At 40.8% G+C, this 1,153,433-nt stretch overlaps 1 protein-coding gene, 1 long non-coding RNA gene and 3 pseudogenes across 3 annotated transcripts; 1 reads left to right on the top strand and 4 right to left on the bottom strand.

Annotated features, from left to right (window-relative positions):
- Window positions 1–42,260: 42,260 nt before the first annotated feature.
- LOC148522250 (5S ribosomal RNA) lies at window positions 42,261–42,379 on the bottom strand (annotated as a pseudogene).
- Window positions 42,380–265,184: 222,805 nt separating this feature from the next.
- LOC148522249 (5S ribosomal RNA) lies at window positions 265,185–265,303 on the bottom strand (annotated as a pseudogene).
- A 10,558-nt stretch (window positions 265,304–275,861) lies between these two features.
- On the bottom strand, window positions 275,862–275,980 carry LOC148522248 (5S ribosomal RNA; annotated as a pseudogene).
- A 241,436-nt stretch (window positions 275,981–517,416) lies between these two features.
- On the bottom strand, window positions 517,417–1,048,237 carry SHISA9 (shisa family member 9). Of its 2 annotated transcripts, XM_088474251.1 has the most exons (5): window positions 1,047,720–1,048,237; window positions 930,505–930,632; window positions 788,532–788,624; window positions 603,051–603,206; window positions 517,417–517,898 (listed from the first exon to the last, which is right to left on the bottom strand). In XM_088474251.1, the coding sequence occupies exons 1-5, from the start codon at window positions 1,048,235–1,048,237 to the stop codon at window positions 517,417–517,419; spliced, it is 1,377 nt and encodes a 458-aa protein (XP_088330377.1). The 2 variants fall into 2 exon arrangements, with proteins under 2 accessions (XP_088330377.1, XP_088330378.1); XM_088474252.1 differs by lacking the exon at window positions 788,532–788,624.
- Window positions 1,048,238–1,102,647: 54,410 nt separating this feature from the next.
- LOC148522246 (uncharacterized) lies at window positions 1,102,648–1,105,574 on the top strand. Its single transcript, XR_015878766.1, has 2 exons — window positions 1,102,648–1,103,249; window positions 1,105,062–1,105,574. It is a non-coding gene; the product is annotated as an uncharacterized LOC148522246 (long non-coding RNA).
- Window positions 1,105,575–1,153,433: the final 47,859 nt, after the last annotated feature.

Raw genomic sequence — 1,153,433 nt, 5'->3', positions numbered from 1 at the left:
TTGTAAAGACAGTACTGTTAGGTGCAACCTACTATACATTTAAAATGGAAAACATTTGTGGATGGTTCTTTTAGAGCTATAGCTCATCAAAGTAAATTGTTTTGATTTTTTTACTTAATGTGCAATAAATAATGTGCATAATTAAACTGTTACTGGGAATATATAATAATTTCTCAGCTTCTGCAGTTCAGGTTAAAAAAACCAACATATGCCGTATGCCTGCTTTGCATTATTTAAAGGATATGTTTGATCAGACAGAAAATCTGAAAATATATTTCAATATAATTTCCCATATGGATTATTTGCTTGTATTACTTTCTTGTGTTATTAATATTAATGACTTATATTTTCCCTAGCAAAATTAACTGATTTGCTGAAATGTGTTTATTCAGTGAATCGAATTCACCTTTATTATTGTATACATTATTTATTTACATGCATATGTATTCCATTCCTATTCTAGGTCATACCCTAGAGACTTACAGCAGAAATCAAATCTTGTTCATATACTGTAGAAGGTGTTCTTAAATTATTCAATAAAATAAATGAATAACACACACAAATTCACCACATTTAAACCCCACACACGTTTAAGTGCATTATAAGCTTTATCATACTTACTTTATTTCAATACAAATGTTTAATTCATATTATTTCAGTCATATAGATAGATTATGGGAATAAAGATCACTGAAAACATTACATTAGTAAAATAAAAGCCGACTAACTTCACTGCATTCAGAACAAAGCAACAAACAAAAAAATGTGAATGGTCTGGTATACTAACATCCATTTATTCAGATTTTAAAGTATAATTTACTAGATCATGTGTTAAATAGCAAGTAAAGCCTCTATTTTACAGTACAAAATATATCAAAGGATGTGTGTTATTAAGCCATATAATATGCATGAATTAACTGGAGTGTCATTATGTTCTTTTACTGCTCGTCAGTAGGTTGCCCTGCAGCAGGTACTTCTCTAGCACAGCAAAGATGATTGCAGCTTGGAGTACTTATTTAGAAGGTCAATAGTAAACATATCGATATTCTTAATGTTAACACCACAATGTCAATATTAGAATGTTGGCATGGTTCAAACTAGGGATGTGCAGGCTCGGATAGGTTCGAGTTTGCACAAAGTCCAGGAATGATGATGTTTGTCCATGCAAGATGATGTTTTGCCTCTTTCTGAGTTCCGTTTTTTTGGAGGGAAAAATCCGAACTCAGCGTGCAAACTCGAACCTATCCGAGCCTGCACATCCCTAGTTCAAACTGACAACAGGCAATATGACGACAACCTCAGAATGTTCACAATGTCAACATCAAAACTGTCACCATGTGAAATACAGCATCTACAGTCTGTGGAAGCTGACAGTTAGAGTTAGGCGCTGCTGGGAGGGTTAGGGTTAGCCAGCTGGGAAAGATTAGGCTAATGGAACAGGGGGAAGTTAGGGTTAGGCACTAAGGGGAAGGTTAAGGTGAGATTAAACTTAGGGATAGTAAGGAAAATACAGTACCCACTGGAATGATAATGCTGAGACATCTCCACCAGATGTAATACTCATGTGCCCGCTGGGGCCTAGAAGAAGATGGACTGGAGCCACTGGGACAAGGTAAGACACCATTAGACCACCAGGTAAAGTTTATCGACAATTGATCATGTGGAGGTATAGTCCATGTAGACATGATGAATGTCGACGTGATGAATGTCAACCAATTCTACTCAAGCCACTTAGCAGTAGTGCATTATGTAGAAATGTAGCATGTATACACAGCAGCTTAAATGACTGCATTCTCAACTGTCTGGCACTTGATATTCCATCAGGACACTGTCCCAAAGATGTGTGAGGACATTCTTTAATAAAATAAAGAGGTAAAGGTAATGTCACACAGTATATAGCAGAATTGCAGTGGAATGTCAGGTTAACACTGAACAATAAACTTTACATTCATTGGTCAAATATGAAAATTTTAATTTTGGAGTTAAGAAATCAATGAAATCAGATTGGGGACAAATTTATTTATATATATCTTCCATAGACAAAAATCCTTATGACTTTGCATGTCCCATTAAGGCTTTTTAGACATGATCTGAAATTTTCACAAAATCTATGGAATTTCTGCCACTCACTTAATAATCATTATTTCATTGCTTTTTTAAGGCTAAAGCCTTAATGGATGTGTTCATTGCGCAATACAGATATGGTATGTCATCACACCATGTGGTTAACTGCAGATTCATCACTCTCACAGAATGAAATTGCTGTCACTCACAAAATGACCGATCTGCTAATTCACAGAATTGTGTGCTCATTGGAATACACACATGCAGTCTATGCAACTGCAAGTCTGCCTAGGCTGGGGATTCCTAGGGAGGTGGGGAGCCCCCCAAAAAAGGGTTCCCCCTCTCCAGGGCACCTCAGACCTAGGCTGATGGCCCAGGGCTATCCCCAATACCCGAGGGCTGTCAGTGCCAGGTTGATTTTATAAAATGTGTAGTGTTAAAATAAAAATATTGTCTTTTGCAGTAGAACTACAGGTTCCAGCAAGCCTCCCCCACATGCTGGTACTTAGGGAACTACAAATACCAGCATGCAGGGCATTATGGGCCTGCTGGCATCTCTAGTTCACCTGCAAAATAAATATTAAAATAAACACAATACACTTTACTATTTCAATAAAAGTTTATTATACAGTATTTTCACCTGGGAGGTGGCAGCCTTTAAGCTCTTTTCATGGCCGCTGCCCAACCAGGGTTTCTGGCATCTTCATCTGGAGGGCCCCTGCGTCCCCCAGGCTTCTGGTGTCTTCACCGGGGGGTGGCAGCCATGCAAAAGAGCTTAAAGGCATCTTCTTTCTTCACTAGCTCTTCACGCTCCTTTAACCACCAATGGACTGCTAGACGCTGCCTTGCTCTGGCTTATATAAGCCAGCTGAAGGGCAGGGTGATGATGTCATGAGACGTGATTGGCTCGTGGTGGCCAACTTGAAATTAAAAATTAGTGCTGCTGAACTCTGCAGAATGGCTGGCAGGGACTGGATCCTCTTGGATTCAGGTCTGCCACCATGCCCACTACCTTCGCCAGCTCCAGACAATGCTAACGCCACTACAGCCAGCCATGTTAGTCCACCCAGGTGAAGCTACTGTACACCCCCATATCCCCTGTAGGAGGCACCTACTGGGCATACACAGCAAGTTGACATTTCCTATCTATATAATGGGGCATTTGTGGGCTAATAGTTTAAAAGTTGTAACTTTCTCAATTACCTGAACCCTAAAAGGCCCTACACTGGAACAAGAGCTTCTGTAGCTAACAAAATAGCCCGAGTTATGCTTTCCCAAATATCCCCCTTTGACTAAAGCAGAAAACTGTCAGTTTTAACAAAACAAGAAGTCGAAGAAAAAACTGACAGTTTAAAATTGTGATTGTTCCCAATTACTCATTTGGCATGCATCACCAAGCAACATTTCTACCCGTCCATGCCAAATTTTAGCTCAGTACATCCAATAACTTTTGAGATGTAGCCCCTCAAAAACCATGCCTCCATCTCAGGAATTCCCTATGGGAGATTTCTCTTTATTCAATTCAGCCTTAATATAAGGGCATGACTGTGCCCTTTTAATATGAGAGATGTGCACTGACCACTCTCTTTTGGTTTTGGATTTAATTCATCATTGTGTTTTGGTTTTGCCAATACCACCCTCGCGAGTTTTGGTTTTGGATCTGTATTTTTTTTAAATGATAAAAACAGCTAAAATCACATAATTTGTGCCTGTGTTTGTTCTTACAATATAATCTCAATAACATTAATTTCCAGTCCTTTCCATTCAATTTTGACCACCTCCCAAATAACAATATTCATTTCACCAATATAGGTCAAAGGCTGCATCAAGCTGGCTGGCTAAACTAAACAATAGAGCAGCAGCACAAATGCTTAGCAGTTTAAAAGAATATACGACATCTATGAAACATTGCCTCATAGCAGTGGCAGGCAGGATGGCAGTATAATAAATGTTGTCATCTATGCAAAAAGACAGTCACCAATGCAAAGAATTGCATTGGTTCAATATGGAATTGTCCTTGGGTCCTCCCACCCATTCTAACAGTAAGTTGTATATTAAAAAGGACATGCACAGTTTAACAAGGGCTTCCAAATTGCCTTTTTTTCCTCCCAGTAGTCAAAAGTACTGTCTGACATGACTATTTGCACACTGTAATTAAAATAATTCTCCCCCATTCTTTGAATGGTGACCATATCAGATTGAGTTAGAGGTGTCACTAATTTTGGGCAATTCTATTAGATCTTACCAGATATCAAAATGTTGTGTTGACTCATGCTGCTCACCAGTGGGTCTCTTGGGAAAGTTTAGGTTTTTCTTGGCAGCAGCAGTTGCCAGAGAAACTGAAAGACCTCTTTATGTCATGTGCCACTTAAGCTGACATCTTGCCCACCAGGAGCTCTTTTCATATCTTAAGATGTGTTAGTTGGAAAGACAGACACAATGGACACAATGTACAACTTAAACCTGGGATCAAGCATGGTTGGAAATATATAGTGATACAATTTCAAGATATTGACAATACTTGGATACTGGCAGAGTGAGTAAAGGACTTAATATATAAGTCCAACATACTTAATGGAATCACATTGTTTCATATCTTCCTTCAGTTTCTTGAGCTGCTTTTATAAAACTCTAATAAGGGAAATCACCTGACTCACATTGGCAAATGATTTTGAAACAACTACTAGTATTCTTTATCCATTTCTGGTATGAAGATCCTCCTCCAGCAGCACCAGCAGCTGACCTGTCATTCTTGCTTCCTCTTGCAAAGGATTGCTTAACAGTCAATTGTTTTTTGGAACTACTAATCATAGTCTTCTTTGTCCCCTTCTTAGATGAAGATCCACCCCCTGTAGCTGCAACAGGAATATCACTCAAAGACTCTTCTGTGGAAACCTGTATAGGAGAGGACTCAGTTAGCATCAGCAAATTGGATTCAGGACTATCTCGGATCATTAATGAAAGAAGTGATGATGAAGTTGTTGGTGGTGGAAATTGCAGATACTGGGATCTAGCTGAGAGAAGGGAAATAGCTTAAACTGAACTTTAGCACAATTTTTCATGAACATTGCCGCAACTAACACACTGTTACATAGAGGAGGTTCCTTAATGTTAACAACCTTACCTCTACTCAAACAGGCCATACATTAGACCAATATCATTCCAACCAGCTCCCTTAGGTGGCATCACTGCAGGATGTGTGTGTTTATATATATATATATATATATATATATATGTGCAGATGCACCCAGTAACATTGTGGCTCACAAACAAACATGTGCAGGCATCACGACATAAGATTCCCCATGCCTGCATAAGCTACACTATGCTATGGCATGCACTGCAATTGCACCATGCATACCCACAATTCGCCTCGCCAGCTGCAACAATATAGAGGGGCATATTTGTATACAGTATGTGTGTATATATATTCCATAGACAAAAAACCTTACGGTTTCACATAACCCATTAAGGCTTCTTAGACATGATCTGAATTCTCACAAAACCTACTAAATTTCTGCCACTCAAATTAAAAAAAAGCAATGAAATTCTAATCATTAAGGCTGATGCCTTAATAGATGTGTTCCTTGCGCAAAACTAATATGGTATGCCATCACACCCTGTGGTTAACTGCAGATTCAGCACTCTCACGGAGTGAGATTGTTGTCATTCACAAAATGTGGAGCTGCTAATTTACAGAATTGTATGCTAACTGGAATACACACATGCACTCTATGCAACTGAGGTGAGTAGTTATGTGGCACACACATCCCACTCAGTGCCCACAATCTTCCTTTCATTCACCACAACAATCCCATTGGGTTCCAACATCCTTCTCACTCCATACATCCATCTCATTCAGAATACACATTCAGCTCCCTAATTTATAAAACTATCATACTCTGTCTATGCATGTACACTATCTGTGCGTCTATGCTGCTTTATCTTCCCCAGTTCCTACTGCTGTGTGGTCTCCCAACTGTGCTAGTTCTTTATTCCATCATCTGCACTAATCCGTCTTTCCCCATCCATGCCACCCTGTCTTCCTGCATCTGTGCCACTCTGTTTCCTTCCTCCTGCACCACTGCTTTCCCCCAGCCATGGTGCTCTGTTTTCCCCTCATCTATGCAACTCTTTCTTCCTCCATCTGCACCACTCTGTCTCCCCCATCCATGCCACTCTGTCTCCCCCGCACCCACCCGCACTGTCTTCCACCCCATCTGCATCAATTTGTTTTCCCCAATCTCTACTGTTGTGTGTTCTCCCATTTGTGCTAGTCTTTATTCCATCATCCGCACCAATCTGTTTTTATCAATCTACGCTGCTCTGTCATCCTGCATACATGCCACTGTACCCCCCATACACGTCGCTCTGTCCCCTCAAAATATGCCACTCTTTTTTCCCCTCATCCATGGGGCTGTCTTACCCCCATTCACACCACTGTTTTCACCCATCTGCATCACTTTATCCCTTCCCCCATCTGCACCGCTGGTTTACACCCATCTGCATCACTTTGCCCCCCACATGTGCCTCTTAGTCTTCCTTCCTCTCCATGCCTTTCTGTCTGACCCATCCACCCCACTCTTTCTCCTCCCCCCATTCACCTCACTTATCCCATTTGTGCAGCTCTACAAGTGGAAAAGTATTGCGTGCATGCCTGATATTCTCCGTATTTTAATTTGAAAGTAGACGGAAACGGCACCCGGCGATACTGAAACCAGCGGAAAGTGCTGTAATTTTTGGGGAAATCAGCCTGACACCAATCATATGATGCTCTGATATGGGGTTACCTATGGTACCCCCCGATTTGACTTGCTGAAGGTATTTGGGGTTCTTAAACAGGCTCAATAGCTGCTAAATAGCGTTTTTCAGTACGTGATGCAGAATAGTATTCAGGAGTATTTTTTCTTGAAAATAAGTTATCCCAGCAAATTTGGGGTACTTGAAAATGGGGGTGAGCATATTTAAAGTTGCAAAAGTAAAGTTGAAAAAATTGTGAAAAATCCACATTCTGCAAGCACTTGGGGCATACTTGGGGACCCCCCCCAGAGTCAAGTTCGCTACTTTTTAAGTTTGTACCCCAACATTTTTTTTTCACCCCCTTTTTCAAAGTCATTTTTTGGGGTGTCCTTTTTTGACACAGATTACCTTTGGGGGACTATCTGAAGGATGGGGGTTCTCTAGATGTTGCACCCCAAAACCCAAATTCTGCACTTTTTTTCACCTGCCATTCACAAGCGATACTTTCCCGCCTATTACATTGCATTGACTTTCCGCCTAGGCGAAAATTCTTCCAAATTGAATACGGCGTAAAAGCAAAACCAGCGAAAATGATGTCATCGGTGGAAACTTAACACGGATCCGGACTTAACGCCTCAAATTTAATACCCCTATAAGCATCTATTATCCAAATTTTATACGTGTAAAATTAAAAGATGTGACTCTCCCCACCCAAAGCACAACCAGCCAGAGGCACAGAGGAGAGGGTGGTGAAGGGGTATAGATGGGTAGTGGGTGCAGGAGCACAGAGGAGAGGGGGATGCAATCATATAGAGGAGGTAGTAGGGCCAGGGGCACAGAGGAGAGGGGGCATAGAGGAGGCAGGGGCACAGAGGAGATGGTGGTGCAGGGGTATAGAGATGGTAGTGGGAGCAGGGGCACAGAGGAGAGGGGGGTAGAGGCATATAATGGAGGTAGTGTGGCAGGGGCACAGAAAAGAGGGGGCATAGGGGAGGCAGGGGCACAGAGGAAAGGGGAGTGCAGAGGTATAGAGGTGGTAATAGGGGCAGGGGCACAGAGGAGAAGGGGTGTGCAAGGTATAGAGGAGTTAGTGGGGGCAGAGGCACAGAGAAGGGTGGCATAGAGGAGACAGGAGCTTAGAGGAGAGGGGGTGCAGAGGTATAGATGTGGTAGCAGGGGCACAGAGGAGAGTGGAGCATAGATGAGGCAGTGGAACAAAAATGAGAGGGTGGAGGAGCACAGAGGTGAGGAGGCCATAGATGAAGCAGGGGCAGAGAGGAGAAAGGGTGCAGGGTTATAGAGGAGGTAATGTGGGATGTGGGCCAGAAGAGAGGGAGCATTGAAGAGGCAGGGGCACAGAGGAGAGGAGGGTGCAGGAGTATAGAGGATGTAGTGGGGGTGGGGACATAGAGGAGAGGGGGCCATAAAGGAGGCAGTAGCACAGAGGAGATGGGGTGCAGGGGTATAAAGGAGGCAGTGGGGGCAGAGGCATAGATGAGGCAGGGGCACAGAGGAGAGGGCAGTGCAGGGGTTTAGAGGGGGAAGTGGTGGCAGGGGCACAGAGGAGAGGGGAATGTAGGGGTATAATGGAGGTAGTGGGAGCAGTGGCTCAGATGATAGGGGTCATAGAGGAAGCAGGGGCATAGAGGAAAGGGAGTAGCAGGGGTATAGAGGAGGTAGTGGGGGCTGGGGCATAGAGGAGATGGGGCATAGAGGAGGCAGGGGCACAGAGTAGTGGGGGCTGCAGGGGTATAATGGAGGTAGTGCGAGCAGGGGTACAGAGGAGAGAGAGGCATAGAGCAGGCAGGGGCACAGAGGAAAGGGAGGAGCAGGGGTATAGAGGAGGTAGTGGGGGCAGGGGCACAGAGGAGAGGGAGCCATACAGGAGGCAGTAGCATAGAGGAGAGGGGGTGCAGAGGTATAGAGGAAGTAGTGGGGGCAGGGTCTCAGAGGTGAGGGGGCATAGAGAGGGCAGGGGCACAGAAGAAAGGGGAGTGCAGGGGTATAGAGGAGGTAGTATGGGTAGGGCCACAGAGGAGAGGGGGTGCAAAGGTATAGAGGAAGTTGTGGGAGAAGGGGCACAAAGGAGAGGGGATCATAGATGAGGCAGGGGCACAAAATGATGGGGTGCAGGGGCACAGAGGTGAGGAGGCCATAGAGGAGAAAGGGTGCAGGGGTATAGAGGAGGTAATGTGGGGAGTGGGGCAGAGAAGAGGAACATAGAAGAGGCAGGGCACAGAGGAGAGGAGGGTGCAGGAGTATAGAGGATGTAGTGGGGGTGGGAACATAGAGGAGAGGGGGCTTAGAGGAAGCAGAGTTACAGAAGAGAGGTGGGTGTAGGGGTACAGAGGAGGTAGTGAGGACAGGGGCACAGAGGAGAGGGGGCCATAAAGGAGGCAGTAGTAGAGAGGAGATGGGGTGCAGGGGTTTAAAGGGGGAAGTTGTGATGGGCACAGAGGAGAAAGGGATGTAGGGGTATAATGGAGGTAGTGGGAGCAGGAGCACAGATTATAGGGTTCATAGAGGAAGCAGGGGCATAGAGGAGAGGGAGTAGCAGGGGTATAGAGGAGGTAGTGGGGGCAGGGGCATAGAGGAGAGGGGGCATAGATGGGGCAGGGGCACAGAGTAGTGGGGGATGTAGGGGTATAGAGGAGGTAGTGGGGACAGGGGCACTGAGGAGAGAGAGGCATAGAGCAGGCAGGGGCAAAGAGGAAAGGGAGGAGCAGGGGTATAGAGGAGGTAGTGGGGGCAGGGGCACATACAGGAGGCAATAACATAGAGGAGAGGGGGTACAAAAGTATAGTAGAGGTCGTGAGGGCAGGGGCATAGAGGAGAGGGAACATAGATGAGCCAGGGGCACATAGGAGAGGGGGGTGCAGGGGTATAGAGGAGGGGCAGGGGCATAGAGGAGAGGGAACATAGATGAGCCAGGGGCACAGAGGCGATGGGGGTGCAGGGGTATAGTGATGGCAGGGGCACTGAGGAGAGGATGCTGGTACCAGCAGCAGCTGAATTCTTGCCCCCCCACTCTAAGCCAGAGCATCTCATTATCCTAATTGCACAGCTTCTAGGTAGGCGGGGTGTAAACCTGGCCCCGCTGCAACATCTACGAGGACACCTGGGTTCAGGGCATGCGGCACGGCATTGGGTGGTGAGCAACTATAGGTCTGGGACTGCACAAGCAATGGGGCCAAGCATGAGTGTAGTTGAGGAAGATGGGAGAGCAGGTGACATGGACTAGGACAAAAGTTGTTAGGGGCCATCAGGGGCTATGTTCTAGGTACTGTCATACAGCAGTTTGGTTGTCAGAGCAGTGCTTGGTGGCCTCTTGCAGATGGATTCCTGGGACTACAACCTAGTGACCACCAGTTGCCACTTCAGTAAAGATGCCAGGATGGCACTACCTGACTAGCTGACTCTCTGTCACTCAGCTGCTGCTGCCTTACTTATTGGACTGAGCCAACAGGGTGTACATCCCCGGCTAAAGGCAACTACTGAGCATGCACAACAAGTTGAAGCTCCTTATCTATAGAATAGGGTATTTGTGAGGTAATAGTTAAAAAACTATAACTTTCTCAATTACCTGAACCCCAAAAAGCCCTACACTGGAACAATAGCTACCTAACAAAACAAACCCCAAGTCTTAATTTGCCCTCTACTCAGAGTCATGCCTACCCAATTATCCCTCATAGACTACAGCACAAAAGTGGTCCTAACTGAAAGTGTCAGAAAAAACTGACAGTTGGAAATTTAGATTACTCCCAAATTCTCTATTTTTATTTTTTTGCCCTTAAATTTGGCATGCAGCACAAAGCAACAGTTGTATGCATCCTTCCCAAATTTCAGCTCAGTACCTCTAATAGCTTTTGAGGTGTAACCCCTTAAATACTATGCCCTCCCTCAGAAATTCTGTATGGAAGAATTAATTTTTTTTATTCAGCCTTAATATAAGGGCACGACTGTGCGCTGATAATATATGTATATATATAATATTACACACACACTAGCTTACTAGCTGGTTGACTTCAGTCTCTGGTTCTGCCCCATCCCAACCCCCACTCCATCTGTCCATCTGAGGATGGTGAAAACCAAAGGAGCCAAACTCTGAAAAGTTTGGTACATAGGAGTCAGATCATAGGGCCTAATTTAGCAAGGATTGCTATTCTCCTTATACGCACTCAACACAGTTGCTAATATCAGCTGTGATATGCAAATTTTTGCATTCGCATTGCAATCGCAGCCTCACATAAGGACACCCACATAGCTAAATAATCGGTAACATCGGACCCATGCGCACAGTTAAGGCAGGGTCAGACCTCACTCAGGAACTGCTAACTTCAGCGCTGGCTATGAAGCCTATGAAAGCAGTGGATAATTTATGCATGCCCATGCATTGGCGATCAAAAGCACTGGCATGCCTGCATTCACCTTACCACCTCCCCATCACCACCCACAAATGACACTTCCGGTTAATCACTCTGTCATGGGTCTTCATTGTCACTGCGATCCCAGTGGCTAGTTCATGCATGCGCACTGCAGTGCATATGCATGCACAGTGCAAAATAATCAGCCAACTGCGTGTGTATTAGCAACTGCAATCTTTGCTGAATCAGGCCCATAGTCCCCAGTGATAATAATTGGGACTGCAATCTGCAGTATCAATGAGCCATTTGCAAGAGATTTCTCCTGCATTAGGCTATTACTTCATATTCAACAATACATACAATTATGCAGAAACTGCTGCTCCATAAATATGTGTTTCATGGTCAATAAAATAAATTATAAAAAATTACTCCACTTTTATTGAAACAACTAAAAAAAAAATATATATATATATATATATATATATATATTCAAAACCTGCAGAAGTAGGCATACCATGTCCGCCTACATCTGTGACATCGTAAGTTGGAGAGAAGTTGGCTGGTCTGGTTAGCTGTGCGGGGCACCGTTTTAGTTGGACAGACAAGTTGGACAGTTGGTCAGTTGGGTGGTTTGAGGAAAGTTGGTCTGATGTATGACCAGCTTTACTCTGGCTTTTCAAACACTACGGATGACTATACAATTGTCAGGATTTGGTTAAAAATAATTCCACACATACTGTAAGAGGTGGATGTTTTCGTCTTATGCTCAGGCATGACAATAACTTTCTTATCATGAGCAAGAACTGCTTCCACTCATGGTGCACTTACACAAGCAACATTCTCATCATCAACATCCTCATTAATTGCATAAGCTGTACAAATATCCCCCTTATCCTGTTGCACTTCCTCAGTAGCGTACTACATTTCTATGTCAGCATCTTTACTTGTGCTGCTCATCTCCACTTTTGCAGAAGGTGCAGAAATGATGGAAGGAGGCTTCTCTATGAATACAGTATCAGAAAGGTTAGACTCACACATAGCACTTGTGGACTCCCTTAGACTCTCCTCAGGGAATTTGTGACATTTCTTAACACACAGTTTGTTCTTCTGCCCTAGCGTTTTTTATAGCACTGATTTTCCTGTTTTAATTTTATTGACACCTCTTCTAGACTGAGAGTGAGAAGGTCTTGCATCATCATGGTAGACAGAAGAAGATGCCTGACTGGTAGCAGTTGCAGAATGTGGTGTATGGCATGTTGGCAATTTTATGTTTTTCTGCAGTAATCTCCCTTTATTTCAAGTGATGTTTTTTTTTTACCAATGTAAAATAGTGTTTTGATTTTAGATGCCCTTACTTAAACCCCCTATGCTCTTGAGCACTGGCTTTAGTAGATGTTGAAGGACTAGTATTGTCATGACTGGTGGCAGCAGCTGTTCTGTTGATTAATGTTCGTGATCCATATTGAATCACAGCACTGATATTATTAACATGGTGGCCCTAGATCTTCTGACCATTACTGTTGTTAAACACTGTATCACTGCCTGTCTGAAGTACGCTGAATGCAGAATAAGCAGATGACTAGCAATACACAATACTACCCACTTCCCTTAACGTGTGTCCTGTTATACCACGCAAGACAGCGGAAACATCGGTAACATTGAGAACCATTAGCATAATAGTGGTTGACCTGACTTCACGCAAGATTTCTCCCACTTCCTGCATGCAACTTTGTCCGTCACCACAAGAGCTTAAATATGCACACCCCTAAAACGCCATCCAAATGCACAGGCACACCTGCATTTGCCTGACCACCCCTGACTAATGGCACTTCCTGTCAATCACTGTGCTCTTGGTCAGCGGCCGCGATGCTGGCACTGATATTACTGGCACCGGAATCCTGATGCCTATCACAATTTCAGTGCCAACATCCTGACCGCCGGATGCCAAAGGTAAGTGGCAGGGTGGGGGGAGGGTTAAGGCGCGGGGTTAGGGTTTAGCACTAGGGGTAGGGTTAGGATAAGGCACTAAGAGAGGAGGGTTAGTTTTAGGGTGCAAGGAGGGGGAGGTTAGGTTCAGGCACTAGGGGGGAAGTTAGGTTTAAGCACCAGAAAGGGATGGTTAGGGTTAGGGTAGGTAGAGTGGGAGGGATAGCATATGGAACAACAAGTGTCGGTATACTAGCCCTGTTTGGATGCCAATGTAGGCTATGCACAAGCCATTTTTAGTTTTTTTAATGCATCGTACAGCCTTCACAGGGTAATTATTCTCAGAAGTTGTGTAAAAAAAGAAATTTAAAACAAATTTTATAGTTTTTAATATCAAACATTGGATGTTGTTCTAAAAAAATTAATTTATTAAAATTACAGTGAAAAGTTACACATATAAACAATTATGACAAATATTAATTATGATTTTCAATTTTTTATTTCCTTCTGATTATATTTTCTGATATAATAAAAAATAGCAATAAAGTAATTATTACAAAAGTGATATTTTCAAAGAACTGACTACTGTTTTGGATCCTATAATAAAATTACTTTATTGTAAAATAATACACTTCACACACATTGCCCTACTGGCATGTAACTGCACACTATGCTAGCACCACTAAATGAACACAAAATATTTTATTGATATAACTCTTATGTTAACATTACAATAAATTATTTGGGGATCCTTTCACACTGAGATTATGGTCTTGATGTTGTAGAGTGAGCTGCTGATCAACAGTTTGCCTGGCCTAATTGTAAATAATCTAATTGTATGACATCCTATATAATCTTTTTAATACAATTTGGCATACTGTTCATGAGATTTTCATAGTTTCTTTTGATGTCTTCATCCCCATGCCATATTTGGATATATGAATGCCCAAAGATTCTCAGTGGCTTTGCATCTGGGCTGTCACCTGGCCAGAGAAAGACATCTACTGTACGTTTTTTGCCAAGGCTGCAACCTTCAAGAAACATGAAAATACCTCATTGCATTGCAAAACAGTTTTACAGTCTAAGGGCTTGAATCAGAGATTTATGCAATGCCAATATCTATGCAGATTGAGTGATTTTTCTAGCCATTGTGTATGTGTGAAAGCCATACTACAAACATGCAGTGATTGGTTTGCAATTACGAATGCACAGAGGATTCACTTGCAAAGTGGGTGACAGGTAGTCAGCGTTTGGGAATGGTAACGGGGACTTGCTAAGTAAATGCAGTCGTGTCAGGACAATTTAAATGCTTATTCATGAGTGTGCATAAATTAGCCATTGCAATCTCCTTTGCAGCATGTGAGCTCTCAGCGTGTCAGGAGAGACACAGTGTTTGAGGCTGGTCAGACTTCATTCAGAAGCTGCATGGCTGCCCGATATGCATCAATGTTTCCCATGTTTACACTGATGCACAACATTGGAAGGATATGAGAAGGCAGCAGTGGGTGTCCTTATGCTCGGGTAAGCTATGGAAGACATTAGAATTTTTTCCCTAATGCAATCCGTAAGATATTGCAGTTGCGTTTGCATTAGCGTAAATCTTGGAATTAGGCCAAAAGATTGTGGCCAATAAACTATGAAAGGTAAAAAACTGGTGCTGAGTCTAATAATTTGCACACCTCTGTAGTAGGTCTGGGGAGTTGTCAAAGATAGCCAAGAGGCAGTGTGGTATTATATGACCACCCAACAGTGAGAATCAGGTGAGGGTCATTATGCCTCATGGGGGCCCAGTTAAATCAGTGGCCGGCAGGCTCCCAGTCACTGTGGTGGTGCTGCTGAGCAGCAGAGGCAGATAAAAGCCACATTGTTGGGGAGCACAGGCAGTTAGACCCAAATGATGTTAGTTATGGGGTCAGATGTCTACAACTCCAGCCGATGGAGGCGAATAAGGTATTTCCACAGTAGGGGTCTCACATAACTATTTTGCCATGTCAGGCTGCTACTGTAGGTCACATGCCCCCCTAACCTGTTGGGGTAACTTCCTACCAAGTCTGCATGCTGTTTGGGAGTGACTTTTGTTCATTCTTTTCTTGCAGAATTGCTCTAGGTTGTTCAAGTTAGTTGAATGATGCAATTTTCCAACAGCGCCACAGAATCTCAACTGGACTGGACTTTGATTTAGCCATTGTAGAACACTCACTTTTTTTGATTTTCAACCAAACCATTGTTGCATTTGCCTTGTGCTTGGGTTCTCTGTCATGATGAAAGCTGAATTTTCTTCCAATTGTTAGTTTTCTAGCAGACTGAAGCAGGTTGTCTTGCAAGTACAGTACCTCCATTTTGCATCATTCATCATTGGTCCTTCAATTTTAACAAGTTTGACTATTGCCCACTGAGGAAAAGCATCCCCACAACATGATGCTGCCATCCTTCACTGCTGCAAAAGTGTCTACTGATGAATGTTCATTATTAGAGGACACATATAGCATTTTGATTTGGGTACACAAAGTTAAATATTGTCTCATCTGACCACACAATTTTATTCCACATTTTAGCTCGGTAACTCAGATCCTTTCTGGTAATACTGTAGGTATGTGGTTTTTCTTCTGCAATGGCTTCTTTCTATCCAGGGTGGATAGAAACTCAGGCCAGTTGTAAGCAGAGCTCTAGCTGTAGTTGACTGGTGCACCTTCACTCCATCCTCAACTCTAACTCCTTCAAAATGATAGTTCGTCTTTCTGTGGTTGCCCTTGCAAGTCACCTATTTGCACTGATGCTGAATTTGAAAAATGGTCTTGTCTAGGCAGTGTATGGGTGGTATGATGCAGCTTCAATTGTTCCAACATTGCTAACTGGGATATCCAAGCACTTAGTGTATTTGGTCACATCTGTATACAGTAGACACACACGTATTCATTCAGTATATATCATGCTGAATGGCAAATCTATCCACCTACTTACAAATGTTGAAAAATCAGAGAGATGGATAATTATATGATAAAATATGTCTATTTGTGTTATTATTATCAATTATATAGAATCTTCACCATTTTCAGAAATTAAGATAATAATAACACAAGCAAAAGAAACATTACACTTATTAGATGCCATCTGGAAAAACAGCAGCTTGTTTTATTAATCACACAAAATCATCTATTTAGCTAAAATCAGCCAGATGCTGAATAAGTGTTATCATGGGTTATTCCATGTCTTTTTTGCTTTCAGGTGAAGTTTATATATGCATCATTTAAACTGAAGTAAAGTAACCAAACTGTAATAAAATGACATGCCCATTATATGGGGTATTGGATTTTATATACTGTGCCTTAGAAAGGACCACAAAAGTGATATATTTTATTCAATTCCCTATATATTCTGCAGTGTGCATTTGACATAAGAGATTGTGCTATATTGTTATTTTGTGTATAGGTAGCACTACCCAAGACACTGTAACTAAATACATCCTAAAGTTTTAATTATTTAGCCTAGAAGCTCACTGTATATCTAATACTCCCTATCCATTTATCCATTTTGTACTAGAAAAACACACATGGTTAACTTGATCAAGTAAAAAAAATGAAAGTACTGCATACTGTATAATTAATAATTATCTTAAATTTACTTCAGTGGTGTTTACAGGATTGTAAATAGGGTTGTGCGAGTTGTGCTGCCCCCAGAGTACAAGGTCAGGGGGATGGTACCATTGCTGCTCCATGATACCTGTATTTGTCTTGCAAAGTGCATGGAAGGCAACCTGCAGTTTGCAGATCTACCAAAGAGCCATCCTCTGTATCCTTCGGATATGATGGGAGCACAGGTTTTTGATCATAGTGGCAATCTGGCTTCCTCTATGTGACGTCATGACACATGTCACATGTGTGATGAGCAAGGATGGCTCAAGGTGCATTATCGACAGTTCACTACAGCATCTGAGAAGATAGCCTGAGACTAGAGGAATCCTAATGTTGTAGACCACTGCACACATGGAGTCATTATCCCTGGTGGAGCCATCATAGTGATGCCGCTACCACCAGACACTCCACCAGGGACATAACATCAGGGCAGAGCCCTAGTACCTTGACTTCTTTCTGTACATGGCAGGGTCGACCTGGTAAGATGGTTTATAGTGTACTGTAGGCATAAGAAGCTGCCTTCTGTATGCACGGGACCATTCCACATAGATCTATAGAATCTAAAAAACATTACGCAGCAATGTTGCATGGGTCTATAAATGGTTCAATTGACTCATTCAGGAATCAGCATTCTCTAGAAATATGTACCTTTTCTTTATGGGCTTATTTATTATTGGGGACAGATGGTCTCCAATAATCAAGTATCCAGCTCACTTTGAGTAGCAGTGGTGGGTGCTAAAATACCAGAGCAATTCAACATTGCTCCAGTGTGTGGACATTTGATCCAAAGATCATCTATCCCTGCGACCTACTGTTTATCACCGCTACTTCTGTAGCAGTGAATATTAGCACTCCTGAGTCTGACTCATCAGCATTAGTGCAAATGCACGAAAATGGGTTCACATATGCGCACATAGAACCCAACATCTGGCCTCAGGAGATGAACTGCAATGAAGGGATCTGATCGGAAATCTCTTAGCAACCCCAGACCTCCGTCCTGTAGGAAAAAGTGGGAGTCAGGGAATGAGCTACAGTAAAGGATCTGCATGTGGATATCTCCAACATTTCAACTAATCTCACAACAATGGAAGAGGAAAGGAACCGATGGATGACCTGATCAGCAACCTTCAGGATACTGTCAGCTGCCAGGCAGATGATAAATACTTGATGCAGTCCCATCTTGATTATAAGATAACAAGGGATATCTATAAAATTATAGCATAAAGTGCTCACCTATTGGAATGGTGTGCATGTGACAGTGTGAGTGAAAGATAGATAAAGATAAAATTCCAGATTAGAAGTGGTTACTGGGGAAGTAAATTAAACACTTCTTATCTGGAATTTTAGATTTAGATATAGTGCTGTTGCATTTCTGGAGCATTGTGACTCCTATAACAATAATTAGCATCCACAATTCATGCACATTGTCACTCCTTATTGCAGACATAGATAATATCTATATTTCACTCACACTGTCACACCACACCATTCCAAAAGGTGAGTTCTTTATGCTACAATTTTATATAGTAGATATCTATCCAATGGAGCTGGGACGACTCCTGCATTTAGCTACTCCCATAACCTGGGTACCCCAGCTTGAGCGCGGATCACTACACACCTGCTCAAAAGATAACAGGGGACACTGTAATTAGCTTGTGGGTCTGCGGTCACCTTGGGCATGTCCCTTACTCTGGCATTGTGCATGCCCTCACCACTAATTTTAATACAATTATGGAGATTGACCCAGATATTCAAATCATCTTTGATAGAGTGTACAGGGCATTTCACTATCACAGCACACAATATGACTCCCCTTGAGATGTGATATGCCAGCACCACTACTACATGATCAAGGAACAGATCCTCCATACACAATTGGGGAAAGGGAACCCGTGCTGCACTATAGGGGGAAAAATGAATAAGGGACATTTGTATATTATCTATGTGTGTAAGCTGCAGAACATTATAGGGTAACCCAGCCCTCTATACAACAATATTAGAATAATCACAAAGAGGTTTGCGCTAGGTGGCAAAGTGATGAATAACTAGCCATTGTATTTATGTATCAATAATACCATAAGTGATCCAGTGTTGGTTTAATATACTTTATTTTAGAGTCACAGAACTCTGTATCTATATATGTCTCTATAAGGAACAGATTGAGTGTCCCTACCACAACTAAACATGATTCCATTGATTTCCAGGGACATAGAATGCAAATTTTTCAGGACCTTTCCTTGCAAACACTTCAACAGAACTAATTCTTACAAATGCTGATTGAGGGGTTGAGAAATATCAAATATTGCTAGTGTTTTAATGTGCATCACCATGTCCATCAGAATGGGAAACAGCTCACCCCCTGAGAACCAACTAATATGAACACCTTCTGTGAGGCCCTTCAAATTGCTAAACCTGTCCTTACGGGATGCGTGCAGTCATTCTCCATAGTGGTGTTTCCTCCTTTTATTTAATAAGAGTACTAGGAAACAGTCAGTAAATCTTCCTGAGCCTCTGTAGCTTTGCCACCCTTGCAAGGATCTGCTGTGACCTGAATGATAATGTACAGTAGCCATGTTGGAATCGGCCTTCTACTGGTTTATCGAAGACATGTGATATTTTATTTTCTAAGCCTGATCCTTGCTCTAACTTTCTCCTCTGGATATTTTTATGTACTGTATTTACCACTGAGTAATGGCTCCATCCAGTTACAGATCTCTACCAGTATTGGTAACTAGGTAACATTCCTCAATTCACTGTTATTTTATTATTTCACAGATATATACAGTATATCTATATATATACATATATATATATATATATATATATATACACATATATATATATATATATATATATATATATATATATATATATCCAAAAAGATGGGCACTCACCAGTCTGTAGTGAAATCAATATTCTTTAATTACTCAGAGATTACATAGTACACTTTCGATGTTTCGGTCTAGAATGACATTTGTAAAGACAATCACCACATAGCCATCACCATAGAGATATATAACCCACATGTACCCAAAACCAATTTAAATAGCAACACCAATTAGAAAAACTCCTCCCGCCAGGAAATACACATCAGCTGGGGTGGAGAATACACAAAGCCACCATTCTAACTATAGAGAGATCATTCACAGGCACCGCAAGTAGCGGCATTCAGTCTGTCATCACAATGATTTAGCAAAAGCGGGTTACTATACCTGGACATATCACACTCAATATTCAGACACCATGGCTCTGGCAACTGGAAATGCCATGCTTTCCATCACGTGGTACGCACCGCAACCAGAAGTGACATAACTGTCAGAAATGATTGGTTGGCTGCCTGGTCACACAACATGCATAGGCTCAGCGGAGTCATCAACCAGAAGTGCAACCGGAAGTGATACAACCATCATATTACTGAGTTTGAAAATCTTACTTAGTGTGGAACAACAGTAACCATAGCAACCTCAATAGTGTCATTATTCAACCACTAGTTACCAGTTAATATGACAGCATCAATCTGTTGGTGTGAAGAGTAGATCAACTAGGTAGAACCAACAACACACATAATAACAAAACAAATTGAATATCTAAAAGTAATATGTTACATAATCACAATAGTAGTATAAATCAATATTGCAACCAAGTACATAAAAAGTAAAATAAAAAAATGTAAATGAAAAAAACAAAAACCTAATTGTGCCAACATTGCTACCCTTACCGCAAAAAAACATTATAGGGCTGGTATTAATTCAAGCCCCTTGGGGCTACAGTGCATTAGGATTTGAGTTATTGTCCAGGAGAGTAATGCCGCTTCTGCCTTGAGGGCAGGAAAACTTGGCTTGTTGCGGCTGTGTAGCACCCTTGGCAGGTGGTGAGCCTTGGCAGGTTGTGGCCTGTGAACCAAAGAACAAGATGCAGCCTTTGGGCCATGTAGCAGCCTTGAGGACTGGTAACCTTGGTAGGTTATGACCTGCGGGCCATGGAACAAGATGCAGCTTTTTGGTCGTGTAACAGCCATGAGGGCTGGTAACCTTGGCTGGTTGTGGCCTGTGGGCCGTGGAACAAAATGCAACCTTTGGGCAGTGTAGCAGCCTTGAGGGCTGGTAACCTTGGCTGCTTGCGGCCTGTGGGCTGTGTAACAAGATGCAGCCTTTTGGCCGTGATGCAGCCTTGGTATGACTTGACTAGATGTGGCAGATGAAGGACTAGTGCTACTGGAGAGAAACCAGCTTTGGTCTGCAAAATTGTGTAGTTTGGATGCTGTAGTGAGACCTTTGCCGCTGAGTTGACACAAGCAGTTGACGCTGCAGTGCAGCCTATGCCTCCGGGTTGGCACAAGCAGCATACAGTACACTAGAGAGCGGCCTGCACCACTGGGTTGACACAAGCAGCGTATGCAGGGCTGTGCACTCTGGGACACAGAGTGCTGTCTGTGCCATCTGGATGACAAGATCGGCAGAGGACAGGTATGCGGACCGTGCTGCCTAGATTACACAAACGGCAGGTAGATGGTAAGTGAACTGTGCCACCTGGTTGGCACAAATGGCAGTATAAAAAAATAGACAGGAGAACTGGAGCTCGACTGAATAACAGAACCGGAAACATGAAAACTCAATCACCTGCATCAGAGCAGCGTTCACACCAGGAGGAAAAAGATGCTGGAGCCAATCCAGAATGAGCCCGAAATGATGGATAGGTGGTAGGAGGAGTTTCAGCAAATGCTCACCCGGTGTTTGCCTTGCCCTGCATTTGCTGTGTGGTGGCTTGTGACATTACCCCCCCCCCTTGATGAGGGGTTAAAATCCATGACCCTGGTTTGTCAGAAAAGTTCTCTCAATTTTCTTTTCAGGGTAGGAACTTGCAAAGACCTTTCAAGAATCCAGGAGCGCTCCTCCGGTCTATAACCTTTCCAGTGCACAAGAAACTGAAGACATCCCCAAGAAATTCTGGAGTCCTGGATCTTCTCCACGATAAACTCCTGGCACCCGTGAATGAGCACTGGTAGAGGCCTGACTGAACAGCTAGGAGAATCTGGAGGAGAGGAAAACCGGTTTCAGGAGAGAACAATGGAAAGTGTCCTGAGAATCTGGGTAACTTCAGTCAGAAAGCCAAATGATTCACTTGAGAAATAATCCTAAAAGGGCTAATGAACTTAGGTCCCAACTTTTGTGATCTCTGGCACAGGTTAATGTTTATAGAGGACAGCAAAACCAGATGAAGGAGAAAGAGCTGTGGCAGACAAAGTCTCAAAGGAATTACTCCTAGGGTGAATCCCAAAATTGCAGAAGTTAGGAGACACTGACAAAGTAGAATGGCAGGAGTTTTGTATGCAAACTCAGTGAAGGCAAAAGAGAAACCTAATTGTTCTGATATTTGGAAATGAAGCAATGGAGGTACTGCTCCAGAGACTGACTGGCCTGCTCCATTTGCCCATTGAACTGTGGGTGGTACCCTGATGACAGGCTGCCATTGATGCCCAGATCAGCACAGAAGAACCTCCAAAACTGAACAACAAATTGGGTACCACGGTCTGAGACAATGTCTGAGGGAAGTCCATGCAGTCTAAAAACATGTTGAACAAAGAGTACTGCCAATTCTTTGGCTGTGGGCAATTTGCTTAGGACAACAAAATGTACTATCTTGGAGAATCGGTCTACAATGGTCCAGATGACCGAGCAGCAATCAGATGAGGGAAGATCCACCATGAAGTCCATTGCAATATGAGTCCATGGTTTAAGAGGAGTTGGTAATGGACATAACAGGCCAGAAGAAGTAGTTTGGAGAGTCTTGTTTCTGGAACAGACATCACAAGCTGCCACCGATTCATGAACATCACGAGACATGGTCTGCCACCAGACAGAGCAGGAAACAAGTTCAAGAATCTTACTAATGCCTGGATGACCAACAGCCTTGGACACGAGTGGAAGTCTTTCAGAACTGCCTTACAAGATCTCTCCAGGACAAATACCAATCCTGGGGGCATTTCAGGAGGAGCTTTAGACTGACATCACTGAAGAGAGTCCTCCAAGTTTCATGTTAAAGCCAATTGAATCTGAGAAGCTGGAATGATGGTTTCTTCTCTAATACTAGGACAATGATCAATGGAAAAACTATGAGAAATGGCATCCACCTACACATTCTTGGACCCAGGCCAAAAGTAGATGATAAAGTTGAATCGGGTAAAGAACAGGGCCCATCATGCTTGCCTAGCATTCAGTCTCTTCGCAGTCTCAATATAAGCTACAATTTTCTGAACCCTCAAAACTGAGACAATATGCTTAGCCCCTTCTAACCAGCGTCACCAATCTTCAATCTCCCACTTAATGGCCAGAAGCTCCCAGTTGTCCACATCACAGTTTCTCTCCGCTGAATGAAATTTTCGAGAGAAAAAGGTGCATGGGTGTAATCTTTTGTCTTTCAAATCTCTCTGAGAAAGGATGGCCCCTACTGTGATTTCAGAAGTGACCACTTCAACCACAAAAGGAAGGTCTGGATTGGATTGATGGAGGACAGGAGCAGACACAAAAGCCATCTTGAGAGAGTTGAAAGCGTGAATGGCTCTAGAGGACAAATTACCAACATCATCCCCTTTCTTTGTAAAATACACAATGAGTGAGATAATTGAGGAGAAGTATTTGATAAACCTGCTATAGTAATTTGTAAACCCTAGAAATTGCTGAATGGCCTTTAGTGATGTGGGTTGTTCCCAATCCAGGACAGCCTTCACCTTATTATGATCCATGGAGAATCCACTAGGAGATAATGTAACTCAAGAAGGAGACTTTTTCCACCTCAAACTCACATTTCTCCAACTTGGCAAAGAAACTATTATCAAGGAGTCTCTGCAGCACCAGTCTCATGTGTTGTTGATGTTGTTTCATGGATTTGGAGTAGATGAGAATGTCATCTAAATAGACAACAGCAAAGAGCCCCAGGAAATCCCTTAAGACCCCATTGATAAAGTCCTGGAAGATGGCTGGGGTGTTAGAGAGAACAACGGCATAACAAGATACTCGAAATGCCCTGAGTGGGTGTTGAAATCCATCTTCCACTCATCTCCTTTCTGGATGCGGATAAGGTTGTATGCTGCTCACAATACAATCTTTGAGAAAAAAGAAGCTTTCCATAATTGATTGAATAGGACTGAGATGAAAAGCAAAGGATACGCATTCTCGACTGTGATTTTATTCAGTCCTCTAAAATCAATGCATGGCCGGAGTGATCCATCTTTTTTCTGTACAAAAAAGAAACCGGCTCCTACCAGGGTCTTAGATGGCCAAATAAACCTTTTTTCCAGAGCCTCCTGGATATACTCCTGCATTGCCTTACTCTGAGGAACAGAAAATTATGAAATAATGTAGTGAAAAACTACTACACTTCCTGGTGCTGATATTATATTAATAGTATAATTGAATACCACCAGCTGCAAGTAAGAGGTTTAGTTAGGACCTTAGGGTATATAGAAAAAACTAAAGGTGGAATTATACCTGCCCATTCAGACTGAGGTAACAATATTTTTATATTAAAACTGCAGTATCAATGTGATTATTACTGGGATGCCAGTATATCACTCACCGCTGTGGAGTGTAATGTTTCAGGCTTGCTCTGTGAGAACATTTACTATTGCAATATAATGGTTACTTGCTTTCAACTATCAGGCACAAAGATTTCCTCCTTACCACTAGCACTTAATGAGCTGGGAACACTGAATTTTTCCACACAGGAGTGGTGATTTTATTTTTTATTTTACATTGTCTAGTTATTTATGTGAATAAAACTATTTTTGCTTATCTTATACAAGCCTCCTGTATTTTGATAGAACGTAAACACTAATACACGATAAATATTGAATGTGATTACTTTATACCACTATGTGCAGTCAATAAAGATCTATTTTAGTTTTTTCTCTATACCCCAAGGTCCTAACTAGACCTCTTACTTGCAGCTGGTGGTATTCAATTATACTATTAATATAATATCAGCACCAGGAAGTGTAGTGGTTTTTCACTACATTATTTAATAATTTTCTGTTCCTCAGAGTACAGGTCCCAATATACGGTGCGATGCACCGTGTAGGGCGACTGCAGATCTGTCAGCAGACGGAACGTGCTTTCACTACCGGCAATCATGCGGTCCCCACAGACAATACGAATTGCCGGCTTCCCCCTCATTCATCTGAATGAGATCGTACATCGCATCCCAGATCAGATGGTTTTGCAGGAAGACCTGGGGATGCGATGCACGACCCCGCGGGAGCATGCAGCATGATATCAGGTACAATATCATGCCCATACATGGCACAATATAGCACCTATATCGTGCTGATCTGTCGGATTGGCACGTATATCGTGCTGTGTATGGGGGCCATTAGGCAATGCAGGAGTATTTCCAGGAGGCTCTGGATAAAGGGTTTATTCAACCATCCAAGACCGTGGTAGGAGCCAGTTTCTTTTTTGTGCAGAAAAAAGAAGGAACACTCTGGCCCTGCATTGATTTTAGAGGACTGAATAAAATTACAGTCAAGAATGCGTATCCCTTGCCTTTCATCTCAGTCCTATTCGATCAATTACGGAAAGCTTCTTTTAAACAGAGGAGATTATATCAAAGAATCATATCGCATTCTTAAAGATAAAATCACATATTCAAAATTGAAGAGTGACCCTACACAGAAATATAAAAAAAAACTAGAGACCATATTAGAGGAAGGGAGAAACTTTGGGATTTTAGGCAAACATGAATTTGAATTTATCAGTAACAAACCACCAGTTATCCCCGTATTTTATTATCTCCCAAAAATACATAAAGACATAAGGAACCCTCCAGGCAGGCCCATTGCCTCGGAAATAAACTAACTGACATCAGTACTATCACAATATATTTACCATTTTCTGTAGAAATATGTAAAGGAACAGAAATTGTATATTAGGGACACCACTCAAATATTAAACATCTTACAAGACACACAATGGAGGGCCAGATACAGGTTAGCTACCAGTGATATAACATCACTATATACTGTCATAGACCACAAACAAGGCCTAGAAAGTGTAAAATACTTTTTAGAGCAGGATCAAGAACTAGACAGCAGACAAGCAAATTTCATTCTGCAGGGTATCAAATTCATCCTAACACTCTCCAGAGATACATACCACTTAGCAACATGCTCTTGAAGATAATATGAAGGCAAGTGATGATAATATATGAGTGACACTAAGACAGCTAATCTAGAAAGAAGAAACACATAACTAACTGCAAAAATAACCTTACATTATGTAGATTCAAATATTTGTAAAGACAATAGCAGTTGTAGTTAGAAGAACCCCTAACTTAGAAGATCCAATTGGAATATTAATATATACAACCAAAACGATGGCTGCCTACAGCAAAGGGACATATCAAGCACAGGCTTTCCTCTACCAAAAAGGATAACTAACCAAGAAAATGGCTGCCATGCTGAACACATAGGAACAACTTTGAATCTCTGCCAAGATGGCCACCACAAACAACGCATGCAATGGGACTTTGAGGACAACAAATCCCACTCTAGTGATTCCATTACGAATGTCACTGAAAGAGATGAACAAACCCAGAAGTGCGGGATGCGCAGCATGCACGAGCATGGAGATTGGGACACAGAAAGTCAGCACACACTCAGAATATTTAAGGAACAGTTCAGAGAACAATGGGCACCCTTGAAAAGTCCGAAATCGGATGAAACGCGTTGGGCCATGCCCCTTAGGTTTGTAAACTATTAAAACAGACTTACTATTATACTTGCCTAAGGAGATCTAGCAAGGACATTTTCATTATATATCTAGTCCTTACAACATAGGACTTTTTAAGTAACTGGCATTGTAGTATTTAATAAACATGCTGTATGATTAATACACATGTGTCCAGTACCATTTATACTAACACTGCAGACCAGCATATAACACTAACAACCACCACCACCTCTGTGAGCACCAGGACTGAGGAAACCAGCAGGAACATGCCACAGCAGTGGGTAAGTATGCAGTTCCTTACCCTATCCTGCACTATAGTGCTTTCCATAAGTTCATGATACTGTGCCAAAATTGTATTTTAGGTGGAGAGGAGAGTGAAGAGGTTTGCTGCAGCATCATCCAGTCTATAAGAACACCCACCCTACAGATACTACATTGTTGGACAACCATAAATCATTAATGTTGGGACTGTATACGGACTTGATTTTAAGAACACCCTACCTACAGTTTTAAAGTCTGGACTGTATTTTGGATTAATAGATACAAGATTTATACATGAATTATACCCACCTCACTTAGTAGTCATATCAGGCCAAAGTGACCATGTTAGGATATAGATTAAGGATTTTAGAATAGTGCCCCAGAGCGCACCACATTCCTTTACCTATTTCTAGACCTGGGGATGCGATGTACAACCCAGCGGGAGCGTGCAGCACGATATCAGGTACGATATCGTGCCCATACATGGCATGATATAGCACCTATATCATACCGATCTGTCGGATCAGCATGTATATCTTGCTTTGTATGGGGGCCATTAGGCAATGCAGGAGTATATCCAGGAGGCTCTGGAAAAAGGGTTTATTCGACCATCCAAGAGCCTGGTAGGAGCCAGTTTCTTTTTTGTACAGAAAAAAGATGGATCACTCCAGACCTGCATTCATTTTAGGGGACTGAATTAAATCACAGTCAAGAATGCGTATCCCTTGCCTTTCATCTCAGTCCTATTCGATCAATTATGGAAAGCTTCTTTTTTCTCAAGTCTGGACTGTATTTTGGATTAATAGATACAAGATTTATACATGAATTATACCCACCTCACTTAGTAGTCATATCAGGCCAAAGTGACCATGTTAGGATATAGATTAAGGATTTTAGAATAGTGCCCCAGAGCGCACCACATTCCTTTACCTATTTCTAGACCTGGGGATGCGATGTACAACCCAGCGGGAGCGTGCAGCACGATATCAGGTACGATATCGTGCCCATACATGGCATGATATAGCACCTATATCGTACCGATCTGTCGGATCAGCATGTATATCTTGCTTTGTATGGGGGCCATTAGGCAATGCAGGAGTATATCCATGAGGCTCTGGAAAAAGGGTTTATTCGACCATCCAAGAGCCTGGTAGGAGCCAGTTTCTTTTTTGTACAGAAAAAAGATGGATCACTCCAGACCTGCATTCATTTTAGGGGACTGAATTAAATCACAGTCAAGAATGCGTATCCCGTGCCTTTCATCTCAGTCCTATTCGATCAATTATGGAAAGCTTCTTTTTTCTCAAAGATTGACTTGTGAGGAGCATACAACCTTATCCGCATCCAGAAAGGAGATGAGTGGAAGAAGGCTTTCAACACCCACTCAGGGCATTTCGAGTATCTTGTTATGCCGTTGTTCTCTCCAACACCCCAGCAATCTTCCAGGACTTTATCAATGAGGTCTTAAGGCATTTCCTGGGGGTCTTTGCTGTTATCTATTTATATGACATTCTCATCTACTCCAAATCCGTAAAACAACATCAACAACATGTGAGACTGGTGCTGCAGAGACTCCTTGATATTAGTTTCCATGCCAAGTTGGAGAAATGTGAGTTTGAGGTGGAAAAGGTCTCCTTCTTGGGTTACATTATCTCCTCTTGTGGATTCACAATGGATCCTAATAAGGTGAAGGCTGTCCTGGATTAGGAACAACCCACATCACTAAAGGCCATTCAGCGATTTCAAGGGTTTACAAATTACTATTGCAGGTTTATCAAATCCTTCTCCTCAATTGTCTCACTCATTGTGTATTTGACAAAGAAAGGGGCTGATGTTGGCTATTTGTCCTCTAGAGCCATTCACACTTTCAACTCTCTCAAGATGGCTTTCATATATGTTCCTGTCCTCCATCATCCCAATCCAGACCTTCCTTTTGTGGTTGAAGTGGTCGCTTTTGAAATCAGAGTAGGGGCCATCCTTTCTCAGAGAGATTTGTAAGATGACAAATTACACCCATGCACCTTTTTCTCTCGAAAATTTCATTCAGCAGAGAGAAACTGTGATGTTGACAACTGGGAGCTTCTGGCCATTAAGTGGGGGTTTGAAGATTGGTGACACTGGTTAGAAGGGGCTAAGCATATTGTCTCAGTTTTGATGGTTCAGAAAATTCTGGCTTATATTGAAACTGCCAAGAGATTGAATGCTAGGCAAGCATGATAGGCCCTGTACTTTACCCGATTCAACTTTATCATCTCCTTTCGGCCTGGGTCCAAGAATGTGTAGGTGGATGCCCTTTCTCACAGCTTTTCCATTGACCATTGTCCTAGTATTAGAGAAGAAACCATCATTCTGGTTTCTCAGATTCATTTGGCTTTGACAAGAATGTTGGAGGACTCTCTTAGGTGGTGTCAGCCTGAATTTCCTCCTGAAATGCCCCCAGGATTGGTATTTGATCCCGGAAAGATCTTGTAAGGCAGTTCTGAAAGACTTCCACTCGTCCAAGGCTGTTGGTCATCCAGGCATTACTAAGACTCTTGAACTTGTTTCCTGCTCTGTCTGGTGGCAGACCATGTCTTGTGATGCTCATGTGTCTTTGGCAGCTTGTGATGTCTGTTCCAGAAACAAGACTCTCCAAACTACTTCTTCTGGCCTGTTATGTTCATTACCAACTCCTCTTACACCAGGGACTCATATTGAGATGGACTTCGTGGTGGATCTTCCGTCATCTTCTTTCTCCTCTGTCATCTGGACCATTGTGGACCGGTTCTCCAAGATAGTACATTTTGTTCCCCTCAGCAAATTGCCCTCAGCCAAAGAATTGGCAGTACTCTTTGTTCAACATGTTTTTAGACTGCATGGACTTCCTTCAGACATTGTCTCAGACCATGGCACCCAATTTGTTGTTTGGTTTTGGAGGTGCTTCTGTGCTGATCTGGGCATCAATGGCAGCCTGTCATCAGGGTACCACCCACAGTTCAATGGGCAGATGGAGCAGGCCAGTCAGTCACAATTCTATATGGCAATTTCAGTATATTAAGATCAATACTGTCCTTTTATGAAGTATGCTACTATATTAATTGTGATTTTATTTTTGATTTTACATTGTCTAGGTATTTATGCGAATAAAACTATTTTTGCTTATTATATTCAAGCCTCCTGTATTTTGATAGAAAGCAAACACTACTACATGATGAATATGGAATGCGATTACTTTATACCACTATGAGCAGTAAATAAAGATCTTTTTTAGTTTTTTCAGGAACAGACAAGGGATATAGTTTTCCTTTATGGAGTCTAGCATCAATCAACAGATCGATGGCACAATCGAAGGACCGATGAGGTGGTACAACATCGGCCTTCTTCTGAGAGAATACTTCAGCCAGGTTACGATAAGGAGTGGAAATTAACTGAGACTCCGATATAATGGCAGCTGCTAAAGAAACAGGATGGGAAATACAATGATCAAGACAAGAGGACCCCAATTGCAGTATTTCTCCAGTTTGCCACTGGATCACTGGGTTATACTTCTTCAGCCACAGTAATGCCAGAACAACAGGAGCCAGTGGACAATGAAGGAGGAGAAACAAAAGTTCTTCCAAATGCAGAGCTACAACAGTCAACTGTATCAGTGGAGTCCAGAAGGAAATTGGAACTGCAGAAAGATTCCTGCCTTCCAGACCAATGACTGTGACTGGACTACATAACGGTTCAGGAGTAAGTCCCAATGTCTCAAAAAATGCCAGGTCAATGAAATTATCCTCTGCTCCACTATCAACGAATACAGAAACAGAAACAGAAACTTGAGCGTATGGTGACTTGAGTATGGTGGGAAAAAGGACTGCATTTTTTGAAGAGATGGATGCAAGGCCTAGATGCAACTCTCCACTACCATCTTGACCTTGCCTTTTCCCGATTTGATGGGAAAAAGTTGGCCCATATGACCTTTACCTCCACAATACATACAAAGGCCTAGTGCATGTCTCCTACGTTTTTCTTCTGCAGGGAAACATAAAGTACCCAATTGCATAGGCTACTCCTGTTCAGCTGAAGGCATCCAAAGAGGTGATCAAGGAGCCTGTGATGGCAGATTCTTTTCCAGTCTGCATTCCCATAGACGTTGGTTGATGCGGATGGTCAGACTCATCAGGTCATCAGGTTTCTGCAGAGGGATGTTGGACCAAGATGCCCTTTAACTGATCTGAAAGACCCCACTGAAACTGACTCCAAAGAGCTGAATCATTCTACCCAGAGTCTACGGACCACTTACGGAACTCTGTACACTAGTCCTCAGCTGCCCTGTTCTCCTGTTTTAAATACTGGAGGCTAGCCTCAGCCATGGTTGCTTTGTCCAGGTCATCATATAGTAGTCCCAGGGCTGTGAAAAAGGAATCCACAGACTGAAGTGCAGATGAGGTGGAGGGAAGACCAAAGACCCAAGTTTGAGGGTGTTCCTGTAGAAGGGAAATCACAATCCTGACTATCTGGATCTCGGAACCTGAGGACAGGGGTCTGAGTTTAAAGTAAAGTTTACAACTTTCCCTAAAGTTCACAAAGTCCTTGTGAACTTGAGGACAGGTGCGGCCCAAGTCTCCTCCACTAAGAGGGAAAGTTCCTGCAACGTCTGGGTCAGAACCTTTATTTGGGTTGCCAGAATTTGCACAGCATTCTGAGCAGGCTCCATTACAAAAACCTCTATGTGGCAACAAATTCACAAGGAATTAACCCTTTCTTTTGTAGCCGCTGATAATGTTAAGATTTGAGGTATTGTCCAGGAGAGTAATGCTGCTTCTGCCTTGAGGGCAGGTAAACTTGGCTTGTTGCAGCTGTGTAGCAGCCTTGGAGGTTGGTGAGCCTTGGCAGGTTGTGGCCTGTGAGCCAAATAACAAGATGTGGATTTGGGCTGTGTAGTAGCCTTGAGAGCTAGTAACCTTGGCTGGTTGCAACCTGTGGGCCGTGGAACAAGATGCAGTCTTTGGGCCATGTAACAGCCTTGAGGGCTGGTAACATTGGCTGGTTGTGGCCTGTGGGCCATGGAACAAGATGCAGCCTTTTGGCCATGCAGCATCTTTGAGGGCCACTGGAGAGACTCAGGCATTGGTACACAGAATTGTATACTTTGAATGCTGTAGTGTGGCCTGTACTGCCAGGTTGACACAAGCAGCTGATGCTTTAGTGCGGCCTATGTTGCCAGGTTAACACAAGCAGCTGACACTGGAGTGTGGCCTGTGCTGCTGGTTTGACACAAGCAGAATACACTAGAGTACGGCCTATGCCACCAGGTTGACACAAGCAGCGTACGCATGGCTGCGCACTCTGGGACACAGAGTGCTGTCCATGCCACCTGGATGACAATAACGGCAGAGGACAGGTATGCAAACTGTGCCACCTGGATGACACAAATGGCAGTATAACAAAAAAGACAGGTGAACTGGAGCTCAACTGGATAACAGGAGACAATGCCAGAACGGGAAAAATGAAAACTTTATCACCGGCTTTAGAGCAGCGTTCGCGCCAGGAGGAAATAGATGCCGGAGCCAATCCAAAAAGATCATGAAATGATGGACAGGAAGTAGGATGAGTTTCTGCGAATGCTCACCTGGTGTTTGTCTCGCCCAACATTCGCAGTGAGGCGGCTTGTGACACAGTGTTCAAATTAAATATTCATTTGGCCTCACATTTCTTTAAGCATAATTCCATGTCTCCACCTTGGGTCAGCTTGGGGTCATGGTCATTCAACATACATTTGAAAGATGCCGCACAGTAGCCCAAGAATGCAAAGTGTTTAGCCACCGGCTTGTTAGAATTTCTTGACTATATTGCTGCACGGATCGATGAGCTGTGATTGGCCATGTGGTCTCTAAAAGACCTCGTAATCATACCGACATAGTAGAGATTCCATGGACACATCAGTATGTACACCACGTAGTCCATAGTACAGTGCAGTCTATGATGGATCTCAATCTTCATCCCACTATGTTCATGAGCAAAATGAGTGCCTACCATCATTGAATGACAGGTTGTAAAATCCGCACACCTGATACACCCCTTCTTGCGACCAGGGAGCCAGTGTGCTTGTGCCTCTGATGGTTGTTTATCGGGGCACATCAATAGTTGCCGTAAGTTAGAACCATGGCGATATGTCATCATGGGTGGTTGTTTATTTAATCCATCAAAGGTAGAATCTGAAATGATGATAGGCCAGTATTTTCTGATAGCTTTACTGGTGGCATTGGCTGCCAAATCAAATGTGGAAGCATATATCATTCTAGAAGTATTGACTGACTTCTTAGTAGTAATTTGTGAGTATCTCTGTCATGCTTTCGCAAGACATCTATTGATAGTTGTCAATGAGTACCCTCTAGCTAAGAAATGGTCATGCATCTCCAACAGCTGTGATGCAGCCAGATCATGAGAGGTATCGTTGCACTGGACACTGATGAATTGTGATATTGGCAAAGACTCCTTTAAACTACACGCATGATGACTTGTTGAGTGGAGTAATGTATTTTGGTTGGTGGTTTTACGATAGAGAGTGGAGCTTAAAGTAGTTCCATTCTGTGAGATCATCACATCCAAAAAATTAATATACTGTTTCTCTATAATAGCGGTAAAGTGTACATGGCTCTCTAAACCATTGAGAACCTTGACCATCTCAAAAAACTCTACATCAGTGCCCCTCCACACCAGGAAAAGGTTGTCCATATATCTTTTGTAGCATACAATTTTATCACCAAACTGGCCCAATAAATGTTGCTGCTCCTAGTAATACATATACAGGCCAAATTGGACCCCATCGCTGTGCCGGTTACCTGTATATAGTACTCACTACCATAGCAGAAATAGTTGGAACTAAGTAATCGACAGGGGCCCCACGTGTTTCCCTGCACAAAGAGTTGTTTTGACTGCCACAAACCCTCTTTGTGGGTTATTACAGTATATAAAGCTGCCACATCCATTGTGGCTAGCCACATGTCATCCGTGAGATCACACAATGCCAAGAACTTACCTAAAAAGTCGGCAGTGTCATGCAAATAACTATCCATGTGTACAACATGTGGTTGAAGGAAACCATCGACAAACAAAGCTAAAGCTTGTAAAACCAAGCCCATCCAGAGATAATGTGTCGCCTGGGCAGGTCAACCAGGGATTTATGAATCTTGGGGTGCAGGTAAATAATGGGGCACTTCAGATGGGCCACCTTTAAGTATGATCCCACCCCTTCGTCAATCCATGTGTGTTGCACCGCTCGATCGATAACCATATCCGCCCTGTGCTTGATATCATTATTAATTCCTAATAGCCTTTATACCAAAATGGCGCTATTTAGCATTATAAGCCGCACAAGAAATAATTGCTTTCCAGACTTTGATTGTGGTTCCAAAGCACAAAAAGATATTATTCACCAAAAAGCAGATAATTACACGTCTTGATCTAAAATACAATTAGTGCAAAAGATTATACATAAACAAGGTACAGTCAATACATTATGCAGGCGCTCTGGATCCAGATTTCCGGCATCAAAGGTGAAGCCTCCATCAACAGAAAGAATATGATGAGTAACTAACAGATCCAGGGTGCTTGCATATAAACCCTTGCAGAGATTAGGCAATACAATAGAAACGAGTTGGCATAATCCTATTGGTTCTTCTTCTTGGTTCTTCTGTTATAGGTCAGTTGGTACAATGGTAGTTCAGCCCTCCAATGGCTCTTTGTGTGTGTTTTAACTAATCAATAGAGACTACATACAAAGTACATTCTAAAACATAATTCTCTATAATCCATAACTTGCAGACGCATGTTGCGATCTCCTTGCTGATGGAACCAGAGATCTGCAAATAAAATGTGGTTTAGAATAGCACCAAACATGATGTGGCTACTACATACTAAACCTTAGATATCAAATACATGCGTTTTATAACATTATACAATAACGAATAAACCTTCTAATATTAGCCTTTATACTAAGGAACCTTTTAGGAAATTTGTGTATGTGTAAGTGTAAGATAATCTTGCGTAAATTTGCTAATATGCGTGGTGCATTTATGTGTAGAGTGCTTTTGATAAACAGCGCAACTGTGCGTAATGTGAGGTGTTTATACATGTAAGTCTATGTGTGTGTGTTATGCAATTCAGTGTATTTATGATGGATTAATATTTATTTTTATCCCTTTATAACATATTTTAAAACTACAGTGCAAGGTGTTACATGCAGTGAGGTTCACTTTCAAGCAGGGTGGAGACCCCCAGCTGACTGCCATTGCCACTTCGTCTGATAGCTAATTCAAAGGTTTTCCTCTGCCTATTTAGAATACACTTGTCAGTACTTCTTAAGCAAACCTCTGATCATTGTTTCTAACTCTTCATTCAGACAAATTCAATTGTGCATATCAGTGTCTGGGTTATATTTCAATTGCCACAGCTATACTTGTCTGTATGCGGGGCTTCCCAATTTATATGTAAAACATTCACAGTATTCTGGTGTATTTTTTTTCATTACTTTTCTCATACATGTATACAGAAGATGTTTCTCATTACTAACTAAACCCTGCATGAATATTGTGTTTGTCAGTGTGAGAGTGTTGTATATTATTCGCTATTTAGTGTTGTGCGAATGTGTGGATACATGCGCACACTGGGTGCGTGTGCACGCAATGGTGCGTTGTGGATTGTACCAACATAAATCGGACAGCAGACGACCAAATCGTCCGATAACAGTTGAATTGTGGTCGCATGCAATTATTCGACTTCAACATCATACATAGGGTTATTGGGCATTCTAGCATATGTCTGTTCATCACTTAATTGTCGACAGTCTTTCCTGTCATATGCTTGACAGTCTTGGACAATGACAGCTCACCCCTTGTTGGCCTGTCATATAAGTATTTGCTCATCGTTAATGAAGTCATGAAGAGCCTGTCTCTGTGCCAAAATCAGATTTTTATATTTCTTAGTACTAGGTGATGAAGACTTCTCATGTTTAACTAATCTTAGGAATGTCTTTATATTGGCATTGCTTGAGTGTGAGTCAAAAATACTAGGATTTTTGAATCTGTCATAAGTTGGCAGCTCTTTAGAATTAGCAAAATACTCACAGTGTCTGAGTTTATGACCAAATTTACAGTGCTCAACAGACCAATTGAAGTTATTATGTTGCACAGTGGGGACAAATGACAAACCAAGTGAGAGTACTTCCTGCTCAGATGCAGATAATGGCCTATTAGATAAATTATAAACTAGCTCTGTGGTGTCTGAATATTGAGCGTGACATGTCCAGGTATAGTAATTTGCTTTTGCTAAATCATTGTGATGTCAGGCTGGATGCTGCTACTTGCTGTGCCTGTGGATGAACTCTCTATGTATATTCTCCACCCCAGCTGATGTGTATTTCCTGGGTGAGGTGTGGGAGGAGTTTATTTAATTGGTGTTGCTATTTAAATTGGCTTTGGGTACATGTGGGTTATGGGTCTCTTTGGTGATGGCTATTCGGTGATTGTCTTGACAAAGGTCATTCTAGACTGAAACTTTGACTATGTGCTATGTAATCTGTGAGTAATTAAAGAATATTGATTTCACTACAGACTGGCGAGAGTACATATTTTTGGATTTATACATGGAACTTATGTGTCTTTAGTAGAACTGAACTATTTGGATATTGTCTCATTGTTGTACCCTTAGGCTGGCACCCGTGCAAGACTGAATGATTCCTTTGTATTTGACCCCTTCAATTTCAAGTTTTTAAACAGCATTGGACATCTTGAGACCTTGGGGCTGCATAAATATGGACTTGTTTTGATGATTTTGTTTGTTTTTCTTTTCTTTTGTCCCCCCCCCCTTTTTATTTTTTTGTGCCAACATTCCCCTAGGGTTTATAACCTATTGCATTGAGGATTGTTTACCATTTCCACTTTATTAAAAAAATATTTACTGATGTGTTTTTATATGTTCTTGCTCTCCTAACTGATATTAAACATATATTATACATTGATTATTACCTGATTGAGACATGTAGTCCTGATATAATGTATGAATGTGTCTAAGGCTTACTTCCATATACTGTACACTACATTTCCAATTTTGTGTTGATGTAGATTTTTCCTACTCACAGTGTAAATAATTATGGCTAATTAGGGTAATCAAATGCTTGATGATGTAGCAGATCTTTTAGAGACTACATGGCCAATCACCGCTCATTGATCCTTGCAGCAATACAGTCAAGAAATTCTGACAAGCTGGTGGCTAAGCACTTTGCAGTCTTGGGCAACTCTGCAGCATATCTCAAATGTATGTTGACCGATATTGTCCCCAAGCTGACCCAAGGTGGAGATAGAGAAGTATTCTTAAAGAAATGTGAGGCCAAATGGATATTTAATTTAGACACTGTAGACCCAAGGGGCTTGAATGAATACCAGCCCTATATTGTTTTTTTGCAGTAAGGGTAGCAATATTGGCACAATTAGGTATTTTTTCTTTTACATTTTTTTTCTTTTACATTTTATGTTTTTGGTTGCAATATTGATTTATACTAATATTGTGATTATGTTACATATTACTTTTAGATATTCAAATTGTTTTGTAATTATGTGTGTTGTTTCTCCCTAGCCGATCTACTCTTAGCACCACCCAGATTGATGCTATCACACTAACTGGTAACTAGTGGTTGAATAATGACACTATTGAGGTTGCTATGGTTACTGTTGTTCTGCAAGTCGGACTTCCAAGCTTGGGAATATGATGGATGTGTCACTTCCTGTAAGGACTTTGATTTATTTCAGTACATAACAATAAACTACACTTGCCAATGTTCCCTTGTGGTCATTGGAGGATCTATCCTGGTTGCTGGTGTTCATCACATGCAGTGTGCAGAGAGTTAAAGTGATCAACTGTTTCTAACAGTAGGTGTCATCAGGTTGTTGGATTCCTTGATTGCTTATTATTCCAAACCTGATTCTATTTGGGTCACATGTTCTGAACTTCCTATGGATCACAGACCTTTAGTATAAAGCCTGTTAATAACTATGCCTTATTGTCTGTGCAATGTTACTTTCAGGTCTTCCTTGGACTCCTGACAGATCCCCGCTGTGCCTGGTGTATGCTGTGGACCTCGCTACATTCCTGCTGATGTTCTGGTTCAAGTTCTGATACAGGTTATCAGCTGCACTACAGAGCTCAGCATTGCCATTGTCTTTCCGTTGCTATCCTGCTCTATTACTACTATTCCATTCTACGCTACAATATTTGGTTTACTTGTTAATATTGACTCATACGGACACTGGGGTTACTTCTACAGTTGTCAACTGCACCATTACAGTCTATCCTTACCGGAACCCCATTACACCGCAGGGATCAACCCTGCCCCGGACACCTTCATTACGCTGCAGGGCTCAACCCTGCTCTGGACCTTCATCACATCGCAGGGCTCAACCCTGCTCCGGATCGTCATCACATCACAGGGCTCAACCCTGCTCCAGACCTTCATTCTGCCACAGGGCTCAACCCTGCTACGGATGTTCTTCCTACCGCAGGGCTCAACCCTGTTCCAGATCTCCACCACGTCTCAGGGCTCAATGCCGTTATGGACCCTCATCACGTCTCAGGGTTCAACCAAGTTCTGGACCCTCATCATGTCTCAGGGCTCAACCCGGTTCTGGATCTTCATTTCATCTCAGGGCTTAACCTTGTTCAGGATCTTGTTACATCTCAGGGCTCAACCCTGTTCCAGACCTCCGTCACGCTACAAGGCTCAACCCTGTTATTGACCTCCATTATATCCTGAGACCCTAGCCTCATGTCGGACTCGGGGTTTCACCCCACACCAGTTCAGTGTATACTTTGAACTTTGTTTCTCACAGGGGCATACCCCTGCACCTGTTAGTGCATGTCATGAACTTTGTGTTATTGAGATTTAATGTGGAACTTTGCCATACAGTTTTTGTTCTTGAATAAATTCTATTTATTTTTATTTTGTGCTAGTGATATTTCATGAAAAGGTCATTCCTATAACCACCTCTGTTCATACTACCTAGTAAGCCTGACTCTTCCCAGGAGTCTCAAGTGTCTGTAGACATGACACTTCCAGTGTGGTGCGTGACACGGGGTGACACTCACAGCATTTCCGGTTGGTGATGCCACTGAGCCTATGCTTGTTGTGTGACTGGGCAGCCAGCCAATTATTTCTAATGGTTATGTCACTTCCGGTTGCGGTGCAATCCACATGATGGAAAGCATGCATTTCCGTTTGGCAGAGCCATGGTGTCTGATTGTCTTGACAAAGGTTGTTTTAGACCAAAACATCAACTGCATACCATGTAATCTGTGAGTAATTAAAGAATATTGATTTCACTACAGACTGGTGAGTGCACATCTTTTTGGCTTTATACATGGAACTTATGTGTCTTTAGTGGAGCACCCCATACCACTTGATGCAAGCAGAGTGTGCAGCATTTTGCACTGTTTATTTATATATATATATATATATATATATATATATATACATGTTACAAGTCCAGTCCAGGACTTGTCTCCTGCTCCTGACCAGGTTTCCAGGTTACCGGTTGCTAGGAGATCCAGATGTCAGAAGACTTCACATGTTTCCTCCTAGTGCTGCCTGATTGGCAGCTGATCCTGTTTGAACTTACTGGACTGTCGCCACCCTTTCGGCTATAGAGTTTCCATGTGGTACTTTTGGTTATGCTACTTGCTTATTGTGCATCCAGACTTCCAGTTATAATCAGTACATGCAGCGTGTACTCTGATCACCGGCTTCTAAGTGACCCATGTTCCTCGGCGTCAGCCACATCGCTGTCTACTAGGCCCTGCAGGCTATCCAGCAATCCTGTTTCACTACTACGTTACAAGCATTGCTGTCTGCTAGGCCCTGTAGGCGATCCAGCAATCCTGTTTCAATATCTGTTTCAATCATCACTGTCTACTAGGCCCTGCAGGCCAACCAGCAATCCTGTTTCACTACTATGTTACAAGCATCGCTGTCTGCTAGGCTGTGCAGGCCATCCAGCAATCTTGTTTCAATACCTGTTTCAAGCATCGCTGTCTACTAGGCCCTCCATGTCATACAAAATTCTTGCCTCTATTCCATGTTGTTTCAAGCATCGCTTTCTACTAGGCCCTGGAGGTCATCCAGCAATCCTGTTTCACTAATACGTTACAAGCATCGCTGTCTACTAGACCCTCCAGGCCACACAGCAATCCTGCTTCTTCAACACATTTCAAGCATTGCTGTCTACTAGGCCCTCCAGGACATACAGCAATCCTGCATCTATTCCACGTTTCAAGCATCACTGTCTACTAGGCCCTTCAGGCCATCCAGCAATCCTGCTACTACACCATGTTTCAAGCATCACTGTCTACTAGACCCTCCAGGCCATCTAGTAATCCTGCTTCCATACCACGTTGCAAGCATTTGACATGTTGTGTTTGTACCGGTCATTCAGGTCTGCCATTTTACTTACAAAGTAAACTGCCATGATTTTGATATACTGATTTTGTATGTTCTTTAATGAGCCTTGTAACTCCAAAACCTCCAACTCAGTCCTAGCAATTGCTAGAGGATCATAACAATATATATATATATATATATATTTAAGCAAGAATAGGGTAATAGAGTGACCATGGGTGTCCTAACCACAATAAAATATGACTAAGAACTGTGTTTGAAAAATATGGGATGTAGTTATGAGACCCATGGCCACATGGCCGCATGGCCGCCGGTCTCAATCCTGACACTGCAATCCTTTCAGGGGATTTAACACAGGCATCAAAATACCAATACCTATGTTAATCCTGATGCTAGGACCCTGACAGGATGCCGGACCAATCATCCAATGCCTGAGGTAATTAGTGATGTATCCGGGGATGAAGGGGTTAGGTTTAAGGACCCCCCCAGTGGTACTTAGGGTTAGTCACCCCCCAGGGAGGGTTTAGGGTTAGGCTAAGGAAAGGGGGGGATAGGTTTAGGCACAAGTGGGGAGGTTAGGGCTAGGGACCCCCCTGGGAGGGATAAGTTTAGAGTGCGGGGAGGGGGGGTTAGGTTTAAGGACTAACGGGGGAAGGTTAGGGTTAGGCACTAGGGGGGCAGGTTAGGGTTAGGCACCCCTGAAATGGGTTAGGGTTAGGGGAAGAGAGGAAAGGATTAGATTACTTACCTCTGCTGTTGGGATTTCCTCCGCGTCGGGCTAGCGCTGTCGGGATTTCAATCCCATTCCAAAAAGTATGTAACTTCCAATTTATTAAAAAACATTCAGACAATAAAATAGCATATAGTAGCAGTTTAAAACAAATGAAAAAATTTAAAATATTTAGCACATGAAAAGATTGAATAAAAAGGTATTACAGTGTAACAAAAATCAATTAAAAATCACATAAAATATTGAATATTGAATGAAGGTGAAATATTAGCAATTTAGATTCTTATCTTTTAGGAGAGGTGCAGTCTGGGAAAGCCAAATACATTTCATCCAATGGACTTCATCAAGGGGGTGTTATTACATGTGGAACAGAGCTCATTTTCATACCAAGATCAATTAGTTAAGTGATGGTGACATAACTGTCATCACTAGGGGGATGCGGGCTGCACATGGGTGTCACCCCATCGGATGGAGTCACCTTGAAGCCAGAACACAGGGAGAGACTGTGGACTGCCCCAGCAGCAGCTGGAGAACTGGGTAAGCCCACTGTGTGCCAAGAACGGGGGTGGTAACTCCCCCAAGATCAGCACACATAAGGGGGTGTGGCTTCATGGAATGAGAGAAGCCATGCCACTTTTGCACATGCACCTGCAGCACATGGAAGGATCTGCCCAGCTGCATTGGGTGTCATCCAGGCAAGTGACACCTCTGGGTGACATCACTTCATGTTTGAGATCATGTATATCTTGATGTGAGCTAGACATTATTCATAAACATTATTCATAAACATGTAAAACCAGTGGATGGAACAATCATAGATGATAACCTCTTGAATAAAATATAAAAAGGACATCTGGTCATTCATTGGTATCAATGCAAGTCCGCCCCACTTCCTTTGTCTGTGGTATATAACTGCACATGTGCAGTTTTCCAAAGTAGATCCTGGTTTCAGCATCAACTTGGAACACATGTGGAACAAATTCTAGCTTTCTGTGATGCACTTCCTGTGTTCTTTGGTAGGAATCATTATTGGGGCAGTGGCCATTTTGGTGGAGTTCAAAATGGAGGACAATGTTCCTTCAATGTGCCTGCTATACAAAGGCCATCTTTTGGAAGATTGTAAACATAAAGGGGTCTCCCGTTCATAGATGTAATAAAGAAAACAAGGTATAGAAGACAGCATTATAGAATGGGGTAATAAAAAAGAGGGATAAAGGCACTCATCAAGTCTCTTGCAATCATGTATGTATATATATATATATATATATATGTACACACATTATATATATATATATATATATATATATATATATATATATATATATATATATATATATATATTATATACACAAATATATATATATATAAATTTAAAAATATGATAAAGAATTTAAATATAATACATATATTCTGCAGCACCTGGTATTCCCAGGTGGTCTCCCATCCAGGTACTAACTGGGCCCAACACTGCTTAGCTTCCAAGATCGGACAAGATTGGGCATATCCAGTGTGGTGTGACTGTAGTTTGCAGTATAAGAATGGATAATAACAAGGTATGGATCAGGTTGTACGGCACCTAATAGCTATAAGAAAGGAGCTATGTCATAGCTTTCATGAAATCTGTTCGGGTGCAGAGTCTTTAATTCATATATCCAGTACATCTCTCTCTTGGAAAGTAAGTTGGAGAGGTCTCCTCCCCATTCTCCAAGAGTCACTAGTTTAATCACTTTAAAAGATAAATCCTCCAGGTCAGAGTTCCGGTAGGAGATGACGTGTCTGGATACTGCATGCATCTGTATTTTGTTCTTAATGATCCAAATGTGTTCTTGGATCCTAAGTTTCAGTGATCTTTTAGTTTTACCCACATATTTCATTTTGCATTAATACTCTAATAAATTAATAACAGAGGACGTGTTGCAGTTCATAAAATGTTTGATCTTATATTCCTAGGTCAAATCTGTGTTGTGGAACATCTTTCTATGGAGGTGGAGATATCTGAAAATATTACATTGTCCACATTTATAACAGCCTGTGCATTTTGATAACAGGGATAGCTATTCTGGAATAGCTTCATCATGTTGGGTGCTAAAAGGTCTTTTGAGTTCTTAGATTTGAGTTCTTAGAACACCATTTGTGGAGGGGCCAGGAGGGAATCTTTCAAACTGGGGTCCATGAGTAGGATATTCCAATGGTCTTGGAGAGATTGCCTTATGATATGTTCATGTTTGTTGTATATAGAAACATAGAATTTGACAGCAGATAAGAACCACTTGGCCCATCTAGTCTGCCTCATTTTTAAACATATTGTTACCTCAACCCTTATTGATTCTTACTTCTTCTGAAGGATATCCTTATTTCTATCCCATTCAGTACATTGTGACAAGTTTGATTTGGTCTTCTTTGTTATCCTTATCCCTGTATATGAGCAGTTATTTTCTGTTCAATTGTCTTGTTTTTTTCCAGTGCTTCGTTTAGTAAGTGGGTGGGGGACCCCTTCTCCTTGAATCTCTTAGTGTATATGTGTAGTTGTTGTTCACAATCATCAGGTTTATTACAGTTTTTTATCAAACTGCCTTGAATCATTGCCTTATGGATATTCCACAAGAGCACTTATGGGCATTCCATAACAGTACTGGAGTAATCTCAGGGCCAGGACTGGTGGAGCAAAAAATTTTTAAGGTCCATATCTAGGTTCTTTAATTGAGAGTCAATGAGGACTCTCTCATTAAGATGCCAGGTAAAGGGATGGTCACAATATTGAGGGCTTTCTATGTCTACTGTGATTCGGCTATGGTCTGATCTCTTATTAGGGTAAATGGTAAAATCTAGGATCTGTTGAGCAAGGGCAATACTTAGAATGCTCATGCCTATCAATTATGTGTAAAGATAATGTATAGGAGAATAAAAATCTTAGTGCTTAGTCGTGGGTGGCTTTACCTGCCATACATCGAACAGAGGGCCTGTTTCAGAGCCGGACACTCTGAACGAGCGCCCACTTTGAATCAGGGCTTTTTTTTTTTTTTTTGGTGCGTCCTCCTGGACGCTCGCATAGCTGTGAGTTACCACCCACAGCTTATGTGAGCATCCATGATGATGGTCGCGACCATTGGGCTTGTGATGAGACCCTGTGGTAGGGTCTTGCTGCCGCAAGCCCTGGAGTGATTTTGGCTCTATCAGAGCCAAAATCACTCCCACTGACATCACTAGTGATGTCAGTGGGGCCGGACCCAGATGGTAGGCGTTCCCATGGGGACACCTCCATCTGGGCTGCCACGCCCCGGCATTGATAGCATGCCCCCTTTGGTGCGAGACCCCGAGCGATGGCTTCCCCGTCGCTCACCGGGTCTCGCGCATGCGATCGACGGAGCAGCCTCCGTCGTGCGCATGCACATTTGGGTACCATCGACCCGCTTGCAAGCATCCTGCACTCGCGAGCGGGTCTGAATGAAACCCAGATGGAGCTAGCTAATAAGCAATTGCAGGGAAATTTAATTTTTATTAACAAGTCATTGTATTGACTTAGTTGAATGTTTGGATATATTTATATTGTATTTGAGAGTAGAATTTAAGTTCCCTGCCATAACAATGCTATTTCTCCAATGCTGTGACAATAAATTGTTAACAATTTGAAAAAAAAAGCATGGTTGTGAAGAAATGGGGATGTAAAAAATAATAAATGCATAGGGAGTATTGTTCAGGTCTCCTACCTAGATAAGTGCCTTTCTAAGTCCTTGGGTGTGATGAAAGTGAAGTGTCTGGAGTACAGATTAGCCATAACTTTTTTTTTATGTGAAGGGTGACAGGCATGAAAGAAGATGGGTAGAGTTTAAATTCTGGTGCGAGCTAGAAATATATGTCTCTTGCAGAAATATAATATCTTTTTCATGTGGCGGTGAATATGGACCAAGGTGAACCTTTTTTTGTGTGTGTGTTTTTGTGTTCCAGTCCCTCACATATATAGGCCTATTTATCAAATAATATTTGCAACATATTCCCCAAAAACAGGAATTTGGGGGGGATACCAAGAAATATTAAGGATCCCCTGAATGTAGTATGGAGGGATTGCAGCAAATAACTGATATCTGGAGTGGGGAAACAACCCCTTGAGAGCCATTTCCATTGCCCCTGGTGATGCAAGCACCAATCAATGGCTGCGCATGCACATTGGCTGCTGGGGACCTGAATCCAGAAGAGGTGTGATAACATTACACTATTCACTGCTTCCAGATCTTTGCCAGGATGAGTTTTTATTGGAGCCCATCTTCTGGCAACATTAATTTAGTACATTTGCAAGATATTAGATTTTAGAACAGTAAAGTCCAGTCACAGCAAATGTTAAAGCAGATAAAAGCAGGTTTGGGTTATTGATATTAATAGCAGCAAAGCATGGCAATTAGTAGTGTCATATAAGGGAAGTTCAGGCAATGCAAATATTGATGTATGATGAATAAGGTATAATACCTTCTAGCAGCTTTTCCCATTATAAAAGCACTTGTGGCCAGATAGTTCATACCTCTATCCTGATTAGGGGAGGACACTGGGTCTCTTATTTAGTGCTATGTCCTGCACTGCAGTAGCTTTTACACTGGCACCAAGGTGATTCCACTGTGTGTACTGTGTGGTCTGGAGGTGTTGGGGTCTAAGGCAGAGGGACCTCTACTCCTAATCAGCGGCACTTCTGTGCAGTGTATACGGTGTCACTGGGGATCATGCGATATGTCACTTACGGAAATAGGGCTTCCAGCTTCCGGTTTGCATTCCACCAGTCAACTGATGTGTTTCTCCATGCTATGACATGGCAGTTTCATTAGAGGATAGCTCAAAGGTTATTGGAGCCTTATTATATCTCTACAAATATGTGTTGATAAACTGTTAACTGTTTTCATGGGCTATCATAACAAGTTATATGTAGAAACAGACTCCAACGCAGTATAAGTCAATCAAACTATTAAAATTAATAATTGCACATATCAATCTTAAATATAATGCTACAGTGAGGTGCCTATAAACATATATTAAAAAAACATTTTTTTATATAATTTTTATAATAATTGCATTTATTGAGAAAATACTCTTAGGTTATTAAATATCAATCTCTAGAACAAATGTAATATTTTTGTAATTTCATATTGATTCAATATCATAGTTGTCATTTTACACTGGTATAAGACCCCCAGCTAACTACATTAAATACAAGAATTTAGAGGAGATACATAATCCTTGAGACTCAATATTTTATCTTAAAATACCAAGTCCTAAAAATCTAAACACTAGAAAAGGAAATATATTTTAAGATAGTAACTAAGGATGATCCATCTGTGGGCCACTATAACTAAATACAATCATAAATATATAAGTCAACATGTTTGCAGCAGATCAGACACATTCTACACATGTGTCTCTATACACCATAAATTCACAATGTACAAAGTAGTGAAGAAAGAGGAGAATCTGAATTGTGGCTATAAGACCACTTTAACGACAGTGCTATAAAGGTAAGGACAACTGCTAAAACTATTATAATGTAGAAAAGAAGATGCAAGGACCTCACAAAAGGGGGAAATCGAAAGAAGAAGAAAATGGAAAAAGAAAGATGGGGAAATTTAAATCTGAAGAAGAACAGGGAAAGAGGGACCCTTCCAATGGCCAACACCTCATAATTGTGGCCACTACAATGGGATATTATTTAGCACTATAGTTTCTTTTAGACCATGTGGCTCTAATGTTTTTAATCTAAAAATCCAGGACGCTTCCCTTTTGCATAATAGGTTAAATTGATCACCCCCTCTAGCTGTGCTTCTTATTTGTTCAATAGTTTTCACTTTAATCTGGCTGATGTCACCATTAATACAACCTGATGTGTGTCTAGAGAGGCTTTGAATTGAGCTTCAAGATGTTTCATCGATATTCCAAAAAATGGGTATTGAGTGTGCATATGGTTTCATCCCACATATTGGCGGCCACATCCACACTCAATAACATACACCACATAACCAGAATTACAGGTTAATAAACTATCTATAGAAAAAGACTCATGTGAGACAGTCAACTGAAAATTTGGATTTGTTTTGGGCCACGTTCTTGCAAATCATACATTTATCCCTTCCACATCTAAAAAAACCTCTCGGCTTCTCTGGTAGCCAATAAACATGTTCTTTTTATTTTTTTCTATCAAAGTTTGTTTTCCCCTTATTTCTGTTATTTGTATTGCTATCTGATGTATACAGTACATGCTTGGTGCCAATTTTTTTTTACATTTTCGGATCTCCAATATATGACTTTAACCTCATCCCCCATAAGTAGACCTAAGACTGGATCCACTTTCAGAATAGTTGTTTTTGTCATATTATTTTCTTAATTAGTGAAGCGTGAGTATTAAACTGTGTAATGAATGGACAATCCCCTTCCAATCTTTCACTATGTGGACTATTTATTTTATTGGGTATTTTACAACCCAAAAAATCTTTTATATTTTTCTTATTGGTATCTTCCAATGGTTTTTCTGGAATATGTACATGATAGCCTTGTTCTTCAAAGGCTTCATAAACTTTATGTACCTGCTTTTGATAACTCACTTCCCTAGAACTATTTCTCTTCATGCAGAGGATCTGAGTTTTAGGGATATTGTTACGCCAAGCTTTCAAATGGCTAGAACTATAATCCAGAAATCCTTTGGTATCTACTTTTTTGAATAAGGTATCTTTGCAAATCTGTTCATCTATGGCCAGCAGTGCAATATCCAGGAATTGTATGTGTTTTTGACCCATAGTGCTCATAAATTTAAGATCATAAATGTTGGTGTTTAAATATTCAACAAAAGTGGTTATCGAAGTGGTGTCCCCATCCCAAATGAAAAAAAGATCATCAATATATCTACCATAGAGTACCAGGTTCACCTCATAGCTTCTGCCCCATATGAGCTCTTGTTCAAGGAAGCCCATATACAAATTGGCATAACTTGGGGGGCACCTGGTCCCCATGGCAGCGTCCCATGTTTACAAATAAAATTTAGTTTCAAACAAAAAGTAATTATGCTCCAAAATAAATTTAATAGATGCTACCACAAAGTCATTTTGTCCCTTCTTCATAATAGGATCATTAACTATATACTTTCTTATTACTTCAAGTATTTTTGTGTGTGGAATGTTGGAATACAAGGATTCCACAACACAAGTGAGTAAATAATAGATTTTCTTCCATTTAATGTTCTGAATCATATTTAGAAATTGTGTAGTGTCCTTAATATATGATTTTAAGGTGATTGTGTGACCCTGTAGGTATGTATCTACGAAATGTGATAAGTTGGAAGTGAGGAACCCTATATCCGAAATGATTTGATGCCCAGGAGGTGCAGTGAGGGACTTGTGTATTTTAGAGAGGTGATAATAAATGGGGACTACTGGATAAGTGACAAATAAAAAGTGCCAAATTTCCCTGGAGACTGTACCACTGGCCAGAGCATCATCCAATAAGGTTTTTAATTTCAACTAAAAACTCCCAGTAGGATTATGTGGAAGTGTTTTATAAAATAGAACATTCCCTAACTGTAGAGATGCTTCTTTCAAGTAATCACATGTATTTTGTAATAAGACACTTCCTCCATTGTCGGCCATCTTTATTGTTATGTCTTTATCAAGCATTAGATATTTCAATGCCTTCCTCTCATCAAAAGTGAGATGAGCATCAAGGGAGCTTTCTAGGCTGTCTCACATAGATTTCTGAAGTCATCCATAGTCATTTTATTGAACCCTTCTACGCATGGACCTTTAAGTTGTAAAGGATAAAAATCAGATTTTTCCTGAGCATTTGGGGTTTCTTTATAGTACCTTCTACATCATAAATGTGTACAGGGAGGTTACTTCCTGATTGTCCCTCCCAAGCCAATTCCTCCAGCATGTTAATTGCTTCCCTATCTTCCGCATCTAATAAAATTGGCACCATCTCATGATTTTTATGTTTCAATTATTTAATGCAAAATACCTTTTTCTACTTAAATTTCTGGTAAATTGATTGAGTTCCACGTATAATGTGAATAGATTAGGTATTTTTGCTGGGGCATATTTTAATCCTTTACTAAGAATAGCTTTTTCTAGTGTACTTAGGATTCTTGATGACAGATTAAATATGCCTTTCATGTTTAATTTTTTCTTAAAATGTTTCCTCATTCTATTTCTTCCTCCACTGCATCCTCTATATGTCTTATCCTTTTTTTATTTCCAAATTTGATTCTGTTTAATCGATTTTGTCTCACAGAACTACTCCCTAAAAAAATATTTGCATATGCCAGTTGTTCTTTCTGTAGTTGGAGATTTATTTTAGGTCTGGCTCCCCCTTTTTCTATAGTTCATGGGAGAGATAATCTCTATCAAGACACTCATACCTATTTTTATGTAGAAAACCATAGGGCACTTTGTTGGGTTTTACTATATGTTTCCATTCTAATTTGATTATTTTGTTCTTTCAAGGACTCCCTTCTTTCTGGTCTAGAGAAGTTTCTGTTCCTATTGGTGGAATTCCATCTTGTGTTACGATTTGCTGACCTGGAGAAATTGCTGTCCAATTGAAATTGGACTGTGGCTTCAGCCATCCTTTGAATGAATAGGGAGGGGGTGGGGGTTGCTATTGTGTTGGCTACTCATCTGACTAATCCTCATATTGTAGCAATGTAATTGGAAATAAATTCAAACATATTGCTACTTCAATTGAGGAGATCGGGGCACAATTATTTTCATATGAGAAATGTATGTTCCTCACTGGCTTTGTTAAACTATATTTCCTGGCACTGCAGTCCTATCCTTGCTTCTTTGCTGCCTGTCACATCTACTGTATGTAGTGGATGGCCAAGAGGCAGTGGGCCCAGCATGAAAACATTACATTTGAACTTTTATTTTTTCTTGCAAATGTTTAAGTATGTTAACTGGATTTCTTTAAATCAGATTTAAAAAATTATTAAAAGACATGCATAACACTGCGATTGAGACTTTGGTGCCGAACTTTATTTCCTAGGCAATACCCCTATATATTTACACTTTCAAAATGTAAAAGATAATTGTTGAACAGGCCAGTCTTTATTATCAAGCCTGACTTATTTTATAATCTATGTCATTTCAGATCTTTGTAGATGCAGATCTGGGATGCAGATTTCATTATCATGTCATAAAAAGTTATCATGTCTTATTCAAGGAGAGTGTGCCTCTTACTGCCACTTAAATGTATTTAATAAAATTATTTAGACAAGTCAGTTTAGTTAAAAAAAATCCATTAGTGTATTGTGTCTTTTTAACAAATGTTCTAAATATACCATAATGTTAAACAAAAGGAGCAGCATGGATGATTAATGGTTAGCATTGCTGATTCACAGCACTGAGGTCTTTAGTTTGATGAAGAACATACTTCTTATGCTTGCATAGATTTCTTCTGAGTACTCGGGTATCCTCCCACAAGCCAAAAATATACTGGTAGGTTAATTTGGCTACTGACAAATTAACCATAGTGTGTGTGTGCATGTGGAAGGAAATTTGGGGGTCTATTTATCAAGCAGTGAAAAGTGTGGAGAAGTGAACCAGTGTAGAAGTTGCCCATAGCAACAATCAGCTCCTACCTTTTATTTTATAGACTGTACTTGATAAATGCTACTTTAAAGCTGATTGGTTGCTATGGGCAACTTCTCCACTGGTTTACTTCTCCACACTTTTCACTTCTTGATAAATACACCCTATATAGATTGTAAGCTCCACTGGGGTAGGGACTAATAAGAATGTTCAAAAATTATCTGTAAAGCGCTGTAGAATATGTGTGCACTAAATAATTAACTGGTAATAATAAAATAAAAGGAGGTATTTCATTCATTATATATTTAACAGTAACAGTATAAAGACAAATATGAATCATTTGGGATGAAGTTTAAGAAAAACCTGTGGCCATGGGCTCCAAGAGGGATGAGAGGTGGGAACAGTTTACCTGGGCCAAGGCCTGTATGGGATGCCTGATTAGGGCCTAGATTATACAGAGTGGTGGAGCAATGCCCAAGTTTTCTAAACAATGCACAATATGGGTACACCCAATTAATGACCACACACCCTCTCTAGCAGCAGGTCCCATCTGATGTCTCGATGGCCTTGACTGTGGCATGGGATGCAAAGGTGATTCACAGACATAATTTGGGTTCTCCTGAAAAAGTTCCAAATATAGGTGCAGTCTTAATAAATCAGATATTTCTCTACTGTATGTTTAATACTATTTTTTATAGGACATTGATAAAGATAAACCACATTGAATCACTACTACTAAACTTGTGGATGAAAAGGAGAACTATCCATATTCCAGCATTAGTACAGTACATGTAGTAAAGATGAGTGCCAGACAAGAAGATTCTTTGGTAGAATTTCAATGTGGAACTGTAAAATAAAAGGGTCAAATTCACATCACTGGAGTCCACCCATCAACTAAATAGTGTGCTAACAGATGATAGTAACAATTTCTCAGATAAACTATTATAAGTGGACTTCATATTGTTGATAGGAACATACCTGCATTGAAGATAAAAAAAAGTCTCTGTAAACTTTAGCCATTTCTAGAGTGGCTATAGAGATGTACATATATGTAACTACCAACATTCCCTAATGGGCTATTTGGACAAATTAAATCATATCCCAATCTACCCAAACCATGCCTATTCAAACAACCATTTTGGGGGAAGCAGCACACTTTACGTATGTTGAAAATCAGGACTCTTGGCAGTTAATCACCATATGCTGTATATAACACAGAAATGACTCATTTATATTTTTCAAGATTTAAGATTTTTTTAGAAGGTTCACACTTTACAGAGTGAAAGTTTTTCATCTGTGTATTTTTTTGTTTAGTTTTGTTAATGTTTCCTTTCAGAATGCATTTGTCATTATATCCTTCCTTCATTTTCAATAATATAAGCACCTAATGCCATAGATTATGAACTATAATATGTAAAACCTCATTTAAAAGTTTTGATTGTGATAACTATGTAATACTATGGGGCCTATTCATTCATATTGGGGCTGAGTGGCTATATTTAATAAACATTCTATCTTGCTGTGAGCACTGGAGCAATTTATCATTGCTCTGGTGCAGAGACAGCTGATCTGAAAATCAGTTGCCTTCACAAATCCTTTCACTGCTGGTCGAGGGATCCAAAGCCCTGGCATCTGGTGGAAAAAACTGGGCAGTGGTCGAGGGATTCAAATGGATCCCTCTTTGCAACCTGGGACTCCTTCGCAGGAGAAGGAGGGTGCAGGAACAATCTCCATCTGGTACTCCTTCCCATAGGAAGGAGCAGGGTACAGGAACAAACTCCATCTGTAGATGGCGAATGTTCATAAAGTGTCAAGTTAAATTTTTTTTATATTTTTGGAGCTTGATGTATTTAGGTCCCCATACTAGTGTACGAGGACAATGGGACAGATCAGGGCTGAAAGGTAAGCAGGAAATATCAGTGATATCTCCTGCATTATCTTATGATGAATGGCCCTGATCCTTAATTTAAACAAATGTAGGTGGAAATATTCATTTTCACCTGCTTTTGTATAAATTAAGTGATGATGAATAGATCCCTATGAGTGAAGTCATCTCACATGGCTTTGTTTTAGGTTACATCTGTTTCCAAAAAATAAAGAATTCAAAGGTACAGCAGATAGTTACTGAGAAGATAAAATAATACTGATTGGGTGGATTATATTTTGAATAGCTGAAAAATGTTCTATGGTTCGGAATTAATTACACTTCCATTTCTTCAAATTACCTCTAAATTACTAGTTATTATACAATGCTCTACTAGTATATCAAACTACTAAAAGGGATCTTTTCATAAAAATTATTTAGCATTTTAGACTTCATGCGGTATTGTTTTGTTCTTTGAAAATTACATTTTGCCCTTTTAGAAGGTATTAATTTTGGCGGAACATAGTTTCCACAATACAGTTATGTCTCACAAAAATGCAGTGTCTTGTTTTAACTATAACTTAAACAGACCAAGAACAGTTATTACTAGGAAATGTAAGCTTACTCCATTTGGCATCTTATTTTAACAGAAAGGATATATCTTAAAACAATTATGCAGTAATTAGTCTCCTGTGGCTGTAATAATGAAAGAACTGAAATTTAAAGGATTACATTATAGAATATGGAAGAAAAAAATACAATCTTTAGGGAGAAAAGTTTTTGGGACATCTATTTATTACTAAAAATGTAATTTTAACAAGATTTTCTGAACATTTAAACAAAAAAAGGTAAAGATAATTAGAACACTCATATTTAATTTCATTCAAAATAATAACAGCAATACCAACACATAAAAAACACTATGAACCAACTCATTCAGTACATGTACTGTTATTACTCATAAAATGAGTTACCACCACTACTTAGTACAATGTTTAAGAAGCATCTACTCTCACAGCGGGATCCAGTCAAAATCCCAACAGTCAGGATGCCGATGCTTAGAATGCCGGAATCCTGTCACCTGTCAGAATCCCAGCACCAGCATCCTGACCGCCAGCAACTCAACAGTAAGTCCTGCGGTTAGGCAGAAGGTTAGGGCTAGGGTTAAGGCTAGGCACTAGGGGGAGGGTTAGGGTTAGGTACTAAGGGGGAGGTTAGGTTGAGACACTAGAGGGGGAGGTTACGTTTAAGCAGCAGGATGGAAAGGTTTGGGGATAGGGAGAGGGGGAGTGTTAGGATACTGACCGACAAGTGTCAGTATCATAAACCTGTTGGGATGCCACCACCAGGATCTGACGTACACAACTCCTCACAGCATTCCTCCCAATATTGGTTAATATGGAATTGGTACACAGTATAGCTTCATTACGCTGGGGGTGTGATTGCACCATAGTCCACTTGATCACTTTCCCATCTGGCTGAATAAAAACACAATTTTATTCCCACAAGCAGATGAGGGATGGATGGGGAGCACATTTAGATAAGGTAGGAGAGAGCACCAGGGGCATAGAGAGGCCAACCTGGCCTGGGTTCATACCTTCTGCAAAGTGGTACTTAACCTAATCATATTTTGGTTATGTGGTACTTGCCAAAATAAAGTTGAGAAACCCTGAACTACATGATGATATTGTTGGATAAGGAGCTCTCCTGCGCTGCTGCCATCCTCAGTGCAATCAGGTGACTGAGCTTAGCAGGAGGCCTAACCTCCAAAATGTGCTACTTGTTCACACATTTTTCCTCCCTGGCACTCCTAGTGAATGGAAGCACTTCTGAGATTTCCACAGATATAGTATACTTCCTCAGATATAGTATACCTACTCTGCAGAGCTGACAGAGTACCACAAGTGGACTATATCACCGCCACTACATTAAAGCGGCATAGTGCTACTATCCGATGTTTTTACCACTCTGACACCTGGTGCATTATAATGCCCAGCGATACCCTAATTCTTCAGACTGCATCTATACTACTATTTGTACACCCAATATTTATCCCAGTGTCTTATGCTACTTGTTATTCTGCCTGGTTCAATAAGCCTAAGACCTAGTTATGCTGTACCACTTGTGGACTCACTGCCTACAGCACCAAACAACTGTGCAACACTTTTAACAAATTATTCACTCTGGTCCAGTGTATTGTCTGTTATCTCGTGGGATTATTTACATAACATTATTTCCTCCCAGTGTCATTTCTTTGCTACCACTACTATGCAAACAGGTTATTAGACCAGCAGCCTCAAACTAATAGGTTCTGGTCCCCATACACTGACACTACAACAGTTATAACTTGTGTGCCATATCTGATAGCTCACTTCTATGACACGTATCAGTAAAGTCTATTTGTCCCAGAGATTATTTTTTGCAATCAGTGGAACCAAGATACATCTGCTGACATAGAAAACTTTGCAACCAGTTCTTCTATTGGCAGGACTGTATTTGCCATAAAGATCAGCTAAACCTCTACAAGGGCAGCTTTGAATTGGAATTTGCATACAAATCTTTTATGTTATTGTTTATGTTTTTCTAATAATTGTATCAATATCTTACTAAAAAGTATAAAATTGGAGAGGAGATTGTAATGTTATCAGCATAAACTATGTTATAGACAAGGCAGTCCCTCTAATTCCACACTCAGCAGTCATGAAATACTAAAGATGTGCAGGTCCGGTTCTCAGAGAACCTACAACAACTGAATTTAGGAGTTCCGAGTCTAATCAAGTCCGAATCTGGAGTCACTTTGGGGTAAAGAGTGAACCTAGTCCCGGTTCGGCTCTTCCTATGATTTGGAAATTGGATTTTAAACAGATCTCGGGTTTTGAATTGCATGCTAACAGATATTAATTACGTCATTATAGCTATTTTTTTTGTTAAATACAGATCCAAAACCAAAACGCGTGAGGTTGGTTTTGCAAAACCAAATCACAAAGATAAATACGGATCCAAAGCAAAAATATGGAGGTCAGTGCACCGCTCTATTTCTCTACACACCTCCAGACACAATGGCCAAAGAGAATGTGGAAATTACTTAATTCCAGAGTCTTCGATATATTCTGCCCTGATGCCAAAACTCTATTTCCTATGAGGCAGCCAGGGGAGCTAGATAAAGGAAAGTGAACAAAACTTGTTAAAAAAGTTGAGTGATGGAATGAAGGATATACAACTTCACAATGTAAAAATCATGAATTTGATACTTTTGTACAGTACTTACTTTTTTTTTTCTTTAGCATATGGAGGTCTGGTATTAAGGGTCTTCCACTTTATTATCACTGATGGATACAATTTTTTTTCTTATGTTCACTAAGAGCCGTATTCAATATGGGAGCAAATAGTCCATGCTGGACTTTTCGCTCCACATAGAGAGTTTCCTGGGATAAAGTAACGGGCTCGTGCCCGCTTTATCCCCGTATTCAATTTAAAATCAGGGAAAATGGGACCGGCAAATTGGGAGCTACAAAAAGAAATGGGAATTTTCAGGCATTAATTGTAGGACCCCTCAAAAGATGTCCAGACATGGGGGATAACTATGGGTACCTATGTTTTTGCCTGCAAAAGAAAGTCAGGTTTTTTAATAGCCGCGGCAGGTGTTTTTACCCGACATTGAAGAAGTTATGCTGAAGAGCACAGGTTATTTTTTTTGGTTATTTTAGTGGTCCCATTAAATGTGGGGTACATGAAAATGGTACTAGCATATTTTTAAGTCCCTAAAGTCATTTTTTTTAATTCTGCAAAAATGCACCTGCTGCTAATAGCCTATTCTAGAAAACACCTGCCGCATATTTGCAGAACACCCCTGAAGCTATTTCCCTATTTTTAAACAGTTTCCACTTTTTTTTTTCACCCCAAATTTTGAATTAATTTTTTTTGTGTGTCCTTATTTTTTTTTTACTTTTATTGACACAGTTTATTTTTAAATGACATTCCCAGGGGTGCAGGCTACTTTTTTTTAAGCCTGCACCCCTAAACATCAATTCTACACTTTTTTTTGCCATGTAAAACTTGGTGAATACTTATCCCCATTTTTTTTCAAAGACTTTTCGAACCTGCGAAAAGTCTTTGAAATTGAATACTGGGATAATTGAAACATGCAAAAATGATGTCATCGGTGATAATTTATCGCCGTTTTCGACTTTTCGCAGCATAATTGAATACCCCTCTAAATATACTTAAATAATTAATGTTAATTGCAAGCAGCGTAATAAATTATAATAATTTAAGCAGATTCTACAATTTAAGTTGTCTTTGAAATAATAGGGAATACAGTGAGATTTTCAAGGGTGAAGTACCATAGAGGGACTCTAGAGCAAATACAGGGGCTGATTCAGCAAGGATCGCAACTGCTAAAGCATACTCAGATGGATGATTGTTTCATACTGTGCATGCATATTCATCCCTGTGCACGTGCGCGAAGTCACCACTGTAATCAGGTCTGCAATCATAGTGACTACGCAGACACATCACAGAGTGATTGACAGGAAGTACCATTTGGAGGTGGTGATGGGGGGGTGGTCGGAGAAACACAGGCGAGCCAGTGCATTTGAATGCCGCTGCAGGGGCATGCATAAATTAGCCACTGCAATGGCATAGACAGCTTGAAATCTCACTGTGTGCAGGAAAGTTAGCAATTTAGTTGTAGGGTCAAACCTGCCTTATATGTGCAAATGGCTCCGATTTACATCGATTTTACCAATGTTTTGGCTGGATTGCAAGGTATTACCGATGTACAAGTGGAGAAGTGGGCATCTACATCTTGTCAATCAGAATGCTTTGCGATTGCAATTATTAGCATAGTTTCGCAGCAGAACTGCATGTGAGGTTGCTACCGTGATTGCAGTAGTGATCCTTGCTGAATCAGGCCCACAGTTCAAGAAGTGCCAAAGTCTATACTATCTGTGGGGCAGGTCCTGGCCCCTATTACCAATTCTCGATTCAGAAGCAGTCTGTGAATCAGAACCAGAGCCTCACAGGCACTGAAAGGACATTTTAAAATAATACACCCGGCCAATGGAAAGGGGCCTTCTGCACACAATACATCCCCATTCACAAGAAGGTAGAGAAAGTGCCTTAAAAAATTGGATTTTGTTTGGGAATGACCCCATTAATGGTTCAAGTTTGCCTTCTTATCCAGTAGCAAGCTATAAAAGGGCGAATCATTTAAAGTCCATTATATTTTAGAACCAAGTTGATTAACATGATATGTAAATTGTAATTATGTCATGAGTAGTGATAGTAAATAAAATATGAAGTAAAAAAAAATAATGAGTAAATCAAGCTTTGTAGTGTATGTAGTGACTTGCACTTGTGGCTTAGTTTATGTTGCAAAAACATAAAGGAAATTGAAAATCTGCTTCTGCAACATTAAGCAGGAAATTCTCATACATAGCTTATCCGATTTTTTCTTTGTGTCCAGAACAAAAACCAGGATATATTTAAATTTATAGACCCAGAAATAGTTGAACCCAACTGGACGAGGGGGGAGACGACGACAAATAAATGGATCTATCTAGAAGTTAATCATTTTGGACATATATAGTACAAACTAAACACTGATCCCTAAAGGTCTAAATGAAGGCATTGATATAGTATTATTTTCAGAAAATCATTGATAGAATTGATGGATCCATTTTGAGCCAAAACAACTAATATTATAGCTTTCATTTTATAATGACATTTTATGTAAAAATATTGTCTAATATCATATGATCGCTAAATATTGAATTGTTTTCATAAATAAATGTTTGGAATTATTGTCCCCACTTAATATATTAAGTCTAAATATACAGTATGTGTTCAAATGTAGGTCATTAATGTAAGAATAATGTTGGGATTAATATATCACATATGTCTGAGGAATTTTCATTCAATATAATAAATTTATATAAAATGGACATACTGTAAAATTGGGGAGTATTTATATTTCATTAGTATTTTGACACACTTTAATATATTTGCACATATGAATTTAACAATTATAATAATGAAATAACACAATAGGGAAATTCTGAAATTTATAAAACTTTGGAATTCTCATTTGAAATATAATTTGTTAATGGTATTATAAATTATTAATTTTTTGTGCTATCATCCATAAGAATTATTTCATTAAGTACTGTAATGACAAATGTTTCAAAGTCTTTAGATTTATGAATTATGGAATATTGCATTGTATTATTATTAATGTTATTTAATGTATGTTTTGGTCTCTCCAATGTTTCTTGAAATGTATATATTCATTGTAAATGCCTATTCAATGGAATATCCCATTTGGAACATAATGGGTTAATGTCAAAATAATGTTTTACTCTGTTTTCTTTTTGTGGTACCACATATTAAAATTAGGGAAAACCTGTTCCCTAATTACTGCAATGTATTTAAGTCTTTGCATTTGTAAATCATTAACTATTGGATTATATCATTAATGTTTTTATAATGTTTTTCATAATTTTGTGTAATATACTGTTTTTTATTATGTGTTTATTTGTTGTAAATATTTAAATTTTTTGAGTAGTCATATGGAACATTGTTAATTACACAAATGTACAGATGTACAAACCAAGTTTGTTCTGACTAACCCTAGCATAAAAACTATTTTGAGACTGAATGAGATGGATTTTTATATCTGACAATAAAAATAATAAAATTTATCATAATCTTAGTAGACAACAGGGATCAACTATTAAGTCCTTTAATGCTAATATAATGTTGTTATTAGAATGGTTGATAACAGAGGGGCATTTGTGCTAGATTACAGTGTGATGACAATGAGTCAGACATCAGAGAACAGATGAGTATGTCAGATATGTATACCAAGTTGTTTTATAATCCTAAATTGGAAATAAAAAGCAAAGCGGACATGTTATTGGACAAAGCCCAATTTGTAATAGCATACCAAAATCCTAAGTGACAAATTTACTAACCACCAGTTTTGGTGCTTTTCCAAAACTGACAGTTATCAACAGATATAGATGGTGTGTTGCTGACTAAAATAAGAACATTTACCATCTATAAGATTTTTGCTTTAATTGAAACCTGACAGAGATGTACTTTTTTGCCCACTCTACAGTCCATAGTTTTTAACCTCTCAGATCAAAACCGGCAGCAAATTGAAGTTAAAAACAGAAACATAAGCATGGTGTCCCCCCAAATGCATAATCAGACCAGACCACTGAGATAATAAGGCTTGAATTGGATAATAGGGGGAATACCAATGTGGGGTCCCCCTATTTTCCAATAACCAGCCCTAGGCTGAACCAGCCAGTAAGATAATGCTATAGAAGGGAGATACACATCTTGGGGTCAGTTTGCCATAACATTAACAAGTCCTAAACTGGTCAGCCCAGGACTGTAATCCCTAGGGAAGTGAAGATCCATCAAAAAATGCCCCCCCCCCAGGATAAGCTTGTATACCTGGTGGTAGTGGCTGTGGGAGTAATGGTGATTATATAGTTACCCAACATTGTATTTTACAGGTAACCTACAAGTCCCAGCAAGCCTGCCCTGGTATGATAGTACCAGTAGAACCACAAGTGTCAGCATGTCCAGACATTAAGGTCCTGTTAAGCATGTCCAGATATTAAGGTCCAAGTAAGGACCATGTACTTGGCTGACAGGCTGTAGCAGAATAGTGGTGGTGTAATCAGAGGTCTATTCATGGGTGAGATCCATGTGGTAAATGAAAGGTATCCAATCTGCACCTGTAACAAATAGAGTGGCACTCAACCCCTTTCCCTGGATATGGGGATAATGGGTTGGAACCAGTGTTTGAAAACTCAGAAGACAGCACATCAAGTTACTCAGGTAATCGGTAGCCCATCCAGAATTTGCTAATGTATGCTGCAGCCCAATTATCAGAGCTGGGTCACTGGAGCCTAAATCCTCAAAGAGGAACTTAGATCTAGCAATCAGCTGCCCAAAACTGGAATGAACATTTGAAGTAGAGACTCAGCACAAACCCCAACACTCTAGGAGAGGACCCACAGGGCTACAACCACCATCGGTAGATGTACTGTACCAATGGTATGGTGAGTAGAGAGTCCAAGAGTAGGTGAGCGCTGAGTAAAATCAATATTATGCAGGACAGGAGTAATGTGAAAAACAGTAAGGTTAAAGTTCACTTGAACCTGCAATGAGCAGGAGAGATATACTTAGGGAACTTGTTAGTACAGTAGTTGAGGTCATTAGCAGAAGACTTGGCACTGGAATCACTAGGAGAGTCTTTGAGATGCCCAAAAGTCTTCAGAATAACAGGCTGAAATTGCAGAATAATTTACAGACTTGGACAATAGATTAACTGGATAAGAACTGGAGGTTGCAGATGTACAGTAGATCCTGGATTGAACCTGAGGTTTGAACCTGACTAGTACCAGAGGTAACTTCAGAGTAGACAGAGTGAAACTAGAGGCTTGAACTGGACTGGAATTGGTGGTAATTTCAGAGTAGCTGGAATGGTACCAGAGACTTGAACCAGACTGGGACCAGAGGTAAAGCAGTAGAGTAACTTTAGGAAAAGAACCACATTGTTCCGACAAGGTGCTTGCATGAGGTGCAGGCTTAAATAGGGCGCTCTTGTCAGAGATAGGCTGAAGTGGTCATGTGATTGCAGAAGACATTTAAAGACTGGAAACTGGTTCTCAAGTGATCAGAGTCAACATGGCTTCACCCATGAACCTCAGGAAATGGATTGACAGCTCTCCGGGACAGGATAGCCCACATTGGTAAAGCACCACCAGAGAGTGTAAGATTGTCGAAGTCCTGTTTTTTGTGAAACTGTAGTTCACCTGCAAAAAAAAAAATTAAATTAAATACACTGACTTCTGTATACATTTAACAAATAAACACTCACCAACACATCCCTCTTTTTCCAATTTATTGCATACAGCATTCTGGTTTTAGGTCTGCTTCATTCATCCATGGGACTTGGCAAAATAGAAAAATTACAACCTTTCTCTTTGCAGGACTGCAATGAAAGTGACAGTGTCACTTGAGGTCACTGTGTATAAAAGTATACGGGAAAAACACTGACTGAAAGTGGTCTTACCATGCTTTCAGCCCAAGACTGGATGTCCCTGGGGAGGGGAGATGTCATCTGTGGGGTTCCCCCTTCCTTAGGGATTCCAACCCTGGGCTGACAAGTTTTGAGATGGCTAACATTATGGCAGGAGGACCCCACACTGTGTATCTCCCTGCTATAGTGTTATCCCCCAGCTGGTTTAGCCTTGTGTTGGTTATTGAAAAATAATGCAGAATGCCAGGGCCACAAATGGGTCTTATTTGGCATTTTACAGTTATTATAGATTTATTAGTAATGTATAGACTGATCAGATATAATTTTTAGATATGACTTTTTTTTTACAAAATATTACTCTGGGTACTACCTTGTTTCATAAGAGCATGGATAGCAATATAAAACCTTTTTCCACTATCCACCACCTAAAAGCACTTGAAGATGGTTTACCAATTTCACAATTTTATGTGTCCTGTCAAAAATCTGGACACTATTTCTGTGAGAGGGCAAAATTAATAAAATAATTCTGAGTGCTTTTTCTGTTTACAAATTATAAGGGCACCGTTGTGCCCTTATATTAAGGCTGAATCTATAAAAATGGAATTCTCCCATAAAAAACTCCAGAGGGGGTCATGGTGTTTAAGGGGCTACACCTCAAAAGCTATTAGAGGTACCAAGCTGAAATTTAGCATTGACATGTAGAACTGTCTCTTGGTGCAGCATGCCATATTTCAGGGCAGGTGTACTCACTGTGGCTTCACTTGGGTGCACCAAGATGGCAGGCCAGTGTGGGTGGTAGCAGTGGTGGGCTTCGGGGATGGAAGTGGCCATTAGCTGCAGCCAGGACCCAGTGGAGGGGGGAAGTAGCAGGCATTAGCTGTAGCCAGGATGTGGGGACTGTAGTAGGCATTAGTGGTGGCAGTGCAGGCAGTGGTGCGGGCAGCAGTGGGGTGGGCTGCAGGACCCACAGGAGGTAGAAGCAGACAGATGAAGGCTCGAATTTGAAAAATCTGTGATACCTGCATCTGTGCATAAATAAATAAAGACAGAAGCAGGGAGAGGGTCAGTGAGACCCATCTGTGCTTCTGTGATTTGAAAAAAACAAAAACCTGTGTAAAAAAAATGACGTGGTGACCCAAACTACAACAACCAGTTCTGTGTTTTGGAAACACAGTACTGGTTGTGCTAAAAACAGGGGGAAAATGATGTAGGCATCCCCATATAGAGCACAACCAGCATCAGGCTTTTTAGAACAAGTCCCGGTTGCCATAATATGGGAAACAAATGACATAGGGGTCCCCCATATTCAGCGCAACCAGCACTGGGCTCTGAGCCAGTCCTGGTTTTGAAAATACAGGGGAAAACAATGAATAGGGTCCCCCTGTATTCACAAGAACCAGCATCAAACTTTTTTTAGCGGGGCCAATGCCACAGCCAGGGAAGCCCTTTCCCCAGGTCCCCAGGCCGAAGCATCAACCCTGACCACTAGTCAGCTATCAGCCTAGGCATGCGGACCCCTGGAGAGGAATAACTCTTTATTGGGGGGGGCCAGCTCCCCAGGGATCCCTGTCCTGGGCTGACTAGTGGTCAGGGTTGATGCTTCAGCTGGGGGGGCCCAGTGAAAGGGCTCCCCTGGCTGTAGCATTAGCCCCCGGCTAGAAAAAGTCCAGAGCTGGTTTTGGTAAATACAATGGGTCACTATGCATTTTTCACCCTGTATTTTCAGAACCAGGACTGGCTCAGAACCCAGTGGTGGTTGCGCTGAATATGGGGGACCCCTCTGTCATTTGTCCCCTGTATTTTGGCAACCAGGACTAGTTCTTAAAGCCCAGTGCTGGTTAGGATTAATACAGGGGACCCCTACATTGTTTGTCCCCTGTATTTAGCACAACCAGTATGGTCTCCAAAGCCCAGTGCTGATTGTTCTTTTGGGGGGCCTGGCATTTCTTTTAAACATAGCAGGACAGATGGATCTCACTGATCTGTCCATGCATCTGTGTTTATTTTTATCACACACAGATGCAGGCATCACGGATACTCCTGATCAAAGCCTGCATCTGTCTGCCATCAGATAGCACCATGAAAGCCCGCTACTCCCCACCTGGGTCACGGCCACAGCTAACATACACTTCCTCCCCCTGAGTCCCACTGCTGCTACCACCTGCACTGGCCAGCCATCTTTGTGCACTCAAGTGAAGCCACAGTGAGTACACCTGCTGAAGGCACCAACTGAGGCTGCACAACAAGTTGAAGCTTAATATCTGTATAATGGTGCATTTGTGAGGTAATAGTTTAAAAACTGTAACTTTCTAATTAACCTGAATCCCAAAAGCACCTGCCCTGGAACAATAGCTACCTAATAAAACAAACCCCAAGTCTAAGTTCGCCCTGTACCCTGACTTATGCAATCCCATAAATTCCCTATAGAGAACAGCAGAAAAGTGGTCCTAATTGAGAGTGTCAGAAAAAAAAGACAGTTGGAAATTTAGATTACTCCCAATTCCTCATTTTTTGTTTTAGCCCTGAAATTTGGCATGCTGCACAAAGCAACAGTTCTACCTGCCATTGCAAAATTTCAGCTTGGTACCTCAACTAGAATTTGAGGTGTAGCCCCTTAAACACCATGCCCGCCTTGGGATTTCTCTATGGGAGAAATCCATTTTTTAGGGGACCCCTATGTTGCTTGTCCCCTATATTTTGGCAACCAGGACTGGCTCGGATTAGCCTGGTGCTGGTTATGCCTAATACAGAGGACCCCTATGTTGTTTGTTCCCTGTATTTAGCTTAACCAGCACCGGGGCTGGTTAACCAAAAGCCTGATGCTGGTTGTGCTGTAGGGGAATGTCATTTTTTTATATTACAAATTCATTGTTTAACAGATGCATGGATGGATCTCACTGATATGTCCATGCATCTGTGTCTTATTGATTTGATTTTCTCAGGTGCATGCCCAGCACCAGTGAGTCCCTCTGTCACCAACTGATGTGTCCATGCATGGCCCTTTTGCTGCCACTGCTCCACACCCCCACTGCTTCCACTGCCCCTGACACCTACAGCTTTCCCCACAGCAGTCTCTCCCTCTGCAAACCCAAAACACCTCCTTGTGCTGTCCGCTCCTCCACCCATGCTAGTGTACCTATTTGTTGTCCTCCTGCCCTGCAGGTGGCCCGGTTTGCTCCTCAAAACCATGATGGTTAATAAATTATAAAAAAACTATGAAATTCCATAGACAAAAAACCTTATGGTTTCACATGTCCCATTAATGCTTCTTAGACATGATCTGAAATTTTACAAAACCTACTGCATTTGTGACACTCAAGCTAAAAAAAGCAATGAAATTCTGATCATTAAGGCTGACGCCTTAATGGACATGTTCCTTGCGCAATACAGATATAGTATGCCATCACAACCTGTGGTTAACTGCAGATTCAGCACTCTCACAGAGTGAAATTGCTTTCATTCACAAAATGGTGGAGCTGCTAATTCACAGAATTGTGTGCTCATTGAAATACACACATGCAGTCTATGTAACTAAGGTCTGAGCAGAAAATAGAGCTGCACAGATGGGATAAGATTGGAGTGAATGGGGGAAGAGACAGAGTGGTGTGGATTGGGACAGATAGGCATGTAGAGGGGGGGGAGATTAAGCAGCACTGATGTGAAGAAGCCAAAGTGATGCAGATGGGTGGAAAACGGTGGTATGGATGGGGGTGACAAAGTGATGCAGATTGGTGGAAAACAGTGGTGCAAATGCAGGAGAGACAGAGTGACACTGTGTGCACTGAGTGGGATGTGTGTGCCACATAACTGCTCAGATATCAGTTGCATAGACTGTATGTGTGTATTCTAATGAGCACACAATTCTGTCAATTAGCAGCTCCACCATTTTGTAAGTGACACCTACAGATGTCACTCCACACCGGAACACAACTTGATGCGGTGCCTGTCTCTGCAATATGCACAAAGTCAAAGTGCTCCTAAGACAGCACCCTCATATATATATATATATATATATATATATATATCATCTTATATTTTAAAGTTGCCAGTGTATGTTTGCAGCTCTTGAAATCAAGTGATTCGATGGGCCTAAATGAATACCTATCCTTTACATGCTTCATCTAATTAATTGAGACTGTAGATTGATATCCATCATCCTGTCTATTGGTTATATCTGCTAATAACTACCATCATTTTGCAGGTTATATATATATATATATATATATATATATATATATATACACATACAGTGTCAAGATCCAAAGTGGACCAAAATGTCAGAATCTTTTTGAAAATATCTTTATTCATGATGGAATAAGGATATTTTCTAAAAAAAAAAAAGCTGGTTGGAAGACTGGTGAGTGCACCCCTAAACTAAATGATACAATTTTTTGGTCTGTGGAGCGATTCCAGACTGAACATTGATGTTTCACCCCAGCATGTTGGTTATACCAAAGAGTGTGTAGATTATTTCTGACTATATATATATATATATATATATATATATATATATAGTGTATAGTATATAGGCGGCACTCTGTCTGTAAGCAACGCTGACACTGGTAATAGTGAATCAATCACCGACGTTTCGGAGCGTTTAATATAGCTCCTTCATCAAGGTACAAACAGACAATATGATCATAACACCAACATTTATACTCACATATCTCAACGTGCAGACCGGACTGCGCGCCATCCAAGGACGGGTCTCCCGATGATGACGTCATCAACACACGCACCACACCTGCGCTACCAACGTGCTGGTCATGTGATTGTGGAGACACCCACCACACAGGTCTCCGTTACCCTGGAAACACACAACATCACGGACATGCAACAACATTAGAAAATGAGGAGAAACAGCAAAAACATTGACAAAACGGCAACTGCATTGCCAAATACATATAACTGATATAGAATAATAACCATATTCCTATAGATGAAGAGGAGCATAAAAACATTACATACAAGTAGACATAGGACATATATTTAAAGATCTGCCCATTATGTGATGATCATTGTAATCCCACAAACTTTACATGAACACCCCACACCCATAAAAGGATGGTATCAAAAAAATTAATAATAGGGTGCACCCACTAGATAGTCACACTGCTCTATAGAAAACAGTGGAGACCCAGATTTTCATTGAGGCCCCGTGGGGCTAATGCATCAAGTTTGTAAATCCAGCGTGACTCACACTGTAATAGTTTGCGGGATCTATCACCGCCTCTAGCGCATTTGGGTACATGATCAATGATCATGTATCGCAATGCAGCCACATTGTGACCATTTTGGACAAAATGTCGAGCCACCGGCTGATCACTACCTCCCACAGTGATAGCCGCCCGGATGGCCGACCGGTGAAGAGCCATCCGCTCCCTAAGTGTCCTATCTGTCTTTCCGACATAAATCAAGCCACAAGGGCATGTAATGACATATACAACAAATTTGGTTGTGCACGTTACTCAATGGTAAATCTTATATCTAAAACCACTGTACGGATGGCAAAAACTATTGCCCACTGTCAAAGAGCAAAAGGTTAGGCAATCTAGACATCTAAAGCATCCCAACTTGGGACATAGCAACCCACAAGAGCCAACAGGCTTCATCCTACTGATATCAGTCTTCACTAACCAGTTACTTAAATTACGCCCCCTGGTATAACAGGGCATAATCTTAGTCTTATTTAAATTAAGGTCAGGATCCGTGCCAACAATTGGCCACAATCTCTTAGAGGACTGACTGATAGTATTGCTCTGTGTGTTAAAGTGATTAACCCATGGTATCCTCTCATCCTTGTGTCTAATCTTATCAGACCCGAGTAAATCAGACCTAGAAATCGACATGGCTCTAAACTTAGCTTGTTCTAAAACATTGGCAGGGTAACCCCTTTTCCAAAATTTAGAACTCATAAGGTCTATTTCTTTTGAAGCCAAATTCTCATCACTACATATTCTACGAGCACGTAGAAATTGTGAGAAAGGCAAGCCATATTTTAATGGTCTAGGATGGCAGCTATTGAAGTGCAAGAATGTATTCCTATCAGTAGGTTTGCTAAACAACTCCGTAATCAATGTGTCACCCTCCAGCCTTAATTTAACATCCAAACAATTCACACTGGTCCTATCGATATTAAATGTGAATTTGATTTGACTAGCCGAGTTATTATGGTTCACAATAAATTCAGTAAATTTTATCCGTCCCAGTCCAAATTAGGAAAATATCGTCTATGTATCTGGTATAAAAGAAACTATTACCAGACACACAGACGTCCTGAAAAAAGATCCCCTGTTCGGCCAAAAACATAAATGCATTGGCGTAGGATGGGGCCACATTCGACCCCATCGCTACGCCAATCAATTGTAAAAATATTACTTTGGTCCGGACTAACCCATTTAGGAACATACTTCTCGTCTTCTCCACTGGCTGGCCTTTAATGTGACTTTAATTCCATTGTGTCCGGGGCCTCATGTAGGCACTCCCTGCCCGCTATGCCGTTCCACTAACAGGGTAATGTAATCCTCGTCATCCAATTTATCCGCAGTGCTCTCTTTCTATGTAACCTCAATCCTCTGTTCTGATGGGCAAGACGGGGAAAGGGTCGCAGAGTAAGACTCCCCGAAATCCACGAGATTGTACCTCCCAACAGAATTTGCGCTCCTATTTGTCCATTTCCCACAGTACGGATCCCTCTGAAGCGCCGCAAGGTGCCATCTCCAGTCCCTCAAAGCCCATGGCTGCTGCTCCTGCCCCAGGCGATATTCAAGATCATATGGCTCAACTACGGGGCAAAATCACTGAGATATTGTTTCATGTGAAGTCTCTCCCTTCCAAGCAGGATATGCAAGATCTCGAATCTCGGCTCCACGAATCTCTGCAAACACAGATTTCTCTAGTACAAGCCGATGTCACTCAACTAGGCTCCCGTGTGATCACTATGGAAGAGGACAGAGACGACGTCCACTCGCAACTCTCCCTGCTTCATGAGACGATCACTCAACAGTCCTTAGACATGAGGGCCATGCAAAATAAGCTAGATGATTTGGACAATAGGGGCCGCAGAAATAATATTAGAATCCGTGGCCTTCCAGAAGATATTCCTCCATCAGGCCTCATAGACGTTCTTAATAAAATCTTCGGGGAAATCCTGGACTTGTACCCAAACGATTCCATTAAATTTGATAGAGCCCATAGAGCCCTCCGTCCGAAGGGTCCGGCGTCGGACCGTCCACGCGATGTGATCTGCCGGATTCATTACTTCTCGCAGAAAAAAGACATCCTTCGCAAGACCCGCAACTTGGAAGGGGTAGAATTAAATGGTACTCGTCTGCAGATATTTCAGGATTTGTCGTGGCGCACGCTTCAGCAGCGTAGATTATTGAAGCCTCTTACAGAAGCGCTCCGCAAGAAGGACATTAAATATAGATGGGGATTTCCACTTTCCCTTCAGGTTTCACACAATGGCGGTCTCCTCAATCTCAAGTCTCCCTCAGATCTTCCTGATTTTTGTTCAACTTTGGGTCTAGAAGTTATAACTCTTCCCAACTGGCAGGCTCTTTCTCTTACCAATACATCACCTCTCAGCTTTCCGAGAAGAGCCCGCTGGGAACAAGTTCAGCACAACAAGAAGAAGTCTAGAGGAGAAGATCCCCCCCGTGAGGCTGACCCCCCGTGAACTGCTGGTTTGCCGTACATTTTTTGCTTTATAGCTTTATTGCATCTTCTTGTACTTTTGCATAATTTGATGTTACTACTGGGAGTCAAACTGTGTTTTTGTTTTTTTTAGAGTGTTATCCCCAGGACTAGCCTACCTAGTATGCGTACTGATGTTTGCGGCAGTACTTTCTGGTCCTGCTGTCCCCTGTTTTCTAGTTTCCTTATATAAGCTCCCACGTTGCTGCTTTGGTCATTTTCCCCTTTCACCCGTGTTGCCCTTCTGTTAGACTGTTAGGGCAATCTCTCCCTAGCGGAGGATTGTCCTCTTCTGGAGTTAAGTTTAGTCTCAGATATTTAGCAGTTAGCACTGTTTTTTCATTTTCATTTTGCCAATTTGATATTGTTTAGGATGACGAGGTTATTACCCCCTAGTGTGCCCCCTACCGCAGAACTTTTTTCCGTGACATGGACACCCTGGTGGTCCCCTTTTTGTCCGGATGCGGTTTTTCAAGGTTTCTACTGTTTCTATGTATAATTCAAATTGTATTTTTTTTTTCTTCTCATTTGTTTTTCTATATTTTTGTTTTTTGTCTCACCCTTTTTTTCTTCTCCCTCTTTCTTTTTTTAATTTTAGCTCTGGTCCCTTACAGCTTTCTATTGATGTCCTTTTTTTATTTTTTTATTTATGGCTGCCTCCCTTAGAATAATTTCTATTAATGCCAGAGGGCTGAATGCTCCCGAAAAACGGGCTCAGGCCCTACGTTCCTTTCATGCCGAAGGAGCAGACATCGCTCTAGTACAAGAGACTCATTTCCGCCACCAAGATTCTGCCCCTAAACTTAGCAATCGTTTCTTCCCCACAGTTTATTACTGCAATTATACACAATCTAAATCTAAGGGAGTGGCAATCTTGTTTGCTAAACATCTTCCTGTGTCTAATGTAGTTGTCCATAGATTGGAGGAGGGGAGGTGTTTGCTAGTTAAATGCACCGTATTTACTCAAACATTTACCATTGTCAATATCTATGCCCCTAACCAGGGTCAGCCAGCCTTCCTCGAAAAGATATTTGATAGGGTCACCTCTCTTCAAGAATGTATCCTGGTGGTTGGAGGGGATTTAAATTGGGCCCTGGACCATCAAGTAGATATGTCTTCTGGTTCTGCTTTCTTCCCAGTTCGTACATCACGTAAGGTTAGGCGTCTTCTCCACACTCACCAGCTCTCCGATGTTTGGCGTATCCTTCACCCAACTGATAGAGACTTTACTCACTTCTCACACCCACATCAGTCCTATTCAAGGATAGATTATTTATTGCTAGGCCATAGATCTCTCCATTTAGTGCATGATGCCTCCATAGGTCCGATGATTTGGTCAGACCATGCTCCAGTCCTGTTGGATCTCTCTCTAGGGATCTCTGACCCATTTTGTAGATCTTGGTGTTTCAGTGAATCCCTACTGAATGATCCCTATTGTAAATCCCAACTTACAGAGGCTATTGATGGGTACATTGAGTGTAATGTAACCCCTGATGTGTCAGGTCTTACTATCTGGGAAGCACATAAATGTGTTATTAGGGGGAAATGCATTCAGCTGGGATCCTACTTGAAAAAACAAAGGGCTGGCCAGGTAGAGGATTTATTGCAGAAGATACAGACTTTGGAGTCTTCCCATAAGGTTTCCCTGTCTTCTGATATCTATGTCGAGCTTGTTGCTGCACGCGCGGCAGTGAACAAGCTTCTCCTTGATAAAGTTAAATATTCCTTTAGGAAATGCCATAGTAGATATTATAAATGGGGCAACAAACCCGGGAAAATGTTAGCTCGAGCGCTCCGTGCGCAGAGGGCTCTCTCTTTTATACCTTCTATTAAGGATAGAGGGGGTCTGGCTCTTCACGACACCAACAAAATTGCAGCAGCATTCTGTTCCTTTTACTCTTCCCTTTATAATCTCCCTACTTCAACATCTTACCCCGATACATTGGTAAGACAGAAGGCCATTAGTGATTATCTTGTTAGAGTAAAGTTCCCACGGCTGGCTGAGACTCAGTGTGAGGAGCTGGAGAGGCCTTTCACCATGCTTGAATTAGAGGAGGCTATCAAATCTACCCCTAATAGGAAGAGCCCAGGCCCTGATGGTTTTACTACAACCTATTACAAGGCCTTTAAGGATAGACTGCTCCCATTACTTCTGGAGGCCTTTAACATGGTCTCTGAACAGTCTCCTTTCTCAAGCCAGTCCCTGGAGGCCCATATCACTGTGATCCCTAAGGAGGGCAAGGACCCCTCCCTTTGTCCCAGCTACCGGCCGATTTCCCTCCTCAATGTTGATATCAAACTTTTTGCAAAACTTCTTGCAAACAGACTAAAAGTTTTCCTCCCGTCTATTATACACAGCGATCAGGTTGGATTTGTTCCGGGTCGAGAGGCTCGGGACAACACCTCTAAGATCCTTGCCCTTATTCATCATATTTCCACATTGAAGGTCCCAGCGATATTATTGTCCACTGATGCCGAGAAGGCGTTTGATCGTATTGACTGGGGTTTCATGGCCGGTGTGCTGAGGCATATGGGATTGGGTCCTGCTTTCTTTCAACGTATCCTTTACCTTTATCACTCCCCGTCAGCCAGGATTAGAGTCAATGGTTCCCTTTCTGAATCCTTTGTTATTAACAACGGTACTAGACAGGGCTGTCCGCTATCACCCTTGATTTTTATCCTCTGTATGGAGGCCTTGGCGCGGTCTATTAGACTAAACCCCAATATATCTGGTTTTACTCTACAGGATCAGGAATATAAATTGGCCCTTTTCGCCGATGACTTACTGGCCACTATCACTTCTCCGATTACTTCCCTACCCAATCTCTTAGAAGAGTTTCGGTTATTCGGTGACCTTTCTAATTTTAAGGTTAACTATACCAAATCAGTTGCCCTCAACATTACTGCTCCACCTCAAATGATTGCAGGACTTAAATCTGCTTTTCCTTTTGCCTGGCATGCCTCTCAATTAAAGTATCTCGGAGTTGTCATTACTAGAGACCTTGGTCACTTGTTTGAAGCTAATTTCACTCCCCTTTTAGCCAAAATACGTTCAGATTTGCGATCTTGGAGAGCTAGACCCTTTTCATGGTTTGGGAGATTAGGCATTTTAAAAATGAACACTCTTCCGAAGATTCTGTATCTTCTGCAAACTCTGCCTATTAGGATACCCCAGTGATGGTTTTTGGATATTCAGGCCCTTATTAGGGACTTTGTGTGGGGAGGGATGAGACCCCGTCTTAAACTAGACCTGCTCTACAGGACAACGAATAGAGGTGGCCTCCGGCTTCCCAATGTTCAGGGGTATTACCACGCTTGCTTCCTGACTAGAATACTTGAATGGTCTAGAACTGATACTCTAAAGCAATGGGTTCACATAGAAAAACAGGCTTTAACAATCCCCATTTCTATAGTTCCATGGCTACCTTCCCCCCCAACTCCTCCCATCCTACCATTGGACCTACGCTAGCTTGTTGGAGGTCTCTTCGTAAGAGTCCCTCCATCTCGTCTACGACTTCCCCATATTTGTCTTTTTTATCGAATGTTCATTTTCTTCCTGGGTTGGATCTTAGAGATTTTCATTGCTGGTTCAATGTAGGCCTCTTTCGAATCGGCCAGCTGGTGAGTGGGGGCAAGATTGTGTCATTTGCTGATTTGCAGAGCAAATGGAACCTACCTCAGGGAGAGTACTGGCGATATCTTCAGGTGCACCACTTTCTCCATTCTCTGGACTCCTCCAATGCCCCTCTTGCCACTCCAACGCCTTTCGAACTCCTATGTACTGGTCCCTCTGCTCCGTCTCATACTATTTCCCTGATATACAATTTTCTCTCAGAAGATGCGAGTCTCCTTCTCCCACATTTCACTAGAACTTGGGATCTGGAGTTGGGTGGGGATGTGGGGGAAGCCAATTGGGCTAAAATATTTAATTTGGCACATGTCTGTTCACCCAGTGTTGGGGTTCGGGAGACCCAGTACAAGTTAATATCTCGTTGGTATAGGTGTCCGGACACTCTTACCAGGATGGGGATTGGGGTGCCCAACATTTGTTGGCGGTGCTCTAACGCCCCTGGCAACCCACTTCACATATGGTGGCAATGTACCCTTCTCCACCCATTTTGGTCCGAGGTTCTTAGACTTTCCGCTATTATTATAGGTGAACCGGTTCCTTCTGACCCGTTGTTTTGGTTATTCCATCTGTACCCTGTCCCCACTCCCAGATATAAAAAATCCTTGTTATGCCACCTAAACAACGCTGCCAAGTCAGTTATACTGGTAAGGTGGCACTCCTCCTCTCCTCCAACAGTTAAGGACTGGTTTACCAAAATTGACTTTTACATGGACATGGAAGATATTGTATCTTCTGCGGATGGGAACTATCCAGCTTTCAGGGATACTTGGTTCCGCTGGTTGGATTTCAAGGACTCGGGGACCTATGGGGATATTATCGCATCTCACCCCTCCTAATTAATAATTAATAATTATGGTATGTGGATCCCACTGGTCCTTGGCCAATGGATTTGGGCACTGATTTGATTCTCTGGTACTTGGCGGACTGCATTTTCTTTCTCTATTTTCCTTCTCTTCTGTTCTTTGTGGGATTCGGAGCTGTTTTTCTGTTTTTTCTGTGTTTTTTTTTTTTATTATTTCTCTTCTTCTCCTTTTCTTTTTCCCCCTTTTTTTTTTTTTTTGTTTTATATTTAGATGTTTTTATTTTATTTTTGTCTGCAGATTGATTGCGATATATGTAAGTAAGTGTATATATACTGCTATAATTGTTTTTGTTAAATTTGTCTATCATAAACTAATAAAAAAATATTTGCACTAAAAATATTACTTTGTTGTACATGAAGAAATTCTTAGTCAGGATCATATCCAACAAGTCAATAACTAAATTGACATCAGGACCACAATAAACAGAACTAGCATTGATAAGTTTCCTCACTGCTATTAATCCAGCATCGTTAGGAATTACAGTATACAAGCTCGTGATATCGATACTACATAAATAGCTGCCCACAGGTATTTTAGGCAGCCCATGTATTTTTCTCAAAAAAGTAGTAGTATCCAGAAGAAATCTCGGATGATTCTTAATACACGGCTGTAATAAACCATCCAAGTATACAGAAAGAGGCTGAAACAACGAACCCCTGGCCGATATAATGGGCCGACCAGGGGGGTTGTCCAGGCTCTTGTGTATCTTGGGTAACGTATATAACAAAGCAACAATGGGAAACTTTGGAATCAAAGACTCAGCTAGGCTATCAGAAATCATCCCTTCAGAGACTGCCAACTCCAATCGTTCACGGAGTTGTTTACTGAAAATAACTGTAGGGTCCCTATCTAATCGTCTATAGACTTTGTCATCCAACAATTGGTGATGTATTTCGGACATATAGTCTCCAATGTCCTGAACATCAATTGCTCCGCCCTTATCCGCCAGACGGAACACAACATCTTTGTAATTAGATAAATCTTGTAGGGCTTTCATTCGCTAGCCGATAAATTATTCCTAATCACTGTGTCATTCACAGAACTTCTCACATCGTGATCCAACATCCGAATGTAGGTTTTAATAGCCGCACTGTTAGAAACTGGCTCAAAATGCGATCTAGATAGCAATTTTCTGAGAGCAAGTGGAATTTCATGATCAGGAGATTTAATGGTTTGGGGCAGTGCTTTGGTACCATTAAAGTACTCATGTAATTTTAATTGTCTATTCAGACGATACTTTTCCACCTCCCACTGCATGGGGTCAAATTTTGTGGTAGGTATAAATGATAAACCACGACTTAAAACTGTAGTCTCAGTGTTAGTTAGACTGCGGGACGAGATGTTAATCACTAGCGTCTCCGTCGTGTAGGGGGTCTCCCCACTTTTCTTTGGTTTAAGCCACGTACACTGTTGGTCTCGACGAGTGCATCTCCTCGGCCTCTTGCTGGGACGCGAGTATTCCCACCAACCCCTAAAGGGATGGTTTGTTCAATGTTACCACCAATAGCTCCAGCTTCTGAATCGCTTGTTTTGTATTGTGAGGAGTCTGAATGTCCAAAAAAATTTTTGCGAAATCCACGTCTCTCCGGACGGCGTTGTTCACTGCGACCATTATTAATCCAATTGTAGACCCGATTCTGTTCGTAGTCCATGGAGACTTTCGCCATTTTAGATTTCTTGAATTGAATTAATTCATGTTTGTAAGTGGCTACCTGTTTATCCAGTTTTTCCAACCAGGGAGTAGTCAAATCTGACTCAAAAGCCGGTTTGTGCTCTTTTTCAAACTCAGCAATCCTCTCACGGGTAACTGTTAGTTCACGTGTTGCTTCCTCGATTACTAACAACATTAGGTCGTAACTGCATTTATTTAAAATGGCAATCCATTTTTTGCAGAAGTTAGTATTGTGATGACCTATTGTTGGACAATTTCTTACACGGAAGCCCCGTGGAATCCGTTTCTGTTTAAAGTAGTCACTCAGTGTTATACCGTGGTAATGATAATCCAGCTCTTTTTGTTTCAATCTTACCCAATCACGGTAGAGATATTGGAGTGATTTTGTTGCCTCATCCTCACAAAATTGCTCTTTAAACAAAATAGCCTCAGCATCTGAGTCAGAATAAATAAATGTGCTTCCTTGTGTCAATAGTGCCATATTAATGGCTTCAAAAGCATCCTCTCTTTCAACATTATCCTCTGCCATCCTCCCAAATCAATACCCTACTCCGTAGGGAAAAAAGTACTGTAGATGAAGTGAGATAAAGTCACACAAATAACATGGTGCCCAACCCAGTATAAGCAGCTCCTGTTGCACCACTCATACAACTTAGATAATCCACAGGGGTGGTGCTCCCAATAACAGAGTAGCGTGCGGGTGCCCTCCAAGATCAGCAATGAAACTGACCATAATAGTGCATAGTATATAGGCGGCACTCTGTCTGTAAACAACGCTGACACAGGTAATAGTGAATCAATCACCGACGTTTCGGAGCGTTTAATATAGCTCCTTCATCAAGGTACAAACAGACAATATGATCATAACACCAACATTTATACTCACATATCTCGACGTGCAGACCAGACTGCGCGCCATCCAAGGACAGGTCTCCCGATGATGATGTAATCAACACATGCACCACACCTGCGCTACCAACGCGCCGGTCATGTGATTGTGGAGACACCCACCACACAGGTCTCCGTTACCCTGGAAATACACAACATCACGGACATGCAACAACATTAGAAAATGAGGAGAAACAGCAAAAACATTGACAAAACGGCAACTGCATTGCCAAATACATATAACTGATATAGAATAATAACCATATTCCTATAGATGAAGAGGAGCATAAAAACATTACATACAAGTAGACATAGGACATATATTTAAAGATCTGGCCATTATGTGATGATCGTTGTAATCCCACAAACTTTACATGAACACCCCACACCCATAAAAGGATGGTATCAAAAAAATTAATAATAGGGTGCACCCACTAGATAGTCAAACTGCTCTATAGAAAACAGTGGAGACCCAGATTTTGTATTCCGTCCGGCGGATAAGGGCAGAGCAATTGTTGTTCAGGACATTGGAGACTATATGTCCGAAATAGATCGCCAATTGTCGGATGACAAAGTCTATAGACGATTAGATAGGGACCCTACAGTTATTTTCAGTAAACAACACCATGAACGATTGGAGTTGGCAGTCTCTGAAGGGATGATTTCTGATAGCCTAGCTGAGTCTTTCATTCCAAAGTTTCCCATTGTTGCTTTGTTATATATGTTACCCAAGATACACAAGAGCCTGGACAACCCCCCTGGTCGGTCCATTATATCGGCCAGGAGTTCGTTGTTTCAGGCTCTTTCTGTATACTTGGATGGTTTATTACAGCCGTGTATTAAGAATCATCCGAGATTTTTTCTGGATACTACTACATTTTTGAGAAAAATGCATGGGCTGCCTAAAATACCTGTCGACAGCTATTTATGTAGTATCGATATCACGAGCTTGTATACTGTAATTCCTAACGATGCTGGATTAATAGCAGTGAGGAAACTTATCAATGCTAGTTCTGTTTATTGTGGTCCTGATGTCAATTTAGTTATAGACTTGTTGGATATGATCCTGTCTAAGAATTTCTTCATGTACAATGAAGTAATATTTTTACAATTGATTGGCGTAGCGATGGGGTCGAATGTGGCCCCATCCTACGCCAATGCATTTATGTTTTTGGCCGAACAGGGGATCTTTTTTCAGGATGTCTGTGTGTCTGGTAATATTTTCTTTTATACCAGATACATAGACGATATTTTTCTAATTTGGACTGGGACGGAACTACAATTTACTGAATTTATTGTGAACCATAATAACTCGGCTAGTCAAATCAAATTCACATTTAATATCGATAGGACCAGTGTGAATTATTTGGATGTTAAATTAAGGCTGGAGGGTGACACATTGATTACGGAGTTGTTTAGCAAACCTACGGATAGGAATACATTCTTCCACTTCAATAGCTGCCATCCTAGACCATTAAAATATGGCTTGCCTTTCTCACAATTTCTACGTGCTCGTAGAATATGTAGTGATGAGAATTTGGCTTCAAAAGAAATAGACCTTATGAGTTCTAAATTTCGGAAAAGGGGTTACCCTGCCAATGTTTTAGAACAAGCTAAGTTTAGAGTCATGTCGATTTCTAGGTCTGATTTACTCGGGTCTGATAAGATTAGACACAAGGATGAGTCGAGGATACCATGGGTTAATCACTTTAACACACAGAGCAATACTATCAGTCAGTCCTCTAAGAGATTGTGGCCAATTGTTGGCACGGATCCTGACCTTAATTTAAATAAGACTAAGATTATGCCCTGTTATACCAGGGGGCGTAATTTAAGTAACTGGTTAGTGAAGACTGATATCAGTAAGATGAAGCCCGTTGGCTCTTGTGGGTTCCTACGTCCCAAGTTGGGATGCTTTAGATGTCTAGATTGCCTAACCTGTCACTCTTTGACAGTGGGCAATAGTTTTTGCCATCCGTACAGTGGTTTTAGATCTAAGATTTACCATCGAGTAACGTGCACAACCAAATTTGTTGTAAATGTGATTACATGCCCTTGTGGCTTGATTTATGTCGGAAAGACAGATAGGACACTTAGGGAGCGGATGGCTCTTCACCGGTCGGCCATCCGGGCGGCTATCACTGTGGGAGGTAGTGATCAGCTGGTGGCTCGATATTTTGTCCAACATGGTCACAATGTGGCTGCATTGCGATACATGATCATTGATCATGTACCCAAATGCGCTAGAGGCAGTGATAGATCCCGCAAACTATTACAGTGTGAGTCACACTGGATTTACAAACTTGATGCATTAGCCCCACGGGGCCTCAATGAAAATCTGGGTCTCCACTGTTTTCTATAGAGCAGTGTGACTATCTAGTGGGTGCACCCTATTATTAATTTTTTTGATACCATCCTTTTATGGGTGTGGGGTGTTCATGTAAAGTTTGTGGGATTACAACGATCATCACATAATGGCCAGATCTTTAAATATATGTCCTATGTCTACTTGTATGTAATGTTTTTATGCTCCTCTTCATCTATAGGAATATGGTTATTATTCTATATCAGTTATATGTATTTGGCAATGCAGTTGCCGTTTTGTCAATGTTTTTGCTGTTTCTCCTCATTTTCTAATGTTGTTGCATGTCCGTGATGTTGTGTGTTTCCAGGGTAACGGAGACCTGTGTGGTGGGTGTCTCCACACTCACATAACCGTCGCGTTGGTAGTGCAGGTGTGGTGTGTGTGTTGATGACGTCATCATCGGGAGTCCCGTCCTTGGATGGCACGCAGTCCAGTTTGCACGTCGAGATATGTGAGTATAAATGTTGGTGTTATGATCATATTGTCTGTTTGTACCTTGATGAAGGAGCTATACTAAACGCTCCGAAACGTCGGTGATTGATTCACTATTACCTGTGTCAGCATTGTTTACAGACAGAGTGCCGCCTATATACTAAGCACTATTATGGTCAGTTTCATTGCTGATCTTGGAGGGCACCTGCACGCTACTCTGTTATTGGGAGTGCCACCCCTGTGGATTATCTATATATATTGTGACACAGTTAGGTTAGGGGGTCCCTCTCCTGGGTAGAGGACTCCTTCCTTACACACACACAGCAGCAGGGAAGCAGCACACCAGTCTGGATGCAAGTACAAGCTGGTCGGTACCAGTCTTTATTGTACAATGTCAGAAATAACACAAAGAAAACAAACGTAAATCCTAGCCCTGTCGGGGCACTAACTTCACAGGTAGTTCCCTCACTACCAGAACCTGGCAGGGCCTAATGCCCTTGCCAGCAACAAAGCACAGCACAGTACTCACAGATAGGTTTTCCAAGTGTCTCTGAGCAAACTCCCTGTCTGCTCTCCCAGGTGAGACAATCAGCCCTCAACACACTAGGCTTATATTGGCCACTCTCAGGTGGGAACCCAATCAAGCCTGTTACCAGGCTAAGAGAACCAAAACCTGGAGGGGCCGTGGGTGGAGCCCTCCCTCTCCTCTCACCCACAACCCCCAGGTCCCAAACCGGCTTTTCAAAAAGCCGAAACTCAAGCCTGCTACACTGCAGACTTTCTCCTGGGGGTTTAAAACACAAAAGACAGGAATCTGGGACAAATGTACCTGCCACAGACCACTTTACCAGTGATCCTATCACAATATATATATATATATATATATATATATAATCTCCAAACAAAATGAGGGTGCAGTCACCAGACTTCACATATATCAAAAAGATTTGATTTATTTACGTCATCTTAAAAATACAGCCATAGTACAGCCATCCATCGACGTTTCGGTCCCATGCTTGGACCTTTGTCAAGATGCAAGTACATACAACACTGAACATATAAATACACACACTAATTACATAATTAATGCAATTACATTGATCAAACACCTCCCTCATAAAACACCTGCGTGGTACCTGTTACATGTATAATCAACAAACTGACAGGCTGTAAGGGGACTTGAATGATAAATCCAATGAGCACATCTAATAATACACATATTAAATAAACATTCAAAGCTAACCCACCGATTGTTGTATAATCTGGTCAGACACGGAGCTCCCGCGTGTGTTTCAAACCCTGCTCCTTCCTTCTCATGGAGCGCACACATCTTGGTTACCTGAGCACTGTGACACTTGTAACCAGGAAGTGGGCATGAGCATGTGACTCACCACGAGTCATACTGATTAACGCTAGCGACAATAGCTAGAAACTCCGCTGAATCATCTGACAAAATGCTGAGAGCCTTTAACGCCCACTTTATTGCCAATGCCTCCTTCTCCACTGTGGCATAGTTTCTCTCATGTACATTCAACTTTCTGCTAAGATAGAAAATAGGGTGTTCCTCACCCTCCTTGTTCTGGGACAGGACCGCTCCTATACCTACTTCTGATGCATTGGTTTGTACTATGAATTCCCTTTCAAAATTAGGAGTCATCAGGACTGGTTGGGAACACAACGCTACTTTCAACTCCTGAAAAGCTTTCTCTGCCTCAGGACTCCATTCTACCATGACTTTTTGTTTGCCTTTGGTCAGGTCAGTCAGTGGGACTGCCATGGTTGCAAAGTTGGGTATAAACCTCCTGTAGTACCCCGTAATTCCCAAGAAGGCTCTCACCTGCTTCTTATTCAGAGGCCGTGGCCAGTTTTGTATGGCATCAACTTTATTGAGCTGAGGCTTTATCAGGCCTCTGCCAATGGTGTATCCCAGATATTTTACTTCCTCCATGCCTAGACAACACTTTTTTGGGTTGGCTGTCAAACCTGCCTTATAGATGGAGTCCAACACTGCTTGCACCCTGGGTAAGTGAGACTGCCAATCAGGACTATGAACGACCACGTCATCCAGATAAGCAGCCGCATACCATCTATGGTGCCTTAGAATCCTGTCCATCATTCTTTGGAAGGTAGCAGGTGCCCCATGTAGCCCGAAGGGCAACATCTTGTACTGAAACAAGCCCTCTGGCGCTGAAAAAGCTGTCTTTTGTTTGGCGCTCTCGGTTAACGGTACTTGCCAATACCCTTTGGTTAGGTCAAGAGTGGTTAAATACCTTGCCGTCCCTAGTCTCTCAATCAGTTCTTCGACTCTTGGCATCGGGTAGGCATCAAATTTTGAAACACTGTTCAACTTTCGGAAGTCATTGCAGAAATGCACACTCCCGTCGGGCTTTGGAATCAACACAATGGGACTTGACCATTCACTATGTGATTCTTCAATAACCCCTAACTCTAGCATATTTTTAATTTCTTTCGACACTGATTCTCTTTGTGCTTCTGGTAACCTATAGGGCTTTAGATTAACTTTAACCCCTGGGTCAGTGATGATGTCATGTTTAATGACTGAGGTTTTCCAGGTACGTCAGAGAACAGCACCCTATTTCTAATCAGAAACTCCTTGACCTCTTGTTGTTGAATTGCCGACAGGGTTTTTGCCACTGTCACTTCGGGAACTAAGGGCCCTGGACTTACTGGAGGGTCTCGGATGGCCGACAGTACCGTTCTATCTTTCCAGGGCTTTAACAGATTTATATGGTATATCTGTTCCGGCTTTCTTTTCCCCGGCTTGTAAACTTTGTAATTGACCTGCCCCACTCTTTCTAAGATTTCAAAGGGCCCTTGCTATTTAGCCAAAAGTTTATTTTCCACAGTGGGAACCAATACTAACACTCTGTCCCCAGGAGCAAAGCTGCGTAACCGAGCATTGCGGTTGTATACCCTCTGCTGTGCCTGTTGAGCCTGTTCCAGGTGCTCTCTCACTATCAGCACTACCGCAGCAATTCTCTCCTGCATTTGAGAAACATACTCAATCACTGTTTTGTAAGGACTAGACTTCCCCTCCCATGTCTCTTTGGCAATGTCTAGTAACCCCCTTGGGTGTCTCCCATACAACAAGTCGAAGGGTGAAAACCCGGTGGAGGACTGGGGAACTTCTCTTATGGCCAACAATAAATACGGCAATAAGTAGTCCCAATCCCTACCATCCTTGTCGACCACTTTCCTAAGCATGTGTTTTAACATCTTGTTAAACCTCTCGACCAGCCCATCGGTTTGAGGATGATAAACCGAAGTTCTTAACTGTTCGATTTTGAACAGGCGGCATAACTCTTTCATGACTTTGGACATAAACAGTGTACCCTGGTCAGTTAGTATCTCCTTAGGTATACCCAGCCTGCTAAAGACATGAACTAGCTCTCTGGCAATGGTCTTGGTTGACGTATTGCGCAACGGGATCGCTTCCGGGTACCTGGTAGCGTAATCCATTATGACTAGAATATACTGGTGTCCCCTGGCAGACTTCATTAAGGGTCCAACCAAATCCATTGCTATTCTTTCAAACGGCACCTCTATGATAGGCAATGGAACTAGTGGACCCTTAAAATGTGGCCTGGGAGCATGATACTGACACTCAGGGCAGGATGCGCAAAAGTCAGATACCTCTTTATGAAGCCTGGGCCAGAAAAACCTCTGCATTATTCGCTCAGTGGTTTTCTCTACCCCTAGATGGCCTGCCGTTATATGACCATGGGCCAGATCCAACACTGTTCTTCTGTAGGCTTTGGGAACTATTACTTGTTCCACAACATCTTCCCCCTTCTTAGTCACTTGATATAACAAATCCTGACACATTGCCATGTGGGGATAGGACAAAGGACTATCAGGGTCTACGGGTTTACCATCAACTACTTTTACATTCTCCCTGGCTTTTACCAAAGTAGGGTCATTCAACTGCTCCATGGCAAAGACCTCTCTTCTGACCTCTAAATCAGGCAGACGATCACCTGGCCCAACAACACTTCCCACCTCAATGGGAGGCACATCAGTTGGCGGGCCACCGTCACGTTCCGCATTCTCTAGTTCGCCAACCATAGTAGAAAAAGGGAATAACTCTGACTCAGAAGAAACTCCCTCCTCCACTACATCGACAACCTTCTCAAATGGATCGGGGTTGTCCATCTCTGGAACAAAACGGCTTTCCCACAACTTCCAGAAGTGAGCAAAGTCTCTCCCCAATATTGCATCGTACACCAGACCATGCACCAAACCCACAGAAACTATAGCAGAGCCACATGGTGTCTCGAAGTTCATCTCGGCCGTAACATAATATCGAGTATCCCCATGTATGCAGGTCACACCAACAGTTTTCCCTGTATGCCTCAAGGGGTTCACCAGCTCAGCTTTTATAAGTGTCACCAAGCTACCAGAGTCTAACAGTGCCTTTACTTGGTTGCCATCTACAGTGAGTACACACATGTGCTTATCAGTCTCAGCCTGCCGGTCAGCCGTACAGGCTATCTGTGCAAATAAAGACCCCCTGCGGTAGACATGAGCAGTATCACATTGCATAGGTTCAGTTGTAAGTGCACAATTAGCGGCAATATGGCCGAAGCCACCACATCGGAAACACTGAGTCATAGTAATGTCTAGTCGTTTACGGGGCAAGAACCTTCCCGGCCTGGCAGGCCTGTCTCCAGGTTCTACACCCTCAGTCTTAGGTACATTCCACCGCCCAGCACCCTTCTCCCCTGGAACAGTCTTACCAGTGTCTCTGGGAGTTTGCCGGTGCGCCATCGGGGCTCGGTGGGGCATACTCATCAGCTCCTCAGCCGCCACGTACCTCTCCACCAGCTCGACCAACTGGTCCACGGACTTAGGGTCTGCATGGCTCACCCATTTGCGCAGAGTCGCAGGTAATGATCGCAGGTACCAGTCCATCACGACCCTTTCCACGATCTGTGGTCCCTTCAGCGTCTCGGGCTGTAGCCATTTTGAGGACAGATGGACGAGGTCATGCATCTGTGAACGTGGAGGCTTGTCCATTTGGAACTCCCAGCGGTGGACCCGTTGGGCACGAACAAAGTTGGTGACTCCCAAGCGAGTTAGGATCTCCTGTTTTAATTTTTTATAGTCCTTGGCATCAGCCAGGCATAAGGCAAAATAGGCCTTTTGTGGCTCCCCAGACAAAAAAGGTGCCACCAGACTTGCCCACTGCTCCTTGGGCCAACTCTCCCTTTCGGCCATTCTTTCAAACGCAGTGAGATAGGCCTCCACATCATCACCCGAAGTCATCTTTTGGAGGAAGTGACTGGCTCGTACGGAGTGAGTGGTGGTGGGAGGACCAGTACCAACATCTCTGGGCCGGGCGATCAGGTGCTGTACCACCTCTTTTATGGCCTGGCTGTTTTCCGCTAAAGCCCGGTGGGTTTCCTCGATGGCAACCTGTTGTTGCCCTTGGGCGGTCTCCAAGGCCAACAGTTGCACCCTGGTGGATTTCTGCTGAGCCCTGGTAGATTCCTGCTGAGCTTTGTTCGTCTCCTGCTGAACTGCTGTAGCTTGGAGCAAGGCTTTAATAATGTCCTCCATTTTGTCCTGGGGTGTAGGTTGGAAGCTGAACCTTGCCTCTCTAAGCATTGGCTGATGCCTCCTCTATGGGACTCCAAGGACACAGTGTTATTTCCACACTCACAAATTGGGTGTCTGTCCCTTTAATTTTTAAACGGAAAGTTTTCCTCTCGTGGCAACTTCAGTGTGGGTGGGTGCCCGCATTCTCCACCATATTGTGACACAGTTAGGTTAGGGGGTCCCTCTCCTGGGTAGAGGACTCCTTCCTTACACACACACACAGCAGCAGGGAAGCAGCACACCAGTCTGGATGCAAGTACAAGGTGGTCGGCGCCAGTCTTTATTGTACAATGTCAGAAATAACACAAAGAAAACATAAACGTAAATCCTAGCCCTGTCGGGGCACTAACTTCACAGGTAGTTCCCTCACTACCAGAACCTGGCAGGGCCTAATGCCCTCGCCAGCAACAAAGCACAGCACAGTACTCACAGATAGGTTTTCCAAGTGTCTCTGAGCAAACTCCCTGTCTGCTCACCCAGGTGAGACAATCAGCCCTCAACACACTAGGCTTATATTGGCCACTCTCAGGTGGGAACCCAATCAAGCCTGTTACCAGGCTAAGAGAACCAAAACCTGGAGTGGCCATGGGTGGAGCCCTCCCTCTCCTCTCACCCACAACCCCCAGGTCCCAAACCGGCTTTTCAAAAAGCCGAAACTCAAGCCTGCTACACTGCAGACTTTCTCCTGGGGGTTTAAAACACAAAAGACAGGAATCTGGGACAAATATACCTGCCACAGACCACTTTACCAGTGATCCTATCACAATATATATATATATATATATATATAAATATATATATAATCTCCAAACAAAATGAGGGTGCACTCACCAGACTTCACATATATCAAAAAGATTTGATTTATTTACGTCATCTTAAAAATACAGCCATAGTACAGCCATCCATCGACGTTTCGGTCCCATGCTTGGACCTTTGTCAAGATGCAAGTACATACAACACTGAACATATAAATACACACACTAATTACATAATTAATGCAATTACATTGATCAAACACCTCCCTCATAAAACACCTGCGTGGTACCTGTTACATGTATAATCAACAAACTGACAGGCTGTAAGGGGACTTGAATGATAAATCCAATGAGCACATCTAATAATACACATATTAAATAAACATTCATAGCTAACCCACCGATTGTTGTATAATCTGGTCAGACACGGAGCTCCCGCGTGTGTTTCAAAACCTGCTCCTTCCTTCTCATGGAGCGCACACATCTTGGTTACCTGAGCGCTGTGACGCTGTAACCAGGAAGTGGGCATGAGCATGTGACTCACCCCGAGTCATACTGATTAACGCTAGCGACAATAGCTAGAAACTCCGCTGAATCATCTGACAAAATCACGCCCCCTTATTGCCATGGATATATATAAACAAAAAAACAAAAAAACTTAATAACTATGTTATAACACTGTGCAAACACATTAGTAAACTAATATGTGCCAAAATAGCACACATATTGAACAGACACAGATGGTAATAGGTCATATCTGCACACATCACATTATAGAACTACATGCAAATCTAATGGGCACAAAAAACCTTATTGGTGACACATAATCAAATGGTGTATATACAATAATATACCATGAATAGTCCATTCTAATATGAAAAAGTGACAAAGATAAAATGAAAATAAACATGAAAAAATAACTGACACACAACCTATAGCTTCTCCATTAAAAAAATTAATCAAATAATGAAAAAATGAAAAAATTATGAAAAAATGCTGGTGGTGCACCTCTCATAAAAATGTCACAAAAACATACTCAGATGGGCTGCTTCGTTAAGCCCCTTTGGGTGTATAGTATCAAGTTTATGAGTCCAGAACGCCTCTCTCTGTAGTAACAATTTACCACGGTCTCCTCCTCTGCTTGGTGGTGGCACCCAGTCAATGATTACACATTTAAGACTAGATAGTGGATGTTTCATTTCGCAGAAATGTAGGGCAACAGGTTTATCGGAAGTCCCATTAGTCAATGCAGATCGAATAGAGGACCTGTGATTTGCCATACGCTCATGAAATGATCTTATGGTTTTGCCAATATAATATAATGAACAAGGGCAAATAAGAGCATATACTACATATTCAGTAGTGCAGGTAACTCTATGACGGATAGAAAATTTCCGACCAGTCCGTGGATGACAAAACGTCTGACCTGTGAGCATGCTTCTGCAGGTAGTGCATCCCGCACAATGATAGCATCCTGGTTTGGGAGCATTAAGCCAGGTCTGTGGAGTACCAACATTCGGCCGATCGGGTCACATCAAAATATCCTTCAGATTCCGCCTCCTCTTAAAACTCATTAGGGGTCTTTCAGGTATATGTCCTTTGAGAACTGGATCTGATGCTACCACATGCCAGTGTTTGTGAATAGCCCCAGCCACTATGGGCCCTGCTGTGTCGAACGTGGTACAAACCACAAAAGTTTGCGTTTTTTTTATATATATATATATATATATATATATATATATATCACGATGACGCCAGCATTCAGTCTTAATCAATGCCACTGACGCATCACAAGTGAAAATGTGGTATATTTTAATTTTCTTTCCCAATTGGGGATGTGGAAAAGTGTCTCCCACCTCCAGAAAACTGTATGTTGTACAGCCAAGGCACCGATAGACATTTTTCTGCATCCCCAATCTGGAAAGAAAATTTTAATCCAGCACATTTTCATTTGCACTACAAAGTTCATAGTGTACTTTTTTCGATTCCCTTGTGGCTTCCTTTATATTGGGAAGACTATGGCCCTCATTCAGAGCCGTACGCTCTGAGCAGAGCGCACGCTCTGAGCAGAGCGCACGCTCTGAATGAGGGCCGTCCTCCATGAAAATGGAGCGTCCTCCTGGACGCTCGTATAGCTGTGGGTCACCACCCACAGCCTATACGAGCGTACATTTTGATGGCCGCGATGGTCGTGACCATCGCGACCATCGAAACTGCGAGCCGGAGCCTGCGGTTGAGGTTTCAACCGCAAGCTCCGGAGTGATTTTGGCTCTATCAGAGCCAAAATCACTCCCACTGACATCACTAGTGATGTCAGTGGGCCGGCTTCTGACGGGAGGCGTTCCCGTGGGAACGCCCCCGTCAGGGAGGCACGCCCCCTGCACGCCCACCAAAGGGGGCGTGCTGTCAATCAACATCGACAGCACGCCCCCTTTGATCAGACACAACGAGCGAAGGACTTTCCTTCGCTCGTCGCGTCTGGCACATGCGCACGACGGAGCTCCCTCCGTCGTGCGCATGCTCAGTGAAGAACATCGACCCACTTGCGAGCGGACAGCCGCTCGCGAGTGGGTCTGAATCAGGCCCTATGTGCCAAAAGAGCGGATGGCATTCCATAGAAGTTCCATACAGTTGGCACTAGCGGGGAAGCCAATTGACCAGCCTGTGCAAAACTCTTTGGGGATGCAAGACATAACCTCATCACTGAGATACAAAATTATTGATATGGTCCCTGAAAGCCATTGAGGAGGCGATAGATCAAAGCTACTTTTACAGAAGTAGGTAGCTGGATATACAAATTCGACACTGTGAACCTGAAGGGATTAAATGAGCAATGTATCTTGAACTACTTTTTATGATCATCTTTTTGATCCTCCTTTTGAACTTTGAAATTTTTTTTCTCAATTATTTGTTACTCTTACTGAACTTTTTTGGAGCTTTCTACCTATTTAATATTTGATTTGTGCTTCTAAAACCTGTTTTTCCAATATATTTGCTCTTTTATATCTCCCTGCCATGATCTGTTTTCATTTAGTGATAAAATTAACATACTGCTTCTTACAGTACTCTATTATTACCATATGGAGTAATCTTGATTTTTTTTCTTGCAGCTTTATTCTGATATACAGTTTATCTAGTGTATAATATGTTCATATTATAGTTTTCTGCTATTTTTATTATATCCCACTAGCTACATGCATTTTTCTGTTGTGTTTGGTGATAGCGTTTCATGTGTATACATGTGTCTTATCAATTGTTCTCCTGCTGCTGATGTCATGCAGCTGTGATGGGGCTCCAGGCTGGCGCTGACAGAAGTCAGACAGTGAGACGGAGGTTGGCTACATGAATGGGTGTTTGGTGAAGGGTATTTAGGTAAGTAACTTTTTTTGTACTTGTTGTCCTGATGAAAATTCTGCAAATAGAATTGAAATGTTGATGCTGACTAGCAATGACCCCATGGCTTTATTACTTTGTGACTACCTGGGTGCCCAAAATAAACTCAAATCAGGTAGTACAAACTAAACCATTGTATAAATATGATATCACTGAGTTTTTTTCTATGTCTCACAGCTGCAGAAACTTTTGTGTTTGTAAATATACACATACCTGTATCTAAAAAGATACAGTACAAGAATAAATATATATTAGTTTTTGCATTAATTATTAAAGAACTCTGGCATGTGAATTAAACACTCAAATACTTATATAAAGTTATTTATTGCACAATGTAACAGGTAAAAAGGTTGCAAGCGGTTGCTATTATATCAGTGTATAGTCCTATAATCACAATAAAATGGCTTAAAAAAACCATTAATACAAAAAGAAAATATAATGTCTCTTATGGTTATACTCCAGGGATCTATAAATTGGTCCCCTTTTATGGCTATTAGTGTGAAAGCTCACCACGGCTGATTTTTTCTTTTTTGGGTATAATCGATATTGTTTCCAAGTAGATCTGTAAACAACAAATACGTTTTTAAAGGAGCAAAGTTCTGTTATTGCTGGCCCGGTTCTCCTGGGATAGATTCACCTTAGTGCCTTGAACCTGTGTAAGATCATTAGCACAGGTCCATAAAACACTGTGCTGTTTAGCTGTGTACTCAGTTTATTATGCCACGTCTCCAGTCAATGAGTGGCTTGCATGTACAACCACGTTTACTTGTCATCAGTCCAGTGGTTGAAATCTCCCCCTTACACAGAGCTGCTATTCCTGGTGTTACCTGCATGGTGACACCAGGAATAGCAGCACTGTCTAATAATTAGCGCAAAAAGTAATATTTATTTACTACCTGAGAGCCGCCTACAACTCTTGTATACTGTCATTATTTTGAAGGAGGGTACTAGCAAAAGCTGAATTTATAAAGTCCTAGTGCCGAGTATATGGGCTTCGATTGATAGATAGATAGATAGATAGATAGATAGATAGATAGATAGATAGATAGATAGATAGATAGATAGGGAGGCACAGATGGTGTAATGGTTAGCATTACTGCCTCACAGCACTGAGGTAATGGGTTTGATTCCCACCACGCCCTACCTGTGCGGAGTTTGTATTTTCTCCCTGTGCTTGCGTGGGTTTCCTCCGGGTACTCCGGTTTCCTTCCACACTTCAAAAGTATATTGGTAGGTTAATTGGCTCCCAACACAAATTAACCCTAGTGTGTATGTGTGTGCGCATGTGATAGGGAAAATAGATTGTAAGCTCTGCTGGGGCAGGGACTGATGTGAATGGCCAAATATTCTCTGTAAAGCGCTGCGGAATATGTGTGCGCTATATAAATAACTGGTAGTAATAATAATAATAGCCAAGTCCTGCACACTCTGTAATCAAGTAGAATGGAGGGTGTTCAATCATAAAAAACAAATAGCAGAGTGCAGTGTCCATAAATAGCATAGTCCATAGGTCTGTCCATGTACAATGGTTGTTGCTGTTAAAACAGCTCCATACAGATCAAGTCTGCTACTGAGGATGTAACTCTGGATGCTGTATTGAATATGCACAATTCATAAACAGTTTTTGCAAATGTTTATATTAGTGTAGTTTTTCCAGTTTACACTGGACTCTGCTATATATATATATATATATATATATATACACATATATATATACACACATATATATATATATATATATATATATATATATACACACATAAAGTATTATATATATACATAAAGTATATATATTTTTTTTTTTTCAAAAAAACATTTCTGGGGTGGTTTATCAGTTTCAGTTTGTTCCTGGAGTTTTATAATGTATAGCACATGTAATACCTCTGGCCAGTTTTCAAAAGCCTAAAATAATGGGGTTTAAGAGTTTTGTAATTTTGTATTGTGTCCTGATTAACACTGTAAAATAATAACTCAAAGGTCTCATAGTATGAGAGAGTGCTGTGACAGCTTGCATACCACAGTGGAATGCATAATTGCATTAATACAGCTATGGGGTGCCGATCTTACTTCCTTGTTAGTTGAATGCACAATGTGGTCATACTGGCATCCAGATGTTGATGTGAGTATGAAACATAATTTCCAGGGGGATGCAGTTATTATCCTGGCTAACAGGATGCCGGTGCTCCGGGTGCTGGCACCGGAATCCCTACACCAGCTGGAACCCCGTCTCCGACATCTCGACTGCCGCATTCTGCTAATAAGTATTGGCGTTTGGGGGAGGGTTAAGCTTAGGCACTGGGGGAGAGGGATAGATTTAGACTGTGGGGAAGGGAGTTTAGGTTTAGGCTGCAGGGAGGAAGGGGTAGGGGTAGGTGAAGGAAAGTATACTTACCTCCTTCTGATGGATGGTTACCTTGCTGGGATACCGACGTCGGCATTCTGACCACCGGGATCATGAGCACCTGCATCCCGTACCCAAACTGTTGCAGGTGTGTAGTGAGATCTTTTATTTGTCACCTGTGCCTTCCATTGTATAGCTACATGGTAGTGAGGGAGTCTTAGGTGACACATGGTAATGAAATTAATAACCTACTATAATAAATGCTCGCTGTTTGTAAGTCCCTTTGACTATTCCAGTCTTCATATGAATTACATGGGCGTCCTGGTTTGTGGTCTTGATTATGCACAAGTTCTCAAACTTGGTCCTCTGGATCCCAAACAGTGCATGTTTTCCAGGTCTACTCACAGAATTGCAAGTAAACTAATTATCTCCACCTGTGTAACTTTTAAAATGTGTCAGCGAGTAGTGATTACACCTGTGCACCTGCTAGGTAACCTGCAAAACATGAACTGTGTGGGGTCCTGAGGACCGAGTTTGAGAACCACTGTGCTTGAGAAAAGAATATCAACAATTTCTGATTTGGTGATGAACTCTATTTGTGTACGATGATGCTTACTACTGGTTGGTAATTAAGGGACTTTTTTATCAGCAATTTATGGTGGTGAGCAATTTATCTGCTAGAATGGACATCAGTATTAAAACTGAGGGGCTGATGTTACTTTACATTAACACTAGCTTAATGCAGATCAAAGCAAATCTTGGGAAACAGCTGCTTCTTGTAGAAATACATTTACACCAAGTAAATATAATGTATAAAGACACACATATGCCAAGCAGCGCATGCTGCCTAATAGTGTAATTAATAGCAATAGACCACATTTACAACAGGCACATTTATACCCCAGCATGTAGTATATTCTCAATAAGACTCATTAGTAGGTTTATATAATTGATTCTTATGAATTAACGGATATTAACCATTCACCATGACAACTTTGGATACATGATGTACGCACACATCTCAAATGCTATCTAATTATGTTGTGTAACCACTTCACAGCTGCTTAATATGTATTTCATATTTTTTTTTAACCCTCACTAAAATTTCCTAAAACACTTAATTTGGAGAATTGTTTCAAAATAAATTCATATTAAATTAGCAAACAAATATATTATATGTATGTCAGCATCACTCTCTTTTTGCAGGTTTTTGACTCGCACCCACGTGTACATTGCATGTAATTGGATTAACCACTTAAAGTGAAACCACAGCTATATTCTGGTAGTGCTTAAGACACTCATTGCTTTTAATCATTACATTATGCTAAATAACTTAACCACTAACTAGAAATAAACCCTCGAACACTTATGTGGAAATAAAAGAGGACACAACTGAAATTTATTGATCACATTGTAATTGTAACAATGGTAGCATTAAGAAAGCAGAGCTTTCACTTCCGGTTCCGGCATGGAGGAGTGAGCAGCTACCTCCACGAGCTCCGTCTCCCCAGCCGCCTAAATATTCTCACGGCTAAATTTTAAGCCTCCCAGCTGGCAATAAACAACACTGACTGACAGCCTAGCTGCCCATGGATAAATTTCTCACCCAACAGCAGAAGCCACAAACCGCGCAGCCGCTACCTTCCAGACAGGAGAAATGCCGAGCTGAAACAAACATGGCGCCGGGTGCTGATAAAGCCGCTGGAACACCTGCAGCGAAGAAGCCAAATCCCACGCTGACACAAGACACAGCATCAGCGCAGGTATGCAGACCACTTGATTCCCCTATCACATACAGTGACATTGTTGAGGCCATCAAAACGACCATGACCCCCCTGCTAACACAAGCGGTTGCTGACATCACCGCTCAGTTACACCAGTTAACCCATAGGGTATCAGTAGCTGAAAACAGAATTGGGGCGAATTTTGAAGAGATCTCTCAACTTAAACAATCTTTCCAAAACTTAGAAAAAGAAAACTGGCAATTATGGAACAAAGTTGACGACCTGGAGAACAGGTCCCGCCGCAATAACATCCGTATAGTGGGAATCCCTGAATCAATTAAAGGTCCGTCCTTATCCCATTTTGTTCAGAATACTCTGACCTCACTTCTGGGTATTGAATCTGAATGCGCTGATCTAGTTATAGAAAGAATCCATAGAATTGGCAGAAATACCGCTTCTTCCACCAAACCAAGGGTTACATTATTCAAATGTCTCAATTACCTGCATAAGGCTGTGATTTGGTCCGCCTCTGGTAAAAATTTCCCTTGCAATGGGAAGATCACAAGTTATACATATTCCAGGATTTTTCTGTGGAACTGTCTAGAGCGAGAAAAGCATTTGCACCAGTATGCGCCTCTCTTATTCAAAGCAAACGCAAATTCTCCCTGATGTACCCAGCTCGTCTGTGCTTATTCGAGGGTTCCACTTACAAAGACTTCACAAACCCAAGAGATGCCAAAGCCTATCTACAGGAGGAAAATGAAGTAAGGAATCATGATATCTCTGATGTCCCAACTATCACACCAACTTGAAGTATTCGGGACCTAGCCACTTGTTTACATTTTATCCATCAAGATCACTACAGATTCCCATGGCAGACAATATTACTCGCAAGGTTCCTCTTTTCAAGACTGCTTATTAATACATAGCAAAAAAAATAAATAAATAACGTTATTGTCTACATATCCTGGGTTGATATTTTGCCTAAACTTATTTGCTTATAAATAACAAGAATAGGTGGTAATGAGATGGGTTGCTCAAATAAGTTCTCATTCAGTAATATGTCTTTTTTTGCATACCTGAAGTCACTTATTCTTCAATATTCTGCTCGTTTACTATTTGTTTTGATTTGTGTTTCCGCTGTCCCTCCATTGTACTGTCTTGTCTCTTTCCTCAACCCCTCCATCAATGTTGCATCTTATAGGAAAATGACTTTAAATGTGGTAATTATCTTGTGCTTTATTATCCTTGTTTTCATAATACCATGGCTTCACTAAAATTTCGTACTTTTAATGTAGGAGGGATAAATTCCCCAGCAAAACGCAGGAAAATTTTGTTATACTTAAACAATTGTAATATTGATATCGCCTTTCTTCAGGAGACGCACTTGACACTTGCTGAATCTAAAAAACTTCAAATGTTGAAATGGTCCATATTAGCTGTGGCGTCGTTTAACTCAAAAGCACGAGGAGTTGTGATACTAAGCAAAAGAGACATAAATGTGGAGGTGTTGAATGTTGAGGCTGATTCGGAGGGTCAATATGTTTTTGCAGAGGTTCTAATTAAAGGTTCTAAATATAATTTATGTAACATCTATGCCCCAAACATATATAAAAAGTCCTTTTATCGTACCATACTAGCCAAACTAATTACTATAGATCCAGCTTCTCTAATATTGTGTGGAGATTTTAATTTAATTTCGTCCCCCTACCTTGACCGCTCTAATACCTCAAAACAAATATCTCCTCTTCCAAAATTTGGAGTTCCAATGCTAGCCAAAAGACTTAATTTAGTAGATATTTGGAGAGCCCTTCACCCTATAGAAAAAGATTACACCTGTTTATCTGCGGCACACAATACTCTATCGCGAATTGACTACACCTTAATTTCAAAATTTATTTTCTCTAAAATACTATTGAGACCATCTCTCTTTCTGATCATGCCCTAGTCTGGTTTGAACTTCAGATCTCTTTAGAACATAGCCCCAATAGAATATGGAGATTTCCATCCCATCTTTCTCAGTCAATCACTTTCCGTAAAAAACTAGAATCGTCATGGGAAGAATACAGGCTTGCTAACCTTTCTCACGCAGACACAGACCTGGCCTTAATGTGCTGAGTCAGTCAGTTTTACGAGGAGTGATAATCTCATATGCCATTAACATAAAGAAACAAAGAGAAAAATCTTACATCGAATTGCAACAAGCACTAACTGAAGCTTATCAAAATTTTAAAATGTCACCGAATTTGTCAACAAAAACTTCTTATCAACTGGCAAAAACACATTTCGATGAATTTCTCACTATAATGGGTGATAAATACTTATTTTCAGTAAATCATAAGTTCCACAAATTTGGCAATAAGACAGTGAAGCTTCTCACAACTCTGCTCACAGGCAATAGACCACAGATGACTGTACATCCACTTTCAAAATCGGATTGGCGGTCTTACTGACTCTAACAGTCAAATCACAAGTATTATGAGAGAATATTATGAATCATTATACTCTACCCCCACACTCTCTGATATTGGCAATATCTCCCCCTCAAATGATCATTTGGATACTCAAACTGAAGTAATCCCCCTATATCCCCAAATACACAAACTGAAGATCTATTTTGGTCAATACTACATAGACCTCAAATTACATTAGAAGCAAGACAAATACTTACTGACCCAATTACCCTTGAGGAACTTCAAAGTGCCTTGAAAAAATTAAAACCAGCTAAAGCACCAGGCCCTGATGGTCTATCTAGTGAGTTTTATAAAATATTAGCTCCAAAGTTACTCTCACCTCTTATTTCCTTTTATAATCATATAGTGGTTCACAAGAAACTGCCAAAATATTTTAACTCTGCTATAATAAAGGTTTTACCCAAACCAGGGAAAGATCTCTCTCTTCCTAGCTCATATAGGCCAATCTCCCTTTTAAACATCGATTATAAGTTGTTTACAAAAATTCTGGCTGAAAGAATCAAAATTCTTTTACCTAGTATTATTCATTCTGACCAGACTGGCTTTATAAGAGGAAGGCACTCTGTGGTGAATGTTCGAAGAGTCTTGTCGGTCATTCAGCATATTGGGCATCCTCGAGGAGAGAGTGTTAATACTAAGATTGTTCTTGCCTTGGATGCAGAGAAGGCCTTTGACCTAGTGTCCTGGCCTTTTCTGTATCTGATGCTAGAAAGATTTGGTTTTCCTATATCATTTATAGATACTTTGAGGACCTTATACTCTCTGCCTTATTCCCAAATTTCATGCAATGGATATCTCTCTACTCCCTTCTTAATTAGCAGAGGCACCAGGCAAGGTTGCCCCCTCTCGCCTTTACTCTTCGCTATAGTGATGGAGCCTCTAGCGATTGCGATTTGCTCCTCCACGGCAGTACAGGGGATTACTATTGAAAAGGTAGACCTGAAAATAGCACTATTTGCAGATGATTCATTACTTTTTTTATCAAATTCATCTCAGTCGCTACCAGCTGTCATGGATTTAATTTCCTCATTTGGCTCAGTATCAGGATATAAAGTCAATATCAACAAATCAGAAATTCTCCATCTATGTGGTCCCCCATTGTCTCAATCGGTTTCACCAAACTTACCCTCATTTAAAATAGCCTCTACACATATAAAATATCTTGGAATCAATATAGGGTCTGATCTCTCATCTTTATATAATTTAAAATTTTCAACAGTAATAGGAAAAATTTCTCTACTCCTTGATAACTGGAGGTCGTTACCTCTATCATTATTAGGAAGGCTAGCAGTGATTAAAAGTATAATCTTCCCTAAAATGTTTTATTTCATCCAAATGCTCCCTATTTCCTTGACACGTAAAGATATCACTAAACTTGAGGCATTATTCTCAAAATTCTTATGGCAAAACAAAAGACCAAGAATAGCTATGCAAAAATTAAAGACATCAAGAAGAGAAAGAGGTTTGGGAACACCAGACATTCTTGCATATTCTTTATCAGTTTTTTTCCGTTATATTGTTGATTGGTTATTGGAGAGAAGTGAATATACGGATAAAGCTTTAGATAAAGCTCTCTTCCACCCATATTCTCCAGCTGCGCTTCTTCAGACAAAATCCACTTTAATACCGCCTAATATATTAAATAATATAATGTTTAAAGATACATATCAAGCATGGCTTGATATTAACAAAAAACATAACCGAAATCCTCATATTACCCAGTTCATCCTGCTATGGGGAAACCCCTCTTTCCCTCCCTCTCTTCACAACTCCACATTTCAGATTTGGTGCGTTAAGGGGCTTTCTTGTTTATTTAAAGTATTTGATCCTGGAGGCATTATTTTTTCTTTTTCTGAGCTTCAGCGTAGATTTGACCTTCCGAATCAGCACTTCTACATGTATCTTCAGATACGCCATTATTTGGATTCTCTTAAAATGTTGCTGAGGGCAGATCCTGATCCAACTTCATTAGACTCCTTACTTAGTGGTTTAAATAAAAATAATATCTCCTTCAAGACCAAATATTTATATCCCCATTTGATCCCAACTATCTCATCACCTCAGTGGGAAATTTTGCTCACAAAATGGAGAGCAGACATACCTCAAATTTGCAAAATTCAATGCATACTCACTCATTATGAAAAATCCCTAAAACTTTTACAATATGCCTATCTTCAAGAGGTGCATTTCCACACAATACACAGAGCCTACATCACTCCAGCACAACGCAGACATATGGCTGCCAACGAATCAGGCAAATGTTTGAAATGTGGTATGCAATCAGCCAATTTCATTCATTGCATGTGGGAATGTAGGAAAATTAAAAAATTCTGGAACAAGATCCTTGACTACATTAACAAGCTCTTCTCTGTCAGGATTTTACCTGATCCATTGGCTTGCCTAAACCTAAATTTTAGAAATTGGGATCTAGGTTCACACAAAAATTTTCACATCCCTTTACTTACGATCATACTCAATTTGGGGAAAAAAGCCATTTTAATTCATTGGACTACTAAATCAGCACCCTCATTAATGTTGGTTAAACAAAAATTACTACAATTGCTATATTATGATAGAAAAGCCACAATACCAGACATCGAAAAAGGGGTTGAAAAATTCTACATAAAATGGGAAAAATACATTGATTCACTAGATATCCCAACTCAGCAGCACATATCCAAACTCTTCGAGAACACAGATTGGTATTTGCTCAAGCACCTCTCCTGAAATATGCTGAATTATGATGATAAATAAGCTGGCAACAATGATAGAGTATTTTAAAAAGTAGCGTGAAAATTATTATTAATATCCTTCTACATCAATCATTCTACTTTAAGTATATTGATATATAACAAAACACCACACCTCATAACTCCTTATGTGTTTTCCCTCGTCTTCCTTATATCCCCCCCCCCTTCCTTTTCTTTTTCTTTTTTTTCTTTACTCATGCTTTGAGGCGTGAGACATAGGTCTTTATTAATCATATATAAACTTAGGAATGTTCTTTGTCTCCTCTTTGGGTTTACCCAGGACATATTTGAATATTAATCTTTATTACATTCCTGAGATTCTTGCATGCTGTTTACTTTACATTATCATTCATAAATCTTTATGATATATCTTCTATGTAAAGCCTTTGTATAAGATTTGAAAACAATAATAAAAATATGTTTAAAAAAAAAAAAAGAAAAAAGAAAGCAGAGCTTTGTGGTGACAGCCCAGCAATCCTATTTGACTAAATAAGAACAGGGCAGATCCCCACCCAATGTAAACTGGCCTAAGGCACTACCACTCTCCCTTAATTGGCACAGCTTTGACCTCTCTCTAAGATGAAGGCCAGGTCCTCCCTAATGTAGATGACTAACTTGCCGCTATCAATAGGAAAATGCTACCCAGGCACTCTTATGTCAATAACACTGGGGGATTTAAGGATTTAAGATTGGTTTGAGAGTACTTGCAGGTCCTATTTTTGCATTAGATCTTCGCTATAGCTGAATTGGCTTCAGTTTTCAAATTAATGAAACATTATAAAATTCAGTTATTTTCTCCATTTAAAGTACATTACTAGTCTAGGCCTGCTTTACTTAACAGAATCAACATAGTTATGCTTTTTTAACAACTACCCTATTTCAACAAAAACAAGAATTTGTTTTATTTGTGATAACATAGCTAGTAGTGACGTTTGAGACACAATGCATTCAAATATCCTCACTAATTGCTGGGACTAGGTATGGCAGCGCACTGCTGAGCCTGCTGGGACATCTTCAGACCACAGCCATGTCTCCTCTCAGCATACAGAGAGGAACAATGGAGAAGACCAAGTGATGCAGTTAGCACACCTCCTGTTCCTTTGTTTGGCACTCTCTCTGTCCAATCATAACCAATTTCCCACCGCTTGGGCTTGTTTTGTTAAGTACGTCCTCAGCTTTTGTTGGGAGTTAGCACTGAATGTGTGAAACAAAACATTTTAGCCATAAAAATTAGTTCTTGGAGATGGTGTTCTAACAACCCTGATGTTATTTGTTATATTTGTGGGAAATATAGTATTGCAAAATAAAGTAAAAATATAACTGTATTCGTAAAACTAGCATATCAGGCTTATTTTGGACATCACATTAGCCATCAAGACAAGATTTGGGTGCCACAAACGTTGTAATACCTGTGTGGAATCACTCCACAATTGGGCTAAAGGTGATCGAAAAGGACTTGAATTTCGGCATACCTATGATGTGGTGTGAGCCAAAAGATCACTTGAGTGACTGCTATTTTTGTGCTGTATATGTGAAGGGTATGAATCGATTTAAGAAACGCAAATGGGAATACCCAAGTATGAATTCTGCAAAACAACCAATATCACATAAGAGAACAAGATATGGTTATACATGTAAAATAGGCATCACAATCCCAATTGGATGTATATGAAATAAAATGTATTCACAAATAGATCACATAAAAACATAAAAAATAAGACACATTACAGAAACACATTACTTCCCAAAGCAATGGAAGTTGTAAAATTTAAAACAAATATTCCAAGGACATTAAAGTCTCTCACCCTCTGAAGCAATTGTGGTGGGCTTATGCACAAAGCAGCATGGGCCCAAGGTAAAGTAACTCAGCACCTCCACAATAAATGATTGTAAGTGAGGATGCAGGCTTCAAATACCATCCTTTTCTGATGGGGTTATGCCATCCAATCTACACATTTTGGAGCTGTACTCCTTCCTCAAGCTTGGATGGCATGACTGTTGTCCACAGTTAATTATACCCCTCTAAATTCTCAATGAAGGCAATAACCCATCAATTTCCAGTTTTCCATTTACCGGAAGTGACGTTTGCATTCCATTCGTCAACTTCCAGTTATGTTACACAAGGAAGAGGCATATGCTCACAGGCAATAGACCACAGATGACTGTACATCCACTTTCAAAATCGGATGGCGGTCTTACTGACTCTAACAGTCAAATCACAAGTATTATGAGAGAATATTATGAATCATTATACTCTACCCCCACACTCTCTGATATTGGCAATATCTCCCCCTCAAATGATCATTTGGATACTCAAACTGAAGTAATCCCCCTATATCCCCAAATACACAAACTGAAGATCTATTTTGGTCAATACTACATAGACCTAAAAATTACATTAGAAGCAAGACAAATACTTACTGACCCAATTACCCTTGAGGAACTTCAAAGTGCCTTGAAAAAATTAAAACCAGCTAAAGCACCAGGCCCTGATGGTCTATCTAGTGAGTTTTATAAAATATTAGCTCCAAAGTTACTCTCACCTCTTATTTCCTTTTATATTCATATAGTGGTTCACAAGAAACTGCCAAAATATGTTAACTCTGCTATAATAAAGGTTTTACCCAAACCAGGGAAAGATCTCTCTCTTCCTAGCTCATATAGGCCAATCTCCCTTTTAAACATCGATTATAAGTTGTTTACAAAAATTCTGGCTGAAAGAATCAAAATTCTTTTACCTAGTATTATTCATTCTGACCAGACTGGCTTTATAAGAGGAAGGCACTCTGTGGTGAATGTTCGAAGAGTCTTGTCGGTCATTCAGCATATTGGGCATCCTCGGGGAGAGAGTGTTAATACTAAGATTGTTCTGGCCTTGGATGCAGAGAAGGCCTTTGACCTAGTGTCCTGGCCTTTTCTGTATCTGACGCTAGAAAGATTTGGTTTTCCTATATCATTTATAGATACTTTGAGGACCTTATACTCTCTGCCTTATTCCCAAATTTCATGCAATGGATATCTCTCTACTCCCTTCTTAATTAGCAGAGGCACCAGGCAAGGTTGCCCCCTCTCGCCTTTACTCTTCGCTATAGTGATGGAGCCTCTAGCGATTGCGATTTGCTCCTCCACGGCAGTACAGGGGATTACTATTGAAAAGGTAGACCTGAAAATAGCACTATTTGCAGATGATACATTACTTTTTTTATCAAATTCATCTCAGTCGCTACCAGCTGTCATGGATTTAATTTCCTCATTTGGCTCAGTATCAGGATATAAAGTCAATATCAACAAATCAGAAATTCTCCATCTATGTGGTCCCCCATTGTCTCAATCGGTTTCACCAAACTTACCCTCATTTAAAATAGCCTCTACACATATAAAATATCTTGGAATCAATATAGGGTCTGATCTCTCATCTTTATATAATTTAAAATTTTCAACAGTAATAGGAAAAATTTCTCTACTCCTTGATAACTGGAGGTCGTTACCTCTATCATTATTAGGAAGGCTAGCAGTGATTAAAAGTATAATCTTCCCTAAAATGTTTTATTTCATCCAAATGCTCCCTATTTCCTTGACACGTAAAGATATCACTAAACTTGAGGCATTATTCTCAAAATTCTTATGGCAAAACAAAAGACCAAGAATAGCTATGCAAAAATTAAAGACATCAAGAAGAGAAGGAGGTTTGGGAACACCAGACATTCTTGCATATTCTTTATCAGTTTTTTTCCGTTATATTGTTGATTGGTTATTGGAGAGAAGTGAATATACGGATAAAGCTTTAGATAAAGCTCTCTTCCACCCATATTCTCCAGCTGCGCTTCTTCAGACAAAATCCACTTTAATACCGCCTAATATATTAAATAATATAATGTTTAAAGATACATATCAAGCATGGCTTGATATTAACAAAAAACATAACCGAAATCCTCATATTACCCAATTCATCCTGCTATGGGGAAACCCCTCTTTCCCTCCCTCTCTTCACAACTCCACATTTCAGATTTGGTGCGTTAAGGGGCTTTCTTGTTTATTTAAAGTATTTGATCCTGGAGGCATTATTTTTTCTTTTTCTGAGCTTCAGCGTAGATTTGACCTTCCGAATCAGCACTTCTACATGTATCTTCAGATACGCCATTATTTGGATTCTCTTAAAATGTTGCTGAGGGCAGATCCTGATCCAACTTCATTAGACTCCTTACTTAGTGGTTTAAATAAAAATAATATCTCCTTCAAGACCAAATATTTATATCCCCATTTGATCCCAACTATCTCATCACCTCAGTGGGAAATTTTGCTCACAAAATGGAGAGCAGACATACCTCAAATTTGCAAAATTCAATGCATACTCACTCATTATGAAAAATCCCTAAAACTTTTACAATATGCCTATCTTCAAGAGGTGCATTTCCACACAATACACAGAGCCTACATCACTCCAGCACAACGCAGACATATGGCTGCCAACGAATCAGGCAAATGTTTGAAATGTGGTATGCAATCAGCCAATTTCATTCATTGCATGTGGGAATGTAGGAAAATTAAAAAATTCTGGAACAAGATCCTTGACTACATTAACAAGCTCTTCTCTGTCAGGATTTTACCTGATCCATTGGCTTGCCTAAACCTAAATTTTAGAAATTGGGATCTAGGTTCACACAAAAATTTTCACATCCCTTTACTTACGATCATACTCAATTTGGGGAAAAAAGCCATTTTAATTCATTGGACTACTAAATCAGCACCCTCATTAATGTTGGTTAAACAAAAATTACTACAATTGCTATATTATGATAGAAAAGCCACAATACCAGACATCGAAAAAGGGGTTGAAAAATTCTACATAAAATGGGAAAAATACATTGATTCACTAGATATCCCAACTCAGCAGCACATATCCAAACTCTTCGAGAACACAGATTGGTATTTGCTCAAGCACCTCTCCTGAAATATGCTGAATTATGATGATAAATAAGCTGGCAACAATGATAGAGTATTTTAAAAAGTAGCGTGAAAATTATTATTAATATCCTTCTACATCAATCATTCTACTTTAAGTATATTGATATATAACAAAACACCACACCTCATAACTCCTTATGTGTTTTCCCTCGTCTTCCTTATATCCCCCCCCCTTCCTTTTCTTTTTCTTTTTTTTTCTTTACTCATGCTTTGAGGCGTGAGACATAGGTCTTTATTAATCATATATAAACTTAGGAATGTTCTTTGTCTCCTCTTTGGGTTTACCCAGGACATATTTGAATATTAATCTTTATTACATTCCTGAGATTCTTGCATGCTGTTTACTTTACATTATCATTCATAAATCTTTATGATATATCTTCTATGTAAAGCCTTTGTATAAGATTTGAAAACAATAATAAAAATATGTTTAAAAAAAAAAAAAGAAAAAAGAAAGCAGAGCTTTGTGGTGACAGCCCAGCAATCCTATTTGACTAAATAAGAACAGGGCAGATCCCCACCCAATGTAAACTGGCCTAAGGCACTACCACTCTCCCTTAATTGGCACAGCTTTGACCTCTCTCTAAGATGAAGGCCAGGTCCTCCCTAATGTAGATGACTAACTTGCCGCTATCAATAGGAAAATGCTACCCAGGCACTCTTATGTCAATAACACTGGGGGATTTAAGGATTTAAGATTGGTTTGAGAGTACTTGCAGGTCCTATTTTTGCATTAGATCTTCGCTATAGCTGAATTGGCTTCAGTTTTCAAATTAATGAAACATTATAAAATTCAGTTATTTTCTCCATTTAAAGTACATTACTAGTCTAGGCCTGCTTTACTTAACAGAATCAACATAGTTATGCTTTTTTAACAACTACCCTATTTCAACAAAAACAAGAATTTGTTTTATTTGTGATAACATAGCTAGTAGTGACGTTTGAGACACAATGCATTCAAATATCATCACTAATTGCTGGGACTAGGTATGGCAGCGCACTGCTGAGCCTGCTGGGACATCTTCAGACCACAGCCATGTCTCCTCTCAGCATACAGAGAGGAACAATGGAGAAGACCAAGTGATGCAGTTAGCACACCTCCTGTTCCTTTGTTTGGCACTCTCTCTGTCCAATCAAAAACCAATTTCCCACCGCTTGGGCTTGTTTTGTTAAGTACGTCCTCAGCTTTTGTTGGGAGTTAGCACTGAATGTGTGAAACAAAACATTTTAGCCATAAAAATTAGTTCTTGGAGATGGTGTTCTAACAACCCTGATGTTATTTGTTATATTTGTGGGAAATATAGTATTGCAAAATAAAGTAAAAATATAACTGTATTCGTAAAACTAGCATATCAGGCTTATTTTGGACATCACATTAGCCATCAAGACAAGATTTGGGTGCCACAAACGTTGTAATACCTGTGTGGAATCACTCCACAATTGGGCTAAAGGTGATCGAAAAGGACTTGAATTTCGGCATACCTATGATGTGGTGTGAGCCAAAAGATCACTTGAGTGACTGCTATTTTTGTGCTGTATATGTGAAGGGTATGAATCGATTTAAGAAACGCAAATGGGAATACCCAAGTATGAATTCTGCAAAACAACCAATATCACATAAGAGAACAAGATATGGTTATACATGTAAAATAGGCATCACAATCCCAATTGGATGTATATGAAATAAAATGTATTCACAAATAGATCACATAAAAACATAAAAAATAAGACACATTACAGAAACACATTACTTCCCAAAGCAATGGAAGTTGTAAAATTTAAAACAAATATTCCAAGGACATTAAAGTCTCTCACCCTCTGAAGCAATTGTGGTGGGCTTATGCACAAAGCAGCATGGGCCCCAGGTAAAGTAACTCAGCACCTCCACAATAAATGATTGTAAGTGAGGATGCAGGCTTCAAATACCATCCTTTTCTGATGGGGTTATGCCATCCAATCTACACATTTTGGAGCTCTACTCCTTCCTCAAGCTTGGATGGCATGACTGTTGTCCACAGTTAATTATACCCCTCTAAATTCGCAATGAAGGCAATAACCCATCAATTTCCAGTTTTCCATTTACCGGAAGTGACGTTTGCATTCCATTCATCAACTTCCAGTTATGTTACACAAGGAAGAGGCATATGCGTTCCATACAGCCTCCGTGTGCATTCTAAATGGCTGCCATTTTGTTGTATACTTCCATGGAGCTCTTAATCTTAGATACCTCTATTCATTAAGGCTTCTGGGGCTACTTCCTTATTACCAATATACTAGGCTGTACTTCGTATTCCAGCCAAGTCCATCCTTATGTCCAGAAGTGGGGAACTTTCCATGAGTTTCCATACAATACATGTGAATACGAGAAAGGGAGAAAAAAAATCAATATTAGCATAAATACATAAAATCAGTATTAAAAATTGGCAAAAATAAATAAAATCAGTATTGAAAAGAATCAGTGTGGAAAATATACAAGGTCACTATATATAATAAAATGAATCTAAAAACCATTTTAGCTCAAAATCTGAATTAAGTCCATTCGGATGCAGTGTATTTAAATTAAATATCCATCTTATTTTGCTTTGAGCTAATTTGGTTTCCACATCTTTATACCTCCAATTATTTCTCACCTGTTGGATATCTACAAATCTAATAATGGCTCCCTCACATTTATCGTGAGTGCTGGAAAAATGTTCAGAAAGAGGATGAGTATTTGACCCCTTCCTAATATTGTATATATGTTCTGCTGACCTATATTTTAGACTCCACAAAGTTTTGCCTATATACATTTTTCCACATTTGTATTATAAAAGATAAATAGCATTTCTAGAGTGACACGTGATGAAATCTCTTATTTTGTATTTCTTTCCATTCACATGAAACAGTTGTTTTTCTATTTATATCTTCACTAGTGGTGGACTTGCACATCAAACAGGATCCAGAATGGTGAAACTCCATCGTTCTAACTCTAGGATCTTTATCATTTTGTACTGCACATTTTACCAAGATTTTCTTTAGAGAGGGGGCCCTTTTGTTTATGAATCTCAGAATTTCTGTTATGAAATTCCCTATGATGGATCATCCTTCAGGATTTGGCAATTCTTTTTGATGATACATTTCTACGGTGTAACCCATAATCAGTAATAAAGGCCCATTGAAGGGAATTATCATTCTTTTCATTTATTTCTTCTTTTGTTTTTTCTTTTACTAAATTCTTTCTCTCTATATCTTGGACCCTATGTTTTACTTTCTGCAATATTTCCTTTGGATAAACCTTTTGTTCCTCTTTAACCTCTTATATTGTCCAAGAGGGATATTTTCCAACCAGCTCCTGTGGTGTTTACTTCTTATATCAATATAAGAGTTGGAATCCATTGGTTTCTTATGTGTTTTTGTTCAAATCACATTTTCTTCAATATATAAAACTAAATCTAAAAACACCAATTTTTTGATACTAACATTAAAAGTTAATTGAATGTTCAAATAATTAGTATTTAAAATGCCACCAAAATGATCTAAAGAGGCTTTTTCTCCTATTCAAATAAATATATAATCTTTAAACCATCACCAGTACACTAGGTTTGCCCCCTCCACCAACAAGGTGTTAATGGTGAATTCCTCCCAGTAAGCCATAAACAAAATGGCATAACTGGGGGCGAAACTGGTACCCATGGTGGTCCCTTTCATTTGTAGAAAAATGTGCCATTAAAATAAAAATCATTATTTTTGAGAATAAAATCAGTGGCTTCTATTATAAAATTATTAAGATCTTCTGAATTTTTAATGTAATTTAAAAATAATGAGACTGCTTATCTTCCCTTTTCCCACTTGATCACAGTATACAGACTGCTAACATCTGCACTAGCTATAATGTAGTTTGTGCCCCAATGCAAGCCTTTTCATTTTCTTAAGATATCCCCTGAATCCTTCAAGGAGGATTTGGTTTTTGAAACAAGGGGTTGTAGATAAAAATCTATCATAGCAAATAAATTAGATGTAATGCTGCTGGTTCCAGTAATGATGGGGCAACCTCAGGGTTTGGTGGGATCCTTGTGGATTTTTGGCAAGACATAAATTGTAGGGGTGGAGGGGTTTAATACATTAATAAAATCCATCTCATCTTTAGAGATAGTGTAATTTCCAAGAGATTTTTTTTATACTTGTGGTGGGATCACCCCTAAGTTTTTTGTAGGTTAGCTGGCCTCCCAGCTACCTATTTATTTCCTCTATATACTCACATTTGTTCATTAGAACCACCCCACATTTGTCAGACAATTTAATCATCAATTTTTTTTAAAGTTTGAGTTGCTTTCCATTCTTTTCAGTTATATATTTTTTTATTACTTGTGAGTTTTCTTAATTATTTTGTTACAATGGAATTAAAGTAATCTATGTTCCCTCCCTTCACATGTATTGGATAAAATTTTGACCAGAGCTTAAAAGTGACTCCCTTTTTCCACTCTTACAGGTTCTTTTGATTCTTCTTTCATCAGAAAAAAATCTTTACACTAATTTTTCTTTTGAATTTTTGAAGATCCACACATAAACAAAAAGGATTGACATTCACTGTGGGGGTTAACTTCAAACCTTTTTCAAGAATTTTTTGTTTATCTTCCAATAGTTCATAATTACTCAAATTGAAGACTTTCCCCATATTTGTAGTGTCTTCCCTATTATTAACTTTACAAGGAGCATTCATAAATCTCTTTTTATTTTGGTTTTTTCCTCCTCTCTTTTTAATCCCATCTCGGGGACCATTGGTCCCATATAAAAAAAGATGTCTTATTTTCCCTTAAAGAGACTTTAGTGTTTCCTAAAGGTTCAAATCAGTTTCTAACTGGAACATTATACTCCTTTCCTGTATGGTTTTCATTTCTATTCCATCTGGGGGTAAATTTACCACTAGATTCCCTCCCATACGTGGGGTTGGAATCTTTTTTCTGCTGGTGATAACATTGTCTAGATTCCCATCCATTTCATTTTTGCTGTTTATTTTTCTCTTATCTATATAAAGGTCTCCAGCTCCCTATTTTGTTTGAAGGAAAACAAAATATATAACTGGAATAGAATGGAAACTAATTCAAACTTTACAAAAAACAAAAATGTGATAATTAAACCAGCTGAAAAAGGAGGGGGTGAACAAATGTGATTATATAGAGGAAATAAATAGGCAGCTAGGAGACCAGCTAACCTACACATTTTTTAGGGGTGATCCCACTGCAAGTATTACAAAAAATCTCTTGGAATTTGAAAAAGGCACTATTTCTAAACATGAGATGGATTTTATTAATGTATTAAACCCCTCCACCCCTAAAATGTATGTCTTGTCAAATATCCACAAGGATCTCACCAAACAGCCAGGTCACCCCATCATTACTGGAATCAACAGCATTACATCTAATTTATCTGCTATGAAAGATTTTTATCTACAACCCCTTGTTTCAAAAACCAAATTCTTCTTGAAGGATACAGGTGATATCTTAAAAAAATTAAAAGGTTTGATTTGGGGCACAAACTGCATTTTAGCTAGTGCAGATGTTAGCAATCTGTATACTGTGTTCAAGTGGGAAATGAAAAGAGCAGCAGTCACATTCTTTTTAAATTACAGTGAATATTCTGAAGATCTTAAGAATTTTATAATAGAAGCCATTGATTTTATTCTCAAAAACAATGATTTTTATTTTAATGGCACTTTTATTTCTACAAATGAAAGGGACTGCCATGGGCACCAGATTTGCCCCCTGTTATGCCAATTTGTTTATGGCTTACTGGGAGGAATTCACCATTAACACCTTGTTGATGGAAGGGGCAAACCTGGTGTGCAGGTGGCAGTTTATAGATTATATATTTTTCATTCAGAGACAAGAAAAAGCTTCTTTAGATCATTTTGGTGGCATTTTAAATACTCATTTTTTTAACATTCAATTAACTTTTAATGTTAGTATCAAAGAATTGGTGTTTTTAGATTTAATTTTATATATTGAAGAAAATGCAATTTGAACAAAAACACATAGGAAACCAACAGATTCCAACTCTTATATTGATATAAGAAGTGAACACCACAGGAGGTGGTTGGAAAATATCCCGCTTGGACAATATAAGAGGTTAAAGAGGAACTGCACTAAGGAAGGCACGTTAAAGGAACAAATAGAAGAGATGACTACACATTTTGAACAAAAGAGTTACCCAAAGGAATTATTGGAGAAAGCAAAACATAGGGTCCAAGATATAGAGAGAAACAATTTAGCAAAAGAAGAAACAAAAGAAGAAAAAAATGAAAAGAATGATTATTCCCTTCAATGGGCCTTTATTACCAAATATGGGTCACACCATAGAAAGTTTGTGGGTATTAGAAAAAAGAATTGGCAAATCCTGAAGGATGATCCAATCATAGGGAAATTGATAACAGAAATTCTGAGATTCATATACCAAAGGACCCCATCTCTAAAGAAAATCTTGGTAAAAAGTGCAGTACAAAACAATAAAGATCCTAGTGTTAGAATGATAGGGTTTCACCATTGTGGATCCTGTTTGATGTGCACTTCCACCACTAGTAAAGATATAAATAGAAAAACAACTATATATAAAAATAAGAGATTTCATCACTTGTCACTCTAGAAATGCTATTTATCTTTTAGAATGCAAATGTAGAAAAATGTATATAGGAAAAACTTTGAGGACTCTAAAATATAGGTCAGAAGAACTTATATACAATATTAGGAAGGGGTCAAACACTCATCCTCTTTCTGAACATTTTTCCAGCACTCACGATAAATGTGAGGGAGCCATTATTAGATTTGTAGATATCCAACAGGTGAGAAATAATTAGAGGCATAAATATTTGGAAACCAAACTCACTCAAAGCGAAATGAGATGGATATTTAATTTAAAAACACTGCATCCGAATGGACATAATTCAGATTTTGAGCTAAAATGGTTTTTAGATTCATTTTGTTGTATATAGTGACCTTGTATATTCTTTTCCACACCGATTCTTTTCAATGCCAATTTTATTTATTTTTGCCAATTTTTAATACTAATTTTATATATTTATGCTAATATTGATTTATTTTCTCCCTTTCTTGTATTCACATGTATTGTATGGAAACTCATGGAAAGTTCCCCACTTCTGGACATAAGGATGGACTTGGCTGGAATATGAAGTACAGCCTAGTATATTGGTAATGGAAGTTGGGCAACACATAAGGAAATTGTCCCAGAAGCCTTAATGAATAGAGGTATCTAAGATTAAGAGCTCCTTGGAAGTATACAAAATGGCAGCCATTTTAACACACATTATGGATGTATGGAATGCATACACCACTTCCTTGTGTAACATAACTCGGAATTTAACGAATGGAAAGCAAACGTCACTTCCGGTAAATGGAAAACTGGAAATTGATGGATTATTGCCTTTATTGCTAATTTAGAGGGGTATAAATAACCGTGGACAGCACATTCATGCCATCCAAGCTTGAGGAAGGAGTACAGCTTTGAAACGCATTGTTTGGACAGCATGACCCCATCAGAAAAGGACAGTATTTGAAGCCTGCATCCTCAATTACAATCCTTTATTGCAGTGGTGCCAAAGTACTTTACCTGGGACCCACGCTGCTTTGTGCATAAGCCCACCACAATTGCTTTCCAGAGACTTTAATTGTATCCTTGCAAATATTTGTTTTCAATTGTACAACTTCCATTGCTTTGGGAAGTAATGTGTTTCTGGAATGTGTCCTATTTTTTATGTGATCTATTTATGAATACATTTTATTTCATATACATCCAATTGGGATCGTGGCACCTATTTTAGATGTATAACCATATCTTGTTCTCTTATATCGTTCTAAGGGATGAGGTGTCTCCTAATTTATACGTTTTAGGCAGCCGGATTCCTAAATTTTGCGCACCATAAAGGATATTTTTATCATAACCAATATCACATATCGAATATTTACCTGTACAATCATTCAGTTCTTTGTGCGAAATTGAATGTGATGATGTGGAAATGTTAATTTCATCCAGTGCAAGTGACAACACAGATGAAAGTGAGTTTTAAGAAAGTTCCTCTACTCCTAACAAATTTTCTCAAAAGGAATTAAGCGATTTAATTTGTGACTTAAATTTATTGAAAAAAGGAGCTGAGCTTTTAGCATCCAGACTTCAAGAGAAGCACTGTATTGAGCTGGATGTTACTATAACATCATATCAAAATAGATAGCAAGCCATACTGCCGTTCTTTAGCCAAGATAACAATCTGGCTAATATTCTGGAACTTGTTCAAATGATGGGCTTACCAGAATATCGAGCAGAAGACTGGTGGCTCATTTTGGAAAGTTCTAAAATGAGCTTAAAATGCATATTACTGCACAATGGGAATAAGTTTGCATTGATTCCTGTCAGTCATTCAACAAAACTTAAAGAACAGTATGAAACTATCAGGTTAGTCTTAGAAAAAATTGCTCATTCTCAGCATCAGTGGTCTGTTTGTGTCTATTTAAAAATGGTAAACTTTCTTCTTGGGCAGCAAAGTGGATATACTAAGTATCCTTGTCACATATGCTTATGGGATAGTCATGTAAAACAAAAGCACTGGCAGCAAACTGTATGGCCTCCAAGAGAAGTTATAACTGTAGGAAAAGACATCATTCATGAGCCCTTAATTGACAGGAAAAAAAATCATACTGCTGCCTCTCCATATCAAACTGGCTTTAATGAAACAATTTGGAAGAGCATTGGACAAGTCAGGCGATTGTTTCACATATATTTGTCCAACATTTGCATCTCTTAGTATTTAAAAATTAAAGGCAGTAATTTTTGATGGCCCACAGATATGGAAACTGGTGAAGGATCCAAATTTTACACATCTATGACTGAAACCAAATCTGAAGCATGTGTTATGTGTCTGTAATTCAAAAATTTTTAGGCAATCACAAGGTATTAGTTCACAGCATGCTAAAATGTTTTAAGAAAGTAGGTGCCAACATGAGTATTAAAGTACATTTTTTGCACAGCCATTTAGATCACTTCCTGTCCAATCTAGGAGATTTAAACGAAGAATGGGGTGAATGCTTCCACCAAGATATTCAGGTAATGGAAGAAAGATATCAAGGCAGGTGGCATCATCACATGATGGCCGATTACTGTTGGAGTCTGCAGAGGGACTGTCCACAACAAGTATACAAAAGAAAATCCTACGGTTCTCATAGCTTGCTTTCACTTATGTATGTAATTATTCTGAGTCTTTTTATAACATTTTACTAATCAAATTTAATCAGAATAAGAAATATATATTTTTAACAATTTTTTAACAATGTTTAATTTCATTTTTCATAAATATTAAAGACATATGCATATCCCAAAAACTAGAGCCAATTGAAAAATAAGCAAGGCATATTCATGATCAGGAACACAAAATTAATCGAAATTGACTCTTAAATCCCTGGCAACAGATTGACTGTTCCCCAATGTAATAGGCCTCCCAGGAGCACTGCTTCCCGCCAAAGCTCGGTTCAAAGAACGAGCCCCGCCACCCATCAGGAAACATCTGCACTTCAAAGGAATCAACAAAGGTCCCTAATAAACCAATCCATACCTGGCTCATGAGATGCACCCCATCGGGCCTACAAAAACTCTCCTCATAACACAATCGAGTGTGCTGTATAACACTCCCTCCAGTTTAATTGCAGGTCCTTTTTAATGGCAATTATGAGTTCAACACCTTTACAAGTGCCCAGATTGTTAACCCCCCAAATGTATGATTAACCAGTCAGGGGACCCAAATCTTGCCTCTGCCATCCATAAAGCTTCCAGAAGGCCGCCCCAGCGTATGCCACTGAAACCAAACTAACAAATCTTGTTAGTAACAATTGGGGGGGCCTGAAATGCTAATGAATGCTTATTAGTCCAGTAAATATATGAATACCCCACTACCCACACCCGACAGTTATCATTTCTGGGAATACCTGTAAAAAGGGGTTAATCACATCAGAATTGGTAAACTTATTTGAAATACCTTAGCCAAGGGAGGAAAACAATAGTTGGGTGACCCAGACGAAGGTGAAAAACATAAAACCTCTTTGAAGGCAAAACTGAAAAGCCCTTCAAACTCCAAAGTGGCAGTAGGCATAAGGCCCCTGGGATTCCCAACAAAGAAGTGCTGCTAGCTATGTAACTTCTTTCCCTGCAAGTAGGTCCTGTAAGATGATGGATTCCATTGACCTAGCATTTCAAGATGTCAATGGAAGTGCCCACAGCTGCTGCACAAGTTGCCGCTCCAATCCTGAATGAATGCATCCCGAACTGAACCAAAGGATAGTCTAATGTAATCAAACAATCTTGAAACACTTTTGCAATTTGAAACTTGGAAAGGGGGGTCATGTTGCTGTGGATGAGCCATTGCAATTTGGCAGAGGGCTGAATCTTATTAAAGTGCTCAGCCAAACCCACCGATTTAATGATATTATCTGCATGCACCAGGATAGGGATCCACCACCCTCTAGCAAGCTGACAGGTTTTTGATCTATTTATACAGCATAAAATCAGGTCCATATTTCCAACTACATTACTGAACAATAAAACAGCCAATGTTGAATTCTTATCTATTGACACCAACTCTCCAATTCTGAATGCTCCTAAATAAGCTAATGAGATTGTGAAACTGAAGACTGCTGCCTCATAATTGTCCTTTGCGTTTCCTGACACCATCTATCATCTCCCTCAAAAGTGTTGGATCAATAGGTCACCGTGAATTCCTTGGAACAAGGTGTTCCTTATCCTGACCCCTCGTTGATTTAGTTAATAAAAAAATTGTTTGGGTCTGTCGCATCATGAAGCCTTGAGAAATACGAAATGCCATACAGAGCCACTGACATAGCCGCTCTGGAATGACCCAATTCGTGCCAGTGCTAAAAAAATTCCAGCATGCATTTGTGTTATCTCTCTCTGCCCCGGAAGCTAAGAAACCTTGCCAACCATTCCAGGCCTCAGAATAAGTCCTCAATGTACTGTACCTGGAGCCAACGACATCAATGCAAGTCCTTCAATGCTGGTGCAATAATCTGCCAGACATTTACAGGACAGGGTAAGCCATGTACATTAGCAAAAGGGGGGACAGCACCCGAAACCTATCCCATTGAAAACAATAAAAAGCATCCGCTATCTCGTTCTCTACTCCTGGCGTGAGATGAACCCTAAACTCTATGTTCCTGCATAAACATAAAAGGGTTAAAATGCCTCAACAACTGTAAGGCTGGAGATGACTCAGTCCTTCGATTATTGATATCACGTACTACACAAGAATCTGGCAATGCTTCCTCACACCATTTGCCCTCCAAGAATGCCCCAAAACCTAATGAACTAGATGCGTCTAGAAACAACTGCAGTTCACAATTATCTACCGGTGCTGGCAGCCATATATGAACCCCATTAAATTCCTGTAAAAATAACAACCATACTACAGATCCTCGCTCAAATCTTGGGATATGCGAATGTGATATTGAGACTTTATAAATCCTGCTGCGGCACGCTCCAACCGACAATAGAAAATCTTACCCATAGGAATAACTCTTCAAGCAAAATTTAAAAGGCCCAGAAGTGAGTGCAACACCTTCTGAACTTTATAAAATGGCAGTTGGCAATGACCTAGCACAGTATCTATTCCTATCCCCGGATAGGACAAATGCATAACAGGGCCCTTGGTTTTGTCTCAAGCAACCAGCATGCCTAGAATTGTGAAGAGTGCTTGTAGCGAAACAAGCAAATCCCCACAAACTGAAGTACCAGCTGGCACAACTAAGTCATCCAGATAATGGGCCACCCTTTCTTGACCCATTCCCACATGCACGTACCATTGTAAAAAAGATCTTAATTATCTAAAAAGGAACAAGACTAGAACAACCCATTGGGAGGCATTTATATACATAACAGGCTTCTGCTATGTTAAAACCCATATACAGTACCTGAGTCAGGGTGAAGGGACAGTAATTGGAAAGCCGACTTGATATCCACTTTAGCCAGCAGTGCACACCTGCCAAAACTTTGCACTATCGCTAGCACCTGCTCGAAGGACAGGAAAACCACTCTGCAATCTCCTGGGAATGATTGACCCCTCTTTGGGGTAGGAAAGATGCTGGATCAATCTAAACTTGCCCGGGTCCTTCTTCAGCAAAATTCACAAAGGTGATATGCACAAACCCGTTAGAGGAGGAGACGAGAAAGGGACGCACATGTGCCCTAATCTAACTTCTGTCTCCAATTTACTATGAATTACTGCTGGTATACTATGTATATAACATAATATATATACAAATGTGGCACTCATCCAGACTTCATATATTAGTGTACAGTTAAATCAATGGTGATTAGATGGTTGATAATAACCATGGATATTGACGTCTATAAAAATATATATATTGAATGAATGAATGAATGAATATATAAATAAATAAAAGAATAAAAGAATAAATGAATAATCTTGTATATTCCTTCAATGAAACTTAGTCCCGTGCAACAAATGACTCTGTTTCTATTGGTAGTCCCGCACAAATCAAATCAAAGTCTTGTACAATAAAAATTTCAGAAGTCACTGTACCGTAGCTAATCCAATGTCCTTATGCAAATCCCAAGAATGTGATTCTTGTACCACACTCTTCTTTCAAAACATGGCTCACAGGGTCCACCTCATTATAATCCTCCAAAGATCCACTCCAAAATTCAGCACCTTCAGTAACAAGGATAGGAACAGTATCACTTTCTTTTTGACACTATGAATGCAGCGAGGTGATAAGAGTAAACTTACCCGTTAACTCCTTCTCTGCTGGTCTCCTCTGTCCAATTCAGCTGTTGAGTGAATGGGGTAAGTGGACCTCTGTATGTACATGCGTTAGTTGGGTAAGCCAAATTGATGTAACACTGGCTATGTAAAACCAATGTATTGTGATAATGAAACAAAATAAAATGACATCAATTCAAAAACAAAAACAAAGTACAATGTGTACTAATGTCCAATGTGTCCAACGCGTTTCATCCCATTATCGAGACTTTTTCAAGGGTGTTAACCAAACCGCAGTTCATGTGCCCTTTAAATACCTTATTAATCGCTCCTTCAGTCTCTGAATGCCGTTCGCGAATAGCCGGTACTTCCGGGTTCCGTCTTTCGTGCCTGCATATTGTAGTCAGTTCACTGCTCTCTCTGTCTGACGATGATGCGCTTGTGTGGACTCTGACTCCACGTGTGTTTGTTAATGCTGTAGGCGACCTCTAACTCATGCTGCATAGATGAAGCTATGTACATGCGTCAAACTCCCTTCTGAGGACACTAGAATTCTTTGCACTTCAGGTTTGCTAGTTCCGTTCCTCCTCTCTTATATCCTGCACTTGTATGCAGTGTTTGTCCCCTAAATGTAAGTGGCCATTTTGTTGTGGTCATTTACACATTGTATTAGATTGAAATATTATAGTGGAAATTATAGTAGAAATTATAACAATTGCACCAATTCTTACAGAAACCTAATCTCTTCATAATATCCAACGCATCATGATCTTTATCTCATTACTAATTACATTCACATATATTGACTTGTTATTGCATTAAAAAGGTGTCTACTTAATGCATTCACATGTAATCACTTGTTATTACCTTAATATATCATTCAGATGTCAAAAATAAAATATCTTATTAACCCATTAAGGGATCAGTGTATTATATTAACTCTCCAAATTAAATGCTTATTAAATCTTGTCCCATTTATATATATATGTATATATATATATATATATATATATATATATATATTATAAAACAAAGGCAAAAATATATGTACCAGAATATAAATGAAGAATACTAACTCATGTGCAATCTATGATCATATTTGATCAATATCTATGGTGAAAACCCCATGTATACGCATGTATATATACATGTATACAGACAAACATGCACATGAATATGTACATGTCTGAACACACATGTGTACATCCACATGTACATACATCCATGTGCCTATAGCTGTGTTAAAGATAAGGCCCTATGGATCTATGTTCAAACCCCTAGGTTGTAGAGTTTTCAGATTGAAGATCCATTTGCTCTCATTTTTGTCTACCCATGCATTAAAATTTCCTCCTCTCCAATTCGGTACTAGTTGTTCTATAGCTAGAAATTTCAAACATCTAGGGTCATTGTTGTGCACCTTTTTATAATGGTTAGAAACACTATGTTGTTCAAATCCTCTTTTGATATTTCTAATGTGTTCTAATACTCTTACTTTCAGTGGTCGCACTGTTCTGCCCACATATTGTAATTGACAGCCACATTCTAAAAGATAGATAACATTTTTGGAGTCACACATCAGTTCTTGTTTTATATGAAATGTTTGTCCTGTTTGATTGGACTGAAACTCTATGGCTGGTTTGGTAGTGTTTTTACCTGTATTTCTGCAATTAATACATTTCCCACACCAGAAAAAAACGTTTCTGCTTTCACTTGTTAGAATACTTCTTTGTGTTAGTGTTATATTCTCTTTGAAATGGTTGGTCACTTACTTTTTCTTTATATCTGGGGCTTTTCTGAATACCACATCTGGTTTCTCTGGTAAAATATCCTGTAATTGTTGATCCATTTGTAAAATATGTCAATGTTTATGTAATGAGTTTCTAATTTGGACATTAGTAAACATTAGTACACATTGTACTTTGTTTTTCTTTTTGAATTGATGTCCTTTTATTTTATTTCAGTATCACAATAAATTGGTTTTACATAGCCAGTGTTACATCAATTTGGCTTACCCAACCAAAAACATGTACATACAGAGGTCCACTTAAAACAACTAAAACACTCAACAGCTGAATTGGACAGAGGAGACCAGCAGAGCAGGGTTTAATGGGTAAGTTTACTCTTATCACCTCGCTGCATTCAACATAGTGTCAAAAAGAAAGTGATACTGTTCCTATCCTTGTTACAGAATGTGCTGAATTATGGAGTGGATCTTCGGAGGATTATAATGAGGTAGACCCTGTGAGCCATGTTTTGAAAGAACAGTGTGGTACAAGAATCACATTCGTGGGATTTGCATAAGGACATTGCATTAGCTACAGTGACTTCCAAAATTTTTATTGTACGAGACTTTGATTTGATTTGTGCGGGACTACCATTAGAAACAGAGTCATTTGTACCATGGGACTAAGTTTCATTGAAGGAATATACAATATTATTCATTTATTTATTTATTTATTTATTCATTCATTTATTTATTTATTCATTCAATATATATATTTTTATAGACGTCAATATCCATGGTTATTATCGACAATCTAACCACCATTGATTTAACTGTACATTAATATATGAAGTCTGTATGAGTGCTGCATGTGTAAATATATTAATTTGAAGCAATCCAAAGGTTTTTGGGATACTTTTTTCTATGCAGGCAGCTGTCTGTTAACTTAATTTTAATTGTATTTACATTTGAGAGTACTGAGCGCTGGTATTGAAACAATCTTATATATGTATATAACATGCATAAAAGGCAAATGAAAAGTGATTTCAAAATCTAACAAAATTGCAGCTTCCTTCTGAGAGGATACCCAGTTCAGCCACATCGATTGGCGAGGGCACCTTATTTAACCCCCCCATTGGTCACTTTGTTGTTCCCCCTGACCCGATCCTGACCCCCCAACATGGCCGCACTCTTTGGCAGGGTGCCCGTTGCCACAAAGCATGCAGATATGCTACACTGGGCATTGTTAAAAAGCATAGCATCACGTCCGGCATCTGTTGTGCCAACACGAGCCGGAAAGGGCTGCTTCTAAGTGGCTGTAAAATCTCTGGGTATCTTTGAATGCTGTTAAACCTCTAGCCCAACTTCCACGTCCTTGAACGCAAACTGAAAAACTGCCTGGCCCTCCTGCTTCTTCTGGAAAGTATCATACTGCTGACGCCAATTGTTACCTTTTGTGGATGCATACAGTACATGCTGTGAACTATCTGCATGTATTTTAAAACATTCATGTACTCCCCTGGCCGAGTTTCTATATAACTAGCTGCGAATACAGTTTTGGTATGAACGGCGGGCTTCTTCTGAAGCTACGCTGGAGGCCTTCGTCTGATCTAAAACCATTTTAGCATCAGCCATAATGGCAAACATGTCAACAAATTTGCCCTCCTAATCCGCTCTATAATTTTTTATATCAAACCCCTAAGTATAGCTGTGCTCGCTCAATGGACCATTTCACCTGCTGCATCCGGTACCTGAACTGCCAGTACAGTACTAGATCTTCTTGAACTCTTATGCTTCCTTTTAATCTTTTGCACCAAATACCTCATGAATTTTCGCGGCCTATCTGTGGAGCTGGAAGAATTGCTGGAATCATCAGAGGAAGGGAGAGAAGTGCTTTGCAAGGGGAAACAATAAACTCAACGGTTCCTGCAGATGATGACCCAGCCATAACCAACTGCATGCCTGCTCCTTGTCCCTCACTGTGCAGTGTTCCCACCATGAGTTGTCTCAATGCCGGATCAACCTGTACTGGCAGCGACACCTCTTGTGTGACCCTGGAAGGCTTGGAGATGGGAAACTGAGGACTTGAAACAACAACGAGTGAGGTGTCGGAATGGATAGTAGTTATAGCCAGAGGTGCATGGTGGGCCAGCACTGTAAGAGAGGTGATTGTGGGGCCAGCAGGATGGGGGTCAGAGGTTTGGTGGAGGGTTGGTGGTGCCAGTAGCAAAGGAATGGCTTGTGGAAAAGATCCCGAAGGTGGGGGGTGGGGCTGTGTCTGAGAGAGCTGGTAAGTGTGGTAAAAACCCAAAGTGCCTTGCAAAACTGGGTCAAAAACTGGAAAACTTGGAGCCACAATGTATTGCATTGGGATCTGCTGAACCAAGGGGTAGGGGGACCTAAACTGGGGAGCAACTGCAAAGGAAAAAGGCTGCTACTGCGCTGCATGTGGTAAATAAATGGACCAACCTGAATGAAATAGTGGGGCTGGGCTGGGATTTGCCTACGTACATATGTCCAACCCAGGGGCTCCACTTCCCACCTGGGCAGAGGTGATAACACTACCTGCAGGTGAAGGAGGGGTGGTAGTAAGGCACAGGTAGTGCACTGTGGGCCATAGAATCAACAGATCCCCTGGAGAAATGGTACTGTGCAGGCCCCTGGGGCTAAATAGCAATGGTGATAAGCAAATGCCCGCATGCTGCCCCCCCGCTTCTAAATCTGTGGGGGTGGGTGGTGTGGCAGGAGGCAAGAGAAGTCTATGCCCCTGCTGAACAGGGGCTAAGATGGCTGCTGCAGCTAGGTGGGTGGAGCTAACTAGCAGGGTTGCCTGCGATGTGGCCTGCAATTGCAGAGGCTGCCTGGTATGTTGGGGTGTGCCTGGGTTACTAGGGGCAGCCCCCATGAGCCTTGGAGTGAGAGTGGAAGAAGGAGGAGTGCTTGCGTCTGAACCTCCGGTGCCCATTCCATCTGTGGCCGAGGGCATGGCATCAAGGCCTGCTGAGTCCTGCAGCTGCTGGAATCTGCCGCTGTGGAGGTGACTGGTCTGGCTGCCTCCATCAAGCAGCATGGCAGGGGGGCAGAATGGTGGGGAAAGGGCATAGTGAGGACTGAGCAGGAGGTTGGGAAACAAGGCAGGGGGGCAAAACAAGTAAGGGTGGGGAGGTGAGGGGAGGAAGTAAGGGCACAATAAAAGTCTGCTGTATTTAAAGTGGAAGGAAAAAAGGGACAGCAGGAAAAATAACAAAAAGTGATGAAAAGTGGAAAGGATTAAAAGAATATGAATGAGCAAAATTAGGTACTTAGACAGTGTGGTTGTAAAACTGGAAATAGTAAGATGGCTCCTCTCCCAGGCTAGTTATAAGACTAGTAGAGGCCTAGCCCCTTACTAAACAACCATAGGCTAATATTCTGATGGACAAACCTCCCAGCTATGCCCCCTTTTCTACCTTAACCCTTACAGGAAAATACAAGCAATACTCCATAATAAATACAAGGTGTTTATCCTTCCTCAAACTTATGCAAGTATTTGGGTGCTTATATGTGGATGTTTGCAAACTATGCTCATTTGAGGATTCTTCTTATATCTGTCCACTACTCATCCTCAACATCTGTAGAAGATACAAATGGAATATATTTGCTTTTTAAAACACATTTTTATAACAATTTCTTCTTTCACCATTCATCTCTACAGTATAATTTTATTTAAAGGGCACCACGAGTGTTTCGCAGTACTGTACAGAGGGCAAAACAGTAAGACAGTACAGGGTAATAGAGTACAGTATAAATAGCACTACAAATCTTGAGACAGCCACTGATGCAGTGTGTGCAATTGGAATGTACAGTGTCAGCTGAAACCTGTAGTTGATGGGTCAAAATCAGCAGAAAAACAAAAACAGATTATTGAAGCACAGGGGCATGCAGCCAAAGGAGGATGTGTAGCAGGTGTGCAAGAGAAGTAGGTGATGAGAACAGGGAGGAAGGGCCTGCTTATGGAGCTTACAGTCTAAATGGAATTGGGAGACAAATGAAAGACATAAGAAATGAGCCAGTGTAAGGAGAGCTAAGGGCAGAAAGCAGGAGTGAGAAAACTGGAGAGTGCAAAAGGGTGAGGTAGAATACATGATGACATGGTTAAGTGGTGGAGGGATATACTTTTATGAACAGGTGGGTTTTCACACCAGCTTGAAACAGCACAGGCTGGGGGATAGTTTGATGGAAAGTGGAAGATTGCTCCAATGGTGGAGGGCAGCACAGGAAAAATCTTGAATTCTGGAGTGAGATGTGGTAACCAGAGGGAAGGAAAGGCATCAGTCTTTGGCAAACCGGAGAGGAGGGAGGGTGTAAGAAGATGAGGTTGGAGATGTAGGGAGCTGTGGAGTTGGAGAGGGCCTTGTACGTGATAGTTAGGAGTTTGAAAAGGATTCTGTAGGGGAAGGGGAGCCAGTGAAAGGCTTTGCAGAGAAGGGATACAGTGAAGTGGCAGGAGAGGAAGATAAGTCAAGCTGCATCATTAAGTACAAATTGGAGAGGAACAAGATTGGACCAGTGGAGTACAGTGAGGACAAGGTTGCATTAGTCAAGATGAGAGATGATAAGTTAGTGGACAATGGCTTTGGTGGCATCCTGTGAGAGAAAAGGTCTGATTCAAGTAATGTTGTGGAGCTGTAAATAACAGGATAGGACAAGATATTGAAAGTGGGGGGTGAAGGAGAGGATAGAGTCAAAAATTACTCCCAGGCAGCAGAGCTGGGTAGCAGAGTAGATAGTGGTGTCATTGATAGTGATAGAAAGATTGAGAGGGGAGGAGACTCTAGATGGAGGGAAGACAATGAGTTCAGTTTGGCCATGTGGAGTTTGCGAAAGTGCTCTGACATCTAGGAGAAGATGGCAGAGAGGCAAATAGACACCTGAGAGAGAAGGGCAGGGGAGAGACCAGGAGAGGATATGTAGAGTTCAGTGTCATGAACATAGAGGTGATACTGGAAAGCCAAAGAAACTGATGAGTTCACCCAGAGAAGAGGAGTACCAAGAAAAGAGTAGAGGTTCAAGGACAGTAGCCTGGGGGATGCCTATGGGAAGAATGGATGGAGAGAGGTGGAACTAGAGGAAGAGACAGAGAAGGAGTAGTCGGCGAAGTAGGAGTTGAACCAAGAAAGAGGAGAGGCCCATGATCTGAAGGGTAAATGTTATCAACATGGTTTGATTGGTGGCCATGGCATTTTTGTTATTCTATTTGTCTCTCTTACCATTACCATTCACCGATGCCCCCATCTACAGCATCAGTCCTGACCTCTAGTCAGCCCAGGCCAAGGATCCCTAGGGAGTTGCCCCCCCCAATACAGGGGTCCCCCTCTCCAGGGCACCCCTGGTCTAGGCTGATAGCCCAGGGCTATTTTTGGGTGGTGGGTAGTGGGTTGATAGTGTATGTAGTGTTTAAAAATTAAATTAACAACATATCTTTACAAGCCTCCCCAGCATGCTGGTACTTGGAGAACTACAAGTACCAGCATGCAGGGCATTTTCTATGCAGCGTACTACCTCCCATCCAAGTGACTGTGCCGCATGTGACTGATTGTCCTGCACAGGTATCAGGAGCAGGGAATACAAAGCCAGAGCACAGGGAGCAGTAAGAATACAGAGAAGAAGAAAGTGCTCCTCTTAGGACTATTATTATAACATTATACTGCCTAACCTGATGGGCTACTAAACTGATGCATGGAATGTATTAAGATTGGGAGGTTGGAGATAATCAATAATACCTGGCTACATATGTTGGAGACAAAGGCATATCTTGAACTTTAGAGTGAACTCTTTGATGATAAGAGCAAATCAGCTGTTCCTAATGAGGTCTATGTAAAGTTGACTTTTATTCTGCTAAATACTTGTTTTTTTTGCTTAATGGTTTCCTATACTGCAATTGTATTTGGGCACAGAATGAAATAAGGTTATGGTGTTATATGTAAATTGTGAATGCTTTTAATTAGTTTTATGTGTGTATGTAAATTTTTATTAAATATCGGACTATATAAATATCTGCGCTCCTTGTTATTATGAAATAACATTAGTCTTAAATGTTAATGCACATTGGTCTCGATAGCTAAAAATAGTTAATAAAGACATTTGCCCCCACAGGAAAAAAAAACATGTTGCCCCCCCTACAGAAACACAAACACATTGTCCCCAAAAAGAAATAACAGCAAACACAACTTCCCCCATATGAGAAAAGATAAAATAAAATACAGTTGCTCAGAAAGGAAAAAAACTAACATATTGGTCCCAATAGGAACAAATTAAACACATTGGCTCCTAAAAGGAAAAACATATTCACCCCAGCAGTAAAAAATAAAACCCAATGGGCACAACAAGAATAAAAGAAAACCCAAATTGCCCCTGACAGGAAAAAAACATAAAAACATTGGCCCCACTAGAAAAAAAACAGTTTCGCCACCACAGAAAAACAACAAACACATTGGCCCCTACAGGAAACAACAAACATATTGGCCTCAATAGGAAAACAGCAAACACATTGATCCCAAAAGGAAGCACATTGTCCCCCACAGGAGAAAAAATCAAACACATTGGTCCCAATAGTTAAAAATAAACACATTGTGCCTCCACAGTCAAAAACAAACACATTGGGAATAACAAAAAAAAACACATTGGCCCCAATGACAGGAAAATAAAACAAACTCATTGGTCCCAACAGTGAAAAAATAAAACCCAATGGTCCCCACAGGAAATAATAAAAGACAATGGCACCCCATGGGAAAAAAAACACATTGGCCATTACAGAAAAAAATAAACAAATTGGTCCCCACAGTAAAAACATAAATAAAACACACTAACCCTTACAAGAAAAAAAAACAAACACATTGGCCCCCGATAGGAAGAAATAAAACACATTGGCCAAGATAGGAAAAAAAAATTGCCCACAACAGTAAAAAAAAACAAACAATGGCCCACAATAAAAAAACACAATGGCCCCTACAATAAAAAATAAATAAAATGGTGCCCAGCAGGAAAATAAACAAACACATTGGCCCCCACAGGAAAAAAAAACATATTAGTTGCCACAGAAGACTGAACTGTCAGTAGCAATGCAGAGAAGAAGAGCTCCCAGTCACTCCCTCGCCCAATGAAGTCAAGCAGCCATTTTGCCATAGGTCATTGCCTGGGCCGCATCTGAGCAGCCTTGGAATAGCCCAGTGCTGCCCAGTCCTGGAGTTAGGACTGGCAGTGCTGCTGGTTGCTGGCTCTGTGCTTGCTGCCAGTCTCCATCAGTCAAAGACCCCAGCAGCAGCCACGTTGTGTCTCATATGAGGTGGCACCCCTATTCAGCTGCTCAGTATGAATGACCCTCAAGCTGGCCCTTATCCATATATCTAATATTGTATAATTATTTATTAAGCCAAGTAGGAAGGGATGAAGGTCTATAGAATGTTATAGACAAACATATTAAATATTTGCTTACATCTGGAACCTGAAAAGTAGGATGATGAGCTTAATTACATGCCACTCCTGTTGCTTCAGCGCAATTGCCAATTGGAGGAAGTTAAACCCAGTTAAACCCACCACATATTTATCCCTGGGGAGTCTGAACAGCATACTCAGCACCATTTGAGACTTCATCTGCACCATCCAAAAGATAAAAAGCAGTAGGCTAACATGACCAGCTGTATTAGAGAGACTGGCATTTCCATGACAGTCACTCTCAATCATCTGATTCCCACATACCCACATCTGTCTTCAGTAAGACTGGCCCTGAGGGAGGAGAGGCCTCTCTATCTGCCTCTGCACCTTTAGCCCACAGTGTTTAAGGCAGATTGGAGAGAGCTATCTAATCTTGGCCCTGTGCGTAAAAATATAAAATAAAATCTACTTATTTGGTTTACATTGTTAATGTCAATCTTTTGTGAAATTAAAGCAAAAGATATACATTTAAAAGACTAAGAAAATAAAAATAATATCTTGTTTATAATCATCAATTTTGCATAACAGCAGTCATGGTAATTACTTCAGGAATGCACTGAGCTTTCCATGTCTCTCCATACATTGGGTATGTGATCCTGGCGCTGATATTGCTAGCATTCAGAATCCCGGCAGTGGAATCCTGGCAGTGGAATCCTGACGGTGGTAATTACAATTCATGCAAGTACATAGTCTAACCCTTCCCCTAACCCCCCTCCCACAGTCTAACTCTAACCTTCCCCTTCGGCAGCCTAACACTAACCCTCCCACAGCCTAATGCTAACCATCTCCCTAGCACCTAACCCTTACTCTCTCCCTATCCCTATTCCTCCACCAACCCTGATACTCACAGTCGGGATTGCAGCGATTGGGATTCTGAAGTTGGGATTCTGACCACCAGCATTGTGTGTGCCTGGATGCCGACTACATTCCCTCCATACGACCATATAATTGACTCCCTATTTTACCAGCTGTCTCCTGTCCTCCTTTTGCCCAATCTCACTTACCATTTACATTTTTCACTGTACTTTTTTTCTGTAATTCTCCACTATATGTTACACTCTATGAATTGCTCATCCTTCCCACTGCAACCTGGTCATGGGCAAGTTAAACAACATACAGAACTATTAATGCAGTGGACATCTTGTTAGTCACTACTTATTTTACCTTTGCATATCTTATTTCCATGAATGCATGGTTCTAAAAAACTCCCCCAGTAAGTGTCACCTTTTCCAGTCATAGCTGCATCATATACACACCAACTTCAAATGGACTCACAAGACCAACTCTGTCCCATGCTCACTATTTACCCTATCTCTGTCACCATGTCTGTCTACTTCTACCCTTTAGAATGTAAGCTCTCATGAGCGGGGCCCTTTTCCCCATGTGATTTTCTTTCCCTCTCTATTACCTTTGGCACCTAACCCTTGACCTCTTCCAAAGTACTACTTATTTGAGGATTATAACTGCTGTTGCAGCAATATCTATATAATATATATTTGTCCTGTGTTGTCTTGTACTGTTAGTCACTATTCTTTGGTTCTGCTTAACTGTTTATGTACTTTGTAAGGCATTTTGGAAACATTGCAGCGCCATGGGCTAGTGTACTGAGGAAGGTCACATCCTGTGACTGAAATGTCAAGCATGATTAAATTACTTCTGATGTAAGGAATAAAATTCTGCTCTTGAGAAAGGCCGTGATGAATGCTCTCTGTTTTTCTAACTGGACTATGTATATATCTAATAGATATACCACTCTTGGGTGTGCGGCCTTGGTGTACATTGTGATGCATGAGGCTGAAGGCCAAGTGCATTCAACCACCCAAGATGTGCGTATATCAGAGCACATCCGCACACCTGAGTGGTATATCTATATTACAAAATGGCCCCTGTGACAACATAGTTCTACGTGGAGATGATGTTGGGTGAAACAGATACAGACTAGGAGAAAAATATAATTCAAAACAGGCTATTTAATTTGAAGTATTGTTCATGAATAAACATTTAACTGAATAAAATTGTGAGTGAATTAAACAGTTGAACATTCAGAATAGGCTGTTGGTTCATTCAGTGGTTTATTTTGTAAACAAAACATGTGTTGAACTGTGAATTGTACTGGCAGAAAGTGCTTCATACTTCTTCAGGGTCAGGGCTGGTATGTCTATTCACTGTTTGCTGTGCTGGGTTCTAAAGTGGCTGCTCAGGAAAGTCCTGTTGAATTTATTTGAATAGATCACCACTGTGCCAGTCCTTTCTGGTGAAGATTGATATCAGGTACTTTGAATTATGTGGTAATTTTGAAAATTTTATTTCAGAAATGTGTATTGCTGTCAGTGAGGCAGTTATATGCTGCCTTTATGTGACGAGTGTCTCTGTGAGAGATGTTATTGTTTACACTTGTGGAGTGACTATGTCCACACGCATCTTTCCAGATATTAATGAAAATAAATGGAGCTGTAAAGTTGGCATTCAGGAACAAAATAATAAACAACCTAGCCCCCATGTAGGGCACTATATATATATATATATATATATATATATATATATATATCTCAAAGGACAAGGACAAATCCAGCACACCATTTTTAAAAAATTGCATTTTTCATGAACAAAAGCCTTCGGGGTTCAAAAACTAGCCATAGCATAAAAAATTATAATACTTAGTGCATCATATCCAATAAAGGTAGCCTCCAAAGGGCACAGGGAGCCATGCTCACAACCCGATGGGTCCTGACAGCTGTTTCGTGTCTGCCTTCATCAGGGGTCTGTTAGATTACAATGCCTAATGAACAAGTTAAATACCCATACCAAACACCCACTAATGAGTCTCATCTGTAAAAGGCCAGCCACTGTGTCATACCACCTCTGGGAACCTCGTGTCAACAGAGCAGCATGGAATGCACAGGAACCAGCCGTCATGCCGGAAATGATGCCACAGGTGGAACCAATGCATCACAGCCACTCGCAAGGGAAGACACATAGGTTCCCAGGTGCCGGAAGTGATGTCAGCGGTCCCCTGTAAATATACACCATGGATCAAAAAATGTGCACATAATGTAAGAAAGCCCAAATAGGTTCCCATAGAGCAGTATGGCAACATGAAAGTTAACATAAACCTCCACAATATCACCTAACATATTGAGCCATACCCTACAATAATCAAAAACAATATACAGATAAAAATAAAACATACATGTATCCAAAAATTTTCATGGAACTAAATAAAAAAATAAAATAAAGGAAATAAGCACCATATAGATCTATTTGATAAATACAACATAAACATATATATAATACATCTTAGGGAGTATAATACATCCCCCAAAAATGGATCCCCCCCAGATCCATTTTGGGGGGATCACTACTAGACTAACCAACAGCAAAAATATATATTTTTTTTTAATTCTGTTTTTATTAGCATAATAAAACAAAAAAGTTTCCATTCAGTTTTGATAGAAAAACATTTTGTTTACATAACATTATATCAAGTCTCGAAACAGCGAGATAAAATAACATTACTGTACATAATAATATGCAAATGAAGAGACATTCAAAATAGTATTCACATCAAATTTCTGAACTGAAGAACAAAAGAAGCGAAGAAAGAATAAGTGGGTAAGGGAAAATAATAATAAAAAATAAATAAATAAAAAGGGGGGGTAATTGACCTTAAAGGACAACTTTATAAAAATATATTGAAGCTGTGTGTTTTAACACATCATAAATCAGTTTGAGTTGGCCCATGTAGAAACATAATTGACATATGTACTCGTTGATTTATATTCAAACCAGGGATACCAGGTTGACAAAAAAACTAACTGTTTGTCTATTGAAGAAAGAAAGAGTTCCTCCATTAACATATAATACTCTAGTCTAGATAACCATGTCTTGCGAGTAGGGGGGACAGATGACCTCCAAAGAATGGGTATCGATGCTTGAGCAGCATTACCTAAGTGGCGAAGCAGTGATTTTTTATATTGTGACGTGGTATAGGAGAGTGATTTAGCAACCAAAAAGCTGGATCTGAAGGGATATGTATCGCAAGTATGTCACAGGAGGTTGCAATGACATCTTTCCAGAAAGTCTTTATGAGAGGACAGGACCACCAGACATGTAGTAAAGATCCTACTGAGTTGAGGCATCTCCAACATTTAGCTGATATTGAAGGGTACATTTTGTGTAGTAACAAATGGTGTCTGTACCAACGCATTAGTATCTTATATTGGGTCTCTCTCGTCTGAACACAAACAGAGCTACTGTGGGCCTTAGAAAATATGTTTTCCCACTCTTTTTCTGTTATTTTTAAATTAAGGTCTCTTTCCCAGGCTGGGGAGTAGTGGGGAAGAGCCTGAGAATCTAGATGTTGTAATAATTTGTATATAGTGGATATTGTAAGCTTAGGATTTAAAGGAGCTACGCAGGTCTTCTCAAATTGTGTAATCTCCCTAGAGGCCTGTGTAAGCCTAAACCCCGATTGGAGATAATGTCTGATCTGTAAAAACTTCCAGAAATCTTTTTGTGGGATATTCCATTTAGTCTTAATTTCTGAGAACTGTTTCACACCTCTAGAAGTCACCAGCTGGCCTACCCTAAAAAGCCCCTCAACCGCCCACTCCAAAAAATGTAAAAGAGTCATACCAGGTGAAAGGTCAGTATTGGCTAAAAATGAAGTTAGGGTACCAAACACTGAAGAAATGTTGTGTATGCTGCGCAAAGTCCCCCAAATCGAAAGGGTCGGGGTGATGGTCAGGAGAGCAGAAGGAAGCTTTGGCAAGGTCGGAAGCCATGGGAAAATTTTGGGATATTGCTGTGTGTGAATTCCTTCCAATTCCACCCATTGCTTAACCTCTCGGCTCCTGGTCCAGTCCAACACCCTATTTAAATGGATTGCATGGTAATAATTTTTAATCTCAAGCAATTGAAACCCTCCTCTACGAGTGGATCGCATCAAAATTGATCGTTTAATCCTGGGTCTCTTATGGGACCAAATAAATTGTTGAATTAAAAGCTGTATAGAGCTGAACCAAGAACCGGGAATGCTTATTGGCAATGTCTGGAGAACGTACAATAATTTAGGGAGGGTATTCATTTTGATGACCCCCATCCTTCCCAGCCATGAAAGTTTTTTAAAATGCCATCTGCTAAAGTCTGTTCTTAATACTTTAAGGAGTGGGGTGTAATTTAATGAGACTAATAAAGATAAATTCTGAGGGAGTTTGATACCCAAATAAATGATATGTGAAGTCTGCCACTGAAAGGGGAAAGAGCGTGTCAACCCTACCATGTGTGAGAGAGAAGTAGATATATTAAGGGCGCACGATTTGGACATATTGATTTAAAAATCCAAAAGTGTACTATATAGGTCAAATTCTTGCATCAGATGTGGAAGGGATGCCTCGGGATATGAAACCAAAGCCAAAATATCATCTGCAAACATAGCTAATTTGTACTCTACATCCCCCATCCATAGGCTGGATATTTGTTCATTGGCCCTGATTGCTCTAGCTAGCGCTTCCATGTAAAAAACAAAAATCAGTGGGAATCTGACTATTGGAGCCTGAGTGGATTAGATTGAGTACATTAGTGGTGTGATCCTTTGCCTCTTGGCCAAGGACAAATCCCACTTGGTCACTATGTATTAGTGAGGGGAGCAGGCCATTCAGTATATTTGCCATTAGTTTTGCAAATAATTTAAGATCCACTTTTAAGAGTGAAATGGGTCTGTAACTGGAGAACACTGAGGGATCTTTACCCTGCTTAGGGAACACAGTGATGTGAGCTTCTAAAGACTGGGGGGAAAAGTATGTTTCCACTGATATACAGTTAAAGGCTTGCAGAAGTATGGGAGCTAAAATATCTTTAAATGTTTTATAATAGATTATGGTGTATCCATCTGGACCAGGGCTCTTGCCCGATGGCATAGATGAAATAGCATGCTCTAATTCTTGAAGAGTAAAAGGCCTTTCAAGTGTGTCGCGATCAGAGAGCGAAAGAGTGGGGTATGTTACATTTGCCAAATATTCTTTAGCTTTTAATATACACGAAGCAGGGTCAGCTGCTTTAGGGGCTTTGTTTAAATTATATAAGGTAGTGTAATAGTTTTTAAAACAAGATGCTATTTCGGGAGTCTTAAAATGAAGACAACCAGTTTCATCTTTCATAGATCTAATAACAGAATTCGCCCTCTGTGACCGGAGCGCCTGAGCGAGCAAGCGTCCCGGTTTGATTCCCCACTGATAGTATCTGCGCTTACATCTACGGAGTGAGATCTGGGTGTCGTCAGAGCGTAACCTCCTCAATTGAGTTCTGGCCTCTATCAGCTCGGCATACTTTGGCCCGGACAGTGTAGATTTATGCAAGGATTCTAGGGAATGAATCAGCTGCAATAGACTAGCTATGTGTTGCATTTTTTGTTTTTTCATATGGGAGCCAAGCTGGATAATCTTGCCTCGCAATACACACTTATGAGCTTCCCACAAGGTAATTTTAGATACATCTTCAGTGTCATTAGTAGAGAAGTAATCAATCAGGGTTTTGTTGATCTCATCTCTACAAGTAATTTCCTGCAGCAGAGATTCATTCAAGTACCAAGTCCACTGACCAGGAGATTGATGCCGAGCCAACAGGGTTATTGATATGTGGGAATGGTCCGACCAAGTAATCAAGCCAATCGAGGCATCTAAAAGGAGTGGAAGGTGTTTGTGACTGAGAAACAAATAATCCAGTCGTGTATATGTCTTGTGGGGATGAGAATAAAACGAATAGTCACGGCTTGCAGGGTGGGAGATCCTCCATGTATCAGCTAGTTGGAGGTCATGGAACAATTTCCTGACCCTACTATATCTCTGTTGGGAATATCCAGGGGCTTTAGTCGAGATATCGAGAGTTGGGTCGAGAGTCCAATTAAGGTCTCCCCCCAAAACTACAATCCCGTAACATAGAGATTCAAGCTTCGGAAGGTGAGACTGGAAAAAAGACGTTTGGTCCTGATTAGGGGCATAGACCACAAAAAAAGTATAGGGTTGGTTATATATTTTACAATTTAATAGAAGTATCCTACCCGGAACTGGTTTGTGGACCGAGGTTATAGAAATTTGCAGATTTTTTGAAAATAATATTGCCACTCCCTTGGATTTGCTATCTTAGGTGTTGCAATAATATGCAAGTGGGTATCGGTCATTGGTTAGGGATGGGCTGTGGGCTGAAATTTTAAAATGGGTCTCCTGTATCAGTGCAACATCTACCCTATCAGCCCATAGGGATCTCAGGAGAGTAGATCTTTTCTCAGGTATGTTAAGGCCCCGGGCATTGATCAAGTATATTTTAATTTTACTTGGGGAGGTCATGAAATTTGTGGAGGTACAAAGTACACATCAGTCTTCAAAATGGTCAAAAAAGGGAAAAGAAAATAAATAAGAACAATTACATCTGAAAAAGAACATAGAATGAAACATAAGAAAGAAAGGAATTGCAAAAACAAGGTTAAACCCTCAGTGGAGAAACTGGCACTCTGAGGAGCCAGAGACCCAATAGGCATATAAGTCAAGAGCGGGTGTGGAGTTAGGGAGTCACTGCATGGGGCGTAATAGCTAAACATATAATAATGTCGCAATAAGACATAACATATAACTATCTAACATTATTAATTGAATTATAAGAAAGAACACACCTAGTTTGTCAAAGATATCTAGAATTGTATCCTAATGGATCATCAGGAAAAGAAAGAGTGAGGATTTTAAACTATCCATTACTCTAAGTAGGTAGGAGACCAAACTATTAGTCAAGGCAAACATTTGGCAGGCAATAAAATCTACAATTAGGTGGATATCACCCTCTCTTGATGAAGGAGTAAACGGGACCTAAGGCAGAAAAAGTCAATCAGGTAGCATCTTCAGACAATGATGGTGATGAAGTATGTGGTCTCCTCCTAAAGCTATGAACTTCCTGCCAATGAGGGTTATTCTTGGGTCTTTGAGGTAGCTGCAGTTCAGGTAGATCAAATTCCCAGTTAGGGACATTAGGCTTTGGTATTCCGTGTCCAGAACAAAATGAAGGCAGATCAGCATATGAGGTTAAAGAATGTGTTTTCCCAGCTGAAGATACTTGGAGTTTAAAGGGGAAGCCCCATCTGTATTTCAGTTGGTGCTTACAGAGTTCATTAGTGATTGGTTTAAGGGATTTACGCTGCTGAAGTGTATGCCAGGATAAATCCTGGAATATTTGGATCACTGTCCCATTAAAGTCGATTAGGTCCAATTGTCATGCTTTGCACATTAGCTCATCTTTCTGTGAGTAGTAGTGTAGACGACATATGACATCACAGGGGCGATCAGCTTGGAGGCCTCTTGGTTTTAGGGCTCGGTGGGCTTTATCAAAAGTAATAATCTCATTCAGGTCATTCCCCAGGATTTCATTGAATATCTTGGTGAGTGCATCTATCAGACCAGATTGGGGGACTTCTCCTGGGAGACCTCTAAAATGAATGTTGTTTCTCCATCCCCTATTATCAAGATCTGTCATCCTCAGATTGATAGCACAAATTTCTTTTGTTTGGGCAGAAATTACATCTTTCAAAGATTTCAGGTAGGCATCTGTGGATTCTTGAAAGTCCTCTGGAGAAGTGACTCGATCTGAGATCTGCGATATGTCTTTCCGAACAATAGCAAGTTCTTGCCAAATAGTATCTTGGAGATCTTGTTTGGTGGGTAAGGTCTTCATGAAAGACATAATGTCTTGGAGATCTGTGTCCTTTTCAGGGGATGTCTGAGGTTGGTCTTCCTGGGAAAGGGACATTGTAGGGGTTAGTGAGTAAGAAGGAAGGGAGCTGGACATTGCTGGATCTACCTTAATCCTGGCCAGTGTGGTATGAAGAAATAGTCTCAGATCTGCCTGAGAATGGGGCCCTTTTGGAAGAGGTGTGTTGCCTTTTTGATATGGTTTTTTATTTTTGACCATAATGTAGCATGAGAAGAAGAACAATAAATAGTAGCATAGGTCACATTAAGCGACATCAGGTTGCAGACATGCTACACAGGTGAGGATCCCACATAAAGTGGCTCCCTGTGGCCTGGCATCACATTGACATTAAGTCACATCGAGTAGCAAATCAGGAAACAACAAGGTAACTTCTGATTGGAAACTTCCAGAAATTCAATATATCCTCCTATTGCTAAAAGGTATGTTGATATAGATGGTTGCCCATGAGGTCTCCGGGATATATTTATCTACAGACCTGTGCATAGATAATAGCTGGATGCTGCATGGAAGGGCTATAGGGCTGGACGGTAAATAATCATGGTGACACATATAGCACATCTTGTGGGTTGCAAGGTGTCACCAGGTCTTGTGAGAAATCAGAACCCGAGATGTGTGAGAAGACTAGGCCGCATATCAGGATGGCCACGATGTGGTTTCCACACTGCCAGCGGCACAAGCGCTAGATGATCAGGAGAGGCTACAGCCTTGGGTGACACTGCCAGATGAGCAGGAACTCCAACCCTCCCCACCAGAGGAGCAGAGAAGGCGGAGGGAGGATGGGTAACAGGGAGCCAAGCACACCACCTCTGCAGCTGTGGAGGAAGCCACATCACTGTGACCAGGCTGGGGTGCATCCATGTCTCACACCCTTTCAGCAGCTTCAGCGGGACTCACCAGCAGGAGAGAGAGAAGGTCAGTGGGGTCCGGCGATGAGCGGGATGAGATGCAGCAGTGGGGACTTTTCCAAGCCAAGCTGGGCCACCCTGGGATAGCTTGATCTGCCGAGTATCTCCTGGATGCGGCAGCATCCAAGTCTAGGAGTCCCAAGGGACAGGCCGCAATCCGTCCAGGTAATGGCCACCACATAGAGAAGCAGCCCAGTTGTATAGAGCGCTGTTAAGCCTCCTCAGCGTCCGGCTATCCTCCGGTCACAGCAAGCCCCGATGGGATTAGTAGTAGACCCTCGCCGGTGCTAGCGGTCGACGATTGATCCTCCTCGGGCCGCGTCTCCAACTCAAGTCCCCAGCTTCAGTTGGGTAACTAGGCCACAACCCACAGACGCACTTAAAAGCGTGTCCCAGCTCCATAGCCTGAACCCTGTCAGTAAAGGGGGTAAGATCTCTCTTTAGGGAGAAAATGGGTACCTCTAACAGTCAAAAGGAGGTTAATAAAAGCCCTTTTGGTCTCTCAAATGCAGGAGCCTCAGAAAAACATGGCTGCTCATCTTGCCTGCCAGGACACGCCCCCAACAGCAAAAAGACGATAGTGCTTTTGGTTAGTCTAGTAGTGATCCCCCCAAAACTGATTCGGACAACCACTATCTCTTCAAAGAATAAACTGTAAGAGCCTCCCCCTAAAGAGAAGGACAAGAGAAGAGGAGTTCAAGGAGGAAGGAAGAAACCAAAAAATAATAATCCTGAACCAATAGTTATGAACCAGGAATTACATGAACAGGGCATCTCCAATTTGTCAAAACATAAGTTGTCGAATATTGAGGTATCACTCCTGAATAAGGGTTTTTCATTTGCTCCCACAACTAAGATCAATAAATTTCAAATGTTTATAGATCTGAACAAGTTCACTAGGAATCTGACACTGAAAAGACATTTCATGAAGAAAGATTCAGGGAATTATCAAAAATTATGAAGATCAATCCAAATCGGGACTTAGACCCCCATCTAAATATTATCCATTGGAGTCAAGGAGCACTCAAATTGAAACATTCTACAATCTGGTAAAAAAAGACATCCATACAATTAATGATAATGAACCAACCAAATCCATCCTGACAAATTTTGAAAAAGAAACCTTGAAGAAATTGAAGAAGAATGATCAATTCATCTTTAAACAGGCAGACAAGGGAGTAGGCCTTGTTATATTGAATCGTGAAGACTATATCAATGAAGCAACGAGATCATTGAATGATCCAGTATCCTACAATAAATTGGAGAAAAATCCCACTCCGAATTTTATTGATGAATTGCGTATCATATTAGTGGAAGCCTTACATAAGGGAATAATAACTAAAAATGAGTATCAATTTTTAATTAAAAATAATCCAGTGATCCCCACATTTATTATTTGCCCAAATTTCATAAGAATCTTGACAACCCACCAGGCCGCCCTATAGTGGCTGGCATAGACTCACTAACATCGGGTTGTTCAGAATATGTGGAGAGATTTCTTAATAAATATGTATATGTTTTAAAATCATATGTCAGAGTCGGAATCATATCAAGGTGGTTGACACAAATAGCTATGCACATTATAATAGTGGACATGTCACCACATGGAAAACAAATATACCATTCTCACAATTCTGTCGGATACGTAGAAATTGTAGCTCCAACACAGTTTATAAAAACCAAGTATCTGGAAGAAATAATACATAAAGCAATCACTAGAGCAAATGATCTGGATAGACACACACTATTGCAATACAAAACTAAAGCTCCTAGTGATCACAATATTGTGTTTGTGACCCAACTTAATAACAAAGAGAAAGAGATTAGAAGAATCATTACTAAACATTGGGACATACTTAAAACAGATACAATATAGCCTTTAGAAAGGTAAGGAACATCAAAAAACAACTGGCACCTAGCACTTTAAACCCAATAGAAACTACAACTAAATCATGGATCCAGAAAAGCAAGGTTTTTTTTAAATGTAAAAGTTGTAATATATGCAATTTGTTGATACTAAGAATAACCAATTTTTTAATTTTAATAACACAGTATCATACAAAATTAACTGTTTAATGAATTGTACCACTGCATGGGTTGTTTACATTTTAGAATGCCCATGCCAGCTTAAATATGTGGGAAAACTAAAAGGAACCTCAAATTGACCATAGAAGAACATGATAGGGTTATTAAGAATAAAGTGGATAATCACTCTGTACCGAAGCATTTTTCCAAATACCATAATGCGGATCCATCAGGGCTAAGATTTAAAGCCATTGAATTGGTAAAACTTGGTGATAGGGGTGGTGACAGGGAGAAGAAACTATCACAAAAAGAAATGTATTGGATTTTCACCATGGCACCATATGGGATGAATGAGAGCTATGAGATTATAGCATTCCTATGAATTGTCTATTTCTCACTCTCCTCTCTCCTTCTGTTTTTTTCTGGTTACTATGAGATTATTTAAACCAATCTATATTGAATAATATTCTTTAGCTATACATATTTTTATGCATGTATATATCTCTATAGATGGTTTTTATGTATGAGATTTTATTTATTTATATATATATATATATATATATATATTATATATTATATAGTTATCAGATGTGTGTATTAATGCTGATTGTTTCTTGTCCCGACTCTAATTGTCCTAAGGATTATTATACCAAGTGACAATATTTTCGCATTATATTGTAATCATTCTAAGTACTTTTAGATTGATATGATTTCTTGTAGAAACACTTTTTTATACATTTTTTAGATATTTTTTAAGATATTTTATTGGGGCTATCTAATGTCTATTATGTATACTATTTAGTTTTAGAATGATGGGATGTCTGTTAATATAACTATAGTACTGTATACCCACGCTTATATCCCTACCTATGATTATGACATTTATAGGAACTTTGACAAAATGGCGTCCGCGAGCTGTATTATAGAGAACATGCCAAAATGTCCGTGGTTGTTTGTCCTCTAGTGATGAGAGGAAATGCTGGCTATTAGGGCAGCACATTGCGATCACATGCTGGATAGAGAGGAGGAGAACACTCTCCCAGCTAGGCGTTATGTCAGTGCCTCCTGGATAACACTCGCAATGTTAGAGTGTTCCCGCGCATGTGCGGTGATGGTCAAAATGGCGCCCACAGTCAGAAATCCAGCACCAGCCTAACAAGGGCATGTTCAATCAATGGGGTAGGTATATAAAGTAGTGGGGTATCCCTTTTGGGTGTTATCCTCCTGATGAAGTCCTACCAAAGCAGTGTAAGCAACAAAATGTGTTGAGGAAGCGGGGACCTCTGTCACTTGACATTGTGACTTTTTCAGATAAGCCTATTTTGTACTCTTTTAATGTAATTACGCATTTTTTTGTGTGTGTCTAGTGTATATTCCATTAAACTGTCTCTGATAATACACTATGAGACAATTCCTTTTCTCCTATATACACTAATGAATTTGGATTAAGAACTGAACCATATAAAATCGGAGAGGGAGATACAGAGGGCCTGATTCAGAGCCACTCGTAAGTGGCCGCTCGTTCGCTCTGAGCGATGTTCGCACATCTGCGCATGCATATGGGTCGTAATGCGCATGCGCCAACCAGTCATTGTGGTCGGAAATCGAGCGCTCGCAAAATAGCGAGTGCCTGCTAATTTGAGTGACAGGATGAGGCATTTGTGGGTGGTAACAGGGGAAGGTGCTTGAAAACGGGGAGTGGTGATCCGAACGCAGGCGTGCCAAACGGTCAAAACGGGCATTTTAAGGGTGTGCATAATTAACAAAGCAGTGTCATCGACCACGTCACTTGGTTGTTTCTTAGCCTGAACTGTTCAACTGTTCACATGATTGCGGTAGGAAAATCCAACCACAAGAACTGCGAGCAGTTCAGGCGCCTTTCGATGTACTCGATTAATCAAATAAATAGCGGAGATGATGTAGGATGCGAGTGGCCAGGGGGCGTCTTTACAAAATAGCAAGCACATGTTTTGTTCTCGCTCGCTCAGACATAGAGGCGTCAACAGACTGCAAAGAGCGAGCGCTCAATTTAAATAGCTGGCCCCTTTTTCTGAATGAGCGAGCGCAAATAGCGTTCGGCTCTGAATCAGGCCCAGAGATCCTAAGGATTACACATTACGTGCTTGCATTCTAGTAATGTTACAATACGCATATTGAGTGTTTATGGTGCGTGCAAAAATCATTAAGCATATTACACTATGAGGCGCTTGTTTTTCACCTTTTGTATTGCATATATATATATATATATATATATATATATATATATATATTAGGGATGTGCAGGCTCGGATAGGTTCGAGTTTGCATGTGGAGTTCGGATTTTTCCCTCCAAAAAAACGGAACTCAGAACGAGGCAAAACGTCATCTTACATGGACGAACATCATCATTCCTGGTCTTTTGTCCAGGAATGATGATGTTCGTCCATGTAAGATGACGTTTTGCCTCGTTCTGAGTTCCGTTTTTTTGGAGGGAAAAATCCGAACTCCACGTGCAAACTCGAACCTATCCGAGCCTGCACATCCCTAATATATATATATATCGACCACACACCTCCCGATATCATGCTAGTCAGTTCTGCTATTCTGCACTGTGCTATCCAGTTATATGTACATTCTTTGTGCTATCCTGATATCCTGTTCAGTATTATGTGGATTCCTGCAAACTTGCCTGGTACAAATCTGCACCTTTGGTAATTGTATCTTGTATTCTATTCTGAGGGTCCTGCATTTCATGATATTTAGTTCTTGGTTCTAGTTTGTATGAGGAGTAGTAGTATATAATTATATAACTTCACTAATGTTCCAGTCAGCACAACTAGTCTAAGGGGCCCTGAACCAATTCTGTGATTTCCTCTACATGAATATTGAGAGGTTTATCTTTAGCAGACATTGACTAAACAAGGATGACTTCTACCATTTGTGACACTGACTGACATCTCTGTCAGGACTGTCTGTATAAAATATAGGCTGTTAATTTACTGTGTGCTGTGGGGAGGATTTTTACCTGGGAAATCATGAGTTGTTCTCTTAACCTATGTCTCTGTAATTACCTCTCTAGTGGCAGATGAGAGTCTCTGTCTGGGACTGACTCACAATACTCCAGCCACTCCCACTGATGTGCTCAATATGCAATGGATTTGGGAATGGGACATTAAGTTTCAGACCTTTAAATGTCTGACATCCTCTTCAATCTGCTGCCACCACCAATAGTCAGTTTTCACAGATGCTGCTCCTTAGCTGTCAATCTTAATATCGGCTCTGCTATCACCTTCAGGTATTGCAGTCTTTAGTGCCCACCGGCTTCTCCAACACACACTCAAATAAGCAGGCTTGCATGCTGCTTTTGGATTTTGCTGACTAAACTTCTCTGGGTTACTAGAACTTTCCAATAGTACAGTACCTTCTCTTTTTCGAGCTAATTTTATGCTGTGTCTGAAAATGCTCTGATTATACAGTAGCTAGCTTTTTTAATAATTGGTTGAAAAAACAATTTTATCAAGCAAATGTTAAAGACAGCAATTTTTATAGAGAGACACAGGCATGTCTGCAGTCCAGTTAATAATTTATGCCAATTTATTTACTCACAAACAATAAAATATAACATGCTTATTGTATACCAAATACAGTAGATTGCCTACTTCTTTTTTAAAACTGAAAGAGGGTACATATTTTATTTCCTTGTTAAATAAACATTTTTTATTTTAGGATGTTTTTTTACACCAAACTATTTTATGCAATAGACCTAGTTAAGTCTTACCAAATTAATTCTAGGACAGAATCATTGATTGCCATATTATTCTGTAGCTTGCTACCTTTTTTCTTACACTCAGATTATGTTGATAATATTATTATTATTATTATTATTATTATTATTAATAATACTAATAATAACAATAAAAATAATAACACTGTCATTAGTTTGTAAGGTATCACAGTGCTCTAAAACACTGGACAGTGAGGAAAATAGGACATACATAAAAAAGGGAGATAAAATGTATGACAAGTAAGTACAAATATTTTAACAAATGGAAGGGAGAGCTTACAGTCTAGTAGAATAATGGCAGTGCTAAGACATGAGGAGCTAGTTTGGCTCAAAATGGAGTTTGGGATAGCAGCTTGGGTGCACTAGTGTGAGTAGAGGAGCTGGCTATAGGGTAGGTTTTAGAAAAGTGGTTGGTTTTCAGAGTGTTTAAAAATTAAAAACTTGTTAAGGAATTCCATACATTAGTAGAGTCTTGGAAGAGTGAGAGTAGGTATAAAAGTGGAGGCAAGGCAAGATACAGATAAGAGGCTAATGTAAGAGAATGTTAAAGAGTCAAATATTGATAATAACTATCTTTCATTAAACTAATCCAATTATGCTTTTTGTATGAATATACATATAGATGTGATACAATATTATAGGACAGATTTCCAAATGTCACCAAAACTGCCAGACACAAGGACTGCCTTGTATGCCCTTGACACTAGTCTCCAACAGCCATATTCTTGGTGGTCAGGGAAAGAAAGGCATTACTCTCAATTCACAACCCTTTATGAGCTCCAGGATTAGAAGACAGTTTGTGTGGGTGTACAAACTTTGAAATCACCAGCACACTATATACCCCAGTTTCTGTGCCCATAATCAACTACAGCTGGGAAATCATATGGCACTGGTGTAAACATTTGACACAACAATTCTTTTAAAGGCCTCCTTGCCCTTTCTTTATAGTAGAGATGTGTATGGACCCTGTGTTTTGGTTTTGGCAAAACAGCCCTCAAAATTTTTACTTTTGGCAAAACCACCATGAAGTGTTTTGGTTTTGGATCTGCATTTATTTAAAAATGGTAAAAACAGCTAAAATCATATAATTTGGGCTTGTTTTTGTTCCTTCTATATTATTAACCAAAATAACATTAATTTCCAGCCAACTTTGACCACCTTACAATATTGTTTTCACCAATATTGGCCAAAGGCTACAGCAAGCTAACTGAATAAACTAAGTGACAGATCAGCAGCACAAAGACATGGCAATTTAAAATAGAATATATCACATTTAGGAAACATAGTTGCACTACAATAGAAGGCTGGATTGCAGTTTAACATGAACTATGCAACGCTATAAAAAATTTTCACTAATCAAAAATTAGATCAGAGGCCCAAGGTCAAAACAGATAAATGCAGTGATGTGTTAGTGGAAGCCAGGTAAAACATTAATTGATTGATTACAATGTTAGAAATCAAAAAAGATTACGGAGGTGATCATTGCGCATAGGGTATAATAGTAATGAATGGGGTGTGCTGCATCTATAAAGAAGGGTGTCCTCCCTTCTAGCTAAGTTCAAAAGCTATTGGTAATAAATTTACTCAAAAAAACCCTATTTCGTATTTACCGAAGTGAACATATGTCCAGATGGTATAGAATGATTAGTGCGAGTGTAAACACTTCTGCTACCTGTGACTTGAAGTACAGTAAAGGATAGACTATGATGTTATAGTAAATAAATCAAATTTATGTAATCAAATTTAGAAACATGTAAAACATGGCACATCAAACAGTAAAGGTCAGAATACTGTAGTTCAAATTAGGGGCACCCGAGACTTAAAATGGGCTTATACATAATATGCATTTGCTCATTCTTTAGGCAAAGAAAAGGAAGAAATAAAATAAAAGCCACTAGGTGCTGCAAATGTAGAAAAAATAAGCAAATAAGTCTGTAAACCATGCCAATATATAACATGGTGATATAACAATGGTTAAATGAATCTCCAGAGTGGAGTGGTGTCCCCCTATTCACCCTTGGTAATGATCTGAGTCCTTATGTTGCCATGGTGTGTGGTCCATTTCCCAGGTTGGTCACAGGTCGGGAATGAGGGGGCCATGGGGAGGGGTTGAGAAGCAGGGACTCCAGACCAGGACACAGACTCTGGCTGCAACTACTGCAGCTGCATCCTCTCTAGGCACCCCTCTTGGTCAGTGACTAATGACTGGCCAACGCTGTGCCCTCTGCCTTGGGAGGGAATCAGTATGTAATACCGCTGGCCGGCGGTTGAAATCCCGACAGCGGAGGCCAAGCAGGGATGAAGTTCCCGAAGCTAAAAAGGTAAGTATAACAAACCCTATTCTTCCCCCTAACCCTAATCCACCTTTAATGGTGCTTAACCCTACCCTCCCCCTAGTGCCTAAACGTAACCCTCCCTAAATGCCTAAACCTAACCCCCCTTCCCTGCAGCCTAAAACTAAGTCTCCTGAGCACTGCCTAACCCTATACTTCCCCCAGGGGATGCCTAACCCTAACTCCCCTTCCACTAGCCTAACCCTAACCCTCCCAGGGAGGTGACTAACCCTAAGTCCCCCCTGGGAGCCCATTACCTAACCCTACCCCATGTGGCTGTCTGCACCCGGCACTCGGCTTACCTTCGATTGGTATGCCGGCTATCAGGCTCCCTGGAGTAGGTATAATGACAGGCATCAGGATTTCAACTCCTGTCATTAATACCTTGCTGGGTTTTGACAGTCTGGAAGCTGGCAGTTGGCATTGTGACCATCGGCTTCTTGACTGCAGCCCCTTGGGAGGGAGGGTCTCTGGTTTTGATGAATGGGTCTCTGCTGGTTTGCCCCCTTCAGTGCGAGATTAACCTGCCATTTGCCTGCTCATATCAGCTGCTTCATCCTCTTTCTCCCACCACTGACTTGTCCTCTGTTGTGCTTATAGAGGATCACAGGCTGGGTCCCGCATATGTGAGCCTCTGTTTTATTTCTGGGTCAGACGTGACCACTGCTGGCAGGGATAATTTGGGGATAGTTCTGTGTAATCCAGTGGAGAATAATGATGATAAATGTGGGCACTTACAATGCATTTCAACCTACTTAGAGTTTTCTTCAGGGAAAAAATGGTATGCAGAAAGCTTGTTAAGGAAGGGGTGTATACATTTCATAGTCCCAACTCTTGCCTGATTGGTTCTAGTCCCAATGATTTGATTGGAAGAACAATTCTTGTAAAACCCATGTAAATGGCCCCAGTGGTAAGAAAATCATCTGTATGGATGGAGTTGTATTATATATTGTATTGCAGTGGATGTGGTCAAACTAGAGACTGTTCAAGTTGAAACCAAATTTAGTGGTTTAGTCCATAATAATAGTTAATACTGGAGATAAAACAAAGCACTGAAAATATTCATAGTCTGAGAATAAAATTTAGAATGGATATGTTGTCCATCAAAGAATTAATAATTAGTAAAACGATATGCCATATATGTGATAAAATGGAAGATATAATCAAAAGAATGACAAATAAACAATAACCTCGAAGAACGAAATACCAAATTTGTAGTTTTTGGCGCAAACCTAGGATAGAGGGGAGGATTAAAAGAAGGAAGGACAATGGTCCACTGTTATAAAAAAGAAAAATATTTAGATTTTCTTTCCTTTTAAAAAGGGGATTGACCCTCTATACAATGTACTTCTAGATGGATTTCAATCAATAAATTAGCATATATATATATATATATATATATGACTTCACATCTAACATCCATTAAAAATATAGCTGTCAATTCATATTGGTATAAAAAACATTTCTAAACATAAATGTAAACCTGGAAATGGTACTGGGTTCCTTGCTCACTGGATAATAAGGGTAACAGTGTTTGCTGCAGGTAAGGTAGAGGTGCCTAACCTCTTGGTTAATAATATGGAGCAAGGTTTGTACCGTGCTATACTCCTATATGTGGTGTATGTACATCAGTCTAATAAAGACTTAGATGGAATATAAGTGAAAATCTATTTATTGGTTAAACACACTGTTAACCACAGAATTGTATCGCATATATGTAAAAGAAGTAATACACATGATTTGATAAGAGACTGTTGAAGTTAAAGTACAATATTACAATCCTGTAGAATATGCACATATTGATGAGGTTGTACACAATAAACAAGGATATATATAAATGAACACTGTTAAGCACAAAAAAGAAAATGAATCACAGTTTGTAGGTAGATGCACACACTGAAATGGACAGAGTGCTTATGAATGGGGATACTATATAGATCAATTGTTCATATAGTCATGTAGGAGAGCGGCATCCCACTTAACCTGATAGGTCCGTTCTGTACAATGCTGGGTACTGGAGGGGTGATGCTGATAAGTTGAAGGTTGGTAGCCCCGACCAATGGTGGAGGGGGAGCGGGAGAGGGGGGTTTTGCTGGATGACAACACTTGTTACCTGTAGACTTGTGTTAATGGAGCTTGCGAGGTGGAGTACTGTAATTGCCGGGATGTGCTGGCTTCCCTTGCTAGAGATGCTATTCAAAAGCTTAGCCTGGTGTGGCTAGACCATTGAGGTTGGACAGCTCTTGCCTGGGTGCCTGCTGGTTGGATTGGAGCAGCGCGGCATCGCCTGTTGTGGGCTGAGTCACAATGCTTTCTCTCCTTCCTCCCAATGGTGGATCTGTGTGGCAGTATATGACTGCTGCCTGCAGTGCAGCAGTCTCCTCACTCGCTTTCGGTAGGTGTCCGGTGGCTGCGGTCACGTGACTCAGACTGGATGATCACATGACACAGGGGTGTTGGCAGTCAGAGGTGTGGTGTTGTCATAGGGTCTGCTTCAATGCTCTGTGTAAACCAATGCATTTCAGGCTTGCGGCCTTCCTCTGGGGTAGTGTATAGGTTTGTGAGGTTGATTTGCTGGGTTTAAATTCACCTGATGGGTCCTTCCTCTGTTTCCAATTGGAGGTGTACATAATGGGAAGTTTCTGGATTGGCTGGGTGTTCAGTCAATCATCTGTGCGGGATTCCTAAGCTTTCTTAGTCAGAATGTCTCTGACTAAGTCCGGTGGCCATTTTGTAGGAGTTTATATCCATAGATGACTGTCCAGTGTTCATCCCGTCAGGGGTTAATCAACCATTTTGGTGTGGTTTGCAATACTGCACCATCCTACCAATCGGTCCATTATAATCTATAATAATTGATCACCGTGGTAATTTCAGTTGATGTTAACATACATAATGAAAAATACAAATCAAAAAGATAAATAAAAAGATAGTAATTGTACAATTTCACATTGGTTCCATCTTATTACTATGTAAGGTGTCCTGTGTCGTAATGACATTGAAAAGGGTCTACTTGCATACAATTTATCTAATTTCATTATCCATATTTAGACCTTTTGGGGCTGTGTCTAATTGAATGATGCATCTTAGCTCTTCTTTATTTATAAGCTTGGTATAGTCACCTCCCCTCCATCTCTGTTTGACTTCCTTTATTCCGAAGAATTGCAATAATTTGGGGTTCCAGCTGTGGTGTTTTTTGAAATGTGATGAGAGTGGATGGTCTTCTGTTCCCTTCTGTATATTGCATATATGTTCACATATTTGTGTATTGAGTGGTCTGATTGTCCTGCCCACATATAACTTAGGGCAGGGGCATTGTAATACATACACCACCCCTTTTGTGTGACATGTTATTTGATCTTTGATTTTAAAAGTTACTTGGTTAGTAGGGAAGGTGATAGAATGTGTAGGTCTGGTGCTTCTTTGACCTGTGGTTTCACATGCCTTGCATATTCCACAGTTGAAGAAACCTCCTGTTTGCATGGTGTCTGTCTTCAGTGTAGTTTGTCTTTTTGTATTTGGAGGGACATGGTTGTTCACTAGTTTCCTTTTAATGTCTGGTGCTTTGCGTAAGATTACTGTTGGTTTAGGTGGTAGGACTTCTGCTAGCGAGTCATCCTGGAGAAGGACATGCCAATGTTTTTGGATAATTCATTTGATTTGATTCGCTTGTTGATTATATTGGGTTATGAAGCTGATTGGTTGTATTGTAGGAGTGGTTCTCTTGCCTCTTCTCTAACTGTGATTTTGGCATTTTCTACTTGTTCACTGTTATATTTCTTTGCAATGAATCGTGTTTGTAAATTGTCTCCTTGCTTGTCGAAATCGCTCAATTTGGAGCAATTGCATCTTAATCTTGTTCCGTAGCCAGTTTGGGTGGCGTCCACTCATAGCTAGGATAAAACTGTTGGTCTCTACTGTTTCGTGGAATGTGTTGGTATGGATCTGGCAATCTTCAATAAAAATGTTCAGGTCCAGGAATTCAACCTTGGTTTTGCTATATTGTGAGGTGAATTTGAGATTGTTTGGGTCCATGTTGATGTATGAAAGGATTTGTATGAGTGATTCTTCATTTCCATTCCAGATGAAGAATATGTCATCTATAAATCTTGCCCAGATGACGAGGTTTGCTTAGAGGATGATAAATGTAAACCTGCAGATCTGCAGTAAAGAAAGTGCTTTCACCAGATCAGTGTGTTTAAATAGTCCAGAGACCTGCTAATCCTGCCTGAACAGCTCTGTTTTAAATTGTCAAATAATGTAAATGTCAATTTCTAAAGCCTGTTAAACTTCAACTGTGGTCATTGCAAATGGACAAGCAATAGACCTAACTAGGAAAGCTGTCAATCAAGCCTTGCTGCAGTAATCCACTGTATAGTGTAAACGGTATGTTTCCTCTCCTGGTGTACTTTGTTTGTGGCACTTACCCTGATGTAATGGGTCTCAGCTGGTTTCTCCCGCACCAGTCCCCTTTACCCATCTCTCATGGCCCAGTCTATAAGTAACATACTGCTACTGAGGCAAGAGATCATTGGCTGGATGGATGATGTCTGCTACTTCTTCCTGGCTGCTGGACCATATACTGGAATGCACAGCCATGACTTCTGGTTACATGTGTGCTGACTTCCGGTTCCCGGGACAACAAAATACTAATTTGTAAGGTTCCTCCAATGCATTTCTCCCCCTTGGGGCCTCTATTTGAATACATGTGAGCAGATAGTTTGATATATTTTTAACCATCAAGGGTTATGCCATTTGTCTGAAGATTTACATATGCCCTTAATAGTTTAAAAGTAATTGCCTAGCATAATAGATATAACAATGACTGGTACCCATGCATGACATAAAGTTGCATAACTGGGCACAATAAGATATGATATACAAATGAGAAGGAGTCATAAGGACTTGAAACTTAATAGCAGACAATGGAGTTTATCTTGTTGTCTAGATTGAGACCCTTAGGGGATAGAGTGACCATTGTAATCATGTGTAGCTCCTCCTTATTGATGTGTTTAACATAATCTCCTCCCCTCCAGTTGTGTTTGAGTGGTGGAATTCTTTAAAGTGTGCTGAAATTGGATGTTTTTAAAATCCCTTCCTTATATTTTGTAGATGCTCATTGATCCTCAATTCAAGTGGGTGAATGGTCCTCCCTATATATTGTTTTTGACAAGGACATTGAAGTAAATATATTACACCCTTGCTGTGGCATGTTAGGTTCTCCCTTATTTTGAAAACTGTATTGTTGACAGTGGAGTGTATCAGTTTCCTAGGTCTAGTACTCCTTTTCTTTCATTATGGTGTATGCTTGGCAGGTGCCACAGTAGAAAAACCCTCCCTCTTTCCCTCTGGTTCTGCCCACAGACTTTGGTAAAAGTGTTCTGTGTGCATTCCGTTGGTGATATATGGTTCTTTATGAGTTTGGTTCTTAGGTCTGGTGGATTGCAGAAGACTACCTTGGGTTTAGGTAGCAGGACAGTACTAAGTGTCTAATCACAGAGGTGGATGAGCCAATGTTTATAGATTATTCCTTTAATCTGTTTAGTTTGACTGTTTTATTGGGTATTGAAATAGATGTCATTGGTATCATCTGAGCTTTGGGTTCATGCTTTGTACTCCAGTAGGGGACATCTATCTGTTTCTTTAATTGTTTAGATCTAAAAATTCCACACTAGTCTTGCTGTACTTGGTGGAAAACAGCAGGTTGTAATCATTACTGATAATGTACTGGATGAAATGCTTGAGGGAGTCCTCGCCCCCTCTCCAGATGAACAATATGTCATCTATGTAGCATGTCCAGATGACGAGGTTTGCGAAAAGTCATGGTCAGACCAAATTAATTGGTCTTCTCAGTAACTCATGAACAAGTTCACATAACATATTGAAAACACTATTACAAAACAAACATTCAAAATCCCAATGAGATTGAGTGATTGATTAGAGTACTAATATAACTAAAAAATAAATCAAATTAGAGACATGGAATAATCTATTAATAAGCATCCAATATCCCAAATGAGAGCTGAAACCGAATCCAAATAGCAAATCATAGGCATCAGGATTTAAAGCAGAGTTGCAGTCTAGTTGAAGTCAATAATTTTTAATTATATAATTATATGATTTGACAATACTGCTCTGTACCTTCCAAGAAGCAGCAGGAAACAGGGCCTATAAGCCTGGATGAAAAGCTGTTGAAGTATGGCATTGCAAGATGCAAAAGAACATGAATGCCCCAGTAAAGAACAGTATAATAAACTGCATGTCAAATACACACAATCTTGGCAAAGCCCATAATGAAAAGTGGTGCACGATGGATTTGTTCTTGGGAGCTCCCACCCACTCCTATGTTTTAAATTAAAAGAACATGCACAGTTTAACAAATCAAGCACTTTAGTGACAGGGACTGCCATTATTATAGCTTAAGTGCTTGGTTTGTTTGGGCCCCCACAAAACAAGCTACCAATGGGCTTAAAGAAGCTAACGTTAACAGTGTTGTACATCTTCATCGCAGTTGGAAGACATCATTATCATCCTCACCCTCATTAGTGTTAATATTATCATCACAAAATATTTGCTGATCCCCCACTGGAATCTACAATTACAGAAGCCTCTGTACTTTGTTGTAATTGGCAGCAAATGTCTTCCTCATAGGATTTAAAGTTAGTTTTAATGAACATCAGTTTTTCCACATTTTCAGTCTCCTACACTGATAACTCACAAAGTTCCTGGCTGTGCTAAACACTCTTTCTGAGTACACACTGGAGGGTGGGCATCTTAAGTAAATCAAAGCTAATTTGTACAAGGGGCTCCAAATTGCCTTTTTCCCCAGAGACTGACCAGATTCCATAATGTGTTTCATTCTGGTGTGCTGAGTTGACTTATGCTCTTCAACAGTGGTTCTCTTGGAAACTATCAGTTTTTACCTGGCAGCAGCATTAGCAGGAGAAACTGAAGCAGGAGATGTTGTCATGCCATGTGCCACTTGAGCTGACAACTTTCTTGCAAGGAGATCTTTGCATCTATTAAGATCTGTGTCAGTTGGAAAGAAAGACATTATATATGACTAAAACCTTGGATCAAGCAGGGTTGCTAAAACATAGTGATCCAATTGCAAGATGTTGCAAAACACTGTAGTCCTGGTGAAGCAAATAAAGAACTTGATCTACAAGTCCAAAATACTTAGCAGAATTGCTTCTTTTAATCTCCTCCTTCAACTTCTGTAGCTGCTTTACAGTAGTTTAAGTAAGGGAATCACCTGACTGGTAGTGTCTGAATTCACTTCATTGGTTACTATTTCAAATGATTTCAAAAGCTTGCATAAAACAGAGATTATGCTACACTGTGCTGGAGTAAGATCCAATGCCCTCCTCTCCAAGACCCTACGTCATGGCTTGGTGTGTATGTTTGGATGGCTTGCTGCTGTTCCTCCAGTCGCTGAATCATTTAAAGGGTGGAAATCCATCTGGTTACTACCTCTTGATACAGCTGGTGATATGGCATATGAAACTGTTCTTGCAGCTGCTGCCATCTTTTACATGCATTTGCTGAATACCAAAAATGCCCAAAATTTTTTATAGGCCACAGACAGCATGTCCTGCACATACCTGTCATTTTTAAAAAAGATCCTTAACCATCAAGTTTATTGTGTGTGCAAACATGGTACATGTTGAAATTTACCCAGTAATGCTTGTACAATGTTACTTGCCTTATTGGAAATTACAAATATTGAGGAGAGCCTTAGTGGGGTAAGCCATTTTGCTATCACTGAGTTTTTCCAACAGGTTGACACCATTATGCCTCTTAGTAAAGCTGGTGATACAGAGAGTAGCATGCTTGTGAATGAACTGATGTTGTATGTTAGTTATTCCTGCTGCTGATGGTGATACACCCATCCATTGGGTCACAGTCATGTGATTTTTAGTTTTACCAGTACCACTTGTCCACATTTCTCTAGTAAAGTGTATACTCAATGCAATGGCATTTTCTATACTAAGAATAAGGTTTTTTGTTAATGTCTCGGTTCAGGTGAGGAATTGCTTTTCTGATACAACCAGATGCATTGATATCAGATATTGGATGCAAATCTAATGCTTGCAAAGCTATCATGGCATCAGCAATCTGCTGTGCAACTGGATGGCAGCTTTCATACTTGCTTCCTTTTGCAAATGATGTTTTCACAGTCAATTGTTGTTTAAAACTGCTAGTCTTTTTGGTCCCCTTCTGTGATGAAGATTCACCCCCAACATTCTTGGGAATCCTGGATAGGAGAGGAGGCAGCCTTTGCAAATTGTTTACAAGATGACTATCTCTCATTAAAGGTGTTGGTGGTGGAGATTGCATGTGGTGGAATCAATCCATGCTGTTGCTAGCTGATGCTGAACTGCTTGATATTATTTTACAGGATTTTTGAGATTTTGCTAAATACTGTAACTTGCATAACATCTACACACTTTGGCCTCTCAAATGGTAAAGATGGCTTGAAAAATGTTGTAAGGATTTGGTAAAAAGAATTCCACACAAAAGAGGCAGCTTTTTTGGTCTTATGCCCATTTATAACATTGGTCTTCTTATCATTAGCAAGAACTGCTGCCACTGGTGGCTGAATTGCTTTTACACAAACCACATCCTCCTCCTGAATTTCATCAAATTGTCCAACACATTTATTATCAGCATCCTCATTGCCATCAGATACACAAATATTCCTGTCATCCTGTTGCACTTCCACAGTAGCATCATCAATTTCTATGTCACCATCATTACTTTTACTGTTAGTCATCCTCACATTTGCAGAGGATGAAGAAATTGTGGAAGGAGGCTTCTTTTCAATTACAGTTTTAGAAATGTCAGACTCAAACACGTGTGCAAATCCTTAGACTTTCCTCAGAGCTCTGTTAACTTTGTGAACACAAAGATTGCTCTTCAGCCTTAGTGTTCTTTGTGTGCACTGATTTGCCTATTTTAAAGGAGACACCTCTGGACTCAGAGCAAGAAGGTGTTGCATGCAAGGTTATAGTAGATACCTGTCTGTGTTGGGCCCTAGTTCCTGCAGTATGCATTCTAGGGCATGAAACAGCAGTAGCAGGACAACCACTTACACAGGAAGGCAATGGTCTGAACCTTTCCTTGCCACTGCATGTGGTGTATGGCATATTGGCAATTGTATGTTTTTTAGCAGTAAATTTTTCCTTTTCTTGTTAGAGGTGATGTATTTTTTCTTTAACATTGTGAAATATTATTTAGATTAGATTTCAGGTGCCCTTTCTTAAACCTTTTTCCCCTTGGCCACCTTTAAAAGATGTTGACTGGCAGCAGCTGCAGCACAAGTACTGGGTTGCTGCTTTTGCCCTTCTATGGACTGATCCATGATTGGTTTAATTTTTGACATTAGCCATGAAATTCTTTTTTACACTGTAGATTTTTTTGGGGGTTGAGATTGATGGGGGAGACATACACCATCATACACCATCGGTTACACTGGAAGGAAAACAAAGTATGCAATTATTTTACAATAATTTCTGTTTTGACACAAACACTAGCAATTGTTTTCATGCACTAGAAGGAATAGGTCTACGTTGTGAGAATTGTTTTGGGGTGCAGATGATGCAGGGAAACCACAGCACACACTGTTGCTTACACTGGAAGGAAAACACACTATGCATTTTTTAATTAATTTATTGTTTGACACAAACACTGTCAATTGTTTTAAGACACTAGGCGGAATATATCTCCTCTGTGAGATATGTTTAGGGGTGTAGTCGTTGGGGGGATATCACTGCACACAGGTCAGTAATATATTCTGCATCACTCATCTGAACAAACTTCTTGAAATACACAATATTTTAAAATTCAATTAGAAAATACAGCAGTTTTTTGTTTTACAGTGATAGATTTCTTAGAGTACAAAAAAAGGTGCAGGTTCACTTACACAAATAAAAAACACCCAATCAACAGCACTACACAGCAGCCCAGAGGTTACCAAACGCAGTCCTCAAGGCTCCCCAACAGTTCAAGTTTTAGAGATATACATGGTTAAGCACAGGTGGCTTTATTTATAGCTCAGTCAATTTGATTTAACCACATGTGCTCAACCATGGACATCTCTAAAACCTGAACTGTTGGAGAGCCTTGAGGACCACTAATGGGAAGCTCTGCAGTAGCCTGTTTGTTTGCATTGCAGTGTATGAGTGTGCTGTCAGTGTGTGTGATAAACAACAAAAACACATAGACTGACAATGATGCCCACAGTATCTGCTTTCCGGGCACTTACTCTAACTACTACTACTGCTATTAATTATAAAACTATTTGCACTACTAGCTAAACTTCTCCGAATAGTGCTGTGATGGCATTTTTTTCCCACAGCTACATCTCACAGTCCCACACCCTCTTCCTCAGCTGTCTTGTGTCCAAAGGCACCCGATCACGATAGAGAGACTTTTATATGCAATCCAAAACACACAAGATACAACATTGGGAAGATGACATTGTGCCTCATTTTTTTATCAGAACTTGGTGGGAAGACCCAAGCTGGGACCCGGATCCACGCATAACCCCATAAGTTCAGGTGTTTTCAGTGTCTGGGAAAACCAAACTGTGCATCTCTACTTATAGTAGTTGCTATAGCATAAACTGGAATCTTCTTATTTGTAGAGATTACCTACTGAGGACACAACTCTTAGAACATTCAGAAATAGTCATGGAATAGTATGACCTAGCTCATTTTAATTAACATGCTGTCATTCAAAAGTTATAACAAAACTATAATCATTATGATAATTAATACATTTATAGTCAAGAAGACTGTTATGGGTGATAAATGTTATTTTTGTTTATGAAACTTCTGTGTCAATAGCTGATAGTGGGTACTGTTACATCAATTGCTTTTGTTCATCCTGTGTGAATAATTTTAATATACTGTAATTAAACAAGCTACATTAATGCATCAGTTTAACTTCCTCTTAGTGATATACTTATACACGTTACACCATGTATTCTCAGTTTAATAACTTTCAGCCCACTAGAGTAAATTATAACACTATTAGCCAGCACATACCGTATTTTCATAACCATTATGCCTGATGAATGATCTTATATATTCAGAAAATGCCTTGATAATTTCTAATTTGTACATCTTGCACCCTTTACAAATATGTTATAGGACAACTTTTAAAGTGTACCCATCACCTACACAGTAGAGGCATTTTAGCAAAACTAATAAAGTAATAACAATATTGAAGAATGTTGCACAAAGGTCTTCATATGCCACAGTGATGTTATTAGTTCTTAATGAATTGAGATACAGAATACTGGATCATCTCCCAAAACAGCATCCTCTGTTCTGTATAGACAAGAGGTACCTTTAAAATAATTTGTTAATAACAAGAGAAAACTATTTGCAGCTGAAAAACAAAAAACACCAAAATAATGGTTAGTTGGTAAAATGCCCTAGATGGTATTAAACTTATTGCAAATTTAGAAACATTACCCACTTAACTGGTTATATTTTTTCCAAAAACTGTTCAGAAATTGTCGGTAGAGCTTTATGTTTGACTTAGGTCAAGAACATCTATTCTATTGACTTAGGTCAAGAACTTATCCAAAACAATTTTTTTTTTTTTTTTAAATATAACATGAATATAAATGTTTACATATCAGTCATCAATATATCAGACTATTAATGATTGGACCATTTTGACATTGCAACTTTGCATTTCCCCAATGGATGCTCTACTAAGCTGCCGCCAGGTATGCACTGAGGGGTTCAGGGCTGCTACATTTACATTTTCCCGGCAGCTGCTCTTCTCTGCAGCCACCAGGTGGGGGGATCCTGCCACGCTGCTCAATCAGCTGTGATTGGCAGCACAGCAGACACTGAGGGAGGCTGCATGGGTGCAGAAAAGCCAAGAGGTCTTTCTGCCATTGGCAGCTGATGGTAGATTATCTTCCAACAGCTGCCCAGTGTGCATTTCTGACTTGTCACATTCTTTACGACCATGTCAGGTAACACACAGCCTGGCATGGTTGCAAAGTGAGGCAGCTGGTTTATGGTAATAAATGAATACATGTTAATCTGAACAATGCCATAACTAAATGGAGTGTATATTGGCACTTGTTTAAAAGGGTTGAGTCTTACATCTCTTGTGACTAGTCAGTTGAGCTGCTTCTCTGTAAGCATATAATATAAAGTGAAGTGTGTAGCCCCCTAAGGATACAATTGTAGCTAATGTACATTATTACAGTATAATCCTTGATTAGAAATGCATCCACTAGCTTCTCCAGTACCTTGCATACATTTACCACATATTTGAAGCTACAGTAATTAAGGGAAAGGAAACATATTTCTTTCACCTAATGCTATATAATGAAATCCATTTCATGCATTTTGCAAACTTTGGGGTTTCCTAATTTTCACAAATGACTCTCCTGCGCTGAATGTTTAATTCCTCTGTGTTTTCACATAATAGCTCATTTTAATGTTATTTCAAGACATAGATGAGATTAAAAGTTTTTTTTTTCAATGTACGTTTCCATAGCAACATCATTCTGCTGCACAAAGGAATAAAATGAGGGCATTAGAGAATGAAATCAAGTATTAGGCTATCACAGAGCTGCAATTGTATGGGTTTTATCCTGAGATACCATTGTAGTTTGTAATAGTAGTTTGTTATATAAAACAACTCAGTGTGCTGTTGGGTTATGAATGGGGATCGATTCAGAAATGCAGAGTAAAAGCTTTGTAGCATTTTCTTTACAGATTGTATATGTTATTAAGCGGCTTTAAGAAGGATTTTTGACAGATGTATAAGTGGAAAGGATGTGGTTTAGGCTTCAATTTCTTTATTTAATTTTTTGCTGGCTCATGAAATCTATAGCATTTGTAAAGATCATTACAGACTTAAGAGGCCCATACACAGTGTGATTTTTTGCATAATATGGCCAATTTAGATCAATCGTAACGACCAATCGTGTACATCATGTGCGGTATTTGTACGATACCGATGCGCATCCCCACCGTTGTAAATCTGCATGGTATATCTTATGGTAAAACGGTAAGATTTCGAACCTATCGTGTACAATGTGACACACATCGTATGCTGTTTTGCTTGATAAACGATCCGATGTACGATGTACGAAGTCTTGCAAAATCCCTGGCCACTCCCCCCTCCATTTTGTGAGAGACGATGCAATGGTGAAGGCAGCATCTCGTGGATCATTCTCCGGCAAGCAGCAGATTGATCAAAAGTGAGTATTGCCTGTACAATACTATATAACCTCATTGTACTCCCTGTTAAACCACTGTGCCACCAATGTGTACCCCCCCTGGACCTGCATTGTTTATACCACTCTGCCACCAATGCTTATCCCTCTGGCCCAGCATTGTTTATACCACTGTGCCACCAATGCTTATCCTCCCTGACCCAGCATTGTATATACCCAGTGGCAAACTCAGGATTTCTAGAGGGGGGTTTCCATATGCTTGATTTTAGAGCGAGTGCGGCCAGTCCATTAAGAGGGCAGAATTAGTACTTAAACAGCTTTAATATGTGTCATACAAAATTTATTGTGTGACATAATTCCAGCATATACAGGACCAGCGATCACAATAAGCCATTAGATATGTCAGTAGGTAATCCTGTCTGAGCTGAATGTATTTATTTTAGATGTGGGCACCATTCCAGACTATTGGAGCAAGTTCAGGAGCCTGGAGGAGCAGCAGAAGGACCTAGCACTGCCCTGGACATATATGTACATATTGGGCTCTATAGCAGTGCATCCCTAACAGTACATGTTTTCCATATCTCCTAGTCGGTGCACAGGTTATTTATCACTGGCTGATACATGTTAAAAGATCCACAGGTGGTGCTAATTATTTAATTTGTGATACTGAGAATAAAATGCAGCACTAGTAAAATTCTATTATATTACTATTTCTATTGTGGTCATGGTGTGGGCTGGGGAGGGGGGTTTCCAGGCAGATGGAAACCCCCCTGCGTTTACCTATGATACCACTATGCCACCAATGTTTATCCCCCTGGCCCCGCATTGTTTATACCACTGTGCACCAATGCTTATCCCCCCTGGCACCGCAATGTTTAGATACAATGGTCCCTCATTGGTGCAGATCAATGTACTCAGATCAATTTATGACATTTTGTTGTATTTTTATTAAAAACATCTTAAATTTCATAAAAACTCAACTGTATCAACATTAAAAAATAAACTGTGATAAGCAATAACATTTTGGTATATTCCAACATTAAACATATATATTAAAGCAGTTTGTTTTTTATTTCCACAAAAATTACAAGCGCAAAGGGAGCGACAGTTCATTATAGGTTTCCTGGAGCTGTATCGGTCCCATGAGTGCTTTTGGCATGTAAAAACCAGGGGCTACAGTAATAAACAAAAAAAGGCAGCTGCTATAGATGACATGGTGACCTTCAGCCTCAGATACCATGATGAGGCATGCCCCAAGTGGGTGAAACAGCGGATCCAGAACCTGAGGACCATTTATGTGAAGGAGCGGAGGAAGGAAAACAAGACACGGGCATCTGGAGCAGCGGCAGATGACCTCTACAATAGCACCCTATGAGATTATAATCTTCTGGAGTTCCTCCATGAAGTAGAGCCCCAGCGAACCTCAAGAAGCCTATTGGTTGATACAGTCCCTGAGGAGGAGTCTTTGGAGAACCCTGGGAGTGAGCCACCATCCTCTATGCATCTTGTAAGTAAATATTATCTTTGTAAAAGTCATTAGCGGATACTGTCCTACTGCCATGGTACTGCCCCAACTCCATTAAAGTAGGCCAGGTATTGCACCCTACCTGTTTTGTTCGCACATTCACTAGTGTCTCCTTCACTTTGGGTGTGGTGACAGAGGGCATTTGGACACCCTTGTGTGGTTGCTCCAGATCGTCAATGGTCATCCCCCATGTCTGCTGTTGTATCGAACTTCTTTCACAGAAGAAATTGTGCAGAACACAACTGGCCATGACAACAGAATCTATTTTGTCCATACAAAAGTTTATAGCCATATGGAATATCCGGAACCGACTGCACATAATTCCAAATGCATTTTCAACTATTTGTCAGGCCCTGAAGAGGCGATAATTGAATGTGCATTTCTCTTTGGTAAGTCCCCTTTGTCCATATGGCTTCATTAAATGCTCATGAAGAGCAAATGCCTCGTCTGCCACAAAGACATAGGCCCTCATTCAGAGCCGCACGTTACCAACAGTACGCTCGTTGCGTTCCGATGTTGACTAACCGCGCATGCGTCGGTGTTACACTGCGCATGTGCGTACGGCAGATTGCGAGCTTTTTTTCTCTCGTTCCTAAAATAGCGTACAGGAAGTGACATGTCAAATGTGATTGACAGAACAGGGCGTTTTTGGGTGTTGACGGGGGTGGAGATGGAAAAACACTGGCGTGGCGAGGTGTTTTTGGGGCGTACATACATTAGCAGATGCGAACGTCAAATGTGTTCGGACCGTCACATACGTCACTGGAACATCCTCTTTCCCTTCAAAATGCTCGCACAGTTTAGGGTCTGGATTACTCGACCACATTGGCGATGGCCTTCTCCTCCGTCCCGGGACTCCATGATGTTGCAGCGATTAATCGCGGGTGGTCACAATTAGTGTTGTATTGAAAACCGGCTTGGTATGTGTTTGGAAAGCAGTTTATTGGGATAGCACAAAACCGTACGCAGGTGGAAATCATACCTGCTAATGTCAGGATTACACAATCAATTGGCGTACATTTTTTGGGGGGTTTTTTGGCCTCAATTTGTTGTTTATGGCCTATTGTGACAATAATGTCATCATGTTTTAATTAGGTCCCCTTTTTTTTTTTAATGTGGAATTTGCATCGTTATGTGATTTTTTAAACGTTCCTTCAAGAGGCCTTTTTTTTTTACAAATGAAATGGTTTTTTGTGTCCTTTTTTGCCTTTAGGGCCAGGATTAAATGTAACCCATTTGTACAATAATGTCACAATACAATGTCAGATTTTTATCATAAATTTATTGTTTAAACACAAACCAATTGGCATAATATTTTGTTTTCTTTTTTTCTGGCAAAGATACTTTTTATCAAAAATAAATAATCAATAACTGCTAACATAAACGTACAAAAATAAATTAAAAACATTTCACAAGAAAGGAGAGGGAAGTTTTGACCAGAAAGGAATATGAGCCAAGCACAGAAGGAGTGTGGGAAAAGTCGCCATTGCTGTCACCGTTTTTTCGCCCGTTTGGATGGGGGAGGGTGGGCGCCAGACCGGGTCCGGGATGCCATCGGGCTGGCCTGTCCAGAGGCAGATGTTGTGGCCTCTGGACTAGGCACAGGGCTAGGCACATTTGGAGGATTGGCTGATGTTGTGCCAGAGGTGGAGGATCCTGATGTTCCGGCAGGAAGGGAGGTCGGCTCCACCATGTGCTGGCGAACGAGCTGCTCCAGGGCATCGGCGATGCGGATGTTGGCCCTGGTATTTTCCGCCAGGGCCTGACCAATGGTCACGTTGGCCGCAGCATTTTGCTCCAGGGCCTCAGCCACCCGTATCAGACTGGCGTCCATCCTCTGCAGAATCTCCGTATGGAAATCCGATTTGAAATTGAGTTCTGTGAGGAGGCCCACTGCCTGCGAGGGGGCACGCCCTGGACTGGCTTCTGCAGGGTCCTCAGCCGGATGTACTGGTTCCTCCCCTGCAGAGCCAGCAGAAATTCTGCGGCCAAGGCTTCCCTCTGGAGCAGACTCATCCGCCTGTGTCTCTGTTGGAAAAATGAGAAAAGAGTCACATTAGAATTTACATATTGGCACAATAGCATTTCAGAGTTGGTGACATCACAATACTTACCTGGGCCAACATGAGGAGCCGCAAAGTCTGGCATGTCCGTATCCATGTTGGACACGCCAAACACCTCCACAGGCTGCACACACCCCTGTGCCAGCTCTTCTAAATCCGTCAACTCCAATGACACAGGGGTGGGACCCCCACCTGTCCCCCTTGCATGCCTAGCCCTGTCCGCGAGTTTTTGCTTTAGGTGATATCTGAAGTCGCCCCATCTGTGGGGAAAAATGGAAGCCATTATCCTTTGGTTTAAAATGGGGTTTGTTTTTAGGGGGGGCAAGGGTTTACTTACCGCCGTTTGACATCCCGGGCTAGACGGACATAATCACCCACTCTATTGACAGCAACGGCTACCTCTTCCCATATTCTCCACTTCTGGCTTAGACTCATATTCCTGTCTGCCTGTGGCAGGATGTCAACACACTTCTGGATCAAAACCTCCATCTCCTTTCTTGTGAAATGTGGCTGCCTTTTTTTTTTGGCCGCTTTGGCCGGAATACTGGGCCCAGCAGCCTCTTCCATGTCATCCTCCTCACCTATTTGTGTAAATTTACAGAATTCACAAAATCACAACTTGCCTAATCTTATGTTTCAAATTAATCGTTGATAGAAAATGCATGAAAGACTTACCGCCTGACTCTTGGGCATTTTTTCCCTGGTCTGTCGCCATGTCTGAGGTCCAAACAAGAAATACACCAGAATTTGAATGTGTTTTCGTGACGTATTTATACATGCGTCCTTATTTTGCGGCCGCATCATTGATTGTGCGGCCCTATGATCCCTCCTTAATTTGTGCGGGAAACGAAACACTATTTATGGCTTGGTGTGTCTCAAGTCGAGGTGGCGTTTTTGGATTGTTGGAGGTTATCTTGGCTGGAGTTTATTGATTGCGTAGAAAGGAGTTGGAGGTTGGAGATTCGTTTGTTGGTTAGATTTGCGTTTTTTTTTCCGTTATCTTTGTTGGTTTATATTTTTGGGACCTCGTTTCTTGATTTGGTAAGTTTTGTGAAGTCTAACTTTTGTTCAATTGTTGTTTCATTGTGTTTCGTATATTTTGTAATTTTTGGATCCCTAATTTCTTCTATTTTAGATTTTGTTTATTTTCGACCCCAAAGACCTTTTGATTTTGCATCTTAGATATTTGCTCTTGGTAAGTCCATTTTTTATCTTGTATTTGCAAACTAATTAGCGCATTTTTAGTAGTTACTCTTGTGACTTGTATTAGCGAACTAATTAGCGCATTTTTAGTAGTTACTCTTGTGACTTGTATTAGCGAACTAATTAGCGCATTTTTAGTAGTTACTCTTGTGACTTGTATTAGCGAACTAATTAGCGCATTTTAAACAGCTTAATAATCATTCTAACTTTTTGGTGGTTTATCTTTCGCTTTTTGAGCCAACATTTCGACCCGTTTTGATGTACTGTGTTAAATGTCGCTTTGCGGTTTTGCTAAATGGGTGTTTGGCATATTTTAACTTTGGTCTAGCACAAAATTTATAAACAAAAATGCACAGACTGAAATGTGTCAAGTAATTTTGTTGTTTATTTTCAGTTTGGACGTATCATGACAATACCCCGGCATGTAAGCAGCAATGGATGGTATCATCAAGCTAAGTTGTTTTAATATAGTTTTGGGGTGGGTCAAAAGCCTTACTTTGAAATCTTTGAATTTCAGGTTGATCTGGGGCGGATTGTTCTGGCCATGCTCCCGGAAGCCGACCAACCTCAATCTCATCCCAGGCATAGGCATCGTAGGCATGCAAGGCCCCAGATATTTCGAATACGTGTCACCCTTTTTGGAATGCCCGATGATGAGGTTTTAAGACGCTACCGTCTACCTCCCAAAATCATCATAGACACTCTCTCATTAATAGAAAGTGATCTTGAGTGGCAAATTAACAGTCCAACAGCAATACCACCACTGACGCAATTTATGGCGGTGTTACATTTCTGTGCCTCAGGATCGTTTCAAACAATGGTGGGAATAGTGGCGGGCATCTCCCAATCCTCCTTTTCCCGGATCCTGAGGGCAGTGATGGAGGCACTTTTCAAGCACCTCCATCATTTTATTCAAATGCCTTTGGATATGGGTGCCCTTAGTGTGGCCAAGGCCAATTTTTACCAAATAGCTGGCTTCCCACACATCATAGGGGTTGTGGATGGTACTCACATACCACTTCAGCCTCCAGCATGGCTGGAGGCAATATTTAGAAACAGGAAACACTATCACTCCCTGAATGTAATGGTGGTATGTGATGCCTCCCTCCAGATCCTGTCCCTGAATGCTAAATTACCAGGAAGTGCACATGACTCCTTCGTCATCCGGCAATCAGGGATATGGCAGAAATGAACCAACCTACAAGCTGGTGATGCGTGGCTTCTGGGTAAGTGGAGACCTTTAGTACATAACAATGTTAAGCTTGATACACAGTGTTCCTGATGTTGTCTCTTATTTTTCACAGGAGACAGTGGATACCCTTGCATGTCCTGGCTGCTCACTCCTTATTTGGCTCCCACACCAGGCCCACAAAGTGAGTATAATTCCGCACTTACAGCCACCAGGCAAGTGGTGGAGCGCTGTATCGGCCTTTTAAAAGGCCGATTCAGATGCCTCCACCGCTCTGGTGGCGAGCTCATGTATTTGCCGGATATGGTGTCGAAAATTGTGGTCCTGTGTGGGATATTTCACAACATCGCCATAAGGAGTGGTGTCCCAATGCAGCCAGAGGATGCCTTACCTGAGGATGGCCCCCCCGAGGTTGGTCGGAGGTCAGTATGTGGGGGGGCCATACGCGATGATGTGGTGGCCAGATTTTTTAGGTAAGTTTGACCCAAACTACAGTGTTTATACCTAATGTGTTTGTGTTTGTTTGCGAACATCTAATTTATTTTTATTTTTTTCACCATCTTCTGTTTGTTCACATAATCTTTGCCACTCCAACGCTCATTACTTCCTGCTACCCTTACCAAACCTGGATCTGGTGATTTTGGGCATATATTCTGGAACCCATATCGCAACGCCATGTTTGTGGAATCATGTTGGCATGGTCCTTCGTCAACCAGTTCTTGATTTTTTTTTTTATTTAAATATTTTATTTGTATGTGTTGTATTTGAGATTATCACTGTTTTTTTTTTTGGGAGTGACCACTTTGATTTCTCATTTATGTTGTGAATAAATGTTTGGAGAGTGAAATGGTCTTCCTTTTTTTGGACGTTAACAGCAAGTGTAACCAGGTTAACACACCTTACATTTGACTAAGGGGTAATCCAGTACTGACACCAGTTGATGTAAACTGAAATATGTTTTCAGGTTCCCAACCCACACCAAAAGGAAGCCTGTCCAAACCTTTGGATTTTGAAGATTGGCCTAAGCAGCTTGCACACCAACTAGGAACCTGTAAAATGTCGAAATATCTAATTGACACTACACCCAAAAAGGGAAATGACATTCTTACTGTTATGTGTTTCTTGTGGCTGTTTAACATACAAATACAAAACACAATCTAACTTTTAAAAAAGGGAAATCCTTGCAGGAACAGTCTACTTATGTCAGGGAAAACTATTTTTGTTTTGGAAAAAAAGAATGAGCCAGAACGTATATTAGAACTAAAAAATTTATTTAGAAAATGAAAATAAACAAAAAAAACTACTGGCGAAGGATGCCAGACAGCCGGTCAAGGCCCACAAGAATGCCAATGACATGTTGGCGCATCTGGCCAACACATTCGTCCACCTCTTATCGATGCCTCTGTTCCTCTGTGGGTGAGAAAAGTGTGTGGATTAATAAAACAATAGGGAATCCACATTAAAAAAACAAAAACACAACGAAATCACTCCTAAACCTAAAAAAAAAAAACCAAAACAAAAAGAGGGTGCTGCCAAAAATACAAGGCCTATGTACAAATTCCCACAGGTGTGATATGTGTATGTTGAAATCAGCAGGAAGAGGTAAAGGCAAACTGCTAAATCACCAAAAGTAAACCAAACAAGCACGAATAAAGGCACGACACATGATTACATACAAACAGTTTGTGGTTAAAAAAAATGTGAAAGAAAAACATACCGGGAGCCAAAACGGGAGCTCCAGAAGTCCCTCCATGTTCCTCCTCGGAGGAGCCTTCATTCCCCAAAGAACGGGGAGGGGTAATGACGGACTCCGGGGACGGGGTAATTGGAAGAGGGGTGGGTGGAGGAGAGGGGGAAGTGGGACGGAGGGGAAGGAGGCCCGACAGTTCTGGGAGAGGGTCTTGGAAGGCTGGGGAGGAGTGGGGTATAGGGGAAATATTTGGGGTGGAGTGTTGGCTAGGGGTTGGGGATAGTGGCCGGGAACGCCGTCTGGCCGGACGGTGCGGGCGTAGTCTTGGCTGTCCTCCTAAAATATGTCAAACAAATTGAGGTTAGTTTCTGGGCAAATCCGGGGCCCAAATAAAAAAAAAAAAAACACCAACAAAAAACATGCAAATAGGAGTAGAATGAAAAAAACAGAAATAGAGGGAAAACAAGCACACGCAGATATGAGGACAAATAATAAATAGGACAGACAGAAAAACATGCACACGCAGATATGAGGACAAATAATAAATAGGACAGACAGGAAAACATGCACACGCAGATATGAGGACAAATAATAAATAGGACAGACAGGAAAACATGCACACGCAGATACGAGGACAAATAATAAATAGGACAGACAGGAAAACATGCACACGCAGATTTGAGGACAAATAATAAATAGGACAGACAGGAAAACATGCACACGCAGATTTGAGGACAAATAATAAATATGACAGACAGGAAAACATGCACACGCAGATATGAGGACAAATAATAAATAGGACAGACAGGAAAACATGCACACGCAGATATGAGGACAAATAATAAATAGGACAGACAGGAAAACATGCACACGCAGATATGAGGACAAATAATAAATAGGACAGACAGGAAAACATGCACACGCAGATATGAGGACAAATAATAAATAGGACAGACAGGAAAACATGCACACGCAGATATGAGGGCAAATAATAAATAGGACAGACAGGAAAACATGCACACGCAGATATGAGGACAAATAATAAATAGGACAGACAGGAAAACATGCACACGCAGATATGAGGACAAATAATAAATAGGACAGACAGGAAAACATGCACACGCAGATATGAGGACAAATAATAAATAGGACAGACAGGAAAACATGCACACGCAGTTTGCCCCACAAACACAAACATGAAAACCACAATACATAACACTTACTTTCCAGGATCTGCATGCGAAAGCATGCCAGCAAGCGGGGCGTTCGCCGTTGCAGGTCTGACCACCTGCGCTCCAGCTGCCCGATGTTGCGGCGTGAACCCAAGGACCGCAGGCGGGACCGTGCCTCCGCATACGCGGAGCGCTTCTGCCGGTTGGTGATGGGTGGAGGCTGGCTGGTGATACGGCGATCCATCACCTCCGTAAGCACCAGCAGCTCGCGCCTGGTGAATGCGGAGGCTCTCATGATGGCAATGGAGTTTTTCATACAAAACATTTTTGATAAAGTGTGCAAAAAATTTCTGATTGGCTAATGTATTTTGGAAATTAACAGGAGCAATTTTATTGGTTAGTGTATGAGTCATGTGTTCAACAGGGCCAGAAATCTCTGGAGAGTTATGATAGGCTTGATGCAGTGACATGCGTTTGCAAATTTAAATAAAGAAATGAACCCCGGAAAATATGCGGGGATCCACACCAATAGAACAATTGTTTAATTGTGGTTCACATGTTTTTTTAACAATTAAAGCGAATGTTCCATCCGTACGTATTCTGCGGGTAAACACAAACACGGACAAGAGTAAAGTTTCTTGCATTGTGTTGAAAAAAAAAAAACAATTAAGCTAATTGATACATTGATTGGCATGATACGATTGAGGGAGGTAGGCAGAATAAAGGAGCAGGTAATCGACATCTGACAAGGCCACTTCCGGTTTCACTTGTGCGTGTGTTCCCTTCAAGCAATTTCGGGGATGTACGCTCGCTATTTCGCACGCTCGTTAGTTAGAGGAGGGGTCGCCTGAGTTTAGGGAGGAATTTTAGATGCGAACGAAAATATGAGCGAGCCATTGAATTTAAATAATTTTGTACGTACGCCTAACGTACGTGCGCCCGCTTGCGAGTGGGTCTGAATGAGGGCCATAGTTCAGGCCATGCTTCGTAAATGCTGTTGATGGCAAATTTAGACGGTTGGTGGAGAGTCTGTCATAAAATTCTGTTTGTTTGAAGGATCCACCATCGGAAGCACAACCATTTTTCCCCACATCAACATAAATAAATTGCATTTACCACCGCCATCAGCACGATACTGTGAAAGCCCTTGTAACTGAATAAAAGGACCTGCTGTGGGCAGGCAGGGTAATGCACATTTGTTTCCCATCTATGGCTCTTCCACAATTAGGAAAATTAGAGTGGATTGGGGTGGCAAAGGGCAGGGAAGGCCGGCTGGACTAGGGGAGAGGCAGGGCAGAGAAGGCAGGCTGGCTAGACATAGGGGTGCTGCAGGGAAGACTGGCTAGACTAGGACAGGGAAGACAGGCTGGCTGGACTAGAAGGGGGAGGGAGTGCAGGGAAGGATGGCTGAACTGGTGGGGTAGGCATGGAAGGTTGGCTTAACTGGTGGGGTAGGCAGGGAAGGCTGAACTGGTGGGGTAGGCAGGGAAGGATGGCTTGCTAGACTGGGGGTGCAGGGAAGGAATTCTGTCTGCACTGGTGGAGGGTGGGCACAGATGGAAGGCTGGCTGCACTGGTAGGGAGGTGGGCAGGGAAGGAAGGTTGGCTGCACTGGTGGGGAGGTGGGCAGGGAAGGAAGGCTGGCTGCACTGGATGGGGGGTGGGCAGGGAAGGAAGGCTGGCTGGACTGGGGGGTGGGCAGGGAAGGAAGGATGGATGGGATGGAGATGGCTTTGGTAAAGCTGGCTGGACTTGGGGAGGGGCAGGTAAGGCAGCATGGCTCGCTAAACTGGGGGGAGGGTAGGCTGGCTGGACTGGGGGGCAGTACAGGGAAGGCTATCTGAACTCGAGTGGTGGCAGAAGACAGGGTCAACAGAAGTACCTGAGAAAGGGACCAGGTGGCAGCGGCAAGTAGTGCATGTATGCGATGCGGATGATGCAGATTGGACAGGGTCACTAAGCACATGGCACAAGGACAGATTGTTGTTTGCCGGGGCCTCAATCTGCACTTGCACCATGATCTTCTTGCTCTAGTCAATCCGTCATCTGACACACCATATACCATGTAGCCAGCTATCTATTGGGCGACAAAAAACTGGTGGATATACTAGTTTTTATAATATACAAACCATGTTGGTTTTGTAAAACACTACAAAGCAGTCATGTTGGTTATGCTTATAAGTTTCAATATTTATAATGTTATTTACAGCCATGTTGGTTATTACATTTAAAAAATGTGTAAAAAAAAATAATTTGTTTTTTCACACAAAAAGAAAATGTGTTGTGTTTTTACTCACCTTAAAGTAGTGGAACTTCAGGACTTTCACAATGGCATCACAGGTGTCTGGGATGATGTGCCCCAATGCCTGGGTGGAAATGAGGGTCCCAAACTTCAGGTCTTCATAAGACCGTCCTGTAGCCAGGTAACTCAAGGTAGCCACAGGAGGAATGGCCCTCCTCATGCTGGTGTCCTGCCTCTGAATATAGGGAGTCACCAGACGCAACAACTCCTGGAAGGTGGCGTCATCCATATGCAGGTAGTTGCGATGATAATTGTCTGCATTGTCCTCCTTAATCTCCATCAGCAGGGTCATATGGGAGTGAGTCTCCCTCCTCGTCAGCCACTCCTTTGTCCAGCTCAACCTCATCCTCCTCCTCTCCTCAACTCCTTCACCTTTCAGCCTCAGATTGCCATAGGCTAGCAGAAGCTTATGGCAATGGGAATCCATCAGCAGACGATAGAAGGCAGAATACACATACTTTGTAAAGGCAAGCCTACAAAGCAGAGCACAATAGCACTGTACAGTGTTCAGCAGGTATAAAACCAAAGCTCATGAGTTACAGAGTATGCACAGAACTAAAATGGTGGCTGTCTTTTATACCCTAGATAAGCCCTCCCCTATTCACATTCCAGCAGATTCATTGTGAGGTTTTTGGCAGTAAATGATCCATTGATAACGATTTGCAATCAGAAACGATGCATTGGTATCATAGGATCGTATATACAATTGTACACCATTTGACCAAATCTCATAGATAATTTCAAGGGAAGAATCTCAAGGGAAATCATACAACACATCTTAATGTTAGTAAATCGCACCGTGTATGGCCGGCTTAAGCTTAGTCAACCTATTTCTCTCTAGTATCAACCTTCTAAATGGAGACAAGACATTTCCCATAGCAAACAATTAACTTCTAGCTATCATATGTCTAGTGCATTCTTCAAAATGTTAGCTAATATCTATAGGCAACTTCCTTTCCTCTTTAGAAAGTTTAATACATTTCCTCTGGATGTAGTGTAACAGAATGCCTTGTCAGCTTCCCTTTACCACTTTCTCCTCACAGAATCACAAGTGAAATAATTAGCTTTACCTGTGGATCTTTTAAAATGTGTCAGTGAGTAATGCATACACCTGTGCACCAGCTGTGTGAAATGGAAAATGTGGCCTGTGTGGGGTCCTGAGGACTGTGCCCTGATTCAGAGCCGGATGCGCTGACAGAGCGCTCGCTCTGAATCAGGGCCGTCCTTCTCTTGTTTTAGAGTGGCCTCCTGGTCATTCGCATAGCTATGGGTGACCACCCACAGCTATAGCGAGCGGCCAGGAAGATGGTTGCGATATTCAAGACCATCGCGACCATCGGGCGTGAGATGAGACCCTTGTGGTAGGGTCTTGTTGCCGCAAGCCCTGGAGTGCTTTTGGCTCTATCAGAGCTGAAAGCACTCCCACTGACATCACTTGTGATGTCAGTGGGGCAGGCCCCAGATGGTAGGCGTTCCCATGGGAATGCCTCCGTCTGGCCAGCCCCGTCCCCGGTATGCCCACCAAAGGGGGCATGCTGTCACTCACCATCGACAGCATGCCCCCTTTGTAGCGAGACCCATAGCGATGATTGCCCATCGCTATCCGGGTCCCGCGCATGCGCAAGACGGAGCCGGGTCCGTCATGCACATGCGCACTGGGCCAACATCAACCCGCTTACGAGCATTCAGTGCTCGTGAGAGGGTCTGAATTAGGCCCTGAGTTTGAAAACCACTGGCCTAGGGTAAAAATCACATGAATGGATAACAATATCCTACCCTCCAACATGACCCTTTCCATTAGGTACACACTCTGCTCACGGACTTCCCACCTATGTATGTATGATTGTAGTCACCTGTGTTGAACTACTGTAGGTAATTGATGAGATGAGACAGCACAGGTGTCTGCAATCATAAATTAAGAGGGGTCCAGGAGCTGAGAAATTTGTACCTAATGGAACGGGTCATGTTGCAAAACATGATGGGTAGATTAATACTGTATCCTGATATATAGTAAAATAGTTTAGCTTTCTGGGGAGATGTATCAAGCCTTGGAGTGAGCTAAAGTATCAAATAATCAGCTTCTGTTTCAAGTCCAGTCCAGGACTTGTTTCCTAACAATATTTCTCCTGCTCCTGACCATGTTTCTAGGTTGCCGGTTGCTAGGAGACCCAGACTTCAGAGGACTTCACATGTTTCCTCCTAGTGCTGCCTGATCCTATTTGAACTTCCTGGACTGATGCCGCCCTGTCGGCTATAAAGTTTTCATGTGGAACCTTTGTTTATGCTACTTGCTTGCTGTGCATCCAGATTCCCAGTTATTATATTCATATGCAGCATGAACTCTGCTCACCGGCTTTGTGCTAAGTGTTGCAGGCCATTGAGCAATCCTGCTGATACATCACATTTAAAGCATAGCTGTCTGCTGGGCCCTGCAGACTATCCAGGAATCCTGCTTCTATTTCACAGACAAAAGCATCACTGGCCTTGCAGGCCATCCAGCAATCCTGCTTCTACATCACGTTTAAAACATCGCTGTCTGCTAGGCCCTGCAGACTATCTAGCAATCCTGCTTCTACATCACGTTTAAAGCATCGCTGTCTGCTAAGCCCTGCGGGCCATCCAGCAATCCTGCTTCCATTTCATGTGTAAAGCATCACTGCATACCAGGCCCTGCAGGCCACTCAGCAATCCTGCTACTACATCTCATCTAAAGGCCCTCCTGGTCAAATATCTACATTGGCTCCAATAGCCACAACAAATGACTCTTTAGCCGCATCCCAGCTTGCTGCCGCACCTAAAAGCTCTCCTGGCCTAATTTCTTTGGGACTATAAGCCATTTAAGACTACTCCTTGGATACCTTTATGGCATAGTTGATGTACTTTCGGCCTATGCTGAAACTTTGACTTTTACTTTCTTTGACCGCTTACTACAGTTGCTGCTAGTATAGCAACGAAGTTGATGTTTATTTGAAACTGACTTGACTTTTATTTCTGATACCTATTTCAGTTATTTTCTCTGTTTCAGGTGGTCTGAGACAATAAATTTCTGTTTCATTTATTCAGTAACCCTCCTGCCTTCTCAATTCCAACTAAGTTCTTGTCTCGCTTGTATCTGTAACATTATAGCTTACCAAATAATTATATAGCATTGTAGAAGCACGATGAAACACCCTCAAAATCCTGCTCAAGTCTTTGCAGCGCAGATACAAGTTCTTACTCAGAAGGTTCAAGAACTTTTGCTATAGGTTCAGGATGTTCACTCTGCCCCTCCACAGGGTGCTATTAAAGAACTTAAGATGAACTTGCCAGACTGGTTCTCGGGGGACCAAAATACTTTTTTGAATTTCCGTAAGAGTTGCTAGTTAGATTTCTATTTACGCCCCATTAATTCTGGGTCAAAGACACAAAGAGTGGGTATTGTAATTTCTCTACTGCAGGGTGACCCGCAAACTTGGGCTTTTGCACTTCTTCCATGCATGCGGCTCTCCTTACCGTGGATACCTTTTTTTGCTCAGCTCGGTCTGTTATATGATGACCCGGACAAAGTTTCCCTTGCAGAGTCTAAACTTTGTTCTCTAAAACAAGGACAAATGGCTGCTGAGGACTTTTGTTTAGAGTTCCGTCTATGGGCAATGAACTCTGGCTGGAATTACCCCGCATTGCGCAGTTAATTTTGTATAGGTCTCTTTGAGGCTATTAAAGACATTCTTGTTCAACACTCCCCTTCTGAGACTCTTGATGAGTTGATGCAGGCTGTTATTCACATTGATTGTCGCCTTCGTGAGAGACATCGGGAACAACAATTACCAATGAGGCCTCCTCGTGCTACATCTTGTTGGCTTCTAGCCTCTTAGCATGAAGAATCTATGCAGGTTGGAGCCTCTCATCTCACACCTGAAGAAAGACGTGGAAGATGCTCGCAAGGTCTTTGCATGTATTGCGAAGACAAGAGTCACTCTTTAAAGAATTGTCCTTTAGTCCAAGTAAAAGACAAGATCTAGGTGTACAGGAGGAGATACACTTAGGCCCAGCTTCATTGTCCGCCAAAAACTCAGTTTTAGTTCCTGTAATGCTTAATATTTCTGATAAAACCTTCAATTCAGTTGCTTTTTTGGATAGCGGAGCTGCCGCTAATTTTATGGATTATTCATTTTTTCGTTCCTTGAGGACTCCTGCTACACCTTTATCCCAAGAACTCTCCATTTGCGGTTTGGATGGGGGTCTCATCTCTAAAGAAAATCTTACATTTGAGACACCTCTAGTCCAATTCTCTGTTGGGCTTCTTCACACGGAATTGATTTCGTTCTATCTTCTGGAGGAATACATTAAAGAAGACTTAGCAGGAGGGTTTATTCAGCTGTCCAAATCTCTGGTCAGTGCAGGCTTCTATTTTGTACAGAAGAAGGATAGATCATTGTGTCCCTGTATCGATTTTAGTGGATCGAATGAGATAACTATAAAGAACTCCTATCTTTTACCTTTAATTTCGGTCCTATTCGATCAACTTCAGAGTGCAACCATTTTTTCCAAAATTGATTTAAGGGGCGCTTACAATTTAATTCGTATTAAAGAAGGCAATGAGTGGAAAATGGCATTTAGCACTCACTTGGGCCATTATGAATACCTTGTTATGCCTTTTGGACTTGCCAATTCACCTGCAGTCTTTCAAGACTTGATTAATGACATTCTTCGGGATTATTTGGGAGTTTTCATTGTCGTTTATCTGGATGATATTCTCATCTTCTCCAAGTCTTTCCAACTCCATGTTCAACATGTTCATCTGGTTTACAACGAAACATCAAAAACATCATGTTTTTGCTACATTTGAGAAATGTGAATTTTAAGTGTCCCAGGTTTCTTTCCTGGGCTATATCATCACCCCTGAGGGATTTTCCATGGCTCCGGCTAAAGTAAAAGCAGTTCTTGATTGGCTTTGACCTAATACCCTTAAAGGAATCCAACAGTTTCTTGGGTTCACAAATTATTACCGGAGATTTATTCATTCATTTTCCACCATTGTCGCACCCATTGTTGACCTTACAAAAAAGAGGCGGATACTGTGAACTGGCCATTTAATGCTATCCAAGCTTTTGAAGATATTAAAATCGCCTTTAATCGAGCTCCTGTTTTACGCCATCCACAGCCGGATTTGCCTTTTATATTGGAGGTTGATGCCTCAGAAGTAGGTGCTGGAGCTATTCTATTCCAAAGGAATGCTTCTGATTGTAAATTACACCTGGGTGCTTTTTTATCTCAGAAGTTTTCTTCCGCTGAACGCAATTACAATGTGGGTAACTGAGAATTGTTGGCCATAAAGTGGGCCTTTGAGGATTGGCGCCATTGGCTTGAAGCTTCCAAACATCAGGTCACTGTCCTCACTGACCATGAAAACCTGATGTACATCAAGTTGGCTAAGCGCCTTATCTCCAGACAGGCACGATGGGCCTTGTTTTTTACCCATTTTAAGTTTGTCATTTCTTTTTGCCCTGGCTCAAAGAATGTGAAAGCTGATGTGCTTTCTAGAAGTTTTTCTTTGGAACAACCTATTTCTGTGCCTGATGAACCCATCATTCCTAAGAGGTGCATTCAGTTCACTCGTACTCGGATCTTGGCTGAGACTCTCCAGAAGTGTCAGTCCAAAGCACCATCGGAAGTTCCAGCTCATCTTCTTTTCATCCCACAGAGAGTAAGGAAAGCTGTTCTCCAAGATTCCCATTCCAAGAAGGCTTTTGGTTATCCGGGCATTGCTATGACTGTGGAATTGCATTCTCATTCAGTTTGGTGGCCTTCGTTGGCCAAGGATGTCCGTGAATTTGTCCTGGCATGTGAGACCTGTGTCCAAAACAAGACACTTTGGACAGCTCCCTCAGGGATTCTTGTTCCATTATCCATTCCTCAAAGACCTTGGACACACATCACCATGGATTTCATTGCTGACCTTCCGGTTTCTGCTCATTGTTCAGTTGTTTGGATGGTGGTCGACTGGTTTAGCAAGATGGTACTTTTTATTCCTTTAACTAAGCTGTAATCAGCTAGAGAATTATCTGTTCTATTTCTCCAGCATATTTTTCAACTAGACGGTTTACCTCTTGATATTGTTTCCGATCGAGGACCACAGTTTATTGCACATTTCTGGAAAGCCTTTTGTGCTTCTTTGTGTGTTGCTCTCATTCTCTCTTCAGGGTTTCACCCACAGTCTAATGGACAGACGGAATGTGCCAACCAATCCTTAGAACAGTACTTACATTGTTTTGTCTCAAAATGTCATTCAGATTGGGTATCACATTTGCCTCTGGCAAAATTTGCTTTTAACAATGTCTCTCATTCGGCCTCATCAGTATCTCCTTTTTTTATGTTACTGGACAGCATCCTCGAGCTAACTCCCTTGAACCTAATGGCTCCAGGTTTTCTGTTTCATCATCTGTGTCTCGATATCATCGTATTTGGACTAAGGCCCATCATAGTCTTCAGAAAGACTACCTGCATTCTAAAAGAGTGGCAGATAAACATCGCAGGTGCTCTTCTTTCAAAAGAGGAGATTTTGTTTGGCTTTCCACCAAGATAATCAAGCTCCATCAACCCACTCATAAGTTGGGACCAAAGTTTATTTGGCCATTTTGTATCATTGCTCAAGTAAACCCTGTGGCCTTCAAATTGCAGTTACCTAGCTCTCTTCATATCAATAACACTTTCCAATGCTCTCTTCTCAAACCAGTTTTTACTTCAGTGACATTTATGAGTAGGTATACTGCAAGACCATATCCTGTTATGGTCCAGGATCAACAGGAATTGTTTTTTGAAAAGATTCTGGACCCCAAGTTCTCCAGAGGTAAATTACAGTTTTTTTGTTCATTTCAGTGGGTATGGCCCGGAGGAACGTTCCTGGGTTTCGGAGGATGCACTCCAAGCTCCCAGACTGAAAAGTCATTTCTTTCAAAAGTTTCCTGATAAACCTGGATCTGAAGGTTCTTCAACTCCACGTCAAGGGGGGGGGAGTACTGTTACAAGTCCAGTCCAGGACTTGTTTCCTGCCAGTATTTCTCCAGCTCCTGACCATGTTAATAGGTTGCCGGTTGCTAGGAGACCCAGACGTCAGAAGACTTCACATGTTTCCTCCTAGTGCTGCCTGACTTGCAGCAGATCCTATTTGAACGTCCTGGACTGATGCCGCCCTGTCGGCTACAGAGTTTTCATGTGGAACTTTGGATTATGCTACTTGCTTGCTGTGCATCCAGATTTCCAGTTATTCATATGCAGCATGAACTCTGCACAGCGGCTTTCTGCTAAGTGCTGCAGGCCATTCAACAATCCTGCTTCTACATCATGTTTAAAGCATAGCTGTCTGCTGGGCCCTGCAGACCATCCAGCTATCCTCCTTCTGTTCCACGGATAAAGCATCACTGTCAACTAGGCCTTGCAGGCCATCCAGCAATCCTGCTACTACATTACATTTAAAGCCTTGCTTTCTGCTTGGCCCTGCAGGCCAACCAGCAATCCTGCTTCTGTTCCACGGAAAAAAGCATCACTGTCTACTAGGCCTTGCAGGACATCCAGCAATCCTGCTTCTACATCATGTTTAAAGCATCGCTGTCTGCTAGGCCCTGCAGACCATCCAGAAGTCCTGCTACTACATCACGTTTAAAGCATCGCTGTCTGCTAGGTCCTGCAGACCATCCAGCAGTCCTGCTAATACATCACGTTTAAAGCATCACTGTCTGCTAGGCCTTGTAGGCCATCCAGCAGTCCTGCTTCCATTTCATGTGTAAGGCATCACTGCATACCAGGCCCTGCAGGCCAATCAGCAATCCTGCTACTACATCTCATCTAAAGGCCCTCCTGGCCAAATACCTACATTGGCTCCAATAGCCACAACAAATGGCTCATTAGCCGCATCACAGCTTGCTGCCGCACATAAAGGTTCTCCTGGCCTAATTTCCACTTTGGGACTATAAGCCATTTAAGACTACTCCTTGGATACTTTTGTGGCATAGTTGATGTACGTTTGGACTATGCTGAACCTTTGACTTTTACCTTCTTTTACCGCTTACTACAGTTGCTGCTAGTATAGCAACGAAGTTGATGTTTATTTGAAACTGACCTGACTTTTGTTTCTGCTATCTATTTCAGTTATTTTCTATTTGTTTCAGGTGGTCAGAGACAATAAATCTCTGTTTCATTTATTCAGTAACCCTCGTGCCTTCTCAATTCCAACTAAGTTCTTGCCTCGCTTGTATCTGTAACACTAACTGTAATTTTTCAAGTGACAGGAGCTGATTGGTTGGTACTTTATCCCTCTCTACTTTATCTCTCTCCTTGGTTTAGTACATCTACCCCATAGAGAGCAGAACATTTCCATTTGGATAATGTATGTTGTGTGAGAGAGGATGATATATTTTTGAATGCTTTGATGTTTGACTACATACTGATGAGGAGAAGCAACAAAAAAGACATATGGTAGGGGCCTACAGTATGTATCAAAGCTTGATGAGAGATAAAATTGTGAGAGAGAAAGTATTAACCAAACAGCTCCTAACTGTCATTTTTCAAACACAGCCTATAAAATGGAAGTTAGAAGCTGATTGGTTGGTGATTTATATCTCACAGTTTTCTCTCTCATCAAGCTTTGATACATATGCCCCATAAACATCGATAAGATATATTTGTATCATGAATATTGGAACAATAAGAGGGATTAATACTCTATAATTAGTGTGAAAGTTTCACTATACGTTGAATTTCCTTTATTCATTGAGAAAATATTTGCCCATAGGGTTCTAAATTTTGAAGACAACTATATCCTGAGCATCTTCATCACACCATTGAGACACTTTACTTTCTATGGACAACAAATAATACCACTCAACCCATTTTGTCATTGAAAGAAAATATCAATATCAAATCATCATAGGTTCTGTCAAAGGAGAATTGTATCCCATTATAGAGTAGAACTCATTTATGAAGTAATATGAATATTGTCGATCATTATTTGATGCCCTATAATAAATGTAATAAACATGCACACATAAACAGGTTTTGATATTTTGTTTTTGTTTTGCATTTTTGTGTTAATGTAACTAATAAAGATTAAATTTTGATGAATATCCCTATGATTATGTCTGTCTCACAGCTATACCTATGATTGTTTACCAGTAATTGTTTACCATTAAATAAAGTACCAAGAAGTTATCTTTATCTAGGAGTGCCTCCAATATAGGGTGACTTTTTATTTTATTTTTAAATATTTATATATGTTAAAACTTAAAACACAATAACACACTACTTAATAAAAGCACTAAATATTCATTTATTTTAATATAATAGTGCACTGAAAATGTAATTAGTAAGAGATCTTTCTTTCTATCAGTACAAAGGGCCTGATTCATCATGGATCGCTATTGCATGTAAGTCTGCTGCAAAAATATGCTAATGAATGCAACTGCAAAGCTGTCTTAGAGACACCCACTACCACTTTCTCACATCTGTAATACCTTGTAGTCCAGTGTATACATCGGGAACATTGATTAACATTGGCCATCATGCACAATTACAACAGGTCTGACCTTGCTCAGAAATTGCTAACCTCATTGCACACAGTGAATACACAAGCTGCGTATGCCATTGCAGTGGCTAATTTATGCACGCCCAAGCAGCAGCGTTCAAACGGACAGACACGCCTGCATTTCTCCAGCCACTCCCCCATCACCACCCCCAAATGCCCAAGTCCCATCCCTCATTCTGCGATGGTTTTGTATCTGTGGAGGTGATTGCAGTGCAATCGCATTGCTAACACATGCACATACACTACACATGTGCAGTAGGCACCATCGGCCAATCTGCGCACGCTGTTGCAAGCCGTGATGAATCAGGCCCATAGAACACCCCCCAAGCTGTTTGTTTGAATACAATCTTCTCCTCGGACCTGAATTACTTTCAAAATTTAAGATAGGGTTCAGTAATTTGACTAAATTTAGAACTATATAAATATTATGATCAAGATTATCAGATTATGGTTGAGATTGCTTTTTTTAATTTATTCTTTTATTATTTTATGGGGATCTTGTTTAGGTGACTTACATGAAAGATTAGATTCTCTCCTGTTTTTGTAGGATAAATTGTGGAGAGAGTGAGACCCCTTTCACATCGGTATGCCTGGTTGCACCTGGAATTTTGATTACATGCCCATCCCGGGTGTGACACGGCTGAGACCCCTTTCAGACTGGTGGCGCGCCACTAATGCCAGGTCGATTATATCACTACCATCATGTGTGAGCTGGTGTTTGGAGATAATCGCATGTCCAAATGCCAGCTCTTCCTATGCAGTGAACGGGACCTGAGTCGCATCAACACGGGTTACCCGTTCACACTGCAATGCGAGCCGGGTTGAACACGCCTTCAACCTTTCTCATGACCAGGGTTGAAATGCCCGGTCTCTTGATCCAGCTTATTTCAACCTGTTTCTTTCACACTACACAGTAACCCAGGTTGCTGCGTGTTCACGTGCAATAACCCAGGTTATTGCTTGTAGTGTGAAAGGGGTATGAGAGACATAAGCAACTTAATTTGTGCTACTGTTGCTATTTTCACTTACAATAAGTAGACATCCCATGGCTGCTGTAGTTAGCTTTTCTGGAACTGCAATCCTCACATGGACTGCCAGCCTGTGCTTATACCTCCAAAGCTGGTGTTATCTTAATAGTGATAACACCAACTGGGTCATGATCTAAAATACAATGACCACCAATTGCTAGCCATAGTAACGTTCAAGGAAAGGTATTATTACTGTTTGTTATTTTAACTTCCAGATATATTTGTCCATGATTGTAACTGCAGATACAGTATGTCCACATACACCTATCCTTAAATCACAGATTGTGCGACCAAACAGTGCCATATGTTTTGCCACACAGTTTTGTACTAAAGGTGCATGAAATCTCGGCTGCTGAATAGCCAACGGGTGAAATGCCAACACCGGAAGCCCGAAACAGCAGAATCCCGATGGGGCAGGTAAGTATGCTAACCCTACCCTTCTCCCCCCACTAACCCTAGCCCTCCCTAAAGGGTGCCTAACCCTAAAACTCCTTGGTTAGTGCCTAACCCTAAGTCCCCCTAGGGGTTCCTAACCGTAAGTCCTCCCAGGGGTACCTAAACACACTTCCCACACCCTAAATCTAACCCTCCTGGGGGGTGCCTAACCATAACCTTTCCCTGGTGGTGCCTAACCCTAACCCCCCCTTCCCCAAGCCTAACTCTAATCCTCCCTGGGGGGTGCCTAACCCTAATTCCTCCCAGGGGTGCCTAACCTAAACCTCCCTCCCACATTCAACAGCTAACCCTTCCCACTTACCTTCATTCGGGAAGTTGTCTGTCAGGATTCCATCTTCGGGCTAAAGATAGGCATCAGTATTTAGACACCTATATTTAGTACTAAGTCGGGTTTTTTGACACCAAGATTCCATCAGATGGCTTCCCGTGCATCGGGATTCTAACTACATCCCTCTGATTTGTATCACTACAGTAATACGACAAAAGTCAAATGCACAAGTAACCTAGACACTACTGCTGGAATTGCATGCAGCAGTGGTAAGGCAAAAGACAGAGAACTGATACAAGTGATCAGTGCAATGCATCCCACCATGCAGTGTTCTTAATTTGTGACTTTATTCAGTACCAACAGCATTGCAACAAAAATACTAATCCTAAGCATCCAGTACACTATTAACAACTTTGGATGCAGCTACGATGCCACCTGATGCTAAATTGAGAAATAGGTATGAAAGTCCAGGAATTACTATTTTGGCAGAACATCTAAAGGTGCCCATACACGGTGCGATAAAGCAGCCGATCCGATGGATTGGTACGATTAGACTGCTATATCATACCATGTATGGGCATGATATCGGCCAGTGCGCACACCCGTGGGGTCGTACATCACACCACCTGATCTTACTGCAGGTTCAGTAGATCTGTGGAAGTGATGTGCAATCCCATGCAGCGCTATGCAGGTGGGGGAGCCGGCATATCTGGCGGTCAGCCACACGATTGCACTAAGTGTGGGTACCACCTGATATGTCAGTCATCGGATCCCCCGTCGCGTCGCACGGTGCATGGGCGGTTTAAGACACACCATTCATCTCACACAATATGGCTCAAAAAAGATGGTTGAATGAGGAAACATCTGTATTACATTCTCCTTTTACTGAGAACATTCATTCAGCCATGAATCCACTACACTTGGCCATTATGTATAATAAATACCTCAAACTATATTACATTTCCAAGTGACGTTTAAAATTATATAGACAGTGGAAAGATTAACATCCCAACAGATCAAGTGCAGGTCAAAATATTGAATATGTAAGGTATAGATTGTACTTGCTCTGCTGAAGCAAGTACAATATATACCTAAATATACCTAAATGAAGCAATTTATTATGGGTTGGGTACATTATCCCGAAGCTCAGAATGCCGACGGTCAGAATCCAGACAGCAGCATCCCCATGGTCAGAGAGATTTTGGTAAGTATTTTAACATTTACCAAAACTCTTCACCTAACTCTAAACCACCCCTCCCACAGCCTAACCTTAAACCACCTCTCCCGCAGCCTAAACCTAACCATCCTGTCCCACAGACAATCCCTAAACATCCACCTAGTGCCTAATAGTAACCCTAATACTTACCATCACCATCTGTCGGGATTGTGACATTCAGGATGCCACTGTCAGTATTGTGGCCATTGGCATTCTGACAATCGGGATCCTGAATACATCCCTTTATGATTTAGTATAATCTTTATTAGCCATACAGGGAAATTGTAAGTCTAATCTTTATCTGAGTTTTTGCTACATTTTGTGTTCTCCAAAATGTAGCTGAGAACTTAACAACATGGTGCAGTCATCAATGAATATAAATGGCAGGTATTAAAAGTGCTGTTTAATACTGAGACATTGGGGCTGATGCAGAGTTTAACACAAGTTGTCTGTAATTGCTTCCATATTGCGTACATGGAATTAGATGCATATATTCACCCATAGGTAGTGATGTGCGGGTTCGGTTATCAGAGAACCAACAACAACCGAATTTCGGGGTTCCAAGTTAAACCAAGTTTGGAATCAATTTGGGGTACTGAGTTGAATGGAGTCCCAGTTCGAATCTTCCCACGGTTAGGCACTCAGTTTTGGATTACATGTAAATAGATCAAAATGATATAATTTTATTTTTTGTTATTTCTTTTTTTAAAATACAGATCCAAAACCAAAACATGTAAGGGTGGTCTTGCAAAACCAAAACCAAAACACAGGGGTTGGCGCACATTTCTACCCACTTGTAGAGTTGTATGTATTTATGCATCTGGACCACTCCTATCTACATGCTGGTTTAATAGGCATGAACTTTAGCAGTGAGCACTTGCAGCTCTATATTAGGTGCAAAACATCCACCTGTAAGCAGACACATTTACACCTACTCACTGCTCTGCATACAGTAGCCTGTGATTCCAACATCTCTATGAACTTGGCCTACATGAAAACATCTGTTTCAACCCAGTTAAACCTATTGTGCTACAAGTGGACATGTGTCTGGCTTGTGTCAACTCTGCATCTGTTAAACTTATGCACGCTTAGTTGTGGAATATTTCTAGGGCAAAACATGCAAGATACACTACAAAAATGGACTTAAACTGTTCCCAACAAATTTAAATTGGCAACTCTATAAAGACAAGCAGAATCACTATTCCGCATGGATAACAGTAATTATAACAACGCCTAAATCCCTCAGATAAGTAAGTGCAATTGATATCTTATATATCCAAACATGCATTTGATCTACTAGAAGCTTCATGCTTCCCAGCAGTCGCATACTATTTTAGATAATCAGACTGTAGTGATGTGTAGGTGGAAACTAAGTGCAAAGGACCCGGTTTAGAATAACAGCAAGAGCAAGAAAGATCATCATTAATGATTTCTAGATAAAAAGTAATTTGCACTTAGGGGTCTATATTTACTAAGCAGTGATAGGAGACAGAGTGAAAAGTGATAAGAAAGTGATAAGGTGCCAGCCAATCAGTTCCCAACTGTCATCTCACAGGCTGTGTTTGAAAAATGACAGTTGGGAGCTGATTGGCTGGCACCTTATAACTTTCTTATCACTTTTCACTCTGTCTCCTAATACTGCTTAGTAAATAGACCCCTTAATCTTTAACTATGTACTGTTCATTTAATCAAGCTTGAAGACATTTTTACATAATCAATTAGTGACATAGTAAGTGGCCTTTACAAAGCACAGTAATAGTATTCAATAAAGTCAGACCCCCAATGGTTGTAACTAATGATTTGAACAGGCCAACTACTAAATTATTTCCAAAGCAGTCTGATGTCTATATATAATATAATGTCCCGCAACACTATGTACTTTATGAAGGTTATTTTTATGATTACTGTATGATTATTATGATTATTATTATTTTACTAGTTTATTGGACCTGGGTCACCTCAGATTCCACCCCACCCTGCTACGCTCGACCCCATCTCTTCCTCCATTATGTTCAGCTCTGCCCCTTTCTTTTGTTCTGAACCCAGCTCTCTGTCACTGCTCTATCTCGACACACCTCCACCACTCCATAATCACTATGACTGCACCCCCCCATTTCTCAGTAATTATCTCTCCCATACTTACCCCATTCCCAACGGCCATTCCTCTTCTTCTAGGTCTATCCTGTCTGTCTCGCAGTGGCAGTCAGTGGGGCGTGTGACCAGGCTTCCACTGCACATGCATTGAGGAGATGGGACAGACCTTCTACAATTAATATATAAATTGCTTTGCTAGGCCCAGGTACAGGTGGGCGTGGCCTAATCGCAGGATGCATGGACATGCCCCCTTGAGGGAAAAAAAAAACCACACTTTTGCAGCGCCGCAAAGCTGGGGAGGGGGCGCTGTAAGCCCCTCAGCCCAGCGCAAAGCCAGGGAGGGCGCAATCAGTGTGATCGCTCCCCCCACAGGCATAGAAGACTGCTGTGGCTGCAGCTCAGCAGCCACGAGCAGTCTCCCACTCTCCACGCTGTGTGCTGGGCTGCTGTGATAGAGAGAGAAGGGAGAGGGGACCTGGGCCCCCACGGGGCCCCTCAGGAATCCCGGGCCTGGGTAAATAGTTCCCGCTTCCCTCCCCTCTCGGCGCCCCTGCATACACTCCCATTTAAGCTTGCAGTGAAAAGCTATGGGCATACCTGGGAGGTGACTGGGAGGCATCTTAAAATAATCTAAAAAAAGGTTGTCTCATGGGCATGTTATGGGTGTGTCAAGATACTGTGCTAGCCATAAGGTAGGGTGTTGTAAGTGTTGATGGTAATTGTGATGGTGCACCGATGGTGGAGTGTTTGATTTGCACTGTCCATTGAAAGTGGGTGTAATGTCCAGTACACACAAGTACCCAAAGGCTGAAACCAAGATTTGTATAATACTGCAGCTGCAAATCCCAAATAAATTGCAGCCACGCATGCATTAGCATCCACCTATTAGCATCTGTCTGTCCCTCCCCTTTAGAATGTAAGCTCTCATGAGCAGGGCCCTTGTCGCTCATGTGCTACTCCTTCCCCTACTTATATTATCATTTACTCCTAACTCCCAATTGGCACCTAACATTTGTGTTATGCAGCTATGTTTATAAACCATGTACTTGTCCTGAATTGTTTTGTATTACTATTAACTGTTTTTCTTGCGTGCACATTTATGTACTGTGTAAGGCGCTGTGGTCTTTGTGGCACCATATAAATAAAGGATGATAATAATAATAATAATAATAATAATAATAATAATAATAATGAATCAGGCCCATAGATAGCACTTCTAGATATGAAAATGAGTGAATATATGAGCAATTTGCATTATGTGCTTATAGTTTTAAGCATATCAATCTATAAACATTTTTTTGGGGTCAATCCATAAACATTTTTTTAAATATACATTATACAAATTAATTAAATTAATTCAATTATTTTGAAGGATATGTAGACTTTTTAAAAAAAGTAAAGATAATTTTGTTTAAACACATCATTTTAAAAGATGTTTCTTGTTCAAAGTCTTATTTTTTTTTTTAGACTTGTGCAAGCTTATATTAAGCTGTGCATCACTGAAATTCATAAAAAATCAGAATTTATCTTTTTTGACACTTAAAACTGATAATCATAACACATATCCCAACCTCTTGCATTACATTATAGTTTGAATTAATTAGATTTTTGGAAAACCTTTTTTTCATCTCTTTGTCAATGGAGTTTGGGTTTGAATGCAGAAACTTATTTATACATTTTATGTTTCACTTTTGTCAAAGTTTTTCTCTTTTGTCATTTTTGGATTTCTGCCCAGTGCCCCTTGCTACCATCAGTGATACAACCCACACAAGACCAGCATACAGAAGACAACAGAAAAGTACTCTTCCTCTATGTTATAAGGGGACTGTTCAGGTTAGATAAAATTAAACAAGCATGTTTCAGCTCAAAAGTAAACTTTTTGACATTTGTTACCAAATATACTTTTCATATAGTCACATCTGTTGAATGACAAAAAAAGAAGGTAGATCCAGTGAAGAGCTCAACATCACCAGTATTCTGTAAAGTAGTTGTCTGTATACTGGTGTTATAAAAAGGACTTAAAATAGAATTACTTAAGAACATTTAAAGACTTTTTGAAGTAAATATGAATAAAACCTGACTTTACTTCTTCAACAAATCAGCAAGTGCCCTGTTTTTAATATTTAAAATGGTTAAAAGATATATATTTTTTGTGGTCAAAGTATGAATAAGGTAAATCAGATAAAGTAAATGTAAAAAGCTAGAGGTCAATACTTATTATAAATATTAGTATTTGTCTACCAACAAAGGATTAAATAGTATTGTACTTTTCATGGAGACCAAATATACTTTTCATATAGTCACATCTGTTGAATGACAAAAAAAAGAAGGTAGATCCAGTAAAGAGCACAATATCACCAGTATTCTGTAATGTAGTTGTCTGTATACTGGTGTTATAAAAAGAACTTAAACTAGACTTACTTAAGAACATATAAAGGCTTTTTGCAGTAAATATGAATAAAACCTGACTTTACTTCATTAACAAGCCAGCAAGTGCCCTGTTTTAAATATTCAAAAGGATTAAATAGTATTGTACTTTTCATGGAGACCATACCTCCCAACCTTTAAAAAGTATTATCTGGACATAGTGTGTGCATGACAGTGGCAAAATCACAATTTGATGTAACCATGTTGCATTGAGCATTTTCATGTCACAATGAAGTGTGGCCCAGAACACTTTTGTAGCACAGGCTACCCCTAACCCTCCTTTCCTCTTCTAAAACCTTGCATGCACTGTCCTATTGCACCATAAGCAAATACACAATCTGCTCTACTGTGGCCCTACCAACATTCTGACTATTAACTAGTGATCAGATTGGTGGGACACAACCCTCAAATTGTGAAGTCTCAGATGAATTGGGACATCTGGGTGGTATGAAATAGGTTGTACTGATTAATATGAAGAAGCACTGTAGAGTGGATGTGGTAATAAGGTCGACAGTAAAAAGTTTGACTGGTTCTGAATGTCAATAGTCAATAGGTCAACATGGTCATTAGGTGAACCATCATTCTGTAGACATGTATCTAGGTTGACAGGGTTAAATGGTCATACATTGAAAAGGTTGACATTTATCATGTTGACACTAAAATGTCAACACATTTTTTTTTGTTATTTTAGCCTACCCTAACCTAAAATCTAACCCTAAACCAAACCTTACCCTAAAAATCATGTAAAAACCCTTTGAATGTATTGACCATTTAACTCTGTTGACCTAAATACATTTCTACAAAATGATGGTCGACCTAATGACCATATAGACCTTTTGATTGTCAACATTCAGAATGTCCTCCTCGTATCTACCTATTGAATGTTGACCTTTTTACTGTCGACCAATTGACCAGTATCCAGTAGAGTACCCTGGATGTGCCCATCAGTCACTTATATCAGCTTTTAATGCACCACCTTTTTATTTGTTGCTCCTACAAGTACGCTTAAGCTGGTACTGTACATGTCACATGAGAAGCATCAAGATGCTGCTGGATTTTTATTGGACACCACTGTTCCCAAATGGTAGTTGGTAGCTTTAACATGTCCTCTTTGTAACTTGTGCCTTTTCAATGGACCCAGACTATACTAGTTATTATTCTCTTTTGTTAGAAATACAGTGAAGATAATTTGAATAATTATTTAAGTAACTTGGCATATGTTGTATAATATTCTACTTCCATATTTAACCTGTGCTTTAACTGTAAATACAGTATTAAAAAGATTTATTTAATTAATTTAATATTTATTTTAAAATATTATTTTAAGGCACCTAGCGGGTGATTTAAAGTTGGACGCAATTGAATTTGATTGTTTACATTTTTTACATTAACATTGTAACTTTACACATGAACAAAACTTGCACCAGCCTCTTGGGCTTCAAGCACGCACCATGGCGATGCATCTCATTTGCATTACAAGTATCTTTAGAATATATTCTATGGATCGATCCCTAAAGATCCAAACAATTCTGTTAGGTATGAATGTGCAGTGGAAAATGGCTCTACCTTCTGAGTAACAAGTAAATAATATTATTATAGATATATTATTATTATCTACCAGCACCATTTTCCACAACACATTCATAGCGAATAAAAATATATATATTAGAAATACCTGTATATGCCAGCAAATATCGTGAGGGAATAATCAACACTCAAAGTAGGCAGTTGTCTATAGGAAAATACAAAGACAATGGAAAATAGGTAATTCAGTAAAATAAGACAATTAGCAAAAAATATATTCACACCGGCTGGGACAGGTACATATAAAATCATAAAATATCACAATTAAAAAGTATATATGTGAATAATAAAACTTAAATCCTTTTAGATATTACTCCACTAAGCATAGAATAATCAGCATAGCAGACACTGTGTTAATAATAGACTTCTTGCAATTTTTTGCAATACCTTCTGATGAAGCCACTGAGATATATTTAAAGTGGGGAAACACATCAAGGATACCTAAGGATACTTCACATATATTGCACACCAGCTGGAATTTCTATTTGTACATGGGCATTACAATGGGATTTATACATGGACCCTTGCATGGGCATTCAAAGGAAGGCTGCATAATAAGGTCACTCCAGCTGCTGAGAGGTGTATGATTCACCATTGCAGTTCCTGTCTACTATTTCTATCTGGATAGACAAGTAAGGCTGTTTTTATCATACTTTAATTATTTTTACCTGGCCAGGAATACCAACTAAAAGGAGGCAAGAAACATATATTACCTTCCTATGTGGCAAGAACCTATGAACTAACAATTGTTCTATGAGCACATATTACTAGTCTCAAAGACAGTGCTACTAACATCTACAGGTGCTTGATTAATAATTAAAACAACTTATAAACTGCATGTGTTTGGCGAACAACAAGCTATATACAAAAAATTACAAGAAGTCTTTTAATAACACAGGACCTTATTCAGACCCACTGCAAGAGAGAAATTCTCTCGCTCCGGGGCTCGCTACCAATGGGTTGGCTGTCGATGTTGATCGACAGCTCGCCCCGTTTAGTAGGCGGGGAGGGTGGGTGGTTTCACAAATGGAAGCATTCCTTAAGGAAAACATGCCTTTTGTGGGCGGCCGCACTGACATCAGCAGTGATGTCAGTGGGGAGCTTCCAGCTTGATCAGAGCAGGAAGCTCCATGGGGCATTCGGTTGCCAAGACCCAACCTTAGGGTCTCGTAGCAAGCCCCGCGACCATCAACCTGGTCGGTCGCTAAAGCTGGGGGTGGTAACCCACAGCTTAGCTAGCAACCAGGAGGCCGCACTTCAAAACTCAAGCGGCCAACCACAATCAGAGCGACCGCTCGCATTTTGCGAGCATCTCTGAATGAGGGCCACAGTGTCTGCCACACTGATTATTCTATGCTCAGCAGAGTAATAACTAGGGATATAAGTTTTATTATTTAGATATATATATATATTATTTATTATGATATTGTATGTTTATATATATATATATATATATATATATATATATATATATTAGGGGTGTGCACCGGACACTTTTCGTGTTTTGTGTTTTGGTTTTGGATCTGGATCTTTCTTTGTGTTTTGGATCTGGATTGGTTTTGCCAAAACCACCCTTCCGTGTTTTGGGTTCTGGGTTTTGTGTTTTGGATCTGTATTTTTTTTTAAAAAAGCATAAAAACAGCTAAAATCACAGAATTTGTGGGTTTTCCTGCTCCTATGCTATTATTAATCTCAATAACATTAATTTCCACTCATTTCCAGTCTATTCAGAACACCTCACACCTCACAATAGTGTTTTTATGTCCAAAAGGTTGCACCGAGGTAGCTGGATGACTATGCTAAGCGATATGAGTGGGTGGCACAAACACGTGGCCCATCTAGGAGTGACACTGCAGTAGCAGACAGGATGGCAGTTTGAAAAACTAGGTCCCAAACAGTACATAATGCAAAGAAAAAAAAGAGGTGCAAGATGGAATTGTTCTTGGGCCCTCCCACCCACCCTTATGTTGTATAAACAGGACATGCACACTTTAACAAACCAATTGTTTCAGTGCCAGGGTCTGCCACATGACTGTGGCTGAAATGATTGGTTCTTTTGGGCCCCCACAAAATAAGCTAGCAATTAATCTGTCCCTGCACAAACTGGCTCTACGGAGGCAAGATGTCGTCCTCATCCTCCTCATCCACTGATACTTCACCCTCTTCAGTGTTGTGTACATCCTCATCCTTACAGAGTATTAATTTGTCCCCACTGGAATCCACCACCACAGGTCCCTCTGTACATTCTGGAGGCTGGTCTCCCTGGAAGAGTTGATAATTTACTTTTATGAACATCATCTTCTTCACATTTTGTGGAAGCAACCTCCTACGCCTTTCGCTGACAAGGTTCCCGGCTGCACTAAACACTCTTTTGGAGTACACACTGGAGGGGGGGCAACTCAGATAAAATAGAGCCAGTTTGTACAGGGGCCTCCAAATTGCCTCTTTTTCCTGCCAGTACAGGTATGGACAGTCTGAAATTCCTACTTGGATGCTGTCACCAATGTAATCCTCCACCATTCTGTCAGTGGTGGCAGTATCATATGCAGTGACAGTAGACATGTCAGAAATTGTTGGCACGTCCTTCAGTCCAGACCAGATGTCCAAACTGGCCCTTGACTTATGACACAGGTGCACGCTTGGCGCTGCTGCTGTGTTGATGCACGTGCAGCTACTGTGCATACATTTTGCACACAAACACAGAAAAAAATTAATTGTTTATTTTTTGTGGAGTGCACTTTGGGGGTTACACCACCCTTTAACAGACAGATGCACGCTTGTCGCTGCTGCTTTGAGGATGCAGGTGCAGCTACAGCCCACACATTTCACAAAGACAGAAAAAAAGAAGAATTTAAAAATTTTTGTGGAGCGCACTTTGGGGGTTACACCTTCCTTTAACAGACAGATGTATGCTTGGCGCTGCTGCTTTGAGGATGCAGGTGCGGCTACTGTGCATACATTTCGCACACAAACACAGAAAAAAAAGAATTGTTTATTTTTTGTGGAGTGCACTTTGGGGGTTACACCACCCTTTAACATTCTTATGGGACACAGGCACACGCTTGGCGCTGCTCCTTTGTTGATGCACATACAGTGCACACAATTCACAAACACAGGAGAAAATGTTTTATTTTTGTTGGAGTGCACTTTGGGGGTTACACCACCCTTTAACAGACAGACGCACACTTGTTGCTGCTGCTTTGAGGATGCAGGTGCGGCTACAGCCCACACAATTCACAAAGACAGAAAAAAAAGAAGAATTTTTAATTATTTGTGGAGCGCACTTTGGGGGTTACTCCACCCTTTATCAGACAGATGCACGCTTGGCGCTGCTGCTTTGAGGATGCAGGTGAGGCTACTGCACATACATTTCACACACAAACACAGAAAAAAAGAAGATTATTTTATTTTCGTTGGAGCGCACTTTGGGTGTTACACCACCCTTTAACAGACAGATGCCCGCTTGGCTCCTGCTTTGAGGATGCACGTCAGATCCGAGTCAGGTGGGAAAAGTTGAGCCTGACTCGGATATGACTCGAATCGGGGGGGCTCTGGGGGGTTCGGATTTCAGAAATACGAACCCGCTCTTCCCTAATATATATATATATATATATATATATATATACATATAGGTAGTCCGGCACTCTCAATTTGTAATGTTCAAAATACTGGGGTGTTTTTAGGGAAATTCATATAGAGGTTCAAATAGATAATAGTCTAGCCTCTTCAAGAAAGAAGAAAAAACACTCTCCAGATTTTCAGCAAGATTATTCAGTATTTAATGATTAAACCAACATCATTTGCCAACGTTTCGGTCCAATATGGACCTTTGTCAAGGCACAATAGCTTCTAAACATCAATGGTTCACTAAAAGGGAGTACATATAAACAACGTAAGCATTCATAGTCTGACAGGTCCTTTAAAACACATAAGTTCAAAAATGTTATAATCCATGATCAATATGTATGTGATATAGGGAGAGGTGTGCCTCATATAACAGTAACATGATATCCAATAGAAGCCCACACTGCAAGAGACTATTCACAGCGGTAGAAAGAAAAAAAAAAAAAATCTTTATGCAGCAACTAGTATTGAGAATACAGGGGTCGAATGTGCGCCCCAATGTAGATTATAATAATAGCAACCAGGTGGAGGGACAATTTCAGAAAGATAGTCATGTATCACACAGCATATACATAAAGGCCAAGTACATGGGGGTATGTGCAGTACAATCCCCAGGTGTATATATTACACAAGTATGCATAAGGAGGCTGTGGGAGCCTGGAAGATGAAAAAAAAGGATGTCTTACCTCAGTGTTGGTCTGTCAGAGAATGTCCTGGTGCTGGAGCAAAGTCTGAGCTCAGGGTTTAAAAACCCAGTGCTTAGGGGAAAGTCTCAGAGTCCTGATTGCCACAGCCACAGGTGAGTCCTGTTATAATCAGGAAGTGGGGCAGTATGGCAGTAGCCGGTGGCCATCTTGTGTGTGGCTCAAGATATATATAATAATAGCTGTCAGTGAGCCTTGACAGGACTTGAAGTGATGGGCAATTATTGGTGCTACTGAAACTCATAAAAAAGGCTAAACTGGTGTTATTAGGGATCTAATGCCATAAATGCATATTATACATATCCAACCATTAAAAATGTGATACGGGCATACCCACATGTACATATATAAACGCATATGTACACACACATACCTGCACATACATGTGCATATATATACAAGGTCAATTTGCAAACATTAGAGTAAAGGGTTATTTAGTGTGTAGTAGGACCTGGGACTAGAGGACCTGGGAGTACAATGCAAGTATATAGATCAACATCACAAAAAACAATTAACATTAGGTGAACAGTACAGACAAATGCAATGTTAAATATAATATTTGATACCGTGTTATATAGATAAAGTCATTATTCAAAGAAAGATACCCAATGGGCAATTCTCGTTAAGTCCCCATGGTGCCACAGTATCAAGTCTGTAGATCCACTGACTTTCACATTTTTTAAGTAATGCCAGTCTATCACCTCCTCGTTCTGGAGGCGGTATCCAGTCGATAAGTTTGCATTTGAGGGTTGCTACCTGATGTCCCATCTGTAAAAAGTGTCGGGCAACAGGTTTATCTGACTGACCACTATTGTAGGCTGCTCTGATGGACGCCCTATGGTTAGCTATACGTTCCCTGAAGATCCTGGAGGTGAGCCCGACATAGTAAAGACCGCAAGGGCATATGAGTATGTAAATGATATGGTCCATTTTACAATGGAGCTTCCATCTAATCTTTATGGGTACACCCGTGTGGGGGTGAGCAAGAGTGTTGCCTGGAACCATAGAACTGCAGGTCATGCAGCCTCCACATCGATAGCTATCGGGTCAGTTCTGCATGACTTTGATGATAGAGTTAGTCATTTCCGGGTTCATTGATGGCCTAAGTAGCAGTTGTTTCAGGTTAGGCCCTCTTTTATATGCCATCATAGGTGCTTTGGTGTTGGTAAATGGTAGAATGGGGTCAGATTGGATGATCGGCCAATGTTGTCGGATTGATCTTTCTGTTAGTCTGGATCTGTTGCTGTATTGGCTGACATAAATGACACGGTCACCTTCAGTAGATTTAGGTCGAGGGTTCGCATATTTATTTCTGGCCTTATTTAAACAGCTCTTAAGTAGAGAATGTGAGTATCCTCTTTCTTTCAGTCGAGCTGTCATTTCTAGGAGTTGGGTGTCCTGCCGTATTGTATCTGAGTTATTGCGTAGGACCCTAAGGTATTGCGAAATCGGGAGACTATCTTTCAGTGCAGGAGGATGATGGCTTGTGGCCTCTAGAAACATATTCCGGTCAGTATCCTTCCTATAGAGGGTTGTACCCAACTTATTTGCATCCCTGTATACGGTGATATCAAGGAAGTTAATAGACTCCTTATCAATATGGTGAGTAAACCTTACTGCATGCTTCAATGTATTTAGTTGTTCCACCATTAGGTTAAATGAGCTGTCGGTACCTCTCCATAGTAAGAAGATATCGTCGATAAATCTGAGAAAGAGGACTACCTGGGTGCCGTAATGTGGTATTATGTAAGTTTCCTCATATTTGGCCATATAGAGATTGGTGTAGGCTGGTGCCAGATTCGACCCCATGGCAGTTCCTGAGCATTGCATGTAATATGTTTCTTTGTATTTAAATTAATTGTTGCGTAGGACCAATCCTGCTAGATCCTTGAGGAATCTCGTTTGTTGTGGTTCTGTTTCTGCTCTCGTAAGAGCATCCTCCATCGCTAGTAATCCATCTTCATGCGGAATGATGGTATATAAAGAGCAGACATCCATAGTTGCCATCCAGGTGTCTCCTTCAATAGTGATTGCTTCCAATCTATTAATGAAATCTCCAGTGTCCTTGATGTAACTTGGTATTTTGGTGACTAGAGGTTGTAGATGATAGTCGACATATATAGCGAGTGGTTGGAGCAGTGATCCTCTGGCTGAAATAATCGGTCTACCTGGGGGTTTGTTCAGAGATTTATGTATTTTCGGCAAAGTGTATATTATAGGGCATATGGGATGTTGCACCATCAAATATGCAAAAGTATCCTCGTCGATTAGGCATGTCTGGATGGCTTCTTGTAATCTGGCATCTATTTTATTTTTGATTTCATACGTGGGGTTATGGTAGATTTTATTATATGTTTTCACATCCATAAGTTGTTTGAGAATTTCTTCGTTGTAGTCACTCCAGTTTTGGACAACTACTGCACCCCCTTTATCCGCCGGTCTTATTACCAGATTCTCATTCATGCGGAGTTTGTTCAAAGCCTCTTTCTCGCCAACGGATAATTTGTTGTAATATTTTGGAATATCCCTGGTATTAGTTTCTTGATCAATCAGGCGTAGATAGGTTTTGATACTGGGGTTAGTGGAGGTTGGATCAAACTTAGATGGATTTCTAAATGGATTATGAGTTTGTTGTAAAGTTGTGTTCTTAAAGTGTTCCTTCAGTCGTAGTCTACGACCAAATTTGAAGTGGTCAATCGACCAGTTAAATTTGTCATGCCTATTAGTTGGAACAAAGGATAGGCCTTTAGTAAGCAGATTATGTTCATCCTTTGATAGTTGATGGTCTGAAAGATTAAATACAGTGTTCACAATCTCCTGCCCCTTCCCCTTCTTCTTCCTTGTGTAACTACCCTTCCTCGGGTGGGGTCTACGGGTTGTACCACGTCTTCTTCCCTAGCTGGTTTGTTTCTAAAAAACCAAGGGGAGGTCTAGTTTCGACGTTATCCATGTCTGATGTTGTTCCTGAGGATGCTGCATCAAATTGGTACATTTGTGTGCGTCCCATGGGTCTTGGTCTTCTCTGTCTCTGATTTCTGTTTAAAGGTTTAGTTTCTCCTAGTAGCCATCGGTAGACAGTATGATTTTTATAATCATTGGCAACAGTGGTCAGTTTCTTCCGTTTAAAAGCTATCACGTCTCTTCTATAGTTGTCAACTTGGGCATTAAGTTTATCAAGCCAGTTGGTGGATTTATCATCCTTCAGTATGTTAATACTGCTTACGGCGAATTGATCAAGATCCATGGTAACTTTTTTAAGTTCCTGACTTACTTCCTCCACCACAAGAACTATAAGGTCCAGAGAGCATTTGTTAAGGATGCTGCACCAACGGCTACAAAAAATGGGATTGTTTCTACCAATGGTGGGCATGTTACTAATCCTGAAACCCCTAGGGATCTGTTTGTTCCTGTGGTATTCTGATAGGAACTGTCCATGGAGCGTGAGGTCCGTAATTCTTTTTTTGAGTCGTAATAATTGATGGAAAATATCAATGGATGTTTCCGAGGAAGGGTAGTTACACAAGGAAGAAGAAGGGGAAGGGGCAGGAGATTGTGAACACTGTATTTAATCTTTCAGACCATCAACTATCAAAGGATGAACATAATCTGCTTACTAAAGGCCTATCCTTTGTTCCAACTAATAGGCATGACAAATTTAACTGGTCGATTGACCACTTCAAATTTGGTCGTAGACTACGACTGAAGGAACACTTTAAGAACACAACTTTACAACAAACTCATAATCCATTTAGAAATCCATCTAAGTTTGATCCAACCTCCACTAACCCCAGTATCAAAACCTATCTACGCCTGATTGATCAAGAAACTAATACCAGGGATATTCCAAAATATTACAACAAATTATCCGTTGGCGAGAAAGAGGCTTTGAACAAACTCCGCATGAATGAGAATCTGGTAATAAGACCGGCGGATAAAGGGGGTGCAGTAGTTGTCCAAAACTGGAGTGACTACAACGAAGAAATTCTCAAACAACTTATGGATGTGAAAACATATAATAAAATCTACCATAACCCCACGTATGAAATCAAAAATAAAATAGATGCCAGATTACAAGAAGCCATCCAGACATGCCTAATCGACGAGGATACTTTTGCATATTTGATGGTGCAACATCCCATATGCCCTATAATATACACTTTGCCGAAAATACATAAATCTCTGAACAAACCCCCAGGTAGACCGATTATTTCAGCCAGAGGATCACTGCTCCAACCACTCGCTATATATGTCGACTATCATCTACAACCTCTAGTCACCAAAATACCAAGTTACATCAAGGACACTGGAGATTTCATTAATAGATTGGAAGCAATCACTATTGAAGGAGACACCTGGATGGCAACTATGGATGTCTGCTCTTTATATACCATCATTCCGCATGAAGATGGATTACTAGTGATGGAGGATGCTCTTACGAGAGCAGAAACAGAACCACAACAAACGAGATTCCTCATGGATCTAGCTGGATTGGTCCTACGCAACAATTACTTTAAATACAAAGAAACATATTACATGCAATGCTCAGGAACTGCCATGGGGTCGAATCTGGCACCAGCCTACGCCAATCTCTATATGGCCAAATATGAGGAAACTTACATAATACCACATTACGGCACCCAGGTAGTCCTCTTTCTCAGATTTATCGACGATATCTTCTAACTATGGAGAGGTACCGACAGCTCATTTAACCTAATGGTGGAACAACTAAATACATTGAGGCATGCAGTAAGGTTTACTCACCATATTGATAAGGAGTCTATTAACTTCCTTGATATCACCATATACAGGGATGGGAACAAGTTGGGTACAACCCTCTATAGGAAGGATACTGACCGGAATATGTTTCTAGAGGCCACAAGCCATCATCCTCCTGCACTGAAAGATAGTCTCCCGATTTTGCAATACCTTAGGGTCCTACGCAATAACTCAGATACAATACGGCAGGACACCCAACTCCTAGAAATGACAGCTCGACTGAAAGAAAGAGGATACTCACATTCTCTACTTAAGAGATGTTTAAATAAGGCCAGAAATAAATATGCGAACCCTCGACCTAAATCTACTGAAGGTGACCGTGTCATTTATGTCAGCCAATACAGCAACAGATCCAGACTAACAGAAAGATCAATCCAACAACATTGGCCGATCATCCAATCTGACCCCATTCTACCATTTACCAACACCAAAGCACCTATGATGGCATATAAAAGAGGGCCTAACCTGAAACAACTGCTACTTAGGCCATCAATGAACCCGGAAATGACTAACTCTATCATCAAAGTCATGCAGAACCGACCCGGTAGCTATCGATGTGGAGGCTGCGTGACCTGCAGTTCTATGGTTCCAGGCAACACTCTTGCTCACCCCCACACGGGTGTACCCATAAAGATTAGATGGAAGCTCCATTGTAAAATGGACCATATCATTTACATACTCATATGCCCTTGCGGTCTTTACTATGTCGGGCTCACCTCCAGGATCTTCAGGGAACGTATGGCTAACCATAGGGCGTCCATCAGAGCAGCCTACAATAGTGGTCAGTCAGATAAACCTGTTGCCCAACACTTTTTACAGATGGGACATCAGGTAGCAACCCTCAAATGCAAACTTATCGACTGGATACCGCCTCCAGAACGAGGAGGTGATAGACTGGCTTTACTTAAAAAATGTGAAAGTCAGTGGATCTACAGACTTGATACTGTGGCACCACGGGGACTTAACGAGAATTGCCCATTGGGTATCTTTCTTTGAAAAATGACTTTATCTATATAACACGGTATCAAATATTATATTTAACATTGCATTTGTCTGTACTGTTCACCTAATGTTAATTGTTTTTTGTGATGTTGATCTAAATACTTGCATTGTACTCCCAGGTCCTCTAGTCCCAGGTCCTACTACACACTAAATAACCCTTTACTCTAATGTTTGCAAATTGACCTTGTATATATATGCACATGTATGTGCGGGTATGTGTGTGTACATATGCGTTTATATATGAACATGTGGGTATGCCCGTATCACATTTTTAATGGTTGGATATGTATAATATGCATTTATGGCATTAGATCCCTAATAACACCAGTTTAGCCTTTTTATGAATTTCAGTAGTACCAATAATTGCCCATCACTTCAAGTCCTGCCAAGGCTCACTGACAGCTATTATTATATATATCTTGAGCCACACACAAGATGGCCACCGGCTACTGCCATACTGCCCCACTTCCTAATTATAACAGGACTCACCTGTGGCTGTGGCAATCAGGACTCTGAGACTTTCCCCTAAGCACTGGGTTTTTAAACCCTGAGCTCAGACTATGCTCCAGCACCAGGACATTCTCTGACAGACCAACACTGAGGTAAGACATCCTTTTTTTTCATCTTCCAGGCTCCCACAGCCTCCTTATGCATACTTGTGTAATATATACACCTGGGGATTGTACTGCACATACCCCCATGTACTTGGCCTTTATGTATATGCTGTGTGATACATGACTATCTTTCTGAAATTGTCCCTCCACCTGGTTGCTATTATTATAATCTACATTGGGGCGCACATTCGACCCCTGTATTCTCAATACTAGTTGCTGCATAAAGATTTTTTTTTTTTTTTTCTTTCTACCGCTGTGAATAGTCTCTTGCAGTGTGGGCTTCTATTGGATATCATGTTACTGTTATATGAGGCACACCCCTCCCTATATCACATACATATTGATTATGGATTATAACATTTTTGAACTTATGTGTTTTAAAGGACCTGTCAGACTATGAATGCTTACGTTGTTTATATGTACTCCCTTTTAGTGAACCATTGATGTTTAGAAGCTATTGTGCCTTGACAAAGGTCCATATTGGACCGAAACGTTGGCAAATGATGTTGGTTTAATCATTAAATACTGAATAATCTTGCTGAAAATCTGGAGAGTGTTTTTTCTTCTTTCTTGAAGAGGCTAGACTATTATCTATGGGAACCTCTATATGAATTTCCCTAAAAACACCCCAGTATTTTGAACATTACAATTTGAGAGTGCCGGACTACCTATATGTACTTATAGAGTTTGGATGTTCCCACACCCACACTCTATTCCGGACACCCACCATACTACCAAATATATTGTACTGGAGTACACGTGCAACTCAGCATCAGTGACACCTGGGATACACTTGTGACCAGTAGTCACCATACATTATGGCCACCGGAGGAGCAGCCCTATTTGATGAAGCACTCCTCTCCCAAGCTGAACAGGGAGCCTTGTCATTTACAGATGAAGAAGCAGATCGCGTCCTTTTTGAGAAATTGGACTTCTCTACCCTACCTGCGGAAACATCCATTGATATTTTCCATCAATTATTACGACTCAAAAAAAGAATTACGGACCTCACGCTCCATGGACAGTTCCTATCAGAATACCACAGGAACAAACAGATCCCTAGGGGTTTCAGGATTAGTAACATGCCCACCATTGGTAGAAACAATTCCATTTTTTGTAGCCGTTGGTGCAGCATCCTTAACAAATGCTCTCTGGACCTTATAGTTCTTGTGGTGGAGGAAGTAAGTCAGGAACTTAAAAAAGTTACCATGGATCTTGATCAATTCGCCGTAAGCAGTATTAACATACTGAAGGATGATAAATCCACCAACTGGCTTGATAAACTTAATGCCCAAGTTGACAACTATAGAAGAGACCTGATAGCTTTTAAACGGAAGAAACTGACCACTGTTGCCAATGATTAGAAAAATCATACTGTCTACCGATGGCTACTAGGAGAAACTAAACCTTTAAACAGAAATCAGAGACAGAGAAGACCAAGACCCATGGGACGCACACAAATGTACCAATTTGATACAGCATCCTCAGGAACAACATCAGACATGGATAACGTCGAAACTAGACCTCCCCTTGGTTTTTTAGAAACAAACCAGCTAGGGGATGAAGACGTGGTACAACCCGTAGACCCCACCCGAGGAAGGGTAGTTACACAAGGAAGAAGAAGGGGAAGGGGCAGGAGATTGTGAACACTGTATTTAATCTTTCAGACAATCAACTATCAAAGGATGAACATAATCTGCTTACTAAAGGCCTATCCTTTGTTCCAACTAATAGGCATGACAAATTTAACTGGTCGATTGACCACTTCAAATTTGGTCGTAGACTACGACTGAAGGAACACTTTAAGAACACAACTTTACAACAAACTCATAATCCATTTAGAAATCCATCTAAGTTTGATCCAACCTCCACTAACCCCAGTATCAAAACCTATCTACGCCTGATTGATCAAGAAACTAATACCAGGGATATTCCAAAATATTACAACAACTTATCCGTTGGCGAGAAAGAGGCTTTGAACAAACTCCGCATGAATGAGAACCTGGTAATAAGACCGGCGGATAAAGGGGGTGCAGTAGTTGTCCAAAACTGGAGTGACTACAACGAAGAAATTCTCAAACAACTTATGGATGTGAAAACATATAATAAAATCTACCATAACCCCACGTATGAAATCAAAAATAAAATAGATGCCAGATTACAAGAAGCCATCCAGACACGCCTAATCGACGAGGATACTTTGGCATATTTGACGGTGCAACATCCCATATGCCCTATAATATACACTTTGCCGAAAATACATAAATCTCTGAACAAACCCCCAGGTAGGCCGATTATTTCAGCCAGAGGATCACTGCTCCAACCACTCGCTATATATGTCGACTATCATCTACAACCTCTAGTCACCAAAATACCAAGTTACATCAAGGACACTGGAGATTTCATTAATAGATTGGAAGCAATCACTATTGAAGGAGACACCTGGATGGCAACTATGGATGTCTGCTCTTTATATACCATCATTCCGCATGAAGATGGATTACTAGCGATGGAGGATGCTCTTACGAGAGCAGAAACAGAACCACAACAAATGAGATTCCTCATGGATCTAGCTGGATTGGTCCTACGCAACAATTACTTTAAATACAAAGAAACATATTACATGCAATGCTCAGGAACTGCCATGGGGTCGAATCGGGCACCAGCCTACGCCAATCTCTATATGGCCAAATATGAGGAAACTTACATAATACCACATTACGGCACCCAGGCAGTCCTCTTTCTCAGATTTATCGACTATATCTTCTTACTATGGAGAGGTACCGACAGCTCATTTAACCTAATGGTGGAACAACTAAATACATTGAAGCATGCAGTAAGGTTTACTCACCATATTGATAAGGAGTCTATTAACTTCCTTGATATCACCGTATACAGGGATGGGAACAAGTTGGGTACAACCCTCTATAGGAAGGATACTGACCGGAATATGTTTCTAGAGGCCACAAGCCATCATCCTCCTGCACTGAAAGATAGTCTCCCGATTTTGCAATACCTTAGGGTCCTACGCAATAACTCAGATACAATACGGCAGGACACCCAACTCCTAGAAATGACAGCTCGACTGAAAGAAAGAGGATACTCACATTCTCTACTTAAGAGCTGTTTAAATAAGGCCAGAAATAAATATGCGAACCCTCGACCTAAATCTACTGAAGGTGACCGTGTCATTTATGTCAGCCAATACAGCAACAGATCCAGACTAACAGAAAGATCAATCCGACAACATTGGCCGATCATCCAATCTGACCTCATTCTACCATTTACCAACACCAAAGCACCTATGATGGCATATAAAAGAGGGCCTAACCTGAAACAACTGCTACTTAGGCCATCAATGAACCCGGAAATGACTAACTCTATCATCAAAGTCATGCAGAACCGACCCGGTAGCTATCGATGTGGAGGCTGCATGACCTGCAGTTCTATGGTTCCAGGCAACACTCTTGCTCACCCCCACATGGGTGTACCCATAAAGATTAGATGGAAGCTCCATTGTAAAATGGACCATATCATTTACATACTCATATGCCCTTGCGGTCTTTACTATGTCGGGCTCACCTCCAGGATCTTCAGGGAATGTATGGCTAACCATAGGGCATCCATCAGAGCAGCCTACAATAGTGGTCAGTCAGATAAACCTGTTGCCCGACACTTTTTACAGATGGGACATCAGGTAGCAACCCTCAAATGCAAACTTATCGACTGGATACCGCCTCCAGAACGAGGAGGTGATAGACTGGCTTTACTTAAAAAATGTGAAAGTCGGTGGATCTACAGACTTGATACTGTGGCACCACGGGGACTTAACGAGAATTGCCCATTGGGTATCTTTCTTTGAAAAATGACATTATCTATATAACACGGTATCAAATATTATATTTAACATTGCATTTGTCTGTACTGTTCACCTAATGTTAATTGTTTTTTGTGATGTTGATCTATATACTTGCATTGTACTCCCAGGTCCTCTAGTCCCAGGTCCTACTACACACTAAATAACCCTTTACTCTAATGTTTGCAAATTGACCTTGTATATATATGCACATGTATGTGCGGGTATGTGTGTGTACATATGCGTTTATATATGTACATGTGGGTATGCCCGTATCACATTTTTAATGGTTGGATATGTATAATATGCATTTATGGCATTAGATCCCTAATAACACCAGTTTAGCCTTTTTTATGAGTTTCAGTAGCACCAATAATTGCCCATCACTTCAAGTCCTGTCAAGGCTCACTGACAGCTATTATTATATATATCTTGAGCCACACACAAGATGGCCACCGGCTACTGCCATACTGCCCCACTTCCTGATTATAACAGGACTCACCTGTGGCTGTGGCAATCAGGACTCTGAGACTTTCCCCTAAGCACTGGGTTTTTAAACCCTGAGCTCAGACTATGCTCCAGCACCAGGACATTCTCTGACAGACCAACACTGAGGTAAGACATCCTTTTTTTTCATCTTCCAGGCTCCCACAGCCTCCTTATGCATACTTGTGTAATATATACACCTGGGGATTGTACTGCACATACCCCCATGTACTTGGCCTTTATGTATATGCTGTGTGATACATGACTATCTTTCTGAAATTGTCCCTCCACCTGGTTGCTATTATTATAATCAACATTGGGGCGCACATTCGACCCCGGTATTCTCAATACTAGTTGCTGCATAAAGATTTTTTTTTTTTTTTTTCTACCGCTGTGAATAGTCTCTTGCAGTGTGGGCTTCTATTGGATATCATGTTACTGTTATATGAGGCACACCCCTCCCTATATCACATACATATTGATTATGGATTATAACATTTTTGAACTTATGTGTTTTAAAGGACCTGTCAGACTATGAATGCTTACGTTGTTTATATGTACTCCCTTTTAGTGAAACATTGATGTTTAGAAGCTATTGTGCCTTGACAAAGGTCCATATTGGACCGAAACGTTGGCAAATGATGTTGGTTTAATCATTAAATACTGAATAATCTTGCTGAAAATCTGGAGAGTGGTTTTTCTTCTTTCTTGAAGAGGCTAGACTATTATATATATATATATATATATATATATATATATATATCTGTACTGGCAGTAGTTAATTGTCTTACTTTATTAAATTACCTGTTTTCCATCCTCTTCGTATTTTCCTATAGATAACTAATAAATTACAGCCCCTTATCCTCACGCTGTATGTTACCCCCTAACATGCATTAATCCATAGGATCCGGTATAAATTCCCAGAGCTATGGGATAACACGTTTGCAGCACTCGTGATCAGGCTATTTAACAAGGTTTTTGTTCAAGTCTCTTCAGGCTTGAACTGAAATTTGCGTTGACTGCAAAATGTGGGCTGCCACGGGCTATAATTGAATAGCCCTGGTAGATCAAATAGCCCGTGGTAATTGACCATGGCTAATTGAATCCAGCCCTGAATGGAGTGGAGACTTAAACTATTGATTTATCAAAAAGCAATATGCTATGCATGTAATTAGGTTAATTCAAGCTTATTGATTACCCTTATTACCTTTTATATCAATCCTCTCTCTGATTCTGCTTGTATCACAAATCAAGCCCCTCCCCCCTGATCCTTTTATAAAGGCTGGTATGGGTTACAAGTTACAGAGGTAAAAATAAAATTTGCAAGGATTGGATAAGTTACTACACTCACCATGCAGGACAGGGAATTCCTTAATTATTCACAAGGATCATTTAGGAAATCAGGAGAAGGAGAAATCCTGGGTACAGGTCTTATGGCCATATACTTTTGAGCTTTGTCTTCCTGAATCAAAACTTGTTTTTTTCTTTTATAAATTTAATTTTCACCATCTGATGACAAAGGATGGGGACACATTTAATCAATAAGGACACAACTACTATTACCAGTAATCCCAACATCACATACTACAATATTCCTGACAGCCTAGAAATTAATTTTTCCCAACTATCTAAAAGGACCCCACCCTTTTTGTTTTTCAGATTTTGTTGCAAGTTTTTAATTTTTTTCAAATGGTTCAACACCTTATTATCACTATCAGAAATATATGTATTACATTCTTGTCCTGCTGCACATTTTTGCCCCTTGTAAGCCAATAGTTGATCCAATAATATAATAATGATTCGTAGGGGCATATCCAATTAGCCGTGGGATTTCACATGCGGCTAATTGACAGGCAAAAGTCCCGTGATGCAGGGTTTAGCTATTCAACTAAATAGCTATTTCCCCATGTCATTAGACCAGGACTCCCCCACGTGAGAACACACTGAGGGGCTGATTCAGAACCGCTCACGAGCGCAGGACGCTCTCAAGTGGGTCGATGGTGCCCGAATGCGCATGCGCACGATGGAGGGAGCCGTCGTTATGGGTCTCGCACCAAATAGGGCATGCTGTCGATGGTGAGTTACAGCATGCCCCCTTTGGTGGGCGTGCCAGGGGCATGGCTGACAGACGGAGGCGTTCCCATGGGAACACCTACCATCTGAGTCCGGCCCCACTGACATCACAAGTGATGTCAGTGGGAGTGATTTTGGCTCTGATAGAGCCAAAATCACTCCAGGGCTTGCGGCAATGAGACCCTACCGCAGGGTCTCGTCGCAAGCCCGATGGTCGCGATGGTCTTGACCATCGCTACCATCATCATGGACACTCGCATAAGCTGTGGGTGGTAACCCACAGCTATGTGAGCGTCCATGAGGCCGCTCCATTTTTAGGTAGGAGGGCCCTGATTTAGAGCGAGCGCTCTGGTCAGAGCGTCCGGCTCTGAATCAGGCCCTGATTCCGTGAGAACTGCGGAATCAGTGTGTAATACTATCTCGCGCGAGGCCGAATAGGGCGGCCTCATGCTGATTTTACCTCACACCTACATGAGGTGCGAGGTAAAGTCAATCAGCGGGGACACGCGCTCGGGGTTTCAGGGACATCCGCGCATGGAATCCCTGCTAATTGAACCCCATCCTGTGCGACAATTAGCTGCGGCTAATTGGACATGCCCTGTAAGGTGACCTTCCTAACCTGGGATACCTATTCTACAGTCAGAGTTAGGGCTTATTTCATCTCTTCAATAACATCATGCAATATATCAACTAGAAGCACTATAACTGATCAGCCAAATAAGTTGTGGAACCTGGGTATTCTGTACCTAAGACATTTTCTTATCATCTAAACCAATATGATACCTAACATGTTATGTTTTAAGTAGTTAAGATCTAATAATGCTATGTTATGATCAACAGGTACATTTCTTTGGTATTGATCTAGCTTGCTAAAACTCAGACAATTGGAACTACAGTCCCTTTGCTAGTCTACACATTCAAAAACCTCCTGCTGATATCCATGAGCAATCTCTCTTCCCACACAGCCAATATATTCCTCTAGGTAATGGAAATTACACCAATGTTCCATATATAACTCCCAAATACCATAATAAATGAGTGATTGCTTCTTCTAGTTCTGAACTGCATTAATTTTTTTCCAGAATGCATCTGTTCTTTTGCAACTAGGTAATAGTGTCATTTGGGGTGCCATCTTAAATTAAACACCATGGCCCTCAAGGGAGGGTGGGACATTTTGGTAGATTCTTGGGTCTCTACATCCAATAGTACCTAGATCATGACCTACAACAGGTATAGTGTTATACTCATTCTGCCCTTCTATTTTATAGTCACTCTAGTACCTATCCTAGCATCATCCTTTACATCCAAACTAAAATGTGGAGGGATGGTCCTTGCTACAATATTTAAATAAAAGGAATCAAGTATCCCTGCAGCTTTTACCTTGGATATTTTATCTCCCATGTATGGATTGGCCCAATACATAACATATCATCTAGCCAGTAGGGGTGCTATCAATGGAATACCTCCAGCAACAGTAAGGGGCAAATGTGAGCATAGTGTGGACAACAATTATTCTGATTGATGCTGTCAATACTTTGTACTGTAAAAGTGAGTTGTACCCTTCTTCAAACAAAAGCTTGTGGACTTTCTTTATTGTAGTTCTTTTAGTCTGTATATGTGTGTGTATTATAACATTGTCCTTAACCAAACACTAGACACATGTTCAGTCCCAGCACCCACCCTGTGGTTTCTGAGGGGGGGCAGTGTAATATGTGGCACATTCATAGGGGCTTACCATGTATTTTTCTTCATAGTCGACCTTGGCACAACACTGTAAAAATAAACTCATTATTAAGATTATAAAAGTTATTGAGGCAAAAACAGTGCTCAAGAAAAAGCTAGGGTGTTTCGACTCCCTTATGGTTCTTTCAATGATCATCATCCTTTCAGGTCTGTACTGGTGCTTTACAAGATACATTGTTTTAGAGGAGTTACAGTAACTTCCTAGAGTGTGGCGCATATTCATGTTGTTTTTCCTTGACTTTCATGGTCATAGATGATGTCAGCACCACCTGAAAAGGTCATATCTATTGATCTACTGTACCAAGAATCAGAATGTAAGAATCTTCTTATCATTGCATGTGAGAGGAAACTTCAATTGTGTGGTGCAAATCACAGAGACTTGTAATTCCTTTAAATGATTAGTAATTTTAATAAATTAGTTCACAATCACATCCTGAGCAGTAGACAAGTCTGTTAAAGGGCTCAGCATTACATTAGAGAGTTTTCCAAACAGTATCTCTAAAGGGGAAATGTTCAAATGGCCAAATGGGGTAGTCCTAATGGCATACAGGAAAAGAGGCAAAGCTTGTGGCCACAACAAGCCAGTCTGTTCAGTAATTTAACCAGTCTATTAAATCTCTCGACTTTTCCACTGATTTGTGAATGGTGTGGGTGTGCAACTGTTGCTTACTACCTAACAGGTCATACATTTTCTTAAATACAAGTCCAGTAAAATGTGTACCTTGGTCAGAGGAAATTACATGAGTATTCCATATTTGCACTCAAATTCTTGTGTCAATTTCATTAGCTGTTATACTAGCTGTCTGTGTGGTTGTTAGGTAAGTCTCCACACACCCGGAGAACATGTCCATACAAATAAACACATTTTGTAGCACTCTTACATTTGGGAGTTAGATTAAGTTGATTTGTAACAACTGAAAGGGTCCCTCATTCGATGTGAGATGGGATGGTTCTGTATGCACAGGTTTGCTTGCATTACTCTTTAAGCAAATGAGACAGTTTTCACAATGTTTTGCAGCAAAATTAGAGAACCCAGGTGGATGCCAGTAGTTTTTAATCAGACTTACCATACCTGTTTTACTCACATGTGTCAATACATGTGACAACTCAGCCAGTGCAGACAGAAAAGATTTGGCTGCCACTGGTTTCTCCACTGTACTGTGCCACAGTCCTTGAGCATCAGTAACAGATCCATTATCTTTGAAAAACCTCCTGTCCTGTATACAAATTAAAGTTTGTTCATCAGATATAACAACATTTAATGATACATGAATGTCAAACCCCTTTCCAGCCATTGCCTTTTCATCTGCATCTGCCCTATGATTTCCTTTTGACACTTTGGGTAAATTTACTAAAGTGAATGTTTTTTGAAGTGAGTTTTAAAAGCAATGTTGCCCATAGCAACCAATCAGATTCTACTTAACATTTAACTAGCACCTTCTAGAAGATAATAACTAGAATCTGATTGGTTGCTATGGGCAACATCACTTTTAAAACTCACTTCTAAAAACTTTCACTTTAGTAAATTTACCCCTTGATCTTGTCCTTTTGTGTATGCTTGACAAATGATCACTGATACTTGTTTGGGCAGTAATAGTTCTGATAAGTGTCTTTACTGCTTTTGCAAGTGTAAAGGGGTAACCATTGGATATTAGGAAGTCTCTGAGTTTCCATAGGGCTTCAAAATCGTGCACTACCCCCAAAGAGCAGCAAGAATCAGTTTAAGTGTTTATGTTTTGTTTTTTTTTAATTACCAAGTATACATGCTTCAGTTAACGCTATTAATCTGCTATATTTTCAGAGGGTGGTGGGCTTCTGCTTTTAATACTTTGTGTTCTGTAGCCACTATGTATCCTGATGTAAGGACTCCTTCTGTGCTCCCATGGCAGTTGCCATCTACACAGTGGCAGATCCAGGCGGGGGTGATTGGGGCGATTGCCACCCCTAGCACACTGCTGCTTCCAGTGATGCACATACAGTGTCCTGGCTGTTCTTCTCACAGATCCTCTCTCCTGCATTCTCACTTTCCTGTTAACTGTGTAGCATGGTGCCGGGCTCAGCTCCATGCTGCAGCATCTCACAGGTCCCTCCTCCTCCACACTTACCCTATTGGCTGGCAGGGCCCTATCCTGTTCCCCCTGAGCTGCAGTGCACACAGAGTGCCATGCCGGTAAGGGGCAGCCAGGCACAGGGGGAGGCGGTGTCCTCAGGTTATCTGGAGACTGCTCCATCTACAGAGAGGGAGGAACATGTGTGGCTGCAGGATGGACACTGGAGACAGTGGTGGGTGGGCATGGTGTGGACTACACCAGGCATATGACAGCGGGGGCCCCCGGGCTCTGAACCCATATTACCCGGTGCCCCGGACTGTGCACATCCTCCCCGTGCCTGTAATACCCATCTCACCAGTAACCAAAACAGGATGCTGACACCCATCTCACCACAAGGGCTGGTGCAGTATTATCACACCCGGGCGTCAGGCGGTGGGGTCACTTCACACTGTGGATGAAAAGTGCAGGCTGCTGGGGCATCTGGCTGCTGCTGCTGGGGCTGGGGCTGAGGGGTATATTAAATGCATGGAGTAATGACTGCTGGGATGGGGGCTCCTGTACTGGGCTCACAGCTATAGGGGCTCCACACTCCCTGATATCTCATATCAGGAACTTTTAGATACCCTCAAATGCCATGCCCACCACTGGGGAGTGAGCCTAACACCTGCAGGTAATGAGGGTTACTTTCATATTCTCCCGAGCTCATCCTTGCTCCTGCTGTTTACATTGGTGCGGGGGGGGGACTGGAGAGGGTTGGAATTGGGACAAGAGAGGGGAGGAGTCAGGACTAAACAGTAAACACCCCCCTAAAAGATAAGTCTAGATCCACCACTGCATCTACACATAGTATGTCTGCATTAGAGAAAGGAGTTTCATTGAGATTAGGTTGTGTTCCACAATGATGCATTTGATGTTAACACTTCTTTTTCCTCCCTGTGAAACTACTCAGTTTTATTTCTAGAAATAAGTGTAGCTGCATTAAATACATTATATCTTTGTAGGAATATGTTAGAAGGGGCAAATTTGTGAGATGTAAAGTAGTGATGTGTTGTGTCTGATGACAGGTGAGGCATTGATCAATTGCTTTGGGTACAAAAAGGAAAAATTGGGGTCCTAAAACATTAAGCTGTTTGTTTTCCACCAGCAGGGCCGCAGAAGCCACTGCACGGTGACATGGTAGAACTATTGTTACTGAATCAAGGGGATTGCTATAGTAAGCTACTGGTCTTTAATGATCATTATGCCTTTGTTTTAGAACACCTGCTGCAACCCATGTGTTCATAACTGAATAGAGAAAATGGCATTTTATAATTTGGAATGCATAGTGCTGGAGCCTCAGTTAATGATTTTTTTTATAGCTGTGAGAAGCATAGCTTTGTCTCATCAGTGTGAAGGAGTGTTTCTGCAATCTCTTGTCTTGTCATTGCATAAAGTGATGCAGCTAACTGTAAAAAAATTAGAAAGCCACTGCCTGATATTTCTTGTCAGGCACTGACTTACTTCTTATTGATTGGTATGTAATTTGTAGCACTGATTGTACGTGCCCCTTGGTAGATAGCAATAGCCTGGGGAGAGACAGTACCCTATTTATGTAACTCTTGAGGTGCATAGTTGAAACTTGTCTCTGAATGCTTTGTGCCCATTGTGTGAAAAGAAGGTGAGCAATTATTCTGTAACCTGCAGTGAGGTCTGCTTAGATGGAGAATAATATCTGTACAAGGGTAGAACCCTGTGAAGAATCAAATTTGGTTACATTTTCCCTTAAAGCCTGGCTATAAAAGAGGTGCTATCATTGAAACCCTGGGACAACCTGGTACAGATGTATTGAACACCTTTGTACTGTAGGTAAAACAAAACGATATTGACTATTCTGGGGTATGGGAAAAGAGAAAAAAGCAAAACAGAGATCTATCTCTGAGAAGTGCATGATGGTGGATGGTATCTACAGTACATCAAAATGGTAGTTTGTTAGGGGTGCTGCAACCATTTTACAAGTTGCTTCTGCCACCCAAAGCTGCATTTGTCATGCACTTATATGTGATAGTATGGCATTTAGTAGCAGGCCAAGCATCATGTATAGTCCACATAACTGCCTCTACCCGGTCATCTCCTGATGGTACACTGACTGTACATAATGGGACCATAACCAGAAGCCAAAAGAGGAAGGGATATTATCCTCAGGATTAAACTCAGCCCAGGACATCCTCCTCATTGCTTGGGGCAGACCAGGTGAATGAAACCTAGGAGTTCTGCAATTCCTTATTAAACTGTGTAAATTTAGCTGCTTGATATGAGTGCTAAATATCTCCCTTTCCTAATAGAGGGGTGAGTGGATACACCTGGAGTATATGAGACAAGTGGCCCTGCCACTCAGTGCTCAAGTGAGTCAGGTGATTGGAACTGGGTACTTAGATACGGGTGTGTGATTACACATAGAGGGTTCAAGAAACATATTTAAATGCTGCTTTTCCTCTTTTTTTGATGCCTGCCCAACCTGCTCCATTTTAGCTGCCTTTTTCAGTGGCAAACTCACTTTGATAGTTTGGGACTTGAGATGGAAGCTTGGTCTTTTTATACCATCTCTGAATGAACCTTATTTATTCCAATTATGTTTCCTGTACAACTGACTTCCTGGCATACCTTCTGGAAGTTCCATTAATGACTGGGTTAAAACCAACTGTGACTACTCCCTTATGTGTTGATTGTTTCTTGCTGGGTATTTATGTTACAAAGGTTGTCTCAACAATTGGATTGAGCCAGCTTGCCTAAATATAAATAGATCTTTAACACAACATCTGCTGGCAGGGTAATTTATACATAAAACCGATATCTTCTAAAATGAATATCAACTCCACTTAACTAACCCCCTGAGATAGTTATCAGAACTAAATACACAAAAATAATTTATTTTATCTGCTTTATACATCTTATCTAATCTTATCTTATCTGCTTTATATACATTCTGTATGTCAAAAAATCAAGGAATAATTAGATTAACATCCCCTCAAAGAACCTCTTTTACACCAAAAACCCAGGTCCAACCTGGATTTTCAGAGATGGTTCCAACCCAGGTCAGACACTGTTTGCACAGCACCATCGATCTGGGTTATTCCCATGCCATCCCTGTTCACACTGAACCAGGGTCTGGCCTGCTAAACTTGTGAGGTCATAAAAAGTGGGAGGTGACTGCTCCACAACCACCAATAAGCTAATTTTAGGCATGACATAGGTCGGATAACCCGGGTTGCATCGTTTACACTGCACCATTACCCAGGTCCATCCTTGGTCTGACCCTGGTAGCTACCTGGGTTGGATTGCTGGGTCACTTGACCCGGGTTATTTATCAGGGACCCTTTTACACTGAGCTGCAACCCAGGTAGACCTGGCAAAAACCCAGGATTTTGCTTTGGTGTAAAAGGGGTATTAGATGGCAACTTTTAGGTGGCAACCTCACAATTAAGACTAGTGAGTTAGAACGAAATATGCATATAAAAAGAGGTTGAGTACCAATACAGCTTTTAAAAAGTAGCATTTAGTATTGTAGTTATAACATTTAAATATGTACATTTGTAAATGTCTAAACATTTACATCTGTTCATGTTTAATATTTCATTATAATCATCACATTTGTTTTTTGATCTTACACCACAAAAACCATGTCACTTATCAGAAATGTAAATTTCCCAGATTAAACAAGAATTTATCTTATATGGCCTTGTTGAAGATTTGTATATCGGGATAAGGTCCTTGTCTTGTGGTGGTGAATAGAGGCCAAAATAGGAAAATTCTGTCAATGTCCCAATATTTATGGACCTGACTGTATGTAGGGTAAAGTATTTGTAAATGGTGTGCAGATTTACAGTAAACTATTGATTTATAAAAAGGTAGTAAGCCATGATGTAATTAGGTTCATGCAAGTACTTTATTGATTTCCCTTATTACCTTCTACAGTATATAAGAATAAGTGGCTGTTTTTGCATGATGCTGCGGAAGCCTGATTTACTACAGATGTGCCCAGCTAGTTTGTTGCTCCATACGCCATGTAGCATGCCATGCATCTCGCGCCACACACTACGACATAAGTCACGCCACACAGAAAGTTTCGTAAAGGAATATAGAGTAGCACTGAAAAAAGTCATAATGTGTAATACAACTTTTTGTCCACCAGGTGTCACGTTTCCTAAACTACACAACGAATGCGTCTGATTTCCAATTCATTTTCTATATCACCGCTCTATGACTGGCTAACAGAAGCAGTGATTCTGTACGATATAGTACAATGTTTTCCGTATGGAATCAGGGCTGTAGAAGAATGTCTAATAAAGTTTTAAATCAAGTGTGTGAGTCCTGTACTTTTATATAAAAATATTTCACAAGCACGCACAGCACAAAGTTGGCAATGTCCCAGACTGGAGATTTCATGACTTTAGTAGCGGTCTCTGTTTATAGAGGGGCCTCTGTATTACAAACTGAGTGTGTCTTTTAAGGCGCAGATTTGCGGCACTGTCAGGGCTGTCCAAGACTTAGACACTGTAGTGATTTCATGACTTTAGAAACTAGCAGTGGAATCTGTTTAAAAGTGAGGTCTCTGTATTACAAACTCATTGTGCATTTTAAAATGCACACATGCAGCACTGTCGGCAATGAGGTGGCTGTCAGCTGTGGAAGCTTGCAATGGGATCTCTGGCACATGCCCATTGGAGCCACTCCATACACCTGTCATGCTATGAAATGGCATATGGAGGATCATAGCACTGCACATGCCTAGTGGGTCGGGAGTCACACACTGTGAAAGTGGAATCTCTGTATTAGAAACTGACTGTGCGGTTGAAGTTGCACACTTGTGGCACTGTCAGCACTGTCGGTGCTCTCCCAGACTTAGACACTGTAGTGATTTCATGACTTTAGAAACTAGTAGTGGGCTCTGTTTAAAAGTGAGGTTTCTGTATTACAAACTGACTATGCGGTTGAAGCTGCACACTTGCAGCACTGTCGCGCTGTCGGTGCTGGCCCAGACTTAAACACTGTAGTGATTTTATGACCTTAGAAATTAGTAGTGGGCTCTGTTTAAAAGTGAGGTCTCTGTATTACAAACTGATTGTGCATTGCAAAACACACACTTGCGGCACTGTCGGCACATTGGCAATGCGGTGGCTGTCAGCTACGGGGGGTTGCAATGGGATCTCTGGCACATTCTCAATGGAGCCGCTCCATATGCCAGTCACACTATGCCATGGCATATGGAGGATCATAGGACTGCGCATGCCCAGTGGGTCGGGAGTCACACACAGTTAAAGCGGGATCTTTGTATTAGAAACTGACTGTGCGGTTGAAGTTGCACACTTATTTTTTTTAAATCTTCACTACAGGATTCAACAGAATCACTTGGTGGCATGTGAGTTCTGTCATTTATTACAAACACAGGTACAGTAGACTCCCCTCAACATCCCACTACCTGCTATTTCTATGCTACTCCATTCCTGCCAGCTATATTTTACATGAAACCACAATGCACTAGATGTATTGTATACATTACAGAGACAGTGCCACAAATGTGCACTTTAAAACACACCATCAGTTTTTAATATAGTGACACATTCATAGCAGCACATTAGTTGCCTAGCAGATGGGGGATGGAAATCACTATAGTGTCTAAGTCTGCTATCGTGTCTAAGTCTGGGACAGTGCTGACTTTGACGCAAGTGTTCATCTTAAAGCACACATTCAGTTTGTAATACAGAGACCCCTCTTTCAAACAGAGCCCTCTACCAGTTTCTGAAGTTATGAAAGCACTATAGTGTTTATGTCTGGGACAGCGCCGACAGTGCCAGCAGTGTGCGTTTTAAAATGCACAATCAGTTTATAATAAAGAAACCTCACTTTTAAATAGGGCCCACTACTAGTTTCCAAAGTCAGGAAATCACTATAGTGTCTAAGTCTGGTACAGTGCCGCAAGTGTGCATCTTAAAACGCACATTCAGATTATAAGAAACCGAAACATTCATAGCAGCATATTAGTTGTCCCAGAAGATGGGGGATGGTGTCCTTGGCAATGGTCACCATTCCTCACCTTTTCAGGACACAGGAGCAGACCTTGAGCTGACAGTTTACAGTAAATGGCTAATGGAGTGTCCTTTATTATGGCAATGATAGGCTCTTGCTTGCTTTGGGGGAAGGAACCTGATGCACTGTGTGTGACTCCCGACCTACTGGGCATGCACAGTATTACTGTATGAGCCTCCTTATGCCACAGCATAGCATGACTAGCAGGGTGCTACATGGCTATGGAGTGGCTCCACTGGGCATATGCCGGAGATCCCATGTACAAGTCCCGGAGCTGGCAGCCATCACTGCGCCAACGTGCTGACATTGCTGCAAGTGTGCATCCCCTCTTTAAAACATAGCAAACTACCAGTTTCTGAAGTCATGAAATCACTATAGTGTTTTAGTCTGGGACAGCACCGACAGTGCCAGCAGTGCCGCAAGTGTGTGATTTAAAATGCGCAATCAGTTTGTAATAGAGAGACCTCACTTTTAAACAGAGCCCACTATAGTGTCACACTGTGTCTTTATCTGGGTAGTGTCATTTGGATTGTCCAAAGTTTCCAGAAATTCAAATTTTTTCCATTAAGTTTCTTCTTCTTCTCTTCTTTATGCTGGTGCCTCCTAACGGGATATTTTCCATGTCACAAAATGTAATCTTCTGTCTTAGTTGAAATGCTTCCTGCTCGTTTAGTTTTATAGCCTCCCTTCTTCCTGTCTCAAACAAATTGTGTGCAGATTTTGATCCATATAGATGTTGAGTGTCATTTGATCGATTCGTCTTGTTCATATAATTAAAGTTAATCCCCCTTATTTTTAATTCTCACTTTTTTACATTTTTGTAATTAAGTATTTTTAATTTTAATAATAATAAAAATATTTTTTATATACTTTCAACATTTATTTCAACAAAGAAACACTCAGTCTTCTACTCAAGCCTTATTAACAAAGCAGAGTGGCATATATCAGCATTGTAACTAGCAGAAGCTAATCAGTCAATTACAGCACCCATACAGGGATAAAAGAAGATGGAGTTCATCATGCAGACACCTTGAAAAAGTCATATGTGACGAAATGCTTTGTCACAAGCTGACTCCCACTGACGTCACTTCAGAGTGAGTTCGAGTTATTCCTGTTACCGGACAAGAGACACAGTGGCTCCCAATATTAATCCAAGGCGAAGATGCTGTCCCAGTGGGCTGATACTCAATCAGCAGCAGATAATAAGAGCACACAGCTGACTGACCCTGCATCAGCGGAATCCAGAGACCGGAGTTGCCGACAGAAAGAGACTGCTATTAGGGAAAAGTAGGGAAAGCGTTACATGCACTGTTACCTATATACCTATCGCAACACCAGAGACAGGGAACATTTAAAATTTTTGCATACTCACAGAGAGTGCTATAAACATCTTTGTCTGTGTTGTATGTATTGAGTGTATTGTTTGTTGTTTAAACATTGCTGGTCCATTAATTTTCATTTAATCACATGGTTTGGTGACTAAATACTATTGATTTATTCAATTGAGCACACATAAGTATACATCTTTTTTATTACAAGCGTTTCTATCAAAACTATCTAATACAGAGATCCCACTTTCACTGTGTGTGACTCCCGAACCACTGGGCATGCGCAGTGCTATGATCCTCCATACGCCATGACATAGCGTGACTGGCATATGGAGCGGCACCACTGGGCATGTGCAAGAGATCCCATTGCAACCCCCCCGCAGCTTACAGCCACCACATTGCCAATGTGCAGACAGTGCCGCAATTGTGCATTTTAAAACGCACAATCAGTTTGTAATACAGAGACTTCACTTTTAAACAGAGTTTCTAAAGTCATGAAATCACTACAGTGTCTAAGGGCAAAATTTACTAAGCAGTAGTTTGATGGCGGTTTCTATTCTATTCTAAACCCCGGCGGTTTGGTGGGGGTTTCTGTTCTATTCTAAACCTCAGGGGTAGAATAGAACAGAACAGGGCTGTCATTTAGAAACTGCTGCAAAACCACCACCAAACCCCCGGGGTTTAGAATAGACTAGAAACCGCCACCAAACCCCCGGGGTTTAGAATAGAATAGAAACTGCCACCAAACCACCGGGGTTTAGAATAGAATAGAAACCACCATCAAACCACCGCTTAGTAAATTTTGCCCTATGATGTCAGGTGAATATTCTTTCTATAAAAGCACTATTAAATGAATATGAATAGAATAGATTCTAATCTGCAGTGGAGTAAACAGTGAAACAGAATAGAAACCACTGCCAAATAGAACATGCCACGGCGGGTTGTTGTTTAGAAATCGCCGGGGATCGACAGGGGTTTCAGTTTACTCATCAAAACCGACCTTTATTAAATGCTGTCAATTAGAAATAGAAACCACAGTCAATTGACTACAGTTTCTAAATGACACCAAAACCACCGCTTAGTAAATATAGCCCTAAGTGTTTGACAGTGCCGACAGTGCCACAAGTGTGCAACTTTAACCACAGTTTCTAATACAGAGATCCTACTATCAGTGTGTGACTCCAGACCCACTGGGCATGCACAGTGCTATGTTCCTCCATATGCCATGTCATAGCGCGACTGGCATATGGAGCGGTTCCACTGTGTATGCACCAGAGATCCCATTGCAACCCCACACAGCTTACAGCCACCACATTGCCAATGTGCTGACAGTGCTGCAATTGTGCATTTTAAAATGCACAATCAGTTTGTAATACAGAGACCTCACTTTTAAACAGAGCCCACTACTAGTTTCTAAAGTCATGAAATCACTACAGTGTCTATATCTGGGACAGTACCGACAGTGCTGCAAGTGTGCAACTTCAACCACACAGTCAGTTTCTAATACAGAGATCCCACTTTCAGTGTGTGACCCCCGACCCACTGGGCAGTGCTATGATCCTCCACACATCATGGCATAGTGTGACAAGGTGTATGGAGCGGCTCCACTGGGCATGCAACAGAGATTCCATTGTTCCCCCCCAGAGCTGACAGCCACCAAAGTGCTGAAAGTGCCGCAAGTGTGCATTTTAAAATGCAAAATCAGTTTGTAATACAGAGACCTCACTTTTAAACAGAGCCCACTACTAGTTTCTAAAGTCATGAAATCACTACAGTGTCTAAGTCTGGGACAGTGCCAACAGTGCCAACAGTGCTGCAAGTGTGCAACTTTAACCACACAGTCAGTTTCTAATGCAACGATCCCTCTTTCAAACAGCCCGTTACTAGTTCCTAAAGTCATTAAATCACTGTGTGTGACTCCCAACACACTGGACATGCGCAGTACTATGATCCTCCATATGCCATGGCATAGCGCAACTGGCGTATGGAGCAGCTCCACTGAAAATGTGCCAGAGATCCCATGGCAACCCTCAGATCTGGCAGCACCACAGTGCCGACGTGCCAACAGTGCATTTTTTCAAGCTCAACTTTGTGCTTCAAAATGCATACTCAGTTTGTATTACAGAGACACCTCTTTCAAACAGAGGGCCTGATTCAGAGCTGGATGGTATTTGCGCTCGCTCACTCAGAAAAAGGGGCCGGATATTTAAATTAAGCGCTCGCTGTTTGCGGTCTGTTGACGCCTCTATGTCTGAGCGAGCGCATGTTTCGTTCGCTCGCTATTTTGTAAAGATGCCCCCTGGCCGCTCGCATCCTATGGTAGCTCCGCTATTTATTAGATTAATTGAGTACATCGAAAGGCGTCTGAACTGCACGCAGTGCTTGTGGTAGGATTTTCCTACCGCAATCATGTGAACAGTTCAGGCTAAGAGACAACCAAGTGACGTGGCCGATGACGCTGCTTTGTTAATTATGTACACCCTTAAAATGCCCGTTTTGACCATTTGGCACGCCTGCGTTCGGATCACCACTCCCCGTTTTCAAGCACCTTCTCCTGTTACCACCCACAAACACCTCATCCTGTCACTCAAATTAGCAGGCACTCGCTATTTTGCGAGCACTCAATTTCCGACCGCACTGACTGGTTGGCGCATGCGCATTATGACCCATACGCATGCGCAGTTGTGCGAACATCGCTCGGAGCGAACAAGTGGCTGCTTATGAACGGCTCTGAATCAGGCCCAAAGCCCACTACCAGTTTCTGAAGTCATGAAACCATCATATCACTAAATCCTGTAGTGAAGATTTAAAAAAAATAAAAAAAGAAATACATTTCTTTTCCAGGTCTCGAGCCCAGGACAGGCACTGTTGCAAGGTGATAACCTAACCACTAACCCACACGCCAACCATGTCACGAACCACACCTGTTGTGCATGTGATGGGACGTCTGCGAATTACAGCAGGCAATGTGTACAGTGTCAATAGCATGCTCATCTGTGTGCACTCCACCCGCTGCTGTTTTTAATAATAAAAAAATGTGTCTTCCTTTCAAAATATTATACTAGTTCATATATACACAGTACCCCACCATTAGAGAATAATTCATCCTGTCTCATTGAAAGCTGTGCATGCATCTCATTAATGTATAGTATTGGTTATACCGTCATAAGAACATGGCAAATACACCACTGTACAGTTATATATATTACGTGTACTGATTTGCGTCCCGTTCTAAGAGCTTATGTGTTATTAAAAAGATTGGTTGTGCGAACATGCAATATGCAAATACACAGCGTGAATGTGATATCCATCCAATTTAACAGTATGGTATTCAGTACAAATTACATCAGTGGAGCACTCGCCACCCAGCGGTTTAGCGGTGTATTACATACTATAGCATATCTTTCATTAAAGAATACCACAGTACGCCAAAGTCCAGCCATCACATAATGTTCCATGGTGCGACACAGAGGCCTGAATGGTATGCTTTGAGCAACAAACTTGCTGGGCCCATCTGTACCTTATACCAATGCGATTTTCCATAGGGCTAATGCAAGTATCCTTGCATGCCTCAACCATCATATATAGTATCTGCACTTGCAGTAGCCCAATGCTAGGTGCAAGAGATCTGTTTTGAAATAGATTCCCTCACCATATGCACATTCAGAATAGCATAGAATGTGAGCCACACACCCACAACACTAAAGTGGTACTCCCAAAAGACAGTACAGATCGATTCAATTGCATTGTCACTGACCAGATCCCATCTTGAAACACTAATTTCACAGAAAGACAGATTAGTTGTGCTTGATTAATAGACACAGTCGCACACAGATATTCAAGTGTCGCATATCAAATTATTCTGTATAGTGTCCTAGTGCATCTTGGTTGCATCACTTAGTTTAAATGAAGATCCATTTTCAGTCAAAATAGATACTTGGTGCATGCAGAGTCTCACATCATCTGGTAGATCACTTACAACAGATGTCTCAAGTTGCATGGTGTATTGAGGCTAAAAGTATGAAGACACATCATTAAGTAGCACACAGCTGGTTCTTCCGCCAATCATACTGCATTTCTATCCATTTGCAGTAGACCAACCTCTGATGTGGTCATTTACCCTGTGAGGTATACTCCCCCTGTTTCCCACATCTGCTGTTTTGATCTCTTACAAGCTTTTTAATCACCTGTGTGCCTTAGGTGCTCTCTGGGAATTCCTGGTGCATCTGCTCCTCATGTCGCAATATCTACTGTGGACTTCTGCTATTTGTAAATGCCTGCTTATTTACCTGATCTCTGGCTGTGGATGCTGTGTCCAGGTGGGGCATGATGCCATTTTGGATGCAGCTCACTCCTCTCTCGGCTCTTGCCTTCTAGTTGGTGCTTTCCCTTGGACTTGAGGTCTGACCTTGGTGGAGGCTTGGCGGGCTGCCTCCTCTACTGCCCGCTGGTATGCTGTAGGTGCCACTGTGGTGTTTTGCTGGGGCTGTCATCTTTCAAGCCATCTGCCAGGGCCTAGAGGCTGTCATACACAGCCTCAGTGCCCTCCTGCTGTTCCTGCCTGGTCCAGTCTCAGCTAATTCTGGTTGTATTGTCCTGCTAAGTTCTGTTGCCAGTATCCTGCCTTTTAAAGTTAGTGGGTGCTCACATACTGTCTTAGCTGCCCTGTTCCATATTCCTACCTTGCTGGTGGTGCACTTGTGCCCTCCTCTATTCTTTCTCTGCTGCTTTGAGCAAGTTGGCATGGGTAGACAATGTGGCCTCTAAGATGGAAAAAAATGCCTGCTCCTCCACTGTCTTTCCCCACTGGATCCCACATGGGCATCCAACCCCCCCTCTCCTGATCTCTGATGTCTCTGGCTTACCTGGTAAATCTCCCATTGTCAAACAAATTCTGCAGACCATTACCATGTCTGAAAGGAGGGTCACTGACAAAATGTATGCGGTTAAGGTGGATATTTATTTGATTTGTCATGAAGTTCAGGAGATAATGTAGAGAATTGATGAGGCTGAACATTGCATCTCTCGAGTATCTTACTGCCCCTCAGCAGAGCCAAACTTATGATTTGACCACTTAATTGACATCATATCAATCCAAGTTGTCTGATAATAAAGGTAGAATAAGCAGGGCTTCTTCTTCTGTAAATTTTGAAGGCAGATTGCTCTGTGAATTTGGGTAAATGCTTTCTACCCTGAGCTCACTATGGAATTGGCTCATCACCTTTAATCTCAGGCGCCCAAACTAGGAGCTCCTTCAAAGACCCTTTTCTCCACCTTGAAGACAGAGCCACGGAGATGTGTCTTCATGGCCTTTTAAAATTGACAAACATTCTATTTTGGTCTATTTGGATTTTGCTATTGAGGTGCAGAAAAATTGCTCTCAGTTTATAAATGTTAAAAGGAAGCTCCATGATTTACAGCTCTCATATGCCATGCATTTCCCTGCTAGGCTGTGGGTAGCAGCTTAAAGGTCTACACATTTTTTCAACTCCCCTCAAGAGGTGGACTTCTGGTGGAGGAAATGCCCAGAACTCCTCATTAACGCATGTAATTACTGTATTTGTTAGCTTTTACTCATCTCACATTGTGTTTTCTGTATTTTCTCAGTGACTACTTATAGTTATATTTTGTGTTCTCACCTTTCTCATATAGTTCTCTGGGACAATTTTATAGGTTCTGCTCAGATGCAGATGTGCTCCTCCTTAAAATAGCTTTAAAAAGTTAAGCGCTTCTCCTGTATTGGATCCTGATATTGTATGGGTGGTGTAGTTGCCCTGCGGCTAAATCTGTATGCCGCTGCATTGTTGTGGCATATTAGTGGTTAATTGTTGGGTTTGGTTTTGTTTACGGATTAGCTGTACCTTAGTTTCAAAGGATATGTGGGTTGGGACTGAAATGTAGGCTAGTTTGCTGTTTTTTATACAGTGTTTTTTGCTGTTATTTTCATAATTCATGCATGTCCTTTATTTTATGATTGTCTACTGGCATAGACCTTCTTTATTGGTTTATTTTCTTATGTGCTGGGGTCCTCTTTACATGTGGGTGGGTTTCCCTGTCTGTCAAATTACTATGTCTGTGCCTAATGCTTGTAGGGGGCTCTATCTGCTCACATGGAATGTCCACTGCCATAATAAAAACTTAAAAGATTCCTTGTATTGTCTCAAGTTACAAAATATGGTGCTGATATTTTGTTTCATTTAGATATGCACCTATATGGCAGTAGAATGCTGGCACTAAAAGAGCCTTGGGTGGGCACAGGGTGTATCACTCCACTTTTTCTCATAATTCTATGGGCATCCAGGAAATTGTTAGGAAACACCTACTTTTAAGATGGATAACCTACAGATTGACCCATTTGGTCAGTATGTCTTCCTCAGGGCCATTCTTTATGCTTCCTATTTAATGTGTGAGCAATTTATATCCTATATCCCCTTTAATAATGTAGTTCTGGGGTGGCCGGCCTCATTTTTAGCATTATCCCAATCCTCTCCCGTGGTCTGACTTTAGTAATGTTATGGATAGTTCACTTATCCATTGAAGTCTACCCTTCTGCTCTCCTCCTCTACTACTGCACTTTTAAAAATGGTTGCAGAGTTAGTTTTATTGGATAGAGGACTCATCGTCCTCAAGCTTTTCAATCATAAATTTGGCTACTTATAACAATTTTTCTCGCATTAACATGATATTGATATCCCCTGAGAATTTCCTTGGATACTTTATAAGGGGGTCATGCCCTTCCTAATCTTTGACTGTACTTTATGGCCTCAAAACTGGCACACCTGCTGGGTTGGCTGACTCCATTTCATGATGCTACTTTCTTGGGTTTTATCCACAACTGGACTATTTTACCTTTAATCTGATTCAAGTTCTACATATAATGTGCATACCACAATATGGTCATATATGAGCTCATCAAGGTTAACCTTTGATGGATCCTTAAGAAAGGTCCCTCCCAGAATGCAATAGACAATGTACCAAGATGTACCTGATGTCTTTATAATGGTATAATACTCTCCAATAGATATTTACTAGGAGAAGGGGTGAGATAAAAAGCCACCTTTTAGTGCATTAACTTTAATATGTTCAATGGAAAGTGTGAATATTATGTGTACCCTAAATATGTAGTATAGAAACTTATAGCAATAAGGTGATCTTTCACATGAACATCAGGGTCATCACTCCCAATGCTGGGGTTTACCACAATGTACCTCCCTTGATCCTGATCAATCCCACAATGCTTCCTCAATATCATTCAAGTTCATGTGGGTATATAAAAACAATACATTCTCTCATAGTATGTTAGGTAGGTGTCATTTCATACATTTCATTTAACCCATGTGGGTGTTAAGAGTGTAAATCCAGTATACCTCTCTCTGTGCCAACCTCTTATCATGATCACCCACTAGTATTCCTAATTCCAAATACTTGATAGCTTTAAAACTCAGATGTACAGGATCTGAATTGTGGTGTTTTAACAAATGTTTAGGTGCCGAATGGTTTGTAAGTTTGTTTTTGATTGCTCTCACATGCTGTTGTAGCCTCAGTTTTAGATTTCTCTTTGTTTTGCCTATATATTTTAAATGGCAACTGCACTTTAATTGATATATCACTCAAGATGTCATGCAATTCATAAGAGTCTTAATCTTAAAATCCTTCATGTTGTTAAAATTAGTGAATTTGCTATTGGAAGAACTCACAAACTTGCAGACAATGCACCCATTACATTTAAAAAAAAACCTTTTGAAGTTGATATCCATGGTAAGGTTACATTATTCATGGGTATAAGTGAACTTGGTGCTAGATGATTCTTTAGGTTTCTTGCTTTCCTAAAAGCTATTGTGGTTTATCTTGCAATACTGAGCCTAAAACAAAGGTCAGCTTTCAGAATGTCCCAGTGTTTATTTAAGACATGTCTGTTTTTCTTTATCATTGAATTACGTAATGAAACTTACATTATCTCCCAGATCTTGCTTATCTTTTTTCTTGTAAACTAATAATTATTGTTGGTTTATGTGTTTTGCTTAACATCTGCCCCAAAATCTCTTAGAATAATTCTGCAACTAATTTTCAAACTCAACATTAGACATGCAGCTCCTTTAGATTCTGCAAAACTGCGAGTATGGAATATTAATTTTCCATTTATTTGCATGTCCACTTTTAAAATGGATGTAGCCATTAGTGTCCACCATTTTTAAATAGTTATGACTCTCCACTGTACTACCATCTCCATACAGTACGAGGTCTAAATACTCAATTTCTTTTGAATTTATTATTGAAGTGAAAGATGAATTATATTCATTCATTTTTAAATAACCCATGAATAATTAAAAATCCTCAAAACTGCTGTCCCATATAATAAGGATGTACTCTATATATCTATAGCATAGGGCGAGTTTATTTTTAAATGGGTTTTCTCCAAAAAAATATTTCTGCTCATAGCTCCCCATATGAAGATTGGCAAAGCTTGGAGCAAAATGGTACCCACAATGTAAAATAATTATGACTTAAAATAAATTGCACAATAGTGCGGATAAAATCTCTATGAACGGGTTCCAGGGGTTGATATTCCTCAAGAAATTCTTTACAGCTCCTGATGCCCATTATCATGTGGTATAGACGTATATAAAGATTGTACATTCACTTTTGCAAACTTGTTGTCATCCTTCCACTGTACTGTATTAACAATATTTAAAACTCCAGTCATGTCTTTGTCATAAGACTTCAAATTCTTAACATACTTATTTAAAAATGCATCTACTTATTTCGAGCAATTGGCTGTGAGAGAGTCTATGCCCGCTACAATAGAGGATTTTGCAACTGTTAATGAATTTTGGGTAGACAGTAAAAAGTGGGGATAACCAGGTTATTGTTAATTAAAAACTGGTACTAATCTTTATTAATAACATCTTTATATATTGCTTTGACTAATATGCTATGCAATTCCTCTACATAACCCTGAGTGGGGTCTTGTTGTAGAGTTTTATAATGAAATTTGATCCCCCAAAAGTCTAAGTGCCTCTTTCTCATAATATTGGCAGTTCATGATCACCAATCCCCCTACTTGTTTAAAGACTAATGATTCATTACTCTTACATTTTTTCAGGGCTTCTTTTTTAAATTTAGTAAAATTAGATCAGGATGGTTCCTTGTGTTTTTTATGGCATAAACCCCTTTTTACCATTTCATGAAATGTGTCTATTTGTGTAATTCTAGATTCAATAGAATAACACTTTGATGGAATTTTAAACCTGACTTTGATCTGGCTTCATCATTTTTGATAATACTGTACCTGTATCTTTTTTTATGAAATGTGTTAATTTTTCTCGGAAATTTTCTAAGGTTTGTGTACATTTGAAAATTATTGGCTTTCACCACTGCAGCATATGAAAAACCTTTACTCAGTAGACTAGCATCTGTTTGGATTAAAATATGATCTGATAAATTAAATATACCTTGTTTTCTAAGATCAGTATTATTTATTGGTATTTCTGATTTATTTTCTTTTGATTTCTCTCTTCCACTCCTTAATTCTCTATGTTTATGAAGCTTTGCTTTAAAGGAGATGCCCTTTGTACATTTCTTTGAAGAGGTACTTTGCGTATTGATCCTGAGGGTGTGGGGTATATCCAGGAGACAGAAAATAACTGTCTCCTTCAGATTCTAATCTATTCAAGACTGAGAATCTATTTTATGTGGGGGTATTCCCATTTTTGGTGTTGCCCCCATTCATTTGGGACAAAACTGTTGTTTCAAATGGACGTGTTCCCATCCATCCCGATTATTATTTTTGTATTTATACAGTTTTCTATATATTTGGAATTCTTCTTTATTTTTCTTATCCCAAGAATATACCTTGTTATTCTGGTAGTCAATTTTATCTCTCAAAATCTTTTTTTCTTAAATACATGTGATCTCTACTTCTACTCTCTCTAATTTTTTATTAAGAACCATTAGATTCCCTTTGAATTCTTCACTATTTTTATGGGGTTCCATTAAAGTCTCCTTTTGTTTAAGATCTGTTTCTATACTTATTAGTTCCCTCTTCTTATCTGCCACAATTAGCCGCATTAACCTAATTGAGCAGGATTGTAGATTAGCTTCCCATTACTTAATGAAGGATTCATTATTTAACCAAATGTTGGGTTCTTTATTATTATTAGGCCACTTGGCACCCTTTCTACTTTTAAATATTGTGCCATAATTGCTATGTCCCACCATGTATGAATCTCTTTAGTTAGTATTCTTTCTAGATCCCAGAAACTGGTATCTAGATCTTGTCCTGTACAAGATGTTCTTACCGTATTTTCTTCATTAAAGATTTTATGGCATATATCTGACCTCATATCCCCATATGATGTGTCCTAAACATTTCTTTGGGGTGAAAGAATGGAGCTGCGGACAGTCAAAACAACAACTGCAAGGAGTATATCAACAATAGTACTGTTATAGCGCTTCAACCTTAAAGTGTCAATATATGTCTCTTAGTAAACCAAATTCCAAAACTGTTAATATTCATCAAATACACTCCCTGTGTTCAGGTGGCAGCTGTTAGTTCTCCTAGGAGACTGTCATTGTGTAGTCTCAAAATGGGTTGAAGAATACTAAAAGAGTGAGGGACTTTTCTGAAGGATCCGTGAAAGATTAACCTTGATGAGCTCATATGTATATGACCATATTATGGTATGCACAATATATATAGAGAGTTTGAATTGGATTAATTAATTTAATAAAATATAGAGCACTTTCTTCTCACCCTTTTAGCATTCTTCAACCCTTTTGAGACTACACAATGACAGTTTCCTAGGAGAACTATGTGTGTATGAGAATTTTGAATCTAGTTGTTTAGACATAAGCTCCCACATTTTACAGTGTTTCTAGCATACATGTTCAATATCACTATGGAAGATTCACTCAAAGACAGACATTGAAAAGCTATAGTAGTAGATAATGTTTAAGAATATAGTACAAGTGTACTGTTAGAATATTAACATTAACATGGTTCAACTGATGAAGGTATGATGCACAAAAATACAGTATATTACTTTTGTTTTATCTGAAATTCAGTCAGAAGGTAAATAAAAGATTAATGTTTACACTGCTGCCTGTTAGTGATAAATATCTAGGGATGTCTATCTTGGCACTAATACTACTTTATACTAGTGATATGGAAAAATAGTTTAATATAATTATGTGATGGGTCATGTGAAGGTCAATTCCTTCTTTAAAAATTTTTTAATTCTAAATGTTAAAGAAATTTGTTTTGAAATTCAAAATGTATATCTTATCTGTTTTCAAAATAATATAAAAATAATTATATAATACCCTCATTAATTACTTATTGCTGATAGTACTTTTAAATTTATTAATTGGTTATTTAAGAACATTATGATGGAAATTATATGAACACATTGGACATTTAAAAGTGCTAATTTGCTATGTTACAAAATATAAGAGCATATTGTTAGTATAGTAAAAAAAATGATAGTTTGAAAACTGCATACTGTTTTAATTAATGTAACCTGATTAAAAAAAATATGATAATAAATATTACTATTTGTTTTTGTAAAAGTGTCTAGTTGCAATATTTATAAAGATACACTGCTTCTCAGCAGGTTTGAGGTGAAAATTTTATTTTAGCAGCACTAACATTAAGGGGTTTATTTACAAAGTGTTGGGTTGTAAAACCCAACACATCTGTTCGTGTTTATGCCTGATAATTAAAAGGGCAGTTTACTAAAGGCTTTAACTAACAAGATATGGCTAGTAAAAGCACTGCCCTTTTAGCTATCTAAGTGTGAAGCCCAGCATGCTTTACACGTAATCTTAGTGCTGATTATTTAAATTTTCATCTGAAACCCATTGAGAAGCTAAGATGCCACTTCACAAAATATAGCCATAAGAGACATTCTACTGAAAACATCATGCCAAATCCTATTATCAATTGGATAACAAATCCATTCCTGAATATTCAATGTTTCTATTATTTGGTGCATGTATTAAGAGACATTGGACTGTGCTAGATTAAGTGTAGATCATGAACTGAAGAAATGCCATTGTTTAAGACCAGATCAAAACTTGCTTATGGTATTATAATAGTGGTTTTCAGTTGTAGTTATTCTAGTGTTTCAATTACTATTTAATTGTTTATTATAGTAATGAATACAGTATGGTCAGAATGGCCTAAAGCACATGCTGATTGAGAACTCTGCCATGGTATTAATAGAGTCCCTCACAGTATTCGGAAACTATCTCATCAAAATCTGTCAAACATTAGGAGTAGTTGCTGGATATTGAGAATCTATCTTAGTTTAAAGTTAAAATATTTTGATATCACTAGATGGTTAATATTGTTGGTTGCTTACAATTAACAAGTCAGCAATACGGTGCATTTTGAAACAGGGTTAGTTCTGTATATTTTGTGAAAGATTTAATGAAGGACACCATTAGAAAGAATTGTTTGCTGAAGACTTCAAGACACCTGGATTTAATTCTTGAAAAACAGATAAATGATCTACTGAGAAAAGAGTCAATAGAGATAGACCATAAAACCTTGCAATGCCATCAAATAACTGACTGAGTTTAAAATAGAACAACATTAAACAGTATTTTAATAGTTGAGGCACACAGTATTTTGAGAAAAGAATACAATATAACCTTCATTATGTTTTCCTAATGACATTAACAAGATACACAAAAAAAGTATAAATAAAAACCAAAGGTGTATGTAAGGGTCCCATTGGACCACTAAAAATTAAATTAATTGGTGCAAAAGGTAGCAGTCAGGACACTGTGATGGACAAAAATAGTAAAAAATAACCAACTGGTGGTGAAGGTGATGTGAAATATTGTGTAATATCGAGTGAAGCACCAATATAATCACCATGGTCCAAAAAGAAGTCTTATGTAGAAAGATTTATCTATATAGATTTAGATACATTTATATAATTTCTTGATCATTTATTATACAAATTGGTGTGCACAAGGAACACACTACACTGTTAAAAGTACTAAAACTGTTAAGTCATAGTACTAACTTATTTACTGATTAAAAGGCTTCTAAATGTCCAATGCTCATTTGATCTACTGAGCAGTACAATGTGAAAACATCACACAAACCTGTTCACATCTTTTGAAAAATGTACACACTATTGTTTGCACTTTGTAGACTTTCTCATGTACATAAAGTATCAGACCCGTGTTCCTCCAGGATATCTTACAAAGACCAAATATTTATGACAGACATTATAAGTCACATCACATTGCTCTGTTGTCAACCATCGGTGGATAATAGTGAGATATTGTCCAAGGTGTAATTACTGCTTGTACTAGGTGAATGCAATTAAACATACACATTACAATGATAAGAAAACTGTCTATAAGGAATAAACTATGTATTTTTTTATATTTGGTACACTCAAAGAGATTGACCTATTGATACCCATTTTCAAATCAACAAAACAGACTATGTAACCACTTAACTGACTATTTTTTTCTCCAAAACAGTACAGAATTGTTTCATTTAATAAAGCTTAAAAAGTATCTTTTAAAATATATTTAAATATTTTATTGAAAAAAAAATATGCCACGGGGATGTCTCACACTCCCTTGTGTCAATAGGCCCCAATAATCAACTTATCTTGCACCTCTCATTTGCAATAGACCTCCCAAGTAGTCATGAATCCCATTAACAGTACCCCCCACCCCCTTAGTAGTAAAAGAGGCACTGTTTTATAACCCAACCACCCACATATAAAACATCCCTCAAATAGTATTGGCAGGCAGAAAATTAATCAAGACAAATGTGAATAAATTAACATGTAATAATTAAAAAATGATCACACAATGCAAACCATATAAATGTGTACTTAAAAGATATATTTAGAAATTAAAAATTTTAATAATATCAAACAATAAATGTCCTGAAAAAATGCTTTTTAAAAAATAACAACTGAATGCAATGTGCATAATTATTACAGCCAAAGCATAGTACAAACTGGATGGGATTACTGAAATCCTAATACTGCAAGCTACTGTGAATCATCCAAATACTGTAACTCAAAACTGAGGAATTCTGCTTAACAGTGTACAGTCCGGCATAAAGACAGGTGTTCCTTATTGAGGATCCGAAGAAGTGCAGCTCCAATCAAAGTCCATTAGGTGGTAGTACCACTGAGCAGAGCTGAAAATGCCAGTGTGAGATCACATAAAAGTCCCAGAGCGGCCGCTGGCATCAGTGCAGGTAGCAATAAGCTGGTGGCTGGATCCTTTAGCACAATGCAGAGACTTGCAAACAGTAAAAGGTATTAGGCTTATAGATCCTGTGACTCATTTTGCCTCCAACAGATACTTTATCTAAGAGTATTTTGTAATTTAGATGAGTCACCCAGTCTCATGAATAAATTGGTTGAATTGTGTATTCTTCATAAAAGAGTTTCATGCTGTAATTCTTGATAATAAAAATAAGAAATATGCATATACAATTCCTAGACATGACCTTGGTCAATAAGTGTTTGTCTGATGTACATATTCGCTGGTAAAATGTGATTTGTAATGGTTTCTAAATGTGTACTACAGTATATATATGTATTACTTAAATGACAATGGCATCAATGCTTTATTTCAGAATAATAGAAATTTCAGACAGAAGGCATTTTTCATATTCAAAAGCACTATAAATGCTAAGGATGAGGTCACCTCTCACTTTGCTATGGTGAAAAGGAAAATGTAAAGTTTATTTTTATACTTGTTTAAATGGATGCAAAATTAGCATCCCATAGAAAGGTTTAACTGAACATAAACATAAGCTCCCTGCTTAAAATAACTAATGGCATCCTGATGTAAATATGAACACAGGGTCTGATTCAACAGTGCATGCTAGGCTACATAATTTTTTATTTGGTTGTTTTTTATTGTTTATATAAATACTAACAAGGTCCGTGCTGATGATCAGGAGAACTGGTAACAGAAATTAATTCTGATGAGCGTATCCATGGCTGATTCAATGTGCAGTAATTATGTTTAGAACTGTAACTAGGGGTAGGCGAGCTGCGCTGCTGCACAGGTTGAACAGTCTAGAGGGTATCACTGTTGCTACCACTTAGCACCATGTATTTGTCATGCTGGATGCTGTTCCAGCCTAGAGAGTCACTTGCTGGAGCATCCTTTGGGGGCCAGCCATCAAAGAGCCACTTGTAGCATCATTAGGAAACTCAACTTCTCCCTGACCCTGGCAGAAACCCACTGCATAGCCACCTGGAGCATCATTTCAGGGTCTCAGCCACTCCTTAGTCCCAGCAGCACCTGGCTATGGCAATGATTATGTAAACATGCCCTTACTATACTTACTGTAGCTTACTTGACCATCCCTTTGCTCCCCTGTTCCACCTCTCTAAAATGAGTCACAAGTGGAAGATGCATCTGAGCAAACACATGGATGTATTCATCCTTTTTGTTCACATAGACAGTATTTAAATTAGAGATGAGCGGTTCGGATTCTGTGGAATCCGAACCGCTCCGAACATTGGGGATCCGAGTCCACCCGAACCCTGTTCGGGTGTTCACCGCCTGACTCGGATCCCCGTTCGGGGCCGAACGGCGGCCGCCTGATGTCGGATTCTCACTAGAGAATCCGACATCAGGTCTCCTCGCGTGTAGGGCAGAGCGCAGTGATAGCGCTCTGCCCTACACAGACACAGACACACAGCCGCCAGCGGCAGCTGTGTGTTTGTTACAGCAGCCAATGAGAGTCACACAGACTCTCATTGGCTGCTGCACGGAGGGAGCCGGCTGGAGCTCACACATGAGCTCCGTCTTCCGGCTCCCTCCTCAGCGTGTGACAGAGCGGACGGCGCGGGAGCGGGGATACAGGTAAGTTTTATTTTTTTTATTTTTTTACTTGTCAAAGGTCCGGGGGCGCTACTGGGGGGGGGGGGTCTGCACTACTGGGGGGGTCTGCTACTGGCTATACTACTGGGGGGGCCATACTACAGAGGGGCCTGCTACTGGGGGGGCTATACTACTGGGGGGGGGGTCTGCACTACTGGGGGGGGGTCTGCTACTGGGGGAGGCAATACTACTGGGGGGGCCATACTACAGAGGGGCCTGCTACTGGGGGGGGCTATACTACTGGGGGGGGGTCTGCTACTGGGGGGGCCATACTACTGGGGGGGCCTACTACAGGGGGGGCCATACTACAGGGGGGGCCCATACTACAGGGGGGGCTACTACTGGAGCAGCCTACTACTGGGGGGGCCTGCTACTGGGGCAGCCTACTACTGGGGGAGCCATACTACTGGGGGGGCATACTACTGGGTGGCATGCTAATGGGGGGCATACTACTGGGGGGGCCTGCTAATGGGGGACATACTACTGGGGGGGCCTGCTAATGGGGGGCATACTACTGGGGAGCATTCAACTGGGGGCACTGCATAGTGGACCGTACTACTAAGGGGACTGCATAGGGGGCACCACTGCTGGGGGACATTGTGTAAGGGACACCGCTACTGTGGGCATTGTGTAAAAGGGTCACTACTGTGGGCATTGTGTAAAAGGGGCACTACTGTGTGTCGTAACATAAATAAGAGACACTACTTTATGGTGTAATGTGAATCAGGCCCTATGTGCGGTGTAATGCTAATAAGATTGTGCACTGTGACTCCTAGGGCCGTAGCCCACTTTGTAAACAAGTACTGTGACTCTGCTGGCCGTACCCCACTGGGTGGGTGCACTACTTTTCATTTCTGCCACTGCTGTGTGGCAATGTGTCATAGATGTGCTTTATACTGTGGTGTCTGTGTCGTTGTGCCGCTGCTTTGTCGCTTAGTAACCAGTCAGCTCACTGCAACCTTTGGCCAATAATGTTGAAAACAATATTATAAGCTGTGATATGGTCTAAATTGACTGGAAATTAATGTTATTGAGGTTAATAATACTCTAGGAAGAAAAAAAAGACCAATTTATGTGATTTTAGCTTTTTTTGTCAATTTTTGTAAAAAAATCCAAATCCAAATCCAAATCCAAATCCAAAGCCAGTCACCGCAGTTTGGCAAATCCAAATCCAAATCCAAAGCCGGACGACGAATTAGAACCAAATCCAAATCCAAATCCGGCAAAAATGGTCCGGCGCACATCCCTAATTTAAATATATGTAAAGATAGTGTATTTTTATAATAGGGGATCTATTTAGTAAAGGTCCGTATCCACTTGTAGATCTTGGAACGACAGTATGATTACAACATTGTAATCGTACAGTCATTCCTCTTCACCTGTAGTGCTTACACTGAATGTTATGTCGTTCAGTGCTGGCACCCTCCCTCATCCCTAAACATACCCAATCTGTCATTATCGGCAGATTGACCAGCATGTTCAGGCAATGATTGATGTTAAAAACAACCAGCGGGAGAGTGCATCACTGGTCGTTTTCAAAATTTTCTTGCCAGATTTGTGCACTATTAATGATTGATTGAATGATAACGATGTTTAATCGGCAAGTGGATATGCGGCTTAAGCCTTGGAGGGAGATAAAGTAAAAGGAGATTAAGTCCCAACCAATCATCACCTAACTGCCATTTCCCTGACTGTTTGAAAAATTACAGTTAGGAACTGATTGGTTGAGACTTTATCTCCGTTCACTTTATCTCCATCCAAGGTTTAGTAAATAGAACCCTATGTTACATACTGTATATGTGGTGTGTACAATGCTAATTCAGAATAAAGTGTCTTAAAGTCCACAGCAGATTCTGAAGCAGCAACATTGTGCATTGTACACTAAATACATCTTTCATTTTAACCTAGGTTTGCTAAGTTCCAAACTAACAGTATTGCTATTGCAGTAGAAAAATATTCATGTGCAATGTTCTCCAGGCAACACACCAACTATTTACATTCTATGTTTTGTTAGGTCGCTAAAGGTATTTGTGGCAGAAGGGCACAAAACAGTTCTAATTTTCTTCAACTAGTAGAGCATGAAAATTGTGTTTTTCTGCCTGTGGCAGCTCAGTTAAAACAGGGGTGGCTGTAGATGTAGTCATATTGCTTTCCTTTCCGTCTTTTGATTACATTATTTAAACTTCACTGGAGAGTAACTGTGTTTCTGACATTTACTTGTAAATACAGATCTGTTAGATGTATTGATAATGGTTAATTGTAATGTTACAATATATTAAAACAAATACAACTGCATTGTCATTAATTAAATTTTCTTCTTGCTTACACAAATAAACAAGAAGAACAAGATGAATGATCATTTGTAAGACTAACTTTTATATAATTTGTCACTATGCATATGTTATACCAGATGACTAGTGCTCTTGATTTTATTGTTATACATTTTTATGCACATTTCATGCATATACCATATTTTACAGTGCAGTGTTTTGCATTTTGTTGGAGGCAGTTTCATATGGTCTATTTGTGGGCTGATGATTGAAAGTACAGTAAATAAAAGCATCTAAAAATTATTGCTATTCGATGTGGTTTCCCCGCATGAACAAAACTAAGTGGATTTACAGAGGGACTGCCGTTGGCCCTGATTGGGGGATTTACATAAACTGATTGTGACATGGTAAAAAAGTTTTCTTGATTACAGTGCTTCCCTTGTACTTGGTGTTGCCTGGTGAGCACCCACTCTCCCTCCTCAGCCTCTGCTTCTGGTTAGCCTCCTCAGTATAGTATATAAGGCTGAGAAGGTGTGACCTGTGGAGGAGGGCACCAGCGAGAAAACAAACTAGTATGCAGACCACCTCTCATGCAAAGTCATGGCATTTGTATACAGAGTGCATTATTTGTCTGTGGTCCCCCCTGAGTTAAGGGAGTAAAAGCACCTAAAGGTTATTTACAGTTTTATGCGCAGTACATGAAGAAAGTGATGGTATCAATAAGACTGCAACATTTTGTATACATGATGGGGGAGCCACGTGAATTGGGGCCTTTCTTGTGAGTTCATGCTAAGGGCGTAAATGGTGTATACACATACAAAAACATGATTTAGAAGAGATTGGTGGAGTGAAAATGTGCATTACAGGAAACTACCCTATTTATGTGAAGTGCCCATTACCAATATTTCTCTCACAGTGGGGAACTTTTTGAGCCTTCCAAACACACTTTACATAAAAAAAATGCATTTCTACATAGATAATGAACAACAGGTTTGATTCAATTAACCTCAAGGGGGGGGGCGAGTTGCTGTTGCAACCACATGGAGACACTGGCAATGGTCTCTCATTTTGCCCACTTCAAAGCCCCATCTCTCCCCAGATTCACAGACTTTTTTACGCAACCCTATGGGGCTGCAAACAAAAATCAACAAGTCTGGATCTACTGTAAGTGTGGCAAAGCCACACTTTATCACACAGACTCATGGGGTGAGTCTTATTGAATTGGGTTGAATAAATACTTTGAAAAACACAAAAATAAATAATGCAGTTTTCAGTGGCGGTTCCTTTTTTTATTATGGGGTCTGCCCGGGCTGCAGTCCAGTGCCTTGGCGGCTTTGGGGCATGGTAAGTATCCATTGTGCATGTGCAGAAAAAGGTCAGGAAAAGACACAACAAACACTGGTGCATGTGCAGATAAATGGCATTGGCTAGATGCTGCATGTGCTGCAGCCTCTAGTAGCCGAATAAGGCTGCTGAAATAAAAGCAGAAGAGACTTCCCATAATTGCAGTCAGAACTGGCAGTTGCAGGGGGAAAAAACTCCTTCCTCTGGGATTGCCTGACTGATGTGTGATTAGCAGAAAGTGCTTCCAATGGGAAACCCCTGCTAATTTATATACTGGGGGTCTGGGGGTGGGAGATTTAATAGGGAGGGACTGCTGCCGCGCAGGCCCTAGGTAAAATCCACCACTGGTAGTTTACCTGTTCCATTACTCTCATGATTAGCTTGTGGAATACAGTAAATGAGGCTGAACAAGGCAGTATTTTAGAAGAAATTTGGAAACACTGTTATTAATGAAGGGAAGCTCCTAAAGTGCTTTTTACTCTATCGACCATACACTGTTGCTGCCAGTCTAACAAAGTTTGTGAAGGGTGCTAGTAGGTCTAAAGCAGTGTTTCCAAAAATCTGTCTTTACACACCCCAAACAGCTCTTTCTGTTTGTGGAAACAGTTAGTACACTTGGCTGGTTCAGTAATTATACTAAGTCATTTGTGTATAACTAAACAAAACCTGAAAATATGAGCTTTTGCGGATCCATGAAGACTAAAGTGAGGAAATTATGCTATTCTTGTCTATGAAATTACAAGTTAACTTGCATGTTAATATAAGCTATGTCAATAATAATAATAATAATAATAATAATAATAATAATAATAATAATGTAAAAAAACTTACACTTTGTATAGGTATTTTATTATGGCCCAAATTATAGACCAAAACTCTAACAAATATCTTTAGTCCATTTAAAATTTTAATTACATTTATTTTGAAGTTAATATTTTATTTAATCAACTTCTACTATGGCCCATAAATTAAAAGCTATTTACTCAACTATGGTACCAAAAGAAAGACCTGTCTAACACCTTCCCCCACTCTAACCCAAAAAAACCCCATAATATTATTGGCTTAGTGGAGTAGGAGACAGAAAAGTTACATATGACAGAAAAACAATAACATAAAAGCACAACATGTAAATTATTACTATGGAATGATCATTTGCACAGTTTAAAATACATCTATTTTGTACAAATGGTTTTGCATTATATTTACATTAATGATACTTTATTAAATAAGCTCATTGTTCCCTGCTGGTGCCATTGATTCCCAAGCATATGATACATGGTCTGTGTGCTGTGCATTGCAACATTTGTGCTTTCAACGTATTCCGGGCTAATGATGTCTGATAATTACAACTAATTACCAAGTACAAAAATAGATTTTATAAGACTGTTTTTGTTATAAACTTATCATCACTGAAGCTAATGTGTGTATATATAGCAGTCTTTAATGATGTATTTGTTATTTGCACCATTGATTTTTCTTTTAGCTATGAAATTTGAGAATTCATTTCCCTTTCTGTTATGACTATAACACAAAAAAAACACATATTGCTGGTGTTTATAGTGTATGCTGTACTTCAGTCATTTAATTTATATATGAATAATCACAGATGGGACAATTTAATTATATATTAACTTGAAACTGAAAACATACAGCAGATAACTTGGATCTTATATCAACAAACAAATATGAGTTCTCAGTCAGCATCAATGGATTAATAAAGCCATAGCATTGTTTTTGTATCACATGTTAACCATCTTGCTAATGTGGTGAGATTAACGTTGCTCTATCACTTAGGGATATATATTTTACTAATGTAGTTCCCACACATGCCAGAGGCAAATAGGCTGCTACAAGCAGTTGTTTTCCTGAGCCCTGGCAATTCTAAAATATAGACCCAGCTAATTATTTTTGTTATCCAATAGTAAATGGAGATGAATGGGTTGTGTGACCAGCAGGACCACACATAAGCCTAAAGCTTGTTGCTGATTTTTATCTTTGGTCTTCCTGCTCATACAACCCATCCATCTTTAGCAGTGAGAGAATATAGCAGCCATTGGGTTTCTAGCTAGAGAGAGGAGCCACCTAAAAAAGCCACATTGGAAGGTGGTCAATGAGAGCCAGATTGATATCCTGTATAAACTAATACTGTACGTTATAGTATAATTGGTATAATTAAGATTTTGCAAGCTACTATTACATCCACATCCATCTGACGGATACCTTGATAATTTTCCCTAGTGAGGTTCTCTTGGGCAGGGTTCATGGGTTCACCCTTGGTGTGTTGTATCTGAGAAAGAGAAAATGGAAATGCTTAATGCAGAGGTTCCCAAACTCGGTCCTCAAGGCCCTAATGGTCCAGGTTTTAAGGATAACCATGCTTGGGCACAGGTGACTTAATTAGTACATCAATCTTTTGATTTAACCATCTGTGGCCAGCCTTCAAACCTGGACCATAGGGTGCCTTGAGGACCAAATTTGGTAACCTCTGGTTTAATGCATGTCAATATAAAAAACTGTTAAAAAAATTAAATATGGCATAAATACATATATTTTCCATCATGGTTTTAAAATTGCATTATTTTTTAATACTTGAATTAAATTATTTATTAATAAAAGTATATAGTATTTTACAGTTCATGACTGTATACAATCTATATTCAATACCAAACATACAAATGACCTACTGTACATAATATGTTAACACTTCTAAGAATTACACTACTTTTTTGCATTTCTATTTCTAATAATCGTGTATCTTGCAGAATGGCATAGTTTGGACTCTTGGGCACTGTGAAAGTTGCTGTCTCTCCCCTTCGTAGCCTGTTATATGAAACATAATACATACATTTTATGTTATCTTTAATATGTATATACATTTATAAAATGAAACCATACCCTGTAAGTGTGACAAGAATGGCATAGCACACTCTGCATGCACATGCTACATGGTAATTGGAAGATTATCACATTATGATGCATTTACTCTGGATTTTCATATCTACAGTATATAATAATTAGGGAAGGTCTATCCTGTCTCCTCAATTTGCATGCAGTGTAAGCCGGGGAGATGGACAGACCTAGGAGAGGAGGACTGGATGCCAGGAATGGGGTTGTATGCTGTAACTTCAATGGGAGCGTGATGGAGCATGGGGGGGAGGTCAGTTGCTGGGTGGGCAAGGAGAGGTCATGGGGAGCAGTGGGCAGGATGAGCAACTGCAGCACTGCTGGGGTGGACCAGTGGAAAGATGATGGTGGAGCCGGACAGAGTGGGGGACAGATCAATATACTAATTATTATTAGATAAATAGATAGATAGATAGATAGATAGGAGAGAGCAGGGCACTCACCAGTCTTGTAGCAATAAAAACTTATCTTTATTTATCCATATATTTATAATGCAGTCTATGAAGCTGACGTTTTTGGTTCTAGCATGGACCTTAATCATGGCACAAGTGAAATAATTAGCTCCACCTGTGGAACTTTTAAAATGTGTCAGAGAGTAATGAATATACCTGTGCACCTGCTGAGTGACCTGGAAAATGTGATCTGTGTGGGGTCCTGAGGACCGAGTTTGAGAACCTCTGTATTATTTTAAGATTATCATCTATTACTATCAATATGCCTATTAGTCTCCCCATTGAAATGCTTACTTAGAAAAATAAATGTTTACCTCAGCAACCACACTGCCATACACTTCTTGTTACTGTATTCCAACCATACTGGTTTTTTTAAACATTATGTCCACATTATGTCCAAACAGACATGGATTAAGGTTTAGTCACACACTGTGAACAATACATATTATCCCCATATAACAAAAATACCTCTTACCAATATATTTCTAAACATTTATCTAATTAGTAAAGTACATAACTCTAAAACTATATAATCTATAATGTTACCATAGATATTTCTACGTTGTTAAACTAGCATGAATATTAGGAAATACATATACAAAAATAATAATTAATTAGTTAAATGCATAATAACCAATCCCTGGATTAGATTAGATTATAGTATATAGATATATAATACACATTGGTGGTCTATAAATCACTAGAGGGCTTCCTTATTAAATCTATGATAAACATCTCAGCTGGTTGTTCACATTAAGTCTTTAAGGGCTATTTTGTTGCCAGCCTAAATATCCATTTTGCTTCTCATTGCAGCAAAATTCTTGTCCTATCACCGCTTCCGGTTAATTTCGGGACATGATCAATTATAATACTTTTAATTGAAGCCAATGCGTGTTCTTGCTCACATTAATGTCATGCCACCACTTTTTCTGAATGTTATGAAGCCAGTGCAGCCCTAATTGATGACTGGTGATTGGCCATACATTCTTTAAAAGAGCAAGTTGCTTTGGCTAGGCCATATGGACACTTCAAAATATACACCACAAAATCAGAGGTGCAAATTAGTTAGTGTTTAATATCAATCTTCATTTCATTATGCGGGTGATGGAACTATGATTATGATCCCACATTCATGGAGTGACGTGTCAGACACCCAGTGCACCAATAACATCCCAATTTTGATTGTCTCAACCATGAACCTTTGGATTCCTTAAAAAAGTTCAGAGTTGGTCTCAACAACAAATTTCTCAAATTATCACATCAGATTATCTCAGATTGTCTCAAAAAGCTAAGAGCTAGCAAATATTTCAAAGATATACTTTGTTTGAATGTAAATACCAGTATAGGAGGAATAAAGTCACCCAAGATCTTATCATGTTTTAAAATATTGTAATTCTTTGCAATGATTTTCTTAATGTCATTATGTGAATCATTATAAATTGAAATAAAAGTCATTCCTCTCTCTATATTTGATGAGGTCTGAGTTTTTTTCTTTGTAGAGCCTAAAAGTGACCCTTTGTAAGCACCTCAGTAAAGCATTTTTCAATAAGATGTTATTTATAGCCCCTCAGTTTGAAGGCTTCATCATATTCTCTGCTTGTGATCTAAAGTTTTTGAGGTCCGAGCAATTTCACCTCAACCGCATTAGTTGGCCTTTGGGAATATTCTGTTTCCATGCCATCTGATGTGAACTATTGAAATATAAATAGACATTGTTCCCCACTTCCTTAATGTAATTGCTAGTGATAGTCTTATTATGATAAATCTCCAAGGATACATCCAAGAAGTTTATACATTGACGGTGAAAAGTGTAAGTGAAGTGTAAATTATAATTATTCTAATTTAAAGTGGAAACAAAAGATTGTGTAGATGTGAGGGACACATCCCAAATAATAAAAATTATCATCAATATAATGGCCATAGAGAACCAGGCTTGAGCCCAGGCCGCCACCCCACACATGTACATCATCAAATTCCCCCATGTATAGGTTGGCATAGCTGGGCATGAACCTGGTTCCCATGGCCATCCCCATGGTTTGTAAATAAAATTCATTAAGAAAAAGAAAATAATTCTGTCTTAAAATAAACATGATGGAGTCGATCAGGTCCCCATCTTTTAGGAGGTGTCTCCTGACAACATCTATTCCCATATTATGTGCTTAGGGTACCCCATCAGAACCAACATGTGCCAGCATTGTGGAATGGATTTCACCTATCTGCTGATTAATGGACTGGGTAAATATCTTGCTGGACTATCTCTAAACACTAATCCAAACTCTCCATGCATGGACTTTTTCATTACGATTCCTATGTGATCAGGATCAACCTAGGTTGATATTGGAGTGTGTGCTTGTCATTTTAGCAATTTACATACTTTCAATGTGTCTTTACGGGTTTTATATCTATTTATGAACTTATTATATTGTTATTTTATTTTGGAGCGCTGTTATCTCTTGTTCCTTACCTTTTCCATTTGTGGAGGACTGACTATCCTCTTTTTATACAGCTGCTCAATTTTACATGGTAGAGCACCCTCCATTGGTGCTCCTTCAGTACTTTTACTGCTTTCTAAGCAATGAATTATGGTCTGTCACTTTGATTTATAAATGGTAGTACCCAATCTTGTGCCCTCTTTATAGCTTGTGACATCAAGGAAGTTGATTATATCACAATTTACTTTACTTGTGAAGAGTACTGGTGTATACAATCTATTGAGTTCATCAACCAAATTCTGAAATAACATTTTAGTATCTAAGCACACCATAAATACATCATCAATGAACCATAAATAACCTAAAATGTTGGGTCCATATTTTATATATATATATATGTATGTTTTCTCATATTGCACCATATAGAGATTGGTGTAAACTGGGGCCAAATTGGACCACATTGCTGTTCTGGCAATTTGCATATAATAATTATCATGGTAATGAAAATTATTATTGGTTAGCACCAACTCTACCAAGCTTGATATACCCCATTCAACAATCTCTGCTTCACTGCATTGATGCCCTTGTGGTGGGGTATTTCCGCATATAAAGATTATACATCCATAGTGGCAAATACAATATTAACTAGGCAAATTAACAAGTGTATTTTCCTCTCCAAAAAATGTGGTGCATCTCTGATGTAACTTGGGGCTTTTCCAACCACTGGTTGAAGTACATAATCTACAAAGTTAGCTACTAGATGGAGTACAGAGCCCCTGGCAGAAATAATCGGTCAGCCAGGGGTTGTGTCCAAATACTTATGCACTTTTGGCAATATGTATATTATTGTGCATATTGGAAAATCTACCTTTAAATAATTTGCCACCATATGATCAATCCATCCTGCCATATTTGCGTGGTCAAAAATATGATCTACCAATTTTTTATATCATACCTTGGATTTTTGGCCACTCTTCTGTAAGTATTAACAGACAATTGAGAGAGAATTTTCCTATCATATGCATCAAAATCCATAATTACAATTGCCCCACCCTTATCAGTGGGATTAATTACTCTGGATATATTATCTTTAACGATTTAATGGCCAACCTTTGCTGTATTTAAATTATGATATCTAATTACAGGTTTATCAAACATAGACAAATCATTTAGTAACCTTAAAAATATTACTTTTTTGTGCCATTCAGAAATATACCTATATAGGTAATCCCAAATAACAAATAAAACATCCATATAATGGCCATAGTTCAAGAAATTCACCCAAATGATCCATTCTAAATAAATTGGCTCTCAAAGATTCCCATGTACATATATTGGCAACATTTGGGGTTAATATTGTGCCCATGGCAGTGTCTGCAAATAAAATATGATATTCAAAATAAAATAGTTATATGCAAGAATGAAAACTGTGGAGTCAAGAAAAATGTAGTGGAGCCTCTCTGGAGTATCCTCATACTTGGACAATATTATATGGACTGCATTTGATTTATACTGTTTTGGTGTGGTATATAGGTTAGAGGGTTTTTTTAAAAAAAAATTCTGGTTTTGATGGAATCTTGAAGAAAGTTATCAAAATATAGTTGGTTCTTGATATGTCACTCCAGAAAGGTGATGTGACTCTGAAGTAAGTGATCTTTAAAATAGAAAAGATTATATGTCAAAGATTCCAGAAAAAATAATCCTTCCAAGGGAATATTGTAGTGATTTGTTAGCCTCTGGAAGATAATAAATGTTGGTATAATATGGTATAGAGGAAAAACACAATAATTATCAGCTATGTATTTCAATCCCTTCTCCAGGGAATATAGTTAAAGATTTTTAAATTAACTTTGGAGATATTACTGTGATCCATCTCTAAAATGAAATATAAGCTGTCAATTGATGTATCAATTCATTCAAATAGTCTTCCCGCTTTAGTCCCACGTCACTTCCTCCCTTGTCTGCTGGTTTAATGACAAGGAAGGTATTATCCTGCAATTGTTTGAGAGCTATTTTTCATCATTGGAAAGATTATAATTCCTTTTTGATCATTAGAACATAATTTTTAGAAAATTATTGGAAGTGTTCCGGTAAAAAAAAATATAGGAATTGCAGAACTACTCTTATTCCTATTTTTTCAAAATAAAGACCTATTTACCATACTAGGAGAGCCCACAATTGGGGAATATTGAAAACTAGTATGGTCTGATCAATATAGTTTACATTGTTAGTATCGCATAGTGTTTCAATGGTAATCATACAATATAGATCATTGCTATCCAAAATTATTCAGTTTACATTTGTGAATTTTTTAGAAAGTGTTTTTGTGGCAAAATAATGTTGCCTACATGTACTGATTGTGGTCTGAAAAAAGGTCAAAAAGATTTGGAGTTTAATTAGGGGCAAAATGAAGGCCATAGGCTAGCAGTTGATGTTGTGCCAAGTTAAATTCCTCTCCAATAACAATAAATTCCCCTCTAAAGTCTAATTCATCTTTGGATACCTTTCACTTTCTTTCCCCTCTTCTTCCTCAGGTTCTCTTAACTTTTTGATTGTACAAGGGTATAATTATTGAAGTGTATTCTAATGTACAAAATAAATTAATTTCTGCCTCTTTTTTAAAATATCTCTGAATATTTTCTTGATATACTGGATTTTGGTTGTGCAACTAAATTAGAATGTTTTTTTAGGAGTTATGTAAGTGAATTCCCTAGATGACTGTGGTTGATGTTTTCTCTGGGATTTGAAATGTTATATTTTTCTTCTATGGAGTAGTCTGGGTAGACACTCTAGCATTTTCCTTAGAGGAGATGTTAAATTGATGATAAAGCAAATCTACACCTTGTACATACTCATATACAGTAGATCTAACTCAAGGAATATATATTTAAAAATCTGTAGGATATGATTGATTACATAAATGGGCTGTTACACTTTCCTCTTCTATACATTTTGTTTATGTTTGCCTTCCTTTACAGAAATTTGCAGTATTCCTTTAAGGTAGCAGATGTTCATTCTTATAAAAAATATTATACTTCATATTTTCCTTACAATACCTTTGCACCATGTTACCTTTTTTCTAGGTTTATATTCAAAAATACTCTATAAACACAGATATGCAAGGCAGAAAAAAATAATCCTTGTTACAGTAGATAACTCTGGGTCTATAAAGCTGCAAAATATTTAATGAACCAGAAAGCAACCAGCCTGGACTCTGCCAAAAACTGTCAAACCAAATTCAGTGTCACTGATGCAGAAATTATTGTGACTGTTAAAGGGCATGCTATTTTGTGTTCCGGTAGCACTGATATTTTAAAATACAAACAACAATCTAATAAATATTTTTAACTAGTATAATCAATAAACTGCTCTTAGCAGGTAATTCCAATTTAACACAAGTAAACACAAGTAATTCAATTCCTTTTATGCTGGAAATTCACAGGGACAATGATACTCATATCATCAAATACTGTAATATGTAGCTTATTTTAAGATATTTTGTATCCTCATTAACATTAATGTTCAATAACATTCTCTACTCATATATAAAACAGTGTATTATGTATAGATACTAATCACATATCCTTTATACTATAAGCATACAATACATGATGTACTGTGCCTGTTTTATAACTTTGTGTAAGAACTTTGTGTGCATATGTATGTTACTGTGTGTGGGTGTTGGGGGTGTGGTTATTTCATATTGAGAGTGTAGGTACACCCCAGCATGTGGATATAGAGGGTATGTCTCATTATAACCACCACAAACATGCAGTCTTGCAGCCCACTGCATTATTATAGTACAGGGTGTTTCACTTGCTATTTGAAACAGAAAAATATTACTGCGCTAAAAAAGTCCAGAAAATGTAAATAGAAAATAGGTAAATAGTAAATAACTTTTCAACACTTGTGAGGTGTATAGGTAATATTCTCAGTATTTTAAAAAAGATGCCATATATGATAAAAAACAAAATATTTTAATAAAGGTAATAAAAAACAACACCTTAGCACTAAATAATTAAAATTGATGTTAAATGTGTTGAGAGACAGAATCTTGTATTAGTAAAAAACAATAATTACATAATATAACACTAGATAATTCTCTTTAAATTGTTCAAGCATAGATCAATCGCAATTCAGAAGCAGATGTTAAGCAACAGCTCCCTGTACAAGATGAGACAATGTTTCAATATTTCTAGTTTACAGAGAAACAGTGTTTCTCTTATTATGTATACACATGACACATCTCAAATAAAACAGCTGTAGATTATTTTTATAGTCGTGTCCGGCTAGTGAACGACAGTTATGAAAAAATTTCTATATGTTTTTTAGATGTTTGTAAAAAAATTTTTTCCTATTTTTATTCTTCCTCAACAGTAGTCTGGCTACCATGGCACTCCTTCTAATGTCCATACAAATTGGTAGTATAGAACCCGTGGATAATAATATTCCCTATGTAAATAGGAAGTCACTAGGTGTTTATATATAATGGCACTTTGTGCTTTTCCACAGGGTACTGTACCTTTTGTGTAATATACAGCTTTTAAAAAGAAGTCCAATACTAATGCAGAAACTTTAAGACATATGGCTCAGTTTATATGATAAATCAATCAGCAGCGTGCAGGAGTATATCTATTGATGGATATGTTTATCTGTATAGCTCGAAACGGGAGATCATTCAGTCGGCAAAAGGTAAGAGGTTAAACACTGACAGTGTGAACTCACTTTTCAGCCGCTGTTCTGCTTAGTTGTTCCTTGGACTTGTGTGGAAACTGCGGATCAATCAGGAGGCTGGGGTCATTCAGGCCGTATCTCTGATCGGGATATCGATCTGTCCAGGTGCTCGCTCAATGTCCACAGTCCTCTTGTGTGACCACTCGGTTGCCATGCCAGAGGCTCCCGTGTGGTCTGGAGCAAAGGCTGAGTAATCCCAAAACTGAACCTCCGTGTTCAGCGTCCTCGATGTGGACATGCTGGCATTTGTAGTTACCAGCCATTTCAGAGGTTCCCGTGTGGTCTGGAGCAAAACTGAGTATTTCCAAACCTGCACCTCTGTGTTCAGCATCCTCACTGTGGAGGTACTGGTGTTTGTGGTTAACAGCTGGTATTAGGTAGATTGAAGACCACGGGTGAAGCAAGGCATCATGCAGTAATGCATAGGTCCACCTGAAAACACACACACTGTTGAGGAAAAATATGTTGTAATCCCTTGCTATTAGCCCCAAATTATTTCTTATAACTTTTAAAGTAATTGATGTAATTTAGTAAAATTTGACACAGACATACCTTGGTCTATGAGAAACATGAGAAGTCATAGCAAGTGTTGAAAGAGTTTGCAATTAGCATCCAGGCCAGCTGTTCTTTAATGCACAAATTGAAGGCCAGTTGCTCACAACCCTAGTCAGCAGCACAGTTCAAAATTCAAATAGGGGAGCCACACCAACTGCCAGTGAGGATATAATCAGTGCTGATGGCAGTTGGTCTGGTTCCCCTAATTGAATTTTGGACTACATTGCTGTCCCACCTCTAGAGCCGCCACTGCTAGTCAGTAGGTATTCCTGCTTCTAACAGTGGTGTTGTGTACTGTGGCATCCACATTCATCATGTCTGTGTATGTTGAGAGAAAACATTCAGTGGGAAATTAAGACTGTGACTCCCAATATGTTGGTTAATATCTTTCATAACATGGAGCGACACATTCAAGCTAGCCTGGATGCTAATTTGCGAACACTTGCTATGACTTCCTTATGTTTCCCATAGACCAAGGAATGTATGTGTCAAGTTTCATTAAATTGCATCAAATACTTTAAATACTTTAAAAGAAAAACTTTGGGGCCAATAGTGAGTGAAACACCCTGTATAAGTCTTATAGCAAGTACACCTCTCATTCTTCACAGTACTGCAACAAGTAGTCAAATCCTAAGCTTTTAACCCTATGCTATCACCATTAAGCTTCAAATATGCAACTATTAAATAGAGCATACCTGTCCCAACACAAAAAATCAATATGCTGCATATTCAGTTAGTGTCACCAATATGCAGTATAAATCCTGTTGCAACAGTTAAATGCTCAACTAATTTTAACACAGCACACATATCACACAATTGTCTAATATTGTTTAGTTGAACCCATAATGCAGGCACACTACAATTTAATTTGTATCACATACAATTCACATCACAAAAACAAATGTTAATCATAGCACAAGCAATTACTTTTTCAGTGTGGCTTCAAGATGACATTCTCTTTGCAAATTACTGTATTATATGGGTCTTGTGAGACACATTCACTCATGCCATCAGATTCAAGTCTTCCATAATTTGGGTCCCGGTCTCATGTGTTTCTTCTATCCATTCTGTAATCTATCAGAAATAACATCTGAAACAGCAGGGAAAATCCATGCTATCGGCAGCTAGTAGGGAAACAAAATAACTTTTGATCTTTTTACTTTTTCCTACCCATTTGTCATCTTCTCCATTAGGTCTACTCTTTATTCTTAATATTGGGAGAAAAAAAGACCTCTTGATCCATTCCAAATGTGATTTATTGTCCCATCCTACTCTCTCTCTGTATGATTATAATTTTACTTGAGGTGTCCACTATTGAATTTTTCAAAAACTACTGTACAGTATATGTTATGATTTTTAGTGTGTACTAATGAGAGAACTTCATATTATTTCAACAGCTAGAGGTTATTTAGGTCTCTAAACTAACTTATCATTTTACATTACAATAACATTCTTCTAAATAATTCTGTATACATGAGAACAAAATTTTGTTTTTTTTATTCCCTGTTTAATTTACCAATAATACATATGTTCTCTTTTCACATGATCTATCTATCAATTGGGGATGACAATTAATACTGGCATCTGGCATTCATTGGCATCAGTCAAGGAGCATTGCTGACTGAAGCTGACAAAAACCAGCCATTGTGACTTCATACAGACCTGTGCAGACTAAGGATTCACCTATAGAGGAATGCGGAGCGCTCCTTAAGTGCGGTGAATTGTATTTGGATCCTGTGTCCAGGGAAGAATACAGTTACATTTTACAGAGCTCGTGGTGCACCCCGATTGCAATTGCATTTCAGTTCGATACACAATACATTTTCCATTTTTATTATCCCCATGATACTCGCATGCTGCTTTGGACTTCCATAGAATATGAGCAAGTCCATCAAGTTCATGCGTATACTACGTATTATATTTTCAATTCCATACATTAGAGAGTATGAAGAATTAGATGTGTTATTTATTGTGTATTCATCTGTTTATATACACATATATGCTATTCATCTATTACTGACAAGTGTATTGTTTAATTTGTTTTATTATATTTTAGAGAGACATTTTGTGGAATGTCATGTGCCAATTGATCTTTTTTATAATGCAAATATGCACTTTATATATGTCATAAATTGAGGATTTGCATTTGTGTAAAACAGTTATTTTTTTCAATATACTTAATAAATAATAATGCCTGTCTCTTTGGTCTGGGTTAGATGATTGGCGCTATAATTTTTTATTCGCTACTCATAATGTTCACCTGGCCTTCTCTTGTGCTCTACTCCTCCTTCCTGTGGGTCCAGTACCCAGGCCGGAAGTGACGCAGCATCATCGCCTGAAGTATGATGGCTGCCGAACATCTATGCTTTCCATAATTTTTATTGTGCGTTCCACCTTATTTTCCCATCTTATTGGAATAAATTTAATTTATGCCTTAATAATTTGTCTATAGAGTTCATGTTCAGTCCATATGCACATAACTATATAAAATATAAAAAATATATATCAATAAAGTGCACAAAGACCAAATATTACATAAATATATAAAAATATATGCTTGTGATAATATAGTATCTACATTTTTACACCTCCATATTGGTATAACTTGTTCAATACACAAGGAAGATTTGAGACCACACTCTTTAGATTATGTTCACATTTCAAATGAGAGGAAAAAGTGTTTCATGACCTTTCCTAATGAAGATAAGTTTGGATAGTTGTATTTTCAGATTCCTACTCGTTTTGCCTATATACTGTATATTAGGCCACATCTACATTCAATTGCATAGATCGCATTTTTAGAGTTACAGGTGATGAAGCTATTTAAAGTATGCGTTACTCCATTCACCTCAAACTCTTTAATTATAGCATTCCCTTTAACTGATCTACACATTAAGCAAAAGCCACATCTATTACTTCAATCAGTCATATTGATATTTTCTTCTTTACTGCTTCTTGCTATTTTATCTTTCAAATAGGGAGCCTTCATGTATATAATCAAGGATGGTCTGGAATCACATAACCTATAGCAGTATCCTTTTTTAAGATATTTCAATGTTTTCTGAATAGTAATTGCATTTATTTATAGTTTAGATTACATTGAGAAATAAAATTCCACTCATATTCATTTGTTAGGATTTGGGACTCAATTTTCATCTAAAAGTTTTTCTCTATCAATTCACTCCACCCTCTTTTTAACTCCTTTTTAAACTTAGTGGGTCATAAACCTTACCTTAGAATGCTATCTTCAATCTACATATTTGTAAATAACATATATGTTTTTCCGTACAGTTACATTTAACTCTTAAGATTTGGCTGAAGGGTATTCCAACCAGCCAATTCTGATGATGTTGGCTGCTCTTTTCAATATAGCTGTTAGAATCCATTTATTTTATATGGTTGCTTGTACAAATTAATTAATCTTTTATATAAATATTCAAGTCTAAAAATATGACATTGGATTTGCTAATGGAGAAAGTACATTTAATATTATATTCATTATAATTTAGAATTTAACAAAAGTTCATCAAGTCTTCCTCATTTCCTCTCCATATAAATAAAATGTTGTCTATGTATCCCTGGCACAATATCAGGCCTGCCCCTATTTGGTCTACTTGCCAATTATTTTGGTCCTCCCAACATGCCATAAACAATTTAGTGTAATTGGGGGTAAACTTGGTACCCATGGCTGTTCCAATTTGTTGGAAGTAATAAGCTCCATTAAAATAAAAATAATTATTTATCCCTTCAAGCAAACATTCTTTTATGTCAACCAAAAATTCTGACTTATTCAAAAAATGAGTTGGGAAGAGAAAAGAAAAGAAAAACTTTCTTTTTGGGGACACACTGATTAAATCATATAATAGTAAAATTAATAATTAACTTTTATTGATTATGCATTAAAAGATCCTATCTGCCATGGTGCACATGTATGGTATAGATCACAGCCACAGAGATATTAAAACACAAACAACATAAACTAAAAGTAATATCACATGTTTTAAGAAAGTTTGAGTGAAATATTACACAGTAGTGTCAGAAATATTGGGATGGCGGGATCACCAATCATTTTTCTGAATATATCATCATATGGTATTAAATACAAAAACAATATAATAATCACAGTACAGTGACCAATCAGTATATCAGCAAGCATAAATATGTTAATGAACTCACATAATAGCAAGATAAAAGAACAATTCTAGTTATCTATAAAGAAATGTCTGTTTTCACAATCATAATATACATATATTGAATAAGCGATGTATAGAGAAATTAGCACAGCAATAGTGACAGCCCTTCAAACATGTATATATGTATGGATAATTGGAGTATAGGAGGCAGATTACCAAATGGCTGCATCTGTATGACCTCAGGTACTAAGAGGAAAAAAGATATACAGAAGAATAGAATTAGACTACTCCCTTGCAGTGGGTATCAATAAACAGCAGCTGCTGCATGTCATTATGTTGTACCAGTGAATGACATGTGAGCATGCTGTTAACTTACCCAGGGTGAGAATGAGTATACTGAGCATCTACTGTTAGACCCAGTTCAGAAAAGGCACTGACAAACTATATTCCAAATTTAAACTTGGATTTATAGATATCTAAAGGAATTTTTACATTGAAAGAGTTATTGGTAGATAATATATTGATGTCATTTATGCAGCTACGAATAATGTATGCAATACCCATAGGGGAATTTTATAAGTATTTGCAGATTATACATTGGCTTTATTCTTCTTTATCTAAAGTAGGGAGTCTTGAAATCTCTTCCCAAGAATATGATAAATAAAATAATGTTGCCTACTCGAAGAGGACAAATTTCATATTGGTATCTAATATTATTAAAAAGTAATCTGAAAGAGATGACCATAGCTCAAATTAAGTGGGAAAAATACTTAAACATAACTTTAGGTGAGGAACATTGGTCCCAGCTTTTTAGGTCAATACAGCAAATGTCTAGATGTGTTTCACATATAGAAAAATATATGAAGTTGTTTTATCGCATATACTGCACTCCCGATAAGATGCACAAGATTAACCCATCCCAGCTAGATGTATGTTGGCATTGTTTTACACAAAAAGGTGACCAAGCATATATTTTGGAAATGAATGAAAATACATCCTCTTTGGTTAGAAATACAGAGATTAATAGGTCAAGTTATGCAGGGGGATATAAATATAACTCCTCAGATGGCACTTTTACACATATACCCTGTACATGTCCACAAATATTGTTGATATGTATTAAACCATATTTTTATTGCTACTAAAGCATTGATTGCTCAACAGTGGAAGCAATAAAACCCACCGAAATTTTCATTAATAATAAAAAAAGGTAAATTACAGCTATCTAATGGAAACAACTGATAATTCTGAGAATTCGGTAGTCTGGATAAGGAAGTGGAGAAATTAGCAAATATATATGGATAGGATGAGAAGTTCCATCTGAGGAGTTCTATAAAATAGAAAAATCTAAAACATGAAGGTAACAAAATAAAGTATACTAAGGGAAGTCTTTTTATGAGTATTGTTTTTTTTTCTCTTATATTCAAATTTTCTGTATCTATGTTTGTATGTATATATATATATATATATATATATATATATATATCCAAAGAGATCTGGCACTCTCCTACATGAAAAACAACTACCTGCGTGCTCGTGCTGTATACGATAAATGTCCTGAAAGGTGTATGACAATCAAACACACCATGCCCGGCACTGCAGTATATTTCAATGAAGCTTGTATTAAATATGAAACATCATGTGAACAGCAATCAGCAACATTTCTGGACTGCGCAGGGTGTCAGATGCAATAATGGTATGACCGGACTCTAATGAGAGTGCCCATAGGTAGGGGATAAAATAGATAGATAATCTGTGAGAGTCAGAATGAAAGTAACACAATATCAAATCGGAGTTAGGCTGCTGCCAATCACATACCATTAGAGTAGTGGTAAGTGGTGAGAAAAACAACTACATATACAGTGATGGAAGAAAGTAAGTAATAGCTACACTTATGACTAATACAAGGTGAGTAAAGCTCTGTTATCCAAATAGGTATTGCAGGGGCACCTACACTCTCTTGCAAAATATGGTCATTGGATGCACTAAGAGTAGGTAAGAATAGGAGGTACCTGGGTGCTCACACTCAGAGACGGCATCATATGGAGAAATCTGCCATGTGGAGAGTCTTATTCACATGCTGCTGATAAAGATCCCACCTGAACACAGTGGTATTAGTGGGTCTGAGATGCGCATTTCACCGCTGCTTCCTCAGTCAGATGCCAGTAAAGTGAAGTATAAAATATTTTGGTCCTCCCAATATGCCATAAACAATTTAGTGTAATTGGGGGCAAACTTGGTAATAAGCTCCATTAAAATAAAAATAATTATTTATCCCTTCAAGCAAACATTCTTTCATGTCAACCAAAAGTTCTGACTTATTCAAAAAAGGGAAACTGCCTGCCAACCTTTTTCTGCATCTATAATAGTACATATTGTGACTACATCAGCACTGACTAAATAGCAGACTTTGGCCCTCATTCAGAGGCGCTCGCAAGAAGCGAGTGCTCGAGGGCGGCCGCTTTTATTTTAAGTACGGCCTCCTGGTTGCTAGCTAAGCTGTGGGTTTCCACCCACAGCTTTGGTGACTAACCAGGTTGATGGTCGCGATGGTCAAGACCATCACAACCATCGGAGCTAGTGACGAGACCCTAAGGTTGGGTCTCAGCAACTGCAAGCCCCAGGGAGCTTCCTTCTCCGATCGAGCAGGAAGCTTCCTACTGACATCACTGCTGCTGTCAGTGCGGCCGCCCACAAAATGGCAGGGCATCTGTTTGTTAAACCACCCCCTGCCATGACTACAAAATGGGCCGAGCTGTCAATCAACATCGACAGCCGCCCCTTTTGTAGTGAGCTCTGGAGCGAGAGAATTTCTCTCTCGCTCCGGGGCTTGCACACAGGCAGTGTGGCCGCTGCGTGCGCAGGGCCTAAACATCAACCTGGTGGTGAGCGCTCAGTGCTAGCGACCGGGTCTGAATGAGGGCCTTTATCCCAAGACATATTTTTTTAATAATAATATGGTCCATTCTGCTATCAAATACATGGCTATATTTATCATAGTTCTATGTGTTACATCCTGCAGTTAGTAACATAGCTCAATATGCCCAATTGTATTACTTTTTGATGAAGCAACAGATATTTGTATAAATTATCCTGACAACACAAACTGTATGAGTGAGGGTATTGTCATTTTTTAAAACATTTTGCTTTTAAAGAAAAAGTTATTATCTAGTTATTTTATAAAGAAATATAAAATATGTTTAAAAAAGAACTGCTCCAAATAAAATGTAAAGGTCATTCATACTATAAATTTGACATAACATCAGAGGCATATTGTAGTGCTATGGCACCAAGGGCATGACCATGTTATGGCGCCCCCCACATATCCCTGATGTGTATCTAGCGAGAGAGTTTGGTCAGCATATTGGGGACTATTGATGGAAAAAAATAAAACAAGCAGTACCACTGTCGGATTTGAACATGTGCTTGCACAGTAGTTTGCACACAATATATATAATGTTATGTGTGGAGTACAGGTTGCACAGAGAGAAAGCACAGCAGTGTGAGGGTGCTTAGACATAGATTGTCTAAATCCGTGACAGTACTGATCACTGTACTGTCATTACTCACTTATCCTAGTGTTGCATGTTATCTGGTTTCACCCACTGCACTTACCACTGCACCAAATATACCACCTACCCACTAAAGTACCACTCATCCATCCATCAATGCAGTATACAGTACCTCATACCCACTAATACTCACAGAAGATATCCCTCAAACACTACAATACTCCTCACTCATCAGTGATCCCTGTCTTCACTCGTAAATCACTCAAATACATTTCTATCACCATCAATCCATGGCATCATACCTCACCCACAGAAATACCCAGTAAAGTATCTAATTTAAAAAAAAGCACCAAAAGAATTTGTATAACATTTTTACAATTGTCCTACCCCTATGTTGCAAAGCTTTTATTCAGCCTGAGGCTGTTTTCTACTACAGGCCTAAAGCTGGGTACACACTGATAGTTATATTGCCAATTCCATTGAACGGGTGACATATCTATAGTGCATCACCGGGTGTATACAGTGGAAATGTCTGCGAATGACATATCTGATCTGCTGTGCAGTACAGCAGATGGCCGATTTACAGTTTCTGCTGGTGTATACAGGTGATCATACACATGCATATATAATACAAAACAATAGTAACGTTAGTATAAAAGCTATCTAAATATATAAACCTTAAACCTCTTATAGAGAAGGTATACGGGGTCTGTTACAAATTAGATAATTGAAAAGTAATAATTGTCTATTGTATATGATCTGTTCTTACTGCAGATCCTATTTACCTTCTGTATAATGTTTTTATGTTTGTATATTTAGATAGTATTGTTAGTATAGAGGAGCTGCTACTGACAGTGTACCCTGTAATGTGAGAGGGATATATTAAATCATAAAGTATATTCCATTTAGATTATTCTTGCCATTATACAATTTGCTTATCTTTGTCTTTTTTCCCTGTCCTTCCATGTGTGTATGTTCTGTGTTGTACTCCCCACTCCCCCAATATCTACATGTACCCCTCCCCAGCTTACCAATACATTTCCCTGTACACACCAGTTTACTAAACATCCCTGTTTACCATTTCACCACAAACAACCCCCTCCTCCCTGTTCACCATCTTATCATGCAAATGTCCCTGAGCCCACCTGCTTTTTTCAACCATGCCCCCAATATTTCTCACACCTGCCCCTGTGTACACCAACTTTCTTTAAAACTGCCCCTCTGCACATCTGATTAGTAACATTATTTCCTTACCTGATTCAGGAGCTGAAGGTCTGGAACAGCAGCAGCAGCTCACTGCTAGCACTCACAGGCAGGACCAGGAGCAGCAGAGCTGGCCAGTCTGTCTGTCTGTCCCTGTGCAATCAGCGTGCAGTGTACCATGTGACTGCAGCAGTCACATGATGAAGGACAAACCATGAAGTCTCAGCTGAAGCAGTGAAACAGTGCTGTTGCGGAGCAGGAGTCAGGAGAAAAAAAAACCTGTTTCTTCCTGCCCAGCGCCCCCTGCAAGCAGCAGCGCCTGGAGCATGAGCTCCACTTGTTTCACCCTCGCTGTGCCCCTGCATAACATTACTTAAAGACAAAGCGGTACATCCTTGGAGATATGGCATAACAACAATTGCTGAGGAAACACCAATAATTTTTCAAAATGCAGACAGTGAACCACTATTGAGTAGAGATGCTACAATTTATACCAAATGTGGTGTCATGCAAAATATTAGCATTTTAAGTAAGCTGTATGATCTAATGTGTTATCCTCTGTTATCCCCTTAGGGGTTGGATGACCAGCATTTCAAGAAAGAAAAAAAATAAGGGAACTGAGTAAACTGTATATTTGGAATGTGACACAATTGCTAATTATTCTGACCAAAATGTTATACAACTGTGATGGCATTCATAAAGTTTTGCAATGAATGATGACTATAATAATTTTCTAAATGCAGGCAAAGTTACTCATCAGTATATGGTAGATGCACCCTGCACAAAATTTATTCAAACACAAATCCAAACTGAAGATTTTGCTGTGTTAACCAAATGTGTCAAAAATTGTGCAGTACAGACTAAAGTTATCATGGAAAGAAATTCATAATACTATCTGCATTCAAACGTCATCAAAGAAATATGCAGCAAAATTACATATGCCCTGGCTATGGTTTGCCAGGTATTTTTTATTACTTTTACTTGAAATTCAAAATAGAAAAAAATTACAGAAAATCTGCTTCATGGACAATAACTTAATGATAGACCAGATTTAGTTGCAAGAGTTTTTCATTTAAAACTAAAATCCTTGGAAAAAAGACATCAAAGAAAAATACATCTTTGATAATTTTATAGCATTACCTTATGTTATTAAATTTCAAAAAAGAGGACTCACGCAAGCACACATTATAGCCATCTTAATACCCATAGACAAATCTTTGGAGAAATTTAAAGTTGATATAAATGTTTGTGCTGAGTTGACAACAAAGAACAAAATCAAAGAGTTTTGATATTATTAAAAAAATACATGATTCATGGACTATACAGTCTATTAAATCAATGCATGGATAACAGCAATGCATAAAAGAATCTCCAAAATATTTTTGAAATGATACAAATACAAATGTCAATGGTTACCTGCAGTATGAACACAAGTCAAAATATGGGTAGCCCCTTACAACAGCTTTTTGTCTCTTAAGTGCAATGCACATATTAATGTAGACATTTGTACAACCATTCAGAGTGTTAAGTATAGTATCTTTTTGAGTATGTCTATAGAGGCCATGACTGTAAAACCATTCAATTCACAACCGTTAACACTGTAGAAGGAGTAATTAATTGAATAGGATATAATGAGATTATTGGACACAAGATATATCAGTGCATGAAGAGACTCAGAGTTGAAATGCATCACCAATGTCATCATACTGAGCATTTTACTGTACACATACAAGACATGCATTCACTTTATTTTAAACCTGGACAAGTAGTGACATCTGTTACTGTTATAGGTTCTAAATCCAAATGTTTAACGTAGTTTCCATTACACCAACAAGATCCTAATGCAAGACATTACTTATACTCTTACATTTCCAAGCACAATACTTGAAATAACAAGGATAGCAAAGGGAAACTTTGACAAAGACATGCAGCTTCTACCATTGGTAGAATGTTTAATATAAGTCCTATCGACAGAGAAAACTATTTTTATAAGAATATTACTTGTTAATGTAAAAGGAGCAACCTCTTTTGAAGACATAAGAATAGTTAATGAAAAGCTGGTCCATTTTGAAACATACACAGGAAAATGCATAGCTTGAGACTAGCTAGATGATGACACAAAATAGGATACCTATTTGCCTGGAGCCAAAGACATGCAAATCCCTCTGTTTGAAAGGTACAAACACCATCTATTGGAAGATAATGTTAGACTATATCTTATTGGTCTTTAACCTTACAAGCCATTGAAAATGTGCTGCAAGGCCATAAATATTATTAACAGACTTCAGTTTGCCATGCGTTCCCGATTTAGTTGATGAAAATAAGTATGATGTTAATAAGGAAAAGATCAAGCAATATATGACTTTACATCTTGAACTAAGATATTCCTTTCATAAAATAGTTTGAGGCCATTGAAAACCCCAATTTACCCCATCTCTGTTTCTTTATTGATGGCTCTGGTGGAAGTGGTAAAAGAAAAGATACCTCTATAACACATTAATGAACTTTACACACAGTCAAAACAGAGTTGCTTTGACATGTGCATTTACTAGAATTGCAGCACCTTTGTTAGCAGGGGGTTATATTTCTTATAGACATATCAAGCTTCCTGTGCCAACGGTGGAAACTTCCGCCTGTAATATTGTAGATAGAAATTATGTCAAATTTAAAAAAAACCCCTTTCGTTCTAGTACAAATACTTTGGAAATGCAGTGTTATTTTATGGTGGTTACTTTTGGTAATCTTCAGTTGTTCCTCATGGTAGTCAAACTCATATACTTTCAGCTTGCATTAAAAACAGAAAATGCTGGAAGCAGCTTCAACTTTAATAAATATGATAAAGCTAATATTCTGATCACTGCAAATCATGGTCTTCCAATTTTTTTTGAATGGCTTTTACAACTTTGGTAAACAAACACTACAAGAGTCTAAATTAACCACAGGAATATTTGAAATTCCACCAATTTGTATTGTCAAAGATTCAATAAAAGATATAAGTTTTCCATAACATATTGCATCTGACAGAGTACATAACATTTCAAATAAGGCAGTTCTCACTCCTAAATTGAGGATGCACTTAAAATCAATAAAGAAGTTATTTTAGTAGTTGAAAGTAAAAATAAAAAACTTATTTCAGCATAAACTCAATACTAGAGGATAGTGGCAATAATGAGGAAAATTACAATTACCCAGTTGAGTTTATTAACAACCTGACTCCTGGAGGAATGTCACCTCATAAACTGGACTTAAATTTGGAGCAGTGGTTATTGTTCTACAACATATTGACCCTATCCAAACCCCATTTAATGGCACTAAATTATTTATCAAGCAGATAATGTAAAAGTTGATTGACTATGATTTCTATACAGGATGTTCAAAGGATAAAAAATAGTATTTGTCCCTAGAAATGTACTGCCACCAAGTAACCCTGTACTCTTTAATTTATAGCAAAAATAGTTTCTCCTCAGACTTACTTTCTCCATGTCATAAAAAGCCAAGGTCAAACTTTAGACTCAGTTGTCATGTATTTACCATTTTTGGTATTTATTCATGGACAACTTTGTGCTGCTTTTTCACAAACAAAATAATTTCAGCCAGTTAAAGTCAAAATTCTACCAACTGATAAACAAGATACAGTATGCTAAAGCAAGATGAATGAGTATATACTAAAAATGTGGTCTACATAGAAATATTTGCTTAATAAATAAACATGTCCAAAGATTTATGGGTTTAGTAAATCTAGAAAAAAACTATTAAAAAAACACTGTAGCCTAACAAATGCAAAACAGTCCACATTCCTTTCTATTTTACATCTTACATTAATATTCATTAACCTCTTTATGCTGTCTATTTAACATAAATATTATATCATCAAGTCAAAGTTCACATTTTACCACATAATAAACAGAGTATGCTAAAAGCAAAACAATTATTTATTTATATGTATACAAGAAAGTATTTACTCAGCAACTTAACATAACCAAACATTAGTGGCTTTATAACATTTAATGTGCATGTGTTTTTCAGCAAACCATGTATGACAATATTTAAAAGGCAAACCAAATCCCTTGTCCTGTATTAAAAGGTTACTCAACTTTAGCAAAGGCTCCCCTAATTGCTTCTCTGACAAATACCATTAAAGTAAAAATCTATGATGCATTCTAGATCAGTGCTGTAACAGAGATTTATAGTTCCCTGTGCTGACCATGCCCCCTGAACACATGACATCATGCCGAGGAGACGGGAATTACAGCACTGCCCAGAGCATCCTCAGGATTGCTGTACATGCTGCAATGTGCATGTCTGGAGCATCCAGAGGATGCTCCAGATGGCACTGCAGCAGTTATTCTGTCTGCAGGCTGATGAACCAAGCACCATGCTAGCCAGGTGCAGGGGCCATGAGAAAGCAGCGCACACCTCTACCCTAATTATGGCCCTGTTTTATATGCTTGTGACTTGGCTAATGAGGTGTCCAAAATTTTAGTATATATATATATATATATTTATATATATAATATATATATATATATATATAAATATGTACAGTCAGGTCCATAAATATTGGGACATTGACAGAATTTTCAGATTTTGGCCTCTATTCACCACCACAATGGTTTTGAAATGAAACAAACAAGATGTCCTTTAACTGCAGACTTTCAGATTTAATTTGAGGGTAATTACATCCAAATCGGGTCAACGGTGTAGGAATTACAACAGTTTCAATATGTGCCTCCCACTTTTTAAGGGACCAAAAGTAATGGGACTATCAACTCAAAAGCTATTTCATGGACAGGTGTAAGCTATTTCCTCATTATTTCATTATCAATTAAGCAGGTAAAAGGTCTGGAGTTGATTCTAGGTGTGACATTTGCATTTGGAATCAGTTGCTGTCGACTCTCAATATGAGATCCAAAGAGCTGTCACTATCAGTGAAGCAAGCCATCATTAGGCTGAAAAATCAAAACAAACCCATCAGATAGATAGCAAAAACATTAGGTGTGGCCAAATCAACTGTTTGGAACATTCTTAAAAAGAAAGAACGCACCGGAGAGCTCAGCAACACCAAAAGACCCGGAAGATCATGGAAAACAACTGTGGTGGATGACAAAAGAATTATTTCCCTGGTGAAGAAAAACCCCTTCACAACAGTTGGCCAAATCAAGAACACTCTCCAGGAGGTAGATGTATATGTGTCAAAGTCAGCAATCAAGAGAAGACTTCACAAGAGTGAATATAGAGGGTTCACCACAAGATGCAAACCATTGGTGAGCCACAAAAACAGGAAGACCAGATTAGAGTTTGCCAAACAACATCTAAAAAAGCCATTATAGTTCTGGAACAACATCCTATTGACAGATGAGACAAAGATCAACTTGTACCAGAGTGATGCGAAGAGAAGAGAAGGAAAGGAACTGCCCATTATTAAAAACATACCACCTCATCACTGGTGCAGGGAACTGGTTCCCTTGTATTTATTGATGATGTGACTGCTGACAAAAGCAGCAGAATGAATTCTGAAGTGTTTAGAGCAATATTATGTGCTCATATTCAGTCAAATACTTCAGAACTCATTGGATGGCGCTTCACAGTGCAGATGGACAATGACCCGAAGCATACTGCAAAAGCAAACAAAGAGTTTCTTAAGGCTAAAAAGTGGAATGTTATGCAATGGCCAAGTCAATCCCCTGACCTGAATCCGATTGAGCATGCATTTCACTTGATGAAGACAAAACTGAAGGGAAAATGCCCTAAGAACAAGCAGGATCTGAAGACATTTGCAGTAGAGGCCTGGCAGAGCATCACCAGGGATGAAACCCAGCGTCTGGTGATGTCTATGCGTTCCAGACTTCAGGTTGTAATTGCCTGCAAAGGATTTGCAACAAAGTATTAAAAAGTGAAAGTTAGATTTAGGATTGTTTAGTTTGTCCCATTACTTTTGGCTCCTTAAAAAGTTGGAAGGACATATAGAAACCGTTGTCATTTCTACACCGTTCACCTGATTTGGATGTAATTACCCTGAAATTAAATATGAAAGTCTGCAGTTAAATCACATCTTGTTTGTTTCATTTCAAAGCCATTGTGGTGGTGAATAGAGGCCAAAATATGAAAATTCTGTCAATGTCCCAATATTTATGAACCTGACTGTATATATAAACAACAAGAGGCCGGCACTCCTTTGCTATAAGTAAACAGCACACTGCATCTGGTGCCTTCCTAAATAACTCCCTAGCCAGGGAGACAGGTGATCAGACAGAGTACTAGGCGGCACTCAGGACGACTTGTACAAATGACACAGACACCGCAGTTGTTTCAAATCGACGTTTCAATGTTTAATGCATTTTCATCAGGATACAAGAGAGAAGTAAAAATGGTCTTACCTTTATAGTAAACATCACCCAGTGCACGGACGTCTGGATCCTGCCGAGCGTGTGAGTCCAGTGACATCAGAAATGTCAGAAACACTCCACCAAGAAACTGCAAGTACGGAAGCCTGTCAGGTTCAAAAAGCATAGAAAAGCAATCAACATAGTTTAAGCTATGCAGAGCTTGTTGCTAGCTAACAATCAATAAACATCATGAGATAACATGAGGTAACAGTCAGAGTTAAAGCTAATACAGACACTGCCAATGTTATGAATAGAACAAATAGAGACATTTGGGGCTGATAAAGCAAAACCAAAGAGACTGGAGATAAATAAAGAGCAAATGTAGCAGATCTGACAGAAATATAATTCACTCAAAAGTACATTTGATAAGTGTAGCATATCTAAGGAAAAATTAAATCTGCACATTATAAAAATCAAGGAAGACTCTTTATAAAAAGAAGAAAACAAATGTGTACATTAAACCTATAAAAAGCAATGTAAGCCCAATTGCTCATTTAAGCCCTTTGGGGCAAGTGTATCCAATCTGTGAATCCATCAGGATTCTGTTTGTAGGAGATGAAGGGATCTATCGCCTCCTCTAGATAAAGAGGGTACACAATTAAAAAAATTCTGTACTTCAAGGAGGCCAAGCTGTATCTGGCCTCCAAAAAGTGTTTGGCCACTAGTTGTCTGCATGGCCCTTCTCAAGTGCTAGCCTTATTGCACTTCTATGAAGGGCCATGCACTCCTTAAACATTCTCTCAGTTTTTCAAATGTAGCATTTGCTACATGGGCATATAATCATATAGATTATGAATTTAGTCATACACGTAACATAATGCCGAATGAGAAACTTTTTAATGGTCTGAGGATGGTTAAAGCTATCTCCCCTAACCATATATCTGCAAGTCATGCAGTTGGTGCATTTAAAGCATCCAGGTTTTGTAGGTCTAAAGCAAAAGCTGGACTTTACTTTCTCCCATGAGGTGATATCAGATTTAACTAACAAATCTTTGTGGTTTCTACCTCGAGTATGGCAATGTAAAATGGGATTTTGAGCTAATGCTGGAAGTTTTGCATCAGAGGAGGTAAGGAGATAATTGTCCAAAACTTGCAGACCTGTTGTTTAACAAAAGAGCACCCAGTGTAAAATTGTGTGATCCATGGCAGACATCCTGTTTTGGCAACCTTTTTCCCGGGGACCTGACCATAAGATGAACACGTCAACTATATAGCATACAAATAAAGAAATGTGTTAAGTGATCTTTCTGTTACAAAAGAAAATGTATTTTTCAACCATGAACATATAGCTGTTGGGCTACGAGGGTGCCACGGCCTAACCCATGGCACACCCCATTAGTTGCAGAAAAAAATCTCCATTGAAATAAAAATAATTTTTCTTCAATGTAAGTTCCAAAAGAGTAATGAACAGATTAATTTCTGGTCCTTGGTAAGCTTGATTATTGGTAAGAAGAAGACGTACTGCTGATAGACCTTTGTGATGCGGAAAGTAAGTATATAAGTTCTTAACATCTATCGTACACAGCAGTGTATCTCTTGTAATGGATGGTAACATAGTTAATTTATTTAATAGAGAGGTCGTGTCCTTCAGAGATGTTTTTTCTTTTTGTACACATTGTTGTAGGAAATTATCCAAATAGATGGCTATTGGTTGGAATAGCAAGCCCTGGGCGGAGATGATGGGCCTGCCCCGGGGCTTCTCATGTGATTTGTGCATGTTAGGGACTGTGTACAAAAAAGGAGTGATTTGAAATTCCGTGATAACAGCTGATATAACATCTGTGTATATTAATCCTTGGTCCGCTGCTTGCGAAAGTAACTGATCTAACTCCTTTTTGAAGGGCACTGTAGGATCACTTTTCAATAGAAGGTAGGTTTGTGAGTCTGATAGTTGTCTCCATGATATAGTCACTTTTGTTTTGAATGGTAATAGAACCCCCTTATCTGAGGGTCAAATGACTATATCTTCATAGCTGCTCAGATCTGTAAGGGCACTTCTCTCCCCAGAAGATAAATTGGAATATTTTTTGTTTTTGTTGTTCTTCATTGCAGACTGTACATTGTCTTTAATAAGCCTATAGAAGGTTTTAATAGAATGACTGGCTGATGGTGGGTCAAACTTAGACCCTGCTTGTATGGCACATAACTTTCCGGTAATGATGTGGAAGCACTGGAAGTGGTAATGGCCTTTTTTTAAAAAAAAAATCTTTTAATTTTAAAGATCTATTTAGCTTAAAGGTTTCAACTTCCCACTGGAAGGAATCAAAATGGTGGGGACAAATGAGAGACCACGGTTGAGGACTTTTAATTCCAGCTTCAATTGCCTGAAGGAGAGGTTAAATTTTATGTTCTCCTCTGGAGAGGAGGTTTCTTGCTGTAACCTCTGCCGCTGATTTTGCCTCGCACTGCGAGTACAGCATCTCTATGATCTGTGTGAAGACTCTTATTGACACCCCTAAAGGGAAATTTCTGGAGGTGCTGGGGGTTGTTGTTATTTTGTGATCACTTGCTGATAGATTAGAGGTAGCTGAGGAGTCTGTGTGTGCTTGAAACTTATGAAAGTGTCTAGGTTTGGACCATGTTTTCTCTCTTCCTCTAGCACCCGTGAGCCAACTATAAACATATTATTTGTCATAGTCCATTTGTACATATGCCAGTTTATTCTTTTTGAAACAAATCAGATATTTTGTATATTGGTCGACTTGTAGGTTCAACTTATCAAGCCAAATTACAGTATGATCCTGTTCCAAAGTCGATTTAATATTTGTTTCCAACACTTTTATAGATTCTCTGGTGGCATTTAGTTCTTTTGTGGCTTCTTCTATTACAAGTAAAATTAGATCAAAACTACACTTGTTCAATATTGCAACCCAGCATCGATAGAAATTTGTATCATGTCAACCAATGGTCGGTACATTGTTAATTCTGAAGCCAGGGAGGGATCATTTTGCTTCTATAATAATCAGATAAGGTGATACCATGATATAGGTAATCTGTTTCCCACTTTTTTAATTTTAACCATTCTCTGTAGCGGTCTTTGTTTAAGGCCATCTTCTTATCTGTAAGTGCTTGTGAAAACAAAATACTGGAAGCTTGTTGATCAGAAAAACGTAAAACTTCCCCCTGTGTTAATTGAACACAATTAAAGGTCTCTGGCAAGTCCTCCTTATCTGCTGTTAAAACATGGAGTAAAATAGGTTGAGCCAAGCATATAACGCACTGAACAGGATAATCCAAAAAGAGATCAATAGGCAAAGTAGCCCATGAGTTTAAAAAAACCGTGTGATGGGCCTAAATTGTCTGGTGAATGTAAAACAACCAGTGTTGGGTGTCTTGCTGTAGAGGGCTGTATGCGGTTGGACAGTCCAATATGTAGTTGTTTCAGAATTAACAATACATAAGTATATCTAGTTATATGGGTCCAGTGAAATAAGTTCTATGTGCATATGTATTAGAATTCTACAGATTTGGGCCATGCTGCTCATCATACAGGAAGTGATGTCATTGATTAGTTACAATTAGTGGAGTATATATTCCAAGGATTTCTGATGGAGCTAAATTTCACTTAAAGAAGTCTGTGGATCAGACAAAACTAGTTGGGAGCTCCATACCCTTGCTAGACATGAACTTGCCTAAAGATATTCAGATAAGACAAGCACTTGGCACTTTTTGCCTTTTATCTATTTGTCTTATTTTGCACTAAGACATGTTTTTTATGTTATGCTTTCTTTTAATCTAATAGCTTATACATGTTTTCACCCCCCCCCAAAAAAAATAAAAAAAAATAAATATATATATATATATATATAAACAACGATAGGTGGGCACGGCTCTAATATTAATACTGTGAAATGTGTGAAGAAGTAGAAGGTGTGTAAAAAAGTGTAGCAACCAAGCCCAATAATATATGGGTGTCAGCTCAATGTCAATAAAAAATATTGGTAAGAGTATTAACAAACACGTGGAAATTTAGTAGACTGAAGAGCAACTAGTTTGCTAGGTGCACCACTGATATACATATGATACAAATATTAGAACAGTATCAAGATATTTAACCCCATAGTGTGATTCAAAAAATTAAAGTGCCAGTGCATATGCATAAAAAAATGAACAATTTATTCAATATACACAAAACATTCAAAATAAGACGTATAAATAAGCATAGAATAATTTAAAACCAGTGGATAAAATCAGAGGAAGTATCTGTAGCTATACATATTTCATTCATTTAAAAGGAGATATTTATTCCAATAAATAAATAGCACCTTACCTGAATGTGATGGATAAAAGATAATAAAAGTTCAAGAGGCAAGGTATGGTAACACCCAACGCGTTTCGTCATGCATCTTCATCAAGGGGATACTTGCGTGGTGGAGTATGCTCTTATTTATACCCCCACACTAGCTCATTAGAGATATGGAGACTGCATCACTTCCTGTCTATCTTTTATGGAAGAGTATTAACAGAATCTATCCCTGCACAATGTGGGTCACATACAGATATAATATATGCATTGGATATCAAAACTCCACATTAATTTGATTTATAAAAACAGATAATAAGTTAATTGTAGAGAAACTTCTGCCATCGCTTGTTAGGACTTCCCCCCTTCTGGTTGGCATCACCTCCGTTGTCTTCCCACTCTCTGAATGGACACGAGTAAACTGGCTGCATCATATCCACCCTCAGCGGGCATGTGATACTCGCAATAGCTATGCCATCTGTGTGTAGTCACCAACGCTATCACATTCCTGCCCTCGGCTCTATTCTCCATAGAACCTGGATGACGTCATCATGTTCTTTGCCCTTCTAGCATGTAATGTTAAGGTATTCATGTCGGGCTAGACTTCCGCCCACAGTTTAGCACAATTCCTTTCTCCAATTTAGTAAGATCTATGACTTTAAAAAATATATAAATTAGACTCCATGCTTATATTCAGTATAGCCTATGGGATGTAATATAACCGCATAGCATAAAACTTGACTTAATTATTTCCATTAATAAAATATATGGAAAAACATTAAAAAGAAGGAAATATGTATTCACAAAAAGGACTTTAAATTATATGTTATATAAAATAATTTTGTAAGTATGTTGAAAAAATTAATAATAATTATAATCAAATAATGTAGGGGATTAGGAGGAATGAAATACAATACAATAGTCCACGGTAAAGTTGGTCAAAAAAAGGGTAAAAAAAGGAGATCCTCTTCATAAATGTCACTCCAAAGGTCTGTCCATGATTATTTCTTGATCTAATTCAGGCTGTTTAAAGAATTTTCCAGATATAAATAGTTCTAGTTTACTCAGGGTTGAATGCTTGTTTTGTTCATGAATCCATTTTAGATGAGCATGTCTTCAGGGGTCTTGTAGTTCCATCACTACTTTTACCATTGAAGACTGTCGCCAACAAATTCATGAGATTGCAGCACCTAGTATTCCTAGGGGGTCACCCAACCTAGTACTGACCAGGCCCAATAGTGCTTCGCTTCCAAGATCAGATGGAATTGGGCAAACACTCAGTGGTATGGCTGCAATTATAATTGGGAGAGGTGACAGTGTCCAATTGATCTACCATACCTGATATTCCCTAGGAGGTCAACCTTCAAGGTACTGGTCAGGCCCCTTAGCAATGCCTATAATAAGGTATACTACTAGATGGAAAATTACCATTCAAAAAGAAAAAGGAATTACTGCACCAGTCATATATATCAATACCTATATAGAAAGTTGAGCCCCATATGTTACTATTTAATTTATTATTATATTGTATAGGGGATGCTGCCTAGTGACAAATCATAAGATAATTTTCAGACAAAATGGAAGGATAAAGACCCAAGTGTTGTCATAAATGGTGCCCAATATAAATTTAAAAATTAACTTTTATTATTTCTATTTAAGATGATAATCTTGCTAGCGAAATATTAAAAAACTACAAGGACATACACACATATATTAGTGATTTTACATATAAATAAAGACAATGTGAAATAAAATAAAGGTCCCACTGTATACCTATTTGATAATGTTATACACCTGTATCAGGATGTTATAAATAATAATCATAGGTGTCTATTGATAATTGCACATCATACATATATGGAAGGGTAGGTGGAATCATTCAGAGATAGCACTATATTGATATGTGATACTCATATATATTGGATTCCTTCCTAATCATATGGGAACATATGTCATTAATAGTGAATCCATATTTCTTCTATTTGTCTTTTCTGAAGGTAAGGGTGCTCATACTTCAACATCAATAATATAATAAGGTATCACCCTGCAATGCTTTAATATTGATTTTCATAATCCTACTGCACATTTATCAGGCATATAAATTATATATCAATCCCCAGTATATTAGTCGCAGACACCATTATTGCGGGTTCTATAATGTTTGTAATTCACTGCTACTAAATTGTAGCATTGCAGTGTAATGATCCACTTTCACACATTCCCTCGTCAGGTAAGTATTATTGTGCTAACACAATGGGCAATCACTGCTTGTTAAAACAAGTGGGACTGCTATCATAATCCATTTGGAACTTATCAGGTGCATGAATGTCTCGTATTGCACCATTACCGTACAATAAAATATCACCCTGCATTGTATTAATGTCAGTTTTTAATCATACTGCATATACATCAAGCATATAGGATACATATTAATCCACAATATACTGGTAGCAGGTAACATTATTGCAAGTTCATAATATCCGTGATTCACGGCTGCTAAGTTGTATCATTTGCAGTGTTACAATGTAGCAGTCCACTATTACGCACTCTCTCACCAAGCAGATAATATTATACCGCTTCAATGAGCAATCACTGCTTGTGAGGTTGAGTGGGACCGCTCAAATATTACATTCAGAACTTGTCAAGTACATATATGCATTTTAGGTTTTTACAGTGGGACACACCGCCGATGCACGTTTCGCTATACACTTGCTTTATCAAGGCTGGCCAGATTGCCTCATTTTGCAGCCTTATGTTGTGTAGGAAGACCAATCATCAATCGTTCCCGGATCATATGTTCTAGTTAGCCAATGGTATCACAGATCCTAGCTAACAACCGTTTGAGCTACTCCCGGTAATTTCTCTGACAGGTATATTATTCAAAATTAGTCAATCAGAAATTCCTGCTTACGATCCACATGTTATGTATTACAACTATATATATAGAATAATACTCGATTATTGTTTGATATAATTATGATATTAATTTCACATTTACCTTGCAACCACTAGATTAAAATATTTACATAACATTTGGGTTTATATCATTTATTTTGCAGTGCGTGTATTAAGAAACAATGCTTCCTATTAAATTTTACCAATGGATTAAGAAACTCTACGTATTCATAAAAGGGTCAATTTCATCCAAATAAATTCTATTAACACAACTATGTTCCTCTAACACAAATCATACATAACTTAAAAAATAATAAGTGTATTATATTAGGGATTTAAAAATCCATGTGTTAAATGAATATAATAATTCCTTAATAATCATTTATAAAATCATAATACTTATTGTTCAACCTACATATATAGACTCAGCTTAAAGATTATTAACAAATTTAATCTATTTATTCAACTTAAAAATAATAATTAACTCAATCTAAATTATGTTTGCTTTAATTACATACCTATTATTTAATAATACCACTTGAGGGGTAAATAGGGCATTAATATGAGTGTAATGTGCTTAATAATGTGCAATATATTGGTGTCTGTGAATGACAAATAAAATTATAAAGTGAACTACCTCATTCAGAGAAGTGTTATTGTGTATAATTAATAAGTGTGAAATCAATTGCATATTTTGTGAAAACAATATTATAAAACTAATATATACTCTTTAGTGAAAAAATTAAACAAAATCAACCATAAACAATCCTACCTCAAACTCATTCAAACCTTAAAATTAAAAACATAAAAAAACACAAAACCTAAACTTCATCATATAGTGATGATATCCCCAAAACATATATTAATATAATATCATCTCAATAATACTTGAATTAAATAATATTATGGCTTGATATGTAATTCCTGCCAGTATACTATCCTGGTTATGTGATTTATATTCTTAACGATACGTTCCAATTATATACAATATTATTTTGATTCAACTTTTATCTGTTTGTACTTGTTTACACACCCCAATATATGATGATGTAGCTGAATCAGAGAGACCCATAACATATTGGTCCAATACATAAACCACAATATATAATCCAATAATCCATTGTTCAGAACAATTTCAATACTGCAAGGTTACAAGGTTTGTTGTTCCCTAGGGATCTTCTCCAGGTTAATCTTATGAAACATATCTTTATCCATATTCTCTCTCCTTGGAGGGAAACATGTAATCTTTACAAGAATGTGGTATAGCTATTACCTTCATTCATTCCTTTGGGAAAAATGCTATCCATAAGAAAAATCATCTTAGTCTCCCATTTGAGGAGTTCCTGATCTATATCACCTCCTCTAATTCCTAGATTGATATTTTTCATACCATAGGCTCTCAGTCCATGAGGATTACCTTCATGGTATTTTAGGAAATGTCTAGCCACAGAGGTTAGAGGTTTACATTTCACTTGATCTTGTCTAGAATTCCTAATGGTACATACATGCTCCAATATTCTAACTTTCAAGGGTCTACTGGTTTTCCCTACATAACTCTTACCGCAGGGACACTCCAAGTGGTATACAACCCCAATGGTATTGCAGTCTATATAATTCATTATGGTCCATCTCTTGCCATGTTTATCAAAAAATTCTTCTTTCTGTGTCATATATATAGGCAAGATGTACAATGACCACACTTGTAAGAAGCTTTTTATTATATCTCGGAGATTTAATAGTTGCTAAGTGACTCTGTACAAGTCGATCCTTTAAATTACATGACCTCCTCCAACTCGTTTGAACTTTTGTGGGTAGAATTTGAGCTAGATCTCTATCAGTCCGTAGGATAGGCCAATGCTTCTGCAGAATTTGGTTTATCTCTTTCCACTGTGTGTTAACAGGCTCATCTTTTGAATTCTTCTTGGGCAAACACTCAGTGGTATGGCTGCAATTATAATTGGGAGAGGTGACAGTGTCCAATTGATCTTCCATACCTGATATTCCCTAGGAGGTCAACCTTCAAGGTATTGGTCAGGCCCCTTAGCAATGCCTATAATAAGGTATACTACTAGATGGAAAATTTCCATTCAAAAAGAAAAAGGAATTACTGCACCAGTCATATATATCAATACCTATATAGAAAGTTGAGCCCCATATGTTACTATTTAAATTATTATTATATTGTATAGGGGGTGCTGCCTAGTGACAACTCATAAGATAATTTTCAGAAAAAATGGAAGGGTAAAGACCCAAGTGTTGTCATAAATGGCGCCCAATATAAATTTAAAAATTAACTTTTATTATTTCTATTTAAGATGATAATCTTGCTAGCAAAATATTAAAAAAACTACAAGGACATACACACATATATTAGTGATTTTACATATAAATAAAGACAATGTGAAATAAAATAAAGGTCCCACTGTATACCTATTTGATAATGTTATACACCTGTATCAGGATGTTATAAATAATAATCATAGGTGTCTATTGATACTTGCACATCATACATATATGGAAGGGTAGGTGGAATCATTCATAGATAGCACTATATTGATATGTGATACTCATATATATTGGATTCCTTCCTAATCATATGGGAACATATGTCATTAATAGTGAATCCATATTTCTTCTACTCGTCCTTTCTGAAGGTAAGGGTGCTCATACTTCAACATCAATAATATAATAAAGTATCACCCTGCAATGCTTTAATATTGATTTTCATAATCCTACTGCACATTTATCAGGCATATAAATTATATATCAATCCCCAGTATATTAGTCGCAGACATCATTATTGCGGGTTCTATAATGTTTGTAATTCACTGCTACTAAATTGTAGCATTGCAGTGTAATGATCCACTTTCACACATTCCCTCGTCAGGTAAGTATTATTGTGCCAACACAATGGGCAATCACTGCTTGTGAAAACAAGTGGGACTGCTATCATAATCCATTTGGAACTTATCAGGTGCATGAATGTCTCATATTGCACCATTACCCTACAATAAAATATCACCCTGCATTGTATTAATGTCAGTTTTTAATCATTCTGCATATACATCAAGCATATAGGATAAATATTAATCCACAATATACTGGTAGCAGGTAACATTATTGCAAGTTCATAATATCCGTGATTCACGGCTGCTAAGTTGTATCATTTGCAGTGTTACAATGTAGCAGTCCACTATTACGCACTCTCTCACCAAGCAGATAATATTATACAGCTTCAATGAGCAATCACTGCTTGTGAGGTTGAGTGGGACCGCTCAAATATTACATTCAGAACTTGTCAAGTACATATATGCATTTTAGGTTTTTACAGTGGGACACACCGCCGACGCACGTTTCGCTATACACTTGCTTTATCAAGGCTGGCCAGATTGCCTCATTTTGCAGCCTTATGTTGTGTAGGAAGACCAATCATCAATCGTTCCCGGATCATATGTTCTAGTTAGCCAATGGTATCACAGATCCTAGCTAACAACCGTTTGAGCTACTCCCGGTAATTTCTCTGACAGGTATATTATTCAAAATTAGTCAATCAGAAATTCCTGCTTACGATCCACATGTTATGTATTACAACTATATATATAGAATAATACTCGATTATTGTTTGATATAATTATGATATTAATTTCACATTTACCTTGCAACCACTAGATTAAAATATTTACATAACATTTGGGTTTATATCATTTATTTTGCTAACAATCAATAAACATCATGAGATAACATGAGGTAACAGTCAGAGTTAAAGCTAATACAGACACTGCCAATGTTATGAATAGAACAAATAGAGACATTTGGGGCTGATAAAGCAAAACCAAAGAGACTGGAGATAAATAAAGAGCAAATGTAGCAGATCTGACAGAAATATAATTCACTCAAAAGTACATTTGATAAGTGTAGCATATCTAAGGAAAAATTAAATCTGCACATTATAAAAATCAAGGAAGACTCTTTATAAAAAGAAGAAAACAAATGTGTACATTAAACCTATAAAAAGCAATGTATGCCCAATTGCTCATTTAAGCCCTTTGGGGCAAGTGTATCCAATCTGTGAATCCATCAGGATTCTGTTTGTAGGAGACGAAGGGATCTATCGCCTCCTCTAGATAAAGAGGGTACACAATTAAAAAAATTCTGTACTTCAAGGAGGCCAAGCTGTATCTGGCCTCCAAAAAGTGTTTGGCCACTAGTTGTCTGCATGGCCCTTCTCAAGTGCTAGCCTTATTGCACTTCTATGAAGGGCCATGCACTCCTTAAACATTCTCTCAGTTTTTCAAATGTAGCATTTGCTACATGGGCATATAATCATATAGATTATGAATTTAGTCATACACGTAACATAATGCCGAATGAGAAACTTTTTAATGGTCTGAGGATGGTTAAAGCTATCTCCCCTAACCATATATCTGCAAGTCATGCAGTTGGTGCATTTAAAGCATCCAGGTTTTGTAGGTCTAAAGCAAAAGCTGGACTTTACTTTCTCCCATGAGGTGATATCAGATTTAACTAACAAATCTTTGTGGTTTCTACCTCGAGTATGGCAATGTAAAATGGGATTTTGAGCTAATGCTGGAAGTTTTGCATCAGAGGAGGTAAGGAGATAATTGTCCAAAACTTGCAGACCTGTTGTTTAACAAAAGAGCACCCAGTGTAAAATTGTGTGATCCATGGCAGACATCCTGTTTTGGCAACCTTTTTCCCGGGGACCTGACCATAAGATGAACACGTCAACTATATAGCATACAAATAAAGAAATGTGTTAAGTGATCTTTCTGTTACAAAAGAAAATTTATTTTTCAACCATGAACATATAGCTGTTGGGCTACGAGGGTGCCACGGCCTAACCCATGGCACACCCCATTAGTTGCAGAAAAAAATCTCCATTGAAATAAAAATAATTTTTCTTCAATGTAAGTTCCAAAAGAGTAATGAACAGATTAATTTCTGGTCCTTGGTAAGCTTGATTATTGGTAAGAAGAAGACGTACTGCTGATAGACCTTTGTGATGCGGAAAGTAAGTATATAAGTTCTTAACATCTATCGTACACAGCAGTGTATCTCTTGTAATGGATGGTAACATAGTTAATTTATTTAATAGAGAGGTCGTGTCCTTCAGAGATGTTTTTTCTTTTTGTACACATTGTTGTAGGAAATTATCCAAATAGATGGCTATTGGTTGGAATAGCAAGCCCTGGGCGGAGATGATGGGCCTGCCCCGGGGCTTCTCATGTGATTTGTGCATGTTAGGGACTGTGTACAAAAAAGGAGTGATTTGAAATTCCGTGATAACAGCTGATATAACATCTGTGTATATTAATCCTTGGTCCGCTGCTTGCGAAAGTAACTGATCTAACTCCTTTTTGAAGGGCACTGTAGGATCACTTTTCAATAGAAGGTAGGTTTGTGAGTCTGATAGTTGTCTCCATGATATAGTCACTTTTGTTTTGAATGGTAATAGAACCCCCTTATCTGAGGGTCAAATGACTATATCTTCATAGCTGCTCAGATCTGTAAGGGCACTTCTCTCCCCAGAAGATAAATTGGAATATTTTTTGTTTTTGTTGTTCTTCATTGCAGACTGTACATTGTCTTTAATAAGCCTATAGAAGGTTTTAATAGAATGACTGGCTGATGGTGGGTCAAACTTAGACCCTGCTTGTATGGCACATAACTTTCCGGTAATGATGTGGAAGCACTGGAAGTGGTAATGGCCTTTTTTAAAAAAAAAATCTTTTAATTTTAAAGATCTATTTAGCTTAAAGGTTTCAACTTCCCACTGGAAGGAATCAAAATGGTGGGGACAAATGAGAGACCACGGTTGAGGACTTTTAATTCCAGCTTCAATTGCCTGAAGGAGAGGTTAAATTTTATGTTCTCCTCTGGAGAGGAGGTTTCTTGCTGTAACCTCTGCCGCTGATTTTGCCTCGCACTGCGAGTACAGCATCTCTATGATCTGTGTGAAGACTCTTATTGACACCCCTAAAGGGAAATTTCTGGAGGTGCTGGGGGTTGTTGTTATTTTGTGATCACTTGCTGATAGATTAGAGGTAGCTGAGGAGTCTGTGTGTGCTTGAAACTTATGAAAGTGTCTAGGTTTGGACCATGTTTTCTCTCTCCCTCTAGCACCCGTGAGCCAACTATAAACATATTATTTGTCATAGTCCATTTGTACATATGCCAGTTTATTCTTTTTGAAACAAATCAGATATTTTGTATATTGGTCGACTTGTAGGTTCAACTTATCAAGCCAAATTACAGTATGATCCTGTTCCAAAGTCGATTTAATATTTGTTTCCAACACTTTTATAGATTCTCTGGTGGCATTTAGTTCTTTTGTGGCTTCTTCTATTACAAGTAAAATTAGATCAAAACTACACTTGTTCAATATTGCAACCCAGCATCAATAGAAATTTGTATCATGTCAACCAATGGTCGGTACATTGTTAATTCTGAAGCCAGGGAGGGATCATTTTGCTTCTATAATAATCAGATAAGGTGATACCATGATATAGGTAATCTGTTTCCCACTTTTTTAATTTTAACCATTCTCTGTAGCGGTCTTTGTTTAAGGCCATCTTCTTATCTGTAAGTGCTTGTGAAAACAAAATACTGGAAGCTTGTTGATCAGAAAAACGTAAAACTTCCCCCTGTGTTAATTGAACACAATTAAAGGTCTCTGGCAAGTCCTCCTTATCTGCTGTTAAAACATGGAGTAAAATAAGTTGAGCCAAGCATATAACGCACTGAACAGGATAATCCAAAAAGAGATCAATAGGCAAAGTAGCCCATGAGTTTAAAAAAACCGTGTGATGGGCCTAAATTGTCTGGTGAATGTAAAACAACCAGTGTTGGGTGTCTTGCTGTAGAGGGCTGTATGCGGTTGGACAGTCCAATATGTAGTTGTTTCAGAATTAACAATACATAAGTATATCTAGTTATATGGGTCCAGTGAAATAAGTTCTATGTGCATATGTATTAGAATTCTACAGATTTGGGCCATGCTGCTCATCATACAGGAAGTGATGTCATTGATTAGTTACAATTAGTGGAGTATATATTCCAAGGATTTCTGATGGAGCTAAATTTCACTTAAAGAAGTCTGTGGATCAGACAAAACTAGTTGGGAGCTCCATACCCTTGCTAGACATGAACTTGCCTAAAGATATTCAGATAAGACAAGCACTTGGCACTTTTTGCCTTTTATCTATTTGTCTTATTTTGCACTAAGACATGTTTTTTATGTTATGCTTTCTTTTAATCTAATAGCTTATACATGTTTTCACCCCCCCCCAAAAAAAATAAAAATAAATAAATATATATATATATATATAAACAACGATAGGTGGGCACGGCTCTAATATTAATACTGTGAAATGTGTGAAGAAGTAGAAGGTGTGTAAAAAATGTAGCAACCAAGCCCAATAATATATGGGTGTCAGCTCAATGTCAATAAAAAATATTGGTAAGAGTATTAATAAACACGTGGAAATTTAGTAGACTGAAGAGCAACTAGTTTGCTAGGTGCACCACTGATATACATATGATACAAATATTAGAACAGTATCAAGATATTTAACCCCATAGTGTGATTCAAAAAATTAAAGTGCCAGTGCATATGCATAAAAAAATGAACAATTTATTCAATATACACAAAACATTCAAAATAAGACGTATAAATAAGCATAGAATAATTTAAAACCAGTGGATAAAATCAGAGGAAGTATCTGTAGCTATACATATTTCATTCATTTAAAAGGAGATATTTATTCCAATAAATAAATAGCACCTTACCTGAATGTGATGGATAAAAGATAATAAAAGTTCAAGAGGCAAGGTATGGTAACACCCAACGCGTTTCGTCATGCATCTTCATCAAGGGGATACTTGCGTGGTGGAGTATGCTCTTATTTATACCCCCACACTAGCTCATTAGAGATATGGAGACTGCATCACTTCCTGTCTATCTTTTATGGAAGAGTATTAACAGAATCTATCCCTGCACAATGTGGGTCACATACAGATATAATATATGCATTGGATATCAAAACTCCACATTAATTTGATTTATAAAAACAGATAATAAGTTAATTGTAGAGAAACTTCTGCCGTCGCTTGTTAGGACTTCCCCCCTTCTGGTTGGCATCACCTCCGTTGTCTTCCCACTCTCTGAATGGACACGAGTAAACTGGCTGCATCATATCCACCCTCAGCGGGCATGTGATACTCGCAATAGCTATGCCATCTGTGTGTAGTCACCAACGCTATCACATTCCTGCCCTCGGCTCTAGTCTCCATAGAACCTGGATGACGTCATCATGTTCTTTGCCCTTCTAGCATGTAATGTTAAGGTATTCATGTCGGGCTAGACTTCCGCCCACAGTTTAGCACAATTCCTTTCTCCAATTTAGTAAGATCTATGACTTTAAAAAATATATAAATTAGACTTCATGCTTATATTCAGTATAGCCTATGGGATGTAATATAACCGCATAGCATAAAACTTGACTTAATTATTTCCATTAATAAAATATATGGAAAAACATTAAAAAGAAGGAAATATGTATTCACAAAAAGGACTTTAAATTATATGTTATATAAAATAATTTTGTAAGTATGTTGAAAAAATTAATAATAATTATAATCAAATAATGTAGGGGATTAGGAGGAATGGAATACAATACAATAGTCCACGGTAAAGTTGGTCAAAAAAAGGGTAAAAAAAGGAGATCCTCTTCATAAATGTCACTCCAAAGGTCTGTCCATGATTATTTCTTGATCTAATTCAGGCTGTTTAAAGAATTTTCCAGATATAAATAGTTCTAGTTTACTCAGGGTTGAATGCTTGTTTTGTTCATGAATCCATTTTAGATGAGCATGTCTTCAGGGGTCTTGTAGTTCCATCACTACTTTTACCATTGAAGACTGTCGCCAACAAATTCATGAGATTGCAGCACCTAGTATTCCTAGGGGGTCACCCAACCTAGTACTGACCAGGCCCAATAGTGCTTCGCTTCCAAGATCAGACGGAATTGGGCAAACACTCAGTGGTATGGCTGCAATTATAATTGGGAGAGGTGACAGTGTCCAATTGATCTACCATACCTGATATTCCCTAGGAGGTCAACCTTCAAGGTACTGGTCAGGCCCCTTAGCAATGCCTATAATAAGGTATACTACTAGATGGAAAATTACCATTCAAAAAGAAAAAGGAATTACTGCACCAGTCATATATATCAATACCTATATAGAAAGTTGAGCCCCATATGTTACTATTTAATTTATTATTATATTGTATAGGGGATGCTGCCTAGTGACAAATCATAAGATAATTTTCAGACAAAATGGAAGGATAAAGACCCAAGTGTTGTCATAAATGGTGCCCAATATAAATTTAAAAATTAACTTTTATTATTTCTATTTAAGATGATAATCTTGCTAGCGAAATATTAAAAAACTACAAGGACATACACACATATATTAGTGATTTTACATATAAATAAAGACAATGTGAAATAAAATAAAGGTCCCACTGTATACCTATTTGATAATGTTATACACCTGTATCAGGATGTTATAAATAATAATCATAGGTGTCTATTGATAATTGCACATCATACATATATGGAAGGGTAGGTGGAATCATTCAGAGATAGCACTATATTGATATGTGATACTCATATATATTGGATTCCTTCCTAATCATATGGGAACATATGTCATTAATAGTGAATCCATATTTCTTCTATTTGTCTTTTCTGAAGGTAAGGGTGCTCATACTTCAACATCAATAATATAATAAGGTATCACCCTGCAATGCTTTAATATTGATTTTCATAATCCTACTGCACATTTATCAGGCATATAAATTATATATCAATCCCCAGTATATTAGTCGCAGACACCATTATTGCGGGTTCTATAATGTTTGTAATTCACTGCTACTAAATTGTAGCATTGCAGTGTAATGATCCACTTTCACACATTCCCTCGTCAGGTAAGTATTATTGTGCTAACACAATGGGCAATCACTGCTTGTTAAAACAAGTGGGACTGCTATCATAATCCATTTGGAACTTATCAGGTGCATGAATGTCTCGTATTGCACCATTACCGTACAATAAAATGTCACCCTGCATTGTATTAATGTCAGTTTTTAATCATACTGCATATACATCAAGCATATAGGATACATATTAATCCACAATATACTGGTAGCAGGTAACATTATTGCAAGTTCATAATATCCGTGATTCACGGCTGCTAAGTTGTATCATTTGCAGTGTTACAATGTAGCAGTCCACTATTACGCACTCTCTCACCAAGCAGATAATATTATACCGCTTCAATGAGCAATCACTGCTTGTGAGGTTGAGTGGGACCGCTCAAATATTACATTCAGAACTTGTCAAGTACATATATGCATTTTAGGTTTTTACAGTGGGACACACCGCCGATGCACGTTTCGCTATACACTTGCTTTATCAAGGCTGGCCAGATTGCCTCATTTTGCAGCCTTATGTTGTGTAGGAAGACCAATCATCAATCGTTCCCGGATCATATGTTCTAGTTAGCCAATGGTATCACAGATCCTAGCTAACAACCGTTTGAGCTACTCCCGGTAATTTCTCTGACAGGTATATTATTCAAAATTAGTCAATCAGAAATTCCTGCTTACGATCCACATGTTATGTATTACAACTATATATATAGAATAATACTCAATTATTGTTTGATATAATTATGATATTAATTTCACATTTACCTTGCAACCACTAGATTAAAATATTTACATAACATTTGGGTTTATATCATTTATTTTGCAGTGCGTGTATTAAGAAACAATGCTTCCTATTAAATTTTACCAATGGATTAAGAAACTCTACGTATTCATAAAAGGGTCAATTTCATCCAAATAAATTCTATTAACACAACTATGTTCCTCTAACACAAATCATACATAACTTAAAAAATAATAAGTGTATTATATTAGGGATTTAAAAATCCATGTGTTAAATGAATATAATAATTCCTTAATAATCATTTATAAAATCATAATACTTATTGTTCAACCTACATATATAGACTCAGCTTAAAGATTATTAACAAATTTAATCTATTTATTCAACTTAAAAATAATAATTAACTCAATCTAAATTATGTTTGCTTTAATTACATACCTATTATTTAATAATACCACTTGAGGGGTAAATAGGGCATTAATATGAGTGTAATGTGCTTAATAATGTGCAATATATTGGTGTCTGTGAATGACAAATAAAATTATAAAGTGAACTACCTCATTCAGAGAAGTGTTATTGTGTATAATTAATAAGTGTGAAATCAATTGCATATTTTGTGAAAACAATATTATAAAACTAATATATACTCTTTAGTGAAAAAATTAAACAAAATCAACCATAAACAATCCTACCTCAAACTCATTCAAACCTTAAAATTAAAAACATAAAAAAACACAAAACCTAAACTTCATCATATAGTGATGATATCCCCAAAACATATATTAATATAATATCATCTCAATAATACTTGAATTAAATAATATTATGGCTTGATATGTAATTCCTGCCAGTATACTATCCTGGTTATGTGATTTATATTCTTAACGATACGTTCCAATTATATACAATATTATTTTGATTCAACTTTTATCTGTTTGTACTTGTTTACACACCCCAATATATGATGATGTAGCTGAATCAGAGAGACCCATAACATATTGGTCCAATACATAAACCACAATATATAATCCAATAATCCATTGTTCAGAACAATTTCAATACTGCAAGGTTACAAGGTTTGTTGTTCCCTAGGGATCTTCTCCAGGTTAATCTTATGAAACATATCTTTATCCATATTCTCTCTCCTTGGAGGGAAACATGTAATCTTTACAAGAATGTGGTATAGCTATTACCTTCATTCATTCCTTTGGGAAAAATGCTATCCATAAGAAAAATCATCTTAGTCTCCCATTTGAGGAGTTCCTGATCTATATCACCTCCTCTAATTCCTAGATTGATATTTTTCATACCATAGGCTCTCAGTCCATGAGGATTACCTTCATGGTATTTTAGGAAATGTCTAGCCACAGAGGTTAGAGGTTTACATTTCACTTGATCTTGTCTAGAATTCCTAATGGTACATACATGCTCCAATATTCTAACTTTCAAGGGTCTACTGGTTTTCCCTACATAACTCTTACCGCAGGGACACTCCAAGTGGTATACAACCCCAATGGTATTGCAGTCTATATAATTCATTATGGTCCATCTCTTGCCATGTTTATCAAAAAATTCTTCTTTCTGTGTCATATATATAGGCAAGATGTACAATGACCACACTTGTAAGAAGCTTTTTATTATATCTCGGAGATTTAATAGTTGCTAAGTGACTCTGTACAAGTCGATCCTTTAAATTACATGACCTCCTCCAACTCGTTTGAACTTTTGTGGGTAGAATTTGAGCTAGATCTCTATCAGTCCATAGGATAGGCCAATGCTTCTGCAGAATTTGGTTTATCTCTTTCCACTGTGTGTTAACAGGCTCATCTTTTGAATTCTTCTTGGGCAAACACTCAGTGGTATGGCTGCAATTATAATTGGGAGAGGTGACAGTGTCCAATTGATCTTCCATACCTGATATTCCCTAGGAGGTCAACCTTCAAGGTATTGGTCAGGCCCCTTAGCAATGCCTATAATAAGGTATACTACTAGATGGAAAATTTCCATTCAAAAAGAAAAAGGAATTACTGCACCAGTCATATATATCAATACCTATATAGAAAGTTGATCCCCATATGTTACTATTTAAATTATTATTATATTGTATAGGGGGTGCTGCCTAGTGACAGCTCATAAGATAATTTTCAGAAAAAATGGAAGGGTAAAGACCCAAGTGTTGTCATAAATGGCGCCCAATATAAATTTAAAAATTAACTTTTATTATTTCTATTTAAGATGATAATCTTGCTAGCAAAATATTAAAAAAACTACAAGGACATACACACATATATTAGTGATTTTACATATAAATAAAGACAATGTGAAATAAAATAAAGGTCCCACTGTATACCTATTTGATAATGTTATACACCTGTATCAGGATGTTATAAATAATAATCATAGGTGTCTATTGATACTTGCACATCATACATATATGGAAGGGTAGGTGGAATCATTCATAGATAGCACTATATTGATATGTGATACTCATATATATTGGATTCCTTCCTAATCATATGGGAACATATGTCATTAATAGTGAATCCATATTTCTTCTACTCGTCCTTTCTGAAGGTAAGGGTGCTCATACTTCAACATCAATAATATAATAAAGTATCACCCTGCAATGCTTTAATATTGATTTTCATAATCCTACTGCACATGTATCAGGCATATAAATTATATATCAATCCCCAGTATATTAGTCGCAGACATCATTATTGCGGGTTCTATAATGTTTGTAATTCACTGCTACTAAATTGTAGCATTGCAGTGTAATGATCCACTTTCACACATTCCCTCGTCAGGTAAGTATTATTGTGCCAACACAATGGGCAATCACTGCTTGTGAAAACAAGTGGGACTGCTATCATAATCCATTTGGAACTTATCAGGTGCATGAATGTCTCATATTGCACCATTACCGTACAATAAAATATCACCCTGCATTGTATTAATGTCAGTTTTTAATCATTCTGCATATACATCAAGCATATAGGATACATATTAATCCACAATATACTGGTAGCAGGTAACATTATTGCAAGTTCATAATATCCGTGATTCACGGCTGCTAAGTTGTATCATTTGCAGTGTTACAATGTAGCAGTCCACTATTACGCACTCTCTCACCAAGCAGATAATATTATACAGCTTCAATGAGCAATCACTGCTTGTGAGGTTGAGTGGGACCGCTCAAATATTACATTCAGAACTTGTCAAGTACATATATGCATTTTAGGTTTTTACAGTGGGACACACCGCCGACGCACGTTTCGCTATACACTTGCTTTATCAAGGCTGGCCAGATTGCCTCATTTTGCAGCCTTATGTTGTGTAGGAAGACCAATCATCAATCGTTCCCGGATCATATGTTCTAGTTAGCCAATGGTATCACAGATCCTAGCTAACAACCGTTTGAGCTACTCCCGGTAATTTCTCTGACAGGTATATTATTCAAAATTAGTCAATCAGAAATTCCTGCTTACGATCCACATGTTATGTATTACAACTATATATATAGAATAATACTCGATTATTGTTTGATATAATTATGATATTAATTTCACATTTACCTTGCAACCACTATATTAAAATATTTACATAACATTTGGGTTTATATCATTTATTTTGCAGTGCGTGTATTGAGAAACAATGCTTCCTATTAAATTTTACCAATGGATTAAGAAACTCTACGTATTCATAAAAGGGTCAATTTCATCCAAATAAATTCTATAAACACAACTATGTTCCTCTAACACAAATCATACATAACTTAAAAAATAATAAGTGTATCATATTAGGGATTTAAAAATCCATGTGTTAAATGAATATAATAATTCCTTAATAATCATTTATAAAATCATAATACTTATTGTTCAACCTACATATATAGACTCAGCTTAAAGATTATTAACAAATTTAATCTATTTATTCAACTTAAAAATAATAATTAACTCAATCTAAATTATATTTGCTTTAATTACATACCTATTATTTAATAATACCACTTGAGGGGTAAATAGGGCATTAATATGAGTATAATGTGCTCAATAATGTGCAATATATTGGTGACTGTGAATGACAAATAAAATTATAAAGTGAACTACCTTATTCAGAGAAGTGTTATTGTGTATAATTAATAAGTGTGAAATCAATTGCATATTTTGTGAAAACAATATTATAAAACTAATATATACTCTTTAGTGAATAAATTAAACAAAATCAACCATAAACAAACCTAACTCAAACTCATTCAAACCTTAAAATAAAAAACATAAAAAAACACTGAACCTAAACTTCATCATATAGTGATGATATCCCCAAAACATATATTAATATAATATCATCTCAATAATACTTGAATTAAATAATATTATGGCTTGATATGTAATTCCTACCAGTATACTATCCTGGTTATGTGATTTATATTCTTAACAATACGTTCCAATTATATACTATATTATTTTGATTCAACTTTTATCTGTTTGTACTTGTTTATACACCCCAATATATGATGATGTAGCTGAATCAGAGAGACCCATAACATATTGGTCCAATACATAAACCACAATATATAATCCAATAATCCATTGTTCAGAACAATTTCAATACTGCAAGGTTACAAGGTTTGTTGTTCCCTAGGGATCTTCTCCAGGTTAATCTTATGAAACATATCTTTATCCATATTCTCTCTTCTTGGAGGGAAACATGTAATCTTTACAAGAATGTGGTATAGCTATTACCTTCATTCATTCCTTTTGGAAAAATGCTATCCATAAGAAAAATCATCTTAGTCTCCCATTTGAGGAGTTCCTGATCTATATCACCTCCTCTAATTCCTAGATTGATATTTTTCATACCATAGGCTCTCAGTCCATGAGGATTACCTTCATGGTATTTTAGGAAATGTCTAGCCACAGAGGTTAGAGGTTTAAATTTCACTTGATCTTGTCTAGAATTCCTAATGGTACATACATGCTCCAATATTCTAACTTTCAAGGGTCTACTGGTTTTCCCTACATAACTCTTACCGCAGGGACACTCCAAGTGGTATACAACCCCAATGGTATTGCAGTCTATATAATTCGTTATGGTCCATCTCTTGCCATGTTTATCAAAAAATTCTTCTTTCTGTGTCATATATATAGGCAAGATGTACAATGACCACACTTGTAAGAACCCTTTTTATTATATCTCGGAGTTTTAATAGTTGTTAAGTGACTCTGTACAAATCGATCCTTTAAATTACATGACCTCCTCCAACTCATTTGAACATTTGTGGGTAGAATTTGAGCTAGATCTCTATCAGTCCGTAGGATAGGCCAATGCTTCTGCAGAATTTGGTTTATCTCTTTCCACTGTGTGTTAACAGGCTCATCTTTTGAATTCTTCTTTTTAGGCACAAGTAGAAATTCTTTAGGATATTTCTTAGTATCTTTCACAGCTTGTCTGATAATTCTTCTGCTATAACCTCTTTTTTCCAATATTTTACATGGTTGTAAACACCTTTGCTCATATGTATTTTGTTGTGAGCAATTTTGTTTTGCACGTAATAATTCCCCTTTCGGGGAATCAGAGTGGCAAGATACTATTATCAAACCCTCAGATAAAGGGGGTAATTTGGTTTTGAGGCCTAAACAGATGTATATTGATGAACTTAATAAACAACTTAATGATACAGTATGTTATAAACATTTGATATTTAACCCTACCCAAAACTTTAAGACCCAGTATAATAAGTTGATTGCACAGGCACTTGCGAATGGGACCATTAGCAAAAGTGATGGCGATTATTTGAAAACAGACAAGCCTAAAATTCCCACCATGTACTTACTCCCTAATATCCATAAAAATGATAAAGTTCCACTTGGTAGACCTATAGTCTCAGGTGTTAAAAGTCTGACAGAAAAAGCAAGTATCTATGTCGATCAACATCTTCAGAGAAATTTGCTTACATTACCATCTTACACTAGAGACACAATGGAGGTGTTATTAAAACTACAGGACCTAGTGGTCAATCCAGGGATATGGCTGGTATCTTGTGACGTTGAAAGCTTATACACAAGTATTAGTCATGAAAGAGGTATTAGAGTGGCCAAGTATTTCTTGGATATGGAGACTCATAGTGACTAATGACTTTTTCATTACATTGTTGGACTTTAAACTGAAGAAAAATGATTTTATATCTAATGAACAGTACTATCTCCAGGTAAGAGGGATGGCGATGGGCACAGCTTGTGCCCTGACATATGCCAACCTCTACCTGGGATGGTGGAAGAGGGAGGTACTTTTTAAGGATTCCCATGATGTATACGCAAAACATATCCTATTGTATTTAAGATACATAGATGACATCCGTATACTCTGGGACAGGGATAAATGCTGTGCGAACAATTCATAGGTAAGTTAAACCATAATGAATTAAATTTGAAGCTCACTATGGAAATGAGCCAAATACAAATTAATTTCCTAGACTTAACAATTAATGTGGGAGAAGGAGGGATAATATCCACGGATATATACAGGAAAAGCATGGCCACAGTGTGCTTCACAGCAGTAGTGCCCATCTCCCTATGACTATTAAGGCCATCCCGAAAGGGGAATTATTACGTGCAAAATGAAATTGCTCACACCAAAATGCATATGAGCAAAGGTGTTCACAACCATGTAAAATAATGGAAAAAAGAGGTTATAGCAGAAGAATTATCAAACAAGCTGTGAAAGATACAAAGAAATATCCTAAAGAATCTCAATAAGAATTCAAAATATGAGCCTGTTAGATTCATAGGAACATTTTACACACAGTGGAAAGAGATAAACCAAATTCTGCAGAAGCATTGGCCTATCCTACGGACTGATAGAGATCTAGCTCAAATTCTACCCACAAAAGTTCAAACGAGTTGGAGGAGGTCATGTAATTTAAAGGATCGACTTGTACAGAGTCAATTAACAACTATTAAAGCTCTGAGATATAATAAAAAGGGATCTTACAAGTGTGGTCATTGTAAGTCTTGCCAATATATGACTCAGAAAGAAGAATTTTTTGATAAATAAGAGGTGGACCATAACGAATTATATAGACTGCAATACCATTGGGGTTGTATACCACTTGGAGTGTCCCTGCGGTAAGAGTTATGTAGGGAAAACCAGTAGACCCTTGAAAGTTAGAATATTGGAGCATTTGTATGTACCATTAGGAATTCTAGACAAGATCAAGTGAAATTTAAACCTCTAACCTCTGTGGCTAGACATTTCCTAAAATACCATGAAGGTAATCCTCATGGACTGAGAGCCTATGGTATGAAAAATATCAATCTAGGAATTAGAGGAGGTGATATAGATCAGGAACTCCTCAAATGGGAGACTAAGATGATTTTTCTTATGGATAGCATTTTTCCCAAAGGAATGAATGAAGGTAATAGCTATACCACATTCTTGTAAAGATTACATGTTTCCCTCCAAGGAGAGAGAATATGGATAAAGATATGTTTCATAAGATTAACCTGGAGAAGATCCCTAGGGAACAACAAACCTTGTAACCTTGCAGAATTGAAATTGTTATGAACAATGGATTATTGGATTATATATTGTGGTTTATGTATTGGACCAATATGTTATGGGTCTCTCTGATTCAGCTACATCGTCATATATTGGGATGTATAAACAAGCACAAACAGATAAAAGTTGATTCAAAATAATATTGTATATAATTGGAACGTATCGTTAAGAATATAAATCATATAACCAGGATAGTATACTGGTAGGAATTACATATCAAGCCATAATATTATTTAATTCAAGTATTATTGAGATGATATTATATTAATATATTTTTTGGGGATATCATCACAGTATGATGAAGTTTAGTTTCACTGTTTTTTTATGTTTTTTATTTTAAGGTTTGAATGAATTGAGGTAGGTTTGTTTATGTTTGATTTTGTTTAATTTATTCACTAAAGAGTATATATTAGTTTTATAATATTTTTTTCACACAATATGCAATTGATTTCACACTTATTAATTATACACAATAACATTTTTCTGAATGAGGTAGTTCACTTTATAATTTTTATTTGTCATTCACAGTCACCAATATATTGCACATTATTGAGCTCATTGCACTCATATTAATGCCCTATGTGCCCCTCAAGTGGTATTATTAAATAATTATGTAATTAAAGCAAACATAATTTAGATTGAGTTAATTATTATTTTTAAGTTGAATAAATAGATTAAATTTAATAATTTTTAAGCTGAGTCTATATATGTAGGTTGAACAATAAGTATTATGATTTTATAAATGATTATTAAGGAATTATTATATTCATTTAACACATGGATTTTTAAATCCCTAATATAATACACTTATTATTTTTTAAGTTATGTAGGATTTGTGTTAGAGGAACATAGTTGTGTTAATAGAATTTATTTGGATGAAATTGACCCTTTTATGAATACGTATAGTTTCTTAATCCATTGGTAAAATTTAATAGGAAGCATTGTTTCCTCGATACATGCACTGCAAAATAAATGATATAAACACAAATGTTATGTAAATATTTTAATATATTGGTTGCAAGGTAAATGTGAAATTAATATCATAATTATATCAACAATAATCGAGTATTATTCTATATATATAGTTGTAATACATAACATGTGGATTGTAAGCAGGAATTTCTGATTGGCTAATTTTGAATAATATACCTGTCAGAGAAATTACCGGTTGTAGCTCAAACGGTTGTTAGCTAGGATCTGTGATACCATTGGCTAACTAGAACATATGATCCAGGAAGGAATGATGATTGGTCTTCCTACACAACATAAGGCTGCAAAATGAGGCAATCTGGCCAGCCTTGATAAAGCAAGTGTATAGTGAAACGCACGTCGGCGGTGTGTCCCACTGTATAAACCTAAAATGCATGTATGTACTTGACAAGTTCTGAATGTAATATTTGAGCGATCCCACTTAACCTCACAAGCAGTGATTGCTCATTGAAGCAGTATAATAATATCTGCTTGGTGAGAGAGTGTGTGGTAGTGGACTGCTACATTGTAACACTGCAAATGATACAACTTAGCAGCCGTGAATCACGGATATTATGAACTTGCAATAATGTTACCTGCTACCAGTATATTATGGATTAATATGTATCCTATGTGCTTGATGTATATGCAGTAGGATTAAAAACTGACTTTAACACATTGCAGGGTGATATTTTATTATAGGGTAAAGGTGGAATATGAAACATTCATGCACCTGATAAGTTCCAAATGGATTATGATAGCAGTCCCACTTGTTCTCACAAGCAGTGAATGCCCATTATAGCCGCACAATAATACTTACCTGACAAAGGAATGTGTGAAAGTGGATAGTTACACTGCAATGCTACAATTTAGTAGCGGTGAATTACAAATATTATACAACCCGCCATAATGCTGTCTGCAACTAATATACTGGGAATTGATATATAATTTATATGCCTGATAAATGTGCAGTAGGATTATGAAAATCAATATTAAAGCATTGCAGGGTGATACCTTATTATATTATTGATGGTGAAGTATGAGCACCCCTACCTTCAGAAAGGATGAACAGAAGGAATATGGATTCACTATTAATGACATATGTTCCCTGTGATTATGAAGGAATCGAATATATAGGAGCATCACATATCAATATAGTGCTATCTATGAATGATTCCACCTACCCTTCCATATATGTATGATGTGCAATTATCAATAGACACCTATGATTATTATTTATAACATCCTGATACAGGTGTATAACATTATCAAATAGGTATATAGTGGGACCTTTATTTTATTTAACATTGTCTTTATTTATATGTAAAATCACTAATATATGTTTGTGTATGTCCTTGTAGTTTTTTAATATTTCGCTAGCAAGATTATCATCTTAAATAGAAATAATAAAAGTTAATTTTTAAACTTATATTGTGCGCCATTTATGACAAGCCTTGGGTCTTTACCCTTCCCTTTTTTTGGAAAATTAGCATTACAAGAATGGAGTGATCTTGTAACTTTAGTTAAACACTTTGGGTGCCAATGTGTCCAATTCAAACAGCCCAAACATTTCAAGCCTTGAAAGCAAATTTCCCAGATCTCCTCCTCATGCTCTTAAAGTTACATGTTCAATTGCTTTGAATGTGATATCTTCTTGATTGGAGTTATGTGCTGAAATAAAATGTTTAGAGACAGCGTGTCCTTCTACCTTATTGTGTATATTACGAATGTGTTACTGGATTCTCAGCTTTAATGGTCTTTTTGTCTTTTCTACATACTTCAACATGCAGGTACATTCCAATAAATAAATGACAGTTGCAGTTCATAAAGTTTTTTATAGTGAATTCTTTAGATCCCTCTGAATTCATTAAAGTTTTTCTCTTTGGGTGAACGAACCTGCAAACATTACAATGGCCACATTTGTAGATACCATTGCATTTAAGTGTGTTTAGTCCCTTAGTTGTTTCTTTTTCTTGCAGCATACTAGTCTTTCAAATTTCTAGACTTCCTATAAACAATATCCGGTTTTGGCGGTAAGATGTTCTTTAGTACAAGATCCATCAGGAGGATATTGCAATTTGTGTTGAAGGTTCTTCTAATTTGGCCTTTGTGGCCATTAAAAGATGTAACAAATGGTACCCTTTCGGAATTGGCTGTTTTTTCTACTTTATATTTGAGCAGCTCCTTTCTGTCCAATGCTTTAGCTTTTTGGAGTGCTGTTGATAAAGTAGCTTCAGGGTATTCCTTTTCTCTAAATCTCTCTGCATGAATTTCAAGTTGTTCTTCACATACCCTGATGTCACTACAGTTACATTTTATCCTATGAAACTGAGAGTAGGGAATGTTTTTCTTTCATCTGTCTAAATGACAACTTTTAAAATATAAATAACTGTTGGCATCAACTGTTTTAATGAAGTTCTTAGTACAGATTCTGTTGTCCACTGATGATAGTACTAAATCCAAGAATTAAATATTCAATGTATTAAAATTGGACGTGTATTTCAAGTTCATGTTGTTATTTGAAATGTGTACTAAAAACCAATTAAAACATTCTTCCATTCCTCCCCAGTTGATTAAAATATCGTCAATGTATCTTTTATATAAAATAAGGTTGGCCTTAAATGGGTTGTTAGTATAAACATAGCTATTCTCCCAACAACCCATAAACAAGTTTGCAAAACTTGGGGCAAATGTAGTGCCCATTGCCATGCCACATGTTTGATGATAAAATTGGTTTAAAAATGTAAAATAATTATGATTTAATATAAACTCATAGGGTTCCCCTGTATTTTCCAGAACCAGCACTGGACTTTTTCTAGTGGGGGGCTGATGCCACAGCCACTAGGGCCCTTTTACTGGGCCACCCAGCTGAAGCATCAACCCTAACCACTAGTCAGCACAGGCAGGGGGTCCCTGGGGAGTTGGTGACACCCAATAAAGAGGTCCCACCTCCCCAGGGATCCTGGCTTGGGCTGTCTAGCATTCAGCATTGATGATTCAGCTGGGGGGCTTGGTGAAACTGCTCCCCTGGCTGTGGAATCAGCCCCCACTAAAAAAAGTCTGGTTCTGGTTTTGGAAAATACAGGTGAACCGTACTCACTTTTTCCCCTTTATTTCAAGAACCAGGACTGGATCACAGCCCAGTGCTGGTTGTGCTGAATAGGGGGGACGCCTACATCATTTGTCCCCTGTATTTTGGCAACCAAGACTGGTTCTGATTAGCCTGGTGCTGGTTGTTCTTAATACTCCCCTGTTATACTTATACTCCCCCTACATTGTTTGTCCTCTGTATTTTGCAAAACCAGCACAGGGTCACTAAAAGCCTGGTGCTGGTTGTACTTTAGGGGGGGCACACCATTGTTTTTTGTTTTGTTTTTTACACCTTACATTATTTTTGCACACAGGTGCAGGGTTCATGAGCCTGCATCTGCCACTTATGCTGGGTACCTCCCCTGGGTCCTACTGCCCACTGTGTGCACCCCCTAAGCTGCTAATGGCCACACTACCACCACCTGCTTTTTCCCCTGGGTGTCAGCCACCATTAACACCCACGACCTCCCCCCAGGTCCCGGCCACAGGAAAAGCCAGTCCTGACACCCACTATCACCCACAAAGGACATCAATCTTGGTGCACCCAAGTGAAGCCACAGTGAGTACACCTGCTGAAGGTACCTAATGAGGCTGCAGAAGGAATTGAATCTTCATAACTCTATAGTTGTGAGGTAATAGTATAAAAACTATAAATTTCTCAATTACCTGAACCCCAAAAGGCCTTACCATGGAATGATAGCTACCTAATCAAACAAACCACAAGTCTAATTTTGCCCCCTACCCTGAGTTATCCCTTCCAAAAAATCCCCCAGAGAGAACAGCAGAAATTTGGTCCTAACCGAGTGTCAGAAAAAACTGATAGTTGGAATTTTAGATTACTCCCATATCCTCATTTTTTATTTTTATTTCCCTGAAATTTGGCATCCAGCACTAAACAACAGTTCTACCCACCCATGCCAAATTTCCGCTTGGTACCCCCTACAGCTTTTGAGGTGTAGCCCCTTAAACACCATGCCCCCTCCGGCATTCTCTATGGAGATTTCTGTTTTTTTTCAATTCAGCCTTAATATAAGGGCATGACATGTATATAATATAGATAGATATTAATATTGATAGATATCTATACAGAGACTGCTAACACTCAGCATTGATGTTTGGTGGTTTATGTATATCTTTATATATATTTATATCTATATATTTTTTATTTTTCTATTATCTGTGTGCATATATATATATATATATATATATATATAGAGAGAGAGAGAGAGAGAGAGAGAGAGGGTATGCTTTCATTTTTCACAGTTCAATGTGTTCTTTAATGCTGTGATTTTGGGAGTAATTTTGCACAATAGAGGGCATTGAAGTATATAAAAATAAATGCTATACTGTACTAACAGTTTTCCTGTAATACACTATATACAGTATACACATGTTTTTCATATATATATACACTTAATATATCCAAAACAGAATTAATTATATTTTCACTGGCACATAGTAGTTACCAACCTGATATCTCTATTACTGTAGAAAACTTGACAATAAACCCCACCCCACAAGCCCACTGCCTAGGTGTCATCCTTAACTCTGAACTGTCCTTTGTTCCCCACATTCAACCCACACAGCAATCATTTCATCCACCCTACATATGAAAGTGCTTTAATTGCAGTCAACTGGGACATGTAAGTAGGAACTGTACGGTGAAGAGGGTAGGACCCCCTAACCATGGAGTACCTGGATATCCCCATAAGGGATATACAGAGAACAGTAAATGTCCAAAAGACACCAGCTCCAATTGTGGCCATAAATGCTGTATTGGAGAGTGGGAGTCAACGCTAGGGGTCAGGTCATACCTGTAGTTTACAGCTAGTCAGGTTAATGGGAAGTACTAGGGGAGAACCATGATGGTTGATGTAGCTGGTACTAAATATCCTTTTTTTGTAGACACAGGGGCAACCAGGTCAGTGATAAAATCTCCCGTTAATTTACAGGTAACCAATGAGACAGTACCAGCAATGGGTGTAATGGGTAAAGTGCAACATTATCCTTTGACAAAATCCACAGAGGTCACTATTGGGCCATTGCATACCAGGCATTCTTTCCTCCTGGCAGCAGTGGCTCCTGCTAACTTACTGGAAAGGGATTTGTTATGTAAGATGGGGATTGTCATATATTGTACTCTGAACTGTCCTTTGTTCCCCAGATTCAATCTGTCTCTAAATCATGTTGCATACATCTAAAAAACATCCAAAATTTCACCATATTTTACACAAGACACTGCAAAAATTCTGATCCATGTCTCCTTACTGGCTTTCCCAAGATTTGTGTCTCTCTTCAACATGCATTACTTGTTAATATGCGTGGTTACAGGACTTTTTGGGGGCTGCACCTACTCTATGGAATGCCCTCCCATGCACAATAAGACTTTCCACTAATCTCCAAACATTCAAGCGTTCCGTGAAAACTCACCTCTTCAGACCAGCTTATCAGATTCCAGAACCGCCCACATAACCTTCCTACTGTAGCTTCCCTATCTAATTACATTCCTTCTTACAGTCCACACATAACCTCACATATTTCTCTTTCTTTACTTTCATATGCACCTAACCCTAGCCAACATTCCTGTGTGCCTAGATCATACAGCCTACCAAGAACCTCTGCAATCTGGCTGGACCAATTTTCAATATGTAACACCTATTTCTCTATAGATTGTAAGCTTGCGAGCAGGATCCTCTTACCTTTATGTCTGTCTTTTACTACTAGTTTGGTTCGCTAAATGTTGTTTCCAATTGTAAAGTACAATGGAATATGTTGCGCTATATAAGAAACTGTTAATAAATAAATAACAATGAGGAACAGTCAATCTGTTGCCAGGGATTTAAGAGTCAATTCTGATTAATTTTGTGATCCTGATCATAACTATGCCGTTCTTATTTTTCAGTTGGCTCTAGTTTTTGAGATGTGCATATGTCTTTACTTTTTATGAAAAAATTAATCAAATAATGTTAAAAATAGTTAAAAATATATTGTTTTGTTTTGATTAAATTTGATTCTTAAAGTGTTATAAAAAGACACAGGATAATTACATACATAAGTGTTAGGAAGCTTTGATAAGCATTTTTTGTAGGGTTTTCTTTTGTATTCTTGTTGTGGGCAGTCCCTCTGCAGACTCCAACAGTAATCGGCCATCATGTGACAATCCCACCTTACTTGATATCTTTCTTCCATTATCCTGGTGGAACTGTTCACCCTATTCTTCGCTTAAATCTCCTAGATTGGATGGGAAGTGTTCTAAATGGCTGTACTAAAAAATGTACTGTCGAAGCCAGATAATTGGCTGAGACAGGATCGGTTTAAAATCAGATCGGTGCAACGCCATTTTGCGAATGGCAATGAGATGCCACTTTACGACTGGCCGCCCAGCGCCATTTTAGGGAAACTCGCCACTATAAGTACATACGGCGATGCTATCATTTAGCGTTGTGCGATTCCCATGCAACAGAAAGAAGTTAAAAGTCCTCACCATGTAAATACAGACAGTCACTAAAACATATAAAATAATTATCCCTACAAGAGTATATATGTGCGCTCTCTGACCCTAGTCTGGAGTCTTCTTGCTGTGCTGTTGACGGAGGTTTCTAATGCTGATGCTGGTATCTGGGCCCAGAGCGCGTGCATATATATCAACTGTACCTTGGGTCTGTATGATTTATTTGTGCTAATTGTCTTTAGATCACAGCATGTAACCATCTGTTTTTATGTTGAATAATAACTTTTTGTGCTTTGGAACCACATTCAAAGTCTGAAGACATTTATTTACTGTGTGACTCATTACACCAAATTGCGACAATTTTAGAAGGTATAGGCAGGATTTTAGAAGGTATAGGTAGGATTGCATAGAGGTTTAAATGAGGTATCAATATTTGGGGGCTCGCAGTGTTAATCACGCCACCAGTCACTCGGTAACACTCGGTAGCGATCTCTCAGCAAAAGGGTGGAGGCACCTAACAGGAGAACACATTGTACCTTCGAAATCTGTTACCACTGTTGTTGCTGAGAGTCTGCTACCTGTTATTGTGACTTTAGGAGCGCTGATTAAGAATCCAGGGACGAGGGAGGAAACAGTTTGTTTTCTTTCATCGATAGTTTTTTTTGTTGTTTTGTGTGTTAAAAAGGGGAAGTCGCATTATTGTGTATGCGACTAAGTTGCACTATAGCGTAAAAGTCATAATACGTGTTGTGTAGTAGTCGCATTATTGTGTATGCGACTAGTCACACAATAGAGTATACATATTTCCTGTATTGCTGCCACGTGTTTTAAACATAGCTATAGAGATAGCATTATCAGTGTTGCCAATAGCTGGGTGAATGTGTATTCTTTTTCTGTGCAGGAAAAGTGTGTAACAGTGAGCATTTGTTGGTTTATGGTGTAACACAGTTCCGAAAATGTTAAGGGTATCGTAGGACCCTTAAGTGTTAGACGTAGGAGACGGCCTAGTGACTAGGTAGAAGCTTACCATTTGCTATACACTTTGCTGGTGTTTGGGTTGTTATTATTGTTAGGGTTCGGCTCTCAGTGTGATTACAGTATTCAGTAATCAGTTAGGCTTATTTGAGCACTGTAATTGAACCGCATAGTTTTGGCTAAACTGTGATTGTGTACTGAAGATCGGGTGGACGAAATCAACTGGAAAAACAGGGTAAGTATTACCCCCTAGCAGTTGAAAGGTAGTCAAAAAGGGATTCTGCGTGGAAGCAGCTTCTTCCATAGGTGCGTGGAAGCATCTAGATATTCTTCCATAGGGTTTGTGTTTCCAAGACGTCCACAGTTAAGTGAAAGTGTCTTGAGTGTCTTTCACCGGTTTAAATCTTTATTGAAAAATGTAGGGGTTTTCCCAAGATGGGAGCCATGCAAACAGTAGAGATGTTAGATGATGATGTACTGCTGTGGGAGGCGCTGCTTGGGTTGGCATGCCATATTATGCATACTAAGTACAGTGCTTATGCAATTAGGTACTGTGATGTATGGTTTAAGATGATGATGAAGAGTGTTAGACCATTTCCCAGATTTGGTAGTTTTGATAAGGATGTATTAAACAATGTCCGAGATAGCATCAGTATGGTGCGCTCTCGAGTGAAAAAGGTAAAATATAATGAGTGTTTAAAATAATGGCAGCATGAAGGGGATGGGTGGCTTAAAGTGCAAGCCACACAAACTAGCGTCACAAACACGATGCCGGAAAGTACACCCACAGCGCTAAACTGTGGTGCATGCGCGCCATGCGATAGCACATGCAGCAAGGTATCATTGTGGAAGCTATTGCCAGTGGTTCACGCACACCACCACCACCCTGTGCGGATGGGGGTGCAGGTATAGTTGTTGAAAAAAAAACTAAAAATGTAACAAGTAATTTGTGCCCTCTCTTAAGTAATCATAAGGAAAATGTTTATGATGATGATGAGCCTATTGTTATGTCTGCCATTTTCCATGCTGTACACATGTTAGATGCTCCACCATGACAAGCATAAGGGGTGCCGCCATCTTCATCAGTGATAGTACAGGAAGTGTTAACATCCACTGCACCTGTAGAGGAAGTTGTTAACCCTATATGTAGCAGTAATAGACTAAACCCCCAGTCAGGTAATAAGGTCAAAAGTAGCAATGCGGCCGGTCTGCATCCTATCCGGACAATAACTGCCCACAAGGGAGGTAGCAATGTATTGTCCTTGGACAAGAGCAGAGCTGAATTCCATAATGAATGATTTCCCCAATCCTAAAAAGGAATTAGCCAAATGTCAAAGATTTTTGAAAAATTTGGGTAGTTCTCACGAGCCAACCAATAAAGATAGGCGAGTGGTGTTAAGGGCTTGTCTTCCATGCAATACCGACATGACAAAATTTATCACGGATTGTGTATTGGATGGAGATGTTCCCTTAACAGATGAAGTTAACCAAGGTAACATTTCCTGCATTGTAACTCAATTTAGTGTATATTTTCCAGTAGTAATTAACTGGAGCAAAATTTTCACCAGAAAGCAAAAAGAGAGCTCTGCAGGCTAACACCCAGTACACTGGGTTAGAAGATATTAAAGATAGCACTCATCACAGGGGAATGATTGTCACTGTACTTATGGATGGTCTAAAAGAGAACCTAAAGATCCGAGTTCAGACCTCACAGCCTGGCTGGAAGGGAGTCACTGAAGACACCCTCATAGAATCCGCTATTGAACAAGATAAGAACATCTCTAAAAAAGAGAGAGATGCAGAGCGAGAAACTAATGGCTGTTAGTATTCAAGCTCTAGAAGGAATGACTGTAACATCACAGCCAGCAGACACACCTGCACCTGCACAGCTACACGTCCTCACCAATCCTGCACCACTGCAAACACAGCCCTACCCCACTTATCACACACAACCACAACACCCATACTATCTACAACCACCATATTTCCCTCAATATCCTTACCCATACCCACCACCTTTCCCTCCCGCTCAACCCACACAGCAATCCTTTCATCCACCCTACATATGAAAGTGCTTTAATTTCAATCAACTGGGACATGTAAGTAGGAACTGTACGGTGAAGAGGGTAGGACCCCCTAACCATGGAGTACCTGGATATCCCCATAAGGGATATACACAGTGAACAGTAAATGTCCAACAGACACCAGCTCCAATTGTGGCCATAAATGCTGTATTGGAGAGCGGGAGTCAACGCTAGGGGTCAGGTCATACCTGTAGTCTACAGCTAGTCAGGTTAATGGGAAGTACTAGGGGAGAACCATGATGGTTGATGTAGCTGGTACTAAATATCCTTTTCTTGTAGACACAGGGGCAACCTGGTCAGTGATAAAATCTCCCGTTAATTTACAGGTAACCAACGAGACAGTACCAGCAATGGGTGTAATGGGTAAAGTGCAACATTATCCTTTGACAAAATCCACAGAGGTCACTATCGGGCCATTGCATACCAGGCACTCTTTCCTCCTGGCAGCAGCGGCTCCTGCTAACCTACTGGAAAGGGATTTGTTATGTAAGATAGGATGTGTCATATATTGTACCCCTGATGGTGTATTTTTAGATATCCCAGAGAGAGTTGCGCACGAGGTGAGGGATATGTTGGACACTCCCCAAAGGATAATGTATCACTCTAACGGTTTAAGTGAAAATCCATCTCAGGTAGATCAAATGTTATCCCAAATTCCAGATTCACTTTGGACCAAAGATGGACAGGACACTGCATTAATGTCAAAAGTAAGTCCAGTAATGGTAAATTTAAAAAGCTGTAGGCAAGCTCCAAAAATTTCCCAGTACCCATTAAAACAGGAAGTAGAATTAGGAGTTTATCCCATAATTGAGCGATTGTTACAGCAGGGAATTTTAGTTCATACAGCTAGTGTAGCCAACAGTCCCATCTTTACTGTAAAGAAGAGTGGTGGGAGGGGTTATAGGCTGGTACAAGACCTTAGAGGGGTTAATAAGGTGGTAGAGAGCCAATTTCCTGTAGTTCCAAATCCAGCTGTCATTCTCAAGCAGATCCCACCAAATCCAACCCATTTCTCTGTCATTGCCCTCTGTTCTGCTTTCTTCTCTGTGCCTCTTCATCCTGACTGTCAGTACCTATTCACCTTTACATACAGGGGTGTACAATACACATGGACACGATTTCCCCAAGGTTTCATAGACAGCCCCAGTATCTTTTCCCAGGCCTTACATGACTGTTTACAATCTTTTCAACCTGCCAATGGATCTGTTCTAATACAATATGTGGACAATTTATTGTTATGTTCTGATTCGTTTATGTCATGTTTAAATGATACAAAACTTTTGTTGCTTCAACTCTCGCAAACAGGACACAAGGTTGCCAAGGACAAACTACAGCCATGCCAGTCCAGGGTTAAATATTGGGACACTGCCTAACTCAGGGGTTATGACATATCACAAACAACAGAATCCAGGCCATACAGAACATGACACTGCCACAGAATCAACAGCAAATTTGTACCTTCTTGGGAATGTGTGGATACTGCAGAATGTGGATCCCAGGTTTTTCTATTTTGGCCTTGCCATTACAGGACTTAGGCCCTGATTCAGAGCCAGACGCTCTGATCAGAGCCAAAATCACTCCCACTGACATCACTAGTGATGTCAGTGGGCCGGCTTCTGATGGTAGGCGTTCCCTTGGGAACGCCCCTGTCTGGGAGGCATGCCCCCGGCACACCCACCAAAGGGGGCATGCTGTCAATCAACATCGACAGCACGCCCCCTTTGATCAGACACAATGAGCGAAGGAAAGTCCTTCGCTCGTCGCGTCTCGCGCATGTGCATGACCGAGCTCCCTCCGTCGTGCGCATGCTCAGTGCACACCATCGACCCACTTGTGAGCGGACAGCCGCTCACGAGTGTGTCTGAATCAGGCCCTTAGTCTCTTCCTCAAAGCCCAATCGTGTCATACACACAGAGGAATCAGAGCAAGCTTTCCTTAATCTTAAGGATAGTCTGAAAAGAGCACCTGCATTGGGAATACCTGATTATGAAAAAGCTTTTGATTTGTATTGTACGGAAGCCAATGGTTGCGCAGCAGGTGTCCTCACACAAAAACATGGTGATGCCAATAGGCCCGTAGCATACTACAGTGCACAATTGGACACTGTGGCAAGATCACTCCCAATGTGTTTAAGAAGTGTAGCAGCAACTGCTCTATTGATCAGTAAGAGTGAGGATGTAATACTAGGCCGTGATATGATTGTCTATACTCCCAATGCTGTATCTGCTTTGCTAAACTCTGCCCAAACCAGACATGTCTCCTCAGCTAGGTTCACAAAATGGAAACTAGCCTTAATAGCACCTGCAAACATCACCATCAACAGGTGCAGTATGTTAAACCCAGCTACGTATTTACCATATGTGCAATATGATGCACAAAGGGTGGAGAGAGGTGAGCCGCTGGCAGCAGGTGAGTTCTGCAGGTATATTGATGCACATGATTGTATGAAATATCTGAATAAAACCTTTACTGCAAGACCTGACATACGGGATACACCTTTAGAAAATGCAAATGTGACATTTTACATGGATGGGAATTGTCATAGACAAACTGACACTGGAAAGTTATTTACAGGTTATGCTGTTATAAATGATGAAGACATCATAGAAGCCGAACCTTTAGGACCACCACACTTGGCCCAAGTGGTGGAACTGGTGGCACTAAAGAGAGCATGTGAATTAGCGGAAGGTAAATCTGCTAATATCTACACTGACTCTAGGTACGCCTTCGGGGTAGTACATGACTTTGGTGCCTTATGGCATCTGAGAAAATTTATGACAGCAGCAGGCACACCAATTGTACATTCCAAACATATAAAAGGACTACTAACAGCAATCCAATTGCCAAAGGCAGTGGCAGTAATTAAGTGTAAAGCCCATACATGTGAAGATGATATGGTGTCACTGGGCAACAACAGGGCAGACGAAGCTGCAAAATGGGCAGCAGGGTTAAAAATGAATGTACCAACTGAGCAAATCATTACTTTTCAAACAATTGATATGCTGAAATTAATTTAGATGCAAAATTTGTATTCTATCCAAGAAAAGTCTGTCTGGAGGTCCAAGGGATGTGGGCAAGAGTCCTCTGGACTCTGGAGGGACGGACAAGGTAAGCCAGTGGCTCCCAAGGCATACTACCCCAGCCTGGCTGAGGCAACGCGCGGTCTAACTCATTTGGGAAAGCAAAGTATGTGCAAATTGGTGAGAGCATACTGGTGTGCACCGGGTTTTTCTTCTCAAGCGGAAAAGAGAGCAATGTCCTGTCTGACCTGCTTGAGGAAAAACATTGGGAAAATGATCCCTACCAAACCATCCCACATCCCCACGACTGACGGACCTTTCCAGGTAATACAAATTGATTTCATCCATTTACCACCCTGCAGGAATCAAGTATGTATTAGTGTGCACTGATGTGTTTTCCAATTGGGTTGAGGCATACCCAGCTGCCACTAATACTGCTGCGTTCACTGCCAAGAAAATTGTTCAGGAGTTTGTGTGCAGATACGGTATCCCTAAAATTATCAAGAATGATCAGGGTACACATTTCACAGGTGATGTTTTTCAAAATATGTGTAAGCTGATGGGTATTAATAGTCGACTTCACACCCCCTACCGCATTTGTATATCTGTCTGCAGTTCCAGGTACGGATACCTAATGTGTCTTGGACTCTTGATTTTTGTTTTTTTTTTGTCTACAAAATTACATGTCTGAAATTGATACAATTTGCAGTCCCTATAGATTTAAATGTGAGCAATGCAAATGTGTTATTATCATTCAGCAGTATGAGAACTGATTTCCCTGGTTGGCAGGGGTATTGTCTCTTGATACATATTGTGATCTTTATACTTCTAGAGTGAATAGACATAGAAATGCATTTTGTTTATTGGTAGGGTATCATATTGATGGTGATTATCTAAACACCAGAGTAGGGAAATTTTTGGATTTGTTTATAACAACTTTGTCAATCAATCTATATCCCAAAGGTATGGTCATTGTGTGCCTAGAATTTCTAATACATATTATGTTTAGGAAACCCAGATTCACATATTGGGATTAGGAAACCCGGATACACATATTGGGTTTAGGAAACCCAGACATACATATTGGGTTTAGGAAACCCGCACACACAGAGTAGGGTTTTAGTAAAACCCACACGGCAGGGTTTAGGAAACCCACAGAAATGGGTAATGTGGTCATCAAACATCTATCCAACTGTCAGACCTCCTTGTATATCATACGTACAGTGTTAGGTCCTGGGGCGACTGAAGGCATGTCCAAACTTTTTAAAAAGGCTGGCATTCACAGAGATGGCACACTTGACCCGATTAAATTACAACAGATACATAAGTTACATGACTCCTACATAAAACAAAACAAACTTGAAGGTCCTCTATTGAATTGGATAAAGGTGTCAGAACAGATATTGTTAGAAAGAGAGTCGCAAGAAATGGAAGAAGAGATGGCCAGTATGCCCCTTAAAGATTGTCTTGAAAGAAACACTGTAAGAACAGTAAATCCAAGTTGTTCAGTGAGTAATGTTGTTGCTAAGCGAGGATGGAGATGCCCTAACACAGATTGTCAAGCATGTAATGACCCCAAAGATTAGACTTGCTGGAATTGTAGTGCACATTGGTCAGTAAGTTGTAGAGCCTGTACTATGGAGGCATCATATACTGAGCCCAGGAAGGATACCAGGAGTTGGGATAAGGATAAGAAATCCATAGACCCCAGTATGAAACATACATGGAAATATGAATGTCCCCATATTAAAGTGTGGACAGAACTAAATTGTAATTTTTGCAAATGTAATAGAGACAGTATAGTCTCACCCTCAGCACCACCCACCCTCTGAAGGAGCAGTTGGTAAAATCCCTGAAATAAAACCATTGACAGGATTATATCCTGTACTCACACAGACAACACTCGGACAGGGAGCTGAGGCTGATAGGCAAGTTCACTGGTATAAACTATAGACTCCAACAGATCAAATGGCCTTAGCAAGGGATATGCCTAATATAAATAAAGACCCTATGGGATTTGCACATTATATGAGACACCTGCAAGTCTTTTACAATGCCACATGGTTAGATTTAGAACTGATGGGTTATTTTGAAGCTGATCAGATAGCACAACAGATAGCCCAAAGAAATGATGCAGAAATAGCAGACCCAAATGATTTTCACAAAAAAGAAGTTGTTAGTGGGGAAGAATGGATAATAAAATGTGATACGTATTGTGCAAACAAGGTAAAAAATATGCCTTCACAGGATACTCCACAAGGGCATAACCAGTCTGTCACTGATTACTATCAGCAATGTAGTCAGACGCATGAGGATTATGGGGCAAAATGCAAGAGATGTGAGAATGTTTCATAAAGTCATACTTAAGCAGCTTAAAACCTGATTTGCTTAAAACCCTTAAAATCAGCTATCCAGAGTATAGCCCTTTGACTCCTGAAGTGCTCATCACAATTCTAAGATCCATCAAAGAGGATGAATCAGATAAACAAAATAAGAAAACTAATTTACAGCCTATTTATGTTGTTCAGTACACTGGGAGACGCCAACAGTTAGTGCCCTTTGGGCACAGTTCTGGTGAATGCTTTAAAAAGCCAACAGCACCACCTGCTGCTGCAGCATTACCTAATGTTAAAATGTGCAAAATAACCTATGTTTGTAAGAGAAATTAATTGTGTTTTCACTGTATGCAACCAGAACACACTAAGAGAATCTATCCTCATCTCAGTGAACCCAGAGTAGAACACAAAGGTATACAAGCATAGCAGGATAGCCCCCAGAATTACAGACCTCTCAATATGACCAGTAATAGAGTCCCGCAATGTAGTGTACCCATCTGGGGCTGCTAAAAATGTTATTCAGTTCAAATTAATCTCATCAGAATGTTTGACCTCCTTTGTAGTCCTGGTCACTGGCCTGGATGGTCAAAAGACAAATCCAAAAGACAAATCCATTGCAGATTATTGTAAATAATGGTGTAAAAGTCTCAGATGACTGCCCACTTAATCTTTTAGAAGCAGATTTCTGGTCAGCATTAAATGCTACAATAACATACAAACATGGGGAAGTGACTTTAGCTCATTAATGTTGTTAACACTGAAAGTCTATACTGAAATTAGATATTTGCTAAAGTCCCTGATATGTGTGGCCAGTTAAACAATACCCTTTAAGATCAGATCAAGTAACCAATTAGGTAGAAGGCTACAGGTATAATACTCTAACAACACCTAATCTCCACAACTTGTTGAATGGCATGCCACCCACCTCATAGTGTTTTACTGCCTTTTAGTCCCTAACAAAAGAAGCAGTATGTTTAGTCTAAACTGCCACAAGGGTGTGCTGCAAGTTTTAATGTTAAAAGATTGGTTGTTTACCAGTGCAATCATAATTGTTATTAGATATTTGTATGATTTAGTGTTGATTCAGAGCAAAATTGTTTGCATGAAACAATAGTATTACTGAATATTCTGCACAAGTAAAACAAAATTATAAAGTATTTAAAGATAAATTGCAATACAATTAAAAAAATGTTTAACTTTTGTATAATACAAACAAGGGATTGATACAACAGGAACCCCTTACATTAACATATGAATAAATTGAAGTTTATTATATTGTAAAACTAGATATTATTAATGCATCAGCATTGGTTTTGCCTAGTTATATTGAACCGTTTATACTGTTTAGTCATGAGTCTAACTCACATGTTCAGGTTGTCCTTGTACAATCACAAGGAAATTCTTGTCACCTAGACACTGTAAAGTGCTGACATAATGTTGGAATACCCCTTAACCATTATAACAAAGGTTGAATCCTGCTTTCGCAGGTTTCAAAACACGGGAGAAAATATTGATAAAATAGCAGTAAATAGTGACAGTGTCAAGGAGGACACTGAAAATATACAAACTTTTTATTTTCTTGATCATGATTGTATTGAACTAATGAAGCAGGAATCATTGTCCTTATTTAACATTTTAAATGTTTCTTTTAAAGATGGAGTTCTATACACAAGATATGTTGGCTATGCCTGAGCACTGTCTACTGCATTCCAGTTATCCCAAATGCTTGTAGTGATAAAAATGAGGGTACACTTGAGAGACTACACCCAAAGTTGAAGACAATAGACTAGTAGACCAGGCAGCACGTGCTGCTGCCATAAGTCACTACTCCCAAGTGCAACCCACTTATTTGGTAGATCCCGCCCCCAAGATTGACTTAAGTACCCTCACAAAGCTCCAGGTACAAGAACCAGAGGCTGAGTAAAGCAAAGTGGGGGGAAGGTCAATGTTTAGGTCTACCAAAAACACTTTACAAAGTTATGGCCCAGATAATACATGGTGAGGTGCACTTGAGGAAGGACACAATGGTGGCTATCACCAACCTTAATTGGATAGTTGCAGGTTTTGCACAGACAGCACAGACCTTTATAACAGGATGCCTAATATGTGCATTGGACAATCCGGGTAAGACTGTCCCAATCCCTTTGAAAAGTTCTCCCCAGACTCAGAGTTCCTTACAGAGGATACAAATCGATTTTATACCACATGTATATTCATGACAAGATGGACAAGATAATAAACAATTAGAGACTGAGGACCATGAGCTTGCCCTAGCAGGGGATGGGTCATCCTATATATGTGTTTCTAGAATGGCTTATATGTATAAGTACCTGATGGAATATGCAAGAACATGATCCTGTTAGGTAGATAGTATAGGGAAAAGTTTTGAATAAGAGATGGGGAATGAGAAATCTGATATTAAGCAATCCACATAAGACTCCATTTTGTAACAAGATGGAGTATGCCTTTAAGGTATTTACAACTTTAAATGCAGAACAGTAGAAAATTATTTTGCCAGTCTCTGAGTTTTAGTAGACCTTGAGCTCACCAGATTGTGTCAAGCAAGATAAACTTATGAATAGATATGTATTCTAAACTGTTCTGCCTGTTTCCCATAAACCTCCCCCCCTAAAAGACTCCCTTTACTAACCTTGGGGAACAATAGATGCTTGTACTTACTGATACTATGCATGTTACATTTTATTCTGAACAACCTTCTTTTGAAAGAAACATTATAAGACGTGTGTACCTTTTGAATAATACACAGAGATGCTTTTATGCTGACAGAGTCCAGGCTCAGTGTTATTTTCTCTGACTATCAATTGATACAACTTAAAGAGATATCTCGATCAATAAGTTTGACACACATAACATAAGCATTGCATAATGCTAGACTGTTGAGGATCCTGTCATGGATTCATCAGTTGCTATGAGAAACATTGCCACTTGTCCGTTTTAGACACTGTATTAAAATCTACCCCCAAAGCTTTAAACAGGCTCACATTCCCCTTTATAAAACCCTTTCAGTTTTCCTCCTAACTCTCTGCATCATTCTCCTTGCTCACTCTCTCCCCTTTGTTCACTACCTCTCTGTCTGATTTTACCCCCTATAGTGTAAGCATTATGAGCAGTACTATCTTCCCTTTGTGCTTCTCTTTCCCTCATTTATACCATCACCTCTGGGTTCAGCCAGCACTGCCTTTGAAAATATTATGACCTGTTCTTTCATTTAAAGAGACTGATCCCATGTAGAGATAGAAATTGTAGGCCAAGTAGAAGATTGCTATCAATGCTGATAGCATTTCTGAATCAGGTCCATAGTCACATAGATTCATCTTCTAATTCTTGTTATTAGCTAATATAATGTAAACTCTGCTTATTTCTATTATTTTATGAATCTACATAATCTGTACAAGCCTTACTATATTAACTGTTGTCATCTTGTGAACAAAGACTGATCTGCAAAATATTCTCAGCCTGATACATCAGCAGCATTTGCTTGGAAATCCCATGAGTTTCTGACCACAAAAGCAATACCAGGCAAAATTGGATTATGCTTTGCAGAGACTTGCCCAGAGGGTCAGCAAAATCAATTTAGTATCACATCCTTATCATTCTGCGGGATCAATTATAATCAATTTGACTTCACTGCCTGTAGTGTATGTCATTCCTCTTTCATTTAAAGAGACTGATTCCGTGTAGAGAAGGAAATTGTAGGCCAAGTAAAAGATTACCATCAATGATACTGACCCTCTGGATTCAGTTAGCACTGCTTTTGTGGGTATTATGACTTCATGTGCTGCAGGGGTTATTTAGCTTGTATCATATGTTACAGTATGCAATGTTTTGTACTCTCATTTACACTTTTTTTGTTTTGGTTCTATTGATTCTGTTTATGTACTATGGGCCTTATTCAGCATTGCATGCAAGTGCACTGCTGATCACAGATTTATGATTATTGGAAATCTGCACGTGCGCATGCGCAGGACCCATTCTGCGAGTGTGCAGAATGGGTCCTGCGTAATCACGTGCAGATCCTTTTATGCCTCTGCCTGATTGACAGACAGATCATTTAAGGCGCGGTGCAAGGGCGTGGACAATCAGCATTCCCGTAAACAAGGGTGTGTCCGCCCCATTTTCCGGGAGTGGCAAGCCAAGGGACTGCATCAACCAATGCAGTTTACTGGGCTTGCAAGCCAGCCAGCATGAGTAAGCTGCTGCTTGTTTAGCTGCTGGTGGTCATGATGGTGATCCCAGCCTGCGACTTCCATCACAGTGCTGGGATCGCAAATGCAGCAGAGGGTGTCATTCATATCCTACTGCATTTGCATAATAGCACAGACAGAATTGCAAAGCTGCCTGCGTGCAGCTGTGCAACTGTGATCCTTGCTGAATCACCCCCTATGTAAGGTGCAGCGGGCTCCTTGTGGAGCCATATAAATAAAGGATAATGGGCCTGATTCAAATGTGGACGCTATGATGATATTTAAGCAGTTGACTGATTATTGCCCGACTACGCATGAGTCATGATCGCACTGTGCATGTGCCAAGAAATCTTAGCGATGCCGCTCGCAGTGAGGTTTTTTTTGCAATGTAATGGACATTCAGCGACCATTTGGGAAGGTTGCAGGGAGTGCGGAAAACATGCTAATGTGTCACAGCCATTTTTGGTGAATGTCTATGCATACTACTGTGTTCCTGTATGCAGAAAACTTGGAACCAGTGTCTCAGTTCCCGTGGCCATTCTACATGACCATATAGTTATTCAGATGGTCAATTATTGAAGGATCTGCGACCACCACTGCACAATTGTACAATCTTACTTGGATCTGCAAAGTTGTCGGTGGGCATCACAATCAATTTCCCGGTGACTGTATGCATTAGCATATTTTCACATAGCAGCTGCTTCCGTGATCACAGCTGCGATTGCCTTAGCATACATATCTGAATCAGACTCAATAATAAGAAGTATTTGTTAAGATTTAGTTCTAGTCTGTCCACCTCAGTATAATTGTACTACATATACAGTATGTCCGCATACACCTACCCTCAAATCGTGCCAAATACTATCTCACTTTAGTGTACCACAGACTGCACAATTTAGCTTTACTAAAACACTAATCCTAAATACCTAGTTCACTATAAGCAAACTAAAATGCAAAATTGAGGAAAAAGTACCACAATGGAGGAAACAGTAGCAAAATTGAGGAAAAAGTATACAGTCTATGGTAAAAAGACAAGACAGGTCTGATACCAGTGACTTGAGCTGTGTATCATTATGCTAAATCTGTGACTTTATGCCAATTCCTTTGCAACAAAAATGCTAATCATAAATTCCTAGTACACTATAAGCAAAGCAAGACAAAAAATTGTGGAAAAAATAGGAAAGTTGAGGAAAAAGTATACAGTCTATGGTAAAAAGACAAGACAGGTCTGATACCAGTGACTTGAGCTGTGTATCATTATGCTTAATCTGTGACTTTATGCCAATTCCTTTGCTACAAAAATGCTAATCATAAATTCCTAGTACACTATAAGCAAAGCAAGACAAAAAATTGTGGAAAAAATAGGAAAGTTGAGGAAAAAGTATGCAGTCTGTATAAAAGAGGCAAAAGACAGGTCTAACATGAGTGATCTGTGCCATGCATCGTTATGCTTTATCTGCGACTTTATACTACAGCATCTCCTTTGCGACAAAAATAATGCTAAGAGAACACTTTTTGGGCATATTTATCACAATCCACATCTCAGATGCAGATAGGAAAGGATGTGATAAATTTGCCCAAATTCGCATTGTGAAATTTGAATACATCGCAAGGACGTATCAATTATTGAATGAAGGGATAGAGCTCATGAAGTCTCCACACTTGTCATGGAATTTTTTGCAAAAAATACCCAGAGGGTGTGACAGTGCATGTGCCACAGGCCACCTCCATGTAACAGCGCTCCCTGTGACCTTCCCTGCAATTTCCCCCACTCCCTGCTAAACTAACACTTAATTGCACGCTGCTGCACCCAGGGATCAAATTCCATCCGACTCCTTCTGATTCCAGTAAGCTGATCAGTGCTGTAAAACTGAGATGTCGGCTGGGAGTTGCACAGCATCAGCTGTCTGGAGTCTCAGGAGCCGGACACCAATCTCTGTCAGCTGCAGCAGCATGCAGGTAAGTGTTAGCTTATTATTTTCTTTTTTAACTTTTTACTTCAGTGATCAGCATGTGGCATTTTTAGACACCCATGGCTGATCACAGAAGCCAGCTCTGAGCTTTGCTCTGGCTGTCAGAACAGAGCTGGAGTAGGGAAAACAGGTAGGAAGCCATAATAATGCTACCTGAAGATAGCATTATTATCACAGGATTCCCTCCTCTATTTTCTTACAATTTAATTTTAGTAAATTTGGGCAGATTACTTTCCCATTGTAAGTATGGGAAATGCTATCTGCTTACTAAAATAAAGCGAATTTAAGGGCTTGGAGGAGAATTTTGCATATTCTTCTCCAAAAGCCCTTTTATACATTTAGGTGATACTAAAATAATGTGAAAATTGGTGTTTTCATACCCTTTTCACTGAAAAGCGTATGAAAACACCAATTTTCACATTATTTTAGTAAAAATAGTATTGATAAATATGCCCCTATATGTGAAGTAAGATGCAAAATTGAGGAAAAAAAAGTAGCAAAAATTGGAAAAAGCTGAATTTAAGGAAAAAATGCAGAGCATGGGAATCACACCAGGTTACTCGTGCCACATGGCACATAAAGCATAGGTACTGTATATGAGGACACGCCAGTGTACAAGAAATGATGTAGAAGGGCAGAATAGTTTAAACATTTTTTAATAAGTTTTACATCCTTTTGACCACAATTCGAGGCAATAAGAAATCTTTATTTGCCTAAATGTATCAAATCTGAGTTGCAGGGACATTGGCTCTGATAAGACCCTAGCCTGGTGATCAGCAAGAAGTAATAGATTGCATCAACAATGCTAATAGCGTTTCTGAATCAGCTCCATAGTCACATAGACAAGTCTGGTATATGCATCTTCATTCTAATGCTTGTACTAAAGCTGAGTCATTAGCTAATATCATGTACACTCCTGTAATTTCTATTATTAAATAAGTCTACGTAATCTGTACAAGCTTTGATATATTAACCGTTGTCAGTTTGTGAAGAAAGACTGAACTGCAAACTATTCTCAGCCTTATACATCAGCAGCATTTGCCTAGAAATCCCATGAGTTTCTGACCACAAAAGCAATACCAGGCAAAATTAGATTATGCTTTGCAGAGACTGGCCCAGAGGGTCAGAAAAATCAATTTAGTATCACTTCCTTATCATTCTGCGGGATCAATTATAATCAATTTGACTTCACTGCCTGTAGTGTATGTCATTCCTCTTTCATTTAAAGAGACTGATCCCGTGTAGAGAAGGAAATTGTAGGCCAAGTATAAGATTTGGTATACTTTTACTTGCGCTCCTATCACAGTATGCGGTTCATTTAGAGATTAGAAACAGTCATTTTTATTCACCATACTATAGCACAACTGCTTGTTAACTGCACCCTATATAAATCCATTGCTAATCATTTTTTTCTCTAGGAAACCCATTCAGATGAAAAATAAAACTTCAGCTAAAGCCAAATATAGGGTCTTGTTCAGCTTGGATCGCCACTGCTAATACGCACGCAATTGGCTGATTGTTGCGAACTGTGCATGCGTATGAATCGCAGTGGCTATGCAGACCCATCGCAGAGTGATTGACAGGAAGTGCCATTTGGGGGTGATGACAGGGTGATGGTCAGCAAAATGCAGGCATTCCAGTGCATTTCAGCGCAGTTGCAGGGGCGTGCATAATAGAGATGAGTGGGTTCGGATATCCGAAATCCGAACAACCCCGAGCCCCCCTGATTCGATCCGGGAACCGACTACGACTCAGATTTTCCCGCCAGACTCGGTTTTCAAAATGAGGCAAAACGTCATCAACCCTCGCAGGTTTTGGATTCTATAAAGATCCCATGATCGTTGCCATTTTTCATTCCGACTGTGGAGTGTGCAGAGCTAGGGAGCTGGGAGCTACTTATTAACTTGTTAGTTGTTATTCTAAATAATAAAGTACTGCTGGCTGACTACTTTGAAGAGGGAGGGACCTGGGAGCTGTTGCTGATGCTGACCATAGGGGCTGGCTGGCGGGCTACTGTTGTCCATATACATAGGGGCTGGCTGGCTACTGTTGTCCTTGTCCATATAGGGGCTGGCTATTGTCCTGTCCATAGGGGCTTGCAGGTTGTAGTGCAGTGTTGTCCAGGGGGTGCTTTGTCCTTCAGGGGTGCTCTCTTCACCCACCCCCAGTGTGAAAAATCTGGGCAGGCTGGCTGGCTACTGTTGTGCATATATATTACATAGGGGCTGGCTGGCTACTGTTGTCCTTGTCCATATAGGGGCTGGCTATTGTCCTGTCCATAGGGGCTGGCAGGTTGTAGTGCAGTGTTGTCCAGGGGGTGCTTTGTCCTTCAGGGGTGCTCTCTTCACCCACCCCCAGTGTGAAAAATCTGGGCTGGCTGGCTGGCTACTGTTGTGCATATATATATATATTACATAGGGGCTGGCTGGCTACTGTTGTCCTTGTCCATATAGGGTCTGGCTGTTGTCCTGTCAATAGGGGCTGGCTGGCTGTAGTGCTATGTTCTCCAGGGGGTACTCTGTCCTTCTGGGGTGCTCTCTTCACCCACCCCCAGTGTGAAAAGCTGCCCTTCATCAAAATAATTTTTAGAGGGGCTGTCCTGTGGGTTATATGCTGCCCTTCACCAAAATAATTTTTAAATGGGAAAGATTTCTGGCCTGCACAACCTGACTATATATAAAATGGGAGGTACTACCTGATGAGACTAATTGCAGGCACAGAAACAGACAAATCTCAGGTGCACAACTCCAAATTATTAAATATATATATATATATATATATATATATATATATATATATGCAATAAAATTTTGCAATCAATAGCGGTTTTTAGCATAATCATGGACAAGGTTATGGGCCTACCCACCATATCCAGGTAACCTCTTTCGGGTAGGTCCCTAACATACTAGGGTTCAAATACAGAGCGCAGGACCCCCAAAAACTGGCCCAGCCAAGCTGCCCCAGGCCACCACCGTAGTAAGAAAAGTGCAGTGTAAAGACATTGGCCCTCATTCAGAGCCACTCGCTATTTGGGGTCGTTTGTTCTAAACCAAGGGGTGGCTATTCAAATGAACCGTTCACTGTTTGCGGTCTGTTCACACCTCTATGTCTGAACGAGCGAACAAAACTTGCGTTCGTTTTTTGGAAAAATACGCCCCCTGGCCGCTCGCATCCTACGTCATGTCCGCTATTTATTAGATTAATCGAGTACATCGACAAGGGTATGAACTGCTCGCTATTCTTGGGGTTGGTGTTTGCTACCACAATTTTGCGAGCAGTTCTGACTACAAAATAACCCTGTGACGTGGTCAATGACGCTGCTGTTTTAAATATGCACACCCATAAAACGCCCGTTTTGACCTTTAAGCACGCCTGCGTTCTGATTTCCACTCCCCATTTTCAAGCACCTTCCCCTGTTACCACCCACATACTCCTCTTTCTGTCACTCAAAATAGCAGGCATTCGCTGTTTTGCGAGCACATGAATTTCGGCCGCACTGACTGGTTAGCGCATGCGTATAACGATCCGTATGCATGCGCAGTAGGGCTAACATCGCTCGGAACGAACGAGCGGCCGCTTACGAGCGGCTCTGAATCAGGCCCATAGTTAGGAGCAGCTGCAGCTGCATATAAAGAATGAAAATAAAAAGTGAAGTACATATATATTAAACACACACAGTGAAGGGTTAAAATGTGTTATAAAGGAAAATGTGTTATAATGCAGTGCCCTGAGACAGATCAACCAATACAATCCAGGGGGACCCACACCCCAAAATTGAACCAAAGTTGCACTACAGTATGTAACTTGTAGGACTTACCTAGAATTGTACTCAATACCAGTGTGCATATACATTACCATACTCTATGCTTTGAAACCAATAAGGAAGGGTGCTAATCCAGAATGTGGGCATCTCCTTTCACTCAGAAGTGCAATAAAGCACATTAAATGGAGAATATGGGAAAGATTTCTGGACTGCACAACCTGACTATATATATAATGGGAGGTGCAACCTGATGAGACTAATTGCAGGCACAGAAACAGACAAATATCAGTTGCACAACTCCAAATTATTAATAATATATATATATATATATATATATATATATATATATATATATAGTAGTGCAAATGAGACCAGCAGCACACTCTTAGTAGCAGCAACAATGAGGAGTGCAAACACATAATATGATATGTAATAAAGAAAGAAGGAGTCAGCACATCCATATCAATCCATAGAAAATGTATTAATCCAGTAGAGAACAAATGTCGAGGTTATTTGAGGGGCTTGTGAGCAAAGTCATAGCAATAGTTCATCATGGCACAAACAGCAGGCAATCATGAAAATACTCATCACAAGTCCTCCCTCCAGAGTGTAGCGCCCGACAGCCGTTTCGGTGTCAATCCGACACCTTCATCAAGGGCCCTTGTGCCATGATGAACTATTGCTATGACTTTGCTCACAAGCCCCTCAAATAACCTCGACATTTGTTCTCTACTGGATTAATACATTTTCTATGGATTGATATGGATGTGCTGACTCCTTCTTTCTTTATTATATATATATATATATATATGCAATAAAATTTAGCAATCAATAGAGGTTTATAACATAATCATGGCTGTCCTGTGTGTTGTACCCTGCCATTCATCAAAATAATTTTTACAGGGGTCCTGTGGGTTGTATGCTGTGCTTCATCAATATTATGTTTACAGGGGCTATCCTGTGGGTTGTACGCTGCCCTTCATCAAAATAATTTTTACAGGGGCTGTCCTTTAGGTTGTACGCTGCCCTTAATCAAAATATTTTTTACAGGGTCTGTCCTGTGGGTTGTACACTGCCCTTCATCAAAATAATTTTTACAGGGGCTGTCCTGTGTGGAATACGCTGCACTTCATCAAAATATTTTTTACAGGGGATGTCCTATGGGTTGTACGTTGCCCTTCATCAAACTAATTTTTACAGGGGCTATCCTATGATTGTATGCTGGACTTCACCAAAATAATTTTTACAGGGGCTATCCTGTGGGTTGTACGCTGCCCTTCATCAAAATATTTTTTACAGGGGATGTCCCATGGGTTGTACACTGCCTTTCATCCAAATACTTTTTACAGGGGCTATCCTGTGTGGTGTACGCTGCCCTTCATCAAAATAATATTTTCAGGGGCTGTCCTGTTGGTTGTATGCTGCACCTCACCAAAATAATTTTTACAGGGGCTCTCCTGTGGATTGTGTCCTGCACTTCACCAAAATAATTTATACAGGGGCTGTCCTGTGGGTTGTACTTTGCCCTTCATCAAACTAATTTTTCCAGGGGCTGTCCTGTGTGGTGTATGCTGCCCTTCATCAAAATAATATTTTCAGGGGCTGACCTGTGGGTTGTATGCTGCACTTCACCAAAATATTTTTACCGGGGCTGTCCTGTGGGTTGTGTCCTCCAATTCACCAAAATAATTTTTACAGGAGCTGTCCTGTGGATTGTACTCTGCCCTTCATCAAAATAATATTTTCAGGGGCTGTCCTGTGGGTTGTATGCTGCACTTCACCAAAATAATTTTTACAGGGGCTGTCCTGTGGGTTGTGGCCTGCACTTCACCAAAATAATTTTTACAGGGGCTGTCCTGTAGGTTGTACTCTGCCCTTCATCAAACTCATTTTTAGAGGGGCTGTCCTGTGGGTTGTATGCTGCCATTCATCAAACTCATTTTTAGAGGGGCTGTCCTGTGGATTGTATGCTGCACTTCACCAAAATTATTTTTACAGGGGCTATCCTGTGGGTTGTGTCCTGCACTTCACCAAAATAATTTTTAGAGGGGCTGTCCTGTGGTTTGTATGCTGCCCTTCATCAAACTAATTTTTACAGAGGCTGTCCTGTGGGTTGTACGCTGCCCTTCATCAAACTAATTTTTAGAGGGGCTTTCCTGTGGGTTGTACGCTCCCCTTCACCAAAATTATTTTTACAGGGGCTGTCCTTTGTAGTGTATGCTGCCCTGCTTCCAAGTAATGTTTACAGGGGCTGTCCTTTGTTTTGTACGCTGCCCTTCATCAAAGTAATTTTAACAGGGGCTGTACTGTGTGTTGTACACTGCCCTTCATCAAAATAATTTTGACAGGGGCTGTCCTGTGTAGTGTATGCTGCCCTGCATCCAAATAATTTTGACAGGGGCTGTCTAGTGGGTTGTAAGCTGCCATTCATCAAAATAATTTGTACAGGGGCTGTACTGTTTGTTGTACGCTGCCCTTCATCAAAATAATTTTTACAGGGGCTGTCCTGTGTGTTGTACACTGCCCTTCACCAAAATAATTTTTACAGGGGCTGTCCCATGGGTTGTACACTGCACTTCATCAAAATAATTTTTACAGGGGCTGTCCTGTGCGGTGTAGGCTGCCCTTCATCAAACTAATTTTTACAGGGGCTATCCTATGGATTGTATGCTGCACTTCACCAAAATAATTTTTACAGGGGCTATCCTGTGGGTTGTACACTGCCCTTCACCAAAATAATTTTTACAGGGGCTGTCCCATGGGTTGTACACTGCACTTCATCAAAATAATTTTTATAGGGGCTGTCCTGTGTGGTGTACACTGCCCTTCATCAAACTAATATTTTCAGGGGCTGTCCTGTGGGTTGTATGCTGCACTTCACCAAAATATTTTTACCAGGGCTGTCCTGTGGGTTGTGTCCTCCAATTCACCAAAATAATTTTTACAGGAGCTGTCCTGCGGATTGTACTCTGCCATTCATCAAACTAATTTTTACAGGGGCTGTCCTGTGGGTTGTGCGCTGCCCTTCATCAAACTAATTTTTACAGGGGCTATCCTATGGATTGTATGCTGCACTTCACCAAATTAATTTTTACAGGGCTATCCTGTGGGTTGTACGCTGCCCTTCATCAAAATAATTTTTAGAGGGTATGTCCCATGGGTTGTACACTGCCTTTCATCAAAATAATTTTTATAGGGACTGTCCTGTGTGGTGTACACTGCCCTTCATCAAAATAATATTTTCAGGGGCTGTCCTGTGGGTTGTATGCAGCAACTTCACCAAAATAATTTTTACAGGGGCTGTTCTGTGGGTTGTGTTCTGCACTTCACCAAAATCAATTTTACAGGGGCTGTCCTGTGGGTTGTACTCTTCCCTTCATCAAACTCATTTTTATAGGGGGTGTCCTGTGGGTTGTATGCTGCCATTCATCAAACTCATTTTTAGAAGGTCTGTTCTGTGGTTTGTATGCTGCCCTTCATCAAACTAAATTTTACAGAGGCTGTCCTGTGGGTTGTACGCTGCCCTTCATCAAACTAATTTTTACAGGGGCTGTCCTTTGTAGTGTATGCTGCCCTGCTTCCAAGTAATGTTTACAGGGGCTGTCCTTTGTTTTGTACGCTGCCCTTCATCAAAGTAATTTTAACAGGGGCTGTACTGTGTGTTGTACACTGCCCTTCATCAAAATAATTTTGACAGGGGCTGTCTAGTGGGTTGTAAGCTGCCATTCATCAAAATAATTTTTACAGGGGCTGTACTGTTTGTTGTACGCTGCCCTTCATCAAAATAATTTTTACACGGGCTGTCCTGTATGTTGTACACTGCCCTTCACCAAAATAATTTTTACAGGGGCTGTCCCATGGGTTGTACACTGCACTTCATCAAAATAATTTTTACAGGGGCTGTCCTGTGCGGTGTAGGCTGCCCTTCATCAAACTAATTTTTACAGGGGCTATCCTATGGATTGTATGCTGCACTTCACCAAAATAATTTTTACAGGGGCTATCCTGTGGGTTGTACACTGCCCTTCACCAAAATTATTTTTACAGGGGCTGTCCCATGGGTTGTACACTGCACTTCATCAAAATAATTTTTATAGGGGCTGTCCTGTGTGGTGTACACTGCCCTTCATCAAAATAATTTTTACAGGGGCTATCCTATGGATTGTATGCTGCACTTCACCAAACTAATTTTTACAGGGGCTGTCCTGTGGGTTGTGCGCTGCCCTTCATCAAACTAATTTTTATAGGGACTGTCCTGTGTGGTGTACACTGCCCTTCATCAAAATAATATTTTCAGGGGCTGTCCTGTGGGTTGTATGCTGCACTTCACCAAAATATTTTTACCGGGTCTGTCCAGTGGGTGGTGTCCTCCAATTCACCAAAATAATTTTTACAGGAGCTGTCCTGTGGATTGTACTCTGCCCTTCATCAAAATAATATTTTCAGGGGCTGTCCTGTGGGTTGTATGCTGCACTTCACCAAAATAATTTTTACAGGGTCTGTCCTGTGGGTTGTGTCCTGCACTTCACCAAAATAATTTTTACAGGGGCTGTCCTGTAGGTTGTACTCTGCCCTTCATCAAACTCATTTTTAGAGGGGCTGTCCTGTGGGTTGTATGCTGCCATTCATCAAACTCATTTTTAGAGGGGCTGTCCTGTGGATTGTATGCTGCACTTCACCAAAATTATTTTTACAGGGGCTATCCTGTGGGTTGTGTCCTGCACTTCACCAAAATAATTTTTAGAGGGGCTGTCCTGTGGTTTGTATGCTGCCCTTCATCAAACTAATTTTTACAGAGGCTGTCCTGTGGGTTGTACGCTGCCCTTCATCAAACTAATTTTTAGAGGGGCTTTCCTGTGGGTTGTACGCTCCCCTTCACCAAAATTATTTTTACAGGGGCTGTCCTTTGTAGTGTATGCTGCCCTGCTTCCAAGTAATGTTTACAGGGGCTGTCCTTTGTTTTGTACGCTGCCCTTCATCAAAGTAATTTTAACAGGGGCTGTACTGTGTGTTGTACACTGCCCTTCATCAAAATAATTTTGACAGGGGCTGTCCTGTGTAGTGTATGCTGCCCTGCATCCAAATAATTTTGACAGGGGCTGTCTAGTGGGTTGTAAGCTGCCATTCATCAAAATAATTTGTACAGGGGCTGTACTGTTTGTTGTACGCTGCCCTTCATCAAAATAATTTTTACAGGGGCTGTCCTGTGTGTTGTACACTGCCCTTCACCAAAGTAATTTTTACAGGGGCTGTCCCATGGGTTGTACACTGCACTTCATCAAAATAAATTTTATAGGGGCTGTCCTGTGTGGTGTACACTGCCCTTCATCAAACTAATATTTTCAGGGGCTGTCCTGTGGGTTGTATGCTGCACTTCACCAAAATATTTTTACCAGGGCTGTCCTGTGGGTTGTGTCCTCCAATTCACCAAAATAATTTTTACAGGAGCTGTCCTGCGGATTGTACTCTGCCATTCATCAAACTAATTTTTACAGGGGCTGTCCTCTGGGTTGTGCGCTGCCCTTCATCAAACTAATTTTTACAGGGGCTATCCTATGGATTGTATGCTGCACTTCACCAAATTAATTTTTACAGGGCTATCCTGTGGGTTGTACGCTGCCCTTCATCAAAATAATTGTTAGAGGGTATGTCCCATGGGTTGTACACTGCCTTTCATCAAAATATTTTTTATAGGGACTGTCCTGTGTGGTGTACACTGCCCTTCATCAAAATAATATTTTCAGGGGCTGTTCTGTGGGTTGTATGCTGCACTTCACCAAAATAATTTTTACAGGGGCTGTTCTGTGGGTTGTGTTCTGCACTTCACCAAAATCAATTTTACAGGGGCTATCCTGTGGGTTGTACTCTTCCCTTCATCAAATTCATTTTTATAGGGGGTGTCCTGTGGGTTGTATGCTGCCATTCATCAAACTCATTTTTAGAAGGTCTGTTCTGTGGTTTGTATGCTGCCCTTCATCAAACTAAATTTTACAGAGGCTGTCCTGTGGGTTGTACGCTGCACTTCATCAAACTAATTTTTACAGGGGCTGTCCTTTGTAGTGTATGCTGCCCTGCTTCCAAGTAATGTTTACAGGGGCTGTCCTTTGTTTTGTACGCTGCCCTTCATCAAAGTAATTTTAACAGGGGCTGTACTGTGTGTTGTACACTGCCCTTCATCAAAATAATTTTGACAGGGGCTGTCTAGTGGGTTGTAAGCTGCCATTCATCAAAATAATTTTTACAGGGGCTGTACTGTTTGTTGTATGCTGCCCTTCATCAAAATAATTTTTACAGGGGCTGTCCTGTATGTTGTACACTGCCCTTCACCAAAATAATTTTTACAGGGGCTGTCCCTTGGGTTGTACACTGCACTTCATCAAAATAATTTTTACAGGGGCTGTCCTGTGCGGTGTAGGCTGCCCTTCATCAAACTAATTTTTACAGGGGCTATCCTATGGATTGTATGCTGCACTTCACCAAAATAATTTTTACAGGGGCTATCCTGTGGGTTGTACACTGCCCTTCACCAAAATTATTTTTACAGGGGCTGTCCCATGGGTTGTACACTGCACTTCATCAAAATAATTTTTATAGGGGCTGTCCTGTGTGGTGTACACTGCCCTTCATCAAAATAATTTTTACAGGGGCTATCCTATGGATTGTATGCTGCACTTCACCAATCTAATTTTTACAGGGGCTGTCCTGTGGGTTGTGCGCTGCCCTTCATCAAACTAATTTTTATAGGGACTGTCCTGTGTGGTGTACACTGCCCTTCATCAAAATAATATTTTCAGGGGCTGTCCTGTGGGTTGTATGCTGCACTTCACCAAAATATTTTTACCGGGGCTGTCCTGTGGGTTGTGTCCTCCAATTCACCAAAATTATTTTTACAGGAGCTGTCCTGTGGATTGTACTCTGCCCTTCATCAAAATAATATTTTCAGGGGCTGTCCTGTGGGTTGTATGCTGCACTTCACCAAAATAATTTTTACAGGGTCTGTCCTGTGGGTTGTGTCCTGCACTTCACCAAAATAATTTTTACAGGGGCTGTCCTATAGGTTGTACTCTGCCCTTCATCAAACTCATTTTTACAGGGGCTGTCCTGTGGGTTGTATGCTGCCATTCATCAAACTCATTTTTAGAGGGGCTGTCCTGTGGATTGTATGCTGCACTTCACCAAAATTATTTTTACAGGGGCTATCCTGTGGGTTGTGTCCTGCACTTCACCAAAATAATTTTTAGAGGGGCTGTCCTGTGGTTTGTATGCTGCCCTTCATCAAACTAATTTTTACAGAGGCTGTCCTGTGGGTTGTACGCTGCCCTTCATCAAACTAATTTTTAGAGGGGCTCTCCTGTTGGTTGTACGCTCCCCTTCACCAAAATTATTTTTACAGGGGCTGTCCTTTGTAGTGTATGCTGCCCTGCTTCCAAGTAATGTTTACAGGGGCTGTCCTTTGTTTTGTACACTGCCCTTCATCAAAGTAATTTTAACAGGGGCTGTACTGTGTGTTGTACACTGCCCTTCATCAAAATAATTTTGACAGGGGCTGTCCTGTGTAGTGTATGCTGCCCTGCATCGAAATAATTTTGACAGGGGCTGTCTAGTGGGTTGTAAGCTGCCATTCATCAAAATAATTTGTACAGGGGCTGTACTGTTTGTTGTACGCTGCCCTTCATCAAAATAATTTTTACAGGGGCTGTCCTGTGTGTTGTACACTGCCCTTCACCAAAATAATTTTTACAGGGGCTGTCCCATGGGTTGTACACTGCACTTCATCAAAATAATCTTTACAGGGGCTGTCCTGTGTGGTGTAGGCTGCCCTTCATCAAACTAATTTTTACAGGGGCTATCCTATGGATTGTATGCTGCACTTCACCAAAATAATTTTTACAGGGGCTATCCTGTGGGTTGTACACTGCCCTTCACCAAAATAATTTTTACAGGGGCTGTCCCATGGGTTGTACACTGCACTTCATCAAAATAATTTTTATAGGGGCTGTCCTGTGTGGTGTACACTGCCCTTCATCAAAATAATATTTTCAGGGGCTGTCCTGTGGGTTGTATGCTGCACTTCACCAAAATATTTTTACCAGGGCTGTACTGTGGGTTGTGTCCTCCAATTCACCAAAATAATTTTTACAGGAGCTGACCTGCGGATTGTACTCTGCCATTCATCAAACTAATTTTTACAGGGGCTGTCCTGTGGGTTGTGCGCTGCCCTTCATCAAACTAATTTTTACAGGGGCTATCCTATGGATTGTATGCTGCACTTCACCAAATTAATTTTTACAGGGCTATCCTGTGGGTTGTACGCTGCCCTTCATCAAAATAATTTTTAGAGGGTATGTCCCATGGGTTGTACACTGCCTTTCATCAAAATAATTTTTATAGGGACTGTCCTGTGTGGTGTACACTGCCCTTCATCAAAATAATATTTTCAGGGGCTGTCCTGTGGGTTGTATGCTGCACTTCACCAAAATAATTTTTACAGGGGCTGTTCTGTGGGTTGTGTTCTGCACTTCACCAAAATCATTTTTACAGGGGCTGTCCTGTGGGTTGTACTCTTCCCTTCATCAAACTCATTTTTATAGGGGGTGTCCTGTGGGTTGTATGCTGCCATTCATCAAACTCATTTTTAGAAGGTCTGTTCTGTGGTTTGTATGCTGCCCTTCATCAAACTAAATTTTACAGAGGCTGTCCTGTGGGTTGTACGCTGCCCTTCATCAAATTAATTTTTACAGGGGCTGTCCTTTGTAGTGTATGCTGCCCTGCTTCCAAGTAATGTTTACAGGGGCTGTCCTTTGTTTTGTACGCTGCCCTTCATCAAAGTAATTTTAACAGGGGCTGTACTGTGTGTTGTACACTGCCCTTCATCAAAATAATTTTGACAGGGGCTGTCTAGTGGGTTGTACACTGCACTTCATCAAAATAATTTTTACAGGGGCTGTCCCATGGGTTGTACACTGCACTTCATCAAAATAATTTTTACAGGGGCTGTCCTGTGCGGTGTAGGCTGCCCTTCATCAAACTAATTTTTACAGGGGCTATCCTATGGATTGTATGCTGCACTTCACCAAAATAATTTTTACAGGGGCTATCCTGTGGGTTGTACACTGCCCTTCACCAAAATAATTTTTACAGGGGCTGTCCCATGGGTTGTACACTGCACTTTATCAAAATAATTTTTATAGGGGCTGTCCTGTGTGGTGTACACTGCCCTTCATCAAAATAATATTTTCAGGGGCTGTCCTGTGGGTTGTATGCTGCACTTCACCAAAATATTTTTACCAGGGCTGTCCTGTGGGTTGTGTCCTCCAATTCACCAAAATAATTTTTACAGGAGCTGTCCTGCGGATTGTACTCTGCCATTCATCAAACTAATTTTTACAGGGGCTGTCCTGTGGGTTGTGCGCTGCCCTTCATCAAACTAATTTTTACAGGGGCTATCCTATGGATTGTATGCTGCACTTCACCAAATTAATTTTTACACGGCTATCCTGTGGGTTGTACGCTGCCCTTCATCAAAATAATTTTTATAGGGACTGTCCTGTGTGGTGTACACTGCCCTTCATCAAAATAATATTTTCAGGGGCTGTCCTGTGGGTTGTATCCTGCACTTCACCAAAATAATTTTTACATGGGCTGTTCTGTGGGTTGTGTTCTGCACTTCACCAAAATCATTTTTACAGGGGCTGTCCTGTGGGTTGTACTCTTCCCTTCATCAAACTCATTTTTATAGGGGGTGTCCTGTGGGTTGTATGCTGCCATTCATCAAACTCATTTTTAGAGGGGCTGTCCTGTGGGTTGTATGCTGCACTTCACCAAAATAATTTTTACTGGGGCTGTCCTGTGGGTTGTATGCTGCGCTTCACCAAAATTATTTTTACAGGGGCTATCCTGTGGGTTGTGTCCTGCACTTCACCAAAATAATTTTTAGAAGGTCTGTTCTGTGGTTTGTATGCTGCCCTTCATCAAACTAATTTTTACAGAGGCTGTCCTGTTGGTTGTACGCTGCCCTTCATCAAACTAATTTTTAGAGGGGCTCTCCTGTGAGTTGTATGCTCCCCATCACCAAAATAATTTTTACAGGGGCTGTCCTGTGTAGTGTATGCTGACCTCCTTCCAAGTAATGTTTACAGGGGCTGGCCTTTGTTTTGTATGCTGCCCTTCATCAAAATAATTTTAACAGGGGCTGTACTGTGTGTTGTACACTGCCCTTCAACAAAATAATTTTGACAGGGGCTGCCCTTTGTAGTGTATGCTGCCCTGCATGGAAATAATTTTGACAGGGGCTGTCTTGTGGGTTGTAAGCTGCCATTCATCAAAATAATTTTTACAGGGGCTGTACTGTTTGTTGTACAATGCCCTTCACCAAAATAATTTTTACAGGGGCTATCCTATGGATTGTATTCTGCACTTCACCAAAATAATTTTTACAGGGGCTGTCCTGTGTGGTGTAGGCTGCCCTTCATCAAACTAATTTTTACAAGGGCTATCCTATCGATTGTATGCTGCACTTCACCAAAATAATTTTTACAGGGGCTATCCTGTGGGTTGCACGCTGCACTTCATCAAAATATTTTTTACAGGGGATGTCACATGGGTTGTACACTGCCTTTCATCAAACTAATTTTTATAGGGGCTGTCCGGTGTGGTGTACACTGCCCTTCATCAAAATAATATTTTCAGGGGCTGCCCTGTGGGTTGTATGCTGCACTTCACCAAAATATTTTTACCAGGGCTGTCCTGTGGGTTGTGTCCTCCAATTCACCAAAATAATTTTTACAAGAGCTGTCCTGCGGATTGTACTCTGCCATTCATCAAACTAATTTTTACAGGGGCTGTCCTGTGGGTTGTGCGCTGCCCTTCATCAAACTAATTTTTACAGGGGCTATCCTATGGATTGTATGCTGCACTTCACCAAATTAATTTTTACAGGGCTATCCTGTGGGTTGTACGCTGCCCTTCGTCAAAATAATTTTTAGAGGGTATGTCCCATGGGTTGTACACTGCCTTTCATCAAAATAATTTTTATAGGGACTGTCCTGTGTGGTGTACACTGCCCTTCATCAAAATAATATTTTCAGGGGCTGTCCTGTGGGTTGTATCCTGCACTTAACCAAAATAATTTTTACAGGGGCTGTTCTGTGGGTTGTGTTCTGCACTTCACCAAAATCATTTTTACAGGGGCTGTCCTGTGGGTTGTACTCTTCCCTTCATCAAACTCATTTTTATAGGGGGTGTCCTGTGGGTTGTATGCTGCCCTTCATCAAACTCATTTTTAGAGGGGCTGTCCTGTGGGTTGTATGCTGCACTTCACCAAAATAATTTTTACTGGGGCTGTCCTGTGGGTTGTATGCTGCGCTTCACCAAAATTATTTTTACAGGGGCTATCCTGTGGGTTGTGTCCTGCACTTCACCAAAATAATTTTTAGAAGGGCTGTTCTGTGGTTTGTATGCTGCCCTTCATCAAACTAATTTTTACAGAGGCTGTCCTGTGGGTTGTACGCTGCCCTTCATCAAACTAATTTTTAGAGGGGCTCTCCTGTTGGTTGTATGCTCCCCTTCACCAAAATAATTTTTACAGGGGCTGTCCTGTGTAGTGTATGCTGACCTGCTTCCAAGTAATGTTTACTGGGGCTGGCCCGTGTTTTGTATGCTGCCCTTCATCAAAATAATTTTAACAGGGGCTGTACTGTGTGTTGTACACTGCCCTTCAACAAAATAATTTTGACAGGGGCTGCCCTGTGTAGTGTATGCTGCCCTGCATGGAAATAATTTTGACAGGGGCTGTCTTGTGGGTTGTAAGCTGCCATTCATCAAAATAATTTTTACAGGGGCTGTACTGTTTGTTGTATGCTGCCCTTCATCAAAATAATTTTTACAGGGGCTGTCCTCTGTGTTGTACAATGCCCTTCACCAAAATAATTTTTACAGGGGCTATCCTATGGATTGCATGCTGCACTTCACCAAAATAATTTTCACAGGGGCTGTCCTGTGTGGTGTAGGCTGCCCTTCATCAAACTAATTTTTACAGGGGCTATCCTATGGATTGTATGCTGCACTTCACCAAAATAATTTTTACAGGGGCTATCCTGTGGGTTGCACGCTGCCCTTCATCAAAATATTTTTCACAGTGGATTTCACATGGGTTGTACACTGCCTTTCATCAAACTAATTTTTATAGGGGCTGTCCGGTGTGGTGTACACTGCCCTTCATCAAAATAATATTTTCAGGGGCTGTCCTGTGGGTTGTATGCTGCACTTCACCAAAATAATTTTTACCAGGGCTGTCCTCTGGGTTGTGTCCTCCAATTCACCAGAATAATTTTTACAGGAGCTGTCCTGCGGATTGTACTCTGCCCTTCATCAAACTAATTTTTAAAGGGGCTGTCCTATGGGTTCTGCGCTGCCCTTCATCAAACTAATTTTTACAGGGGCTATCCTATGGATTGTATGCTGCACTTCACCAAATTAATTTTTACAGAGGCTATCCTGTGGGTTGTACGCTTCCCTTCATCAAAATAATTTTTACAGGGGATGTCCCATGGGTTATACACTGCCTTTCATCAAAATAATTTTTATAGGGGCTGTCTTGTGTGGTGTACTCTGCCCTTCATCAAAATAATATTTTCAGGGGCTGTCCTGTGGGTTGTATGCTGCACTTCACCAAAATAATTTTTACAGGGGCTGTCCTGTGGGTTGTGTCCTGCACTTCAACAAAATAATTTTTACAGGGGCTGTCCTGTGGGTTGTACTCTGCCCTTCATCAAACTCATTTTTACAGGGGCTGTCCTGTTGGTTGTATGCTGCAATTCATCAAACTCATTTTTACAGGGGCTGTCCTGTGGGTTGTATGCTGCACTTCACCAAAATAATTTTTACTGGGGCTGTCCTGTGGGTTGTATGCTGCGCTTCACCAAAATTATTTTTACAGGGGCTATCCTGTGGGTTGTGTCCTGCACTTCACCAAAATAATTTTTAGAAGGGCTGTCCTGTGGTTTGTATGCTGCCCTTCATCAAACTAATTTTTACAGAGGCTGTCCTGTGGGTTGTACGCTGCCCTTCATCAAACTAATTTTTGAGGGGCTCTCCTGTGGGTTGTACTCTCCCCATCACCAAAATAATTTTTACAGGGGCTGTCCTGTGTAGTGTATGCTGCCCTTCTTCCAAGTAATTTTTACAGGGGCTGGCCTTTGTTTTGTATGCTGCCCTTCATCAAAATAATTTTAACAGGGGCTGTACTGTGTGTTGTACACTGTCCTTCATCAAAATAATTTTGACAGGGGCTGCCCTGTGTAGTGTATGCTGCCCTGCATCCAAATAATTTTGACAGGGGCTGTCTTGTGGGTTGTAAGCTGCCATTCATCAAAATAATTTTTACAGGGGCTGTACTGTTTGTTGTACGCTGCCCTTCATCAAAATAATTTTTACAGGGGCTGTCCAGTGTGTTGTACACTGCCCTTCACCAAAATAATTTTTACAGGGGCTGTCCTGTGTGGTGTAGGCTGCCCTTCATCAAACTAATTTTTACAGGGGCTATCCTATTGATTGTATGCTGCACTTCACCAAAATAATTTTTACAGGGGCTGTCCCGTGGGTTGTACGCTGCCCTTTATCAAAATATTTTTTACAGGGGGTGTCCAATTGGTTTTTCACTGCCTTTCATCCAAATAATTTTTACATGGGCTGTCCTGTGTGATGTACGCTGCCCTTCATCAAAATAATATTTTCAGGGGCTGTCCTGTGGGTTGTATGCTGCACTTCAACAAAATAATTTTTACAGGGGCTCTACTGTGGGTTGTGTCTTGCACTTCACCAAAATAATTTATACAGGGGCTGTCCTGTGGGTTGTTCTTTGCCCTTCATCAAACAAATTTTTCCAGGGGTTGTCCTGTGTGGTGTACGCTGCCCTTCATCAAACTAATTTTTACAGGGGCTGTCCTGTGTGGTGTATGCTGCCTTTCATCAAAATAATATTTTCAGAGGCTGTCCTGTGGGTTGTATGCTGCACTTCACCAAAATCATTTTTACACGGGCTGTCCTGTGGGTTGTATGCTGCGCTTCACCAAAATAATTTTTACCGGGGCTGTCCTGTGGGTTGTGTCCTCCAATTCACCAAAATATTTCTTACAGGAGCTGTCCTGTGGGTTGTACTCTGCCCTTCATCAAACTAATTTTTACAGGGGCTGGCCTGTGGGTATTGCGCTGCCCTTCATCAAACTAATTTTTACATGGGCTTCCTATGGATTGTATGCTGCACTTCACCAAATTAATTTTTACAGGGGCTATCCTGTGGGTTGTACGCTGCCCTTCATCAAAATATTTTTACAGGGGATGTCCCATGGGTTGTACACTGCCTTTCATCAAAATAATTTTTATAGGGGCTGTCCTGTGTGGTGTACGCTGCCCTCCATCAAAATAATATTTTCAGGGGCTGTCCTGTGGGTTGTATGCTGAACTTTACCAAAATAATTTTTACAGGGGCTGTCCTGTGGGTTGTGTCCTGCACTTCACCAAAATAATTTTTACAGGGGCTGTCCTGTGGGTTGTACGCTGCCCTTCATCAAATAATTTTAACAGGGGCTGCCCTGTGTAGGGGTATGCTGCCCTGTGCACTGTGTGCCGCCCACTTGTGTTGCTTAGCATAGTCATCCAGCAATTTTGGTGCAACCTTTTGGACTAAAAACAATATTGTGAGGTGTGAGGTGTTCAGAATAGACTGGAAATTAGTGGAAATGAAAGTTATGAAGGTTAATAATAGCGTAGAAACAAACAATAAAAATTCTGTGATTTTAGCTGTTTTTATGCTTTTTTCCAAAATAATACAGATCCAAAACACAAAACCCAGAGGGGTAGTTTTGGCAAAACCAATCCAGATCCAAAACATGAAGAAAGATCCAGATCCAAAACCAAAACACAAAACACGAAAAGTGGCCAGTGCACACCCCTAGTGCATAAATTTTCCACTGCAATGGCATACGCAGCTTGAGGTCTTATAGCGTGCACTGAAGTTAGCAATTCTGAGTAAGGTCTGACCTTGTGCATGTGTGCGTGAGGCTGCGATGGTACTCGATTGTACCAACGGTTTTGCTGTGTTGCTAAACATTTCGGATGTGTGTAAGGTAAAGTGGGCGTCCTTATGTTGTGCTGCGGTGGCATTGCGATCGCAACAAATTAGCATACTATCACAGTTGAACTGTGTGCGTAATCGCTATTGCATTCGCAGTAGTGATCCTTCTTGAATCAGGTCCATAGTCTATTTATAAACAGAATTTTTTTTAACTAGAGATGTGCTCCGAGCCATTTTTGCTGGTTTTGGATATGTTTCTCCTTTGTGTTTTGGATCCGGATTTGGTTTTGCAAAACCTCCCTTATGTGTTTTGGTTTTGGATCTGTATTTCTTTTAAAAAATCATAAAAACAGCTGAAATCATATAATTTGGGTCTATTTTTTTTCCTGCAATATTATTAACCTTAATAACATTTATTTCCAGTCAGGTTTGACCACCTCACAGCTCACAATATTGATTTAATCTAGAGATAAGCAGGTTTGGATTTCAGAGAAACCCGAACCCACCCGAACTTAGGGGATCCGAGGCAGATCCGAGCCGGCTCGGATTTTCCTGCCTGACTCTTATCTCAAAATGAGTTAAAACATCATCATCGTGCTGTCAGATTCTCACGGGTTTTGGATTGTATAAAAGGTCCCGCGATCGCCGCCATTTTCATTCCAGCCGTGGAGAGAAAAGAGCGAGGGAGCTGGGAGCTGTGCTATGCTGTGCTGCTGTGCTTACAGTTGTGTTGTCACTCATGGGCTGGCTGCTTTTAATGTCCATAGGGGCTAGCTGTTGATCATATAGGGGATGGCTGGCTGTTGTTAGTTGTCCTGTCCATAGGGGCTGGTTAGCTGTTGTCCATAGGGGCTGGATGGCTTTTGTCCATTATCTATTTTTTCCTTATAAGGGCTGGCTGTTTTCCTGTCCATAGGGGCTGGCTTGCTGTTGTCCATAGGGGCTGGCTGGCTATTCTCCTGTGTTGTCCAGGGGGTTCTCTGTCCATCAGTGGTACTCTTAATCCCCAGTTTGGAAAAATAAAAATATATTTTTTTAGAGATGTGCGCCGTCCCCCATGTTTTGGTTTTGGATCTGGATCTCCCCTGGTTTTGGACCTGTATCTGGTTTGGGATTTTTTTCCTCTGTGTTTTGTTTTCCTGTTTTGGTTTTGGTTTTGGATCTGGATTATTTGCAAAAAATCATAAAAACAGCTAAAACCACATAATTTGGGCCTGTTTTTGTTCCTACAGTATTATTAACCTTAATAACAATGATTTTCAGGCATTTCTAGCCATATTTAACCACCTCACAGCTCACAATATTGATTTCGCTATTTTTCACCAATATAGGCTAAAGGCTGCAGCAAGCTGGCTGGCTAAAGTAAGCTACAGAGCAGCGGCACAAACGCACGGCAGTTTAAAATAATATCAGACATCTATGAAACATTGCCAAACAGTAGTGGAAGACAGAATGGCAGTTTAATAAACTATAATAATGTCAGTCGGCAATGCCCCAAACTGTGCCAAATTTAAAGGAAAGAGGTTCAAGATGGAATTGTCCCTCCCACCCACTCTTATGTGGGATATTAAAAAGGACATGCACAGTTTAACAAACCAAGCACTTTAGCCGCTAGGACTGACACTTTCATGGCTGAACTCCTTGTTTTGTTTGGGCCCCTCAAAACATTTTTTGGAATGACTACCTTCAATTATTAAGGAGGAGGTTGATGATGAGGGTGTTGGTGGTGGAGATTGCATGTTATGGTCCAAACTGCTGGTAGCTGATACTGGACTGCTTGTTATTAATTTACAAATTATAATTTTGTTAAACAAATTGCATGAACTTGCTGCAAATTTCATAACAGGGAGGAGGTGCCTAGATGGTTAACGTCCCTTCCTCTGCTAACTTTGGCTTTACAAATGGAACAGATGCCTTCACAACTGTTGTCAGAATTTAGATTAAAATAATTCCACACCCAAGACATTGCCTTTCTGGCTTTCTTTTTATCATTAGCAAGAACTGCTGCCACTGGTGGCTGATTTACGCAAACCACATCCTTATCATCAACATCCACATTAGCATCAGATACTACACAAATGTCCCCCTCATCCTCCTTTTGCTCTTCCTCTACAAAATCAGCCTCATTTTTTATTATTTCGCCATCTAATACTAGCAAAGCCGTCATGGCGTCAGTGATCTGCTGTGAAACTGGGTGACAGCTGTTATATTTCCTTCCTCTATCAAAGGACTGTTTAATAGTCAATTGTTTTTTTAAATTACTTCCATTCACGAATGAAGATGTAGATGATGATGCAGGTGTTGGTGTTGGACATCGAAGGCTCTTGGATCTCACAGAGAGGGAGCAGGTAGGTGACACTGGACTTGTTACGTTTTGAGTTTTGGAACTTGGCGACGTACACTTTGATATTTGATAAATGCGCTCCAAGTGACGTAACAAGGAGGAGGTTCCTAGGTGGTTTAGGTCCCTCCCTCTACTCACTCTTGCATTGCAACAGGCACATATGGCTTGACAACTGTTGTCCAGATTGGGATGGAAATAATTCCACACGTGAGAAGTAGATTTTTTTGTCTTTTGTCCCGGCATGACAAACCATGAGCAACAGCTGTTGCCTTACTTGCACAAAGGACATCCTCGGCATCAACATCCTCATCACCAACACCAACATCTTCATCATCAACATCCTCATCATCCTTAGCACCATCATCCACAAAAATATCCTCCTCCTCCATGTGCAATTCCACAGAAGCATCCTCAATGACTACGTGTGCAAGATGTTGACTGCCCTTCCCCACATTTACAGAGGGCACACAAATGTTGGAACTTGGGGGATCCTCCTGTACACTAGTATTTAGGTTGGGCTCACACAAGGTAACTGCGGACACACTTGCACTCTCCTCGAGGATTTGTGATTTCGATTTCTCAGGGCACACAGTTGGTTTTTCTGGAGCTGTCTTAACGACTTTCACATTTTTAATTGGACCACCACCACTACTACTACAAGCAGAAGGACTATCAGAATCAGCAGTCTTCTTCATAAAGTAAGAAGGCCAAGGCCTTATCCTTTCCTTGCCACTTCGTGTAGTGAATGGCATATTGCCAATTTTTTGTTTATCTAAAGTCAAATATCCTTTCAATTTTTTTTCTTAATTTCAGTAAAACCTGCTTTGCCATATCGATGGCGTGACTTAAGCCCTGGGGCATGGGCCTTCCTAGGGGATGAGGAAGTTGACAGCCTTGCACTGCTGCTGGCAACTACAACATGTGGTTCTTGGCCTTGCTCTCCTGTCATGTGACAGCCCTCCATATTTTTTCTGCAGTCTAGAAGCAGTTGTCACAATCACCAATACTGTAGCTAAGGTGCGGTTACAAAATTAACACACGTGCAGTAGTATGCACACACAAAAATATTAGAAAAAATGACAAATGATGATTTATATTTTTTGTCAGCTCCAGAAGAACTTGGCCCCAGAGTAACGATTGATCACAACTGGAGTCTGGCAGCACAAGGTTGCAACTTGCGTTGCTGGCTGGTTCTTGTCCACTAATGGAGTTAAACCGAAAACCCACCCACACAAACAAGAAAAAAATATGACACTTAAATTGTATTTTTTTTTAAAGAACGATTGGAGTCTGTCAGCACAAGGTTGCAACTTGCATTACTTTCTGGATCTTGTCTACTACTACGATTAAGCCGAAAACCCACCCACCCACACAAACAAAAAAAAAATATGATACTTTAATTGTTTTTTTTATATTGAACACGACTGTAGTCGCTGTATCTTGTGCGCTAATGTGGTTAAGCCTAACACCCATGCACACACACAGAAGAAAAAAATATATGACAGTGACACTTGTATTGTTTTTTTTTTATTGAACACGACTGTAGTGTAGTAACTGGATCTTCTTGTGCACTACTGTGGTTAAGCCTAACACCCACGCACACACCGAATAAAAAAATATATAAGACAGTGACACTTGTATTGTTTTTTTTTTTTGATTGAACACGACTGTACTGTAGTCGCTGGATCTTGTGCGCTAATGTGGTTAAGCCTAACACCCACGCACACACAGAAGAAAAAAATATATAAGACAGTGACACTTGAATTGTTTTTTTTTTGATTGAACACAACTGTACTGTAGTCGCTGGATCTTCTTGTGTGCTAATGTGGTTAAGCCTAACACCCACACACACACAAAAGAAAAAAAGATATAAGACAGTGACACTTATATTGTTCTTTTTTATTGAACATGACTGTACTGTAGTCGCTGCATCTTGTGCGCTAATGTGGTTAAGCCTAACACCCACGCACACACAGAAGAAAAAAATATATAAGACAGTGACACTTGTATTGGTTTTTTTTTTTTTAAGATCGACTGGAGTTGGGCAGCACAAGGCTGCAAGTGCAACATGTGTTACTGGCTGGCTTTTGTGTGCTACTGTGGTCAAGCCTGCCTGACATGCATGCACACACAGAAAAATATAAAAACTTAAAAAGACACTTTTTTTTTTTGGAGTCCAGAACTTGGGCCCAGAGGTGGACACAGCACAAGCCCAGGATACAGCAGACAGCGCAGATGGATCACCAGACAGCACCATAACCAGAAACCAGAATGGATCAGCAGTCACCAGCCCAGGACACAGAAGATAGCACCAGTACTCTACCATCCCTACACTACCCACCCTCCCTGTTCACTTTACACAGCCAGAGTGGAAATGGCATCTGTCGCATGGTCCCTTATATACAGTGGCGTCACTAAGGGGGTGCGGGGAGTGCGGCCCGCATCGGGTGTCACCCTTCAAGGGGGTGACACCAAGAAGAGCAGTATGTCACACCTGCTGGCCGCACACCCATGGCACCACCGCTGACCATGAACTGCTGGAGCCAGAGACACTGTAAAGGAGCCGGAGACGCTGGTCCGTTTTGCCGCTGGTCCTCTGCTCTGCCCCCGCCGCTACCGCCGCTGCCGGGTGTCAGCTGCACATTCTGTCACTGCGGCCGGCGTCCAGAGCCACACACAGGCACAGAGAATCTCTGTGCCTGTGTGTGGTTCTGGACGCCGGCCGCGATGACGTCATCGTGCACGCCGGCTCTGCTTGTAGTTCTGGGGGAGCCGCCCGGTGCCCAGCCTGATGGAGAAGGAGGAGGAGGGACTACGGGCCTGTGAGCGCGCTGCCAAGAGGGACTCAAGCCAAGTGCGCACCCCACCTGGACAGGCCAACAGGTTGTGAAGAGAGAGGTAAGTACTGACTGACTGCACAGGGGAGGGGGCACAGCATAAGGGGGATTACTGGGGCCACTGCATAAGAGGCGCTACTGGGGGCACAGCGTAAGGGAAATTGCTGGGGGCACTGCATAAGAGAGACAATACTGGGGGCACTGTATAAGGGCACTACTGGGGGCACTGCATAAGAGGCACTACTGGGGGCACTGCATAAGAGAGACAATACTGGGGGCACTGTATAAGGGCACTACTGGGGGCACTGCATAAGAGGCGCTACTGGGGGCACTGCATAAGAGAGACAATACTGGGGGCACTGTATAAGGGCACTACTGGGGGCACAGCTTAAGGGAAATTGCTGGGGGCACTGCTTAAGAGAGACAATACTGGGGGCTCTGTATAAGGGCACTACTGGGGGCACTGCACAAGAGGCGCTACTGGGGGCACTGCATAAGAGGCGCTACTGGGGGCACTGCATAAGAGGCGCTACTGGGGGCACTGTGAGTGTATAAGGCGTACTACTGGGGGCACTGTAGAAGGGGTGCTACTGGGGGCACAACTTAAGGGGCATTGCTGAGGCACTGCATAAGAGGCACTATAAGGGGCACTGTATAAGACACTACTGGGGGTACTGTATAAGGGGCACTACTGGGTGAACAACATAAGGGGGCACTCATAAGGTGCATTACTGGGTGCACTGAATGAGGGGCACTACTGGTGGTAAAGTATAAGGACACGATGATGTTACAGACTGTGCGCGGCTGCGCCGGGTGAGTGGTCCCGGTCCAGCCTTCGGCATACACGTGGTGAATTGTAGTTTTCTATTTAAGGTGAGAGTTGTTTTGTGTTAATTAGCCTGATGACAGCGCCTGATTAAACAAGCACTGAAACATTGCAAATTTAATGCCAGAATTGTGTTATCTGTAAGAGCATGGAATGCTGCACCCTCCGCTGCTGTGTGTGTGTATATATATATATATATATATATCATACAAAAAATGTAAGATACAGACCAGTACACCGCCATAAGTTGCAAAAAATATATACTGTATTTAAATGTCCATAATAAGGTGCATTAGCATATTTAGCAGCAAGTTATACAGAACGTATTTGTAAATAGGCATGTTACTTATCGAGTATAACAAAGCAGCCATGTCAACCGTCTTGGTCGATATTTGTCGGCATGATATGATGGTGACTGGTAGCCAGATAATAGTCACTTTTGGGCAGGCTATCGCCCCTCCCCCAGCAAATGGCTGCTTTGACTGATATGGCTGCTTTGTTATACTCGATAAGTAACATGCCTATTTACAAATACGTTCTGTATACATTTGCTGCTAAATATGCTAATGTGTTTATTATGGACAGTTAAATATATATTTATTGCAACTTATGGTGTGCTGGTCTGTATCTTAAATGTTTTGTATGATATCTATGTCTATTGAATCCTTATGTGACTTCAGCACCCAATGAAAATTTGAACCAGGCTTGTGTGCGTTTTTTTTTTCTGATATATAGGTTTTTATTTTTTTTTGGTGGAGGGGAGGGGGGTGTCACCATGAGTTCTAGCACCGGGTGACACCAACCCTAGTGATGCCTCTGCTTATATACTACATTGATCATAGAGACGAAAGCTCGCGAATCGCGAGATTTCCATCTCTATAGTTTTGCCTCAGTTTCGAGAACCAAGTAAGGTGGGAACCTCCGAGCCTGCTTGGATTCGACTTGGTTATGCTAAATTCAGGTGGCCTCAGTTCTCTGAGAACCGAACCCGCTCATCTCTAATATTTTTGTATTTCTGTGTCTGCATTAGCCACACTTATTATCAGAAACATAGGTGCACAGAGTTGCTGCCTTTTTCATTTATCAAGGGGCTGCTGCGTCATTCAGGGGGGCTGGGGAAGTGTGAAAAAAATGTTAAAAAAAATTTCTGTGTGTGTGTGCCTGTTAGCCACACTTATCAGCAATGTAGGTGCGCAGGTGTGCTGCCAGTGTCATTTATCAAAGAGCTACTGCCTAATTCAGGGGTCCTCTCCCCCCCAAGTTCCCCAAAACAATTCAAATAAAAAAAAGTTTTTTTTCTCTGTGTATGCATTTTGACAATCTGCACTTATCCGCAATGTAACTGCACTAGGGTTGTTGCCTGTGTCATTTATCTAAGGGCTGCTGCCTAATTCAGGGGTCCTCTCCCCCGCCAAGTGCTGCAAAAAAATTAATTAATTCAATCAATCAGTCAGTTTTTTGTGTGTGTGTCAGGTGTGCTGCCTGTGTCATTTATCAAGAGGCTGGTGCCTCATTCGGGTGCTCTCCCTCTCACGTGCCCCCAAAAAATGATTTCAATCAATCTGTTTTTTTGTGTGTGTCAGGGGTGCTGCCTGTGTCATTTATCAAGAGGCTGCTGCCTTGTTTGGGTGCTCTCCCTCCCAAGTGCCCCCCAAAAAATGAATTCACTCAATCTTTTTTTGTGTGTATGTCAGGGGTGCTGCCTGTGTTGTTTATCAAGAAGCTGCTGCCTTGTTCTTGTACTCTCACTCCAAAGTGCCAAAAATGTTTTAATTAATTAATCAGTCAATGTCTTTTTTTTCTGTGTGTGTGCATGCGCATTAGCCATGGCATCACAAACGCTTCTGCTGAGATTTGCATAAACATTTTCAAAGGTGAAAATAGAGGATATAGTTTAAAAAATGGAATAAAGCAGCTAAAACTGTGTTCTCTGATTATAGTGTCCCTACTCCCTACCCATGGCCCCTCTACCTGACTTTCAGTGAGTCAGAGGGGCACCTCCATGCAACCGTATTCCAGAGTGCAGCTGCTTCTCCTGTAGCCCAGATCAGAAGAAGTGTAGGGAGTGTGGTGATGATATGGACTAAAATGGAGCTCACATCCACTAAAGTGAACAATGAATCCCCAATCTAACAGGGAGCGCAGCTGTAATTTATACACAACACAGGATGGGATGACGATATAGGTTTGGGTGATGGTATAATCTGGGGTGATGTATACATCATCTTCTTCACACAATATTAATTTGTCCCCACTGGAATCAACCATTACAGGTGCCTCTGTAATGTTTGCACTTAATTGACGGTAAAGGTCTTTCTCATAGAATTTGTATTTCATTTTGATGGACATCATCGTTTCAACATTTTGGGGAAGTAGTCTCAGGCCGATCACTGACAAGGTTCCCGGCTGTGCTGAAAACTACTTCTGAGTACACACTGGAAGGTGGGCAGCTCAAGTTAAGCAAAGGCATTTTTTTGTGTAAGGGCCTACAAGGGGTATATTTATTTACTAAAGATTGTTAATATGAAAAGTGTTCATGTTGCCTATAGCAACCAATCAGATCAAGTCTATAATTATCTATAATGCAATAGAGAAATTATCACTACAATCTGATTGGTTGCTATGGGCAACATGAACACTTTTCATTTTTAGAAACTTTAGTAAAACTAAAATTATCCCTAAATTGCCTCTTTTTCCTGCCAGTAATTATTTACATGTATCTCAGGAAACAAATGAGGGAGTGGCGATCGTTAAATAGCAGCTGTAGGAGGAGAGTGTTAAACTCCTCAAAGATAGTATATAACTGAAACAAAGTAACAGCGCTAATGGATGGAAAGATATTTTAAATAAATGTATATCATATACACATGGCTTGGTCAAAATGAACACAATTTAATAAGAACGTATAAATACATAAGTATAAAAGCTAAAATGTGCAATATTGCAATAGGAATTGGCCCCACAACACTATAATGAGTCACTGAGTCCAGTATCAAGTGAATAGCCGGTGAAAGTCCCAGTAAGAGGAGTACATTACCAAGTGGGTACTGTAGCAGGAAGTACTTGCATATAAAGTAAGTCCTTTAACTTGGATAAGCTGTTGCCATATAGCGGTTGACTCCAAATTCCTGGTCCGGAAAATTGAATAAGTGTCCTCCAAGTGCTCTGGTATGTGGGGGTCCGTATGAAGGCTCAACGCGTTTCCGTGCAGAAGTATCCCGCACCTTTGTCAGGAGCAAGTGTGAAGGTTTTCAGAGGATTATTTAAGTCAATTGTTTTTGGAAAGCACTCTTCCTGGTCCCCTTCTGGGATGAAAATCCACTCCTAGCCGCTGAAGCAGGCACAAGATTCTCAAGAAAGACAAAATGTAAGGCCTTAAATCAGGGATAGCCAACCTAAGTCCTCGAGAGCTACTCACAGTTCATGTTTTCCAGACCAACTAGCTGGTGCACAGGTGTATTCATTACTCACCAATACATTTAATAATTTATTACACTTGTGATTCCATGAGGAGACCTGGAAAACATGCACTGTTGATAGCTCTTGGGGACCAGGGTTGGCTACCCCTACCTTAAATTATAGATCTTACGCTTATCTGTGCTGGTTAAGTGGTACTATGAGGACACTAACTAACTGTTTTTTTTAATGTCCCTGTACAGGTTGGGAGATGCATTTTTATGTGGAAAGCAATACTAGAAGTCTTCCTGGTCCCCTTCTGGGATGAGAAAATCCACTTCCAACAGCAGCAGGCATGGCACTCAAGGATTCTTCTGGGGTAAGGACTGATGGGAATGTGTCAAATAAATTTTGTAAATGCCTCCTCCCCTCCCCTTCTCCCTCATGAATTTTCTTCGGAATCAAAATATGTAATTAAATTTGCTACCAATCAACCCTTCCTGTCCCTGCCCTGCCTTCAACTACAGTACATACATACTCGAACTGCCGGCACAGAAACAGACAAATCTCAGGTGCACAACTCCAAATTATTAATAATATATATAAATGCAATAAAATTTTGCTATCAATAGAGGTTTTTAGCATAATCATGGCCAAGGTTATGGGCCTCCCCACCATATCCAGGTAACCTCTTTCGGGTAGGTCCCTAACATACTAGGGTTCAAATCCAGAGTGCAGGACCCCTCAAAACTGGCCCAGCCAATGTGTTATAATGCGGTGCCCTGAGACAGATTTGGGGGGTTCCTGCGCTCTGGATTTGAACCCTAGTATGTTAGGGACCTACCCGAAAGAGGTTACCTGGATATGGTGGGTATGGTGGGAGTAAATAGTGTATGGCAGGTGAGGCACTGCCTCCCCTGTCTACCTTTTCCGCACATCCCTGATCAAAACTCACCAATTTTCCAGCACTATATACTGCTGCACCTTAGTATAAAGCCCACATGAACCCTTGTATGTGGCTGGCTCTGATACTAGCCAGTGCCTCCCCAGCCATTTACCTCACCACATATCACTACTAAGAGTACAGCCTGCGGCGTCACAGTACTTATATGGAATCTGGATACACTGGGGTATGGCCAATAGTGTCACAGTACTTATACGGATACACAGAGGAATGGCCTGCAGCGTCATAGTACTTACTGTATATGGAATCTGGATACACTGGGGGAAGCCCAGCAGCATCACAGTACTTATATGTATACACTGGGGTATGGCATGCAGCGTCACAGTACTTATATGGATACACTTGGGTATGGCCTGTAGCATCACAGTACTTATATGGAATCTGGATACTCGGCCAGCAATGTAACAGTATTTATATGGATACACTGGGCTACGGTCTGCAGCATCACAGCGCTTATTCCATATAAGTACTGTGACTCTGCAGGCCATACCGCAGTGTACAGTTTTTACTGGGGTACAGTCTACTGCATCACAATGCTTATATGGATACACTGGGGTACGGAAGCATACACTGGGCCTATCCTACAGCATCACAGTGCTCATATGGATACACTGGGGTCCAGAAGCATACACTGGGGTACTGCCTGCAGCATCACAGTTCTTATATGGATATATTTATCTATTATTATTTATTACCAGTTATTTAAATAGCGCACACACATTCCGCAGTGCTTTATACAAACTCCACACAGGGCCATAGTGGGAATCGACCCCACGACCTCAGTGCTGTGAGGCAGTAATGCTAACCATTACACCGTCTGTGCTGTCCATACATACTGTGGGGGTACTGCCTGCAGCATCACAGTGCTTATATGGATACACTTGGGTACGGCCTGCAGCATCACAGTGCTTATATGGATACACTGGGGTACGGAAGCATACACTGGGGTATGGCCTGCAGCATCACAGTGCTTATATGGATACATTGGGGTATGGAAGCATACACTGGGGTACGGCCTGAAGCATCACAGTGCTTTTATGGATACACTGGGTACAGCACAAAACAATTGTACTTTTTTTTTACTTGTTATTTATTTTGATTTTTTAAACTTTTTTAAACTTTTTGCAGCCCCTGGATGGATAGCACACCCCTGGTTGGACAGCACAGCACACCCCTGGATGGACAGCACACTGGATAGACAGCACACCCCTGGATGGACAGCATACCCTTGGATGAACAGCACACTTGATGGACATCACACCACTGGATGCACAGAACAGCACACCCTTGGATGGACAGCAAAGCACACCCCTGGGTGGACAGCACACCTCTGGATGGACATCACACTGGATAGACAGCACACCTTTGGATGGACAGAACAACACACCCCTGGATGGACAGTACTCCCCTGGATGGACAGCACAGCACACACCTGGATGGACAGTACACACCTGGATGGACAGCACATCCCTGGTTGGACAGCACAGCTCACTCCTGGATGGACAGCACATCACACTTCTGGATGGACAGCACAGCACAGCCCTCCCTGGATGGGACAGCAAGGAAATGGCGCCGATCACCACAGGGAGGGACTTATATACAAATCCAAGACCTGCAAGAATCCAATGCAGGATTGATGACGTGTTGCCTCGTTTTCAGATTTGAGTCAGATGGGAAAACCAGAGCCAGACTGGGATCTTACTCGGAATTGGCATGTTTGGGCGGGTTCTCTGAGAACCGAACCCGTTAAACTCTAGTTTTAACATTATATTTTTATAACAAACAGTTATCGCTTATATCTGTATATTCCACTAATGAGTTACTGTATGCTTGGGAGATATCTGAAAAAACGTTCTTTGCAGACGTGTCTTGTATGTTTTTGCCCTGCATCACTAATACAGAGTGTTATGCGTTTCAGTTACTGTACATATCCACTTGCAACTGAAAGGGTGTAACTGGGCTGAAACAGGGCATTCTCACCAAGTATATGCTGGTGGAAGTTCACCATGATGATGATGATTGTTCTCGGTGTAACAATATAAGATTCTTTGGATACAAAGGGCTGTATTCAATTTGAGGTGAAAAGTACGTTTTCGCGTGTTTTTGGCAGAGTCTTTTCCCTGATGACATAATTTTCGCCTGTTTGGCTTTTACTCCGTATTCAATTTGAAAGGCTTTCCGCCTAGGCGGAAAGTCAATGCAATGTAATAGGCGAAAAAGTTTCGCCTATGAATAGCAGGCGGAAAAAAGTGCAGAATTGGGGTTTTGGGGTGCAACATTGTGGGAACCCCGTGCAGCCTTCAGACAGTCCCCAAAGGTAAACTGTGTCAAAAAAAAATTAAAAAACACTTAAGGACACCCCAAAAAATTACTTTGAAAAAGAGGGCAAAAAATAAAATGTTGGGGGACAAAGTTAAAAACTAGCGATGTTGACTCTGGGGGGGTCCCCAAGTATGCCCCAAGTGTTTTTTTAATTGCAGGTGCTTGCGGAAGGTGGATTTTTCATGCTTTTTTCAACTTCACTTTAGCAACTTTTAAATATGCTGACCCCCATTTTCAAGTACCCCAAATTTGCTGGGATACGTTATTTAAAAAAAAAAACTCCAAAATACTATTCTGCACTACTTATTAAAAAATGCTATTTAGCGGCTATTAATCTCGTTTAAAAACCCCAAATACCTTCAGCAAGCCAAAAAAAAGTATCGCGGCTCGGCTCAAACTGAATACGGCTCAAAGATGTTAATCAAGCCACACAACAAATATCAGTTAAAAAGACATTTATTACGAAGTAAAAGAACACTTCACTTGCTTGACATATCATCTACTTAGAATATAAATGGTTTATTTTCGAAGGAGCCTCTCCAACAGTTTGAAGCTGGGATCTCATACATCGAGCATAGGCCTCAGCCCTAGGCTATATGCTATAGGCTGTAGGCTGATTGTATACTGACAAATGACAGTTCATCAGCATATTACAAATACAAAGGTCATGTCCGGGAATATACATACATAGTAATAGACAGTAGGGGGCACTGTTGCCTCAATTATGAATGTTGGACATCCCAACAATACTTGACAATGTTATGGTGTATGCTAAGATTAAGCTAAAGATAAGACCATGTTGACTTGGGTTAACTATGTCTGGTAACATGTCTGGTAACAATGAGATACTGTTTATTTGGGATTAAACAGTGAACCTTGGAGCTCATTCGGACCTGCTCGCAAGTTGCGGTCTCTCGCTTGCCAAAAGGGGCCAGATATTTTAATGAAGTGCTCGCACTGCATTGCGTAAGGACGCCCACTATGTTTTAGTGAGCTACAGCAAAGTGCGCTAGCAAGTGTCGAAAGACGCCCCCTTGCCACTCACAACACACGTCATCTCCAGGAAATGTAAGATTAATCGGGACCATCGTGAGCCATCGGAGCTGCTCGCCGCCTCTGGGGTTGCCTTAACCCGCCACAAGCACAGCGATCAGTGCTGGCTGAAATACATGCAGGTGATGTGTACCATGATGCTACTTTGCTAATTATGCATGCCCTTTAAATGGCATTTTGGCAGCCTGACACGCCTGCAATCGCACATCCACTCCCCCTTTCGCAAGCACCTTCCCCTGTTACCACCCACAAACGGCACCATCTGTTACTCAAAGCAGCAACCTGATAGTGGCTTATGAGCAACCAAAATCCGATCACAACGAATGGATTGCACACGCGCACTGCGAATTATATGCATGCACAGATGAGCGAAAATTGCTCAGAGCGAGCGCGCCTTAGCGAGCGGGTCTGAATCAGGTCCCTTGTCCATTCCTAACCTTTTTCTGACACAGCAACTTATATATACACATATATTTCACCATAACTGTCACTTAAAATACACCATTTCTATTTGAATCAAAAACCACCGTAACAATTCCTTGCCTGATACAACACCTAATGTCTGACACAGATATAAAGACAATGAATAGACATGGCTGTAATAGTCATTTTTGCTCTCCCATTACAATGATGAGTCTATCAAGCTACTGTAAGCATATGGATAGATGTGGTCCTGCTGCAAAAATTAGTACAGTGATAGATACAATATGTCAGACTTGCATCAGCCCCACAGTGTCCAAGGTTACATTAAGTGCACACATTTCAGAACAGATTATTGAAATGTGACACAAATTATCACAACTCCCGAAAGAGTAATTGGGGAGAAAGTTGGATCTTTGTAACTAAAACAAGGACATTTGAAGCAAATAACATCAGTTTATGTAAATATTTGTTACCCACTTTATGCTAATGCTGGTAATAGAGCCCTTCCGCTGATGTACAAGTGTGTATCTAAGGGGGTCATTCAGACCCGGTCGTTAGCACCGATGCGCTCGGACCGGGTCGATGGCCCCACCAGAGCATGCGCACGCCGGTGCCAGCGCCGTCGTGCGCATGCATGAGACCCGCTACGACCGACAGCACCGGTCGTAGCGGGTCTCGATCCAATTGACAGCTGTTGATTGACAGCTTGCCCCATTTGGAAGGCGGGCCAGGGGGGTGACAGCCCAAACGGGGACGTTCCCATGGGAACACCTACCATTTGGGGGCGGCCCCACTGACATCACTAGTGATGTCAGTGGAGAGCTTCCGGCTCAGACAGAGCCGAAAGCTCTCCGGGGCTACCCTAGGGTCTCGTCGTAAGCCCCGATGGTCGCGATGGTCTTGACCATCACTACCATCACCTTAGGCCAGCGTTTTTCCACCACTGTGCCGTGGCACACCAGTGTGCCACCAGCGGTTGTCAAGTGTGCCGCGGTGGTCAGCTCAGCGCACTTGTACTGTAGTGTGTTTTATTCCTGTGGAGGCCAATGTAATGTGTTTTATTCCTATGGAGGCCAATCTGTGTGTATTTTTTTATGTGGGAGCCAATGTGTATGTTTTTACATTGGTCACGCATCGCCGGATAGTATGCCTTGGCAATTTTAAAATCTTGCGTAGTGTGCCTCAAGTTGAAAAAGGTTGAAAATCACTGCCTTAGGCGGTCGTAAGGCTGTGGGTGTTAACCCACAGCCTTACCACCACAAAGGAGGACTTCTTGAAAATTCAAGAGGTCCTCCTCTCATTCAGACCGACCGCACGCTCTGTGCGACCGGCTCTGAATGAGGTCCTAAATGTGCAAGAGCTGGGACGCTCACTTTGTGTATCTTTAGTAGAGATGTGCGCCAACCCCCGTGTTTTGTTTTTTGTTTTGGATCTGGATCTACCCTGGTTTTGGATCTGGATTGGTTTTGCCAAAACCTCACCTCCGTGTTTTGTTTTCGTGTTTTGGTTTTGGATCTGGATTTTTTCTTAAAAAATCATAAAAACAGGTAAAATCACATAAAATGGGCCTGTTTTTGTTCCTACAGTATTATTAACCTCAATAACATTTATTTCCAGTAATTTCCAATCAATTTTGACCACCTCACAATATTATTTGATTCCTCTAGTTAAGGTCAAAAGGTTGCATCCAGCAAGCTGGCTGACTAAGCTAAGTGACACAGTGGGCGACACTAACATGTGGCAGTTCAGTGTCTAATTTTTAACAGGGATACAGTGTGTTATACAGTGTGGGTTGGATACACCAATAGTGCACTTACTGTGACAGCAGTGTCGGCAGAGTGGGGTTGCTAATGGTGTCCTCAGTACATGGAATGGCAGTGCTATGGTACTGGCAGTGTCCTCAGTGAAGGCTACCGGTGATGTCAGCAGTGTGGGTGTGCCAGCGGTGTCTTTAGTGCAGGTTAGCTGACTGTGTCAGCAGTGCAGGGGTGCCAGCAGTGTCTTTAGTGCAGGTTTTCTGGCTGTGTCGGCAGTGCGGGGGTGCCAGTGGTGTCTTTAGTGTAGGTTTCCTGGCAGTGTTGGCAGTGTGGGGGTGCCAGCAGTGTCCTCATTGCAAGTTTGCTGACTGTATCTGCAGTGCAGGGGTTGCTGGTGGTGTCTCTGTACATGGAATGGCAGTGCTGGCAGCATTCTCGGTGAAGGGTACCAGTGGTGTTGGCAGCGAGGGGGTGCCAGTGGTGTCCTCACTGCAGGTTTGCTGACTGTGTCGGCAGTGCAGTGGTGCTGGTGGTGTCCTCGGTGTGGGAGTGTCAGCAGAGTCGGCTGTGTGGGGGTTGCTAATGGTGTCCTCAGTACCTTGGGCAGCAGTGCAGGAGTGTCGGCAGTGGTGGTGTCAGCAGTGGGGGATGCTACCAGTGGGGGTGCCGGTGGTGTCGGCAGCGGGGGGTGCCGGTGGGGGATGGCAGGCACCATCTTCTTTTACTCTTTTGTGCTGTTTTCAATGGGCTTAACGCTGATTGGCTGAGAGCTGTGACAGATGGCTTTCTCAACCAATCAGCATTAAGCCCACTCAAAACAAAACCTCACGACTCGACAGAAGAGTACGAGGTTTTGCCTCGGGTCAGGGATTCGGGGCAGGCAGGGAGATCCGAGCTGTGCTTGGATTGCGCCGGATCCCCAAAATTCAGGTGGGTTCGGATCTCTGAGATCTGAACCCGCTCATCTCTAATCTTTAGAGGCAACAATCCTGCTTGGTGAATCTTTAGACGCTTCAGACCCAACGTCCAAAACTTGCACCTGCTCCATGTTAGGTGCAGAATCTGCATAATTTCACAACCCATTATGTAACGTGCCCATACCCATAAGACGGTGCATCTTTGAGCACCTGAATAGCCACTTCCCAGTCACCACCCAGGGGCAACCAATAGACAGTTGAAAAACACTGACCATTTGCATAAATATTGGCATTGCATCTGAATCAGAATCAGACATCACAAACAAAGTTCAAGACAAAAAGGTTCCGGTAACAGATATTGGGTCTCATTCAGACCCGGTTGCAAGCGCTAATGCGCTCGCAACTGGGTCGATGGTTAGCCCTGTGCATGCGCAGCGTCCACACTGCACCTGCGCAAGCCCAGGAGCGAGAGAGAAACTCTCTCATTCCAGAGCTCTCTACAAAAGGGGCAGCTGTCGATGTTGATCGACAGCTCACGCCGTTTTGTAGGCGGGCCGGGCGGGTGGTTTCCAAAATGGAGGCATTGCGGCCGCACTGACACCATCATCAGTGATGTCAGTGGGGAGTTTCCTGCTCGATCAGAGCAGGAAGCTCCCTGGGGCTTGCGGTTGCGGAGACCCAACCTTAGGGTCTCGTCACAAGACCCGATGGTTGGGATGGTGTTCACCATCATGACCACTAACCTGATCGGTCGCTAAGCTGTGGGTGGTAACCCACAGCTTAGCTAGCGACCAGGAGGCCGCACTAAAAAAAAGGAAGCGGCCACCCTCATTCAGAGAGAGCGATCACTTCTTGCGACTGCCTCTGAATGAGGGCCTTTGTCCATAACCGTGATCCATATTTATCTTTACTAGACCCTTACACATACTGTAAATGACTTTCATGCTCCGGCAAATCAACCTGAACAATATAGAAAGCCACAGATGATACACTTGAAGTGATTCTCATTTTTGATGAGTATTTGCCACCAACTGTAAAGGCTTTATCCCCAGCAACTTGGTGCTATACCTCCCATGTCTGCCCAAGCTGTACATGCTCCTAATTTAGGATGAAGTTAATAAACCAACGGATGCAATACCACTGGTCTAAATCATGATTCGTCCTGCCCAACAAGGGACTTAAGGCCTCATTCAGAGGCGGTTGCTCAGGAGCGATCAGTAGCACCCAAAGTGATCAAGAATATGCAAAATGAGCGCTCAGTCGCAACGCGCATCGTAAGCATGGACACACCCACAACAATGAAAGCACACCTCCTATCTCTACGGCCTAATTCAGAGCCGGTCACAGGTGGCAACCTACGTCAGCACGATAAACACCTGTTACAGTGTTAATTACCTACAAACATCAGTTGAGGCAGAAACCATCGCATGCACTTGCAATGCTAAAGGTAGACCCTGGGCTACCTTTAGCACTACGAGCAGTAGCATCGTTATCACAACGAGATGACGTGTGTGATGACTCGCTCAGTAATATATGCATGCCCTTAAAATGCCCTTTTTAAGGTCAACCATGCCTGCATCTGCACCACCACACCCCCGTTCACGAGCAACTACCCCTGTAACCACCCACAAACGGCACGAAATGTCAATCTCAGCTACGACCTCGTAGTGACTAACGAGCAAGAGGATTGCAGTTGGAAAGACAGGCTTGCACACGCGCACTGCCATGTACATGCATGCGCAGTTGAAAAAAACATTGCTTGCTACGACCAATCGCTCAATGCTACCGCCTCAGAATGAGGTCCTTAATCCCAGCGCCGGAAGACTGACCCCCACCATCCCAATTGTCCTCTGATGGGTAAGTAGAACACTTAGCCCGGGGATGGGGGGGTTAGGTTTTGGGACCCCAGGGGTGACTTAAGGTTAGCCCTGCTCGGGAAGGTTAGGGTTAGGCTAGGGGAAGGGGGGGTTAGGGTTAGGCACTAGGGGGAGGTTAGGGAAAATGCACACCCCCAGGGGGGTTAATTTTAGGCAACCCTGGGGGGAGGTTAGGGTCAGGCACCCCTAAAGGAGGGTTAGGGTTAGGAAGAGGGGAGGGGAGTGTTAGGTTACTTACCTTTCCCTATCGGTATTTCGACACTAGCATTACATACTGATTCCCCTCATTTGGCTACCACATTAGAGGAGTGTTGCACATCCCAAAAGAACTTTACAGCCAAAAGTGGTCCATCAGCCAGCAAATGTGCAAGGAGCTGAAATATAATGCATACTCACAGCACACACAGAAAATACTTGCAAAAACTCTTGACCCCATCAACATAACCTAGCCCAAAACACCACTGCAATTAATACATTAACAAGTGCTGTCAGAAAACTCATCTTCAATTAAGCCGATTCCTTAAGCCAAATGCAACTAATTTTACTGACATACTTTTCCTATTCAGACATCCAGACATACGAGCCAAACACACACGCCAGCTACATCAGCAGCTACAATTCTGCCTTAGGATGGTGTTACCTGTAGAAAAATATTGCATTGCACAGTTTAAGCAGGCTGGTTATGCAATCAAGACACACACAATACAGGTGTTTTGGAATCCCTGCAGGTCAGTAATTTAATCCTACCCCTAACCTTATACTTACATTTCTGCAGCCTTACCCTAACCTTCCCCTGCTATAGCCTAACACTAACCCTCCCCTACCACAGCCTGACCCTAACCCACCCCTGCCACATCCTAACACTAGCTCTCTTTCCCAAAGCCTGACCCTAACCCACCTCTCCCACAGCCTAACTCTACCCCCCAATGCCTAATTCTAACCCCTAACCCTAATACTTACTATTGGGATCGCAGCCTCCAGGATTCTGGGCCTGATTCAGACCCGCTCGAGAGCACTGAGCACTCGCAAGCGGGTCAATGTTGCCCAAGTGTGCATGCGCATGACGGAGGTGGCTCCGTCGTACGCATGCGTGAGACCAGAATAACAATGGCCAAGCCGTCATTATGGGTCTCACACCAAAGGGGGCGTGCTGTCGACAGTGATTGACAGCATGCCCCCTTTGGTGGGCGTGCCGGGGGGGGTGTGGCTGCCCACACTAGTGATGTCAGTGGGAGTGCTTTTGGCTCTGATAGAGCCAAAAGCACTCCAGGGCTTGCGGCAATGAGATCCTACCGCAAGGGTCTCGTCGCAAACCCGATGGTCGCGATGGTCACCCACAGCTATGCGAGCGGCCAGGAGGCCGCTCCAAACACTAAGAGGAACAGCCCTGATTCAGAGCGAGCACTCTGTCAGAGCTTCCAGCCCTGAATCAGGGCCTCTGACCACTGTTGAGATTACAGCGTCAGGATTGTGAGCACTAGCATTCTATATGCCAACTACATTCTGTTTAAGCATATTTGGTAACCACTTTTTCTATAAAATTTTCCTGTAAAGTTAATCTTCTGTCATTTTGCAACATTTCCACAGCTTTTGCAATTTTGACATCTGTAACTTCGATGTATGGTCCCCCAGAACTTGCTTCATTACCCACTTTGAAGTTCTTCCACCACCAAAATACTGCAGCATGGCTTATTGTTTCTATACCGTATTCTTGACATAAAATTTTATGAGTTTCATTTCTGCTTTTTCCAAGTTTTACACAAAATTAAATCACACATCTCTGACATAATATCACAGATACGTCTTTCTCATCTGACCTTGTGAAACTTACGAAGACCTTCCAATTGCTGTGACCAAACAAAGAAGACCATGCCAGTCCAACCTCAGGTTCAGATACATAGATATATGAGCTTCACAATAACCAGCATAATGTTGCCACATCTACCTAGTGGTGAATCCAAGAGGGAGTGATAGTTGCTGTGTGCAGCTGCTACCAGGACTCTGCTCACCTACCAACAATCTACAGCCTGGCAGAAGCACAACTAGAGAGAGGGAGATGGGAGTGAGTGGGCACCAGCTGGAGAGATCTGGCTCCAGAAGGGTTGGAATAGCCATTATGTAGTTCCTATGACACTCTGCCTACCTCCTAGCTGCCAGATGAATTTCATAAAACACACAAAGTGCTCCACAGCCGCACTGTTACAGTCTGTCATACACAGTAAATGACTGCTAGAATGCTGATTGAAGAATGGTGCTGGAAATTTACCAATCACAGTGGTGCTTGGTCTCCACACATGGATTGGTAGATGGCATGAACTATCCACCAATCAGATTGCAGGATACTGTCTAAGCATACTAAGGGATAAGGAAGGGCTGAAGCAGGAGGTAGTTATAAGATGGAACTCCACCATTTATATGCTTCAGTGGATGGAAGAACAGCAAAAAGCCATCCAAAGCTACATAGCATACTATGACATAGTATGCTACTCAAGTTCAGTGGAAAATACTTTCCATGTTGTGCAAAGTGCTCAAACCCTTCAAAGTAGTCACCTGAGAAGTGAGTTCAGACACTGCCAGCTTGAGTCAGGTAATTCCCCTAATTAGGTTGTTGGAAAAGTAGCCTGAAAAACTGAAGGAGGAGCTGAAACAAAGTGATTCTGCTAAGTATGTTGGACTTTTAGATCAAGTCCTTTATTTTCTTCACCAGATCCAAGGGTTGTCAGGATCTTACAATTAGTTCAATACATTTTGGCGACCGTGCTGAATCCTACGTTTAAGTCATACATTGTTTCTTTCTTCTAAAGGGAAATAGATCTGAAGAGATGCACAGAGCTGTTGGTAAGACAATTATCAGCTCTGCTGGTATGTGATGAAGCAATGGCTTCTCTTTCAGTTTCTCCAGCAAGTGCATCTGCCAAGAAAAACTAAACTTTGCAAAAAAAACCCACTAGTGATGCAGATGAGTCAACACAATCAAGTTTTGACATCTGGCAGAGTCTAAAGAATTGCCTACAATTACTCTGACTTTATAAAGGTTACAGATGGCTTGACAATTATGTCTGGATCTGGGTAGAAATAATTCCACACATAAGAAGTGGATTTTTGTGTCTTGTGTCCAGGCATGACAATGTGCTTTTCCTTATCATGGGCAAAAATAGTTTATCCACTGGTGTCTGATTTAAACAAACAACATCCACATCAACAACATCCTCATCATCAACATCCTCATCATCAACATCCTCTTTATTATTTTTTTTAGCAGAACAAATCAAGATAGTTAATGTCACATGACATTGATGTCTAGTGTGCAATTTCATTGTTCATACTACAGTAGTTATTGAAATGCTTTTCTGAGAAAGCATGCAAGCTTAAGCCATATAGGGCTCTATTTATCAGCTTTGTTTTGCTAAAAAATTATTACATTATTTTAGTTTCACTGAAATGTATTTAAGGGTTTTTGGAGCAGTTTTCGTCAAAAACTACTCCAACCAATTTAAATCCTATTTGTTTAGTAAGCAGATCGCATTTCCTATACTTGGAATGGGAAATGTGATTGGCTTGAAATGTACCGTACTAAGGGGGAATTGTGATAAAATACCAGATGGGAGCCCGGATATAAAAATGCCATCTAGAGATGGTGTTAAGCAGGGTTCTGCCCCAGTTTCCCGACTCCTGTTTTGATCCGACAGTCAGAGCAGAGCCAGGAGCCAGCCCCTGTGATCTGCTTTGTAGTCTAAATATACCACAAGCTGATTACTGTAAAATAAATAGTTTTAAAAAAAGCAAACACACATCAGCTGACCTGAGTCACAGACCAGGATCCCGGCATTCAGCTGACCGGAAGAGAGAGCTCACTGATCACAGGCAGGTAAGTGCAAGTGGAGAGGCAATGGGTGGGTGGGGATGGCAGTGGGGGAGGGGGGTAGTGCTAGTTGGTGGTAGCACAAGCACAGAGACACTCTCACTGTATTTTTTACAAAAAGAAGTGTGCGGTGAGGATTCGCATGGAAAGAGCTTTCTCTTAAGTGCTGTCCCTGCTTGAGAATGTTAATTCATTCTTGCGAATTTAGGAAAAATTATCACACTTATTTGAATGCAGATTGTAGTAAATAGGTGCCCAAAGGCGTAGGCATGAATGCCCTACAAACACACAATAGGACTTTTTGTAAATGACATACAGTACTAAAACATAACCTGTTACAATCAAAACATACTACAACATTGCATTTTATATCATTAAATGTACACAAACATATACCAAAGGTGTGATAAAGTAAATGGTGCCCACAGTACAGAGGAAGCATTATGATTCAAAGTAATACGGTAAAGGTTCCCTTGCATCAAATTAAACCTTCATTTTATAATTTTATTGAATACATTTTGTTGCATTGCATCCCTATTTCATGTTTATTGTAGCACCTATACCTCATACAAACTAAATGCAAACAAAATCCAATGTATAAATGTACGTCATGATAATAATGCTCTAATGTATTGACTAAATTTTAATTATCAATATGAAAGGTGAACAAAAATCTATCTAATTTTAAATGTAATATATGTAAAACTATTCTCACCCCTCCCACACCCAACAAGCCAGCTACTGTCAGTGCCCAAGATATTGTTTCCCACTACAAAGGCAAGATTGTAAAGATATGATAGTCAACAACCTGCTAATTTCCTTCTCTGAACCTTGTACAAGGTCCACTTTCTTTTTAATTCACAAAGGAAGATGAAGTATCTACTAATTTTTCATCTTCCTAATCTAATACTACCTCTCCTCTCGATACTATTACTTCCCAAATCTTACCAGTTTTATGAGCTCATCCCAACCTTAACTAAAATATTTTATCTCTGTCTCTACTGGTATTTTTCCATAAGTATTCATGCAAGCACCGATTTCTCTTATTCTAAAAAAAATTTCATACCCTAACTTTCTCTCAAATAACCATCTCATCTCTCATTTCTCTTGCACCTCCATGCTACTTGAAAGACTTATGTACACTTGCCTCACACTTTGTTGAAAACCTATTGGACCTACTTCTGTTAGGCTTTTGTTCCCAACACTCCAGAGAGAATGTACTGACTAAGGTGGTGAATGATTTGATCCCTGCCAAGCTAAAAGGCCATTATTCACTTCTAATTCTTCAGCATCTCTCTGCCACAATTGAAACTGTGGACCACTTTCTTCTCATACAAACACTACAATCACTAAGTCTACAAGACACAACCCTATCCTGGTTTTCATCTTACTTATCTACTGTACATTATCACTCCTTCTGTTTTTGTTTCTCTGGCTTCTCTTATCAACAAGGCTAAGTTGTAGGTCTTCTGCTTTTCTTGATTTACACCACATCTCCTGGGAAAACTCTTAAGCTCTTTCATATTTCACTATCATCAGCATGAATATGATTTTCAAGTCTATCCTTTATAGATGTATCTTACTCTTTGTTAGCTCACATTACTAAATATCTGTCTTTCTTCAATTTCATCTCCCCAGCACAAACTTAATCTTTCAAAAATAGACTTAATGATATTTCCACCTGCCATTAGTACTTACCGACCTGACATATCTATTTCTGTTGATAATACAACAATTGACCCTACCCCTCAAGCTCACTGTCTAGATGATATCCTCAACTCTGAAATGTCAATTGTTCCCCACATTCAATCTGTTTCCAAATCCTGTTAAATACATCTAAGATACATATCCAGAATATGCCCATATCTCAAATTGCAAAAAGTCTAATTCATCCACTAATTATGTCCCACACTGATTAATGCAATAGTTGCCTTATTGGTCTTCCTTTGAGCAGACTTTTACCCCTACAATCTATTTTAAATGCAGAAGCTAGACCTATCTTCCTTGCAAAACATTCATCTTCTGATGCTCCATTCTATCAGTCCATATATTGGATTTGGATGCCTGTTTTTTACTGAATTCAATATAAAATCCTTCTACTTACATATAGGGCTATCATCCAAACTAAACCAACATACATCTCAAAATATCTCCCAGCTCAACCTTTCCACTCTGTACAAAATCTTTGTCTCTCATCCACATTCATTATCTGCTCCCATTCACAGTTACAGGACTTTTTGGGGGCTGCACCCACTCTGTGGAATCTTGCACAATAAGACTTTCTTCTAACCTCCCAACCTTTAAACACTTCCTGAAAAATCACCTCTTCGTGCAAGTTTATCAGATCCCAGAACTGCCAAAGTATCCTCTGTGAACTATTCTACTTATTACCACCCCTTTACATGGTCCACACAGAACTTTATATACTATGCTCTCTGTCTACACTCACACATCCTGCTGAACCTAGGCCAACATTCCTGTGTGACTGGATCATAAAGCATACCAAGTATCTCTGCAATCTGGCTGGACCAATATGCAATATGAAAAAACAGAAACAAAAACTAGGTGCAGCAATATGGAAAGATAGTAATATATTATAAACAAAAACCATGTATGGTTTATGCATTTTCTAGGGGGTATATACTGTATTCAAATTTAAAGCAAACAACACAGTAAAAAATAATGGAGTAGTAAGAAATGGGTAAGCAAAGTTCTCCAATATACCACTAATAAGAAGTACAAATATATAGATAATGTGGATCACAAAGATATAGATAAAGTAGGGGTATAATAGTCAAAAAATTGTAAACTCGCAATCAACAGTAAACTACTTTAATAACTACAAACTGAAAACATAAAAATACACATATAACATCATGCTAGGTATCACATCACGAGCATATCAATGAGATGTAATAAAATAATATCTCTTACTGGGGTGTGGTCTGGTGTAGTATGGAGTAGGATTTTTGTCTCCTACTTTCCTGCAGACATCCATCAATATCATTCTGTTCCAGCTGCAGGACCTACCTTCTATTAGGACCAGGGGCTCCTTATCACCTACTGTCTTTTGTGACCCATCCTCTGTGCCTGGCAGCACCCATTTTCCATGGCTGCTCTGCTCCAGCGTGAGTGGACTTCTGTTGGTCGCCTCACCTGAAGGGTCTCACCCCCAGACTTCCATGCTTTCGGGAGCAGCCTGCTTTGACTGGAAATTCCCTCAGACCCTTTCTCTCCTATGGTGGAATGTGCAAGCATCTGCCCAATTTCCTGACCACCCAGAGAATCTTGGGGCTATGTGGGGTGCTAAATGGCCTGGTGGCCATCTTGCCTTTATGGACACACAGCTGTACTCTCTCCCTGGCTGACACTGCAGCTCTGGTGGTGGTGTTGGGTGCCTGTTCTCCTCCAAGGACTGTCCTGCCGGCAGTTACATAGCAGTGGAGCGGCTTTGCTTCATTGTGAGTGCCCTTTATTTCTCCTCCTGCACATCCCCACCTCCCTTCATATCCTAGCCTGCCTGTTTGAAAGCTCCTAGCTCCTCATCAAAGGGCTTGAATGAATCCTGGTTTCTCTGTACTCCTGCCTTTCCACGTTCAGTGACTCCTTGCTCTTAACTTTTTAATACTATAATACCATAACCCCTGCTAGCCTTGTCATAATGGGCAAAATGGGATATACTACTGCAGTGACAAGCAAATTGGTGAAGTATGCTCACAATTCATGGGGGATGCAGTCTGGATACCAGCTATCCCACCCGCCGATATCCTGACACTGCAAGCCTGGCATGAAACTAAAGATAGGCATTGAAATCCCAATGTCTATAATTATCCCCATTACAAAATCCCGACACTCTGCATACCAAATGAAGGTGAGCCAGGTGTCTTAGGTTCTAGCCGTGGGGAGGGAGGGTTAGGTTAAGGGACCCCCAGGGGGATTTAGGGTTAGGCAACCCCCAGGGAGGGTTAAGGAAAGGGGGGTTAGGGTTAGACACTAATAGGGGGGTTAGGGTCTGGCACCCCCCCAGGAGGATAAGGTTTAGGGTGCAGGAGGGGGGTTAGGCACTAATGGGGGGAGGTTAGGATTAGGCACTAGGAGGGAGGTTAGGGTTAGGCACCACTAAGGGAGGGTTAGGGTAGGGTAGAGGGATGGTTAGTGTCCTGACCAGCCCCATTTGGGATTTGCCTCCTTCTGTCTTCTGGTGTCAGTATATGATCCAGCTGAAATTCAGCTACCGGCATTACATACCGATTCCATCCATGGCATATGTTCTAGTGGGTTAATAATTTTATACAGCTACTAATTAGCAGCCATATTGGCAGTACTATATAAAGCTCATTCTGGGATTACAGAGACCACTTTTGAAAAGCTGTGAGTCTACCCACAGTGAAACATGTTGGTTGACCAGCCTTAACAACTCACATCATCTGACTGCACATTATCTTTAAAGGACCCAAACTATCTTTGCACAGAACTGGTCATATATTGCCCCAACACAGCCAGATTTGTTTTTATAGACTCAATAGTGGCTATGGACTTTATGATTGGAGGACTAAATATTTGAATCAATTTAATCTGTACATTATGAGCGGTTGATTACTGATGTCTTTATTCACACAATTGGACTGCCTACAGTATTTGATGATATTTTTATCTATGAATCCATTTATCATGTCATTTTACTATTATGAATATCTATTAAATTTGTATATTTTTATTCATTCCATCCTTTTTATGATTGATTCATTCATGGTAGATAGTGTTGATGTAATGCACTTTATATAACTTGACTGCTTCTCTTTAGTGCTGTTTTTATTATTTTTATTGTGAACCTTGTTTTACTTACTCCTCGGAAGAGTCTACTTCACATAGACTCCTACTACCATATTACACTTCAAATTGTTTATATCAAAATCCTGGCCAAACTTAAGGAATATGGTGACTTAGGGCCTGATTTAGACCTGTTCGCTAAGAAGCGATCGCTTGGAGCGAGCAATGTTTTGAAATCTGCACATGTGTATGCAACATATTGCACGTACACCAACTAGAACAAGCAATCGGGAAGCCCTCGCTTGCCCAGCATAGATAGCCCAGCTGAATGAGTGACAGGTCAAGCCGTTTGTGGGTGGTAACAGGGGCAGGTCACTGGAAACGGGGGAGTGGTGGTGCGAACGCAGGCATGCATGTAAATCTTAATGCCATTTCAGAGGCATGCATAATTAACAGCCATCGTAATAGGACACATCGCCTGGCTGGTTTTTACACTGAAGTGCTCACAGTGCTTGCGGTAGGGTATGGTCTTCCACATCCGATTGTACCCGATGTACCGATGGTTTCATACACTTCCTGGAGATGACGTGCACAAGTGGGCATCTTAAGACAGGCTGATGGGCGTTGGCATACACAAAGTGATCGCTCGCTAAGACATAGTGGGCGTGTTTATGCATTGCCATGGGATTGCCTGCCTTGACAACACTTAGCCGAATTTACATATGGTGGGGCAAGAGTCCGCACCTTGCGAATGGGTCTGAATCAGGCCCTTAGTCCTATCCAATTTGCATCGTACATCACCTGGCAGTGCAGCTATCACATTTACTTGAGTGGACTTCTGGTTCTAGTGGTGAGACCCTGATGGGCTTTCTGGGTGAGCAGACTGGTTCATTATTATCGCTATTACAGTTTTGCTGTAGGGGTAAATGAGAAATATGCTCTTATACTGAATCAGGTGAGGTTTGAATAACACGATCCTGACACACCCTTGTGGGAAAATGCTGGACTCCCACTTTAGGTTATGTACAGTATATCATGATAACATACTTAAAACTTTTGACCAGATCAAGTTGGAGTTTAGTACTCCTAACTCAACCTTTTTTCATTACCTTTAGTTGTGCCATGCTCTACATGCCCAGTTACGGGACTTACTCCTTTGCATTTCTGTCTCTCCAGTTAAAAAGCTGTTGCTCTCTCTGGGAGATCAAAAGGATGTATCTGTTATCTACTCCACTCTTGACTTGCAGTTTTTCCATGATCATTTCAGTTTGTCATTAAAACCTAAATGGGAAGCTGACTTAGGGACTCTCTCGTAGGTGGGTACTTTTGCTTGGTGGCACCCGAGAAGTCACAGTATGCATATGTTACCAATAGATACACTTTTTTGTGCTCCACAGAATATATTATAGACCACTTTGCTTATTTAATATGCGGCTTAGGACAGACTCTGCCTGGCGTAGGTGTGGGCCATTGAGGTTTTGTTCTGGTATCTCCTATGGGAGTGTCAGGAGGTGTTGCACTTCTGGACTCAGGACTGGGATTGTATTGAAACTGTACCCACCTTGTCCCCTCTTGACCCTATATCTTTTTGGTTTTTCCTTAGAATAATTGTTTAGTGTTCTCTTTTACATATATTTTTTTAAACTGATGACTTTGGCCAAGGTAATTATAGCCAGAACCTGCTCAAGATCTCAAGATCTTATTAAATGGATCTTATTAAATGGATATCCATAGTTAATGACAATGTTATCTATGAGAGATACCTATATATGAGCAGTGAAGCGATGTCCAAGTATCACCACAAACTATGTGGTATGACTCTAGGTATGATCATTGTGTTGAAGTAACCTCGCAGACTGGTGCTATGGGGTATATTTACTAAAGTGTGGGTTTTTAGAAGTGGAGATGTTGCCCATAGCATCCAATCAGATTCTACTTAACATTTGTCTAGCACCTTATAGAAGATAATAGCTAGAATCTGGTTAGCTGCTATGGGCAACATCAACACTTCTAAAAAGCCACACTTTAGTAAATATACCACCTAGTATTAAATGGAGGGCTGCCAGCACTCTCTGCTTTCACTGCACCTACAATATAATATATTGCTATTCTCTTTACAAAATATACACTGAGGATGAATAATAGTGCCTGCAAATAAGTAAATGTTGTGCCAACCCTGTTGGAAGAAGAAACATTAATCATATTCCAATGATAAACAATGTGAAGCTAACACAATTTAATGGGTGGGTGGGAAGGATCACACACTGGAATGAGGAAGCTGACTTCTCCTCCAGCTCAAATAAAAGTTAACAAAGCCCGCTCTTACAGAAAATCTAATTGACAATACAACTGCCAACTCTAAATATAACCATCTCTAATCAGTACTGCTACCATAAAAAACAGGGTGCTTATATCCTCTCAAGCTTATGCAAGCTTTCGAGTATTTTTACTTTAATCTCAACAAACCTCTTAATATCTCACTTTTATGGCCCATCCATTTGGTGGCTGAGCATAAACACCTGTGAGATGTGGCTGCTGAACCGCTATGCCAGAGGTTCCTAAACGCGGTTCTCAAGGCTCCCCAACAGTTCAGGTTTTAGAGATATCCATGGTTGTGGCTGCTGCATCATTGCACTTTGCATGGTGATGATTGTATAAATACTACATAACCACATTATATATATATATATATATATATATATATTTGTGCTCCTTATTAGTGGTGTATCTGGCAGCTCTGCTTACACATTACCTACCTATACTCTACTATGTTTTCTTTTACCAATATTGAATACAGTTTCCTCATGTATCAAATGCCTATTTCCCTATAAATTGTAAGTATGCCTTTCATTTCTGCTATTATTACCTATTCTTGTTTTATTACTAGTTTGTTCCCAATTGCAAATCATAAGAATATGCTGGCACTATATAAGTAGATGTTAATAAATGTTCATAAATATTATTTAAGCATTAGATTACATTTAACCCCACAAGACAGTGAAAAAAAATAATTAATGCAACAGAATCACAATGTAAAAAAAAAACTAAGGCTTTAAAAAAATTGGTTTTAAATGACAGGATTGCTTAAAGAAAGAAAGAAAACTCTTTTTTCTGGGGGCACAAACTTAATGTCATCTGTTAAAAACAGTATTTAATATAATTTTTAATTAGAAAATGATTTTAACTAGAGATGTGCACTGACCCCCATGTTTCGGTTTTGGTTTTGGATCTGGATCTCCCCTGTTTTTGGATCTGGATTGTTTTGCTAAAACCTCACCTCCCATGTTTTGTTTTTTGGTTTTGGCTTTGGATCTGGATTTTTTCTTTAAAAAATCATAAAAACAGGTAAAATCACATAGAATGGGCCTTTTTTGTTCCTATAGTATTATAATCCTCAATAACATTTATTTCCACTCATTTCCAGTCAATTTTGACAACTTCACAGCTCACAATATTAATGTTTTCATCTAGTTAAGGGCTAAAAAGTTGCATCCAGCTAGCTGGATCAAAACTGAGTGATAAATAGAATTGAGGACTGTGCAAAGATGATGGTTGGGGTACCCCTTGAGCATTGAAGAATTGATAGTTGATAATTGATACAATCACTGGCTGAAGTAAGAATTGATAGATGATAGTTGGTGCAGCTACTGGCTGAAGTAAGAAGAGTTGGTACTTGATAATTGGTGCAGCCCCTGGATGAAAAATTGATAATTGGTGCAGCCCCTGGCTGAATAATTGATACTTGGTGCAGCCCCTGGCTGAAGAATTGATAGTTGATAGTTAATTGTTGATGCAGGCTCCAGGCTGAGTAGTAGTGGAATATAGAGCTATGATTAGTCCTGCAACAGCCTTGAGGCCTGGAACTCTTGACAAGTTCCGGCCATTACATCCTTTAGGGCTGGTGAGGAGTGACGACAGGTGGCCTTTGGGCCATGAAGCAGGATGCGGCCTTTGGGCCGTGTAGGAGTTTTAAGGGCTGAGAACCCTAGGCAGAATGTCACTATTGTGTAACTTGTGCCATCGAGTTGAAACAACAAGCAGCAATTGGTTCAGAATTTTCTTCAAAAAAATGAAAGGGGCATGCAGGAAATGCTGTCTGTGCCCATTACAATTTCTGGACATTCATAAACCATAACATTAAAAATGTCAGGCAGCAATGCCCCAACCAACACATAATGGAAAGGAAAAAGGTGCAAGATGGAATTGTCCTTGGGCCCTCCAACCCACTCTTATGTTGTATATATGAAATAGGACATTCACAGTTTAACAAACCTATCACTTCAGCAACAGGGACTGGCACTTGTGGCTGAAATGATTGGTTTGTTTGGACACCCCACAAAACAAGCTGCCAATGTGCAGTGGACATTGGTGTCAATGATCCCAAACACAAACTGGCTTTACAATACATTAGATGTCGTCATTGTCATCGTTATCATCATCCCTATCAGTGTGTGCATCCACCTCTTCACACAATATGAATTCGTCCTCACTGGAATCCACCATTATGGAGTCAGACGCATCTGTATTTTTTGGACTTAAGTGGTGGTAAAGCTCTTCCTCATGGAATTTGTAATTCATTTTGATGAACATCATCTTTTTCAGATTTTGGGGAAGTAACCTCCTACAACGATCACTGACAAGGTTCCCGGCTGCGCTGAAAACTTTCAGAGTACACACTGGAGGGTGGGCAACTTAAGTACAACAAAACCAATTTGTGTAAGGGACTCCAAATTGCCTCTTTTTCCTGCCAGTAGTGAAACAGACTGTCTGATATGCCTATTTGGATGCTATCCCTAAAATAGTTATCCACCATTCTCTGAATGGTGACCGTATTAGACAAAGTCATGGTAGACATGTCACTCATTGTAAGCTGTTCTTTCAGACCCAACCAGATGTCATTAGATTTTGCTGACTGATCTGCATCACCACCAGCAGTGGGTGTCTTAGGAAAATCTAGCTTTTTCCTGGCAGCTGTAGAAACTGAAGGAGGAGATGCTGCTATGTCATGTTCTGCTTGAGATGACAATTTTTTCACCACCAGCTCTTTGCAGATTTTCAGATTTATGTCCATCAGAAAGAAATACACAAGGTATGACTTAAACCTAGGATCAAGTATGGTCGCCAAAATATAGTGATCTGATTTCAATAGATCCTTGGATCCTGTTGAAGCGAATGAAGGGCTTAATCTACAAATCCCACATACTTAGCGGAATCACTCCATTTCAGCTCCTCCTTCAGTTTCTCCAGCTGCTTTTGCAAAAGTTTGATTAGAGGAATGACCTGACTCAAGCTGGCATCTGAACTAATTTCATGTGTGGCAAGCTCAAAGGGTTTGAGAACCTTGCACAACATAGAAATTATTCTCCACTGCACTTGACTGAGGTGCATTCCCACTCCTCTCCCTATGTCATAGGCTGTAGTGTAGCCTTGGATGGCCTATTTCTGCTCCTCCATCTGCTGAAGCATATAGAGGGTAGGATTACACCTAGTTACTACCTCTTGCTTTAGTTGATAGCAGGGCAATTCTACATTTCTTGATGGTGCTGCAATCTTTGACATGCAGTTGCTGAATGTCAAAAATGTCCAGAAAACTTTCGGACCACCAAGAGCATCTCCTCCACTCCCCTATCATTTTTTAAAAAATGTTGCACCACCAGATTAATTGTGTGAGCAAAACATGGGATGTGATCAAATTTGCCACATGTAATGCTTGCACAATATTGCTGGCTTTGTCAGAAATCACAAGTCCAAGTGGGGTAAGCCATTTTGCAATGATTTTCCTGAGTTTCTCTAGAGGTTCTCAGCAGTATGCCTCTTACTGAAACTGGTGATACACAGAGTAGCCTGCCTCTGAATGAGCTGGAATTTGTTAGCTGATGCTGCTGTTTGCACTGTTGGAGGCAATACACCTACCCAGTGGGCTGTGACAGTCATGTAATCTTTAGTTTGTCCTGTCCCCATGTCCACATGTCTGTGGTTAAGTGGACAGTTAGCACAATGGCAATTTGGAGGACATTGATACTTTTTTTTTAATGCCCTTGTAGAGATTAGGAATTGCTATTCTAGAGAAGTGGAATCAAGAAGGCACATTGTAGCGGGGACATAGGACCTCCATTAACTGGGTAAAACCCACTGCATAAATGGCGAACACTGGATGCACATCTAATACCAGCATAGCTGTTATGGCATCAGTAATCCACTGTGCAGCTGGGTGTTTGCTGTAATACTTGTTTGCCAATGCAAAGGACTGTGTGATAGTCAATTGTTTGGTTGAACTTCCTGAACTACTAAACATAGTCTTCTTCCTGGTCCCCTTCTGGGATTAAGATCCACTTATAGCAACAGCAGCAGCAGGCATAACACTCAAGGATCCTTCTGGGGAACAACAGATAGGAGAGGAGTCAGTCCTTATGATATTCAATGCAAGACTACTTCTGATCATGAATGAGGATGCTGATGATGATGCAGGTGTTGGTGGTGGATATTACAGGCACTTGGATTCAGATAGAAGGGAGAAACTTGGTGACACTTGACTGATTGTTGTTTGTTTTTTTGTCCCCAAAGTTTCAATACCCTTTCTGATTTGATGAATGCGCTGCAAGTGACATAGCAGGAAGGAGGTTCCAAGGTGGTTAAGATCCTTACCTCTACTCAATGTTACTTGGCAATGGTCACAAGTGGCTTGGCAAAAGTTGTCCATATTTGGGTGGGAATGATTCCACACATGAGAAGTGGATTTTTGGTCCTTTGCCCAGGCATGGCAACAATGGGATTTTTCCCACCATGGGCAACAACTGTTACCTGACTTACAGTTTTTACACAAACATCCTCACCATCAACATCCTCATCATCATCAACATCCTCATCAGTGTGATTGGATCATACAGCCCACCAAGAATATCTGCAATTGGGCTGGACCAATTTGCAATAGCACCTCTCCTTGTGTATCAACACCTATTTCCCTATAGATTGTAAGCTTGCGAGCAGGGCCCTCTTACCCTTATGTATGTCATGTATGTATGTCTTTTACAACCCAGTTTAATGTTAATCTTGATTCAAATTGTAAAGTGCAACAGAATTTCCTGCGCTATATAAGAAACTGTTAATAAATAAATAATAATAAATAAATAATAAATAATCATCATGCTTGTTGTTATCGCCAACTACATAAATATCCTCCTCATCCTCCTCGTGCAATTCCTCAGAAGCATCCTCGATTTCCACGTCAGAAGGCACACAAATGGAGGAAGGAGGATCCTCTTCAAGAACGGTTTGCTAGAAAGGTCAGGCTCACACATGGCAACAGCGGACACACTTGGACTCTCCTCTGGGGTTTGTGATTTTTCCGAGCACACAGTTGGTTCCGGTGTCTTACTCATCTTAACAATTTTCATTTTTTTTGTACCTCTCCTACAATCAGAGGGGCTTAAATTATCATTAGAACCATCAGTCATCATAAATACAGGCCAATGCCTTATCCTTTCCTTGCCACTTGGTGTAGTGATTGGCATATTGCCAATTTTTTGTTTCTCTAAAGCTGATTTAGCTTTAATTTTTTTTGTTTTAATAGGGTAAAAGTTGATTTTTTTTAGCCTGACTTTTTGGCTTGACTTAAGCGCTGGTACATCGGCCTTCATAGATGATGTTGACGGCCTTGCATCATCATCATGACTGCTGCCGGCAGCTACAAGACTGGTATGTGGATCCTGCTCTCCGGTCATGTGACTGTCCTTCATACTCACTATGCACACAACCACACACAATTTTTTTTTTTTTTATCTGAACACTGGGGGTGAACCCCTGAAAGAGGCAGCAGCCACTTGACAGACAGCAGCACAGCACCCCTGCACAACTACGCCAATGACAGGTGTGGCTAACATGCACACAAAAAAATTGTTTCTTTTTTTATTTGAACACTGGGGTGAACCCCTGAAAGAGGCAGCAGCCCCTTAACAGACAGCAGCACAACACCCCTGCACACCTATGCCGATGACAGGTGTGGCTAACATGCACACACAATTTTTATTTTTTTTTTCACACTGGGGGTGGGTGAAGAGCACCTCTGAAGGACAGAGCACCCCCTGGACAACACAGCACTACAGCCAGTCAGCCAGCCTCTATGGACAGGACCACAGCCAGCACCTATGGACAGGATAACAGCCAGCCAGCCCCTAAGGACAGGACAACAGCCAGCCAGCCCCTCTATAGATAACAGCCAGCCATTATGGACAGGACAACAGCCAGCCCCTCTATAGATAACAGCCAGCCCTTATGGACAGGACAACAGCCAGCCCCTATATGGACACAGTAGCCAGCCCCTATGCACAGCGTCAGCAACAGTTCCCAGGTTCCTCCTTCTTCATATTCCACAGCCAGAATGAAAAATGGCGGTGATCACGGGACCTTTATAGAATCTAAAACCCATGAGAATCCAATAGTGGGATGATGACATTTTGCCTCATTTCCAGATCCGTGTCAGGCAGGAAACCTGAGCCGGCTTAGATCTGACTTGTATCCCCATAGTTCAGGTGGGTTTGGACCTCTGAGATCCAAACCCGCTCATCCCTAATATTAATGCACATGGATAATATCACATTAAGACAAAATTCACAATACATATAACAAGTCACACTGAATAATTGAACATCCTTGTTCATTAATCCTCACAAACTGCTCAACACGAGGAGTAAGATACTGCTGTTAATCATCTGTTGAGAGGTATCGAATGAATTAATGAATGGTCCTCCTCCTTAGTGGCAGTTATTATAGCAGGAAGAAATGAAGGGAGTTGCAGATATTATGAAAAGAGGGAATCAACAACGTCATGCATCTACTTTCAAATCTCATTGCCTCCTGGTGACCGTGCAGAGGAGATGTGATGAGAGTACATTAAGTGACAGTTATTGATCCACTTTAATTAGAGCTTCTACTGTCGGAAAGCCTGTGTCTGGCTCCTGCAGGCCAGTACCGTTGAGAGTGCGAAGAAAGCAAATCGAGTCCACCAATGGTCTAAAGTAGGGATTTGGATTTGGTTCTAATTCATCGTCCGGCTTTGGATTTGGATTTGCCAAACTGCAGTGACTGGCTTTGGATTTGGATTTGGATTTTTTACAAACATTGACAAAAAAAGCTAAAATCACATAAATGAAGGATTTTTTTCTTCCTAGAGTATTATTAACCTCAATAACATTAATTTCCAGTCATTTACAGTCAATTTACACGACCTCACAGCTTATAATATTGTTTTCACCATTATTGGCCAAAGGTTGCAGTGAGCTGACTGGCTAATAAGTGATAGAGCAGCCACACAGCAGTGGAAGAAATGAAAGGTAGTGCAAGATGGAATGGTCCTTGGGCCCTCCCACCCACACAGTGGGGTATGGCCAGCAGAGTTAAAGAACTTTTTTTACACAGGGGGCTACGGCCCAAGGAGTCACAGTGCACAATCTTATTCACATTACACTGCACATAGTGCCCCTGATTCACACTACACCATAAAGTAGTGTATCTTATGTATGTTATGACACACAGTAGTGCCCCTTTTACACAATGTCCACAGTAGTGTACCCTTTTACACAATGTCCACATTAATGATCTTTATACACAAAACCTACAGTAGTAATGCCCCTTATACAATTCCCACAGCAATAGTGTCCTTTACACAATGCCCCCAGCAGTGGTGTCCCTTACACAATGCCCTCAGTAGTAGTGCCCCTAGTAGTATGCCTCCAGTAGTATGCCCCCAGTAGTAGTGTCCCTAGTAGTATGCACCCAGTAGTATGCCCACAGTAGTAGTGTCTCTAGTAGTATGCCCACAGTATTATGACCCCCAGTGGTAATGTCCCAAGTAGTATGCCCCAGTAGTAGTGCCCCCAGTAGTATGCCCCCACTAGTAGTGCCCCCAGTAGTATGCCCCCAGTAGTAGTGCCCATAGAATGACCCCAGTAGTATGCTCCCATTACATGTGCCCCTAGTAGTATGCTCCCATTAGTTGTGCCCCTAGTAGTATGTCCCCATTAGTAGTGCCCTCAGTAGCATGCCTCCACTAGTAGTGCCCCCAGTAGTATTCCCCACTTGTAGTGACCCCAGTAGTATGCCCCCAGTAGTAGTGTCCCTAGTATACCCCCAGTAGTATTCCCCCATTACAAGTGCCCCTAGTAGTATGCCCCCATTAGAAGTGCCCCCAGTAGTTGTGCCCTCGGTGGCACGGCCTTACACACAAAGGAAAAAAAATTACTTGAATCCCCGCTCCTGCTGTTACTGCAGCTGTTCCACTTCTCTCTGCACTATCACCCACAGCGGGGGGAGATGGAAGGCAGAGCTCATGAGTGAGCTCCAGCCGGCTGCCTCACAGCAGCCAATGAGAGTCTGTCTGACTCTCATTGGCTGCTATTTCAAACACACAGCTGTCGCCGGTGGCTGTGTTTGTTTCTGTGTAGGGCAAACCGCTATCACTGCGGTCTGCCCTACACTAGTGGGGCCCTGACATTGGATAATCTTACAAGAATCCGAAGTCAGGATCCCACAGTTCGGCCTCGAAGTGGGATCTGAGTCAGGCAGGGAACATCCGAACAGCCTTCGAGTGTACCTGGCACCCCAGTGTTCGGAGCAGTTCAGATACAACAGAATCCGAACCGCTCATCTCTAGTCTAAAGTTCCAACAATCATATATGTTTGACGTACAATAAATCAATTACAATACATCAATACACCCAGGACATAAACAGAACGTCCTGATGAAAAGGCCTATGTGCCTTGAAACATCGACACATGTATTTGTTATGATGATGTCAGTTATTTAATACATATTGACTTTATTCATCAACTGGAGTGCCGCTTTCCTTTAATAGTTCTGGGTGTATACTCAGGCAAAAAGGATTTATTTATATATATATATATATATATATAAATAAATAAACTAAGAGAAAATTATGTGACTCAAACAGAAGGCGCTCATATAAAAAAATAGAAGAAGAATCTTGTAAATCATAAAAATGTGATACAGGAAAAGGAATATACCTGTATACATAAGAAGAAAAATTATTTTTACTTTCCTGGAAAAGTAAACTTGGGCCCTCATTCAGAGCCGTACGCTCTGAGCAGAGCGCACGCTTTGAATGAGGGCTGCCCTCCATAAAAATGGAGTGTCCTCCTGGATGCTCGTCTAGCTGTGGGTCACCACCCACAGCCTTTACGAGCGTGCAGTTTGATGGCCGCGATGGTCGTGACCATCGCGACCATCAAAACTGCGAGCCGGAGCCTGCGGTTGAGGTTTTCAACCGCAAGTTCCGGAGTGATTTTGGCTCTATCAGAGCCAAAATCACTCCCACTGACATCACTAGTGATGTCAGTGGGCCGGCTTCTGATTCCCGTGGGAACGCCCCCATCAGGGAGGCACGCCCACCAAAGGGGGCGTGCTGTCAATCAACATCGACAGCACGCCCCCTTTGATCAGACACAACGAGCGAAGGACTTTCCTTCGCTCGTCGCATCTGGCGCATGCGCACGACGGAGCTCCCTCCGTCGTGCGCATGCTCAGTGCAGAACATCGACCCACTTGCGAGCGGACAGCCGCTCGCAAGTGGGTCTGAATCAGGGCCTTAGTGTCCATGATAGAAGCCTGGTAAAGTTCTTCTCTTCTTTATCCTCTGGTGTATATGCTATATCATAAAAAGAAAGGACAAATATGTGTAACACAGTCTTAAATCCAAAGTACTTGTGAAGTTTTTTAAAACAAGTGGTTCATTCAAGTGGGTGCAGTTGTACCCTAACTCACACTCAGTGGAGTAATTTCATACATCAAAAGGTTTATTTTTCCTCCTCCCTTTCACCTCCGTGTTATAGGGATATATAGCCCATATCAAAAGTTTTCAAAAAGGAAGGCGTACCCCACTCACTCTTGATATGTGAAATATAAGCACAACAAGGTTTCTTTAATCAATTCTCACAGGGAAGGGAAGGCGTACCCCACTCACGGTAAGCATTGAAGACTTCAAGCATATAAAAGTTTCTTTGTGAATTCCCCTGATTGTTTACTCTTCATGTACAACACATTCCCTCCGTGGTGTATTTTCCAAGTATATATGCAATATCATAAAAAGGGAATTGGTATGAAAAACCGCCGGCCGCGTGGCCGGCGGTTCGATTCCCATCAGCGGCAGCCCGACAGGAGCAGAGTGCGATGCTGTGGAAGCCCGACAGCGCTGGAAATCCCGATCGTGGATAGGTAAGTATTTACTAACCTAACATAATCCCCCTAACCCTAACCCTCCTTAGGGGTGCCTAACCCTAACTTCCACCCCAAGTGCCTAACCCTAATCCCCCCTCTAAGTGCCTAACCCTAACCACCCCCTTCTCCGCTGCCTAAACCTAAGTCCCCCAGGGGGGTGCCTAACCCTAAGTCCCCCCCGGGGGTGCCTAGCCCTAACCCTCCCTCCCCCTAGCCTAACCCTAACCCTCCTGGGGGGGTGCCAAACCCTAAGTCCCCCCCGGGAGCCCTAAATCTAAACTTCCCCCCCGCAGCTATACGCTTGCAGCACCCGGCATCCCTACGATCGGGATGCCAGGTGCCGGTCTCCCGGCGTCGGGGAAATGCGGACGTCTACATCTAGACGCCCGGCATTTCACCCTTGCCGGGAAATGGCAGTCGGGAAGCCGGCTGCCAGTATTTAGGCAGTCGGCTTCCCAATTGCCTCCCATAAAAAGAAAGGACAAATATATGTAACACAGTTTTAAATCCAAAGTACTTGTGAAGTTTTTTAGGAAAAGTGATTAATTCAAGTGGGAGCAGGCGTAGCCTAACTCACACTCAGTGAAGTAATTTTATAGATCAAAAGGTTTCTTTATCCTCCTCCCTTTCACCTCCGTGTTATAGGGATATACAGCCCATGCAAAAAGTTTTCAAGAAGTAAGGTGTACCCCACTCACTCACTCGATGGCATGCAATGAGCGATTTGGCATGCGATTTGCCTGCAATTTTCCTTTTGAGTATTTATTAGGCCAAATCAAATGTAAAATTGATTGTAAAATCGAATTTTAGTCAAGTCGACCTCAAATCGAACATCGGGAAAACATTGGTACTTTTACATAGACCAACACACAAAACCCTTATTTACTATCATTCGATTAGAAATCAAACACAAAATCAAACTTCAAATTGAACTTCAAATCCCCAAATGAATAGACCTGCTTCATGCTTTTGATTTGAGTATGAGCAGGTAGAATTGACACAGTTAAATGCAGACATCAGTGAGATGCCTGCATGTATCTGACTGTAAAAAGCAAATAAAGAGTTAAATGTAGAGAAAAAATGATGTGAGGTACCCCCCCAAAAAAACACAACCAGCCCCGGACTTTGCAAAGCCCGTCCTGGTTATTTAAGTACAGGGAAAAAAATATGTAGGGTTCCATTGTACTTAATCCAACCAGCACTGGGCTCTGGGAACCAGTTCTGGTTCTGGAATTACAGGAAAAAAATTGTGTAGGGTCTGTAATTCCCTGAACCAGCACTGGACCCTTTCTAGTGGGGGACTGATGCCACAGCCAGGGGAGCCCTATCACCGGGCCCCCTGCCACAGCATCAGCCCTGACCGCTAGTCAGCTCAGGCCAGTGATCCCTGGGGAGTTGGGGACCCCCCCAATAAAGGGGTCCCTCTCTCCAGGGCACCCCTAGCCTAGGCTGATACCTACACCTACATTACCTGGAGTTGTACCCTTGTCCAGTAGGCATCGAAGCTCTTCATAAAATAAAAAACTAAATCCATGATGACCCTCTCACTAGATAACAACCAGGATGGTTATTATCTCCCGAATGAAGCACTCAGAAATGGCTTCCTCCTTTGAAAGTCCGTGTCTGAGCATTCATTGGCTGAGAGAGGTCAGCCCCTGCCTTTCAGCCATTGAAAGGCTCCCTCCGTTGAACTCAATGATTGGAACCACAGTATAAACTTTAGTTACCCTACTGCTCTCCATTGAGTTCAATGGAGGGAGCCTTTCATTGGCTGAGAGAGGCGGGGGCTGACCTTTCTCAGCCAATGAATGCTTGGACATGGACCTTCAAAGGAGGAAGCAGCATCTGAGCACTTCAGTCGGGAAGTAATAATCATCCTTGTAAAGGATGGATATTACTTAGCATGTGGTTTGCTTTTTTTTGTTTTTTATTTTAAGAAACCATGGATGCCTACTTTGGATTGTAGAGGACCGAACCACGCATAGGAGATGGTGAGTATGTTTTTTTATACACAGGTACCCTATGGAATTTCTACTGGAGAAGGGTACCGATGCTACAGGGATACATAGGTGAGTATGTGTACATGTGTGTGTATGTGTGTGTACTTGTGTGAGTGCATGTATGTTTATTAAAATTATACTGTGTATGGTGTGTGTGTGTTTATTTCAACATTTCTTTACAGGTAAACTACAGGTCCCAGTGGGTCCTTAATGCCCCGCATGTTGGTACTTGTGGTTTTCCAAGTACCAACATGTGGGGCAGGCTTTCTGGGACCTGCAGTTCTACTGTAAAGACAATGCTTTACATATTCTATTTTTACACTACACCTACACTATCAAACTGCCACCCTCCGCCCAGGGGTGGCGGGGATAGCCCTGGGCTATCAGCCTAGGCTAGGGGTGCCCTGGAGAGGGGGACCTCTTTATTGGGGGGATCCCCAACTCCCCAGGGATCTATGGCCTGGGCTGACTAGCGGTCAAGACTGATGCTGCGGCTGGGGAGCCCGATGATAGGGTCTGGTGCTGGTTCTGGAACTTACAGTGGAACCCTACGCAATTTATTCCCTGTAAGTCCTGAACCAGGCCTGGTTCCCAGAGCCTAGTGCTGGTTGTATTAAGTACAGTGGAACCCTATGCAATTTTGTCCCTGTACTTAAACAACCAGGACTGGCTTTCAAAAGTCCGGGGCTGGTTATGTTTTGGGGGGGTACCTCTTGTCATTTTTTTTTAACATTTAACTCTTTACTTGCTTGTTACAGTCAGATACATGCAGGCATCTCACTGATGTCTGCATGTATCTGTATGAAAACTAACTGCTCATGCTGAAAGTGAAAGCATGAAGCAGTTCTATGCTGTCGTAGATTTGCATTTCGGTTTGAAGTGGGATTTTTTTCCTGTTCGATTTGTACATGAACATGTCAAATCGAACTGCAAATCACTGTTCAAAACCGAACCAAATCGAATTTGATTTGAGAAATGCTTCTCAAATCGAATCTTTGTAAATGATGGGATTTCAGAGGGTTTCAAAATTTGACTTGAGGTGAGCTAACTCGAAGTTCAAATCGACATTCAAATCGACCTTTGATAAATTTACCCCTAAGTCTTTGAGAAAAAAGTCCAGTCACAGCAGGTGTTAATACAAATAAGCAGGTTGTGGTTGTTGGTGTTAGTTAGCAGCAGAGCATGGAAGTTAATAATGTCATATAAAAAAGGGTTCAGTCAGATGCAAGTATTGATTTAAGACAAATAAGGTATATTACCATCCAGCAGCTGTTCAAGTTCCAAAAGCGCCTGTGACCCGATAGTTCTTGCCTCTACCCTAAATTTGGGAGGACACTTGAGCTGGCCACACACATCTAAAGATTATCTGTCCAACCAGCCAACTAGTAGATTGGTTGGAATGAAAATCTGGTAAGGAATACAATCAGCAACTTGCTCCCAGACGCTGAAAAATGGACCAAAACTGTTGTATAAACAAATAGTTTAAATCAAACATTTAACAAACTTGTCTGACGACCATTTTCATCTGTTTTCTGGCATTTAGGAGTAAATTTCTGATCATCATTTACTCCCATTCCTTACCAGATTTTCATTCCAACCAATCAACAAGTTGGCTGGTTGGATGTAAGTTGTTCTAGTGTGTGGCCAGCTTTGGTCTTTTAATCTGTTTCTGTGCCCTGCACTGCAGGAACTTAACATTGACACCACATTGTATGTAGCAGAATTTTCTTGTTGTCAGTGTTAAGCTCATGCAGTGCAGTGCAGTGCACAGAAACAGATTAGAAGACCCAGTGTCCTCCCGTATTTAGGGTAGAGGCAAGAACTATTGGGTCACAGGCTCTTTTGGAACTTGAACAGCTGCTGGATGGTAATATACCTTATTTGGCTTAAATCAATACTTGCATATGACTGAACCTTTTTATATGACATTATTAACCTCCATGCTCTGCTACTAACTAACACCAACAACCACAACCTGCTTATTTGTATTAACACCTGCTGTGACTGAACTTTTTTCTCAAAGACTTATTCTCATGCTTTGCTGCTAATTTATGCATACTAGACCAACCAATTGTGCTAACCTCTTTATATCAGCATTTTTATACTATTTTTTTTCATTATATGCTTCTAAGGCAGATCCGTGCATTATTGTATTCACATTATTGTGGCCAGGGGCCTTATTTATTACCTCCATCTGCGTACTATGGTATATTATTTTATTTTATTATTTTAAATGTATTTGACTGATTGTTGAATAAATTGTTTATCACTTTTCAAACCAGCTGTGTAAAAGCACTGCCATTATTTTTGTCATTATATCTTTTATATTAGCAGGGAGTTATTAGATGAATTTTGGGGCTGAAAACTTGGTCTAGACTAAAAGTATGTATGCGTACCACCAAACCAGTCTATGAGATACTGTTAGTCAGCTGAAAGTTGTATTAATTGGCTGATGGCAAGTTCAGTCCAGCAAGAAGGGTGAATTGTTGCAATTTGAATATAACTTAAATATTTTATGGCACGAGATATACTGTAGCTGTCTTTTATTGTTTAAATGGAAGCAGGGTGGCCATAACTTGTAACTGCAAATTACCTTAAAACCCTCAATAACAGGGTTAAAAGATTCCCACTACACAGGTCAATAAGAAGCTTCCCAAGACAAAGCCACTACTAGAAATGTCACCACGTTTCAAAAGAACATGACACTACATAGATTGGAAGGGCTCAGTCCCAGGGAGCTACTGATAACATGACATGAATAAGAAATGTAATACAATGCTGTACAACATGTCCCTTTTCAAGGAGTCAGTGTTGGTTACAGTCCTTTTCTTCTTTTCCCAGACTTTTCTTATGTGCTTGATTCCACGTTCCAGGTAATAGAGGATAAGGGCATAAACAGAATAATGGAAATGTGTAGTACAGTCTGGAATATAGTATGAAGCTCCACCCCAGATTTTGTTTGGGAGAAGGAGGTGATATAGTTGAAGGTGTACCCAAACTTACATTTAAGAATTGACAACATTCACATCAAGGTTTCTTTTACACAGATGTTCTTAGAGACAGCACAAACAATCACCTCTTTATGTATGTGTACCCCAAAAATAAATGGTCATACCCCACTTACTATGAATGCAGACTAGGACCAACACATAGCGGTTTCTTTAACATACAGTGTAATTTCCAGAATAGATAAGCATACCTCACTCACTGTAATGTACAGTATGTGGTTCAACACCCATAAAGGTATCTTTGGTCTGTGAATCCACATGAATCTCTCTTAATGGAGTTTTCTCTCATGAACAAATGATATCATCCAAAAGACTTCAATGCAGTAAGAAAATGATAACATGTATTACAAAAAGGGCAAAAAAGTTCCCAAATTGTTGGTTATGTTGCTTCTCTAACTGACAAAAAAAACAGTGACTGACAGTTAGGCAGACTGGCATTTGATATGCACATTGTGCATTGGCTAATTCATTCACAGGTCCAGAGATATCCCAGAAACATATAGTTTTTCATGTGCTTAAATGTGATAGCTCCACATTAAGCAAGGAACTTCCCCATCCTCTCAAGCTCCTTCTATAAGAAGGGTCAATATTTTAATCTCATAATGCCACCTTTATATCAGGTAGTAGCTCATATAAGTGGCCGACTTTCAACAATAAAAGTCACATTATGGGCGGTATTCAATTAGTTTCGCACCCGTGGAAAAGTTTTGCCTGCCCGACTTTTCACCGACATCGCATGTTTTGGATGAGGAAACTTATCATGCACGTCACCGCTTTCCGCCCTATTCAATTCCAAAACCAGCAGAAACAGTGGTGAATGCAGAACAGGCAGAAAGTACTGTCAGACTTGGGGAAATCAGCCTTACCCCCCAAAACAGATGCACTAACATTGGGGATTAATGTAGAAGTGTTCCAATAGCCCTAATAAAACTAATTGTGGTACTGAAGTTGTTTAAAATCCTTGTTATTAGCGTCCTTGCAAAAGTGGTGAAGAATGGCATTAAGCAGTAATTTTTGGTAATAATAAGTAGTCCCATCAAATTTAGGGTGCTTGAAAATGGGTACTAGCATATTGTAATGTCTCTAAAGTGAAGTTTTAGAAAACTTAAATTCCTCCATCATACAAGCACCTGCAATTCTAATAACACTTGGCCCCTTATTAGAGCACCCCACGAAGCTAATTTCGCTAGTATTTGAAATGTCCCCCCATTTTTGTCATTTTCACCCCCAATTTCAAAGGTGTTTTTTGGGGGGACCTGGAATTTTTTAATTCTGTTTTTGGGTGAATTGTTCATTTGGGGGTGGGGCACCAAGGGATTTGAGTAGTTTCCCAACATCCACACTCCAAAATATAGATTTTACACTTTTTTTCACCTGCTATTCTGTGGAGAAAAAGTATTGCCTATTTCAGTGCCTTGACTTTCCGCATAGGCGAAAACGGAATGGAATTGAATACGGAGTAATAAAAAGGCAAAATGATTGCTAAAAACCACGCAAAAAACGGCCTTTTGCTTATTATTCAATACAGCCCTATGTAAAAAATTTAATTTTTTAAAATTATTGTAAATGACCTACATAAACTTTAAAACTTGAAAATTCAGTTTCCCAAACTTTTCTGGGGTTTTAGTTCACAGAGTGTGAATATCATGCGGATCAGCTCCTGACAATTATTTAGTATTTTTGCTAATATGTAACATGTCTTTGAAACTATTCAAACATCAAATATAGGTAACTTTATATAATTAAAACCACCATCTCCACTTCTCTCTTGGGTAAAATGTTTATTTGAATGCATCTTTTAATTAGCTGATCTTATTTTTGTAAAGTTGGAGGACTTTCCCATTTAGGACATAATTAACATTGAAAACTATTTGATCTAGTTTAACTTAACCTAGTTAGAGAGTCCTCATTAACTATAGAGTACTGTAGCATGTGGATATTTGGATTTTTGAGTTACTGTAGCTTGATTTAGTTCAAAAGTTTGATAATGTTTATCACTGACTTATGTAATTGTACATTAGATATATAACAATGATATCCCATAGTTAACATACTATGGGCCTGATTCAGACCCACTCGCGAGCGGCTGTCCGCTCACAAGTGGGTTGATGTTATGGACTGAGCATGCGCACAACGGAGGGAGCTCCGTCGTGCGCATGCACCAGACGCGACGAGCGAAGGAAAGTCCTTCACTCATTGTGTCCGATCAAAGGGGGCGTGCTGTCAATGTTGATTGACAGCACGCCCCCTTTGGTGGGCGTGCCGGGGGCGTGCCTCCCTGACGGGGGCGTTCCCATGGGAACGCCTCCTGTCAAAAGCCGGCCCACTGACATCACTAGTGATGTCAGTGGGAGTGATTTTGGCTCTGATAGAGCCAAAATCACTCCGGAGCTTGCGGTTGAAAACCTCAACCGCAGGCTCCGGCTCGCAATTTCGATGGTCGCGATGGTCACGACCATCGCGGCCATCACAATGCACACTCGTATAGCCTGTGGGTGGTGACCCACAGCTATACGAGCGTCCAGGAGGACGCTCCATTTTCATGGAGCCCGGCCCTCATTCAGAGCGTGCGCTCTGCTCAGAGCGTACGGCTCTGAATGAGGGCCTATATCATTATAGCAACATACTGTATGTTAACTTTAAGGGTGTTGTATACACATGGAGATTTGTTTATTTAATTAGAAAGATAAGCCACTGTTTAGATCCCATCTGTTTGTGCAACCACCAATATCTGAAGATGACTTTTGCTTCTACTTGTTTATCAGTTTACACTCACAAATATTACTGCCAAAAGATTTGAGCATAATCAGTACAAGAGATCCTCAATGAATATCCCAAATTCGGAAATACTGTACCATGACAGTCCAAGAGGGTAACATAGCTATGAACCCAAATCAGTCCTAAGGATGATCACCAGAAAATAACACTCTACAACACAGAAAACAATAAGTTGCCTGATTTTGGGAATAGACTCAGATCTACACCATGCTGGCTTCTAGAAACTATGGAAAACCCTCATTTTATAGCAGATAATCCCAGCTTTCAAACAATGTGCTTTCTTTTTAGATATTTTCTGGTAAACCCAAGACAATAACACACTAAGGGCCTAATTCAGAGGCACTCGCAAAAAGCAAGCGCTCGCTCTGAATCGCTTTGTTTTTATTACCCGACCTCCTGGCCGCTCGATAAGCTAAGGTGTGGGCAATTATCGCGACCATCGGGCTTGTGACGAGACCCTTGTGGTAGGGTCTCATCTGCCGCAAGCTCCAGTTAGCTTCCCGCTCAAATAGAGCAGGAAACTCACTACTGATATCACGAGTGATGTCAGTAGGGCTCCCTACAAATGGCAGGCATTCCTTCAGGAATGCCTCTGTTTGACCAGCCACCCCCCCGCCTACAAAATGGGGTGAACTGTCGATCGACAGCCGCCCCGTTTGTAGCAAGCCCTGGAGCGAGTGAATTTCTCACTCGCTCCGGGGCTCACACACGCGCATTGCACACACCTTGCGTGCGCAGTGCCCCACCATCGACCCGCTTGCAAGCGCATATCGCTTGCAAGCGGGTCTGAATGAGGCTCTAAGGGCCATATTCAATTAGAGGCGAAAAGTCTGAGGTCAGACTTTTCACCATCATCACCGTTTTTCCAGGGGATAAAGTATCGGGCACGTGCCCGCTTATCCCTGTATTCAATTATGAATCGGCGAAAATGGGACCCGGGGGAAAGGTAAGTATCGAAAAGTCCTGTCACTTTTAGGGAAATCAGCCTGTCACCCTCCAGAAGTTGATCTGACATGGGGGATCATTATGGGTACCCCCGATGTGGCCTGCTGAAGGTAATTGGTGCTTTCAAACAGCTGCGGCAGGTGCATTAATGTGTCTTTGAATAAGTGGTAAAGAATCGCATTTAGCTTTATTTTAAAAATAAATAAATAAATAACTAGTCCCATCAAATTTGGGGTACATGAAAATGGGTGCAAGCATATTTTTAAGCCCCTAAAATTATTTACATTTTTTTTTTAAAAATCCACCTGTCACAACCAACCGCATTCTAGAAAACACCTGATGCATACTTGGGAAGCCCCCCTGAGTCAATTTTGCTAGTTTTCCAGTTTGTACCCCAACTTTTTTTGCCCCCAAAATGAAACTACTTTTTTTGAGGTGTCCTATGCTTATTTAAAAAAAATGTTTGACAAAGATTACTTTAAGGGGACATTCCAAAGGCTGCAGGGTACTTTTTTTAATTCTACACCCCAAAATCCCAATTCTGCACTTTTTTTCGCCACCTATGCAGTGGTGAAAAGTTATCCCCATTTTTTTACAAAGACTTTTCGCACCTGCGAAAAGTCTTTGAAATTGAATATGGCTATATACGTGAAAATGGTGAAAATAATGTCATATCGCCAATAATGGACTTTTCGCTCCAAATTGAATATGGCCCAAATTGTTAAGCTTTCCAGGCATGGAGGAGAGGTGCAGGCTTGTATCAGTTTGGATTTTCCCGCCAACTTCAAAATTTTCCATCAAATTTTGGGTATCAGAAATAGGCAAAACATCATCTTTCAAGGATGTTTGTCCATGACAGATGACGTTTTGCCTCCCGAAATTTGGCGAGGAAAATCTGAATTTGGCTGGAAAATCCAAACCGATCCAAGCCTGCAGATCTCTAGTTATAAATCTCCCTTTTCTATGCTGAAATTAACTAATGGTCCCTTCATTTGATGTGATGTAGTTTGGTTAGGTCTAAAAATTGTATTCTACTCACATGATTCCTACAATTTCTAAGATGGGAAATGCAAACTAGCACCCAAATGGATTATCATTTTCAAGTATGGAATTTATTCTAAAACCCCTTGTGTAAAATTCAGCTTTTTGCTGTTTTGGAAAGGACAATAGATTACAAAGCATGAAACACAAAATATGTTTAAGTGGTGTTTAGATAAAAAATACACACATTTGCTCTTAGGTCAATTTCTTGCAATTTTAATTTTCTTCAAAATAAGAAAATACTTTTTGGTTGATTTTCTTTACTATGTCAGGAGACTTAAGGAATCTACTGGCATTTTCTGTAAAGACAATGGTCCTGATTAAGAGGTGCTCGCTCTGAATCAGGGCGGATTTAAAAAAAAAAATCCACCTCCAGGCCGCTTGCATAGCTGTTGGTGACCACCCACAGCTTGTGTGGGTGGCCTGGCGATGGTTGCGATTATCACGACCATCGGGCTTGTGACGAGGCCCTTGTGGTACGGTCTCATCCACCGCAAGCCCCAGTGAACTTATTGCTTTAATAGAGCAGGAAGTTCACTACTGACATCATGTGTGATGTCAGTAGGGCCACCCATAAATGGCAAGCATTCCTTCAGGAACACCTCCATTTGTGCAGCCACCTCCCCGACCCACCTACAAAATGGGGCGAGCTGTCGATCAACATCCCCGTTTTACTGCAAGCCCCAAGCGAGTGAAGTTTTCACTGGCTCCGAGGCTCACGCATGCACAGTTCGCATGCCATGCATGCGCACTGCCCGACCATCGACCTGCTTGCGAGCGCTATGCGCTCACGAGCGGGTCTGAATCAGGCCCAATGTCTTCTGAGAAAAAAATAAGATACAATTTGTATGAGTAGTGCATTAACAAATTACTGACACTAATGTTGGAATGTGACTAGCCCAAGATGTGCCAAAATAGGGATGAGAAAAGCCTCAGTGTTGAAGGGTTCATTAGGTCAAAATGAATAATTTATAGCAATTTGTTTATGTACTGTGCTTTAAACTTACTTAAGTTGTGTCATGCACAGCTTTACAGAAGCAAAACTAATGAAGTTATTACCTTCAAGTAATTGTATGGAAATAATTTGCCGATTATTCAACCTTTCATGTGTCATGTTTCCTTAATGTCTTTTTCCTTTATTCATGCTTAGTTCATGCCACCCCATAACATATTTTCTGTATGAAGAGAAGAAGCTATCATAACTGGATTTAAAAAACACTACTATTACTGCTACCCTGCATTAGGAGGAGAAACATTTAAGTTTCACACAGGGAAACAGATGATATATGAGAAATATAGACAAATTGTCAACTGATAAATCTATGGATTAAAACTGCAGACCTCCCTGCATAGCATAGCATAATAGAAAGTTTTATAACTACCAGAAAGTAACCTATGCAGCTACTATGAGAACAATCTGTAATTTGGACCCAGAAGCTTGCAAAGACCAGCAGAGACTATATTTTAAATGATTTGCTCTCCATCTCTTTTGTTCTCATGTCCCTATGATTGTTATGAAAACAAAACCCAGCTTTCTGGCTGTGGCAGAATCTGAGTGGTTCTGTGAACCATCAAGGCATAGTATACAGGCTAAGATAAACTAGAGGTCCAATTCAGCTTTGCTCAGAACCAACTCAAATGTAGAAAGTTGGGAAGAGAATAACATTATACAGCAGAACATCCTTATCCCTCTACCAACAAATTCAAAGTCTGTAAGCAAAATGCAAAGCAGATAAGCATGTGTTATAAATAGAGATGAGCGGTTCAGTTTTGCACACCTGAACTTTGGGTTTCCGTGGAGAACCAAGTCATGGCTCTGGTCTGCCCACCAGTTTCAGATCTCAAAATGAGGCAAAACATACATTTCCTAGATCTTGTGTCCTCATGATCAGGTGCAATTTTCACACAGGAGAGTGAATGTGGAGGATTTGGGCTGCAGTTGTGCTTCAAGTAGATGTCATTAAGATGCCATTAAGATTTAATTAGACAGAGTAGGTAGATGGAGTGTTTGGGAGGGTGTAACAGACTGCAGGCATCTTTGTCACTGTGTATGTTTGTCAAACTAGCAGTAACTTCAATCTGCATGCAAACAGACTACTGTCACAGTTGATGTGTGTTTGTTTGTCAGACACTAGTATCACCTGCAATCCAGTGCAAACAAGCTCTTGTGTATTTTTGTCAGAAGTGATCCCCAAAAGAACTGCACTAACTTATCCTGTAATTGTTTTTCACAAGTATATCTATCTACACTTCAGTTTATATTATCACTTGTGTTTGAGGGCAGAGACAGTGTGATTTGAAGCTTAGCTATCCAAAAATGCTGTGCTGTGTCTATAGAACTGCACCTAAAAGAAGACATATTTTCCAGTTTTAAAGAAAACTTGTATTTTATAATTAAATGTAAAACATTAAGAAATCTAGAATTCTGACCTTCCTCATGCTGTACAATGTACTATCAACAGTGGAGATTTAAAAAACAATTTTAATTATATGAAATTAAAATACCAATAACATATCAGACACATTATATGATAAAACAAAATAATATGATAATAAAAATGGGTATAAAAGCACAGAATAATATGGAATACTTTCTGATAGCTCCTTATGGAGCATTAAATTAGCACATACAATATTTAAGCAAAGTGCAAGTAAAATTCAATGTCTGTTGGCTCCTTTTGGGGGGGTCACATTAGCACATACAACATTTTAGTAAAATGCAAGAAATATAATATTCTTTAACATATAATTTTAAAGAAGGTAAAGGGGTAAGAAGAAGGTGTAAGAAAGGGCATTCCGAATCTAAACAATGTTTAATAAACTTTAAGTAAACATCACTTCTAACTACGAAGTGAAAAGTTACAGTAAAAATACGTAAAATGTTCAACATGCCATATACTACATGCACGGGCAATGAAAGGCTTAGAACATGGCCTTTCCTTGGGAATTTTGGTCTTGCTACTGCTCTTTCATGCACTAGAATGCATATTGTGAAATCCAAGGCCAAACACAGTGAGGCATCTTCCGTAACCTTGCATGCACCACCTTTTTGCTTTGAGTGTCACCTTTAAAATGGGTAAATCAGTGCACAAAAAAACACTAAACCTGAAGAACAAACTGTGTGCTCATAAACTTCACAGAGCCATGAGGAGAGTCTAAAGGTGTCCACAAGTGCTATGAGTGAGTTTGACATTTCTGAATCTGAAACTGTGATCATAGAGAAGCCTCCTTCCACCATTTCTAAAATATATGCAATTGGGAGGATGAGTAGTAGTCAAAGTAATGATGTTGATGCTTTAGACATATAAATTGAGGATGTGGATGTGCAACAGAATGAGGGTGATAATTGTGTATCTGACACTAATGAGTATTTTGATGTTTGTGTTTGATAAAAAGCAAATTGATTAAATTTTGGGGGATGATGTTGTTTGTATCAAAGTAAGTCAGCCACCAGTGGCAGAAGTTCTTGCCAGTGATAGAAGAAGGACACTGCCATGCCTGGGCAAATAACAAGAAAAACACTTTCATGTGGAATCACTTTTACTCAAATCCTGACAACATTTGTCAAGCCATCTGTGCAATTTGTAGTGCAAAAGTAAGTAGAAGTAGGGACTTTAACCATATTTTTTAGATTCCTGCCTGTTATGTAATTTGCAGCAAGTTAATTCAAATTATTTATTATTCATCATCAACTACCAGCAGCATGGATAGATTCCAGGAAAAGCAATGAACATCATCAACCTCCTCATTAATGATAAGAGGTAGTTCTGCATCCAATTTGCAGGCACAGTGACTCTTCCCCTATCCAGGATTCCCAAGAACAATCCAGCATGATATGGGTGAATCTTGATTTGCTGTTTCTCACAAGCAGCTAACATTGGACTTGATTCAGTAAGGAACACAGTTGCTTATACGCACAGAATTGGCCAATTAAATTGCACTGTACATGCATAGAAGTGCATGTATGCAAACCAGATTCTGTGTTCGGGACTGTGGTCACAGTGGCTATGCAGATTTATGGCAGAGTGATTGACAGGAAGTGCCATTTGTGGGTGGTGATGGGAGGTGGTGAGGCAAATGCAGGCATGCCAGTGCATCTCAATGCCGATGCAGGGGCATGCATATTTAGCCACTGCAATACCAGATGCCGCCCAAGACCTTATAGCATGCGCTGAAGTAAGCAACTCCTGAGTGAGGTCTGTTCTGCCTTAACTGTGCATATGGGTCCGATGTTACTTAATGTCACTGATTGTTTAGCTATGTTGCCCAAATATACAGATGTGATTAAGGGGAGTTGGTGTCCTTATGTCAGGCTGCGATTGCAATGCAAATGCAAACATTTACATATCACTGTTGATATTAGCAAATGCATTGTGTGCGTATAAGCAGAATAGTGATCCATGCTGAATAAGGCCCATTGTATGAGCATTACACTGGGACAATTTCAACACATACATTGTTTAGTACACAGAACAAATTTGGTGGGTCAGAATTTCTTCGAAAAAGACAGATCCATGCTAAAGATGCTAGCTGTGGCCTGAAATATTTTGAGCCATTTTCAACATTCAGCCACCATATTTAGAAGATTACAGCATCTGCAAAAACAGTTTAACTTGTCATGCAACCAACTTAAGCAACAGGTAGTAACCAGGTGGACGTCTACCCTTTTATATATTCAGAGAATGGAGGAACAGCAATAAGCCATCCAAATGTACACATCAATTCATGACATAGGGAAAAGGGAGTCATGTTACCTTACTGCAGCATACTGGAGAATACTCCTGGTTTTATGCAAGCTACTTAAACCATTTAATAATGTAACCAATAAAGTGAGTTCAGATATTGCCAGCCTTAGTCAGGTCATACCCTTAACTAAAGTGATGAAAAAGCAGCTATATACGCTGAAGGAGATGAAACAATGCTTTTCCACTAAGTATGTTGGACTTACTATATGAATCAAGTTATTTACTTGTTTCACCAGGAATCTGAAAATGTCCAAAAAGGAAAGGAGCAAAGGACTCTATTTGGGGGCACACTTCATCATGAAACAGCTAAGAAGAATACATTAAACAATGTGTGCATATGCAGCCCCAGTGTGGATTCTCATGGTATCTTGATACTCACAGTAGTGGATACATAAAATGTAACTTTTAATAAAGATACTCGTTAAAATTAACTATATAATATACTGACAATAATGAACAACATACAGACAGTAAATGACACACATCAATGATAGAATGTTAATCTCAACCGATGTCTTACATTTGTCACAAGGGAGCTTCATAATGCATACATCTGTGCTCCTGTTAGCATTTGATAATTATTATAGACACAGCAGATGGTAGAAAATGGATTCAACATGTGTCCATCAATCTAATAAACATCAGACACTGATAATGATCAACACAGCAAATTGGTCAGGATGAAATTAGTAATTCCTCCTAGTGTCAAGACTGCCAATCATAAGGCATCAAAAATGTGTACCAGATTATATGCTCCTGCGATCATATGGTGACAGTCATGAACATACCCAATCATGAGATATAGGTTCATCACATATCCAAAGATCAAAGAAAGCCACCAACATCAGTAGTGGTCATCAAAAAGTCATTCAAATCAATGAGAAATAAATAAAAGACTGTTATTATTCTCCTGTCTTTTTTCAGTAGGAAATTCTAAATTTCATCAGATCAACAAATAGTTTAGACTATAAATAGTTCTTTTACCAAGGCGAAAATATTTTGAACAGGAATGTTCTGTTTTGTGAAAATTTATATATATATATATATATATATATATAACAATTTGCAGCTGACGCTGTTGCAATTATCTCAGCATTCCATTCCCTTCCTTCCAAATGGATAGTCTCAACTGCTAAGGATGATATTTTCATTAGTCTTATTTCCCCATACGGTATATTGCATCTCCACAACATGAAATGAGCAGGTTCAGAGCATTTAATATTGCATCTTGCTACTGAGGAAGCTGTGGGACATTCTATAGGGAAACACATCTAGCACCCCACAGACATTGGCTATTCTAACATTGGGATCTCATTTGGACAGTTTCTGGACCAGCACCATTCACTTTACTTCATTCCAGTATTATGCCTTATTCATTCAAGCACGCCATTGCAGCTGCTTCTGCATATTCATCGGGACATAACTTTTCAACAAAAGTCTGGTAAATACCAACATGCTAGATATTATGCAGATCACTTTATTGAGCCAAGTGACAGATTTATTTCATTTTAAGTCGACTGCCCCTTTGGAACTGAGACTTACCAATGTGTATTGCTTGTTTTATCATTATTTTTTTTTTAATAATCACATTCATCCATTTATTTATATCATCATTTTCTCCATACTCATCATCCATATACTGTTTTGGTAATTTTTACATTCAGATTGATTCCTTTCTTTTATCTAATTACTTGGTTTATGTTTATACCATTGTCACATGGAATTTAATATCAAGCATTTGGGTGATTTGTGTTTTTATATTCTACATTACATATTTTGTATGAAATTGCAGCAATAAATAGCTATTTCTTATCCAACCAAGCCGCTTAAAGTCATATAAATGTGTATTGTACAAAACCTTATTATATTGTATACTGGGAGACTTGCATTATTGTGTCTTTATATACAGTATATATATATATATATATATATATATATATATATATATATATATATATATGTATATATATATATAATTTGATGTATTGTGTGAGTTCATCACCTACCTCATTGATTAATTTCAATATAACTTATAGTTACTAGTTAACAGTGCTGTTCATCCATCTATCAGAGCATTTAATAGTCTTAGAAATAAGTCAATAGTATTAAGAGACCACTCTGTAGAAAAAAAATCTATGTTCTTTCCACAGGACCACATTTGCCCAGAGGTGAAAGTATTTCTGAAGCTTGTATCTAAGGAATTTGACCAGTTACACCAACAGAGAAGGACAGCCACCACTAGTAGCAACCTCACCTCAAAAGAGAGGAATGCCATCAGAGAAATCCAAGAACGGCAGGACATTCTGATTGAACCCTCATATCAGGGGGGACATGGTAATCTGGCTAAGAACAAAATACACTGAAGAAGCCAATCAACAGCTGGACAACCAGTCTTGTTATCAAAGAATTCTCCTTAACCCCCTTGATAACTATAAGACCAAATACCATTAGAGCATTGTTAGAGATAGAAATAAAAATATGATCACTTTCCAGGAGCATGGAAATCTACAAGTTCAGAGTCCCAAAATCCCCACATTTTATATGCTTCCAAAAGTACAGAAAAATATTGAAACACCACCAGGAATACCCATAGTCACAGGGATTGGAGGTCTCACTGAATGGGCCAGTATCTTTATTGATCTCCACCTTAGAAACCATGTTCTCTGCCTACTGTCATATGTGAAGGACATCACCAATGTATTTAATAAATTACACAATGTCAAATTAGAGGATAACCAATTCCTGGCTACTATAGATGTTGAAGCTTTTTACACAAGCATAAATCACAAGGATGGGATAGAGGCTGTCAGGTATTTTATGCACATGGAGGAATATGAAGACTTCCATACATTTTTAGTTGAGCTATTGGAATTTGTTCTTTACTATAACTTCTTCACATTTAATGATAAATACTATCTACAGACAAGGGGAACTGCTATGGGGGCAGCATGTGCAATATTTTCCTTGGGTGGTTGGAGTGTGAGACAGTGTTTCAAGAAAAATATGAAGATCTCACATCAAGTATCATTATGTGGATCAGATATATTGATGACATCCTAATGATCTGGGAAAGAGATATACAACTGCTTTTGCTCTTTATAGAACATCTGAAAAATAGTCAGCTTAATATTAATCTGACACACTGCATCAGCCAGGACAGGGTGCAATTTTTAATCTTCTGATCTTTAAAAATGAAGAGGGTATGATATCCATCAACCTGTATAGAAAAGAGACTTCCACCAACTCTCTAGTACATCATACAAGTTCCCACTTCTCCCCACTACAGAAAACATCCCCAAGGGGGAGTTCTTGTGGATGAAATTAAACTGTTCCAATCATATGCAATACCTGACACAATGTGAAGATCTAGCACAGAGGCTGAGAGAGAGGGGATTTAGTAGCACCTCTATTAAAAAGACGCAGAGATCTGTAAGCCATATTGACAGTGAGAAGCTTGTCTTTAGAGACAAAGTGGAGTAAACATCCAAAGGCAAAGTGAGATTCTTTGGTAATTTCTCTCATGATTGGAGGATGGTGAATAATGCACTACAGAAACACAGGTAAATCCTTAGGACAGACTTGGATCTGAACAATGCCCTAGGATCACAGGTCTGTATCAGCTGGTGACATTCCAGGAATCTCAGGGACCAATTTGTGCACAGCCACTATGCAAAGAAGAAACAAAATCGTGATACTTTCGTGGGAACATTTCCCTGTGGAAAATGTAAGGCATGTAGACATATGGTCAGATGTGAAAATATCATGGATAAATATGGGAACACATTCAAAATGAAGGACTACTTTAATTGTCTGTCAGAGGGAACAGTATATTGCATCACTTGCAGTTGCAATATGAGATACATAGAGATGACCACAAGATCCCTTAAACAACTTACCCTGGATCACATAGAGACAGTTCACAATGCAAGAAAGGACCTCTTCAAGGAGAGGAAAATCACCACAGTAGCCCAACACTTTCTCAAACATCATATGGACTCATATGAGGATCTGAAAGTCTGGTTTGGATAAAATTTCTCTGGGGATTAGAGGAGGGGACCTTACAAACAATCTACTGAGAAAAGAAAGCTAGTGGACATTCAAGCTTGGAGGCCTGGCCCCAGAGGAGAAGAATGAATATATAAACTTTGGGGCTTTCCTATCCACTTAATTTATCCAAATTTTCAATCCTGGATTTGTTTTTTTTTTGGCCCAATAGAAATGTATGTTCTACAACATGTTATACATTTCTATTTTCCTACCATCTGGAATTAGACTGAGAAAGCCATAACAAATTATTTGTACTATAGCTCTAATATCAATTCACTATGGTAAGACTACTACATGTTATTGTGGGTATTCATTTTTTATTTTTATTTTTTCTTCTTTATTGTGATCATAATCACTTTCATTTTAATTTTTTTATTTATACATTTTTCACTGTATCATGTCTTACTGTGGTTATTTCATGGCTTAAATGTTGTCGCACATTACTATTAGATGAGTACTTTCACTTAGGCACAATATCATATTATTTCACCTTTACACTTTAATTTTGCACTAATTGGTCACACACACAGATGGCCATTAGGTAGGTCTTGAAATCTAAACTTTACAAATTGACTCACAGGCACCATACCACATCCACTATTTTATTTATTTTTACCTTCCCATCATCTCAACTCAAGATTATTCTATTATTTTTCACTTTTACACCTTCAATTATTGCATGTATTGGTTACACACATACATGGTCACTAGGTAGGTTCTTAAACCTTAACTTGACAATATAAATTACAGGTATTATATCACATCCACCATGTATTACCTTTATTTTCTAATAATTTCAACTCAAAAACATGTTACTAATAGATTTCATTAATCTACCCAACTTATTCCAGTATACAAAAAGGGTTTTTATAGTTTCAGAGGCTAGTTACCACTCACCCTTCTATTTATTCCCTCATACTGGGTGTAATATTTGTTTGACTACTTCTGATCTGTATAAGCATACACAATCATTAATGGTTGACATCAGTAATTGCCTTCTTAGTTTCCCTTGGCAATTTTATCTGGGCCCATTCACTTTCTTATGAATGGGACATTAAACAATATTAGTACATCATATAAGGGATCATATATAACTTCATTAAGGAGTGATTTTCATCTGTTTTATTATCTATGTGGATTGAGACAGAATGATTATGTTATATAAGGAGTACTACTATTTATCACATAAATAATATCAGCTTAACAATCTGAGGCAATTATTGTCATTAATGTAATAAATGTATTATGATGTACGATTTGTTTTGTGATGTCCGGTTTCTGAGTACATCCATTAGGGGGATTATTATGACACACAAGAGATGTATCTTTCAGAAATTTGCAGCGAGACAAACCGCAGGGTCTCGTCACAAGTCCGATGGTCGCGATGGTCTTGACCATCGCGATCATCTTTTTGGCCACTCGCATAAGCTGTGGGTGGTCACCCACAGCTACGTGAGCGGCCAGGAGGCCGCTCCAGTTTTAGGTAGGAGGGCCCTGATTCAGAGCGAGCACTCTGGTCAGAGCGTCCGGCTCTGAATCAGGCCCACAGAACAGTCATATGATTGGCCAGGAGTACTGTCAATCAACTAGCACAGGGTGCAGATAGGATGGATACATGTATTAATAGACTACTGGGAATCAGGGAAAGTAAAGGCTACTCTGTGACAAAGCTATCAGCAATACATACATCAGAGCTCTCTGGCGGGACACCTGGGGTGCACACGTGACCTGTGTCAGTTGACCTTCCTTCTTACACAGCCAGACTCTGTCGATGGAACATACACTGAAGACACAGCAGTGTCCCAGCTGTAACCTTCCTGCAGGAATAGAGCAGCTATTTCTTCAAACACCATGGTAACAGTCTTATACTCTGTTATTTCCATTCTCTACATAGTTAAATCACCCCAGGGAGGAATGGCTTGTCTTGCACTGCAATGCAATTAGCAACAGTGCTGACAGCCATGGACCCCTGATGCTAGATACCTCTCTTTCTTCCTTCATTTGCTACTGGGAGCCTTCTCACTCTCATTCCCCACCCTATATCTTTGGCACGATGGGAAAAGTAGAGGAGGGGAGCATTAATAAGTATGTAAACTCCTGTACTTCTCTGGTACTAATCCATCACACAATAAACTATTATAGGAAGATCTTCTGGGAGCAAACATCCTATTATTGACTGCCTAGGAGAAGGGAGTAAAAGCATAATAAACTAGAGTACAAAAATTTGAAATGTACTAGCGTTAAAGTCATTCTGCAAGTTTGCAGATGCAATGTACAGTACATGTAAGTCTGGAGATGTAAATACCAACTGGAGGCCGCTGTTTAAATACTATTGACTTATTTCTATGATTATTAAATGCTATGAACCTTCTCTTTCCATATTATGGAGATGCAATATATGGGGAAATAAGACTAATGAAAAAATCCTCCTTAGCAATTGAGAATATCCAATTGGAAGGAAGGGAATGGATAGCTGAGATACTTGCAACAGCATCATCTGCAGATTGTTTTATATATATTTTGTTTTCACAAAACAGACCATCTGCAGCTGCAAACTGTTCTTCTATTACTGTTCAAAATATTGTCGCCTTGGTATTAAAACTGTTTACAGTCTAAACTATTTGTTGATCTGATGAAATTCAGTATTTCCTTTTGAAAAGGTACAGGAGAATAATAACAATCTTTTATTTATTTCTCATTGATTTTAATGACTTTTTGATGACCACTACTGATGTCGGTGGCTTTCTTTGATATTTGGATATGTGATGAACCTATATCTCATGATTGGGTATGTTCATGATAGTCACCATACAATTACAGGAGCATACAATTTGGTATGCATTTTAGATGCATTAGGATTGGCAGTCTTGACACTAGGAGGAATTACTAATTTCATCCATGACCAATTTGCTCTGTTGTTCATTATCAGTGTAAGATGTTTATTAGATTGATGGACACATGTTGAATCCATTTTCTGCCATCTGCTGTGTCTATGATATTTAACAAATGCTTACAGGAACACAGATGTATGCATTATGTAGCTCACTTGTGATGAATGTGAGACATCGGTCGAGATTAGCGTTCTATAATTGATGTGTGTCATTTGCTGATTGTATGTTGTTCACTATTATCAGTATATTATATAGATAATTTTAATGAGTATCTTTATTTAAGGTAAGTTTTATGTATCCACTACTGTGAGTATCAAGAGACTATGAGAATCCACACTGGGGCTGCATATGCACACATTGTTTAATGTATTCTTCTTAGCTGTTTCGTGATGAAGTGTGCCCCCAAATAGAGTCCTTTTCTCCTTTCCTTTTTTGGACATTTTCAGATTATTGAATTTGACTCTGTGGTGCACCACTCATAGGCTAAACTCTCCCTATCATCTGTTGATTGTAGATAGGGATCGATTTAGTTGACTGTCTATAAGCACATAGACTATAAAATTACTACCAGTTTTCAAGAAACAGTTTAACTTAATTTATTTATTCCTTCTAATACCTCACTTTTCAACCTGTGTGGTCAGAGACCTTCTTCTCTTTTTTGACTATATTTCACCAGGACCCAAGGGTCTGCAACATCTTGAAATTGGATAAGTACATTTTGGCAAACATGTTTGATCCTAGGTTTAGGTTATCTGTAATGTCATTCTTTCCAACTAACAAAGATCATAAGAGATGTAAAGATCTCAGTGAGAGCAAGTTGTTAGTTTATGTGGCACATGACCAACATCTCCTGCTTCAGTTTCTGCTGCAAATGCTGCTTCCAGGAAAAAAATTACTTTTTTCAATAGACTTACTGGTGATTATGATCAACCAACTCAGCGCACCAGAGTGAAATATTATGACATCTGGTCAGGTTTAAAAGAAGTGGCCACATATATCTGCTATGATTCAATCTGATACACTAAACATCAATAGAATGGTGGAGGATTACTACATATTAGCAAATCACACAGTCCCTTTGAATACTGGGAGGAAAAAAGGCAATTTAGAGCCCCTTGTACAAACTAGTTATGGTGCACTTAAGTTGCCACCCTCCAGTATGTACTCAGAAAGAATGTTTAGCACATTGAGCAATCAGCATAGAAGGCTACTTCCAAAAAAATTGAAAAACTAATCAGAATGAACTTCTATGAGAAAGAACTTTGCCACCAACAAAAAAACTGTAACAGAAGATTCCAGTGGAGTTGAGCTAATATTGTGTGATATTGATATTAACAACAGCGATGAGGGTGATGATGAGGACAATCCTACACTTTTCATTATGGACTTTTGCCAAAATTGTGTGTTTTTGACAGACAGTGTATTTTTCATTGCTAATTCTGACAAGGTTACATTTCTCCATTGTGATTTTTACAACCATGCTCCCATACAATAAATTATGAAAAGTAAAGAAGCCAGCAGATTATCTCAGCCAAACTGAATGTATGGAAATACTAATAGGCATCTTCTCTTTCTCTTTTATATTCCCCTAAATGACTATGATGAGTAAAGATCATCTGAGTTGCTCATTTAAGCTATTTCTCCTTCAGTAGATGTTGAAGTATCAGTCTTAGCTTCTCAACTCTCTTCTAGAGATCACGGCAGCAGTATACATCTCATTCTGGAAAGCCACTTGTCACAGGTGCTAATGTTCCATATCTTGAATCTGTATCTTGCATCTGCATGTTTTTATTTAATTGGGCCTGTAATTTGCTAGTTAGAGAAGTTTGTTATAAATATTTATTACCAATTTCTATTTACTACAATTATCAATTTCTATTGGTCTGAGGGCTGGTTGGAGAAGTTTGTTATTAACAAATTAATTATCACTTTTTACTTTGTACATTTAGCAATTTCAATTGGCCTGAGGTCTGTGATTTGATAATATATTTTTTTGTGCAAGGTCTTTACTTTTAGGCTATTAGTTCTTGATTAATGAAAAAATTGTATAGGGTTGTATAGTTTATTAAAATGCCATCCTGTCTGCTACTGCTGTGTGTTTGTGCCACTGCTCTGTCACTTAGTTTAGCCAGTTTGCTGCAGCCTTTGTCCAATATTGGTGAAAACAATATCATGAGCAGTGAGGTGGTCACAGCTAAAGGTGGATTAGCCTAAACCAAAAACAAAACATGGTGATGATTTAGAGCCAAAACACAGGGGTTTGCTCATATATCTCTAGTTATAAACATGGAGAGGTACAGAGTAAAAAAAATTCTAAATTTACAAATATTAGCACTGTAGCAAAAATCTGTAAATAAGAAAAAAACAGAAAATTTTAACAGCTCTACACTTGAGTAATTTTATATTGTTTTTGCTTTTTTTACACCAAATTTTGGGATTTTTCTTAGTGTAGTATTAAAGTGATTATCAAGACATAAAGACTATTTGCAGACAATTCCAGGTGATAGGTGCAACCTTACAGCCATCATCCTGTAGCTATGTGAATGCTCTTTATTAGCTCACTACATTTACAGCTGAATGGGGTGCATAAGAAGCTACTCCCATATACCAGGTGTGCCAAATTTCAGTGGTGCTATTAGCGACCCTCCCCTGTGAACTTCACATTTACATGAATAATAGTTCATAGTGTTTACAGGAATCGGTATGAAATACCACCGGCCGCATGGACAGCTGTTCAATTCCCGGCAGCGGCAGCCTGAGAGCTGAACAGATCCCGGCAGCAGCAGCCCGACAGCGATGGAACTCCCGATCGTCCTTAGGTAATTAATCACTAACCTAACCCCCCTAACCCTAACCCTCCTTAGGCATGCCTAGCCCTAACCTCCCCCACAAGTGCCTAACCCTAATCCCCCCTGTAAGTGCCAAACCCTAACTGCCCCCTTCCCTGCTGCCTAAACTTAAGTCCCCTGGGGGGTGCCTAACCCTAAGTCCCCCCCGGGGGTGCCTAACCCTCCCCCTCCCTCCCCCTAGCCTAACCCTAACCCTCCCAGGGGGTGCCTAACCCTAAGTCCCCCCGGGTGCGGTAAACCTAACCCTCCCCCCCACGGCTGTCTGCTCACGGCGCCCGGCTGCCCTTCAATCGGGATGCCGGGCACCTGTCTCCCGGCATCGGGAAAATGACAGGCATCTAGATATATACGCCTGTCATTTAACCCACACCGGGATAAACCAGTTGAGAAGCCGGCTGTCGGAATCATGTCAGCCGGTTTCCCGATTGCATCCCTGTTTACAACAGGTAAGCAATAGTAGCTGAGAACAAAGTGGTGCTTCACCATTGGAGCTGGTGGGGAAATCTGTAAAATAAGAGGAACACAGCATCACAAATAAAAACAACTATGAATTTTTAATTTTGAAACTCCACTGACAACTAGATTTCTTAAATTCGGTGAAGGTTTTTAAAGTTAAAATATAGAGAGTGGTGGATACTGTTTAAGAATGCAGGAAGTGATACAGTACATACAGTAGTACAAGAACGGAATAAGCAAATTCTGGTATATATTATTACTGAGATGGCAAAGCCTAGAACCCTAATCTACCATATTTGGACACAATAGTTAAAAACACACAAAATAAATGCAACCACAGATATAAAATACAGTTTCAGTATTACCTTTCCTGTATTTATACCATTAATTGGGTGCTAGAGGTCATTCTCTGAGCTCTCCTTTATCTATGTCAAAGGATCAAGAGTTGGAGTTTTATTAATTGCTAATCTTATATGGAAAAAATATGTCTGATGCAGTGGAACTAAATACACATAAGTATGCTTGAACGCTACTCTTTATTTCATGGGGTATTGTGGCTAATTTAAACAATATGAAAAGATCACAGTACATGGGCTTTATATGAGGTGATATACATCTCTTAAACAGCCTGAGCATTGATCAAAATGCAATCAAGTTTAAAATTTAAAAAATTGTAGAATTTTGAAGATCATAGGAAATATATGTATTAAATATTTTTGTTTCAAGGACTTTACAATTAACCTCAACTATTTTTGTGCTTAAAACAAACTTAATTGATATATTTTACAGTGATTTGATCAAATGTCCCAGTCTTGAAAATTATAACCTACCCAACATTAATAGGTATTCCAGATCAGTGATCCTGTGAAATAGTTTGAGGTTTGATAGAGTTATGAGTCAGGTATTATCCAATTATTAGTTGACATTTATAATATTATTGTGGCTGAAGGAGTCTCAGTAGCTGTTTATTAGTTTTGGATGAAAGCCTCAGCAAGTGTAAGTACAAACCTATTCATTTAAGCAGCCATCAACTACAGTAGAGATCATTCTGCAATTCCTGGGAACAAATTGAATCAACAATCCCTAACTATGGCTTCTAAAGCATGTAAAGTGGATATGTCACCAATATACAGGAGAGGATCCATTTTATTTTATCAGCTTAATCAGTATGCAGCATATCACTTTGCTAGGAACCAGTGACTTTATTGTATGACTTATGTATATTGAAGAGGTATTGGATTCTAGTGATACATTCCAATGAATATTGGTTCATCTGACAAAATGGAAATTTTTGCTTTGTTACTGTAATAAGTACACTTTAGAGACGTGACAGATCTTCAATTGTTATTTACAGTCTATGCAAGGCCTGTTCCAGAATAAAATGCATTCTCTGCCCCATTTACACTTTTGCATCACAACATTGTTCCTACAGAAGTGCAGGGTTGGATGTCTGGCACCAAGTGTGCTAACCGATAAATCACGCATCTTGGTTTCCCATGTTTTGATGGCTAAGGAGGGACCTCAAGTGTGCCAGGATGCTATCTCTGCATAAAAGTAAATTAGTACATTCATTGTTTTAATTAGGTATTTTTGATAGATTTTGTGGTCATTTGTGTATTAACTATGTATTAGCTGCATATTTTAAATTTTTATCATATAAATTAGTTTTGTATTTAAATATGTGTATCAGTGGTGCATTTAATTAAAGATGAATATAATTGTTTGTGCTAATCTCAAATGTTGTTAAATATTGTGGTTGTTTGTATTAGCTGTGTTTCAGTTAATGCTGTTAAGCACGCAAATAGATTTATTATACTGTCATAGAAGATATGTATAATTTCAAATGTTGCCTTTATCTAATATTTGAAATTAAAAAAAAAATATTTGTGGCCACCATTTTTCTTTCCAGTTTCATACACCAAACTTCAAATTATATTGGTTTGGCATTAGAGTTGGTGATTTATATCAGTTTAACTGCTTAATATAATTTCACTGGAAGAAGTTCACAGAGTAGCCAAAATTCTATGTTTCCCTCTTAGGACTGGAGGGACACAACACACTTTTTAACTGGACACAGTCTGTCTCTTCTCCTATTCTATATAGTAACTGAAGTATTGTCACAGGGCACCGGACACCGGCTGTCACTTACTGGGTGTGGAGTGTGGGCAGCGGGCGTTGTGTCCCCGGCACCTGCTGTCCGCTGCTGTCTCTCCCCCGGTGGCTCTGTGTGCAGGCAGATGCGGCTCTCATAGGGATGCGCACACTGCTCTGCTGTAGATTTAAAGGGACAGGCGCAGGAAGTAGGTGGTGCTGATTGAGGCTGGGTGAATCCTGACCTATTTAAGGAAGTTCCTGGGATTGCTCCAGTGCCAGAGTATAGGCTCCATTACCTTACTCCAGTGTTCCAGCATATATCCTCTAAATGTTCCCAACCTTTGGCTTACCTGTGACTCCGATTTCGTCTGACCCTTGGTACTGCATTTATATCTGGTTCTGACCTTGGCTATTCCATGTGACCTACTTTTCATCTGCTCCCTGGTACCGTATTGTCTGTTTGGTCCTGACCTGGCTTGTCGACTGTGCTGAATATTCTCTATGCTCCATCCAGAGTTTCCCTGCACCTGTATAGGGGAACCAATCCTGGGGGCCGCGACGTGTGTTGGATGTAGCCAAGTCCATAACTTCTTACGAGGGTCCCTGGTGAAAACTGCCAGCACAATAGACTCCGCACCTCAGGTATAGGTCATGTCAATTCCCTAAATATGGGTTGCATCCATAATCTACCTGAGAGTTATTACAGAATACTCTGGCCAAAAACATTGATGCTGCTGGAAGTCCATCACCATGAGACCTGATCGAGAACCTTCTTGCTAGGGTCGAGAAACTAGAACAAGACCAGGCTCAGATTTTGCAGTGCCTGCAAACCTAATGCAGCAAGTCGGAACTGCTCAACCACCTCCGGTGCAGTTAACCACCCCACCTATGGTGACTGTACAAGCTGTGGGCGCTACCGGCCCATTACGTATACTGAATCCTACAAAGTATGATGGTGACCCCAAAGGCTGTTGAGGTTTTCTGAACCAATGCTCAATTCAATTTGAGGTCCAAGCAGCAAATTTCTCTTCAGAGAGAATGAAGGTGGCTTATGTGATCTCACTACTGACCGCTCAGGCATTATCCTGGGCTTCACCATTGTGGGAAAGAAATGATCCCCTTGTCAATAACAGCACTGAGTTTTTGAAAGAAAGTCTTTTGGAGGTTCTTCGATGAGCCTGGACGAGTATCCTCTGCAGGATCAGCTATCTTACAGCTGAAACAAGGCAGCCAATCTGCAGGACAGTATGCTGTGCACTTCCACACCCTTGCTTCAGAATTAGGGTGGAATAATGAAGCCTTGATTGCTGCATTTATGCAAGGGTTGTCTGAACAGATCAAAGATGTACTCGCATCCAGGGAATTGCCAACCACATTGGATGCCTTAATATCCTTATGCATCCATGTAGATCTTTGCCACAGGGAGAGAGCAAGAGAGTAGGAACAGTCCTGTAGCTTCACCTTCAAACTCGCTCCACATTCAACGGCACCAGTGGAATCTCCTGAGGAGCCCATGCAGGTTGGGAAGTCTCGCCTTCCTGCCGCAGAGAGGGAGAGGAGGTTCAAAAACAAACTCTGTCTTTACTGTGGTAAGCCGGGACACCTTCTTTCTGGCTGCTCAAAACGTCCGGGAAATGAGAAGGCCTAATTCATCGAACGGTGGTCAGATTAGGTACATTTCAACACACCCCAAAAGACTGTACTGTTCCTCAGTTTACCATTGACGTAACTCTGGTCCATGGAAATTCCTCTGGTCACTAAAGCTTTTTTAGATTTGGGTGCCGATGGTAATTTCATATCGGCAAAAAAGGTCAAGGAACTAGGAATTCCGAGTCTGCCTCTACAAACACCCCTTTGTATCATTGGAGTGGATGGGAATAAACTTCCCACAGCTACCATCCACTCTTGGATGACAGAGATTTCTATGCAAGTGGGGGCACTCCATCGGGAATAGATCGCATTCTATATACTCTTGTCAGCTGAGAACCCGGTCATCCTGGGTCTACCTTGGCTCCGCAAGCATGCGCCTGGACTGGAAGGAACCTCAAATATTGTCATGGGGTTCTCAATACACAGAGTAATGTGGAGTTCAGTCACCTCTACATGGGAACAGCTTCCAGCCCCATATCTATCCTTCAGTGATGTATTTAGTAAAAAGGCCGCTGAGACACTTCCTACCCACAGAGAATGGGATTGTGCCATAGATTTGTTACCTGGGAAAGTGCCTCCTCATGGAAGAATCTTTCCTCTCTTGCTTCCCGAGTCCCAGGCAGTGACAGAATATGTTAAGGAGAATCTGGAATGTGGTTTCATCAGGGAATCCAAATACCTTTCTGAGGCTGGCCTGTTTTTTGTTAAAAAGAAGGATGGAGGTTTGCGACCTTGCATTGATTACTCAATGTGATTATTATCAAAGACCGGTTTCATTTACCTCTGATCTCTGAGCTCTTTGATCAGATAAGAGAAGCAAAGATTTTCAGCAAGCTGGGCCTTCGTGAGGCTTATAATCTAATCAGGATCTGTTCAGGGGACAAATGGAAAACGGCCTTTAGTACTCAGGATAGCCACTACAAGTACCTAGTTATGCCATTTGGTTTGAGCAATGCTCCCGCAGTCTTTCAAAAATGTATGAATCATATATTTCGGGACCTGTTATACAAGTACGTGGTGGTATACCTGGACGACATCCTGATTGTCTCTGAATACATAGTGAGTCATCATCAGCATGTACGCAAAGTGTTGTCACAACTTAGGCTAACCAGCTTTCTGCAAGCTTGAAAAATGCTCCTTTGAACAGGATGAATTGACATTTCTGGGATACATCGTTTAGGGTTTTGCCTTCGGATGGACCCAGAGAAACTTTCCGCCATTGTCAACTAGCCTTGTCCAGTTGGATTAAAAGCCATTCAGCAATTCCTGGGGTTTTATCATTTCTATCATCAATTTATCAGGAACTACTCATACATCGCAGCTCCCATCACAGCTCTTAACAAGAAGGGCCAGAATATGAGAGTATGGCCTTCTGAGGCAGAAGAAACTTTTGCTCTTCTAAAACAGTGTTTCCTGTCAGCACCCATTCTAAGGCAACCAAATTGTGACCAGCCATTTTTCCTGGAGGTGGACACCTCTACGGTCGGAGTGGGAGCGGTGATATGCCAAAGAGATGAAGAAGGCAAATGGTATTTTTGTGGATTCTTCTCCAGTAAATTCTCGGCCCCGGAGAAGAATTATGCTGTCGGGGATAAAGAACTTCTAGCCATCAAATTGTCTCTTCAGGAATGGCGGTATTTGTTGGAAGGAGCTAAGTTTCCTGTGACAGTCTATACTGATCATAAGACCTTAACGTACCTAAAGACAGCAAATTGCTTGAATTATTGTCAATCCAGGTGGTCATTGTTTTTTCACTGATTTAATTTGGTGATTACCTATCGACCTGGTGAAAAAAACAGCAAAGCTGATGCTCTGTGCTGGGCATTTAGTACTGCTGATTTGGAGGAAGAAAAGGAAGATAAGCCCATTCTTAACCCTGCTTGCTTTATAGCTGTCACCAGCAAGGTCAAAATTCTGCAGGGGAAAACATTTATAGCTCCTGAACTTTGCTCCAAATTACTGCAGTTTTGCACATTTTGTCACGTTTCAGTGGGCACGCAGGAGTCAAAAAAACCTTGGAGCTAATCCTCAGGAGATACTGGTGGACAATGGTTTGGCAAGATGTTAGGGACTTCATGGCAGCTTGTCATGTTTGCGTGCAGCACAAAGTTCCATTGCACCCTCCAATTGGTCCTCTGATGCCACTATCAGTACCTAATTGTCCCTGGATTCACATCTCTATGGACTTTGTGACAGATCTCCCTTTGTGCCAAGAGTACAACACTATCCTGGTGGTGGTGGATAGATTTTCCAAGACCGTGCACTTTATTCCTCTAAAGGGTCTACCTTCAGCACCAAAGTTGGCAGAGGTGTTTATTAGAGAAATTTTTAGATTGCACGGATTTCCGAAAGACATTGTTTCCGACCAAGGGGTACAACATACTTCTAGATTCTGGAGAGCATTATGCAGATACTTTAGCATTAAGTTGAGCTACTCCTCGGCCTACCATCCCCAGAGTAATGGCCAAGCAGAGCGAATAAACCAGGATTTGGAGAAGCTAATTCCGATGTATGTTTCAGCCAATCAAGATGAGTGTGTCTCTCTGTTACCATGGGCTGAATTTACCCTTCAATATTTTGTATCATGAAGCATCGGGGCACTCTCCATTTTTTGTTATATACGGCTTGCATCCTACATTACCAGAGCTACCAGGTCTTCTATCAGCATCATGTCCAGTTGTGCAGGGTACAGTAAGCCGCTTCCTTAAAGTCTGGAAGGAGGTAAAGAAGAATATGTGCAAGGCCTCTTCAAGGTATAGAATGTTTGCAGATAGGAAAAGGAGGAAGGGTCCAGTGTTGAGGCCTGGTGATAAAGTCTGGCTGTCAACTAAACATCTGAGATTGAGAGTTCTTATGATGAAATTTGCTCCCAGATACATCGGTCCCTTCCAGTTTCTTCAGGTGATTAATCCAGTGGCATTCTGTCTGAAACTTCCTAATACACTTCCCAATTCGCAATGTATTTCATGTGTCCCTTCTAAAACCCCTGGTTCTTAATTGTTTCTTGGTACCTGGCAGTCCTCCTCCTGCGATTGCAGTAGACCAGCAGGAAAAGTATGAAGTGAAACAGATCCTGGATTCCAGGGTTTCTAGAGGAGCTGTTCGATTCTTGGTGGACTGGAAGGGGTATGAACCTGAGGAGCGCTGCTGGGTCAAGGCCTCAAATATCCATGTGCCCCGTCTTCTTCAGAAGTTCCACCAAAGTTTTCCCAACAAACCATTTGTGAGGTGTTCGGTGTCCCTCCCCCTGTGGCTCTGTGTGCAGGCAGATGCGGCTTCCATAGGGACGCGTGCGCTGCTCTGCTTTAGATTTAAAGGGACAGGCACAGGAAGTAGGTGGTGCTGATTGAGGCTGGTTGGATCCTGACCTATTTAAGGAAGTTCCTGGGATTGCTCCAGTGCCAGAGTATAGGCTCCATTACCTTACTCCAGCATTCCAGTGTATATCCTCTAAACGTTCCCGACCTTTGGCTTACCTGTGACTCTGATTTCATCTGACCCTTTGTACTGCATTTATATCTGGTTTTGACCTCGGCTATTCCCTGTGACCTGCTTTTCATCTGCTCCCTGGTACCATATTATCTGTTTGGTCCTGACCCAGTTTATCGACTATGCTGAATATTCTCTTTGCTCCATCCAGAGTTTCCTAGCACCTGTATAGGGGAACCTATCCTGGGGGCCACGACCTGTGTATTGGACGCAGCCAAGTCCATACCTTCTTGCGATGGTCCCTAGTGAAAACTGCCTGCACATTAAACTCCGCACCTCAGGTACAGGTCACATCAATTCCCTAAATATGGGTTGCATCCATAATCTACCCGAGAGTTGTGACACGTACAGTGTAATACCCCTTTTACACCAGAGCTAAAACCCAGGTTATTGCTGGGTTAAACCGGGTAGCTCCTTGGTGTAAAAGGGGACAGGTCGAGTGACCCAGCAATCCAACCCTGGTAAGTTGCAGGGTTTAACACGGGAATAACCCGTGAAAACCTGCAATGTGAATGGCACGCTCCGGGTCAGGATGACCTGGAGCTCGATGCATGACTGCCGATTGGTCGGGCTTCAGTTGCACTTGGAGTGACCACCTACAGCTATAGCTGTGGGTGACCACCCACAGCTATAGCGAGCGGCCAAGATGATGGTCGTGATGGTCAAGACCATCGCGACCATCGGGCTTGTGACGAGACCCTTTTGGTAGGGTCTCACTGCCGCAAGCTCTGGGGTGCTTTTGGCTCTATCAGAGCCAAAAGCACTCCCACTGACATCACTAGTGATGTCAGTGGGGCCGGCCTCAGACGGTAGGTGTTCCCATGGGAACACCTCCATCTGGGCAGTCACGCACCCGGCACGCCCACCAAAGGGAGCGTGCTGTCAATCACCATCGACAGCACGCCCCCTTTGGTGCGAGACCCTTAACGATGGCTTGGGTGTCATTATTCGGGTCTTGCGCATGCGCACGACGGAGCCGCCTCTGTCATGTGCATGCGCACTTGGGCACAATTGACCTGCTTGCGAGCGCTCAGCGCTCGTGAGCGGGTCTGAATTAGGCCCTCTGTTCCAACTCTGGGTCTGACCTGGAATTTTGGTGTAAAACCGGTATAAGTGATGAACCAAGTGTAAATAAACTGGAAACTGACCTCCCATTTAAATGTATCTATCACAAAAATAAAAGGTATTTGATTAAACATTTGAAAGGTCTACACAAGTTATGACAGTGGGAAAGATGCACTAAGCATTGGAGAATGATAAAGTAAAGAGTGATAAAGTACCAACCAATCAGCTCCTGTCAGTTTACAGGGTGTGTTTGAAAAATGACAGGAGCTGATTCATTGGTACTTTATGACTCTCCAAGGCTAAGTACATCATCCTGTGAAAGTTAATTGCAGAACTGTACATTAAAAGCATTGAAATCACACTCGTTGTCCATCAATTCATATTTACTAAGACCAGGCATAGCTACACTGTATGCTACTGGATGAACTGCATATGTACAAAGCACAATATATGTTTTATGACAAAATGTTCAAGAGGAACCATATTTATAAGAAGCATATTGTTTTCTACATTTTAAAAACAAACTTGGGATCGTTTCCACATACAAACTGAGAAGAGACCAATAAAGTTGGCTTTCTTTTAAATCAGATGAGTCAGGAATTCTGACCAACAACTCACACCTTTACGTTGTTGTTAAAATGGCATTTGATAATATGTCTTCTAGGGGTCTATTCGTCATTCCTTATTTTCTACAAAAGTAAGTGAAATCTAAAATTTTCACCTACTTTTGTAAAAAACTAACTATTGGGGCCATTAATTATAAAGTTAATGCAGGAGAAATCACTGATATCTTCTGCTTATCTTTCAGCCCCGATCTGGCCCGCGGGCCACATACAATAGTATCGGGACCTAAATTCATCAAGCTCCAAAAATACAAAATTTTCAGATTCTGAAAGTGGGAACTTTTGCCATCTGCAGATGGCATTTGGTTCCGCATGCACACTCTTTTTTATGGGAAGGAACTCCGGGGTTGTGAAGAGGGATCTGATCAGATCCTTCCATGCCTGTTCAGCTCCTTCCACCAGATGTAGGGTTCTTGTGTGCATGTGTGTACCCCCACTTACGCATGCACTCTAGCACAACTAAGTCAGACTCAGCAGTGGTAAATTTTATCGCTACTGATAGGAATTGCAAGGACAGAAGACTGAAACCTGATTTTTGTTCAGATTGATATCACTGACATTTCAAAGAACATTGCTTCTTCAATGTGAATGAGATGAAAACTTTGCAAAATGACAACTGCATTAAAGTTAGGGACTCCTGGGGGAAAATTAAAGGTAGGGACTCCAGGGGGAAACTTTTACATCCTACTGGTTGAGCACAAATATCAAAACATAAGAAAGCACATTGTATTTGACAATACTTTTGGAGTCACATACCTTTGTGAGTCACCATTCTCACATACTAAAACAATTAAATGACAATAACAGTTATCTCTAACTGATAGCTTCCAGGATGCTTGCTTGCAGCTAGGAATCAGCAGAACCTACATGGTTGGTTTTGCACATTTTCTGCTCTCATGGTAAAATATTAACCCGGTTATATGTAAAATTATATTTACAGTTGGAAATGTTTTATAGTTGTTTTATTTGCAGCCATATGTAAAGGGTTCTTACTAAAGCTGTGGCTTTCTAAAAAGAAATATAAACACAGGATACAGCAGCATACTGTATACAGGATGACAGTTCCATAAAGCGCCGTTCACACTGGAGACGGGTCTATATAATATGTTGGGATTGTGAGGTTCTGAATTTGTGGTGGACTCGGTGGTGATAGCAGCAGACACAGAAGCAGACTTAAATGAAATGTGGAGTTTTTAATAAGTGACTTAGAAGACATGGGAATGGCAAATGAAAGTGCACTTGATAATTGTAGTGGGGGTTAATGGGGAAATGTTCAGATATTCTAACCCTTTTGGGATGCCGATGGCGGAATTCTGACCGCGGGGATCTTTAGCGTCAGCATCCCGTACCCAACCCCACATGCATTAGTAGTAAAGTGTAATTCTGACTCCACTTCATTGGTTATCAAGTCTTCAACTGACTGCTTACCCATTTCACCTGTGCCAGTTATAGTTTCTTGCTCAGTAGGTTTTAGCTGTGCACCTGATTGGTTCTCTGTTAAGTGCTGGTGTTGACTTCAGCTAGATTCTTGACTCCGACCCTATGCTATTCCCCAGCACTTGGAATGATATTACTAATAAGATTTGAAAAACTACATGGTGGTAGATAATTCTGAGATCTCTGAATTATCTACCACCATGTAGTTCTTAAAATCCTATTGCTTAAATCATTCTGAGTGCTGGGGAATACCTTTTGCTGTTTCTTGTATAGAATAACTCCTCCCTTTCATGCACCTGAGTGATATTACTGAAGTGACAGAGCAGCTACCAACATGTACTGCTGCTCTTATCCTGTGCTACTTGCCCTGATCCTGGGGAGTTCCTAATGATTATTCTCCCTCATCCCTTGAGTTTAGATAAGTGTCTGTTTCAGTTTCTGCCAATAGCCATTATTTCTCTGGGTATTACAGAGGGTATCATCACTTGCCAGTGGCACAGTTTTGTGATCATTATTATGTATGTGATACCGCTGTAGAACCTCTTGTGACAGGTTTTTAACATTGCTTATTTTTAAATTGAACCTTGCTTTTGTTCTATGACTTTGTTTCAACATTTGACCTGGTTTGTGTGTCCCGTATTACATTTGGTAATCTCGACAACTGTTGATAAGCCATTACTACCCATGTAGAAATGCTGTTGCCAGTAAAATTAAGCTTTATGGTAAGGGTTTTATGGTAAAGGTGTCTGTCGTAAGTAAAGTAACTGGATCTAGTTCTACAGGCTTATCATCGGGTTATCAATGAATTCATAATATAACAAGTGAGATCACTTTTTTCATCAGATTTAAATTATGTAACATAATGGTGTCCATCAGGGTTCCTTGGGGGTCAATTTGAAAAAAACTTTGGGCCAGAAGGGAAACATTATGGATAAATGAGTTTAACTTGAGTTAATTTTTGACTATTTACTTACTAGTTTTTTGTTATAATACATGCATATATGAAATTACATTATTATTATTTTAATTTTTTTTATAACAGTTTTTACAGTTTACTAATAATACCATTTACTATAAAATATACTGGATGTAATATCTACCTACTTCAGATATACCTTTTTTAGTTATTGTTCTTATATCAATGCTGGGAAGATGTTAATACATATTCAACTTATTCTATAGATGCATATTTAAGTGGATTCATTAGATCATGCATTTACTTGCAGGTTGTTTTACTCTTTTTGTTAGTATTCAGATTTGGAGTAACTTTAAATGAATTTGAGTGAGTGCTTTACATTGTGAAGAATAATTGGGCATGGTTCACTAGAGAAACTTAATTGAGTTTCACTATACTTATATTAAATCATCCAGTAGGGAAGAAGTTATGTAATGTAGAGATGTGTGGTTCGGTTTTTCTGGAACACGCCCAAACTTTGGGATTTCTAGTTAAATCAAGTCCCGGATCGGATCACTTTTGGGGTTCCAAGTGGAACCGAGTCCCGACTCAGGTTTGCTGTAACTTTGGAACTCGGATTTGAAAAACAATTCTATGGTTTTGGATTGCATATAAACATGTCCAAAGTACATAATTTTAGCTGTTTTATCAATTTTAATTAAACCAAACCATAACATTTGAGGGTTGTTTTGTCAGTATCCGGTCATTAGGTCTACAGTAAAAAAGTAGACAATGTTTAAGTAGACAATACAAGATAGACAGGCAATAGGTCAACAAGGTGTGAAGGTCAAAACACTAGAAGTAGACTAGTAAGAAGGTTGACAGGTTCATTAGGTTGACAAACAAATGGTCGATACACAAATGGTTGACATATATTTTTTTAGGGTTAGGCACTTACCGGGCGGTTAGGGTTAGGCACTTAGCCCGATGGTTAGGGTTAGGTACCAGGAGGGAGGGTTAAGGTTAGGCACTTACTGGAGGGTTAGGGTTCGGTACTGGAAGGGATGGTCAGGGTCAAGCACCTAACCCGATGGTTTGGGTTAGGGACCAGGAGGGAGGATTAGAGTTAGGCACCAAGGGGTGGGTTCGGATTAGGGTGAAGATTAGAGCTAGAAAGCAAAAAAAAACATGTGTCAACCATTTATGTATCGACCATTTGTGTGTCAACCTAATGACCCCGTTGACCTTCTGTCCCTGTTGACTTTCTTACCAATCAACCTATTGCATGTCTAACTATAGAAGTATTGTAGGCCTAATGATCCACACCCAGTTTTGTCATAACAAAACCAAAACACAGTGGTCTGTGCACTTCTCTAATATAATGTGCCTGATTCATAGTTAGAAGCAAGTAAAAAAAGGAACAAACTAGGACATGCCCCTCCCAACTATAAATACTATTAATATCTCTGCACATTTTAATTAAAACTAGCTCATTTGCAGTGCAAAATGGTTTTGCCAAGGTGCTTTTTGCTCCTCTTTTTGATTGACTCCTAACACTGAATCAGGACCATGTTTTTTAAGCATATGATAATGTCATGAACACATGGTAACCATCATATTTTACAGTTGGGTGTATGTACAGTAAAGTGACTACTGTACCAAGAGCACTCATTTGAACAGGAACTGTTTTATTTACTTAGTATATAATTTATAACATAGCATTCATTTTAGGGTTGATGTGGGTGTGTATCACTTGCTTTGCACCCAAGAAAGAGGGCAATAGCAAACAAAAAGTAAATCCACTTATGGTTAGCAATCCTTGCTCTATAGTAGCAGTATGTTTATTCGACAATACGTTATGTGTAATTCTTTATGGATGCTAAAACACAAAGTAAAAAAAATCAAATATCTGCTAAGGACCAAGATAGGCAAAATTTGGTAGGATTTTTAAAAGATCAATTATTTGGTTTCTATGTAAATAAAATAGTTCATATTCAAATTCGTTCTCTTATTCAAAGTACATCCATCTATCACTATTTTATGATACTCTGATTATACAATTTGCAGTTCACAGGAGATAATCAATGAATCTTATTATGAAGCACTATGTGAAGCTAGATGTACTTTCGTAAGTATTATGCTGTACCTAATGACTTGCCTGGACTTAGATCTCTAACACCTTAAGAAGTAACTAAGGCAAGTAGCTGTTCCCTAAGTAAAGCACTCTGTTTAATTGGTCTACCATTAAAATGAATGTTGTATATTTTTAATGCTGTTTATTTACTTGAATGTTGAGATATCTGTATATATGTGTCTCTCTGTCATGAGATTATTTACACAATTACAATGATATGAAAAAAAATAATGGAAAGTTGCCAATTTTTTTTATTGAGCTCTTTTCCTGTGAGAGAGATAACTTTTACTTTGGTGTACAGTACTTCCGCTCCCAGCTAATCATGGACATAAAACTTACATAAGGTGCAAGTTATGTAGTCAACCCTAAAGCAAACACCGGTGAGTGGGACTAAGGGCTGATTCAGACCCGCTCGCATGCGCTATGCACTCGCAAGCAGATCAATGTTTGCCCCCTGCGCATGCACCAACTCCGGCGTGCGCATGCACGAGACCCGGACAGCGACGGGCGTTCTGTCACTACGGGTCTTGCACCAAAATGGGGCGGCTGACGATTGTGATTGACAGCTCGCCCCATTTTGGAGGCAGGCAGGGGGGTGGCTGGACAAACGGAGGCGTTCCTGAGGGAACGCCTTCTGCTTGTGGGCGGCCCTACTGACATCACTAGTGATGTCAGTAGGTGGACTTCCTGCTCTAATAGAGCATGAAGTCCACTGGGGCTTGCGTTGGATGAGACCCTACCACAAGGATCTTGTCCTAAGCCCGATGGTTGCGATGGTCGCAACCATCGTGACCATCACTTGGTCGCTCATAAAAGCTGTGGGTGGTCACCCACAGCTTAGCGAGTGGCCAGGAGGCCGGCACAAATAATAATTGCGCGCTAATTCAGAGCGAGCACTCTGAAAGAGCGTCCGGCTCTGAATCAGGGCCTAAATTTACTCCCTGAACTCATCAGGAACTTTGTACCATTGTGACACTAGTAAAAAATAAATTCCTAAAAATGTGAGAAAATACATAAAAATAACAATAAAGTAAACGTGTAAAAAAAATCACATAAAAATGCATGCCGGAATGTAGTCAGCATCCCAATGGTCAAAATACCAATGGACACAATAACGACAGCAGCATCCTGATAGTCACAATCCCGACAGATTCTGACAGTGAGTATTATGGTTAGGTATTATGGGTAGAGTTTGGCTGTGGGAGGGGAAGATAGGCTAAGGCTGCAGGAGGGGATGGTTAGCGTTAGGCACTAGGGATAGAGTTAGGCTGTGGGAGGGAAAGATACGGTTAGGCTCCTGGAGGTAACGTTAGGTTTAGGCTGCAAAAGGAGTGGGCTAGGGTTAGGGTTAAAATTGGGGTTAGAATACTTACCTAAATCCCTCTGAATTTTGACTGTCGAGATGCCGCTGTCAGTATTATGTATTATCGCTTTGTGACCATCGGAATCCCATACCCAACCCCAATATACATACATACTTATAATTATGGTGCACAAACATACAGATAATCCCTAATAAAGTTCACATATTTGCCATCCCTGTACACATTGCAAGTCACAGATTGAGCTTGGTGGTATAACTTTAGAGCAGGGGTGTCAAACTCGTGGCCATTCAACTGCTGTGGGACTACCTATCCCAGAATGCCCTGCCACAGGTTTAGCATGCCCTAATAGCAAAACTGTGGCAGTGCATGCTGGGATGTGTAGTTCCACTGCAGCTGGAGGGCCACAAGTTTGACACCGCTGCTTTAGAGTAACGCTATGGGCCAAATGCAATAGGGAGAGAGTTTAGAAAATGTGAGAGTTTAGCAGTAACCTCTCCCACTATCACATTGGTTGAGTTTTATCTTCAAAATGGGAAAACATCTGGATGAGAGTTTAAATCGCGAGAGTTTTTTGAGTCTGAAAAACATGCAAGTTTGTATGTCCTCAGACTCTATTACATTGGCCCAGATTAAAAAGTGTGAAAGTTTACTCTCACCCTATTATATTTGGCCCTATTTCTGTAAAAGTATTTTAGTGTAATATTTCATGTTATAAAATTGCATTCCTGTGGTTTGAGCTGTTTCTTGTGGAATGGGTATGTAATGCCAGCTGTCGGGATGCCTCCTGTCAGAATACAGACAGCTGCATCTTGATGGTTGGTATCCTGACAGGGGTCAGGTAATTATATTTACCCACCCCCCTTCCCCCTCTGACCTTAACCCTCCCTTCTTGTAGTCTAACCCTAACCCTCTCCACCTGCACCCTAACTCTCCCCATTAGTGCCTAAACCTAGCCCTCCCCCATTTGTGCCTAAACCTAACCCTCCCCCCTTCATGCCTAACCCTCCCCCCCTCAGCGTGCCTATCCCTAACCTCCCCCTAAAAACCTAACCCTAACCCCACTATACTCCCTAAACTTAACCCTCACCCCCACAGCTAATGCTAAGGGCGCCCCGGACTTACCTCATTCGTGCTGACATCATTCGGTGTTCTGTCATCGGGATTAAGATAGGCGTCAGTATTTTGACACCTATCTTAAGTCCCTTGTCAGGATTTCCTTGTCGGTATTGATAACTACATTTCGTTTCATGTAGATGAACTAAAATATTATATGCACAATTTTGTGGTTTATCATGTTTTTCACATATTGGCAGGATTACCTACTGGTATATGTACTGTGCAGCGTTGGCTTCTGCGGCAATAGGTCTGTGCATAAGATCTTACATTATTTGTGAGATCTCATGCATGTGCCCTTTTCCTTGCTATTTTCACTATGGGACTTGCAGGGACTTCCAGGGAGGAAGAGGGGATTTTTCTTTTCCCCACTACAGAGGCTGAAATGATGAGGCATCTTGATGTTTTGTTTCCTGCTGCACTTTGATAAGAAAACATAAGAGGCATGACAAGTGCCCCTATAATACATCTTCCTGTTAAAATATAATATAATATGTTATAAGACCTGTGAAATAACAAGAATACTAACTCACAATGACCCTTAAAATGAACAAGGGGTCTGAAGGCTCAATGCCCCACTGTAGTGCGATTGGCAGAAGAGAAAAATACAAAATGCAACTTTTTTTTTTTTTCAATTACACAAAAAAGAGATATGTGGGTGGTTCAATAAATAGGTTAACAAGATCTCTCATTGAGTAAATTTATTCAACTCTTACATATACTGTACATATAATCAATAGTATGGCCTTGGTACAGATTATTTTTCCACATAGTCCCCATACTTGTCTAATCTTTGTTCCAATGGTACACCAAGACATCAATCCTGGCATAGAATAAGCCAGGACATGACAGCTTGCTGAACTTCACTGTCGGGTGTGAATAGCCTCCCACCCAGGTGTTTATTCAATGGTACAAAGAGATGGAAATCACTTGGTGCCAGGTCAGGGCTGTAGGAAGGATGATCCAGTACCTCCCAGTAGTAGTGCTTTAAAACTCACACATGCAGTAGGCTAAGTGTGGCCTGGCGTTATCGTGCAGCAAATACATTGCCTGTTCACAGCAACCCAAGTCATGTTTAATGAACATGACATCACCGTACACCTCAACAAGTTGATTGTGAATTTTAGCTTTTGATATGGCCTGAAATCTGATCACATTACACTCCTCAATGTTTTACCATGTTTCCACCAGCCCTGTCATCTTACAACTGATATTGGGACAGAATGACTGATATGAGGTGCAGTGTAATGGCCATGAGGGGAAGCAATGGTCTACTTGCTCTGACCTGGTGGGAAATTAGAATAAAATAGAGAACATTACACACTTGAGAGGTGTTAATTATTGAACCACCTCTCATATATATTGTGTTCCTGCAAATTTTAGTTCAAGTTCAAAATGTGTGCACAAGCAGTTGTGCAACTTAAACCATTACCCATGCAAGATATAAATGACATACATTTGCACCATTTGTTACCTGTGATGGAATATACATTAGGTAAAACATAAACCATACTTCAGACATATTGTAAAATAAACCGTATTCTACAATTACATTTTAAATGTTCTAAAAATTGATAGTGATCAGTGTGACTGTAACAAGAATAGACTTTTTTGAGAATATAACAGGAAGAGTCAGTGTGAGGCAGGATATGGATGTCAAGAAGGCAGACTAAGGGGTGTATTTATTAAACATTGGTTTTTCAAAACCGCAAATTTTGGAAAGCTTTAATTGCTGTATTTTAAAGCGCAATAGCCTGATTTTGCGTGTGCTGTATTATCATTGACCTTTTAATTCCAGCTCTCAAAGCTTCTGAGAATCAGGGGCTTTAAAAAACTGTTTAGTAAATATAGCCTTAGATTTAATAACAATGGGAAACCACAAAAAGCCACAGTCCAGATGGTATATTTGCACACTTTATTTAGGGATTTCTCCCTATCAATCATAAATAAATAAATACAGTTTAGTTTCCAGAGTCAAATTGTTGTTAAGACTCTGTATCTTTTGTAGATATCAACTTAAACATTTGGCTAATAATATAGAGAAATAATGTAAAAACAAACTGTGGTGCTTAGTATCCACCTCTTATATAAATAAATATACTGTATACACAAAATCCATCAATACTGTTTTGCCTAATGTTCTACAAATTAGGGATGGCAGCCAACCTTGTGAAGTAACACTGATATCTACCTTGAAAGAATGAAAGAAAGAAAACACATATGCCAATAGTAATGTACAATAATATGCAAACATTCATAAAAACATTATGTGCTTTTTTGAATAAACCACGGAATTCAGCCAAAAGTCCAGGTACAGTCCCAATGTGTTTCATCTTGACACTACAATGGCATTACCAAGACTTCTTTAGGGGAACATGTCCAGATAGAGATTGATCCAAGCTTACATATCAGAAATGATCACCTTAATTTGCACTTGATTATATGACTTACATGTGTAATGATATTCCATTATGGTGGAAACTGGATATCCAGTATTATGAACAAGCTACATTGCTATCATTTTAGTAAAAATGTTTATATCTGATTAAAAGAGTTAAAATGTTTAACATCATTATATGGATTTGCTTTAATTATACTCATTTTTAGATAAACTTTAAAAAATATATTTAGTGGTACAAAAAAGTAAAAATCCAGGCAGTATGAAACCAGATGTGACATAACGGAGCTCACATTCGGCAGCTTCACATTTCTACTGTGGTTATAATATAAACAAAAATAATGCAAAGCTTTTTAAAACTTCAAAATCCCATTGTCTTATAAAGAGCAGATGTGATGAATCTATGTTAGTTATGTGACATGTTGCGGAGGATGTGATGCAATCTGAAATCACTCTATTTGGATGAAGAACAATCTTCTGCTGGAAAACAGCAACACCTTGTATTCCGGAAATGGATAACCGGATATTACAGCACAGATGGTGTAATGGTTAGCGTTACTGCCTCACAGCACTGAGGTTGTGGGTTCGATACCGACTCTGGCCCTAACTGTGCGGAGTTTGTATATTCTCTCTGTGCTTGCGTGGGTTTCCCCCGGGTGCTCCGGTTTCCTCTCACACTCCAAAAATATACTGGTAGGTTAATTGGCTACTAACAAAAATGACCCCTAGTGTGTATGTGCGTGCGCATGTGATAGGGAATATAGATTGTAAGCTCCACTGGGGCAGGTACTGATGTGAATGGCCAAATATTCTCTCTGTAAAGCGCTGCGGAATATGTGTGCACTATATAAATAACTGGTAATAAATAAATAATAATAACCTAAAACCACTGTATATATAAAAAAGAAATCTATGTATATACTATTATATGGTAAAATACTTCTCTAAAAACAGGAATATCCATTTAAATATCCTGGGTACTCATTCTATTATATATATATATATATATATATATATATATATATATATATTACTAGAAATGTACAATATACTGTATAAAATATGGTATCTGGATTACCAATATGTGAATAATATGCCAAAATTGTTTTTTTTTTACATAAAAAACAATTAACTGTAAAGTTTACTAAAATTAAATAAAAATGAATAAATTAATAATAATAAAAAATATAAATATTATTAATATATCTATAAAATAGGAGACATTTCATAAAAATCATTTAAACTACAAGGAATAAGGGAATTTAATTTGAAAAATCCAAAACATTTCTCTTTGGTAGAGCATATTGTCTAAACTTTCTCCTCTATTCCCCAAAATTACATGTTCAATTGCTTGACCTGCAAGATGTGAAGGGTTTGAATTATGCTTTACAAAATGTGTTTAGAAACTGAGTGTGTTATGAGTTTGTACTTGATATTTATAAGATGATCGTGTATCCGCAACTTTAACTATCTACGTGTTTTCCCTATGCAGAATGTATTAAATTACAAAGACACCTTAACATAAAGGAAACAGATGTGGTGCTACAATTTACATAGCTTTGAGTCTAACATTTTTCAGCATCATCTCTACCCCAAAATTAATTATTGTTAAACAGCTACATACTGTATAATACATTTTCCAAATTTGTAACACCTTTTTATATTTTATAGTTTCTCTATTAGGATTTTTTAATAAACTAATTGCTAACATATCTTTAGGGTTGGTGGGTTGCTCTATGAAAAATTATATCTGTTTTCTGGGTAACATTATTTCCAAGAATCGGATCTAATAACATTATGTGTCAATGTTTATTAATATTGTTTTTAATATTTCTCATGTGTATTATACCTTGTTATAATTGGAAGAAAATACTTTCTCAGATTATCACTAGTTCTTTCTCTTCATTCTAATAGATCCTCCTTTTCAAGGTTATTAGTCTCTCTAGTAGCTTCTGTAATTAATGATTTGGGGTTACATTTGTTCCAGAAAATGACGACTGCAAAGTTTGATGTTTCTCACATTTATTTAAATTTCTACAATTCTTTAGTTTTCAATGTAAATGAGATTTAGGAATGTTTGAATTACATCTTAAAAGATGGTCACTATTATAATAGACATACTATTAATTACCACTTTTTTGCAGGAGGTACTTATGTTGGTCTCACTGATGTTTAAAACTAGATCAAAGAATGCAATCATCAATATGCCATTTGAATAGTTTAATATGATGAGACCAAGGATTGTTGTTATATATGACTTCCCTTTTCCATACACACATAAACATATTTTTGTGCCCATCGCAGTTCCATGAATTTGTAAAAATAAATCTTTCAGAAAAATAAAATGATTATGTTCTAGAATAAACAAAATAAGATCTCCAATAAAATTACTAAAAACCATCTTCCACTTCAGGAAAATCATTCTAACTTTCTTTACAGGCTCTTGCTCCTTATTCATGTTTTATGGACATATACAAGGCCTGTATGACAGTTGTCACCCACTTATATGTGGCTTCCCATTCAAAATAGTTAAACATTTGTAAAGCAGAAGTGGAATCCTTAAGGTATGATAGCAATCTTGATACCTATTTATAATTCCCCAGTTTGAAATGTTTTTAAGACTGGTAAATCATGATGTGAAAACTGATGTTGTAAAGAATAAAAAGGTATTTGATAATTTAACTTTGTGGGAGAGACAAGCTTTAAAATCCCTATGCAACAATCCTTCTATGGTAATCAGGAATGCCGATATGGGAGGGTCAGTTGTTTTGCAGGACTTTGTGAGATATGATGCAGAGATTAAAAGGCAGTTGTCTGATACATCAACTTAATGTAGAATGGAATTTAATCCAATGCCCTTCATTAAGAAGGAGGTAGATGATCTCATCAATGTGGTGTTTACACAAGTCTGGATTGATGAGAGTGTTGCTGAATTCTTGCATGTTGACCATCCAATATGTCCTGTGATATACACCCTCCCCAAGATACATAAGTCATTGATAGATCCCCCTGGCAGACCAATTATTTCTGCTAAGGAATCTATCTTACAACCTTTAGTGCAATTTCTTGACTTCTATTTGCAACCTTTTGGGAAAATAACTCAGAGTTTTCTATGTGACACTGGTCATTTCATGAATGATTTGAGTAACATTGAATGTTTAATTCCTGATGCCTTGCTGGCTATTATGGATGTTGTATCCTTGTATAATACCATCCTGCATGCTGACGGTATTATGGAAGTCAGGGAAGCTCTTCTGCAGGGCCCCTATGAGGGTCCACCCATTGAATTAATTTGTGAACTTCTAACCAAGGTGCTAATGTGTAATCATTTCATGTACCAGGGCGATTATTACATTCAGGTTGCAGGAACTGCAATGGGATCTAATATCATGCCTGCGTATGCGAATATCTACATGCATAAAATGAACAGGAATTTATTTTAAAAAAAATACTCTGAAAAGATATTGTACTACAGGAGGTTTATAGATGATGTTTTTTTGCTGTGGGGTAGTGACACTATAGTCTATGGTCCAATACTTGAACACTCTGAAGAGTCCAATATGATTTATAGCATCATTTGATGCTAAGGCAATTAATTTTTTGGATGTAACTATTATGAAGAGTGGGTGCACACTTGAACACACTTTATATAGGAAACCTACTGATAGAAACACCCTGTTGAGGGCTTCGAGTCATCATCCTGACTCACTTAAATCTAATTTACCAATTTCACTTTTTTTCACATATTAAGAAACAATTCTGATATTGCAGGAGCAGGACTTCAGTTAAATGAATGTAAACAGAGGTTTATTGAGAAAGGTTATCAACCCAAGGTGATAATGAATTGCCTCACCAGGCCCAGAAAAATCTTTCATAACAAGCCAAAGGATGCGAAACCTGTGGATAGGATGCTTAACTGGATGGTTTTGACCACACAATGTGATACCAGCTTGACAACAGTACAAGAGACTGTTAAGAGACATTGGTATTGAGTAACTAGTGATCCAGCATTTAAAAGGTTACAAGCTCAGAAACCGTTATTGAGCATGAGGAGGGAACCAAATTTAAAAGATACCCTTTTGAGACCGAATATGCAACCATTGATTCCGATTGAGGGAAACTGGTTATCCCAGCAGAAGAGTTTGCTATAAGTGCCTCGGATGCACTACGTGCCGAGGAATGGCCACTGGCAAGTTCTTCAGTCATCCACGTACAGGAAAGAAGATCTTTTTATGGTACTGCTTAACCCGTTTGATGGATCATGTGATCTACAGTATTTGCTAACCGGTTCTTGTGGACTTATGGACATTGGAAAGACTATACGTACTTTCTGGGAGAGAATGAACCAACACAGGTCTTCGATACATTTGGCTTATAATACAGGTAACGGATAAACCTGTGGCTATATATTTTCTGAAAGCAGGACACCAACTCTCAACTCTATGTTGCCATCTGGACACCGTGACCCCTAGAGGCTTGAATGAAATTAACTCCCTTTCTATTTTTGTGTAAGGACTGAGTGTTCAAGTGGGATACATAATGTTTTTGATGGGTTTTTCATTAATGCTAATAGTGTTGTTTACATTTTTTGACTTGTGTTTATAACTTTGGAGTCTGGTGATTGGGTGTATAGATTTAATTTACTTATTTAATTATATTTTTATATAGGTGACACTATTTTATGTGTTTATTAGGATAATGATATTAATGTGTTTTCATAACTTGCTAACTCTAAATCCCATTCCCATATATTTCTTGTTAACAATGATATGTATGAGTATTAATATGGATACTGACTTCTCTGCTGGTTCCTTTTACCATTATAATGGACATATGGTACGCATACTAGCACTTTGCTTCTAAGCAATGTGCTCCAATCCTCTCCGTTTTGGCTGGTGATGGTATTTTGGGCATAACTTTTGATAATGGCAGTGAGATTTCGTAATCTGGGACATGCTGGTATGATGCAGTTGCTGCAGTGGAACACAAACAAGCACCGAGTTGCTAAGCGATGCGTACCAACAGTAATCTGCTGGCCGGATGTGGTATTTTAAGAGGCACTTCTGCTTGAGATACTGGAGAGCGTATACACGGGAGACTTTGGTAATACATTATTTACTATATTATACTTGATGATCCTTTAGATGTGGTTATTATGGCCACCTAAGGTATGGTTACAGGTGGGGTAACATGAATGCCATGATGTGATGGTAATGTCACTTCTGGGTTGTGACACACCTGCACTGCATTTTGATGGAGTGACATGGGTACTTAAGAGTGAGCAGGTACTCATTAATGGTTGTTCCTATATTATGTCTGATGGTGTGGCAAGTTGTGGGTCTTGAGACAGGTCCAGATGTGGACCAAAATGTCGACCATGGACAACTGTTTTTTAAACAGATGCTAAGAATAAAGTGATGAGTATATATTTCTTTCTTTTGCCTGGTGAGTGGACTTTTTTCATCTATCATTATGGCGTCTCCTTGTGGATTTGCCTAAGTTTTGGACCACAGTGGATGCAGCTGAACAGTGAGTGCTACTCTACTCCTGACATATTTATAATTCTATATATTCTGACATGGGAGATGTGGAGGAATTAATCCCTGCCACTATAGGTGCCCTGAGGAGTTTATTAACCTTTTATGAATTTTCGGTATTTGATAGAAAAATTGTATTTTCAAATACCTAGAATAAAGAAACTCAAATTCCTCTCTATTTATATAATGAACGCCCTTACCCCCAATCAATACCACTATAAGTGCTTTTAAAAAGAAATCTGTAAGATCTTCATTCAATTTCCTATATGTAGAGGTATAATTGAGCAATCTTCTTGATTCATTCACATAACCAATTCTGTTCATAACTACTAAGCCACCATCCATATCAGCCTGTTTAATTATATCTTTATTTTCCATCAAAATTTTCAATGCTTTATTTTCAGCCATGCTTAAATCATGATTTTTAACTTTATCATCTTTATCACATAAATTACTGTTCAAAGCTGCATAAAATACACCAAAATTATTACCTTTGGATGCAATGGGGTAGAATCTTGATTTTGGTTGAAACCTAACTTGAAGAATTACATCCCTATACTTAGGTAAAACAAAAGTCTTATTAGAGTAGCTTTCAAATTAATTTAAAATCAATAAATAATTCAAACCAATTGGGAGGCATTAATAGAGAAAAATGTTTTTTTTTCTTAAAACTGTTTTTTCATTATTAGTTAATACATGACTAGATATATTAAAGACACTTCTAATATTTTTACTACTTTGGAGGGATTAAGGTACCTTTTTTGGATCTGTATAGAACACCCCCTCTTTTCACTCTTTTTCTTGATAATGCCTTACTGATGTTCTCCCTCAAACCCATCCTCCTTTTGTGTTTCTATTTAGGTGCAAATCAACTCCTTCCCGTTCTCCTTCTGTGTCACTATTATTATTATCGTTTATTTATATGGTGCCACAAAGGTTCCGCAGTGCCTTATACAGTACATAAATGAGCACACAAGAAAAACAGTTATTAGCCGTACAATACAATGCAGGACAAGGACATGGTTTATAGAGATAGCTGCATAACACAAGCAGCAGGACATAAGCAACCAAGTGTTAGGTGCTGTTGTGGGGAGTTAGGAGTAATGATACTATACGTAGGGGGAGGAGAAGCACATGAGGGACGTGGGCCCTGCTTGTGAGAGCTTACATTCTAAAGGGGAGGGGTAGATAGACAGGGGTGACACAGATGGGGTAGATAGTGAGGAAGGAGCATGGAGCAGTGGGTTAGGATGTGTGTGCTGCGGAATGTGTGTGTATAAGATGACCTGATGTTATGTCAAAATTAAGTCCTTCATTCATATATCTCTATGTCAACAAATAGATTTTGATTATGTGTTATTTACATGAGAGATGTACAAAATAAAGTTGTAGCACCTTAATTATTGTGTGTTACATTGTAGCATCTAAATACAGTACATCCAGATAAAAATGCATATATTATGGGACTGTCCTGCCATCCTAATACATTAGTGACTACTTTAGTCCCAGCTGCTGGGTGCTATGCCATGCTCCTGTGAGTGGGAGCATCTCACATGCTAGACCCACCCACAAATGGGTGCAGCCATGCCCAACATGTTTTGATCCCACAGGTTGTTGTTGTACCCGGGCCCAGAATTTGTCTTGGAAGCCCTGGAGGTGACAGGCAGAACCAGGAGGGAATATTGCTTAGTGGTGGGGTTGCCAGGCCATGGAGGAAGGGAGGTGGTTGAGAGTTGAGGAACAGGAAAGGCAGGGGAAAGAAGCAGACGGTTGGAAAGCAGACTGATGAGAGAAAATAGGGGGAACAGCAAGCGGAGGAAATAAGAGGGGGAGCATATGGATGGATAAAGTAGAGGATTATGTGGGCACTGAATAAGGGGAGTGTTTGAAGTAAGAGTGTTCATGCTATGGACGAGGTAATAAGTGAAATGAAAACTGGAGTAAAATGTTCAGAAATACAGGTAAAAGAACAGTGCTGCTAATGTATGAGCACAGCTCCAACAATGATATATAAAGAGAGGTGTGTGAGCAGTGGGTGCAGGAATTAGTTATTAAAATAATTATTAAGGTGAACATATGTGACTCAAAGGAAAAAGGCAATACAAACAAGATTTTTTGTAGTATGAAGGGAAAAATTACAATGTACAGAGCCAATCTAGTCAGAAATGTTATGAACAACAAAGATCAATCAAAAGGCGCAGCACACAGATAGGGGGGTACTTGCAATGTCCAAGCAGTGAGTGCAGCAAGGATTGTCCTGGTTATTCATACAACAGCAGATGGTGAATTTGGTAACTCATATAAATATGTTGCTTGATGTTGTTCAGAAGGTGCTCTGGTTTTGAGGATGTTTTCCATCAATTTTCCTCCAGCTTAACTCCAGTTTAACTGCGTCTAATGCTGGCCATACACGCTACAATTATCGGGGCGATCCGCCTGATATCGGCGGATCGCCCCGATAATTGTAGCGTGTGTGCGGGCGACCGAGGATTAAATATTGCTTGGTTGGGCATGCAGGATTGTCCAGCATGCCCGTCCGATGCAATATTTACCCGGTAACTGTCGGCCGCATCGGGCAGTGTACGTCCAGCACGGCCGACAGACAGACATTTCCTGTGTTCCTTCCTATGGAAGGAACAGGGAAATGTCTCCTCCCCCAGGGGCGGAGTGCGGATGTCGGGCTATACACTGTGAGATTTCTCTCACAGTGTATGCCGGCGACATCTGTGCTGGCAGCCAGCCAGATAAAATGTCTGTCGGTCTGACAGACATTTTATCTGGCTGTGTATGCCCAGCATTAGTTATTAAATTGTAATTACACTTATAATCTAGCACTTTGAATCTAATGCAGCCTACGTCTATGCAGCCTTACTGATCACTAATAACTAAAGTTTCAAACATGTGTCTATGTGCTCACTGATTGGGATCCCACCCCCAGAGCTCAACACACACTAAATTGGGATGCAATAAAGTCTAAGATATACAGTTTGTGAGAAGGGAGTGGACCATCACAGATTCACAAAAAATTCCTAACTTCCTCTATAACAATTGCTCCTAATATAGCAGTAGTGATAATTTACCTAGAATAAATCTTTAAAGCTGTGCAACAGCAATCAAGGTAACAGCATCTGATGAGAACTGTAGTAGCAGATTACCTAGAATAAATCTTTAAAGCTGTGCAATAGCAATCAAGGTAACAGCATCTGATGAGAACTGTAGTAGCAGATTACCTGAAATCCAGAGAAAGGGAGAAGTCAGATCAGTCTTTGCATGGTGTGCATATGGCTAATAAGATCTCCAGCATAACTGCTTCTTAGTTATTAAATTGAAATTACACTTATAATCTAGCACTTTGAATCTAATGCAGCCTACGTCTTTGCAGTGGGAACCTATCTCTTAATGGAATATATGTACATTGTTAAAATTTACTCGGTTGGTAATTTCTCCTTTTAGGGACATGTGTCCAACTCTATTTCCTAGTATCATTTCTCATATATGATCTACTACGAGATATAAATGTTTTTTATTAATAATGTTAGACTGTTTATGCCAATATTTCACTATTATCCATATAATCCCGTTTATCTCTGATAAACTTTTTTTCTTTAAAGCGGATGATTTCTCTCTCTGTCCTTTCTAGTTTTTTATTTAATCCACTGTTATTGTATTTGAAATCCTCTTTGTATATATGAAATTTCATAGCTACCTCTTTTGTCCTCATTTATGACTCTCCTATCTTCAAGTTATTTTTCTTTTTGAAAATTATAAATCTCATTAAATTACTGAACATTTATCAAGAATCCTTCTCATCCTTTTATAAAATGGATATTCTCCAGGCCAAATGATGGATTCATAGGCCTCTTGGGACCCTATTTACCTTTGATAATGTTAAAACCTGATATGCCCCACCAAGTTTTTATTTCCTTTGTTTGTAACTTTTTCGTCTCTCAAAAAAGTTTATATTACTTATCATTAATGGGAATATTGAATAATTTATGTGCTGGCAAAAAAGTAGATCAAACAAATTAGGGTTTTTCAAAATTAAAAATAATATTTATTACTATAAAATTACAGCAAATTAAACAATTTCAACCAATGTGACCCTGTTGTAAGAATTATACTGTCCTATATCTTTATTTAGTGTTCTGAAAGATAGTTGGATAATTGCATTTATAATGGCATAGTTTAAATAAAAAATAGATGTTATAACATTATTTAGCAAATACATTTTTATTATTCATGCTGTTAAATGTAACCAAGCGGGATGATATATAGTTGAAAAGAAATATAATTTACAGTGAAATGTTTATGATAGTTAATGTATACACCTCAAATATGCCTAATTACTGTTTTTTCATATTGCTTTTTCATATTTATATCTTACATCATATTGCTATTTCATATTTATATCCAAGATTGGGTAGAAGATCAGTTATTTAGAACCAGTGACTTCAACTCAATTCAGACTATCATAGCAAACAGGAGCCATCATAGTACACCACCAACCAATAATGTATTAGGGGATAGTTGCCAATTTATGGATCCCTTGAGATTCTAACTTCCAATGGATTGACAATTTTCCTTTATTCTCACCCACATAAATTATCCAAAATAAAATATAATATATTTCCTCAGTCTTATGGTGTATAGTTGATAGATCTACGGTAATGTAGAAAATATTATTTTCAATCATGCTCCAATCTGGATTTCTATCTCACTCAATCCAAGTTTCAATAATGGGAGATTCCTGCATATCTAACAAGTTCAGATCTATTGACATCAAGAGTCTGATTCAGATATGGTTGCTATTGCAGCTGTGGTTGAGTTTTTTTGAGTAATCACAGTGGCGGTAATATACAAATGTTAGTTTAGACCTTTTCCTTTTGTACTTGTAAGCACCAGAGGTGCAAGTCCTGAGACATCATCTATCAATGACCATGGATGGTAAAAATTTGCTGATGGTCCCCAAAACTCCACCATCAATGCACCATTGCATTCACCATAGACCCTTGAACCAGCATAAGGCAGATGCAGTGCATCCTTCTCAACTCCATATACTGTAAACATAGCCTCTGTGGCTCTGGCTCTATGACTGAAAATGCAGCCAGTTGCATAGACACACCAAGACACTATCCTAACATACTCCTAAGACTGACTTTGTTTTTGCAAACTTCAGGTCATCTTCCAGTCACCACCCAGGAACACTCATAGTTTTGCCTCGCAGTTCCTAATTCCAGCAATCTCACACACAACCATGCATTTGTGCGTACACTATGGGTAACAAATGCGCTGTTGGGGTTTTCAATATATTTCATGCAAGTGCAAATAATTGCTCAACTCCACCAACATTGGCATTGCGTTCAGTTTGTGTACTCCACTGAATCAGTACCCATATGTAGAAAACCATTATTTAAACTATAAGGATAAGAATAATTTTGAAAAAATTGTCAGAAATAAATTTATTTTGGGAAGCATCTAAATCCTTTAAATGAGGCACATAATTTCTTATGTTGCCAAAGAGATATGAACCATTGCCACCATGTCTTAAATGTTGCAGTAACTAGTGCATTTTAAGGCTGCTAATGACTAACACAGCAACTAATTTATGCATAAAATAATTGAAACATTGTGCTCCACTGTACAGATATAGTGATAAAGTACACATTTGACTCTTTAAATCCTCCAATTTCGATTCTCCCTGATCTTCTCCAATTCTTTTAATTCTTATAGAGACAGATATTCTTTCAGCAAAAGCGGTCCAGTGTATATATGTAAAAAAGTACAAATGGAGATCTACTGCGCACTGGACTAATGCAAAGGTAAGAGGTATGGTTGCACTTCAGAAAGGGTGTCTAGCCTTTCTACTATAAAGAGGAAATGCAAAAATCAGGTAAATGCGCTCTATACCACTCCTGAATATGTGAGCGTAAATGACTACATATCATGCATATGAAAGTATGACTGTGAAAAATACCCAACTCAACTAACATCAAAAAATGATATTTACTGAATATAGATCATACATAAATGAGTGAACAAACAATTAAATACAGACAAAGTAGTGTTGCTTGCAATGAATAAAGCAACAGGATGTACACATGCAAGGTGTATATATACAGTATAAAAAATGCAAATAGCCAGATGTTAGAGGTACGCACCTCTCTGTTACAGAGTCAGTCCCACAATGTGAGACAGTGGGAATGATGATATAAAATAGTGGGCGTACTGCGGGGATCTGGAGATAATCCGGCCGAATATAGTGAATATGTTTGGTTGGATGGGATAAGCTAGTGCGGCGTCCCGCACGACAAAGTCAGTGGACAGCGGCGTGTGAGAAAAGTCCGGATGCCCGTGGTGATGTTCTGGGGTAAGTAGTACGGATACTACCTGGATAGCAGTGGGTGGCGTAGAACACTGACACCAGGTCCGACCCGCGGAATCATCGGAGGGCACCAGGCTAACCCCGTGACCACCGGCGCGTATCGTCGGGCAGGACTAAGTGGTGCATGCAGAGGTGGATGACCGGAGATGGCTCTGGAGGGAACGGTCCCTGCTCTCCAAATCCTGCTGGGGAACTCACCTCCTCCTGCCTCAACAGGACTCCGCTCTTACCCCTGCCGGCTCGATGCTCTCTGGGTTCTTCCTCTCTCATCTGGTGTCTCTCGTTCTGTGTCCTAGCGGCTCGTGTCAGCCGACACTGTGAGAATAGTGTTAATCTCCAGTCCTCGCTAAGTGATGAATGGGAATAAAGTACTGGTGCCAACACATTTAGACCCTCAAAGGGTCTTCTTCCAGGCAATGTGGCTGCTAATGACTAACACAGCAACTAATTTATGCATCATAAAATAATTGAAACATTGTGCTCCACTGTACAGATATAGTGATAAAGTACACATTTGACTCTTTAAATCCTCCAATTTCAATTCTCCCTGATCTTCTCCAATTCTTTTAATTCTTATAGAGACAGATATTCTTACAGCAAAAGCGGTCCAGTGTATATATGTAAAAAAAAAAGAAAAATAATAAACTAACAGTGTACTATATTCGTATCTCTGAACCTTTATAGGGGACTAAAGTGGAATCCAAACCAAACAAAATAATATATTTTCAACACTGTGAACAGTTCGGAAAATGGGACCACCCTGTGATCACTAAAAATGTAGAAGCGCTCACATCAAAGCTTACATCTTCAAGTATTTTGCAGGCATATAAAGGTATCTTGTATTCATCCTGTGTAGAGCTCTCACAAACAATGTTAAATTCTGTCACCACGTGTACAGATGCCCTTCATATAATCAAAGTTTACATGTGGTACAATCTGTACTTTCACATAGCAGTTTCTTTAATCCTCATAGCATTCCATGTCCACTCCATTAGATAATATTCAGATATTTAAAGTGTTTTTGGTATGTAAACAGATAGACAAAAGCAGTAGTATTAAAAAAGTTCTACAAAATATTCTATGTAACTCCAATCAGACTTGCCAGGAAGATGTTTTGTGTGTCTACAGCCAGGAAAGGTATAAGAACACAAGGGGCTCCAAAAGTTCTTACCTCCTGGTTGTAATCACTGCCTTAGAGTCCAAATGTCCATAGTAACAAAACATCACCAACACATTTTGACCAGTAATGTCTTTCTTATGGTAAAGCTTATACATCTACAAAGTAATTATCTGATACTTTATGTGATGAGAGGGCTCAAATTCGTCTACTTCACCAACCAAATAAACATTTCAAGTAGGGATATAAATCAGGTAAACTTTTAGCTTGTTAAATTAAATACTGCATCTAAAAAACTTATAGCTTTACATTCTTATTCTCAACAAAGGATTTTAGAGCCTCAACTTCCTTAACCTCAACCTCATTTTCAGACACATTTTTAGAACGTTATACAAAGCTACAGAAGATGACCCATCTAAAGGTACCACCTTCTTACAATAGACTGGATTACCCAAATTTGCAGTACCAAGGAGAAGTAATATCAACCTTGTTTACTGGTCAAGAAGTCAGTCAATATATTGCATTACTATGCACTGGGAAACCACAGGGCTAGGTTGGGCTGAGCATAAAGTATTATAAAATGCTTTCTGTACATACACTATTACTCCATATTTGAATTATATAGATAGAAACTCAATTTCACACAACTTTAATCCAACATGGATAATGGTTTTATGTAAACCAACTAAAAATCAAAGCAGGTTTACTCTTACCATCCTATCTCACTTCTCAACCAGCTCTTCTCGCTTCTCAAGGATTTTGTAATTTTTACAAAATATATAGCATATGTGCTGTTGCATATGGACACTGGCTACAAATTAACAAATCTGATCTCACAATAGCAGCTATTTGCACAAAACAAAAGGATTATATACATCTTTAAGTGGATTTATGAGCCATATATTGTAGTTCAATGGCCTGAGGAGCATATAAAGAAAAACACTTGATAATCTGGTAAAGAACTCTATCACAGGTCTGAATAGAACTTTATAGGATGTACGGTTGGATGGTAAACTTGCTGGCAGATACATTGAAACTGTATTTGTATAATTTAATATTGTATATGTACATGTTGATGTTTACATTGTAACCAATTACAACCTTTAGTTAATATATGGAATAAACCTGTTGTATATTTTTATTCATTCAAGCATGTCTAAATATTCCTTCAGCTAAAGCAAACATATTATTTTACTAGTGCAGCACCTCATTTTTTAATTACAGGGTGCTGAAACAGCCAGAGAGCATCTGAAACTGGGGCTTAAAATGAAGTCACAGAAAAAGGCATCTGAGACACACAGAGGCACACATCTGAGGCAGACAGAGAGTTAAAGACAGCCTCCAGTTTACCCATGAAGTTGCCCTGATGCAGACACAGTAGCCTGGAAGGTGTTATGGAAGGCATAGCTATAAAGGAATTAAAAAAAAACATTGGAACACCAATGATATCCATTTGATGGTGGCAAACATCGGACCACCATCATCAAATGGTAAAAACACTACCTTCAGAACAAACACATTGATGGTTAGTAACTATCAGATTCTGATGTCCATCCCTACGCTGAACCTGCAGGTAGACTACAGCCACCACTTCTTGGCCATGAAGTGCTCCTTCTTCAGCCTGATGTTCCTGCTTAGCCACATGCCCTTGGTGAGCAGGGGGCACCTCCCATGGAAGTAAACATTGTTCTCAGACAGGTGCACCATGGTGAGGAAGTTCAACAGGAAGCCCAGGAAATACACTGTACATTGTGCAAAAAGGACATTACGCATCACCATGTTTGGCAGCTGGGGAGGGGTGTGCCATGAAGGTTGCAGAAATATAAAAATGGGCTTAGTGAAACTGATAAGTGTTATAACGGTTAATCTTCTAAAGCTGATCATTTACATTGTTTCTGTTCATGTATCATACTAGAACATATCTGGAAAATAATGCAAACCTATATACTATCAACTTTATACCTACCATTTACTATTACTACAGAATAGGCACTGTGGAATATTTACACAATAGAAGCTGATAACCCTCATTAACCAAATTATTCCAGAAATAGATAATCTAGTGGCAATGACTAATAGAATGGTCTATAAATTCCATATGGAGATAATATAATCTAGTACCAATTAAATTAAATTTAGTTGTGAAACGCTGTAACATCTGAATATTAATACACTAACACTGTATACTAAAAATACTCTTAATATTTGTTTTCACTTAAAATTGTAGTCTAATTCTGAATGAGTCTATCAATCTAAAATGTACCCTACACTAAAATAAATAGACCTGAAAATTTTAAAACATTTTTACACTTTTCCATAGATTTTTGGGTGCTGATTTCAATAAAAACACTAATAAAAATGTATCATATCATTTAAAATATATATATTTTCATTTTGCTATTCATTCATTTGTCTATTTGTATCTATAATCCCTACTATTTTAATTATGTGCCACTGTTTACAGAATTTAGTATAATTTTACAAATCGGCTGTAGAAGCATTATTTTTTGGAACAAAGGCCCTCATTCAGAGCCGCTCTTAAGCGGCCATACGCTCGTAGCGGTCCGATGTTGTCAAACCACGCATGCATCAGTGTAACAGTGCGCAAGTACTTACGGCTGATTGCGATCATTTTTTCAGTCGTTCGTCGAATAGCGAACAGGAAGTGACATGTCAAATGATGTTCCGGCAGGAAGGGAGGCCGGCTCCAACATCTGCTGGCGAACGAGCTGCTCCAGGGCATTTGCAATCCGGATGTTGGCCCCAGTATTTGCCTCCAGGGCCTGAGCAATGGTCACGTTGGCCGCAGCACTTTGCTCCAGTGCCTGCGCCACCCGTAGCAGACTGGCATCCAGCTTCACCAGAATCTCAGTGTGCTGATCCGTTTTAATATTGTGATCAGTGAGGAGGGCCACTGCCTGCAAGGGGGATTGCCCAGGACAGTCTTCCACAGGGTCCCCAGCCAGATCTACTGGTTCCTCCCCAGCAGAGCCAGCAGAAGTGCTGCGGCCAAAGCTCCCCTCTGGAGCAGACTCATCCGCCTGTGTCTCTGTGAAAAAAAAGAGAAAACAATAACATTATAATCTAGATATTGTCCAAAACACATTTCGGAGTTATTAACATTACTACATTTGTATAAAAGCAGTCGTGGTGGTAATTTTGAAAACAATTAAGTATCCAAGTCAATACATAGGTTCTAAACCTTAAAGGTTTTTATTAAGAAAAATAAATAAATCATACACAAGGTATTTAACATACATAACAAAATAAATTATAAAACAATGCCTGTTAAAAACAATTATAACAACCTATTATGGTAGTGTAGCAATACACGTATTGTTAATTGTAGAACCCCTGCTGTTTTAGTGGGTAAATGTGGCAGGATATCCAGAAATAAAGGGCAAAAAATAAGCTCCAGCATGTAATGAAGGGGGGTAGTTGGGAGAAGGGAGAGAACAATCGGAGGAAGTTAATCACCCTCAAAATCTCCCTATTTGTTGTACTCAACTTCAGTGGAGTAAGATGTAATTTGTTGGTAAAACGGAGTTATTAAACAAGGGTGCAGATGATCAGTACCTCAATCCGTTCTGTCTGCTCCAGCAGAAGCTGCGGGTTGAATAACAAGGAACCCTCCGTGTGAGCTCCTATGCTCCAGCAAAATAGTGAGTAACTCCCAGATATTTCTCAAAGTCACCTTCTGCTCCCACAATGTTAAAGCGTTACCATCAGGTAAGTGAGCCGTCTCCGTCCTCTGTCTCCGTCCTCTCTACTCGCGCCGGCTCAAATGAATGTGCAGGCACGGGTGTGGAGTGTGGTCGCCGATGTCTGTAGGCGATAGACTTGCGGAGGTTCAAATCTGGAAAGGCCGGTTTTCCGTGGAGAAATGACAGTGAGAGCTGGATCCTGACAGTCCCAAAGGGTACAGGTGATAGAGGCAGAACCTACGCGTTTCGACGTCACAAACATCTTTGTCAAGGCAGATGCATTGTGGTACAATTCTAAAGCTTATATAGTGTTCTAAAAACATTAATTAGTTGCAGCTTGATCTAATTCAAACTAATTGACTTGGATACTATGTTTCACTGAACAGGGAAAGCAATGAGAGATATTTTTAGAGGAGAGAAGCACAACATACTGAGTGTGAGGATTTCTTTATACCAATTAAATATATAGTAGTATTTAAACTACCTATAAATTACTCATAATACACAATATTTATATCCATTTCCGCGAGTAGAGAGGATGGAGACAGAGGACGGAGACGGCTCACTTACCTGATGGTAACGCTTTAACATTGTGGGAGCAGAAGGTGACTTTGAGAAATATCTGGGAGTTACTCACTATTTTGCTGGAGCATAGGAGCTCACACGGAGGGTTCCTTGTTATTCAACCCGCAGCTTCTGCTGGAGCAGACAGGACGGATTGAGGTAATGATCATCTGCACCCTTGTTTAATAACTCCGTTTTACCAACAAATTACATCTTACTCCACTGAAGTTGAGTACAACAAATAGGGAGATTTTGAGGGTGATTAACTTCCTCCGATTGTTCTCTCCCTTCTCCCAACTACCCCCCTTCATTACATGCTGGAGCTTATTTTTTGCCCTTTATTTCTGGATATCCTGCCACATTTACCCACTAAAACAGCAGGGCTTTTACAATTAACAATACGTGTATTGCTACACTACCATAATAGGTTGTTATAATTGTTTTTAACAGGCATTGTTTTATTATTTATTTTGTTATGTATGTTAAATACCTTGTGTATGATTTATTTATTTTTCTTAATAAAAACCTTTAAGGTTTAGAACCTATGTATTGACTTGGATACTTAATTGTTTTCAAATTACCACCACGACTGCTTTTATACATTGTACTTTTTCTCTTATGAGGCTGACTACCTCATTTCAGTCGTTAGGAGATAATTTGTTTTTTAACTCTAAAAGCGCCTGGGTGTTTTTTCTGGTTGTAACATTACTACATTTACCTGAGGCAACATGATTAGCCGCAAAGTCTGGCATGTCGGTATCCATGTTCGACACGCCAAACACCTCCTCATCCTGCACACACCCCTGTGCCATCTCCTCCAAATAAGTGAGCTCCAGTGCCACAGGGGTGGGACCCCCACCTGTCCCCCCTGCATGCCTAGCCCTATCAGCCAGTTTTTGCTTCAGCCGATATTTGAAATCGCTCCATCTGTGGGTTAAAAAGTTGGCATTATTCCTGCAGTATTTGGACCTGTAAACACTTTTTATTAAAATGTAGTTTGTACGTACCGGCATTTGACGAACTGGGTTGCTCGTTCAAACTCACCAATCCTATTGACAGCACTGGCTATGTCATCCCACATTTTCCATTTCTGGCTTGCACCCATATTCCTTGCTGCCTGGGGCAGGGTGTCAACGCACATTTGGACCAAAACCTCCATCTCCGTTCTTGTGAATTGTGGCTGGCGTATTTTTTTTGGTGGCTTTTCTTGGCCTGCTATGGCCAGCAGCCTCTTCCATTACATCCTCAACACCTTTTTGGTATTTGGAAATAACATTTTTAATGTAAACTGTTGGTTCTACAAAATCCTTTAGGGCCAAAAATACAAATACTTACCTGGCGCCTCTTTGCCAGTGCTTTGCTGCTCTGTAGTCATTTTGGAGTTTCAGGTCTCACTAGAGCAGACCTATTGGGGTTTTCAGTGACGTTTTTATACATGCGTCAGCATTATTCGGCCGCATCATTGATTGTGCGCTCCTATTGTCCGTCCGTAATTTTAGCGGGAAAATAGACTATTTATGGCATGGTGTGACTCAAGTCAAGGTGGCGGGTGAGGAATGTTGGAGGTTTGATGGAGGAGGTGTTTGTGTGCGGATTTTGTAGTGCAGAGTTTGGAGTTTTCGAGTGTGCTTTTTTTTTATTTTTCTTACTTAATTTTTTTACGTTCGCTTTTTTTTTATTGTTTACATTTTTATTTTGGAGTTTTTCAAAACCACCGTAAACAATAATAGTAAATATTTAAAAAATGTTAGTACTTATGTTTTTTTTTATATTTTTTTACAGTTATTTTTTCCTTGACCCCTTGACGTTTTTGGACTTTGGGTTATTTGTCTGTTTTTGGTAAGTGTTTTTAGTTTCATGTAGTTACAGTTTTGATGTGTTGGTCTTCGCCTATGTTTCGCTAAGTATTTTTTTTTGGGTTGTAGGACCAATCATGTCTTCCCACTAAATATAGCGTACTCTTTTGCGAAATATTGTTTCAGTTGTTTTTATTTTTAAATGAATGTACTATTTAGCGCACTAATGTCTCCTTATTGAACTGTAAAAGAAGTGTAATATTTAACGAACTCATGTGTCTTGTTTTAACTGTACAAAATGCGTACTATTTAGTGCACTAATGTCTCCTTATTGAACTGTAAAAGTAGCGTAATATTTAACGAACTCATGTGTCTTGTTTTAAATGTACAAAATGCGTACTATTTAGCGCACTAATGTCTCCTTATTGAACTGTAAAAGTAGCGTAATATTTAACAAACTCATGTGTCTTGTTTTAAATGTACAAAATGCGTACTATTTAGCGCACTAATGTCTCCTTATTGAACAGTAAAAGTAGCGTAATATTTAACGAACTCATGTGTCTTGTTTTAACTGTAAAAAATGCGTACTATTTAGCGCACTAATGTCTCCTTATTGAACTGTAAAAGTAGCGTAATATGTAACGAACTCATGTGTCTTGTTTTAACTGTAAAAAATGCGTACTATTTAGCGCACTAATGTGTTTTTATTATTTCAGTGTAAAATCATGTTTGACCACTAAATGTAGCGTGTGTTTTCCCAAACTAATGTGTGCACCCTTCTCTTTTTTTTAGGCCTAAAAAATTTGATCACAATCCAAGTTTGCCCAATAATAACTAAATATATTTTCAACTTTTGAAATGTAGGTTGTTCTACTCATGACAAGACCCCAGCCTGTAAGCATCTTTGGATTTCTTAAAAAAGATAAGTATATTTTTCTTTTCAAATTTTTGGAAAATAACTACCTGGCTTAACATTTCAGGTTGATGTTGGTCGTATTATCTTGGCCATGGTTCCAGAACCCGACCAACCTCAACTTCGTCCCAGGCGTAGGCCTCGTAGGCGTGCAAGGCCCAGATATATAGAACACGTGTCACCCTTTTTGGAATGCCTGATGATGAGGTTTTACGATGATACCGTCTTCCTCCACAAATCATTCAAGACACTCTCTCATTAATAGAGAGTGATCTTGAACGGCAAATTAACAGTCCTACAGCAATACCACCACTTATGCAATTAATGTTGGTGTTACATTTCTGTGCCTCAGGATCCTTTCAAACCACGGTGGGAATAGTTGCCGGAATCTCCCAATCCTCCTTTTCAAGGATCCTGAGGGCAGTGATGGAGGCCATTTTCAAATACCTCCATCATTTTATTAATATGCCATTGGATATGGGTTCCCTTAGTGTGGCAAAGGCCAATTTTTACCAAATAGCTGCCTTCCCACACATCATAGGGGTTGTGGATGGCACTCACATGCCACTTCAGCCTCCAGCAAGGCTGGAGGCTATTTATAGGAACCGAAAACACTTTCATTTCCTGAATGTAATGCTGGTATGTGATGCCTCCCTTCAGATTCTGTCCCTGAATGCCAAATTCCCCGGGAGTGCACATGATTCCTTCATCATCCGGCAATCAGGGATTTGGCCCAAATTAGACAACCTACAAGCTGGTGATGCGTGGCTTCTGGGTAAGTTGACACCTTCAGTTGAAACCAATGCAAAGCTTGTTACACAATGTTCCTGCTTGTTGTATTTGTCTTTTCACAGGAGACAGTGGTTACCCTTGCACGCCCTGGCTGCTCACTCCTTATTTGGCTCCCACACCAGGGCCACAAAGTGAGTTTAATTCTGCACTTACAGCCACCAGGCAGGTGGTGGAGCACTGTATCGGCCTTTTAAAAGGCCGATTCAGATGCTTCCACCGCTCTGGTGGCGAACTCATGTATTTGCCGGCTATGGTTTCTAAAATTGTGGTCCTGTGTGGGATATTTCACAACATCGCCATAAGGAGTGGTGTCCCAATGCAGCCAGAGGAGGCCTTGCCTGAGGAGAGCCCCCCTGAGGTTGGTCGGAGGTCAGTATGTGGGGGGCCATACGCGATGATGTGGTGGCCAGATATTTTAGGTAATTATTGTTAAAAATTTAGTTAATTGACACAATGTAGACATGTAAGATTGTAATGGGCAATTGTAATTTTTTTTTCATTGTTTTTTCTTGTATTCCCTTAAATTCCACGGAAAAATAATGCCTACTACCTGATCCCCAAAATTGTATTCATGTGGCCTTATTGGATATAACTTCGGGAACAATTATTTCCTCGCCTCATTTGTGGATTCATGTTGGCCTGCTACTTCTTTCACCAGTTCTTGATTGTTGGTTTTTTTTTTGTTTTGGGTGTAGGTTTTTTTTGTAGTGTGTTTTCACTGTCTGAATTGGTTGTCACAATTCACTTTTGGTTCATTATTTGTGTGTAATAAATTTTTGCTTGACGTTAAAAAGACTTTTCCTTGGTAAATTACAAGCACGTGTAACCTGGGCCAAAACAAACAAATTTTCGTAATGGCTAATCCTGTAATGGTTTAAATTGTTAAGTATTTTAACAGGCTTTGTGGCTAAAAACAAACACCAAAGGTATTATGGTGAAACAGTATGTCTTCTAAACTAGGCCTAAGCAGTTTTGAATTTATATTTACATTACCCACCCAAAGGTAGCAAAAAAAATGCTGGTATTTCTACAAACCTATTGGTATTGTTAGGTGTTTAATGTGCCAGCTTTCATACTTACTAGCGCTTTGTCAAATCTAATTTACCTTACTTTAAAAAACATGCTCAAATAGTCGACTTAGGGAAGGTTAAACAATGTAATATTTACAGACAAGGAATGAGACTTATTAAAATACAACGCAATTTTAATTGAACACACATTATTTGTGGGTGAAAACAAAAAAAACAATTAACGACGAAGGTCCGCCGACATGTGGTCAAGGACCACAAGCATGGCAATTAGATGTGCCCGCAAGGCTTGCAATCCTGCCTGCATTGATTGCAGCCGCCTCTGGTCCTCTGTGGGAAATAAAAAATGTGTGGATTAATAAAATGACACCTTATATTAGATGTTTTAAAAAAAAAAAAAAATAAGACTATAGTTTAAACAAAGATACAGTTTATTTGAAAAAAACAAAGTACTGGCAAATGCAAAGATGGTAGAAATACAAACTTAAAAATTTACACACAAAAAGCCAACCCAAAAAAGGGTGAAGTACGCCAAAAAAATACATTTGTTGGTACGGTAAACAAGAAATACACAAGTATGAGTGTTTTGATATGTTTCAGTGGTAAACATCCAAGACATTGTCTAGAAAAAAAATATTTTCCAAAAATTTTAAATAATGAAAAATTTAGAAATGCACAGGCAAAAGGACAACATCACCCAAAAAGCCAAAAAAGCAAAAACAACCATAGTTTAAAAGGGAAACATACCGGTCATCTGTATTCCGGCTCTTGGAGACCCTGCATCCTCCTCCTCTGAGGTGGGCCAGTGCTGGTCCAAAGAAGGAGGGGAGATTTGGTTCATGGAGGAGGGTGAAAAAAAGAGAGGGGGGGGAGGGTGAAGAAAAGAGAGGGGGGGAGGGGAGGTTGAATTTTGCGGGTTTGTAAAATTGGGAGAGGGAGGGGCCTCAGGTACTGGCCGGTCTGGGGTGGAGGGGGAATTGGGGGAATGTTGGGGAAAGGTGTTTTGGCTGGGAGCGGGTGACAGGGGACAAGCCTGTCATCTCCTTCGAACTCTATGCCGGAGTCTGCGCTCAGCCCCTAAATGATGGATGAAAAATGTTTAGGTTTTTTTTTTGGGGGGGGGGTTTGGGAACAAATGTACCACACCAAAAATGTAAAAACAGTACAACAACTGGAAACATGCACATGCAGGTAGGGACGCAAATAAAGACCACAAAATAAAAAAAGACACTTACTTGCTTTTATCTGCATCCGCAAACATGCCAGCAGGTGTGGCATGTGGCAGCGCAGATCTGACCACCTGCGCTCTAACTGCACGATATTTTGGCGACAGCCGAAGGAGCGCAGGCAGTGGCGAACCTCCGCGTAGGCTATACGCTTCAGGCGGTTGGTGATGGGGGGAGGCTGGCTTGTAACCCGCTGGTCCATCACCTCGGTGAGGACCAATAGCTTCCGCCTAGTAAATGCGGAGGCTCTTATGATGGCAATTATTTTTTTTACACAAAACAGTTTTTATAAAGGCCATAGAAAAAATTTGATTGGCTAATGTACTTTGTAAATTAACAGGAACCATTCTATTGGTTATTGTATGAGTCATGTGTCCTACAGGCTCAAAAATATAATGTGAGTTATGATAGGCTTCATGCAGTGACATGCGTAAGCTAATTTAAATAAACAAATTAAAACACTATAATATGCCTATCACAAACACAGGAAAACAATAGCATCATTCGTAAAAACAAGTAATTTTGATAAAGTAAACCATTGGTGAAACCGTACGTATTCTGCGGGAAAAATTACACACACTGACAAGAATAAAGTTTATTGAAATTGAAAAAAAAAAAAGATTGAAAACATGTGAAGAGCAATTAAGCTAATTAATATATTGATTGGCATGAAATGATTCAAGTATGTTTGCAGAATGAAAGAGCAGGTAATCGAAATCTGACAGGCCCACTTCCGGAATTGACTTGTGCAAGCGTCCAAAGCAACCAAAGAGGAGACGAACGGTCGCTATTTTGAACGGTTGCAAGCTAGAGGAGGGGTTAGGAGAATATGGGGCGGAAGGTTAGCTACGAGCGAACATACGAGCGAGCGCTTAAATTTACATTTTTTAGCTCGTACGGTGGACGAGCGAATGGCCACTTGCGTCCGGGTCTGAATCAGGCCCAAAGAGAGAACATAGGGATCGTTTTGCCAAATTTAATGAAGGCATTTTTGTTGGACCAGATATTCAAATAACCGTATAGGCAATTTTCACATAACTTCACATTTATTTTGTAAAAAAACAAAGTTTTATTTTTAACATTTTGCAGATGATTTTCAGTGAATCAAATTGTGTCAGCCTGTGTTATAAACCAGGGTATTAAGACTCATTTTGACTTCTATTGATTTGATCTTTTTTTATTCTTCTCTTTGTTGCTGCGAAAAAGTTTACTCTAGATATGCCCCTCAGACATGTATTCCTAATACTGGATTCCTATACTGCAGTGTTTCCCAACCTCTGTCTCAAGGCACACTAATAGTCCAAGTTTTAGTGATATCCAGGCTTAAGCAGAGATAGTTAAACCAAAATAACTATGATACTAATTAACACACCTGTGCTCAAGTATGGCAATCCTTAAAACCTAGACTGTTAGTGTGACTTGAGGACCATGGTTGGGAATCCCTGCTATACTATGTAATACTGTTGCTTAATGATTTTCTGAGATCTTTTTATGATTCAGATTTTATATTAGAACTTCTAATTAAAAATGTGAAAAATAAAAAGTTTTAAAAGTATGGAAAAAAAAATAAAAATAAAAAACAGCCATACCATTACTACATTTGTAAAATCATGCTATGGGTGGGAATCCTTATTAAAGTCTTACCTACCATACACAAAAATAAATAGTGGTTGATAATATAAAAAAAATATAAACAATAGATAAATAATCTAGTCATAAACTAAAGGTACTTTTTAGGTAATGTTGTTTTGTCATTGAGAGAAATAAATAACCCATCAAGTAATTTAGAAAGATAGAACAATGCAACTTCTCAGACAAAATAAAAAAACAGAAAGGGGGGTGTCCCCAGATGTCCCCCAGCACACTAAAATGTACCTGCAACAATACTTGAAAATTATAAAGTAATAGAATTTCAGAGATATTTGTTGCATGCTTTTGCAAATACATAGTAAGCTACCAGGCCAACTTCACAGCTTCTCTGATACTGACGGTCCCTACACTGCATGATAATAGTACCCACTCTGGGCTATGTTGCATGCATTTGCAAAAACAGTACATGGTAAGCTACTAGGCCAACTTGACGGCTTCTCTAATACTAGTGGTCCCTACACTGCATGATAAACAATACCACTCTGGGCCATGTAATTGTCTATTGTAAGGCCTCATGGTAAAGGCACATACAGAAATACATCCAAATTGAGAACCAGCTTACCTGGGAGTCACCTCTGGGACCTCCAATTTGCACTATAAGAATTAGCATGCCCTCCAAATGCTGGTTCAATCTATGTATCTCAAAACAGCAAACATAACAAAGTGGAAGCTGTTCAAATCAAGGGAAGGTGCATGAACGGGAGGAGTCATACTAAACAAAAAAACAGAAAGGGGGGTGTCCTCCAGCACACTTAATTATACCTGCAACAATACTTGAAAACTATATGGTAATACAAATTCAGAAATAATTGTTGAATGCATTTGCAAATGCATAGTAAGCCACCAGGCCAACTTCATGGCTTTTCTAATACTGGTAGTCCTTACACTGCATGATGACAGTACCCACTCTGGGCTTGGTAAAAGTCTACTGTAAGGCCTCATGTTAAAGGCTGTTACAAGTTGCAGTCATGACTTGTATCCTTTGAGCAGTTTATCCGAACAGGATGGGGTTACTCCAGTTTCCCCTGTAACTAGGCGATTGGTACACCTCAGGAAGTGATGTGTCGTCAACAGTGCTGCGTGATTGGTGTGCCTCCTATTTGTACTCATTGGACTTTTGCCACCTTGCCGACTATAGCGTATCTGTGGGTTCCATCAGCTTGGCTGCATGGTCAGCGTTCTGTTCCTCCTCATGGTACAGATTTCTGGCTTTTCTGAAGTGGCTTCCGTGCTACCTCCGGCTCTCCAGCTTCTCTACGGCTTCCAACCACTTCTATATCACTGTGCTGCCATCAGCTCCCCAAAACTGCAGAACCAGCGACCTACTTCTACCATCGGCTTTTGCCGCACCTTTGGCACCTTTGCCGCACCAACAGCTTCCGTGCTGTTCCCGGATCTTCAGCCTCTTCTATGGCTTTCAAGCCACACCTACACCTCCATGCTGCCATCGGCTCTCCAAGCCACAGCATTTACTGTTAATAAGACATATCCGGGTGTTGCCACACCATCGGCACATTTGCCGCACCATCAGCTCTCAAAGCCACAGCATATCTATTTACTGTCTACCAATGGTTATTGCCACACCATCAGCACATTAACCGCACCATCGGCACATTTGTCGCACCATTGGCTCTAAAAGCTAGAGCATATCTATTTACTGTCTACCAATGGTTATTGCCACACCAACAGCAAACAAACCTCACCATCAGCACATTTGCCACACCATTGGCACATTTGCCACACCATCACCTCTCAAAGTCACAGCATATCCATTGACTGTTTATCAATGGTTATTGCCGCACAATAGGCACACAAGCCTCACCATCTGCAAATTTGCAATATCATTGGCTCTCAAAGCCACAGCATATCTATATACTGTCTACCAATGGCCATTGCCGCACAATCAGCACATTAGCTGCACCATCAGCACATTTGCCGCACCATCGGCACATTTGCCGTACCATCGGCTCTCAAAGCCTTAGCATATCCATCGACTGTCTTCCAATGGTTATAGCTGCACCTTTGGTACACAAGCCTCACCATCGGCACATTTGCCGCATCATCGGCACATTGGCTGCATCACCAGCACATTTGGCCACACCATCAGCTCCCAAAGCGACAGCATTACCATAGACTGTCTATCTATGGCTATTGCCACACCACCAGCACATTTTCCGCACCACTGGAACATTTGCTGCACCATCGGCACACTTCACACCATTGGCTCCCAAGCCATATCTCTCCATCTGAATTATCTGCTCTTCCTGTACAATACCCTTTCTTTTATTTTCAGGATTCCAGTTGACACTCCTGTAAGCTGATACTACTCCGAGCAGTAAGTCTAAGCGGCCGCTTAAGTATCGGTGAACGAACTATCTCTAAGGGAACAACGGGCAGTTGTTAGTGGCAGAAGACCTTGTAGCCTGGGTTCTAGACAGCTTACTTGGAGTGGTCACTGGCAATCGTAACAAAGGCACATACAGAAATAACATCCAAATGAGAGCCAGCTTACCTGGGAGTCACCCCTGGGACCTCCCATTAGCACTATAGGAATCATCATGCCCTCCAAATGCTGATTCCATTTATGCCTCTCAAAACAGAAAAAGTAACAGACAATAATGAAATTTATTATTTTACTTTCACAGATTGTATGTCTATAAAATGTGAAAAAATTAAGGTGCCATACACAGTATATAATGTAATAATAAACATAGTTTTATTAAAACATATTATTATGTCATGATTAATGCATATTTGTGTTGTTCGTATAAATTATTAATTAGCAAGTATTTGCTACAGGTTAAACATTTGCATCAGTTTCATTTATGCATCAATAAGTATGTGTTTATATCTTAGTCTGCCATCTCGGCTATGAATCCTATTATGAATGTTAATGACTAATAGTTGTGTTCAAAACATTGTTGTTTGTTTGTTTTTTTTAAATGATCCCTGTCTTACTATTAAAATGAGTTACTGCCTCAATATGTGATTGAAACAAGTCAGAATTTAGTAAACATTATTGGCTAGTTTTAATAAACATTAAGTGGGAGATGTATCAAAATTTGAAATAGATAAAGTGGAGATGTTCATAGCAACAATCAGCTTCTACAGTTCTTGAGTCTATAATATGACAGAAGCTGATTGATTGCTATGGCCAACTTCTACACTTTATCTCTCAATGGTTTGATACATTTCCCCGTTAACCAGTAAGCATTGCAAAATATGAGTACTTGTGTTTTTTTTTTATTAAGGTTGTCTGTATTATTATTTTGGAGATTATATTAATTTTAAAATACTAATAAAATGTTTCAACTCAAATTTATTTATTGATTTATTTTCACAGACTCTGGTAAACATGATTATGTTGTACTTTCTACAATGACCACCTCTCCATTCATACACTAGAAAAAAAATGTTCTGAATCTGTCAAGCAATCCACAATCCAGCACTCCCACAATACCTCTTCCTGGAAAAAAAATGTATTGACACATTAAGTGACAAGTGAACCCATCCCAGAATTAAGGTGGCCATACACGGGATGATTTTAACACGATTTTGGCAGTTTCTACAGGTTGGACAGACCAATCGTTTGCAAATAGTTGTATTTTGAGTCTTCTGCGACCCTGATGCGCGCCCCTGCCATCGTCTAGTTGGATCACAGATCAGACGGTTTTGCAGAGAGATCTCAACTGATCGTGTACGATGTGATACACTTCTATGCATCTTACCTTATGATCTCAATGATCAATCGTACACCATTTGACCACATCTTATGAAGAATTTCAAGGGAAAAATGTCAAGGGAAATCGTACAACTAATCTTACCAACTTTGAATCTCAACGTGTATGGGGGCCTTTAGTTTTCACTCACCTGATCTGCCCAGTTCTTTCCATCAGAACACTCTCAATGCTTCACTACTGCAGATGTGTTCTTTTTCACATGCAAACTTTATTTGTGTCTTGCAAAATCAAATACATTCGTTTCAAAATTAAACTTTATTTGGCCTCAAGTGCACGCAGCTCCCACCTAATTAGCAAAGCAGCAATAAACAAGATATACTTCTCAACTATACCTGCAATCAGGCAAAACTAGGATTCTACCTGCAAACTAGAAATGAGCGGGTTTGGATCTCAGAGATTCAAATCCACCCGAACTTAGGAGATCCGAGTCATTTTTGATTCTGACTGTGGAGAGTGAAGAGGGAGGGAGCTGGGAGATGTGCTGCACTGCTCTGTGGCTGCTGTTGTGCATTGTGACTTGTGACTATTACTAGGTTGTGCTGGGAGCTGTACTGCATAATTGAGGGCTGGCTGGCTGTTATCCATAGGGGCTGGCTGGCTATCACTGACTGTTGTCCTGTCCATAGGGGCTGGCTAGCTGGCTGTAGTCCATAGGGGCTGGCTGGCTGTTGTCCATAGGGGTTGGCTGTTGTCCATAGGGGCTGGCTGTTTTGAGGTTGTCCTGTCCATAGGGGCTGGCTGTTATCCATAGGGGCTGGCTGGCTATAGCTGGCTGTTGTCCTGTCCATAGAGGCTGGCTAGCTGGCTGTAGTACATAGGGGCTGGCTGACTGTTGTCCATAGGGGCTGGCTGTTGTCCATAGGGACTGGCTGTTTTGAGGTTGTCCTGTCCATAGGGGCTGGCTGTTATCCATAGGGGCTGGCTGGCTGTTGTCCATAAGGGCTGGCTGGCTGTTATTCTGTCCATAGGGGCTGGCTGTTCTGCTGTGTTGTCCAGGGGGTGCTCTGTCCATTGGGGTGCTCTTCTTCACCCCCAGTGTAAAAAAATAAAAACAATTTTATGTGTGTGCGTGTTAACCACACCACCAGTGAAAAAATAAAAACAATTTTGTGTGTGTGTGTGTAATTGCATATTAGCCACACGAACAGTGTGAAAATAAAATAAAAAAATTGGTGTGTGCGTTTTGGCCTGCCACACCACCAGTGAAAAAAATAAAAACAATTTATTGTGTGTACAACATCAGTGTGAAAATAAAAAACATTTTTTAGTGTGTGTGCATGTTAGCCTGCCACACCACCAGTGTGAAAATAAAAACTATTTTTTTGGTGTGTGCGTGTTAGCCTGCCACACCACCAGTGAAAAAATAAAAACAATTTTTTGTGTGTTCACCATCAGTGTGAAAATAAAAACAATTTTTTGTGTGTTCACCATCAGTGTGAAAATAAAAACAATTTTTTGGTGTATGCGTCTTAGCCTGTCACACCACCAGTGTGAAAATAAAAACACTTTTCTGTGTGTGTGTGTTACCCACACCACCAGTGAAAAAATAAAAACAATTTTTTGTGTGCGCACGTTAGCCACATTAATCAGCAATGTAGGTGTACAGGGGTGCTGTGCTGCCTGTGTTGTTTATCAAGAAGCTGCTGCCTCGTTTGGGTGCTCTCCCTCCCAAGTGCCCCCAAAAAATTAATTAAATCAATTAATCAGTCAGTCAATCAATCTTTTTTTGTGTGTGTCAGGGGTGCTGCCTGTGTCGTTTATCAAGAGGGGTCTGCCTCATTTGGGTGCTCCCCCTCCAAAGTGCCAAAAAAAAATTAGTTAATCAATCAATATGTTTTTTTTCTGTTTGCGCGTTAGCCATGGCATCACAAATGCCTCTGCTGAGATTTGTATAAACATTTTCAAAGGTGAAAATAAAGGATATGGTTTAAAAAATGGAATAATGCAGCTAAAACTGTGTTCTCTGATTATAGTGTCCCTACTCCCTACCCATGGTCCCTCTACCTGACTTTCAGTGAGTCAGAGTAGCAACTCCATGCAACCATATTCCAGAGTACAGCTGCTTCTCCTGTAGCCCATTTCAGAAGAAGTGTAGGGGGTGTGGTGATGATATCGACTAAAATGGAACTCACATCCTCTAAAGTGAACAATGAATCCCAAATCTAACAGGGAGCGCAGCTGTAATTTATACACAACACAGTATGGGATGATGATATAGGCTTGGGTGATAGTATAATCTAGGGTGATGTATAACTCATCTTCTTCACACAATATTAATTTGCCCCCGCTGGAATTCACCATTACAGGTGCCTCTGTAATTTTTGCATGTAATTGACGATAAAGGTCTTTGTCGTTGAATTTGTATTCCATTTTGATGGCCATCATCGTTTCATCATTTTGGAGAAGTAGTCTCAGGCTGATCACTGAAAAGGTTTCTGGCTGTGCTGAAAACACACTGGAAGGTGGGCAGCTCAAGTAAAGCAAAGGCAGTTTTTTTGTGTAAGGGCCTCCAAGGGATATATTTATTTACTAGAGTTTCTAAATATGAAAAGTGTTCATGTTGCCCATAGCAACCAATCAGATCCGGTCTATCATTTTCTAGAATGCAATAGAGAAATGATAACTACAATCTGATGAACACTTTTCATTTTGAGAAACTTTAGTAAAACTAAAATTACCCCAAATTGCTTCTTTTTCCTGCCAGTAGTCATTTACATTTACTATATCTCTTTGTCTTCAGATCTGTGTCCGTTGGGAAGAAAAAACAATGTCTTCATCCCTTCTGGGATGACAATCCACTCCCAGCAAGCAGGCATGGTGCTCAAGAATTCCCAAGAAAGACTTAAACCTTAAATCTGAAATGTTGCATTTAATGCTCTGTTCCTCTTGTTCACATATCTTTATGGTTAAATGGACAGTGGGAACAATGGCAGTTTGAAGGCCACTAACTAACTCTGTTTTTTTTAATGTCCCTGTACAGGTTGGGAAATGCCTTTACAGGCAAAGGATGATTTAGGTCAATTGTTTTTGGAAGCACTCTTCCTGGTCCCCTTCTGGGATGAAAATAGACTCCTAGCTGCAGAAGCAGGTGCAGGATTCTCAAGAAACACACAACATAAGGCCTTAAATCAGGGGTAGCCAACCTCAGTCCTCGAGAGCTATTAACAGTTCACATTTTCCAGACGACCCAACTGGTGCACAGGTGTATTCATTACTCAACAACACATTTAATTATTTATTATACTTGTGATTCTGTGAGGAGACCTGGAAAACATGCACTGTATGTAGCTCTTGAGGACCAGGGTTGGCTACCCCTGCCTTAAATCATAGATCTTAAGCTTGTCCACATATCTATGCTGGTTAAGTGGCAATTTGAGGCCACTAACTAACTATGTTTTTTTAATGTCCCTGTACAGATTGGGAAATGCTTTTTCATGTGGAAAGCACTACTAGAAGTTTTCCTGGTCCCCTTCTGGGATGAGAAAATCCACTCCCAGCAGCAGCAGGCATGGCACTCAAGGATTCTTCTGGGGCAAAGACTGATGTGAATGTGTCCAATATTTTTTGTAAATGCCTCCTCCACTTCTCCCTCATAAATTTTCTTTGTAATCAAAAAATTAAATTAAGTTTACTACCAATCAACCCTTCCCGTCCCTACCCTGCCTTCAACTACATACATACTCCAACTCTCTCAGGCATCTCTTGAATAATAAAAACATTTGTTGTTGTTGTGCCATGTTGGAAGTTGAACAGCTATGTGTTTGTGCTGCCCACTGCTGCCACTTAACTTAGTCAGCCAGCTAGCTTGGTGCAAATTTTGGGCCTAAACTGGATGAAAACAATATAGTGAGCTGTGAGGTGGTCAAAATTGACTGGAAACAAGTGGAAATAAATGTTATTGAGGTTAATAATACTGTAGGAACAAAAACAGGCCAATTTATGTGATTTTAGCTGTTTAAATGATTTTTTAAGAAAATATCCAGATCCAAAACCAAATCCGAAAAACAAAATACAGAGGTGAGGTTTTGGCAAAACCAATCCAGATCCAAAACCAGGGGAGATCCAGATCCAAAACCAAAACATGGTGGCCAGTGCACATCTCTACTGCAAACTAGGATTGTCCCGCAAGAAACTGAATATTTGTCAGACAGTGCTGTTTTTCTTTACCAGTTCTTTCAGCTTTGGCAAACTGTTGCTGGTGCGCCGACCCCCAAGTTTTGGTTTTGGATCCAGATTCATCTTCGTGTTTTGGATTTCCAAAACCACCTTCATGTTTTGGTTTTGATTTTGGATCTGTATTATTTTTTTTAATAAAAATATCAGCTAAAATTATGTCATTTTGACCTGTTAGCATGCATACCAAAACCCGAGTTCAGTTTAGTGCATGCGCAGGTTTCAGATAGCCACAAGATCCATATGCATTTCCATTTGCATCAGAATCAAGCACTATATGTTCAAAAATGTAAAGCACATGCCTTGGTTAGCTGTCCCCAATGAGGGTAGTCAAAAGGTCGACAATGACAATTTCAACATTCATAATGTTTACACCACAATGTTGACAGATATGGTGTTAACATAATTAAAATATTAACAGGCAACATCTCAACATTGTCAGAATGTTAACAAGTGAAATGTCATTTTTTTTCAAAATATTGACATTAGGGTAAAGCTGTGGGGGATGTTAGGGTTAGGCTGCAGGGAGGGGAGGTTAGTGTTAGACTGTGGGGGTAGATGAGGATTAGGCTGTCGGGAGATGTTAGGATTAGGCTGTAGGGAGGGTTAGGCATACAATTTGTATGCTGAGGCTAAAGCCTAACTTGGAAGGAAATAGCTCTGCTATGTAACTAAGAGCACTTAACTGGCATTCCTGGACACTTTTATGGCTCCCAGCACAATTGTAACAGCAGTGGTACTTTTACCTTGAAAAATACACTACTTGGCATTGAAACACATTGGTCAGTGAGAGGTGAGCCATCCACACCAGCTGGAGGAAATTTTTTGTGCCGCTTTGATGTCTGGACGATTATAGGAACTGGTGATACAAAGATCCTTTTCATCTCTGGTATGTTTGATAATTTTTTGTTGACGCTGCTTTGCTGTTTTATTAATTAAATACTTATATACTGCACAATTAAGTTTTTATTAATACATCTCTTTCATATGGAGTTGGCTCCAAATTTCAGATTATTAAATTTAAGATTGCTATTTAAGTTGTCGAAGCTGAATAATTGGCTAAGACAAGTTCAGGTTAAATTGTAATCGCGGCGACGCCATCTTGCGACTGGCCGCAAGACGCCATCTTGAAAATGGTATCGCAAGACGCCATTTTGCGAATGGCCACCTAAGCGCCATTTTAGATAAACTCACATTTTAGTACATGTGGCGATAATACTAATAGCACCATGCGTTTGCATCTTTCACCATTTCTCATACACACATTAATACACACAATTGCGCTGTTAACTAGTCGCATATTAGTGAATGCATAGGACTTTGTATGAAACCGCTGTTAGCTTTATGCGCACGCATCTGCCCCAAGTTAACTAGCGTCCTTATTTCAAACCCTGAATACCCACACATTACATATTCACACATAAGGTTCAATAAGCTCTAAAGTATATGATTTAAGTTGGTTCAGTTAGATGAAATGCTGAGAAATAAAGATATTTGATAACTAAGGTACTAAACATGCTAAACAAGTCATGTTTGGAGTTGTACTGATGCGTATCCTTTTTACAGTATTCCGGTGTTATCGGTGGGGAGATCGCATAATGCATTCCCGAGTTATGGATCACAGAGCCTACAAGCAACAAAATGTATATTTTAGAAACAACTGTTAGGATGATACAGGAGGCGTGAAGAGGAAGACCCCCAGCTGTTAGAGGCAGGGAGAGTCTGTCTAAACCAGCCTGTTAAATGTTCTGTAGCAGATGCTTCACCCCTGAGAACCAATGATATCAGCAACAGACTTCCCTATTGTCCTGATTATTCTGGGGGGGTATAAATATGAGTGCACGAATGCTGGTTCTGAGTCTTCGTGCTGAATGCTGAATGACGAGGGGTCTCTTGCTGATGCCTATCTCTGGGTCCGGAAGCGCCAGCGTATGTATACTGTACTTGCGGTCTGTATAATTTCCTTTTGCGCCTAAATTGTGTCTTGATCAATTGCGTTTAACTGTCTGAACTTTTACCTGAATATCACTTGTGCTTTGGAACCACAGATTCCATGTCTAAGTCTTTATTTATGGTATGACTGCATACGCAAATTAGCGTCATCCTTAGAAGGTATAGGCAGGACATTAGAAGGTATAGGAAGGTGAGTATAGAGGTTCTGATCCATGATCGATAGTTGGGGGCTCGTAGTGAAGTCACCTGCTCACACAGTACATACGGCCATCGATATTTCAGCAAAGGGTGGAGTGGCCACATGCAGGGTTTGCCTGCAACCGCTTTGTGCTAAAAGATTGCTATCCGTCTCCATGTGAATCAAGGAAGCTGACTAGAATCCAGGGACAAGAGAGGAAAGAGTTTGTTTTCCTCTGTTGATAGAACCTTACATTTAAAGGTGTGTCGCAGTACTGAGTACGTGACTAAGTCGCAGGTTTGCGCATAGAAAAAAAGACGCACTTTTGTGTACGCAGTTAAAAAGCCATTATACGGTTGTGTGGTAGTCGCATTATTGTGTATGCAACTGGTCGCACAATAGCATATACATACTTCCGGTTGTGCTGCCACGTGTTTGAACAAAGCCATTGAGGTTTACATTTTTTCTATTACCAATACCTGGGTTAACGTGTATTTTTCTGCGCAGGAAAAAAGTGTGTAACAGTGAATATTTGTTGAACAAAGTTAAGGGTATCATATGATCCTTAAAGGCTAGGTGCAAGGGTTAGTCTCGCTGCTCGGTAAGCAGCTTTATCGTTCTATACACAGTAGCAGGTGTACATGTTGTCTTCGTTGTAGAGAGGTGCGTGAGAGTAAACTCTCATAGGTGTGGAAGTTGCCTTAATAAATCTTATCCGGGTGTGGAAGTTGCCTTTTTCAAATCTTATCTAGGTGTAGAAGTTGCCTTACTAAACAATGTGCAAATGATGCAAACTAGCGTCGTGAGCACTTTGCCTGAAAATACATCCGCGATGCTGAATTGCAATACGGGTGAGCCGCAAAATGGCGCGCACATGCGGCAAGGTAGCATCGTGGAGAGTATTGCCAGCAGTTCACACTCATCTCCCCCACCTTATGTGGATGGAGGTGCCAGTACAGTTACCAAAAATACCCATAAAAAAATAACAAGCAACTTGTACCCTCTCTTAAGCAATTATAAAGAAAATGTTCATGATGCGGATGATGAGCCTATAGTAATGTCTGCCATTTCCGATGCTGTGCAGATGATAGATGCTGCATCACCACAATCACGAGTGGTGCCACCATCTCCATCGGTAACAGCAAGGGAAGTGTTAATGCCCTCTTCACCCGTAGAGGAAGTTGTTCATACCATACGTATCAGCAGCAGACTAAACCCCCAGCCAGGTAATCAGGTCAAAGGTAGCAGCGCTACCGGTCTGCATCCCATTCAGACAATAACTGTTCCAAATGGAAATGCAGACGCGAATGGTATAGTGCCCATTAGGGAAGTAGTAATGCATTGTCCTTGGACAAGAGCAGAACTAAATTCCATCATAAATGATTTCCCCGATCCCAAAAAGGAATTAGCCAAATGTCAAAGATTTTTGAGGAATTTGGGTAGTTCACATGAACCCACTAATAAAGATTGGCGTGTGGTGTTAAGGGCCTGTCTGCCACGCAATACCGACGTGACTAAATTTATCACGGATTGTGTATTGGATGATGACGTTCCCTTAACAGACCAAGTAAACCAAGGTAACATTTCCCGCATTGTAACTCAATTGGGAATATATTTTCCAGTAGTAGTTAACTGGAACAAAATTTTCACCATTAAGCAGAAAGAGAGTGAGACTGCAGAATATTACTGCGATCAGGCTCTGCAGGCTATCACCCAGTACACTGGGATAGAGGATATTAAAAATAGCACTCACCAAAGGAGGATGATAGTTATGGTACTTGTGGACGGTCTGAAAGAGAGTTTAAAAACTCTGGTTCAGACCTCACAGCCTGGCTGGCAGGGACTTACAATAGATACCCTCATAGAAACCGCCAATGAACATGATAAGAACATCTCCAAAAAGAGAGAAGCCCAGAGCGAGAAACTAATGGCTGTCTGTATACAAGCTCTGGAGGGAATGACGGCAACATCACAGCCAACAGTCACACTTGCACTTGCACACACACTCACGTCTGAACAAGTATGTGCTCTCACTAACCCCACTCAACAACAAACACAACTCTATCCCACTAACCCGATGCAACCACAGGTCCCAGGCTATCCACCAACTTCTAATCCCCCACAATACCCTTACCCTCCCTATCCTTACCCATATCCACCACCTTTACCCTCTGTGCAAACCTCACAACACCACGTCTTCACCCGAAACACGAACCTGTTTTAACTGTAAACAAACAGGACACTTAAGTAGAAACTATACAGTAAAAGGAGTAGGGATCCTACATCAGGAAAGACCTAGATATCCCCATAACGGATATGCACAGAGGCAGCAAATGTTCAGCAAACACCAGCTCCAATTGTAGCCGTAAATGCTTTATTAGAGAATGGTAGCCAACGCTAGGGGTCAGGTCATACCTGTAGTGTACAGATGGTCAGGTTAACGGGAAGTACTAGGGAAGAACCGGTCATGATGGTTGATGTAGCTGGTACTGAATATCCTTTTCTTGTAGACACAGGGGCGACCAGGTCGGTGATAAAATCTCCCGTTAATTTGCAGGTGACCAACGAGACAGTACCAACAATAGGTGTAACAGGTAAAGTGGAACATTATCCTTTAACAAAGTCCACAGAGGTTACTATTGGGCCGTTGCATACCAGGCATTCTTTTCTCCTGGCTGCTGCGGCTCCTACTAACCTACTGGGCAGAGACTTGTTATGTAAGATGGGATGTGTTGTATATTACACCACTGATGGTGTATTTTTAGATATCCCATAGAGAATGGTATACGAGGTGCGGGATATGTTAGACACTCCTCAAAGGATAATGTATCACTCTACAGTTTTAAATGAAACTCCATCACAGGTAGATTAAATGTTGTCCCTAATTCCAGATTCCCTTTGGACTAAAGATGGGCAGGACACTGGATTAATGGCAAACGTAATCCCTGTAATGGTAAATTTAAAAAGCGGAAGGCAAGCTCCAAAAATTCCCCAGTACCCACTAAAACAGGAGGTGGAATTAGGGGTTTTTCCAATAATTGAGCGATTATTGCAACAGGGAATTTTAGTTCGTACAGCTAGTGTAGCCAACAGTCCCATCTTTCCAGTGAAGAAGAGTGGTGGGAGGGGTTATAGGCTGGTACAAGACCTTAGAGGTGTCAATAAGGTAGTAGAGAGCCAATTCCAGTAGTGCCAAATCCAGCTGTCATTTTGATGCAAATCCCACCAAATACAACCCATTTCACTGTCATTGACCTCTGTTCAGCTTTCTTCTCTGTGCCTCTCCATCCTGACTGTCAGTATCTTTTCGCATTTACATACAGAGGTTTACAATACACATGGACACGATTACCCCAAGGTTTCATAGACAGCCCCAGTATATTCTCCCAGGCATTGCACGACTGTTTACAATCTTTTCAACCTGCCAATGGATCTGTTCTAATTAAATATGTGGACGATTTATTGCTATGTTCTGACTCGTTTATGTCATGTTTGAATGATACTAAACTTTTATTACTTCATCTATCACAAACAGGACACAAGGTGGCTAAGGACAAACTACAGCCGTGCTAATCCAGAGTAAAATATTTGGGACACTGCCTAACCCAGGGGTTACGACACCTCACAACAGATAGAATCCAGGCCATACAAAACATGACACTGCCGCAGAATCAACAGCAAATTTGTACTTTCGTGGGAATGTGTGGATACTGTAGAATGTGCATACCAGGTTTTTCTATTTTGGCCTTACCTTTACAGGAATTAGTCTCTTCCTCAAAATCTGATCGTGTCATACACACAGAGGAATCAGAACAGGCTTTCCTTAATCTTAAGGATAGTCTGACAAGAGCTCCTGCATTGGGAATACCTGATTATGAAAAACCTTTTGATTTGTATTGTACGGAAGCCGATGGTTGTGCTGCAGGTGTCCTTACGCAAAAACATGGTGATGCTAATAGGCCCGTAGCATACTACAGTGCCCAATTGGACACGGTAGCAAGATCACTCCCCACCTGTTTGAGAAGTGTAGCAGCTACTGCTCTATTGGTGAGTAAAAGTGAGGACATAGTATTTGGCCATGATATGATTGTCTACACTCTCCATGCTGTATCTGCTCTGTTGAACTCAGCTCAAACCAGACATGTCTCCTCGGCTATTTTCACCAAATGGGAACAAGCTCTAATCGCTCCTGCAAATATTACTGTTAAACGTTGCAGTACGCTGAACCCAGCAACATACCTACCATATGTACAACATGATGTACAAAGGGTGGAAGGAGAGGAGTTGCTGGCGGGAGGTGAGTTTGGCAGACATAATGATACACACGATTGTATGACACATCTGAATCAGACCTTTATTGCTAGACCTGACATACATGACACACCTTTAGAGAATGTGGATGTAACTTTTTATATGGATGGGAGTTGTCATAGACAAACAGACACAGGTGAATTATGTACAGGTTATGCTGTCGTAGATGACACAGAAATCATAGAAGCTAAACCTCTCGGTCCTCCTCACTCAGCCTAGGTGGCAGAGTTAGTAGCACTGACTAGAGCATGTGAACTGGCAGCAGGCAAATCTGCTAACATTTACACTGACTCGAGGTACGCATTCGGGGTGGTGCACGATTTTGGGGCTCTATGGCGTCTGAGAAATTTTATGACAGCAGCAGGCACACCAGTTGCACATTCCCAACACATAAAATATCTTTTAGAAGCAATCCAACTGCCAAAAGCAGTGGTAGTAATTAAATGCAAAGCCCACACATGTGAGGATGACCCGGTGTCACTGGGCAACAACAGAGCTGATGAAGCTGCAAAATGGGCAGCAGGGTTAAAAAGGTTTCCTCCAACTGAAACAATTATGTCATTTCAAACTAATGATATTTTTAAATTAATTGAGATGCAAAATTTGTGTGCAATTCAGGAAAAATCCATTTGGAAGTCCAAGGGGTGTGGGCAAGAGTCCCCTAGGCTCTGAAGGGACGGACATGGTAAGCCAGTAGCCCCCAAGGTATATTACCCCAGCCTGGCTGAGGCAGCACACGGTCTGACTCATCTGGGTAAACAGGGTATGTGCAAGTTGGTGAGGGCATACTGGTGCGCACCAGGTTTTTCTTCACAAGCAGAGAAGATAGCAATGTCCTGTCTGACCTGTTTGAGAAAGAACATAGGGAAAGCGATCCCTGCTGAACCGTCCCACATTCCACCGACTGATGGACCTTTCCAGGTGATACAAATTGATTTAATCCAATTACCACCCTGCAGGAACCTTAAGTATGTATTAGTGTGCACAGACGTATTTTCTAACTGGGTTGAGGCCTACCCAGCGGCCACTAATACTGCTGCGTTTACTGCCAAGAAAATAGTTCAGGAATTTTTATGCAGGTACGGTGTCCCTAGAATCATTGAGAGTGATAGGGGTACCCATTTCACAGGTGATGTTTTTCAAAATATGTGTAAGCTGATGGGTATTAATAGCCGACTTCACACCCCCTACCGACTGCAAGCCAGTGCCAAGGTAGAGAGGATGAACGGGACTATTAAAAATAAGCTAAGTAAAATCATGGCAGAGACTGGACTAGGATGGCCAGAAGCGTTACCTTTGGTCCTACATAGCATAAGGACCACTCCTAGACCTCCTCTGAATCTGTCCCCATTTGAAATATTGTTCGGTAGATAACCTCATTTGATTATAAGTCCACAGGAAGATCTAAAGGGTAACAACAAGGTAACTGTGAAGTATCTTATATCAATGAGTAAGCAGTTAAAGCAACAGCAGCAGAAACTGAAATTGTTGTCTAATGATATGCCTGAAATGAACTGTCATGATGTTGAACCAGGAGAATATGTAATGATCAGAAATTTCTTGCATTCAGGTTGTTTGACTGATCGGTGTGAAGGTCCATACCAGGTGCTACTGACAAGTACTACATCTTTGAAGGTGGCCGAGAGAGATACCTGGGTCCATTCCACTCACAGCAAAAAGGTCAATCAACCAGTGGAGAAACAAGTCGGAGACAAAACTGATAGCATGGACCTGTCGCTCGCGAGCTTGTTCCGGGAGGATTGAAAAGGTCGTAGTAAGATACCTGAACTGAGAGAAATTTGCAGGTCTTGTTGTGACAATGGACGGGCCTGCTGTGTTCATTTTCATATTCTCTTTTAGAGTGTTCACCATCCTGGTCAGTCCGGGGATATCCAGTGTCTGTGATGGGGGACCGATTGAGGAAACAGGAGCTGATGGCAGTGCTGATGGAGTGGAATCAGGAGGAGTGCAATGCCAATCAGGGGAGTATCTTTCCAATCTTAGTACTGTTATTGTTAAAAGAGCTGTCATTCTGGATACTCGGGGAAGGTGTGGAGGGTTATCGTCTGAAGATTCCTGTATTTGTGAGCTTTGTGGGCCCTAGTTGATGAGAACTGTATCCAATGGTGCCAACCTAAATATAATCCGTACTGGGGTGGGTATCCCCTAGAGGATTATCATAACATGGTAGGCAAAGTGTTAAATCAAACTGATTGCTGGGTGTGTTCTCATGTGCCGCAGGGGCAGCATAACGTAGGGTTGGTGCCATTTCCGCTGAATATCACGGAAATTTTAGAATTACAAAAAGGAAAAACATTGGATGGAAAATACCTCTCATCCAAACCACCTCATTTCAAACTCTTTCAATTCCAAGTAGATAGATCACTTTTGTGTTTAAACATAACCAACCCCAATAAACCCGGGAGTTGGGAAGTGATGGGGAATAATTAGACGATGACCTTCTCACAAAGAGCTGATAATGAGTCCATAAACCATGATCTATTGCGCTCCATTAAGTCTGGTGGGAAACATTTTAGGTATCGGTATACATTGAGTTCCACCAAAGAAATTATTGGTAAGGTGCCAAATGGTTATTGTACTAAAATAATACAGCCAGAAACTTGCATGTATCAGATGGAAGAACCAGAAATAGGATTGTTTGCAAGGGAAATGTGCTTAATGATAATGATGCATACCATTCCTTATGTTCTCCCTGATAATGTATATTTCATCTGTGGAAGAAAAGTGTATAAATTGCTCTCCCCGAGTTCCGAAGGTTTGTGTTACCTGGGAAGAGTATTCCCAGAAGTTATGACCCTCACACATGTTGAAATGCTGGGTATACATAAAAACACACTGTCACCATATCTTCACACACAATATGAACACAGAGGCAAAAGAAATATGATACCTGGTGATATACATAAAGCCACTCAGTTAATCAGTGAGACAACTGGCTTTCAAGTTCTGGTCACATTGGACCCCACCAGGATCGCTCAGGGTACATTAAATTTTAGATATATCCAGGAACTTGCTAAATTAATAGATAATATCACCGAGATGTACGATGACACATTCAGGTATACAGGGAGAGAATTGCAAGCGTACAAGAAAGAACTGGTGCAACACAGGCTAGTGTTGAATTATTTAACTGCTGTTACTGGAGGGTATTGCGTAACATTGGCCACCCAATTTGGAGTAAAATGTTGCACCTATGTCACCAATGATACCAGCGACCCTAAGGAGGTGATAGACCGGAAGATGGATGAAATTCTGCAGCTAAAGTGGGAATTTTGCAAAAACCATAACGCTTCAGTGGCTGAAGTAGGGGAAAAGATAGAAGGATGGGTGTCATGGTTCTCAGGTCTAGGGGAATGGGTCCAGGAAGTGATCGCCAGCATAGGCAAATTCTTAATCCTTATACTGATTGTCATCATAATAATTGGCATATGCGTCCGGTGTGTTCCAATTGTGTTGAAGTGTGGAAAATGTAGAAACAGAGTGAAACAAAAGAATGAAACTATGATGGTGGTCACTAATGACAATATGTATACTGAGGTAAATATAGAACTGCATTACAACCCTGAACTAGGAAATACAATCGTTTGATGTATTATATTTCGACATGCATAGAATGTATTATTGAAATGTTATTCATAGAACACCTCAGATAATGTAAAGTCTCAAATTCCCCTTCAAGACTGCTATTATAAGACTGGTGCATTCCCACACCTTTCACATGATCTCCCAAGATCCGCGGTGTGCGTATAATAGTAGTTTTATGTCCCCACCTAGAGACACATTATTGATGGATAAAGAACCACCTTGTGCCATCCCATAATAACACCAAATAATATGTAAATGTAAGCCTAAATTAAATTCTAATAACAGATTGTGATAGCATGTTGTTTGCTATCAAAGGGTGGACTGTTGAAGCTGAATAATTGGCTAAGACAAGTTCAGGTTCAAATTTAATCGCGGCGATGCCATCTTTCGACTGGCCGCAAGACGCCATCTTGAAAATGAGATCGCAAGACGCCATTTTGCGAATGGCCGCCTAAGCGCCATTTTAGATAAACTCACATTTTAGTACATGTGGTGATAATACTAATAGCACCATGCGTTTGCATCTTTCACCATTTCTCATACACACATTAATACACACAATTGCGAAGTTAACTAGTCGCATATTAGTGAATGCATAGGACTTTGTATGAAACCGCTGTTTTATTAGCTTTATGCGCACACATCTGCCCCAAGTTAGCTAGCGTCCTTATTTCAAACCCTGAATACCCACACATTACATATTCACACATAAGGTTAAATAAGCTCTAAAGTATATGATTTAAGTTGGTTCAGTTAGTTTAAATGCTGAGAAATAAAGATATTTGATAACTAAGGTATTAAATATGCTAAACAAGTCATGTTTGGAGTTGAACTGATGCGTATCCTTTTTACAGTATTCCGGTGTTATCGGTGGGGAGATCGCATCATGCATTCCCGAGTTATGGATCTCAGAGCCTACAAGCAAAAAAATGTATATTTTAGAAACAACGGTTAGGATGATACAGGAGGCGTGAAGAGGAAGACCCCCAGCTGTTGGAGGCAGGGAGAGTCTGTTTGAATCAGCCTGTTAAATGTGCTGTAACAGATGCTTCACCCCTGAGAACCAATGATATCAGCAACAGACTTCCCTATTGTCCTGATTATTCTGGGGGGGTATAAATATGAGTGCATGAACACTGGTTCTGAGTCTTCGTGCTGAATGCTGAATGACAAGGGGTCTCTTGCTGATGCCTATCTCTGAGTCCGGAAGTGCCTGCATATGTATACTGTACTTGCGGTCTGTATAATTTCCTTTTGCACCTAAATTGTGTCTTGATCAATTGCGTGTAACTGTCTGAACTTTTACCTGAATATCACTTGTGCTTTGGAACCACAGATTCCACGTCTAAGTCTTTATTTATGGTATGACTGCGTACACAAATTAGCGTCATCCTTAGAAGGTATAGGCAGGACATTAGAAGGTATAGGAAGGTGAGTATAGAGGTTCTGATCCAGTATCGATAAAGTCCATTAAGTTAAGAAGTTACTGCTATTAGAAGTTTATTAACTAGTGCAATTAAAAGGTTGATGTTATTTAAGTAATGAAGGATGGGTACATGTATAGTCTATACAGTAAACTGTAGATGTTATTAAGCAATAAAGTATCTGGGCACTGCGTATGGAAATGGTTAGTATATAATAATGTATTGAGATTTTTCTCACTCCTGGGGGCTTATGTAATAGAATGCGATCTGCAGCCACTGTGGGAACTCATGCGAATCTTCCCGTATTTTTAAAGCAACAATCATTTTAAAGGCAAAACCAAGCTGGTATTGCCTTTTAAAATAAGTACCACTTTAAAAATATGGGAAGACTCACAAGATCATGTCTTTGCAGATCGCATCTTTTTGCATAAGCCCCCTGGTGTGCAGACTAATAAGCTACCTACTTGATTTATCTTCTTTCTTGTTTAATTATTACACATTTTACCTTCACAAAAACATCAGAACCAATGCAGAACATAATTGTTTTTGGTACCGTATTTTCAAAGAAATTGCTGGAAATATTGAGCATGCTCAGAAGACAATAAAGGATCTGTAACTAGAGATGTGTGCTGACCCCTGTGTTTTGGATCTGTATCTCCCCTGGTTTTGGATCTGGATCTGGTTTTAGATTTTTTTCCTCCGTGTTTTGTTTTTGTGTTTTGGTTTTGGATCTGGATTTTTTCTTAAAAAATCATAAAACAGCTAAAACCACATAATTTGAGCCTGTTTTTGTTCCTACAGTATTATTAACCTTAATAACAATGATTTTCAGGCATGTTTAACCACCTCACAGCTAACAATATTGATTTCACTATGTTTCACCAATATAGGCCAAAGGCTGCAGCAAGCTGGCTGGCTAAAGTAAGCAACAGAGCAGCGGCACAAACGCACGGCAGTTTAAAAACATATCAGACATCTATGAAACATTGCCACAGAGCAGTGGCAGACAGGATGGCAGTTTAATAAACTATAATAATGTCAGTCGGCAATGCCCCAAATTGTGCAAAATGTAAAGAAAAGTGTTGCAAGATTGAATTGTCCCTCCCACCCACTCTTATGTGGGATATTAAAAAGGACATGCACAGTTTAACAAACCAAGCACTTTAGCCACTAGGACTGACACTTTCGTGGCTGAACTCCTTGGTATGTTTGGGCCCCACAAAACATTTTTTGGAAGGACTACCTTCAATTATTAAAGAGGAGGTTGATGATGAGGGTGTTGGAGGTGGAGATTGCATGTTATGGTCCAAAGTCTGCTGGTAACTGATACTGGACAGCTTGTTATTAATTTACAAATTATAATTTTGTTAAACAAATTGCATGAACTCACTGCAAATTATGTTAACAGGGAGGAGGTGCCTAGATGGTTAACGACCCTTCCTCTGCTAACTTTGGCTTTACAAATGGAACAGATGCCTTCACAACTGTTGTCAGAATTTAGATTAAAATAATTCCACACCCAAGACGTTGCCTTTCTGGCTTTCTTTTTATCATTAGCAAGAACTGCTGCCACTGGTGGCTGATTTATGCAACCCACATCCTTATCATCAACATCCACATTAGCGTCAGATAGGACAGAAATTTCCCCCTCATCCTCCTTTTGCACTTCCTCCACACTATCATCCTAATTTTTTATTATTTCACCATCTAATACTAGTACAGCCATCATGGCGTTAGTGATCCACTGTGAAACTGGGTGACAGCTGTTATATTTCCTTCCTCTATCAAAGGACTGTTTAATAGTCAATTGTTTTTTTAAATTACTTACGATCATGAATGAGGATGTACATGATGATGCAGGTGTTGGTGTTGGAGATTGAAGGTGCTTGGATCTCACAGAGAGGGAGCAGGTAGGTGACACTGGACTTGTTACGTTTTGAGTTTTGGAACTTGGCGACGTACACTGTGATATTTGATGAATGCGCTCCAAGTGATGTAACAAGGAGGAGGTTCCTAGGTGATTTAGGTCCCTCCCTCTACTCACTCTTGCATGACAATGGGCACATATGGCTTGACAACTGTTGTCTGGATTGGGGTGGAAATAATTCCACACGTGAGAAGTAGATTTTTTTGTCTTTTGTCCTGGCATGACAACAATGGGCTTTGACTTTTTCAAACCATGGGCAATAGCTGTTGCCTTACTTACACAAAGGACATCCTCAGCATCAACATCCTCATCACCAACATCTTCATCATCAACATCCTCATCATCCTTAGCGCCTTCAACTACCAAAATATCCTCCTCCTCCATATGCAATTCCACAGAAGCATCCTCAATGACTACGTGTGCAAGATGTTGACTGCCTTTCCCCACATTTGCAGAGAACACACAAATGTTGCAATTTGGAGGATCGTCCAGTACACTAGTATTTAGGTCAGGCTCACACATGACAACCGTGGACATGCTTGCACTCTCCTCGGGGATTTGTGATTTCGATTTCTCAGGGCACACAGTTGGTTTTCCCGGAGCTGTCTTAACAACTTTCACATTTTTAATTTACTTTTTTTTTGGAGTCCAGAACTTGGGCCCAGAGATGGACACAGCACAAGCCCAGGACACAGCAGACAGCCCAGATGGATCAGCAGACAGCACAGTGAGTGACAGTGACAGCACTGTGACCAGAGACCAGAATGGATCAGCAGACAGCACAGTGATAGTGACAGCACCGTGACCAGAGACCGGAATGGATCAGCAGACAGCACAGTGAGTGACAGTACCGTGACCAGAGACCAGAATGGATCAGCAGACAGCACAGTGAGTGACAGCACTGTGACCAGAGACCGGAATGGATCAGGAGACAGCAAAGTGACAGTGACAGCACCATGACCAGAGACCAGAATGGATCAGAACCAACCCACGACACAGCAGATAGAACCAACACCTCTCCCAGCCCTACACTACCCACCCTCCCTGTTCAGTATCCACCGCTGGAGTGGAAATGGCATCCGTCGCGTGGTCCCTTATATACTACATTGATCATAGAGACAAATGCTTGTAAACCATGAGATTTCAGACTCTAGAATTTTGCCTTGGTTTCGAGATCCGAGTAAGGCGGGAACCTCCGAGCCTGCTTGGAACCGACTTGGATATGCTAAATTCGTGAGGATTCGGTTCTCTGGGAACTGAACCTGCTCATCTCTATCTGTAACTATGCAGACATTGGCAACATATTAGCAGATTAGGGAGGGACCACATAAAAAATCAGCACATCAGTTCTCTCATTTATGAAAATTTATCTTGGAGAACAGGCACAGAATTTTACTTACAAGAAACATTAAAACTCTTCAGTAATTCATACATCAACAAATAAAATATATTAGAGACAAAATTGCATCAATGTGTCTACAACAATCACAGGTCTGCATTGAACAGAATTCACCATACTGTCACCAGGGAAAGACAAAATCTGTGAACAATCAAAAAAAAAATCTTTTCTGTTTGGAATGAATAGTTGGAGCTGATCTGTGCTGACCTGATGTGAGAATGGATCTTCACTGTTGTAGCTTTGATCGACCACTGTTCAGTCATAGAGTATATCTAAGAAAAGGAGAGAGGGAGAACAGGAAGAGAAAATAAAATTAATTAATAGTGACATTGTTAGTATACACTGCCTATTCAAAGAGGTATAGGTAATGATATTCTGGAAACTATCAAAATATCAAAAGCGAAACGAGAACTTGATCTACATTGTGAGAATTTATCAATCAAGATGAATGCCAAAATTACAAAGCTGTCCAGATAATTTAGATTTTAATATGCATTATAAAATAAGTTAAAAATTATATAGTAAAAGAAAAATTAGTATGCAGTAATAATTGATTAATTCATTTTTAATTCAATTTCTAGATTGAGATGCTTGACTACATAAAACAGAGCAGATGGGGAATAATAAAGTAGAGATGTGCGCGGACCCCTGTGTTTTGGTTTTGTTTGTAATTCATCATTGTGTCTTGCTTTTAGTTTTGCCAAAACCACCCTCAAGTGTTTTGGTTTTGGATCTCGATTTTTAATTAAAAAAATAATAAAAATATAAAAACAACCAAAATTATGTAATTTGTGCCAGTTTTTGTTCCTACAGTATTATTGACCTAATTTCCAGTAATTTCCTGTGAGTTTTGACCACCCCCATAGCTCACAATATTGTTTTCACCTATATTGGCCAAAGGCTGTAGTGAGATGACTGGCTGAATTGGGTAACAGAGCAGTGGCAGTTTAAAAAAGAATACGTAGAGCACATCTAAGAAACATAGTGTTACTTTAGACATGATGGTAGTTTAATATAAAATATGCAATGCTATAGAATGTTTTCATTAATCAAGGAGTAGATCACAGGTCTGAGGCCACCACAGGTTAATGGAGGTGGAGTATATAGTGGAAGCCAGGTAAAGCATTGATTGATTTATTGATTGATAGATTACAATAAATCTGAGAAATGGAAAACACTATTAAAAATCAAGCATCTAAAATGGATGGCATTAGAAGATACAAAACATGAATGTCCCAGTAAAGTATAGTAATATACAGTTAGTATAAAATACACACAATCTTGTCAAAGCTCATAATCAAAAGTGGTGCATGATGGAATTGTCCATGTGAACTTTCCCCCCCCCTTTATCTTGTATATTAAAAGTAAATGCACAGTTTAACAAACCAAGCATTTCAGTGACAGGGACTGCCACTTTTGTGGCTGAAGTGCTCTGTTTGTGTGGGCCCCCACAAAACAAGTTACTAATGAGCTTAAGGCAGCTAACAGTGTTGTTAGTCATCATCACAGTTGGAAGATGTCATTATCATTCTCATCATCACCCTCATCGCTGTTAATATATTAATTGCACAATATTAGCTCATCACATTCTCATAAAATATGTAGTTCATTTTCATGAACATCAGTTTATCCTCATTTTTTGGAGATTACTCACAAGGCTCCTGGCTGTGCTAAACACTCTTTCTGAGTACACACTGGAGGGTGGGCAGCTTAAGTAAAGAAACGCTAGTTTGTACAAGAGGATCCAAATTCCCTTTTCTTCCTCCCAGTATTCAAAGGGACTGTGTGACATGCTTATTTATACATTATTATTAAAATAGTCATCCCCCATTGATGCTTACTGTATCAAATTGAGTCATGGTCAATAATTTTGGGCAATTCTTCTAAGCCTGACCATACGTCATAATGGTTTTGCTCTGGTGCGCAGAGTTGACTCATCCTCCTCACCAGTGGGTCTCTTGGGAAAGGTCAGTTTTTTCCTTGCAGTAGCATTTTCCAGAGAAATTGAGGCAGGAGACCTAAATTATGTTACCTTTGTGAGAATTTTTTGGGGTGCAGATTATGGGGGATACCACCCCACACACTGTCTATTCTACTGAAAGGATTACACACTATGGTATATTATTTGCACAAATGCCTTTGATATTTACACAAAAAGACAGTGGCAATTGTTTGAATGCACTTGGAGGAACAAGTCTTTGTCAGAATTGTTTTGGTTGCAGATTAAGGGTGGGACATCATCGTACACAATAGTATACGCTGTGACACTCAGCTAAACTGGTCACACCCTTCTTAAAATACACAATATCATTTTTTCATTCAATTAGAAAAGTCTGCAGTTTTTTGTTTTAAGCAGCAAGAAAATATATTTTCTTTGCACATATTATATATATATATATATATATATAAAGTACTTGGGATGTCCGGCACTCAAAAGCACAATCAACGGTCCGGGTGCCCCTCCTGCTGTACTCCGTAAGGAACAGGTATGATATAGAGAAGTGATGATGGACGGCACTCCGGTATACAGGTAAAAAATCAGGCCACTCAATTGTGGTGGTCTGATTTTTTACCTGTATACCGGAGTGCCATCCATCATCACTTCTCTCTCTCTCATATATATATATATATATATATATATATACACACACACACATACAGGTTGAGTCTCCCATATCCACATATTCCGAAATATGGAATATTCCGAAATACAGAATAATTTTGGCATGACTGAGACAATGAAACCTTTGATTTTTGATGGTTCAATGTACACAAACTTTGTCCAAAGCACAAATTATTAATAATATTGTATAAAATTACCTTCAGGCTGTGTGTATAAGGTGTATATGAAAAATAAATGAATTTAATTTCTGTACACAAACTTTGCTTGAGCCACAAAATTCATGAAAATATTGTATAAAACGACCTGCAGGCTGTGTGTATAAGGTGTACATAACACATAGATGCATTCCGTGTGTATATTTGGGTCCCATTCCCAAGATATTTCATTATGATGTGCAAATATTCCAAAATACGGAATATTCCATTATCTAAAATACCCCTGGTCCCAAGCATTTTGGATATGGGAGACTCAACCTGTATATACATATATAAAATAAACTGTGAGAAAAAACTCAAAACAAAGAGGTCTTCTTGGGGTGCAGCAGCCTCAAACACAGTAGAGTATTTTTTGGTCTAATAAACCTATACTGCAGAAAAAATTAGGTGTACGTTCACAATCAAAAGCAACACAGCAATAGCTAGCCTGTTTGCTTGCACTGCTGTGTGTGAGTGTACAGTGTAACTGACAAACACACATACACTGACAAGTCATAATGATGCTTGCTGTACCACTTCCCAGAAATCAACTCTTGTCTCCAGATCTACCTGTTAAACTCCTAAACCCAAATGTAACTCCTCCTAACCTAAGGTTAATGGCACTCTGATGGCTTGCTAAAGCTTTTTATTTTTAATACATTTTTAATACATTTTATGTTTAATACAGTGCCTCACAGTACTCCAGTCCGCAGTCCCACATCCTCTCTCTCCACTCTCCTGTGTGAAATGGCACCTGATCACGATGGAGGGACTTTCATATGCAATCAAAAACATGCAAGATCCGACACCAGAAGGTTGACATTTTGCCTTGTTTTGAGATCCAAACAGCGGGAAGACCTGACCCAGGACTTGGAATCACTCGGAACCCCTAAGTTCGGGTTTGTTCGGTTTCCAGGAAACCGAACCTACATATCTCTAAAATAAAAATATTTAAAAATGTTAATGGAACCATTTGATCTCAAAATGTTGATTCAGATGGAGATACATTTTTAAAGTAATGCCATGATGTCTCTGCCTTGGCTAGTTTACGTTCACTACCTCTGTATCTTCTACTCAATTTCACATTTTATAACCTAATAAAGCATTTAATGCCATTTTTTTAAAACCACGTTTCTTTATGATATGTCTATGTATAGTAGGCCTGATGCAGACCCATTCGCTAGATGCGTACACTCACTCCCAGCGTATGCAAATTTGTCTGCATAACGGCATGGCAGGCGATCGCATGGCAAAGCATAAGCACACCCACTATGTCTTGGCGTGCGATGGCGGTGTGTATGCAGATGCCCACCAGCCTGTCTTTAGCACTGCAAGCACTTCAATGTTTAATTCAACCAGGTGAATTGTACTATGACGCTGGCTGTTAATTATGCACACCCCAGAAATGGAGTTAAGATGCTCAGGCATCTCCACTCCCCCGTTTCCAGTGGCCTGCCCCTTGTTACCACCCACAAACAGCTTGACCTGTCACTCATTCAGCTGGGCTGTCTCTGTTGGGCGAGCGAATGCTTCCCGATAGCTCAGCCTAGTTCGCGCATGCGCACTGTGATGCATACGCACGCGGACATTGCAAAACATCGCTCGATCTGAGCGATCGCTTGCTAGCGAACGGGTCAGAATCAGGCCCAGTGTGTGCAACAGTCCCTTCTCCAATATTGTGCATGTGTTCCCTGAGCCTAGTTTTTAATTTTCTTAAGTGGATTTTTGACCTACTGTATATACTGTGGATCAGGTCACCAATGTATGCTATAGGATAAATTACATTTCTTGTATGGCAAGTAATAACTATTTTTATGATACCATTATCCCATTAACAATACAATCCGTATATTTGAATCTGTCACTTTTTACAATCTATGCAATCTATGCAGGTTCCACATCGGTGAAAACCTTTAGTTCTTACTGGATTTATAGCCTCATTATTGTAAACACATTTAACGATCTTGTTTTTTGAAAATGAGAGCTTTTCTATAAATTAATGTAGGTCTGGGGTTTATGTTGTCTCTAAAATGGATTCATTAAGCAAAGACCCCAAAGTTTTTAAACAATGACTTAAAATTGTCTAAAATGATAACTATATTCAGTAATCATGGCACATTAAAATTTGTTGTTTAAATAATTTTTAAATATTTTAGAATATTTTTCCTCTTAACTTTTTTGATAGTCTATTGCACCTTTAAAATGGAATTGTTGACTCATGTCACTCAGTTGGTTATGAAAAACTGTTTTTTTCTGTACAACTGTTTCATAGCCATAATAACTGTCCTTTAGGAAAAATATTGAGCTAATTTTTGCAATGTTCAAATCATGCATCAATATAACTGTTCAAGTCCAATGTTTTCCTGAAGCACTTGAGAATAAATTTACTAAGCATTGGTTTGGGCTTCAGTTCCAAACTGATGGCCATCATCAGCAGTTTGTAACTTCAAAATACAACATTTACTAAGCATCGGTTTTGCCTGTCATTTGAAAGCCGCTATCGATAGTTGTTGTTGTCAAAAAACACAATTGGTTTACTTGTTTGTGTCGGAAGCAGCTGCCAAATGCACCTGTAAAACCAATTGAAACCTGACCATAAACCGACAAAAGCCAACCAAAATGTCACATCTCAAACCTCACAGAAAAGTGCCAAAAATGAGGTGGCTAGAAATTGGTTGGAGCAGTTTTTGGGAGTTTAGTGATGTTTTGTCTTGTCTCATTCTGTGTTGCCTACTGTATTTTGTGGTCTGTTGATTTTTTATTTTATCCATAATAAGTATTTTAATCTTGTCAGTGTTTTTTTGTATGTGTCCCTGGTGTGCATGGTTGTAATGATTGCGTTAGAATACAGTACTTTTTTTTTTGTTCATTTGTCTTGTCTGTTTATTTGTTCTGTGTTTTGTGTTAGTATGGAGAGTGACAGGAGACAGTGGCAAACGCAGAATTTCTAGAGGGTGGTTTCCAGAGTGTGGCCAATCCATTAAGAGGACATTATTAGCACTTGACAAGCTTTAATATGTGTCATACAAAGTGTATTGTGATTTGTGTGTCGTAATTCCAGCATATACAGGACCAGCGACCACAGTAAGCCATTAAATGTGGCAGAATGGCCATCCTGCCTGAGCTGAATGTTTTTATTTCTGATGTGCGTACCATTCCAGAACAATGGAGCAAAGTTGGGAGTCTGGGGGAGCAGCAGAAGAATCTAGCACTGCCCTGGACATATGTGTACATATTGGTCTACTTATGCACTGGATAGTGTATTATATATAGTATTAACAATTATACCTATTAATGGTCTTTAGCAGTGCACCCCTAACAGTGCATGTTTTCTAGATCTCCTAGTTGGTGCACAGCGGTATTTATTACTGGCTGCATAACGGTGGGTTTCGTTCTGATCGAAATGAAATAGTACACACATGTGACCAATATGAGTGAGTACAAATTAACACACTTTATTTACAAGTAACAAACAAACAATTAACAAACAACATACAAAGTATACAGTATACTCAACTTTTGTCTATGTATTCAGATGACACCGGTAAATTATCATCTTCAGCATAAGATGTACTTCATCTTATCTTCTCTCTGGGGAGCCCATCGTTTTCCAACACCCAGATAATATATATAATATACATTGGCAGCATCCTACTGCAGTCTCAGATCTACCACAAGCTAATGGGTCCTTTGTGTACCTCTGGTTTATATACCTTAGTATGGGGTGTTGGCTTGCCGGATATTAAGCCCATATTAATTACATACAGTGCTAAGTATCAAGCACTCATTGGTCCAACATAGCATTGACCAAACTTATCTCTCTTGCACATGCTCTGTAAGCACTAAGATATTACCAGACAAAGAGAATACAGTAATGACGTGTCCTAATGTCTCGAGATGAACTCTATTTCAAGGCTCCTTTGTGTGTAGAGACTGGACATCACTGCTAATTACCCATAATGCTTAGCATCTCTACACAGCTTTACAATGGAATGTAGCTAACTGATAAGAACATAGAAGCTATGAATGGCTCATTATACTTATAGTTGCAATAGAAATGACAGGTAGAGCTAGGCCTCAATATTTATGGCTTATTTGACCCCAAAAGGTAATTTGACCATTCTATGGAAAAACAGCAACTGTATTAAGACAATCTCATTTCAAACCTCAAGAGGCCTAGCAAGGGATATATGTGTTTGTAACTTATATGCCTATGTAGAAATTAACTATTTCACCACTGGTAACACTGGCTGACACATGTTAAAAGATGGTGGTGCTAATTATTTCATTTGTGATACTGAATAGAACTTGCAGCACTAGGAAAATTCTGTTATATTACTATTTCTATTGTGGCCATGGTGTGGGCTGGAGAGGGGGGGGGTTTCCAGGCAACCAGAAACCCCCCTGCATTTGCCTATGGGAGAGATAGTGGTGAGGAGGCACCAGAGGAAGAGGGTCTGGATGGAGGAGACACAATTATGGACTAATGTAGTCACATCTCTAAATGTAGTGGTGCCATAGTGGTGCCATATAGTAGTGGTGCCATATAAGAGATCAGATGCCCAATGTAGGAAAAGGTTAATCGACATTAAGAGGAGGGTGGAGAAAAGGGGAAAGAGCTTGTGGCTGCAATGAGGACAGGTGGTGGACCCCCAATGGCAATTGAGTGTACTGAATATGAAGAGGAGATGAGCAAGAATACAAATAAATTCTGTAAGAATGGTAGGTAGCAGCTAATTGGTTACTATGTGCAATTTTTCCACTTATCCATTCTTTAGAAGGCTTGATACATCTACCCATAACCCATACCAAAAACATGTGTTAGGGCATGATTCAGCAATGCATGAAAGTGCACTGCTAATCGCAGATTCCCGATGATCGGGAATCTGCGTGTGCGCAGGACCCATTCTGCGAGTGTGCAGAATGGGTCCTACATAGTCGCATTCAGACCCTGGAATGCCTCTGCCTGATTCATGCATATTAAGATTGTTAAAAGGTGTCATCTTCTTTAACAATTGCTTCAAGATAACAATCCTGTCCATTTAAGGGGCAATGCGGGGGTGGGGTAGTCGGCATTTCTGGAAATGGGTGCATGTCTGCCCCATTTTCTGGGAGTGGCCAGCCCAGGATCTGCGTTGATCAATACAGTGTCCTGGGCTTGCTTGCCGGCCAGCCTGAGTAAGCTGAGGCTTACTTAGTTGGCTGGAGGCCCGGCGCCATCCTCATCGTGACCATCAAACACCAATGGTCTTGATGGTGATCCCAGCCTGAGACCTCCATCACAGTGCTGGGATCGCAAATGCACCAGGAGGTGTCATACACCTACTTCTGCATTTGCATTATAGCAAGGATTGCAATTGCAATGCTGCCAGTGTTCATACATCATATATCTATAGCCAGTGTGCAGCTTTGCAATTGTGATCCTTGCTGAATCAGGCCTCTGTACATTATGCATTTAAACACACAACAAACTCATTGCTATTGTTCTTTCCCATAATATTATTGTTATTTAAAATAAAAAAACAGATTTATGTTGTGATGAAACAAAATGTAATAGTGCCCTTCTGCCTTTCTAAATTCACCAACACACCCAGAAAAACTGCTAGAAGTACCACAAGACACAATGCTGAGGAGGAGGTTGCTGGCAAATGTACACTGAGCATATGATGTAATGTTGCAGCCACAGATCTCATGCATATTAAGATTGTTAAAAGGTGTCATCCTCTTTAACAGTTGCTTCAAGATAACAATCCTGTCCTTCAACAGTCCATCCTATGCAGGAGAGAGTTGCAGATCCATCAACAGTCCATCTTCAGACAGTGCTGCCCAGAAGGAAGCAGCTGATGACTGCATTCTTGCTTTAGTTAGGTGTCAAAAGTAATGAAGAAAATCATAGTATCTTGCATTAAAATTACAGTCACTGCAACACACATACAGATGTAGCCACCATCATTGCTGCCGCGATGCGCACACAGCATCACGCATTGCGGCATAGCGCAGCTCTCACTGGGCTCTCGACTAGGCACGCTCAGTGTTCTCCCCATTGCATTCTATGGTGTGCACGTGCATCCACACACGCACGCCATAAACGGGGGCACACTAGTCATGTCATCCATGCCGCAATGCGCTCGCATTGCGGCAACGATGATGGTGGCTACATCTTTAATTATATGCTCATATTGCCCAACAGACCTTAAGGTTATGTAATCAATCTTTATTTTAGCCACACCTTTTGATCTTAATTTGTAATCACTACCAGCAGATGACATAATTTTTGCCTTTTTTTATTTTGATTGTTCTGAATATTTAAACCTGGGTCAATAATATGAGTCCATTTTAAAATGTGGTTTCTGTTTCTAATGGACCATGATACTTTGCAAAAGTAGTTTAATAATCTTTTCTTTACAAATAATAATAAGTAATTTATATTAAAATACAGTATTCAATTATGTTCCTTACTGGAATTTTTTAACTCAATAATTATATTATTCATTTTGTAAATCATTTTTGTAAACGTATACACCAAGCCATTTTTTTTAGAAAAAATTACATATAATGGGAGTGATTCAGATGTGGATGCAGTAAAGCATTTTACCTCTACGCATGCTTCCGAGATGCACTGCACATGAGTACCGATATTTACTGCAGGGCGACGCTGATAGAAATTTCATGGAAATCCATGCAGTTGTGATAGGCAATTCTGGGTAGGCAGGTGACAGACGCAGATGTCTCGTGGGCATATCGGTGTAAATGACTGCATCTAAACACATAGTTGCACTGACCCTGGTGGCCATGGTCATTTGGACATTCTGTGTCTGCCATAGGTAGGTGCCATGTCTAATGGTGCATCTCATGGTGCTCAGATGGGAAGAACATCAGCAGATTTGTGCCGCAACCAGTGGGGGCATCTCAATAAGACACCTATCAGTTACTGAATTGGCATAAAGACACTCAAACATGACAAAACTAATAAATGTCACCAAATGAGGTGACAACATCTGCATTCTGCCACTAATACTACACTAAACAGTATAGTCACAGCTATTGAGGTACAAACCTTTGGGGGAAAAAAACATGTTATGGTGTTTTAGTATTCCCTGTTTATAATATTTAATTTATAAATCAATTGGAATTGAATGGTTATTGGCTCCTGATGGGCAGGAAAGAATCTCATATCAGTGTCCATTTTGGTTAGGGTACAGTTTTCTTCACACTATGTTTTTTGGCAGATACCATCCTACTGAGGGTCAGTAACACCACCCTTCTGGGTGGGTCCACCACTTGAGTAATTAGAAGGGGGTTGGATCCCTTGTTTTATATGGGCACCTGGAGTGTACTGCCGCCACCGATGTATGTTGATACTTAATTCATGTGGGCATTGCTACTTTGGTTGATATTGTACTGATATCTGGACATCCGTTTTTTGCCACAATAGCATTTTGTTAATCATTATAAGCTGACCTTTTCAACATCTAATGTTTCCTGACTTTATTTACTGTTTATTATAAATGTGTAAGGCCCAATTTAACAATGAATCGTTTTACAAGTGCCATATTTAATTTAGTATTGCAGTGATACTAATATACCATTGGTATTTAACATTACATTTAACATTACAATACTCTCCAGCGAGGTTCCCCTCTCAGCGGCATACACCACGCTGTTACTAGCAGCCTATTGCTGCCAGAGATTGGCTGCAGTGTCATGCGCATATGTGATGGCCAGTCTGTGTATGATCATTATACTGTCACCCGATGGGGACTCGGCAATGCCTGGAAGGCTTTGATGAAGCCAGAAAGGTTGTTGCTGGGACCGTATCACCATCTATAACTGGCGTAAGCGGTACAGTGACAAACAGCAGTGAACTAAGAATACCCCTGTTTATTAAATATAAAAAGGAGGAACTAACCCCCTTTAGCACTTGCTCTCCTTGTTAAATGAGGCCTCTAGTATTAAAATTGCATAAGTCACAAAGGTCCTCAAGATAGTTTTACAGTATCTAGTAACTGATATTGCTAAAATGTGCTGCAAAAATACTGTATGGCTGGTGTTCCAAAAGATGTCACTGATAAAGTACAGATGTGTCTTTCTCATACACTATTGCTGCAGTTGCGCCAAACAGTGCTTCCTGTGTGCCAGGTACTGTGCGACTCAGCATGCGCCAAGCATATTTTTTGCTCAAATGTGCAATATGGATGTGATTCATTTCATATGTGACACCTGTACATCTGTGTGCGAATGAGTCTGAATCTGTATGTGAAGTGCAGAGATGCAGCAGCCGTGGCTTTTTGTGACTCCAAGTTCCGTTGTGCTACATCTGCAACTTTATACTGTACATATTTAAAATGAATGACTTTGCGGTTATAGTCCAGCATCTCTGGTACAGATTAAGTGGTGCTTCGCTGTATCTGCAGTGCGAATAAGATGCAAATTTAAAGAAAAAGTCAATACACTACACCACACAGCACGTGTATGAGGAGGACACATCTCTGTATGTTCAGATGTTTATTATATGGATTGTTTGGAATTTAGGACCATTCTTTTATACATCTCATGGCCATTTCATGGAGGGGGGCAGATCTGCGGCATAGAGGGGTATGCAATCATCACTCGGCTGTCCTTTATTACCCTTCGGTTCCTTCCAATCATCCTTTCACTGCCACATGAGCTAGTTGATGGTGTGCCACATCCATCATTGCAGCTCTGCTGTGCAGAGCCATGGGGAATAGGTATACTTCCCAACTGCTAGGTAGATCAGAGTCATCTAATAGAGAATGTCCAGTTGAAAGTGGGAAGGGAAAGATAGATAGATAGATAGATAGATAGATAGATAGATAGATAGATAGATAGATAGATAGATAGATAGATAGATAGATAGATAGGAGAGTTTTCTAGTGCATTTCAAACAATTGTAGTATTTACTGTGTTTATTTTCTCAAAAAAGAAATATGATCCGACAGGAGGAGATTACAAGGCTAATGCTAAAAGTAAAGTCATTAAAATTATTCTGTTAATCTTTAACGTCCCTGTTCTTTTTAGTTAGATAGTAAAAATTTGTACCTCTTAATTTATACTGACAGGGTTCAATTCTTAAAGACTGGGATTAATTTAATGTCTCCATCCCCATGTTGCAGTATATAATAATCTTATGAACAGAATTCCAAGCTAACAACATGTAGTAATGAAAGGTTGATTGCATAAATGTAATTATAAGTATATAGAGCTGAACTCATTCAATGCTGACACTGCAGGGTAGTATAAATGAAGTTCTGCAATGTTGCAAAACAGTTGCAAAATACTATACAATATTATGAGTTATGTGGTTTTATGTAGTCCCTTGTCACTACTAAGAATATGGGAGATCCCCAATGTCTTTACTAAATAACACCTGCGGGCTGTATATATTTTGTGCCTGAGAAGTAAATATTCATAACTGCATACGAAAAAGTTGCTGTTGAATATTATTGAAATTTAAGCATACTTGGAATGAAGTAAGAATTTCATGAATATAAAGTAGCTGTATTTGGGTAATGCGAATACAGTAAATGTTAACAGAAGATGTGTTAGGAAAAGGTAATTAATTCACTTTACAAATCTACAATACACACAATAGTTAAAATGTTCATTCTATTGTCACTGACCAGGACTAAGTGTTAGGGGCATATTTATTAATTGTGTTCTGCCCCGATATCAAAGATACCTTATTGTAAGGAATCTTTGATTGACGGAATGTATCATACCTGAGTCGCCGATACAGATGCTCCAAAAGGATATAGTAAATACAAAACAACCCAAAGCGCTAATACTTAATATAAAGCTCTGTATAAATAGATTTTCCAACCATAAATACAACAATCATATATTGTATGTGAAAGTGTGTCAGCTCAACTGGGATAACTGGGTATACCCCCAAAAAATGATACAAAGACAGATAAATAAATGGGGCGCTGATCAACATAAAGGGTTCATTTAATAGTGACAATTTGTTACAATGCTCAATATACAATAAAGAAAAAAATAATGAAAATAAAAAAATAAGAAAACGAAAACTCTAAAACATAGGCCCTCATTCAGAGCCACTCGCTAGCGGCAGTACGCTCGTTCCGAGCGATGTTCGCACATCTGCGCATGCGTACGGTTTTTAGTACGCATGCGCGAACCAGTCAGTGCGGCCGAAAATCGTTGGTACGCAATATAGCGAGGGCCTGCTATTTTGAGTGACAGAATGAGGCGTATGTGGGTGGTAACAGGGGAAGGTGCTTGAAAACGGGGAGTGGAGATCCGAACACAGGCGTGCTTAAAGGTCAAAACGGGCGTTTTAAGGGAGTGCATAATTAATACAGCAGCGTCATTGACCACGTCACTTGGTTTTTTTTAACTCAGAACTACTCGCAAAATAGCGGTTGAAAACACCAACCACAAGAATAGCGAGCAGTTCATACGCTGTACGATGTACTCGATTAATCTAATAAATAGCGGACATGACGTATGGTGCGTGCGGCCAGGGGGCGTTTTTATCAAATAAACGAGCGTATGTTTTGCTCGCTCGTTCAGACTTAGAGGTGGGAACAGACTGCAATTTGCGAACGGATCATTTGAATAGCCACCCCTTGTTTTTGAACGAACGACCACAAATAGCGAACGGCTCTGAATCAGGCCCATAGTGTATTAATAGATAATACACACATAAACAAAAAAGTAAAATTAAAAAAATAATAAATGAATCTGAAATGACATGTAATAACAATTACAAGATAAAAAAAGTGAAACAGTATAAGATCAAATTCAGCTTGCACCACTACAATATATGGTACTATAATGATAACAATGCTTCAACCTCTGAAGAAATATTTCCAAGTGAAGCTGCTTTCACGCAGCATCAAAAAAAAAACACAACAACAATAATTATGTATCTGTTTTTGAAATAGCTATAGTATCTAGTCATTAAGGTATACTTCCATTGGGAAGGAATATTAAGTAACCTTTTGGTGAAGCACAATGTTTTCCAGAAAAATAAATATATGAATATATATATGACTATATATATATATATATATATATATATATATGTATTCATATAAAAAACAGTTCCAAGCAAACAGCTATATTTGGTGTGCTGCTTTGTGCTGTATATAGAAATCCCGTGCAAACATATATAAGAAAACTGTGGATGAATCCAGTTCAGACACTTATAGTGGGTAAGCCCGTGAAACTTTAAATCTGGGTTTGCCGATATAGTTTTCAAATGACATGCATATAATTTAAGTGGTTGTCTCACTCTGGGGGATATAAAGCCCCAATGAAAATCCCATGTATTGTGCCCAGTACTGTGTAGTTGTACAACACAGCCTGCAGTGGTAATTACCAGTCACCGTGTTGATTCTGGTGAGAGACGGGAATGATATTCAGAAGGGACAGCAACCCATAGAGATATTGTCCTTTCCACAGGTAGGCAATCTGTTATGCGTTTCTCCGCCTTTTGCCCATTGGCAGTACCTTCAGACAGTGTGCCTTCCAGTCCCGGCAGCCACTATAAATACTGGGCTGTCTTCACTTAATACCAGGTGTTTTCTTTCCAGCTCTGTTTAGTGCATGCGCATTTTCTTGTGCGCTGCAGACAATTAGTAGCAGGTGTTTTTGCCCACTATATACTATGTATGCTCCTTCTCATATACACTGGAAACCTCATTTCAGATATATACAGTATTAAAAGAAAAAATGCAAAAATGCAACATTGTAATCAGCACCTCATAAAGAAGATTTTAACCAGCGCTTAGTCAAATTATCTCTTTATAATAGTGATCTAGTTTATATACAGTTTTTATAACTATTACAACAAATACTGAACTCTTTAATGGTGCAATGCTGACAACATAATTAAAATTCTTTATTAATGCAAATAACAACAGATAAACACATTTAAAAAATACTCATAAGGAATATATATAAAAAGTATCTACTATTAAATTTAGTATTTAAATTCCCAATACCATTTTAGACAACTGTTCAAAAAATCTTATGAAACTTCTGATTAGACACAGAGAGATTAAAGTCAATGACACTCAGAAAGAAATAGAAAGAAACACTGATCTCCTAAAACTTTTCACAGAGGACCAGGGTTTCCCAGAGCGAGACTTTAAAGTCAATAAAAACATAGAAATGTTTGAACAATCTGTGATTCAACAAAAAGAGAAAAAAAATGAGTCGCGATAAAACAGATTATGAGTGTGGACAGATTAGAAGTTTTAACAGAAGGAGGAGAGAAGAATATGGTTTTAATTACAGAGACAGTCCACGGAGGGCTAATAGAGGGACAGATGGTAGATACAATTTTAAGCCATATCAGTCTGGATTTGATAAAAACAAGAGAATGGATTTTGGGAATAATGATGCCAATCAGTTTCCACTAAGGAAGAATAGCTGGCGAGGGCAAGATACATCCCTGGAGAGGTATGCTCATGCGAATAGATTTGAACCACTTGGTCATCAAGAGACGAAATATAGTCAATATAACACACCTGATAGAAGTAACCTGAGACCAATACCTAAACAGGGGACACATAGCCCGACAGAAAGGAGATCTTTTTTTCGGGGATGGTCACAGATTTCAAGATCATCCCAGGAGGCAACCAACACACAATTGGTCCATAAAAAGAGGAAGAGAAAGGGAAGTAGAGGTACCAGAGGAGGGAGAACAAAATCTAAACAAAAACATATGTATAAACTAGGAGATAAAGGCATATATAACCTATTATCTAAAAATCTTAGTGAAGCTGACTTAAAACTTCTGAATAAGGGGATGAATTTTGCCCCCGCTTCAAAACCTAATATGTTCAACTTGTTTGTGGACCTCAATCGCTATGTTCGCACTCTGAGCAGAAAAAGATTTTTTGCCATAAAAGGTATGCAAAAACTAAATCTGGCAGGCTCCCCCATTGTTTTGGATAAAGATGATGGGGAAGCCTTAGACATCTTAGAATCATTGGGTGCCGAATCCAGTTCCCTGGATGGGAGTCCTAAGTTCTTACAGGTGTTTGATATCAATGGGGATAATTTAGAGAGTACTAAGAAATTCAAACAAAAATCAGATTTCTATCCTCTACGATATAGAGGTCCATATATTGAAAGTTTTTATCACTCTACCTTAGAGGAGTTCAGAGTTCTCTGTGAGAAGGCGGACAGTGAAAGGTTGAGGGATAATCTGTCCAGAGAAGAACGACGAGTGATGAAGGCCCTTAGGGATGATCCTGATATCACCATTAAGCCAGCTGATAAGGGTGGTGGGGTTGTCATACTCAATACAGCGGATTATATCCAGGAGACCCATAAGCAATTATTGAATGTATCACAATATACTGTGCTGTGTGCCGACCCCACCGTACCCTTTCAGAATAATATGAGGAATCTATTGGATAATGCACTTGGTGATGGTACAATTGATTAAGACACTTTCAAATGTTTATTTACACCACACCCCTTGGTTCCTACTTTTTATTTTCTTTCTAAGATTCATAAGACACTACACTCCCCAACTGGTAGCCCTATTATTTCTGGTATTGGGTCACTAACTAATAATTTGTCTTATTTTGTTGATACTTATTTACAAGTTCACGTTCAAACTTTACGATCATACATAAAAGATACAACACATTTTCTAAAACTTGTGAAAGGTATAAAATGGAATAGCAGTTATGTATTTGCTACTTGTGATGTGGAATCTCTTTATTCCAATATCCCACACGAGGAGGGAATTAAAGTAGTAAAACATTACCTTAAGAATGATTCTAATATTTCAGAGACACTTTGTAATTTTGTTCTTTCATGTATACATTTCATTTTAAGACACAATTATTTCACGTTTAATTCACGGTTTTATTTACAATGCTTGCAGACTGCCATGGGAACCAGGTTTGTCCCGAGTTTCGCGAACCTTTATATGGGTCGGTTCGAAGAACAACATGTGTGGAACCAGGATCTCTGGGCGAACCTGGTTCTCTATGGCAGATATATAAATGATTTGTTTTTTATTTGGGATGGTGATCAGGATTCACTTCAAGTATATTTAGACAAATTCAATCACAATTCGTATGGAAGGATAATAAACCTAAGGGACAGTTTCTTTGTGTTAAAAGGAACTGTTCCAGTCAGGATGAATCTTTAAAACAAGCTATGGCCCTTCACACTTCTTTCTTAGAGCAATGATATCTCAAACATCTTTTGGATAGGAAACTCAGAGAAGTATATGAGTTAGATGAAGGACACATGTCACAGGCTAGAGAAGTAACCAATGGGAATAACGATAGAACCATGACTTTTGTCACTACCTGTAATTCTTATGCAAAAGATATTAAGAGAATTATATCTAAAAATCTTCCATTATTAAAATTGGATGCACATATAGGCCCTTTTATCATACCCAGTAAAGCAGTGATCTTTAAGAAATCCAATAATCTAAGGAATAAATTAGCCCCGAGTCACTTTAAAAGAATTGAGACTAAACCAACTGATACTCTCAGTTGGCTTCCACCAAAACCCATAGGCTTTCATAGATGTGGGGGTGGCAATTGCATTACATGTAAACATACTGAGAGAAAAATTGTCAACTTTAGGTGATTTGTATCAGAGGAATTTTTTTCTATTAAGGATTCTCTTAACTGCAAATCTACTTATGTGATCTATATAGTGGAATGTGGTTACAGCCTACAATATGTAGGCCACATGACTAGATCCCTCCACACCAGGTTCATGGAACATAGGCAAAATCTTATTAAGAAAATAAAGACACATCCACTTTCTAAACATGTGACCCCCTGTCAAGAGGAGGGGATTCAAAACATTATGGTCAAAGCCATAGATCATGTTAGACCTACCAAAAGAGGAGGGGATAGGTACAATGCTTTATGCAAACGTGAAGCATATTGGATTTTTCATATAAAAACTATGTGTCCACATGGATTGAATGACATGGTGGAACTTAATAATATAGGTTAGCTCATGATCCCCTAGAAAGGGTCTCCACATACATAATCGTTGATAGGATTACAATGGGTGATTGGGATACATAGACACTTATCAGGTCTTAGAGGTGCTCTTTATATTATATACATTAGAATTATGGTCAAGGTAGTTAATTTCTGATTTTATTGTTGCATACTAGTCCTTATCTCTAGCCTCATATGAGAGGTCATTTGTGAACTATATACTGGTAACCAGTCTATTCCGTATTCCATATTATATATACCCCTGAGAGAAGTTTTTTAAATACTTTAATGTGTATTTAACACAATTAAAAGATATTCCTAGTTTACATGAGAGGTCATTTTTTACCTATTTATTTTTACGTATTCTCCTCCATATCCCTAGCTCTATATGGTTCTGTTAGCAAATATTTCCTATCATATAATCCATCTGTAAATATCTGTAGTTAGAACTGGGTATATTTATATAGTCATTCGACCATAGGGTGTGTACCCATAAGACTTTATCGTCTTTTTCTACAATTATTTGAGGGTACACAAGTTTGAATTTATGATTTCTGAGTGTCAGCTTTATATATGCCATGTGGATAATGCTATTATCTCATGGATCAATCCATCTCATATTGGAGTGTGTACTCAATACATTATTAGATATCCCTAGGTCTATATGAAAGGTAATTTTTGACATATTTGCTGTTAAATATCCTTTTTTGTATCCTTAGCCTTATATGTCTTTGATAGTAAGCAGTTCTTTTAATATCATATTCTATACATATTTTAGACACAGATTATTCATAAATATCTGTAGAACTGGTTATATATTGATATAGCCATGTGACCCTAGGATTTGTTTCTTGCTGTAACTATATGAGGGTACACAAGTTTTGAGTTTAAGATTTTTGATTGTCAGCTTCATATATGCCACATGGATAATGTTATTGGACTATGGGTCAATCCATCTCATGACCATACACCATATTGTATATATATATTTTTCAAAAGTGGTTTTATGCAGACCATGTGCTAATTTGTTGGTGACCAAGACAAATAATTAAATATTTGCATATAAGTTAGGTGAATGTACACATGTATAAGTCTGAAAAGAAACTCTAAACACTCATGATTTTGTAAAGAATTTTTTAAGATCTAAAACAACGCACAACTTCTTATTAAGAGTGCATTATGTGTATGGTAAATATATGTGGTTTAGTTCTGACTATAAATGTGTCTTCAATTTATATGTTTATACTTTAGGGTGATATAGATTTGTATTTATGTTATATATGCAAAATGATAATTACTTAGATTTAATATAAGTCCACTGGTTATATTTTTTCCATATACATACATGTGTGCATATGTATGTGTGTCTGTGTCTATATATGTACGTGTTTATGTGTGTATATATATTCCTGGTGAGGTGATTGCAAAAATGGCATATCATATGGAACGATATATGGCTTCCTACAATTTAGTTCCTTAGACATGGTTTGATTATATATTCAATTTTATTAATTTTTTATTTTTACATTTATTTATTTTTATTTGTATTATTGTATTTCCAATATTTATTTCATAAATAGTATCTTTTATTTTTATCCTACTATTTTCTATTATTGGTATATGTATATATATATATATATATATGTTTGGAAATTTAAATACTAAGATACTTTTTATATATATTCCTTATGAGTATTTTGTAAATGTGTTTATCTGTTGGTTTTTGCATTAATAAAGAATTTTAATTATGTTATTCAGCATTGCACCATTAAAGAGTTCAGTATTTGTTGTAATAGTTATAAAAACTGTATATAAACTAGATCACTATTATAAAGAGATAATTTGACTGAGCGCTGGTTAAAATCTTCTTTATGAGGTGCTGATTACAATGTTGCATTTTTGCATTTTTTCTTTTAATACTGTATATATCTGAAATGAGGTTTCCAGTGTATATGAGAAGGAGCATACATAGTATATAGTGGGCAAAAACACCTGCTACTAATTGTCTGCAGCACACAAGAAAATGCGCATGCACTAAACAGAGCTGGAAAGAAAACACCTGGTATTAAGTGAAGACAGCACAGTATTTATAATGGCTGCCGGGACTGGAAGGCACACTGTCTGAAGGTACTGCCAATGGGCAAAAGGCGGAGAAACGCGTAACAGATTGCCTACCTGTGGAAAGGACAATAGCTCTATGGGTTGCTGTCCCATCTGAATATCATTCCCGTCTCTCACCAGGATCAATATGGTGACTGGTAATTACCACTGCAGGCTGTGTTGTACAACTACACAGTACTGGGCACAATACATGGGATTTTCATTGGGGCTTTATATCCTCCGGAGTGAAACAACAGCTTAAATTACATGCATGTCACTTGAAAACTATATCAGCAAACCCAGATTTAAAGTTTCACGGGCTTACCCACTATAAGTGTCTGAACTGGATTCATCCACAGTTTTCTTATATATGTTTGCTCGGTATTTCTATATACAGCACAAAGCAGCACACCAAATATAGCTGTTTGCTTGTAACTGTTTTTTGTATGAATACATATATATATATATATATATATATATATATATATATATATATATATTCATACATTTATTTTTCTGGAAAACATTGTGCTTCACCAAAAGGTTCCTTTAATATTCCTTCCCAATGGAAGTATACCTTAATGACTAGATACTATAGCTATTTCAAAAACAGATAAATAATTATTGTTGGTTTGTTTTTTTTGATGCTGCGTGAAAGCAGCTTCACTTGGAAATATTTCTTCAGAGGTTGAAGCATTGTCATCCTTATAGTACCATATATTGTAGTGGTGCAAGCTGAATTTGATCTTATACTGTTTCACTGTTTTTATCTTGTAATTGTTATTACATGTCATTTCAGATTCATTTTTAATTTTTTATTTTTACTTTTTTGTTTATGTGTGTATTATCTATTAATACACTATGTTTTAGAGTTTTTGTTTTCTTATTTTTTTATTTTTTATTTTTTTATTTTCATTATTTTTTTCTTTATTGTATATTGAGTGTTGTAACAAATTGTCACTATTAAATTTAACCCTTTATGTTGATCACCTCCCCACTTATTTTTCTGTCTTTGCTCCAAAAGAAGCCTGTCATGATGATCAGTAAGAAACAAAGTGCTCCAAAAGGAGCCTATCCTGATGATCAGTAAGAAGCAAAGTGCTCCAAAAGGAGCCTGTCCTGATGATCAGTAAGAAGCAGAGTTCTCCAAAAGGAGCCTGTCCTGATGATCAGTAAGAAGCAGAGATCTCCAAAAGGAGTCTGTCCTGATGATCAGTAAGAAGCAAAGTGCTCCAAAAGGAGCCTGTCCTAATGATCAGTAATACCCCTTTTAAACCAAAAGTCCCGGGTCTGACTCAGGGTTTGGAACACGTTTCCAACCAGGATCAGACCCTGGACAGACCCTTTTCCCACTGTGGTGCCAACCCAGGTTTATGCCCAGGTCGGCACCATTCACACCCGACCCGGGTCTGCAGTGACCAGGGTCTTCCAGTGTTGCAGTGGACGCTTGGAGATTATGTCATCTCCAAGCACCGCTGAAGCCAGCCAATCAGCTAGCATGCGGTGCAACCCGGGGCATCGTGCATGTGTTTATCCCCCTCAGATCATCTCTTGCATGTCTCCCCCAGCCTCTCAGCCAATCTCCTGCATGTGCCTTCCCCTCTCAGACTTTCTCCTGAATGTCTCTTTTAGCCTCTCTGCACAACTACTGCATGTGTCTCTCCCCTTTCTCAGTCCATCTCCTGTGTGTGTATATCCATCTGCTGCATGTATATTCATCTCAGTCCATCTCCTGCATGTGTCTCCCCCTTCTCAGTCCATCTCCTGCATGTGTGCCTCCCTGTTCTTAGTCCATCTCCTGCATGTGTCTAACCCCTCTCAGTCCATCTCCTGCATGTGTGCCTCCCAGGGCTTAGTCCATCTCCTGCATGTGTCTAACCCCTCTCAGTCCATCTCCTGCATGTGTGCCTCCCCGTTCTTAGGGGGTCATTCAGACTCGCTCGTGAGCAGCAGTACGCTCGCAAGCGGGTCGATGTTCCCCACTGCGCATGCGCACGATGGAGGGAGCTCCGTCATGCGCATGCGCAAGACCCAGGGAGCGACAGGCTTTCCATCGCTCCAGGTCTCGCACCAAAGGGGGCATGCTGTTGATGTTGATTGACAGCACGCCCCCTTTGGTGGGTGTGCCAGGGGCGTGCCTGCCAGATGGAGTCATTCCCATGGGAATGCCTACCGTCTGAAGCCGGCCCCACTGACATCACTAGTGATGTCAGTGGGAGTGATTTTGACTCTGATAGAGCCAAAATCACTCCAGGGCTTGTGGCAGGGAGACCCTACCGCAGGGTCTCCGTCGCAAGTCCGATGGTCGTGATTGTCAAGACCATCGCGACCATCTTTTTGGCCGCTCGCATATGCTGTGGGTGGTCACCCACAGCTATACGAGCGGCCAGGATGCCGCTCCATTTTCATGGAGGAGGGCCCTGATTCAGAGCGAGCACTCTGGTCTGAGCGTCCGGCTCTGAATCAGGCCCACAGTCCATTTCCTGCATGTGTCTACCCCTTCTCAGTCCATCTACTGCATGTATGCCTCCCCATTCTTAGTCCATTTTCTGCATGTGTGCCTCCCCATTCTTAGTCCATCTCCAGGGGCATATCTACCCATTGGCCAGGATGGCACTCGCCAGGGGCATCGTCCAAAGGGGGGGCGCCGTCCGGCAGTGCCACCAGTAGCCAAGGGTTGGACAAGTGCCCTGGCTCCACAAGTGTAGGGCAGACCGCAGTGATAGCGGTCTGCCCTATACAGTTTACAAACACACAGCCGCCAGCGGCGGCTGTGTGTTTGTAATAGCAGCCAGCTAATGAGAGTCAGACAGACTCTCATTTGCTGCTGCGTTGTCCATGGAGGGAGCTGGCTGGAGCTCACTAATGAGCTCCGTGTGCCGGCTCCCCCCGCAGCATGTGATGGGAGAGATGTCATACATCATGATGTCTCTCCCATGCAGGAGAAGAGCAGCCGGGGCCCAGAGCAGACAGTGGCGGTTGAGTCAGGAGCGGGGATCAGGTAAGTTTAATTTTTTTTGTTCTTTGTGTGTGTTTGTGTGTGTAAGCCAGGCACTACAGGGGGGGGCACTGAAATAGGGGGTGGTCACTACTGGGGGCACTTTATGGGGGTGGCCACTACGGGGGGCAATTTAGGGGTGGGTGGCCACTACTGGGGGCACTGTATAGGGGTGGCCAATACTGGGGGCAATTTAGGGGGTGGCCACTACTGGGGGCACTGTATAGGGGGGACTACTACTGGGGAAACTGTATAGGGGGGACTACTACTGGGGGCACTGTATAGGAGTGGCCACTACTGGGGGCAATTTATGGGGGTGGCCACTACTGGGAGCACTGTATAGGGGTGGCCACTACTGGGGGCAATTTAGGGGTGGGTGGCCACTACTGGGGGCACTGTATAGGGATGGCCAATACTGGGGGCAATTTAAGGGGGTGGCCACTGCTGGGGGCACTGTATAGGGGTGACTACTACTGGGGGTACTGGATAGAGGAGGACTACTACTGGGGTCTACTACTGGTGGCACTGTATGGGGGGACTACTACTGGTGGCACTGTATAGGGGGCTACTACTTGGGGCAATGCAGCATAGGGGGGATTACTACTGGCGGATTACTATTGGGGGTACTGCATAGGGGGGGCGCCAGTCCATTACATTGCCAGGGGCGCTTGGATTACTAGCTACACCCCTGTCCATCTCCTGCATGTGTCTAACCCCTCTCAGTCCATCTCCTGCATGTGTGCCTCCCCATTCTTAGTCCATCTCCTGCATGTGTCTAACCCCTCTCAGTCCATCTCCTGCATGTGTGCCTCCCCATTCTTAGTCCATCTCCTACATGTGTCTACCCCTTCTCAGTCCATCTCCTGCATGTGTGCCTCCCCGTTCTTAGTCCATCTCCTGCATCCCAATACTAGTTTTAGCCTGATGCCAATAAAGGCATGCAAATGGATTTCAGCATAGCACCTACTGAGCCCAAACACTCCATCTAACCCCTCTCAGTCCATCTCCTGCATGTATGTCCCAGTTTCTGTCTCATCCCTTTTTACACCTATCTCCCTACCTCATCTGCATGTTTATTACTGTCTCTCTATATTTCCTGTACAGCATCTGCCCCTCCCCCTCTCTTTTCCCAGCTTCTGCCAGTATTAGAGCTTATGCCTATGGGACTGCTACATTGGCAGCAGACTGTATAGCCATTCTGTATTCATAAGGGGCACAGGTTCTTACTGTCTTCTTCAGGGGAATCAAGCTTTTGGTACTAATTACTTGGACCCGGGCTTGTTGGAGGGGCCCTGCCCCTTCCCTCTTATCTGACAGCAGCAGTCTTCTCTTCCTGTGTAGGGGTGGGGGGGAGAAATCTCACAGATCGCTCCTCCCCCCAGATTTGCCCCTGGCTGAGGGGCTCACAGCATCCTCCGCTCAGCGCTGTGCACATACTTTTTTCTCTTTTGTTTTTTATATATTAAAGATTTTAGGATATGTATGAATTTAATTAAAAAAAAATATTGGATGCCTTACGTTTGATTGGTTCAATTAACTACTGTATAAAATGGTTTTGTTATTCAAATTATTAAATGATTGTGTCCTGAGAAGGTGGAATCTATACAACCTGGAACTTAGCACCAACCAGCTTTTACCATCAGAAAATGTATTTTGGAAATAACCCCTGCATTATTTCTATTACAGCCTTTTCTGAGCTAGAACCATGACAAAAATAGAACAGAATTTTAAAATGAGAAGCAACATCATCACTTTAAACTGTTTATATCAATTTAGTAGGTATTTCTAGGGATCATTTTGCCTCAAGAGTGCGTAGGTACAGTCGAGATTTAAAAAAATGGAAAACACTTCAGTCTTTCCTTACAAGAATATATTACAGTGGTGATTTCAGTGTTACAGCTGCTCTTGTGTTTCTCAAACTCCACTCAACAACAATGATTTTCCCTTTCTGGGTTTTATTCACTGCTACGAATCTGCTCAGCATATTGTGTGACTTCAGAAAATGAGATTTCCTAATGAAATGTCAACTCCTGTTAACAAGCAAAGCTCCGTTGTAATTTAAGTGAAAGCGATTCTGCTAAGCAAGGAAGGAAAACATCATCCCCAAAAAACTAGACAAGGTGCAAGAAAATGAAATTATTTTTGGAATAAATATAATGCATGAATCTTATTGTGACACAAATTCATTTCCTTGAAGCTGACTTGCCTGAGTTGCATATTGCAAAATGTGTGATTTGAATTGTTTTCAGTCTTTGTTTATGAGATGTTGTGTTTCTATCTGTATTACATTTCTAAGCACCTATTTTAAGCCATTTATCAAGTACAGTTATTAGATTTATTGTGATATCAATCTTTTGTTGTTGTTGTTGTTGTTGTTGTTGTTGTTATTAAAGTACTGTAACCTGACTGACACAGGAATTATATTGGTTATTTTATGGCACTGGGTTTGAGTCTGACCAGGCCACTATCTGCGTTGTGTTGGTCTGGTGTCTCTGGTGCTGATGTACAGTTTAAAGTGAGTAGTCTGTAATTGCTCCCACATTGCAGGCACAGAAATAAATGCATATATATATATATATATATATATATTTGCGCCCTTGTAAGAGTTGTTTGCATTTCTGCAGCTGCAATGTTCTAAACTGTGCTCTTTGTTTCATACTCATCATCATTATTGATGTGCAATTGCACATACAGATGCGCCCAGTTTCATTGTGGATGATTGCACCACAAACATGTGCGTGCATCGCGCTATGCTCAACAATATGCTATGGCGCATCCCTGATCACGGTTGTGCATCGACATTCAATCCTGTGGAGATGCGAATGCGCATCTCCAATCACGGGAGTGCATCTTCCATTCAATCCTATGGAGACGCGAATGTGTGTCTCTGGTCGCTGGAGTCCATCTCACGCTGTGCATGGCATGATTCATTGCACTACAGGCAAGGATTAGCAGGGCATATCTGTAGGTCACCCTTCCCCTAGGCTAACCCTAACCCTCCCATGGGGGTGCCTAACCCTAAGACTCCAGGGGTGGTATATAACCCTAAGTCCCCCCCGTGGTGCCTAACCCTAACCCCCCTCCTCGCACCCTAAACCTAACCCTCCCGGGGTGCCTAACCCTAACCCCCCAGTGGTGTCTAACCCTAATCTCCCCCCAGTGGTGCCTAACCCTAACCCCCCTTCCCCTAGGCTAACCCTAACCCTCCCAGGGGGTGCCTATCCCTAAGTCCCCCTAGGAGTGTTTAAACCTATCCCTCCCTCCCTGCGGCTACCAACTCTCGCCACCCGGCTTACTTACGTTCGGTATGCCGGGCATCAGGATTTCGGCATGGGGCTAATGATAGGCATCAGTATTTAGGCACGTATCTTTAGTCCCATGCCAGACTTTCTGTGTCGGGATTCTGGGGGTCAGCATTCCAGCCGCTGGCATCCTCACTACATCCCAATACTAGTTTTAGCCTGATGCCAATAAAGGCATGCAAATGGATTTCAGCATAGCACCTACTGAGCCCAAACACTTCATCTCCACTCCAATTTGTGCCTGTGGTTGAGAGCATCTTGGCAACCATTCCTCCACTGCCCCCTGCCCCACATTGCATGTACAGTGTAAGTGCTGGTTACAAACCACATGTGAAATTATATTGCATATTTGTATTAACATCAATGGGTCTCCAACTTTAGCAAAGTTTCAAAGCCTTACATGAATGAAACATGCCCCCAAAACCAGTAGGCTACTCAAACACACATGAAACAACACATATCTTTGTCAGTAAATCTCTCACTGTCTACAGTATGTTAATTTTAGAGTCAGGTCAGAGTTTGAGCAATGACATAGTAGTGTTAGATTAATCTCTCATTATGCAGTGGAAAATGGAAATATAGATGTTGGTTGCCAGATGCTTCTGTTAAATTCAACTATATTGTAAAACCCAAATATTTTAGAATTCTGGGGTCTATTTACTAAGACTTGGATGGAGATAAAGTGAATGGAGATAAAGTACTAGCCAATCAGCTCATAACTGCCATGTCACAGGCTGTGTTTGAAAAATAACAGTTAGGAGCTGGTTGGTTGGTACTTTATCTCCGTTCACTTTGTCTCCATCCAAGGCTTAGTAAATAGACAGCTATGTCTGCCAATCGGCAAAGAACATTCGACACATTGTACAGTATATCCAGTATTCATTTATATTCAAAAGGCACCTTTTAGTTGATAAACATGACTTTCACTTCTACTGAAAAGCCAGCACAATGACTAATAATCCAGGATACATTTACAAATATTGGTGCAAATCTGTAGATGTGTCCTCATACTGTACACTAGATGTCTTTACACCATACGGCGTGAGATGCCTGACATAACTGAGGTGCTGTGAGAGGAGTAACGTATCATGGTTTTCTTTTAATGTTGCATCGTAGTTGTGTTGCAGATACAGCCAAAAGCTGCTCACAGTGTACTAGAGATGCTAGACTTAGACTTTAACTGTGCAGGCAGGGCCGGATTATAGGCAGGGCGACAGGGGTGGTCGTCCCTGGGCCCCCACACACAGTTGGCCCCCACACTCTGTCCCCTGCCACTACTGAAACCGGAGGAGTACAGCATTTAGCTGTCTCCGCTGCGGTCCTCTGTCATTTCAGCTGGGCAGTGCTCGCTGAGCACTTGGGCTCAGAACACGGGTCTGCTTCAGCCGACCGGCGGGTAGGCTGTGCAGTGGGGCTGTACAGCATGCAGGCGTGACGCCAGAGGTCACGCTGCACAGCCCCACGCCAGCCCACCCCCTCAACAGCCGCGTCTGGACTGGAGCCCGCAGAGGTGCACCGAAGATAGAGGCCACAGACCTTAATCCGGCCCTGTATGCAGGGATTGGTTTTACATATGTACAATGTCACAGATGAAGCACCATGGAACTTGGCATGAGGAAACGCCATGGCCACTCATATCGGAGCCCTTATTATACAGATTCAGTGGTATGCACACACCCAGTGTATGCTAGCAATGCAGTTCTGTCACTCCCGGTTGTTTTATATATGCACATAAAATGCACATTTTGAGCGAAAAAGATGCTCAGAGCAGCCGAGTCGCATGGGACCTTATTTTGCTTTAATGCAGATTTGCACATTGTAACAATATTAAAAAATGAGCCCTCACAAGACTCTTTACAGGCACATGGCTATCTATACATTGTAAGTTATTTAGTCCCAACTTTTTCTACTTAGGGTACATAGAGTATCCTGGATATGTCTTGATCTACATACAGTATATGTAGGTGTTAGAGATTAATGGTCATGACTGCGCTACATTGAAAACATGATGACAATTGAAAACACATAGGGCCAAATGTAATAGGGTGAGAGTTTTGAAAAGTGAGAGTTTCTGACACTTTTTAAACTTTGCCAATGTAATAGAGTCCAAAAACAAAGTAAAAGAGCGAACTTGCATGTTTTTTTAGACTTAAAAAACTCTCACGATTTAAAATCTCATTCAGATGTTTTCCCATTGTGAAGATAAAACTCAACCAATGTGAGAGTTTACTGCTAAACTCTCACATTTTCTAAACTCTCACCCTATTACATGTGGCCCATAATGTTCATTAATCTTTACAGTTACAGTATAGCTTGTTATCTGATAGCTAGCTAGGTTCTTGTTGTGTCTCATGGAAATGCTGTCAGCCCCTGACAAAAACACGCTAACACGTGATTTCATTTCATTTAAACTCACTTATCTGTAAATGTTTAAAAATTCATAGTTTTATTAGTGATAATTCGTTATTATATATGATTGGTAACTGTGCAATATCATATACTCAAACTCGCTTACTGTTTATCCTGGTAACAGTATTAATACATCCAACTACTTTGTCCATTGATGCTAAATCTTATGTCATACAATTGGATCACATGTATTTGGAGCCGTAATGGTCCCAATATTTTTAATGTAAAACAGCAAAAACACTGTGTGTACACACTCTCCTACCAGTATGTACAAGACGGAAGGAAACCCACACAGGTACAGAGGGGATAATACAAAATTGAACATAAGTTAATTTGTGGAGTGGATCTTGCATGTTTTCACTATGTTCGCAGACTGGAACTAACTATATGCAACTATAAGTGATGCTATGTGTGCACTCTGCATACATCTTCATTTATGACTGAAGGGGTATAACAAGGTATTCTCACATAAGCAAAGTACAGTGAGCGTGTATAGATGAAATAGTGGGCTAAGCTGAGTTATACTGTATGTACTCATAATTCTGACAATTTTCAGATGGCTCATTAGCACTAGATCAGGGGCATAACTAGGTGTTTGAAGACCCCATAGCAAAAGTTTAAAGGGCCCCTATGTACCACCCAATGGTGAAATATGTATATAACACATGTAACTTTGACAAGGACGATGGGTCTCCCAACGCTCTGGATTCCATACCAGCTGCACCCCTTCCATCTATGGTAGTCACACTGGGGGGAGAATCGGGTTAGGCACCACTGGGGGGGTTAGGGTTAGGCACCCCCCGGGAGGGTTAGGATTAGGGTGCGAGGAGGGGGGTTAGGGTTAGGCACCACGGGGGGGACTTAGGGTTATATACCAGCCCTGGAGTCTTAGGGTTAGGCACCCCCATGGGAGGGTTAGGGTGGGGGACAGGGGTGGGTTAACTATACTTACCAGCCGGGGTCAGGATTTTATGCTGTCGGGCTTCCAGTGTCAGGATTTGAACTGACGGTTTTTAAGCTGTCAGTGTTTCATTCCCAATCCCTAGTATTAACATGTTTTTAATGTTAGTGTGTACAAAGAGTCTAGATGCAATTGTGTTCTGGAAATGTGTTCCACCTTTTGTAAGATTTTCACCCAAATTCTAAACTTTAAAACTGAATGCGAGGGGTGTGCAATATGTTTCTGGATGTACAAAATATATTATATTTACAAACAAAGTGAACATTACATTTTTTCAAAGTATTTGCCAGAGAAGTTTATGCAAAGTTGCAGGCACTCAAATCACTTGGTGAAGCAGCTGTCCCAGTCTGAAGCAGGTACTGTATGTCTTCTACATAATGGATGAAAGTCTCCACTGAAGCTTCCAGTGACTCAAAATGAATCCCACACATCTTGTGCTTTATTTGTGGGTACACAAAGAAATTGCAGGGGACCAGGTCTGGACTATACAGTGGATAATTAAGCTTCTGGATGCATTCCTGGATGTATCCCAACTAAATTTACTTGTGTTAGTTATCTCCATCATTGCATGCTTTCACACAAAGGGCCTGATTCAGAGATTTATGCAAAGCCAATATTTTTTGCAGATCGAGAGATTGTTTGCAAATGCAATACTGCGCACATGCAGCGCATGCATTGCAATCACTCTCGCACATAGGAACCACTCGCAAAGTAAATGACGTAGTCAGCATTTGGGGGTGGTAATGGAAGAGATGGTTAGAAAAATGCATGCATGTCTGACCATCTAAATGCCGTTTCATGGGTGTGTATACTGTAATTAGCCATAGCAATTTCCTTCACAGCATGAAAGCTCTCTGTGTGTCAGGAGAGCTGCAATGTTTGCAGCTGGTCAGACTTGATTTACAGTACATGCTGTTTGACTGGCGATGTTACCAATGTTTATACCAATGTTTATGCTTTTGCAAGTTGTCAGACAGATATGAGAAGGCAGCAGTGGGCATCCCTATGCTCGGCTAAGCTTTGGAAGGCATTAGCATATTTTAGCAACTGCGATCTGTAAGAGGGTGCCACCTGTGTATAAATACAATCCCTCCTCACAGCTATAGTAACACATTACCTTCAATCAAACCTGTAGTAATGTATTCCCCTCCCTCACCTCTGTTGTAATACACTACCCCCTCTCTTGTAGTAACACATTGCCTCCCTCACCCTTGTTGTAACACATTGCCTTCCCTTACACCGTAGTGACAAATATGACATTGCCCTCCCTCACCTGTGAAGTAACACGCTCCCCTCCATCATCTATGTAGTAACACATTCCTCCCCCTCACCTCTTTAGATACACATTCCCCTCCCTTACCTCTGTAGTAGCACATTTACCTCCTTCATCTGTGTTGTAACACATTCAACATTCCCCTCCATCACCTGTGTAAAAATCAATCCCTCCCTCACACCTGTAATAACACATTATCCTCACTCATATTTGTAGTAAAACATTCCCCTCCCTCACCTCTGGAGTAACACATTCACCATACTCACCTCTGTAGTAGCATATTACCCCCACTCACCCCTGTAGTCACACATTCCCCTCCCTCACTTCTGTATTAACACATAACCGTCACTCATCCCTGTAGTGACACATTGACATTCTACTCCCTCAACTGTGCAGTAACACATTCCCCACCCTCATATGTGTAGTAACACATTTCCCTCCCTTACCTGTGTAGTAACACATTCCCCTCCCATATCTGTGTAATAACCCATTTCCTTCCTTCACCTCTATAGTAACACATTCCCCTTCCTCATCTGTGTATTAACACATTCTCCTCCCTCACCTCTACATTAACACATTCCCCTCTCACTGCTGTTGTAATGCATTTTCCTCTCTCACCTCTACAGAAACTCATTCCCTTCCCTTACTATTCAAATAGGGGAGCCACACCAACTGTCAGTGATGTTTGGCTGCACTTGGGGTGACAGTTGGTGTTTGAATACTACTGAACTGTGCTACATCCACTATGAGACAGTCAGTCAGGACATTGCACATGGGGAGGACACATTTTAGCCCTTTCCTTTGGAGTCAAATTTAAAAAAATCTCTACTCAGTGGGTAACTTCATCATGGAAGGCACATACTCCCTGATTTTCAAGTTACTAGATCAAGGGGTTTGGGCCAGGCATTTATGAGTCAGTGAGTCAGTCAGTGAGTCAGGACATTTGATTATATAGATATATATATATATATATATATTGTATTGTGAATGTACTTGGCGACTAGTTATGGAAAGCCTCCTTCTTATTCTTATAATACTTATATAGGTTAGTGTGTTGCACTTACTTATTTGGTTATAAGTGTCTGCTCCAACCACAAAAAGTGGGTAATGGCTAATTACCACATTAAAAACATAAGGCAAAGAAAGTGAATAAGTGAGTTACAATATGCCTATACACTGCATATATTTATACCAAGGAACATATATAATAACAAAGTGGTGTAAAGTGTCTAGTGCGTATGTGCAAATAAATCTTGGAATAACATCCCATACAATTATTTATAGAATATTGGTTATTAATAAATAGTGATAGTGCAAAGAATTATAAAAGGATAATATATATAAAAAACATTTAATAAACATATATATCCAACAGACAATTACAAAATGCAATAAATGAATAAAGGCAATGTAGGAATTATAAATATATAGGTCAAAAATAGTATTTCATAAAAACATAGATAAACAAGCGGGAACCACAAAGAGGTAGAATATGTGCTTATCTTAGTGGGGTAGTTAATAATATATATATTATTAACATTGTTAATGATAATGTCTCTATGGGCAGGATAGGATTCATTAGGAACAATAACAACAAACAAACAAACAAGGCTGCACCAATAGTGCATGAATCAATAAAATGTAATCAGCAATCCACTAAAAGCAGTTTAAAAATCCATACCAAGACTGGCGGTATAAAGAACTACAAATGTACAGCATCAAAGATATCATTCTCGGCTAACAGTTCACAGCAGGATAGGTCCCCCTTCCAATGCTGGGCCACGCCCCTACACGTATTGTCACTGGGACTTCATCTCAGGGCTGGCCCAGCATCTCTACGAACTCCAATAAAAGCTACAAAGCTACCAATCACCTGTGTGCTTGATTACCTCATGTCTTCCAGCACACCACAGTCAGGAAGCTTAATGTATCATCTGAATGTATCACCTGTGTGCTTATTTACCTCATCTCTTTCAGCACACGGCACTACAGTCAGCGAGCTAAATGTATGGACATCTCTGATGACATATATTGCTGTGTCTTTACAGCCATAACATTGTTATAATACATTATATATATATATATATATATATATATATATATATAACATACCATACAATTAATAAAATATAAACAATAAAATAATACAATATATATAATATATATCAACACATGAAAAATGCATAAATGTGCTCTCTATCGAGGTTACAAGTTCATTACCAAAAAAAACCATTTAATTCTTTAATTCTTAGATTTAATTCTAAAAAGGATATCATTCTAAAAGGGTATAATTCTAAATAAATGGGTGTCATTCCAAAATTTCATTCTAAAAAGGGTATCATTCTAAATAAAAGGGTATCATTTAAATAAATGTCATTCTAAAAAGGATATCATTCTAAAAAGAGTTTCATTCGAAGGGTTTCATTCCAAGAAGGGAGTGATTTGAATAAGTCATTTAATCAATATGGGTGAAGGGTATTCAAAGTTAATATCCAATATGTTTCTCGTTTGAATAACATATTCAACCTATCACCGCCCCTTTCATTTAATACAACAGGTTCTATTCAGCAACAGTGACGATGTTGCCCAGAATATTATCGGCCAACATTGTCACAATTTTTTATAAATAATAATTTATGGCTGCTATTCAGCAATATTTTCTGCAGGGACAGCGGTTTCGGTAACACGCTGTACCTGCTACGTTACAGAAGCCAATATTTTCGCTTTCCGAAACAATACCTTCTGTTTCTGCTTCTGCATATGCTCAGTCATGTGCTCGGGAACAGTCTCCATCCGTGCTTTGCGGTGACTGCCGATGGGTAAGTGCATCTCCAGCCTGTCCAAATTTATTGACATGTGTATACAAGCTTTTTATTAGCCGGTATATATTTATATTTATGTACTTTTATATTTACAATTTATATATAAGTTTTAATATAATAGCACATAAATATGAATGTATACAGGCTAATATAAAGCCTGTGTACACATGTCAATCAATTTAGGCAGGTTTGACAGGCTCTAGAGTGACTTATCTGTTTGTGATCAACGCAAAGCAGGAACAGAGACTGCGCAGAGATTCAGGATCCTGCAGGGACTTAAGGGAAAAGTCCCCTCTATCCCTGCAGTTTTTGGGACATTTTATGTATTTTCTTCATATAACACCATTTTGAGATAGCGTTATATAAAATAAATATTTTTCAAGTAATGTAATGCTTTTTGCTTTGCTAAATAGCAATAAGCATTAAAGCACTGTACAGATCAATGGCTGATCCTTACAGTGTGGTACTCGGTGAGATGGGAATTAATGGAGTAGATAATTGCGTTGTCTACTCCATTAACCAATTGCTGAATAGTAGATTTATATAAAAAAATGTGGAAATGATAGTTTCCGCATTTTTTTATGTAAAAAAATCATCGCTGCATAGACCCCAACATGTTCTAAACCAATGAATTTCATTGTATTCAAATGGCTTCCCTGACATGTCTGAGTGCGCTGTGGTTTTCTATCTTATTTTTATGTTTCTGATGTGTTGAGAACTCTAATTTTTAGTGCTCCTTGTTTTCCCGACATCTCTTTTACCACAACCACAAATTAACATATAAACCACAAATGTGGTATTACAATTAATTAATCCCTTTACTTTATACTCTTTTCTTTAATCTCCTACTAAAACATTAGAGCATGCGTTTAGCACGGGATGCAGTTTATAGACCGGCGGCACCACCCCAGGAGGGTTAAGTTTAGGGTGCAGGAAGGAGGGGTTAGGGTTAGGCACCCCCAGGGGGGACTTAGAGTTAGGCACCACCCTGGGAGTTATAGGGTTAGGCACCCCTATAGGAAGTTTGGGAGGGAGAGAGGGGAGTGGTACTTATCAGCCGGCAACGGGATCTCCTGCTGCCGGGCTTCTCGTGTTGGGATTTGAACCATTACAGACTGATTCAGTTTAGAATGTTATGTATTAAATGAAAGGGGCGGTGATAGGTTAAAACTGTTTGTTTACTTCTGGAGAAATAAGCAAAATTACAGGGTACAAGAGTCTAGTAAAAATTCAGATGGGCGTGAAGTTAAAAGTACTTAGTTCTTATAATGGTTGTGAATACTAAAATAGAGAGCTAGCGGTCTACCTCAACAGGAATGGCATGCGTCATCCTTATAGTATCATCTAAGAGTCTCATAACGTAGCAGTTCCTGCTCATCAACTCTACCTCCATTAGTCCACATACGTCTGTATGCACTAATTCCATTGGTGCTTTAGCTCTGGATGTGGAAAGGGGCAAAATATTTGCTTATTTTTCAAGCAGTTTTCACACTCTTGTCTTTCAGTATTGTTCACTGACATCTCTTTTGCCATGCTATTGATAACGGTGAGTATTCTATACACCATCAGTTTTTGGTAAAGCAAATATGATTTTTTTAAACTGACATCTCCACTTCTCTGCACAGAGTGATGTGGAGTAATTACAATGAGAAGTCAATCTGATTTTTGCCTTCGGAGCAGAATTTCAGAACATTTTATAAACCTAATTACAAAATCATTTACAGATAGGTATTCACATTACAATAAAGATATTTCATTGGATGATGTACAGTAAAGGGAGTAACAATGTATGGTCCATAGGTTGGTTAAGAGAATACGTAAGCAATATCAGATGATGTTCAGTTGATCTTTGTGACATCTTTGTGAAATTAGAATGACTTGATTAAGTAAAGAGATAACATGATGTCAGCTCTTTACTTAAAACAAAAGAGAACTGAGACATGGGGGTAAATGTAATAGGGTGCGGCTACTTTAAAACATCAGACAGTCTCGCACGATAATCGCCGATGTCAGAACTCAGCACCCTATTACATTTACCGCATGGTGTTTACCTTGTCCCAGACTGTGAGGCACCATCAAAGACATACAGTAGTTCAAGATATTCTCTTTCAAATCCACATTTTCCCTTCTCAGCTTTTATTTGTGGTCAGGGCTGGATTAAGGTCTGTGGGGGCCCCTGGGCAACAAACGTGTGGGGGCCCCTATCAATAAAAGGTGTTTTTTTATATATATATTATATGTGTGTTTATATGTATATACATATATAAGTATATATGAAAAGTAATACATATTATATATGTTCTATATATCATACATAATAATTCATATGTATGAGATATCCGAGTATATCAGAGTGTGTGTGTATAAAAAAAAAATATATATATATATATATATATATATATATATTTCACTGGTGGATGTTGGCTGCCCTGCACTGTCTGTGCTGTATCTGCTGCCCAGTGTGACTCTGATGTCGCAAGAGGCTGGAGGCGTGGTGTAATGCCTTCCTATGTTCCCTAGCACAGTGCGGTTCCCTAGGTTAAAGCTGAACTGGGTGGTATATTGTGGGTAATGCAAGTATGGGGCAGGCCTGGCATCAACTGCTTCCAGTACCCGCTCCCCTGTCTGTGCCTTCCTCAATGCCAATATAGTCTATGGTGCTGTGCGATGCCAGTAAATGCCTTTGTGCTTTTACAGAAGCCTATTCATTGTCATAGCCAACCTCACTATAAGTCTTTTGTGGCTGGGCATGCAGAGACTTGTTGTTCCCCTGCATGTTTGTTTAAAGATTCGGAGTACTGACCTCATAATAGTTCTGCAACCTTGCGTTGTGCCTCAGAAAGTGCAGGTGCTCTGGGGCTGGCATTGAAGCAGCTGGGCAGTGGGTGCTGGGATCCCTGGTGTAGTGTGAGGCTTCTATGGCCGGGTGAAGGTGGAGCCATCAGGCTGGAGGCGGGCTGAGTAGGATCTGGAGGTGGAGCCATTAGTGTGACTGACAGCTCCGTGCTCTGCAAAGACTTATGGGAGGAGCTGATGCGGCTGGGCAAGTGCGGCAGCTCCCCCGTCAGCCATGTTTGTTTTTTTAACTAGCTACCTGATCTAGCTTAATCTCCGATCGTGGCAGCGGAAGCCCGGGGAGGGGGGTCAGTGAATGAAAGGCAGGCTGAGCAACTGCTGGCACGGGCCCAGTCGGAACTGGCCCAGGGTCTTGGTGGCAGGCGGCTCCGTTAAGAAAGAAAAAAGTTTATCAAGAGGATGTGGCAGGGGACAGTGTGTGGGGGCCCCAGGATGACTGCCCCTGTCACCTTGCCTATAATCCAGCCCTGTTTGTGATTAACCCATAATAATTTCCTCTGTCGCTGCAGACAATTTTATTGAACAAACCTCATTAACTTAATAAAGCAATACAGACACCATTTTGTTTTAACTCTATCACTATTTAGAAGTTCCTGTACATTGTCATACCCTACGTAACCCAGTCACCTACTGTATGCCATAGGCTCATTGACAGGTTGGAGTCAGAAGCTACCATTGCACAACACTTTTTGGTGTCCAGGATATACAGTTGTTGGCTCTGGGTTGCTGTTGCAATTACAGTCCCTCTTTTGTTGTACACAATTTCTATAGTATGATGGCAAACAGAGTCAGACCTAGATCTGGCACAAATAACACATCTATGTCTGTGACAACTGTTTTGCCTTTAATTATCAAATGTACCATTATTGTCCCAAATTTCACTGTATTTAGGTTTTTGTCTCTTATTCCCTTGAAGTTCATGAGATTACATGGCTTTAGTGACTTGAACAAACTATTTTAACAGCTAAAGTTCCTTGTGACTCTTATACATAATAATACATATGCCAACATTATTTGCGGTGACTGTCTGCTACATTTAGCACTGGTTCATTTCTTTTATCACCCTTGTATGATGAAGTACCACTTGGATAATTTCCTCTGCACTTTAATGCCTTATGTCCTAACCTGTGACATTTGAAGCATTTGTACTTTGGCTTTTCTGGTTTTATGCACTTGATAGCAGAATAGAATTCTCACCATTGGTCTCTACAGCTATGCGCTCTTGAAACTGCAGTAACTTAGCATGTACTATCTCTGTGGATAGCTTAATAAAACTAGAGCCATGACTAGTAAATCATACTCTGGCGTAAGGTTTTGCAGCATCGCTATGGCAAACTCCTAGTAATTTTGTTTTATGCCTACTGAAGTCAACTGTGGAGAGATAGGCAGCATTATATCTATGTATACATTCATATTCCTACATACACTCAACTACGTGCCATTTAAAGTATGCCTCAGGTTGATTTCTTAAACCTTTATCTTCATAAGATGTCTGTAAAGCCACCAACATATCATGTACAAATATTTTCCCATGAGTGATGGAATATATATGCTGTTCCACAGGTAAGACAATTGTCCCCATGACTTTATCTACATCATCTGGAACAGGATTATAACCTGGATCACTGGTAATCTTCCACAGCTTTTCCCACATTAACTGCTTTTCCAAGGCAAACTTCCATGTGGTGTACTTCTGTGAGCTTGCTGGTTTACTGAAGCTCACATTAGCTCATGCACTGTAAATTTTCTTTTGTATGAATAAGAGCTTTTGGTACTCACTCAAATCCTTTTATTCCATGTTGCTGCAGTCTTTTAATTGGTGTTGTTTATCTTTACAGGCTGGTGTCTGGTGTCGAAGCTGGTTTAGTGGCTGAGACAGAATCAGTGTAAAATTAGCTTGGAGCAATGCCATCTTGCGAATGGCAACCAGACTCCATCTTAAAAATAAGAATCTGCAAGACGCCATTTTGCGACTGATCTCCCAGCGCCATTTTAAGTTACAACTCACGAGCTAAGTACAGATGGCAATGTTTTTGGTACTGGTGACAACCTTGAATAGAAAAAAATACCAAAACAACTAGAAAAACAGCTTCCTGAGAAAAGTAATTAGAAAAGACAATACATCAGGAACTGTGGGTGTTTTTTCATGTAAATGGAGAGACCCCACATGTGGACAGGTGTAGCTGTGGCAATTGTAATATGGCCCAGACACTTGAATTTGACTGAATGAACAATGGTAAGAAATCTGCATGAAAAGAACTGTTTAAACTCACTGTCAGACAATATGGCACCAGCAATTGGCTGGGGGTCTCCACTCTGTTTGAGAGCGAATCTCATTACTAATAACACATTGCATTGCAGTTTAAAAATGTTAGTAAGGAGTACATATATATATATATGTATATATATGTATATATATATATATATATATATATATATATATATATATATATGAAATCCATCATAAATAGAATCACATGCATAAACACCGCACATTATGCACAGTTGCACTGTTAACATGTCGCACATTAGCAAATGCATAATACCCCGCATGCAAATGCTATTTATTAGCTTCATGCGTATGCATCTGCCCCAAGTTAACTAGCATCTTTTCCCAAACCCCTAACACTTACACACTGCACATTCACGTAAAAGGTTCCATAGTTTAAAGGTATAAGATTCAAGTTTTATCCATTTAGTACTAATGCTGTGAAATAAAGGTTATTTGGTATCTTAGGTTTAATACATGATAAGTAAACCATGTTTGGTGTTATGCTGATCTGCACTTTCTCAACAGCTTCCCGGTATCATCGGTGTGAAGATCGCAACATGCATTCTCAACTTATGGACCATAGAAAGTTAAAGCACCAAAATGTACTTTGCAAAATTAACAGCTTAGGTTTGCATGAGGTGGGAAAATGGAGACAAAGGCTGTCGGAGGCTGGTCTGTGTCCATTTGAATCAACCTGTTAAATGTCTTGTAACAGAAGCACAGTGATGGAGAACCAATGGGATCGCAACAAACCTCTCTATTGTATAGTCTATTTCTTTAAAGGTATAAATATGTGGGTTCTGACCTCAGTCTTCAGACTTCATGCTGATGCTGTTGATGGAGGTTTCTTGGTGATATCGGAATCTGGTCCCAGAAGCGCGTGTGTATGTATAACTGTATCTTGGGTCTGTATAATTTCTTTGTGCTAAATTGTACTTAGATCACAGCGTGTAACTATCTGTACTTTGCTTGAATAATACTTTGTGCTTTGGAAACACATGTTCAAGGTCTAAAGTCTTTATTTTACTGTATGACTGCATACGCAAATAGCGTAAATTTTAGAAGGTATAGGCAGGTTTTTAGAAGGTATAGGCAGGAGCGTATAGAGGTATAAATTCAGTATCCTTACTGGGTTCATTACTTATTGGCATATCCTATGGTGGTAGTAGGTGGCAGTTGTGTGTAATGGAGGTCAGTCCACACAGCAGATACACTTGACCAAGGATGCATATATATTCCAGTTGCAGCTAAGAGCTTACAAGCCTATACTTAGGGGCATATTCAGTTGGGTGAGAGTAAAGTAAAAAACCCACACCTGTGAAGTTTTTCCAGCAGGTGCAGGTTTTTTGCTATTCAATTAGGTATTTTTTTTTCTATTTTGCACTGCGAGGTTTTTATACTCGCATCTCCAGAGCAAGTGTGATTTTTTCTAAAATCTCTAATTTTAGGAAAAATCAATGGGACATGCTCTGGGACCCTGGCATCACCCCTCCTAATGACTAATTAAGCTTTTGGGAGTTTCCAATTAGCTTAATTAGTCAGTAATTACTCACCTTCCAAAGTGCTGTCTTCTGCATTCAGTGTTGGGACACGGACTCCAGCAGCAGCGGTGATTATGTAGTGTGTGTGAGTGTGTATGAGTGTGTGTGTGTGACCCCCAGTGTATGTGTGTGTGTCCCAGTGTCAGTGTTGCCCCCCGGTATGGGTGCTGGGGGAACTACAGCTCCCAGCAGCCCCCAGGACTCCCAGAAGCTCCCTTTCCAGTGAGAAGATAGGCCACCGGGAGCCGCGGAGACCACTGGAGACCCCCGGGCAGGTAAGTGCAGAATTTTTTTATTTCTTGTTATGCTGCGTGGGGTTTTCATAGCTGAAAACCCTGCAACCGCTTTTTTTAAATTGGATACCGCTGGTATCGGGAGCATGCATACCTGTGGTATACCAAAATTGAGCGATAGGAGCACAATGTTTTTACCACGCTAAACCTCTCACCCAATTGAATATGCCCCTTAGAGTTGTGGTACACCAGCCCTCACTCACTGTATATGCAGATTAGGTAGTGGTGGCAGTGGGCAGTGGGCTGTTTCAGAAGTGTGAAGCTCCTCCCCCTCTATGCCCCATCAGCCCTCAGTTTAGAAAATGAAAACAGAGGAGATGGAGAAGAAATGGAGTAAAAGAGAGAAAAGAACACACCATAATCAAAACATACAACATACAGAACAAACTGAACAAGCAGGCTAAGAGCGCTGAGGTGGGTGCCCCGTGTCCCCTGTGGAATCAGAGAAAAGGATTTACCGGTAGGTACCAAAATCCCATTTTCTCTTTCATCCACTAGGGGACACTGGAGGTTGCTTATGCTGGGGACGTCCCAAAGTTTTCCCCATGGGCGGGAGCCCTCTGCGGCACCTGAAAAGCAAGGCGGCCAAAACGTGATGCTGAAGCAGCAAACATGTCAAATCTGGAAAATTTTACAAACATGTGAACAGAAGACCAAGTGGCCGCCCGGCACAATTGTGATGAAGAGGCACCCCTACCGGCCGCCAATGACACACCCACAGAACATGTGGAATGAGCCAAAATGGATGAAGGAGTCTGACGGCAGCACTAACATAAGCCTGATGAATAGTCAGCCTAATCCAACATGCCAACATCTGTCTAGATGCTGGCCAACCCCTCCGAACAGCATCATAGAGGACAAAAAGCGACTCCGACTTACGGATGGAGGCTGTCCTGGCAACATAGATGCGTAGAACTCTATCCACAGCCACGGTAGAAGAATCACATGAGTCCGCCACCAATGATGGAACCACAATAGGCTGGTTGATATGGAAACCCCACACAACCTTGGGAAGGAAGGCAGATACCATCCGGAGTTCTGCCCCATCAACATGAAACACAAGGCAAGGTGGTTTATAGGATAAAGCACCCAATTCCAAGACTCTACGAGTCAAAGCTAGAGCCAGAAGGATGACCATCTTCCAAGACAAGTACTTAAGATCAACCTCTTACAAAGGTTCGAACATGGGCGACTGAAGTAACAGAAGCACTAAGTTCAAGCCCCAAGGAGCTACCGGAGGTACAAAAGGAGGCTGTACACGCAAGACCCCCTGAAGAAAATGTCTGCACCTCAGGAATGAGGACCAATTTGAGTTGAAGGAAAATTGAAAGGGCAGAGACCTGCACCTTTCACGTTCCAAGGTGAAGGCCAGAATCCAATCCCATCTGAAGAAAAAAACAGAAACCAGGACAAACGAAAAGTCCTAGACAGAAGACCCCGACTGGAACACCACAAGACATAATAGTGCCAGAAATGATAATGCACAGCCGAAACTGGCTTCCTGGCGTGCAGAATGGTGGGAACAACAGAGTCTAGGATAGCTCTACGACATACTAAGATATCGGTTTCGAGAGCCGGTTAAGATATCGGTTAAACGCAGCTGTGCTAAGTTGGGGTGGCCAAAAGGACCCTGCTGTAGAAGATCCAGCCGCCGAGGAAGGGGCCACAGATCATCTACCAATAGGGACCGAAGGTCCAAAAACCAACTTCTCCGAAGGCCGGTTCGGAGCCACGAGAATGACAGAGGCCAACTCCTGTTTTACTCTTTTGAGAAGGTAAATGAAGTTGTAAATCCAAGGAACTGTCAGAGCGTCAACTGCTTGTGCTTGCAGATCCCAAGTTCTTGACACGTATACTGATAGCTGATGATTCAATCATGATGCCATGAGGTCCACCTGAGGACACCCCCATCGATGAATCAGAGCATTGAACACATCTGGATGAAGCTACCATTTCCCAGGATGGATGTCCTGGTGACTTAGGTAATCTGCTGATTTTCGGCCAACCGAAAAGTCTGAGTCACTTCCCGCATGGCCATGCGATTTCGAGTCCTGCCTATTCGGTTGGTGTAAGCGACGGCCGTCGCGTTGTCAGTTGAACTCTTACCTGACGAGACCTTAGAAACTCTGTCGCGTCTGTCAGAGCATTGTAAATCGCTCTGAGTTCCAACACATTTATGGGCCACTTCTGTTCCAGAGGGGACCATCGACCCTGAAAGTGATAATCGAGGACTACTGCTCCCCATCCTCAAAGACTGGCATCCATTATTACAATGATGCAGTCCCACACTCAGAATATTTGGATTGTGTCCACCAGGGGATAGCCACTCGGGTAACCGGGTTCAGACGGATCAGTCAATGTAGAAGCAGATGAGACCCTGACCCATTGTGACAGCAGGTCCAGCTGAAACACTGTGGAGTGGATCCATCCAAACTGTAGTGCCTCGAAAGCAGCTACCGTCTTCCCCAAGAGATGCAGACAAAGAAGTAGGGACACTCTCCTTGGTCTGAGGACTCACTGAACTAACAACCGGATATCCTGGGCTATGTCTTTTCTAATAAAAAAAACCCCTGTGATGCTGTATCCAGGATTATGCCCAGAAATAGGAGTTTCTGGGATGGAATGAGATTTGACTTCTTGAAGTTGATTATCCAACCATGTTTGATTAGATATGTCAGTAAGGCTTGGTCTGAGAGAAGGTTACCGATGGAGCCTTGAGTAATAGGTCATTCAATAAGGGATTATGTTCACTCCCAATGACCGAAGAAGAGCAATCATGACTGAAATGAGTTTGGTGAATATGCAGTGAGCCAAGGATATCCCGAACGGCAACGCTCGAAATTGGTAGTGATCCTGCAGCATAGCAAACCGCAGGAAGGCTTGATACGGTTTTCAAATTGGAAAATGGAGATAGGCATCCTTGATATCCAGGGATAATAGGAACTCCCCTGGTTCCAAGCTCGCAATGACAGACTGCAGAGATTCCATTTTGAAACAATACATCTTCAGATATAGGTTTAAGGACTTGAGGTTTAAGATGTGCCTGACCGAACCATCCAGTTTGGGCACTACAAACAGGTTTGAGTAAAACCTCATACCTCGTTGATGCTCCGTAACTAGCACCGATGATACTATTAGAGACTGGATAGCCTCCTGTAGAATCCTGGCCTTGTCTGCAGGTATAGGCAGACTTGTAGTGAAGGACTGAGGTGGAGGGGGGACTTTGAAGCCTATTCGGTATCCCAGGGAAATTAGTCTCCATGGTTCTGAAGAGGTCTGGTTCCAAACCTGTTGAAATTTCTGCAAGCGGGCTCCCACCGCAGGTGGGACGGAAGACCATCATGCCACCTGTTTTCAGCTGGTTTAGGCTCCTGTCAACGTACAACAGTGTGTGGTCGACCTCTACCTCTGCTGCTTCTTGCTAGCATGGGATCACCTCTGGCTCTACCACGAAAGGAATGTGGTGCACAAAAGGAATGAAATGAAGGTTCAGTGTAAGATCTTCTGGGAGCCAGAGCAGTAGACGGCAGGAAAGAAGACTTACCCTCCGTGGCCTGAGATATCCATTCATCCAATTCCGGGTTAAAAAGTAAGTCACTAATGAATGGTGAACCCCCACTGCACGCTTGGATTCTGCGTCCGCTTGCCAAGCGCGCAATCAGACTCGAAATAGCAGACGCAGATATGCGATTCTTAGAAGCTTCTACCAGGTAAACTGCGGACTCACAGATGTGTTCTGCTAGTAGACGTAATTCTGTTCTGGAAGGACCTGAGTCCAATCCTGTGATCAACTGGTCAGCCCAGCAAACCACAGCCTTGTTAACCCAGGCAGTAACAAGGGTAGGTCTAAGTTGAGCTCCCACTGCAGTATAGATAGATGTTAGTGTTATCTTCCACTTAGGGTCTTTTAGTACAGTAGCTCCCAGTACTGGAAGTGCTGTTTTCTTAGAGACGGGAGATAGACGCATCTACAGGAGGTGTTTCCCACTTTTCCAATGTGGATGATGGAAAAGGAAAGCTAGATGGAAACTGACGTGAAATTTTGAACCGCTTATCCAGCTGTTTCCCGGCCACTGAAAGCTGCTGTGATAAATGGAAAAACAGCAGTGTTCATGAAATAATTCACACTCCTAGGATGCAGGAATTATATCCTCAGTTAAATTGATGGTATTTCTCACTGCCAAAATTAGAGATTCCACCCCAGGAGAGGTGGACTCTAACTCTTGAGGAGTACCATTAAAGGGAAGGCCTTCAGGAGATTTGAAGCAGGGGTTCTGCCATCACTGCCAGTTTTGAGATCAGCGTCTAACCCACTAAGCCACATTGGTTTCTCCTGTAAATGGTGTGAATTGGAGGGTGCAGACACCGCTGTACCCATAACCTGTACCATGGTGTCTCGAGACTGGGTTAACCCAGCCACCCAGGGAGGTTGAGACCTGCGTGCCTCAGCTAACTCTGATGCTATGTCCATCATAACTCCTACCATGTCAGTGGCTATGGAGGTGAGTTAGTAATCGTTTTATACAAGCATCACATAACATGGACCCAGTGGTATGCTTGTTACATTTAGAACAGACAAACAGCTTTTGAGAAGCCTTTGTTCTGTTTGACATTGATACACAGTCATTCAGAATGACACAGTATAAACAGACATTACTCAGAACTGAAGAGATCTGAGACAGAAAGCTGGTCTGGGACACAGAGGAGGAGATGCACCCCACTACCTTCCCACAGATTAGACTCCCTGCACTTACACCCAAGTGTTACTCACAGTCTGTACCAGGGATGTAGTAGGATTATGGTTGTGCAGGAGTCCAGCCTTCTGTAGCCTTGCAGCTGCACTCTGCCTTCAGGAGGGAGAGAATGCAGGCATTAAATATGGCAGGCATGCTGTTTTGTAATAGCTCTGTGCCTGAGCTGTGCGTGCTGTGTAGGCTCCACCCCCCGTCCTTATCAAGTCTAAAATACATGTGCATTATGTAATAAATTACATTTGTGCACAAAACTTAATTTTTATCTGATTTCTCTGTTGGAACAGGAGTCATTAAAAGTATCACAAAACTGAACTGTTCTGAGACTAAACTATGGATCATTTCAGTTACATATTACAGAATTTTTTCTTTTGTTTTTTGTTCTCTAACTCTTTTTGTGATTATTATTTGTTTGCCTTTTTAATGGATATATGATTGCCTAAAAAAGATTGTGGATATATTCATAGGCACTGGTATCTTTGTCGTCTTCACCAGTAGAGATGAGCCAAGTTGTGGCACTTGGGACAGAAACATTTTAGAAGGATATCTTTGTGGAACACTCAATGCTAAATACAACTAGAAACACATGAAATGCAATGGCCAAATGCAGAAAGTCTATGAACAAGAAACAAAATTTCAAAAAACATTTGAAAAATATAAAAAAGATTTGGCTGATTATGAAGAAATTATTAAAGAAAGAAAAAGAAATAAATTTCAAAGAGATAAAAGAGATTTTGCAACAGGAAATGTTTTCAAATGGCCACGGAGAAATCCCAGTTATAAGAAAAATCCAACTCTTCTTGAGAGATATTCATCTTCAGACTTAGAATCCTCAGGTACAGAAGATATTTTGGATAATCCACTGGAAAGAACATCAGAAATTAGATCAAGGGATTTTTTAGGCCTCCCTTTAGAACCCCCCTTAGACCAAAGACCCCTAAGAGGAAGAACAGGAGGGGGAAGAAACACAAGAAACAAAGGGAGATGGGAAAACCTGGATACTCCAAGATATCAGAAACGACTACAGAGAAGATAATCAATTTGGAACTTGATAAGAGGACACATGAATCAGCAGTGAGGGTCATCAATATTTCCGACAAGATCCTAACGGAACAACAACTTAATTTATTTAGTAAAGGACTTTCCTTTTCCCCTACATGTCATTTGGATAGATTGAATTGTGAAACTCTTTGGGAGGAAGCTTCTGCTTAAAAAGTTTTTTTCTTATAAATCAGTAAGAGATAGGTCCCTATCCTCACATGAATTTAGTATTGAATCTGAAGAAGAAAGTCTTTCCACTCAAGAAAGGGAGACATTGGTGATATTAGAAGAGTTGGCTGATGAATCTACTATGAGTATGATAAACAGTAGACCTATTTGTAAAAATAAATCCAAGTTCTTTCCTCAACCCAACATATGCCCTGAAGTTACTATTTATATGGACCTTGTTTCTAGGGATTTGGATTCCCTCTATGAAAAAAGCCACATGAGATTTGGAATTGACAATGTATCAAATGAAGAAAGGAAAATCCTTAAAGATATGGAAAAATGGGAGGATGTGGTAATTAAGCCCTCTGATAAGGGGGGCAATATTGTTATCTGGGATAAAACCAAATACATACAGGAAGCCATGAAACAACTTTTGGATCCATTATGCTATAAGACACTTACTTTTAACCCTATGGAAAATTTTCAACGTCAATATAATCACATCATCTATAATGCTTTTGATGAAGGAATCATTTCCAAAACGGAATATGAATTCCTCAAAACAGAAAATCCAGTCATACCAACGTATTACTTGTTACCGAAAATTCATAAGAATGAGACCATGCCTCCGGGACGTCCAATTGTCTCGGGCATTAAGGATTTGACTGAAAAAGCAAGCATATTTTTAGATACCCATTTGAGGAAATTTGTGACTGGATTACCATCTAATACGAAAGATACTATGGACGTTTTACAAAAAATAGATGATGTGTATATTGGAGCGAACACCTGGTTAGTGACTTGTGACGTGGAGTCACTATACACCAGTATACAACATGAAATAGGGATACAATCAGTCAGGTATTTTTTAGAAATGGAAGGGATGACAGAATTTGGAGAATTTTTACTGCAACTTCTAACTTTTGTCCTTACAAAAAACTTTTTAGTCTTTAATGATCAATTCTTTCTCCAGCTGAGGGGCACAGCAATGGGGGCTGCGTGTGCCCCCACATATGCTAACATCTACCTCGGCTGGTGGGAGAAGCATGTGGTATTCAATGAAGAGAATGAGAAATATACCAAAAAACTTTTGTTGTGGATGCGATATATAGACGACATTTTGTTACTATGGGAGGGTCCAAAAGAAGAGTTGGAGGAATTTATTAATATTCTAAACAGAAAACAACTTAATCTTAAACTTACCCTAGATATCAGTCGTCAAGAAATAAGTTTTTTGGACTTGAAGATACAAGTAGCAGAAGATGGCCAACTGGTCACGGATTTGTTCAGAAAACATACTGCAACAAACAGTGTTCTCCATCACAGTAGTTCTCATTTTCCACCCATTCTTAGAGGCATACCGAAGGGTGAATTCATGCGTGTTAAACGCAATTGTTCTAATCCTAAACAATATCAAATGAGATGCCAAGAACTCAGTCAGAGACTGATAGATAGAGGATATAGCAGAAGAGCTATTAAAAAAGCGAAATATGAAGCAGATCAAAGAAACAGACAACAACTAATATATCCAAAAAATAGGAAGAGAGAAGAATCCACAGAAGTGAGATTTATAGGTGATTTTTGTAAAGAGTGGAAGGAGATCCAGTTAATATTGCAGAAACATTGGCATATATTAATGCTGGATCCTGATTTAGCGATGAATTTGAAACCCAGAGTACAAATGTCTTGTAGAAGAACAAGAAATCTGAAATACCATCTAGTACATAGTCACAACAGCCGACAGTTATGGGCTCATATAAGTGTGGGGGATGCAAAGCATGCCAATACATGGTAAAAACCTTGGAATTTAAGGATAAATTCCAAAAAAACACATAAAATCCATGATTACATCAATTGTAATACTTCAGTAATTATTTATTGTATTAAATGTCCTTGTGAGAAGAACTACATTGGCATGACAACTAGACCCCTCAAGCAAAGGACATTAGAACATGTGGGCAATATTAGAAACTCTGTTTCTGACTTAATGAAAAAGAAAAAATTGACATCCATCGCACAACACTTTTCCGACTTTCATCAGAATGATTTCAAGTGTTTGAGAATCTTTGGCATTGAAAAAGTCCACCTTGGTGTTAGGGGTGGAGATTTAACACAGGAACTGCTACGCAGAGAAAGCAAGTGGACCTATAAGATGGGGGGCCTTAACCCTGCAGGGCTTAATGAATTTATCAATTTCGGAGCATTTTTGTGACATATTTTGATATCAGTTATAGTACTTATAGATTATTATGGGATTTTTCTTTTTTATATAGTAATTTGTGGACTATAGTTTATATATAATGTGTATATATAATTTTTGACATCGATTTTTAAATGAATTTATTTTATTTATATTTATTTAGATGGGTTCTTATCGTCACTACACATTTTTAATATGAGATGATGTCTCAATATTATCTTCTTTTTCACTTTAGTTTATTTATGAGTTAAGACTCACAATTATTTTTCTCTTTACACTTTATTAATAACTAATTTTATCATCACTTTATGATATTGATTAATGGGTGATAATAATTTTAATTATGAATTCACCGTGATTACACTGATATTTTGGTATTTAAAAATGGTTTTTAGTCAGCACACTCACTTATATTATAAATCCTACACTTTATTAATTGTAATTTCACCTTTGAGTGTATTATTTATATCAACTAAGATTGATTATATATGATAGTCTAATATTTAATAAGGGTTTTATTTATAAACTGTACCTTGATGTCTCTTAATATGAACATGGTTTCATATGATGGAGATCACTAGTTAATCACTTCAATTTATTTGTTACTATATGAAAATTAGTATTTTATTTATTTTGGACACGATTGAGTCACTTTATTATATAAATTCTATAGTTACTATATATATATATTTCTAATTATGAATTTAATTTACATTATTTATTTATTTAATATTTATTATATATGTCATAAATCTATTGGGTAATATTTTGGTAATATCGATATCATTCTATTTTATTTATATCTATTTATATTTTGATAATATATGATTGTTTTTTGTATTATAATAGTCAAATTTATGAACTGAATATTGATAAAAACTTTGTGGTATTGTTAGGGTTTAATAGGATGGATATTATCATGCACTTTCTCTGAAAAGGAGGTTGGAGCCGTCATTCATTCATCTAATTAAATGTTGATTGGAGGAAGTAGCCATCAATCATTCAGGACTGAGATGATTGGTTAGTACTCACTATGACTAAGCCACTGGCGAAATGCACGTCAGGGAGGGAGGACATGCTGCTTGGCGTCTCCTCCGTTTTAAATGACTATACCTATGTCTGTTTAAAATTACATTGTATGAAATCACCAACTACTAATTTGTTATAATTGTGAATCTGCTATATACTAGGGACTCTTCAACTTAACATAAGAGTGTCTGTTTTTATATATATCAAACTTATTATCAGTCAATAGGATCTGAGAATTCCATTCACACTGTGCTGTAAATTGAATCGGAGCGCTACTGGATGCACACAAATAATATATGGAATGATTTTAGCCATATAGTTATAGCTTAAAATCTTATATATGGGATGCTGTGACCAGCGCTGCTGGAATATTACACCATTATTGTGGAAAGGAAGCTATATGATGCTGTTGACCATATATGTGTAAATTGAATTGGAGCACTGCTGGATGCACACAAATAAATATGGAATAGATGTAGCCATATAGCTATAGCTCAAAATCTTATATATGGGACGCTGTGATCAGCGCTGCTGGAATATTACATCATTATTGTGGAAAGAAAGCTATATGATGCTATTGACCATATATGTGAAATTGCCCACTGTTAGGAGGTTATAACTGTGAACACCTGTAATATCACTGACTCCTTGAATTAATAAAGAATTAATCGGTCTACACACATTAAACCTATCATTAGGATGCAAGATTTTGGAATTCCATTTTATATTGTGTAGGAAATCTAATCGTTCAATATATATATATATATATTGGATTCTATTGTATAGAACAGCGCTGTGGAATGAAAACTACATGATGCTAATGACTATATATGTGGAACTACTCACTGCTAAGAAATTATAATTGTTTGCACATGCAAAACCCTGTTGTAGGTAGTAAGATCCCAGAATTTCATTTAAATGAAACGCTACTATCTTTATATATCGGATCCTATCATATAGCGCTGCTGATATTTATACCACAATCAATGTGGGATGTAAGATACTGACTATATATGTCAATATTTATAAGATAAGATAAGCGCTTTTGATAATAATATATACCACAATGATAGAGGAATGATCATTATACAGCAGTAATCCACTACATCCAACAACTGTGATTCCACAGCTTATAGGATACACTATTTAACTATATGTTAGAAACAATATGATATTAAAACCCATTTTGGGAATATAGAAAGAATGTTATGTTTCCAATGGTATTATGATATACCTATGTAACACTTTGGAATAAAACACAGTTGTATGATTAATTGGAAACATTACTGTTGTTACAATCAATTGTGGAATAAGACACTCTCATTATTGGTACTTACCTTATATAAGCCAATATCAGGCTAATTTCTTCCTTTTTCCTTGGGGATTTTGCGGATAATATTAGATCAAAGACACACATGACATAGGTTTGTCAATATTTTAATCACTTATTTTCATGTACACTATCATTTTATATTTCGCCTTAATAAAAGTTATATTTTAATTCTATGAACCAGGTTCTTTTTCTGTACTCTATTTATGTAGTTGTATAATCTGTGTGTGCCCATTATGAGAATACTCTTTCTATTTTCGATTCATAATATATTGTATCTATTCTCTGGTGCACCTCCCCAATAAATATCAAATTTAAGATTGGACATTGATTAGGGTAATGGATTTTGAGAGATAAGAGCTCCTGTGCGGATATATTTTGTGATGTGTTTGAAAAATTCGACATTTGTCAGAAATTATTATCTATGAAGAGACTTAGGAAAATAATGGTGTCAATCTATTTAGCTCTGTGGTGTGGTTCGCATTTGGGACAGAAACATTTTAGAAGGATATCTTTGTGGAACACTCAATGCTAAATACAACTAGAAAAACATGAAATTCAATGGCCAAATGCAGAATATGGTGAATTTTCCCAGAATAACTTAAAAAAATTTGCTCACCTCTATTGACCAATGTTATCCATTCTTGATGTGATTTTATAAAGTCGGTTTCCAACTTCTTAGACCTTATAGTTGTCACATGCTACTTTCTGTAGGCCCCTTGAACCAATCATCACCTTTTTACTGTTGCCCAATTGATAACACAGAACTTTATCATTAAGAATTAATAGCAAACTTTCCTTGAAGATTATGTTAATGATCTTCAAGAAAATAAATCATTGAAAAGTTTAGAGCAGCGCTGACTAATAAAAAAGTAACTCTATTAAAAGTATACTTATTATGCTGCACACCACATATTAAAGTGATTTATTTATAGATGATTTTTTCCTTCCATTAAGTTTTTAGCCCCTACTGTAATAAACAATATAAATTAAGTATCATCATAACCTTCAACATTTGGAAATTGTTAAAAATGTTTACAATATAGTTATGAGAATTTCAACCTTCATCTCAAGGATAACATAAGTTTTATTGATACACTTTGGCTACACAACCTTATGTAGTAACAGGGAACATGTAATAGAAATACAAATACATTAGAGATTATTATTGAAGAGCATGAAAGTAATCATCAATTGTCTCCTCTAAAAATTGTATAAAAAACCTCAAGAGACACATTGTGCAAAAGTGTAAATGTCTCATCAAAGTCTAACCCAATGCACCTCTTTAGTGCAACCCCTTTTAAAAACATAAACCTTCCCACTACTTTCGTACACTACTGCTTCTTTTCAAATCAGATACTGTATGTCTTGAATAAAGCAGAAGAGGAAGGGGAATTGGAGTCTCTCTTTCTTACATGTACCAATTTTGTGTGTGACTGGTATCATTGCTTGGATTGCTCTTGGAAACACTGTCCTCCACAAAAGTGCAGAATGAGGTGTAAAACGTACCATTAAAAACATAGGATGATAGAGAAAACATCAGATTTATGCTGGTACAAAATATAAATCTTATTGGGAAATCTATGCATAGTAGCCTAAAAACTGCTCATTGCGTGTCTTGAGTTGCTTTTGCCCTTCACTGTGATTCATAAAGTGCCTCCATTATGTTTTTCTGTTTCCACCTTTTAGCATTAATGCTACCTGTAATTGAATGAAATATTTCTACAACCTTGAATACTAACACTTTCAATAAAGGAGCTTTGGAGAGTGGATTCCTCGTCTTCTATGATTCAGTATGCACTAAGCCTTGGAAAGTGATAAAGTGTAGAGAGATAAAGTACCAACCAATCGGCTCCTGTCAGTTTACAGGCTGTGTTTGAAAAATAACAGTTAGGAGCTGATTGTTTGGTACTTTATTACTCTCCACTTTATCAATCTCCAAGTTTTAGTGCATTTCTCCCATTATTTTTTGATAAGAGGAAGGAAAAAGCTTTGTTACCATAGATCACTGTCTATAATTCAATAAGCATTGAAATGAAAGCAGAGGTTACTTATTTTCAAAGCAGCTATTTTAATGTGGATGAGAACAGTATCTAGTCAATTATGATGTTGGTATTCACTGTCACAGTTGCTGACAAATCCCATTGAGTATATTGTAAGTAGGTATTAAAATTTGAACTGGAAATAACACATACTTTATTGAGCCTATGGCTAATTGTTTTTTTGTGTGCAAAATTAGCCAAAGAATGGTGTCTTGTTCCCATGACATCCAAGACGCTGGCCTATGTGCTAGATTTGGTGCATACTGTAGTTAAAAAGCTAGCAAAAGTACTTGCAAACAGATACTTACCCCATTGTATATGAACATCATCTGTAGTAATGATCAAGCATATTTGTAATTAAAGTATGGTTTGCTATATGTCCTCATTATGATACAATGGTTTCTACCATCCTAGTAAATTACTAAAGGCAGTAGTTGGCAGCAGTCCCTAATTTCCATTGTAAATAAGAAATTTTGCCCTTGACAATATCCCCGACATTGACCAACTAATATATTACCATGTATGTTCTGTTTTCTATATCACTCTCATTATGTTATTTGCATGCAATGTTATTATGTTAAGCAAAAACAAAAAATCCCAGGTGATCATCATGAGTCATAAAGCAGAACGTTAGACTGACATATAATCCTTTTTATTGCCAGGTAAGAAATTCATATCATATAGAATGAGTACATATGTAAACAAAACAAACATTCTTTATATAAAAAATATTAAAACGAAACACAAATATGTTAAGAATTACTGGTGTATTTTTTGTTTTTAAGAAGTATCAACACCAGCCTACTTATAGAACATACATTTACTAAAGTATTTCCACATAAAATATATTCACAACATTTGAAAGGAAAGCATAAAAAGAAAACAAGAAAACAAAGCAACATTCTATAAGAGGGCAAATAAATGAAAAACGATAGGATACACACATTGCAGTTCATGAAAAGAAATGATATGTGCAATTACTGCTTGTAAATAAAATACACAGTCCTATCAATTAGCCCAGTTTTAATCATGAAATTATGTGGGTGATGCTAGAAAATAAATATGTGAAAGTGATTTTAAATGTGTCTAAAGCAATTTCTAAAAGACAACCAGTGAATTTATTTGCATACAGTACTTCATTATAAAGTTTTGAAGTAGAGGGTTAAATGTAATTTCAACAATCACACAGAATGCAGCTCTGAATTCAATAATAATGTCAATGCTTCCTCATGTAATTATTATAAGTACTCTAATTCTTTCCTGATTCATAAACATTACCACGTTTCATTACAGACCTTAATCTTATCTTTAGAAATTGACTACAGTACACTCAAATTTTCATAAATATTCTCTTAAGAAAATGAATTGTACTCATCAGCCAATGGTTTCCATAAATACAGATAGTTGCTAAATGTTCCTGTTTATTACATTAACAATAAATGTTATTGAGTTTTACTTGCCGAAACATATAACTCTTAACACACCTATGAAATATGTACTTAAGTAGCCTAGAGTAAGCATCACACTGTTTTTATACACAAAGCAAAAGTATACTTAATCCCAATTATTTTTTAAACTAGAAATAAAATACCAGTGGAGGGGACATTGCTTAGTGATGGCACTGGGAAACCTAACACTAACTTATCTCACAATATAGGTAGAGGTACGATACAAGACAGAAGTACCAGAGTTGAGTTTTTGTCCATTGTAATAGAATATACAGAACACAGTTGTGTTGTTAATAGTTTTCATGGGTAGATGTACTAAGTCTTGTAGAGTGATAAAGAGGATAGAGATAAACAACATACTAATCAGTTCCTAACTGTCATTTTTCAAACACAGCGTGTAAAATGGCAGTTAGGAGCTGATTGGTTGGTACTTTATCTCTCTCAACTTTATCTCTCTCTGAGGCTAAGTACATCCTCCCCCTATGTTTGCTTATAGCTTCTACACAATAGGTAATTTTTTAATATATTTGTTGGAATTTTTTTATTGTAGGTTTCATATGTAGCATCTATTTGTTTGTCCCAAATATTATTTATTTTAATTACTATAGTATGCTTAAAGTGGTTGCCTGATACTCAATAACTTGCATTAAAATCATATTTTAGAACTTCTTTACATATTTTTTTAAAGTACTGAAAACTTAAAATAACCATTAAGAGGCACACACATATTACTGCTAGACACTTTTATTCAGAAGAAGTCTTAATTCAGAGAATGTATTTTAGAGTTTAAACCATCTATGCAGAGTGGAGACAACCATTTTGTAAAATTATAAATATGAGAATGCAGCCTATCAAATTGCATAAATTGACTACTGGCTCAGTCACTTGTACCAAGTTAATGTACAGGCAGAATATTGGTGTAGCACATAAAACGGCTACCTGTAATTTGAGAAGGTGAGTTATCCACTACAATAAAGAAATAATGATTTATTTGTAGACTATTACTTCAACCATAGTTGTCAATTTTTCTAGGATGTAATATAAAACTATAAAAGAGAACATAAAGGGGAGATACGTGGTACTGTATATTGTTTGGACATTTTGATTTTTTATTTTTGTTGACCTTAGATATGACAATAGCTTTGCCATGGAGATACAATTGTATCAAATGCACCACCTTAGTTCATCTGTTGTTGTATCCAAGGAAAGTGCAAATAAACAAAATCTATCAAAATATCTAAACATAAAGTTCCCCATTAACTCAAATTTTAAAAAATCATACAACTTAATTCAGAAAATACAGTTCTATTTTTTTAAGGCCATAGTATATAGTAGTATGCATATTTATTATATCACAATTCATCAATTGCATTTTTTAGAAAGTGGCATAATCTTGATAAAAGAAGAGGTGCACAGATATTCTATAGCAGTAAAAAAACAAAAATAGGGTCCCCAAATCCTACAATCTATAATAACCCCTAGAAGGCATTACCTATGTTCAATCAAAATTGTCACTTAATATTTCATATCAAATCTGCCTAGAATAAGTATGTTCAGATAATAAAGACAGAATTAAGTAGATGGCCGTAAAGATTTTAAATGCATATTAAAGATCAACTGAAGAGATGTCTGCTCTGCCATAATAAGACAAATCATACAATTGATATGTTCATTAAAAAATATAAGAATGTAAATGAAAACACATATTTATAGATGCATACTCTTTCCAGGAAAATTACTTTTTAATTGGTTGTCTGAACATTAGATTTTTGCATTTATGGAACCTTTATCTTGATGTGAGAAGTAAACATTAAATTACTTTAACTATAGAAATATCATTAATTTATATAGGAAAATATGACTAGCTTGTTAATGTTAATAAATAGCTTTGCTCCAAGTAGATTGCATCAAGTGTGAAAAGAGCTATATGCTGTAGTAAATCCGGACTGGAAGATCGGTAGTGGTCCAGATCTTTCCAATCACAATTACACAATTATACATTTTAAAGATGTAAAGTGATCTTGACATAGTAGAATATTGTAAATTTATTTAAGTGAAGTACATTCTGAGTATAGTAATGATTATGACAGTGATAGTTTTGTTGCGTAGTCTAATGAACTTAATACTGAGAGATTATTATGGGGGAGATGTATTAAGCATTGAAGAGTGGTAAACTGGAGAGAGATAAAGTACCAACCAATCAGTTCTTGTAAATTTTTCAAACAGCCTATAAAATGACAGTTAGGAGCTGAGTGGTTGGTACTTTATCTATATCCACTTTATCACTCTCCAACTATATGTTTTAATGAAACTGATGTGTGTTTTACTAGTGAATATTGAATTTGGGTGACCAGTCAAAGAATGACTAGATAAATTCAATCATGACTGCAATAGTGTCTATACATTATTGTATTACCTTACCAGATTAATACCATTAAGAAACATCTGAGGGTCAAAAACACTCTAAGCACAAAGTTGTTAACATAGTTGTATTGTTGACAAACAAAGCAGGAGTTTGGCAAATAGGTTCATTGATGAGAGTGAAACTCAATGCTAAACAAGTCTAACCTGCATACACATGGTACAATCTTTACCAATGACTTGAAAGATATCAGTGAAGTCATCCTGCCACATCTCTGAACAGGCAAAGTTGACAATATCATGCAAGTTGGCCTGCATGTATGGACGATCATAGATATCGTCATCGTTCATGCTGGAAAGCGCATCGTTGGGTCATTCACTGCATAAAAATGATTGATATGAATGATATATCGTTAAACAATATTGTTATTGTTCATATCGTTTATAGATATCGTATCATGTGTATGCACCTTACGTTTTTATCTATTGTAAGACAAGGCATTGAAAGTGACTTTTTCACACAAAATATTATTTTGCTGATAATTTCACCCCGCTGGCCACATATTTCTCCAACCTGCTCTAAACTGGTTTACTAAATGAAGTGGATACTACTGTACTTGCAATCATACCACCACTGCCAATCACAGTAGCAAAGAAAGAGTCAAACTGGGGTACAAAAATGAAATCTACTTTGTTAATTAACCACTGTTGCTACTGATGATTCGTCATGCATCCTGTAAACTTTAATTAATATACTTAATATTAGAATATATTTCAGAATTAAAGATTGAAATTGAAATACAAATCGTTCACTTTGTATACAGTGTGCATTATGTATTGCACTTGGGCATCATACAGAACTAGAGGAAGGAAATTCAAACAGTGACATAAAAAAGTGATCTCTTTCTTTTCAGTAAGTGGAATAAAGAATAGTATAATGTGCTATCACTATGTTCTTGGCTCATTATTTCTTGATAGATACAGCCAACTCTCTACACTCTTTGTGATGTTTTAGGAACAAATAGTTTGCAAAATTACAAAAAGAAAATTTAAGCTGCAAAAAATTCTGATTGCTGTTGTTGGACTTCTGAATTATTTTTGCCCCCAGTATGAAAAATTAAAAATGGTTTGTATTGAATATATTTTTTGTTTAATCAATGGGATTATAAGTAGAAGTTTAATGTACAGTAGTGGATTAGTATCTTAAGAAGTTATAGAGTTAGTGTTTAAGAAAAAAATTTTACTATACTAACACAAAGTGTCGTAATTTTCATTCTTTTTAAAGATATTTCCACTGGTTAAGACTTTATATGCAACAACTTCAGCAACATTTTCAGTCTACGACACACCAAAGTTATCTTTAATTTGCTAAATAACACACTCCTGCATGTCAGTGTGATTCATGATGATGGCGCTGGACATCTGAGTAGTAAAGTCATACAATGACCACGCTTGCACTGTATCTGTATAAAGACAATGATAAAACATGAGACATCGATTGACATGCCCTCACATAATAATGTAAAAGCTGCAAAATCCTCAGCAATGCCACAGAGGCTTAATAAAGTGTATTGGATATTAGCTCCTAACTCACTGACAACATCATATATATAGATAGATATAACTGAAGGGATGCACATTTCAGAGTTTTCATTAATATTCAAATTAACACGCAAAGACAGAAACAAGCATGAAGTAATATGTTTGTTTTCTATAAGTGATATTTCTTTACTATAAACATGTACTGTATTGTAAACAACCGCAAAGCGTTTCACGGTGATACTACGCTGGAGTAGTTATCATGTTGCTAAAACATTATTCATTTTACAAAAAGATACAAATTTTGTGTTTTCATTTTCAAGCACTTAAAACTTATTTTATGTTGGAGGAAAAATTACTGTTAAGTTTGACCTGCTATGTTGGGGGTCTGAGCACGCGTGCTGTAAGTTATGGCCTAGTTATACATTTGAAATACACTGAAAAGCATAAAAGAATTGCAAAAGCCAACTATACTTGAGTTTATTTTAGTAATGAGAACTATACACTACTGCTGAAAACTGGTTTGTATTTTAGCCTCTCTAAATGATAAGGATGCAAATTTAAAATGCATAGTGCTTTTACTTATTGTTTATTTATTTAAACTTTTTTATATAGTGCAGGACATGTTCAACGTACTGTTGCTGGTAGAGTTAGAGTGGTTTTGGCAGAAGTCAAATTCCTCATAGCAAAGGATTTATCATTAATATGCTATTAGAAGAACTGCACCTCAGTAAAACAGCAGCCATATATAAAGATTTATTTAATGACCTCACACAAATAGCAAGTAATTCATAGAATCCAAAACTAAATTAGTTATGCCGAGTCTAAAGCTGACCCCACACATAGATATCCAATTAGCTAGTTTGAATACTCCTGACCAAACTAACTTTACTCTAAAGAGTGTGGATTGCAAAAGGCATTCTTTACAACTTGAAAATGATTCAATTTGCCTGTATTGCCTTAAAGTCTAATCATTTATGCCAACCACTCCTTGATTAGGTCTGCAAAGTCTATCCACAACTCTCGTCATCTGGTCACACTATTTATGGATGCTATAAACGGAAGATAAACTTATGAAAGCAAATAACTAATTTTATCCTTACACAGACAGGTCCATCCTAAACACCTGTCCAGTTTTTTAAAGTCACTGTGGTTAGATGTTCAATGCACAAACAGCCAGATCTTATCGCCCAATCACATTTATCAGCTGTTTTTATATGTGATATGCTCAGAAAGTAATATTTGCACTCAGTAAGGACTAAAATAGTCTAAATATTTATTGTAATTGCAGTGTGTATGGGCACCCCTTAATATTTTACTTTATTATAATGTAAGGTACATTTACGCAATTTGCACAACTATATTAAGCAAACCAGTTAATGTTTTTTCATTAACTTGGGAATGATACATCTCTTGCTAATAAGAAAATCTTTTCTGATAGAAGCAAGGGCAACAAAAAATTAGGAATACTTGATGTAAGATATATTTCCTTTTCAATTACATTGGCAAATATAGTAAATAGGATTTTTGTTTTTGATTTACAGTTTTATTTTATTATACGGCTGAATATCTAAGGGATAACTGTACACTGAATATGTCAGATGTGACAGTCCCCATGCAATTTGAAGCAAAACATTCACAAAATGACTGAAAGAGGTAAATATTTTTTTGTTGTAATTCTTTTTTTTTTTTTTGCTGATTTAAAAGAAAAAAATTGAAAGGCATTTAGGCAAACATACTTTTTACCTAACAGTAAGATAAAACATGAACCTAACACACTGCAAATATATTTAGCAGATATGTAAAACAACTGAATTCTTATTTTTGTCTCTTAAACAAATTTTAAACCATGTTACAAAGAAAAGACTAGTAAAATGTAAGAAACTAAGCAAAACCATAAAAAAGGATCAAACAAGACTTCTCATTAAACAATAGAAATACATTAAAGGCACCGCCCACTTTGTATTTTTCCAGTCATTAGCAAGTGAAAATAGGCAAAACATTGACTGATTAAGAAGTTATAATAGACAGTGCAGAACAATTTTCCCAACTGCTTATATGTGGAATGCCATAAGGAAGAACATGTGGATTTTTTTTTATCTTCCAAAATCTTTTCTCAAATGAGATATCCTTTTTTTTTCATTTTTTGCTGAAGTTTCTCTCTTTTTTATTTTTTATTAAAAAATCTTTTGTTTTCATGAAATAACTTTCCACCAATAAGATAGGCTCCATTCCCTTTTTTTAAACTTAACAGTCTTATTAAAATTCTTGACCATAATTTTTCTTTCTTTTTTTTTTGCTTCTTACAAATGGAAAGGCCATGATTCTTATGGATTTTCACAGGTGTGCAAAGTTATGATTATGAAAATAATCACTCTCATAATTTTTCCCTTTTATTGTTTTCTTACAAAAATATTGGCCCTATTAACTTCCATTTGAACTTGTCCATCTTACCAGGTAATTATAACACACACGTTGATATATGCAGAGATGAAGGCTCTGTTGTGCTACTTCGTATCATAAAATTTAAATTTATAGTTTATTTTTGCTTTAAAAAAGTGTAGCAAAAGTATTTTTTTCATAATCTTCATTGTGAAGTAAAAAAATGGAGTCCCTAATTGGCTTCCTGTAATGTATTGCTGGACACTTGAAACCCAATCTGCTCTTTTCAATCTGTGGCTTACAAGGACTTCTGTTTTTTACCCTCAGTGGTGTTTCATCCCAGTAGGGTAGATCTTGAATATTTCAAACAGTTACTTCTGTTTTGCTGTTTGTTACAAAGTATGGCTGTGGAGAAACATAGTGCTGATTCTGAGTTGGCATCTGTTCATTTACTGACTCCACCGGGCAATGCTTCTTAGTTGCATAGGCCTGCCGCCGCAGGGAATGCTCGGTGTGGTCCCAAGTTTTGTAGTCAGGGTTGTATGATGAGGCCAGTGGATGAGTATTTATTTTGTTTACTTTGGATTTCTGTCCATTTAGTTTCAATGTGCCACCCAGTGTACCACCACCAAGCGTGCCACCAATGGTTCCACCAAGAGTTCCTCCCATTGTGCCACCTAAAGTGCCACCCATCGTGCCACCCATTGTGCCACCCATGCTACCACCTTCAGGACTGTATGATCTTTCCTGCTCCATTCGTACAGGGTGCAAAGGAAGGCTTCCTTTTGCTGCAAGCTCTGCAAGGTGTCGTCTTTTTGAATAGAAGTCATCATTGCCCTTTTCCGCTGCACAAAGCATAAATAAATATGTTAGTACATTTTAAACATAAGTGTATAGTAAATCTCGATTGAAATAAAAATATGAAAGACTATTTTTCAAAGTCTTGATATACAGTATATGAGTTCCCAAAAAGTTAAAGTTCATTTGGATGTGTGGAACATGATAGAATCTACCAAATGCAGAATTTGCTGTTATAAGCCTTAATTGTACCAGGCTGTAAATGTATCTTTGGCAGTCTGATGGTTGTGATTTCAAGTCATATTAAATAAAGATTTACCAGTGCAGTTGCTATCACTTTACAGGAGAAAACCTCTGGGCCTCACAGAAACATTTGAAAAGGCCTGCAATATGCTGAAGGTATCCAAGGCCCTTTTCCTTCTCTTCTGATTAAGCAAGGTGGACAGTGAATGCAAAATGGATTCCAGTTTGGGATTTCAGCTCCACTGTGATAATTCTTACAGCATAACTGGAAGCACAAGCAGTGCACCACCTGCCCTGCACATGCTCAGAATAGCAATGTGGGCATCTCTGCAGTGGAAGAACATGCATCAGTGGGTCCCACTCACAGCTAGGCCCCATAGCAGCTGCAATGGCTGGTCTAATGGCAGTTCTGTCCCTGCCTTGGATTAAGTGGGTATGGAATGTCTACAGTCACAATGTCTACAGTAAAATCGTAAATACTAGAAAGCCAGCACCCGGATCCTGACATGCTTTAAATGCTACATACTTACAGCATTTAAACAGTGCAGACATTATAACTTTAAATATGCCACTGTTGGAGCATGTTTAAAGTTACAATGTCTGCATGTTTAAAATGCTGTAAATTGCATTTTAATCACGTCAGGATCTCGGCTTCTGGTGTCTACAAAGTCACTGTCTACATTGTGTCTGTAGACATCCAGACTGCATCCCGCCTAGGACTATTTTGAAGCTAAAAGGTGCACTATCAGAAAATACTATCACTGAAAACAAGAAAAAGTAGAAATTATAAAACATCAGTCAAACGCCAAAATGTGTTACCTTCACATGTGAAATGCGTAGGTTGTCATTACTAAAACATAGCAAATACATTTTATCAACACTCTGGAGTATTTTGAAAAGCAACAGATTTCCATAGCGAATCTAATGGGCAACAGCCTGTAACAAAGAGCTGTAAAGTGTCTAATAGTTCTCCATTCAAGCTCAATGGTTCTAGCCGATGATTTAGGCAAATACTACTGTGAGTTTGGGTTGTTATTACAATACTGGTTTTGTTCCCAGGGGAGACCGCTCAGCTGGGGTAGCAATCAGAAACATCACACACGCCAAGCTGTTGTGTTGTGAGGGGATGGGTCATGAGGGACAAAGCTGAAGTTAACGTGCTTGAGAAGGTAGAAGTGATGGATGAAACTGAAGTGACTGCAACAAATAAGAAAACAAAACAAGAATATTTGATGCACCAACAAAAAAAAACAATTATAAACTGTATTCGTACAAAGTTTTGTAGAAGGGCCTTAAAAAAATGCACATAGGTGAGGTTCTTATTGACTTGACCTTGATAGTATTAGTGCAAGACTTAGAAATAAGATTAACAATAGTCTCAGTACTGGTACTTAATCATCATATGTTCATTCCCTGATTCAGCTGCCTGTTTCTTGCTGTGGTAATTGGAGTCTGATTGAGACACTGAGATTTGTCACAGGTGCTTTATATACTTGTTTGTGGCACTCTCTTTTTTTCCATCAATATCATTTACACCAGTCTGTTATAGCTCTTGTTCTAGCTGTGATTATTCTGCCTTTTATTGCTGACAGCCATGATCATTGCTAAATTTACCATTCAGAATCTTAATCATCTGCCTGACAATATAGCTCTATCACATTGTTTTAGCCACCTGTATTTAAACTATTCTCTTCTGTTTTTGACTATCCTTTGGGCTGTTATATTGATTTGCTGTGCACTCATTCGTATTAGTAAATTCCATTTTGCTGTATGTGGAGTTGTGGTATTGCTAAATTTTATCATGCGTATATATATATATAGATGTATCCTCATACACCGTTGCCGCAGTTACACCAGTCTCTCTAAGTGGGCAGGTCCCATGCGACTCAGACACGCCGAACATCTTATTCGGTCAAAATGAAAGTCTTATTTGCACTAGTAAACCGACCTAATACGAGAAACTTATTTTGCTAAATTGCACTGCATTGCATTTGATATTTGCAGTGTAATATGCAACATTTGTACATCTGTGTGTGAATGAGTCTGAATATATATATTAAGTGCTTTGATGCTTTATTTCACGCTAAGTTCCATTGTGCTTCATGTGCGACTTTGTACATGTTTAAAACTAATTCCTATGAGGTTAAAGTTGCAGCCCAGTGTCTATAGTATAGATTGATTGGTGTTTCGCTGTGTCTGCGAAGGGCATAAGATGCAATTTAAAGAAAAAGTCACCATGCTAAACCACTCAGCATGGCTCAGTCACGCCAGGCATTTCGCACCATATAGCATATTGAGGCTTAGTGTATTAGAACACATCTTTACATATATCTAACACATATATCTTAATATATATGTTAACTATATTAGTGAGGTGTAAACTTCTACTATCTGCATTCAGTCCTGCTTTGCATATGGTCACAATTGCAGTTTTTTAGTCATTGCAATTTTACACCTGTAATTTGGACATCAGTTGTTGACAATTCTACATGAGGCTCACAGAGTGTAACTATCATCCATGGCTAACATTGTGGCAGATCCCCACAGCTACTGTATGTAATGTATTTTATATTTTTGGAGATTTTTATTAATCTAAAAAAAATTTAATCTAAAATTCTTGAAGTATGAAACTTTTGTTGAATATTAACATTCTTCAGATAAAGACATAGCCTGATCTCTAATACAAGCTTAAACTCAAAATGAGTCAGGAATGGATATTACAGACTGCAGGGAGGTTTTTTTTGCATTTATTTTCTGCGTAATTCAATTACAGTATATCCCTTTTTTGGGGGCAAAGAAAAAAACCCAGTGAATGCGACAGCAGGGTCATTATTGGAGATTTCTTTTCGCCTTAGGCAGGTGAAAAAAAACCCTGACAACTACCGACTTCAGGGGTAATTAAATAGCCCCTGGTGGATCAATTACCAAAGCTAATTGAATTTCCTTATCAGTATTTAAAATGTCCATCAGGAACCAAAAACATTTATTTAAAATTAGCAATTGTCTTTAATTATTCACTTTATTCATAAAGTGCAATATAGCATGCCACCCTAAGATAACCCCAGGCCTTAAGGTTGTATTTTTGTCTAGATGCAATCAATTTGCAACAAATTTTCTCACCCACATTAGCAACCTTTGCTATTGCTTAGATGAGTGCTGCTGACTTCAATGGGATTACTAACATGTTTGATGGTGGACATGAGAGAGCAAAAACTAACACTGATCTGTGGACATATAAGTGGATGTGCAGCTATTTTCTATTTGCTATAGGGTATAGGCGTACTGTGGTTTTATGACTCAGTGAGGCTAAAGTACAATGAGCCTAAAGTACAGTTAGCCAATGGTGAGTAGAATGGGATCCTCCCAATTGGCAGTAAATGCTTTTTTAATCAGTCATGCAGTAGATACACCAATCACACTACCGTTGGAAAACCATAACCAAGGAATGTACAGAACACTTCTCTTGGGTGGAGATGTGCCAGGAGTGGAAAAGAAAAACTGCAGAGTGCATACTGTGTAAAGTTTTCATGTTTTATCAGTAAATAGAATGGGCATCATTTATGGTGAGGTATGGATGAGACAGGCCTACAAGTGATTGATTTCAATATTTTATATTATGTAATATGTTAGTAATCGCTCATAACCATAGAATCAATGGTAGAATGACTCATAATTGTCACAACCCTGGTAAGTTTTTACCTTTGCTTTGAGATTTACCTCTGTCAGCTGCTCCATGGATCTGTGTTTGTAATTCACCTGGGAGATCTGCTCTGAATCATGCTGGTTGTAACATTTCTGTGTGTGCAGACTGCTCTCCTTCCCACAGTGATTAGCCACCTGGACTCTCCTCTGTCTGTGAGCATTGCTAGTCTTAATTGGAATCACAGGTCTGGTCCTGATTCTCAAGGGCTGCAGAGATGATTACTCCCTCTGCATGTTGTGCCTTCCACCACTCAGAATACTACTGCCAGACCACCTGTTCATATCCTCCAATTGCTGCCAGACCCAGGGTATATATATATATACTCCCCTGATAGCATTCTGAGCCTGAACATCTTGTTATGTTCCGTGGTGTACAGCTTATGCTATTGCTGTACCTCTGAGTACAAGTATATCCCAGGCTCCTGCTGGTTCCTAGACCAGTTCTATCTGAAAACCTGCTGTGTCCATCAATCCTGCTACCACCATCTCCATTCGGCTTCCCAAGCCGCAACCAGTAGCTTCCACACTACCATCTATTAACTACGGCTCCAAAGCCGCAACAAGTAGCTTCCACACTACCATCTATCATCTAAGGCTCCCAGGCCATGGCCAGTGGCTTCCATGATACCATCTATCATCTACGGCTCCCAAGCCACCACCAGCAGCTTCCACGCTACCATCTATCAACTACAGCTCCCAAGCCGCAACAAGTATCTTCCACGCTACCATCTATCATCTATGGCTCACAAGCTGCAACCAGTAGCTTCCACGCTACCATCTATCAACTATAGCTCCCATGCCGCAACAAGTAGCTTCCATGCTACCATCTATCATCTACGGCTCCCTAGCTGCACCAAGTAGCTCCCGTGCTACTATAGCTCACCTCACAGCTCCCTAGCTGCTCCAAGTAGCTTTCAAGCTACCATCAGTCTCCTTACAGCTACCCAGCCGCACCTAGTAGCTCCCGTGCTACCACAGTTCACCTCACGGCTCACTAGCCGCACCAAGTAGCTCCTGAGCTACCACCGCTCACCTTACGACTTCCTAGCCACTCCACGTAGCTCCCGTGCTACCATCAGTCTCTACACAGCTTCCCAGCTGCACCAAGTAGCTCCCGTGCTACCACCGTTCACCTCACGGCTCACTAGCCACACCAAGTAGCTCCCGAGCTACCACCACTCACCTTACGACTCCATAGCCACTCCACGTAGCTCCTGTGCTACCATCAGTCTCTACACAGCTTCCCAGCTGCACTAAGTAGCTTCCATGCTACCATCCATCTGCAAGCCTATCTACTGGTACCCCGTCCAGCTCAGTAAGCCTTCCTGCCGGTCCCAGTCCGGTTCCTCCAAGTTCCTTCTGGTCCCACTCCAACGTTTCAAGTTTCCAGTTCCAGTCATTCATCATCAAAGGCATTTCTCACTGCTATCCAATTATTATGTTAAAAGAGCTATTCACGTTACCCATGGTTCCAGTCAAGTCGGTCTCCACTGAATCTGGTTCATCACCAGAGTCAGGTAAATCACAAACACCAATTGTGACAATAATATTCCAGTGAATACAAATCAGTACTCTATTATTTCTTTGGATTGAGCAAACAAGTTTCATCGACTTGATATATATTTGATGTGTTTCATAGGTCAACTGCCCTTTCATCAGAAATGGTTGTGATGGTTTTGACACAAATATTTAAATAATTTTAATAATCTGACTATAGACATGCAGGACCAATAAATTACATTCTGCGACAGCACTGGCATCTAACCAGATTCATGGGGGTAGATTTACAAAAGGTTGATTTTAATGATTTTGATGTATTTATGATCGATGAAAATTGATCAAATTGATGTGCATCAATGTTGTGTTTCTGGGGCTGAATTACACATTTATTAATACTTAAAAAAACAAATCTAACATTGTTTTGATTTTCATCTATTTTCATGAATTTTAAATCAATCAAAATCAACCAAAATTTACCTTTGGTAAATGTACCCCATACTTTCCAGATAGACCAATAAAGAAACTTACCCACGTAAAACATGTTATGTTCTATATGTTGGTTGAGACATGACAATTACATTTACAAATATATAAAGGGTTTGTCCACCTTTATTTTCCTAAATAAACAAAGAAAGTCAAAATTGGCATACAGTCAGTGAGTGTGTATGTCACCCTGGACTGCACACATAACCAAGTCAACCATGTGACTTTACTCAAGTGGTTAACTGTCACACAGACTCTTATTTGTATATATAAGCAACTGTATATGTTTGCAGGCAACCAACACAATGTATGTATATGACCCTGGTGAATAGTGCAAAGTCAAAGAGTTTATAACTGTCTTATAAAGGCACACATTAATAAAACTAGTGTTCTATGCAATCGGCATACAACAATAAAATAATACTGTATGCCACGGATAAAACAAATGGCAGTAAATTATGATAGTTGCTAGGCAACCAGCACAGGACATACAAAGATAACACTGATGGACGAGCCAAATCTTATGTATCACCATAATAGCAAATAAGTGTTAAAACCAATATGATAATGCCAATATAAGACAAATGATATACCCAACTGATGATATTTAAACCATAAATAAATACTCATACACTGTGGAATTCAGTGATGCGGCATTCAGGATGGCTGAAAATCCACACAGTACCCCAGTATTCCCAAAGCTCCTGAATACTTTTAAGGTATGAATCTGGAATTTGAACAGAATCCTATAGAATCCCATCATGTAGGAAATATGCCAGCTACAAATTTGTATGCATTAATTAACAGTACATATAAAGGACGCCATGATTTCAAGTGGGTGTGGTTTAAAGGATCAACAGTAAGAAGGTTGACAGTGAATAGATCAACATCAGTTGGTCAACATGCAAAAGGTTGACATGGACAAAAGGTTGACAGGTACAAAAAGTCAACAGTGCAAAGGGTCGACAGACTCAAATTATCATATGGTCGAAACAAAAGTGGTCAACATAATTTTGTTTATTTTAACCCTAATCCTCACCCTAATTCTCCCCCTGGTGTGTAATCCTCCCCCTAGCACATGACCCTAATCCTAACCCTTAAAATGTTGAAAAAAAAAAACTATTTTGTGGTGACCATTTTTGTGTCGACTATTTAACCCTGTGGACCTATCAACTGTCGACCTATTGATTTTCGACCTTTCTTCCGGATCCCATTTCAAATTTGTGCTGATACAGTAAGTGTTTGTTTGTAAGCAGGTTGCAAACTGTACACATCAGATGGCGTTTTCCCAGCTGGACTGCAGAATTTACTTTGCTGCAGCTTGAAGGGTGAGATCTGTAACAACATCTGATGTATGGCGGAATTCAAATACCTATAACACATGTCATTTTTGGGGTTAGTAATAGTGGTTGCAGGTTGCCTATGTAGAGTGCCATACAAATTGTAGTGTGATTGTATAGACAGGTCAAGTAGGTGGCACCATATTTTAGTAAATTTAAAAAATTATAATATAATTATGGAAGTTTGCAATAACATTCATAGGGAGAGACTGAATTATAGCATTCAAACACATAAGGAGAGGGAGAAATATGATACTGGAGAAATGTGTTCCATGATATAGAGGTAATTTTAGATGTATGGGGTAAGGATTTAGATACACTATGTAGACAAAAGTGGACACTGACAGCAAATAGATCAACAAGATTTTATTGGTGTCAATACTTTGTATGTCCACCATGTGTAGTGATTACTGAAGACACCCTTCTTGGCAAACTGGCCACAAGTTCCTGGACAGCAGCAGGCGGTGTGTTTTGCCATTCCGCATTAAGTACTTAATTCCAGAAGTTCTCAATGGGGTTAAGGTCTGGACTCTGTGCTGGCCAGTCCATACGGGTTACCAAATTTTCTGTATACCAGTCCAGCATTGCACTGGAAACATGACAGGTGGCATTGTTGTCCTGATGAAAACATTCATTGTTTCCATAGAACTGCAAGTGCATGGGCAGCCCTACCAAGTGTTCTTGTCGAAACTGCAACATTGACCATTTGGAAGTCGTGTGCAATGGTATGCATGGTATGTATTTCGCTTGCGCGGGGGTGGCCAATCTCTTTTGTCTACATAGTGTAGAATGAATATGGATGTACTGAGCAAAGACAGGTAATTTACTGTTTAAACAGATATTTTGGTGCAGCAAAGACAAGATTTTGTGCCCAACATCACTGCAATGTCTAATACAGTTTTAACACTTCTTAAAAGTTTGGGACATATTTTGCAGACAATCTTCATTAATTAAGTATCCCATGTTGAATTAAGTAGGTAACATCTCCAATATCTTCTGCATTCCCTATATTTTATAATTGCCACAGCAGTCTCTCCTTGGTAATGACTGATTGTATATGCACTGTACGATGGCTATGCAAGTGCACTCAGGGGCGACAAGAGGCGGGAAGCAGGTACGGATATCCCAGCTCAAGCCTCTGTAGGTACTCAGGAGAGCAGGGGAAGTGTAACCACAACCCCAGTGATGCCATCACCATGCCCTCCCTAATTGAGAGTGTTTAATCACAATCCTCCTATGTCCATACTCCCAGCACCCAGACAAACCAGATGTTTTTGCAGCCCATTGCAGAGTAGCTTTGCCATGTTCAAACCCAAAATTAAAGTAATTGCATAAATGATCACTTTATTCTTCAGACTTCTTAGGAACAGGTTCCTATTGTGTCCCTGAAGAAAGTATTGATGAATAAACAATTTCTTATTGCCACAATACATACTGATATTATTGGAGCTAAAATGCAGTCCACAATAAATATGCTCCTTTATATACTTACTTTGTACACAAACTGCCATATGCAGGTTCATTGAAACATGTGGCTAAATTTACTAAGTGGTGGGTCTGGTGTCACTTAGAACCCACTGGAATTGCTGTGGATTGATTGTTGTTTTTACATCAAATTGTCTACTGGACAAGGGGACCGACCGGCGCAAGGGACTAGGTAAGTATGTAATGTGAGTGTGGGTGAGTGAGTAAGTGCATGTGTAATAAAATACTTAAACATTCAGTGTGTGTGTCATGTCTTTATTTTAATATTTCTTTTACAGGGGCACTAGAGGTACAGCTGGCCCTTAACGCTCGCATGCCGGTACTTGTGGTTCTACAAGTACCGGCATGCAGGGCAGGCTTGCTGGGACCTATAGCTCCCCTGTAAAAGACAATATTAGTTGAAATCTATTATTTAACCCTATCAACACTGCATCCACCAGCCAGGAATGCGGGAGATAGCACTTGAATTCAGCCCTGACCTGGGGTTCACTAGAGAGGGGGGATCCCTTTATTGGAGGGATCCTTACCTCCCCAGAAATCTTCAGCATGGGCTGACTAGTTGGGGGGATAATTCTTTGGCAGTGGGACCCAGGGGTTGGCTGGCAACTTTTAGCCTGGGGGGCAAATGCATGCAGGTGGCCCTGGCAGAGGAGTAGCATGGAGCCAGGGTGCCTGGAGCTTGTGTATGCTATGGCACCCCCCCTCAAGTGTTCCAGGGTGGAGGCAGGTCCATTTGCAATTAATGTAAAGTAAAAATAAAGATATGGGGCAGCCCCCTGTAGTGGTGCCCATATGGAGTGCCCCCTGTGCCACAGGAGAGGACCCCCTTATGCAGGTAGTGATCCCCCTATGCAGTGCCCCTTATACAGTGCCCCCAGTAGTGGTCCCCCCTGTGCAGTGCCCCTTGTAATAGTCCTTCCCTTGTAGTGCCCCCAGTAGTGGTCTCCCCCTTGTAGTGTCCACAGTAGTGGTCCCCCCTTGTAGTTCCCCCAGTAGTAGTCCCCCCCATGTAGTGCCCCTAGTAGTCCCCCCCTTGTAGTGCCCCCAGTAGTAGTCCCCCCTTGTAGTGCCCCCAATAGTGCTCTGCCCCAGTAGTGGTCCCTCCCTTGTAGTGCCCCCAGTAGTAATCCCCCCTTGTAGTGCCACCAGTAGTGCTCTCCCCCTTGTAGTGCCCCCAGTAGTGCTCTCCCTCTTGTAGTGCCCCCAGTAGTAATCCTACCTCTTGTAGTGCTGCAAGTATTGCTCTCCCCTTGTAGTGCCCCCAGTATTGCTCTCCCCCTTGTAGTGCCCCCAGTAGTGACCGCTCCCCCAGCAGACACACAAAAACACTTACCTGAATCCCCACTCCTGCCACCGCCATCCGCTACTCCATTCGTCCTACCAGGCCGGGCCGCTCTGCATTATGGGAGAGACATCATGACGTCATGACGTCTCTCCCATTACCCACTGCAGGAGCCAGACGATGGAGCGGCTCCTGCAGTGGGCACAGCAGCAGTCAGTGAGAGTCTGACAGACTCTCATTGGCTGCCACTCAAAACAAACACACAGCTGCCAGCACCGGTGGCTGTGTGTTTGTTAGTCACAGTGTAGCGCTGACCGAACTCCGTCCGGTCAGCGCTACACGCACGGTGCAGCTGTGTCACAGAGACACAGACTGCTCGCGGCCCACGGCCCGCATGGCGCTGCAGCCCGAGGGGCACATGGCACCCTACCCCCCGGCCCAGCCCGCCACTGGTGGGACCCTATCAGGCATGGTCCCGTGGCTGAGGCATTACTCCCCCACCCACCTCCGCTAGCGGAGCCCGGTGCTGGTTCTAAAAATTTGAGCGACCCCTACACCATTTTTCCCCTTTTTTTTAAAACCAGCACCAGATCCATCAGCCCCGGTCTGTTTCATTAAGTATGGGGACCCCAACATTTTTCTTTCGAATATTCTCTGAACCAGGGCCAGCTCAGAGAGCCCATGGCTAGTTATGCTTGGGAGGGAGAGACCCCACGTCAATTTTGATTTAAAAATAACACTTTAATGGCTTATTTAAAAGCAGACATGGAACACACTGGTCTTTTTATGCTTCTGCTCAACCTGGTGCAGAGATTTGGCAATTTTTATGCAAATTAGGGCCAATACAAGTAAACTCGCACACGCCACAACACGACCATTATCACCATCAAATGACAATTGTCAGCCCAACATGCTTCTTAGTAAATTTGAGATTTGCCGCGGGAAACATTCCAGTGATAAGCTCCGATTTGTAATCGCAGCCCAAAATGAGTCTTAGTAAATTCCACCCCTAATTTAAGTACTGACGATAGCTCCTACCTGCTTTTAGCACCAGAGATTACCTATAAAAAGAAAAAAGGTAAACATTTAGTGCTATTATTTTGCTGGACAATTGTCCTCCCCTGCTCTGAGATGTACAATACAAACTTACATCTGTGCTTGGCATTGATTTGAGGAGTGGAGGACTATTTGTAGTTTCTGAGAGCCGCTCCTCCTCATGCCAGTGTATTTGCATTGTGTCTAATGCGAAAATCTTATCTTCGGAGGCAGTCGCCGCAAAAGATACATTTATTGAAAGGTACAGGGTGTGCGGTGTGGCCTCCCTGTATTCAGGGGATTGTGTGATCCACACATCTCTCACCCATTATAGATAGGTGCTTAGGTAATAAGGATAGCAATGAAAGCCTATTTACAGTACATTAACTAAGACAAAGAAGATGTGGACCTTTATGTTGATGAGAAAAAAAATTATAGTATTACATGTGTATCATTGCCTCTTTAAATGCTAGGAGTGTGCTGCATGAAATGCATTAGAATAACAGTTTCTCCTGCTTCTGCAACACTTACTCAAATGTGTTCTTGCATAACAATTACCAGCCACTTGACCTTTTCAAATACATCTGCATTAATATTGGCTAACGGCTTTACACATTACAGATGGAACTTGCTATAAAAATAGTACAAGACAATCTTGTGAGCAATCATTTATCTTTTTAGTAGTCTAAGGGGTAAATTTACTAAGATTCGTGTTTGGCCGTACTTGCATATACTGGAGTATTTTGTTATTTTTCCAAACACAGGAATTTACGGGGTATTTTCTGTATCTTTAGGAGTGATAATGGGTGATTTTGCAGTTAAAATGCACTCGAAAATACAACTAGAAATGAATACACCATTGTCTGAACATGGCAGTACTTTCCATAGGCAGGAATACAACACAGGAATTTATCAAAAATCGTGATTAGAATCACGGGTGTGAAAAACCAAACACAGTTTAAAATAGAATGTACAAATTGACCCCATCTAAGCAGTGTGTCTAGCAGAAACATACACAGATCAGGGTGAATTGTGTATTTTTCTGCCTTTTGTTGTTAAATAATTGGATAATTGACACACCCCTCCCCCCCAAAGCATAACCAGCCATGGGTTCCTGACCCAGTCCTGGTTCTAAAAATATGGGGAAGAGAACGTGTAGGGTACCCCCATAATTTAGGAGCCAGCACTGGGATTCCAGAGCCAGTCCTGATTTTAAAAAAGGTGTGGGGTTCTCTCTATTTTTAAATCAGCACCGGACTCAAATCTAGCCAGGGTGTGATGCCACACCCAAGGGACCCTATCACCAGTTCACCCCGGCCCAAGTATTAACACCCCAAGCTAGTCAGCACAAGCCGGGGATCTCAGGAGAGGTGGGGGCACCCCTGAATAAAGGGGTCCCCCTCTCCTGAGCACCCCAAGCTTATGTTGAAGCCCGGGGCTATTCTCTGCACCCCTGGCCAGTGGGTACAGGAGTAATAGTGTGAAAAATAGAATTAAACTATTGTTTTTTACAGTGGAATTACAGGTGCCAGCATGTCTGCTCTTTGGCACTTGTGGAACTACAAGTGCCAGCAGGTGGCCGACACCAACCACTGTAAAAAAAAATAGTAAAAAAAACAGTACACACACACTGTAGAAATTAAAAGTTTATTACATACCTAACACTCACACATACTTACCTTCTGCCAGATGTTCCCGTCCCCTTGTCCAAAAAAAAGAAAAACTGTTCTGAATTGCAAGATGTTGAAAAAATGTTACACTTGCCACTGAAATTAGCAGGGAATCTTGGGGTAATATACTAAAAAGCCTTACGGTTTCACATGTCCCATACGGCTTCTTAGACATGATCTGAAATTTCACAAAACCTATTGAATTTCTGACAGTCAAACTGCAAAAAGCAATAAAATTACGATTATTAGGGCTGACACCTTAATGGACTTGTTGCTTGCGTAATACAAATATGGCATGCCATGAAACCATGTGGTTAACTGCAGATTCAGCACTCTCACAAAGTGTGATTGCTGTCACTCACAAAATGTTGGAGCTGCTAATTCACAGAATTGTGTGCTCATTGGAATACACACATGCAGTCTACGCAACTGAGGTCAGAGCAGAAGATAGAGCTGCGCAGATGGGATAAGAGTGGTGTGGATGGGGGGAGGAGACAGAGCGGTGTGGATTGGTGAGACAAAAAGGTGTGTAGAGGGGGGAAGATTAAGCAGTACAGAGAGGAGGGAGCCAAAGATGGGTGGAAAACAGTGGTGCGGATGTGGGGGAAACAGAGTGGCACGGTTTGGGGGACAGAGTGACCTACTGTAGATGGGAGGTACAGAGTGGCATGAACATGGGAATACAGCAGTGCAGATGGGTAAAAGCAAATTGGTGCAGATGAAGGAATACAGACTAACAAAAATGGGAGAACACACAACAGTAGGGATTGGGGAAGACAGATTGGTGCAGATGTAGAGGAAGATAGAGTAGTGAGTGTGGTGGGGGGGAGACAGAGTTGCCCAGTTGGGGGACAGAGTGGTGCAGATGGAGCAATAAAGAGTGCCACAGATAAGAGGAAGACAGATTGGCATGGCTGGGGGGAAGACAGTGGCATGGTTGCAGGACGGTGCAGATAAGGAAAGACAGATTGGTGTGAATTAGCAGCTCCACCATTTTGTGAGTGACAACAAGTTCACTCTGTGAGAGTGCTGAATCTGCAGTTAACCACAGGGTGTGATGGCATACCATATCTGTATTGCGCAAGGAATACGTCCATTAAGGTGTCAGTTTGGGTGGCAGAAATTCTATTGGTTTTGTGAAATTTCAGATCATGTCTAAGAAGACTTAATGGGACATGAGTAAGGTTTTTTGTCTATGGAATTTCATTGTTTTTTTTATAATTTATTAACCATCAGGGAAGAGAGCAGCAAACCCGGCCACCTGCAGGGGAGAAGGGCAACAAAATGGTACACTAGCACTGGTGGTGGAGGGGACAGCACGAAGGAGGTGTTTTGGGGGTTCAAAGGGAAAGATGGCTGAGGGGGCAGGCTGCAGGCATGCGGGGCAGTGGCAGCAGTGGAGCAGTGCACAGGGGTAGCAGCGGGGACAGAAAGCTCACTGACACTGATAGTCCCAGCCCTGAACATGGAGCGATGTGCTCACGATGCAATATTGTGAACGATTCCCCTTGAACACTTCCCGGCACTCCAGGACACAATATGGTGCTTAAACAGCACATTTTGACTTGGGAACTATTGTGAAAGATCTAAAGAGATGGGGCTACGCAGTCCAAAATTCAAATAGAGGAGCCACACCAACTGCCCTTCCAAACGCTGCCAAACATCGCCAGCCGGGACTCACTGGGAGTTGGTGTGGCTCTCCTATTTCAATTTTGGACTGCACTGCAACTCTATGATATGGTGAGCTGAAAACAACATAGTTGCTGAATGAAACCATTGTCAATAAGGATTTTGTATTTGTTTAAAAACCAATACCTATGCCTTTAATAAATTAATTTGCTTGTGTGTGCTAAAATATTGCTAAAAAGCATATTTTGCATTAAAGGAAGATTAAAGGAAGTGTACCCAACTGCAGGCTATGTCTGGCTTCACCACCAAAATGTGGTTAGCCAGTTATCAGAAACATAAGGAACAGAGAAGTCTGTACAAAGGTTAAATTATGTTTTAATGTCTAGATCATAGTCATATTATTAAATGGTACGTGACTATAATGATAAATTTGGACATCTTCCAAAAGGATAGTAAAATATTTATTTGATTGGTCTCATGTCTTTTGGGGAGTATGACAATGACAATTATTTGATTGTTATATGTGATATTATCAGCTTGATATATAAATGTATACAATGTTGTCAGTTGGCAATAAATTATTTTGCCAGTTTAGTGTATGCTACACAATAAATCTTCAAAGAGACTTCATCGTTTTTCTGATCATTTCCGTATCACCTAACTCTGGAGCCACCACTGGTGGTAACATACATTGAATTTGCTTCAAGACTGAGTTACTTAGATATATATATATATATATATATATATATATATATAAAACAAATATATGAAAGAGGGCGCTATTATTTTAGTCTTTAGGTAATATTTGATCTCAAATAGATTATCTTTTTTCAATCCAATGTGTTGGGAAAGACAAAGTCTTGTGGTGGAGAATGCAATGAAGACCCACAGATCATGTAGTTTATCTTCAAGCTATTTGTTCCACATTAGATTCTTTAGCTTGAAAGAGTAAATGTCCAAATGGTGACTTGTTCTCAAAACACATAGAAGTAAACAAAGCTTTTTTTGTCCGCCGCTAATGATTTAACTAAATGATTATTTATAGTCTCTGTTCTCCAATCTAAACTCCCATATGATGACTGTATATGTAGAATCTTCTATCTAATTAATGCCCATGTTTAAAAGTTTGCTATTAAATATCCCTTTGTCTTTATATTGTGTTTTAACAGAATAGTCATCCCAAAAATGTCTGCCACTATATCGATCTGTAGCTTCTAATAAATGGCCGATAACAGAAAGCTAATTGTCCTCTAGTGCCCATGTTTGGCTGAACACATGCGGGCTATGATAAGTATGCAACTGATTAAACAGGTGCATGTGATGAATCCATTGACACCGCGATCCAGCAGGAACACGTGGTCGCTGGACACGCAGAGAGGGAGTGATGGATAAGAATACCCATTACGTTTTTTTTTTGTTTGTTTTTTTTTTTTTTTGTTGTTGTCTTTTGAGAAAAAGGAGGAAGAAAAAAAAATACCCATTACGTTTTTTTTCTTTTAAAGAGAAAGGGGGAAAAAAACAGAAAAACAGACTTATAACCATATATCTTACTAATTAAGTGCACACATACAATCAGTTACTATATAAATATATCTATATATAGGGTAGTTACATGCCCTATGCAAACAAATAGATATTTTAATACATTTAAGGCCACAGGAAACTGTAATTACAGGAAGTGAGGTCATCTAGCTAAGGTAAATAAATAGGAAGCCACAGACTCCATTAGCCATGTGCTGATCACTGCTGTGGGACTGATTACCTAAAGACTAAAATAATAGCGCCCTCTTTCATATATTTGTTGTGTATTTTGTTTATCCTTCTAACAGGGGAATTTTTTGAGGGGAGCAGCTGGTAGTCATATACAGTAATTTATATTATAGTTACAATATTTAAAGCGCAAACTGTAGGCATTAGAATTGTGTGTGTGTGTATATATATATATATATATATATATATATTCCATACAACTTTATTTTATTATTAATTGTGCAGAACATTATAACAAATGTATCCATTTACATCAAAGGGTTGTCTGACATTACAATGACTAGAATTGCGTTCCAGTTCATGCAATTTCTAAATTGTTCAGGGCGTCACAGAGATGGGAAGATTGGGGAATGGAACAGTTTCTACAATACTAATATATTTTTTGTATAGATATTATACAGCGTAGGGAAACACCGGTGAAAACATTAACATAATTTTGCCAAGTGGCTTACACATTATAAAAAATTGACAAGCCCCACACATTGAATGCAGTTTTCAGCCTCCAAACTGCAAGTGACATGTGGTGGTTTTCAACGTCCAAATATGCATGCAGTTTACATCAAACAACATACATTTTTAATCCTAAACTATGTTGTATGTTAAAAATTTAATTTTGTAGTGTGGTTTTGTATTGGTTCTTAGTGGGATTATGGCCACAGAGCAGATAAAAAAAGCTTGGTACTGTACTTATCTTTTTTTATTTTTTTGGTGTTTTGTAGCCAATGAAATATTCGTACAGTATATTGAAAGTTGTCTTGCCATGTTTGTTTGTCTTCTTTTGTATTTTTACTGATTGGTGTTTTTCAGATTAATTTTGTTCTGTGTTAATTTGGTGTAAATAGAGTGTGTGGTTTTGTAGTCAGTTTAGTATTGTGTGTGATTGTGTTGGTAGCAGGAGATGGAGATGGGAGGGAGAGGTATTGCAGGATTACAAATGAGGAGGAGAAGGGATGTATGGTAGGAAGTGCAAGAGCAGGCTAAGGAAGATGCATAGAAATTAGGATTAGATGACAATGGACAATTGGACCAAACAAAAACTGTCCACAATATAAGGTTCTCTCATGAGGAAACCTGTGCTTTCATAACATATATAATATGCTGCTATAATCTCATAAGGCAGCCAAAGTAATAAAGAGAAGGAAACTACAACATTGGATTGGCAATTGTGAGGTGGTTACATGAGTGGCCTCGTTAAAGCTAACTGTGAGTCACTCTGAAAAATATCTGCAGGTATTAAAATGTGGCTTAAAAAACTCACTAAAAGAAGAGCTGCTTCTGCTATAGGAAATGGCCTTTCCTGGTAGTAGAAGAGTTGAGGGGCTGTCTGCCATTGGTCCTGATGAGGGCATTAATGTCCAGGATAACAACAGACCTCTGGCACAGTATCAGGTTATTGAATATAATTATGCTTTTACCAATACATGTATATACTACTTTTATTTGTAGATTTTGAAGAAAATCCTGATAAATGTGTAATAATCAATGAAAACCCAGACAACCAAAAGTTCAGGAATATGATATTCTTACCCAACACGATCTACATTGACACAAATATTCCTTAAATAAAAGTGTTAGTGTCTCATGATTCAATCTACAAGTAACTCACGCAACTGCAGTCCAACACAAAAAGAAAAAAGATAAAGACTACTTAAATATATTTTCCATTTTCGTGAACATCATGACAACACAGTAAAAAAGACAGTGACCAGAAACCTTTGCAAGAACCCATCACACAGCCAGAGGAAGAGGGTAATCATACAACCCTGAATATGCACACCACAAACTGCTCCACCTTAGGAAATACACTAAATACACCATAGAGAGAAGGGTGATGTAGAAGTCGGTAATACCCCAACCACAGACTCATTGTTGCAGTAAATAATGGTGTGGCTTAATTCAGACAAATCCACATATAGTTAATTCATTACCAAAAAAAGACAGGTAACCTAAATAGCAACAGTGAATCACTAGCATCCTGGGTGGCAGGAACAAGAATATGATGACAATGACTGGGGTATTAAATGTATTAACAGGTGCCGTCCAACAAACGAATGCAAACTGTGTGGGAGTTGTATCCAAATTAAGGAAAGATCTGATTACACAGATCCCTATGAACTCAAGAACACCAGAAAGACCAGTACTGGTACAGTAGGAACACTCCTGCGACATCAGTAACAAGTGCAACTCCTATAAGAATTAGTTTACACTCCAAGGGAACAATACAGGGTATATTTACTAAAGTGCAGGTTTCTTGATGTGGAGATGTTGCCCATAACAACCAATCAGATTCTACTTATCATTTATCAAGCATATTCTAGAAGATAATAGATATAATATGATTGGTTGCTATGGGCAACATCTCCTTTTCTAAAAACCCACACTTTAGTAAATATACACCTAGGTGTGTAGCTAAGCAAATGAAGACATCCTCAAACAGAAATATTCTCTTTATGGTTTCTTAGACTGTAATTAAATAATGAATGTTGTTTTCTTGTGTGGCAAAGTAAAGGGCTTACCGGGATGCAGTCAATATCCCGACCGCAGAGATTCCAGCGTTCAGAATGCTGTCGCCGGAATCCCAACACTTGTCAGAATCCCGGCACTGGCATCCCAACTGCCAGAATCCCAAAGGTAAGAAGCAGGGTTGGGGAGATGGTTAGCATTAGGGCTCAAGCAGGGGTGTATATATAATTAGTGCAGGGTTTGTGGGACACACGGGGGTCTGATGCTGTAAAAACGACTGGAAAAAGGCCACAGCTGCCATTTTTCCATCATTTGCACATGCGCAGTACAGGGAAAATGGCAGCTGCAGCCATTTTCCTGGTGACCTGCGCATACTCTATAGACTCTGGGCTCACTCTAGTGCCCAGAGTCTATAACTCCGGCGCTGGCCGCGCACAGCTCAGTGCGCTGCCGGGCTCTAGGATGTGGAAGCATTGAAACTTTACAAACAGACCAAATAAAGCACCTGCTCTAATCTCCCTTACATGTAGGAGGTGCCTGTTGGCAGAATCATTAATAAAAAACATTCTAGAGCTGCTGGAGTAGCTTAGAGTTTCAATGTTTGTGTACCCTGTGCGTTGGATTATTGACGCCAGACCAGTTGGCCAATCTATTAGTCCGATGCACTATGATAGATTAGTGCTAGGGATGGCTAAAAGGAAATTATTTTTGTTAATATAAAAATTGTCTGTCATCCTGACAAAGCCAGGCTACATGAGACCAACATCTTGAAGGTATCTGTGTTGCACTTGTTTAACCTCATCTGCATCTCTCCTATGTATTATACACATCACCTGAAGGTAAGCAATATAAATGTAGGCCCTATTAGGATATGAGTAATGTTGCTATGTCTTAATCACATTATTATTGCCACAATGATTGATCCTATACTTTTACCCAAAAAAGTGTTGGTCTTTTAAATATTAAATATGAAAATATTCTAGCTATTTAAATATTGGCTTATATTATTATCGCCACTTTAAAATATTTATTAATATACTTAGGATAAGTACAATATATACATATATAATATATATATATATATATATATATATATAATATATATATTTTTTTAAATTCTTTATTTAAAGCACTCATAAAAAATAAACAGACTGAGCATATAAACAGGCATGAGTGCAAATAGCCTCAACAATAAGGCACATTTTCAAATATATAAAGAAAATACAATAAAGATCTGTATGTGTAAACTAAATTAATAGAAAATTGGGTATGGGGGATGAAGACGGGGGTGGAGGTGTAAGGGAGGGAAACGGGACTATTCTAGAAATGAAAACATCTGAAAGATATTTAAAAAATATTAAAACAAAAACAAGTACCCATCCAAGGTAATGATAAGTACAATATTAAAATTGCATTTTTAACATACATAACAGTTCAGGATTGAAAAGGCGAGAATTGAGGATGAGGATTTCAGCCACAAAACCACAAAATGGTAAATCTGGTGGTTTGAGGCTCCAAGCCAAATGCTATGTGTCACGATTTCAGAACCATACACAAAATCGCACTTTGATAAATTTACCACTCAATCTTTTTTGTGCAAAGAAACCGAAGAAACCGGCTTCCTACATAGATATCAGTGCATATATTATAATTTTGTGTGCATGTTTAAGCCACATATTTCTGCAGAATTATGGAGGTTTTATCAGTTTTATTGCTGCCTAATAGTGAATGCGTTCATTGCACACAAAAGATGTGGATTAAAACATGAGCCCAACTGGGATACAAATGTTTGTGACATGTATGGGTGAAGGGCATCCTGCAGTAACATGTTACTGTAAACAGTATGGGCCTGATTTAGAGGTGAACATAGACATGGTCCTTACAGTCACATCTGTGTCTTCATGCAAATTCCGAGTCCAATTTTCAAACAGCAGAGATGCCCACTTACAACATCGGTCGCACCTTCGAAAAGTGCACCAGCCTGAAGGCAAGTGCAGTGGCTCCATCGGAGTATGGCCTCCTGTGTGAGTGAAGGTGCATTTTTTAACACAGTTGGCTTAAACACCCCTGTTACCTCCCAGAAACACCCACTAAGATTCTCAGACCCTGCATCTGATTCTGTGCTACCTCTCTGATTACAGACAATAAGGACGCTTGAGCTGTGCAATTTAGATGCATGTGCAGACCTAGCATTGGCAGCTTGCATTTGACATGGACACTGTATCTATCCTCTGAATCTGACAATAGCTGCTCCTCACTTGTGAAATCATCATCACATTGCCTGTAGCCTGGCTGTAGCACATAGAGGCAGATGCAGAGCTGCACACAAGCCATTTTGAGGATGAAATTTCTAGCACTGCACATGCTCCTTACCCAAGTGTACACAATTACAGGTGATGCTGAGATCCATCTGTTTTCAGGATAGGGCTGTTGCCAGTGTGCACTGATAATACGATAGGGGCAGTATGGTCACATAAATGCATAAAGCTCTGCACATGAGGTGAGTGTAAGTAACTCTTAGTACTTTATGAATATAGTTTTTTTATATTTTACTGCTGTCAGCAGATAGCCTGGGGCAGGGGCACCGAGAGGGAGGGGGATGGGTACTAATTCAGACTCCGTTCCTCCCTCCTCCCTGTCAGCTGAGCAGCCCAGAGCACGCTGTGGGCTGGGCTGCAAAGGGAGACAGCTTTCTGCTGCAGAGTCTCCTCTGCCTGTAGGGGGGAGCAATTATCCTGATCGTGCCCCCCCTGGATATGCGCTGGGGGGGTTCACAGTGCCCCCTCCTCAGTGCGCAGCACTGCTTCGCGGAACTCCAACAGGTTTTTTTCATTATTTTTTTCTTAAGGGGCATGGTCACTTCTCACGCAATTGGGTCACGCCCCCTTCACCCGGGCCCTACACAGCTCTTGGCAGCCCTGGCCAGTGGTAATGATACGGGGAGCTTGGGGACATGAGATGGGGGCTTGGGGACTGGGACACTACCTGGGCCTGTCTGCTAAGGAGGTGCAGACACCCCCTTCACTGATATCTTTGGCCATGTAGCCCCCACCCATATCGAGGCCTGAAAAAACTGCTTATACAAGTAGACAGTGGACATCAGTCAGCCTGGTCATTTTTATATGCACGCCAAAAATGTATAATGATGCTGACTAGGGGGCTGCAGAGAAATGATATTGAGTGAATCTGGTGATGTGTGTGGTCTGCATAACAAATGATTGATTTGGGTAAGGGAAAAAATAAATGTTAGGAGGAGTGGATGTTAAAGAGAATTTGGGAAAGACATGACTTGGCTCTGGAAATGTTTAAATGGTCCCAACTTCCTTACACGCCAGTCATATGTATACTTATAGATGTGCCCACATCTAGCTTCCTTACACGTTAAACAGCCCTTCTAGTCGCGTCATGTCGTGACACGACACGGTAGTGTAGAGCATCTTTTTGTGCAGCTTCTGCTGATTAAACTGATATGCGGCATGTCTATGTTCTGTGTGCAACTGCGGGTGTATCTGCATGTGAAATGCTACAGTGTCAGCGGCTGTGACACTATAAAGTAGCATTTTGCATGCAGATACACTACATGTCTATATTCGCACACATATAATGTACATATAATCTAGATGATCAATATAATCTAGGGTATTTTTGTTGCTCCCAGTTGTTTTATTTATGCAAATAAGACATATTTTGAACGAGAAAGACAGCGTGGCTGAGTCGCCGAGACCTGGTGTGCCGATAGGGGCTATTTGGCATGACTGAAGCCACAGTGTATGAGGACACAGCTGAAATTATTTTGGCAACAACAACTTCCTTCGCCAAAGGATATAGAAAATGAAATAACATATTTTTCTCCATTAACTATCAAATTATGAATCTGTCTTCACTTGCTGCAAACCAGAGCATTAGTGGATTTAAGAGCAATATAATCCACAGTGAATTCATTAAAATGAGCTGCATACATATTTGTCTGACTTGATGAGATTCCCTGCATCTTCCTTCTTTTACAGTAAAAAATTAATAACAGGGAGTGCTGAATGCAGGTGCAGAGTCCTGCAGTGTGTGGCTCTAGATTAAAGAGCACAGACAAGAACACTGTTGCCTGGTGGGTTCTGCTTTAATCCAGCACTTGTCAGACCTAAAAGCAGAATAATAAATTGCTGTTTTTCTGCCTTCACTGTCTCTGCCTCCTACTTTTGTTGTATTTTATCCTCAATGTATCTTAAGCAAAAAGCATTTTCTCACACATAGAAATTGCATAACCACAGTTTTTTCCAGACATTATTTAGAAGTTTTGTCCACCCACAGACTTTAGAAAAGTATAGTTCTTTATTATTGCATAAAAATGTTACCTTTATTCTGTTAGAGATTAAAAAAAAAACATAAGTTATCTGTCAGTCATTACTTGTTTAGCTTCAGATAAAAGTTATTATGCAGTTAAATTGTGCATTTCACTGGCTGCTACTTAATGCAACAGTGTTTAAACTAGAGATGTGCGGGTTCAGTGTTATTCGGTTTTTATCGCCAAATTACCGCAAGTTCGGATTAGTTAGGATTTCTCTTATTGGCTATCCAAAACATGTGACAGCCAGATAGCCAATATGATGCCGTTTTTGAGATCCGAACATATCCGAGTAAATCTGAGTAAAACTGACGAATCGCACAATTTTAGTTTAAATGTATTTGTGATATAATTGTAATCAGACAAGACCACTATATATCAAAATAGGGAGAGAGGGGCTAATGTAGAGTTGAATGCAAGGCCATCATTGCGTGCATGGAACTAAGGCCCTGATTCAGAGCCACTCGTTAACAGCAGTACGCTCGTTTCGTTCCGATGTTCAATAACCGCGCATGTGTCGGAGTAACACTGCGCATGTGCGTACTGCAGATTGCGAGTTTTTTGGGACTCATTCCTAAAATAGCGTACAGGAAGTGACATGTCAAATGTGATTGACAGAACAGGGCGTTTTAGGGTGTTGACGAGGGTGGAGATGGAAAAACGCAGGCGTGGCGAGGCGTTTTTGGGGCGTACATACATTAGCAGATGCGAGCATAAAATGTGTACGGACCGACTCCTACGTCACTGGATGATCCTCTTTCCCTTCCAAATGCTCGCACAGCTTAGGGTCTGGATTACTCGACCACATTGGCGATGGCCTTCTCCTCCGTCCCTGGACTCCACGATGTTGTTGCGATTAATCGCGGGCGGGCAGAAAAGCAATTAGTGTTGGATTGAGAACCGGCTTGGTATGTGTTTTGAAATCAGTTTTTTGGGATAGCACAAAACGTACGCAGGTGGAACTCAGAACTGCTAATGTCAGGATGACACAGTCAATTTGCGTACATTTGGGGGGGTTTATTTGGGCAGCAATTTGGTGGTTAGGGCCTATTGTAACAATAATTTCATCATGTTTTCAGTTTCGCACCATTTTATTTGTGCCTCTTGAATTTGCAGAATTATATGAATTTTTAAACGTTCCTTAAAGAGCCCTTTTTTTTTTTTTTTTTTTTGGCCGAGTTTTTGCCTTTTGGCCCAGGATTAAATGTAACCCATTTGTACAATAATTTCACAATCCAATGTCATTGTTTAATTTCCAATTTATTGCTCAAACAAAAAAAGTTATTTTTAAAATTTTGGGGACATCTTTTTTGGCCAAAGATATGTTCCCAAATCAAACAAATTGGCCCAACATAACTGTTGACATAAACATACATCAAAAAAATAAAAACATTTCACAAGAAAGGAGAGGGAAGTTTTGACCCAAAAGGAATATGAGCCAAGCACAGAAGGATTGTGGGAAAAGTCACCATTGCTGTCACCGTTTTTTCACCCGTTTGGGTGGGGGAGGGAGGGCGCCAGACCGGGTCCGGGATGTCATCGGGCTGGCCTGTCCAGAGGCAGATGTTGTGGCCTCTGGACTAGGCACAGGGCTAGGCACATTTGGAGGATTGGCTGATGTTGTGCCAGAGGTGGAGGATCCTGATGTTCCGGCAGGAAGGGAGGTCGGCTCCACCATGTGCTGGCGAACAAGCTGCTCCATGGCATTGGCGATGCAGATGTTGGCCCTGGTATTTTCCGCCAGGGCCTGACCAATGGTCTCGTTGGCCGCAGCATTTTGCTCCAGGGCCTCAGCCACCCGTAGCAGACTGGCGTCCATCCTCTGCAGAATCTCCGTATGGGAATCCGATTTGAAATTGAGTTCTGTGAGGAGGGCCACTGCCTGCGAGGGGGATTGTCCTGGACTGGCTTCTGCAGGGTCCTCAGCCGGATGTACTGGTTCCTCCCCTGCAGAGCCAGCAGAAATTCGGCGGCCAAGGCTCCCCTCTGGAGCAGACTCATCCGCCTGTGTCTCTGTTAGGAAAAAAGAGAAAAGCCTCACATTACAATCTACATATTGGCACAATAACATTTCAGAGTTGATGACATCCAAAAATTTACCTGGGACAACATGAGGAGCCGCAAAGTCTGGCATGTCCGTATCCATGTTGGACACGCCAAACACCTCCACAGGCTGCACACACCCCTGTGCCAGCTCTTCTAAATCCGTCAACTCCAATGACACAGGGGTGGGACCCCCACCTGTCCCCCTTGCATGCCTAGCCCTGTCCGCGAGTTTTTGTTTTAAGCGATATTTGAAGTCGCCCCATCTGTGGGAAAAAATGGAAGCCATTATCCTTTGGTTTAAAATGGGGTTTGTTTTTAGGGGGGGCAAGGGTTTTCTTACCGCCGTTTGACATCCCGGGCTAGACGGACATAATCACCCACCCTATTGACAGCAACGGCTACCTCTTCCCACATTCTCCACTTCTGGCTTACACTCATATTCCTGTCTGCCTGTGGCAGGATGTCCACACACTTCTGGATCAAAACCTCCATCTCCTTTCTTGTGAAATGTGGCTGCCTTTTTTTTTTGGCCGCTTTGGCCGGAATACTGGGCCCAGCAGCCTCTTCCATGTCATCCTCCTCACCTATTTGTGTAAATTTACAGAATTCACAAAATCACAACTTGCCTAATCTTATGTTTCAAATTAATCGTTGATAGAAAATGCATGAAAGACTTACCGCCTGACTCTTGGGCATTTTTTCCCTGGTCTGTCACCATGTCTGAGGTCCAAACAAGAAATACAACAGAATTTGAATGTGTTTTCGTGACGTATTTATACATGCGTCCTTATTTTGCGGCCGCATCATTGATTGTGCGGCCCTATGATCCCTCCTTAATTTGTGCGGGAAACAAAACACTATTTATGGCTTGGTGTGTCTCAAGTCGAGGTGGCGTTTTTGGATTGTTGGAGGTTATCTTGGCTGGAGTTTATTGATTGCGTAGAAAGGAGTTGGAGGTTGTAGATTCGTTTGTTGGTTAGATTTGCGTTTTTTTCCGTTATCTTTGTTGGTTTATATTTTTGGGACCTCGTTTGTTGATTTGGTAAGTTTTGTGAAGTCTAACTTTTGTTCAATTGTTGTTTCATTGTGTTTCTTATTTTTTTATAATTTTGGATCCATAATTTCTTCTATTTTAGATTTTGTTTATTTTCGACCCAAAAGACCTTTTGTTTATGACTCTTATATATTTGCTCTTGGTAAGTCCATTTTTTATCTTGTATTTGCGAACTAATTAGCGCATTTTTAGTAGTTACTCTTGTGACTTGTATTAGCGAACTAATTAGCGCATTTTTAGTAGTTACTCTTGTGACTTGTATTAGCGAACTAATTAGCGCATTTTTAGTAGTTACTCTTGTGACTTGTATTAGCGAACTAATTAGCGCATTTTTAGTAGTTACTCTTGTGACTTGTATTAGCGAACTAATTAGCGCATTTTTAGTAGTTACTCTTGTGACTTGTATTAGCGAACTAATTAGCGCATTTTTAGTAGTTACTCTTGTGACTTGTATTAGCGAACTAATTAGCGCATTTTTAGTAGTTACTCTTGTGACTTGTATTAGCGAACTAATTAGCGCATTTTTAGTAGTTACTCTTGTGACTTGTATTAGCGAACTAATTAGCGCATTTTTAGTAGTTACTCTTGTGACTTGTATTAGCGAACTAATTAGCGCATTTTTAACAGCTTAATAATCATTCTAACTTTTTGGTGGTTTCTCTTTCGCTTTTTGGGCCAACATTTCGACCCATTTTGATGTACTGTGTTAAATGTCGCTTTGCTGTTTTGCTAAATGGGTGTTTGGCATATTTTAACTTTGGTCTAGCACAAAATTTGTAAACAAAAATGCACAGAGTGAAATGTGTCAAGTAATTTTGGTGTTTATTTTCAGTTTGGACGTATCATGACAATACCCCGGCATGTAAGCAGCAATGGATGGTATCATCAAGCTAAGTTGTTTTAATATAGTTTTGGGGTGGGTCAAAAGCCTTACTTTAAAATCTTTGAATTTCAGGTTGATCTGGGGCGGATTGTTCTGGCCATGCTCCCGGAAGCCGACCAACCTCAATCTCGTCCCAGGCGTAGGCATCGTAGGCATGCAAGGCCCCAGATATTTCGAACATGTGTCACCCTTTTTGGAATGCCCGATGATGAGGTTTTAAGATGCTACCGTCTACCTCCCAAAATCATCATAGACACTCTCTCATTAATAGAAAGTGATCTTGAGCGGCAAATTGACAGTCCAACAGCAATACCACCACTTACGCAATTTATGGCGGTGTTACATTTCTGTGCCTCAGGATCGTTTCAAACAACGGTGGGAATAGTGGCGGGCATCTCCCAATCCTCCTTTTCCCGGATCCTGAGGGCAGTGATGGAGGCACTTTTCAAGCACCTCCATCATTTTATTCAAATGCCTTTGGATATGGGTGCCCTTAGTGTGGCCAAGGCCAATTTTTACCAAATAGCTGCCTTCCCACACATCATAGGGGTTGTGGATGGTACTCACATACCACTTCAGCCTCCAGCCCGGCTGGAGGCCATATTTAGAAACAGGAAACACTATCACAACCTGAATGTAATGGTGGTATGTGATGCCTCCCTCCAGATCCTGTCCCTGAATGCTAAATTACCCGGAAGTGCACATGACTCCTTCGTCATCCGGCAATCAGGGATATGGCACAAATTAACCAACCTACAAGCTGGTGATGCGTGGCTTCTGGGTAAGTGGAGACCTTTAGTACATAACAATGTTAAGCTTGATACACAGTGTTCCTGATGTTGTCAATTCTTTTCCATAGGAGACAGTGGATATCCTTGCATGTCCTGGCTGCTCACTCCTTATTTGGCTCCCACACCAGGGCCACAAAGTGAGTATAATTCCGCACTTACAGCCACCAGGCAAGTGGTGGAGCGCTGTATCTGCCTTTTAAAAGGCCGATTCAGATGCCTCCACCGCTCTGGTGGCGAGCTCATGTATTTGCCGGATATGGTGTCGAAAATTGTGGTCCTGTGTGGGATATTTCACAACATCGCCATAAGGAGTGGTGTCCCAATGCAGCCAGAGGATGCCTTACCTGAGGATGGCCACCCCGAGGTTGGTCGGAGGTCAGTATGTGGGGGGCCATACGCGATGATGTGGTGGGCAGATTTTTTAGGTAAGTTTGAACAAAACAGTGTTTTAACCTAATGTGTATGTGTTTGTTTGCGAACATCTAATTTTGTTTTCTTTTTTTCAACATCTTTGGTTTGTTCACATAATCTTTGGCCCTACAACGCTCACTACTTCATGCTACCCTTACCAAACCTGGATCTGCTCATTTTGGGAATATATTCTGGAACCCATATCGCAACTCCATGTTTGTGGAATCATTTTGGCATGGTCCTTCCTCAACCAGTTCTTGATTTTTTTTTTTTGGTTTTTTTTTTATTGGGTATGTGTTGTATTTGAGATTCTCACTGTGTGTTTTTTTTGTGAGTGACCACTTTGATTTCTCAGTTATGTTGTGAATAAATGTTTGGAGAGTTAAATGTTCTTCCTTTTTTTGGACGTTACCAGCAAGTTTAACCAGGTTAACACACCTTACATTTGACTAAGGGGTAATCCAGTACTGACGCCAGTTGAGCAAAAATGAAATATGTTTTCAGGTTCCCAACCCACACCAAAAGGAAGCCTGTCCAATCATTTGGCTTTGTAAGATTCGCCTAAGCAGCTTGCCCACCAACTAGGAACCTGTAAAATGTAGAAATATCTAATTGCCACTACACACAAAAAGGGAAATGACATTGTTACTGTTATGTGTTTCTTGAGGGTGTTTTACATACAAATACAAAACCCACTCTAATTTTTAAAAAATGCAAAACCTTGCAGGAACAGTCTACTTATGTCAGGGTTAACTATCTTTGGTTTTGAAAAAACGAATGAGGCAGAACGTATATTAGAAATAAACAATTTATTTTGAAAAATATAAAAACAAAAAAAAACTACTGGCGAAGGATGCCAGACAGCCGGTCAAGGGCCACAAGCACCCCAATTACATTTTGGCGCATGTGTGCCACACAATGTTCGACCTCTTGCCGACGCCTCTGTTCCTCTGTGGGTGAGAAAAGTGTGTGGATTAATCAAACAATAGGGAATCCACATTAAAAAAACAAAAACACAACGAAATCACTCCAAAACCAAAATTTAAAAAAAAAGGGGTGCTGCAAAAATTACAAGGCCTATGTAGAAATACCCACAGGTGTGATATGTGTATGTTGAAATCAGCAGGAATAGGTAAAGGCAAACTGCTAAATCACCAAAAAAGAACCCAAAAATCATGAATAAAGGAACGACACATGATTACATACAAACAGATTGTGGTTAAAAAATATGCAAAATAAAAACATACCGGTAGCCAAAACGGCAGATCCCGAAGTCCCTCCATCTTCATCCACGGAGGAGCCTTCATTCCCCAAAGAACGGGGCGGGGTTATCACGGACTCCGGGGAGGGGGTAATTGGAAGAGGGGTGGTTGGAGGAGAGGGGGAAGGGGGACGGAGGGGAAGGAGGCCCGACAGTTCCGGGAGAGGCTCTTGGAAGGCTTGGGAGGAGGGGGGAATAGGGGAATTATTTGGGGTGGAGTGTTGGCTGGGGGTGGGTGAGAGTGGGCGGGACCGCCGTCTGGCCGGACGGTTACGGCGTAGTCTTGCCTGTCCCCCTAAAAGATGTCAAACAAATTGTGGTTAGTTTCTGGCCAAATCCTGCCCAAATAACATTTTAAAATCACCCACCACCAACAAAAAACATGCAAATATGAGTAGAATGAATATATCAGAAATAGAGGGAAAACATGGTCATGCAGATATGATGAGAATGAAAAAATAGGACAGACATGAAAACATGCACACGCAGTTTGCCCCACAAAGACAAATATGAAAACCACAATACATAACACTTACTTTCCAATATCTGCATGCGAAAGCATGCCAGCAAGCGGGGCGTTCGCCGTTGCAGGTCAGACCACCTGCGCTCCAGCTGGCCGATGTTGCGGCGTGAGCCGAAGGAGCGCAGGCGGGCCCGTGCCTCCGCATACGCGGAACGCTTCTGCCGGTTGGTGATGGGTGGAGGCTGGCTGGTGATACGCCGATCCAGCACCTCCGTTAGCACCAGCAGCTCGTGCCTGGTGAATGCGGAGGCTCTCATGATGGCAATGCGTTTTTCTTAAAATTAATTTTTGATAAAGTGTGGCAAAAATTTCTGATTGGCTAATGTAGCTTAGAAATTAACAGGAGCAATTTGATTGGTTAGTGTATGAGTCATGTGTTCGACAGGGCCAGAAATCTCTGGAGAGTTATGATAGGCTTGATGCAGTGACATGCGTAAGCAATAAAGAAATGAACCCCGGAAAATATGCGGGGATCCACAGCAATAGAACAATTGTCTCATTGTGGCTAACATGTTTTTTGAGCAATAAAAGCGAATGTTTAAGCCGTATGTATTCTGCGGGTAAACACAAACACGGACAAGAGTAAAGTTTCTTGCATTGTGTTGAAAAAAAAAAACATTAAGCTAATTGATACATTGATTGGCATGATACGATTGATGGAGGTAGGCAGAATAAAGGAGCAGGTAATCGACATCTGACATGGCCTCTTCCGGTTTATACTTGTGCGTGCGTTCCCTTCAAGCCATTTCGGGGATGTACGCTCGCTATTTCGCACGCTCGTTAGTTAGAGGAGGGGTCGTCTGAGTTTGGGGAGGATTTTTAGATGCGATCGAAAATACGAGCGAGCCCTTGAATTGAAATATTTTTGTACTTACCCATAACGTATGTGCGCCCGCTTGCGAGTGGCTCTGAATGAGGGCCTAAATGTGTATATTCGCCCTATGTTGTACCACCCCTATTCATATGCTTTAATAGCCATCATCACTATTATTATATTAGTCCTAGTACTGAAACAAAAGGTGCATCATCAAGCGAATACAATTATGCTTCCGCACAACTATCCATAGCCTACAAGTCCGCCGGCATGCTTACAAGGAATGTAGACCATTGGGGGAGATGTATCAAACCTTCCAAAGAGGCCAAGTGGAGAAGTTTCCCATAGCAACCAATCAGCTTATAGCTATCATGTATAAAGTTAATTTTATAAAATGATAGATAGAAGCTGAATGCTTGCTTTGGGCAACTGTAGAACCGCCCTATTTAGGAAGCTTGATACAATAGGTACAGATCAGTTCAGCCTACTGAGCTGCAAGTGGAGGGTATATGGATGGGTGGTAGATAGATAGTAACTAGACAGACAGCCAGAATGTAGACAGTGAATAGGTTGGCAGGGTTAAAAGTTTGACAAGTAAATGTTTATTCCCACTAGAATCTAGACTTGTATAACCAGTTTTTGAAGCATGACTATGGTATTCCTCAAACAATTTGTAGTTCATTTTGAAGAACACCAATGTCTCTACATTTCTCGGTGGTAGACTCCTGCATTGATTACTCACAATGTTCCCTGCTGTGCTTGCTGTGCTAAACACTCTTTCGGAGTGCATACTGGAGGGTGGGCAGCTTAAGTACTCCATAGTTAGTGTATACAAGCTGCTGCAAATTTCCTTCTTTCACTCCCATAATTCCAATGGATACTCTGTGATGTTAATTTGTGTATTGGCAAAGTATTCCTCCACCATTCTACAATTGACACTATATCACAATGAGATGTGTTAGAGTTGTCACTGTCACTATTGGGCATTTTATTTAAGACTGCCTAGATGTTATAACAACAACCTTTGACATTTCTGGGCTGAGTCAAATCTTTGTCTGTGAATCTCTTCGAAGTTTTTCCTGCATTATTATCACAACAATTACTTTTATTAATAGCAGCACTAGCAAAAGCTGAAGCAGATGATGTGGCACTTGAGACTTGGAAATTTATCTATGAAGCATCGGGTTGTAAAACCCAGCACTTCTGATTATATTTATGCCCGATATTTAAAAGGGCAATACTTTTACTAGCTGTGTCTTGGTAGAACAAGCATTAGCCTTTTAAATATGAGGCATAAACATGATCAGAAGCACCAGTTTTTAAATCCCAATGCTTCATAAATAAACCACTTGGTCCATCAACTTTCTCACAAGGATATCTTCACTTGTGTTAATAGACTCGACAGAGGACACTTAAACCTAAGATCAAATATGGATTTGCAAGATCTTGCACACCATTTGTCACACTCTGCACAAATTGTGTGACTTACCTTGCTATTTATTGCAGGTCAGGATTTCTGCCTGACCTTGTTCGAGAAACCATGACATCACCATCATGCACTATGTCAGCTGCTAGCATTCTTCCAGTGGGAGTGCTCCTGCCTCAGCTGACCTCAGCAGCCTATCACGGACTTGCAGCAGATTCATATCCCCTATGAGAACTCCCACTGGTGCCAGAGCAAAGAGTCACTTCCTAGTGTTAAGTTCTATCCTGTGGTTCCTTTGTGCAGAAAGCCATCACTGCTACCTGGCTCTATATCTACAGTTCCTGTGTCCTGATTGTGTGCTGCTGTATCCAGCTCAGTGCAATCACCAGCTGCACTGATTGGAGGATTCCTGCAATCAGCCTCTGCAAACCTGTTCCTGACCCTGGCTTGTTTCTGACCTGCTTCTGTCTAATCCCTGGTACTGCGTTTGGTTATCTGGTTCTGACCTTGGCTATCCACTGCGATCTGTACATATCTGCTCCCTGGTACATTGTTGTCTGTTTGGTTCTGACCCGGCCTGTTGACTACGCTGAGAATCTTCTCCATTACATCCAGAGTACACCAGCACCTGTATAGGGGAACCTATTCTGAGGGCCCCAACCTGTGTGTCAGATGCAGTTATGTCCATACCCTCTTGCGAGGGTCCATGGTGAACACCACCGGCACATTAGACTCTGCACCTCGGAAATAGGTCTTGTCAATTCCCAAAATACAGGCTGCGTCCATTAACCATCCAAGAGTTGTGACACCATTGGGTCATTGAACAGGGAATAGAGACATTGATCAGCTAGGCACAAACACTAAGAAGAATCATTTGCTTTCAACATATCCTTCTTCAGTTTCTCTAAATGCTTTTCGAGTAGTTTCATTAGTAGCTTGGTTGTGGTAAAACTTGAATCAGGCTGGCAGTGTCAGAACTCACTTTGATACACTTTTAAATGGCTTTAGTAGCTTGCATACTGTCCCCACACTCCCTACATCATGGTTAGATGTGCAGCTCTTGATGGTTTGCAGTTGTTCCCCAGTCACTCAAGTACAGTACATAAAGTGTGGAATTCCACCTCGTTAATACTTCTTGCTTTAGCTGATGATATTTCAGGTCATTGTTTGTTTGTTTTTTGCAGATGATGCAATTTCCCACAGGCCATTGCAAAATGCCAAAAATGCAGTGAAATTTTATAGCATCTCCTGAACAGACCTCTCTTTTTGCGAAAATTCTGAACCAGCAAGTATATTGTAGAACGGAATGTATTTAAATGTGCCCATTTGGATTGCATGCACATTGCTGTCTCCCTTATCAGATATAACAAATCCAGTGGAGAGTTTTAATGCGGTGAGCCATATGAATATAACATTACGAAATTTATGCAACAAGTTCACACCAGTATGTTTCCTTGTGAAGTCAGCAATACATAAAGTAGCTTTCCTGTGAATGAGAGCCTGATTCAGATTTGGGAATGGAGTAAAAAAAGAACATGTAACTGTGCATCTTGGTAAAACCATGATGCACTGCAGGTGTGGCAGATGTAACATGTGCAGATAGAATTAGATTTGGGAGGAGTGTGTAAAAACTGACATCTAAATTTCAGTACAAAAATAAAGCTGTCCAGCATGTGTGGGCTACATGCAAAAACAGCCATTATTTACCCCACATGCAAAACAACTGTATGTATGTGTACCCCTTGCATTGCAACATGATTTGTCCAGGTGCACAGTTACTTGCTCTATCTTACTCTATTCCCAAATCTGAATCAGGCCCTGACTTGGCATTGGGTACTAGCACTGCTGTGCTGTCAGAATGAGGATGAATATGAAGATGATGTTACTGTTGCTTCTACTGATGCTGCTGCTGAGGGCGACACACCTATCCAGTGGGCTTACACGATCATGTAGTCTTTGTTTGACCAGTGCCACTTGTCCACATATCTGTAGTTAGGTGGATAGTATGTACAATGTTCTTTTTAAGGGTAGTAATGACTTTGGCTTTGACCTTCCTGTATATCTGTGGTATTGCTGTATTAGAGAAATAAAATTGAGATGGAAACTGGTAGAGTGGGCACTCTCCTAATAAACTGAAACCTGTTATGTTTTTGCCGATATTGGATGTAGATCAAGTGCAAACATGGCTGTCATGGCTTTGGTGACCCACTGTGCAACGGATGATGGCAACCTCTTTCAAATGACTGTTAGCCAGACAGTTGATGGAAATTCGGCTTACTCTGGTTCCCTTTCTGCAATTAAATATACCTCCAACAGCAACTACCCTAGTGCCCAGAGATTACTCTTGGGAATTAGGGATTTGCATTACAGGAGTTAGATTGCATTGATCCAATGATACAGGACTACTTACAACTGTTCCTGAGGAGACCAACGATGAAGATTGCAGGATAAATTTAATCATGCTGCTAGTAGTTGTTACTGGAATTCTTACTGAATGTGATTTCACTTTTTGGGACGAACCACTTTCATGATTACACTGCAAATGATGTATTAGTGAGGAGGTGTCTAGCTGGTTAACATTCCTACCTCAATTTATTTTGGTGTAATCATTGTCAGATGCACAATTATTGCCATCATCCTGCTACAGAATAACAACATTTTCCTCATTGCTACTCATCCTCACATTTTCCGATGATTTAGAAAAGTAGGAGGATGCTGCACGGAACTTATCACACACAACTTGTCTGTCACACACATGCTGCTCATGGATACCCTTGGACTCTCCTCTGGATTCTTCTGTGAAAGGTCATTTTGTTCTTCGGTCTCAGTGTTCTTTTCAGGGATGGAAATGCCTATTTTGGAGGTGACACCAGTGACTCAACTTGTACTAAACTTAAAGGACCTGATGCATAGGTGAATGCAGTGTCAATGCTGCATGCAAGTGGTCACTGTTTTTAATCTGACCTGCACTGTGCATGAGTCCCGATGGTCACCGCCAGGAGCCGCAGAATAAATCTGGATGCAGAGATAGGCAATTTCAGTGGGCATTTTTGGGTGGTAACATGGGGTGGCTAGCCAGATGCAGACATGTTGCGAGTGTGTCACAGTCAGTGACTGCGACTGCCAGGCTGCTTCTGGTGTTACATACAGTTACTGTAGTCACAGTGTCAGATCTACAACAGAGCAGTGGTATAGAGAGTAGCCGAGACAGACCAGTCTGCAGTGCCCAGTGCACCCAGCATGGTATATCCAGTATGGAGGTGGGTAATTAAGGGGGCTGTGATTAAGATGTTACTATTTATGCACAACTGGGGAAAAAAGGAATAACCTATACAAAGGGTAAGAGTAGTATTAGTATAATGTGTGGGGATAGAGGAGTGGAGGTAATAGCATATTTATTGTATATAATACATAGACAAGGTTTCAAAGCAAAATATCACCCAAAAATTTTCTAATATATTGCTTATAGTAATAAGTATTTTTCCTTCATTCTGAAATCTGCCGTCTGGAAACTCTCCCTCTAGAAACAATGAAATTGTTACTGGGCAGTAGGGGAGCCTGGACAGTGTTCTGTATCTGGATATTAGTGCATCTGGACTACAGCATTGGAGGTAAGAGCTATTTTTATTTTATTAAAGTAAGTGTGTGAGTTGCTGAAGAAGTGGGTTTTGAGGAGAGGAGGGGATACAGAATGAAGCTTTCTCCATGGCACTAGGAAATATTGCACCAGCCCTGGTGATAGGCAATGTCAATCGTAAGCTTCACTGAGAGCAAGGATTTTTGTGAATGATTCTCTTTTGGTCACTACATTATATGTAAGCACTACATAAATAACTGTTAATTAATTAGTGTCAAGTAAAATTCAATTAGCCCAGAGCCATTGAAAAAATGCATTTCATCTATATATTGGTGTACATTACTTCAGGCTTATTTACTTACAAACTACAAGTGTGCAGTAATGAATCAGCAAATTACTTTTCTTCAGTGCTAGACAATGAATAGCTGATTCATTACTCTGGGCATATTTGCAATTTTGTACTTTGCTAGCAAGCAATTACTCTACTATGCACAGTATATGTGTTTAATTCTGATAATGGCCATATAAAATGTCAGAGATACACTATACAGTACATAGAGTAAGCAGCACTGGAACAAGTGCCACTCGATATTGGTCTGTATTTGTATGTTTGTGGTAACTGAGATACAGAACGGACATTTTAGTTAATTAAATATCTGCCAAACTGTGGCACGGAATAGATTTACTGAAAGTACTGTAACATGTAGTTGCAGTTAAAGCCATTAAAGCAACTAGTAAAATATTTTACTAAGGTTCTCTACCTGGAGCCCAGGGGCCTGCTCCATCCCTCTTACATTGGTTTAACACAAAACCAGGGAACACTGATGTGCACAGGAGGCCCAATAAAAAGCTGTAATTAAAATTTTGTGCACCTGATTTAGAGGTGGATGCTAACTGCATGCAAAGTTGATGTTTGTGCAATTGTGCAGTTATTTGCAAGTGTGCATGCACAAATTGTTCTGAAAACCCCTAAAAAATTGTGCTCCTGATTCAGAGGTGGATGCTAACTGCATGCAAAATTGATAGTTGTGCAGTTATTTGCTAGTGTGCATGCACAAATTGTTCTGAAAACCCCTACAGCTCATGAGTTTCCATGAGTGTATGCACAAATGCGCTGTTGTGTAAGGAGCTGCAGCAGTGATGTGCAGTCAGGTGAGGCAGATGAGGCAGTGTCTCACCTGTCATATTAAGGTATACTGCAGAGTTTTCACTATAAAAATTACAAGAAAAATGTAAAGAAAATCTTATAAATATCTTCTTTGTATTATTCTAATCATTTTTAGAGTCAAAACTATAGAGTAAAAAGTGTATGGCAGGTGAGGCACTGCCTCCTCTGTCGACCTTTTCTGCATATCCTTGATCAAACCACACAAAATTTCCAGCACTATATACTGCTGCACCTTTGTATGATGCCCACATGACCCTTCAGGTTCATGTATGTACAGTCAGGTGCATAAATATTGGGACTTTGACAGAATTTTCATATTTTGGCTTCTATTCACCACCACAATGGCTTTGAAATGAAACAAACAAGATCTGCTTTAGCTGCAGATTTTCAGATTTAATTTGAGGGTAATTACATCCAAATCAGGTGAACAGTGTAGGAATCACAACGGTTTAAGTATGTGCCTCCCACTTTTTAAGGGGCTAAAAATAATGGGACTATCAACTCAAAAGCTATTTCATGGACAGGTGTGGGCTATTCCCTCAGTATTTCATTGTCAATTAAGCAGGTAAAAGGTCTGGAGTTGATTCTAGGTGTGACATTTGCATTTGGAATCAGTTGCTGTCGACTCTCAATATGAGATCCAAAGAGCTGTCACTATCAGTGAAGCAAGCCATCATTAAGCTGAAAAATCAAAACAAACCCATCAGAGAGATAGCAAAAACATTAGGTGTGGCCAAATCAACTGTTTGGAACATTCTTAAAAAGAAAGAACGCACCGGAGAGCTCAGCAACACCAACAACTGTGGTGGATGACAGAAGAATTATTTCCCTGGTGAAGAAAAACCCCTTCACAACAGTTGGCCAAATCAAGAACACTCTCCAGGAGGTAGGTGTATATGTGTCAAAGTCAACAATCAAGAGAAGACTTCACAAGAGTGAATATAGAGGGTTCACCACAAGATGTAAACCATTGGTGAGCCTCAAAAACAGGAAGACCAGATTAGAGTTTTCCAAACATCTAAAAAAGCCATTACAGTTCTGGTACAACATCCTATGGACAGATGAGACAAAGATCAACTTGTACCAGAGTGATGGGAAGATAAGAGTATGGAGAAGGAAAGGAACTGCTCATGATCCAAAACATAACACCTCATCAGTGAAGCATGGTGGTGGTAGGGTCATGGCATGGGCATGTATGGCTGCCAATGGAACTGGTTTCCTTGTATTTATTGATGATGTGACTGCTGACAAAAGCAGCAGAATGAATTCTGAAGTGTTTCAGGCAATATTATATGCTCATATTCAGTCAAATGCTACAGAACTCATTGGACGGTGCTTCACAGTGCAGATGGATAATGACCCGAAGCATACTGCAAAAGCAACCAAAGAGTTTTTAAGACTAAAAAGTGGAATGTTATGCAATGGCCAAGTCAATCCCCTGACCTGAATCCAATTGAGCATGCATTTCACTTGATGAAGACAAAACTGAAAGGAAAATGCCCTAAGAACAAGCAGGGACTGAAGACATTTGCAGTAGAGGCCTGGCAGAGCATCACCAGGGATGAAACCCAGCATCTGGTGATGTCTATGCATTCCAGACTTCAGGCTGTAATTGCCTGCAAAGGATTTGCAACAAAGTATTAAAAAGTGAAAGTTAGATTTAGGATTGTTTAGTTTGTCCCATTACTTTTGGCCCCTTAAAAAGTGGGAGGCACATATAGAAACCGTTGTAATTCCTACACAGTTCACCTGATTTGGATGTAATTACCCTCAAATTAAATCTGAAAGTCTCCAGTTAAAGCACATCTTGTTTGTTTAATTTCAAAGCCATTGTGGTGGCGAATAGAGGCCAAAATATGAAAATTCTGTCAATGTCCCAATATTTATGCACCTGACTGTATGTGTAAATCTGGCTCTGATACTAGCCAGTGCCTTCCCAGCCATTTACCTCACTGCCCGTCCCTGAGCTTCAGGTTGTAGAAATGGCAATGCAGTGCTATGGGCATTCTTGGCCAGTGTCTGGGAGGTGGCCTGAAGTGAGTGCAAAACAAATGTATCACGTGGGGATGTTATGAGGGTGTTGAGGCTGTCTCTGCAAACAGGCTACGTTTTCAGACCTACAGTCACTTCCACAGAGGCCATGCTCAGACGCTGCACACAATTGTGTGCCGATGGTAGAGTGTCCAGAACCATACAGCAGAATAACACATTCCGGTGCATGTTACTACACAAGGGGTAGGCTGAAACTAGTATATTATAACTGCCATGGCACCAAAAAAATGCAACTGCATCCACCTCTGAATCAGGCACTATGGACTTTAGCGGTCTTTGTACTAAGCCTTGGAGAGCGATAAAGCAGATGACAATTAAGTACCAACCAATCAGCTCCTGTCACTTTACAGACTGTGTTATAAAAATAAGTTAGGAGCTGATTGGTTGGTACTTTATCTCCATCCACTTTATCTCTTCTCTCCAAGGCTTAGTACATAGACCCCTTAATTTGTTATCCCACCCACCTCCATTTCAAATTGGTTGGCTTAAATAATTTGCTGGTTCTTCATTACAGACCATGAGAGTCTTTACCATAGATGGCAGTGTAGCTTTAATCTCTTGTTGCCCAAAGAGACCTATGTATGATTTGTTTAATGAGAAATATGTGACTGACAGGCAAATCCACATCCTGCAGGTGCAATCATTTTAGAGTGATATTCATATTTGTTCACAGAACACAAGTGCAGGCCAAATTCAGGATTACATTTTTGGATTTGGTTGAAAACATTTCGGGTTTAGCCAAATACCAATTAAATGTGAATTCCAAATATGGATTTTTATTTAGTCTAAAGGTCAGAGGGTTTCTGTATTCATGAGCTAAAACTACAGATACAATTTTTCATTTTAAAATGTAAAACAGAATAACTATGTGTATAATTATTCAGCAGGATATTTTATAACATCATTTGGGATTCAATTGAATTCTAAAGTATAGTTTAAACTTTAAATGCATACCTAGACAAAACACACCCCTAAAACATAGGCAGTACAGTCCATGATATAATTTTGACATAGAGTAAAGATATGCCACATGCTATACTGTACCTACCTTGGGAGGATGGCCTTTTCATATGTACTATTTACAAAGAAAGAGGATGTCTCAAGTAAAATGATCACCTGACAGGTAGCCTGCAGTGGACATTGTTGCTGTACTGTACTGCACGTGTATGGCTGTGGATGCAGTGAAAATGCCGACAGCATATGGCTGTATTTCCAGAAAGTAGTTACGTAACATGAATAACAGTATGGTAGGTGCCCCATCAGGCCTAATGTCATCCTAAAATTGCCAACTCATTAGGAATGAGACTAGTCAACCTCTGCTTGTCATAGCAAATTAATTGATGGTCCTCTTGGGCCATATACAGATAAGTATAATAATTATCGGTCTTTGGGCATGATTCAGCAGTGCACTTGCATGTACTGCTGAATGCAGATTGCTGATTATCAGCAATCTGCGTGTGCGCAGGTCCGATTCTGCAAGTTTGCAGAATGGGTCCTGCTAAGATGTATGCAAGCCCTTGAATGCCTGTCAATCAATTTAAAGGGCAGTGTGGGGGCAGCCAGGGTTCCCGGAAACAGGATGTGTATGCCTAGTTTTCCAGGAGTGGCCAGCCCAGGGACAGCGTGGATGTACTCAGTCTGCTGTGCTCACAAGTTGGCCAACCTGAATAAGCTGAGGCTTACTCAGCTGGCCTGCCCCCAGTGCCGTCCACCATCACAACTATTGACCTCTGATGGTCGTGATGGTTATCCAAGCCTGTGAACTCCATTGCAGTGCTGGAATTGTAAATGCAGCAGGGGATGTCATACACCACCTGCTGCATTTGCAGTATTGCAGGGATAGCAATTGCAATACTGCCTGTGTGCAGCTTTGCAATTATGATCCTTGCTGAATCAGGCCCTTTGTCTGGGATACTATTAAATTACCATTATTAATTTAATGTCATGTATGTTGGTTTCCTCCAAAAACTTCTCTTGAAAAAGCTCCACATTGGGAGCGAAATGCATCGATTGGGATTTATTATCTACTTTTGCTACCCTGCATATGATTCATTTACCCACTACCACAAGCAGTTATTGACTCTCTCCAGCAGACTGATTGCCACTTGCAGCACCAGGAGGAGGAGGAAGCAGCAGTGGCAGGCTACATACAGTCTAAACCAACACTAGCTGGGAGTTCACTGTGGTCTCCATACTATACGGTGAACTGGAACTCAGCACCGCAGCAGTCAGGTGAACCACACTGACACTGTCCCAGCCGGGCATTATACAAACAAACCGAGTTTGTGGAGCAGTAGCTGACGGCTGTTGAGGAACTGGACAGGGTTACCAATCATTGATTTTGTCACACCATCACAGTAACCATCACTATAATCCACAGACGGAATTACACTTATACTATACAGTGACCGCAATGTGGGAGTGTTAAATCGATGCACTACAAGCTCCACCCTGTCATAGCATATGAACAACCAATTATTTGGACATACCGTGGGAAGATATTTCCAGATAAATTATCCTGTGACAAATATAATTATAATTAAGTATACTGCAGGATAACTGTTGTGAACTTCTATATAAAGGTGTGCATTAAGGTGAGAATATTCAAGAATATGTGCTAAGCAGTTGGAACTGCTGTGGATATTTTGCATTCTATGACAACTGCATATTAGATAGAGATACTGATTTTATGTTCCCTAATATCTGTTGATTCTCTGTGCCTATTAGAAACATTGTTTTATGTGACAGATATCCACAGGTAGAAATCTGCTGGTTATATTGCTACTAACTGTATCTGAAAGCTTGTATCTTTGCTTATAAAATATAAATCATCTTTGTGAATAAATATTTGAAAATATTCAGAGAAGCCTACTTTTTATTTCATCATTCAAGTATCATATTTCAACTGGTGATATATCATCAATAACTCGGTCTTCCATTGCTACAGTGGAACATTTTGCATGTCTCACTATAGATGCAAATGAGAACGGTGCAAAACTCAAGCACATACAGCATCACTTTACTTCCCCATTCATTAATGGAGATTTTTCTGTTTTTCAGCTTCATTTGTGCCTGATATTAATCATGATAGTGAGGGAATAACATATTATTGAGGGGTGGGAATGCACTGTGGTCTTACTAAACAGACTGACCCATGAATGCGCCCTCTCCTCCCCTGTAATCTCCTTTATCCATTCTCACCCTGCAGTAATAAAATCGAATTACTTCATGTGTGTTATCAATAAAATAATTTTTGCTCCTAGCGAGCAATAAGCTGGATTGTCTGATCCTCAGGACTACACCAATAAGAAGCTATATGTATTGCTCCTCCACAGACTCAGTCATATGAGCCCATAAATCCATGAGCTTCCACATAAACTTCAGTTTATTCTTGTAGAAAATAAGTGGGTGAACATTGCCAACAGATCTTGTGCCTCAGGTCTTTACTTCTGCACTGTAATTAATGACTTGATGCAAAGCTGGAAGTATATCTGTCATGCATCGCCTATAAAAAAGGTGCATGTAGAAATTCCTTTTGTCCCATGCAGTCATGCTAAACAGTCTCTCTCAGCACTCCAGGTCCCATGTGACTCGACAACGCTGAGCGTCTTATTCGTGGAAAAGGTGGCCGTATTCACACTAATAAAACAACTTGATGCAACAAACTTACTTTGCTATACTGATCAATTTAATGTCCGGCATTTGTACATCTGTGTGCGAATGAGTCTGAATCTGCATACGAAGTTCTGAGATGCAGCGGCCATGGCTTTTTCACACCAAGTTCCGTTGTTCTTCATCTGTGCCTTTGTACATGTTTAACCACTTAACTGACGTGGTTGCATGGGATTCGAATGCAGCCAACTGTGTTTCAGCTGTCAGGGTGCGACCACGCTGCCCCACTGTGTTTTTAAAGAGGAAATCCTTTCTGCATATGTGCAGAACCGATCTCCTCTGACTCCATGGACCTGGCAATTTCTGACCGGTTTTGCCAGAAAAAAAAATAGCTCAAAATAGCCCCTTAAGTGGTTAGAACAAATTCATGTGCAGTTACAGTTACAGCCCAGTGCCTGTAGTACAGATTGAGTGGTGTTTGGCTGTGTCTGCTGTGCGAATAAGATTCAAACCGAAAGAAAAGGTCTCCACTCTACACAGCTCGGTGCGACTCATTTGCACCAGGCAACTTGTGCTGTATGGTGTATTGAGGCTTGTTATATGAAGACATATCTGGTTACCAATATGCAGAGTTGTACACATCTTGAGATACAACCGCCTTTGCACGTGTATTAAATGTGGCTGGTTTGCCATCAGTGAACACTTGTCCCTGCCCAATACTATCTGAAAAAGATACACCTCCAGAAGGGCATATTGGGGGAGATGTACGAAGCCCAGAAACGGTATCAGCGCACGTTATGTGCGCTGATACCGCTTGATCCCCAATGTATGATCGGGGGTCTGGGCGGTAAATGACAGGGGCGCTGTCATTATCGGTGCTGCTCTCTATAAGATAGCAGCGCCGACGGCAGGGCCATGTACGAACGGTCATAACGACAGCTACAGTCCCATGGGAACGCCTCCGCCTGGCAGGCACGCCCCCGGCACGCCCACCAAAGGGGGCGTGCTGTCAATCAACATCGACAGCACGCCCCCTTTGGTGCGAGACCCGGAGCGATGGTGAGCCCGTCGCTCGACGGGTCTCACGCATGCGCACGACGGAGCTCCCTCCGTCGTGCGCATGCGCAGTGGGGAACATCGACCCGCTTGCGAGCGTCCTGCCGCTCGCGAGCAGGTCTGAATGACCCCCTAAGGCCCCTATTTGCTACAATCCACATTTAAAATACGGTTGTAGTGTGATATTTTTGACCAAATTCACATCACGAAATTAGGCAATATTACTTGGATGTACTAACATCCGCATGCAGGTACAGAGCTTGCACTAAATCTCTGTCCCTGTAAATACTCTTCTCCTTTTTCACATAAAATATAGTGAGAATGTGCCTGCACATGTGCTACCTGCTGCCGCTAAAAGCATGACCCCTCCTCCCATGGGAAATGCGATCTGCTTATAAATGTGAAATAAAGGGCTTGGAGTAGTTTTTCACGAAAACTGCTCCAAAAGCCCTTTAATACATTTCAGTGAAACTAAAATAATGTGAAAAGGGGTGTAAAAACACCAGTTTTTATATTATTTTACTAAAATAATAATAATGATAAATATAGCCCTAAGGGATCTATTCATTATCACTTCATTTATACAAAAGTAGGTAAAATTAACATTTTCTCCTACTTTTGAAGAAACTAAGTTTTGGGGCCATTCATCATTAAGGTAACGCAGGAGATATCACAGATATCTCCTGCTTATCTTTCTTTCCCGATGTGGCCCGCTGTCCCCATACACTAGTATGGGGACCTAAATTCATCAAGCTCCGAAAATACAATTTTTTCGGGGATTGACTGCCGGAACATTAGCTATCTTCAGATGGCTTTTTTCCTTCCCTATGGGAAGGAGTCCTGGGTTGCGAAGAGGGATCCCTCTGCCCCTGTCCGTCTCCTTCTGCTAGACACTGGGGCTTTGAGTGCCTGCGTGAACTCTACTTCACGCAGATGCACTACACTGCCGAGTCAGACTGGGCAGTGCTAAGTTTTACTGCTACATAAGTAGCAGTGAAAACATTCAGGAAGAAAGCTGATTCTCAAATCAGCTGTCTCCTCATTGGACCAATGATGAATTGCACCAGCGCTCGCCGTAAGTTAGAATGTAATTTATCGGGGTCTGCCCGGACCCCAATAATTAACATAATGAATAGACCCTTTAGTGTTTCCAGGTTATTTGTGAGTTTCTGTACTGTACTGGATAAACATTACAAGAACAAGCATAAGATAAACACCAAGTTGCTGCCCATGCTGTATATTATTCAAAAAGAAATTCACATTTAATAGTATAAAATTCATAAAGGTTAAAACTTGAAAATGTTCTTTTTTTATTATTTACTCGGAGGCACAAATTAATACAGTAAGGTCTGTTTAATATAAAATGAAAAACAGGAGACCAAAAAATCCTGGATATCTAGGATACAAAATGAGCTCACAACATGGACAAAATGGATCTTGACTGCTGTCAAATTCTATTTTCTGTGACCAAAAATAATAAGATAAAACAAATCTACAAAGTCTCTGTCAGCACCACTTACAAGCAATTCCTACTGCAGATCCTGAAATTCATACGGAAAACTTCAAACACTTGTCTGTAGAAAGCAGATGCTGTTACATTTATTATTTTTTTTTTCTTTAAATTAACTTTTACCTGTAAACAGTTGCTGCCTATTATTATGAAAGGAAGCTATTTAAATGCAAATTTGAATTGAACACATTTTCTATCATTTTAGTCTACCAGTTTATGCCTATTTGTTTGGGGTGCACAATGTCTTTAACCAAACAACATTTAACGTATGCTCCTCCAGATCTGATGTCTGAGTGTGCTAGCTGACATATTCTGTTTAGTTCATACACATACAGTATATTTCCATATTTGAAATACATACATAATGGGTTAATAGAAAAAAAATATGGGCAGACTAATGACTAATTCCTAACTATGAAATGTGATGGGTTGGGTACGGGATTCCGGTGCTCGGGAACACAATGGTCAAAATCCTGATGCCGGCACCCCGAAAGGGTTAGATACTGACACCTGCTGGTCAGTATCCTAACCACCCCCCGACACCCTAAACCTAACCCTCCCCCCTTATTGCCTAACCCTAAACCATAATCCTATCCCTCCCCCTAACCCCACTACTTACCATCGTGATGTCGGCACCAGGATTCCAGTGCTGGCATTCTAAGTGCCGGATTCCCGACTGTCAGTATTAGGACCGCATCCCAATGTCATACCTAATTTTTTGCTAAATAAATGTGTAATTCAAGGAAATTGAACAAACAAAAGAAGGAAAAACTCTCTTTTTGGAGGCACTCTGTGTGATTATATCAGTTATGACAGATAAATACTTAACTTTTAATGAGTATGCATTAAAAAGATTTTTTGATCAACTCAGCCATGCAGTTCACGTGTGGCTTGATATCCAACATACATATATCGATGTGACAATACATACAAATAACATCAAAACACACAAACATATATAATAAATTTATTCTAGGAAAGCTAAGCGAAATATTCCAAAATAACAATAACAGAGAACTATGTAAGGCCAAGACCCTTAATAAGCATACGATATTCAATGGTACAATGACCGATCAAAATCAATGTTCTCTATATTTTTTATTGTTAAAATGCCATCATTAGCCTCGGCATTATTGTGATATCATGACCAATCATAGTGTCAGCAGACATACAAAAATTAATGAATTAATAAATTGTTAAAGAGTATAGTAAGCTTTTTCTTCAGGTATTGGTGGGCTAATCACCGATCACATAACCATATATTTAGTGGGCTAGTCAATTAAACAGATATTTGTGACTCATTATGCTCATATACTAAAAAACATGCGTATTCAATTAAGTCACATGACATTTAAACATGTAGAACGAGAGCATGCTAGTATGGATTCCTGAAGTTACCAGATAATAGTATGAGGTACCATACGAGAATATAGAGTGATATAGAGAGTAAATAGAATAGACTACACCCTTCTAATGGATATACAAACAGCAGCTGCTGCACGTCATCATGTGTGAAAATAGCGGATGGCGTGTGAGCGTACTCTTTAATACCACAGGGGTAAGAATAAGTATATTGGGCATCTGCTATTAGAGCCAGTCAGAAATAGAAGGATCCTGATATAATATGGAGCAGGAACCTACTCTGACTGGACCACAATGAGAGTACCCATAGTGAAAAGAGATAATACTGTGTTGTTATTAATAGGTAGGAAGGAAATTGTCAGCCAAATTGGACCAAATGCTTTAAACAATAGTTGTCTATAGAAAGAACTGTAAGGTCTTATTTAAGCTAAATATATTTTTAAGATGATGATTTGGGTTATCTGAGAATCATTGTTATTAAGGCCCCTGGAATATAAAGGTAATGACCAGATTCATGGATCCAAATAGTGGCATAAGCTCCGCATTGGAAAGTGAGTGCGATTTTCAGAAAATGCAGACATTGTTGGGAGATTTGGGTAAGGATTTTGAGTTAGGGGTTTATCACAATATTACACTATAAATGTAGAGAGCTTTCCACCCAGAGCCCCTAAATAAAAGCTAATGGTATGGACTCTGCTAAATAACAAGTGACCATACTTTGTCTTTGTCATGGCTCAGAAGCACATTTTGGGGCACAGAAAAGGGCAATAATTCTAACTAAATGTTTTGATTGTTCCATGTTTATATTTTGACTAAAAAGAGCAGAGTGTTTTGAAAGACAAACCTGCAAAGGTTACATAAAAAGTTCTATTTTATCAGCCACTGGTCTAAATGAACAAAAAAAAATGTTATCTACTGTATATAACCAGCTACTGTATATTCTAGTGGAATTATTCATATATTTGATAGAAAATCCAAAGAAATTTAGGGCCTGATTCCGAGATTTACGCACTGCCGATGTTTATGCAGATCAAGCAGTTGTTTGTCATTGTGGAGAGGTAACAGGGTGTGGCTAGGAAAATGCAGGAGTGTTGGTACCGTTTAAACTCTGTTTCATGGGCATGCATAAATTATCCATGGTGATCTCTTTCGCAGCATGAGAGCTCTGTGCGTGTCTGAGACAGGTCAGACTTGACTAACCAGCTGCATGGCTGCCCGATCTGTGTTGATGTTACCGATGTTTATGCTGTTGTAAGTAGTCAGACAGATATGAGAAGGCAGCAGTGGGCGTTCCTATGCTTGGCAAAGGTTTGGAAGATGTTAGCATATTGTAGCAACTGTGATCTGTAAGAGATTGCAATTGGGTTTGCATTAGCGTAAATCTCAGCATCAGGCCCATAGAGTGGAATGCAGCTGCTAGTGATGTATCACTGAGCATCGCTGTGTTACTTGCTGCACCCATATTAGACCTTTATGGTAGCCCTTACCTAGTTTTCCTACACACCTCTATGGGGCTCATTAGAAAAACTGCAATGATCGACACTATGGCCCTCATTCAGAGGCGGTCGGAGGATGCAAGCGGTCGCTCAGAAACTGGGCAGCCGCTTGCATCCTGACCGGCCGCCTCTGTTTCGGTCGTTAGGCTGTGGGTTTACACCCACAGCTCTAATGACCGCTAGGGTGATGACCATCGGGGCTTACGACGAGACCCTAGGGTAGGGTCTCACTTGTTGTAAGCCCCGGAGAGCTTCTGGCTCTGTCAGAGCCGGAAGCTCTCCACTGACATCACTAGTGATGTCAGTGGGGCCTCCCACAAACGGCAGGCATTCCCATGGGAACGCCTCCGTTTGGGCTGCAACCCCCCCGGCCCGTCTTCCAAATGGGGCGAGCTGTCAATCAACATCGACAGCTCGCCCCCTTTGGAAAGAGACCCGCTACGACTGGCGCTGTCGGTCGTAGCGGGTCTCACGCATGCGCACGAAGGAGCCGGCTCCCTCGTGCGCATGCGCACTGGACAAACATCGAGGCGGCCGTGTGGTCGTAGACCGTACGGCCGCCTCTGAATGAAGCCCTATATGCCATTCTGGAAAGGAAAATTGCGTCCATTGCACTGAATCGAATTCCTGCCATAGGATTGAATAGAAGGAAAGAACCAATTGATCAATCAAATTAGCCTATTTTCTCAATGTTATTATTTGCTTTTATAAATCCATATAATTGCAATTATGTTACTTACATGCATTTGTACAACAGTTCAGAAATTTGTATTTATATAAACATGTGTAGGATTCGGATGTCTCCCTATAATGGGTTTCTTTAATGAAGTTAATTTCAGCGCACCTGATGGAATATGTATTGCAGTTATTCAATAGGAAAATGTTGCTACAGCCTTTAGCTGTAAATCACTTTCTATTTTTTCTATTATTTAACTACTAGTTATTTAGAATGATTTACAACACTTTAAAGCTTTGGGATATATTTCATTTATATATATTTATTTTTATTAGTGGAATTATACAATCAGCATGCTGGGCACTGGAATAGACACTGATATTCACAATAGTGGGCTTGATTCAGAGGTGGATGCACTAGTGTAGCGGCTGCAACATTTGGTATGGTAAGGCCGCAGCCAATAGGCATCCTACTGAGATTCCCACTGGTCACGAAGCAAGTCCGCCAATGTTCATACAAAGAAGCACTATAGGTGTATCCATTTGCGGCACCAATGGACATTGGACCTGCCTTTTGCAGAATAACCAGTGGAACTTCATATCTAGAAGCAGTCCCTAATAACAACATGCCCCTGACCCATCTCCCGCTGTTAGCCATAACCTCAGTTAACATCCAGGAATGCCCCTTTTAAATCAGTATTCATTTTGTCGACAAAAAAATTGGCTAGAAGTAATCGTCGACAACAATTTTTTGGATGACTAAATTGTAATGATAACGATAATATAAACATTTTAATAATGAAAATGACAACGAAATCTGGCCCTGATTCAGAACCGGACGCTCTGACAGAGCGCTCGCTCTGAATCAGGGTGTCTTTTTTTTTTTAATGGAGTGGCCTCCTGGCTGCTCGCATTTGCTGTGGGTTGCCACCCACAGCTAATGTGAGCAGCCAGGATGATGGTCGCGATGGTCAAGACCATCGCTACCATCGTGCTTGCGACGAGACCCTAGTGGTAGGGTCTCGTTGCCGCAAGCCCCATAGAGATTTCGGTTCTAACAGAGCCGAAATCTCTCCACTGACATCACTTGTGATGTCAGTGGGGCCGCCCGCAGACGGTAGGCGTTCTCATGGGAATGTCTCCATCTGGGCAGCCACCCCCCCGGCCCACCCACCAAAGGGGGCGTGCTGTCACACAACATTGACAGCACGCCCCCTTTGGTGCAAGACCTGGAGCGACGGATTGCCCGTCGCTATCCGGGTCTCGCGCTTGCGCACGACGGAGCAGGCTCCGTCGTGCGCATGCGCTCTGGGCCACCATCGACCCGATTGCGAGCGCTCAGCGCTTGCGACTGGGTCTGAATCAGGCCCTCTGTCTTATATTTTACATAAACGAATAGAATAAAACTGAGTTTAAAATTCTTGTCAAAATTAACACTGGTTACTACAGAACCCTACTTCAACAATAGAAAGTAGTGTATTTTCCATTTTTAAAGAACAAGTATATGTTCTAGATATTTGCACAAAATAAATAAGACCTGTGTGAAGGAAATATGATTGTGTATTGCACTTCTTCTAACAAATGTAAGCCATTAATTTATATACAACATATCGGAGAAGTACAACGGAAAGTCAGTATGTAACACAATCTCACTCAGCCTACTGAGCATAGAGTAGTAAACACATAGTTAAGATATGCTGACTTCAAGTTCAAGGGAAACGTTCTTTAGTAAAATACATTACAGTATCATTGAACTGTTTGCAAAAATAATGAGTAAAACATTGACTAAAATTAGACTAAATCTTGACTACAACAAAAGAAAAAAAGAGACTAAAATGTGACTTTAAACCAACTACAATTATAAATAAGTGACTAAGACTAAAACTAAATTTAATATCCTTGTCATAATTAACACTGTTTGAAATTGCATAAATTTCAGACACATGCAAAGAAGGAAAACATTGGGTGCTTGTGTCCAATGTGGAAATAATATTGTTGCTGCCATTTGAAAGCTCTGAATAATGTTCTATTATTAATGCATCTTTTCTATACACACTACGTGTGCTCTCCATTATATATACTCCTATCTATCTATCTATCTATCTATCTATCTATCTATCTATCTATCTATCTATCTATCTATCTATCTATCTATCTATCTATCTATCTATCTGTCTACAGTATCTATCTATCTATCTATCTATCTATCTATCTATCTATCTACAGTATCTATCTATCTACAGTACTGTGCAAAAGTTTTAGGCAGCCCAAAAGCCAGTGATAACTGCCCAGGCTGCCATCACTATCACAATGGTTGTGTGGCCTGGACCGCCACCCCGGAATTGACACTGCACACTTTTTTTTAACACGTGGTGCTACAGGGAACCACACTTTATAGGAGGCACTGCACTTATCTGCCCATGTGGCCTGTGTTTCCAGACATGATGTAGACAGGTGCCTGGCTCACTTAAACATTATGGATGCAATACTGTCACAATGCTGACGGCAAAGGGGAGCCAAGAGGAGCCAATCAAGAGAAGATGAGAATCAGAGAAGCTCTCTATAGTAAGTTAAGAATTGGAGGGAGGGCAGGAGTGAAATGGAGGGTAGTGGTAAGGAAGACTCAGAGAATATTTTTCCAGAATTGTTATTACACAGCCAAAAATATTTCACTTAAACATGGGTTCTATAGAAATGAAGTTCTGACTCAAACAAATGAAACCTCAGTAGCATCAGTGCAGATATACTCTCCTTTAACATGTGGGTGGGGCATTTATTTTCCGTGTAATTTTCTTTTTAAAACTTTTTGTTCTGAAATGACCACTATATGAAAAGCAAATTAAAATGTGAAAGTGTGAACAGACTCTAACAGAATGTTTCAGGAGAAAATATATATATTTTTTTGTTAGCGATGAGCGGTTCAGATTACCTGTAATCCGAACACGCCAGAACTTCCGGTATCCAAGTCATTCCGAGCAGCAGCTCGGGTCTTTCTGCCAGACTCAGATTCCACTTCAAAGCAGAATGTCAGCCTTCCGGCGTCAGATAGTCGGTTTTAGATTCTATATAAGGCGCCATTATGCTTCTTGAGACAAAGGCATTATAAGCAGTTGCTAAGAAGGCTCAAATTAAATATCATGGAGTGGCTGATGTTGAAAAACCTTTGACGTGTAAAAAATAAGACAAATGTAGCTGAGCAAATCATGTTAGACACATTTATCTAAATATTTGAATATTTTATTATTAGGGCAACAATGTTTAAAAATAATAACATTTAATTTATGCTGTCATATTTTTATGTTAATTAGGGCTATGTTAATTAAGTACTAGCATGTCACTACTTAATTAATACATTTTGGCCTCAATTAACATAAAAAAGATTGTTGTCTCATAATTTAAAATGTTCTTACTTATTAAAATTATTTTAGCATTATTGCCCCAATAATAAAAATAATACATTAAATAATTATGGCCTAAGATATTTTTGTTATTTTTTTGTAGGCTCCTGTCTGGACAGAATTTTTTTGCACACAGTTTGAGCAATCTTGCTAGCAAGATGCATCTCATATTCTGCGATTTTTTTGGGGGGTGCATTTCAAGTAAGTTTACAAGTCACAAGCTATTACATCTGCCGAGTTGTATGTTTGACATTACAAAAATTGGGACGATGACTTGTATCCAGTTGAGAGTGTTTCTTGCAGATTTCTGGAGACTTTGCATCTAGTCACATTCTATTATATAAAGCGACTTGAAACTCGCGGAAAACTCACCAGAAACTCATCGGTATTTAAAAATCGCCTTTTCACTGTCAGGCACACTGTTGTATGCTATGCTGTACTCTGCTGTATTGGCTGTGCTGTGTCCAGACTCCAGACTCACAAGTGGATGTGCTCTGTAGAGTAAATGTGTATAAGGGCACGCTGTTCTATGCTGCACTGTACTCTGCTGTATTGACTGTGTTGTGTCCAGACTCCAGGCTCACAAGTGACTGTGCTCTGTATAGTCAGTGTGTGTATAGGGGCACGCTTCTGTATGCTGCACTGTACTCTGCTATAAATTGACTGAGCTGTGTCCAGACTCATAACAAGTAGATGTGCTCTGTATAGTCAGTGTGTGTATAGGGGAATGCTTATGTATGCTGTGCTGTACTCTGCTGTAAATTGGCTGTGCTGTGTCCATCTAAAGTGGCTGTTCACAAGCAGCACTACATTCTGTATTGTCACTCAGTTGTGAAAAAAGTAAAAAAAAAGAAAAATGTAAAATAAAGTTAAAAAAAAAATTATTTTAAGTTTGCACAGCCTGTGTGTGTTGTAACCCTGTGCGTTATTATTAATATATAATAATATTATTAAAATAAAACCCCTTTGAAATGCAGCAGTGAGAGTTGAGCTACGAAGTGAAAAATAAATATATTCTTCCTTCTATTGTTTGTACTGTTTTGTGCGCTTTACCCTAGCGTGCTTTGTTTACATGCATAGATAAGCCCTGTGACTCCACACAGTTTGAACCGAGCTTCAAGTTGCAAAATATATATATATATATATATATATATATATATATATATATTAGGGATGTGCAGGCTCGGATAGGTTCGAGTTTGCACGTGGAGTTCGGATTTTTCCCTCCAAAAAACGGAACTCAGAAAGAGGCAAAACGTCATCTTACATGGACGAACATCATCATTCCTGGACAAAAGTCCAGGAATGATGATGTTCGTCCATGTAAGATGACGTTTTGCCTCTTTCTGAGTTCCGTTTTTTTGGAGGGAAAAATCCGAACTCCACGTGCAAACTCGAACCTATCCGAGCCTGCACATCCCTAATATATATAGGGATGAGCGGGTTCGGATTTCTGAAATCCGAACCCCCCTCGATCCGAGCCGGGAACCGAGTCCGGCTCGGGTTTTCCCGCCTGACTCCCAACGGAAATCAAGGCAAAACATCATCATCCTGCCTTCCGGATCTTGCGGGTTTTGTATTCTATAAAAGGTCCCCGGGTCTGCACCATTTCTCACTCCGGCTGTGGACAGTGAAGAGGGAGGGTGGGAGTTAGGGCTGGCTGGGCTGTGTTGTGCTGCTGTTGTCCATAGGGGCTGTGTCCACTCAGTCCATAGGGGCTGACTGGGCTGTTTTGTGCTGCTGTTGTCCATAGGGGCAAGCTGGTCTGTGTTGTGCTGCTGTCATAGGGGCTGGCTGGGCTGTGCTCTGCAGTCAGTTGTCCATAGGGGCTGTGTACACTCCAAAGTGCTGTAGTGTTGTGCAGGGGGTGATCTGTCCATCAGGGGTGCTCCACCAAAGTGCACTCCAAAATAATAAAAAAAAATTCTGTTTGTGAATTGTGCGCGCAGTAGCCGCACGTGCATCAACAAAGTAGCGCCAAGCGTGTGCCTGTGTCATAAGTAAAAGGCCGGCTGGCTTGACCGTTAAAGGGTGCTGTAACCCCCAAAGTTCACTCCAAACAAAATAAAAAAATATTTTCTGTGTTTGTGAATTGTGGCCCTGATTCAGAGCCGGACGCTCTGACAGAGAGCTCGCTCTGAATTAGGGCCGGCCTTTTTTTTTTTTAGAATGGCCTAATGGCCGCTCGCATAGCTGTGGATGACCACCCACAGCTATAGCGAGCGGCCAGGAAGATGGTCGCGATGGTCAAGACCATCGCGACCATTGGGCTTGCGAAGAGACCCTTGTGGTAGGGTCTCGTTGCCGCAAGCCCCAGAGAGCTTTCGGCTCAAACAGAGCCGAAAGCTCTCCCGCTGACATCACTTGTGGGATCTCATGGGAATGCCTCCGTTTGGGCAGCCACCCACCCCAGTCCACCCACCAAAGGGGACGTTCTGTCACTCAACATCGACAGCACTCCCCCTTTGGTACGAGACCCGGAGCGACGGCTTGCACGTCGCTATCCGGGTCTCACGCATGCGCACAATGGAGCCGGCTCCGTTGTGTGCATGAGCTGTGGGCCACCATTGACCCAGTTGCGAGCGCTCACCGCTTGCGACCGGGTCTGAATCAGGCCCAGTGTGCACTGTGGCTGCACGTGCATCATCAAAGGAGCAGTACAAAGCGTGCGCCTGTGTCATAAATCAAGGGCCAGCTGGCTTGTCCGTTAAAGGGTGCTGTAACCCCTAAAGTGCACTCCAAAAGTGCACTCCAAAAAAAATAAAAAAATGTTTGAGTTTGTGAATTGTGTGCGCTGTAGCCGCACGTGCATCAACAAAGTAGCACCAAGTGTGCGCCTGTGTCATAAGTAAAGGGCCGGCTGGCTTGACCGTTAAAGGGTGCTGTAACCCCCAAAGCGCCCGGGAAACAAATTAAAAAATATTTCTGTGTTTGTGAATTGTGTGCACTGTGGCTGCACGTGCATCAACAAAGGAGCAGCGTCAAGCGTGCACCTGTGTCCCATAAGTAAAGGGCCGGCTGGCTCATCTCTTAAAGGGTGGTGTAACCCCCAAAGTGCACTCCAACAAAAATAAAAAAATATTTTCTGTGTTTGTGAATTGTGTGCACTGTGGCCGCACGTGCATCAACAAAGGAGCAGCGCCAAGCGTGTGCCTGTGTCATAAGTCAAGGGCCGGTTTAGACATCTGGTCTGGACTGAAGGAAGTGCCAACAATTTCTGACATGTCTACTGTCACTGCATATGATACTGTCTCCACTGACAGAATGGTGGAGGATTACATTGGTGACAACATCCAAGTAGGGATGTCAGACAGTCCGTACCTGTACTGGCAGGAAAAGAGGCAATTTGGTGGCCCCTGTATAAACTGGCTCTATTTTACCTGAGTTGCCCCCCCTCCAGTGTGTACTCCGAAAGAGTGTTTAGTGCAGCCGGGAACCTTGTCAGCGAAAGACGTAGGAGGTTGCTTCCACAAAATGTGGAGAAGATGATGTTCATAAAAATGAATTATCAACTCTTCCAGGGAGACCAGCCTCCAGAATGTACAGAGGGCCCTGTGGTGGTGGATTCAAGCGGGGACGAATTAATACTCTATGAGAATGAGGATGTACAAAACACTGAAGAGGGTGAGGAATCTGTGGATGAGGAGGATGAGGACGACATCTTGTCTCCATAGAGCCAGTTTGTGCAAGGACAGATTAATTGCCAGCTTGTTTTGTGGGGGCTCAAACGAACCAATCATTTCAGCCACAGTCGTATGGCAGACCCTGGCGCTGAAATGATTGGCTTGTTAAAGTGTGCATGTCCTGTTTATACAACATAAGGGTGGATGGGAGGGCCGAAGCACAATTCCATCTTGCACCTCTTTTTTTTCTTTGCATTATGTACTGTTTGGGGCCTAGTTTTTCAAACTGCCATCCTGTCTGCCACTGCAGTGTCACTCCTAGATGGGCCACGTGTTTGTGCCGCCGACTCTTGACACTTAGCATAGTCATCCAGCTACCTCGGTGCAACCTTTTGGACTAAAAACCATATTGTGAGGTGTTCAGAATAGACTGGAAATGAGTGTAAATTATGTTATTGAGGTTAATAATAGCACAGGAGCAGAAAAACCCACAAATTCTGTGATTTTAGCTGTTTTCATGCTTTTTTAAAAAAAAATACAGATCCAAAACACAAAACCAAGAACCCAAAACATGGAAGGGTGGTTTTGGCAAAACCAATCCAGATCTAAAACACGAAGAAAGATCCAGATCCAAAACCAAAACACGAAAAGTGGCCGGTGCACACCCCTAATATATATATATATATATATATATATATATATATATATATATAGATCTATTGTTTGTACTGTTTGGTGTGCTTTACCCTAGTGAATTTTGTTCATGTGCATATATAAGCCCTGTGACTCCGCGCAGTGTGAGCCATGTGCCATGTTTGAGGTTGAGCTGCCACATGTTTGTGCCGCCCACTGTTGTCACTTAGCTTAGTCAACCAGCTAGCTCGGTGTAACGTTTTGTCCTAAACTGGATGAAAACAATACGGTGAGCTGTGAGGTGGTCAACATTGACTGGAAACAAGTGGAAAATAAAGGTATTGAGGCAGGGAAGGACTGGGACTTAAAATAGGCCCTGGCATTTAGAGCACACAGGCCCACCTCACGTAAACACCTCGCTCCTGGCATAGACCCCCCCTTACTATTCCTGACTCCTCCTACTTCTTAGTCTATGCTCTTACAAATATAATTAATATTAGAACAGCATACAAGTTATACATCATTCTCCGAATTTTAATATACACACACTACAGAGCTCTTCCTGCAGCGGATACAAACATGTGCCATAGTCAGATGTTTGGTATTTGGTTGGTTCTGTTAGGTAAAACTGGGACTTCAGTGGTGGAGGTCACACACAGAGAAAAGGGAAGGCATTACCCAATTGACCAAACCCTAGCTTAGCAATTGTAGAGAATTAGAGAGTGTTCACTGTAGGAATTATTTATGGCAGGGGTGCTAAACGCAGAGGAGCACACATCTGCGCACCAAAGCAGAGCCATAACCACACAATTTGGTGTCTTGTTTTATATTCACTTTAGGATTTTGTAAGGGCATTAGTGATCACAGATGGATGGCACACCTGCATGCACACCAGAAAAAGGGTGTGCCTCCTGTGAGGGGCATGGTCTCATGGCACCATGGCACCCCTCCTGTCCATCACTCATACAAGAGAAAAGGAGACAGCTGATGGCTGAATGAGTATAATCATGAATCATAAACACCCAAACCACAGCATAAAACCACAGTGTGACCTCTCATACTAAAGATACAAAAGGAGAACACAGGAAACAGACATTTGGATGGAAAATAATAATATACAAAATTAATCTCACATTTACTACTGTATGACCTGCTCAGCGACATGTGGGAAGGAGCCGCATTCACACTCCTCCTCCTCACCCGGGCAGCGAACATGACTGCACTCATGTGAGGGGGGCTTCAGAGTGTGACACTGAGCCCGGATTCACACAGTGACAGAAAGGCCTAATGCTGGAGCCTGCAGTGATATCACTGCCCACCCCCTCCCCAAACAAGCCTATACTACACAGCAAGGCCCCCAATTCAAAGCATGGCACATAGCAGGGCCCCCAATTCATAGTAAGACAAACATTAGGGCCCCCCATTCATAGTGTGCCACACATTAGGGCCCCCCATTCACAGTATACTACACAGTAGTAGTGCCCCCATTCACGTTATGCCACACAGTAGTAGTGTCCCTTATAACACATTATTTTACACAGTAGTAATGCCCCTTATAAGACATTATGCCACACACTGTAATGTCCTTAATAAGACATTATGCCACACACAGTAATGTCCAATACATATGCCACACGCACAGTTGCCCCTTATAATATATTATGCCACACACAGTAATGCCCCTTATAAAGTCACACAACGTAGTTCTGTCCCACCATTGACTATGCTGTGCAATGCGGAATACAAACAGAGATGGATAGGAGAAAAGAGAGAAGGACTGGGCCCAGCACTAGATTGTGGGTAATAATTGGTTATGTAAGTGAAATTCCTATAAATCAATATTCATATGAATAGGTGCACCCAGAAGTAAATGGTACAGTGAAAACGAAAAAGAGGAGGAGTACGTCTCTATGAGGCACACTAAGAAGAATTAAGAGCCCATTTATCATTCTATATTTGCGGCTATATCTCCACAAACTTCTGATTTCAAGGGTTAACTGCAAATATTAAGTTTCCCCTACATGTATGAAGGAGAAACTGCAGCAGGTATCTCCGGTAACTGCTGTGATCCCTCCATTCCAGTTTGCAACCGCCTCTATGCGATGCTGCCAAATTTACCAACATCTGGAATACAATGCATTCCAAAGATTGGCCCCCACAACTAACGTCATCTGAATTCCCCCCTCTCCCCCCCTTTCCCCAACTAATCCCCCTCCTTCCCCTTTCCCCCTCCTCAGTACTATAAACACACACTAATTAATATAAACACACAACCATAACTAAACCCACAAACACAAATCACTCAAAACCAAACTACATTTTTTAATATACATTATTCTTTGTTTTTGTTTTTTTCTTTTGTTATTTTTCTATTTTTATTTTTCCAATAGTATAAGATTTTGATTTGTTAGGATTGTACTGTTTTTATGGTGTGTTTGTTTTCTTCCTCCTCCCCACCCTCTTTATTTAATAGAAATGGCAAGCCAAAAGCCATCTAGCGATGGTTCTGCAAGTGAGGGATCCCAAGATAACTAATTCCCCATCCAAGAACTGGAAGAGCAAAGAAAAAAGAAGAAGAAAGATGTTTGGAAGAAATCTCAGCTTGAAAAAACTGTCAGAGCCCAACAGGAGGAGAATGATGAAATATCAGATGAACCAATATCACAAGGTAGAGGGAATACTGTGAGGTTCAGTAATCCTGAGAACCTGTGTCTGGTGGAGGAAGTTCATCGTCACTATGATCAAATCATCAGAAAGAAGGGTCAGAACACAGCTCCAAGAGAGAAGTCAGCAATCTGGAATGACATTGCATCCAAAGTAAGCGCAGAAGGACATGCACCAAGAACTGAAGAAAATTGCAAGAAAAGGTACCGTGATTGCAAGCAGAAAACAAAGGAGATGTTGGCAAAGAAGCGAGATATGCACTTGGAACCAGTGGTGGACCAGTGAAGAAGGTGAAGTGGTTGAACTGGGAGGAGAAGATGCGTGAGAAAATTGCTCCCCAAATGGTTGTAGGTGTTACCAGGACAGGGGATTCTATGAGTACACCCACCACGAACATCACAGGTAAATGTTACTATGTTCTTACATTTTAAAAAAATGTTAATATGATATATATATATATATATATGTATATGTGTGTAAGTATAATTTTTATGATTTTTGTAGTTATATATTTAAAAAAAAAATTATATAATTTTGTAGAAGAACTCACAACAAGCCCAAGTGATACCATCTCCATGAGGAAGTCTGTAGTACCTGTTGAAAGTCCCCAGCAAGACGGTGAGTGTTTCTATTTTATTTGTCATTTTAGAACCTTTTTTGGTATATGTCAGTAGGAATGTGTTGTAAAATGTATTTATCCTAATTTTTTTTTTTTTGGTAGGTATGTGAATAGTTTTTGTTTTGTCTGTATTGTGTTGCCGTTTATTATGTGATATTTGGATGTGTGTGTGTGTGGTGGCAATTGTGTGTTGGTGTGCTGGTTGTGTGTGGTTGTGTTTGTGTGTAGAAGTGGTATGTGTGGTTATTGTCAGTGTGTAGTGGTGGCATGTGCAGTTGTATGTGTGTTTTGTAGCAGTGATCGTGTTTGTAGTATAGTATTGTTTGTGTAAAACTTTTGTGGAATCTGTGCCAGATCATGTTTCTGTCTCAGTATAATATTTATTTTATCTAAATATTTAGGTTAAAAAACACCAAGCAGAAAAAAAGACTTCCAGCCAGAGAAGAAAGAAGAAGGATTCAATGAGACCTCTGGAGCCTTCAACACTCAGTACTCAATTGTATCAAGGTATTTTTAATGGTTTTGTCTCCTCTCTCGTATACAATCATTTATCCTCCACTCTATTGCTGTTCTCTTTACTCTCGTTTCTTTCTCTCTCCCTCTTCCCCTTCTCTGTTCTCCTTCTCTCCCTCTCTTCCTTCCCTCTCTGTCCTTACCCTCAATCTCACTCTTTCTTTGCCTTCTCTCTCTCTCTTCTCCTTCTCTCTTCTCCTTCTCTCTCTTCCTTCCCTCTCTGTCCTCGCCCTCGATCTCTCTCTTTCTTTCCCTTCTCTCTCGCTCTTCTCCTTCTCTCTCTTCTCCTTCTCTCTCTCTTTCTTCCCTCTCTGTCCTCAACCTCAATCTCCCTCTTTCTTTCCCTTCACTTTCTCTCTCTTCTCCTTCTCTCTCTTCTCAATCTCTCTCTCTTCCTTCCCTCTCTGTCCTCACCCTCAATATTCCTCTTTCTTTCCCTTCTCTCTCTCTTCTCCTTCTCTCTCTTCTTCATCTGTCTCTCTTACTTCCCTCTCTGTGCTCACCCTCAATCTCCTGCTTTCTTTCCCTTCTCTCTCTATCTCTTCTCATTGTCTCTCTATTCCTTCCCTCTCTGTCCTCACCCTCAATCTACCTCTTTCTTTCTCTTGTCTCTTTTTCTTCTCCTTCTCTCTCTTCTCCTTCGCTCTCTCTTCCTTTCATCTCTGTCCTCACTCTCAATCTCCCTCTTTCTTTCCCTTCTCTCTCTCTCTCTCTCTTCTTCTTCTCCCTCTTCTCCTTCTCTCTCTTCCTTCCCTCTCTGTCCTCGCCCTCGATCTCTCTCTTTCTTTCCCTTCTCTCTCTCTCTTCTCCTTCTCTATCTTCCTTCCCTCTCTGGCCTCGCCCTCAATCTCTCTCTTTCTTTCCCTTCTCTCTCGCTCTTCTCCTTCTCTCTCTTCTCCTTCTCTCTCTCTTCCTTCCCTCTCTGTCCTCAACCTCAATCTCCCTCTTTCTTTCCCTTCAATCTCTCTCTCTTCTACTTCTCTATCTTCTCCTTCTCTCTCTTCTCAATCTCTCTCTCTTCCTTCCCTCTCTGTCCTCACCCTCAATATTCCTCTTTCTTTCCCTTCTCTCTCTCTTCTCCTTCTCTCTCTCTTACTTCCCTCTCTGTGCTCACCCTCAATCTCCTGCTTTCTTTCCCTTCTCTCTCTATCTCTTCTCCTTGTCTATCTATTCCTTCCCTCTCTGTCCTCACCCTCAATCTACCTCTTTCTTTCTCTTGTCTCTTTTTCTTCTCCTTCTCTCTCTTCTCCTTCGCTCTCTCTTCCTTTCATCTCTGTCCTCACCCTCAATCATCCTCTTTCTTTCCCTTCTCTCTCTCTCCCTCTTCTCCTCTCTCTTCCTTCCCTCTCTGTCCTCACCCTCGATCTCTCTCTTTCTTTCCCTTCTCTCTCTCTCTTCTCCTTCTCTCTCTCTTCCTTCCCTCTCTGTCCTCACCCTCAATCTCTCTCTTTCTTTCCCTTCTCTCTCTCTTCTTCTTCTCTCTCTTCTCATTCTCTCTCTCTTCCTTCCCTCTCTGTCCTCAACCTCAATCTCCCTCTTTCTTTCCCTTCACTCTCTCTCTCTTCTTCTTCTCTATCTTCTCCTTCTCTCTCTTCTCAATCTCTCTCTCTTCCTTCCCTCTCTGTGCTCACCCTCAATCTCCCGCTTTCTTTCCCTTCTCTCTCTCTTCTTCTTCTCCCTCTATTCCTTCCCTCTCTTCCTTTCCTCTCTGTCCTCACCCTCAATCTCCCTCCTACTTTCCCTTCTCTCTCTCTTCTCCTTCTCTTTATCTTCCTTCCCTCTGTCCTCACCCTCAATCCCCCTCTTTATTTCCCTTCTCTCTCTCTTCTCCTTCTCGCTCTTCTTCTCTCTCTCTTCCTTGCCTCTCCGTCCTCACCCTCAATCTCCAACTTTCTTTCCCTTCTCTCTCTCTTCTCCTTCTCTATCTTCTCCTTCTCTCTCTTTTCCTTCCCTCTCTGTTCTCACCCTAAATCTCCCTCTTTCCCTTCTCTCTCTTCTCCTTCTCTATCTTTTTTATTGTATCCCTTATTTTATTTCTGTATACTTTAGTTATAATATTTCTGATTTTTAAAAAAAACTTTATATTTTAGTGATATCTACAGTGGGTTACTGTGTTTCTATGTATGAAAGTATGTTGAATGTGAGAAAGATGGTGAGAACTAAATATATATATATATATATATATATATATATATATATATATGTTTACATTTGTGACATAAATGAACAGATTAGTCAATCATTTTGTAATGTAGATCTACCAACGACAAGCAGAGGGACCTCAGCTGGAATGATGTTTTACCAACTGGATATTGGCATTGAGGGTACAATGTTTAATTATCAAATCTGTTTATCGTTGAGTGTGTGTATTTTGTTTGATTGGGAGGTGTGTGGTGTGTAGGTGGGTGTGTAAGTGAATGTCGGATTGCATTTTACATGATAATCTATATTTGTGTATATATTTAACTTGTATATTTCTGCTGTAATATCTATGTGTATAGGCTTTTACCATTTGAAACAGATTCTGATAATGAGGGGCAAGATCTTCTGGGAGACCTATCTCAACAACACATTGGTTAGTAATTATTTGATAGTGGGATTTTATTTTTTATCAAATAAACATACTAAATTTTAAATTTTATTCAACAGCCAGTACACCAGTTGCTTTTGTATAGCCATCTACTGTAATGAATCAGAAAACATGTCCCACTACCATGCAGGATTCACATTCAACTACAGCTTAAGCGCAAGATTCAAAATCAACTGCAGCAGATTGATTTATGTATATGACTGAATTTGGAAAATACATGGGGCAACAACAAATTAATCTACAAGTAGCGGTGGAACAAGGATTTCAGAAGTTTGAGACCAAACTGGATAACATCCAAACCAGCATAGAGAAGCTTGTGTCCCAAATGAAGTACAAATCCACAAGACAAGACACGCTGATTAAATGCATGTTAAAATTCTTTAACAACATTGAAAGTCAAACGCACAGTCAAGCACAGATGGCATCGAGTTTTCAACAATCTGCAGCTAATTCCACCTTCATAGCCAACAATTTGCAGATGTTGGTCAATTTGCAACTAGGCAAAATCCAGGTGCCTCAACCTGCCCACCAACAAGATTTGTCGGAAACATCATACCATCAAGACCTGACGTTACCAAATCTAAGATTTTCACCTTTGGACTTGACAAGAACTTCAAATACAGGATCCTTGGAAAGGAAAGAAATGTCTAGGGAAGAGGAAGATGAACCTCCAGACATTCCACACAGGTAGTGATATTGTTTTAATCTGTATTATAGATCAACGTTGTAATCAATTCTTCATAACTGATTATCGGTTTTGGAATAATTGATTAGTATATATTTACATATTGTACAAAACGTATACTAAAGAATTAAGTTTGGTTACTGTTTGTAACCCTTGTTTAGAGTGTTTTGTATAGTAAGTAAAAGCATATTTTTTGGGGGGTTATATATGTCGATTAACTAAAGTTCCTTTTCAGCTCGCCTATTTCCAGATTGATGCCAAATCTAGTCATATATATGCAGGTATATATTCCAACATGGGCAATGATTATAGCATCTAAGGATTTGATAGTTTTATGCTATATGAAAATGGCCTATGTTTGCAATTATGAGCCCATTCCCTTTTTTTACTAAAAAAGGTATTCAGTCTGGATTAGTTAAAGCTTTTTAAATTTAGGATTAATTACAGTAATGTTAGTCAGGTTCAGAAGTGCCTTTTACAAGATATGATTGCAGCAGAGATTGAGCAAATTATATTATAAATTATTTCATACCTTATTTTAAACCTTTATTCATGCCTTGTTTTATATAGTTCATTCTCATCTGTAATCCTCATCTTTTTTTCTCTTCAAGCATCACTCTACATCATCACTCTCTACTTGTGACTGTACCATTTTTTTATTTATTTCTATTTGTGTTTAAATTCTAATTGCCTTGTATCCTCCTAACTTTTTTGATGACCGTTTCAATATATTAATATTGAAAAAAAATGTTTATTTCGGAATTAAGTAACATTTTTCTAATTTTTCTCATCCATATACAAGCATACATGTATCTTTTCCAGTGTCTAAACCACAGAGAGTATAAACTATTAATGATGCAATGATGTAAAAGTAGTATTGACTAGTCTCTATTTGTAAAGTTTACTTTTTAGTTGTATTTTCTTATTATACTTGCTAGCAAGTTTTGGGGAATTTGCCAGTTGTTAGGAGAGTTGTAGTGTGGTTAATATATGACTGTTGGCATAATATTGTGCATGGATAGTATAGTTGTTGGTTATGAAGTACTCTAGAGATTTTATTAGTGTCATTCTCAAGTTTATTGTTGAGTTTGAGTCTCTATACAAACTTAGAACTTGTACTTTAGAACTTTTCTTCCTGATTTCCTATTTCATTTTTATTCTTCCGTATTACAGTACTTTATACACTCTTTTTAAATTAGATGCATCCCTGTCATGTCTACTCCTCTCTGCATTTAATGTTTTATTAATTATTTCATTAATTCCTACTCTTTGCATTCTCCTCTATTAATCTAATCCTCACTATATTATCTCTCCAATATTAAATATAGTACTACTTTAATCATTCTCTACTTCAGTTCTGTCTTCTCCATTTTCTTTTTAGTTTAGTTAATCTTAATCTTGGACCTATTTGGAATCTGGGTTAAAATTTCATTCAATGGGATGGGATTGTATTTGAGAGCTTAAAGGCTGTGTAATTGTGTGCTCTTCTCACCTAGACTATACGCCACATGCTCTGTGACCCTGAAAAACTGATGCATAGGAGTTGTGACCTTAGTCACAGGGAAGAAGTATGGAGATCACAATAATATAGCACAAGAGAGAGGAAAAATGAAGGCGGTTGTTTGAATTGAGACTCTGTCATTGAAACTTTCTAATGTTTATTTTCTGATAAAATATTGGATATTATATATGGGAATCTCTAAGTGAATCTCCGTAATGTGTAATTGTTTGTTTTCAAAATGTAATTATTAAACAATCTTTAAAATGAATAATCATGCAAAAAAAATAATTATACTGATTAATATTATATTCATTGTAGAGTAGAAGAAATACCTTCTTCATCCGAAGGCTACCTAATCATTAGTGACAGAAAAACAGATGAATTCAAGATTGAATTATGTGAATACAATTTGAAACCCAGTACAATAAATCTTAAATATTATTTTCTATTTTTTACAAAATAAATTTGATTAAATTTACACCAAAAAAAGATGTGGTTGTGTTTTTTTTATTTTATATAATATTAAAAACACAAATGGTAGTAATTGCATAAGTTATGTGCTAAGTTTTTAGATAACAGCTTGAACATTTAATTCTAAAGGTTTTTCACTCATGAGAAAAGGAAAAAGCTTCAATGGTATGGGTTGCCATATGATTTTAAAAGGTTTACCTTTTAAATATCATTAAACAAATTAAATAACTATATTCTAAAGATAGATAACTTTTCACACATTCACATGACAGGGAATCAGTATGATTTACCGCCGGATCCATGTCCGGCAGTTGGAATCCCAACAGCGGCATCCCGGCAGAGGAGGAAATCCGATCGTCCTAAGGTAAGTATTGACTAACCTATTTCTACCCCCTAACCCTAACCCTCCCTTAGGGGTGCCTAACCCTAACCTTCCCCCCCAGTGCCTAACCCTAATCCCCCCTCTGAGTGCCTAAACCTAAACCCCCCTTCCTTGCTGCCTAAACCTAAGTCCTCCAGAGGGTGCCTAACTCTAAGTCCCCAGGGGTGCCTAACGCTAACCTCCACTTCCCCTAACCTAAACCTAACCTCCTGGGGGGGTGTCTACCCCCCAGGAACCCTTAACCTAAACCTCCCCACCCACGGCTATCCACACTCGGCACCCAGCGTCCCTTCGATCGGGATGCCGGGCGTCTGGCTCCCGGCGTATGTCTAATGACAGGCGTCGGCATATCGATGCCTATCTTTAGACCCTTGCTGGGATATGACAGTCGGGAAGCCGGCTATCGGGATTAGGTCCGCCGACTTCCCGACTGCATACCCATGACAGAGTATAGTACGAAGAAGCAAATTTTTTTATTTTTCTTGGTAACAATTAACTATGAAAATTTTGTAGAATCTTTCAGAAATCAGGTGCAGATATTCCAAAAAAGAAATGGGAGTTAATGGGAGTTAAAGCAGCAGCATTCTCACCATCATGCACACCGACATTCACTTCACTTTCACCTGCATTCACTTCAGTCAACACACTCTCACCTTCATCCATTAGCTCTTCAAACATAGACATCCATAAGACACTTTTAAAAGCCTTAATTTCTGGATTCTGTGCTACAGTAACAATAACAATATATCACTCCTGCACTCAACAAAATGGCCACTGAGACAGATGTTGCTATGCACTGTAGGAATGTTCCATTTCACATTTTAACAAATATGAGGGGGGAATGGACTAACTCACTTGTTTTAGAATAGGGGTAGGAGTGGAGAATACTGTTTTTTAAAAAAAAAAGCTAATCTCGCAGCCCCCAGACATGCGTGGAAAAAGAAGCGATATTTTAATTAATTGAGTGCGAGAAGCCAGGCGTGAGAGGCAATTGAATAGCTGGGTCCCATCTGTTTCATAAGAAAAGTGCACGTCAAGTTAATGCTCATGCTTGTTTTTTGAGCGCTTAGAGAAAAAAATGAGCGCTCGATTTTTTTTCAGGCACGTGAAAAATAATAGGCAATTGAATAGCGTGAGGATATTAATAGCTGAAAAATTGCTAAAAAACTCACGCCGCAAGAAATTTCTGTTTTCTCGCTCCTAGTTGAATATTCCCCCTAAGTGTAAAGGTGAAAATGGGATACGTTCGGCATTATGGTGCCGGAATCCAGGTGCCAGTCAGAATCTCGGCGCTGGCATCCCAACCTCCAGGATACCGATAAGTAGCAGGGTTGAGGGGAGGGTTAGGCACTAATGGAGGAGGGTTAAGTAAAGGGTGAGGGGAGGGGGAGGTTAGGTTCAGGCACTAGGGAGGGTAATATAAGCATACCGACCAACAAGTGTAGAGTGTCGGTATGCTAACCTTGTTGGGATGGCAGCATCTGGATTCTGATTGCTGGGATCCCGACTACTGGCATCCTGTACCTAACCCAGCAAAAATATGTGGTGGGTGTTACAAGGGGAATGAAACAACAACTGAAGACAAGATTAAAATAAAAAGGCCACACAAGCCTGCATAACATATGTACAATTTATAGTGGAATCCCATTCTTATATTACACCTGAAAATCTGTATAATGCTAGTGGGTAATTTATATTGTTAGAATAACAAGTACGTTAGGCACAGGATACTTTAGTATCCCGACAAAGGAGATGCTGGTGATCAGAATGCTGACGCCGGAACCCCAAAACTTGTCAGAATCCTAGCACCGGCATCCCGACCACCGGCATCCTATAGGTAAGTAGCAGGGTTGGGGGAGGGTTAGAGTTAGACACTATGGGGGAAAGGTTAGGTTTAGCCACCGGGGAGGGGGAGGTTAGGTTTAGGTACTAGGGGGAGGTTAGTTTTAAGCACCAGGGAGGAAGGGTTAAGGTTTGGTTTAGGGAGAGGTTTAGGATACCGTTGGACAGGTATCAGTATCCTAAAAGCCCCCCATACACGGTGCAATTTGCATACGATCCAATCTCGTTTGCTATTTCCCATGAATTCCTGAACTCTCCCGGCCCACACACAATATGATTGTACAAACGACCAAACTATATAGATGGGTCGTAAACGACTGCAGTATGCAGGTTGCAGTACTATCGATGATCATACATTGCATCATTCATCATGCACACACACGGAACAATGTGTGTCAAATCGTGTATGATAGGTCAAAATCTTTCTGCAGGTTCACTTGATCAGCGACGATGATGTACGATGGCGGGGGCGCGCATCGGCATCGTGATCACCCCCACACACACCACTTCTTACATGACAGGTCGTTCCAATCGATCGAAAGTGGCCATATTGTGTAAAAAATTGCACCGTGGGCCTGATTCAGCAAGGATCGCAAGAGCTAAGATGCAAGCAGTCGGCCGATTTTCACGTTCTGCGCAGCTTATGCATTGCAGTACGCTTGCGCGAACAAGCCAGTGCAATCGGGAATGAGAGCGCAGTGTGTATGCAGACCCAATGCATAGTGATAGACAGGAAGTGACCATTGCAGGGGCGTGCATAAATTATCCACTGCAATACCATATGCAGCCTGAGGCCTCATAGCATACGCTAAAGTTAACAATTCCTGAGTGAGGTCTGACCTACCTTAACTGTGCGTATGGGTCCGATGTTACTGGATGCTACCGATTGTTTCACTATGTTGGCCAAGTATACGGATGCTAGAAAGGGGAAGTGGGCGTCCTCATGTTAGGCTGAGATTGCATTGCGAATGCAAACATTTACATATCACCGCTGATATTAGCAACTGCATTGCGTGTGTATAAGCAAATTGCAATCCTTGCTGAATCAGGTCCCATGTATGGGGGCCTTTACCCTGTCGGGATGCCGGCGTCTGGATATTTACCACTAGGATCCCAAGCGCTGGCATCCCATCCCGCTAGGCACACATCACGCAAGTAATGTGAAAAAAGAAAGGAGTCAAGTCTTTGTTTTAATATATCGGATTGGCTCTGCATTGAATCATTCACTGATGTTGTATTTGTAGCTACAGTAGTTCACAAATTTTGTCACTGCATATACATGAGTATATACCTCCAAAAACCAAATATTGTTAAGTGGTTTGGTTTTGGAGGCATGGACATATAAAAATGCAGGGCCGGACTGACCATCGGGCACTTCTGGCAAATGCCAGAAGGGCCGATGGCTGCGTGGGCCAGTCAGTCCATCTACATGGAAACAGTACTATTGAAATTGTCTCTCCAATATTGGCTGCCGCCTCATAGGAGACATCGCAGCACATAGACATTTGAGAGGTCTTCATTTGCCATGTTCTGCTCCAGACACTAGAGGACCAGCTGTACCTCTAGTAACAGGGAGCAGCTAGTTCGGCAAAATCCCGGGCAAGACCTGCATGCTGCCTCCCCTGCCTTTCAGGTAAGTGTTTTGTTTTTTTCATTATGTGTGTGTCTACTGGGGGCTGGCACTACTGTGGGGGGATTACTAATACTACAAGGGGGGGACAACTACTAGGGACACTGCATCAGGGGTGGTACTACTGTGGGGGGATTACTACTTGGGGAACTACTATTACAAGGGAGGGGACAACTACTAGGGGTACTATTGTGGGGAGATTACTACTAGGGGGACTACTACTAAAAGGGGGGTACTAATAGGGGCACTGCATCGGGGGACCACTACTGGGGGTACTGCATAAGGGGGGACTACTAATAGGGGCACTACAAGGGGGGGACTACTACTAGGGGCACCACAAGGGCTACAAGGGGGGACTACTACTAGGGGCACTACAATGGGAGGGGACTACTACTAGGGGCACTACAAGGGGAGGGGACTACTACTAGGGGCATCTAATAGGGGGGAGACTACCACTGGGATCACTGCACCACTACTGGGAGCTCTATATAAAGGGCCTGTGTCATAAGTAAAGGGCCGGCTGGCTTGGCCGTTAAAGGGTGCTGAAACCCTCAAAGTGCACTCCAAACAAAATAAAAAATGATTTGCTGTGTTTGTGAATTGTGTGCACTGTGGCTGCACGTGCATCAACAAAGGAGCAGTGCCAAGCGAGCACCTTTGTCATAAGTAAAGGGCCGGCTGGCTTGTTCGTTAAAGGGTGCTGTAACCCTCAAAGTGCACTCCAAACAAAATAAAAAATAATTTTCTGTGTTTGTGAATTGTGTGCACTGTACGTGCATCCTCAAAGCAGCAGCACCAAGCATGCGTCTGTCTGTTAAAGGGTGGCGTAACCCCCAAAGTGCACTACACAAAAAATAAAAAATTCTTCTTTTTTTTCTGTCTTTGTGAATTGTGTGCACTGTACGTGCATCAACAAAGGAGCAGCGCCAAGCGTGTGCCTGTGTCCCATAAGTCTGTTAAAGGGTGGTGTAACCCCCAAAGTGCGCTCCACAAAAAAGAAACAATTCTTATTTTTCTGTGTTTGTGTACGAAATGTATGCGCAGTAGCCACACGTGAATCTACACCGCAGCAGCGCCAAGCGTATGCCTGTTTCATAAGTCAAGGGCTGGTTTGGACATCTGGTCTGGACTGAAGGACGTGCCAACAACTTATGACATGTCTACTGTCACTGCATATGATACTGTCACCACTGACAGAATGGTGGAGGATTACATCGGTGACAGCATCCAAGTAGGCATGTCAGACAGTCTGTACCTGTACTGGCAAGAAAAAGAGGCAATTTGGAGGCCCCTGTACAAACTGGCTCTATTTTACCTGAGTTGCCCCCCCTCCAGTGTGTACTCCGAAAGAGTGTTTAGTGCAGCCGGGAACCTTGTCAGCGAAAGGCGTAGGAGGTTGCTTCCACAAAATGTGGAGAAGATGATGTTCATAAAAATGAATTATCAACTCTTCCAGGGAGACCAGCCTCCAGAACGTACAGAGGGACCTGTGGTGGTGAATTCCAGCGGGGACAAATTAATACTCTGTGAGAATGAGGATGTACAAAACACTGAAGAGGGTGAGGAATCTGTGGATGAGGAGGATGAGGACGACATCTTGCCTCCGTAGAGCCAGTTTGTGCAGGGACAGATTAATTGCCAGCTTGTTTTGTGGGGGCCCAAACGAACCAATCACTTCAGCCACAGTCGTGTGGCAGACCCTGGCGCTGAAATGATTGGTTTGTTAAAGTGTGCATGTCCTGTTTATACAACATAATGGTGGATGGAAGGGCCCAAGGACAATTCCATCTTGCACCTCTTTTTTTTCTTTACATTATGTACTGTTTGGGGCCTAGTTTTTCAAACTGCCATCCTGTCTGCCACTGCAGTGTCACTCCTAGAAGGGCCATGTGTTTGTGCCGCCCACTCGTGTCGCTTAGCATAGTCATCCATCTTCCTCGGTGCAAACTTTTGGACATAAAAACACTATTGTGAGGTGTGAGGTGTTCAGAATAGACTGGAAATTAGTGGAAATTAAGGTTATTGAGGTTAATAATAGCATAGGAGCAGAAAAACCCACAGATTCTGTGATTTTTAGCTGTTTTTAAAAAAATATACAGATCCAAAACACAAAACACGGAAGGGTGGTTTTGGCAAAACCAATCCAGATCCAAAACACTAAGAAAGATCCAAAACACGAAAAGTGGCCGATGCACACCCCTAATATACACATATTGTTTCCTATATTTTTCTCACTTTTCACCAAATTTTTTTGTTTGTTAAAAACTGAGTTTTTCATACTTACCTTCCCCCCTTCTCCCCCTAACCCTCCCCATTAGTGCCTAAACCTAACCCCCCCCTTCGTGCCTAGACCTAACCCTCCACCCTTCGTACCTAAACCTAACCCTCCCCCTACTTCTGTACTCATTCTGCTCTCCAGCTCAATTATGCCCCCTGTTCCCCTCTCCCCATGTCTGTACATGTTCTGCTCTCCCCTACCACCTGTGCCCCCTGTTCACCTCTCCCCATGCCTGTACATGTTCTGCTCTCCCGTGTACTCTGCCCTCCCACCTCTGTGCCCCCTGTTCCCCTCTCCCCATGTCTGTACCCCTTCTGTTCTATTGTGTACTCTGCCCTCCCACCTCTGTGCTCCCTGTTCCCCTCTTCCCATATCTGTACATGTTCTGCTCTCCCGTCTGCTCTCCCCTCCCACCTGTGCCCCCTGTTCCCCTCTCCCTATATCTGTACATGTTCTGCTCTCCCGTGTACTCTGCCCTCCCACCTCTGTGCCCATTATTCCCATCTCCCCATGTCTCTACATATCCTGCTCTCCCGTGTACTCTGCCCTCCCACCTTTGTACCCCCTGTTCCCCTCTCTCCATGTCTGTACCCCTTCTGCTCTCCCGTGTACTCTGCCCTTCCACCTCTGTGACGCCTATTCCCCTCTCCCCATGTCTGTACCCCTTCTGCTCTCCCGTGTACTCTGCCCTTCCACCTCTGTGCCCCCTGTTCCCCTCTCCCCATGTCTGTACCCCTTCTGCTCTCCCGTGTACTCTGCCCTTCCACCTCTGTGCCCCCTGTTCCCCTCTCCCCATGTCTGTACCCCTTCTGCTCTCTCGTGTACTCTGCCCTCCCACCTCTGTGCCCCCTGTTCCCCTCTCCCCATGTCTGTACCCCTTCTGCTCTCCCGTATACTCTGCCTCCCACCTCTGTGACCCCTGTTCCCCTCTCCCCATGTCTGTACCCCTTCTGCTCTCCTGTGTATTCTGCCCTCCCACCTCTGTGACCCCTGTTCCCTTCTCCCCATGTCTGTACCCTTCTGCTCTCCTGTGTACTCTGCCCTTCCACCTCTGTGACCCCTGTTCCCTTCTCCCCATGTCTGTACCCCTTCTGCTCTCCCGTGTACTCTGCCCTCCCACCTCTGTGACCCCTGTTCCCCTCTCCCCATGTCTGTACCCCTTCTGCTCTTCTGTGTACTAAGTGTCCCCTATTCTCCTCATGTCTGTACCCCTTCTGCTGTTCTGTGCTTTTTTTTTTATGCGCTACACGCAGTGAGGCATAAATTGTCATAGGACCCAAACAGTATGGAGTAGGACCCCATTTTTTTTAAAGTGAGGGGTCCCTGGGACCCACACTTTTTTTAATTTAGCACAATCACTGGGTGTAAGGGGCATTACTGTGTGTAACTTGAATGAGGTTCACTACTCTGCAGTGTAATTTGAATTGGGGGTACTATTGTGTGCTCACGCCCCTTCTCAGCAAACACACTGTTTTTTTCGACGCGCGCCCACGGTGCGCATACTAACATATTCTTTTGTGTCGGGGGGAAACCAAAGCTCTTTATGTCTACAGGGCATCAAAATGTGTAGTAACAGCTCTGCTTTGGTGGCACAGACGTGTTCTCCGCTGCTCAGCTCCCCTGCCCTAAAAAATTCCTACAGTGAACACCATCTAATCCTCTACAACTGCTAGGCTAGGCCTTGGTCAATTGGAAAATGCCTTTCCTTTACATTGTGTGTGACATATACCAATGTAGCGCCAGCTTTACCTAACAGAACTAACCAAATACCAAATGTTTAAATATGGCACATGTATGAATCCCCTGCAGGATGTGCTCTTTTGTGTGTATTTTAATACAAAGAATGATGTACACTTTTATGTTCTAATATTAATTATATGTGTAAGCAAATAGACTAAGATGTGGGAGGAGTCAGGATTAGTAAGGGGAGGAGTCTATGCCAGTAGCCAGGTGCTGATTGAAGGTGGGCCTCTGTGCTTTAAAATGCCAGGGCCTATTTTTAGTCCCAGTCCGGCCCTGTATATATGTATATGCAGTGACAAAACAGGGACTTGAAGATGAAAGCGGGTACAGTCTCAGCCTTATGATAAAGGCAGTTAGCTAGTGTACATAGCTTAAAGGTATTGCAGGGGTTAACTCCAGTCACTCTTCCAGTGTGTGTGTTGTTACCACCAGTCTTGTTATATCTCTCTTTATGCTCCCTTACTGCAGTCACCTCAGTGCTGTGCTCCCATTAGCAGCTGCTGGTGTTTGCTTTGAGTGCAGGGTTGCATGGGGGTGGAGGAATCACAAACAAAAGGATCCATTCCACAGATGTCGGAAGCTGCAGACTGCTGGCTAAAGAACTGTGGAGTGACATAGGTCCAGTGACATCACAAAAGGGGTGGGGCTTAACACATTTTTCGGCTCCGTGTCCTGCTAAGCAGTTTCTTCAGAAGAAAACTGCTGCTGCTCAACTGAACAGGCCCATCTGCCCTTCTGGCATGTGCCAGGACTGCCAGATGGCCAGTCCGGCCCTCTATTGAGGTTAAAAATACTCTAGGAACAAACAAGGGCTCAAATTATGTGATATTAGGGTTTACTTGTAAATTTTTGGGAAAAAATACAAAGGAAAACCAGTCACGGCAGTTTTGCAAAACCAAAAAACAGCTGACGAATTAGAACCAAAACCAGCAAAAATGGTCCAGCACACATCTCTGAATTTTTGTATTAGACATTGGATTGCATGTTTGTTTTCCAGGAACACACCTGGAAATATTCACAATATTCTGGATCCTTTGAGATGGTATAAAATTGGCGTTTACTTGTCTTTCAAATTCCCCACAGAATGGTGGTGGCCCCATTAAAAGTACTGTGAATACTTGGAACATATTACACAAAAATTGTAGACAGAGGAAACAATAAAAGTTGGAATCTGTGCCAATAAAATAGAGATAGATATGGCCCCCTGGTGGGTCTACAAATGCCCCTCTGGCAGCATGCCACAGTGCAAAGTATCCCTCTCTAGATTTCCCTGGGGCATACACTCTAATAAAATGTTCTGCACACCCTTGTGGTTGCATACAGCACATATATTTTCTCAAATTCACTTGCTTCTTCTGTTTATAGCTGGTTTTATATTTACACTGGCAACTAGCGGCTTAAAAATAATCTATCCTAATGAATAACGTGTTCTTCAAGAAGTGAACTATAATTAGGTGACCAACAATTCCATAAGCAAAATACCAACAATTCTATATGGAATGTATATTCTTAGTAAAGTATGTTGAGTTATAGAAATTGAGTGGTAAACATTACCCTGAGATAATGAGGCACTCACAACCCTTCCACAGCTAACGACTGCACTGACTTTCATTTCAGGAACTCAGTATTTCTAATAGATCCTACAGTTTTCTTCAAGGTGCTTACTAACCAGATTAGTAGCAAATAGAAAGGTATACAAAAACTAAATAAGCAGGTCAGATGACAGGGGGTTTTAGGGAGCTTGTACCAGGCATCTAGATTCCGAGGGGCTGGAGCTGAAGACACAGGGCTGGGCAAACACAGGGGGATATGCTGGAGAGACACATTTTGATGGGGCTGAGCAACAGCCCCATCCTCAGGCCTAGTGACAGGGGTGTACAAGGGGGCCTCTCAGGAAACACGGAAGTCCAGTTCATGTGTCCCCCTTGCCTGTGTCGCTGCACTATTCAGGGCACAGCTGCAGGCAGAAAGAAAGAGAGCCCAGCAAAGGGCACAATTAAGGATTTTCTTTTGCCTGTGCATCGTGCATGACATTATAAAGACGCACTACTGGATCAGAGAGCAGCGGAGCCACCCGCGAAGAGGAGCAGTAGCTTTAGCAGGAGCAGGAGGTAAGTGTACGCTGGTTTGTTCTGGGGAGAGAGAGGTCAGGTGGGGCCCTGGCCAGGAGTGCCAAAGATGAAGTGACAAAGGAAGAGGGGGTGGAGCTGAAGAGGGGGATGTGCTGGAGAGACACAGGATGGGGCTGAGAGACTTGGGCTGTGAGTACTGTTAATCCTGTGTGTCCCATCTCTCCATCCATGACTTCTGTGTGTCACAACAGTCCATCCATGACTCCTGTGAGCATCCATGACTCCTGTGAGTGCCATCACTCCATTCCTGATTCCTATAGCTTCCATCACTGCATCCCTGACACCTGCATGTTTTGTCTCTCTATCCCCAAAACCACTATATCCCTACACGCCATAGCCATCACCAGTATGTCCAGGGGCATTTTAAGAGAGGAAGGGCAAAGGTACAGCGTCCATTTGGGCCCCCATCTCTCTGTCAGTGAACTGAGCGTAGTAGATTCTGGCAGAATCTACTGTGCATGCACGGGTCTCCAGGAAAATGGCGCCTGTGCCTAATTTCTCAGGGTCATCTATTCTGCGCATGTGCATGTCACTGGGGAAAATGGCTGCTGCCTTTTTCCCAGTGATTACTTGCTGCTCTGGAGCACATCAGAATCTGTGGAGAGGTAAGTATTATTATCTATGGGTGCAGCAGGGTGTGCGGTGTGCCCCCCCTGGATCCAGGGGCCCATGTGCACCCATTATAAAGACGCCTATGAGTATGTCCTATCTCTCAGATTCCTGATGCTGTCACACCATCTCTGATCTCTGACTCCTGCACCCCATCACTGACTCCTGTACACCCTGTACCTCCATCCCTGTCTATTGTACATCCCATCACTTCTTCCCTGATGACTCCTACAGTTCACTTGGTCCCCGACTCCTATACATCCCATCTCATCTTTCTTCTGTAAATTCCAGTAAAAAATAATCACTCCTGTGTACGCCAAAAGTCATAGAAGACATGGGGGCAGATGTTTGAAGCTCTGGAAAGTGATAAAGTGCAGACTAATAAACGATCAGCCACTCATGGTACAGTTGGGAGCTGATTGGCTGGTAATTTTGCATTCTCTACTTTATCACTTCCCAGAGCTTCATACATCTGCCCCATGATTTGCAATGTATTTTTTCGCATGTTGCAGTAGTGGAACCTGTCTTTAACTCCCTTCAAGGAAAGTCAGCTGGGAAAGGACATGCTAACATAATACATTTGTCTAATGGTCCTTCCGCTTTGTATTTCTAAACCACACTATAGTGCACACTGCACAGGCACTTCTGTTTTCCTGATTCACCATGGGTCACAATTGCAACAGTGCACGCAGATCAGCCGGTGATACGTACTGCGCATGCGTATGCACAGCAATGCATGTGTGCAGATTAGCATTGCGATCGCATTGCGATCACACACGTAGATAGAAAGTCATCGCAGAGTAAGTAAGGGGACGTCAGTGTTTGGGGTAGTGACTGGGGAGTGGTCGGAGAAATACAGGTGAGCGTTACATGGGCGTACAGAAATTAGCCACTGTGACGGCATGCGGGCTGATGTTACTGATGTATACGCAGGACTGTGAGGTATTACGGATGTGAGAAAGTGGTAGTGGGCATATCTATGCTGGCTGAGCAGCTGCAAACATTAGCATGTTTTCGCAGCAGAACTGCTTGCGTAATTGCAGCTGCAATCGCAATAGTGATCCGTAATGAATCAGGCCCCTGAAGCTGGGCTTTAGTGGCCACAGTGTTTGCTCTGAAGCCATGCACAGAATTACATATGTCTAAAATAGTTTGAATAAACAGTACATCATAATAATAAATTAAATTAAAAAAAAAACACAATTAATGCATAGTAATATAAACATTTATTTAAAAAAAACTATTGGTTTACAAAACAAGGCTCCAAAATAAACAGTTGAAGATAACCTTCTTTAAAGATGCCAGTAAATAGTGGTTAGCCTTATTGGAGATATTAATAATAAAAGATGTTAATCCAGGTAACTGACACAGGGCGGTTATTGAGTTCTGCTCCCCTAACAGCAATTATCAATTGTAAAAGACTGCAGCTAATACCATATCTCTAATAAGAGACGCTCCTCTCCCCACCTCTTTTGCTATACATAAAGACAATTGAGCTCTTTAATTTTCCAGAGTAAGAAGCTGGACCAGTAATTGAACAATACCATACAAATAAATATAAATTATGTATCTTCTGTGACCAAATGATAACACCAGGATTTGAACTTGGGATGGTGTGTTGAATGTGGTGGTGCCCCAGCCAACTGAGCTATTTTGAACAGTGAGATGATCGGGGACCAGTAATTAACCCTAGTTGAGGGTATATTCTTCCTGGATATATTCCTGTCAGTTACCTGGATTAACATCTTTTATTAGTAATATCTCCAATAAGGCTATGCACTATTTACTGGCATCTTTAAAGAAGATTATCTTCAACTGATTATTTTGGAGGCTTTTTTTGTAAACCAATTGTTTATTTTAATGAATGTTTATATTAATATGCATTGGTTTTTTTTTATTTAATTTATTACACACACACATATATATATATATATATATATATATATATATATACATATATATATATATATACACAGTTTTAAGAGATTTATTATTATTGTAAATAAAATTAATGTATTAAAGTATACAATTGTGCTCAATAAATGTAATGCGCACCTTGTGGTGGAATTTCATTCTACCTTATTTTCATGTTGTTGCACTTGTTTGAGTATTCTAGAGGTACTCACTAGGTTGCTGCTTAAATAATTGTAGATACAATAAGGCTTGTTTTTGATATAATCTTGTGGTAGCGCCCGGTAAGGGGTTAATTTGTTAACCCACAATTTATATTGAATCATCATAATAATAGCATGGTTGGTTGTGCCTTATATAATGAATAGTGTAAGCAGTTTGGAAGTATAAAACATGTGCAGGACCTAAATTTGCATATAAGCCTACATTTACATGAATTAGTTTAGCCCATAAGATTGGTGCATTCCCGTACATGCAATTGGAGAACACTGAAGATAATTATCTTTACTTGGAAAATATACAGTATAGCTCCCTAAGTTTTGAGAAGAGTTTCATAACAGGTCAAAAGCATGACATTCCAGAGTTTCCATTGTGTTGCGGTTTTGACGGTCTCTCAGCACGGAGCTCATTAGTCTCTATGATGACGGTGGACACTGAACTATTCTCCTCAGTCACAGGAGATAGCAGAGGAGAGCAGAACAGGTGACAGCTACACATGACCCAGCAGACAAGGGACCCTGTTGAGCCTTCTTGCTGTAGCTGCCATATAACATTACCTGGAATATGCTATCCCAGTAGTTATGAACTGTAAAGTAAGTTATTGCTACATTACTGTACACACCACATTGAACATTATCTTTCAAACCAAGCAAATAGATACAATGAAATACTGTATTTCACATCAATAATAACAATATACTAAGAACTGCAACAGTAGCCTGACCCTGTAACCAGCTTTCTAAGCACATATAATTACAGTATTTTTGTGCATCCATTTGCATGTATAAATTGTGGGACACTGAAAAGGGCAATATTTCCACCTATTAGATGTTTTGATTGTTCATGTTTACATTTTGTTTATAAAGGTCAGGATCATTTTGAAAGTCAATATTCCAAGGTTTTGTACAAAGTAAGCAAATATTCTCAGTTACCGCTCTAAATAAACAAAACATTTACTTGATCAACTACATTGCCAACGTCTTTCATCTTATAGCCAACTATGTTGTAGCAGAATGAATCTTATGGTTGAACATCTGAAGATACATAGAATACAACAGCAGGAAATAACCAATTGATTCCTCTAGTTAGCTCATTATATATCATGTCCATTTTTGGTTGGTTTTATTCTACAATAAATAAATTATCATTGTACATTTTAAACTCAAGAGCAAGTAAAGCCATATTTCACATTAATGGATATCAAAGGCTGTGTAGTACTAAATTCAACAATATACATAAAATAACTGAGGTATTAATATTTAACTACTGTCTCTCTTATGTACTGTATGGCCTTATAAATAGGGTCCTCTTCCCTCGTGTACTCTTTCCATGGAAACACCATCACTTTCTATTAGTATCCCTTTTCAAATCAGTCTGCTGTACCCATCAGCGCTAGTTACCTAGTTATAGCCAACTGTTTTGCATTAAAGTGTAGTTACTGTCTACATATATTATATTTTCCTGTTATGTTTTTAATGCACTTTTATATGCATTTACAGCATGTTCTATTGTACTTTTCTATCACTTAATACACATAGTTACTTTTCACATCACCTTTTTATGTTTGTTTAATATTCATGTAATTTTTCACATATATTTTAACCCCTTAACACTTAGTAATTACTTGCACACTTCTATACTTTACACTGCACTGTCACTCTTTTTCCATTTTTGTGTGATGCCCTGGGGGGTCCTGGGCTGGACTTAATTTGGGGTGCTCTGCACCCCGGACATGAACCGTTTAGTGTAGGGACTGCTAGTGACAGAGAAGCCTTGACGAGGCATAGCAGCATCCCATGTATTTGCAAATGCATGCAACTAATATCTCTGAAATTCTGTTACCATATAGTGTTCATATATTGTTGCTGGTATGTTTCAGTGTGCTGAGGAACAATAGGGGGTTAAACCCCCTTCTCTTTTTCTACTTGGTATGACATCTCCCTTTCATGCACCTGAAAAAGTACTACCAGATTGATTGAGCAGCTGCCATTTTTTTCTATGTAGTTTATGTCCTATTGTACTTTTGTATGTTCTTTATGTCCTGTTATGTTTGCACCGTACTTTGTTTTATGCACTCTATACTGCGCTGCAGACACTGCATGATGATAAATAAATAATTATTAGTAATAATGCACTCATTCCTTCCTCTGCAGGAAGCTGCCATTTTATGTGGTAGTAAGCTCTCTAACAAAACATGCAGAGATTAAGCCACAGCTAGGGAGACTTAATCTGTGTACACACCATTATATGGTGTGACCCAGCAATGTGACGACCGATATAATGATACATCATGCGCATTATACACACGATGTATCATTACATGCTGCATGTAACTTTACTCCCATCATTCATTGCAATGTTCCATCTGCCATGCAAGACAACAGACGAGATGATACAGTGAACGACAGTTGAGAATGACAGATCGAGCATACGCACTATGCGATGTGTATGATATATTGTTCCGATCTGCGTCGGAACGATATATCATATGATACAACATATAGTGTGTATCCAGCTTAACTTTGCACAATTGCACTGAGTGGATTAGAGTAAGAGCCACGATATCATAGTAACCCATCTGACTGCTCAGCTGTTTGATCCAGAATGTTATTCCAGGTGCTGGAGGAGCTTTATCTGTCAGTAAAGGAGTGTGGAGGTAAAACATTACTATTTTACATATCTGCATTGGAAAGTAATTTTAATATTAAACAATGAATTTTGCATCCATGGCTCATACCTGAAAAATGAAAGTTTGCTTTTTTGTGGTCCTTTAAACCTGAATGACCACAAGCATAGAAATGTAATTGGGATGATGGGCTTACAGCAGGAGATCCAGGTAAGGTGTAATTATTGCTGAATTCTAATGACATTCTATCTTTAATCCATCAATTTCTCAGATGGTCTGAATTGTCCTAAAAATATTTATCAGGGAATTTACTTTTACTTTAATTAATGAAGAAAGAAAATACGTTAATTACATGACAGGATCGTAGAGCATATATGGAGTTTTTCACCCTGTGCATGCTCCTCACCTTAGTGTACATAAGTACAGGCCATACTTACCTACTCTCCCGGAAGTTGCGGGAGGTTCCCAAATTTTCAGAGAACCTCCCACACCCCCAGAAGAGTATCCGGATCTCCTGCATCCTGCTCACTTCCTAGTGAAGTGGGCAGGATGGGGAGATAATTGCTGGAATTGCTGCATATTTGCCATGAATCATGGCTCCATATTGAGGAGGTGGGGATAATGACATAAAAGTGTGTAATTTAGCCCCACCCCTCATTATGCTCCAGCAATTGGCAGCAGTTTGCTGTGAGGGGGCAGGGCCTGTTGACATAGTAACCCTGCCCCACCCCCCAGAGTGCCCAGCTATGTCTGCTCTCCGAGCAAAGAAAAATGTCGGTAAGTATGGTACAGGCTCATCTCCACTTGTGACTAGATGGGCGTAACTCGGTTGTAATAGGGCATGCATACATAGGCGAAGTCCAAAGATGGCATCTCAACAGAACTGCAGGCTGTGCAAAGTTGTGCAATTTTATAGATATGCCATTTTTCATATAGATCTTTTGCACTTATTATAGGGCTGGTGTACAGTTTAGTGTGCATTAAGGATGTTGACAGGAATCAAACCAAGAGTAGGGATAGGAGTGGTCTGGCCACAATTACATACAACTCTACATACTGTAAGAACAGATATATATATTTACTTCTGTGCATACAATGTAGGTGCAATTAAGACCGACTTGCATTTAACTCTTCATAAACTCTACAGTCTTTACTTAAAAGTATAATAGTGATGAATTTTGAGGAGTGATTAATGGACATGTATAGATGACTTATGTAACTAAAGGGCTCATTTATCATTAAATATTTGTGGCTTATTCCCCTAAAATACCAGTTTTCGGAGGATGCCCGCAAATATTTAGTGTCCCTCCATTTCCGCCAGCAGACACAAATGCCATAGGTTTCTATGGGGGATGTGATGCTGTCAAAGCATTCCAGAACTTGGTCCTCACAACTTACACCTGAAGATGGCGTAAGCTGCTGTAGCCTATGGCCTATTGCAATACTACCCGGGAGAGAGTTCCATAGGAACGCTCCCCCGGCAATGGCTGCCATGCATTTGTGGTCTGTAGACCATGCATGCACAGGAGTACCAGCACAGGAGTGAAGAGACCGCTTACGCAGTCACTTCATTCCCAGCACATCGCAGGGACAGGCTACTTTTAGAGCCCCTGCCCCTGGGGGTGTGTTTTGTTACATTTAGGCACTATTATCGCATCCTGCAATGTGATCTTGGGTACTAATATCGCTCCCAGATTGCATTGCAAATGCGATTATTAATAAATTGGCCCCTATACACCTTAAACAGAGAAAATGAGGGTAACTATTGCTGTTGTTTTAAGAAGATTACAGAAACTCTATGTAAACATATAAGCAGAGTTCTTTATTTTATCTACACACAGAATAGTTTATGAAGATAGGGATATAAAATACAGTAAAATATGTCTTCATTGTATATAAACAATAAGATATTTTAAACACTGCTTCATTTACACCAAGTGTGATATATCTGATAGTTACATGCAATCTACAAGGATATTATTACTTATTTGTTTTATTATAAAAATGTTTAATGAAGAAAGTAAGGTTTTCCTAGATATATTTAGAATACGTTTTGTTGCAAATGTCAAATTCTAATTTCATTGCATTTTAAAACATTTAATGTTCTTAAAAAAATACAAAACAAACAAAATCAAGAAGGCAATTAGCTATAGGAGGATTAGGATAAGTGCAGGTGCCACGGACATTGGGCCTGAATCAAATTGGTATGCTATTCGCATCGCCACTGCATACAAAGTAGCAAAATTATGCTAATGTGGCAGAAGGCATCTTGTGTAAATAGACGACTCCTGCCAGCTTCTGTCATCCGCCACTGCATGCAAGGACGCAGCCATTGGGTCACTTGTGTGAACATCAGCCATCTGAGTAACCTTTATGTTACTCAGGATAACTGTGTATTTCAAGCTTCTGGGCCCAGTGCAGCTGCACCGGAAGATGCAGACACTGGCTTCAGCACTCCCAGAAAATGAGGCTGAAACCCCTTGTTTTTTGGGACAAAGTCCATCAATGACCATCTCCCCCCCCCAGGATCGTTGATCGGCAACCATGAAATTGTACACAAGCCATTGGGTTTGTATACAACTACAAAAGTGAGCCAGTAGTTATGACTTTAAACATAAAACAATACATTAATTTATGGATAAACCACCTGTTTTCCCCAACTGTTTGTGATAGTGTTGATTCATTTAAAAGGTGTAAGAATCCATTGGATGCATAATAATATTTATTGTAATGCAGCCAGGGGAAACTGGGAGTAGAGATAGTAATCAAATGATGAAACATTCTCTGCTTCCAATAGTGATGTTTTTTTCCATTGATGGTGAGTTTGTAATGTTTATTCACCATCAATGGTTTCCTTACGATGTCTTCATGCTCTGTTCTGATTGGCTATGGCAGCCAGCCAACCCCTGCATACATCTTCCTTCCAACGTCCGACCATTCTGCATGCATGCAGAAGCAGCAGTTGGCACACTGTGTGACACAAGACTCAGGGCCTGATTCACACATGCGTGCAGTGCAGTGTTGATTTTTGTGCAGTTGAGTATGGCGCTTGCGTACCACTGAGTGTACACAGAGACTGCTGTTGCTTGTGCCGGACAGACATTGGCATTCCTGGAGGGTGTCCTGAAGCGAATGCAAAAAAATGCTTTCCCATGCCCGTGTTATGGGAGTGTCAAGGGCATGTCAGGGAACACAGCTGCATTCTTAAATAGAGAGCGGCAGCTACAGAGGCTTTGTTTAAATTTAGAAGGAGACACCACACCAGCTGTAGGGTGCCATAAGTGTGAATGGTTATGGCGATGGTGCACCGTTTATGGTTGAGTGTTTGAGTACAACAATGGCTTTCCACTGTCCACAGACATTAAAAGTAGGTGTCTCAGGGCTTGCAATCTCCGACACTTGCAATTACAGAAGGGGGAAAGGCTGAGACTGTAGCCCCACATTCATAAGCATTAGCGTCCACATCTCAATCAGGCCCTCAGTCTCTGCAGTGTGACAAACATGACGCAGTATGGCTTCACATATTTTATTACCGAAAATTGATGTTTAAATGGGAAAAAGTATTGATGATTTGTAAAAAATGTTTGTGTATTATTGATATTTTGTGACTGATAGTCTGTTGTCTTTTGGTGCACCATCCCTAATAGGCACCATAGAGGTGTACATGGATAAAGAGCTCCTCTCAGAAAAGGAAAAAAGTGATCACGTGACATTCCCATCCAATCCTGAGCTCTTCGATCAGGTATACCCGGTTGCTGTAGTGTTCTCCAGAGTGTATCATGATATATATTGCGAGTGTCAACTTTTAGCATCATTTTTATTACTATTAATGAGGGGTGCTTTCAAAAGACAGCTTTGGCCTAGCAGTCCCTTTAATTAGGGTATATGTCAATATCCTGACAGCGGGGATTTTGTCGTCCAGATTGGCGATGCCAGAATCCCATTATCAGAATAAAGGCACTGGCATCCCAACTGCTGTAATCCCGAAGGTAACTAGTGGGGTTGGGGGGAGGGTTAGGGTAAGGTATAGGCACTAGAGGGAGGGTTAGGGTAGGCACTAAAGGGGGATGTTAGGTTTAAGCACCGTGCAGGGAGGATAAGGTTAGGAACTAGGAGGGAGGTTAGGTTTAGACATCGGGGAGGGAGTGTTTGGATTAGGGTAGGGTTAGGAGTTGGGTATACTTACCTCGAGCCATTAGGATAGTAACCTACTTGGGATGCTGGTGCCGAGATTCGGACCACCCAGATCCCGAGCGCTGGAAACCCATACCCAACCCGTAAATTACCAATGGTTAAAAGAAAAGAAAATCATAGAATACACTTTCTTCATCTCTTTATTGCAATTAGCTAACATGTTATAAAAAAAAAAACATAAACATGAGCTAATTGCACCATAGGCAAGCAGCATGTGTCTGGATTCACAAACCTGATGTGATAACCCTTCTCGGGAATGGAGCTGGACCGTTACTTACCAACAGCTTTGAGAGAAGCATACTTGTTAAGTTCCTTTCCAGGAGGCTGCTGCTCATATGGATTTGAAATCTGTCCCATAGTTGGAAAGGAATGTGGATGTGCCATCTGTGGAAGGTGTGGGGATGTTGGAACAATATTATTCATCTTTGAAGTATCTGCAGAGAAAAATAAATGATTTAATTAGATTCCCGCATCCTTTAACTTCAGAAATATAATACTGTACTGAATACTATCACTGTTACATGAACAACATAGAAATGACAATGCTAAACTCTAGCTACATAAAATCAATGAAGCAGGTTGCACTGAACAGAAGACTATCCATGCAGCTCTCATTAGATAAAACATTTAACTGTTTCAGTTTCACATCTGAGACATCATTCACTATTTCCTAAAGAGGATCTGCCACCAATGTAATAGACTGTAACATTATATAACTTGTAACAACTTGGGAGAGCACTTATAGGAGTTGGCCAGAAACTCTCCTGTCTATCTCCTTACTCATTTACTTAGCTTCCTATCATATTATTATTATTAATAATATTATTATTATTATTATTATTATTATTATTATTATTGTTATTTTATTTATAAGGCACCACAAATATCTGCAGCACCTTACATAGTAAAGGTACAAAACAGGGTAAACAAGGCAAAAAAATTTAACTAACTACATAAATACTAGTACAGGCATAGCTGCAATGTACGCTTATAGGCCCTCATTCAGAGCCGGACGCTCTGAGCAGAGCGCTCGCTCTGAATAAGGGCCGTCCTCCATAAAAATGGAGCGTCCTCCTGGACGCTCGTATAGCTGTGGGTCACCACCCACAGCACATACGAGCGTGCAGGATGATGGTCGCGATGGTCTTGACCATCGCGACCATCGCCAGTGCGACCAGAAGCCTGTGGTCGGGGTTTTCGACCACAAGCCCTGGAGTGATTTTGGCTCAAAATCACTCCCACTGACATCACTAGTGATATCAGTGGGGCCAGCTTCTGACGGTAGGCGTTCCCTTGGGAACGCCTCCGTCTGGGAGGCATGCCCCCGGCACGCCCACCAAAGGGGGCGTGCTGTCAATCAACATCGACAGCACGCCCCCTTTGATCAGACACAACGAGCGAAGGAAAGTCCTTCGCTCGTCGCGTCTGGCACATGCGCACGACGGAGCTCCCTCCGTCGTGCGCATGCGCAGTGCACACCATCGACCCACTTGCGAGCGGACAGCCACTTGCGAGTGGGTCTGAATGAGGCCCATAGTCTGAGTTACTGGGCCTATGGGGGAATGATGAGAGAGGTCCATGCTCAGGAGAGCTTACATTCTAATAAGAAGGGGGGTAAAGAGGAGACACAGCCAGTTAGAGATGATGGAGGGAAGACCCAAACAGGCATATATATATATACATATATATATATATATATATATATATATATATCACGTGTAATGTTTGAAAGGCACTCCAATGGTAAAGAAATAAATCCACACCACCTGGCGTCTATAGTCAACGTTTCAGAGGACTTTAACCTCTTTTATCAAGACATCATCATATATCTATATATATAATATATATATATATATATATATATATATATCATATTAAATTAAGTTTTAATTCCAGTCCCCACGGTACATTTTCCTGGTGTTGTATGTTATTAATATGAATAGCATCTAACTGTATACTGTATATATAAAAAATATTTGTAATGGTTTTGATTAATTTGTTGTTTATTTTATTTCACATATGATACCTATTTAAAAATAAACATATGATATGTTTTTTTATTTATCTGTTCAGTTTTTATCAGTGCTGTGATACCATATTTACACATTTGTCATTTTAACATACTTATTAAGATAATAATATGTAGCAATGCTTCTTTCCTCTCTTTTTTTGCTTGTGGCATTTATTTATGATCCAAAGGGGCAGATGCAGAGATGAATGGATAAGCATTTTTGAATAGCATCTTGCATGTATTCTCACTGCGCATGCTCAACAAATGGACGCACCCAAGTTCAAGCAAAGCAGAGTCGTACACATTTACACACTTACGACCAAAGAGGTGGAACTGGGGCGAGGCTGGGCGCTGCCACATGGGCAAAGCTTTGAGCTAAAATAAATGCAGACTATTCAGACCTAGACACAAGTGAAAAATACGCCCTTTTGGAGGTGTATCTATTGTACTTAGAATAGTACAAGTATAAGGGTATCCTGTCGACTGGTCTACATTAAAAAGGTCGACATTTAGAAGAACGGCACCAGAAGTTCAACACATTCTGATGTTGACAGTCAAAATGTCGACATGGTCATTAGATCAATCACTAATATGTGTAGACATGTATTTAGGTCGACATTGTTAAATGGTCAACACATAGAAAGGTCGCCATTTATTATGTTAACATTAAAATGTCAACAATGCCTTGGCAAAATCCACATGTTGGAAATCTTCGATTTGCTGATTCTGACCCAAAAATGATAGGAATCGGCAAGTATGGGATTTCTAACATGTTAGATTTTGTTGATCATTGGAAAAACAAAGATTGGGAATCGGTGTATCAGGGAATCGGCCAGTTGATTTATGGGTCTCATTTTAGGTACCTATTCATTATTGGGGGGCTACTGGATGATAGCTACACCCCTTGCATGCTGAGCATGTACACTTGTGGATGCTCTCCTCTAGAAGTCCTTTGTTTTCCTTTACAACTCCTCCCATCGGTCCTAGACAGATTCCAATGTTTTGGTATAGTAACATGTTAATAAAGCGATTTAACCTGATAATTAACAACATAGATGGGCTAAATAGCATGATATTGTGACCTTCAAAGGAGGTGGATTTGCTAGATCATGAGGCAATTAATTAGCCTCTTTCACTGTATGTTAACGGTAATGGGACAGATTTAATTGCACACTTGAGAAAACAGGTGCTCAATCATGCCTTTCAGCTCAAAGAAATGTACTTCATTCAAATATATTTCCAGTACATATCCTGCAATATACTAAATTACACCAAAAAATATCGTATCTTTCCTCTTTTCTTGAATTTTTATAGCAGTGCTCCTATCAGTGAAATTAGTAAAATTTCTATAATGATGACATTATCTCTGTCTCTCTGTTTTGAAAAAGTTTCATGATAAGAGACCTATAAGAGGGCTATAAAAATCATAGTATGTCTAAGCACTTTAAAGAGAAACATAGCTGCTCAATTGATCATTTGGCAAGTTTTAAAGCGGTAGAACAAGTAATAGGCAACTGGCAGAATAGTGATATGGAAACTTTACTTTCAAAAACAGATGATATGAAATGGATGTTTGATCTAAAAACTCTAAACCCAGCAGGTTTAAATTTAGGTACAATGGGTTTTCTTTAAAAAAAAATTCAAAATACATCTAGATCATAAAAAAATGTCCAAATTGGTAGATACCAGATCATAAATTGGTTACAATAAAAGTCAAAACATCAATTAATGGAACTGTATTATAAAGATCCTTAAAAATAAGATTTTATACGGATTAAATACAAAAAAATATCTTTAAGTCATTCAGAAGAATGATTCTACTAGCACAAGATAAACAGAAAATAAATGAAAAGGTTCCCTGAGAAATATAAGAACATTCACAATTTATATAAAAAAATTTTTTAAAATATAATGCAAAAAGAAATCTATTTTCTATAAAGGTAAATAGATATACCATATCTATCTATCTATCTATCTATTTATCTATGCAGGGGCGTCTTAAGAGAGGAGGGAGCCCGTGTGCACTCCCAGTGTGGGGCCTCCTCCTATCTCCCTGGTGGCCAGCAGCCGACTGACTTGGCCGACTGACACCGGAGCCTTAGTAGACTAAAATGCCCCTGGCGGCCATGTTCCGGCGTTCTGTGCATGCGCAGTAGATTCTGGGCACTAGAGTGTGCCCAGAGTCTACTGCACATGCGCAGAACACCAGAAAAATGGCCACAGTGGGCATTTTCCAGTGTTCTGAGCAGCGCTGACACCCGACGAGGGACCACAGACAGGTAAGTTTAAAATAATATGGGTGCAGGGTGTTCGGTGGGGTCCGCACACACTGCACCCATTATAGATACGCCACTGTGTATATATATATATATATATATATATATGTATATACAGTCAGGTGCATAAATATTGGGACATTGACAGAATTTTCATATTTTGGCCTCTATTCACCACCACAATGGCTTTGAAGTGAAACAAACAAGATGTGATTTAACTTCAGACTTTCAGATTTAATTTGATGGTAATTACATCCAAATCAGGTGAACGGTGTAGGAATTACCACGGTTTCTATATGTGCCTCCCACTTTTTAAGGGGCCAAAAGTAATGGGACTATCAACTCAAAAGCTATTTCATGTACAGGTGTGAGCTATTCCCTCGTTATTTCATTATCAATTAAGCAGGTAAAAAGTCAAGAGTTGATTCTAGGTGTGACATTTGCATTTGGAATCAGTTGCTGTCGACTCTCAATATGAGATCCAAAGAGCTGTCACTATCAGTGAAGCAAGCCACCATTAGGCTGAAAAATCAAAACAAACCCATCAGAGAGATAGCAAAAACATTAGGTGTGGCCAAATCAACTGTTTGGAACATTCTTAAAAAGAAAGAACACACCGGAGAGCTCAGCAACACCAAAAGACCCAGAAGACTGGGAAAACAACTGTGGTGGATGACAGAAGAATTATTTTCCTGGTGAAGAAAAACCCCTTCACAACAGTTGGCCAAATCAAGAACACTCTCCAGGAGGTAGGTGTATATGTGTCAAAGTCAACAATCAAGAGCGGACTTCGCAAGAGTGAATATAGAGGGTTCACCACAAGATGTAAACCATTGGTGAGCCACAAAAAACAGGAAGACCAGATTAGAGTTTGCCAAACAACATCTAAAAAAGCCATTACAGTTCTGGAACAACATCCTATGGACAGATGAGACAAAGATCAACTTGTACAACAGTGATGGGAAGAGAAGAGTATGGAGAAGGAAAGGAACTGCTCATGATCCAAAACATACCACCTCATCAGTGAAGCATGGTGGTGTTAGTGTCATCTCGTGGGCATGTATGGCTGCCAATGGAACTGGTTCCCTTGTATTTATTGATGATGTGACTGCTGACAAAAGCAGCAGAATGAATTCGGAAGTGTTTCGGGCAAAATTCTATGCTCATATTCAGTCAAATGCTTCAGAACTCATTGAACAGCGCTTCACAGTGCAGATGGACAATGACCCGAAGCATACTGCAAAAGCAACCAAAGAGTTTTTTAAGGCTAAAAAGTTGAATGTTATGCAATGGCCAAGTCAATCCCATGACCTGAATCCAATTGAGCATGCATTTCACTTGATGTAGACAAAACTGAAGGGAAAATGCCCCAAGAACAAGCAGGAACTGAAGACATTTGCAGTAGAGGCCTGGCAGAGCATCACCAGGGATGAAACCCAACGTCTGGTGATGTCTATGCATTCCAGACTTCAGGCTGTAATTGCCTGCAAAGGATTTGCAACAAAGTATTAAAATGAGAAAGGTAGATTTAGGATTGTTTAGTTTGTCCCATTACTTTTGGCCCCTTAAAAAGTGGGAGGCACATATAGAAACCGTTGTAATTCCTACACCATTCACCTGATTTGGATGTAATTACCCTCAAATTAAATCTGAAAGTCTGCAGTTAAAGCACATCTTGTTTGTTTCATTTCAAAGCCATTGTGGTGGTGAATGGAGGCCAAAATATTACAATTCTGTCAATGTCCCAATATTTATGTACCTGACTGTATATATATATATATATATATATATATATATACACATATATATCCACAGTAGCCAGCACTCACTTTCAACTGCCAAGTGACACTAGAGAAAATCACACAACCACACTCTCACTCTAAGGCTGACTTCCTCCATTTAAAATGTATGCTCTCATCCTGCAGTGCTGCCCTTTCCCTCTCTAAACAGTCACTTTTCACTTCTCATACTCCTGGCATCTCTTTGCCACTTTCAACTCTCTCCTCTGACCATCCTCTCCTCACCTCACCTCCTTGCTCTCTGCCCTTGACTTTGCCACCTGCTTTACATCTTAAATTAACTGAACACATCAGGACATCATATTCCACCAGACCCTCAGCACTCTACCCCCTCCTTTCCCAGAGTAATCCCCATCACTCTAACCAACTCTTACATCATTCTCCCCTGTGTCTGGAGAGGAAATCATGGCATTCATCCAGTCCTCCCCCCTTGGACCCTATCCCTTCCTATCTCCTCTGCTACCTTTCTCCTTCTGCCTGTTCTAATCTTGCCCACCTCCTCAATCTCTCCCTCTCATCTGGCACTATCCCTTCTGCATTCAACCTATCTCTCTCCTTCCTCTTGTCTCCAAACCCCTTGAGCATATTATTTAAAACCGCCTTACAGCCTTTCTTTCCTACAATTGCCTCTTTGACACTTTTCAGTCTGGCTTCTGTTCTCTCCACTCCACTAAAACTACCCTCACGAAAGTCAGCAATGACCTCCTTGCTGCCAAATCCAAGGGCCGCTACTCTCTGCTCATTCTCCTCAACCTCTCCGTTGCTTTTGCCACTGTTCACCACCCTCTCATCCTGCAAAGCCTTCACTCCCTTGGTCCACATGACACTGACCTCTCCTGGTTGTCATCCAATTATGCTGACCCTTCCTTCTCTTTCTCCTCTCGTTACTCCTCTTCACCAACTTCCACTTACTGTAGTATGTATTCCCCAAGGTTCAGTTCTTGGACCCCTCCTATTCTCTCTCTATACATCCTCTTTAGGTGTACTCATCAGCTCTTTTGAACTCCAATAATATCTATATGCTGATGGTACATTTCCTACCCTGACCTCTCCCCCTCTCTCCTGACTTGTACCTCCAACTGTCTCTCTGCTATCTCTTCCTAGGTGTCCCACCGCTTTCTTAAACTTAATATGTCTAAGACGTAGCTGAACATATTCCCACTCTCCCGCATAACCTCACTTCCAATAATTTCATTATCAATTGATGGCACAACTATCTCTTTTAGTCCCAAAGTGTGCTGTCTTGGAGATATCATACACTCTTCCCTCTCCTTTAAACAACACATTCAGCACCTCATGCAGTCCTGCCATTTACATTTCAAAAATATTTCCAGGATCAGACCCTTTCTCACCCAAGATTCTACTAAAACGCTCATCCACTCACCGGTCATCTCCAGATTAGACTACTGTAAACTGCTCCTATCTGGTCTCCCTGAAACCCACCTTTCACTCCAAACTGTCCTTAGAGCTCCTGTTCGGCTCATCTTCCTCTCCAAATGTTCTACATTTGCCTGCCCCATACACATTTAAACCTGTTGTTAAACTAACTATTTCCATAATTGTTAATGTTCTGCTTATTTAGGGGTTTATTGAAATGACCCCAATAGTGATAATATGGGTTAATAGGGGTTAATTTGAATGATCGCAATAGTGGTATTAAGAATTGACCATGCATATATACCATTAATAAAGAGTGACAGTTGAACACACATTTAAACCTGTGGTTACAATACAAGTATAATAGATGGATTCGGTATAATTTACAGGCGGCTGAAATCCCGGCAGCGGCAGCCTGACACAGGTGGAAATTCCGAACGTCGAAAGGTAAGTATAAACTAACATATTCTACCCCCTAACCCTCTCTTAGGGGTGCCTAACCCTAACACCCCAAGTGCCTAACCCTAATCCCCCTCTAAGTGCCTAAACCTAACCCCCCTTCCCCGCCACCTAAACCTAAGTCCCCCGGAAGGGTGCCTAACCCTAAGTCCCCCCCGGGAGCCCTAAACCTATCCCCCCCCGCGGCTGTCCGTGCTCGGTGCCCGGTGTAGGTAAAATGACTGGCTTGGAGATTTCGATGCCTGTCATTTAACCCTTGCCGGGATTTAGCAGTTATATATGACCTCGACGTACCAATGTTTTAATACACTTCCTGGAGATGACATGTGCTGGTGGGTGGCTCTGCCTGTGCGATTGGGCATACGCTGGCCGCTCGCTAAGACATGGTGGGCTTGCTTATGCCTTGGCGAGCGATCGCTTCCAGTGGCGTCACTTTCACAAATTTGCATACGCTCGGTGCGAGCAATCGCATCTAGCGAGAGACTCTGAATGAGGTACACAGTGTATGAGGCCAAATCCATAATACAGGATACCGCAGTCCCCAATTTTGTTAATTGGGCTACAGTTTTCTTCAATTTATCAAGCTCTGAAAAAGCAACCTTTTTGAAACTTTGGGGTCTATGTACTAAGCCTTGGAGCGAGATAAAGTGGAAGATAAAGTATCAACTAATCAGCTCCTGTCACTTTACAGGCTGTGTTTTTGTTTATCTCCATCCACTTTATATATCTCCAAGGCTTAGTACATAGACCACTTTGTCCCCCTAAAACCATGTTGAGATTGTGTTAGCCATTGTAACCTATGAGCTACAATATAAAATAACCAAGGGCCTGATTCAGACCCGCTCGCAAGCGCATAGCACTTGCAAGCGGGTGGATGGTGGCCCAGTGCGCATGTGCAGCATTCGCAATGCACGTGCGCGAGCCCCGGAGCGAGTGAGACCGTCACTCGCTCCGAGCTCGCAGCAAAACAGGGCAGCTGTCGATGTTGATCGACAGCTCGCCCCGTTTTGTAGGCGGGTAGTGGGGGTGGCTGAACAAATGGAAGCGTTCCCGATGGAATGCCTGCCATTTGTGGGCAACACTACTGACATCACTATTGATGTCAGTAGTGGACTTCCGGCTCTATTAGAGCTGGAAGTCCACTTGGCATTGCGAGTGCAGAGACCCTACCACAAGGGTCTCCTCGCAATGCCGATGGTCGAGATAATCGCGACCATCGCCAGGCCGCTCGAGCAGCCTGGAGGCTGGAATTTAAAAAAATAGGGATGCCCTGATTCTGAATCAGGCCCCAAGTACATTAAATCACAATAAGATGGCTACCACATATTTCGTTCAAAGGGCGTGATGTAAGCCACTGTTGCTGTGGCCTAAAAATGCTAAAGGAAATTTGGAATATGGTTTCTGGGCAGTTGATCAAAGGCCATTTGCTAAGACATGGGCTAGAAATAAGAGTCTGTCCCAGTGATGAATGTAAAGTAAAGAGATACAGTAGCTAACACTATTATGTCTGGGTTCAGATTGTACCAGGCAACTGCTCATATGCATCCATAAGGCCGCACATGTGCAAAGCAAAATAGTTGCATTGTGAGTCCGGAAGAGATCCAGTAAGGGACAGCATTACGTAATAGAGACAAGCTTCTAAAGCTAAACTAAGCTACTAAATAGCCCCTTAACTGTGCCTCCATAGAAAATGATGGGAGCAGCTGCTGCAATGGGTTGCGTACGGGATGCCGGTGCTCAGGATCCCAGTCTCAAAATCCTGATGCCGGCATTCCAACTGGGTTACTATCCCAACCTCTACAGGTAAATATTCCTACCCTACCCCCAACCCTAACCCTTCCTCCCCGAAGCCTAACCCTAACTTCCCTGCAGCCTACCGCTAACCCTCCGCCCTGCAGCCTAACCCTAACCCTCCCCCTAGTGCCTAACCCTAATGCTAACCTTCCCCCTTACCCCAATACTTACCATCAGGATGCCAGCTGTCAGGATGCTGGTGCAGAGATTCTGACTAATGATGGTATTCCGGCATTCTGAGCATCGGCATCCCGACAGCCGGGATGTCAACTACAACCTGCTGCAAGAGCTGTTGTTTGGCAAACAGGAGATCCATTCCAATGTATTTTGGTTTACAGCCTTGATAAATAGGAGAGAGACTTAATTCTGCCTTAAACATGTGGAAACATCCATGTTTTATATACAGCATTACAATCATTTGATAAATAAGCCAGCCAGCATTTCCAGCCCATTAAGTTCCATGGGGATCACTTTTGAATCACAGATGGTCTAACTTTCATCTGCAAGGAGAACACTGTCTTTCTCCAGTACTGAGATTTACTAAAGGTTATCCGTCTAAATGTCGGTACACACTAGACGATGTCTAGTGTGTACCAACCTCGCCAGCAACAGGACCCGGTGGGGTGCCGGCATCGGGAAGTACGTACACACTTGCCGATGCTAGCAGCAATGGAGCGACAGCGGGGGCCATGCTGCATTCAGCAGCATGGCCCTCACTAATGATTCACCTGTCGGACCTGCATGCTGGAGCGTGCATCATCAGTGACATAGCGGGTACACACTAGACCTCAGGTTCTCAAACTCAGTCCTCAGGAGTGAAATAATTAACTCTACCTAAGGATCTTTAAAATGGGTCAGTGAGTACTGAATACATCTGTGCACCTGCTGGGCGACCTGGAAAATGTGACCTGTGGGGGGTCCTGAGGACCAAGTTTGAGAACCTCTGCACTAGACGATGTGCCAAATATATCGCTCTGATCCGCCGGATCGGACGACATATCATCTAGTGTCTACCCAGCATATCACTTCCAACTATATACTATGTGAGTCTAGTCTGCAGCTTCTAAAGATGATGTAGCTTCTAATGGCTAGTACACAGTGAATACCTCAAGCTGGTGACTACTGTGAACAATTGTACCCACTACAGTATGTTTAATATTATCAAAGAAGACCCCAGCCTGGTGACTAGCTTCTAATCTTTGTATACTAGCTGCCACGCCTGCTTACGTGTATGTCAGCCATTGCATAGAATAAGAGCTGTTACAACACAGCAAACTTCTCTACCATATCCACAGGAATATTTGCAACTCTATTTCATTTCATGGATCCAATATTTTTTTTATATGTGGTCAGCATGTCCTCAGTATATATCCCCCCCCCCCATTATTGGATAATATAATGGTTATTGTACTAGTAGAATACCTGTTGTGTGTTTGGGTTTTTTCTTCAAATTTAACTAGAAAGTATAATTGTTGTACAGTAAGCACATGCAGTACTTTCATCCCTAGTTAATGGCAGGGTATTTCACAGTTTTTTATTTTTATAATGAAAGCCAATTGCTTCTTTTGATTGGGGATGCAAGATTGTTTTCAACTTGCTTTTAGGACCATCTTCCCACCGAGCTGAGTGTTGAGTTATAGGAATACTGATTTATGTATGTCATTAAGCAATGCTTCAAAATGCCCTATGATTTGCTGTATTACCAAAAAACTGTCTAATCACAACAGGGATTTAGCTCACCAACTGCTTGTAATGTTCAATAAAATGGCAAAATAAGCTGTTAATGACTGACATTCTGTTTCTTCAGTGTTGAACATGCCCAACAATATAGAGCCGAGCAAACGAGCAACAGGTATGATCTTTAGTGTTTGCATTCCAGACCTAACTACAGTACATCACAATACAAAATGCATTGAGTTTTGTCTCCAATAAGGGACTGATTCTGAGTCACACATTATGTCAATATTCACAGAGTGGAGCTTTTTTTTATGCTACTGTGCATGCATCTAATTTGCTAAAAAGTCACACAGTGCATAAAGGTGCGTACACACTAGGCGATCAGGAATCGTAATCGTACCGTCGTTCCTGATCCCCTGTAGTGTCTGCACTTAATGATCAGTCATTCAGTGCAGCCACTGTCCATCATTCCTGAACATGCCAATCTGTCGTTATCGGCAGATTGTGCTGCATGTTCAGGCGATGGACAATGTCGGAAACGACCAGCGGGAGTGCGCATCGCTGGTCGTTTCTGACATAAAAGTGCACGATTACTGAGCGATTGCACGATTACGATGTTGTAATTGTGCAGTCGCTCAGTAATATCGCCCAGTGTGTACGCACCTTAAATTTGATGAGCAATCCTAGGCAGTGATTGGAGGGGGTCTATTCAGATGCACTATACAGCAAGCTACTGATAGCAGTGCATTGCGTTCCAGAGTGTGAAGCACACTGATGTAATTTGTGATTACACACTTCCATGATGCATCATGTGTTTGCCCATTGGCAGTTCAACATTTTTGCATCTAGATATACAAGTATGGGTGTAGAGATAAGCAGTTTGGTTTTGACTCAGTTCTTTTCAGCAAATAAGCGCAAATTTGGATTAATTCGGATTTATCTTAGTGTCTATCCAAAATACACGAGAGTCGGGTAGCCAATATGATGCCGTTTTTGAGATCCGAACATAACCGAGCAAAACCAAATCGCTCATCTATATAGACGTGTATCAAAATTCAACTATATAAAGAGTTATATAGTATTCAGGAGCAACAATTGTATATAAAATATACTGAATTGTATTCTAGGGAAGCAACTCCTAAAAGTGGGGTCATTCCAATTAACCCCTAAACAAACTTAACCGAACATGAACAACTATGGGAATAGTTATCTATTATGGGAAACAGTCAGGAAGCCGGCGGACGCAATGCTTGCGAGCGCACGGCGCTAGCCAGAGACTCTGAATGAGGTCCTGTGGTTTAAGTCGTGCCAAACAGCCCACTTCGGCACGCCAGCTCCCAGGCGACTCGGCCACCCCAAGCATCTTTTTTGCTCAAAATGTGCATGTTACTCACACAAATATAACAACTGTAAAGCTGTAAACACACTTGACAATATGCTCTATGAGCGATATCGTTAAGTGTATCCTCTGCATTGCCGGGCTCAATGTCGTTAACGACAATGAGCATACACACTGAGCGATATTGGTAATGAGATTGTTAAGTGATGGCACCCTCCCTCATCCCCATACTTGCAGAACTTGACAATATCGTCAGGTTGCCCTGCAAGTACGGGCGATGAAAGATATCGTTAACGATCCGCATGAGCGCGCATCATTAACGATGTTTTGCATACACACTGGACGATATTGAATGCGATGAATGATAACGATATCGTAATCATTCATATATGATTGCAGCCTGGACTCTCTGGTACAGGCTGAGTGGTGTTTCACTGCCACTGCAATTGTGAATAAGAGTCAACATTTAAAAAAGATGATTTGTGAGAAAATCTGCCATTTATCGATAAAATATTGCCATGGCCATTCTGGGGCATACAGACATGAGTTAACTAGCTATTCAGTTCATGCAGACTTGGGCTCTCAATTTCACTAACAATTTTTTTTTTTTAATTAATAAATACATTTATTAATAATATAGTAAAAAATGTTTTAAACTGATACATATTTTAAAACTATTTACCAATAAAAATAATTTGTGGAAATTATGTATTTTTTTTTAAGAAAAGTTTTCTGTTGTTGTCATCCTGAGATGACAATAACAGAAAATAGATTGTGGTGGTACTAACACTATCATGGTTATATAGGCAATTGCCAAAGAAAACTCGGCAAATCTTATCACCTGCAGTTACTGCCAATATTGACCCTTGTTAGATAGGAATAAACAGTTTTTTTTTCTTCATTCGATAATTAGGCATGTTAATCTTTTGCTTTGTTAAATAGTGTCTGCAAATGTCGCTTGCATTTTGCCTGATATTTTATACTGAACCAGAATTTCAGTCAAAGTTATGTTTTTAAAGGATATCAGGGGTGACTACATTTGTTTTTGTGAAATTTAACGTGCTTACCGTCATTTCATTCACAATAAAGCATAAGTGACAGCAAAGGACATTAAGTAGTTAGTTTTACTGAAGCACACATCAAAAAGATTACTGCACAAAAGCGATTACAGTGAAAGGACAAATAGAGATATATTACATTTATGGGATGGGAAATTTTAGAAGATTCCTTTGCTTTGAATTGACATTTATATACTTCCTAATGTCTTTAGAAGAGAAAAAAAAAGAAAGTAATGGAGGCAGATAATGATATATAATTGCTTATAAAATGCAGAGTGCTTCAAAAGAGCTGCCTTTTTATTCTTCATAAATCAATAAATTAGCAAATTCCCTACTACTATATATATAGATAAAAAATACTATTGTAGGGCTCTTGTTTTCCTGATGACTTAAAGGGTTACACGCCACATATGTATGTAACATATATTATGTATGTAACATACAGTATATAATCATGGTTGTGGGTAAAAAGAGTTTATATAATTTCCTCTGAACTGTAGTGTAGTTGAATGGGAACATTTGTGAAGCGCACGCAAACCAGGTGCTAGTCCGGACAGTAGCAGCAGCCGGGTACCATATGCTAGGGTGGCTATCCGCATGGCTTCATACATATAGCCGCAGAGCTCACTGTTTTCCATCTGCAGCCACAACCATCAAGATCAGTATAGCCACTTAGAACTACCCCATGTTGGAAGCAATCCGTCTGAAACAGGCATGCCTCCGCCATACGCAAGCCTTAAAATAGCATGGCAGTCTAGCTACATGCCCACTACACTCTGATGACACTATCATGAAACTGTTCTCTTGTGTGCATCCGTGAGATAGCCTTCCAGTTGCTACCCGCTTCATGGAAACAGAAAGCCAGGCGTGGTTGTAGCCTACGTCAAGGTGCATAAGCATGGAAACAGAAAGCCAGGCGTGGTTGTAGCCTACGTCAAGGTGCATAAGCATGGAAACAGAAAGCCAGGCGTGGTTGTAGCCTACGTCAAGGTGCATAAGCATGGAAACAGAAAGCCAGGCGTGGTTGTAGCCTACGTCAAGGTGCATAAGCATGGAAACAGAAAGCCAGGCGTGGTTGTAGCCTACGTCAAGGTGCATAAGCATGGAAAAAGAAAGCCAGGTGTGGTTGTAGCCTACGTCAAGGTGCATAAGCATGGTTTGGCGTATGCGCAGTTTGCAAGTAATTACTTTCATATAGAGTTGAGCATACCTTGCACTTTAAAAGGATAGTGAGATATATGTGCAGTACAGTAACGACATTCAGGCACAAGTTGAACATGCTCTTTTGAGATGATTCCCATTTTAGGGCCTATTCATTATCAAGGGCCAATTGGCCCCCAATAATTAAGTATCCAACTAGCAGCAAATTGCTATTTAATACATTGCAATTCTGTATAGCTCTAGTGTCAGGACAGCTGCTCCGAAAGTCCTATAGCCTACACTTTCGCAACTAATTACTTGCGGTGTAGTTTACACTGCCGGGCAGTGTAAGTGTACTTGCATGGACCGAGTACATGCATGCACACAGAGAGGGCTGCTTGAGGCTGGAACTCCTTTTAAATAGGAAGTAGCAGGACACTTTCAGTCTTTGTAGTTTGCTGAATTACTTAAACCTAGTGTTTCTGCAAGTGTAATGGGCCCTTAAGTAATGATGAATAGGCTCATTTGAGCTTCGCATCTCTTGAAATACATTACCTATGAGATGTACATTTTATGCTCATATTAATTTGGTACACATACCGCAGTTGTTGATGATGACGAGGTCTCATCTTTGCTGTGGTTATTAAAGTGGTTCCCAAACTTTAATAAATTATGGCGTCCTAGAGTATCACCATTTTTCTTTTACATGGCACCCCTAGGCCAATGGATTCTCATTGAGAAATTCTGCCAAAATTATTAAATTAAGTAAATTGTGGTTAACTGTAAGCTGAAGATTCAGTTATGTGGTTGTGTACAGGATTGTGCTTGTCCACATATGTTTATGAATGTCAGCCACCAGAACTGGTTTTGCCTATCACATTGATGATAAATAATTTGATTTGGTCCCGGACTACCAGCTATGGAATACTGTACTATATTTCCTATGTAGAATTAATGTAACCGTGGATTGTCCCCTAACTTTCTGAATAGGATAGGAAACCAAAACATTGGGTCACTTAGGCAGCATACAGTACTGGAAGAAAATATTAAAAGCTTACATGTAGGGTGTGGGCCAAAGATTATATTAGGCCAAGCTTTGTTCTGACTTTTTCACTTGTTCAAGATGTGCACTTCTGCATTCAGCCTTAAAAATCATAATAATAATAATAATAATAATAATAATAATAATATACATTACATGTATAGATGGACTTTCAACTACCTCATTGGGGGCATACAGTACAGTACTCCTCCAGCCATCAAGCAGTGCAGCACAAAATGCATAGTCTCTACATTTCCACTAGAGCTGCAGTTAATGCTCCCTGATGGGTTACTTTAATGTTAATCATTTATGGAATGAAATCAAGATTCTTTAAGTCTATGGGCCTGATTCAGTACCGATCGCAACTGCAAATGCAATAGCGATTACGCATGCAGTCTCACTGCGACAGTATGCTAATTCATTCCGATCGCTATACGATCGCAGCACTACACAAGGACGCCCACTTTACCTTACACACATCCGTAAAGTTTAGCAAGACTGTGAAACCATCGGTATAATCGAGAACCATCGCAGCCTCACGCACACTTGCACAAGCTCTGACCTTATTAAGAAATTGCTGTTATTTCAGCGCACGCTATGAGTCCTCATGCTGCATACGGCATCACAGTGGCTAATTTATGCACGCCCCTGCAATGGTGTTCAAACACACTGACACGCCTGCGTTTTGCCAACCACCCCCTTGTCACCACGCACAAACGTCACTTCCTGTCAATCACACTGCGATGGGTCTGAGTGGTCACTGCGATCGCAGTCCTAATCACATTGGTTGGCTCGTGCACATGCACTGCGATGTATATGCATGCGCAGAATGCAACAATCAGCTGATTGTGTGCGTAATCGCAGTTGCGATCAGTAAGGAATCAGGCCCTATGTTTGAAGGCTAAAACTTGTATGTTAAGTGGGATACAGCCAAGAAGACAACTGCACAACGGAAACTTAAGGGACCTAGAAGTGGAAATGTTTATAGCATGAACTTTCTCTTAGGTTTGGTGATTAGATGTCTGCAGTGTTTTATTTATGGGCATCATGTCCATTGTTATTTTAACCTCTCTACATAATGTTCAAGTCCTTTATCAAGATGCAAATATTCACAGCTTGATATATGAACCTTTATATTTCTCAACTAGCAAGTGTTTTTTTTGTATATTTTAGAGTAGTTAGAGCTCCCAGCACAGTAAGCAAATCTCCATAGAGCAGTCTGCTAATGAGGCAAAAATAACATTTTAGAGCAACCACTCATTTCCTATCAGCAGCATTACCCATTACAACAAATTTAGTATGTAGAAGACACATTTGCATCAGCGGGGTCACTAATTATTTGATATACAGTACAGTATGCTGTAAATAACACCCTTACACATTTACAAATTTGCAGCAAATGAAAGAAATCATGCAGTATGACTTGCAAAATACAGTACAAAGTGTTAACTGTTATTTACAAATGAGTCACAGCATGTGGAACAGATAGAAAATAATGTAACTGATGGAGCCCTGCTATAAACAGGCAATTTATAATCACGATATGTCAAGGTCTTTCAGTTTTCAAATTGGAGCAATGTTGCACAGAAATAACATTTAAGTTTGAAGAATATCTAATACATTGTAATACCAAGAAAATATGTTCAAGAAAAAAATCGTTTTTCCTCCATATTTACTTATACGTTTGGGAAAAAAATTCATGGATTGGTCAGCTCAGGTATGAGGTCAGTCCTTACCAAGCATTCTAACTAGTTTGCATAAGAGCCATATACACTACAGGTTGAGTCTCCCATATCCCAAATGCTTGGGACCAGGGGTATTTTGGATATCGGAATATTCCGTATTTTGGAATATTTGCATACCATATTGAAATGTCTTAGGAATAGGGCCCAAATCTAAACACAGAATGCAGTTATGATTCATATACACCTTATACACACAGCCTGAAGGTAATTTTATACAATACTTTCAATAATTTTGTGCATCAAACAAAGTTTGTGTACATGCATGAAATTTATTTATGTTTCATATACACATTATACACATAGCCTATAAGTCATTTTATACTTTATTTTTACTAATTTGTGCCTTTACTAATTTGTGTACATTGAACCATCAAAAATAAAAAATTTCACTATCTCAGTCATGCTAAAAATATTCTGTATTTCGGATTATATTCCATATATCGGAATATTTGGATATGGGAGACTCAACCTGTACATACATGGATCCACTTAGATAAAGAAGTCAAGAAGTGGAAAGTTTGTATAGAAGATACATCTCTGGAAATCAGAAAAATGTAATCTCAATAGATTAGGTTAAAGACCCCTCACATACTAATCAGTACATACCTTTTCATGAAGATAAGTAGGAATTTTTATCACAAATCTGATCATCAGCATTTTAATAACATTTTTATTCTAGAGACAGATGAGTGATAATCAGTTTGGTATTCCTTAATTTACCACTTTGCATGGCAAGTTATCTTAGTTGTGCTCATAAATAAGATGATTTGTTATCACAGCACCAACAAGTATGGTGACATTTTAATATTCTAAACTTAATTTTATAACATGTTTTTAAAGAACTCATACTTCATATAGGCTTAGTTTTTTATAATGCTACATTTATGTAGGAAATTGTTTGGTTTACATTAACATTGATTAGTTTGTGATATTGAGATCAGTCTGAAGATTTCAGAACAGTGTCAGCTATTAAATGTAATCTTAGCACTGGCAGGACTTTGTTCAGTAGGTATAAATACATTTTTGGGGATTCTATAAAGATCAAGTGGTTTTGTTTTGATGAACCCTTCCATACCTCTGTGTCACACATACTGAGATGGATCTTATCATGAGAGGCTGGTTTTCACTAAAGTGGGGCACCCATGGTCTTTGCCCCCATGCATTAGTGGGAACCATACCATGCTGTCTCACATTGGAGCTGGCTGAAGATCACAACAGGTCATTAGTGTGATCCCCTTGTGTACGAGAAGTCGATCGGCTCTGACCTGATTAACTTCCTATACCAGGTGGGATCACACCAAGGACACAAGTACACAACTAGAACAGCAAATAATCATACAGCCATTAACTTATGTTCTGTATTTGAATATATATTCTCTGGATATCTATTAGAAACTTTTAAGCATTCACAAGAACATATGCTGACCTTAAACCAGCCCTTTGACCACATTACCCATAATGGACCAATACACCCCAAAATAGTGCCAATTAGCCTGCTCTTAAGGTACTAGCTCTACAGACCATTACTGTAGTAAAAGATTAGTATATATACCAAGATAAATTGGATTACACTATGTATCATAGGGATACCGGTCGATTGGTCGACAATAAAAAGGATGACATTCAGAAGGTCGACACTAGAAGATCATCACATTTTGAATGTCAACAGTGAAAAAGGTCAACATGGTCATTAGGTTGACCATCATTCTGTAGATATGTACTTAGGTCAATACGGTTAAATGGTTGACAGTCAAAAAGTCAACAGTTAACATGTCAACACTAAAATAGCAAACAAAAAAGTGTGTTGACATTTCAGTGTCGACATGTAAAGTGTTAGAGTAAAAACCTTTGATAAGGTGCGCAATTAAAACCAGAGTGCAGCTTAAAATAATGTGAAAAGAGTGTACATACTTAATAATGAAATGTTCCACAAATAATAAGTGCTCAGTTGTTAACACATATACAAACTCACCATATTTGAAACAACTGAACAAAAACCACATCAGTGAGAGTAACAAAAATAGGGTAATCACCATAGGTTAGTTATAGATGCTCTAACAAATATCAAATATCTTGCACAGGCAAGACATGAAGACTCCTTTCTGGGGCACTTTTTGTATCACTGTATTGTGTATGTTTGTAAAACTAAAATCACAGTTTTTATTTATATACTCTTAAAATAAAGTGCAAGTTAGGTTATGTATAAAATATAGTCACATGAAATGTAATATCGAGATCTGTTCTAAGAAAGCAAAAAATGAATTAATTAACTTTCAATGACAGAAAAAATAGAGCAAATATATTGTAGAATTATCCCCATTCAGAGCTTGACTGAACTCTTTATGCAGATCAATCCCATCATCGATTTTCTCTTTTTTTGTGGATCTGCAAATATATGTGTCTTCCTTTCTTTGTAAAAACTCAATAAACTTTTTATACCACACCCGTATCATATATACACACATTACACAAACATAAAACTGGTGGCTTGTGTACAGTATATACCTTTTTACTCTCTCTATATATCTTTAACAATGCAGAGACTGTTACTGTGTTCTAAAGGTGAACTTTAGATTGCAAAATTAACATTGGAAGTGGAATATTCCATGCTTTCCTTTCAAAAACTCGAGATTATTTTATCACTAGAAATAAATTATACATTAATCTTCGTTAGCAAGAGATTGCCTAGTTTGTTAATTGACATGACGTTATTAGAGAAAATAGTGTTGTTTTTCAAAACAAATTAATTGCTTTGAACATTAAATTGCAATAGTAAATCACTTGTCCTAATTGTACTTTTCTTTGAAACAACCCGATGGACCAGTAAAGAGAATAATGCTCCAAGCCAAGAGCATGGCTTTATAAAAGAGGGTAGATGGCACTGGGGAGGCTCTTTTTCTGCTCAGAAACAAGAATAAATTAACATGTGAGATTAGTTTGCAACAGTCATATTGGTAGAACTTATTCCAGGAACTGAATGTTGGGTGGTGGGAAAATATGTAATAAATACTTAGATGAATTAAAAAAAACTTTGGTTGCAAGTTCTAGTGAATGGCAGAAAGCACTGTACCTTCTATTTACTGAGTTAATCATAATACAGTAGGTTAAAAGTATAGTAGCAAACACTTTCCAGAATTATATAACATAGCTGGTGCAGATGTAGATATTGTAATTCATGTTTTGGTTAAGTTTGTACAAACCATACGGTATGCCTATATGATATGCAATCACTATGTCAGTGGTTAAGATGTCGACAGTCACAGTGTCGACAGCATACGGTTGACATTGATGATATCATAGATAAAATGTCATCATTATCAACGACAACACCAGCAAAATGTCAACATTGCCTGAATGTCAACATTGTAATTGTAAACATTTTCAGGAGGCTTAGAGTTAGGGTTAGCACTAGGGTTACGGCTGCTGTTTAGTTTAGGGTTGCTGGTACATTTAAGGCTGCAGTTGTGATTAGACATAGAGTTAAGGACAGTAGGAGAGAAATCCCGCATGTCAATGTTGACATAACATCCATGATCGACATGCTGAATGTCTACTTAGTCAATGTTGATATCATGAACATGTCAAAATGTTTTATCTAAAAACACTTTATGCAACTCACGGTTGTTGTTTTTTTTTTTTTTTTAAACGAAAAGAGTTTAATATTTTGGTAGTGAAAGTTATTAAAGTTAAAATTCAGTTTTTTCTCCAGTCAAAGAAAAAAAAATAAAGTGATTCATTTATTTTTAAAACTGGAGACTCTCTAGAGAGATTTGCAACTTGGAGTTTCTGCAGTACAGAGGATTTAAACCTTCTTAAAGGAAAGCCTCTGGCTTCAGAGATTGTTTTGTTTTGGTTTTCTGACTAATAATTTATTAAGCTTCAAAATAGTTGCCAATGCTTCTACATATTTTTGCAGTAACATTTTAGGTCAAAATGACATACAGTACATTGCTTCAGCAAGTAGATACAATTTAAAGTGGAACTTTTACATGAATATTTTAAGAGCAGAAAAAAAGATATATAAGGTACAAGCAGATAGCTGCAAGCAGGAAAATACACTGCAAAGCACATAATTATAGTAGTAAGATATCAACCCTCTGACACATCTGGGTGTAAATGTATTTCTCGCTGTACTGTACAGTAGCTCAGTGTAGCAGGGCATACATGTGTACCATGTTTACTTCAGGGTGGTACAATGCTCTGAGTGATGCCCGCTTGATATCACTGGGCTGTCATTGATAGCCTCTGGTCATTGTGCATTAGCTATGAATCATTGCAAGTGGTGTCCTGGTGTTAGAGAATCCCTAAAGCACTCTATATACAGTAGAGTGCTTTGTAGAAGATACACTACTCTCTTTTGCTTACTCAGTGTCATCACATTATAAGATTTTTCATGAAGGAATCGAGAGTTTCTTGGTCGAGAAATGTTCTAACCTTAGGGGCGATGTCTGAAGAACAAGGGTTAACAAATGCTAACATTTAAATTCTGGTTATTATATGCTGAATAGATGCTATTTCAGGAACAAGTTATTCTTAGAATTGTTATTATTGGTTTTCTTCTTCCTATAATTATTATATTATTATTATTATTATTATTATTATTATTATTATTATTATTACTAAAAATAATAATAATAATAATAATAATAATAATAATGTATCCCCTTATAAGGGTAAAACTAACTAGTTCACAAAGCTAAAATATATTTTGAGATTTATCAGGTTTTGTATAAACTTTCGAAGTCATACAAAAATTTGCATTCTTGTTTGCAGCGTTGCAGAGTAAATTAAATAGGGGCAAAACTATGGTTAGGTGCATTATACTAAATAACACCCAAATAAAAAAAATAGTGCATTAGAACACATACAAAGGTAGACAAGCCTATAGCCCAGCGAGAGTATTAAGACATTTCTAGGGCTAGGCCAACCTGTAACCAGAGTATTAGAACATTTGCAGGGCTAAACAAACCTACAACCAATCAGAGTGTTAGAACATTTACAGGGGTTTAGCCGGATATACAAACTTGTAACCAATCAGAGTATTAGAACATTTACAAGAGTTTAGCCAATCAGGGCAATATAAATTCACAGAAATATACCAACCTGTCACCAATTAGAGTATTAGAACATTTTTATGGCTAAAATAAACTGTAGCAAATCAGGCATTAGAATCTTCAGTGCATTCAAATTCACAAAGTTAAACCAACCTGTAGCCAATAGATGCATTTCAACATTTACATGGTTAGACTAAACCTATAGCAATCAGTACATTACACTATTTAAAACACAGAAAGACTACTTAACCTAAAATGCAAGAGCTACAGTGCAAAATAATATGGTGATTGGTTATACAGTATGGCTTCTGACAAAGAGGATCTTACTGTATGTGTGTTTGTGTGGTACTGAAGCTCCAATGGGGCAGGATCGGATGTGATTCAAAAGACTTGTTTTATCACTAAAACAATTGTTCCCAATTGTAAAGTGCAATGGAATATGCCTGGCTCTATATAAGCAACTGGTAATAGCACATAAATAAAAAGTGGTGCATAATATTGCAGCACTATACAAACACAATATTATTGTATCTCCTTCATACCTGTTCCAAATGGATTGGTTAGAAATGTTCATAAACTAGGAGTGTAGAGTTGCCAAATTCTTTTCTGTTTGGCTGTCCTATATACATAGCCTGTCTCCTCAGGTAAAGAGTTCTCTTCGATCCGCAGTCAGCCTAACATCATGGTATAATCTGGAGATATTGTCACTGGGACAACCCTCCTATTGATCACAGTAGACAGTTCATTGTGTATATGTTTGCACTTGTATATTGTGATGTCATTGCTCCCACATTGATCTATGTCTGTATTTATAAGTGTTGGGGGTCTATTTACTAAGCAGTGTTAGGAGACAGAGTGAAAAGTGATAAGAAAGAGATAAGGTGCCAGCCAATCAGCTCCCAACTGTCATTTTTCAAACACAGCCTGTGCGATGACAGTTGGGAGCTGATTGGCTGGCAACTTATCACTTATGGTGCATACACACGATCAGATTTTTCCTTCAGATATGAACGATAACGATTTAAAAATCGTTCAGTCGTTCATATCTGAAGGAAAATCGTTCATATCTGACATGCCTGAACGATGGACGATCAACAATGCGCGTTCCCGTTTGTCAGATAACGATATCTGACATCTGATGGGTTTGCAGTCAGACTTGGACGATTCCATTCATTTTAATGCAGTCAAAAATCGTTCGATCGTTCAAATCGTTCAAAACTTTGGTAAAATTGTTCAAATCGTTCATCTGACAAATCTGACAAGTCTGACAAATCTGACCGTGTGTACGCTCCATTACTTATCACTTTTCACTCTGTCTCCTAACACTGCTTAGTAAATAGACCCCTTGAACATGCATGTGTGGTTCCCCTTCTCCTATGTTTACAAATGTATTTCACACTACCTGCTAATAATTATATTATCTTGGCTTTGTTTTATACAAAGCATCCTTTCTTTTTACATTGTATGCAGTTATGCAATAAAATATTAAAAACAGAAACAATATTAATGTGTGAGAGGGGAATGTGTTATTACACAGGTGAGGGAGGGGATTGTCAAATGTGTTACTACAGGGTGAGGGAAGGGAATGGAGATGAATGTTTTACTGCAGGGGTCAGCAGGGATAATGTGTTACTACAGAGTTGTGGGATGGGAATGTGTTACTCCAGAGATGAGGGAGGGGATTAAGGTACTACAGGTGTAAGTGATGGTAATGTGCTACTACAGGTGTGAGAGAGGAATTGTATTTCTACACAGATGAGGGAGGAGAATGTCGAATGTGTTACATCACAGACGAGGGAGGGAAAGGTGTTACTGCATGGGTGAAAGAGTGGAATGTGTTAGTACACAGGTGAGGGAAGGAAGTGTCTTACTATAGCAGTGATGCATTACCATAGAGGTGAAGGATTAATGTATTATTGAAGTGGTGAGATGGAAATGGAAACAATAAATATCTAAAACCGAGTACGTCAGCTAGTATGTACTGTATATATGTAAATTTTAATAGCCTATCAGAACAGAATGAGATATAGTTCTAATCAAGGTAAAAGTAACATGACCAGCCCCATACTTAGTTTAGATCCATTGAAAACAGTTTGGCCACTGCATCATAGCACGTCATATAAATTCAGACTCAGGGCCTGATTCTGCAAGAATCATAATTGCAGAGCTGCACGCAGGCTATAGATACTGTATATGATGTATGCACGTAGGCAGCTTTGCAATTGCGATCCTTGCAGATATGGTAATGCAGCAGGAGGCATCACGCCCCCTGTACATTACTTATCCAAGCTGTGTTGTCCAACAAATCATCGGATAATCTGCGTACCATCGGCCGGCTGTGATGACCCATGGTGTTCCACAGCCGGCCGCTGCAGTTTAGAAGAAGAGGCCAGGAAATCTCCGTCAGCCAATGGTGATACTGGTTTCTTCCCTCCCCCGCAACGGCGGTGACACACCTCCGCTTAGAGAAACAGAGGGCATCGCAGCCCCCTCCCTGCCCAAAAATGGCAGGAGTCTGCTGCTAGTATGCGAGTGAGTTAGCAGAACCCATTCTGCACACTCGCAGAATGGGTCCTGCACCTGTGCAGATTCCCAAACATCGGGAATCTGCATTCAGCAGTGCACTAACGAGCACTGCTGAATCAGGCCCTCAGTCACCTACAGACGTACAAATGCTACACATCAAATAGATCAGTGCAATCTAGCAAAGCAGTTTTGATGCTTCCAATTGTTTTATATATGCAAATAAGATGTACATTTTGAGCAAAAAGGCGCTCAGCGCGACCAAGTCACCCAGTACCTGGCACGCTGAGAGGGGCTGTTTGCCGCGTCTGAATCCACAGTGTGCAGTGTAAGAGGAAATATCTGTATATGCCCAATCATCCTGCATTCAGCTCAATTTATGGAAAAATGGAAGATATTTCCTCACTTATTGTGGTGAACTACAATTCTATTAGTGTTTTAGGTGAAAGGAAGGGCGGTTAAGGGCTGTCTAGCACTTGAGAAGTGCTAATCATGCCGACAAGGGATGTGGAAACACCCAGTAAGATTCCCTTAGCCTACTGCAGCCATGTTCCCGTGTGCCAATTTGAAGTTTGCATATCTTGGGATGCATGCAGTGGGAGTTAGTACACTAGGACCAGGTTGGGATGTACAAGAGGCTCCCAATATGACTGTGTGGACACATTAGTTATATGGGGGTCATGCTGGCTGTCTTGTGGCATGTGAGGCTAAATGGGGCATAATAGCTAGATACAAGTGAGTCAGAGGTATTTTCTCTACATGAGACACATTAACTAATGGAGACGTGCAACATTTCTAAAATGGTTCACTGCAATAATAGCTACTTTCCACTTTTGGTCATGAAATTTTTATGATTAACTAGTGACATCTGGCCTTAAGTGCAGGGCTGTAACTAGGGTAGTGTGACCTGTGCCAGGGCCATGGCACAGGGCACCGCAGGGCAGGGGGTACTGCTTGGGCCTGTCAATTTTCTGTTTATTATCATTTTCATTGTAGCTTCCTCTTTTTTATCCTCAGCATCTCCTGGCTGTCCCAGGAATACCCCTATCTCTTCCCAGGCCCTTCCCCATGAGGCCATGACCTTTTTTCAGATGTTAACTCCCGAAAAAATAGTGGGGGGGGGTGCACCAATGCTCTTTCTGGCTCAGGGCACCAAAAAGTCTAAATATGGCTCTGCTTAAGTGTTCCCAATTCTACCCCAACCTCTTCACACGTAAAATGAATTGACCCAGTATTATCTGAATTTTGTGATATGCAAAATTACATACAAATTGAGCAAACCAAGGCATTTTGCATGAATGCAGAACAAAAACAGAATTCAAAGATTGCATCATCAGTACACTGATTGTCTGTAAGATTGCCCATTCACTGTGATGTGATAAGTGATTTTTGCAATTTGCTGCAATTTCAGTCACCTTTACTATTAGCATGTGGTGAGGAAATGCTTGCAGGTATGTTAATGTAACTATTTGCCATTCATTTTCTTACACTTAGTACTTAAGTAAACTCATGTCAGTACACTTCCCAGCCCACATTAAGTGTAGTTTCCTTAGGGCGGGATGTATCATGCATTGCATATGGAATGCGATTCATTCAGCCGCTTACTGCATGCTTAGCTGCTTTTATGAATGCCATATGCATGTAGTCTTGCAAATCAAACTACAAAGGACAGCTCTCTGATAATAGATGTCCTTTGTGGAGTGAGGACTTCTGGGTTTATGACCCAGGCATCCTTCTGCACATGCGCAGCCATTAGCCAATGGGTGCGCGAGCCACGGGAAACCCTGGGATGGATCTTATTGGATCCCTCTCAGGGATTTACGCAAAAAGATAACTGTACTGTTAAAAATGTGTACAATACAGTTTTCACTCTTGTGTTTATCTTTTTGCACCATATTATTCTGTTCCAAGAACTACAAGCTCTGCTGGTCTTTACACATATCTGAATGTACAGTAGGCATATATATAGTATACAGTACAAACCTAAATAATAAAATAAAAAAGTATCTTCAATATCCCTAACCGTTCCAGTCATAACCACTTTGCACAGCCTGTAAAAATTATATTAATTCAAATTGCTGACACCAAAATTAGCCATAGCACAGCGTGGAGTACAATAATTATAAATCCCATTGATCCATAAAGTGCACACTTGTCTCAAGCATGCATGAATTTTCTTCTTCAATTACCTTAACATAAGCCACTATCATTCTGGGGTTATTAAGGTAAAAATGAAGAGAAAAAAAAGGACACTCATCACGGACAAATTTAGTATCAAATTATCAGAAGTCATAACATTTTCTTACGTTCCAAAAAGAATAAGGTTGCAGAGTAAGGATGTGTTAGGACAGGGCATTTGAATTTGGCTACTAGCTTTCAAGATGCCCCCTCAGTCAGATTTGTTTGCTTGTAATACAGTACAAGAATAAGATTGCCCAAATAATACAGTATTTAAAATATTAAGAGGCTATAAAAGTAATAGACGCCTCCAGCAATCACAAATGAATGTTATGAAAACAGTGCACTATTTTATCGGTAAATTACATACTATATATATATATATATATATATATATATATATATATATATATATATAATATTGAATATATAAACCCATGATTAATAATTTTAGCCAGTCATAATCAGTCAATGATTTTAGCCAGTCATGTTATCAGGAATTACAGAGTGCCCCATATTTTATTCAACACCAATTATTACATATACAGAATGTATACCATTCAACACACCTACCACATTTTCTGTGCACAAGAGCAACCATCACCATTATCACCAGTATTTACACCTACTCCACCATGCTACTGTAGGTGTAAGAGATCGCTCTGAAATAGACATTGCCTCGGCATATGTATAACTCTGTAAAGGATGGAACTCTGGGCCTGATTCAGACCCGCTCGCGAGTGCTGAGCGCTCGCAAGCGGGTCGATGTTGTGTAAGTGTGCATGCGCACGACGGACCCAGGTTCGTCGTGCGCATGCACGAAACCCGAATAACGATGGCCAAGCCGTCGTTATGGGTCTCGCACCAAAGGGGGCGTGCTGTCGATGGTGATTGACAGCACGCCCCCTTTGGTGGGCGTGCCGGGGGCGTGGCTGCCCAGACAGAGGCGTTCCCGTGGGAACGCCTACCATCTGGGGCCGGCCCCACTGACATCACTAGTGATGTCAGTGGGAGTGCTTTTGGCTCTGATAGAGCCAAAAGCACTCCAGGGCTTGCGAAAGAGAAACCCTACCGCAGGGTCTTGTCGCAAGCCCGATGGTCGCGATGGTCTTGACCATCGCGACCATCATTTTGGCCGCTCGCTATAGCTGTGGGTGACCAGGACCAGTGGGTGACCAGGACCAGTATAGCAGTGGGTGACCAGGAGGCCGCTCCAAAAAGGAGCAGGGAAGGCCCTGATTCAGAGCGAGCGCTCTGTCAAAGTGTATGGCTTTGAATCAGGGACTCTGGCTACATGCCTGGGACACTCCCATGATGTGCCCACAAAGTTGTGCTCTTCCATGAGAATGCTCTGTTGTTGCCCAGTTGACACTCAGAAGAGTCCATTTTACATATGGAGAGAAACGGTTGAGGTGCGTATTCAATTTGAGCGGCCCGCAATACTTTTTCGCCTCCCAGGACTTTTCGCCTACTTTGCCTGTTTTGCAGGCGGAAAAGTATTGTGTGCGTGCCCGCGTATCGCCGTATTCAATTGAAAGTAGGCGAAAACGGGACCCGGCGAAACTTAAATAAGTGGAAAGTACTGTCAGATTTGGGAAAATCAGCCTAACACCCCCCTGACACGGGGGTTCCCTATGGTACCCCCCGATTTGGCTTGCTGAAGGTATTTGGTGTTTTTAAACGGCCTCAATAGCTGCTAAATAGCGTTTTTGTATAAGTGGTGCAGAATAGTATTCAGGAGGTTTTTTTTGCAGAATATAACTTATCCCAGCAAATTTAGGGTACTTGAAAATGGGGACCAGCATACTTTAAAGTTGCTAAAGTCAGGTTTAAAAAATCATGAAAAATCCACCTGCCACAAGCACCTGCAATGAAAAAAACACCTGGGGCATACTTGGGGACCCCCCCAGAGTCTAGTTCGCAAGTTTTTAACTTTGTCCCCCCACATTTTTTTTTTGCCCCCAAATTCAAATAGATTTTTTGAGGTGTTTTTAAGCTTTTTTAAAAAAGTTTTGACACAGTATACCTTTGGGGGACTGTCTGTAGGCTGCACGGGGCTTCCCGCAAAGTTGCACCCCAAAACCTCAATTCTGCACTTTTTTGAGCCTGCTATTCATAGGTGAACCTTTTCCGCCTATTACATTGCATTTACTTACCGCCTAGGCGAAAAGCCTTCCAAAGTGAATATGGAGTAAAGTCAAAACAGACGAAAATTACGTCATCGGCGAAAAGCTTCCGCAAAAAACGCACGAAAACGGCTTTTCACCTCAAATTAAATACGGGCCAGAATCACCTAGTGATAAGCAAAAATAAGCATGTTTCCTACTTTGCATGCACAGTTCCCATAAATTCGCTAGATGTGGCTGCATACAGATCTGCATTGTACGTGTAGGGGATGTACAGTATGACGATAACTAAATAAATTCATCAAAGATACTGTAGTAAAACTATAAACATTTCATACAATTTTTAAATGTGTATCTTGCATAAATCGCACTGCGCGTGCTCAGAAGATGGGTACACAGATGTAATGGCAATACAGAGTCATTCATAGACATTTCAGTCATATTTACATTGACACCTATAACACTGAATTAGTTACATAATGTCACTAATCCAATGTGTTTAGTAACCTAGAGGTTAGAGGCACTGCTACACAGAGCATCGGTCATTGACAGGAGGAGTAGCAGCCAATGGATTATTTTTTGTGAAGATGTTGGTTGCTTAAACTCCCTTAGAGTGTTAGGCCATTGGAGGGTGGTATTAGACTATGATGTCACTGCTACAGTAAATGCCATTTTGCCAGACTGAAAGAAGCAGATGATGTCTGCTAATATAAGAAATAGCAATGGGTTAGAGAAACACCTTCAACAGGGTTGGTACTGCATTCTGATGATGGGAGGGGGCACCTAGGGTACCTACAAAGCCTTGCCAGTCCTTTTCCCATTCCACATGTGCATTTGAATTGAATAATTGATCACTTAAGGTGCGCACACACGTAACAATTTTTTGAACGATTTGTCGTTAACGTCATTATCGTTCAAAATTTCATTCAGTTTCTGAGCTATAACGATCAACGATAATCGTTCAAGCGCGCTCCCGTTTGTAGTTTGTAGTTCATTGTCCATTTCAGACTGTCCAACATAACGATTTTCATTAAGGGAAGAAACATTTTTCATCCATCGTTGTAAAAATCGCTCATTACACTTCACAAAATGGTTCACTTTATCAAGGGAAAATCTGACAGAAAATCTGACAGAAAATCGTTGGTTACAAAATCGTTACGTGTGTATGCACCTTCAGATTGAACTGCAGAGTTTTTAACACAGTAACATACTGGCATAAACAGTCTGAGAGAAGTGGGCTGTGTACTGTACCAGTACAACACGTTACAGTTACATCGTATTGATGAGGTGTAATAATGTAAATTTATGCCAATTGACAATCTTTGAAGGATTAATCAGTACATAAAAATCATGTACATTACCAAACATGTAAGTTTCAGATAACTTATATATATGTATTTACATGTACCTTTGTGAGAAAAATGGACTAATTCGATAAAGCTGGACACTAATGCACCTAATTATTAACTTTGGACTATTAGGAGGATCTATAGAAAAGCGGAAGCTATCTATTCAGACTTGTTATCTGGAATTTACACATAATTTCCGGCTGTCGATGAGGAGGTCTTTAGAATGCACGAGGAACTTCAGGGACCCTGACGCAATGTCATATCCGGTCTTTGAAGGATGGGACAAGCCTATGGAATGCATAGAAGGGCTTCCGGATGTTTTGGCACTTCCGCTATATTATGATGTCATTTTTGTCATGATGGTATTGTTTCTAAGGACGCTTGAGAATTGAGTTGCCGCCGGATATTCATTATCACACCGGAGATTGATTATTTAATCAGTGTAGGTATTTATATGTGTAGATTTGCACAGATCACCATGCTTCTGAGGAAGCTTTAAGAAGGTGATCTACATATCTAACGGGTATTCTTGGAAACCGGTACTCTTGGAAACCGGAGTACCAGGTCAGTGAGACAGAGTTCTGGATCTCTGGATCTCCACTTCCATTTTCCATCTAGGAGGGTAACTGGTTGATAGAACAGGACGGCTGTAAACCCCTGCCCACAAAGTGTGGCGATATGCTTTTACTTTATTGAAATATGTGAGTGTAATATTGTAAAAAATTTATTTTATTTTGCATTGGCAATATTGCACTATGTTATTTTTTCATTGATTTTTTCTGAGATCAACCTATCTGTGTATGAAAAATCAATGTGGATTTATTGAGATCTTGAAAGTTCTACATATATGAAGAGTTTAAACCCGGGATGGAGACGGTTTTTATTTCATTCAAGAAACTGCTTATGTAAGGACTTCCCTATTTATTATTGGATCTGCGTGAACAGAGACATTGGCCCTCATTCAGAGCCGTACGCTCTGAGCAGAGCGCACGCTCTGAATGAGGGCCGGCCTCCATGAAAATGGAGCGTCCTCCTGGACGCTCGTATAGCTGCGGGTTACCACCCACAGGCTATACGAGCGTGCAGTTTGATGGCCGCGATGGTCTTGACCATCGCGACCATCGAAACTGCGAGCCGGAGCCTGCGGTTGAGGTTTTCAACCGCAAGCTCCGGAGTGATTTTGGCTCTATCAGAGCCAAAATCACTCCCACTGACATCACTAGTGATGTCAGTGGGCCGGCTTCTGACAGGAGGCGTTCCCGTGGGAACGCCCCCGTCAGGGAGGCACACCCCCGGTACGCCTACCAAAGGGGGCGTGCTGTCAATCAACATCGACAGCACGCCCCCTTTGATCAGACACAACGAGCGAAGGACTTTCCTTCGCTCGTCGCGTCTAGCGCATGCGCACGACGGAGCTCCCTCCGTCGTGCACATGCTCAGTCCAGAACATCGACCCACTTGCGAGCGGACAGCCGCTCGCGAGTGGGTCTGAATCAGGCCCATTGTTTGTGTATGATTGTGATTTTTGAAGATATTGTGAAGAATCTTCTTTTTCCTCTGTGGCTGCGATACATTGGTTGCGCTAATTAATTACTATTTTTAATTATAGGTAACTCATATATAAAATTCATTGGTATGTTTGTTTGTCTATTTGTCTGTCTGTCCAGTTATGCATTCAGACACCCCTGCACTGATTGGAATAAAACCAATGCAAGGAAGTCAAGTTGGATCATGGCCAGGGTTTAGGGGGGTTAAGGTATCGGTCAGACCTCCCGTTGGTGTACACTGGGCAGAACTTTGACCCGGGAAGCTTGTTCTGGGCCTTCCACTGGATGAATTTGGATGGAAACTTCACAGAGGGGTGGCAATTGGTCTGGGATGCTAATGGAGTAGTTTGGGTCCTGGTCGGATGTCACGCCAGAGTGTGCCGGGCAGAACTTTAACCCAGTGAGCCTGTTCTGGGCCTTCCACTGGATGGATTTGGATGACATCACATAATTTTGATGAAAACTTCACAGAGTGGTAAAATTGGATCCCAGAAGGCATGTTAGGGGGTTTAGGTCCCGATCGAACCTCCCATTTGTGTACACTGGGCAGAACTTTGACCAGGGGAGCCTGTTCTGGGCCTTACACTGGATGGATTTGGCAACATCACATAATAAAACGTAGTAACTTAGGAGGCGATTCAATTCATTGCAATGTGAATAGCACTGGGATGTTGGTCCCAGGACTATTCAATTCACAGCAATGTTAAGTCCAAATAGAAGCACTTACGTCAGAGTATGCCAGGTCTCACGAGTCAAGTAGGATGTTCAGGAGGGTGCGAGGAGAGATCATTAGTCAGACTAAACAGCTTGGTCAATTGATTAGCTCTGGGAGTTCCCTCCTGGCACTATTCAAATCACGCTGAATTGAATCACCCCCATTACAATTTAAACCCGGGTCATAGGCAAATGCAGGGGGGGTTTCTGGCTGCCTGGAAACCCCTCTCTTCAGCCTATACCATGACCACAATAGAAATAGTAATATAATAGAAATGTACTATCGCTGCATGTTCTTCTCAGTATCACAAATAAATAATTAGCACCACCTGTGGATCTTTTAACATGTATCATCCAATAATAAATAACCTGTGCACCAACTATGAGATTTATAAAACATGCACTGTTAGGGATGTGCTGCTATAGAGCCCAATATGTACATATATGTCCAGGGCAGTGCTCGGTTCATCTGCTGCTCCCTCAGACTCCCGAACTTGCTCTAATACTTTGGAAAATAAAACCATTCAGCTCAAGCAGGATGGTCCTACTGCCAAATCTAATGACTTGCTGTGATCACTGGTCCCCTATATGCTGGAATTATGATAAACAATACACTTTTTATGACACATATTAAAGCTAGATAAGTGCTAATTATGCCCTCTTCATGGACTAGCCACACACAGTCTAAAATCAAGCATTTGGAAACCCCCCTCTAGAAATCCTGCGTTTGCCACTGCTGGTAACTCCGGGTACTTCAGCTAGTACTAAATAAGGACCACAAAAATATGCACAATGTATTTAAACAGTATGCTGTGAAACGTTTGTCAGAGTAATCACAAAGAAAAGGTTGTGTGCATATACAGTGTCTAATTTCTGGATTGGTTAATTAACCTATTGAATGTGTATAATCGGGGATGAATATGTGAATATATATGGGCAGATGTGCCATACCAGCTAAAATAACTGTCTGAGATTTTTATCAATCACCAATTATGGGACATATACTTTTGTATATATTGGATGTTTGAATAAAATTATACTGCAAATGCTGAGGACACATAATACTTGTACAGTCTTGTTTTTCCATTGTGCATTAATAGAAAATAACATTAACAATACAATACACCTTTATTATAAACAAAACAACAATGAATTGCCAATTAAATATTAAGTAAAAACACTCCAGCACAGTAAAACAAGAAATATACCATATCCCATAAAACTCAAATCAATACATTTTGACAGTTTAACATATGTACAGCTGTTGGGAAGAAACTGTTATATAATTGCTTTGTACGTGTTCGCACAAGTCTAAAATGTCTTTTTTACGGTCATTTCTCAAATAACAGATAATTTGGATGTCTTGGATCAGCTAAAATACCCCTAGTTCTCTTTAGTATTCTTTTCTCCTAGAGATCCTGAATGCAAGGCAATTTCACACCAATCACTCTACCTGCAGTCTTAACCACACGTTCGAGAGCACCTTGCTCGGCGACAGTAATGCTGCCATATCATACAGTAATCCCATAAGTTAGGACACTCTCTATTATACATCGATAAAAGTTTAGTTTTTAGCCTTCTTAAAAATAAAAGGCAATGCTGCTTCTTTTTTTACTAAAAATGTAGAGTTTAAAGACCATATTAAATGACTTGAATCCCCAGAAATTTGAAGGATTCCACCTCCTCAATGATCAGACCACCTAGGACGACCAATATCTTAGGCCCCCTGTCATCCTTCCTAAAACCAATTAGCAACTTATTTGTTTTAGAGACGTTTACAAGTAATCAATTACTCTCACTCTACTCAGCTAACTATTTACAACCTCATTCCTATATGCTCCCTCATCCTCATTACTTATTAACCCAACCATAGCAATATCATCCGCAAATTTTACAAAATTAAATGACTGTGAAGTTAATATACAGTCATAAGTAAAAAATAAATATAATAGAGGACTGAGGGCCTGATTCATCATGGATCACAACTACAACAGTGTACGCAGATCGGTTGATGGTGTATACAACAGTGAATGTGCTTGAGTTAGCATTGCGATCGCACTACGATCACCTACGCAGATACAAAGCCATTGCAGACCAAGGGACAGGACATCAGCGTTTGGGGGTGATGACGGGGGAGTGGTCGCAGAAACACAGGTGTGCCTGTCTGTTTGAATAGCCATTGCATAGGCATGCATAAATTAGCCACTCTGATAGCATACACAGCTTCTGTACTCACTGCATGCAATGAGGTTAGCAATTTCTGAGTAAGGTCAGACCTGTTGTAATTGTGCTTGAGGGGCCGATGTTACTTGATGTTCCCGATGTATACGCAGCACTGAGTGGTATTACGGATGTCAGATAGCGGTAGTGGGCGCCTATATGCTGGCTGTGCGATGGCTTTGCGATTACATTCATTAGCATATATTTGCAGCATAACTGCGTGCGTAATCACTGCTACGATCGCAATAGTGATCTATAGAGAATCAGGCCCTGAGAATGTGGAGAAACTGTTTTTAACAAATCTTCCCCTGAAATTAATCCCACCATTTATCCATTTGGAAACTGGGATTATGTAATCAGAACTAAAATCAACAAATAAAATTCTAATTTAGGACTTCTGCTCTAAATTAGTCTGCACAAGGTGCAAAACAGTCAAAACACCATCATCTGTAGAGTAATTCACCCTATAGGCAATTGAAAGGGGACAAACTCTGCAGCAAAATGAGATTTAATTTGTCTCATAACCAGAGATGACAGAGCAATGGGACGATAATAATTTATGCATTTAGGTGTACCACTTTTTGGGAGAGGGACAATAAATGTTGCCTTCTAGTACTTAGGGACCAAACATTGAGCGAGAGACAAATTAAGTAACAACATAAAAATCCCACCTAACTGCTTGCAACACACTCTAAGCACCTTTCCCTGAATCCCATCCAGACCTACATCTTTACCAGGATTAACACTGTGCAGACACTCCAGAACTGCTGATTACTCTAACAATATAGGTAATTCATCAGGCCGTCTTCTTCGACACGGGTCCTTTTTCTATGTGAAAGGGTCAACTTGGGTCAAAATTCCCTGGACTTCAACCCTGGTCACCAACAGGGTTATTCCCGGGTTTGACCCGGGTAGCCTGTGCGACGTCATGACCCTGGTCTTTATAAACCGGGTCATTGAAGGGGAAGCAGTCGGGAAGCCGACGGATGAAATCACGACCGCTGGGTTCCCGACTGTCTAATCCTGGCAAGGTACAAATGGCAGGCATCGAAATCCAGACACCTGTCATTAGACCTACTTCAGGAGCCCGACTGTCTAATCCTGGCAAGGTACAAATGACAGGCATCGAAATCCTGACAACTGTCATTAGACCTATGCCGGGAGCCCAACACCCGGCTTACCGATCGAATGTAAGCCAGGCGCCGGGCACGGACAGCCGCGGAGGGTGGGAGGGTTAGGTTAGGGGCTCCCGGGGCGGTGAGGGATTAGGGTTAGGCACCATGTGGCCAGCGGTAAATCATACTGATCCCCACTGGAGGGCACAGTGGGTGCTTAGAAATTTAATTATCTACAAGTGCCCCATGAGAGACAGAAGACCTGGATCACTGGAAGACCCGGATATGGTGCGAACAGCAACCTGGGAATAACCCAGGTCCATCCGCTGGTGTGAAAGGGGGTAAGTACTAAAACCTTAGCTTCAACCCGAGCTCAGTGTCCCCGGTCCAAGCTGGGTTAAAGCCAGAGTGTCTGTATGAAAGTGGTAGACTCTATCAAGATAATAACTTGCTTGCTAAGGCTCAGAAGATTTGGCATATTAATAGCATTGGACACGGAATGGGGCAGATACTGAGAGAAAAGCTCTAATTTCCAAATGTTAAAATAAGGTATTTATGCTCATATTCAAAACACAACCTGCTCTTCATCAATAGCACTTACGCCAAGTTGTGGCCAGATACAACAACAAGATGATACAAAAATTGTTTTTATTGTGTAACCTGAGCATCCAGCTCAGCAGCTCGGGTCCGACCCAAGTATCACCAAAACTTCTTTAGACAATGCATACACAATAATAGGGGAAGGCCACCAAGTGCTGATATATTGAATATTATCCATGTAAAAAAAAAGAGAATAAAGTAAAATAGGTTAAAATCATATATTTAGTCTCATATGGGGGTATTCAATATGGGTGCGATAAGTCCGTTTTTTGCGTTAATATCGCACTTTTAAACTTTTTTGCGTTAATATCACTGGTTTTAGTTTTACACCGTATTCAATTTCAAAGACTTATCGCAGTTTTGAATAGTCTTTGATAAAAAACGGTGATAACTTTTCACCATTGAATAGGTGTCGAAAAAAAGTGCAGAATTGGGGTTTAGGGGTGCAGGCTTAAAAAAAATAGCCTGCACCCCTGAGAATGACATTTAAAAAAGAACTGTGTCAAAAAAATAGGAACACCCCAAAAAATTAACTTAAAAATTGGGGTGCAAAAAAAAAATGAGAAAAAATTGTTTAACAATAGGGAAATAGGTTCAGGGCTATTCTGCAAGTATGCGGCAGGTGTTTTCTAGAATAGAATTATAGCGGCAGGTGCACAAATGCAGAATTTTTAAAAATGTACTTTTGGGACATCAAAATATGCTAGTACCCATTTTCATGTACCCCAAATTTGATGGGACCACTAAAAAAAAAGGAAAAAATAACCTAAGTGCTCTTCTGCATCACTTCTTCAATGTCAGGAAAAAAACACCTGCTGCGGCTATTTAATTCCCCGACTTTCAATTAAAGGCTAAAACGGGGGTACCCATAGTGTTCCCCCATGTTTTTACAACTTTAGGGGTGTCACAATTATTTTAAGGAAAAATTCGTAACTTTACGCAAATCCAACTTCGGAGTTTCCCATTTTCGTTAATTTGATATTGAATACGGGGATAAGCGGGAGCACGCAGCAGACTTAACGCAGAAAAAAACTCCGATATGAAACGTTAACTTTCGGCAGTGAAGTTAACGTTTCATATTGAATACCCCTCATAGTATCCTCCAAAGGGGGATGCTCACCTTAATCTGGTGAGATATGGAACTGTAAAGGTTTCTTTAATCCTCCCTTAATTCCAGGATACTTCCCACATATGTTGAATGGTGCAAAACACAGTACTCTTATTGTCCCCAGCAGTTATAAGGGAGATCCTCAAAAATAATCCAGATAGACGGTCTCTCATCGCATAAAACAGTAAACAATTTATTTTATTCACAATAACAATCAATTAAAAATTACCCCCTTGGGGAATTCCTGCATACCAGATAAGGCCTATAGGTAGGCACTGTTTCAAGCATAAAGGGACAGATGTATAGCCCGGGTATATCATCTCCTGCCAGCGAACAGCAAACGTCCCCTCCAGGTCCTATGTGGTAGTGGTCCTCTCCAAACTGACGCATTTTGGAAATGAATTCCTTCCTCAAGGTGTCATAAGCACAAGAAAAAATTATTTGTATCCTTTGCTCTGATAGTAAAAAAATATTAAACCAGCACTAGTACTGCTAGCAGCTCTACGTCTTTCCAGCAAGGGGTTGGTGGCACTATGGCAGAAAAATCCACAGTACTTTTTTTTTTAATCATACCGTCAGATCATGTGGTTGTTTCAGCCCTAACTTAGCCTGTTCTCTGTCACATGACCAGAAAGCCTCACTGTTTACTATCATGCCTCTTTTATATTATAATGCAGCTGTTCCACAGCTGCAGACAAAGGCCTCTACACACCTAGCATTGCCAAGAATCTAAAATACAAGAATGCACGCTCTACACAATGAGCCACAGGCTCAGTTAATAACCTACTGCATTTACTCTCATGTGTAGACATGCATCAGGGAATGGCCTAATTGTCTGCTGCTATTAGTTGCTGAAACCAGTTGCTTGTAACCACAGGTTCAGGCCTATACAAACAGATTCTTGTGAAAAAAACATTGCCAGTTTAGAGAGCTTATCTCAGCACTCTGGCCCTGATTCAGAGCCGTTCGCAAAAAGTGAGCGCTCGCTCTGAATCAGGGCAGTCACTTTTTTTTGAAAACCAGCCTCCTGGCCGCTCGCTAAGCTTGCTAAGCTGACCACCCACAGCTTTTGCGAGCGGCCAGGTGATGGTCGCAATGGTCGTGACCATCACAACCATCGGGCATGCGACAAGTCCCTTGTGGTAGGGTCTCGTCTGCCGCAAGCCCCAGTGAGCTTCCTGCTCTAATAGAGCAGGAAGCTCACTACTGACATCACGAGTGATGTCAGTAGGGCCACCCCAAACGGCAGGCGTTCCTTCGGGAACTCCTTCGTTTGGCCAGCCACCCACCCGACCTGCCTACAAAACATCGACAGCCACCCCGTTTGTAGCCCAGCCCCGGAGCAAGTGAATTTCTCACTCGCTCCGGGGCTCGCGCATGTGCATTGCACATGCCACGCATGTGCAGTGCCCAGCCATCAATCCACTTGCGAGCACATAGCGCTTGTGAGCAGTTCTGAATGAGGCCCTCTGTATCCTGTACCTTCCTGGCTGCTTTCATTTGTTTGACCCATGGCTTTTGGATGACTACCTCACTGGCTCTTGACTCCTGGCTCGCAGCTGATTACCTATCTTGTTCCTGCTCCTTAGCACTCCAACTAACTACCATCTCTAGCTCTGGACTCCTAGCTATTCTCTGGGTTTACTGTTACTTATAGCTAAGACTGTCCCTGCCATTGGAATCCCCTGGATTCCACCAATCAGTATCTGCTATTTAAAACTGATCATTTCTAACTGAATAAAATGGATTTGCAGGAGACAATATCAAATTAACTTTATTCAATTATGCTACAAATGATGGCACAGATGAATCTTATGCAAGGTGAATTCCAGCCAACATGTACTGGACCAGCCACTGCAAGACCTTCTGTTAAATATTCCACAAAATATGGATGATGCCAATGACACCAGAGAGGTTTGGCAATGAGCGTGGAAATTTATTGCACAGATCCATTAAATACCCTCCTGCAAAAAGATGTCCTAGCTTGGCAACACACTTATCTGGAACAAAGCATTCTATTCTTAATTCCTTGTTTCACTTTATGCAAGCTTTCTCAGCAGCTTTTGCTGATCCTCACCATAGTGATACAGCTAAAGATAATCAATTACTCAGTTACTATGAGATTTAAGATCCATGATGGCATATACCACAACATTCAGGAGATAGGTACAGTATGTCACAACCTGGCTCTGGGGATCTTCAGTCGATGGACTAGTGTCGCAACCTGGGCTGTGAGATTCCAGTCTGGGGACTGGGAGTTGAGGGAACTAGGTGGGGAGTCAGCAGATAAATACTAGCGGGTGTTGGTAGTTACTGATACAGGGAACACTGGAGAGTATCGGTAGCACACAGGAGAATATCGGTGGTGACCGATGCTAATAACACTGGAGTGTATCGGTAAGACTATCACTGGAGAATGTCACATAGAGAATATCACTGGAGAATGCCACATAGAGAATATGATATAGAAAATATAACGTAGAGAATATCATGTAGAGAATAGCACGTAGAGAACATCACTGGAGAATGTCACTTAGAGAATATCACTGGGGAATGTCCTGTAGATTATCATTGAGGGCCGATGTTGAAGAATATCAGTGAGAATAGATGTTGAATGTGCTGGAGAGTATTAGTGAGAACCGATGTTGAATGTCCTGGAGAATATCTGTGAGAACCGATGTTGAATGTCCTGGAAAATATCGGTGAAAACCGATGTTGGTGAAATTGTAGAATTATCAATAGTGACCGATGGTGATTATACTGTAGATTTATCGGTAGAGTATCACTGAAGAATGTCACTGGAGAATATCACGAAACAATTTCACTGGAGAATATCACTGAAGAATAACACTAATGAATTGCACTAGTGATTATCACTGAAGAGTAACACTGGTGATTTGACTGGTGATTATCACTAAATAGAAACACTGTGGAATCACACTGAGAAAAAGTACTGCAGACAATCACTGAAGAATATGGAAGCGGTATGAAATAGCGCCGGCTGCATGGCCGGGAGTTCGAATCCCGGCAACGTCAGGCAGACAAATGAGAGATCGCGGCAGCGGAAGCCTGACAACTCTGGAAATCCCAAACGCCCGTAAGTGAGTACTTACTAACCTAACCCTAACCCTCCTTAGGGGTGCCTAACCCTAACCTCCCCACCTGTGCCTAACCCTAATCCCCCTCTAAGTGCCTAAACCTGACCCCCCCTTCCCTGCTGCCTAAACCAAAGTCCCCCGGGGGAGTGCCTAACCCTAACCTCCCCCCGGGGGTGCCTAATCCTAACCCTCCCTCTCCCTAGCCTAACTCTAACCCTGCTGGGGGGGTGCCTAACCCTAAGTCCCCCCCGGGAGCCCCTAACCTAACCCTCCCCCCGCGGCTGTCTGCTCGCGGCGCCCAGCATCCCTTTTATTGGGATGCCGGGCACCGGTCTCACGGCGTCGGAAAAATGACAGGCGTCTAGATTTAGACGCCTGTCATTTAACCCTCGCCGGGATAAAGCAGTCGGGAAGCCGGCTGTTGGGCTTACGTCAGCCGGCTTCCCGATTGCATCCTGAAGACTATCACTGCAGATAGTTCTGCAGAATATCACAGAATAATATCACTGCAGAATGTCACTGAAGAATATCACTGGAGAATGTACCCAGAGTAGCACTGAAGTATATCACTGGAGATCAGTACACAGAAATAGCACTGAAGTATATCACTGGGAATCAGTACACAGAAATAGCACTAAAGTATAACACTGGAAAAAGTCACTGGAAGTATTCAGCGTGGAGCTTGGAATGATACTTAGCAGCAAGCAGCTTCTAGGTGTAGTGAAAAGATGTTCAGGCAACTTCCTGTTTTCTGGAGTCCTGCTTTATAGCCTAAGGTAGCTGTCCATTGGAGGAGAAAGTCAGCTGAGAACTGACAAGGCTACCATTGGATAAGGCCATGACCACCACCATGGAAACTTTGATATGGAGAATTGCATGGAAGTCACCTGGGACCCCAGGGAGAATACTCAGCTGTCACCCGCCACTGCATCTGACATCTGACTGTGCTCGCTAGTCAGGGGAAGCCAGCGCTGCAGTAACAGCCAATTCCAGGCTGAATCCTGACACAGTAGATGATACTCATTTGACAACCTCAGCCATATGACATCAATTTTGTTTCAGTTTCAATGATGAAATGAAAGATAAGCTGGCATGTAGGGATCCCACTGAAGACCTGGAGGTATTAATTGTGCAGTGTAGTTCTATTAATGCTTTACTTATTGAACAACTGAAACAGACAAAAAGGGATTGTACCCTTGTAGCAGTCACTTCTTCATCTTACAGTCCTTTTGTCATTCCAGGGCTCACTGTCACTGAATGAAAGACCATTCACATTGGTGGTGTCAGTTGCCCTCTAAATATGCAAGGATTAAATTCTCGCCATATGGTAGTGTTAACTTCAGCATGTTTTGTGCTAATACAGTAAGATACAGTGGGCCTCATTCAGAGGCGGTCGGAGGATGCAAGCGGTCACTCGGAAACTGGGCGGCCACTTGCATCCTGACCGCCCACCTCTGTTGCGGTCATTAGGCTGTGGGTTAACACCCACAGCTCTAACGACCGCTCCGGTGATGGGGCTTACGTCGAGACCCTAGGGTAGGGTGTCCCTTGTCGTAAGCCCCGGAGAGCTTCTGGCTCTGTCTGAGCCGGAAGCTCTCCACTGACATCCCTAGTGATATCAGTGGGGCCGCCCACAAACAGTAGGCGTTCCCATGGGAACGCCTCCATTTGGGCTGCCACCCCCCCCGGCCCGCCTTCCAAATGGGGCGAGCTGTCAATCAACATCGACAGCTCGCCCCCTTTGGATCGAGACCCGCTACGACCGACGCTGTTGGTCATAGCGGGTCTCACGCATGCGCACGACGGTGCCATTGTGCGCATGCTCTGTGGGGGGCCATCGACCTGGTCCGAGCGCATCGGCGCTAACGACCGGGTCTGAATGACCCCCAGTGTCCCTTTCATGGCAATCCTTCCCTTTGACCATCTACTGTACAGCCTGCAATTGTCAGACATTATTTGAGAGTACTCTATTTCCTTAACACTTCAGTAAAATTTACCAAGTGGTGAGTTCAGATATGTTACAAAATTAATTGACATGTTTTGACCCTTTAAACCCAACCAACCATCAATGTCAAATGGTTTGTAAAGCACAATCCTGCCATAGCCACCCCATAATACCTAGGATTCATGCAACCTTCTCCTAGGTGACTCGTTGAATACAAACAGAAATTATATATATATATATATATATATAATTATACAGGCCTAGCGCTGATTATGTCTATTGGGAGGGGACCCCATGCTTTTTCGCTTTTTTAATTTGTTTCAGCTAAAGCATCAAGGAAAGGGCACAGTGCAGTGCTTTATGCAAAATGCCTCTCAGAGGCAACTCATTTTTTGTGGCTTCTATACTTTCGATGGGGGAAAATAAGGGCAGCAATTTCTGTTCTACAGTGTGATTTCTCACTGTTTTTTAGACAGTTTTGTGGAGTTTAGAAAATGCCATAAACACACCAGGGCTTCAAACCCAATATTTAGACATTATTTCTCATCATGTCAAACTTCAAAACCACATAATAATTATTCCTGCAATCATTGATGTTTGTTATATGGGAAACTTTCTAAAAAAAATCCTATTTTTCCAAATATATCTTCTGTTACACTACAAATTATTGATGGGTCCCCCATCATTTATGGACATTTACAATGAAGAGCCAGCAATTACAGTACATGTCATTTGTGCCACTAATTTCTGGAAATCTAGACATTCAATTTGGTGCAATTTGCTCCTTTCCCTGCTGCTCTGGGAATATCATAGCAGGTTTTGCATAATCCCAACATGAACTGAGAAACCAGAAGTTTGAATTTCACCTGACAGTATTGCATGCTCACAAAACTGTTTTCAGGAAAGAAATCTGTTTCTATTTCTGCTGCCATCTCTACACAAATACTAGAAATCCTAAATACAAAACAATGGGAAGAAAGCTTCTATTTGGTAACATGTGACCTATGCTCACTATACACCTGCATTAACCATGACCAAGGATGCAATGCAGTAAGATCAATTTTGAAGTCAGATTCTGAAATTCAAGAACAAAACATAGACTTTGTCCTAGAAAGCATGCGATTCATTCTTACACATAACCATTTCTGGCATGGCGGGTCCCACTATAGACAGACTAAATTTGCCCCTAGCTATGTGAACCTGTTTATGGCAATGTGGGAGAAAGAAAACATCTGGCAGAACAACCCATTTAGAGAATTGATATCACTGTGGAGATGATACATAGATTATATCATCATGATATGGAGAGGCAACATTGAACAACTGACAGATTTCATAGCAATTATTAACAAGAACTTGCAATTTACCACCACCTGGAGTGAGCAATCAATAGATTTTTTGGACCTGACAATATAAATTGAAGAGGGTACAATTCAAACAAAAACATATACCAAGCCAGTAGATTGTCACAGATTTATTTCCCCAACAAACAACTATCATAAGAACTGGATTAAAAGCATACAAGGGGGGCAATTTAAAGGCTTCGGCAGAACTGCTCATATTGAAGGTGTTTGAAGAACAAACAGCACTTCTAAAATCCAAATTCCTACATCAAAAATATGAATAAAAGATTGTTCAAACTGCTATAGAAAAAGGCAGAGATACAAATAGAAACAATTTAGTACAATACAAAACAAAAAATAAGGAAGAAAGAGACCCTCTTTTTATCACACAAGATAATGATCAATATAGTGATATAGTGAAGTGGAAAAAATTATTCAAAGGCACTGGCATATACTGTTGAAAGACGAAACATTAAAGGAATGCATTTAAAAAAAACAACAATCTTTGTATATAAAAAGGCACCGAACATCAAACAATAGCTGATAAAAAGCCATCTTTCACCAGAGAAAAAGGAAGGACCAACCTCTTGGTTGAAAGGAAGGAAACAAGGTTTCCATTATTGTAACAGATGCAAGGCATGCAGAACTATGCGAAAAACACAAACTGCACCAATACAGGAATTTATATCCAACTCAAATGGTAAAGAATATATAATTAAAGAAACCATCTCAAGCAACATCAAGAAAGTCATATATCTTTTATCTGCCCATGTGGGCTTCAAAACGTAGGATGAACAGCAAGGAAATTCAGCCTCCGAATGGGAGAACACATGAGAAATATTGAGAGAAAATTTGAAACTCACAGTGTATCGGACCATTTTAGTAAAATCCACAATGGAGATTCAAGCCTTCTATCCTTCCAAGCCATCAAGATAGTGAAAAAACTCTGGAGGGGAGGAGACCACATCAAAATGATATCCAAAGAAGAGACAAGATGGATACACGAAATGAAAACTCTTATGGTGCATATCCACTTAGCGATTTTTGCAGGCGATTGAACGATAACAACGTAGTTATCATTCAGTCATTTGCAAATTGTGCATGAATCGGGCACATTAATGTCGGAAATGACCAGCGATGCAAGCGCCAACTAGTTGTTTCCGATATCAATCGATAACATCAGGTTGAGCATGTTAGGGGATGATTGATGTGCCTACACTGGATACGACTGCATGATTAAAATGTCGTAATCTTGCTGTCGTTTCTATGTCTGTAAGTGGATACGCACCTTTACACCTAGAGATCTCAATATCGATTTTGAACTAAACAGTTTCCTGCAAGACTAGCATCTGTATAGGAGAAGGGATTTCCCGAACATTCCTAATAGGGACAGAACATCTTGGGATTCCTACTTTCATACCTCCCTGGACAATTCCCAACTACTTCCGAACTTGGAGGCTAAACAGGGCAGGGCCTAAAAAGTACCAGGATGGGAGACCACCTGGGAAAATTAGGTAATGCAGTCAGATCCCAAAAATTATGATTTAACCCTTTGGAATAAATGAGACTACCCCACAGAGGAGACAAGACATCAAGAACAAACTACTCAGAGAATAATTTGGTGACCGCACAAGCAGCAAGGGGAAAATCAATACCCCTACAAATAAACTAACAGTAACAAAAGGAACAATAAAAGAAACCAATTGACCATCTGTACTATATGTGGACACATGAGTACACAATTAACAAAGAAACTTACTAACCAATTGAACTCAATGTGAGCACATGAACACATAAAACCTACCTTCTATACACACATGTAAAATACACATAAATAACACATAAATAATTATCAATAACTAGCAACCTCTTTTTAGTATCTCTTGAAAGGTCTTGTACAATTATTTCTAATCTTAATATTATCATTACCTCCTCCAAGAATTCTCATCTTCTATTTTTTATACCCCATTTTTTTTCCATTATAATTTATGAGGATATAATATAGCATTAACTATTACATATCCACTATCTACACATGATTAATACGAAGATGCATTTGTCTGTGAGTACAAACATTACTGATATGGGATTTCGTGTCCGAGGAGGGAGTTCTCCATCCTATGATTCACAAGAAGCTTAAAAATGCTATAATGTCCTTTTTTGTTTATGCAAACATTCCATGTATGAAAAGGAAATTCTCCCTCTAATAAGTTACAAGTTGTTTAAAGAAACCACAGGCAAAAGAAACTATGTTGCCATCAATAATACTGATTGTAGCAGAACAATACAAGAACAAACCTACTTTCACTACTTCTATGTAGCAGGCTGCCTGTCAATCTATACAAGTGGGAGGAGCCAAATCACAAATTTAAGGAGATTGCCAGCACACAGCCTACAGCCCTGATGAAGCCTGATGCCATTGGACAAGTGAAGCGCGTTGGAAACACATCCTTCTCTTTAGTGTACTGGGAACACATGACCGGTGAGTAACAGCATGCATGCTTGCCTCCAGACACTGCTTCACACAGACTTATACACCTGGAGGAAGCACCAGGATGCTGGTTATAGCAGGCTTTGAGGAGAGGTAAGCTGTAACATCACGGAGCGGGATCCCGGCACCAGACAGTAAGGGAGGGACACACCAATAGACTATACAAGCTACAGGGACTTAGACAAATGCCCAACAGTTGACCAGCTAATCAGGATCGCACCAAGGAGGACTCTTTTTGTACCATTAAGCCTTCTTTTAAACAGGTGCGCGCATCAAGTTTTTTTCTTTTACTCTTTGGAGTATAACCCCTATTATCATTTTTTTTTTTAAATCTTTTTTAATTTTTGCCGTTTCCCTCAACCTTCTCAGTTTTTTATCAGGACTTTGTTTCTCCCTTATTGGGAACATTTTGGAGTTGGACTATTTACACAGATTTTATATATATATATATATATATATATATATATACACACACACAGTTTTATGCAAGGATAAAATCTATCTTTATGTTTTTAAATAACCAATTCATATTACGTCATAACCCATTTAGTCAATTGTCTTTATCAACACATTTTTTATATTTCTTGGTTAATGTTTTACTTAACCTTTACTGTCAAGTTCCACTTTTAAACATATCTATAGTATTCTTCATCTTTTCCCTATATTGCATATAATCTCCTTATTCCTTTGTGCGCCATTTAAACATATATTCTTGTTAACATTATTTGGTTGCCTCCTGTTCAACCTGAGCTCTCACCGGCCTTCCATGAATTTATGGCTGTAGTCAGTAAACAACAAACTGATCAACTTCCCCAGCATAAGCCATATGACTGCCCTACTGACCTACTGTAGAGTTGCTGTAATATTCCATCAATCAGGGACACATATGAATTACACAGGTTCCATGGTTGATAAAAAACAGTTGAAATGTATCTGCAGCTAGTTTTCTGAAAAATTTAAAGCAACAATTAGTTACAAGGCTCCCTTACATAACCTTATTTAAGCCAGCCAGACACACTTTATATGTGTCCCATAGTAAAGGTATATTATAGCATCTCCATAGTGGCCATTCCTTTTAGGCTACTATACATTTTATCATAACCCGAACTGAAGGTTTTCAGTGAATATTCAGGAAAAGTCAGGCAGCAATGCCTACTACAGTACATTAATCTGATTTAGTTTTTGTATTTATTAAAAGCTTTTTCTAGTAATATACCAGGTGTAAAAATTCAAGATCTACATTTGTTTGATTCTTGAATTAAAAGTCCTGAAAACAATTAAAATAAACTTAAATATGTTGAGATGCTATTGCATTCTATTACAGTGCTAAAAGCAATGTAGAACTCAATTTACAATTAAGTGTCAGTGACTATTTGCAACAGCTTGAGGATGATCATGATGAAACTGTATTACTACTGTATGGTGTGCTAATCATCCCCAGAGAGATGATGATTTAATTTAATTCCATGCTCAAATATACTAAGATTAAGATAATAATTTATTACCAAGTCATAATCCTAAATCTAGCACGGGAATAAATGTGCAAGTACCTCAGACAGTCTCACATCAGCCAGTAATTGCAGAAGAAAAGAAGCAATGCTAGTGCTAGTGATAATGAAGTATGTAAAGCTGATGCAAACACATCCAACTTTTTTAGAATAAAAAAATTGAGTGGGTCAGGTGGAAAATATTAAGCAATTATACACAATAAAAAGTAACCTGTGCACTTCTGCCAACTCTCCCTGAATATTAGGGAGACTCCCTGAAACAGAGTTGATCTCTCTGACTCCCTGCAAAGTCTAGTAATCTTCTTGAAGCCGGGCTGGTGGGTGCAACACAGTGATAATGTCATTATTCTGCACCTGCCATAAAGAAAACACTGGGGAGAAGAATAATCCATAAAGGTAATTGGAGGGTCATTCATTTACAAACATGTCTCATACCAAGTGGATACCTAGAAGCATCTCCAAATATGCATCTGGACTGGTACTGAAAGGATAGCAATAAAACTCTCCCATGTTTCAAACTGTTGTGAGTGTGATTTGCATTACAGGGAGTATGTGTTTCACTACAGTTGATGTTTGCTGCATTAGAGATGATCAGTGTACAAAGATGTGTGCTGCACTAATGATGCATCAACGAGCACTTTACTTTCTACTGTGGCCAGCTGCTTGCACTATAGCGCATACGCTGACATCCGGTTGCAAATATAAGAGTGGGTAGCAGTGGGGAGGGATCCTATGAAGCCCTTTCCCAAAAAACTTTGCGAATGTAACTGTCGGAAATGGAGGGACCACAGCATATATCAGAGATACCTGCTGTATACCTGATGATATTCTCCATGGTGCATCCAAGAGATCCTTAATATTTGCAGGTAACCACCGAAAACACCCACAAACATACTGCAAATATTATTTGATAAATAGATCCCATAGCATGTAGCAGATTTTGGCTACGGTTGCAATGACAGAAGCATTTGGCTACGGTTGCAATGATGAACCAGTCATTCATTACATGGTGATGCCAACTAATTGTAAAGCAGAGCCAATGCTCAAAAAGTAAATGATTGGTACAGTTAATGCTAGGGATGTGCGCCGTTCCCCGTGTTTTGGTTTTGGTTTTGGATCTATATCTCCTTCAAGGTTTTGGATCTGTATCTCCTTCAAGGTTTTGGATCTGGATTTGGTTTTACAAACCACCCTCAAGTGTTTTGGTTCTGGATTTTTTAAATAAAAAATCGATAAAAAGTTTTAAAAACAGCTAAAGTCATGTCATTTATGCAATCCAAAACCCAAAATGTAAAATCCGAATTCTGAACCTCAAAAAGATCAGAACCGTGACCTGGATTTACTTGGATCTCCTCAGGAGATTAGAACCGCGACTCAGATTTACCCGGATTCACAAAATTCGGGTGGATTCGGATTTCTGGAGAACCGAACCGCACATCTCTAGGTAATACTATTGTAATAGCTCATATGTGACAGGTCCTGTCCATGCTTCTAATCTTTTTGACACTAATATATCAATATATTTTTCTATCATTTTATGTTCTGAAATGGGCTGATGAAAAGTCTGAGGTTCTGCTGTGGGAAATTAATATGGCAAAAACAACGCACTTATGCACAATATCAAATTAGTCCCTTGATGAATACATTCATTGCAAATGTGATTATAGTGGATGTGCTGTGAAATTGTCAAAGCTCTCTGCTTGCCAAAAGCACAACCCTGTAAAGTACAGTAGTTTCTCATTTAAATAAATGAAAGTATAAAGAATTAATATTCTTTAATTTCTTGTAAGACAAAAAGGTGAAAAAGTAGGACATGCATATTTGGTGCTGATTGATTGTCTTGGTAAACTTTTTGATGGTTGATGTTGCAGGAAAAGATTTCTTAAGAACATGTCTCCTTTTTTCTGGAGGTAACTTGTTACTCTGGCAGTGCATTTTTCCACATGAATTATCTGCCAAGCACAAACATACTTTGAATTGCTAAAATGATGATTTTCCAAATCATTTTTATGTGCTTTCTTGAAATGCATTGGGAGCCCCTTGGTGAATTTCTCTGAATAGATTTAAATAAATGTGTAAGAAAATGAACATGCCTCTACTTATTTTATATGTTTAGTGAAATTAATTAACTTTATGTCACATGGCTACTACAAATGGGATTTCCATCTTATTAAGAATTTATATACCTTACACATGTATTAATAAGTTGATTCATGAAATATTGAGAATAATTCTGCCATCTTGGTTTCCTCAAATTAAAAATGGATCTTACATTCACACTACATTTTAAAAGGTTACTGAAATTGAAGCTGATGGGGTTGTATGAAATTAATAACTATTAGACTTCCAAGTATAAGAGCATGGTTTAAGACACCTTAAACAATCTCAGCACCATAATGTACTAAGAAAACAAGATCATGGTTCCAAAGGAGGCTCTCTTGTCTTTCAAGTGAGTTGTTTGACAAAGGTTATTCTACAAGATCCCTATGATCAAATATAATCAAAACAAACAAAACATTAATATGAAGTCAACCAAAACCCCACATTATAATCATAAATCCATATTACCTCAAGATCTTGACTGTCCTGAATCTTAACAAAGATCGACTCTCATCATGCCAAATAAAGCTTGTAACATTTCAGTCCTGGAATACAACTTTTGTTGAAACATTTGTAAATGCATGTTTGAAAAATATTATATGAAGATGTTTGACATGATATGTACTGTAACTGAATGCTGCATGCAGTTTTGTTAATATTATTACATTATATTCATATGTGCCTCCAAGTGTGCTTTGTCCCCTACAGGGAAAATTAGAATGGTGTTAACAATTAATACAATATAAAAAGGTTTAAACAGACAATACCGGAGAAAGAAATATCAAACACTGCAGATAATTCTACAACCAAGTGAGTGACAGATGACAACTGTAGTCTTCAATGACCCTGTGTCCTGGGAGGACAGACAGAAAGGATGATATTTGCTGACTGTGTGTGGGATCACACAGGAGAGAAGGATAATGGAAGGTGAGAACCAAGAGGATGAAGGGTCTTGCTCAGGAGAACTTACAGTCTAGGGGTGTGATAGGAATAACTGGGATGTGAACTAGAATGAGATCAGGACTAATAATCATAATTTAGCACAAGTATATTAAAGTAACTATTTTAAAGGTGCATTAAAATAGTTAAAATAATTTGCCGGGTCGCTAGCTATTGTGCAGAGGCTTTTTCCTCCATTCTCCCATCTCTTTTCCACATCTTCACCTATTATCTCCCATTCTCCCCATCTCCCTCTATTATCTCTCTCCCATCTCCACAAATTTTCTTTCTCCCCATCTCCCCCCACTTCCTTCATTTCTCTCTCTGTCTCCCCTTCTCACCTCATCCCGTCCCCCTTTGTCTCTCTCCCATCTATACCTCTCTATTTTCCCATATTCTCTCTGTCTACCCATTTCTCTCATTATCTCTCTATAACTGCCTCCCCTCTGTCTCTCTCCCACTAATTCTATCTCTCTCTCCCATTTCCCCTTATTCTCTATCTACCTTCCTCCCCTTTGTCTCTCTCTCTCTCTCTCTCTCTATCCCCTTCTCCACCTATTCTCTCTTTCTACCTTCTTCCCATCTGTCTCTCTTTCCTCCTATTCTCTCTCCACATGTCCACCTATTTTCTATCTCCCCCATCACCCTCTCTCTATGTACCCCCTATTCTTTCTTTCCCATCTCCTATTCTCTCTCTCCTCCTCTCACCCTATTATCTATCTCTCCCTATATCCTCTCTCTCTGCATCTCCCCTATATCTCTCCCTGTCTCACCCTATCCAGTCTCTCTATTCTCTAAAGCCCCTCCCACCTCCGTATTTGATGATGTCTTCAAGATCACCCCACCTCCTTCAAAGAAGACAGCACGTGTATGCTGGCATAATGATCTGCATGTGCGAGTATCAGTATGTGAATGCAGAAGGGAGGTGGGGTGGTCTTGTAGACTCACAAAAGATGGAGGTGGGCGGAGCTTGGTCAAAATGCATTACCAACTGCCCTCAGTTCTGCACAGGTGGAGTTGACCTAATGCCTAAGATGGACAGAGGACAGAGGAGGTGGCACAAAGGCAGGTGAGATGGACAAGATGTGCTTATTTCTACAGCTGCCACAAAGGCCTCTTAGAGGGGAGGGGCCTCTTCTCAGTTCTAAAGAGTAACCGTGGAGACAGAAATTAAGGGCATTAAATAATAGATGCTCACAGTATCTTAAGGTTAGGGGCCTAGGCATCCCAATTCCATGTTCCTCTGCAGCAGGAGATCCAGATTGGAACCTACAGGCTATTTTATTAATACTATTTAAATGTTTTTTATTTTGCTGTGTAGCTTCTTCGTAGAGATGAATGGTTCAGTTTTGACCCAGTTCTTTTTGCCAAATTAGCGCAAGTTTGGAAATAGTTCACATTTATCTTATTGGCTAAACAAAACACGTGAGAGATGGGTAGCCAACTGGATGCCGTTTTTGAGATGCAAACATAACCAAGTAAAACTGAACCGCTAATCTCTTCTTAACAAAAATTTCTATCTTGATATATATCCTGCTCATTGGCACATTCTGCCAAAGTTATATTTCCCTGAAATGTCTGCTCTTTGCATCTTATCACAGGAGTTTTTCTTGTTTAGTGTTAGGAACAGCAGGTGACTACATTTGTTTTCTGTGCTCAGGTGTACAGTAGTGGCCATTTATTTACAGGCAGCAAGTTCTAGATGCTGTGCGCTCATATGATTACATTCTCTCTCATACAGGTGCGTATCTCATACTGAATCATGATTGGTCTCTGCTGCTCTATATGGCAGCTTCAGTGGGAAATCATTATCAGTTATGGCGTTCATTACACACTTGTTCTCCCATGTCTGCCTTAACTTTGTTTGTGCTCTTTGTCTGATCATTACCTGTGTACCCCCCAACTCTACTTATTGTCTGCTGCCTGGACTGACAGCTGCCTGTGCACACCTACAGGAGGTCTATTCCACCGGGACTGACCCCTTCCAGCTCTCATCTTAACTTGCTGCTACAAGCTCCTACCTCCCTGTCTACCCCATCTGTGTCACACCTGTTCCTCTGCCCCTCCCCTTTAGAATGTAAGCTCTTACGAGCTGGGCCCTCTACCCTCTTGTGTTTCTCCTTAATTTACTTTAATCTACTTCTTACTCCCCACAATGGCACCTAACACTCTGTTCCTTTGCTCTGTTACTTATCTGGGTGTTATGGTCGCTAATGTAGCAATGTATATTATTCGTATCCTCATCATGTATGGTATTGTACTGTAAGTCACTGGTCAACCTATTTGTTTATGTACTTTATAAGGTGCTGCAGAACTCTTGTGGTGCCATATAAATAAATAATAATAATAATAATAGTCATAATAATTAGAATAATATGGTACCTAACTTTGTTGCTTTTTGCACTTTACTCACTATTACCGCAGGAATCGTATTCTGTATATCACCATCTGGTGCCCTGGTGGGATACTATCCTGTCAGTCATCTGATATTACATATTCTCTTAATTATGTCTGAATTAACACTTGATAAGTTACTACAGTATCACCTCAAGATTAAGGCCCTCATTCAGAGGTGGTTGCAATAAGCGAGCGCTCTCTCTGAATGAGGGCGGCCGCTTCATGTTTCAAGTGCGGCCTCCTGGTCGCTAGCTAACCTGTGGGTTAACACCCACAGCTTTAGCGACCGACCAGGTTGATGGTCGCGATGCTCAAGACCATCGTGACCATCGGGGCTTGCGATGAGACCCTAAGGTTGGGTCTCGGCAACCGCAAGCCCCAGGGAGCTTGTGCACGCGCAGTGCGGCCGATGCGCGTGCACAGGGCCTTAACATTGACCCGGTTGCGAGTGCTCAGCGCTTGCGACCGGGTCTGAATGAGGGCCTAAGTCCTGGTGACAACCAAGTACTGGTAAACATATAGGGCCTTCTTCAGAGATGGACGTTAACTGTTGCAATGCTGATGTTTGTGTTATTAAGTGACTATTTACTACTTTGCATGAGTTGCGCTGAGTGCGTGCACAAATGAGCTGCTGTGTATGGGGCTGCAGGTAACATGGGCATTCCTGGGTGGTACCTGTGAAGTGGATTAATGTGAGGGCAAAACAATCCATCACCTGGGCGGGTTATGGGAGTGTTGACTGTGTGTCTCAGCAAAAGCAAATCACACAATCACACTCTCACTCTAAGGCTGACTTCCTCCATTTCAAATGTATGCTCTCATCCTACAGTGCTGCCCTTTCCCTCTCTAAACAGTCACTTTTAACTTCTCATACTCCTGGCATCTCTTTGCCACTTTCAACTCTCTCCTCTGCCCATCCTCTCCTCACCTCCCCTCCTTGCTCTCTGCCCTTGACTTTGCCACCTGCTTTACATCTTAAATTAACTCAACACATCAGGACATCATATTCCACCAGACCCTCAGCACTCTATCCCCTCCTTTCCCAGATTAAAACCCATCCCTCTAACCAACACTTACATCATTCTCCCCTGTGTCTGGAGAGGAAATCATGGCATTCATCCAGTCCTCTCCCCTTTGACCCTATCCCTTCCCATCTCCTCTGCTACCTTTCTCCTTCTGCCTGTTCCCATCTTGCCCACCTCCTCAATCTCTCCCTCTCATCTGGCACTATCCCTTCTGCATTCGACCTATCTCTCTCCTTCCTCTTGTCTCCAAACCCCTTGAGCATATTATTTACAACCGCCTTACAGCCTTTCTTTCCTCCCATTCCCACTTTGACCCTTTTCAGTCTGGCTTCTGTTCTCTCCACTCCACTAAAACTACCCTCACGAAAGTCAACAATGACCTCCTTGCTGCCAAATCCAAGGGCCGCTACTCTCTGCTCATTCTCCTCAACCTCTCTGCTGCTTTTGCCACTGTTCACCACCCTCTCATCCTGCAAATCCTTCACTCCCTTGGTCCACATGACACTGCCCTCTCCTGGCTGTCATCCTATTATGCTGACCCTTCCTTCTCTTTCTCCTCTCATAACTCCTCTTCACCCACTTCCACTTACTGTAGTATGTATTCCCCAAGGTTCAGTTCTTGGACCCCTCCTATTCTCTCTCTATACGTCCTCTTTAGGTGTACTCATCAGCTCTTTTGAACTCCAATAATATCTATATGCTGATGGTACATTTCCTCCCCTGACCTCTCCCCCTCTCTCCTGACTTGTGCCTCCAACTGTCTGTCTGCTATCTCTTCCTAGGTGTCCCACCGCTTTCTTAAACTTAATATGTCTAAGACGTAGCTGAACATATTCCCACTCTCCCGCATAACCTCACTTCCAATAATTTAATTATCAATTGATGACACAACTATCTCTTCTAGTCCCAAAGTGTGCTGTCTTGGAGATATCATACACTCTACCTTCTCCTTTAATTACAGACTTCAGGCTGCAACAAAGTATTAAAAAGTGAAAGTTAGATTTAGGATTGTTTAGTTTGTCCCATTACATTTGGCCCCTTAAAAAGTGGGAGGCACATATAGAAACCGTTGTAATTCCTACACCATTCACCTGATTTGGATGTAATTACCCTTCAATTAAATCTAAAAATCTGCAGTTAAAGCACATCTTGTTTGTTTCATTTCAAAGCCATTGTGGTGGTGAACAGAGGCCAAAATATGAAAATTCTGTCAATGTACCAATATTTATGCACCTGACTGTATATATATATATATATATATATATATATATATATACACACATACAGTATATATATATATATATATATATATATATATATATATATATATATATTACCAAGGACATGATCATTTAACCACATCTGATTTACAGAGATGCCTCAGAATTATAGGTATTTATGCAGTGCAGATATTACCGAAGACTCAATATAAATTTGTGTCAGTTAAAAAGTAATGTAATTTCCTGTTATTCTAGAACAATGCACAGCTCAGGCCAAGCATACTATATGATCAGGATTGTGGATGACAAACCTCACGCATGAATACCTAAGGATGTCATGCTAAATGAACAGAATGATTGAGTGTCTAAAGTAACACAAAAATGTACAAAATGATGCATTCCTGCCTTGATAGTGACCTTGGGCACTTAACTGTACCGAGATATTTTTTCAACAATATGATATACGTTTATTCCATTATTTTTATGTATTTGATTTATATCTTTGTATACAGTTAGATCATGTGCTGTGTATGCATCTTTTTTCATAATAAGTTATGGCTATCAAAATAAGTTGTCTTCCACTCTGATGGAGAGTTTAATGTACAGTACGCCAATTTGTCTACTGAATCTTGCATGAATTCTCACTGGGCATGCACAGAAAATGAGAACACACGCAAATGCGGTTATGCAAAATTGTACACAATTTGAACACATTTACCCTTACAACATAAGAGGCAGAAACTGAGGTAGGAACAGACGCTCTCACATAGGTAAGGGTCTGCTGGCCCCATAGTAGCTGCACCCCTTGCTCCCATGGTTGTATAGACATGCAAATATACCCATGTGGACCTGTTAGGAGGTCTACCTTTTGCACCATAATAGAGATGTGAAAGTCCAATACATGCTGTTGACATGCAAGAAAATACTGTAGCTTCATATTCTGCTTATGCAAAGGCAAAAGCAACTTTTGTATATCATATGCAGAAATAAGTTTTGCAAAAATGTTTCTTTTGAGTAACTTACTCCCTTTTTCTCTCAACACTATCAGCCCCAAAGTCAGGTGGCAAAGTCATACAAGCATGAGTGTGACATGTCCCTATACCCAACTTTCTTATGTTTTGAACTACTATTATTTTTTCAATTAGTATTGAGGACACTAACCATTTTTTGGTATTAATTAAAGAAGATTTCCACCTTTAAATGACATTAACGTATATAATCAACTAGAGAGCTGTATATTCTCATTTCACTGGGACATCCTGGTTTTAGGATAGAAATGTATCCAGTAAATGCATGTACAACAGCAGAAAATAAAATCATCTGAAGGTGGAGAAGTCCTTAAAGGGTAATATTGTTTTAAATGCATATACAAGAATATATAAACTGTATTGACAGAAGTATAAACCAAGGGCTAAATGTAACAAAGTGCGAGTTTTAAAAAGGTGCGAGTTTACAACTAAACTAACACATTTTCAGAACTCGGACATGTAATAGGGTGCGAATACATGCAAACTCGCATGTTTCTTGCATTTTCAATACTTGCATACTGCAAACTCGCATCCAGATATTTTCCCATGGAAAACATACAACTCGTACAATGTACTAGGATGCAAGTTGTTAATTTGCACAGAATTACTTTATAAATTCCGTAAAAAGCAATGAAAGTGTTAAAATAAACAAAAATGGTGTGCCACCCCCCCCCTCCATAAAAAGCGCACACTCACTCACACTACATACTTACCTTGTCCCTAGCACCAGTCTGTCACCACATTGGTTGAGAGGCAGACCATGGATGCCTTCTGGGAACAAAGAGGACCGGAAACAAGGGGTGGGTGAGAATGTTTTTTTTTTTACGGTTACTGATCGTAGATTCTACTGGACAAGGGAATAGACTGGTGATAGGGACAAGGTAAGTATGTAGTGTGAGTGAGTGAATGAGTTTCATTTATAAAAAAATATATAGTTTAGTATAATAAATATAAAGTTTAATCTAATAAAAATATACAACATACGGTGTGTGCATCTTGTAATTTTTTTATGTCAAATTGTCTACTGGACAAGGGGACCGACCAGTAAGTAAGTAATGTGAGTGGGTGAGTCCGAATGTGTGAGTGCATGTAATGTGCATGTGTAATGAAATACTAAAACATTAACAGGGGTATTCAATTTGGAGCAAAAAGTCAGTGCTGGACATTTCGCTCCACATCACTGATTTTCCTGGGATAAAGTATCGGGCGCGTGCCTGCTTTATCCTCGTATTCAATTAAAAAGCTATGAAAACTGGAGCCGGCGAAATAAGATTGGGGAAAGGAAACGGGATTTACCTGGAATAAATTGTAGGACCACCCTAAAGCTGTCAAAACATGGGGGATCACAATGGGTACACCCGTTTTAGCATGGAAATGAAAGTCGGGGTTTTAAATAGCTGCTTCAGGTGTTTTTTTCCCAACATTGAAGAAGTGATGCAGAAGAGCATTTCTTTTTTTTTCTTTTTTTTAAGTGGTCCCATCAAATTTGGGGTACATGAAAATGGCTACTAGCATATTTTTATGTCCCTAAAGTAATTTTTAAAAAATCCTGCAAAAATGCACCTGCCGCTAATAGCCTATTCTAGAAAACACCTGCCGCATACTTGCAGAATAGCCCTGAACCTATTTCCCTATTTTTAAACACTTTTTTCCATTTTTTTTTTTACCCCAATTTTTTAATAATTTTTTTTTTTTTTTGACACAGTTTATTTTTAAATGACATTCCCAGGGTTGCGGGTTTTTTTTTTTAAGCCTGTACCCCTAAACCCCAATTCTGCACTTTTTTTCGCCACCTATTCAGTGGTGAAAAGTTATCCCCGTTTTTTTTTTCAAAGACTTTTCAAACCTGCGAAAAGTCTTTGAAATTGAATACGGGGATAATTGAAATCGGCAAAAATTCCGTAATTCAATATGGAGCGAAAATTTCGGAATCGGCGATAAATTATCGCCGATTCTGAAATTTTCGCTCAAAATTGAATACCCCTGTAAGTGTATGTGTCGTGTCTTTATTTTAATATTTCTTTTGCAGGTAAACTAGAGGTACCAGTGGGGCCTTAATGACCCACATGCTGGTACTTGTACCAGCATGTGGGGGGGCTTTCTGGGATCTCTAGTCTTCCTGTAAAAGACAATATTATTTGATAACTTTTTTTACACAATCAACCCCGCATCCACCAGCCAGGGAAACGGGGTATAGCCCCAGGCTTCAGTCTGGCCTGGGGTACCCTGGAGACGGGTATCACCTTTATTGTGGTGGTTCCCACCTCCCCAGAGATCAGCAGCCTGGGTTAACTAGTGTAGGGTGCTGAATGCTTTGCCCGGGGGACCCACGCACTAGTTAGAGCACGGTAATACGGGGAACCCCTACTTATTTTATCGACCGTATTTCCACAACCAGGACCGGCTCAGCAGCCTCAGTTCATCTTGAAGACCAATACTTTTAATGGTGAAAATATAGTTGTTAGGCTTTGCTGGGACAGCTGCTTACCAGAGCAGCAGATCCGGCATGGGGGCAATAATTGCCCAAAAATATGTTCTAAAACTTCCACGAATAGCTGCAATAAGAAATGAGAGGTTTTGAGGCATTTATCACAGTTTTGATAAATAGTGCTCTTATGTTTGCATATTCTAGACCTAGTTCTCCAATTTATTTCTTCATTCCATTTGAAATAATAGAACAGTGTTCAAATGGGGCAGACTTAGTCCAGCTTTTGCTCATTTGGCTTACCAAGCATAGGTTATTACTGTATCACAGCTTTCCTTAAAGAGTTTCAAAAATAAAATAAACACTAAAATAGGTTATTTTCTGTTCAATTAACTGAATTATGTGTACAGATTTGCAGATGATTAATTATTTATTTAAAATCAAAACCCGTGATACAGAGAGCATTTATTAAATGTAAAGCCATGCCTTCAGCTTATAACTTTTGATTCATAATGCAGATTTTTCAAAAACTTTAAAACTGTAATTTTTTTTTTTTAAAGTTAAAAAATAGCAAACAAAAAGCACCCAAGGCAGTCACTTTTTGCATTATAGAATCAAAACATTCTATATAAAAAGATATCTTTAATATTAATAAAGTCCATTGCAACTAACACTTCACTTGTTTTTGTTACTAGGGGCAAATGTTACTATGTTATGATTATTACAAGCATAACCTGAATGTTATGCCTATGATTATGCTGGATAAGTATGTGAAATTTTTCCTTTTGACAAGTTTTTAGCTTTATGCATAACTATACAGTACGTAAAAAAGTCTTAGGACTTGATTCTGAGTCCCACATAATACGCATGCAATGCTGCTGTTCACAAACAGTAGTTGAGCATTTTTTAGCAACTGTTCATGCACGAAATATCAGAAAACCCTTATGGCACATGACTGTACATGCACAAAATATCAGAAAACCCTTATGGCACATGACTGTACATGCACAAAATATCAGAAAACCCTTATGGCACATGACTGTACATGCACAAAATATCAGAAAACCCTTATGGCACATGACTGTACATGCACAAAATATCAGAAAACCCTTATGGCACATGACTGTACATGCACAAAATATCAGAAAACCCTTATGGCACATTACTGTACATGCACAAAATATCAGAAAAACCTTATGGCACATGACTGTACATGCACAAAATATCTGAAAACCCTTATGGCACATGACTGTACATGCACAAAATATCAGAAAACCCTTATGGCACATGACTGTACATGCGCAAAATATCAGAAAACCCTTATGGCACATGACTGTACATGCGCAAAATATCAGAAAACCCTTATGGCACATGACTGTACATGCGCAAAATATCAGAAAACCCTTATGGCACATGACTGTACATGCACAAAATATCAGAAAACCCTTATGGCACATGACTGTACATGCGCGAAATATCAGAAAACCCTTATGGCACATTACTGTCCATGCGCAAAATATCAGAAAACCCTTATGGCACATGACTGTACATCCACAAAATATCAGAAAACCCTTATGGCACATGACTGTACATGCGCAAAATATCAGAAAACCCTTATGGCACATGACTGTACATGCACAAAATATCAGAAAACCCTTATGGCACATGACTGTACATGCATAAAATATCAGAAAACCATTATGGCACATTACTGTACATGAACAAAATATCAGAAAACCCTTATGGCACATGACTGTACATGCACAAAATATCAGAAAATCCTTATGGCACATGAATGTACATTAGCAAAATATCAGAAAACCATTATGGCACATGACTGAACATGCTTGAAATATCAGAAAACCATTATGGCACATGACTGAACATGCTTGAAATATCAGAAAACCATTATGGCACATGCCTGTACATGACGAATTATCAGAAAACTTATGGCACATGACTGTACATGAGCAAAATATTAGAAAACCCTTATTTCACATGACTATACAAGCCTGAAATATCAGAAAACCCTTATGGCACATGACTGTACATTAGCGAAATATTACAAAAACCCTTATGGCACAGGAGTGTACATTAGCGAAATATTAAAAAACCCTTATGGCACATGACTGTACATGCACAAAATATCAGAAAACTCTTATGGCACATGACTGTACATTAGCGAAATATCAGAAAACCCTTATGGCACATGACTGTACATTAGCGAAATATCAAAAAACCCTTAAGGCACATGACTGTACATTAGCGAAATATTAAAAAACCCTTATGGCACATGACTGTACATGCACAAAATATCAGAAAACTCTTATGGCACATGACTGTACATGCACAATATATCAGAAAACCCTTATGGCACATTACTGTACATTAGCGAAATATCAAAAAACCCTTATGGCACATGACTGTACATGCACAAAATATCAGAAAACCCTTATGGCACATGACTGTACATGCACAATATATCAGAAAACCCTTATGGCACATTTCTGTACAAGCACAAAATATCAGAAAACCATAATGGCACATTACTGTACATGCACAAAATATCAGAAAACTCTTATGGCACATGACTGTACATGCACAAAATATCTGAAAACCCTTATGGCACATGACTGTACATTAGCAAAATATCAGAAAACCATTATGGCACATGACTGTACATGCACAAAATATTAGAAAACCCTTATGGCACATGCCCGTACATGCACAAAATATCAGAAATCCCTTATGGCACATGACTGTACATGCGGAACATATCAGAAAACCCTTATGGCACATTACTGTACATGCACAAAATATTAGAAAACCCTTATGGCACATGCCAGTACATGCACAAAATATCAGAAAACCCTTATGGCACATGACTGTACATGCGGAACATATCAGAAAACCCTTATGGCACATGACTGTAAATTTGCAAAATATCAGAAAACCCTTATGGCACATGACTGCACATTAGCGAAATATCAGAAAACCATTATGGCACATGACTGAACATGCTTGAAATATCAGAAAACCATTATGGCACATGCCTGTACATGCACGAATTATCAGAAAACTTATGGCACATGACTGTACATGAGCAAAATATTTGAAAACCCTTATTTCACATGACTATACAAGCCTGAAATATCAGAAAACCCTTATGGCACATAACTGAACATGCTTGAAATATCAGAAAACCGTTATGGCACATGACTGTACATTAGCAAAATATCAGAAAACCCTTATGGCACAGGAGTGTACATTAGCGAAATATCAGAAAACCATTATGGCACATGACTGTACATGCACAAATATAAGAAAACCCTTATGGCACATGACTGTACAAGCACAAAATATAAGAAAACCCTTATGGCACACGACTGTACATGCACAAAATATAAGAAAACCCTTATGGCACATGACTGTACAAGCACGAAATATCAGAAAACCCCATGAGTTTCAAACATCGCACAAAGAGGATGTTGCGATCAGGACTGATGGTATCAGAAATGGAGTGAAAAAGTGATGAGTGTTCCTGGGTGGTAACTGGGAGGTGGCTAGAAGTGAATGCAGAAATAGTTTCACGGGCATTTTACTGAAGTGTTGCGGGTGTGTCAGTTTAAACAGCTGCGTTCCCAGATGTGCAGTCACAGTAATAGGATGCCGGATTCAGATGTTGACACAACACTTGCCATAGGACTGGTGCAAGTGTCGATGGTGCAAGCGATTGTGCACCGATGGTGGCATCTAAAGAATCACCAGTGGCGTCACAGCGTTCAGAGATGCAGGAAGTGGACATCTCAGTCCTAGCACAGTCAGATGCAGGCTACTACACCAGGGGAAGGGCTGATACATATGAGCATTTGCATATTATCGTAGCCGTAACTCCAGCAACAGACGCAAAAGCGGAAGCAGCAGCGTCCATCTCTGAATCAGGCCCTTAGTGTGGTCTGGAAGCTTTGCTACATTTATACATTTCTACTGTATTTGTGCTATTTTCATTTTATTTTTATACATTATTGATTACTCATTCCAGATGCACAATCTTTTTATCTCATGCTTAATAGATTTTGTAAGAGGGATTGTTGTTGTGTACTTGACTAGAGATTCGTTAAGCAGTTGATCTGTCATCGTAGCAGAAACATTACTCCAACAACACAGCTGTACATCAAAAACAACTTATAAATGTACTTTACACCTAATTAGCAAAACATCAACATGTCTGATGAGCTAGAATCAGAAGTGTTGTCACAGAACAAATGTATTGTGTAGATCCTAATGACATTCCTCAAACACGATTGCACTTGTTTTCATCCTTGAATAAAGTCACAGCTTGCAAATAGAAAATGTGAGTATTTAAGGCACTACAATTTTGTGCATTACTGTGTATTGTGTAGAAAACTTATAGTAAGTTTATTGATACGCAATGCGGATGATTTTGAATTGGAAGCAAATAAAAGTAACATTGAACTTTGGCAAAACTTTGATGCACTGCAGGTGGGACAGATTTAAATTGTGCAGAGAAATTTAAAGGGCCCCATACATCATTAATCACAAAAGAACGATTTACAGTTCCTGTGATTTTTGCCCCCAGTCCATTAATCCGTGCCCATACATTACAGATATGTTTCAGTGATTTGAAGATCTTTGTCAGGAAAGACAGATCTGCCAATCTTGAAAGCAGGGGCGCATCTATACGCGGGCCCCCGGGTCCAGGGGTGGCCCACACCGCACACCGTGCACCCATACTTTGTATTACTTACCCCTCCGAAGTCCCGCCGTGGCCATTTTTCTGGCATTTTGCACATGCACTGTGAGGAGATCGCCAGGAAAATGGCATCCTTTTTCCGGCGATCTGCGCATCTGCAATAGACCCTGGGCACACTCTAGTGCCCAGAGTCTATTGATTCTGCAGTGGCCGGCTAGCCACGTCAGTTGGCTGCCGGACACCGGAGTGAGAGGAGGGGGCCCATATCGGGGGATGCACACGGGCCTCCTCCTCTCTAAAGATGCCCTTTCTTGAAAGGCTCATCATTTTACTAGTAACAGTCTAGAAGTTGGATGATCATTACCATACCATATACATATAGCGATCTAGAGCACCAAATGATCTGTGAAATCCACCATATTGGACAACCTCATCAATGCGATCAATTTTTGACTGGCCAGTACTATATGTTGAGAGGTATGCTATATACGCACTAGATGGACAAATAGTCATTTTGTCCACAAGTAAATGTGGTGCAGGACTGGTATCTAAATTGACCTTATTCACACTACAGTACATGATCCCATATGGACAAATTGTCATAGGTTTCACCAATATTCCTGTGTTCCTTAATATTAGGCTTTTACAGTCTGTACAATTAATAATAGATTTTTTTAAACTACTATACATGACAGGTATATTTTAAAGTTCACCTGTCACATACACCCAGAGATGGCATCTATTTCATTAGAATGCAAATTATTAATCACTAGGACTAGTGAAATTGCTGAGATACATTGGGGCAGTCATTTATTTGGTTTTGGTTGGACCAATATTTAGGAGAATGCAGCCTACCAATGCACATGGAACCCACACAGGGCTGGTGCTAGGTTTCTCAGCGCCCAGTACCATCCTATGCTGCACTGTCGCCCCTTTCCTCCCCTGCTCTCTACCCCTAAGCATATACCAATAATGCTATTGGGTGGAGGGCGGGATTTTCCGGAGGCGGGTGTTGGTGAGCACCTCTAACATAAAGTTCAGGCAGGGAGCAGAGCTGCACCCTTCAGGGTATGGCATTCCGGGCGACGGCTCTGCTAGCCGCCACTGAACCACTGAGATCATTTGTGCCATACATTTAGGAGATTTTTTACTTTTGGAAAAAGCAGAAGAGAGTCCCCCCCAAAATCTTATTGTCACCTGAAGCCAGGATATAAATCATACTGCACCTTGTTCTGCTTGCATTTCACAATCCTTAGACTGCTACTCAAAGCTACTCAAAGCTGAGTAAAGGCCCCCATACTGTACATCAGCAACTGATTGCAGCAATCGTGCAATTTGCAATCGATTGAGTATAAAAATCTTTCCCTTTTTCAATCGATTGCAGATTGCAGAATTGCCACAATCGCTTGAAAAAGGGAAAGACTTTTATACTCAATCAATTGCAAATTGCACGATTGCTGCAATCAATTGCTGATGTCTGGTGGCCTTAAGCTAATCTTTTACAATTACAGTCCACTTCATTAGAGCTCTATTAAGCTCTGTCTACGAGCACTAAATTAATAGTGTCCTCCAGTACCATGAGATGTAGTGTGCGTTAGATGAAGGCTTCAGTAACTAGGGACACCATTTTCTCTACAGGAGAGGCAGGCTATGTTAAGGAAAGGCATCTAAATGGTGCAAATATTCAATTATAAAGTAACGCAATTCATAGACCGTGATACATGAAGAACATAGCCAGGCAAACAATAAAAGATGAACTGATATGTAATAAGATTGATTCACCTCTGAACATTCCACGTAAAAATTTGAGGCAGTGAACAGTAAGGTGTAACACAGTATCATGAAAGGCAGTCTGCTTTCATGTGATCTGGGCAGGTAAAGAGTATGCTTGATGGTCACCATTCCCTGTTTGCCTAATGTCAATGCTGCCGGCCTCATTTACCTCTCTCACCAGTACACTTCTGCTGTCTGCTTCTGTCAATCCCTCCACTGGCGCCCTGTCCCATTTAGAATAAGATTGATACTCTTCCCACTCACCCACAAGGCCCCCAGCTACTCTCCTACTCCTTACATATCCAGCCTTATTCCTATATACACTCCCTCCTGCCCATTTGCTCTTCCATTGGCAGCTGCCTCTCCTTCCCTGATCATCTCACCTGAGGCCTGGCTACAAAATTTCTCCCATGCTTCTCTTATCCTCCGATGTCCTCCCACCTTCTGTCTGATGCTTTCTCAGCTTCGCAGCCTTGAAATGTGCCTTCACAACTCACCTCTTTTCTCAGGGCTACTATCCTGCCTTATAATGCTATCCCCAACTCTGTTCTCCTCTCGCGTTATGTCCACTCACAGCCCTCTTTCTAATGTATGCTCTAGTCAGCAAGGCACCCACTTCTTCTGTGGTCTCTTTGTAATTATGAAATATGTGGATTATAATTATTATATTATGTATATTTGTACATCTGTAAAGTTGTAAACTTGTCTATACCTGTCCTGTTTTGATCTCCTATTTACTAGGTAATTTTGCTGTATGTTCCATCCACTATGTACTGAATTACAGAACCCTTGTGGAACCTTAGAAATAAAAGATAAAATGATTCATTTTGAAACTTCGCTGGTGAGCACTGTCTGGTAAAAGGTACACACAGGGCCGTAACTAGGGGTGTAGGAACTGTGCCGCCACGCAGAGTGCAGAGCCCTGTCACTGTCCCATGGCACCTGTGTCTGGCAAGTAGGTTTCCTGAAACGGCACCTTGCATCCAGGATGGCTGCTGCAGTGCTGCCCAGTGTCGTTTGGAATCTCCACACATGCATACAGCAGTGTGTACAGCCTCCCAGTACATCCTGAGGATGCTCCAGGCAGTACTGTCATTCCCAGCGTGACATCATGATGTAATGCGATCAGAGAGCATGGCCGGTACAGGGTGCAATAAAGCCCTGTTACGGCACTGGGTGGACAGAATTTATTGAAAAACTACACCAAAACCACATTTTTGCTTCGGGCACATTTGAAAAGGTTAAAGAAAAACACAAACTTAATATAAAAACATGACTGCCATGATCTCTAACACTCTCACACCGCAAACTGTTGAGAAATTAGCTATTTCCCATGCATATGATTACAAGGGTGGGTGATAAGGAAGATCAAATTATTATGTTGATTTGAAAAACTTCAATCTAAGATTTGCATATTTTGAGGGATAAGAGTTTGATTATCATTCAACTGACAGACATTCCTCCCAGATACTAGTTTGTATTCCCACTCCATAGAAACTGAATAAAACGTTTTGGTATTATGCAGTTGTTTTTTTTAAAGGCATAACAATGCAAATATGTCTACTTTGTCTACTGTGCACTATATTCCCTAAATGAAAGTGATTGTTACAAAATGACAAGAATACTCATCTTCAAGGCCATCTGCATTATAATTATCAATTTCCAATGTTACAAAAAAGCATTTCACAAAGGAGTAACATGAATAGAATCATTAGCTCCCACTTAATGCTCCTACACAGATTGATAGTGATAAATAATAAGGTCTCAACACAACAAACTGCCCTGGAGCAACATATACAATTCCCAAGTAAACATTATCCCAAAAAATATTCATGGAAAAAAAAATTACAGCATTTAGTTGATAAATTTGTTTTCCTGAGGCATTTAGGGACTAAGGGACAGGAAAAATAAATAATTAGTTTTGCTATGTACTCAGCTATATTGGTAATGCAAATTTAATTAAATTAATAAAAATAAATAAATAGACAAAGACTTTGCAGCTGATAATGAGGCAGCATCATATTAGTCAAGAATAAAGGGAAAGGAAGCTCTTATGTGATTTATAATACAATTGTTCCTGGACAGTCTATGGTATTATCCTAGGCTGTGTGTTCTCTTTATAACTCTGTAGTGCATGATTAACATGATTAAAGAGAACAGATTAGTTTTGAACTGTATATAACAAGATGATTAAGTTTCCTATTTTTGGAAATAAACTTGATTCAGAAAAGTTCACAGCAGTTAAATAGCGAAAAAAAAAACACTATTGACCATTACTATGTTTAAGTATGAGTTTTATTGATCTAAGAGTAAAGCTATAACAAATAAAGTGGCAGTCTTACGTTTCCAGCATGTTACCTATTGTTTCATAAATACTGTATAGAATGGAGGAGAAAAGGGTCAGACCAGAAGTCTAGGTTGTATATTTACTAAAGTGAGAGCTTTTAGAAGTGCAGATGTTACTCATAGCAACCAATAAGATTCTACTTAACATTTTACTAGCACCTTCTAGAAGATAATAGCTAGAATCTAATTAGTTGCTATGGGCAACATCTCCACTTCTGAAAACTCTCACTTTAGTAAATATAGCCCTATGTCTGAAAAATAAACTAGAAGTCTAAGCAGGACCACTTGTACGATGCCAGGTGACAACTTTGTCTCATGCATCACATATCTATAGACAGCAAAAGGAAGATTATACAAATGATAAATGACAAAGGGATAGATTTGCAATGATGGTTATTTAAAATTGTGCAAGGATGCACAGTAATTGTACAGTAACCCAGAACATCCTGTCAGCATGAGCTTTCATAACCCTGGTTAATTGTTATGGAGTTGTATTATATATATATTAGTACACAGGGGCGGCAGCACTCCAAACAATTTACTTCAACGTTTCAATCGTTTAGATTTTCATCAGGAAGTATAGACAATACAAAATAAGACAAACAAAAATAGAGACAACAACAGCGCTCAACTAGAATGAGTACATTTAATAATTTAATAAGGCATACAAAATACCAATATGCATATAATCTAAAATGTGCAAAAAAAGAGCATAAAAACAGTCCAATCCACCAGTCACATTGGCCTCATATAGATGCTAGGAGGCTTAGATGATAATCCAATAATAATTGATCCAATGGTACTGAGCATGTGCAGTTCTAAAAGTCAGTCCAGACTTATAATTACCAAATCCAGTGTCCGCTTGAATTAGATCACAGAGGCAGGTAGTTCACATCAACGTTTCGATGCTTTAATGCATCGTTTTCAAGATACAAAAACAGTTTGAACAAGGTACTTACATACCCTCCACCACACCACGTGCAGACGCTGCGGCATCCGGGTTCAGTACAGAGACGCCCACTGATGACATCACGGGCGCGACCCGTTGCCGTGTCAACTTGTGAACTAAAAATATACAAATAATACCGCTAAAACAGGCCGGTTACTGATAATACAAATATATTACTAATTTGGCAAAAATACTTGCACAGTTTAACAATAATAAGTTAGTTAGAAAACAGGTATTGTTAATTAAAAATTACTTATGTGAAACACAGACATATGGCAGTCAATAAACCCTTTATCATTAAAGTACATGTAGAGGAATAACCTATTAGGAGAATCTGCACAGATTTACCACTATAAGCCCACACATAGGAAATAATGGAAATTGATAGCTGAGAGGAACATCAATGCCAAAGCAGTCTCCCGGACAGACATCCGTGGTTGCTGCAAATGGCAGTCTTGTACAAAACTCAAATAAATCCAATGGAGATAGCTTCTCAATATCACCCAATGGTAAAATATAATAAAGGAAATTATAAACAACAGAATATAGCACCCCACACTACAAAAAGCAATGAAGACCCAAGTTCTCATTTAGCCCTTTCGGTTGTAGTGTTCCCAATCTATGAATCCAACGAGACTCACACTGTAGCAATTTTTGCGATCTATTGCCACCCCGTGACCAAACTGGTACATGGTCAATGATGATATAACGGAGTGTAGCTAGATTGTGTTGTGCTTCTACGAAGGATCTTGCCACCGGTTGTTCACTGACACCCGATTTAATGGCTGCCCTAATGGCTGACCGATGTAAAGCCATCCTCTCACGTAGTGTGCGGTCTGTTTTCCCAATATAGCTCAGACCACAGGGACATGTGATCATGTATACAACAAATTTAGTTGTACATGTCATCTGTGTCTGATGCTGAATTGCTTCCCACTATGGGGATGATGAAATGAATCACCAGTAATCATGTACCTGCAAGTGAGACAGTTGAGACATTTGAAGCATCCCAGTTTAGGTTTAAGGAAGCCCTCACCTTCCTTCTTAGCAATGTCACTGATGTCAGTTCTGACAACCCTGTTACGAATATTTTTACCCTGTGTATAACATGACATCAAACTAGTATCACTCAGATTTAAATCCACATCTTTTTGTACAATAGGCCAATGTTGTTTAGACACACCATTGATCATATCACTAATTGTATTAAAGTGTTGTACCCATGGAAAACGTTTATGTGTATGTTTCAATTTCTGCATGCGTAATAAATCTTCACGAGATTTTAGTAAAGCACGCTCCTTGGTTTTGAGCAGCATTTGTTTGTTGTAACCCCTGAAAATAAAGTTCTGTATCATCTCATCAATTTTAAGGGAGGCAACCTCTCTCTCACTACAAATCCTCAAAACCCGTAAAAATTGAGAATAAGGTAACCCAAATTTGGATGATTTGGGGTGAAAACTTGTGGCATGTAATAGCGAGTTCCGATCTGTGGGCTTCTTATACAAAGTGGTAATAATTTTACCATTCAGATAACGGACCTCCACATCAAGAAACGTGACAACAACCTCATCAATCGTGTATGTAAATTTAATCGGACTGACAGTGGAATTATGTTCATCAATCAGTCCAATAAATTTATCACGTGAACCAGAACAAATGATAAAAATATCATTGATATAACGCATGTAGAGCCGGATACACTCCGATACATCTGGTCTGGAAAAAAAGATATCTTTTTCCACAGAAAACATAAAAACATTGGCGTACGATGGGGCCACATTCGACCCCATTGCACATCCGCTACACTGGAGGTATAATTTACCATCAAATAGAAAGAAGTTGTGAGTCAAGATAATTTCAAGCAATTTGATCACAAGTCCACAATCAGGACCCTTATATAAAGGATTTTCATGAATAAGAAGCCTCACTGCCTCTAACCCAGCAGAATTAGGTATTACAGTATAAAGGTTTGAGACATCAATAGTTGAACAAACAATGAACAACATCTACAACAAGGTAATTACAATATTATTCCTTACCAGTAGTTTGTGTGTTGTGCATTATTGAATGTATTGCAAAAATGTATCAAAAACTTCTATTAATGATCTCACTCCATGGAATCATCTCTAAGACTACTACATCCTTTACTCTCCCTGCAGCTCCTCCTTTTGTACATATTGCTGCCTCAGTACTTTCCTCTTCTCTTACAAACACATATGAGCTTTTAACTTATCTAAACACATTGACAATAACATCCACAACCTCTCGCCATAATAAACATTCTGTCAAATCCCACAAATATATTTATATCTCGCTCCTGTTGCTTCTATTAGCTGGTGACATATCTCCAAATCCAGGCCCAACTCACATGCCACACCCACAACAAACTATAAATCCAGCTAACCTCATAAATATTGCATGCCTCCCTTCACCATCCAAGTCACTAAAATGTGCATTATGGAATGCACGCTCTGTCTGCAACAAACTAACATCCATCCATGACCTCTTTATTTCAACCAACCTCAACCTTCTGGCAATAACAGAAACATGGCTAACACAATCAGACACTGTCTCCCCTGCTGCACTTTCACATGGTAACCTACACTTCTCACACACCTCCAGGCCTGGCAATTGTAAAGGAGGTGGGGTAGGAATATTACTCTCCCAATCTTTCACATTCACAGTTCTCCCACAGGTACCTTCACTCACATTTACATCATTCGAAGTACATTCTATCAGGACTTTCACCCCTTTCTCTCTGCGAGTTGCTGTTATCTATCGCCCGCCTGGGCCACCGCACCAATTTCTGGAACATTTTTCAGCCTGGCTCCCTCACTTCCTATCCTCAGACATCTCCACCATCATTATGGGTGATTTCAATATCCCCATTGACAGTCCACAATCTCCTCATGCCACCAAACTATTCTCTCTAACCTCCTCTCTTGGCCTCTCCCAATGGACTGACTCCTCTACTCATAAGGAGGGCCACTGCCTTGATCTTGTATTTACCAGACTATGCTCAGTTTCTGATTTCACTAATGCTCCTTTCCCTCTCTCAGATCACAATCTTATCACCTGCACACTTTCCTCCATTACATCAACCTCAATGTCAGTGAAATCAACCAAACCTACTAAAACCCGCAGAAATATTAATGTGATTAACTTTCAACAACTATCTACCTCTCTACAACAACAACTCTCACCAATTTCTGCACTCACTTCTCCTGAGAATGCTGCATCACAGCTAAACCAGATCTTAGTAAAAGCCCTCGATGAAGTAGCTCCAGCTACCCATCACACTCCGCGTAGACTCAGACGTCAACCGTGGCATTCTAACTTAACAAGGCATCTACAAAAACTCTCACGTAAAGTAGAACGTCAGTGGCGAAAGTCTCGCACTCCAAGTGACTTCCTCACATATAAGTCTATCTACAACTCTTATCGTACTGCTCTGGACACTGCCAAGCAAATATATTTCCAATCTCTAATCTCTGCTCAAGCCTCTAACCCCAAGCGACTTTTTAATACATTTAAACTGCTTCTTACCCCTCCCTCACCCAAGCCACCTGCTACTATCTGTGCACAAGATCTTGCTTCCTATTTCAAGGACAAGATTGATAATATCCGAAATGAAATGTTATTCTCTTCCTCAGCTAGTGACCTACTCAATTCCCTACCTGAACCCTCTGGCACATTCTCTTCATTTGACCCCACAAATGAAGATGAAGTATCTACACTCTTCTCATCCTCCTACTCTATTACCTCTCCTCTAGATCCTATACCCTCACAAATTAGTAAAGCTCTGTCTCCTGTGCTCATCCCAACCCTAACTAAAATCTGTAATCTCTCTCTTTCTACTGGCATCTTTCCATCACTGTTCAAGCATGCAGTGATTACTCCCATTCTGAAAAAACAAAATTCTGACCCTAACACTCTCTCTAATTACCGTCCTATCTCCCAGCTCCCATGCCCCTCCAAGCTACTGGAGAGACTTGTCTACACCCGCCTCACACACTTTCTTAACACCCACAACTTATTGGACCCACTTCAGTCTGGCTTCCGTTCCCAGCACTCCACAGAGACAGCACTGACTAAGGTAGAAAATGATTTGGTCACTGCCAAGGCTAAAGGCCATTACTCACTTCTAATTCTTCTAGATCTCTCTGCTGCTTTTGACACTGTTGACCACTCTCTTCTCGTACAAACATTACAATCCCTAGGTCTTAAGGACACAGCCCTTTCTTGGTTCTCTTCCTACCTATCTGATCGCTCTTTTTCTGTTCGTTTTTCTGATTCTGCCTCCTCTTCGCTACCTCTATCAGTTGGAGTACCGCAAGGCTCTGTCTTAGGTCCTTTGCTATTCTCAATCTATACCACCTCTCTTGGCAAACTAATCCGCTCTTTTGGATTTCAGTACCATCTGTATGCGGATGATACTCAAATCTACCTATCCTCTCCAGATTTATCACCATCTGTATTGGTCCGTGTCACTGAATGTATTTCTGCCATTTCATCTTGGATGTCATCTCGCTACCTGAAACTTAATATTTCTAAAACAGAATTAATTATATTTCCACCGGCCAATAACAGTTACCAATCTGATCTCTTTATCACTGTTGATAACTCAACAATCCACCCCACCCCACAAGCTCGCTGCCTTGGTGTCATCCTTGATTCTGAATTGTCCTTTGTTCCCCACATTCAATCTGTCTCAAAATCATGTTACATACATCTAAAAAACATATACAAAATTCGACCATATCTCACACAAGACACTGCAAAAACTCTAATCCATGCACTCATTATTTCCCGCATTGACTATTGCAATAGTCTCCTTACTGGTCTTCCCAAAAACAGGCTATCGCCATTACAATCCATTATGAATGCAGCTGCGAGGCTTATCTTCCTTGCCAAACGTTCATCATCTGCTGCCCCGCTCTGTCAGTCCCTCCATTGGTTGCCGGTTTTCTACCGTATTCAATACAAAATACTGTTACTTACACATAAGGCCATTAACCGAATTACACCAACATACATCTCTTCACTCATCTCAAAATATCTCCCAACCCGACCTCTCCGCTCAGCACAAGAACTGCGTCTCTCATCCCCACGCATTACTTGCTCCCATTTACGGTTACAGGACTTTCTTCGGGCTGCACCTACTCTATGGAATGCCTTACCACACACAATAAGACTTACCTCTACTCTTCAATCCTTCAAGCGTTCCCTGAAAACTCACCTCTTCAGACAAGCTTATCAGATTCCAGAACCGACCACATAACCTTCATAGCTTCCATGTCTTATCACATCCCCTCTCACAGTCCATACATAACCTCACATATTGTCTTTCTTTCACATACTCCTGACATTTTGCCGACATTCCTATGTGACTGGATCAAGCAGCCCACCAAGAAACTCTGCATTCTGGCCAGACCAAATTGCAATATATATAGCACCTATCCTTGTGTATCAATGCCTGTTTCCCTATAGATTGTAAGCTTGCAAGCAGGGCCCTCTTACCTCTATGTCTGTCTGTTATTACCCTGTTTTGTTCTATCAATGTTTCCAATTGTAAAGCGCAACGGAATATGCTGCGCTATATAAGAAACTGTTAATAAATAAAATAAATAAATAAATACATAGTAGACAATCCGCTGTTACATCACCTAACTGCAACAATTTGTTAAGAAATGATGTTGTATCCAACAAATAGTCAGGGTGGCCCATTACACAAGGTTGTAGAAGTGTATCCAGATAAACAGACATGGGCTGAAACAATGACCCTCGTGCCAAAATGATCGGAACGTCCCGGGGGATTGCTCAGTCCCTTGTGTATTTTCGGGAACATGTATAATACAGGAGTAATAGAATATTCAGGTAACAGTGCATCACATAAATCATCATAGATCAACCCCTCCATAACAGCACCATCTAAAACCTCTTGTAATTCAGCTCTAAATTGTGTTGTGGGGTCATGCTGCAGAAGAGTGTAAACATTAAAGTCACCAAGTTGTCTCATGATTTCTGCTTTATAACTATCAAGGTTTTGAATGACAATCGACACGCCCTTATCAGCGGGTCGTATGACAACATCAGTATATGATGCTAGTGACTTCAATGCTTTAAACTCATCATATGAAAGGTTATTCCTGGTCACAATATTAGATTTAAATATATCACCAACATCCCTATCAATCATATTCAAAAATGTTTTGATAGAATGATTATTGGACGCTGGATCATAGGTAGACTTAGAAGTCAATATAGCTAATGTGGGAGGAACATCGCTGGATTCTTTAGGTAAGAGTGGTTTAGCCTTAGTCCCATTAAATTTCTCATGTAATTTGAGTTTTCTGTTCAATTTATACTTTTCAATTTCCCAGTCCATTTCACTGAAAGTGACCGTTGGAACAAAGGAAAGCCCTTTAGTCACTACCTGTACTTCAGGAACAGTCAGAGTCCTTTTGGATAAGTTGAAGATTAACGTTTGCCACAAGTTTTCACCCCAAATCATCCAAATTTGGGTTACCTTACAACACTTTAATACAATTAGTGACAGGATCAATGGTGTGTCTAAACAACATTGGCCTATTGTGGATTTAAATCTGAGTGATACTAGTTTGATGTCGTGTTATACACAGGGTAAAAATATTCGTAACAGGGTTGTCAGAACTGACCTCAGTGACATTGCTAAGAAGGAAGGTGAGGGCTTCCTTAAACCTAAACTGGGATGCTTCAAATGTCTCAACTGTCTCACTTGCAGGTACATGATTACTGGTGATTCATTTCATCATCCCCATAGTGGGAAGCAATTCAGCATCAGACACAGATGACATGTACAACTAAATTTGTTGTATACATGATCACATGTCCCTGTGGTCTGAGCTATATTGGGAAAACAGACCGCACACTACGTGAGAGGATGGCTTTTCATCGGTCAGCCATTAGGGCAGCCATTAAATCGGGTGTCAGTGAACAACCGGTGGCAAGACACTTCGTAGAAGCTCAACACAATCTAGCTACACTCCGTTATATCATCATTGACCATGTACCAGTTTGGTCACGGGGTGGCAATAGATCGCAAAAATTGCTACAGTGTGAGTCTCGTTGGATTCATAGATTGGGAACACTACAACCGAAAGGGCTAAATGAGAACTTGGGTCTTCATTGCTTTTTGTAGTGTGGGGTGCTATATTCTGTTGTTTATAATATCCTTTATTATATTTTACCATTGGGTGATATTGAGAAGCTATCTCCATTGGATTTATTTGAGTTTTGTACAAGACTGCCATTTGCAGCAACCACGGATGTCTGTCCGGGAGACTGCTTTGGCATTGATGTTCCTCTCAGCTATCAATTTCCATTATTTCCTATGTGTGGGCTTATAGTGGTAAATCTGTGCAGATTCTCCTAATAGGTTATTCCTCTACATGTACTTTAATGATAAAGGGTTTATTGACTGCCATATGTCTGTGTTTCACATAAGTAATTTTTAATTAACAATACCTGTTTTCTAACTAACTTATTATTGTTAAACTGTGCGAGTATTTTTGCCAAATTAGTAATATATTTGTATTATCAGTAACCGGCCTGTTTTAGCGGTATTATTTGTATATTTTTAGTTCACAAGTTGACATGGCAACGGGTCGCGCCCGTGATGTCATCAGTGGGCGTCTCTGTACTGAACCCGGATGCCGCAGCGTCTGCACGTGGTGTGGTGGAGGGTATGTAAGTACCTTGTTCAAACTGTTTTTGTATCTTGAAAACGATGCATTAAAGCATCGAAACGTTGATGTGAACTACCTGCCTCTGTGATCATTTTGTATGGAGTGCCGCTGACTACGTTTGTCTATTTGGTCACCGGTTCTCGGCTATCCCCAGAGGGCACCCTGATCTTTGGCTATTAGTGGGAGTGCCATCCACATCGTGTGTGTATATATATATATATATATATATATATATATGTATAAAATTCACATACAGTATCTACAACTAAAAACGGTACAGGATTATGTGACTTATTTTACAGGAGATCGAGTTGTGTACAGGTATACATGATTTCACTCATGTATGTACTGTACATGTCTTAGGCAAAATATTAAAAATATGTATATTATTTTTATAGATCTAATGTTAAATGTGTATAATTCATATTGTGAGATTTTTAAATAGGAGAAATATGCACCCAGAGTGCTAAAATGTATTATATTAATTTATACTAATGTGGGGAGGTACAGTAGGCTTGTATCAGGCAGGGAGAAATCTAGAAGCAGCATGAGGATCAGTGGCTCGCGCTGCAGGTGGGAAGGACAGGGGCTCGTGGCCAGAGTAAGGGTCAAGGGAGTGAGGGGTATAAATAGAGCGGCCAGCAGCCTTGCCGGCCAGTCTGGCATTCCCCTCCTTGAGTGCCCACCTCCCTGTGACCCAGGCAGCGGAGTCACAGTGGGCTGCTGGGCTCAGGGGGGTGGAGCCGGTGAGGAAAGAGGCAGCATTGGCTGTCAGTAGTGGAGCGGTGTAAGCTTACTGCTGACAGGAGGAAGGGGGTGGAGCTGCAGGGTGGTCTCATTGGCGGAGCCACCCAGAGAGACAAGCGGTGACCAGAGAGGGGCGGAGTTGCGGCACACCCCCACTGTTGAGAGGCTGTGGTACGGAAGAGGGGAGTGTCTGCAGGCAGCGGAGTTGAGCAGCAATGGCTGCATCAAGAGGTCAGCAGCCGATCAGTGCCGGGCTGCTGGGAGCAATCCTGATCTATGAGAGGCAGGTCTAGATGCTGTCAGAGGAGATGGGATTGCCCCTTTGTTGGGAATCAGTGAAAAGCACCAATAGCGGCAAACGGCTGGCTGGTAATGGCAGTAGTGCCCACCAGTATGTTGTGAGCAGTGGCAGATTTTACCTAAATAAAATCAGTCACTTCAGTGAGTCTATGACTGCACTGGCTTCACTGTGGCTGGAGGTGGCTTCCCATTGGAAGTGCCACCTGCCAGACACACTGAAGACAGGCATCCCTACCCCTGGGAGTCTCCTACCCCTGGAACTGCCAGTCTGGGCTGCGATCAGCAGAGAGCGGCTTCCATCAGAGAGCTGCTCTGCCTTTTGGGGAGCCCTACAGGACTTCTCAGGGCTGCAACCAATGCAGCCCCGAGAAGCTGGTGTTATGCATGCATGGCGCCACCGCCATTCATACGCCGGTCCCGACACCTGCCAGAATCATTGAGCAGGCTCCGGTACCCAGGCTAGCAGCAGCAACAGCCCTCCTCAGGTAAGAGGGCAGGAGCCGCTGCTGGTTGTGAGAAGAACATATGCACTGCATCCAGTACAGAAGCTCACAGAATACCAGGAGAATTGACAATGCTTTAGGGGGTTAGGGTTTGGAAGCTTGCACAGGGGTATTAGTAGTAATATATACTCTGAGCATCTCAGGAAACAAAGATACAGTGAGACTTTAGGGGAGCACAAGCTATAATATAGGCACACTTGAAGAAGAATTATAAGGGTACACTTGATAAACTAACAGTGTACTGCTAAATTAAATTCAAACTTGTAGCTTAAATAGGCATATATATATCTTGTAGCAACCCTATATTGCAACCCAAGTATTGCAATACTAAATGAGATATATTTTATCTGCATAAAAAGACTAAGAAAAGTAGCAGTGCAAGTAGCAGTAGTGTTTATGAAGCTTGCAGAGGATATATATGTGAATATATAGATTTTACAAGCTCAAAGTTTACATCTATGGGTTTTACCCCTACAGGAGTATTGAGTTAACTGTATGTTTATGTAAAAGGTCACTGTTCTAGGGACATTTCACTTACTGCAGTTCAGAACGAGAGCACAGTTATTCAAAGCCAACCAAAGAGCCATTTAAGTTTGGACTCTTATGCTCAGCAATTTATTTATAAAAGCACTTAGCATATGGAAAGGGGATGCAGTCAGGAAGCCGACGGTCACAATGCCGACTGGCAGCTTCCCGACTGTCAAATCCCGGCACGGTACTAATGACAGGCGTCAAAAATCCAGATGCAGGGAGCCCGACGCCCGGCATACCGATCGAAGGTAAGCCGGGCGTCGGGCACGGTCAGCCATGTTGGAGAAGTTAGGTTAGGGGCTCCCAGGGGGGATTTAGGTCTAGGCATCCCCCCGGGAGGGTTAGGGTTAGACTAGGGGAATTGGGGGTTAGGGTTAGTCACTCCCCTGGGAGACTTAAGTTTAGGCTGCACTGAAGGGGGGTTAGGTTTAGGCACTTAGGGGGGGTTAGGGTAGGCAGTAGGGGGGGAGGTTATGGTTAGGTACCCCTAAAGGAGAGTTAGGGTTAGGGGGTAGAATAGGGTTAGTTATACTTACCTTTTCAGCTGTCGGGATCTTCACCCCTGCCAGGCTTCCGCTGTCGGGATTTGAACCATGCGGACGGCAGTATTACATACTGATTCCTATGGAAAGTATCAATGAAAGAAAAGCAGCTAACTTACAGCCAGGAGCCTAACTGATAGAATATACCAACTGTTGGTCAGTTTGTAAGTACAGCTGGACATCATAAAAGACATCAACTACAACTTGTTCTAAAAAGGGATACTTCTTGGAAAGGATTTGGCTTCATTGTTCTTAGAAAGAGATGCTACCTACAAGCGATATTAAAGGGAATTAGTTTATCTATATAATATATTGTTCAGTTAAGGAGCAGTATGTTCTTATAAGTGTAACAGATTGTAACAGAGTATTAATGTATTGTTATTAATATGTATTTACCTATGTATATATACAAAGAAAAGAATAAGATACAGTATATCTAATATTGTCTTAATTGCCTGGAGGAGTGAGAAGGGGAATCCGAGGTCATTGAGATCCAAAGACACAGATGGTTTGTTATTATAAGTGTGCAATTGTATGTTGGGAACAGTGGGCCTGATTCAGACCCGCTCGTAAGCGGCCGCTCATTCGCTCTGAGCGATGTTCGCACAACTGCGCATGCGTATGGTTCGCAATGCACATGTGCAAACCAGTCATTGCGGTCGAAAATCGTGCACTCGTAAAAAAACGAGGGGCTGCTAATTGATTGACAGAATGTACCGTTTGTGGGTGGTAACAGGGGAAGGTGCTTAAAAACGGGGGAGTGGAGATTCGAACACAGGCGTGCCTAATGGTCAAAACGGCGTTTAATGGGAGTGCATAATTAGTAAAGAAGCGTCATCGACCACGTCACTTGGTTGTCTTTTAGCCTGAACTGCTTGCAGTGATAGCGGGAAGTAAATCCTACCACAAGCCCTGCGAGCAGTTCAGATGCCTTTCGATGTTCCCGATTAATCTAATAAATAATGGAGATGACGTGTGATGTGAACGGCAAAGGGGCGTCTTTACAAAATAGCAAGTGCATTTTTCGGACGCTCGCTCAGACATAGAGGCGTCAACACACCGCAAAGAGCGAGCGCTCAATTTAAATATCCGGCCCCTTTTTAAGAACGAGCGTCCGCAAATAGCATCCTGGTCTGAATCAGGCCCAGTATGCAATACACACAGTACCCTGCATGATGGGAGATAGAGGATATAGTACCAGGCATTTGGCTTACTCAATTGAGCCAGGTGAATAGAATACCAGTTAAGATAGTGGAGACACTGATAGAGGAAAGGTACACCACTTAGAGAGAGGTTAAGAGTGGGTACATTATACAACATGGGAGTCAGTAACCTGGTGTCCCTATAGTGGTAAAAGGGGGTTACACTTTGATCAATCTATTTCAAGTTAGACTGTTAAAGTAAATGTATGATTAGTTAACATGGTTAACAGTGCATCTTTGTACTAATAAATGTGGGCCTGATTCAGAGTTGCACACTAGGCCGATATTTCCGCAGTTGAGTTATTATCGGTTAACTGCCCATGTGTCTAAGCTGCACTGCACATATGTCAAGGAACATTACTGTAGTCGCTCGCTGACTATTTACTCACAGTGTGATGGCCAGTATGAGAGCATAGGGTGGAGGTAATTTGGAGTGGTGGCAAAGAATGCAGTGTCACAACCATTTCGAGGGAACATCTCTGAATCAGGCCCTATAACCACTAATGTCTTCTGTATATAGTGGTTATGAGAACAGTAGGAACACTAAGTCCTGGAACCAGCACTACCCTGTTCTACGATGCTGGTGCCCTGGAGTGTAAAGACATATGAGGAGAACTCAATGGCTGGTGTCAGTCCAAAACTTTCCTGGGCACTGGAAACTATCACATCCTCCCAATGCTGGCTCCTTTCATGCATCACAAAATTGCAAACAAAGAATATGGAGGTCGCTCACATCAACTTAATGACTTTGCACAGGTGCTTGTAAAGGGTTGGGTTTACACTGAGCTACAGAAAAAAAAGGGATTTTCCCTCCAGCACACTGCAGCAGTGAAGAGAAAACATGACTTGGGTGGAGGGAATGTACTTGAGAAGAGTTGTGAAATCTTATTACCCTAATATTATTGTGAAACTAACCCAACAGGCGGGGAAGCGGGAAGTGGGCTATTTATAGACCATTTCAACATAAACCCAGCAGACCCCCATAAGGGTGAACAACCATGTAGGACTGAAATTTACCTTTGTTTTGCAACCATACAGAAGGTAACTTTTGGAGCCCAACAAAACCACCATCTCAGCCTGCAGACATTTTTGGGCCTTTATGGTCTTTCAACAAATCTAGTCCTGCATATATGATTAGTATTGGCAACCTTTTGTAATTTTTTTTAAAGATAGAGTGCTAGCAGAGGTGTACTAACGCAACCCCCACCACCATAGTGCTAGAGGCTTTTCTTTCACTGCACATTGCCATACTTTCAAAGATGTCATTGGAATAATGGCAGCACAGCAGGCTAAATAAGATGGGACCTCCTTGTCGCACCACTGGTGACCCTGCTCTGGGTGCAGAGTATGGAACCAGGAACCAGTACCCTGCACTCATTAAAAATATGCCTATGAGTGCTAGTAAAGCCACTATTTGAAATTAATATTCATCAAAGTCTATGTATTACTGATCTATAATATATACATATTATATATACATAAAACAGTGTTTATTCTGAAATACAGATGTAGCCAGCCTCATCGTTGCTGCAATGCGCCTGCACGTGCGCATACATCGCGGCATAGTGCAGCAAATCGCCAGGCTGCAAGCACTTGCAGGCGGTGATTATCCCATTGAAGTCTATGGTGTGCACGTGTGTATGCATGCGCATGCTATGGCCGTGGGCAAGCTAGTTGCGCCATCCATGCCGCTATGTGCAAATACATGGTTAAGCAAATACATGGTTAAGCGCCAGGCCACGTCAAGGCTCTTCTATACTGCAGTCCCTAACACTAGATAATTATAGCACCCACTCTGGGTCAAAATTGCATACTGATAACAGCACATACATAGATATATTTAAGTTGAGAAGCAACTCACCTAGGAGGTACCCCAGAAACCTCCAAACAGCACTACAGGAACCAGCACACCCTCCCAATGCTGGTACCATCTATCCCTCTCACAACAGCAATACAAAATAGTGGTTGTTCATATCAGCTTAATAGTTTTTCACAGGTGCTTGTAAAGGGAGGGGATTACTCTGAACTTCAGCACACTGCAAAAAATAAAAAAACAGTAAAAACGCCTGAATACTACATGATAATAGAAATCCAGATCAGGTCTTTGTTGAATATATTTGCATACACATGGTTAAGCACCGGGCCACATCAAGGCTCCTCTATACATAATAATAGCACACACTCTGGATTATAATTGCATACTGTTGTGCCACAACATAACAGCACATACATAAATATATTTATGTATTATCATACTTATTCAAGCCTGTTTTCTGTTTTATTCTTTTTTCTGTATGCCAGAGTAAACCCCTCCCTATGTAAGCACCTGTAAAAAAAAAAACACGGCACTGTGCCAGATCCTTTGCTCTCTTGTGCAAGCCATCTTCCCTCATATCACTGGGAAAATGGTGCTGCAGAGGAAGAGGGACCTGCTTGCCGTCACAAGCTGAGTATATGTGGGGCTGGGGGCCCCGCTACTCCTCGGCATTAATATGCCCCTGCTCAATATGTGAATGATTCAGGTTTTACTTATTTGGCGTGTTATGGTCATTTATTACTGTGACATTCTATACAAAATGAAAACTTTCTAAGCTAATGATTGCTGAGAGAGGTTTTTACTGTATGACGGAGATCGAGTGACAAGTACTACAACCACAGATACAAAGACCCATTTTTTTTAACTCTTTTTGTTCTCTTTTTATTTCTGGTGATGCGCTGGGGAACACATTTGTTTTCTTTATCTTCATTTTGTTGAAAGGGATCCAAAGAATCTACTTAACTTTGATTTTGAAAAACTGGATTGATGGTGGAAATTGGCACGTATTCTGAACACTCATACGACTTTAGAGTTGAATAGCATATAAAAGGCAGGCATTAAAACATGAAACCCAAAGATTTGGGAGAAAACTTTAGATGTTTGGCATTCTATGTTAGTCGAGAAATCCAGACAATATGTACAGTACACTCATTATGCCAAATTTAGTTTATAATAGCTCATCTCGCAAGAGCCATAGGCAAGTATCCCTATTAGCTGACAGGTGGCAGCTGCAATAATATTCTGATCTAATTTGTTTTGAGATGGACAGAAAACTGGGTGGAAGTACTTGGTACAAAAATGGAACATCTATCTGTTAAACTTTAGCTGTAAGATCTTTGATGACCAGCCAGAACTGAGAGAGCCTTGAGCAGTCACAACAGATGTGTTTGAATGAACACGAGATAGAGCCACATCTCCAAAATATGTTAGACACCATCTGGATTAATTTTATTAAGTCTCACAGGAACATACCAGTACCCCCGCTTCTATACATTTGCCTTCATATTATTATCTTACAGCCAGGCTCTGAATAGCTAGTGCTTCCCTAATCCCAGCAATTTGGGATTGGTCTAATATACTTTGGGGTCTATGGGTTCTATTTAATAAGCCTTGGAGAGATATAAAGTAGAGAGATAAAGTACCAACCAATGAACTCATAACTCTCCCTGTACAGGCTGTGGGGTCTATGTACTAAGCATTGACAGTTAGGAGCTGATTGGTTGGTAATTTATTTCCATCCACTTTATCTCTCTCCACGGCTTAGTACATAGATCCCTAAGCCTTGGAGAGAGCTAAAAGTGGAAAGAGATAAAGTACCACTACCAACCAATCAGCTCCTAACTGTCATGTTTCAAACACAATGAACAATGTACTAAGCCTTGGAGAGAGATAAAGTGGACGGAGATAAAGTACCAACCAATCAGCTCTTAACTGTCATTTTACAGGCTGTGTTTGAAAAATGACAGTTAGGAGCTGATTGGTTGGTACTTTATCTCTGCCCATTTTATCTCTCTCCAAGGTATAGTACATTGATCCTTGTGTTTGAACCATGACAGTTAGGAGCTAATTGATTGGTAGTTGTACTTTATCTCTTTCCACTTTATCTCTCTCCAAGGCTTAGGTATCTATGTACTAAGCCGTGGAGAGAGATAAGGTGGATGGAAATAAATTACCAACCAATCAGCTCCTAATTGTCAATTTACAGGCTGAGTTTAAAAATATTAGTTAGGAGCTGATTAGTTGGTACTTTATCTCCATCCACTTTATCTCTCTCCAAGGCTTAGTACATAGATCCCTTAGTTCATTGACCCCTTTACATGTTAACTCCACCTCTAGTCCATTATACAGCTGACATGAACTATATCAAGTAGCATAAGATTTCTATAATCCTTTGTTTTCTTTCTAGATACTGCATTTGATCACAATTCAATATTACCAATACATATTTCTGTTCATTTTTACAATTTATATATTTCATAGCCAATAAAAAAAAAATTTCAACCTTCAAATCTTTATGGAGGGGTTTAACAAAAGGCCTTGTGGACAGATGTACTAATCAGAGATTTTGCTCTTACACATCACCAGCAGATGAAGAACTAACCCATTGAATTTACGATTAAGCATGTTTTTTGCTAGGTGTTTGTAAACCGCCTCTGTAGCAAAACAGCGGATTTTGCGTCCACATGGGCATAACTGCACCTGATGGTGGCAGCTTAAACATTTAACTTTCCTTTATGTATGTATATGTAATGTTATTCGTGTGTGGGAAATGACAAGCCTTTGAACATAGGTTGAAAGAGAGGTTATATGTGAAGTTTGTTTCCCTGCCAGCCATAAATGTCCAAATCATATATGGCACAGAAGAAAGATTTCCATGGAAATAACTACACATCTGACCAGGCTCTGCTAAAATAAGTCATTAAGAGCTTTGTGTACTGTTCCTGAACAGAGATCAAAGCAGGATTGCTTATACCAGAGACACATAGTCTTCAAAAGGTGTGGATTCCCTCACCTAAGTCCAGGGGTATGTTTATTGACATAAGTCTTGGAGCTCAACTTCTAACAGAACTGAAGGTATAATAAAATAACCCCTGCACATATGACAGAGAGACCCTGGAGCCCCAGCTACAGTGACAATACCCTCTGAGCTGACAAGGGTTAAAATCACCCAGGAAAGGGGTTTTGGGGTGAAATGCTGGAGAGCAGGATAAAACTGTGACACTCTGGTAGTTCAGTGTTCATTTCTGAGGGGCTATTGTGAAGTACAGAGTGATCCAGAGTTCATCATTGAGACTGCCTCATCTCGCACCATTTACAATCAACGTGGTTTGTTTATTCCCTTTTCTTTTATTTCTGAAATTGTGAGTAATTTGTGTGAACCCTTTTATTGTAACATTATTATAATCTTATAACTTTTTGTAACTAAGCTTTGAATGTATTCTTGAATTAAAACATTAATTCTAGTTCTGGAACTGTGTTTTTATGACCCAAGGCCTCATTTGGCCCATGTTACTTATTTTTACTAAGTATGCATAATTGTATAACAGGTAAGAGCAAAGGCTTACCCTATATTTAATACTAAAGTTCCCCTTTATTGGTGGCAGCTATCAATTTATTTAACCACGCGTGCTAAGTTAACTTGTAAAAGTCATTGGTGGCAATTCTCAGATTGGTGTATCTGGAGAGATCGACCGGCGGTCAGTGACAGCCTCCATCTGGTTTGCAGTGTTTTTTTTCCATGGAGTTTTGCCCAAACTGCAGTAAAATCACCACAACTATCTGGCTAATCAGAAGGTGAGGAGTCAAAATACCATATGCTTATAATGAGGGCAATCATTTTGTATTGAGTAAGATTGCAGATAAAAATAATAATTAGCTTATGGAGAAATACTATCTTATTAATACACTTAGTTGGAAATGTAGTGTTTCATTTAATAAGAGACTAATATCAATATATTAATAGCAGAAGGATGACTTTTACGAGAGATATATTTCTATGATGTTGTTGTCTGAGCAGGGCTCATCATGTACCAAAGGTATTGGTCCATAGATTTGCAGAAAAATATTGGCGTTGTGACTGGTTGCTTTGTTTCAGTTATGTGGCAAAACATCCACCCACCATTTACAACGCATCATCATTGTGCTCTGGAAATGGTGATAGTTGGTGAACTTTCCCTGGGCACCTGCTGGATGACCTGGAACATGTGAACTGCTGGGAGATCTGGAAACTGTGCCCGCTATTTGCAGCCACATATATCAGCGCATCTTGCGGGGACCTCAATCACCAAATGCTGTGTTATTTCATTATTCACTTCACCTCGCATTGTTTACACCAAACATGCCTAGAGGGTGGCCTTGAGGACATCGACATGGTGGAACCCTTACAGGTTGCCCAGAGCACGTAGTTCAAAGATCTTAAACAATGAATAACAAGATCAACTGATATGCCTCTTGCATTGTACATGACATATTCACAACATTATTACTCTTTTGGTCCTATGGACGTGCAATGTATGAATTGTGGTACCCTACACTTCTTGGTAGAGGAAATTAACACCCATTTTTCAGACTGTTGTCACAATGGAAAGGTTTCGCTGCCAATTGTGGTTGTGCCACCATATTTAGCAAAACTCTTTATGACAATACCCTCAAATTATGGAGTCATTATCTCCATAATATCATCAGTAACTAATATCCATAATATCCTTCATAACTTAGGCAGTTATCGCTGGGATTTCCTAGTTATTTAATAATTATATTAGAAAAAAAAATTATCCAGCACACTTCAATGGGCCAGCAAAAGAGACTTGCATCCTACATTACATAATAACAATTTTACACACATTTGCAGACAGTATGGTAAGCTACCAGCCAATTCAAGGAGTCTCTGTGATGGGCCAATAAACTGATTGAGCAACTTCTATTCTGTGTATCACTGTTCTGAAGATGTATGGGATCAGTAGCTGGAGGCTATGCTGATTCTTGTAGTGCCATATTTGAGGATTCTCGGTTGCCTCCAGGTGAGTTGGCTTTCATTTTAGAAATACATGAATATATGACCTAAAGTGGTACTATTATTATGTAGAGTATAACCACTAGAGTAGATACAACTTGCCATGGCTGATGGCTTACAGTATGTTTACAAATGTATGCAACCATGTGCTCTGCATTTTATTATTATGTAGGATGTAAGTCTCTTTTGCTGGTCCATTGCATTGTGCTGGGGGAATTTGCTTTGTTTTTTCTTGTCTAGATTAACCCCTCCCTTACACGCACCTGTCATGGTCCAATAAATTGATTGAGCAACATCCATTCTGTTTATCATTATTGCTTATTACTACAAGGGCAATATTTGGTGTTTAAAATGTTTTTATGATGGGGTAACATTTATTATTTTATGACTATATAAATGGTGCCCACTTCATGAATTCATAAATGTTGCCCCCGTTAAAAACTTTTTGAAACACCAACTTCTAAACCCGCCGCTTAGTAAATCTGGGGTTTCTGTACTTCTAATGGGAGAAAAATGATGATGCTTCAGTGTTCTATTTTATTCTAAAGTCTGGATTCTATTTGGGTTTATGATGGTTTGGACTTTAGTAAATCAAGGGGATGCAATCCTAGCACCTGATCAACCATTCAGCTTACCAAGCTGCAGCCTTGGGCGCCCCGCCCATCTCAGATAGCAAGCTCCTATCTCTGCACAAGAACCTTATATCTGCAATGAGTACAACTGGCACACCGGGATACTCCTTTGCATGAGAGTCCAGACCCATCCACTCGTCTGCCTCCCAGGTCTACCCAAACCAGCACAATGTGAAGTGATGTGGGGCAACCTGCTCCTTAATCATTGTGGACATGAACTAATGATGCCCCGACATGGCCAGTGGGAGCACAGAGAAGCCCATCATTCTCAAGGTTTATGATAGCACTGCATGAGGAAAATGAAAAAAGGGTGGGAAAGACAAAGGCCTCGAGGGCCAGCCAGCTGGAGAGGGTCATGATACTCACAGAATTCCACAAAATATTCAGAGGGGGAGAGTTAGTAATTAACATACAGTAGATTAATTTACTCCATGTTAGAAAGATTATATGGAGTTACCATGTATATCCTTAATTATAGGATTTTAATAAAAGTTCAGTTCTGTGTGGAACGTATTTCAGCATAATGGCCATCAGCTATGCAAAAAGTAGGCTACTCTATAGCAAAAAATGGTTTTCTAAATGAACACATAGTAAAATTATAATTCTTAAAATTCTAAAATGATAGTATTGAGCTGAATGTATTTGTGAAAATGGAGTAAATGAAAAGTTAAATAAGAGTATTCAGCGAAAATTTTACATGCTAAAATTAAACATACTGTAAGACATATTTCATATACTGTACCGATAGCTAAGAAAGGTTCAAAGTCAACAATTCATTTACTGAAGCTATGACAAGTAGCAAACAATATTTCAAAGTAAAAAGATACACACTAAAGTTAAATCAACCACATTAACTAAAAATACATTATCTTGATCCTAACTTGTGATATCATTTCTTTATTTTACATTTCTCAATATAAGAATTAATTGAGGAAGATAAAATTATGTGGTGAGGGCAAGGGGATAATTCAGAGAGAAAATGGAGTGGTTGGAAAGACCACTAGCACTGTAGAGGTATTTTTATTAATGTGTTATTGGCAATAGATATAGTGCCAACAATTTCACAGTCATGTACATAGAGTATTTGTAATTCACATTCATCCTTGCCCATTGTAGACTACAGTCCAAATCCTTAACATACATGCACACACTAGAGTCCATTTTAGTTAACAGCCAGTTAACCTACCAGTATGTTTATGGAGTCAACTTATGAAAATCCATACTAACAAATGCTATATCTAGAACAGAAAAACCCTCGGCCAGACCACAAGGATCTTCACCAACTGGTGTTGGAAGCTGTTCATGTACACTCTGTGTGGATTTCTGGGCATTATAGAGAAGTCCCTGGGGACAGAAATTTATAATAAAATATTTTTTTCAGGTACCTCTTTCTATAATGTTATGATGAGCATGGTGCTACATGCACTGCTGTGATCTTCTTAATTGGCTCTCCCATGTTTTTGGTTTTTGCAATACACGATGGTAAATTTCACCAGCACGGATGGCATGGTAAATATATAATAAACAGGCCATTATACGAGAAATTACAGTGAAAAAAAAATGTATTCTCTTCATGAAAGAAATTGTAGTCTGCCGTTTATAAATGTTCACATTAATTACCGGAGTGCTAGGTTGCCAGTCATTTTTCAGCCTACTTGTCCAATTATGTACATTTCACTTACATGTCATAGAAATGAAACTAGTGATAATAATTTAATTTAAAGACATTAATTTAATAACATATAATTAATGAAGGGGGTATTGTTTAGGAAAAATACTTTAATTTGAAAAGTATAGTAAAACAAAATTACTCCCATGTCTAATAATAAAAAATGCGAAAGACAACTGCCGCAAGAAGTATACACACATCTAACATGCAGCAGTGTTTGAAATGGATTCATTCTTTCTTCTGAATTATTGCCTGTTAATTATTTTATTACAAGTTCTAGTACAGTAACAGTACAAATAACAATTAAAACCACTTATATAAGCAGGAATAAACACACTTGTGCCTATTCATCATACCTAAACTTTCTCTGGAGATAATTCGGTTTAGAACTCGCATTGAGTTCTACCTAATTACCGAAGGAATTCATCATTCCTCCTCTCCATAACTATCTATTTAGAAAAGCTGTCATTTTTGCGATGACAGCTTTTCGGGAAATAGTCTTCCCTCTCTACACTAAGTTACCGCAGCTGGAATCTGTGCTGCGCATGCGCTGTTACATTCGTAAAACCAGCGCATGCGCAGCACTACCTACAGCTCAGTGGTGGGCTGGGCTGGGGGGCAGGGTGCCATGTGCCCCCCGGGCCGCAGCGCCATGCGGGCCGCGGGCAGTCTGTGTCACTGTGATACAGCTGCTCCACGCGTGTAGCGCTGACCAGACGGAGTTCGGTCAGCGCTACACAGTGACAAACACACAGCCGCAGGCGCCGGCAGCTGTGTTTGTTTCAGCAGCTGATGTGAGTCTGTCAGACTCTCATTGGCTGCTGCTGCTGCCACTGTGGCAGCCATCTTCCGGCTCCCGCAGTGGGTAATGGGAGAGATGACATGACGTCATGACGTCTGTCCCATAATGCAAAGCGGCCCAAGAGGACAGACGGAGGAGCTGATAACAGCGGCGGGACCAAGAGCGGGGTTTCAGGTAAGTGTTTTTTTTTAATTACGTGTCTCTGTACTGGAGGGGCGGGGCTCCTACTGGGAGCACTACAAGGGGGACTACTACTGGGGGCACTACAAGGGGGACTACTACTGGGGGCACTACAAGGGGGGGGGCTACTACTGGGGGCACTACAAGGGGAGGACTACTACTGGGGGGCACTACAAGGGGGATTACTACTGGGGGCATTACAAGGGGGGATTACTACTGGGGGCATTACAAGGGGGAGGACTACTACTGGGGGCACAACAAGGGGGGATTACTACTGGGGGCATTACAAGGGGGGGACTACTACTGGGGCATTACAAGGGAGAGAGCACTACTGGGGGCACTACAAGGGGGGACTACTACTGGGGACACTACAAGGGGGAGAGCACTACTGGGGGCACTGCAAGGGGGGACTACTACTGGGGGCACAACAAGGGGGGATTACTACTTGGAGCACTACAAGGGGGGGACTACTACTGGGGGAACAACAAGGGGGGATTACTACTGGGGGCACTACAAGGGGGGATTACTACTTGGGGCACTACAAGGGGGGGACTACTACTGGGGGAACAACAAGGGGGGATTACTACTGGGGGCACTACAAGGGGGGGACTACTATTGGGGGCACTACAAGGTGGGTACTACTACTGGGGGCACTACAAGCTACAAGGGGGGGACTACTACTGGGGGCACTGCATAGGGGGTACCGCTACTGGGGGCACTATATAAGGGGCTTACTACAGAGGGCACAAGAGGCACTGCACAGGGGGGACCACTACTGGGGACACTATATAAGGGGCACTGCATAGGAGGATCACTACTAGGGGCACTACTGGTGGCCTGCATAAGGGGGTCCTCTCCTGGGGCACAGGGGGCACTGCATATAGGCACCACTACAGGGGGCTGCCCCATCTTTATTTTTACTTTACATTAATTCCATATGGAGCCGCCTCCTCCCTGGAACACCTGAGGGGGGGCGCCTAAGCACACACATGCTCCGGGCACCCTGGCTACACGCTACTCCTCTGCCAGGGCCACCTGCATGCATTTGCCCCCAGGCTAAAAGTTGCCAGCCAGCCCCATCTACAGCTGCTGTAATTTTGTGTGTGTGTCCACTACCCCCTCCCCCCTCCAAAAGCCTCCCCCCCGTTCCCGCACTTACCTGCACGCTGCAGCGCCTCCGGCTACAGTGGCTGTTCTGACACATGTTCTCCCAACAGACCACAGTAGTTTAGAAAAAGAAAAAAAAGCCAGAGGACGGACTAGAGAGGTGGAGGGAGACGTCGGGGGACCTGTCCACAGTGACACAGGTAAGTTTTACCTGCTATTCGCCACCTCACAGTGGCGAATAGTAGCTCTATCAAATTCCGAAAATACATAATTTTCGGGATTTGATGAATAGCATAATTTCCATATTCCCATACTAATGTTTGGGGAGTGTGGAAATTAACGCAGGGGGACTTAACCAGGAGATATCAGTGATATACTGTATCCTGTGTTAAGTCTCTTCATGAATACTAAAATAACGTTAATTAAGGAAAATGTCCTTAAAAGCGTTATTGTAGTGTTGATGAATAGGCCCCTATGTATGAGGTGTCCTGCCATTTAAGCAGTAATATGCCCATGTGAAAAACTTTAGGGGAGATGTATCAAACTTTGGAGAGAGATAAGGTGGTAAGAGATAAAGTACCAACCAATCAGCTCCTAAATTTCATTTTACAGGCTGTGTTTAAAAAAATTACAGTTATTAGCTGTTTGGTTGGTACTTTATCTCTCTCCAAGGTTTGATACATCTCCCCCTGTATTAGACACACAGTAATTGGGACACGGAAGCAAGCATTGTACTAGTCAGGATAAACTGTTTTAAAACTGTTTCATGTGATATTCTGCATCTGGGCTCAAAGTTTTGCAAGTTTCTCTGCAGAATTTGGTCTTCCTATTATTCCACGCTGAATTCTCAAATCCAAAATAAAGACACCACTAATCTACAATAACTGACACTTTATTTATAAAACTGATCCTACAACTGTAGAATGCAGACAAATACAGTGTGATTCTGAGGAATGGCAAATTAAAAGGGGAACTCGAAAAATGTATTGCAGCAATTTACCACATATGTAGAACTGCCTTTTACATCATCTCTATATCTACCATTTTTCATGATAAACTGACACCCCGGGCCCTGTTCCAATGTAATAATGGCATATGCCAATGTAAAAATGCATTTAACCTAACAATGGGCCTGATTCAGAGCCGGATGTATTTGCGCTCGCTCGTTCAGAAAAAGGGGCTGGATATTTAAATAGAGCGCTCGCTCTTTGCGGTCTGTTGATGCCTCTATGTCTGAACGAGCGAACAAAACATGCGCTCGCTATTTTGTAAAGACGCCCCCTGGCCGCTCGTATCCTACGTCATCTCCGCTATTTATTAGATTAATCGAGTACATCGAAAGGCGTATGAACTGCTCGTAGTGCTTGTGGTAGGACTTTCCTACCGCAATCATGCGAGCAGTTCAGGCTAAAAGAGAACCAAGTGACGTGGTCGATGACGCTGCTTTGTTAATTATGCACACCCTTAAAATGCCCATTTTGACCATTTGGCATGCCTGCGTTCGGATCACCACTCCCCGTTTTCAAGCACCCTTCCCTGTTACCACCCACAAACGCCTCATTCTGTCACTCAAATTAGCAGGCATTCGCTATTTTGCGAGCACACAATTTCCGACCGCAATGACTGGTTCGCGCATGCGTATTACAACCCATACGCATGCGCAGTAGTGCGAACATCGCTCGGAGCGAACGAGCGGCCGCTTACGAGCGGCTCTGAATCAGGCCCAATGTTCTTAACCTTGAAATCATACTTACCTACACTCCCGGAAGATGCGGGAGACTCCCGATTTTTCCGTTAGTACACCGCACCTCTAATGAAGTGGGCAGGATGGTGAGATAATTATCAGGAATCACAGGGTCAGGGAGAAAATGATGCAAATTGTAAGATTTTAACCGCACTCCTCCCCCACAGACTCGTGAATCGTGACATTTTGCCGAGACAGGAGTGGGCACTAATGACCTGAGAGATCGGCCTCAGAACAGTCAGTAGCATCAGCATCTCCTCTCCAGGGATCACTGAATGATGTAGAAGATTAGCAATTAGTACGGAGGGCTGTGTGATTTTAGCGACTTTGAACAATATATTGGTACAGTACATTGAAGGAAATAGCAGAACGGAAGTCTAAATGATCAAACATGTTTAAAAATCAAAACCAACCAACATGACCGTTTTTCAGCATTGATCATGTGTGATAATCTTTCAAAACAGATGCAAACAGGCAGGATTAGAATGATTAATGTTCAATGTATGACCAACTGCATAGTCCAAGGACCTCATTCAGAGTCGGTCGAAGCGGCCGCGCGGTCGTACGCCACCAATGTTCGCTATACTGCGCTTGCGTAAAGTTCGCAATGCGCGTGCGCAAACTAGCCGCTACGATCAGAAATTTCTCTCTCCTTGAACACAGCCAGGTCTGTAGTTTGAGTGACAGATTGATGCGTTTGTGGGTGGTAACAGGGGAAGGTGCTTGAAAACGGGGGAGTGGAGATCCGAACGCAGGCGTGCCTAATTATGCGAACAGCGTTTTATGGGAGTGCATACGGTTTATGGGAGTGCATAATTAACAAAGTAGCGTCATGGCACATGTGACATGGGAGGTTTTTACACTGACATGATCGTAGAGCTTAAGAGAGGGTATGGTCAACCTTAAGCTCTACGACCAGTTCTGATGGTTCCCGATGGTCTCGATTAATCCTTATATGCCCGGAGATGACGTGCAATGCGTACGAGAAGGAGGCATATTTTTTTTAATTCCGACCGCTTCCTCCCCTTGGTCGGCCAGCTACCGATCCAAACTTAGGGACGCAACTTGCGAGGGAATCATTTGCATATCCGGCCCCTTTTCCCATACGACCGTGCGGCCGCTTCGACCGACTCTGAATGAGGTCCCAAGTGCTTTAGGGGCACAATAGATTTTTTTTCAGTACTGTTGTCGATACTATGCACTATGGGCCCGATTTAGAGATACTATGCGCCTGTTAATGCGATCACAGCTGCAATTTAGCATGGACCACAGCTGCAAAAATATGCAAATAGTTCCAAAGCTCACCCAAGCATAAAAACGCCCACTGCTGCCTTTTCATATGCGTACAACGTCGCTTACCTGCGTAAATACAGGTAACACTGAGCGGCCATCTTGCCTTTGTAGTAGGTCTGACCTGCTGCAAACTCGGAAGCTCTCCTGACACGCAAAGGGCTCTCATGCTGCGTAGGAGATCTATAGGGCTAATTTATGCACGCCCATATAACAGCGTTTAAATGGTCAAAGACGCCTGTATCTTTCTGACCACCCTCCTGTTATCACCCCCAAATGCTGACAACCTGTCACTTACTTTGCGATGGATTCCTCTGTACCTCCGTAATCAGAATGTAATTGCTGGGCACGTGCAGTGGGGCTCATAGGCATGCGCGATGGCAAACAATCTCTCCATCTGCATAAGTAATCGCCATTGCATCCATCTGTGTATAAGGCCCTATGTACATGAAAAAAAAATAGCTTTGTACACCCTAGAGAAAGCATAGAAAATAATGCTTCATGAATTGCTGCATACTGATTTGTGCTTCCTTCCTACTGAATTTTGATAGCTTCTCTTTAGTAAGTACAACACGTAGAAGAATGCTAGTCACTTCTGAAACTACAGTATGGCTTACATTTCAGGGGCAAAAACAGGATTTCCAAAGGTGATTTCAAAAATGCTTGATTTCAGAAAATCAAGCATTTTAAATAAATGTTTTTACATTTGAAAAAAAAATTAGAGTGTCATTGTCAGGCACTGGTGGTTTTCATTATCCATAGAGTAAAACAAGCTAATAAACAACTTTAGAGGTTATTCTATATTTATATTAAGATATTCACAGCATTATATGACATTTTTGCCACCTCACATATTCTATTCATGTGTTAGGAGGCTGCTCATTAAAACAGAGAGGAAACAAGTACAGAGTTGCCTTGTGCATAGTGGACATCTCATGTGTTTTATTAACCCCTCTAAGAATTTAAATGAAATAGAGGCTTTGGGAAAAGAACTTTGAAAAACAATTTAAATCAACATTGCTGTGTAATTGCATTTGAAACCAAGGTTTTGGAAGAAAATATATCCCTTATAGTAATGTGGTTGATTTCAATTTCCTTTTCCTAGAAATGCTTAGTAAAACCTGCAGGCATTGTTATTGCTCTACAAAGACCCTTAAGGGCATATGTATCAAGACTTTCTTTACTTATAGATGTGACCTTATACCCTATTGCCACGTTTGCGCTGAGCTTCTTTTCTGCATCTTTTTCACTTGAATGTGCATCTTAATCACAACATGATGCCACAAGACCACAAGACTGCACTGATTCTTTTGATATGCAACACTTGTATATCTGGGATAATTATTGGGAAGAATATACCAACATCAAAACACTGATGGGGAAATCCTTGGTTCCTTTATGACTTGAATTCTTCGATGATCTTTCACAACTTTTTCTGCTTTAGTTGCATTTCCATTACAAATTTCCATGGGCCATAATTTTCGGAATCTGTCAGAGTTACAAAGCTCATGCTGGTCCCTGCAGTGGCGTCCCTACCTTCTCTTTGCACCCGGTGCGGGCAGCGGCGGAGAGCTTGTACTGCGCGCGGTGGTGCCACACACCAGCAAATAAGGGGGTGTGGCCCCATGGGTTGGGAACGTGGCCTCACAGGTGGGGGAGTGGCCTTGTGGCCCAAACCCACGTATTTTGTCACACCGGGGGTGTCGGTTCCCTCACTGTGCTAGGAGCAGAGTGCTGCATGTAATGCAGCACCCAGCTCCTGTCACTGAGGGGAAGCCAGCACTTTGGTGTCACCCCTAGGCTGGTGACACCCGGGTACGGCCCGCACCCCTCTTGAGACATCAGTGGGTCCCTGCACTGTACATGTTTTGCCTTGATCCAAAAAAAAGGACTTTTTTGTATTCTTCACACTTGTGGTGCTGGGCACATAACTTATTGGAAGAACCTATACGGTTGCTGTAGGTAACCTAGGAATGTGAAATGTTAGTCCACACAGACATCCCTAACCAGTATGATGGTTTATAAGTTACAGCGGTAAACACAGGGTTAATGCTGTGATAGCAGTAGGCAGTAATAATAACAAGTCTCTAATTGGAGCAATGTGCTGTACATCCATACAACACTGTGACACTCTAATACATTTATGCGAACAGAGTTTGCACATGCTCATAAAGGCATGGTGATGTCACCCCGGCAGTGCATCGTTATCTGGGTGGAGACTCCCCTCTCCAACAACAGGTACTATTACCATACTTAAATATGCGTTAACTAGCTTTGCAATCCATCACATCATTGCCCCTGTGATTTCCATTATTGGTGCTACTCAGCGATGGTCAGCAAATCCTGCAGGTATTGAGAAATAAGGAGAAAACCTAAATTCTCCCTTTGGTGAATAAGTCAAGAATAAAGTACTGTAACATATATAAAGTAGCTATGGTGTGATTTTATTTCCAGAATACAAAACAAAAAGACAGTCATTGTCAGCACTTGTCCACACTTTTGCAAATCTGTATATATCTGATGAAAATATGAACACCTCACACTCTCACACTTTCATTTTGTTAGATATATACAGATTTGCAAAAGTGAGAACAAGCACTGTCAACAACGGTCATTTGTTTTGTACCTATATGGGGCATGTACCATGTATGATATTTATTTTCTGTGTTTATTTCCTGTGCCCACTGCAGGCCGTACACATTGGCACAAGTGTTAGGTGGAGGAAATGATAAACTGCCCATAAAACAGAAAAACTGGTGCTGACTGAAAAACATCTTGAAATATACTTAGGTCAACCCAAAATCATACTTACATACTTTGCTCTGGGAGGGGGCAGCCAGGTCGGAACAGAGGGGGAGCAGTGAACGAGAAAGTGGGTGGTGCAGGGTATGTGGTGCTACAATTGCATCATCATGGCCCCACCCCATGCTATACAGTGCCAAGAAAACCCTCTGGACCGCCCATTTGTGCTCTGTAAATGGACGGCTGCAGGAAAAAGCTACTGCGAGTGGGTGGAGAGGGTCTGCAGGGGGGGGGCAGTGGAGAGAGGTGCAGGATACTTACCTACATTTCTGGGTGATTTTCAGGGGTCTTCCGACTATTTCTGCAGAGTAGACAAGTTTTCCTGAAATCATGCACCTCAATACGGTTCAGATAGAGCCCATGTGCATCACCAAACTAAAATCAATTTGACTCAGCTATTGTCTTTGATTTACAGTAGCCCTGGGTTATTAACTATATATGTTAAACCATTGACAAATCATTCTAGAACATGGAGAACAATTTTCATTTGTCAAATATATCCATTCTGAAGTATGGACATCTACAGCTTTCATTATTACAATTATCATCTTTTTGTTTTACCTGACTACATATAGATTTGGCAGAAAAGTAGAACAGGCTAGACTACAAACAGTCAACTTTCAATAATAAAGACACAGACAGACCCTAGATAGAAGGTTTTTAGCCTAAGGAAAAAAAAGTTTATTTGCTATTAACCTGCTTTTGGCCAAACCATTTTCTTTTTTTTTTATTTCAAAAAGGCCTGGAGCGCACACCTCTGGAGGTGCAAGAGACTCGAAAATCACAAATTACACTCATAACACCACATTAAACATAGTACAATTCATCTGCTCCCACTTTTATCTCAACCCATTAAATGTTTAACATCTATAAAGCAATGAGATCAGCTGGGTATTAAACTAACAAAGCAAATAATAACTTTAGCAAACATTGTCTTTTTGTGCCAAATATTTTTTACTGCTAATACGATTTCCTAATCTAATGTGACATTTTATGATTTCACGTTCTTTAACCAAACCATGTTCTCTTGGACAAATATTCAATCCATCAATTTCCAAGCAAATTACTGCCCAAACTGGTTTTGCTATTGATAACTAAAACTGATAGGATATAAACTTAGGGACAGCTGTCTCCAACAAGCAGCTGTTCCCACGACCACCTGCACTTATGCTTCTAATTTGTAGCGTTGTAACTTGCCCGTAGCAACCAATCAGATTGTACTTAACATTTAACTTGCACCTTCTAGAAGATAATAGCTAGAATGTGATTGGTTGCTATGGGCTACATCTCCACTTCTAAAAACTCTCACTTTAGTAAATATACTCCTAAGTATGCATGTGGATGGGGAGCGCTGGCACAAGCAGAACGATCCGATCTGATCCCTCTTTGCAGTTCGGCACTGAGTAGGACTGCATAAACCAATGCCATCTACAGCTGGTGAAGGTTCCAGCTGTCAAACCCTGAAAACTGAAATGTTTTTGAGTCTGATGAATTAATGTTCCCATCCTAGTGTATGGGGCAGAGGATAGTATCAGGTTAGCCAGGTGATATCTTCTGCATTACCGGTGTTATGAATAGCCAAAATACTTCAATATTACAAATCCAAGTGAAAACAAAAGTATTTTCGCTTACATTAGGGATGATGAATGGAATCCTCAGGGGCCTATTTATCATAAATTGGCAAAATCCATATAACATATCCTATTTACAGTAAGGTAGCTGCCCATAATGATGAGAAATTAAATTTTTTTTGTTGCAATGTATTATGCATTTGTTGCTCTTGCAAAGACTCTTTGTTCTGAAGTCTATCCGAGGAGGAGCTGCATATGCACAGGGGAGGGATCTGAAAAGATCCTCCTCCCCATGCAGTCTCCACAAAATTGGATACTAAGTTATCAGGGCTAAAATGCAGAGCTTGATAAATATGCCTCCAAATACCTTGGAACATTTGATTAATTGCTCCCAAGCACCAGATAGGAGCATCTAACAGCGTGCGGATTCCTCATCATTGAAAATGCCAATATTAGGCTTACCTTGAGAATATATATCAAAGACAAAATAAATCTGCCTGCTACAAAAATATAAATCAAACAGTGGGCTGAGGTGTCGTGGAAGACCAGGAACGTAGCAGGACCCTATGGCATTCCAGTATAAGATCTGCATTGCTACAAATGAAAAAAATGGAAAATATGGCAAGTAATGTGAGCTAGGGTTCTCTAGACACATTTTGTGCTAAGGTTTGATTTGTAATCTAGGATGGAACGCTGCTTCAATATTAGCTTTCAGTAATCATATCAGTCCTGACAATTGAAAAAAGTATTTTAACAGGTGCTGCAGCTGCATTACCAGAGCCCTGTGTGCATGTAATAGGTTCTGACAGGAGGATAAGCAGCGCTTCAGATACTAGGGCATCGTGACCCACAGAGAGCAGTACATCTATACAAAATGCTTCGTGTCAATTGGATTTCCTGTTTTGTTACAAAATGACGTTGATTCTAAATCGTAAGGGAAGGGGAAAAATAGGGGTACCCGAGCACAGGTGGATAGAGGATGGTAGATAGAGTAGGTGAGTAACAAGCAATGTAATCTTAAACCCACTATTACAGATCAGCATTGTATCCTCAGATACTGCTGTCTCATGTGGGGGTGCTCCCATGAGAGTATAAATACTATAATCACAAGGGGGGTAAAAAAAAAAAGAAAAGAACTCTCATCTTTTTTGGTGTGCCCCCAAAAAAGATGACAGTTCTTTTCTTCTTTTTTTCACCCCCTTGTGATTATTACAAAATTAGCCAACAGAGTAGTGTGATAGTTAGAAAAGCAGATCACTTCTATCAATAATTCTAAGTAAAACTAAAAGATATAAGTAAAGAAGCAATGAAATAAGAGAGATATAGACAGACAAAATATTTGATTGAGCAAGGACATTTACTTGGTGTAGCATATTATAAAATGTGTTCTCATACTGTACCCTGTGGCTTTCGCCAAACAACCCCTTTGGTGTGTCCAGTGCCAGATTAAGGTCAAAACTGGCCTGGAGCTGAAATTTATGAAGGGCCTATTGTAAGCCGCTGCAGAGGTGTGACCAGCCCTGTGGCGGTGTGACTAGTGATGTGGGAGCATGGCCGGCACTGTGTGGGTTTGGTCAGCACAGGTTGTGTGGCCTGGGTTACTGTTAGATCCTAGTTGGAGAAAGGACCTCTCTAATGTTGCAACCACGTGACCGCTTTGTCAGCGCCGGACTGCTCCAGGGTTACCATCCATGTGGGCATAGGGGGGAAATATATTTTTGTAGGAAGTGTAGCGGGACACTGTGCCCGAAGCGCGGCAAGAGAAGCGAGCCCGCGAGGGTCCACCTTTGGCCCCCAGTTCGGATACTTGCCCCTCCTTCTTTGGTCGCTTGTCTTGTGGATGCGACATCAGAGGTGCTTTGTAGCACCCAATTCTAGACCTAAACGTGTGGCCTGTGCCATGGGGTGTGGCTAGTTCCTTGGAGGGCATAGCTAGTGTCTACCTTTAACCAATTTAATTTATAGGGGCAGATTCAATAAAGTGTCTGGAATCTATGGTTACCCCATGCGTTAAGTCCCAAAGGGTGCACTAAACGCAGATTTTTTCATCACAGCTCGTGAGGCACGCCAGGAAATATTCACAATTCAAACAAAGGGCCTTATTTGTCAACGAGTTGTATCACTCAAAACGATTGATAAAACTTGCTGTGTGTGATAATGGTGCTCCAGCCAATCAGCTCCCAACTGTCATCTGTTTGAAATATGACAGTTGGGAGCTTATTGGCCGTAGCACCATTTATTATACACAGGGCAGAATGTACTACTGTTGCGGTGTACATCCCGCCAGTCACCGCAACCTTACTAATTGCATATGTACTAACATATGCGATTAGTATCACAAAGGACAGCTCTTGCGATAAGAGCTGCCCTTTGCGAAGCAGCCAATGCCGAGTGAGAGGGTTTCTGTGGGACTCTGCCCCCTCCGAGCCTCGGGAGCTCACAGCTGGTGACCTGTGCAGGAAGTCCCCGGCTCCTCCTCCTCCTCCCTGCACCCGGAAGATTAGGAGGAGGAGGAGGCGGAGGACCCAGGAGGAGCATGGGCCGGCAACCAGGAGACTCAGGAGAGTGGGGGCCAGTGCTGGGCAATTGCGGGGTGGCGGCGAAACGTTGGGTGCGGGATGCAGTAAGAAGCCCATAGGCTTCTATAGGGTAATGCCAGGTTTTTCTGGAGTTACCCTCCGCACCGATAATATGGTGGCGGGGGCTTAGTACATATGGAAATGCGGTAAATACCCCGAAAACGGGGTTTTTACAGCATTTTTCCTTTAGTACATTTCACCCACAGTGAGTTTTATCACTCGTTTTGAGTGATAAAACTCGTTGATAAATAAGGTCCAAAATGTTGAGTTTTTATGTGAAAAGGTGTGTAATATGTAACCTGCCTTTGCTTGAATGCTAGAATAGTTTAGATTAATAAAAAAAACATCTAAAATTGTTCACTGATTACTGCCATATTTTGTATTTGTGTCCATCCCACATCCCTAACTGACTGAATTCTTAGCTGTAACCTTTAAAAAAAATAAAAAAATAGCTACAATGGCAATACTGGAACAAGACGATAAGGATCAACTTAGGTTTTCAGTTTTACTTGTTAATAAAACAAAATACACATACATACATATACTGTAGTTGTGTTATTTATAATATGTGGGGCCTGTTGGGGATGTATATACACACATACCCATAAAGGGCTGTAGTCAACATACCGGCAACCTCTAAATCCCGACGGCAGAATCCCGACAAGGGAGTTAAGATAGGCGTAGAAATACTGAAGCCTATCTGAATACCGGCATCTGAACACAGGAGGACAGCTGCCCGAACAAGGTAAGTCCGGTGCGTCCTTAGTGTTAGCCGCGGTGGGGGGGAGGGTGGTGTTGGGTTTAGTTCACTTAGCGGGCTTAGTTTTTTTGGGGGGGGGAGGTACTAAGGGGGGAGGGTTATGATTAGGCACAAAGGGGGAAGACTTAGGTTTAGGCACTAATGGGGAGGGTTAGTGTGCGGGGAGGTGAGGGTTAGGGTACAAAAAGGGAGGGTTAGAGGGGGAAGGGTATGTATATTTTCCTGACACCAACCATGGGGATGCTGCTGTCGGTATTCTGACAGGAGGCATCCCGACATCTGGCATTACATAACGATTCCCTTTTAAATACAACATACATATAAATACATATATATCCCCTCCAGATTCCACATATTATACTTATAAAAACACCTGACTAGAATTCAGATTGTCTACCTCAATTTCAACTCTCTCGGGTGACAGGTCTCACTCATACCTCTTTTCCACTAGACTGCAGGACTTTAGATATGTTTAGCTGTTTTACAGGGCTAAAAACCGGTTTAATAGGGAGCAATGAACGCGATAAGTAATGGAATGGAATGTATGTGCATAGCCACACATCCACTAGTAGATATGCCAACAACTGCACGATTACGACATTGTAATTGTGCAGTCGTTTGTCAGTGTACAAACACTGAACGCTGTGCCTACACTGAACGATCAGTAGTGTCAGGCATGATTACACTGACCTCTGGGAGATGCATTACAGTGTTCCCCGGCTCTGTATTTCCTTCCTTCCACTTTTCTCATAATTTCAGTGCTCCAACTGCCGACTGCAGCCGCCAGTTCAATTGCTGAGGGAGGAGAAGTGGGTGAATGGGTGAGTGGGGCTTCGGCTGGTCGCTGGTGGGCGGAGCTTTGGCTGGTCGCGGGTGGGCGGAGCTTTGGCTGCCGTGGGTGGGCGGAGCTTCATTTGACGTGAGTAAATGGGCGGGGCTTTGGTCGGCAGGGGGCTGAAATGAGTGAGCTGGCAGGCCGCAGGACAACCACTGGGGTGAATGAGCGGGGGTTCGCATTGCCACAGATTGTGACAGGATTATTTTTGTCACCACTAGACTACAGACAGTAAACTCCTGTGGGCCTATTTTCATTGGGGGCCTGGAGCTGGAGCTCCACCAGCCCCATTGTTAATCCGGCCCTGGGTGTGTCAGGTCCTGGCTTCTCGGTCACGTGTAAAAAGTGTGTTTCATTTACTTAAATAAAACAACCAGAAGTGACAGAACTACTCTGCTTGATTACACTGGTCAGTGTGATGTGCAACATTTGTACACCTATGTGCGAATGACTCTGAATCTGTATATGAAGTGCCAGGGGTGCAGAGAGGGAGGCTAGCGGGTACTAATTACCCGGGCCCAGGATTATTGTAGGGTCCCGGCGGGGGACCCCCCTCCCTCTTACCTGTCAGCAGCCCATGCTGGGCTGTAGGACCAGGAAGTCTGCTCTCCTCTGCATGGGGGGAAAGCGTTCATACTGAATGCGCCCTCCCTCCCCCCGGATTTTCATCAGGCTGAGGGGCTCACAGCTCCGCCCTCCACAGAACGCAGGGCCGCAATAGGCTTTTTGAAAAAAAAAATCCAAGGGGCTGTGGTCACACCTCCCACTATTAGACCACACCCCCTCAAAGTACTGGGCCCGAGCCCGCCCTGAGAAGTACTACGATGCAGCAGCCACAGCTTATTATTATGCGAAGTTTAATTTCCCTAATTTGCGACTTATTTGTATTTGCTTAAAACTAATTCCTGTGCAGTTAAAGTTGCAGCCCAGCATCTCTAGTACACTTTGGGCTTACTTCAAATATGGACGCAGTACCAACGTTTATGCAGTCAAGTGATTATCGGTGGTCTGCACTTGCGTCTGGGTCGCATTGCGCATGCATCAAGTTTCATTACTGGTGTTGCCCGCAGTGAGGGTTTATTTGCGAAGTGATTGACCGGTAGGGACCATTTGAGGCCGGCAACGGGGAGTTGGTGACTCAAACACAGCCATGTTGCGACTGTTTTGGGGTGTGCCTGCGACCCATACGTAGTGAAAATGGTTCTCAGTTCTGGCGGCCATTCTGTGCAACCATAGGGTTACTCAGAAATCAGATAATTTGCTGATTTGTAACGAGCTTCATTTTTGTACGCAGTCGCTTGGATTTGCAAAACCACTGAAACATATAGGGGCGGCAGTGACATTTGCATATTTTTGCAGCCACTGAAAATAAATTTGCAGCTGCGGCGGCATTGGCGGACGTCTCTGAATCAGGGCCTGTGAGTGGTGTTTCACTGCATCTGCGATGTGAATAAAAAGCAAAATTTAAAGAAAAAGACTGTACACTACACATCTCAGAGCGGCCCAGCCATGCTAGGCGTCTAGTGTCATACGTCATATACTGTAGACACTAGGTGTATGAAGATATATCTGTATGCAGCAGGCATGTAAACAGGGCCGGTGCAAGGTTTCTCGGCACCCTAAGCAATATTTCAGCCTACTGCTCTCCCCGCAACCCTCCCCTTCCTCAGGTGAAAGTGTTGAGGTGGCATCTTAAAAGTTCTATAGCAGCCACCTACATTAAGTACAAGAAGGATGCCTCTCTCAGAGACATCCTTAATTTTGTGGTGCCCCTCAGTTCCCAGCACCCTAGGCAGCTGCCTAATGGTAGAGCCGGCACTGCATGTAAATTTACTAAGACATGGAGGCATTGAAGTGCAGTTTAGTCAATTGTATCTGTAAACAATCCCAATGTGTCCGGAAGTGTGCAGTACTTCCCAACATTTCTGAATAGAAACATTACAATATCTAACAGGTCCCAGACAATAACGTTCCATTGAATGTGAGTGAAAGTAACTTGTGCACAAGTAATATGTGCATGAAAAGTATTTTTTTTTAATCCCACAAGAGTAGAAAAAGAATATTGAATGGGGAAGGTAACATAATTCTTGCACATAAAGTATTATCACCAAATAGAGTTTGGTCACCCCCCAAACTCTAGGTCTACTCTTCCTGGATATCTTACACTCAAGCTAGTTAAGGTCTGGCCCCTTCCATTGTTAAGAACAGAGGGCCTGATTCAGAGAGGGACGGATTTGCAGAGCTGCACACATTGCTGCATTTGCGATCCCAGCACTGCGACTGACATAGTAGGCTGGGATCACTATCCCAACCACACTGAGCGATGGTTACAGGTGCTGGTCACGTAAAGGGCCAGGAATCTGTGTCTGCAAATGCAGACCTGGCCTCATCGCTTACGGAAAACACCCTCATTTCTGGAAACGGTGACCGGCCTTGCCCTCGCTCCGCCCCCCCAAAGACCGCAGCATGTTAATCATGATGCGGCTTGGAGGGGTCTGCGAGTGTAATCGCAGGACCCTTTCTGCACATGTGCAGAACAGATCCTGTGCAGGCACAGACCCAGAAACATTGGAGATGTAAGTTCATCATCGGATGAACGTACATCTCTGAATCAGGCATAAGCCTGGTGACTAAGGGGTATTCTTACTAAAGTTTGATTTAATTGAATTTGATCAATTTTCAATTGATCTAAAATGGTCTAAATCGATGTTGTGATTCTAGGGCTAACTCGCACATTTACTAACACTTAAAAAAACAAATAAAAAATGGTCTGTTAGTAAATGTGTGATTGAGCCCCAGAAACACACATTTATTTAGCTCAATTTATATTGATTTAAAATTGACTTTTAGTAAATATACCTTTAAGGCATACTTGCCTACTCTCCCGCAATGGCTGGGAGGTTCCCCAAAATTGGGCAGCACTCCTGGCCACACAGAAAAGAGGGCAAGTCTCTCCCCTCTAGCCATCCGCAAACCCCAGCCTCTTAAAATTCCTCGCAGCCGCCCACTTACAGAGCAAAAGTGGACGGCCCGGGGGGCCGATGAAGAAAAACGCGCTGAATCGCATCATCATAGCCCCGCCCTGCTATACAATATTTGTGATCTCGGCACTGTATAGCAGGGGGCGGAGCCATGATGTCACATCGCCATGCTCCCCGAGGGGGGCAGAAAAGTCAGCAAGTATGCCTTAAGGGTTCTTCCCAAGTTCCAGTACTTAAACTTACCGAGTTACCATACATTGTCCAGAGCAATGGAGGCCACAGATGAACAAAATAATTTGATGTGGGTCTGTGCACACTGTGATTTGCAGTCAATAAGGTCCAAAACAATACAATAGGCCAGGAAACTCACAATCTGTTGGGACTCCATAAAACTTAAAAATGACAATTGAGATTAAAATGCTTACACAGCAAACAGCATACAGTAGTTAAACCTAAAATAACTGCTGTGCTAATTATTTAAACATTCTGTAAGTACTGTATGGTTTTTTATGAATATGACAAATTTAAACCCCACAGTTATTGCTAACCCAAGATAAAACAGAACGAAACATGGAATTTACTGTACATTTTAAGATGTAATCAAAATACACGAATCTGTAGTCCAAAGGTAACACACAGATATTGCTTTTTCTGTACCTGAGCTCGGCTCCTGGAGACAGCCACTGTAGACACTGAGTATATAATAATACACTTTCACACTGGCAGTGTAATGCTGAATCATTGCTCCTCTGGAGCCAATGCTACACTTTTTTTCACAATATAAACTGTAGATATGGAAAATGTATAAATAATGGTGGCAAAAAAAACCTCTACTCATTCCAAAAAAAAAAAAGTAAACTTACTTTGAAGTAAAAATTGTACATTTGTAATTGTATTTATGTGCATATTTTCAGAGAGTCTCAATTAAATTAAATTATTTATATAAAGCATGAAAATGGCATATGTAAAGTAGGTTAATTATGTATTCTAATTGTACATATATATAATAAGCGAGAAATTATGTGTGTCTGTCTTTTTGTCCTTTATGCACAGCCAGAGTTTTGTACCTACTCCACCAAATTTGGCATGGTGGTGTAGATTGAACAGGATTAGATTTTTGGCTATGTTTGAAGTTTGTCAGGCCATGGAGGTCTACATTGTGCCCACCAAGTAGGCCGTGGAGTCTCTGATTTAAAATTTTGTTTAAGTAGGTTCTTCCAGAATGTTTTCCAATGCCTAAAACTGATCTGAAGGCACAGGCTGATATGTACCAGTGGGGGGCAGGCAGAGCTCCACTGGAAGTGCAGTCAGTCGAATGAGTCACACTGCACCTGCACTGACAGTTACTAATTTCCTCCAAACACATTTTCATATGCTATGGTCCAAAATGTTGGTCTGCAATATCTCAGTTAGTATTCTATATAACCTATTTGGAAACACAGCCATAATTAAAGTTCATGGTCCCTAAAATAAAAATTGTGCTTCCTACTTTTACATGATCTAGAATAAAACATCCCATGCATGCCTGCAAACATTTATCCTGGGAATATACTGTAGGGACAAGTTAAGGCCAGCATCCTATCCAAAGAAACACATAGAAAATTTGCTGTAAACCTAACTTAATTCAACCAACCTGCCATCAGGTATAACTCTTATGTCACTCAGCCTAGGTATAACTGTTATGTCACTCAGCTTGGGTATAAATGTTATGTCACTCAGCCTGGGTATATAGGTTGGTGCCTGGCTCAGAAGAGTCAGTTATCTGCTTCCTGTGATCACCTATGTACTTTATATACTGTTTGTTGATTTATATTGATGTCTCTGCTAGATTTCACCTCACATGCACTAAGGTCATTTTCTTTTATATCTTTAAAAGTGTATTTATGACCTACTAACTTAAGTTAATTACATTATTAAGGTGTTTGACAAGGTGATTAACTAACCCTCCTATAGAATTCATTCATGCTTTTTTAAGGATACAATTAATTAAAATTCCTTAATGAGCCTTGGGCAAAGATAACATTATCAAAATCTTAAGGGTAATGCAAATGTTTTCCATCTGTGTTTGCAGTTTAACAAATAAGAGTTCAGGGACTCTTAATAGTTTTGGAAAGGACTCAGGTATGTAAATAGGTTGGGGTTAGAAGAACTACTATACTACAGGTACATAAAAAATAGTATTTGTTTACTATTACACCTGTAAATCAACAGCTCAGATGAAAGTGGAATTGTTTCCTTTTTTTAAACAAAGCAGTCTATTTATTAGGCCACAAAGGTGCTGAGAAAACGGAAAGACAGATTGCCGTCGGTGATGGCTGTGGACAAATCACATATTTAACAAGAACTTTGGTAATACGTATCTCTAATAACTTCAACAAGGTGTGGGTGGGGATTGTTATACAGTATGTAAGTACACTATGACAAGTTGGATTTCCTTTAAATAAAGTGTAGAAAATAGAGACTCCTGTTAAAAGCATAGAAACAGAGCAAACAAAGTGTGTTCTCAAATCCTCCTGCAGCCCTATGTACTATGTACTAAATGAGCACTCCATTATATTTTACTGAGGACTGGCGCTTGTAAATGCTTCAAACAATGTTGAAAATTGATGCTAAACTAACACTTGCCAGACAATATGTGCACAAGACCATTGACAAACTATTTGTTGTAATATCAGCATTAAACACATATTCCAGGCATTATAATCAATGGATAGACAGATACATAAATACATTTGCATAAACGCCAAATCATCTGATGTGTGACTGCCTCTTTTAGTGCAAGAAAAAAACAATGTAAATATTAACCTTTAATATAAATAATGACACGGAGGTATATACAGTATGCAGGGAAAAGAAAGGTCAGCTTTATTTATAATAAAGTAACTGGCAAGAGGGAAAGAGTATAGATTAATGCCCCATTTAGCACCCACTAAAGTATTTAACAAACAGTCACTGTTTTGCTTACGCCATCTATAGATAGCGAGAGCGATAATGTCCCCATTGCTGGGTTCCCGCTGGGTGGAAGTGTCATGCACATGTACATGACACAGCAACCTGTCGCTGACTGTGACAGCAACAGAGTGAAGGACGCCACCGGGAAGGGACTTCGCCTGACCTTGCCAGAGAGGGAAGTAATGCTTAATACCAGTGACATATTCGTCAGTACCACTGCGATAGTGAACAAAATATGCCGCTGGTAATAAGGTTCGTTCTTAAATGGGGCCCTAAGTACAGTATGGTGGACCCACCAAGCAAACTTCACTGTCTGCAATAAATTCACCTACACCTAGATTGGAGGCCAACTGCCATCCCATCACCACCACTCAAGGTATCCCAAACCAGTGACACAAAAAGGCCCACCTGGAATGGTGATGCTGCTGACCCCAGTAGGGTAGAATCAGCATAACCTGTCTATTGGTTGTTAGAGCACTAAATGGCAGATAGCAACTGCTATCATTTTTTTCCAGCTCAACGAAAGCAGACACCAAATAAACCACAATGGGAGGGTGGGAGTGGGAGGTAAGTTCTTCATCAGAGGAGACAGAAACACAAAATGGAGACCAAAATAAATCACAAGATGGCCCCTGAAACTCCACACCTAAGAAACAGCTATAGGTCAACATAAAACAAGCCCTCCTACAGCACACCTTAAGCAAACTGTTACCCTTGAAGTACTAGGAACAGCCTCACACAAACTAGGAGTTTATATTCTGACATGCATATAAAATGCATTCTGTTTCAATTTCCTTAGAATTTCAGAATATACTTTTTCTCTAAGGAATACGGAGGATTACAAAGTACTTGTATTTTGAGAACTATTCTATGCAGGGCCGGTGCTAGTTTTGCAAGCACCCTAGCAGGGGTGTATCTAGGGGTCCAAACGCCCCTAGCAAAGCAAGAGACTGGCGCGCCCCCCCCACCTCCCCCTCCCCCATTATATTTTCAGAATAATTACACTCTGTGAAGGGTACACTGGGTGCAGCCGTACAGTCCCTGCTCTGGTTCACTTCCCTGCTTGTGTTATTCTGCTCCCCCCTCCTCCCCATTGTCCCCATTTCTTCCCACCTGTATGATTGTTCTTCCTCATCTGTGTTGTGTGTATTGTATCACTGGCTGATTGCTACGTGTGTATGCAACATACGTAACATCTGTTTGTTGATGAAAACACACTGATACTTTTCAGAAAATGCATGTAGCCATAGGGATCATTGTACCTTATAACCAATGCAGGGAAATTATACCAATGATCCCATTTGAATGTATATATCTCTGTGTTTTTTTTTAACATAAGCTACATAATGGGGGTAAGGTACAATCAGAGAGAGTGGTAGACTCTTCAGGGAGACAGGGAGATTGCTGTCATTTCAGGAAGTCTCCCTGACAATCAGGGAGAGTTGGCAAGTTTATTTCTGGTTCTTAAGACAATATAAAACTACAGTATTGTGAATGACATAATAAATTGTAGCAACATGTAACTTAACATTTTCAAAATCACACAGTGACCCTTTCATATAGTTTGTAACTAGCAAATGTGTTGTGACCCAAATCATTATTACTTTTTTCAATTAGGAATAAGAACATGTTTGACACACCAGTAACCATAACTTCTGCATTGCACATTCAAACCTGAGGCATGCTAAAGGTGACCTTAGTCCAGGACAGACAAAGCAATGTAGGCTTGCTTTATACAGCCAGTAAGGATAAGACAGCCTTTCATTATTAATAAAAGGATCGAGGAAAGTGCTTAAGTGAAGAAACAAAGTACAAGGCATATACACAAATAATAATAACAATATTTCTGCCTCAAATACAATAGATAACAATGTAAATTATTGATATCTTACTTTAAAACTATATATATATATATATATATATATATATATATAATAAATCTGAGATGTGACTGGCACTCCACCTTAGATAAACATATAGTAATTTGCCCCTGTGCCCTCTCCATGTAGAACAAAGCGGCACTCAAAGGACACCGGTGTGAGGTTGAGACGTTATAGCGAGCCCGCTGACAGACGTATCTCCCACCTTCCCTGCAGCGTCCGTTTAACACAGTGACTATACCTTCACCAATAAAAACACTGTACTTTAAAAACAATACAATGATCAATTCAAAGAAAATTATAAAACATCCAAAAAAGATATAACTTCTTTCACAGGTTAATTATGGCTGATAACCAAAATAATGATTATAGACCACTTTTAAAGAAAACCATTTTCACAATTAGAGAAAATGGTGTTCTTTAAAAGTGGTCTACAATCATTATTGGTGAAGGTATTGTCAATGTGTTAATCGGACGTTGCAGAAAAGGTGAGAGATATTTCTGTCAGTGGGCTCGCTGTAATGTAACGTCATCTCCACCCAACACTGGCATCTGTGGGTTGAGCACATGGACGAGTAGGTGTTTATTCTGTTTTCTATGTATTCGTGTTGTGTTTCCTGGGGAAAAGCTCTGTCAGTGAGTTTGAAACGTTGGAAATAAAGATGATCTGCTGGTAACATGCTTGCAAGTCTGCTGAGTTGCGCTTGTTCTACCTATATATATATATATATATATATATATATATTGCAAGACAAAAAATAGGGTGACAGCGACCTCTGGTGTCCAAAGCCCATAAAGTTCTGACTGAGCTGTGTGTTAAAAATATAAAAAATATAACACTAGTTTTATTTAGTAAAATCAAATCAGGCAAGATATATAATCCATAAAATTTCAGTGTAAACGTAGGCTAGAAATAGGTAGAATAATAAAACAGCACTAAAATAAAATCAGACACTTTTGCACTGGTAGTCAAATAAAAACGGCACTTAAAAAAAAAAATATATATATATATATTTTTTTTTTTTTTTCTTTTTTTAAGTGCCGTTTTTTCTGGACATGGCAGAACTGAGCAGGTGGGTGACTGAGCCCTGGTTTTCTCACTGCAATTACACTATGACATCTAAATTTGATCACCCAAAAAAGTCCACCAAAGTAGAAAGACTACATCATACTTGCCTACCTTTTAATATCTCTTCCCGGGAGAAGCCCGAGTAAGAGAAGCAGGAGGGTGGCGATGGGGGCGGTGCTTGGCGATTCACGTAATTAAGCCCCACCCCCTCATGGGAAATTTGCCGAGATTTGGCTAGCATTTACATAGGGGGCGGGGCCAAATGACATGATTCACGTAGCATCACGTCTTAAGCCCCGCTCCCTACATGGAGACCCGTGATCGCCGTGGGAATTCTCCTCATTCTGCCCACTTCACTAAGAAGTGGGCAGAATGCGGGAGAAATGCCTACCCTTCCGGGGTGCGGGGGGTTACCCGAAAAATTGGGAACCTCCCGTGAAAACCGGGAGGGTAGGCATGTATGGTCTACATCCTCATTATGAGGATTATTTGTATGAAGGAAACAGTGAAGGCGCATATAGTGTTTTTTGCATTTAAAACTGGTCAACACTAACATTTGCCAGATGTGGTGTTTCACAGACAAACTTGGCCTTTGCTCACTTTGCAGTATGACAATGGTTCATTCAGTATATGTAAAACAATTGGATATTGCATGTAGATGTAGTATATGTGAGATATAACTCTGATGTTTGCATTACTGGATGACACTTACATTTGTTAAGTGTGATGTTTTGTAGACAAACTTGGCCTTTGCTCACTTTGCAGTATGACAATTGTTTCATTCAGTACATTATATATGTAAAATAATTGGCTATTGTATGTAGATGTAATATACTGTAAGTGATGTATACTGTAACACTGATTTTTGCATTACTGGATGCCATTTGCTAGATGTAGTATTTTGTAGACAAACTTGGCCTTTGCCATTGCTCACTTTGCAGCATGACAATGATCCAGTAAGTACATTATATATGTAAAACAATTGTATATTGTATGCAGGCCTATATTAGGTCATATTTATATTTTTTGATAAACTATTGATTGATTTAATGTTGTACTTAATGTTACATAACTCCTTTTTCATTTCTGTAAGCTCCCTTAAAACTGATATGCGTTAAGTAATATAAAGAAATTAAAAATGCATTGCTGTCTTTTTATTTAATACACAAATTAATAAAGCAGCATTTTTACTGAAATAACAATCAAATTAGTTGAGATTTCATGCACATGGTGTGGTACAGTATGGTTATTGTGAAGTGAAATATATAATACACAATGTATACACAGGGGAAGGGAGAAATGGGTGGTGGGGGGGAGTAAACTTTCGCCCTGAGCTCCACAAAGTCTAGAACTGCCTGGGGTAAGGGGTTAGGTTTAGGGGTTAGGGTTTAGACTAAAATAACAAAAAAATATGTTGACTTCTGCATGAAGTTTTAGAAACTTTTGGAACATTATACCTAAAGACTATTGCAGGGCATTTATTGTCAGATACAATGTCTGTCAGACCGACAGACATTTTATCCAACAAACTGAAATCCAGTAGGTTTGGCTATACAATGTGAGGTATTTAACAATGTATATGCCTACGATATCTGCTTTACTCCCCTGTGGAGGAGACATTTCCCCGTTCCTCCCCTGTGGAGCAAACATTTCACTGTTCTTCCCCTGTGGAGGAAATATTTCCCCGTTCCTCCCCTGTGGAGCAAACATTTCCCCGTTCTTCCCCTGTGGAGGAAAAATTTCCCCGTTCCTCCCCTGTGGAGGAAAAATTTCCCTGTTCCTCCCCTGTGGAGGAAACATTTCCCCGTTCCTCCCCTGTGGAGGAAACATTTCCCCGTTCCTCCCCTGTGGAGGAAACATTTCCCCGTTCCTCCCCTGTGGAGGAAACATTTCCCGGTTCTTCCCCTGTGGAGGAAACATTTCTCCATTCCTCCCCTGTGGAGGAAACATTTCTCCGTTCCTCCTCTGTGGAGCAAACATTTCCCAGTTCTTCCCCTGTGGAGCAAACATTTCCCCGTTCCTCCCCTGTGGAGCAAACATTTCCCAGTTCTTCCCCTGTGGAGCAAACATTTCCCCGTTCCTCCCCTGTGGAGCAAACATTTCCCCGTTCTTCCCCTGTGGAGCAAACATTTCCCTGTTCCTCCCCTGTGGAGCAAACATTTCCCCGTTCTTCCCCTGTGGAGCAAACATTTCCCCGTTCTTCCCCTGTGGAGGAAACATTTCCCCGTTCCTGCCCTGTGGAGGAAACATTTCCCCGTTCCTGCCCTGTGGAGGAAACATTTCCCCGTTCCTCCCCTGTGGAGGAAACATTTCCCCGTTCCTCCCCTGTGGAGGAAACATTTCCCTGTTCCTGCCCTGTGGAGGAAACATTTCCCCGTTCCTCCCCTGTGGAGGAAACATTTCCCCATTCCTCCCCTGTGGAGGAAACATTTCCCTGTTCCTCCCCTGTGAAGAAATGGGAAAGTGTCGGGTAGTGCAATGATCAGAGCAGTCGGCAGGTTGGTAAATTTTCATGCCTGACCGTATGACAATCGCTGATCGGTCGTGGCCATGTCCTATGCAGAATGTCAGCATATTAGGCTGATAACTGAATAATTTATGCTTGGCTTTAGGGCCTGATTCAGAGGCACACACAGTGCTGATGTTCATGTAGTTGAGTGATTATATACAACTGCGCATGTGAGAAAAGTCCTGGAAACCTCTACAATGCAGGTGTCACACAGTGTACGCGCAAAATTTCTGTTGTGATCGAGACAGACAGTATCAGAAATGGGTCATAAAAGTGATGGGTGTTCCTGGGTGGTGACTAAGTGGATGGTGGCCTAGAGTGAACGTACAAATATTCCATCTCATGGCCATGTTATGGGAGTTTCGCTGACGTGTCAGTAGAAGTGGCTACATTCTCAGGCACACATCCACAGCCAAAGAGGCCATGTTCAGGCGGAGAAACTGCATCTGCCATAGGACTTCTGCCAGTGTTCATAGTGCGTGCAATGGTGTGCTGATGGTGGTGTGTAAGAATCACTGGCGCTGTAACAGTTTGCAGAGATGCTGAAAGTTTCACTGTTTGCTCATTCTGGCTACTGCACAAGAAGACGGCTGATACTAGCATTTGCACATTATCACAGCCTTGACTCTGGCAACAGAAACAAGAGTGGGCGCAGTAGTATCCGCCTCTGAATCAGGCCCTTACGGCCTGCTTATGAAATAACATAGAATCTATTTGACAGATAGCGCCACAATCCTTGTATCATTCTTGTAGATGCGAGGGCACTAAAAAGATTTACAAAGAAGTAGTAAAATGTAATATGCCAGAATCAAACCCCTATCACTACTCAGTCAGAAATTGCCACATATTGCCGACGTGTCGGATCACATAGACCCTTTATCAAGGCACAATATACTGGTCACAGCTAGTTAACATGGTAAAGACGGTAAAGCATCCTCTCTCTTCACCAAATCGTACAGCATATAACACATTGCAGGGCCGGCTCCAGGGTTCTGAGCACCCTGTGCCGGCTCTTGAGAAAGCGTCCTAACCTCGCGTGTGGCTTCGAATTTGGGGGTGTAGCCTAATTACCATAGGCCACACCACCTGTGTGATGTTATTTGGAGGCGTGCCCGCATGGCACTCCTCCAAATAATGTCAGGCTGGGGTTAAGCCCAGCACTCTGTCACTGGCTGGGCTTCCCCCAGCCCTCTTCCGTCAGTGAATGGTTGCCGCGTGCATGCGGGCGGCATCCATTCACTCTCTAGGGGTCCGGCACCGCCGCACAGGGTGGAACAGCGGGACAATACTGTCCCGCTGAAATCAGGATGCTGGGGAGGGGTGCCGCCCTCTACGGGTGGCGCCCCTGTGCAACCGCACTTGTCGAACACCCCTAGAGCCGGCTCTGACACATTGACTTCCAGGGTCTCCATAAAGTAGTGCAAAGTAAATCAATCAGCCAATGAGCAAGAGAAGCTAGTAAAGCACTTACCCTCTCCAAAACAAGCACCATGCTGCCATTCGCTGTGCAAGCTGTCACAGTCTGTGGGGACGCTGGTACACGCTGCAATCAGCACTTCCGGGATCCCTGGTGGTCATCTCATGTACGTGCAGTGACGCAACCAGGAAAAGACCTCCATGCATCTCACCACTGGACGCATAGCCATCTTGGATTCTCCACTGTGGAGAACCAAGGGTGATTTGAGTATATAATCACTAATGCCTTAAAGAGGGAATCTATTGTAGTAAAACTTACAAAGTACATGTTAGCATACTGATAATGCACTACACGAAGACCCATTGTTGGCTCACAAAGACAAAAAACGGACATCTGCTACCTCCTATAAAAAATTGTAAATAATATTATTACAGTGCGCAAAAAGTGAAAAAATTTAAAATATTACAGAGTGAACAATACCCACAAAAAAACACAGAAAAAAAACAAAAAAGGAACTAAAAAATATGTATAAAATTTTGAAAAATATTTTTTTGAGGGGTACATATGAATGTATTCACAGATGTGTATAATATCTCAAAGGGATATGTTCGACATCCAGCAGTCGGGATGCCGAGGCTTACATTAGCCATAGCCTGTAAATAGATCACTGTACCAGCTATTTGTGGACCTGCTTACCGGGTCCGACGGCGCTGGTCTGTGGAGGGGCAGCGGGGGGTGTGTCACCGGCATCGCCACTAGTCTTTGTCTATCCCTCCTCAGTCTGATGCAGGCGGCCGCAGCTGCCTATAGGCTTGCGCGCGTCGACCTGTGTTAAAGTTAAAGGGCCATACACACACCCTTAGGGATGTCACAGGAAGTGACTGGGGTAGCCCTGCCTATATAAGGAAGTCTGTGGGAACGCTCCAGTGCCAGAGTATAGGCTCATTTACCATACTCCAGCATTCCTGTGTTGTTTCATTACCTGTTTCTGACCTTGGCTTCGTTTGTGACCCTGAATTCGCCTGACTCTTGGTACTGCATTTGATATCTGGTTTTGACTTCGGATAATCCCTGTGACCTGTTTTTGCCTGCCCCCTACTACAGTCTAGTCCGTTGGTTGTGACCCGGCCTGTCGACTAAGCTTTACGTCTCCTCCACTGCATCCAGAGTTTACCAGCACCTGTATAAGGGAACCTATCCTGAGGGCTGCAACCTTTGTGTCGGACGCAGCCAAGTCCATACCTTCTTGCGAGGGTCCCTGGTGAATACTGCTGGCACATTAGACTCTGCGCCTCAGGCATAGGTCTACCCAACTCCCTAAATACGGGCCGCATCCATAATCCGTCCGAGACTTGTGACAGACAGTCTGGTAGCACTGGACTTTGAGGTGCACCACATTGATTGAGAATTCATGGGGATGTTTCTACAGAACAATTTTTGCATATAACTGAGGCCAGGGGCTGTCTGGCAACTTTTAGCCTGGGGGGCAAATGCATGCAGGCGGCCCTGGCAGAAGAGTAGCATGTAGCCAGGAGAAGAAGAACATGTGTGCTACGGCGCACCTCCCACCCCCCCTCAAGCGTTCCAGGGAGGAGGCAGGTCCATATGGGATTAATGTAAAGTAAAAATAAAGATAAGGGGCAGCCCCGTTGTGGTGCCCATATGCAGTGCCCCCCTGTGCCCCAGGAGAGGACCCCCTTATGCAGGCCTCCAGTAGTGCCCCCAGTAGTGATGCCCCTATGCAGTGCCCCTTATACAGTGCCCCCAGTAGTGGTCCCCTCTGTGCAGTGCCCCTTGTGCCCCCAGTAGTAAGCCCCTTATATAGTGCCTCCAGTAGTGGTACCCCCTATGCAGTGCCCCTTATATAGTGCCCCCAGTTGAAGTCTCCCCCCTATGCAGTACCCCCAGTATTGCCCTTTTTATAGAGCCCCCAGCAGTGGTCCCTCGAAGCAGTGCCCCCAGTGGTAGTCCCCTCCCCCCTATGTAGTGCCCCTAGTAGTAGTCCCCTCCCCTCTATGCAGTGCCCCTAGTAGTTGTCCCCTCCCCTTGCAGTGCCCCTAGTAGTAGTAGTCCCCCCCTTGTAGTGCCCCTAGTAGTAATAGTCCCCCCCTTGTAGTGCCCCCAGTAGTAGTCCCCCCAGTTGTAGTCCCCCCCGAGAAGTGCCCCCCAGTAATAATCCCCAGTAGTGGTCTCCATCTTGTAGTGCCACCAGTAGTGGTTCCCCCTTGTAGTGTCCCCTTCCCTGTAGTCGCCCCCCCTTGTAGTGCCCACAGTAGTGATCTCCCACTTGTAGTGCCCCCAGTGGTGGTCTCCCTCTTGTAGTGCCCCCAGTAGTAGTCCCTCCCTCTTGTAGTGCCCCCAGTAGTGGTTCCCCCTTTGTAGTGCCCCTAGTAGTAGTAGTTCCCCCTTGTAGTGCCCCCAGTAGTAGTAGTCCCCCCCCTTGTATTGCCCCCAGTAGTAGTAGTCCCCCTCCTGCAGTGCCTCCAGTAGTGGTTCCCCCTTGTAGTGCACCCAGTAGTAGTACCCCCCCTTGTAGTGACCCCAGTAGTAGTAGTCCCCCCCTTGTATTGCCCCCAGTAGTAGTAGTCCCCCCCTTGCAGTGCCTCCAGTAGTGGTTCTCCCATTTTAGTCAGTGGCGGGCTGGGCCAGCAGGCAGGGTGCCTTGTGCCCCCCGGACCGCAGGGACCGCCTGTGTCACTGTCCGGTCAGCGCTACACAAGTGACAAACACACAGCCGCCGCCACCGGCAGCTTTGTGTTTGTTTTGATCAGCAGCCAATGAGAGTCTGTCAGACTCCATCTTCCGGCTCCCGCAGTGGGCAATGGGAGAGGCGTCATGATGTCATGACATCTCTCCCATAATGCAGAGGACCCGGCCCAGGAAGGAAAGACAGAGGAGCGGATGGCGATGGCGGGAGCGGGGATTAAGGAAAGTGTTTTTTTTTTATTATTACGTGTGTCTACTGGGGGAGGGGCAGGCACTACAAGGGGGAAACCACTACTGGGGGCACTACAAGGGGGGACTATGACTACTGGGGGCACTACAAGGGGGGAACCACTACTGGAGGCACTGCAAGGGGAGACTACTACTACTGGGGGCAATACAAGGGAGAGACTACTACTACTGTGAGCACTACAAGGGGGGGACTACTACTACTGGGGGCACTACAAGGGGGGGACTACTACTACTGGGTGCACTACAAAGAGGGAATCACTACTGGGGGCACTACAAGAGGGACAGACTACTACTGGGGGCACTACAAGAGGGAGACCACTACTGGGGGCACTACAAGGGGGAGATCACTACTGGGGGCACTACAAGGGGGGGTGACTACAGGGGAGGGGGCACTACAAGGGGGGACCACTACTGGTGGCACTGCAAGGTGTAGACCACTACTGGGGGGGCACTTCAAGGGGGGGACTACAACTGGGGGGACTACTACTACTGGGAGCACTACAAGGGGGGATTACTACTACAAGGGGGGACTACTACTGGGGGCACTACAAGGGGGGGACTACTACTACTAGGGGCACTACAAGGGGAGGGGACAACTACTAGGGGCACTGCATAGGGGGAGGGGACTACTACTAGGGGCACTACATAGGGGAGAGGGGACTGCCACTGGGGGCACTGCATCGAGGGACCACTGCTGGGGGCTTTATAAAAAGGGCAATACTGGGGGTACTGCATAGGGGGAGACTACAACTGGGGCCACTATTTAAGGGGCACTGCATAAGGGTTACCACTATTGGGTCACTGCATGGGGTGTGGACTGCTACTGGGGGCACTATATAAGGGGCTTACTACTGGGGGCACAAGGGGCACTGCACAGAGGGGAACACTGCTGGGGGCACTGTATAAGGGGCACTGCATAGGGGGGATCACTACTGGAGGCACTACCGGAGGCCTGCATAAGGGGTCCTCTCCTGGGGCACAGGGGGGCACTGCATATGGGCACCATGACCTGCCCCTAATCTTTATTTTTTCTTTACATTAATCCCATATGGACCTGCCTCCTCCCTGGAACACTTGAGGAGGGGGGGGGCGCCATAGCACACACGTTCTTCGGACACGCTGGCTACACGCTATTTCTATGCCAGGGCCGCCTGCATGCATTTGCCCGCCATGCTAAAAGTTGCCAGCCAGTCCCTGCTTGTAGTGCCCCCAGTAGTTGTAGTCCCCCCCTTGTAGTGCCCCCAGTAGTGGTCTCCCCATTGTAGTGCCTGCCCCTCCCCCAGTAGACACACGTAATTAAAAAAAAATACCACTTACCTCAATCACCACTCCCGCCGTCGCCATCCGCTCCTCCGTCTTTCCTTCCCGGGCCAGGCCGCTCTGCATTATGGGAGAGACGTCATGACATCATGACGCCTCTCCCATTGGCCACTGCAGGAGCCGGAAGATGGAACAACTCCTGCAGTGGGCGCAGCAGCAGCTATTGAGAGTCTGACAGACTCTCATTGGCTGCTGATCAAAACAAACACACAGCTGCCAGTGCCGGTGGCTGTGTATTTGTCACTTGTGTAGCGCTGACCGAACTCCGTCCGGTCAGCGCTACACACGCGGTGCAGCCTGTGTCACAATGACACAGGCGGCCTGGGCATGACGTTGCGGGGTGGGGGGCACATGGCACCCTGCCCCCGGTCCAGCCCGCCACTGACTGAGGCAGCTACTCTAGATCCGGTATCACCTAGTTGCCTTAGTAAGGTTTTAATGGTAAATAATCATGTGTATCACCACAATCCTTGTTCTGTTATTGCTATCCTAAAGTAATTTTGTATAAAGTTATATAATATCTATATTTTCTAAATATTTTTCATTTTTAACAATTTTTTTATTCACTGTACATGCATGTGTGGCCCATCAATCCGCGACCTAGCTGCTGAGACTGGACAGATAAAGCAGTAAATTAAACTTTACCGCCAATATTACTGAGTATCGCACAGCTGCCCATGTGATAATTTATTGATAAGTGCCTCTTTATCACTTAGATTAATAAATAAGCCCCTTACTCCTAAATGCAATCCTGCTTTCTGTGTTCCATGTTTTTAAATATGAGATAATATGCTATAATCAGTCTTACAAAATGAAGTATATTGATTCACTTTCCTCTCTGTTGAAATGATTTGGAATTGGCTCTGTGTGAGGGGCGAACATGCTGCCTCAGGCGCACAGTAATCACATACATTCTGCGTGTGGTTGGAGATAACTAGGTGCGATCTGCCACATATCCCCTATGCTGACATTCTCCTGATTGCTCTGTTGGAACAAGCTCTGCTCTATCTGTATACTACTTTAATATGTTCTGAGGCTATATCATGATCCTTCCATTTATTTTTCTGAACTAGTAAAATAGGAAGTAACTTTTGTCATATCTGCTGCAGCTATGAGATAACCTATGTCACCAGCAGCATGAAAAAGTACATCATATACTGTAAATCCTGCAGTGTAGACACAGCAAATTAAATCAACTACAGCAGCAAAGGAATAAATGTACACAGTATTTAAATTCACTGACTCTAGTAGGTTTTAATTCTGTTTACATTTTGAATAGACACTGTTATATATAGGCTCACCCAAAGAAAACACTTTCACATTAGCTGAACTGTGTAAATGAGTGCTTAGAGACTATAACCAAGGTCATATGCCTAATCTACAAGAAGAATGATCGTTCTGGGTGCTTTTGGCGCCTTACTGATAGAAACTTTATTTTCCTCAGAGGTAAATAAAAAGTAATGCCAGTAGTGGCGAGGATTCTATACATTATGCATAATATTTTAATTACTACAATGGATAGAAATTGTGGCAATAACGGCAATATTAAAAAGAAATGCAAATTTCTAATTGGCTTTAATATTTCTATAATTAGGATAGCTATGTAATTGAAAATATTTTTGATAAGCTGTAGATTAATTAAAGTGTACCCATCGCCACTATAGTAAGCAGGCCACCACAAAGTGCCTCAAATTTTTCATTAGATTTCTAGTAAACTTAGAGGCTGCATTATCATGAATATTAATATCATCTTACAAAATGGCTGCCCCCATCTACATGACATTGTGCGGAAATAGTATAGTATAAAATAAAGATGAGCGGTCAGTTTTGACCCAAGAAAGCCAGATAGCCGATATGATGCCATTTTTGAGATCCAAATTTAACCGAGTAAAGCCAAACTGTCTATCTCTATGTATAAACACATTTTAACGATAAAAGACCTTCAGTACAACTGGTGAAAACTTCTGTTTCTCTTTAAACGCTACAATAATGAACCATAAACCTAAGGCCTTGTGGTGGAAGTTTATCTGTACTTACAAAATCAAGGCAACTTCAACCTTCAAATAGGATTTTAAGTTGTTCAATGACTGTTATGCACTATACAAATGACGGCCATGGTAACAAGCTGTGGATTGTTTTAGGGACAGGAGTAAAATAGATTTTGTCCTCCTATGTGATACAAAGAATCAACACTTTTTGGTATGAGCCTTTTCTAGACTCTGGAAGCAGCTCATACTAGGAATGGCTATAGACCATTGATGGTTTTCCAATGAAGAGACGCAGTAATGATTATCTTTTCTAAGGCACAGGGGGCACAGAAGTTATCCCCACTAGTTTCCTGTCAATGCATTCCTACCATCAATGAAAATTAAGATGGAACCATTGATGATGATCATCAAAGGTAAGCCCTTCGTTGGACATCGATAGCTCATACCATTCAATGAGATGAATCACACCTGCCAAAATCTTTTATCAGCAATATTGCAAAGGTCAGCAACTAGTTATGCCTATCTTAGATTAGCAGACTCAAGGGAACCCATACAGTAGATGTGCATGTGAGTCATCAGGGGGACACATCATAACTCCCTACAATCACAGAGTACTGTAATGCATTTAGAATGCTGTAGTGACAAGAAATTATATACAGTGCAGTTCAAACTCACATACAGTACAACAGCTTGTAATATTTAAGATGGAAAGTTCTATTAATTTCTTTGGAAATGTTGCCACCTCTTCTAGTCCAAGAAGCGCCATCATGGCCTCCTCTAATCCTAGATGACAACTTTGTCTCAAACATTAATATTTTTTAGTAATTGGGATCCTGTAAATGAAGAAATGTAGCAATGATTGTCTATAAACAAAACTGGGTTAGTTAGTAAGTTGTATGTTTATATAGAAAATATATCTAATTAATAAAATGGTTTCGTGTTAATTTAGTTTAAATTTGCATACATAAAATAGACAAAAAGAAAAAATTAGAACAGCCCTGTGTTCATACAATGTGGTATCTAAAATTAATAATCAATAAACTGCTCAATACTATAAAATAATAAATATTGCTGCAGATATGCTAAAATAAATGCAATTTTAATTAATCATGCATATGACAACAGGTACAAAATATTTATCATAACAGTGAAAAATGAATGATAAATAAATGAAGACAAAAAAATAATAATATTACCAACCAGTAAACAAAAATATATTTGCATATAAAAACTATATCTACTTATCTGAACAGATAGCAAAATACTGTAGCATATAACAAATGAACTGAATGAATTAAAAACATAAAATTAACTGCAAACAGCATGCACATAATGTGAGAAATTGATAAACGAAAGTCCGGGAACCCTTAACGCAGCACACAATATATCACTAATGCAGGAAATTTGACTTTGAGTGGAGATTGTCTTAACACACTATCCCCAGAAGGTGTTGGAGCATATCAGTGTGGAGCTTTACTGAAAGAAAAGACAGAGACTGCCACCTATATGAGGGCTGACAAGTCCAGGCAACGTGTCAAATCCCATTTCTTAGTAGACAGTTTGAAGTACTTTATTACCCTCCTTCTTTGTTCCAAAAATTCTTATTTGAATCTTGAATTTTCTGAGGGGGGGGTTTCCTTTCCCAAATATGCAAATAAAGGTACACAAACAAAAATCTTATAGTGTAGTAAGTTCAGATAATCATTTCTTAAAAGGATAGATACAAAAAAGTCCAGGTACTACAGCAGGTGCTGTGTGTGTCCAATTCTGAATAGGAAAATCACCCAAACGTGACCATATCAGACGGATGTGATGCTCACTTTAATGCTTACATATAACACACCGCTCCATTTATATAAAGGTCTCTTTATCCCCGTGTCTTCTTTACAGGTAGCATTTAAGACACCTTGTGTAAATAACAATGAGTACACAACTCACTTGAATGCTTACATAAATCAAGCACTGTAAATTCTCATAAAGGTTTCTTTATGCACCGGTCCAAAAAGACTCCAAAAAATGGTACTCAAAATCCAAAAGAGTATTATTGATTATTTATTAAGACCAACATCTCCAAAGAAATATTTCAAGTACAAAAATAATTATAAAATGACAATAAAATTCGACTGCTTGCTATTGATATGAACAAACCATGTCAGTACCGATTTTACAAAAAACAACGTCTGGGATATACAAAAGATGAAAAAGGGGGCCACACTGTTCTCACCCTGTATCACCAGACGGAAGTACTCGGGTTGTTCTCTTCCAAATAAATAACAAACACATCACCACCAACGCATTTTGACTTTTCTTAGTCTTTATCAAGGTGGAAGTGTAGTGGTGGATGCTCCTTTTATTCTATAATAGGTCCCGCCTCTCCAATTGGGGTTAGAATCCCGCAATTCTCATGATTATTCTCGATAAACCCTCTTCATAAAATCAATTATATTAAAACATCTTAACTGGCATATCATTCAATGAATAACATAAAATAAATCCCATAAAAAAGTATTCTTAAAAAACTGTTCTTACTTAATATGCCATTTCGGTTGTCATAACAAACCCGTATTACCAACCAATCCTGCTTCACTACGTTATCATCACTAGGATTAGGTATGTTTTGCCTTTAGTGTTTCCTAATGATCACCCGGATATTACTTCAGTATGACGAGGGTTCCCGGTTGTCTAGGCAACCCGCGTCAATCACCGGATAGTAGATTTTAATTGTATTACATTGTATGTGACACTTGCCAGATGTCTACTTTAATATGACGTGGGTCCCCGGTTGTCCAGGAAACCCGCGTAAATAACCAAATAAGAAAATGCAATCACTTTTAATTCTAGCGGTCAGGGACTTCCGGTATGCGTTCCACCTTCTCATCTGGTGGAACGTGAGTTTGATAACGGTACGTGGTTGTCTAGGCAACCCGCATTGTAAACTAAGGGACTTTAAAAAGAGTGAATATTACATCTCATATTTAAAACAAACATATTAGTATTAGAAACAGTGGCCATCATAATCAAACATGTAATACTTCTGCCTCTCTGTTCTACATGAATAAATATAATTAAAAAAACAATATAAGCATTATTAAAACCAATTTACAAAAACCACTTGATTTCACAAACAGCGTTTAGGCCAGAAGGGACCAAAGTTTTAATATCATGAATGAATTTCATTTCACTTTGAGCTAAAGATGTACTAATATTTTTCTTCCTCCAATTACCTTCTATTTATTTAATCCCGATTACTAGTGAGATGGAATCAATAGAACATGTATGGACTTCTCTAAAATGATTAGACAAATTGTGCTTCTCAAAGCCCTTTTTAATATTTCTACAGTGTTCTCCCCATCTCTCACATAACGGGCGTGATGTTCTTCCTAAATACTGGAGATTACAACTGCATTGTATCAAATAAATACAGTTTTTACTACAGTGTATTGCAGGTCATAAAATCTACTATCTTAAAGACCTGTCCATTGGATGTAGATTTAAAGTCCATTACTTTACGGGGTGTTTTGTTATGGGCTTTACACATACGGCAATCCACGTATTTATGGAAGCCAATTGTTTTAATATGTCCATTACGTTTTTCTGGTATGGCACTTTTTACCAGTCGGTCATTTAAATTTCGGGCTTTTCTATGAATAAAAGAAGAATGTTCTAGGATAACTTGTTTAAGAATCGGGTCTCTTGTTAAGATGTGCCAATGTTTCCTTACAATTTTTTCTATATTTTTATATTGTCCATTAAACTGGGTAATAAATGGCAACATCATCTTTTTTGACGTATTCTCTTTTTCTTTATATTCTAAAAGGCTTGACCTATCTTGATTCTTTATTTCTTCTACTGTCTCCTCTATTTCGTTTGCAGCATAACCTTTGTCCACAAATCTCTTCTTCATCTCACCCACCTGAATATTGAATATTTCAGGTTCAGAGCAGTTCCTTCTTACTCTCTGTATTTGGCTTTTGGGTACCCCTTTGAGCCATATAGGATGATGATTGCTAGAGACTGGAATATAGGTATTGTTATCTGTTGATTTAATATAGTTTTTGGTCTGTATATTCCCATTCTTTATATATATACATAAGTCCAAAAAATTGACCTTCTCATTACTTTTAGCAAACGTAAGAGATATATTATATGTATTGCTGTTAAGTTCATCACAGAAAATATTTAAATCACTTTCTTTGCCATGCCATATAAAGATGATATCATCTATATAGCGTTTCCATAATTTTACATTTGTTTGATATAAAATATTGGTCCAGATATGATTATCTTCCCAGAAGGACATGAACATATTAGTGTACACTGGGGCAAACCGTGTGCCCATAGCAGTCCCCTGGATCTGTTGGTAGAAGAGACCTTTAAACCAAAAGAAATTATTCTCTAAAATAAAATTAATTGCTTCTCCCAAAAACATAATTTTTCCTTCCATCATATTACTCTTTTGTAAATGATATTTAACTGCTTCCAAACCTTGTTGGTGATTTATAATCGAGTAGAGGGCGCATACATCTGTAGTCACCAATATATCTCCCTCTTCCCAAATTACATCCTTAAGGCAGTTTATAATATTAATTGTATCCTTGAGGTACGATTTTATTTTGACCACTTCTGGTTGGAGATGATGGTCCACATATATTGATAAATTGGCTGAGACAGAATCCATGCCTGCAACAATCGGCCTACCTGAAGGATTAATTAAATCCTTATGAATTTTGGGCAGTATATAAAATACAGGTATTGTAGGATTACTGTTGATAATAAATCCTTTTTCTTTTTCCGAAATGATACCCAAATTCACATATTTATTCACAATCTGATCCAAAGTCTTTTCTATTTTATTACTTGGATCACCCCTTAGGAGTTTATAAGTCGTCCTATCATTTAACTGTCTCAAAGCTTCTTTTTCATAATTATTCTTATCTAAAACCACAATACTCCCTCCCTTATCAGCTTGTTTGATCACAATGCTTTCATCTTTCTCCAAGGTTTTTATTGCTTCCCGTTCCGATTTACTCAGGTTTGGATATCTTTTCCACCCTGATTTCATTTTCTCAAGATCTTCTCCAACCAATTTCTTAAATGTTTCAATGAAACAACCTCTCATATGAGTCGGGTTGAATGAAGATTTGGGTTTAAAAATATCACGTATTTCTGAACTAGCCTCTTTTTGGGTGAGATAATATCGTTTTCAAGTCACATTTCTTGTGAATTTCTGCAAATCCACATATGTATTAAATTTATTTATTTTGTTATCAGGGGCATATTTCAAGCCTTTTTGTAGAACAGACAATTTGTCCTTGCTCAAAATTTTGTTACTTAGATTAAACACTCTATTATCCGGTAAAACTCTATTTGATCCAGAGGTGGTTTGTGAGGGAGAAGATATCATTGGATTTCGATCTACACTTGTATTTCTTTTTCCCTTATCTTTCCCTCTCTTTCCTCTCATCTTTCTTTTATAATATATTACCTTCTTTGATAAGTCCTCCTCCTGTTTCTCCCTAAAAAATCCCTCTCTGTTAGGGCTTCAAATCTGTTTTTATTTCTAAAGGGAGTATATGAGTCTTGATCACCTTCATTCCATTCGTCTGTCACAAGGAAGGTTTTTAAACTAGATCTTCTGTTCGTAGACGAATAATTGTCATTCCTTTTCCTATTAGTCTGCTCCTTTGGTGTTTCTTTATACCTTTTATCATATTTATAATTTCTCCCATACTTGTGGTTTCTTTCATCATTCTTTCTATTGTATTTTGGTATTTCCCATGTATCTCTTGTATCTTCCTTATATGTTTAATTCCTATATGGGAAAATTTTAGGTTCCTTCCAAATTTCTTTTTTCCTTGATTCAATATGTCTCGATTCCTCACTATACATGCTGGAAGTACAACTACAACTTCGCTCTCTGTAGTTTCCCCTAATTTCCTCATCTCTACTCCTTTTCTCTACGAGTTGTTTATCCCTAAAATATTTTTTCTGCTTACGCAATATTATCTCTTTTTCTTTACTTTTAATCTTTTCCTCCAATGAGGTTTCCAAGTTTTTATACTCTTCTAAATTCCGAAGTGGTTCAATAGTTTTAGTTAGATCTATGATCTCTTCCTCTAGAACCAATAGAGATTTCATTTATTATTAATTCCGTTAGGGAAAATGCACAGGTATTTAAAATATGATTCCAAGCAAATTTAAATTCTTCAGACTCCGCCTGATTTGACGGTTCTTTTGTTATTGTAAGGCCTTTGGGTATTAAATCCTCAGCCCTATATTTTTCAAATGTAGCAATCTCCCACCACACCTTACTCTCTTTCAATAATGTTTTTTCTAATTTATAAAGTATTTCCTCTAGGTATTCTTCCTGACATCTAATCTCTGTATTAGGTACCCCAAAAACATTATTTCAAATCAATTTCCTTTTTTCTCTATATCCCATCATATTGCTGCTTGTCAAGACAGTGATAACCAAATATAGATAAATATACAAATTTTGTCAAAGAAGGTAATATATTATAAAAGAAAGAGGAGAGGAAAGAGAGGGAAAGGTAAGGGAAAAAGAAATACAAGTGTAGATCGAAATCCAATTATATCTTCTCCCTCACACACCACCTCTGGATCAAATAGAGTTTTACCGGATAATAGAGTGTTTAATCTAAGTAACAAAATTTTGAGCAAGGACGAATTGTCTGTTCTACAAAAAGGCTTGAAATATGCCCCTGATAACAAAATAAATAAATTTAATACATATGTGGATTTGCAGAAATTCACAAGAAATGTGACTTGAAAATGATATTATCTCACCCAAAAAGAGAAAAAAAATACGTTCAGAAATACGTGATATTTTTAAACCCAAATCTTCATTCAACTCGATTCATATGGGAGGTTGTTTCATTGAAACATTTAAGAAATTGGTTGGAGAAGATCTGGAGAAAATGAAATCAGGATGGAAAAGATATCCAAACCTGAGTAAATCGGAACAGGAAGCAATAAAAACCTTGGAGAAAGATGAAAGCATTGTGATCAAACAAGCTGATAAGGGAGGGAGTATTGTGGTTTTAGATAAGAATAATTATGAAAAAGAAGCTTTGAAACAGTTAAATGATAAGACGACTTATAAACTCCTAAGAGGTGATCCAAGTAATAAAATAGAAAAGACTTTGGATCAGATTGTGAATAAATATGTGAATTTGGGTATCATTTTGGAAAAGGAAAAAGGATTTATTATCAACAGTAATCCTACAATACCTGTATTTTATATACTGCCCAAAATTCATAAGGATTTAATTAATCCTCCAGGTAGGCCGATTGTGGCAGGCACGGATTCTGTCTCAGCCAATTTATCAAAATATGTGGACCATCATCTACAACCAGAAGTGGTCAAAATAAAATCATACCTCAAGGATACAATTAATATTATAAACTGCCTTAAGGATGTAATTTGGAAAGAGGGAGATATATTTGTGACTGCAGATGTATGCTCCCTCTACTCGATTATAAATCACCAACAAGGTTTGGAAGCAGTTAAATATCATTTACAAAAGAGTAATATGATGGAAGGAAAAATTATGTTTTTGGGAGAAGCAATTAATTTTATTTTAGAGAATAATTTCTTTTGGTTTAAAGGTCGCTTCTACCAACAGATCCAGGGGACTGCTATGGGCACATGGTTTGCCCCAGCGTACGCTAATATGTTCGTGTCCTTCTGGGAAGATAATCATATCTGGACCAATATTTATATCAAACAAATGTAAAATTATGGAAATGCTATATAGATGATATCATCTTTATATGGCATGGCAAAGAAAGTGATTTAAATATTTTCTGTGATGAACTTAACAGCAATACATATAATATATCTCTTACGTTTGCTAAAAGTAATGAGAAGGTCAATTTTTTGGACTTATGTATATATATAAAGAATGGGAATATACAGACCAAAAACTATATTAAATCAACAGATAACAATACCTATATTCCAGTCTCTAGCAATCATCATCCTATATGGCTCAAGGGGGTACCCAAAAGCCAAATACAGAGAGTAAGAAGGAACTGCTCTGAACCTGAAATATTCAATATTCAGGTGGGAGAGATGAAGAAGAGATTTGTGGACAAAGGTTATGCTGCAAACGAAATAGAGGAGACAGTAGAAGAAATAAAGAATCAAGATAGGTCAAGCCTTTTAGAATATAAAGAAAAAGAGAATACGTCAAAAAAGATGATGTTGCCATTTATTACCCAGTTTAATGGACAATATAAAAATATAGAAAAAATCTTAAGGAAACATTGGCACATCTTGACAAGAGACCCGATTCTTAAACAAGTTATCCCGGAACATCCTTCTTTTATTTATAGAAAAGCCCGAAATTTAAAAGACCGACTGGTAAAAAGTGCCATACCAGAAAAACGTAGTGGACGTATTAAAACGATTGGCTTCCATAAATGCGGGGATTGCATTATGTGTAAAGCCCATAACAAAACACTCCGTAAAGTAATGGACTTTAAATCTACATCCAATGGACAGCTCTTTAAGATAGTAGATTTTATGACCTGCAATAGTAAAAACTGTATTTATTTGATACAATGCAGTTGTAATCTTCAGTATGTAGGAAGAACATCACGCCCGTTACGTGAGAGATGGGGAGAACACTGTAGAAATGTTAAAAAGGGCTTTGAGAAGCACAATTTGTCTAATCATTTTAGAGAAGTCCATACATGTTCTATTGATTCCATCTCACTAGTAATCGGGATTAAAAAAATAGAAGGTAATTGGAGGAAGAAAAATATTAGTACATCTTTAGCTCAAAGTGAAATGAAATTCATTCATGATATTAAAACTTTGGTCCCTTCTGGCCTAAACGCTGATTTTGAAATCAAGTGGTTTTTGTAAATTGGTTTTAATAATGTTTATATTGTTTTTTTAATTATATTTATTCATGTAGAACAGAGAGGCAGAAGTATTACATGTTTGATTATGATGGCCGCTGTTTCTAATACTAATATGTTTGTTTTATATATGAGATGTAATATTCACTCTTTTTAAAGTCCCTTAGTTTACAATGCGGGTTGCCTAGACAACCACGTACCGTTATCAAACTCACGTTCCACCAGATGAGAAGGTGGAACGCATACCGGAAGTCCCTGACCGCTAGAATTAAAAGTGATTGCATTTTCTTATTTGGTTATTTACGTGGGTTTCCTGGACAACCGGGGACCCACGTCATATTAAAGTAGACATCCGGCAAGTGTCACATACAATGTAATAGAATTAAAATCTACTATCCGGTGATTGACGCAGGTTGCCTAGACAACTGGGGAACCTCGTCATACTGATGTAATATCCGGTTGATCATTAGGAAACACTAGAGGCAAAACATACCTAATCCTAGTGATAACATAGTGAAGCAGGATTGGTTGGTAATACGGGTTGCTATGACAACCAAAATTCCATATTAAGTAAGAACAGTTTTTTAAGAATACTTTTTTATGGGATTTATTTTATGTTATTCATTGAATGATATGCCAGTTAACATGTTTTAATATAATTGATTTTATGAAGAGGGTTTATCGAGAATAATCATGAGAATTGTGGGGTTCTAACCCCAATTGGACAGGCGGGACCTATTATAGAATAAAAGGAGCATCCGACCACTACAATTCCACCTTGATAAAGACTAAGAAAATTCGAAACGCGTTGGTGGTGAGGTGTTTCTTGTTTATTTGGAAGAGAACAACCCGAGTACTTCCATCTGGTGATACAGGCTGAGAACAGTGGGGCCCCCTTTTTCATCTTTTGTGTATCCCAGACGTTGTTTTTTGTAAAATCGGTACTGACATGGTTTGTTCATATCAATAGCAGGCAGTCGAATTTTATTGTCATTTTATAATTATTTTTGTACTTGAAATATTTATTTGGAGATGTTGGTCTTAATAAATAATCAATAATACTCTTTTGGATTTTGAGTACCATTTTTTGGAGTCTTTTTGGACCTGTGCATAAAGAAACCTTTATGAGAATTTACAGTGCTTGATTTATGTAAGCATTCAAGTGAGTTGTGTACTCATTGTTATTTACACAAGGTGTCTTAAATGCTACCTGTAAAGAAGACACGGGGATAAAGAAACCTTTATATAAACGGAGCGGTGTGTTATATGTAAGCATTAAAGTGAGCATCACATCCGTCTAATATGGTCACGTTTGGGTGATTTTCCTATTCAGAATTGGACACACACAGCACCTGCTGTAGTACCTGGACTTTTTTTATCTATCCTTTTAAGAAATGATTATCTGAACTTACTACACTATAAGTTTTTGTTTGTGTACCTTTATTTGCATATTTGGGAAAGGAAACCCCCCCCTCAGAAAATTCAAGATTCAAATAAGAATTTTTGGAACAAAGAAGGAGGGTAATATTGCATTTTATAAGATTTTATTGTATATCCCCTCATTGGAGCGCAAAATTTTTATTTATATGTGTTTGTATTTTATGTATCCAGTCTGATAACGCTGGAAAGGAATTTCTTGCTGCTCCTATTTTTGCGCTAAGGTTTGACAAAATTTGTATATTTATCTAAGTTTGAAGTACTTGGTAGGCAACTGGGTGCAGAAAAGTGGGGACCCAGAGTTGGCCTCCTAACCCTCTGGGCTCTATAGCAATGCTACAAACTACACCCAGTATAGCTGCACAGATGCTTTCAACCATACATCAGCAAGGAGGACTTCTAAAAGCCCACAGGTTTTATGGGGTAATATTCTGTTGTTATTTCACTACCATCATATCAAGCAAGTATGGGATTTCCCAAACCTCCCTCCTGTCCAGGGCAATTGGGAATAAATTTACATTGCATATTATTATACTACTGGACTTTGGGCCTGATTCAGACCCGCTTGCAAGTGCACAGCACCTCGCAGCGTCCGGCTCTGAATCAGGCCCTTTATCTTTATTTTGTATATTATGATTGTGTGTTGGGTAAGCCTTTATAACAGAAACCATTGATTCTGTTTTACTCAAAGCAGTAAATGAGTAACAAGGCTTCCCAGCAATAGTAACAGCAGTTTTATTGCATAAAATGTATAGTTTTGGTTATCCATCTAAAATGATAAATGTCATTGCCACTAGAGTCCAGTATGCGCAAAATATATTGTTTGCCGGACCAGCACTAACCTTAGACAAACTTAGGCAATTACCTAGGCTCCTAAGGGTTAGGGAGTGCCTAAATTACTGGATGAGTAACATAATGTTGCTTTGAAAGCACCACACGGCATGCCGGGTTGCTGACATTAAGAAAAGGCATACTTGCCTACTTTCATGGTTGCAGATAGATTCCCTTCAGTAAATGTTCCCTGATGTAATCACTTACTATCCAATGTCATCAGTTACTGTCCACGTGAACATAGAGTGGGAATAGAAATCTGTGGTGATCAAATCGAGGGCAAAGCAAACCTGCGAGGGTACAAATTTCTTCTTTTGGTAGCCTTTAAGGGCATGGAACCGTACTACCGCTCTCAGTCCATGTCACTTCCAGGTACATCTACTGAAGGTGAACTATACACAACCCGACTCTCATGGAATGTCCAATAGACTCCCTAACTTTCGGTGCTCTCCAAGGCTTCTGTGAGAGAAGAATAATATTGGAGCTCTGCCCAATTCCCCAGATAAGTTAATGATCCAGGGGCTCGATCATGCTATTTGCCACCCCTCCCACCAAGCATCCCCTCTGGCATCTCTTAGGCAGTAAAAATTAAAGTCGGCAAGTACTGTACATGGAGAAGCAAACAGCAGCTTCTTACATGTGAGGCTGCTGCACAGAAGCAGACAATAATAGAGAGAAGCATTCTTTGCAGATATAATGCAAGCTGTTTCAGCATCTGTGTCATCTCCTGCCGTTCCCTTTCTGCTTTTGTTTGGGTATTGGGATCATTGACTGCAGTCAGTCTGTTCAGCGACTGTCAGCAATCTTCTCCAGTCACCTGAACGTCTTCACATGGTATTTTTTATCTATTCCTTTAAGAGAATGTGCAAACAATTGTGTTCTGTCCAAATTAGCTGAAATCTGTTGAAAGCCAGCCAGTGTAAATTATATTCAAATATCTGTTAGAGTTGTACAGAGTAAAAGTATTACATTGCTTAATAAATAGAGACCACTGTGTAGCCTATAACCACTTAGAGAACCTCTCAAACATTTCTTATTTAAAATGTAGAATGCCAGCTTTTTAAATGTTAATGTGGTGTTGAAGGCAGGCAGTGCTACATAATAAACTAACATATGGCTACATTTTGCAAGAATCAATTATAAGAAAAGCTGTTCCTATTAACATTCAGATACCTGCACCCTGTTGTGTGGGAGGGAGATTGGGATATAACAGTTTGAAAGGGTTAAAGGAAATGTCATAAAAAGGTTAGATATTGAGTCTTTCTTATAAAATGTTACAAATTTACAGTACAGCAGAGTCATAAAATTTGAAATGACAAGGGAGTCTTTAATATAGATTGTGTCCAATTTCCTTACAAGTACTGGACCAGGAACAAAGTGTGGGTGTCACCAGGGATTCCAGGGTTGTTATAGTAACAGTTACACCCTCCCCTTCTGCAGAATATCAACAGCACTAACAGAAACAATCATGGCAGGTTTCTCAAAATCTTATGTAACCAAGTATGAAATGTGCATCAATCTTCCTGACTATATTTTTAATATAATCAGCTTGTTCATTTGTTCAGTTCACTTTCCACTCAGCATTTGGACCTACACTAATACAATGTGCATTCAGATCATCAACTCAAGTGCTCTCAATGTGTACTAACATATTACAGTACATACAAGTCCTGGTTGCACAGGTTGTATTTCAACAGCAAATTCCCTAAGCATAGTTTTTGTTATTCATTATTTTGAAATAAATCTAATGTAATATAACATGAGTCCTGCAACTGGAAACCTGACATGTTATGTGGCACTCAAATACATAAAAAAAAATACATGTTGAATTTCTCTTCTATATAATTTGTATTCAATATTATAATGTGCTATGACCTGTCTCATCTCCATCCAGGGCCGGTTCTAGACTTTGCCGAGCTCAGGGCTAAAGTTTCCTTTGGCACCCTGAGCTCAGGAGGCATGGCCTGATTGGGGGGCATGGCCATGGATGGAAAAAAAAAGACATAAAGAAAATAAAATACTAATTGCATGCTGAAAAGGGGGAGGACAGTTCCCTGGAGCAGGGTGTCGTTTACCTTATTCTTACCTTGTGAAAGCAGACGGGTCGCTCCTCCTTGCTGCTGCTGCTCTGAGTCTGTCCTATTCTCATCATGGTCACTCCCAGAATGCCATGTGCAACAACATCACACGGTGTGATGTTGTCACGCCCGTAAATGGCATTCTAGGAAACTGGAAAGGAACAACAGCCACACAGTTTGGTAATCTGGTGCCGCCGCAGTTTATAACCATAATAGCGACAGGCATGTGCCATCAGATTAGACAGTGCTGGTGGGGTGACTGCGGCTACGCCTTTAGACTGCAGCGCCCCGGGCGTTAGCACTGATTGCCTGCCCCTAAAACTACCACTTTCTCCATCATGCACAGTGGAGGTCTCATCTCCATCATGGAAATGGAGTCTCCCATCGGTTCCCTCTGTGGCCACGGAGACAGGACAAACCAGAAGAAAAGAACCCTGTACTGCTAGCAGAGGGTAAGTACAGTAGGGCGTGAATGATAGGTTCAAAACTACTAGTACTGAAATAATTTTGTATGCCATGGCTGTTTCAGGTAAGTCCTTGTGAAAATGTAAAAATTGTAAAAAGGAACAATACTCTAAGCCACAGGTTCTCAAACTCAGTGCTCAGGATCCCAAACAGTGCATGTTTTCCAGATCTCCTCACAGAATCACAAGTGAAAAAATTGGCTCCACCTGAGGATCTTTTAAAATAAGTCAGAGAGCAATGAGTACACCTGTGCACCTGCTGGATGACCTGGAAAACGTGACCTATGTGGGGTACTTAGGACCGAGTTTGAGAACCACTGCTCTAAGCTTATGACTACAATGGTGGAGTCTTTTAATGGTAGAACAGGGTTTTTTTATGTCATTAGACAGTTGCATTTGTTTTCCAGTAGAAACAATCCATACTTACTTGATACTGTTGTATGTGGATTAGCATGACTGGCAACAATATAACCATATGAAAGCCGCACCTACAGGGTTAATATATATTTTTTTTTTGATAGAATTTATGAGCAAAGAATGTGAATGGTTTTTGTGGCTTTCACTTTTTATTTGTCTATATCTGAATACAATTTGTGAGGGCAGATGTGGGCAGGGCTGTAGAGAAGTATGTTGGTCCTTGGTAATTTCAGGGGGCGTGATTGTTACTCCCCCTACCCCCCGCACAGCCAGAGGAGACTGCTGCTGTTGCTGCTGATCAGTGGCAGCAGTCTTCCTGGTCCCACCTCAGCCCAGCACACAAAAGTGTGTATTGGGCTGGGGAGACACAGGCTGCTGCCACTGATAGTTAAGCGAGAGAGAGGGTTGGCAGCTGACTCGGATCTCCACCGGGCCCTTGCTTCAAGACTGGGCCCAGGTAAATAGTACCCACCCACCCCCCTCTCAGTGCCCCTGGATGTGGGGCAAAATTTAAGGAAGTCTATTTTACAAAGGACAGCAGTGATACAAGTATAACTGGCTATAATATAGGCTCTGGACAGTGCAGAATAGGGTTCTTTTATGAAAATTAAGAAATTTTCCTTTTACTAAATGCATTGAAATATTGGGCTTCATTCAGAGGCGGCCGTACGGTCTACGACCACACGGCCGCCTCAATGTTTGTCTAGTGCGCATGTGCACGAGGGAGCCGGCTCCTTCGTGCGCATGCGTGAGACCCGCTACGACCGACAGTGCCGGTCGTAGCGGGTCTCTTTCCAAAAGGGGCGAGCTGTCGATGTTGATTGACAGCTCGCCTCATTTGGAAGGCGGGCCGGGGGGGGTGGCAGCCCAAACGGAGGCGTTCTCATGGGAACGCCTGCCATTTGGGGGAGGCCCCACTGACATCACTAGTGATGTCAGTGGAGAGCTTCCAGCTCTGACAGAGCCAGAAGCTCTCCGGGGCTTACGACAAGTGAGACCCTACCCTAGGGTCTCGTCGTAAGCCCCGATGGTCGCGACGGTCTATGACCATCGCGACCATCACCCTAGCGGTCGTTAGAGCTGTGGGTTTTAACCCACAGCCTAACAACCGAAACAGAGGCGGCCGGTCAGGATGCAAGCGGCCGCCCAGTTTCTGAGCGACCGCTTGCATCCTCCTACCGCCTCTGAATGAGGGCCATTGTTTTTTGGGGGAGTGTATTTTGAACAATTTTTTTCCAGTTTTTTATGTTTTTGAATGTGCATCCGGAAGTCTAAATTAACTCAAAGCTTTCAGTGCAGTGCATATTTGTGAAATGAAAAAAACAGGTCACACAAATGCAAAAGGTAGCAGGTCTGGCTGCCAGCTAGTACTGCCGGGAAGCTGAGCATCAAGCAATTGCAGCAATACACACTAAAGTCACATATATAAGATATGGCAATAGAGCTGTAGACTTACAGTCAGGTAAGAGCTGGACATCACTACTATAGACTAGCATCAGAAAATAAATATAAGCATACAGTGAAAGAACGTTCTAAGAAATAAATGTATAGACTTGTTTGCACTAGTGCTACAGATGGAATGCACTGTGGTAGAGTTATAAACACCCAGCAAAATAAGAGTAGAACATCACTACTATAAACTAGCATTGCAAATGAGCTATACACAGTGGAAGAACATTCTAATGGGCCTATTCATGATGTTAATTAACGAGGTCCGAATCTGCTGACTCCGCAAGCGGCTTCACTGCTCCTTTTCATGCAGTGAATCTTTCCACATCACGCATGCGCACAAGAGCCCCGACGTCCGGCGGAAGGAGCCAGGCAGGGGCAGAAGGATCCAAAAAGATCCCTCTTCATGACCTGGGTATCGGGAGCATTCACCATCTGAAGATGGCGAATGCTACCACAGTACAGCTCCGCAAATGTTATATTTTTGGAGCTTGATGAATTCTGTAACCATACTAGTGTATGGGGGAGGGGGGGTGCTGCTCGGAGGAAGTGATCGACTGCACATGGGCCCCGTCGGGCATTATTGTGCCCTTTTAAAACGTGTTTCAACTCTTAGTAATAATATTTAATTCATTTCACTTAGAACATTCATTTGGTTGCTTGATGTCCATTTATTTAATATTTATCATTTAATAATAATTTAGGAGAATTTCAATCCTTACTTGCAATAGTGAGCATTTATTTTTGTTATAGCTCATGATATTATGTGAGCAAAATATTTTATGACGTCAGGTGCGATGGGAAGCATGGAGTGCCTGGCACCTCTGCAACATGGTAAGGCACTATTCCCACAGGCAGAGTTTGCAGAGAATTAACTGATTTGTAGTATAATACTGCTTTTATACCTAAGTTCCGGGTCTGACCCGGAGGTTGGAACAGGGTGCCTGATTTAGACCCGCTCGCGAGCGCTGAGTGCTCGCAAGCGGGTTGATGGTGCCCAAGTGCGCATGCGCACGACGGAGACGGCTCCATCGTGCGCATGCGCGAGACCCGAATAACGACGGCCAAGCCGTCGTTATGGGTCTCGTATCAAAGGGGGCGTGCTGTCAATGGTGATTGACAGCACGCCCCCTTTGGTGGGTGTGCCGGGGGCGTGGCTGCCCAGACGGAGGCGTTCCCATGAGAACGCCTACCGTCTGTGGCCGGCCCCACTGACATCACTAGTGATGTCAGTGGGAGTTCTTTTGGCTCTGATAGAGCCAAAAGCACTCCTGGGCTTGCGGCAGCGAGACCCTACCGCAGGGTCTCGTCGCAAGCCCGATGGTCGCGATGGTCTTGACCATCGCGACCATCATTTTGGCCGCTCGCTATAGCTGTGGGTGGTCACCCACAGCTATGCGAGCGACCAGGAGGCCGCTCCAAAATGAAGGAGGGACGGCCCTGATTCAGAGTGAGCGCTCAGTCAGAGCGTCTGGCTCTGAATCAGGGGCAGGGTTTCATCCCGGATCAAGCCCGGAACTTACCCGGCGCCGACCACGGATATTCCTGAGTCAGCGCTGTTCACACCAGAGCTGGGTCTGCAGTGACCTGGCTCTTCCGTCGTTGAAGTGGACGCTTCGAGATGAAGGCCAATCGGCAGGCATGCGTACGATCCGGGTCATCGTGACCTGGATCGCGCCGTTTACACTGCAGGGTTTCACGGGTCATTCCCGTATTAAACCCTGCAAGTTACCTGGGTTGGATTGCCGGGTCACTCGACCCGGGAATCCAACCCAGTCCACTTTTACACCCAGAAGCACCCGGGTTTTAGCTCTGGTGTAAAAGGGGTGTAAGAGGAAAACATCAAAAAATTACTCATATTCAGGGCAGAAAAGGTACAAATCTTGCTGTTTAAAAGAAACAAATATATAGGATTTTAACTAAAAATACTTTAGTTGAAATATGGGATTTAAATTAAAATAAATAATATATTCTATGTACTGTAATATACGTCAATGAAACAAATATTGATTCACTGCTAATTACTAACCCTCCAGCACCATTGTGAGTAACAAACCTAAATGCAAGATTCAATTATAGCAATTAAACAGCTGAATTATACACTAAACAATAATAAAAATGCCTTATACTACTATTAGTTTGGGATACAATGGTTCCCTTATGAATATATCATATTGTCACATACCCTAAAAATATTAGTACTATTCTATTTAGTTTAAATGTTTGGCTGGGATGCTGCTAGAAACATTCTGTAGAATGCATTCAATATGCTAAGAGACAAACAACAGATTTGGCTTGTTAAGGCTGCTTTCCCTAAACAACAGCTATATAATATGAAGCTTAGTAAGGCCTTTGGGTATAAACGAACTGCATCTATGCAATGCAGATTGGCAATTTAAAAAAAAAATAAAAGAAGAAAAAACATTTCAGAGATAACATGTCATTAAGGTGCTATAAATATAGAAGTGGAGGGAGGAGAAAATCTTTTATATGGAATTTGAGCTAATAGATTTGAATGAGAATCATTATTCTCAAAGTGACTGTCATGAACATATGTTCAATTAAAGTGTCCTTTTATATTGGATTTAGAAACAAATGTGCTATTTTTGATGTCATTACATCTAGGGAAAAAAAAATATTTTTAACTCTGTAATTTTGTCTAGCCCTCTGTAAACAATATCATTGATCTTACGGTGACAATCATGTATGTTTTTACACCTTTTCATTCCCATATATTATATATAATTCTTGTATGTAATATTCACTGACACTTAATTTAAGTGCCAGTGCATATTACATACACAGTAATTACATGGTGTGCTCATCAGTGAGGTCATAAGTACATTATCATTGTCACAGTTTCCTTGATTCACTCTTTACCTATATCTTTGCACATACTGTATATTTCTACATTGTCATAAGCCTGATGTTTAATATTATCATGGGGACCACCCATGCCTCCTAATCCCACTGTAGTAATCCAGAGCAAAGTTTTATAACTACAGTCCTAAAAGACCCCTAACAGTGTATGTTTTTCATATCTCCTAGTTGGTGCTGCACAGGTGTATTCATTACTAGCTGACACATTTATTTGATCCAGCAGATATCAGCTTTAAAGAACCCGATGCATTAGGAGGCACTACACATATCCAGCCGGCCCCCTATATAATCAGTGGCTGCTAAGAAAAGGAAATAGTTGGGTGGGATTGGTGGCTCCCAACACAATTGTGGGAGGTAACTTAGCAGACAGTGTGGAGAATACTCCAAGGTGGATAACCAGTTATGGGCCCATTTATTAATGATCGCATTTGCAATGCGATCTGGACGCGATATTAGCATCCATGATCGCATTGCAAGATGCAATCATACTGCCCAGATGTAGAAAAAAGCAATGCAGGGAGAGGAGCTCCAAAAGGAGCCGTCCCTGTGATGTGCCAGAAATGAAGTAATCAGTGGTCTCTTCACTCCTGTGCCAGGACTCCAGTGCCTGCACGGTCTACAGACCACGCATGCATTGTGGCCTTTGCCGGGGGAGCGTTCCTATGGAGCCTCTCCCGGTAGGTTTTGTGATGTGTAGCCCATAGGCTACAGTAGGCTACCGCCATCTTTAGATGGTGGTAGTTGCGGGCGCCATTAGCCGGAATGCATCACATTACGGAAGTTGGTAAATATGGTTGCATCCCTCAAAGAAACCTATGGTGGTTGTGGATGCCGGCAGGAGTGGAGGTATTGCAGCAGGTATTGGAGATGTATTCGGGGGTTACTAAATATTTGTAGTTACCCCCCAGAAAACTGGTGTGTTTGGGGAATAAGCTGCAAATATTTATTAATAAATTGGCCCCTTACTGTTCTAAAAGATTATTTGTTAAACTTTCCCAAGGTGAACATGCAAAAAATATTTCAGTAAAAATTTCCTTTCCCAATAAATGTAGTTGTTTGATGTTGCTAATTAATTTGAGACATTAGTCCATTAGTTCTATTTCATTAATATAATTTAATTATCTGCATTTTTGCTTGATTCTACATGACAATGAGGACGTTAAAACATAATATTATTTTTAATGTCTGCTACTGTTACAGAAGTTCATCATCAATCAAAGGCGCAGGGTTTGACTCTGAGCACCATATATGTAAAATTCAAAATCGCATCTTTTCACTACCAAAGGGAAACTTTTACGTCTACGGGACTCTCCTGTGATTACAATAATTTTTAGAGTTGGGAGGGACCCAACTGACATGTAGCAATGAACTTTAAAAAATTATATTGTTGCCTCCTTCAGTCCCTGCTTACATGATGCTTCTTAATTTCAATGGAATTCTAACTTTAAACTATATTAAGCAGTTTATTAGACATACAGATGTGTCAGGCTGCATCTTTGCTCATAGCGTATCATACAGGCTTCTAAGTTGCAGTATCCACGTCATTCTATACACAGTTTCATCACTGGGTGGCCGGGGCACCACTGTATAAGTGTGAATACAGTGTAAGTGGTGAATAATAAAGCAGTGGATGGATTTTGTATGGCACTACAGAATACAATAGAACAGCAAGGTCTGACAGATGGACCAATCACATACCTGTACTGTACAGTATTGCAGAGTTTAAACAATGACTTAATACAGTATACAGTACTGTAGTAATTCTGCATGGTAGGCTATTTTTTACAGTGTTGTGCGGCACTAACACAGTGATGGCATGCCTTAGAAATTAGTAGTGGGGTTTCAGCAGCACTATTTGAAATTATTAATGAACCACAAATCTCAGCCCAGAAAGAGATGTGTCGCTAATCGGTACAAATCAGTACTATAAGTGTCGGTTTCTGCGGCACTGCAGGAAGTGGTATGCAGCACTCACACAGTGATGGTAAGTCTTAGAATTTAGTAGTGGGGTCTGAAGAGTGGTGAATAAAACCATCACTGAACTACAAGTCTAAGCCCAGAAAGAGGTGTCTTTAGATTGCAAACTGATTGTGCGTTTTATGCAGCACACTTGCGGCAATCTCGGCACCACTGTGCCGCTTGGAGTTTGTTCAACATGTTGCCAATCGGTACACCGCAATAAGTGCCTTCACTGCAGCACTGTAGAAAGTGGTGTGTGGCGCTCACACAGTGACGGCATGTCTTAGAATTTAGTAGTAGGGTCTGAACAGTTTTGCATAAAACCATCATTGAACTACTAGCTTCAGCCCTGAAAGAGGTGTTTCTGGATTATAAACTGACTGTGCGTTTTATGCTGTACACTTGCGGCAATGTTGGCACTGCTTGGCCGCTTGCTTGTAGTTTGTATAACATGTCGCTAATCTGTACACATCAGTAAGTATACAGATTTAGAGCGGGTGCTGTGATCACATTACAAACTTGGTGTGCCCTCTAGGTCCCTTCCCCCAAATTAAGCAAGAGCCTTTCAATAACATGATAAAGGACACTTTGTTAGCCATCTGATGGACAGAAAGTTTTATTACAGCCTCCAGCTTTTCCTGTGCTTCAGTACGTTATGATGCAACTCAATACACCACGGCACAGTGTGACTAGCAGGGCGTGCAACATGGCGATTGGACACATCTGTAGCTCAGACCTTCAGTAAAATATGAGCAATGGTCAGAACACTGTAATTGGTGTTAACTGCAAGAATAGCATTTCCCTGCATGCAATGTCCATTCCAGAACTCTATCCAATTAGCCCCAAAGTGCAGCCATAAGCAGCACTTATAGGGAATTTTTCTTTGGGACCTCAGCAGGCTTTGAAAAAAATCCCAGATAAATAGTCTGTTTTCGGGAAGCCAGCAACTAAAACACATAGGTCTATAAACTTGTCATGGATTCTATGTGTTTTTGCCCAAAAACAGATCATTTTTGCCGCGCAAAAAACAGGCTCCAATTGAATTGTCCGAAGCATAAAAATGTGAAAATGTCCAATTTTTCGCCCCTAAAAATGATCAGAGCTAATTGAATAAACCCCATGTGTACTTATTCATGGAAGACAATTAGAAAACAGTATCTGCATGCAAAATGCTACGTTACAGTGTTAGCGGCTGTGACACTGTAACATAGCATTTTGCATGCAGATACAGCCGCAGTTGCACACAGAATATAGGCATGCCGCTTTGTGAATATGATGCATTTCAAGGGAAAGGGTTGGACAGACGCTCAGTGCTACGAAGTCGCACGGTGTTCATGTGTTATGTGTAATGCAACTTGTAGCACACGGAGCATAGATGTATGCGTACACATCTGTAGTTGGCTTTAGGTCTGATCTGCATTCAGGAAGTTGGTGAATATGTTTAAGTTTTGCTTTCTCCTTCTACCAACTTATATTATACAAAGCATGCTGTTTAATGAAGATGCTAATACACCAGCTTATATACTCAGCTGAAGTCAATGATCCACATGAGATGGATGTTCTGAGAAGCATGACATTGCATGCAGTGAGGAAATAAGTAGCTATTAATTTGCATAAATATATAACTTTAACCTATTATAAGAACTACAGAAAGAGATGTTCTGACAACCAATTAAATATTGGCTAGCAGTGATATATCATGTCAAACATTTTTTCCCTTTCAGTTTCCCTCTAATTGGTTATATCCAAGCATTCTTTCTTGCCATGGTCTGATAAATTTAGATCCAATCAAACTAGGCTAAAAGAGTTTTCACAGGATATGGGCATATTTTGGTAATTCATATGATCCACTTCAAACATTTTTGTTTCTGCACAAAAGTTATCTCCTTGTAACCTTTAAAAAAAAGTTTTACACAGATGTTATATTTTTTGCATCAATTGACATTTCACTTGGAAGATTCATGCAGGATTACAGCTTCATGACGCCCACTGAAAGGCAAATAAAATAAGAACTCTTTCAAATAAAATTAGCTCCATGTCTTTTTACTGTGTACTTTGGATAATTCTTCTTCATTATAATTTATTTTAATTTAAAACCTACTTTTCATTAAACAATGAACAATTACAAGCACAGCAAAAAGATGACATTTAAATGTATGAACAATAGAAGTAAATTATTCTCATTCCAAGTTAATTATTAATCTTTGCACCATTCTCTGTTGAACACGTTTAATAACACAAACCCTTCAGAGACTCCAAACTGAAATAAGATTTTTCTCAATACTGTCTATTGTGCTTCTGACAAATGTATCTTTCTCCACTATATTCTAGCATATATACTTAAATGTAGCATACAAATATCATCCTATCTATAATCATAATTACTTCCACAAAGAATCTTATTTGTGATATGGAGAAAAGCCCAGAATTTGTCAAAAAAATAGATGTTTTCTCCAAGATAGAGTTTCTCCAAATTTAAGAAGCCCCCAGGCCAGCCATAGATAGCCTGTACTTGCTACAACTGTTGACGGCTTCAGCAATCAAAGTATAGGGAAGACTATCATAAACAAGGACAGATGCAGTACACACCATGAATCCTACAGTATGGGATACAAACATTATTGGTACTAAGAGATACGCTACATCCTAATCTAAAACTTACAAGAAAAAAAATTATTAGAGGATTTCTAGCATCTAATCAGCATAAAACTAATCTTTATAATAGTAAACATTTGTTTTCAATGTCTTCTGGAAATACAACTTTTCTAGTAGCTGGCATCTCACTACTGAAACTCTAGGCCTACAGTATATTTATAAAAAAAAAACCTCAAAACCCCAAATTTAACTTTTCTCTGGCAACTATTTCTAGATACTCAGCAGGTCGGACTTATTATCTGTCATACTAATAATGTTCTGCCAGTCTGTCTCCATCCTTGCTGCCTTTTGTGATGAGTCCCAAGACCCAATGCAGCTCTTACTACTGGGAGAATATAGGGCATTATGGGACAGAAATAAAGGAATCAGGGTGCCCCTGGCAAAGATAATAAGGTAATAATGATGTAATGGGCCTCCTCAGTGTTACTTCTAATAAGATTAAATTAGGACTGTAGCAGGTCATTAATGCATCCTGGACCAACCCAGCCACTTCTTCCGAAGCACATGTGTCATCATGATATCACGAGGGGGCTAGAGTTAGGAAGATGAGAGCTGGTTGCCTATTAAGGACTTGCTAGGTTGGCTTTCATACTGCAGGATGCCTTTCCCGAATCCCCTGTAAGCCAAAAACAGATGCCAAAGGAACTGCAATGGTGCCGTCCCCTCAACCATGTGCCCTGGGTGGCAGCACCAGTTGCACACCCCTAGTTTTGTCCCTAGATGCAATGGTTACTGTTGAGAAAAGTAATGAGTAATGAATGCAAGAGTCATATCTGTAAATAAATCAGTCACATTGCAGATGGTAAATGTATTGAAGGGTTCAACAAGGAAGCAGGAAAATGATGTATGCTGGTGGTAAAGGGGACCTATAATACTTTGCTGTGTGTCCTAAGAATAAGTAGTAATACCCAAAAATCAAGTTTTACCAAAGTACTCGCACTCACTAAAATGCCTAATATTTCTACATCTGCATGCCCTGGAAATGAGAGATTAATAGGACTGAATGAAAAAGCAACAGAAGCAATGTACAGCTGTATCCTCATACACCTAACATCTATATGCCATACAGGGCAAGACACCCAGTGCGACTAAGATGCTCAGTGCTTCTTTACATTTTGCATCCTTTACACATCACAAAATCAGCAAGAAGCCGCTCATAGTGTACTAGAGACTCCAGGCTGCAACATTAACCACACAGGAATTGGTTTTACACACATACAATGTCATAGGTTAACCAACAGAACTTGGCAGGAGGAACAGCTGTGGATGCCCTTTTTACACAGATTCAGGCTCCGTCACATACAGATGTTCTCTATAAATGTCACACATCAATTGATCAGTGTAATCTAGCAATGTAGATTTGTCACTCCTAGTTATTTTATATATGCAAGATGCACATTTTGAGCAAGACAAACGCTTGCTGCGGCCGATTGCCCAGGACCTGATGCTCCAAGAGGGCCGACTGGGCGTGATTGAAGCCACAGTGTATAAGTACATATCTGTAGTTGTAATAGAAAAATGCAGTTTTCTGGTTGTGTCAAAATGACTGTATCCAGAATAAACATTATAAATACATTATAAAAATCTCAGTTCACAACCTTATCACCTGCACACAGTCCTCCATTACTCCAACCTATTCTCACTGATTTCTATATTCACTTCTCCTGAGACTGCTGTATCACACCTGAACCAAACTCTAGAAATAGCCCTCGATGAAGAGGCTCCAGCTACCCATCACAATCCAAGTAGACATAGACATCAACCGTGGTATTCTAAATCAACAAGACATTTACAACAACTCTCACATAAAGTAGAACGTCTGTTGCGTAAATCTCGTACTCCAAGTGACTTACTCACATATAAAACTTTCCAACACTCTTATCGTAAAGTTCTGAACACTGCCAAACAAACATATTTCCAATCTCTCATCTCTGCTCAAGCCTCTAACCCCAAGCAACTTTCAACCCACCTGCTATTATCAGTGCACAATATCTTGCTTCCTCTTTCATGGACAAGATTGATAAGATCCAAAATGAAATGGTATGTTCTCTCAGACAGTGACCTGCTCAATTCCCTACCTGAACCCTCTGGCACAGTCTCTTCATTTGACCCAACAATTGAAGAGGATGTATCTACTGTACACTCTTACCTTAATCTTATACTACTACTCTACTACCTCTCCTCTTGTTCCTATACCCTCACACATCAGTAAAGCTCTGTCTCCTGTGCTCATCCTAACCTATAATCTCTCTCTCTCTGCTGGTATGTCTCCATCACAGTTCAAGCATGCAGTGATTACTCCCATTCTGAAAAAACTAAATTCTGACCCTAACTCTCTCTCAAATTACCGTCCAATATCTCAGCTCCCATGCCCCTCCAAGCTTCTTGAGAGGCTTGCCTACAATCACCTCTCACACTTTCTTAACTATATTTATTGGACCAACTTCAGTCAGGTTTTCATTCCTAACACTCCACAGAGACAGCACTGACTAAGGTAGTGAATGATCTGGTCACTGTTAAGTCTAAAGGCCAATACTCATTTCTTATTCTTCTAGATCTATCTGCTGTTTTTGACACTGTTGACCAGTCTCTTCTCAAACAAACACTACAATATATAGGTCTTCAGGACACAGTCCTTTCTTTGTTCTCATTCTACCTATCTAAGCGCTCTTTCAGTGTTTGTTTCTCTGCATCCACCTTCTATTCGCTACTGCTGTCAGTTGGAATACCCCAAGGCTCAATCTTTGGTCCTCTGCTTTTCTCAATCTATACCACCTCTCTTGGCAAATGATTCAGCTTTCAGATTTCAGTATCATCTGTATGTGGATGATACTAAAATCTACCTATCCCCCCAGATTTCTCACCATCTGTATTTGTCTGCATCATTGACTGCCTCTCTGCCATTTCATCTCAGATGTCATCTCTCTGCCTCAAACTTAATATTTCCAAAACATAATTAATTATATTTCCACCGGTTAATATTAGTTACCAACCTCATCTCTATCACTGTTGATAACTCGACAATTTACCCTACCCCAAAAGTTCACTGCCTAGGTGTCATCCTTGACTCTGAACTGTCCTTTGTTCCCCACATTCAATATGTCTTAAAATCATGTTACATACATCTAAAAAACATATCCAAAATATGACCATATCTTACACAAGACACTGCAAAAACTCTAATCTATGCAGTCAGTATTTCCCCAAAGTGACTATAGCAATAGTCTCCTTACTTGTCTTCCCATAAACAGACTCTCTCCATTACAATCCATTTTGAATGCAGCTGTGAGGCTGATCTTCCTCACCAAGCATTCATCATCTGCTGCTCCGCTTAGTCATTCCCTCCATTGGTTATCGGTATTCTACCATATTCAATATGAAATACTTTTACTTACTTAAAGCTATTAACCTAACTACACCAACAATCATCTCTTCGCTTATCTCAAAATATCTCCCAAGCTGACCTCTCCTCTCTGCACAAGATCTGCTTCTCTCATCCACATGCATTACTCACTCCCACTCACGATTACAGGGCTTTTTTCAGGGCTACACCCACTCTATGAAATGCTCTCCCACACACATGCTAAAACTCTCCTCTAGTCTCTAAACCTTCCAACATTACCTGAAAACTCACCTTTTTAGACAAGCTTATCAGATACCAGAACCACCCACATAACCTTCATAAGCTATTATATCCAATTACATCCCCTCTATACAGTCCACACATAACCTATTTTCTCTTTCTTCACTTTTACTTCCTCCTGATCCTTGGCCAACATTGGTGTGTGACTACTGTATATCATACAGCCCATTAAAAACCTTTGCAATCTGGCTGGACCATTATGCAATAGGTAGCACCTATCCTGTGTATCAATGCCTATTTTATATATAGATTGTAAACTTGCAAGTTGGGCCTTCCTACCTCTATGTCTGTCTGTTATAACCCAGTTTTGTTCTATTACTGTTGTTTCCATTTGTAAAGCACAACATAATATGTTGCACTATATAAGAATCTGTTAATAAATAAATATTTTTTTTTAAATCTAGACTATGTGCTACTACTGTATTTATATGCCAGTGAATTGTAAACTACAGGTAAGAGCTATCAGAAGACTGGGGTAAATTACAAAGCAAAAAAATGGAAAAAAACAGGCTTCAAAAAACATTAGAGAAACAATTTACAGGTATTGAAATATGCAACAAACCCAAACAAAATATTGAGGAATTCAACAGCCTCCTTGTCATTCCAAAATAGAAGAACAGCTTAAAACCCCAGTTGTAACTATGGCACTTAGCACTTATTCAGCATCTGTCAGTGAAGGTGATGGCATTAATTTACTGTACAGTACCTCTTAGACCCCGCTGTCTGTAATTATCAAGCAGAGAAGATGAAAAAATCCAAAGTTTGCAGAAGGATATTTAAATAAATTATCTGCAGACATAACCTTAGTATCATTCTCTGGCTAAGGTAATCTATATTGTTCTTTCTTAAATGCGGAACAGTGCAGTGACTTTGTAAGTCGGCACATAGGGTCACTTTTGTATAAGATACTATAAGAGTGCATAAATATTAATTTTTTTTTAAAGTAATTAAATTGCAAGTGCTAAACATATACAGCATAGAAAAGTAGTAACATTAAAGGGGATGCAGTTATTATGCCGGTGGACGGTATGCCAGCAGCCGAAATGCCAATACCATTCCTAAAGGGGATGCAGTTATTACGCCGGTGGACGGGATACCGGCAGTTAAAATACTGATGCTGCAATCCTGATTCGTGGCATAATGCCGATGGCGATATCCCAATGGACATCTAGATTCCGGCATCCTGACCGCCGGAATCCCGAACATCCAGACGGCGGGTAAGTATGCACTGTTAGCCGGGGATGGGGGTGGTTAGGATTAGTCACCCCGGGGGCTGATTTAGGGTTAGACACCCCCCCAGGAAAGTTAGTGTTAGTGTGCGGGGCAGGGGGGGTTAGGGATAGGCACGCAATTGTACAATCATCATATGCAACTATGTTTAATAATGCTTCTATCACAATTTGAAATTTTAATGTCTTGTCACTGAGGTGCCAACAGTGTCATTGCTAGCATTGCTAGTGTTATCTAAAATAATAATAATAAAGAATAATAATAATAATAATAATAATAATAATAATAATAATAAAGACATTTGGAGAAATATATTAAATCACATTTTTAAATATAAAATATGAGTTTTCTTTTGCATCTCAGCAGTTGTCAAATAATTTTTCACAGCACCCTTATATTGTAACATCTATCAATGTTCTCTTTCTTTTTTTCTGTGTGCTTAGGAGAAAAGTCAGTAAGTACTGCATGGATATTTGAGAGAAAATATTCCCACTGAAACTGTTAGCTTTTATGTCTACAAACATACAACGTTATAACGCTAGATGATTGTAACTTTTTGAAGTCATAAATACTTTTACATTGTACACAAAATAATTGGCCTCATTTACGAAGTTAAAAATCACTATGGCACAGCACAAAACCATACACTGTGCTTGCACCTTGATGTGTACAAGTTTGTTTAGATTTCCGCTAAAGAAAAAGAATTTCACAGTAAAATAAATCACACAAATTTGCCACATGTAATAAAGACTATCTGGATGACCCCTCACTCATGATTTACTAGAGACATATATTACAGTAAGTTAAACTGAGCTGCATTTTAGAGTAAACATGGAAACACAGGGCCTGATTCATTAAGGATCGTAAATGCAACAGTGCACGCAGTTGGCCGATTGTTCCATACTGCGCATGCGTATGCATCACAGTGCGCATGTGCAAATGCTACACTGTGATCGCACTGAGATGACGCAGAGCACAGTAAGTCATTGCAGGGTGCGTGACAGGCAGTCAGCATTTGGGGGTGGTGATGGGGGAGTGGTCGGAGAAATGCAGGCGTGCCTGTCCGTTTGACCGCCGTTACATGGTTGTGAATAAATTGAGCATTCCGACAGCATACGCAGCTTGAATGCTTACTGCATGCAATGAGGCTAGCAATTTCTAAATAAGGTCAGGCAGAGCCGTAACTAGACTTTTTGGTGCCCTGTGCCAGAAAGAGCATTTGCGCCCCCCTCATTTTTCAAAGGGACATAATGCACTCAAAAAAGGGGAATGGCCTCATGGGGAAGGTCTAGGGAGAAGATAGGGGAGGCCAGGAGATGCTGGGGATGAAATAAGAGGAAGCTACAAGCAAGAATGATAATAATCAGAAATTGGACAGGCCCAAACAGCGTCCCCTGACCTGTGGTGCCCTGTGCGATGGCACTGGCCACACTACCCTAGCTACGGCCCTGAGGTCAGGGCTGCTCTAATTCTGCATGAGGGGCTGATGGTACTCCATGTTACAGATGTATACACATGACTGCACAGTATTATGGATGTGAGATAGTGGTAGTGGGAGGCAGTGAGTGTCTCTATGCTGGCAGTGCGTCAGTATTGCGATAGCAATCATTAGCATATTTTCGTAGCAGACCTGCCTGTGATTACAGAGCTGTGATCACAATAGTGATCCTTAATGAATCAGGCCCATAGTAATTCATGGGCAGCACGGATGGTGTAATGATTTGCATTATTGCCTCACAGCTCTGAGGTCATAGGTTCAATTCCCACCATGGCCCTAATTGTGTGGAATTTGTATACTCTTCCTCTGCTTGCATGGGTTTCCACTCGTAGCCCCCACAGGAAAAAAATTAAAGACATTTCAGGCCTCCACAGGTAAAAATAAAAGACTTTCAAGGGCCCCACAGTAAAAAAAAAGAAGACATTCATTGCCCCCACTGAAGAATGACAACAAACCACAGACATCAGGCAAGAAGAACGGAACTCTGCCTTCCAGTCCCTCCCTCGTCTGCCTCGTTCAGTCACTGTGTGGGCTGAAGTGTCTGACTCTGGACTGGTGTACGGCTGCATGACCTATGATGTCACATCACTGAAATGCCATTATAGTTCAAAGCCCGTGTCGCGTCTGAGATGTCGGAAGAGCTCAACACTGTCTGGGCCAGAAGAACAAGATAGCAGCGGCAGCACTAATAGTGCTGCCGCTGCACAAACTGCATGTGGATGCTTTGCTGGGGTTGAATCCCAAAATTAAAATCCCAGGAATTTTGAGGCTAAATCCTGGGATCCCACAGATCGGGATCCTGGGATTGGCTTCCCAACTGGAAGGTTAATTGGCTCCCAATGAAAATAAATAAATAACCCTGGTGTGTATGTGTGTGTGCATGTGGTAGAGGACATAGACTATAAGGTCCACTGGGCTAAATGGCTAAATATTATACTGTATACTTATATTTTTGCACTTAGGAAATAGAGCTGTAAGCTAAATTACGGATCATCTCTTGTGAAACACACATACACTGGCAGGTCTCAGCATCATAGCCTGGCAGTCAGATCTCTGATCAGTTTGGATTCTGTGGGGGACAATTAGTGCTTTTGCATGATGACTGCATACAAGATATCAGTTATAAATCATCTACATTTTTGATCAATGTATGTCTTATATATTTGAAGTATAGATCTGAGGATAGTTTTTTAGCTTAATTGGCTGTTAGAATTTTAAAACGTATGGGCTCTTTACTATTGAGGACTGGTTGGGGCACTCCAGACGAGGGTCAGCAGCTCATATCCATTGTTATATTAATTGACTGCTTCCGTTCATGTGTTACCCAATTTATTTCTCTATTCAGCCCTTGCCAACAGAATCCAACATTCTCCCTAAACAGGTTGTGTGGAGGAAGAGTAGATAGTTGCAGAGGGGAAGCGCTATGGTGCCAAAGCCTCAACTGTGGTTCATTTCAGTACTGGGAGGTAATTGTCCTTGTTTCTCTCATCTGTTTTAATTTTCTACAAAAAAAATGTGTATTTCACACATTTAGTCACATGTGCTAAGTACATCGTTGAAAAAAAATATTTGCAGTAACCAGAACCTTGTTTTTATTGAAATTAAGTTATGTCTGCAATCATTAATAATGAAAATCACAGTTTTATTAAGATAAGAATATTTCTTATGTTCCTTAATTTTCATGATTATTGAATGTAAACACAGAGATTATTTAATTAAGAACATTTGGAGTGGGGATAGTGCTTAAAGAAAACAGAATGTCAAGAAATTAGGAAGGAAATAAAATTGTATCTTTGTCTAACTATAATGATCACTGGTGTGGGCAGGAATTGCTTTCATTCTCTTTTTTCTGATGGTACTGTACTTGTGGCGGGGCCCTGGTCGACACTGGGCACATACAAAGTAGAAATGAGCGCGGACTCTGTGTTTTGGTTTTGGTTCTAATTCATCAACGTGTTTTGGTTTTGGCAAAATTATCCTCAAGTGTTTTGGTTCTGATTCGATTTTGGTCCGGTTTTAGATTCCTTAATATCGATTTTAAAAAATCGATAAAAACTGTTAAAATCTTGCAATTTGGACCGGTTTACATGCAATCCAAAACCCGAGTTGGGTTTTTAAATCCGAGTTATGAACTGACAGCAGACCCGAGCTCGGGACCCAAAGTGATTCTGAACTGGGACTCGACTCGGAACCCAGGTGTGTTCATATGTTAGGAAAACCGAACCGTGCATCTCTATTAATAATGCATAGTCGCATTCAGTACTGTAACTACTATCTAAGCAAAGTAGGCATAGCCTAGGCAGTGCTCTTAATGGAAACAGCATAAAAATAGACTGATGTTAAGTTTCTGTACCTCTTTTGTATTTTTTCTTTTGTTTTACAAGTATGATGAGTTCCATTTGTCTAAATGTCTAATAAAAATGATACAGCTCTGGGTATTGAAGTGAATGGCATGAGAATTGCACAATTTCTCAATTTTAGCTTTTTTATTTATGTTTATCTAGGGGAGGAAAATAAAAATATCTCTTACTGTGCAATTTAATGTGTTACACTTTCTTTCATACAATACAATGGTTATGTACTATAACATGTCTCAAACAGGGATGTTGCTATGATTAGGCAAACCTAATTGGTCGCCTAGGACTTCAGCTTAAAACACTGAATGCATAAAATAATGTGACTCATTCAGTGTCTGCTATGGGCATACAGTTCTTGCTGACTTTCCCTGAATGACAAGTAGGCTCCCTGAGTAGTGGATGATTTCCTTGGCTTCCTAGAAATCTCCCTGATGTTGGGACGGGTGGGCGTAACACAGTGATGGTTCCATCCCTATCCACCCACCATGGAGGAAACACCATGGAAGAAAAAGAAGGATGTGTGCTACAAGAAAATTGACACTGCTCTCCATAACATTGATGGCTACATGTGTAGCTTTTTGCCCAAGAATGCGTAATGAATTACAGGTGATTTGTGCCCAAGGAAGTGTGTTTATTTACTACAGAGCATGTGTGTTGCATTACAGGATGTGTGAGCTTCATTAGATGGGGTGTGAGCTGCATTACAGGGGATCTGAGCCAAAGCATGTGTGTTGCATCTTTTCAGGCATCTTAGTTTGACATGCCTGAAAAATGGCAGAGTACAGCATATGTTAAAAAAACATGTTGCCTTAATGGGTTCATGGGCTAAACAGCAGACTTATTGGTTACCTTTTCATGCTATATCTGTGGCCATTGCAGCTTTTGTTTTTTTACAGTGGCATCTGTGTAAGGTTTGCAAACCTTAAATGCTTGTTTCAAAGCAGAACCTACTATAACATTGGCACCCCCCTCTCTTTGTCTTCATATTTATTTACAATAGTAAGTGAATTTTATGACACGCCGCTCAGATGGAGCAGTACATGCACTCTTCAGCACTTTGTGCATTAAAGTTGCTTTCACAATCTCCCTGAAATACTTTTTCAGAAGTTAGCAAATGTGACCATGGGACATCTTCTTGCCTATTAAGCTGATTGGTGCCAGATGCTCTTCCATGATGATACTTTTCTGGGTCTACGGGAATGCAGGCAATGCACCCAGTATAACACTATCAAGAGGGGAAAATGTTGCCCAGCTACACATTAGGTAAAAAGCAAATGGGAGAAGTGTAGCATAGCACCTATAGCAATGTATGTTTGCATACATTGAAATATCCATGCCATTTGGCTATTTAAAAAAAACATTACGATCATATCAAATTGACTTTATAAAAAGTAGCAAATAATTAGAGCCCATTAGCTGTGCAGGTGAATTATGGTTACTTTCTACATAGGAGAATGAAGGCCATTTGCTGTTTAGGAGAATGACCTTTATTTGCTGCATAAGAGAATGGTGAGTATTTGCTGTGTAGTAGGCTGGCATTCATGTGCTGCATAGGAGAATGAAAGTCATTTGATGTGTATTAAAATGATGATCATATGCTGTGCAAGAAAATTGTGATTGTTGCGTAACAAAATGATGGTCATTTGCTGTGTATGACAGTTAATTGTTGTGTACAAGAATGATGGTCATTTGTTGTGTATGGCGGTTAATTGTTGTGTACAAGAATGATGGTCATTTGTTGTGTATGGCCATCATTTGCAGTATAGAATGGAGGCCATTTACTGTTTAGGAGAATTGAAGCCATTTGCTGCAGGTATGTGGTTGACAGGTATTAGCTGGATAAGAGAAATCGCTGTCATTTGTAAGGGAATGATGATTATTTGTTTTTTTTAGGAGAACAGTAGTCAGTTGCTGTTTAGGAGAATGATGGTAATTTGCTATGTAGGCGAATGGTACTCTTTAGATGGTATACCGGCAGCCGGCTTCCTGACTGTCATATCCCGGCAAGGGTGAAATGCCGGGCATCTAGATGTAGACGCCCACATTTCCCCAATGCCGGTAGACTGGCACCTGGCATCCTGATCGTAGGGATGCCGGGCGCCGCGAGTGGACAGCCGCGGGGGGAGGGTTAGGTTTAGGGCTCCCGGGGGGACTTAGGGTTGGGCACCCCCCCGGGAGGGTTAGGGTTAGGCTAGGGGGAGGGAGGGTTAGGGTTAGGCACCCCCGGGGGGGACTTAGGGTTAGGCATCCCCCCGGGGGACTTAGGTTTAGGCAGCGGGGAAGGGGGTGGTTAGGGTTAGGCACTTAGAGGGGGGATTAGGGTTAGGCACTTGGGGGGGAAGTTAGGGTTAGGCACCCCTAAGGAGGGTTAGGGTTAGGGGGGTTAGGTTAGGTTAGTAGATACTCACCTATCCACGATCGGGATTTCCAGCGCTGTCGGGCTTACGCTGCTTCGAACTCTGCTCATGTCGGGCTGCCGCTAACAGGAATCGGGTATTTCATACCCATTCCCTTTAGATGGATGAAAGACTATGTGTCATTGGCTGTGTAATAGAATAGCCATTATTTGCTGCATATGAGACTAGTGATTATTTGTGTAGGAGAATGGTAGTAATTTGCTGTGTAGGAGAATGGTAGTTATTTGCTGTGGAGGAGAATGGTAGGAGAACAGTAGTAATATACTGTGTATTAGAATTTTAATCACTTGCTCTATAGGAGAATGTTAGTCATTTGCTGTGTAGGAGAATGTTAGTCATTTGCTGTGTAGAAGAGAATGGGTATGAAGTCTCGGCGACTATTCAGTTCATATCCCGATGCCGGCAGCCCGATGGGAGAAGATCCCAACAGGGCAGGTAAGTACCCTATCCCTACCCCTTCCCCCAAACCCTCCCTTAGTGTTGCCTAACCCTAACCTCACCCCTAGTGCCTAACCCTAACCTGACCCCGGGGGTGCCAAACCCTATTTCAACACCTATCTTAAGTCCCTTGATGGGATTTCCTTGTCGGGATTAAGACTGACAGCATCACGGCTGCCTGTCTCATAACTACATCCCTGTAGGAGAATGGCAGTAATTTGCTGAGTAAGAGAATGGTAGTAATTTGCTGTGTAGGAGAATTGTAGTCATTTGCTGTATAGGAGAATGCTGGTCATTTGCTGTGTAGGAGAATGTTAGTCATTTGCTGTGTAGGAGAATGTTAGTCATTTGCTGTGTAGGAGAATGTTAGTCATTTGCTGTGTAGGAGAATGTTAGTCATTTGCTGTGTAGGAGAATGTTAGTCATTTGCTGTGTAGGAGAATGTTAGTCATTTGCTGTGTAGGAGAATGTTACTCATTTGCTGTATAGGAGAATGCTGGTCATTTGCTGTGTAGGAGAATGTTAGTCATTTGCTGTGTAGGAGAATGTTAGTCATTTGCTGTGTAGGAGAATGTTAGTCATTTGCTGTGTAGGAGAATGTTAGTCATTTGCTGTGTAGGAGAATGTTACTCATTTGCTGTATAGGAGAATGCTGGTCATTTGCTGTGTAGGAGAATGGTAGTCATTTCCTGTGTAGGAGAATGTTAGTCATTTGCTGTGTAGGAGAATGTTAGTCATTTGCTGTGTAGGAGAATGCTAGTCATTTGCTGTGTAGGAGAATGTTAGTCATTTGCTGTGTAGGAGAATTGTAGTCACTTGCTGTGTAGGAGAATACTAGTCATTTGCTGTGTAGGAGAATTGTAGTCACTTGCTGTGTAGGAGAATGTTAGTCATTTGCTGTGTAGGAGAATGCTACTCATGTGCTGTGTAGGAGAATGTTAGTCATTTGCTGTGTAGGAGAATGCTAGTCATTTGCTGTGTAGGAGAATGCTAGTCATTTGCTGTGTAGGAGAATTGTAGTCACTTGCTGTGTAGGAGAATGTTAGTCATTTGCTGTGTAGGAGAATGGTTGTCATTTGCTGTGTAGGAGAAAGTTAGTCATTTGCTGTGTAGGAGAATTGTAGTCACTTGCTGTGTAGGAGAATGGTAATTATTTCCTGTGTAGGAGAATGTTAGTCATTTGCTGTGTAGGAGAATGTTAGTCATTTGCTGTGTAGGAGAATGTTAGTCATTTGCTGTGTAGGAGAATGGTAATTATTTCCTGTGTAGGAGAAGGTTAGTCATTTGCTGTGTAGGAGAATGGTAGTTATTGAATAGTAGCCAGCCCTGACCAATTTGGTGCCTTAGGCAATAGTTTATCTGGTGCCCCCCCCCCCCCCCCACCCCAAAGACAAGTAATCCTTCTGTTTAAGTCTTCCACAAATTTATCCATCTGCTGTCAGAAGACTATGCCCTCCAAAAGACACATGAGCCTTTGAGCCTACTATTTTAGGACAGATCACACCTCCCACATTAGTTCATCTGTTCCACTTTGAGTCTGCTCACATCATCCTATAATGATAGGCTTCCTTTTACAGCCACACTGTCAGAGCACCATTATATAACCTGGAAATTGCCATAGAGCCACCCACTTAAAATAGCTGCTGGATTCCAGGGGAGTTTTGAGGCAGTTCCTCTCCTCCACTATGGCTGGAACTTTTTGCTGGAGAGGGCAGCCTGGCCCCTTCTCCTTCCTGCTGTTGTTCTTTGCCACAGACATCCCTCCAGGTTTGGAGCGAAAGGTCTGGTTCGGTGACAGGTCTGCCAGGAACTATTTCTGACTGGCTGCTGGAAGGCCAATTGTGAGACAGCTTGGTTGAGGGCAGCACAGAGCTGCAATGAGCCAAACAATGCTCTGAGCAATGTTTTGGGACTTAGATATGCAAAAAAAAGCAGCCAAGATAGGACTTTGGTTTAAATGGTTACTGAAGGCTGAGTAATAGTGAGATTTATTAAACTCCTCATTGTACGTAGGATCCCCCAGAATCCAAGAGCCCTACACTGCAGCCTGATCAGCCCATTGGTTTGAGGCACTGCCTGGGCACCCCCTCTGGAGCTAGGTAAGTTCTTAGGTACCCTATGCCCAGGGCCAGCCCTGTTGGTAGTCATTTTCTGTGTAGGAGTATATTGGTTAATTGTTGTGTTCGAGAATGATGGTCATTTTTTATGTAGGAAAATTACAATCATTTGCGGTGTAGAATGGCAGTCTTTTGCTGTTTAGAAGAATGGAGGCCATTTACTGTGTAGTAGAATGGTAGCTATGGTATTCATTAGCTGGATGGGAAAATGGCTGTCATTTGCTGTGTACTAGAATGGCTGGTATTTACAGTATACAATGGCAGGCATTTGCTGCTTAGGAGAATGAAAGTAATTTACTGTGTAGGAGAATGGTAGTAATTTGCTGTGTAGATGAATAGTACCTGTTAGATGGATGGAAAAATGGCTGTCATTTGCTGTGTAATAGAATAGCAGTTATTCGTTGTGTATGAGAATGATTGTCATATGCTATGTGAAATAATGGTGATTAGTTGTGTAGGAGAATGAAAGACAATGTGCCGGCCACACTCCCCTTAACACCAGCACTGGTAAGGACAACAGCACCGCCGTAGCATCCTCATAATGCGACGGGGTGCTGTGCAAGCTGCCAGATGTATGTCTGGAACATTTAATTGATGATCTGGCGGCATTGCAGCAGCTGAATTGTAATTCCAGGCACACTGCTAGTCAGATGCAGGAACATCAGTGCCGCCCACAGAACCCTGCGCTCTGTGCAGTGGCACTGCTCATGCACATTTAGTTACAGCCCTGATGGTAGTCAGTTGCTGAGTAGGAAAATGACAGTTAATTGTTGTGTATGAAATTGATGGTATTTGTTGTGAGAGAATGGCAATCATTTGCAGTATAGAATGGCAGCCATTTGCTGTGTAGAAGAACTGAGGACATTTACTGTGTAGGAGAATGGTAGTCATTAGCTGAATGGATAAATGGCCATGAATTGCGGTGTAGGAGAATGATAGTCCCTTACTTTAAAAGGAACGGTCAATTGTTGGGTATGAGAATGTCAGTTATTTGTGGATAGGAGAATGTCAGTCATTTGTGGATAGGAGAATGTCTGTCATTTGTGCATAGGAGAATGTCAGTCATTTGTGGATAGGAGAATGTGAGTCATTTGTGGATAGGGGAATGTCAGTCATTTGTGGATAGGAGAATGTGAGTCATTTGCGGATAGGAGAATGTCAGTCATTTGTGCATAGGAGAATGTCAGTCATTTGTGGATAGGGGAATGTCAGTCATTTGTGGATAGGAGAATGTCAGTAATTTGTGCATAGGGGAATGTCAGTCATTTGTGGATAGGAGAATGACGGTCATTCGCTGCATTTGAGAATGAATGTAAATTGGTATGTATGAAAGTGATGATTATTTTCTGTGTATGAGAATACCAGTTATGTGCTGTGTAGGATGACCGTTATTTATTATGTAGAAAAGTCTGATGTGCATGCAAAAAATATGTTTTTTTCTTTGTTTTAATGTTAATGCTTTCTTACTGCTACACTAGTTATATATGGACATAGCATTACAGTAGAGCAATGATTCCCAACCTTTGTCCTCAAGGCACACTAACAGTCCTGATTTTAGTGATATCCAGGCGTAAGCACAGATGGTTAAATCAAAATACCTAAGGTACTAATTAAGTCACCTGTGCTCAACTATGCCTATCCTTAAACCTGGACTGTTAGTGTGCCTTGAGGACCGAGTTTGGAAACCCCTGCAGTAGAGAGTATGCATTATCTTATAGTATATGGTTATTATAATTTAACTATGTTTACATTTTTGTTTTATATATGGTTTTCTAGTACAAAGACACAGGACAAATATTATATGGTATTCAGTGACATTTTTAAATATTTTTTTTTCAATTCCAGGGAGCTATTGTAAATAAATGACAAACATTTTGCATTAGTGCGGCTCCCATTATCGCATTACCATCAGGCCTTTGAACCGGCCAAGCGTGTGTGTTTTTTTAAAGACTCCAGGGATCCGGACTGCATCATCAACATCCGGTCACCAGCTACTACACCAGCAGCTAGCAGCGCCAGGAAGATAAGCTGTGTCTAGGAGTGGGCATCCTCTCAACAAGGACTCAGGGTAAGTCTCAGCATGGGACGCATTGAATGTAGACACTGATCTGACTTTTTGTTTGGCAACACACCCTGTTATCACTCACACCTTAGCAGGGGTAACGTATCTCAGCATACAGAGAGGGATTGGATCCCCAGATTCCTCAACCACCCCATTGCATCAGGTTTAGGAGGGTGGTTGCTACAAATACCATAAGGGTAACGTAGGTACACAGTACCATACTGTAAGTAGCCCCCTAAAGGGGCTCACTTTACATCCCTGCCACCCACATCCAGACCTAGAGGTGTCCCCCAGACACACCTGGACTCACCTGCCACCATAGGGGTCTGCCATCAATCCCTCACCTGTCTACTGTGGCATAAGGGACATGTAGGTAACCTACGGATAGAGGCTCCCTAAAAGAGCCAACTAACCTCCCGGGCCACACATCCAGCCACAGTCCTATAAGACACCCTATTCACCCACTGTTTTGGAGCATTGTCTCTCCTCCAGTTCCCAATTAATAAATATTTAGATTTTTTTACATATGCAAGATAGTTAATTTTTAAATCCTAGGTATACATATACATCAGAATAGTAGGGATTGAGGAATTTAGTTTGCTTCACACAACATAGGTGAGCGTTCTGTGTTCTTTTTTCTTTTGAACCATATTGTTAATATCATAGAGACTGAACATCTCTGACGCACAGCAGCTCCCGTTACTGGGTTTAGTCTTGAACCGTGCGCATATCACACCTGTTTCTATAAACATTTTGCATGTTATTCCAAATATTTACTGCTGTAGTGAGGACCCTTATATGCTTGATTTATAGTATTCATTTGATTTATGGGTGAGGCAGCCATGTTTTATGCAGACAACTAGGTTAACGATTTCATTATTAGAGCAAGCTTATCAATTTGCATAAATTTGCTTGAGATTTAAACATCTAATAACTGAAACTAGTCAAACATTCTTTTTTATTGTTACAAGATAATCTATTAGTGTCCAATTTGTCAGTTGTATGCTTCATTTATGCTTTTTATTGCATTGACATTTGAGCACGTTATTAGTTGTGACTGTGTTGCTTTGTGATGAATAAGGATCTCTGTAATTTGCATAGTCTTGTTATTTATATACAGTATATTAGCTCAGTGTTTTCATGTGTATCAATTTTTGATGTACCATTTGCATAGTTGTACTTATTTGAATGATCGTACTTGTAACCTATTTTCTTTCCCATAGTATTTTGACCTTTATTATACTTTTTGTCAGTGTTTTTATTTCCTTATTAACCATTGTTAGGTATCTATAATGTCATACACTCCCCACCTTTTTGGCAATCGGTATGATTTACCATCGGATGCCTGTCCGGCGGGTGGAATCCCGACAACGGCTGCCTGACATGGGTCAAAATCCCAATCGTCCCTAAGGTAAGTATTCACTAACCTAATTCCCTCCCTTAACCCTAACCCTCCTTAGAAATGCCTAACCCTAACCTTCCCCCAGTGCCTAACCCTAATCCCCCCTCTAAGTGCCTAAACCTAACGCCCTCTTCCCTGCCGCCTACACCTAAGTCCCCCGGGGGATTTCTAACCCTAAGCCACCCCGGGGGTGCCTAACCCTAACACTCCCTCCCCCTAGCCTAACCCTAACTTCCCGGGAGGGTGCCTAACCCTACAACCCTAAGTCCCCCCGGGAGCCCTAAACCTAACCCTGCCCCCCACACAGCTGTCCACACTCGGCGCCTGGCGTCACTTTGATTGGGATACCGGGCGCCGGTCTCCCGGCGTCGGTAAAATTACAGACGTTAGATTTATCACTTGTTAATCTTTTCTCAGTTTGTGCAATTTATCTGTTGTTTTCCTTTTATTTCACTGAAGTTTATGATTTGATTTGCAAAATAAGCTACCGTCGTGGCTGCTGCATCATTAACTGATATAGGAATATTATGGAAAGGGCTCATTAACTGAAGGTGTATGTAATTAAGGAGTGATATATTTATGATTATTGACCACAAGGTCTAGAAAAAAACTTAAAAAAGGGCAAATATCTTGAACAATTAATGCAGATACAGTATAAAAACTAAGGGCCTGATTCAGACCCACTCGCGAGCGGCTGTCCGCTCGCAAGTGGGTCGATGTTATGCACTGAGCATGCGCACGACGGAGGGAGCTCCGTCGTGCGCATGCGCCAGACGCGACGAGCGAAGGAAAGTCCTTCGCTCGTTGTGTCCGATCAAAGGGGGCGTGCTGTCAATGTTGATTGACAGCACGCCCCCTTTGGTGGGCGTGCCGGGGGCGTGCCTCCCTGACGGGGGCGTTCCCACGGGAACGCCTCCCGTCAGAAGCCGGCCCACTGACATCACTAGTGATGTCAGTGGGAGTGATTTTGGCTCTGATAGAGCCAAAATCACTCCGGAGCTTGCGGTTCAAAACCTCAACCGCAGGCTCCGGCTCGCAATTTCGATGGTCGCGATGGTCTCGACCATTGCGGCCATCACAAAGCACGCTCGTATAGCCTGTGGGTGGTGACCCACAGCTATACGAGCGTCCAGGAGGACGCTCCATGAAAATGGAGCCCGGCCCTCATTCAGAGCGTGCGCTCTGCTCAGAGCGTACGGCTCTGAATGAGGGCCTAAATTTTGATTTACAATGATAAATATTGTGAATTTGAACCAGTTTTGTTTTTATGTTACAATTTTGGTAGATATGTGCTATTGTATTAATCTACAAAATCAACACACACTAAAATAAATAAATACATACATATAGATAAATGGACCTTTAGTCTATTTTAATTATGTACTATTTATGTGCGACTTAAAATACTAACATACTTGACATCATGTGTCAATATCTACAAAAACAATTCAGTTAGTCAGAAGAAGCCATGTTGTTCAGCTATGGGCTATTTTGCTTGCCTACGGCACAGATCAAAATTGTAAGACTGATCAGTAAGCCTCTAGGTAGCAAGATGTCCCAAAAATGTTGTAAGGTAATATAATGTATTAGATGCATACTATTGGCAATTGCAAGGTTTTTTTTATTTCAAGTAAGCATGGATGGAAAGGCTGAATAATTTAGAAAACAGGTATTTGTAAATATCTCTTGCAAATATATATAGTTTGTGATGTCTGCCTGTAGATATAGCAATTTTTTACATTTTCTTGTTTACAGATATATATATAGTGCACACATATTATGCAGTGCTTTGCACACTGCCTACCACATAAACACACACACACACATACCTCCCAACTGTGTGAAAGATGAGATCAGGAACCCCGCGTGGCATAGGTGTGCGTGCCCGAAAATGGGGTGTGATCTCATTGTGAAGGGGCGTGGTCTTGTGGCATCTCGCCCTTTCATCACTCTGGGAGCAAGCTCAGTATCCGCGGGAATGCTGGCCTGCCCCAGGCTTTCCCCGCACTGTGAAGAGATGCTGTGCACATCTATGCTATGCAGAGCAGCGGTGACATTGATTTCCCTCACCTTCCCCCCACTGCGGGACACTGCGTCACGCAGGTGGGACACTGAGACAGTGCCTGAGTAGCGGGACTGTCCCGCCAGAAGCGGGCCAGTTGGGAGGTATGCACAAACATACTGCCTAGAGGAGGACCACGCAGGTAGAATAAGCAAACTTCACACTTCTAGAGCCACGGTGGGAATTGAACTCAATCAATGTACAGTATGTATTATATATCCCAAAGGTGTTTTTCACCATCGGATTACTTTAAATTATAGTTGTATACACATTCTGAACAATCAGTGTCAGTAGATCATAACACAATAGCACTCGTGTTCATGAACCCTTATCCTGGGAATCACTCTGTGGCTATCTTACCTTCATGCTTCATAGATGAACATTTACATTTTAAATGTAGCTGTCCATTATGATTAGAACTATAAAAGGGAGCCTGTTACCCCGCACATGATGCTGTCACATTATCATTATTAGAATTTATATAGTTCTTTTTATTTTAAAGTAGCAATTAGGTTTTGTCATTTATGTTTTATTTCTCTCATGCAAGCTTGGAAGACTGGTCAATTTCTTTCACAAAATTACCTGCTGAATAATATTTATTAACTAACATTGTTCAAAGATGCAAATCTGCACTGAATGCATACCACCCAAGCAGACAGTGTTTGCCCTGCACTGCGCATATACAAGCTACACTCCCTGCTGATTACTTGCAATGGTGTTAGTGCAGATTTGCACTTTGGTTGTCGACATTCTGAGCATATCGACATGGTGCCTGTCGACTGTTTGAATCATGGTGACATTCTAATATCGGCATTATGAATGTCAACATGATTACTGTCGACCTTCCAACCGGATACCATGAAGGATGTCTGTGTGAGTTTCTATCTTCCCTCTATACACCTATCAAAAATCAGAATAAAAGAGAGACACATTTAATGAGCTGTAACGTCAATCATTCATTTGTTTTCAGGCAGATGCACAGAAACAAGTCTCTAATAATGTATTACATAATTTGTGTCTTATTTCCTAGAAGTAGTCAGTGAAGACAACACATTCAGTCAAAAAAGGATGATCAAAAAAGAAAACCATTGGATGTAATAAGATGTGACATGCAGTACTGATCTTCAACTGGATATGATTTCATTGAACTTGAATAACCAAATACAATTCTTTACTAAAAAAAAAAAAAAAAAAATTTAATCTAAACTAGATTTTAATTAAATGAAACATGGGCAGTCTAACAAAGCATTTCAGAAGATACAATTATGCCCGACTCTCAACATTATAGAAAAAGAAACTTCAATTTAACCAATGAAAGAGGCAGATGCTTTACTGTGGTCAGATGGATGATTTGTTATTCTCCTAAAACATTGTAGAGTTAAAGAGTTACAATCATAATTTTAAAATTGTAATTAGAGTTGACAGTTTCATTAAACAGTGAATTAATGCTGTTGACAAAACACAGACTGAGATTAGAAAGGAACACCTGAGGTTTTATATAAATCCAATAAGGCTATTCACATATTTTACAAAGTGGTTTACAATAGGAAATTAGGCTGTTCTCTCCCTTCCCAGTATGTTCCATGACTAATAAGTTGTAAAAATACAGTTACTGCCGAGAAACCAAGCACGGTGTACCACTAGACTGTTCTTTCTGTTAATGGCCTTATAAATAGTTATCTATAAAGATTGGAAATTTAAGATATCAGCAGGTGTGTGACACAAACACTATAAAACCCGAGAAGGAACAATAAACTTAATCATATAAATCAGCCTGTTTAACTAAAAAAAAATGTAATAGAAAAAAAAGAAATAATTCAATTTAAAAAAATGCTGATTATTATTATTATTATTATTATTATTATTATTATTTTTATATAATTATCAATTTTATTTTTAAATGAACATAGGTTAACAAAAATACACAATTCTAAAGTTTTGGTTACTTTGCACTAATTGAACCTTCCCAACAAACATTAGTAATGGTCATAGAACATGTATCATTGTTTTTAGGCGTGTTTGTATAAGGTCAGAGTACAGGTGCATAGTAAGAGAGGAAAGGGGCCCCCTCTTCTCTCCCCGGCGGCCGGCAGCAGACTGATGGATGACCGGGTACTGCAGCAGCAGTAGACTCTGGGTACTAATCTGCACCCAGATTCTACTGCGCATACGCAGGTCACTGGGAAATTGTCGTGGCCATCATTTTTCTGGCGATTTCATTAGTGCACATGCACAAAAACACCTGGAAAAACAAGCGCCCATTTTCCAGCGTTTTGTGCAGGGATGAGACACCCAAAGCAGGACCTTGGAGAGGTAAGTATTAGAAAATATGGGTGCAGGGTGTGCAGTGTGGGCCCCCCCTGGACCGCAAACTCTGCACCCATTATAGATATGCCCCTATCAGAGAACCTTTCTGCTATCAGTCTTCATCTCTTTTTCTTTTGTGTGCCCCCAGTTTTGTAGTGAGCAAAAATGCAACAACCTCCAAACAGATTATCTGAATATTAACAGCACCAAAGAGGTCAGCGTACTACTGGTCTTGTGAGAGACTACATTTTGTGAGTACAGTGCTCATACACACTTCCAGAAATTTGATTGGATATAGAGGGGTAAAATAAAATCAGATTTCCCCTATGCTTTTAGTATGGGGGTGGAAGAAGAGGGGTCAACTAGGCCATAAATTCCTCCCCCTGCTGTGACTGATAAGTTCATGAAAAGAAAACCCTCATATAGTTATTCTCAGATCAATACTGATCCTATACTACACTTCTTTATCTCTCCTGCAGGACATAATTGCCAATTAAACATAATTATTGTTAATTACTATTATACTATTATTATTATTATTATTATTATTATTATTATTATTATTATTATTAAAAATAATAAATAAGGGCTTAAAGATTAGACAGGGACTTCCATCTCATTGGGTAAGTGACAGTCAGAATCCAGACGCTGGCATCCCGACAGGGTTAGGATACAGACACCTGCCGGCGAGAATCCTACCCCTAAACCTGACCCTCCCTCTCTGCAACCTAAAACTAACCCTCCCCCTTGCAGCCTAACTCTCCCCCCGCAGCCTAAACCTAACCCACTCCCTAGTGCCTAACCCCTAACCCTCCCGCTAACCCCAATACTTACCGTCCGGATGCTGGTGCCGGGATTCTGACTGGGTTTTGGATTCCCGCGCCGGCATTCTGAGCTCTGGCATTCTGAGGAACGGCATTCCAACAGCTGGGATACTAACTACATCCCCTTTAACATCACATGATGATAATTGAAGTTTAAGTTAAAACTGGCAAGTGAAGATTTGGGGTTCAAACATATCGTTACTTGAAATAAAGTACATACATCTAACAGACGTAATACATTGCTTAGTTTACTGCAAATATTTAGCTAAAAAATGGAATCAGTAATAATGAAGGACAGATGAAGGATATAATATAGGTTACTTCTACTAATCATGTATAGTTTAAATTGTTAGATACTGATACAGTACTTGCAACGGCTATAAAAAGGTGCTATGATGGGTTTCTATTCCCACTGCCATCCTTTCTGAAATGCCCTCTACAATGGCTTGCATGCAGTTTGCAGCAAGTCAATTGTACATCACTGTCATGAGCAATTCAGCAATATGACTTCAGTGCAATACTGAGATGTAAGCATGGAAAAATGTATGGGACTCAGGGGGACTACTGTGACTTTATGTGATTTATACTTTCTCCCCTCAACTACAGATGAGACAAATTTCCAAACCAGTTTAGCAAAATATTAACTGTATTTCCTGTGTGTGTGGGGAGTTTTGGTTTTTTATTTCTTGTAGAAATTGGCTTTGAGTGTACCAGGTGGAATTCCTTACTCCGACACCAAACCCAGAGTAAACTGAATTGAAACTGCCATAGTCCCATCTCTGTTTATAGACTAAAATTTGCTGAAAATGCAGCATCCACATATACATGGGCTGATTCATGGTCGGGTGCAAAACAAAAAACAGCAAGTAACTGCACCGCTGTAAAACCATGTTGCATTGCAAGTGGGGCATATTAAAGCTGCAGACAGATTTAGATTTGAGAGTGTTGTGTCCAACCTCAAATCTAAATTGACGTGTAAAAATAAAGCTTCCAGCAAAAGCAACTAGTATTTATTATTGGTTTATCCAGGTGCAAAGTTACTACTTTTTTATGCTTTGCTTCCAACTCAGAGTTTGGAATGATAATGCAAAAGTAGAACTCAAATATTGTTTCACCAGAACTTTACACCTCCCTAAAATTGCCTGTTCCATTACAATATTCAGCTCATTTCCCCCCTCAATCTCCAAAAGGTAAAAAAGTAAAACAACAGCAAGTCCAGTAATGATAGCATTAAAATCTTTAAAATGCAATTTTTTATCGTCTAGCTCAGGGATGGGAAACCTCCTGCCCGGGGGCCGTATAAGGCCCTCGTAATCATTTGGTCTGGCCCTTTGAGCTTTTTTCTACTAGCCTCATCTGACTAGCAGGTGCCTAGAATGTCACCCTGCAGCCAGAATCTATGCAGCAGTGATGCCTGGAGAGTCCTTAGGACGCTTCTGATGGTCACACTGCTATCCCTACAGGTCCCCGGAGATTCCTCAGGATGCTCCGGGCATTGCTGTAATCACTGGTGATTGTGGCCCTGCCCCCATGTGACATCACGCGGAGGGGGCATGGCCTAAACCAGGCCCGCAAATAATGTTATATATATCAAAATGGCCCTCTGCATAATAAAGGATCCCCACCCTTGATCTAGCTTCTCAAGGCAACATATAAATTGTTCAGCACAATTAGAAAACACATGCATGAAAAGTATCTAAAACCAGCCATAATAGCTAAGAACAGTACCGACAGAAGCTAAATATTGCACAGTTGTTGTTTAAAAATTGGTCATTATGTCAAAATATTTTGAAATATGTTCAATACCATGAGATTTTCTAGAGGCTTGAGAAATGTACGGTACATAAATTCACATGGGGTCTGGATAACGAGCCTCTAAATAGTGAAAGGGTATGGATTCTTGGTACATGATCCTTTGAAATGATGAAAACTTTCATTATGTATAGGGATACAAAGAATTGCAAAATGTTTTTCCAATAACTAAGAAAACAGTGAGAATTGTCAAGAACTTTAAAGTAAACTACTACTCTCAGAAAACAAAACGATTTGAATTAAACCTAAAGAATATTAAAAAGCAATAAGGACAATGTCCAGAAAAAGTGGCACAAATCGAAAGGTGCATCTTTAGTTAGAAAAAAGGAAGGTACGGAATGATGAGCAAATTTCTTGCAACTTCCAAAATGATCTCTTGGTTTCCTTGTAGACAGGCACCAAAGCAACCATTTACTCTATGCCCTGCATATCAAAATAAACACGGCCCAATACTAGAGAAGGTCAAAGTCAGAAGGAATATAAGTTGGATCAAAATTTTAGTGGTGAGGATGGTGGGAACATGAAAATAAGGCCAAGAAGGAAAGGTTCCATTTTGTTTTATATTTTAAAAGCTATGCCTAGGACAAAAAGTCTCCACAGTTATTCAATATTCAGCAGCCATAAAACTCACTTTGGACTAATGAGAAAGCACATACATCAGAAAAGTAAGTAGAAAGGAAGTACAGCTCACACAATCTTCACACTAATGAAGACAATGGAAATACACAGAAGAATCAACACAAGTAAAAAAAAAACTGTGACCTTATAAGCCAGGGCTAATATTACAAAAAAAACTCAAAATCAAAATCTCTCCTCGAGGAAGGAAAAACAGCAGGGAATGCTGAAAAGAAGAGATTGTTATATTTACAATTGCAAGGTAAGTAATCTTTTTCCCCATAAGTTAACAGAAAATGAGCATACATTGCTCTTGAGGCGTTTGAATTTCTTAATTAACACCAGACCAAACATAGTAAATATACAAGTTGATCTGCATAAATTTGATAGATGTATAACCAACCGATTATATTAATTGAATTTTGAAAAATGAGACGAAAAACCTACAAGAGAATATTGGTAATATAAATAATGACTTTACATATTTGTTTAATAAGCAACTTGTTACTGCAATTTATTACTACCAGCCCAAGGTCCATAAGGTTGTAACAGCATTCTGACATTCTTTGACTAGTAATCTTTCTGAATATGCAGATTATTATTTACATATATACAACTCTTGGTGCTCTAATTAAAATCATATATAAGGAACACATTGGACATCCTGGGCAAATTATGTAAACAGTATTTATTAATGTGTAGTGGCAGACATCTACGCTTTTTACTTAAATCCTATTAAATGGATTTTTTTTTTCCTGGGCAAATTACAATAGATAACGTGGAACAGTAATACCAATGGTAATATTATAATTATTTCTCTACCAATACTAAGATTAATACATTTTTAAGATGAAAAGTTATATACTGTACCAGAACCTAAATATTTCCACATTTATGGCATTTATTAATAACAAACACAAGGAATAACTTAGCACCTAGTCATGCTATTTTGTCTCTTTTCAATCAGTAAAAAATGTTATATAGTGCTTTAGGTTTATTAATTACAGTACAAATTGATAATATAGGAAGGCACTGAACTGTGATTTGGGAAGTTTATAATTTGTTTACAGGATAATCAGATGCACCTTGCCTCTGTATATGGTTAGAATAAGGTGAGCTAACATTTTAATTATATATATTAATAAGCATAACCAAATCTCTGCTAAAACATATCATAAGGCTTTGGATGTTAATTGTTATTTGAGGATAGATAATAATTAATGTTACATTTATCTCATTAAAATCCCAAAAATGGAAATGTCATAAGAGCCGAAAGGAATTACTTCAATATATTCAGTTTAGATTTAGAAGACAAAATCTCTGTGGTTAAAAATATATTCTCACAGAAAGCGTACAAAATCAAAAAGATAGATGAAACAAAATACTAATAATCAGAAAAATGTATACTACCTGTATTTATTAATCAATTACTAAAGAAAAAGATAAGCAGAAAATCAAAGAAATTAAGAAATAATTTAGGTAACAAATACAGTCTATTTCAATTTGACTACCCACTAAGCCTGCTGGGATTTTCAACTGTATACGTTGTATTTTATTTTCCTATATGAGTAGGGAATCATCAAATAAGTTTATGTTCATTATCACTATAAAATAGTTTCCTATTAAGCAATTTATAAAATGCAGTTGAAAATGAGTTATTGAATACGAATATAATACACAATACAGTACAATATACAGTATGTATCAAACCAAATTTCATGCATAAATATTAAGAATATATACCTAATATTAAAAATGGTCAACAATTACACAACTTTTAAAAATGTTTGATATAACATAAACCATAGATGTTCTAAAATGTGTCAACCTGCAGTTGTTCAAATGGGGACATGGGGTGGAGGCTTACTTAACAGCCCCCCTCTCTTACAGTTGCTGAATCTTTCTGACATCCTTTCTTCAATAAAATCAGTTGCATCCTTATTATAAAAAGGAGAGTTGCCTCTTTCAAATAATTTGGCTATAGTCTGGTGTTCACCTGTGATCACCAGACAATATCAACCTGTACTGAAGAAATACTAGTTTTGGGGGGGTCCCAACTTTACTGAAAATGTCATCCCTGGGATGACCAGTCTGGGGCGCAATGACCATATGGCAGGGGAACCCCACACTACATTACTCACTGGCTGGTTCATCCTGGTGCTGATAATCAGGAAATAGGGGGAACCCCTCAATGTTTACTCCCCCTATTTTCCAATACCAAACCAGGCTTAGAGGTCCAGGGATGGCTATGGATTTGGGAATGGGGAGTGAGCCACATTTGTTTTCTTTTTTAAATTAACCATTTTTTAAAAATTAAACATTTAACACATAACAAATAATGCACAGATTATATTGATCTGTGCAGTGCTTTCAGCCTACCCATAAAAGCGGACCTGCTTCAGGGATGTAGGAAGTAGAAGGAATATGACAGGGAGGGAATTATATGCAATCCAAAACATGCAAGATCTGACATTTCAGGGAAAAATATGTTTTGCCTTGTTTTGAGAACCACATTTTTGGGAGGAACCAAGGCATGCCTCAGTTTGACTAAGTACCCCAAAATTTGAATCTGTGGGATTTATCTGTATCCGAACTGCTCATCTCTAAATTGTGATATCCATTTTTTTTATATATTATTTGGATATAATTTAACAATACTTTATAGATGGCAGTGAGCTGGGATTACCAAAATTATATTTTCTAAAATACAGTACAGTTCAATAACAAGCTACAATGTATTATATATTTTTGTCATCATTTTTACTATTTGTTTTCTATGTAATATTCATGTTTTATAGGTGCATTGAAAGTTTTTTTTATTTTAGAAAATACAGCTTGTAATATATTTTATAACATGTATCTTTTGTACTGTAAAAAATTTAAATGCTAATTCTCTCTATTACATAAATGGGACTTTGAAACCAGGGTGCTGGTTTGACAAAGTAGGCTTGATTGGCAATTACAATCCTAACATTGCTGTTTGTTTTGTTTACATCAAGAACTACAATAAACAGTATTACATTATTAAATGTAATTTGGCCTTTAAGCTGCAATACAGAAGGATGCAACATTGGCACTGTTAGTGGAGCACAGCTCTATCGCCACATCAGGATCTGAAATCCTTTTAAAAATACTGGCATAAACAAAGTCTGAGGAAAAGAGCAGTGTACTCGTGAAACGGGTTACAAAAATTTATGTGTACTCATACGGGCCATATATGAACTGATGGTTCCATATCCATTTTTTGTTTGCAATGAGTTTTCAATAAACCTACAGTAAGCCAAATAATCGGTAACAACTTTTCAATTAATAGGACCTGTGCCATAAAACACTATTTACATTAGGACTTTATGAAATAAAAATTGAATCCCTCTTTAGGCAGTAAACTATAATCAATTAATTGAACAGTCTCCTCAGTGAGAGAACACAAATAATTTGATTTAAAATTATTACACATTTGCCAGAAAATGTGAGACTTCTGTCTAGTAAAGCGTAGATTTTCCTTTAGATTGGATTATAGCAGCAAGACAATGGGACATGACACCACTCTGAAGTACTGTGTAGATAGTGTACACCATATCTCCTGAATAATGGTTCACAATTCCCTAATATTGGCAGGTGGTAGAACCCAGCCATTGATGGCACATTGATCTGCACCTCACATATGTTTTATTGGGTTCAAATCCTGCGAATGAGGGGGCCAACTCATGATGCCAAACTAAGAGGAATGCTATTCAAGACATAGGGGTCTATTTACTAAGCCTTGGATGGAAATAAAGGGAATGGTGATAAAGTACCAGCCAATCAGCTCCTAATTGCCATGTCACATGCAGTGTTTGGGAAAAATGACAGTTAGGAGCTGGTTGGCTGGTACCTTATCTCCATCCACTTTATCTCCATCAAAAGCTTAGTAAATAGACCCCATAATATGGTGGCTACAGACCTGTGTGGTGGTGCTGAAAAAGCCCTCTACCATCTGAGTGAATGCATGACATGTACGGGCACAAATGAACTGGAACGATGGTTACCTAGTATCCATCAGACAGTGATGCCTGCAGATGTATTTGAGGTCTTACTGCGTGCCAGCTGAAAATACCCAACACCATAACAGAGCCATCGCTGCCATGAACTGTCCCATGTTGGCATGTGGGCTCCATTGCCTTGAGGGGTTTTGTTGCGACTTATAATCATCCATCTATCTGAAAGAGTTAGATCCTCAACTTGTCGGACCAGGATACATGTTTCAAGTCATCTTGTGACCAGTGGCGGTGTTTATGAGCCCCGACAATATATTTGTCTTACTTATAGCTTTTATTTATTTTTAATATCAGAAATCTAGTGTTCTTTTACAATACTTATTATTTTGCTGAGTGTACAGAAAATACAGAATATCTTATGAATAGCTGCATTTTTTTTAGCACTATAGGCCATATTCAATTTTCGGCGAAAAGCTGAGATAGGCGAAAAGTTCCCGCTGGTGACATCATTTCACCATGCGAGAACTTTTCCCCATATTCAATTCTATAGAGTTTCTGCCAGTGCGAAAAGTCTGCGCCTTGTAACCAGCGGACAAGATTCGCCAATGAAAGGAGGCAGAAAAAAGTGCAGAATTGGGGGTTAGGGGTGCACAGTTATGGTAACACCCCTGCAGCCTTGGGACAGTCCCCCAAAGGTAAACTGCATCAAAAAAGTAAAAAAAAATACTTTAGAACACCCCAAAAAAGTACTTTTGTTTTGGGGGCAAAAAAAACCAAAGTTGGGGGACAAACTTAAAAACTAGCAAAATAGACTCCCGGGGTTTCCCCAAGTATGCCCAAGCTGTTTTTTTGTTTGCAGGACTTTGCTGAAGGTGCGTTTTTTTAAAAACGCACTTGTGCGATATTTAATAATGCTTATACCCATTTTCAGGTACCCCAAATTTGCTGGGACTACTAAATGCTATTCTTCACCACTTGTGCTAAGAAGCTAAATAGCTCCAATTGAGAGCATTAAAGCACCCAAATACCTTCAGCAGGGCTATTCGGGGGTATCCATAGTGATCCCCCATGCCAGTGCATCTTCTGGGGGGGTGTCAGGCTGATTTCCCCAAATCTGACAGTACTTTTTGCAGATCTCAGTTTCTCTGGGATGCGTTCTCGCATCCTTTGCAATTGTATAGGGTGGATTGCAGTGACGAGTGTGATACTTTTCCGGAGCCAAAACTGGCGAGGACGGCAAAAAATCTGGCATGTGAAAAGTCCGGGTCTTTTCATCGCCAAGTGAATACAGCCCTATGAGGCAATTATTTTGATAGTAACTTGGGGTGACTATTAAAGAAATAGTTTGCAAAGGCTGTTCATGTTTTTTATTATTATTATTTCTTAAATTGCTCACACAACATTTTTATACCTGCAAATATAATTTACAGAAAAACTGTTCTCTATGGACACTAAAACTATTCCATTTACATTTTGCTAGAGGATCAAAGTTTATAATCCTTGAGATATAATAATTACTTGTTGACCATTGCACAACTGAATTCTGGATTGTAAACTTCCCTGATGTCTCTCCTGTGTTAATCACTTAATTGCTTAAGTGGTGACCCTTTCCATAATGAACAGACTAATTTGATCCTCTTACTAAAAGCTCAGTAATTTGAAAGTCAAGGATGATATGTTCCCCATAGTGGTAACCCAAAGGTTCCCCAATACAATCACACAAAAAGAATGGGACCCCCACTGTGATTAAGGTATGTAGCATGCACACACACATAAATTATTATTTTTTTTTTCTTCATATCATCAGATTTTCAACTCAAAATTTAGAGGAGCCAAATGTAATACAAAGACATTAAAATATAGTAAGTAGGGGGTGGTCTGTGCACAAGTTTGCTCCCACATTAGTGAGTGTGATGTTACATGTGTAGACAGTAATCTCAGAAATATCTATTATTTTGTAAGTGATGAGAGTCAATAATTATGTATATGTACAGTATATATAATAATCCGGCGGTGCTCCTCTAGAGTCAGACAGTATAGTGGAAAAAAGAAAAGAAAAAATAAGACTCTTTTTTGGGGGCACTCAAAAAAGTTGTTAAAACTTAACATTTATTGAATCCATTTATCATCTTAAAAATACTTTCTAGAAATATACATAAACTATTGAAAGATGTATGAAATAGTAATTGTTTCAAAGTGACACAATGATTCTACAATAAATATTATGTACTGACTGACTTATAGCCAATATTCGTCAACTCCACACTGGTATTCACATGTCTGTCTATCACTTTGTTCTGGATATGTAACCGAGATAATTGTCTTCAAATCAGTAACATCCTACAATGAATGGTTGTCAATATGTTCCTGTATATATTTCACATATTAATAGAAATGAGCATTCTCTAAAGCACTTGAAACAATGGCAGTTTAAATCACAGCCAATCATTTGCTGGTAAACCTGTGCTTTACGTGTAACAAAATGTCTCACATGTCTCAAGAAATACATTTGAGACATTTGTGGCTTCGTTAGCATAAAATGTATGTACTTTGAAGATGCTCAGAGGTACCCTTGAATGGGGATTGTTCACTGTTTAGTATGTGCAGATTTCATCATTCATGGTATATATACTGTATCTCAAATATCAAATAAATATTAACAGCTCAGTATAACATGCTGCATGGCGACAGTTTTCAACATATCCAATCTAATAACCATTGACAATTCAGTATGACACACTGTACGACGGCAGTTTTCAAGATATTTCAGTGCTCACTGTTTCATATGCATTAATAACACCTTTTAAAATAATACATATGGTATGGTGAATGTTTGAGAAGGTGTTTAAAGACCGTGTTGAAAAGCACATGCATACGGTTGGAGTAAGGATCTGCTTTTAATCATTTGCTCGTCAGCAGAGAATAATTAATGAGAGTCCCTGATTCCAATGCATATGATATGAAAGTTTTCCAGCATCTGCTGTCAGCTTCAATATGTGGAGCTGATGAGAGTGCAGATAGTAAGTCAGACAGTAGGTTGTAATTTATAAATCACTAGAGAAAGTGTCAAAGTATATATATATATGTATATATATATATATATATATATATATATATATATATACATTAAGCGGCCTAAAATCTGGGTGAAAATATATCCACATATCAAAAAATAGGTAAAGTGGTGGAATAATTCATATTCACTTTAGCTAACAGCATACTACTCTCATTCAATCACAATAATCTCCATACATCCTGCAGGTAATTTCTCCCTTGTGCAAAAAAGGGGTATGGGAATGAATAGGGAGAATAGAGGAAAAATTAATAAACCTCTGTTCCAGTCCAAAGTGGCTCTAACTGGGCATGTGCCTATATGCAGTGAATGCTCCATGGTAGTAGTCAGATCGAGTACTAGGATGAGTAAGCTATGACTCCTATGGTGAGGTATGGGGAAAATATTCCTTTGGTGAGGTACGTCCTCACTAGCTCTGAGGATAAATAGTGAAAGGACAGTGTGTCATAGGTTTACCTTACTGTAGGATGTGTAGAAGAGAGTAGTTGTCTGTAGGTGGGGACCCAGGCCCTGATTCAGAGCCGGACGCTCTGACAGAGCGCTCGCTCTGAATCAGGGCCGGCCCTCTTACTTTTTTGAGTGGCCTCCTGGCCGCTCGCATAGCTGTGGGTGACCACCCACAGCTATAGCAAGCGGCCAAAGTGATGGTCGCGATGGTCAAGACCATCACGACCATCGGGCTTGCGACGAGACCCTTGCGATAGGGTCTCGCTGCCACAAGCCCTGGAGTGCTTTTGGCTCTATCAGAGCCAAAAGCACTCCCACTGACATCACTAGTGAACGGGTCTGAATCAGGTCCCCAGTGTGTGCACAGCCAGTATCCCCTGGTGGATCAATGCGTGTTTCACCCCTCAGGCTTGGTCACGGTCCCGTGTGTATCTCACTGCTGGTGACTATGTTATAAAGGGAAGTAGTATCCCCTGCATTCAGATTGGCAGCTTGTCTGGCCAATCATGGTGGTGGGCGGAGTGGATGTCATGTCCAGTATTTTGACCAGCAGGATGTCTAGTCAATCGTAGCAAAAAACATGGTGTGCATTGTCTATCACCAAAAAATGTATTCCTACACCTGTGACAGACATCTGATGGAGCCAGTTATGTGCCAGCTTATATTGGAGGCGGGACATGCCTCGCATCCTTAACCTGGCATTGAGCGCACTGACACAGTTGTGGGCAATAGATCCCAGATGATGCTTTCCCCATTGTCGGTAAATGTAGAGACCCCCATGATTATTGTGAGGGAAACCTCACATCTCATTGGTCACCTCATTTTGAGTGACATCCGGGAATCCAATTGGAGATCAGTATGTGGTTGTCTAGCAACCAGACAGATGCTCAGGAACACAAATCCCTACAGTCATTCATAATGAAAAGTATCTGATTATAGCTTCCTTAGTTTCTTTAGCTATATCCACAACTATAATGGTAGAATCACAAAGGAAATAACAAAATGCAAAGATTTTTGTTGAAGTGATATAAATTGAGAGTAAGGTGGGTATTATCAAAGTTCCGGGTACTGAGCGTGTATCTCAAGATCCTATCTGGATCGAGGATGAAGAAGGGATCTATATGATTCAAGAGGAGTGGCTCGATAATGTTTAGCCTATTAGAGAAATGCTGGGGTTAGTGATCCCAATCTGAAAATCCATTCGCTCTCTTTGCGCAATAAGGAATTCATCATATCACCCCCTCTGATGCCAAGGCTGATCTTTTTCAGGCCATACGCTCTTATACAGCTGGGCTGTTCCCTATGTTTTTGGTAGACATGTCTCGCTAGCATTGTAATATGTTTCATCTTGGTCATGTCTTTTTGGACATTTCTGATATTGCCTACATGTTCCAGAACCCTTTGTTTTAAGTCTCTGGACATCATCCCCACATATTTCAGTCCACGCAATAGATGACTAGAGTTGTGTTACAGTTGATGAATGTGGTAATTTTTATTATCTCCCCCAGCCTGTCCTCGACAGTTTGTTTCTTAGTCATAAAAGTGCAAGCTTTACAGCTTCCACACACATACTGTATGACCATCTTGTTTTTGGCATCTTTCCGATGGTTTTTTCAAAGTAGCTCTGAACTATTGAGTCCCTGATATGTCTTGATCTTCTCCAACTCATTAGGGGTTGGTTTGGTAACCTGTGTTTGAGATCCTTGTCTAGCAGTAGGATTGGACAGTTTTTATTCACCAGATTCTTAGTGTCCCTCAATTATTGACTGTAATTACCTACGAAGCACATATTTTCTGTTTCTTCCTTTTTCTCTTTGTTAGATGGAAAGATCAGTGTCTCTCTGTTGATTTGTGCCATGTGGTATATAGTTCCCTTTATGGTACAATGACTGTATCCCCTATCCCTCAATCTTCTGGTTAGCTCCTTAGTTTTTTCTTTGAAGACTCTGTTGTCTGAACAGTTGCATCTAAGACGTAAAAAAAATTCACCTTTGGGGATTATTTCTTACTATGGGAGCTTGTACTATGTAGAAGGCTGTTGGTAGCAGTACTTTTGCGGTATATGTCTGTTGTGATCTCCCAATCGATTTCATTATTTATCTTAAGGTCCAGGAATGCTACTTCTATTTAGCTGACCTCCAGAATTAGATGTAGCTTTAGAGCATTGTGGTTCAATTTTGTGATGAATTGTTGTCAAATTTCTTCTATTTCTAGAAAGTATTTTTAAGCTGATAAACGGATTCAATAAAAGTAAAGTTTTAACAAATTATTTGAGTGCCCCCATAAAAAGTCTTCTTTTCTTCCCTTTTTTCCATATTGAAATATATGTGTCAAATATTTCTGTCAATGAAAGCTCGTCATCCAACTGCTTGCAATTTTGTGATAGCACTTCTAAGTGAATTTACATCTTGCCATGGTTACAGTACATTCACTTTTCGTTGCTCATATTATCTAAGAGAGGACTTACGTCACATCTGTTAAAAATTTTAGGGCATGCAGTCTTACTGTTTAAATTAGGTAACAGTTTGAAAAACCGAGGTGTATATTTGAATATGCGAAATGTTGTCCTGAGATGACCATTATCTTGTTCAAATGCAATACAGAGTTGCAACTAACCTGTGACAACAAGCAATCATATATTGGAATCAAACATAGCAAGACTCTCTCACACACACACCTACACACACCACACACACACACACCACACACACACACACACATACCTACACGCACAAACCTACACACACAAACCTACACACACATATAATAAAGCAATAATAATGGTTGGCTGCTAATCTTCAAATAGCTACTGTGGTAAATCCCTTAGTTCAGAATTCTATAATAAAGGAGTGAGGAATAATGGCTCTTCCTATTGGACAAAGTCACTCTTGGGGGGAATCCAATTGCCGGCAGGAAATTAAAAAAACTCTGCAGCGCTTGGTTTTTCCCGCAGCAGCTGGGTTTTGCTATTCAATTAGGGGACAGAAAATTTCTCACAACTCCAGAGCATGTCTAATTTTTCCTAAAATCGGTAATTGTAGGAAAAATCAGCGGGACTTGCTCTGGGACCCCGGCGGTCAATACCCCCCCCCGCGCCCCAAAGACTAATTAAGCAATTGGAGGTTTCCAATAATCCTAAATGGTCCTTAATTACTCAAGTGGTGTGCTCTGCATCCGTCAGGAGCCGGGTCTTCTGCAGCAGGGTGAGCGTGTGTGAATGTTTGTAAGTGTGTATGAGTGAGACCCCCAGACAGATGAGTACAATTTTTTTTTTTTTTTGTAGGAGCCGTGGGGATTTCAGCTCTGAAAACCCTGCGACCACTTTTTTTTTATTGGATACCACAGGTAATCCAAAATTGGGCACTAGGGACATGAGGTTTTATTTACCTTGCTAAATCTCGCACCCAATTGTATCACCCCCTTAGTATAGGTAATTACTGCATAACAAAACAATTAAAAAAATTCCACATAAGCATACATACAAGAGAGAAAATAAATGAAGGCTTATGTGTCCATCAAAGTAAAGGTGTCCTGAACAAACAGGAATCCATCTCATCGCTTTGGAAAGGAGCAATATCTGAGTACATACGCAGATAGTTGAGGGTTAGGATACAGGCACATATCTGCTTGTACGTATGTTATTTGTGCTTTTTAATAAAATTGTGTGTAAAACATAGGGGAATCCATATTTTCCGTTTGCAAAAATTAAAGTGTATGACATGGTTAGAAATGTGGATGCTAACCTGCTTCCTAATTAGGAGACACACATAACATATTAATCCATTGTTTGGTACACTGCTTATTTTTATTGCACCTTGCACTTATTTGCCATTATTTGCTCTTATGCACCATTAAGCACTTTCTTGGATACCAATATTGAACATTTATACCTATCCTCTAGGCTTGATATACTACACTATTATGTTTTTGTTCCTGACATTGATCCCATAATCCATTACACCAGTGAGAGATCTCCATTGTTAGACACCATAGTTCCAGTCATCAACTTCCTGAAGGCATACTTCATCCCTCCCTCTGAAGTACACCTCAAAGCCATGCAGATAAGCACCAGCTTTGGGAAGCAGAGCACTGCCCAGCGTGTCCTAAAGTCTCTCAGTGCAGCCCTACAGGCTGCAGGGTGCCTGCCCAGTGCTTCCCTTTGATACTCCAGGTGATTTTGAAGTAGCAATACTGGCTGTACTCCCTGCAAGCCACATGCAAGTGCTGTGGGGAAGCAACGGTGCCGCCCCCAGGGCTCTGTGCCCTTTGTGATGCCACAGATCGCACACTCCTAGTTATTGCCCTAATGTGACAGAGGCCGAAATGCTGCTTTAAAACTCATCGTTAAATCACCAAAATCTCTGCACTTGACGCAACTTTAAGGCTATTACATTTTGGCCAGAATGTTCAACTGTTTTCAAATGTTTGTGAAGGCAAAACACCTCTGAATATGAGGAACCCCCTGTTTTAACTGAATTTGAAATGGGTGTACAGAATTGTAATAATTATATGCCACTACTGTAAAATTAAGAGACTATTACAGATGGGATGCGGTCAGAATCCCAATGACTGGGAGTCCAGCGTTCAGAATACCAACGCCGGCATGCCGACTGCCGGGATCCCGAAGGTAAGTACTGGGGTTAGGGAGAGGGTTAGGGTTAGGCACTAGAGAGAGGGTTAGGGTGTGGGGGAGGTTAGGTTTAGGCAGGGAGGGAGGGTTAGGTGTAGGCACTAGGGGGGAGGTAAGTATTAGGCTGCAGGGAGGGAGGGTTAGGTTTAAGGTGCAGGGAGGGAGAGTTAGGTTTAGGCACTAGAGGGGAGGTTAGGTTTAGGCTGCGAGCAGGGACGGTTATGGGTCCGCACAGAGATTTGCCTCTTTAAAGGAATACAATTGTTGCTGGGACTATTGCAAAATAGTGTAGTCTTTTCTGTGTTTGTATGAGATACCGTATATTTTTATTATGTGTGTTGTTCAATGTGTTTAAACATGCTTTTTATTATTACAATTTTCTATATGTAAACCAGACTTCCTTCTCTATATAAGGTTGATTAGGTAATCTTTTCCAGTATAGCGCAATTAATTTAAAGGTAGAATTATGTTTATATGATTGGAGATTGCAGATTCCTCATTTTTAAGTGCTACAGTCTGAGCTTGGTTCTGATCAGTACACTCAAGGGGCATTATTTGGTTAGCGCAATCAGATTTAATTGGGTTTTTGGTAATTAGGTTTAGGTGTTAGGTTAGGATAACTTACCTCTAGGCGTCTGGTTTTTAACCTGGTCGGGATACCGGAGTCGGGATTCTGACCACCGAAATCCAGAGCGTCGGCATCCCATACCGTCCCTTACAGACTACCATGGTGCTAAAAGACTGAATCTCCCTTCCTCAGCCTTTTATACGGTCCTGGAACTGATCATGAACTTTTAATATTCCATTATTTTGCAGTAAGTGGTATATTGATCCCGTTAAAAAAATCAGGGCCGAAACTAGGGAGGGCTAAGGGGGGCACGTGACCTAGTGCCAGACTTAATGGGGTGCCAGGGAGAGGCTGCCGGGAGGCTAGGTTGCTGCCTTTGTGGGTTTGGAGCCGCATCTGGCCTTGAGAGGCACAGAGACACCATCAGTCTAATGTGGTGCTGGTCGCAAGCCAATCAGTGCTTGCGGACCGGCAGCCAATCAGCAGAGGATGCCAGTCCGTGAGCTGCAACTGGTTCAGGAGCGGCGCCACATTACAATGACGGCAGTACTAACAGTTCCCCAGCATGTGGCAGCCCCGTCCCATGCCACCCCGAGCTCACCCACCACACGCCCCTGGCAGGTAAGAGAAGGGAGATGGGGCCTTACTGTGGCTTAATGTAAAAGAGGCCTTACTGTGGCCTAATGTAAAAGAGGCCTTACTGTGGCATAATGTGTAAGGGGCCTTACTGTGGCATAATGTAAAGGGGGCCATACTGTGGCATAATGTATATGGGGCATTGCTGTGGCATAAATGTATAAGGGGCACTACTGTGGCACAATGTATAAGGGGCATTACTGTGGCATAATGTGTTGTAAGGGGCATTACTGTGGCATAATGTGTTATAAGGGACATTACTGTGTGACATAATGTATGTAAGGGGCATTACTGTGGCATAATGTGTTATAAGGGTCATTAATGTGTGGCATAATGTGTTACAAGGGGCATAACTGTGTCACAAAACCACACACCATTTTCGTGATGTTGTATTTTTTTGGAGGGTGCCAAATTATGTCCTTGCCCCTGGTGACAAAAATCCTAGTTTCAGCCCTGCAACAATCAATATTAGTTTGGAGGTAAAGGTAGGAGTAAAAATTTTAAATATAAAAAAATGACGAGAAAATTTGGCATTAAATTAACTACGTTTTGGTTAAGTTATTTTGCTATTTGTAATCTACAAACTAAATAGCTAATGGTGGTCCTATACGAAAAATGGAACTGGTGGAATTCGGGTGATCTTTGTTTTTATTGTTTTTCCTATTTCTGTCGACTGCCTTTACATCTCAGTTCATACATATTAAGTTAAGTTTAGAACTATTACCAACAGAATTTCATAAATAAAAAGCAACTACTGTACTGCGCATAAATTATAAATTTCACTGTACCATTTATTTCATATGTGCTGTTTTATGCGCCTGTGGAACTGTATATATTCAGCTTCACTAGCTCTATAGACTAATTTACCCTTATGTCAAACATCTTATGTCAGCCATTGATAAAAGCCCGATTGCAATGAAAGGATCTGCAAGGGATAAGAATCAATAAGCACAACAGGACGGGAGCCATACAAATGAGCAAATCACCCCCTAGAGTAATAGGTAAACTACGCCCTGCGTATGCCTAAGGGTAACAAAAGTTTACCATTTAATAAAGTGATCCACTTGGTAAATCTGCAGCTGCTAACAATTAAAGCCAAGCAATTTAAAGTCAGATTAATAATTTAAAAAGAATACTTGTCATGTAACATTTAATGAGTAAAGTTCTTACAAGATACAACAAAGGCATTGGATGTTTAATATGAAAGCTTGTCATCATGCCCTTGTGATAATAGCTGACAGATTACTTTGATGAGAAACGATAACAAATTTAGCATCACAATGTGCTACTTCCAGAGCACTTAAGGTGACATTTGCTTCTGAAGACAATCCCTAAGACTCTTCTTTAATATTCCATTAACTGTAGCTTTTGCAAATATAATAGCAATAAGCAATTATTAATATATAGATGAAGCTAAATTCTACTCTGCAGACTGCATATTACATAACTCTGCAGCACGGGACATTCTGTATAACAAATCATACAAAAAAACTATGAAAACAAAATAAGGATACATGAGGTTCACAGATAAGGTGCAGACTTAATTTAAGTAAAGGGGGCCCCGCTTAAGATAGCTTAGATGTAGCAATTTTTATCTTACTGTACATACTAACTTGCAAGGACAGATTATCATAGGAATGATGAAGTTGTGCTTCAAGGTTGAGCAAGAGATTGGGATTGGTATAATCCAAGGGCCAACCTGCTCTATGAAATGAATGGTTTGATTACTCGAGTTCAGCTTTACAATTGTAAAATGTCGACAGAAAGAAGTAATGATAAGAGACAGGGAAGTATAATATACAGAAAGAGGCAAAGTGGTTTATTTACTAAGTGTCAGGTTGTAAAATCCGATACGTCTATTTGTGTTTATGCCTGATATTTAACAGGGCAGTGCTTTTACTAGCAAGACACGGCTAGTAAAAGCACTGTCCTTTTAAATATCGGGCATACTGTAAACAATCTGACACTTAGTAAATAAACCCCAAAGGGTCTTAACTACTATTACAGATTATCAAACAGGTACATGCATTTCGAACCAGTGTAGAAAATCCAATCAATGCACCTAAAACAGACACAAGGAAAGATTTCAAATTACTTCTGTCTGAAGTGGTCATTTTTCAAATAATTGGACCCCGTAACAAGTAGTATCATTGTCTAAAGAGCAAAATGTGCTCATCACATAGAGCGGTAGATTGGTGCAACATTATTTAGTAAAAGTTATTAAAGCAGATTCTCATATCACAAATCTTCATGGTCTCTGTTTGTCTCCCAAACAACCTAAAACATCCCCAGTCATACATCTTTCATACAAATACCAGGGGGTATATTTACTAAAGTGCAGGTTTTTAGAAGTGGAGATGTTGCCCATGGCAACCAATCAGATTCTACTTATCATTTATCTGGCACCTTCTAGAAGATAATAGCTAGAATCTGATTGGTTGCTATGGGCAACAGCCCCACTTCTATAAACCCGCACGTTAGTAAATATACCCCTAGGTGTCGACATGTCCTTCCCTTATTTGCGAGGTTTTAGCATATTTTTTTTAACGTTGGCCATTTTAAACTCTGGCAATGTTTAAGGAGAACATAATATAATGTGTAATAGAAATATGATATAATTGTAATGTCCCAAAGTTCTAGTTGGTTAATGGTCTGAAAGTTGCTGAGAGAGACCAACAGCCTGGTTCTTTATATAGCTACAGAATAAATCTGTGACTTCTAATAACCTTATTATTAACAGTGAGGTTCATTATTTAATACATAATTACTGTTGATAGTGTGGCTCACAAAGTTTCCAACAGCCTCTATGTCTTCCATAGTTCACTTTGATGAACACATGAGATGAGCCACTTAAAAATAATTATATTAAGACTATAATGACCACCAAATCCCAAGTCAACTTCCAAATCCCTCTCCCTAAGCAGTGGAACAATAAAGAATGTGGTGTATTTACTAGAGATGAGCGGTTTAGATTTGCTGAAAACCGAACACGCCCAAACTTTGGGGTTCCGAATTGAACCAAGTCCCGTCTCGGATCACTTTGGGGATCTGAGTAGAACCAAGTCCTGACTCTTTTCTCACAAGTTTGGAAGTTGGATCTAAAAAACGGATCTCGTGCATTTTGGACTGCATTTCTGTCCTCACTCGTGACTTCTGGTGCTGTGAGGTGGCAAAAATTGACAAGAAATTAATGTTATTGAAACTAATAATACAAAACCAAAACCGAACCAAACACTGGAGGGTGGTTTTGCAAAAACCAAAACATTTGAGGATGACTTTTTCAAAACCAAAACAAAGATACAGGAGTCCGCACAGAATATTTACTTCTAGTTTGTGGCCAGTGTATGAGGTTAATCCCAATAAGATACTGCACTGGGTCCCAATGACCTATGATTATGTCACTGAACACAGTGCCATCTTAAATGCTATCTGTATTAGCAAGAATATACAGTAAAGCATGTTTCAGTCATGGCAAAAGCTTTATTTTATTCATGTAGAACAGACGTATATCAAATAAAGTGTTGGAAGCTTATTTTCCTGTAAATGTATTTAATTAACAAATCAAGCCAGAAATATACAGAAAAAAAACCTCAAATTACATCAATCAACTGTTTAAAAATATAATTTACGACAACTACAGTATAATAAAAGTTACTGTGACACAGAATGCCCTTGAGCAACAGTTACCATGGAAGCATATAAGCTTTTTAAAACAACTTTGATGTCATCTGTAATATTTTGATATTTCAAGAATATCATCATTAAAACTTAATGAGAATATTGCATTTTTATTTAGTAATATCATCCACTATAACATGTTTTATATTTTAAACCTCACATTAATCAAATACTTAATGTTCTAAGAATAATTAAACAATAAAAATCAGTATTCTATGTTGATTCAAAATCTAACCTACTTCTATAGTATCATCAAAATAAACTGTAGTAAAATAAAGAAATACAAATAATCAAAGTAATCAAAATAAAAATATAATAGAGAAGAGTAATTTATGTTCTGTCCCAAAAGAGAAATCTTTTACATAAACTCCAATTGTAATAATAATAATTTTGCTTATTAAAGATCTTGAAAATGGGCTCCCACCACAATGTCCAATGTAAACTGCATCAAATTAACAATAACAGTAATCACATAAAATAAAATTTTTCAATCACTGCAAGTATTGTATTACTGGGTAAAATAAGGATACTTTTATAATTTAATATAGCCTCCAAAATATCTTGTTTAAAAGTTATACGGGGCATACACTAACAGACAAAATGTGCATCAGGCCGACAGACATTTTTATGGCAGTGTGACATCCAGCAGATATTGTTGCCAACTTGCCATGCACTGTAAGAAATCTCACAGTGTATTGGCCACGACTTCTGCACTTCTCCCTTTGGGTGGAGACTTTTCCCTGTTCCTCCTCTGCATACACCGATATTAAAAAAAGCCAAACCTGTCTGCCATTGATCACTGGGGGCAATGTTCCACAGCAACAAGATAGATAGATAGATAGATAGATAGATAGATAGATAGATAGATGTAAATCTGTAAAAACAATTCATCTAGGAGCCCCTTATACTTATAATGTGACCTTGGACAAAAATAAAGGTTAGAGAATTTTTGTGCACAGTACTGTGTTGTGATTTTAATGTTCTATTTCAGTGGTTCCCAAACTTTCTTGAATCACATCACCCTAGAGTAGCAGCATTTTTTTCACGGCACCCCTAAGCCAAAAGTTTGTTATTTAGTAAATTGTGCTTACCTGTCTCCTAACCTTCAGTTGTGTGATGGTGGACAGGGATGCGCTTCTGTTTGACCACATATACCATGTTTCCCCAATAATAAGACACTGTCTTATTTTTTTTTTTGGACCAAAAAACTCCATAGGACTTATTTTCAGGGTAGGGCTTATTTTAATTAACATTGACAGCAATTTCAATAATTCAACATAATTCTTTACTTACCTTTATTTTTTTTTCCTCTTTTTCTCTCCTCTCCTCCACGGCGCTGCTGTAAATGAGGCTGTCACGCACACCAGCTGCCGCGCGCTCACTGTGAGAGACTGAGACCCTACAGCTGTGATTGGATGCCACTGTTAAATCTTTAACAGCGGCATCCATTTCATGCAGGGCGCGGAGCTGGGGGCATCTTAGTGTAGCGCAAGCAGGGACCTGACAAAATGAGGATTTTGTTAGGTCTAATTTCGGGGTAGGGCTTATTTTGGACCGTTTTCCAAAAGTAAGGGTAGCGCTTATTTTCGGGGAAACACGGTATTATGATTTTGCTTCTTACATTGACCATAAATAATTTGATTTGGTGCTGGACCACCAACCTGAGGCACCCCTGCAAGTGTTCCAAGGCACCCCAGGGTGCCACGTCACCCAGTTTGAGAACCACTGTTCATTTGAATGATAAATAATAATAATAATAATAATAATAATAATAATAATAATAAGTGAATGCATCACACATAAGAAATTACAATACAATGTAATGAATTTTAGAACAACCTGATGAATTGTAAGAGCATATTCCAATAATAAATAAGCAATCATTCTTGTAGAAATTTCCTGAGAGCCGTAATCTGCCTAAACCTGAACTATAAGCGGCAATATAGAAATGATGATATCCTTCTTCATTTCTGCCCCGAAAATACTGTAATATAAATTGAGAACCCAAATACATGCATCTGCAGGAGAGACTGTACTGTGCATCCTGACACTTTTTATTGCTTTGATAATGTAGGAAGATTTTCTAGGAAGCCAGTTAAGCTAAACTATGGCTTTTACTATTCTACTGTGCGTGTGAGGAGGTGAAACAAGAATTTAGCTCCACACTTTCCAAATTAAAGACAATGTAAAAATGCTGTTCCTTTTATTTCATATACAAATCCTACCTTTGCAAAAATGAAAAGCCTCAGGCATTACAATTATTTATCAGGGAAGAAATGTGTGAATTAACCAGCAGACTTTGGGCCTGATTCAGCAGCGATAGCAATGCAGTTAAGCACGCAATTGGACGATTATTGCATTCTATGCATGCTTATGCAGTTGCAGTGTGCAAACACTCCACTGCATTTGGGGCTGCGAATGCAGTGACTATGCAGACCCATCGCAGAGTGATTGACAGAAAGTACCAGTTGGGGGTGGTGACGGGGGGGGGGGGGGAGAGTGGTCGGTGAAACACATGCGTGCCAGTGCGTTTGAACGCTGTTGCAGGGGTGAGCATAAATTAGCCATAGCAATGCCATGCACAGTTTGTGTAGTCACTGCGCGCGATGAGGTTAGTAATTCCTGAGTAAGGTCAGACCTTGTGCTAGTGTGAGTGAGGCTCCGATTGTACTCGATGTTACCAATGGTTTTGCAGTCTTGCTAAGTATTACTGATGTGTGTAATGTAAGGTGGGAGTCCTTATGTTAAGCTGCATGTGGGCATAGCGATTGCAGACATTAGCATATCTTCGCAGTGAGACTGCATGCGGAATCGCTGTTGTGATCGCAGTTGCGATCCATACTGAATCAGGCCTTTTGTCCTATACCTGGTACAATATTGTAGCATATAATTTTGTAGATCAAATATTTCTTACTACATTAGCATTTTAAATTTGAAATGCACTGCATAGCAATGGTAAATCATGGCAGTAGTGGCCACAGGTACATAAATAATTGTTATTCCTGTCTTTTACCAGATATCTTACCTAAACTTAATTTATATAATCATGTAAAGAAAACAAAAAAAGATTTAAACAAAAATACAGTAGTAATCCAAATGTTTTTACATATATAATATATAAAGTGCAAATTACAAATATTATGTTGCTACAATAACCATAAGTGTTATTGTGTCGCTTATATGATGAGAGTAATGTTCACTAACATGCCCATCAGTTGTTATACCTATTTCTATCCCCATGTGTAGTAATCCAATAATATACCAATCAATAATAATAAATAAATAAAATAAAGAAATAAAGAAAGAAATAAAGAAAAATAAATAAAACTGGAAAAATAATAATGAGGTTGTGGGTGGTATAGGAAAGGAAAGGCAGGATGGGTAGGGGGTAACAGGGTAGGTTGCTGTAACACTGGTATGTTTATAGCTCCTCAGTGAGCCAGTGGTTGGAGCTGCTTGTAGTGCGGGTTACTGGGTGAGTCTTTAGCATGTGGAGTCCGGTGCTCTAGGTACGGCTACAGCTGCTCTTGCTAACTGTCCCTATTTTTACCTTGTATTCTGGTGAACAGAGTCTCCTGGTATCTGGTCAGACTTCTCCCAGCGTGATCTTGTCCCGGCTTCTGTTTACCGCTGTACCAGAAGTTGTGGAGCAGTACTTCCGGTTCAGCCGGTGCGTGTCTCACAGCTAACCAACGCATTTCATGCACTTGGGCACTTTGTCAAGGATGTTGGAGGTTCAAGAAAGGCCTATATTTATAGTCCATAGTGAAAAAACTTTTTTAAAATTCCAAAAAATGGAAGTCCTGGTCAGGAAGCTGTTTTTTTAAAAGGCGGCAAACACCGACTGGTGCTGGTGTTCAGCTTGCAGGGGAAGGGAAGGGAAAAAGGCTGGGATAGGTAGGAGAGATGTGTTATGAAAATCTATAAGGTTATCCAGATAAATAGATAATATAAGTGAATAATGATGATAATGTAGTAGAATAAACAAAAATAAATAAAAATAATAATTCTAAAAATATAAAAGTGGGTAATATATAGAAAAATTTTAAATATGAAAGTCAACATAAATAATAAGATCATTGTTTCCTCAGATCGTGGTCTAAAAAACTGCATAATTTGTATGATAGTAAAAAAATCTTTTGTAAAAAAATTGAAAATTCCTGTATATCAAACTAAAAGCTGGTCATTAATATTGTTATTCACCAGATTAGAGTTGTTTCCTTGGGGCTTCTAAATGACTATGGAGCAAAATGTCCCTAAGATTTCTGGACCGTCTCCAACTCATTTGAATTCTTCCAATCACTTTAGTCAGATCCTGATCAGTATGTAATATATGCAGATGCAGATGTTTATCTAGGATCTGTTGAATGTTTCTCCATTCATGACAAAAAGTCCCCACAAATCTTACACATTCCTGCTCCTTCTTTTTCTTTTTTGGGATTAACAGTTGGTCTCTTGTGTACATCTTAGTCGCTCCATATGCTTGCCTGATCATCCTACCACTATATCCTCAAGCTTTTAATCTAGTGCTCAGTTGTTTAGATCGTGCATGAAAGGTTTGTTCTTCAGAGCAATTTCGTTTCATGCGTAAAAACTCTCCCTTTGGTAATCCCCTTAGTACAGGAGGAAAATGTGAACTTTTGTTGTGGAGAATACTGTTTGTCGAGGTCTTTTTACGAAAGAGGTCAGATGAAATGTGTCCATCCTTTTCAATGGTCAATGAGATATCAAGAAAATAAATTTTTTCTTTGTTTGCCTCATATGTCAATTTCAAATTTAAACTATTTGAATTTAATTGAGACAAAAATTCCTCAAACAATTGTATATCACCTTCCCAAATTTTGAGTAGGTCATCAATATATCTCAACCATAATAGAATGTGATTCGTATACTGATCATTTTTCTCGTTAAAGACCCATTCCCTGTCCCACCACCCCAGGTAGAGGCCAGCATATGTGGGGGCACAAGTGGTCCCCATTGCTGTGCCCCGTACCTGGAGATAGAAGTTGTTATTGCACACAAAGTAATTTTTGGTGAGGACAAATCGTAGGAGTGATTTGAGGAAGTCATTAAATTCATTATTACAATCCATACTTAAGAAGTATTCTGTCACTTTAAAAACTTTATGTTCCTATTGGAACAATTTATTAATCACTTATTTCTTATCTTTGACACTACTTACCTGTATTTTAAATACATTTCGCTGTTTTTCCTGTTGTAATTCAGGTATATATTTTATTTGATATATAACAATAAAAGTTATGTTTTAACAATAATATTTTTGAGTTAGTGCACCAATTTTGGACATTTCATTCCCTCTCTCACTTTTCCATTGTGGCTATTGAATCTGTATGTCCATGGTAGCACCCACTTGATCGCACGATTATTTAAAGGGGTTATTATTGTCTTAGAACTGAAAAGGCATATCTTGTGCGACTGACAAACCATAATTTCAATTGAGAGGAAGACCAGGGGATGTAAGTATGAGAACGGCAGCCACATGGCCGCCGGTCTCAATCCCAACAGAATAATTCCAGCAAGGGATTTAACATAGGCATCAAAATATCAATGCCTATGTTAATCCCAATGCCGGAGTGCCGACAACACCGGATCGATTGTCCTCTCTGCCAGGTAATATGCACTTAGCCTGGGATGGGGGTGTTAGATTTAGGGGCCCCCGGGAGGACTTAGGGTTAGACACCCCCCTGGGGAATGATAGATTAGGCTAGGGGAAGAGGTGGTTAGGGTTAGGCACTAGGGGGGAGGTTAGAGCAAGGCAATCCCCCGAGAGGGTTAGGCTTAGGGTGCGGGGAGAGGGGGTTAGGTTTAGGCACCCATGAGGGGGAGGATAGGGTTAGGCCCTAGGGGGTTAGATTAGGGTTAGGCACCCCTAAGGGAGGGTTAGGGGAGGGTTATAGTACTTACCTCGAGGTGTCGGCATTTCAACCCGCTGGGCTGCCACTGTCGCTATTTGATCTGGCGGCTAAACAGCCACTGGCATTACATACTGATTCTGAAGACCAGTCTGGCTGCATCATTTAAAATGGATTGAAGCAGGGATATATTGGAATGGTGGTTGCAGTGGTCAAGGCTGGAGATGTTGAGTATTGGTAGAAGCTTAAATAAGAAATGGACGTATTCTGGGAATATTTCAAGGTGGCAGCCACATAACTGGGAGAGAGATTGGATGCAGGAATAACAGGTTTGCATTAAGTGTACAGCTATGGCAGAAAATCTGAAAGACTGAGGAAATAGGTGTTTTATAATTTTATCCCTAGCCTAAGCTTACTCAGAATGGCCACCTCCTGCCTGCTTGTAAGGCCAGTAAATCTGCGTTGACAAATACAGACACTGGTCTCTGCACTCCCAAAAAACAGGGCAGACACGCCCCCTGTTTTCAGTGAATGCAGGCAGCGCCACCCCATCCCCACCCCCAAATGGCATAGGGGGGGACTGTGACCGCCATCACAGTCAAAGCTGAATCAGGCTCTATGTTCAGAATGGATCTGGCTAAGGTCAGTGTAGTATTTTGCAAATGTATTTACAGTATGAAACTGGTATCACACCTACATATGAGATCAGTGGTTATTGTATAAAAGTAAATCATGAACAGATATGTTCAGTGGAATCATATCACTAAAGTCTATGGGACTGGCCTGTTGCTGTCAGACTGGCTGTCTCCAAAGCTTATAAAGCTCATGAACACATGCTGCATAGTATGTTCCCTAAACTTTTCGGGTCCTCTGAAAAACAGTAATATGTTGTAACCTGTCACACACTGAGATGTAAACATCTACTAATGTATCAAGTTAATGCTTTCCTTAGCATATTAAATAACAATGTTAAAATGCACCTAAAAATGTTTCTATTTTTTTCTGTAAGTAACAGCAATACGGCAGTGCCCTGCTTCTAAAGTACAGGTGTAAATTATCCTCATGCACCAATAAGCAAATTTCATTTAACAAATGTTCCCTAAAGATAATGACAAACAGGCCGCAAATTCTAATTACATCTCCAAAAAATCCTCAAGCCCCAGGGCTGTTCTTGAAGTGGATTTTGCATGTTATGTTACTTACACGTTAATGAGCCGTGTATTCCTGATCTGTTGTTTATTCATGTAATGGCTAAAAGATCTATGTTTTCATTCTATTAGAATACACAACTGTCATTATTTCTGAATAATCAAATCATTTGCTTCGTCTTGTCTCAATTTTTTCCTAACATAGCAAATGCAGAGTGGAGTACATCATAGTGAATTATACGTGAAGGCGCAGGTGGCAGATGCTGTTAGTATGGGAGTTATCCTAATCAAAAAAGTGTTTCAGTTCCATAGGCAAGTCTTTTACAAGAAGAACCCAATAATATTTCTTCTTTATGGGTTAGATCGTATAAAACCCAAAAGACCTTCACAGTTCCACGTCTGCCGGCTGTGGTGTTTTTAAAATATGTTTTTCACTGTGCTTTGGCTTGTTCCTCATAACTGTGAGATATCACATATCATGTCTGCAATGACAGACGAATACCTCCCAGGGTCGCTCAGCACTGCTGCTAAGGTTAGGAAATACGAGAAGCTGAGTTATACTTGCTGCTTAATGAAATCCTTGTTTGCAAACGTGGGGTTAATTTTCAGAATGGACTAGAGTATATAATACCTGTATATGGCAGTCAGCATTTCAGGGTTGTGCACCTTGTTATACAGGGCCATGTGTCCAAGTGATAACACATTTGCTGTTATAAATAAGGGAGTTTTAAATCTTTTCAACAGCAGAACTCAGAAGTGGGGATAGATATTCCTTTCTGTAGAGCCTCTATCTGAGGGGATAGATAAAAAGTCTCCAAGCAGTGTCGGACTGGGGCATGAAGGCCCCACCGGGGGAAGGTAATGTTAGGGGCCCATACTTAAAGGGTGTAGCCATGGATACTACATTGCATGGTCGGGATCACCACCCATTACGCCGACTACGCATGTGCGTAGAGCGCCAGCGAGCAGAGGGCACTTTGATTTGTGCATCCTCCCGCCGCCAATCTCCTTCCCGCCGCAGCAACCCCCGTTGCCACACTCCTTCCCTGTCGGCTGCCACAGGGAGGCTCATTTTGCCGGGCGCCCGCTGAGATTTTACCTGCAGCGGCCGATGTTAATTTACCGCGCATTCGTATGCTTCGTACTGCACGTGCGCGAACTACTCAGAGTGATCGGAATGAGATCGATCACCAAGCAAAGACAGTCCAGTGTAATGAGTGACAGGAGAGGCTGTTTGTGGGTGGTAACAGGGCAGGACACTAATAACGAGGGAGAGGAGGTGCGAACGCAGGCATGCCTGAGTGTTGCAACGCCATTTCTAAGGCATGCATACTTAACAGACAGCGTCATAGTACACTTTACCAGCCTTTTTTTTACACAGAAATCTTTGCAGTGCTTGCGGTAAGGAAAGGCAACCACAAGCGCTGCGTGCCCTTCCGATGGTCCCCAATGTACCAATGTTTTTAATACACTTCCTGGAGATGACGTGCGCTAGTGGACATCTCAACATATGCTAATGGGTGTCTGCATACACAAAGTGATCACTAGCACAGACAAAGTGGGCATGCTTATGCCTATCCGAACGAGCGCCTGCCATGCCGTCACTTTGCCGAATTTACATACGCTGGGTGCGAGCGATAGCATCTAGTGAGTGGCTCTGAATCAGGTCCTATGTGCGGTGTAATGTGAACAAGATTGTGCTACTGTGTGGAGTAGTTTGAATTGGGAATACTATTTTGTGACCATTCCCCTTTCTTTTGAGACCTTTCCTTTAGCATGCCTCCCAACCATCCCTATTTAGGCGACAAAGTGTCTCAGAAGGGGGGGGAATAGATGCCATGTGCATGCATGCGGCATCTATTAACTGGAGAAATGGACTGGGAGCATGCCCAACAGCTCCAAGAGCACTGGACATGTACCCAGCATGATTGGAATTACGGGGCACCGCTCGTGATTATGGCTTTTCCCATAAGACCACACCCTTTTCCTTTGTCGGGTGCACGCACCTTCAGCATGTGCAAATTCCGCCAGGGGGCGCCAAAATGTATTTTCGCTTACCAAAAATATTAGGCTCGAGCCGGCCCTGGTTGGGATGCTGTTAAATTACCGGCGCCCGGAATGCCGGCCATCGGAATCCCAATGGCGGAAGGCCAACCCAGGACTAAAGATAGGTGTTGAAATGCCGAGCCTATCTTTAGCCTCATGCCAAAATCCCAATGCCCGGCATCCCAAACGAGGTAACCTGTGGAGAGTTAGCTTATAACCGTGGGGGGGAGGGTTAGGTTTAGATACCACCGGGGGGATTTAGGGTTAGGCACCACCCGACGAGGGTTAGGGTTAGGCTAGGATAAGGGGGGGTTAGGATTAGGCACCCCTGGGGGAGGTAAGGTTTAAGGTGTGGGAAGGGTGGGTTAGGTTAGGCACCTCCATGGGGGACTTAGGGTTAGGCACCACTGGGGTGAGGTTAGGTTTAGGCACCCCTAAGGGAGGGTTAGGGTTAGGCGGGGAGAGGGGAGGGTTAGAGCACTTACCTACCGCTGTAGTGATATCCTTCCTTAGGGCTTTCGGTGTTGGTATGAGAATTTATTTTGGTATTCAGTATTTCATGATTCCGCATGGTCTGGTCATCCATGTTCCTACTCTACCAAGTAACTCACCCTGTACTAGAGTAACAATGTATAACTCTAGTGCACAGTCTGAAACCTGACATTAGAAGAGCAATGAGGCCCACCAGGGATTTCCCCTGTAGCCCTGTGGGCCAGTCCGACCCTGTCTGCAAGTATGATTCTAGGTGCAAAAGATATGACTCCCAAGAGGCATATATGTGCTACTTACTACTTACTGCACGGGCCACATTTGAGAACACACACCCTTAAAGTACGTGAGAACACCCTTTCTGACCATAAGGTATGAGTGCGGATCTGCGTTTGCTTTCTGAGCATGTGCAGCACAGATTTATTCAAGATATGCTACGTAAACCTGCGTACTACTCACTCATCATCAGCCCCTTATTGTTCCAGGAAATGTTATGGTGACTGTAATTTATGCAGCTTCTGCCCACTGACTCTTTTTATATGGTTTATACAGTTGTAAGCTGTTGAGTCACAACCTATGTGTTATTATGTATTGAAGAGTTAAATGAATGTCACCATTTAATGATTTAAATGTGATTTCAATGTGATTAATGAGTCACTTGATCATTTCAATAAATATACATATTCAAGTAAATACTACTGAAATTTTCTAAGAAAAAAAACATAGTTACATTAGTTAAATTTCCATGCAGTTTGTAAAATACATTTGTCTCCTTGTCCTTAAACACAATGGAAAATTCTATACTAATATTATAAGAACGTTGTGTCTGTTTGTTCTAAGTTGGCGCAAACCGACTGAACCGATTTTCATGAAAACTGCATAATTTTGTAGTGGAAACTGCTAGAAATAACCTGCACTTTGCTTCCTCTCGACCCACAAAGTCAAAGATAAGCAATAACAAAAACAAAATGTATTGACAACATCAATGCAAGAGATAGGTGTGACACCATGTGCATGGCTGATAAGGGGTGGGGGTAGAGGTGCTTTGAGCCTGTGTTCCTTTGAATAGGATAGGCTACATAGAAGTCTGTGCACAGGACACATAGTGATAATCGTGTGAGTGGTGGGTGAAGGTGCTACTGCAACCAGTCTGTATAACACACACAGGTTATTTTACAATAGGTTGTGCCAGGGGCGGATTGGGATGGAAAACCAGCCCGGGAAATTTCTGCAGCAGCCCTAAATGGGAGGAGGTGGAGTCTGTGAAGGGGGCATGATCTGATGACATCTAAATGGTTCGGATGGTATATAGGGGGCAAGTGGAGGAGAGACAGCAAGAAATCTCAGAGAGAGATGGGGGAAGGGAGAGAAACAAACTAGAAAGAGAGAGACGAAAGCTGTTTTTTTCTTCATCATTTGTCAATGTACAACCCCATCTCCTCTATATAATAATAATAATAATAGTGCCACATATCAGTGTATGCTGGGGCCTGTTTTATTCCCTCTCACATCATTGTATAGTGCCTTCACCTCAATATAATATTAATACCACATATCAGTGTGTGCTGGTGGCTGTGTTATTCCCCATTCTATACCACTGTACTGTCCTATGTCACCTATAAAATAATAGTACCACATATCAGTATTCTAGAAGCTGTATTACTCCCCCTCATATATCACTGAACAGTCCCCTCTCCCCTAAATAGTAATACCACATATCAGTGTGCACTGGGAGCTGTGTCCCCCCCTCTCATATATCACTGTACAGTCCCCTCTTCCCTATATATTAATAACAATACCACATATCAGTGTGTGCTAGGAGCGGTGTTATTTCCTCTCATATATCAGTGTACTGCCCCTCTCTCCTATAAAATAATAATACCATAAATCAGTGTGTGATGGGAGCTGTGTTATTCCCCCTCATATATCACTGTACAGTCCCCTCTTCCCTATATATTAATAACAATACCACATATCAAAACAAACCTGCCAAGAGAGGGCCGCCCACCAAAACTCACAGCCTGGGCAAGGAGGGCATTAATCAGAGAGGACGCACAGAGACCAAAGGTAACCCTGAAGGAGCTGCAGAGTTCCACAGCAGAGACTGGTGTATCTGTGCATGTGACCAAAATAAGCTGTACACTCCATAGAGCTGGGCTTTATGGAAGAGTGGCCAGAAAAAAGCGGTTACTTAGTGATAAAAATAAGAAGACACGATTTGAGTTTGCCAAAAGGCATGTGGGCGACTCCCCAAATGTATGGAGGAAGGTGCTCTAATTAGATGAGACTAAAATGTAACTTTTTGGCCACCAAGGAAAACGCTATATCTGGCGCAAACCCAACACATCCCATCACCCCAAGAATACCATCCCCACAGTGAAACATGGTGGTGGCAGCATCATGCTGTGGGGATGTTTTTCAGCAGCAGGGACTGGGAAACTGATTCGAGTTGAGGGAAAGATAGATGGTCCTAAATACAGGGATTTTCTTGAGCAAAACCTGTTTCAGTCTGCCTGTGATTTGAGACTGGGACCGAGGTTCACCTTCCAGCAGGACAATGATCTGAACCATACTGCTAAAGCAAATGTGTTGGAATAGCCTAGTCAAAACCCAGATCTCAAACCAATTGAGAATCTGTGGTCAGACTTGAAGATTGCTGTTCACAAGCGGAAACCATCCAACATGAAGGAGCTGGAGCAGTTTTGCCTTGAGGAATGGGCAAAAATCCCATGGGCAAGATGTGGCAAGCTCATAGAGACTTATCCAAAGAGACTTGCAGCTGTAATTGCTGCAAAAGGTGGCTCGACAAAGTACTGACTTTAAGGGGGTGAATAGTTATGCATGCTGAAGTTTTCTGTTATGTTGTCCTAAATGTTGTTGGATTCACAATATAAAAAAAAAGAACTTCACAGTTGTAGGCATGTTCTGTGAATTAAATGATGCACACCTTCAAACAATCCATTTTAATTCCAGGTTGTGAGGCAACAAAACATGAAAAATGCAAATGGGTGTGAATACTTTGTTAGTGCACTTGTATAAGTGCACTAACAGTGTGGAGTCGACAGTGTAAAATGTTGGCACTACTATATAGCAGTGGAATCATCAGTGGCATGTATTGTGGGTATGACTGTTTTTTTTTTTATTGAATTGCTCTAGTATTTTAGTGTCCAACACTGAAACCTATGGCAAGTTGGATACTTAATTATATGAGACCAATAACGAACAGGCCACTAAAAACCTTCAATGCTTCAATGCAGTTGTCACAAAAAGAGGTGATAAACACCATGCGAAGGAAGTACCCACGGTAGGAGCAGATGAATGTCAGTTATAATGTTGATTCCTTTTTAGCTAATATATACAGTAATCCCTATTGGTAAAGAATGGACGTCATAAAACAAAGATAATTAATATAATGTTAAGTATAGAAAAGGAAATACATGCTATCTAGTACAAAAGCATAGTCATAGAAACAGTTTTAATCTCTAGTCAATTAATTTAATCCTTCTCCAGGACCAGGTGTAGATTGCATAACCTACTGTAACCTCAAATGAATGCATTAAGTGACTGCTGTGTGTCTCCCGCATACAGCCATGAGACACAAGTGACTTGGAACAGCCACCAGCGAGACCCTGCTTGCCTTATTCATCAGTGTGTCACAACAGTCAGGGGATATTAATGAAATGTTGCTGATATTTAAAATCTTTTTGCAAAAGAGCATAATGTCATATAAACACAGACAAAGTGTACAGCTTAGTCATTTTTTCTAAAGATTCAGTTAAATGTGAAATAACAATATTTCTTAGCACATTAGAAACATGAGTCAGACATTACAATCTTGTGCTTTCATTTACAAAAAAACTGGCTGGAATAATGGGCCTGATTCACTACGGATCGCTATTGCGATTGCAGCTGCAATTACGCACACAGACCCGCTGAGAAAATATACTAATGAATATTGCAATGCCGTCGTACAGCCAGCATAGAGATGCCCACTACCGCTATCTCACACCCGTAATACCTTGCAGTCCTGCGTATGCATCGGGAACATCGAGTAACATCGGACCCTCAAGCACAATTACAACAGGTCTGACCTTACTCAGAAATTGCTAAACTCATCGCACCCAGTGAGTACACAACTGCGTATGCCGTTGCAGTGGCTGATTTATGAAAGCCCCTGTAACAACGTTCAAACGTACAGACACGTCTGCATTTCTCCAACCACTCCCCCGTCATTACCCCCAAATGCTCACAGTCTATCACTCACTCTGCGATGGATTCTTATCTGCGTAGGTGATCGTAGAGCGATCGCAAAGCTAACTCACATGTGCACTGCGGTGCATACATATGCGCAGTGCACTTCATAGGCCGATCTGCGTATGCTGTTCCAGTTGCAATCCATAATGAATCAGGCTCAATGTGTTTGAATGTATGTTTGTGTCTGTGTGTTTATTTATGTTTTTCTTGGGATAAGGTTCAGCTAATTCTTTTCCATTGAAACCCTTCAGGATAATCTGCATTAATCATGGTTATAATTAAAATAGCTTTCACCTTCACAGCTCAAACAAAGTGGATTTAATCAAAAAATCACCAATTGATTATAGTAACATCCTGTGAAATTATAATGGTTGTGCATGATTGAATAGGAGACATGTTTGAACAGAGCAGTCATACAGTACTGCGGATGTTATTTGACAACTATTGCTGGGGTAGGACACACTGTTTAAAAACATGTTATATATATATATATATATATATATATATATATATATATATATATATATATCTCAAGAAGAGATACATACATAAGATAAGTGCTTTTGGATCAAAACTTAAACATTCTCGTATCCATGATGTCACTGGTTCCTAAGGAATTGTTGGGTTGAATATTGGCTTGGCCCAGATAAATGGTTACGCTACAGCTACTGTGCACATAAACGGTTTTCTACCTTCAGATTCCTTTTATTGATTTCGGGCCTGATTCAGAGATGGACACTAATGCAATTTTCACGCAGATCGAGGTATTGTTTGCCATTGCGTATGCATCGCAGTGTGCGTGCGCAAAGGCAAGTCTGCGATCACGCAGGCCACGGAGACCCATCGCAGAGTGACTGACAGGGAGTGCGCATTTGAGGGTGTTGACGGGAGGGGGTCGGCAAAACGCAGACATGCCTGGCCATTTAAAGCTTTTACATAAGCGTGCCTAAATTAGCAACTGCAATTGCATATGCAGCTCTGCGTGTCAAAAGATCTTCCTAGGCCAGACCTGCCGCAAGGGTAAGATGGCTGCCAATGTCTGTCGATGTTACCGATATTTACGTGTGTATTCGCCGTTGCACACATGCAAGAAGACAGCAGTGTGCGTCTTTATGCTCGGGTGATCTTTGCTAACATTAGCATATTTTTGCTGCTGCGTATAAAATCGCGGCTGCGATTGCATTAGCGTCCATCTCTGAATTAGGACATTTGTTCTGAATACCCTATTGCACTTTTAGCTGCACACATTGCTTCTACATTGTGGCTTCCTTCAGTGCTTTTAGCCATGTGTTTATATAATTAGGCATATTTGCCTACTTCTGTTATCCTCTGCTCCATGCATTGGATATGATTGTCCCCCCCGGGAGGGGGCTGCCAGGTCAGTGCAGCAGGAGGTGTGGGGGAGGCTTAAGTGGGTGGTGTGGGGGCGTGTCGGCATGATTGCGTCATCGCGGCCCTGCCCTCCACTTTATAATGTTGATAGTTCCTATTCCCAAGAATGGAACCTTGAAATGCTTAAACGAGTATCATCCAATAGCTTTAACATCATTAGTGGTGAAATGTTTTGAGAGATTAGTATTGAACCACGTGAAGTCACATTTTTTAGTGGATTTTGATTCCTGGCAGTTTGCCTTCAGGGCAAACCGCTCAACCGAGGATGCTGTTTTAACTGTCTTGCACCAGGTGCAGTCACATTTAGAAGTTAGGAATACTTACGTAAGAATTTTATTTGTTGATTTTAACTCAGCATTTAATACTATAGTACCTAGTTCTTTGATTGCTAAGCTTTTTGGGCTGGGCTTAAATGGTTTTACTTGCAGATGGCTGTTAAACTTTTCTTCTGATAGACCCCAGGTGGTCAAGCAGGGGAGACTTACTTCAAAGAAGACAGTGCTCAATATGGGGGCCGCGCAAGGGAATCGGTATGACATACCGCCAGACCTAAGCCCGGCGAATGAAATACTGATGCTGGAAATCCGGCAGATGAAGATCCTGATGGCGCCTGGTAAGTATCCTAACCCTCCCTCTCCCCACCTAACTCTAACCCTCCCTTAGGGGTGCCTAACCCTAACCTCCCCCCTGTACATAACCCTAACCTGTCCCCAGGGGTGCCTAAACCTAACACCCCCCTCCCCACACCTAAAACTCCCGGGGGGGTGCCTAACCCTAACCTTCCCCCGGGGGTGCCTAACCCTAATTCTTTTTCCCCTAGCCTAATCCTAACCCCCCTCGGGGGGGTGCCTAACTGTTGCCTCCCCCCTAGTGCCTAATCCTAACCTCCACCAGGGGTGCCTAAACCTAACACCCCCTCCCGATCCCTAAACCTAACCCTCCCGGGGGGGGTGCCTAAACTAAACTCCCCATGGGAGTCCCTAAACCCACCCCTCTCTCCCCCTGCAGCTAACAGGTCCCGACACCCGGCTCACCCGTTCAGTATGCTGGGCGTCAGGATTTCGGCGTGGGGCTTATGATAGACATTAGTATTTAGACGACTATCACTAGTCCCATGTTGGGATTTCACAGTCGGGAAGCCGGCAGTCAGCATTTCATCCGCTGGTTTCCTGACTACATACCCCCACAGGGATGTGTCCTGAGCCCAGCTCTGTAATTGTTGTTCACCTACGATTGCAAGTCAAAATCACGGTCTGCTAAGATTGTTAAATTTGCAGATGATATCACCATCATTGATAACTAATGGGGACGAACTTGCATACAGAGCTGAGGTTGCCAGAATGTTTTAGTGGAGCGAACAAAACTGCCTACTCTTAAACACATTGAAAACCAAGGAAATGATTGTTGATTTTAGGAAGTGCAGTGTTTTTTCAAAGGCCCCTGTCTGCTTGGGTGGCCTGACTATCGAGATAGTGTCAACTTTTAAATTGTTGTTTTTTTTTTATTTCAGATTCGACTTGGTCCATGAACTCTGGCTCCTGGCTAAGAAGGCACATCAACGCCTTTTTTTTTAAAGACATTGTGAGTAGGGGGACCCTTTTACGCTATTATCGCAGTATTGTGGAAAGTATCCTGACCTACGGGATTGTCGTATGGTACGGGCATTGTACTGCGGCTAAAAATAGGGCGCTAGATTGGGTGATTAGGATGGCTAGTAAAATTATTGGAGTTGTGCTACCACATACTCAGGAGATCTATAAACAGAGGCTCTTGAAGAATTCTAAATACATTTTAGCAGACCCCAGCCATCAAAACCATGCGCTCTTTGAGAAATTTACATCAAATAGGCGTTTTAGAACTGTGCGTTCTTGTACAAAACTGTTGCACAACAGCTTTTTTCCTAGTGCGGTGCATATGTTTATGGTTGAAATAACCTTGATCTGTTCTTATCATTATGTTTTTCCTTTATTATTTAAACAGTAGTGCAACTGCTGCCTGTCTTATAATTTGGTATACTGTTGCTTGGTTTTTATTTGTTGACATCACTTGTGTTGTTAATGACAATAAAGTATTCGGTCATCCATTCATTCACCACTGATGGCTCTGCCTCCAGGGCGTTCATCTCCCTTCTCCGTGCATGCTGCAATAACAGACAGCCTGCGCAGTGACGGTGGCCAAAGCAGCAAGCAGCCAAACCCAGGATCCTGAGTGAGCTGCAAGGGAAGGGAAGAGGAGCAGCAGGTAAGTGTTGGGGAAGGGAGGGAGGAATAAGACACACAGGGGCTGGGGGAGGGGGTTGAGAGACACACTGGAGCTTGGGGAATGGTGCTGAGAAGCAGGCTGGGGAATGGGCCTGAGAGACAAACTGGGGCTCAAGAGAAACACTGGGGCTGGTTAATGAGTCTGAGAGACAAAGGGACTTAGAGAGCCACAGGGGGGCCTGCACCTGGAGAGATACAGGGGGGCCTGGATATATGCAGGGGGGCATGTAAGGATGCAGGGGGTCTGTAAAAATGCAGGGTGCCTGGAGAGACACAGCTGACCTGGGCATAGAGAGACAGAAGGGATACTGGAAAGATATTGGTGGTCCTGGAGAGAAGCAGGAGGGCCTGGAGATGGGGAGACACAGGGGAGCCTGGAGAGGCACAAGGGGGCCTGGAGATAAAGATAAACAAGGGGGCCTGGAGAACCACAGGAGGCCGGGAGAGAGACAGGAGGGGCTGGGCTGGAGAGACATAGGGGGGACTAGAGTAACATGGGGATCTTGGGATGGAGAGATGTAGGGGGTCTGGAGTAACTGGTGAGACACAGAAATTGTTTGATCAGGGAATTTCACATTTTGCCCTGCACGAAAACTTATGTTGCTATATATTTTCTGGTTAATCCTCAGTTATGATGATGACATTGGTTATTTTTCTATGTTAACAGGCATCTTCCAGACAATGTAATCTCCGACATGAGAGTGAATACCGGCTGAAGACGCTGCCAGGGAAGCTCAAATTCTTCAGAGGTTCCCCATTGCAAAGAAGCCACCATATACAGTAGGTAAAAAAAGACCTTCAAACTGACTGGTCTGTACCTAGTGCAGAGGGATGAGGGGCCCCAAAAAGTATGTATCGGCCACCAAGATTTCTGTTGCCGGCCCTGCTCCCCTCAGCGGCTTGCAACAGCCTCTCCAGGACCTAAGAGGAGGGAGTATCCTACCCTCCTATAAAGACCCCACACTCTCAAAAGACCCACCCCTCAACTGTGGGAGTAGCAAGGATGTGGCATCTGCCAGATGGGCAGGAAGGGGGGTGGCTAGGGGTGTGGCACCCATGGGGGGAGGGGGGTTAGGACATATAGGGGGGTGAGTGCCACCACCTCTCTAGGACCACTGTAAGCACTGCTAATAAATGACCATAGGAATACAATATCATAAAATTTTTGTGATACTCACAAAAAACAAAATGATCATATATAATTATAAATAATAATATAGTAACAAAATCTCACATTTTTATTATACAAAATGAATAAGCAAAAAACATTAATAGTAAAACACCCAAATTATCCATATAATATACATACAAGTTGCTATAATTGTATCAATAGAGATACTGTATTAACCTACTGCAGTTGGTTAGAAAGTCATAGTATAATATAATATCCCTTAATGATTGGTGGCCTTGTTTTACCTTAATAAATTGACCAGGTAGAGTCCTTTATAGGTAAATCAATAGTTAGATCAATAAGTTTGTAAAGTTCACCATTGTGTGGATACCTCTGTATGAACTAAGGGCCTGATTCAGACCGTTCGCTAGCGCTGTGCGCTCGCAAGTGGCCTGATGATTTGCGAATGTGCATGCGCACGCTTCATTCTGCGCATGCGCAAATACTCTGTGTGATCGCAGGCCGGTCGCTCGCTTAGCAAAGACAGCCCAGTGAAATGAGTGACAGGAGAGGCCATTTGTGGGTGGTAACAGGGGCAGGACACTAATAACGTGGGAGTGAATGTGCGAACACAGGCGTGCCAGGATGTTTCAACGCCGTTTTTAAGTAGCGCATAATTAACAGGCAGCATCACAGTACACATCACATGCCTGTTTTTTACACTGAAGTCCTTGCAGTGCTTGCGGCAGGGTAAGGCTACCGCAAGTGCTGCGTTCACTACCGATGGTGCTCGATGTACCAATGTTTTAATACACTTCCTGGAGATGACGTGCACTAGTGGGCGTCTCTACATACACTAGTGGGTGTCTGCATACACAGAGCAATTGCTCGCACAGCTAAAGTGGGTGTGCTTATGCCTTAGCGAGTGCTCACTTCCCATGACGTCACTTTGAAAAATTTGCATACGATGGATGCTAGCGATCGCATCTAGCAAATGGGTCTGAATCAGGCCCTGAGCTTTAGACAACACCGTTGGTACTTCTCAGAGGACTCCATGTAAATGGCACAGTTCTATAAATATAATAATAATTTATCAGTATTAAAAAAGTATTTATCAGTATTAAAAAAGGATTATTATAAATATTGATTTCAGCGATCTACTCAATGAAGTCTTTGGTAACAAGAACTGTCAATTAATATGACAGTCCCACCAAATATGGAGGAAAGTGCTCACCTCCCTGCAATTTCTCTAATATTGATTTGACGACCCTTCTGTGAACTCAAGTTATACTTTATTAAGAATATTTGCTATCCATTAAGGAAGTTTTCACTTTCTGAGTGCAGAACCTTTGTACGATATATTTATCATTTTGATTTCCAGTCTGTTGGATAGTTTCTTTGGCAAACATTCCCCTGTATGGGTAAATACTATTACTGTATGTGCCAATTTTGTCACTGCTTAATGAGTGTTGAACTCTGTTCTTGTGGCTTATTATTAATGATACAATGACAATTGCTTTATTTTACAAATACTACCTCCAGCTTGAAGAGGTCTTGCACTTATTAGGACATCATACATGTAGTTATTATGGTGACATATGATACATTTTATTTTCTTGGTTAGTAATATATTGTACATGTTTGTAAAAAAAAAATTATTTTAAGTTTCAGAGTGCAAATTTACTTGTGATCCCAAGAAGATGATGCCGGGAGAATATTGTAATTATTTATTTTTTAACCAAAACCAAAATATCCATGTATTATGCTTTCATTAGAATTGTTTTTATTTTTTAATTATAGCATATGATTTACTATTATTTAGTTGCATTGCATTGGGATCATATTCTGTTCAACGTGTATGCAATGGGTAGACACATTGGAGAAACCTATACTGACCTTCTGCTAGTAAAAATGCTGGTAGCAAGTACATGTCAAATGCTTTTGCATTTGACATGCAGATTCACTCACATTTTTACTAGCATTAAAAAATGCAAACACATCCTTAAGGTCAAATACAGTATGGTATCACAATTCAATGATAGTCAAGGCAAGCTAAGTTCCACAGACGTTGAATAGAAAAATTGTTACCAAACTATCTACAGAAAAAAAATTCAAAATACATATAATCATAAAACATTTTTCATCTATCAGTTGCTTTTCTTTGTAATACTTACCATTATTATGTGACTGCAATGGCAGTTCTATGAATATTGAATATAATATGCAGTAAGATTTTGTCACTGCACTCTTCTCTCAAGAGCTGGCTTTAGATTGAAAAACAAATCAGTATTTTCATATTGTCAAGGACAGAGGGCATATTTGGGTCATTAACACAGCCACAACACTTGCTAAAGTTGCATAATAGTACAAACTGATAGTTGATGTTTTCCAGTTTAAAAAAATTAAATTGTTTAGAAAATATTAAAAAAGATTTTGCAAAACATTCTAATTATTTCAAGACTTTCTGTCATTTACAAATGTCCCATGCTAAGGGCCCGAATCGTTATGTTAAAAAAACATAAATAAATAACCCACTCTTTAGAAAGATGAAATTAAAGTTTATTGCTCACACAATCTAACTAATGTGTACAAAACTGCATTTTGATTTATATAATGTTAGATGAAGCCTATGAGTCTATGAATTATATGCTAAAGACCTTTTGAAAGTTTTTTATTTATGGAATAAGTAGAGATGTGCGCTGATCGCCAGGTTTTGGTTTTGGTTCTAAATTGCTGTTCTGCTAAAATATAATCGAGATGGAATTTGGTAGCATTGACACTTGACCTCAACTAATCGTCTAAAACCAGATGCATTGATATTGGATGCAAATCTAATGCTAACATAGCCTTCATGGCTTCAGTGATCCACTGTGTATCAGAATAGCAGCTGTCCTACTTGGTTCCTCTAGCAAATTACTGTTTCAGACAATTGTTGTTTGAAACTTCTTCTTGGTCATGAATGTACTAAAGATTCATCCCCAGCAGCAGTAGCCCTAGTGCGCAAAGAATCGTCTTGAGAATCCTGGAGGAGTCAGTTTGCCTTTGCAAAATGGTTGAAGAAATATCTCAAATCATTTATGAGGAGGTTAATTATGAAGGAGTTGGGGGTGGAGGTTGCATGTGCTGGGATTTATCCATGCTGCTGGCAGCTGATGCTTGACTACTTGTTATTATTTTACATGATTTTCAACATTTGATAAATAATTTGAATGAACTCACTGAAATGAAGTAACAGGGAGGAAGTAGCTAGATGGTTAACGTCCATACCTCTACTTACTTTGGCACTAGAAATGGTACAGATGTCTTAAGAAATGTTGTCAGAATTTGGGTCAAAATTATTCTACACAGAAAACGTGGCTTTTTGGTCTTATGCCCAGACATGACAATGGCATTCATCTTCTCACTGGCAGGAACTGCTGCTTGCCACTGGTGGCTGGCTTACTTTGACACAAACAACATCATCCTCCTGAATTTTATCAACTTGTTTTTGTCTAACACATTCATCATCAACACAGTAATATCCTCAATTTATATGTCTAAACCATCATCATCATTACGTTTACAATTACTCATTCTCGTATTTTCAGAGGGTTCAGAGATAATGGAAGGAGGCTTCTCTACAATTACAGTGTGAGAATCAGAAATGTCAGACTCACACGTAACACTTATGGACACTCTTATGTTCTTCAGCTGAATGTTCTTCAGGTTTAGTGTTTTGTTTTTAGTACTGATTTGCCTGTTTTAACCAAATGACTGGCATGATTGCATTTTTCCGAGTACACCAGGCAGTGTTTTATCCGATCTGGTCACAATATTTTGACTAGTCAGATAAACAGTGTGGGCGACTACAGGAAGAGAATCTTCCTGCAGCTGCTGCTCTCAGAGGGACCTTTCAGTCCATCTGCTTGCATGCACCCTTCCCATGCTGTGCTAGCAATCACTGCTGATCGGTCAACACAACAGGACCCTCACCAAGGGGCTGTAGAGATTAGCAGCCGCTGGGAATAGGTCAATTAACTACCCCTCACCCCCAAGTTTACCTGGTGCCTGAAACCAATGTGAATGGAAAGTTGCGATGGTCGCAATGTTTGATTTTCCGATGGTAATGTTCTGTTGTTTAAAAAAATTATATTTTACAAATATTACAAAAAAAAACTTTTTTTTAATGATATAATTTTGAATAAGTTGAAATAAATGTTTTTCACCTAATTCACTCATTAAAAAAATGGCAATTTTTGAGTGGTTTTTAGAAAGAAAAATGTCAGTTAAGTGGTTAAAAGTGATTCATCTAGACTCATAGATTTGGAGTGCCCTTTATTTTACTCTTAAACTTCCTTAAAAGTAGATGTTGAAAAGTTCTATGACTGATCCATTATTGATTTTTACACCAGGACAGGAGAAGAGCTACTGTAGTTGAACTTAATTGCCATCACACCAAATGAACATACAATGGGATAGGGAAATGAGGGACTGTTATTTTTACCATGCAGTTTTATTACAAGACTTGAGATGCTTTTTGACACCAGTAAGTATAGTAATATACACTCGCTCTCCAAAACACACACTCTTGAAATATGATTTTCAGTTGTGTCTGCATACACCTAACATCTATACACCATGCAGCGTGAGACACACAATGCGAGTGAGCCTCCAGGTCCCTTAGTAGGCTGCAATTGTAGAAATGTGCTGCCAAGCATGTTCTGACTGTGTTGCAGCTAGGAGGTGCCAGTCCTGCTGGTGAACTGATTAGTTAGTGGCAGCTGGTTCCTACTCTAAAGAACCATCTGCCAGCACCTGAGCAGTGGATGCTCAAGTACTCTTTCCCCTCACTGAGACCCCACCCCCTGACCCCACATTCCCACCTCTTCCTCTCATGTAGCCTGTCTCTGCATTCCTTCTGCTACAAATTGGCATCACAGGACATTCTGGGGCTCCACATGGGCCACAGAACCTCTTTCTAGACAGGTAAATGCCAGTGGAGGTGTGAAAACATTATCTAGGGATGTGGTATAGTTATACAATGGGGAGGGGTGTATTTGTTTGTTTTTTCCGGGGGGGGGGGTTTGGTTGGTGTGTGTTTTATTACTGTCTGTAGTGGGGGTGGTGTATTAATGTTGTGTGAGTGGGGGAGAATATTCATATTATCTATGTTATATGGCGACCACTGATGGTCACTGTATTATATGGTGGTCACTGTGAGGCTCCCCGTTTATATGGTGATCACTGCAATGTTCCCTGTATTATATGGTGGTCACTGTTACGCTCCCTGTAATACATGGCAGTCACTGCTACTCTCCCTAAATTACATGGCGGTTTTATATAGCAGTCACTACAAAGCTCCCTATAGCAGGTGCAATTTCTCTGTCTGAATATAATGTCCCATGTGAGCGGTTGTGTGTCTTTAGATGCAGCTGCACTCAGCGACAAGCCCGCACACTCCTGTGTCTGCCTAACCGCCCCCATTGGCCTGGCAGCATAGGCTTGCTGGGCATCCTAATTAACCTGAGGGTTACTCAGAGGTCTGATGCTGCAACTGATGGTCGCAATATTGATCCAATGCTACCTCTTTGGATGCAGGCAGAGAAGCCAACAGTGGGCGGCTTTTTACACAATACCTCCTGCAGTTTTTGCATATTTTCATACAGTTCTACATAGACGCAGTGGCAATGACATTTGTGTCCACCCCTGAATCAGACCCGAGAAGATGAAACTCAAAAGGCATAAAATTTAGTGTTATGACCATCTTTAACATTGATTATAAATCTCAACATGATAGAACTATTCACCATCTTTTATTCTTCATTTATTTATATCTGTATTTGTCATTAGCCTGCAAGTTATCATGGGAAAAAGGATAAAACATTGCAGTATGTAGCTGTGCATATTTTGATTTGGAATTTCTAAGTTTCCTCAATTACCCCTCCACCTCCTCAAAAAAAAAATCTCTATCTACACCCCTGCACAGGTATGTCGGGAGGTTGCTCATGTTGAGGTCCCTCAACTATTACAACTCCTCTGTAAGATGCATTATGTCTATAATCATATACACAATTTGCTGCAATGTTATTTATTGTTATATATGGGGCATTTATACAGTTTTTTTTACAATAAACAATGAAAGGGTACGCGGGGTGGTATGAGTACTGGGACATACCTACATCTGTTGGGCGTATGGAGTGAGATACTTTACGTGACTTAGATTCTCCACCATTGGCAGCGATTTCTGGACTTTCATACTTATTTCTGAATTAAGCTTCTTTGTTGTATTGTAGCTGTATCCAAAGTTTCTTATAGTGCACTGGGTGCTTAGGTTTATTATTTTCATCACAATTGAGTTGGAATAATGTTGCCCATAAATCACAATGCCGCGTGGCGTAGTGCATCATGGAGTACTCATATCAGACTTCATTCTTTTGCTTCCCCCCCCCCTCAAATTATGGCTGAAGTACATGACTTCTTCCTCTTAATATTTATGGTTATGGCTTGTGCAGGCGTACAATATTCAATGTTCTTCTTTCTGACCATTTCAATCCAAACTTAAGAAAAGCTGTGGCCATTTTGTTTTGCAGCAGACAAGTGTATTTATTTCTGTTTACTTACATCATTTTTGGTCTAAGAGGTTATGAATTAATGGGAGGGAGAGGGTGCCATCCATGAGAATGGCATCCAATAAATCAAAACAGCAGTTGGTAAAATTACAGTAAGCACATTACCAGTTACAGGAAATTTCAAGGGCATAACTTCAGAACTTGACAGTGAAATGTGAAAGATTGGTGCATGTCTACGTGTTTTATGTGTGCAGTAGCTTCAGTGTTTTTAGAACAACAAAATCTCCATTTATATTCCAATTTCCTGTACAACATATCATAGGCAAAATATATTACAATGGGAGTGAAATATCTCATCATATCTTTTGTGTACTAGCCATCACATAATCAAGTCTAAAATTGATTTGTTAACAGAAGTGACAACAAATACCAGTCTACAGTTGTTACAGTCAGGGTGGGGCAGATACAATGTACCCAGGCAAGGCTCCCCAGTTGAATCACAATAAAGGCTGGGCAAAATGACTGTATAGACCAATAGCTAACTATGGGAGAGTTCACACAATCAGACACTCTACAGCTATGAAAACAACCTATGAGGTCCAAGTACTGGCAGCACCAAGGCCTGCAATCAATCTCATTGGCCCTGGGCCCTATTCAGAGGAGCATGCTAACTGCACGCCAGTGGCAGAACTCCCGGAGACAATGGAGTCATTTGCCGCCGGGCGCCAGCCCTAACGGGGGCACCTGGCTCTATTGTCACCCGGAGCTGCATGGAGAAGGTGCGCCGCTGATCGGTGCTCCCTCTCCAGTGGCGTAACTACAGAGGGTGCAGGGGGTGCGGTCGCACCCCCTGCACCCTCCATTTGCAGGGCGCCTGCTGAGTGTGTTACCAACGGGTGCCTGACTCCTTCTCTCCCCCCAATGGTAGCCGGAGGAACAGAGCTCACTCCTGAGCTCCGGCTTCCAGGTCCCGCAGTGCACTATGGGAGTGACGTCATGATGTCACTCCTATAGTTCCGAGGAGCGGGCACCGGGAACGGATGGCAGCAGGCACTGGAGCGGGGTTTAAGGTAAGTATTTTTAAATTTTTGTGTGTGTGTGTACGCGAGGGGGGCACTACAGGGGGCTTACTGCTGGGGGCATTACAGGGGGCTTATTACAGGGGGCTTACTACAGGGGGCTTACTGCTGGGGACATTATAGAGGGCTTACTACTGGGGGCACTACAGGGGGCTTACTACTGGGGACTTATTACAGGGGGCTTACTACAGGGGGCTTACTACTGGGGGCACTACAAGGGGCTTAATACAGGGGGCACTACAGGGGGCTTACTACTGGGGGCATTACAGGGGGCTTACTACTGGAGGCACTACATAGGTGGGCACTGCATAGGGGGACCTCTACTGAGGGCACTGCATAGGGGGACCACTACTGGGGGATTGTATAAAAGGAACTGCATAGGGGGGCGGCGGCAGCTGGGGCTGGCATAGGTGCTGGGGGGTGTAATATTTTAATTTGGAGGGTGGGGGGGGGGAACCAACATTTATCTTGCCTCCGGGCACCTCGGATGAAGTTACACCACTGCTGCAGGCAATGCCAATATGCATGCAGTTGGCCAATGTTGGAAACACTGTGCATGCGCCCAAGTCGTCTAATGCATGCGTCACGATGGTTACTGCTGGGAGATGCAAGGCAAATTGGATGCAGAGAAAGGCAATATTGTTGGGCGCTACTAGATGGTAACAGGGGGTTAGCTAGCCAGACTTGGGCATGTCGTGGGAGTGTGGTGGTCAGCGGCTGTGACTAAATATGCAGTTGCACTGATGCAGACATGTTCAGACTGGGAAATTGCACCTCCATAGGGCTTGTGCAATCTCTGATGGTGCGACCGATTGTGCGTATTAATATGCACAGCGCCAGATTAGCAGCACAGCCAGAGGGCATCTCAGTAGGAAGCCCATAGGCTGAGGCATTTGAATAAAGGCGCAGTCACACTCTGTAAAAAGACACAGCCAGGACTGCAACTGTGTTCACCTCTGAATCAGGCCCCCTGGCTATATAATACATGTACGTTAGTCAGGTTCATTTGTAAAGCTTAGTGCTAGCATGAGATGGAATGTTGTAGATTGAATCATAATAACACCCATTCTGTTAGAAGTGATCTAGTGCCAGTATCAGTCTGCTAGTACTTTGTGTTTACCACTAATGTATGCAGATAAATGAGCACTGTGCTATCAAGTGCTTGGCAAGAGACACACAGTTTACAAATAATTCATTTCAATTTTAAAGAAATAACAATCACGGAACCTTTGTAGATGATTACAGAGAAGAAGTTAAATATTCTGCTTTTGTCCCACCCATTGATTTAAATCACCTGAAGAGAGAAACTATTAGACACCTTTATGTAAGATTTTTATGCATCAATTGTTACTGGTACTGTCGGCAGATATTTCAGGAGAGCTGGAAACTGGTGTTGGATACAAGGGTGAAAAAAATACATTTACATAATTTTATGGAGACACTAAAACATTTATTCAAAATGCAAATTTCCAGTCGCCATAGAGAGTAGGTGAGATTTTTTTTTTCTGTTGAGATAAGAGCTTTCACAAATAAATCTGTTACTAAGGCTGGGTTGAGCCAAGTTTTGAAATACAAGTGCCTAATATAAATAAAGAGCTGTAATCTAAGCAGTTGGTTCATCTGGAGTGCAGAGTTTTTCAGGCTGATGCAGAGCTGTCTGTAATTCACTGAAAATAACGCGTGGAAAAAATAGTGTAATTCCATCCATATGTAGCTCTGGGCCTGATTCAGAGCCGGACGCTATTTGCGCTCGCTCGTTCAGAAAAAGGGGCCGGATATTTAAATTGAGCGCTCGCCCTTTGCGGTCCGTTGACGCCTCTATGTCTGAACGAGCGAACGAAACATGCGCTCGCTATTTTTAATTAAACGCCCCCTGGCCGCTCGCATCCTACGTCATCTCCACTATTTATTAGATTAATCGAGTACATCGAAAGGCGTATGACCTGCTCGCAGTGCTTGTGGTTGGATTTTCCTACCGCAATCATGCGAGCAGTTCAGGATAAGAAACAACCAAGTGACGTGGTCGATGACGCTGCTTTGTTAATTATGCACACCATTAAAACGCCCATTTTGACCGTTTGGCACGCCTGCGTTCGGATCTCCACTCCCCGTTTTCAAGCACCTTCCCCTGTTACCACCCAGAAACGCCTCATTCTGTCACTCAAATTAGCAGGCATTCGCTATTTTGCGAGCACACAATTTCCGACCGCAATGACTGATTCGCGCATGCGTATTACAACACATACGCATGCGCAGTTGTGCGAACATCGCTCGGAGCGAACGATCGGCCGCTTACGAGCGGCTCTGAATCAAGCCCTCTGTACACATCCCAAGATGTGTCCGGCATCGTATTAGTGTACGCACTTGTTTTTTGCCCATTGTTATCATTTGCATGCAGTTTCTGCAGGTCTGCATGAGCCACACTTGCATCAGCATGCCCTTACTGTACTCAGCCGACATCAAACCACCCATTCCCCACCCCGTTCTGTCTCTCTTGCATAGTTGCATAGCACTCAGTGGCTCATATGTAATATGCAAGAACCAGCAAAATTCTAGCGATATAGGGCCTGATTCATTACGGATCGCAACTGCAATTACGCACGTAGACCCGCTGTGAAAATATGCTAATGTTTGCAATCGCTATGCCGTCGCAACACAACATAAAGACGCCCCCTTCCCCTTACTCACAACCATAATACTTTGCAAGTCTGCAAAACCATCGGTAACATTGAGTACCATCGGAGCCTCATGCACAATTACAACAGGTTTGACCTTGCTCAGAAATTGCTAACCTCATTGCACACCCCAAAAGCTCAAGCTGCGTATGCCATAGCAGTGGCTAATTTATGCACGTCTCTGTAACAGCGTTCAAATTAGGGGTGAGCGGGTTCGGATTTCTGAAATCCGAACCCCCCCGAGCCCCCCCGATCCGAGTCCGATCCGAGTCAGGCTCGACTTTTCCCGCCTGACTCGGATCTGACATCGAGGCAAAACGTCATCATCCCGCCTTCCGAGTCTCGCGGGTTTTGGATCCTATATAAGGTACCCGCGTCGGCGCCATTTTCTCACTCGGCTGTGGACAGTGAAGAGGGAGGGTGGGAGTTAGTGCTGTGTAGTGTAGTGTAGTGTAGTGCTGCTGTTGTCCACTACTTCAAAGTCCATAGGGGCTGGCTGTGTTGTGCTGTGCTGCTGTTGTTAATAGGGGCTGTGTCCACTACTTCAAAGTCCATAGGGGCTGGCTGGACTGTGTTGTGCAGTCAGTTCCAAAGTCCTGTGCAGTGTCCCAGTCCTAAAGGGGTGCTGTAGTGTTGTCCAGGGGGTGCTCTGTCCATCAGGGGTGCTCCCCCCAAGTGCTAAAAAAATAATATATTTTCTGTGTTTGTGAATTGTGTGCGCAGTAGCCGCACGTGCATCAACAAAGTAGTGCCAAGCGTGCGCCTGTGTCATAAGTAAAGGGCCGGCTGGCTTGACCGTTAAGGGTGCTGTAACCCCCGAAAGTACACTCCAGTCCAAACCAAAAAAAAAATTATTTTCTGTGTTTGTGAATTGTGTGCGCAGTAGCCGCACGTGCATCAACAAAGTAGTGCCAAGCGTGCGCCTGTGTCATAAGTAAAGGGCCGGCTGGCTTGACCGTTAAGGGTGCTGTAACCCCCGAAAGTACACTCCAGTCCAAACCTAAAAAAAAATTATTTTCTGTGTTTGTGAATTGTGTGCGCAGTAGCCGCACGTGCATCAACAAAGTAGTGCCAAGCGTGCGCCTGTGTCATAAGTAAAGGGCCGGCTGGCTTGACCGTTAAAGGGTGCTGTAACCCCCGAAAGTACACTCCAGTCCAAACCAAAAAAAAAATATTTTCTGTGTTTGTGAATTGTGTGCGCAGTAGCCGCACGTGCATCAACAAAGTAGTGCCAAGCGTGCGCCTGTGTCATAAGTAAAGGGCCGGCTGGCTTGACCGTTAAGGGTGCTGTAACCCCCGAAAGTACACTCCAGTCCAAACCTAAAAAAAAATTATTTTCTGTGTTTGTGAATTGTGTGCGCAGTAGCCGCACGTGCATCAACAAAGTAGTGCCAAGAGTGCCCCTGTGTCATAAGTAAAGGGCCGGCTGGCTTGACCGTTAAAGGGTGCTGTAACCCCCGAAAGTACACTCCAGTCCAAACCAAAAAAAAATTATTTTCTGTGTTTGTGAATTGTGTGCGCAGTAGCCGCACGTGCATCAACAAAGTAGTGCCAAGCATGCGCCTGTGTCATAAGTAAAGGGCCGGCTGGCTTGACCGTTAAAGGGTGCTGTAACCCCTGAAAGTACACTCCAGTCCAAACCAAAAAAAAATTATTTTCTGTGTTTGTGAATTGTGTGCGCAGTAGCCGCACGTGCATCAACAAAGTAGTGTCAAGCGTTCGCCTGTGTCATAAGTAAAGGGCCGGCTGGCTTGACCGTTAAGGGTGCTGTAACCCCCGAAAGTACACTCCAGTCCAAACCAAAAAAAAAATTATTTTCTGTGTTTGTGAATTGTGTGCGCAGTAGCCGCACGTGCATCAACAAAGTAGTGCCAAGCGTGCGCCTGTGTCATAAGTAAAGGGCCGGCTGGCTTGACCGTTAAGGGTGCTGTAACCCCCGAAAGTACACTCCAGTCCAAACCAAAAAAAAAATTATTTTCTGTGTTTGTGAATTGTGTGCGCAGTAGCCGCACGTGCATCAACAAAGTAGTGCCAAGCGTGCGCCTGTGTCATAAGTAAAGGGCCGGCTGGCTTGACCGTTAAGGGTGCTGTAACCCCCGAAAGTACACTCCAGTCCAAACCTAAAAAAAAATTATTTTCTGTGTTTGTGAATTGTGTGCGCAGTAGCCGCACGTGCATCAACAAAGTAGTGCCAAGCGTGCGCCTGTGTCATAAGTAAAGGGCCGGCTGGCTTGACCGTTAAAGGGTGCTGTAACCCCCGAAAGTACACTCCAGTCCAAACCAAAAAAAAATTATTTTCTGTGGTTGTGAATTGTGTGCGCAGTAGCCGCACGTGCATCAACAAAGTAGTGCCAAGCGTGCGCCTGTGTCATAAGTAAAGGGCCGGCTGGCTTGACCGTTAAGGGTGCTGTAACCCCCGAAAGTACACTCCAGTCCAAACCTAAAAAAAAATTATTTTCTGTGTTTGTGAATTGTGTGCGCAGTAGCCGCACGTGCATCAACAAAGTAGTGCCAAGAGTGCGCCTGTGTCATAAGTAAAGGGCCGGCTGGCTTGACCGTTAAAGGGTGCTGTAACCCCCGAAAGTACACTCCAGTCCAAACCAAAAAAAAATTATTTTCTGTGTTTGTGAATTGTGTGCGCAGTAGCCGCACGTGCATCAACAAAGTAGTGCCAAGCGTGCGCCTGTGTCATAAGTAAAGGGCCGGCTGGCTTGACCGTTAAAGGGTGCTGTAACCCCCGAAAGTACACTCCAGTCCAAACCAAAAAAAAATTATTTTCTGTGTTTGTGAATTGTGTGCGCAGTAGCCGCACGTGCATCAACAAAGTAGTGCCAAGCGTGCGCCTGTGTCATAAGTAAAGGGCCGGCTGGCTTGACCGTTAAGGGTGCTGTAACTCCCGAAAGTACACTCCAGTCCAAACCAAAAAAAAAATTATTTTCTGTGTTTGTGAATTGTGTGCGCAGTAGCCGCACGTGCATCAACAAAGTAGTGCCAAGCGTGCGCCTGTGTCATAAGTAAAGGGCCGGCTGGCTTGACCGTTAAGGGTGCTGTAACCCCCGAAAGTACACTCCAGTCCAAACCAAAAAAAAAATTATTTTCTGTGTTTGTGAATTGTGTGCGCAGTAGCCGCACGTGCATCAACAAAGTAGTGCCAAGCGTGCGCCTGTGTCATAAGTAAAGGGCCGGCTGGCTTGACCGTTAAGGGTGCTGTAACCCCCGAAAGTACACTCCAGTCCGAACCAAAAAAAAATTTATTTTCTGTGTTTAGCCGCACGTATATATCAAATCGATATAACATAAATGGAGGACCAAACTTTCTCCGATAAAAATAAAATAGAGAAAGATCAAGAACCACTTCCTCCTAGTGCTGAAGCTGCTGCCACTAGTCATGACATAGACGATAACATGCCATCAACGTCGTCTGCCAAGGCCGATGCCCAATGTCATAGTAGAGGGCACATACAATCCCAAATGGCAAAGTTCAGGAAAATGACCTTGAAAAAGACATTTAAATCAGCTGAAGAGAAACGTAAACTTGCCAATATGCCATTTACGACACGGAGTGGCAAGGAACGGCTAAGGTCGATCCCTAGTATGTTCATGACTAGTGGTTCAGCTTCACATGACGATGGAAGCACTCCTCCCACTAAAAAAATCAAAAGAGTTAAGCTGGCAAAAGCACAGCGAAGAACTGTGCTTTCTAAGAAGATATCACAAATCCCCAAAGAGAGTCCAAGTGTGGTGGTGGTTGCGATGCCTGACCTTCCCAGCACTGGACGGGAAGAGGTGGCTCTTTCCACCATTTGCACGCCCCCTGCAAGTGCTGAAAGGAGCACCCACAGTCCACTTGCTGATATGCAAATTGAAGATGTCACTGTTGAAGTACAACAGGATGAGGATACTGGTGTAGCTGGCGCTGAGGAGGAAGTTGGCGAGGAGGATTCTGATGGTGATGTGGTTTGTTTAAATCAGGCTCCGGGGGAGACAGTTGTTGTCCGTGGGATGAAAAAGCCCATCACGGTCATGCCTGGGCAGAAGACCAAACATTCCACCTCTTTGGTCTGGCAATATTTCTATCCAAATCCGGACAACAACTGTCTTGCCATATGTACCATATGTAAAGGTGAAATAAGTAGGGGTAGGGACGTCAACCACCTAGGAACATCCTCCCTTATACGGCACCTGCAGCGCGTTCATAAAAAGTTACTGTCAAGTTCAGAAACTTTGGCTCAGACCGTAAGCAGTCCAGGGACACCTAAATCCCGTTGTCCTGTTGTATCCAAGCGCCTGCAAACCACACCGTCAACTCCCTCCTCGTCAATTTCCTCCTTAGTCAGGATCGGAAGTAGTCCTGCAGGCCATATCACTGGCATGACTGACTCTCCTATCCGGGATTCCTCCGGAGGATCCTGCATTGCTACGCCTACTGCTGCCGCTGCTGCTGTTGCTGCTGCTGCTGGGAGTCGTTCATCATCCCAGAGAGGAAGTAGGAACACCACTACTTTTACTAAACAATTAACCCTCCAACAGTCCTTAGCGAGGAGGATGAAGTACGACAGCAGTCATCCTGAAGCAAAACGTATAACTGAGGCCTTGACTGCTATGTTGGTGTTAGACGTGCGTCCGGTATCCGCCATTAGTGCAGTGGGATTTAGACAATTGATGGAGGTAGTGTGTCCCCGGTTCCAAATCCCGTCTAGATTCCACTTCACTAGGCAGGCGATACCGAGACTGTACAGAAACGTCAGAAAAAGTGTCCTCAGTGTCCTGAAAAATGCCGTTGTACACAATGTCCACTTAACCACGGACATGTGGACAAGTGGAACAGGGCAGACTAAGGACTATATGACTGTGACAGCCCACTGGGTAGATGTATCACCTTACGCAGCAACAGCAGCAGCGTCACCAGTAGCAGCATCTCAGAAACGCCAGCTCGTTACAAGGCAGGCTACGCTGTGTATCACCGGTTTCAGTAAGAGGCACACCGCCGACAACCTCTTAGAGAAACTGAGGGAAATCATCGCCCAGTGGCTTACCCCACTTAGACTCTCCTGGGGATTTGTGATATCTGACAACGCCACCAATATTGTGCGGGCATTACATCTGGGCAAATTCCAGCACGTCCCATGTTTTGCTCACACAATAAACTTGGTGGTGCAGAATTTTCTGAAAAGCGACAGGGGCGTGCAGGAGACGCTTTGGGTGGCCCGAAAAATTTCTGGCCACTTTCGCCATTCAGCGACTGCGTGCCGAAGACTGGAGCGCCAGCAAACACTCTTGAACCTGCCCCGCCATCACCTGAAGCAAGAGGTTGTGACGCGGTGGAACTCAACCCTCTATATGCTTCAGAGGATGGAGGAGCAGCAAAAGGCCATACAAGCCTATACATCCACCTATGACATAGGCAAAGGAGGGGGTATGCACCTGACTCAAGCGCAGTGGAGAATGATTTCCGTGTTGTGCAAGGTTCTTCAGCCCTTCGAACTTGCCACACGTGAAGTCAGTTCAGACACTGCCAGCTGGAGTCAGGTCATTCCCCTCATCAGGCTTTTGCAGAAGCAGCTGGAGAAAGTGAAGGAGGAGCTAAGACGGAGCGATTCCGCTCGGCATGTGGGACTTGTGGATGAAGCCCTTCATTCGCTTTGCCAGGATTCCAGGGTGGTCAATCTGTTGAAATCAGACCACTACATTTTGGCCACCGTGCTCGATCCTAGGTTTAAAGCCTATGTGGTGTCTCTCTTTCCGGCCGACACAAGCCTGCAGAGGTGCAAAGACCTGCTGGTGAACACACTGTCAGCTGAAGCGGAACGTGACACGTCAACGGCTCCTTCTTCATTTTCTCCCGCAACTGGGGCTGCCAGGAAAAAACTTAGGTATCCTAAGCAACCCGCTGGCGGTGATGCAGGGCAGGCAGGACCAAGTTTGGACATCTGGTCCGGACTGAAGGACCTGGCAACAATTTCTGACATGTCTACTGTCACTGCATATGATACTGTCACCATTGACAGAATGGTGGAGGATTACATCGGTGACAGCATCCAAGTAGGCATGTCAGACAGTCCATACCTGTACTGGCAGGAAAAAGAGGCAATTTGGAGGCCCCTGTACAAACTGGCTCTATTTTACCTGAGTTGCCCCCCCTCCAGTGTGTACTCCGAAAGAGTGTTTAGTGCAGCCGGGAACCTTGTCAGCGAAAGGCGTAGGAGGTTGCTTCCACAGAATGTGGAGAAGATGATGTTCATCAAAATGAATTATCAGCTCTTCCAGGGAGACCAGCCTCCAGAAGGTACAGAGGGACCTGTGGTGGTGGATTCAAGTGGGGACGAGTTAATACTTTGTGAGGATGAGGATGTACACACTGAAGAGGGTGAGGAATCGGTGGATGAGGAGGATGAGGATGACATCTTGCCTCCGTAGAGCCAGTTTGTGCAGGGACACATTAATTGCCAGCTTGTTTTGTGGGGGCCCAAACGAACCAATCATTTCAGCCACAGTTGTGTGGCAGACCCTGGCGCTGAAATGATTGATTTGTTAAAGTGTGCATGTCCTGTTTATACAACATAAGGGTGGGTGGGAGGGCCCAAGGACAATTCCATCTTGCACCTCTTTTTTTCTTTGCATTATGTACAGTTTGGGGCCTAGTTTTTCTAACTGCCATCCTGCCTGCCACTGCAGTGTCACTCCTAGATGGGTCACGTGTTTGTGCCGCCCACTCGTGTCGCTTAGCATAGTCATCCAGCTACCTCGGTGCAACCTTTTGGACATAAAAACACTATTGTGAGGTGTGAGGTGTTCAGAATAGACTGGAAATGAGTGGAAATTAAGGTTATTGAGGTTAATAATAGCATAGGAGCAGAAAAACCTACAAATTCTGTGATTTTAGCTGTTTTTATGCTTTTTTTCAAAAAAATACAGATCCAAAACACAAAACCCAGAACCCAAAACACGGAAGGGTGGTTTTGGCAAAACCAATCCAGATCCAAAACACGAAGAAAGATCCAGATCCAAAACCAAAACACAAAACACGAAAAGTGGCCGGTGCACACCCCTAGTTCAAATGCACTGACATGCCTGTGTTTCGCCGACCACCCCCAAACGGTCACTTTCTGTCAATTACTCTACGATGGGTTTGTGTAGTCACTGCGATCGCAGTAAGATTGCAGTAATGCCTTCATGCACACGCACTTCGATGCATGCGCAGTAGCAAAAATTGCCCGTCTGTGTGCGTAATCACAGTTGCAATCCATAATGATCAGGCCATTACTTTTAACCACTTAACTGATGATTTTTTATTCTAAAAAGCGCTCCAAAATTGTCATTTGTTTTTTTTTAGTGAATTAGGTGAGGAACATCCATTTTAATTTATTCAAAATGGTTTCATAAAAAATATATATATATATTTTTTAAGATTTTAATTTTTTTTAAATCGATTTTTCAAATACCGGAACATCGGAACCACCATAGGAATATCGGAAACATCGCGACGTTCAATTTGAGACCGGATCCAGGCACCAGGTAGGTAAGGGGAGTGAGGGGGAAGTTAACTTACTTTTCCCCAGCGGCTGCTCAGTTTTGCAGGCGCTGGGTAGGGGGTCCTGAATTGCTGACCGATCAGCACTGATCAGCATCACAGGAGACAGGGGGGGAGAGGGTGCTGTCAAGCAGAGGGACCGGAAGGTCCCTCTGAGAGCAGCAGCTGCGGGAAGATTCTCTCCCTGCAGCCGTCCTCATGTTTATATGTCTGTACGAAATTTGACAGATAAAGAACTGCCTGCAATAAGCAGCAATAATTTAAAAGGCAAAAGCTCCCGGAATCGGTATGTAATGCCGGCTGTTGGGATGCCTCCTGTCAAAATACCTACAGCAGCAACCCGATGGTTGGTTACTTACCCTCCCCCTTCTCCCCCTAACCCTAACCCTCCCTTCTTGTAGCCTAGCCCTAACCCTCCCCACTCCACACCCTAACCCTCCCTGTTAGTGCCTAAACCTAAGTCTCCCCCCTTCGTGCCTAAACCTGACCCTCCTCCCTTAGAGCCTAACCCTAACCCCCACCAGTGGTTCCAAACCCTAACACTCCCCCCTAGTGGTGCCTAACCCTAACCTTTCCCCCCAAAAAACCTAAAGCTAACCCCGCTATTCTACCTAAGCCTAAACTTCCCCCTCGCGGCTAACACTTACCAGGACTTACCTCGTTCTGACTGCCGTCCTTCTGTGTTCTGCCGTCGGGATTAAGATAGGCGTCGGCATTTCAATGCCAAAGCTACTATTCCAAAGCTACCTGGTACCTGTAACTTGCAATCTATTACATATGGACATTGGGCCTGATTCAGAGATGTAAGTTCATGCAAGGATGAACGAACATCTCTGATGCTTAGGGGTCTGCGTCTGCGCAGAACCCATTCTGCGCATGTGCAGAACAAGTCCTGTGATCTCACTTGCAGACCCCCCAAGCCGCAGTATGATTGACATTTCCAGGGAGGGACGAGACCAAGGTCTGCATCGGCGGACACAGATTCCTGGCCTCTTGTGTGACCAGGCAACGGGAAGCTTCTCCTCCTGCAGCCTGACCAAAGGGGCGACCATCGCGACCATTGGTGCTGTGTGCAGCTATGTAAATCCGTCCATCTCTAAATCAGGCCCATTGTCTCTCTTGTCCTACATCAGCACCAAGATCCATTTGTCCAGTACAGTAGCTCAGAGAGACACTTAGAGGATCATTTATGATGGGCAATGTACTGAAATTCATGCAAAAAATGCTGACATTGATAAATTTACTTGTCTGGAAGTAATATGTAAATGAAGATGTCCCAGTTTGTTATTGAGCAGAAATAGATTTAAAATTGACTTTTCAATCAGCGAGTGTAACAATATGGTACAGTATGAAAGTAAGGGTGCCAAAGGACTCATGAGAGTAGAAAACTCTCTTGAATCTCATCTCTCCTTCTTATAAAGAGGAAGTGGCCTTGATGATGTACTTTGTGTCAGCAGTGACACTGTAATATAGTTTGCATATAGATACAGCCACAGTCGCACACAGAATATATTACATGACGCTTAGAATTTTAATCGGCATAAGTTGCTTGTGCGTCCTATTCACATCACTTTGCAAATAAGATGGATTTTAAGGGATAAAGTCGCACAAAAAGATGCTCAGCGCAACCGAGTCCCGACACAGCATGGCACGACTAGAAGAAATGTTTAACATGCAAGGAGGCTAGATGTATGTGGACACATCTGAGATGGGCCCAGCTAGTTTGTTGCTCAAAGTGCGACATTCAAGCTTCTGAGTCGTGCCTTGGAAAGATGTGTGATTGCTTTACTGTGGCGTACCGTGGCGTTTTACAACATAAGAGAATCCACAGCATGCAATACACCACTTAACAGCTGGGTGGCAAGTGATCCACTGATGAAATTTACACTACTAAATACCATACTGCAGAAGTGGATGGAGATCCCTGACAAATGAGCCAGTCACGTTCAGGTTACTACTGCAATGTATTTGCATGTTCACACAACCAATCTTTTTAATAACATCGCAGAAGCTCGTTGAACGGGAAGCAAATTAGTACACCTCCAGTGCTGTACAGTAGTGCAATTGACGTGGTCTTATGATGGTATATACGATACATTAACGAGACACATGCACAGCTTTCAATGGGACGGGTTGAATTATTATTCACTAACAGGGGTACTGTGTTTACATGTACTATATTTCGAAAGGAAAACACATTTTTATTATTATTATTATTATTATTATTATTTTTATGCTTCCCTTACTGCACCCTCCCCCTGAGCTTAAAAGAATAATGGCAGCGGATGGGCGGAGCACACAAGGATTTAGTAGATAGATGTGAAAACCTTTATGGCCTAGTTGTTAGAGCGATCCTTTCCAATACCAGTACTCCAGGGTTCAAATCCGACCACAGCCCGATATTATTTTGTAATCCTAATTATTTTAGATTCATTCCTCTATATATTTTTTTTAGAAATTACAGTGGTGGGGTGGATCTTGTTGGGTTTCAGATGCACCCACAGGTGTTAGGGTTCAGGGACTCCAAAGCAGCCTCAGTTTTCAATAAAACCACATGATTTTCTGTTCAATAATTTAGGTACTTTATTGAAGACACTTCATAGCTCCACAACTCCATCACACCCTGCAATGACACACCCATACAGTTATGGGGTGCAGGCACTCATGTTGGGTTTCAGCATCAGGTGCTCAGATGGGTCAGATGCACGCTCAGCATGTTGGGGTGCAGGGGCTCTCAGATGTCTCAGATGCACCCACAGTGTTCAATGAGACGGGATGAATTAATATTAACTAATGCTGGGGTACTGGTGTGGAATAATAGATACAGTAGACAATAAAAAGGTAGACAGTGCCTAGATAGACACCAGATGTTAGACAGTCAATAAACCGACAGAGACAAAAGTTTGACAGGGACAATAGGTTGACAAACAAAAGTTCCCTGAAGCCATTCACATCCCCTTCTCCATGTAGAAATCCAGCAATACCTGTAAAAAAATATTCCATACTCACCTGCTCCTAAAGTATGCATGGGTCACGTCCTCTTCATTTTAAAGTAGACATCCACGGTCTTGGCAAAACAAAAAAATAGAACTGACTTGGACCACTATCCGAATAATGGCTCAGTGGCGGGATTTCACTATAAAAATCCTGGTGCTGAGCATTCATTGGCTGAGCCTTCCGCCTCACAACCAATGCGCGATTCTCCCCATTGTCTTCAATGGTGAGAACCGTTAAAGTTTCTTTATTGAAAGCTGTACTGTACATTAGATGTATCTGAGCACCTGAACCCCCCACCTCACTGTGGGTGTGTCTGAGCCCCTAATCCCAAACACGCTGTGTGTACAACCTGAGATGAGCATCTGGAGCCCATAACTGTATGGGTTTGGGTCAATGCAGGGTGGGGGGGGGGGTTTGAGGAGGAATGTAATCCACCCACCTTTAATAAACAGGAATTCATCTCTCCTTATTGATAGCTGTGGGTGCGTCTGAGACCTCTTTGAGCCCCTGAACCCTAACATGTTGTGGGTGCACCTGAAACTCGAGATGAGCATCTTGACCCCATAACTGTATGGGTGTGTGTCATTGCAGGGTGGGAGGGGAGTTGTGGAGCAATGTAGTACCTTCAATACAGTACCCCACCATCAGGAATTCAACTTCTTGAAAGTTGTGGGTGCATCTCTGAACCCCAATAATAGTAGTCAACATGAATTCATCTCACGTTAGTGAAAGCTACTATATCAAGCATGTCTATAGCAGCCAAACTAAATTTCTGTGACCTTGCATAGACATGAAGGGTGAAACTAAACTTTAAATAATATACTGTATACATGGAAGATAAAATATGGATTTAAAAATTACATAAATCAATCCCCCCTTAACAGGATTCGAACCCCAAGTGAAGGTTATGTGAAGCATACACCGTAACCACTAAGCCACGGATACTATACACTAAAGCTGTTACACAAGTTAAGCATGGCATGCAGTTCAAAACTTAGATAAAAACTTACAGTACAGTTTATTGTAGATAAAATAATATTCCTTGATATTGATTACAAAATCACATTGATCAATGGCCCTGTATACAGTAGTTGAATGGGGTTGATACTGCAGTGTCTGTTTTCAGTGAGACTAAAAATCCCAGACTATCACAGAATCTCATACAATAAGCTTATGTCCAGACAGTAAATGGCGGCTGAACTGCAAAGGTGTAAAGAAAATATCTTTAAAAAAAAGAACAGGACTCACACACATACTGTAATGATTTAAAACTGTATTACACATTCTTCTACAGCTCTGATTTCATGATGAAATCTCGGTACTATAGTGCACCAAATCACAGGTTCTGTCAGCCAATCATCGGGCGGTGATACAGAAAATGCATTAAATATCTGACACATGCACAGTGTAGTTTAGGGAAAGCTACACCTGGTGGAAAAAAAGTTGTATTACATGCTATGACTTTTTCCAGCGCCATGGTATGTTCCGTTGCGATCAATACTGAATGGCGCAACTTAAGGCGCACCGTATGGCACTAGATGCAGGGCACACATGGCGTATGTAGCAACAAACTAGCTGGGCACATCTGTACATGACATGGTAGATATTGGATAGTGTCAACCTTTGGGTTACTGGTAATATGATTTTTAGAAATGCTTTTCACCAAAGGCGATAGCCTCTGATAAAGCATCAGTATTGCCATCTGTTCTTTTGTCAATGTCTTTTGTCAATGTAATGGGCCCCGACCAGAGAGAGAACATAGGTGAGCATGGAGACTGCGGTGACCTGGCATATGCCGGTTCTGTTAAACCTGTATATATATATATATATATATATATATATATATATATATATATATATATTAGGGATGTGCAGGCTCGGATAGGTTCGAGTTTGCACGTTGAGTTCGGATTTTTCCCTCCAAAAAAACGGAACTCAGAAAGAGGCAAAACGTCATCTTACATGGACGAACATCATCATTCCTGGACTTTTGTCCATTTTTTGGAGGGAAAAATCCGAACTCAACGTGCAAACTCGAACCTATCCGAGCCTGCACATCCCTAATATATATATATATATACATACATACACACACTGTGTAGACAAAAGTGATTGGACACCCTTGCTCAAGTGAAATGACCCTATGCATACCATTGCACACAAGTTCCAAATTGCCACTAATGTGGCGGTTTTGACAAGAACGCTTCATAGGAAGGCCCATGCCCTTGCAGTTTTATGGAAACAACAAATGCTTTCATCAGGATGACAATGCCGCCTGCCATGTTTTTAGGGTGACGCTGGACTGGTATACAGAAAATTTGGTAACTCAGATGGACTTGCCAGCTCAGAGTCCAGATCTTAACCCCACTCAGATCTTAACCTCTGGGACGAATTGGAGTAAGGGGTGCGTTCTAGGCCAACTCGACCTTGTTCAGTGTCACAATTGGTCACTGCACTTAAAACAGAATGGCAAAACATACCGCCTGCTGTTGTCTAGGAGCTTGTGGACAGTTTGCCACAAGGGTGTCTGCAGTAATCACTGCACGTGTTGGACCCCTACAAAATACTGACATGAATAAATTCTTGATCTATTTGCTGTCAGTGTCCAATTACTGTTGTCTATATAGTGTGTGTATATATATATATATATATATATATATACCCCCTCTGTTCTGAACCTCTTCCCACCACTCCATACTGTGCCCCCCATCGATCCTTCCCGCCGCCGTCTTAACCACGCGTCGCTTCAACCTGTCCCCTTTTTGCAGGCTCATTTAACAATTTTGGTAAGTGCCTCTGAGCAATTTACAGAACTGTGGGAATAAGATAGGAATCAGTTTACTGAATAAAATAAAATAGTGATTTTATAATACAGCCTACCATCACTGTTGGTCCACCCCCTTAATTATTTACATTCTGGTTTATTAATAAAGAGCAATGTATGGAGGTTTGTTGAAGCCTGCACTATTAAGTGCATAGACTGCTCCTAGTACAAATGCAATTGTATTATTAGTTTATTACCAACAGTTGCCCAAGGGTTTTAAGATGTCAAAAATAATGATACGGTAATTACCCTCAGTTGTGTTTGTGCCTACTCTAAGTATTACATTAAATTCTTAGAGCTGTAGCTATGTCCATACAAAGTACTGCTAAAACAAACACTTTGTTATGTATTAAGTCAGAATTACAAAATCTATTTGTCTCCGACTGTAAATAACTATAACTCCCAGCATTCTGTGCTAGCCATACAATGACAGCTAGATTGTAACAATTTCCTTAATGTTGTTTTAATGAACCATGCAGTTTCTCCTATATTCATTATTTGGGAAGAACGGCAACTAAAAACAAAAGGGTAACTGATACAAGTGAACATCATGTTTTTCTTCTTTACTTTCAGTACTTCATAACAATGCACTATTTTAATTTTGAAGGGCGTTCCTGAGTGGGGATGGTTGCTGTCGGCAGTGGGATTTTTTGGGGTATGGTGGTGTCGGGTACTGAGTAACCATAGTGCTACTCTAATGTCCGATGGTGAGGCAGATGGATCCGACAATTGTGCGTCTTTGTTCGCACATGGGTGAATTTGCACGACAGCCAGGGAGCATCTCAATAGGATGCCCATTCACCACGACATTTCCATACAGCCGCAGTACTTGAATGGGGTGTTAATACTTGAACAGAGTTGTCTCCTAGACAAGTGGTTCCCAGACTGGATGCAGCAGGGGACTTGCTGGGGTGTCATGGGTTGGTATTTCAGCACAAAATCAAATTATTTTTGGTCCATGGGATAGGCAAAACCAGTGTTTCGTGGCTGTCAATCAAAAAATACTATAAGATGCGCCACCCTGTCCACCACCACAGAACTGAAGGACGACAAGTGAACACAATTTAGTTATTAAATTTTAGGGTGCAGTGTTTCAAGAAAGTTTGTGAACTACTCCCCTAGACTGTAAGCTTTCATAAGCAGAGACCTGCATGCTCCTGGTTCTCACCCTGCATTATCCTTGCCTCCAGTGCGCTCCCACAGAAAGATTTGAGTCAAAAACCGAAACGCTTATCTATAATTGCGATATTAGATATTATCACACTATTTATCATAATACAGGTGCCGGGACGGAACTTGCGAGAAAGCTTTGTCTCGACGATGTGTCCACATCGTGCTTTCATACTAGTGAAAGCCTTCACAAGCTGGAGCATACTCTGCACATGCCCAATAAGGCAGTGCAGAGTGTGCAGGCGGGGCATGCAGTCTGTGCCTGATAGGATTAAAGTAGCATACATAAAGAAAATAGTTTTTATAATAGAAAATAAATATAACAAAGCTTACCTGCACACAGAGATCTCTGATCAGTTAGCTCCTTCTGTAACCCGATCAGATGAGCTGTGTGGTCAGCTGCAGTCAACATCCTGGCTGACAGCTCAGCTCACCACACAGCTCACCTGATCAGTTTACAGAAGCAGCTCACCAATCAGAGATCCCTGTGTGCAGGTAAGCTTTGTTTTATTTATTTTCTATTAAAAACCTATTTTCTTTATGCATGCAGCCTGTGTCCTATCAGGCACAGGTTGATTACATAAGCTGGATCCATACTCTGCTCATCAGGGGCTGGCTGGCAAATTTTAGCCTCCTGGGGGGCATGTACAAAGCACTAGCCCATGAGTAGCAGCCTATCCTTAAAGTAACCCCATTGAGAGTACACCTATTATTCAACCATCAAGGTGGTACTCCCTGGTCTGGTAACACCATCCCCAGATGTGTTACCAGAATAGAAAAAGAAAACCAGGACCGGTGCAAGGTTACTAGACGCCCTAGGAAAAGTTACTCAAAACTGACCCTGCTCTCCCCTTCATTGTGAGAGGGGTTCCAGGGGTACTGCACTGTGTCTTGACATTTTCCTATTAAAATATGGATTTCTTCCTACTTTTCACCTGCCCTGGAGATGCAAACTAAAAGCTGTGATTTACTCCCGTTAATGTAACATGATTTTCAAATTGAATAGCAAAAAGTTGCAGCTAACTGAATTTGCCCAAAAATATTATTTAGGCATGCCGAACAATTACACAGTGTAACGTGATGATTAAAGGTCAATTAAACCCAGGCTGTAATAGGGCCTATTTATCAAATGATATTTGTGGCAAATATTTAGGATCCCCCAAATGTACTGTATGAAGGAGGGACCATAGCAGATATCTCTATTTTTGCCATGGTCCCTCCATCACCGACAGAAAAGCTGTCAGATTTACTGAGCATTCCGGAGTTTGACCCCGGCAGCAAACGCCATCGCGATCATTTCCATTCTTACACATCAATATTAGAGAGAGGTTGACTGACCAGAACGCAATACAAATATACAGAAAAATACACAGCATCAAGGTACCTTCTATAACAATGAACAATGTTTGACTGAGGTGACTTTGAAGAACTTTTGGAGGATATAAATTTCACAGGAACAAAGGAATCCTCAGGGAATTCAAAGGTTCTTGAGTGCCGCCACTCGGCTGTCTGGTATATAATATATAATACATGTATAACTTATTCCACAGAAGCAACAACTATGAGCATTCCTCATAAACATCATATCAGTTGATTAAATTAGTTCATAATTTACAGCAGAGGTGATACTTCTACTGCCTGAGAATTTGTTAAACATGCTTCCACCCATGCAAAGGTGTGGGTCAGCTAACACTGGCGGCAGGCAGCAAATCATACTACAATTGCCAGCACAACAGTGCTTTAATGCAGAGGTTCCCAAACTCCGCCATTACAGTCCAGGTTTTAAGGATATTCATGCTTGATTCCAGATGGTTGAAGCAAATTGACTGAAGTCACCTGTGCTCAAGTATGGATATCTTTAAAATGTGGACTGTAATGGCAGACTTTGGGAACCTCTGCTTTAATGCATAGGGCAAACAAAAGAGTTATTGCTGGTGAAAACACTGGCTTTTCACCAGAAGTAGGACTTGTCACAACTTACCCCGTAGGTACTGAAAACGGACTTAACAGATCTGTCAACAACACATTTCTATAAATCTTTAGACCTTTATTACTATTTACTCAAACACTGATAAATGCAAAAAACTATTTGTACCTAATCAGAAAACATTTCTAACTACCATAAATAATAAAAGGCAGAATTAAATTCCAGTCGCGAGGTTGTATCTCCAAGGTTAAGTGCCCGGAGCTATTCCATTGACAGCATCGCATCCAGAACTTAACCTGGAAAATGCACCTTACTGCAACTAATGCCCAGGCCTTGGTCACTTTAAGCGGCATCTCCAGGGTTAAGTGCTGGGTGCAATGCTGTTAGTGGTAACACAGCGACTAGCCCCAAGGCACTAATTAATGCAGATTTCTGCCTGCATCCACAAGAGGGTGCAAGCAGAAGTCAGCTATGGTTAAACGCGCAACTAATTGAATAGCTCTGGACAATTATCCCGGAAGTACATCCTAGCGATGGGAATTGAAATCCCCCCAATATGCCTATTGTGTTACAGATGAAATGCTCCCTATTGGAGTTGAAGTGGTGGCATGCAGACATAAAAATTTGTCAATTTAAATGTCATAAATACCTTGGGCTGACCAGAAATTTTACTTGCCACTTGTTGGTACCACTGAATAATAAAGAAGAATCAAATTAATAAATGCCAGGGTACTCCTATGTACAGATGATCACGCTTACCTTAGGTTCACATGCTTGCATACAGAAATCAGGTCTGGTTTGTTCTTACTTTTTTCTGTAGGCATGTTGGCAGTCATTGACAGCCCTGGTTCCAGTGTGGTGGAGGAGAAAGCTGCCTGCCTGTAGTTTGCTGGAAACGTATTAAGATGTGTGGTGCTTAGGCTCATTGACTGGGGACTGTGGTGGTCGCAGCTTGTGTCTGCAAATTGTAGAACTCCTGCGTCAGTCACTAATATAGGGCTGCCATAGGCTGCACTGTTTGTAGTGACAGGCTGCTACATGAAGCCCTGCTAACTAAGCAACCCAATTGGAGCAGGCAGCTGACCAAAAATCATCAAAGAGGTCCAGCCAGGGAGACACATCTCTCCTCCCCCACCCGCCCATTCCTGACATACTATAGAACGCACTGTGGGCTTGCATAGCAGCGGCTTCGGCCATCACCAGTGTAAAAGAAGGACTGTAGAGAGACAGGTAGGGGAGGAGAGACGCATACACAGGGGGAGGAGCTATGTGTGAGCGCTGTGCCGCTGACGGCTGAACTAGGGCTGGGGAAAGAATTGGTGCGTGTTGCCTCCCGGCCTCTGCCAGTCCTCTGGCATTAGACAGTGCAAAGTGTAATGCAGTTTGTAGGTGCCAGCGGCTGGCCCAAGGCACTGAAAATGGGACCAGCCCATGGGGCATCTGGCACCCTGCCCGCTGGCCCAGCCCGCCCGTGCTGCTCATCCTGTCACCATACTTGCCTACTTTTAAAAAAGCATTTCAGGGAGATTGTGAAAGCAGCACCTGTGAGCACAGCGATAAAGTGGGCGTGTACTGCTACATCTGAGAGGCGTGCCATAAACCTGACTTACATCCAAATGTAAACAAGTCCCAAAGCAGTTAGTAAGATCTATTTGTTGAAGAAAAAACACTGATACTTATCAGAAAATGCATGGAGCCATGGGGATTATTGTGCCTTTTAGCCAATGCAAGGAAATAATACTATCAATCTCATTTGAATGTATATATCTCTCTTTTTGATTAATATAACAGCTTCATAATTGGGGCAAGGTGCAATTGGGGAGATTGCTGAACTCTTCAGGGAGACAGGGAGATTGCTACTATTTCAGGGAGGGTCCCTGACAATGAGGGAGTGTTGGCAAGTATGCCTGTCACATGTTGGGGAGGCAAAAGCAGAACTACAGGAAAAGGACCAAAGCCTCTACTTACGCTATTTGAAGATAGAGTTAGTTTAGAAGTGCATGTTCCGAAAAGATTTAACAATTGAGGTTTGTTAAATCTGGGCTGACCGCATTTCCCAACAGAGGTATGGAAAATGCAGTTATCATGCAAGCTGATGAGAATTTTAGGGCATCGATAAGATTTTTATAAACTCTCCTCCAAAAAGCCCTTTGCTAAATATATCTGAAACCACCCATTTTCACATTATTTTAGTAGAATAAAGATGGCAAAATATGAGTGATACTCTTAATAACTGTCACTCAGCTATATAATTAACTCACTGTTTGATTATTCCTCCTGTACTGCCTGTTTGAACCTTTTTATATTGTATTATTCATGTATACTATTGTCATTTTTGCTGTACGTCACTATGGACATTTGTTAGTGCCCAGTGATGGGCAGTGAGGTAAATGGCTTAAGAGGCACTAACTAGCAGTGGTGTAACAAAGGGGGGTTGAGCAGGGCTTGTGCCCTGAGTACCATCGGACCGGCGGAGCGGCGTGTGCTGCCGGCCAATGTCCAGGACACTGGTCACGGTGAGTGTAGTGCAGTCCACAGTACACAGTAACAAACACTGCCATCGGCTAGTACGCTCATACTACCCAGCGGCAGTGTTTGTTTTTCCAGCCAATGACAGACTCTCATTGACTGCTGCGCTGAGCCCACTGCCGGAGCCGGACTGGAGCTCACTCATGAGCTCCATCTTCTGGCTCCCGCAGTGGATGATGGGAGAGACGTCATGACGTATTTCCCATAATGCAGAGCGGGCCGGCCAGGGAGGACAGAGGAATAGATGATGGCGGGCTCAGGGACAGAAGAGGGCATTCAGGTAAGTGGGGTTTTTTTACGTGTGTGTCTTTGGAACTGCTGGGGGGGACTACTATTGGGGGCACTGGATCGGGGGGACAATTACTGGGGGCACTGCTGGGGGGGACTAGTACTGGGGGCACTGCAACGGGGGGACTACTACTGGGGGCACTATTTAAGGGGCACTGCATAGGGAGGGACTACTATTAAGGGGCACTAAATAGGGGCTTACTGGGGGCACTGCTGGGGGGGACTAGTACTGGGGGCACTGCATCGGGGGGACAACTGGGGGCACTGCATAGGGGGGACTAGTACTGGGGGCACTGCATCGGGGGGACAACTGGGGGCACTGCATAGGGGGGACTACTACTGGGGGCACTATTTAAGGGGCACTGCATAGGGAGGGACTACTATTAAGGGGCACTAAATAGGGGCTTACTGGGGGCACTGCATAGGGGGTGACTACTACTGGGGGCACTATATAAGGGGCACTGCATAGAGGAACCACTACTGGGGGCACTGCATAGGGGGGACTACTACTGGGGGCACTATTTAAGGGGCACTGCATAGGGAGGGACTACTATTGGGGGCACTAAATAGGGGCTTACTAATGGGGGCACAATATCAGGGGAATGTTATATTAAAATTGAGCAATGAAATATTGCTCTTGTTTATAACTAAAAAGTTAAATGTTGGCATGTAGTGGTTCTTTCTAGTTGTATTGAATATAACAATCACATGACAGGGAAGCTAGGCACAAGTACCACAAAGCTGTACTAGGATACAACTGTGATGGTTTAGAGAAGGCCGTGATAGCAAATTTCACACAGCTGCAGAATGGGCATAAAATGAAGGTCATCAAATGTGATAACAAGCAAATTCAGTAGTTGCCCCTCTCTCTATCTCATCAATAGGTTTGATAAAAAAGAAATATTACAGGATTAGTGGAAAAAGTGTGGAAGTTCCACCTTCCCCTTCAACAGAACCATTGTGTAAGATACCAACAAAGGTATTCTGTATATTACTGCCGTGGTGAGTATTACAACAATATAATCAATATAAATCAAAAAATTATTTAATAAAAATAATGATTTCTTGATCTAATACATAAAATAATGATAATGATCTAATACAATAACAGTACAATATAATTGCTGCAGCGCCATTTCCCCGGTGACCTGAGAATGTGCAGTAGACTCGGTGTCTACTGCTGCACTCAAAGCGCTGCCGGGTACAGAGGAGAGGGCCCCCTCCTCTCTTAATACACCCATGCTTCAACACATACTTAACTCACATATTTCAGGTAGCTCTCCTGGACTCCGGGGAGAGCAGACCAGCCTCCTGGAACCACCAAGAACTTAATATCACATTTTGGGGGAAACAGCTTCATGGTGGCTCCTCCACCCGATGCTTGATGGCACAAATTGGGGCATTGCACAGTTGGGGATGAGGTTGCGATGATGCTCTCATGGTGCCTCATCCAAACACTTCCCACTCAACCTCTTCCTCTGGTATCTCCCAGATAGGTAAAGCAAAATTTTGGCAAGTATGCTTCAACACTATGCACACAAATTAAAATTGAAACACACAAATTAAATTAAAAACAAGGCAATCATATTCTATTTACTTTTTTGTCTGTAACTTGTGAAACTTGTGCAGTATTCTGTATTTAAATACAACCAAAAGGGATACTTGACAGCATCTAGTCATTCTCCAACACTACATTTTTTATGATATATACATATATACAGTGTACACACACACACACAAATAAATATAATATAAATTAAAGTGTCAGTTTGAAGGTAATAATGGGAAAATCTGTTTAAGCTATTGGCCACGTAATAATTCATATTGGTTTCGACTGTTCTAATCTCTCCTAGTAACTTCTTGCAACATTTAGAAGGAATGAAGAGGTTTAATCTCGCCCATAGCACATTGGTGTGACAGTAATGTCAGATTAATTTATCAGGTGGCTGACAGCTGTGCTGCTAAAATGGTATTTTGTCCGTTTGCTTCAGACAGGAGGCCATTCAGATTACATTTACCTGTGGAGTGGCTTCCAAATCAGAAAGTAAACACTCCCGTTGATTTATAACATAATGTAAATATATTTGACAAGTGCAGATATGTATTTGTCATTGTGTTCTCTTCTGGTTTGAATAAGGTAGATCGTGAAGTTACTGAAGATTTTCACTTAAATTAGCATATTTACTGATATCTAAATCGTTGTGAAAAGCTTGTAAGCTAACCATGCTGAGAAGATATCACTTTAAATGTGCCCTTTACATACATGTATACTCAGCAGTTACCTTGTTTGATTTGTTTGTATGATTTAACTGAGGCTGGGTACAAACTTGTTGATATATTGTTCATTCAATAGACGAACGATTTATCGGTAGTGCATGGTTAGGTGCGTACACCTGGTATGTACTCCCGATATGTCTGTGAAAGACATTGTTCACAGACATATCAGGTCAGCGTTGTAGCACAGCCGATGGCGATATATCATGAAGATATAACGGTGCAACTGCAGTTGTGTACGGGTCACCCGCCGACCAACCCATATGCCGGCTACAGGAACTGCTGATAATGATGTCAATTACGGTTCATGTGGCCAGGCATGTCAGATGGCGGATTTGTAAGTATATATGCACAATATCATTTGTGCAGAATACTTACCAAATCGGTGGATCAGTTGGCCCTTCTCTCAGCATAACATTTATGATAATTATCAGTAGGAACCAAACATGTTTGCTGATTGAACCAAGTACCTTTTCTAAATAAAAGTTGGGAATAAAGCAAAAAAAGAGCAAGGGGTGGGCAAATATAGTCCGAGTACATTATGGCCATGTTCTTGTACTTGTGGCTTAATCAGATCTGGACACAGGCGCATGCATACCTGTCAGGAGGCGTAGCTCTTGTGGATGTTGAAGGACTAGTTCAAAAAGTTAACTATTTCAGATAATGGGCCTGATACTGAGGTGGGAGTAAAGCAATAAAGAGCAAAAGAGCAAATAACTGCACCTTGCCAGTACCATGCAGCACTGCAGAGAGATTTACTGTAGATTTGGGAGGGGTGTGTCCAAACTGAAACCTAAATTGCAGTGTATTCATAAAGCTGTCCAGCATTTGTGGTCTACAATAGAAGCAACAGCAGCCAACAAATATATGAATTTGCACCCCTTTCAGTGCTACATGGTTTGTCCAGGTACATAGGGGTCTATTTACTAAACTTGCATGGAGATAAAGTGAACAGTGATAAAGTTCCAGCCAATCAGCTCCTAACTGCCATGTCACAGTCACAGTGTTTGAAAAATGACAGTAACCCCTGGTTGATTGGTACTTTATCTCCGTCCACTTTATCTCCATCCAAGGATTAATAAATAGAGTAGACCCCATAGTTACGTGCTCTTTTTTGCTTTATTCCCAACTCAGAACCAGGCCCTAAGTTCAGCATTAATAGACCACTATTTGTTATATTCATGGACTTGCTGATAAATAGGACAAGGCTGGTGGAAGCATAGGGTACCATTTTTTCAAAATCTGATAAATAATGGGATATAGGTAAATATAGATATGTGATCCTGGCTTCAAAAGATGTTGAAATACTTGAAAGGCCTTCTGAGGGATTCTGCGATTCTGAATAAATTGATGACACAAGGGTATATTTACTAAAGTGTGGGTTTTAGAAGTGGAGTTGTTACCAATCAGATTCTCTTTAACAGTCATCTAGCACTTTCTAGAAGATAATACTGTAGCTAGAATCAGATTGGTTGGGTAACAACTCCACTTCTAAAAACCTGCACTTTAGTAAATATACCCCAGTGTTTAACATGGTTTCACGAAGGGCCAACCATTTCTAACAAATATGATTAGTGTTTATGAGGAAGGGAGTTTCAGACTGAAGGGTCTATGAGCCTGATTCAGACCCGGACGCTATTTGCAGATGGTCGTTCCAAAAAAGGGGCCGGCTATTTAAATTGAGCACTCGCTCTTTGCGGTTTGTTGACGCCTCTATGTCTGAGCGAGCGAGCGAACGAAAAATGCGCTAGCTATTTTGTAAAGACGCCCCTTTGCCGTTCACATCACACGTCATCTGCGGTATTTATTAGATTAATCGGAAACATCGAAAGGCATCTTAACTGCTCGCAGTGCTTGTGGTAGGTTTTTCTTACCACTATCACTGCGAGCAGTTCAGGCTAAAAGACAACCAAGTGACGTGGTCGATGACGCTCCTTTACTAATTATGCACTCCCATTAAATGCCCTTTTGACAGTTAGGCACGCCTGCGTTCGGATCTCCACTCCCCCATTTTCAAGCACCTTCCCCTGTTACCACCCACAAACGGTACATTCTGTCAATCAAATTAGCAGCCCCTCACTGATTTGCGAGCACACGATTTCTGACCGCAATGACTGATTTGCACATGCGCATTACGACCCATACGCATGCACAGTTGTGCGAACATCGCTCAGAGCGAACGAGCGGCCGCTTACGAGCGGCTCTGAATCAGGCCCTATGTACTAAGCCTTGGAGAAAGATTAAGTGGATGGAGATAAAGGGGGTCATTCAGACCCACTCGCGAGCGGCAGTATGCTCGCAAGTGGGTCGATGTTCCCCACTGTGCATGCGCACGACGGAGGGAGCTCCGTCGTGCACATGTGCGAGACCCGACGAGCGAAGGACTTTCCTTCGCTCGGAGTGTCTCATCAAAGGGGGCGAGCTGTCGATGGTGACTGACAGCACGCCCCCTTTGGTGGGCGTGCCGGGGGCGCGCCTGCCAGACGGAGGCGTTCCCAAGGGAACGCCTACCGTCTGAAGCCGGCCCCACTGACATCACTAGTGATGTCAGTGGGAGTGATTTTGGCTCTGATAGAGCCAAAATCACTCCTGGCCTTGCGGTTGAGAAACCCAACCGCAGGCTTTCACTCGCAGTTCCGATGGTCGCGATGGTCAAGACCATCGCGACCATCATTTTGCACGCTCGTATATGCTGTGGGTGGTGACCCACAGCTATACGAGCATCCAGGAGGACGCTCCATATTAATGGAGGTGGGCCCTGATTCAGAGCGAGCGCTCTGGTCAGAGCGTCCGGCTCTGAATCAGGGCCAAAGTACCAACCAATCAGCTCCTGACTGTCACTTTACAGTCTATGGGGGAGATGTATTATAGCAGAACTGATCACTATGTAAGAACATCTGGTCTACCGGAGTGGAGGAGTGAAAACTCCCCCCTCCGGTGATCCTTGCCAGAGCCCACAGCGCATCAGTCTAGTGCTGATGCGCTGAGTCTCCCTTCCCGGCCGGCTCCACTGGGCATGTGCCAGATCTCGCAAGCATCGCAAGATTTAACGTGCAGCCCGGACTCTGACAGCCACTGCAGCCAGGTACAGTGCTGTCCCTGCTATGGTGTTAGGGCAACAGTCAGTGCCATTGACCAGTTATGCATTGATAGGCACATCAGCGTGCTGTCTTGTAGATAGCAGCGCCGATAATGACAGGGGTGCATAGCCATCCAGCCCCACATTAACCACGTAACTGACAATTTTAATTCGTCAAAACCACACAGAAATTGTCGGGTTTGTTTTAAATGTAATTACGTTTAAAAAGTACTTTTTAAAAGATATTTAAACATTTTATTTAAATAAATATACCTAGGGGACGCTCTGCATCCCCCCAACCCCTATGTCCATAAGCCCCTCTTGTAATTTAACATCCCACACACATCAAAAATAGCCCCCGTGTCAACAGATTCCCTGCAATAAAAATTCCCACCCTCCCAGTTATACTAGGTACCTGTGGTAGAGCCCCCACCCTCACATGGATACCCAAATTAGTCCCCCCTCCCCATGTGTCACTATATATATATATATATATATATATATATATATGTTAAATATTTTTTAGATAACACCAACCCTCAGTCAAAAAAATATTTGAATGCCCTGCATAATCCCCCATCCCGGACCAAAAGATGCCTCCTCCGTTACCCCCCTTCCCCTTGTGCTCAGTCCCGCCCCCTTACATTTGCAGAGTGCACCAGGAGCCTGGTGGGGTAGGGGGAACTGATCATCAGTCCCCCTTGCTGCAGCTGATCTCTGCTTATGCAGAGATCAGCAAACTGTTTTTTGGAGGGGAACTATATTCCCCTCCTTGCACTTTTACTATTGGCGCATGTGCCCCAGAGTGCCAATCACACAGAATTTTGGCGTGCTACTCTGGAAGTGATGTTGGCGGTCATAGACCACAGCATCACTTCCGAGGATTCCGGGGAGACATGGGAGGTCCATACTGCACTCCTCTGCTAAAGCTGGGGGACGGAGTAGGCTGGCATGTACGCATGTAATGTGACCTTGCCAGATGAAGCATTTCTGGCTCCGGTCGCATTACATGTGACCACACCAGTTAAGTAGTTAATACATGGGGAGTAGCAGTATCTAAGAGTGATGATTATTTAGCCTTTTATCCTTCAAAGCTTGATCATTCACAGGCTATTAACAATTGCAATTTATACACAGTTGGTTCTTCTGGGATTTAAATAGTGCAGACACAAATATGGCTCCTGTTATTGGTGCTTTGGACAAAGCAGTGGGTAGACAACTACAAACCTCTCATTACATTATAGACAGACATTATAGACAGACAACCAGGCCATGGCTGCAACTATGGGGGGCTGGAGGTGCACATGCACCGGGTGCGCCGATGCACATGCCGCCAGTGTCCTCCAGCCTGACGCCGCAGGGATGCTCCAAGCCAAACGGCCGCTGAGATTTTAATACCAGTGGGCGCCCGGCTCCTTCCCTACAGCGCCGCGGTAGCTGGAGGCTAGAGTTCTCTCCTGAACTCCAGCTTCCGGCTCTGCCTATGGCCTGGGCACTATGGGAGAGACGTCATGACGTCTTTCCGATAGTTCCAAGGAGCAGCCGGGCAGACCAGACGGCGGCGGACGCAGGAGCGGGGTTTAAGGTAAGTATTTTTTTTATGTTTTTTTATGAAAGCAGCACTACAGGGGCATTACCATATGAGCACTACAAGGGTATTACTATATGGGCACTACAGGGGCATTACCATATGAGCACTACAAGGGTATTACTATATGGGCACTACAGGGGCATTACCATATGGGCATTACAGGGGCATTACTACGGGGCATTACCATATGGGCACTACAGGGGGATTACCATATGGGCACTACAGGGGCAGTACTATATGGGCACTACAGGGGCAGTACTATGGGGGCATTACCATATGGGCACTACTATGGGGGTATTACCATATGGGCACTACTACAGGGGCATTACTATATGGACACTACTACTGGGGCATTACTATATGGGCACTACTGCAGGGGCATTATTATGGGGCATTAACATATGGGTACTAGTACAGGGGCATTACTATATGGGTATTTACCTCAGGGGGCATTACTATAGGTGCACTGCTGAAGTAGACATTATTATAGGGGCACTGCTGCAGGGGGCATTACTATGGGGGAATTACCAGAGGGGGCACCAAATTACTGTCTTGCCCCAGGTGACAAAAATCCTAGTTTCAGCCCTTACCAGGCACATCCTTGTTAAATGCTTTGAAATACAAGTATGGTTTCTTGTGAGGGAATCGGTATGATTTACCGCTGGACCCATGCCCGGCAGTTGGAATCCCGACAGTGGCATCCCGGCAGAAGAGGAAATCCCGATCGTCCAAGGTAAGTATTGTCTAACCTAATTCTACCCCCAACCCTAACCCTCCCTTAGGGGTGCCTAACCCTAACCTTCCCCCCAGTGCCTAACCCTAATCCCCCCTCTAAGTGCCTAAACCTAACTCCCCCTTCCCCACCACCTACACCTAAGTCCCCCGGGAGGTGCCTAACCCTAAGTCCCCCCCAGGGGTGCCTAACGCTAACCTCCCCTTTCCCTAGCATAAACCTACCCTCCCGGGCGGTGCCTAACCCTAAGTCCCCCCCAGGAACCCTAAACCTAACCCTCCTCCCCCCGCGGCTGTCCGCGCTCGGCGTCCCTTCGATCGGGATGCCGGGTGCCGGTCTCCCGGCATCTGTAAAATGACAGGCGTCTAGATTTAGATGCCTTTCATTTAACCTTCACCTGGATAAAGCAGTCGGAAAGTCAGCTGTTGGGATTAGGTCCGCCAGCTTCCCGACTGCATACCCTTGTGAGGTTAATGAGTCGTTACAAGTGGAATGCTGACTTTAGGTGGTAAATTGTAGAGATGTGCAGGTTCTTTTTTATTCGGTTCTTATCGCCAAATTATTGCAAGTTTGAATTAGTTCAGATTTCTCTTATTGGTTATCCAATACTTGTGACAGCCAGATAGCCAATATGATGCCGTTTTTGAGATCCGAACATATTCGAGTAAATCCGAGTAAAACCGAACCGCACATCTCTAGTAAATTGTACCAAGGAGAAAAATTGTTTTCATTAAAATACAATATATGCTTTTGACAGATTATATATTAGTATCTCATAAATTTTGCAGTGGTCTCATCTCTGAAATATATATATATTTTATATATTAAATTTTTCTATATGTGTAAACATATTTCACTACTGCAACTTCACTGCTAGTGGCAAGAATTGGTCTATCAGTAGATGACTGTAGTTGTGCTTAACCAGTAACAAAAGGGTGAGGCTTGGATTAATTTTCCTACAAATGTACAGTAGGATGTTTTAGTGGGATTAGAGTGTTAACAATATTGGTTTATATGCAGAAGAGATCATAAGGGTACTTTAATAGAACCTCTTTGTGCAAGAATAACCAAGGTCAATGCTTGACACTAACTGTTGAGGCTTTTAAATTATGATATGTGCAGAGACTGAAGGTCATCCCTTGATACTATAATGAAGTTGTCTCTCTTTCAGCAAAGACATGATTCCTTACATCAAGGACACTAATGTAAAGATGTGAGATTAAGTATCATGGGAAGATGTTGACAGATGGAATACAGTTGAGATCTTCAAGCAAAGTTGCAATAGATTTCTTTTTAAGACATGAAATATACAGGATGAATCATCAGAAGTGTTACCAATGGGTTGAATATTGTTTGATGATATTTTTACTTCCTGTACGCCTACTGGAATCTTTTATGTCTACTAATTTGGTTGCACATTCCACTATAAAGGAGAACAAAATTTATATAGAGCGATGTTGGACAAAGGGGCTAAACCTCTAACATAAGCAATCTGGGCAATATAGAGCATGTTCCTGAGGAGGTATATCCATTCCAATATAAATAAAATAAATATGTATCAGGATTTATTTAGGAAAAATATAAAATTGACAGTAAACCCCTGAAACATGAATAACTGCTGTGAACAAGACCTGAAGGATACATTACACTGAAAAATGTAAAATGTGTTTGTTTATATGTAAGTCTCCAGTCCAGACTGGCTGTCATTGCACTTGGATTTGTTCATACAGTTGTTGGTTTTGAGCAGCTGAAGATCTGTATATAATTGATATATGTCACTGTGTGCATGATTTACAATGTAGTGCTGTATAACTACACAATAACAAAAGCAATGACATTTCCATTGGAAGTTATTCTGTGCAGCTGTCGATACAGACACTAAAAAGAAGATGTAGATGTAACCCTGGATATGGGTTAAAAAAAGCAATGTACTCATAAATGTGTACAATATTCATAAATGTAAAATTTGTGAGGTAAAACTATGTATATAGATGTATGTAATGCATGAAATGTATATTTCAGTAATGCATTATGTATGTAAACCTTATTATGGGCTCTAAATGGGGTAAAAATATTCCTCAGTGCATGGGATATACATGCACTGTAGAAGAAGTGGTGGAGTGATATGGCTGGGAGTCATTTGGTTCCTGTCTGGAAAACAGGGTCCAGTTGGAGAGCAGTATATAACAGCTGTCAGCTGCAGCTGACAGTTAGTCAGGAGTTCCCTTCCATGGGTGCTCACCCCCCTGTGTCCTGCCTGACATAGGGTGGTGGAGCCAGTGAGGGAGCCTGTCACAGCAAGAGCTGTGAAGATGATTGGAGCTGGCACCCACCCTGCTGGAAAGGCAGCTGGCAGTGGTGCCCGGCAGCAGTGCACAGTCTGGTGGCCAGGAGATTAAACAGCAGCAGTGACTGACAGCAGGTGGTAGGCGAAATCATAACAATGGGCTGAACAGCCAGTTGAAGGGCCATACAGGCTAAAGGAGGCGGTGTTATAGCCAGAAGTTAGTTTCCCTGTCCAGTTGGGTAAACTGTATCAAACCAGCACCTAACATCACAATAGTGGCCAGGTAGCAGGGACAGTTCACAGAGACACAGTAGAATGATGGAGGTAGTAAGCACTGCTCAGGGGACAAGAACAGCAGTAGCTATCAGTAGTGGAGCTGCATCTCAGGTACATACCGCTGTGGGTAAAAGATTACCGGCACTCCCTACCATGCTAATTCATCCAAATAGAGGGGATTATAATATAAACCCCCATTTTTTACATCAGTTACACATATGCTGTTATAGTTGCTCTACTAAGGATAGAGCTGGGGAGTATTTACATGCTCACACGGAGAATAATTGGGCACTAATTAATTATAGTCATAGACTATATCATCTGGAGTCTATATTCATCCGCTAGCAGCCAGTCAAATTACTGTCTTCCTGACATAAGCCATCAAAGTTTAATGCAACTGGTAAGGTAAAAGATAGTCTACCACTCAGGAGAAGGATTCTACTTTATAGACATTAAGAGGAACATATGTATCCAATTTTGTTTAACATCCTTTTTCAGTTGAGATAGACTTGAAGTATCCAGTGACAGCTGGATCATACACTAGCTGGATGCTGAAGATGCAGACTCAAACTTTTTTATACCAAGGAGAATACTGGCATAATACAATAGGTACTATGGGAACCTTGTGCTTATGGCTTAGTGCAAATAATTAATAGTTAAAAGGGAACTGGACTCATACTTACAAATGAGCACCCTCATATTAAAGGATATGCTGTATACTCTACATTATTTTATTATATGGATCCATGTATACATATATATTAGACTGATATATAATTATAGTATTGTTAAGTTACATTCTATGTACTGCTAGATATCAAACTGTATGTGATAAGTTATGTAATGCAAAAAAGATAAATTAATTTTCTTTTCCACATGAATATCTTCTCTGTATAAAATGCATTAAAACCAAACTATTTGGGATGGTGTATAGTTACTGGAGGAGTGGTGAGAGTCATTGGAGACCACACAAATCCAAGAATGAACAGGATGTGACCATGAAAATGAATATAAGGTATATATTAAGTTATCTACACCACATTACTTAATCACTATTAGCATTTGGAGTTTCCCAAGTAGGCCAAGACTACTACTGATACTTGGGTGGAGGCACTGAACTGATGAAAGGATGTACACTCCTTAGCAGGAGGTTAAGGGTGGGTACATGAGACAACAAGGGCTTTAGGGACCTACGGTAGTGTCCCTTTATAGACAGTAAAGGGCAGTTACATAGAACATAATACGTTGCAATAATCCATCCATCCAAGTGTAATAATAGTGCACTTTGATAAATATACTTTATTTGCCTATTAAGGTACAGTAAGTGGTGTGAAACTGCCTATGCACAAAGATTAAGAAGAGATACAGGATATCCAGCCAGTAAATGTTACAAATAAATTCTGTTTGTACAGCTGGAAACACTTACAGCCAACTAAATGATGCAGTATATTGAATTTAAATCTTTGTATTTTGGGGTGCCAGTACTGAACATCTGAAGGATACCCAAACATGAGCAAACAGATATACAGTATCTATACGTGCAATAAAAAATTATTTAAATTATTTCATATACTGTACTGAATGTAATAATTCAGTGGTTCCCACATTTTTTTAATCACGGCGCCCTATAGTATAACAATTTTGTTTGCGGCACCCCTAGGCCAAAAGTTTCTTATGGAGAAATTTAGAAAAATAAATAAATAAAGTAAATTGTGCTTACCTGTCATCTTTAGGTTCAGGTATGTGGGTTTGGACAGGGTTACACTTCTGTTTTTCCACACATTTTATGATTGGCAGCAGTGACGTCACTAGGGGGGCTGCAGGGGGAGCAAACACCAAAATGCCGGCACTTTCTATGTGACAGGGAGCCGAGCTCTGCACACCAACATCACAGTGCAGCTCCCACCTTCAAATCAATAAGGAGGAGCCAGCAGTGCAGGCAGAGACTGAGTCACTCTCTGGGGGCAGCCAGGCATCTCCGGGAGTGCTGGGCACTCCCCCAGAGTAATGAAACAGGGGCGTGGAGTGAGGCTGCGCCCCTTACCCATGAGGATACCCCCCTTTTCAGCACACAAGGAGGGTTTATTGGCTGCACTGGATGTAACTGACCCCAGTGCTACCACTGACTGGCAGCCACCAGCACTGGTTTTGCCTATCATATTGACCATAAATGATTTGATTTGGCCCTATATTGTCTGATAACTGTCATTTCACCTGCTATATATGCGAATTACAATTCCCATTATTTTTTCTTAAAGTTCTTTCACATATATTTATTAGTGAAAGAACAAGGGAATAAGGTGTTCATATAAATTATATATCTGAGTACATAAAAAATTGTAGACACTGCTTAAATATTTTTTGCTTTGTATATTCGCGCTCAGGTATGGGGATATTGTTATGATAATGACACATACAACAGTTAATCATATAATTAATCAGTGAATCTATTCATATTGTTCGTCAATGTGTGATTAATTAAATTATACATTTATCTCTTTCTATTTTTAACTTATATTTCATTGGCCTTGTCCCACAAAGGGGCATTTTAATAAATATCTAATAAAGATCTACATTTTATATTATAACAATAATATCATTGTGCGCCACACAACAGACAAAACTTTTCTTTCCTTTTTGGTATTTTAAAAACATATTTATTTGCCTGTGGTTCATTTACATGATTACATTACATGATACAGGTTTAGCAATAACACAAATAAATGATACTTACTGTATGGCCAAAGTTCCACCTCATTCACAATGAACAGCATGCAAATCATTAGCAATAACAGTGCCCTGCTTTTTCTAGGCACTGGCTTTTAGCAACACTGTTCAAGTGTGAAAATGGGGCACTTGTTATAAGAACAAACTTTTTCTTATGTTGTGGGCAAATATTATTGTACAAAAACAAATCCTTGTCTCCATGCTCTATTAGCAAACAATTATTGTCTTGCAATTTACGTTTATGACACTAATTGGCTGTCCATTATGTTTTTTTTTTTTAGTGAACCCTGATTCTGGAGGCTCACGTAAATTACTTATGGGTGTTTCTCTTTGGAAATGCGGACTATGAGCATAAACTCCTGTTGCATGATGATCTCAGCAAGAATCAGTACAGGTTCCATAGAAGAGATTAGAATCTTGAGTTTGAGAGTGGGTATGGGACAATTTTTAGTTTAACCCTGGGAACTAGACAGAGCTTTACATATCTCTACGGTGCTCCTATGTTCCTTTACTGCCTTTGTTACTTTACTGTAATGTATTATGTGTCCAACACATTATAGAGATGAGAATCTGTGAGAAAAGTCTTCTATTCAATCTTACATTGTGGCTTGTGCTGGAAGGGACAATTACTTACGAAACGGGAATAAAAATATGATCCCGATAGCTGTGAATGGTGGAAAAACCCTTTAATCTAATTTTAGCCGAATTTATCTATAATAAGTTAAGTACACACTGCTTAACAGCTCTAGACTCTTACTGCAGAAAGATTGGCTTTACTACTATCACCAGCCACACAGGTTTGTAGCCTTCGGCTTGAAGCAATAAATATTGTCCTGCTTGCCCTTTGCGTTCCGTCTGAGATAATTTACTCCACAAACTTTCATTTTGAAAATTATACAGAGATACTGAGAATGCCATGTTCCATATTATGCCGACAAACAGGCTCAAAATGCAATTTGTTTGACAAGAGCAAGACATAGATAAAGAGTGTGCATATTCAGAAACGCATGCTGTTTTTCTAAAATGTGACATTTTATTTGAGAAAAAAGGCAATTTGAGATGTAAACTGAATAGCAGAGATTTCAGAAGCTGTAAGTATGTTGAACCATTGCACTGTAGTTTGTAATATCACTGTTATTCCATTGTAAGGGATATACTTTATGAATATAATACTGTAAACTGAAGATATGTGTAATACTTGGTACTCAAGTCTGTTTTTTCTTCAAGAACCTCTATAAGCAAAAACTATTATTTACATATCCCCTAATTAATAGAAACATGACTTGCCAATCATTATTTTTGCTGTTTTGAAATAGCAATTAAATGTATAAACTGCAGCAATAATGAGTAACTTTTTTAAAGAAAAAAATGTAATGAAAAACATTTGGTACAACTAATTAGGGTTTGTCAACCAAAAGTGTCTATACTGTAGTAAAAAGGAGACAAGGAGTATTGTAAGTAAGGGAGTCAATCCTGGACCATTTTTGTAATCAGAGGATTCCGGATTGCAAAAATCTCAACTCCCAGGATTGAATTGTACAACAAAACTATTATTCTTCTGTCCATTTTCTAAACTGAATTAACAAGAGCCAGGAGCATATTAGTTGAATGAACCAACATTGCATTGAAAGTTGAAACTTATTGGAACAAGGCAAGTGAACCAATTTCAATACTATGCTGGCAGTGGCACTAGGGGGCCTGGGAAAGTGCCACAGTCTGTGTTCATGGTTTCCTAATTTACTTCCATAAACTGTCAGTGGTGTCCTGAGTCTCACTCAGTCTGACACCTCATATTATGTTTAAAATGTCGGTGTTTAGTTCAGCCCCCCCCCTTTCCTCTGTATGTGTGTATATAATGTACACTTGAAGGTGAAGCTACTTCTGCATGAGCTTACACCCCTCCCACCTGCCCTGAGGTGTTTTTAATTAGTCCTTGCATTGCAGTCTACACATTGGAATAGGTACTATTATAAGTAAGTCCTGGATAAATTTATATGCTGTATTGTGTCAATATTAGGGATGTTAGGGACCCACCTGATGAGGTTCAATGTGACGTGGTAGGTGGACATACAGTTTATTATAAATGTTTTGATTATCAGTATTCTCAGTGCTTAGAGTGTTCACCTGTATTTTCTTTTTTCTGCAAGGCACTACATAGTAGCACTTCTTCTAATGTTTAAAATTAGGGTATGCAGTCCAGCCCCCCTCCCTTTCTTTAGTCTGGCATCTCACCAGCTGACTACGGTAGGAATAAGAGAGGAGTTCCTTTCGCAGGGCTGCTACCAACCTTTTAAGAGTATACAGCTCAATTTCCCCTCTTCAATCAGGAGAACAATGCTGGGCAGGAAACTGTCAGTTTATAATTTGACTGACTGACAGCAATCAGTTTCTTGTCAGCAATAAACTCCACTCTAGTGTTGGATAGAAACCATAGCTTCTGGCAGATCTTAGGCTATAGTTTGCCATTGCAGCAGCAGATGTATGAGGTTAGGGCCGCAACTAGGTGGAAGGGGGAAAAAATAGGGCATCCCTAGGCACCCAGCTGACCAGAGAAGGATCAGGAGTGGTATGGGATTTGAGGCATTGCCAGCAGGGATGCCTCTTTGTATGGGCTTGCTGCCCATAGCTTGCTGCTGTGGGTGGTAACAGCTGCCGGGCCCCCCAATAACTTGCACTGCAGCTTCTGGCCAGTAATATTCGCTCCCCCCCGCCGCTGGCCATTAACAGCCACCACCCCCATGCATGCCCGAACATGCACTGCACTGACCGCAGCCACACCTGCTGCACGCTCAGCTCTGCCCAGGCAGTTCCCATGGGGTTTGAGCTATTCAGCCAGGCGACGTGCTGGGGCAACTTACTGTCTTGCCCCAGGTGACATAAATCCTAGTTTCGGCCCTGATGAAGTAAGCTTGGTGGAGGTAGGGCTTGTAATGAATGTGAAGGCATGAAAATTTCATTTATTAGTGGGGTGACGGTGGATGCCTTTTTTATGCCTTTTTTATTCAATGATCAGGGTATATAACAGTGGTATTATGGTGGTGTCCATTAACTTATGGTATACTAATAAGAATATGAATGTGTGTTGTAGTGGATTGGGGGTCACTAATTAAAAGTGTGGTTTAGTTTGAGGTTGAGAAGGAATATTTATTAAATATGCATATTAAATATTTAATTTCATGGCTGCGTGGGGGTGAATTACATATTTTTACTCAAATACTGTTAATTTAATCATGGGCTGCCTTGGGGTTTTAAGGGGGTAGGCCTATTAAATGTTAGAAAAGGAGAAAAAAAAATTATTCAGTTGCTATTTAATAACCAAGGATGAATTTACTAAAGGTCGATTTCAGTAGATTTTTTATAGATTTTAATCGATTTCAAATCGATCTAAAAAGAGCTAAATTGATGTTGTGTTTCTGGGGCTTAATCACACATTTACAAACAGACAATTCTTGATTTGGTTTTTAAAGTGTTAGTAAATGTGTGATTCATCCCCAGAAAAACAACATCGATATTGATTGATTTGAAAGCGATTAAATCAATAAAAATCGATTGGAGTCATCCTTTAGTAAATTTACCCCCTAGTGAGCATCTATTAATGCTCCCCAGGAAAGAGTAGACAAAGTTAATTGACATAAAAAAAATAAACTTGTGTAGAAATGTACTATATTACTTATTAAGAAGCTGCTATCAAATGAAGGTTGCTGAAACTTACCTCCTAAATATAGAAACCTAAAAAAAGTTCACTATAGACAGCACTGTATCTGTGTAGGTTCCAATTTATTAAGCATGAATACTAAATTAATGCTGAAGCTGGTTGCATTGAAAGAGGTTTGATAATAAATGTGGGTGCCATTGATTTAACATTAGGGCTAGTTAAGGGGAGGGAGGCTTAGAGTATAAACCATATTTTATATTCCTACAACATGTTTTTCCCAAGCATGGTCTTAAAATTCCAGATCAGCAGCAACTGAACTTAGGACATAAACAGCATAAGGTAGTGAAAGTTGCAATTGCATGTAGGAGAGAACAGGGTAGTCTGCCACTTATCCTATTTCTGAAGGGCCAGTACCAATCTTGGGTGACTGAACTTTTCAGTCAGGATGTTGTTTCTACTGTGGTGACAGTCAAATATGTCCTACTTCTTTACGCATTAAGGGAAATCACCCATGTATATAAATGGGGTGGGAAGGGGTTGGAGAGCACTATCTAAATTGATCACTAAACCCCCTGGATATACCTATTCAGGTAGCATGCATTGCAAAGATCTCTGTGAAAACCCTCTTTTTTTTTCATTAACCAATAAGTGTATAGGTAATACCAGTGGAACTGTCAATGAGTGAGATATGAGTGTTGTGGACAGTGGCGGGCATGCCACTGAAAGTGACTTTATTACTGTCCAATATCACAAACCCATTCACCAGCTAAGTACATACTTTAGATTAGGGTGTACTCATGTTATATAAAATATGTATACTAGTATAAAAATATTATTTTAAACTTTATGTGGGGCCCTTGCAACTGTATTTACTTAGTAACAACGCATACAACAGGCAATCTCTGAAGAAAACTCAGGGAAACTTTCAAGAACTGGTTATAGTGTTGGCAACTTTGTCTCTACAATGTTCAGTAAACATTTGGTTTATAAATGCTACTCCTGCATCTAAGGATCTAATCCAACCAGTCAGAGTCAAAGAGCCCAAAAATATCTGTAGGTATGTCAAAGAGCCGTGATCATGCCCGCGCCGAAGGCGCACATGCAAAAAGAGGCGTGGCCTTGTGCCAGCTAGGCCACACCCCTGGTATGATTTTTGTAGGAGTATGTAAAAGCGTATGCACACAATCACTGTGGAGGTAACTATTAAAGGGAAAGAAAAAGCCAGAACAATATAAAAAACATTGAGAAAAAACAGATCCACATAAAATACACTGAAACAAGCCAGGTCCATATAAAATATACTGAAAAAGCCACATCCACAAAACTATATTGGGGAAAACAAAGAAATACAGATTTGCCTAATTCAATTCAGCCCATGTGTCACTCCAGTCCCCCTCATCTGTGACTTCAGCAGCCCCCTATGTGTCACTGCAGCAGACCCCCATGTGTCACTCCAGCCCCTTGTGTCACTCCAACAAACCCCCATGTGTCCCTTCAGCAGCCCCTCATGTGTCACTTCAGCAGCCCCTCATGTGTAACTCCAGTAGACCCTCATGTGTTACTCCAGCCCTGCCCCCCTTTCTCTTCAGGCCACTCCAGCCCAGCCATCGTCCCCCACACTGCCTCCCACTCCACAGGCCACTCCAGCCCCCCACATGTCACAAATAAAATGTAAAAATATAAAACCCACACAACTCTTACTTTGCTGCAGACTGTCTGTGTCACTTAGGTAGGCTCTGGCGTCTGTGCCGCGTCCTCGTGGCTGCAGGTTCAGTTACAAGTTGAGCTCCGACACCTGTTTGCGGCGTGACATCACCACGTCGCCCATACATGCCTCCGGAGTGAAGCAGACTGCTGCAACAAAGGACGAGCCTCCTCTGAATAGTGCGCGCCTCTCAGAGGAGGCAGTTAGTGTCAGTCAGGGGAGCTGCATCAGAACAATGGAAGAGCCGCATGTGGCTCAAGAACCACAGGTTGGCCACCACTGATCTAATATCAGAAAAATATTGAAGGGCAGACATTTCCTTTAATGATATGTTGTCTGTGAAGCAGAGAAAATTAGAAATTACCTGATTTACCAAGGGAGATAATAACAAATAGTCTCTTCATATTACAAGAAGAACTTTTAGAAGAAAGTTCTCCACCCTCTACCAGGACAGTAATTCATAATTACGCATGTTTTGTGCCATTCATTCACATAGCAAGAGCAAGAATGAAAATGCACTGCTACAATGTTTGCCAGCTGGCAAGGTTGTAATAGAGCAATTCTCTGCTCTGTGCCAGCTCCTGCCCACTGAACATGCGGTTTACACATGCAGTTTATATGTAACCAAATGTGGGTAAAACCAGTTATAAAACAACCAGTTTTACCTAGTGGTTTGCCTGTGTGGAGTTATGACAAGGTGTTCTGTGCAAGAGCTGTCTCTTATCTATGACTGGGCGATATGAGACTGCTCTTAGGGCCTGATTCAGAGCCGGACGCTCTGACCAGAGCGCTCGCTCTGAATCAGGGCCCTCCTCCATGAAAATGGAGCGGCCTCCTGGCCGCTAGTATAGCTGTGGGTGACCACCCACAGCATATGCGAGCGGCCAAAAAGATGGTCGCGATGGTCTTGACCCCCTTAATCAGCTAGTCAGGCTCACGGGAGCGTCATTCATTTTGGGTGCTTCTCGGGAGCTGTCCTTGTAGTACATACATTTTCTTTTATTTTCTATATAGCTATAGAAAGAAAGAATAATTTAGTCAAGTATTTATTAGTGAGGCAACATTTTCCTATGCAGTATGGGTGTAATAATAATTTTATTATTAATGCAGCAATAGTTAATTATTATTTTTGTTAGAGGTGCACTACTCTATTTCTTTTTATGTGGTAATGCTCTATATTTTATATATAAGTGCACTGCTATTTATTTTGTTTTAGAATGGAGGGTACTATTTGTTATTTTTATAATAGGGAAACTACCTATTTCATTTAGTATAGGACAACACTTGTAGTGCATAGTTCTGACAGGTAATATACCACAAACAACATGGCAATTGATCAATCTCACCTATTAGTACTACGTCATTTTATTTTACTAAAAAGGGGCGGTTTGCCACGGTTGTGGTTTGTTCACCTTCCTTGAGTAGAAGCTTGTAATGCAGTTCTAGAACTTGCAGTTGTAAAGAAATCACTTAATTTGTATTTTGTCCTTAAGTACTGTAAATGGTTTTTAGACCACAGATGAAACCAAAGTTATTTAGCAAAACTGCGCTTTAGTAAATCTCACGCTAAAATCTTTTTGCAGTGAGAAAATTAAAGATATTTGTAACTTTGGTATTTTATTATTTTAATACACTTAATTCTAATTAAAAAAAAAAAATAGCAGGCAGTATATTTTGTGTATTTTAAAACCCGATTAATGTAAATACTACCTGCCACTACAGATCCATTCCACATTATTCTGTATGGATATATGGAGACTACGAGTGCTAGACTGTTAAAAAGAAACATACTGCTCAATTAAATTAGTGCTTAAGCAAGAGTTATTCATATATTAATAATTTGCACTGTGTCTTGAATCACACGCGAGGGAGAAGTCACCACTGGTAATAGTGATGACACATAGCAATTAGCTAAGTTCCCAGAAAAGAGCAACACCGACAAGTCAGATTCTTCTCCAGGGGACAAACTAGTTCACAGAAGCAAAATGATAGAGGAATAAAAGTAGCTTCACACTATTTAAATGACGCCTGGACTGGTGCCCAGACTGCACTGGCTGAAATCCATAGAAAGGAGGCTTGCAGTTGCAACAACACTGCAGGCACACAAGGTATCCCAGAGCCCTGCTAGGATGAACAGCACTTTGGAAGATTAAGTATATATATAGGAGCAGAGCCGGCCCTAAGCAATTTGATGCCCTAGGCAAGATTTTTGTTGGTGTCCCCTAGCAAATAGTCCCACCACCAAGCATAGTGTTTATACACCGACACCAAATATAACACATTGGTTTATGGCTTAATTTTTTTGTTTAATAAACATGTGCTAAATGCACAAAATATACAACTATCCAGGCTTCCTCCTTTGTTATGGCCCGCAGCCATATACTTCTGCGAGCCCCTCATTGCAACGGTGTGCAATCGGGAAGCCGGCTGACGTAAGCCCGACAGCCGGCTTCCCGACTGCTTTATCCCGGCGAGGGTTAAATGACAGGCGTCTACTTCTAGACGCCTGTCATTTTACCGATGCCAGGAGACCTGCGCCCAGCATCCCGACCGAAGTGATGCCGGGCACCGCTGCGGACAGCCACGGGGGGGGGAGGGTTAGGTTTAGGGCTCCAGGGGGGGACTAAGGGTTAGGCACCCCCCAGGAGGTTAGGGCTAGGTCAGGGGGCGGGAGGGTTAGGGTTAGGCACCCACGGGGGGGAATTAGGGTTAGCAGCAAACAGTGAATGCTGCGCAGCAGCAGTAACAGCTGCCCCAGCCGGCAGAAGGTGCCCCGTGCCACCGTGCCTGCCACAAACCACTGCCAACCGCCAGCCATAGGTGGGCGTGAATGCGCCTAGGCATTTGCTTCGTTTGACTATGCCTAGGGCCGGCTCTGTATAGGAGTAGACTTTAATTGACAAAAGATTATACATGGAGGTGGATAGCTGCTTGTCTTTAATGGTCTGAGAGTGGACCGAGATCGATGGACATAATGTGGTCACATGAGTATTAATTTTCCCTATCACATGCTGAATTATTGCATTGAGAAGCATTGTCCGTGCTTGGCATTCGTGTTGATGTGAGTCAAAGATTGACAAATCCTTGTCAGTACACTGTGTGGTGATGAAGACAAAAAAACTGATGAAATAAATAGAAAATATTGGCACATCTTGTATCAACGAGTGCCGAATTAATTTTTTTAAATATATATATATATATATATATATATATATATAGATAGATAGATAGATAGATAGATAGACAACAGAAAAGGGTACAATGGCGGCACTCACGGGTCCTTTAAAAGAAGAATCACTCTGACAAGCTGTGTCAATCCTTGTTCAACGTTTCGGTCACATAGACCTTTATCAATAACAATAAGAAGGTTGACAATGCAATAGATCAACAGGTAAAGGGTCAACAGTGCAAAAGGTAAGGGTGTATGCTGGCTGTTTTTCCATATACTTCACAAATGCTGGCCAGCTTTATTTTTATACTATGATTTAGAGTTCAGCTAGGACACACCATCCCAACTCTAAATCTCTAGGTTCATTTTAAATCTGGCCCACAGGGTAACAGGGGAAAGCCGAGGGCCCACCCCTTTCTCTAGGGATCAGGTTCTAGACTGTGCACTTGAATTATACATTATACCATGGGCATAACTATCATAGGTGCAAGGGGTGCAGCTACTATAGGGCCAAGAGTTTAGGGGGCCCATCTTCCTTGTCCAAGTTACATGTGCTATAGACTGTACATTTTTCATCATTAAGTGGTACATAAGGGCCTTTACAAACTTTTGCTATATGGCCTTCAAATAGCTAGTTACGCCCCTGCATTATACTGCACAGAACTATGGTGCATTTTCTACAATGCATTGCTGTTATTAATCTGGTACATTATCTTGCATGCACTAGCAGTATATGCTATATATATATATTGTTAAAGGAGCCCCGACCATGGACTCTCTTTAATAGCTAGCCAAGCCTCTGTAGAGGCTGGCCATACCCCTCTGGAGGCTGGCCACACCCCTAAATCTGGGCCCCTCTCACTGCATTACCCTGGTGGGCCCTTCATGTCCCAGTCCGACACTGAATCTGCCCCATGTGCAGTGCAGCATGGTTTTGCCTAGATATAAAGTTACTCTTTTTTTCGCTTTGCTCCCAACTCTCAATCTGCCCCATTGAGGGGAATTTGGAATAATGAGCCACCTCCTCTCTAGAATTCCCACCAATAACCTGAATATGGCTAGATCCTCTTCCATACATATTTGTAGCAATATTGGTACATATAGGCTTAATCTTTCTGAAATGACCCACTCTCATATTTTTAATACCCAATTGTAAAGCACAATGAAATATGCTGGTGCAGTATAAACAAATGTTAATAAATAAAATAAATAAATTGTATTACTTAGCATTTTGGTACCATAGTACTGCCTAAATATATTGGGGCTGATAATGCACAGTTGAACGTTTGCCTGTTTTTGCAGTGTGCATGTGCCAATACTAGACATATGCAATATGCCTTCATCTCTGCATATGGGTTAATATTAGGGGTGAGCGGGTTCGGATTTCTGAAATCTGAAACCCCCCGAGCCCCCCCGATCCGAGGCCGATACGAGTCAGGCTCGACTTTTCCCGCCTCACGCGGATCTGAAAATCGAGGCAAAACGTCATCATCCCGCCTTCCGGGTCTCGCGGATTTTGGATCCTATATAAGGTACCCGCGTCGGCGCCATTTTCTCACTCGGCTGTGGACAGTGAAGAAGGAGGGTCGGAGTTAGGGCTGGCTGGGCTGTGTAGTGTAGTGTGTAGTGTAGTGTAGTGCAGTGTAGTGTTGTGCTATGCTGCGCTGTGCTGCTGTTGTCCATAGGGGCTGTGTCCACTATTTCAAAGTCCATAGGGGCTGGCTGGACTGTGTTGTGCAGTCAGTTGTCCATAGGGGCTGTGTCCACTCCAAAGTCCTGTGCAGTGTCCCAGTCCTAAATGGGTGCTGTAGTGTTGTCCAGGGGGTGCTCTGTCCATCAGGGTTGCTCCCCCCAAGTGCTAAAAAAAAAATATTTTTTCTGTGTTTGTGAATTGTGTGCACTGTGGCTGCACGTGCATCAACGAAGGAGCAGCGCCAAGCGTGCGCCTGTGTCCCATAAGTAAAAGGCCGGCTGGCTTGTCCGTTAAAGGGTGCTGTAACCCCCAAAGGGCAATCCAAACAAAATAAAAAAATATATTTTTTTGTGTTTGTGAATTGTGTGCGCAGTAGCCGCACGTGCATCAACAAAGTAGTGCCAAGCGTGCGCCTGTGTCCCATAAATAAAGGGCCGGCTGGATTGACCGGTAAAGGGTGCTGTAACCCCCAAAGGGCACTCCAAGCAAAATAAAAAAATATTTTCTGTGTTTGTGAATTGTGTGCACTGTAGCCGCACGTGCATCAACAAAGGCGTGCGCCTGTGTCCCATAAGTAAAGAGCCGGCTGGCTCATTTCTTAAAGGGTGGTGTAACCCACAAAGTGCACTACTCTCCAGCAAAAATAAAAAAATATTTTCTGTGTTTGTGTGCACCTTAGCCGCACATATATATCAATATAACATAAATGGAGGACCAAACTTTCTCCGATAAAAATAAAATAGGGAAAGATCAAGAACCACTTCCTCCTAGTGCTGTTGCTGCTGCTGGGAGTTGTTCATCATCCCAGAGAGGAAGTAGGAACACCACTACTTTTACTAAACAATTGATCCTCCAACAGTCCTTAGCGAGGAGAATGAAGTACGACAGAAGTCATCCTGAAGCAAAACGTATAACTGAGGCCTTGACTGCTATGTTGGTGTTAGACGTGCGTCCGGTATCCGCCATTAGTGCAGTGGGATTTAGACAATTGATGGAGGTAGTGTGTCCCCGGTTCCAAATCCCGTCTAGATTCCACCTGCATCCTCAAAGCAGCAGCGACAAGCGTGCGTCTGTCTGTTAAAGGGTGGTGTCACCCTCAAAGTGCGCTCCACAAACAATAAAAAAATTCTTCTTTTTTTTCCTGTCTTTGTGAATTGTGTGGGCTGTAGCCGCACTTGCATCCTCAAAGCAGCAGCGACAAGCGTGCGTCTGTCTGTTAAAGGGTGGTGTAACCCTCAAAGTGCTCCAAAAAATAAAAAACTATTTTTTTTATGTGTTTGTGACTTGTGTGCGATGTAGCCGCACGTGCACCAACACAGTAGCAGCGCCAAGCATGCGCCTGTGTCATAAGTCAAGGGCCGGTTTGGACATCTGGTCCTTACTGAAGGACGTGCCAACAAATTCTGACAAGTCTACTGTCACTGCATATGATACTGTCCTCAAAGCAGCAGCGACAAGTGTGCGTCTGTTAAAAGATTACATCCAAGTAGGCATGTCAGACAGTCCGTACATGTACTGGCAGGAAAAAGAGGCAATTTGGAGGTCCCTGTACAAACTGGCTCTATTTTACCTGAGTTGCCCCCCCTCCAGTGTGCACTCCGAAAGAGTGTTTAGTGCAGCCGGGAACCTTGTCAGCAAAAGGCGTAGGAGGTTGCTTCCACAAAATGTGGAGAAGATGATGTTCATAAAAATGAATTATCAACTTTTCCAGGGAGACCAGCCTCCAGAAAGTACAGAGGGACCTGTGGTGGTGGATTCCAGCGGGGATGAATTAATACTCTGTGAGGATGAGGATGTACACAACACTGAAGAGGGTGAGGAATCGGTGAATGAGGAGGATGAGGATGACATCTTGACTCTGTAGAGCCAGTTTGTGCAGGGCCAGATTAATTGCCAGCTTGTATTGTGGGGGCCCAAACGAACCAATCATTTCAGCCACAGTCGTGTGGCAGACCCTGGCGCTGAAATGATTGGTTTGTTAAAGTGTGCATGTCCTGTTTATACAACATAAGGGTGGGCGGGAGGGCCCAAGGACAATTCCATCTTGCACCTCTTTTTTTTCTTTGCATTATGTACTGTTTGGGGCCTAGTTTTTCAAACTGCCATCCTGTCTGCCACTGCAGTGTCACTCCTAGATGGGCCACGTGTTTGTGCCGCCCACTCGTGTCGCTTAGCTTAGTCATCCATCTACCTCGGTGCAACCTTTTGGACATAAAAACACTATTGTGAGGTGTAAGGTGTTCAGAATAAACTGGAAATGAGTGGAAATTAAGGTTTTTGAGGTTAATAATAGCATAGGAGCAGAAAAATCAACACATTCTGTGATTTTAGCTGTTTTTATGCTTTTTTTAAAAAAAATACAGATCCAAAACACAAAACCGAAGGGTGGTTTTGGCAAAACCAATCCAGATCCAAAACACGAAGAAAGATCCAGATCCACAACCAAATCACAAAACACGAAAAGTGGCCGGTGCACACCCCTAGTTAATATACACATTTTTCAATGCAAGCAAGACATAGCCAATTGCCATCAGGCCCATTAAGCAGTAATGGGTAATCTCAGCCAAACACTACAGAAATAAATGTCACCTTTTATGTTATCATAGATTGTGAAGATTGGAGAAAATCTCACTAAATAAAATATATGGTTCTACAATACCTTGTTTCAGGGGCGTATCTATAATGGGTGAGGGGTGTGGGGGGCACACGGGCCCTCTGCACCCATATCATTTAAAACTCACCTGTCCGTGGTCACGCGTCGGGTGTCAGCGCTGCACAGAACACCGGAAAATGGCCGCCCCCAGAGTCTAGTGCCCAGAGTCTACTGCTTCTGCGGTGGCCGGCCAGCCGCGGCAGTCGGCTGCCAGCCGCTGGGAAGAGAAGAGGGGGTCCTGCACGGAGAATGCACACAGGCCCCCTCCTCTCTTAAGACGCCTCTGCCTTGTTTATTACATTACTTGACAGTACATATAAAGAGTTTCTCCATTGTATTTTATAGAATGTATTTAGTTAGAAAAAAATCGACTTAAAAAATTTATTTTAAACAGAAACTGTACCCAGACTTAACATAACAAAGTGTAACATCCACACAAATGTTTTTATTCCACCTTTTAGCATTATAAGGGGGGCCCCATATTTGCAAAGGCTTTTCTTGAATATACACATTACCAACACTAACTGTAACTGAACTGTGAGTATCTAGGACCTGGACTCCCACCATTTGTAGCACACTTAGGCAGGGGCGTATTTAGAGAGGAGGGGGCCCATGGTCACTCACCATCCGGGGCCTCCGCCTCTCTCTCTGGTGGCCGCGGCATACTGACACATTTAGTAGAATCCGGATGCTAGTCTGTGCCTGAAGTCTACTGCGCATGTGCAGTACACCGGGAGAACGGTGCAGTATTTCCCTACTGCTCATGCACAGAATTCCGGGAAAGTAACTGCTGCGGCCACTTTCCAGGCATTCTGTGTAGCTCCTCTCCAGCCGCCGTTGGACTACAGAGACGTAACTATTTGGAAGTATGGGTGCAGGGTGTGGGCCCCGCACACCCTGCACCCATTATAGATACGCCCCTGCACTTAGGGGTCTATTTACTAAACCTTGGATGGATAGAAAGTGAACAGACATAAAGTACCATCCAATCTTCTCCTAACTGCCATGTCACAGGCTGTGGGGTCTAAGGGCCTGATTCAGAGCCAGACACTATTTGCGCTCGCTCGTTTAGAAAAAGGGGCCGGCTATTTAAATTGAGCGCTCGCTCTTTGCGGTCTGTTGACGCCTCTATGTCTGAGCGAGCGAATGAAATATGCACTCGCTATTTTGTAAAGACGCCCCCCTGGCCGCTCGCATCCTACGTCATCTCCGCTATTTATTTGATTAATCGAGTACATCGAAAGGCATCTGAACTGCTCGCAGTGCTTGTGGTTGGATTTTCCTACCGCAATCATGCGAGCAGTTCAGGCTAAAAGACAAGCAAGTGACGTGGTCGATGACGCTGCTTTGTTAATTATGCACACCCTTAAAACGCCCGTTTTGACCGTTTGGCACTCCTGCGTTCGGATCTCCACTCCCCGTTTTCAAGCACTTTCCCCTGTTACCACCCACAAACGCCTCATTCTGTCACTCAAATTAGCAGGCACTCGCTATTTTGCGAGCACACAATTTCCGACCGCAATGACTGCTTCGCACATGCGTATTACAACCCATACGCATGCGCAGTTGTGCGAACATCGCTCGGAGCGAATGAGCGGCCGCTTATGAGCGGCTCTGAATCAGGCCCTATGTACTAAGCCTTGGAGAGAGATAAAGTGAACGGAGATAAAATACCAACCAACCAGCTCCTAACTGTCATTTTTCAAACACAGCCTATGACATGGCAGTTAGGAGCTGATAGGCTGGTACTTTATCTCCGTTCACTTTATCTCCATCCAAGGCTTAGTAAATAGACCCATGTTTGAAAAATGACAGTTAGAAGCTAGTTGGCTGGTACTTTATCTCCGTTCACTTTATCTCCATCCGAGGCTTAGTAAATAGACTCCTATATCAACCACTCTCCAACTTCTTGTCTATTGCCCAATTCTCACACCAGAACAGCAGAAGAGGAAGTGCCTTATTATATATAATGCATTTTATACTTACGATAATGAAGTATAAATTTTACCACTCAGTAAAATGCTAAATTACTGTATAAAAAATTAAATATGGTATAAAAATGTAGCAGAAGGGAATATTACTCAATTAAAAAAAATACAATGAATATAATTACACTAGAAATCTCAAGCCATTGTGCCTGTAAAATTGCCTTTGAAAACAATTATTGAAGGCAGCAGCGTACGCAGACTTTTGGATGAACAAGAAGTCTGTTAACCCTTTCATTGCTATCTTGGGAAGGTCCTGCTGCCAATTAGAGCCAGGCACTGACAACTGGTTGCTACCAAAGCATATGCGCTATTATGGAATATGCCTGACAAAGCTTAAATGCACGTTATCAAATACTGTTAGGAATAGTGGAACGTTGGATAGTGGCTTTGCATAACGTTCAATAGAAAATACTGTTCAAAATGGTTTGTGTGAAAATGGCTATTAAGCACATATGCCATGATGTAGGTAGTGGTTTTAATTCATAGGGGTCGGTATATCAAGTAGTGAATCGAGTGGAGAAGTGGACCAGTGGAGAAGTTGTCCATAGTAACCAATGAGTTACATTATCATAGACTGCACACTGTAAGATGGTTTCTATTTCCATATAATCTGCCTCATTTGGGATGCATTTGACCTTTTGAATATTTACCTTCTCTTTTAAGTCTTTTTTTATTTTATTTTTATCTGTTTATTTGATGGGCTGAGGGTGAGATAAAGGGAATAATTAATTTCTGCATTTTTATTTTATAATAAAATATATTTTTAACAATGGGATTGGTAAATGAATTACTCTTATTGACCTCTTCACAAGTTTTTTTTATTACTGTCTTTATATGTTAATTACTGATATATTATGCAGCATTATATTGTGGTATGATACAAATAAGTTACATAAAGTGATCTGAAGCATAAGATAAACATTGCCCTGCCCACAATTGAGAGATGTGGGGAACACTTGATACACAAAGTATCAGAATAACAATAGTAGCTATTGTTGGTAAAAGTATAGTCCCCTAGACCCCTGGAAGACTAGGTGGCCCTCCTGAACCCACCAACTTCCTATATAAATTGCTGGATTGGAAAGCATAATGCCAAAGATTCCCAAGTCCATGGGTAAGCGTAAAGGTTAATATAATGTGATTCTATAACAATTACATTATTTTAGCCCTGCCCACTCTTCATTGACCTATGATTCGTGGCATTATGCTGCAAGGGGCGTGATCAACAGTAAGAGTGGAAAAGGCCCAGAAGATTCAACTCACCCCCACACTCACATTTGTCATTATGATATAGTAATGACTCTACATACAGTACAGTGGTACACTGGCCATTGTATGGTTGCACTATACATTACACCTTGGAGAACATCAATTACATGGTGCGTGACTATCTTTCTCCAAGGCACAAGATTTGGTGAGATTACAAGCTACTTAAGTGAAAACAAAGCTGTAGGAGCTGGGACAATGGAATCAAAACCAAAAGCCCAGCCGATTCTCCTTGAATTTTGTGTCAACTAGCAAGTGCATGTACATGCATGGCCATCAGTATTTCCCTGATCCTACTGTGGTGGATGATACACTCTTCTGACTTCACCTTGTGGTTTATTCATCAGCTTTAATTATCTATAGGATTTTTTTTTCGTTTGCATTGTGCTTATTTAAAGAACAAAGTGTCAGGACCCTTGTTTCTCTTGCTTGCAGATAATTAAAAACTCAAAAACCTCCAGTACAAGTTGTACTGATACATCTTAGCACTACCTTGTAATTTCCTACTGCCTTCACAAATTTGTAGCTGTTTTATGTTTGTCACAAGAAATGTAAGTTTAGTCCACATGCCTGTAGTCCCAAATAGTTGCTTAAAAGAATTACTAGAGAAATATAACTCATCAGAGTACAAATGAGTACCAAATAGAGACATTAGGCAGGGTCTTTTGTTTACCAACACCCAGGGCCGCCGAGATGGGGAGGGAGCTGGTACTGATTACCAGGGCCCAGGCTTGCTGGAGGTGCCCCAGTATGCTGCTCCCTTCCTTACCCCCTGTCAGCAGCAGCAGCAGCAGTGCCCAGCGCACACAGCTGAAGTGAGTACAGGGAGACTGCTGCAGCCACGGATCTGCCCCTGGATGAGGAGCAAAATGGTGCCCCCCTTTTGCAGGGGGTGTGACCATGCCTCCTTACATCAAGCCACTCCCCTTGTCATTACCTGGGCCCAGCCAGGCTCTCTACAGCCCTGCCAACACCTAACTGCATAATCTACATTGAACTAATATTACTGATTAATCTTCAGTTTTAATATACAATAATCCTAAATAGATATATATATATTTGCACATATAATTCAGGCGCATATGAAGAATAAATCTTAGTGTAGAATGAATGTTTATATATAAGCTGCTCCTAAAAAGTGTTATATCTGTAAACACATCTAAAACAACCAGAAATATAAAGAACTGGATAGAGCGTCACTAGATGGGTGTATACATATATCAATTATCCCAATAGTATTATAAACTTGTGACTGAATCCAGACAAGGAGCACTATATAAACAATTATTTATTTATTTATTTATTTATTAACAGTTTCTTATATAGCGCAGCCAATTCCGTTGCGCTTTACAATTTGAATCAAGATTAACATTATACTGGGTTGTAAAAGACATACATACATGACATACATAAGGATAAGAGGGCACTGCTCGCAAGCTTACAATATATAGGGAAATAGGTGTTGATACACAAGGAAGGGTGCTACATATTGCAAATTGGTCCAGCCCAATTGCAGATATTCTTGGTGGGCTGTATAATCCAATTACACTGGAAAGTTGGCCTAGGGTTAGGAGGATGTTAAATTGAAGAAAGAGAAGATGTTATAGGTGTTTACTATAAGAAGAGCGTTAGATAGGGAGCTATAAAAAGGTTAGGTGGGCGGTCCTAGAATCTGATAAGCTTGTCTAAAGAGGTGAGTTTTCAGAAAACACTTGAATGTTTGGAAACTAGTGGAAAGTCTTATTATGCGTGGGAGGGCATTCCACAGGGTGGGTGCAGCCCGAAAAAAGTCCGACGCAGATCTTGTGCAGAACGGAGATGTCGGGTTGGAAGATATTTTGAGATAAGTGAAGAGATGTATGTTGGTGTGGTTTGGTTAATAGCTTTATGTGTTAGTATTTTGAATTGAATACGGTAGAAGACCGGCAGCCAATGGAGGGACTGACAGAGTGGATTAGCAGACACTGAACGTTTGGTGAGAAAAATCAACCTCGCAGCTGCATTCAAAATGGATTGTAGTGGGGAGAGCCTGTTTTTGGGAAGACCAATAAGAAGACTATTGCAATAGTCAATGCGGGAAATTATGAGTGTGTGTATTAGAGTTTTTGCAGTGTCTTGCGTAAGATATGGTTGAATTTTGGCTATGTTTCTTAGATGTATGTAACAGGATTTAGAGACAGATTGAATGTGGGGAACAAAAGACAGTTCAGAGTCAAGGATCACACCTAGGCAGCAAGCTTGTGGGGTGGGGTTGATTGTCGAGTTGTCAACAGTAATAGAGATATCAGGTTGGTAACTGCTATTGGCCGGTGGAAATATAATTAATTCTGTTTTGGATATATTAAGTTTGAGGTGGCGAGATGACATCCAAGAAGAAATGGCAGAGAGACATTCAGTGACACGGACCAGCACAGATGGTGACAAATCTGGGGAGGATAGGTAAATTTGAGTATCGTCCACGTACAGATGATACTGAAAACCAAAAGAGCTGATTAGCTTTCCAAGGGAGGTGGTATAGATTGAGAAAAGCAGAGGACCTAATACTGAACCTTGTGGTACTCCAACTGATAGAGGTAACGAAGTGGAGGTAGAATCAGAAAAGCGAACAGTGAAAGAGCGATTAGATAGGTAGGATGAGAACCAAGAAAGGGCTGTGTCTTGAAGACCTATGGATTGTAGTGTTTGTATGAGAAGAGAGTGGTCAACTGTGTCAAAGGCAGCTGAGAGATCTAGAAAAAATAGAAGTGAATAATGGCCTTTAGCCTTGGCAGTGACCAGATCATTTACTACCTTAGCCAGTGCTGTCTCAGTGGAGTGTTGGGAAAGAAAGCCTGACTGAAGTGGATCCAATAAGTTGTGGGTGTTAAGAAAGTGTGTGAGGTGAGTGTAGGCAAGTCTCTCCAGTAGCTTGGAGGGGCAAGGGAGCTGGGAGATAGGACGGTAATTTGAGAGAGAGTTAGGGTCAGAATTTTGTTTTTTCAAAATGGGAGTGATCACTGCATGCTTGAACAGTGATGGAAAGATACCAGTAGAGAAAGAGAGATTACAGATTTTAGTTAAGTGTGGAATGAGCACAGGAGACAGAGCTTTACTGATTTGTGAGGGTATAGGATCAAGAGGAGAGGTAGTAGAGTAGGAGGATGAGAAGAGTGTAGCTACTTCATCTTCATTAGTGGGGTCAAATGATGAGAATGTGCCACTGGGTTCAAGTAGAGAATTGAACAAGACCCTGGCTGAGGAAGTGCATACCATTTCATTTTGGATATTATCAATCTTGTTTTTGAAATAGGAAGCAAGATCTTGTGCACTGATAGCAGCTGGTGGGTTGGGTGATGGAGGGGTAAGAAGTGATTTAAATGTATTAAAAAGTCACTTGGGGTTAGAGGCTTGGGCAGAGATAACAGATTGGAAATATGTCTGTTTGTCATTATCCAGTGTATTACGATAAGAGTGGTAGATCGTCTTATATGTGAGGAAGCCACTTGGAGTATGAGACTTTTGCCACTGACATTCTACTTTACGTGAGAGTTTTTGTAGGAGTCTTGTGAATTTGGAATGCCACGGTTGACATCTAAGTCTACGCAGAATGTGATGGGTAGCTGGAGCTACTTCATCAAGGGCTAGTTCTAGGGTCTGGTTCAGGTGTGATACAGCAGTCTCGGGAGAAGTGAAATGAGAAATAGGTAAGAGTGATTGTTGCAGAGAGGTGGATAGTTGTTCAAAATTAATAGCATTAATATCTCTGCGGGTTTGAGGAGATTTGGTTGATTTGCTTGGCATTGAGGCTGATGTAATGGAGGAGAGTGTGCAGGTGATAAGGTTATGATCTGAGAGAGGGAAAGGAGAATTAGTGAAATCAGAGACTGAGCATAGTCTGGTAAATACAAGATCAAGGCAGTGGCCATCTTGATGAGTAGAGGAGTCAGTCAATTGGGAGAGGCCAAGAGAGGATGTTAATGAGAGAAGTTTGGAGGCATGAGGAGATTGTGGACTGTCAATGGGGATATTGAAATCACCCATAATAATGGTGGAGATGTCAGAGGATATTAAGTGAGGGAGCCAGGCAGAAAAATGTTCCAGAAATTGATTGGGTGGTCCAGGTGGACGATAAATAGCAGCAATGTGCAGAGAGAAAGGAGTGAAAGTCCTAATACAATGTACTTCAAATGATGTAAATGTAAGGGATGGTACCTGTGGAATAACTGTATATGTAAAAGATTGGGACAGTAGTATTCCTACTCCACCTCCTTTACTATTACCAGGCCTGGAGGTGTGTGTGAAGTGTAGACCACCATGCGAGAGTGCTGCAGGAGAAGCAGTGTCTGTTTGTGTGAGCCATGTTTCTGTTAATGCCAGAAGATTGAGGTTATTAGAAATAAAGAAATCATGGGTGGATGTTAGTTTGTTGCAGACAAAGCGTGCATTCCATAAGGCACATTTCAGTGTTTTGGAGGGTGATGGGAGGCATGTGATGTGTCTGAGGTTTGCTGGATTTATATTTCATTGTGAGTAGGGCATGTGTTTAGGGCCTGGATTTGGTGATATGTCACCGGCTAAGAGAAGTAGAAGGAGAGAGATATAAATATAGGTCTGTGTTTGTATGAAAGTTTTTTATGGCGACAGGTTGTGGATGTTATGGTCAATTTAGAAAGATAAGTAAATAGCTCATGTGTGTTCACAAGAGGGGAGTAGATTATTGAGGCTGCAATGTGTACAGAGGGGTGAGCTGCTGGGAGAGTAAAGGATGCGATAGCCTTAGAGAACATGCCATGGAGTGAAATAAGAAGAATAATATTTGGTACATGATGGTTTAGAATAAAAAGAGAAAATCCGTAGAATACAAATACTTATAGTTTGCATTTAGAAATTACCTGCTTTATGATGTTGTTCAATGTTTGTTCAACTGTTTTTTAACTGTTCATTTTGATACTTCATGCATGGGATGCCCAGCTCTCTAGATCTGACTAGTAAGATATACTGTGGCTGATTAACATAGGCTACATCTGAGACATGTCCAGCTGACCTAAGGTGTTAAATTGCCTTGTGTTTGACTATGTAAACAACAGCCCAGTTTGCCAGTTTACAATTTATTACATTAGCATAAAAGGACAAGAAATGGATAAAATATATAAAAATCACACACAATACAAAGTAAATAAATATATATAAGCTGGTTCCGTAATTATTGTGCAAATGACACAACAGATACACCCCTGCAGAAGGTGTCTCTGATGTCCTATGTAAAATATAGCACTATTTTGATGTGGTTCCACAATAAACATCAGCCTCCAGGTACATAATGGATACAAATCACCAGTTGTATCAATGCTCCTTCATACGTCTGGAAGATTTTATATATTTTATCCATTTCTTGTCCTTTTATGCTAATGTAATAAATTGTTTATATAGCGCTCCTTGTCTGGATTCAGTCATAAGTTTATAATACTATTGGAATAAATGATATATGTATACACCCATCTAGGGCCCTGATTCAGACCCACTCGCAAGTGGGCGTACGCACGTTCGCCGTACGTAAAAAAATATTTAAATTCAAGCACTCGCTTGTTTTTTCCTACGCAGCTAAAAATCCGCCCCAAACTCAGGCGACCCCTCCTCTGACTAACGAGCGTGCCAAATAGCGAGCGTACATCCCCGAAATGGCTTGAAGGGAAGGCACGCACAAGTACAAACCGGAAGTGGGACTGTCAGATTCCGATTACCTGCTCGTTTTTTCGGCCTACCTCCCTCAATCGTATCATGCCAATCAATATATCAATTAGCTTAATTTTTTTTTTTTTGTTTGAGCAATAAATTGAAACAAAAAATCTGACATTGGATTGTGAAATTATTGTACAAATGGGTTACATTTAATCCTGGACCAAAAGGCAAAACTGGCAAAAAACAAGAAAAATTAAAAAAAAAGAAATGGGCTCTTTAAGGAACGTTTAAAAAATCATATAACGAGGCAAATTCAAGAGGTAAAAATAAAATGGTGCGAAAATTAAAACATGATGACATTATTGTTACAATAGGCCCTAACCACCAAATTGAGGGCAAAATAAACCCCCACAAATGTACGCAAATTGATTGTGTCATCCTGACATTAGCAGCTCTGAGTTCCACCTGCGTACGGTTTTGTGCTATCCCAAAAAACTGATTTCACAACACATACCAAGCCGGTTTTCAATCCAACACTAATTGCTTTTCAGCCCTCCCGCGATTAATCGCAACAACATCGTGGAGTCCCGGGACGGAGGAGAAGGCCATCGCCAATGTGGTCGAGTAATCCAGACCCTAAGCTGTGCGAGCATTTTGAAGGGAAAGAGGATCATCCAGTGACGTATGAGTCGGTCCGAACACATTTTACGCTCGCATTTGCTAATGTATGTACGCCCCAAAAACGCCTCGCCACGCCTGCGTTTTTCCATCTCCACCCCCGTCAACACCCAAAAACGCCCTGTTCTGTCAATCACATTTGACATGTCACTTCCTGTACGGTATTTGACGAACGAGACCCAAAAAACTCGCAATCTGCCGTACGCACATGCGCAGTGTTACACCGACGCATGCGCGGTTATTCAACATCGGAACGCAACGAGCGTACTGCTGTTCGCGAGTGGCTTTGAATGAGGGCCTAGGTCTTTTTAACATTCCTAAATCTACAATCTAACACATACAGTAGTTCTAGAATTATTGTGTGTGTTTGCTTTTAAATCTAATTTTATGTAGTTTCTGCTCCCCAAAAGAAATTTCCCTAGCAACAGGAAATGCATTTTCTATCTAGGCTTTATGTTAGTTTGGGGATGTTTAGATTTGGACCATTAAAATAGGTATTCGAATGGTTTCCATGGCAACATTAAACATTAGCAGAAAGTATTTCCCCTGTCAGAACCTGCATAAACAGCAAACTATGAGAAAATGGAAATATATCTCAGAGATAAACTCTGATAAATGGGACTATTTAACCAGGCTAAGAAAAACAAATCATAAATTCAAAAGTAATAAGTGAAGTGAAGTAAAAATGCTTCTATGCTGAAAATGTGAGTGTTATTGTGTATCCAGGGCCTGATTCAGATATGGACAAAAATGGCACCATCTTTGTATGCAGCTGCTGTGTGGTATATGGGTCTATTTACTAAGTAGTGTTAGGAGAGAATGAAAAGTGATAAGGGGCCAGCCAATCAGCTCCTAACTGCCATCTCACAGGCTGTATTTGAAAAATTACAGTTAGGAGCTTATTGGCTGGCACCTTATCACTTTTCACTCTGTCTCCTAACACTGCTTAGTAAATAGACCCCTTAATATGCAAAAATCGCAAAAGGCATCTTGTGTAAAAAGACGCCAACTGCCGGGTTCTCTGATCCGCTGCCTGTGTCTGAAGATATGGCATCAGATCAACATCGCGACCATCGTTCGCAGCATCAGACCTTTGCGTAACCAGGCAAACCAACCCTGCTGGAGCAGGTTACTCTGCGTCAGAATATGCAGCCACTGGCTGCGGCTAACAGGGCACTGCAACTGGAGCAGTAGCACCATTGTTAGACATGCGCACTCCAGCTCTGGTGCATGCACAGTCCCGAAAACATTGGTCAATTGTGACCAAATCGAGACTGTGTCCGGGCTCCGGGCCTGACTCACTACGGATCGCTATTCTGCTTAGATGCACACAACGCATTTGTTAATATCAGCGGGGATATGTAAATGTTTGCATTTGCATTGCGATCACAGCCTGAGATAGGGACGCCCACTTCCCCTTACTCACATTCGTATATTTGGGCAATATAGCAAAACAATCAGTAACATCGAGTAACATCTGACCCATATGCACAAATAAGGCAGGTCAGACCTCACTCAGGAATTGCTAACTTCAGCGCACGATATGAGCCCTCAGGCTACATATGGTATCACAGTGGATAATTGACGCATGCCGCTGCAACGCCGTTGAAACGTACTGGCACACCTGCGTTCACCCAACCACCCCCCCGTCACCACCCACAAAAGGCACTCCCGTCAATCACTCTGCCACGGGTCTGCGTATCCTCTGCGATCACTATCCCGATCGCAGTGGCTAGTTTGCGCACATGTACTGCAATGCATATGCAGTACGCAGCAATGGCCGATTGTGTGCATACAAGCAACTGCGATCCATGCTGAATCAGGCCCTGAATCTGACCCAAAATGCCTATGTATAAATAACTGTGTAGACCCGTCATAAAAATATTAAGAGATATCTAATTGCTCATAAGCAGAGATATGGAAATCAGTTTGGCCATTGTAGACCACAGCGTTCCTAAATTGCAGTTTTCTGATGAAAACTTTATTTGAATCAACCAGATGGTGACAAATGATGCCTCATTAACCATGTGATCCAGTCAATTTGCTCAAATACCAATCACAAGGATCAGTGCACTCCAGAGGCTGCTCCTACATTTTTTCTGGCAGGGGGGCTGCCTGTGCAGCAGCCTGGTCAGTGACCCGGCCAGCTCCTGTTCTGTTCGGCTTCTGCCAGGTGCATTGTGCATGCATAATGTATCTGCAGGGCCTACAACCAGCCATGTGCAGAAACACAGGCTTCTGCATCAGCCCCTAGAAGCTGGTAAGGGCTCACAGCAAGGCAGAGGAGTGGCTTTCCTTTGTAAGTGTTTGATCTGCTAATTGCGGTCCTGACTGACAATCCCAGAGGGAGAAAACACTTCCCCAAAGCTATAAGAGCTGCTGGAAAGCCCCCAGTCTCCCCTAGCACAGTGAGAAGAACGCACAAATGTGGACATCATCCATCCACACTTCAGCTCTGTTCAGTGACACTATATCAGGGGGCGACACCAAAATAGCAGAGCAGCTTTGCTATTTGGTGTCACCCCAAGGATGGTATCACCCTGTATGACCCGCACCCCCCTAGTGACTCCACTGCAAACACTATGCCTAATCCTATCTGCATCCTAACTCTAAGCTTAAACCAAACCTAACAGTGACATGTACTGTTGGCGTTGTAACTGTTTATATTCTGATGGTCAACATAATGACAACATACCTTAGGGACATATTGAAAAATATGCACCTATGTATACTTGACTTGATCAATAATTATTCTGCCTGTTTCCACAAAAAGACATTCTGAAAACAAGAACTGTTATGAGTGAGTGAGAACCAGAGCCGGAACTAGGGGACAAGGAGCCTGGTGCAACCCACGCCCTCTCTGAGTGACATCATATGGAGGCAATGGAATCACAATCAAAGGCAATTACAGCAATGCCCTTACAGCACTCTCCTGCTGCCCTTACAGCAGGAGAGTGCTGTAAGGGAAGCAGTGTGCATGTCTGAAGCATCCTAAGGACATTCCCGGTGGCAGTGATGCAGATTCTTGCTGCAGGGTGCCTTTCCAGACACCCTGCTAGTCAGATGCAGGGGCCAAGTGTGAGTAGCAACTCTGTGCTCTGTTGTCTGTGCGGTGGCACTGCTCGCGCACCCCCTAGTTACGGGCCTGGCGAGAACTATATTTCCAAAACACTGGTATACAATAATTTTAACCCTTGGAAAGAAATTACCCTAATTCCTACTATTGAGGCATATATTCTATCACAAAGGCACACTTACATGGTAGTGCTTTCCTGCAATTTACAGGTAACGGTGAAAGAAAGTGTTGTCACATTGTAACCAATCTGTCAATTTTCTACTATAGTTCTAATGAAGAAACATTTGTCAAAAAATGCACCCCCCATCCCCCAATATCCTTTCAATGAGTATTGATTCCATTGGTTTGGGGAATAATCAGCTCTATTTACTACAATCCACATTTAAAATGCGGTTGTACTGTGATATTTTCACCTAAATTTGCTTTGCAAATTTAAGAAATATCTCAGGAATCTATTAAAAATCCTGTGCAGGGACAGAGCTTGTGCTAAAGCTCTGGAGCTCAATCAGACCCGCTCGCTATGCTGCGCTCTCTCGCAGCCGTCAGGGGGCGGATATGCAAATTCCACGATCACACAGCTAGGCTTAAGGATGCCCTCTATGTCTTAGAGAGTGACGGCAGATTGATCGCACGCCGGTGTAATGACGCCCACTTTTCTTTCTTAGCACACGTCATCTCCAGGAAGTGTATGTTTAATCAGTAACATCGAGAGCCATTGGAGCTTCTCACAGCCCTTGAGGTAGACCCTACCCCACCGCAAGCACTGCAATCACTGCAGGCTGAGATACAACCAGGTGACGTGTACTATGACGCTTCCATGCTAATTATGCATGCCCATAGAACGGCGTTTGGTCACTCAGATACGCCTGCATTCACACATCCACTCCCCCATTTTCAAGGACTTTCCCCTATTACAACCCACAAACGGCACTATCTGTCACTCCAAGAAGTGCTCCGTCTGCAGGCTAGGAGCATTCACTTCCCAGTCGCACAGACTGGCTTGTGCATGGTCACTGCGATGCATGCACAGATGAGTGATAATCGCCCATAGTGAGTGATCGCAGCTTAGCGAGCGGGTCTGGAGACCACCTGTCCGGAGCCCCAGTGGACATCACTGAACATTACTGGAGCACCAATCACTGGCCCTGGAATCAGTGTTTTGTGTTTTTTTTACTATTTTTTTATTTTTGTGCAGTGATCAGCTTGTGATCTGTTTAGAACACACAGCTGATCACTGTAGCCCGGCTCCCAGCTCTGCTCTGCCTACTAGGGCAGAGCAGGAGTCAGAGAACCAGGGGAAACCCTGGATAACGCCATCTCCAGGTGACGTTATTATCACAGGGCTTCCCCCTCTATTTTTTCACATTTTATTTTTAGTAACTTTGGCCAGATCACATTTCCCATTACAATTATGTTTTATTCTGCTTACTAAAAAATATGTGATAATTAGTGCTTGGAGAAGAATTTTACGAATTCTACTCCAATTGCCCTTTAGTAAGTTTATGTGAAACTAAAATAATGTGAAAAGGGTGTGAAAATAACTTTTTTTCGCTTTATTTTAGTAAAAATTATGTTAATAAATAAAGCCCAATATCCCTTTAACATTATATTCATATTTAACAATAAATATTCATTTATCATAAAATGGAAAGTTCTATATAAATATTTGCTGTAAACTATCACCTAAAGTCAGCAGCTATTTTTTTACTAAACTCAAAATGATCATTTCCATGGGAATGATTACAGAATAGCACAGTGCTGACATCTAGAATATAAACAGTTATACTGTTTCACACTTTCCCAATAACTGTGCTTGTTAGGTATTATAAATGTATCCAAATATACTATGCAAAAAATATAATTTGTTACTGGAAACATATTTCATCTACTATTTATGGAAAATGTCATGGGGTTTTTTTAGACAAAAATTATCTACACTTTTCAGTTCACAGGTCTGAATGTATTATATATATATATATATATATATATATATATACACAATTAATCCAATGAGCTGCACTCATAGCATCAAGTTCACCATGTGGGGTGCTCCATTTAGAGACAGCAAAGTCCAAAGCATAAGGAAGAGAGAATAGGCACTCACCATTCAGTAGAAGGAATCTTTAATAACTCACATATATAGCATGATGAAATCGACGTTTCGGTCCTACCAGGACCTTTGTCAAGACAGAGACAATCGCCACAAAGCTACCACCAACAAGACACACAGAACACTATCCCCTGTGCCTGCTGATATAGCCACATCAATTAGTAAGCTCCACCCTGTCAATCAACACAATGAGTGCACATAAGGAAACTACTATCACATACACTGCATCAGAGCACTATGGGAATACTTACAACACTATATTGTGCGAAGCAGACATACCGCTAATGCAGCATCAGCCGCTAGCGTGTTATTAGTCAACAAATACAGTTCATGCCTGCATCGCGTCAGGACCGGAAATAGCATGCGCTCCACCAAGTGGAACGCACCAGCCCCGGAAGTGACGCGACAGGTCAGTGCCAGCCAAACCCCTAAGCAGTTGCTAGGTAACACAGCATAACAATAAGCCAGTAATGTACTACATGGCCTATCATAGATAATCACAACTACAGTTAGCATAGGGACAATCCCCTCATAAAAAACGCACTACACAGAAAGAATAAGATCAATCAAACAGATAGATCGCATAGATAATTACTAAGTAACATGGCACAGCAGCAAACCCATATCAGAGTGAACTGTAAATCCAAGATGTTCACCACTACAAGCTACATTAGGACAATTACTACAAAAAAGACAAACGATACTAAAATTACCAAGACAGAGCTACACAAACCATTCAAATGGACAGTTGCCAAAATAGTGGCAACAACAACCATCGATGTCAAAGATGAAACCATCGATGAATATTGAACATCACCATATTCAACAATGAATACTATAGGTGGCTAGATCAACAGGCAACAAAGGGATAACCACATGGAGACACACATAACATACAAAACCAACATATTAGACACCAAATATATAAAAATAGGCACCGAAGTGCACATTAAAGGGTTAAATATCCAGAATATTGGACTATCACTAATAATCACCAAATAATCCAAATGGAATGAAAAAATAACCATGTGCTGACATTGCAAAACAAGACAAAAAATAAAAAAATAAAAAAATATTTATCAATTCCAGCAATCGAAATCCTCATATACCATATAAGGCACACCACAAAGCATCGGTCGCAAGCGGCTTATGGGCAAATTTGGACATAAAATTATTTGTTATAAACGTTATATTGACGATCTGTTCCTTATTTGGCACGGGACAGATGTAGAGTTTTACGATATGGTTTCGATTCTCATTGCATTAGATAGTCCCATTCGATTTACTGCTGATATCAATAAGGATTGTATAAATTTTTTGGATGTGACTATCACACGTCAGGGTACCAGTCTGAGTTCTACCCTGTACCGGAAACCAACAGACCGCAACACACTTCTCCATGCGTCGAGTCATCATGCAAGCAGACTCAAGGAGTCCCTTCCAATATCTCAGTTTATCCGAGTTTTACGGAATAACACTTCTCAGCAGGCCACAGTGTCACTGCATCATATAATCCTTTATCCACACAAAAAGACGTGTTTCTTGTGTGCAACTTTTGAAATTGGTTCGACTACACCATACAGTACATGTGTCTTATATGTGATATTAATGTAAAATATTTACCACATCAGATATAACGTTGATTCATGCTATTGAGGTTCCTATAGATATGCCTGCTACTATATATACACATAAGCATTTTTTAATATTTACAGCGGGTAAAATAAGTATTGAACACATCAACATTTTCCTCAGTAAATATATTTGTTTGTAATGGGGCTATTGTAATGACATTTTCACCAAATATCAGTAACAACCCATACAATCCACACATGCAAAGAAATCAAAACCATAGATATCCATAAATTAAGTTATGTGTAATAACATATTTTTATTTTTGTCAAATATGGTCAGTTTCAAATAATAAAACATCCAATTGGTTGTAAAAGTGTAGAGATTGTTATAAATCCCACAAATCTACATTTAATAACTGGGGACCTGTATGATATCAGTCATAACCTAATAGGTTTGATTCTCTACCACTCCCACTGCATTATATAATGAATACATTTTTTGAAAACAAGTGGTGTGTTATTGGGAAGGATTAAACAAACTCTAGTACCAGCTTATAAGTAGCATTATGATACAATCTGGCATATATTTTCTCATTATATTCAACAGTCCCCTTGTAGATGATTTGATACATCGCAAGGATTTATCAAATATTGCATGCAGAGACAGTGCTTGTGAGAAAGCAATGTCACTGCAAATCTATCCCAGGCACTTCTCAGGGTGTTATTCACAAAAATTGTCCTGAGTTTGACCGCGCAAGCACTGCCTGCTACCCCCCGTTACCCGATGAGCTAACACTTACTTGCAACCAGGGACCGCTGTCAGCTGATCGCCTGGCTCCTGCTTTGACTCCTGTCAGCTGCTCTGTGCTATAATCTGAAACTCCAGTTTACAGCACAGAGCAGCTTACCGGGGTCACAGAGCAGGAGTATGGCGACCAGCTGACTGGAGTCACAGAGGAGCTCACCGATCATCAATCTCAGGCTGTAGGTGTTTTTTTAATCTATTTTAAATAGTTTTTTTTTTTTCACTGCGATCAGCTTGTGGTCTATTCAGACACAAAAGGCTGATCACAGGTGCTGGCTCACAGCTTTGCTGTGCTTTACCTGTCAAAGCAGATCAGGAGTCGGTGAAACTAAGGAAAGCCCCATTAACACCATCTTCAGGTGTTATTATCGCAGGGCTCAAATAATGCGAATTTAAGGGCTTGGAGTAGTTTTTTTTTTTTTTACAAAAACTGCTCCAAAAGCCCTTTAATACATTTAAGTGATACTAAAATACAAAAAAAAATACTAAAAGACTTCCCCATGATGAAGTCTTCCAGATATGGCGAAACACATTGGGTCAGACCATAATACCCTTGACTCCCTCCATGGACAGATAAGCTCTAAATGTTTTTGTACATGTGATAACTGCTATGTGTTTTTACTGCTGAATTAAAACTGTGTTAAAGCCTAAGAGGCACCTGAAGTGAAGGATTGTTTCTATTTTCTTCCTAACTCATTCACAGTTGTGATATATGGAAATATGCAGTGTTGAAACAGTACACACTATGTTCTCTTTCTTGTTCTATTTGATACAACTTAATGATATGGTGGTCCTAAGACTGAAGGGAATACATCCGAATTACCGCCGAACACAAGTCCGGCGGTTCAAATCCCGGCAGCGGCAGGCCGACACGGCTGAAAATGCCGATCTTCCGCAGGTAAGTATGTTCTAACCTAACCTAACCCCCCTAATCCTCCTTAGGGGTGCCTAACCCTAACCTTCCCCCCAGTGCCTAACCCTAATACCCCCCCTAAGTGCCTAAACCTACCCCCCCTTCCCCGCTGCTTAAACCTAAGTCCCCTGGGGGTGCCTAACCCTAACCCTAACCTCCCGGGGGGATGCTTAACCCTAAGTCCCCCCTGGGAGCCCTAAACCTAACCCTCCCCCCCACGGCTGTCTGCAGCGGCGCCCGGCACCACTTCGATCGGGATGCCGGGCGCCCGTCTCCCGGCGTCGGTAAAATGACAGGCGTCTAGAATTAGACGCCTGCCATTTAACCCTCATCGGGATAATGCAGTCGGGAAGCCGGCTGTCGGGCTTACGTGTGCTGGCTTCCCAATTGCATACCGACTGAAGACATCCTGTTTCAGATAAGTTGTTCAATCCACTTATCATTTACACCATGTGGTGTCACATTTTCACAATTTATTACACCAAGTCGTGTCACAGTTTTACAAACAACTACACTTTTTAGGCGCTTATGAAACTCTCTGTTTATTGTTTTCCAATGTGTGGTTAACAAACACTATTTCACTGGTTTTGAACCACCTCTCATATATATAATGAGGAGTGTTATGTAAAATCTGATGTTTTTTTAATACCATTCTAACTGATCATACATATATATTATATATATATATATATATATATATATATATGTGTGTATATAATATATATATATATATATATCAAACATAACTTGAGAAAATAAAGCTACCAAAGTACATATACACAGTACATATGTTTTGTATGTCTCTTGTACAGTGCATGTGTTTTGAATCTTTCATACAGCACATACAGTCAAAATTGCAAAGAATATGATAATGGATATATGTGTAATTTGCAAATGTATATCAATTTCCCCCTATATAATCCAAATAAAATAAATATAAAACTATTACAATATTGTAGGAAGAGAAAACCCTATTTGCTCTGAAAACATAAGAAAAACCAAAAAAATAGAACAAACAATGGGGGGAATTCATTTCAGTGCGATGTTGAATAGCCGCGGAATGGAGCTCCTGAAGCTATTCAATTCAACGCAATGTTTGGTTTGGCTAAAGGATCCCTTCTCGCACCCCCCTGTTTTCCTGCTTAACGCGGCGCTAACATCCACGCACGGCAGGCACTATAGTCGGAGAAGTCGGTTCTCGCAACTAAACACCCAAGTTAAGTCGCAAGAACCGGCATTCTCTGAAATAATCAACTCCCGACCAGGTAAGCAGCACGGTGTATTGTATAGCTCCGGGAGCTCCCTCCCGCGACTGTTCATCGACGCATTGTATTGAATTCCCCCCTATGTTATTAAAAAGTTAGCCCTGCTGTTAGGGTGGACACACACTTGCACAATAGCGGCCCGGTTTGGGCAAACCGTATAGACAAGTCGGGCATATCGAGTAGTGTGCATGCCCAATTGTGCTCCCCCCCGGGCTGCATGCGATATCGTGTGATTGGCCGTGCTGCACATGATATCGCATGCGTATATAAGAAAAACTTAAGGCCAATAGCAAGTGAAACACCCTGTAGGGAGGAAGGAACAGGCAGCAACTTATTATCCAGCAACTGTGTCCTGACTCCTAATACAGGAAACGATAGGCTTAAAGTAGTGCAAGTGCTAATGCAGCATACATAGCATTGAAATAGAAGGGAGTCCACTACTTATTCTTACAGACCATGCTGTGCTGGTCCAAATCAGCAGACAGGATTTGATTAGATGTGCAAGGCGGGGGAAGGCTATTGTTTGATACTAGTACTGACACATTTTGGGAATCAAGATCTCCATCTCAAACCAAGTGGAATTACAATAAATAAATTCAGTGGCAGAATTGACTCTACCGCTGTTACCAGGCTGCCGGTGGCCACATTTGTCCGGGAATGTCACCAGAAAGATGGTGTTGGCACAGGAGGTAGCAAAGATTCTGGCATTGTGACACCAAGAGCCAGGTATATTGTAATTTGTTACACTGCCCCTGCAACACGGTTCAACATGAGTATATTTAAAGTAAGGAGATTAAATATGATCATTTAAAGAAGTAGGAGTTTTAGTTTACTTTAGAATACATTCATTAATATTAACACTTACATATTTATTTTAAGAATTATAAGTGTTTTAAAATATTGATTTATTGGTACATGTCCTTTCTATTAAAAATAGCATACAATATATGTAATATATTTTAAAATTAATATATGTAAGCTTTGATCTTGAATTATTTTTATGTATTTATGTAATTAAAGGAATAAAAGTATCCATATACAGTTCTGCCATTAAATTATTTGAGACAAAATTGATAATTTATGGCATACTGGTTGATTTCTTCGGATTACATTGGAAAATATAAATTTAAAATGACATGTCCATTCAGATAAAAATGAAAAATACAAGACTAAAATAAACAAACCTTTTAAACAGCAGTGGATCTGAATAGAATCCTTAGCCGATATGTGGGGAGACTTTCCTATGGCTATAAAATATATAAAATACTGTTTTTTGCAATATTTAAAAAAAAAAAAATCATATTTCTTTCCCAAAATGGATGAAAATTTTATTTAAAGAATAAAAAATTATTACCAAAATATGTATTACGCAAACATTTTTATTTTTTAGATTTTAATAAAATCAAACATCTGCTAAATCATTCTTGAGGAATGGAGACATATGTTGCTGTCAAATTGAATATCACATTCCAGTACCGTATTAGTGAATCGCATAGAAATAAAAGCATTTTTTATTATGAAAACATTATCACCATCTTTATTATCAATACTAAGATATATGCAATACATGCAACCCTACATTATACAGTATTGCATCTGAGCTGCAATCACAATGCAGTAGAAGCACCTGAAACAGAGGAACTTCCCTTAAATAACGTTTTATTCTTGAAATTATGCAAGTTCATTTTTAGTCAGACTTGCTTAGTTTTTGTGAATATTTCAATTATTTCTATTCTTCACACTATAAATCCACATTGTGTTTGCAAAATGTCCTGATATGTCTGCATGCTGTATTTAACTGTAAAGGGATTATCATCTTTCCTTCGTATAGCACCAGCATATTGTGAAACACTGTATAATTAGATAGTACTATGTTTTGTGCTGGTCATATGTTTTTTTCCCTATCTCTTACCACCCATTCCTTCCCATGTCTTCCCCCGTCTATAATCCCATCTCTCTCTCTCTCCCTCCCCCTTTTTCCCACTTATTTCTCTCTTCCTCCCCCTCTCACACTATCATCCATGTATTTGTATTGCTCGCCCTCTCTCCTCTTCTTCTTTTTCTCACCCTCTCTGACCTCAACTCTCTCCCACTTCTTTCCTCTCTCTCTCTCTCTCTCTCTCTCTCTCTCTCTCTCTATCTCTCTCACTCTCCCACTTCCACCCAACTTCCTCTTGCTTTTTCCTCCTTCCCCCATTATTTCTCTCTCCTGCTCCTTTCTCTCTCTCCATATTTTTTAAACTGTATCTCACTATTCTTTTCTCTCTTTCTCACTCACCCTTTCTCTCTCACACACACTTTAGTCTCTCTGTCCTTCCTTATTTTATTTCTTCTAGTCAGGCTGACCAACTTGTTTTGTTGTGTTTTTTATTTTAATTTAATGATTTTGTAATGCCTAAAAGGAAAGTCAGGTATCTGCCTTTTCCCTACAGCAGGTCTTTGGTAAAATTGACCATAATATCTGTAGTACCCTAGAGACAATGGGACTGTTACACAAGGGGGGGCATTGAAGAGTGGTGCCTCATGCGGTGACCAGTGGTGGATATAGATTTTTGGGGCCCTGAAGCTTGAACTGTTATAGGGGCCCCTTTGAAACCAGCAAAAATAAGGCAACATCCAACAAGGTCCAATGGGCCTTGATGCCCTTGCAATGAACTTGAGGCCTAAATGGCAGAGATGTAGAAACCCCCCAGAGAGTGAGAGACTGTAGATACATGTAGAACCCCCCACAGAGAGAGGGACACTGTAGATAGATGTAGAAACTGCCCAGAGAGTGAGAGACTGTAGATAGATATATGTAGAAACCCCCCAGAGAGTGAGAGACTGTTTATCTCCCACACTGCATTCTCCCACCTCTGAGCTGCATGCCATCCCTCAGTCAGCTCAGCTTTCAGTTTGTGGTCAGCACTGCAGGGCTGACTTCTGGCTGATGGAACAGCACAAATGGAGATAGGAGCATCTAGTGGCACCTGCCAGTAATGCACTTGCAGTGACACTGACAGCATATCTACATTCTGATCCCGTCCAGCCCATAAGAGCCATCCTCTGGTTGGAGCTGTAGAAAGAGTGTCTGCCGGCCAGTACTGATCAGGGGGAAGGGGAGGTTTGATACTCAGAAAAAAAACCCTGTATGCAATACTGTAGAGCATTGATTCTGTCACTAAAATAACCTTATTTTAATAACACATATAATTTTAAAAAACTCTATTGATTTTTGTTGAAAAATTCGCTCATTAAAAAAAAATTGCTTTAGGGCCTCTCTGGGGTTAGGGATCCTGAAGTTTAAGCTTCATTAGTTTCACAGTAGATCTGCCTCTGGCGGTGACTGTGGTGTCACTTCTGAAATGCTGTCCCTGTCCAATCATATTGTATGTTGGTAAATTCTATTAAATTGTACTGAAAATGTGTTATGTCAGTGAATTCAAAAGGTAAGTTTGACTATTAGGTCTTACTCAATATTTGTTCCATAGACTTGATGTTTGATAAAGGACATAGGCAAGACATCAATTAAATGCTTTTAATAAAGAATTTCTAGAACATACAGTACAATTTTGTGATCAAGCATCAAAAAGTTGAAACTCTGCAACAAGTGCATTTGCCAACATCTCTCATACTATGAATCAGGTCAGTTTTATACTATAAAACAATAAATGTGTGAGAATAATTTACTTTAATCACAAACAATACTAATGAAAGAATAAAGTAAACTGGAGTAGCTAACAATGAAAAATAAAAGTCCTTGTGCAGGCTCACTCATTCTCGTCTTGAATGCAATAGACAATCAGAGCCATAGAGTGAAAGTTATTATGCGTGAATAGACTTCTACAGTTTGAATAGATTCACAGTGAACAATGGAATTTTATAAGAAGCTCAAAATTGAATAAGGTATTTACTGTAGTGACCTTCCACTATTGAACCAGAAGGGTTAAAATATTTGTGCCCGAAAAGGTAGATCTAATTTACACTTTGACCAGAGAGATCAGGGTGGCAAAAAAGTGTTTTGCCGAAAAGCTAAAAGTACAATTTGCAGCTAATGATCCTGTGTCAATGTGGAAAGGCCTGTAAGATATTACTAACTACAGGAAGATATCTCCCCACTCTGTTATGAGCCAGGAATTGGCAGATGAACTAAATAATTTTTATTGTAGGTTTGAAAAACCGGATTTAATGTGTCGCCCTAATTTTGATCGAGGTCAATTTTGCGGGTCTTTTGGTATTTCTCCGCCATGCGGTACAGATAGTTCACCTGTTCTAAGGGTGGAGGAGATTGAGGTGGCCAAACAGTTCAAGAGGCTGAGGACCAGGAAAGCACCTGGCCCAGATGGGGTGTCACCAACTAGTCTGCAGACCTGTGCTGAACAGTTGGCCCCCTGTTTTTACAGGGATTTTAAATGCATCTTTGGAACTGTGTGTAGTTCCATCTGTTTTTAAGTGTGCCACAATTATCCCAGTGCCTAAGAAATCCCCTGTTAAGGGTCTTAATGACTATAAACCAGTCGCTTTGACTTCGGTGGTCATGAAAACACTTGAACGACTAGTGTTGACCTATTTGAAGGATACTGTATGCCCCTTTTTGGACCCTATGCAGTTTGCCTATAGGGCAAATAGGTCGGTGGAGGATGCAATCAATTTAGGACTGCATTTTAACTGCAACATCTCAACTTGCCGGGGACATACGCAAGGGTTTATTTGTTGATTTCAGCTCAGCTTTCAACACAATTGTCCCGGGGAAACTTTACCCTAAGCTGGTTAGTTTGGGGGTTCCTGGTCCGATGTGTCGCTGGATCATTAATTTTTTTAGAGGACAGGAAGCAGCAGGTGAGGTGTGGTAGGTTCACATCTAGTGGTCGAATAATCAAACAAGGATGTGTCCTTTCGCCACTGCTCTTTTCATCGTACACAAATGATTGCACTTCTGATGAGCCGTCTGTAAAACTATTGAAATTTGCAGACGATACTACCATCGTAGGCCTTATTAGTGATGGTAATTAGTCCGCTTATAGGAGAGTGGTTGAATGGTTGGCCATCTGGTGTGGTGAGAATAATTTAGAGCTAAACCCACAGAAAACAATGGAAATGATAGTAGACTTTAGAAGACAGCCGCTTGCGATGTCTCCTGTTGTTATTGGTGACACGGTGGTGTCTGTGGTGAATTCATTTAGGTTTTTGGGGTCAGTGCTTTCACGGGATTTAAAATGGGGAACTAATGTGGACTCCATTGTGAAGAAGGCACAGCAGAGGCTGTATTTCTTGCGGAAGCTTAGGAAGTTTAATCTGCCACAAGAATTGTTAGTCCTCTTTTATTCAACAATAATACAGTCTGTTCTTTGTACATCAATTATTGTTTGGTATAGCTCTATTACACAACGGGAGAAGAACAGATTACAGAGAGTGGTTAGGGCTGCGGAAAAAATCATTGGTATTGACCCCCCCCCCTTCAAGATCTATATTTAGCCAGGATGAGTAGGCGAGCTGGTAATATTGTAGCAGATCATGTACATCCAGGCTGTCATCTGTTTCAAATGTTACCTTCTGGTAGGTGGTATAGGTCACAACGGGTGAGAACTTCCAGACATCTGAATAGCTTTTTCCCACAGGCTATTATGGTGTTAAATACAGTAGCTGATTTGAATAGTTGAGGGGGTAGGGTGGGCTGTAACTGTGGTATGGTTGAATGGCATTTTTTGTTGTGAGTTTTATGGGAGTGTGTTATACCGGAACAAATTCCTTGTATATTTATGTATTTATGTATACTTGGCCAAATAAAGCTGAATTGAATTGAATTGAATTGAAAAATCCGCAACTGAGTGTATATGCAAAGCTGCAACTGTCAAACTTACTGGCAGGTAGGTTTTTTTCCTAAACATGCACATAAAAGCCTCATGTATTGCCAAACAACAATAGAGCTGCATTTGTAAGCAGTCAATCACAAGCGGTTTGTTAAAGCTGATGACTCATTATAATCATCATCTTAATCATGTCAAGTGGTCTGAGCGCCCTGTTCTGGCCCCACCCCCTTTGTTCATAAGGAGGAGGGGCCACCATCATCCAGAACTGCATGTCTGCCAATAGCGTCCAATATAGCTTGATGTTTGGGTGTGACCAGTGGCGTAGCAGTAGTAGAAACTGCACAGGGGCTTCCCTTGAGGCAGAATTAACAAGCTAAAATAGGCTTGGGCTGCTTGTTTTTTCACCTTTCTTTGCAACTATAAAACTGCCATGATGAGTGCCTCAGCGGTTATTGATAAATAAATAAGGAGAGCAAAAAGAGGCAGGTGTGCTGTGAGTGCTAGTTGTTATTAATGGGGGAATATAAAAAGGGTCTTGGCTTAGATTTATGCCTTTTTATACCAGGAAGCTAAATTTCATAGAATTTAGAGAAATGTGGGCCATAATAATATATCCAGTATATCAAAATTTCATAACTTCGAGGCTCAGTAATACAATGTCTTCTAGACCCCAGTGATGACTGTTGTAGGTGCACCTATTAAACAGTTTCAGATCTGTGCAAACAGTGAAGATATGTAAAACAAAATAGAGATATGTGGCCCGGTTTCCATAGAAACTGAACACACCTAAACTTAGATGTTCTGAGCCAAACCAACCTCCGGCTTGGGTCTTCCAACAAGCTCGGATCCCAAAACAAGGAAAAATGTAATCTTCCTGGCATCAGATCTTGAGCATTTTGGATTGCATATTACAGTCCCTCACACAAAAGACCAAATGGAGAGGGTGTGAGACTGAGCAGCAGCATTGTGAGGCACTAAAAAATGCCATTAGAAGGAGTGAACTGGAACACTGTGGTAAAAAAAAAAGCCTGCAGGGGCACTTTGTCATAAAAAAACGATTAGGAGCACTGTATTGAAGGGGCACTGTATGTAGAGGCACTGTGAATTGTGGGCTACAGTATTGTGAGGCACTAAAACACACAATTAGGTGTTGCCTGGAACAATGTAATAAAGCCAAAGGGGCCTATTTGTAATTTAAAAATAAATGCCATTAGGAGTACTGTGCTTAACTTAAAGGGTCACTGTTTAATAACAAAAAATCCAATTAGGAGTGCTGTGAGGCAATGTGTTGTGTGTTCAGGCACTGATAAAAAAATAAAATAAAACCTGTTTGTTAAAAAATGTCATTAGGTTGTCAACATTACTCGGAGTGCTGTGAGGCAGTGTATTGTGTGTTCATGCACTGTTATAAAAAAACTTGTGTGTGAAAAAATAGAACGTCATTAGAGTGCCACCATTACTAGGAGTGCTATGAGTTTATATGGATCAGTCCATACAAAAGCAGGAGCAGCAACCCAGTACTAGTGCTGCAAGTGCTGCCAGCAGTTATGTTAGTACTTCAATATCTCCTAAAGGTGGTCCAGGGGAAATACATTTTAAGAAAGGGCATCTGAAATCTAAACAATATTTCAGAATGTTAAGAAAACAGACACCTCTAATAATAAAGGAAAGATGTACTGATGACAAACATAAAATTGCCAACATTGGCACTTCTACCATGACTCAATTTGATACACTAAGCATCAATAGAATGGTGGAGAATTATTTTAATGACAATGTACAAATTAGCATGTCACACAGTCCTTTTGATTACTGAGAGAAAGAAAAGGCAATTTGGAGCCCCTTGTACAAACTAGCATTGGTGTACTTATGCTGCCCACCCTCCAGGTTGTACTCGGAAAGAGTGTTTAGCACAGCTGGAAATCTTATAACCGATCAGTGTAGTGTAGGTGGCTATTTCCTTAAAATGAAAAACTGATGTTCATAAAAATGAACTACCAATTCTATGAGGAAGGTCTTTGCCACCAAATGCAACAATGTACAGAGACTTCTGTAACGGTGGATTCTAATGGGAAGAGCTAATATTGTATGATAATGATATTAACAACACAGATGAGAGTGAGGATGAGGATGCTAATGAACATCTTCCAACTGTACAGATGATTAACAAAGCTGTTAACTGCCTTAAGCCTTTTGGTAGCTTGCTTTGTGGAAGCCCAAACAAACCAAGAACTTCAGTCACAAAAGTGGCAGTACCTGTAGCTGATGTGCTTGGTTTGGTTAACTGTGCATGTGTTTTTTAATACACAACATAAGATTGGGCGGTAGGGCCCAAGGACAATTCCATTGTGGACCACTATTCATTATGGGCTTTGCCAAGATTGTGTGTGTTTGACAAGCAGGATACTGTATATTGCCGCATTGTGTACTCATTTAGTTTTATTGTAACAAAGCAACTTGTACACTTTATTGGTTAAAACTGATCATTTTTCCTTTCCAGAAAAAATAAAGTTTGATAATGTTTATTTCCAATAGTTTCTCCACAGGGTCCTTCTAAAGAAAGAGGGCCTTATTCAGACCCGGACGCTATTTGTGGACGCTCGTTCATAAAAAGGGGCCGGATATATAAATTGAGCGCTCGCTCTTTGCGGTGTGTTGACGCCTTTATGTCTGAGCGAACGTCCGAAAAATGCACTCGCTATTTTGTAAAGACGCCCCTTTGCCGTTCACATCAGACGTCATCTCCATTATTTATTAGATTAATCGGGAACATCGAAAGGCATCTGAACTGCTCGCAGTGCTTGTGGTAAGATTTACTTCCCGATATCACTGCGAGCAGTTCAGGCTAAAAGACAACCAAGTGACGTGGTCGATGACGCTCCTTTACTAATTATGCACTCCCATTAAACGCCGTTTTGACCATTAGGCACGCCTGCGTTCGGATCTCCACTCCCCGTTTTCAAGCACCTTCCCCTGTTACCACCCACAAACAGTACATTCTGTCAATCAAATTAGCAGCCCCTCTTTGTTTTACGAGTGCACGATTTCTGACCGCAATGACTGGTTTGCGCATGCGCATTGCGAACCATACGTATGCACAGTTGTGCGAACATCGCTCAGAGTGAACGAGCGGCTCTGAATCAGGCCCAGAGTCCTGTAGGGTGTCAGTTTTGATTTTATTTAAAAAGTTTTTTAAACTGCATGGATGCCTTCAAAAACATCACAAATGTGCCAAAAGGAAAAAGCCATGTTTCCAAAATGCCCAAACTAGCCCTGTCCCACCCCTCCCCACTGTCTCTGAAAACCCTCCCACTGACTAACCCTTGACTGTTTTTTTAGTAATGTTTTAAACAAGACAAAAAGCAGACATGTACATGTTGGTAAATACTAACTGTCCATATCCAGATGGAACGGTGTAACCTCTGAGCCCAATATACATAGGAAAAAAAAGTAGGAAAAAGTTTTGAGATTTCCACTGTATTTGTATTCAGTTCTCACTTCTCCCCCCAAAAAAACATTACAAACCATGGTATAAAGTGGATAAAGAGGGAGGGGGAAAAAAGGACTAAACTCAAAGGTGACCGAGCACACATAAAATAAATGTAATAAAATGAAAAAAGGGGGGAAGGAGGAAAAAAACAAACATAGCAGCATCTTACTCCCAGGTACTGGACAAAAAAAGTGGAAGAAGGTGGAATCCAAGCAATGCAATCATTTAATCATCTTCGCCTAGAACTATTTCAGAAATAATATAGACAATTAAAATTCCCACCAGTTCCAATAGAAGTTAGTCTTTTCTCCCCTGATCAAAGAGAAATAAAACCAAAAAAAACAGAATAGCGAATTTAACCTTGGTACTCTTTCCTTTTTTAATATACTGTATAATGTGACAGTGCAAAGACAAAAGGTAGATGGAAAGGGTCAAACATGGCCAATTGTACATGACTCTCAGGGTTAGGAGCTGGTTGGTCTAAAGATTAAAGATCTAATAAATGATCAATGTGTACACAATTTGCAGGTTACTTCATAGAAAATTACATTTGCTATAATTTTCAGGTCCCTCATTTTACAGACGTGTCCTCTTACATCCTTGCTGATTGCGCTACAAATGTGTGCACGCATTGCGCCATGCGGTTACCCGCAGCAGCGTACACTATGGTACACTATGGCGTGCACTGCGATCGCACCATGCAATCCTATGGAGTCACTGGTGCGAACGCAGTGTACGGATTTGCTCGCAGACGGACACCTCTCGACATGCATGGTGGGATATGCTGTGTAAGCAGCAAAGATGTAGCAGGACATATCTGTAGTCAAACCCAAAACACAATGTTAAATTAAAACCAAAACCAAAACACAGGGGTCCATCCACATCTCTAAAAATAATAGAGAGTTGAAAATTTATCTTTAACATCTTGCTAGAACAGCAGGGGTATAACTAGCCGGAAGAGCAGGGGCATAACTAGCAGTCACAAGGCCCCACAGCAATTTGTTTTGGGAGGAAAGAGGTAGTTATGATACCAGGGGCGGTTTAAGAGAGGCTCGTTTGGAGTCTTCGTACAGCCCCCTCTGTCTCGCCAGCACAACTGCAAGGTAGACTCTGGCACTGTGCCTAAGTGTACTGCGCATGCACAGGTCACCAGGAACACAGCGCTCCTGCCCAGTGGCGTCACTGGGAATGATGTCACTCGGTGAGCCTACTCACCCTGTCACTCCCACCTTTTGCCATGTTTCTGGTGATTTCTACAGTGTAGGCCCCAGATTTTAGTGAGGAAAATATCATGTATGCTGCAGGGTGTGGTGTAGGCCTATGTGCACCTCATGCCATGCACCCTTTATAGATATGCCTATACATGATACATATCTACTCAACTATCTAAGGTACTCTGCTGAACAAAAGTGAAGGTTGACAGATGCTTAGTGGATCCCTCATTAGGTTTTTAAATAGATCACAGAAAACCAGACCAGCAGCTTCATTATGTTGTATATGAAATGCTGCTATGCCAGTAGTGTGCATGATTTGGGTACTGCACCTCATACAGTTCCACTTTTCATGGGTCATTCAATGTAATAACTTGAAATATTTAACATAGACAAAGAAAAGGAAAATGTGCCAATCACAGTACCTTAAAAAGGTGCCCATCACACTTAGGGCCTGATTCATCAAGGATCGCAACTGCAACAGCTTAGGCAGATTGGCCGATGGTATGTACTGTGCATGTGTATGCGCCGCGGTGCGCATATATGAATTAGCATTGCAATTGCACTGTGATCACTTTCGCAGATGCAAAACCGTTGCAGATTGAGGGAAGGGACGTCAGCGTTTGGGGTTGGTTATGGGGGAGTGGTTACAGAAACGCAGGTGTGCCTGTCTGTTTGAATGCGATTCCTGGGCGTGCATAAATTAGCCACTGCGGTGGCATACGCAGCTTCAGTACTCACCGCATATTTCTGAGTAATGTCAGACCTGTTGTAAATGTGCATGAGGGGCCATTGTTACTCGATGCTACCAATGTACAGTATACGCAGGTCTGCGAGGCCTTAAGGATGGGCGTCTCTATGCTGGCTTTGCGATTGCAAACATCAGCATATTTTTGCAGCAGATCTGGGTACGTAATCACAGCTGCGATTGCACTAGTGATCTGTAGTGAATCAGGCCCTTACACCTTACAACTGTATGAGTGCTATAAGAATATTCTTTGCGACTATGGTTGTAAAGATTACATTTCACAAATGCAAACTAACAAATATATAGCCACAAAGCAAATGACTGAAGCACAGTCAGCTGGAAAGGGCGATCCACAATTAGAAGTCAGCTAATTAGAAGTCAGCCATTCAGCAGCAGAGAGCTAATGCTGCTGATAGTCATTGGGCTTAATTCTGAGTTAAAAAAGAAAAAGCAAGTACTGTAACTGTAGGCCTGATTCAGCAAGCAACGCAAAGGAGAGAACGCACGCACTTGACCGATGTTTTTGTACTGCACGTGCGCGAACTAGCCACTGCGTTCGGGTAAGCATATGCAGATAACACGCAGCGTGCACGCAGACCCCTTCTGATATTGAATGACAGGAAGGGCCATTTGTGGGTGGTGATGGGGGGTGCTCGGGTGAACGCAGGCGTCCCTGTGCATTGGGACGCTGTTTTAGGGACATCCATAAGTAAGCCAGTGTGGCAACGGACGCAGTGATGAGACTCCGTGCACACAAAAAGTTGCCAAGATCCTGCGCGAGGTTTGTCAACCACTATTATGCAAATGTGGTTGATGGTTCTCGATGTTACCGATGTTTATGCTATCTTGCGTACTCATCAGGCTTTGAGTAAAGGGAGATGGGCGGCTTAATATAGCGCTGGGCATCTGCATCTTGTGCTGCTGTCTCCGTGCGTATGCATTGATTAGCATATTCTCGCACCGGACGGTTGCGTGCGCTGAATGACTGGCCAGTGCTTAGATGATACAGGTCTGGCTGTAACAAACATCCAGGGCTATTTGCTCTAGGCGGGAGCCCATGATCTGTGAAATGATCCACAGTTCACCATCTTCCAGTGCAAAATGATTTGCCCAGGTACACAGGGCCCGATTCATAAAGCAACGCAAAGGAGAGAACGCACGCACCCGCCCAGAGTAAATAGCCCTGGATGTTTGCTACAGCCAGACCTGTATCATTTCCATACTGGCCAGTCATTCAGGATATCTGTGCTACTTCCATTAAGGATCTCTAAACCACATTACATCACTGTGGAACCATCAGTGTGTGGAGATCATTGAGAGAAAGTGTACCTATTAATGGGACTTTTCTTCTATTGAACTGCTGGTAAGTATACTGTGGTTTTGTTACCATTACATAAAAATACTAATGGTTTGTAACTGTGGGCCTGATTCAGAGCCGCTCGTAAGTGGCTGCTCGTTCACTCCGAGCGATGCTCGTACATCTGCGCATGCGTATGGGTTTTAGTACGCATGCGCGAACCATTCATTGCGGTTGGAAATTGTGTGCTCGCAAAATAGCGAACGCCTGCTAATTTGAGTGACAGGATGAGGCGTTTGTGGGTGGTAACAGGGGAAGGTGCTTGAAAACGGGGAGTGGAGATCCGAAAGCAGGCGTGCCAAAAGGTCAAAACGGGCGTTTTAAGGGTGTGCATAATTAACAAAGCAGCATCATCGACCACGTCACTTGGTTGTTTCTTAGCCTGAACTGTTCGCATGATTGTGGTAGGAAAATCCAACCACAAGCACTGCGAGCAGTTCAGACGCCTTTCGATGTACTCGATTAATCTAATAAATAGCGGAGATGACGTATGATGCGAGCGGCCAGGGGGCGTTTTTTACAAAAGAACGTCTGCATGTTTTGTTCGCTCATTCAGACATAGAGGCGTCAACAGACCGCAAAGAGCGAACGGTCAATTTAACTAGCCAGCCCCTTATTCTGGACGAGCGAGCGCAAATAGCGTACGGCTCTGAATCAGGCCCTGTGCCCGATATTTGCAGATCTACAGTACACAGTCTAGCGGTTACTCTTTAATATATGAATTGTTACTTTTAATAAATTGTTCCTTTATTGCACGCTTGCTTCAGTATATTTTTTCAATTCATTCAATACTGTTACCAGTGCTGTGAGCCTTTTTATCAACTGCTTTTGCATGTAGCCTATAAATGCTGGCCAGCTTTATTTTTACACTGCAACTTAGATTAGAATTTGGAGACGCCCTTCCCAAATCTAAATCTCTCTGCACAATTTAAATCTGCCCCAAATGCAGTGCAAAATGGTTTTACCAAGGCACACAGGGGCTGATTCAGAGTGGATCGCTATTCTGCTTGTACACACGAACCGCAGTTACTAATATCAGCGCTGCCATTTAAATGTCTGCATTCACATTGTGATCGCATCCTAACATAAGGACGCCCACTTCCCCTTACTCACATCCGTTTACTAGGGGACCATAGTTTAACCATCGGTAACATCGAGTAACATCGGACCCATATGCACCCTTGCACAAGCCCTGATCTTACTCAGAAATTGCTAACATCCATGCACGCTATCAGTGGTATGGTTGCTTATGGCCACGCAGTGGCTAACTTATGCATGCTCCTGCAACGGCGTTGAAACGCACTGGCACGCCTGCGTTCACTTGACCACACCCCGTCACCACCCACAAACGGCCCTTCCTGTCAATCAGTCTGCTCTGGGTCTCCCTAGCCTCTGTAATTACAGTTCAGAACGCAATTGCTAGTTCGCGCACTGCAATGCATACGCATGTGCAGTACGCGACAATCGTCTGATTGCATGCCTAAAAGCAACTGCGTTCCTTACTGAATCAGGCCCACAGTTACTTGCTCCTTTTTATTTACTCCCACTTCATGATCAGTCCCATTGATCATTTTTGTACCAGTCCTTCAGCATCCGCAAGAGCTATACATGTGTCTTTGTCAAGGTCTGACTACGGGCCTGATTCAGGTTGGATCGCAACTGCAATCACAGCTGTGAATACGCACACAGTCTCACTCCATTGCCGTGGCAGCACAACATAAGGATGCCCATCTTAGATTACACACATCCATAATACTTTGCAAGACTGCAAAAACATCGGTAACATTGAGTACAATCGGAACCGCACGCACACTTGCACAAGGTCAGACCTTCCGTCCGGTACGCAACGAGAGCTCAAGCTGCGTATGCCACAGTGGACATTTTATCAATTTATGCACGCCCCTGCAACAGCATTTAAACGCACTGGCACACCTACGTTTAGCTGACTGTCAATCACTCTGTGATGGGTCTGCGTAGTCACTGCGATCGCAGTCCCAATCATAGTGACTGATTCGCACACATGCACTGTGAAGCATACGCCAATAGCGTGCGTAATCACAGTTGCGATCCAACCTGAATCAGGCCCTAAGTCACATTTACAAGAACACGGACTATATATGCCCAGCCCTTTTCTCCCCTGACCCTTCTCTCCAAGCATAAGAAGTCGTAACTGGTAGATATGATCAAATCAGCATAACCATACGGGGTGTTTTTGTGCACATATACAATACGGAGATGCATTTTTGTATAGCCAAGAAAACAAGTTCAACTTTATATTAGCTCCGATCTTGCTATATCAGTATTACCTGTGACGACTACTACATAACTATTAAAAGTAGCAGGGCAATAAAGTTCACAACTGTTGCATGTGCAGTAGACAAATTGACCTATTGAGTCCTGGTTTTCGAATAATATATACATCTGATAAATCCCCTTCAAATATTCCTCATCTGGTTCATGACCATGAACAATTACAAATTTGGAACTAGAGATGTACTTCTCTTAAGAAAAAATACGGTTGCAACAGGCAAATTGTTGAGTCGCTTGAATTTGCCCATTCTGACCAGTAAAGTTAAATTTTCCTAGTCCAGATGACAAAATCCAAGTGTTTTTCATAATAGAAAAAGCTGTTCACACCTGTACAAATCAAGGAAAGCCCTATAATTTTTATAATTTAATTCCACAAAACAATACACTATTTTAAACACATCATAAATCAAGGATTTTTCAGTGCATCAAAATTACCTTCCTGCTTGAAAAATAAACAATTACAACAAAAATAGTGTATTTGTATTTTGCAGAATCTGAGATAGTCTAGTTCCTACTTGTCTTAGAATATTTCTTTGTTCCAATCAATTCTATAATACACATAAAATGTTAATTTTGTACCCATTGTTCTTGTGAGTCTTGCGCAGTTAAAATTTTACCAAGAAAACAGAATGCATGTTCAGACAACATGTACAGGATATTGTTTCATTTGCATATTTTGGGAATTTTTGCCAATCACGAAGCTACTTATGTGAATATTCCAATAGATCATAGGTAGGTAGCTGTCTGGAAATTTCACAATCAGTGCTTTAGCAGGGCTGGCACCCCCTGTATGACATCACAAAACAAGTGCAGAGACCAGATAGATGGGTGCTCTCTCTCTCTCTCTCTCTCTCTCTCTCTCTTTCTCTCTCGTCTGCTTCAATCCCATCAAAATAGATTTTGGGTATGGTAATATATTTTTCTATTTCCATGGGAGAGAGTTTTGCTAACAGTTTGCAGAATTTCATTGTTGCAGTCATTATTACTGACAAGAGAGTGCTCTATAATGGAATGAATGAGTCTGCTGCAAGACCAGAAGGTAATCTGAACTCCCCAGGAAACTCTGCAACACCTGTCTTCTAAGGATGCAGAAATAAGTTTTATTAAAAAATCAATGTTTCAAAGCTTCGTATGACATCTTTCTAAACACAGAACTCTAGAAAGGTCATGGATGGCTTTGAAATGTTGATATCATTAACACATAATTCTATATTGTCAGAAGACCTGTGTTGCAGCTTCACTGGAATGTTATCCTTAAGATGTGTACTATAGAGGTTCTTCCTAAATTCACTGTGATGAGCAGTGCTAAACAATAAAATACATGAGAGGGGATGTTAGGGTGAGTGAGGAGAAAAGCCTGTGGTTATATTTAAATGTAATTTAGGAATTAGGGACTCCATATATACAGAAAAAAGAGCTCAGCAGTTGGCAACTAAGAAGCAACAAAGGCAATATATAGGTTTTCATATACATTAATAAGTACTTCTATGTTATATTGTATTAATTTAAAACTAATTACATGGCATCTTAAAGCTTTTTCTACAATCTACTGTATATGTGGCCTTTAGTATACAGGTTGAGTCTCCCATATCCAAAATGCTTGGGACCAGGGGTATTTTGTATATCGGAATATTCCATATTTTGGAATAATTGTATACCATAATGAAATATCTTAGGAATGGGACCAAAATCTAAACACAGCATGCATTTATATATTATATACACCTTACACCTTATACAAACAGCCTGCAGGTAATTTTATACAATATTTTCAATAATTGTGTGGCTTAAACTAAGTTTGTATACATACATGAAATTCATTTATGTTTCATATACACCTTATACACAAAGCCTGAACGTAATTTTATACAATATTTTGTAACAATTGTTTGTCTTAAACAAAGTTTGTGTACATTGAACTATCAAAAAGCAAAGATTTCACTATCTCAGTAATGCTAAAAAAAATCTGTATTTCGGGCATATTCCGTATTTTGGAATATTTGAATATGGGAGACTCAACCTGTACTAGTAGAAATAAATCATATAATACAGTACATACCCAAAGGAAACAGGTTTAATAGGCCAACATGTCATTAAAAGTAATTGCTGGCAGGGTACATTGACCTACTGACACTGCATTTATTGAGTACAAAAGGAGGATCTCTTGAAAGACAGAAGTTAAATATTCTCTGCATTAAATGCACCTTGGCAGCCAATCAAAATATCTTAAAACGGACAGCGACTCAAATGGATCTTTTCAGCTATCTCCAATCTTTTACTTAATAAACATGACAGTAGACGAGGAGAACAAATCACCTATCACTGGGGTCTATTTACTAAGCCTTGGATGGAGATAAAGTGAACAGAGGTAACGTACCAGCCAATTAGCTCCTAACTGCCATTTCACAGGCTGTGTTTGAAAAATGACAGTTCGGAGCTGGTTGGCTGGTACCTTACCTCCGTCCATTTTATCTCCAACCAAGGCTTAGTAAATAGACCTGACTGTGTCTTATGTATTACAGTATATCAGCCCAGTCAGGACATAGTATACTGGATATACTGTGAATATTTACCAGAGTTCCACACTAAAATAAATGATATATTTATAAGCAGAACATACAGTAAATTTGTGATCCATTCAAACTTAAAATTAATGGTGACATGCATTTCTAATGATGGTGGTCAACTGTAATGTTTATCAATGTTTACTGGAATGTGAGTTTGTCGGGTTTCTCTCATTGCTGGACATCACATTATTGTCAGGGGAGCCGTGAACGGGGGCTGGTTACAAGTGACCAAACTCCGTCCTGTCCGCAGGCCCAGTGGGGGCCGTGGCCAGTTACTGAGACATAGCCAAGCCCCCAAGTTATTGTGGACATGCCCTCTCCAGATAACTGAAATATAGTTGAAAGTTGTATCTGTTTACAATCTTAGAAAATGCAATAGGCAGTACAAAGCATTTCAGAATCATAGCAACTAAAATGTCTTGAAAGTGTGATATGTAAAGTTTGCAGATTATTGGCATTGTTTGGAAAATATATATGTTGGTAGATCCCCCCCATTTAATCAAATATTCTGCAATTATTGCTTAACACCACTGTCAACAGTGCTGATATACATCAGAAATTGTATCATATATAATTAGTCCTTTTATTAAATGAACGTAAAGAAAATACTGTTTCTTGCTAAGCCTTGAATACAAGGCAAAATATTATAGAACTCTTAACATTCCCCCCTCTTAGGGTGAAGAAAACACAATTATGAATTGCAAAACACAGTTAATTATATGATGTTCCCATTTTTCTAATTACTAACATAATACATATGTTTGTATCTATTCTGTGTTATTTTTGTGTTTGAAAATTTTATTTAATAGTTTAATAATGTACCAGATAGTGTGTTAGTAACAATAATGATGTGATAATTACATACTACTCACAGCACCACCAATAATCCACAAGTGTTTAGTGCTATTATGCTATTATGTTATTGTGTCCTAGCAACAAAGCTGTATTATGAATAAAACATTCCTTTGTATTAAATTTATTTTAATATAATAAAATAGAATTAATGTTTGACATAAAGTATATGGAGTGCTAGAAAATATGAATTAAATGGGCAAAAAGCTCAATAATTTAATTAATATGTTGAATATTTAACAAAATATTGCTCAAGAGTCTATGGTTAAGCTCTTTCTTGAGACTCTCTTGAGGCCTATAGAAGAAAGTAAATTGACTGAATTAATTGTCTCTTAGAAAAATAAATGAGAGTTTCATATAATGCAGTGGTCAGTAGTGGTCAGTTATTAATCACAATATATATATATATATATATATATATATATATATATATACATACAGTGGTACTTGAAAGTTTCTGAACCCTTCAGAATTTTCTATATTTCTGCTGAAATTTGGCCTAAAACTACCTCACATTTTCAGACAGTCCTAAAAGTAGATAGAGAGAACCAAATCAAACAAATGAGACAAATAAACTAGACATGCTAATTTTTTTTATTGGGGAAATATCACATATATGTGAGTTTCAAAAGTATGTGAACCTTTGGTTTCAGTATCTGGTATGACAACCTTGTGCAGCAATAACTACTTCTAAACATTTCCTGCAATTGTTGATTAGGCCTGAACATCAGCTTGGAGGAATTTTACCCCATTCCTCCATACATAACAGCTTCAACTCTGCTTCAATTTTGGTGGGTTTCCTCCCATGCACTGCTGGCTTCTGGTCCTTACGCAACATTTCAATTGGATTAAGGTCAGTACTTTGATTGGCCATTCCAAAACTTTAAATGTATTATTTTTTAACCTTTCTTTGGTCAAATTACTTGTGTGCTTTGGGTCGTTGTCTTGCTGCATGAGCCACGTTCTCTTGAGATGCAGCTCATGGACAGATGTCCTGACATTTTCCTTTAGAATATTCTGGTATAATTCAGAATTCATTGTCCCATCAATTATGGCAAGTCATCCTGGGCCAGATACAGCAAAACAGGCCCGAACCATGATACCACCACCATGTTTTACAGATGGTATGAGGTTTTTATGCTGGAATGCAGTGTTCTCCATTCTCCAAACATAACTTTTCTAATTTAAACCAAAAAGCTTTATTTTGGATTCATCTCTCCACAAAACATTGTTCCAATAGTCTTCTGGCTTGTCCAGGTGATCTTTAGCAAACTGCAGATGGGCTGCAATGTTCTTTTTATAGAGCTCTCCTTGCAATCCTGCCATGCACACCATTGTTGTTCAGTGTCCTCCTGATGGTGGATGGTGGATAATGTGAGAAAGGCCTTCAGTTGCTTAGAGGATACCTTGGGTTCCCTTGTGACCTTGAGAACTATTAGACGCCTTGCTCTTGGCATGATCTTCGTTGGTTGACCACTCCTGGGGAGGGTAATAATGGTCTGGAATTTCCTCCATTTGTACACAATCTGTCTGACTGTTGATTGGTGGAGTCCAGACTCTTTAGAAATGGTTTTGTAACCTTTTCCAGCCGGATGAGCATTAACAACTCATCAGAAATCTCCTTTGTTCATGGCATTTCCACAAACATGTGTTGTGAACATCAGACTTTGAGAGATTTTTGTTCTTTTAAAAAGACAGGTTGTCCATTGCCCATAGTTTGAAAATACCTGACTCTAATTTCACCTTCAAATATCTGCTAAGCCTACAGGTTCAAATACTTTTGCCACTCACAGATATGTGATATGGTATAATTTTCCTCAACAACAAAAAAATTAGCATGTCTAGTTTTTTTGTCTCATTCGTATAATTTGGTTCTCTTTATCCACTTTTAGGACTTGTATGAAAATCTGAGATAGTTTTAGGCCAAATTTCAGCTGAAATATAGAAAATTCTGACTAGTTCACAAACTTTCAAGCACCACTGTATATATGTGTATATGTATATATATATATATATATATATATATATCTATCTGTGTGTGTGTGCATGTGTGTTTGTGTGTGTGAAAAAGTAAAGCAGTGTATGGATCTTTATTGACAGGAGTCATGTCAATAAGTAATTTTAATTGATATGCCACAGTTTACTTGATGAATATTAAAAAATCCACTATTTGTCAGGGACTTCATATAAACTGTTATGATTGGGGATTGGGTGTAAATCCTATAAAGTCAATAAATATAATGTATTAATTGTTTTTCATTTAAGATTTTGGGTATTTTCATTGCCGCGTGTTAATGTACATTGTTAATGAATAAAAGAATTTTGGCACCAGGAAATTTGTCTGCAATTCCTTTTAGTAACCTGTAGATGGTGCTATGTGTTTTGCTGGCAGAAAACCTTTGTCAGAAATAGAAATATATAGCTCAATATACAAATTAATAATATAGAATAACATAATTTATATTGTATTTTGATTTTATGTTCTTTAATCAGGAATTGTCTCTAAAATATGTAAAAATATTTTTTTTGCATGGCTTGAATATGTTTGTACTTTGTTCTGTAGGAATCTTTTTAATGTTTCTCTAAAAGCCTGTAAACTGCCTCTTTTTTATAACTGTGCTTTAATATAGGATGAATGTGAGAGACATAACCTGCAGAATACTGTATAATACAGCACGGTAGTTCTACAAACAAGGCGTAAATGAAATAATACAATTTTGAAAATTAAAATGTACTGTTTAAAATGCAGTTTTTAGGCCAAGTAGATTTGAAATGAAAGAAATATTAATATGTCCCTGGACGCTGAAAGAATATAGATACTTAATAAGATATTTACTGAGTATTCTCTTTATGGGAATTGCAGAGAAAAAGAATAAGTGAGTTACTAAACTACAGTATGCAGCCAAGTGTGGATTCATGCTGAAACATAAATGCCATCCTGACCATACTGTATTTTATGCTGCCAATACCAGTACTATGATACTCTGTGAAAGTGTAAATGTGTCAGTACAAATTGCTTTCAACTAACACATGCTATGTACTGTATTATAATTTTAAAAAAACCAGTAACATAGGACAAATGAACCTTAAGAGTATGAGAAATCTGGCATGATAAAGCACTTTGCAATATTCTAATGCCTCTCCCTCAATACAATCTCTACCCTCTAAAATAATGTTAGACCAAAGATCCTCTTTAGGGGTAACCGTACTCCTAGAATTATCTGCCTGATATTAGAATAAAAATTTTCAGCTGGGGCTTATTTATTTATTACAGATGTGTCCACATACATCTTACATCCTTGCGCGTTAAAAAGCCGTTCTAGTCATGCCATGCTGTTGTGTGACTCGGTAGCGCCTAGTGTCTTTTCGTGCATCTTTTTACCTTCAAATACATCTAATTCGCAAAGCGATGTGAATAGGATGCTCAAGCGGTTCCTGCTGGTTAAAATGATTTGCAGCATGCCTATGTTCTCTGTGCGTCTGTGGGTGTATCTGCATGTGAAATGCTACGTTACAGTGTCACAGCCACTGACAATGTAAAATAGCATTTGGCATGCAGATACACCCACAGTCGCAGACAGAATGTAGGCGTGCTGCATATCATTTTAATCAGCAGGAACTGCTTGTGTGTCCTATTCACATCATTGTGTAAATAATACGCATTTGAAGGTATAAAACGTCACATGAAAATACGCTCGGCGCTACTGAGTCGCATAGTACTTACGTGTTATTTTCAACTTGACTTGCACGGAGGTAAGATGTATGAGGACACATTTGTAAATGTTATGCTGTCAGTCACGTTTACTTTATGAAACATTTTGCAAGGGAGTCATTCTTATTCTACCCTCTAAACATGTTAATTTAAATATTATATTATATCTTATTATATAGCATGGACCAACTTTATTGGAACCAATGTACATTTTGAGGAGTCAGATCAAATAAGGTCTGCAAGCTTAATCATTAATACTCTGGATGTAGATATCTTGATGGATTGTAGATATCACTGTACAATGCTGTGAGCATGAACTATGGACCTGAGCATCCAATTTGTAGAAGAGTAATGGATAACCACTGACAAACTGGAAGGAGTTGGCCTAAAGAGCCAGAGAGTTAAATCTATTTTCCACTAAAGTATATCCTATTATCTAAAAGGATGACAGGTTTGACATATTTAAAGTCATTTAAAATTGTTCAATAATAATTATGCAATTGTTGAGCACACAAAGCTACAATTGCCTCAGTAATATCACTCTCTAAATTACTAGTGAGCTTGATGAATTAATCAAAAGTGACACACGCATTTCAGCACCAAGGAGAGCTACTCCAGCACTAATGTGTCACCTCTAGCTGAACCCTTTATGGAGACCTAATTATTTTCGTGTGTAAGCTGGATGTTTCCGATTTAAATATATTCCATCAAGTTGTTGAGCTGTTTCAAAATGAAATGCCTTTGATCTATTGATTGAGTACACAAAAGACAAAAGCTTAGCAAACACGATTTTGGATTTTTCAAATCTAATTATGTATTTTGTTTTCATCACTGCATCAAATATTGAAAAAAATTTACTTTCTGCAGATAAAAAAATTGCTGTATTTGATTTTCATACAGATTCACTCACATATAGAACATTTTGTATTTTGGTTCACAAGCCTAACTTATATCACTGCTTATATTATTTATTGTTTTACTAGCGACCTGCCCTGGCTTCACACGGGAGCAATTTCATCTCGCCACAGCCCCTGCATCTCATAACAATATACACCATATCACCACAGCCCCCTGCATCTCACCACAACCCCATGCATCTCTCAACAGCCTCCTGATTGTTACTCCAGCCCCCTGCATCTCAAAACAGCCTCCTGCTTCTCACTACTGCCCCCTGCATTTCACAACAGCACCCTATATTTCACCACAGTCCCTTGTATCTCACCAAAGACCCCTGCTGCTCACTCCTGCTTCTTTCCACGGCACCCTGCATCACGCCACAGGTCTCTGCATCTCACCACAACCCCCTGCTTCTCATTCCTCCCCTCTGCATCTCAACAGTGTCACCACAACCCCGACTGCTGCTGCCCTGCAGCTGGCTGGGGCCCGGCTACTGGGATGTGCTGGGTAAGGCAGGAGGATTATGGATGAGAGATTTGTATTGCAGCTACTGTAAGCATTATCAGCATCATATACTCTTCGGGGCTGGAACACCTGTGCATATTTCCGCAGCCTCCATTCTCACCCCTACCCGAGCGCTGAGCTATGGCGAAGAGCAATGTCCTCTTTGCATTATGTACCCTATATTTCCTGGGCTTCCTGTTGAGCTTCTTTGCCGTGGTGCCCCTGTGCGAGAACAGTGCTGACTTCCATGGGAGGTGCCTCCTGTTCACCAAGGTGGCCAGAGTCCGCCTCCAGGTTCATCGAAGGGATAGACATTGAAATCCAATGGTTTCTAGCCGTCAATGTTTTTGTTCCGATTGTAGTGTTTTTACCATTTGATGGTGGGTGGTCTGATGTTTGCCATAGTGTACTGGGGGCATACTATTTATAGGTTTCTTGCAATCATGGTAGCATAAATTTGAAAGTGTTGCATGGTGGGACACATTGTGCAGTTCAGTCATATCGGTCCCCATTCTCTTGCCTTTTTTCTCAGATTAGTGTCCTTATTACTCTGTTATAGCATGCAAAACCACTAGTATACAGAATACACATACTTTGTGCTTTAAACGCATTAGCAGTGCATTTAAAGCAATTGCACAGCTTATTTGCATTTTTTGTGGTCGCCAAACAAGGATATAGTATTTGCCATAATGTGAGGATAGCTTAGTGAGGACACCTCTGTATGTATATACAGTATGTATTAATTTAAATCACACCATGATGCATAAGTAATTATCATTGTATACAAGTTTATAATCACAGTTATAGCTGTGGTTAGAAATTGACATGCAGCTTAGGGCATTTTAGAATGTTGCAAATACTGGTCAAGATACTATGGTGTTCTAAAACTAAGTGAATCATGAAAGTAAATGGGCTTGTTATTCCAAAGCGAGTGCACTGTCAAAACGCTGCATATAGAAAATCGTGCTGTTCTAAAACACCCATGTGACAATCCCATAGAGAGTATATTTTGGTTTAATTGTATAAAGTCATTTGAACTATTTTACCTTTGCTTGCATGTCAAAACTGCTCTGTTCACTAGATGCTGCCAGGTAGCTGCAACTACCATCTCATTACACAAGTCACTGACTCAGTAACATGCATAAACTGCCTTGTCAGCAGAAATATATACTACTGTAACAAACAGACGTCTATGAAAAATTGACGTTGAATCTGATTGGTTGCTTTGGGTTACATCACATTTTTTCATACTGTTAACCCTGTACCAGATCTCATAAATATATACTATATCTTTTTTGAATACACATGTGATGTTGATAATTGTTAAATTATTATTATTATTATTATTATTATATATTTCAATATAAACCTGTTGTATGTTATTTTTTCTTTTATTCTTAAGTGTACCCTCCAGTAAGGTCACAATCCTTTTGATGCCTCAGTGAAGCTAGATCAGTGTATTGAGAAGCACCACCTTATACATCCATGTATTAAGAAATGCTACCTCTGTCCTCTCGTCTGTATTAATTTCATACTATGAATGGGGGCCTTGGCAAGGGCTATAAAGGCCAATCCAGGCTTCAGGGGTATTGAATTGGGCTCCACAGAATATAAACTGAATGGCCATATTTTTAATATTCCCCGGGTTAGCAATTTATTGGGCCACTGTTTGCCCTTAATATGACTTACATTGTTTTAGGCATGAATTTCACTGTCAGTATTTTTCATGGGGTATATTAGCCTATATGTGATGAACTGCATCTTATAGTTTGATGGTAGCGGATACAGAAAGATCCATGCCTTCCTGCTGTTGTCTCCATATCATCTGCATGGTGTAATTGAAAACATGATTCATCAGACCACATGACCTATTTCCAATCATTTACTGTCCAGTTCCTGTGTTCCTGAGCAAACTGGAGCTTTCACCATTTTCAGCAGATAACTATGGCGTACGGACTGGCCTTCTGCTTCTGTAGCCCATATGATGTAATGTGCGGCGTACTGGTCATTAAGAGACCATCTGAATTGGTCCCAGATTCAGATTATCTGGAATTTGATGCACTGTTTGCCCGTCTGTGGGACTGAACAAGTCTGCCCACTCTCTATTCCGCTTGAGCATCCTGTAGCCATTTATCCCCACGGGTCTTGCACTCAGACTCAGGTTATTGTCTGCTGGTCAGTATGTGTACAAATGTCACCATTGAACAATTTACCAGTGCAGCCATTTTGCTACTGCTCACACTGCTGCTGTGACCGCGAACAATCTTCCCATGTTCAAAGTCTGTCAGATTGCATCATTTATCCATTATTTTATGAGTAATGCACGTCATTAGTCCCTGCATACTTTCACCTTTTCTTTCCTATACAGAGTCAAACATCCTACAACAGTATTAGCTGCTGAATAGTTGCATAAAATCCCCTGGTGGTAATAATAATTTGGCCACTCAGTGTATACTGGCCCTTTTTGCAGATAAGTTACTAACAGTTTTTACTAACCCAGTGGTCTCTCTGTTGAACTTTATTTTGGAATTTCTAAAATTTGGTCATTTATCAAACTTTAAGATGAACTGCTCTAAATATGTGGCATTGAATTTGAATGCCCCAAGTCTGCAGGTCTTGCAATCTGTGTTTACTTTCTGATAGAATTCAAAGGATGTTAGAAACATCAATTCTGAATCCCTGTTTGGCAGGCATTGCTCTAATTTGAAGAAATGGCAACCCCAGAATTTCTCATGGATAGGTATGACTAACATTACAGAAATTACTTTACCTCCAGCAGTCTTGTACTTCCTCCAGACTCTATCCATCTCAATCCCACCACCACTCATTAGAGATCTACTGAAGGTTGTTTCAATATGCGGATTAAATATTGACAGTGTTTGGACAGACACTCAACAGGCTGACACCAGATGGTTGAAAGGCAATAGGTCGACAGGGACAAAATGTCGACTGGTACAAAAGTTCGACTGACAAATGGTAGACAGTGCAAAAGGTCGACAGGGACAAATGGTCAACACACAAATGGTCGATGCATGTTTTTTTAATGTTTTTTCAACATTTTTAAGGTTAGGGGTTAGGCTCGTGCTGGAGGGTTAGGGTTAGGCTGTGGAAGGGTATAGTTAGGGTTAGGCACTATAGGGAGGGCTTGGGTTAGGCTAGGGTTAGGTTTAAGCACTTGGGGGAGGGTTAGGGTTAAAAAAATGTGTCGACTGTATGCGTCGACAATATGCGTGTTGAACATTTATCCCTGTGGACCTTTTTAACCTGTCGACCATTCACAATGTCGACCATATGTGTGTTGATCATTTGTACATGTCAACTTTTGTCCCTGTCATCCTATTCAGGGGCGTATCTATACTGGATGCAGGGTGTGCGGTGCACCTTGCACCCATATTATTTCAAACTTACCTCTCTGAGGTCCCGTGCTGGGTGTCAGCACTGTACAAAAAGCCAGAAAAATGTCCACCGTGGCCATTTTTACGGCGTTTTGCAAATGCGCAGTAGACTCCGGGCACACTCCAGTGCCCAGAGTCTCCTAATGCTCTGGTGGCCGGCCAGCCGCGTCAGTCGGCTGCCGGCTGCTAGGAAGACAGGAGGGGGCCCCAGATGGGGAATGCACATTGGTCCCCTCCTCTCTAAAGACGCCCCTGATCCTATTGTCTGTCTACTATCTGCTGTCAATTTATTGAGTGTCGATTTAGACACTGTAAATCTTCTATACCTCACCCAGTTGTTTCATCTATCTCCACATTCACCTCTCCATTAACTTCCCCTATGTTTATTCCAGACTTCCCTCCAGGAACAGATCCTTCTGCAAAGAAATACCGGAGTCTCGGGAATTGGACTATTATCATGTGCAGGTTGGTTTAACCAGAATCATGACCATGTACATTAAAGAAGGAGAAGGAAAAAATTACCACTTCATTTATTGGACAATCATTCAATATCTGCTCATCATTATGTGTTTTGAAGAGGGCATTGATAGCTGAGGATAGAAGAGAAGCATGCATCATTTACTGATCAATCACTGTACTCTTCCTATAAGTGCACTGAGGCGCACACCATACACCAAGCACAGATTATGACTAGGAGTATTAAATGTGTAAATAATAAATCTAATAAATTACATTTCTTGCAGAATAAAATAGGAACATGATTTGTTTCCGAGAGCATTGCTCAAAGGTTACTGGTAAACAAGTATGATATATTTTCATGGTAAGTGACCACTACTCGTCCTATTGTATTGACGCCTGTGGATGATCATTTTATTTTTCCAAGCAGAATGCACTGCTTCCAAAATGAGAACTCACCATGATTTGATTATGCAGTCAAATCTTTCCCACACATTTTCCAAATGCAATAACCGTAGCTGGAAATAAATAATTGATTATGTTGATATTGTTCAGTTCTCTGCTACTTATTTTCTAAATGCAATAACCTGACCGAAAATAAATAATTGAATAAGTTGCTATTTTTAAAATCAATTATTTAATTTGATATCTGTCAATGCAAAAATAATGTAGGTGGTATAATGCAACATGGCCAATTTGATGATATTATACAGTCTATGCAGCATATTTGTTTTATTAAACACTCCAAGGAATAAAACAAGCTGCAACAACCAGACATAAAAATAGGAAATCCTCTTCCTTAAGGTCCAAGTAGTTCACGTTGTACTTCAACAACAGACAAGGTTGCTAGCTTTCATTTCAAATTAAATAAACTGACATATCATTTCCACATAGTAGTCTTTCCAGTATGCATCAATAAACATAGAAATATCACATTATAGACTTAATCTCTGCATCACTAAGCAGATACAAGTGTTGTTTACATTTGAATATGTTACTGCTCAATAAACATTTAATCAAATTGTTTGCAAGAGTCTTTAAGCATAAAAGCTGTATTAAAAGCAAATACATTTCATTAAATCAAGGCCAAATTCAAGTGCATTGGACGGAATTGTCTAGTTTGGACATTTAACTTTTGGTGAGCAAAATAAAAACCTGAACTAGACAGTGACAGAGATTTACATTACAGACACAAATGGGGCCTGATTCTCAGTCAGGCCAAAGCAGCAGGAAGTGCGGACATCTGTGGCAGCCAGATTTACTACTGGATGCTAATGCAAGGATCATTATTATCAGTAGTTATAAACATGCCATGCTCAGTGCAAAAGATCAGCCTGAAACAGGCATCCAATCTCTATCCACACGTCTCAAACAAGCACGGAAGTCAGGCTACACACCTACGACACGGTTGTGTTTCATGTGTCCGCACAGTAATGACACAGATGCCACCCAGAAATGCCCATTTCACGTACAGAAAGGTGCATGTGCAGTGTGAGACTGCTTCATACTTACCTATACCTTTTGCATTGTCCTCTCTAGGATAAGCCAGGAGAGGAAATGCAGCGGACCACTATGTGGGTGGAACAAGGCTCTTAATATCATAAGGCCCCAACCCTGATGCGGCAAAATGCAGCAAAATTCGCATAATTTTAGCCTTGTCCCTCCCTGCAGAGCCACGATTCCTTGTAATAGCCCCCTCTTCTGCCCACTTTACTAGGAAATGGGAGGGATGCGGGAGATCCACCCACTCTTCCGGGGGTGTGGGGACTACCCGTAAAATTAGGAGTCACCTGCTTCTTCTCAGAGAGTAGATAAATAGGGATTGCTTCCTTCGCGGTCTGCTGGTGCACTTTTGGACTTGCGTTTGAATCAGGCCCTTCACATATACAGTCATGTATAGTTTCACAGATATGCTTTTCCATACAAACAAAACAGCCAGTCTCAAATGTGAATGAGTACCAGCCACATTTGACCTAATATATGTCTCACATAATTCCTACTACACTACTGTATGTATGTGTTAAAAGAAAAAAGAGTTTTTCTATTCTTCCTCCACTTGAAAGGTAACATAAAAAAACTGTGAACCCTATATTCAAAAACAGTAACTCGGCATACAATTAACTTATATACTGTATGGCTCTATGCCAGGACCAGACTGACAAATGCCAAATGCGCTGTTTATCTGATAGGCCAGTTGTCAGTCAGAAGCTGTGCTTTAAATGCCAGGGCTGATTTTTAGTCCCATCCCGACCCTGCTCTATGCTCACTCCCAGGCAGGGCCATAGAGAGCTGGCCCGGGGGGAGGAGGAGTGGCCTAATCACAGGAAGTGTTACCACCCCCCCCTTAGAATTTTTTAAAAAGCTATTTGCACAGGGGAGGTGACGCTGTGAGCCCCTTAGCCGAGCACAAATCCAAGGGGGGAGCGATCACACTGGCAGAGGAGAGGAGACTGCTGCTGCTGCTCAGTGACAGCGAGTAGTCTACCTGGTCTCCCACTGCAGCCCAGCACAAGGGGAAGATGGAGGGGGGGGGCAGTGTCAGACCCAGGCGGCGTCCAAAAAGCCCAGGTAATTAATACCTGCTTTGCCCCCTCTCGGCTCCCCTGCTCCCATTCAGTTGCCTTCATTCAGTTTCCCCGAATCATGAGCATTTTGCTGGCATCAGTTAGATGCTGTTCAGCACTAATGATGGCATGGCTGGTATAGTTAATGGGGGCATTTTGGTATGCAGATGTACTAAGGTTTGCAAAATTGTGCAAAAGACCCCTCTGTCTAACACCACAATATTTCTTTGAAAACATGCCTGTTCGTGCAAGTGAAATATGCAAGAAAATAGCACTTTCAATTGCACAAAATTAGTGAAATAGTAGAATAATATTAGCCAAAGAGCAGCATCATAAAAATGAATAAGTAGCAAAGAGCATTCAGACTAATCAACATTGCTGTTTAGTCCTAAAACGAATAAGGTGGGTAAACATTGAAAAATCAATTCATATATATATGTATATATATATATATATATATATATATATATAAAATACATGATTTTCCACTTTTAGCCATATTATCAGTCTTCTGTATAGTCAGCAATGTTGGTTAGTCGATAAGCTCTTTGCTACTTTTTTACTAATATTATGCTACTTTTCCCTTTAATATAATGCTACTTTTACACAAATATTTGTGCAATTGAAAGTACTATGTTAAGTATACAGTAGTACAGTAGTAATGCGATAATACAGAACACTCTCAAATGTACAAGATGTGTTGTGCTGAGAGCAAAGCTGAGTAAGGATACATCTGTAATCAATACTAATATAATCAATGGGGGGGGGGAATGATGGTGTTTTCAATGGGGACACATTATACTCATTTCTGCAATACTGCAATTGCACCAATATCCCCCATACCAGTAGTGTAAACAATAAAGTACTCATGTTGGGGGGGCGGGGGGGGGGGGACATATTGTTTTACTTTGTGCAGGTGTTAAAAATGTAAAAAGAGTGGTGCTGGCATGTTGGTGATGCTCTCATTCTACAAAAGATTTGAGTCCCCTATGTTAAAGGATAGTACTACTGTATGGAGAGTTTTTTTTGTATTTTGGTAGCTAAATTACTTGATTGATTGACTAATTTATTGATTGATCACTTGATTGACTGACTGACTGATTGAAATATTGATTGGTTGAATGAAGAACTATAGCTAGAGATAATCTTTGTTGTTTACACTCAAGAATGAAAAATATGTCCCTTCTATAGTAAAATTGGCACAAAATCAATGATATTGACTTTGAGCATTAGTCTTACTGCATTTTGATTCTGATGCTCACATGATGCTCACATTGTTGCTCACAAGATGCTAATGCTGTGGACATAAAAACAGATAGAAGAGGGCAGATAATTTACATATGCTTACTTGAGTTTCAGGCTTACAGGTGTTTTTACATCATGAAAGTACAGTATCCTTTGTTTTCATGCATGCATTTATATTGTCTGGGATGTAGTCAATATGCCGGCGGATGGGATGTGGCCGTTGATATTCCGATGCCGGAATCTCACCGCATGGCAAAATCTTGATTCCGCTATCCCGAATGGGATCATGATACCGGCGTCGGCATCCCAACCACCGGAATCCTGAACTAGGATCCGGGTAAGTATGTGCGTTTAGCTCAGGGAAGGGAGGGTTAGGTTTAAGAACCCAGGGGGGAAATTAGGGTTAGGCACCCCCCGGGGAGGGTTAGGGTTAGATTGCGAGTAGGGGGGTTAGGGTACGGCACCCCCGGGGGAAGGTTAGGGTTAGGCACCCCCCTGGTAGGGTTAGGTTTAGGGTGCAGGATGGGGGGGTTAGGGTTAGGCACCTCTCTGGGAGGTTTGGGTTAGGCACCACTAAGGGAGGGTTAGGGGGGAAAGGGGTAGGGATAGTATACTTACCGCTGATGTTGGGATTCTGCATGTTTGCTTGCTAATCAGCCGCCGGTATTTCATACCCAACCCATATTGTCTACCTTGTATGTCCCTTTTAATATCTGCTATGTGCTTCCCAGGGCACTTACATTTCAAAGAGAAGATTTAAAGCCCCTTAAAAAAGGAAATAAAATATTTGGATCTAAATATTATACCTTTTACTTTTTAGTGTCGATATAAGTAATATGCTTAAATCACAGCAATATCAGCTATAGAAATCACACTCTCAGCTTCCTATAATACAACATTTAAAGCAACCCCCCTTTCCTCCCATTTCTTCAGTACAATACTTTGCTGTACTTGTGAAATATATTGCAGTATATTATGTTGTCCATTATGTTCAGTCTTGGGAGCTGACTCAAACATAAAATATTACCTTTAATTGGATGTTTCTCTGGAGTACTTGATCTTCCCAAGTCTAGTAATATCCACTAAACTCTTGCAATCAATCTTGTTAATCCCCTCCACGGAATCCATTTTGAGTTTTGATTTTTCAAAAGACCAGAAAAACCTTTTGGGTTTGCCTGATTCACCTATTTGTCCCCGGTATAAGGAACACAGTACTGTACATCACATAAAGAATTGCTAAGGAACATGTAATATATGTTATTGATATGTACAAGGCATTATATCTAAATATATATATAATATCTGCTGTTATCCTCCATACATACATTCAGACAATACTTAATACTTCCCGTTACTCCCAAAAACAAAGGTTCCCGCAAATAATTTTTTGGATAAATATGCCCCACAGTACTGTCCAACAAGATTTTAAGATAATTTACAATGTAATTTTAATCCACTCAATCTAACAATAAGATGAACATACAGTCAATGTTGTTAATTTGTTAGATAGCTTTTGGGTGAAATATATTTACTTATAAACCAGTTGCTCGCATGAGTGTTACCCGAACTGTACCCCGAAAAGTAGACGTAAGAGCTGTGCGTCAGGTCATTTCTAAAAAATCTTTTAGAAACAATAATAAGTTAATTTATTAATTATTTCATTATGAATGTGCAAAGGAAATGGTTCCTGCTTTATACCAGTAAATGTATTGCTAAGTACTCTAGCATTCGGTATGAATAGCCGGCCGCCGCATGACCGGCGGATCGAAACCCGGCTGCGGCAGCCTGACAAAACAGCAGAGCCGGCAGCAGAAGTCCGACAGTGCTGGAAATCCCGATCGTCCCTGAGGTAAGTACTTACTAACCTAACAAACCCCCCTAACCCTAAACCTCCTTAGGGGTGCCTAACCCTAACCTCCCCCCAAGTGCCTAACCCTAATCTCCCCCCTCTAAGTGCCTAACCCTAACCCCCCCTTCCCCGCTGCCTAAACCTAAGTCCCCTGGGGGGGTGCCTAACCCTAAGTCCCCCCCCGGGGGTGCCTAACCATAACCCTCCCTCCCCCTAGCCTAACCCTAACCCTCCTGGGGGAGGTGCCTAATCCTAAATCCCCCCCCAGGTGCCCTAAACCTAACCCTTCCCCCCACGGCTGTCCGCTCACGGAGCCCGGCATCCCTTCGATCGGGATGCCGGGCGCCTGTCTCCCGGCGGCGGGAAAATGACAGGCGTCTAGATTTTAGACGCCGGTCATTTATCCCTAGGCGGGATAGTGGATTCGGGAAGCCGGCGGTTGGGATTGTGGCCGCCGGCTTCCTAAACGTATCCCGTACTGTATTTTAACCATAAGATACTAGGACAAAAACATTATTCTAAAATGTATTTCCAAATAAATATATATTGAAACTTTGTGGAAATTCCTTAAATAAATATAAAGATATCAAACAAGTATAAATATATAGTAAGCTAAAAATTATGTTTATACGTCCAATAAACAGGGAAAAAAAGGACACCATTACAAGAATAATTATACTGTGTATGTGGCAGTTTAAGCAGACAACGCTCTTTCTGTTTGTAATGTGGTGTAGAATGTTTCGCTTGGTGTTTTGTAAACATTATGACACTAAGGAACTAATGAACATGTGCAGTTGCGTTTGTCATTACAAAAACCTAAATACATGATTTAGCATTACAGAAATTATACATGTTATCTGTCCCTGCTTCAGTGACATTCTATATATTAAATGACATGTTCATGTGATAATTTATTCAATCACAATATTTTCTTGCTGATTTCAGTACTTTTTTTTGCTTAGGATGCTACTGCAAAGATTCTTATACAAAGTTAGTCTTATATGTATTTGATGAGAAAATAATTTATTTATTATGTATTTCTATGTAAAAATTCTTATGGATCCATTTCTCATTGGTGGCAGGCTACAAAATGTATTACTTAATATCACCGCATATCGCAGGGGTATTTATCCAAGCGAACAGGTTAGCAGTATGTCTATGGGCTAAATGTACTGTACTAAGTGATGGGTTTGGTGTGATTGCTAAAACAGCAGGTATATTAATTGATTTTGACCAAAAATGTGCACAGACCCCTGTGTTTTGGTTCTAAATCATCAAAGTGTTTTGGTATTGGCAAAACCACCCTCACGTGTTTTGGTAAGGTTTTGGTTTTGGACTTATTTTAAAATTTATAAAAACAGCACAAGGCTGCAGGGGGACTGGGAGGGCTGCTTCAGCTGAGTGACAGCAGTCTTTTCACTCCCACTGCATGATGTGCCCACTACCACTGCACTGATATACAGCAGTCAGCGTTATTGGGCAAATAAGAAGTGTTAAGGGCCAGGGGTGATCACACTAATCACTCCCCACATGCATACACTCTTGGCTGAATTGCTTGCCCCATCCGCCTCTGGGGCGTGAACATTTTTTCACATTAGTTTTGGTAAGGTTCATGGACACCACTCACCTTGATTTGACTATGCCCCCATCCCCCCAGTACCCAGGCCCATCCTTTCTCTCTGGACCTGCCTGTGGTCTGCTTCTATAATGTTAATTGAATTGTACTTATTATAATAAGTAGAGTAGCATACTGTAAGTATTCTTAATATGTGTAGAATACCTTCTATTCCACAGGGGTTTCAATATACACCACCAGCAAAGAGAACATGCCATGATGGGTTGTCATTTAGAAACTGTTGGTGATTGACGGCGTCTTCAGTTTAGACACCAAAACCACCACTTAGTGTATACTCCCAATTAGACCTGAAAAACTCTGCCAATCTGTGGCGGTCTCTGGTGGTTTTGAAATGACAACAATCCCGCCACATAGTAAATTTAGCTCTATCAAGTATAATAACTAAAGGTCGATTTGGGCTTTTTGGTCATTAGTTTTACAGACCGACCATTTACTAATGATCAATAAACCAACATTAGAACACCTAAAAAATAGCTTATCAATATTGATTTTTTTTTTCACATAGACAAGTACTGTATAGGAGCCACAGATTTACTAATGGTCAGTTTTAAAATCAATCAAATCCGACTATACAATGACAGCAAACCCACCCAAACAATACACCTGCCTATGGCAGGCGACTTTGGCTGAAACCTTGGACAGATCACTGTGCAGGATTTGTTAGGTTAAAAAGTCCACAAATGGTTAAAATAATAAAAAAGTATGGGGATTCCCCCCAACTGCATAACCAGTCCCGGACCTCTGAGCCTAGGCTGGTGTAGGTAAAAAGGTTGAAAAAATGGCATGGAGGTTCTCCTTATTTTCCAAAAACCAGCACTAGGCTGAACCAGCTGGGGAGATAATGCCATAGCAGGGAGACACACAGCATGGGGTCCCACAGCCAACACCTTAACCAGCACCAAACTGGTCAGCCCAGTGCTAGAATCCTTGGGGAAGTGGAGGCCACTCAAAACCAAAAAATCGGATCCCTCCTCCCCAGGGACAATCAGCCCTGGGCTGAAAGTCCCTTGTGGCAGGGGGTGTGGGGGGTAATGGATATTAAATAGTTAACTTCTATTGTTTTTTACAGGTGGCATATATGTCCCAGCAAGCCTGCCCCGGCATGATGGCAGTTGTGTACAAGTGCCAGCATGCCTGGGCATTAAGGGCCCATAGGCTCATAGGCTTGGGCTGTTATGCATTTGGGAGGGGACACCACACTTTCTCTTTTTAACTTCAACAGACTTTAGGGCAGGCAAAAACTACGGACATTGATGTTGTGTGTCAATTGAACTTGAACCCGATATATATGGCAAATACTCTTTTTTTTAGATAGCAACATACTGTCTATTGTATATCCATTGATAACCGTCATTTTGGAATAGAACCACAAACCAACGGTTAGTAAATTTACCCCTTTGTCTTTACAGTCCGTTTTGACACTGCTTACACAGGGCCGTAAGGCCGTGCATGTGCAGTATCAATTGGTGATCACGGAAAAGTATGGAGACTGCAGGAAGGAATCACTCCATAGGGACAGAGCAGCCAATGCCATCTGAAGGTATCATTACATAATGGGGCTAAGCTCATGCAAGGAGATTATGGGTACCTGTATGTTGTGAATGTTTACTGCATAATCCAATGTTCTAGCTGTCTATTTGCATTGTTTAATTTACATTTCTATTTGGTAAATTTTAATGAATTCAACAAAATTGTATTTGTGCTTTATTTAACTACCTTTTTATATGGATGTGACTTTCATTAATAACTATCAAGACTCTTGTGTACAAATAGTACAAATAGGGTAATACACATGAATACAATTTTTTTAGGCATGACTATTAGTATGTAAGTAAAAATCACAAATAGGTCCAGCTATAAATGTACATGTACATTTACATTTACATGTATAAAATAGACAGAATCATTGATAACAAAAAGAAGAAAGTAAAATCAGCTTTATTACTACATACTAATAAATGGACCCCACAGTTCTAAAATTACATGATGTTCTGTCCTAAAGTTATGATTACAGAAACTGTCAGCATAAAAAATATGAGCGCGAGCTCACACTCGTCCTTCTTCCATGCTATATTTAAATACATTGTAACAGGATTATTGTGTCCTAAGAACTCCTCTACCAGTCTTCAATTAATGAGTATAATAAAATTGCTGCTTGCATATCTCAGAGCATCATATAAATGGTGTGATGTGTAATGTAAATCTGCCAGATGAGCACAGTATAGACTTTAGTCTACAGACACGGGGGGGGGGGGTCTAGGGGGCAACCCCACCCCTCCTGAACCCAAACATGAGAGAGGCTCCATGGCCAATTCACAGGAGGAGCGGAGGTGCGATGTGTAGTCAAATGAAAGACTGCATATTACATCTGTAATACCCTCCACTTAATTGAGTCCCTCTACTTGTAGTCCTCACTAGCGGTGGATGTCACTGACTCTTGGCCGGTTCTTTCTACCTTCTTTCTCATACAGAGAGGCAAGGACCCCATTTCCTTTGACGTATTAAATTACACCGTACTTTCAAATAGTCTAAGTTTTATTAGCCTATGCAATTTTAGCATGCAAATCTAGCAGAGTTAAATAAGTCACTATTTTACTTTGGAATGTAAGTTAAACAGATATAAATATGTCAAAGATTCAATTTCACAATTTGAAACAAACATATTTCAGCAAGACAGTTTCTATTATGTATAAATCTGAGAGTTAAACTTGTTACCTTAAACTAACACTATTCTTATACAGTGTAAACAATACAACAATTACAATCTGTATACAGTTTTTTAAGGGGGCGTCTTTAGACACTTACGATTGCACTTTGTCATAGCTCGCTAAAACATAGTGGGCGTCCTTAAGCGACACAGTGCGAGCACTTCATTTAAATATCCGGCCCCTTTTTGCAAGCGAGCGACCGCAACTTGCGAGAGGATCTGAATGGGCTCCTTAGTCTTTATTGGAGTCCCTGCAATGTGAAGATCAAGCTGCTATATATGAAGAAGACTTATTTGTTTTGTACATCCTTATTTATACTGCAGCTCCTAATATATGTTGTGCACAATGGATTCAAGCGCCTACCCTCCAACATGACTCGTTCCATTAGGTACAAAATGATCTGCTCCTGGACTTCCCACCTAATGTATGACTGTAGTCACCTGTGTTGAACTAGGTAATTGATGAGACAGGTGTGTCACCATAGGTGGCTGCAATCATAAATTAAGAGGCAAGTCCAGGAGCAGAGCATTTTGTACCTAATGGTCATGTTGGAGGGTCTGCAAACATGCAAGTTCTGTACCTTACTAGCAGTTCCAAAGTCTGTTTTAGAAATTTCTCAAGGCTCACTGGGTCCTGGTGGAGCTGGGCTGTATATGCAGATGAGCAGTATCATGGGTACCAAGCAGGTGTTTCTTGAGCAGTCAGTAGTAGGGGACGGAGTCTCACAATTGAGCTGCAAGGGCTTCCTAATTGTGGCTTAACTGGATCCTGTAACTGACAGGTAGCAATGATTACATACTGACAGGGATGTAATATGGGGAATAGTAATCTTATAAAGTAGAGAACCACTTAGGAAAACAAGAGGGGCTGAGCTGCTTTTACTTGTCAGCATTCACTGCAAAGCCTGCAGGGCAGAACTGCCTTTATTACCTTTATTAGCCAGTAACAGAAGGCTATGCCTCGGGGCCAGACCTGAGGAGCAGTCACTTAACCAACAAGGGCTTTGGGGCTGGACTGACTGACAGGTGGGCAGAAGTGCAACGCTCTGGTACTGGGGATCTTTCCTCACCCAGCTGCTGTCACTGAGATGCAGCTCCACATACACAGGCACAGCTACCAGCAGCACCTCAGCACTGGGGCCAGACCACTCAGCGGGCACCTCAGAACTTCCTGGTGCTTCACCTCTCACAGCCGACAAGTCACTGCCCGCACTGCCACCCTGACAGGCAGCACTCTGGCAGTGCAGCTCCTGCTGCTCATAAAGTTACCTCAGCTCTCTGGCTAGGTGCCAGGATGTTTCCCGCCAACAGCACAAGCAATATCAAATTCTCTCTCAGCCCAACTGTCAATGGCTTTCTCAGCTGCAGTGTGTCAGGGGAATGGGGGAGGGGAACCCCTGCAGAGTATCTCACAGCAACATGTCCTCAATGCAGCTCATACACAACAGTTTATTCAAAACATAGGTAGTACCTATATATATATATATATATATATATATATACTGTATATATATATATATGTACATATAGGAAAGCCATACAAGTTAATTTTTTAGTACAAGAGTGGTACCACATGTATTTAAACAGACAGTCTTTGGTTTGGGTACCACATACCCTTAGTGCAGTGCAGGAACAGGACAGCAGCAGCCTTTTCATGCTTTATTATATGCAGCCCCTCCAACTCCCCACCTTCCTGGTGGCCAGCCTCACCGTTAACATGATGATGGTGCTGGCTGCACTGCTGCTGTGGTCCAAGGCTCCTCCTCCCCCCATCACAGTGCCTCCATCCCTGGGACTCCCAGCCTTCTCCTCACTGTGGTGTTGCCTTCATGTAGGGTTGGCAATTGACCATCAATGATTCAAAACCATCAATGGTTTATGGCCGATGTCGAATACAGAGAGCCACTGGTTCTTTGCCATCGATGGATGAGTGGGAGATGATTCTTTTTTTTCCCTGAGTGGGACAGAGCTTAGCCCCACCTCCAGTGCCTGCTAAGCCCCAACCCTGTTCTTGATTGTGCCTGCTAAGCCCCAACCCTGTTTTTGATTGATCCGTGGCCTGCCGTTCCCCACCGCCATGGTGGCCATGGATGCAAATCATCGATGGTTCACCATAGATGGGTTTTGTGCCATTGATGTTAACCACCGCTAGACCTATCGATGATAACTATCGATGGACACCTCTCCAATGGCCATCCCTATTTCCATCTCCTCCCCGTGGTACCTCCTCCTCAACCCCAGTGGCTCCACACCCAGGACTCCTTGAAGACTTCTCACAAGGCACACACCAGGACAGTTCTACCTCAGATCTGAATTCCCATTGGCTGCAGCAGGAGCACCATGGCAACAGAACATAGAGAAGATATTCTGACCCAGCAACAGGTAAATTATAAGGGGGGTTAAAGGGTATAGCTAAGGACTCAGTGATTTAGGTGCTACAAAATTAGATTATATCTTGCCCCCCAACCTAAAAACATTATGACGCCCCTGCACACAGTATAGATTTTACTCTATACTTTGCCTATCACACTTTGTTTAGACTTCCTTGTCTTAGTGCATTTTATAGAATACTACACTTATACATCCAGACATGACTACGGTTCACAAGAGCCTCCAGTGTTCACATTCTGTATAGCAATGAGCTGTGTCTTCTGATTAGCACAATTCACAATAATCACAGACATGGGAGGCTGGGAGTTACAGATAAAAGGCATCATATTGCATGAATATAGTGATCTATTTCTCTGTGTTCTGAAGTGACTTGTTAATAACATCTCTTACAAGGGGCACTGATCTGTTCCAACTGACATTTACCCAAATTCAGTTTCTGCAGATTGTTCCACTGCAGATAAAAGGTAAGAAGCCAGTGCCTTTAGCAGAGAAGCATACAATTTATATTAAATCCAAGCAGTGCTTTGCTATGTTTATGACTTGCTGTAAGCCACACATATATCACAGTCAGGAAAAGGCTTAATGAAATGAGGCTGTTAGATGCATGTCCTGTCTCAAGTCATTTTCAGTAAAGCCGGTCATAATGTATGACCCCTGTCTTTGTTATAAATGAACTACACAATGCATTTTAAAACAATACCCTGCTGCCGGGGTACTAATATGATATTGTTAGACACAAATGCCTCATTTCAAGCTTTCATGTACAGATCAGGACCCAATTTATATACAGTAAAATACTTCAACAAGCAAGGTGCCTTTGGTTCCACTGGCTCTGCCTACAAGAATGAGATCATAAATGCACCAGATATATTATATTTTAAATATATATATATATATATATATATATGTGTGTGTTTAAAATTTTCACTTTGCACAAATGAGTGCCATGAGAGGGATCAACAACACAGCATCTTGTATCAACCGGTGTACAGTACAACATGATATTCATTGTTGTACTGTAACAACTGTAACGTGGCCATAATATCTCTTCTTTTATTTAATCCACCTTTTAGAAGAGGTATATTTAAAATAGGTGTGGTCTGGGGAAGAAATTGCACAGACAAGATCGGGCCAACTTCCTTTTGCTGAAGGCATGTGGCTCTGCACTTCCTGCACAGTGAGGAAGGGAATGCCAGACTTCCCTTTACCTTGAAGCACAGTTTAATTTTGGAGCCTTGTTGGGTCACATCCTCAGCATTTTGGGGCTTAAAAAGTTGTGCTCTGGTGTTTATAAATTTACTGCAGAGGATGGCCTGATGATGCAATAAAAATAAATAAATAAATGAAGCTTTGCTTATTACTACAAAAATCATTTGATTAGTACTAATAATAATAATATTATTAAATACAGTAACAAACATATGATCATGAATCCTGAAAATACTATATTCTAAACGGTTCTGCCATATTGTGCTCAGCTGTGTCCAACCCCCAATGGGATGTAGTCGGTAACCCGGCGTGCGGGATGCCGACGGTCTGAATACTGGCGCCGAAATCCCAACAGGTCGGGATCCCAGCACCAGTATCCGGACCACTGGCATATTCTGACCAGCGGCATCCCGACAGCCATGATTTCATACCCAGCCCCATGTAAAACACATTGTGTTATGTAGAATATGAATCATAAAATAATAGGTCTGCATCTCACATACTGGCTCATTAGTGTCATTCACACATTGACCTTCTGGGGGTAGTCATTGTCTATCCTCAATAGATTACTATTTAACAGGTATTCTTCAATCAGTTCTACAGTATAACAATAGAAATTTAAATACAAAATTGTACAATTGTCAACAATTAGGTCTCAACAAAAAGTAATTGCATTTACTATACTTGTTTGCAAAACAATTCTTTCACCATTATAATGCAGGGTGTATAGGAAATGTCCTACTCTAGCACTAATAGGGCACATTTCCCGCACAAGACGCTGTTTATTCTTCCATTACGGGTCATTCTTCTCTTACTGGTTACTTTATTTTATGCATAACCTGTAATCCACGTGTAGGTTGACCCAGGTGTTTCTTGAGCAGAGAGAGAGACAGATCTACATTATCCAGTGTCTGTCATATTAATGTACATCACATTTTAGGCTGCATTTTCAGTCACATACACAGCTACCACAGCGTGGCAGATGTAATTATATGTATTATTATATATTTACAAATCTACTGTTACCATTTCGTGTCTGGAAGATATTTTCATTTATCTGAGCTATAGTAAAGACTGACCCACACTTACACATACAGTAGAGACGCACACTCATTATTTACCACCTGCATTGTCTGAAACAAGGGATCTGCCAGCACCTTATTAAAAACTTGTTTGTCAAAGTAATATAAAAGCATTTCAACTACTTTTGTAAAATTTGTTAAACTTTTATAACATAGAGTGTCACTGTAGTTCACATCCAAATGCATTTTATTTACTGTCATCACACGGAAATGAGCCGCTGACATTATATTGCATCAGTGTATAGTTAATATTTAATTCTCAGTCATATTCTGTGAACAAATTCAACCAGGCTATAATGCATATCAATTGATTGCAATTGATATACAGGTTGAGTCTCCCATATCCAAATATTCCGAAATACAGAATTTTTTTGGCATGACTGAGATAATGAAACCTTTGATTTTTGATGGTTGAATGTACACAAACTTTGTCTAAGGCACAAATTATTGCAAATAATGTATAAAATTACCTTCAGGCTTTGTGTATAGGGTGTATATAAAACATAACTGAATTTTATGTATGTACACAAACTTTGTTTGAGCCACAAAATTATTGAAAATATTGTATAAAATTACCTGCAGGCTGTGTGTATAAGGTGTATATAACACATAAATGCATTCAGTGTGTATATTTGGGTCCCATTCCCAAGATATTTCATTATGATATGCAGTTATTCCACAATGCGGAATATTCTGTTATCCAAAATACCCCTGGTCCCAAGCATTTTGGATATTGGAGACTCAACCTGTAATACATCTCCCCTACCACAAATGGATGCCTATTAAGTGTTAACACATTTTCAACATTTTTGTGATCTTTATTAAAAAATAATAATTGCATTTAAATTGATTGGATTGTACTTTTGCAAATGGATTTATAATAATATAATAATATTGTAAACTTTTGCCATTTATGGAAGGCCGGGCATATGCAGACTTCTGTCTATGGGCCTGATTCAGAGCCGCTCGTAAGCGGCCGCTCATTCGCTCCGAGCGATGTTTGATGAACTGCGCATGTGTACGGATCGTTATACGCATGCGCGAACCAGTCAGTGCGGTCGAAATTCATGTGCTCGCAAAATAGCGAATGCCTGATAATTTCAGTGACAGGAGGAGGCGTATGTGGGTGGTAACGGGGGAAGGTGCTTGGAAACGGGGAGTGGAGATCCGAGCGCCGGCGTGCTTAAAGGTCAAAACGGGCGTTTTAAGGGTGTGCATAATTAAAACAGCAGCATCATTGACCACGTCACTGGGTTATTTTATAGCCAGAACTGCTCGCAAAATTGTGGTAGCAAAAACCAACCCCAAGAATAGCGAGTAGTTCATACCCTGGTCGATGTACTCGATTAATCTAATAAATAGCAGACATGACGTAGGATGCGAGCGGCCAGGGGGGCGTATTTTTTAAAAAAACGACCGCAAGTTTTGTTCGCTCGTTCAGACCTAGAGGTGTGAACAGACCGCAAAGAGCGAACGGTTGATTTGAATAGCCACCCCTATTTTCTGGAAGAGCGAGCGCTAATTGCATCCGGCTCTGAATCAGGCCCAATGGCCAGAATCACTGCATCATCAGGCTTGAATGAGCAGTGCAAATACATTTCCACACAACTCAGAAGGAAGCCAGCCAGAGACAGTAGAATGCATAAGCTTTGTTTTCCAAGCAGGGCTGTAACAAGGGGTGTGCGTTGCCGTCGCATAGAGTGCAGTGTCTTGTAGGTGGCACCATCGCTGCCCATGGCCAGAATCGCTGCTGCAGTGCAGCCTAGAGCGCATTTTGGAAGCCTGTCTGTGCAGCCGCTCGGGCAGTGTTGCACTTGCCGGTGCTGGTGGCCCCGAACCTTTGTGCAACATAATGATGTCTTGTTCTCAGGTTGTAGAAAAGTGCTAGACACATAGGATCTGATTCTTATTTGAGAGCAAAGCAAAAAAGACCAAGGATGCAGACATCTCTCAGGTTATCACATTTCACCCCGAGTACCTTCAGAAAAGACCATGTTGCGCTATATGAGAGAGACGCATTTAAAATGTACACAAACATTTAGATTTCAGAGGTGCGTGTCCAACTTATATCTAATTTACATTGCAAAAATAAAGTTTTTCTTTCTATACTTTGCTCCCAACTCTGAATCAGACCCAGGGCGGGATGTACTAAGCATGGCATCCGCAATGCGGTACATCCCGCCTCTCATCGGGTACAAACCGCGGTTGATTACCGTGATATGTACCTAGAATATCGCAAAGGACAGCTCTCCGGGGCGGGAAGTATTAAATGCAAAAATGCACTTTTTGGGGGTTTACCGCATACCCTATACGTACTAAGCAACGGAATGCGATGAATTCCAGTGCTTTGTCCTGATGGGTAACGCCTATGGCTTTCTTTTTGGGACGATCCCCCTAAGAGTGATCCAATCGGATTCCTCCCATCACCCCCCACAGCCTTCTGCGGATGTATAGAAGGATGCCAGAGGGACTTCTGGGTGTTAAACCCAGAAGTACCTCTCTCCGAGGGCAACGCAAAGGACAGCTCTTATCAAAAGAGCTGTCCTTTACGATATTCTAGGTACATATCATGGTAATCAACCACGGTATCTACCCGATGAGAGGCAGGATGTACCGCATTGCGGATGCAATGCTACGTACATCCCGCCCCCGATAAGAGCTGTCCTTTGCCCCCGGAGAGAGGGACTTCTAGGTTTAACACCTAGAAGTCCATCTAGCATCCTTCTGCGCATGTGGGCTGTGGGGGCTGATGGGAAGGATCCGATTGGGTCCCTCTCAGGAGGAGCATCTCGAAAAGAAACCCATAGGCTTCTATTTGGTAGCGCCACCTGAAAATGGCGTTACCCATCGGGACGAAGATAATATGGGGTATGTGGTAAAACCTCCAAAAACTGCATTTTCGAAGGTTTTACCACATATTCCCCTTTAGTACATCCCGCCCCCACTGTTCTTAAGAGTTTATGTAGTAAGTGGATACAGATTATATATGTTTTATACTGTACTTAGCTTATTTCATTTATTGAGGAGCCAAAAATTCTAAGGAAGTGAAAGACTGAATGTAAATTAGTTTTAAATGTAATGCAAGATACTGTTAGGTAGCTACAGGGTACATAAAAACAATATATATGGAAAGGCATTTATCTGAAACATTCAAGATGCAACACTTTACAATGAATGATGAATTATTCCCATTTGTGGAGCTTAAGTGAAATTCTCTATTACTCACACAGGCACTAGGGTAAATTTCATCAAAAGCCAATTAACCTAATGGTATGGCTGTGGACCGGAACCCGAAGCAAACATGGGGAGAACATACAAACTCATATAACCACAGAACCCATGTCCTAGCACTGTGAGGCAGGAATGTTAACAACATATCCCAATAATTCTAGACCAGGCCATACTCCAAATCATGTCACGCCCCTCCTCCAATGCAATGAAAATGTACCTATCCCATTCTCCATTTCAATTATTATTATTATTATTATTATTATTTTATCCTTTATTTATATGGCGCCACAAGTGTTCCGCAGCGCCTTACAAAGTACATAAACAAATAATTTGACAACTGACTTACAGTACATAGGACAAGGACATGGATAATATACATTGATACATAAGTGACCATAACACCTAGATATGCAACAGAGCGTAAGCAACCAAGTGTTAGGTGCCCTGGAGGGGGGTAAGAAGTAGGCAAAAGTAAAGTAAGGAGAAGCACAAGAGGGCAGAGGCCCTGCTTGTAAGAGCTTACAATCTAAATCAATAAGACTAATATCATCTAAGAGAAGATGGGCTATGCCCACTCAGGCTTTTACCACTTTTGTAAAAAAAAACACACATTATGGGCCTACTTCTTCTATACGAATGTCATGGGAAATAAACCCATGTGAGGAAGGGTTTCATATTAGGTAAATACTTTAAGCCAACAAAACAAACAAAATGAACAAGGTAAATAGATGAAAATAATTACTGTAATAAAGGAGGAGGATGATATATTAATGTAATCTTAAATAAAGAGAATAATAGTTCATGATGAAGTGTTTTATTTTGCAATGCAAGTATCAATTAGCTGAAATTTCAAAACACATTTAATATCATTTTAAGAATATAGTAAGGATGAATAATTGGTAAATTAAACTTTACAATCACCCACGTCAACTAAATAACAGCAACAAAAACCAGTTTGCACAAGTAGGGTTAAACTCATTACTATTCACAGCGCTTCACTTCCAGCAAACAGAAAAAGCAGATTGCAGAGTAACTACCTACTACAATTCCTAATTGAATACAAACCCAGCAGGACTTTAAAAAGCCGGCAAGGTTAAAAGGCTGAAAACATACAGATGTGTAAAAAATCCATTCAAGAGTGAAGAGGCCACAAACCTGACAACAAGTATCAATGTGAAGGTGACCTCGGCCAACTCTATGGCCACAAAGCCAACAGGGTACATGTGGCACAATAGTATTATATCACGCAAGCACAAGTGCAATTCTGACCATGCAATTAGATAATTGCCAATTAGAGAGAAATTAAACCACATGACAAACTTTCCTAAAGTGGTTATCTGATTACACATCCAGCTGCGGCTTTATAGCCATGTAATAAAACTCACGTAAGTTATTTGCAGATGGTCGAGACTGCATGGTGTCATAGTGCTGCATATGAACCACGAGGTTTGCATCTCTCTCCATGTGGTCTGCCGAGCAATGGCCCTGTTGTCGCATCACATCAGCAAGAGCCCTGGGGACAGGAGTAAGATGTACACTCATATTAGTATTGTTGTGAAAAATCAAGCCACAAGCAATGGATGTATTACATAGCAACTGCAATGTCAATGTATACTAGGTGATTTTAAAATCATTCTTATTAGTAGTGGACAAGTAATCATGTTTTAAAGTTTTGCCCAGGCTTTATCGTAACAAATTCAATGCATTCTGTTATAGCAAATACTGCTTATTTTTACATTTTTACTGACTTGAGTTAGAAACTCCCTAAAAGCCAAATTAAGGTCATTACATTGATATTCTCTCTCTCTCTCTCTCTCACACACACACACACACCAGGCAATCAGTGGCTGGAGAACAAAGTCATGGGCTGTGAGGTTAAGCTGTAAGTAGGAATTAAGATGGGTTGGGTACAGGATGTTGGTGCTTGGGATCCTGGCAGTCAAAATCTCAATGCCGGCATCCCGACAGTGTTAGGATACTGACACCTGTCGGTAGGTATCCTAACCCTCCTCCTCTCCCACCCTTAACCCTAACCCTCCCTCTACGCACCCTAAACCTAAACCTCCTCCCTTAGTGCCTAACGCTAACCCTCCCCCTAGTGCCTAACCCTAACACTACCCCTAACCCCACTACTTACCTTTGGGATGCCAGCGGTCAGAATTCCAGAACCGGTAATCTAAGCACCGGCATCCCCTGTGCCGGGATACTGACCACATCCCCTTAAGGTCTGTCTGTCTGTCTGTCTATCTATCTATCTACACACATACATGCATATAATTGTTCATTCACAAATACATTAGTAGTTGATGATAATACATTCAAACCGTGACTTCACATAAACACTAGCAGCATTCATACAGTGCTACACAACTTTAAGGAATAATTGTGCATGTGTGTACATGAAAGGGGAGTTATCACTGGCCATGGAGACATGTCCTGCACTTATAACACACTGCATCGCCTCCTTTCTTCTTCCTCCCAAAGTTGAATTGACCAAAATGAATTGGGGCAGCTGGGAGGCTTGTCATCTATGAAAAGAGGTGGCACTTGGTAGTGCTTTATAGCAACCGGGACATCTGCTTTGTGCTGAAAGTTATCCAAAGTTAAATACTTTCACCAAACCCCATTTCCACTGAGTTTTGTTACAGGAGAATTTTGTTAGATGGGATGCAGTCATAATGTCGACATTTACAATGTCAAAAATCATAATGTTGACACCACCACAGTTATGTTGACATTGTTGAAATATCAACTTTGAACGTTCTCATCTGCAGAATGTCAACATTTTCACAATCCCGACATTCTACACAGACTGAAGCATTAGGTCTATGCTGCGGCACAAGAAGGTTAAGGGTAGGTACAAGGAGGAGGTGGGTTAGGGTTAGGGGTTAGCGATACACTCACTGCTGCAAACACAACAGGATCAATTGGAAGTCACTGTTAACTGACAGCCTGACCTGGGAGACACATCTGGAGCCGCTGGAGCTGCCAGACTTGCCAAACAAGGTAAGTCACCACTGGACCACCAGGAACATTTTGTCAACATTCTAATCATCAGTGTCGATGTGGTCAGTGGCAATATGCCAGGCATGTCAACATTATGACCATGTCGACATAATGTATGTTAACAACATATACCAAATCCCTGTCAGGATACTGGCTTGGCACTAAATTCCGATAAGAATAAATAATCACGTTTTTTGTCTCTGACCAATCAGTGGAGATCAGGTGTGTATTTCTCAGCCAATCAGCTACTAGCTTAAAAATAAATCAAGCTTTATTATCTATGTTATTATTAATTATCTGTACTTTGTAATAAGTATAACCCTGGCAATCATTTTCAAACTTTCATTCTTTTTCTATTAATTTTTAGTAAATATTAGCTGGAAAATGCACACCCACGTTCCTCTGAGAGAACATCTAGGTAGATATATTTGCTGCTATTTAGTGCCAAATCAACCAATCATCAAAGTGCTCCTATGATGAAACGTGTTGGTATATGACATGGTAGAAGCAATGGTAAATACCTTTCAGCATGAAGTATATGATCCAACAAGAATGCACAAAGCTAGTTTTCTAAAACATCTGGCATGTTATTAATAAATTGTTTGGTACGTTATTTCTCACACACACACATGCACACACAAGCACACACATGCACGCACGCACAAACAGACACGCGCATGCACACACATTTCTCATCACATCTACCAACAAAAATACTGATGTCTTAACAATAGTAGAGATAGGTTTTCTTGTTTAGGCATTGACTAATGATTATTACTTGTTCAATGACTCTAATAATTTGTCCTGACCCAATTTTATAGAGAGAAAGGATGTTTTTTTTGTACTTCTGACATAAAAACAATGCATCTGCCATTTTGTATTAAGTTATTTCAATAAGCCACATTTCATGATTTAATAAAACTGAACACAACTTGACACATGAGTCACAATGAATCAGAGGATTCTATAGAAAGGACTGGTCTTTTAGGGGTTAGTAGCAGCCACCCCAGGCGCAGAAGATTTTGCACTTATCTGAATTCTGCAAATGGCCTTTAATCCCTAAACACTAAATTTGTAGGCAGTGTGACAGTGCGATTACATGTAATAACAGACTAGTTTAGTAACAAACAAAAACAAAGTATATCTAATATCAGCCCTGGATATGTATTTGTTTGCTAGTATATACAAAAACTTTCCACTGAACCTGTAAGTGGCATGGAATATAATAATACATACCTGAAACAAATAAGGACATAGGAAATAAAAATAACCCAGGCCAGAAGTTCAGAAATTAACATAATGAGATTCTGCAGTGGGGCATAGATTGCCAAAGAGGTCATCAAATGGCTGGCTGTAAGCGTCACATGATCAGCTCAAAACCACTAGTATCATGTTCTATTCAGCTACGTACAGTATAATGTGTTCAATCTCTCAGCTGATTGCATAAATCATTTTATTCAGCAGGTTTATCCATCCGATTTAAAAAGTTCCATAAGTGTAGCAACCAACAACCAATCTTAAAAGTGTTTTCATTAGCCTAAATCTAAACAACTGAGGTCACAGTAGATAAAGTAAACTTGACATTTTTTTATTTTACATAACATCGTTGGTGATACTCCAGTAACATATGCAAAGGGAGCTTGACATAGGCATTTATGAGTACAATATTTATTCTATTGTTTTAGGGCAGTGGTTGCCAACCTTAATTGAGGTGTGAGCTACTTTAGTAAAATGAAACCTCCTGATGAGCTACTAACATTGCAGAAAAAAAAATCTGACTAATAACCCAACAATTGAAGGTAATTTAATGAAAATTAAAGAAAAGTTTTATAGAAAATAACAATGCATTTAATTATTACAGTGATATTGTTGTAGTTTGTAAATACAATTTAAGCACAGGCACATTTCACTGTTTTTACTGGCGCCAAGGAGGTACGTGCAGTAGAGGAGCAAAAGATACTGTATAGGCAGGGCTGCTGTGTGATTTTCCGGCAGGGCTGGGTGGGAGTCACACGCTCCGCCATAGCATAGACGCTGTGGATGGAACCACATGGAAGCTCCACCCATGGCATCGACACCACTTGGGAGCACAGGGCCGTAGAAAGCCCAGACAGGCCCCGCTAAAGAAGGGGGCATGGCCTAATCATGGGAGGTGTGACCACGCCCCCTTGCTAAAAAATAAATAAACAAATCACTTTTGCAGCGCTGGGCCTCCCCAGCCCAACGCTAAGTGGGGGGGGCACGATCAGTGTGATCGCTCCCCCCCACAGCCATAGTAGACTGCTCTGGCTGCGAGCAGTCTCGCACTGCAGCACAGCACAAGCTGTGTGCTGAGCTGCTGTGAGGGGGGGGGCGACGCCAGACCCGGGCCCCACCGGGTCCCTCTAGCAAGCCCGGACTCGGGTAAACTGTACCCGCTCCCCCCCCCTCTTGGCACCCATGGGGGAGCATGCGCCAGAGGTCACTTCCTCCTAGTTTACTCAGCAGTACTGCAGCTAGGTGAGCTACCAAAATTAAGACCGCGAGTTACCGGTAGCTCGCGAGCTACAGGTTGGAGACCACTGTTTTAGGGGCTGATTCAGCGCTGAACACAGATTCCCGATCATTGGGAATCTGTGCATGCACAGGACTTGCTCTGCACATGTGCAGAATGGGTCCTGCATGATCACACGCAGCCCCTGCTATGCTTATGCCTGATTTTCATTTTTAAATGTTCTTATGCAAACATGTTGTATTACATAGTAGATGGAATAAGAAAATATACTGATAATTGAATCCATCATACAGAGCAAATGAAATGGCACAGTGCACTGTCGAATATTAAGAACCCAGGATGATGTTAGGACGAACTAGAGATGAGCAAAACATTTTCACATAGCAGAATTTGTCCTTAAGTGTTTCCAGAGCTATCTCAACCACACCACACAGCAGAATGAATTGACCGACTTTCTCCCAGTTCTATTAATAGGCTATAAATTCCGCAAGATGCAAATGTACAAATACAGTGTGTAATGGAGAAGGAGAAGCGGAACTCAAGGTTTCAAGGTTGTATTGTGGGAAATTTAGACCTCTGCAAAATGCCTGGATCACTGCAAAACTTAATTTGTGTGAAATTTCACTACAATATCATCTATCTCTAGAAGAAACCATTTAAAAGAAAACCGACAAAAAATTATCTTAGGAAAAAACAGTTTTATTTTAAAAGGCAGCCTAAGCTTTATTTAGCAATACTGTTTGTGACCATCAAAAAACTGCACTATAAAATCTGAGTGTATCAATTAGGATAAAATAAATCAATATAGCTGGTCACGGTTAGTTCTTCTATTAGTTCTTCTATTAACTAGCTCTGTCCCAAATGCACATTATGTGGTTTATACAAGGAAAAAGATAACAAAGATTTTCTTATAGTGGCATTACAAAATATTGTATTGCGAAATATTACTAATAAATAATATACCGTCAGAGTAACTGAATGATACTCAGCTTTACGGCAATACTGAGTGACAACGGTAGGAGGAGTATTTCCACTTTGCCAACCAGTACTTTATGCATCTGTCAGCTCTGCCAGTTCGCACTGTGCCTCCAGTTCCACTGCTATTTTAAAAAGAAAACACTATATTTTTTAAAATGAAAACAAAAAATTATAAAAACAATGTTTTTTTTTTTTTTTAGAAACAATGCTTTAGAAAAAAAAAATCAGATTCCTCAGAAGTGTCCCTGTTATCACCACCCTGAGATGCAGCAGCTCTGAAATAGTCCTAACCGTGGCAAAAGCATGAATTTTTGCCAATGTTTTTAGATTACTCTCTTACTCAGGTTACTTACAGTATAGAGTGAATGCTGCTTTATGCAGCACTGTAATTTGTTTCAGGGATGGTTTTCCAACCAAACCTATTTTGTATATTAATTCTGACATAACATGCAAAACAGGCAACAGGATTTCAGCTGTCCTTCTTTGTCTTGGTGCATTTAACCACTAGGCTACTGCTTACAGAATTAAGAAACTGTACCGCTAAGGAGATCTCTACGTTTCTATAGCTCTTCCCTGTCCCCGAGTAACATTTTACAGGAAGACAGTAACTTTGCTTTTTAAAGCAGCATAGTGCTAACAATTAATGATAATCACTTTATGAGAATGGGATTGTTATGGTTTAAATCCCAACAAGCCTAGCCCAGCAGAATGGAATCCTGACAGCAGAGGTAAGTAACCCTAACCCTCCCCTCTCCCCCCCCCCCCTAACCCTCCCTTCAGGGCCATTGACAGCGCGCGGGGCCCTGGTAAAGAGGGGGCATGGCCTAATCGCGGGAGGTGTGCCAGGGGGGGCGCGATCAGTGTGATCACTCCCCCCCTCAGGCATAGGAGATTGCTCGCGGCTGCTAAGCAGCAGCCACAGCAAACTCCCACTACATCCCTGCATACGCTGTGTGCTGGGCTGCTGCGACTCCGCAAGATAGTGAGGAGGGAGGGGGGGTTGATGTCAGTGGAGAGATTCCGGCTTTGTTAGAGCCAAAATCTCTCTGGGGCTTGAGGCAACAAGAACCTACCACAAGGGTCTCATCGCAAGCCCAATAGTCCCGATGGTGTTGACCATCGCGACCATCTTCCTGGCCGCTCGCTATAGCTGTGGGTGGTCACCCACAGCTATGCGAGCGACTAGGAGGCTGTTCTAAAAAAAAAAAGACCGGCCCTGATTCAGAGCGAGCGCTCTGTCAGAGCGACCGGCTCTGAATCTCTGACCCAGGGCCCCTGGGCCTGATGCAGACCCGCTCGCGAGCGCTGAGCGCTCGCGACCGGGTCGATGTTGCCCAAGTGTGCATGCACAAGCCGTCGTTATGGGTATCGCACCAAAGGGGGCGTGCTGTCGATGGTGATTGACAGCACGCCCCCTTTGGTGGGAGTGCGGGGGCGTGGCTGCCCAGACGGAGGCGTTCCCATGGGAACGCCTACCGTCTGGGGATGGCCCCACTGACATCACTAGTGATGTCAGTGGGAGTGCTTTTGGCTCTGATAGAGCCAAAAGCACTCCAGGGCTTGCGGCAATGAGACCCTACTGCAGGGTCTCGTCGCAAGCCCAATGGTCTTGACCATCGTGATCATCATTTTGGCCGCTCGCTATAGCTATGGGTGGTCACCCACAGCTATGCGAGCGGCCAGGAGGCCGCTCCAAAAAGGAGCAGGGACGGCCCTGATTCAGAGCGAGCGCTCTGTCAGAGCGTCCGACTCTGAATCAGGGCCTCTTTTCTTCTCTGTTGTTCAAGGGTGTAGTGTTGTAGTTGTTCAAGGGTGCAGTGTTGTCGGGCTGGGGCTGCAATACATAAAATGGGGGTGCTTCTGTGTCACTGTTGTCCTGTCAAACAAGGGGCTAGGGCTGCAGTTCATAAAGGGATACTGTGTCATCCAGGGGTGCTCTGTAAATTTAGGGGTGTTCTTCCCCAGTGTAAAAAAATTAAAGTTAAAATTAGTAATTATCATTCCACAAAAAATAACAAATACATTTTGTGTGTGTGCTAGCTACACTATTATTGTTCGGTGACACTGCCAGCCAGACCGCTGTTTATCATCCACATATTTGTGACTCTGCAGGTGGTCCGTCCGCACTCCGCAGGGGTGCTTTGTTGTACATAACGGGGTGCTGTATTGTTCATCAAGGGGCTGCTGCCTCGTCCAGGGGTACTCTTCCCCAGTGTAAAAAAAATAAAAGTTAAATAAAATTAGCAAAAGATCTTTTTGCTGATTTTTTTTTGTGTGAGCTAGCTACGCTATTATTGTTCAGTGACACTGTCTGCCAGACCGCAGTTTATTATCCACGTGACACTATAAATCATAGCACAGTTTGCTATTCTTATTTATAAAAAATATTGTGACACTGTAAGTGGTAGCGCAGTGTGTTATTGTTTTCTTATTCATAAAAAATATTGTGGCACTGTGGGCCCTGTTTACTACAGGCAGGAATCCAGTAACCAGGGAAGACCCGGGATAATGCCAGATCACATTTCCCATTACAATTATGGGAAATGTGATCTGCTTGCTAAAAATATGTGATAATTAGGGCTTGAAGTAGAATTTTACGAATTCTACTCCAATTGCCCTTTAGTAAATATAGGTGATACTAAAATAATGTGAAAAGGATGTGAAAACACCCTTTTTCACTTTATTTTAGTCAAAATTATGTCAATAAATAGAGCCCTGTAAGTGGTAGCACAGTGTTTTACTCATAAAAAAATCTTGTGACAGTGTAAGTGGTAGCGCAGTGTGTTATTCTTGTCTTATTCATAAAAAATATTGTGACACTGTAGGTCATTGATACCATACCACAGTTAAATATTTAAAAGTGGTACAAATTGATGTGTGTGCTGTAACCCACTTCATTCGTGTTTGTTGATATGGAGAACAAACAGTTGAGAAGAGTGCAGGAACCACATACTAGTGCTGGAGTTGCTGCCAGTGCCACCAGTCATGATGATCATCTACTTCATCTACTAAAGCTGATGCCTAAGGGCATACAGGGTAAGTCAGGGCATCTAAAATCAAAGAACCAAATTTTACAGTGGTTAAGAAAAAACATCAAAGGGAAAGTTAGCTGCAGAAAGACATAAAATTGGAAATATACCTTTCACCACACAAAGTGGCAAGAAAAGGCTAAGGCCTTGGCCTTTATTTATGACTGGTGGTTCTGCCTCTTATGATGATGTAAGCCCTTCTCCCTGTAGACATCTCAAAAATGAAAATCGTTAAGGCACAGGAACCAGCTGTGCACTCAGAAATGTCACAAATCCCTGAGGAGAGTTTAAGTGTGTTTGCGGGTGCCATGTGTGAGCATGACCTTTCCAATACTGTACTCGCAGATGAGCCTCCTTCCACCACTTGTGCATCCTCTGCAAACGTGGGGATGAGCAGCACAAGTCAACATGCTGACATAGAAATTGAGGATGCTTCTGTGGAAGTGCACCAGGATGAGGAGGATATTTGTGTAGCTGACGCTAATAAGGATGTTGATGATGAAGATGCTGATGATGACGATGTTGTTGATGAGGATGTTGTTCGTGTAAATCAGGCCCCAGTGGAAACAGCTGTTGCCCATGAAAAGGAAAAGCCCATTGTTATGCCTGGGCATAAAACAAAAAATCCACTTCTTATGTGTGGAATAATTTCTACCCAAATCTGGACAACAATTGTCAACAATTGTCAAGCCATCTGTACCCGTAGAGGTAGAGACCCTAGCCATCTAGGAACCTCCTCCCTGTTATGTCATCTACAGCACATTAATCAAAAGTGTTTGCAAAATTCAGAAACTTTGGCTAATAAAATAACAACAAGCAGTCCAGCGTCAACTATCTCCCCTCTGTATGCTAGATCCAAGCACCTGGCATTTTCACCACCAACACCTTCATCAACAATATTCTCAATCATGATTGGAAGTAGTCTTGCATCCAATTTGATAAGGATAAGTCAGTCCTAACCTATCCTGGATTCCTCAGAAGAATCCTTCAGCACTATGCCTGCTGCTGCTTGGAGTGGATCTTCATCCCAGAAGGGGACCAGGAAGACTACTAGTTCTAAAAAACAATTGACTGTTAAACAATCCTTTGCCAGGGGGAGCAAGTATGACAGCAGTCACCCAATTGCACAGCAGATCATTGACGCTAAAACATCTATGCTTGTATTAGATGTGTGTGCAATATCCGCCATTAGTGCAGTGGGTTTTAGACAGTTAATTGAGGTCCTCTGTCCCCACTACCAAATCCCATCTAGGTTCCACTTCACTAGAAAAGCAATTCTCAGCCTGTACAGGGAGGGTAAAAAAAACATAATTAGTGTCCTCCAAAATGCCATTGTACCCAATGCACACTTAACCACAGATATGTGGACAAGGGGAACAGGGCAAATGCAAGATTACATGACTGTAACAGCCCACTGGTGGGTGTATTTTATGAATCCCAGGAAGATTCTCTTCAGAAGGATAGTGCAGTTATTACCCAGGGCTGTAGATGCTAGACAAAGGTGGAGATCTGGTGGTCACGTAGAAGCCTAGAGGGCTGGAGATGCTTGGCAAGATGGTGATCAGATGGTCACAGAGCAGCCTTGAGGGCTTGGAGCTACTTGGCAAGATGGTGACCTGATGGTCACAAAGCAGCCTTTGGTGATGGAGGTGCTTGGCATGATGGAGATCTAATGGTCACAGAGCAGCCTTGAGGGCTGGAGGTGCTCGGCTAGATGGTGACTTGATGGTCACGGAACAGCCTTGAGGGCTGGAGGTATCCTGAGAGGCAGGTAGGTGGAGATATCCTTGGTAAACAATTTAGTCCACTTCAGACGCTGTACTGTGGTTGTTGCCACCCGGATGGTGCAGGAATGTGATAGCTGAAAATGCAGCACTGTGGTAAATGCTGCCAGGATGATGCGGAAATTGTGATGACTGAAGACGCTGTACAGCGGTTAATGCTGCTGGGATGGTATGGCAGTGGAGATATGAGGTGTGCACACACTGCGGAGGTGGTAGCGGAGTAAGGCAGGAGACCCTCAGATGCAGCAGTGTGCACTGTGCCGCCAGAATATGACACAGCACTTGGAAGGCTGGAAGCACTCAGCAGAGGAAATAGCCACGATGTTATACTGGAACCTCACACGCTGCAGTGCGGTTAATGCCACCAGGAAGTGATGCGGCAACTGGGAGGTGATATGTACACTCACTGCAGAGGTTGTTGCGGTGTTAGGCTGGAGACCCTCACATGCAGTAGTGTGTACTGTGCCACCGGAATATGACATGGCACTTGGAAAAAAAGGAAGCACTCTGCAGCGGAGATAGTTGCGATGTTATGGTGGAACCTCACATGCTGCAGTGCAGATAATGCTGCTGAGATGTTATTCGACAGGAGATACGAAAGACTCAGGTATGGAGACGATGACAATCGCAATGAGATATACCAACTCAACCGGCATCCGAGTAACGCACCAGCAGGAAAGAAAAAGGAGGAAGAACCAATTCAGTCCCGGCAGGGATGACATACAGCCGGATGGGTGGACTTCATGAGTTGACAGCGTGCCGTCTCCTGGCAACAGGCCTAAGAGAATCACCAGGAGAACCGTTGAACAACAAGATGCAGCGGCAGCTTGCGACAGTGTATTGCCTTCAGTGGAACCAGCAGCAACATCTAAGAAACAGCAGCTCATTCAGAGGCAGGCTACTCTGTGTATCACTGGTTTCACTAGGAGGAATACCGCTTACAACTAAGAAACACTCAGAGAAGTCATTGTAAAATGGCTTACCCCTCTTGGACTCTCCTCGGGATTTGTGATTTCTGACAATGCCACCAATATTGTGAGAGCATAACAGCAGGGTGAATTCCAACATGCCCCATATTTTACTCACACAATCAACTTGGTGGTGCAACATTGTTTAAAAAAATGATAGGGCCATGCAGGAGATGCTCTTTGTGGCCCGCACAATTTCTGGACATTTTTGCCATTCAGCAGGTGCATGTAGATGATTGCAGTACCTGACATAGGAAGAGGAGGGGGAATGTACCTTACTCAAGCTCAGTGGAAAATACTTTCCGTGTTGTGCAAGTGCTGAAATCCTTGAAGTAGTCACCTGTGAAGTGAGTTCAGGTAATTCCCCTACTTAGACTGTTGGAAAAGCAGCTTGAGAAACTGTTGGAAAAGCAGCTTGAGAGCAGCTTGAGAAGCTGAAATTAAGCGATTCCGCTAAGCATTTCAGACTTGTAGATCAATTTCTTTATTTGCTTTGCCAGGATCCAAGGGCTGTCAGTATCTTACAATCGGATCAATACATTTTGGCGACCGTGCTGGGTCCTAGGTTTAAGTCATACGTTGTGTCTTTCTTCCCAGCAGACACAGATCTGAAGAGATGCAAAGAGCTGCTGGTAAGGAAATTGTCAGCTCAAGCGGCACATGATGCAGTGATGGCTCCTCCTTCAGTTTCGTCAGTAAGCGCGGCTGCCAGGAAAAATCTAAACTTTCCCAAAAAAATTCCCACTGGTGATGCAGATGAGTCAACACAACCAAGTTTTGACATCTGGTTGGGTCTAAAAGAATTGCCTAGAATTAATGAGACCTCTACCGTGACTCCATCTGATATGGCCACCATTCAAAGAATGGTTGAGGACTATTTTAATGATAGCATCCAAATAGGCATGTCAGACGGTCCGTTTCACTACTACCAGGAAAAAAAGGCAATTTGGAGGCCCTTGCACAAACTGGCTTTGCTTTATTTGAGCTGCCCACCCTCCAGTGTGTACTCAGAAAGAGTTTTCAGCACAGCCGGGAACCTTGTCAGCAATCGGCATAGGAGGCTAATTCCTCAAAATGTGTAAAAGATGATGTTCATCAAAATGAACTGACGACCCTTACCGCCAATTACGTCCAAAAATTACAGAGGCATCTGAGGCTGTAATGGTGAATTCTAGTCGGAACAAATTAATATTGTGTGAAGATGATGTACACATTGACGAGGGCGAGGAATCGGATGATAATGGTGACAACATCTTGCCTCTGTAAAGCCAGTTTGTGCATTGAGAGATCATTGCCAGCAATGTCAGCTGCCCGTTGGTAGCTTGTTTTGTGGGGGCCAAAACAAACCAATCGCTTCAGCCACAATTGGCAGTCCCTGTCACTGAAGTGATTGGTTTGTTAAACTGTTCAAATCCTGTATACTATATACAACATGCATTATGTGCTATTTGGGGCATTGCTGCCTGACATTATTAATTTTATAGATTATGAAACTGCCATCCTGTCTGCCACTGCAGGGCCACTCTGTGTCATGTTGGAAGCTGAACTGCCATATGTTAGTGCCACCCATTGCTGTCACATAGCTTATTCAGCCAGCTAGCTCGATGCAACCTTTTGCCTACACTGGATGAAATCAATATTGTGAGCTGTGAGGTGGTCAAATGACTGGACTAGAAATGACTGGAAATAAATGTTATTGAGGAAATAAAACTGTAGGAACAATAACAGGCCCAAATTATGTTATTTCAGCTGTTTTTATGATTTTTTAGAAAAAATACAGATCCAAAATCAAAACACGCAAGGATAGTTTTGTAAAAACAAATCCAGATCTAAAACCTTGAAGGAGATACAGATCCAAAACCAAAACACGGGGGTTGGCGCACATCCCTAATCATAACAATATAATCAGTTACAGCTGGCAGAATATGGGGAATCTTAGCACTATGAATTTCATCAAATGGGTAAGGTACTGGATATCATTGGACTCAAGACTGTTTACCGCTATCAGCAGTAGTGGTCAGTGGTAAATTATCCATTAATCATGTGAGGGCGAGGCATGTGCCTAGGGGACCTTTTGCTGGGGGCAGCATCAGAAACTAGTTATTTTACTGTCACTCTTACATTTCCCAGTAATATTTGCACTGTACCATACGCCATCTTGAATGGAGAGTGGAGACTGCGCTAACTGTCCACCCTGAACGCAAGATGGCGTACGGTACGGTACAGTGGAATTATTTTATAGTTACTGGGAAATGGAAGGACCAAGCAGATTTCACCTGGGTGTGGGGGCTGGTCAATTACCAGTTTGGCCTGGCAGGTGCCTGCCCAGTTATCAGAGGCATCTCTCTAACTGGGTTGCAGTGGGATATGTGACCTGTCCACACTCCACTCAAAATGGTATGGTAGGGTAGAGTGGAAATATTTTGTAGTTACTAGGATATTTTGGACTGACAAACTATCACCAGGTACTGTATCAGCTTGTTTTGTTACAGTCAGTGACACAAGTAAAACAAGCATCCGAGAAGTGTCTTTATCGCTGCTTAACCTTGAAGCTGAATTAAAAGGCCATTTTGATTATGGGACCTTATTGAAGAATTTTCAGTTTTGAAAGAAAGAAGGAAGTCCCTGTAAATTGGCCTAACTAGTAATTATTTATATATATTTAAAAGTAAAAGGAATTGTCATAGCTCATGGATTGTTTTATGATTATATTTTGTTATAGTTGGAATGTAAATAATAATATTGGGAAGCAGGGGGCAGCCGTTAAGGTTGTCCCTAGGAGCATCCTGACCACTAAAAATGTGCGCCGACCCTTGTGGTTTGGTTTTGGTTTTGGATCTGGATCTCCCCTGGTTTTGGATCTGTATCTGGTTTTGGATTTTTTTCCTTGGTGTTTTGTTTTCGTGTTTTGGTTTTGGGTCTGGATATTTTTCTTAAAAAACCATAAAAACAGCTAAAATCACATAAAATGGGCCTGTTTTTATTCCTACAGTGTAATTAACCTCAATAACATTTAATTCCAGTAATTTCCAATCTATTTTGACCACCTCACAATATTATCTGCTTAACCTAGTTAAGGCCAAAAGGGGTTGCTGACGGTGTCCTCAGTATATGGAATGGCAGTGCTGCAGTACTGGCAGTGTCCTCAGTGAAGGGTACCAATGATGTCAGCAGTGCGGGGGTGCTAGCGGTGTCTTTAGTGCAGGTTTGCTGGCTGTGTCGGCTGTGCGGGGGTGCCAGCGGTGTCTTTAGTGCAGGTTTGCTGGCTGTGTCAGCAGTGTGGGGCTTGCTGGCGGTGTCCTCAGTACATTGAATGGCAGGGCTGGCAGTGTTCTCAGTGAAGGGTAGCGGTGGTGTCAGCAGAGCGGGGGTGCCAGCGGTGTCCTCATTGCAGGTTTGCTAACTGTGTCAGCAGTGCAGGGGTGTTCTCAATGCAGGGTGCCGGCGGTGTCGGCAGAGCGGGGGTGCCAGTGGTGTCCTCAGTGCAGGTTTGCTGACTGTGTCGGCAGTGCAGGGGTGCTGGTGGTGTCCTCACTGTGGGAGCGTCGGCAGTGTGGGGGTCGCTGACTGTGTCCTCAGTATGTTGGGAAGCAGTGCAGGAGTGTCAGCAGCAGTGGTGTCGACAGCAGGGGATGCTGCCAGTGGGGGTGCCGGTAGTGTCGGCAGTGCGGGGGGGGGCGGCGGTGGCGGGGGATGGCGGGCGCCATCTTTTTTCCTCCTTTCTAATCAACATTAAGCCCGCTGAAAACAAAACCTCGCGACTCGACATCGCCCCGCATCCCCAAAATTCGGGTGGGTCCGGTTCTCAGGGAACCGGACCCGCTCATCTCTACTAAAAACGCCCCTGGCAACAGTCATCAGACTACAGTTATAAATCTAGTTTTATATTAAAATAAGTTACTCTGGTAAGAACCATGCATACTTCTATGCAATCACTGGTTAAGAATTCCAAAATCCGCTATACTACAGTAATATTCCTTGACATTTTAAAAACATCAAACTTATGTCTATTAAATGTAACATGTACATAAAATAGATTTATACATTTCCAGATGGCAAAGTGAAATAAATAATTGCTGCTTAAAATTCCCACAATAATTATCCAGGGGAATATCAAACCCCTTTGTGGCTAATAGTCAAGACGGTGATCATTATCTGCGAGATAACATCTGTAATTTAGGTCCTCTGCTTGCTGATTAGCGGCAGTAAATCCTTACTTCCATCAGAATATTTAGGCTTGTTATCTATTAAAGTAAAGAGTTTGCAAGGTTCCAGAGTTCATTTCAAAAGGTGACAGTTTTAATGACATTATGGTGACATATTAATAGACATAAAAAAGGTTTATCCTCTTATGAAAAGGGTTACTACACAAATATTACTGTGGACTCAATGCTTTAATGGATATCAGTGGGTATGAAGGTGTCTGCTATCTAGAAATGAAGTTTATACAGCAGGCCGATGGCTAGGCCTCACTGCAAAGGTTGCAGTAACAAAAAGTTACTTTTAGAGGTATAATTACTAAGGTGAGAGTTTGTAGAAGTGGAGATGTTGCCCATAGCAACCAGATTCTACTTAACATTTGTCTAGCACCTTATAGAAGATAATAGCTAGAATCTGATTGGTTGCTATGGGCAACATCTCCACTTCTAAAAACCCACACTTTAATATATACAACCCGTACTCTCTTTGAATTTTGGAATAAATAGAAAATGTAATGGATGCTTAAAAATTAACTTTTTACTTATTTCTACTTACTGTACTTTAGCAAAGTGGCCCTCGTTTTCCTGTGTCAAGATACCCACATCATTTTGTAGACCAGCGATTGTAATTTAATCACACTGGCGCATACAGAGGGGTATATATATATTTTATATACAGTATACAATTTGTAGTTAGAATTTTTATATATGTGCATCAAATATCATGTATTATATAGAGATATAATGTAATATATAAAATATACAGGGTCTGACTGGCCCACAGGGGTACAGGTGAAATCTCCAGTGGGCCCCACTGCCTGAGGGCCCCATCCCTACCTCTAAGGGTCATGTTCTAGACTGTGCTCTGAATTATACAATGTTACTCTATTGGAGGGTCAGTTACCTTTTTGAGAAGGACCACTGAAAAACTTTGGTTCTTGGTTTTCTTCTATAGAAACGACACCAATATTTGCCTAATGGTGGCCAAGCAACTTTGGTGGCTGGCCACACTCCTAAAGCATGGGCCCCTTCCACTGCATTCTCCAGGTGGGCCCCTTATGCCCCAGTCCGACACTGTGTGTATATATATATATATATATATATATATATATTCTGGAAGTGAGGTTTGGAAAGGACATGCACCTAATAGTGTAGTAATTATAAAAAATTAGCACGTGCTCAAATATAAATGTGCGTACCAGAAAATAAAACTTTTTCGCTTATCTGTGGTTCTTTTACTGGAACTCCATGTGGTGAAATGGACCCGGAACTTCAAGGTGTCCTGAAACCTTAAATAGGATGGGCTCAAACAGAGCCAGAGAAAACACATATAGTGTTGTATTTTGTTTGAAAGAAATAGCGTAATTAATGTATAAAATGCGTACCAGAACGATACTTGAATCACTGCATATAGTGCTATGTGTTTTGGTGACTCCTTCAACATCCCATAATGGCCCCAATGGTTCGCATGTAGGTAGAGTAGATAGTTAGGGCTCTATATATATATATATATACAGTATTAGAGATGTGGCGGCTCGGATTAGTTTGGATGTTCCCACCAAATTCAGATTTTTCCTGCAAAAAATCGTGTCTCAGAAAGAAGCAAAACATCAACTTTCATGGACAAACATCATCATTCCTGGACAAAAGTTCATGCTTGTCCATGAAAGATGACGTTTTGCCTCTTTCTGAGACCCGATTTTTGGCGGGAAAAGTCAGAATTTGGCGGGAAAATCCAAACTAATCTGAGCCTGCACATCCCTAATATATATATACTGTGGTGATAGGGATTGTCTCTCACCTGAATTACCCACATTCTGGTGGAATCAGCTCCCTCCAAGGGAGGCTGGAGTGAAACCTGTGCATTCTGCATTAGCAGTGGAGGTGTGGAATTCCAGGGTTTCACATTTACACAGACCCAGCTGGAATAATCACTAGAGTACAGGAAGGGTTTAAAACTCTCACACACCTGGAGCTCATTGCCTGATGCTGAGTAGCAGCCAGGAAGTAGGGACACAGTGTTGTAGTGTCAGGGTCAAGGGCTATGCTGGGAGACTGATTAGCACAAGGAGTGCAGAGGCTTTCATGTTTGTTTGTTTATTTTCTGTTATGTGCCTGTATGTGTGCAGGCCTATGCTCATGTATTCTAAGGTGCAGTGTCTGGTGCCAATAAAAGACACTGCTTCACCAAGTACCTGCCTGTGTGAAGTCCTCATTTCCATACCCCATGTTACATGTGGTGGCCCATACGGGGACCTCTGCACTGCTTTGTCGCAGCACATAAGCCAGCCACTTCCAGCATGGTAAAGGAACTGACAAGGCAGAACATTCGATATATGTGAGTATGGTTAGCGAACCAGAAAAAACGCAGTTGTATTAAGGACATTGTGTAACCTGCTTTACAGTGGAACTTGCTGTGCAAAACTTTGGTCTGAGAAAAATAAGTTTCTTTGCTTTGTTTTTACTAAGGTGCTTGAGATATAACAAATGCTGATTAGTACCTTCACCAGCTAGTATACTGTTTAATTAAGTGCACCTATAGACTGAACAAGAGCAAGACACACATATTACTGAGGTCTATTTAAGCACTGCAGTGCTGGAAGCAGCAGTGTTTTCTTTTTCTGTGTTAAACGTGAATTACAATTGCTTTTCTGAAAGAAAGAGAAGTATTTATTTGTGTAAACTGGCTTGTTATCTAAAAGCACCTACACTTGTACATACCCCTCCCACTATAAATATGGAGGAAGTTTTTTGCACTATAGTAAATTTGTTGGCCTCTCACCAAAAGTCAGAGGAACAAATGTTACAGGTAGTGATTTAGTCAATGGGCACAACAAGTGCTGGGCATCTGAAGAAAATGTCTGCCTCAGATGACCCAGAGGCATATTTGCTGATATTTGAGAGGGTGGCACAGCATTTAAACTGGCCAGCAGATACTTGGGCTGATAGACTTGCAACCTATCTCTCTGGTGAGGCTCAGAAAGCCTATTCTGATCTGTCCTCTGCTGATGCAGAGAAATATGACCTAGTCAAAAGTGCTATTCTGGCCAGGTCAGGTTTCACTCCTTCTGGAAAAGCGCAACGCTTCCATGAATGGGCCCTAATACCAGGGGTCCCTATTCGTAAGCAGGTTGCAGAACTCGTCAGACAGGGGCTGAGTTGGCTCCAGCCAGAAGACGACACTGCCGCTCAGATTGTAAAGACGGTGGTTGTTGACCAGTGTACAAGAACCCTAGGGCGGAATATGAAGCACTGGGTCATACATGCTTATCCTCAGAATTTAGAGGAATTAGTTACAGTATTGGAGCGGTATGAGATTGCAGGAAATTTGCCGACTGTCAACCCTCCTCAAGGAAACACAGCTGGGGACACCAGGGTCATTTGCTATGAGTGCAGAGAGCCAGGTCATATAAGACGGGACTGTCACAGAAAAACAGAGCCTATGGAGTGTGTACACATTTTGCTCTGCGTGGACGCTACATGTGTTGTGTGGACGCAACGTGCATCTCGAAAATGCAGTATGCCTCAAGTGACGCACGATGCACCATGTGGATGCATAGGGCGTTATATGGATGCATCATGCATCACACAGATGCACTATTCGTCAATGAACGCACCATGCATCATGGAGATGCATCAACCATCACAGACACAGAAAAACAGGAAATTCGGCTATCCCTCTATGAGACCCAGTAGGAGGAATGATTTTATGTTTGCATACAGTGAGTACACAGGGCCTGATTCAGAGCCGCTCGCTCTGAATCATGGCCGGGCTTTTTTTTTCATGGAGCGGCCTCTTGGCCGCTCGCATAGCTGTGGGTGACCACCCACAGCAATAGCGAGCGGCCATTATGATGGTCGCAATGGTCAAGGCCATCGCGACCATCGGGCTTGCGGTGAGACCCTTGTGGTAGGGTCTCATTCATCGCAAGCCACAGAGAGATTTCGGCTCTAACAGAGCCGGAATCTCTCCACTGACATCACTCGTGATGTCAGTGGGGCCGCCCCCAAATGGCAAGCGTTCCCTCGGGAACGCCTCCATTTGGGCAGCCACCCCCCAGCCCGCCCACCAAAGGGGGCGAGCTGTCACTCAACTTCCCAGCTCGCCCCCTTTGGTGCGAGACCCAGAGCGACGGAGTGCCCGTTGCTAGCCGGGTCTCGCGCATGCGCACGACGGAGCCGGCTCCGTCGTGCGCACGCGCTGTGGGCCACCATCAATCGGTTGCGAGCGCTCAGTGCTTGCGACCGGGTCTGAATCAGGCCCACAGTCTCATGGTGCGACTGAGGACACGTGACTGTGGAATCCTTTAACTTTGGACTCCCGCTCATGGGACACAGGGCCTGATTCAGACCCGCTCTCGAGCGCTGAGCGCTCGCAAGCGGGTCGATGTTGGCCCAGTGGGCATGCGCACGATGGAGCCGGCTCCGTCGTGCGCATGCGTTAGACCCATATAGCGATGGGCAAGCCGTCGCTCCGGGTCTCGTACCAAAGGGGGCGTGCTGTCGATGGTGAGTGACAGCACGCCCCCTTTGGTGGGCGTCACGGGGGCGTGGCTGCCCAGACGGAGGCGTTCCCAAGTGATGTCAGTGGGAGTGCTCTCGGCTCTGATAGAGCCGAAAGCACTCCAGGGCTTGTGGCAACGACCATCTTCCTGGCCACTCACTATAGCTGTGGGTGGTCACACACAGCTATATGAGCGGCCGGGAGGCCGCTCTAAAAATTAAGAAGGACGGCCCTGATTCAGAGTGAGCGCTCTGTCAGAATGTCCGGCTCTGAATCAGGGCCACAGTGTGATTATACACATTTGTTTACATATGAGATAAATAAAAAGGTTTTTTTTAGAAACTTCTGTCTCCATTCAATTCTAATTTTATGATATATTTTGAACTGTGTGAGCTTCCTTCTTTTTATATGCTCTTATAGCTTCTATCATGTGCACTAGTGTGCGTCTTAAGGCTCCCATACATCAGCAATTGATTGCAGCAATCGTGCAATTTGCAATCGATTGTGTATAAAAATCTTTCCCTTTTTCAATCGATTGCAGATTGCAGAATTGCCACAATCGATTGAAAAAGGGAAAGATTTTTATACACAATCGATTGCAAATTGCATGATTGCTGCAATCAATTGCTGATGTATGGGGGCCTTTAATTAAACATAGGTGCAGGTGCATCTATTTGACTCCTAATGAGAAGGGGTACATGACAAAGTGGATTACAACACATACTGCCTTTGAAAAAGCTGTCTGCGACAGGGAAACGTGTCAGGCCCACCACCAGAGGATTGTTTGTTATTTGCTGGACCACCCACTGTACATCATATTGGGAAGAGACTTTATTTAATTAGAATCCAGATAAATGCAAGATAAACTGCTGTGAAGCCTGTTTGGGAGACTCACAGCTAAGGGACTGCTGCAGGTTATTCCAACCCTGCTGGACTTCATCAACTACACCCTAAAGGACTGAGCGGCACCCGGTAACTATACTTGGATCCCTCGCTTCATAGATATACTGTACAGTGTTTTTTGCAAAATGGACTGGTCCTATCCTCTGGTGGTTTAAAACTTACCCCACATATATGCCTTCTATTATAGGCCAAATGTCCTTTGTATGATTGAAGTACATGTGCTTGCTGTATACATTTTAGATTGCATATTCTGCTTATTAAATTTGTTATTTTATTCTTTAAAGATTGCTCACACAGTATTTATTCATCTATTTCACTCAGTACAATAGTGTAATATTAGATTTTTGCGCCGTTTTTTCTTAAAGTCATTTTTAGTTTTCTGTTGTATTATTCTTCTGGGGGGACTACCCAGTACATACGGCCGCACCCTCAATTTTATTTATAATTTTAGTATATTTGTTTATTGATTTGTTTATTACAATTGGTTCTTTGATAATATATATATCCTACACAGGTATTGGTTTCAGGCAGCGCCTCACCATTTGTCTTTTGTTACACTTTTCACCAGGCCCTGGGTGATTCCTCAATATATCCCATGGAAAAGGGTTTACCCAAGCCTTGCAGCGAAGGGGAGTCTGCAGAACATTACCTTAAGTGACCTTTGGGTTCTCTGGATCAGAGATAAAGGGGCTCTTCCCCTGAGGAGGGCCTGAAACCACACCCCTGTGCAAGTTTTTTTTTTTTTTTTCATGAGCACCATCCCAAGTTTTCAATAAAAAAGAAAGAAAAAAGGCAATTTTGTCAGGTAACTCTATATTCCCGATAGAGATGTGTGGTTAGTTTCCCCAGAACTCTGAGTGAATGCACCTGAATTTCGTGAATCCGGACAGATACAAGTCACGGTTCTACAATATCTCCTGAGGAGATCCAGATAAATCCGAGTCGCAGTTCTAATCTTCCAGCGGTTCAGAATTCAGATTTTAAATACGAATTTTGTATTTTGGATTGCAAAAATGAAATGATTTTACCTGTTTATAAAACTTTTTATAATTCTAAGTAAAAAAAAAAAATCCAAAGCACTTGAGGTTGGTTTTGCAAAACCAAAACACAAAGATGCATTCAGATCCAAAACCAAAACACAGGGGTCAGAGCACATCCCTAATTCCCTATAATATAATGCTGCATAACGGTTGAAAATTTGTAAGAGGGGCAATGCGTTACTCCAATCAGTAGTACTGTGAGTACAACATGGGACTCTTCTGCCTTGGATTTTCTGTCTATTGACATCAGGGGAGCCGAGATAGGAGGGGGTAGTAGTTATTAATTACCCAGTCATGTTGGAGGGTCCTGGGTCAGCTGCTGAGGGAAAAGTACCCCTTTGCAATGTGCAGTGCCACACAGAGTATGGGGTTTGTTTAATAAAGTGAGAGTTTTTAGATGTGGAGAAGTTGCCCATAGAAAACAATCAGATTCTACTTAACATTTAACTAGCACCTTCTAGAAGATAATAGCTAGCATCTGATTGGTTGCTATGGGCAACATCTCCACTGCTAAAAACTCTCACTTTAGTACATATACCCCTATGTCTCAATGGCCTTAGTTGGTTGATAGGATTTCCATTTGAAATGAGACCGCAGCACATAGAATTCACTTTAAAGACTATGGGGAATATTAACTAAGAATAATGTCTGTCCGAGTTTGCATTCCAGACAGTGTTTTCCCTGATTTTCAAACACGTATATTCACAAAAGGCAAACACGGGTGAAATAACACGTTTCGATCTGCCAAACACACAGATACAAGTAACCACACCATCAAAACAACTTCTACTTTCCATAGACAGAAATATTACTCAGGGATTTACCATGAATCGTGTTTGCAAACACAGTCGTAAATGGAGCATACGCCAGCCAAAATAAAAGTTTCAAATAGAAACTCTCCTCAATATAGTCATAGTTACTGGCCGCTAATTAGAGCAGCTAGACTCTTAGCCAATCATGTTGATGTTGAGTAGCGCTATACTGTACAGAAAGCATAGCTGTCCGGGCAATTCGGTTTGTTATTTTAAGAAGACTGGAATCTACATGGAGAAGAAGACCGAACAGCGCCAGGGAGTAGGTAAGTTTGTAGCGTGAGTGAATGTGTAATAAAGGGTTAAAACATGTGGGGCCAAATGTAATGGGGTGAGAGTTTAGAAAATGTGAGAGAAAACTGTCACACTTTTAAACTCAGCCAATGTAATACAGTCACAGAACATGCAAACTTGCATGCTTTTCAGACTCAAAAAACTCAGATTTAAACTCTCATCCAAGTGTTTCCTGTTTTGAAAATACAACTGTCAGTGTATTAGTGTGAGAGTTTTACTGCTAAAATCTCACATTTTCTAAATTCTCACCCTATTACATTTGGCCTGTGGTGTCCGTGTACTGCTTTTATATTTTTTATATTTTCTTTGCATGGGATACACTTGTGGATCTACAAGTGCTGCTGGGGAGGCTTGCTGGGACCTGCAGTCCCTCTGTGAAGAACAATATTATTACTAAATGTAACCAATTGCCACTGCACCCACCACCACCAGGGGTGCAGGGAGGAGCCTGGGGTATCGCACAAGATATTTAATTAGACTATATGGGTATTCTGAGTTTTAAATTATATTATAAGGAATATACAAGTTTTATTTTAATTATAAGGGTTCCCAATAGTTTTATTTATATGAGATGGGGGCACAAAATGTTTTCTAATTACCCTGATACCCACAGTCCTAAGCTGTCAGGAATGGTCCAATGCTACTCAGAATTGGGCTGGTTACCACTAGGAAGTGGGGACTACACATGTGTTCAGTCCCCCTTCCCTAGAGGTCCCGACAATATGATGAATAGTATGGTCCTATTATAGAAGAAAAAAGAGGGTATATTCTGTGTTTTTTTTTTATTAATTTGTTTTTCAGGATGAGATAGCCCAAACAAATGTCCAAGTGTGAGTTTTAAAACTGCTACACATTGCCGGTAGTTTGGATTTTCACCCTTCAATACACTGGAAAATACAGCCATGGCCAAAAGTTTTGAGAATGACATAAGTATTGGTTTTCACAAAGTTTGCTGCTTCAGTGTAAGACCTTTTTGTCAGATGTTTCTATGGTATACTGAAGTTAAATTACAAGAATTTCATAAGTGTCAAAGGCTTTTATAAGGGTCATAAGTGTCAAAGGCGAGCATTGCAGTGACAGCAATATAATGCAGAGAAAATTAAGGTGACCATCATATAATGCAGAGAACATCACAGTGATCACCATATAATGCAGACATCACAGAGTCCACCAAATAATAGAAAGCATAAGTGACTACCATATAATACAGAGAGCATCAGTGACCACTATACAATACTCAGAACATCACAACCATATAATGCAAAGAGTATTTGAGTTGCCACAATAGAATGTAAAAAACATAACAGTGACTGCCATATAATGCAAACATGCAAACAACATCAAAAGTGACCACCATATAATAAAGAGAACATCATAGTGGGCAGCACGGATGATGTAATGGTTAGCATTACTGCCTCACAGCACTGAGGTTGTAGGTTTGATTACCACCTTGGCCCTAATTGTTTGGAGTTTGTATTTTCTTACGTTTATTTCCTCCGGGTGCTCCAGGTTTCCTCCTACACTCCAAAATTATACTGGTAGGTGAATTGGCTCCTGAAAATAATTAATCCTAGCTTGTATGTGTGCGTGTACATATGGAAGGGAATATAGATTGTAAGCTCCACTGGAGCAGGGACTGATGTGATCACTGAAATATTGTCTGTAAAGCACTGCAGAATATGTATGCACTATATAAATAACTGCTAATAATAATAGTGCTCACAATATAATACAGAGAGCATCAGTGATGTCAAATAAAACAAAGAGCATCAGTGACCACCATATAATACAGAGTGCATCATTGACTGCCATATAATACAGAGTATCAGTGACCACCATGTAAAACAGACACCATCAGTAACCAACACATAACACACAGAGCATCAATGACTGCCATATAATACAGAGTATCATTGACCACCATGTAAAACAGAGAGCATCAGTAACTGCCATATAATATAAAGAGCATAATTGACTGCCATGTAATATAGATGAGTGTGATCACAATACAATAAAGTATTTTTGATCACCTTACAATAACATTCGCTCATCAATAATTAACCCTTTTACAAAAACTATGAACTAGTTTAGCATCATTGCAACAAACTCAATCAATGTAATTAATATAAATAAATTATTAACAATAATTACCTTCATAAGCTCATTATTAATTGGTCCCAAAATAATCAAATCAACATAATAACATTATTCCATTCATGTACATTAACCCCTAATTACCTCCCTCAGTCTCATTAAATAAAAACTTCATCTTAAGTAACCACATTAAAGCATAAACCTTTATTTTTTATATTAACTACCATAAACTATACCCGCCTCCATAACCTAACTTACTTGTTGGAGATTCCTCCTATTGAGACAGGTCACGCAGAGGCAGCTGTCAGTGAGTATGGGGAGCCATGCAGAAACAGGGCCATGCAGCCTATAGCTGCAACACAAGGGAGGTGATAACAATATGCTGACTGCCATCCCTCCCTGCTCACCCCTGCTCCCCAGGACTGTGGTTGCAACTATCCTGCTGGCACACTCCATCACCTGGGTCATGTGTACCACCTGCCCCCCACCCCCACCCTCGCAGCTGCGTCCCTGGTTGTGAAAGTGGTGATCCTAACTCTTTCCAATTCTTAGCATGGGGCTTCTGCCTGCATTCACATTCACAATTACTCATTCCATATGCAGCCCTGTCCTAACACAATTACACAAGTATACAGGTCATGTGTACACAAAGGTTGAAATGTGAGCGACAAAAGTGCTTAGTACACTCTATTAACTATTTAAATAATTCAGTAAATCTGTGAAAAACGCTTAGTAATTCATATGTAGTGTTTTAAAACAAAGTGCAGCAATAAACACATAAAGTGCCAAGTGAATAATTTAACCTCAATAAATAATATATGCAAGTGAATAAATACGTGTTTAAAATAATAGGAATATATCTAAATATTAAAAAAATTATTTAATTCATAAATATGACACCTACAATCATGAAAAGTACATAAAAACATAGCAATAAATGATATACATAGGATAAAAAGGAGGAATAAACTGAAAAAAGCTTTTCTTTTAGATAAAAAAGAAATTGAAGAGTTCATGGATGTATGATCAGCCTCCCAACGCGTTTCGTCAATCTATGACTTAATCATGATGAAGTCATAGATTGACGAAACACGTTGGGAGGCTGATCATACATCCATGAACTCTTCAATTTCTTTTTTATCTAAAAGAAAAGCTTTTTTCAGTTTATTCCTCCTTTTTATCCTATGTATATCATTTATTGCTATGTTTTTATGTACTTTTCATGATTGTAGGTGTCATATTTATGAATTAAATAATTTTTTTAATATTTAGATATATTCCTATTATTTTAAACACGTATTTATTCACTTGCATATATTATTTATTGAGGTTAAATTATTCACTTGGCACTTTATGTGTTTATTTCTGCACTTTGTTTTAAAACACTACATATGAATTACTAAGCGTTTTTCACAGATTTACTGAATTATTTAAATAGTTAATAGAGTGTACTAAGCACTTTTGTCGCTCACATTTCAACCTTTGTGTACACTATCTTTATTTTAATTTATGGTGGCTAGCCACCACCAGACTTTTGTTGTTAAGAGCTGACACCTTTAATAGAGGAGTGCAATACACTGAGAGTCATTATAAACCCAGAAGGGTTATAAGGTGGTAATTTTTTCTGCTGTTGGCACTGGGTACATCTACAATATCAAAAGTATACAGGTCACCCTCTCCTCAAGGTCAGCAAACTCATCTACTTCTGCTGTGATCATTTTGATGATCTGAATGGCTAAAACACAGATACATAATCACACATGTATACAAGTCACCACCTCCCTCAAGGTCAGTACACTCATCTCTGCTGCTGTGATAATTGTGATGTTCTGAATGGCTAATACACATGTGTATAAATATATATATATATATAACTAGGGCCAGGGGTCAGCTTCAATGGTTGCATTGCTGCTATTAGGCGTTTATAATAAGCATCATGATGCAAAAAAGATTGTTTTGTGACCATTGTCATTGCATCTAAGAAGATCATGACTCTGTATTTAATCATGATTTTCTACTAAAGACTTGTTTTTTTTCATAAAAGGTGGTGAGCTGGTCTCTTTTTGCTCTCTTGAGCATAGCATTACAATATTACAGAATTATGTGATTGCAGCACCCGGCATTTACCCAGTGGAAGTGTGTGCCATTTTCTCCATATTCTATTTATATATAACAACCTGATGACCAGTGGCGGGCTGGGCCGGGGGGCAGGGTGCCATCTGCCCCCTGGGCCGGTACAATTCTGGTGTGTCAGGGCCGGCATGCAGAGGATGCGACGCTACGGCTCCCATGCTGCTGCCCAGAGAGCGAGAGCCGATTCAAGTTACTTGGGCTAACACAAAATGGCTGCCCCCATATCAGGCTACAAAAAGATGGCCGCTGTTGACCAATGGGGAGCCAGGTTTCCCTACCCACAATTCCAAGAGGCTGGAGAATGAAAAAGGGGGCGTGGCCTATCGGGGGAGTGGGAAGAGCCTAAAGAGGAGCTGCAGAGATGAGGAGTGCCTGCTTTCTGTCTTCTACACCCATACCAGGTAAGTGAAGGGTGTCACAGTGGCATAAACTTTGTGTTGTTTTGTTATTTAAAATATGTGTGTGCTGACTAAGTGTGACTGTATGTGTGTGTGCTGACTAAGTGTGACTGTATGTGTGTGTGCTGACTAAGTGTGACTGTGCATGCTAAGTGTGACTGTATGTGTGTGTGTGTCTGCTGACTAAGTGTGACTGTGTGTGCATGTGCTGACTAAGGGTCTCTTTCATACCGGCTCGCAAGCGCTTGAGCGCTCGCAAGTGGGTCAATGTTGTGCCCTGTGCACGTGCAGCGGCCGCACTGCATGTGCGCAAGCCCCGGAGTGATAGAAAGATTCTCTCGCTCCGGGGCTCGCTACAAACGGTGCGGCTGTCGATGGTGATCGACAGCTTGCCTCGTTTGTTAGGCGGGCCAGGGGGGTGGCTGGCCAAATGGAGGCGTTCCCATGCGAACGCCTGCTGTTTGGGGGCGGCCCCGCTGTCATCACTCTGTTAGCGCCGAAAGCTCTCTGGGGCTTGCGGCAGACGAGACCCTACCTCAAGGGTCTCGTCGCAAGCCCCAATGGTCGCGATGGTCTCGACCGTCGTGACCATCTCCTGGTCACTCGCTAAAGCTGTGGGTAGCAACCCATAGCTTAGCGAGCGGCCAGGAGGCCGTCGAAAAAAAAAATGCGGTCGCCCTCATTCAGAGCGAGCGCTCGCATTTTGTGAGCGGCTCTGAATGAGGTCCTAAGTGTGACTGTGTGTATGCGTGTGTTGACTAAGTGTGACTGTATGTGTGTGTGCTGACTAAGTGTGACTGTGTGCTGATTAAGTGTGACTGTGTGTGTGCTAAGTGTGACTGTGTGTGTGTATATATATAATCTGTGCGTGGACATTTTGAAGTGGGTGTATGGAATTATCAGGGGTCTTTACTTAGGCAGTCCCAAATCCTGAGCCCCCTGATATTTCCATACCCCCACGTCCTCTTAAACACCGCACACATTCCCTCACAGTCACAGCACACACCACACACACCACACACCATAGCTCATAGCATACTTCACACCACAGCACTCTGCCCACCTCACCCTGCTCTGCTCTGGTAAACGCAGTCGCTGCGCTCCCTTCCCTGGGCCCTTCCCCAATATTTCTCCTTGGTGGTACTGGCATTTTTAATTCAGCACCGGCTGTGAGCAAATGACAGCTCGCGGACTGTCAGCCAATTGGGTGGCCACGTGGCCGCTCCTGATTGGCTGCCGGTCCGTTAACCATGATTGGCTCATGGCCGGAGCCAAATTTAAACATACAGCTGCTTGGTGACCGGCGCTGAGACAGTGATAGTCCAAGCCCCGGCCTCCCCTGATTGGCTGCTGCTCCGCGAGCCATGATTGATTCGTTGTTGGAGATAAATTTAAACAAGCAGAGAGCAGCCGCTTGTTGACCGGCACTGGGACAGTCCCAGTGCCGGACGGGTGCCGAAGTGAAGTAACGGCATGACATACCATTTCATACCTGCACACTTATAGCAATATGTATATATATATATATATATATATATATATATACAGGTTGAGTCTCCCATATCCAAAATGCTTGGGACCAGGGGTATTTTGGATTTTGGAATATTTGCATAATCTAAAGAAATATCTTGGGTATGGGACCCATATCTAAACACATAATGCATTTATGTGTTATATACACCTTATACACACAGCCTACAGGTCATTTTATACAACATTTTTAATGATTTTGTGCTTTAAAAAAAGTTTGTGTACATTGAACCATCAGAAAGCAAAGGTTTCACTATCTCAGTCATACTAAAAATATTCCGTAATTCGGAATATTCCGTATTTCGGAATATTTGGATATGGGAGACTCAACCTGTGTATGTGTGTGTGTATATATATATATATATATATATATATATATATATATAATGTATATATATATATATATATATATATAATTTTTTTATTTTTTTTTTCGTCAGAAGGTGAAAAACAAGCACCTTATAGTGTAATATATTCAATGTCATTGAAGTAAATAAAGGTAATTATGATGTGTACCATATAGGTTCAAAAAATCAGGCAAGTAGTAGTTTACTGTGGTACACACCCCCAACTTTACTGTCATGCCCGTTTTTAAAATTGCACTCGCCGGTAGAAAAGCAGGGCCACTTGCTCTGGTTTGCCCCCCAGGCTGAAAGTTGTCAGCCAGCCCCTGCTGATGACAAGAGCATTCCGGGCTTGAAACGTCAGCTGAATAAATGCACATCATACTTTAAATAAGTCCGGATGAATGCCGCCTGCTACTTATCTTAGGAGAACTGCATGATAGATATATATATATATATATATATATTAGGGATGTGCAGGCTCGGATAGGTTCGAGTTTGCATGTTGAGTTCGGATTTTTCCCTCCAAAAAAACGGAACTCAGAAAGAGGCTAAACGTCATCTTACATGGACGAACATCATCATTCCTGGACAAAAGTCCAGGAATGATGATGTTCGTCCATGTAAGATGACGTTTAGCCTCTTTCTGAGTTCCGTTTTTTTGGAGGGAAAAATCCGAACTCAACGTGCAAACTCGAACCTATCCGAGCCTGCACATCCCTAATATATATATATAATCGCGAAACCCGGCACTCACCAGTCCATGAAAATAACTGGGCTCCGGTGCCCTCCTAGAGGGTATTGCTCCCCCACAAATATCCAGTCTATACAGGCGGCACTCAGAGACTTCAGAATAAGGTGAAAAAAAGACCCCCTTTGGGGTAACTTTAATGTGACATACAGGTCAACGTTTCGGGGACCGTATCCCCTTTCTCAAGACAACATATGTGATACAGTGCAAACAAAGTGTTTAAATAAATGAATCACTAACTCACATACCCCTATACAGATGTGCCAGGTTCCGTCCGCCGTCAGACCCGCTCATCCCCAACCGGAAGTGCTAATTGCGTGAACCGGAAGTGGCGTTGCGTCCTCCGGCAGCTGGAACCATGGCAGCCTGAAATACCTCCGGTTCACGCAATTAGCAGTTCCGGTTGGGGATGAGCGCGTCTGATGGAGGATGTTGTCTTGAGAAAGGGGATACGGTCCCCGAAACGAGAGAGAGAGAGAGATTTGTGTTGGTCCGAGATTGCAATCTCGGGTGTAAATATATTTTTTTACCAACATGGAAATGTACTATTGTTAAAATCAGGTGTTTTTTTTTTTTTATTTAAGCAGGGGTGAATTCGGAGGTGTTAATCCCACAAAATCGGCTGTTTTTTGTGCTAGAAATGAATACACCATTGACTCAATTCGGAAGTGCTTTTCATTCACTTCAGCATCTTACAGGAATTTACCATTATTCATTTTGTTCTATTCAGCCAAATTCAAGAGAGAGATAAAAAGAGATAGTCTAGTTTCTCGCAAAACTGTGCTAAGGTTTCAGTCATTGTGAGAATACACTAATACACATAATACAGTCCTGAATTCAAGTGAAATAATTGCATATAATTACACAGATAAACAAATGCAGAGGAAGCTTGATTAAAAATACAAGGTGGCACAAATAATCTAAAATATAACAAAATGGTAATCCACCTAGGATTACACATTAATGATTGGATTCAAAGATAATTAAATGTTGGGGATTTCCTGTAGCTACTTGAGATACTTTGGAACAAGAGTCACTCTATGTGTAAATGGATGCAGATATTTATATACATTGTGACAAAAAAACATTGCAAAGGATGTTGAATATACGTACAACAGTGTGTGTCTGTGTGTGTTGTGCCAATTTTGTAATATAGGTGCAACCCCTGATGTAAACAGTTGCACTTGTTAGGCAGCAGCCAAGTAGTAGTGCACCAGTCCAGGGCCTCGGTACAAGAATCAGCAGCTAATTTTATTATCAGCACAAAAGTAAACAAGCATAAAAGGAAATCCTGGACTGTCTGGCTCTAGCTAAACAAAATGATCCTCTCTGAGTGGAGGTACCTAACATCCCTCACACAAAACAAAAGTCCTTAGCACAGCACTTAAATTCAGTAACCTCAGTCTCTCAAAAGGCCTCTGACCAGTTCCCTAGGCAGTGAGAGACTGACACATCCTTTATAAGCCTCACACAGGTGCTCTGGAAATAAATGCTGATAGTCAGCCTATATCAACCAGAGAGAAACCAAAACTGGGACATATATATATCTCCCCTTGACAACCTTTCCAGTGTTTTTGTCACAATATATATACTTATTATTATTATTGTTATTATTATTATTATTATTATTATTAATAATAAACTTAATTTCTAGGGTGCCAAAAGTGGTCAACAGTGCAGTACAGTGGGCAAAACAATAAGACAGTACAGAATAAAACAGAACAGTACAATACAGTAGACATGTAACAAACAACAACACAAATCTCAACGCAGCCACTGATGCAAGGGGTGTAATGGAAATATTCAGCATAAGCTAAAACCTGTAGCTATTAGCATCAGGGCCATAACTAGGGTGGTGTGACATGTGCACAGGGCACCACAGGGCGCTGCTCGGGCCTGTCAATTTTTAAAATTTTCTGTTTATTATAATTCTCACTTGTAGTTTCCTTTTCTTTTATCCCCTGCATCTCCTGGCGGCACCTATCACCTCCTGGCCAACCCCCCTCCATCTGGCCACCTCCCCAAGCACCTTCAGTCATATCTTCTTTTTTTTTTTTAACACACACATTTCAAAATACTGTCACACCCGGGACTCAAAGGTGTGACCTCTCAGATGGCAGTCAGGTGTTAACATCACAGCTTGAATACCTCTGCACATGAGTTCAGCTGCCCAGCGCAGGGTATATACTGTACAGTATACAGATCTCCCCAGCGTTGATATTAGCAGCACATACACTATATGTAGCGCTCTTTCTATATCTTCAGTTGGTGATCTACAATGCCGGCTCAAGAGAAATCCTGCTGCAGCTTCACCAGCGCTCTCCTAGATCTAGAGCTGGTTAGTTATACTGCATAATTCCTGTGTATCATCACTGCAGCCATTGAATTCACACCGTTTAGCAGTGACACCTGGATAATAGTGGTACAACTAGATTGGTACCCCTTCATCATCATATAGGACAAATCAGATTGTTCCTGCCCTTTCCCCATGAGGCCACACCCCTTTTTCAGGTGAGCATCTTATGTCCATATTTGAAAAATGAGGGGAAGGGGGTGCAAATGCTCTCTTTGGCCCAGGGCACCAAAAAGTCTAGTTACAGCTCTGATTAGCATGGACACAGATAGTGGGTCTAGGTCATCTGAAGAAACAAAAAGAGGGGTGCAGTCCAAAGGCAAAGAGCCCAAGGAGGAGGTGTAGAGTGTATCTAGGGTGTGAAAGAGAAGGAGAACAGGAGGGAGGAGGGCATACATATATATTATGTTCATATGCACCTCATTGACTGTATCATAGTTGGCAACAGTAGGTCTTTACCTGTCTGGATGGATGGTCTGTAAATGTGTGCATGGGCAGGATCACAATCCTTTGCATGCACACAAATTAGCAAATTGTCCAGCCTCTAGGGACTGCATCAGCTGCAGCCCTTAGGAACTGGTAAGGGCTGCCATAAACGCATGGGAAGTGTTCTCTGCTGTCACAGAATGAACTGGCAGTCCCATGGGGAGAATACACCTACCACTGGGAATGCCTGTCCGGCTGTGATTAGTAGGGAGCGCTTCCAATGGGTCCCTGCGTGTGGTGGATTATTACTGGAGGCGCTGCAGCCCTGAAGCCAGGAGATTAAGGCCCTCATTCAGAGCCACTCGCTAGCGGCAGTACGCTCGTTCCGCGCGATGTTCGCACATCTGCGCATGCGTACGGTTTTTAGTACGCATGCGCGAACCAGTCAGTGCGGCTGAAAATCGTTTGTACGCAATATAGCGAGTGCCTGCTATTTTGAGTGACAGAATGAGGCGTAAGTGGGTGGTAACAGGGGAAGGTGCTTGAAAACGGGGAGTGGAGATCAGAACGCAGGCGTGCTTAAAGGTCAAAACGGGCGTTTTATGGGTGTGCATAATTAATACAGCAGCGTCATTGACCACGTCACTTGGTTTTTTTTAACTCAGAACTGCTCGCAAAATAGCGGTTGAAAAAACCAACCACAAGAATAGCGAGCAGTTCATATCCTGTTCGATGTACTCGATTAATCTAATAAATAGCGGACATGACGTATGGTGCGAGCGGCCAGGGGGCGTTTTTAACAAATAAACGAGCGTATGTTTTGCTCGCTCGTTCAGACTTAGAGGTGTGAACAGACTGCAATGTGCGAACGGATTATTTGAATAGCCACCCCTTGTTTTTGAACGAACGAACGCAAATAGCGAACGGCTCTGAATGAGGGCCTAAATCCGCTACTGTCAGTTGGTTTTCTCCAGAGCAAAGTAGCAACTATGTACTCATATCCTTTAAATAAATAGTACACTTTATTTATGTTTTTAAAAGGTGAAAACCCTATAGAAAAGCATGTTTACTGAATTGGATTTACAAAGGAATAGGTGCTTTGATTTTAGTCATGAAAGGATTCTATCCTGCAAGACCACATAGAAAGAAAGCAGATATATTTATAAAAAAAAAGATAAAAAATACTTTATGCTATAGTATTTCAGATACAGTACATGTTGTTCTTTAGCTGATGTGAACATTCATATACTGTAAGTGCTTTACTACCATCAATCATTAAAAAATGATGGCTTTGTATCTCATTGATAGAAAAATTAAGTTATCTCTGTGGTCATTTAGTACTAATTGCCTATGCAACATATGAATAATAAAAACAATCATAGCAATTTTGTAATTATACATGCCTAATCAGTATGTATTCAGAGTTAAAGTAGGTTGTAACACTGTAAATAAAACCGCTTGGGAGATAGATGACCTTAGAAGATAAGTTATTCATTAACAGAAGGAAAAATGTTCTCTTCTCCCTGTGACTGCAAGGTGTATGTTGGGAATTGACTGGCAATTGGTTCAGTTGTTTATACAGAACAAAAAAACATACTAACAATAATCAAGATCAGAGAATTTTGAGAATGAAGAGAATAAAAAAAATTATAAACACATGTTTAAATTTGTGTCTTCTAGCAAGTGGGAGGTACCAATTTGCAAAACTTCAAGGGGGTGATGTGGAGGGAGCCAAATTATGAGACCTGTGGCTGGAGGGGTGGCAGGTGTTAGGGGAAAGAGTGGGTTGGGCCTCCATGCAGCTCTACTGGACTTGTGCTAGACACACAGCTCTAACATATTATAAAATGGATGGTGTGCATTTAACATGATACACAGGTCATATTAACTACTGTATATGATTAAAAAAAATAGACAAAAGGCCATTTAAAAATTACAAATGTGGATGAGTGTGATGCAGGTATTAATTATTTATTTTGCAACATTCCTAAGTCAGGACAGATTTAAGACTATTGAAGAAACAACTTTATATATAGTAACACCCATATTTCAAATACAAAATGATAGTGTACATTTTTATTGTTTTTTTTATACTTTAAAGTACTGTAATTGTGTTTTAATATATACAATTTGGCTATATAATACACCACATGCAACCCCACTGTTCCTGGATGTTTTTTTACACTTGCTAAATAACTAAATTCATTTAAAAATATACATTTACTGGGAATGAGATTTATTAATTCAGAATTAGACTAAATTATATCACTTTTTCATAAGAAGCTAAAGTGACATCCATGAAGGATCTGATTTTGTGCAGTGTTTCAATATAAAATAGTTACAAAAGTTATTTAGCTTGTTCCGTACTAGCAAACATTCATTATTTCTCTATAATAGTCTTTCTACCATCTCGTCTTTTGAGTCCCCACAGATTTACATCTCAAAACATATAATCTATATGTAAGAAATTATTTACTATAATGGTGTTTCTTGGATTTTGCTGAGATAATATACACAATGTATTTATACAGTACTATAATTGCAAATAGGTAAATTAAATTGTGTGATATAGATATTGGGTTTGATGCTCATTTGACCGCAAACTGGGTGTAATTTAAGTTACAAAAAGAAGCAAACAAAAATATAATTTCAACGTCCATATGCTGAGCTTCCCTTATCTCATGCTACTCACCACATGGGAAAAATATACATGTTTTGGTAGAGCACGATGACATGCTATAAAGTGTAATATCATACTTTTTATATGCCAATCATCATCCCCAATTTGATGATAAAGATTTGTTTTAAATGTACTTTTTTTACAAAAAATATTAAGCAGTAATAAAAAAATGTGAGAAAATGAATGTATGTACCGTTGATAAACTGATGATACCAAACTGTGATGAAATGTAATGCACTTACAAAAAAAGGTGTTACAGTATTTGTTGCATGAAGGAATTTGCCTTCTCTCTATGCCATTGATTGATCCAAATTACTCCAAAAGAGAAACAATAGTGCACCCAGCGTAAATCCAATTATTTTCGCTTTCTTTTTTAACCTATTGTATCAACCACTGGCACACAGAGAATCGTTCTACACACAAGCCATTATATTTTATCACAATTAATCACTGTTTGACATCACTAGTTTAATAACAGTACACGCTACAGTATTCTGTTTTATTTTTTTCATTTGAGAGAGTCATCTGTGGCAAATTCTAGGCAGTGCTGATGAGACATAATGCAGTCACGGCCAAACATGGGGTGTGGTCACACTTGCCTAGGAAAAGATTTACTGTGACTATAATATTCACCGCCACTGTGTGGCAATATTCAGGGATGGTCGGCATACCTCATCCTCCATGCTTGGCTCAGGCCCCCTCTCGACCACCTGGACAAGCCCGGGCCCTGGTAATCAGTAGCCCCCCTTTTTGTCAATTTCATCTGCTGACGCTGATCACAAATTCCTAACCCCCATTAGTAATTCCTTAGACCAGATTTTCCATCCCCCTGTCCTCTGCCTGCCACTAAAATACATCTACTATTACTAGAACTTGTTCTGTTTAAGAGAGATACTATAAATCATTGAATCAAAGAATTTTAAAAGTTTGGAACAATCATGAATATTGAACCTACACTGTACGCTGTGTGATGTGGCATAATCTATTTCTATATCTTTAGGTCAACATTTTGTATAAAAAAAAGACATCAAGTAAAGTTTGTTATCCTAAGCATAAATTAATTAAAATCCAGTAATTGTCTGATTTTAAAAGGGCCTCATTTAAACATCATCAGTGCTAAGAAATGCATCTCATTTATAGATAATGAGTTTACATCAATTAAAATTAAAACCCAATTAAATATATTCTTCATTCCAGCTGAGCTTATTCTAGGTGTAAATGTATTTTCTTCTAATGTCTTACTACTTCTTTTTTTGGGGAGGGGGGGTTGCCCACTGACCCTTCATTTACCACCTATACACAATATGATTCTCTGTTCATCAAAACGGAACAATTCAAAATGATCATTATTATTTTGTTACTTGTAGGCCAGACCGTTCAGTGTAAACATAATACTAAATTGCCAACATTATTTCATGTACAGTATATTACAAATCCAAAATTTTAAAGAAACTTTCTCTTTACCTCAGTATTTTCCTATCTTAATAGCTTTGTGTGCAAAATGTAAAATAAATAACACAACTTTATTATAAATTTCATAAAAAGAGGAACCTCTTCTTTCAATTAAGCCACAGTAATCAGCATTAAAGCACCAGTCTACTTATTATACAGTTGCATTTTTTTTACAAGAAATACTGCATTCTTGTCTTATCAATGTTTTAGTACTGTATAAAGATTGCACTATGCCATAAGTTCCCAAACTCAGTCCTCAAGGCACCCTAACAGTCCAGGTTTTAAGGATATCCATGTATAATTAGTGCCTCAGTCAATTTGATTTAACCACCTGTACTCAACCTTAGATATTTCTAAAACCTGAACTGTTGGGGTACCTTGAGGACCCCTTTTGGGAACCTCTGCACTATGCCCATTTCAATTATAAAGTTTTAAAGCATCATGCTTATTTAACACCTTTACTTAAAAAGAAAAATGGGAGATTTAGGGGTATATTTATTAGTGTGACTTGACATTCAATTTTCATTCGATTTTGCCTATGGAGATTTACTAATGGCAAAATTGATGTCAAATTGAACATAAAACCGAATCCAACTCAAAATTGAACATCGGAAAAACATTGGTACTTTTACATAGCCCAACACACAAATCCTATATTTACTAAGATTCGATTTGGAAAGGAACACCAAATCTAATGTAACATCGAACCTCAATCCCCAAAGTAATAGATCTGCTTTATGCTTTTGATTTTAGCATGAGCATGTCTGTTTGACACAGATGCATACATAGATAAGTAAGATCCATGCATGCATCTGTGTTTAACTAACTTGGAAAGAGTTAAATAAAAAATTGACATGGGGTCCTCCCCTAAAAGCACAACCAGCCCCGGACTTTTCAGAGCCAGTCCTGGTTTTGGAAATACAGGGGACAAAATGAGTAGGGGTCCCCTGTATGCCATAACCAGCAGAGCCGCAACTAGACTTTTTGGTGCCCTGTGCCAGAAAGAGCATTGGCGCCTCCCTTATTTTTCAAAGGGACATAATGTACCCAAAAAAGGGGAATGGCCTCATGGGAAAGGACAAGGGAAGAGATAGGGAAGGCCAGGAGATGCTGGGGATAAAATAGGAGGAAGCTACAAGTGAGAATGATAATAAACAGAAATTTTACAGGCCCAAACAGCGCCCCCTGCCCTGTGGTGCCCTGTGCGATGGCAACGACCGCACTACCCTAGCTACGGCCCTGATAACCAGCACTGAACTCTTTCTAGTGGGGGTGTAATGCCACAGCCAGGGGAACCGTTTCACCAAGTCCCCTGGCCAAGCATTACACCTGATCGCTAGTCAGCCCAGGTCAGGGATCTCTTGGGAGGTTTAGACGCCCCCTATAAAAGGTTCCCCCTCTCCAGGGCACCCCATGCCCGGGCTGATAGCCCAGGGCTAACTTCGGCACCCCTGATATCTTTCCATTTGGAACTTTCCATACAGGAATTATCATCTTGTGATTTCAACCCAGCACAAATATTATCATCATTCCACACCAGCTAGTCATTACACTATTCATTATTTATGCTCGGTTCTCCTTTATATTTTTTATATTTTATTTATTATTTATTACTTATTATTTTTTATTTTTATCTTTGTATTTATATTTATTGCTGATTGTATTTTTATTGTTGATATATGTCTGCTTGATTCCTTCAGATATATTACCCCTATTTTTTCCTTATTCTTGAGAATTAATAAATTCTTCTATTATCCATTTCTATATATACCAGCGCGATGTGTGTTAATTAATTTTGTTGTAGTGCTTGCAGGGTTGCAATTTTTCCCCATTTTCATACCGCTGCAGGTATTTTTAGACTCAGTTACCAGTGTGCTATATAAGCGCTAGGATATCTTCTCCTCTTCGGCACCCCTGATGCCTTGAGGACCAAGTTTGGGAACTTCTGGTGTAGGATGCTGAGAATAGAAACAACATCCTATAAGATTAGAACATAGGTTCTCAAACTCGGTGCTTGGGACCCCAAAAAGTTCATGTTTTCCAGGTCTCCTCACAGAATCACAAGCTAAATAATTAGCTCCACCTGTGCATCTTTTAAAATGTGTTAGTGAGTATGGAATACACCTGTGCACCTGCTGGGTGACCTGGAAAATGTGAACTGTTTGGAGTCCTGAGGACTGAGTTTGAGAACCACTGGCTTAGAAATATCAGAGTATTTATTCAAATCTGCAACCCTTTTAACCTGACTAAATTCAAGGCCTGGTGAGTGAATCATATTTAGAGACCTTCTAAAAAAATTTATAAAAGAAATAACTGGAGCATTACTCAAACCTTTGCACATGCCATATGAATTGTCAGTTTAATTTTTCAATGTTAGTTCCACACAAAAAATGTGCAGTAATGTGTCTTGTTTAAGTCCACAATGCAGCAGTTGTCCTAATGTTTAGAGACATTTAGTGATATATGGAATAAAAACAGTTGGCTTTAGCTGTGTATGTTTTTATTAATGCCCTACACATTTTATTTAAACATATTACTTTCCCACAGTGACACAGCAATGTGTATTTCCACAATTGTAGATTATAACATTGAAACAATGTTTTATACAACCTCAGTAATTACCAATTCTTTAATACCGGTGGATCCTGCAATATATGATGGACATGTACATTAGGAGCAGGGGCTCTCATTGCCACAACAGGGATGAGAGAAAGCCACAGAGCCAGGCCTGGCACAGGGTAAGTAGCTCGGCGGGTGGTTCATATGCCAGTGGCTATTTCTAAGATTTTACATTTGTGCAGCATATACTTTTGGTGAGGGGGTAGGGGGTATAGATAGCACCTAAGGGAGTGTATAACAGCATTGTGCATTGTGTAATTAGGTTATGTCTTGTTTCTGAAATGTTGTAAGGTGAATCAGATGTTTGTACAGGAGGTCTATGAATGGCCATGTACTCTATTGCCCTCTGAGGCAGAAAAAAATGTTATGGGCCACAGACACCATCAGCTGCATGGGCCTATAATTTTGTAGAAACCCCAGCACCACAAGGCATGGTACATGTTGAAATTGAGACCGTCATAATGCACACACAATGTTCACGCTGTTATCAGCAATGAGGAATCCTGAGGAGAGACTTAGGACTGTTAGACATTTTGCTATGACATTCCTCAGTTTTTACAAGAGATTGATATCAGTATGTTTCTTAATGAAACCAGTGTTACAGAGAATAGCTTGCCTGTGAGTGACCTGTGTTAGCAAGATAATGCTACACCGCAGTGGTTCCCAAACTCCATCCTCAACAGTCCTGGTTTATCCAAGGGGATGCACAATGGTTAGATGAAGTATAAAAACACAACTTTAATACTAGCAAACAAGTACATCTAAATTTCCATATACTGTACAAGTATTCACCAGACCGCCGATCCCCAGAACCTTAATAGTACCGATTTTGGTCTCATCTGGTGGAGGAGAAATCAGAGGCCATGAGGAATTGGTACTATTAAGGATCGGCTGTCGGGTGAATACTTGTATTGGAAACATAGATGTACGTGTTTACTACTATCAAAGTTGTGTTTTTATACTTTATCTTCTCAATCTCCTAGAGAATCTGAAGCCTAATGGAAAGAGTTAAATTTTAAAGGGGAGTTGCTACCTTACTGATACTCCACCTTTAAAAAGAAGTGGGTATTTGAGAACTTGGGTCATATTGCAATGGACATTTCTAAACATTGGTTTAAAACTATGTTTAGTTTTCATGGTTCTCTTCTGTAATATGTTATCATCAGCAGGTGTTGATGAAGATTGCATGAGGTAAATGCTGCTGTTAGATGATGCTGGACAGGTTGTTACTATACATGATATTCCTGGTTTGGTAAATCATTTGAATGAACTTGATGTTAATGACAGGGAGAAAGTGTCTGTATGTTTTACTTCCCTACCTCTGATTACTTTGACATGACAAAGGCTACATTTGCCTTGCCAAATATGTGTGGGTTAGGGTAAAAATATTTCCACATGCAAGAGGTGAATTTCTTTCTGTCTTTTGCCCAGGCATGATAATGATGGGCATGAGGTGGAACCACTAGTGGCTGCCTTACTTGGACCCAATCAACAAGTCAAACACATTCATCTGTTATTCTCATTTTTGTCAGATCCACATTTATCCCCCTCACCCTGTTACGTAATTCACAACTTCCAAAGTATTGTCCTCAATATTTTGTCTAAATCATTATTTTTACATCTCATCCGCACATTTTCAAATGGATGAAACCTTGTGGAAGGAGGCTGTTCTGTAACTGCAGTGTCAGAAACTTAAGACTGGCCCTTGGTCTCTCCTCAGGATTCTGTGGGGGGTATTCAATTAGGTGAGAGAATAGCAAACATCCCTCACCTGCAGGTTTTTTCCCGCAGGTGTAGGATTTGCGATATTCAATTAGGTGTGGGGTTTTTCATGCATGACCTATTTTTCCTAAAATCCATATCTTTAGGAAAAATGGTCAGGAATTGCTCTTGGACCGCTGTGGCACCCCCCTTATAACTAATTATACAATTGTAAGTTTCCAATAACTTAGTCAGTAATTACTCACCCTCCAAAGCAATGTCTTCTTCCTGCAGCTTTGGGATCCGGTGTTCTGCGGCAGCGGTGTGTGTAAGCCCTCTTGCCTCACAGTAGCCTCCCAGCAGCCCCCTCCCCAGTGCAAAGATGGAGGGGAGATGACAAGGAGCTGAAGAGACCATCTGCAAGGTATCTTTTTTTTTTTTTCTCACAGAAAACCCTGCATGCACTTTTTTAATTGGATGCACGCTGCCGATATCCATGGTAATCCAAAATTGAATACCCCCTGTGAGTGCGGCAGATTTACTAAAGCCTCTAAAACAGACAAGTGGAGGTGTTACCCATAGCAACCAATCAGATCAAAGATATAATTTCTCTATTGCATTCTAGAAAATGGTTTGGGTACACCTCCAATTGCGGGGGGGGGGTTTGGGGGCTGTGCATAACCCATTCTGCATATGTATAGAATGGGTGGTGCTAGCTCGCACGCCATGCTCCCAATCATGCTATGGCCATTTGGGGGTGGGGCGACACTGCCTGTGTTTCCAGAAAACGTGGGTGTGTCAGCTCTGTTTCTGTGAGTGCCGAGGCCAGTGTCTGCATCTTCCGACACAGATTTACTGCCCCCGCAAGTGGGCAGTAGGTGGCCATTCTTAGTATTCATTGGCTAACTCAGATGGCCGATGCTGCAAACATTGCGATCGATGGTCGCAATGTTGATCCAATCCTGCATCTTCAGGAGCAGGCATCTAGGATCTAAGATGCCATTGTCATTGGGGGGGGCAAAAGGCCTAGGACTACTATATGGCCTGGTGCCAGTGTTTCTCATGTCTGGACACTTGTAACAGTGACTGTGGATATGTACTCCTAATCCTATATTAAGTTTTGTCAGTGTTTCTGGGGTTGGTCAACCCCAGTTTCATTGTTTATTTTACTATAAAAATATATTTATACATAGTTAATATTAATAATATTTATTTAATAAACAATTTGTATAATATCTGTTAGAAAGATCGATATTCAACTGTTTAAAGATAAAATTAAATTGTTCATCGTAAAAATTTAAAATTTTCATAGTCATTAACCTACACTGTAGTTTATTCAGATTTCATTGACAGCCTAATCTCATTTGAATAGGAGTATTTTTAAATCTATAGTCACTTCCTCATTGGTTATGGTATGTACTATAATATCCGGTATATGGTACGATCTGGCAACAGTCAATGGGAAGTACAGCTTCCCGGTCTCGTGTGTCTGCTTATGCTTACTGCAAAGTGTGACAAAATGAGTAGGGTTTCTAAGTAAAAAAAATAAGTGTCTAAGAAGAACAAACATGAAGATAACTTCATTTTTGGTAAACAGAAGCAACAACAGTTGGCAAATTCAAATTAAGCTAATATCACTTCATCCCCATTTTCATTTCATTTATCCCCATTCAATTTCCTGTAGAAGTTCATGGGGGGGGGGCAAATCACAGTCTTTTACCACCCAAAAGAAATGTGCACCCCCTCTCCCCCAGGTTCCGATGCCCCTGCTGGTAGTAGGTGTATCTTTCCTTCAGACGCCTCCTGCAGGCATTAGCAAATTTTTGGACAGCAGTGTATGTTTTTGGATAATGTGAGAAAACGGGAGTACAAATAGGAAACTCATGCAAACACATGGAGATCATACAATTTCCACACAGATAGAGTCCTGTTTGGAATCTAATCCATAACTCTGTCTCCTGAAGTAAATACACATTTATTTGTGTCTTTATAAAGGCATGCAATTTTAAGCCAATGTTATTCCAATTATGCCATCATCAGTGAGCTAAAGATATCATATGGGTAAATTCCAGGTAAGGAGACAGCATTATCATCATTTATCAAGAATAGCCTTTCAGTATTTATATGTTTTTTCCCACATGAATTTAGAAACTTACAACTTTACTTGAACATGGGGCAAATCCCTTAGCTGTCAAGCACATCATCTGCAAAACATTTTATACAGCAATATTTACAGCACTTCAAATACATACAACAGCATCCTTTCCATGAGTGAATGTACCAATCTCATAATAAAATTCACAATATTAAAGTTTGTTCTTGAGCAGCTGAAACTTTGGAGGAAAAAAAGACTTTTTAAAGAAGGGAAAGTCAATTTTTGTATCAGCCGCAGTAAGAAAGAAATAGGAGGTAATCTGCAAAAATTCAATTTTCAGAAATAGTGATATAAATCCTTATTTTTCATATATTTACGGGTTGATTAATAATTAGCAAATATATTAAAATTAGATACTGTAATGAGCGGCTCGGGTTTGACTCTACTCTTTTTGCCAAATTAGGTCAAGTTCGGATTTATTATATTGGCTATCCAAAACACGACAACCATATAGCCAATATGATGCAGTTTTTGAGACCTGAACATCACCAAGTAAAACCGAACTACTCATCTCTAAAAGCAGATCAACCTATAAATCACTGATCTCCCATATTTGCTGATATCAGAGTTTAGTATTGTTTAGTTCATCAATATTGAACATCGCAAACAACTATTTTCAATGGTTTCATACACTCAAGACCAGCTTGTATGAGTGTTGAAAATAATGGTCCCATTCATTTCAATGTTTCTTCCATAAATGTTATAATAATTCCTTTGAATGAAACATGCTAGTTATAGAATAGTGTTACACTGTGGAACCCTTCTGGAGTTGTCAGGTGAATCACAAATGATCCTGAATTTCTTTCCATGCAAGTAGAGACCCATAACAGTGTTAATTGATTTTCTCCCCACATCAATAACAATTTGGAAGTCTTTAATCAATGGGTTAATTTATTTGCTAACACTAAGATCATGTTGAGCATTGAAAGTGTGTTAAAATTGTATTAAAGTAATTGCACTGGAAGCTATCAATGTTCAACATACTGTAGTCGCACAGTATTAACAAATAATTTAACCATTAAATTAAAGACTTCCCAATTTCTATTGCTAAGATTAAAAGCAATTAACGTTGCTGAGTACTACGTACACAGGGCGACACACACAAAAAAGCAGGATAGGTTGGAATAAATCTGCATGTCGTGCCTTACTATTTTATAAATGGCTCATTGGTCTAGTAATGGAAAATTCCGCAAACTGCTTTTTCCATTCATTCCATTCATTTGAATGAGCCCATTACTTTCATTGACATGGTGTGTACAATGAAATGGAAACTTTCAAATGAATGGGAGCGTCCCTAAAATTATTTATAGATCGCAGATGAATGAATTAATGAAGAATTCATTTTTTTTCTACTCTATGATTTTGATGTAAAAAAGGTTAGAAAATAGTCTCTTAGTAGATCCTTTGTGATTACTGTGTATTTGCCCTTCATTGGGGATAATCTGAATTATTACACCCCCTATGACCCTCACTTTCCTGGCAAGATACAGTGTGTTACAAACCTCTTGCACCCTGTCTGTGTCCTACCGAGTTTATCAGTTACTGTTATGGTTACCTATGGTACCCCGTGCAAACCCTTAGAACCCAATGGATGAGGTCTTCTGCCACAAACAACCGCCCGCTGTTCCCTTAGCATTAATTTCATTCACAGGTACTTAGGCAGCTGCCTGGACTTAAACTCAGGGTAGTAGCAATTTACACAGATTCCCTAGGAAAACCGGAGTACAATGTGGCAGCTAAAGAGCTGGTGATTTAAGCACAGTAAGTCCAGATGGAGCAGCTTGAGAGTCGGAGATCCGGCTGAGAGCCAGTGGAGTGGCTTGAGAGCCGGTGGTGTGATGCAGCTTTGAGAGCCAGAGATGCGGCTGAGTGCCGGTAAGGTGGCTTGAGAGCCAATGATTTAATTCGGCTTTGCGAGCTGGAGGTATGGCTGAGTGCAGGTAGTGTGGTTTGAGAGCCGAAGATGTGATGCGGCTTTGAGAGCTGGAGGTATGGCTGAGTGCAGGTAGTGTGGCTTGAGAGCCGTTGATGTGATGCAGCTTTGATAGCAGGAGGTGCGGCTGAGTGCCGGTAGTGTGGCTTGAGAGCTGTGATGTTATGCGGCTTTGAGAGACAGAGGTGCGGCTGAGTGACTGTAGTGTGGCTTGAGAGCCGGTGATGTAATGCGGCTTTGAGAGCCAGAAAGCAACGTGGAAGTTGAAAAGAGAGGATCCACTGTAATTACATGTTCTATAAGACACAAAGACCATGTGGCAAGGCTGGGAGAAAAGCATAGAAAATGCTGAGTCTAGCAACAGGAACTGGAAGGGCATGTACCAAGATGATATATCCGGCAAAGCCATGAGGACTCTGCCTGATATATAAAGGATGAGGAACCAATCAGATTAATGGATGATCATCCTGTGTCCCCAGTAACCTGTGACGTCATCCAGCGTCCAGGTTGCCTAGAAACCGGTGGTGCAGTTCGCACATGGGAGGCAGAAGTAGTGGACGCGATGTCCATAGTGTCGGAGAGTGACAAGTCGTGCCAGTGACTTGTAACAGTTACTTGCTATATATTGTTCCAATGTTATGTCCATTTACATTTATTGTATCTTTGATATGTCAAGTTTTACTGTTACCTGTATATTGCCTGTATGGCTCTATGGAAAGTATGCAGTGCCTTAAAAATAAAATACAATAATAATTAGTCTAGACTTCCACATTGCTGTCGTGATTGCAATTGGTTGTAAAACCTACAAGCTGCTTTCATCTCACCCTTTGGCATAATTGTCAGGTTTGTCTAATGTTCGGTCAGAACCTACTCAATAATGCTCTAGTATCATACAATTATAACAAAAAGCATGTCTTAAATATCACAGTGATGATAACAATTTCTGGAACCCATTTAGCTTCACATTGAAATGACACAAAAATATCTCCCAAGAGTATATAAAAAAACTGACGTACAATTTTATGAAAGTGGCTGGGTGTTCTCACATTTTAATAGTCTTTTACATTAAACAGAGTATAGTAATGGAGTCCATTACCACAGGAGGCTGTATTTGGAAGTAAAGTTAATATCTTCAAAAAATGCTTGAATACTTTTTATTAATAGAGGACACACATGGTTATATATTCTTAATTTAAACACATGTAAGATGACAGTCTGGAAATAAATATAATTACTTTTTGGCATCTGAATTTATTTACACAGGATCCATTCACACTTGAGTACAACTACAAAAATTACTACATGTTGCATTTATTCACATTTAGTGCCTGAGAATTGCATGATACGTTCATAAAGTATTTAAAAGACTAAATGCATCAAGGAAATATATATTGACTGTGACTATTGGGTTCCTAAGTGACTCTAGACTCTAAGGGCTAAATTTTCTAAGCATCAAGTTTGGTGTAATTTTAAAATGGCCAGAAACCATCACGGATTTACAGCAGTCTTCAAGTCTAATTGGGAGTATTTACTAAGCAGCGTTTTTGGGGTCCAAACTGAAACCACCATCGATCCTTGGAGGTTTCTAAATTATAACCTGTCGAGGTGGTTTCTATTGAAATCACTCTGGAATAGAAGCTATTCTAGTCACATTCATTTACAGTACTCTATTTGATACAGAAGCACCATTCAATTGACATCATAGAAACAGACCTTCATGTACATTTATTGGTGCCTTTTACAGAAATAATATTCAATTGTCATTCAATTGTCAAAGAAACATACAACTGGCTACTTTCATTTTGTGGGTTTGTGAGGAGTGTATGTGCAGAAGGAGAAAGTTGTAGGAAAGTATAAGGAGAAAACTATAAAGTGATTGCTAATTGTGGTTATTTTTTATAAGTAGTCTGTTTTCTTGTTCTGTATTTGTCTATTTAAGATTAATTTTCCATATAGTCTGTTTTGTTTTTTAAAGTCCTGTATGTGATTTTTTTCTCTGTGTGTGAGTGTAGTGTGCTTTTTATGTTTTATATTTTTTTGTTTGTTTGTGTATTTCTGTTAAAGACCAGTCATGTTTGCTGAGAAGAAATCATAATCCTCCATAGCCTAATTGGATGATAATCCTGTAAATCAATCTTGATTGTCAAAGTCAGTTAATTTACCAGTAGGCTGTGCCTAGTCATTTTTTTGTACAGGTTTTCCAGCAGTTTTATGGCTGTTCTTCAAAACTGCTGCTTTCCATGGTCTAAAACATTGATGATGTTTTGATATTCTCAGCTGTTTTCCAGCAGTTTTGGCCTTAGCAAATCATTGGGTTGCAAAACTGCCACAAAACCACCAATATTTAAACCCCATCACTTAGTAAATTTAGCCCTAAAAGAAGAGGATATTTAATATGTTCATTAACTTTTGTTGTGACTTATCACTGAGAGCTACAGTATGTTAATTGTTCTTACCCAGTTACTTTTTCTTGATTTTTTTACATATTTTATGCTTTTTTTATATACCATTTTGATGTAATGGTCATATAATAGTGATATATGTTATTGTTTTTAATTTTAATACCAAATTCTTTTAAGACAATCCTTGTTGTGGTTGTTCTGCATGTGGATTACATGTCCATGTCTCTCATTTTTAATTTGTGTTCCTAGTAGGACACTGATTGCCTACATTTGTGGGAAATATCTTTTAAACCAGTTTAGTGTCGATATTACATTCAAATTTCATATGGAACTAAAGGGCATATTAGTGTGCCCCATATGTGCGTACTTCATTTATGTAGATGTCCAGTACTGGTAGGGGAGATGCAAATTGTGCCATGTTTATCCCTCCACCTGCTGGGCAATGCAGTGAATTATGACATTGCACAGAGAATGGTAAGGCTATAACCGCTCAATTTGCTGAGAATCACCTCATCATGCTTCCACCTTCCATACATTTCACTAGGAAGTGGGCAGGATGCAGAATGGTGACCCACTCTTCCTGAAGCCTATGGGGAGTCCCTGAAATTTGAGAGTCTCTTTGACATTCCAGTAGCGTAGGTAAACATGATGTGCAATATAGTAAATATTAGGTCTGGGGAAAAAACGTGTATTAGCATGGGGACAGAATTTGTACTGCCAGGGGGCAAAACTGTATTCTAGCATTCAACTCTCAAAATGTTTTTTAGGTGTCTCTTTAGCAGTATAAAATGAAGAAGCATGAAATCCACTCATGGGTGTTCAGTAGTTATAATGATCAATACTTATTCATTCAGAAAGATAGAGACTTGTTCAACAGCCAGCTAGTTTTATTGAGCTTGTCATGTGAATGCAACTAAAACATGAAAGATATAATGTACCATTACAGTTACCTCCAGCAACAAATCCTGAGTATGGGACTGAATTTCTGATATGAAATTATACCGGGCCATTTCTCAATTATGCCTCTTGACATTTGAAAGAATTTTGAGCATTTTTTGTAAACTGTATATGGACTCTCATCTTGCATGACTTACCTGAAAGTTACAAGATGGAGGTTTACCAGATATCTCTCATAAAGTTAGAAGTCTCAGGAAACCTCTTCTAAGACTCTAATATGAGATCTCTCTGAGTAGCTCCCAATGGTCATTTAGACTTCCATGAGGAAATGAGAAAGCCACTTGAAACGTGTTGGTGGAGTATGACAGAAAGGAGTCTAAATGATCATTGGGAGCTACCCAGAGAGATCCTCATATTAGAGTCTTGGAAGAGGTTTCTGAAGACCTACAACTTTAGATCTACAGGTCCTTTTATAAGAGATATCTGGTAAACCTCCATCTTGTTGCATTTGTTATATCTATATCTTATTAGTTTATATTTTATATATGTTGATATTTGGATCTTGTATGGCAACAATAAAATAGTGGGTTTTATATCACACCATGTTTTCTATGTGTCTTTTGCCTTATGTGATAAAAATTACCTTTCATGATTATACATACAGTGTACCTGCAGAGGAGACTATAGACCAACATATTGAAGGACTAAGGAAAGTATATTTCTTATGCATATTTGACATATAGCGCACCAGTGTTATCTTAATCCCGCTTTATACTTTTTCTTTTTGGTTATTGGGGTGTAACCTACTGATCATCTGGGTGCAGCTTAGTACATGTCAGAGCAACTGGGGTAACTTCAGGCTTACTATACACCATTTTTTACACTGGCAGAGTACAGATGTGTTCTCATGGTATGGTATGCACCATATGCCGTGAGACACCAAGCGCGATTTCTGTAATGAATACTTTTTTCTCAACTTTGCTACTTTTTCCAGTATTGTGCTACTTTTTCTTCAATTTTGCATCTCAAATTTATAAATAGTGTACTAGGTACAGTAGTTAGGATTATTTGACCTGTCTTTTGCCTGTTTAACATGGATTGTGTAACTTTTTGTTCAAATTTGCTACTTTTTATTTAACTTTGGCACTTTTTCCTTCATTGTGCTACGTTTTCCTTAATTTTGCATATTAGTATGGTTATAGCGTACTAGGTACTTAGGATTAGTGCTTCATCACTGCTAAGTAGCAAAGCCCATGACTCGCTAAACGGGACTATTTGGTGCACTTTAAGGATAGGGGAATGTGTTCACTTCTATAGCTGTAAACTCCCTGATGTATCGGTGTTAAATGCATTGTTAGCTAGATGCTTCACATAGAGGATACTTGTGTCTAAAGTAAACTACTTTGCAGTTACAGTTATTGACAATGGGGACCTCTGGAAGCATTGTGGAGGACACTCTCATCCACTCTTCCAGTACATGTGCATTTTAAAGGAGGATTATGAATACTGTTTAATGACATGGCTGACTGGGAATACATTCATACACCTCATCTATGGGAGGATGTATCATGCGTTGGAGAGAGATAACATGGAGAAAGTTAAAGTACCAACCAATCCGCTTCTAACTGTCATTTTTCTAGCACACTCCTCTGATGAAATCTCCATGGGGAAGAAACGCATTAGGGTTTTTATCTGGTTACTTTTTGATCTACACTCTTATCAGCATGCGTTTTTTTTTTATTCTGCCGGCTGCTACATTGTACTCAGCTCTCCTCCACCAGATCCCATGCTGGAGATGTGGCAGCCATATACTGCAGCAGCTAAAGGCAGCGGAGGTAACAGCAATTGGCTGCAATATTGTATCAAGACCTCCATAATAGGCGCCTACAGAGGAGATGCTGCAAGTATATATTATATCGGACGGAGACAGCTGAGTTAATAGGAGCCATCTTTCATCACAGTGGTTACCGGACAGTCTCCTAGATCCCAAACCATGGGGGGTTTCCGCCCATGCCCAAGAACAAGACAGGGCACAATTACCACCCTAATATAAGAGGAAGACAAACTCAGATTGACAATATATAAATAAGTGGTGAGATCCATCTTTATACCTGCATTCGGACACAGCTGCAGGCCTGAGTACTTTAAATGCAGCTCTGGGCATAGATTTATTACACTGTTTTGGGACTCTAAACCATGGACAAAAAGTGATTACTGTTATTTTTATTTTTATACAATTACTACCTCACACTAAGTACATATATAGAGAAAAGTGCTGCGCTTATCTTGTGTAATATCATGGAAAGATATATAGTGAATGGTGGGAAAAACAGATGGCTTAAATACAATGGTCTAATTATTAATGACAACTAATTCAGAGTCAAGAATAATAATGTAAATTTTTACTGGTAAATTCAACAAAAAATATATATAAACACACAGATAGTATGAACTGTAATCAGACACATTAATAAAATACTCCAATGGAACACTTCAGTATAAACTTATGGTAATGCATGTCCCTATACCATAAGTATAGTAAATGAAAATCAACAGCCTATTTGTAGATGAAATCTCTATTATTATAGTCTCTGGCACTGTTCAAACAAGATCAATTTTTTTTTTAAGTATATGTGCTACCAGATGGTATCCTTGTTTTGTATATTCTTGATAATGTCTTATTGCTCCAATTGAGTGGATATGATCCACATGTGAAGGTGAATGTCACTCAAGAATTTATATGGGTAAAGATTTGATAGAATAAATAAAATAATGATCAGATTCCTAAAAAAATTAAAAATTAAAACAAGCGGCGTCCCGCTTTCAACCAAAACAAAGTAAGGAAGGGATTCCGTTGGTGCACATGCAGCAGTGTGAGGGGTCAGACAGCACACTGATGCCTAGGGATAATGGTGTGGGTAACTTACAGCGGCTCCGGACCTGGCTCAGTCTCCGATTACCTCACTTGGTTCCGCCTTGTTGCTGACGTCCCCCAGTGTTTGGCACTTGCGGAGCTAACGAAGGCGTCTGTTATGGGGGTAAACCGGGTCAAGGCTTGTGATGGCCGATCGCCAGGTAACCTGCCACTGCGGAGACTCACCTGTTTGTTGCTCACGCCGACTGCTCCTGTGTGCCGATGCCTGATCTCCCTACTGTCCGTACTGCTGCTCTCTATCCCCAGAAGAAGACCAACATCTGGTTGAAATGCGTTGGGAGTTACACACAAGTTTTTTCTACACCAAAGACAAGATACAGACACCCGAATGAGAGCTCCAGCACGGAATCAATCATGTGGTCCATCGAGAGCCCAGCAGTGAGAGAAGAGAGAGCAGCAGTACGGACAGCAGGTGAAAATTAACATTTTCACCTGCTTTTGTAAAAATTAAGTGATGATGAATAGGCCCCCAAGTCTAGTTGTTTAGTAACAATTTTATATTGATTATTACCATAAATTCTTCCTTTGGATGTTTAATATTTGTTTATATTGGCACATTTGCATTTTATATATATTTTTATAAATTCATCATAATTTACTATATTTTATTTATTAGAGATGTTCTTATACTCCTGTAGCGCTGTTTTTTTATGTTATTCACTTGTATTTTTCTAGCACAGCCTATAAAATGACAGCTAGCAGCTGATTGGCACTTTATCTCAAACTACTTTATCTCTCTCCAAGGCTTGATACATCTCCCCCTTTGTCTTTCTTCTGTGTTTGGTTCCATAAACATCTCATATGTGGATATTGCACACTTCAGATATTTACTGTAGGCTTTGGTTTTTTTTCTATATTTAATCCCAAGGGCAGAAAAATAGTTGCATTTGAATCAAGGCTAGAGACAAGACGAATCTGCCAGGCCTCCTGCGGGATTCCCTGTATTTGTGTGGGCTTCATTCTAACCTTTATTTGGACCTGCAACTGTATTATGAACAATTCCCAGTACGTACTAGCTAAATGGCAAAACAGTTGAGATTGGCAAGACAGAGCCTGGCAGAAAAAGAATAATAGAAACAAGAGCATAGTCAGAGAGATTGTTTCACGTCTTCCACATTGTGGTCGCTGAAAAAGATAACACTATGAAAACGGTTCTGCTGCTATTTTTAACACCTGAATGCCTGGCTATTCTGAGAATGGCAACATATGGAGGAAAATAGAGCAGCCACAGCAAAGGGCTTTCCAGCTGAGGTCAACATTATCTTGGAATGACATGTGACCATGTTCAGATTAACCGATGAATGAGTTCTATGAAATGTGGATTCTTATTGTGCCCAGTTCATAAATATAGCAACAATTATGACAAAAAAATGTACTGATACACTAGCTGCAAGCATGTAATCAGTGGCGGCTGCAGAAGTGGGGCTGCGGTGCAGTCCAAAATTCAAATAGGGGAGTCACACCAGCTGTCACTACAAACTCTGCCAAATCTCGCTGGCCAAGACTCATTAGCAGTTGGTATGTCTCCCCTATTTGAATTTTGGATTGTGCTGCAGTCCCACCTCTGGAGCCGCTACTGAATGTAATACATTTGGACAATATGGTTTTAAACCACAAGTCTGGAATAAAAAAAAAAAAACATACTAAAACATAAAAATGTATGACCCATACATTGCAGCCTTTGTAATCATGAGATACACATCCACACTCTGTACTCAGTGGTTTATATTTATAATTTTCTCTTGTAGTGCTCAAGCATAAAACAATCAGTACTATTTTTTTTTTTTGTAGGTCAAGGAGTTTCAGTGTTTAATTTACTTTTTTTCCTCCGATGGAAATCTAGTTAATGTTTTCTCCTGGCAGCAGGTATGATACCTGCAAGCAGGGGCAGCTCAGAACGAAATAACAGGAATGGCACCAATATGACACCTGGCACATACACAGTTTCTAGTAAAGGCACTGACACTGCTCCACTATATAATGCACAGGCACTATATTTATTGCAATTTATTCGGAAAAATACAGCACATGCCGTATTTTAGAATATGGCAATATGACGTTGGTGGCTGCCGGTTATATTGCTATGCAGAAAGGATAGATGCCCTCCAACCCAATCCACTTTATCTGAAGACTTTAACTGCCATTGTAAGAGGGATAGTTTTGGTGGGGGGGAAATAAAAATGGGCTACAAAGACAAAGAGAATTGTATGCAAATGTTGTTGTAGGTGTTGAATCTGTGCTTATAAGTAGTTCTTTCAAGGATTTTCCTAGCTCTTCTAGACATGGCTAGCCCTGACCAATTTGATGCATTAGTCAAGATTTTAGCTGGTACCCCCCCCCCATGTCTAAGGAGCTCCCACCCAACTGCGTGCTACTGGCTTAATGTCTAACACCCTCAGGGTCTACGGTGGCAATGTGAAAAGGGTGTCCCACTGGGACCTTAACCACCTTGCCAACCTTGGCAGGCACAAAGGGGAACCCTCTCCACCAGTTCTTCCCCTCAGAGGTCAACACCACTGCTCAGCTTGCCAAGCACAACATTCTCTCTTCTTGACTCTTGCTGGACTTCACCTGAACAGCAAGAGGGCCAGTATAAGCTCTTTTGCAAGAGTCCCCTTGCAGCCAGAGCTTAGCCATCCTTCTGTCTTCTAAATGCCATCTCTTCTAGTCTTCTGTCTTTCAGTGGTTTGATCTTCTTCCTACTAGGTTGCCTCTTCTGTGCAGCATTTACCACATCTCTTCAGGAGCTCTTCTATGCTCCTCCTCAACCATCATACTGACCTTGCACCAGCTAATAAAATCTGCAGCAGCTCCTCCTCTTGCAACAGCTAAATTTAAAACGCTGCAGCAGCTCCACTTTTGATGCTTATATCTGATACCCATTGTCCCTAATGGGTTGTCTACATCCACTCGAATTCCAGACATTCTGGTGGATTTCTGGACTATCCAGAGTAATCTTGGATGAATGGTTACCTTAGAGTCATGGATAGGCTTAATAGAGTAATTTTTCACATGCCCTAGGTACACAGTGTTGCTGAGTCCTTGAAAAGATACTGTTGGAGTCACGCAATATAGCATCTGCTAACTTGCTGACTATGCTAATAAGTGATTACTGAAGCACTGATATGTGTAGGAAGTTGATATTATGCATAAACAACTTGTTTTATGGCCTTGGTGTTGTGCTGGGACAATAATACCAGTTAGAACCAGACACCATGGACAGTACCTTTTGTAAGCAGAAAGTACATTAGAAAGTACATTAGGAGAACAAATTCTCTGCATTTGTTGGAATTCGACTAAGATAGTGTGACATGAAACATGTATCCGTGCTTAGTGATCTGCCTTGGTGACAATCTATTTTCTGAGCAACATGTAAAATAAAGGGTTCCCCTCATATGAATTGAAGCTGTGAAGGACATATATAAGAATGTTCACATTTAAAAGCTGAATATTTCTTATGACTTTTAGTTGAGTCTTGTTTAATTATCATTCTATTGAATTGCATGCTGTGTTTTTTATCATCACTTATATCCGATCGGGCGAAATATCGTCTAATGTGTATCCACCTTTAAAGTCCCAACTAATCAGCTCCTAATAGTAATTTTTCAAACATAGCCTGTAAAATGTAAGTTAGAATCTGATTGATTAGTACTTTCTTTCACAATTTTATTTTCACCCCTACTGCTTTAATGTTATTTGAATATTTTATTAATGAACAATAAAGGTTATGTTTTAAGAAAATAATAGAGGTAAACATTTCCCTCTGTACAGAAATTAAACTTTGTATGCACTAACAGAAATATAAAATAATAAGAAAAGTGATTTATTTAAAAGGATTCAGGTGCAGTGTATATGTTTTCTCCTCTCTTTATAACCTTTATCCATATAACAAATTTGCCTCCTATATACATGATAGGATTTAATTATCAATCTCCATTACTATATACTTGATAGGAGACCATTAAAAACAATTCCTGAGAACCTCAACAACTCACAAGAGCAATTACTGAGCACATTTTAGTGAGATTTGGTGCGTGAACACGACCCATTCTTTTTTTTTCTTGGAGAACAGAGACATTTGACTGACCCTTGTCAATCAAGTAGTGAAGAATTACTCCCTAGGTAACATTCTGGAGCTAGGTCACCCTAGGTAAGTGTCTTAGTCGCCTATGCCCACGGCTGGCCCGGCTTCCAGATATTGCATTGTTCACCAGTTTTCTGTAATGGCAATTTGTTAATGGTGTTTCTGACAATGAAAATTCCAAGGTTGCAGGATTTAAATGTCTATTTTATTATCTTTTCTTGCTTAATAGCATTTTCAGCAACTTACAGGAGCATATGGTTGTTAAGCAATATCTGCAATATCACCTCAGCAATATCTTGAGGCTAGAAACTCTGGAATTGTCTTCAACTGGCTTAATTTAAGGCCAATTTTTGAGTAAAAAAATAGTATTGATTTAACTGAAAGGGTGCCAAAACTTCACACAAGCAACATTCACATTTTTGTTCTCAAAATGTTAAATTCAGAAAAGGAACAGTAATTGTGCAGTAAAATGTATACAAATATGTTGCATTTAGGTTTGTACCCTGCAGAGGTTTTCACTTATTTATTCAGCCAATTGACCATGGGTGCTTCAATAATTCAACTATTATATGCAGTATAAATGTTCATTTAAAATAACCATTATTCAATTATTCTTTTGAGTAACCTATCATATTGTGCAGATATACAGCATCTTAAAGTATTTTGAGCCTGATCAGCAAGGAACGCTTTTGTTTCTATGCGTGCAATCGGCCGATTGTTGCGTACTGTGCATGCGCGTGCATTGCAGTGCGCATACGCAAACCAGTCATTGCGATGACCCATCACAGAGTGATTGACAGGAAGTACTGTTTGTGGGTGGTGACAGGGGGGCTGGTCAGCCAAATGCAGGCGTGTCAGTGCGTTTCAACAGCGTTGCAGGTGCGTGCATACATTAGCCACTGCTATACCATACGTAGCCTGAAGCCTCATAGCGTGCACTGCAGTAAGCAATTCCTGAGTGAGGTCTGACCTGCCTTAACTGTGCGTGAGGCTACGATGGTTCTCGATTGTACCAATGTTTTTGTAGTCTTGCTAAACATTACGGATGTGCGTGTAGTTGAAGTGTGCAATGTTATGTAGTGCTGTGGCGGCATTGCAATCGCTATGGATTAGCATAAATACGTAGTGAAACTGCGTGCATATGCTATATTGCGATCCGTAGTATATTGCGATCCGTTTGTTGTTTAATCTTGTTGTATTTTTCATTATAGGCATTTCAAACAACATCCACATCAAAAACATTGAAAACATAACAAAAAAATTCCATTTGAGATGAACACTTTTTTTCATAAAATATATGCAAGAAGGAAAAAAGAAAAAGACAGAGAAGAAAGGGAAACATCTGCAACTGGCTTAACTTATAACAAACATAACAACAAACATTCAAAGCATGATAATACTCCAAGAAATGAAAGCTTCCCAAAATCACTGTTACAAATTGGATCACAACTCTAACCACTTAGAGGAGACAGAACATTTCAAAAGTATTTTGGAAGCATTCAAAGAAATTTTACCAGCTGGGCTTCATTCTCAATCCCCCACTTAAAAAATAGATCTTGATAATTAGAGATGAGCAAAACTGTTCCCAATTTTCACACAAATTAGGTTTGTCTGAAGAACAGCCAATGGCAGCTATGCAATCTTCTAATCTTCAATTACACCCTGTTACTGCAACTTTTTCAAAAGTATTTGTAAATGTTACTGGTGTCTAATATAAATAAGGAATTTGCATGCTGCTAGATTAATTGTCTTTTTGGGTGTATCCGACTTCTGGAACATTACGCTTTAATACCCTTTTCAAAGTGCACTTGTTTTAGGGAACATTTTTACTTTTTTATTTGTCAAATTGTAGCAAATGTAATAAGTGAGACTGTATACATGAATTTAATATTGTTAAACATATAATAACATTTACCTCTTTACCCATGTTCTAACTTAGATTGGTACCTCTTAAATAACAGGTGGTTGTAAGTTAAAACACTCTCTGAAGTTTTGCAAATGTATTTTCATTCCCTCCAATAGGCTTGACTGTTAGGGATCATCAATTTACACAGCAGTATTATATGTTAAACCTGTTAATGTCCATCGATGGGTGCAAAGCATTGATGATTGCTTATGAATGGATTAATGCCATCAGTGTTAATCATCGATGGCACCATTGATGGTGACTATGGAGTGTTAAACCACTAATGGCCATATCTAATGTAAAGCTATTCTCACTCCTCCTCAATTTGTACTTACATAAAGTTTCTTTATAGCTGCTACTGCTCCATCCACCAAATTGGCCTTCTCTCACTCTCTATACTTGTATTATTTATTTTCTGAATAATGGGTTAAAGGTAAACAAAAAAGGGAATCCATTTAAACTGAAAACTAAATGTTGTAACTGATGTTGATATTAATGACCATAAAGATAAATCTGTAGAAAAGACTAGGGGGTCTATGTATTAATCGCGATTATTAACGTTCCAACTCGCCGGGGAAACTTTTCATCTTTAATAAAAATATCCCAGCTATTTACTACCAGGAACTTGCGGGGACAGCGATTGCGGTAAGAGTTCCCTGGGGGAAGCTGACACTGCGCATGCGCACAGCGTTAGCTTTCTGGCTGGCCCGGGGGCTGCAGGGGGAGAGATTGAAGGACCTCTCTCCTGCCCTTGGAGCCTCCATAACAGTACTTTACACCATCTGAAGATAGTGTAAACTACCGGGGCTAAACTCCGAAAAGCATCACATTTTGGAGTTTAGTACATAGGGTCAGATCATAGTCCCCATTGATAATAATCGGGACTGCGATCTGAAGTGATAATTAGCACTTTGCCGGAGATTTCTGTGAAATTTCCTGCATTTTGCCATTAGTACAGAGGATCGATACATAAAATGATGCAGAAACTGCAGGTTCTGCATAATATTATGTAAAAAACATCTTGATACATAGTCCCCTTAATGTAACACCCCATGTGCTGTGACAGTAAGTGGAGTGAAACAGTACTCTGTTTGTGATCTGTTAGAGAGCAGCGGAGTGATGCAGCTCTCTGTGATTTGTCCTGTCGGGGAAAGAGGGGCGCCAAGAGATACAGAGCTTGATGATTCTGGTCAGTGAAAGGCGGTAAATCTCAGCTGAGGCCCAAGGGAGGCGAGTAGGAATTTCTGGGGTTCTTAGATGCCTTAAATTGTTGGAGATGGGAGTCAAACTCAATTACAGTATGCTGTGAGGAGGAAATACCACACAAAGCAGGGGCAAATGGCCATTCTCTGTATTGGTGTGAATCACCCATGAAAAGGACACACATGCGCTGTTATGGAAAGAAGGAGTAAGAGCCCCAAATTATACCTAAAGAGGTAGAGAGTCCACACATACAAAGGGCGCTGGCAGTCAGTAAAGTAGGGGTCACTGCAGAGGCAGTCTCACTGATACTGCTGGCAACAAGTTCCTGCAGTGTGTGAGGTCATATGCAAAAGTAGGCTACCAGATTCTTAGAAAAAAATAAGATGTAGCCTACAGGCTTCAATGGATAATGCAATCTAATGATGGAACATGTATGTCTTCCAGAGCTTGGCAAATATGGTCAGATCACAGACCCTATTGAGAATAATGGGGACTGTGGACTGCAGCATTATATAGTTTCCACATGATTTTAAGCTAAAAGGTGTTTGATAAATAGGCTCTTAATTTACTTTTTCTTTATCCTGTATTGTGGTTTGTTTCTCTTGTTAAATTAGCAGGGCCGTAGCTAGGGTAGTGCGGCTGGTGCCACGGCACAGGGCACCACAGGTCAGGGGGCGCTGTTTGGGTCTGTCAAATTTCTTTTTATTATCATTCTCACTTGTAACTTCCTCTTATTTCATCCCCAGCATCTCCTGTCCTCCCCTATCTCTGCCCTGGCCCTTCCCCATGAGGCCATTCCCCTTTTTTGGGTGCATTATGTCCCTTTGAAAAAGGAGGGTCGCGCCAATGCTCTTTCTGGCATAGGGCACCAAAAAGTCTAGTTACGGCTCTGTAAATTAGCATACTGTAACATGAAGCAAGATGTTTGGGGTGTCTGAATTGCTCTCTTTAATGTTAGTATCCCTCTGGGAATGAGTTGACTGACTGAATTGTTACATTTACAAATAGACTTCAAGTTTTGTCACTGATGCCTTAAAATTGATAAGGTTGTTTTTACCAGATCATTTACTTTAAAGTAGTTTGTGCCTTACTTGAAGTGGATATTACACATTACACTAAACATAAATTAAGGCCTGTGCAATTGTTTCTTTTACCCCCAGAATAAAAAGTAAGCATTTAAAAAAGTTTAATTTAAAACCTATTGCTGCACACAGCTCGTTTCTATGGTAATGCTGCCGTAAAAATCTAGCATAAGGGAATGACATAGATTTTAAGATTATTCACGGTTTACTCTATTGGTTGAGTTATATAAGCACATCTTTTCTAAAAAAAAAAAGTCTGAGCACTATGTTGTTATAATTATTCACCTTCCTATCGGTGTATAGGGGCAGATTATAAGAAACATTCAACCTGGGGGATTTTAATCAGAGTTTTAAGGGATTTAAGATTAACTGGAGTAGTTATAACCATTAGCTGAGTCTCAGCAACTGCAAGATGTTCTTTTTTCAAAGCACCCCCTTATATAGGATGTTTAAATACACACAGAGCACAGTACTCATTTTCTAGAGGCAGTAGTGTGCAACCTACCTGCTCACTTGGTAGCACTGGCATGACAGATAACAGTGCAGGACTGTTATGAGCCATCGTGACAGCTCAAATCTGCTGCAGGTTCCAGCCAGAGCTGAGAGGGTTGACAGGCAAAGACAGCCATAGTGAGGTTTTGTCCAGACTGATTGCTCCCAGCTGGGAAGCCTCTGTGAACATGCAGCACTCAGCTGCTCATAGTGTTAATTACCAAGTCCCAACATTTGTACCCTAAAATATGGATTTTGCACTTCTTTTCACCTGCCTCTTGGTGGAGAAACTTTTTTTACCTGTTCATGCCTATGGTGTTTTCAACTAGGCGAAAACATCCTGGAATTGAATAGGGCGATATTTCGGAAACTGGCGAAAACCGAGCATCGGCAAAAACTTTTCGCCGATAGTGGCTTTTTGCCTCTAATTGAGTACGGGCCTTGGTAGTTATTCAAACTCCAGCACCTGAAATTTACAGTTTGTATATGGTAGTCCTGTAACTTATTGTCTATTTTTATTGTTTTTGTCTGTGCAGTATTTTCATGTATGCTTCTAATGAGAGAAATAATGGGAATATGAAGAGAGGGTAAGTTCTTCTTATACACTGCAAAGTTTGATATGATATGTGTTTTAACATTTTCATTTTGATGCTACAAAAATTTGGGGTATTTTTTTTTAGATAACTAATTAGAAGTCCAGTTAAACCATATGAATGGAAATAGAACATTACAAGACTGTATATAATGTTTCTCTATTTTATAAATCCAAAATGCTTACCTACATTTTGGCCTTTCCAATATGGACCGAGTTCCATGATTAGGTTTGCAAATATGTTAATAATGAATGATTAGTATAAGGAAACTATCAAAACAAATCTATCCTTTTATGTGCAAATATGCACTGTGAGTGATTCAATTGTTTGGGCACCCATAGCTCCTGTCTAAAGGGACCTATTTTATTGTTTTGGGCACCCAGCCTTGAGGCTCCACTTATCGCAGATTTCTGCTCACACCCTTTTGAGGTGCGAGCAGAAATCTGCCTAAAGTAGTATTTTGGGGCTGGGTGTGAGTGCCAGGTGCACCTTAACTGCAGCATTTAGCACATGAGAAGCCACTTTATATGGCTAATACCATGTCTTTTGGGTGCAAGACTGCAGCCATTGTGACCAGCACAGGATTGGTCATGCAGACAATCAAATAGCTCCTACAGTATCACTTTAGACTGGAAATTAGGGCAATTGAATCTCCCCCATAGAGTCTTAGGTAACATACTCTCAAGTGATTTAGCATGTCATCTCCATCTATTGCCTCAACATCACAGCACTTTTTTAACCAGATGTATGGACAATAATTGTTCATAGCTCTGCAAAACCCTCATCATCCTGGAGTCTTCCCATCTCTCCTGGGATTCAATCAAGAAATATAGGGGAAAATGTATTCATATGTCTCTTTTCTCAGTGCTAACATACATCCTGCATCACCACTTATTGCAGAGATCCAGGATGTCTTAGTGTTGAAATGTATTTAAAAGTTTAAATGGAGAGGTGTTACAGGAACTCATCTCTCCAGCGATCTTTGTCCTGTCTGTATCACATCAGCCTAGTGATAATGTGGTACAGAGAGGGTGCTAGCGGCCATGATGAGCCAATGGAAGAACTTGCAAAATATCAATGTGAGAGAAATGCAAATGTACAAAGACATTCAGAGCTGGTGGCAAGACTGGTAAGTAACCATAGTGCCATCCCCAGATGGTGATATGTGTTAGGTGACTTAGCTTTTTGTGGCTTAGTAAGTGCCCATAATGCTTGCCTGCCATAACTGGCTCTGGTGGTGGTGTTACTAGATGTTGAAGGCACCACAGGAAAAATAATGATTTCTCCACGGGCTTCACTTATAATATGGAAAAGCAGGAAAAACCTATTTATTTGGTGGGTGGGGTGCCAGGAAAGGGGTTATAACAACGTCATACATTTACCCAATTTCTCTGAATAACGCCAGAATATTTAAAGAGTGAAATGTAAGCACCAGGTGAATCTAAAGACAACTCATTAGTTGATAGCTAATGGAGTATGGCTTTATGAACTCAAACATGTTACTTTACAATCATCAAGAAACCCGTTTGAAAAAAACTATTTAAAATTGAGGCTCTCATTCACCATTCACAGTTTGCATTCACAGATCACTTTTGAGGTGCTCCATTTGTGTTTCAAGTTTTCTATTTGAGGTTTGGCATGAGGATTCATTTTTGGAATATTTTTATTATTAAGCACTATTAGAATAAAATTTTAAGTATAAAAAGTATTGTGGCTATTGTTTTCATTCAAACTGTGAACACTACTGTGTAGAATAGGCATCTGAAAATTGCTCCACTTCTCTGCATCAAGAAGCACCTGCACTTTGCTGAGAGGCAATATGCTCCTTGAAGGTTTTTATCCACTGGTGCTAGGAAACCACTAATATCTATTTAATAATTAGAAGCTGCCACTTCATGGACTATTACAACTCTAATAAAAGCAGACCAATTATTTACAAGAAGAGAGAGGTGATAATATTATTGAAAATATAAATGGAATTAAAGACAGAATATGTGAGCAATAGATGACTGACTACATTTATATATGAACAATATATTTATTACACTCAATATTCACATAAAATATGATACATGTAAAACCATGCAATAATAAAAAGAAAATAATTATAGGTAGAATATTTAGCCCAAAAAGACCCTTTCAAGTATCACAAAGTAATAAAACTCTTGCAAAAACAAATGTTTGTTTATAAAAGATGTAATAAGCAGAAACCACTGCTAAATCCAAAGGACCACCTGCAGTTTAAGATGCTGTAATATTCACTTTTTCAGTAATATATTGGCTGGTTCAATAGGCGGAATTGTTATTGTCAATGCTGTTGTAAATCAATAGTCAAATGAGCATCCAAAAGTGATAAAGTACTTGCCGTGTGTGGATAATCCATGCAGAAATATATAAGAAGCCGATACAGCATAAAGGTTATGGTATGTTTGGCATATTGTGCATGGTAAGTGTCAGGATCACCAGCTGAAGGCACTTTCGCGCCATTCAAACATGCTGCTGTGTGCCATCCTCAGCTGCTCCAGTGGATACCACTACTGAGAAAAAGGCTCCTATCTATGGCAATTGAACAAAGATTCCTGCCATGATCTTGGATAGCTAACAGGGCATGGACCAGTGGCATATCTATAATGGGTGCAGTGTGTGCGGGGCACATGGGTCCAGGGGGGGCCCGCACTGCACACACTGCACCCATATTATTTTACACTTACCTGTCCGTGGTCCCGCTTCGGGTGGCTGCACTGCTCAGAACACCGGAAAATGTCTGCTGCGGGCATTTTCCAGCGTTCTGCGCATGCGCAGTAGACTCAGGGCACACTCTAGTGCCCGGAGTCTACTAAGGCTCCAGTGGCTGGCTAGCCGCGTCATCGGCTGCCGGCCACCGGGGAGAGAGGAGGGAGCGCTGCACGGGGAGTGCACACGGGCCCCTTCCTCTCAAGACACCCCTGGAATGGACTCGTTTTGTTCTGCAACAAACTTTTTCAAAGTGTGCCTAAATAGAATGCCTAAAGGTCCTTATATACATGTATAAGTTAATTAGCTTAACCTGTTCTTTAGATTGTAATTTAACTCATTCATATAAAACTGTCAGTATAGAATATATTTATACATAAACATCAACATAAAAAATATGACAATAATATCTACATATACAATATGATAATTTGCATAATTTTTTTAGTAAATAAACAATTTGAATCTAAATGTTATTAAAAATATATAATTATTTCCTAGATTAATTATTAATACAAATTAATATATGAGTTACCCAACTAAGATGCATATATGACTAATTAAGGGGAAGAGTTATCAAAGCTGGGATAAAATTCCCCCGTTACACAAACTGCCGTAAATTCATAAATCATTGACTCGGCCCGCTGGGCGGCCTATAATTTCTTCTAGAGGTTCGCTAGGACAAACTTTGTCCCAATGTGTAAACTATTATTTGCAATCCATGGTCCAGAAGACAAATTACTTTTTCAGGGATACGTCAGATTTGTTTAATAAGTTAGCATCTTTTGTTCAGCCACCAGCTGGTTGTCTACTAGTGACACTAAATGTCACCAGTTTATATACCAACATAGATCATGATGATGGCATATGAGCAGTATGCAATGTTGTGGACTCCAGTCCACACTATGAGGGTCTGCCAGTTGAATATTTGTTATTACTGATGGAAGTCATATTACATAACATTATTTTCTTTTTGATAATGCGTTTTATTTACAGTTGAGGGGTACTGCAATGGGGTCAAATATGGCCGTATCGTATGCAAACCTATATGTGTACGCTTATGAAAGAACGCAAATTATGACTAATCCCAGGCTTTCTAAGTTCATTGCTTTTTATGTTAGATTCATTGACGTGTTCATGGTGTGGACTGGTGGAGAAGACACATTACTGGTGTTTGTAGAAGCCCTTAACTCTATCCCAGGTTCAATCAAATTTTCTAGCACATGTAGCCCAAGAAGTATAGATTTTTTGGATGTGACTCTAGTGGTCCATGATGAAGGTTTTTCTACCACTATATTTAAAAAACTTACTGATAAAAACACGTTGCTTTTGTGGCCCAGCTTCCATCCAAAGCCTTTAAAGAACGGTCTTCCATTTTTGCAGTTTATAAGAGCTGTTCGAATCACCTCTGATCCAGACAGATTACCAGAGACACTGGAGAATATGGACATGATTTCTTCTAGAGGGTCTATCATCCAAGAAAAGTGCAGAAAGCCATGCAAAAATGTTTGTGCCTAAACAGAGATGAGTTATTAACCTCCAGTCTGAAGAAGAATGTTAGGGAGAGGATGGTGCCTAGCACTTACTCTATTATGTCTGGTTTATTACATAAGTATATTACAAAGCACTGGCACATTATTGCCACTGACCCGATTTTGGGTGAACTTTGTCAGAATGTCCCATTGTTTTGTTATAAATGAAGCCAAAATCTTAAACAGCTGTCCCAGAGCCTCCCAAAACACCAATTGGTTAAAACTACAGAAAGGTACCTTTAAGTGCCCAGGATGCGTGAACTGTCAGTATTTGATGATTGGAGTTGTTTTCATTCATCCTGTTACTCATATGAGGTATTGATTACAACATCGTATGAACTGAGACAAATACGTGATATGTGATCACGTGCCCATGCAAACTCTTGTATGTTGGTAAGACTGTGCGTATGATAAAGGAAAGAATCGCAATGCACAGATAATCGATTAAAAAGGCATATGCAAGGATGGAACCTAGCACTCCACCAGTGGCTAAACATTTCACCAAAAAAGGACATATTGTAATTCCTACACTGTTCACCTCATTTGGATGTAATTACCCTCAAATTAAATCTAAAAGTCTGCAGTTAAAGCACATTTTGTTTGTTTCATTTCAAAGTCATTATGGTGGTGAATAGAGGCCAAAATATGAAAATTCTGTCAATGTCCCAATATTTATGCACCTGACTGTATATAAAATCAATTGCACTGATTGGCATAATATTGTTTATAAAGTGATCTCTCTGTGCGATTTAATTGACCACAAGCATAATAGCAATAATGTGTCTAATGAATATAACACCACACAGAAAACAGCAAGGATAAAGCCAGAATTAGTGATAATCATCTGTCATGAAATTATTATTATTTTACAATCATGCGGTAGGAATACATTGTATTAAATGGTGTTATGGATGGCTGAACCTGCTGCTGTGATCGGACCTCCCCATATATTAAGACCTACCTATACATATTCATAAATTCTAATATTAGCCCCTATTAATTTTTAATGGACGGGTATTTTTATATTATATTTTAATACAGATTTAGAGTGAAAATATGTATATTACTAGGTAGAAAATGCCATATTATTGGATATCTGCATAAGGTATTAGAAAATGTCTTCATAGATAAACATGCATCTAACGATCATTATACTTGCTTTGATATATTTCATAACATTTATATAGTCCAATCTTTTCGATTGGACAATTACTTATCTTACTGATTAATTACATATATGAGCTTGAGATCATTTCAAGATTACTATTATTATTGATGTGTTTGTTCTTTTTGATGTTCCTTTGTCTTTCCTGGGATAAGGATGGATAATTATATAATTTAATGTCTTTTTGTTTTTTTACTACCAAGTCCCATTCCCTTCTATTTTTATTCTTAGCCCTTTTCTGATTGGGCATAGAGAATGTCTATCACCATCATAAAAGTCAATGATTGGCTGAAAGGCCGTTTAAGAGAGGGGTTCCCCAGACGTGCATCACTCTGATGTGATCAAGCCCCGCCCCCAGCAAAACGTATGTCATCTGACTTTAAACGAGGCAGACTGTCGGAGCAGTCAGGTACCATCCTGTGAGGCAGTGCGGAGGGGGATTCCCGCTGCCGCCGCCGTGACTGCTGAAGCTTGTGGCCTCATGTTTTCATATGAGGCAAGCTATTGGGACGGCCAGGCACCATCCTGTGAAGCCGCGTGGAGGGGGATTCCCGCTGCCGCTGCCATCAACTCCGAAGTCTGTGCCCTCTGTGCGTATACACAGCCACATTTCCCTATAGGGAACAGCAGCATTCTATGGGATATCCTCATGAATTCAGCATAAGATAAGTCACGCCTCTGATCGGATACACTAACTATGTATGCCTTTTCTTTACTTGTAGCACATTGCTGCTGCTGAGTCTCTGATGTGAAGCAGCCTTTATATGTGTTTGAATTAGCCATATTCCTTCATAATATCCCAGATATATTACTATGGTGATGTGTATGTGTGTGTGCATATATACCTAAAACACTATGTTTATGAATTGGCACTCCTATTGCCTAGATTATTAATAAATATCACAACACAAGTGTTGTTTTGGTAATATACCGATCACATATTGGGTTACATAAAGAGAGTATTTTCTCCAATCAGCTATTGAAGGACATATTTGAGACATTTAGTGTCCTATGATTGAATGGGTGACTTCTTATATGTGCAACACACATGTGTTAATTACTATGTATTTTTGCTCATTAATGTATCAATGGCAGGAGTTTATTACCAATGATATAGGAGACTATTTTTCAATCGATCTAAAAGATTGATTTGAGATAGCTACAGTCCTATGTTCAGATGGACCACAACCCTGACATATACGGTTAATGCATTTGATTTATATGTATTCTTTGCTGATTAATTGGTTCATGAAAGATGATTATCACTAATTATGGCTTTATCCTTGCTGTTTTCTGTGTGGTGTTATATTCATTAGACACATTATTGCTATTATGCTTGTGGTCAATTAAATCGCTGAGAGAGATCGCTTTATAAACAATATGATGCCAATCAGTGCAATTGATTTTATATAGGTTATTGCTTCCTATATACATTTTTCCCTTAATTGTAAGGGTTGAATATGTGTTTTATTTATGTTTGTATGTAAAGTCTATCTTCTTTTTTAGAAGTAATTTAATAAAAGTTATATTTTAAAATAATCAATAATAATATAAAGTAGTGCCCCCCAAAAAGAAGCCTTCTTTTTCTCTATTAGTTTATAGTAAGTCTTTTCCTGACTCTGGGGAGCACCACAAACATACAAAAATCGGGCCCATAGGGTGTTAATCAAATTAGTTTCGTTGGTTTAAATAAATTTGTACCTACCTCGGTCCAGGGGATCTAGGTGTAGGTCTTTAATACCAGTCTAGTGCGACTCCCACCCCCTGTGTCTTTTACCACTCAAAGACATTCACAGAGTTGTCCTAAAGCCACTCCTTTGATATCTTGGGTCGTTGTCATGCTGAAAGATCAACCTTCGCCCCAGTCTGAGATCAAGAGCACTCTGGAGCAGGTTTTCATCCAGGATGTCTCTGTACATTGCTGCATTCATCTTTTCCTCTATCCTGACTAGTCTCCCAGTTCCTGCCGCTGAAAAACATCCCCACAGCATAATGCTGCCACCACCATGCTTCACTGCAGGGATGGTATTGGACTGGTGATGAGCGGTGCCTGGTTTCCTCTAAACATAACACCTGGCATTCATGCCAAAGAGTTCAATCTTTGTCTCATCAGACCAGAGAATTTTGTTTCTCATGGTCTGAGAGTCCTTCAGGTGCATTTTGGAAAACTCCAGGTGGGCTGCCATGTGCTTTTTACTAAAGAGTGACTTCCGTCTGGCCACTCTACCATACAGGCCTGATTGGTGGATTGCTGCAGAGATGGTTGTCCTTCTGGAAGGTCTCCTCTCTCCACAGAGGAATGCTGTAGCTCTGACAGAGTGACCATCAGGTTCTTGGTCACCTCCCTGACTAGGGCCCTTGTCCCATGATCGCTCAGTTTAGACAGCTGGCCAACTCTAGGAAGAGTGCTGGTGGTTCAGAACTTCTTCCATTTATGGATGATGGAGGCCACTGTGCTCATTGGTACCTTCAAAGCAGCAGATATTTTTCTGTACCCTTCCCCAGATTTGTGCCTTGAGACAATCATGTCTCGGAGGTCTGCAGACAATTCCTTGGACTTCATGCTTGGTTTGTGCTCTGACATGCACTGTCCAGTGTGGAACCTTATATAGACTGGTGTATGCCTTTCAAAATCATGTACAAACAACTGAATTTACCACAGGTGGACTCCAATTAAGTTGTAGGAACATCTCAAGGATGATTACTGGAAACAGGATGCACCTGAGCTCAATTTTGAGCTTCATGGTAAAGGCTGTGAATACTTATGTACATGTGATTTCTTAGGTTTTTTTTAATTAAATTTGCAAAAATCTCAAAAAAAACTTTTTACACATTGTCATTATGGGGTATTGTGTGTAGAATTTTGAGGACAGAAATGAATTTATTCCATTTTGGAATAAGGCTGTAACATTACAAAATGTGGAAAAAGTGAAGCCCTGTGAATACTTTCTGATGCACTGTACACGATATGACCTTGCACCCAGCAAATTGTGATAAGGTGTGTGCAGTTCTGTATAGAGACATATATATATATATATATATATATATATATATATAAATAAAACAACCACAGGGCAGCATTGGTCCCAGAGGCTGACTGTGGAGGGCACCCAGATCATCAGTACATTACAGAACCCATGAGTGCCAGAGGCGTGGACGTGTGTGTATATGTATATATATATATATATATATATATATATATACACAAACAGCCGGTAAAATAAGTATACACCAACATTTTTTTAGTACATATATTTGTAATGGGGCTTTTGTAATGGAATTTTCACAAAAATCTCAGCAGCAACCCATGTAATCCAGACATGCAAAGAAATCAAACCATAGATGTTCATAAATTATTATTAAGTTATGTGTAATAATGTGAAATGACACAGGGAAAAAAGTATTGAACACATGAAGAAAGGGAGGTGCAAAAAGGCAAGGAAAGCCAAGTCACCAGCTGAAATCTATTAGTAATTAGAAAGCAATCCTGCCCCTTGTCAGTGCAAATTAATATAAAATAGTTCAGTCCCAACTGATGGCCCATAAAAAGGTGTCTCATTACCAAGGTGCCTCACAAGAAACATCTCATGATGGGTAAAAGCAAAGCGCTCTCTCAAGACCTTCGCAAACCTTATTGTTGCAAAACATACTGATCGCATTGGTTACAGAAGGATTTCTAAACTTCTTAATGCTCAAGTGAGCACTGTTGGAGTCCAAATCCAGAAGTGGAAAGAACATAATTTCACCGTAAACCAGCCACAACCAGGTGCTCCTTGTAAGATTTTTGACAGTTGAGTGAAAATAAGTCTCAGAAGAGTTGTCCAAGAGCCAAAGACCACTTGTGGAGAGCTTTAGAAAGACCTGGAATTAGCAGGTACAATTGTTTCAAACAAAACAATAAGTAGTGCACTCAACCACCATGGCCTGTATGCACGCTCACCATGCAAGACTCCATTGCTGAAGAAAAAGCATGTTGAAGCCCTTTTAAAGTTTGCTGCACAACATTTGGACAAGCCTGTGAAATACTGGGAAAATATAGTCTAGTCAGATGAGACCAAAATTCAACTCTTTGGATGCCATAATACACACCATGTTTGGAGGAGAAATGGCACTGCACATCACCCCAAAAACACCATACCAACAGTGAAGTTTGGAGGTGGGAACATTATGGTGTGGGGCTGTTTTTCAGCATACGGTACTGGCATACTTCATATGATTTAAGAAAGGATGAATGGAAAAATGTACAGAGACTTTCTTAATAAAATCTGCCATCTACCAGGATGCTGAAGATGAAATGAGGGTGGACATTTCAGCAAGACAATGATCCCAAACACCTAGCCAAGGACACTCTCAATTAGTTTCAGAGAAAGAAAATAAAGCTGCTAGAATGGCCCAGCTAATCACCTGACTTGAATCCAATTGAAAATCTATGGAAAGAACTAAAGGTCAGAGTTCATAGAAAATGCCCACGGAACCTTCAAGTTTTGAAGACTGTTTGTGTGGAAGAATGGGTCAAAATCCCACCTGAGCAATGCATGCGACTAGTTTTTCCATACAGGTTGTGTCTTGAAGCTGTCATTATCAACAAAGGCTTTTGTACAAAGTATTAAATAAATTTCAGTAAGCATGTTCAATACTTTTTTCATGTGTCATTTCACATTATTACACAACTTAATATATGGACATCTATGGATTGATTTCTTTGCTTGTGAGGTTTGCCTGGGTTGTTGCTGACATTTAGTGAAAATTTCATTACAATAGCCCCATTGATGTTGATGTCTTCACTACTTATTTTACCCGCTGTGCGTATGTGTGTGTGTATATATATATATATATATATATATATCTCAGCAATAAAATACAAGCAGGTGCACCATAACATCCACAGTTCCTTGTGACTTTGTCCAGGAATGATGATGTTTGTCCATGCAAGATGACGTTTTACCTCTTTCTGAGTTCCGTTTTTTTGGAGGGAAATATCCGAACTCGGCGTGCAAACTCGAACCTATCCGAGCCTGCACATCCCTAATAAATATAAATATATATATATATATATATATATATATTATATCTGATTACATGCAAAGATGTTGTTATAAATAGTTTTTTTGTTTTTTTTTTCAAAACAAAAGTAAATATGGATCACAATCCCAATCAGATTGGTTTTTGGCTTTATTTAAAGTTTCAGCAGCTCCCTCCCTAAACAATCTATTTACAACGTCACCCAAGCAGGTTTGTGTAAATGCAATGAGTCTTACCTACACAAACCGATCACTACACAGATCACTACACAGATCACTTTAGCCAATGATTTTTAATGCAGATCTATCTTTTATTCAGCTTGCCCCACATGCAAACAGGTTATAAACTCTTTGTTCTTTAGATTAAATCTGATTGGCAAATAAAATAGATTTGAAATTACAGAATGACACTTTGTATACAGACTTAAAAATGTCCACATACAGTCAGGTCCATAAATATTGGGACATTGACAGAATTTTCATATTTTGGCCTCTATTCACCACCACAATGGCTTTGAAATGAAACAAACAAGATGTGCTTTAACTGCAGACTTTCAGATTTAATTTGAGGGTAATTACATCCAAATCAGGTGAACGGTGTAGGAATTACAACGGTTTCTATATGTGCCTCCCACTTTTTAAGGGGCCAAAAGTAATGGGACGATCAACTCAAAAGCTATTTTATGGACAGGTGTGGGCTATTCCCTCATTATTTCATTATCAATTAAGCAGGTAAAACGTCTGGAGTTGATTCTAGGTGTGACATTTGCATTTGGAATCAGTTGCTGTCGACTCTCAATATGAGATCCAAAGAGCTGTCACTATCAGTGAAGCAAGCCATCATTAGGCTAAAAAATCAGAACAAACCCATCAGAGAGATAGCAAAAACATTAGGTGTGGCCAAATCAACTGTTTGGAACATTCTTAAAAAGAAAGAATGCATCGGAGAGCTCAGCAACACCAAAAGACCCAGAAGACCATGGAAAACAACTGTGGTGGATAACAGAAGAATTATTTCCCTGGTGAAGAAAAACCCCTTCACAGTTGGCCAAATCAAGAACACTCTCCAGGAGGTAGGTGTATATGTGTCAAAGTCAACAATCAAAAGAAGTCTTCATAAGAGTGAATATAGAGGGCTCACCACAAGATGTAAACCATTGGTGAGCCACAAAAACAGGAAGACCAGATTAGAGTTTGCCAAACAACATCTAAAAAAGCCATTACAGTTCTGGAACAACATCCTATGGACAGATGAGACAAAGATCAACTTGTACCAGAGTGATGGGAAGAGAAGAGTATGGAGAAGGAAAGGAACTGCTCATGATCCAAAACATACCACCTCATCAGTGAAGCATGGTGGTGGTAGTGTCATGGCGTGGGCATGTATGGCTGCCAATGGAACTGGTTCCCTTGTATTTATTAATGATGTGACTGCTAACAAAAGCAGCAGAATTAATTCTGAAGTGTTTCGGGCACCATTATATGCTCATATTCAGTCAAATGCTTCAGAACTCATTTGAAGGCGCTTCACAGTGCCGATGGACAATGACCCGAAGCATACTGCAAAAGCAACCAAAGAGATTTTTAAGGCTAAAAAGTGGAATGTTATGCAATGGCCAAGTCAATCCCCTGACCTGAATCTGATTGAGCATGCATTTCACTTGATGAAGACAAAACTGAAGGGAAAATGCCCCAAGAACAAGCAGGAACTGAAGACATTTGCAGTAGAGGCCTGGCAGAGCATCACCAGGGATGAAACCCAGCGTCTGGTGATGTCTATGCGTTCCAGACTTCAGGTTGCAAAGGTTTTGCAACAAAGTATTAAAAAGTGAAAGTTAGATTTAGGATTGTTTAGTTTGTCCCATTACTTTTTGACCCTTAAAAAGTGGGAGGCACATATAGAAACCATTGTAATTCCTACACTGTTCACCTGATTTGGATGTAATTACCCTCAAATTAAATCTGAAAGTCTGCAGTTAAAGCACATCTTGTTTGTTTCATTTCAAAGCCATTGTGGTGGTGAATAGAGGCCAAAATATGAAAATTCTGTCAATGTCCCAATATTTATGGACCTGACTGTATGTTTCCACATCATCACCATTGGGGGATCTCCTGTCCCTAGGCAGGTTGCATGACACATCGCATTCAGGATGTGATGCATCCCACCACCCTTCACATGCATGCCAGCCTTAGCAACGCCGGTATGCATGAAGAATACTGCAAATGACTGCTCTCCCAGTAAGAGTGCCCCTTTGCGATGGAGGAACTTCCATGTCTATGACCCAGAAACCCCTCTAGCATCCAGAAAGACGCACACGCTATGGGGGGGCAGGGAGGGATCCAGTTGGATTCCTCCCACAGCACTCTCCCGATAGAAGCCCATTGGCTTCTATAGAGTAATGCCATCAGGAGTTGGTGTTACCCACCGCAACCAAGCCCCGTAGTACATCACATTATGGGGCTTGGTGTATATAAGAAATGCGGTCAAACCCGCATTTTTGGGGGTGTGACCGCATTTCTACCTTTGCTGCATCCCGCCCCCTATGTCAGTGGTTTTCTGTAACACTCCAATCACCCCAAAAACTGCAAGCCTATTCTGTCTCTGCATTTACAGCCCCAGTTATCTGTTATCATGCAGCTGGCTGACCTTCTACTGTACAGTGTGTACATATCATCTTTGGCAAACACAGAACACAGGAGGAGATGGCAAATTACATCACCCCTCTTCCCTAGAAGTTGAATTGTGAATTCAAATTTTGTTTTTTACATAATTTAATTATGGTCTTTCTACCTCATGATCTGTTCAATCCTGGCAATAATATATATTTCCCTGCCTCTCGTTATATAATGTTCTTAATACCTAATAGCAGCTAATAACATCCTTCATCTCCACACTTCTACTAATCTCCTTTACCAACCACCCTATGGATAACCAGTTTCTGTTGCCCACCGGTCTGTACATCCATAGGCAGGACTAAATACTCCCCTTTCTGCCTTCCAGTTTGCTTGGTCCCCCTACTTTACCTTTCCTGGTTCCAGATACTGGACACCAATAACATTTGTCATACTATCTTGCTATTTCTCCAGTCTTTGGACCTTTTCTTTTGCCTTCCACCCAAGTATTCGTATTTAACCCACTTCTGTACTGTAACTTCTCCTTTTATGCAACTTTGCAGTAAACAGACTGTAACTATTTTCATTGCTTCCTCAAGTGTGCAATTGTTTTTTTTCCATAATCATTTTCAATATCTTATAAAAACACTATGTAAATATCACAGGAAGTCTTCCAAATATGTATTTTCTTCCTATGCTGTTGGTCTTTAGATTGATGTAAATCACCATCACAAAAGAGCAAGGACATGTTTGGTGCTTTGCTTTTCCTACAAAGCTTATAAATCTTTTATTTTTATAGCACATTTGCTTCCACATAGTTCCCCAGAATGAGAGAATTGTATGGGGAATTTATAAAGATGTATCAACTAACCTTCACATCAGGTCAAAGTATTCATTTGTCGTGAAATACTAATAGTAGCATACAAGGTCTGTCTAAAAAGTTCGGTGAATGGTCTGATATATCTGTATGCAATGCTTGCAACAAGGTCGCTCATGCGCGCTGACATGCATGGACATGTCTGGACCTGCCCCCAGTCGGGGTTTGCCCGAGGCCTCCACCGCACTACCATTGCATTCATTTCAACAGAGTGTCCTGAGCAGTGTGCATCGAACAGCAATGGAGCAATGACACAACATTAAGTTCTGCTTCAAATTGGGTAAATCAGCGACGGAGACGCCCAAAATGTTGGTGAAAGTGTAAGGGCAGGATGCTTTGAGTAAAAATTGTGTGTAGAATTGACAAGGGAAATCCCAAGTGTATAAATATTACAGGGATAATATCACGACCAGGGTTTCTCGGCATGGTGGTCGACGGGTATTACCTGTGAGGTCACTGTGGTGGGGGACGTCTGGCGGTGGTGCTGGTGTGTGGTGAGGGGCATTGGCTGTGCGTGGGCTCTGCGCGGGCATGCTGTCATGTTGGGCTGGTGAGGCCTGGCAGTGCTTTCGTTCCCTTTGGCATGGGCGCCGCCATCTTGCCTCCGGCCATATGATTTGCTCGCCCAATCCTGGTTTGTCACATGCTCTTTCTGGCCAGTCACGGCACAGCACTAAGTATTTATGGAGGTTCAGAGCCTCACTTCATTGCCAGTGCAGCGTGTTTCTCAGCATAGCTGAGAGAGAGTTCCCTGTGCTCACCACTTGTTACCTATGAAACGCTACCTGCATGCCTGCTTGTCTGCTCCAAACCCGCTGGACTACCCTGCATCCTCCATTACCTTCCCCTTGCCTGAGTACCTGAGTCCTGCTGTTCACCCTGCACCTTGCCTCCACTGACACTCTGCTGGATATTTCTTCCTCAGTCTGCATTCTCCACTAATCAGTCACCACCTGGACAGTTCCCCTTGTCTGCCACTACCTGGACATTTTCTATTTAACCAGTCACTACCTGGACATTTTCCATCGCCTGTCACTAACTGGACATTCTCCTATTTGCCTCACTACAGCTCCCAAGTGCACCTTAGTGCTATACCCGGACTTTCTGTTTTACCACATTCATGTCTGCTAAGCCACTCATTAAAAAACTCCACATTTACTGTTAAACCTGCTTCAGTGTCTGCTCCTATTACCACCTTGGGTCCACAACAAAACCAGAACCTCACAGATGGAAATAATCATCCCCGCCATTAGGGGAGGGGGGGTGATAGATATTCTAGACTGTGCCTACGTGAAATTTATTGGATCCACAAATTGAGCACTTTGCAACTTGATGGTTTGAATGGGATAACAGATACAGACTTTGACATATAGTCTATTTTAGCACTAGAGATCCCTCGTACTTTAATGTATTAATGTGTTATTTAGTCTGCAAGTATTTTATGGCTATAGATAGATATGGGATCAACATATTAAATAGGGGGAATCCCTTATATAATACGATTTATGTTTTGGTGTACATTTAGATATGTGTATTTATACTCCTTTTTTTTTTGTATATATGTGTGTGTGTGTGTGTGTGTAATAAATATATATATATATATATATATATATATATACACACACACACATACATATACACACATTATATATATATATATATATATATATATATAGTGTGTGTATGTATGTATGTGTGTGTGTGTGTGTGTATATATATATATATATATATATATATATACATATATATATATTATCATACATTCATGTTGTGTTTAATTTACTTCTATAACTATCACAGATTACTTTGTGATACTCAGGGATCATATATGACCCTTTTGCATACCCTGTTCATAGATGGAGGGAAAACAATTATTATATTTTTATATATATATTCTCATTGGGTAAAGTCTAATGGGGTTTTTTAACAAGTTGCCACTATGATTACCGAGAATGTATACTGCCTACTAGTTACCTCTATGGACTAGAGAGTACGACATAGATTTAGGGTGGTACATTGTAAATATATATACATATACAGTCAGGTGCATAAATATTGGGACATTGACAGAATTTTCATATTTTAGCCTCTGTTCACCACCTCAATGGCTTTGAAATGAAACAAACAAGATGTGCTTTAACTGCAGACTTTCAGATTTAATTTGAGGGTAATTACATCCAAATCAGGTGAACGGTGTAGGAATTACAACAGTGTTTATATGTGCCTCACACTTTTTAAGGGGCCAAAAGTAATGGGACTATCAACTCAAAAGCTATTTCATGGACAGGTGTAGGATATTCCCTCGTTATTTCATTATCAATTAAGCAGGTAAAAGGTCTGGAGTTGATTCTAGGTGTGACATTTGCATTTGGAATCAGTTACTGTCGACTCTCAATATGAGATCCAAAGAGCTGTCACTATCAGTGAAGCAAGCCATCATTAGGCTGAAAAATCAAAACAAACCCATCAGAGAGATAGCAAAAACATTAGGTGTGGCCAAATCAACTGTTTGGAACATTCTTAAAAAGAAAGAATGCACCAGAGAGCTCAGCAACAACAAAAGACCCAGAAGACCACGGAAAACAACTGTGGGTTTTTCTTCCCTGGTGAAGAAAAACCCCTTCACAACAGTTGGCCAAATCAAGAACACTCTCCAGGAGGTAGGTCTAATGTGTCAAAGTCAACAATCAAGAGAAGACTTCACAAGAGTGAATATAGAGGGTTCACCACAAGATGTAAACCATTGGTGAGCCACAAAAACAGGAAGACCAGATTAGAGTTTGCCAAACAACATCTAAAAAAGCCATTACAGTTCTGGAACAACATCCTATGGACAGATGAGACAAAGATCAACTTGTACCAGAGTATGGAGAAGGAAAGGAACTGCTCATGATCCAAAACATACCACCTCATCAGTGAAGCATGGTGGTGGTAGTGTCATGGCGTGGGCATGTATGGCTGCCAATGGAACTGGTTCCCTTGTATTTATTGATGATGTGACTGCTGACAAAAGCAGCAGAATGAATTCTGAAGTGTTTCGGGCAATATTATATGGTCATATAGTCAGTCAAATGCTTCGGAACTCATTGGACGGTGCTTCACAGTGCAGATGGATAATGACCCGAAGCATACTGCAAAAGCAACCAAAGAGTTTTTTAAGGCTAAAAAGTGGAATGTTATGCAATGGCCAAGTCAATCCCCTGACCTGAAGCCGATTGAGCATGCATTTCACTTGGTGAAGACAAAACTGAAGGGAAAATGCCCCAAGAACAAGCAGGAACTGAAGACATTTGCAGTAGAGGCCTGGCAGAGCATCACCAGGGATGAAACCCAGCTTCTGGTGATGTCTATGCGTTCCAGACTTCAGGCTGTAATTGCCTGCAAAGGATTTGCAACAAAGTATTAAAAAGTGAAAGTTAGATTTAGGATTGTTTAGTTTGTTCCATTACTTTTGGCCCCTTAAAAAGTGGGAGGCACTTATAGAAACCGTTGTAATTCCTACACCGTTCACCTGATTTGGATGTAATTACCCTCAAATTAAATCTGAAAGTCTGCAGTTAAAGCACATCTTGTTTGTTTCATTTCAAAGCCATTGTGGTGGTGAATAGAGGCCAAAATATGAAAATTCTGTCAATGTCCCAATATTTATGCACCTGACTGTACATATATTTGTTCTTTGCACATTTCTTTCATATTACATTGTGAAATTCACTGTTATTTTCTAATATCTCTTTTTATAAATCTGAGTTTATATATATATATGAATTGTTACACAAGGATGATTGAACTGTATTTAATATAACAAAACTTCTCTCTTTTTTTTATATATGTATATATCCTGGGCATATGTATGAATTGTGTCAAGTATTCACTGATGTGGTTGTTGTGATTTATTAATAGAAACTTAATATGATAATCTTTATTGAACCTCACATACATGCTAGATTCATAGTTATTTACATGTTAGATTTATTTTTATGCTACCATGATGCACATAAAATGTCATATATACTGTATGTGGGACCGATTTTTTTATGCCTCATATCTTGTTTGCTAATTTTTATTTGTATATGCTTAACAATAAGATGCGCTCGTTTAATGTTTATGCTTCTCCTCAAATTAGTGATCCATGACAAATACTGACAATTAAACATACCTGTGGATTGCTAAATGGTGTGCCTTAAAAAGGCTTCCGCACAGGGCCGGCTCAAGGGATGTTTCGACCAGTGCGGTCACACAGGTGCGCCACCCGTAGAGGGCGCACCCCTCCCCAGCATTCCGATTTCAGCGGGACAGTACTGTCCCACTGTTCCACCCGCGGGCCGAAGTGGCCCACGGGTGGTCAAATTGGGAGGTTGGGGACCAAATCAGGAACTTGCACACGGCATCCATTCATTGACTGGAGAGGGCTGGGAGAAGCCAGCCAGTGACTAAGTGCTGGGCTTTACCCCCAGCCTGACGTTATTTGGAGGCGTGCCATGGGGGCACGCCTCCAAAAAACATCACATAGGGGTCGTGGCCTATGGTAATTAGGTCATGCCCCCAAATTTTGCCGCATGGGCGCATTATTAAGGGCCGGCACAGGGTGCTCAAACCCCTGGAGCCAGCCCTGCTTCTGCAATAGAAGACATTACACTCCAGACAAAGGTGCTTATGAGCACAGAAACGCGTTGCGTTCTAATAATTTTATTGGAACATATTCATCACCTTGACGCCGGATATATCTTTGATGCCTCTACCCGGCTGTGGCTGCTGAACTGCATTGTGTGCCGGCGCTATCATACTCGACACATCAGTACACGCTGCAGCGTGCATCACCACCTTTAACAGGGCGCCAGTTTTGGCCTGGCCCACTACAAACCCCAACAGCTGAGTTTGTCACCACGTCATCAGGTATCCGGAACACCATGGCTGCCACATCCCGACGACAGTACACAGTACTGAGTATACTGGAGACAGGTGGGACGCCGGCACACTGGACGTAGAAGCGGGACACTTGTCTTGCTGTGTAGCCCATTAACATCGCGGATATTCTGAGCTAGTCGGTAGGATACCAACTGGGGCTATATACAGCAGCACCAGCATCTAGTAAGGTGACATTACATGGACATGGTAACTATTCACCCATTATTTTTAAGGTGATAATTAGCACTTCAATACAGGACAATACACATTAGTCATTCATGACTAGAACAAATGTTTTACTATATTACTTGTGATTTTACATCGTTATTCTCTATATGGGATTTGACAATAAATGTTTTTTATAGTATATGTCTTGGAATGAATTTGACTAGACTGCGCAGCCAATATATTATTAATTGTTTTTTGGAAACATTGCACAGCTTTCCTTAATTGGCAGCTGCACTCTGGTTAACTACTGTAGTTAGATACTCATGACCTGCAAACGTGAGCGCCACTGTCATTAAAATATACTTCTACAGTATATATTGTATATGGCATAGTTTGCATGTTGACCCTTAGGAGAAATTTCAGTGGTGTGTTAACCTGTTGAGTTATATTGCAAATCTCAGGATAAAGTATCGGGCGCGTGCCCGCTTTATCCCCGTATTCAATTTAAAATCAGTGAAAACGGGACCCGGCGAATTGGGATCTACGAAAAAAACGGGAATTTTCAGGAAATAATTGTAGGACCCCACTAAAGATGTTCAGGCATGGGGAATCACTATGGGTACCCCCGTTTTTGCCTGCAAAAGAAAGTCGGGTTTTAAATAGCCGCGGCAGGTGTTTTTTCCCAACATTGAAGAAGTGATGCAGAAGAGCACTTAGGTTATTTTTTTTCGTTTTTTAAAGTGGTCCCATCAAATTTGGGATACATGAAAATGGGTACTAGCATATTTTTAAGTCCCTAAAGTTATTTTTTTTAAATTCTGCAAAAATGCACCTGCCGCTAATAACCTATTCTAGAAAACACCTGCCGCATATTTGCAGACACCCCTGAACCTATTTCTCTATTTTTAAACACTGTTTCCACTTTTTTTTTTTTTACCTAAAATGTTTAATTCATTTTTTTGGGGGGTGTCCCGTTTTTTTTTCTTTTTTACTTTTTTTGACAGTTTATTTTTAAATGACATTCCCAGGGGTGCAGGCTATTTTTTCTAAGCCTGCACCCCTAAACCCCAATTCTGCACTTTTTTTCGCCATGTAAAACATGGGGAAAACTTATACCCATGTTATTTCAAAGACTATTTGAATCTGCGAAATGTCTTTGAAATTAAATATGGGGATAGTTGAAAAATGCGAAAATGACGTCATCGGTGATAATTTATCACCAACCGACTTTTCGCATCCAAATTGAACACCCCCCTTAGTATCAGAAATGAATAAATCATGAGTTTTAAATTGATTTACAGATATAAGGTGTTACACGCATAAGAGGATAATTGGGATAGATTTATACACTTTAGGGAGTGCTTGGGATAAACTGACTTGCAATAAGTGGTTTGTGCTAAACATTTACAGCCGTAAAGACGTACTTGATTGAGAAGATTGGGAAACTATGGTATATTCAACTAACTCTTATTACTATCCAATTGCAAAACTGAATACAGCACTACAGGCAATTTAAAAGTACATTTGTATTACACAGATTTGTTTTATATATAAATGTATACTGATTGTAGATATTACTCAGCTTTTACTGTGGTCAGGAGTGAGAACTTGTTTGAAGAGCACAACAATGTGCATGTTTATTAGCAGCAGGAGGGATTTATATGGTATTTAACATTATTCTGCACTACTATTGAAAATGAAATGTTGAATAAATGTTATAGAAATTTAGGGCCCAATTTAACAACTATGCATAACCCCTTTAGCACTGGCTAAAGGGATTATGTTATCCTTTCTATATTTTAAAAACAGCATTACTCTAACATTATCGCATCTTTAGAAGGCATTGGGGACCCAGCAGCTGCCTTTCCGGCTTCAGAGAAGCTTTCCAGGCACTGCCGAGTCCCCACTGGGTTAAACGGTCATGCACCATGATCGTTGCGCATGCGCATAACATAGAAACCCAACGCTGGCAGCGATAGGCTGCTGGACCTCGCTGATGAGTGGCATATTCATTTGTATCACTGAGACACTAAACGAAATATGCCGCTGGTATTTAGGTTTGTTGTTAAATGAGGCCCTATGAATGAAAAGTTGCAGCACTGATGTGCAACTCCATAAAGTGCAGAATTATTTCATAATATGGTAACTATAGTGCAAGCGTACTTTAGCCCAGATACTAACTAGCGTTTGACTAGTACCCAAAGTGTAATTGTGCCATTGCTCTGATACAAGGGGTGTATTTACTAAAGGTCGATTTTGATTGATTTTTAAATCAATCAAAACCAGTTAACATCGCTGTTGTGTTTCTGGGGCTAAATCACACATTGACTGTACTAATACTTAAAAAAAAAAAATTGTCTGTTAGTAAATGTGTGATTTAGTCCCAGAAACACAACATCGATGTTGATTGATTCTCATTGAATTTAAATCAATTAAAATCGACGTTGAGTAAAGATACCCCCAATTATCAGTTCCGCATTTTTCTGGGTCTTCTATAGAGGTGACTGCCAACAGAATATATTGCATTTCTGACAAATAGGGGTAACCACAAAAACAGATCATGGGGTCCAGCCCAACAGGTCTTGCAAATATGCTTTGCATATTAGCCAATTTATAATTTGGTCAGTGCTCACTGTTCACCAAAAGAAGAAAACAAACAAGCAAAAGATACTAGGTACATGCATATTAAATTTGTCACCATCTACAATCATGTAAAAACTGAACTATTTCAATAATATTATACAACTGTCAGCAATTGTTGTACTATATGCAGGTCTGTACTATAGTTATAATAGGTACATTCTGAATGTACATAAGTAAAACCCATTAGTTATGTTTGCATAAAGGTCAGGCTCGTTTCTCTGAAATTTGCACAGGAAAATCAAGTGATGCTTTTTAATAGAACAAATATTTCCTCTGCAAATTTTTCAGCTACCTTGAAATACTTGTATTCATATAAACTAAACTAAGGAGACGTGTGAAGAAAATTCTCGTGTTAGCCTTAACTTGTAGCTTCCATTTCCACACAGCGGAGGCCGCTATGTTGTGCCTCATGTCTCATTAATTCTGTATTTCATAGCTAATTAATAGGCTAAATGTAGGTTTGACAATAGGGTTGCTATACGTCCTAGGATCATACTGGAATTGTTTTGTGGGGAGGGCGGCTGCCGTCACTGAAGGGCAGGCCACAGATGCTGTCACTGTGGGCGGTCTGGTGGTTCCCAGCGCTTTGTCACAGTGGCCAGACACGCCCCCCAACACACATCCACCAGTCAAGGTAGAGCCCGCCTGCAGCATCCAGAAAACCGGAAGTACCCACCATTCTCTTGTGGGGCAGCAGCTGGATTCGCCAGTGGCACCACTACTCCTAACCACCTTGGTCCATGCATGCAGTAACAGTGGCAGCAGTAGTGCCAGTAGCTCAGGGTGTAGGGCATCACAGATGACGTGGTGCAGCTGCACTAGTTGGGGCAGAGCGGTGCAAAAGACGCCTGTGATAGCAGCACTGAACATAGTGTTACAAAGTAAGTTCTACTAAGCTATGTCAGTAGGAGAGCTTATTCAGCTATATTACCTTTAAAAGTTGTTGCTTATTTAATATGCACCCTGGATGGATCAATATATATCAACGTATTGATACATCGTGAGGGTCATTTCCCAGATTTCTTTTTTTTTTAAATATAGCCACCCTATTTGACTCACAAAATGGTTAGTCACTGCCAAAATATATGTAGGCAATTCATACACAGATTATAGCTTGCGAGCAGGGCCTTCCTATCTCTTCCTACCTGTCTCTCTCTTATTACCCAATTTTGTTCTATTACTATACTGTTATAGCCAATTGTAAAGCGCAACTGGATATGCTGCGTTACATAAGAAACTGTTATTATTAATAATACACTCTAATGAAAATGTATTTACATTGTATGTACTAACCCCAACAACATATCACTCAAGCACACACCAGCACACACCATGTGAAAGATTAACCAATTGTCTTGAGTGAACCTAGAAAATATCTATTTATAATCATAATAAAGAGTATAAAATATATATTTTTTAAAGATGTGTATTAGCTTATTGCTATATTGTTTCATGATTGTGCTTGACACATGGGACCTGATTCAGAGGTTTCAGAGGCTTCTGTGTCCATTCAAAATTCTGTTGCCAGAGTCGTGGCTGTGATAATATGCATATGCTAGTATCAACATCCCCTGGTGCAGTAGCCAGCATCTGAATGAGCAAGCACTGAAACAATTTCAGCGCGTCTCTGCATGCTGTAACACCACCGGTCAGTGACGCGCATAGGAGAGGTTCTGGAGTGCCCAGAAGCCCCCCCTTCCCCCGATGGGACAAATTCTACCATTATTATTATACCATTATTTCTGTTCCATACTCACTTAGTGCCCGTTAGGAGAGAATACTGAGTCACAACATTAAAACAAATCAACATCTGGATTCACGAAGCCCCACCCATGATCCACCTAAACCACGCATAGATACACCCACACTTTCAAAATGTCATGCCCATCTGTGAGTATGATCATCCAGGCATTCCTGCAAAAAAACAAACTGCTGGTAGTTATGCTAATTGCTTTAGTAGAAATTTGACATGATTAGGTGCATATCCATTACACAATATAAATGAACGACATCGTTATCGTTCAGTCATTCATTTATCATGCAGTGGATATGCCGGCAACGATCAGCGGTGCGCGCTCCCGCTGGTCGTTGACACTGTCACTCATCACCCAAACCTGCTGTCCAAACTGACGATATAGGGGATGAGGGAGTGTGCCCACACTGAATGATATAGTGTTCAGTACGGGCTCAATGTCCACTGCAAAATATAATGAACGATTGAACGATAACGATGTCGTTATCGTTTAATCATTCATTAGTCGTGTAGTGAATATGTGGCTTTAGTCTAAATCAATGATGTCAAACTTGTGGCCCTCCAGCTGCAGTGGAACTACAGATCCCAGCATGCACTTACAGTTTTGCTATTAGGGCATGCTAAAACTGTGGCAGGTCATGGTGAGTTATGTAATCCCACAGCAGCTGGATGGCCACGAGTTTGGCACCCCATGTCTACATACATACATACATACATACATACGTACATACATTTTATCCTCTTTATTTTCCAAATCATATAGTTGCCTGGATAGATTTGTTTTGAAACCTTTTTAAGATTGTACTTTAATGCACTTCTTTTATCCATTGGGCAGCATCCTGCGAATAGGGATTGCAATACATAGAACAGGGGTAGGCAACATCCAGCTGTTGAGGAACTACGCATGCCAGAAATTCCTGCCACATTTTAGTATACACTAACAGTAAAACTGTGGCAGGGCATAATGGAATGTGTAGTTCCACAGCAGCTGGAGCACAACATGCCGCCTACTCTTGTGGTAGAATATGGTCAGCAATCTTTTCATACAGCATGCTGATGGTCTCAACACCTGGCTTAGTCAGGCTGTACAGAACGCTGTCAGGCACTGCATCCCAGGCCATGTTGTTGTACAGCTCTAATATGGGAAATGGTGTGTGAGATAAAGAGCAACCTCAATCCAGCACCATTATAAATGCATTTTATTACAAAATTGAATTGAGAATGCATGTCCATTTTTGTTAGCTCTCATTGTGTTCTTCTAACAGACAAAGAATACCTTTTTTAGAACTTCTTTTAGTAAATAAGGCTGCTATAAGAAATTTGTGGGCCTATGTATGAGGGGGTGTGGCAAAGTGTATGAGGGGATGGCTAAGCCTGACATTGCAGGCCCCCTTTCTAGATCATGCTGCGCAGAGCTGCTGCGTTCGGTGTAGCATGGGTTCCACACTTTGGCTGGGGCCCAGGTACTTTGTCCCTGCCCCCTCTTGGCCCCCATGTTGGAAAAAAAATGGTACAATCTATTTATAATGAAAAATATTTTTTTCCTGCGGGGGAAATCTGCGGAATCTGGACACTAGTACAGTAGAAGTTTGCTGGATGGCACGGTTAATAGCACCCTGGTTTTGCAATAGCTCTCCTTGCCTTATTGTATTTTCCCCACCTTCTGTAAAGTCTTGCATGCAATCATAACCAAATAATTGGTAACTGGGATATAATATAAATCCCTATCTCTCAGCTCTGTAAAGAAATCACATTTCCTCTGTGCTTGAGAAAGCTCAGCTCAGCCCCCACTGCCAACCTACAGCCGCTCTCCATGATCCTGGCTCTCACTGTATTTGTATAATATAAATAAATAAAACATATTCAGCCCTAATTGGGCCTTGTTTAAATGTGCAAAAGTCATGCTTGGTAAATGTAGTTTGCAAATAAATGATATCTGCTGAGGACCTGGAAATCTGGAGCTCTTCCAGTGTGTCAGAGCAAACAAACAATGAGTCATTGTAAACTACATATGAAACATGCAATAATTTTTTCCTGACAATGGTTTGTTTATAGGATTTCGTCAAAAGTCTTACAGTTTGTTTCCAAAGCTTACTATTGTCTGCTGCTACTGAGTTTGTGATTTCACATGTTTTTAAGGCAAAAGTATCTTAGGCATTCTTCATACAGTTAGCATACAGTACAAGCACTGTTGTCATATTGCATCTATATGCCATCCAACATAACTGCTACAGGTTGAGTCTCCCATATCCATAATGCTTGGGCCCAGGGGTATTTTGGATTTCGGAATATTCTGTATTTTGGAATATTTGCATACCATATTGAAATATCTTTGGAATGGGACCCAAATATAAATACAGAATGCATTTATGTTCTATACACTTTATACATACAGCCTGCAGGTCATTGTATACAATATTTTCAATAATTTTGTGGCTCAAATAAAGTTTGTGTACATACAGATGTGCCCACATACATCTGTCCTCTGTGCGCTACAAATCGCGCCACACATAGCACGGAAGCTTAGTGTGACTCTGTAGCGCTGAGCGTCTATTTGTGCATCTTTTTAACTTCGAATGCATCTTATTCGCACAGCAATGTGACTAGATAGCACAAGCAGCTTCTGCTGATAAAAATGATATGCAGCATGCCTATGTTCTATGAGCAACTCCGGTTGTATCTGCATGCAAAACGCTATGTTACAGCGTTACAGCCACTGACACCGTAATGTAGTGTATCATATGGAGATATACCCGCACTCGCTCACAGCAGAAGGGCTGTTTAACGCGCAAGGAGGCTAGATGTATGTGGACCCATCTGTACATGAAATTCATTTATGTTTCATATACACCTTATATACACAGCCTGAAGGTAATTTTATACAATATTTTTAATAATTGTGTGCCTTAAACAAAGTTTGTGTCCATTCAACAATCAAAAAGCAAAGGTTTCACTATCTCAGTCATGCTAAAAAAAAATCATTTTTTTGGAATATTCCAATATTTCGGAATATTTGGATATGGGGGACTCAACCTGTACTACTATGAGCCCCTGTCCTAGCTCATTGTGATTATTACTGTGTTTTTTGTAATTTTTCAAGACATTTCCACCATATGAATGGTTATTACAGTTATAGAAGCATCCCTGTTCCCCCGACCGGCTTCCTGATCATTGTCGGGCTGAAGTCAGCAATAGAGATGTGCGCCGGGCCATTTTTGCTGGTTTTGGATCTGTATCTCCTTTTGTGTTTTTGATCTGGATTTGGTTTTGCAAAACCACCCTTGAGTGTTTTAGTTTTGGATCTATATTTTTTTTCTAATAAATTATAAAAACAGTTGAAATCATATAATTTGGGCCTTTTTTGTTCTTACAGTATTATTAACCTCAATAACCTTTATTTCCAGTCAGCTTTGATCACCTCACAGCTCACAATATTGATTTAATCCAGTTTAGGCCAAAAGGTTGCACCGAGCTATAGTACCTATCTTACTAAGCAGTGGGCGTCACAAATATGTGCAGTTCAGCTTCAAACATGGCACATCTAGGAAACAGAGTGGCAGTCAGTATGGCAGTTTAATAAACTATACAACCCCATAGAGAAACCAAGAATGTAATCAAGAACTAGATCAGATTCCCAAAGAAGATGGAGTATGTTTTATGGAGTAGTTGAAGGCAGGAAAAGGAAGGAAGGCTTGATTAGTTTGTAAATATATTTACATTTTTTGATTCTGAAGAAAATTTATGAGGGAGGATCAATGTAGGATCAATTTTTTCAGTTCCTAAAAGACATCTTTGATCTGGAGAAGGTTCACTATTTGAGCATGGAGAGTTTGTCAGAAGATATTTATGCAGTGTCTGCACCATCGCATAGAGATGCTTGGGGTGTAATATTTGAGCAGGCTCACTGAAGCCCACATGTATCAAATCCTATGTGAACCAACCACCTAAAACCTGATCACCTGAGTGACATCTGCAGAGCACCTGTCGCTAACACAGAGTGAGGGCAGCCATTTTATGCCACATCCTAATTGAATATTGTTTCAGCCCATATACGTTGTATATTTTTTATACATCTAATATAAATGTGGTGGCCTTGCTAAATAGTACACACTGTAAACAGGCTTTTACTTTGTGCTCTGCCTTTTTTCCTGGGTCTGCTGGAGGTTTTTTGTCAACAACGGGTGGAGTGCCTCAGGTTACCTCAGCCTGCTTTGAGCACAGTATGTACCATGTAAATATGTATGTACAGTATGTGAAAAAATATACACAACTAACTGTTGTATTAAACATATTTGCACTTTATTGCACACATCCTGGCAGGAAGATGCTCTGTGCTGCTGCTCATATTTCTGGTCTCTCGCATGACACCAACCATCTACATTATCCAATTATTCCGCTAAAGCGGGCAATACACGGTGCGATAAAGCAGCCGATCTGATGGATTGGTATGATTTGGCTGCTATATTGCACTGTGTATGGGCATGATGTCAGACCGAACGCACACCCATGGGGTCATACATTGCACCCCCTGATCTTACTGCAGGATCAGTCGATAAGGGGATGTGATGTGTGATCGCATGCAGGGCTATGCGGGTGGGGGAGAGCTGTGTGTTGGGACCACCCAATATGTCGGCTGTCGGATCCCCCGTCACGTGGAACAGTGCCATTGCACCGTGCATGGCCGGCTTTAGAGTCACCTACATACAAAGGAGGCAGGCGTTTAATTTGCTGAATCGTTATTTATACCAGTCTATCAATTCACCAGGGTCCTGGGGCAACCGATTGGGGTGGGGGGGAGGAATTAAAAAACCTTTGTAAATTTGAAAATTTCCCATGTTTTGCCCACCCAATCAAATTGGTTTTTCAGAATTTTTTTTAAAACAATGAAAGGGGCAAGCAGTAGATACTGTCTGTGGCCATAACTATTTCTGGACATTTTTGGGATTCATCAACCCCATGTAGAAGATTTCAGCGGCTATGGCAGTGCCACTTCCAACATGGCACATCTAGGAAACAAGAGTGGCACTGCAGTGGCAGACAGGATGGCAGTTCAATAAACTTTTAAAAATATTTGTCATCTACGCAAAAAGACTGTTAGCCATGCGCCAAACAGCGCACAGTACTTATATGGATACACTGGGGTACAGCCTGCAGCATCACAGTACTTGTATGGATGCAATGGGGTACGGCCTGCAGCATCACAGTACTTATATGGAATCTGGATACACTGGAGTATGGACAGTAGCATCACAGTACTTGTATGGATACACTGGGTACGGTCTGCAAAGTCACAGTACTTTTATGGATACACTGGGATACAGCCTGCAGCGTCACAGTATTTGCGTGTTAGGGATACACACTGGAGTATGGCCTGCAACATCACAGTACTTGTATGGATGCAATAGGGTACGGCCCCCAGTGCCACAGTACTTATATGGAATCTGGATACACTGGAGTACAGCCTGCAGCGTCACAAGCAAACATTGTAACAAAGCAATGAGGAAGGCAAGTCAGATACTTGGTTGCATAGGGAGAGGAATCAGTAGCAGAAAGAAGTGATAATACCACTGTATAGGTCATTGGTACGTCCTCATCTCGAATACTGTGTTCAGTTCTGGAGGCCGTATCTCCAGAAAGATATTAATACATTAGAGACTGTACAAAGAAGGGCAACTAAAATGGTGCAAGGTCTACACCACAAAATGTACCAGGAAAGACTAAAAGATCTTAATTTGTATAGTTTGGAGCAAAGAAGGGAAAGGGGGGACATGATAGAAACGTTCAAATATATAAAGGGTTTTAACAAGGTAAAGGAAGGAGACATTCTTCAAAGAAAGAGAAGTATTAGAACAAGAGGACATGTTCTGAAACTGGAGGGTGGTAGGTTCAAGGGAAATTTGAGGAAAAATTACTTCACAGAAAGGATAGGGGATAAGTGGAATAGCCTCCCATCATAGGTGGTAGAGGCTAAGACAGTAGAGCAATTTATACATGCATGGGAGAGACATAAGGATATCCTTCAGAAGAAGTAAGGATCAATAAGGGTTGAGGTAACAATATGTTTAAAAATGAGGCAGACTAGATGGGCCAAGTGGTTCTTATCTGCCGTCAAATTCTATGTTTCTATGTTTATATGGATCCACTGGGGTACGGCCTGCAGCGTCACAGTACTTACATGGAATTTGGATACATTTGGGTACGGCCAGCAGCATCACAGTACTTATATTGATACGCTGGGGTACGGCCTGCAGCGTCACAGTACTTATATGGAATCTGGGTACATTTAGGTACGGCCAGCAGCATCACAGTACTTATATTGATACACTGGGGTACGGCCTGCAGCGTCACAGTACTTGCGTGTTAGGGATACACAATGAAGTATGGCCTGCAGTGTCACAGTACTTGTATGGATACACTGGGGATTGCCCCGCAGCGCAAAAATAACAACTATGTTTAAACTTTTTTAACTTAATTTTTTTTTTTTTACATTTTGAATTTTACCTCTTTTTTTTTTTTTTACTTTTTTAAAATTTTGTTACTTTTTAAAAAAACTGTATACTTCTTTTTAATTTTTTTTTTTTTTAACACTGGAGCAGATGGACACCGGACAGGTGCATTGGAAGCCTGGAGCAGATGGACACCAGACAGGAGCGTCAGCAGTACTGGAGCGGATGAACACTGGACAGGTGCATCAGCAGCACAGGAGTGGATGGACACAGCATAGCACTGATCACAGGAGCAGCCACTGGAGTGTACAGACAGAGCACAGCACAGCTCCTGGACGGACAGCACATTACCTGGAAGGACTCAACACAGCCCCTGGACGGACAGCACAGCCCCTGGATAGACTCAGCACAGCTCATACAGCACAGAAGGCAGGGGCAAATGCAGGATATTTAAAGGGGGGTTTCCAAATCCCCAATCTCAGAAAAAAAAAAAAAAAACTAATATATATATATATATATATATATATATATATATGTACACACACATACATACACACCTGTATATTTGTATACACACAGTATATTTATATATACATATATATAAATATATGTAGAACTTAAATGTGATATATATATATATATATATATGTGTGTGTGTGTATATATATATATATATACACATATATACATATATGTGTGTGTATATATATATATATACATATATACATAGTGTGTGTGTGTGTGTATATATATATATATATATATATATATATATAGCAAAGGGATGGAGCTCCAGGTCTCATATAGATTCAGAGAGAAGAGCAGGCAGAGACAGTATCATATATATATATATATTAGGGGTGTGCACCGGCCACTTTTCGTGTTTTGTGTTTTGGTTTTGGATCTGGATCTTTCTTCGTGTTTTGGATCTGGATTGGTTTTGCCAAAATCACCCTTCCGTGTTTTGGGTTCTGGGTTTTGTGTTTTGGATCTGTATTTTTTTTTAAAAAAGCATAAAAACAGCTAAAATCACAGAATTTGTTGGTTTCTCTGCTCCTATGCTATTATTAACCTCAATAACCTTAATTTCCACTCATTTCCAGTCTATTCTGAACACCTCACACCTCACAATAGTGTTTTCATGTCCAAAAGGTTGCACCGAGGTAGCTGGATGACTATGCTAAGCGAAACGAGTGGGCGGCACAAACACGTGACCCATCTAGGAGTGACACTGCAGTGGCAGACAGGATGGCAGTTAGAAAAACTAGGCCCCAAACTGTACATAATGCAAAGAAAAAAAAGAAGTGCAAGATGGAATTGTCCTTGGGCCCTCCCACCCACCCTTATGTTGTATAAACAGGACATGCACACTTTAACAAATCAATCATTTCAGCGCCAGGGTCTGCCACACAACTGTGGCTGAAATGATTGGTTCGCTTGGGCCCCCACAAAACAAGCTGGCAATTAATGTGTCCCTGCACAAACTGGCTCTACGGAGGCAAGATGTCATCCTCATCCTCCTCATCCACCGATTCCTCACCCTCTTCAGTGTGTACATCCTCATCCTCACAAAGTATTAACTTGTCCCCACTTGAATCCACCACCACAGGTCCCTCTGTACCTTCTGGAGGCTGGTCTCCCTGGAAGAGCTGATAATTCATTTTGATGAACATCATCTTCTCCACATTCTGTGGAAGCAACCTCCTACGCCTTTCGCTGACAAGGTTCCCGGCTGCACTAAACACTCTTTCGGAGTACACACTGGAGGGGGGGCAACTCAGGTAAAATAGAGCCAGCTTGTACAGGGGCCTCCAAATTGCCTCTTTTTCCTGCCAGTACAGGTATGGACTGTCTGACATGCCTACTTGGATGCTGTCACCGATGTAATCCTCCACCATTCTGTCAATGGTGACAGTATCATATGCAGTGACAGTAGACATGTCAGAAATTGTTGCCAGGTCCTTCAGTCCGGACCAGATGTCCAAACTTGGTCCTGCCTGCCCTGCATCACCGCCAGCGGGTTGCTTAGGATACCTAAGTTTTTTCCTGGCAGCCCCAGTTGCGGGAGAAAATGAAGAAGGAGCCGTTGACGTGTCACGTTCCGCTTCAGCTGACAGTGTGTTCACCAGCAGGTCTTTGCACCTCTGCAGGCTTGTGTCGGCCGGAAAGAGAGACACCACATAGGCTTTAAACCTAGGATCAAGCACGGTGGCCAAAATGTAGTGGTCTGATTTCAACAGATTGACCACCCTGGAATCCTGGCAAAGCGAATGAAGGGCTTCATCCACAAGTCCCACATGCCGAGCGGAATCGCTCCGTCTTAGCTCCTCCTTCACTTTCTCCAGCTGCTTCTGCAAAAGCCTGATGAAGGGAATGACCTGACTAAAGCTGGCTGTGTCTGAACTGACTTCACGTGTGGCAAGTTCGAAGGGCTGGAGAACCTTGCACAACACGGAAATCATTCTCCACTGCGCTTGAGTCAGGTGCATACCCCCTCCTTTGCCTATGTCATAGGTGGATGTATAGGCTTGTATGGCCTTTTGCTGCTCCTCCATCCTCTGAAGCATATAGAGGGTTGAGTTCCACCGCGTCACAACCTCTTGCTTCAGGTGATGGCGGGGCAGGTTCAAGAGTGTTTGCTGGCGCTCCAGTCTTCGGCACGCAGTCGCTGAATGGCGAAAGTGGCCAGAAATTTTTCGGGCCACCCAAAGCGTCTCCTGCACGCCCCTGTCGCTTTTCAGAAAATTCTGCACCACCAAGTTTATTGTGTGAGCAAAACATGGGACGTGCTGGAATTTGCCCAGATGTAATGCCCGCACAATATTGGTGGCGTTGTCAGATATCACAAATCCCCAGGAGAGTCTAAGTGGGGTAAGCCACTGGGCGATGATTTCCCTCAGTTTCTCTAAGAGGTTGTCGGCGGTGTGCCTCTTACTGAAACCGGTGATACACAGCGTAGCCTGCCTTGTAACGAGCTGGCGTTTCTGAGATGCTGCTACTGGTGACGCTGCTGCTGTTGCTGCGTAAGGTGATACATCTACCCAGTGGGCTGTCACAGTCATATAGTCCTTAGTCTGCCCTGTTCCACTTGTCCACATGTCCGTGGTTAAGTGGACATTGTGTACAACGGCATTTTTCAGGACCCTGAGGACACTTTTTCTGACGTTTCTGTACAGTCTCGGTATCGCCTGCCTAGTGAAGTGGAATCTAGACGGGATTTGGAACCGGGGACACACTACCTCCATCAATTGTCTAAATCCCACTGCACTAATGGCGGATACCGGACGCACGTCTAACACCAACATAGCAGTCAAGGCCTCAGTTATACGTTTTGCTTCAGGATGACTGCTGTCGTACTTCATCCTCCTCGCTAAGGACTGTTGGAGGGTCAATTGTTTAGTAAAAGTAGTGGTGTTCCTACTTCCTCTCTGGGATGATGAACGACTCCCAGCAGCAGCAACAGCAGCAGCGGCAGCAGGAGGCGTAGCAATGCAGGATCCTCCAGAGGAATCCCGGATAGGAGAGTCAGTCATGCCAGTGACATGGCCTGCAGGACTACTTCCGATCCTGACTAAGGAGGAAATTGACGAGGAGGGAGTTGACGGTGTGGTTTGCAGGTGCTTGGATACAACAGGACAACGGGATTTAGGTGTCCCTGGACTGCTTACGGTCTTAGCCAAAGTTTCTGAACTTGACAGTAACTTTTTATGAACGCGCTGCAGGTGCCGTATAAGGGAGGATGTTCCTAGGTGGTTGACGTCCCTACCCCTACTTATTTCACCTTTACATATGGTACATATGGCAAGACAGTTGTTGTCCGGATTTGGATAGAAATATTGCCAGACCAAAGAGGTGGAATGTTTGGTCTTCTGCCCAGGCATGACCGTGATGGGCTTTTTCATCCCACGGACAACAACTGTCTCCCCCGGAGCCTGATTTAAACAAACCACATCACCATCAGAATCCTCCTCGCCAACTTCCTCCTCAGCGCCAGCTACACCAGTATCCTCATCCTGTTGTACTTCAACAGTGACATCTTCAATTTGCATATCAGCAAGTGGACTGTGGGTGCTCCTTTCAGCACTTGCAGGGGGCGTGCAAATGGTGGAAAGAGCCACCTCTTCCCGTCCAGTGCTGGGAAGGTCAGGCATCGCAACCACCACCACACTTGGACTCTCCTTGGGGATTTGTGATATCTTCTTAGAAAGCACAGTTCTTCGCTGTGCTTTTGCCAGCTTAACTCTTTTGATTTTTTTAGTGGAAGGAGGGCTTCCATCGTCATGTGAAGCTGAACCACTAGTCATGAACATACTAGGGATCGACCTTAGCCGTTCCTTGCCACTCCGTGTCGTAAATGGCATATTGGCAAGTTTATGTTTCTCTTCAGCTGATTTAAATGTCTTTTTCAAGGTCATTTTCCTGAACTTTGCCATTTGGGATTGTATGTGCCCTCTACTATGACATTGGGCATCGGCCTTGGCAGACGACGTTGATGGCATGTTATCGTCTATGTCATGACTAGTGGCAGCAGCTTCAGCACTAGGAGGAAGTGGTTCTTGATCTTTCTCTATTTTATTTTTATCGGAGAAAGTTTGGTCCTCCATTTATGTTATATCGATTTGATATATACGTGCGGCTAAACACAGAAAATATTTTTTTTTTTGGTTTGGACTGGAGTGTACTTTCAGGGGTTACAGCACCCTTTAACGGTCAAGCCAGCCGGCCCTTTACTTATGACACAGGCGCACGCTTGGCACTACTTTGTGAATTGTGTGCGCAGTAGCCACACGTGCATCAACAAACACAGAAAATAATTTTTTTTTTGGTTTGGACTGGAGTGTACTATCGGGGGTTACAGCACCCTTAACGGTCAAGCCAGCCGGCCCTTTACTTATGACACAGGCGCACGCTTGGCACTACTTTGTTGATGCACGTGCGGCTACTGCGCACACAATTCACAAACACAGAAAATAATTTTTTTTTTGGTTTGGACTGGAGTGTACTCTCGGGGGTTACAGCACCCTTAACGGTCAAGCCAGCCGGCCCTTTACTTATGACACAGGCGCACGCTTGGCACTACTTTGTTGATGCACGTTCGGCTACTGCGCACACAATTCACAAACACAGAAAATAATTTTTTTTTGGTTTGGACTGGAGTGTACTTTCGGGGGTTACAGCACCCTTTAACGGTCAAGCCAGCCGGCCCTTTACTTATGACACAGGCGCACGCTTGGCACTACTTTGTTGATGCACGTGCGGCTACTGCGCACACAATTCACAAACACAGAAAATAATTTTTTTTTTGGTTTGGACTGGAGTGTACTTTCGGGGGTTACAGCACCCTTAACGGTCAAGCCAGCCGGCCCTTTACTTATGACACAGGCGCACGCTTGGCACTACTTTGTTGATGCACGTGCGGCTACTGCGCACACAATTCACAAACACAGAAAATAATTTTTTTTTTGGTTTGGACTGGAGTGTACTTTGGGGGTTACAGCACCCTTTAACGGTCAAGCCAGCCGGCCCTTTACTTATGACACAGGCGCACTCTTGGCACTACTTTGTTGATGCACGTGCGGCTACTGCGCACACAATTCACAAACACAGAAAATAATTTTTTTTTAGGTTTGGACTGGAGTGTACTTTCGGGGGTTACAGCACCCTTAACGGTCAAGCCAGCCGGCCCTTTACTTATGACACAGGCGCACGCTTGGCACTACTTTGTTGATGCACGTGCGGCTACTGCGCACACAATTCACAAACACAGAAAATAATTTTTTTTTTGGTTTGGACTGGAGTGTACTCTCGGGGGTTACAGCACCCTTAACGGTCAAGCCAGCCGGCCCTTTACTTATGACACAGGCGCACGCTTGGCACTACTTTGTTGATGCACGTTCGGCTACTGCGCACACAATTCACAAACACAGAAAATAATTTTTTTTTGGTTTGGACTGGAGTGTACTTTCGGGGGTTACAGCACCCTTTAACGGTCAAGCCAGCCGGCCCTTTACTTATGACACAGGCGCACGCTTGGCACTACTTTGTTGATGCACGTGCGGCTACTGCGCACACAATTCACAAACACAGAAAATAATTTTTTTTTTGGTTTGGACTGGAGTGTACTTTCGGGGGTTACAGCACCCTTAACGGTCAAGCCAGCCGGCCCTTTACTTATGACACAGGCGCACGCTTGGCACTACTTTGTTGATGCACGTGCGGCTACTGCGCACACAATTCACAAACACAGAAAATAATTTTTTTTTTGGTTTGGACTGGAGTGTACTTTGGGGGTTACAGCACCCTTTAACGGTCAAGCCAGCCGGCCCTTTACTTATGACACAGGCGCACGCTTGGCACTACTTTGTTGATGCACGTGCGGCTACTGCGCACACAATTCACAAACACAGAAAATAATTTTTTTTTTGGTTTGGACTGGAGTGTACTTTGGGGGTTACAGCACCCTTTAACGGTCAAGCCAGCCGGCCCTTTACTTATGACACAGGCGCACGCTTGGCACTATTTTGTTGATGCACGTGCGGCTACTGCGCACACAATTCACAAACACAGAAAATAATTTTTTTTTTGGTTTGGACTGGAGTGTACTTTCGGGGGTTACAGCACCCTTTAACGGTCAAGCCAGCCGGCCCTTTACTTATGACACAGGCGCACGCTTGGCACTACTTTGTTGATGCACGTGCGGCTACTGCGCACACAATTCACAAACACAGAAAATAATTTTTTTTTTGGTTTGGACTGGAGTGTACTTTGGGGGTTACAGCACCCTTTAACGGTCAAGCCAGCCGGCCCTTTACTTATGACACAGGCGCACGCTTGGCACTACTTTGTTGATGCACGTGCGGCTACTGCGCACACAATTCACAAACACAGAAAATAATTTTTTTTTTGGTTTGGACTGGAGTGTACTTTCGGGGGTTACAGCACCCTTAACGGTCAAGCCAGCCGGCCCTTTACTTATGACACAGGTGCACGCTTGGCACTACTTTGTTGATGCACTTGCGGCTACTGCGCACACAATTCACAAACACAGAAAATAATTTTTTTTTTGGTTTGGACTGGAGTGTACTTTCGGGGGTTACAGCACCCTTAACGGTCAAGCCAGCCGGCCCTTTACTTATGACACAGGCGCACGCTTGGCACTACTTTGTTGATCCACGTGCGGCTACTGCGCACACAATTCACAAACACAGAAAATAAATTTTTTTTGGTTTGGACTGGAGTGTACTTTTGGGGGTTACAGCACCCTTTAACGGTCAAGCCAGCCGGCCCTTTACTTATGACACAGGCGCACGCTTGGCACTACTTTGTTGATGCACGTGCGGCTACTGCGCACACAATTCACAAACACAGAAAATATATTATTTTTTTAGCACTTGGGGGGAGCACCCCTGATGGACAGAGCACCCCCTGGACAACACTACAGCACTCCTTTAGGACTGGGACACTGCACAGGACTTTGGAGTGGACACAGCCCCTATGGAGAACTGACTGCACAACACAGTCCAGCCAGCCCCTATGGACTTTGAAGTAGTGGACACAGCCCCTATTAACAACAGCAGCACAGCACAACACAGCCAGCCCCTATGGACTTTGAAGTAGTGGACAACAGCAGCACTACACTACACTACACTACACAGCCCTAACTCCCACCCTCCCTCTTCACTGTCCACAGCCGAGTGAGAAAATGGCGCCGACGCGGGTACCTTATATAGGATCCAAAACCTGCGAGACTCGGAAGACGGGATGATGACGTTTTGCCTCGATTTCAGATCCGAGTCAGGCGGGAAAAGTCGAGCCTGACTCGGATCGGACTCGGATCGGGGGGGCTCGGGGGGGTTCGGATTTCAGAAATCCGAACCCGCTCACCCCTAATATATATATATATATATATATGTGTATGTATACACACATGTGTATACGTATACATATGTATGCATATACATGTATACATATGTATGTGTATACACACATACATACATACATACACACATACATACTCACATACATACATGCATACATACATATATATACATACCAGGGCCTGGGCTAGTGATGTTTTGGAAGGGCACCCTTGAAGCATTCATAAGCAATCACTCTAGAAACCATGAAGGTTTTCAAAGGGTTAACTCACCATCGTGCCTGTCCGGGCTGTGGAGAGCCCCCATGCAGCAGCGTGTGTAGAGGGGGATGGTTTTGAACATTCAGAAACGTGAGTGCAGAGAGAGGTTTCCCTGCCTCAGCTGAAATAACAGAAGGGATAGTTTTCTGACAGCCCGTGCGGAAGAAGGCTCGGGCTGTCGGTGTGTGTGTGTGCAGGGGGGGTTTCTAGGTACTCAGAAACCCTCCCTGCGTGCGCTACTGGAAGGGGTGGCGCTGATCACCTCGGGGAGGGACTTATATGCAATCCAAAACCTGTGAGAATACAACGCGGGATTGATGACGTTTTGCCTCGTTTTCAGATCTGAATCAGAGGGGAAGACCCAAGCCCGACTCGGATCCGCTTTGTATTTGCAATGTTTGGGTGGGTCCGGTTCTCACAGAACTGAACCTGTACATCTCTAATTCACACATCTTTTGCAAATGCAAAATCCTTTCCGGAACAACTCTTTTCCACAAGGGCTGATTCCAGGATTTCAGAACATGCAAATATAACGTAAATGACAAATCGAAAAGTTGTGATTTTTTGGGGGGCCGCTTTTTGTTTTGTTTTTTAAATAGACCACAGAATCTCTTATTGCTGCGAATAGGGTTAGCCCATACTGTACCTCTCATAATTTTCATGTAGGTTATCACAACTACATACCTGCATTTCAAGGGTTCATTCAATCAACAAAACCTATTGACATGTTTCGTGCCCAGGCAATTCTATCCTAGTTCCTGCTGGGAGCATGAACAACACAGAAAGTGCACAGAAAAATAGAGCATTTTTGGACATATATGCCTATTTTACTACATGTAATCAGCATCATCAGGGGTGTACTTGCTATTTTTATATCAAATCCCCAGTGGTAAGGTGGATACTTAATCATCGGGGGTCATACAGCCATGATGATGAATAGACCCCTATGTCTGGATATGACCATGTTCATGCATCTTAACATAGTGAATTTTACAGAGAAGATACAGAACTGGACCTTATTCTAGTTCACTTACATGCTGCCAGCCAAATAATATATTCCATAGACAAAAAACCTTACGGTTTCACATGTCCCATTAAGGCTACTTAGACATGATCTGATATTTCACAAAACCTATTGATTTTCTGACACTCAAACTTCAAAAAGCAATGAAATTACGAGCATTAAGGCTGACGCCTTAATGGACGTGTCCCTTGTGCAATACAGATATGGTATGCCATCACACCCTGTGGTTAACTGCAGATTCAGCACTCTCACAGAATGAGATTGCTGTCACTCACAAAATGGTGGAGCTGCTAATTCACAGAATTGTGTGCTCATTGGAATACACACATGCAGGTTTATGCCAGGTTTACTTACACCCAGAGACACTTACACCTAACCACGTTATATGTACAAGTTGGTTAACATTGGTTTTGATAATAAAAAAACATTCGCGATTAGTCTTGATGTAAAATAAAAATAAAAAAAATACAGCAGAAAAATATTCCTTCTCATTTGTGATTGAAAATAGCAAAATAAAAAAAATAATTTTAACATTTTACCCGAACACAAAATAATTGTACTCGGTTAAGCACAAGTAGTCGTAAGTGTCCTGGAATTGGTGATGATAATACCATGATATATTTTTCATTTAGGAAAAAATATAATGCCCCCAGGCTTGCTGCACCAATTGTGCATAATGCGAGCATTAGATTAACATGCACACCCAGTGGCGTCCCTCCCTGCGGTGTCACCCGGTATGGAGAGGGATGACATGCGCGCGGATGCACCGTGGGTCGCTGAAAAGGGGACGTTGCCATGTGGACATGTGTGTGGCGTCACGGGAAGGGACGCCTCGTGGCCAAACCCCCGTGGTCCACTCCCGTTGTTACTGAGGGGCAGGGGAGGTTCTGGAGGTGCAGACTGCCCTGTATGCAGTGTCGGCTGCCTCCCTCACAGTTGTCAGGAGCTGAGTGTTGCACTTAATTATACAGTGCAGCACCCGGCTCCTCTCACTGAGGAGGAGTCTGCACCTTGGTGTCACCCCTCGGTGACCGGTTCCAGGGGTCCGCAGGGCCGGTTCCAGGGGTCGGAGCACCCTGTGCCAGCTCTCTAAAGCGCCCCTACATTGTGCGTGACCAAAAATGGGTGTGTGGCCTAATTACCATATGCCACGCCTCCTATGTGACGTTATTTGGAGTTGTGCCTGCATGGCACACCTCCAAACAATGTCAGGCTGGGGGGGGGAGCCTCACTAGCTGGGCTTCTCCCAGCTCTCTCCCGTCACTGAATGGATGCTGCGGGCATGCGCGCAGCATCTATTCAGGTTCTGGGGTCGGCACCGCCACACAGCTGTAGTGGTGGGGGTCCCCAATGTCCCGATTTGACCACCCGCGGGCCACTTCGGCCCACGGGTGGAACAGCGGGACAGTATTGTTCCGATGAAATCGGGATGTTGGGGAGGGGTGCGCCCTCTATGGGTGGCACCCCTGTTCGACCGCACTGGTCGAAAACCCCTAGAGCCGGCCCTGGCGGCCTGCACTCCCCTTGTGATGCCACTGTGCACACCCTACCAAAGAGTGTCTAACATGCTGTTTCAAATGTCTAATTACATAGCACATTTATAAGGTGGGAGTTCCTGGAGCAGCCCTTGGAATGTATTTGGTATCAGTCCATGTGTGGCAAAAGGATGTTACTAATGAAGAAACGCACATCGACCAGATGCGTATATACAGGTAAGATTATTTTGGCTGGTTTCAAGCTAGCTTTAATAATGTGTGCCACTTGTGGACATGTTTTTTTCTACTTTAGAGAAGAACAAATTTACCTACACACGGACTGATTTTTATATTTTTCCCTAACACATTGTAGTTATAATAAGGTGCTGAATAATTCCAACTTACAATTAATATAAATATATATAATTTTCACTATATCAATAAATTCAAAGGTTTCTATATTATCTGTTTACCTGCTACCAGTGGTGACTTAAGGGGCGGGTTGGCAGGGCCATTGTTCAGGGCGTTGTGGACTAGGGGTTGCCGCTGAGGCAGCCTACCGTCTTCTAGATGATGCCTGCAACAGCTGCGGGTCTTATTGCCGCAGCCGATGCCAACTCAAGAGCAGTTGTAGGCTACAGCTCCTCCTAAGTCCTGTCCCCTGCTACTGTACCTCCCCTTCCCTCCCAGCCCAGCCAGAAGCTCTGTATCCTAGACGAGGAGCTGGCAGTTGCTACCGATAGAATAGTGCCCCCACAAGCAGCAGCTCTTGTCTTGTCATTATTTGAGGGGAACTGGCTTTTAGGCAGAAGGGATAAGAGAAAGAGGGGGGCAGTGTCCAAGCAGGTGGCGGGGCTACCGAGCACAGGGTACAGCCCCGAACTCCTGCAATGTGGAGATGGGAGGGATGGAGGAGCTGCCACAGTCCACTCTAAAGCTGGGTACACACTGACAGATATATTGGCCAATCAATTGATTGGCCAATATATCTGGTGCCTATCGGACGGTGTATACCAGCCATATGTCTGTACTTACCATTTACATGTACACTGTTGCATATGTGCAAAGGAATGAGCAGCCCCATATGTTATTGGCAGATTATTCTGGAATAAATGCAACTAAGTTGAACATCTGTGATGGGCTTCTATGGGAGCAAAGTTCCTTAGAATTTGCACTGCTCAGTAAATTGTAACCAGAAGAATTCATTCAGAAAAATGCTTGATCTTTGAACATCTAAATTTATAAATTGATGGCTAGATTTAAATTTTATACCTTTCAATCTATGTGCTGGCTTACAGGGACATACTCTAAAATGGCTATTTCTGTATTGTACACATGTACACTAAAATCTATATCTTACTACATACTTACCTACTTTTCAGACTGCCCTTCTGCAGATCTTGTAGGGGCTATGTCCAGGTGGGAGGTATGGGGGCTGTTATGAATCATTGCGACTCACTGTGAATCATATAATTTTAGCCCCACCCCTCCAACTTCACTGAAAAAGCAGGCAGGATCCTGGAAGCTTATCTCTTCTCCTGACAGCCCCCCTCCCCCAGTATAGTCGGCCACCCAGGTGAGCCAATGAGTCTCTCTGTGCACTGGCTTCACCAACAGTGGCTTCCTTGCCAATCACATACAGGCCAGGCAGTCCCGGGGGAAGTGGTTTCTCCCCTGGAACTGCCAGTCTTGACTGCTATTAACAGAGAGAGTGCTTCTAATAGGAAGACCTCAGCTTTTCAGGCAGCTGATGCAGTTATTAGAAGCTGGTGTTTTGCACATACACTGTCCCACCGCTGCTTGTGCACATTTGCAGGTCTCAGCGCCTGCCAGATACATTGTCTCCTCTCCAGACTGCAGGACAGCATGGGCAGCCCCCCTTGTCCAAGCGGATAGGAGCTGCTGCTCCAAGAGACTAAAGAATACAATTTGGAGAATTTCATGCACCATAACAGCATTAGATGTACTGCTGCTCTGCATTTTTACTATTTGTATAGTTAAGTGGGGAGTATCAGATGTCTTTTAAAGAACAGAGCATTTGAACGGTCATGCTGTAGCACTACAGATTAAGAAAAAACATATATAAATATATATATATGTGTATATTTATTTTATATATATATATATAGAGCAGGGCCCTCTTACCTCTATGTCTGTCTGTTATTACCCTGTTTTGTTCTATCAATGTTTCCAATTGTAAAGCGCAACGGAATATGCTGCGCTATATAAGAAACTGTTAATAAATAAATAAATATATATATATATCCCTTTTCAAACTATAGAGAGGACATACACACACACACAATTGATTGACACTGGCTTAATCAAGATTCTTAGCAAAGCTTAAATTGGAATTTCAGCCGGAAACCCTGTGATATAATTTGCCACGGATAACATACTAACAGCTGTGAGTGAGTGGATCGATACTATCAGAGTGATTCAAGCAGGTCCCAAATGACAACTGCTTTCTGAAGTGTATGTTAGAATCCTTTTTATTGCATTCATTTCTCTATGAGTTGCGGGAATAATACAGTTACATTATATGTAAACTGTATTTAATGTCTGCACAAAGTAAGCTGAGCATTGTATAAATTAGTCACAACTATGGTGGCAACTAAAGAGCTCACCAGTGCACTGAAGGGTTGACTCCCACTGCTTCCACATTAAAGATCAAATTTATGGTTGATGCAGTCTGTTAAGCAAGGTTTTTTGTTTTTTAATGTACAATTCTGTGCAGAATTTCTGGCACACTGAAAACAGTCTGCTTCTACAGTATGCCAGCTACACGTATCAAACATTGCAGTAATGGGATAGAGTCACATGAATTTGCTATGCAGCTGATGTATGTTACTTGGGAAATTGCACTTGGAAGCTGCACAATCCCAGTGGGTCAGTGAACTCACAGCTGGGAAGTAAGGTTTTTACCTGGTGATGTACATGACTGCATATTACTGTACTGTGTATCCAGTATGCGTTGCATAAGCTGTGCTTTTACATCCTGTAGAATGTAGCAATACTTTTTATTTAAATGATAGATAGTTGCATGAATATTATGAAACAAAAGTATAAAATAATGGGTACACAGTACTAGAGATGTGCAGTTTGGTTCTCCAGAAATCCAAATCCACCAGAATGTTATGAATCTGGACAGATCTGAGTCGCAGTTCTAATCTCATGAGGAGATCTGGATATATCCGAGACGCAGTTCTGATCTTTCAGAGGTTTGGAATTTGGATTTTAAAACAGAATTTCAGGTTTTGGATTGCAAAAATTACATGATTTTAGCTGTATCGTTACATCACATAATTCCATTTACTGGGTACACATCGTATAGGGGATGCGTTCCGCATCCCCGCGGTCAGGATGCCGATGTGTACATGTGTACTGGCACCTAAAACCCGATGCTGGTCAGAATCTCGGCGTCGGCATCCCAATCGCCGGGATGCCAAAGGTAAGTAGTGGGGTTGGGGGTAGATTTAGGATTAGGTTTAGGGATAGAATTAGGCACTAGAGGGAGGGTTAGGGTTAGGCACTAGGGGAGAGTGTTAGGTTTAGGATGCGGGGAGGGGGAGGTTAGGGTTAGGCACCAAAGAGGGTGGGTTAGGGTAGGGAGAAGAGGAGGGTTAGCATACTGACCAACAAGTGTTGGTATGTTAACCGACGGGATCCAAGTGTTGGGATTTTGACTGCCGGTTTGTATGTTAAGAGGTAAATGTATCAAGTCTTCTATCATTTTATATAGTGCTTGATAAATGCTAGCTACAGGACAAGCTGATTGGTTGCTATAGGGAACTGCTAAACTTGTCTTCCTCTTCACTCTTAAAGAGGTTTGAAACATTTACCCCTAAGTCTTGCAAAACAGGATGTATTCACAGGATGTATTCATGGGATGTATTCACGGGATGTATTCACTGGATTTATTCACAGGATGTATTCACAGGATTTATTCACGGGATTTATTCACAGGATTTATGGCTTTTGCTTATTTACCAAAGACTATCACCAGCAAACTTTTTGTTTGTTTTTTATTTTTGTGGAATCTGGAACTGTAAGCCAGAGTCATGCTCTCCATGACACCCATTGGCCTAGTAAGCAGTAAGACTATTCTTAAGGCCCCCATACATCAGCAATCTGAAAACCACAATTGAACAATTTGAAGATTTGTTGCCTGATGTTAGGATTTCCCAATCTAGTAATCTGTGCCCATACATTACAGATCTTTTTCAGTGATTTGCAGATCGATTGCAGCAAACACAGATCTGCCAATCTTGAAAGGCCCATCATTTTACTAGTAACTGGCTGCAGATCTGCCTATCATCTCCATACACTACCATACTACAGCCACAATCCATCTGTGAAATCCAACATGTTGGACAATCTGATTTAACAATTCCAATCACTTTTTGGTTGCAATCTGTGATCTGTGAAGCCCATACATTGCAGATTTTTATACACAATCATATGCAAATTGCAGAATTGCTAAAATCGATTGCTGATGTATGGGGGCCTTTACCGTTGCCAGCCAGTGTCGTCAGGAAGATGAGCATCACTCAACTGGCCCAGTGATAAATTGTCTGGAAAAATTATTAATATCACAACAATTAGATAGAACATATATCTTATTGCTTTATGTCATAAACACACTACATTTGACATTCCAAGTGAAGCAAAGAACCTTCAAATAGATTATTATTTAATATTGTGCCATTTATTGTGTATTTTATTTTGTAGATTATCATATTTTAAAATTCATTTAATAAAGAAAAAAAAACAAGTGTGTTATTTGAAATATCAATGTTTTAATGTGAATAGCTCTGATATAATTAAAAATAAGTAAAATATGTATAGTAGCCATGCAAGCCTAATTTTATTGGCCACAACTTGAATTTGTTTTGCATGTACATGCACTTTGGGATTGATTCAATTATGCTGCGCTTGTGGTACTGCCAGACTCACAGATTTTTGTTGGCAGCCCCGTAGGGCTGCCTACTATAATCCAAGAATCTGGGGCAAGATTGGGCCACGAGTGGGCAAGCTGTGGGGCCATTTGCCCCGTTTCCACACCTTTACAACGGCAACATGCATGTAATGGAATCGACCCCGATGCATCTTTTTTTAAGAAATGTGACTTGCGACTGTGTACGACTAGGGTGCAGAGACATTATATTGAATGGTGTGTAGACATGGGCAGGGGGCTGCAGATGTGTCCAAAGTGCAGTAAGATAATGTAGTAGCAAATTACAACTAAAATAGCCACTGAAAAGAGGGTTGTGTATGAGATGTCAGTCGGAATCCTAACGCTGGTATCCTGACAGGGTTGAGTTATCGACATCTGACGATAAGTATCCTAGCCCTACCCCTAAACCTAACCCTCCCTCCCCGCAGCCTAAACCTAACCGACCCCCTATTGCCCAACCCTAACCCCTTACCCTCTCCCTGCCCCAATACCTACCATCGGGATGCCGGCTGCCGGGATGCTGGTGCCGGGTTTCTAAGCACCGGCATTCTGACTGCTGGGATATAAATTACATCCCATGAAAAGATCACGTCTGCCTGGATGGCCCTGAATTGCAGGTGCTAAAACCTTGGTGGAATTGCATACTGATGGTTATGACGGACTCAGCCTATGTCTGATTGGACGAAAACATCTCAAGCACACCCATTTATGCAAATTCATTAAATCTGCTGCAACACTGTATAAAAAGTCAAAATACAAAGGAGTGAACACTCAGGGGGTCATTCAGACCCGCTCGCGAGTGCAGGACGCTCGCAAGCGGATCGATGGTGCCGAATTGCGCATGCGCACGACGGAGGGAGCTCCGTCATGCGCATGCGCGAGACCCGAATAACGACGGCCAAGCAGTCGTTATGGGTCTCGCACCAAAGGGGGCGTGCTGTCGATGGTGAGTGACAGCATGCCCCCTTTGGTGGGCGTGCCTGCCAGACGGAGGCGTTCCCATGGGAACGCCTACCGTCTGAGTCTGGCCCCACTGACATCAGTAGTGATGTCAGTGGGAGTGATTTTGGCTATGATAGAGCCAAAATCACTCCAGGGCTTGTGGTCACCGAGACCCTACCGCAGGGTCTCGTCGCAAGCCCGATGGTCGCGATGGTCTTGACCATCGCGACCATCATCATGGACGCTCGCTATAGCTGTGGGTGGTAACCCACAGATATGCGAGAGTCCATGAGGCCGCTTCAAATTGAGGGAGGAGGGCCCTGATTCAGAGCGAGCGCTCTGGTCAGAGCGTCCGGCTCTGAATCAGGCCCTCAGTTTACACAAATATTGTATGCTACATACTGTGTTGGTGAAGGGGAAGGCTCCACATAGGTTTTATAAATGTCGTCATAAATACTATTTTCATATAATTTGCCTAGCAATTAGATGCTCCAAGCCACTTGGGTACTTATGTACTATACGGCCATTTAATGAAATGTGCAAACATTATGTAATGAGGTTTTAGCTTTTTTTGGTACTCACAGTGAAGTCATACCACTAGTATATTCCAGCTGCACCTGACCCAGATACGTAAAGGGGAGGGAGCCACATTTGCAAACATGTGTATGCAACTCACTTCTGAATTGGTCACAAAAATTTGTTTTTTTTTATATTTCAGACGCATTTTGCAATTCCATTTTTCCAACACTGAAACGGGCCCTATAAGTAGAAGGCTGCCATTATACCTATTCACCAGATACCGAATATGATTTTTTTTATTTTGTTAAAAATAACAACAATGCTGCCTACATGGTAAAATTACAAAAATGTGACCCAAAGAAACAGGAATAAGGAATCTCTTAGAATTAAGAATATTTACTGTATTTTTCATCTGTAAAAAGAAGATCTATTTGGTAATAAGTTATTACTAAGTGCATTTACTAATATGTGGCATTGACAATGATGATCCATCACTACTTTGCGCAGCTTTTAAACCTGTGTATTCTCGTTTCTATACTGTAGCTAGCCCAGGAGTATCACAAGAACTATGGAAATAATTAAAATAATGAATTAGGAACCACTTTTTTCTACATACATAGCTACCAATCACAAAAAAAATCATGCTTTTAAAACAAGCATTAAAATTAAATGTTACACTCACCAAATAATTCAATGGTTGGAAAAATACTGTATATAACATTTCAGACCAATATGCTACCTTTTCATGCAAGACCAGAACCTATCATTTATGTAACAACTTTACTCAAGTGGAGAAATACACTTCATAGCAAGTACAGTCACTGTTATTCACTAATACTGTATATGTCAATAATATTAAATTATATACATGCAATAACAAACTATTAACATTAAACTATAGAGCTTGCTCCCTGTCTTATTTTATTTCAATTCTATTTATGAGGTAGGTGGTCTCTACTTTGCATAATTCTGTGGTAGCGTAGAAACCAGAGGCTGAGGACTGGCTTGTAATTTCCTAGTTAACAAAACTAATCCTCACTAATTGGTGGATACAAAAACGGAGACATGGGCTGTTGGAAACTTAACACGCATGCTGTGATTAAGAGGTTTTGGCCATATCACCATAAGGAAACCTCTATATGGGCTAATTCAGCAAATACACCGGGAAATAAAACCACAGGATAGTCACATTGGTGGCCAAATTTGGATATTTGTCTGTTTAACACCTGGGCTGAGCAACTAGATCATTTCTGGCTTCACAGTAGCTTTATACAAATGTAGTCATCTTCCAATCACATTTTCCCACGAAGCTCAATGATATTCCCATGAGTTTCCACAGGACAATGAACCAGCATTTTCAGACATTTTGGATCGACATGCATTGCGATAACAATTCTGAAGCAAGGGTAAAAAATTAGTTGTACAGTACAATACTGGACTTACTGTACTTCCTCACAAAGGTACATGGCTCACAAATAATAAATAATAATTGCTCATGTCATATTGATAAGCAATAGGTAATTTAAAGCATTTATAGGACAAAGTGTTAGATGGCAGTGATCTTGTAGCAAAAATAAATATACTTATATAGAAAGTAAATAAGTTGTTTTTCTTTGCTACCTCCTGAATAGTCTTGCCATGGGTATCTGCCTCATTGGCCTAGATTATAAGACCTTACTTAAAGTGGCACTACCATCCCGGAAAATATTTTCCTAACATGCCCTCTACTCCCAGTGAGAGCTCCAGTGGCTTCTACTATACATCCAACAATTTTTTCATGACTTTTCTGTTCGTTCAGGTAAAATGGCTACAGAAAGGTCCTGAGGGCCCTGGACCCATGGGGGCATGGAAAGAAGATAGTACCAGGTGGTAAGTAGATATACCAGTTGTATGTCCCATTGCATTCCTTACTTTTTCAGTTTGTTTACCAAACTTTTTAATAATTGTTCTTAAATTGTAGTCAAATGATCTGGCTGTCTCTCATCCAAATTGCCCACATTCTAGTGGAATCAGCTCCCTTCAAAGGAGGCTGGAGTGAAACCAGTGCGTTCTGCATTAGCAGTGGAGATGTGAAGTTCCAGGTTTTCACATTTACACAGACCCAGCAGGAATAATCGCTGGAGCACAGGAAGGGTTTAAAACACTCACACACTTGATGCTCGTTGCCCTGATGCTGAGTAGCAGCGAGGAAGTATGGACACAGGGCCTGATTCAGACCCGCTCATAAGCGGCTGCTCGTTCGCTCCGAGCGATGTTCGCACATCTGCGCATGAGTATGGGTCGTAATGCACATGCGCCAACCAGTCAGTGCGGTTGGAAAACGTGTGTTCGCAAAATTGCGAGTGCCTGCTAATTTTTAGTGACAGGATGAGGCGTTTGTGGGTGGTAACAGGGGAAGGTGCTTGAAAACGGGGAGTGGAGATCCGAACGCAAGCGTGCCAAACGGTCAAAACGGGCGTTTTAAGGGCGTGCATAATTAACAAAGCAGCGTAATCGACCACGTCACTTGGTTGTTTCTTAGCCTGAACTGTTCGCATGATTGCGGTAGGAAAATCCAACCACAAGCACTGCGAGCAGTTCAGACGCCTTTTGATGTACTCGATGAATCAAATAAATAGCGGAGATGACGTAGGATGCGAGCGGCCAGGGGGCGTCTTTACAAAATAGCGAGCGCATGTTTCGTTCGCTCGCTCAGACATAGATGCGTCAACAGACCGCAAAGAGCGAGCGCTCAATTTAAATAGCCAGCCCCTTTTTCTGAACGAGGGTCCAAGGGCTATGCTGGGATAGCATGCCCAAATTGTGGCTGCAAGCCACTGCTGACTGATTAGCATAAGGAGTGCTGAGACTTTTATGTTTGTTTGTTTATTTTATGTTATGTGCCTGTATGTGTGCAGACCTAAACTCACGTATGCGAAGGTGCAGTGTTTGCTGCTATTAAAAAGCCATTACTTTACCATGTACCTGCCTGTCTGGAATCCTCATTTCAAGCACCAGTGTTACACTGTGTATTACTGTGGTGCTGTTTCATAACTGTATATGTTTTAAAAAGAAAATATTATTCCCCTTAAAATAACATTAAATTTTATTAATGAAGTCATGATTGATTAGCTCTATAGTAGCATTTCATGTTATAAGAACTCTAGGTATTTGTTTATGAATGACTACATACATCAGCCATAACATTAAAACCACCTGCCGAATATTGTGTAGATCACCCTCGTGCTGCCAAAACAGCTCTGACCCATCAATGTATGGACTCCACAAGACCTGTGAAGGTGTCCTGTTTCACCAAGATATTAGCAGCAGATCCTTTAAGTCCTGTAAGTTGTGAGGTGGGGTCTCCATGGCTCAGACTTGTTTTTTCCAGCACATCCCACAGATGCTCGATCGGATTAAGATCTGGGGAAGTTGGAGGCTAAAGGTGCCCATCACTAGAAGACATGAAAACGACTGCACGATTACGACATTGTAATCGTTCAGTCGTTTGTCAGTCTGTGATGTGCCTACACTGAATGAGCAGTTGTTCAGTGTAGGCACAATCAATCATCTGCAAACATGCTGAACCTGACGTTATCATCAGGTTGTCCAGCATGTTTGCCCGATAATAGATGTCTAAATGACCAGCGGGAGCACGCATCGCTGGTCGTTTTAGACATTTTTGCAAACGATTTGCGAACGATTTATGAACAATTTATGAACGATTGAACGATATCGTTCAATCGCTCAAATAGATCGTCTAGTAGATGGGCACCTTAAGTCAACACCCAGAACTCTTTGTCATGTTCCTCAAACCTTTCCTGAACAATGTTTGCATTGTGGTAGGGAGCATTATCCTGCTGAAAGAGGCCACTGCCATCAGGGAATACTGTTGCCATGAAGGGGTGTACATGGTCTGCAACTATGTTCAGGTATGTGTCAAAGTAACATCCATATGATTCACAGGAACCAAGGTTTCCCAGCAGACCATTGCCCAGAGCATCACACTGCCTCTGCCGTCTTGCCTTCTACCCACAGTGAATCCTGGTGCCATCTCTTTCCCAGGTTAATGACGCACGTGCACAATACAGTATGTAAAAGGAAAAATTATTTATCAGACCAAGCCACCTTCTTCTATTTCTCCGTGGTTCAATTCTTACATCCCGTGCCCATTGTAGGCAGTTTTGATGGTGGATAGGGGTCAGAATGGGTACTCTGACCGATCTGTGGCTATGCAGTCCAACATGCAGCAAGCTGCGGTGCACTGTGTGTTCTGACACCTTTCTGTCATAGCAAACATTAACTTTTTCAGCAATTTGTGCTACTGTAGCTCTTCTTTGGGACTGGACCAGACGGGCTAGCCTTCGCTCCCCACATGCATCACTGAGCCGTGGACGTCCATGACCCTGTTGCTGGTTCACTGGTTGACCTCCTTTGGACCACTTTTGGTAGGTACTAATCACTACATAGTGGGAACAGGCCACTAGACCTGTCGTTTTGGAGATGCTCTGTCCCAGTCGTCTAGCCATCACAATTGTCAAAGTGGCTTTTTCCTGCTTCCAACACATCAACTTCAAGAACTGAGTGTTCACTAACTGCCTAATATATCTCACCCCTTGACAGGTGCCATTGTAAAGCGATAATCAATGTTCTTCACTTCACCTGTCAATAGTCTTAAAGTTATGGCTGATGGGTGTATAGTAAAGACAGAACCTAGGGAACTTCATCACAAATATAAAAACACCTCTTTAGTTGGAATATGGAGAGACGTGTCTGTGTGAAGGTTTGTTGGTTTCAGGAGCTCCTTTTACACTCTGCATTCCCTTAAACATTTAAATTAATTAACTGTAGTAGACTTTGTCACCTCCTTTGGGAGAGCTATCTCTCAATCAACGATGTCCTTACATACCCCTTTAGCTTGTCAATCTTCTAATCATGAAATTATTGTATAACATACAGTACAGCAAGATGTTATGGAGATATATACAGGAGTTTGGCTAAATGTATTTATTTTCTTCTGTAAGAATACCCTAAATACCAATATCATTTATTCAATTATTGTGTTCTGTTAACCAACTGTTAATTTGTCAGATGTTTCAAGGATTATAATAAGGATTACATGTTTCCTATGTTACTACATTATTTAAATTAATACTACCGTATATACTAAGTGAACAATTAGATTGATTTACCTGCCATTAAGTAAGTATATCCATTAACTGTTTGGATGCATATGTACATTGTAACGTATACCTTGAATAATATATTTTATATGTAATAATATATTTGTTAAGCTCCGTACACACGGAGCGATCAGACAGATCAGACAACGATAAAGAAATCGTTGTCTGATGGTCCTGCATGAGCTGGATGTTCGATATCGAACAACCAGCACATGCACTAACCCCCAAACAACTATAACGACCCGCGATGGACGATCGCGGGTCACTATAGTAACCAAGTTGGCCTGCATTCATGGGCGATGGGCGATATCGATAACAACTATCCGTGCCCACGCATCGACCGTCGTTTGGGGGTTGGAAGGGCACAGAAACAGGACGACATGAACAATAACGATATGATCGATATAGTTATCATTCATATCGTCCTGTTTAATCGTACTGTGTGTACGCACCATTAGCAAGATATCTCTTAACATCTTAAAATCATGGATGTTTCAAATTAAGAGGGAAGGGTGAAGTAATTTGTATCCTCTACTGGTTTTTGATTATCATTTATTTCAAATGTATTCCCTGTTACCTGGTTAGACAGATAACAATCCTCATATTTAGCAAAAAACCAAGAGGGGCAGCCTCTTACAAAAAGGATCAGTGAGTGTCTACATGCTGAAATATCATTATAAATGAAGCTGTTAAACGACTGTAAAATAACATATGATAACACCCCTCCCACTAAGTATTGTATCTTAAAGATTATATATGTGATTTAGGTGCTTACATTACTTTAGAATAGTGTAGCTGATTTATTGTTCTGGAAATGTATGTTAAAGTGGAGTTAGTAATAGGTTATGTAAAGCCAGTTTGTCTGTATTGGCCGTCTTTATAGTTTTATAGTCTTGTTTATTATATACAATATATAGCCCTTTTTGCTACATATAACATACAGTATATGCTATTTGTTATCACCTTTCCATCAATTAAAATGGTTAAGTGTATGCATAAGATTTTCACCAAAAATCTGCAACCAAGAGACATATTTTACTTGTAAAACCATCTTCTGAAAATAATGACAAATAGCAATATTGCCTCAAAGAAAATAAGTGTCAATACTATATAAATGTATCATGTTGCCTTGTCTGGTCATTAATGATACCAGCACCCTGAGCTGCCTCACCAATGAATGTGAATGAATGTTGTTAGGCTGGATACACACTATACGACATTTCATGCAATCTTGGAACTTTCGACCAAATTGCACAACCATTGTATAGTGTGTACACCCAATCCATCGCATACACACATCGTTCATCACATCATCCCATCTGATATGCTGCACGTCAGATAGGATGATGCAAAAACAATGTGGTGCACATTGTGTAGTGTGTACGCACAAACGCATATAGTGTACAGGATCAATGATTAATTGGATACAATCACAATATATCATGCCAACGTTCAGAAGATTGCATAGTATGTACGCTTGATAATGTGTGTTCTTGTGTCTGGTGATATTGGAATAACCATTGTGTCGTATGTTACATCATTCAAGTGTGTAAATAACTTTATACTGTTGATTTTATCAGCAGTTTCTCCACTGATTCAATTTCATTAGGTAACCACAATAATGACTTTGGGGTTCTTTTTACAGTACCTGCAGCTCTTACCAATATACTGCAATTAATCCTTTATACCACCTTTAGGGTTTTTGTGGTCAGTGCATGATATGACACTGTTTCTTTCCTAAAACAGTAGCTACATTTATTCTCATTTTTAAGTAATTAATCAAGTTGGTTGCCCTCACCCTTGAAATGCCATATTAATCAACATTCATGTGCAAATACAACATTTAATTGCAAACCTGCTTATACTTTATTAAGCTCCTCTCCATACAAGCAGCATTGATCACCAATAATACAGTGTAGACAGTCTAAATGGTGCCTATAAGGATTATGTTTCCAAAAGAACAACAATGCAAGTTGGTTCATCCTTAATGGAATGATGGAAAGCTCAATGGATTTGTGAGCACTATGTTGTCTGAAAAGCTGGGGACTTATGGTTAAGAAAATCTCACTCCATAGCACTTCACATCTTTATAAAGGTTTTTTTTCCTATTCCACAGAGGACAGTTCACACCAAACATTTTCCTCTCCTCTCCAGTGCAACCTCTGAATGGCAACATCTAGACTGCGAGAAAAGGCATTTATCAAAATGTCTGAGAGGAAACGATTCCCAGAGGATAAAGATAAACAATCTGAAAGCGAAATCAATATTTTAATTGATGTGGAAAGAATGAGAAAAAACACCTTGTAGATAATCTACACCTGCAATGTAATAAATAATTCAATTACAGTTTACTACAGACACCTATGGCTCAGGAAACAGTGTGTTACTTATTTCTAAAGAGTGCACATAGATGACATGCCAGCTAATTATAGGAAGAAATGCATGAGCATACAGTATGAGTATAGCTCTGTACTGTATGCTGGTCTGCTGTAGTCAGTCACATGTGTGCTATACCACTACACTCTTCCATGCAGGATGGCTATACAGTATATTGTGCATGATTTATATTTCTATTGTTATTAGCTCAGTACTGCTATTGTAAAACACATCAGTCCTCTAATATCTGTCACATGCTTTATATATGTAATATTTGGGGACATAAACTTACAGTATCATATTAGATAGATAGATAGATAGATAGATAGATAGATAGATAATGCTGATTTTTAATCAATAAGAGAATTTAAACCCATTTAGCTCCAACCACGGTTCCATCTGCTATCATGTGATTGCGATTAGCATAATGAATCACAGGGAACACAGAAGTTAAAAATATGTTATGTCTTCACACAAAGCTGACACGATCTGAATGTTGAAATGATGGGAAAAAATGGGCTTTTGTCCCAAACTGACAACCTGCCCACTGCCCACGCAAAGCTCTTTCTCTGTCTCTTTCCTCAGTGCTCTGTCACTTTGGCCTTGTAGTTCTTTTTCCAGTTTAATTTCTTTGTATTTTAGTTTTCTCTCCTCCATTATCCAGCTCACCTTCTCTCTTTATCAGTTTGTCACTGCTGGGCTAGTTCCCATGCGCTTGCTATTTATTAATGCCCGATGCCACTTGCTCATCAGTCTCCCTCTGTGCTCCACTTTTGTTCCCTCTCTCTCCCCCTTCTCATCACCCTGCAGAAGGATAACCTAGAAAATATAAGCCATCTCCAACCATCAACACGTATAAATGCCAGGATACTATTTCCATCTCTTAACAATGGCTCTTTCTTTATAAATCCTTTATTATTATAATTAAGCCACTAAAGGGATAGAGGTTTTTAACCCTATGCAAGAAAAGACCATCTCGATGTACAGAGCGAGAACCGAGAACGGCTGCAAGAGGGATGAGTGTAACCTAAATACATACACTCTCCGGGCAGGTGCATCCTTTCCACCTCCAATCACAAGGCACCGTTATCTGGCTGCACAGAGATTCCGAGATGCGTTCTGTAGAAGATTTAGTATATCCTAAATCCAGAACCGCAGGCTGCCACTGTGTGGGTGATATATATGTTTATATCACAGCTATGCTATACTATAAGAAGACTATTTCGATGTATAGATTGGGTTATGACCTTACCACATCTGGGAGCAGCACAGTTATTCTAGGCATGAGGAACTATCTGTGTACAGGTCATAGCTCCATCTCCCTGTGACCGCTGACACTCTGGTACGCAGGATTTTAAGCTTGCAAATGAAATACAGTATTTCCAACTCTTGTGGATTTTGCTGCAATTATCTGGTATTTTTGTATAATTGGTGACAGCACAAGGTAATAAACGCATCAAGTGAACGCGGGTCAAGAAGTATGGTCACGGAAGTGGTGATGGAGTAGCTTACAGTACTGTATGTCACTGAGCTAGTGATGGAGAATGGTCAGGTTGATAGTGATGGAGTATGGTCATAGAGCTAGCGATGGAGAATGGTCAGATTGATAGTGATGGAGTATGGTCATAGAGCTAGTGATGGAGTATGGTTATGTAGCTAGTCATAGAGTATGGTCAGACATGGAGGTAGTGATGGCGTTTGGCCATAGAGCTAGGAATGGAGTATGGTCACGGAGGTAGTAATGGAGTATGGCCATAGAGCTAGTTATGGAGTATGGTCACGGAAGTAGTGATAGTGTATTTGTCGAGGGTATAATGATTGAGTTGTCATGGAGCTAGTTATGGATTATGGCCATAGAGCTGGTGTCAGAGCGCGGTCATAGAGTTGGTTCCTGGCTTGGTCAGTGGTGGTCTATCCCCCGATTATGTACAATATATGGTATTTTTCAATGTAGGTTACCTACTCAAGAGCGACCTACCTTGACATGTTTTCCCTCTGAGGTCGCTGCGCTTTTTCCAGCCCAAGTTTGGTGAATATCCCAACAAGGACCATTACAGCTACTACTCCACATATGATGTAGACAATCAAATTCGTTTTGTCCCTGGTGGGATCGTGCAGGGGGTCGTCAATCTTTGGGGGAGTCTTTCCAGGTAGTAGCCAGATAGGTCTGTCATAGTTTGTGCAGACGCTCTGATCCAGCTTTGCCTGCTTGAACTTACAGCAGTACCTGAAGCCACAAGTACCACAACAGTACAGAAAATCCCCCGAACTGCAGTTAAATGGGGGGTCCCATTGTCCCATGACATCAAAATACCCCCTGCAGCCTTCAGCAGTCTGAGGAGGCTCTGAAGACTCCAGATCTCCATGGTTGGACAGGTTGACGTCGGATACCACTTCAGTGCTCCCAAAGTGAGCTCCACTTTTCCCTTGTGCGCAACACAGCAAAGTAAAGAGATCCGCTAGGAAGTAATAGAATATCACCCTCATTCCTCTCATGATAAGGGGCAGCCTTCCTTTATCTTAATGTGGAAGATCCAAAGTGGCTAAAGAGAACCATGAGGAGCAGGAAACAGGATGCCTCAGCCCATCAGCCCAGGTCCATCAATGCCACATCTGCTGATTGCAGTCCTCCTCACCTGCTAGGTGTGACAGCCCTCACCCCCGGCAATGATCTCCTCTCCCTGTAGCTGTGCAGCACTAACTGATGTGCACTTGTGGAATCGAGGAAAGCAGAGGGGTTTCTGGATTGTTAGAGTAGTGTAAAGAGAGAGAGAGAGGGATGGAGGGAGGAGGAGGAGGGAGGGGGAGGAAGAGATATAGGAGGAGTACAGACTGAGGGAGGGATGACATGGGCTCTGAGTAAGGAGGGAGTGCTTGCAGGAGATGAGGAGGGATGCGTTTTAAATGAGTGCAAGGTGATCCCGTTATGCTACTGTAGTGCTGCACGCAGCCAGTCAGGCAAACACACAGATCTGAAAAGTTTTTAATGGAAAGATACTGTGCTCTGCAAAAAGACAAATTGCAATTTCACTCTACTCCTTCTGTTCAGATGCTGTTCTGTTGTAGTCAGACTGATGTGATGCTTCGTTAACTTGCCTTCTCTGCTGTGGAACTAGAAATCTCAGAATGCCCTTTCATGTTCGTGGTGGCTTTAGGTTACCTACTGTGTCTTTGCTGTGTCTCTAAATCTCCATAATCAAGCTTCAAATGATGTCGGAATCCCTAATTTATAGATATAATGACACATGCATTTCATCTAAATACTCGAGTTTAGAATGATTAGATGATGTTATTATAGTCTGTCATCATTATTGTGTAAACATAGTACATTTTGGATCAGGATGCTTTTAAAAAATTGAACAATTGAATGTTTTAGATAAGGTTGTGGTTAATTATATTAGCTTTCTCTCGTTGTATTCCTCTTAAACCTTAAATATTGAACCTCAAATATTTCTAAGGGGTATGACATAAAAGCACATTTTGACAAGCTGTTAGTGGACTACAACTCCCAGCATAAACATGACAGAGCTGATGATTGCCATTGTAGTTCAATGCTGATGAAGGTTCAGAGTCTGTGGAATCAGTACTGGTGTCAGATCTACAGGATTCATTTTTGTCATGTAAATATGATTAGCCCTCTGACAGTCATTTGGCCGGTGCCCACTGGTAAGCTACAGCTGTGAAGATCATGCACACGAATGGGTCACATGATCACACACAAAGCTGAGCATTTAGAATAAACAGACATTTGCCAGGAACCAAAATGCAAACTCTTATTCCAATGAGAATATAAATATCCACACAGATACATGTGATTCACCACCAAGTGTTTCATCATTTCTAAATTTAAACTGAAGAATGGAGGAAAATGGAGAAAATCTGGTATAGGAGTGACTGGGGGAACAGATTCTATTTTTCTCTAATTTGGGAAAGACATAAGGACAGCCCAGTTTATTTTAGGAATGGAGGAGGCCTGATTAAACAAAATAAAGATGGAGTAGGATGCTTAGAGCAGTATTACCAGAGGCACCTTGTCATATCACAGCAATGTTAAGAAATATTTGCATGCAGCAGGAGGTTTGGATTTGGTGGCATGAGGACGCTAATTCCCTAGGCTTGTGTCAGTTATTATCATTTGGGTCACAACAAGATACTACATGTCAATAATGTTAACCAATTCAGGAAAAGCCTGTTGCTGATGCAGGAAGTCTCTTATCCAAGAGCTGTCGATCACATGTGTGAGAGCAGTTGGTAGATAATAATAATAATAATAATAATAATAATAATAATAATAATATGGTTATTATTACAAAAATAGGACAATATACAAATGAAAGGATAAAATAACAATTGTAGCAATATAGCCAACAGGAATGTCACTACAAATAGAGTGAAGATTGCACATATTTTCTAACTAGCTGGCATCTTTATAAGCCAAAACCACTAGATAAATAAAATCAGTGGAGATTAAAATAAACCCATAAAGCTGGTCTAAAGGAAACTATCAATACAATAACCTATGCAAAGGTACAAACTTAATAAAAGCTTGCAGTCAGTAAAAATGAGGCACAGAATGTTCTTTAAGTATATTAGTGATAGAAAAAAATGGTGTAAGGCTAAAAACAAGACAAAGAAATTGTTAATTTCCATCATAACTATTTTTGCTCTGTATTTACCGCTGATATTGCAAAGAGGTCACCCAAACTAGGGGAAAGATATATCCTACTGTACTGTAGGCAAAATATATATTTACTATCAAACAAGTGTTAAATGAATGCTCAAAACCAAATGTAGCTCAGTCACTGGGTATAAGTAGTGTACATTCAATTAAATAAAACTAAGAACAGTGATTGCAGAGCCATTAACTAAACTTTATTAATTGGAGAATAGCAAATCTAGTTCCACCACTCAAAAAAAAAAGGCAGCAGGGAAGAACATTATAACAGAGGGAAGGGTTTTTATGGGGCATTTCAGTTTGGTGAAATGTACTGCCAAGCATTGCTGCTCTGCTGTGCATTCAATTACAACCAGTATACTGTTTGGTTGTATAGAAACTTCGGAACCAGTATTAGTAGCAGGCAAGCCCAGGTTAGCAACTTTAGTCCCTGGCTTTTGTACCAGCAAACTGCGAAGGAAAAATGAGCATGACAAAAAGCATGCAGGCAAGGTTTATCTTAAGGCCCCCATACTGTACATCAGCAATTGATTGCAGCAATTGTGCAATTTGCAATTGATTGTGTATAAAAATCTTTCCCTTTTTCAATCGATTGCAGAATTGCCACAATCGATTGAAAAAGGGAAAGATTTTTATACACAATCAATTGCAAATTGCACAATTGCTGCAATCAATTGCTGATGTATGGGGGCCTTAATGTAGGTGTGGTTTTTAATAGCCATTGAAATAGATTGTAAGCTTGCAAGCAGGGCCCTCTTACCTCTATGTCTGTCTGTTATTACCCTGTTTTGTTCTATCAATGTTTCCAATTGTAAAGCGCAACGGAATATGCTGCGCTATATAAGAAACTGTTAATAAATAAATAAATAAAAATAAATAATAAATAAATATATAAAAAAATTCTTATGTCAAAGAATTATATACAAACAGAACACCTTTCTGCCCCATCTGACAAAGCAGAGACTATTCTAATGACATGTTATATATAGAGAGCATAACAGTGACCTCTACACAATAATCAAATGTAAAATCAGACAGTGGTGTAACAAACGTGGGGCAAGTGCGGCATGTGCTCTGGGGCTGGGGAAGGGTGGTACCAGGGCATAGTATGCTTGTATATTTCTAACAAGGGCTGACACTGTCGATTAGTGCCCCTCCCAAAAATAGTTTACTTCCTGCCTGGAGGGGACAGTCACCTCTGTAATGCGGCTCTACTTCCTACCCCTCACCTCCACCCAGCTCCGCCCCGTGATGTGTGCAGTGTGAGCTGTTGCAGTATAACCAGCCTCCTTCATTGCAACCCCCCCAAACAGTGTAGCCATGCTTCTCAACTCTCCCCCCCCTCATAGTGTGTGTTGCTGTAGCCAACCTCCACTAACCCCCTCTCTGCAGTCTCCACAGCTGTAGCCAGCCTCACTACTACTATGCTCAAGCTGTGGAGAGGCCCAGCAGGGGACCTTTAGTAAATTTACCACAAAAATCAGATCACCTTTCCTAGCTTATTAAAACTCTGATGATCTAATTTCATTTAAAATTCCTAGATTTCACCAAACCCCAGCTCCCTTAGTAAAAATCATACCCCAGATATGACACCCTCACCTCATCAAAAATTATACCTCAGATCTGACCCCTTCTCCTGATTGAAAATCACAGCCCAAATCTGAAACCCTTCCTCATTAAAAATCATACCCCAAATCTGCCGCTCAGACTCTCCACATCTCCCTAATTAGAAATCATATTCTAAACCTGCAATTACCTCTCCTGAATTAGACATAATTCCCCAGACTTGACACCCCATCCTCTCATTAAAAATCATACTACAAACCTTACCCATCCTCCTTATTAGAAATTATTAATGGATAACTTAACAATGTGTGCCCAGGCGATGTCTCGTGCGTACACACTTGCTGATGCCGGAAGCGACGGTGCAACAGCGGGGCCATGCTGCATTTGGTCAAAAAAACTAGAGAGAGAAAGTGCGCTGGTGTTTCACTACTTGTACCCTGAATTCAAAGTGGCAGCTATCACAGTGGGCTCTGCATCCCACAATAAACAGTAAAATAGAAACAATCAAGAGTGGAGTGCCGGCTACACACTAGACCATATCGTCAGTAAAAAGTGATTTATTGTCCATTTAATACACTAATATAGTGTATTAACTGTACAATAAATCCCTTTTTACTGAATTCTATACGACGCTCCACTCTTGATTGTCTCCATGCTGCATTTGGCAGCATGACCCCCGCTGACGATATCGCCCATTGGACCTTTGATGTCGCTGACGACGCGTGGGGGAACGAATGGTGAGATATAGTGGGTACACAATGCCCGATGTGGACGATATCATCTATTGTGTACCCGGCTTTACTCACACTGCTATCGGCCCCTCGACATTTCTCCTTGCATCCTTCTGAACACTGATCAGTGGATAGCTCTAGCATAAGACTAATCAGTGTGTGAAGATATTTTCCACTGTGACTGGTGGAGGGCCAGAGCCATCCACCAGTAAGCATGTTAGTCTAACTACACAGCCAGATGCTGCAGGACAAGTGTGTGTATGCAGCTGGTAGACAGACAAAAGATGCCAGGCCACTCTGAGTGGAGCATGTTTTGCTGGTCTCCCGGCTGTCAGGCATCTTCATGCAGCCAGGGGCATAGAGAGCCTTGCCGGGCCCCATATATTTCAGGGACGTGACCTTCTGCAAGTAGATGTGACCACATTGCCTTTAAAAACAAATATTTTGTGGTGCAGGGCGCTCCAGAGGAGGGTGCCATGTGCCCCTCAGCCATGGGGAAATACAGGGGGGGGTGTTCAGTGTGATCACTCCCCCCAACACAGGCAGAGAAGGCTGCTGGTGCTGCCCTGGCCCCCCTGCAGCCCAGCACGCATCAGTGTGTGCTGGGCTGGGGAAAGAGGCTGCTGCTGACATGTAATAAGCCTTTTACACCAGAGCAAAAACCTGGGTTATTGCTGGGTCTACCCAGGTCGCAGCTCAGTGTAAAAGGGTCCATGAAAAGTAACTGTAGAGGCAGATGCCACCTTGACCCTCAGGCCAGTCTGCCCCTGGTAGCAGGAAAAGGTGGTTTACAATGCCACTTTGTAGGTGACTTTACCTTGTGCACTGTGTACAATTCTGAAGACTGTATCTGAAGACATAAATAAAATAGAATCAAATCAGAGATGAGCTATTAAAATAGTATTTGATGTCTCATTTTTATCAGGGACCAGGTTCGAATTTGAGGGGCAAGCAATGTGTTTCCCTATTAACAGACACAATGACAGACATTGTGGGTAAGGGTAAGGGTACAACACAGTTTTATTGTATCTAAACAACATTTGACAGGATACAACAATTCATCAACTTAAGTTTATATGGTAAGCAGTTTTCTAAATTGTACCAGTACAAGCAATAAAATATCTGCACATGCATGTCACTGGGAGGAGCAATTGAACAGTTTATGATGCACCAGCTGGAGTCGCTACCAGTCTTTGGTTTGCATGCAGTTTAATGTAGCACAAGCAATAAAGTATCTGCACATACATGTCACTGTGAGGAGCAATTGAACAGTTTATGATGCACCAACTGAAGTCACTACCAGTCTTTGGTTTGCATGCTGTTTAATGTAGCACAAGCAATAAAGTATCTGCACATGCATGTCACTGTGAGGAGCAATTGAACAGTTTATGATGCACCAGCTGAAGTCACTACCAGTCTTTGGTTTGCATGCAGTTTAATGTAGCAAATAACAGTTCAGCATAGTTCAACGGATGCGTGGTCACTGCAAGCTTTTGAGGTGCACAGAGAAACTAGTGAAGAAGCAGGTAAGTAGGTAAGACGGCAATCTATGCAGCTCACATATGAAAATTATGGGAAAACACCTGCAGGCTTTTAGTGAAGTTCACAATAAACAGCTATAAACATTGCAGGGGACACATGGTCAAACATTGAAGGATGGAGAACCAGCATTTGACTGTGAACAGTAAATGGACATGTGATACACGTAGAGAAATCATCATTTAAATATTTACCAGCTAATGAACCAGCATCTACATGCAACATAGTAAATGTTCAGCATAACTTGGCATAATAGATTAGACAAATATAAACAAACATGAAGAGGCTTCCCCATGAGTTACAGCATCAAACACTTGCAATGTATACCCAAATACAGGGGTCACACTTTCCTTAACACACAAGAGACCAACCCCAGAACTCTAGATATACTACAGGGTGGCTACCCAAGCATAGGACAGGGCACTAGTTACTCCCTAAAAGCTGCGCAGTGCAAGGGGACCCCACTAAACAGGCATTTTAAGGGTGGGGATGAGTAGGGGGCTTAAGCAGTGCCTCATCGCATGCAGCAGCTCTTCTGCCATCCCACGATCTCCAGCGCTGCCTGGGATGCTATGCACTGTACTAGGCTATGCTAAGTGGGACTAGGGTCCCGATACTCCACTGCTGATCCCTCCTCCAGGGCAGTCGTCGCCGTCCACAACTATATAATAAAAAAAGATAAAAATGGTGCGCTGGTAGTCAATACTGTCCAGTATAGAGACTTGCTCCTGACACCTGAGGGGTTCTGACAAAAACCCTCACATATAAACAAAGGGGGTGTCTGTGCTAGTAGGTACACAAAGATTCCCAAGGCTGTATATATTAAAAAAAATAAAATGTATTTAAACATAAGTTCAACTTTTAAAAACAAGTAAATACTTTAAGCATTAAATTACATTAAATAACATTATTGGCATGCCTCCAAACTTGGTAACATATGGTGACACTATGGACACAATATAGCTGGTTTCTCAAAAGAATATACTGTATATTGGTGTTCAAACACACTGTGTCTAAATATGTTCTCCATGTTCTCACAACTGGGAGCCTGTTAGCTACACAAGTTGATGCAGTGCAGTTACAAGGGATACACAGAAGTGTGGATCCAGCCGGGAGACTTGCAAGCTTTATACAATACAGCAATACAGTATGTGGTGTCAAAGCTGGTTTAATGGCTGAGACAGAATCAGTGTAAAATTAGCTTGGAGCGACACCATCTAGCGAATGGAAACCAGACTCCATCATAAAAATAAGAATCTGCACGATGCCATTTTAAGTTACAACTCACGAGCTAAGTACAGATGGCAATGTTTTTGGTAATCCCTTTAGAAGCCATGACAGGCTCATTCTGGGGACAACCTTGCATAGAAATATACCAAAAAAAAACACAATATCAGTTAGCAACTACAAAAACAGCTTCCTGAGAAAAGGAATTAGAAGAAACAATACACCAGGAACTGTGCGTGTTTGTGCATGTAAAGGGAGAGACCCCACATGTGGACAGGTGTAGCTGTGGCAATTGTAATTTGGCCCAGACACTTGAAACTGACTGAATGAACAATGGTAAGAAATCTGCTCTTTTAAACTCACTGTCATACAAGCTGGCACCAGCACGGCTGGGGGTCTCCACCCTGTTTGAGAGTGAAGCTCACTGCCCATAACACATTTGCATTGCAGTTTAAAAAATGTTAGTAACAAATGATATATATATATATATAGTCAGGTCCATAAATATTGGGAAATTGACAGAATTTTCAGATTTTGGCCTCTATTCACCACCACAATGGTTTTGAAATGAAACAAACAAGATGTGCTTTAACTGCAGACTTTCAGATTTAATTTGAGGGTAATTACATCCAAATCGGGTGAATGGTGTAGGAATTACAACAGTTTCAATATGTGCCTCCCACTTTTTAAGGGGCCAATCAACTCAAAAGCTATTTCATGGACAGGTGTGGGTTATTCCCTCGTTATTTCATTATCAATTAAGCAGGTAAAAGGTCTGGAGTTGATTCTAGGTGTGACATTTGCATTTGGAATCAGTTGCTGTCAACTCTCAATATGAGATCCAAAGAACTGTCACTATCAGTGAAGCAAGCCATCATTAGGCTGAAAAATCAAAACAAACCCATCAGAGAGATAGCAAAAACATTAGGTGTGGAACATTCTTAAAAAGAAAGAACGCACCGGAGAGCTCAGCAACACCAAAAGCCCCCTGAAGACCACGGAAAACAATTGTGGTGGATGACAAAAGAATTATTTCCCTGGTGAAGAAAAACCCCTTCACAACAGTTGGCCAAATCAAGAACACTCTCCAGGAGGTAGATGTATATGTGTCAAAGTCAGCAATCAAGAGAAGACTTTACAAGAGTGAATATAGAGGGTTCACCACAAGATGCAAGCCATTGGTGAGCCACAAAAACAGGAAGACCAGATTAGAGTTTGCCAAACAACATCTAAAAAAGCCATTACAGTTCTGGAACAACATCCTATGGAAAGATGAGACAAAGATCAACTTGTACCAGAGTGATGGGAAGAGAAGAGTATGGAGAAGGAAAGGAACTGCTCATGATCCAAAACATACCACCTCATCAGTGAAGCATGGTGGTGGTAGTGTCATGGCGTGGGCATGTATGGCTGCCAATGGAACTGGTTTCCTTGTCTTTATTGATGATATGACTGCTAACAAAAGAAGCAGAATGAATCCTGAAGTATTTCGGGTAATATTATATGCTCATATTCAGTCAAATGCTTCAGAACTCATTGGACGGCGCTTCACAGTGCAGATGGACAATGATCCGAAGCATACTGCAAAAGCAAACAAAGAGTTTTTTAAGGCTAAAAAGTGGAATGTTATGCAATGGCCAAGTCAATCCCTTGACCTGAATCCGATTGAGCATGCATTTCACTTGATGAAGACAAAACTGAAGGGAAAATGCCCCAAGAACAAGCAGGAACTGAAGACATTTGCAGTAGAGGCCTGGCAGAGCATCACCAGGGATGAAACCTAGCGTCTGGTGATGTCTATGCGTTCCAGACTTCAGGCTGTAATTGCCTGCAAAGGATTTGCAACAAAGTATTAAAAAGTGAAAGTTAGATTTAGGATTGTTTAGTTTGTTGGAGGCACTTATAGAAACCGTTGTAATTCCTACACCGTTCACCTGATTTGGATGTAATTACCCTCAAATTAAATCTGAAAGTCTGAAGTTAAAGCACATCTAGTTTGTTTCATTTCAAAGCCATTGTGGTGGTGAATAGAGGCCAAAATATGAAAATTCTGTCAATGTCCCAATATTTATGCACCTGACTGTAGGTTATTGTTTCCTATATACATTTTTCCCTTAATTGTAAGGGTTGAATATGTGTTTTATGTATGTTTGTATGTAAAGTCTATCTTCTTTTTTAGAAGTAATTTCATAAAAGTTATATTTTAAAATAATCAACAATCATATAAAGTAGTGCCCCCAAAAAAGAAGTCTTCTTTTTCTCTATTAGTTTATAGTAATGTCCTTGAGTGGCCCAGCCAGAGCCCAGACTTGAATCCGATTGAACATCTCTGGAGAGATCTGAAAATGGCTGTGCACCAACGCTTCCCATCCAACCTGATGGAGCTTGAGAGGTGCTGAAAAGAGGAATGGGTGCAACTACCCAAAGACTTGAGGCTGTAATTGCTGCCAAAATATGAAAATTCTGTTAATGTCCCAATATTTATGGACCTGACTGTATATATATTAAATCCATCATAAATAAAATCACATGCATAAACACCGCACATTACGCACAGTTGCGCTGTTAACATGATGCACATTAGCGAATGCACAATATCCTGCATGTGAACGCTGTTTATTAGCTGCATGCGTACACATCTACCCCAAATCAGATTAACCTAACTAGCATCTTTTCACAAACCCCTAATACTTACATAATGCGCACTCATGTAAAAGGTTCCATAGCTTTAAAGTATAAGATCCAAGTTTTATTCATTTATTACAAATGCTGTGAAATAAAGGCTATTTTGGTATCTAAGGTTTAATACGTGATAAGTAAGCCATGTTTGGTGTTATACCGATCTGCACTTTCTCAACAGCTTTCCGGTATCCTCGGTGTGAATATCGCAACATGCATTCTCAACTTATGGACCGTAGAGATATAAAGCACCAAAATGTATTTTGTGAAACCAACAGCCTAGATTTGCATGCAGGCAGAATAGAGGAGACAATAGGCTGTCGGAGGCTGGGTCCATTTGAATCAACCTATTAAATGTCTTGTAACAAACGCACCGTGATGGTGAACCAATGGGATCAGCAACAAACTTCTCTAATTGTTCCTGTAAGGGTATAAATGTGTGTGTTGTGACCCCAGTCTGGATTCTTCTTGCTGATTGCTGAGTGACGGAGGTTTCTTGCTGATGCTGGTATCTGGTCCAGAGCGCGTGAGTATGTATAACTGTATCTTGGGTCTGTATAATTCTTTGCGTTAAATTGTACTTAGATCACAGCGTGTAACTGACTGTACCTTACTTGAATAATACTTTGTGCTTTGGAAACACATGTTCAAGGTCTAAAGTCTTTATTTTACTGTATAACTGCGTACGCAAATAGTGTCAATATTAGAAGGTATAGGCAGGCTTTTAGAAGGTATAAGTAGGAGCATATAGAGGTTTTATTACGTTACAACAGTGGCCACTTATGAGCTTCTATATCGGGGAGCTGCTTCCTCTGGACCTTCCGTACAGGGTGTTTATGTGGTGACAATATAACAGATCATCATTTAATATTGGAGATTCTTTTCTACACATATGTGATTATCCCTTTCTCCTTTTTTTACTTAGAGATGGAATTTATATATATATAAATCATCTGCATTTATTCTCATTTTTTATTGATAACATATTTAGACACAGAGGGCCTGATTCAGAGCCGGACTTGTGATGTCAGTGGGGCCGCCCCCAAACGGCAGGCGTTTCGTTGGTAATGCCTCCGTTTGGCCTGCCACCTCCCCTGCCCACCTCCAAAATGGTGCAAGTTGTCGAACAAAATCGACAGCCGCCCTCTTTTTGTGCGAGACCCGGAGCGAAGGAGCGCCCGTCGCTAGCCGGGTCTCGCACATGCGCACGTTGGAGCCGGCTCTGGCATGCACATGCGCAGTGGCCAAACATCGACCAGTGGCCAAAGTTCAGTAGCCTACACTCTTATCCATAAGGCTATCTAACACTGCTTTAAAAAAAAAAAACAATTGGTGCTAAGGGGCAAATAAGTTCCTAATAATAAATGGGTATCACAAGTATATGTGCTGCATACCAAAATTGCTTAGGAAACACTTAGAGGACAGAAGGGACAGAGATGATCTGATAGACACATTGAAAAAGCAAAGGAATTTATAGCGTTGAAGATGGCATTTTGAGCTTGTACAGAGGAAGAATGAAAGGCAACATTTGAAAGAGCTTTTGTACATAGGGCCTGATTCAGAGATTTATTTTCATCCGAGGATGGATGCACATCTCCAATGTTTAGGGGTCTGTGCTTGTGTAGGACCTGTTCATGCATGTGCTGAACGGGTCATGCGGTTTCGCTTACAGACACTCCCCCCCCCCCCCAAGCCGCACCATGATTGACATGCTGTGGCGTTTGGGGGGCAGTTCCTGGCCGCTATTCTCAGAAACCAAGGCGGATGCAGATTCCTTGCCTCTTGCATGACCAGACACTAGCCAGGCTGCGGGAAGCTTCAGCTCCCGCAGCCTGACCAAAGGAGCAACCATAACGACCATCGATCGCAATGGTTCTGATGGTGAAGCCAGCCTGCGACGTTGGTCGCTGTTCTGAGATCGCAAAGGCACACCTGCTTCTGTTTTTGCAGCTGAGATGGACGGATTTGCACAGACGCTTGTGTAAATCCATCCATCTCTGAATCAGGCTCAGATTGGGCGATAAATCCATGGAATAGATTCCTGGGTCACACATATGTAGTGAGGTATCACCACTGTGCCAATATCACCAGCAATATCACAGCACATGAGGCCAGCATTACCCCAAAGAGTCAATTAGGGGTCTATTTACTAAGCAGTGTTAGGAGACAGAGTGAAAAGTGATAAGGTGCCAGCCAATCAGCTCCCAAATGTCATTTTTCAAACATAGCCTGTAAGATGGCACTTGGGAGCTGATTGGCTGGCACTTTATCACTTTTCACTCTGTCTCCTAACACTGCTTAGTAAATAGACCCCTTAGTCTGACTCAGATCACATAGGTAATACACAAAATGATCAGGTAACTAGTAATGATTAAGTTTATGATGACACAGCTACCAATTGTATTGCAGCACAATGAAAAGGGAGAAGTCACTGAGACCGAGGGAGAAAATGACAGTAATTAGAACAACAGTTTTTACATTTAGGAAAATGTTTTCAAAAAGCAAAATAGTAGAAATTCAACTGATTGCAAATCATTATTATGCTGCTGAAAAATAAGAGCTATGCCCTATTTACTGCAATGTTTTAACATAAATTGAAATGATACATTATGTTGACAATAACAGCGCTGTAAGGGCAGCACATTGGCTTATTAAAGTTAAATGAAAACACCCCATCCTACCATTTTCATTGACCTTTAGAAATACATTGTGCATGTGTGCTGAATGGATGTTATACAGCCCGTGTAAAAACGGAGAAATGGTGAACTTTTAGGATTGGTTATTCCGGTGATATACAGCTATACTTTCTAACCTAACAATATTAAGACTAATAAGTATACTTTTCTTGTGTGTGTGTATATATATATATATATATATATATATATATTTATATATATATATATATATATATATATTTATATTAGGGGTGTGCACCGGACACTTTTCGTGTTTTGTGTTTTGGTTTTGGATCTGGATCTTTCTTCGTGTTTTGGATCTGGATTGGTTTTGCCAAAACCACCCTTCCGTGTTTTGGGTTCTGGGTTTTGTGTTTTGGATCTGGATTTTTTCTTAAAAAATAAAAAAAAAACGCTAAAATCACATAAATGGGCCTTTTTTTGTTCCTACGCTATTAATAACCCCAATAACATTAATTTCCACTCATTTCCACTCTATTCTGAACACCTCACACCTCACAATATTGTTTTTAGGCCAAAAGGTTGTACCGAGGAAGCTGGATGACTATGCTAAGCGACACAAGGGGGCGGCACAAACACGTGGCCCATCTAGGAGTGGCACTGCAGTGGCAGACAGGAAGCCAATCAGCGTTATGGTGCCCATTTGCATGTAGCACGAACCCGGGAGATCCGTGCTACATGCATCTGTGTGATTGGCACAGAGCAATGACAGGTCCGTGAGACCCGTCTGTGCTGCTGTGGTAAAAAAAAAAAAAAAAAACCTGTGTAAAAAAAGAAAAAAATGGCGTGCACCCCCCCAAAAAAGAGCAACCAGCCCCGGGCATTAGTAACCCAGTGCTGGGTGTGCTTAAATACAGGGGACAAACGACGTAGGGGTCCCCTGTACTTAAGCACAACCAGCACCGGGCTAGTCAGAACCAGCGCTGGTTGCCAAAATACGGGGGACAAACGACGTAGGGGTCCCCTGTATTCTGCGCAACCAGCTCTGGGCTCTGATCCGGTCCTGGTTCTGGAAATATAGGGGACAAAAAATGAGTAGGGTTCCCCTGTATGTTCCAGAACCAGCACTGGACTTTTTCTAGCGGGGGGCTGATGCCACAGCCAGGGGAGCCCTTTCACCGGGCCCCCCAGCCGCAGCATCAACCCTGACCGCTAGTCAGCCCAGGCCGGGGATCCCTGGAGAGCTGGGGACCCCCCCAATAAAGGGGTCACCCTCTCCAGGGCACCCCAGGCCCAGGCTGATAGCCCGGGGCTATCCCCGCCACCCCTGGTGGCGGTGGGTGGCGGGTTGATTGTGTGGTGTGGTGTAAATAAAGAATATCAAACATTGTCTTTACAAGTAGAACTGCAAGTCCCAGCTAGCCTGCCCCGCATGCTGGTACTTGGAGAACCACAAGTACCAGCATGCAGGGCATTAAGGGCCCACTAGTACCTGTAGTTCACCTGTAAAAAAAATGTTTAAAAAAACACAGGACACACACACCGTGACAGTATAAGTTTATTAAACATACATACACACACACACATGTACACATACTCACCTATGTAACCTGTAGCATCGGTCCACTTGTCCGGTAAAGTATCCCTAGGGGACCTGTGAAAAAAAACATACTCACCATCTCCTATGCGAGGTTCTGTCCTCTTCGTTCCAAAGTAGGCATCCCCGGACTTGGCAAAAAAAAAAAACGAAAACGCGATCCACGAACTTAGTACCGTTCTATAGAACGGTACTTCCCGAATGAGAGCTTAGCGGCGGGGTATCACCATGGAAACCCCGCTGCTAAGCGTTCATTGGCTGAGAGAGGTCATCTCCCGTCTCTCAGCCAATGAACGGCTCCCTCCATTGTAGTCAATGGTGGGAACCGCAGGGTAAACTTTAATAACCTTGCGGCTCCCAGCATTGACTACAATGGAGGGAGCCGTTCATTGGCTGAGAGAGACGGGAGATGGCCTCTCTCAGCCAATGAACGCTTAGCAGCGGGGTTTCCATGGTGATACCCCGCCGCTAAGCTCTCATTCGGGAAGTACCGTTCTATAGAACGGTACTAAGTTCGTGGATCGCGTTTTCGTTTTTTTTTTTTTTGCCAAGTCCGGGGATGCCTACTTTGGAACGAAGAGGACAGAACCTCGCATAGGAGATGGTGAGTATGTTTTTTTTCACAGGTCCCCTATGGATACTTTACCGGTCAAGTGGACCGATGCTACAGGGTTACATAGGTGAGTATGTGTACATGTGTGTGTGTGTGTGTATGTATGTTTAATAAACTTATACTGTCACGGTGTGTGTGTCCTGTTTTTTTTAAACATTTTTTTACAGGTGAACTACAGGTACTAGTGGGCCCTTAATGCCCTGCATGCTGGTACTTGTGGTTCTCCAAGTACCAGCATGCGGGGCAGGCTTGCTGGGACTTGCAGTTCTACTTGTAAAGACAATGTTTGATATTCTTTATTTACACCACACCACACAATCAACCCGCCACCCACCGCCACCAGGGGTGGCGGGGATAGCCCCGGGCTATCAGCATGGGCCTGGGGAGCCCTGGAGAGGGTGACCCCTTTATTGGGGGGGTCCCCAGCTCTCCAGGGATCCCCGGCCTGGGCTGACTAGCGGTCAGGGCTGATGCTGCGGCTGGGGGGCCCGGTGAAAGGGCTCCCCTGGCTGTGGCATCAGCCCCCCGCTAGAAAAAGTCCAGTGCTGGTTCTGGAACATACAGGGGAACCCTACTCATTTTTTTCCCCTGTATTTCCAGAACCAGGACCGGATCAGAGCCCAGAGTTGGTTGCGCAGAATACGGGGGACCCCTACGTCGTTTGTCCCCCGTATTTTGGCAACCAGCTCTGGTTCTGACTAGCCCGGTGCTGGTTGTGTTTAAGTACAGGGGACCCCTATGTCGTTTGTCCCCTGTATTTAAGCACACCCAGCACTGGGTCACTAATGCCCGGGGCTGGTTGCTCTTTTTTGGGGGGGGGGCACGCCATTTTTTTCTCTTTTTACACAGGTTTTTTTTTTTTTTTTTACCACAGCAGCACAGACGGGTCTCACGGACCCGTTAGTGCTCTGTGTCAATGACACAGATGCAAGTAGCACGGATCTCCTGGTCCGTGCGTGCATCTGTGTCATTGAAATACACAGCAGCACAGACGGGTCTCACTGACCCATCTGTGCTCTGTGTCACTGTCAATCACACAGATGCATGTAGCACGGATCTCACGAGTCCGTGCTACATGCAAATGAGCACCATAATGCTGATTGGCTGAGAGCCGTGACAGACGGCTCTGTCAGCCAATCAGCACTTTGCCCATTAAAGGCAAAGGCATTTTTTTTAAAATGGCCGCTCGAGGCAAAACCTTGAGATCCGACAGCAGATCTCGAGGTTTTGCCTCGGGAGAGGGATCCGGGGCAGACAGGGAGATCCGAGCTTGGGCTCGGATCGCCCCGGATCCCCGAAGTTCGGGTGGGTTCGGTTCTCAGGGAACCGAACCCGCTCATCCCTAATTTATATATATATATATATATATAGTTATTTTCCTGTTTTATTAACAATACTTCGTATTGCAAGCAAGTAAAAAAATAGCATAAATCATAATGTCGATATTGTGACCATATCAACACAGTGTCATTGCCAACATGCTTTATGTTGACATGTTGCATGTTGACAATATGAACATGTTGACATTAGGAATAAAGTTGTTGACAATATAAATGTCGACATTCAGAACCATTAGACAATACAGTGTTAGAAAATGGAATGTCGACAATATGGCATACCTGCAGAAGGGCATCTCTGAATGCACAACAGCAGAAGTTCACACTGGGTTCCACTCTTGTAAGCTAAAGCTGGGTACACACTGTAGCGAAGTGGCAATGCGATGTAACTATACATTGCATCGCCATACACACTACACAATCTGGTATAGGACGGTTTGATGTATCATTACATGGTGCATGTAACTACACCACGTCAGCCGTGGAATTATCCTATCTGATGGGCAGCACAGCAGATGGAATGATTCAATGTATGACGACAGTGGCTGACGGATCGGGCATGCACACTATAAGATGTGTACGATATATTGCACCAATCTGCATCAAATCGACATTTTGGACAATAAATCGTATAGTGTGTACCCAGCTTAAGAATAAGAAACTGATACTACAGTGGGGACCGGCTCACAAAAGCTAGGCAGTGCTCCAACAGAATTTTTCTATGGGACAGTGATTGAGCGCTCTACCCCTGACTAGCACCATTTAGGGAGACTAACTAAATGTGAAGCAAACATATCTCATTCATGTGTATCTGCATGCACTACAAATTGTTATTCATTAGTAAGATACTGGCATATATAGCACTGCAATGCTAAATGGTGCTACGTTCTAGAAATAGAGCAACAAGCCAAGGCCAATGAAGCCATCTGTAGAAATCACATTGACTTCTGGATCCAGGCCCTCCATGGGTGAATTTTCACCCTTACGTTACCACTGCTGTAATGATGATTCTTCCCAAAGCTAGCAGACTATGTGAGCTGTTTAATCAAGGCAGTGACAGCAGACAGAATAAAGCTCCAGGTTACCATGTGAACAATGGAAAATGTATTAAGAGATGCATAGGAATGACTGACGGAGAGAGACAATATAGACTGTTTGCTTCAAGAGTATCCTGCAAAAGAAGAAAAGAATAACAAGTTACTTAACATTGGAAGATCAAACAAGCATTCATGATAAATAAGGATTTTATCAAAAGTCTGCTAAATATACATTTGTAAGGAGCTGCTTACTAAATCCAGTACTGTTTACTACAACTGTGACTAATATAATACATTCTAATTATAATATTAACTAGGGATGAGCGGGTTCGGATTTCTGAAATCTGAACCACCCGAGCCCACCCGATCCGAGCCGGGAACCGAGTCCGGCTCGGGTTTTCTCGCCTGACTCGGAACTGAATTCGAGGCTAAACGTCATCATCCCGCCTTCCGGATCTCGTGGGTTGTGGATACTATAAAAGGTCCCCGCGTCGGCGCCATTTCTCACTCCAGCTGTGGACAGTGAAGAGGGAGGGTGGGAGTTAGGGCTGGCTGGGCTGTGTTGTGTTGTGCTGTGCTGCTGTTGTCCATAGGGGCTGTGTCTACTCCTTTAAAGTCCATAGGGGCTGGCTGGGCTGTGTTGTGCTGCTGTTGTCCATAGGGGCTGGCTGGACTGTGTTGTGCTGCTGTTGTCCATAGGGGCTGGCTGGGCTGTGTTGTGCAGTCAGTTGTCCATAGGAGCTTGCTGGACTGTGTTGTGCTGCTGTTGTCCATAGGGGCTGGCTGGGCTGTGTTGTGCAGTCAGTTGTCCATAGGGGCTGTGTCCACTCCAAAAGTCTATAGGGGCTGGCTGGGCTGTGTTGTGCAGTGTCCCATAAAGGCTGTAGTCCTAAAGGGGTGCTGTAGTGTTGTCCAGGGGGTGATCTGTCCATCAGGGGTGCTCCACTCAAGTGCAAAAAAAACATTTATTTCTGTGTTTGTGAATTGTGTGCGCAGTAGCCGCACGTGCATGAACAAAGGAGCAGCGCCAAGCGTGCGCCTGTGTCATAAGTAGAGGGCCGGCTGGCTCATCTCTTAAAGGGTGGTGTAACCCCCAAAGTGCACTTCAAAAAAAATAAATAAATCTTCTTTTCTGTGTTGTGAATTGTGTGCGCTGTAGCCACACGTGCATCAACAAAGGAGCAGCGCCAAGCGTGCGCTCCTGTGTCATAAGTCTGTTAAAGGGTGGTGTAACCCCCAAAGTGCGCTCCACAAAAAATAAACAATTCTTCTTTTTTTCTGTGTTTGTGTGTGAAATGTATGCGCAGTAGCCGCATGTGCATCAACAAAGGAGCAGTGCCAAGCGTGCACATGTCGTAATAGCTAAAGGGCGGGCTGGCTCATCTCTTAAAGGGTGGTGTAACCCCCAAAGTGCACTTAAAATTTTTTTTAAATTCTTCTTTTCTGTGTTGTGAATTGTGTGCGCTGTAGCCACACGTGCATCAACAAAGGAGCAGTGCCAAGCATGCACCTGTGTCATAAGTCTGTTAAAGGGTGGTGTAACCACCAAAGTGCACTCCAAAGAAAAATAAAAATTCTTCTTTTCTGTGTTGTGAATTGTGTGCGTTGTAGCCACAGCTGCATCAACAAAGGAGCAGCACCAAGTGTGCACCTGTGTCATAAGTAAAGAGCCGGGTGGCTCGACTGTTAAAGGGTGGTGTAACCCCCAAAGTGCACTCCAAAAAAAATTAAAAATTCTTTTCTGTGTTTGTGTGCGCCTTAGCTGCACGTATATATCAATATAACATAAATGGAGGCCAAAACTTTTTCCGATAAAAATAAAATAGGGAGAGATCAAGATCCGCTTCCTCCTAGTGCTGAAGCTGCTGCCACTAGTCATGACATAGATGATAAAATGCCATCAACGTCGTCTGCCAAGGTCTATGCCCAATGTCATAGTAGAGGGCATATAAAATCCCAAATGACAAAGTTCAGGAAAATGACCTTAAAAAACATTTAAATCATCTGAGGAGAAACATAAACTTGCCAATATGCCATTTACGACACGGAGTGGCAAGGAACGGCTAAGGTCTTCCCCTATGTTCATGACTAGTGGTTCAGCTTCACATGACGATGGAAACCCTCCTCCCACTACAAAAATCAAATGAGTTAAGCTGGCAAAAGCACAGCAACGAACTGTGCATTCTATGCGTTCTAAGAAGATATCACAAATCCCCAAGGAGAGTCCAAGTGTGGTGGCGGTTGCGATGCCTGACCTTCCCAACACTAGACGGGAAGAGGTGGCTCTTTCCACCATTTGCAGGCCCTCTGCAAGTGCTGGAAGGAGCACCCACAGTCCACTTGCAGATATGCAAATTGAAGATATCACTGTTGAAGTACAACAGGATGAGGATACTGGTGTAGCTGGCGCTGAGGAGGAAGTTGGCGAGGAGGATTCTGATGGTGATGTGGTTTGTTTAAATCAGGCTCCGGGGGAGACAGTTGGTGTCCGTGGGATGAAAAAGCCCATGCCTGGGCAGAAGACCAAATATTCCACCTCTTTGGTCTAGCAATATTTCTATCCAAATCTGGACAACAACTGTCTTGCCATATGTACCATATGTAAAGGTGAAATAAGTAGGGGTAGGGACGTTAACCACCTAGGAACATCCTCCCTTATACGTCACCTGCAGCGCGTTCATAAAAAGTTACTGCCAAGTTCAGAAACTTTGGCCAAGACCGTAAGCAGTCCAGGGACCCCTAAATCCCTTTGTCCTGTTGTATCCAAGCACCTGCAAACCACAACGTCAACTCCCTCCTCGTCAATTTCTTCCTTAGTCAGGATCGGAAGTAGTCCTGCAGGCCATGTCAATGGTATGACTGACTCTCCTATCCGGGATTCCTCCGGATAATCCTGCATTGCTATGCCTACTGCTGCCACTGCTGCTGTTGCTGCTGGGAGTCGTTCATCGTCCCAGAGAGGAAGTAGGAACACCACTACTTTTACTAAACAATTGACCCTCCAAGAGTCCTTACCGAGGAGGATGAAGTACGACAACAGTCATCCTGAAGCAAAACGGATAACTGAGGCCTTGACTGCTATGATGGTGTTAGACGTGCGTCCGGTATCCGCCATTAGTGCAGTGGGATTTAGACAATTGATGGAGGTAGTGTGTCCCCGGTACCAAATCCCATCTAGATTTCACTTCACTAGGCAGGCGATATCGAGACTGTACAGATACATCAGAAAAAGTGTCCTCAGTGTCCTAAAAAATGCGGTTGTACCCAATGTCCACTTAACCACGGACATGTGGACAAGTGGAACAGGGCAAACTAAGGACTATATGACTGTGACAGCCCACTGGGTAGATGTATCACCTTACGCAGCAACTACAGCAGCGTCACCAGTAGCAGCATCTCAGAAACGCCAGCTCGTTCCAAGGCAGGCTACGCCTACTGCTTGGATCGAGCAGGTGTATCACCAGTTTCAGCAAGAGGCACACCGCCGACAACCTTTTAGAGAAACTGAGGGAAATCATCGCCCAGTGGCTTACCCCACTTAGACTCTCCTGGGGATTTGTGACATCTGACAATGCCACCAATATTGTACTGGCATTACATCTGGGCAAATTCCAGCACATCCCATGTTTTGCTCACACAATAAATTTGGTGGTGCAGAATTTTCTTAAAAAAACGATAGGGGCGTGCAGGAGATGCTTTGGGTGGCCTGAAAAATTTCTGGCCACTTTCGTCATTCAGCGACTGCATGCCGAAGACTGGAGCACCAGCAAACACTCTTGATCCTGCCTGTCATCACCTGAAGCAAGAGGTTGTGACATGGTGGAACTCAACCCTCTATATGCTTCAGAGGATGGAGGAGCAGCAAAAGGCCATTCAAGCCTATACATCCACCTATGACATAGGCAAAGGAGGGGGTATGCACCTGACTCAAGTGCAGTGGAGAATGATTTCCATGTTGTGCAAGTTTCTCCAGCCCTTCGAACTTGCCACATGTGAAGTCAGTTCAGACACTACCAGCTTGAATCAGGTCATTCCCCTCATCAGGCATTTGCAGAAGCAGCTGGAGAAAGTGAAGGAGGAGCTAAAATGGAGTGATTCCGCTCGCATTTGGGACTTGTGGATGAAGCCCTTCATTCACTTTGCCAGGATTCCAGGGTGGTCAAGCAGTTGAAATTAGACCACTACGTTTTGGCTACCGTGCTCGATCCTAGGTTTAAAGCCTACGTGGTGTCTGCGACACAAGCCTGCAGAGGTGCAAAGACCTGCTGGTGAAAACATTGTCAGCTGAAGCGGAATGTGACACGTCAACAGCTCCTTCTTCATTTTCTCCCGCAACTGGGGCTGCCAGGAAACAACTTAGGTATCCTAAGCAACCCGCTGGTGGTGATGCAGGGCAGGCAGAACCAAGTTTGGACATCTGGTCCGGACTGAAGGACCTGGCAACAATTTCTGACATGTCTACTGTCACTGCATATGATACTGTCACCATTGACAGAATGGTGGAGGATTACATCGGTGACAGCATCCAAGTAGGGTATGTCAGACAGTCCGTACCTGTACTGGCAGGAAAAAAAGGCAATTTGGAAGCCCCTGTACAAACTGGCTCTATTTTTCCTGAGTTGCCCCCCCTCCAGTGTGTACTCCAAAAGAGTGTTTAGTGCAGCTGGGAACCTTGTCAGCGAAAGGCGTAGGAGGTTGCTTCCACAAAATGTGGAGAAGATGATGTTCATCAAAATGAATTACCAAGGAGACCAGCCTCCAGAACATACAGAGGGACCTGTGGTGGTGGATTCCAGCGGGGACTAATTAATACTCTGTGAGGATGAGGATGTACACAACACTGAAGAGGGTGAGGAATCGGTGGATGAGGAGGATGAGGACGACAACTTGCCTCCGTAGAGCCAGATTGTGCAGGGACAGTTTAATTGCTAGCTTGTTTTGTGGGGGCCCAAATGAACCAATCATTTCAGCCACAGTCGTGTGGCACTGAAATGATTGGTTTGTTAAAGTGTGCAGGTCCTGTTTATACAACATAAGAGTGGGTGGGAGGGCCCAAGGACAATTCCATCTTCCACCTCTTTTTTTTCTTTGCATTATGTACTCTTTGGGGCCTAGTTTTTCAAACTGCCATCCTATCTGCCACTGCAGTGTCACTCCTAGATGGGCCACATGTTTGTGCCACCCACTTGTGTCCCTTAGCATAGTCATCCAGCTACCTCGGTGCAACCTTTTGGCCTAAAAACAATATTGTGAGGTGTGAGGTGTTCAGAATAGACTGGAAATTAGTGGAAATTAATGTTATTGAGGTTAATAATAGCATAGGAACTGAAAAACCCACAAATTCTGTGATTTTTAGCTGTTTTTATGCTTTTTCCAAAAAAATACAGATCCAAAACACAAAACCCAGAACCCAAAACACGGAAGGGTGGTTTTGGCAAAACCAATCCAGATCCAAAACACGAAGAAAGATCCAGATCCAAAACCAAACCACAAACCACGAAAAGTGGCCGATGCACACCCCTAATATTAACATGACCATACAGGTCAGTCCAGGTTGACATGAAATATTTCTAAATTAGCTCCAGACATGAGTGCCCAAACCAGGCAGACCTATTAGTCACATAGGATGAGCGACAAGATCACATAGGTCTTGCTAGCGCTATTTGCAGAATTGCAAACAGGCAGCAGGGTAAAATTACCCGTTAGGCTCTGCTGCCCGACTAGGGTTCCTGATGACCCTCTGGGGCTTTTCTGCCTGTATTTTGCAACCTGCATTTTATTTTTAATAAGATGCTGTGGCTCCTTGTTGCTGGCTCTGTGTTCCTGAGCCCTGGTCCTGGCAGTTCCTGTTTGATCAGGGCCAGCACTAACATAAATGACTCAGTCCATTGTTATTGTGATTCCCAGTGGCTGGACCGCTCTGCACCTCTGGTCTCCCCTTTCCGTTATGCTCCAGTCTCCTCCTACATTCTTCTGCCATGCGCAGCATGTGCACAGTACTGCTGCTGCGGGGCCACCTAGATGAGATGAACATGTAGGGATGTGCATATCTTAAGATCTGTTAACATGGGCCCCTGGGTAGCTGGGGTAGACAAGACAGAAGAAGCAGCCTCTGCATAAAGCAAAGTTTAGTTAACAGATGTGTAGGGCAGGTAACAGTTTTAGAGTATGTGAATACAGTGGAGTGCTATGGGGTATGTGATAGAGGTAAGTAGGGATGATGTATATATGTATAGATAACAAAGCAGGGGTATGTGAGGAGAGCAGAAGATATGTACAGTATGTATTGGTTTGATGAGTAGTGGAATGGGGCACCAGTTTGTATCAAAATAGGATGTTTGCAGGGACAGTTTGGAGGTGACAAGGACCCCAAACCAACATCATGCATAGGGCCCCATGAGGACAACCTGGCTCTGACAGGCAGAGAGCAGTAGTTTGATACATGAATTATGAGAATGCCTTAAAATGGTTTCATTGATTTGATCATGTTATTCTCCTACCTCAGGAGTATTGAGCCCGTGTGACAATAACACAGCTAGTGTGATCAGCATTACAAGTAGTTGTGTATAAAAGCCAAGGTCACATGCTTTTATGTAGATCAGAGAAGACTTGCTATCAAGCTGGTATCCTTTATACCAAAGCAAAATCATAGTCAGAATGATTTAGGACACTATAATGAAGCATACTTTACCTCCATTCCATTTTTTAAATATTTGTCTGAGTTTATGCTACATTCAGGGCCGGATTGAGGGCCACATGGGCCTGGAGCTGAAAATGACCAAAGGCCTATTATGAGAAGTAGAGGAGGTGTGACCAGTGCTGTGTGGGTGTGGCCAATGCCATGTGGGAGTGTACCACCCTATACTCTACCCAATGTCTCCCTCAATATGTAAAAGAAACAAATGCTTTATTTTGTGAGGTAAGTAGAAATACAATTTTACTACTTATGATTTATGGCTGACCGTGTGGAGAGCAGATGGCCAGTCAACATAATGTTGTCATGACAATGGGCTTGTTTTTATGTGCTGTAGCTCCATTCACCCCATTTTTAATCTGGCCCTGGCTACATTTCCTACTCTTTTACCCCAAGACTGAAATCTACATGTTTATAAAATAAAAATACCACCTTATTTTGACCAAATATTTTGATCAGAGCTGTTCTCTTTTAAATTAAACCCTTCTTACATTTTAATCATCTTTCAAACTCATGTTATGGTTCACATGGGCATGGAGCTGAAATTTATGAAGGGTCTAATATGTGCCGCCATAGGGGGTGTGACCAGTGCTGCAAGGGTGTGACTAGTGATGTTGGGGTGTGGCCTGCACAGGGGTGTTGCATGTGCCATGGTGTGTCGCTACCACCTTTGAGGGCATAGCTAGTCCCTACCTTCAACCACCTCAATCTCCTTCCCCTCTTTGCATATAAGCAGCATGCCCCAAGTAGGCATGTCAGACAGTCCGTTATTGACCATTGAATAAAAAAAAAAAAAAAACTGCACCAACTATGATTGCTCCCCCCTCCCATCTGCATGTTAATTCATGTGTTTTCATCGCCCCCTCATTTGTATATCCATTCAAGAGTCATAACTAGACATTTTAGCGCTCTGGATCAAAAAGAACACCAGGCACACAGACACTGGGGCTGGTTCTGACTTATATGCAAACCTGCTGGGGGGGGGGCTGTGCATGCACGTGACCTGTTCTGTTGGTGATGGGCTGAGCCATTTATGCCACTGCTGGCCCCTGTGTATGTGCAGAACAGGTCCTGCGAGATCACACATAGTGACCCCTAAGCCACAACATGACTGAGAAGATGCAGCCGTTTGGGGGAGTGCGTCACATGAGACAACTGTTGCATATCAAATTACCCAGCACAGTCTCCTGGTGGTGTCCTAGTGCATCACATTGTAGCTAAGACACATCCTCTGCAAAAATATGCAAAAAGGGCACCCAGCACTAGCACAGTCATACGGGGGGGGACCTTTATAGAATCCAAAACTCACAAGAATCTGATAGCGGGATGATGAAGTTTTGCCTCGTTTCGGGAACCCAGTCTAGTGGGAAAACCCGAGCCGGACTCAGTTCCCGGCTCGGATCGGGGGAGCTCGGAGAGGTTCGGATTTCGGAAATCCAAACCCGCTCATCCCATATGTATATATATATATATATATAATATATATATAGAATCCCAATAGGTGGCACTCCACGCAAATATGAAAAAACAAACAGGACTGTGTTCAAATCACTACCGACATTTCGGGGTCCTTTATTGCCCCCGTTTTAAAGGTAAACAACACATATAAACAGTCTGTTGGTCTGTTTATATGTGTTGTTTACCTTGAAAACGGGGCAATAAAGGACCCCGAAACGTCGGTGGTGATTTGATCACAGTCCTGTTTGTTTTTTCATATTTGCGTGGAGTGCCGGATATTGGGATTCTACATGGGGAGACAACTTTGTTGTCTTTCTGAATGGAGGGCACCTGCTACATCATTTCTCTTACTGGGAGTGCCACCCGCGGGTTTTATATATATATATATATATATATATATATATATATTATATATATATATATTCACCAGAAAGGCAGCAATCCAAAATAGACAGGTTAATAGAAACCGGTGCCCTCCTAGATATCCCAACACATGATCCAAATACAGCATGGAGAGGGCGGCATTCAGAACTCATACACCGAAGCTGGCGGAGATAGTATCAGCGTTTCGAGACTCTATGATCTCATCATCAGGACACACGTGTCCTGATAACGAGATAATAAAGTCTCGAAACGTTGAAGTTAGTAGGGTGTACTCATGAAATGGTTAAATCAGTTGCCACATAGCCTGACCACAGCTAAGTAACAGCCATAGCAATTAGTTACTATGGCATTGACTGAGCTGCCACTAGATCGCAGTTAATGATGCTGATGAGCTAATAAGCGCTCAGTCTCACACATTATTTCTGATGCATGTGTTGGATAAGGCAGACTTCTAATTTGTTAACGTAGTGGGCAATTCAATGCTATAGTCAAGCACCACACTGTCATATGCTGTCCAAGTACCTAGGAAACAGAAGACTAGGAGACAATGAAACAACAATGGAAAAGTAGGTACTGAGTGGTTTTACTTACTGTGGAGCATTATTATTCATATACTACTTGTTGCAGTGCATTATTGAAGACATATGATATTACAATGGATATTATTATTAGCATAATACATTCTGCTGAGTTTTATTACTGGCATATTTCTGACATAGCACATTCTAATGGTCATCACCAATGTCATAAAACATTCTAATGTGCAATACTGGGGTGCATAAAACACTTTGTTCAACAATATCACTCACAAATTATATCTTACTGGTGTTCAGTTGCTGCTATGATGTACATTACCTGATATAATTGCTAGCATAATACATATGTATTACATACTACTGTGTCTTATCAATTACATATTATATACTATTGCCACTTTTACTAGAATATATTACTTTACTATTTATTATTATTATTATTATTATTATTATTATTATTATATGTTACATCTCTCTGAGCCTTATTTCTGGTGAAATATTGCTGACATTAGATTCTACAGGTTATTATATTTGGCATGACACATCTAGCTGGGTATTATCGTTGGCATATTATATTTTGCTGGTGACATAATAATTGCACAGTGTAGCAAATTGTACCAAATTGAAACAACTGTGTTGATAGTGTTCAGGGGTATAGAATGGGTGGAGCCATTGGAGCGTGTGCTCTGGGGCGACAGGCTGTAAAATGTCAGTTAGCAGTTGATTGGTTGGTACTTTATCTCTCTCCACTTTACCTCTCTACAAAGCTTAGTACTTTTCCCCCCACAGTATTGTAGGCAGTATTTTCTATTCCCCAAGATGTCCTGCTCTCCCCACCTCCACCTCCTTCCAAAAACAAGTGCAGTAACTATGGGGCCCATTTATCAACAAGTTTTATCATACGCAACAGTTAGGAAGTAATTGGCTGGAGCACCATTATCATACACAATGAGTTTTAAAACTCATTGCGTATGAGAAAACTCATTGATAAATAGGCCCATATGTCTGTTACAATGCACCTATGGTTTTGTGGAACTAAGAAGTAATTTCCTGAAGCAGTGTCCAGGGTATGTTCCCCCACAACTGAAATCCTTTGGTTACTTTAGCTTCAATCTGCTGATTGTGTAACACATTTGCCTGACACTAGGAAACATTTCCTGCTGAGACCTGAAGATCTAAAGAGAATATTGGATAATTAATACCCTCACGTGCAGTATGGTACATATCCTTCTCCATTTTGGAGCTATGTTACTATTTGCTTCCAACCTTGAGTCTACAACACACTGAATAATAAGCTTTTTTTGCATATTTATTTCCTTTGAAGTATATATACCTTTAAGGATTACAACCCAGAGCGACTGCTGCCAGTATGCATATCTACTGTCTGATTTATCTTGGCTATAGGACGGCATCCTCTCCTAGCCTTTAGTCCAGCTCAGTACTCATGCATAATATGTCTTCCAGTTCTCTTGGCTCTGCCTCCTGACATCCTATTCAAGTCAATCCAATCCGCTTCCTCTTTGCCAGATTATTGTGTTTCTGTCTGTAATCTACCTTGTATCACAAACTGCTGCTACTATAACACCTTGCTCCTTGTTTCATAATATCCTCCTGCTAATCATTTATGCTTTTAAAGCAAGAAAATATCATGGTCTGGAAATGAAATATAATTCTTTGATATATACCAGACCAGAATGTATACTGGCAAGAAAGAAAATATCAGATAAACTTATCTTGAGAAGCAAAAGGGGTTTGGTAACGCTGTACTGGTTAAATCAAATATTTGTATGTTATAGCCACAATTAACAAATGGGTCTGAAATTCACACCCTAATAAATAGTTGCAGTGGTGCTCCATAGGGGAAATAAATGGTTATATTGGCAGGGCAGAGGAAGCAGACACGCTAATAAATGAGCACTTTTATAATAATTAGAGGCAAAAATTAAAACAACTTTAAATCTATTATAGAATATATGGTTAGAATAGACTCACAGAAGACACCATATCAAAAAGATAAACTGGGTGGGAAGGAATGTGGGGTGAATTGTCCATAATTCCTAGGAGAGAGGTGAAGTGATGACAAGATGTAAACAAAACATATAAAAAATGTACAGATAACTAAGAATTAAAATACACCAAGTAAAGGCAATGTAGCCAATAGCCACCAAGCGACTTTAAGTTCTGCACATGTATGGAAATATTCTTAAAGGTATCAGACACAATTATAAGATGGTATAGCGATTTGTTACCTTTTAGCAATCAGTATACAGTATCTATTGAGTGGTCAGATGTTGTACAAGATTAGTTAGGATATGTTATTCCACATTCATTAGATTCTGCTGCACCCAATTTTTCTAAATAGCATTGAATGGGGAATGAGAGATCTATTGGAAGGAGTTTACCCTTATGCTGGGTACACACTGCAAAGATATATCTGCAGATGATGGTCATTCATACACACTGAATGACCATCATCTGCTTCTGGCCACGGGTCCTACCGGCCGTGGCTAGGGGCGTGTACACCCCCTCCCCGCGGCCTCTGCAGCATGTGTACGGGCGGTTGGTAGACCGCCCGTACACACTAGCCTATATATCTGCCACTGGCTCTGCACCACAGCAGATGCAATATGTCTGTGAATGACATCATTCACAGACATATCGCTGGTACACACTGTCCGACGGGCACCAGATATATTGGCCGATCAATTGATCGCCCAATATAGCTGTCAGTGTGTACCCAGTTTTAGAAACCAGCCAGTAACAGCACAAATAATCAGCTGTTTGTTTCTGCTATTAGTTGTTATACCTATGAGCATTAAACAACTAATGAGATAATTACTAGGCTGGTGTTGTGACTGATAAGAAAAGAAGACAGGATAGTTTACACAGGAAACTGCAATAAAGATTGCTAAGATTACTTTTGTACAAATAAGTAGCAAAATAAATAAACTCCTAGAAATCGAACATTGGTAATGCCTTTTCTTAAGGTGCGTATCCACTACACGAGAGTTTAATGACTGTACAACATTGTAATCTTGCAATCATTCTTCATCCTGTGCAGTGGATAATGTGCCCAAAATGAATGATATGTCGTTTATTGCAGGCACCCTAGCTCCTCCCCGAACATGCACATTCTGTCGATATCAGCACGTTGGCCTGCATGTTCAGGCGATGATAGATGTCGAAAACAGCCAGCGGGATCGCGCATCGCTGGTCGTTTTCGACATTTTACTGCATGATTTATGAACGATTAATGAGCGATTGAACGATTACAATGTTGTAATCGTTCAATCACTCATTTTAATTGTCTAGTGGATACGCACCATTAGGCTAGCAAAATTGGAAAAAGAGTAACAAAGTACAGTATAAAAGTGTTGCCTGGCAGCTGAATCCTGCAATATAGGAATAGCTGTGGCATGTGCTGTTAGCTTACACTTTATTGGAGTATATACAGTATAATGGAAGTGAGTTATAGGGGGAGATGTACTAAGCATTGGAGACAGTTAAGTGGAGAGAGATAAAGTACCAACCAATCAACTCCTAATTCTCATGTTACAGGCTGTGTTTGAAAAGTAACAGTTGGAGCTGATTGGTTGGTACTTTTATCTCTCTCCATTTTAGCTTTCTTGAAGGTTTAGTACATCTACCCCATAGTCAACTATAAATAGTATTAGTGTCATATGCAATATAGGATATATCTGTTATGCACACAGTAAATAACAAAAATATTGCTCCTGTTTAATTGATTGGTATGATATAAATATTACAGGATCTAGTCCATATTGTGCAGAGTCATCTTTAAAGTGCAAGTGCAGAAGTTCATAATATAATCACATCCATAGTGGTATAATGATAAGTATCTGAAAATACAGTATTCCTTTAGTAAAAACAGAGACTGATGGCCTTATACAAACTTGGTGTGGGGGTGTCCCGTACTGCGCAGACACATGGCACCTGTGGGATTGGATGAGCGTTTCACCCGTATGGCTTTTTCATGGAGAATTAGGTCACTTAGCCTTGTGGGTGTGGGAAGCATGGTCCTGTCTGGTAAACCAACTCTAAGATGTTTATTACAGCTCTTATTTCAAAAGACTTGCACCTTATGATTTTTTTACTGAGCATGCTCAGTTCAGCCATCTGTCCACCTCATCTCCCTAGTCATTTCTCTGCACTCTGCAGTAATTTAAGTATGTCAGTCCTTGAACAAAATGCCAGATTATTTTGAATTCCTTTCATTTTTGTGACTACCTATACACCAACTCCTAGCTTTATGTAATGACCCTACCAGATTTGACTTGGAATACATACAGTACAGAATGTCAGTGGTCAGAATCCCGACATCGGCATCCAACAGAGTTAGAATACCGATACTTTGTTGGTCGGAATCCTAACCCTTCCTCTCCGGTGCCTGACCCTAACATCCCCCTTAGTGTCTAAACCTAACCTCCCCCTCCACTCACCCTAAACCTAACTCTCCCCCAGTGCATAACCCTAACCCTCCCTCTAGTGCTTAACCTTTACCTCTAACCATAACCCCCCCTAACCCCAGTACTTATCTTCGGGATCCCAGCAGTTGGATGCCGGCGCTGGCATCCTGACTAGTTGACTTTCTCACTGCTGGAATCCCAGTGATCGGGATATTGACCACATCCCATTTAACTTGCCTACTATACAATATGTGTGGTTCTGATTTGCTTAACTTTTTGGTTATATACCTGACTAAGTGTCTGGTTGTGTCTTGGTCTCCAGCAACATTGGTTCTTGCCATTTAAACCAAGTGACACAACAATCTGGCTACTTATGACTTCTGCTGGAGCCACTATAGTTCGACCTTAAATGAGCATACAGAATCTGAAAACACAACTCACTGCATCCAAGGCCAACTAAATTAATTGCCATCCTTTCACACTTTTCAGCAACACTTCCTACTACTTTTTCATCAGTGGTCAATAGTTCTGATTCAGAAGTTGCGTTATCAGAAAGATTCAATGGAGCCCAGACCCGATACCTGTAACTTATGGTTCTGTGCCATCTTTCTATAAAAGCATGGACGTATGCCACATAGTCAATAGAGTGGGCATAATACTAGCCTTGTATAAAGAGGATGGCCTGGTCATGCTACACCTTTACCAACTCATTCATTGGTGATGCAAGGCCCAACACTAAATTCTCTGTCACTTTTCGGCAAGCTAATTGCTAGATTTTTTGATGATCATCACTAGGAAGTTAGAGTTTGAGCAGCATATGTCAAGAGCAATTCTTCATGTTGGAGCAGGTATCTGAGTTCCGGAACTGGTTTGAGAAAATGGACTGGCATATGGCTACTAAACATCACCAGTACCATGGAGACGATGGGGCAGATGTACTAAACTCTGGAAAGTGATAAATTGGAAAGCGATAAACTACTGACCAATCAGCTCCTGTCATTTTTCAGATGCAGCCCGTAAGATGACAGGAGCTGAATGGCTGGTTGTTTATCACTTTCTAATTTATCAGTTTCCAGAGCTTAGTACATCTCCCCTAAGGACCTAAGTCAGAGGTGGTCGCTATGTCGATGTTGGATGTAGTGGATCAATTTTTTTTGCCACTGAGTTTGTAATAGTCCTAACTTAATAGTTAAGATAATGTTGGTATAGAGTTGATTGATACCAAATAATACTTTCTAGGTCTTCTTTTATTAAAGTTTTAATGTAGTATGGTACACAGCCCTAAAACTGTTAGTATTCACAAGTTATAAACAATGCATTACAGTTTACAGATTATAAACAATACATTACAGTTTACAGATTATAAACAATACATTACAAAGAGATGAATAACACTGAATGCCACATGGTGATTTTTATTTTACAGGATCTTGTCGATCATCTCTGGACCAGAACTAGGAACCTGCAAACTTTGACAAGGTAAGTACTTCTTGTATCACAGGTAATTTAGGTATACATATATAGTTTTCAGCAAACATAAACTGCAACACACTTCTCACTTATCCACAGTTGATTTTTTTGTACTAACTATGTATTAACAGGTCTATAAATCCTAACCTCTCTATACTTTCCCTTTGTACTATTAGTTCAAACACAAAACAGTCTTAGTGATTTAGGGTTCAGCACTGTAGTTTTCTGCGTTGGAGTGCACTATTTTGTTGCCCGGGATCTTCAGTTGGAGTTTGCGAGGTTAATTATAGTGTACACTATTAATTCAGAATCTCAGGATCCTTTTGTTTAAACTATTCCAGTTTAATACTACTGGCACTATGAATTCTCACGGTAATCCTCTCCTTTGCACTAGCAAATCTGGAGACTGTTCTCTATGAAGTCACTAACTGCCTTGTAGCTAGTTGATCCTAGGACTTGCTGCTCGCATCAATGTATCCTGTACTGGGGTTATTATAACTGTTCTCATATCACTCAATACTGTATTGCAGGAGGTTAATTTTAGTGAAAAGACTCAGTATTAGGGCATCTTGCTTCCTTATAAGTAATACTGTCACTCAGTGTTAGCCTCACTATTTGCCCATCTTCTTGTCCTGACTATATGAAGGTAACTCTAAAACCTTGACAGGAGTATTTCTCTTTCTCTTTTAGATTCTGGGCTACACACTTGAGTTCAGTGAGCTACCGTGCCTGAGAGGGTTAATGTCTTGCAAGTTGCAACCCCTAAGTTCATTACTCTTTCCCTTAGATGCCTGTAATTAATCAGCCTGTTTTAGGTCAGTGATAAATGGAATTGTTGGGGATTAACTGTTTATAGTAGGCTTCCTAATGAGGGTGGATGCCAGTGAATTCTGCGTGAAAGGTGCAGCAGTATCTTATCTACTCTGCGCACAAAGCCTTCAGGGCTTGAATAGACTTTCCCTGTCTGCAGTGAAGAGAACTATTTGAGGAATGCCTGTGTGCAGGAGTGTAATGGCTTTCTCTTACCACTCTCTGCCTCCTAGCCCCGTTCAGTCTCTAATACTTCCAGCTGATCAGGACCTGTCCTCCTCTGACAGCTCCGACTGCAGCTGCCTGTCACTCTCCCCAGCTCCGCCCGAGCAGCGCCTCCTGTCTCTCTGCACAGCTCACAGTCTCCTCCTTGCAGGGCTCTCAGTGTTCCTGGCTGGCTGGAAGCTGTCAGCAGTGCTTCCGATTAACAGCCTGTGAAGCTAGCTGAGCTGCCAGATCACTCCTTTGCTGTCTGGCTATCCACAACACAGCACCCAAGGTAGGTCCAGCAGGACAAGCAGCCGCTCCATTCTGTCTCTCCCAAGAACTGCGCAATCAGCGCAAGTCACCACTCTCCTTTTACCCCCCTCTCCCAGCAAGCTCGTGTTGTGTTGTCCAACTGTGCAGCCAGCATGTGGATTGCCAGAAACTTCTACTCATGTGCTGGCTTCTGCAGCCATTGTCCCAGTATCCACTGCCACCAGGGGCTGGCTGGCAACTTTTAGCCTGGGGGGCAAATGCATGCAGACGGCCCTGGCAGAGCAGTAGCGTGTAGCCAGGGTGTCCAAAGAATATGCGTGCTATGGCACCCCCCCTCAAGTGTTCCAGGGAGCAGGCGGGTCCATATGGGATTAATGTAAGGTAAAAATAAATATTAGGGTAGCCCCCTGTCATAGTGCCCATATGCAGTTCCCCCATGTGCCACAGGAGAGAACACCCTTATTCAGGCCTCCAGTAGTGCCCCCAGTAGTAGTCCCCCCCTTGTAGTGCCCCCAGTAGTAGTAGTCCCCCCCTTTGTAGTGCCCCCAGTAGTAGTAGTCCCCCCCTTTGCTGTGCCCCCATTAGTAGTAGTCCCCCCCTTGTAGTGCCCCCAGTAGTAGTAGTCCCCCCCTGTAGTGCCCCCAGTAGTAGTCCCCCCCTTGTAGTGTCCCCAGTAGTAGTAGTCCCCCACCCCCTTGTAGTGTCCCCAGTAGTAGTAGTCCCCAGTAGTAGTAGTCCCCCACCCCCTTGTAGTGCCCCCAGTAGTAGTAGTCCCCTTATAGTGTCCCCAGTAGTAGTAGTCCCCAGCAGTAGTAGTCCCCTCCCCCTTGTAGTGCCCCCAGTAGTAGTAGTCCCCCACCCCCCTTGTAGTGTCCCCAGTAGTAGTAGTCCCCAGTAGTAGTAGTCCCCCACCTCCCTTGTAGTGCCCCCAGTAGTAGTAGTAGTAGTCCCCTTATAGTGCCCCCAGTAGTAGTAGTTGTCCCCTCCCCCATGTAGTGCCCCCAGTAGTAGTAGTCCCTCCCTTGTAGTGTCCCCAGTTGTAGTAGTCCCCTCCCCATGTAGTGCCCCCAGTAGTAGTATAGTCCCCCCCTTGTAGTGTCCCCAGTAGTAGTAGTCCCCCACCCCCCTTGTAGTGCCCCCAGTAGTAGTAGTCCCCTTATAGTGCCCCCAGTAGTAGTAGTCCCCAGTAGCCCAGTAGTAGTAGTCCCCTCCCCCTTGTAGTGCCCCCAGTAGTAGTAGTCCCCACTTGTAATGCCCCCAGTAGTAGTAGTCCCCCCTTGTAGTGCCCCCAGTAGTAGTAGTCCCCCCTTTGTATTGCCCCAGTAGTGCCAGACCACCCCCAGTAGACACACACAATATATACAAAACAAAATAAAAAAAAAACACTTACCTGAATCCCCGCTCACGCCATCGCAATCCGCTCCTCCGTCTGTCCTTCCGGGGCCGGGCCGCTCTGCATTATGGGAGAGACGTCATATGACATCATGACATCTCTCCCATTGCCCACTGCGAGAGCCGGAAGATGGAGCGGTTCCTGCAGTGGGCGCAGCAGCAGCTAATGAGAGTCTGACAGAGTCTCATTGGCTGCTGATCAAACACACAGCTACCGGAGCCGGCGGCTGTGTGTTTGTCAGTGTAGCGCTGACCGAACTCCATCCAGTCAGCGCTACACACGCGGTGCAGTCTGTGTCACAGTGACACAGACTGCACCGGCCCGTGGCCCGCATGACGCTGTAGCCCGGGGGGCACATGGCACCCTGCCCCCCGGCCCAGCCCGCCACTGACTGCCACCAATGAAGTCTGTTAACTATATACATATTGAGGGGAGTTAGACATTAAATTGTGTCCAGGGATACTATTGTCCATCATTTTGCACCAATAGCACAAACTTCATGTTAACCAGAAAAAATAAAGCACATTTTAAAAGCATTCACTGTATTGTTTTGTTTCTAACAGGATCACTTAAACAATTAATATGTACAACTTAAGGAGACATGCTATTTCTGGGGTATCACATTCTTCCCTGCTAGAAGTATGCGTGTCCTCATGCCACAGGTAATAGTGAAAACATATAACATAACAATAACTTGGATCGGGAAGTTATAATCTTTAGACCACTTATCTACATGGGAAAGGTAGAACACCCCTGTTGCACCTTGTCGATCGTCTCAATTCAGGTGACGCAATTTCAGAGGGATCAACATTTGGAACAGATGGATTTCCCTCTTCACAAACTATAGACAATGTAGATTCTGAAGCCACATTACTCCCAGCTCCTGACCTTACAGGCCCACACATAAAGGTTAGCAAATCTACTGGATTGTCCAAAAAGTCTGTCAAGGGATTTCCTGACCTCCCACCGATTGGAGATTTGTCTCTGTTGGATAAGTCAACTTCAGACAGGCACAACTTGAGTTGATTTCTGTGAACAATGCTAACTCGTCCATCAATTTCTCTTCTAATCCGATATGTAAGTAGATTTGTACCAGGGATACCAACGATCTCATAAGGGATATTTTCCCACTGATCATCTAACTTGCTATAGCGATGATTCTTCCGCTTCCACACTCTATCTCCCATTTTAAGCGGAGCAGCTCTAGCATTCACGTTGTAATTACGCTCCTGTCTCTGATGGACTACTTCCATTTTGTCGTTCACAATGTCTCTAGCAGACTTAATGCGTCGTTAATGTTCATAGACCCAGTCAGTCCACTGAGAATCCTCCAACATGGGCGATAACTCCACATCTTTAGGCAGTTTGCCTTGTCTCCCAAACAAAAGATAAAACGGGGTAAACCCCGTGGAACAGTGTTCGGTATTATTGTATAGGTAGGTAATTTCAGGTAGCAATTTTTGCCACTGTGACCGGCGTTCCGAGGGAAGGCTTCTCAGCATTTCAATGATGGTCTGATTTATCCGTTCGCAAAGTCCATTTCCTTGCGGCTGATATGCTGTGGTTCTTAGTTTTTTACAATTGTACATAGTACACAATTCTGTGAACAGTTGCGACTCAAACGCGGGTCCCTGATCAGTAAGGACGTGATCGGGATATCCATAAGGGCGCACAAAGTTTTTAAGGAATATTTCTGCAGTAGTTCTCGCTGTCAGGTCTCTCACTGGAACAGCCACCACAAATTTATTGTAGTGATCGGTCATGGTGAGGGCATATTGGTACCCCTGTGGACTGTTGTCGAGCTTTACATGGTCCAAGGCAACGATCTCTAGTGGATATTGACTGATGATAGGGCAAAGGCGGGTCTTTTGCTCGGTTCCAATATTTCTTTTTAATGTGCAGGAGGTGCATTTCTTACACCACTCCTCAACGTCTTCTCGTAGCCCTATCCAAAAGTATCTCCGGCATAACACAGCTTCAGTTTTTTGCATGCCAAAATGTCCGGACTCATTGTGCTATGCTTGGAGCAATAATTTGGCCTGTTGCCGTGGGATGATGACTTGGGTAATTGGATGATGGGTTCCTGGGTCAAGACTACGGCGGACTAGAAGTCCTTGTTTAAATTGTAGACGTTCTCGGTGTCTCAGTAGTTTCACCAGTTCAGGATCAGCATTATCTCTCTGTACTTTGGTTAATCGGCACCTTTGCTGCATAATGTCCATCAACTCCCGCAACACTGGGATCTTGTTTTGTATGTCCCTCCAATTGAAGGCAGAAGAATCTGGTGTAGGACTTTCAAGACTCCGGCTCTCAGTGACAGTTACTGGCCCTGAGGTTACCACTGGTTTACTTCAGGTGTGTTTAAAGGCTGGGGTCTCTATTTCCTCCTCCCTATCTTCCTCTTCAGTGATGTCAGTGGTTGGAAGACGAGACAAAGCATCGGCATTGCCGTTCAATTTTCCACTCCAATAATGTACAGTATAGCGGAAATTCACAAGACGGGCCATCCAGCGCTGTTCGAGTGCTCCCAACTGGGCAGTGGGCAGGTGAGCCAGTGGGTTGTTATCCATCATGATGATGAATGGAGTAGCGTCCAGATAAGTTTTAAACTTCTCTGTAATAGCCCAAACGAGAGCCAGCAATTCCAGCTTGAATGTGCTATAGCTTTCGCTATTCCTCTCCGTTTTCCATAGACCTCGACTGGCATATGCTATTACACGCTCACGCCCATCCTGTATTTGGGACAACACAGCCCCCAATCCGCGATGACTGGCGTCTGTATATACCTGGAATGGCTTCTCGTAGTCAGGATAGGCGAGTAAGGGAGCTTCAATCATAGCCATTTTCAGCTGTTCAAATGAGCATTGTTGTTCTTCTCTACAGATAACTACCGTCGAGCTCCTTCTCTCCTGACCCGATCTGCCTCGCAACAGTTTGTGCAGTGGAGCGGCTATTTTTGCAAAATTCGCTATGAAGCGTCTGTAATACCCTACAAAGCCAAGGAAACCTTGAACATCCTTCACCGTCTTTGGCACCGGCCAGTCTCGCACCACTCTGATTTTCTCCGGCTCCAGCTTCACTCCTTCAGCACTGACAATGTGCCCCAGATACTGCACCTTTGGTTTTAGTAAATGGCATTTGGCTGGTTTAAGTTTCAGGCCAAACTTTGCCAACTGCATGAACACTTCGTCCAAGTACTTCAGGTGCTCTTCGTAATCCTTCGAGAATATGATGACATCATCCAGATATAATAATACCATCTCGAAGTTATGGTATCCAAGGCAGTGCTCCATCACCTGTTGGAAGGTGGCGGGAGCATTGCACAGTCCAAACGGCATACGGTCAAATTCGAAAAGGCCCATCGGGGTGGTAAAAGCCGTTTTCTCACGGTCTTCCGGGGCCATCTGAATCTGCCAATACCCACTGGTTAGGTCTAATGTCGAGAAGTAAGTAGCCGTCTTCAATGCCGTGAGCGACTCCTCAATTCTGGGCAATGGGTACGCGTCTTTGTGTGTAACGGCATTCAGTTTTCTGTAGTCCACGCAAAACCGAAGACTTCCATCCTTTTTCCTAACGATTGCCACTGGAGCTGCCCATGGACTGTGACTTTCACGGATGACGCCGATCTCTTTCATCTCCTCTAGCATATTCCGTACTGGTTGATATATTGCCGGTGGTAGAGGCCTATGACGCTCTTTGATAGGGGGGTTCGTCCCGGTGGGTATGTAATGGTAGACACCCTCAGCTTTTCTGAAATCCGAAGGGTGCTGACTGAAAGACACAGCGTTTTTCTTCACAACTTGAACTACTCCTTTTCTTTGATCTTCTGAGGTATCGTAATCACCTATTTGGATATCTTTCCACCATGGGTTGTCCTTGGTCGGCTCTCCCGTGGCTGTAGTCTGAGAGGCTGTTGTTAGAGTTTCGCCCAGCATGTCCTGAAAGTCAACTTGTAGTACTCTTGCCACAAGGCAATGGTTAAATAGTCTGACAGGGTAACTGTGTGGATTCAAAATGCGAATGGGTAGTCTTCCACGTGCCACTTTAGCTAATGTTCTAGCTATTGCAAATGGTTGTCTTCCATCATAGTCGCAGGACTCGATGATGGCATCATAATCATGACCACCTGGTCCGATCCGGGCTTTGCACCAGATCACATGCTCCGAATTAGGTTGTAACAGTATAGGCCTTCTATCCGCAATCCGGGCTTTCTCGATTTCTCCCCTCTTGTTGGCAAAGTGTTTCTGTCCCTCCAGCAACCTTACTGTCTGCTGCAATGTTTTTCTCTGTTTTGGGGCTGCGGTTCGCATCTCCATCTTTAAGACCTCCACTAACTCATCAGGGCAATTCTTAAGAACATTCATTCCGAGAATAACTGGAGGAAAATGTTCATTTTGCACAGTGGTGACTAAACATCCTTGTCTTGGAAGTTTTGCCTATTTCCAAGTCTGCTTCCCAATACCCATCATAATTGATTGGTTGTCCATTACTGGCCAACAGTTGTAACCATGCAGTTGGTGGGGACACCATCTCTTCCTTGTCCCAGTGATGAAGAAATTCCGCAAGTTGTATAGTGGTTACTTGGGAACCAGTGTCTGGAAGGGCGGATACTTCCACATTGTTGACTCGAATTTTCACGTGGGGACATTCTCCAACGTATTGGGGCCACCACTCCTGCGATGATGGACCTATTGGTGTGTGTCCTCCCGAGGGTCGGTCCCCCGCCTCGGGGTTTCTTCATTTAAATCACCATTCGGACAATTCCATTCAATATGGCCACTTTGCCGACACCCTCTGCAAATGGGTCTTCCTTGTGGATCAAACTGATCAGTGGAACGTCAACCTGCCCCTCGAGGAATGTCCCATCGAGCTTGATTTCCCCCACCGCGTCCTTGATGCCAATCTCTGCGTCTGGCTCCAGACTGTTCTTGCCGAATCTCCTTTAGCTCCTTCATAATTTCTGTGACAGCGCTGGTAAACATTCCAATCAAATCCTGTCATGACTGTCCTTGTTGAGTGACTGTTTCTTTTAGCGGAGGATGGGCAGGCGTCATATATGTTTTGGTTTCTTCATAATTATCAGCTGTCAACTGCTCAGATGATGAATCATATTCAGGATCCATGTTTTGATTGAGCCCAAGTATGTCTAACACGGTTTCTTTGAATTCAGAGAATGAACAGACAGGGTTCTGGCGTCTCCACATTCGGAGTTGTGCCCGTATCGCTTCCCCTCATGCTCCTTCAATGAACAAATTCGTTAAGGTCTCGTCAACTTGTTCCACTTCTCTCAATTCTCGGGCTCAGATGGCCCGCATAGCTTCCTGCAGGCCCAGTGCAAATTCTCTTAGGGTCTCCTTAGGTTGTTGCTTCCTAGCATATAACCGGCTTCAGAGTTCTGATACTGTCCTTGAATCAAAAATATTTTCTAATTTTTTGAAAATATCTTCGGCAGTCTTTCTTTCTTCTTCCTCCCACGCTTTTACTTCTCGCAACGCGGCTCCCTTCAGCTGTCCATTTACAATTTCCACTCTTTGCTCATCATTGAGTGGATATAACTTGAACATCGATCTCATTTTATCTTTAAATTCTTTCAGAGTGCTAGCACCTTGTGGGCGAGTTTCCCCTGAATATGTTGGTAGCCATGGGGCTCCAAAGTAATATGGCATTATGATGGGTGATGCCTGTGTCATCTGTGCCACACCGCTGCTTGATGAGACATTTTCTGATGGTGAAGCAGGTAGTCGTCTTCGACCTGAGGTTGATGCAGGAGTTTGTGGTGCTGACATTTTCCTGTCGTATCCTGTTCGCGGACGCCAAGTTGTAATAGTCCTAACTTAATAGTTAAGATAATGTTGGTATAGAGTTGATTGATACCAAATAATACTTTCTAGGTCTTCTTTCATTAAAGTTTTAATGTAGTATGGTACACAGCCCTAAAACTGTTAGTATTCACAAGTTATAAACAATGCATTACAGTTTACAGATTATAAACAATACATTACAGTTTACAGATTATAAACAATACATTACAAAGAGATGAATAACACTGAATGCCACACGGTGATTTTTATTTTACAGGATCTCATCGATCATCTCTGGACCAGAACTAGGAACCTGCAAACTTTGACAAGGTAAGTACTTCTTGTATCACAGGTAATTTAGGTATACATATATAGTTTTCAGCAAACATAAACTGCAACACACTTCTCACTTATCCACAGTTGATTTTTTTGTACTAACTATGTATTAACAGGTCTATAAATCCTAACCTCTCTATACTTTCCCTTTGTACTATTAGTTCAAACACAAAACAGTCTTAGTGATTTAGGGTTCAGCGTTGTAGTTTTCTGCGTTGGAGTGCACTATTTTGTTGCCCGGGATCTTCAGTTGGAGTTTGCGAGGTTAATTATAGTGTACACTATTAATTCAGAATCTCAGGATCCTTTTGTTTAAACTGTTTCAGTTTAATACTACTGGCACTATGAATTCTTACGGTAATCCTCTCCTTTGCACTAGCAAATCTGGAGACTGTTCTCTATGAAGTCACTAACTGCCTTGTAGCTAGTTGATCCTAGGACTTGCTGCTCGCATCAATGTATCCTGTACTGGGGTTATTATAACTGTTCTCATATCACTCAATACTGTATTGCAGGAGGTTAATTTTAGTGAAAAGACTCAGTATTAGGGCATCTTGCTTCCTTATAAGTAATACTGTCACTCAATGTTAGGCTCACTATTTGCCCATCTTCTTGTCCTGACTATATAAAGGTAACTCTAAAACCTTGACAGGAGTATTTCTCTTTCTCTTTTAGATTCTGGGCTACACACTTGAGTTCAGTGAGCTACCGTGCCTGAGAGGGTTAATGTCTTGCAAGTTGCAACCCCTAAGTTCATTACTCTTTTCCTTAGATGCCTGTAATTAATCAGCCTGTTTTAGGTCAGTGATAAATGGAATTGTTGGGGATTAACTGTTTATAGTAGGCTTCCTAATGAGGGTGGATGCCAGTGAATTCTGCGTGAAAGGTGCAGCAGTATCTTATCTACTCTGCACACAAAGCCTTCAGGGCTTGAATAGACTTTCCCTGTCTGCAGTGAAGAGAACTATTTGAGGAATGCCTGTGTGCAGGAGTGTAATGGCTTTCTCTTACCACTCTCTGCCTCCTAGCCCCATTCAGTCTCTGATACTTCCAGCTGATCAGGACCCATCCTCCTCTGACAGCTCCGACTGCAGCTGCCTGTCACTCTCCCCAGCTCCGCCCGAGCCGCGCCTCCTATCTCTCTGCACTGCTCACAGTCTCCTCCTTGCAGGGCTTTCAGTGTTCCTGGCTGGCCGGAAGCTGTCAGCAGTGCTTCCGATTAACAGCCTGTGAAGCTAGCTGAGCTGCCAGATCACTCCTTTGCGGTCTGGCTATCCACAACACAGCACCCAAGGTAGGTCCAGCAGGACAAGCAGCCGCTCCATTCTGTCTCTCCTCTGAACTGCGCAATCAGCGCGAGTCACCACTCTCCTTTTATCCCCCTCTCCCAGCAAGCTCGTGCTGTGTTGTCCAACTGTGCAGCCAGCACGTGGATTGCCAGAAACTTCTACTCACGTGCTGGCTTCTGCAGCCACTGTCCCAGTGTCCACTGCCACCAATGAAGTCTGTTAACTATATACATATTGAGGGGAGTTAGACATTAAATCGTGTCCAGGGATACTATTGTCCATCATTTTGCACCATTAGCACAAACTTCATGTTAACCAGAAAAAATAAAGCACATTTTAATAGCATTCACTGTAAGGATCACTTAAACAATTAATATGTACAACTTAAGGAGACATGCTATTTCTGGGGTATCACAAGTATGCATCACAACAACACTGCACACATGCGCAAATTAATTAGAGATGGCGATCAGAGTAAGGATTTATTCACAAAGTGAGTGACAGGTCATGACCAATTGGGGGAGGTAATGGTGGCAACAAAAATTCAGGCATGTTGCCACTGTTTTCTGGGCTTGTCCTAGACAGCCACTGCAAGTTTGTAGTTGCACTGGCCCCTGATGTCTTCGTTGAGATGGACATTTTGAGACACGTTAGGGTTGCTAGAAGTTCAATGGTGCAACCAATATTCCCAATGTAACGTCTTTTGTACACAAGTGGGGGATAAGAGATATTGGAGGTGGGCGCCTCCCACCTCCAAGACAGCAGCTGAGTCATTAGCATATTTTTACAAGTCTGCTGCTTCTGAAGTCACAGTTATGAGTCAACTGCATCCACTCTGAATCAAGTCGTAAATGATGACATCAAGGATGAGCTAGCTAGGTTCTTCCTGAAGATTTAGGGGAGTTCATAGGCCACTTTGTGAGGGGTGGGTGCGGTGCAGGTGTACGTCTGTTACTTACCTTGCGTCGCACCCTCTCACCTTCAGGCCGTGTGTTGAGCAGACGGTCCTGGAACCCCCAAATAGAACATGGACACGATGACCTAGGGGGAAGGAGACGAGGTGAGTACCATCCTTCTTCACGTCGACCGATGCGCCCTACCGAACCGGGGGATAAATTCAGGTTTTAAGTGAAGATCATCATTGGCACTTTTGGCCTCAGATCCCAAATTTTCACCTATCGGTACTCACACACCAGGTGAAGATCCGTCCTTGCACCGGGTTGCAAGGTTCACTGTCCGCCCAGAAGGAAGGAGAGATAGATAGTGACAAACAGGGAGAGACAGTACACACAGATATTACTCACCGTGTCCACTCTTTCTCTTCATCCGCTCACTCGTCTATAGGTCCCTGTAAGGAGATACACAACACAGCCGTGCAGGGCCTAAACCTATGTCAAGCAACTACACATACTAAAATGGCATCACCCTCAACCTACAGTGTGTGTAGTGCGACAGATATAACAACAACTAAACTTTTGCCCTGCACGGAACACCAATCACAGACTAAATATACAAGAGCAAAACACGGTGCTGTCCCTTTAAATGTCTGCTACCTATCCAGAGCTGGCCAGCTCCTCTTCTCGGTGACTGGGGAAACCACTACCTCATGGGTGGAAGCCGTACAGCTCTCCACCACTGCTCACACCTCTAATCATCCGCCTCTCTATGTTAGCGCTGCAGCTAATGGGCTCAGGGCCCTGGGCCTAACGCCCAGGGTCTTACCTGCGGCTCAGGCCTAGGTGCCTGCCAAACAGTGGGCTCTGGTAGTGGTCTGGGCCTAATGCCCAGACCACGTTTTATGGGGCTCAGGCCTATTTGCCTGCCTGTCTGTGGGGCTCATATATATAGGGCCTAGTGCCCTCCTGTATGGGTACAGACCTATGCCTGGTTTATGGCCACGGGCCTGATGTCCGCCTACTTTATTATTTAGTGGCCTGGGCCTAGTACCCAGACCACTTACACCTAGTTATGGGGGAATCCTTTTATGGGGCCTAATGCCCGCTACTGTGCCCCGGGCCTTGTGCCCGACTAATTGCCCATGGGTCTAGTGCCCGACAATGCTCCATGGGCCTAGCGCCCGACAACCCTGGCGGTCTAGGGAGGGGGGTATATGGTGGGCCTCACGGAGGGCCTACCTGCTACATTGGAAGAGGCTGCGGGGGGGGAACTTCATGATGCTCTTTCACTTCCCTCCCCCTCAGTCCTCTCCGGTCCTCAGCCGCATTCTTCGGCCGCTGGCCCGTCCTGGCCAGCGGCGCTGCCTCTTCTTTTCTTCCAGCCGGCGCCGCCTGTCTTCTTTCTTGACAGCAGCGTCTTCTGGCCTCTTCCGCGGCCGCCGCCCCTGTTGCCGCGCCGATCTTCCGCTCTCCGGGAGGTCTTCTCTCCGCCGCCGAACTGACTTTTCCCGCTCGGCGCCGTCTAATACGAGACGGCACGAGTGGGCAGGGCTATGATGCGGCGAGCCGCGATTGGCTCGTCGCGTCCGCCTCTGATTGGCTGCTGGCCCGCGAGCCAGGTTTGGCTCGCGGCCAGAGCCAAACGCCCGCCGCACGGAACGCCGCGCCCAACGCCTGACCGGCGCTGGGAGCAGGCTTCTCCCGGTGCCACAGTACCGCCGGCACTGATGAAAGGGACCAGACGGTGCCTTCACCAGGTGCCCACGGTGTCTGCACCGACGCTAGGGACATTACTGTCCCAGCGCCGGCAACGGATGTGTCCCGCAGAGGACACATCCCCTCTGCCTGCCCCTGCACCTCGGCTGATGCTGGGATCAAACACGTGATCCCAGCACAGCCTTCCACATTTTCATTACTATAACTGTGCTTTATGTGGCCTCACTGAATGTCACAAGAAACAATTTTATTGTTTCCATCAGTATACCTAACCAAACATTTCAGTTCTAAGGCAGATGAAGCAGAACCAGAGCTTCTGCAAGTGAGGGTCTAAGCCAGCATTTTTCAACTGCTGTGCCATGGCAGCACACTAGTGTGCCTTGAGTGGTTGTTAGGTGTGCCGGCGTTCTGCTGGTCAGATCTGCCATACTGTGGACTGGGCAGCACTGAGCTCTTCTGGGAGTCACAGGCGTGCCCGGGCCATGACTTATGTAAATGCGGCAGCGTGACATCACAGGTCATGAATGCCAAGTATCCAGCCCGCCCGCCAGCCCTGTGGCCACGGCAGCATCTAGAGATGCTCTGTATGAAGGAGAAATATAACCTACCTGTGGCCACCAGCCCCCACCAGCACCACCAGCCAGCCAGTCTGCCTGTCCGCCCACCAGCCCTGCAGCCACCAGGCCCACCAGCCAGTCTGCCTGCCCGCCCACCTGCACGCTGCTGACAGCTCTGCCGATGAGAGACAGGTAGGGGCAGAATGGAAATTTATTTTTTATGTGGGAGCCAGTGTAATTTGTTTTTGGGGTGGAACAATGTGGGTTTTTTTCTTTGGGGGGCAACCAATTAATTATTTTTTGTGGGGAACAATGTGGTTTTTATTTTTTCTGTGTGGTAAGCAATGTGTTTTTTTTTTTGTCTGTGGGGGCCAGCCAATGTTATTTTCTTTCTGTGGGGGCCAATGTATGTGCGTTTTATTCCTGTGGTGGCCAATGTATATGTTTTTACATCTCTGGGGCCAATGTATGTGCGTTTTATTCCTGTGGGAGCCAATGTGTATGATTTTTCATAGGTCGCGCAAGCCACATAGGCGGATGGTGTGCATTGGCAATTTTAAAATCTTGAAAAACAAAACACTTCAGCTGTGCGCTAATATTCAATGAATTAGTAATTATTATATAGAGCAGTGTACACCTACGGGACTGTGTATGCCCAAATAAGACTACAATAAATAGTCACTACAAGAAATAATATGATAATGGTGTTGCGCTTATAAAAAAAAAATATCGAACTCTTGGTCACTTGACATGCCAGAAACAAAGATCAAGACGCCAAATCAATGTAATTATCTTTTATATAATAAGTATCAAATAAAACGGTAACATACTAAAATGCATAATGCAAAATTACATCCAACCTTATCTGTTGCAGTGTATTAATATATGCATAAAAGCACTCTATTTATTGTAAAAAGTCCTCAATATGAAACATTGACATATTTGTATAAGACAGTCTGTCCAAAAAAACAGTTTTCAGTGGACCTTTTCACAGGGATACTTTTAATCTTTACTCTCAGACCTCTGAGTCTGTGGCGATACTGCTTTAGAGACCTGCTGCTGGAGTGGCTCTCATAGAATCAAGTAGAAAGCCAAAGTATCCTGGGTTTTGTAGCTTTGGAGGCTATAATCTAGCCAACTTGTGATCGCCTTCACCCGCTGCTGTATCAGACCAATGGAGCTCCGCTCCGGCACAATGAGCGGCTCCCGCACAGTCCAAATAAGTTTAATGCAAGTATCAGGTAGGTGTCGGGCAAGAGACAGTGAACTGCTGATGCATTTTGCTTCCGTTTTAGGAGGCTTTATCAAAGAGCATAGATGTATTGAGCATGGTATCTCATTTTTATACCTGCTCTCCTTCATTTTGATTTGCCACTTCACTTTCCAAATCACCGAAACATGTCTCCGCAGGTGTCTTAATTAGTCTCCATTAAATAGACACTTAATATAGAAATTCAGTGTTTAGATAAGCAAGACAGACATTTTTCCATTTTTGTTACTGAATGTCACATGTTTTGATCGAATAAAATACATAGAGAAACATATCACTTCTATTGAAAACACATCCAATAGTAAACATAACAATAGAATAAATAATCCCTTAAATTTACAAAAAAAAATAATAATAATAATAAAAAAAACTCCCAGTATTCAAACCCCGGTATTCTTTTGTTTAGACTCTCTAGACCATGTTTTTACCTCTATGCCATCTCTCCCACTGTTACCACTAGATCTCGAAGTAATTGAAAGATGGAACGGTCACACAACCATGTTCACATACCTATTTGAGAGGGCATTGATGATGTTACAGGACCCGATGACAAACAACACACACATATATATATATATATATATATATATATATATATATATTAAGCACTAATCCATGGCACTCACCATTCCTAGATTTGGGTTGCAACATGGTATGTGACCACATTGTTTAAATAGAAATCACAGGGGCTCTGCACTCACCATAATAACTAACAATAATAATAAACAATGTGGTCACATACCATGTTGCACCCCAAATCTAGGAATGGTGAGTGCCATGGATTAGAGCTTTTTGTTTATTGTGATTAATTTTTATAATTAATCATTTTTGTGATCACATTTTCTCATGCACCCCTTTTAACTAGTTTAATCTAACTTGTGTCAGCTGTTTTCCTAGGTGCTTTGCAACAGGTGTGCTTGGTAACTGTCTCACGTCTAAAAGCAAAGTTGCTGTGAGCTTTAAACCTTGATAGCATAACCTTAGTTTAACACTAATGAGATGGCTATGTCCATGTTATAATTCTGAGCGATAGAGTAGGGACTTGCAGTAAAGTGGGGTCCCGTGACGCGGGCTGTAAGCTTAAATTCATTGATCAATTCATGAACCAAAACCCCACTGTTTATTATGTTTATTATTATTGCTGTTAGTTATTATGGTGAGTGCAGAGCCCCTGTGATTTATATATATATATATATAATAATCCACAGACCGGCACTCAACAAACGACGCATACCATTTGAATTGCTCCGGTACCTTCCTATAGGGTGCCAACAAAGTGTCCCAGATACAGGACCAAAAAAGGCGTCACTCGGAGACTTGAAACGCTGGTGAAAATTCAGTTTTTAATTGTCGACGTTTCGGAGGACAAGCCCCCTTTCTCAAGACACTGACATACAAACATACAATGAAAACAGAGACAAATAAATACCTAACAGACATCATAGACACACCTCCCCGTGAACGAGGACGCCGCGCGCACTTCCGGCTAGACGGACGGACACACACGTGAACAAGTCACGTGTATCTGCATACGTCACCAGAAGGCGCCCCAAGCGTCCCCAACAACAGACTATGCCGCTGTAAGCTGCAACCATGGCAACCGGTAACCACACGGATACCAGGGCACGCAGCCAGCAACACCAGCCAATAAAAAACCTGGAAATATAAAAACATAGCGCGAACAATGTGAACACTATATAGATAATACTGTGCACTGTTATGGCAAATTATATCAAAAAAAGAAAAGTACTAATACAGCCAATCGGACAACATAGACATGGCATAATCCCCGCTGATATAACAACCACTTTTTATTACATAATTAAAACTAATAGAAAAACGTGCATAATAAATGGTGTTAAGATGCAGGAAATTATCACCCTATTAAGACAAGAAATATCTTATATCATATAACAGGTAACGCCCCAGGATGACCACAGGCAGGATCCATAGTAACTTACTGTATAATTAAAGAAAACATCTCAGTCCCAATGATTCATTTAGTCCCCTAGGGACAACCGTGTCCAGCAAAAAAATCCATTTGGATTCAAGTTGCAACAGACGCTTAGATCTATTGCCTCCACGTAATGACAACGGGACATGATCAATAATACAGTATCGAATCGTGGCCACCCCATGCTTCGCCTGGGCAAAATGACGAGCCACAGGTTGCTCACTAGAGCCGATTGAAATAGCCGCCCTAATGGCGGATCGATGTTGAGCCATGCGCTCCTTAAACTGCCTCTCTGTCTTGCCCACGTAATGTAACCCACATGGGCAAGACAGAAGGTACACGACAAATCTGGAACTGCAAGTTAACGTATGGTAAATCTTAAATCTCTTGCCAGAATATGGATGCAAAAAACTATTGCCCGCAACCATATACCTACAGGTTAGGCATCCCGTGCATTTATAACATCCATGTTTACGTTGCAAAAAATGTACCGAAGTGTCCCTAGAGAAACCAGTAATGTCAGTTTTTACTAAAAAAATCTATTTATTTTCTATTAGTTTTAATTATGTAATAAAAAGTGGTTGTTATATCAGCGGGGATTATGCCATGTCTATGTTGTCCGATTGGCTGTATTAGTACTTTTCTTTTTTTGATATAATTTGCCATAACAGTGCACAGTATTATCTATATAGTGTTCACATTGTTCGCTATGTTTTTATATTTCCAGGTTTTTTATTGGCTGGTGTTGCTGGCTGCGTGCCCTGGTATCCGTGTGGTTACCGGTTGCCATGGTTGCAGCTTACAGCGGCATAGGCTGTTGTTGGGGACGCTTGGGGCGCCTTCTGGTGACGTATGCAGATACACGTGACTTGTTCACGTGTGTGTCCGTCCGTCTAGCCAGAAGTGCGCGCGACGTCCTCGTTCATGGGGAGGTGTGTCTATGATGTACAAATACATATATGGATCCTATCCTAAATAACTATTTCCGGTATAATTCATCATTAAAAAACTTAATGGAAATTACATATTCTGTATGTCTCAGTGCCATTGCACAGACCCCAGAATAAATATCTACAAAAACGAATTGGTAGTATTCGTTTTTAAAGTAGGCAAGTATAAGGTGATGTGTATATGATAACCCTAAATGGGTGACTCAGAAATAAAACACTACATCTCCTGGGTTTCAAACTGTATTCTTTTATTACTTCAACCTCCTAAACTCTATAGTTACCTTGTATGCTATATGTCCCACTGATTATACTAGAGTCTCAGACAGCAGTCTATAGCCTATCTGGTGAATCTTAATAACAGTCGATGATATCACAACACCTGACAATGTGAATTGTGATGAAACCTCTTCCATTTGATGTCCTTTCATAGTCTAATCTGACATTGTAATTCCCTGTACAGTTACAAAGATGCAAACTCCTATCTCAGTACTCCAAACTGTATATATAGAACCTGTGTCATTGCCAGTATTGTTAATGTATATTTTTTTTAAGAATCTAGAGGCTATCTATCTTACTGTGTCAAATAATTCACTAATCTGCAAAGGACTCAAAATCTGTTATCATTTAACCCCAAGGGAAATAATGTTTGTAATTTAAACATCCATAAAGCCTCTTTGCTGTACAATGTTTTGTAAAGATCCCCACATTATTTCGTAAACTTGATATGTTGAACCCCCGTGATGGTTAAACCTGCAGGATCTCCATTATGCCAAGTGTTTGGATACACTATGATGACAGTACTTTTTGATAATATTTAACCTATGTTCCCTGAATCTCATTTTGATGAATTATAAAATCTTGCTTAGTGCCTCAAGTTGAAAAAGGTTGAAAATCACTGGTCTAAGCGATGTGTATCAACATCAAAGGGGGCTTGTGTGCAGTGGGGCCCTTCCTCTCAGCAGTGGGCCCCTCCAAACCTTACCTTGTGCTGGCTGTTCCTCCTCCGGCACTATCTAGTTCCCAGTGATGTTCAGAAAGGTGGTGCAAAAGCATAAGCAAAAGCATAAATGAGAAGCCTTTGCTTTCACTGCACTACACTATCTGCCCAAAGATGTCACTGGAAAAATGGCACCACTGAAGAGGAGGGATCCACTTGCTGAAACAAGGTAAGTATACTCTAAGGTGCAGGGTGTGCAGTGCTAGGCCCCATGGGACCAGTGTGCACCGCAGACCCATTATAAATACGCCTATTGGTCTAAGTCGTCCACAGTGCATGATAAAGGGCAAACAGATGAGAGTAGAACCTCTATTTATATTATACAAGTCCAAGACTGTGCTATCCAGAGGGTGACCTACTTTTCCACCCTTCTGGATAAATCATATGAGTTAGCCAAGCCAAGCTTTTATGTTTCATTACAGCTGTAATAACATTTTAATCCAAACATAATTGCTTTTGCCCCGGTTGGCTGGTTCAATGGGCAATTTCACTGCACTACTGTACATAATTACAGTAGCTGCAACATCAAGATTGCTGCACTTGGATGATTAATGGATCAACCATCGCCTCTGGGCATCATTTTAAGACAGGCCACCACCCCAGTTACCTTTCAGTATTTTGTGAATGCTGTGTTCTGCTTTACTAGGGGTCAGTACTGTATGTAATGATCTACTTTGATGACATTCTTCACAGAACAAATATGACACATCAGAGCATGGATGATGCACATGAGCTTTAAGCAAAACTAACAAAATTCATATTTTATGTTGTCACAATGAAGTTCCTTGGTTTTATTTATGTGCCTGAAGGATTAATGACGGATTAAAACTGGGGCCATTAAATATTGGGCAAACTTCACAGCTGTACAGACAATACAGCGATGTATATGTCCGCCAACTGTTACTGGAGATTCATATGAAATTGTGCTAAAATAATCCCCAAATCATTTGGTTACCTGTTTCTAATGCAGAAATCCTATACAACAAGCTGTTTTTCCAACTAATAAAGGCTTTTCCAACCACTACTACATCAGCACACGCTGACCCCACTTGCAGGGCTCACTCTTTCAGAAAGGCAGGGTCAAAATATGTCAATGTGTTTATTTTCCCAAGTGGATGTCACATGCAAAATGATTCAGTAGGTGACAGATGCAGATATAAGAAATCCTCTTGACACTCAACAATTAGCGTTGTTTACGTGAAGAGGCCCAGGTACACATCACAAACTATACAGACTACAGAAACCAGGAATTATTGCAGATTATGTGAAGGCTGAAATGCCTTGTGGGCCATATTTTCACACAATGTATATTTATTGTGATCTACTTACCTGTGTCACGTAAGACCATACTGTGCCACACCAGTTTGGTTACTCTCAAGATTAACCAATAAAGTAGAATTTATTTTGCTACCAGTAAAGTTGTGTTAGCGTTGTGTTAGTTTTCATACCAAAGCCCTACTAAAACATAATGGCTCAAGCAACCAAAATGGCTGAAATACAGGACCCAAAAGTGTGTGGACCAAAATTCATCAAGCTCTTAGAATACTAAATTTCAGAGCTTGACAGCGGGAACCTATGTCATCTTCAGATGGCGTTTGTTCCCGGACCCCTTGGTCCAGGTTACGAAAGTGATCCTTTCGAATCCCACCGCCCCTGTTTAGCTTCCCCTGCTGGCCATTGGGAGCTTTGTGCACATGCGTGAATCCCAGACTCGCCAGTGTTAAAATTTACTAAAATTCAAAAGAAGTTGTAATAGGGATCATAGGGAGCAATGTTGAATTTATCTGGTGTTTTAGTATCAAGCACTGCTACTCGCAGCAAGTTGGATACTAAATTAGCACTGTTGAATGGCAGTGCTTAATGATTAGCCTCCTCTGTTCATTTGAAAAAGTTACATTCAGGACCACAGACAGCTCCGCTGTTTCTATATATTTATCAGTTTCATTGTTGCTCAGAGTATTGAATCAGACAGGGTACTCAATTTACAGCTAGCTTTTGAAAGATTTAATCCACTTCTCTGCACATCCCCCTCTGTCTATAATCAGCATGTCTTCTGCAGTCCAATGAGTAGATTGAGCAGCTAAGCCAATGCTTGGAGCATTATCTCAGGGCATGTGTATATTTTCAACATAACAGCTGGACTGACCTACCCAAATCGAAATTTACACAAAACAAAGCCCATTTTTTGCTGTAGCTGAGACACTCCAAAAAATTTGCACACAACTTTGGAAGTTCCAAAAGATGTATAAGCTTCAGGTGAACAAACATTCACAGCCTACAAAGTTATACTGTGCATAGTGGAACTACAAGTTTGGCTTTCCACTAACAATCTCAACCAGGGGTGTCAATCTCTCAAATTGGAAGACCAGTTTATTGGGCTATTCTCTATAACAGCCAGATCATCTCCATCTACAGCCAGCTTACGTCTAACTGCACACAATGTTCCATATTTCAAACATAAAGCTTCTTGCAATTCAGCTCTAACTCTCATCATGGTTTGGTGGCAGAAAATATATTAAACTCTGACTTCATGGTCACCTTCAGTATCTTGTCAAGTGGAAGAGATATGGAATACAAAAACATTCATAGGAAGCTGCTGCCAATGTTCATGAATTGTACTTTCCATGCACTGCATCCAACCATGCCAGAGTTATTTTGTGAAGAAGAGAGTAATTGTCACAAACAGCTTCTTTACTGCGATACCTAGGTCTAAGTTTCATAGACCCCTGCTAATCGCATATACTGTTAAAGCAAGTATATATCGCCTACTAACCAAGAAATAGGATTTTTGGTATCTACCAAATTATCATGAATATTAGCAATAAATCAATTTGCAGCTGTACTCAGTATGACTTCATCCTGGTATTTGTGTGTTTGGAGAGCATGATGTTTTCTGGGGAACAACTGCTATTTTAATTTGCAGCTTTTCAATTTTTCTGAGCATAATAAGGGTCAGTCACATCTATGAGACTGCTCTACCCCCATCTTTTAACTTGTAATACAAGCTGTCATCACTATCTGTGCGGACTTGCCCCAACCCCATGCTTGGTGCAAGAAATCCATCTGAAATCAGACAAATCTCTGCATATCCCCACCACTGAATAGCCTGCTACTCCAGTTATACCCCTGCGATATGCCCATGGCACACTGATACTATGTGCGAACACCCATTTGCCAACCAGTAGCACCCAGAGAGACACAAGAGATGCACCAGAGAGACTCAACTCTGACATGCCCATAGTTGCACAACATTTTGTATACAGGCTCAACACATGCACAGTATCTAAAAATCATGAGATCCATCTGCAAAAAGGATCAGGTCCTCTGTGTTTAATGGACATCCACTTTTGAACTGTGGGTTTGTTTGATCACTATTTACATAATGTATACTGTATATTTATAATATATGCAATTTGTTTAATTTTTATTTGTATGCAATTTTATTTTGCTTTTTTTATTGATACATTAGTGCGAGGATCTGCTTTATATTGATTTGTTATATTCAGTTTATTTTCAGTATATAGGTGTGGTGGCATGCTAAGGTATAATCAGGACAGCACTCAGAGAAGCTCTCAAGGAGTATTTTTATTTGATACTTCTAAAAAATACAGCATGAATAGTTTTCTGATGACAAGATGAAAATATTCTATATATTAAATCTTGCAACAGAGAAATCCTTAGCATGGGTACTCTCCTTGTAAAGAACAAGAGTGGAATCTTTTATTTTAACCAGGGATCATGTTTTTGATCACCGTAATTGACATTGAAGCTAGATGCCCATGAAGTGCAACAAGGTAACACTCCATCCATTGATGAGTTCAGATGTTGGAATGCTGATACCACATTTAATACATTTCCATCAAGGTCCTTTCTGAGCAAGTGAACCATGTGAATCGACTTAATAATGAATTGGCCAGAGCCGAAATCCCTGAAGACCTTGATGCATTTAACCAACTATGAGTTTGTATTGTTTGAATTTTTCTGAGAAATCAAATGAACAATTATGAGTATTTACAGTTAGCAAAGGTTCATACAGGTTTATGTACAGTCCAACTAAAATCATGCTAAACATTTTGTCTAGGCAGCTTTGAAATTGTTTTCTTTCAAAATCTGTGTCAGAAACTAGTAATATCCAGCAAGACACCTCTCAACAGGTGCAGTCTTGTCGATGCTGGTGGGAGCATCCTATCCTACTCACCCATACCTTCAGATACTCCATAAAATATCCTGGAGTCTAGTGTTAGGTGTATTGCACAATTAGATGTCTCAGTGATCAACCATATTGTGTTAGAGAGTGTAATAAGAGGCATTCATACAATTCAATACTGTCATACAATTTAAATACCACCCTTGTCTCCCCACTTTTTAGTACCTCAAAATTGTACAGACTCCTTATTGGTATCTATCTACACCATATATGGAAATTTAAGGATGAATGAACCCTAACCTTGGAGTAAGTAGCAGCATATCCAAATTTACCTGACTCCAGCCAACATGAGCACTATTTCCTACACTATATTATGGAAGCTACACATCACTGAGGTCATGAATTCAATTCCAGATCATGGCAATATGTGTGGAGTTTGTATGTTGTCCTTATGTTTGTTTAGGTTTCATCTGGATGCTCCGGTTTCTTACCACACTACAAAAACATACTGGTGGGTTAATTGGCTGCTAATAAAAAATAACCTTAGTATATTTATGTGTGTCCATGTGATAGGCTATATAGAGTGTAAGCTCCACTGTGACAGGGATTGATGTTAATGATTGAAATATTCTCTGTAAAAGCCCTGAGTAATATTCATGCACTATATAAATAACTGTTAATAAATAAATGTAAATTGTATTGCCTATGCTAGCATTTAGTGACCTTTCTTGGAACAACAATATTATTTGAGTCTTTTATATTATTTTTGACAATAACACAATATCTTTTTTGCTGTCATAGTACATTTCACACATTTTGATACATACACCACTTACCAAGAAGCAGAACAAGTTTTTTAATATAGGCGTTGGATCAGTGTGTTACATTTCATTCCTGCGTAGCAAAATGTAAACTCTGTGTTCAGTCTAGTATAAAACAAATGACTTATGATTTTCTCTTGTTAACAATATATTGTCCTTGTTCCACTCACTGAAATCAATCACAGAGGATAAAAACATTTTGTTGCCACAGTTCCTTATGTTGTACAGATTAGTGAACGCTGAATTCCTCTGTGACAATAAATGTTTAATTCTTTATTCTATTTATTTTATTAAAATACAACTTTATAAAATACAAAGAGCATGTCTCAAACCTTCATTCACATGTTCTGAGCGTAATCTGAGTATACAGTAGATTCATGTTATGACTAGAGGTCAAGATGCCTTCAAACCATCAGAATCTAGTTGATTGATATGTGTTCAAGAGACAAACTCTATTGATAAGTCGTTTTTAAGTATAAACACCACTCTGAGGGGTATATTTACTAAAGTGCGGGTTTGCAGAAGTGGAGATGTTGCCCATAGCAACCAAACAGATTCTAGTTATTATCTATTCTTAAAGGTGCTAGATAAATGAGAAGTAGAATCTGATTGGTTGCTATGGGCAACACCTCCTCTTCTTTAAACCTGCACTTTAGTAAATGTACCCATACTTATACGTATAACTGGACACTACATAGATAAAGATACACATGATAAGCATTTACTAAAATAAACTTGTTAGCTACATGTGCATTCAGTGCCGTAACTAGGGGTGTGTGGAGGAATGGGGAGAGGCAGCACAGAGCGCATATGTACCCTGCCACTGTATGACCTTGTGTGCATTGATAATACTAGCTTCCTTGTATACAGATAGTTTTGCCTTCATAAAGTATGGCAGTGAACAACATGGGGCATATTTACTCTAGGAATGTCAGGGAGACTCCCGAGAAAGTAGGCCAGCCTCCCCAGATCCACTCCCTTCCCCAGTAAAGTTGTCAGTCAGTGGAATTCTCAGTTAGGGTCCCGTCCATGATACTGCAAATCATGACATTGAGCGGTTGAGGCATGGGTGCGCCAATGCAATTTACTGTAACCCACCCCCTGCACTTGCCATCTGGTATCTCCATGAGGACAAATTTAAAATATTGTCAACTATTACATGGGATGATTATCAGTGCACCTGTAATAAACAAACATATTAAAGAAAAAAAAAACACTCTCCATAGAAAAAATACTTTATAAAATTACCCCCCCACCTCATTCTCCACTTTATTTCATTTAGATTTGTTTTTTATAGGTGAACTACAGGACCAAGTCAGCCAAGGATGCCAGGACATGCTGTTATTTGTGGTTCTTCAAGTGTCACCATGGTCTAGCAACCATTCAAATTTGGCATAACAGTGGGAACTGTAGTATACCAGTAAACTACAATATTAGTTCTATTATTAACATATTATTATAGGGACCCAAGTAGCACTTCTAAACCACCACTTTATTGCAGCGGGTGTGCATTAGGTTCAGGGTTTAGAAACCAACAGAGATCAAAGGATAGTTCAGCTTAGTTGGTCAAAATTACTTTTGACCAAATTACTTTTCAATGGCAGATCAGTTTATAAACCACAAAACCTGCCACTTTGTACATTTAGACCCAGGTCTCCAAATACTGTAACTATTGTCAGTTTCTGGTTAAACAATAAAATTGGAAACTGCCCATCTTTCCATGCTAATCACTATGTATATCATGTAAACTCAGATGTGTGTTCAGTGCTTTCAGTACTTTCTCCTTTTATAATAAATATTTTTTCTGTAAGTTATGTGTTATATCTAATTTTTATTGTTTTTATATTCTCTACTAATTATACACTTATTCACTTTCATATATTAAACTCCATTTTAATACTGTATGTTGATGTCATTTTTCTACAGGGGGCATTACTACAGGGGATACTACTACAGGGGGCATTACTACAGGGGGCACTACTACTGGGACCATTGCATAGGGGGCACCACTATTGGAGGCCCTGCATAAAGGGCACCACTACAGTGGGCATTGCATAAGGGGCACTACTGCTGTGGGCATTATGTGTAAGGGGCATTACTGCTGTGGTCATTATGTGTAAGGGGCACTACTGCTGTGGGCATTGTATAAGGGGCACTACACCTGTGGGCATTATGTGTATTGGAACTGTGTATTAGGGGCACTACTTCTGTGGGCATTGTGTATAAGGGGCACTACTGTGTGTCATAACATGAATAAGGGAGACTACTATGTGGTGTAATGTGAATCAGGTGCAATATGGGCCTGATTCAGAACCGCTCATGAGCGCATAGCGCTCACAAGCGGCTCAATGTTTGGCCACTGCGCATGCGCCGCTTCCAGCTGATGTCAGTGCTGGTGTCAGTGCGGCTGCCCACAAAACGGCAGGTGTTCCTTAAGGAACGCCTCCGTTTGTGAAGCCACGCCTACAAAACAGGTCGAGCTGTCGATCACCATCGAAAGCCGCCCCTTTTGTAGTGTGCTCCGGAGTGAGAGAATTTCTTTCTCGCTCCGGGGCTTGCACACGCGCAGTACGGCCGCTGCGAGTGTGCAGGGCCTAAACATCGACCCGGTTGCGAGCGCTCAGCGCTTGCGACCGGGTCTGAATGAGGTCCTAAATGCTGCAGCAATAGTATGGAAAATGGACACCAGTAGAAATGTCATTCAAAAACTGGGAGAGTGGAATATAGTTTGTAAAAACATCCAGTGATCGGGCAAAGGTTTTACCAGCTTAGACCAAGATGATTGAGGATCCTGAAATTAGCGATGACAACACAATCAGTGAAATTCCAATGCAAGGGATGTTGCCTCTGAACAGTCAGTTCTGGAACCAGAAAATAAAGTCCCAAGTCCAATTTGGTGCTCCAATATAGAATCCTTAATGGTGTCCAAATAGTAGGTGACGGTAACCAGGGAGAGCCACCAATGCATTTCGCTGCATAAAAGCAGCTTTTTCTAGGTGTCTACATGGCTGTCACACAGCCCTTTTTATACAGCCTTTAATTTAGACCAAGTAATCATCAGGTGCATTCAATCGTAATCATCAGATGCATACATTCATACATACAGTATTAAAAAACACAATTGTACATATACAATATCTTTCATGCATGAGATTTAATACTTTGTGGTTTTATTCCTGGTTAATTTATTGTTTATTAACAGTTATTTATGTAGTGCACATATATTTCGGAGTGCTTTACACTGGAACATTTAGCCATTCACATCAGTCCCTGCCCATTTGGAGCTTGGAAATATGGGGAACACAATGAGTAGCATGAATATTAGCTACAACCAGCACCAGACTCTTTCTAGCAGGGGTGTAATGACACAGCTGAGGGAACCACTAAACAGGGTATCCCAGCCAAAGCATTATCATCCCATGCTAATCAGTCCAGGACGGAAATCCCTGAGGAGGACAACTCTGCCAATAAAGGGGTTCCCCCTTTCCAGTGCACGCCAGGTGGTAGGTGTCTGGTTGATCATGTCAAAAATAGAATAAATGATATTGTACTTACAGGAGAACTAGAGGTCCCAGCAAGTAACCCCTATATGCTGTTACTTGGAGAACCACAAGTACCAGCATGCAGGGCATTAAGGGCCTGCAAAATAAATATTTAAAGACAACAGGAGACACACACCGAAGGTTTTATTATTTTATAACACATGCACTCATTCACTCACTCACACTCACCTACACTCACACTACTTACTTACGTTGTCCCTAGCACCGGCCCTTGTGCTATAGAAACCAGACCGGGACCTGTGAAAAAAATCCCATACTCGTCTACCCCTTGGTTCTGGTCCCCTTTGTTCCATGTAGGCATCCTTGGTCTTCTTAAAATAAAAAAAAATTATAAAACCCAGACCCACAGACATAGTACCATCCTCTAATTATGGTACTTTGCGAATGAAGCAACAGCCACTAAATTTCCCATAGAAATGCACTGATTGAATGTTCATTGGCTGAGAGAGGCGAGCCTCCACCTCTCTCAGCTAATGAGCGGTTCCCACCATTGACTTCAATGGTGGGAACTGCTAGGTTACTAAAGTGCAACAGGGCTTTGTGTGCCTGCATGAACACTAGATTCCCAGACCAGTTTTATATCCTAATCCCCCCCTTATGATACTAATATGGAATGGACATTCTTTTACAGGTATTTATAAATAGTACATTATTGAGTAAGGAGGATTGCCCAACAAATATATTTTGTTTAATTATTTAAAATATCAAAGATTTTATTGTGGCTTTAACATACCCTAGTTGACGCCAGAGAAATAACTCAATGCTATGTTTTCTGGTATACCAAGGTATGTAGTTGGGGTCTGATTGATGATAATGTTTAATCATTTTGATACCACAAAGTTCTTAATATTTCTAAGGTATTTTTATAGGCAAATTTTGAAAGATCTTACAATTTTTTTTCTACATATTTAAAATTACAAGAATATTTTGAAAGATAGAAAACTTATGCAGTTAAACAGTTTATACATTTCTTCCATTTTGTATTTTTGTGAATTATTCAAATCTGAAATTAATTTTGAGTCACTGCTAACAAATCTGCATATATTGCATTTTCTACATTTAGAAAATCTGTTGGGTTTAGTGGATTCTAGCCAATTTCCATTATAATCCTTGTTTATTTTTAGACAACTGGATGCTATTAAATCCTCATGGTTAGTTTATAGTAAACTTTTTTTATTTATTTTTTTTAGTTCAAACTTGCTAAGGTGGAATTGCTGAACCTAGAAAACGACACCAAGAAGAATGTTCCAATGTTATTAACAATAGATTTATTTGTTTTTTTTCCATTACTTATTATATTGAAACATAATAGAACAATATCCCCTGGATTACTGTACGGTTTACAGTATATTGTAAATATATATATATATATATATATATATATATATATATTTGTACTTTACCCATAACATCTTGAATTAAGGGATCCGGGTATTATTTGCCTCTGAATCTCCTTTTGTGAAGTGATACTCGCTGCTCAAAGTCTTCTTTTAAACTGCAATTGCTTTTTTTGTTGGCATTTAGTGCATTTATGTTGCCGTGCAGCTGAGTCTGTCTCAGTCTGGAATCTCTAACAGTTCCATAGGATCAAGTCAATGTCATGTTCAGTCTCTCTTATTTCAGGCAATTGCTTCTGTCTGCCATCCAACTACTGGTAATATTACCTGTTTTCTTCTAATATCTCCTAAGAGTCCCTATTTTATGCCTTTCATTATTTTACCCATCTCTCTTGTGGTTCTCCTGTCCTTGTTTCTTTATGGATCACAACTTCTTTATAAATCATCCTTCTCTTAATAATACAGTCCCTCTTCTCGGCCTGTTGTTTTGTCTGTTTACTATGTCTGTAGAACTCCCCCTTTTTTCTTAAGTTCTCTTTTTCCTTATCTGTCAGTATAAAACATACAAACATATATACTTTGCTCAAACTAATGGCTGCAAAGCTAATGTTAAACACTTGGGTTCCCGCATTGTTACCCTTGAGGAGGAGAAAGAGTCTGTTGACGACTAGTTATCCCAACTTCATGAGTTAATCTCTCAACAATCCTCAGACATGAGTGCCATGCAAAATAGATTGGATGACTTAGACAACAGAGGATGCAGGAACAATATTCAGGTTCGGGGGCTTCCAGAAGATGTCCCTCCATCTGGCCTGACTGATGCCCTCAATAAAATCTTTGGAAATATCCTGGAATTAGACCCCAACAATCCTATTGAGTTTGACCGCGCTCATAGAGCTCTTCATCCGATGGGGCTAGTGACTGACCAGCTAAGGGACATTATTTGCCGAGTCCATTATTTCTTGCAGAAGAAGGAGATTCTCCATATAGTTTGCAACTTAGAGGGTGTGGAGTTCAACGATACTCGTCTGCAGATCTTCCCAGACCTCTCTTGGTGGACTCTCCAACAGCGAAGGTTATTGAAGCCCTTAACAGCTTCCTTGCGCAAACGAGATCTTAAATATAGATGGGGTTTCCCGCTCTCTACAATTCAATCATGCCGGTAAGCATCTGGTTCTCCAATCTCCCGCGGACTTACCTGACTTCTGTTCTACACTAGGCTTGGAACTTATTCCACTTCCCGATTGGCAGGCCTTTTCACTCCCCCTCTCTGTGCCTCCTTGCTGTCCAAAGAAAGACCAATGGCAACAAGTACAACATTATAAAAGGAAGTCAAGGGGAGCTGACTCCCCACTAGCACTTGACCCCACTTGATTCATGACCAATTTGTTCTGATGTTATCCCTGGTTGAGATTGTAATCAATATTAGGTGTTACCCCTGATTGATTACTGAGATGATTGGAGTTGGGTGCTTTTGGCCTCTTTCATTACCGTTACCTGAGATTTGGTGTTTTGTCTATTTGTTCATGATTAATTTATGGATAGACATATTAGATAAAACAAGTCGATTTTTATGTACTTTCTTGTTGCCTAAATTGTTTTTGTATGCTGTTTCTCTCATTGTCTGCCCATATAGATATTTAAATTATGTTTCACTTTTCCAGAGGAGTCGTATGAATATGATTCTATTTATTACAATTTGTATTGATGCTATTTTGTGTTTTCTATTGTATTGTTATTTTTTGTAGGATGGCGGGGTCACTACACTCCTGTGTGCCCCAACCCGCTAATTTTTTCCTATGACATGGGTACCCTGGAGGTCCACTTATTGTCCGGCAGCGGTTTTCCCTTTTTTCATTGACGTATTGTTGTATTAATATATTTTTTGTTTTTTGTGTCTCTCCTCCCTCTTCTCTTGTCTTTCCTTTTCCCTCTTTTATCTCTTTTCACCTCTGCTTCATGCTTCTACTACTTTTACTGCTCCTCCAGTTCTGTTTTATATTGCTATGTAGCTTTGTCTCTCCCCTTCATCCATGGCTGCTCCACTCCATATAGTCTCTATTAATGCTAGGGGGTTGAATGTCCCTGGGAAGAGGGCCCAGGCCCTATGCTCTTTTCATTCAGATGGAGCGGATATTGTCCTCATACAAGAAACTCATTTTCGCCACTCCCCTTCTGCCCCACGACTTAGTAACCAATTTTACCCCACAGGATATTATTGTAACTAATCCCAATCGAAATCCAATGGAGTTGCTATTTTATTTGCTAAACATTTGCCAGTTGTGTACCCTGAAGTGCATAGTTTGGAGGAGGGGAGATGTCTACTTGTTAAATACTCTATTTTTAATCAACTTTTCACATTTGTTAATATTTATGCCCCAAACCAGAGTCACATGATCTTTTTTGAAAGGGTTCTGGATAAATGTGATACAGTCCAGCAGGGAATCTTGATAGTAGGTGGGGACTTCAACTGGGTCCTAGATCACCTCCTAGATACCTCATTAGGCTTTTCAACAGTCCCTTGCTGTACGTCGAGAAGGGTAAGATGTTTACTTTATACTCATCAGCTGTCCGATGTCTGGCATATATTTCATCCCTCAGAGAGAGATTATTCATACTACTTTAGTTCCCACCAGTCCAATTCCAGGATAGATTATATACTAATTGGCCATAGATTTCGCCACCTGGTATGAGCAACTTCTATAGGAGTGACAACCTGGTCTGACCATGCTCCAGTAAATGTAGACCTCTCCCTCGGGTTTACTGACCCGATTTGTAGATCCTGGCATTTTAATGAGTCCCTTTTGTCTGACCCTTACTGTAGATCTCAGATGGAAGAGGCTATTGATGTCTATCTAGAATGTAACACCACTCCGGACTATATGGGAAGCCCATAAATGTGTCATAAGAGGAAAAAGCATTCAACTAGGTTCTTATTTAAAGAAACAAAAGGTGGGATTGATAGAAGACACTGCAGAAAATACAGGTTTTGGAGACTACCCATAAAACTTCCCTTTCCTCTGATGTTTATGTGGATTTTGTCCAGGCCCGATCAGCCTTAAATAAGCTCTTACTGAAAAAGGTCAAACATTCTTTGAGGAAATGTCGTAGTCAATATTATTGCTGGGGTAACAAACCCGGGAAAATGATGGCTAGGGCTCTGCAAGCTTCTATTAAATATGGGAGGAGTCAGGTCTTCCATGAAACTCGTAAAATTGCAGAAGCTTTCTGTTCCTATTATTCATCACTTTATAATCTATCTGCTCCCTTGGTCTTCCCTGATGCTTTTGGGAAACAACAGGCTATTGAGGCCTACCTCTCTAGAATCGGGTTCCCCAAGCAAGATGACTTTGCCAGTGCGGATTTAGAAAACCCCTTTACTTTACCTGAACTAGAGGAGGCCATTAAATCCACCCCTTCCGGGAAAAGTCCTGGCCCTGACGGTTTCACTATTAATTATTACAAAGCCTGCAGGGACAAACTGGCTCCTCTACTTTTGGTGGCCTTTAATTCGGTTTGTGATAAGACCCCCTTCTCCTGCCAATCCTTTGAAGCCCATATAATGGATATTCCCAAGGAGGGCAAGGATTCCTCCCTCTGTCTGAGCTACTGTACAATCTCCCTTCTCAATGTAGATGTTAAACTATATGCGAAACTTGCGCAAATAGATTAAAACATTTTCTACCTTTCCGTGATTCATATTGACCAGCTGGAGTTTGTTGCGGGCCATGAAGCTAGGGACAATACCTCCAAAATTATAGCCCTCATCCACCATATTGCGTCTAAGGACACCCCAGCTATTTTGTTGTCTACTGATACCGGGAAGGTGTTTGATAGGCTAGATTGGAGCTTTATGTCTGGGGTGCTGGGACACCTGGGACTGGGTCCTGTTTGCTTACAGCATATCCTTGTCCTTTATCATTCCCCCTCTGTCCGCATTAGAGTCTACGGTTCTCTCTCTGACTCTCTGACTCCTTCTCCATTAACAGTGGAACTAGACAGGGTTGTCCTTTCTCCCCCCTGATCTTTATTATTTGTATTATTTGTATGGAAGCTCTGGCAAGATCAATCAGGTTGAATCTGAAAAGATTGGTATTTAGGTTGCACAGAGATGATTATAAATTGTCTCTCTTTGCCGATGATTTACTGGCCACGATTACAAATTATGTTATTTCATTACCGAACCTATTAGAGGATTTCAGGATTTTTTGGGACCTCTCCAATTTTAAAGTTAATTACTCTAAGTCAGTTGCCTTGAATATTATGGCACCTCCTCAGATGGTTGCAGGCCTTACATCAGCATTCTCTTTTACTTGACACTCTTCTCAACTAAAATATCTGGGGGTCGTTCTTACTAGAGACCCTTCCCGCCTGTTTGAGACCAATTTCACTCCCCTTTTAGACAAATTACGCTCAGATTTGTGGTTGTGGAAATCTGGACCCTTCTCATGGTTCAGGAGGCTGGGGATTCTCAAAATGAATTTTCTTCCCAAGATCCTCTACCTGTTGCAGAGCTTACTAATTAAATTACCTCCTAGGTGGTTTATGGAAGTCCAGGCTCTAATTAGAGAATTTGTCTGGGGAGGTGGTAGACCCCAGCTGAAGTTAGACAAAGGTGGTTTGAGCGTCCCAAATATTAAAGGATACCACCAGGCTTGCCTCCTTCACAGAATTTTGGCTTGGTCCAGAACAGACATTCCTAAACAATGGGTGCAAATTGAGAATCAGGCATTGTGGATCCTTTTATCAAAAGCTTCATGACTCCCTGCCCTCCCTAATATTTCTCACCCTACTATTGGGCCCATCTTAAGTTGTTGGAAAGCCCTGCAGAAGTCCCCCTTGATACCTTCACTTAATTCCTTTCTTATGTCATTCTTTCTTAATGAACAATCTCTTCCGGGTATGGATATTAAGACTTTCCAGTCCGGGTATGCGCTTGGACTCTTTAGGGTCAGACAGCTGGTGAGTGGTGGCAGTTTTATGCCCTTTGCTGAGGTGCATGAGAAATGGAACATACCCTCCAGGGAGTATTGGCACTACTTTCAGGTACATCATTTCCTGCAGTCTCTTGGTCCTCCTAAGACTCTTTTTCTGCCTTATACTCCCTTCGAACAACTATGTGTTAGCTCTACTCCCCAACCATACTATATCGCTGATTTATAATTTTCTGTCAGCAGATGCTAGCCCATCTCTCCCTAATTTTACTAAAGTTTGGGACCGTGAACTTGGGGTTGGCCTAGATGAAGATAAGTGGGAAAAAATATTTAAATTGGCCCATGCCTGCACTTCCAGTGTTGGTGTCATAGAGTATAAATTGCTTTCTTGTTGGTATAGATGTCCGAATGCCCTCGCTAAGATGGGGATTGATGTTCAGAACATTTGCTGGTGATGCTCTGGGGCCCCGGGCAATCCAGTACACATTTGGTGGCAATGCCCTATCCTCCAGCCCTTTTGGAACAAAGTCCTCAGCCTTTCTGTAAAAATTTTAGATGAACTGGTCCCTTCAGGTCCAACATTCTGGGTGATTCATTTATCATCCAAACCCCTCTCAAAATATAAGAAATCTTTGTTATGCCATTTGAATAATGCTGCTAAAGTAGTCATTCTAGTAAAATAGCGCTCCTCCTCTACTCCAACTGTGAATGGAATGGTTCACTAGGATAGATTTATATAAGGAAATGGATGATATACTGACTTCTGCTGATGATGGTTATGAGTCTTTTAGGGATACCTGGTTCCGCTGGATGGATTTCAAAGACTATGTAACCTTCAAAAATGTCCTATCTTCTACCCGCCCCTCCATTTCCTAGGTATGACCCAAATTGTAGTAGAACCTGGACCTTTGTATCTGTAACGAGGTTGTATTGTAGCTTATTTTTTCTCCATGTCTTTTGTAAGTATTTATAGATGCGAGATTACATCACTTGTCCTAAAGCATATACTTTCTCTTTCTCTCCTCTATTTCTATTCTTCCCTTTCTCCTTCCCTCCCCCCCCCCCTTCTTCACCCTGTTGTCTAGATGTTTCTTTTGTTTTTCTTTTGTATGTGTTTTATTTCTTTATATTTACGGATATTTTTTATGTTTTATGATGTCACTGACAATTCTTATTACAGAGTTTTACCTTTTTCCAGTGTATTGATACTTTTGAGCTAAGTCTTTTGATGACGACCCTGACATTGTTTCTAAATGTTTGTACTATTATTTTATTGTTTTTGACAATTTATTAATATTAAAAAAGCATTCCTAATGCTCCCCTTCATGAGCTATTTATCCCTTGTCATGCTGTAGCCCTTACCTACTGTATACCTCTGCACTATATTTTATCTTGTAACTTTTTGCCTTTTTTTATATATTATGTGGGGCAGTTTTCTTCCCTGTCACTTTGTGCTTCTTTCTTGTCCCTTGCACATTTATTCCATGTTACTCCATTATTTTCCAATATTGTCCACATTTCAGTACAGATTAAATTAGCCAAAGCATTTTTCCATGAATTACGGTAGGCAGATTCTGTTCGCACCTCCATGGGGTACGGAGGCTGTGGTGTAGCCAGATTTTGACATGAGAGGAAGTAAATATAGAAAAATAGGTCCTAGGCCCAGATGTTCCCCTCATAAGGCCCATCAGACCCTCCAAATCTGTATGTACAATATTTTGCCCCCCATCTGTATTGCACCCCCACTCACCTGTTTGATCTGTATAATGGTATATATCCCAACCCCCCAAAAAAGAATGTATATCCTGTACTGTGCCCTCCCCTCTCCCCTCATCTGTCTGTCTTGTGTATGCTCCTTATTTCTATGTTTTTGCATTGTGCCCCTGCACCCCCAACTGTATGGGGAAGTGGAGGCACAACCGTGACAGCAGAGACAGAAAATAAAATGTGTAGTTAGTATACCCATCCTATTGGAATTGACATAGGCGTCGATTTTCAGCTGGGGGAGTGGTCACTACCCCTGCACTCCACCTGGATAGGCCACTGTACAAAGGTGTATTTGTAAGTATGGTCACCAGCATTTTTGTGTTTCAAAACTCCCTTTTGTTCACTGTATGACACAAATATAATCATTCACAGTAACCCACTATTTTCTTTCAATCATATATGTAGTGTAACTCCTATATCAACTACACCTCCTAGCATACTCAATAACATAAATGCAGAGTATAGCCTCTATCAGAATCAGATTATGGAACCATAGGGCCCTAGGCAAGATACTCAATTTGTCATCCAACCTTACCCTATCATTCATGCATGTGTGTGAAAAAGAGAAAAACATTTATTGAAAGCATAAAAATCTCCACATCTTTTACCTAACATGTCCCAGCCACAATAGGTTATTTACCATATGCCCACCTATGTTCTCAACATGCTCCCCTGTCTTCTCCCTCACTTGCACATCTGCCCCAGCTTTTCCCTCACATGCCCATTTGCCCCCAGCTTCTCCTTTGCATGCATATCTGCCCCCAGCTTCACCCTTACATGTCCATCTGTCACTGGCATCTCTCTCACATGTCCATCTCTCCCCCAACTTCTCTCTTACATGCCTGTCTCTTCCCTAGCTTCTCCTTCACAAACCTGTTTTTTCTCTGTCTTATCCCTCAAATGCCTGTCTAGCCCCAGCTTCTCCTTCACATTCCCATCTGACTCAAGCTTCTCCCTCACATGCTCATCTCTGCCCCAGCTTCTTCCTCACATGCCCGTCTGCCTGAGCTTCTTCCTCACATGCCCATCTGCCCCAGCTTCTCCTTCATATGCCTGTCTACCCCCATCTGCTGCTTCACATGTCCATCTGCCCCCAAGCTTCATCCTCACATGCCCTTCTGCCCCCAGCTTCTCCTTCATATGCCTGTCTACCCCATCTGCTACTTCACATGTCCATCTAACTCCATGCTTCTTCTTCTCATGCTTGTCTACCCCCAGATTCTCCCTCACATGCCCGTCTCTCCTCCAGCTTCTCTCTTACATGACTGTCTCTCCCCTAGCTTCTACTTCACAAACCTGTCTTTCCATCTTTCCCCTGTCTTGTATCTCACATGCCTGCTACCCCCAACATCTTCTTCACATGCCCATCTTAACCGAGCTTCTCACTCACATCCCCGTCTCTGCTCCCAGCTTCTCCCTCACATTTGCTTCTACCCCCAAGCTTGTCCTTCACATGCCCATCTATCCCCCAGCTTCTCCCTCACATGCCCGTCTACTCCCTAGCTACTCCCTCACAGCTTCTCCCTCACATGCCCCTCTGACTGCTAGTATTTCCCTCATATGTCCCTGCTTGCCAGTGTTTCCCTCACATTTCTCCACCCATATTTTCTGCAGGGAAGTGATCCCATACAACCCTTCCAATAAAAATGCAGAAACACACAGTAAATGTCCTTTCTTTCTGTGTTTTACTGGATTCAAGGTGAATGGATGATTTTTTCTCTCCAAATAATGGGCAGATCTGGGTGGATTGTGTCAATCTATAATAAATGTGGGTTATATTTAGAGATGTGCGCCGACCCCCGTGTTTTGGTTTTGGTTTTGGATTTTGATCTCCCCTGGTTTTGGATCTGGATTGGTTTTGCCAAAACCTCACCTCCGTGTTTTGTTTTCGTGTTTTGGTTTTGGATCTGGATTTTTTCTTAAAAAATAAAAAAACAGCTAAAATCACATAAAATTTGCCTTTTTTTGTTCCTACAGTATTAATAACCTCAACAACATTTATTTCCACTTGTTTCCAGTCAATTTTGACCACCTCACAGCTCACAATATTGATTTTTTTTCATCTAGTTATAAGGCCAAAAGGTTGCATTCAGCGTGCTGGCTCAAAACTGATTGATATAATTATTAATTATTATTAATAGAGTTGAGGACTGTGCAAAGATGATGGTTGGGATACCCTTGAGGATTGAATAATTGATAGCTGATATAGATGGTGCAGCCCCTGGCTGTAAAATTCATAATAAATTAATTAAAAACAATTCATTGGGTGCAGCCCCTGGCTGAATAATTAATAAAAAGCAATTCATTGGTACAGCTCCTGGCTGTTAAATTCATAATAAATTAATAAAAAAAATTCATTGGGTGCAGCCCCTGGCTGAATAATTAATAAAAAAGCAATTCATTAGGTGTAGCCCCTTGCTGTTAAATTGATAATAAATTAATTAAAAAGCAATTCATTGGGTGCAGCCCCTGGCTGAATAATTAATAAAAAGCAATTCATTGGTCCAGCACCTGGCTGTTAAGTTCATAATAAATTAATTGAAAAACAATTTAAAAATAAATGATTCTTTCCTATACCAACCATAACATTAATTTAAAATGTCAAACAGCAATACCCCAACCAGCACATAATGGAAAGGAAAAAGGTGCAAGATGGAATAGTCCTTGGGCCCTCCCACCCACCCTTATGTTGTATACAAAAAGAGGACAGTTTAACAAACCAATCATTTCAGCGACAAGGACTGTCAATTGTGTTTGAAATGATTGGTTTGTTTGGACCCCCATAAAACAAGCTGCCAATGTGATATGGACATGGAAATTAAAATGATCCCATACACACACTGGCTTTACATTACTAGTTGTTGTCGTCCTCGTCCTCATAATCCCCATCAGTGTGTACATACTCTTCTTCACACAATATTAATTAATCCCTGCTGGAATCCACCATAGGCACCTCTGTAAATTTTTTATGTAATTGTTGGTAGAGGTCTTCCTCATGGAATTTGTAATTAATTTTAATGAACATCATCTTTTCCACAATTTGAGGAAGTAACCTTCTACGCCGATCACTGACAAGGTTGCCAGCTGCACTGAATACTCTTTCATAGTACACACTGGAGGGTGGTCAACTTAAGTAATGCAAAGCCAGTTTGTGTATGGACCTCCAAATTTTTCCTGACAGTACTGAAAGGGACTGTCTGACATGCCTATTAGGATGTTATCTCTGAAATAGTCCTCCACCATTCTGTGAATGGAGACCGTATCACACATAGTCATGGTAGAAGACATGTCACTAGTAGGTAGTTCTGTCAAGCCCGACTAGATGAAATTTTTTGGTGACTGATCTGCATGACCAGGAGGCATTCTGTAAGGAAAATTGAGTCTTTTCCTGGCAGCTGCAGAAACTGAAGGAGGAGATGATGGCGTTTCACGTGTGGCTGCAGCTGACAATTTTTTTACCAACATCTCTTTGCACAGTTTTAGATTTTTGTGTTTTGGAAAAAAACTCACAAGGTAGGACTTAAACCTAGGATCCAGAATGGTCGCCAAAATATATTTTTCAGATTGCAATAGATCGACGACTCTTAGATCCTGGTGAAGTGAATCAAGGGCTTGATCCACCAGTCCAACATACTTTGCGCAATCACTCTGTTTCACCTCCTCCTTCAGTTTCTCCAGCTGTTTTTGCAAAAGTCTGATGAGGGGAATGACCTGACTCAAGCTGGCAGTGTCTGAACTAACTTCACGTGTGGCAAGCTCAAAGGGTTTGAGAACCTTGCACAACACGGAAATTATTTTCCACTGCACATGAGTAAGGTGCATTCCCCCTCCACGGCCTAGTCCGTTGTATAGGCCTGGATGGCCTTTTGCTGTTCCTCCATCCGCTGAAGCATATAGAGGGTAGAATTCCACCGAGTTACTACCTCTTGCTTCAGCTGATGGAAGGGCAAATTTAAAAGTACCTGCTGGTCATGCAATCTTCGACTAGTGGTCGCCGAATGTCTAAAATGTCCAGATATTTTGCGGGCCACCGTGAGCATGTCCTGCATGACCGTGTCAGTTTTTAAAAAACGTTGCACCACCAAATTAATTGTGTGAGCAAAACTTGGGACGTGTTGGAATTTGCCCAAATGTAATGCTTTCACAATATTGGTTGGATTTGTCCGAAATCACAAATCCCGAGGAGAATCCAAGTGGGGTAAGCCATTTAGCAATGATTTTCCTGACTTTTTCTAAGAGGTTCTCAGCGGTATGCCTCTTAGTGAAACCAGTTATACAAAGAGTAGCCTGCCTCTGTATCAGTTGTGTTTTGGTAGATGTTGCTGCTGCTGTTGCTGTTGTAGGCAATACACCTACCCAGTGGGCTGTCACAGTCATGTAATCCTTAGTTTGCCCTGTCCCACTTATCCATATATCAGTGGTCAAGTGGACAGTGGGTGCAATGGAATTTCTGAGGACATTATTAAGGGTTTTTTTTAATGTCCTTGTACAGATTTGGAATTGCTGTTCTAATGAAGTGGAATCTAGAAGGGATCTGGTAGCGAGCGACACAGGACCTGAATTAACTGATGAAAATCCACTGCAGTAATGGGGGTTATTGGACGCACATGTAATACCAGCATAGCTGTAATGGCGTCAATAATCTACTGTGCAACCGTGTGATTGCTGTCATACTTGTTTGCCCTTGCTAATGATTGTTTAACAGTTAATTGTTTTTTGGAGGATGCGCTACAAGTAGTCTTCCTCTTGGTCCCCTTCTGGGATGGAGATCCACTGACAGCAACAGTAGCAGCAACAGGCATAGTGATCAAGGATCCTTCTGAGGAATCACGGATAGGAGAGGAGTCAATCATGCTTCAAATACTAACATTGGATGCAGCAGGACTACTCCCGATGATGAATGAGGATGTTGATGATGCAGGTGTTGGTGTTGGAGATCGAAGGCGCTTGGATCTCACAGAGAGAGAGCCGATAGGTGACACTGGACTTGTTACGTTTTGAGTTTTGGAACTTGGCGACGTACACTTTGATATTTGATGAATGCGCTCCAAGTGACATAAGGAGGAGGTTCCTAGGTGGTTTAGTTCCCTCCCTCTACTCACTCTTGCTAGGCAATGGGCACATATGGCTTGACAACTGTTGTCCGGATCGGGGTGGAAATAATTCCACATGTGAGAAGTGGATTTTTTTGTCTTTTGTCCCAGCATGACAACAATGGGCTTTGGCTTTTTCTATCCATGGGCAACAGCTGTTGGCTTACTTACACAAAGGACATCCTCATCACCAACATCTTCATTATCAACATTCTCATCATCCTTAGCACCTTAAGCTACCAAAATATCCTCCTCCTCCATGTGCAATTCCACAGAAGCATCCTTGATGACTACGTCAGCAAGATGTTCTACCCTTCCCACATTTACAGAGGGCACACAAATGTTGGAACTTTGAGGATCCTCCAGTACACTAGTATTTAGGTCTGGCTCACACATGGCAACCGTGGACACACTTGCACTCTCCTCAGGGATTTGTGATTTTGATTTCTCAGTGCACACAGTTGTTTTTTCCGAAGGGCAATCTGCAGTCTTACTAAAGAAAGTCCAAGGCCTTAAGCTTTCCTTGCCACTTCGTTTAGTGAAGGGCATATTGGCAATGTTTTGTTTATCTAAAAGCAACTTGCCTTTTGATTTCTTTTTTCTTTACTTGTGTAAAAGTAGCGTTACCATATCGATGGCGTGACTTAAACCCCAGGGCATGGGCCTTCATTGAGGACAAGGAAGTTGATGGCCTTGCACTGCTGGCGGCAGCTACAACATATGGTTCTTCTTGGCCTTGCTCTCCTGTCATGTGACAGCCCTCCATATTTTCTGCGGTCTTGAAGCAGTGTCACCAGCACCAAAAGTGTAGCCAAGGTGCAGTTACAAAATTGACACACATGCAGTCAGGCGCGCAAACTAAAATATTAGACCAAAAAAAGATTATTAGAAAAAAATGTCAGCTCCAGAGCAGGAAGTGATCACGACTGGAGTGGGGCAGCACTAGGTTGCAACAAGTTGTGTTGCTGGCTGGATCTTGTGCGGTACTGCAGTTAAGCCTAACACACCTGCACACACAAACAGAAAAATATAAAAAACATTTGTGTTGATGGTTTATTTATTTTTTTGCACGCCTGGACTTGGGCAGCACTAGGTTGTGCAGCAAGTTGCGTTGCTGGCTGGATCTTGTGCGGTACTGCTGTTAAACCTAACATGCATGCACACACACGCACACAGAAAAATATAAAAGATGCTTGTGTTGATGGTTTATTTTTTTTTTGTACGCCTGGACTCGGGCAGCACTAGGTTGTGCAACAAGTTGCATTGCTGGCTGGATCTTGTGCGGTACTGCGGTTAAGCCTAATACGCATGCACACACACGCACACAGAAAAATATAAAAGACACTTGTGTTGATGGGTTTTTTTTTTTTTTTTTGCATGCCTGGACTCGGGCAGCACTAGCTTGCAACAAGTTGCGTTGCTGGCTGGATCTTGGGCGGTACTGCAGATAAGCCTAACACGCATGCACGCACACACAGAAAAATATTGCACTAAAACTTGTAAAGACACTTTTTTTTCTTTTTTTTTTTACAATTACAATATATATATTTTTTGCGGGGAGTCTAGAAATTGGGCCCAGATGGATGCAGCACCAGTTCAGATGTATTCTTCTGCACCAGCCCAGATGTATTCTGCACCAGTCCAGATGGACACAGCAGACAGCAGAGCACCAGCCCAGAATGGATCAGCTCTCAGCACTCAGCAGCTTGGATCAGCAGTGCACCAGCCCAAGACACAGGACACAGCAGACAGCACAGGACCACTCTACCAGCCCTACACTACCCACCCTCCCTGTTCAATCTCCACAGCCGGAGTGAAATGGAGTCCGCCACGTGGTCCCTTATATACTTCATTGATCATAGAGATGTAAGCTCGCGAACAGCGAGATTTCATACTCTATGGTTTTGCCTTGGTTTCGAGTTCCGAGTCAGGCGGGAAAAATCGAGTCTGCTTGGATCTGACTCATATCTGCAAATTCGGGTGGGCTCAGTTCTCTTAGATCCGCACCCGCTCCTCTCTAGTTATATTTAGAGATGAGTGGGTCCGGTTCTCCGAGGATTTGACCCACCCGAACTTCATGTTTCGAGGCAAGATCCAAGTCCAGCTCGGGTTTTCCCGCCTGACTCAGATCCGAAAACGAGGCAAACTGCGTCATGCTCCCGCTGTCAGATTCTCACGGGTTTTGGATTATATAAAGGTCCTTGTGATCTGCATCATTTTCACTCTGGCTGTGGAGAGAGAAGCTAGCGTACGTGTAGTCTAGTCAGTCACTGTCAGTCACTCAGTGTGTGTGTCCAGTCTGGGTCTTGGGCTGCTGCTGTGTTGTCCATAAAGGGGCTTAGGCTGCAGTATATACAGGGGGGCTTCCTTCAGTGGGTTCTACAGCTGCTGTGTCACTTGCCCTGTCAATTAACTGTGGCTGCTGCTGTGTTGTTGTCTTGTCAATCAGGCTAGGGCTGCAGTCCATAAAGGGGTCCTGTGTTGTCCAGGGGGGTGCTTTGTCAATTAGGGGTGCTCTTCCCCAGGTGCTGTCTGTGTTGTTCATCAAGGGGCTGCTGCCTCATTCATGGGTGTTCTCTCCCAGTGTAAAAAAATAAAAGTGCATTTTTTTGTGTGTGTGCGTTAGCAACTTAGCTGCGCTATTATTGACCGGTGACACTGCTGCAGTTTATTGTCCACATATTTGTGACTCTGCAGGTGGTCTGTCTGCACTCAGCAGGGGTGTTTTGCTGTTCATAAAAAGGAGTGCTGTCTGTGTTGTTCATCAAGGGGCTGCTGCCTCATTCAGGGGTGCTCTTCCCCAGTGTAAAAAAATAAATAAAAATGCTTTTTTAAGTGTGGGTGCGTTAGCAACTTAGCTGCGCTATTATTGTACTATGACACTGCCGCAGTTTAACATCAACGTATTTGTGACTCTTGTGGGTGGTCTGTCCGCACTCAGCAGGATATCAATAATATCAATCCACAAAAAAAAAATATATTTTTTTGTGTGTGTGCATTAGCAACTTACCTGCACTATTATTGTATGGTGACACTGCTGCAGTTTATCGTCCACTTATTTGTGACTCTGCAGGTGATCGCACTCGGGAGGGGTGCTTTGTTGTCCCTCAAAAAGGAGTGCTGTCTGTGTTGTTTATCAAGGGCCTGCTGCCTTATTCAGGGGTGCTCTTCCCCAGTGTAAAAAAAATAAAAGTTAAATTAAATTAATAATATCAATATCAATCCACAAAAAATATATATTTTTTTTTTTACACTGTGTGTGTGCGTTAGCAACTTAACTGCACTATTACTGTTTGGTGACACTGCCGGCCAGACCGCAGTTTATAGTCCACGTATTGTGATACTATAAGTCGTAGCACAATGTGTTATTCTTATTCATAATTAATTAATCTTGTGACACTGTAAGTGGTAGCGCAGTGTGTTATTCTTATCCATAAATAATTAATCTTGTGACACTGTAAGTGGTAGTGCAGTGTGTTATTCTTATTCATAAATAATTAATCTTGTGACACTGTAAGTGGTAGCGCAGTGTGTTATTCTTATTCATAAATAATTATTCTTGCAACACTGTAAGTGGTAGTGCAGTGTGTTATTCTTATTCATAATTAATTAATCTAGTGACACTGTAAGTGGTAGCTCAGTGTGTTATTCTTATTCATAAATAATTTATCTTATGACGCTGTAAGTGGTAGCACAGTCTAAAATTCAACTTTTCACTTCTTTCCTAAATTGTGAATAAAGGTTTAGTCTACACACTGACTACAAGACCACAACAAAGTTCTAAATAACATGTGTTATATTATATAAAACATAATGACAGCACTATAAGTGGCAGCGCAGTGTGTTATTCTTATTCATAAATAATTAAACTTGTGACACTGTAAGTGGCAGCGCAGTGTGTTATTCTTATTCATAAATAATTAATCTTGTGACACTGTAAGAGGCAGCGCAGTGTGTTATTCTTATTCATAAATAATTAATCTTGTGACACTGTAAGTGGCAGCGCAGTGTGTTATTCTTATTCATAAATAATTAATCTTGTGACGCTGTAAATGGTAGCGCAGTGTGTTATTCTTATTCATAAATAATGAATCTTGTGACGCTGTAAGTGGTAGCGCAGTGTGTTATTCTTATTCATAAATAATGAATCTTGTGACACTTAATGTTAGTGCAGTGTGTTATTCATAAATAATCAATCTTGTGACACTAAGTGGTAGCGCAGTGTTATTCTTATTCATAAATAATTAATCTTGTGACACTAACTGGTAGCGCAGTGTGTTATTCTTATTCATAAATAATCATTTGACACCTTAAGTGGCAGCGCAGTGTGTTATTCTTTTCTTATTCAAAATATCTTGTGACACTGTAGGTCACTGATGCCACTATGTAATATTTAAAATTGGTACAAATTGACATGTGTGCTGTACCCCACTTCATTTGTGTTTGTTGATATGGAGAACAATCAGTTGAGACTTGAGTGGAGAGCATGAACCACATTCTACTGCTGGAGCTGTTGCCATTGCCACCAGTCATGACGATACTAGTCCATCTACATCATCCACTAAAGCCAATGCCCAAGGGCATACAGGGCTTAAGTCAGGGCATCTAAAATCAAGAACCAATATTTTACAGTGGTAAAGAAGAAAACATCAAAGGGAAAAATAGCTGCAGAAAGACCACAACAAAGTTCTAAATAACATGTGTTATATTATATAAAACATAATGACAGCACTATAAGTGGCAGCGCAGTGTGTTATTCTTATTCATAAATAATTAAACTTGTGACACTGTAAGTGGCAGCGCAGTGTGTTATTCTTATTCATAAATAATTAATCTTGTGACACTGTAAGAGGCAGCGCAGTGTGTTATTCTTATTCATAAATAATTAATCTTGTGACACTGTAAGTGGCAGCGCAGTGTGTTATTCTTATTCATAAATAATTAATCTTGTGACGCTGTAAATGGTAGCGCAGTGTGTTATTCTTATTCATAAATAATGAATCTTGTGACGCTGTAAGTGGTAGCGCAGTGTGTTATTCTTATTCATAAATAATGAATCTTGTGACACTTAATGTTAGTGCAGTGTGTTATTCATAAATAATCAATCTTGTGACACTAAGTGGTAGCGCAGTGTTATTCTTATTCATAAATAATTAATCTTGTGACACTAACTGGTAGCGCAGTGTGTTATTCTTATTCATAAATAATCATTTGACACCTTAAGTGGCAGCGCAGTGTGTTATTCTTTTCTTATTCAAAATATCTTGTGACACTGTAGGTCACTGATGCCACTATGTAATATTTAAAATTGGTACAAATTGACATGTGTGCTGTACCCCACTTCATTTGTGTTTGTTGATATGGAGAACAATCAGTTGAGACTTGAGTGGAGAGCATGAACCACATTCTACTGCTGGAGCTGTTGCCATTGCCACCAGTCATGACGATACTAGTCCATCTACATCATCCACTAAAGCCAATGCCCAAGGGCATACAGGGCTTAAGTCAGGGCATCTAAAATCAAGAACCAATATTTTACAGTGGTAAAGAAGAAAACATCAAAGGGAAAAATAGCTGCAGAAAGACCACAACAAAGTTCTAAATAACATGTGTTATATTATATAAAACATAATGACAACACTATAAGTGGCAGCGCAGTGTGTTATTCTTATTCATAAATAATTAATCTAGTGACACTGTAAGTGGTAGCTCAGTGTGTTATTCTTATTCATAAATAATTTATCTTATGACACTGTAAGTGGTAGCACAGTCTAAAATTCAACTTTTCACTTATTTCCTAAATTGTGAATAAAGGTTTAGTCTACACACTGACTACAAGACCACAACAAAGTTCTAAATAACATGTGTTATATTATATAAAACATAATGACAACACTATAAGTGGCAGCGCAGTGTGTTATTCTTATTCATAAATAATTAATCTTGTGACACTGTAAGTGGCAGCGCAGTGTGTTATTCTTATTCATAAATAATTAATCTTGTGACACTGTAAGAGGCAGCGCAGTGTGTTATTCTTATTCATAAATAGACGCTGTAAGTGGTAGCGCAGTGTGTTATTCTTATTCATAAATAATGAATCTTGTGACACTTAATGTTAGTGCAGTGTGTTATTCATAAATAATCAATCTTGTGACACTAAGTGGTAGCGCAGTGTTATTCTTATTCATAAATAATTAATCTTGTGACACTAACTGGTAGCGCAGTGTGTTATTCTTATTCATAAATAATCATTTGACACCTTAAGTGGCAGTGCAGTGTGTTATTCTTTTCTTATTCAAAATATCTTGTGACACTGTAGGTCACTGATGCCGCTGTGTAATATTTAAAATTGGTACAAATTGACATGTGTGCTGTACCCCACTTCATTTGTGTTTGTTGATATGGAGAACAATCAGTTGAGACTTGAGTGGAGAGCATGAACCACATTCTACTGCTGGAGCTGTTGCCATTGCCACCAGTCATGACTATACTAGTCCATCTACATCATCTACTAAAGCCAATGCCCAAGGGCATACAGGGCTTAAGTCAGGGCATCTAAAATCAAGAACCATTATTTTACAGTGGTAAAGAAGAAAACATCAAAGGGAAAAATAGCTGCAGAAAGACCACAACAAAGTTCTAAATAACGTGTTATATTATATAAAACATAATGACAACACTATAAGTGGCAGCACAGTGTATTATTCTTATTCATAAATAATTAATCTTGTGACACTGTAAGTGGCAGCGCAGTGTGTTATTCTTATTCATAAATAATTAATCTTGCAACACTGTAAGTGGTAGTGCAGTGTGTTATTCTTATTCATAATTAATTAATCTAGTGACACTGTAAGTGGTAGCTCAGTGTGTTATTCTTTTCTTATTCAAAAAATCTTGTGACACTGTAGGTCACTGATGCCGCTGTGTAATATTTAAAATTGGTACAAATTGACATGTGTGCTGTACCCCACTTCATTTGTGTTTGTTGATATGGAGAACAATCAGTTGAGACTTGAGTGGAGAGCATGAACCACATTCTACTGCTGGAGCTGTTGCCATTGCCACCAGTCATGACAATACTAGTCCATCTACATCATCTACTAAAGCCAATGCCCAAGGGCATACAGGGCTTAAGTCAGGGCATCTAAAACCAATATTTTACAGTGGTAAAGAAGAAAACATCAAAGGGAAAAATAGCTGCAGAAAGACATAAAATTGGCAATATGCCAGTTTTACCACATGAAGTGGTGAAGAATGGTTCTGGTTAAGAATGGTTCTGCCTCTTATGATGATGTAAGCACAGGTGAACATGCTGACATAGAAATCAAGGATGCTTCTGTGGAAGTGCACCAGGATGAGCAGCATATTTGTGTAGATGATGCTAATAAGGATGTTGATGATGAGGATGTTGATGATGAGGATGTTGTTTGTGTAACTTAGGCTCCAGTGGATGAAACAGTTGTTGCCCATGGTAAGAAAATGCCCATTGTCATGCCTGTGCACAAGACAAAAAAACTTGGTTTTGTCATCTGCATCACTAATGTTTTTTTTTTAAACGTTAGTTTTCTCTCGGCAGATGCACTTGCTGGAGAAACTGAAGGAGAAGCCAGCGCTGCATCACGTGCCACTTGAGCTGACAATTTGCTTACCAACAGCTCTTTGCATCTGTTCAGATCTGTGTCCATTGGGAAGAAATACACAATGTCTTCATCCCTTCTGGGATGAAAATCCACTCCAAGCAGCAGCAGGCATAGTGCTCAATGATTCTCAAGAAAGACACATTGTAAGACTTAAATCTTAAATCTTGCATTTGCTCTGTTCAGCTTGTCCACATATCTGTGGTTAAGTGGACAGTGGGTATAACGGCTTTTTGGAGGCCATTTATTAAAAAATTTTTAATATCCCTGTAAGGGTTGGGAAATGTTATTCTAGTGAAGTGGAAGCTTTGCAAAGGACTGTTTAACAGTCAATTGTTTTTGAAATCGCTACTAGTAGTCTTCCTGGTCCCCTTCTGGGATGAACAGCCACTCCCAGCAGCAGCAGGCATAGCACTCAAGGATGCTCAAGAAAGACACAACGTAAGACTTAAACCTTAAATATTAAATCTTGCAGTTGCTGTGTTCAGCTTGTCCACATATCTGTGGTTAAGTGGACAAGTGGGTACAATGGCATTTTGGAGGCCACTAATTAAGTTTTTTAATGTCCCTGCACAGGTTGGGAAATTCTTTTCTAGTGGAATCTTTGCAAAGAATTGTTTAACAGTCAATTGTGTTTGAAAGCACTACTATTAGTCTTCCTGGTCCCCTTCTGGGATGAAAATTCACTCCCAGCAGCAGGCATAGCGCTCAAGGATTCTTCTGGAGCAAGGACTGATGTGAATAAGTAAAATATATTTTGTAAATGCCTCTCCTGCTCCCCTTCCCTCCTCCCTCATAAATTTGCTTTGGAATCAAATTATGAAATAAAATGTACTACCAATCAACCCTTCATGTCCCTGCCTTCAACTACATACATACTTCAATTCCTTCAGGCCTCTTGAATAATAAAAACATTTGTTTCCTGATGTGCCTTGGTGGAAGTTGAATTGCCACGTGTTTGTGTCGTCCACTGCTGCCACTTACCTTAGTTAGCTAGCTAGCTTGGTGCAAATTTTGGGCCTAAACTAGATGAAAACAATATTGTGAGCTGTGAGGTGGTCAAAATTGATTGGAAACAAGTGGAAATGACTGTTATTGAGGTTATTAATACTGTAGGAACAAAAAAAACAAATTATGTGATTTTAGCAGATTTGATACATTTTTAAAAAAATATATAGATCCAAAACACGAAACCAAAACCAAAATGGCCAGGCACACATCCCTAGTTATACCTATTATTTATTACTAGAAGAAGGGAGAGACCAACAAACTGTGTGCTAGTTTGATTCTCCGAGATAGTGCAGCTGTGATACTGTTTGGGGATCTGTGGCCTCTTTTATTTCTACAGGTGGTGGCAAGCAAGAGAGGTGTATGATATAACAGGCAGAATGATAGAATATTAATTGTGAGTATTATACATCAGGACTTGGAGATCTGCACAATTGCAATCCTGGGGTAAGTGTAGTACCAGTAAGGGTGATACATTTATTGGCTCTAAAACTAATCCGAGTCAAACAGGGATACTTATACTTATTTTACCTGACTGGTAAAATGCTAGTTATAGCCACACAGTAAGGTCACAAGTCCCCTATATGCAATCTGTATTCATTAATGATTTTAAAATGTACATAAATAACATCAATAAATGCAGGCTTTGTTTTTTAAGAAATTTCATAAAAAAATTATTGAATGTCTTGGCAACCATGCTGACCAGTATCAACACCCCGGATGGTGAGAACTGTTACAAGACAGCCTCAGTCGGTATGGTGACAGTTAATAATGTGCAGTGAAGTGAATGCAGAGTTGTTTATCCTGAAAATGGGACTGGACTCAACACTACACGCCTGCGGCTGATGGCTTTCTCTGAGCAGCACAGATCTTGGGAGTGAGGGTATCATAGACTTAACATTTTCTCGGAGCATGCTGCACCTCCATACACTACTGCAGCCAGATCCAGTGTCAGAAGGGGAGAGAGGCGGGCAAGGAAGGGGAGGAGCAGATTAACCACCATCCTCTAGCTGTCTGTCTTCACCACCTTCTAAGCAGGGGCAGATTTACTGTTAGGCAACCTAAGCGTCCGCCTAGGGCTCACCGGGTCTGAATGGGCCAGTGTCTGGGGTCTGGGGAGAAGGGGTGTTTGATATTTTCATCACCCACCTGCTCCTGCTATAGTTTACTGGAGATTTGGGGGAGTGGGGCCACGAGTGGGGGGAGGGGGTTACCGGGGGGAGGTTGTCTGCTGCAAGCATATGAAGACTGTGTCTTCTTGTGCTGAGTGAATGTATAAATGAATACATCTGTGACAGTGTGTGTGTCATTAAGTGATGGCAGTAAGTGAGTGTGTCAGTAAGTGCGTGTCAGTAAGAGTGTGTGCCAGTAAGGGTCAGGAAGTGGTGTCTGTATCAGTAAGTGGTATCTGTGTCAGTAAGTGTGTTTGTGTCTGGAAGGAATATCTGTGTCAGTAAGTTGTATCTGTGTCAATAAGGGGTGTCTGTCAGTAAGTATGTATGTATCTTAATGTGCCAATCCTGTTCTTGTCATGTGAACGTCGTGAGTATCCTGCTCCATGGGAAAAAATGGCATTGGTCAACTGTACGGCTTTTATAGCCCTTCGTCACAAACCTCTGTCTCATTTATTCCAGTTGACATACAGCTAGTTCAGGTTCTGAATTATTTCTTAGCACCCTGATAAACTGAGACACAGGGAGCTTACTCTTTAGGGCATCCGGATGGTGGCTTGCGGGATTTAAAAAGGTGTGCTGGTCGGTCGGCTTATGGTACAAAGTGTGAGCTAACTTGTTATCTTTCTTGAACACTAGAAAGTCCAAAAAGCTCATCTGTGTGTCATCAACCAATGCCGTAAACCGTATTGGTCTCTCCAATTCATTAAGGTATGCAACCATTCGAAAAAAAGACTCCTTGTCACCACTCCATAGCATAAAAATGTCATCAATGAAATGTTTAAAGTATATAATGTTCTCACCATAAACAGGGATGATAAATTCATTTTCGTAATGATCCATGAAAATATGCACGAAGGGGCAAATTAGACCCCATCGAGGTCCCAGACAGCTGTAGATAGAACTCGTTACCATACATAAAATGGTTATTCTCCAAAACCAATTGCAATAAAGAGAGTAAAAATTTTGTATATTGCTAAATATGTTTTGTATATATTGTGAGTATGCGGTATGGTTTCCTTGGTAACTCCCCCTTTAGATTGGTACTTATTATTATGAATATAGGCTATTAAAGGTGGGCACTTGTTGCCTTTGGACACAGGAGGGAAAGATGTTTTGATCATGAGTTCTTCCTGTTTTTTTTGGTCATCAAGGTGACTACCTGCTTGAACAGTTTGTCTATGCCTCTGAGTGTTTATAAAGTTGGTTGAGGATGGCTGCAGACCCTTTGATCGATTAGGAGCCGTTCACTGATTTACTAATGGACACTTCCGTTTTTTAGCGTCGCTTCCGGTCGTTGGAGCACATAAAAACATCACTTCCGGTTTGGTGGAATGCAAACCAGAAGTCCAGCTGCGTTTGCCACGATTAATATATTTATTTCATGCTAGCGGACTTTGTTCCTTTGGGTATGCAGTGGATGGCTGATTCTTAACAGATAATAACAGGTAACCAATGCTTGAGTGGTTTTAAGTGACGCTCGGGTCTGCTATAGTGACATAGATTTGCTTAAATGCTTAATTAGGGGTGGAGTTTATTGATACCAGTTTGGGTATATAGTGGAGTTACATGGCAACACATAGCATACTGCTGTCTCCTGTGGTTTGTGGGTATCATCCTGATGAAGGCTGCTGAACGTAGCCGAAATGTCGATATGTGAACCCTTTATACTTTTTTCGCGTGTAAACAAAGCAACTTAAACAGCTTTACAAAGCCCTGGTAAGTACACTCTTTTGAATAATTTTTTGCTTATACTAATCTGACCAATATTGGAAGCATTGGATTAGCACCCCAGGCGGATGAACTAATTGGATTGCATGTGTCAATCTACACTGTGGATTATATATATATATATATACATATATATATATATATATATATATATATATATAAGCCAAAATGGTCCGGCACTCACATATCAAGGTAACTTTGCCTGGTGCCCGGTTACCTGACGAAAATCATATAAGTGTTTGAAACGTTGAAAGTGTTGTGCATTCTTTGAATGTCTGTTCAGTCCTGAGTGCCACACTGCTGTTTTTGCGCATATATATATATATATATATATATATAAAAACATAGAAAATCACACTCAATACTTCATCAAAAACGGGTGCTTGGTAACTAGTTAAGAATAAAGCAGCATACTCCTAATTGCTTCTAAACAAAACAAACAGAACCAAACCAGCACACCATCCAAATATCAAAAAATATCAAAACATTTATTTAGAGACACATAATGCCATCATGCTGTAGAATCATCATGATACTTATCAAAGCCATGTGGTAAAATATCAGGCATAATGATAGCACCTAGCCCCAACAGCTGTTTCAGTTTGTCCACCTTTATCAAGGGTCAGCCATAGTAACTGTGTCAGCAGAGGCTCTATAAATACTGTAGTACATAATGGTGAACCCACTCACCTGTGCAACACACCTGATAGACATCAGACACGAATCCGGAAACGCCAAAACACAGACGATGGAACTCCTGCAGCACCCAAAGGGAACAGTGACCTGCCGCAGTGCTCCGCCAGACCGGAAGTGATGCCACGGACCCGGCCGAGTCTTATAAACATCAGTGGCCAACAGATGCCCCCCACTGTGCACTAAATGATAATAAAAAACAAATATACCAAAATTAATATTGAATGGCTGCTCCTCTCACTAAATATCTCTGTTAGGCAGATATACAATAGATAGTAACAAAAAAATGGAGTGAAAGGGCGCTCACATAAATAGACTCCTTATAAATATTTATAAAAAAAGAATACTGGCAGACATACAATACAGTAGATAAAGATAAAAAGCAATCTTAGTGCTCAATCACTCAGTCCCAAATGGAAGAGTAGATGGTGGAGTTTTTCTTCAAGAGACTTCTTAATGTTTCATTTAAATTGGTCCTTTAAGCTACCATTAAGGATGATGGCTACAATGTTCTCGAGATGTCCACTTATTCTTTGTGGTCTCACTAAAAAATACCTTTACACCAAAATACACCCGGATATAATGTGCCACAAGGGCCACAATTAATAATTGATAATACTTCCTTGAAAGCACATGTAGTATTTAAAACACAATATTTATTTTATAAAACACAGTAAAAAACTGTCAGATATTGCTTACATTAAGTGTCAGTTCATATAAATTGATGAAAACCCAACACATTTCATCCTAAAAAGGACTTCATCAGGGGTAAATCTTAAAAATAAAACAACAGGATTATACAAGTATAGAGTACAGACGTCAATTCAATGTATGGATAAATAATAGTTGTATCATTAGCGATCTTTTAGACTATCAAAGGTTATTTATAAACAATAGTGTAATCCATACATACCAACATAAAACTGAACCATCAGTCAAAGCTTATAACCAAAACGGATCACAGCTTAGTAGTCAGGTGATCACACCCACTGCTTTTGGGGCAAAATAGGATGCAATCACTTAATGGATACAATGTAATCACTCGTGATATTGCCTATAAGTGGATATAATATGTGTAATCAATGTTCACTCTCATCACCTCTAAAAACAACCAAATATTTATATTTGGGTGTTAGATCATTAGTCTTAACTATAGTTACCACATATTAAGCTAAATTAACCACATATAAATTTTCATTAGTCAGCCCACAACATATTAAAATGTTAGAATAGAGTGTGCTATGTACCATAGTGGAGGTATTTGAATTTTATGTTGAAAAGGCTAATAGGTATATAGATATTATAGTATGAATAATAAATTGAAAACCTTAGTTTAGCATTCAAATTTGAACACAACATTGCAATATATATCTAGCAAAGAATTCCCAGCTTTAATTAGCCGCATAAATGTAACCTATCATGTGCTCACAACATAACAAATAATACAGGCAGATGATAACAGCAATGCATAATGGCTAGTTGTATCCTTACTGGAGAGTCTCGAAGTCTGGCAGAAAGCGAGAGGTGATTAAAAAAATTACTTACATCTCACTCTTTCAGATCTCTGAAACTGTTTGTCTTGTTTGACACACTGCACATCACAGCTGACTAATCAGCTGGATCTCTTTTAAACCCGATCACAGGAAGTGATGTCATATGCTCTTACAAGAAATAACTTGCCTAAAAGGTACTAAAGGTTAAAGTACCAAATGTCAGCATTATATGGCCTGTTAGTTTCCTTGTTATTCAATCTCTACATTTGGATTATCTGCGTTTTTATTAACTAGTAGGTGTAAAAATGTGGTTAATGACTCTATTTCCCAGCTTACTCCGGGGTAAATTGCAACCCTGATTGACACCATGATATTTGCGTACCACCAATCGGTGCTCAATGCTAGGTCCCTCCCTTCCATCTGCATTCCAATCCATGGTACGCAACCTGGAAGTGCGGACCGGATCTCATTCAGCCGAATACAGCTGCATACTATTCAATCCGGTCATGGCTATATTAATAAGCGTTCCACCCATTGGAACGCAAGCTGGATATTACCACCACACATCATACTCTATGATGATCTCTCTCCCTGTGCCCACGCTCCAAACGGGCACGCAATCTGGAAGTATCAGGCCGGAACTGGTCTGTCCAATCAGTTCTAATATCAATTAGTGTAGTCCCGGCTACTATAGTTTGCGTTCCACCTACTGAAATGCAGACCGGATATATTTAAACAAAGAAAAAAAGGCGGCACTCGCTGGTCTTGTAAATCAAGAATTACTCTGACAACTGTGTCTATCTTGTTCAACGTTTCAGTCTGTATGACTTTTATCAAGAAAACATGTTCTTGATAAAAGTTAAACAAACTGAAAAGTCGAACAAGATAGACACAGTTGTCAGAGTGATTCTTGATCTACAAGACCCGTGAGTGCCGCCTTTTTTCTTTGTTTATGCATTTGGTTGTTTCTTTGGAAACACCCAGGATGGCACCAGGGCATTTACAAATTGCTTGAATGTGGAGTGCCGGCTCATTGTATATGTATGTACAGTATATGTCTATATATATATATATATATATATATATATATATAATCTACTGTGTATATACTGCATGTGTGCATATATATATAATTATATATATATATATAGATATACAAAGACAAGAGTGCGTTACGACATTAATAAATAATTTCAGAATGTCTTTATATATAGATTAGGACAATATAAATTGTGTGAAGATAGTCCTTAAACAATAAAAGTGTGAATCAGTCTTGATCCAATATTGTATGGATCGAACTTTAAAAGTCTTCTATTGTAGTTGATCTCAGAACCACCATCTTGATTTGTAAAGTTGGAGATTGAAGTTGAAAATCCCTCTTTAGGGTTGCAAAAATTCTCCTTAGGGTTGCCCTAAAATAGACATGTATATATATATATATATATATATATATATATATATATAAATCCAAAAAGTAAGATGCACTCACCAGAATTGGAAAGTAGAAAAACGGGACTTTAATCACAATTCAGCCATTAAACAGAGGATCGATGTTTCAGTCCTCACAGAATAGGTATATATATACATATATGTATAATGTGTGTACATATATACATATATATATGTGTGTGTATATATGTGTATATATATTTCTGTGTATATATAGATATATATAATATGTACAGGTTGAGTCTCCTATATCCAAAATGCTCGAGACCAGAAGCATATGGGATTTTTTCGGTATGGTTTCGACAGCGTAGCGGAGGTGCGGGGCTCCGGCGTCATCCACAGTGGTTCTGGCTTGTGTTATAGGGGTCCTGCAGTATCCATGGCAGGGGTCCAGTGGCATCCGCAGCAAGCCACTCCCACACCGGCAGTCACTGGACAGTGATGTGACACCTCATATACAAAAAAGTTTTTTTTTTTTAAATGTCCCCAAAATGGTCATTTCTTTCATTATCACGTTATGTAATTAATACCTATTTAAACGTGATTTTTACATTTTTGTTAAAAACATTATAAATTAATTAGGTTTGAATAGGTCTTAATTACATAATTTGCAAATAATAATTGTCAATAAAAAAAAATATTAGCCAGTTGTAGTTAAAAGGCATAACTAATATTGGTCTAGAAACCAGGTTTCAAGTTTAGGAACCAGGGCCCCCTAGGTACAACATGGTCGCTCCCCCAATTTTATTATTTCATTATTAGGTTATAAGTCCTAAGTGGTGATTGACAATATTTTATAATATAATAATAAAACATGCTATATTGGTGAAATAATGTTAATAGTGGTTAAATATATATTCATTCAGTCAGTCCTATATATGTTTATATTTCATATATTATAAATGTACAATTTTTAAGAAGCCTGGCCATGTGATTTGTGATTGTATTTTTATATCTGTGTATGTTTACATATGTGTAATTGACTAATAAATAAATTAATGTTTAACAGCACTAGTTTTATACTTTTTTCTTTTTATTAGCATGTAATATTTGCGTATTTTGTGCGTATAATAATATTCTGACATCTTCAGCTTTAGAGGCACAAATATTAAGCATCACCTGGATGTATGATGTATCTCAGATATCTGCTGCCTATCTCTGTTTTGTTTGCAAAAGCAGCAACTTTAATTTCTTAAAATGCAAAATTTAACCAGCTTGGCCCCAGTTGCTAAAGTCATCTGCAGATGGCATTAGTCATTGTAGACTATGGTCTACACTTTGCAAAACATTGTTGGAGAGGAATCTGTATCATACCTCTCTGGCGCAATCAGCTGCTCCCCAGATACCTCAATCTGAAACCGCTGTCAATGATTATGGTTACATCATCATGTGCGGTGAATTACATGATTCAGCTGCCATCATCAAGGGTTAATTGGAGGTAGCCCTTAAATTCTACCTTCACACAATTATTCCATGTCAAAAGACAATGTCACATGTATGTATGTATGTAACATAGACCTTACCAATCCTACAGACATATTTATACCTAGAAAGAACTTCAAAAAACACACTAAGAGTAAAGATTTTAATCTGAGAACAAAATGACTCCAATGCGTCAAATAGAAAAATAACTGAATAAAGGACAAACAGATTAATATGCAAAATAATTTCAAGAAATTAAAAAGAGTAAAAACAGAACAACTCACTTATAAGAAATATTAAAGTACTGACATGAGAAAACCACTTAGGAGGAATGGACCAATCTAGTTTGCACAACAATTGCTGACAGAGATTTATCTTTATACTGTGGAGGGTTCTCCTAGCCCCCAACTTCTGGTTAACACTTTCAGTGGCAAATGTTAAGGAATTCTGTGATTCATCCCTTCTTCTGTCAGAACTGCACAGGCCAGTTTTAACATATTTGCAGAGGTCTATTCGATGTGTCCTATAGCTACTACCAAGGAGATGGGATGCAGGGTCATCAACATACCAAGAAACATTTGAGGTATCAATCTTTGCGAATATCCTGTCATGCTGTGGCTTTATATACACTTAGGCATAGTACACAAAAAAAGGTGGTCTCTCTCCTGACCCCTGCACAACACCCACTTCTTTGGGAGAGGTTCAAGCAAAATGCAACCTCTGTTAATCTGAACATAGATGGTTATCTGCCCATTTCCTGGTCTGGGTTGGTTTCAAAGTGCTTAGCAGTCATAAACCTCATTGTAGCCATCAGCCCCTCTGCAGCAGAGACCTATGTCATCTATAGGGCATAGATCTATCCCAGTACCTGGCATCCATTTTGATAGAGTTCACACAACAATTTTTCACACTGAACACACATAGGCCAATAGAAAAAAGTTGCTTTATACTAGGGGTGAGCGGGTTCGGATTTCTGAAATCCGAACCCCCCCGAGCCCCCCCGATCCGAGTCCGATCCGAGTCAGGCTCGACTTTTCCCGCCTGACTCGGATCTGACATCGAGGCAAAACGTCATCATCCCGCCTTCCGAGTCTCGCGGGTTTTGGATCCTATATAAGGTACCCGCGTCGGCGCCATTTTCTCACTCGGCTGTGGACAGTGAAGAGGGAGGGTGGGAGTTAGTGCTGTGTAGTGTAGTGTAGTGTAGTGCTGCTGTTGTCCACTACTTCAAAGTCCATAGGGGCTGGCTGTGTTGTGCTGTGCTGCTGTTGTTAATAGGGGCTGTGTCCACTACTTCAAAGTCCATAGGGGCTGGCTGGACTGTGTTGTGCAGTCAGTTCTCCATAGGGGCTGTGTCCACTCCAAAGTCCTGTGCAGTGTCCCAGTCCTAAAGGGGTGCTGTAGTGTTGTCCAGGGGGTGCTCTGTCCATCAGGGGTGCTCCCCCCAAGTGCTAAAAAAATAATATATTTTCTGTGTTTGTGAATTGTGTGCGCAGTAGCCGCACGTGCATCAACAAAGTAGTGCCAAGCGTGCGCCTGTGTCATAAGTAAAGGGCCGGCTGGCTTGACCGTTAAAGGGTGCTGTAACCCCCGAAAGTACACTCCAGTCCAAACCAAAAAAAAATTATTTTCTGTGTTTGTGAATTGTGTGCGCAGTAGCCGCACGTGCATCAACAAAGTAGTGCCAAGCGTGCGCCTGTGTCATAAGTAAAGGGCCGGCTGGCTTAATCGTTAAGGGTGCTGTAACCCCCGAAAGTACACTCCAGTCCAAACCAAAAAAAAAATTATTTTCTGTGTTTGTGAATTGTGTGCGCAGTAGCCGCACGTGCATCAACAAAGTAGTGCCAAACGTGCGCCTGTGTCATAAGTAAAGGGCCGGCTGGCTTGACCGTTAAGGGTGCTGTAACCCCCGAAAGTACACTCCAGTCCAAACCAAAAAAAAAATTATTTTCTGTGTTTGTGAATTGTGTGCGCAGTAGCCGCACGTGCATCAACAAAGTAGTGCCAAACGTGCGCCTGTGTCATAAGTAAAGGGCCGGCTGGCTTGACCGTTAAGGGTGCTGTAACCCCCGAAAGTACACTCCAGTCCAAACCCAAAAAAAAATTATTTTCTGTGTTTGTGAATTGTGTGCGCAGTAGCCGCACGTGCATCAACAAAGTAGTGCCAAGCGTGCGCCTGTGTCATAAGTAAAGGGCCGGCTGGCTTGACCGTTAAGGGTGCTGTAACCCCCGAAAGTACACTCCAGTCCAAACCAAAAAAAAAATTATTTTCTGTGTTTGTGAATTGTGTGCGCAGTAGCCGCACGTGCATCAACAAAGTAGTGCCAAGCGTGCGCCTGTGTCATAAGTAAAGGGCCGGCTGGCTTGACCGTTAAGGGTGCTGTAACCCCCGAAAGTACACTCCAGTCCAAACCTAAAAAAAAATTATTTTCTGTGTTTGTGAATTGTGTGCGCAGTAGCCGCATGTGCATCAACAAAGTAGTGCCAAGCGTGCGCCTGTGTCATAAGTAAAGGGCCAGCTGGCTTGACCGTTAAAGGGTGCTGTAACCCCCGAAAGTACACTCCAGTCCAAACCAAAAAAAAATTATTTTCTGTGTTTGTGAATTGTGTGCGCAGTAGCCGCACGTGCATCAACAAAGTAGTGCCAAGCGTGCGCCTGTGTCATAAGTAAAGGGCCGGCTGCCTTGACCGTTAAGGGTGCTGTAACCCCTGAAAGTACACTCCAGTCCAAACCTAAAAAAAAATTATTTTCTGTGTTTGTGAATTGTGTGCGCAGTAGCCGCACGTGCATCAACAAAGTAGTGCCAAGCGTGCGCCTGTGTCATAAGTAAAGGGCCGGCTGGCTTGACCGTTAAGGGTGCTGTAACCCCCGAAAGTACACTCCAGTCCAAACCTAAAAAAAAATTATTTTCTGTGTTTGTGAATTGTGTGCGCAGTAGCCGCACGTGCATCAACAAAGTAGTGCCAAGAGTGCGCCTGTGTCATAAGTAAAGGGCCGGCTGGCTTGACCGTTAAAGGGTGCTGTAACCCCCGAAAGTACACTCCAGTCCAAACCAAAAAAAAATTATTTTCTGTGTTTGTGAATTGTGTGCGCAGTAGCCGCACGTGCATCAACAAAGTAGTGCCAAGCGTGCGCCTGTGTCATAAGTAAAGGGCCGGCTGGCTTGACCGTTAAAGGGTGCTGTAACCCCCGAAAGTACACTCCAGTCCAAACCAAAAAAAAATTATTTTCTGTGTTTGTGAATTGTGTGCGCAGTAGCCGCACGTGCATCAACAAAGTAGTGCCAAGCGTGCGCCTGTGTCATAAGTAAAGGGCCGGCTGGCTTGACCGTTAAAGGGTGCTGTAACCCCCGAAAGTACACTCCAGTCCAAACCAAAAAAAAATTATTTTCTGTGTTTGTGAATTGTGTGCGCAGTAGCCGCACGTGCATCAACAAAGTAGTGCCAAGCGTGCGCCTGTGTCATAAGTAAAGGGCCGGCTGGCTTGACCGTTAAAGGGTGCTGTAACCCCCGAAAGTACACTCCAGTCCAAACCTAAAAAAAAATTATTTTCTGTGTTTGTGAATTGTGTGCGCAGTAGCCGCACGTGCATCAACAAAGTAGTGCCAAGCGTGCGCCTGTGTCATAAGTAAAGGGCCGGCTGGCTTGACCGTTAAAGGGTGCTGTAACCCCCGAAAGTACACTCCAGTCCAAACCAAAAAAAAATTATTTTCTGTGTTTGTGAATTGTGTGCGCAGTAGCCGCACGTGCATCAACAAAGTAGTGCCAAGCGTGCGCCTGTGTCATAAGTAAAGGGCCGGCTGGCTTGACCGTTAAAGGGTGCTGTAACCCCCGAAAGTACACTCCAGTCCAAACCAAAAAAAAATTATTTTCTGTGTTTGTGAATTGTGTGCGCAGTAGCCGCACGTGCATCAACAAAGTAGTGCCAAGCGTGCGCCTGTGTCATAAGTAAAGGGCCGGCTGGCTTGACCGTTAAAGGGTGCTGTAACCCCCAAAGTACACTCCAGTCCAAACCAAAAAAAAATTATTTTCTGTGTTTGTGAATTGTGTGCGCAGTAGCCGCACGTGCATCAACAAAGTAGTGCCAAGAGTGCGCCTGTGTCATAAGTAAAGGGCCGGCTGGCTTGACCGTTAAAGGGTGCTGTAACCCACAAAGTACACTCCAGTCCAAACCAAAAAAAAAATTATTTTCTGTGTTTAGCCGCACGTATATATCAAATCGATATAACATAAATGGAGGACCAAACTTTCTCCGATAAAAATAAAATAGAGAAAGATCAAGAACCACTTCCTCCTAGTGCTGAAGCTGCTGCCACTAGTCATGACATAGACGATAACATGCCATCAACGTCGTCTGCCAAGGCCGATGCCCAATGTCATAGTAGAGGGCACATACAATCCCAAATGGCAAAGTTCAGGAAAATGACCTTGAAAAAGACATTTAAATCAGCTGAAGAGAAACGTAAACTTGCCAATATGCCATTTACGACACGGAGTGGCAAGGAACGGCTAAGGTCGATCCCTAGTATGTTCATGACTAGTGGTTCAGCTTCACATGACGATGGAAGCACTCCTCCCACTAAAAAAAATCAAAAGAGTTAAGCTGGCAAAAGCACAGCGAAGAACTGTGCTTTCTAAGAAGATATCACAAATCCCCAAGGAGAGTCCAAGTGTGGTGGTGGTTGCGATGCCTGACCTTCCCAGCACTGGACGGGAAGAGGTGGCTCTTTCCACCATTTGCACGCCCCCTGCAAGTGCTGAAAGGAGCACCCACAGTCCACTTGCTGATATGCAAATTGAAGATGTCACTGTTGAAGTACAACAGGATGAGGATACTGGTGTAGCTGGCGCTGAGGAGGAAGTTGGCGAGGAGGATTCTGATGGTGATGTGGTTTGTTTAAATCAGGCTCCGGGGGAGACAGTTGTTGTCCGTGGGATGAAAAAGCCCATCACGGTCATGCCTGGGCAGAAGACCAAACATTCCACCTCTTTGGTCTGGCAATATTTCTATCCAAATCCGGACAACAACTGTCTTGCCATATGTACCATATGTAAAGGTGAAATAAGTAGGGGTAGGGACGTCAACCACCTAGGAACATCCTCCCTTATACGGCACCTGCAGCGCGTTCATAAAAAGTTACTGTCAAGTTCAGAAACTTTGGCTCAGACCGTAAGCAGTCCAGGGACACCTAAATCCCGTTGTCCTGTTGTATCCAAGCGCCTGCAAACCACACCGTCAACTCCCTCCTCGTCAATTTCCTCCTTAGTCAGGATCGGAAGTAGTCCTGCAGGCCATATCACTGGCATGACTGACTCTCCTATCCGGGATTCCTCCGGAGGATCCTGCATTGCTACGCCTACTGCTGCCGCTGCTGCTGTTGCTGCTGCTGCTGGGAGTCGTTCATCATCCCAGAGAGGAAGTAGGAACACCACTACTTTTACTAAACAATTGACCCTCCAACAGTCCTTAGCGAGGAGGATGAAGTACGACAGCAGTCATCCTGAAGCAAAACGTATAACTGAGGCCTTGACTGCTATGTTGGTGTTAGACGTGCGTCCGGTATCCGCCATTAGTGCAGTGGGATTTAGACAATTGATGGAGGTAGTGTGTCCCCGGTTCCAAATCCCGTCTAGATTCCACTTCACTAGGCAGGCGATACCGAGACTGTACAGAAACGTCAGAAAAAGTGTCCTCAGTGTCCTGAAAAATGCCGTTGTACACAATGTCCACTTAACCACGGACATGTGGACAAGTGGAACAGGGCAGACTAAGGACTATATGACTGTGACAGCCCACTGGGTAGATGTATCACCTTACGCAGCAACAGCAGCAGCGTCACCAGTAGCAGCATCTCAGAAACGCCAGCTCGTTACAAGGCAGGCTACGCTGTGTATCACCGGTTTCAGTAAGAGGCACACCGCCGACAACCTCTTAGAGAAACTGAGGGAAATCATCGCCCAGTGGCTTACCCCACTTAGACTCTCCTGGGGATTTGTGATATCTGACAACGCCACCAATATTGTGCGGGCATTACATCTGGGCAAATTCCAGCACGTCCCATGTTTTGCTCACACAATAAACTTGGTGGTGCAGAATTTTCTGAAAAGCGACAGGGGCGTGCAGGAGACGCTTTGGGTGGCCCGAAAAATTTCTGCCCACTTTCGCCATTCAGCGACTGCGTGCCGAAGACTGGAGCGCCAGCAAACACTCTTGAACCTGCCCCGCCATCACCTGAAGCAAGAGGTTGTGACGCGGTGGAACTCAACCCTCTATATGCTTCAGAGGATGGAGGAGCACCAAAAGGCCATACAAGCCTATACATCCACCTATGACATAGGCAAAGGAGGGGGTATGCACCTGACTCAAGCGCAGTGGAGAATGATTTCCGTGTTGTGCAAGGTTCTTCAGCCCTTCGAACTTGCCACACGTGAAGTCAGTTCAGACACTGCCAGCTTGAGTCAGGTCATTCCCCTCATCAGGCTTTTGCAGAAGCAGCTGGAGAAAGTGAAGGAGGAGCTAAGACGGAGCGATTCCGCTCGGCATGTGGGACTTGTGGATGAAGCCCTTCATTCGCTTTGCCAGGATTCCAGGGTGGTCAATCTGTTGAAATCAGACCACTACATTTTGGCCACCGTGCTCGATCCTAGGTTTAAAGCCTATGTGGTGTCTCTCTTTCCGGCCGACACAAGCCTGCAGAGGTGCAAAGACCTGCTGGTGAACACACTGTCAGCTGAAGCGGAACGTGACACGTCAACGGCTCCTTCTTCATTTTCTCCCGCAACTGGGGCTGCCAGGAAAAAACTTAGGTATCCTAAGCAACCCGCTGGCGGTGATGCAGGGCAGGCAGGACCAAGTTTGGACATCTGGTCCGGACTGAAGGACCTGGCAACAATTTCTGACATGTCTACTGTCACTGCATATGATACTGTCACCATTGACAGAATGGTGGAGGATTACATCGGTGACAGCATCCAAGTAGGCATGTCAGACAGTCCATACCTGTACTGGCAGGAAAAAGAGGCAATTTGGAGGCCCCTGTACAAACTGGCTCTATTTTACCTGAGTTGCCCCCCCTCCAGTGTGTACTCCGAAAGAGTGTTTAGTGCAGCCGGGAACCTTGTCAGCGAAAGGCGTAGGAGGTTGCTTCCACAGAATGTGGAGAAGATGATGTTCATCAAAATGAATTATCAGCTCTTCCAGGGAGACCAGCCTCCAGAACGTACAGAGGGACCTGTGGTGGTGGATTCAAGTGGGGACGAGTTAATACTTTGTGAGGATGAGGATGTACACACTGAAGAGGGTGAGGAATCGGTGGATGAGGAGGATGAGGATGACATCTTGCCTCCGTAGAGCCAGTTTGTGCAGGGACACATTAATTGCCAGCTTGTTTTGTGGGGGCCCAAACGAACCAATCATTTCAGCCACAGTTGTGTGGCAGACCCTGGCGCTGAAATGATTGATTTGTTAAAGTGTGCATGTCCTGTTTATACAACATAAGGGTGGGTGGGAGGGCCCAAGGACAATTCCATCTTGCACCTCTTTTTTTCTTTGCATTATGTACAGTTTGGGGCCTAGTTTTTCTAACTGCCATCCTGTCTGCCACTGCAGTGTCACTCCTAGATGGGTCACGTGTTTGTGCCGCCCACTCGTGTCGCTTAGCATAGTCATCCAGCTACCTCGGTGCAACCTTTTGGACATAAAAACACTATTGTGAGGTGTGAGGTGTTCAGAATAGACTGGAAATGAGTGGAAATTAAGGTTATTGAGGTTAATAATAGCATAGGAGCAGAAAAACCTACAAATTCTGTGATTTTAGCTGTTTTTATGCTTTTTTTCAAAAAAATACAGATCCAAAACACAAAACCCAGAACCCAAAACACGGAAGGGTGGTTTTGGCAAAACCAATCCAGATCCAAAACACGAAGAAAGATCCAGATACAAAACCAAAACACAAAACACGAAAAGTGGCCGGTGCACACCCCTACTTTATACATGCAAAGTTCATTAAATGAAATGGTCATTACTTCTGGGCCTAATCGATACACTCCCTGGCAATAGGCGATTGCACATGTGTGGCCTGATGACAGTGCATGAGCAGTAGCACAAATAGGTCCCAAATCATGTGCACAGGCCCCCAAGTTTTGATTTTTGCAAAACCACCCTTAAGTGTTTTGGTTTGGTTTCAGTTTTGAATTTCTTTTAAAATTGATAAAAAATCTCAAATCATGTAACTTGGACCTGTATTTGTTCTTATAGTATTAACAACAATAACATTAATTTCCAGTTATTTCTTGTGAATTTCGCCCACCTCACAGCACCTGAAATCATGAGGGAGGGACTTAAATGCTATCCAAAATACGCAAGTTCCGATTTTGAGATCCGAGGTTCAAACCTGGCAAGAAGCGTTGAGTCGGGACTCTATTTTACTTGATACCCCAAAGTGATCCGAGTTGGGACTACTTCCTGATAATTAGTATATATGCCTCTTAGTCTTGTGCACAGGGCCACCATCAGGGGGGGACTGCCAGGCCTGTAGTCCCGGGCCAGGGGAGAGAGGGGGCCCGGATGTCAGCATTAATGGATTGGTCAATATACTGAAGCCAGGGAGAAGACTCGGCGCAGGCAGCATTCCAAATAAGTTGTCAGCCGTGAGCCAATTAGAGCTCACAAAACGTCAGCCAATCAGGAGTTTTTGCTCCTGATTGGTTGTCGTTCTGAGAGCAGCCAATTAGCAGCAGCTGCTCCTAATTGGTTGTCCCACGAGCAGCCATTCAGCAGTGGACTGACAGCCAATCAGCAGCGGCCACTCCTGATTGGCTGCCAGTCCACGACCTGTGATTGGCTTGGTGCCGAACCATATTCAAAATGCCGCCAGCACTGTTTCTTTTCCCTGGCTGCCGGTGCAGTACACATTGCTGACGTCCATGCCTGGTTTTCTCCATGCCTGACTGGCTGCCTGTGACAGGTAAGTACACTGACCCTTCACTGCACCCCCTTTCCAGTCCAGCCAGCTTTCTCTGCACTTCTCCCCCTAGTACAGCAATCCTTCCCAGCCCTGTGCCCCCCTAGTCCAGCTAGCTTTCCCAGCCCTTGTCCCCCTTAGTACAGCCAGCCTTCCCAGCCCTGTGACTCCCTAGTACTGCCAGTCTTCCCAGCCCTGTGCCCCCCCATATTTAGCCTTCCCAGCCCTGTGCTCCCTCTAGTAATGTCATCCTTCCCAGCCCTGTGCCCCCCATAGTTTGCCTTTCCAGCCCTGTGCCCCCCTACTCCAGCCAGCCTTCCCAGCCCTGTGCCCCCCCTTAGGCCAGCTTTACCAGCCCTGTGTCCCCCTAGTACAGCCAGCCTTCCCAGCCCTGTGCCCTTCCTAGTACAGCAAGCCTTCACAGCCCTGTGTCCCCCTAGTACAGCAAGCCTTCACCACCCTGTGCTCCCCCTAGTATAGCCAGCCTTCCCAGCCCTGTGCCCCCCCCAGTACAGCCAGCCTTCCCAGCCCTGAGCCTCCCTAGTACAGCCAGCTTTCCAAGCCCTGTGACCCCCTAGTACAGCCATCCTTCCCAGTCCAGTTTTCCCAGCCTTGTGCCCCTGATGTCCAGCCGTCCCTGTCCTGTTCCACCTCTCCTCTACCATTCTTGGTCCACCTCTCCAAATTCATTCCCCACCCTCAATGTAGCTCCACCCATATTATTTACAGCTCTGCCTACCTATGTCCCATCCCCCTACAAGGGGAGTCCTGCCTATTTTATCAATACCGGGCCCCACAATTTCTGATGGCAGCCCTGCTTGTGCAACTCTATTCAAGCACAGGGATTTAGGGTGTGTTATCATTCAGTCCTGAAATAAAAAATATAATATAACAGTAACACATAGCTGCCAAATAATCATGAAATTATGGTACTGGCTTTGAAATAAAAATGTTCTAACCCAGTCACTCAGTCTAATTTATGCACTGATACTTGTAGTAAATTTAGCATTAAGCATCTATGAAGTCTGCACAACTGAAACTTTTCCTGAAAGTTTATTTCTTTTTTTTTAATGTGATGTTTCTTTTGGGAATAGAAAGTAGCACAAAGGTGAGGCAGGCTGAACTTTACTGGCTAAGAAAAGATGAGTCCAAGTGGATTTGAATTTCAAATAAACCTTGACCAACCAAGCATTAAAATACACTATACCTATCTACATAATTATAAAAATTAATATTCATTTAGATGCATTATTGCACTGTGGAAAATAAAACTGCAGCATAAATTAATATGTGTATAACAGTGTTTCTATCTTTTTGTAAACATTCTTTTATTTCCATTTATTTTGCTTAGGTAAAATACTGTCATTACTAAGCACGCCAAAGGGAAAAATACCATTGAGCTTCATTAGCATTCCTAGTTTAAATTAGGTCCACAAGGCTCTCTTTTAATGCCAATTTAGATGAGAAACTTGTTATTTTCCTTATTGTACATGTTGACCTGCTAATTTTCCTGAAGTTTTTGAACTGTTAATTGTATTTTGCTTAATTCAACCAGATAATCTGAAAATTGTTATGATTCTTATTTTTATTATCATTGTTCAAAGAATGTATATGCACTTCATAGCATAGCTCATGCATACGAGCTATACTATTAGCATCAAGAACAGATCATATAACTGTATATAGCCATTTCCAAAACTTAGGTTTTCTCTTTACACTTACAAACCACTACATACATACATACATACATACATACATACATACATACATGACCACTTGAGAATCATTTTACACACTTAATTTATTCTTCCAACATATTTGACCTAATGAAATTTATTTACCTCTACATTGACTTATAGTTATATTATTGAATAGCTGGTGCCCACGGCTTTGCCCACAATGAAATCACTTCTGCCAACATTTTTTCTATTTGAGGTGTTGTAGTTGTATTGCTTTGAATAGGGGCCCTGCTGTGGGAGTGGTTTACACCTTCACCCACCACTCACACCAATGTGTGCCCTGTGCACAGACTGCAATGTCGCCTATCCTATTCAAGTCAACGCGGGCCCAAAGCACCTCTCCCCCCACCCCTTACCGTTCACACACATGGTGCCACACCTATCACTGGCATTGATGATGTCAATAATTGTTGTTTTTGTTATTGCTCAGCTTTAACTTGGCAGATGGAAATGAAACAAAAAACAAGTTATTTCTAGGAGTTCCCATTAGAAAATTATGAGTTTTTATGAAAATTGGTTCAGTAGTTAAACAGACAGACACAATGTTATTATATTAGTATAGATAGAATTGGAAATCATATATGATCTGCAGCCATCAATTCATTCAAATGCTCCACCTTCATTTATGTTTGATATGTATTGATTATGGGATGCTTTTTATTGTTGCAATTAGAGGCAATAGAAAACCAGTCCTATGAACAGTAATTAGTAAATAGACCCATTCACATTTTATTAACTATTTTAATTTTGGGCAACTTAAGCTCCCCAATTGTGGAATAACTTTTATTTCTACAGTGGTTGGATAACTTCACATTGTCTATATGTGATGAAAAACATAATTTTTTCAGTAGCAATTATATTACAGTTTAATCAACTTTGATCTCCAGCATAAAGGCTGCAACATTACAGTATTGGAAACAATTTCTAAATATAAGTTTCTCTAGTGCTGGAACCCACCTAACTAAAAGGCCATACAATTTTAAAAAGGCCATTGAAGTCTCCCAAATTCTTTGAGTATATGCTACATTTGACACTATGGGGTCAATTCTATTTTTGTGGTGGTCCTGATGTTCCAAGTTTTTCCAGCCCTCGACTAACCAGTTTGGGGCTGGTTAACATTATGGCAGGGGGACCCTACTCTGTGTGTCTACCTTCAATAGCATAATCCACCCCCTTAACCCCCTAGCTGGTTCAGCCTGGTATATGTTATTGTAAAATAGGGGGAACCCTATGATGTTTTTCCCTCTATTTTCCAATACCATAACAGGCTCAGAGGACCAGGTCTATTTATTGATTTGGCGGGGGGACCCACACATTTTTTGTTATTTTAACTATTTTTATAGTTTTAAACATACAAGGAATATGGAGAAAAAAGTAGGGCTATGGTGTGGGGCACTCTTCAATGTATAACTGATTAAATTAAAACATAACTTTTAATAATGTCAATAAAATATAAGGTACCATAAATTTAAATTAGAATTAGATGGTGTATGTTCATCATATAAGTCACAAATATCAAATACAGTGACTTCTGAAGGTGAATTGTTGATATGTGCACAGTCCCATACTGGATATTTTTATATTCGTAATACAATTAACTAGGTTATAAATATTGTTTGACCAAGTGCAAAAAAGCAATCCCAATTCTATATTTTTCTACAGCACCTGGTCTTCCCTGGAAGTCACCTTCCAAGTACTGATCAGGCCAATTACAATTTAGCTTCCAAGATCAGACGAGATTGGGCAATCAAGTAATGTATGACTGTAGATAATATGGGAAAAATTACACACTTCTGGATCAAAACAATATATATGTAGGACTAGTTATATTAATAGTCCATTTGTTGGAGAAAAATCATATTCAAAAAAAGAATGCACAAGCAGACTTTATTTGCATCTTATATCTGCATAGTATATAACATAGTATTAGTATATGCGAATATAGTCTATTGGTTCCATAACCAGGCAAAGCATACATTTAGCATATATACATAAAGAGCCACATAACAGGGCACTTTAAGTAATGGATTGACTTCAAAGATTGTATTACCATATTTCACAGGCTAGGAGCACAACCGTGTGTTTAAATTAAATGATTGAAAGCTAGACAATATTAATTAATATGTCCAGGTCACACCACACAGCAAACGTATAAAACAAAATATATTTCAAAAGCAAAATGTGTACATTAGGTCTCTATGGATATATGTCAGCATGTTCATGCAGGAAAAATGGTGAGCACAACAGCGCTATTATGTCACACATAAACCAATACAATGAACTTAATTTTGTAGTAAAGAGACCCTGCTGTGTAGTGGTGCACATACAATACCGCTCCTACTTCCAAATTCCAGAGAGAATCCAACCCATATGCTAGCTGGATGTCTGTGCAAAAGTAACTATGGAAGGAGGCGCGTTTCGCCCGGCTGGGGCTTGTTCACCTCATCCAAAAACATACGTAAGCCTGCACAGATCATAGTGATCCCTGCAGTGCTTGTCTACTGTTTAGCTTCAATAGAAGCAGCTGTGGAATTGAATACACCATGGCAGATTGTCATTAAAAAACCAATGAGGATTAACAGGGGTTTCTGTTTAGACATGAAAACCATATTTTTTAATGTTGTCTACTTGATATTGAAACAAAAGTCAACTGACGGTGGTTTCCAGTGGGTTCTAAATGACACCAACACCAAACCCACCTCTTAGTAAATTTAGCTGGGTGTGTGTCTTGTCTTTTTTTATATATTTTCTTTGCAGGCTGGTTGTCCCTTGAGAGGAGGAACCCCATTTTTGGGGGGATCCTGACTTTTTAAAGGGATTCCACAGGCTGACAGGCACATGCAGACCTTAATGTTGTGCCATCATGCTGAGGCAGGTGCCATCATGCTGAGGAAGGCTTGCTGGGACTGTAAAAAACAATATTAAAACAATATTATTAACTCTTTTATTTCCATTAACCCCACGCCTACAAGCCAGGAGTGTGGGGAATAACCCTGAACTTTCAGTCTATGGCTGGTTTTCCCTTGGTAGGGGGAACCCTATTTTTTCCCCAAGGGAATCCAGCCCTGGGATGACCAGTTTGGGTCTGGATAATATTATGGCAGGGTGACCCCATGCTATTGTGTTACCCCCCATAACTAGTTCAGCCCGGAGCTGGTTTTTGAGTAATTGGGAACCCCACACCATTTGCCTCTTTATTTTATAATGCTAGACCAGTCTCAGAGGTCTCAGGCTGGTTAGTAATTTGGTGGTGCTGTCTACTTTTTTTATTAACTTTGTTTATTATTAAGTTATTAATTTAAAATTAATACCTTATTGTCTTTCTACTAGGCTGTTACTCTGGCTTGAATTGCCTGTACTAGCCTGAGGCCTGTGATTTGCTGGTTGGAGAAGTTTGTTATTAACTTATTAATTTATTATCTTTTCTACTAGGCTGTTACTTTGGATGAAATACCTGTACTGATGGTAATTTAGTTTTCTGCTAGGCTTTATGCTGGCAACAATAATCTGTAGTGGCTTGAGGTCTGTGATTTGCTGTTTGGAGAAGTGTGTTAGTAATATATTATATTTTCTACTGGACTTTTACTTTTAGGATATTAGTTCTTGATGAATAAATTAAGTCTATAAGATCATATAGTTTTATTAAACTGCCATCCTGTCTGCCACTGTTGTGCCACTATGTTTCATAGATATGCTATATTCTTTTAAACTGCCATGTGTTTGTGTTGCTGCTCTGTTGCAAAGTTTAGCCAATGAGCTCACTGCAGCCTTTGACCAATATTGTTAAAACAATATTGTGAGCTGTGAGGAGTTCAAAATTAACTGGAAATTAATGGTATTGATGCTAATAGTACTGTAAGAACAATAAAAGGTCTTAATGACATGATTTTAGCTTTTTTTAAATACATTTTTAAAGAAATCCAAAACCAAAACAACTGAGGGTGGTTTTGCCAAAACCAGAACACAACGATGATTTAGAATCAAAACATGTGGGTCTGTGCACATCTTGATTCATAAGTAACCCCTTCCCATTAATCCTATAGTAGTTGTATGTCAATTTATGCAGAGCACAGATGTATGTTCTGTAAACTCAATGGTCAAGTGCTTTAATTATTGGAGCTCAGATTTCATTCATGACCAGTAAATTTGTCAGTAGACCACAAGCACTGGCAAAATGTCCACATTGCTTTGCTATTATTTGCATATAGAAGGAACCATAGTCAGGTTATGTCTTAAACCTGGTGAGCAAAAAAAAATTTATTAAAAAAAGATAAAGCTAAAAAATGATTAACCACTTGCCTGGCGTGGTCACATCATTTACAACCATACAAGGCAGTGCATTAACTGACATATGAAGCAACCTGTCAGAATAGCACACTTGGTGGCTGCACGAAGATCATCTTCCAGCAGCCGCCACTAGCAGAGGGACCTCCCAGTCTCTCTGTATCCCTGCACCCTCCCCCAGTGTCTGCCAGGCTGCCGATCCATGCTGATCGGAAAGCACAGCATGACCCTCCACCTGGTGGCTGCATGGATGAGCAGCCGCCTGGAAATGTAAGTTAACCACCCCCAATGTATACCTGGTGGATGTTCAGAGGAGCAGCCACTGGAGAAATCAAAGTCGAGATGGTTGCGATGTTCTGGTCATCGATGGTTGAATGTATTGATGGCTGATATTTAAAAATAATCAATGTTAATATTATATGTTTCAAAAAATATATATCTTTTTTTAAAAATTGTGTTGGATAAGTTTTAAAATAGATGTTTTTGACCCAATTCAATCATAAAAAACCCAACAATTTCTGAAAGGTTTCTGGAGAAAAAAAATTGCTAGTTAAGTGGTTAAAGATAATTAAATAGGTTAGTAAGGTGTATCACACTTGGATAAACTACATTGGGTGTAAACTACATGTTTGGTGTCGACTCTGGCTATTTGAATGACAAGGATACCGTTACATACACGTTTAAATGGTACATAAAGTAAGTATGGTACGTCATCTTGCTCTCTAACCTGTCTAGGATATATTACCCACTGGTGGGACATTATCATTATTTATTTTGTCATGTGGTGGCTATAATTCCTCTATACGTGATTAGAGCATTGACAAATCTACACTTGTTTGGATTTGTTTCTATTTCATGTTGAAAACCAATGAGGAAAGAGGAATTTAATGAAAGAAAAAGAACATTACAAAATTGGCTTGACATTTAAGTATCTGTTTTGCACATTGATATCTGGAGCACTCTTTGATCCTGTCCTAAAGTTTGTTTTTTTGAATGCTATCCCCTATAAATACTGTATAAATGTCACATAGACATTTGGTAGCTGGCATAACAAGCTTAATGAATTTGAGTATACTGTATGCAGACATTACAGTAAAAGTGCAGGATGCAATTGTCTGTCAGGACTGGGGCTTCCTAAGGTTCTGATATACATTTTTAACAGAAAAGAAACATTGATACCATAATAATAGAACTAATAATACAACTAAACCTAAAGGAAATCTTCTTCCTGATGTTGTAGTTAAAACAAATAAAACTAAATTAAATTAAAAACATGTAAGACAAATGCAACTACTGTTAGGAGATTGGATAAAGGGATGAGATTGGATGAAGGGATCAATACGCTCTTTGTGGTTTGCATCTGATTGATCATTGATGATGTGAC

This window comes from Taudactylus pleione, unplaced genomic scaffold (assembly GCF_031769625.1).
Source record: "Taudactylus pleione unplaced genomic scaffold, aTauple2 ptg000149l, whole genome shotgun sequence".
NCBI classification, from domain to species: Eukaryota; Metazoa; Chordata; class Amphibia; order Anura; family Myobatrachidae; genus Taudactylus; species Taudactylus pleione.
The sequence above is the reverse complement of the archived record's forward strand: the minus strand, read 5'-3'. Positions and strand labels throughout refer to the sequence as shown.

What these genes read in the sequence shown, in the direction of transcription:
- SHISA9 (XM_088474251.1), bottom strand. Translation starts at nt 1,048,237, where the DNA reads ATGAGAGGAATGAGGGTGATATTCTATTACTTCCTAGCGGATCTCTTT. An exon ending in CAGAGGGAAAACATGTCAAG is followed by an intron (nt 930,633 to 1,047,719) that starts GTAGGTCGCTCT and finishes TCCTGTCCCCAG; the next exon opens with GGCTCTTGCTGATGTGATGC. An exon ending in TAATCTGTCCTTGCAAGTTA is followed by an intron (nt 603,207 to 788,531) that starts GTATGTACAGTA and finishes TTTTCTCTGCAG; the next exon opens with ATACTTCAAAGATGAATAAT.